At 38.0% G+C, this 975,175-nt stretch overlaps 4 protein-coding genes across 5 annotated transcripts in view; 2 read left to right on the forward strand and 2 right to left on the reverse strand.

The window, feature by feature from the left end:
• The window catches only part of LOC150082982 (guanylate cyclase 32E-like), a 432,790-nt gene extending 171,747 nt beyond the window's left edge, over positions 1–261,043 (reverse strand). Inside the window, exon 1 of the mRNA XM_090376960.1 lies at positions 260,956–261,043. Coding sequence (XP_090233086.1) covers positions 260,956–260,976 — 21 coding nt within the window. The 5' untranslated portion in view covers positions 260,977–261,043. The remainder of the gene's footprint in view (positions 1–260,955) is intronic.
• LOC150082983 (somatostatin receptor type 2-like) lies at positions 97,136–151,606 on the forward strand. Its single transcript, XM_090376958.1, has 2 exons — positions 97,136–97,248; positions 149,116–151,606. Exon 2 carries the CDS (start codon positions 149,960–149,962, stop codon positions 151,208–151,210), a length of 1,251 nt encoding a protein of 416 aa, XP_090233084.1. The 5' UTR covers positions 97,136–97,248; positions 149,116–149,959; the 3' UTR covers positions 151,211–151,606.
• A 188,864-nt stretch (positions 261,044–449,907) lies between the features above and the next one.
• On the forward strand, positions 449,908–651,350 carry LOC150082984 (uncharacterized). Its single transcript, XM_090377713.1, has 14 exons — positions 449,908–449,954; positions 467,262–467,371; positions 478,791–478,908; positions 511,171–511,216; positions 528,265–528,358; positions 547,666–547,806; positions 570,882–571,003; positions 586,592–586,694; positions 595,526–595,708; positions 609,648–609,878; positions 619,220–619,400; positions 629,185–629,292; positions 635,388–635,455; positions 650,214–651,350. Exons 2-14 carry the CDS (start codon positions 467,273–467,275, stop codon positions 651,306–651,308), a joined length of 2,589 nt encoding a protein of 862 aa, XP_090233839.1. The 5' UTR covers positions 449,908–449,954; positions 467,262–467,272; the 3' UTR covers positions 651,309–651,350.
• Exo70 (exocyst complex component 7) lies at positions 634,209–974,929 on the reverse strand. 2 transcript variants are annotated; one of them, XM_090377714.1, is made up of 23 exons: positions 974,823–974,929; positions 957,772–957,937; positions 926,415–926,499; positions 887,625–887,730; positions 864,087–864,204; positions 849,157–849,201; positions 842,936–843,053; positions 817,717–817,786; positions 805,074–805,138; positions 796,762–796,823; positions 786,345–786,451; positions 779,484–779,588; positions 758,634–758,753; positions 748,001–748,060; positions 742,425–742,520; positions 728,258–728,372; positions 718,429–718,549; positions 693,967–694,062; positions 681,070–681,163; positions 680,882–680,923; positions 667,401–667,534; positions 654,965–655,072; positions 634,209–634,279 (listed from the first exon to the last, which is right to left on the reverse strand). In XM_090377714.1, the coding sequence occupies exons 1-22, from the start codon at positions 974,850–974,852 to the stop codon at positions 654,970–654,972; spliced, it is 2,058 nt and encodes a 685-aa protein (XP_090233840.1). In that variant the 5' UTR covers positions 974,853–974,929; the 3' UTR covers positions 634,209–634,279; positions 654,965–654,969. The 2 variants fall into 2 exon arrangements, with proteins under 2 accessions (XP_090233840.1, XP_090233841.1); XM_090377715.1 differs by lacking the exons at positions 926,415–926,499; positions 974,823–974,929 and having other exon boundaries at positions 634,217–634,279; positions 957,757–957,862.
• Positions 974,930–975,175: the final 246 nt, after the last annotated feature.

Here is a 975,175-nt window from a genome sequence, read left to right on the forward strand (position 1 = left end):
CTCATCCAAGCAGATAAACTTGCTACACCTCACACAAAGTCTATATCTTATTATATATCCGATAATGGAAGGAAAGATGATTAATTTCCCCTTCTAGTGATTATGGCTTTCACTTCAAATAATAAAAAAAATATTTTAAAGTCTATTGAATTCATTTTCTTAGGGATAGAACATCCTTTGCTTGGAAATTCTATTAATTAAGAGAAAATTAATTTCACTAATCGTAAATGGATGTCTATGCATTAAGCATTCCATTTAAACTCAGTAGTTAAGATTTAACACTTTTTTGGGAGGCTTAATTCTTCCTTAAAAGATGTATAATGTTAGAGGGAGAGTTTCGCACAATCTCGTAATCCATTCAACCTGAAACTATCCTTGAAAGTGTTTTCTTTAAGAAGGAAGCTGTGCTGTAGTCGAAGTTATGACGTTTTTGTTTTTCCATCAATAGCAGCTGGCAGAGATGAAGACAAGGATTCAAAGCGTGTCTCGTAATAGCGTGGTTTGTAATAATAAGAATTATAACGTGTCTGGAGGCTACAGAGCGTTGGTATAAGGAGCACAAAACGGGACACATTGAGATAAGGAGAAAATGAGAGAGAGAGAGAGAAAAGTTAATTGTTTCTTGTTTTTAATCCAGAAGTGAACTTTATTGTGCCTAAGGGTTGTATTGAACCAACCTTAATCTACAACCACTGACTGGAAGAAAGCAACCAGTCAGTGGCGTCAGTAGCGTTTAAAAGATGCTGGTCTTTGTGAGCTGAACACTGTGGTTGACAAAACACTCTGGCAAAGATCCTGAAGGCGAATATTTTTAGTTCTGACACACTGAACTCTGCCAGTTGGTGTTAAACTATAGTCACAAGTAATCCAGTCGAGCCCGAAAGAGGCAATTAAAGAACAAGCATAGAGCGAAAGAGGAAAATAAATATCAAGAAAGAGGAGGGACAGAGAGAGGAGATTTGAAAGAATAACAGCAACAAACAAAGATGAAAAAATCAATTTCTTTCTGTCTCCTTTTTTTTTTCTTTTCAATCAAGAATGAGAAGAAAGCAAGTCTTTGAAGAAAGAATGTTTATCTTTAATCGAATCCCGAATAAGTATAATGTTTCACATTTTCGCGTGAGATCATCTCATAACTCTATTCCCTCAAAGGCGTGGCAGCTACTTCAGAGTACGTTTCGGTGAGTTTACTAAGAGACAAGTAGTTAATGAACTATCTCAGTTGTAGTACTCAGGACACGTCTACCCCTCCCCTCCCCTCGTACTTCCCGCTGTTGGATTAGATCCCGAACTACTTGGCTCACTGCCAGCCACTCCCTATTTCATGTGAGGCGCACAAACCTTTGCCTGCAACGTCAGTAAGTAAGAAATACCAACATCGGGATACTGAGACAGGGTTGGACATCCAGATGACCTTAACAATTATTGGGGAAGGCCACAATTTACGTGTGAGGAGGAGTTCACAACATATAACAGGAGAAAGTATAAATTTTCAAGGCAGGTCTCCTGTTGCGCGTGTCAAATATCAGCTGATAATCAAACTCCACTGCACATAGAATAGTGGGAAAATATAAAATGATGCAATTGCATTTCCTCCAAATCTTCTCTTATTTTTATTTGCTTCGTGTCATTTTTTTTTTTGCTCATTTCTTTCTTTCTTCTGCAATTATTTCCTACGAAATGGAACAAAGGGTTGTTTCAATACGGGGGGATAACAGCTAAATTGCTGCCAGTGTATCAGACTGATTGCATCTTCCACTCAAGAACCCCTTTCCGTGCTGACAAATGAATTGACAATAATTAAGCAATGAATTGACTACTGTTAATGACAGATTCTTGTTTTCCCATTCCGGCACCAGCAGTGCGGGGAGCACAAAGTGTCCGTGCGACTTCTTACGATCTCCAAACTGCATCGATGCATCTAAATGCGTCGTTATGCGGATTCCGATTACTGCCTAGGAGTAATTCCGAGTGAGATGATCGTCCGCGTTTCCATTTAAGGAATTCCTGTTCGTATTTCGGGTGCGGACAATAGCATCTTGTTTCGCTAACTGTCGTTGCCAGGGCATATTAGACTCGGGCCACCGAAGTGACTCCACTTTGATGGGGTTATTAGCGACTCGGTAAACAACCCACTTACACGACTGCATGCAAGTATAACTGCGCATTCGATGGTCGAGTCTACAGTGCTTCGGTGGCGTCCGTGTCTAAAGAGACACGTACTTCTGCACTACAGAGATTAGAGGAATCGCTCTTTTCTCGTGGAAAACCAACTTTGGGGGGTTTGAAGATAACGCAATAAACCACCCAGATTAATTACGCAGGGACAGTGATGGATGTATTCGCGGAGACTTTGGGGAATTTCGAATATTAAAATTTCACAACGTCAACTACTTATTCACTCAGTCGGCTGACGTAATGATTTAGCCCCATTTGATCTAGAGATTCATCAACCTCTACTTCGTATATCCTCTCTCTTTTTTCTATAATAGTTTTAAGCATAATTTATGCTAAACGAATTTTAGCTAGATAACCACAGAAATATTCTTTTAAAAAACGTCAGAAGTGGCAGGCGACTCCTAGGTCTTATTTAATAATGTAGAAAAACAACATTCCCAACCTTGATATCATAATAAAATAAAATCGTGAATTAAAATGATTTGTAAGACCAGCTTAACCCCTGTAAAAGGAGCTGTCACGTATAGCACTACAGTTGAGCGTAGCTGACAATGGCGACTTTTACAGGGGAAGTAAAGTGGATAATTAGCGGCGATTCATGTCGAATTTCTTCCAAAGGGACCGTGGTAGCTGAAATAAGGAAAGCATAACTTAAACAGCTGTTCCTCTAAATCTCATTTTAATTATTTCCCGTCCAAAATAACTACGAAAAGCGATGAAATCGGTGGGAATCCATCGATTAACTCCAAAAGATTCTATGTCCCTCAAAAATCCTTGAAACAGCACCCATGTTTAATATTCGTAAGCCATTATCTAATCACAGCTCTTCGTCTCAGAGATATGCATCCAAAACGAATTTCGTAAATATATCTTTGGTGGTCTTGTTGACCGGGTCAGTGACTTTAGAGCCTTACCTTAGAGTCATAATACATCAACGTCCTACTTGGAGTAATTCTGTGCAGCTGAGATGTCGTTACCTTAGAGATTAGCGTGACTTTACACACTCCCGTAGCATTTAGTACGGTGTCTAATAAACGCTCGTGCCCGGGAAACCGATGTAACTACTGCGTTCTCGAAATAACTGCCTCTTATAACTGAAGATTGATAAAGTGGTGTATGCACGTGTGACAGAGACAGAGAATGCTGTACTGTAAAAATAGATCGTATAAAAAGGATAAGTATAAATTGAATTCTCAGCTAAAGTATCACATGGGATTAAAAGCGACTGAAAAGAATAATCCACTTGGGAAAAACAGATTTAAACCCAACTAATCTGGGACATCACTTTGATGCTTCAAAATATTCTAACAAACAAATGTAACACGGTGATTTCACTCTAGATATACCCTGTAATATAGCTTTAGATTTCTTTCTCTCGGAGTAGTTAATTAGTGAATATCGATTCTCTAATTAATTTGTGGGAATCCAACGAAGACTTCTTAAACGGAAGTTGTGTTTTCAATCATTAATGATGATTGATTACTTACTTAATTTGGAAACTTCCTGACAAATTTTTAAAACCGGAAATTAACACACCGACTACCGTCATGCAATAACTGCTCCAATGTAGGAAGGAAGGTGTTGCCATGGTAGCACCTTTAACATTCAGTAATTTATACCATTTTAAAACTGCTAAAGTTCCTATAATCGTAGAAATTAACGCCATCAGGACTCAAATATTGCAAAGCGCTTTCTTTCAAATGATCACACTCTAGATACATCTCAGAAGTATATCTAGGATGCTATATCTCTTTATTAGTACACTAGCTGGACAAACCATTGGAAACTACAATTGGTGTCAACAGATAATTAAACGTAAGGTGTCACGTGTTATGACCACAAGTCTATCTTTACTGGTATCCCTTTTTGACAGCCCACGCTCTCACCCACGTACATATTTCATTCTCTTCCGACAGCAGCCTCACTTAGGCTATTTATGTTAAAAATCCGTGAGGTGATCGAATAATTATTAGGTTGATCTGTAGCCTAGAGGTGCGAAGTGTTATTTTCATAAGAACTGTGACAGAACACAATTTCAGGCAGTCAAGGCAGCTATCATTAAGCGATCAAGAATAAAAAAAAAGTACTTAAGAGGTGAATTATGCTTTTCCATGCGTCACACTGGATGTGCGCAGTACGGTGACTAACTATTACATGTACTGCTGAGCTCGAGCACCTTCCCTGCCTCGATACCACAACAATTATGCGCGTGGGAAATCTGTAGAGAGCATGGGAGCATCAAAACTCTTATTATGCAAATGATGAAATATGTCATACATTACAGATCAGCGCCTCACGATCATTACTTGCTTTGGGGCCCAGAAATTGCACGAGTAAATGCACTTAAGCTACTAACATCGTCGAAATAATAACATTAGATATTGAAGGAAGGCAAATATTAGCAGAAGACTAAGGGTGTTATTTGGCTAACCAGATCATCAATAACTCTGATTGTCTATGAAATAACATACGACCCTAGAATGACAGGTGACCATCGCAAACACACTCGCTTCTATACACTCAATGGCCATAATAATAGGCCACTGATAAATCAGAATTAACTACATTAAATCAAAATTTCAATTAGATACGATTGAGTCATCAGAATAATCGCGTTTCACACAAAAATTCATTGTCGAGTCTAGAGAACTTGAGCTACTACATTGAATGTCACAGATGGACTTGACAAGTGAATATCGAGGATAAATTATAATCTACAATAACTCAAAAATAAGAACTACCTCCGAACTTCTTTGTTTGTGCGCCTTCTTAGAAAGATAAGAAGTTTTGTTATTTACCCAAGCAGGAAAATGTCTTCGTTTTCTTTCCATCTACGCCACGGAAGGTTTATAAAGAAGCCAATTTCTTTTCCTCTCCAAGTACAGATGCTGACAATGAACTTACAAAACAATTTCAGAGAACTTCTAGAAAAGCACGTAGATTTCTTTTCTCTGACTTACAAAACCCTTAGCCATTTATCTGTCGCCCAATTAGCAGTTCTCATTCAAAGAAATAATTACATCACAACTTCTTTTTGCTAACTGCTAATTCCAAGTCGCAGTAAACTTCATAACGAAGTTAGCGTGTTTGGTTTGTCAATTTGCCCGTTATTCATTTCCCTCCAGGAGGCGAGTCTGCGTTTTCCATTTGCTGAATAGCAAAGATGTTTACAGTGAGCAACCTAAAATTTAGCAAAATTTGTATTTAATTACCTTGAGAATTCGAAGTGAATGTTTATTTAAAATGGATCGTTACAGGTGACCTATCCTCCCACTGAATCGAGTGACCTTTGTACTTTTCGTAACTCGGACAGCAGACTTCCAAGTTTCTCCCTATAATTTATCTGTATACAGATAAATTATAGGGGATGCGACAAATAAACCAACGCTATTAGGCCTCAGTATACTGTGTCTGCAGTTGAGTGTATCTCTTGGTCACTTTTCTGCTTGCAAAACCCGGTTTTCTGGGAGGGAAAACCATACAATCCTCGCCTGAGACTAACTAACTCAGCCACATTGCTAAAAAGTCCATTTAACCAACATATCATATTACTTCTCCAAACAGGCCTCTGCGATTGGGTATATCCATACTGTTTTTTTGAGTCTTTTTCACCAACCTTGCGTAGAATTAAAAACACCAGGGAAACTAAACTTTTGATAACTGATTTATAATAAGTCAAAATACCCGCATCTACAACAAATTTAACTTTATAAAAACTCTACATATAAATTATTAAAATCTGCTACATTACAATCAATAAAATGCATAAAATATACTGATTAAAACGATAAAAACCGTAGCTTTCAAAGGCTCAGCCTTCTTCTTCAGCGGTAAACCTTGCTATGCAGTACAACTTTAAATATCAGCAGGCTAACGGTACTCCTCACGTGTTTCCATTCTCGTGTGCTTCGTTCTCTCGCGTTGTGGAACTGGAAGTGGCTCGAGTGGAAGCCACACGGAATCGTTCATCCCTTTTGAGGATAGTGGTCTCAAAGATGGGATGAATCCGCGTGCCTCTATCCCTATTTATGTTAATGGTAGAACAAATCCGCAAACTCTCGAGCCACTTACGGTCCCAGAACTTATGCGCCCGATCGGTGATGATAGCATCGTCCGGAGAGATCTGGTGTTGCTTCTCCCAAAAATGCTCGGCCACGGCGGACTTGCCATATTCCGCATTTCTTATTGCCTTAGTGTGTTCCCCCAAACGATCTTTAAGACGGCGTTTTGTTTCCCCTACATAACACTCCCCACAATCCGGGCATCTAATGCTATATACGACCCCACTAGTGTTCTCTTTTTTAATGGGGTCTTTAACCTGAGACACGATTGTGCGCAGCCTCCGTCCTGGAAGCTGCACACAACGCGTCTGGTACTTTCTTAGTATTCTAGCTATATGATCAGTCAAACCCGGGTAGTAGGGAATGTATGCAGTGGCTATCGGTGTAAATGGCTCGCCTCTCCTCTGATTTCCTTTAACATATTTCTCTATAATCCTCCGGGGGTAACCACATTTTGCAAGATCCGTCGCGACCCGTTCATACTCTAACTTTCTATCATCGGAGGCACTGCAATGTGATTTTGCTCTTTCAACTAAAGCTCTTACCACACTGTTCCTATGATGGTTGGTTTGGGCTGAGCTGTAATGCGCATACTGCGCATTACAGATTACCCGTTGCAGAAGTAGCTATGGGCGTGGAAAGGGCTATAAGCAAACTTCCCGAAGCTACAGCTAATGAAGTTCGAGTAAAAGTAGCAGCGATCCTGAGTCAAGCTAAGGATGCCCCCTCCAATCTTAATGTGAAGCAAAGAATTGCGCTAAGAAGCCTTAAACAGGATGATGGCATCGTAGTCCTACCCGCGGACAAGGGTAGAGCAACTGTGGTTCTTGATAAGGAAGCATATAGAAGTAAAGCGTTGTGTTTATTGGAAGATCAGATGACTTATAAAGTTATTCAGAAAAGTCCTCTTCTTAGTTTGGAACGCCAAGTGAACGGTATGGTACAGGGTTGGCTTAAGTCCAACAAAATTTCTAAGGAACAGTATTGGATGTTGCGCGCTACAGGTAGCCAAATGCCAAGATTTTATGGCTTGCCTAAAATTCACAAAGTGGATGTGCCACTTAGACCCATAGTCTCATTTATAGGCAGTCCAACCTATGCACTTTCTGGTTTCTTAGCCAAATTGTTATCCCCACTAGTGGGACTTTCAGAATACAGTATTAAAGATAGTAAAGACTTTGTGCAGTTTATTAGAAGCCAACCCATAGAAGAAAATGAGATCATGATTTCCTTCGACGTGAAATCGCTATTTACATGTATTCCGATTGATCATGGGGTGTGGTGTGCAAGCTTGGCATTACAGAGGGACACCACCCTAAGTACTAGAACACAGCTAAAGCTAGAGGATATTGAGAAAGGAATAGAGTTATGCCTCTCAAGTACCACTATGGTATTTGATAATACTATGTATAAACAGGTTAATGGTGCAGCCATGGGCTCCCCCATCAGCGCAATTATAGCTAATTTAGCTATGGAGGAGCTCGAGGCCAGAATATTTAATGCTAGTGTTCTCCCTATGCGCCCCTGGAAAAGGTATGTGGATGATACGTTTTCAATCATTCGGAAGGGGAGTGAGGATCAAGTGTTGAACAGCTTAAATGGCTTCTCCCCATTCATACAATTTACATCGGAGGTGGAAGAAGGAGGAGTTTTGCCGTTCCTAGATGTGTTGGTCTGTAGAGAAGGTCGACAGCTGAGGACTAGGGTGTTTAGGAAGTCCATGTGTAAAGGGCAGTATGCGCATTACAGCTCAGCCCAAACCAACCATCATAGGAACAGTGTGGTAAGAGCTTTAGTTGAAAGAGCAAAATCACATTGCAGTGCCTCCGATGATAGAAAGTTAGAGTATGAACGGGTCGCGACGGATCTTGCAAAATGTGGTTACCCCCGGAGGATTATAGAGAAATATGTTAAAGGAAATCAGAGGAGAGGCGAGCCATTTACACCGATAGCCACTGCATACATTCCCTACTACCCGGGTTTGACTGATCATATAGCTAGAATACTAAGAAAGTACCAGACGCGTTGTGTGCAGCTTCCAGGACGGAGGCTGCGCACAATCGTGTCTCAGGTTAAAGACCCCATTAAAAAAGAGAACACTAGTGGGGTCGTATATAGCATTAGATGCCCGGATTGTGGGGAGTGTTATGTAGGGGAAACAAAACGCCGTCTTAAAGATCGTTTGGGGGAACACACTAAGGCAATAAGAAATGCGGAATATGGCAAGTCCGCCGTGGCCGAGCATTTTTGGGAGAAGCAACACCAGATCTCCCCGGACGATGCTATCATCACCGATCGAGCGCATAAGTTCTGGGACCGTAAGTGGCTCGAGAGTTTGCGGATTTGTTCTACCATTAACATAAATAGGGATAGAGGCACGCGGATTCATCCCATCTTTGAGACCACTATCCTCAAAAGGGATGAACGATTCCGTGTGGCTTCCACTCGAGCCACTTCCAGTTCCACAAAGCGAGAGAACGAAGCACACGAGAATGGAAACACGTGAGGAGTACCGTTAGCCTGCTGATATTTAAAGTTGTACTGCATAGCAAGGTTTACCGCTGAAGAAGAAGGCTGAGCCTTTGAAAGCTACGGTTTTTATCGTTTTAATCAGTATATTTTATGCATTTTATTGATTGTAATGTAGCAGATTTTAATAATTTATATGTAGAGTTTTTATAAAGTTAAATTTGTTGTAGATGCGGGTATTTTGACTTATTATAAATCAGTTATCAAAAGTTTAGTTTCCCTGGTGTTTTTAATTCTACGCAAGGTTGGTGAAAAAGACTCAAAAAAACAGTATATCATATTACTTACTTCAGTGGTAATACTACTATCTTTAAGTGTAAGTTGAAGTTCATATATAAAGACTTCTTGTCACAGCATCTATTACTTTTGATTCCAAGGATTATTACAGTGGGCTTTTGTCAAACATTATTTGGTCATATCATATATTCTGAAAGATCAGCCAATGCCATCCTTAATTTGGAATAACTGACAAGAAGAGGGCAACCATTCAGTGACACTGCTATATATATTACTATTATTCCAGTGCTTGGTATTCTAGATTGCTGCGTATTATTAGAATCAACTGTTATTGGGATAAAGTTCTTAAAAAGGATTGAAGCTGTTATTAAAAATAATTTCAATAATCGTTTGGAACCTTCCAGAACGTCTTATGTCATATTTCTTATTTCTGGAGTGTGCGCACTCGTACATTCTTCTTAAATACTGGTGTTTGTGTCGCAGTCTCTGGTTGACCATTTCGACCTCGGAAACGGAAACTATTGTTAGCAGAGAGATTATCGCTAAGTCTTCTTTCCGACTACTGCCTGGTGAGCGAAAAGGAAATCGCTGAGCTTAATGCACCCTTGCAGAGTAGAAGTGACCAGCTGAGTTAACACTCCTCAAATCACGTCCGCAATATATTTATTTTCTTTCTGAAACCGGTCGTTTTCTTCTTAACCTCTTAGCTTGATTTGATGAAGTCTTCGATAACAGGATCTATCGGACAAAGTAGACTGATCCTGTTTTCAGTTACAGAAAACAGTTTTAGTAGGACTCCAGATCGAAGAATCGTGGGATTAAGGTAGTGGTGAGTTCTGCGAATAGACTTAGAAGGATGTGGGTTATATAAAAACTAGAAAACTGATAACAGTCATAACTGAATAAGACATGATGCTGGATGACGCCACACACAAATTAATATAATTAGAAGAAAAACGAGTATTTTCTTGATCTACGAGATAATGAACATCACATGCGCGTGGCCTTGAGTTCCCTCTATAATCATTAATTTTAGAACCAGTAACCACTGTAAAATTCCTTTAACTGGAAGGACTGAGTTATGAAAAATTGTTAAAAGTTAAAATAGACTCTTTTCTGACATATTTATTATGTCATGACAATTTCATCACCATACATCATGAGATTTATCATTATTGCGTCATCATTCACATCGTAATCAAAATTACGTCATCATCATGCCACTGCTATTACATCATTTTATTATTACACCACCAATTTTAACAATTATTACGTCAGCACTATGGCATTATCATTACATCATTTTATTATTACATCATCATACTGTAGCCATTATTACGTCATCATCATGTTATTACTATACGTCATCATTTCTGCTATCATTATTACATCATCATTTCTGTTATCATTATTACATCATCACATTGTCATCATTATTACATATTTACGTCTTCCAGCAGTATGTCTTTTCAGATATAACTGTTTTGGGGTTTCTAGTTTTTATATAACCCATTGTCATCATCATTACGTCATCACATTTCATCACTATTGCGTCATCATATTTCATCACTATTACGTCATAATTTCTGTCACCATCATTTCCTTTATTCTGCTACAAATAGTCATTTTCCCATACATTAAGCGATCTAGAATTAATAAAATACTTTCCTTTGTTAGCCAAACAGGAAGGATGCAATATTTTTCTTATTCCTTCTTCCTTTCAATCTTAACAGGAAACTGACAATAACGCCATAATCAGTGAATTGTGATCTAGTTACAGAACAATTATTTAATTATTCCTACTTATTCTCTCAGTACGCCATTTGAATCAATTTATAACTCAAGATCTGAATCCGATAACGAAATCTGACAAACTGCCAACATCGCTTTGCGTGTTTGCTGAACAGAAAAGTAAATCTCGGCTGAATATTTCATGTTTTTGTTGCTCAAGCCCGTTCCGACCGTGTATCCGATATTATTATAAATATAAGAATTTTTACTTGTTGATAGCATTCATTTATTTGAATTTTTTTCTCTCTAAATCCATATTTTCAATATTTTCGGCGTGTTAAGGCTTCCATATTTAGAACGCACATTTGCCTTCAGCTGGTTCCGATAATTTCGATTCAGTTTTCATGAAAATCAAAATCGGTGCAGTGGGTGTCCCTCTGTTACATGCAGATGGAAGTAAGGAAGGACGGACAGACATTTTGAAGACATTAGGTACTTAGCATATATATGAGAACGCGCTTAATAAGAATGGAGTTTGTTGAAGAGTTTTGTAAAGTTTTGGGCTGCTTGAATTTGTCAAACTTTTCTATGGAACTTGGAAAAAGATGGATAATATAAAAGTTACTGCACAATGTTAAACAAGAACAAGGTAGATACTCCCTTAGGGATACTAGGGAATTTTTTCAACCCGCGCAACTTACAAACTGTCCTAGGAACACATACACACGCGCTTGTACAGACAACTCCTTAGTTATGACTAATATTTCATTAGTGGAAGATGGAGATGGTTCTGGTGGATTTAAAAAAAAAATAGTTAATGTACCGCGTTACATTTCAGCCGCGTTAGCAAATAATCATGATTTATAAAGTAATGTGCAAAAAGCAATGCCTTAAAACAAACACAATATTCATGTTTCAGCTGTAGTAATTTCCGGATAATTTGGGAAGGACTGAAAAATCTGAGGACGAAATATAAACTTTCATAAAAATCCGTCCCCTGCGAGTTCAGTTATTACATGCGAACGGACAAACGAACATGTAGAAAACAACAGCCACATAATGTATATATGCTAACACGTCTAAAAATGATGATGAAGAAGAAGAAATCCATTTCGAAATAATATCAGAATAACTTTATTTTATGCACTGATTGTAGCCCTATTAGAGTACATCATTACGTTTTATGGAGTTGTAACAGTTATCTTTTCTTTTCTGTGAATGAGACATTAATCTTAAAGACATTCGCGGAATAAATTAGGACCATGCTTGAAAGTACTTCTGCATCGTGTAATCCGCATCTTCGTCTCCAAATAAATCAGTCTAAGCGAGTGCAAAGATATTTCACCAAAGGGTCATTGAGTTTTAAATCGACTCTATCCAATTTTCTTTTTTTTGTATGTGGGATTAGGTGGGCTCGAAACTGGTCGTTTACACTTTGATTTATGTGCCGCTAACTCCGTTTAGCTCGTTAGTATTGCTGGCAGATTGTTTTTCTCTCTGCGCACACTTGAGAGGCTACGACTCTCTAACTCAGATGTATTATCTATTAATGGAGTAAGACTAGACTGCCAAATGTACGATTTTTCTAAACGTGCGTTACGTACATGGAATAAGTAACCGGAAAAAACCAGCCAGGCTACAAGAAAAGGTCATACATTCTTCTAGCTGCTCTACAAGGATGGGTGACTTTTCTCTTCTAGTCTGGCGAGTTTATAATTCACGATTAAGAAGAAAGACTTTTCTCTTAACTTAGGTTTTATTAAAGTATACATTCTACTTATATTTAAAAACATTCTACGCGACTTGTGTATATATTTATTGTGTATATTGGAAGAAAACAACAGGTTTTTAACAGTAGATTAGGGTTTAATGGCTTTGTACTGATCTAAGACATTTTCCATCAACTTAAAGTAGTCAATATAGTTCCTTAAATTATCCCTCACTTAATTTTTCGTTTTTAGCTTTGTAATAAATGTATCAGTTCTCTTTGGAATGAAAATATAACATCTCGATAGCGATATGCATAGAAATGGGCAGCTTTATTTTTTAAGTCATCAAAATTTGAAAAGTCCAAGTGCAGTGATGCTCTCCTTTCAAAATTTAACTGGCAGTACCTTCTACCCATCATTATTTCATCTTTAATGCAACTTCATTTAAAGACAAAACATCTTAATGGCATCGTACGTTTCTTCAAGTTCCTGTATTTACGATCTTCTTGAGAAATAGCATCCTCTTAGAGAGCTAAGACTATCTCATTCAACTTTGATTTTCAGATAGAAATAGATTAGAAGAATTCTTAATAGTCTTGGTGTTATCAGTGTCCAGTTCTTTCTGACAGCAAAAAGGCTTTTGGTTTGAAGTAAATTAGTCCAGAAATTTAAGTGAGGGTCCGTTAGAGAGTAAGAAATCTTTCAAAAGTTTTTCTATTGCAATAGATGAGATGAAAGCATCATGAGCCACAAAGTAATAATATCGGTTTTATTTTTCCCCATGAAGGATTTGATTTTATATAGAGTGCATTTGAAGTCGCCGATTCTTCTTTGATTCAGTAATGGATGTGGTTGGTTGATGTGGCGATATGAGCAGTAAGAAGCGGGTGTATGGCTTTCCCAATGATCTTTTTAATCGAAGGCAAAAAGAGATGGTTCTAAAGTTATTTGTTTTCTAGAGACTGGTTGTGATTTAGTCTAAGTCTACCGTATTTCAGGGGGGTCCAGTGTTCTTGGCATTTTGCAGTGCATCCATGTTCGAGAGCATTCCGTTATGGTGGATGTATTTCCTCTTGTATTTACTGTTTTATTACATAATGGATACCATCCACGCTAATTGAGCTGGATAGTATTACTTCATTTAATGTTTTCTTGATATCCGTGAAGAATTGAATGGATAACTAAGTACTGGACAGGAATGGACTGTTTAAAAAAAAAACGTTGTTATGGGCATCCTTATCTGTTATCTCACAGTCCAGTTTTAGCATCTTCCGAGGAAAAATTGGAAACAATTCTATGAAGAGACTATGGTTAATAGGTGTTTCAGTTGAGTTTGACTTGGCCTGTTTTTTATTAATGTTTAATAAAGATGAGCCACTTATTGGAAGCAGAACACAGAGGGGCCTCGTTAGGTGGCTCCATCTATTGAGAAATAACAAAGTTAAGATAGTTCTCGCCTTTGTCATTAGATGGCACCACGAATCGTGAAGAGAATTCTGCTGTTTATGTTCAGTCCAAACGGCGTGTAAAAATGATCAAAAATATTATATTATCTGCATTTCTTGGTGTTTCATTATGAATTTGAGAAGGCTGATTCTGAAAATGTCCTTAGTTTTGCGCAGTATCAATGATTTATCCAGAAATGAAAGAAAAGGAAATATGCAATAATACTATATCAGATTTATCAACGATGTTCAACTTCTGTATAGAACAGAGTATTAATCTTTTGCTGCAAATAAACAACAGGTTAAGAATCGCAAATTAAAAAGCAGAAACCCTCCTCGGGTTAATAAAACATTTTTCTTAAAACATACATTTAAACACTTTGGTCCTTTGGGGCAATAATGATCATTTCGAATCAAACCACAGATATAGTCGGTCATCATATTTTCATCCCACCTTCCCTGGCCCTCTTCCCCACTGTAAGTTCTGATGGAATCTCTCTTCATGATCATCACTAATATTGTTCAGATTTGGTCTTTAAAAATCCAGGTGGGGTGCAGATAATGAAGCTTTTGATATTCTGTATCCCATTTTTCCTAAAATTTTTCAATTAACTTGTTCTTTACAAATTTTCACCCCTAACAAAAAAACTGTTTGAAATTGGATTTGTAAAAGAATGCTGACTGGTTGCGACACGTGTTCAGACTGGTTTGGAGGAGAGGGCGGGAATTATAGACGTCAATTCAGAAGAACAGTGCCCGTGAAAATCTCTATAGAAAACTCATGCAGCATCAGAAGCAAAACATCTATGAGACAGAGTGGAGAGACTGTTCGAGATGAGTCATTAATTAATCTAACTGCCCTCTTTTAACGGAGTCTAGAGAAAGCAAGGGAACTTAGTGAGACCACATTTGAAAACTCCAGAAGGAATCAGAGCACAGAAGTTCTTCCACAGGCATCCCATTTATACTGGATATAAAAGTACTTCAACCAAATCAAAACAATAACGCAGGGATTATGCAATAGCAAAAAAATGTATAAATAAGATGTCATTTTTTCTGTACGTGGAGGTCTTGCAGCCGGGTTCCAGTAGATTCCATTGTCTTAAACAAGATGTCGGAACTCTGCATTGGATTTGATTATTCCCAAGTAGCTCAATAAATCAACCAATTCTTTCTGATTACAAAAACGTGGCCCCCTTACTTTAAACAGGCTTCTGAGGAGTAATTCCAATTACCCTGTTCACCAGATCTATCATCCAATTCCGACGACACTTCTGGGAGATATATTTGGAATTAGCAGGTCTTCACTGTGTGGCACCGCAGTAACAGAGGTCAATATGTTAGGATATACTACAGTTTTTTGATCCCCAGATTTTTTTTAAACTTTGTTATATCTACCACACAAAAGCAGCAGTCGTCATGATGCTTTGTGGGCTCTCTCCATATTCAAGGTAGCACTCCCCATAATCACATTCTTAATTGAAGGCTGATAAGCTTGATCCATCAAGTGTACAAATTAAAATTACGTCGTCATAAATTCTGATGATTAACTTTTATTTTGCCAAAAGTTTTGCAGACGTTATCAAACTATTCTATTCTACGTTTGAAAGACACAATTTGACCTTAAATTACCCAGATGGAATTTGGAATGGAGCATTGATTATCACTAGCATCCAGCGGTTATCTCTGGAGACAGAAAATTCGCCTTGAATGTTTTCCGATGGTCCATCAGTTACCCATCACCAATTATTCACTAAACCCAGACGTTTGTCGGTAAACAGATTTCAATTACACCCAAAAAAGGGCGAAACACTAATCTAAATACCACTGCGACACCAATATCTCTAGAGGAAAAATTAAAATGTCAAAGAACGCCAAAAATGACTGCTCAATAATCAGAATAAGATAAGTTCATTTGATAAAGATGATGGAGCTGCCAAACCGCCATGCATACAACAGTTAAAATGTTATCCGAGATGCTAAGTGTTACTGTTTTATGTCGTGCAGTTAAATAAGATAAAAAATAAAACGAATATTCTATTCTCATTTATTTAACACCTAAGACATTTGAATACTTTAAAAAATCAAAAGCTTTTTTATACCAGAAATTCACCTCAACTAGCAAATATAATTAAAAATTCATAAACGTTTCATATGTATACAGAGATCGCACATTTCCTTCATGAAATAATAAAACACTTAAAGAAAATAAAAACCTTTTAATGCATCTACACCCCATTGTTAGCTGTGAGAAAACTAACTTCACCTAAGAGAACAGAAACTTTACTACACCCCTGCCACGTTATGCTCTCGTGTTTTAAGAAGAGCAGAGTTGCAGTTCTCTAATGCATGGATTCAATGAGCAGAATGGATATTTCTAAAAGAAAAATTCTTTCATCTTTAAAAGAAACACCTGCCTTTTAAAACAAAAAAGGAGGCAGTTAAGCACACACGTAGACGCTCGTTAAACTATGCAAATTGAACTGTAATGGAAAACGCTATAAAACTAAGACGGGTTGATCTTCCCTCGTTTCAGAGAAAGAAACATCAGTAGTTATCCACAGAACTTCCAGCGAAGCGTGTGGCACGAATCAGTGACTCTAAGGGAATTGTCGGCATTTTACGAGCATTCTCTTAAGGGATGTCGGAGTGGTAAAAGAGGAAGGGAAGCTTCTTATGGCCTTTAAACGTAAAACTGTCTCCAATGGAGGGATTAATTCGAAGACTAGGGAGGGGCAGCGCAGAACTACGTGGTCAGGCCATCTCACCTTCCACAATCGATTTCTTTGGAGACCAGAAAAACCAGCCAAAGACTTTTATCTTATATTAACCTAAAGATGCATCCCAGTATAGCAACTGATAGAAGTATATTTCCACGCATTACATCGGACCAAACATTAACGAGTCATTCAAAGATTGACAATAACTTCATACATTCCAGCATTCACCTTTGATTACAAATGCCCAGTTTGTAGAAAGTCATTAAAACCAGAACATACTGTTCTGATTGCTAACATGAGTTTACAGCTATTGGAAAATCTGTGGCTGTTTCTCCAAGCCAATCTGGCTTCCCGACCCCCATTCTCAACCCCCCCACCACCTTTACATCGTGCAAGATTACCATTAATTCGGCCTCAAGGACGATGCTGATGTAGCTCTCTAATGATTCCTTCGTGCATTCCTAAATAGATGTCATAACACCATCTCACTGATGTAGATGTGTATCGAGTTATCATCGGCAGCTGAAGCTATTAACAAGGTGCGCCAACAAATACTTCTTAGTAATACGTCTTTGTTAAACATAGTAGTTGGAGTAACGCGCTTACTTCTTTAACTTCTCCTACCTATTATTACATTTTATAATAATAGTTTTATTTTTCTCTTTTTTGTACTCGTTGGGAGATATCAGCAAAAAGGAAGAACACACCAAAGCTTTTTAGGGGGAAGGGTGTTCCGTTAAAATAAAGAGATGGATAAAATAAGTTTAAAATTTATTCAGTTCAGAAATTGTATATTACAACAACAGTTAAACCAAGAATAAGTTTGGAAAATTTATATAATTGAGTTCGCATTGCATTAGCAACATTCCCTGTATACGAATTTACTGGTCTGTGATGACAGTGAAGGCTCAAAGTCTGCAAGGAAGAATGGGTTGGGTCGAGAACTTTCAGACTTCAAAAGTGGAATGATTGTGGAGAAAGATGTGCAGGTGTCAGTATCTCGATAACTGTTAACGTGGTTAAGTGCTCCCGTCCTGTGGTGTCACTAGTCTACCGTGCGTGGTTCAAAAGCGGTCGAACAACTAGGCAATGGTCACATATGTGACAGACCCTGTGGCCGATGCCCGTGGCGAGTGCTGTGTCTCGCCTTGTAACTCGGCAGCACAGTCGCCCAGCTAACTACCTCTTATAACGCTGGAACAGCGAGACAAATGTCCACATGGACTTGGTGTTTAGTGTTAGTTATCCACATGGACTACACTCAGGACATTAGCTCGTACAGGATATGGCAGTCGATGGCCCTGACGGGTATCCATGATCACTGAGAGATACAAGAAACTGCGCCTTGCATGAGTACTTCAGCACCAACTCGGGAGCACTGACATATAGAAATCTGTCGCCTGGGTTGATGAATATCGTTTCCAACTCTTTCACGCTAGCTGATGGTTGTGTCCGATTTTGGGAAAGCAGCATGAGACCATGGAGCTTGAATGTACTGTTGGTGTTCGGCAGGCTGGAGGCGGTGGTGTTAATGGTTTGGGAACTGTTTTCGAGCTATTTTCTGGGTCCTTTCATCAACATTAATCAACAGCTCGATAGGAACGCCTGCCTTTCTGTCATAGACGGCCGCTTTTCCTTTACTGCACATATTCAACACCTGTCCGCCAAAGTTAAGAGCTTTACTGCAATGCTGCTCCGAATTACCAGACAAGGCTGGGGATTGAACACCAAAATCCTACATCTATTTTATAATTCGTAATCCCAATTACAACCTGTGCTGCCAGTCTATGGTTTAGACGTACTGTGCTCAAAACTGTACAAACCAAGTTATCCACTATTCAACGTTGCTTTCTCCTTAGTCTACTTCACGTTTGCCGAACAGTATCAACTCCAGCTCTACAGATTCTTGCAGGGACTATACCACTTTATCTGCATGTTGTGTTTAGAGGGCTTTGCTTTTACATCCGCAAAGGCATTTCTGCGAAATTTCAGGGATTCATTGTCAATCCTCAGGCTGATCCCAAAACTGAACGAACCAGATGCTGGAATTTGTTGGTCAATACCTGGCAGAATAGATGGAATTCTACCGAAAAAGGAGCCATTACAAAAAAATTCGTTCTTGACGTAGAGAACACTACTTTCACCATCCACCAGAAAATGGTTTTCACCCTCACTGTTTACCTCCTATATACTAACTGGACATGGTTCGCTTAACGCAAAACTTTACTAATTCAGACTTTCTAATACAGTCTCCTGTCGATGTGGGCTACCGGAAGACTCTCCTCACGTCCTTTTTGAATGCTCCACTTACGAGGACCTAAGATTGGCTCTTAAGGCAACAATTCCAAACTTGTCTCCTGGATGTGAGGAGATACACGTATCTATCATCAATTTCCAGGCTCTTCAAATTTTCTGCAATGCTTGTTTTAATCACAGGAAGACTTTGAACCTCAATGTTAATTCAAGCAAACGGAAAACATCGTAAATCACAATTCAGCCTGATGACGTCATATACAAAATTGTTTTTGTTTTCAAGAACACGCAAAGGTTTTAACGGATGCTGCACTTTTCTGGCTCATCCTTTATCAAGACTCTCTACACCTAAATCCTAACACCAAGACAGCAGGAAATATGGCTGTGCTGATGCCAGGAGCGTGAAAAAGACGCGCAGGAAGACTGGAAGAAAATCATGTGATGTGGTTCCATAAAGCCAAATTTACGCTTTTCAGCATCGATGCCCATTTGGAGGAACCACTCGAAGCACTTCAGCTATCCAGCACAAACAACATTACTTCCTCCAGTACAAAATGCTGGAGAAGGTGTAATACCCTTAGTCCCTTGGTCCTACTGGAAAGCATCATTTGAGCTGGAGCATATCTGAACGTCGTTGCCAATCAGGTACAACCGGCAATGTCGTATGTTTCAACCTACCGACAGGGGTACTTGCAAATGAGGCGGGTTATAAAAGTGCTCATTTCTAATCTAATGCGGTACAGGATGCATCTGATTAGATTTCCACTTTTTGAAGCATGCGACATAGACGTCCGAAGGATTCACAGAGGTGTGAGACATATTTACAGGATAGTCGCAAACTGAGGTAGACAGAGCCTTAAACATGTCAAGTGCTCTAATAACAACATCAGGAGACAGAGAAGGTACCTCGAAGGCAAACCGAAGGTGAAGAGTTATGATGACCACTATCTGACCAAAATAGCAAGATGCATAGAAATATGACAGCCAATCAGCTCTCTGTAGATCCCACAGGAACGAAATTTAAGAAAAACTGTATAAATAGGGTTTTGCAAAAAGGAAATATGCGCGAGACTACGTCCAGATATGTGCCTATCAGTACCCCTCCATAGGATAACCCGTCTGAACTGTACAAAAATTGTTTCTACAGACTTCTCAGAGCTCTCCATCAAAATCAAAGTTGAGTGTGGGCAGTTGGCAGATAACGTACAATGAAGAGATGCATATTCTGATCACTATAATTGCCGACATCTGATCGAAAAGATATCACTCCAACTCTTGCCTCCCTCTTCGGCTAACTGTGACAAATCTTACTTCTCTGAGGGGTATGATTCCTGGAGAAAAAAAAACTAACCTCACTCGAGACCAACTATCTGAGCCAGATGATGAAAAGGTCCATAAAAATTCTTGGCATCACTGATGGGATTCAAACCAGGGAATTTTTCAACCACTGTGGAAGAATGGTGATTATATACACTGTACTACGCGCAAAGGCCTTCTGTCTATGCTATGACTTCTTACTGTGGAATACATTTAGGTTACCCATTAAGTATGCAAAGCTATCAGCTTCCAAACACTTTGTCTACCACTTTGTCAAAGAGTTTTTGATAATTTAAAGTGGAGTACTTTTCTATTTTATGTCTGAAATCACACTTAATAGTATGGAGTGAGCTTGTGTACCAACCAGGTTTCTAGACACTTTAAACTTTTAAGTCTAGAAGCTTTGGAGCTTTCTTTTGGATGGTTTTATGGAATTATATTTAATGGCAACAGTCGGTGTGCCAAAGTATTCCAACCATCACCAACCAATGGGTTTCTCTGCTTGCTAAATACATTTTCATAAGTATTGAGACACGCTCTGAAACTAGTGAAGTCAAGTGAACTGTTTGGTATGGTGTGGTAATCTGATGTCTCTTCATTAACACTGACTTATTAAAACCCACTGAAACGTTTCACTATTCTATAAATTTGAAACTTTGCGCATTAGGGAAAGGTATAAGCATCGATATCGTAGGATGTCATGAATCATAGAAGATTCTAGTGAGTCACTTCAGTGTAGATCTGTGAGGGTTAATATATAAACTAGTCAGTAATAAGTTTATAATTGATGAAACTTGTTTTACAAGTCCTGGAAATTATGATTAAATATCACCATGAGACCTAATTGACAGAATTTTGAACAGTATAATTTCAAACTATGATCTTCTAAGGAGAGAAGATCGATAGACAATCTTCTCTCCTTAGTATGATGAGTCACTTGACTCGAAATTGGGAAAATGTCTAATGTGGTATTAGGTGAGATGTGCCTTGATGAACGAAATAAATAAGATGATGATGAAAGGGATGTTTAGTCCAAAGATCACCCGTAATAAAAATTAATATCTCTTAATCATCTTTTATGGTTGTGTTTTATATCCAGTGATTTATTAGTTGACACTTAAAGAAATGGAGACAGAGTAGCACAAGAAGGGAAATTAAGAAGGACATGACTCAGGTGAATGAAGCACTAGGAGTCATAGATGTAAAATATCCAGTTGGTTTATTTTAATAAAAGAGAAGACAGATCTCAAAATAGCATGGAAGGAGGAGGAGTAAAGTCAAATACTACTACAAGTTTTCTTATATTCCTAGAAAAATAGCTATACACAGAAAAGACACAGGAAAAACGTATTCCATAAAGGTATACAGGGAATTCTCCACTTTAAAAAATCCCAGGGATTTATACTATCATATATTGCAGACAGCAAATTAAGAGTAGCTCTCACTGCTGGAAACTCCCAAATAGCTTTGTCTGAGGCAATACCAAGATTATTCAAGAGAATCTTTCTCGAAGGTACTATCGGAATATTAAATTCCTCACAAAGCCATTTCAACATCCAAAACTCCTACCCTAGAATCTTTAAGGTTAGATTGAGCAGCCGAAGATCATATTATCGACTCATAGGACAAAAGAGGTCGAGCACTTAGGACAAAATACTTAAGGAAACACTAGACTCAAGCATATATCCAATTTAAAATTCCAATGTCTTAAAGAGCATAACTCTCATATGCATCAAAATATTCTCGGAGGATCAGTTTAGGTTCAAACACGATGCCGAGAAACTTTGCTGAATAAGACCGATAAAACTCAACATACCTTATAGAAAGCCTTAAGATAAAATTACGTGAATTAGATGATCTAAAAACTATATACAGTACTGGTACTTTTCGGATTTATCTGTAAGTCAAAGCTAATTCGAAAGCTCAAAAGAGAAGAGAAAAGAAGAGCGAGAGAATATTGCGCTTGTGGAATGCCTACAAAAGTCAAATATCGTGCATCAAGGATCACAGAATGAGAGGCAAAGCTCAGATAATGTTTTCTAATAAATGTAAAACCGGTCCAACGATCCCAAAGCAAGGATGCAAGATTGTAATGGGGGCGAACAAAATTGGTTGACGGATGCAACATCGACAAAGCTGCATGCGAATCCAAACGAATCCTCCATACCAACAGAATATACCTCTCTGTGATCTTTCAAAGCTTAAAGCCTCTCGAAAGGGTACACATTTTCAATGTGTACCCTTTCAATGAGACTCCTTTGGAGTCGAGCCTTTGAAACAGCCGGCAAGCTATATTTTCCAAATGTCAATTCAGTTCCAGATTTATTTTTATTTATTTTTTTATGAAAACGCCAAACACGAGAGGTATTAGAACCTTTAGTACTGTGATTGGGTTGGAGGTTGAGAAGACGAAAGAAGATATTTGTTAACATTGGACTTGAACTTCTGTAGACTGTAATTTTCAGGAAATACGTATGAAGGAAGGTTGTTCCAGAAAACGGCAGTTGAATGAATAAACGAGGAAGATGAAAAGTTGGTTCTGTGGGTTTGAAGATGGACAGTAAATGGATGTTGGCGGCACGTGTTCGGACTGTTTTGAAAGAGAGAGCGGGAATTATAGAAGCCAATTCAGAAGAACAGTGCCCTTGGCAGTATCTGTAGAAAAGGCGTGCAGCAAAAATAGTACGTCTATGAGACAGAGAGTGGAGAGACTTTATTAGAGATGAGTCATTAAGTAACCTAACTGTCCTCTTCTGAATGGAATCAAGAAGCCTGAGAGAGGTTTTCGGGGCACCGCCCGAGATGTGGGAACAATATTCCATGGCAGGGCGGATTTGCGATTTGTACAGAGTGAACAGCTATTTGGAAGAACGCTGAAAAAACGGGAAAAAAAGCCGAAAGAGAAAACCAAGTTTTTAGGAGCAGATGAAGTCATATTTGTAATGTGCTTGTGCCAAGAGAGGTTACAAGTCAGGGTAATCCCCAAAAGAGATATATCATCTTACCTAGAAGTCGTAGTGTCACCAAAGATAAGCATAGGAGCAGAAGAATCCTTTCCGCGAGATATAAGAAGACAGGACTGAGTTTTCGAGGGATTGAAATCAACTAAGTTGTCTTTTCCCCACTGGAGAATTACCTGGAGATCGGCATATAAGGAACTGGAAGTGGATATTCGAGAAGCTGAAGCTGATTGAGCAGGGGAAAGGTTTCTCAAACTGGAACGTGGAATGCAATGTGCTCGAATCGGCAAAATTATGGATAGGATTTCCAGTCAATGCAAGAAGGTCATTAATATAGAAGAGGAAAAGAGTGGGGGAAAGAACTGAACCTTGGGAGACACCAGCAATAGTGGAGAAGTTAGAAGACAGAGAGCCATCTACCATCACCCTCAGTGAGCGATCAGAGAGAAAACTGGATAACCAATTACTAAAAACAGTTGGCAAACCATAAGATGAAAGCTTGTTTAGAAGGCCTTTATACCAAATACGATCAAAAGCCTTTGAGATGTCAAGAGCAACTACTTGTGTTTCACCGAACTTTTCCATTGAATTTGTCCATAAATGGGTAACATAAGCCAGAATATTACAATACGAAATTTTTAGAAATCTTCAAGTACCGTGTTAATAGACTAGAAAAGAATAGCGAAAGCTTAAAAAGCGGTACTCACCTTGAAATTAATCTGCGATGGTTTACTTAGGTAGCGTGGTTAATGTTTAAGTTGAATTGTTGAATTGAAAAATTAAAAGGGAGGGAAGTAGGTAAAAGTTGACTGAGTTAAATAGGCGCAAGGAAATAGAAGTGTACACATCCAATCCTTGGTTGTCATCGAAATAAAGAGAAGAATAATTAAAAACTATGTAAGTATGTAAGAATGTAAAAACTATCATCGGATTCACTTACATAGTTTTTAATTATTCTTCTCTTTATTTCGATGACAACCAAGGATTGGATGTGTACACTTCTATTTCCTTGCGCCTATTTAACTCAGTCAACTTTTACCTACTTCCCTCCCTTTTAATTTTTCAATTCAACAATTCAACTTAAACATTAACCACGCTACCTAAGTAAACCATCGCAGATTAATTTCAAGGTGAGTACCGCTTTTTAAGCTTTCGCTATTCTTTTCTAGCCAGAATATTACCAATGGATCGACACTGCCGGAATCCATACGTTGATCAGACGAATGGTTTCTAGATAGTTTAAGAGTTGGGGGTTAATTGATTTCTCCATTACTTTAGAAAGAGTAGAAAGAATTGCAAATGGATGGGAGGGATTTGTCACCTTTTTTAGGAACTGGCTGGATATGAGCAAATTTCCAAGCAGAAAGAAAAACCCCTTTGGAATAAGAAAGTTAAAAAAGGCGGCAAAGAACAGGAGTAACTCCAGGAGCACAGGTTTTAAGAACAAGCGGAGAAATACCATGAGGACCTGGAGCTTTCTTAGCATCAAGATTCATCAAAATCCTTCTGACATCCTTTTGACGGAAGACCACAGGACGGATTGGCTGAAGCGTGTCGGAAATAGTGGGAGGTGTTTTAGTATTAGTATTAGTAATGGCCGCATGGTTCAAGAAAGCCTAGGGCTTATGCTGAACGAGCCAAAAAAAAAAAAAAAACCCGAATAAAACAATGATAAAAAATAAAATAAATAAATAATAATAATTAATAACAAAAATGGAAATGAAACCTATTATCCTATGCGCTTCCCTGACTCGAAGGTACTATCCAGATGACCTTTGAATTTCCCCAAACTGTCAGCCTCTACCACCCATGTAGGCAACTTATTCCAGTAATTTATAACTCGCTGGCTAAAATAAAACTTCCTGCAGTCCAATCTAAACATTTCCCCCCGTAACTTGAATTTATGTCCCCTAGTTCTAGCATCATTTATAATCTTGAAAATTTCTTTCGTCCTCATTCATTTTACTGATGACTCTAACAGAGCCCTAAACACCTCAATCAAATCTCCTCTAAGGTGTCTAGTTTCCAAACTCTGCAACCCACATATTTCAAGTCTTTCTTCATAAGGACGCCCTTTTGCCGATCTCACCAGGCGAGTTACCCGTCTTTGCACTCTTTCAAGAAGCTCAATGTCTTTCTTTAGGTGCGGTCTCCATACTTGAACACAGTATTCCAAGTGTGGTCTAACATAGGCCTTATATAATGGGATTATCACGTCCCTATCTCTACTTGCAAAAGTTCGATAGATCATCGATAGGACACCATGGGCCTTCCTTGCAACCTGTTTACAATGCTCAGAGAATTTCATGTCTGACCGTATCGTAACACCCAAGTCCCTTTCCTCCAGTACTGGGTTTAGTTGAACTCCACCAAGTGAATAAGTTATTTTGGGATTACTGTTTCCCAGGTGTAATACCTTACACTTTGTTGGATTAATAACTGATTAATAACTGTTTTGCAATTGTTGTGAGCTTTGGTGTAGGCAGAAAATGAAACTGAAGAATTGGAAACAAGCCAGTTACGATATGCAACGTTCTTCTCTTGAACAGCCTTAGCACATTTATTGGAAAACCAAGGTTTAGATAAAGGACCGGATTTTAAAGTGGAGTAGGGAATAAAGGATTCCATTCCTACAAGAATAATTTCACTAACACGATCTGAGCAAACGTTGACATCAGAAGTTTTGAAACAGTAATCCGACCAAGGAAAAGAAGAAAAGAAATCTCGCAGGTCATCCATTTTGCATTCTTGTAATGCCAAACAACACGAGAACAACCGATAACAGCCATGAGATAAAGGCTCCACTAGAGAAGAGGTACTTAGAAGGGCTGTTTGTGAGAAAACGATCAAGCATGTTGGCTGTATGGTTAGGATTGTCCGGTATTCTGGTAGTTAAATGAACAACCTGTGCGAGGTCATTAGTAATTGCAAAAGCCTCAGCATCTCAACCAGCTGGGTCGGTGTGACTAGAAAACGGAAGCCAGCTGGAGTTGTGAACATTAAAATCATCAAGGAAAATTACCTCACTGTTAGGAAAGTTGGACTGGAGAAAATCAAGTTGCAAAGAGAAGCCAAAGAGTTCCAAGTGATTAGTGGAGTTGGATGAACGGTAGAAACAACAGGTAATTTGACAGAATGAGGTAGAGAGATTTTAAGCCAGAGAAGATCGAGAAGAGGAGATTCCAAATTACTAAGTCTCTGACAGGGAATATCGGAATGGACAGCGAATAACTGGGCAACTGAGACGAACAGTGGTTGAGTCAACCGATAACTTAGATTCTGTCAGAAAGAGTACATGAGGTTTGGCAGACTGGAAACGTAAATAATTGAGATTAGAACTGAGACCATGTATATTTGTGAATGTACTAGGAAGTGTTTGCGAGGTTTAGATCTTTTTGCAGATAAGTTCGTTTTATTAGTTTGACAATTCATTGGGTATTCAATTGTAATAAAAAGTGAGTGGGACATGCTGTATGAAGCAATGAAAATTTTGAATATGGTGTACGCATGGTAAGAATATACCAGATCCTTAATATAACTTGGCCTCGACAATGCTCCCCTCATACACACTACTCGGACTCCCTCCAGTCACTATCTGGCAAAGTAGAGGTAGCAAGATTATACACCAGCTGATTCGGAAGTCTCCTAGAGAATTACCAATAGAGTCCGATGTACTAACTAGTGGCCGACCTGCGAACACCGTTTTAGGGGCTGTACCCTCGAAATGTGAGGAAGTTTTGATTTTGCCATGGTGCTCATCATAACCTCAAAATACATCAATCATACTGCATGATGGAAGAGATGGAGAAGGGTTGACTGGAACTTAACTCTGGGGACTAAACATGGGTTCCACCACTTCGCACCTCCAATAAGCAAAGTGGTTTTATTGCACCGGTTGATGAGAGTCATCTACCACCTAGTATTGCCTGGTAACACAGAGGGGCGACGTTCCTCCATGTGGTGTGAGCGCGACACCTCGACCCCTGCTTACGTTGGTCACCCACAATGTGCTTGCACCTTCATCGTGAAGGTGCAAACAAAGGATTTAGCTGTCACAGACCGTACGGACCTTGCCGAAATTGGCTCCACATGACTCGAACTTCACCCGAATATCAGCGTTTTCGACTCCCAGGAAGCAAGCACAGTTTGTCTGGAATATCTCAGAGAATGTCTGCGAAAACCTCAAGGGTCAAACCTTGTATTCCTCAACCGGGCAGCAGAAATTTCAAACAATTCTCTCAGTAATCATATTGTAAATATCGTATATTCTACACATCAGCAGCAATTAAGTTGAACAGATATTTTAAACTAAGCAGTAGGTTACACAGTTGAGAAGGTTTCAATTTGATTTAGCATCTTTCAAAACTCTTCACTATTTCTATCAGTTGCTATAGTTACAGGCCAGGATGATGCGTAGTTAAGTAAGATGAGTCGAAATAAAGTTAATGGCCAGCACGATATTTTCATAAACAGGAAGGCGTCACAGTAACGTAACTTTTAATCGAACCCAACCTACCAGTGTTTCTATGCTTAGAAATCATTATCTGACAGCCTCTTAAAATCCTTTGAGGTTCTCGCTTTTGTTCACTCCAATAACGTCATGTGTGCACCTCATTCATTTCTCCCTTCTATTTATAGGGCATTACCCTAATCGCGTTAATAAAAGCGGCGAAAGCCTTTGCGGAGGGTGGAGAATATTGGCCAATGCTCTCGCGCGTCACTGTTATCATCACCTAAATCATTAACATAAAAGACTGATTAGCACTATCTTTCTTGAAATTAAGAGTCATCGGAAGTTTAGAAAAATGCTCCGAGGCAAGACTCTGGTGTCAGACACTATTAAATCACGACAGAAGGTAGTGAGAGCGCATTAATTTTCAACAACCCCAACACTGCTGAACTTTCTACGGGTTGTATTTTTAAAATAAGTCTTTCTTTAGAGTTCGGTTGTGTGGATGGAGCTAATGAATCGAGGATGAAGAATATCCGCGGGTGTGTGTGTGTGCGGGTGTGACCGATGTTCGATGCGCCAGAAATTTTATCAAATCCGTAAGAGCGATGCAGCTTCTAAGGCCAATAATAGCGTCTCTCTGGGGAGTCTTATTTGCATACATACGAGAAAAGGAGACACATATTTGGCTTAGGAACGGCAAATCAACCCAAGTAGAAAATTTAATGGACCCGAGGCAAAGAGACGGACGTTAGACAGCGGACTGGAATGCATGAATAGTTCGGAATATGAACTTTTAATATCTCTTATTGAACTGCAGCTGAGAGGGGGTTGAGCTGTCATTTCTCTACGGTCTTGACATTATATTTTTACTAAATTTTTTTCTCCTATTAGGGATGCTGACTTTCCTTCAAAGGTTAGCTTTATTTGAAAAGTTTTTTTTTTTGTGTGTTTTCAATATCGTAGGATCTCTTTTTTCCACTAGTTCGGCTGTCTCCCATTTAATTTCATAAAATGCATTGCGTTCTTAGTTAAATTTATTATTTTATTTAAAGGATTAAAAGTTATTCTGTCTAATGGCATCTCTTTTAATTATTTTTGAAATAAATACAAAAATCGGAAGTTTCTAAATGTCGAAATCTGTGATTTCGGTTGGGCATGAGAAAGTTAGGTGCGTGTGGTTCTCAGTGAGAGAGTTTTTAACGAAAAACAAGATCAAAACATCCGCCTTATTCGCCAGATCTGGCGCCGTGCGACTTTTTTTCTGTTTCCAGAAAATTAAAATCGACCTCAGAAGAACAGAACGCAGTATTTAAAGTCGGTATCTTCTGAGGACATCCGCTGCTGTTTTAGATCCTAGTCTTCGCAAATGGTGTGCTCCATATGCGCAGTGGAGAGGATAAACATTGAAATTGTTCAATTTAAAATAAATGGTTTAAAAAATATTTCTCGTTTCTTTAAATCACAAGTTTGTTTAATTTTCTTCAATTTATATTTTTAAAACACTGGTGCGTAAAATAAATATAAATAAAAGCTGACAAATCCTTCTATTTTAAAATACTTAAAAATTAAAGTTAAAAAAAGCAATAACTTGAATGTTATTCCATCCACAGAATAACAAGTCAATTAATCCATTATGCGGTAAGCCACGTTTTATTAAGAGGGACTACAAAAGAATTCTGGGAATTATAATGGAACTTTGGACTCCATTATAAACTTCAGATTGCAAAATAGCACAGGTGATGCTCAAGCAGACTATCCGTTAAAACGTTTTCTTATTCTGGACGTCAGAATCCTTGAAGAGCTGTATAACCAAGTGCTAGACCTTACTAGTGTAATCTGATGCGTTCTTATTATGCTCGGGAACAAAGAAGTAGTTATTGCTTTCACGGAGAAGGAGGGTATGAAAACCCAGCTCGCATACGAAACTCCAGGATAGAAACTTGGCCTTTTGTTCAACGCAGTACTAAAGAGAAAGAGAAATGAACTGACTAAGCGCAGCCATAAAAGTATTTGATTACCTTCCAGCAATCAATCGAACTGACCCTCGTCTATAAAGCAGGCAGACACGTGCGGCCTTAAGGGCAGGTTCGTATTTCTCACATGGTCGTAATTACGCACTAACGGCTCTGGTCGTCAGGGAACGCCATAAATTGACTTTTGTGTACGCAGACGATCTTTGTTCGTGTAACTCGTACAGTGGCGCCATCTTTGCCACTTCGACTGACCTCTGAAGACAATGCCGAAAGGAAGGATGGTGCGTGGATCAGGCTAGATGAGTAAGGATGCCGATCTCATCTCGCCAGAGGGATCATATGTAATTAGAAGAATTATTCCAACCGAAAATGATGCATTAGTTAAGAAAGACTGCGTTCACATTTTACTTGAGATGATGAACGAAAGATCATAACAATCTGCCATTGGAATCTGCATGAAAGTTGGCATGAAAGGAAGAAAAACAAACCTGGTATTCGAGAAAATATGGTATTTGTTTTGTTGTGAAAATGAACTAAATCCAAAACAAGTTTTTGAGAAATTTATGTTGTACTAAACTTATTTTTTTAATCCTGAAAAATAGCGTTTAATATAAACACAAAAGTGACTGTTTTGTAGACGGTCACCCTCTTATCTTATATATACATAAGGGGAGTGTCAGCAGATGGCTTTGATGCGACTGGAAGTAAAGCTAGTTTTGTCTAAGACGTAGTTCTTGAAGAGTCAAAAGGGATGCTAAATATAAAAGGAAAACATCGGGTGAACGAACACCAGAAATGGAAGGATGGATGTGTAACGAGGAGTACTATGTATACAGAGGGATGATGTCCTTCATTGCTAATGCGGAAACGTGGTGAAGTGAGGATGGCTTTGAGAGGTGAGGTGATTGATTGGCGTGTTTGAGTATTTGGTGACCGAGGGCTGGCGACGAGGTGGCAGCCCGGATAAATGACGAGAGCAGAGTAGATGGGGGGAAGAAGGCAGGGGTAGAGAAACCGAAAGTGGATGGCTACATTTCGCGAGAGTATTCAGCTGCTCAAATATTTAGCAGCGATTCGCAGAAGAGGAGGAAGCTGTTGAAAGGAAATATGAAGCAGGAAGGAATTTTTGCGAAGGCGGCGATGATATCAGAAAAGTTGCCCTCGGAGAACAGAAGACGGTCGATAATGTTGTGTCGAAATACGGAGAATTATAGTCGAGATCGCAAGCTCGTGCTTTTCAGTAACTGCTGCCAAGAATAAGGGCACTTTCAAATAACGAATGTACAGTTGGTCAGCGCAAAGAAATGAAAATCAGGAACAGAGGGATGGATGTGCTTTCTCTGTTGCTGAATAAATTCTAAGGAGCGCCATACATCGAACTGCTGACACTAAAATATTGTAGGTTCGAAACATCCAAGTTTCCAGACAATTAAACTAACGGACTAACTCGGTAACCGTTTGAGAAAAGCCGATAAAAGTTTCTTCCATCACCACGGGTTCAAACTGGGGTTTCAATTGCCGCGACAGTCGTATTGCGCCAGTACACTGTGTGTGTGTGTCAATATAATAAAAACCTAAAAGTATCTGTTTATGTTTGTAGCCCCTGTAAACCAAGTTTCACTGCATGACAGAACTGCTTTGTGGTGAAAATTAACATTGTCAAAGAGTAAGTACAAATAAATATTCTTTCTTTTGCTTGCTGTAAATAAACATGAATATAACAGAGACAAATTGCCCTTTCGTTTTATTAAATCTCAAAGAGACTGCGGATTTAACAAAAGAAGTTAATACGCAAAGTTCAGCGTTATTTTTTTTTTTTTATGCAGCAACCTTGTTCTCTTACAAGAATCTTGTTTGTTAAGCTAGTGACAACGCAAGATTGGGGTACTGAGTAGTTTAATATCATCGGGGTATGCTAGGATATCACCTCTTCCTCTGATGAAGGGTACCAAAACAGCTATGCAAAGTAACCATGATAATACGTTGACTTGTGGCATGCCCGCGTTCTGTTTTCTGGTGTAGGTGGTACTGCATATAAAGATTTCACAGTAAGGATTACATAAGTTAATATTTCAGAGATGCCAGCGTAGTGCCTTCAATCTGGAAGAAAGAATTAAAGTCCAGAGGTTCATGGATATTTATACTACCAAAGGCGGCTTCAAAGTCTGCATATACAACTGCCATTTCTTATTTACTCTGAAATGCTCAAGAATAAGGTCGAGTGCGTTGGAAGCAACATAGGAAGGAAATGGTTGGTAAAAACTGGGAGGATTTTCTCCAGTACTTTTTACAGCGTGGGAGCTGATTAGACCTGGCCTGTAATATATGTGTGAGAAAGGCATCTATGTCTTTCTGCAGGTGTCTTATTAAGTTGAGAGAGAGAGAATCTTTATTGCGATTAGATGAATACAATATAGACAGATGTAAATAGAGTTGCAACTGTCCTATCACGGCCGAAGGACAGGAGCTCATTATGAGTAGAGTTATTACATGCGGACGGACAAAGAAATAATAATTATCGTATTTCTGTTTGTTAGATTTTAATGAAATTTGGGATGGCTCTAAAATCTCTCTAAAAGTTTCATAAAATCCATTTAGTGATAGTCCAGTTGTTATAAAAGGAAGAAAAAAAAGGAAGAAATAATACGTGGCAGATTTCTATTGGCCAGAATTTAATTTAATTTGGAATGGCTCGATAACAACTTGTAAAAGGACCAAATCGGGTAGTAGGAATGCCTAAGTATACTGTTAGCATACAGCCGATAGTCATTTCTAATGATGGTGATATCCGGCAATAGACCTTGAATTGTTACTATAAAAAGTCAGTCACTGATGAAGATGGGATTGTTTTTTTTTAAGGTATTTTGCTGTTATTTTATTTGTGCCATCCACAAATAAGATTCCTATTTGTGGATGGCTCAAATATACGAAGATAGATGGCGGCAGTTGGTTGTTTTCTCCCGGATACCTTAATTGATTTTGATTTGAACTGGTGATTTATGAATGCTGTGACAAGTTAGTTCCACTTTTAGATTTCTTGCGCTGTTCGTTCTAATTGACTGGTTCACTTGGATGGATTATCCGTGTTGCAGTTTCAGGTTGTCTGATTTCCCCTTTTGTTTTCTTAAAATAACAGAGACTGGGTGCATTTCTTAAGATTTCTCTAGCTATCTCTGTATTAAAGTAAGCGAAGAGGAGACTTATTTGTCATTGGTGTTGATCAATTTAAAATTGATCGACACCAAAACATTAAATTGATCAAATAGAAACGTGCCGTTTCTATTTGAGGTCCCATGACGACTGTATATTTGGACCGGCACGTTGTATAGTCAGTATATAACACTACTACAGTTTCTGGTGAGAATGACTTAGGTTCTTGATTGTGATTTAGTAAATGATCGAAATATATTATACTTCTATCGGTCTCATAATGATTTGTTCTGCAAAGAATATTCATAATTCTGCGAAAGAATCCAAAAAATTTAAATGCTGTTTTGTGGACTAAGCATTTAAATGCATTACTGGTAATTTTAATATCCAAAAACGTGTCTGTTACTCCGTTACCATTCTTTGGCGCAGGAATTAGAAGGCTTTCTAAAAGAGTGTGCAAAAGTTATCAGACAAAAAAAAAAAAAAAAAAAAGTGAGCGAATATTAGTCTAAGAGTGTGAAATATCTTATCTTTAATAAGTAGAGTAATGATATATAAGATAATGGACTTTAGAAACAATGGTTACTAGACGATAATCGGACACTTCTCCAGCATTCTAGTGGCACCAGAAGAACATGTCAGAAAGGACGATGAAGGAATCCGATAAATAGACACAGAAGTTTTCTCTATCCGTTGCATCGTCTGCCTCTGACACCATTCCATCTTCATCAGCGTGCACAGGCTGCGGGAGAAAGCTGTTTTAGTACAAGAATGGTATCGTGTTGAATTAAGGATGAATTAAGGATGAATTAGGGATGAATTAAGTTCTATTTGAGGTCCCATGACTACCATATGCGCGTTTGGAGACGTGCCGGAAACGGCACATCTCCAGGAAGCAGCATATATGTTGATTGCAAGACATTATGTTCAACGCGTTCTAAGACTAATGCTTCTGCAATTTCTATGCTCCATCCCAAACGCAAATTTCCAGAAGAACAATGCCCGCCTAATTAAGAATTTTTTCATGTCTCAGCAGTGCCACGTGAGGTGAACACGCTTCCTTGGCCAGCACGTTCATCAGATCTATCGCCCATCGAACACACTTCGGATACGATGGGACGTTCACTGGCTACACTTCTTAATCCTCCACCCCAAGAAATATGGCTCAATGTTCAGGAAGATTTATTCGACCATCACTTACGATGTTTGGTTGCTGTACATGCTGTATGTACATGCAGGCTAGTGATATGCATCGCAAATATCGTGTGTGTGTGTGTGTGTGTGTGTGTGTGTGTGTGTGTGTGTGTGTGTGTGTGTGTGTGTGTGTGTGTGTGTGTGTGTGTGTGTGTGTGTGTGGAGGGGGTTTAATCGGGCGAAGGTTTACGCCTCATCAGAAACTCCGAAATGTTTATCCCTAAAGCACTGCAAACCTTGCAGAGCCTCACGGCCTTAGTCCAGGGTTTTTAATATTTTCTTCGTCCTATCTCGCTTTCTATTATAGTTTAAAAATTAAAATCTAAGAAAAAAATCGAGCTAAAATTCAAGATAAACTTTAAAAAAAATAACAGTAAGATTAAATTTCAGAAAAATCTAAAAATTAAAAAACAAAACTAAAATTTAAAAAAGCTAAAATTAAAGCAAAATTAAAAATATAAAAAGCAAGCTAAAATTTTTAAAAAATAATAAGCCACCATGCTAAGACCTCTTTTACGGGAACGGGATATTCAGAAATAAATACATAATTTTAACGAAAGAAAACTGGAGCAGCACACAGAAGAATGCAAAGAGAAAGATGCAGTATATTTTTGCATTGATCCGAGAAAACCGCACCGCTTGCGTTCAATTTTCAAGTGTGAACGAATTCAGAATTTCATTTCTTATCAAATACCGGCGACAATTTCAGTAGATGCTATTTCTTTCGAAACAGCGGGTAACGTATCATTCTAAAGCGCGTTATAAATACCACGAGAGATAAGGAGTAAATTATCGTTCTAAAGATGTTTTTCGTTGCCCATAAAGAGTCCTTGCATTATAAGATTCACTCTTAATATCAAACCAAGCTCTTCTTATCGATTCATCTCCACCGCTATCCTTTGACAGTTTCTCCTTGCGATTGTAATAAAGAATCTGGAGAATTCTAGAGTTTCTAAACTGTATTCAGCAGTTTCTAGACGATGTTTTACGCATTATCGTTCTCTTGAGGGGAGGGGGAAGAGTGATCGGGCAAAACATTCTGTTGTTATGACAACTGCTAGTTTAAGACATCGCTAGTCTCGACTGCCTTAATTTTTTATTAAATTATAAGATACCGACGCTATTCGTCCCTGTTAATAGTCAACGCACGTGCTTCTTCGAAACATTTAAAGCGGTAAATAAGGATATCCGTTATCCCCTGTCATTAATTTGGCTTTGATATTTTACGGAAAAGTTTTAAACAGGAACATCAACAGGTTTATGAAACACCCTCACTCACACATTGAAGCTGCTCCTTACTACGGTAAGGTGGCGCTGCTAACCGGCAATAAAACGATGGCCAGAACAAACGGATCGGGGCAACGACCGCTCGCTGCTCACACTGTGACGTCCGCTATTCACGTGAAGACTGTTAAGCCTAACTTCCTTGAAACGTAGTGGCAGGTGACACCAAGATCACGGTGTGATGCGCAGAACTGATGTATCCCCCTCGTTCTTTATGGTTCTCTTCGAAGCCCAGTCGTGCAGACGTATCTGTTTCTGGCAGACGCGCACATATCTATCAAGCAACTCATCCTATCTTTCTCTTATCGATGCAGAAGGTATTTAAGTAATTATGGGCACATCCTCAACAGCCGAGAGGTAAGTTTCGATTTATTTTCATTTGCATTTTAAGACGAGTCTTTGAGTTAGCCTAATCTCCTACATTTACCAGAGTCCGTTATTTATAGTTAAAATTTCGATTCAGTGGATATTTATAAATCAGAATTAAGCGCTTTGTTAATACAGATTTGTGCACGCTTTTAAAATGTGGAGAGTTTATGATGGGATCGGTATGAGAGACTTTCTCCTATTGTTTACAATCAATGGCAACAAGTTCACAAACGTCTGTCTTTCAGTATAAATTGTTGCTTTCCTTTTGTGTTCAAAGCCAACCAGCTGCTATCAGGATGGGATCATTAAACAGTATCCCCAAATCTATTGCAGCAATCTTGAATCCAAATGAACAGAGGTCGCTTCAAAAGCAGCTATTGGATCTAGCGCATGCTCAAAACGATAATGAATAGTACTGCTGTTTAAACCACATGGACTGCATGAACAAGCGAACATGTCCAGGCTCATAGGATGGAACCCTTTCATATATTCGACAAAGATGCAGCAGAATCGGTTTCTATGGCAACAAAATTACAAAGATCTCTCCATCATAATAAACATTCCTTTCCCTAGAATATTTACCTTTTCTCATAAATTAAAAATGGTAATCCACAGTTAGACGTTTCAAGAATTATACGTGGAGGCAAATCTTTCAACTATTCAGACGTATTTTGCTTTTGATACTTCTTTCCTGTTCAGATGACTGCGGAATCATCCACCATAATAATAATCCACGCACAGCGACTGGGTGTGGTGATTCACCGCACTAATTTGTCAGATTCCACCTGGAAAATGGCATATCTCCAATGAAAGTTAACAGGCGGTTTTGACATTTCTTTTCTCCTACAAAGGAAAACACGCCGTTCTGAATCCTCACAGGAATACGTGGACTTATGAATATAATTTCACACGTCATGTCACTCAGAGACAGATTTAGAATAAAAGACAATTCTCAAGTCGCTAATATTTGAGGTGTGGAACGAACAATGGTTTTGAGTACCAAAGCTGCTTCATAATACCATATTTTCCTTTTATGATCTCACGATAGATTTCTAGAAGACATAAAAGATAATTTAAGCAGATTTAGCCTAAAAGTAATACTCACCCTCCTCAATTTTCAAAGTCCAGTACTATTCGAGGGTGGTTTGAATACTATAAATTTGAAATGGTTTGTTTTCTGTGTGGGATAACACAGAAAACAAACCATTTAATATTTATTTCGGAAGGAAACCGGACAACGTTCTCCAGAGGCTACCTCATTGGACTACAAAACAGTCCAATCGTCGACAAGGTTCGAATCTGAGATCTCTCAACTCAAAATAAATTTTTCTTTTCCATTGGGATGTTGAATAACACATTGGAATGTGGTGTTCCTTTTTGAAATGGAAGGGATGGGATCATTTGGGCATTCCACTGTGATTATATTCACTTTTCTTAGACTTATTTTATAGATTTCTTTGTTTTTAAAGATTTCTCTAATGGTAAGTGATGGCTTAGAATTTTGTGCTCGATGAGAAAAAAATATCGGGGTATCCTGAAGGTACCTGGACCCGGACTGATGAATTTTCCCCATGTTATGGCGCAGCTGATTCAATAACCTACAAATAGTAAACAACCAATTTATTTATTTAGTTGACAAGTACAGATGAATTACAGGCACTTACATTTACAGTGTATCTAACCGAACGTGGGTGTCGGTCCATTGGAGTCTTCTAGCAGACAGCTGAAAGCTGATTGTTTTGCCAAGAAAAGTCGAACACAACCCTGATACAAAATCACCTGTCGTTTGAGCGAAAGGACATCAATCTTCGCTAAACTGTTGTCAGCACTAGTAATGAGATTTTGTTTGGCTGGCAATCAGCTGAAAATGGTCCATATTGAGATGGTTCTGCGAATCACTTCTTGTTTATTGTTTTTATGTATTCGGTAGAATCGGAAGAGAAGTTAACTGCTTTTATGGGCGAGTCAGAGACGCAAGAAACTCTCGAGTGTTTAGCGATAAAGAAAATAGGAAGTATGGAAAACACTAAAAGTTGGAAACTGCGATGAGAAATTTTATTTTTTCACATATTTTATATTTGATTCGTTTATCTGATGTCATGGTCATCTGTCAGAGAAAAACAACTTACAAAATAACGAAAATCTGATTCGTGCGTTGTTCATAAAGGGACTTTTCATCATATTCTTAAGTTGTTAAATTCAGGAGTTAATATTTTTCTACTTAAGTTTGATTCACAACGAGCCATTTTATTCTTCTGACATTTCTAATCACATTAAACTTTTTTTTTCTCATTTTAATATAATAACATTCCATTTATTCAAAGATTCTATAGTCATATTATAAGGGTCTAAAAAGCAGCTGAAACATTTTAAAAATATCTATAAAGTAGACTAATCGTACGTTATATATTAAATTATAGTATGAAATTCCTCAATAGAATTTTAAATTAAGCCTACATTATTAAAATGAATACTTAAATAATATCAATATGGATTAACCGAAGAATCGGGACTTTTCCAATTATTAAAGCAATTTTACACTTTAATTAGCATATTAACTGGAAAGACAACTTTATTTGTCTGAAGAACACCGTTAATTTTATATCACTTGAAAATTTGGCGACCGTTATCGAAGTACCCCATCTATCTTTAAGCCAAAAAATGGAATGAGCAGCATCCACCGCCTCTTTATTCACATTTCTTATATCCGAAAGCATCACTAGTCCACGCGTTTTACTAGTTATGCGTGTAATACCGCCTGCTATCATTCAGCGGAGTAATGGATTGCTTAAAACATTCCAAATTATAGGTAGCCCGGTGACTTGGGGCTGAAAAACAAGGATGCAAGAAAATGAAGTTCACAGAGAGAGAGAGTACTGTTTAAGAAAAGATCCCCCTGGAGATCACTCTGTTGAGATTGTATGTTCCGTATTGATTGCGCTTCACTTCGTCATGAGGCGAACGACCCGGAGTATGACGTCTGCGCCTCCCATTGCTTTAGGGTAGGAAGCACGTAGAGCGGGATGTTGACTTATGATAATCATTAACCAATTTTATCCTTACAATTGATATTTTTAGAGAGTCCCTCCCTCTCCGATACACTCTCCCATATTTAGCAACAGGTATCCAAATATAGCGTCCTACTTTTTCTTTCCCTTTCAGCCTCCCTCCCACCATCAACCCCGAATTGAAATCGAGTTAATGAATGACTTCAACCACGCTTTTAATACAGAAGTTATATCGCTATAAATACAACTCCACAGGCTACATTTTAATATCAGTCTTAATCCCAAAGTATTCAGTAAACCTCTGTAATATCGCCCCCTTTCAAAATATCTTTTAATTTATCGTCTTAGACTTAAAACGTCTATGTTGGCAACGCTTCTAAAAATGCAGTGATCGTCCATCACTAAAACAAATGAATCAATTTCAATTTTTCGTATTATCTTCGGAAGTTGATGTTTATCTTAACACGTAAGTACAGCTGAAGGATTTAGAACTTTCCCCGATCAATAAATAAAGTAAACAACTCCCCCCTCCCCCCCTTTAAAAGTTTGTTTTCCACTGTAGTAAAGATTTTCTGTGCCATCAAAAGTTGAATCTTTTTGAAACATTAAATTCTTGTGGTTCAGAAATGCGTATCCACAATTTACAATGGAAATGTACTTAGAATTGCAAAGTAGATGCGCTCCTTGCTTAACTGCCACAATTTACTGTTGTTGTAAGCCAGCTTTCTTAATTGCGATTTAAGACATTGCGAGAATGAAATTAAAGCGAACATTAAGCGCAGCTGTTGGTCACAAACGAAAGATATTTCCTGACATTATCGAATACAAGGGAAATGTCCACCATTATTTTGGGCTAATTTACCGTACCATCGGGACGAGGAATAGTTTTCGCACGCGGTCCCATTTAATAGAAAGATATCGCCTACAAAATGATATTTGCAATTTTTGCATGCGCGGACTGAAATTCTACAAGAATAGCCAAATAATAATTTGGCTACTCACTGTATATAGCTATTATGGAGGTTAATATTTTTATTCTTTATTTTAGAGACCAGATAATAGAAAGCAATAATCATAGACCCGTAGAGAATGGTTTCTATTTAAACTGTCAGTTATAAAATACATTTTGAAAGTTCCCAAAGATAGTTTCGGAAGCTTCAAAAGGGTGTCGGAGATCGGGACTCTAGAGAATTGATTCGGCGTGTCTTGTAAGACATTCACACATCGCTGCATCGGAACATTCAAACATCACTTGGGATGGAGTTACTAAGAAAGAATAAAAAAAGTGTTGCTCAGCAAAAACGTAACTAAGCCATTTATGAAAAGCCCCTGCGAACAGTTCAACCGCACCATTCTATCATCTCTGCGGGAATCCCGCCCACCACTCGGATCTGAGGTTAGTTCGAAAAGAGCGAAAAGATAAATTTTGTGAATGGAGAACGTGATCGATGACTTTGACTCTTTGAAACAGTTTCTGTAAAAGTAAGTTGAAGTAATCTTCTCTAACAGAGAAGTCTGTTCATTCTCAGGAATGTCTCTATACTTTTGTGAGCCGAATTTTAATAAAAAGAAATTCGCCTGATGGAAAAATTATAGAAAGCTACTGTGATAAACAGAAAGAGAATTTATTCTTTATTTAATTCAAATGAACAGTGTGTGCAAAATGTTAAAAAGAGAAAATCCCTGTTGCCAACAAATTCCAGAAGATTCTACGGATAATATTAGTCGCATTTTTAAGGATATTTAGTTTGGTATTTCCATTGTGCTCGCTCTCATATGCATCTCTGTCCGCTTTCTCGTTTTGCAGACACAAGAAATGGTTCACCTCATTCCGGGAAACAAAATTGTAAATAAATGACCAAGTTACTAATAAGCCAGTATTTCCTTTCTTCACTAAACCCTTGTCGTATTGAATATTAATAATATTTAAACGTAAACAACATTTTGTAGTTTTACACTTTGACATTATGAAAATTTTTCATGCGAAGATTTCAATGCGCCTTTATTTGCACATTTTTATCTTCACTCCTGAACACAAACTCATTTCCCATTAACAGATAAAAGAATAAAACTTATCACCTCACGTAACAATTGACTCAAACAGATTCCACCTACTGAATCCAATTTGTAAACAAGACTCCTAAATACAAAAATAACTGAAACAAAAGTAAAACGATGCGCATTATCTAAAGACACTTTTTTTTAGGAATTTTTTACTCCATAATGGACAAGGAGAGGAAACGCGGCAACGTATCCCTGTCAGAGTTTGTGAATCACGCAAAGTTTATATAACTGCCGTTGCTAGGCAACATCACTTCCAGTGTTAAAGAAGAAAACTCTGACTTTTCCTGGTTAGGAATCAGGACTGATAACAAACGGATTCTCTTGGAGAAATTTACTCCAAAATATCACAACCCCCACTTCACTTAAATTTTCTACGCTGTTTCTTTCTTTTGATGTGTAACGCAAGTAATGTTCACGAAGAAAAATGACAGAAGCTACATAATGCACCATCCAGTTATCGCTGAGATTTTAGAAGACTTTTCCGGAATCCAAATTCTAATTATGTGCTTTTAAAGCTTAACTGTAAACATAAATGCGGCCTCTAATTACAGCGAAGTATTTAATATGCAAGAAGAAGCGCAGTAATTAGAAAATTTCTTGCTTTTTTCTTTGCCTTTTAAAAGCTAAGTACCTCATGGGTTACTCATTATAATTTTAGTTAATTATCTGTAATTAGACCTTCTAAAAGATTTTTAAATTCCCGAAAGCAGTTTGTCCTAATACGCTCTCTCTTAAAGACAAACAGATCAATGTTAATCTGCACAGACCCCCCATTTAACTTTTGTTATTAAGCCGATTATTAAAATAGAGACACTTTGATAATGAAAATTGCACTTTCATAAAGTATTTGTATGGTTTAAACTAGCGTATAAGCAAAATTTTAATTAAATTGTCTCTGACTTATGATAAAACTGCAGAAGTTGCCATTTACAGTTTCCGTACAAGACTCAATGCACGTGAATTTGGCTAATAATTGCACGCGAATTCTTCCATAGATCTTCACATTGTTGGGAAATTGGCTTAATGTAATTTGGCTAGTACAGAAGCCGCCAATAGCAAGCAGTTAGCAAACAATTATGATTTCTGTCACAATGTGAGGGAATATTTTTCACTATTTCTGAATCTAATCTGTTACTGTCAAATCTATTCCAACTCAGAGCTAATAAATCAATGTACTGAGCTTCAAAAACAAACTGAATCTGATGCTGTAAAATTGTATCGAAACATATAATGCACAGTTTTCGTGACAGTAACTATGGCCTTATTTTATTTCTCCGTTTTGGATTTGCCACAGTTCCTTTTCCTCTATGATCAGAGGATGTTTATAGAGAGAGAGTAAGCAGACAAAATCCAATTTTGTAGCAATCGAAACGTACAAACAATTGATTGATTAGCTCCTTGTTATCAGGGGGTAGCAAAATAAACACTTTCATCGTATAATCTAGAAGATCGCGAGTTATGGAGAAAGAGGGATGTCACTGCCGCTGTTTCTTTACTGGATCGTTTATTCAGCCTTATCTGCTCGTTTCGGATTTACTGTTTTCACAACTTCATGTTGTTATCTTTTCTTCTTTTTTTTTTAAGTGATAGTCGAAATCCGGGAGTAAACATAAGGAATGTTTTGCTGATAAAGACTGCCAGCGATCAGGTCGTTTTGCTCTTCACATTTTTGTTTCGAGCACTGTAGATACGCCTGGTGATGGCACATCTGCGCTGTAGGTTGTCACTTTTAATGATTAACAGGCAGTTGTCAGCGAATGTGTGAGCTGCCAGCAATTTTTACATTTTCTGCTGGAGTGGGCAAATTGCCAATATTTTTAGAATCCAAAATGGCTACATCTGAATGGCACTTTAAAGCACACATGGGAAGTGTAACGATCGAAACGTACAAACAATTGATTGATTAGCTCCTTGTTATCTATCAGGGGGTAGCAAAATGAACACTTTCATCGTAATTCCCTTGGAACTGGTCGCTAATTTGATCATATATTCGATACGCTAGCCCCATCTGGTTTAAATTTGTGAAATAGCATTTGCAGACCACACCAAAAGGTCCAAGGCCCTATAGACCTTGGACCTTTTGGTGTGGTCTGCAAACACCATAAGAGATTTGCGATGCTAGCCCTATCTGGTGGCGATTTGTGGAACAATCCGGTGCTGTGGACTTTGGACCTTCAGACATGGAATATAATGCGTGAAATAAAACAAAATAAAAATCTCTGACGTGGAATATTAAATTAACGAATGGGGCGATTAATCAATTAGTTATTTAAGAGGATTCTGCCAAATGAGCATAATTAAATTTGTGTTTGTGACTGACGCCTTGAGTTGCTTCTTGTGTAGGAAGAGTTCTGTGACCAGGAAATTTATCATATTTTTCCACTTCAGCCAAACCCGACTGATTCCGAAAGCACTTCATGTTACATAGCAAAGTAATTAGACAACCTGTAATTCCAACGCTTGCTAACGGATCGTTCCATGTTAAACATCTTTACTTTATCTCCTCCGACGGGTGGCGTTAATGAGCTCGAGACTGCTCACTAATTAGAACATGTTTCCGTCCTGTCTCTCGAGTGCGGCCTGAAAGGAAATAAGGACAGAGCCGTTTCACGGAACACAGTCACAGACACTTGTGTTCCGACGCCACAAATTAGATCTTTTCTATAGTGAGCCAAACAGCAAAGCAAATTTACTCGGCTTATAATTATACGGTCTGGCGAGACCCACCAGGAAGGTCCTCTCGAAGACTCCATTAAAATCTTCATTATACGAGAACACACCAGAAATCGGAGCTGAGTGATGCACAAGAAGTCAACATTCGACCTTCCCGTATATAGGTCATCGACTCTTCTAATCTTTTCCATCTATGCAAACTTCGCCACTAACGCTCCCTTCCAGCTTAAGCCCACAAAGCAGCTATTTCCAAATCTACTTACTTTGTATTTATTTTCCTCTGTTGTTTTATCTCCTTTCTCTTTACCGTTTCAACCCCCACCCCATGTGAGCAGCAAAATACATTAATGTATTTTGCTGCAGTCTTCCAATACCTGATACTGTTGCTATCGTACGCGGTATTGAAGAGCTCCCCAACTCGTAGATCGCGAGCTACACGTGATTCACACGTTTCACACACTTAGGAAAGGGGGTAAAATCTATTGTAGCTTTCTGCAGAAGGGGTAGAGGATGAAGTTTAGGAAAGTGGGTAGTGTTGTGAATGATAAGAGATTGATCTTTATAAACGTTCAAGAATGTTATTAGTATTAGTAATGGCCATATGGTGCAAGGAAGCCTAAAGCTTATGCTGCACCAGCCAAAAAAATAGAAAAAAAAAAAGAATGAAATAATAATAAAAAAAAATTAAATGAAAAAAATAATTAGTAAATAATAAAATAAAACAACCTATGCGTTTCCTCCTCCCGTAAGTAACTATCCAGGTGACATTTGAATTTCCCCAAACTGTCAGCCTCTACCACCCATGTAGGTAACTTATTCCAGTAATTTATAACTCGCTGACTAAATACAGCTTCCTTCAATCCAGTCTAAACATATCCCTCTCGTAACCTGAATTTATGACACATAGTTCTAGAATCATTATAACCGTGAAAATTTCGAAATTTCGTCCTCATTCATTTTACTTATGCCTCTCAGAGCCTTAAACACCTCAATCAAGTCTCCTCTAAGGTGCCTAGTTTCCAAGCTCTGCAACCAACCCACATATTCGAAGTCTTTCCTCATATGGGCGCCCTTCTGCCGATCTTACCAGGCGAGTTACCCGTCTTTGCACCCTATGAAGATGCTCGATGTCTTTATTTTTAGGTGCGGTCTCCATACTTGAACACAGTATTCTGAGTGTGGTCTGACAATAGCCTTATATAATGGGATTATGACGTCCTTATCTCTACTCGCAATTGTTCGATAAATCATCGATAGGACACCTTGGACCTTCCTTGCAACTTGTCTACAATTCTCGGAGAACTTCATGTTTGATCGTATCGTAACTCTCAAGTCCCTTTCCTCCACTACCGGCTTTAGTTCAACTCCACCAAGTGTATAAGTTTTTTTGGGGTTACTGTTCCCCCAGGTGTAATACCTTACACTTTGCTGGATTAAAGCCTATCTGCCATTTTTCTGACCATTCCTGAACCTATGTAGGTCAGTCTGAAGAAGCTCTGCTTAGCGGTGATCCTTAACTACTCTGCCAAGCTTTACATCATCTGCAAATTTAGTCATCATGCCCTCTATCCCTTCATTCATTTAAAAAATCAAAAACAACAGTGGTCCCAGTACTGATCCCTGGGGAACCCCATTTCTTACATTAACCCAAACTGTGAAATAACCATTTATCATAATCCTCTTCCCAGAAGCTATTCTGCTATCCATCTGAGGATTTTCCCAGTGATTCCAAACTGTTCCAGCTTATAAAGCAACCGCTCATGTGGGACTGAGTCAAATGCTTTGCTGAAATCTAAATAAACAGTGTCTAAATTATTTTCCCTAAATCCAGTTCAGATTTGTTAAACATGATTTTCCTTTTACAAAACCATGCTGAGTATCCTTCGGAATTCTATTTCTACTTAAATGATCCTGAATTCTACCCTTGATCACTGCTTCCATGATTTTCCCAACTACTGAAGATAAACTAATCGGCCGGTAATTTCCCACTTCACTCTTAAGCATTGGAGATACATTGGCACTTTTCCAATCCAATGGAATCACTTCCGAGTCCAGTGATACTCTCATAATTAGCCTCAGTGGTTCAATGCACCCACTTGCCGCCTCCCTTAAGATTATAGGGTGTGTCATCAACTCCAGAAGCCTTACTGGCCTGTAAATTTTTTTCGAAAGTTTTTTCATTAAATAAACGTGTGAAATTTCAACATCATTAATTACATATTTTTCAGCTTCACTCCCAGAATTTCTCATTGACCTGAAGGGATTTTCTTATGTAAATATCGATGCAAAGTAACTACTGAGTTCATCTGCAACTTCAGCCGAGGTATCTAAATATCCCAAGTCCATTACACGAGGGTCCGATCTGATTACCCTTCTCTTCTTTGCATTTATGTATGTGAAGAATTCTTTATCCTTCCTCTTTGCCAGTGATTTCTCATAATTTACTCTTGCCAGCCTAACTTTTTCTGTGTCAATATTACAGATAAATTTGTAGCTATTATAGGCTTCGGGACTTTTTATTGCTCTGAATCTTTTCCATGCCATCTTTCTCTGCTCAAGTAATTTGGCAACTTCATTATTCATCCAACTTGGAATCCTCTTCATGGAGCATTTTTAATGGTATCTACGCATTCACGGCTTCTGTGATTATTGTTTTAAAGGCATACCAAACTCAATTGTATTCGCTCTCTGTGCGATATCTACCCAGTTAATAGAGGCCATGTTATTTCCTTTCCTGAAATTATAACCCATTCCTTTGCCTTTTAACTACACTCTCTTCATCGTCCACCGTAGAACTCTGTGATCACTTCCTGCTACGGATTCCTGTATTGGCAACCCTATTATGTCATCTGGTTCATGGGTCTGGATCAGACCTAGCATTTCCATGATATTTTGGTACAAATAACAACCATCTGTACTCATGTGAATTAAAGTTTAAATAAAGGTTCTTTAAGATGAGCTTTCAGTGTAATTTCTATTTTCATAATTCAATTACATTAGATAACGAGAGACGTTTTGAATTTTAAACAGTCTCTCAGTCGACAAAAGGTCAGGGACCCCTACAATGCTGTCTCTCACGTGCATTCATTAAACTTTACGCTCCACAGTTTCTGTTCCGAAATATGTTTCAAAACTCGACTGAAACAACAACAGAAATTGGTTAGTTATAAAGAACTTACGCAGCACACACTTCGGAACAGGCGTAATCTCTTCGTTCGCTGGATGCCTATGTCAAGACGAGCCAATTGGTTTTTTTCAGTGAAACAAATGGATCATTAAAATGCAGTGGAAGACGTTTGTTTCCACGAAAGGTTTTTGAACTTCACATAACTTTACGGCACGTCACTTGGACTTCGTAAATGGTAATTAGTTTGAATGCTACATCGAAAAATAGAAGAAAGAAAGGTAATCAAAGGTCCCTTAGGATTAGGCGTATCCTCGAAGAAGAGATTGCATTTATTAATGTTAGTGTCCATTTCCTGAACCGCCCTTTGAAATAACTGTTGATCATTAGGTGTGGTTTCAACATTCTACAGAGAAATTAAAAAAAAAAACTTTGTTAATCTCTTGATCAAGAAAATAGGAATGATCACGTACAAATTAGAGAATAGCTTTGGGATTTTCTGCAAATTCTGACCGATCCTTAGCGTTTTTTGCTAGGGATCAGCTATTTTTTTAATACTTTCAAGCTATATCCATCAGATGGCTAATATCACTAGCCAATAATGTCTGGATACACGCAGTGCATGAATTTTTAACTTGGGTTAAAAGTAACTCCACCCGAATGTTTCCGATCATTACCGGTAGATGGCGTAGAGCCAAAGTGCGTGGAACTGTTATGAAAGCACTTCAATCCAGAACTGCACGCTGTGTTTACAATGGTTGTTTTATATTATTTGCTCAACAAATGGGAAAGCAAACATACCGTTTCGATACATCTGTACGCCATGAAGCCGTTTGCAATCTGGTCCAGCACTCATGCGCTGTACACATTTCTCGGCAAACTTTGTGTCTCTTAGGCCGATCATACTCTGAAGCTTCCTGAATGTCTGACACCAGCTGATATAAACCAGACGTAAATCCTTTTACGATCACCAACTCCGTCATCTTCCACTGTCACAGACTTGGATATTGCCTTCCGGATTCTGATTTGTGATCTTAACATAGGAAGTGTTGGCAAAAACTTTACAAGGATTAGCAGTCGGTCGCGTAGAAAATGAAAGAAGTCGGGGTTGTTTCCCCCCTCCCCATTTTGCTAGACGGTTTCTGTATAAAAACATTTTCTACATTTTCTTTTTTCATTTCGTTAACCGCACTGCTGTAAGTGAATACTTGTGTTCTGAACTACTGAACATTCCTAGTTTTATCCCAGCAAATTATTCTATGAATATATCACTTTAGCCAATTTAATGAAGTCCTCATTTTAGCCAATTTAATGAAATCTTCGTTTTTAGCCAATTAAGTTTCGCTGTTTCTACACGCTGATTAAAGTAAGCCAAACATAAGTAGAAATGTACAGGGTGTCACAAAAGGACAGAAATTCGAAGATTTATCTCATTGTGAATATAAATTGTTGTTCTTCTAAAACCAGGACACCTACTCAATTTTATATATTTCTATTAAACTTAATCTTATACTTTTGAAATGCCTCTCCAATGTTCTCTAATGGTACTTCTGAAACATGTGCAACTATCCTTGACGTTAATGAGCTAAAACCTCCTTAATTATTTTATAAACTTTGTTCAGTGTTATTTTTAGAACTTAATAACTTTGTTTGCATTTAATCTTTGCTAAGAACGCTTATATCCTTTTTGAAAATAATTCCAAGCGGAAAAATTATACAATGACATACTTTTTCACTTATAAGAAGCGAATTATTGGTCAAGTGGGGTTTTGCTTCTTTCTTTTCTATAAAAATGTTGCTTAAGCTGCTTATCCTGTAATAACTAGTGCCAAAAAGACGTAATATTAAACAGACAAGGACCTCACACTTTCAGAGTTCAAGGATTCGTTTTAAGTTAGAAAAATCCTACTGTCTATATACATATACAAAAAAAAAAGAAGGCGATATTCATCTCGACCCGGAAGCAAGAAAGCCTTTAGCTAAACACTACTTCCGTCATTGACATCTGCCTATATGTGGTTAGGGAGGGTGCTAGTGTCATCGGGTGAGACTTTTCATTCTATCAGTGGCCGATGGAACCATGTATGCGTGTCAATAGCAGGCATCAACGAAGGAGATAAAACCTAAGAGCAACGCTAAAGCTCGATGTGGCTAACTTAATTACAAAACCTTATTAGCAGAACAGGGAGATAGAAAAGGCCCTTAATTCCCCAAACACGCTGAGATAAAGATGATGTTGACAGAGGATGGTGGTGTTGACAAAGAGCTTCCGTGCAGCATATTTAGAATGGCTATTGGTTCCAGTGTTGGGAGTGTGTAGCAGATAAACAAAGAGGTGCTAAACGCGTACCCTTCAACAGCGAAATTACCTAGGTTTCAGGATATTAATGTTTTCTTTGCTTTCAGGCGATGGTACAGGCCAAAAATAATCAAATTGAGCAAATTGTTAGATTCAACAATTCGACAATTGTAAATGAACAATTTTTCTCCTTCCAAGACCTTAACAGATTTTTTTTTATCGGAAAATGGCAACCAATAAACGCGTTTGATGGTGAAATATTCTTTGTCTATTTTGATTTTCATCTGAATATTGTAGATGATAAATGCAACGAGTCTTCCACTGTACTCCTCGCTGAGTCACTTGTATGCAATAGATTTTCAGAAAAAAAAGTATAATGTCATAAATTAATGCAAATTAGTGGAAGTTTAAGCCTCAACTCGAAGTTCAGAGAGGAAAATGGATCAACTGGATATTCTGAACCTGGATTTTTTTGCCAAGAAGGATTACTCCACTGAAATTGATTACACCGCTGGCGCTTTAGTCAATATAAAGCGACTGCCAACAGATTTATCGCTTAGGGTTAACATATTTGTAAATTAATACCTAGGTGTAATTAAGGAGGGACTCGTGCACAAACCTTAAATGTTCACTGCAAGGCGGTTGTGAGAGCAACGTAACAGATGTCGATGATCTTCAAAATCTTTATGTAAAAGTTCTTAAAATTTCTGTTGCTGCGCAAGGCTTAAGGAATAAAATAATTCTAGATGCCTCGCACTAAGGGTGGCCAATGATTCTATTGTACAGCCATCGACAAGGAATTCTTTCAACTGTATTGAACTGAACACAGTTTAGCTCTTTAGTTTATGTTCGCTGTAATGTTACAGGCCGTATCAGAAATAGTCAAAGATGTGTAGATCTTAGATGACTACAACTTTATGGTTTAGCTAAGTAGTCATTTAAACAAAAAACTTTGCAAGAAATTGACGGGAGCCCTTTTATGGGCCTTTTTTCATATTCCAGTTAGCCGGTTTCGGGCAAAAATTCGATGATATTCGCACTCGGAACGTCAGGTTTTTCATCCCGTAATATTGGCAATATACTGACGTCTACTACGCGCTTAATTCAAACATCCCCGTTGTTCGAGCTGATGCCTCTTTTAAGTTTCACTGCTGATGAAGAAGCTTCTCAAAACTGGTGCCTGTCACAAGTTTGAAGGCTACCAAACAAAAACTGACGATTGAAAAAAGTATACAGTTACTACCATGCATATGAAGGCTTTATAAATATAGAAGTATTCTCAATTTGAATCCGAGAGTGCTCTTAACCATCCTGAACATCTTTTTGAATGTCACGGCCAGATATTACAAGATCTTTCCATTATCCTACAATGCGAACTGGGGATGCTTCAGTGAACTTCGCGCGAGCAGGCGACACTCACTCGCATCAATTGCATATATTTGCTCCTTGCAAATACAGAAGTAAACGGGAAGTCTTGCGACACTTATTACAGAAACAGTGATCTGTATGACGCTTGCCTGCCGTATCTTTCTTCCCCACAGCACTGCTCAATCCACCACGGCCCAAGGTCATCTAAGTACAAATCACATACTCATTTCCGAATGACCAATGCCAAATCGCCCGAATAGACAGAAGCCAGAGAGTAATTGCCGAACAGCAAATAGCTCACAGCAGGCAGCTCACTGCGCTGCTGCACGGTTGGGATATTTAGTTTAGAGTGCTTCTACTTCTGGCTGTTCTGTATCGATTAGGGAGGGGTTCCCCCTTGTACTTTTTCACTTATCCAGTCTGTTGACGTTGCTCGCTCCTTTGTGGAAGTGACTGTGGATTTCAAACCAGACACCAAATTACAGTTTTTATCCTCTCACTCATAAACACAGTTTATGGCTGAAAGGATAACAACCGCGTTGTTTTCTTCAGAAGTCGCGTTAATTTAGCGGAAAATTGATGCTTTGCTCTTTAGTCTGTGTCCCGTGTTCGCTGCAACTTTATAGACTGTAGCAGAAGTGGTTCTAAGATGAGTATTGTTATCTTAGACGACTTCTACTACTTTATGGTTTTCACCAAGTGGCTACTTAAACAAACTTTGTAAGGAATTACTGCAAGCGGTTTACATTAATTAGTAGACAACAGCTCCTTCAGACAAACCAAGATAACATCAAATGATATTATGCTTTGAGTGCTGCGCAATTAAACTTTAAGGTTCTGATCAAGTCTGCCCAAGGAAAATAAGTCATTTTGGTTGCTCATTCTCCTACAAAAAATGCTCTTATCTGACTGGGATCTGGCGGCATGTTTTGGTACTGTTGGTATCTCAGCCTTGAGGAGCTGTGTTCTTGTCTTGAAGCTCTTTTCCACAATTTATTGGTGGCTACAGTTGTAGACAAATGACAATAGTAGGAGAATATGATAAACAATGGAAGGTTAGTTACTGTATACCGTTTTAACTTTGCCGATAAGTAAGGATGAACAAACACTTAACTAGTAAAATATTTATTCATTTATACTAGGAATCATGAAGTCCAAGCGATAATACTTAGTTCAATTTAACAACAAATATTTATTCAGTAAATTTTTATATCTTAAATCCAAACAGGACAAAGACGTCCAGATGACAAATAGTCCAAATCTAAAAATAATGAAATAGGCCACAAATACTAACAGATATTACATACGTATTTTCTAAATACTGATTTGATTTTAATTCGGTTGTTTCAATCATAATTGTACAGCCTATAATTGTTTACAATCAAAATAGTTCTGCGTTTCAATGTTTCCAGCATGAAAAAGGATCTTTCTTAGCATTTCTATTAGTTCCTATCCATTAAATACGCTACTGATTTTATTATATCTTTTTTCCTAAAGCTATTTGCTGAATGACAATAATACATTCTTCAGAGTGACAATAACGACTGAGAAAATTAAATTCACTATCATCCTGAAATTAATAGTATTTTCTAATTAACATTCTTCAGTTATCGTGGTATGCAGATTCTAAAATCTTTTCCATTTTCCATCTCTTTCAGCCTTCAACGCACAAAAGGAACCTTCACTCTAAAGCATGCAAATACCTTTTTCTTCTTTTTGCCCCCCTCCTTTCAGCATTTCGAGAATTCCTACTTTTTATTTGTCCTCGGAGAGCCAAAGATCTAGGAACAGTTGCTTTTTTATATTCCATTTGCGTATCGGCACATCCGGAATCTATAATTACATCTCGTTTCCATGACAACGCGATTGCAGTAGGCCGCTAACTTATCCGATAGAGTAAACATGCTGTTGCTGTTTCAGAATAACACCATTAGATTTATTTATTTATATATGCAGTATTCCTTGGGAGGCTGTAGATTTGGAAATGTGAAAAACATGGGTTGCTGAAAACATTCGGATAAACCGAATAATATATGCAAAAAAAGATAGAAAAGGCGTTTTCCTTCTACTCTTACTAAAGAACAGACTTCATAATATCTTAAGCCTGCTTTGGTTGGTTCTTATTCATTATGCGAGGTGCCTGAATGAGGGATTTTTTGTTGAACTCAAAACACGAAAGCTATTCGAATCTTAAATTAGTATCGTGTATTGGTTGAAGGTTGTGAAAACAAGATACTTGTCGTTGGAATGCAATTTCTGTAGGCAGAAATTTTCAGGAAACACATATGTACGAGGGTTGCTCCAAACAAAAGAAAACTTCATCCATCGATGTGTATTGTGTCCAAAGATGTGTGTTTTCTGGTCGGTTTGACCAGAGCCCATAAAATTCCAAAGAAAAGAAAAATCATAGTTCCATCAGTTTCAAGTTGGACAGCGAATGAATGTTGACTAGTTGAGTCACGAGTCCGGACTAGTTTGAAAGAAGAAGGTATCATTTGAGATGTTAAATCAGAAGAACGTGTTCATGGAAATGAGTAGAGAAAAGGCATTTAGAAAGAAACTGAACATCAGTGTGAAGGACGTGGAGTAATTTTGTAAGTGAGGAATCATTAATTACTTTAGTTATCCCTCTTTGGAATAGAGTATAGAAGTTCTGGGAGATGCCAACCCAAATGTAAAGAACAGCAGTCTATGGTAAGGTTAATTGGGGATTTTTAAATATTCTCACACCAAAAAAAAAAAAAAAGATTAGAAGTCATGGTAATCTCCAGTGGAGATATCCTGATCTTGTCTAGAAATCTGAGCGTGGTTGAAGATGAGCACGGAGCAGAAAATTCTTTTATGGGAGAAATAAAACAGGCTTAGATTGTAGATGAATTTAAGTTTTCTCTCCCCCTCTTGATAATTACCTACACATCGACAAAGAAGGATTCATCGAGCTAGATGGAATACAACCTATCATCTGTAAAACTATCGAATGGATTTTCACCGAGTGGAAGGTCATTAATATGCAGGAAGTAAAGAGTGGATTAAATAGCATAACGTTGCAGAGACCCAGAATTAGTCGAAAATTTAGAAAACAAAGGATTATTTACTATCACACAATGAGCAACAAGAGAGAAATCGCTACTTCTGTAATATCCGGTCGCAAACACCTGAAAGCACACCGTAATCGTGTTTAGATCTTTATGCTAAATACGATCAAAATATTAGAAATATGGAGATCAACGGATGGCATTTCTCTGAACTTTTCTATGGAATTCACCGAAGGATGAGCAACATAAGGCAAGATGCCAATGGTTCAACCATGATGAAATATTGGCAATCGTTGATGAAAAGATTTCAATATTAAGAGCTGAGTTGGTCGAGTTCTCAGTTACTCTGAAACATGCTCAAGTAAGCACATTGGAATTAGAATTGAAGGGGAGGGAGGGATTTGCTACCTCTTTTTAAGACTCAGCTGGATGCAACAAAAGTTCCATGCTGGTTTGTTGGTTGATTAAACTGGTACCAAAGCAAATAAAGATATGAGGCATCAATACGTTGTATCTGTAATAGTGTGTATTCTTTGGCCAGTTTGGCTATCTGCTGGAAAAAACAGTTTCCGGAGATAAAACCATAAAACGTTCGTCATAGACTGACCGACTTTGTCAAGTTGTGAAAATTTTGATAAAATTTTCTCTGTTCGAAATGGGACTTAAACGTAGGCCTTTTTCACATCGTGTGGAAGCCCTGTGATCCTGATCACTGTGCTAATCGAGAATTGTCCATACAGAAGTCAAAATGTAAGTGGAATGAGAAAGTCTAAATACGCGACACAAAACAGTTAACTATGAATTTAAGATCAAGTTTAAGATCAGGTTTAAGATCAAGAGGAAAAATGGCATCCGAAACTGTAGACTTCTTAACGTCAAGACTATTTAGGATTCAACAAATGTTCTTCTGTGGAAAGACCAAGGGAGTAGTTGAATAGAATATGTTCGGTATGGCAAGTTTACAAAGCAGCGTAATAGGGGAAGTAGGATATTAATAAGCGAGATTTAGATGAATATTCAAGGTTTAGATAAATGTCTGAAGCTTAAGGTAGAATGAGGGCTAAAGAATAATAACTTTATTGACACAAAAAATATTTGGATCATAACGATTAAATGTGAAAAGAAATCACGCAAATATTTCATACTAGTAATGCCAAACTTCAAGAATCAGAAAATAACCATGGGAGAGAGACTTTGAAGGGCATTAAATTCGCCAAGAAAAATAACGAAGCGGAGAACATTCATGCATTTGTCTCATCACAGAAAGATCACAGTCGGATAACAACTCAATACAATGGTAACCAAAGAGGCGTTTTAGCACGCACAACTCGTCATACGGATGGGTATTGCAGCCAACGTCTGAATCGTGTTCCGCTCCGGTCACCAAAAAAACAAGACAGTGTGGTTAGCGACTCAGGAACAACAACGCTGTTGGATTTTAAAAACGTTTCCTGGTCTGACGAATTCCGGTTTCTGTTGCTTCATTCTAATCGGAGGACCAGAAATTTTCGAAGTTTTCTGATTAAATTTTGCTCTGCAGAACTCAATAAAACACTGAGTGGCCAATTTCTATATGCACCTACCTAATAGCAGTTAGGTTCCCTTTTAGCTCAAAAATTACATCGGATTCCTCGTTGCATGGACGAGGAATGAATCCAAACTGAATTAACACAGCGTGAATCTGTGCTTAACTTTACCTTGGCTAAACTGTTTATTAAGTTCTCGTTAAAGAGGAAGTTTAATACTTCAAGCGGAACAACATTGCTTTGAAGTTTTCTTTATTAGCGGTCTGTTTTATTAATGTTCAGGAAGTGAATGGAATCTCTTTCTCCAACATCTTCACTTATGGGTCGAACTCTTTAATCATAGCGAAAGGAAAACTGTGCGTCATCATACACTTAATAGTGTAATTAAAATTGTAAGATGTACGTATCGGATGGATGACTGTCAAAAACGGAAAGAGGAGAGACTTCTACAGTGAATATCAAAAGCAAAATAGATGTAGCTCGTTAAATGCAAGTATTATCAAAGAATTCCAGGAAATACTCGGGAATAAATCTCTTGAAGATGAAGGCTCTATCCACTAAAAGCATTTTCCAATGTTAGATACAATTATTCATTCTCAAATGCTGTATACGTTCTTTTATAAGAGTACTGTATGTTGATTTGTAAATTGTTTGGAGAGGTCTTTCGAATGCCTTCGGAAACTGGAGAAATTCTTAACGAATTCTTTAAAACCTCAATTAGAGGGAGTATTTTTGTTGTTGTTATAGTGTTTTAATCACGTCAGCGACTTAGACCATGTTGGGTCGTATATATTATATCTGTAAATTGCACGTGTTCTGTAGTCTATTTGCAAGTTTGCTGGACGAAAAACCAGAATTTCATGAGAGGGAAACCGTACCCTCGCCTAAGACCAACTAACTGAGGTACATTGTGAAAAAGGCCCATAAAAAGTCCTCATATCATCGATGGGATTAGAACTCAGGTCTTTTCCACCCTGTGGGAAGAGCGGCGACCCCACTAACTGTCTTGCCCACGAAGGCTTGGAAGGAGTAGAGTTTTCCCTCTGAAGTGTTCTGGATTTTTCATTCAGCACAACATGGAAGTCGGCCGATGTTGTTGTTGTGTTTTAGGGGCAACAGCGACTTCGACCATATTGTGCCGTATGTATATAAATTAAAACTGCGTGTGTTTTGTGGTCGACTTGTTTTTTTTTTTTTTTTTTTTCCTTGACGAAAAACCCGATTTTTTTCCAGAAGAAAAACCATGCCATCCTCGCTTGAAACCGACTAAGTTTTGAGCCAAGTTTTTAGAAAAAGAACAATAAAACTTCCTCATTGAAGGGATTCGAACTCAGGTCTTTTCCATCCACTGTGGGTGGACGGTGTTTATATCGAATGTACTACGCACGAGAGCATCGGCTGATGTACACACTTATAGACATATTAAAGGATACAGAGCGATTACATCTAGAACCATATGAACTAGTAGAACATGGCATGACCAAGTAGGTAATGCACCCAACTACCCCCTCCCGCCGGGAAAAAAACCAACGAAAACTAATTGCACACCTTTAGAACCTCGTCATAGATTAATGTACATTCAAGATTTAAACTAAAACATTTTCATTTTTAATTTTGTTTTCTTTTAGATGTGCAGGTAGTGTGCTCGTAAATTTGAATACTACTTTCTTCGGTTTAAAACTGCAAAATAAATAGGTATTTTGAGATGTCATTTATAAAGTTTATGAGGTGCCACCAACGTACGCTCCTATCTTACAACACTGTTGTCATGTTTTCCGATTACAGCGTTAACTCTACTGCAAAAGTTGTTTCATGGAGAAAGGATTTAGTTTTATTGGAAGATTCCATTGGCAGGGAAACGGATAACCTTTTCTGTAAGAAGGGCAGGCGGACTAGAACCAGAGTGTATTTGCCGGGAGCAACAATTGGTGATGTGAAAAACAGGATTGAGTTCACGGATCTAGATTCTGAAGTCAATCCTTTACAAGATTGAGTTCAGGGCTCTAGAATGGCATCTTGTATTTACAGTCGTACTACTGTCTCATCGAAGGCCTACGGGCGTATTAATAGGTGTGAATGAAATGTGGTGTGCGGATACGATGTGGCAGCTACCACCAGACGGATGTACGAATATTAATGGTGGGGCAATGTAAATGCTGAAAGCCTTCTGGATTAACTCAAGACTTGGACTTTGCAAGGGTTCTGCCAGGAAACCTTTATCAGAGTAGTCCACACTTATAGGTAGGAGGAATCTATTTAGTAGAGGCGGCATACATTTGAATAAAGGTGGTGCAAGGGTTTTATGCCAGTATCATTAAGGATACATCAAGGGTTCGTGGAAATTGCTGGTTATGGGAGGACAGACGTAATATAGATACGCGTTTATCTGGTGATGTGGGTCAAAGTAACGCTTGCGCACTTCCCACGAATTCCTGTTTGTTATCTCCGAAGACAATATTAGGTAGCCACATTTCAAACAAAAGGTAAGCTACTGCTATGGAAGCAAGTATAAATAACTTCATGAGGTGTATCAGGGTGGTAAACTATATAAGAATACTTAGCCTTAACTGTGTTCTACAGTAACATTAGGAGTGTCATTAATAACTAACGCTTATATAACAGGGCTAACGAAAACGTTGTGTCTCTGGAAAGAGTTGGATTGCTGCTGCTGTGAAGTTTTGGGAGCATCAGCGACTAGGGCCATATTGTTCTTTGTATACTGTCTGTAAATTGCGTGTGTTCTGTGGTCGATTTTCTGTTTTCTGGACGAAAAACCAGTTTCCGGGGGGAGAACCATGCTACCCTCGCCTGAGATCGATTAACTCAGCCCCATTGTGAAAAAGGACCCATAAAATTCCTCACATCATCGACGGGACTCGAACTCAGGTCTTTTCCACCAGGTGTGGGGAGGACAGTGATTTTACCAACTGTATTACTCACGAGGACAACAGTGGGATTATAAAGGGTTTAAATATGCTTGTATAATATATTTAGAAACGACAGAAAAGACCGTAAGAGTGGTAAGATTATGCTTATCATCAAAGCAGCTTTAGCACTTCAAAATCTTTCGCAGCTTGAGAGGTTACACATGCTAGTATATGTAGGTTGGTTGGTTGGTTGTTGTAGGGTTTTAGGGCATCAGCGACTTAGGCTAAACTCACAATGGGGCACAAAATTTTTAAATTATCCGAATTATTGTTATTTTTATCAACATGTTTGGAAAAGAGGCAATAATATTGTAAACCTGATTAACACCCACGAACCCGATGATAATCTAGGGCTGACTGACAGTGTAGGAACCCTTAGCAGGGTGGATAACATTTGCGATTGAAGTGGGGAAGGATGAAATTAGCAATGTTCAAATTTCAGAAGATTATTCATTAGAAAAACTTTCGAGCCTAAAGGCGAATAAGACTCCTGGAGTTGATGGCATAAACTCAATAATTTTGAGGGAGGTGGCCAGAGAGAGAGAGAGAGAGAGAGAGAGAGAGAGAGAGAGAGAGAGAGAGAGAGAGCATTGAACCATTACGGTTAATTATTATTAGGCAATCACTGGACTCAGGAAGAAATATATCGCAGAAACATAAAGGCCGTTCTATGAGTGAGGTGAATGACTACCGATCGGTTATTCTGACTTCAGTAAGAGAAGAAAATCATGAAATCAATGATAAGAATACAGAACAAGATCGTTTTGATATAAAATGGAACTTTTAAGGAACCACGGCATGGTTTTTAAAGAGAAATCATGTTTAACCAACCTGCTTAATTATTTTAACAGAGTAACTCAACAAGCTGAGAGCAACAACTTGGATTTCTCAATGTCGACATTGAGAAATCCAAGTTAACAAAGAATTGGACTCAGTCCCGATAAGGAGATTATTGTATACGTTGGAACATGTTGGAATCACGTTTGCAGGGCAGATGCAGGGTTGTTGTGATTAATGATTATACTCAAGATTTGACTAATGGGGGAGGGAGTTCTAAAGTATTGTTACAGGGACAGTTGTTGTTTTTGATTTTTTAAATTTCATCGACGAAGGAATAGAGGGAGTGATGTCAACATTTGCAGATCATATCAAGACTGGTAGTTTAATGAATGATCAGCACCATGCAGAGGGGGGGGGGCGATTTAGACTTCAGGGATGGAAATTAACTACCACGGGAGGATCGAACTAAAACAGTAGAGGAAGAAAGAGATTTGGAAGTTATGTTACGATCGGGCGTGAAGTTCTCCGAACAGTGTAGACAGGTGGCAAGGAAGGTCCTTGGTGTCCTATCGATCATTTATCGTACATTTGCAAGTATAGATGGGGGAAGACATTATCCCACTGTACAAGGCAGTTGTAAGACAACGCTTGGAATATTTTGTTCAAGTATGGAGAGCGCGCATAAAAACCAATATTGAACTTCTTGAAAAAATCCAATGACGGGCAAGACATCTAGTGATATCGTCAAAGACTTCGAATATGTGGGTTGCAGAGTGGACATTTTAGAGACCTAATTGAAGTATATAAGGCTCTAAGAGGAGAAAATAAAATGAATGAGGGGCAAAATTTCACAGCTATAAATTATTCAATAACTAAGGCTTCAATTTGCGGAGTCAGGAAGTTATTGATTACTGGAATAAGTCATCCGCATGAGTGGTTGAGGACAGCTTAGAGAAATTCAAAGCTCAACTGGATAAATACCTATATGAGAAGGTAATGAAATCGGTAGCTTGTTTTATTATATTATTTATTTAATTTTTATTTATTATGAACTAATTATTTTTGGCTGGTGCAGCAAAACCTCTGGTTCTTTACACCATATGGCTAACATTACTAATAATTCTGCCCTCGCGGATAGCAACAGAGCACATAAAACCAGGTGGAAAATATTTATAGGCCTTTCTCACAAGATAGCATAGTCAGCAAGTTAGGACTGGACAGTCTACAAACAGGCAAATCGACCACAAACACACAACATAATATATACGGCGCAATGTGGTCTAATTCACTGATGCGCCTAAAACAACAATACCAATTCTAATACAAATCTTAAAAACATGAGAAACAATATGAGAATCATCTAAAAAGAAAATGATTATATAAAACAAAGTCAAATGGTTAAGGAGAGAAAGCAGAGAAGTAAATTTTGGTTATAAAATGCACATACTCCATTAGTGTTCTCTCTCTCAGCAAAGAACCCATCTTCAGGGGAAGGGAAACGTACCCTAATGACAAGATATTCAACATCTAACGGTTATTATAAATACTAGTATGCTGACTGAAGGTGAATCGAGAGTTATTAGCTGTTCGAGAAAAACTGGAAAACTTTTAAAAACTGTAAATCTCTATTTCTTTTCCGGTCTACAAGTTCTTTCACTAAAAGAACTTTTTTCTCGCTGGTCTTTACACAAATCTCCGGCTGTCTAACGATAAATCATGATAAAAAGAAGTCAATAAGCCATAACAACTCACAGAAAATGTGTTTTAAATCCCCTCCTACATATTTTTCCAAAGAGAACTGAGTTTCTGTGGTACCACCGAGAGAGAGAGAGAGAGAGAGAGAGAGAGAGAGAGAGAGAGAGAGAGAGAGAGAGAGAGAGAGAGAGAGAGAGAGATGGCACTGCCTGTAGGGAAATTAATTTCAAAGGATGTTCTCATAGTATAACACAACTTGTTGGTATTTTACTAACAACCTTTTAAAGGAGAATCTTCATATTTATACAGACATGCTCGTTAAACCTACTTAACAGTTTTCGCAATATTAAAAGCTTGAAATAACGAATTTAATCCTGTTTATTTGAAATGAAAATTTATGGAAATAAAGCTCCTGATAACTGCTGAAGAAACGTCTTCTTATAAGTTTCTTGAAGTTTTCGAGGTAATGAATTAAAGATTATCTGTTTCTTTATCCGGTGTTTCAGTCAAAATTTGTTTACCGACATTAAATTGCTGCTCTGAATAACAATCAACCTTATCTTTCTGATGTATTCATGTACACACACTGGCCAAAAAATACGAACCTTTATTCAGTATCGAGTCAGTCCACCTTTTTTTTAGAATAACAGCAAGTGTGCGACGCGGCATGGATTCTATGAGGCGTTTTAGAGAGATTTTGTGTAATTGTACCCATTCCTCCAGCAGAATATCGCACAGCTGCGAAAACCACGAGGAATTTGCTGGTGAATGCCTCTGTCCAGCATATCTCACACGTTCTCTATAGGACTGAAATCAGGTTAATGTGGGGCTAGAGAAGATGGTGGAAATCCATGTCATGTTCTCTGAACCATTCTTGCACGATGCGCTGTTGTATTGTCATCCATAAAGTATGACAATACAAGATTCAGGTACTCCCAGGATGAAGTTCGATCTTCCACCGGTATCAATGGACCCATCCTGTGCCAACAAAATGTTCCCCATACCATGATATCGCCTCCAGATGGTTGACTTGTCTTAACAAGGCAAGTAGGGTCCATAGCTTCGTGAGGCTCTCGTCACACTGCCTGCCTAGCATCAGCTCAAAATAAAGTATTGTGATTCGGCTGGCCACATGAATTTCTTCTATTCTGCCACTGTCCGCAACTGCATCCCCGGTACCATTCTGGCGGTCTGGGCGCAGTGTTCTTATTGCTTTGATCTTGGGTTTATTAGAGTGATCTTAGTGTTTCCAATAAGAGACTTCTTATTACTGTGCAGTGACTACTGCTGACTGGTTTGGCCTCACTTCCATGCAGTCCGGGGTGGGCGACCAGGGAACGCCTGGTTGGCTAAGTAGGCCTTGATCGACGGACTTTTCTCGGTCAAAAGTGTTGTGTAGTGTGGGACTCTCCTGGATTCGAACATTGTGTTTCCATATAAGCCATTTAATCACCAAAAGTACTGTTGCATAAATTTGTCTGTATTATACAATCATGTCCTCAGAGAACAAATTATCTTTAAAGACATTTGACAGTGAGGCTATGGACGTTGCTTGTCTTGTCGGTTCTGGCTCTGCGGACGGTAGGACTGGGACTGACTCGTCGGGCTCTGCACACGTTGTGCTCGAGAGACTGGCAACTGACTTGGTGGAAACTATGGAAGGAGATACCTCCAGTGACTCGGCGGTTGTTGAGTCAGTACAGAGAACTGCCGCGAAGCGGCTCAGACAGGACTCCGACGAAGACGAAGGAGATCCGCAAGAAAACTTCAAAGACATGAAAGTTGTGCGTCAGAGACTCCATGACTTTATGTTTAATGATTCAAATAAGGTCAACAGAGCAGCTATGTACGCCATTTTTGGAATGTGGGATCAGCTGGAAGCAAAGGCTATCGAAGTACAGTATATGCCGAAAACCAGTCGTTAAAGGCGATGTTGAAGAAGAAGAGTCAGTCCTCTGCCAGCGTTGCATCCACTTCGTACGCGGATGTCGTACGAAACCAGACGAGTTCTATTCCAAAGAAGACGGAAGTGCACGCCGTTCTGATAAAATCGGATTCCAAGACTCTGAAGACCAGTGAGGATGTAAGACGGACTGTTTTACAAGCTGTAAAGCCTGTTCTGAAGAGCGTGAATGTTCGCAGAATGAGAACCATTAAAAATAATGGAGTTGTACTGGAGGTTTCCAGTCAAGAAAATACTCAAAAGGTACTTAACTGTGAGACTATAAAGGCAAAGGGAATGAAGACTGATGTTCCCAAGAAGCCTGGTAAACGTCTCATCATCTACGATGTGGATGATGATGTCGAAAAAGATCTTTCTGAGCTCTTTGAGCGAAACCTTAGTTCTCACAGTGTGAGTAGATCTCTTTTTCAATCGAGCACCATAGTTAGGTTAGTGGCGAAATTCACGAATAAGGACACTAAGAACTGGATCATCGAGGTTCCCACAGATCTGCGGAATATATTGATTGAGAAAGGTAGAGTGTTCCTGCACTGGTCGTCTTACAAAGTCCGAGATATATACTTCACAGTGAAATGTTTCAAATGTCTTGCCTTCGGGCACCAAGCAAAGAACTGTAAATTCAAGGCTGTGTGTGGCCATTGTGCGGGGGAGGGCCTCTTTCTTAAGGAGTGCCAAAAGCAGGCCGAGAAGCCTACCTGTGTGAACTGCTTGAAGCGCGGTGGTGCCTCTGACCATCCTGTTCGTAGTAGGGATTGCCCTATCTACAAGAACTACCTTGAGCAGATTAAAAGTAAGGTTGTTTATGGATAGTTTTCCATAGCAACTGCTCGATGACTTCAGCTTCCTCTTGGTCAGTGCCCTTCCTACTGCTCAGCGGACAGGGTGGTGCTCTTTTCGAGTGCTGGTTTCTCCTTGTGCTGGCCATTCATGGTGGCTGAAAGACTCAGGTTACCATATAATGGTTGTATAAATATACAGAGAACTGCAAATATGTGTGTAGTGCTTGGCACACTTTTGTAAGTTTATTCCCGCATGTTAGCGGATGTTAGCATTGTTTGGCTACTGCTTGTCGTTGCTGATATTATGTTGATATGTAAATATGGTGCAAAAAACCTAATCGATGTACATAATAGTTGGCTTCTAAATTGATTGTAAATTTTGATTGTGGGTTTGATCAAAGCAATCTGATCTTTAATTAAATAGTGTATAAAGTGTAAAAATTTAAAGGGTAGTTGCGACCTGCCTCCACGGGGATAGGGATGGTAAACTTCCCTACTGGTTGCCAGTAAGGAAGGCTAAATAGGTCGATGTAAATAGTTAAATTGTGTTGTTGAGCTTACTGCTCCGGAAACGCTCCACTGAGTGTACATATGATGATGTCCGCAACTGCAAGCGGATTTTTGTTTTTCTTTCTTCCGAATAGGCAAGCGACTGCCAATACCCAGTTTCTTAAATTTTCTGAGTACGGGTTGAAATAGCTCAGTTTTTGGCTTGGTTGAATTTAGATATTATTTGCTGCACACTGGATGTCCTCCTTTTCCGTGCAATGCTCCTTAAAGTACTGCGGCTTGATTCTTGAAGTGCTGATTTTCTGCCACATTTACGCCTTTGAGATGTGGAAGAATCGCTTGCTTTCCACACTAAAAACCTTTGAGATGGATGTTTTTGTGAAATCAGTTATGTCTTTCGTTTCTTGAATCGTGGCTCGTTCTAAACTTGCACCCACGATAAGGCGTTTGCCGCATTTTGGCTTAAGATTACTGAATTTGTTTAGAAAGGAAAGCAATAAGACTCAAATAACCACAGAAATTTCACAGGAAGTATAGCCCTAAAGTGTTCCATTCTGATAATATGTAGACGAAAGAAAAAGTACTTCGTCTTCTTCCTTAAATCACAGATGAAAGCTGAGAAAAGTGAATTTCAAAACAAAGTGTAATTATTCTAAGCACGTGGAGGTTCTCCATAGTAATTAATAAATCTGCAAATACTCCAGGAGAGCAACTTTTTTTTTGGCTAGGGACCGGACAGATAAAGCAATAATAGCGCCTTGCCTAGTTACGCATATTTCTCAACATAATTTAATTTTTGTTATATTCACAGATTAATATTTTTACGCTTAATAAAGTGCACTATTGAACGCCAAAATATTTACATTGCGCTGAATTTATTCATTAATTCAGGTTTAACCCTTGCGCGCAGCATATGAATTTCTGTCTTTACTAGCCAGTTCCTTCTTGGTGACACTATGAGAGCCACATTCTTTAAGGAGCCCCAGTGCCTTTAAGTGAGGAGCGCTGCAGGAATACCTGAGTGATAGTACTTCTGGGAGTAAAAGCCAATTTTGATGTTCTCAGATTTTTAATACAGTGTATATATTTCTAAAATAACTATGCCAAAAAAATTTAGGAAGAACTGTTCTAGTAGAAGCAGGTGGTCTGTGTCATCTGGATACTAGTGAAAATATAAATTGTTGTGAATGTCAAATTCTATGCGGATGACCCAAATTAGTAGTCCCCACTCTTTTTGTTTAAAGTGTGCATACCTTTCTCGTTGGTGTAGTCGTTTTACCTATGCTGCTCACTTGGAGAAGTTTGGATTGGAATCCCGTTGAAGACACTGGATGAAAAACCAGGCTACCTTCACCTCAGCCCATAAACTTCTTCGCGTTATTGAAGGAATTCGAACTCGGGTTTTTTTCACTCCGGTGTGAAGAAGAAGGCAAATCTACCAACTGGTCTACCAACGAGGTTCAAAGAATTCCGCAATAAGTTTCACACATCTCTTATTTTGAAAGCGTTGTTTTTTTTTTCCTTCAACTTCTCCTTTCATTTGAAACCAGATAAGTTCAATGAGATTGTACTAATAGCAGTACGGAGGAAGCAGAATGACCTCATGCCCCATTTCCATTGAAATTTTATCCCACATTTGCTTCCACACAAATCCATTGAACAGTGCTTTTTTAATACACCACACCCGCTTCAGCTGCTACCTGTTGTGCTGATGTAAAAACTATTTTTAATGTCATCAAGTTTCAACTCCTTTCAGAAACACTTATACGTTGTATATAATTTCTTTGTAAAAGAAACTATATACACTGATCTCAACACGAATATATATTTGCACTAAGAACGCAACAGGTAAAATGAAACGTCGATTATGACGAGAGTAGGTTGCCAGAGGAGTACGTTGCAGCGTGAGTGCGGAGTGTAGAAACTAGCGTGTGTCCTTGAAGCCCGTATTGAATTGCACTCGACCATCGCGCAATCTGGCCTGAGATGCTGATGTACTATAAAACCAACAACTACTTATAATTTTCAATTAGCAAACCACGCAATTTCTTTGATATGTATACATGATCTGAATGGGTGGCACAGTGGTTGGAAAATGCCCGCTTTTCACTGCGTGGCTGAATTAGTCGGTCTCAAGCGTGGACAGCAAGGTTCCTTTCTTCCCCCCCCCCCCCACCTTTTAACTCGGGTGTTTTCTCCAACAAAAACAGGGAGCTCGACCGGACAGCACACGCAATTTATGGACATATTACCCATGGGCGAGTCAGCTGGCTTTCGGGTGGCCGTAATGTGACTTTTTTTTTGTTGTTGTTGTTTTGGTTTTTTTTTACATGTATACCTCGAGAAGATCTACACAAAAGATGTAATCATACAGCCTGAGGATGATTTGATACAAGCTAATGTTTTTCATCTGCTCAATCAATAAAGTATGCCCAATTCAGCGACCGTCAAATTGTATCAACCTTATGGATAAAAGATCATTAGGACAGCGTCATCTCTAGATTTGGTTATGTTATGAATTCACAAGTGGAAAACGCTAAAGCAACGAATTCATGGTTCTTTTTCTGTTTCTTTTTTTTTTTCTCTTCTTATTAAAGATGGAAGAATGACAACTCAGGAGAAAATTATTTTTCTAATACATTGAAAGTGAATTCACTGGCTAGTTAACCTATTCGCAGATGATATCGCAATTGCTAGCAGCTGCTAGCTTCTGGCCCTCACAGTTAGTACAAAGATTATAATAACCATTCTTGCACACTGTATTAGTTTTAATCTCGTCTTTAGAGGAACAACTTTTTATCGGAGTTATTATTATTTTTTTTTTTTTTTGTTCAAAACACGGCCGAGTTATTGTCCTCAGATGTGGTTTCAAGAAATTTATCACCTGAAAAATTGTTTTCATTCAACAAATATGCAAACCAATCGAATACTGTCTTGCAGACACAATACCCTGACGTCTTATAGCCTTAGTTGCTTTAGCGTTTAACACCACACACACACACACACTAGATCCAACCTGACCTCTCTTCTCACTCTGAGAGATCTCCGAATTGTCCGCGTACGCCACCAGTCCTTCCTTCAATTAATAATGAGTGCTGTTTGGCAGAGCAGTAACGTCAATGCTCACACAATCAAAAATGCAATGGCAAAACTATAATACGACCAGGTTCACCACTGCTAGGGACCTCCCCTAAAGGATTCAGGGAGCCTGAATTCATATGGCTATTAAAAATCACGTGGAGGCTGTTGGCAATCCAGAGAGGGGGAGGCAGAATTTATAGGGTGACCTCCCCAGTACACTGTCTTTCGCTCCCAAACTTGCAAGCTTCCCTTTAATGCAATTCCCCCAGCCCTCAAGAATTCCAAATAATGCCTCCTTACGAAGAGACGCACAGATGGTAGATATAGCAAGGGACAGCAGCAAACCCTGGATTATAATGAAGCAAGGGAACTAGCCACACGCAAGAATGGTGGATCCTAAACTTCTTGCCCTCCTGGGTAGCACAGTTGGTAGAATCTCCGTCCTCCCCATCGGGTGGAAAAGACCCGAGTACAAATCCAGTCAATCGAGGAATTTTTATGGGTCTTTATCACATGGTGAGTGAGTTAGTCTCAGGCAAGGGTAGCATGGTTTTTCATTGAGGAAAACTCGAGTCTTTAGTCCAGCAAATCGACCACAGAACACATGCAATTTATAGACATATTACATACTTCGCAACATGGCCTAAGGTACTGGCACCTAAAACACCCTATAACAACAACAACTAGAATTCTTTTTGTGTTCTATAAACCACATCTGAACTTGCTGCAGAAGTCTTGCTGATAAAGCATTCCCATGAGGGATGAAACCCTGTCTTGTCAAGATTTAAACATTTATCCCTTAACCCAAACACTTTATGTCAATATCTGTACCATACGTGGCCTCAATATAGGTACAACTGGATGAGAGTCTAGCTGGCTTACAGACAACGTCCATCATTGTACATAAGATCTTAACTCGCTTGCGACGCTTCGGCATCTTAAATCAACTGACTGCCGTTTCCTACTCACCAGACATGCCACTATTAACCAACTTGACAACCGAGGATCAGAATTTGGTGGACTTTGTCTGCTCAGATTCCTATCAGTTTGCAGATGGGCATTTGTTTTAATCACGATCCGATCTCTATACGCCTGATGTGACCAATTTTAATGTTATAGGACCAAAAGCTCCCATTGCAACCACTTTAAATACATTACTCTATGCATGGCAAATCATCCAGTTGAAGTTCTAGACTTTTCTTAGCCTGAGCCTCTAAAAATCATGGTAGATATCGAATTCAGTCAGTTGCTGAAGTGTAGTAGGCTGTCTGTGAGCAGCCACAGAAATTCTATGAGTACAGTATACTGCTCTTTGCTCACCGTATGCTCTCAAAGCGTTTCAGCCCAACGGGCACGATACTTACCATCTGAAACTAGTTTGGAGAGGCTCGGATCCGAGTCCCGTATAAGACTGGAGGAATTTCTAAAATCTTCATTCGAGCCTGTAGTCAGCCGATCTTAGGAGAAAGAGTGTAAGGTTTCACCCGTGTGTTGTTCCAGGTTTTTCAGCCCGCAAAACGTACAAATCGGCCCGTAAACCATTTCTACAGATACAAATAAATAAATAAATATTCATTTATTGCAATATATAATACACACACATGTTTGGAGGCAGTTAATATCAGTATAATAATAATCACAACAAGCGAATTCATTCGCTATCTCCTTATCCAACATCCACCATCTCACCAAACATGTATGGCAGACATGCTTACACCTGTGGTGCAACAGTTTTCCAATCCACCGTCCAAAATTCAGACCGAATCCTTGCACAATTTCCTGTTTTCGAACTGTATGGAACAGAACGTCTACGCCATACGTACCTGGAATTGTTGGTAGAAGGAAAACTAATTTATTCATCAGGAAACTGGAGCTCTTCCGTGCTAGTATATGCACACCAAGTGAGGAACATTGCAACCTAACTCGAGCATAATCAGCAGACGTGCAATTTCCTTTTCATTGCCGTAAAATCAATAACATACAGTTTCTGCCCATACTATAGAACAGCATATCATCAGATATATATAGAACAGCTTCTGTCAATCATGAATTGACGGAAGCTGTTCACTACCTGAATGGAGGATTTCAACGGAAATTAGGAAACGGAACGCTCCAAGTACCACATTAAACTGCGTACGGCACTCTCCATCTCTTTCATCAACAGCTGTTGGCTATATAAGAAAACACAATTCGCATTCAGTCCTCAGAATAGAACTGTCTTGAGGACAAATTAACCCATACAATCGAGCATATCACTTGATGTTCTGACGATGGTTTCAATATACAGAGTTATTCAATAAAAATGCAACTCAGTTTGTCAATTAAAATGCAATTGTTACATTGTATGCAACAAAATATTATCGAAGTGAACATAAATTGTAGCTGAAATCGATACAGAACGAGCTGAAATGGTTCGCCTGGCTAGTGTAGATATGCATTCATCTCTTCAGTGGATTTGAGGCAACTGAACTAAGGTTTTCATCACTGGTGGGAATGCAATTCTCTTCTGTTCAACCAGGATAAGTGATGGGATGTTCGAATAAGCCACATTCATGAACTGATCCCATGGACAATGACCCAAAAACCTTCCTTCTCAGAAAAACTCGTTCTGAATCACCGAAAGATTCACAAAAGAGCTGAGTCAATCGGTCTCAGGAGAGAATTGCATGGGTTTTCTCCTGGGGTTTTTGTCCAGAAAACAGGCAAATCGACAGAATGCAACATACTGATGCCTCACAGCCCAAGTTGGTTTGGTGCTTATGGATGCGGCACTGCTTCTTAAATACCACTTCTGTAACAATAAAACTGCCTTCTGCCACCGGTCTAAAAATATGTCCCACCATAATCAACATCATGTGCTCTATTTCTATAGTTACGTCATTGGACACCGTTGACCAATGGACTGCGCTGTAAAATAAATAATCTTAGAAGCGTTAGAAATTTACGAATTTTAATTCTGTACTTAAATGCAGAAAGACTTTTTTAATGAACTATCTGATAATCTGCCAATGCAAGGCAATATATGACTGTCCATCAACTTGCAGACACTTTTTTTTCATTAATTTATTTATTGTACAAGGCAGTCCCAGCCAGCTTTCCTGGTATCCACGCCACTAATCACAATACTATATAGATATTTACAGACTTACATCACTAATTCCCACTCTGTTTCAAGATATTAAAAAGTTCTGTACTTCATGTTGCACACCAGTATAAGACATTGAAGAGCTGTACTTCATATAAAATGACTTTGGAGTCCCTGACACGGAAAGTAGCTAGTGGGAAATTGCCGTCAGTGCACACAATTTCAATGTAATGTCCAGTCTGAGAAAAAAAAGTAAGTCTTTTTAATAAATGAAATATTACCCAGAAAGCTGAATTCCACACCATGGACGTATGGTAAATTGTATGGTAAATTGCACTCCAAAGTAAATTGCAGCCAGGCCGGAAAAGTATTCTCATCAGTAAATTGTAGTCAAAAGGTGAACATGCAAATGCATCACCTTCATAAGCGTTGAAATATGTTTAGTTAGAGGGGGACGTTTCCAATCGACTCGTCCAGTACACAGATTTAACAGACCAATTAGTGATGAAATGCGCAACTTGAATCACCTATCTTCGTCGAGTACTCAGACTTGAAATACCACTCAGTGAAGCACTCAGTCCTCAAATACTGGGTGCTCCATCGATCAATTCCTCTCGTAGATCCTAGTATTCGGAACCCCTAAACAGAAGATGTAGCCAGTCTTCTCTTTCTCCACAAGTACACGATGAACATGCTGAAATACCTAAATCATTTACATATTCAATGCTTTGACTTTTATAACCCACGACTTCAAAGTTACACGGCCAATCATACCAACAAATTTACGCACGAATCTTCTCAGCGATGTAGTTGATGTGTGAAACAAAGTGTAACTATATATCAATCTTAACTCCTAGATATTTGATAGTTTTCACACACTATAGACTCGCTCCATCTATCTGGCATTGTGGATTTCTCGTAATAGACAGGTATCCTTTCAACAACACAGTTTTGCTCTTTTCCGTTGAAATCACAAGTCTGCAATTTACACCAGGCACTCAGCTCTGACAAAATGAAGTGTGATCGTTTCTCTAATTGGAGTCTCGATTCACCGTCCACCAGCAAAACTAAGTCATCAGCATACGCGATCATAACAACGTTGTTATAGTCCACTTTTAACCAATCGTTTAGGATTAAATTCCACATTAATAGGCCAAGGTCTAACCCCTGTGGTCAGCCTCTTACAACTTGTCTGGTAATGCTCTCACATGCTAAATTAACTATAACTGTTCTTTCGCAGAAGTAATATCTTATAACAGAGTAAATGTGTGGTGTGCATTTTGCTTGACATAATACCATACGAACACATTGTGCCAGTCTATGCTATCAAATGCCCCAGCGAAATCCACAAATATACCTAGACAATATTTTTATCTGCATTGGTGTACAGATTCCACCAACTTTCCCAATGCATCATCAGTCCCTTTCCCTGTTGTAAACCCATATTGGTTTTCAGACCACTCACAGTTTTCTATAACGCCCTCCTTAATTCTACCTGCTAGCAATTTTTCATAAAGTTTTCCGAGTCCGTTCAATAATGCAATTGGACGATATGAAACTGCCCTTTCTTTTGGTTTCAATGGCGATTTTAGCAGAAGTTTTAAAAGTGCTTCCTTCAATGGTGATAGAAATGATCCATCTCTAAGATACCTGTTAAAAGTGCTTAGCAGGTGCTCTGGTATAAATTTCAGACTCCGTTTTATGACCACTTCCTCAATGAGGTCAATTCCTGGGGATTTATTGTTCTTGATTCTTTATATTGCGATTTCTAACTCGTTCATCTGGAAGCTGCGGTCTTCCCCACTGCCTCTAACTTTCATTAAGCAATTTAATTTCCAAGTAATTGCCTTCATGTCACTCACCAAAGTATCTAAAATCATACCTACACTTTCTTCCCACGTTCGAGAAGTACCATCACTTGCCTGAAATGAACATGTTATATCTCCCGCTGGGTATTAACTTTTGCTAGTACATAATTTTTAAATTAGGCCCCAAAGGATATTGTCCCACATATCCTTACAAGCATTAAATTTTTCTTTTGCAATCAGACGCGTGTATCTTCTTCTCAGTCGTTGATACTCATTCCTGAAATGCATTTGATCTTCTCCACCACGTTATATAATTTGAATTCGATTTAAAGAATTTGATCTTCTTCACCATTAGTTATATAATGCAGGGGCATTATAAAACTAATCTTTCATCAGCTGAACTGCTGCAGGGCCACCCAAATCGTTTAATACATGTGCTGACACTGCAGCCTTCTGTTTTTTGCGTAATTCTTCATCAAACAGATTCCAGTTAGCAGTAGTGGCATGTGATGCAAGAAAGCAAGTGTATGAGCTTATGCAGCATCAGCCGGAAAAAAAAAAAAAAAAAAAAAAAAAATCACACCATTCCCTCTAAATGCCTGTACAGTTCCTCCTTAAATTTATTCAAACTATCAACTTCCACAACGACAGATGGAAGTTTGTTCCAGCAATTAACCACCCGCTGGCTAAATGCAAATTTCCGCACATCTATTCTACATCTGTCTTTTCTTAATTTGAATTTATGTCCCCTTAGGTTCGTAATCTGAACAAGTGGAAGGATCCCATCAGAATTCAGCGTGCTCAACCCATTCAAGGCCTTACACCTCAATCAGATCACCGCGCAGGTGCCTAGTCTCCAGCCACTGCAATTTGCAGAACTTAAGACTCTCTTGGTAAGAGGATCCTTTCATTCCCCTCACCAATCTTGTTGCCCTTCTCTGTACACGCTCAAGTAAATCTACATCATTCCTAAAATGAGGCCTCCAGACCTGTACGCAGTACTCAAGGCGTGGCCTGACCATTGCCTTAAACAGAGGGACAATCACCTCCTTTTCCCTGCTAGCAAAATTCCTATATATCATTGACAAAACCCCATTACCTGCCCTGGCAGCCTGTCTGCAATGCTCAGAAAACTTCATATCTGACTGCACAATTACTCCCAGGTCTTTTTCATTTTTCACCACCTTAAGTGTAGTATCACACAGTTGGAACGTTTCTCTGGGGCTACTTCTACCCATATGCAGTACTTTGCATTTGTCAAGGTTGCCACTTCAGTTGCCACTTCTTAGCCCATCTGCCCAAATTATCTAGATCCTGTTGCAGTAGCACACTGCCATTACTGTCATTAACAACCCTGGCAACCTTTGTATCATCTGCAAACTTCGGCACTAAGCCTGATATACCTTCATCAATATCATTGATAAATATACAAAACAACAGTGGACCTAACACCGAACCCTGTGGGACTCCACTAATAACATTAGTCCACGAAGAGCAGCACCCATTAATTACCACTCTGTGTCTTCTCCCACTTAACCATCCTTTTATACATTGTAGCAACTTACCCTTAATACCATTCTGCTCCAATTTGTACAATAGTCTTCCATGCAAAACAGCGGCAAATGTTTTCCTGAAATCCAAATATATGATATTAAAATTATTTTTTGCATCCAGATCCTTTGTAACCACATCATAATAACCAATCAAAATTGTCAGACAAGACTTTCCCTTAACAAACCCATGCTGTGTCTGAATTATTGCTGCAGTCTTGTCTAGATGATCCTGCAATGCATCTTTAACCAGTGACTCCATTATTTTACCCGGAACAGAAGTTAAACTAACTGGTCTGTAATTACTCGTGTCACCCTTCGATCCCCCTTTGTGAATTGGGGATACATTTGCACATCTCCAGTCCGTGGGAACCTCCCCTGAGTCCAAGGATGCTCTCATAATTAAGGCTAAGGGTTTGCTTAGTTGCTTTGCCGCCTCCTTTAATATAATTGGATAGATCCATCCACACCAGGTGCTTTTCTTATGTTTAACTTCAACAATTTCTCCTCCAATTTGCTCTCAGTTATTACAAAATCATTAAGCACCCTGCTACAATTTGATAACCCTCTGCCATTTGCAAACCTTAATAATTCCTCACGTGTGAATGTGGATGCAAAGTACTCATTCAGTTTGTTTTCTATCTGAGCAGGATCATCAACAGTCGAACCATCGATGTCAAGTGGACCAATCAGATTCATCCCCTTCCTTTTAGAGTTTATATAAGTAAAGAAATCCTTGCTGTTTTTCTTAGCATCTTTTTCCAAAGATTTCGCGTAATATGCCTTCGTCTGCCTAACTTCCTTCGTGACTTTATTACAGACCAGCTTATATCTGCCATAGGCTTCTGAGTCGCTTGATAATTTATGTATCCCATGCATTTTTCTTCTCTGTTACGAGTCTCATTAGTTCATTTGACAACCATTTAGGCCTAATCCTTGAACAATATTTCTTAATAGGTATGAAACTTTTAGTAGCTTCCACGATTAATTCCTTGAATGCTTCCCACTTAGAATTTGCTGTTGGTAACATCGTCAGTTGATCCCACTGTACAGAATTTAAAAACTGTCGGAGATCACTGTACTCACCTTTACGGAAGCAAAAAATTTTCCTTTACCCCTGATGGTAATTAAATCTTTAAGTAAATCCCACATCAGTACACTGTGATCACTGCCACCTATTGGTTCTTAATACACGACATACAAATTCTTAATACACGAATGATCACTACTGATAACCAGATCAAGAGTATCACCCTCTCTGGTTGCCTCTCGAACATGCTGCTGCAGAAAACAATCATCCAATAAATCCAGGCGCCTCCGTAGCCAGGTGAGAAGGAGCAGCAGTGCGTAGCACACGCTTCTTGATTAGACCGGGGTTCGAGCCCGTCACCACCAAATACGGAGGATGCGGAAAGGTCAGAGAATGACCACCGCATATCCCGAAACAAAAAAAAGATCCCCTAAAAAAAAAAAAAACTGCTATAACACAAAGTATTTTTGGAGTTGGAGCCCAAGCACAAAAATTACTGTTTGTCCTTTCAGATATTCTAACAAGCGTTCCATGTAATCAAAGTGTCATTGAATATCTACACCATGCTGGAAGTATATCGACGCTAAGTAAAATTTCACGTTCTCACTTTCAACACAGACACACAGCATGAGAATTACAAAAACAAATACGGTTTTCAACTCTAAGTTATGATTGAAAATAAGGATCGGATCGCGGCCCAAAGATTATGCTCGCTGCACGACACGAATTTTGCTTCGAGAGAACCCCATGAGTTTTCCTTCTCTTTCGTAAAGTTCTTGAATGCACGCCAGATGAACCTTTTCACGATTTCATGCTATTCTCAGCTCATTCGTGAGCTTGAAGCTCACATGTGAGCTTCAATGGCACGAATTTGTTACGCAATCTAACCCTCCTCGCGTCAATGAATTTATCTCTACCTCCTACATCCCCTATTATCCTACTGTTAGGAGTTTGCATCTCCATCATATACGATGTGTGCAACTTCCAGAGAGGAAATTACAGTCTATTTTTTCTAAGGTGAAAACACCTGTTCCCCTTTCCTACGGAGTGGTTCCGTATACCGCATTACGTGTCCGGATTGTGGAGGGTGTTATGTAGGTGAGTCCGGGAGAAGATTGAAAAACCGGGTTTCTGAGCCTGAGGTGGCGCTGCGAACCGCTAATTTTGAACACTCCGCAGTCGCCGAGCATTATTAGGTTGAGCAGACAATCTTGATCCCCGACGGGATATTGAAATCGTCGACTATTCACGTGATTACCGCCAGCGCTCATGGCTCGAACACAGTTACCAATAATAGTACTATGAATCGAACGAGGGGAGTGCACTTACACCCTATTATAGAATGTGCTGAATCGCAGTGCGATAAGCGCTGGAGGTCATCACGTGTACGTAATTCTACCGACACCAGACTTGTGATACATGATCATGTCCAGCTGACTTTTGCTATTGTAACCATCAATATATACTGAAGTACACCATTCACCGACTAGCTGATGAAAGGGCACTTCACCTTGAAAGCTTGTATGTATTTTAATGTTTTTATCTTGTTTTATCTCATGTATAATATCATTTATTTTTTTTAATCAATTTATTTTAATCAATTAGTCGGTCATCGCAAGAAACTTGGATGATTAATCTGTTCGTTACGATTGTTGCGTGTACCCTTCCCATATTTACAGTAATTCTGATCTGAACTTCTTTGGATACAGTTTCGTTACATTCTGAATATCAGATACGTCTGTTCTTTCAATTATTAAGTTTCGTGCTCTTTCAAATTCCAAACATCTCCTGTCCATAATTGAATGGTGGCCTGTTTTATTTCCTTGATTTAAACAGTTTACACACGTAACTTGCTTATGAATATCCGGACAAGTGCGATGTGTATGTCCACTCTTTGCACAGTGGCTGCAAGCAGGCTCTTGCCGCCTGCAACTTTTTGTAGTGTGGCCAAATGACTGGCAGTTGTAACGTCTGGTGACCAAATGAAATGAATTTAGCCAATAGGACACCATTCCTGTACAAATCTTCCCTGATTTATCAAATATTTATATATGCGACTGGACACCTCAATTATCTAGTTTCTACCAGTTTTTGTTTTGTTTATACTTCCAAAACGAACCAAAAGTTCTGGCTCTATTTTTGTTCTGTCTACATTCATATAGCTCAAGTTTTTCTCATTTATCATTCGAAAGCTCCTCTTTTTTTATCTTCATCATAATCGTAGATAATTATTTTTGGGACTCGGTTTTTTAGGCTTCGAAAATGAAACACCCAGACGCCGAATCCGTTCATTTTTCTTTATCTCATCGATATCCTTCTGTCTCCAACTCCAGTATAATACATCTTTCCACTATTTGTCGTACCTTCCGAACCCTTACAGTTTTCAGCATTCCTGACACTGCCCTACCAACAGCCAGTTGAAAATCCTTACCGCTTTTTAGCCTCGAGTCTTCTTTTGCTTTACGTTTTTCGTTAGGTTTTTTCCTTACCTTTTTGATATATATATATATATATATGCTTCCCTTCTCCTTGAACCACATCGCTGTACAGACTTTTACCTTCCTGCCAATTCTCACTCCCCATTGCTTTATGAAATTGTATTTTTTGCAAGTCACGCGCCTGTCCTTCGTATGTTGTAACCATCCTTTGCAGACAAGCCACCTTCTCCTTCAGAATTTCATTTTGGACGCCCAGCCTTATGGCCGCATTTTCTAATGTACCATATCTCAACAGAATTTCTGCTATCACTGTTCTGTTTACGTCATTGTCTTCACTTAAGAGGAATTCTTGCAGATTACTTCTAAGCAAACTAGTGAATTTCGTGACTGGACATAAATATACTTGACCAGTTTTCTCTGGCGAAGTTTCTTCCTTTCCTTCACACTCAATCCCTGTCTAGTCTCTTCAGACTCATTTTCTTCAGGCTCAAAATTTGGGCTGAAATTTTTGTTTTGATCCTCAATTATTTGAGGGGACATCTGGATCGGGGATGCAAGACTCTTCACACCGCTTACTTCATATAAATTAATATTTCAGATTAAATGCTGTTCACTATCCATTAAAGAAAGATATAAAGCGATATTTTGTTTCACTCTTTCAAGTGACCCAGCCTCATGTGCATGATACATCCTTTTTCTAGTCATGCTTCTTGTATATTACTCTTTATCCCGTGTAACTTATTCTCACTCATATCAGGAATTCCCACCAAACAGTCCTGCACCCATTCACTAGTTTATTTCCCTCCTTAGTAGTCAATTTCTGGGAATCTACGCTATCATCGTTGGCTTTATCTTGAGGGTCGATGACCGTCGTCCAGGACAGCCCCACAAACTACTTCCGCCTAATATTTACCTATTACTTGCATTTCAATGTCAGCACTGAGCTCCTATTTGTTCCCTGATTGACGGCCAACTTTTTACACTGAACCGTTATTATCAAAATCTTCCTTCCATTTAAACTCCAATTTTCTCTTTGCTTTTTACTTTTTCAACCTCTTTTCCCTAACCTTTGTCTTTTGCTCTCCCCGGTATCAGGAGTTCCCTCTGAAGTGCCCTGTCCCACATGCACCAAATTTTTCCTTTTTTTGAAGTAAATTCCTATAAATCAACATATTCTCTATCTTGAGTAGACAATGGGCTATCCTCCAGAACTATCTCCTCCCAATCTTTATACACTTGCATTTCATTATCAACATTTGGCTCCGATTTGTTTCCTGATTGACTGCCTATGTTTTTTTTCCACTAAACTTGTATTCTTGAAATCTTCCTTCCGTTTGTACACATTTTCTAATGCAGATGATGCCAAATTATCGATATTCGGAGTTCGCTATGAAGATTCCAGTTGGCATTAAATCATTTTCCTCCTTATCTCAACTCTGTATTACCAGTAATCGGCTAAAATGACAGAAGGAGAAATTATCCTATTTGTAACATTTCCTTATTTCTCAAGCAGTGATCATAATCATTATTCCCGTTCACATATAATATTTGATTATTTATTTCTCATAGTTCACAAGTGTTGCATATTTAATCAGGTGGCGCTAGTATCTTCTTCCCGAAGCTATTCAAATCGGTAGGTAATTGTTGTCATTGCTTCAAATCAGGTAATGTATTGCCCCATTTCGTTTTATGTATCATTCGCATGTACCTCCCCACGTCATAGAATAAGTTTCCAGTTGTAAGAAGATTCGTAATTCAAATAATTACCGAATATAGTTTCAACGGCCGTTTCCTATGTATAGCACAGGAAGCCATTTAAGTCAAATGGCTTTAGATTATTCTACAGAGTCTTTTTACTCTGTGGATTATTCTAACCGGCTAGTAACAATTTACACTCTTATTCACTATATAGTTACCCAAAATAATACAAAAAGTATCTCTTCAAGTAGAATTTTACTTCTTCTCTGCGATCTAACTAGTCATCTTCTCTTTCCAAGCCTTTAAAAATAACTAATTTAACATTTAAAACAACAAAAAATTATCTATCTATCATAGTTGACTACAGTAGCGCCCTCCAACTTGTAGACAGGATATTTTCTCCTTAGAGGCTTAATTAAGTAAACATCCGTATGACTCATCAACTGTCTTTCTTTCCTTTGCCCAGCTATGTTTTTCCAGACAAGAAGTTATACATTATCTGATTATTAATCTGCTTGTCCCTTCGTCTATGCTAATACGCATGGCACGCAATTACTTCAAGACTGGTTTTCCAGAAGTTAATTATACCATCAAAACAAGTTGCCTCTCCGGTTATTCTTCAAATAAGTAATGCATTCCCAATAGAGAAGATTATGGTTACCTATTCTCAGTGGATACCACCATCCAGACGACAGTTTCAGGGTTATTTGGCCCTTCATCGATGGGTAGGTATACAGTGGTATAATGGCAGAGTCCATTTATGAAAACTTTACAATATGAGAGATCCCAAATTTTTATTTGAGATGTAATGAAACAATGCCATTATAATTAACTTCAGTTAAGTTCCTACGTATAAACAAGAAGCATTTGCACTAACTTATACACTCCCGTCTAAAAGCTTGGAATCACAGCGTATGACAACAGTTTTCGTTATTTTTTTTAAAATTAGCTATGACCGTAAGGTTTAAATAAAATACACGCTACAAAGTATTTAAAGATTTTTTTTATTAAGCATTGGAAAATTTACAGTAAAAATTTTGAAATGATTAATATTAACAAGTATATTGATTTTTATCAAATTATCCTTCACGAGATTTTATCACAGCCTTACACAGACCTTGCATTCTGGCGATTAATTTTATAATAGTGTCTTGGCTAACATTATTCTAAGCGATCTGGAAGGTTTCCCATAATATTTGTTAAGGTGGACGGACTTGACGGACTAGATGATCCAATAAAAGCTCTGTTGTGTCTAAGTCAGCCGACTGGGATGGCCACACCATAATGTGCAATACTCCCCCTGTTGTTTAGTTTCTAGAAAAGCCCTGTACAGCTTAGAGCTTCACTTCGGGTCAGTTTTGTTGTAATATAAATCTTCCATAAAATCGAAATCCAGAGGATACTGCATTATGTTCAAGAATGATTTTTTTTGCTTTCTTAACATTCTTTCAATTCTGGCGATGTCATCCACTCCAGAAAAACAGAAGCAACCCCAGATCATGATGGAAACACCACCGTGCTTGACTGTAGCTTTAAACAATGTGGCACCATTTTTTTTTTTCAGTTGATCTTGGATCCAAAAATTTAAATTAATCCAGTCACAGTACGTTTTTCCACTCTTCAATTGTCCAATGTTGATGGCTCTTGGTCATGGCAACCGTTTCAATCAATTTTCCGGTTATAATGAAGGTTTTTGGACCCCTAAAGTCCTGCTTGTTTAAGACGAAGTTTTACAGTGGATGTAGTCATGGAAGTGTCTAAGTCCCTATTGAACTCAGCTCGGGTTTCAGGTGTAGTAAGTCCCTATTGTGTTTAGAAATCAGTGTAATAGTCATATATATTGCTTCCGTTGTCAAGTGCTGTCGTTCCTGAGCGCAGTTTGTTTTTTAAACTGTCAGTCTCCTTCAATCATCGAATGGTAATTTGTACTCCTTTTAATCTAGTTTTTTTTTTTTTTTTCACTTCTTTTTAACACTCGCTTCCTTATTTCCTGCCATCTTTATCACGAAACACAAAAACTTACACCAACACCTTTCTGAATGACGCGTTCGATTTTATATGTAACAGCTCAATTTATATTACTGCAAAACACTTTAGAATCATCTACAATATTCTATAATATTCAAAAACTACTCTCACTTTCTATAATATTCCAGAATCATATACAACATTCCGGAATCTTCTACAATGTTCTACCGCATTCGGGAATCTTCTACACCTACCATGGAAGACTATTGTACAAATTGGAGCAGAATGGTATTAAGGGTAAGTTGCTACAATGGATAAAAGGATGGTTGAGTGGGAGAAGACAGAGGGTAGTAATTAATGGGTGCTACTCTTCGTGGATTAATGTTATTAGTGGAGTCCCAGAGGGTTCCGTGTTGGGTCCACTGTTGTTTTGTATATTTATCAATGATATTGATGAAGGTATATCAGGCTTAGTGTCGAAGATTGCAGATGATACAAAGGTTGCCAGGGTTGTTAATGACAGTAATGGCAGTGTGCTACTGCAACAGGATCTAGATAATTTGGGCAGATGGGCTAAGAAGTGGCAACTGAAGTTTAACCTTGACAAATGCAAAGTACCGCATATGGGTAGAAGTAACCCCAGAGAAAAGTACCAACTGTGTGGTACTACACTTGAGGTGGTAGAAAACAAAAAAGACCTGGGAGTAATTGTGCAGTCAGATATGAAGTTTTCTGAGCAATGCAGACAGGCTACCAGGGCAGGTCATGGGGTTTTGTCAATGATATATAGGAATTTTGCTGCTAGCAGGGAAAATGAGATGATTGTCCCTCTGTATAAGGCAATGGTCAGACCGCGCGTTGAGTACTGCGTACAGGTCTGGAGGCCTCATTTTAGGAAGGATGTAAATTTGCTTGAGCGTGTACAGAGAAGGGCAACAAGATTGGTGAGGGGAATGAAGGGATCCTCTTACCAAGAAAAGCTTAAGTTCTGAAAATTGCAGTGGCTGGAGACTAGGCACCTGCGCGGTGATCTGATTGAGGTGTATAAGGCCTTGAATGGGTTGAGCACGCTGAATTCTGATGGAACCCTTCCACTTGTTCAGATTACGTACCTAAGGGGGCATAAATTCAAATTAAGAAAAGACAGATGTAGAATAGATGTGCGGAAATTTGCCTTTAGCCAGCGGGTGGTTAATTGCTGGAACAAACTTCCATCTGTCGTTGCGGAAGTTGATAGGTTGAATAAATTTAAGGAGGAACTGGACAGGCATTTGGAGGGAATGGTGTGATTTTTTTTTATTAAGTTTTTTGATTTTTATACATAATAGAAAATATTTTAATAAAAATTGGTAAACAAGTTGGTCCTATTTTAATTTTAAAAAATTGAAAATTAAGAAAAATTAAACGCGATTCTGCACTTTTAGCGGGAGTGTATATGTATAAATCTGGCGTTTAATAGATGTGATCATCCTGACAGCCAAGCCACTCTCAAACGAACTCTCACGCTCTTTATAAGGCTGGTGATAATTTCCCTCCTCCATAAGAGCATGAGAAGTCCTGGAAGGAGACCAAAGTGCCCCGGTTGATATCCCTAAAGATCTTTCGACCTCAGTCCTACTGAACATGTCTGAACGTTCACCAAGGGCGAAAGATCTGCAACCACTCCCTACAAAAACTATACTTACCTTAAAGAATTTGTCGACAGGCTAAATCTCACGTGAAAGATAATGATCTTTTATGAAGATGAATTCAGGGACTTCGGCACTTCTGAGAAGTCTCATATAGGTAGGGTTCAAGGATTTTGTCTTCTTATGTCTATGAGCAGTAAAGTTGCCTTCCTGAAAGACATTGAAATCAGTATGATCGTTCATCATGATATCTTCCCATGCCTCAGCAGTTCCTTTCCCTTAACATCATAAACAAGGTAGTCAGCTCCACGTTCTCTTCAAATGAGACCACGTAAATAATTAATTTCAAGAATAAATACCGACTCATCTGCAAACAGAAATTGCCCATTGGTGTTTATTGCAAACAATATCGCTTGCACAAGTGAAACGGCTAGCATCTCTCCTGGTCACATCTAGACCCAATTCTTTTATCTCTAACTTAGGGGTCTAAATGTGTCCAGAGTCTGTTTCTTTCAGTCTTCTGATCGATGTGAATACAGATAATGAACCGTTTAGCATGGCGTCGCCGTTTATTGAAGCTATCTGAATACTTGGAACTGCCGTTTCTTTGGCAGCTGATTACTCAAGAGAGAGAGAGATGACTAGCTTTCATCTCGGTCGTGTCTGACTATAAAGGCCAGATGTCACTATTGTTGTGAATATTTTTCGACCTTGGACTTGTCTACGAGACGCGTCTCTTGATGTTGTTATGCCCATATTTGAGAAATCAAATACTTTTGAGACACTAGTGACTTTTTCTTATGACTGTCTGTCATCAACCTGCCAATAGTTATCCATAGCTGTGGAACTGGCGTCATATTCGATTTTATCATATTAAGTTACAACAGATCGTAAAATTTAAAATAAGATATTCCACAGTTAAGGTTAAGCGTTGCACCCCCGACGTATATATCACAGGAACAATGCCCTCTCAAAATATTAGAACTGTATTTCTAAATGGAACAGTCTTTCACTTAGTAATGTGTGGAAATGTTTTCCTCTAACTAGAGCTGGAAACTTTGAGTGCGCTCCATGATTAGTTTGCCTGCCTTTCTGGAAGTAAAAGATTGAGTTTTTGGGAGGTTAAATCGCGTCCCGGAAACTCTGGATCTTGTTTCTCTGAGTTTTTCTGGTTTATCTCATCCCTCTCACCGAATAATGACGAAGGAAGTACACAAGTTTCCCCTTGTGAAGACGGACATCGAATTCTGGATTCTCTTACAGGTATTCAGAATCAATAACAAGGAGGCTACTGTCGGTATGGTCTTTAAAGGAGAACCAACTCGTTATTAACCGGAATTACCAATATTTCAATAAGGTAGTGTTCGTTGAAAATCATCTCTAATTGCTGCAAGACACTAGTAGAAGAGTAACAATAGGCATATAAGTCTCATTATCATAATGAGCAACAATAATTAGTGGGAAACAATTATAATGCTAAGGGAACACTGAATAGATCGTTAGTTGAACCCCAACAGCGCATGCATTTGCTAATTATAATAAATTTTGCACCCTCTGTTTTCATTCTATCAAATCAACTTAATTTCTTTCAGAATTACGCATTTATTCAATTTTCATTAGCATGACTTTCAACTGTGTTGAAACGAGAAAATGGTGGATATTCGTCAACCCAAAATATCAATATTAATAGGCTTTTTAACCCGCTGAGATACTTCATGTAAAACAGCACTCAAATTTAACGTTGACTCGATGGTAATGAAATTGCAGCTGCTGGAAATCTCTTAATTAATCATGGGTGGAGTATTTGGAAAGCAGTCTCATGAACTACAATCGTGGCCTCCCGAAGGATCCATTCCGATAGTGAGCATAAAATGTAGTTTTTCCTCTCCCATTGAAAACATTCAGGTATAAACTTGAATTCAGTATTCTGCTGCTCAGTTTTTGTTTTGGAAAATGATTGTCAATCGCTTCGCAAGGCCCTTCAATTAAATTCTTTATTCATCCCTTAATTGGATATTTCAAGCGAGACCCTCGCCTTAAAAACATTTCAATACAACTGATGACCATTCTAGGAGGAGAATTCGCTTGCGAATTCTCCTCCATTTTTGTAATCTCCTTACAGATAGAAGTATATTCTAACAACTTGCAACGTCTATTTGCAGACTGGGAGTTTTCTGTCTGTGCAGTTACTTAAAGACTGCGATTCAGAACTAGAACAAAAGTACAGAAACATCCAGATTTGGTATTCGCTATTACAGATTAAGCGGGGTCTCTGCACGATAATTTTAACGCTGTGGACAGCGCTAAACTTTACAAACGCTAAATTTTAATAATAGTCTGACATTCGTGTGACCTCAAAAGCTATGGTGTTTAACTACAGTGTCCTTTCCATAACATAAATATCCTTTTGTGGCACTGAAAAGTCATGATTCAGAAGATGTCACGAAATCCTTTTCAGACTGCTGGGTGACGAATGAGGATACTGATTGGAATACTCCCTTATTTGAATAATTGATAGAAAAGAAACAGACGTGTCAAGACAGATTGCAGTTGCATGCCGGAAGGCGGAAGGAAGAAAGTGGCAGGATGGACACTAGTACTGGCAGAACTGTCCACCGCAGATGAAGAATTCTATGGACACGAATGTAGAGTAGAATGACAGACAGAGAAGGAAATGACGCAGAGCTTTAGAAAAAGAAATATGTGCTAATTGTGCTGTGACCGTAGAACCATTCTTAGGAGTTAGCACATTCCTGAACTCAAGAAAGTGGTCTGTAAATATAGAACAGAAGCGTCATATTCAGCTTCTTTGAATGACAAACAGTTAGGAGATACTAATCACAAGATTTGTTAAAAACAAGAGCTGGATAAGCAAGACGCCAAAAGATATTTTTGATTTCCATATTCAACCATTAACTCCACTTCAATTTTACAAATTACGTCTGCTTTAATTTGCTTCACGTAGCGCACAGATTCAACAGATATTCTCTAGATTAAAATCAGATGCTTCACTCTTCATTTGCTGCTTTTTCCCTTATGAATATTAGTGAATTAAAACGCAACAGGTTGCATATTTTGTAGACTGTCTGCATTTCTTTCCGCTAGATGGCGGTAAGAGTGCTTATACCCAATGATAATGTCGTCTGGACTTCAAAAATAATATTATTTCCAGTATTTGTGAAATTTCGAGTAAATGAATGGTAAAACTTCTGCACTAGCAGTTCTGTGAGCAATACTTTATACGATGCGCTATGAAAGTAAATCACGTGTTCATATTAAAAAGTGAGCGCGAGCTCTGAAAATTTTTTATTAATGTTAAACAATCCATTGCCGATAGCATTGGTATCCTGTTTCTCATTTTCTTAGGTGCTGTTATTTAATCGATAGCTGTATGAAAAGACAATAAACGGCTTCTCCAGCGGTGAAAGACGAAGCAACTTTTTATGGTGGACATTAAAAGATTTATGAAGACAGCAGCGCGTAGGGTAAGACTACACCACGGGAAAGATCAATACATGCTAAGGAAATCATTTTTACCAAACTACCTATTCTTCGCATAAATATAGAAGACACGGATAAGAAGTATATGCAAAGCAACCCGAGGGATTTTATTGGAAATCTTTAGGAAAGTGAAGTGTGGTTAGAAGGCAGTGGAAAAGGTAGATTGAATGAGTTCAGTTTTTATTCTGCTACAATATTAGAATAAAAGAGTTAACATGAAAAGCATACATGCATTAGTAACATAAAATCCAAATATCACTGAAATGGGCCTACAAAACATAAAGGATGTATTCTTTTATTATTACGAAGTGCCTTCCAAAATCTTGATGTCAGGTCCAGGCGGCATTTCTCCACTGGAAATCCATCAACTGCCAATCTTACACTATCTCGAAACCTTCCACTGGAAATCCATCAACTGCCAATCTTACACTATCTCGAAACCTTCCACTTGATCATCAATATGGGTTCCGTCACTACCAGTCTCTGCTTTGCTTTGAGAAACGTTACTCAGTTTCTCTTAATTTCGTCAAACACGAATTTGTTTTAGGATATATTCGATGGAAATATATTTCCAAGGCGTGTAGTCGTGTTTGGAATAAAGGTGATTCCATTCAAAAACGACCAGTAAATTTAATTAGTGACCCATCTCTTACGAAGTCTTCCCACTGTCTCACAGACATTCAGCTTCTGCTGCATGATTTTTCTTTAGATACTTCCATAGACACTGTTTTGAACTGGCATCTGTATTTCCATCGCTTTCTTCCAAAACACTCCGAACACTTGCCACAGCCAGTCACCATCCATTCACTGTCCATACCGTAGAGTCAACATTTTCTCTTCTTCATTTATCCCTTATATTTCTGTACTCTGAAGCAGCCTTCCTTCACATATATTTCCCAAAAATTACCATCTACAGAAATTCAAATATCTTCTGCCTTCTCAACCTTCAATCCGTACACATCATACCACGTGCATTATATTTTCCAGTATATAAAGTTGTATAATTTATTAGGAACATCAAACCCCAAATAGATTTTCAAATTTGCGATATATATATATATATGCTCCGTGGCTACCTGAAAAAAATGTGAATTGAGTAATAGTAAGTATTTTTCGTAATAGTAGAGAAAACCTGAGAATTTAAATCGAAGTTTGTCTACATGTATCAACACTATTTTGTGTCTTTAAGTGTCCTTCAAAGATCAGTTTATTTTGAAAATGTAGATCTCAATATTGGCAAGATTAAAAGAGCACTGAAAGTGCCCTCTGATGACTTTCTTATATTATCTTGCCTATTGCGATCCTCATTCTTCTTACGCATTTCTTATCTAAATATTACTTAAAGAACAAATTGCATTATCCTACCAAGAGTCGTGGAACACCTTTAGTTTTAAACAAAGAGGTGCGCATATGCGCACCTCTGTTTCAAAGCATCGTGGAAAACTTTCTGCTGATGTCTAGTGTTTCTGGGCCCTAATTCTGCATTCATGAGCTTCTCTAACGCAATCTTGGCCGTGCCCTAATTTTGCGCTTCATTGTAGAAGGCGGCATCCACGGTTCCATGCACCGCGACTAGCGAACATAGACCATGATCTCCTTTGTCATCAGTGGCAGTTTTACAAGATACATCATCGTCTACCACTCGTTTGAAGAGGTCTGGGTTCGATTCTTATATGACTAGAGAAATTTCTGAAGTCGTCCGATCTCAAGTGGAGGGAGTAGAGATTTTTCCCGTTAGCTATTCCCGGTTTTTCATCCCGCACGACACAGCTCGCTCGGTATGTTATGTAATGTCATTTATCCCGATGAACTGGTGGTGGATAGATTTTCTGATCCGAAAAAAAAAAAACCCACCCCAGAAAAGTATCATTAAAATTCCAAACCTCCTATAAAAAAATTTGACTGAGAAAGTGCAAACTGTCTTTCTTTCTTTCTTCATATCACTTTGTGACTCATTGAACCACAACAGTTTGGCAAACGCGGCAGTTACGTAGCGGTGAATTCTTTCTTTCTTATTCGGAGAAATCATCATCTTCGGAGTATTCTTAGTAGAGCCTTCAACACGGTCGTAAGGAAGGCCATTATCGAGAAGCAAAACTGCTTTTCTTAGCGAATTATCCTCTCTCAAATGGCACCTTTGTAGTCAGTTGTTGCTCGCATGAAATTGAGAAACAATTTATAAAAAAAAAGCAAACCTTTTTTTTAACATTACAACATACAGTACATCCAGGCACTTTTACAATATCAGGAGACAAGCAAGCAATTCTAGTTCCAGTTCTTGACTACTCATAGTTTGGGATTATCCAATCATAAGAGAAAAAAGCTCTTGCTAGGAGTAAACTTTTTATTCTATTTCAGGAGTCTATGCTCACTAGTAACTTTGCATATTAATATGCATTTACTATGTTCGACCATACGAATGGATAAACTTGACTTCCAGTGGTCAGATAATTAAATTTTATATTCTGTTCTTTTAGAAAGATTTGTCAAGCATCCCAAATTTCATTAAAATCGGACGATGAGAAATGCGGCAATTACTATCTCTACAACGAATTCCTGGTTCAGACCACAAGGAGTTTGAAATAAATCTTTTCGAGGAGTACCAAACAATGCGTGCATCTAATTTGCCAATATCAGGTCCGATTTGGCAAGAAAAGACAAATTATCTAGCTCATCAATATGGAATTAGTGACTTCAAATGCAGCAGTGGCTGTCTCCAAAGATTTAAAAACATAACTTTGTTTCGCGAAATGTTTGCAGCGAGTCTGGACAGTCAACAAAGAAAAGGCTACACACTGTTTGTGTTCTGTACGGTCAATCCTTGAAAAAGATGAGACTTTAATCTTGACGAGACAGGTTTCTTTTATAATTTGCTGCCAAAGAAAACATTTGCTGTTCGAGGAGACTTGTCGTGGTGGACAATTAAGTTAACAAAGACTCGCTGTTCCGTTATGCTGCAATTCAGATGGCAGTACAAAACTACACCCATTTGTGATTGGTACGTTTTCCATGTCATGATGTTTTAAAGTAGTTAACCAACTTCCCTGTGATTGAGGCCAATAAAAGTGATTGGCTTAAGGTAAAAACTTTTCAGTCTTGGTTATCAAAAGTGGACAGAAGAATGGTTTCAGAAAAAATGAACATTTTGATGATTCTAGATCGTTGTACAGCACAATCTGCCGAGACACTTAAGTTGATAAATATACGGCTATTGTTTTTACCTCCCAATACCACCCGTTTTATGCAGCCACTGGATAAATGCATTATTTTTAACCTCAAAAGAGCATAGAGAGCCCGTCTGATAAGGTACTTGATCCACAACACAAGAGGGAACAATTTGCAGCCAAATTGGAATGTCTTGGATGATATCGGTAATCTTGTTGCTTGGGGCAGCATTGCATCAAGTGTAATAATCAACTGCTTCAGAAAGAGTGGGCTTTGGCGAGAATATCATCGAAAAACATGGTTCAGCAGACGAATGTGATAGCAACATTGAGGAATGGAGGAATTTGAAGGAGCATATGGATTTTGTTGGCGAATTTGAAGAGTTTATGAAGGTGGATGATGAAGTTGCTACCACAGCAACGCCAACACCAGAAGAGCTGCTGAGCACCAAGCAAAACGATGTTGTTGTTATACACACCAACGTCTAAGATGCCCAAAATGCATTGCGCATAATGGAGAATGTGTTGGCCTGCAGTAACGCTGGTGAAGAAACAACTATTGCATTTGTTAATGTCTGTTCTGAAGTTAAAAATGCATATAAGGCAAAACTGTGCAAACAACATTGGATTCTTTCTTTAAATTAGGTTAATTTATTAAAAAGTTAATGGTTTGTATGTCTCGTTTAATATCAAGATTGTAATTCTTTTTACTGTGATACTAAAATATTGTATATATCAAAATATATACTGTACAATATTTTCATTTTCGTTAATATTGCTTTGCTCTTAGTTTATCTTACAAATAAAATAAAAGCTTAAAAAATTATTTCTATTAACGTATTGTTAGACAAGGCTTTTGTTTTTTTATTATATATATTTTTAATTAAAATTAATTTATTTTTGATATTATCATTACTTATTATTATTCCTTGATATATTTTTAATAAATAATCTTTCCGATCAGACCACGCTTATCTTCTGTAAAACAGAGAACAAGGAATAGCTGCTAAGACTAACAATAATACAAGATGATACCTGGTGTTAGAGCAGTTTGGAGGGATCTATACTGTAACTAATGACATTGTGGACAAAATGTGACATACTCTTTTTAGAACACGCAAAAGGAGTTCTGAAATGATGATACAGACATTCACAGTCACGCGCACAGATAAAACAACTGCGAAAAACTAATCTTATAATAAATTTAATACACTGCTCGACAAAATTAACAGAACACGTAGAAAACATGATGGAAGTCGTGCAGCTTGAGAGGAAGCGGGACAAAATTTAGTATGGTGGTGTACCATAGAAAAACAATTAAATGAGGAGACAGCGAGAAATTTCGGACAGATACAAGGGACATTTATAGGGGTAGTATAAGAATTACCAAAAAGGTAACGTTACAGAAGTCGACACAAGATGCTCGAAAATATGACATCAGTGCGGCGTATGATCCCTTCAATGGCTATACAAGCCTAACAGCTCGGTATAAGGTGAACCATGCTCGGTATAAGGGTGTCTATAAGATTCCGTGGAAACAAATCCCATTCTTACACCAGCGAAGACCTTAGCTCACCAAGCGACCCAGGAGTTGGCTGTCGGAGTGCAATGGGATGCCCAAGGACGTTCCACACATGTTCGATCGGATGTTAGTCGGTTGATCGCGATGGCCAACGGCAGTCGTTGAATATCTTCAGACCGATAAAATCTGGTTGTAGACTGAAACGGGACTCAAAGTACAGAACTGTACCCCATTTGTTAGGGCTCCAAGACATGTTCATGGCACCAGTTTTGACGAGCTCTGCGGTGGTTTGTGGTTAAGGATACAAACCACTTGCTTCCTTGCCTAGGCAAGGAAGCAAGTGGATTGAGCTTTCCTTGAGCCTTTTTTTAACTCAGTCTGGTTTGAAATGTTTTCACCTGTGGCCATAGTAACCTCAATAAACAGTTGATTACGGGACATCGTAAGGTTGATTCTTGCTGTTAGAGCCAGATAGCAGTCTGTTCTGGTTGGCGTAGGCTTTCTTGTAATAGTTCTTGTCTCCTGTAAGTGCTTCCATACACTTTGATCTTAGCCAAAAGGCCGAGAAGCGATCAACTGCTTCCATAGTGCCGAGACGACACTGCGTGACACATTAAGCAAACGTGTCGCCCCCTCCTGCGACTGCCCTGCTTCAAGTCGTCCAACGGCCTGCCCATCTCAAAGAATCATCTAAACGACAATGACTTGGCATCCTGAGTACTGGAGATGTGGCTATCCCACTGAGAAATCCAAAAAAACAGGAATGAAGTGATGTGGTCCCAACCCCGTGTCTTTATAGGCACGAATAATTTGCATAATGTGCGGCTCTCTAAGCTGATAGAGCGATTTAAATTGGACACTCGGAATCTGCATTCCACGACGATATTATATCCAACATTCGCCTTCAACGAGACTGTTTTCATAATAAGATATTTATGAAAAACATTTTTTACTGTTAAATTTGTCGAGCAGTGTTGAATAGCCTAAAGTGTGAAAGAACCGATAATCACGTAACAGCAGTCAAATACTAAAAGTAATAAGAAAGCTAAGAATGAATCTTCGTCTAATCCTACTTCTACTCATTTCTCTGCCATTCAATGTATTTATCAACAGATTAATTAAATAAAAACAAAATTGGGAATTAAAAGGCTATTTAGCTAAGTTCATTTTTTCACTTTTTAGCTTCGTTTCTATTGGATTATTAGACCATGGAAATCTTAATTGCAATAAAATGTTGTTTAAATCATGGTTTTTTTCTTGCACAACGTCACTAGTCTATATGAGCGTATAATATGTATACTCGGTGGCTACTTTATTAGGTACATTTCCCCTTTTCGAGAAATGGAATCCTCCAACAACAGCATAACGTGTTCGTACCATGTGATATAAAGTAGTGGGCAGATGCTGTGTGCAATTCAGCGCGAGAATTGACAAGACGAAAGATTTAATTATAACGTGACATGGTAGACGGTACCACGCGCGTCGCTACTACTAATTCAGAAACTGCAATCCTGCTAAGGTTTTCACCTAAGGTTGCGCCTTCGATGCATCAAAATTGGACCGATAACATTCAACCAATGGTGAACCTGTGGTTGGAAATAGTTTTTTGATGTGAGAGGCCAACGGAGGCTGACAAGATTTGTGCAGAGTAACAGAAAGGCCACAGTCAATCAAACAACAAACCACAACAACAGCGGCAACCAAAGAACATTTCAGAAAGCACAGCTCGTCCTACCTTGTCACGGAGTATCGCAGCCGAAGACAAACCAGGTGCCACTCCTGTTCTGGAAAAAAACATTGCCTGCTCTGACGAATCTCGGTTCCTGCTGTTTTTCTCCGTTTGGAGGACATTGCGCAATTACACGAATCCATGGACTCATCCTGCCAGGTCAACAATGCAAGCTGATGATCAGCAAGGTAATGGTGTAGAGACGGTTTATGTTGTGCATATTCAGCCTCTTTGATGCCAATGGAGCAACATCTGGATGCCACAGGTTATCTGGAAATTGATTTCAACCAGATGCATCCCACTCATGGCTGTAATGTATCTATCTATGAATGATTTCTCCAGGTCACAAGGCCAGAACTGTACAGAAACGGTCCAGAAACATGATGGTTGATTTAGTGTATTGCTGTGGCCTTTCCAGTCACTAGATCTCAAACACTTGCGAAATTACAAAGGTGAGTACAGCAACGAAGAAAAAATCTGTCAAAGAAAACTTAATTAACACAATCAATAGAAGAATGTACTTCATACTTTTACAAGGACTTCACAAATGTATTGCAGCGAAATTAATAATTCCTTCAAATCATTATTTGTACAGAAATAGTTCCTGAATTTCCGATAGAGCGCACATATCTTTCTTTATTAAAAAGAAAGTTGAAAAGCTTGGTAATACATGCTGGATTCAATGTAGTGAATGAGTTGGTTTGGTTTAAATTGTTTACAGCCTCAATTGGAAGTGAGCTATCTCATTCTCCCCTACTCATTTCCAGGATGTACGTGTGACATGCTGTTCACCAATACAGAATTAACAAACACGCAAAAATATCGATTTACACCTTCCAGGATGGAATTAACTTTCCAGCGAGTATTTCGATTCTAATTAAATGAAAGTTGAAATATTTGTTTACAAAGCATTTAATTAATGTCTTCGTGTCATTCACAAAGAGAATTTTGTTTTTTCTTAGGGCTTCGAACGTGCTTTGATGTCCATCAGACATTAATGAAAGGGTGTTTCCTTCAGAATTATTGATAAGACTTTTCTTTTGTTACAAACACATTTCTTTAGATTGAAGGAGACTCTGCAGGAACTCGCAACTCGTGTAGATAATTAATTATAATCTCAAAAGATGCTTGGGTTGCGTAGCTGTTTCACATATTTATTTTTGTAATGCAGTCGAGAAGGGTAGAAGTGACAAAGTTCTTTTTTTTTTTTTTTAATTACTTGCATTTCCATAAAGGTGAATCTGGCTTCCTAGGAAAATATGTTGGGCTTTAGGTTCTTTATGTCAAAAGGGACGGATTTTGTTTCCTTTTTGTGAAGCCTTTTTCAAAAGAAGATCGCAAATGGCGATGTAAAAAAAGAAAATGGCGAAACAAATGGATTTTACTAAAGCGAAAAGGGAACACGACTTTCTAAAAGGAAGAAAACTTCAATTTTTTCTGACATACGTAAGCGTCAATTGTCCTTACCTTGTCATTCCGTCTGTCTGCATGTAATAACTCGACTTTCAGTGGATGGAGTTTAATTAACAATTTGTATTTGGGTCTTCTAGAAATATTTGTCAAGCATTTATATATTTCATTAAAATCGTACAGATAGGAATCCAGAAATTATTATTATTTCTTTTTTTTTCCATACGTGTCACGTTATCATTCCTTTTTTTCAATAGATGTGTTTGTTGCCGTGCACGAATTGATGGAATGAAAGAACAATATGGCTCATGCACATAAATGATACGGCCTCGGTTTACGCCTAAAACTTTGGGATTTAAGAAAGACACACTTTGTTATCAGTTTACTATATAAATCATGAGTAGTATAAACATAATAAATAGAATAAACACCATGCATAAATCATGAAGCTATGTTTTTATTATATTAATCAGAGCAGGAACATTAAATACATGTTATATTTATTTCAACTCTTCTTAAAATTCAGAAGGAACAGTAAACTGTATTACGAAAGCGTTGACAGCATACTACCATTGTTTAATTTATTAAATTACACAGCCTGTACTACATTCGCATTCCACGCACTGTTGATTATAAAGTATTTAAGAAAAATGAGTGATTATTAAGTTGCAAAATAAAAAATCAATTTAAAATATAAAAACTGCGCGAAATGTAATGCACTGCGTACATTAACGAACTTGTTTTGCATTATTTTTTAAGAGCTCAATGATGCACTATCAGTTCAATGAATACAAAGCACACAGCTTCACAAAAGTTATATTATAGTCGTTGATTGGTTGTTGTATGGTTTTACGCGCATCGTCAACCTTAGGCCATATTCCACATATAAGGCTTTAAATAGTTTACTGGACAAAACACCCAAGTTCCGAGAGAAAAAACCATGCTACCATCTCCTGAGACCGACTAACTCAGCCACGTTGTGAAAAAGACCCATACAAATTCCTCCTGTCATTGTGGGAATTCTAACTTGGGTCTTTTCCACTCGGTTCACCAACTGTCCTACCCATAGTCGTATGCACACATTAAAAGAGTGATATGGTGGGATGGAATGAAAGAAAAGATGAAATAATAGGATGGAAGTTAGTGCTTCAATTCATAATGGCTGCTTTAATTCGTTTCCGTTTTCTGGAAAGCTGATGAACGATGTTGCTAGTTGAATGACAATGAACCTGACAGATTCCATTGTGAGGAGCATTTAACATGGTTTCATAACAATTTTATTTCTGATATATGTTTCTTCTCTTGAACTGGTAACCAAAGGATTTATAAATGACGCTTTCCTTTTGCTGTGAAGATAACATTTTATGTTTTCAGATATTCTATTATCTGGTTGTATGCATCCCTTCTGCGTAGAAAAGATGTGATATGCAATGCATCCAGAACGCGAGGTGTTCTGGTGGAAAATCCTCTACCACCTCAAATATATAACAACCTTTTATTAAACTAGACAGCTGCAAAAGGAGCATCTCTGTGATTCATCTCACTCGCAGAATATTATTCACATGAACAAATGGAAAACGTCAGCTGCTTTGAACTGGTAAATACATCCTACTCCTGTAGTACCCAATATTTTCCCACATGAAAACATACGCAGGAAGAAAGACCAATAATTTTGAAAGGTACAAACATTAAAGTTGGCTAAAAACAACAATGGCAGTTTACGAGCGTAACTTCAAGAACCACCGAAAACACCAAGAAAAATACAATCTGAGCAGCCCATAATGAATCTTGGAGAATTGCAAGCACGTACGAGGACAGAGAATTATGGTAAACGATTGTAAGCCGATTAGTGAAAAACTGTGGATGTGAATGGTTCTCTGGATCACAGGAATAGACGTGTAGTCTAAGATTTTCCGGCTTCAGTTATACTCGTGTCGAATTCACAATGGTCTGCGCTGATTATGGAGAAGTTCAATGACCAAATGGGCTTTTAATCATGATAATGTTCTTTCCAGTAAGGAATTCTTGGACAGAAAAACAAATAAAAAATATAAGAGTATATAAATTGTTGGAATGGAACATAAACAGTGATCACTACTGAATGAACTTCCAGAATGAATTCCATCGATATTTCCAGCCGTGGCGTTGGAATGGGTATATAATGCAAGAAGATGGGGCTAGGAAGATGTCCAAATTCAAAGGTTACTGATATAGAGTTTATTTGTTAAAGATCTTATCAATTAGAGTGCCCAGTGATAAGGCAACCACTCGAAAAATTGCTTCACCTGACCAGATAAATTTTAAGGAATGCTGGACTGTCTTCCATGAAAGAAGAGAATTTTTGCAGAATTCTCGTCTGTGCTTTCCATGCTTTCTTTTATTTCGACTGTATTACATATCAAACTGCTTTCACCGGACCCTTCTCATTATGTTCTCTAGAGATCGTTCAACCATCTCAACCAGGCTTATTCAAGTCGATATTAGACGGATGCTGAGGATATGCAAATCGTTTAAAAATTCAAAATTGTATTAATTATGACTTACTCACTCTACAGCGAATAAGATTATATCATGGATTATGGATAATCCATCATATAATCTTATTATATGATAGATTGCCCATAAGATTATTAAACTACGGATTGTATTACAAAGATAAAAATTTTTAGTGGGTTTGGTTGGTAATGTAGGTCTTAAAACTTTATCTTGAACATATCCAGCCTCTTGACTTTCGGTAACATCTTGTTGTGAATAAAAGATCGCAGACCTTGAACTCTTTTGCAATCTAAGGCTTTTGGGTACAATGAAATGTGTCCATATTTTCTAGAGGTGTAAATTTAAGATATTCAAATTTAAAAACAGGGATTGACTTTGTTGATAACCTGGAAGTACTTTGAATATATTTAGATATTTTATTTATATTTGAAATGGAGGAGTCAAATGAAAAATATAAGAAGAGAGAGAGAGAGAGAGAGAGAGAGAGAGAGAGAGAGCATATTCTGCCAATGAATGCAACTTAAAAAGAATTCTCAGAAAAACTGCACATCATAATGCAACACAAACACTCCCTTTGGCGATATTCTTTCATTGTGACTCCTGTGTTTTTTCACTTGGCGAGCATGTTTAAAGGTGGGTGACCTCTCGATACGGACATTCTGTTTGCTGTATGGCAAACAGAACGTCACTAGAGATGTTAAAAAGTCGAGGTCTTCGAACTAGATAAGCTACATACATCTCTTGTTTTCGCTTTCCTTAATACTTCTTCCTCCTCCACTCAAAGATTACTACCCTGCTGATGCACAACACACAAGCAAAGTGCCTTAAGCAGAGGAGTTTGCACTTTGCTTTATTTTATCAGAAAGAAAAAAAGTGAAAATCCGAAAGAGCAGCGCTGATTGAAAGACAACAAAACTTTAACAATGTTTTGTTGTGTAGGTGGCTGGAGTTGTTTTTGGTAATTCTTAAAAAACACAGGGAAAAGGAATCACTCGCTTAATTAGATTTTTCTAACATTTTAATCGGAGTGTATGAAATTAATTCTGGAAGTCAATAATTAGCTATTGTTTAGGATAAAGTTAATTAAACTTGAAGAGTGGTAAAAACGCTGCGCTTCGAATTAACAAGGATTTATACTTCGTGTCTTTTGAAACCAAAGTATTCAGTTAGCAGAATTTTAAAAGTAAGAAACATACTTGAATTATAAATTTAATGTACAGTTATAAGTTTAATTATGCTTAGAATGCATGCATGGTAAACTGCGTCTGAGAAGGGTTCCATTCCTGACGACAGGAGTCCAACCCAGGTTGGACTGTCAGGACTTTAATGGACTTCTCTGTTATTGTTTGAGTTCACAGTATACAGACGCCTTGTGCCCTTAAGTGCCTAATTGTATGCGAGTCCCAAACTGGAATAGGTCTGTATCCTTCGGTTTTAATTAAAATCGTTCTCTTCTTTCCTTCTTCTTAGGTTTACGCGTTCTGCCACCTACGTTTCTTCTCGTGAATTTAAAAAGACGAATCCCTTAAATAGGAACCACGATATTTCCAGTTTCTTTCCGGTATACGAAATAGAACGCAAATAAGTCAAATAAAGTTATTAATAGACCTACGTAAACAAGAACATTACACTTCGAATGCGCCCACCAGGTAGCGCTACTGAAACCATGAGATGATGAACAAATAGCAGAAGCCGAAGAGAAGCTCGTTGTACTTCACTCACGCCTGTTGTCTTCCCGATGCAACAATGAAAGGCAACAGCGTTAGCGCGCGACATGCTGTGTGATGTGTTACAGACGATGCAACTGGTTTTCTGCTGATGAATAAGTAAGTTCCTCGAAAATTTCATAGTTCGTTTGGTACTTTATAAACTATTTTAGTATAAAGATAAGATTTTTAACAAATTTTCAAAGCAACAAGTTACTTTAAGATATTAACAAAGGAATTTAAGGGATAAGTAGATACTAATCTAACAGACTTGTTAAACTTAGTCCGTTCTGAACATCTAGTGCTGTACAAATTATGGCCAGGATAGATAAGACTATCGTTGGTTGAATAATGAAAAGGCGAAAATTTGTTATCGGACTCTCGAAAAGATGGTAGATTGTGGCTGGCCAAAGAGATAATTAATTTCCCTTTTATTTAATGCTAGTCACCTAATTATTTGCCATGAATTTAATTAATTAACCACGCCAGAGTGGGTGAATTAGAAGTAATTGCATACTATTGTTGTGCCACATATTTAATTAGAGATAAAACCTTGAGAAGTTTACATCTTCCAATATTCTTTTCCCCAAAGATAATGTGATGAATACTGAAGGATATGCAATCCGTCATGAGCCATTTTTTCAAAACGTTCTTCTTTTCTAAGAGCTGTGCAAGTTTCAAAACATATGCAATATACAAAGTGAAAGTGCCCAACGTGAATACATTCCTCCGATTGGTTGGTGTGTGTGTAGATTGATATGACGAGCGGTAAAGAAATAACAGGGTCTGCGCATTAGAAATCGTTCAAAATACTACAGCAAATTTTCGACATAATCCTTTCTTAACCTGCTTTTTGTTATTCTAAGGCCGAAAGTCCAATCATTAAGCCATTTACGAGTAGAACATTGCATTACATCAACAATATCGGTTGAAATGTCTTTTTGCAATTATTCAGTGCGATGTGCAATCCCTCAAAAGATTTAAACGCCTAATATACGAGTGCATAATATTCATTAATGCCTAATTATAGCAATACGACTTCACCCAGAAATCATTCATTATACTAAGTTTGCGTAATGCTGGCGAGGAACTTAGTAAATAAGCTTGGTTAGCAGAGGGACGTTGGTCGTATTTCTTCATCGGCCTAAAAGAGTAACCAACAGGAGCTAATAAAGCACACTAATAAGCCCAAAGAGTCCGAATAACCTGCCGTAATCTCAGATAAACGTCAACTGCAGCAGGCAGAAAATTGTATCAGGTAACACTCCCTGAACATTGCTTACCCCTTTCGATTGCACACTAATGACATGATTTCTTAACTTATTACCACTAATTGGATGAGAAAAGATATTGGGCTACTTCCCTGGAGAATCTCCAGATGGCAATGTTCTGCCGGTGAGCAAGTAATGCGCGCTCAACACGACTTGGATTTCAATTATTTCATGAGGTCTTGGAAGGAATCAAGTTACTCGCCATAGATCGCATTTCAATGATGAAATAGTTTTAGTGAATAATGCTGCTTCTTAGCTCTTGTCCCATCAAGAAGTAACTGGTTTCCTTGAGACTTTTAGGACCAGAGTCGACTTAGTTACTGGAGGGTGAATAATTCAATCTTCGGTACACCAACTATTCTGAAGCCGTGGTATGCGAAGTTCGTAATATTTAATGAATGTTTATAAACTAAAATAAAGTTGTTTTCTGATCCACAGATGAAACTTCTTTGGCCAAGTTGCATAAATGGATTAGGGATTTACTTCTAATCTTATACGTATCTCTTCAATGGAAGCTTTCTGGCTGGCTGGACAAATAAAGAATACGAGATCAAGTTTTCCTAAATACCATTATCTGGTATTTAGGCCTACAATAAATCGGTAGTGTGGATTGTTCTTCGTACAGATACAAGGAGATTTGCCACAACCTCGATTTTGGCGAAACCACTGAAATGGCAAATCCTCGAACCTCTCCTGCTGCATATAATTAGTCTCCTAGGAGGAATGCTATGAATATCAATGAGAAGTGTCCAGCTCCATACAGCTGCAGTTTGTTTGCAAACCTAATTAACCGTATCCAATCAATGGGATTTAGTGAACTTTATAACACGGCTAACAACTGAACTAATTATTTCACTCTACATAAACAGACAGCTATAATGTATACGAATACTGTTTTATTGCACGATGCGGTCTTCATTTTAAATTTACAGTTAAATTGTTTCCAGAAAAATGTTCAATTTAATTAAAATTTAAAATTATGGACCCCCAGTTATTATCATCTCATCGGGAAATATTCACAATTCCATCTGAATGGACATATGTTTAGTTTAACCAGCAGACGCAGTTATTTATTGTAAGTTCCTAGCGCGCATGCGAAGTCGCGCCCTTGTCCCCTTAGTTCCCCTCTCTCTTTTGTTCTCTGTTATGATAATAAAAATAAACGTGGACCTATAAAATATGCGCCTCTTCGTAATTGGGAAGTCAATATGCAGAAATTATTTAACGTAATAAAATATTCAACTTTGTATAATTGGGAAATCGATAAAGCACACCGGCACAGCGCATGGCAACAACAAGCCAGCATTACCTAGCAACAGTTGTTCGCATCTCTCTCCAGAGATAATAATTCTCTGCTATCAACAGATCACATTTAAGTGTTCCAGGCTTTGAGGTTTGGAAAAGCAGACTTCCGTATTTCATCCTGGATATATACGCTATTTATAATCGATCAATCATTAAGGGGCTTTCAGGCTTGGACACGTACTCTGATGATATGCCATGGACAGTGAAATTTTTGAAGTGTCAAAATGAGTACTGTCATCTCGATGACACTATAGTCAATTATGTCCAACCAGTGAAGTCGTTTAGTTAGTCTGCAACTCTTTAGGTGTTTCAATCAGTCAGGTTACCAATCTCAAGCGACGGACAACAAAATTAGTTAAAGGCACAAAGAGTTATTATTCTTAAAGAGAAGAGTCTGGAAGCCAGTCATCTGAATGTGATCTAAATAAGGTATTTATTACTTAAACGGGTTAAGTAATTTAACAGAGAGAGAGCATCTTTTTTCTTCTTTGGGTAACAAATAAGAAAAAAGATGAACTTTGTGTCAAAGTTCAGTAAAGTCTGAACTTTGACACAAAAGTAATTTAGGTGGAAGTTTATGTAAATTTAAAGTGAGACTGCGTGTATACAATTATCAGAATTTTTTAAGGCTGCTCTTAAGATTTACTTCCTTGTATCGTTTTATTAGCACTAAGAAAACTGAGCGTCTCTAGTCTGAAAACTTAATTTGGGAGAATCAGGTGGTGAGGTTGTTCAGTTCTTGTGGCGCTGGTAACGTAGAAGAAACACCAGCTGACCCTTGCCTATTGTGAAATGAAGTGAACAATATTATAAAATACATTTTTAGAGCATAAACAATTTTTGTATTAAGTAAAAATTAATGTAATAGTATTATATAATAGTATGAGGTTACATGAATTACAACTAATAGCACAGAAAAGAAAGAATAAATAAATAAACGATCATAAACCAAGCTACATATTATCTTATCAAGAAGCCAAAACACCATGGTCTATGGAAACACCAAGTATTTCGATTAGCCTACTTGTGTAATAACCCCGCGTATGCGAAATTCATGGATCCATTCAATGGACACATTATTGACGACCTAAACATCGCAAAAGGTCAAGGACTCAAAACATTTATGAATTTCTGTCTTAAATTTCGACCTAACTTTGGATTTAACAAGATTTCTGCTAAAAATGAGGTCTAAGGTAAACCCTGCAATAACCAACCATTATAATGAGTCTGAGGGATTTCTGAAGTGTAAGAGGGTGCTCAAAATCTGATAAGGTGTGCGAACTCAACTATCATTTAGGGACAGTTTAAGGATCCGATTCCTACAATGGTCGAAATGACCGCAACACTCTTGGTTTCCATCCTAAGTATTTCAGGATCTTCGTAACAAATTGTACTACTAATTCAGATTAATCCATCATTAAAACACCATGGAAGACCACGTAAGGGCAACGAACATCATAGAATTACTGACAAGAAATATAAAATGCCGGAAATTTTGAATATAGTTGTAATTTTCCAGACGTTAGTTGTAGATGAATGAGTCCCCACTTTGCCATTACGCTGCTCCACAAAATTAACAGAACAAAATGTTTTAAATAATTTATTGCGAACAGGTGTCACCGAAGGCGAATATTTGATATAATAGGCATCCTGGCATGCAAATCCCAAGTATTCAATAGGAATCGATCTAGCACCTTATAGAGTCGCACATTATGCAGATTTCTCATGCCTATAAAAACACCGATTTCGACCACGTCACTTCATTCTCGTTTTTTGGCTGGCTCAATGGGATAGCCACATCTCCAGTACTCATGATGTAATTCATCGTCGTTTAGATGATTCTTTGAGATGGTGGGCCTTTGGACAACTTCAATCCGGGCAGGCGGAGGTGGGACGTTGGCTTAATGTGTCATCTCGACACTATGGAAGCAGCTTAAGGAGATAGGAACCAATACAAGGAGAACTGTCAAGGTCACCTGAGGCCTACGTCAACCAGAACACACCGTTATCTGGCTCTAACAGCAAGACGGAATCCTACAATGTCTTGGCATCAACTGTCTCTTGAAGTTTCTGCGGCTACAGGTGAAAACGCTTCCAACCAGACTGTTAAGTTTCATTCATTTCAGCTAGTGATGTATATTACTGAACGTTAATCAGTGGGGAAAACAAAAATGCCACACTTTTAAACATTTAGCATCATTGTGCTTATTTTCATTACCTGTTTTTTAATCAATGATTTCAGCGTATGAAATGAAGAATGTAACAGAAATTATTTTACTCAAATCACCACTGAGGCTATGAGTATATTTACGTCCCTAACTGCGTGTAAACTTCAGTCAGTTTCCTCTTTGCTGGACGAAAAACCCAAATTTCCGAGAGGAAAGAAATATACAACGATCATCACAGAGACCGAATAACTCGGCCACGTTTTGGAAAACTCCCACAATTCCTCGAACTATGGCGGGATTCAAAGTTGCTGGAGAAGGGCGATGAGTATAGCTACTGTACTACTCGTACATGCAAAGGAACTCTTTTTTTTTTTTTTTTTTTCCCTCTCTATTTGTTTCAGTGCAATATATTATGCAATGAAAAATTTTAATAAGCATTTGAAAGATTTCTCATTTGAACAGAGTCCCATGGAAGTTCTGATGTAGCAAGGAGTTTTCAACCTAATGAATATTCAAGTTGTAACGCATTAGAAGTAAAGAATTAGTCTGTGAACACAGAAACGAACTTTTATGTTTATAAAAAGTCTTCAATAACTTATTAAGTGCAAATGTTCAAATTCACGTGATGTCACAGAATATAGCATTTTTAAGATCACCATAACGTACGAGTTGTAAATTCCTTGGGTTCTATGTAGTGCCCCAGAAGTTTAACCAGGAAATTTATTCAAGAGGACATAGATTCCACTGAATGCTAATTATGCAATTACTACAAGAAATAAATGCGTAATTATTCTTTATAAATGGTGTTAGTCTTTGTCACCAGAACCTGAATAAATATTTAAAAGGTAGGGAAACAAAAGTGACCATGTATGGGGACCATGCCCCAAAGCAAGCACATTGTCTTCTAATTTTGCAACGTTTAACGGAAGAGGGAGCCTTCATCATTATCTGGTAATATAAGAATTAATTGTGATACGAAGTACTAAAGCCTCCCCTTTTATCAGTCATCGCTTCAGAATGACTTCAGCTCCCGCTTCATTGTTTCCTTGGACATTTTTGAACACTTCGGCTTCTTTTCTTTTTTCTTTCTACTTGTTCGATAGCTAGGGCATTCTTTGCAGTTATCTGTCAAAGACTGCTGCCACTTGCCCTTTTTCCAGAACGCATGCTAGTGTGCGTTCCAGAACGCACACTAGCATGCGTTCTGGAACTGACATCGATCCTTAAGGAGGAAAACAGAAGAGATCGTGGACTCGAAGATTATTCTAAATCTCTTATGGTCTCTCAGCTATTATTTATACGCAAGCCTATTGATTTTAAGCCTATTTTAAATTCTCTGCTTTTTTTTTGATTTAAGAAGGAAGGTTAAGCGGTGAGAAAGAAGACAATTATTATTAACGAATATTTTTTAACCCGCTAATGTATCAGTGTGTTCCGTAAACTGTGTGTGTCAGTTTACCTATTTTTCTGGATAAAACCTCAATCTTTGGCAGGGAAAAGAGACTCGCCTGAAACCGACTAACTTGGCCACGGTATGAAAAACCCATTAACAGGTTCTTTCGTCTAGATGAGATTTTAATTTGGTCTTTTTCTATACGGTGTGGAAGAACCATGATATCCATTGCGCTGCTCATACTCTGCGCGACTCTAACAACTGGACTCCCGATGAATGGACTTAAGAAATTTTATATTAGATTCTTCTAGGAAAGTCTATCGAGTTTCTTCAAATTTGATTATAATCCGACAGGTGGAAATCCCCCAAATGGTTATTTAGTGCATATCTTTGGTTTTAATTATTAATTTATTGTTTTAATGTATCGTGAGATTTAGGTTGATCTTCATTAAATTTCATAACGCATCTGTATATGAGATCGTTATATGAAAATAACAATTTTAAAGGCAATTACAAAATATTATATTAATTTAAGCAAATTACCGAAACCATTAACATGTAATTAACTATGTTTCATTTTCGGAATGCTGGAGCACTTTGACAAACTATGTGATATTTTTGTCTAATCTCGATACATGTACTTTGTTTTTGATTTTCAAATTCGAGTAATGAAAAGTACTTCGCTGTTTCACTCAAGTTAAAGAAACCTTGCGCGTATAATCATATTTAAGACTAACACGTCCTGTTTATTTTTTCTTTATATCTTAAAGAAAACGAATCCAAAAAGTTTATTTAGATGAAGGTTCTTTTGCATCGGATCTCAGTAATGAATGGTAATTTTTTACTGTAAGTTCCTCCTCCCACCACCTCGCTTTATTTTTCTCGTAAAACTGGCTAAAAACTAAAAAAGATTACTTATATTCCCAATAGTACTCTTTATTTCTTCATGCATTCTTTAATCACTCTAGTATCCAAAGGTTGAATTACACCAATCAATTTTGAAAAATGTAACTGCATAAATTTTTATTCTAAAATTGCACTTCCTAATATAATTTAGCATGAGGCATCAGTATTGTCAGATGAAGTCAGAATAAAGTTTAAGGTTCAGGGAACATGCAAATCAGACAAGCTATAGAAAGTAAACACTACAATCTAACGTGGTATAGACTGCATCTGATTTTGTTTTCTTTTTCTGTAGAAAGCAACATAAAGGTGTAAAAGATTCGGAGCGGTGGATGACTATTGTCAAAACAGAACGAGTTGAGATGGACAATATCTTAAATGTGTCAAAGATTGCAATATGGAAGTTATGGCAACGACATCAACAGACTTAAAAGTTTATAAGGCAAGCTAAAGTTCGGTCAAGAGTAAAATATTCCATCTGTCTCTTTCTCTCAATAGCCACAAGACTGACAACTTCAATGCTAGCTGACTAGCACGCTCTTTAAAGATAATGACATCTTTTCAGCCAGAACCAGATGGCCCCTTAACGAAAGAGCGTATTATGTGCGAAGTCTTCCCTTCTGGCAAGAGCATCGTACTAGCTCAGACAACGAGGAATGCGGTATCATCCTTACAATATCAGAGAAAGGGACACTGATGGTGGAGGCGGTGTACTTGTGTGGAGCTGAATGGCTACACCCTTCTTCATGTTTTTGATTGGATACCGTAACTGCACAGAGATACAGATAACAAATCCTCGAGCCGTATGAGCGACTATTTAGGGAAGCGGTTGGCACAGATTTTCTTTTCATGCACGACAACACTACTGCACATAGAACTCAACTGGCAGAGGAATATCTTCAAACTGAAGATATCAACTACTGCCGTGGGACACCCTTGGGCCAGCACGATCACTAGGCCCAAGGGTGTCCCATCGAACATGGGTGGGAGGCCCTTTGGCGTCGCATTGCACGCCAACCGCCAACTCCTCGGTCACTTGTTGAACTAAAGTCTGCGCTGGGGGAAGAATGGGATTTGTTGCCACCCTTATATCGAGCATGGTTCACTGTATAACATTGCAGGCTTGTGCAGACATTGGCGAGAATCATACGCCGTACTGATGGCACGTGACGATATTTTCGAGCGTCTTGTATCACCATCTATAATATAACCTTATTAGTAATTCTTATACAATCGCTATAAATGTCCCCTGAAGCTGTCGAAGTTTCTCGCTGCCTCCTCATTGGATCATTTTTCTATGGCATTTTTCTACATAAGAATTCATTATGTAGGAATCAAGCTTTCGCGTTCAGCAATGTCCCATTCAATATTTTGGTACGGCACTGTATAATTCTAAAAATGTTATTTTATTATTAAAGCTGACTAAATTAAGGAGTAAAGTACACTGAAGAATTTTTTTAATCAACCCTTAACAAATATAATAATTGCTTAGACATTAAGCAATCTGTTTTTCTCATTAAACAAATTGTTTATCTGTGAAAACGCATGGGGCATCAACGAGAAAAGGAAATTAAAACGTAACATCCGCTACGTTTCAAGCATCGATGATATATTTTCTTCCTGGCCAGAGCCGTTTAGCAATCGTGAATAAAAATCTGCAATTATGTTTTTGGTGAACGAGTGCTCTGATAATTGAATTTAAGCCATTAGTGATTATCCTCATGAACGTGTGATTTGGCAAATTGCAAACGATTTTATTTAGCAAAAGCGAGGTCCCCGCTTGTTACAAACGCATTCTAAACGAGTAATTCACGCTCTGAGCAGGGACAACTAGATTTATTCTATTTGCTGAAATGCGATAACCCCCCACCCTTAAAAACACACACGTATAAGAGAACTTTTGCGTTTTAGCATAATTATAAGTCAAGTTGTTAGATGGAGTAGTATATCTAACTGTCCTTTTTTATCAGTAACCAATTAACAACAGTTGTTTCTACGAATCAATCTTTGTGGATTGGAATATTCACATTAAAAGCATAATAACAAAGAAAAATGGAAGGATGAAATCTAAAACACAAAAGCAACTCTTCCATAATATAAAATGATCCTTACCATTCGTAGATGAGAGCGTCCTGGAGAGTTTAATTGAAATTTGGCAAATGGATATCCGAGTGATTAAAAGGACTATAATGGCCAACACATGGGCAGAGCAAAGGAGCGTACAGAGAGGGATTTTCGCATATCTACTGGAAAACTTTGATGCTGCCATCCTAAGAATGGTAATTTCGGTGCATATATTGTTAATGGAGTTTAGTATGCATTGGTGAAAACTAAACTTTCGAGTAGTTACCAGATTCTATTGAAGTTGATTTTTACGATCCGTTTCCTCTACTTTCTGAGGAAGCGGAAGAAGAATCAGGTCAATCGAATTTTGAAAGCCGGAGTTAATAGAAGTGTTGAAACTCCAGTGATGTACCCTTCTCCCAAAGATTCCTCTGAGCTGTCCTTATCAGCAGTGCTACTCAAGGCTAGTTTTTTTCTTTTTCAACTGAAGACGCAGAGCCTAATATGCTGAGATTGGGTTGTGCTCAGATGAATAGCAAATTATCCATTCTGTTCTACGCGAGAGGGACATCTCAATAAGCTACTCAAAGTTTCAAAAGTTGTTGGGTAATGGGTTCTTGAAGATCGCGTTCATTTTGTCAAGAGGGTAATTTATATGCAAAAGAGCAAGAAAGACTGTGATTACGGAGATCACACAAGCCAGTGTCTAAAAATGCATTTAATCGAAACACTTCAGATAGGATATCCAAGTATTACCTGAATATCCCATATTTTCACCAGAAATTCCATGTCAGTACAAAACTTCCCATATTTTTAAAATACTATACGGACATTTTTAATCGTTGAAAAACAACCAAACACTGAAGGGATTGAATAAAATAAAATGTGGGAGGTCCGTTTTCTCTAGTGGGTGGGACAAAAAGCAGGGGACACAGATATAAAACCTTAGAGAATAGCAGAAGACTGGATCTCATGAAGTTCACCTCTGGGCAGCGAGTTGTCCAATACTGGAATAAATTACATCCCAGTGTGGTGGAGTATTGTTTTATTTGGAGTATTATTTCGCTTCCTTCCATCTTAATAACAACTTGGGTAGACGAATTTTTTTGTGCGACCAATATTTGTTTTGTTTTCGTTAAAAGAAAACTTAACTCACTACGAATACTTTGAACACCACAGAAATGAAATCCAGAATGTGATCAATAAAAAGTTTCCGAAAAAAACAGGAAGAATTAGATCTGTCCAGTAGATGGGAGCATAAAAAGCACAAGAAGAAAACTGCGAAATGTGTATTCGATGAAAGATACTAAATAATATCCAGTTATCACCAGAACTAATCTTCTTCTTCTATACTAGAACTCAATATAAATACAGACTACAGTCACTCAGTTGAACACGTGTTTCAGTTACCAATCCTTAAGGGGACTCATGTAAGTGAGCCTGATTGTTAGAGCAGTGGAAATGGCTGGTAGTGGACGGGAAGAGTAGCAAATGCACACAGGGGACTATTAATGGATGAACGCATTAATAATCGATTTAAGGGATGACAGTAGACTTCCCTCCCCTTAGGTTAGGTGCTAGAACACAAAGACAATAAACTTCCGATATTTTAGGGAAAGTGAAAAAGCAGATCTTTTGATGAAGAAAAAATATTTTAAATCCCTCGCACACAGAATGGATTACACTAAATGGACATGGCAGAATAAGTAACTGGGTCTCTGGCAAACACGGGAAACATGACGTTGAATGGGAAAAATAAAACCAACTTGCTGAAGTAAGACTTCGCACTTAGAGTGCACTGTTAAAAGCAGATAATGGTAATTCTTGTTCCTCACAGCGAGCGTAATTGAATCTTCGGTCCATAATAAAAGAAACTTAGGATGTGGTCAAGAAAGTGGGAAAATTATTTTAAAAAGTTTCACAGTACTACAGATCCAAAAGGAAGTGCGAAATAAAAATGGTACTTTTTCTTTTTATTAATACTAATTCCACAGAACATTCGTATAATCCTAAAAGGGAACGGCTTCTTCAGATAGGCTCGGATGTTAGCGACTTAATAAATGAATTTAGAGATGAACAAATAGATCACAAGGGTGGCACAGAAACATAAGCTTTCCAAGAGATTTTAGTTAAATCTACTGTAATTACGTTGTCAGTAAAGAAGACATTTTGAGCGAATAATTTAAATTACTGCGTCAACAACTTTTCACATAACAATCCTTCTTTGATGAATCGGCTGAAACGTTAAAATAAAGTTACATTTAATTTTAGTAAGTTGCCTTCATTCATCTAGAAAAAGTGTCTTAAAATATTTGCAAACCGACAAAATGTGCTAATGAGATTTTAAAGACAATGCAACTGGCATTTCGATAGGAGCATGAATACAATGGAAGTTCACAACAAAATTATAAGCGATAAAAATACTGATTTAGTCTGAACCCAGCTTGAAAGCATAATTTCCGGTTTTCCTTCGAAACTACAATGTTTTTACTCCAAAAAGCAGAGAAGCTGACGTCTAGGCCACATGTATCATTTGGGAGTTACTGTTGTGCTGATAAAATTTAATATAAATCCAATTTTATACCAGTAATACCAATTCCACGCAGGATGGAAAAGCCCTGGGTTTTAATCTTATCTCAAAATAAACTTGAATGGACTTTCCTTCATACCATAACACGCAGTTGGTGTCGAGAGAAGTTTGAGTGGCATTTTATCCTGGAAAATTTGATCCCGTAAAGCAAGTAAGCAAACCGACCCCAGGACACACCCAAATTATCGACACCTCGGCTTTAGCTTCTTTGGCTCTTATTCTAAACAACTCCAAACCTGACTCAACAGATCAAATGAATCCCTGTTAATATAAACATTAACAACTTCGGTATTACTCTATGAAAACCAACAAAATCTCAGAAACAAATGATTTCGTTCATTATTCTTAATCTTACACTGACAACGAAGTCTTCCGACAAATCTAATGAAAGAATCAATTTAATCCGAAAGTTTCAGCGCAGAAACTCATCAGTCCCTTGTTAATTTTTCCCCTGTAGTAAAAGTAAAAAAAAAAAAAAAAGAGTTAATTGTTCATCCACGAAGAAGCAAATCATTCTATAAAAAATATCTTTACATTCCTGAAGTTAAGAAAATATTTAATGCCTCTGGCTCTCAATACGAACTCAATTTTTCACGTCCACTGTTAATTACAAAATTAAGAGGCAGTTTGCTTCAGGCAGATAGCAGACCACCAAAATTTGGAAGTCCTACTGTTTTGATTCGTAGATTAGTTTAATAATTTGTCTGTTTCGTAATTTACCTTACAGTGCGTTGGAAAAGATTACGAACGTAAATTTGTTTAATTTTATTAATCTCTAGGCATCCCCAGAGATTAACATTGTTATTAACTCTTAGGCAACTTTCTTGTAAGCATATCACCCAGGTTTGTGAGCGAAGGGAATGAATAATATATTCCGATCTTCAATGAAATTCACAACCCGGACCCACTTACAGACCCACCCATCTCTTAGACAATTTATACAGTTCTATCCAGGTTGGCTGTTGTGTTTTAGGCACATCAGCGACTTCGACTATATCGGGCCATATATATTATGTCTCTAAATTGAGTGCCTTCTGTGGTCACTTTGCTGGAAGAAATCCAAGTTTATGGGAGAATAAACCATGATGTTCCCTCCGGAGACCGATTAACTCGGCCACATTGTGAAAAAAGCCCATAAGAAATTCATTATTAAAGCAGTTGACCCTGCTCCTCATGACGTGTAAACTAAAATGCTTCATTTATATGGCATTAAAGATTCGATATTTTCCTGAATATTATCATGGTCTCATAGATCGCCAATGCAAATGCATGACCAATCATGATCAATCTTTAAGATCTAACTTCGAGCTGTTACCGCTTGCTATCTCCATTAACGATCTAACTTTTCTTTTACGAGACTTTATCGTTATCTACCTTGCAATTACAGATGGTCTTAAGCTTTTCAGGATCATTAAGCGCAAGTCATCTATTCTCCAAGATGGCGGTGACTTTGCGTATGGTAACTTGGAATACAAGCAGTAAAGTCGGGACTGTAAATGCAATGATCATATTTCAATCTGTTAATGTAAATAAATATCAATGTTTGTCCATTGTGGATCTCAGAATTAAAACACCATTTCTATATAATCAATCACATTCCTCGAAACTTACAAAATGCTCAGTTTTATCAAGCGATACACGTACTCTTTTCAAAGTATATTCAATGCTTATTCATCCTCTTTTGTTCATCTTTTAGAGCGTTACACTTCACTGAGATGACGTTCTGTACACAGTCTATATCGCTCTTCTAGGCAACGTTCAAAAGAGTCTAAAAACTATACTTAAGACAGATCATTTTACTTGTTTTCATAGGGACCACTGCAAGAAACATCCCGATTCAATCTGCATTTTCTAACTAAACGAAATATAAACGCCTTCCGGTTGGATGAATTTCAATAACAGGAAAACAGATGTGATTATTAGAGATAAACAAATATGGCTGCCAAAGGAGAAATGCGTATACGCCTTCTTAAGGATAAACAGAATGTTATAAAACTCCCCCAATATCGTTAAAAAGTGTACCTTTGTTTTGTTCAACTGTGTTCTGGACAAGATAATAATATTTATTATTGCTGAATTGATCAACCATCTCGTATTCATTCTTGTATAACTCCAGCATGTCAGGAAAGTCCAATTATTTTCCTGGAACAAAGGGGGTCACTCGGAGAAAAATTCTGCGGTCGCAAACGTAGAAAAAAAACTGAACCATGCTATATTTTAAGGAATTTGTGATTACTACAATCCACTTTATAGTGATTTCACAACACTGGGTGCGTGCCATTTAATAATAAGATATCACTCAATACCTACTACACAATATGCAAGGCATAGAGCGATGCAACCATGGCCATTGCCACAGTAATGGACAGAAATCGAATACCACTTAATTATTGAGGTACAAAGGATAGTCGCAGTTGCCTACGAAACATTATGGAACGTAATGGCACAGATTCATAAGATAGAAATTCCGTAATCCGAGATAAAATACAGATGTTGTTTACTGTTACATCACCTGGAAATCAAATAATGGTTGAATAATTGGTTGGTTGGAATTTACGCCTTTATGATCAAGTTTAACAATCTCTGGAATAAAATATCTAATTTATGGACAAAAGAAAATAGGCAGATTCATAGATAACTACATCGTGGATTATTTAAAGATACAAAAGCAATCTAAATCGATTAGACCATCCATCGAATTTTTGCGATGGATGGTCAAGTCTGAATATTCAAACTCCTACAAAATTAACTGTCGCCAGCTTCTTTTGGGCACACTCTCCCTTACTTCTCATCTGTTTGTACTCTGGCCTGATTTCGCCTGTTCTCTAACTCCTATCTGTGTTTCGTAGTTTAGGTTAGAACAAACACGAACTGCCAGCCAATGTAAACCGATAATACGCGTACGTGCCAGCAGCGCTATGTCGAGGAACGGTTAGCGGGACTACAGCAGGGGTGGACACACCACCGCCTATCTCCAATGTGCTGCTGACCTGCGGGATATAACACATCAGACACTTCCGTCTCATCTGTTTACGGAAATAATTAATTATGTGACCTGGATGGAATGATTAACTCACATTACCAGTTCCTACCGCTGGGTGGCTCTACAGTAGCAGCCGTAATTATTCTAAGTGGGCAAATCCATCACTCGCCAAGTAGTGCGTGCCACGGTCGTAGTAAAATACTGCACTCGTTTGCATGCGTTAGATATTTGGCAGTCCATTCAAAATCTACCACTTCGTTGATATCTGCACGTGGGAGGCTTAGGAGACTCATTAGGGACGCCAACGTGCAGCAGGTTTCAAATATTAACATTCTCCAAAGTGAGGTGCGGTGCAAGACTGACATCCCCGTTTGATGGACTTATCGAGTAAATCTGATTAGTGTCTGTCAACTGCGATAGTAAACAGCCATTTGCTGCTATCACAACAGTCTCTCCAGCCTACACAGCCCATGGTTAACATTCCAAGGGTTTAGAGCTGGGATTTGACACTCGCTATTTCGCTTCCCGCGCGCAGCAAAGGATGACATGAAGGAGTCGTATCTTCTTCATTTCATCCACGGGAACTGAAATTCATCCGATTGTGAATTCCTCGTGCTGATGAGAGAGATGATACTTGGTTAACAGTTGTAGTCAAGTAAAGATCTATATATAGTCTCTCTCTCTCTCTCTCTCTCTCTCTCGGCTATCTAGCAGTCTCAAACTGGCTGTAACCACCACCACCAGTCTCTACGTAACCTTTCTAACTCGCAATCTCTTTAAACTCCAGCCCAAAAATTGTTTTACGATCCATTTAACCTATCTAATATTATCTTATCTGTATAATCTTTATAACTTCGTGATCTGTGGAATAATTTTTATAGAAGTATTTAAAATAGTTTCTTAAATTTAATGCAAGCTCATTCATGTCATTAATTTAAATCGCATTTTATTACTATTAGAGATTTTACATAACAAATAAAGACACTGGTGTGCAAATCTTAAGGACCAACATTATTTCTAAAGGTTACAACCACAAAATCTTTACTTAAGGTGCTCTTTACTGATGAGAGTAGATTTAGTCTCAGCAATGATTCTGGACGTCAGCTAATCTGGCGAGAGGTTGGCACACGGCATCACCCCGCAAACATCACTGAAATGGTGGTCGAGGTGTTCTCGTCTGGGGAGGCGTTATCTTCGATGGACGTACACAACTCCAGAGCTGGAAAGCGGTATTGTAACTGGTGCACGCTACTGTACTGAGGTAATTCTTCCCGATGTGCGTCTGTTCAGAGGTGTCATTGGCCCAGAGTTCGTGTTTATGGATGATAACGCCACATCCCATCGCACTGCAGCTGTGATATGCTTTTGAAAAGTGAGGGCATTGTTCGTATGGATTGGTCTGCCCATTCCTTGCGATCTAAATCCCATCGAACACATATGGGGAGACGCCTAGCGGCACGTCCACACCCACCAGAAAATGTTCACCAGCTGAAGATGGCGCTGAGAGAGGAATGGACGATGTTACCGCAAGAACTTATCAACAACATTGTTCTAAATATGGACAGGCGTTGCAAAGCCTGCATCGACATTAGGGGTGGCTATATCTCCTACTGAGGACCACCTCTTCCCTTTGTTCCATCTTTGGCAGTGATGCATCTGTATCATGGCAGCCAGTGCTATGTTGCCATTTTTGAATAAAGTCCCTCTGTACCGTTTTGTTTCACTTGTTGTGTCGGTGTTGTTTCCTTCATCATTTCTGTACCTCACGAGGTTCATTTGGTAATGCTTTTCCCATATCCAGGCCACTCAAATGAAAAGCTACAGGTGAAAATCTGACTGATCCTTAAATTTTGCACTCAAGCTTGGAAAGCTTGAGTTAACTACTTTTGGTGTTATGAATCTGACACTCCTCCCAAATAATCTGTCTAACATCATTCTGTATGGAAGGATGGTTTTATTATCAAAATCGTTGTTATTTATAACTTTAGATAAACAAAAACAAGTACAAAAGAAGTTCCCATCAAGAAGTTGCTTAAGAAATATCGCCCTTCTTCAGGCAACTATGCACAGTTTAAACTAGAACTGGTTTCGGAAAAATCATTTCCTCTTAATAATTTTGTGTTACTGAAATTTTACTGGCAACCTTCATTAAGTCCACATCGAATCTCAAATTACACCTGTCCTGTTTATATTGAGTAAATCTGTTCACGTACTGACACGAACACTACTTGCTTTCAACAGTTGGTACCAGTGCGTCATGCATGCAATGTTTGGTTGGACTATTTGAACGAGTACGTTGGTATTAGAAATCTAATTTGTGCTCGCTTGGTGCCCACAAAAGAAAGGATATTTCGCAGAATATGAAAAATTCAGTGAAATTTAGCACTGGTTTTCCCATCGATAGCACTGAGAACCATAGCATCAACTATGGTTAATTGGATGAAAAACCCAAGCAATCTCCACAGAGACAGACTACCTAAGCTACGGTGTAGAAAGCCTAAAAATTCCTTCCTCACTGATGGGATTGATACTATCTACTGCAACTTAAAAACCTGATAGCGAAATCAGTAGATAGCATCTCTGCTCTCTCTCACGCAGTGAGAAAAGCGTAGGTTCAATTGCAGAAGCTGGACGCAATTTTCTATATGAAATAACTTCCTATAAGGATAGAAGGAACTTTAAAACCTTGCAAGGTTTTAACGTCAAGGAAATTCGGGTTTTTCATCCCATAAATCATACAAACAGACTATAATACAAGCAATTTATAAAAACAATACGGTTGGTTGGAGATTGCTCGTAGCATTAAACTTATTCACGGGAGGGATTGATCTGCACGTTTTGCGACCTGAAAAGCCAGGACAACGTTCACATCCTCGCCAAGCCAACCAAAAATTTTTAAAAATCAGGTGTTTCACATTTTTTGAAGCACTTGTTATTTAAACCTTTGAAGGTTGCCTGATGACGTGACCATCTCAAATTATGTTCCGATGTCATTAGATCTTTTCGCAACCTCCTTTTTTTGCTCACAGTACAATCTTACATTTACGAGTGTGAAGAAGAAAGTTTCTAGTGGTCGCAACTGAGACGTTTATTGAAACATAGATCAAAAAGACCATTCATATGTCAATGTATTAAGGATTCATACTGATTAATGAGTCTTCATATTCACGTCGGTTCATTAAAATGATGAATATCATCACATATACCCTGGACAGTGATTTCGAGCATGAAAAAACAGTATTTTATAAATATAGTTTGTTACGCTGCAATGAGACAAAACATCTCTATGGCAATGCAGAATTCGGCCCGAAATATCCTTACGTGCGCTGTTTGTGTGAAAATGCTTGAGAAACATACTACCAGTCTACTTACAAGCCCTTCCATTCCAACGAATTGAAAGACTTCATGCATGTAATGAAAGCGTCGCATTTCTGTAGGCAACTCTTAATACCTCGCTTGTTCCATGATTTAAACTACAACCATCATTGCTATCGTAAAGGTACCATTATAGCAATATTCTTCTCCATTTACCTGTCCGCTAGACCAAGCGGAAATTATCATGCACTGGAAGAAGGAGAGATATTGAGAAACCCACTGACTAATACACACCTAATACACCTTCTTAACTGATCATCTAAGATGGAAAATTGTTGGTGCATATAGAACAAGAATAAGTAGTTTAAAACAAATTTTAAATTCGCTGTATTCTTTAACCTGGTAGTGCTGGCGCTACACCTGTGAGGTACATCTCGAAAATAAGTCCACGTTAATTTTGGGTTGGCTATAAAAATCTGTTATGTTCTGTAGATGTACAGAAGTATTTAGTGGATACAACTTTTGAATTGTTTTCAAAAGTTGTATCCACTAAATCCAATGAATTCAAATTTTGCGTGATTCAACAGTGTGCCAAATTTAAAATAAGTTTCAAAAGCATTGGAAAATGGAAATAAATACTTTATGAAATGTTATATAGCTTTTGAATGTTTTAACTTTTTAAAATAATTTACAATTATTAAAATCCATTTTACAAATAAGTAGAAATACATGCACGTGTAAAGTTTTAAGCGATTAACGGTTTCTAAAACTATAAAAATGGATAACAATGACAGTTCCATCTTTATATTTTGTCTTTAATATTTTTTCTTTAATTTTCGTCAGAATTAATATATTTCTTTTAAAAATAAAATTGTAAAAAACACTTCTTTATATATTTAAATGTTTAATTTAAACTCTATGCAGAATTAAAAAAAAAACTCAAATTTTTCCAGAAATTGAAAAGAAAGTTAACACCGGTCAGGTGTAGCGCCACCACCGGCAGCTTAATGAAGCTCAATGCACATAATTAGGAAATGGCGTTATGTGATGATTTTCTCTCTCTCTTTGTCTGTCTGTCTCTCTAAATAACCACTATGATTATACTGCGTGCGTTTTATCGTGAATTTGAGAAAACTCACATAATATAATAGTGGTTATGTCAGCCTTATATTTTCATTTATTTCTTAAAATTTGAAATTAAAGCAATGAACACCTACACACATCTAAAGCATGAAACTAGAGAAGATTCTTTATGGTAAAAACAACCTCTTGTTCTTCAAACTCCCACCGTTTAAGATACTCATGTTATTCCCAAAAATAACACAAATTAAATATCGTATTAACACGATTTTTAGTGGATAATTTCTGAGTTGAGCATTACAATCAATTCAAAGGACATTTGCGCATTGAAATATATACAGATTAACGAAACAAAGTAAAAAGCAGCTTCTTATATTTCAATAATTTTTTTAGAAATCGCTGATGGAGATTTAAGCGTGGGACCATGTAATTACATGGTCCCACGCTTAAATGTAGAAAAATAACGAACAAAAAAAGCACTTCTTTTAAGCCCCACGTGAATCAAAGAGCATTATAAATTTATTTCCTGAATAAGAAAGAAGGAATTTGGTGTTTTTTCTTCGACAGATGATCGCGAATCACGTGAAAGCGTCCACAAATCATGGATTATCTGTCTCTAATCTAATGCACTTCGAGCATTTTTTAAGATACTTAGAGAAATCTTCAAAGCAGGATATTTACAAATCCGTCTATCCTCTTTACCATCTCTATTTTAGAAACAGAAAGTAGTTCCAAAAATAAGTCTGGAAAGCCTGAACGTACATTCGAAAAAGCGAATCTCTTTTTTTTAACCCTCAAAGGAATTACGTTTTTACTTAGTAAAATTCTTCATCATAAATTCCCCCGTTAGCAAAACCACATCTTGGAAATTAAGATTTTAATTTATGGTATGCATCCTTAGTTATTAAATAATTTTTCTCTCTCAAATTTCATTATAGATTTCTTTAAAGTTCGAGCAAACATTAGACTTACTGATTTTTTTCCCTTTTTTATTTGTTTTACCTAAGGCTACTTCTTTACTTAAAAAATGACTTCAAATTTCGTTTTTGTTGGGAAACATCTGCAGGCTTTAAAGCAGTGCAAGTTCGAAATTGATTCTAAGAAAAAAGATCAAGAAATACGATGTCAGAAATAAAATAAACTGGACAGATGGAGTACCCGAGACATAAGAGCCATTTTTAGCAATTCCTATTCTCTTTCAGTCGATTTATCTTCCAGTAGTATTAATTCAGATAAATATTTGTGCCATAAAACAGAGGACACGATCTGAGAGATTATCGAAGATAATTTCATAATTCAAATTACTTTTATTTGTTTCTGAACTGATAACGGAATCTGGACTTTTCCTAAGCAAGGTAATGAGATGAATAAAAACAAAAATTCAGCTGGTTTTGACAAGTGCGTTGGACAAAAATCCCACAGATGTCAGGAACACACGAAGTATGTGTTCAAGCAGTATTTTTTATTAAGTAGTCTTCATACTGGAACGTATTCCATTTTGAATTAATTAACTATCTCGGATATCTTCATAATTAAACGTCAAATGCAAATGATGAGTGAGGTATGGAAGTAATTTAAAATTTTCATGAACCTACTTACTGTGGAGGGCTTCCTTTAGGATACCAAAACCCATATTTAATCAGGAAAAAAAAAGTTGCGATTAATATTCCACGTGTTTTAAATTCCTAAGAGAGTTGCACTGTTAAACAAATATTCCACTCTGTGTACCAGCGAACTCTCTTATGAATAGTTTTCACTTAATTTGTCAGCTTTCTTAAATAAAGAAGTGGTGAGTTAATGCGGTGGCTACGGGTCTTTTAATTTCCATCTGAGGTTCTGCCAAGAATGCACAGCTTTCATTTAATACTTATATAAGCTGAGATATTTGAACAAGAGTTGTCCCTCTCATGTACAAACACCAGAAGTTGAGACTGCTGACTGTTCTGTAATTAAATAATTACTGCTTCACAGTTGTCGGTGATGAGGAGTTGGCCAGAAGACAGAGATGGTCATAAATGGGTATTCTTCAGAATGGAATTGAGTAGCAAGTGGTGTCCCTCAGATATCAGTGCTAGGACCTCTTTTGTTTGTTTTTTTATCTTTCTAAATGATACTGATGTGAGGAATAAGGAAGTTTCACAAGCATTTTTAATATTGCTCTTGTTATTTCAGATAATCGGAATAGATCTGACTTCGTGGTGAAGCCTGTGAGGCCATCTATGTAAGCGAGTCTATCTGCATGATCACATCTATGGACCATGCAGACAGGAAGAGGTTTACTGCTATCTTGTTTGCACCAGATCTGTTATCAGTTTTTCTCAGCTATTTTTGGACTTTTTCATGGTCTTCCTGTGGTACCTGTAAATTATTAACATTGAGTTAGAAATCAGTTTCTAGGAGTAGAATTTTATAGTAGGAAGGGCAATCCTGGTGACATGGCTACGCCTTTTTAATCGAAACTTAAGTTTCAGAGGAATTCCTTAAGACGCATGTTCAGGGAGTTACTAACAGTCGGATTAGCATGATCGGAAGAACACGTGTCTGCGAATGATAGATTGGGGCCGGCTAGCGCAAACTATTTAGTCGAGCGGTGATGGAGATTGGCGCACTGTAATCAATTTTAGAAGTTCAGCGATGTAGTGTCCATGTCGTTTCTGAAAGGATATTAGATTTTTCTGGCAGGAAATTCGTTTTAGCGGCATGGTGCGCAGATACAGTTCTGCAATAATGAGCACTAAAACCTGCCTGGAGTGTAATTTGCCTTTAATTTCTTAAAGAATTACGGATTATCTTCACACATTTCTTGATACTTCCTGTGTTGCTTCTTCAGTGAACTCATGTAATGCTGTCCTCACAATGCCATCAGCCTCCCATACCAAGGTTTGGTATGTGGGAGGAAATGCAAGAAACACGGGAAATGTAGAAGCCACTTCTACTGTAAATGGGACATGGTCTGCTGTGGTATCTATTTTAATCGCAGAGTCACACTGACAACCGATCCCACGATATTCATGGATCGATGTGCATTTTGTCATTCGGAGAGTTGGTTGCACAACCTTCTCCTAAGCTTTTTGCTTTACTTCAAGGAATGATGGAAGTATTTTGGCAGGACTGAGATAGCTGTATTAAAATGATTCATGTGGTTCGATGGATACTGCTGTTTCAGTTTCTTGCTTTGTTACTTCTAATGCTTTTTCCCGGAGATTGTATGACTGGGAGTTCGCCCAAGTCGGTTACTTTTATTTCAGAATACTTTGTATGTGGAACTTCTGTCAGGATGTCATCTGACCTAAAGTCATTTTACAGATTTGGGGTTCCAGTTATATTTCCAAACCTTTTCTGTATTGCAGAAAAGTGCCAGTTTTCTCCATCTCAATGCTACTGCTGGTATTGTCTTCATAATTTCTTCTGATAGTTTGAGTGTTTCTGGCTCAGCGCTATTAATGTTAGTGGTACTCATTCCTTGATCGTTTCGGCCCTAGGGAGGTGACTTTTCTTCTCAGGTTACCAGTCATACCACGAAGAGGCAAGAGTGGTGCATAACATGAAGTTAGTAAGTTAATTGCAAAAGAACAAAAGGAAAAGGGCAGGGAGGATTAGAGGTAACTTTTTTCCTCTCACTTAGTTTTTTTTTTATTATACGCATATATAAATTAACAGTACTTTGAAACTTTAAAAGACATTTTATAAGAGATCCTTTGAAATCACTTCGAAGTGAAGCTGGAGCCGCTTAATATCGGTTTGGTTCTTGGAACTGAAAGACAACGTTACAATCGTCAAGACATGTTCAGGATGACTCGAATTCCCTAAAAAGATCATCACAGTTTAGGGAAAATGACCGAAAAACTAAAGGATGAATTCTCAATGGAAAAGCCATTCCCTTCATCTACAAGTCTAAAGATGCCGAGACAGGTTTACTGGAAAGTCAAGTACGTGTTGATCATATTTCTGAGTCGATGAGGTAGTATTGCACCCATTTGTTCCAGGATGTTAAAATTTAATCTTAAATTGGATACATTTATCGACAATTTGGAGAACCAAAACTCGAAAGAGGCATTTCATAAGACAATGAAACAAAGATTTTAGAAGTTGCAATGCTGAGTGATCATTGAATTATGACCACCCGTATGAAAAATGAATGCGTCCCGTTGACCACGTGAGGTACGAGAGTGCAGAGTTAGTCGACCTATGTAGCATAGATAAGGTGTCAGTGGTTCAGTAGGTAGTAAAACTCCTAGCGTGGTGGGTAAAAGGAAGGATTTATCGGACTTTGATAAAGGACAGATTGTGGGTGCTCGACGAGCTGGTGCCTCGATTTCGCAAACGGTTGAACTGGTGGGGTGTTCGAGAGCCGCTGTAGTTAAAGTGTACCAGGACTGGCGTCAAAATGGTCAAACAATGACCCGATGGCAAAACCGAAAAGATCAGCGAAAGGTTGATGTTAGAGGTGAGCGCCGGGTCCGACGACCCGTATAGGCGAACAGGCGCAGCACTGTTAAAGAGTTGGCTACCCAATACAACATGGGCCAACCCGGAACAATATCTGGCATGACCATGCGTCGCACACTCGCACGTATGGGCTATACCAGCAGATGACTCCTAAGAAGGTGTGCTGGTCGGATGAGTCACGTTATTTACTCTACACCGTGGATGGTCGTTGGTCGTTTTGTGTACGGATTTGGCGTCAACAACACGAGGCTCTTTATCCATCATGCATGATATCAAAAGTGCATGCCGGTGGAGGGGGCTGCATGGTGTGGGGCATGTTTCACTGGCAGGAACTTGGACCCCCGGTGCATGTGGAACAACGTATCAGTGGTCTCTGCTATCGTCAACTGCTTACTGACTGCGTACATCCCGCTACATTACACTTTTTCCCGAATGGCGATGGCGTCTTCCAAGATGACAATGAGCCGAGCCATCGAGCACTTGTTGTGCAGCAATGGTTTGAGGAACACAGTTCTGACTTCCAGAAAATATCGATTGGTCTTCAAATTCTACCGATATCAATCTCATACAGCACTTGTGGGACACTATTGAAAGGTATATCAGGCGTCTGGATACACCAATCACCTCCATGCCTGCATTGCTGGCCGCATTACACACAGCTTGGTTGGCCATACCTCCCGAACGCTTCCAACATCTTGTTGAATCAATGCCACGTCGGATAGCTGCTGTACTGAGGGCAAAAGGAGGACCTACGAAGTATTAGGTGGGTGGTCATAATTCAGTGATCACTCAGTGTATATTATCCAGCAGGGGACCGCTTCGAGGGGTTCGCCATCAAACAACCAGCAGATCTTATAAAACTTATTGCAACATTCAAAGAATTTTATAGTTTCACTCTATTTGCCATCGTAGTTGAATAGTCGTATTTTATTTAGTCGTATTTTTTTTCGTTGTGTTCAAATATAAATCGATAAAATTCAGGCTGTTGAATCTTGCCCTGAAGTCTGTTTTTAAGCAATATATGGTTAATAATTAAATCGATTGGCCTTCAATCGATTACTGTTGAAATCGAATTGATTTCAACAATAATTTTAACTTTTAATGATGAGTGGCAGAAAACCCAAAAATAAAATCTAACCTAATCCTTAATTTTAAATCTGGCGACTATAGCTAAATTTATGAAACTCCTAATTTAACAAAAAATGCATGGAAATTTATGCTGCAAAGTTTTCTTAATAGCAAAAGGAAAATTACTTTTTCCTCTTTCTCTGAACGTGTTGACCAAATGGATTTAAATCCGTTTGTTCAGAGTCATTAGGATAAACTTCGTTTGGAAAATCTAATGCGTGTTGAATCTATCGATGTTACCAACGAAAAATCCTGGAGACATTTTGGAAAAATATGGCGTCTCCCTAATCGACATTTTGTTCGAAAAAAACTATTCCTTATACCCCGCTTGTTAACTATTAGAAATCATTGCAAATTGAACCCGCCCACTGAAAATATCTACGAGCCGTTCAACAGGTAAAGAAACGCAACAGCGACTCTCTCTCTCAGCGTCCATCTAAATCCAGAACTTGTCAAATACTGTCCATAAAAATAGCCAAGATTCTTCTCCGATGGAGTGAAAAATTGCTTCACTTATGGAAATAGCTCGCATACAATCTTCTTTTGACCCTCCAGCTAAATTTCTGCGTACTTTTCCGTCTCTCCATGTGACACTTTGATGCATTTTCCTATAAAAGTTTAACACATCTCCTATCGAAAAGCTCCCCTTCCGTTACCATGGTTATCGATTAAACCTCGTCATTGATAGTGGACAGAGAAAACATTCCCTTTTGGCACCCATTCCTGCAGAAATGTGTCACCTAACTTGTTTTATATACCCAATATTGTAGAAATAGCTGTGCAAACCATGAACCTTCTCACATAGATGTCTCACAAAAGGATGCAGAAACTTTGTAAACTGTAATTCCCGGCAGGTAAAATGTTGGACTTAAGCCTCAATATTCAAATCCAATAAGCGTTTTATTCAGAATATGATTAAACTGTTCTTCGACCATGAAGTATCCTTTCCAAAGTGTTTTCGAGTTCTAATAATTTTCTGTCTCGCACAACCTTGACATTATTTACCTTGATTTCAGTAAACCATCTGATACTGCTCCCTCATGAACGGAAATTATATAAATTGGAATTTCTGGGAAGGTCCTTCACTGGCTAAAACACAGACAGCTTAAACAGATGGGTGGGCTAGAACAGCAAATGAAGCAACTCAGGGATGATTATTGGGGTCACTTCTGTTTCTTATCTTCCTCAATGATATTGATGAGGTAGTTCAGGGAATTTGTCAAGTTTGCTGATATTTAACGTAAGGAGGATGGTTAGCGACCAGAACTACGCCCTGCTTCAAATGACCCAGATCGGTTGCACAAACGATCTGAAAAATGGCAACTGAAGTTTAATACATAACCAAAAGTGTTTTTTCCAAGCTAGGGGGAGTGATGTTAAAAATGGTTCGGAACGAAAGAATCAGGGGTTAAGATTCGGACAGACATGAAATAGTTCATCCAATATAAAACACTGGGTCATCAATGTCATGTCATCAAACGATACGCACTCTCGAAGTAGAATTTCTTTGCCTGCTGGTGAAGTCAATGTACGATGGTCTCCTCAAACTCATCCTCTTCGCATTGCCGATCGTGTTACCGCCAACAGGAATTAACTGTGGCACGATGGACAACTAAATTATCAAATTTGGTCCGGGCTGATCAAAAACTCTTGCACATTGGTTATAATCACCGCCTTCTCCCGACCGGGTGGAAAAAGCCCAGGTTCGAATCCAGTCAATGACACGAAAAACTTTTATGGGCTTTTTTTCACTCGGTAGCTTAGTTGGCTAGTCTCAAGCGAGGATAGCAATGCCCCCATCCTCCAGAAAATTCGGGTTTTTCTGCAAAAACGCAAACAGACTAGAGAACACATGCAATTTGTAACACATGTGTGAATGCCTTTGTTCTTGTAATCCTAATATGGCGGGCAGGCTTATCAAAAGAATATTAACATCACTTGTCCCTGCATGTTACAAATCTTTTGGGACCATCGACTGTTTTGGTCATAGCTCACTACTTGACAATTCATACGTTTTATCGTGTAGTATGTGAGAATAAAAGTTGTGATTCACGGGCATATTTGTACATTGTGTAGAGTGAAAGCCGCAGAATAAATCATTGGGAGGGAGGGGAATCCTATTCCCTCCGTTGCAGATGAGCTAACTGCAGCCCTGATGTTGGCCTTTAAGAATTCTTCCTGTCTCCGAGAGGTCTCTTTGAAGTGGGGGAGCGGGAGAGATGAAACGCTCCGATTTAACCCAAGTATTTGGCCTCCAGATAGTAACGGAGTTGAATCATCGTCAACAAAGATTGAAATAAAATTTTTGCCCTCTTGACAGCGTACCAGGTGTTCCACGGCCATGTGCATGGAACATCTGGTGTCCTCTTCCTCATTCGAGCATTTCGCCACTCACAGAGCAAACACACCTTCCGATAAAGAAGTCGCACGATTGATGATGATTGCACACAAGAATCTTGATTCTTTTTTTAACAAACAATAAAGATTCTGGTAAAAACTGCATATTGCTCAAAGCGATAGCAACTCGTCACTCCCACCTCTTTCCCACAGAAGATCTATGTGTGTTACCTGTTTTTTTACTAACTGATCGTTGGCTGGATACTGTTGCTGATGGCTTTGAACTGTTACTAAAAATTCCTTCATATTTAGAAGAAACAGGCAAACTAGCAGTGGTGAAACGTGCTTCAGAGTCATCTCACAATTAACTAACTTTACTTATCCAGGTTGGTATTTAGCTGTTCCTTTTCTTCTTTATCGAAATAGAGCAAACATTATCATAAATTACAGCGTATAAGATTTCATTACTGTACAACAAAATGTGTGTGTGCTGCTACCGTATGTTTATGGGTGCAGAGGTCTGGCAGCCGGAGGACTTTCATTAGTAGATGCATGCAGCATGTGTCAGTTGGTATGACAGAACTTCCTACAGCCGCATAGAATTTACAATGAAGAATGCAATATACATTGCTGGTAGTGATTTGATACCTGTGCCTATTATTACAGATGCTTATGCAGAGAGAGAGTGAGAGAAATTGTTCTCTCTGTCTCCACCAAAATTAAATAAAGAAACACTTCGCTTCACGTGTCAATCAATCTTATTGAAATTCTAAATAGAAGCAGCTACAATTGTTCTTGATCTTCTAGAAGATTTTGGTTTATTGTTAGTATTTGCCATAGAGTGCAATGAAGCTGAAGGTTTTTGCTGCATCAGCAAAAGCAAAAAACCCTGACTGTTTGTGTGTGAGTGTGTCCAGAATGCCACCGAATTTTCGCAAGCTGTTCGCCTCAACTTCTCGAAGAGGCGACTTATTCCAATGTTTAACAATTCGCTGGCTGAACGAAAATCCTCCTACAATTCACTTTGCAATTCTTGGTTTGAATTTATGCAGCCTGTTTCTAGGGTCATTTAATAACCTCATTTATCAACTGTTCCATTTGAAGTGTTATTCTGTCCCTCTTACTGTCACAGCTTTATAAAACTCAATAGGGTACACTCTACAGGGTGTTTGGAAAGTCACTGTGCACTTATATATTTATTAACAGACGTGTTTCAATATAGAATACAGGAGGTAAATATGAATGACAATGTTGAAAATGATCCCTCTTAGCATCAATTCAGGCTTAGATCCTTCTTATTTTGTTTCTAAACACCGCTATCAGTTTCTCGCTTGAAATAGACTGAATGAATGCTGTTATCGCTGCTTTAAAGTCATCCAGTGTGCGGAAAAGCTCGATACACTGCTGATTTTGCTGCTCCCCATAGATAAAAGTCTGGTGAATTTAAATCTGGTGAGCGTGGGGGCCACACGTCTGTCGAAATAATGCGGTCTTCAAAACATTCCTTTAATAACTGCATAGATCTATGAGATGTGTGGGCAGTAGCACCATCCTGTGAAACCATGAGTAATTGATTTCATCACTTGTCATCTGACCGATGAAGGTGTGAAGAATCTCCAAACCATAGCGCTCGCTGTTTATTGTGTTCATAAAGAAAATAGGGCCAACAATTCAACGTCTGGAAATCGCAACCCACACAACAACCTTGAAATCATGTAGGGGTGTTTCGTGAAAAGTGTGAGGATTATCGGATGACCACAATCTTGAATTTTGCGAATTAACATAACCCGAGAGATGGAACTATTCCTGGTGCGGTTTTGCAATTGCCTTATAGTGAACTATAACCACCTCTCTACTCTACAATTGTTCAATAAATCTACACAGAGAGCTGCTGCATGTCTGCCTATCATAATTCCCAAATCCCTTTCTTCCTCTATCATTTTAACTCAACCCTCCTTGGACAATGGAAATAATCTAAGTTATTTGGAGAATATTTCCAAGTTAAAACATGGCATTTTGGAGCGCTGTCTAATTGCATTATTAAAATATAATTACCACTTTTCTGATCATTTTCGAACCCCACCTAAATGACCCTGAAGGAGCGCTGCTTGACGCTCGTCATTAACCACTCTCCAAATATTCGCATTGAGTCCCTCACGGTCTCGTCAATGATGTGAGGAATTTTCACTGGTCTTTTCAGTGCGTGGCAGTCAGTCGGCCTCAGGTAAGGGGGTGCAAGATTTTTCTGATCAGTCTTTAAAAAATAAACTAACTGATTGTGTAATAGTTTAATGCCAATAGTTGTTCCAGTACCACGTGAAAAAGGCCTGGGTCAGAATCGCATCCAGATGGGACTTTCATTAGCTAGTTTTCACAAAGTGGCTGAGTTAGTTGGGTCTCGTGCGAAGGTCGCATAGTTTTAACTCTTGAAAACTCGAGTTTTTCATCCAGCAAGCAGGCAAACTGACCGAAGAATTCAAGAAAATATAGACAACGTACTGATACATTGTGACCTTAGTTACCTTTGCGTTTAGCACATACACGCGCGCAAACTAGGAAGATTTTCTAATTATATCGAGTGTTTTTAAGGAAGACTGAACCAGTTATACCACAATTACATTAGAAACTGGATACGTGCACTGGAAAATCTATGGATATATTTTTTTTTTTGTAGCCTCTCCTGAAACAAGAACCAAAAATAGTCAAAATCCATTTTCATTAGTGATACAGAACTCTCTCGTTTCACTTGATCCCTATTCAGCTTCCTCTGAGCACTGTGCCTTTTTTAATTATGAAGCAATATGTTTTTTTATTCCCATATAAACAACTTTTCAGTTGCTCTTAATGCGTAGTTTATGATTTAAAAGTCTATGTTATCCAAGCAAGAAAATTAATGGTGAAACATCAGTTCAAGTCTTCACTACCTACACATCCAATCATGATCTGAATTGACGTTCTGATTCGCTGAGCAAGAAAGTACCAATTATTGGATCATCCTACGCACGCCTTCTTATATTACCAATAGATTTTAATTTCACAGTACAAAGTCATATGCGTATTTTAATTTCATAGTTTCTTTTTCCATCAGCTGTAAGTTGTTTTTGAAGTATAACTGAAATAATCCGTTTTCGGCTTTTGTAGTTTGCACATTAATTGCAACTTTATATCGTTTAAGCTCCATTCGAGTCTACTTTTCTTCTTTCTTATCCAAACATATCCCTCCTATCTTCATCTCCATTCCCCATCACTGCCATCTGCCTCTATACGAGAGGCAGATAGCAGTGATGTAGCACAAAATTAAAGAAAAGCTCGCTTTCAGGTGCAGAACACCCATGATGCGGGATCACAGAGCCTTCTGCTACATCAGCGCCTCTATACGTTGAGTTCTGTTTTGACTCTCTCACATGTTTCCCTTCCGAAACTCAAACGGAACAACGGTCCAACTTTACCACCTTACCCTGCTGTCCATGTCTCATACCTGCGCTACCTAATCTTTTATTTCTTTAGATTTTATTTTATCATTACTTTATAGCAGATCTCCTACTACCACAAACGTTGAGCGTTCATGATGAATTCATTCCAGAGACTGCAAAGGCCAAGTAGGTTCTCCATATCTATTCAGAGTGCCCTTGAAATTTAGGTTTATCTGTCCGTCGGATGTTATTAGGCTGTTCATAGATCTCTTCCGACTTTGCAATAAAATTATAGTGCAAAGTCAAGATACGTGCCATAGTCATCTGTTTGAAGGACTTGAACCTTAGGATCTTATATGGAATCGTGCCAAGTGTTTTTCGAGTCTTCTGTACCATATGGACACAAGTACATCCAAGGCATGACGAGAAACAGCACACACCCTATGTATATAGCATGGATTTCTGCTCCAGCGCCGATTTCAACAACAGTTTTCGCACTGGTTTCGTCCAGCAAACAGAAAATGTACCACAGAACGCATGCAATTTACAGACAATATGCACGGAGTAATATAGCCTTAGTCGCTGATTCATCTAAAACCCTTTTATAACAACTGGATAAAAAAAGTCGTTCTTGATGCAATTTATCACACCTACTACCTCATGGCCTCAAATCTCTTCATCAAATTGCTCATAGTTTTAGTGGAACATAGACCACGACGGATATTATGCACATCTCGATGTTCCAGCAGCGCAGCCTCAGCGCTTCATCCTTGCAACCACTTCAGTGTCATCGTGTATAAATGATTGCTTGCCTCTTTGCTAAGGCTATTAAATAATGGGATAAACTCAAACCATATAAGATCTCTAAAGTTCAAGCTCTTCAAACAGATGACTGTGGCACGTATCTTGACTTTGGGCTACCATTTTCTTGCAAAGTTGGAAGAGGACTAGGAATGACCCAATAACGGAACGATCCAATGAACAATTTGCATGTCTGACATTGGATATCTCGAGCGCATGTGTAATACAGGAATGTTCCACAGATTCAATTCTTTCCAACAACCATGAAAGATATAAGGCCTCGGTCCTTGAAAGTTATTTTATAATTACTCAGCACATATTATTCGTCAGGAAAGAACTATTATAGTCAGTTTTGCTGTTAATGAAATCTGAAGTTATATTATCAACAACTTGAGACTCCCAAAAACGAATATTTCAATAAAAGTAGAGTACTAAAATACCATTATCGCATTTATAATATTATTATTTCCGCACTGGCTTCAGGAAGTACATTAGGCTACATTCTGCAAAGTTAAGAAGAGGGAGTGGAGAGTCTTGAAAGCAGTTAAATATTCCATATAAATAGACCAAAAATTCAAGACTTCTTAAAAGTAATGGGATGCTTCAATAATAACAGAGTTTAACGTTGCTAAAAGATTTACAACATATACGCATTGCTCTTATCGATATTCTTGGCTTCGAAAGGTAAAGGCAAGTTGCGAGCACTCGAATATTTTTCACTTGTACCGGTTGTATTGTCTAATATCCATCATAGTAGCAATTTAAACACCATTTCTAAAGGAAGCAGAGGCAGATGTGTATTCGATAGTAGATGAATACTGGGTAATCAATCAACTTCATCTTGACCAACATTAAATAGACATTTCATGGTCTTTGGGTATATATCCTTCCGCTTTGCTATATAATCCATCACTCTGCGGTAGATGGAAGAACAAAACGTGCAGGTTTTGTACTTGTAATGCACATCTAGTATTGATCGTGGGACACATATATACGCAGAGAGGAAAGAGGCCTTATTGCCAATGTATTTAATCAACCGACGTTCGAAAAATTCAAATGGTAAAAAGAATTACTTTCTCCATAATCCCATAATTCATCATCTGCATAAAATCAATGTCTTATGCGCAATACTGAAGATTTTTCTTCTTTTGTTTTTTGATCAACGAAGTTTTCACCTGCAGGGTTTTATAATTTATTTAGTAATTTGTTACCAGACGGAGTGGAGAGTCCTGAAAGCAGTTTTTAAGTGACATTATCCCAAATAGTAGCGGCAGCTTGGGTTATCGACCGAAAGAAACTGTAATTAAGTTCTTCCCAGATGTACTTCCAGAAAGAACTCACAAGCGTAGAATCAATGTATCGCTGATGATTCAAAGTTGGCAAAAGACAATGAACTATTCATGTTTCGTGTTCATTATCGCAAGTGAAAGGCACGTTAAGTGAACTGGAACATACAAGCTTGCACAACATTTCTAATTATACACTCACTAGCTTATAATTATTCTTAACACTATCCTCATCTATATGTACCTACATTACCTGTAAAAACTTTCACAAGGAGAAAATCACAATCATTCTTAAAGGTCTTAAGGTTAGCGTATCAGGCATACGAACAGCAGACAATCAATGATATCAAGAAACCCCTTTTTTTTTTTTTTTTCTCTCTTTCAAAACTCTGGTCAGCCCGCACAGTATGCAAATCAGCCTGTACAGATAAAATACACAATTGCGCAATACGGTTTACAGGTAAGTCGGTAAGCGCCTAAAACCAGACATAAAAACAAACTCTGGTCCCAAACTTTGATACCTGGCTAACAGACTAACAACCATTATAAGTTCTGGAAGACTTTTTCGAATGCCTTCCAGGCTCATATTTCTGTAGCATGCATTTAATTTTTTTAGCGAATTCCTCATTTTGGAATAGCAGCTCGATTTGAGGACTCACAAAAATTCCCTCCTTTATCCTGGCCTCAATGATTCAAGGAAGTTTTCGTTTCAAACAGGAAAATCCTTCTCCTGTTTTGTACATTATTTTCACAAATATATTTTTTTTTTTTTTTTTTTTTTTTTTATCAAACCCAGCTTGTGCAATGGAGATAAATAGATTTTTGGCTTATCCACCAAAGGAGGATATGCTACATTTTTCTGGCCTGGTGTAGTTTCTGAACGGTGGCCATGGTTTTACCCTGTAGTGGCAATCCTTCGCTCGGCTGTCCCACTGGCATAAAAAGCAGAAGTATTTAGTGTATCCACTTTACAATCCAGTCAGCAAAGCTACCAGTTTTAAAAAGAACCTGTAGGTACTCGTACCTTTCCTTCATGAGTGCATGGACCTATGGTATAGATACATATTTCCATTATGGAGTAAAACTGCTTTCAAACTGACCTTAGATGAATCAATGAAAACTCTCCACTGCTTGGGGACCTGCTCCAGATGTAACTCTTTCATCAATTCCTGAACATTGTTACAATAAACCACAGCATCATCCATGGAATAACATGGTCGTTATGTCAAATTGCCTATTCCTATAAAAAGACACCTTGACACCCTTCTTTTCAAGAAGATTCCACTGCTGGAGCCGTAATCCTAGTAATTGAGCCTTTGTTTTGGATAGGTTCCAATTCTCTGACCAAATCGTTCAAATTCTGCCTGAATGATTAGATGCGGCTGTGAAGTATTAAGAATTGAAGTCTAGATCTGTACTCGTTCTAGTTCTGCATCTTCTGGAGACTCCTTTTCCAATCCTGAATCAGAGTCAAGTCCATAGGTTTCTGGTGGCTTTGGCGCTGCCATTGTATCATCGTGAAGAACCGGCCTTAAAGCAGAAGGTATGTTGGGATATTCTACTTTATGCTTGGATTTTCCAGAAAAACCAAAAATATTGGTCATGCAATAGCAACAATCATTTATGTGGTCTCGAGATTCCTGCCATATCACCGTAACGGCAAAAGGCATTGATTTATGGCTGCCTCTAAGCCAGCCTGTTACTGTCCTTTAACATGAGCTACGGGAAATCTTTGGAGTCCATCTTGATCATTAACTTGACATCCAAAATAGAGTTCATAGGTTTTTCTCACAAGTTATGACAGTGACTTTCGGCTGTGATTTTAATACCGCTTTTCCGCAAATGTAGCAAAAACCATCAGATTTATTTCGGCGACATGAACGCGACATTTTTGTTTTGTACGTTCGAGGTACGCGCATATAAGAACACAATAAAATTGTAGCTTTTTAATTTTAATTTAAACACAGTTCAAGATTTACATTAATGCACTGAATGGTGATGTCTTTTGACCCATCTATTGACATGAAGAACTGTACGTCATCGGCGAACGTAAGAATGTGGACCCACTGATCTTTGCTGGATAGGTAGATGGGCTTCAGACCATCTACTTATTTGCCACTTCTGTTGCCATTTTAATAAGTGGCAACTGAAGTTTAACATTGACAAATGCAAGTGCTGGATAAAGAAGAACTCTTTATTGCATACAAACGCACATGCCGTACACAATACCCTTCACGTCTAAAAGCCAGGGGTTAGCAGTAATCCTAGAATAGCATAAGCTGTGTGGTACCCAAGGAAGTAGAGAATAAAAAAGACCCTGGAGTAATTGTAGTCAGAGAACATGAAGTTCTCTGAGTGGTGCATACGGGTTGGCAGGACAGCTGACGTGGTGTTTTCAATGATATACAGGAATTTTGCCAGCAGAGATAAGGAGGTGATTATCCCGTTATATAAAGAAATGGTCAGGCAATATCTTGAGTAATGCATACAGGTCTCGAAGCCTCATTTTAAGCGGGCATGAATCTTTTGGAACAAGTGCAGAGGAGAATAACATTAGTCACGAACACAAAATAGTATCCTTAACATGAAAGATTTCAAATTGCAGTGCTTGGAAACTAAGCACTTCCAAGGGGCCTTCACTTAAATATTCAAGGCTTTAAATGGACTGGGTAAACCAAATGCTTATGGCATCTCTTTCTCAGACAACAAAACATGACCACCTTACAATCCAGAGTAATTGATTGTTGGAGCAAACTTCCACTGATTTAGTAGAGATGGACAGCTTGAATAAATTTAAGGAAGAACCAGGCAAATTGTTGTTGTTGTTAGGTTTGTTGGTGCATCAGCAACTGTGGCTATAATGCACTGATTTCTAACTAGTATATCTTTGTTGTTGATGCTGATTCTGATAAAAATTTAAACAAGGTGATATTTATCAATCAATTTTAGGAAAATAAAAACGTCATCCATATCTTGACGATCTTCTAGAACATTACGTAGTGTTAATTGATTGCAATTTTTGAAAAGTAAGGAGAAAGCAGTTTTTCGTTCTCTTATATATATTGGGCATTCAATAATGATATGCTTTACTGTGAGTGGACATGAACAGTTACTGCATTGTGGGGCATCTTCCTTTCTTAATAAATAACTGTGAGTGAGGTATGTGTGACCAATGCGCAGTCGCGCTAGTACAGTTTCTTCTTTTCTATTTTCCCTTAGACTGGATCGCCACTGTTTGGGTTCTTTCTTTATTTCAAAAAGTTTATTATTTGTTTCTTTTTCCCATATACGTTTCCACTGTTCTTTAGAGGTCTGCTGTATAATGCATTTATAGTCAACATAAGGTGTCCTGAAATTGGAAGAAATAGGATTTGAAGCATTTTTGGCGGCTAAATCTGCCTGTTCATTTCCTGGGATTCCAGAGTGACCAGGAATCCAACAAAAAATTATGCGGTGACCACGTGCATGAATTGCCATTAACTGAGTCCAGATTTGTTGTACCAGAGGATGACTGTTGGGGCGTTTACATTGCATACAATTCACGGCACTTAATGAATCGGTATATATTATGAATTGAGTATATGAGGCTTCTTTTATTTTCTCCAGGGCTAGTAAAATACCATACAACTCAGCAGTATAATTACTACATTCTGAGGGGAGCTGTTTGGCGATGATAGCATCTGGCAGGACTACAGCTGTACCAACTTTACTAGCAGTCTTGGATCCATCTGTATATAGCTGCACGTAACTGCTAAACTGAATTGAGTGGGCCAGATGTAATTGTCTGATGTTAATATCTGGAAGATTATTCTTTCCCCATTTCTGATAGTATTTTTCAATATCTATCGTGGGTATTTGCCATGGCTGGATTTGCATGCTAGTATCCTGCATTATGTTATTCATGTTGAATCCCCAGCTAGTGTTTAGAGCTTGAAGCCTAATGCCAGATGGTTTGTTGAGACGTGATTTAGTACGATAGAGGTTTTCCCATTTTGGTCTGAAGAGATATTGTCATATCGGATGATGTGGAAAGCTGCTGATTTTTGCGGCATAATTTAGGAGAAGAATTTGTCGCCGAAGGTCTAGCGGCGGTTCATTGGCTTCCGTATATAGACTTAAAATGGGAGATGTACGAAAGGCACCCAGTGCTATTCGAAGTGCACTATGATGAATGGGATCAAGCCATTTCAGTACACTTGGCCTGGCTGAGGCGTATGCAGGAGATGCATAGTCTAAGCGGGATCTAATTAATGAGCGGTATAAATGTAGCAACATGTACCGATCTGCATCCCATGACATAGAGGAGATTACTCTGAGAATATTTAGTTTCTTAAGACAGCTGGTACGAATATATTTTATATGTTCAAAGAAGTTTAATTTTTTATCAAGTATTATACCAAGAAAACGAGTGCTTGGTTGAAATGTAATACAATGGGAGTCTAACTGGAGGTTTGGATCAGGATGCAATGTACGTTTACGACAGAAGTGTACTGCAGTTGTTTTCGGTTTAGAAATTCTGTAGCCATTGTTTTTGGCCCAAGAGACTATTCTATTAATGGTGACTTGTAGTTGTCTCTCAATAAGTCGCATATTTTGAGAATGACATGAGATGGCAAGGTCATTAGCATACAGGTATGCATCAACTGTGTTAGGTATACTATTAGTTATAGAATCGATCCTGATGGCAAAAAGTGTTGCACTCAGCCCTGGGGAACTCCCTCTTCTTGAACATATGTGCCAGAAAGTGACGAGTGGTAGAGGACTTGTAAGGATCTGTTAGATAGGAAGTTCTGAATGAATTTCGGGAGATGACCCCGAAGATCAGATTTATGTAAGTCCCGAAGAATCCCATAACGCCAAGTTGTATCAAATGCTTTCTCGATATCAATGCATATCATAACAAAGTGCTCATTTCTTAGAAAGGCGTTCCGAATATTTGCTTCTGCTTTGATAATGAGATCGAGCGTCGATCTACTTCTCCGAAAACCATACTGGCTTGGACTCAGAATGTTTTGAGTCTCCAAATACCACGTTAGTCGGGTGTTAAGTATTTTTTCCATTGTTTTTCCCAAGCAACTTGTTAAGGAGATAGGTCGATAGTTTGTTGGATCTGTGTGGTCTTTTCCTGGTTTCGGGAAGGCTAGCACATAAGAATGGCACCAGCTGGTGGGGTAATATTCCTCTAAGAAAATTCTATTACAGAGTAGTAAGAGAGCACTTAATGATCTTTTACTTAAATGGGAAATCATTGAGTAATAAATTCCATCAGGACCTGGAGCACTGTTTTTCACTTTTGTGAGCGCATTAAGCAATTCAGTCAACGGCAGATTGTATGAATGTTGGAGAGCGGTACTAAAATTCAGTTTATACTTTTCTGTATCGCGTTTTAGCATCTGAAAGGCTGGTTCATAGGCGGAAACAGCTGAGAGTGATTCAAAAGACGAGCCAAATGCATTAGCAAGTTCTTCGGGTTCAGAAATTTCCTTTCCTTTCAGAAATAGAATTGGGGAAGTAACAAGTGGGTATTTGCCATCGATACATTTGATTTTTTTCCAGACTGTAGCAGTATCTGTGAATCTGTTTATTGTGGCAGCATAGCGTGCCCATGCTTCATTTTTACTTATCCGTCTTATATAACGAGCCTTAGCCCTTGCTCTTTTAAACTGTAGGAGGTTGGCTGTGGTTGGATGTTTTCTAAACTGATTCCAGGATTTATTTATTTCTCTTTTAGCAATGCTACATGCTTCGTTCCACCACATTTTTGGATGGAGTCGGATTTTAAATGATGATTTCGGGATAGCGGATTCAGCTGCTGTCATTATTCGTTCTGTGATATAGCTTACTGCAGAATCGATCTTGTCAGTAGCAATGATAGTGGAATCTAAATGAGCTATTTCTTGATATTTAGCCCAGTTGGCCTTGTCAAATTTCCAAATTGTTCTAATTCTGTTGATCGGAGGAGAACTTGTACAGAAATTACAGATGATCGGAAAGTGATCACTACCAAGAGGGTTGTCAGTAACTGTCCAGTCTATGAGAGGAAATATTGTTGGAGAACATACTGTTAGGTCAATGGCAGAGCTTGAGCCAGATGGTACATGAACATATGTGTGATCACCTGTGTTTAAAATAGTTAGATTGTGTTTATCCAAGAATTTCTCAATTATTTTCCCTCTGCAGTCAAGTTGTTGAGAACCCCATAGAGGGTTATGGCCATTCCAGTCACCCAGAATACAGAAAGGAGCGGGTATTTGTCCTACTAGGTCATCTAAATCAGCAAGGGTGAAAGCGTGGTTTGGTGACAGATACAATGAGACTAATGTTATCGTTATGCCAATGGTGATACGGGCTGCAACTGCCTCCAACGGTGTTTGCAAGGGAACAGGTCTGGAGGGAATTGAAGAGTTTACTAACAGCGCTACTCCTCCGTGTGCTGCATTAGAGCAGTTTCTATCTTTTCTATACATGGTGAAGCGTTTAACTGTTATAGATACTGCATTCGTCAGGTTTGTTTCTTGTATGCATGCTGCGACGGGCTTATATTCACTTAGCAGATCGTAGAGGTCATTTAAATTAGCACGAAATCCGCGACAATTCCATTGAATCACTGTCTGCATTGTTTGGTTTTAAAAGGAGGGTTTGGTTTCTTACGGCGGATTTTTTTGTTTGCGCTTGTCTACTTTTGCTTTTTCTTTTTTTGGGAAGACTGGCCTACCGGTGTCAATGTCATCCTCTGGATGAATCTCAAGAATTGAGTCATCTTCATCTATCTTTTCATCAATATCCATGGTATCGGATATAAATTTAGTAGTGTTGCTTCTTTCAGGGGTCTTGGCTCGTTCATTTGGTTTCTCATTAGGCTTCTTATCCGGAGGTATTGTTACAGGAGTATTTGCTTCTCGAGTAGCATATTTAGGAATAGGTTTTTCCTTTGATGAGGAGAGGAGCGATTTAGCCCAACCAGATATTGAGATATTTGGGGGGACTGAGCAGTCTGTCTGAGTTTCTACTGAGCGTAGCCGTTGGGTAACTGAAGCATATGTAGGTGACTTAGCAGGTACTGCAAAATGTTTTTTAGCTTCTTGATAGGATACTTTCTGCTCAATCTTATATTTTTGAATATTCTTTTCTCTTTTCCATTGAGGGCATTCCTTAGAGAAGGCAGAGTGGTTACCATGGCAGTTAGGACAAATTTGCACTTCAGTGTTACAGTTTGTGTGTGTATGCTCTTTTGATCCGCAGTTAGCACAAGTGGCTACACTTCTGCAGACAGCTTGGGAATGACCAAATTTTTGCCACTTAAAGCACCGGACTGGATTTGGAATGTATGGTCTTACTTGGCATCTAAGATAACCAGCTTTAATATAAGTAGGTAGATCTGGTGTTTCGAATGTTAGAATCACCGTCCTTGTGGGAGCAGGTTCTCCATCTCTTTTAATAACAATTCTTTTGGCTTGTACCACGTTTTGATCTCTTAGTTCATGCACAAGTTCATCCTCTGATACGTTTAATAGATCCCACTCTGATATTACCCCTTTAGAGGAGTTTAAGGTGGCATGTGGGGTAACCTTCGTGGGAATTCCACCGAAAGTGGATATTTTCAATAGCCTCTCAGCATGTCTATGTTCGGTCATTTCGATCAATAAATCTCCGGATCTTAATCGCCGAACCATTTTTGGAGGGCCAGCCACATTTTCGAGACATTTCTGTATCAAAAATGGGGACAGCTTACTCAATGGTTGGTCTGTGGAGGAGTGTAGTATTAGAAAGAGTGGTGTGGTCTTATCCATTCCTTCTTTTTTTTTGTCTCTTAGCATGGGATACATTTGTGTCGTCATGATCTGGATTATGTTTGTCCAGTTCTGAATCATAAGATCCACACGAGGACTGTTTATTTTTGTCCATCGTTGCTCCTTTTAGCCCTGGGAGAGTGGATTTCTTCTCCCAGACTTCCAGCCCCGCCACGTGGAGGCAGGAGCGGTGCCACCTAGTGGCCAAGCGGTTGGAGAGGTTAGTTTGTTAGTGCGAAAATTAATAAATATACTAGGAAAAGAAAGGTAATTTTCCTTTCTGGGTTCTTACTTAGGATCTGTTAAGTACAGAACCACTTATAAAGAAATAAGGATGAGAAAAGCACTGGAAAGAAAATATAACGAAATCACTTAGAAAGAGCACTATATATCACTTAGGAAAATCGCTTGGACACTATCGCTTGGCACTCGGGGCCACCAGGCAAATTATTAGAGGGGATGGACAGATGATGTGGTTTCTTTTTTCTTTAGTTCATGCTACAATAACTCGTTTCTTTGTATAATTTGCCAACACCAATATCGCACAAAATCTTTGTCTGATCAGTACCTCAAGTACTGTAAAAGTTTTTATAAAAATTAAAAAGTAAACTGTTGCAACATCGGACACAGTAATTAAAACAACATTTATTTCAGCTACAATGCTCTCTGGCTCTTATTTTTCAGAAGAAATAGGCAAGAGAATGAAGAGACAACACACTTCATTCTAGTGCCCATTTCTTTAGTTTTAACCTCTGTCTTAGTACTTTTCTATACGTTGACTTACAATATCCGATTTTAGTTGAATTTTCTTTCACGCGAGCAGATCATAGATAGCACATAAGTATCTGTTTCCTCTTCCGATCAGTTTCACGCATGACATCGACCCAACAGAGCAATCAGACTGCAAGGAGGATAGGGGGGAAAAGCAAACTATTCTAACTGTCTGGGTGAGGACTTCTTTTTGTGTGTTCTTTTCAACGGAAGTGATTTAGCCAATTCCACTCTGTTTTTAGAAGTGAAATTGAGACTTCACTTTAATCAGGCAAAAAGGCTTTAGATGAAAGCAAAACATCGCCGAAAAACACCAGATGTCAGCTTATCAAGCAGAATATCTCGAATTAGCAGCAAGTATTTCATTATTTTCAGTGCTATGGGTTTGTTCCATTTGGTTTACTGTTTCGTCTTCTACAAGGGATTCGATTAAATTTAAAGACGACTTGATAACAGTTCATTTTTCGCATTTTACTGTATACTAACAAATAACTACATCTAATCAATCATTCGCAAACAAATGCCACTCATTAATTAGGTTCCATGGAAAATTCACGTCCATTCCACGAAAAATTTTATAAGGTGACTACATCGGCATGGTCTCAGTCTTCTGTATATAATGAAGTATTGTCCAATTTTAATGAAATTTAGGAGGGCTCTAACAAATCTTTCCAGAGGTCCAAATATATAATTTCACAAACATCCACTGGGAGTTGAGTTATTGCATGATGATGGACAAAAAAGTAAATAATAATTGTGGGATTTTTCTTGGTCTGATTTTAATAAAATTTGGGGTGGCTTGACAAATCTTTTTAAAAGGCTTAAATATAAAATTTCATGAAAATCCGTTTATTGGAAGTTGAGCTGTTACATGCATAAAATGGTGAAGACAAATAGACACAATATCTCCAGTATTTTGGAAAACACTTGGAAAGTTTCAGCGAGCAACACTAGGAGTTGCATGAAAAGATAAACTCTTGTAATGGGTGTTATATTTCCAGCTAAATCCTAACTGTCCTGGTTTATCAGCGGTTAGCACGTTTTCTGAAAGCATCGCAGCTTAGCTGCCAGCATTACAATATCATCTGATGGAACTCCTCAGTAGATGGAAAGGGCACCGAAGCTGTGCTTCTTATCTGTTATTCGTATATGGAAATCTACGTATTCATGAATGTCATGGCGCTGGTTTCATATTCAGTGAGGGCTACAGATTTCATCCTGTATTTCCATTTATACGACATGGTACTGAAATTATCGATGGCTTGTACGCTAGAAATACTCGGTCTATACGATTGTGTTTTTGCTTTTATTCCCTTATCTGTGTCCCGTGTGCCGTCAAGGACAAGATGATTTTTCTTCGAGTTACTGTGCGGTGACGAAAATTGATTATGATAGTTTCTCGGGTCATCTCGCTAAACGCCATTTAGCCACTGGGACGCGAGGGGAAATTTTAAGCGCACGTGAACCGAATAAGAAGCACGCACTCATAAAAGAAATATATCTTTTCTTCTTTGGGAAAAAAAACAAACAACTCACAGAAAACAGAATGCATTACAGAAATTAGAATGGCAAGGATTTCAAAATAAACCGCATCCTCATTTTAATCCTCCAACCACTTTCGTATTGTAAACGAGGTAATAACTTTTTATTTTCTTATTTATTTGCAGCAATGTCTTAAACATGTTCATTGAAACACAATGCAAGCTTTACAATTCCCATCCCAATAATTCCTCTGTATCTATCGGGGCTTTCGTTGCTTTAAAAGTTCTTTTCTTTTCGTATTAAATCCAAATTACACGAGCGAATCCAGCGTTTATAAATGCAATTTCCAACGCAGACAACGAGATCATTTCTCGTGATTATTTTCGAAATTGAAATTCAATGAGTTCTCTTGTATCCATGCGTTTTCTGTTAAAGCAGTCCCCCCCCCCCCCGGTTATTAATTAACTTATTTTTTATGTTCTCCTATGATAAATGGATCCATTAAATTTTGGGAGAGCAGCGTACGAAGGAAAACGTTTGCCAATATGTTGATTAAACAAAACCAAAAATAAAAATCCCCATTAGGGATAAAGGAAAAAAATGATGAAATTATATAAAAAGCCCCATTAGGGATAAAAGCAACTTCAAAGATAAAACATCCATTAGGGGGAAAAAATATGAATGAAATCCGTATGATTTAAATCGCACTAAAACAGCACGTATAAGAATTAGAGAATTTCGACAATGTCCATCATTCGGGGCCTCCTTTCCCTAAATGAATTTTGGCTTCCTGTTTTAAATCCATCCATTTTAATCCATCCCTTAAAATTCTATTTCAATCAGAGTTGGAACTAACAAAACGCGCTTTAACAGTTGGTGTCCACAAGGGAATGGGGTCAAGCTCGAAGTAATTTCCCTTTTGCTGTTCTGAGATAGATGCAGGAAACAGATAATATCCTTTCGCTCGTCCACCAGACTCACTGCGTAGATCGTATTGTCGCCATGAGTAGCTCCCTCGCTTATAGCCGTCTGGTACCGTTGATGGTACTAAGTTCAGAAGGAGGAGTGTGTGTGCGTGTGTATGTATGTCGCTGTCTGGGCATCGACTTTGAAAAATGAGCGCCGTATACTTAGAGGAATTTGATTATAGGTCGTTGTCTCCGATTCTAGATGGCCGTCAATGGAACTCCCAGCTTTTGCATTCCTTGAGCGTATTTGGCTGTTGATTCCGCTCTTATGTGGGTCAACTGTTACGTTTGTGTGGTGATTAAATATCGTTAACTATTCTCTTCTATAAAAGGGTATCTGCATAATAAATTTATCATTTCCGAGATATTTTAAGACCGGTGAATATTGATAACCACAGCGTCCATCGTATGAACTTTATATTCCCAATACGTAACTGCATCTTCAGGTTTTGTATGATGATGTAGAGACGTAGGTAAAATCTTTCACTAGTCTGTCAAGTCTTTAAAAGGTACATGTGAAGATCTCAAACATTTTCTTTTAGGAGAAATTGGTGGTTGCCAACCTTTTTTTTTTTTTTCAGCGCGACAACACCTTTATGTATGTTTTGATAACGTATCCACGAATTTCTAAGATTTTTCTGTTGGAAAAAGAACATACACAACTATGTTAATCTAAAAAAAAATATTCGATAATCCTTTTAATCTATTTTCACTGAAAAATTCAACATCGACATGTTAGCATCATGACTACAGAGAAATCATTGGTAGATACTGAAATATAAGTTTCTTGGATATCATTAAATGATATCTTGGTCATGGATATCATTAAATAAGCAATTTAATGATATCCATGACCCAGCTAGTTTACAAATTTTGGGGTCTGTACTGGTGCTCTCCTTATCGTCCCTAGAAATTTCTAAAACGTAGCTCCTTGAGAAGAGGGGACAAAGTGAGCCTCCTTTTCACCTAGAGTTCCCAACTGAGGAGCTGATCGCCTTTGGGAATCTCGTTAAAACCAAATACTGAAGAATATCCAGTATGAATATCCTTCAGTATTTGGTGAAATGGTCCCTAATCATTCAAAACACACCGGCTTCCACAAGTAATATGAACAGAGGGAGGGTTGGTGTACGATATTTTTCATTGCTAAGCATCGTACACGTGCTGTATAAGTAATGAAAGGTTAGGGTATATTTAGCTGGTCAGAAAGTCTGACATCATTCAATCTTGTCCAATGATATCGTTTAGGTCTTTTGCGGTTTTAGTTGTTAGCGTGGAAATCTTAGCACACGAGACTGACAGTGATGAAGAAACCAGAGATACAGCAGAAGAAAATATAAAGAAAGAGAGCTTTATCTCCAACTCATATCATTATATCTCTCATAGCCCTTGATAAATGTTTACCACCACATGCTTAAAGCATTATTAATAACACACAACGGAACCGGTCCAGTCAAGGAAAAGTGTTTCTGTGAGATCTTACCCATCGCACATTACAGGATTCAAACACCCACCAGGTGTTCATTTGGGCACTTATTCCCTCCTCTCTCCACTGATTGTTCTCTCTCTATAGTCTTTTGTCAGATGCCAGAATACCATCGTTATTTCGTTCCGAAATATCACGTATTTTCTCCATTCGTCTAACTTTTGTGGTTTCTCCGCTCCGTTGGAAATTGTTCATCATTTTTCCCGCTGAGATAATGAAAGAAGGGAGATTGTGATGGGTCGCGTACGGGTATACCACGAGAGAGGCTTCTTTTCAGTTGTCTGAGATCCGACAGAGCCAACAACAGACATCTCCATGGATATAATTACACCCAAGCTGTGTAATCCTCGTGTGGGAATTACAAAAACGGAAATTAGCGTTTTGGTCCACACACATTCGGTCGGAAATCAGACATCGAGGAAAATGGACACTAATTAGACATTTATAGCGTGCTGCTGACAGTCCAGTGGGCAGTAGATAATACAACCTGCAGTTAGCTCTGACTTCGCTATTAACGAATAGAGTACAGCTAGTTACTTTTGAGAAATTTCTCATGGAATTATGATAAACCAGAAACACCGATGTAAAATATGTAATTTATCGCTTAAGAGAATAAATATACACTTTAATAAGATTCACTTTGTCCTGCTGGTTCCGACCAGTGCTAAAACTATGACTCAAATATGTATGACTCTCATAGATGACTATGACAATCTGTTTTTGAATTCGATTCCTTTTTTTTTACACTCGAAGCTACTAAATGAACGTATCGCGGTATTTAACCCACCCAATTGACAGATGACAAAATGTTGTCATATTGTCAACTCGCCAATTAACATTATTAACATTGTTAATTGGCAATTTTTGGGTTTAAAAGCTCCTGCTAAAAAAAGTGTAGCGGGAGCTTTTAAACCCAAAAATCGCTAATTAACAATACGTTTAAATAGCTAACAAATATCAAAAAACGTAGTTTCATAAACTGAGTTTAGAAGTATCTGTTTAATTGCAGGTAACCGGGTTCAAAACTAGCCGTGAACGATGTTGCTTTTCTCTAAACATCAACTATTTTTATATTTATAAAAAACCAATGAATTGACGTTATGTGTTCACAGAAAAATCGCCACCAAATGTAAGTGTACAACGATTTCTATAATCGTTGTTTATCAGGATTGGAACAAAGAAAGAACAAAGATAAAATGTTACGCGAATTACGGGTAAGAGCTGTGCGAAGAATCATAACATAGTAATCGATAAATCTGACAGGTTTTTTTTGAAACACCCTTTCTTTTTTAAAAGATCTGGCAGCGAAGAGACGAAGAATTATTTTCGTTAAAGGCCTACACACGTGTTATTCGGGCTGAAAGTTCCATTTGTTTTGTTACCTATGAATAAAAATACCTAAGTACAACTTAGTGTTTTTATTTCTAAACCTTTTTATTTTAGACTCCAAACAGTATTTTTGATAATTTCGGAAATCTGAACAAATCGGACGTCCGAACTCCCCCCGGTCCCAATGAGTTCGGATTATCGGCGTTCTACTGTATATCCATGATATTGATGCGTCCTAACCCATTTACATTTCTAGCACGTGCATCGACAGATCCTCAGTGTTGCGTGTCCGTAATAAGGTGTGATCTGGTATATAAAAGCAAGCTAGTTCCAGAGAGCAAAATCACCACGCAGCAATCGACTGACTCACTCAGCCACGGTGCCACCATTTTCACAAACTTCTTTCCTACGCTCACCTTCATTCAATTTTTAATTTTTTTACACTCCACTACCCCGATCTTCACCTCCATCTCGTTCATCTCTTTACTAGATGGTAGATGACTCTCATAAACAGCTGCAATACCGCCACTTTGCTTATTGGAGACTTGAAGTGATGGTCACATGTTAAGTTTCCACAGCAAAGTTCCGACAACCCCCCCTTCATATCTTCCATCATGCAGTACGACTGATATCTTATGAGGTTATGGTGGACATCATGGCGAGATCCAGTTTTCCTTACTTTTCGATGGTACAGCTCTGAAACGGCGTTCACAAGCAGGACGCTGGATAGTCCACCGGACCGGACCTATTAGTAACTATCTAAGAGGCTTCCGAATCAGCAAATTTATAATCTCGCTGCCTTTACTCTGCCAGATATTGACTGGAGGGAGTCCGAGTAATGTGCATGTGGGGGGAATTGTCGAGACCACGTTATGTCAAGGAGCTGGGTATACTCTTGCCATATGTATATCATATCCAAAAATTTCATTGCTTCACACAGAATGTCTTCCCCACACTTTCTTACTACTGAACACATCATGAATTGCCAAACTAAGAGAACAAAACTTATCTCAAATATATGTGGTCTCAGTTCCAATATCAATTATGTCCATTTCCACTTAACAGTATACCAAACCCCATGTACTTTTTGAGACAGAATCCCAGTTATCGGTTGATTCAACCACTGCTCATCTCAGTTGTCCGAATTATTCGCTGTATGATTCCTTTCGCTTCAAAAAGGTGGTACTTGTGCATATGTCTGTTCTGATATTTCCTGTCACAGACAATTATTTGGAATCTCCTCTTTTCAATCCCCTTTGACTTAAAATCTCATCTCTCTACCACATTCTGTCAAATTCATATGCTGCCTCTATCGTTCTCCAAACTCCACTAATCACTTGGAACTCTTTGACTTTCCTAACAGTGAGGTTGTTGTTGGTGTTGTTATAAGGTTTATGATCATTAGTGACTATGGCCATATTGCTCCGTGTATATTGTCTGTAAATTGCGTGTGTTCTGAGGTTGATTTTCTGTTTGCTGGACTAAAAAACCCAAAACCATGCCACTCAAGCTTGAGACCGACTTACTCAGCCACGTTGTGAAAAATGTACGTAAAAATTCCTCACGTCATCGACGGGACTCTGTCGCTGATATGGGCATTGCATCAGGCATCCATGTAACTAGTCACTGAATGCAATAAAGAATAGATCTGAATCTTTCCCACCTGGTGTGGGGAGGATGGCAATTCTACCAACTGTGCTACCCAAGAGGATCCCTAACAGTGCGGTAATTTTTATTTTTTAATTTTCCTTGGTGATTTTAATGTTCTGAACTCCAGCTGGCTTCCGTTTTCTAATCACAGAGAGACAGCTGGTCGAAATTCTGAGACTTTTGCAATTACTAGTGACCTCGCACAGATCACTACTTCATTTACCTATCAAATACCAGGCAATCTTAACAACGCAGCCAACAACACGCTTGATCTTTTTCTCACAAACAACACTTCTAAGTACACGGTTGAGGCGAGTGATCCTTTAAGGCCCTCGGATCACAACTTCGTGATGGCTGCTTCTCCAATGGAGCCTTTCTCAACCTCGTGTTGTTTGGCATTAAAAGAATGCCAAATGGAATGATCTGCGAGATTTATTTTCTTTTTTTTCATTGATCGGATTTCGATTCTACTGATAACGTTTGCTCAGATCGTGTCAGTTAAATATTTTTTGTTGGGTTGAAATCCTTTATTCCACATTCCAACTTAAAATTTCGTCCTTTATCTAAACCTTGGTTTTCCAATAAATGTGCTAAGTCTGTTCAACATAATATCGCAGGTGGCTTGTATCCAATTCTCCAGGTTCCTTTTCTGCCTACACCAAAGCTCGCAACAAATGCAAAGCAGTTAATAATCAGTCCAAACTAGATTTAAAACAGGCTAAGAATAGAAGACTTGCTTCTTGTCCAAATGGTAGTCTAACATTCTGATCTCTTGGCAAAGCTATTGGCCGCAACTTTTTCCCATCTTTTCTTCTTCCTTCTTTAAAATTTCATTTTAGAAATATCTTTTTTCTCAACCGTCAATCCATGCACGGTACTAAGTACTGCAGGTTCTAATAACTCTCGTGTTTGGGATTTTTATATAAAAAAAAAAACTTTGGATAGGTTAACGAATTCACGTGGAACTTGAATTGTACACCGAGTACATAGTCTTCTGTTGTCAGAATAAACTGATCTGCAAAGTAGTGGTTTTTCAATCGGTTTCTTTTCCCCTCTTAGGTTACTGCGCAATCTTCGATAACTTTTCTTTGCAAACTGCTGTTTAATAACTATATATTTCAAAATTTTATTGAAATTCCAACTAGTAAACCCAGTATACCATTTGTACTGTCCTAAAATGTCCAAGACTCAGTCTCATCAAACACTTCATCGTTTTCCCGATAAAAATTCTACAACCAGCCTTCCTTTCTTATATTATTACGCAGTTTTTCTTCCTGCCCAACATATGCAGTGTTATCAACTGGTTGATAAATCGACAGTCACTAACTTGCTAGCAAGAAACATATTCTTCCCAAAAAAGAAACTCGAACGACAAAAATCAGATAATCTATTTGAATAGCGTATCTGTTATTGATGCAGTAAATCTGCTTCTTAATACTTCTAAGTTATATAAATATTCGGTTTTTAAATATTTCAACATTTTAAACAGAAAAATAAACATGTCACTTAGTATCAATCCATACCACAACAAATATAAAACATATATATTGATTCTAGAATCGCTTGGGGCAGCCCACTGTGCGCAATACTTTTCTTTAGCAATCCTTCACGCTGATAACAGGAGTTTGAAATTAAAACATTTCTTTTAGGATACCTGCCTTCGATTCTGTTTTCTCTGAAAGGAGGTCATTTAAAAACTTTTTAACCAATTTTAAAAAAGAAGAGAAAGAAATGAAAGAGATCGAAGGAAGTCTCCAGAGAAATATACAGACAAACTTGATTTGTCAAATTTTGGAATGATCTGAGAGATTTATTTTTTGTCCAACAGCAGTTACGTGCACACTACTCTTATTTTATTTCTTTCACTTCTTTTAAATTGCTTTTAACTTTTCAGTAAACATTTCAGGTTAAACTTAATCGAAGGTAAATATCGTAAAAGAAATAGTCTTTAATTTTAAATCGAGTTCTTTTCGATACAGGTTACCCCCTCCCCATTTTTCTTAATGGCAATAGTGGGACTCGTACTGATGATACTATTTTGTTTTATTCTTAGTGGACTATGTGAAATTACGTTCCCCCAGAAAGCTTTATACTATCAAGCACGAAGAGAAGTTTCCAAAGAAATCTAAGTAAAAAATTGGAATTAAAACAAAATAAGATAATCTTAAACAAATATTGTGTTAAACCGAAATATCGCTGGAAGAACATTGCCACATGTACAAGAAAATACAAAGAAAAGATCAAAATCTTGAATTCATATAACTGTGGCTACAAGACATACTCGAATAGAGTTGTTCACGATCCATTCTTAATTCATTTAGAATATCTGAAGTGTTAGACGGAATGCATCCGCTGTCTGTTTGGATTAAATATTAAGGAACCAGCGGCGTATCCACCGATGAGCCTTCTACTGAGGATGGTTCATTCTAGAGCAGTCGTGCTAGGAGATGTTTGTTCAGGCCAGAATAAATCTTCCACAGTTTCCAATTGAAATTCGTGTACACAATTCTCCTCGACGTAGTGTGTGGCTCCTCTAGATTTTAGTTAGTGACCCGAGTCAGCTGTCAAACAATGCATTAAGAATTTTGTACGTTCTGCAACCCATATAAAACATCTTAGTTTTTCCGCTAGCTGTTGGGACTAGCTGGCACAGTCACTTTCCTTCATGGTTTCTAACAGTAATTTCTTCTCATGCTAGATTCTTCCACATCCTTTCACATTTTGATGATTATCCCCAATGGAGGATGGAGAAACCATATTTCTCCATCCTCCATTGGGGATAATCATCAGGCCATTTTACCTTCAACAACGCTGTATTAACTATTCTTAGCATGATACTTTAATTTTTCCCTTATTACGTCCATCCTATTATTATTATTTCTCCATTTTGGGACGAGGTTTCCACTTCATGACGCAGGCCTCTTGTTTGTGTTTCAAATTTTTCTAGCGAATCTTCCTTTAAACATATAATAACCTTGGGATTTCTATGGCTTCTTTTTATTTGGGATGTGGTAGTTAGTCTTGGATAATGCAAGCGCACAAACGTTTTCATGCTGCGATCTCAGAATCAACTGACGTATTTCACGCAAATTCTGTTGTTTACTATTATTGTTTGTCTTTGAGAAGTTGCGTGAAATTGTTTGTCTTTGAGAATTTTGAGAAAAATGCCATAAAAGTTCAAATCTAGATCCTTTTCTGTTTTATTTGAAATGAGTAGTGAACTTCGTTTCAAATCATCCAATTTTTTCAAAAGGTTTCTAATTGGTTTCCAATCTTTTGCAAAAGAGGTTAACCACCAGTGTTTCCAATATATGTTGGGTAACCTGTCTTGTAAGAGTAATACTACTAAGAAATGTATTTTCTGTCTAGCCTAAAACAATTTTCTTTAAATGCTACGAAAACTCCTTCAGACTGAAACCAGCATCTCACCTTTTAAGAATTAAAAGGGAAAAAATCTGTAATTGCCAAACACAAACCTTCGAAACACTTCGGAAAAAATCCCCAGAGAACGATGACATTTTTGGGGGTGTGGGGGGGAAATAAGAAGACAAACGGACAGCGAAATTCCCATTCGCTAGTGTCACGCGCAGCGATCCATCCCGCTGTCTTCATCAGCTCGAAAACGAATCGCATTTCTTCACAGGTGGTTTTGTCGCAGTTTGATAAGAGTTCTACTGTGTCCTTTAACAGCTTATTTGCAGCGTATATTGCGCTATCTTCAATTCCTACGCATGTCTTAGAAGGAAAAAAAAACATTAGATTAAGATTTCGAACTCTTTTTGTAAAGGAGGGTTAAAATGTCAGTTGAAAGATCATAAATTTCTATTCTATAAACCGGATACTGTCAACCACTGAACAGCAACATGATATGTCACAATGTGATGTCATAATCTTGAGTGGTGGTTAGTTCTCTTAGCAACGAGACAGTCTAGCGCACTCTACATTAAAATATTAGTAAATTATATATGTTGATGTAATGTCATTACTATTGCGTATAATATATCTTTCAATGTATTTTCTTTCAGGAAGTGTTCTTGAAGCAAAACTGAGTATAAAACCTTCCTCTGAGATATGCGGATGACTCCATTACATAAACAGTCTTTAACGATACTTCTGACTTGGTGAGTAGAGTCGCTCAGTACTAATCAAACAGTCTCCCATTGGTGGTGCTTTTTTTTTCCACTGTGCTATTCCATAGGCGAGTGTGGAGCTTCCCTGCTATTCTCTGTACTAGTCCCATCACCTGAGTGTGCATCCCATCACCCCCTGCAAGACATAATGGTCCATGCCGAGCTTCAATGAATCACTTCTCTTCCTCATCGCTGGCTGTCAAAACTTCGACTTGGAGACAAAACTTCGCGCGTGCAGAGGCTAGCTAAGAAAAAGCGGTGAACATTCGTCCCGGATGTGGACGCAAATAATAACAGACCAAATTCATCAACGAACCAGATCGAACTCGCGTTGAAAGGCAGAAGCGAAGTGGACAGCTACTTCCAGCAGCAAACGAGTCATTTCTAGTGGAAACTACAAATCTCGCAAAACTTTGGACGCAAAATATACGGCCAGTCACTTTGGAGCGGTAGTGGTGGCGCGTCCGTCGCCCTCCCGTACGATCGAAACGTCGGGGTCGTTGTTACCGCACGTGAATACTCCGTCAGTTTCAGGAAACTGTTATCGACGTTGGTAGTGGTTTGTCTCTCTCTCTCTCTCTTGAAAGAGGAGAGGGCACTTCTTTACCTCAACCATTGCCCGAAGACATCGCTCTTATTATTAGCTGAAGAATTTGTGTGCGGGAGAGCCTGCTGTCAGTCATCCTACGATGTTTCCCTTCCCTCGGTGCGTCTGTTAGCAACAAGTGTCTGCATAACTATGGCGGAGTTCCTGGAGACCTTTTCCCTGAACTCATCTTCCACTTCTCCCTTCAACTGCACCGTCAATGAGACCAACTGTTCATCCCTGGAGGTGGAGGAATTTCCACCGGGTACTCCACCAGTGCTGGTGCTAGAATTCACTAAGATCCTGTACGGGATCGTCTGTCTTGTCGGCCTCTGCGGGAACACCCTGGTAATCTACGTGGTGCTGCGATTCTCGAAGATGCAGACGGTGACCAACATGTACATCTTCAACCTGGCCATTGCGGACGAGATGTTTCTGATCGGACTGCCCTTTCTCATCGCCACCATGACCTTCAAGTCGTGGCCGTTCGGCTCGGCGATGTGCAAAGTGTACATGACCACCACCTCCATCAACCAGTTCACCAGCAGTCTGCTACTGACTGTCATGAGTGCCGATCGCTACGTGGCCGTCTGTCACCCCATTTCTTCGCCTCGGTACCGGACGCCGTTCATCGCTAAGTTCATCTGTCTTACGGCGTGGACAGTATCGGCTCTGCTAATGGTACCGATCTACATGTACGCCAACGTCCTACCGACCACCTACACCATGTCTTGCAACATCTACTGGCCAGAAAGCCCGTACATGGATGGACAGAAGGCCTTCACCCTGTACTCCTTCACTTTAGGGTTCGCCATCCCTTTAATCTTAATCCTACTCTTTTACTTCTTGGTCATCTGCAAGTTACGAAAGGTAGGTCCGAAAAACAAATCCAAAGAGAAAAAACGCTCCCACCGTAAAGTAACCTACTTGGTGCTAACGGTAATTACCGTCTACGTCATCTGTTGGCTGCCCTATTGGATCACCCAGGTGTGCATACCATTCTCGCCACCCAAACAGAATAAATCCAAAGTCAGCATCACCATCATGTTGCTGGCCGGCTGCTTGTCCTACGCGAACTCTGCCATGAACCCGATTCTGTACGCATTCCTCAGCGACAACTTCAAGAAGAGCTTCGCCAAGGCGTTCACCTGTGCGGCAGGGAAAGACCTAAACGCTCAGCTGCACGTCGAGAACAGCGTCTTTCCGAGGACCACGCGCGGCGGCTCTTCCCGCTCTCAACCTCGTCGCGAGGCGAGCAAGCAGGCGAAGAATCAAGAGCCGGAGCAGTCGACAGCCATAACGCTCACATCTCGTTCAAATATCGTGTTAGCAGCTGACAAAGATCTCTCGGTAAGAAACGGATTCAGCAAACATTCGGCTGAAAGCGAACCAACTCAAGTTTAAAAAAAAATCATTCGGTTCTTTCATAGTGGTTGACATACCAGAAACAGCATGATACGTGACTGCTGCTCATTGTTGATGTTGCATCCGGTAGAGAAAGAACCTTTAATGTTTATTTTAGAACAATTATTGCTCATTTCATGACGTCACACGCGCTACTTTTATTTTGTAACCATTGGAGTTCGATTTTTCTCTTTTTCTTTGAGGACTGGATAATCTCTGCCACAAGGCAGATATGATGGTACCGCACGCTCTCTAAATGATCACTGAACAGATCGCTAATGTCCAGGTAAAAGGAGCCAACGTTATCTGTGTTGATGACGAGGTAAGAAGAACTAATGTAAAGAAAGAGGTTGCTCAATCTTAACTTGTCTCCTTATCAGCGCTGACAATAATGGTGCCCACTTCTTTCACTCAGATTTTATCACCATTCTTTAATGGAAAAAAAATAATAATAATAATAATAATACAAATGTAACTGTGTAAGTGTTTTTATTACCCGAATGTTTGTCGAGTAACCATTCAATTGTTTTTTGGTAAATACTGGTAACTTATAAAATCAAATGTATGTATGTTATTAAACATGGATTCCGTCATACGAGGTCTTATCATTGATCAAACTAACTGACAGTCCTGAAAGCGCATTAATAATGACACACTACCAAATCACGTGAAGCTAATTTTCCCCCATAGAACCATCATAAGTTACATTAAGCAGTTAGAAAACTGTTAGTTGAACTTATTGGGATAAGCGTTAATAACACTATGATTAACGCAATGTAATGGCACACCGTTGCCATAGCAACTTCAACAATGGTTTTAAGTGCAGTAATTTAATGCGGCGGTACATTTAAATAAATTGTCAAATCATTGTTGCCACTTGGCAACAATGATTTGTAATTGTTGCCAAGTGGCAACAATGTCAAATCATTTTTACATTATCATATTTGATCAAGAAGGGAGATTATTGGCTTTATAATGGTTAATAATGAAATTTTTAAAGCCAAAATCTCTCTCTCCTCACACAAATCTTTTTAAAAGTTCGTAGATTTTATTAGCTTTTATAGATTATGTTATATATCTTATTAAATTTACCAAGTTTAAGAAATTATTGAAGTGATTATTACTCATTGATTAAATCTATTCGTATCCCTAGAGCGAGTAAAGAAAGTTATTAAATAGTGATTGGCATTAAGAGATTGGCAACTCCGAAAGAATCAGAGAATACGTAGTTTAATGTACTGCGGCTAAGGTGGAATGAATCTTTCTTGGAAGGATTATGTCAATAGAAATGATCTTTATTGCAAACGTACTATCCATATCCAGCGGCAATGGTCCCTTTTAATAAGACTCAAACAAAACGAATATTAATATAGAAATGAATAACAAAGCCATCGGGGATAATAATGTCATGATTCCATTAATATAATCTCCAGAGGGAGGTTCTGGGGAGATGAAAGCCATCTCCTATCACTTAACATCAGTTGCAAGTTCATATATTTATCCTAGACGAGGAATTAGATAGTTCTGAGTAGTGTCTCATTTCTCTTGCTTGACAGAATTGCCAGAAGTAAAATATCTAATGCATTTCATCGGAATTTCAAATTTGTTTCAGCAAAGTCGATTCATTTTTAGTGTCTCGGAGAAACTGCTATTAAATCCGTTTCAATCAACGTTGTATTCGAATATAATCTTCAATTAAATTTGGAAAGTTTATGCGTGTGTGTGTTAAGTTTTTAATTCAAAAGATTCGAAGGTGCTCTTTTGCTTGAAGCACCCAGCAACAGAAACCCAAGTCCAAAAATATCATCTTCAGAATCCTTTTGTTTCTTTAGAGTTCCTTTTATTCTACGAAGAAAAAAAAAATCTAAGGACTATCCTCTTATGATTTCAAGGATATCTAAGATTGTTCTTAGCGATCACGTATTTTCTTGTTAAATCAAAGGAGGAGGGAAAAAAAGTCAAAAGCTGTGTACTTCTTATTTCAGACTACTTCTGGCCTCTTTCTTTCCCGTCATCGAATCCAACCTTCACATCACTCGACTATTAGGATTTGATGAGCTCATAAGTACTCCTGATATTTTCTATCGGTCTCAAGCGGCCAATCTTCGAAGGCGCGATTGGTCCGTAGCCAGTTCAGCAAATATTCTTTGTAGTATCATCGTAGAATCCGTACGCATAATCGTCTTATAGAAAGGCCAAGATTATTGGGTTATAATCCGTTGTTCTTTAGCTTTCTCTAAGATATTTGCTGTTTTCTCTTCTTTCTTTCCATTCGTTCCTCCTCAAGAAGAAAATACTGAATGACACAGTGATTCTTCGTACACAAAACAGTGCTTACTCCGATTCTGCCATGTATGCGCGTGTCTTTTATTAATGAAGCACATACTTTACGCCATCGACAAAAAATCTGAATGAAATTGGTTGCTGGAAAGATTGTCTTGAGTTTCCTCGTTTGATTGGTATTCAGAAAAGCATTACAGTTCTGCAGATTGAGTTGAGAGTCATATAGACATTTTATTCTCATTTAGGAGTGCGATTTATGAGAAAGACAGGGTTTTTTTTTTTTTCAATTTTTGAATTCCCAGAACAGCGAGCGAAGGAAGAAACATTCTGACATGTTTTTCATTGAATTCCATTGACGATATTTTCCTCCAATTATCTTTTTCAATGCCAAGTGTTCATATATAAATCATCCTGGAAGTCTCAGCATCCATTTAGTGCGGCTTTCCCTGCATATACGTTACAGCAGATTTGGCTGCCTCGGGTGCATTCCAGGGAGAGCCATTTCGGCTGTCTGTCATCTTTCGTCCACGCGGCCAGCAAGTCATAAAACTAAGGACTTTACGATCTTGACTTATTATTTATGGTGAAACACTGGTGCTAACTTATCAGCGATCTTTAGTGTTCTCTCAATTTCTTTATTTATTGTTCCAAGGGATTTGTCTCTTCCATCGAAGTTCCTTCTTTGGGAAATTAATGGGGAAATGCTTTCTCTGGAGAGATGGAACGATGAAGTATTAAAGGCGAAGATAATAGTAATAGAAAAGAGAAAACGAAGGGAGGCAAATCATTAGGGAAAGACATTATTTCTTCCTCTTTTAGCGAAGTTATTTTGCATATGTTCAGGTGAGGAAATCAATTACGATTTTTAAAAAAGAAATCGTCCTTTTCAGTAACAATCATTTTAAACGATCTAAAATGAAGTCTAACTCGCTCATTTAGCTGATGTTTTCAACTTTTCCATCGACGAATCTAAAAAGAAAAGTTGGAGCGCCAAAAGCCATGGTAATGGATTAAAAGAACGCTTTTCCCCACGATGATACACAGGAACAGCTGCAAAGTTCTTAATGGCAAGCAGTTCGATGGACTTTGATGTTCTCTGGAGACCATTACGAACCAAAGGGACGGTGTAGTGCTTCGAGCTTTTCCGATCTTAATACCATCTTAACGAAGCACTTTTTCAAAAAGTCTCCAATTATTGGGGAAGAAAGCAGTTAACGATCAGAGAGAGAAAGAAAGAAAGAAAGAGGTGGGGAGAAAGAGTATGTACTGGATGAAAATCATTAATGAAAAAAATCAATTTCTTTTTCCATAAGAAGTCCATAATACTTACAATAAGATCATTATGAGACAAGGAAATATCTAAAAGAGAAAAACATAAATCCCATTGTTAAAGGAATGAACACTATTGGAAACTGGAGTCCCGGAGTGAGAAAAGCAATGTAACTATAGTTGTCAGCCACTGGAGTGCCCAACAAAATCTTCCAGAAGTGCTAAAAGTACGTTCGCATCTCTTTCATCCTCTGTAAGGCATGCAACAGCATAGCATCGCTTACTTCACGCGGAATCTTACTTTTTTCTTGTCCAACTCCTGCTTAGTGCCTGACAGGTGTTATTAGCAGAGCAGAAAGGAATCAGACCAGCTGGTATTGCTATAAAAAGCACGCGCATATACACTATAAAGACTTTAAGACTCGCCTGATAGAAACGCAGTAAGCAGACAAGGTGGGATCTGTTGTCGTTAAGATGCTGTGAAATGATCAAGGCATCATTAAAACAGACCTTCGAAAACAGATTATTCTTAGATGAAACTAGAGTGTGCAAAATAAGACGCGCATTTTCTTTTCGAAATAATATCCTTTCTCGTTGGAGTTCTCGTAATGATCAAAGGAGCACGCACAAGAGAAGAAATAATGGGGAAGAAGACTAAGTGCATACTCAGATGAAGATGGGATGCCTGATAAGAGTCGTGCTATAAAAGAAATCAACCCAACGAGACGTCCAGAGAATTTTAAGATAATGAAGCAAATGTAAAAACAAAAAGGTAAAGTATAGTTGTGAAAAGTCAAGCGACGTAGAATAAAAAAGACCTAAAGAACCACGGAACTCTACTTCATCAGGAGACGAATATCGTTCTGTCAATTGAAGGATTTAGGAAATGTTTCTGTATAACTGAAAATTTGAAGAACAGAATGGAAATTTTCAACTAAATAATGTTACCTCTCTATACTGATAGGTAACATTAGCTTTCGATATTTCCATCTCGATATCACTTAATTAAATGGGGCTCAAGTAGTTTCAATTTCAACAAGTACATCTTTATGTGGCTTTTTCTATCGATATGACTTTAAATAGCGAATAATTACACTTTAAATATCCAATGATTACAATATTCAGTTATCAAAAATCTATTTCAATTATTCAACCTTCCAAAGGGTTAAAATATATACTTAAATTAACTCTACATAAAAAGATATTTGCACAGCTATACAAAAAGTAATACACTCACTATATGCAGTATGTATATAAAGAAAAGGAAGGGTGAAAGAGTACTATAGTATTAGAAGTACCACAGAGTTTTATTCCAATGTACGAATAACAAAATCAAATTGTGTCCGTCCGATTGAAATTTCGAATAGAAAATTCTGAAAAATCCAAAAAAAAAGTTTCGAGTTTGAATACTACATTTTTGAGGAATCTCGTGAAGCAATCATTATGGCGGAATGTTCATAAGAGCTTTTTTGGAGCATTATTTTGATATTATGGGATCTAATAACAGTTGGATAATACTTATGGGATCAAAGAGGCAAAATTAGGTATACATCACATACTGACATTTGCAGAAAACAATTCTGAGCGATTATTAGTGGTGGAAATCCAATATCAGTCCTGGAGGTTTGCAATCTTTATGCGTTTATATTTACCAACAGCGCTGGCTCGAGGTAAAAGAGCGCCAAGGGCGAAGTCTACTTCTAGATAATCTAGCCCCATTCCCCAGGCAGAACCTGCTATTCAAACACCGTTTCCTTCCCCAATGAGCTCAGGGATTCAGCGAGTTTCTCATCAGTACTTAAATTTTATAGTAAGGATTTCTATTTCACTTTAGCAGTTATTTTCACTGCACCATCTCCTACAAATGTTTTTGTACGAGTGTTTTTTTATAATATAATATGCAGCCGTTTTTCTAATAAGTGTTTTTGCACGTATTAAAATGCAAATAATATTTCTTCCTTTTAATGCAAACTCTCCTGGCAGTGCTTCATCAGTTTTCTGTTACTATCTGTATGTTTTCCTGTTTTTTGTAATTATTTTATATAATCTAATTAAATGACAAGAAAAGGTTCACTTCTGTTAGTTCTCTCTTGCATGATCTTGATTAAATAAAATCTACATTAATACGCAGTTTGATGTAAATTTTATCAAATTTGCCATTATAATGATGTCTCTAATGCCAATTTGTAATTCGTAATTAAACTGCACGTTGGGCCAAATACAAAAGCCTTCAGTAACTTGGAGGAAACTTCTTAAGAAACTCATTAACCCAGTGCTTACAATAAAATACTGAAATTTTTTGTCTTAATATCGTACGCATGCGCTTACCAACCGCTCAGTATTGCTTAAGATCCTGAGTCACTTAACTATGGACTCCAGACATTCATTTGTGTAGAGAGCGAGAGATTACCTCTGTCGATGAATGTCGGACAAACATTGATGAATCCATCTTGGAATTATTGTGATTTACATCTAAAACAATGAAGACAAAAGAAAAGAAAATGCAATGGTCACCACCACCTCAAAACATCTTCTGCTTCTGTGTATGTAAGTGAATTCGATGAGGGAGAAATTGCAAACTTGGTTGCTATGGTGACTGTACCCTTCCTTCTGCCTAATGTAATTTTCTTCAGGAGATGCTTAACGAAAAGAAAGCTTAACTCCATCCGAACAACAGCAAAAGAACGGTTAGTAGCCTGGCATTAGACAGCCACGTATATGACGTAGTGCATGCGGAAGTGATATCGCTCTATTCAACAGATGCTGCAAGAAATTAGTTTAGGAAGTAATACTGTTATCGGTCTGGGTGGGTGCGCTCTCTCTGAGAATACATCCTATCTTCCTGTCAGTTCTTATGTAACACTTCAATGCCAGCATTTCCCTTCCATTTACCCATTTGTCTTTATTTGTTTAGTTTCATATTCTCTTTCTTATTCTATTGAGCAACTGAAACAAGCTCAAAACGCTTGAAAGGACCTTGGGTACTCCATAGTGTGCATCAATTTCTCACAAGATTTTTAAGGGACTTATTTATTAAAAACATTCAGTCTCGGTTCTTCTCTAGACTACCAGAATGTATGCTGTTAGTTTATTCACTGGAAGAGAATCTAAAATTCGAGACTTTGCTCCAAATTAACAATCTTCTTAATCGTACCTCATTCGACAGGTCCTTTCAACTTTAAGAAGCTCTCCAGTTTAACTTTGGTGCTCAATAATAAAACGCTTGATAATGAATCTGTCCACATTTGCTACGGTCCCTGATGAAATCTCTAAGCTTACCATTAGAAGGAAAGCTTGCCATTTGAAGCGCCATACTTATGACATTTTACCACAGAAAGAGAGGGAAGGACCTGGTCTCATTTTTGGAATTATTTAAACCTGAATGTGTACTGAAGCAATCGTTGTCTTCTCCGACATGGTGAGCAAATTTGACCAAGGCCACAGAGGAGAGGGTGTTCATTTCCAGTACCTTTTATAACTGCGTGTGCTGTGTTATCAAAGAAATAATATATCTGCAATAACTGTAGAAGAAAAATACAAAATACTTGGCGGTTACAAGAGTATCAATATTGTAGACAAACATATTTCCTTTTGCGTTACTGGGGCTGCAATTTCGAAAGAAGCATTTGCATTCATTTCCAACTGTCAGCATCAGTAAATCCTAGGACATATTATTACGAATAATATCACCTTCTGTGCGAAGCTGCTGGCATAATGGCAAGGATGAAACATCCTTTGGGTAATAAGAAAACTGCACAAATCAAACAGCTTCTCGATTCCCTAAAGAATACCTGACTTGTGTTCATGTGTGCGCGAGCGAGCGCCATCGTTGATGTACTGGAATGGTTCTGTCGCCACTGCTGATCCCTGGGAGGCTGCGGCTGCAAAGAGAAAACACATAATGACGATTTGGGATGTACTGCTTGCCAGTATATCGCCCTTAGGCAGGGTTGATGCCGAAGGATGAAAAAGAGTTCTGCATTTTATGTTCCTTCTTTACAGAAATAAGGGACTGCCGAATGAAGCCCACGTTCCTAGTTTCTGAGTACCTCGGGTGTAGCACATAAGACAAGAAATTGTCAAGAAGTAATTCTATATTCAGTCGGATAGAGAAGACATTTCTATCCTCGCTCGAAAGACTTTCTACGCAAGCGCAGTTTTCTGTTGAATAATCACACGGACACTTCCTTACTGCTGCCTACATAACATGTGGAAACTTCCTTATTAGTTCACCAAAACAGCTTCGTGATTAACAGAAGCAGCATTCTGTGATTGCTCTCACACCTTCCTGCTAGGAGAGCTGGGCACACTTTAGTGAAGAGCAACGTTAGAACGCAAATGGTGAGAACGAACCTTATGTTAAGGCTAGTCAAACGCAAGTCGATCTTCGGATGAAACCATCCGCACCTCATTAACGAAAGGAGTTATTAAAACGATACGCGCTGAGAATGTGGAAGGCCTTCTGGAAAGTAATACCAAATAAACAGCTGCTTAGATAACCACCCAAACAACCTGGAGGGAATTAACCCGCTAACTATTGGATAAGCACATCTTGGGGAACAGTCGCTACTTGAGTCCAAATTAGTATCACTAAGTATAGTCTTGCTAACACTTCGTTCTGTAACCGCACTTTGGAGATTGCCTTTCCTTCCTAATTACCAACCGCATTTGCTCAACGTGAAATACTCTAGGCACTAAAACGAACAGCTGCCTGAGAGGAGTTCTTTTTTTTTGTTTAATTAGCAGAACCTAAACGGAAACTCCTTTCATTGTGTTCTTCTGAAGATTTATTGGCAATAGGTGAAATTTCTTGTATTTAAGCTTAATTCTTTGGAAATCTACAAGTTTCATCAAAGCCTTTAGAAACGTGGATCGGTTGATGAACTCTTTTCAAATAAAGAACATTGCATTTTATTTTACATTAGCGATATATGAACTTCAATCATCATCATCATCTCGTAAATTAAAATACTGCTTGAGTGGGAAGAAGATGAGGAGTGGTTAACAATGGGCACTGCTCTTCTTGGAATAATGTTATTAGCGGAGTCCACAAGAGTTAATGCTGGACTCGTTGTTTTCAGTATTTCTTAATGATATTGATGGACTTATCAGGCTCAATGATTCAGATGATACGAAGGTTGGCAGGATGATTAATGATAGCAACCAGGGTGTGCTGCTGCAACAAGATCTGGAAAAATTAGGTAGATGGGCTGAGAAGTTGCAGTTGAAGTTTAACATTGATAAATGCAAGGTACCGCATATTAATAGCAGTAATCCCAAATATATATAGAAACTGCGTGGTACTACCACACTGTGTGGAGAATGAAAAAGACTTTGGGTTAACGGTACTGTCCGACATGAAGCTCTCAAAGCAGGTCAGGTCAGTTGGGCTGCTACATCAGATTATGTGATTTTTGTCAATGATATACAGGAATTTTTCCAGCAGTGATAGGATAAGACAATGGTTAGGCTACATCTTGAGTGCACCATACAGGAAACCTCATTTTAGGAAGGATATGAATCTGTTGGAATGGTTGCAGAGAAGGGCAACAAAATTAGCGAGTGGAAAACAAAGTGTGGTCTTACCAAGAGAGGCTTGAGTTCTACACATTGCAGTGTCTGGAGACTAGGCACCTGCGAGCTGATCTGAATGTGGTGTTTAAGGCTTTGAATGGATTGAGCAAGCTCAGTGCTGATGCCATTCTTCCTCTTCATCAGACTACACACGAGGGGGTCATAAATTCAAATTGAGGGAGGAGGCAAACTTCTGCAAGATAGACATTCAGAAGTTCGTCAAAACAACTAAGAAGCTTTAGTGTATCTTTTGTATTCTGTGGCAGATTCGTCTGTTTGCTGGATGAAAACAACATGTCCCCAATTCTGTCGTTTGTTGCAATACTCAATCTGTGACAGGGTACGATGAATTTTGCATGTAATGCCTCTTCGGCTATTACTGTTGTACTGGGTTGTTATTCGATCGGGTTAAGCTTTTATGTTACCCCGTCACAAGTCACTCGCGTCAACGAGCTGTTTTTAATCACAGGATCTCCGTTCGCTGGATGTTATTGGACTTATCTCGATACGCTAAACACAATGTTAAGGTCAGGCACCTCCTGTGGTTTCCCACATCTGTGTCGTATGTACGCTGTGCAGAAATACAGAACTAATGTAAATGCCAGAAAAATGTTGTGTGTTGAATTTTTATCATTATGTTGGGTTCTGTTGTTATCTCCTGGCATTTGGCCGTAAGCCCACCGGTGGGACCCCACGTTGCCCGCGCACACCACTAGGAGATAGCCAGGCTGCCTATTATTCTCTGGCTTGTCTCCGCGACCCTGACGGAGACAAATAAATAAATAATAATAGAAAATAAATAAAAAATAAATAAAAATAAAAAGTAATGAAAATAGAAGAGTCGCTGTCAATGGGGATGCAAGTAGGGGTAGATGTATATAGTCCAGGTTTGTCAAATCCAGGTTTTTCTTTTTAAGAGTAGTCCGATTACAGACTCATCCTGAAAAAGATATGAAGGTGCTACTTACTCGAAGTGGTCTATAATTTAAAGTCAGTGGTTTCCTCTGTTGATGTTAAAAATGTTTTTACTGTCGCTATTCCAAGAATTTTGTAACGAAAAACCGTCATGCGAAAAGCGTTACGGAAATGACGCTTCTTCAGTTTCCGCCAGAAGTGAATTATTGTAACTTGTATTGTTGCAATCATACTTGTATGATGGCAACAATAATTTATCTTCTACTGGACCAGATTTAAGGAAATTTTGCACGGAGCTTCACCTTAACTCTATATTAGGGGAAAAACTCTCAAACCTCTGAAAAATTGCAGTAGTTTTTCCAGAATAGTCGAAAATATGATCAAGGAAATTTTCTCACGTAATAAACGGGATAATGTGGACATATCATTGCAAAAGCATATCGTTGGAAAGCTAAGGAATTTAGAAACAGAAATATTAAGGTTTTAAGATGCAATAAACTTTCGGAAACTGGGAAATGCGTTAATTCGAAAGCATCTGGTTTAAAGTCACCCGGTGTTTTCAGATTGAATGTAAATTTTTTCTTTACAATTAAACTGTGAGGCTGGAAAAGAGTTGTGCACATTTATGAAAACATTCTTCAACTTAAATTAAAACGTTTTTAACGCCTGCCGATGACTCTTAAATGTAAAACACGTTAAATATGCTAGCGACAGTACTCCTTATGTACTTCCTACAGAATTTTATTTTTTATAGGGAAGGGTCGGAGTTGTTGCCATCTCGAGTCTGCAGACGTTTCCTTTTAACGAATAGGTCCTGGGCAAACTGAGAGAAGGCACGATAATTCTGCTCATTAAAAAGGAGGTGTTCATAGCCTCGCGGTATTTGCTGGATTCTGGTGAAGAAGACTGATCTTATGTCTTGGTAGAGCGGACAATCATAGAGGTGCTCCCAAGTTTCATTGAGCCTGCAAAGGCAGCGAAGATCCTGTACTATACCCATTGACGGGAGTTTGTCGTTGATTAAACCCTGGCCCGTAGTAAGGAATGTAGCGTACAGATCCGGACTAAATCGTGGAAGAGGTTTATGACAGAATTGGGCAACATTTTCTGGTAAGAGGAATTTGGTTGTCCCTGTCCATCTGTGTTGACAGATTTGGATAAGTTAGTTTGCAAAGCAGATGGACAGAGACAACTAAAGGCCTCATTACACCCGAACGCAATCGTTCGTGGAAACCCAGTAGCGTAGCAGTTTCCGAAATACTCCGAAACTACAACCAACACGAGAGCAACGCGCCGATCATACCGACCGTAACTTAAACCTTGTCCATTATAACACTGGATTACTAGTGGCTCTGTTAATAATCGTGCAAACGAAAAGCATTGAAGCGGTGGTAGTGATACTAGGGCAAATCTTCCTCTGTGAATAACTTCTAAGGTAGAAAATATATGAAGAATATTAAGCCATTTAGTTGTCATACTATAGGAAGAAATATGTCTTTAAATGCTATATTACGAAGTCACTAAGAAGTGAATTGACAAGGGTAGAGCAAGGAGTGTGGTTCCTACACTGCAGAGCCTCTCTGGCAGTAATTTCCAAAGTGGGAGATACCGCTCCCTGGGAGATGGTGGGATTACTTAAGGAGTGCTAAGAGAGACAAGGGGCGGCAGGGATGCGCTGGAGGAAGTGGGCTTTTCCGAGAGCGTTGGTGGCTTGTTTACGATTGACCACACTAGCGCCAAGAGAGATAAACACCTTCCTGGCTTCATATTTAAAGTTTTACTGTCCTTATCGCTTTCAAGGCAAATTCTTTTGATCATTTTTGTAGTTACAATTCAGAATTGTCAAAAGATAGCCAATTAATTGGTAATAGTTGTTGATTTTCTTACCATACATCTGATACATCTGTGGTAGATGATGGTTTTTTGTGGTGAGTACACATTTGGTAAGTAGTTTGTACACATATTTATGCCGGTTTTAGTGTGATCATTCAACTTCTCTCCAAGTAGAGAAATCAACTCCAGCTTACTAAAAGTGGCAATTTAAGACTCCTGTCAAGTGAATTTAAAACAGACATTGGGAAACTGGTATCACTTCATCGAGCCCATCCATCGAATTAAGAATGTATTCAACTGTGAAGTAGTTGCTAAATGTGGTGTCTGAGACTCTTGCTAAATGATTATCAGACATTGAAAAACTGGTATCACTGGATCAAGTTTTTATCAGTTTTGTTGAATTAATTAAACTAAAAAGTTTTAATTGGATTTTAAATAAGTTTGCAAATTATTTTGAATTTTATTGTGTTATTATCTTCCCGAGGGGATCGTGCAATCTGCTGGTATGAATAATGCTTTTTAATAGGATACTATAGGGTAGCGGTCGCAGGAGATTGGTTTATGGAACCAATGGGACAGTGGCCAAAAACGTTCCAGAAGTGACAATGCAAGTTGAGAAAATATTTCCGTCAAGAAGGAATAACATATTGTTCCTAGGCTTTGGCTGAGTCTGCCAGTCTCGCTTTTCTATCAAAAAGTCGGGATTTTTTTCCAAAAAGCAAGGAAACTGACCATAGAATACACGCGATTTCTAAACATTATTCACCAACGTTTTATGGTTTTTCCTTGGTGAAAATTTAAAATAACTTCCACTGTCTCTGTTCTTCACAAGTGCCTTCTTCGGCTCTATCTTTTTTTTTTTTTAATCTGCAAGAAAACCTGCAACAACCATCACGATCCAATTCCACACACTACCTAACCTTGCTTCTTTATTTATTCTTTCCCTCTACGGTTGTCGCTTTGCAACGTTTCTATAATTTAAAATAATAGCATCACGTGTCCACATTTTCAGCTACTCTGTTCAGCAACGCTTGCAGCTCCACTTGATATTTTTGCCATGATGGTGAAAATATTAAGTATTTTCCTAGAGAATAGACACGAATTCAATTAGGCTACACGAATTGGTTTCTACACCACTCACATTGGAAGATATCACCAGAGACTTCAAGACTACTAAAAGAATGAACTTTTTATTTAATCCTATGGAAATCTTAGATGATGCCTCGAAATGCAATTCTGCAATAACAATTTTAAAACAAAATATATTCTTGAGATAATTTTTTGCTTTTTGGTGGCACAACCGAAAGAGCTTGAGGAAGGCTGCATTTGCGCAGTTGTTTTTCAGAGATTATGTGCTCAATTTCCTCTAAAAACATAAATCTTTGATATATATGCATCTTAGAGAAAACCTACATGTGCTTGAAGCTGAGGATCTACTTATTATCGTGGTAAAATTCAGAGAAAGTGAGATTATGCTGCAGAATAGAAAAGGGGGTTAGGGGAGAAAAAGGGGCTTCATTCCAAAATTCAGAACAACTAAGAAAAATTATAATCCCTAAAGTACAGCAAGAAAGTACGGCACAGTTAAGTCCCTTGCGAAACTTATCAATAAAGGATTAAAGTCAAACTCATCCATAATCAATTTCAAAGCTGAATGCAATTCTAAGTGGTCCTTGATAGCTACAACTGCCAACCATATCGCCAGATTAATGCAGAGAGGGGATTCTAAATTTATCTCTAATTGAGAAACCGTATTTTCTAAAGCATCTCATTTATTTATTAGTTGTAACTACAACTCATTAAACACCCTGTTTACAAGCCAAAGGGCCGATACGGTGAGCAATCAATCACTGAACAGTCTTACAGTCTTACTTTGCACGCAGTCAAAACCGTGTCAAGATGGAATTTGGGTCAATAGGATTAAGTATATATAACTTATAAACATTTCAAATCAAAGGATAATGCAGTTGGATACATTATATTTTCATTGAATATTAAACTAGGGTGCATTCATGGCAGTAGTTCCAGTATCTGAACAGTCTGTATTGAGCATAGCGTGGCCATGCATTAAAAGATTAAAATAGACAAGATAGTAAGCGAAGAATATGTTAATATAGACACGATTATTATAAGTGGATTAAATAAGGTTCCATCTTCCTATCAGCCTCTTTAGGTAAGTACCGAAAACTGGGTCTCAATGGAATGGTAACTCCAAATACTCTGCAGTTAACTAATATATTATCCTATAACATAACGTTCCAGAACCATTACCAATTCACCAATCACATACAAAACAACTAAACCCAGTTACAAAATTCTTCTTTATATAGGGCAATTGTGTAGAATTTCTCTGCCTTTAGAGTCTCGAATTATTGAACATAATCAAACCTGCCAAAATGCAAGTTTCCTTGAACAAGACAAATTCTTGATGCAGGTTACTGCTGGGATCTCGTAAGAGTTTTCTGAAACCAGCTCCAAAAGAAGCTAAGCCTTCTATCCAGAGGCTTCTGGATATAACGTAGTCCGCGAATACACTGAATGAATGCCAAACCAAACAGTCGGTCCAACTCCTAAACTAAACGTTAGGAGTTGGACCGACTGCAGTGGATCTAAATCTTTTTGAAGCAGCATAGCTTATTTCTGATGGTTAAAAACACTAATCTCGGAGATTCTACATGCCACTCCAGTTCCTTTAGCCATTCTATAATGCCAAAGTTATTTTTTTTCATCCAACTGCTAATTTACGAGATATTCCCTTCACTGAAGTATTCTAAGGCCCATTTAGGATACCATCTTTAAGCACAGAATCTATAATGTTACCAAAGACTGAAAAACTCACTGGTCTATAATTTCTCACCACTTCTTTAGCTTCTCTCTATCTTAAGGATTGGCGAGACATTAGCATTTCATCAGCACAAGTGAATAATTACTGAATCCGATTATCTTCTTTAAACAAAAGGGTGAATCTGATAGGTCCCTTACTTGATCGAAGTGGGAAAGTTATAGAAAACACAGCAAAAATGACAGACTAGGTGAATAGGCGCCTCCGTAGCCAGGAGGGGAAAGAGCAGCAGTGCGTAGCACACGCTTCTTGATTAGACCGGGTTCGAGCCCACGACCACCAAATACGGAGGATGCGGAAAGGTCAGGGAATGACAACCGCCATATCCCCAGAGCAATATGACCTTAGTTGCTAATGCTCCTAAAACCCAAATCACAACTAGGTGAATAAGCACTTTGCAACAGTCTTACAGTTGAAAGACCGTTTTCGTATGTGCCAGTGAATTTCTTTTAGCAGTTAGTTGTGGATGTTATTTATTCCTATGATTCGCCAGTTGCGGGAATTCCTGATCGCCAGTCGTATTTCTTCCTCATGAATCTCCCATTCTATCATCTCCTGTATGCTCCTGGTTTTCTTTCGTTCTAGTTCTATCCAGGGGGTTCGGTCGTGTCTTACTTCACCGTTCCCTGTTTCCCAGAACTCCTCGATCGTCTTCTGCTCGGATAGTCCGTTACCTTCTTTCCCCTGTTGTCTGATACTCATGTAGAACGCTCTTTGGTTTTCATCAAATATTAGGTTGTTTGTTTTCCTCTGCGTGCTCTCTTTGTATCGGCGTAGTTTCGTGCTAAATTCGAGGAGATTCTGCTTCAGTGTTCTAAGTGTTCTCCGATTCTCTGATTTTTGGTCTCGTGGTTGTCTTTCTTGAGGATGCTCTTCACTTTTCCCATCAACTTCTTTCTTACTTCTTTGGTACTGGGTCAATTGGCCTATCTTGACTCAGTTCTTTTTTCTGCTGAAGCCTTCTTTCCTAAGCTGGCCCTTCCTTGCTTTTTAGTTTCTTCTACTGCTGGTCTCTCGTTTCTCTTCCATTCATCCTGGTGTCTGCTACGGTAGCACAGTATACGGCTGCATGGATGGTCTTCAGAGCTGTTCCGTTGTTGTTGTTATGTGGTATTATTTGACGATGGAGGTGATCTGTGACTTCCTACAGGATTTTACTGGATCTCTGCTTCGGAATGGCATGGGTCTTTGTGGAGTCCTTTAGATTTTGTAAGGGCCTTCTTCCGCTCGTCTTCTATTCTAGATATCACGACATCGTCTGTATTTCTTTTTGTGTCTGGTTCGATGTTGTCTTTATTCTTTGCAGTTGGTCGCTAACATCCTGCTTGATTTTTTTCAAGATTGCAGGAGCTATCAGTTTCTTCGTGACAATGGTCTTTCTCTGGTATTATTACATGCAATAAATTGAAGAAGCCAAATGGTCTACCTTATAATCGAAAGGTATGTACAGTAAACACGCCAAGCTTACTTATTCCACGTTGAATTAGATAGATATACTCGTACTTACTATACAGAAGAAGCGTTCGTAATAGTAAAATGGTTTATCCACTTAACACTCATTTGGAAACTGGAGGAATTCTTAAAGGTCTCTTCAGTCAGGGGGTTGTAATTAGGTGAATCAGGAGGAGGGAGTAGTGTTGTTTTCTTGTGAATTATTCTGGGATTTTTAGCGACATTACATGTAGACCATCTTCTACCACATATACAATTGTCCATATAAACTAGAATCTCAAATGTTTTTTTATGGCCTGTGTAGTCGATAAGCCAAAAATTCTCAACAATAACAACTTGCAAAACCAAAAGAGCTAGCCAATTAATTGATGACTGTCCTATATAATTAGTGACCTAATTAGGGACATCACAATAGCAATTTGTGTAGGTTTTATTTTTTATTCAGTTAGCACAAACCCACTCATGAAAGGAAAAAGGTTGTGTATTTTGTTTTCGGTAATTTTCGAAATCTCCAGATTTCTTCAAACATTATTTCAAAGTGCATGGCAGGCCACTGGATCTCTAAAAAGCTTTAAATTACAGCTTCAGAAACCGTGAGCACTCTTTCAACAAGAAGACAGCCCCTTTTAACGATTCCTATTTGTAGTTTGTCTTCGATGTTTCTTCTTTTCCGTTTTCTGTCTGTTTCCCAAGACGGCGGTCATAAACAGAACAGCAGGTGTCCTGGATACGTCGTAAACATCTTCACCATGAATGCATCCATGGAAACCTTGGAGAAGCTGGGTGTCTGTTGGTATTTCAGTTAATTGCTTAGATTGTTTCTAGAAGTGTCCTAGTTACCAAAATGCAGCCGATTTCTTACATGGAAGTGCTATTTTTAGCATCTTCCAAAAGAAGAAAATCTGGTTTCCAATATAGACCGATCCCGAAACATTTTAGTGGTTAATAATACTGAGCATAAGAATAAAAAATGGAGTGTAAATTCCAATGATTCAACTCAATTAGTGTATTCCTCAAAATGTTTCAAATTCACCCGTTATGTTCAATATACCGAAGTACCTCAATGATACTATCTGGGGTACTCCAGAGAATTTTTTCTTCACTGTATTTCGACTAATTTAATACACGTTTGTAAATTATGCAGATTTTTTTGGCCAGGAGGTGTTCTCCAGTTAAATAAGCCCGAGAATGTATACAAGTTGAAAATCGTAAAACCTCTAGCGAAGTTTCGCAGCATGAAGGGCCGGGAAAGCAGAAACGCCTTAGTGAGGGCGCATCACTGTTGGCTAACGTGAATTACTACGTAGGGCGATCAATGTGCGCCAGTAAATTAACTCAAAACTGTTTTACGCTCTATAAAATAAATAGCTATTTGCTGGGAGTTCGCCTGGAATTTCTGCTTCCTTCTCCCGTTAATGGCAAAAGATTTAACACGGTGGCAGTGGCACATCTCTCGAGAAGTGAACCACATTTGCACGCGTCAGCATTAAGAGAAAATGTTTAAAAATAAGGGGTTGATGAACTTAAGCTGATGCTCCGTGATGATGCTGATACATGAACTGTAAGCGTCAACTATAAATACACAACTAGTAGCAAACATTACACTCGCAATATCCCCTAATTAAAGTGGCGTCCACGAAGAGGGACATAAAGAAAAAGACTTCCCTCATTATAATGCAAGTTCCTGAAATCAGACACTCATTATCATTGCGTGCAAGCTTCCTGTCAACCCCACAATAGCTTTTATTGATGGCTTTTTAATTAGTTCTTGTATGTTGTTCTATATATAGGGATTCAAGCTACTCGGATGGTATACATAGAAAGAGGAGCTGGAATACAATTTGTCTCGGTATCTATAAGTTTAATTTAAAATCATAATAAACAGATAATGCTATTCTTCACTGAAGAAGAAGTTAATCGAGTTCAGAAGATGATTGTAAGCGCCATCTAGTCATTACTGCTAGCAACCTAGATGGGTGTTTTTGAAAACTGTTTATAAAGCTGAAAGACTCTTAAAAACTGAAGATTTGGGCAAATCTTTCTGATGATTCTTTGAGATCTCCTTTCACTTCTAGGCTTAACGTAATTGTGAAAATTGAGGTCAAAGGGAAACCGTACATGGTGTTAATTGTAATGCGGCTCCGGGGATTTCCCCCAACAAGCGTACACTGAAATCTTTATAGATTAAAGAGTGGTACTACCTATCGAGTAAACGATGATGGGTTCACGATTAAGGCGCCAATAGTATAAACTGCATAGAATGTTTTCAGTAGAGTAGCCATGACTACTCTGAGATTCAATCCAGTTCTTAATGATTATTAGAGTTTGCTGTAGAAAAGCGTACTCTGTTCAAGCGAAGAGATGAAATTCTAAATTTAAAATATCGTTTGCAAATTAGTGGTATGGAAGTTAAGGATGGATAGATGGAAGCTGAGATCACCGAAGAATATCATAAAAAATAGAGGACTGAGCGATGATCCTTGTGGGACAACTGAGAAAATCAGGTGAGGAACTGCTGGAACTTCTATAGAGTAGTAGTATTAGCAACGCAGGTGATTATGGTAATGCCTAGATGTTAGCAACATAACAGAAGTAAAATATGGAAAACTATGCTGAACCTATAAGCGATCCCATCCCTATCAGCCCCTCCCCTAAGAAAAAAGACAAAAAAAGAATATGGGGAACATCTATCTGAAAAGCTGCTTAGGTTAAGAGAGTGCAAAGTTCAAGGGGCAGATGGTAAACATTCGGTTAAAAAGGTGGCAAGTGGTAATTCAAATATTCATCGTTAGACTGACAGAGATTATTCTCTTGGACTGGATAGATGCAGTGCAGCTCCAGCCCATATGGGAGGACCTCAAGAAGTGGTAGACAATTAGAGAACAGTGAGTTTGACCTTTGTGTATGGTAAGATTACAAAACCTGTGGTTAAAGATGCAATACAGGACAATATTAACAAGAACGATTTCTGTGTAATGTGTTTCAAAATAGTTTCTTTGGGCCTGACAAATCCCATAAATTAATATGATGGCATTATAAAGCAGATGGATGCGTGAAACAATTTTGCATCTGGATTTCTTCGGGGCTTCTCATGTGATTCTAATAAGAGGCTATTTGTATAAATTAGAGTGAATCGGGAAAATCTATCAGTGGATTACGAGTTAGTTGACGAACAGAAGACAGAGGGTGGCCATAAATGAGTAGAGTCCTTCAGGGATCGTCCTTATTTCTTATCTTCCTAAATTATACTGATAAAGGAAAACAGGGGATGCTGTTGAAGGTTACTGACGATTTAGATGTTAGAGGGTAGTAAACGATCGGAATAAAGCTGTGCTGCTTCAAAATGATTTGGACGAACCACGTACAGAGCAAAAATGGCGGATAAAGTTTACTGTTACCAAATGCAAAGTACTGCATTTAGGGAACAAAAATCCAGGAACAGTTTACCGATTAGAGGAATTTAAGGATACTGAGGAAGATGAAAGATTGGTGATTGCAATGCGGAAGGACACGAAGTTCAACGTGCGAATGGCAGGAAGGGACCATGGAGTTATATCTATGATTCTTCGGAATTTTACAAGTAGAGAGGAGGAGTCCGTTATTTCAATTTATAAAAGGAAGAAGCGACTATAGCTAGAATAGTGGAACACACTTGTAGCTAAGTCCATAGGCCACTTCCGAAAGAAAGATATTTAAAACAACTGGAAAAGGTGCAAAAGAAGGAGGACTAGACTGGCGAAGTGTACTGACTATTATCTCGATGAGGAGTGGTTCGGAAGGTATCTTCAGAGCTTAGCAAATAGACATCATGGGAGAAGATTTGATTCAGGAGTATAAAACTCCCAGGAGATTAGTAAAATGAATGAGAGAGATAAGAAACAAAGGGAAGAAACATAAAATCTAAGGGCGTAACAGTAGTTTCCCTTCAGGAAACGTTGTAATCCCTGCAAAGGGATTTGCCTGCAAAGACAGCCAAGGCGGAGGGTTGGTGAAATTCAAGATGCATTGGAAATGCGCTTCTTGATGATGGAAAAAATGAGCAAATTTTTTTGGTACCTGAATAAGTTCGCTTCCGGGCATCAATTTAAAATTAACTCCTACAAATTATTACATATGTTCAAATTGGCATTAACGTATATAATAATAAATTTTGCGTTTATATAGTCCAAGGATGACCAAGGACTTCATAAGATAGAGTGAATACAAAGACAACACCATATTTAGCAATCAGACAGGCCAGAAAACTCAAAGGCGCGTACCGTCGCATTTGACCACTCGACTACGGCTGCGTGCAAGATTCTATGATACAATGTCGCATGCGTGAACTTATAAGTAAAGCATGTCATTGAAATATTCATATCAGCTTATGCGTATCAGAAAATAAGTATCAAGCAAGGACGTTGTATAACGAATACTTTGTTACACAACATCCAAACTGATCTTGCTTTTATTGTTGACGTCTTGAAGCATCTGCGTGGCTCTCCTGAGTAAAACAATCCCTGTACACAAAATGTAATCACCGAAAAGGCTTTCAAACAAAACTTGTCTTGTTTTCAAACCAGTTGAATGGCAAAGAAATTCGTACATTTCTTTTATTGGAACAATGCCTTAGTTCAAGGTCAACTAAAACACCAAATAGACTTAGAGAACTACATGAAAGAGAAAAAAAAAAAAGTTCGTTTATACCCGGCACTTTCTCTTATTACGTTGTGGTTTCAGAAACTTACCTGCAGAATCTCTCAGCTGAAAGAAATTCTTAAGATAATCGTGAAGTAGACTGTTTTTTTACGACTAGATGATTCAAAATGTCTGAAGTTTTCAAAGTGTAATTCCATCTATTTTTATAACTTGGTAGTCTTGTTTAAGTGAACAATTGACGTCATTAATGAAGAAATCAGTGAAAATTGAATTAATAAAGTACAAAGAAGAATAGTCAGCTAGTTCTCGTGCGCATACTGAAAAATTAATTTGAAACTTCGACAAAATTTCAAGCTGTTTTGTCGAAGTCCCTAAAAGTAGCCTTAAGACAAATATTAGTTAAACAGCAGGGTTTAAATTAGCCGCTCTCGTGTTTATTCAAAATAATAGACTTGGCTTTGGCTGAGAAAACAAAAGGAGCTGTCTTGTTTGCCTCAGGGCATATTGTAGAAAACTTTCATCAATTACTACGATTTGGTAGAAAATTTAACAATGAGCAATCTTCATTGGCAAAATGATAAATATATTTATTCAATTAAAAAGCAATAAAGATATTAATATTATTTTTTAGGTATTTTGAAACGAAATAACATCGTTTGGAACTCAAAAATTAAATACATTTTTCTATGACGTCAAAGTTGTTATAAAATAAAATATTTTCTGTACTCAGTTTATATTTGAAATCAAATACGTTTCAAACTATAATCAAAAGTATCCTTTGATTAATTTCAGTTCTAAAAGAAAATAAATCCGGTCCAATTATTTAAGGAAGAAAATTAGAACTTTTGTAATCTACAAAGTTACTTTCTTAATTATATCAGTTATATAAGAATAAATCTACATTTCTTTGGTTTTATTTTTATGTACTTCTTGAAGTGAACTTCTATTCAGCGACCACGATAATTAGATGTCATGTTAATATTCCACATTCCCTGATATCTCTTCTCCGCTGTCCTAATGAAATCTTTCTCCTTTTTCTTTGCTACTGCAAGATTTTCGCAACACTAATCTAAATGGGAATGTAAAGAAGTAGCCTCCATTACAACCCAACAAAAACAACTCTTGGGCAATGAGAAGGATTGAAATATTGGTTTGTTTGCAGTATGCTTTTACGCGCATCAGCAACGTAGACCACATTGCGCCGTATATATAAAATGTCTGTAAATTGTGTGTTCTGTGGTTGATTTTCTGTTTATTCGGGAGAAACCATGCTACCCTCGCTTGGGACTGACTCACTCAACCATGTAGTGAAAAAGGACCCTAAAAATTCCTGTCATTGACGGGATTCGAACCCGGGTCTTTTTCACCCGGTATGGGGAGTATGGCGATTCTACTAACTGTGCTACTCACAAGGAAAAGTGAACCAAATTGGATATTTTCCAACTTCTGAATTTTTACGAGCCTTTTTCACCAAAGTGGCTGAGTTAGTCGGTCTAAGGCGAGGGTAGCATAGTTTTTTTTCTCCCAGAAACTGGGGCTTTTCGTCCAGCAAATAGAAAATCGACCACAGAACACACGCAATATACATGCAGTAATATGGCTTTAGTCCCTGATGCTCCTAAAACCTTAAATACTACAACAGCAAACTCTGAATGTTATTAATAATACGAAATTTCGATTGTCCAAATTTTTATTTACGCTTTTATTGTTCCCCTAATATCACTCAAAGAAAAAAAAACATTTAATATAAGAAACAAAACTCTCACATGAATATAATAAAATTACGATCTCCTTACGCATTTAATCACGAATGAAGTGAAGAATGCATTTCATCCAGGTCACTTCTGCATGCACCTAACTATAATGATAGGACGAATAAAAGCTTCACTGTAAAAAGAAAATCTATATATCGACCATTATAGATTTAGTAATCAGTATAAATTTAGAATTTTGTTGACAGTAATTTACATAATAGAACAAAATCCACATAAACATATGCTGCATTTGGAATAATAAATTAGTCCGTGGAATAATAAATACTTTGGAATGTTAATACCTTTCTTACTTGGCAAATTTTAACAGTAATGCATAAAACTAGAGACAAAGCATGATCTGCAAGTTGTTTTCATAACGATTTCCGGATTATCACTTTTCGACAGATGCGAAAATGTCACCATAAAATATTAATCCAAATCAGATAGAATTGAAAACGAAGAAGGGATATTATGATAAACATATACCAAAGAAACCACAAGCCAATGAATGCATATCCTCAATCGCTAATAGATGATCCGAATCGCAACTGAATGAACTGAAATCAGAATTGAATCAAAACCAATTGAAAAAACAATCTTTCAGCACGTTACAAACAGACTGGCGTATTTCGAGCAGAAAAATATTGGTAATTATTTTAAAATAGTGTACGTACGTCAACCAAATATAAGTCAATATAATTTTTACGTTAAAAAGGTTTTTACTGGCGCTATTCCAAAAATTTTGTAACGAAAAACCGTCATGCGAAAAGCGTTACGGAAGTGACGCCATATTCAGCTTCCGCCAGAAGCGAATTATTGTAACTTGTATTGTTGCAATCATACTTGTACTATGGCAACAATAATTTATGTTCCACTGGACCAACTTTAACGAAATTTTGCACGGAGCTTCATCTTAGCTCTATACTAGAGGAAAAAACTTTCAAACCTCTGAAAATTGCAGTCGTTTTTCCAGGATAGTGGAAAACATGAACATGTGATCAAGGAAATTTTCTGACGTAATAAACGGGATAATGTGGACGTATAGCACATCGTTGGAAAGTTAGGGAATTTAGAACTTTAATAACCATTTATTTTTAATAATTACTTATTAATAATTGCTTTGAAATTTCTTCTCTGATGATATTACAGACCACTTATTATCTACTGGTAGTAGGATAGGAAAGTTTATTAATTTTTCTTATTACTAGTTTAAAGAAAAGAAAAATTAAGTAGCCTGCAGAAGGAATCCTAAATAAAACGTAGGATTCCTTCTGCGGGCTACTTAATTAGCAGGGGTGCCCAAAGTGTTAAACAGTTTGGGCACCCCTGATATAAAGGGACACTTTGGAGTGTGGCATCGTAAGGTAATCAATAAACGTTCTTTTGTTTCTTACGATAAATAGGACATATTAATAACAGACTATAGGCAGAAATTAGAATTAAGGGAGAAAAGTTCAGCGTTGTCTTGGGCTGGAGTTATATTTTGATCGGGGATATTCTGCGCATACAAAACTCTAATTGAAAACGTTGGTTCGCAAATCCGTTTATGTTGAAAAGATGGACGGATTTGCTAGTGAAAATTCATGAGGATCAGATGAACCAGAAACAAAGAAGGAGAAATTTACAGCGATGGAATTAATACAATCTTAAATTTAAAAAAAGAATTGGGGAGGAAAACTTTGTTTAATAAATATCAGGGGAAGAAACGTGATTTTTGAAGTTCTTTTCAGGGAGCTTAACATCTCCACTCTGAAGATGCTCTACACCAAATCCAAAAATGCCTCGCTACACTTCTAATATCTCTGTTCTTGAAATTAGAGTCACTGAGAATGAGTTTGAATACGTAAGAACTCCTCTGTTTGCCATCCAGAAATTGAAAACTTTTTCTTCTCTATATGTAATGTAAATCCCGTTTTTAACGTTGCAGTTTCACATTTGTGTACTAATAATCAAAGACGTAGGGAAATTTTGTACATTCGCTGTAAAAATATCGCTCTTCTCTTCGGAAACAAATTAAGTTTTAATTTTCATCTTCTTCAGTTTAATTGAAAAACTGTTTGCAGACATATGATTTCTTCGGAACAAGCTGATTTAAATAACAGCTAAAGCAAAATTATTAACACTACTGTAATACGATAGGCATTCTAAGAATTTAATGAAAAATTCTGTTGCCAGTTATTTTATGTAAATTTTGGGTTGCGTGCGATGAAAAATAAACGTTAATCTCAGAGAAGTGAAGTAATTTAGCAAATTTTTTAAATGAATAATGAAATTGAAAGACGCACGCACACCGAATTATTAAATTACTAACAAGTCCTTGAATATTAGAGATCGCGGATCATTGCAAGTAAATACAGAAGAAACAAAATAGTTCAAGGTGCTTTTGGACCAGAAGTATTTTGAAAAAACAAAACAATGTTACAAAATCTATAGGTGAATCTTCTTTGCAGTTTTACTTAGAGACATATTTGAGAAAGAACCTCGGACGAGTCGAAATGTGTACACATATACGAAGAACAAATTACTAAAAACCTACTCCAAAACGAAGGGCCAATTTTCCATGGTGTATTGTTATTTCCTTAAAATATAATTAACTCAAAGTCAGGAGCTCTCATAATGCCTTTCGAATCTCCTTCAATACTGACTCCTATTTTAGTATTCTTACTGGATTTTAGGGAAATGACAATCCACCACGAAAAGGTGCACCTCTTTTTGGAGAGTAGGTTTCTGGTTAATAACTTTCAGTTCTTTACTTTCACGTAACAAACCAAACTGGATTCGGAAGTTCGTTGGCTAAAATATAAAAAGCTTTGGCTCATTTAGGATAGACCAAACCAAACCCAATTAAATATACTTTTAAAAATTACAGACTAAGTTTAATTAATTATCTCCTATATTCTTTAGGTTTCGAAAGCGCACGCGAAATGGACATCAAACTTACCCTTGACACTCGGCTTAAACTTCAAGCAGTTCTAACATTTTGAACTCAACTGATATCATTCATGTAGCTCCTGCATTGAAAGGCATGAAAAAATCGAGGTAATATCTTTCAGATGGCAGCTTTTTGGCGGCGTTCCACTTACCATTAAATTCAATTACATCGAAGGAAGAGCGCATCTTGTTCTTATCAGTGTACGAGAATGGCATTGTCAACACGTGATCATCTTTTTATTTTGGATAGTTTCCGTGGAGATGTCTAGACGGGACTTCAATGAATATTCGTGAAGAGATAGTACGCTACATTCCAAAAGAATTAGGTCGCAGTTCTTCTTTAATTTGTTACAGCCGCGTGCCACGCTGCATTATAAGAGTTGCAAAGTTCAGGCACTCATATGGGGTTTTATAAATATAGCAGCTTTTGTCTTTCATTGTATTTTTTTTATTAAAGCAACATCAAGCCCGAAAATTAATTTTTAATGATATTTAGTGATAAATCTGGAATTAACCACTCAAGAGGAGATTCAATGTACATTGCTGTTGAGGTATATGCGCTCACGTCAAAGTCCAGAGTGAGAAAGGGGTTACAATGTGGGCGAATATACATCTCAAGGTGTCACAATCTTTCACAGACATTTATGTAAGAGAAAATTAATGATGGCAGTTAAAGAACTCCAGTGAAGGAAAGAATTTGCGATGTACAATATCTAATTGAGTTTTGTAAGTGATACCACTGACAATACTAGCAAGTGGTTATTGCAGATACTGTGAAAATTAAAAAGAATACCTTTTAAGTTGGGAGATTTTTAAAATTAAGTTTTCTACGAAAGAGAACGTCTGAAATTAAATTAATAACACCACCGGTTGGTGAGACTGCATCTGATTCTCACAGAGCAGTAATTGAAATGCCATTCCCAGCATCTCTTCGAATTGGACGTTTCACAGATGGTAAGCTTTAACGTCAAAACATTTTAAATGGTTTTATGCGAGGTCAAGCACTTTTAAAGAAGTTTCTGGACTCTTACTTATCTAAGACACGTTTCCTGTAACTGTGTGAATTCAAAAGGAAACAAAAGCGTGAACGTTGACAGACACAAAAGAGGAAATATTTTCACAAAGGCTAACTTCGAATTGAAGGAAAAAAAATTGTTTTTCTTGACAATAAGACTTACCAAAAAGTAATTTTGTTCTCTTCTTTTCGGATTCATTCGTCAACTGAACATGTTCTGATTGTTCCTGAGGCGCGAGAGTTTATTCAACATCTTTACAGCAACAAAAGATTTTTTTTTATCAGTCCCATGCAGTCGTGAGAGTAGTTTTAGAAGCCTTTGTTTCATCCCAGAGTCTTAATGAAGGTGAATAGACGAACTCTCAGTTCCCCAGAGATAAAATCAGAACAATGGGAAGAAGTATTAATCTTTCGGATAGGCATTCCCTGCAAGAACTGGAGAGAATATTGTGTCTGAGAGACACAGATGGTGATGCCTGTCACCACTTTTTCCAGGCTTATCTAAACATCGTATATTTGGTGTCTGCCACTGCATTTTCGTTCTTCCAATCTACAGATTTGCTATTGGTAACAAATAAAAGACAAATCAGCTTCCCTTGTCTCGTTATATGATGCACGAATAAATCGGGCGAATCAAAACTACACCAGTTCTCCCTGATGCAATTTAAAAACATTTTATTGCGATGATTTTTGTTGAATCAAACATTGCATACGCTTAATGCACAAGAGATACGGACATTGGAGTCAAAATTATGTATAAACACTTTAACAATCCATAATTCGCGATTATACGACACATTTATACTATTTCTTTCTGCAGATTGGCTGAAACCCACAAAAATGACGGAGAACCCTCGATTAAGTTTTTAGGAGAGAAAGATTCATAAATGGTACCGAAAAATTCAGCGCCCTTGAGTAAGACAACAAGGAACGTCCACTCTTCTACAGTTACCCTCTGTGATAAATTTGAGGAACATGGATCTGTACATTATATCCATAGGACAAGAAGTGGGAGGAAAAGTCATCGAAAAAGTTGAAGCTGTCATCAATGCATTTGAACGTTCTGTCGACAAGACAGTGTTCACGAGAACTGCTAAATCAATCGAGTGTTATGAGAATCTTACAGGATATATATTTGAAGCATTTTAGACCTCGATTACCGCGTGCAATGCAAGAAAATGATCCAAATTAAAAATGGTGGAATCGGCGCTTTTGTACTGTCAGAGAAAGCCTGGTTCAAAGTAAATGGGCATTTGAATCGTTACAGCTGTGTTTACTGGCCAGTGAAAATACTCACCACACAATCCAGAAAGATGCTAACCTACCATGGATGACTAATTGGATGGGAATCTCCCATCGTGGGATTATCGGACTTTGGAGATTCAATGGCATTGTTAATGGGGAGAATTATCTTGAAATGCTAAGGAATTATACAGTATCTAATATCAGAACCATGGTGTTTTTTCAACGGATTTTACATTTTTATACGGACGACCGTGAGTTTCTGAATAGGGTATTTCATGAACAATGGATACGTCGCAAGGGGAGTGCTTTTAACTGCCCACTATGGTTTTTTCATGGGGATACCCGAAAGATAATGTGTACGCTCGAAAACCAAAAACAAGCAGAATTATTATTAACGTACGATTACAAATTGACTCGTGGACCAAATCAAAAACAAATATTACATTAGGAAATAAATTCCTGCACTAATAAAATTTAAAAGGGAATTAATTTATCTGTTTTAGAAATATATATACAAGATACTTAATCAAAGTGTCCACATTTAATAACTGGAAAACACTCGTACGAAAAGCGATGTTTGAACTCCAGTTAGCAATTCGATCACCAGAAAGCTAAGCGAGTAATTTATTCCAATAAACACCTTATCTTTTGCTTTCGAAAGAAGTAACTCTGGCAGTTTGGTCATTGTAGTCTTTATTCTTCGTCGTCATGATAAAATGTTTCAAATGTTTCAAGCTGTAGCCTTAACTTGAGTATCCAAGTCCAGTCAAGTTCGCTTTAAAATGATTCCCAAAAGATAAAGCATGTATGCAGTCCTTGGAGCGTATCAAATCCAGAAAAATGTCTGAAGACCGTCTTGTTCAAGAAGAACACGTATTATATATTGTAAGGCGTTTCGAAAGCTATATAAACTAAGAAGTGGTCGTCCATCAGCAACACAAGAAGTGATTTACCATCCTATGCACGCGGGGAGCATATTTTACACCTTCGTGCATCTGCGATAGGCGCTAAACAGTGGAATTTCGGTTTAGAGAAAACCCTCGTGTGCACGTTGAGGAAATCATTCCACTCATTAAAGTAACAATATGGTGTGGATTTACAGAACATGCTATTATTAGTCCCTCCCTTTTTCTTTCAATCCATTAACAATCGAGGGCATTTTGAGACATATACAATAACGACACACGATACCTTAGCCAATTGTAGCTAAATTATCCAGAGATTAATGAACATGGTTTACATGAAAGCCTAATTTTTATGCAAGATGATGGTACGCTGCATATCGAAAATAATGTCAAACATACCCACTAAATGCTTGACCTGCATGGCTGACCTAACTCAGCAGACTTTTGAGGATACATGAAACACTAAGTTTACGGACAATTAGAAAAGACCCTTGGGTTGCTTAGAATTTTCATTAAGGCAACAAACACCATGAGGTTTCAGTGTATCTCTAAACTGTTTATGTTCTATGATGGCATTCCAGATTTCTGGGATGAAAAACTAATGGTTCCAGAAGTAAAAACGGCAAGCACCCTTCGCCCAACTAACTCAAATTCAGAGCTAAAAAAAAAAAAGAGAAAATGGCAATGCTGTTCGTAATTTAAGCCAGTATCAGCCACTTGCCCATCATTTCTTCTACTGATATACTGTTCGACAAATTTAGCAAAACAAAATGTTTTTCATGAATAATAGACATGCTGGCATGAAAATAAATTCCAAGTATTGGATAGAAAACCTATCTACCACCCTAGAGAGCAGCACATTATGCAAATTATTCATGCATATAAACACACGGGTTAAGATCATATTACAACAGGATGGTTCATCGTCGTTTAGATGATTCTTTGAGATGGCGAGCCGTTGGACGACTTGAAGCCTGGCAGTCGCAGGCGACACGTTGGCTTAATGGGTCACGTAATGTCGTCTCGGCATTATGGAAACAATTTCAGGAGACAGCAACCATTAGAAAAACAGCTACTCAAGGTCGCCAGAGAGAGTTACGTCAATCAGAACAGACCGCTGTTGTTATTGGGTTTTTAGGAGCATTAGCAACTAAGGCCATATTGCTCCGGGGATAATGCGGTGGTCATTCCCTGACCTTTCCGCATCGTCCGTATTTGGTGGTCAGGGGCTCGAACCCCGGTCTAATCAAGAAGCGTGTGCTACCCACTGCTGCTCCTGCCCACCTGGCTACGTAGGGGAACAGACCGCCATCTGGCTGTAACTATTATTAACTAATTATTATTCATGTGGGGACAAATGATATTAAAAGTACACGATCTGACGATTTGTTGGAAAAATACAGGACCATGCCGAGGAAATGTCGCGAGCTAAGTCATAATGTCTATGTGTCTGCAATTCTGCCCAGACACAATAGGAGGGATTATATGTTAAGAGCCTTGTGGATTAACTCAAGACTTGAAGGAATCTGCAAGGCTTTAGGGGGTAAATTTCTATCAGCATGGCCCACACTTGTAGGTAGAAGGAATTTGTTTTGTAGAGACGGGATACACTTAAACAAAGGTGGTGCAAAAGTTTTTGCCAGTATTATTGAGGATACCTTAAAGGCTCAGGGAAACTGCTAGTTAGGGGGGATGTGGGTAATACTGACACGCGTTTATCTGATAATATTGGTCAATGTAACTCTTGCACATACCTTAAGAGTTCTTATCTGTTACCCCAACTGGACGTATTATCTACATGTTCTGGGGGCAGAAACGTTTCACGTGAGCGGGTAGCTAATATCAGGGAAGAGAGCCTAAAAAACTTCAAGGGTTGTGTTAGGGTTGTTAAATATACAAGAACAGTAAATCTTAATTGTTTATACAGTAACGTTAGAAGTGTCGTCAATAAAATGAGCGAATTCGAACTGCTGGTTAAAACAAGTAACGCGGACATAATAGGGCTTACAGAGACGTGGTGCCACCCGGAAATTGGGGATGATGAGTTTCAGTATGGTTTCTATAATGTATTTAGGAAGGATAGAGTAGATAGAAGGGGTGGTGGGGTAATGCTTCTTATCAGAAGCAGCCTGAGTGCGACGATAGCTTTCCCGGATTCAGACATTTCACATGCTAGTATAGAGTCTGTATGGTGTGAGATAGTTGGAAACAAAGGTACAATGCGAGTAGGCGTAATCTACAGACCAGGTGATTGTGAAGACTATGACAAAAGCCTCTACATGCAAATGGAATGGGCAAGTAAGCGTCAATGCCTTATTATGGGTGATTTCAATTTGCCTCTAATTGATTGGAGTAAATGGGAAGGAAACTCCACATGGGGAACAAAATTTTTAAATCAACTAGATGACTGTTATTTGTATCAACATGTCAGGGAAAGTACTAGAGAAAAGAATATCCTAGACCTCATCATCACACATGAATCAGATGACATAACAGGGCTGACAGTAGAGGAACCAGTAGCAGGAAGTGATCACGGAGTTTTACAGTGGATGATGATGAGAGAGGTAGCAGCAGTAAAAGGCAAAGGAATGGGTTTTAATTTCAGAAAAGGAAATTACGATGCCTTAAGGTACTACATGGCCTCTATTAACTGGGTAGATATCGCGCTGAGAATGAATACAATTGAACTGTGGTACGCTTTTAAAACATTAGTCACAGATGCCTTGAATGCGTATATACCATTAAAAAATACTCCACGAGAAGGGTTCCAAGTTGGATGAATAGTGAAGTTGCCACATTACTTGAGCAGAAAAAGGTGGCATGGAAACGTTACAGAGCAATAAAAAGTACTGAAGCCTATAACAGCTACAAGGTGATCTGTAATAGAGCGACAGAAAAGGTTCGACAGGCAAAGGCAGTTTATGAGAAATCACTAGCAAACAGAGCAAAGAGGGGGGATAAAGAATTCTTCACATATATAAATGCCAAGAAGAGCAGGACAAACCAGATCGGACCTTTACGTAAGGGAAAGGGGATAGTAATAAATACACCAGCTGCCATTGCAGATGAACTCAGCAGTTATTTTGCATCGATATTTACAAATGAAAACCCTTTTGTGGCAATGGGAAATTGTGGGAGCGAAGTTGAAAAATATGTAATTAATGATATTGAAATTTCGCAAGATTATTTAATGAAAAAAACTTTCGAGCCTACAGACCAGTAAGGCTCCTGGAGTGGATTGAATATACCCTATAATCTTAAGGGAGGCGGCAAGCGAGTGCACTGAACCATTGAGGCTAATTATGCGAGCATCATTAGACTCTGGGGAGATTCCCTTGGATTGGAAAAGTGCAAATGTATCTCCCATACATAAGGGTGGCTCTAAGAGTGAAGTTGGAAATTATCGACCTGTCAGTCTGACTTCAGTAGTAGGGTGGAATTCAGGATCATTTGGATCGAATTGAAATTCTCAAGGATACTACTCAGCATGGTTTTGTAAAGGGAAAATCATGTTTAACAAATCTGGTTCGCTATTTCGAAAGGGTCACTCACGAGCTGGATTTAGGGAATAATTTCGATTTGTTTATTTAGATTTCAGCAAAGCTTTTGACTCAGTCCCACATGAGCGGTTGCTTTATAAGCTGGAACGGGTTGGAATCACTGGGAAAATCCTTAGATGGATAGAAGGATGGCTTCAGGGCAGGAGGCAGAGGGTTGTGATAAATGGCTATTCCTCAGATTGGGTTGATGTAAGAAGTGGGGTTCCCCAAGGATCAGTATTAGGACCACTGTTGTTTTTAATTTTCATAAACGACATTGATGAAGGGATAGAGGGCGTGATGTCTAAATTTGCAGATGATGTTAAAATTGGTAGAGTAGTTAATGATCACTGTCAAGCTGAGCTTCTTCAGAGAGACCTAGATAGACTTCAAGAATGGTCAGAAAAATGGCAGCTGTGCTTTAATCCAACAAAGTGTAAGGTATTACACCTGGGAAACAGTAATCCCAAAATAACTTATTCATTTGGTGGAGTTCAACTAAACCCAGTACTGGAGGAAAGGGACTTGGGCGTTACGACACGGTCAGACATGAAATTCTCTGAGCATTGTAAACAGGTTGCAAGGAAGGCTCGTGGTGTCCTATCGATGATCTATCGAACTTTTGAAAGTAGAGATAGGGACGTGATAATCCCATTATATAAGGCTTTTGTTAGACCACACTTGGAATACTGTGTTCAAGTATAGAGACCGAACCTAAAGAAAGACATCGAGCTTCTTGAAAGGGTGCGAAGACGGGTAACTCGCCTGGTGAGATCGGCAAAAGGGCGTCCTTATGAAGAAAGACTTCGAATATGTGGGTTGCAGCGTTTGGAAACTAGACACCTTAGAGGAGATTTGATTGAGGTGTTTAAGGCTCTGAGAGGCATCAGTAAAATGAATGAGGACAAAATTTTCAAGATTATAAATGATGCTAGAACTAGGGTACATAAATTCAAGTTACGGGGGGGAAATGTTTAGATTGGACTGCAGGAAGTTTTATTTTAGCCAGCGAGTTATAAATTACTGGAATAAGTTGCCTTCATGGGTGGTAGAGGCCGACAGTTTGGGGAAATTCAAAGGTCATCTGGATAGTACTTTCGGGTAAGGTTAGCGCATAGGATGATAGGATTAATTTCCTTTTTATTTTATTTTTTTTTATTTATTATTTATTAATTATTTATTTTTTGTTTTTATCATTGTTTTGTTCGGATTTTTTTTTTTTTTTTTTTTTTGGCTGGTGGAGCACAAGCCATAGGCTTTCTTGCACCATGCGGCCGTTACTAATACTAATAGCAAGACGGTAACCCTACGATGTTCTGTCATCAACTGTCTCTTAAGGCTCAATTCAAGCGGATGATTCTACTCAGGAAAGCCGGTGGTTTGCATCCCATTAACCCCAAACCACCGCAGATCTGATGGTTTGGGGTCAATGGGATACAAGCATTAACATATGACGTGTAGCCCTGACAAAACGGCTACAGTTCTGTTCTCTGATGAGTCCCGTTTCAGCCTACAAACAGATTCTAGACATTATTTGGTCTGGAGACAACGAGGAATGCGGTAACATCCCTCAAAATCAGAGAAGGGGACACTTCTTACGGTGGAGGCGGTGTTTTCGTGTGGACGGAATAACGATGAACGGCCGCATCCTTCATGTTTTTGATAGGATACCGTAACTGCACAGAGGTACCAAGAACAGATCCTCAAACCCTACTGTAGACTTTTTAGGGGTGCGGTTGGCCCAGATTTTGTTTTCATGCACAATAACGCCACCACATGGAGCTCAAGTGTTGGAGGAATGTCTCGAAACTGAAAACATCCAAACTTCTGTGGCCAGCACGATCACAGATTTACATCCGATCGAACATGTGTGGGAAGGCGTTGGGCGTCGCATCGCACGCTGACATCCAACTCCTCGGACACTTGGTGAGCTGTGGAAGAATGAGATTTGTTGCCACAGAATCTTATAGACACCCTTATATCGAGCATGGTTCACCGCTGTAAGGCTGTTCAGCCGTTGGAGAGGATCATACACCGTACTGATGTATCATCTGCAAGAAATAACTATAAATGCATTTCATCCAATCTATTGAACTTAATATTGATCCAAAAAGCAAACAAACACAAAAAGCGAATAAAATCTAACATGGTATCAAAACCTAATCTTTGAATATCACTTTGATAAACCGAAATCAGAATATTATGACACAACACGTAAGGCTTTCCCTCCAGTTTACAACAGCACTCGATTCGAGACCTCCCAAACTATCCTGGGAACACATGTTAGCTTTTATCCCTTTCTGAAAGTTCATGATTTTGAATAAAGATTATCAGGCTGATCACATTTGTGTTTTATGTACCCAAGAGGCTCAACATTTTAGTGTTAGTTACCACAGTTTTAGCGAGGGGTTGTCTGGAACTTCTCGATGTTGAGCACAAATAGATTTTAATTACAACTTCGATGATTATTCCTTAGAGAATAAAAAATATACGACTCTGCACGAGGTCTTAATTAGTAAAGAAACGGATAGCAAAACATGAAGTGGGAATGGTTAAAATCGATTCCCACTGCAAGCTGAAGTGGGGGAAGATCTCTCTCTTTGGAAAGGCGAATATTATAAATTCCGGTTCCTTTACAGCAATAGTTAAAGATACTTTTAAAGTGAGCAAGAAAATCGGGAAAGAATATCGGGAAATCGCCCTCAGAGAACTGAAAGAGACCTTGCGACTTTTTGGTACAAGGTCCAAATAGTATTAATAGTATTAATGAGGTTTCCTTTTTAAATTCAGCGGCCTCTTATATTCCGCAGGATTTGTCTTATTTTATAATTCCAACGATATTTAAGACAGAGTCTAATCAAGCTTCTTAGAGCAAATGAGGATCAAATAAGGAAATCGTGAGTGACACTTCAAAGGGAAACAAATACATCGAAGAGCTGATTTCCCACAGTGCTAGAAAATTATGCTGACAGATGATTGGGATTAAGAGTTTCAAATAAGAGAGGCCAGTCGCGTCGCAATTAGGCTTGCGGAAATTAAATCCCTTGGTGGCACTAGGGTGATTATGGGTAATAGTTTGCACAGGAAGGTCACATTTGAATGGACGATTATCTGAAGGAGAAATAATCTCAACCTGCTCAGTAATTATTGGATAAATTGCAAATATTAAATTCAGATGGGATCCACGATTAGAAAAACCCCCACTATGGAGTTACAGTTAAATACTAAAATATGCAAGGAAAGTACTAGTTGATTATAAAGTTGAAGAATGGGGGGGGGGGGAAGTGAAATGTCTAAAGAAGGCTGCTGACAGATTAATTTTCCGGACTGCAATTAGTATTTCGTAGAGCTCACTGCGAACAGACTTATGTACTACCATATAATAGGGTTAAATTTTCCAGAGATTAACGGCGAGGATAAACGTAAATTAGGTTCAATAGATGTCCCTTTCTAGGAGAGAACAACTCGAGCATAAAAGTTAATTTACTACACACAACGTAATATTCACCCAACTTTATTCTCCCTGGATTTTTAATAAATATTAAAAATGTATGCAGTCAACATTTTTGTAATGCGCTTTACCTATTTCCTCCTGGATTTTGATAACAATTGAAATATAACACGTGTTTCAAGTTTCTGCTGTGATTATATAATAATAAAATAGTAATAATTCTATAAATCATGAATTATTAATATTTTCTTATGATATTAATCACACAGAAACGTGAAATGTATACGATTTATATATTTCATAAACTGATAACAAAAAGGAGCCTTAACTTTCATTGTGCGCGAAGCCAAAACATTTCTTTTCTGCACATCCATTACAATTCCCCTTCGTACCTTCAATGTTATTTAAGAATAGGTGGTATAATGACATTGCCAGTTCTCGCATGATCTATCTGTCCATATTGGTAAGGATTTTGGACTATTTAGTCTTTTCTTCACTTCATAATCGCCCTCATTCTTTCATTTCGCATCCTTCTGGAATCAAGTGTGATGTTTGCCCATCGAATACTTTCACTAATATAAATAAAATAAAAACAATTTCTATGAAGAATATCCAAGCAACAATTTTCTATCCCAGTTTATAACCAGTAGCAGTATTCACTAAGCGACACCCCCACTCCTTCCCAGTGCCATATATCACTATTAATGCCATTTGGTAAGTTTACTTGACTTTATAAGTCACTAATAAGTCATGAGTTGTTAATTACTAGAGCATGTTGCCTCCATGGGTGGTTGAGGCTGACAGCCTGAGGAAATAAATTCAAAGGTATGCTGGAAAGGCACGTATGTGAGGAAGGAATTGTATAGGTAATTTATTTATTGGCTAGGGCAGAAGAGGCCTGGGATTACCTGACACCATATGGCTAATACTAAGAAAATAACGAGGAGAAAACAGCGGTGCCAATATCGAAAGACTCACTAGGTGGCGTGGCAATTAATCGATCTGTGTATGGTTTCGTTCGTTATAAACAGCGAAACTTATCCGTCTACTCCCGAAAACAGCACACTGGGAAGCAACCTTCACTCCACAACACGTGCGTCTGAAACAGGCTCTGGACTAAATAATATCCTTGAGATGTCTCCTTAGGTCCCCAGTTATTCTTGCCCAAACAGCGTGCGCTATAAACGCCAGTAAAGTAGTTGACCACGAAAATGATGCTAAACGTCTAGGCGCACTACAACTGGCGTGACATCAACTTTACCAACGGTACGGGCACACCAGCCGCAGCCCTCTAATGAAACAGACGTTCGATCACGTCTCCGCCCGTGCGACGTCTCCATCTCCTCAAATTTCCTGCCGCGTTACTCCGCAGTTGGAGTGCGAAGATTTTGTTCCGGGGATTGTTTGCCCGTTGCTGGTGACAATGTTGAACTAATTGAGTACTCACAGTATACGGCCGTTTCTGTTATTCCGTGTTAAGGAACAACAATCGTATCGTCTGTCAACCGTCGCGCCGTCTGCCGGCTATGTTACGAAACTCGTCTGCGTGTTCCATCTACAGACAAAATTCACTTAAAATCGCATTTAATTAGGCATTTGCGTCTTATCTTCCGAGCACTCTTCATAATTGTACTCGTAGACGATCCCTCCCTGGATATTACCTCTTCGTTCTAGTCTGCCATTTCCCTATCCACATCATTAAACCATCATCAACAACCCCGATGTCGTACTTTAACCAATAATGTCTGTCAAAACTATTACTGCCGTCTAGGTAAGTCACCATAACGTGACATCTGACCATCGCGATGGCTATGATTAGATAGCACGTGATCTGGTCATAACCACTGTACCACGAACCCTATAATAAACAGGCGTATGATGCGAAATAAAATCCAGATATTTTCTTGGTTACATTTTTAAAAATAAATGACATTTTCGCCATGATTCTTTCTTTCTATTCGACGTTTTTAATGTGGACACCACACTTTAAACGCTTTCCCTTTATAGTGTTTATGACTGAACCCAATTTGACTATAATGACCTTTCAGGACAAGCTGTTTACAGCGCCATAATTCTCAATAAGGCCATCAGATGTCTCGCGCAACAAGAGATAAGTGTTAATGAAACAACACCTGTGACAAGAATATAAAGGTACTTGGATTTTATTAATATTTATTACACGTGAAGACTGTGTGTGTGTCAGCAAAATCTGTAGTACGAAGGCATGCGTTAAAGTTATTTTTACATCACTTTATAATTAAATTATAATTGATGGACATTATTGGTGTTAACAGTGCCAGAGAAGAAATGCTGAAGTATGCACGAGGTTTGCTGATGGAATACTTGCTATGACAGTCCCGAAAACAATTTTCGTACGTAAGCTGAATAATAAATGTTAAAATGGTGTGAAAGGTAAACTGCGGCTATTAACAATCCACCCACTGCAGGATGGAATCCTCCTCAACGTGAATCGTTGAGGAGCATTCCATTGAGGATTCACGTTGAGGAGGATCGACTGTATGTAGCATTCAGAGGCTTGAACCCCTGTCTACTCAAAGAGCGTGTGCTGCAGCGTTCTGACACTTGACCACTCTGCTACACGTATTTAATAAAAGATTCCTGTGTCAGCGTAGTGGCTCAGTCCCTTAGCACCAATTTCAAAAGGTCGGGGTTCGGTCCCATATCGGACTGAGCAATTTCTGGGAGGTTTTCCACTAGACTTTGACATAATCGGTTTCCTCTAAGGGAGTGTCCAGGACTGGGAAAGGCAACTGCTGTTCCACTTCGGCCATAAACACAAGTGATTACAAACCTGCACAAGTGGAGGAACAATGGAAAATCGTCGCAGCAGCCTACATAAAAATCTCAGAATTAAAGCCCTTAGGAACTCATTTAATACAAGTTAGAAGAAGTTTTCAATTTCTCACAAATTAATTTTCTTCTTTTTCTCTTATAAGTATTATTTCTTGGGGTCTGTTATAGTCTCATTCCGTCTTTGCAGAGGTCTCCCGGCAGATCTCTGTCCCAGTTGGTTCATAATGTAGTATGTTTTTCGATTCTTTGATAATCCATTCTCTGTACTTTATCTTCCATCTTCTGTAATTCCGTACGTGTTCAATTGATTTCCGCTTTAGTTCTTCCATTATACCTCCTTGATTTCTTTTGTTGTCGAGTCTGGCACAGCCTGCAGTACTCCTCAGAAATCGTATTTCTGCGGCCATTATCATTTTTTAATCCTCCTTACACGTGGTGCAAGCTTCACTTCTATATATATATAAGTAATGGTCTCGCTAGTGTTTTGTAAATTCTCATCCTTGTAAGTTTTTGTAGAAGTGATGTCCTAAAAACTTGATTTATGATTCCTAGTGTCTTGTTGTAATTTTTGGAGTTTGTCTTTTTCTTCCATATATGTTAAGTGGTATTTAAAACTAATTATCTGTTCCTGGATTTGGTTTTATACGCAGATTTTGCTCCTTATGGGTTTTTCTTAATGTTATTTCCACGTTATGTTTTTTGCAAGCGAGTTAAAATGAACTGAACATTGTAAGTCGTCCTAAGAGAACGCATTTCTGCAAACCTCATCATGTTTTACACGTCAGAATATGTTAAAACGTGTTCCTTGTTTTAGAGTTGTTGTAGTAGGGTTTTTAGGAGCATCAGCGACTAAGGCTATATTACTCCGTGTAAGGTGTCTATAAATTGCCTGTTCTGCGTTCGATTTTCTGTTTTCTGGATGAAAAACCATGCTACTCTCACCCGAGACCGACAAACTCGGCCACGTTATGAAAAAGACCAATAAAAATTCCTCACATCATCGATGGGACTCAATTCGGGTCTTTTCCACCCAGTGTGGGGAGGATGGCGATTCAACCAACTGTGTTAACCACGAGGACGGCTTGTCTCCAAAGCTCTGGACTTTTATTTATTAGTAATACAGCGATCATTCATTTTGATTTTATATTTTAGTTTTATTAATGGAATAATGCTGTTCTATCGAATATCTCAAACGTAAATAGCCATAAAGTATTTTAAATTATAAATTTACCAACCAAAGATTAGATTTTGAAAATCTAACCAAATCAGATGATTTTGCCAAAGAATATATAAAATTCTCTCTGCTTATTCCATTTGATTTGAAATTTCCGATCAACGTTTGTAGCTGTCCATTTTCCTTCGTGTACTCTTTGCACGAAGTACAGAAATAGAGCTTAATCACTGGGTCGAATATACAAATGCACAGCGCTTCCCTTTGTGTATTTGCACTTGTTATTGATCCCCATACTGATGATTCCGCATGTTGAGTTGTTCACAGTTCGTTAAAGGTTATCTCACTGTCATTTGATAGAGTTTGGCTTCGTCCGTTCGTTATCTATCAGTGCAATGCTGAGTAATCCGTGAAAGGTATTAACCTAATACCTGCCCGAATGAAAACAGACAGCAGTAATTGACCAAGGAGGTCAACGCATTTCGCTGGAAGTAAATCCATCGGACAGCAAAGGCGGGTAAACCAGTTCCTGCTGGCAATCGATAGGCACCTCATAGCAGTTGAAAAACTTTATAAACAAAAGAATTTAACAACAGACACTCGGGGCAGTTCAAAGTTTGGACTCAGATAGATCAAGACATGCGTTTGATTTTGAGAATTTTGTATGAGAGCCTAATCGCTAAAACGTTGAAAAATATACGAAATAATGTTAATTATCATCTTAGTATGTGTATTATTGATTTATTTTAAGTAACTTTAGTTATTTAGTGCTGTAATAAGATTTATTTACATGGCACGCATCGAAATCCTTCCTTGGAACGGACATTCGTTTATGCCTTATTGAGAAACTCCTGGAACATACAGTGATCACTTCAACAGTCTTCAACAAGCATTAGAAGAGTTTAGTATTCTGTTTACCGGCCAAGAAGTCGATAGCGATGGTTGTCAGAGTAATAACAACCTCTTACACAGAAGACAATCCAAATTACAAGCTTATAAAAAGACCTTGATCTGACATCACCCATAAGGAGTATCTGGTGCCTCTACGTAAGAAATTTGTAAATATTTGAGAAGGCAGTTACTGGCGTGGCTATTCCAATGCCCGTGTGTCATGTTCGTGTTTGTTTTAGTTTTTTTTTTTGCTCGCTAGGGCGCTAAAGCTAAGAGCAGCGTAATCAGTGGAAGTGTACTTTCACTGTCTTACGCAGCCAACAAACACAAAACGCTAAAGTGCCAGCAGAAACAAAAGGAAAAAAAAAATAAACTTTGCCTTCTTTATCTTCGAACTGTGACAAGTAACGCAAACATGGTGGGAGGTGAAAGAATTTAACAAGCTGACAAGAAATGTTTGCTATAAAAAATGAAGGAGAAACGCTGGCTCACTTTTAAAATTGGTTGAAATGTTATTTCGGTCTGAAAGAGAAAATACAATAAAGGAAGAACTACTTCCATCGTTCTTTTGCGAGAGAAGTAGCAAAAGTTCCATTCGATCAGCATTTGTCTTCTGAAACTGTACCAGATATCGAAACAACAGCTATACGTCACACGTCACGTCACTGTTGTCTACGTCAAGTGGTAACCCATTCCACGAAACCATTGTTACGTCGGGCGTAACCATAGTTACACACGCACGCGTTTTCCATTTCACAAAGTTACTGATTGGGCAATTTCGCATTAATGCGAATTATGCAGAAAAATGCAGTAATGGCGTAATAAGGTAATTGCTACAACAACATTAGCCACTGCTAATGAGATTATCAATTGCGATAATGCGATTATCATTATCAACTAGAAACTTATGAGATTGACGTTGTACAGATTTATTTTGCAAGAAGATGGCTATTTCTCAGAGTGCACTATGGAACTCTTATGACAACAGACACACTTCTTTTTTCTTTGCCTTCGTATTCTACTGCTGTCCAGTCAAGAGGTGTCGGAAGACGCGAGCGTTGAATATGATTTTTTCTTTCCTTTCGCTGACGTCTGCTGTATTTTCCAAATTATGTTTATTTAATTGAAGTTTTTCACGTTGAATTTTTCTCGGTAAAAATGTAATTTTTCTCCCTTTCCTAATTACAATTCCACGAACAGAAAAATTAGCTGTAATAACTGGTTCCTCACAAGATGGTAAAGCCTGTTTTTCCATAAGGACATTTTTCGGATGACTCTTCGAATATATAAAAGAAAGACATTTCTGCCTGCGATCTTCGGACTTCACTGCACCTCCGGAAGTTCATCTGTTACCCCCAAATTGTGGAAAACAAACAAATTAAGTTCACTGGAAGGATACGACAAGTATTGGAGATCGACTTTATCGTCTACTGAAAAATCAGTGTGAGTTACAGAATATTTATTCGTTTAATTTTTTAAAACAGAGTATTTATTTGGTTCTTATATCAAATTGATCCTTCAAAAACCAGCCACCTTCCTAAAATCCATAATCCTAAACTACTAAAAGAACGCGGTCGACTGCCATATCGTCTTTACTGCTTAAATTGTTTCAAAGATCCATTCTGCATCTTCAAACTTCGAAAATTCTATCTCCTCCTTTCTTCCGCATTCATCTAAAATTGTGTCAATATGTTTTAATTTAAATTCCTTTGGTACCTCAATTAACACATCTTTGCTTAATATTAGGTGACAGGCTAACATTCTCTCATGTTAATTACCTCGCCTTGAAGATTAAGAAGTTTACTGCAGCTATTATTCGCATTTCCAAATCGGACTGGAAACTAAATATAAGGAGACTCTCTTACTGTATTATACAACAGTATTCGTTCCAATAACAACATATGCTTCGGGAGTCTGGTTTCATAGAGCCATTAATGTTAAATTTCGTTCCAAGCTTATCTCCATTCAACTGATTATGGTACTTATCAGGTTCTTGGTGAAGTCTTACCACCAGACCTGAATGTTATCTTTAATGGCCTATGTTACTGTCTAAAGCCCGGAGTGCTTGCCGATGTTCTCGGCATCTCGTGTAACGTAACTGCTGACATCAAAAACGAGAAAATTTGGAAAGAACTTACCAATGTGTTCTCACTTCTCGAGTTAAGTGGACTTGGACCGCCGCAAGCTCAAGTTTCTCTACAAATCTCTCTTCTACCAACCATTACATATTGCTACGGCATCTGGTTTCACCGAGCGGCAGTGGACAACAACCAGCGCAAGCTAGAAATTATCCAGCGATGTATCCTTCTACCACCAAAGTCTGCTGCACGGTCAGTTCTGCGGCTCCCAGGGTCCTCGCGGGTGTCCTTCCACTCGATGTAGATGTCACCCGTCGAGGACTCTATCATTGCCTTTCCAGGGGTTTATCAACCTCAATCCTTGGGTATACCATCAACAGCCTGCGCGGTAGTACAGTGCTATCGTCACCGTCCTCCCCACACCGAGTGGAAAAGGTCCGGGTTCAAATCGCGTTGAAGACCCGAGGAACTTTAATGGGCTTTTTTTCACTCCGTGGCTGAGTTAGTCGGTCTCAGGCGTAGATAGCAAGGTTTTCTACCCCCAAGAAACTAGGGTTTTTTCGTCCAGCAAAACAGGAAATCGACCAGAGAACACACGAAATTTACAGACATAATAAATAAACGGGTATATGTAAGAAATTGCGATTGGCCGTAATATAATAATTTGAATAAAGTATACCATCAACATCCTCAATGACAGTAAGACTGAGAAGAAACTAATTGCAACCAAGCTTATACAGACCTAGCAGGACAATTGGACAGACATCAATAAGGGCCTAATTAAGAAAAATTTTCTTCCCTGACGTTTCACTTGTTTCCCCCCGAGCTCAACCCTGGTTCACCCCAGGTATTTGTGCACCATCTAATAGCTGGGCATGGTTCCATCAATCATAAATTGACTTCCATGGGCAAAATAGACACATCCTATTATTCTTGTGGACAGATCGAGGACTGGAACCAATTATACATTTGTTCACTGTATGAGGACTGAGGACCTTCGTAGAATCTTTTACACTAAGATCCGAGACTCACCACAGGGACATCAACACCTGCTCATTATAGATGAACAGTACTATCATGCTTTCACCAAATTTGCCCAAGATCTATTCTCAAGACAGAAAGCCTTCCTTCCTGCCTACTCATATAGAAAACAATGATGATGCCTAGACTTTAGCCAGCTTAAATGTTCGTATCCTATGCTTCACAGGTTCTAATCTGCCGATTAAACTTCCAATATGTCTGCTAACCGCGATCTTCTAGGGATAGTATTTGCTAACTCTCTTTGGACAGTAGGATTTCAGTGGTCTTTGACCACTATTATGCTTTTGGCGATCACCACCCAGCTCTCTTGCTGTGCGACTTTCTTTCCTTTCTCGGGGCTTGTCCCCCCCCCCCTTTATTTCTCTTGAGGGAGAAACTTTTCTCCACTGAACTCAGGTTGCTGCCTTGTCTACAGCAGCTACACTTTCTCCCAGCTTTACTCCCTTCTTGCACTATATCCCAGTGTTCGACTATAATAAAATTTTTATTTCATTTTTTTAGGACCTGCGATGGAAAGATTGGACTACTCTGTAGCGGGCTCTGCCAGAGTGTCATTGCCTCTCTCTACTGCTTGGTCTGCCTCCACGTTGGGTCCCAATAGATGACCCCGCGGTTAAACGGATAGAAGAACAGTACAACCCAATACTACACTTCATAAACCTTACAATTACATTCTGGCCTTTACAGCGAACTGTATGCATCACAGATTTACTACTCAAGAGTTGGGGTGACCCCCATGCCACTTGACAATGAACAAAGTTGGCACCACAAATGATCCTCGAAATCAAAATCCTGAATGTACTAAATAACATTCGACATCTTCCAAATGAAATGAAATCAGACCAAGTTATGGACAGTGTTCAAGTAAAACGAAGAAAACAGCGTCAGCGTAGCATCTTCCGACACATCGCATGTCCCCTTCTGCTAAACAGCCTTTTGTATTTGACAAAGAACAAGTTATACAAAGTTGCATTCCTTTTAGTAGTCTTCAAGGTGGTAGCGTGAGACACGCAAGTGCGTAGAATGCCTAGGATTTGACCCGAATATGCCGTTAATAACTGCCTTGAGAGAGAGGTTTCCTTTATGCATTCGTTCATAAACAACTGACACCAGTTTTCAGTTAAAAGTGCTTCCTTCTTAAAACCTTACTTCAACACATGACACAGCAATGCGCTAATTAAAAGTCTACAGATTGAGCCCACTTCTTTATTTTTTTTACATTTCTTGTAAGAAAATGCAGGAAAAGCGATCTGAAAAAGCAACTGTTGACTGAATAAATGTGAACTGCACACATTTCATTAAAAGTTTATTATTGTTAAGCTAGTTCAGGGGCGCATTACAAGCAAGCCCGTTGTTGACATTCTACCAACACTTTTTCTTCCTAAACTGCATAAAACAAACAAGTTTTTAAAATGATTGGTTGGTTAACACTTTGCTCTGTTTAGGAAAATTATACATTATCATTAAAGTCTGGTGAAGAAGTTTTTGGTAACACACGACAGACCCGCTTAATTAATTAGGCACAGTCGAAAATGGCTGTTATGTACATAGTCCTAGCCGTAATGTCAACACTGTTTGTTTGAAGTGAATTACTGTTTTTACAGATTTTAAGTGGTTAGAAGTTCTCCAAGCAACTTCGACATATGTCTTGGATTTAAAAATTAAAAAATTCCTATTTATTGTAGAGTTTCTTAATCGATAATGATGATAAAGTTTTTAAAATGATTGGTTGGCGAACAATTTAACGGCAACTTCATGATATCCAGAGAACCAGAATTGGAATTTCAGGCCAGGCCACCGAAGATTGGGGTTTGCAATCTTCCATCTGTAACCAGAAAGAGGATATCAGCAAATGCAGCACCATCTGACAAAAAAACATTTTTATACCAACTTTAAGAATCCAAAATGGGTTGTTTAAGTTGATAAAATTCATCCTGGACCAGGATGAAGGCTTGTATATTATCTACAAACTGCATACCAACTGAGATAACGTATTATTGGGCCTCAGCCCTCAAAAATGGTTCTTCAAATCACATCTTATTCTTCAGATACTGTCAGGAATTTAGACACGAGGTCTCCTAAGAGGGAGGGTGGTCTCTTTGGTTTACGTGCTTTTTACGAAACGTTCTCAATACGTAGGGTTAGAGGGGTCCTTAGCTGTTGTTCCCCTGCTGCGAAATCCCCACTTATTCTTTACGACCCTTACTTTTCGTCATTTTCAACAATGGTTGCTCAAAGAAGGTCCGGATATCCACACAGACAATATAAAGTTTAAAAAATATCCTCACGCCCTTAAGGCTCAATCAACTTAGAGAAGCCCCTCAGATTATTTCCACTTGGTTTGCCAATAACGAGATTGTTATAACAACTGCAAATGTACTTAAAAGAACACTTACTGTACGTTAAAACACAACACTGTCCAAATTAACTACAGAATGAAATAATTTCTCTAATATTTTGGACACAACTGCAAAGCTGAGAAAATTAGATGTAGGAATGTTGGGGTAATCCATTTAAGAGCGAATGGGCTAGGTATCCATGATTTATTCTGGCGTGTATGAGTGGATAAGCAGAACAAATGTGTAATTAAACAAGTTCTGGTATTAGTTTACCGTGTTGAAGAGGCAGTGAAGAGTTCTTATATCAACTGCTAGCGTCAGATACATAAGGTGCTTGTGTTTCAATACAGTGGGCGGTACGCTGCATTTAAGAAGAGGTTTCTGTAATTAAATTGGTTTAACGGTTCCAGAAATATCGACTGATGATGTGTTCTTCGAATAGAGTTCTCAGAAGGGCCTTTGTTTTGTGAGAATGTGGAGTGTATCATCGTCCTACATAGATATTAAGTCATCGAAAGGAGCACGTTCACTTAATGTAGGGCTAATAGTAGTCTGTAAAAAGTTCAAGATAGCGTTCCCCTTTTTGCCTGTTTCGAAACAACGGCTTCCATTACTCTTTTCAACGAAGAAAAGCCTGATAAAAGGTTTATGGTTGGCCTAACTGGGTGAAATGGCTTTCCAGTGCCTTCGTGAGGATTTTCTTTAGCCTGTATGCGGCTGCAAACTCCACAATCATTTCAGTGAAAATGAGCTTCATCCATCCGTAGAATGATCGACAACAAATCTTCATCTTGGGCAACCGTGTCAATCAACCAAAGTGAATGATCACAGGGACTTGGACAATCCCGTGGTTCCAAATTGTGCAGATGCTTATTTTCGACAAATTGGTTTCGGCTTGATTTAATTCCACTGCGATTCGTTGAACCACACGCTGCGCAGTTGATGGACGACCACTTCTAAGATTGGGAGTGAGGAAATCATCTTCGAGACGACTAACAATATTCAAAACAGCCTTCTTTTTATAAGGCAATCTTCTTCCATTGCGTTTGAGACATTCCAGAGGTACACCAACAATATAATTATTTTTACAATTCCAATTTATCTTTCAGTAACATCTGCGAGATAAAACTAGCGCTATTCGTAGCTACCTATCGGCTATTTTTTCGAACTTAAAATGCTGATTGAAGAGATAATGACAAAACCAATTCCTTTTTCAGAACTATACTTTCTCAGAACTATAATTTAGCGCGTGCTAAACTTATAAAAAGTCGAGCTTTCCAGTACCGTTCATCTTTGTGGTTACAATTTTATATTTTCTTTAAATCAGACCTGCCTTTGCACGTGGCAGTTGAAGTGGATTTAGTTGGATGAACGATTTCTTTGTTCGTATTTCATCGTTTATTTCCTTCTGGTGCTACTTCGATATTCATAGCAGTTTCCAGACCACGTAATGTGGAATTGAGTTATTTCCTTTTGAGGTTCCATACGACCATGGTTATAGGTCTTTGGCTGTAAACAAGCCGGTTTCAGTGGAATTATATTGTGGAGAAGCAAGATAAGTGCAGCTCACCCAACAATATTGGAATACTTAGATTACAACTGAAAAATATTTAAAACTTTTAAATCTCCTTTACTTACTAAAAATAAAATTAGTTCGTTGAGCTTAAGATTTAAATTCAGCAGGGGAAATCATTCTTCATGTTTCGTATATGTTAATACTTTTTTTTGGGGGGGGGACTGTCTGCGATCAGTAACTTAAAGAAATCCTGCGTTCCTAATTTCTTTCCGATTTATCGCCTTCGAGGTTGGGACTATATAGCTGTTGTGAATTCTTATTGGGCAGACTGTTTTTCAGTCTTTAATTAAAGTTTCGAGTTTGACTTCTTTTACTACGAGTTGCATTATCTCGTTTTATTGTACGTAGTAGAATTTCTTGGAGACAATATTTCGGGTTGATTTGATTTCAATTTTTATTCGTCCTCCGACGAAATAATTACATTTCCATGGAAATCACGAATAGGCATCGGAATAGTTTGTTAAATAAGTTCACTCTTATTAAGTTTTCACATCTTATTAAATTTGGGGAATTATTTTATGCAGTTCTGTTTGAGGAAAGAAGCACTGCCGATGTTCAAGGCTTGAGATTTTGTCATCAGGATAGGGTTAAGTTAAAAATCATATTAGGAATATTTTTTTATGCTATATTTAGCATAATTGGGCAACTGAGGTCTCAAACAGGCGTAATTTATTCAGGCTGTACAAACAGACACATTTAATGTGAGATTGTCGAAGAGTATAACTGCAAACAGACTTCAGATGGGTGATTAAAGTAAAAGTGCAAAGTTTTGATGTCTAACGGCACCAGGGGTTTCTCCCATCTCCATGTTGTATCCGTTGTAGGTGTAGCACAGAGGTTTGTGAAAGCCAGAGATTTACAAAAATTATATTGGCAGTGACCTGTTGTATAATGTCATGGTATGTTGTATCTCTGACCATTTAGTCGTTGGGCCCCCTAGTAGGACCCCCGTTGCCCACACTTACCCCGTGGAGGCAAGTGTGGGCAACGGGGGTCCTACGAGGAAGCAAGTGTGGGCAAAGGGTTAAAGATTGAATTTAATTTTGATATCGAGTTAAATTTGAACTGAGGGCTGATGTACACAGTTGCAAAAGTTAGAGTGGGTGGAAGGTTGAAGACTGGAGGGTATAGGCAGAAGTAGGGATTACAATATCGGGATCCCGGTCATTTTTTCCGGCGTTGAAATACCGGTAGTGATACAAAAAATACCGGTTTTTCGGTACTAATTTAAAAAAAAAAAAAAAAATAGTTGTTTATAATTTAATCATATAAAGGTTATAAAATCACTGTTATGTGATTATGACGTCCTTATCTCTACTAGAAAATGTTCCATAAATCATCGATAGGACACCATGCAGCATTGCAACCTCTCCACAATTCTCGGACAACTTCATGTCTGACCGTATCGTAACTCCCAAGTCCCGTTCCTCCACTACTGACTTTAGTTCAACTCCACCAAGTGTATAAGTTATTTTGGGGTTTCTGTTCCCCAGGTGTAAGATCTTGCATTTTGCTGAATTAAAGCATAGCTGCCACTTTTCTGACCATCCAGGAAGTCTATCTAGTTCACTCTAAAGAAGCTCTGCTTGGCGGCGATCATTAACTACTCTACTAATCTTTACATCATCTGCAAGTTTAGACCTCGCGCCCTCCATCCCTTCATAGATGTCATTTAAAATAATCAAAAACACCAGTGGTCCCAATACGGATCCTTGGTGAACCCCGCTTCTTACATCAACCCAATCTGAGGAATAACCATTTATCACAACCCTCTGCTCCTGATGCCCTCAAGCCATCGTGCTATCCATCTAAGGATTTTCCTTATGATTCCAGCCTGCTCCAGCTTATAAAGTAACCGCTCATGTGGGAACTGAGTCAAATGCTTTGCTGAAATCCAAATAAGCAATGTCGAAATTATTCCCTAAATCCAGCTCACGAGTGACATGTCAAAATGGCTAACCAGATTTGTTAAACATGATTTTCCCTTTACAAAATCATGCTGTATATCGTACAGAATTCCATTTCCATCTAAATGATCCTGAATTCCACTCTTGATCATTGCCTCCATGATTTTCTCTACTACTGAAGTTAGACTGGCCGGTCGGTAATTTCCCGCTACGCTCCTAGAACCGCCTTTATGTTCCAGTTTACACCAATCCAACAGAATCTCTCCTGTCCAGTGATGCTCTCATAACTAGCCTTAATGGTTCAATGCACTCACTTGCCCCCTCCTTTAAGATTATATGCCATCAACCACAGGAGCGAGCCTTACTCATCTGTAGGGCGAAAGTTCTCATTAAATAATCTTTTGAAATTTCAACATCATTACATTTTTTCAACTTCACTTCCATAATAAATCATTGACACAAATCGTTTTTTTACGTAAATATCAATGCAAAGTAACTGTTGAGTTCATCTGCAACTTCAGCTGAGGTATCTAATACTATCCCAAGTCCATTACATAAGGGTCCAATCTGATTTGTCCTTCTGTTCTTTGCATTTATATATGTGAAGAATTCCTTAACTGCGCTCTTTGCTCTCTTTATTCCTTATCCCCCCTCTTTGCTCTCTCCCAGACTCAGTAAAGATACTATAGTGAAAATTATACTTCGCTGAATAAAACGTCCCTCTCCTTCAGAAAATGATGAACATAATTCAACCCTGGAAGACCAACATGGAACGGAACATCGGTGTTCCGCAAATTCTTTCCAAAATAAGAAATTGCCCGACTCCAATGAGATTTTAAAAGATGAACTTGAGTCGAAAATTAATGAAATACTTTTGCTAAGAAAACTATTTTTGCTAAAAAAAAAGTTCAAAGCCTAAAAAATATGGACTGAGATCGTCTACGCTTATCTCAGTACCAGAACAGAATCCGAAAGGGCGTTTTCTGCCGCTAATCAAATACTGTATGTACCAAAATTAGATCCATTTTAAACGATCATACTATTGATTGCTTATGTTTCTTAAGAGCTCACTTTATTCGGACAGGCAGTGTGGATGCTTAAACATAACTAAACTTTGCAGTAACAATATGTATTTTTTTTGTTTTTAGAATAACTGTATTTTAATGATTTTTTTCGGAATATTTATTATTGCGATAAAAGTTAATTTAAAACTTGAATTCAAGTAATTACAGTACTTGTTTTTTTCCTTGCTTTATTGCACCTAATTTTCATCAATTTATTGAGAAAAACTTTTGTTTTTAGAATACCGGTATCATAAAATAAAAACACCGAAATACCGGTATTAAGATTCTGACCGGAATTGTAAGCCCTAGGCAGAAATATGGGGACAATAGGGAAGACGGCCCAGGTTGAGCAGTGGGTATGACCCACCAGAGAGAGGATGGGGTAGCAGGGAACGAGGCGACGTCTCGCCCCCTGCCAGGGAGGAGGGTTAAAGAGAGCCGGGCTGGGGTGCTCAGATCATGCAGCCGTCCGTCCTTTGTTCAGTTCTTTTATCAGTCTTCATAGTTACCCGATGAATCTTTGTTGGTGTTGCTTATTACTGTCGCTACTAGTCATGATGTGGTTTATGTCTGTTGAGGTCCCGTCTTCTTCTGTACAGGTCTTCGGCAAACTTTGATAAGGCTATATATTCCTACCTTCCATCGAGGAGGTGTTGTTCTCTATTTCTGGGTAAGAAGGTGATTCGGGTAATGAGCTGACAGCGGAGGACATCATAGAGCAGGCATTCATGCATAAGGTGGTTCCAGCTCCCCAACTCTCCACAGCAGCAGGTTGGATCGCCTGTAATGCTCAAAGCTGTGAGTTTGTCCTTTAAAGCACCATGTCCCGTTAACAGGAGGTTGAGTAGAGTCTCGGCGCCAACCATGCCGTTGGGTATATTTTGTCGACATTTGGGAAGAATCGTCTGCTAATCTCACCCTTTGGAGAGTTCTCCCATCTGGTCTGCCAGATCTGCATAAGATGAGTGGTGAGTCTCTTTTTCTCTGTCGAGCGATTGGCAGTAGGGTTCGCGTCAAAGCCAATGAAGAAGAAGGCAATCCCTTTGGAGAGTTCATGAAGGACTGCACATCTAGCAACTTCGAGGTCCAATGGTAGAGATCCAGCCAGCACCTGCAGCGCGTGGGTACTCATTGTGCTGCAGGCCCGGGTTATGGAGAGCAGCATAGTTCTGTGAATGAAATCGAGAATTCTGCGGTTTACAGCCATGGTTACCTTGGTGTACCATGCTCCTGAAGCACACGTGGCTATCGGTACGAAGGCAGCTGTAAAAGATCTTGAGGGTCTTGTTATTTAGCCCCCAGTCCCTTTTTTGCAACTGTAATGACAAGGACTGTATAGCCCCGTATCTTTTTCTTGATGTATTTTAGGTGTGCGTTGAAGGAGAGAGCGAGGTCCAGGATTACTCCTAGGTATTTTAGTTCTTTGGATAGTCGCAGCGTAGCGCCGTCAATCTTGATCTGTGGAGGCTCCTATAATCTAGGGTACCCTTGAGGAGAATGTTTTTGTTGCAGAGATCCAAAGGAAGTGGGTGTTGGTTCAGTCCTGTAGAATTTGTAGGGCGTGATTTGCCTTTCTTTCCAGCTGATTTCTGTTGTTTGCCTCTATCATCAGGATACTGTGGTCTGCAGAGGCTTAAAAAGACGCCTCTCCAATGTCTGTGTTTAGGAACTCGTCCAAAACAACGTTCCATAGTGTCGGTCCTAATATGGAGCCTTGCGGACAGTCTCTGTTGAGTCTTCTGGTGAGTATTTTACAAGGAGCGTTCACCATGATGAGTCTTCAGGTGAGTATTTTACAAGGAGCGTTCACCATGATGAGTCTTCAGGAGAAGTAGCTTTGGATTACCCTGTACAGATTATCCGGTATCCTTGTCCTCCGGAGCCGGGCCAGGACGCTCGGCCACCATAGGGTGTCGAACGCCCCAGCATAGTCGATAGAGATAGCCAGGAAGTATTTGTTGTCCGTGGCAGCCGCACGCGCAAGGAGATTCCTTAAGGCATCTACAGTCGACATTCCCTGTCTGAAGCCTATACTGATTTGGAGACGTAAGATTAGCCTGTAGGTAATAGGCCTGTATTTTGGTTAATAGGAGGCGTTCTAGGAGTTTCCTGCATACTGATGGGTGGTTAAAGTGTAAAGTGTGTTTGGGGTCAAACGGCACCAGGGGTTTCCCCCATCTCCGCGTAGTTTACATTGTCGTGTGATACAGTACACTGTAAAGGCCAGAGATTTAAAAGTGTATGGATATTGTACATGAGTAATGTTGTGTACCGTTGTTCTTCTGGCCATTTAGCCGCCAGGCCTCTGCTGAGGCCAGACGTTGCCCACACTTCGCCCCGTGGAGGCAGACCAGGTACACCAATATTTTAAATAAGTACTCTGGCAGGTCCTGCCACCTAGTTTCCTGAGATTTCAGTGGCTAGGACCTAAAAAAAAAAAAAAAATAATAATAATAATAATAATAAAATAAAATAAAATAAATAAATAAATAAAAAAAAATTAAAATAAATAAATAAATAAATAAATAAAAAATAAAATAAATAAATAAAATAAAAATTAAAAATAACTAAGTAAAAAAAAATAAAATAAATAAATTGAGAGGTTATCGCGTGGTAGTTGTGCTAGAATTGTGAGGCCGAAAATTGTGGGCGAATCTAATTTGGCTGTAATTAAGTTTGGATGTGTGGGGCATTCGCTTGCGTGCAGTTAGAGTGGGAGGGAGACTGAAGGCTGGGGGGGGCGACAGACAGAAGAATGGAGTCAATAGAGAAGGTGACTCCAAGATTTGGTGGGGCATGCCCATACCCCACCAGAAGGGAAAGTGTGGGTGGCAAGGAGGGAAGGAGACAGAGGGACCATCACCTCCCCCCCCCGGCCAGGGAAAGGGAAGAAAAGTGGACCAGGCAAGGGCGCCAGGTCAGATCGCCAATAAGGCTAGTGTGCAGAGAGGCTCTGCAGTTTCTTCATTCGGTGGAATGTCATTTTTCGGACATTGTCCCATCCGAGGTTTACAAAGTCCAGTTTATTTTGTAGCCATTCATTGGTTAAGATCCCATCTGAGGTTATTTAGTCCAGTCAGCTTGGATGTGCATTTGCGATTTCATTTTGTTCCTTCTGTTATGAAGTCGGATCCCTGCGGGTTTGATTTGTTCTGGTGGTCCTTTGTGGTGTCGAATTGTTTTCAAATTATGGGCAGCTTTGATAGGTACTTGCATTCTCTTCATTGCAGTGGTTGCGGCTGGGGGAAGGTCCGTCTTCTGCTGAAGAGGCCCTGAGCGAATTTTGTTAGCGCTTTGTAGCTGTCTTCTTCTTCTAGGATGAGGTGTTCCTGGTTTTGCAGTGTGAATCGAATTTCAGTGATGAGCCGGCAGCGTAGATCTTGATACAGGTGACAGTGATACATGAGGTGTTCCCATGTTTCTGTTTGGCCACAGTGGCAGAGAGGAGTGTCACTGAGTCGGAAGCCTGACAACTTGTGTCTGAATGCACCGTGTCCGGTGAGTAGGTATGTGACCAGGAGTCCTGGAGACAGCCAGTGGGGATATTTTGGATATACCGTCTGAATTGTCGGCACGAATTTCCGGGTGATTTCACCTTTGATTGAATTTTCCCAGCGGGTTTGCTAGGTCTGTTGGAGATGCAGTGTGAGTCGCTTCTTTTCCATTTTAGGGTCATTGGTTAAGTCAATCGTGTAGTTCAGGCAAGTGGACGTTTTTCCTTTGCTGAGGTGGTGTAGGATTCCGCGACGAACGATCTCCAGGTCCAGGGGGAGGGCACCCATAAGGACCTGCAGCGCGTGAGTACTCACCGTCCTGCAGGCTCTGGAGATCGTTAGCAGGGTATATCTTTGTATCGTCTCGAGTTTTCTCCTGTTGACCGCGGTGGTCGCTTTGTGGTACCAGACTCCGGAGGCATATGAAATGGCTGGCAGGAATACTGTCGTATAGAAGAGGGCGAGGGTCTTTTTCCTCAAGCCCCGGCTATGAGGTGTCATTATATTGTATCTGTAAATTAATTTGTCGTCTTTGGGGATGAAAGACCATACATTTCTCGCCGAGATATAATTCAGCCATGGCGTAATTATTGAAATTTTCTAGTGTCCAGTTCAGATGATCCATGGTGATCTGTAAGCGCTCCTTTCTGATTCATGACAGCTTTGCTATAACCCTTCTTTTACTGTAGTTTAGAGTGCATGGCATTAGATGCACGATGTGTTGGGGTGGCCACAATCAGCAGTTGTGAGTTGTGTGAATTTGATCCAGAATGGCACATCTGCGTTTAGGGCTGGTAACGCATATAAATACCTTACTAGCCATAAACGGCTCGAAGCCACGTTCTGCATTAACTGTTCATTTTGTCGCCTGTGAACCATTCCTAGTACACTCTTGATACCGATGGGCATCGAATCCCAACATGATTGCAATAACTCCAGCATACGCTACTCAAGATTCCAGTGTGTACCACTTTAAAAATCGTTGGGCCATGTTACTTGAGAGAAGAGAATGGCTGGATATATTATCAATACATCTCTTCAGATGTTTTGATTCAGTCAATTGTTATTTTAACGACTAATTACAATATACACCCTATCGTATACTTTACTAAAGCAGTTTTATGATTATATAACTAACCGGTAATATTTGTCGAAATGTCTATTCCACTTTTTCATATTAAAAAGTGGATAATTGATGACGATCAAGGGGGTGGAATAACAAGGCTACAAGACTCATCAGCTTTGGGTAAACAAATGTCTTTAGTAAAGAACTTCTAAAAAAGGGAAAGTATTAATCAGATGTCTTCCGATTCTAATGTACAGAAGTGAAAATTAGTGCTTCGCCAATAGCATGATTCAAAAGTTATGAACAACCCAAAGAAAAATAGGTGCTTTTCAGAACCAGTACTAAGAAAATATATTTCAAACGATTGTACAAAGTCTCTTATTGTATGAAGGGGAAATCTGGACGTTGAACAGGCAAGGAGAAAGCAAATTGCTCTCCACAGAAATGGATTTTTGGAGAAGCTCAGCAAGAACTTCTAGAAAAGAGAGAAAACGGAATGAAGACATGAGAGAAAATGGAAGTGAAAAAGAATATCATTGATACTATAGAAGAAAAGCGTTTAACATGGTATGGACATGTAAAATGAATGCCCGAAATCAGATATCCAAAGGCTATCCTGGAATGGATATCTCCAGGAAGAAGAAGAGGAAGACCTAGGAGGACATGGATGGATGTAGTACAGCAATGCATGACAGCCCGAGATTTAACTGACCAAGACATCTTGAACCGCACTTTATGGTGGGAAAAAGTTCCTACCAAAACATAACTTGTAGGCTGAGGAAACCCATTTTAAATGGAAACGCTCCTCTTGAAGAAGAAGAAAACAACAGGAAGTGTCTGTAGTCTATGGTTAATTTGATTATGTTTTAGGGATGAAATTCCGACTAACTAGACCGTATTCCCTCCAGAACGTGTCGAGCCATGCTGGACAATTGCCCATTGTTGATTTTCTCCGCTGCTCACCCCACCAACGCTAAGAACTATCCCTCCCTTTTCACTTTATTCTCCATTTCTCGTTAGTTAAAGATTTGAGATATACCATTTTAGTTTCATACACAAGGAAAAACTGCCGTTCGACACAATAAATGGGTTATTTTTAGTAAGGTTTTAGGAGCATCAGCAACTAAGGCAATATTGTTCCATGTATACTGTCTATAAATGCGTTTGTTCTGGTCGATTTTCTGTTTTCTGGACGAAACCAGAGTTTCTGGGAGAAAACACCATGCTACCCGCACCTGAGACAGACTAACTTTGTGGAAAATGTCCATAAAAATTCCTTGCATCATTAACTCTTCCAACTCGTCTTTTCCACCCGGTGTGGGGAGGACTGTGATTATACCGACTGTGCTACCCACAAGGGAGATAAATTCATGTCCTACAACACAGTTTCATAACCTTATTTCAATAGAGCCGCCTTTATTATAAGGCAGCGACTGTAAGAAGAGGAACGCACTATAATAGATCAAAGGGAACATCGAAAAATGGTTCAATTCCTTTGGACTCACAGGCAGAGATCTCCAAATAAGTTACTTTTATGTTAAAAGTTTGAAGAATATTACAACTAACCGTAATTGCTTTTCGATTTTATAGCGACAAAGCACTCCAAATCACTTTATAGAAAACACTTTGGGCGTCAACGTCCCCTGTTAGGCGAATAATGGAACCAACAATAATGGTAATGATGATAATAATCGCGTGATTTAAATGGTTAAATGATGCATTTAACCCATATAATATGAGATAAATGCATTCTATTCTGCCAGCTACGCAGTAAAAAATACAAAAACTCCAACTTTTTATTATTGGTAGCTAAATGTAATCATAAGAAGAGGAAAAATCTATAATAATGTCTGGAGAATACATTAAAGACACATCTCGGTCTAAAAGAGAAAGGGAGAGTCCATCGAGAAAATATGGATGTTTCTGGCCATTAATCTTATCCGGGGTGACGGGTTTATTTTTGAAGTTACTGTTTCCATCAAGGATGTCTATTGGGGATTATTATGGAAGCGCTATTCAACTTAGACTCTTATTTATTTACATCTGCTCATTTCCAAGCATCCTGGCAGCTCTTCATTGTAAAACACAGAGGTAAGTCGGCTGAGGTAACAGGATGTGTTGCATTTCTCCGCGAACAGTGGGAGGTTTCTCCGACAAGAGAGATAATGAGGGGGGGAACTTTGAAATAGTTTTCGATCGAAGGCAAGAGACTACATCGTATCTTTCAGATGCAGGTTAGAGCGAAAACTAATGGACGTAAAAACCGTTTAATGATCGTAGAAAGGGTGCTCCTATTGCGTGGATGAGAAAAATCCCTTTTAAAACTATATAATAACATTCACGTGATTTTATTTTCTTTTAAGAGTAATGCTCTGGCTAGATTTTTTCCTTCTCGGACACCTTATCTTATTTAAAGTTAAAATTAAGTAATAAATTCGTATTTCTGTGTTTTTCCATAGTAAAAATTCGAATAATTTTATATAAGTCTACGAAATGGTGTAGTTTACTGTTGGAATGCAGATCCTACCATGGATCTTTGCGATAACAAGTGATGGACAAGTCGATCTCTGCCCACGCTGGAGGAACGAGTGCTGGGAGAAAATTCCGATTTTAAACTGGCGCCCAAGGGGGATAATTTGGAAACGATCCCCCACCCCTTGGCGCTGGTTTTAAACCGGATTTTTCTCCCAGCACTCATTCTTCAAATAGCTGCGGAACAGTAGGCAGAGCTAGACCTGCCCATCTCTTGTTATCGCAAAGATCCATGGGTAAGAACCTCGTTCTAAAATATAAACAAATTTATATTTCTATAAAATTCTGAATATTGACTAAACATCTTGAAAGCATATTTCTTGGTATAAATCATAGTGTTCCCTTTTACACACAGAAATTGTATTCGATATCGTACAAACGCCTAATAACATTTCTTTTCTCTCTCTCTTAATTAAAAGCATAATATTCCTTCGCACAGCTGTGCGCATCGAAGAATGAATTCAAAGGATTTAACCACATCCAGTTGATATCATCACAAAAAAGAAATCTCACAAATAATCGGAAACTGAAAGAGATAAACACCAAAGGGAATATTATTTGGCCTCTCGCTGTAATGAATTACTCATCAGTAAAGTCAATAACAACGTCTGAAGAATACAATAAGACATCTTAAAGTTTCAGGTTTAAGAATGAAGAAAAGGAGATGGATCTTAAATCCGTTAATCTCGTTAAGTTGCACATAAAACAAAGATTGGCAGATCTTAATATTTCTTTTAATCATTCCTTACATTAATAGCAAAAGCACGCAGATAAACACGAAACAAAAGAGGAAACGTAAGCAATCCACTTTCTTCGCGGTAATATTTGTACACAATGGATTTAAGAGTAAGTAAACGAACATCAACCAATCTGTCCTTCATGTTGAGGCCAGCAGACCATAAAGTAAATCGTTGTGTAATTTAAAGGAGGCAACAAAGGCGCTCGCGTATCGGAACTCTAAACTGTTGTTGAGTAATGACTGTAAGAAGATTCAAGCAAACACCAAGAGATCTCTTCATAAATGAGGCTTGAAAATGAGTTAACGTCCACTGAACAAGGATTAAGGGGGTTAAAAGGGGCGATTTCATGCCACATTATCTCGATTTTGGTTGGTTTCCTTTGTGGAAAGTGAAAATCTTTTTGGATCGACAAAAGTCGATGCACTTAAACACATTATCGGCAATACCTTTTGTCCCATCGATGTTTAGTTGATCTAATATTGAGTAATTATACTGTAGTGTTGTCTGTTAGGTTTTGTGGCTCTCCACTGACTGCTTGTAACAAATCAAATTCTGAAATTCGTGAAATTCAACTGGGATGCAGACAAGGGAAAAAATCATCTGAATATTTTCTTCCAGTAACCATTGTAAATTGACTGGCGTAAGTGGATGAAGGCTGAGGAATTGAAGAGGCCGTGTATATTATTCAATCCTTGCTGTTTTTGTCCACTGGAACATGCCCTTAGCCAAAAAAATGTAAATAAATAAATAAATACAGAAATTACAACATGCTCTGAGGTTTACCTCGCATTTTAGTCTAATGAGCTATATTTAAATCATCTCTTGCCGTAACTTCATTCCACAAACATCATGGGCTTGCTCGGAGATAGTTCTGTTTGTCCAACTCCCCCCTGTAAACAGACACACGCACATTTGAATTGAACTCTATACCTATAATTCAATTGAGCGCAACCGCTCTCCTGTTTATCTTCTTCCACACACACTGATGTTTCCAGAGGTTTTAATGTGTTTCGCTAATGCTGTCTAATTAGCTGTTTCTCGAGCCCTGGGAATGTCGGACGATCACAAACTCACAGCCAGTTCGAAATCCCATTACTAGTAGGATGATGCATTCTTAATTTATTCCTAGCGAACTATCTTCCTCTGCTTTAAAATTCTAATCTCCTTGTCGGTCTCCATTTGGATGTTTGGTTTGTTTTCGTACACATTATTGCATTAAACACTCAAATAGATACAGCGGTCTTATGGAAATAACTGAATGTCTAATTATCAACCTCAGGTTTCCATCCATAATTAACTCGGGCCTTCGCAGAGGAAGTCATTAAGCTTTTAAAGTTTTGGTAACGATCTTATAAAAACATTTTCTCCCTCCTGTTGCTGCCCTGTGGCTTTAAGTGCATTTATATCATTCATCGGCAACGATGAATGTATCGTCTGCCATAAACCAAACCTTCGTCACTTATTTAGTTACGGTAATGACTTCGTTGAAACAGACAACCCAACCTTTCTGGTCTTGACGGCAGCAGAGGAAATTCAAAGGTGAAGGTGGGGGGAATGTTGCTGCAGCTACCAAAGCGAGTCATCTAATTAATAACAATGGAGTCCACATTATTGATAACTCTAATTGAGAAAACTGCAGCCGACTCCTGAAAGATAGAGGTCCATTATCTCCAAACTAATCAATTGGGTTTAAACACGCTCGCCGAGTCATCCGAAAGGCACTCGGATCCGAAATCATCGCCTTTGTGTCCAGCTCAACGACTTCTGGAAAAGTCAGTCAATTCCTGTGGGTCCCTGTCATTGTTCGATACTCTACCACGTAATATCTGCATAGCGCGCAACCAGAGATACTGTCTGCGAGGGCGTTTTCAACGTTCCTAGTGTAGTACGTACAGAAGCTGGCCATTAAGCCTTTCTCTCTTTTCTACTACATAAGGAAAAGGAGCTTATTATTGCCAGTGCAGCCAATCACCTTGAGAGTGGCTTTTTGACATCCTTTGCATATTTCATAATAAAGAATGCCTTCGTAACGTGCATATTCTGAGAGATATCGGCTTGGATGTCGTGCAGGGTTTGTGTACGTCGATCGATAGCCACATGGAGATATGGCATATGAGGACTCCTACGTGCCCTATGGGTAAAAATCCATTTTTATGCGGGTGCGAGGAATGGAAGCTCTTCTAGTCATTTTAACAAGAAAAATGTTGGTCTTCTATCCCCATTACGTCGTATTGGACGAATAATTAAGCTTGATATAATTTGGATGGCTTATTTTTGGCAAATGACCAGGTTGTGTGGTATACAGTATCGTTAAAAGGAAAACTAATTACACCCATTAAGTGAAGGGGGGAAGACTTCTGTGAAGGCACGCGCGTGACGCAATAACAGAATTACTTCACCGTTGGAATGCACTAATATACCATTAACACAATAAATGAAAGCGATTCGTCTTCAACGCCAAAATTAAAACTAGGACCTAAGACATTCCGCAGTAACTAGGTTTACTTCGACACAGAAGACAGCCTTTAACAATGTACACAAAGACATAGAAAAGTAGTAAGAAGAACCACTGGCACTTTCTTCACTTTGTACCTTCTCAAATAAAAACATTGGGACCAGAATGAAACGTTAACAATCTCCAGACTCTTTTACGAGTTCAATCTAAGTGTAAGGGATATCGTGGAGATAAAAGAATACTCGGGCTTGCGCAACCAGACTACATAATTGCTTTGTTTGTCAAATGAACTCTTTTTATTGGAGCTTTTCTTGTTTTCAAGAGAATTTGGAGAACAACAGTTCGCCTTGTAATGTATTCATAGTGATATTTAGTATTCGGACCCTAAAGATCGTTATCAAAATACTAATTTCAACGGCACAACAAGTTCAGAAATATTATTAGCCGTCAGAAACAAACCAATTATATATGCACAGACCAATTATATATCGTCTTCAGAGATGACTATTGGTCATTTCGATTAGACAAACTTTACACCCACGCGGCTTACCGAATATAATTAAGATCTCCTAATTTACGAAGTAATGGGGGTCATATACAATGCAGTCTGGTTAAAGGACCATTATTTTGAAGTCAGACAGAGTTCCTTAATCTTTTACCAGTTAAGTATTTAAAAATTAAGTTACCGCTTGTTTTCATTTTCCTATTTCCAGTAATATTACGTACAAAAGAAGTGAATCACTACTCGAACTCATAAGACTGATCTAATAAGGTCAAGACGTATGGTTGGTTGTTTAAAAATACAGCCGAGGCATCAAGGACCACGAGGAGCACGAATTTTTCTATTCAGATGTCTCGTTGATATAATATACGTCTATGAACTACGCATATTGTATGAATCCCTCCTCAATAGAAATATTTCATAAAAACTCGTAATTGGGTACAAATTTCTTTCCCCCTCGATCTACCTCATTAACTTCAAAACAAATTTACAATTCCACAACAGGATCACATATTTGGAGCTTAGATCTCAAAGTTCTGACTCGCACAGTCCACCTGGTTAATTAATCATGGCATATGGCTCGTGTCATCTGTGTTTATTATTCCACACGTTTCTCCATGCATACACTATTAACTAGCTGAACATGTGTGTCGAAAGCCGCCTATGTCCTGGCTCCTTTTTTTAAATATTTGCTCATTTTAATTAGTGACCAACCTATGCGAAAATATACACAACCTGGTTCAACTTAATTAAAATTTAACCGTCAACTATCGCGTTTGAAAAACCGCACAGGTTTCAGCGGTCAGGTTTCTTAAATTGATCAACTGCTAATTTATAAACACTTCACTAATTTTAAAGTTAATAAACTGATCTTTAAGAGAAAATAAAGTTCAAACAGAACTGATATTTGGGGGAAACCCTCACTCAATACAGAATCTTCGAAATCTTTCATAAACAATGTCTGTAGTCAATGATCGCATTATCGTGTGGATATTGGGCAATTCCATGTTTTGTCATTCTGGATTCCAGGGTGGTTTTATTTATCTGTCAAGAGGAATTTCGATGCACTTCACCACTCCACTTAATTCTCTGGGAAAACTCTCTCGCTTAAATAAATTATTCTAATTAATATTAATTAATGTCATCGCTTTGATTTGGGAATATCAAGCCGTCCATTGTGGGCGTGCGAATATAATCGATTAACCTATTTTCTAAGGCAGATAACTGTCTCCTTCGTATGTAAGGTTGATGACGATGCTCCGTTCTTTGCTCTCGTCGCAAATTGAGAGGAGAAAATTACTCTTTCAGCGTCTCTAAATGTCAAACTTACATAGTTTGCGCAACGTGGGTGGTAAGCAACTGATTTGTATGTTTTATCGATTAATCACGCCTATCCTCTGTTTTCGAGAGAACAGCACATCGTTAAGAGCCTTGCTCCGCTCTTAGAAACATCTGTTTGGTTAGCTTCTTCAGGTAAACGTATTCTACGAAGAAAGTTTAAAGAGATGCGTGAAAATGATCCCAAACCAGACTTCGACAAATATTTTCCTTTAAATAAACGAAATGGGTAGTCAATGGCACTGAAAGACACCTTAATAGTTTTAACTCAGCCATGCAAATCTCTTGGAGGGGAAAATCCTTATGCAGCCGAGCTAATTTGCATCCTTCACATACAAATCCCCACGTTGTCTGCAGATGTACTTCACACACTTCAAATAGATAGCTGGACATTCATCTGAAACAAATCGCACCATTTGTTCATACAAATACTTCAACTACTAAAGATATGGAATTCGCAGCGCTATTTTATACTTCACAAACAAGATATAAACAAAGTGAAATCTTCCCTACAGTCGATGCACAGTCAGGCACTAAATTCTCAGAGTTTATGGAAAATCCTGTCTTGAAACATTTAAAAACAGAGCAAGGTTTCCATTTGGAGATTGGATGGTCTACCTCAAATAATATAGTTTGTCTTAGTTTTCACAAGCGGGTTTCAAAGGGCAACTTTTCTCGGTTTTGATCCCACGCATTAAATTATCCTGTGTGATTATCGAAAAGTGGATTAAATACGGTGAAATAAGATTAATCTTTTAGTAATTAACACTTATGAGGGTTCCATAGTGATCTACGTAATTGGATTATCCAGATTAATAAGCCATCGTTATAATTATTATTATGATACAACTAGATTACATTAACAAGTATAAGACCCTCTTAATTAAAGTTTAGTGGTTCGTAGAAGTTTATAAATACCACGGAAAGTTATAACAACATTTATTCGTCGTCCAATATGCTAATCATTGGATGACGAATCAATGTGTAGCACTTAAGCTGTGGTTTTCAGTTTTATTAAAGTATCTAAATTACCTTATTAGGAAAATGGGGCTCCAAATAAGGCCCATGGTGTTTTTGCATAAAATTCTAGTCTTTTATCTTTCTTGTTCATTACTTCCACTTTGTGATTCCTCAGAATTAGAATCATCCTAGGAATTCGGAACTGTTTTTGCTACAGGCCTTACCTTCAAAGCCTTCATTACAGCTGCCATAGCACTTCTGAGTCTCTGCGGGAACCAGTGACCCGTTTCAGCCAATTTAAAGAAAACAAAACATAATTCATCCATATTTGAACAATCGCATCTCAGAAAATACTCAGAAGTATTATTTTTTTCAAGAGCTTGTACCAATAAGAATCACCCGAGCCTTACATGAGTCTACTGGTTTTCCCTCTTGAGCTTCCAGTGGTGTTTCGCTCTCGAAACACCACTGGAAGCCCACGGCATACGCGCCAATAACTACATACGAGATGATCTAACACTACTGATACCTGTCGGCAAACATGCATACTTCTTTGGGTCACCTACATTATAATCGACCATTAGATGACCAGTTTCTTCCACTTGAGAATTTTTGGTATATCGTTTACCCAAGCCATGGTCGCCATCACAGCATACTCCTGCAATGTGTTTGGTATGGTGTAACGCTTAGCTTATTAAACATATAAGATAGCTTATAACTGGTACTTCCCTCATAAAGATCATTCCCCCTTCTTCAATAACAAAGAATAGCTCATGGAGTTGTGTTCAACGATTCTTGAGTTCAACTATTATTATTAAATATATTGCATTGCCCTATTCTAACAAATTTCTCTAACTCCAAGCCATACTGATTCGCCAACGGTATAGATTAATTATTTCCAATTTACCACTACTTGTAAACGTAATCCAGATCACTCATTTGTACATATCTATCCCCTCCAGAACAACCCAACTCACCCCTCTTCACTCACGTGCTCTTTTTAACTTCCATCACCATCTTGGTTGACTGTCGACCGTTCCTTTGATTGCTGATCAAGGCTTTCTTGGTATCTTCAAGTCTTATAGGGTAGACCTGGTTCTTTAATGCATTAGGAGTTTACCGTTCCATATCTGAAACATTCAGTGACATGTTAGTGACATAATCTGGAGTTTCTGTAACGCGAAACATCCCTTGGCTAAAAGCACTAATCCCTTGGTGTGTTTATTTTCGGAAGCAAGACAGAGGTTACCTCTACTAGAAACTTGACATTCTTCTCCATTACACAGTTTTCTAAAATTACTTTTAAAATCCTTTGCTTCATGCTACATTGATGGACTCCTAACGTAGCAAAGGAACAAGAAGGTCTCCTCAATTCAATTTCCGCTACGACCGGAAATTAATTCTGTCGATTTATCCAGGATATAATAAGAAGAGATCACAAACAACGGTTACGTCAACATTGCTTCTGCTTGCTATGTCGACCTTTGGAGAAACATGTTTGAACAATAAATGTTTTATTCTTTACTTAGTTGCAGTGACAGCAGTTTTAAAAGTTTCAGAAACATTTCCAATTGTTGAGTGGCAGATGGAAAAGAGAGGGCGCTACTGAATAGAAGATGGAACTCTAAAATTTCAAAACAGACTCAAAAATAGAATTCAGTTTGGAAAAGAGGAATTAAAAAGAAAGACTGGAATTCTCTGTGTGTGGTAGAGAAAACAATAAAATAGAAAAAATTCAAAAACATTCAAAAGATTTCTTTGACCGAGCTTATGTGAGAATGTTTGCAAATATTCGGAACAAAACAGCTCCACCAATAAAGAAATATACATCCACATCTTTCGAGGAAATGCAAAAATGATTCAGCCAAGGAAAACGGGTCTACGCAGCTGTACTGCACTCGTCTCTCGCGTTTAAAAAGACTGGGATATAGTTTGTAGTGGTGTCTCTAGTGCATATGTCTGCTCGTTGGAGCAGATATATCCGCTGTTGGTGGTAAACAGATTTCATATTATTTCTTACCGAAGGACTCGTACGAGTGCGAAGAAAGATACATGAAGCAAGGCAAATCCAGGGTGCATCCTGCCCTTTGTTGAGACCATTGGAGATGATCTAATTTCAGTTTCTGAACTGTTGACACTAAACCCAGACTATAATGAAATGTTCCACTACGAAAATGACACAATTCACAGGATTCTGAGGGAATCCTACATGGTTCTGGAGAGTACTTCAAACATACAAGTTTGTGGAGTCTTCGGTAGCTTCAATCACATTGTGAAAAAAGCCCATAAAAATTCCTAGTCTCATTGACAGGACTAGAACTCGGGCCTTTTCCACCCGATGTGGGGAGGACTGTGCTTATATGCACGGTGTTACCCACGAGGGCTTCTAGGAGCAGCACTAAAAAAATCGTGATAGAAATTCTCTTAGAGCGGTTGCAAAGAAATATGGGATTTCTCAATCAGGTCTTCATTTTAAGATAAATGAACCCTTGCCCATCTTTCACTTGGCCTTGTCGTGAGAATGTACAAAAACTTTCTTATTTACAACAATGTATTTATCTCAATCCGTTCGAGAGATTGTATAAAGAGATTTCATTTAATATGATATCATCCTACATTTTACAGATTTACTTAAGGCAACATCCAGCGATATTGAAAAGGAACATTGAGAAAGAGAGAGAGACTCTTTATTAATTTCTTGTGTGTTAGAAGCTGACATCAGGAAATGGCCTCATGAAGTATAAAAATATATAAATTAAAAGAAACCGGAAGAAGTGGTAAGCGAACCAACCACATAATAAAATATTATTGTAATGTCTGTATTTTCAAAAAATAAGAAAAACTTTCCTATGATTGCATATCAACATAATACTTCTATAAATATTTCGGAATGAGTCCCAACCGAATGAATTATCTCTCCAAGTGGCGGAAATATTTTCTATCCAGTTCTTGTTAGAAAGAATGTAAAATTTCCAGTTCTCTTTGCTGATGGTCATACGTCACCACACATATCAGCTCAGCGTCGCGTGCAGTGAACTAGAAGTCATAGCAGTCTATTCAAATGCCACACGAACCAGCGGATGTGGCTGTTTTTCTCCGTTACCGGATGTCTGAAAGATGAATTCAGATCATCTTTAATCTTTCTTAGAGAGATAAATCTTTCAGCCGCAACCTGATGGTGAATTCTCCGTCCTCACTCTGATGTTTCCCTAGATGTTCCATAATCTGAATGCCGTCTGTAGGTGGATTCTGCTATCCACTGGTGCTGCCAATTGAACAATTATCCTATGATCCCATCCAGCACGAAGAGCAATTTGGCAGGCAGACTATCGAGCCTCAAGATGGCTTACTATGATACCCCGTTCAAACTCATTCAATTGAATATAAGTTGCTCGTACACGTGGCCTGGAATCTTAAAAACCTTTTCGACAAACCGAGTTGCCATTTTAAGTATGGAGTTGGGCATGCTAAGTATCTAAGAAATAAGACACGTGCGTTATATGCCAAGCTCAGAAGTTAGTTCGAGTAGATTAAAGAATCAAGGGGAGAACCTTAAACTTACTTTATGATTGTTTGTTTGTTCCCATCATCTCCTGTTCTTCTGTAGCTTGGCTCCATAGAATTACAAATTCTTTGATAAAGAAATACGTGCTGCAAGCTCAACGTTTCGCTCTCCTATGAATCACCAGGGTATGGTTTCTACAGAGGCTCTTTTGGTGCTCTCTCTGGAAGATTACCTGCAGACTTACAGATTGTATTGTCTGCTTTGATGTATTGCACGAGACATAATATTAGAAGATCTGTATTAAACTTCGAGTCTTCTCTTGATGAGGGAAGGCTTTATACCAGGCAAGATGTAAAATGTGAGAAAATTAGGATAAAGGATCTCTTGATGTTAGAGTGACAAAATAGATGGGATAAGTCCGATAAAGGACGTGTCACCCATATGTATCTACCAAGTGTAGATATTCTCAATGTCAAGAAAAATCCTTGGCAGCAACTTGAAGTACATGCTGCATTCTTTATAACAGGACACTGACTTGCAAAAAGACTATTTGAACTGGGACTTGCTCAGAATGATTTGTGCGATTGCGATGAACAGGATACCAGTGAACATATAGTGTTGCATTGCAGTTGTTATATGGACTATAGAAGAGAATTAGCATTGCAAGAAAGCAAGCTTATTCAGCATCAGCTAAAAAAAAAAAAAAAACAACCACTACTCCCATTTCACCCCTCCGTTCGTTCGAAATACCTGTCCAGCTGAGCCTTAAATTTATTTAGGCTATCAACTTCAACAACAAGCGATGGGAGTCTATTCCACAAACCAACTGCCCTCTGGCTAAAGCCAAATTTCCGCACATCTATCCGACATCCGTCCTTCCTCAATTTGAATTTATGCCCTCTCAGGTGATTATTCTGAGCAAGAGGAAGAATCCCATCGGCATTGAGCATGCTCAAGCCATTCAAAGCCTTATACACCTCTATCAGATCACCTCGCCGATGCCTAGTCTCCAGGCTCTGTAATTTGCAAAACTTAAGCCTTTCTTCGTAAGAGCAACCCTTTGTTCCATTCACTAATTTTGTTGCCCTTCTCTGTACTCGTTCGAGCAGCTCTACATCCTTCTTGAAATGAGGCCTCCAGACCTGTATACAGTACTCAAGGTGTGGCCTGACCAATGCCTTATACAAGGGAATAATCACATCCTTATCCCTGCTAGAAAAATTCCTGTATATCATTGACAAGACACCATGAACTACTCTTGCAGCTCGTCTGCACTGCTCAGAGAACTTCATATCTGCCTGCACAATTACCCCCAGGTCCTTTTCATTCTCTACCACTGTCAGCGTAGTACCACAGAGTTGATACGTTGATCTGGGGTTACTGTTTCCCATATGTAGTACTTTACATTTGTCAATGTTAAACTTCATTTGCCACCTCTCAGCCCATCTGCTCAACCTTTCCAGATCCTGTTGCAGCAGCATAGTATCAGTAGTGTCCTTAACAACCCTGCCAACTTTGGTATCGTCTGCAAACTTGGACATTAAGCCTGATACACCATCATCAATATCATTTATAAATACAGAAAACAACAATGGACCCAACACTGAACCCTGAGGAACTCCACTAATAACATTAGTCCACGTTGAGCAGTGTCCATTGATTACCACTCTCTGTCTTCTGCCACTCAACCATCCCTTTATCCATAGCAGCAATTTGCCTCCAATGCCACACTTCTCCAATTTGTGCAGCAGTCTTCCATGCGCAACAGTATCAAAAGCCTTTCTAAGATCCAAATATATAATATCAAAGTTATTCCCTGCATCCAGTTCTTTTGTGACTACATCATAGTATCCAATCAAATTTGTCAGACAAGACCTGCCCTTAACAAAACCATGCTGTGTCTGAGCTATAACTGAATTCTTGTCCAGATGATCCTGCAATGCTTCTTTAACCAGTGCCTCCATTAATTTTCCTGGAACCGAAGTTAAACTAACAGGTCTATAATTACTTGTGTCAGCCTTTGATCCTCCTTTGTGAATTGGGGTTACATTTGCACATCTCCAGTCCATGGGTACCTCCCCTGAGTCCAAAGAAGCTCTCATAATTATGGCTAGGGGTTTGCTTACTTCCTTTGCTGCCTCCTTTAATATAACTGGATAGATCCCATCCACCCCTGGTGCCTTTTTTATGTTTATCCTCAGCAATTTCTCCTCCACTTTCCTCTCAATTATTAGAAAATAATCTAGCTCACTGCCAATGTTTACTTCACCTACAACATTCCCCTTCCTGAATAACTCCTCATGTGTGAATGTAGATGCAAAATACTCATTTAGATTGTTAGCCACCTGAGCAGGATCCTCTACTGTTGAACCATCAACATCCAGTGGACCAATCTGATTCATCCCTTTCCTTCTTGAGTTTAAATAGGTAAAGAACTCTTTTCTGTTTTTCTTTGCGTCCTTTGCCAAGGATTTCTCATAATCTGCCTTTGCCTGCCTAATCTCCTTTGTGACTTGGTTACAGACCAACTTATATCTATCATAGGCTTCCATGTCACCCATTAATTTGTATGTATCCCATGCATTTTTCTTCTCTGCCATATGTCTCATTAGTTCATCTGACAACCATTTAGGCCTGAACATTGAACAATATTTCTTGGTTGGTATGTAAAGCCTGGTAGCTTCCAAGATTAGTTCCTTGAATGCTTCCCATTTTGAATTTGCTGTTGGTAACATCATCAGTTGGTCCCACTGTATAGAATTTAAATACTGTCTCAGACCATCATAGTCGCCTTGACGAAAGCAAAAACCCTTCCCTTTGCCTCTGATGGTAGTTACCTCTTTGAGTAAATCCCACTTCAGCACACTGTGATCACTGCCACCCAGTGGTTCCTTTATCTGCAGATTCCTAATGCATGAAGAATCACTACTGATAATCAGATCAAGAGTATTGCTCCCTCTAGTTGCCTCCCGAACATGCTGCTGAAGAAAACAATCATCCAATAAATCCACAAAAGCCCTGCTAGTGTGTGAGTGACCAACCCACAAATTCCAGTCAATATCTGGGAAATTAAAATCCCCCATTATAAGACTCTCTGATTTACTGGCCCATTCTATTTCCCTGTACAGTATCTTATTATACTCATCAGAGTCATTAGGCCTATAGCACACTCCTACTCTCAATTTTGATCTCCCAATGCTTATGTCACACCAAACTGACTCGACACTGCCCTGTCCATCAATGTCGACTGGCTTCACTTCCTTGGATTTTATGTGTTTTTTAACTAATAGCATAACCCCTCCTCCCCTCCTGTCCTGTCTATCCTTTCTATACACATTGTACTCCCCAAATTCCAGTTCTGCATTCCTTATATCTGTGTGACACCACGTCTCTGATATCCCAACAATATCTGCCTTTGATGTTTTGAGCAATACCTCAAATTCATCAAATTTATTTACTAAACTCCTAGCATTGGTGTACACGCAAGTATACCTCCACTTGTTTCTATTCTTAGCTACCCTAACACAACCCATGTGTTTACTTGTATCACAATGACTTCCAGCAGTCTCTGAAATATCCTGCATCTTGTTTTTCAGGCTTCTGCTCATTCTAATAGAAGCAGGGCAAGAATCTCTTTCACCTCTGCCAGTGGCTACTGTTAATCCATTAGTCTTTGTCTCCCCCCAAGCTAGCAGTTTTCCGACCCACCTAACACTGCCTCGATAGCATCAGCAAATATTCTTGCACCCTTTCTATTTAAGTGTATCCCATCCCTGTAGAAGCAGTCTCTCCTGTTAACAAGTACAGTCCAGGCTGAAAAAAATTCTACCCCTTGAGCCTTGCACAATCTTTCCAGGGCCGAATTGATCGACAAGGCTCTCATCATATACTCCCTCCTATCGTGTCTGGGCAGAATTGCAGACACTTTCAAATTTAACCCTACTTCACGGCTTTTTTTCAACAGTGACCTGTACTTGTTAAGTAATTCCGCTGGTCTCCTACTCTTAATGTCATTAGTGCCAACGTGTACAACTATATCACCTTTTGTGCCCTTAAAAGATGATATCTGCTCTACAACGTCATCAACCCTTGCCCCTGGTAGACATACCCTGGTCCTGTTCCACCTATCATTTTTACATAGCATGTTCCCCGTTTCCCTGACAATAGAGTTACCAACAACTACTAGTTCCTGTGGGACCAGCGCATTCTGCCTTGGGGGCTGCCCCTGTGTTGCCTGATGACCAAGTGCAAGCTCTGGCGTTGATGTGGGCAGCTGAGAGCTTGATGGGCCCCTCAATTTATTTCCTTCGAGGGCATCCACCCTGTCCTTCAAGGTCTCATATAGGCCCATAACAACGCCGAGTTGTCGCCTAATTTCCTTGCACTCCTTGCATCGTGCACACACAAAGACATCCCCCATGGCAGTATCGTGTCCCGTACCCGATTGCTCCGCAAACATCAAGCAAACAGTGCATCTTAAAAGGCTGTGATTCAGAGGGCAACTGCCCCCCTCAGTTCTCCCCTGAGTCACAGCACTCCCATTAGCTTGAGCCATTTGCTTTGCTGCTCTGGTCAGAGTCATGATTTCGATTTAAATGTCAGTAAAATTACAATTTCAGAACAAAATTAAAACCTTAAACTTGTATCTTAACACAGTTATAAAGCTATATTTATTTTTCAGTATCGAGTGTTATCTACGAGTTCCCTTTATATAACTTCTGTATCAAGTTATGTATTAATTATTTATTTTTACTAATTATTTATGTTCCGTAACCTAAGTGGTTATATGTATAGTTAAAATTACAATTTAATTGCCAATGAAGTTCGACAAGATTAATAGATTTTACTGATTAATTTTCACGTAACAATGGCGGCCGTTTATGAACGGTAAACACGTGGATTTGATACCCTTTCCGATACTAAGTAATACCTACAAAATCTCTATCTAAGTTATTTTAACTTTAAGTACCGTAAATAGGAATATAAAGCTACTCTAGAAATAAGTTAATATGTCAATTTAAACTAATAAAGCAGAAAATAAATCAGAAAAAACTTCTCTGTTCCAAGAGCAGCAGAAAGGCACGTCCGCACAGGAAACGCTCGTCCTCAAATCCAATTGGAGACGTAAGTTGGCATGGAACGACAACATCTACGAATCATGTTCATAAACAGAGTTAACGTTGGTTATTTTAACAAGTTCGTTAGTTCTGTGCTTAAAAGGGGAGCACAAATTAGGCTAGATAGTAATACCCGCTTCTCGTGGATGGGAACTGAAACATTATCCATCAGAATAGGTAAGTGAAGATATTTTTTTAGCTAATGCTGTATTCTCCTTGGTCATGGCCAAGAGGTATGTGCTCTCCAATTAATTTTACTAATATTTTGCTTGTAGTTAAAATAGTTTGAAATGAAAATTGTTTTAATCACAGTTAATGTACAGATTACTGAAGTAGCACTACCCTCATGTAAACATCGGTTTGGGAGGAGGGTGTGCTGAAGGTATTTCTGAATAAAACAGAGTTGCCAACATTCTCTTCTTTTGCAATTAATAGTAGCACGTGTCCCACTTCAACCTTCTGTATCCTGCTTCTTTTACTTCCACCTCAGCCTGCTGGATCATTTGCATTTATCATCATTGACATGGAAATTTTAGACATTTTAACTCCTTTGGTCCAAAGTTCCTGACGCGCTAATGTAGATCCAGAGGAAGAAATAAACTTGATTATTATGTCGTTGCCATAGTGACTGGTTTCTATGACAAATATGGCTAGGGCAAATTTAATCTAGGGTTAATTTAAAAGTTGATAACTTCCCAACTTATTAATGAATTACTCGAACAATTAACGGCATCACGAAAAGTAAATGAAACCTGCGTATGACGTGAGCTGTCAATTAGCAAACAGTCTTTCGCTGGAAAAAAAAAGAAGCTTCCTTTGAGGATCTTAGAATGTCCAGACAATATTTACTTTCTCCCAAAGTGCACTTCAGCATTCTAGCATGACCTCAGTAAACACATCAGGGGGTGTTCTGCTTCAAAAATAAAACTTGGATGAATCCCCACAGACGGTCACGGGGACACTTGCGAATAAATTGCACGAATTCATCCTCAGTCTCGTGCACAAGGTGACGCAGCGCCGCCTGTAAGAAATTTAATTCCAGCAAACAAAACCTGGTACTAACCACAATCCCAAAATCACCGTGTTGTGCTCATCTATAGATTGTTTTTAGACGTTGCAGAACCTTGTAACGACCATGTGTGTAAAAATTTAAATATTATCCCAGAATTCCATGAGAAATTTCAAACACCTGTTACTACTACCAAAAGTATCCTGTCCCACCAGAGTGCGCTTCTCGTCTTCGAATGAATATCGATTTCAAGTAAAGAACCAAGCGGGGCACAGGTAGTTGAGTATGGTGGCAACGCCTCGGGTGTCAATCACTCGCAATACCAATAATGCAACGCGGATCACTTCGCACTGTCGTTGCCACGGCGATATGACACTTCTTTCATGGTCGGGTGCCTTTTAATTTACTTCTGTCAGTAAGGCAGATAACACCTCTTTCAGCCATGGCGTGTAGCCTAAGAGTGACATGCGCCCTGCAGCTCCAAACTGGGCTCGTTCAAATTCCCGCGCTGCTGACCTTAAGTGGGGAATATCGGGATGTTTTGTTGCAGGTGTAATTTCGATATGCGATGTCATTATAAGTATTGATGTTCCGGACTTTGCTGGTAGGCAGTTCCTTCAGTTCTGCGCCTGGGTTTCGGTGGTCAGAAAGAATTGACATCTCCATTAAAACTGTTGTATAGTAATGGGGAGGGAAAAGGACAAAGTGGGCGAGCAAGGACAAAATAACAATAGAAAACCAGAACACCTGACCTAGGAAGCTGCATACAGGTTTTACTTTGTTCTTTTAAGAACCTCAATGAAAATCACGCAGATCTTGGAAAGAATTTACTGATAACCCTTAAAGAGATTCGAATTTCTCTATTCAGAGTATCATCTTTAAAATTCGATACAGATAATTCATCAGAGCTTCCTGGAATGAGTAATGGACGAACGCATCAACAAGTTATTCTTCTAAGTAGTGCCTATTGCTATGAAATTAATATCTGATTAGTAATTAATTATCCACGAATAATCCTCGCATAATTACTCCTAAAATAAACTTATAAAGCAAGCAAGATACGCGAATATAAGCAGATGTGTCAGATTTAGTAACTGCTCGCCGTTTCTCCCAATTAAATGTTAAACCGTGAAAACACAGATTTCCAGAAGAAAAACTTACGACGCTTCCTAAACTGATAACCAAAATTAATGCTTTCAGTCTCACAGACATTATAACAGAAAACTGGATATAACGAACAACAAAGGAGAATCTAAACTATCAGGAGCAAAATTGATGGAACAAAAATGTTGGAGTGCTCTAAAGACAAGGTGGACTTAAGAGAAAAATTTTCACTACTGTTCTGGAGAGTGCGATGAGAATTCAATGATGTGTGTGTTATCCAGACCATCGGTAGTGGAGACTATGATTGAAAAGTGCTCTGTACATCGCGTTAGTACGAAAGATAGTCCCACCTGCCGTTGATGGCAAAGTTTAAATTTTTAGAATAACTCTGAGACAGCTTAAGGCCATGGGATGTGTGGAGACTGAGTTATCAAACTGAGCGTATTCTGACTTAGAACTGTGTGGAAAAATCCCGCATGTGGGAATTCAAACGGAGGGCTTCCTTGGTATCAGATACAGCCAGAAATGATACTCTCCAGATTTACATAACCGTCACCCGTGACCGAAAAAAAATCAAGGGAACCGAAGCCAATCCACAATGTAACATCTGGCAGCTCACATGTTTTCCCACTGAGCGATGGGAATCAGCTTAATGCACAAAGATGAGTCTGTTTAAACAGCTTTTCGTTACTTCGTCGTGTAAATCAGAGGATTACATATATTATTCTTAAGGGCCATGAAGCTAAGATAATTTAATACCATTTATTTACTTAATAAATAACGCTGAAGCAGTGTCAGAGTATTCGACCAAGATAATGAAGTTGCTCTAAATTACAAAGGTTACTTCGAAATTTCAGTGGCCAGAAATAGAAGTAAAAACATTGTAATCTCTGGGATGATTAAAAAACACGTGAACGGCAAGACGTTGAAGATAAAATACTGGATGACCTGATTCATGTGAAGACAGAGATTTAATGATAACAGCTGGTGTTTATATCTGGTTCTTGTCAGCAATTGTTATTCATATGACTAAGGAACTGGATAAATTCTGAAGAGTGATGATTTATATTCGGATAACGGAATCTATTTATAGATTACATCTTGATGTCATCCTCCGAAGATTGTTACCTTGCTTTAAGATGTTATTTTTTAAAAAAATAACACGAATAAATGTTTTTTAAAGGTCAGAATAAGCGACAGTCAGCAAGGGCAAAGTTGTGGCTGTATTGTGCATATGCAAGCATCTCACACCCTTAATGCCGTGATCATTATCGTGTGCGGACAGCAGCATAGGGTTTTCTTTGGCTTTATTTGTCAGACTGAACTACAAACAGACGTTTTATTGGACGTGACTATTGAACCATAAGAGCTCCTAGTTGTTGATGAATTTTTGTGGGATAAGTCGCTTTGGGATATTGAAATCAGAAAACCGTATCCACTACTTTTGTTTAAATTTCAAGCATACAGCCATTTTAGTTTAGCCCCCTTATGTCAATAAAGATTCACGGTTTACTGTACAAGAAAAAAAATAAACATTGGACATTTTTTCTTTATTCAGTTTCACTATTGGAAAAGGTTTTGTTTTTCCCAAAAAACTTCTCGTATCCTACTTTTCAGACATCCTTCATATTTGAAGTGATAAAGATGAGAAATATCAGTCAAGGATAGGAAACTTTGAAGGACAGATCATAGATTTTTAGAGCTTCACAGTGTATGCCAAAACGTAAAGAACCAGAACAGGGTTACGATGTCTTATACAAGAACCAGAAGATGGGATTTCATCAATGAATGGCTGAGGTTCAGTCATCATCTTGACATGTTGCTCCTCCTTTGTACCACCCTTATCTAATATTCAAATGACAAAGCCACAAACACTAACTAAATGAAGTCAGTCGTCTTCTCGCCACTTCTATATGCAACAGAAATATAGGCTTCGGCACTCTTCACTACTAAACCAGTCTTCGCATAAGGACACTGGCTGTTAATAGGAGTCAGCAATAAACAGACTTCTTCCTCAACTTTAAACCACAGAATAAGCAACTTCACCATATCCCGTCTGTCTGTGTTGATCCAAAAGCGCTAACTGCTGAACACAAACTCCATATCTCTGATTCGTCACTAGGACTCCTGTAACTGAAGAATCCCATGTCATCCACAGAGGTTTACCATAGGAACTGCTGCAGGATCTCCACACCCTTGACATGAACTTTATCCTATTGTCAAACAAAAAGCATATAGAAATAAATTTCTGGACCAGATCTATCCACCAAGTCCTCGCCGCCTACATAGTGATCGACTGATACTCCCACAAAGCTGAGCTGTAAAGTATCAGCCAGAACAGAAATTTGATCCCGCCCCGAGATTCCGCTGGACTCTTCAAACGTCATATTATTCTCCTGACCAATGGCATAATGGCTGTGATGGCATACTATCTCTCTCACAGCAATAAACAACAGCAACAAACAACAGCAACCTCACCTTTTTTCAATGGCATATGTATGACCATAGCAACCAGTTTTGTTTCTGTTCCTTATGTTTGTACCTCACAAAAATAAAAACGTGTTTTATTCACATCTTAAAGTTGTTATTTTTGTTTCACACTTTTCTTCCGCTGCCTCCTTTTGGCATATGTAACCAAATTAGATTTAGAGGACAGCGTTGTGCTGTTGGAAAATTTGGAAGAGCTTTTTGCAGTTTAATTTAAATATGAAAGTTGGAGAAAAGAGTTGGTCATTTGGAGTAAATGAAAACCATGATTATTTCAAGAGAAGGAAGACTGCACAGCGCGACATTGGGTAAATGTTAGAACAGGTAACAAATTAAACAGAATAAGAGGAACAAATTAAAAGCAGAATTATAGTCTACATCTACGTTATAGTGAGGTATAAACCGAGGAAAGAAAGAAATCAGTAAACATACTAAAAGTTTAACGAAACAATCGGCTTCCTTCCAACATTACTATACAGTCGTAAATCTTGGAGTGTTACTGACAGACTTAAAAACTATGGAAATTATATAACGAGAAAAGCAGATGATAAAATGGTGGAGATAAAAGTCCTAAATCAATCCATCAGAGAAATTTAAATATAGATATCTGCCAAGAGCTGAAATGTGATTTACTTATAATAATAATACAGTTGCAAGTTCTTCTGTTGGTTAGAAAATCTTCCAGGGGAAGATTTTTAGACTGAATTTCGGATTTTTCATCCAGAAAAACTCTAATTGCTCCTAGCCTCAGTTTCTTTGGGGCAAAAACGAACAAAAATATAAAGACAGAAAATACAGAAGACTGCCTCTGAATTGCAGAGCAAAGAACACTCTTGAAGTCCAGGAGAAGTGCTAGATCAAGAAAAGGAATGAAGCCCTAGTTATCTCCATACATAACCTCGAAACTAATGATTAAAGAGGATACAGTAAATAAGTAAAAAAAGTTTAGCAACTAGACATATTAGTCACTGATTGAGTCCTTACACTGGGCAGAAGTATTAAGGTCCTGAAAGAGCCTTATCAGTAAATCGAAAGAGTGAGGTATATTTTCGCTGATAGAAGATTGAAGAGCCACGGGGATAAAATACACAATTATGGCAGCAGCACAGAAGGACGGATCTCATGAAGTTTGCCTTTGGACAGCATATCGTAGAAATGAACTGCCCGCAACAGTAGTCTAGGTGGATAGTCTGGTAAATTTCAAAGGGAAATTTGACAGGCACCTTTTGGAAACAGGAAAGGTATAAATGACGGGCTTTTTTTGTACATAAAAAGCGCGCTTCCTTGCATCATTCAGCCATTATAATACTAAGGATGAAAAGTATAGCATCTTACGCTTGATCGCATGCTGCACAACAAACTTGCCAGTGTTTGCGATGTTCTTCATAGGTTCAGCAAAGCGTAGAATCTTCTTTCCCCGTTAGAAAATAAGATTGCTGTTACTACAAGTGATGGTCGGCGGTTTTTGAATCTTATTGCTATTGAAAGCTAAAAAAAAAGCAGCAGAATTCTTAAGTTATTCAGAATAGGCTCTACTGAGTACGATGTTTATTATTATGTTTTTTCTTTTGGAGGGGACAACTAGAATTTTACTCAGTTTTCTTTTGTAAATATTTTTGGCTGTCCCGGTGAATTTTCAATCTTTTATTTCACAGCTATTTGAGACATTTAAGATTTGCTTCCAGCAGAAGAACAAGTCTCTTAACAAGAAGAGAGAAACTCGTTTGAACTTGAACTGCCACTAATATACTAATGATCAGCACTTAGGTTGAAAATAAAATAATTATTTCAATTATAGAGATGAAATGTTCTTGAGTGGGAGCTGACAGTTTAAAGGATCATCAAACAGTAAGTTTTTCATCCTAGGCACAGGATTCCAAAAAATCCGTAAGCCATGCTAGAGTAGATGAGCCAGAAAAGATACCAAGAGAGATCCCACAGCGCTACAACGTAGCTCATCCGATTAAAGTGCATGCGAACTGTGCCTTTTGGAAGTAAGCCAAATGTTTTTAATTTTTGTTTAATGTTTAATATTTGGATCTGTCCCCAGCGCTGCAGCGTGTAATTAGCAAATAGACTTGGAACTTGTGTAATGTACATAAACAGATGATGGTTGTCATATTTTATAAGAAAGAGAATACATTCACTCACTCCAGTAGAGATACAAGGATCGTAGTGTTTCAATTCGTACCACTAGAAAGAATACAGAAGCGTTCCTTCTTAAATAGGCTTTATCACAGCCCTCGAGTTTTTATTTTTAGAAAGGAAAAGAACGAATTCGGGGTGAGGGATAACGCGGGCAGTTAAACTCTTAAGATTATTAAGAATGTTCCTTCGTAATATAATGGATTTGGAAACTAAAAATTAGGTTTAGCATAAACGTCAAGACAAATATGGCTGTGAGGTAATAACATCGGCTTGGTTTGGTATACGAATTTACTGGCGCATTAGTAGCAATGGCTATTATGCGCAAAGTACAGCATAGCTATTGTGTTTAAAATAGCGTGTAATCTAGGCCAGTTTGCATCATTTAAGTAAAGGAAAATTAAGTTTCTCAGGTAGAAAAAAGCTTATACTTCAGCCCGAGATCGGATAATCACAATCTTGAGGACTATATTATGTATGAGCCTTTCTAAAAAATTTCTCAAATCTAAGACAAGGATTTGGTCGAAAAGGAAAGGTTTGAGAGGATGGCGACAGAAAATTAAATTTTATACATTACCAGACACAAAACGGAAAATTCTTGATCCATGACAAATAGTTTACATAAAGGATTAAATTACATTAATGTACCTTTTTTTGATTTAACCTATTAAAAAGGTCTAATAGGTCACATCCTCTTGTATTATCCTCTTAGATAGTGCAGTGGCTTTATGCCAAACCTTCTGAAAAGACCTGGCTTCGAGCTTCATTTGGCAAGAGGAACTTATGGGCTTTTCAAAATGTGGCCAAGTTAACCGGCCTATAGCAATAACTACATCAAACTTGTTTTACTTTAAGAAAGAGGTTTTCTTTCTGAAAAACAGTTAAACTAACCATAAAATACTGTACACAAATTTACAAATATGATATACAAATGATTCACGGCTTTAGTTGCCTCTGCGAAAAATCTAAAGAAACTAACCCTTCCCTGTACGGTCTAAAATATTAACCGAAAACATCAATTTCTCCTGGCGGAATGTTATTTTGTTTTGCACATTCTTTCTTATATCGATGAACTGTATTGTTTGTGGATTCCGAAAACAGAGCTCTAATCCACGTTCGCCCTTATATTCTCTGACTTAGACAATATGAGCAGGTTTAGTAATCAAACTATGGAAATACTCAATGGCCACAAGAGACCGCTTCAGTTATTTACTAGAAGTACTAATCAGACTAATGGAAAAATTCAATTAATTTAATGAAAGTTGTTCATAAATGCAAATGATCTAAGATCTAATAGTATAGCAATTTCTGTTCTCACTGGTCCTTCGGAAAAGTCAAAATTCAAATCCCGTTGTCGACTGAATTTAATTTATTAAAAGTCTTTTAGATCTGAACTAAAGTTTGTCGGTATTTGTGGAGCTATTAAGGGTTTTGGCTAAATACAGGCCAACCACACAATGCACACCACCTGTGGTGGAGCTTAAATTACCCTGCTGGATTGCGTAATAAACACATCTGTGGATTTCTTTTATATACAGTACTCAAAAGGATTCGAACTCGGAACTATGCAGCAGATTAGTCGGCACTATATAACCTTCAGGAAGAATCGGCGCCAAATTATAATATTTTTTCTAGGCCACCCCATATTTCATATTTTTCAATAAACCATAATTTTTTTAAGATCTTAACATTATTCCAGCGAGCACGGATAAACCTGCAACCAAAAAAATCTTCTACTAATCTCTCAGAATACATAAGATGACTTTAATGAAGACAATGCTTCAGGATAAAGAAAGCCCATCTTTTGTGAACATAACTAAACATCCAGGGTGCCTTAATAAGTTCGGTATTCTTAGCCCTTCCATACGAATATCAAAGCCTGCCTAAAAATACTTTTTAATGAATTACGTCAGTCTTAAACCTGTTGTTCTTGGTCGCCCCAAGCTCCATTGCATCTTATAAAATGTTTTTATTCAACGTTATTAATTAACCCTCAGTAGGTTATCAATTTGTACTTAAGCTATTCCAAATAACCTCCACACGCTTCACTGTGTAATTTTCGTTTTCCCTAGATATTAATAAAAATTTACTTTGCGATTTGAAACTATCCCAGAAGGAGTAACTTGCAACTTTATATTTCCTCAGTAAATATTTCTCTTCGTCATAAAATGTTTCACTACTGCCTTTCGCGCAAGTCCTAACTACATAATCATGTATAAAAAAAGAGTAAAAGTAAACTCTTTCTTAATCATATTTTATAGTTACTGAAAAGCACAATGGATATCGTTGATGTGGTTTTATTCACTGACAGAAACTTGACAACTTCTCTGTTAAAAAAAAAGACTTAGAATGTGCAACATAAGAGTGAAATGTCATTGAAGGAATTTAAGGATTCGCAGTGTCCTACCTCATTTACAGTGGTGGTAGACCTGAGATTTGATACGGAATGAGTTCAAAACGCACTTTGGAATTCTGTGGATATACCTGAAGTTTCTGACAAAAAAACTCCAGTGGTGGCCGGTTGTTTATGACATGTGACATTCTGTATATGATTACATTTCACACAAACAGTCGAGCGGAATGGATGACCGAAGGGAAAAAATCATTTTCTTGCCTTTCAAGGAACTTGATAAAGCCCAAGTAGCTTTTTTCGGTCTACTGCCCATGAACGGTGTTCATTTTTCGGCCACAGCAATTCGTATAAGGCTGGAAGGCATCTTACCGTATTTGACCTTGAATGAATGACTCGAAGCAACTGATAGATCTGTTCTGTGAGGCTTCTAAAAATCTCGTAAGAATACTTTTACTCAGAAGAGTATGTTTGTCAATACAGTTATTTGATATCAATATTATTTCACTGGAACAGGGCACTTTTTTCTCCCCATACAAATATTTTTATTCTTGTTGTTTCATCATTGTTTGCTTACTTACTTTGAGTAATTAAGGAAACTAAGACCATGAAGTGCCAATATAATACGGCTATTAAATTGGGTGTATTCGGTAGTCAGTTTGTCAGTTTTAAAGGATGAAAATCCCAAAGTTCCAGATAAAAAAAAACAAACTTTGTGCAACTCCTCTCGCCAGACACCAAATAACTAGGCCATGGTGTAGAAAACCTCGCAGTACTTCCTTCTGTTTTAACTGGATTCGAACCCATACTTTTTACATACGATGTGGAAGAATAATGATCGAAACCGCTGTGATAGCAGTAGGGGGGCATCGTTACTTGTAAAAACAGTTTGTAAACACAAGGCATACTGACGATGAATCCACTAGCCTGGGACAGCACAGAACATTCTTTAAACTCTTGGTCTTAATTCTCACCACATGTTCTTAAAGTTCTTTTGTTTAATCTGTCAACAATTTTGAATTTCGTATGATGTATGACATACTGAAGAGTTAAACTATTGCTTGGCACTTAATGTCCACCTTTTTTTTACCTTTTTGAAACAGGCAATCGTTTATATATTATGCACAACAGCAAAGTGTGGTATACGAGTAATAGTATGACGCTAGTCCTCTATGATTGCCTCAGAGTTACTGGGGCGTACTTTTTTTTCCCAATTTCCTCATTTGGCTTAATTTTGGGGATTTTGCGTATATGTATTTCATTTTCCACAGAAATAGGCACATTTTTCATAAATGTACTTCGTAACAAGTTCATCAAAAGGACATATTTTTTAATAGAAATTTTGCCTGTCCACGTTCTTTGAATCTAAACTCCTCTATCAGAATCTCACTGATCGCAAATTGAGACTCCTCTCCCCAACAATTTCTTCGTACGGCCCCTAATTCCTTTATAAGGTGCATACAATTCTAGTGGCAATTTTGCGTTAACTGCTTTATATCAATAATCTGGAATTTGTCTTGGCTACCAACAGAGAACGGAAGCAGAATCCCATAGAGCATCTGTTGGTTAAGCCTCATGAAAAACGACCTTGTTCAATTTTAGGGTTGACTATTACTTTGAAGATGCAATTTAAAATACCTTGATACACCATAAACATTCCTTAATATCATAAAGAATTTTCCTAATACAACTAAAGCTGTCATTAAGAACAATGATGGACGTGAAGTCATAAGTATTGTTCAATGGTTCCTCCACTGGGTAAGATATGCAACTTATTTTTGATATCTCTAATCTCATTTAAGCATATTTTTTAACTAGATTTGAATCTGGAGATTGTAGGCATGTTATTTTCTAGAACTATTTGTTAAACAAACTTGGTGCGATGTTATGGAGTATTTTCATCTCAGCTTGGAATGCACTTCGAATCAAAACTTTTCGCGCTATTCTGTACCTCGACATCGAGTCTTGTTTTCCACTCTACAGTTCTGCAAGCATTAGCTTTTCTGTGGAAGAGAGTCATCTGAGTACTCTATCGCCATGCTGAGACGACTCTAGCGGCCAACCAGCCCGTTGTCTATCCTGAACAGAATTATCTTCTTCGCCGAGTTTGACAGTTCTTACACCAGTGGATTCCGCGTGCAGTTTACAAGTAAAGACATCTGGCGTGAAAAATAGTCTTCCTTGTGAAAGGTAATGATGCTTCAAAGGTCCTCGAATGACAGCGGTGTCGATTGTGAACAGGGATTTTATCTAATCTTCAGTAACTTGGGTTTGTTGCGTTTGCCACAGAATGAGAATGCTTAACCAATGAACTACAAGCAGCAACTAACTAATCGATTCCGTCCCGTTGTCATTACTTTGTAAAATTCTCAGGTATATTGCTGAATTTATCTTTCACTTTATATAGTAGTAATAATCTAACTTTAAAACAGTACTTTTTATATAGCTCTGAATAGAATTTCTCTTCCAAGAGCATATACGGAATGGTTATAAAGTTCTTTCCCACTGTAAAAAATTAATTCACTACCTCTCTACAAATTGGATCCTTAAAATCTAAAAGAGAAGAAAGGATATGTCGGTGAAAGTGTTTCAGACATCCCCACAGCCAAAAGTCTGCAACAGTCAGTCGATTACGCAGGCTAGGGTGATATAGAAAATGGTGACCGATAATTCGCTTTTTCATGAAGGACTTTGGGAGAAGTTTGATATTATTATCAATATATGGCGTATTAACAATTATTTCAATCATAAATATTATGATTCCACTTAAATCACGTTCATTAATCTCTGGGATACTTTTCGTCCACAATAGGCAAATATATCGCGTGCATTTAACTGAACATGTCTCAAAATGCCCTACATTGCCAGCCACTGAAGTGTCGTAAATCCACACCCACCACACTCGACAATTTTATGCAAGTCACAAGGTGAAAGAGCGCTTATTCTGTCCATAGAATATTAAATGACCATTCTGAATCCTCTGAAATCCTTTCAATCACCCGCTGAGCAAAATCCCGAAGGCTTTGAAATTCTTTTGGTTCCAATCGATGCAAATTTTTAATTTTATAGAAAAACAGGTGGAAAACCTTTAAGGTTTTTCGTGCCGTTCATCCGAGAATTCCAAATACAAGATGTATGGTGAGCACTTGATAAACTCAACGAATTTTATTGGGACTGTTATTGTTGCAACTCATCAATTATTTCAATCATTTCTGATGCTGGTGGAAAACAATTTCTTAGGAGTTAGATAGCCTTTTAGAAATGCCTTACAATATTTAATACGGTTTCAAATAAGAAGGCCTTGGGACATGGGACATTTTTCTACCATTTATACGTTTTGAGGGCTGAAAAATACTATGGCTATTTTTGTAATAAACTAATTTTGAAGAACATTCTCTTTAGGAAAGATTTCTATAATAAACTTGACTCGAATTTATTACTTGAGCTAGGCTACAACTTCAAGTTTTTATCTCCACTTCCGGAGAATAAGATTACGAAAACTAAATTCTCGAATTCCCCGATCTCAGAGTCATATCCTCTCCAAAATTCCTCTATGTTTTCTCTGAACCTAGAAGCTTTTGATAAACAAAATAAGGGCATTCAGTGGAATTATAATAATAGTTGGACTGGCCAGCCCGGAAGCCTGACTTAGTGTTAGGGTAGTGTATATAGTGACTTGAAATCACGTGAAGCAGAAGCAGCAACAGACACTAAATAGCGCATTATAATTGGATCATGGAAGAAGTTTTCCATGTCTTACTTCAAACCACATCAGATCAAGATTCGTACTCAAGTTGGATGAGAGTCTGGGGACATTATCATTTGTTGTAAAGAAGGATTTGTCTCTTTAGACAAATGACACGAAAACACCAGCTTTTCATCCAAAAAAGCTCTCTGCCAGGTGTCCTAATTTCCTTTCACAGTGTGCGTTGAATACAAATGAATTGGTATGATTAAGAGCTCGTTGCTGAACTTACATCTCAATTATTATTCCAATGAAGTTATGAAGAAGTCTGAAATGGTGCCTCAAAGAGAGAGAAGGTTCTATAAGTTCCGAAAATTAAAATTAATTTCTTCTGGCTGTGTCGTGAAAGAAACCGAGTGCGGCAAGAAAATGGAAAAGTTACTTCGCTTTTTAAAACCTCTGTTTTGTATTTTAAGCTATTCGTACTTTCAGAAATTATGGTTAACAGAAATATTTAGTATTGCAACAAGCTACTAGGCGACGACGCCTTCTTTTCATCGAGTTCTCCTATTCTGATTTTTATTTTTCTTACTAACACGTTTAGATACCGCTATGGTTGAAAAATGACAGAAAAGTGTACGCCACTAGAATTCTTAAATCGATTGATTTTTTTATTCAATGCATCTCCTTTTAAGAGCCAAGTAGAATTGCGTAACTCTCAAAAGAAAGAAATGCCAGTCTTTCCACAAAAAAGCCTCCCAGCGAAGCTATACAGACAGACAAACGTACAATCCATAAAACATAGCTGCGGGCAAATACTGTCACTAAAACATATGTAACGTCATTTTGTCACCAGAAAGCAACTTGATCCCATTGGATGACTCAGTTATCATCTGGAGGACACTGCCCCAATACTTTTCATTGGAGAGATCCAATTTGATGTAATTGGATTTTAATGCTGAAGTCAATAATCTTATATTTAATATCCATACATTAAAACAGCTCCAGTTAGTATCAAATGATAGTTGTTATTCGATAATAATGCCCTTCTCAAATTTTGGACAACCAGGACACGAATCTTTGGTTACTATATAAGTCAAATTTTGAACTAACTATAAAACTAATGCTAATTACTGTCTTTATTAATAAAGACAGTAATTCAGGACCCTTAAATAATGTTGTATTTTGCCGCTTCATAAAAAAGGTCTTAATGATGAATAACTACCTTTTTATACAGACCATAAAAGCCAATTTGTTTATTGGAGTGAAATCACTTAGCTGGTGACCAAATTTCGGACTAAGCTTTTTATTGTTTAAAAAAATCCCACGTATACTGATTATAATGTATTATTCAAAGAATAATGGATTATACAATCTATTATTCAAAGCTTTCATAATCAGGCCTAAATAATACGGGTATAAGGTCTACAAAAAGTGATAATAATCAAGCTAATTACGTATTATTTATGCATTCATAGGTGTTGGCCCCAATAGAAACCTATCAATGTGTAAAGAAGGTAATTAGCATCAATTAGCATTAGAATTAGTATCAGCCATATAGTGCAAAGAAGATCTAGGCCTTTGCTGCACCAGCCAAAAAAAAAGTAATTTAAAAAATTATGAAAATAAACCATCAGTTTGACTCCCTTCTCGAATTTCCCCGAGCTATTATCCTCATCCACCCAAGGAGGTAATTTATTCCAGTAATTAACAACTGACTGACTAAAAGAAAACTTCTTACAATTCAATCTAAACCTCTTACCGCGTGATTTTAATTTATGGCCCTTAGCACTGAAGTTACTTATAACAGTGACTTCCAAGTCCTGTAATTACCCATTTGAAGTCCTTCCGAATATCACTTCTTTTGATTATCCTAAGATACGAGTTGCCTGTGTTTGGATCTTTTCAAGAAGCTTGATGTCCTTTAGATGGGGTATCCATATTAAGTGTCTCAGGTGTGGTCTTACAACTGCTTTATACAGTCGTATTATGGCCTCCTTGTCTCTACAAGCAAGTGTTCGATAAATCATCATGGGCTCTCCTAGCGTCTGTCTACACTGCTCGGAGAACGTAATGTCCGAAAACACGTGACTCCCAAATCCATGTCTTCTACTGTTTTTAGCTCACCTCAGCCAGGTGTTTAAGTTAATTTGGGGTTTGCTATTCCCCAAGAGGGACCAAGTGTAAGATCTTGCATTAAAACATAGCTGACACTTCTCTGACCATTCCAGAAGTATACCTAAGTCATTCTGAAAAGGTTCTGCTTGGTGCTGATATTAATTACTATCCAATCTTGACATCATCTGAAAATTTTGGCATTACTCCCTATATCTCTTCCCTGATGCCATTTAAGAAATAAAAAACAAGAGTGGTCCCAATACTGATCCTAGGGGAACCCGACTTCTTACGTCAGCCCAATCTGAAGAATAACCGTTAATCACAACCCCCTGCAGCCATTCTGAAAACCATCTAAGGATGTTTCCTGCGAATCCAACCTTATATAACAAACTCATGTTGGAAAGAGTCAAATTCTCTCTGATGAAATCGAAATAAACAACATCGAAATTATTTTCTGCATTCAGTTCATGAGTGACTGTCAAAATAGCTGATCAGATTATGTGGTATTTCCTTTAGAATTCTCTTCAAAAGAATGTGGTCTGACGAGTCTCGATTTACACCTTTTTGCACCAATAGCAGGGTGAAAGGGTGGCATGAGCCTAGTGAATCCATGCAACCAGACTGTCTGCTGTCCACCACTCAAGCAGCTGGAGGTGTTATCGTGGAATGCAGTATGTTCTATTGGTATGAGTGAGGTCGGTTCAAACCGTTAAGGTCGTATACTGTCAATGAATATCTTGCTGTCATGTGGAACCAACTTTGCCCTGCAATGCCTCACTTTTACTAGTGGGTTGCGAGGGAGGTTTTTACCAGAGAATTACGACGAACAGCGCGACTATTTATCGTAAAAAAACACTTGTATCTGAATGGTTCGAGGAACATTTCCAGGGATTACCGACACCTAACTTCACCACCGAATTCTCTAGGTCTGAACTCAATTGATAACGTCTAGAATATGTTGGAAAGGAAATTCTGCTTCGCAGTTCTCTACAGATCACATTACAGCAACTGGTAAATGTTCTGATCAGATATATGGTGGAATCCACAACATGGAGTTTAGAGCTAATAGTGGCCCTACTAGATACTGAATAACGATTTCTAAATTTTTGGCCGGCGAGTGTAGAATTAAACTGTATTTTTTACAGTTCTATTAAAACAGTTCAATTAGAAGAGAGAAAAAACAACCGCTGTTCAAGACGAAAGACCTGTATCCTGAAGAGAGACCAAGGGGCTTTATTTTGGAAATGAATCCCCCACCTCAAGGTTATTCAAAACTCTTGTTCTTGCATAATGAAGTAACAGAAGATTTCTTCTATACTGTCACTCTCCTCGCCCCCACCCACAAAAGGTTCAGTTATCTGTCGTTATATTAATGAGCAATTCTGTAAAATTTATTAGAATTTATGGATTGCGTGTTCCACTTCTCTTATTATTACCATCAAAATAGGGATGGATTTTCGGGATTCCAGCCAGACTAATGTAAAATCAACATCGTTATCATTGTTGTTATTGGTGCCAACTTCAAGAATTCCTTCCGAAAGGAGGATAACAAGAAAGACAAGGGAAATCAAACGTGAAACGCAGCACTCGTGTGTGTTATTCCCCGAGAGAGACATTTAAATAAACGCATTAGAGAAACTGGATGTGTGGCTGTCGTAATAACTGTAATTTGTCATCATTTGTCACAAGAAAACGGCTGTGCACACAACATGGAAAAACGTTTGTGGAAAGAGAAAATGAATGTAGAGATGAACAGGACATCTTCTGTACAAAAAACGATATTTTCATCACTGACAATAACCACAGTATTTCTTTTGAAATTGGGTAAGAAAATAAACACAAAAACATTTCCTCCTATTGTTCGCTTTCCTCTTGATTCTAACTACTCGGAACATTATCGAACACCCGTTGTCCTCGGTCTGAATCCAGATCTTTCATCACACTTAAAAGCAACCTCGTGGAAGAGAAAAGTTTGAATTGTAGATTTCAAGGAACGCGCACGGGGTTTTCGGAGCCGATGTCGAAAAGAGTAAAAAATCAATCCACCCAGAGAGATAGCTTTTAGTCCTTTCCATTAAAGTTATTACCTTCCAGACACGCAAATCCTTTCAAAAGATGATTCTACTTCTTCAAGGTATCAGAGTAAGGTTAAGACCTTAGCAACGACATTAAGCAAATGGAAAGTTTAAAATTCCCTTTTCGAAAAAACCTATTATCACATTGTGATTGGTTACATAATGACCGAGGCTATGAATCACTTTGCCTATTATTTGGATTTCTTATTTTTCCCGAAGAATACGACCTTGGCGTTTTGTAATTTTAGTTTAATAAAGCTTAAAATAAAATTTACTCTTCCCACCCCCCTCTTAATTGCTTTTTAAACCCCTTTTTTGTTTAAAATTCTCACACCGCAATTTATTAAAAACTGGATGTTATCCATCACCTTCAAAAATTGACAGCAGTGTTGGATTTAAAATAAAATTTAGCCACAGTTAGATTAAACTGTCAATAAAACATTTGCTGAAATACCGCAAAACTTGATCTCAGTGGAAACAAACTTTCCTCTTTTAATAGACCAAACGTAATTCAGTTACAATCTCGATGTTTGGTTTTGTAATGCGCCAGTGCAATCAATACAGCAAATGGAGCTGCCAGGACTCAGTAATGCATGCCTGCCTCCCCATAAATCAAACACGAAGGTCTCTTAATCGGGGAAAGAAAACTGCAGCCGAAAGTTTCTTCAACTTAATCCGTGGGGAACATGCGGAGGTAAACAGCTAGTATGGTCTATTGAGTGGTGAGCCTAATGCATCTATCCCCAGCGTCTTCCAATAAGAAAATCTAATGAGGAAATTGTCCTAACATGATTAGAGAAGCGGCACTCGGTGAAGTAGGCAACACTAAGGGCGACAGAGTAAATCTATCGGAAAAGAACTGAAGAAGGGGTCGGGTAACTAGTTAACCAACACCTTTGTATAGAGACTTGAAGGACAACATCCGTCTGTCATGCTTGAATAGCATCAAACGATCGAGGAGATAAAAGGAATCGGAGAACTCTATTACGGATCTTTATATCAGTCTATTACCCCCCCCCCTCTCTCTCTCTCTCTCTCTCTCTCTCACAGACCGACCTTTTCTTTCTATCTATCTACAGTATGGTCTCTTCTCTCGCTAACTTTTTCTTCTTTTTCTTGTTATGATCATCCTCCTTCATCTCTCTTCAGTTAATGTCTCTCCTCTCATCTCTTTTTCATTGTACTTCCAATCCCTCCCCTTTCTACATTTTATTTTCCCTCTTTCCTTTATCAATTCTTTCCGTTAATAGAAGTTTCAGGGGCCCCCAGGTTGTCTTTATTTATTAACAGCTCTTTTGTACTTTTAAACTAAAATTTTGCGTTGTAATCTGATTGTAGAGTCTATGAAGACAGAGTAACCGACTCTGAAATGAATTCTCCAATATTTTTGTGTGTGGCCCCATTCAAGATGACGCTGTGGTCGTATAATTAAACTGGACGCCGAATTGTGTCCACATATACCAGGGCTAAAGGCAGTTTGCTATCGGAGGATGTAATATCTTTTTACACGAAATTTCTTTACGATGTCTGGAAACCTTTAACAATGACAACCTCCAGCAAATTGACTTTCCTACTCCTCGTTGAAGTTAATTAAAGTGAAATAATTCCAATAACTTCTTAGAATTTTGCCATTCTTCGAACCCAACCCGATTTCTAATGACTCTGAAACATTCACGAAAGAGATAAGAGGGAGAGCGTTGTCTCTATACCCCAGGCGTTGTTTCAATGTTCAACTCATTGATGCTTTGTATATGTAATTAAAATGAGACGGAGATCATTAAGTACATCGTTTATTGCTCCAAGAATGGTAAAAAGGAAATGAATCACAGAGAGATATGTTGATAAAGGAATAAAATAAAAAGATCCATTCAAATACCTAAAGAATTTTCACTAAACATTATGAAGCATTTGTTTTCAGGATGGTAGTTAAGAATAACGAACTCTGACTACATTATGTTCGAATGTTTATCTAGAACAGATATTCAGACAGCACTTTGTCCTTGCAAGGAGGAGGAGGAGATGGGCTGTTTGTTAAGTGCACCCATTTCATTAAACTTCTCTTCGTGTAACGCAACTGGTGCATGATAATCAATTCTCAGTAAGTAACAATTTTATAGCGATAGCTTCAAGTACGAATATTAGTTAGAAGAAAACTAGCAGCTCGTAAAATATTACGAGATTTAGTCTTAATGTATTTTGCGTGAGGAAAAAAAAGGCTAAAAATTAGGAAAAACTGGCTACTTTTGGTGGGGTGAGTAGTTACAGTATTTTAATAATTTTATTTAGATTCATTCAGTTTGACAAACCATCATCCAAAGTGCGCAGAAGCAGAATTTCCTCGCCTCGCGTAATATCATGGCGAGCAGACAAACAGATGCGAGAGCCGTGAGCTTCAGAATCCAGGACGTGCCTTCTGCAGCAGATTGCGCGGGGTTATCTAATATTCATCAATCATCAACCTGATGGAAACTGAACTTAGAATAAAAGTAAACTGACAGAGGATATGGTGACTAATTAAGGCATTGTTTCATATTTAATTTCTATTAAACTGGCAGCTAGTTAAAAGAAAGATTTGTGTTGCATTAAGTTTATTCCACTGTCTCCACTCAAAATAAAATAATTAATATTGGCAATATTGTGCAAAGTCGCAAGATTTTGCTGCACCAGTCAAAAATAAAATATCTATTTGACTCCCTCATCATTTGGCCTCCTGGATAGGTATCTACCAGCTGACCATCGAATTTCTCCAAGAGATCAGCCTCAAACACTAACGGAGGCAGCTTATTCCAATAAATAACAACTCGCTGGCTAAAAGGAAACTTCCTGCATTCAGTATAAAAACGTATTTTCCCTCTTAATTTAAATTTATGGACGATAGTTCTGTAATAACAGTGAAAATTTCCTTCATTCATATTTATTATCCACTCCCCAGAGCCTTACAGATCTGAAATAAGTTCCCGCTCTAAGGTGCCCACTTATCAAACCGTATAGCCCATGTATTCGATGTCTTTTCTCATGTGGACGCCCAATTTGCAAATCTCACCAGACGCTCGTTTCTTGGCCCTTTAAAGAAGCTCGATAACTTTGTTTAGGAGTGCTCTATACTTCGACACAGTCTTCCACGTTCGGTCCTACAATTTCCTTGCAGAGTGGGATTATGACCTCTCTATCCCTACAAACAAATGTTCCATAAATCTTCGATAGAATACCATGGGGTCCTGTTTTAATTCAACCCCACCAAGTGGGCAAGTTATTCACTGCTTGCACAATTCTGAAGTTGAACATGCTGCCACTTTTCTCACCATCCCTGAAGTCTGTTAAAGTCGAAGCGCTGCTTAGACTGATCACTAACTAATATTCTCCAAATGATTAAAGTTTGGCACCACACCCTGTATTCCTTCATCAATGTCCTTTAAAAAAAATTAGGAAGAACAGTGGTCCCAGTACCAATTCTCAGTCTCCCCACTTCTTACATTATCTGAAGAGTAATCATTGATCACAACCCTCTGCCCCACACCCACCCAGCGTTTCATCGAAGTATCTTACCTGCAACCCCAATATTAATTTTAATTAAAGAAAAGTTCGTTAAGATTTTGGGCGCCGATTTCCGCAAGACTTGTGTGAAATAAATAACAGCGTTATCGAGATTACTTTGGTGTATTTGTACTCTGTACTTCACGTCCACTGATGAGCCTACAGGTGTACCCCTGTATATGTCGCTTCCTGGCATACATTTGCTACTATACAGTGTAGTCATATCCAATTGCTTAACGCTGCTTATATCATGACTAATACAAACATTGATATAGTGAAGTCGATTAAAAATCTTAATTTTAATAGGGTGTAGATTCACTATTGCCTATGCAGCAGACGAGCTCAGGGGGCAAACTTTTCACGAGTTCTGGCAAATTTGATGGAAATATTTCGCCTTTCCTTAACGCAGAAAAATTTTAACGAGGCATGCGAAGTCTGCGTCCATGGTAAATTTCGCACGCGCCTCTCCAATTCATCCCACAGATGCTTAACCCCGTTGAACATCTGTGGTCTTTGAGGCAGTTATTCCAGCGAGCGGCACGCCGTTTCTTTCAAATGACGTCATCACGAATTGCCCTTTATGTAGTGGGAGAATGGTCCTCCGCAGTAAAATTCCGCCAGCGCAGGAAGTGCAGCAGTGTCTGAACAAGAGCCGACAAATGGGTAATCACGGCGCACATAAACAAAAATATAGCTGGACATAAAAAAAACAACCAGAAAATCTCACCAAAAACTATCAAAGTTTTGTAAGTACCACAAAATTTTTTCGTACATTAAATATTATACTTTTTAGTCCGCAAAAAGTAGTAAAGTTTGTAAAACTAGGTACACTTGTAAAAAAAAAGTGTTAGGTCGATTCTCGAGGCCTCGTTTATTTTTAAAGATCATGCGAAAAACTTTCCAACTCCTTTGTCTAGAACATTATAACGGGGCAACCATCCATTCATAAGAACGAATCAACAAATGATTAAGAACCAACGCAATCTATTGTACAGTTCCTATAAGCGTTGCAATGATTGGCAAGCACAGACTTTTGAGGTCATTGTGTTGGTCCATAAAAATCATCCCAGTGCAATCTCCAGCGTACATACAATAATCTTTCTCAGTCTCTTTTGCCACTCGATTCAATTTTCGCATTTCCTTTCAACTTCTCCATCAAGACCATGCTAAAACTCAATTGACTAGCTAAACTTTAAAAATATTTCTAAATAAAACTACAGCATCATCATAAATAAAGTAGGATTCCAGTTATCCGAATAACAATTGCAAGAAATTTAGATTATTTGAAATTATTTTATAGATAACTATGATAACAGAAAGCTTTTTTTTTTATTCAACTTATAAAGAACAATATCTACCACTACCACCTTCGCAACAGCGCTGCAAACAGGAATATAGCAAAACTGATTGCATGACAAATGGTCAACGGAAGGTCACGATATTCTGTCATGATCAATCACCTTATCTGCGATGTCCCTGATTTTTCGATGGAAATAACAGCAAGGTGTAATGGCTTATACAATATTAAGCTTTTCACATCGTGAACGAAGTAAACCAGCACCAATTGAGGTTAAGACCACACTTCACAACAAAGCAGTATTTGTGTACACGATGGATATTCCCAAGGGTCATAGATTTCCATCGTCACTCTCTTGTAAAAATCACTCTTTTATAAACTCTGAAAAGAAAACCAATGGGAAATATTGCGAACGTATGCTCTGCCCATAACCGATATACAATGAAAATACTCAAAAAGGATATCAATTCTAGAAGAGAAACAGGTTTTTGTGAAAAGAGTCGGGATGGCTGTCAAACAGGATATCCATCTCCATCTGGAATGCAACTTTCCCTGATAAAATAAACGCATTTCATATTCAGTTTCTGCATATCTCTTCTCAACCATGAGAAACATTTTCTTGATCTTCTCCAAAACTTACGAAACATTCTTTTCCAAGAAAGTTTTGCTAAAACTTTCGCCTATGGATTACTAATATCTGAAAATCTCATTAAAATTCTTCCCGTAAAAACCATTAAAGTGTTAATTAAAATGCTCACAGTGGAGGTTCAAATGTATGAGTCAAATATTTACTTCGATTGTCTTATACAGCTTATGTCATTTATACCAAGGTCAGTCTACAAATAACGTGAATTTTCGTTTATTACGAACATAAACGCCTGTTAAGAAACATATTGACATATCTTTATTATGTATTTCTTAACAAAATTGTAGTTCTGGATATAAATTTGGCAATATTGACGCTGATGTCATTTTCCAAAAAGGTCGCCCCTAACATATAAATTGCACCGATGTTGAAGAGCTATGTTGCTGTTGTTGGTTTATTAGGAGCATCAGTGACTTAAACAATATTGCCCTGTATACACTGAATGGACAAAAATCATGGAATACCTACGTAGTAACGGGTAGGCCCACCTTTCGCCCGGATAAGTCACACGGCGAGGCACTGGGTCCACTAGTTCACAAAAGTGTTCCACAGCTATTTCCATCCATGCTTACTGCACCGCTGTGCATAATTCCGTCACATTCTTCAGTTTGTTCTGTTTCCTACCCTCCAGTCTTTTTGCCTTCCTCCCTTACTTTTCTCTTGCACAACGTTTTTTTTTTTTTTTTTTTTTATATATATATATATATATATATATATATATATATATATTTGTGTGTGGGTGTGTGTGTATATATATTTTTATATACACACACACTCATGCCCCCACAGGTCTAAATCTAAAAACATCAAAATTACTGCCCGACCTATTTGGCCCTAGAACAAGTTATCAGCGAACAACCCTACGCTCTGTTAAAATTACAACCGTTGCTCAAGAAACAGCGATCATCTCATTCTTAAATCTGGTCCTAGCCACTGAAATCCCAGGAAAGTAGGTGGCAGGACCCGCCAGAGTACTCTAGCTACAGTGGTACACCCGGTCAGCCTCCCCGTGGCATGGTGTGGTAACGTCGGGTCCCACTAGGGGCTCGGCGGCTAATAGACCGGAGGAACAAAGGGCACAACACAATATACAGCACATGACCCCCACACACTTCAAATCTCTGGCCCCGATACAATGTACACCCGCGGAGATGGGAGAAATCCCAGGAGCCGTTAGACACTAACATACCTTATACCTTATATTCTTCAGTGGAGGATCCAAAGCTCGAAACAAGGATCCAAGGCTCGATCCACAGCATCCCAAAGATATTCCACAGGGTTCACGTCCGGTGAAGGGGGGTGGGGGATTCCACGCTGGTAAAATCTGCGGAATGCTCTTCGAACCATGTTCTAGTCACCACGGCTCTGTTGGGAGGCGCACTGTCCTGCTGGAAGAGTCTATTGCCCTGTGGGTACACGATGACCATGACGGGATGCAGATGGTCGGCAAGGATGGACACGTAACCTAGACGGTTCAGAGATGCGTCTAGACGTAGCAGAGGTCCCAACATGTGCCAGTTGAACACTCCCCCACACCATTACCGACCGTCCACCTGCCTGGACAGTTCCTTGTTAACATGACGCATCCTCTAGATACGCACGCTCCCGTCCGCTCGAAATAACCGGAAACGGGACTCATTGGACCAGGAAACCCGTCTCCAATCATCCAAGATCCAGTTCCGATGTTCTTTCGCCCGGTTGAGGCGTAGAGTCCTGTGTCATGGTGTTAGCAATGGGACTCTAGTGGGTCCCATAACGTATTGCAGCTAATGATTGCCTGATGGTCTTGGTGGAGACGTTTCTGCCACCTCCCTCGTTGAAGTCGGTGGTAATTTGTGCCACTGTCACTCTCTGATTGGTTGAAACAATGTGAGACGGACGTTGACGGCCACATTCATCCACCAGTTGTTTCCTCCAGCAGTTACTTGTGTGCTGGTGGAAAAACGCGAGTTTCCGGAACAAAATCATGTTACCCTCGCTGAAACCGACTAACTCAGCCACGATAGGCAAAGGACCATAAACGTTCCTCGGGTCATTGAGGGAATTCGAACACGGGTCTTCTTAAAGAGGAAAATTATCATTCAATTTTTGCTATCGGGAGAATTAAATGAGGTGAAATTATCCTCAGGATAGTTGTACCTGAAACTGAACTTTATTTAATGATCATACTTTTTAATCCATACTATTGAAATAAAGCTGATGAAAACTAGTTAATGATGTTGATTTTGGTAATCGGAATGTTCCTATTCTTATTCTGTTTTTTCTTATGTTTTCCTTATTCTTAATATAAATTTTATTTTGCTGTTCTCGTATCTTCAGATCATAATCATGAAAGTTATAAAGCAAATGGAATAAAAAAAAATTTAAAAAGCACGAAAAATACATCTAATCACGCTTTCAAAGTCCTCATATGACATTTTTTATCATCAAATATGCATTCTAACGGAAAGGTTCCACTTGGAACTTCTTTGATCTCACCAGGGTATGTACTAACTGTGATGAAACTCCTGCGTCTTGTTGTTGTCATGGCACCGGGCCAATTACCCCCGTACTGTCAGCACTTCCCACTGTGTGAAGTCAGAGGGGGAAATGCTTATTATGAGTATGTCTTGTGGGAAAGCGAAGATTGAGTATTTGCAAGTCAGATGCTTCGTTTTACATAAGACTGTCGCCAAAGAAATATATAGTTTTAACAAGCTCCCGGAGGACTTCATTACCGTTTAATTTTTAAATTAGAAAGAAACCTGCTATAAGGATAGTTAAAAAAAGTGTTGATTCTTTAGAAAATGTTATTGAGAAATATTAGAACTTCAAAGTGTTAAAGGTGTAGAATATTAAAGCCTGAAACTAAGCAAGGATTCTAAAATTTTAAATTATCCCTTCCATATGCAAAGTGGACAGCACACCACGTATTATTTGACAAATGATCTAAGCAGAATTTCGCAGAGCACCAGGTGAGTAGGAGTTTCCCCGTTATGTGACACTAAGATCATTTGGTTTTCACTTATGATGCTGAAACTTTTGATTGAACAACCATTTTTTCTAACTGCTTTATTCTTTCAATAATAAACGTCTAAAATTATCGTGTTGTGTGCACCAAAGAGCCCATCAGATGGAACATCAGAGAAGCATTTCTGAAGTAAATAACCAGAGCATCTTATTATAAAAAAAGTTCTGTAACGTTCTTAAGTAATCTAACAGCAAAATATTTCAAATTCGCTTTTTATGGCACCCCAAACATCAACAGTTCTTTGCAACTCCGTTGCTGTATTGACTGATTGAGTCAGTCATTCATCCTCCACCAAGGCAACTCATTCCATGGAGGTATCCCTTCTGTTTTCAGTTTGACTGTTTTGCGGGATTAAAAACCAAAGTTTGTGTAAGGAGAAAAAAAAGCATGCGACTCTCGCTCGTGACCAACAACTCTTCTATTGTATCAAAAAAGCAAAAAGCTTCTCCACCCTCTACATGGAATTCGAACTCGGATCTTCTGAAGCGTGGAAAGACAGCAATCGGTTCCCCCTGCTAGCAGGATGGGCTCTGTCCACGACTCAATACTTTCTGTAAGAAATCAAACATCCGATGTTTCTGTCCTTGGTAAGATGTCGATGGACATTAATAAAGATTAAGTTCAAGAACGAAATGTTTTATTTATCAAGATTTTATTTATAGTTCGTGGCAGATCGGCATGCTGATAGATAGATCCATACTTCGCTTGTTCCATTCTACACGACGTCCCTAAATATGCATTTTACTCCTAACTGTAAAGTAGTTGGAAATCCTTCTGGAACCATAAAGCCGTTCAGGATGATAAACAGAGATAAGTAAGCAGAGAGAAAACGATATTTTTATAAATCTTCTTAACTCTAGCGGTGAGTTTTAACTTTATGTCTGGCCTAATCTTCAGGGAAAAAAACTAACACATACTTTAAAAATGAACATTAATCAGAACATGAATGTTATTACCATCTTTTAAGAGTATTGGAAGAAAACGAACCCGCAATGCAGTTAATAATCCGTGGCTACCAACAAAACTTTAATCCCAATCCCATCTTTACGTTTCCTCATTCTACCTAATAATCTAGGCTTTAACAGCTGAGATTTTATGAGCGTCCCGTTATAAAAAGAGCAATAAAATCAACCATAAAATAATCCAGTATTTAACAGTTATCCAGAGCTTAGCACCATCTCTTTTCGAGATAGCTCTGCATTATGGATCTTATATTTCTAAACCACTTATTGCAAAAAAGCGAGATCTGAGACCAAATCCCGAATGCTGTATATCATTTTGTGAGATTTCCTACTACAGTCGGATTTTCTGCCTGCAATCTCGCTACCATGACAACAACTAGACGCAAGAGGCGACGACTTTGGACCGAGTAGAAGCATTTGAAGCCCAAGAAATGTAATAGGGAATTTCTTGAAGTTCCATTTCCTGCGAATACTTTATCGAGATGATGATAGAGAAAAAAAATTGATAAGAATGAAACTCCAGGTGGAGAGGATGAATCATGACTTGCAGAAATCTCCATTCTGCCAGATTAAAGTAACCTACACACGCACACGGATGCTGCCACGCTTCGAGTTATTTCACGGTCTAGTAAAACGCTTTAGGCTCCTTCCGGATGCTGCATTTTATCTTCTGTCATTCTATCACGCTCAGGTGAAGAGTTCACCATCTGTTTGTCTCATCGGGATTAAGATATCTTTCCAAAGATGCTCGCCGGGCATCAGTGAGTCCTTTAATTAAAATTTCCTTTACATGATTTAAGTACATGTTCTCTCTGAGATGGTGCTTCGAGGTAGCTCTTGTAATAATATGAAAGTTTTTCAATATCTGAAAATTGTTTATTTTATACTTTTTTTACTCCTTATCTGGGTGACATGTTAAAAGCTTTCATATCACGTGAGGATTACTTCCTAAAAACGTTTGGTGAATACAAAAGGGAGAGCACAAACATTACTTCTCGGTGAATAGTTATTCCATTACTGAAAAACTTTTAAAGTCTTTTTATATAATTTACAGTGTGTTGCAATGAAGAATGTGTTGGGTTCTCAATTTCTTTTCTGTTCAGTTTGTCTGTCTAGGGATTTTTTTAAAAAATATGCCAATTCCTTATTACACATCGCCAAGTCTAGATAAAATGACATCAGAAGAAATCCAAGGAAGAACAGCTAAGATAATTCAATCACAGTTGAGAACAATATGGTGCGTGACCATATGGCAATGATACAACTGCATTTCAATTTTAATCACGTGTCGGTTATTCACCAGCCAAGTGTTTATTCTCACTCTTTTGAAGTAATGTTCGAGAGTGAAGGCAACATTGTTCGTGCTGGTTCAAAACATTCAAAAATGGACGAATCATAACGCTTTTATTCCAATTGATATTATGTCTGTGTCGGGGAGAATATTCAATGCTTCCAGCTATCACGTGCACCACCACCAACCATGAGTAGTATCAATAATTTCAGCATCGCGCTGCTGGTTTCCTCTCTGATAAAAGCATTGCCCATGACCATGGTTTCATACGTTATTTCCGACTTATCCTATTAGGGATAGAGAAAAGACTCCTTTGACCATCTACTTATGTTCCTTGCCATCAAACAAATATCCCGTGTTTCACAGACGTTTATTGAGGGCCCTCCCGCGTAGCACAGTTGACATAATCACTATCCTACCCACACCGAGATGAAAAGGCACGGGTTCGAATCCCCTCAAGGACTCGAGGAATTTTTATGGGCTTTTTTCACAACATTGCTGAATTACTTGGTATCAGGAGAAGGTAACATGGTTTTTCCTCCAGCAAACTCGGAGTTTTCATCCATGCATACAACTTAATATGGTCTAAGTTGCTGATACGCCTAAAACCATACGACAAATGCGTTGAAAAGTGAGTACTGATAAGCCGATATCTCCTTTTGATAATAATGAAAAAGTACAGCCAAGAATTCTACCGAAGTAATTATACCAGCTGAGTATTTTATCTTTCTCCTTTGTGACTTAACTTTTTTCTTTGATACTGGTTGCCTCTCAGTCAAACTAATCCACACGTAAATAATCTTCTGTATAACAGAAGAACCTCATGTATATGTCATACAGTATTTCTTTGATCTGCTTCATTGTAATGAGATGATATTCTCACATTTCCTGCTATCCCGATCAGAATTTAATTTCATGAGAAATCACTATATTCCAAAATATTTCTTCGGTTCGTTTCCAGCGTAATAAATTGATTTTATAAATCGAAGTACTGCGCTGAACCACTGTATTATAATCACAATAGCGAAACGCTTTAGTTGCAAATATGAGGATGCTGTGATATTTGCCCCGATATATTTCATTTGAAAATGGCGATTACAAAATGTCACTCGCAAACTGAAGTCTGAAAATGTCAAATTCCCGAGAGATCAAATTTCATCTACGGATAAGCATTTTTCTATCAATTCTATTAGGGCCCTTCGTGTTTCCATCATCTGAAAACATTAGTATTAGATTTAGCGAATTGGATTTAGTATTAAAGCTGAGCCTCCAGAGTAGAAAAACATTGTGAGCGACTCTCAGATGACTATTTTTACTGTGGTAGCTGGGACAGTGTTTTATGCCAAATACAGTATAAGTGCACAAACAAGCCCACTAAATTATCTCGCAGATTAAAAAAAAAAAAAAGCTGGAAATAGGATTATTGCCATATAAGCAGGAGAAATCCATCCAACTTAATTTCAACTGTTTAGAACTTGATACGAAACAAGTCAGTTTCTTCCCCAACCCATACTTTTCCACCTTGGGTTGGCCCTCTCACAAAGTACCACACAATGGCGCTGCAGGGTTCAAAATGGCTGCGTGCTCGAAGGCGCAGAAATATTTACGTATAATTCTTGAAGAGGGATTCTCTGAGGCATGGGGATCTTGGCGCGGTTACTTCGCGCCATCATATCTGCCCCCTCTGCATTGATTCCACAATAAATCCTTCCCACAGACCAATCTGTTTAGATACGTCGACTGAGTTACCTTCGCAATACGACATCACGGCGGAAATTTACTATCTTTTAACGAGACTTCAGCAAACCTCTCTAATACACCATCATACTCTTCTAATGTCTCTCTCGGTTGTTAAAAGAACAAATGAAATCTCTCTCTCTCTCTCATTTGTAAGTTACCGAAAACTTTACACAAAGTCTCCAAAATATCGACCATTCTAAACAGGTCAATGAAGGTCGCAATGCTTCTGCTCCCACATCCAATACAAATCCCGTTCTGACAACTCCACCGGAACAAACACCGTTGAAACACCCGCCCCTTCTGAAAATCACTTACTCTATCAGAGCCACAGTAACCCTGGACATACTTCAATCCCAACTGGGATCCAGTCCTTTAAACATCTTAACCAATTATCTGCCTTGTTTTTCTGACTTACATATTCCAACCTCCCATAGTTCTTGAGGTCCTTCTGCTGTATACTCCATTTCGGGATATAAAATCCCTAAAGCTCTGGTTTTTCGTCCAGTAAACAGTCAAGTCGACTACTCCTCACAGCCCTAGTTTCTTTAGCATTTAACGTACACACACGTACGTCACAATCCCACATCTCATGTCATAATTTAATTAAGACATACTTAAGTCTCTTTAGTTATCTTCATGTTATTTTTATTAAGCGGAAATAAAGAACATTATTTAACACAAAATAAAAATGCTAATCCTTTGTCGAGCGTGCAGAAATCTTTTTAAAAAATTTATAAAAATAATCTGTATATATCTTCGCTCGTTATTCTAAATTTAGGGTTCACCTTCAAATAACCTTCTACTGCGGTCTTTGTCACTTCCTTCTAACCAGTGATGACAACCTGTATCATAAGACCGGGGCTTAAACGGAAACAAAAGAGTACTTCCATCCTTCATCTTGTTCTACCTGTAGCGTCTAAAAGATTGATTATATCCGTTAGACACGCTGAAAATCCAGACAAGAAAGCTGGTGTTGTAATTAATCAGATAACCGTCATCTTAGATTAGCGTGGTATCGCTGTAAAAAAAAAAAATTCTGGCTCCTTTAAAGGCTACGCGTTAAAAATTAATAAAAACTGACCGCTTTTAACATGCCAGGCTGTCTATGTATCATTAAAAGGTCCATTAGGGTATATATCACAGGAATAATGCACATAGGTCATCACGAGATGAAAAGAAAGGGGCTTCTGTTGGTTTAATCGGCAACGACTTGTGCTAGCCAAATAGTAAACCAAATTCATTCGCAAAAGAAACTTTTCCAGTTTTGAAACTGGATTCCGAATTAGGATTATTCCACATGAAAACAAGGCTTTATACCCTTGCAGTTTATACACAATGTCTTAAGCATCGTGGCCTCAGAGGCATTTGCGATAATCCAAACTCTAATTCAAATCCTTTTTGTCTCAAACGAGTATCCGACGTTGTACTTTTTTTAAGAGTGGTATCCCTCTCATCTTCGCCTCTCAAAAACCGTGTGACCTTCTACCGAGAACAACAACATCGGTCAGAGTATCAAAATGTCCCATAATAAGTTGCTACCATCTAGATGGAAATCAAACTCGGACCTTTACTACAGAGTACAGAAAAACAATGGATGGATACAACCACTGTGCTAGGCGCAAAGGGTTTGTTTTAAGGTCACATAAATGTTAGCATTTCTTGTAATGGACTCAGAACAATGCGGAAAGCAAGGTGGCTTATCAGAGCTTTGATGGCAAATCTGTGCACCTAAGTATCTCAAAGTAGCTGTGCCTTCCATAATACAATAGACTTCTGTTGGGAAGTGGAAAGTCGATAAAGAAAGAAAGAATAAAAAACACACATTCATAGAAGTAAGGAAGAATCGATCACAAAAGCTCCCCAGAGTGGCAAAGTATAGAATGAGGCTTGAGAAAAAGGATCAGGAAGGTCACGTTGCCTACCCCTTTCCATTAGCAGACGGAAGGTCACCGTAAGAGCAGGTTTATACATTATTCCACCCGTGCATCTCCACTGTCGGATGTTGCAAAGGGAAATTACATCTCTCGGATTTTGGGTTTGCTTCAGAAACTTTTTTTTTTTTCGGTGAGCACCACCAAAACTTCTTATTCAATGTTTTCTAAGACCTTTTTATTAAGGTTTCTTTTCCTTGCCTTGTTCTTTTTTGAACGCATAAGTCAACAATCCCTTTAACTCTACAAACTAGAAACTAATCCCAATTTCTTTCTCCGCGCAAAATACTCATTTATAAAAGAAGCAGACAAGAGAAGACGCTTTCTTTGTTTCCAACAGTGGCACTGCAGCAAAAAGGAGACAAGGCCTAGCTGTTAAAGTCCACGAAAACTTCCTTAAATCTTGTTTCTTTCGTAGCTGTTTTCTCGCTTCAGTCTCCTGTATTCACTCCAGGTACTGTTTACAGTTCTGTTGTAATTTTAGAGAGACCATCTTCATCTTTCTTTACTCCATAATCAATTGTTAGTGTCCTTCCTAACATGACAGAAAAAGAAACGTCTTAAAGCGTACTGGCGATATTTTGCTTTCTTGAGAAAAGCAAATTACTAGCGAAGAATAGATAAGCTGTCGGATTAATGGATCTCCTAAACCGAATTGCAAGAGCTAATCGAAAATATTTAATCGAATTAATGGCTCAAGTAAATCACAACTGGGAACAGTGATCTTCCCAAGTGCATGCTAATTTGAATATCGCATTTCGTTAGGAGTAATTATAACTTAAAAAGGATCTTCTAAGCTAAGAACCCCATTAGCATGTGGCAGTGTAAGGCGAAAATACAAATTTTCCAACAATAATTTGATTCAGTTTCTGGTTCAACCAGAAACAAATGCTCATAAAATTTGAAAGTATTCTCATTAGTAGATGTCACCGATGTATAGTGACAAATACATAATATATTAATGGCATACTCCACTGATATTTTATGTGGAACTACCTTTACCAGAAGAGTATACAATAGATAATAAAAGCATTCCTTTCTAACCTGGAAGCTGGAAACCATGATAATTAATTCCAAAACTTTTCTTTATTACAGAATCAAAGATGTCCCCTACATTTAACTCAGAATTGAAAAGAATCAAATCATATGCTGATCAAATAGTCTAAGATTTTATAAAATAAAAATTATTTCCTAATCAGTGATTTTCAACTTGTATGTCACACTGTTTGAGTGTGACCAAAATTTGGCCACGCTCGAACAGTGTGACCAAAAAGATCCATAAAGATGATAAACGATTAAAATTCAAATAAGTTTCTTTGCTTTACTGAGTTACACGTTTATAATTTTAATAGCTAAAGAAGTTGAGCAAACTGATCCTACTTCCGAATTATTTTAACACGAAGATTCACGGAAACCCATTTAAAACGTGTTTCAAGGCCTAGCTGTTAAAGACGTGTTTCAAGATGGCTGCCGGAAATGAAAATACCGATATCTCAACAGATTTTCATAGTATTAATTATCAATAACCACCAAGGACATTGCCCAACTTCTAGTCTCAAAAAATGAAAAATTTATATAAACAGCTAACTATTAACTTAATAATTCTACTTATTCACAGAATAAAAAACTGACGCTTAACTATAAAATTATTGCAGCTTACTAAGTGTGTTAGTGTTCTCTAACAACACAATACCGTTGTACTCCCCAACAGGAAATGGTAGACATAACCAGAGCACTTTGACAATGCAACGTGTTGATTATGAGCTTCTAACTCACCTGCGAGACCATTTCTCATCCAGTTTCTTTCCCTGCATGTCTCGAGCTAGTAGTTCGCCTGAATGATCTCTTTATTTCCGGTTGGCAGCAGCCTTGCTAACGCAACTACACCGTTGTCATCATTACGATTAGATGCACAACGCAGACATTTCGTAAATTCGTTCGCAATGTTTATCTCGTTGCACCCTGAGAAGAGAACACGTGCGAACAAACCTCCTCTACCTTTGAAGATTTGTGGAGGAAAAAATAGACTGCAAATCCCGCGATGCATTTTACCGTTTCACTCCCATTTCGAATCTCGAGACTGAAGTCTGTATTTCAGCTGTGTAAGGCTCTGGTTTGGGCATGATGTTGTGCCCCAGGTTATTTTTAGGAAAAATAAACATATTCCGAGGTATATCTCAGTCTTTTTTTTATTTTATTTCATGTTATTGGGGCAGTCTTTAAGGGTTAACTGCAATTTTCCTAGCTTCCTCTATTAGCCCAGGATTGCGAGAGAGTGCCCTGTTTGCCCATGCCCTCTAGATTACCTACATTTCCGTTTCAAGTTAATAACACTCGATTCTATGGGAATACGTTTAAAATACAAATATCTTCAATGTCGAATTCCATTAAGAAAATTCCTCTTTGTTAATTGAATTCATTAACAAATAGAAACACGCAATATGCAAAATAAACGTTGAAGCCCTGGAAACTTCGAGTCTTCATGCAATATCTGAATTGGTTCCGATAATTAAATCAAACAAATTCGAAATACGATTCTGAGAGATGCAAGGAGATATATCAGAAAGGTAACACTTCACGTAAACGAATGGGGCAGCTAAGCAATAGCGAACATCGCTGGGGCTTCTCACAGCATTCATCACGATCTCTGAACATATTTATTGACATTTTCAACCCAATTAAGTTTGGAATACACAAGAGGCATCGGGAATTTATGACCGTTTACAGTTAATACGAGCAAAATTTGCATGTTTGGGTATTCCTGGATAGGTTATCGATAAGCAATGAGGAATCTCCCCTTTCAATTCAGGAAATATGCCCATCAGCCGGAGATATAGTTAATGTATTGGTGACTCGCAAACGAAAGATATTCTGCAATGAATTAGAATCTTTGATGGACTTTTCTCCAGTTCTCCTTTCAAAATTAAAACTGCAGTTCCTGTAGAGAACACAAACAAAGTCGAACTTCATTAATATCGGAAGCGCAATTTTTGTGTATGTAATGTATACATTTTGTGTTTCTTTCTTCGGCTTTCTACCACCAAGTCTGCAAATATTGATAATGCGTTAGACCTTGTTCAAGTTCTGTAGACAGAAATTCATCTGACGCGACATAATCCCACTAAAGTTCTCGCCCGCCTTGCTAAGGGCAAAGAAGTGTTCATCTAATTAACCAGAATTGTAACATCCCAGAGTAAAATCTCATGAAGGTATTAGTAGAATAAACATCGCTCGTGCACGCATGCACGCAATGAACACACTTGAACAAACACCGTCGGGGAACACTCAAGTTTATCGCAATTTTGAGTTGAGATACTCGGCAGTTCTCGAAGTAAATTATGATATTCGTTTCAACCTTGTCATTGAATATTCAATAATTACATATTGACGATTTATAAGCAAAATCCTCATTCACGAACAATTGCTTTACAAAATAGTTGAAACTTAAAGTTGATCTTATTTTCAACTATCTAAGATACGTATTTATTAACTAAAATCCCCAGAGAGAGTTGGCTTATATTTAAATAATAGCAACCAGGCTTTTTTTGAAGAGTCCACGTTGAACGATGTCCAGCTTGTGTTGGCTTATATTTAAATTAATGCAACCAGGATTTTTTGAGCAGTCCACGTCGAACGATGTCCAGCTTGTGCTGAGATGAATGTCGCTGAAGTTCACAGCTCTACTAAGATTTATATTACTTGGGCCAGCACAGTCCACCTGTACATTTGCAACTTGGAACATCGATCATACGTCTATGAGTTGCACAACTCATTTTCTCAGCTCTGTGAATACACTCTCGTTATAGTTATACATCAACGTGCCAACTTGGGCGATTTTAAATCAACCAGGCCACGTCGCTTACTCTGTTTACCTTCGCAAGTGTAAACAACTGCCATCCTGGCTGTTATCAACCAGTTACCACGCATCTATAAATACGTAACATCGATGATAAACGTAGCGGTACCTTCAATTTATTTTAACGAAATGGTTGCCCCTAATAAATTTTCCCTCTAGTGTATACAGTAATATTATGCAGTTAGAAAATGAGTGTTTTCAAAGAATTTATCGGTGAGCCACCCTATCTGTACTAATAATCCTGTTTTTTTTTTAAAAACTTAAAAAAACAGGATTCTAATTAGTTGTTCATCTAATACGCAACATAAATTTATATTTTTGTTTATTTTAATTTTCTGAAACTGCTTTTATTAAACCTATTTAACCCAGTGGAAATTAAAGTACCCAACCATAAAGAGTTAAAAAAAACACCTTCAGAAAAACGTCTTACGTTGGCCTATAACTCCAAAAGACGAGCTATGCTAAGGTAAGTTAATTATCTAAGTAATGACTATATTAATGAGGAAATTATGTTTCAAACGCGTCAATTAGCTAAGAAATTATGATCGTGGGAATATTAACCACATAAATATTCAATGACTGTAAAAACATTACCTGACAACGCAATAATCTGTGGTATGACATCGGAGTTGATCTTAGTCTTCCACTACGCACATCTTACTGGAAGGTAGGCGTATATAAGAAAAAATTCCATTGGCAGCCAACGCATAATTTGATTTTTTCAGGAGACTCCACGCGTTCATCCCCTCCCTCCCTAACCTTTCACGAGAGGATGCCCAAAAATGTGTTAAAATTTAATTTTCGAGATGCTTTATTGTTGAATCTCAAGAAGTCCACGATAAAAAAAAAAGAAAAGTTTTTTAATTAGGGTTGCGTTTTCTCCATCCGCAAACAGCACTCCGAAAGAGAGAGAAGGGTGGAGGAAAGAGGGGAAAAATAAAACAAGATTAAACAAATAGCTGGCGTTGAAAAAAAAGCAAAAAAAAGCAACATTTCTCTGGATTTTTATTTACTTTTTTTTTTCCTTTCCAACGTTAGTTGTCACGTGGACAATGTAATGCAAATGAAGACAGCAAAGTGGATTTTGTGAGACAAAATAGCGTTTCCAGCGACTAAAATCTTGCTTCTTAAAATCGCTTTTTATTCCACAGCTCAATAGTCTGACCTTGGCCAGTTAACATTGAGAAATATTCAGACAGTATTTACGATAAAAGCCACCTTTCTGATCTTCCTAACGAAAGGCCTGTCTTTCTAACGTGTACCCATATACAGCTACGATATTTCTAAATCCCCTTAGCAAATCTTCTGTGGAACTAAACGAGTTCCTTCCTTCCTTCCCTCCCTCCCCATCCAACGATATGACATCGACTAGAAAAGCTCCCCATTCTTGGACAACTCATGGAGATACCACCAGCGACGGGGAAAAAAATCTCGGGAATTAGACTGCCTTTCAGTCGATTAAAGGCCGCCCTCGAGGATATAATGAGTATCACAAATTACAGCTTTCTAGGTCGATCGATTCGTGGCAAAACTTCACATCATCCGCGACTTCATCAGCGCGGATTACTGAAATCAGAAAGTGGCGATCACTCTTCGAGTAAACTTTGATGAAAGGCACAATATTATGGTTCAATTCCTGTTATGGAATTGAACCATAATCTGTGATGCAGTTTTATGGTTCAATTCCATAACAGGAATTGAACCATAAAACTGCATCACAGATTATGGACAAATATTGTTATTTATGAAAGTCAATAACGGACTAATTTATTGTACAAATAACAGCCAACAAATATGCAAATTAAAGAGCTTAATGTAGTCACGATGCCATAAGAATCAGATTTAAACTTGTTATACTTTGGAATATAACTTGAATGGATAGTTTTGAGCAAAAGTTTAAAATTAAACAAATATTTATCAGAGAAGTAGAGTTGCTCAGTATCTTCCAACTTCCCTACGTTTTTAGAGTTAGGGTAAAAGGAAGTAATTTTCAGATCGTGCTGATTTAACTAAAAAAGGGGGGCAATGTTGGAGAATTTAACTTTATCCTTTAAAAAAAACAATCTTACACGTATTCAGCCTTTACTAAAATATCAAAATTCACAGCATCTTTTGGTCATTTATCAATTAGAGAAGGGAGAAGCATTTTTTCTTTTTTTGATTTAAATCACAGGGGGGGTTTAAAGCCTGGTTACGTGCACAGCACGTAAAGGACTTAAATTGCGAAAATTTGAATTTTGCTCGCTATAGTTAAATCGATACCACTCACCGATATGGATATGGCCCACATGGGGAATTCCTGGTACCCGCTTATAATCGTGCATTCTTGAAAATGGACACAAAAATCACTCAGGAAGGAGAACTGCAAAGAAAACTTCTCAAAGAAGGACTCGAGGGAAATATTACACTTGCAGAACTCATTTGGACAGAGACTCGTTTACCACTACCACCAGAGGGCTCTGTATTGTACTATGAAATGCATCAACGCCAGATTCTTTAGTGATTCTGCCTTTCCCCCCGTTTAAACAGACTGGAACCTTCGATACAGTCTTATTTTCCCATTTTTTGTTGCATTTAAGATGCCCTTACAATAAGAACTTAGAAAGACCTCAGTTGTTCCGTACTACTTAATAAACTCGAGATCTAGAAGTCCAGAGCAGATCCATTAGCAGTTTGCCATCAGAGTAAAAATCTTCCAGTATACCTCGGAAAGAATCTAATGTTCCCACCGCACAACGTAATTTAATACGAAACGTTACTTAAGAAAACAAAGTGCAATGTTCGGTGGTTTAAAAATTAAAAATTCTATTTAAATCTATCCCGTCTAGTAAATTTAATTAAGGATTAAGAAAATAAGCTTCATGACTTAAACGCGAAAAGTATATAAAAGAATTTATTCAATTTATTAGCGTATCCAGGCAAATATTAGTACATAGTATACCCTCTGATAAAGTTGTTAATTTTTTCCTATTTGACGTACTGTGGGCTGAGTTATCAAATAATCTTACAGCGAACCAGAAAGATCAAAATTGATTACGAAGGCTTTCGGATTCTTCAGTTAATTTAAAAGTAATTTCGAGTTTAAGATAATAAAAATCTAAGTGCAATATTCTGGCTGCGAGTGCAGCATTCGCAGTAAAAAATAGTGCCCTCGCTGGTAACTGGTGGCTACGATTGCTGTCGTTCTAGTTTCGAAGTCATCGAGAAGGGAGAAATTTTTTATGGGCTCTTTTTTCGCATCTGGCCGAGTTAGCCGATCTCAGGAAAGGGTTACCATGAGTTTTCAGAGAGAATTAAACAAATAAAATTACCCATAGATACACGCAATTCGCAAACATTGTATGCCGATTTCTCATGGTCCTAACTGCCTCGTCCCTGTATCTAAAACAAAAAACAACGTCGTAGTATGTGAAAAGCAAGTCTCTCTGCCCTGAGCAGAGACAATTGGTCAGACCCTTCAAGTTACACTTACATATTTGGAAAAATTATCATCGAAACAAGCCATTATCATAATATAAGACTTAATACAGAGATAATGGATTTCAAATTGTCAAGGATCTTCCCTCAATCACGATTTTAAAAACAAGGGAGGCTCCAGCCTTCAAGAACAACCCAATTAGAGAAAAAAAACTCCAACCCGGATACAATTACGTCTACCCATCAAGTAATCAGCCAGCCATTTAATCACCCAGACGGCTAAATCAACGACAGCCAGTTTATCAAAGAGAAGTGCAGCTGTCGAAGAAAGTAAATCTGCACGCGAAACGGGGAATGTGCTTAGAAAAGTGCACAGAGAGCAAGTTAAGGGACAAAAGAAAACATTTTAGGGCTTCACAAGCGAGAAATTCGAGAATGGGTAAACAAGGTGTTTAATAAATCGTGTTGTTTGGTGATTAAAAGAAAAGACGGTACACATTCCACTTAATTAAAATTTTTAAATATTTTAGAAGAACAATGATATGAAATTACAAGATTCTGTCAGCTGATCTTCCAAGGAACTACTTGATATTTTGAAAGTAAAGGGCCAAACATCCATAAAGAAACAATTGAAGTTCACGGTCCGTTGCTTTCAATTCCTTAACAAACAATTTGTACCGCTGAAAAAAACTCTCCAGCATTTCTGTGACTGCTATCTAAGAAATTTGATACCAAAATCTAAGTACTATAATCAGAACTCCTACTTCAATCGCACAGAATTGAACTAGTTGAAAAACAAAACTTCGGATAAATCTCTATTTGTGCAGAGGAAATGCCTAATACAACAAATAACCTTCACGACTGGTTGGCTACAGACTTTGCAGAACGTCAAATTAGATTGTAGATTGTAACCCAATTAGATAGAAAGTCAGTGAAGTGCAAATACGTACAGTAACTGATTCCACTTCTACATATTATGCTTCAGCTGCTTTAAATGTTATTAATTAATTATTTCCTGTTAAACTCTCGCTCTCAGCCTTTCCCCCTTTCATAAAAAGTGTCAACGCAGATGGAAAAACAGGGGGATATTTCCAGTTTAGTTGCTGGGTTTATTCCCTTTCCCTGCAAGGCAGAGCAGGGAGAAGACAACTGGTGGATTTCTTCAGTTGAGGAAGGTTTATGAAAGAAATTACTGCAGTACTTGTTGCTGGTATATAGGTTCTCTTGCGAATGATGTAAGAGCCAATCATTCTTGATAAGACTAAGCATTGGCTTAAATTGAACCTCTAAATGAATAAAGCCTTTGTTTGCTAACGCACAAAAAAGGGATCACTCTGAGCAATGAAATCTGACTTCCATTGTCAATGATATACAGGAATTTGCTAGCAGGGAAAAGGAGATGATTGTCCCTCTGTATAAGGCAATGGTCAGGCCACGCCTTGAGTACTGCGTACAGGTCTGAAGGCCTCAATTTTAGGAAGGATGTAGATTTGCTTGAGCGTGTACAGAGAAGGGCAACAAGATTGGTGAGGGGAATGAAGGGATCCTCTTACCAAGAAAGGTTTAAGTTCTGCAAATTGCAGTGGCTGGAGACTAGGCACCTGCGTGTGTTTGGGGGTTATCAGTAAAAGTTATGGCTTCGGTAAGTTTGATATGTTAAGCTTAGACAGCAGAAGTACGGTAAATTACTCAAATAACACACGCCACTGAGGGTCCCTACTGTGACCTCCAGCCTTTCCTAATTTGCAAATTAATTGCTTCGTCAGTGAAGAAATTGAAAATTGGCATTTTGACTTTCAATTTGAAAATAGAATTATAAGGGGTTAATCTCTTTACAAAACCCCATCTGTTCATATCGATACTGAATATCTGGATCGCTTAGTTCAATAACAAATGAAAGGAATTATGATTTCTTGCTGAAATTTTTGGCATTGTGATCTCTCTCTCTCTCTCTCTCTCTCTCTCTCTCTCTCTCTCTCTCTCTCTCTCTGTCTCTCTCATTGTGAAGAGTACGTTTTCCTGTAGCCGTATCCGAAGTAATTTCTTCGATGACCATTTCTTCTGTGACTCGCAGATGCACCAAATTCGCACATTGTTCTGATCGCGTTGATGGTTCTTTCCTTAACAACACCAGTTTCAAAAACAAATTTTCCTCCCAATATAATACCCTGTTCTTTGGTGATCCCTTGTAGAACCTTACCATACACTCGTGTATAGCACATTTGGTATAACCACCGTCCTTTCCACACCGGGTGAAAAAGACCCAAGTTCGAATCCTGTCAATGACATTAGGAATTTTTACAGGCCTTTTTTCACAACGAAGCCGAGTTAGTCGGTCTCAGGCAAGGGTAGCATGCTTCCCTCGGAAACTCGGGTTTTTATCCAGCAAACCGACTACAGGACACACTCAATTTACAGACATAATACATACGGGACAATATGACCTAAGTTCCTGATGTGCATAACACCCTACAACAAGCAAACAAAAACCTTACTATACTTGAAATAAATCGGGATATCTTTCATATTTTTACTGGTACGTGGGCCTTCATGAACCCTGTGATAATCTCTTTCCTTTCCTCCACATTGTAAATGGACTAGTCAACCGCTGCTTATGCGACTCCACTCCATAATACAAAGCACAAACCTGGAACAAACAATCGCCATTAGGAAGTTCCATATGTTTTAGACACATTTATCACGCATTAATTTTTTCAGGACTTTTCAAACAACCTGTAGAACAGCATCTTATCGGATATTACTCGAAAAGTTGGCCAAAAATAATCAAGAATTCAGCAGAGGAAAGAGACGAGGCATCAATTTCTATGCTTGTTTACTATACCAGTTTAGATGTGACTTCTAAGATCAATGCCGATTTTGTGTCGACCAAGTAGAAACCCCCAAGGCATACTAACTTAGAATACCCTGAGAATCACAAACAGATTCGATCGTCTCTGAAGCCGGTGATAGCTTTTTGCGATACGAAAAATTCGTTGACCTAGTTTAACCACAGTGAGCAAAACACCAATGCCATTACCATACCTTTTTATTGCAGTCAAATCCGTTATTTGCAATATTTCTTTGCGTCACACTGGTGCCAACAGCGTATACTTTTCAAAGTTTCCGTTTGGTCTACAGAGGATATCAATAAGAAAAATTTAAGGATTTCCTATGAATCCAAGGCACATTATCAGACTTAACATCGTCTTATTCGTACAAACACTGCGAGAATGAGCGAAATTAGTGGCGATTGATCAACGATTCACTTAAAAAAATGTTTAAAAACCAGAACTTTTTATTAAAGTTAAATATGAATTCCTTAATTGGCTACTTTCAGGAGCTTTCATTGTTCTATGTCTTTGGGTTTAGATTAAAATAATAAGTTTCTATTAAATGCCATGTTTTATACACGGATCGGAGTAGAGAGAACGGTTGTTGTTGTACGATTTTATGAGCATCAGCGACTAAGGCCATGGTGTTCCGTGTATACTGTCTGTAAATTGCTTGTGTTCTGAGGATGATTTTCTGTCTTCTGGACAAAACAAACTCGAGTTTCCAGGAGAAAACAACCAAAACCATGCTACTCTTGCCTGAGAATGACTAACTCAACCACGTAGTGAAAAAGGACCATAAAAATTACTCACCTCATCGACGGGACTGGAACTCAGGTCTTTTCTACCCAGCGTGGGGAGGACGGCGATTCTACCAACTATGCTACCCACGAGTACACATTGGACAAGTAAGTGAGCAAACAGAAGCAGTTTGTAGCGGCTTCAAAAATGTATTGAACGCGAAAATCTGGTAAACAGCGAAAGGACTCTTACCTCTACTTCATATCAAATTAGGGAAAGGAAACCCAGCAATTTGTAAAAGTCTTAGACAAGGACAATTTTAAGCACCTTTGCAATAAAGTTCCAAGTTGTTAACCTGATTCGAAGCTCACAGAGAGTATTTTCGTTGGGCGACGGATAAGAAGGTTAGCTGCTTCCAACGAATATGTCCAATGAATGACAATGGTTTAAAAAGAAGCGTGGATTGGCTTTTTGGTCAAAAATGTTGCTCACAGTTTCTTAGGCAATTTATGAAAGTATCATTGAAAATGTGTTCAATGAATTTCAAAAATTAGGATGCAAGATGAACTTGAAGGTCATATTTTTATTCCCACATAAAGGTTTTATCAGCGAGTGGGTGAAAGATATCATGAAGAAATAAAGAAGATGGAACTGTATTGTGAGTGCTAAGCGCTAAAGAAACTTCACGCAAACCTAAGTTTTCGGGAAAGGGGAGTTTTGAAATGGAGTTTTGAGAGCAGTATACTAAACAGGTACCGTGCTAGCTTGAAAACTCCATTCGACAAGTTTCGAATTGCAGGGCTGTTTAATCAAATTTAAACTGAAATTCCGGCATTTAGTCAAATGAGTTGCTATTCTTTTTTTAATTAACTGTTCATTTTCTTTTACTGATCAATAATTGCCCAATCTCTAAAACAGTAATAAAACATATTTGAAAAGTCAACTGTATTTAAACTTATATTAGAATGTGGGTTGGTAGATATTAAGGGTTAGTGCTATGGTTGCCAGATAAGTACTTATGTACACGTAGAGCATAGCCTCTATCTGTACATAGCATTGAGCAAACTGTGGTTGCAAAATATCGATGCCTTTAGTAGCAAACTAAGTATACTACTAAATGCATCGATCTCATGTTATGCATCTCCTTCACCAAAGTTGACTCGATATTGCACTACGCACCTTAAATAAAACGCACTGCCTCAACGGAGAACATATTATCTATTTATTTAAAAGATATATCATTCCCGTTAAGCAGTTTGAATCCTTTTGGGGTCTCATTGGTGAGAAGTAGCCACCATGAGCGAATAAGCTGATGACTCAATAAGAAATATCTATAATATTCTTCTATTTCTCCAGTGAGGCAAAGATAACTTGGTTGATGTCAATCCTTCTAAAACTCAGTCCTCTCTTACTTCGCTCAAAAAGGATTCTTCTACTTACATGCCAACCTTTGATGACGCTCAGATTTCTAGACAAGATGGCATATCTTTATTAGGGATTACCCTGGCTTCTAATCGTAATCTCTTGGCATACATACTCACAAATATTGTTTCTCTGCATCTAAAAAATGGCGTTTCTTCCAAACAGTTGTTCACTCTGTACAAATCCCAAATCCGTCCTACCATGGAATATTGTTCCCACATCTGGAGCAGTGCCCCCAAAACCTTTCTCAGGCTTCTAGATTCCATTCAAAAGAGGGCAGTTAGGTTAATTAATGACCCGTCTAGAGATGAGACTCTGTTAGAACAGAGTCCCTCCATCCTCTGTCCCATGGACATTATGTTTCTCCTGCATGCCTCTTCTATAGATGCTTCCACGGGCACTGTTCTTTTGATTTGGCTTCTATAATTCCAGCTCTCTGTTCCAAACCAATCAGCATCATTTTACTACCCAACTTCAAACTCACAGAACCAACTTTTCTTCTTCCTCATTTATTAATTCTACAGAAGTTCCAAGTCTAATGAACAAGGCGCACCTTGGGATTCTTTAATCAACTTATATTTATCATTTCTATAAAACAATATTCCTCCCTATCAGAGAAAGATAAAGTCAGTGATAAATTAATTAAATGAATTAATTTCATCTCCTAAAGTTATAATACAGGTCCGGTGATCTGACAAGAAGTATTAACTGTTTTCCTAAAGCGGAAAAAAAAAGATCTCGGTCAATCAAAGAGAGCTACCGAAACTCTATAAAATGTGGAGACTCCATGGCTTCTCTCACTTGATGATGAAACCAGATTCACGCTCATGTATACACACCCACACACGCTATTCTTCGTTTAGGCCGCTGATATAAAACAAGATTACGAGATCGACGATCGTGACTGCACACACCGTACGGATTTTATTATTATTATGTTTTTTTTTTTCCACCAAAATGTATAAGACAATAAAAATTCTTTTGTGTGATGGGTAATGGCAGCGCGCTCTTTGAGCAACTCCTTCAAATCCTATTTGTTCAGTTTGTAGCGTAGATAACAATCCAATTTAGGCCCTGCTAAGGAAACCAGGCCAGTATTCTACTGCTCGTGTGTGTGTGTGTGCCTTGCATTGAAAGAGAGAGAGAGACAGAGAGAGGGGGGGTGGGCGTCTCGTACGCGACAAGAGATCACAGTGTATTTTTGCGGCAACAAAGAGCCTCCGAAAGAGGATTAAGGAGTCTTAGTACGAAATAGAAGCGATAATACGGTTCATTCGTATGTTCACGAAGTTAATCTCGCTGGCCTATCCTTCACACGATTCCATAAAAGTGAATTAGATTGACTCATTATATCTTTTGCAAGAGGCATATCAAAGACTCAAACCACTTTAAGCTTCGGATAATGGCCTCGAGGAGCTTCTACCAAGAAAACTGCACCATATCCATACAGGTCACAGTGTTCTTGGGAACCATTGAAGATTTCGTAAAGATCTCTGCTCGCCCTGTGATGGTTGGGAAGGTACCTAATGATGCGCTGATTGAAATCACACGAGGTCATTTGCCATCGAATAACGTTTTTTCGGGACCATTTTTACTGCTAACTTTATTTTAGCACTTGGATGACTGCCCTTTGACGATTATTTTCTTCAAGTTTTGTTCAACAGAAACCACACTCTACTACTTTAATCTGCTATTTGCAATGCAACGTGAATCCTTATTTTGAAGCCGTTAGCTAGGAGAAATGCAGCGGATGGCAGTCTGTAGCATTCAGCACGGGCAGCAATGAACTGTTACACTCTCATTCAAAAGTTAAGTCGGAAACTATAAATCTGAAATATCGAGAAAAATATAAAGTTTATGAAGTCTAACAATTTTTATGTAAAATTATTATTTATGGAAATAAATGTGCTCTATTTTCATGAATAATAATCATAGATCTCGTGCTTAGCTGAAAATACCCTGATATCGTTACCATACATCTTTGAAATTATCATTTTTGAATAGAGTAAAGCTGGAGACCTCAGTTTTAGTCTCCCCTCCCCCCATCTTCATCTCTGAACCTTCCTGAAACTCATGAAAGAGAAACCTAATCCGACTCATTCGGTGCCATGGTAGATTAGAAAGGCTTTAGATTATAGACTGCTTTTTTGGTGTATAAAATCATATTCTGATATAATATCTGGATTTATCATTAAAATTACATGACAATATCAAATTTCATGTAAAAATTTATGAAACTACACTTAAAAATCACAAAAAAAAAATGGTTAACTTATTTTTTGGACGACCGTGTAGTAGTATAACGTATTCACTGACAGAGAGAGAGAGAGAGAAACCCCACCACTATTTATAGTACTGTACAAATAATATTAATACATGTTATACTACGCTACTATACGACCACTAGTAGGAAGTTCGCTTGTGGCCGTCGAAGAGTGCAGACGTGTATTAAATTAGTCCGCTTGATTGTAAACGGCGGCTGGTACCAAGTACGGAAATCCCTTTCTTTGAAGACAGCACTTGTATACAGCGTCTGTCATCCAACTAAGTTAAAAATCGTCGAATTTTGACTTAGTTGGGGGATATTTTCCTGATGATTAAAATATGTATTTGCAAGGCCTCCTAGATGACATATGGTAAGTTTAGTGAGGTAAGTACTGGACATGTGTTATTTTTAAGGGCGGCTCCTAGAACGTCTGTTCAAATCCGCCTCGTATCACTGTAATTTTACAGACTAAAAAATGGGCCTGGAGTGTAGTAGTGTTCTGTTTGTGTAGTTATTTTTATATGTTCATGTTATTCTTAACACTTCACTGAACTCTTATGCACTGTCTTCATAAAGTATTTATACTACAAATATTCTTATTCTTTATATAAATTTTAACTATCCATTAAATTTTACAGCACAACTAGACCTATCCAAAGCCATTCTGCTGACACGAATGGCTTTGGATAGATTGGCGAACGCATGAAGCGCATTCAAAGGAAGTTTCAAAAGATTTAGTTTCTTGACAAAGAGAAAGTTCCCGCAGTAGTCTAAAAGTGTACTTGAGTAATTGTTAGTATGATAGCTGTATACTGAGTGAAATAAATGGTTAGTATGTGTTGTTCTAACAGCCCCTCTCCAAATTGAACTGCAGGGGGAAATCTACATGGAACCCTCCTGTACTGCTGACATCATTCCCTCTCGTTTGTGGCATGGCGTGGGACATACTGACACCGGCTACAGCTGGTCTAGCTCCTCTGCCCCTCTGTCCCTCCTTGACTACGTCCCTGTCAGTGAGTAGTCGGTCACCATCCCTGGCTGGTGGAACCGAACCAACTGTAGACCGATAAAAGTTCACCCGTCTTGACAGGACTCGAACCCACGTCCTTTCAACACGTTATGGAAGGAGGACGATCTTAACCACTATACTACACGTGTGGTCTCTGCAGCAGGGATCGAACAGCAGACTTTTTCCAAACGAGTGACAAATCGATCACACCGAAGTTCTTCTGCTGGTACATTTGCATCCGGTCAATAAAGTGGCATTTTACAATGCACAGTGACTCTTGCTTCGGCGTCTGCTCTTCCCAGAATAGATGAGCAAGCGAATTAGCCATATTTTTAAATAAATTTCCTCGCTTAGCCGCGCACTTCGCTTGCAAGGAATCATTTGGAAAGTAACCGCCTTAATTGCTACGTGTGGTGTATATATTTTCTCTGATAATGAGATTCGGAAACCGATTTTTACGTTCTCTTTCAGAACTAGCAACTCGTGTTTTTTTTTCGAACTCAAATTTAAATACTTTCAAACTAGCTCGCGCATTTTCCTAAACTTAACATTCTTTTCGCTTTCTATCGTTTGATTTTTAATGTCGTCTGCCAGTGAAAACAACTCGATACTTTAAGATTATTCGATTATTCGTTCTTTAACATACTTCAGTTCTCCACACTTCACGTACATCGTTTTTAAAAGTGAAAACAAAACTGACAGATCGACAAAAAATATTAAAAATGGAGTGAGTCGAGTAGAAGTGACCATTGGTGAAACAGAAGGTAATAGACAGAAGAGAAAAAAATTCAGAATTGATTGGATGAGTACTGATGCAAAAAAAAAAAACAATTTAGAATTCATGATTATGAATGTTACGTGTTAAATAGAAAAGCCTTTTGGGATAGAATTATTTACTTTCAAAAAAATCAACTGTTTGCAGGAAATATCACATTGTTGTACCATGATTGATGATGTCGTCTGCTTGTTGCGTTGTCTGACAGCTGTCATTCCGGATAGCTACAAGATTCCACGAGGATTTCTAGCTGAGAATATTACAGTTTCTTGTTCTAGTGGCAGCAGAACAAGAAACGGCAGACGATAGAGTTAAGATTACGATCTCCTTCCTCACCTCGTGGAAAATACCAACTTTTCATACCAACTAAGAAATATTCTTCTTAGTTGGTGTGCAATAGGCCTAAGTGGATGTCAGCTGAACTGATGAACTTGGCAGAGAAGAAAAGTGCATGAGATGCATATAAATTATCAGACTACACAGAAGCCTATGGTAGATATTTTTTTTTTTTTTTTTTTTTTTTTGATTTGGTAGTTGTTGGCGCATCGGCTTCTGTGGCCATATTGCACCTCCCAAGGTTTTTTTGCAGTACTTTGATCCAAGCCCGAGGCGAGAATCGAACCCGCGACCTTTGGGTTGCCGGGCAGGTACTTTACCCACTCGGCTAGGGTAGATATAAACTAATCTGTAATCAAGTCACAAAGGAGGTTTGGCAAGCGAACATAGACTACAAGAAATCTTTGGCAAAGGATGCAAAGAAAAACAACCAAGACTTCTTTATTTGTATAAACGTAGAAGGAAGGGGATGAATCAGATTGATCCACTTGATTTCAGTGGTTCAACCGTTGATGATCCTGCTCAGATAGCTGACAAACTAGATGAGTATTTTGAATAAACATTCACACATGAGGAATTCTTTAGAGAAGTGCAAGCCAGAAGCTTATCAAACTCCAACAGTGAGCTAAATGGTTTTGTAATAACTGAGAGCAAAGTGGAGGAGAAATTGTTGAAGTTAAAAATAAGAAAGACACCCGGGTTGGATGGGATGTATCCAATTATGTTAAAGGATGCGGCAAAGGAAGTAAGCAAATCCTTGGCCATAATTATGAGAGCATCCTTGGACTCGATGGAAGTCCCTACGGACTGAAGATGTGCAAATGTATCACCAGTTCACAAGGGGAATCAAAGGGTGACACGAGTAATTACAGACCAGTTAGTTTAACTTCTGTTCCAGGGAAAATAATGGAGTTACTGGTAAAATAAGTAATTCACGACCATCTAAACAAGGTCGTAATTATACTTCAGACGCACATTATGATGTGCGTCTGAAGTATAATTAGGGCCTTGTTTAGATGGTCGTTTGTTATGGGAAAATCTTCTCTGACCAATTTGATTGATTACTACGATGGAGTCACAAAGGAACTGGATGCAAAAAATAATTTTGATATCATATACTTGGAAAGCTTTTCATACTGTTGCAGATGGAAGACTGTTGTACAAATTGGAGAGGTATGGCATTAAGGGCAAGATGCTGCAATGGATAAAGGGATCATTGAGTGGGAGAAGACAGAGTGGTGAACAACGGACATTGCTCTTCATGGATTAATGTTATTAGTGGAGTTCCCCAGGGTTCAGTGTTGGGCCCATTGTTGTTTTCTATATTTATCAATGACATTGATGAAGGCATATCGGGCTTAATGTTCTAGTTTGCAGATGATACAAAAGTTGACAGGGTAATTAATGACAAGAGTATGCTACTGCAACGGGATCTAGAAAAGTTAGGTAGATGGACTGATAAATAGCAATTGAAGTTTAACATTGATAAATGCAAAGTACTGCTATGGGTAGAAGTAACTCCAGAGTAACGTACAAACTGCGTAGTACCCGGGGGGTAATTGTGCAGGCAGATATGAAGTTCAATGCGCAATGCAAAAAGGTTACTAGAGCAGGTCATGGGGTCTTGTCAATAATATACAGGAATTTTGCTAGCAGGGATAAGGGGGTGATTATCCTTCCATTATATAAGGCAATAGTCGGGCCACATATTTAGTACTGCATACATGTCTGGAGGCTCCATTTTAGGAAGGATATGGAGCTGCTGGAACGAGTACAGAGAAAGGCAACGAGATTGGTGAGCTGAATTGAAGCCTTTGTGCAGTTCTGCAAATTGCAGAACATAAGAAAGGCTGGGCAATGGACAAGTACTATTGTACGTACAAATAGGTACCATAGTACTTGTCCATTCTGCTATGGGGAATCTGTTAATACTTAACTGTTTCTTACATGTATTCTGTGTGCTTAATACAACAGTGTCATTGGTTTTTCTCTGATAAGAAGTTATTTGCTGTAGTTCGCTATGGCTATCAAACGAAGGTATAAGTGATCTCCAGACTCCTTCTGCTATGTTCGTGGATATTATGAAGTCCGAAGTAGAAGAAGGTTAGCTTCGTTGGTGATACCAATTTGACAGTTCTTATGAAGCCTACTTTACAATGTCTGTTGGTGGCCAGAACAAGCTTTAGCACCTCATTTCTTCTGCGAGAGTTATAGGCCAACATTAGAGAGATGGTTTCGTGGTAGTTTTCTATACTTCGATTATTTTTGCATTTCAAATTCTGCGGATCCAAAAACTGTAGGGTGTTCCAACATACCATCGTCTCCTGCTCCGGTGCCACCCAATGAAGACCTGCTAATTCCAAATCCACCTTCTTCCAAAGAAGAGTCGTCAGAATTGGACGTTGAATCTTGCGAACAGTATAACTCGGGTTACCCCTCAGGACCTGTTCAAGTAAGGCGTCGCAATATTGCTAATTACGGAATCAATTCCGTACAAGTATTTGAGTGTCACTCAAATACTTGTACTGTCACCAGGACCTTTTCAGACCAACTCTGGGCGATGTTAGTGTACAGAATGGGGAGAGATTCCACCAGAGGAGAGGTACCCGGATCTAACCGTTTGGTTAGACCCAAGTACCTCTCCTCCTCTTCTCCTCACACTTGAATAATCAGGAAGGTAGAATGAAGCTATGATGGGCAACTCTATCTGCCTCTTGATTGTAGATGATACACACCCTGACTATAAAAGGCAAGCCATTCAAATGTATACTTTTCTTAAAGATTTTTTTTAATGAATTTGAGGAAAATTTCTAATAGCCGAATGCTCAAGCGCCAGAGTGTAGCAGCACACGCGTTGAGTACACCGTAGTTCAAGTCCACATAACTGCTAAAATACGATTAAGATTAAATTAATTTTCGTAAGATTAAAAGTATTAACTCCATATTTACTTTTCTTTCATTTCAAGACAAACCATTCCGGAATCAACATAATAAAAAAAAAAAAAAAAACAAACGCAGAGAAAAACAACTTACTTTTTTGAAAATTTGTTATCAGAACATTTCAATGTGTATTCTTCGTTCTAATCGATTCGCTTCCATCTGTTTCGGCACGTCAGCACTGACCTTTGCCACAGCATTCGTGATTCTGTTCCGTAGTTCCGTGATGTGCAAACTTCTGTCCGCTACGCTTCTTCTTTAACGAACTCCCCGCAGGAGAAAAATCCTGAAAGGCAATATCCATCCATGGGGAATGTCTACGAAGGACATGCGTAAAATACCGATTGTCTTCGCTGTGTCTGTCCGTCCGTCTACACTAAATTGATTGAGCCACTCCACATTGCATTAAAATCTGATTAAGAGAAATTTTTTCTTTTTTTGTTAACTTTCTGGTTAACTGTGCGAATAAGGAGAAATGTTCTGGGTATATTTTCTTAGTCTCTGGAAAGGTTTAGGATCCATTCTAATTCGATAGCCCCCCCCTCCTTCCAAACGGGCACTCGTTTGGAGAGGTCTGGGTTCAAATCCCTTCCACTTAAGCAATTTCTCAAGGTCTCTTTAATCGGGGCTGTGGTTAGCTGATCTCAGGAGGAGGTAGTAGGGTTCCCCGTGAATTATTATAGGTTTTTCATCCCGCACAACGTACAAAATGGGCTGTTAATCCACATTCAGACGTTATATTCAACCAAGCAATATGGTCTAAGTCACTGATGCTTCCAAAATCTGATAACAACAATTACATTATTCGATCGACACCAAATTTTCAGCGTATATTTCGGTTTTCCCCTCTCTTAGCATTTTTTGAGCAGAATAAAAATCAACCGAGCCTACAGCAGGGAAAATAATAAAGGGCGACTCAAGGTCTAGGTTCATAGCGTTAGTACGGATTGGGAAAGCCAAGTGAGTGATCTCGAGTCGTTTTTTTTTATTATTTTTCTCCCTGCTATAACTTTCTCTTACAATATAACTGCGATCGAAGAAACTTCATCAGAGTTTCCTCGATCACACACGAATATGATTAATGGCGAAGATGACCGAACTTGTTCGTTGACTTTTGGTTTTTTGACTTCCGTTGCTCAGAGCGCGCGCGCTGGAGTTTTTTTTTCCGAGTTCAAAATACAGGGAAAAGGTAATAACGAACGTCAACCGCCGTCCCTTACACGTTTCCCCCCCCCACCCCCTGTTAAGGCAACAGCAAAAGGGGCGGCAGCAGTAACTGGAAATTGCTCGGATAATCTGACGACCGTGTTTTGTAGCTAACGCGCGTTGATTAATGGTGCGGCCGAAAATCCTGTTTAAAAACAGGTTACCACGGCAACGAAGCGGTAGCCTGTTTATGAAGTGGGTGTCGGAATACTGTCACCTGCTTCTGCGAGGAGCGAATTCCTGTCAAAATTAGAAGCGCGGTGTTGACTCCTTCTGTCAGCGCGCGCGCGATTACAATTCGCCAGACCACACCTATCGAATGTCCATAATTGGCCCTTTTTAGGAGCTGCCCACTGGCAGCCTACCACGTGCAAAAGCGATAAATCAGAGGCACCGCACTAAAAACTCCGAGGGTCCTTCGTTCCGCGGATAGCGTCGGCCATAAATCACAGCCATTCTCGTCGAATGCGGAGCCTCTGGACATGACCCGCTTCAGGCCACTCGCCATTCCTATTAAACTTTCCACCTTGAAAAAAAGTAAAATTCACACGATCGGAAATATGGGATTTGTCAAAGGTTACTAAGTTGACTCAGTACTTCTTGATATTCAGAAAGTAACTGAATAAGAAGTCTCTGAAACACACAAAATCACTTCGGTAACGTCGATCAGTATGCGAAGGTGACTAACGCCATCTGTCGATAATATCAGACATTATAGTAACGTGCCATGGCTGTTATGTGTGACGAAAACGATGGTCAGTGAGGTGATCAGAGCCTTTGAACTTCGTCACCATGGATACCACAACAATTTAAGCAGTTCATCGTTATAAAAATTGTCGACAATGAGCCATCACCATGGATACCGCAACAATATAAGCACTTCATTGTTATAAAAATTGCCGACAATGAGCTGTTCGGAGCCTTTGAACTTCGTCACCACGGATACCACAACAATATAAGCAGCCCATTGTTATAAAATACGTGGACAATACGCAACTTAGTGGCATATTTGGATAATTGATTGATTACTCTTCCACTCACGATGAAATAAAACGTGTCTTTGTTTTCGGACTTACTAAACCAGACCGGAGAAGATTTTCAAGGGCGAGGCCCCAAAATTAGTCCATCCTGTGCTTTTCTATAATTACAATAAGACACAGAGCTTTCTGCTACGGGTACAGAAGCGTTTTGAGAGCATGCCATCAAGCACAAACCTCCCCCAGTTTGTATTGAAGGCACATCGTGCCATCAAATGAATCAATGTCCGGTATATTCGATTGCGGGTCGGTCGATGTGGACGAGCAGCTGTAATCAATTCGACTCAGATTGTTTTGGAGACTCAATAGCAAATGTGTTGCGGCTGAAGCGAGAATGCTGATTCTGTCTTTATATGCTAGACAATGACAACGACTCCTTTCTTATATACTTAAGAAAAGGAAAACGTTTGTTTGTTCCAATATCCACGTCCAAAATGCAGAGTTCGTGTTTTTTTTTTATCACAGCGACCGTATTTATGTAATTCCTATCGAATATTAATGTCCCCAGTGTGGTTCTGCTGATAATCGATTTGTTTAAATCGTTTGATTTGTGGGTGCAGTTTTAAACCGGAAACTCCGGATTTTTTTTTTTTTCTTATATAAAATGGGTGGAGGTGGTTCCTTTTTAGATACGCTATCTTTTGTCTTAGATCGTTTGTTAAGGCTATTCTCTCTCTTTCTTTCTTTTGCTGGAGCTTGTTAAAAATCGAGTACAGTTTTATTGATTTGGGGGAAACTGAAGCTGACTTATTTTCTAAAAATTGGCGAATTCGATATCACATTCAACCAGTCCCTTCCTCTCTACCCCCCCTCCCCCACTCCAAATAACCACGGATACATCTATACTCACTTTACGGCCTGATTACTGCTTTCTTACAAAATATTCTGTCATTTGAATGGAAATTCTTTGGAACTATTGGGATATCTGAATAGCTGTTCCAACGAGAAGAAGAAAAGAATGTTGTTTCCCTAGATTTCTTTTATAAAGTACAAAGTATATACGATTATTAAGAAACTTTGAAAACTTTTCATTGTGCAGAAAAACTTTACAAAAAAAAGAAAAGAAGAAAAGATGCCATAGATTGGTTTAAGAGACAACATATATGGAAATAAAAAATTTTAGTACCTGTACGCGAGATAAGTTTCTGTAAATAAAACTGACTTTCCAGCGGATTTTTGGCATTGTTGATATTTTCTGGCAAGTTGCCAGTAAAGTTGCGGTTTGTATTCAACAATGGAATTTTCGTAACAATGACTGTACACGTTTCATTTTGAGCAAACAATAGAAGCCCAACAATTTCAAATGATTGTTGCTAAAAATAATCTGCAGACTGCAGATATTTCTTTTATTTCCTGCTCAAATATTTTATTTCATTGCTGTTGAACTAAATGACAAACCAAATTAAATGTTTTATATTCTTTAAATTAAAATTAAAAATGCTGAAAAATTATTTTAGACCGTACAAGGTGTCAATAAATTTATGTAATTTTATTAGAAACGGAAGGTTCTAATTGAAATAAAAATATAAACAAGAGAAATTTATAAATATTTTTTGAAATCGCTGGAATTCGATTTCTGTATTAAATCGTATTCCGAGTCAAATAGTAATTGGTGGCTACTGATTTTGAAAATTGATACTGTAGATTACGGGGGAAATGATAATATTCTGTTATGCTTCTCCGGTTTACATCGACACGTAGAGTATTTAGTCTTAAATTATTACAAAGAGAACTTTCATCCAAATCGTGCTAAAGGAGTCATATTTGGAGATTTTATTAAATTGAACGGAGAAATCTCTAGCCTGAAGTTTAAAATCTCATGAGGTAACTATGGAAACCGGTGTTTATCATCATTTGCCAGAAATAGTTGTCTATTTAAATGAGAGTAAACAATTATACTTTGAATAACTGCTCACACAACTGGGGTTGAGTGTGAGGAAAAAAGAAAAAAAAAAAATATATATATATATATATATATATATATATATACTAAAATAAAATATTTGCACTTTGGAAAATCGGAAGAGTCTGCTTTATACACTGCCCATAGGCAGTTTGGCGTGTGGGCGTGGGGTTAGGGTTGGGAATGAACCAACTTGTGATGAACATGACTGTGTTAGCCGAGAGCGATAATTCTCAGTTCAATTAAGACTACATCGAGTTAGCTGCTTAATTTTATGGGAGGATGAACCATCCTATTATGTTCGGTTAAACATTTCGAAGGCTTGTCACGTCACTACCTCCACATGGGAGGAAAGGGACTGGGGGTTCCTCTTTCAACCCTTACAGGCGGAGTTTTAGCAGTCCATGGGGACGGTTTGATATAATTCAAACTTAGAAACGATTGGGGGTGTTAGCGAGGGATAAACACGATTAACTTTCCCCTAGCAATATCCCGCGAGGTGTAGGACACACCGCTTTATCTCCTGCTGAACTGGAACAGGTCCGAGATTACGCGCTAATAAGGCGCGCCTTTGATAATTGTTAAAAGATCCGGGACTCAATAAAATCAAACTGTAGAAGTCACTGTACAATAATATATCTCAGATGAGATTAGTGTTTATACTGTACTTAAATTTCGATGCGCTTCTAGGCGCATTATGGGGGAGGGCCATGATTAATAATATACGTGATGACTTCTAACATTATTTGGGTTATAGAGAGAGAATTCGCATTTACTTTATTTGATTCGCGAGTGTTGTCCAATGGCTTGGTTCCATCTGACTAATGGGAACAGAGACAATGTGGTGTCGCTGTTGTTCGTGGTGGCTCTTCATCAGGGTTTGGCTTGAATGGCCTCCGCTGCTAGGTATCTTGGCGACGCACAGCGTCCCTGCGACCTCTGCCACTCGACATCTAGAAATTCTAGGCCTGTTTTCGCTGCGGTATTCTGCCTCGTGCTCTTCCGCTGGTCTGGAATGTGTCTTCGTCTTCTTCTGCCTTCGGGGCTAGACTATATCATATTTCTTCGTGCTTCTCTTTATAGAAAATAACTAAGAATAGTCTTTAAATAATAGTTTTAAAAAAAAAAAAGTGTGTGTACTCTGCACGCACGAAAGATGTTTTATGTGAAAACATCCTTGGCTTGGAAGAGGTTAGCAAAATCGATTTGCAGAATAGTATGATTGCAACAATACAAATAGTTGACTACAACAATACAAAATCCGTCTCGCATTTCCGTTACATTCCATTGTTAGGTGACGGTGAAGACGTTTTCTCATAAAAAAATCTTCTCGCTGTGAGGATGTTTTCCCAATGTCCTGTGGCAAATTGGCCTGACTGTAAGAAACGCACGTGGGAAGGGAATATAGGTGGTCTGTATTAAAGGATTTGTATTACGTTTCACAGGATTTTATTATTTTTCCAAAGTAATTTTAGAAATTTTACAAACGTAAGGTGCCATAATTTATTATTCAATGTATATTATAATGTTTCTGTATTATGTGCACGTTCTTTGCGATATAAAATAGGGGAATGAAAGTAGAAATGTTATGGAATAGTAATGGTTTTAACTGTGGACAATTTATAAGACGTATCTCAGTCGATATGCGAACATATAAAAATAAATGTCTGTTAAAAAGGAAGGTGAATTAAATTAGCTGTTGTTTACGATACTAAAAGTTATTTTCAGTCTTCAGAGAACCGCTTCCAAGAACTGAACACGACTATCTGTTACACAAACGAAGAATTTTATATGCGTTTCACTTTTTAAAAATTTCACACACGTTAGTAAAAAGAAATAGTTCAATTTTAACCCTGTTATATTTGATAAATCGCGTGAATTGTTTCTCCACCGAAGCAGTTAAAAAGTAGAGTTTAAAAATGTGGTTAAATTGTCATCAAAGAGGAGTCATCAGGTATCAGCGAAGATAAACATTACGTAGGAAGAATCATTGAAGCAATTTCATTTAGAATTTCTTTTTAAGGAGAAAGATATTCTGTTTAGTGTAAGAATTTTTCCCACTGTCATATACACTGTCAAAACAGTATTTTTCACCTGGTGTTAGGATATGTTTCCATAATTCTAATACACTAAAGGAAACGGAAACTGGGACTCACGAAATTGTGATACCATTTTGTTAAAGTTGGTGAGAGTATCAAGAGGGATTGTGGGAATAAATTATTAATTTGAGATTAATACAAGAGCAGCATTCAGTCGAGGAGGTGGGGGATGTTGTCTTTCGGTATTCATTGAAGGTCTGTTCTACTTGAGTTCTCAATTGAAGATCGAAGTTGCAGGCATCGAATTCGAGGCCAGGGACTTCTAATGATATCCCAGATATGTTTGACTAAGGCCATACCTGGAGATCTCGAAGGCCATGGGAGGTCATTCACGTTTTGAAGAGGTATGTGGACGGACATTATTCTGCTGGAAGATGGCGTTATCCATGTTAGTCATAAAATGGATGGCCACTGGGTTTATGACATTTTCCACGTAATAATGAGCTGTCGTAGTGCCCTCCACAAAGTCCAGAGCTACTTTTATGTCATTCTAACGGCCTTGACAAAGTTGATGATGAGTATTTCATCATAAACTTTCAGAAAGCACTTCTAGAGCTGCTTCAGTGATCTTCAACAAGGCTGTATAGTCCGTTTATTAGTGCATTGAAGGGTAGGGACTATTTCGAAAGAAAGAAAACACCAATACGTAAGATATTTTTCTTATTTCTTTATACAGGCATTTCTTGAACTTCTAGACCTTAGCTGTATTCCACATTCTTCGGACTTTTATTAAGAAAAAAAAATGCTGCAATGCCAGAAAAATATTTACTGCGTAAAACAGAATTCAGAAAGAGCAGACGTTTGAAACTCAATTTACACGAGCCCGTCTTCAGCCCAAGAAAGCCTCTTTCACCGACAACGAGCTTGTGTAATCAAGTTTGAAATACTTACCCTGACTGTATTCTGTTTCACAATATAAACGTCTTCTCGCAGCGTTGTCTTTCGTGTTCCTTCTTATTGGATGCTTTAACTCTTACGCTATATCTTCGGAAGGTTTTATCTACTTCGACATCAGCTTTCTGGGATACATTTAAGGAAAACGAGCCATTACTCTCAGCAAACCCATTGTCAGAAACAAGATGAGAATGACGCATTGGCACTGAGAATGCGATTCGATTTCAAGCAGCTGCTGTACGCTGATCTCAGAATAAGCTGCTTGCCCCCACATCTGATTCCAAACTGAAGCAACATCGAGGGAATCACACCAACAACATTGCAGCATAAAGAGGTTGTAGCACATAGTTGGTAGAATCGCCATTCTCCCCACACCGGGTGGAAAAGATCTGACTTCAGGTCCCATTGATGACGTGAGGAATTTTTATGGGTTTTTCCTCAAACGTGGCTGAGTTAGTCGGTCTCAGGCGAAGGTAGCGTGGTTTTTTCTCCCGCAAACAGAAAATCCAGCACAGAACACACGCAATTTATATACTGTATACACAGAGCAACATGGCCTTAGTGGCTGATGCTCCTATAACAACAACAATATTTTTCCGGTTAAGTTTAAAGTGGTTATAAGACAATACCTATTTAAGAAACCGTAATATTAGTTTATAAAAAGTTATTAATAGCGTTTGAGCCAAGTAGGGAAGTTGGCAATGAATAAAAGAAATATTAAAAATTGGGAATTAACTCTGAACTAGGGAACCCTGACGTTTCCACTGGAGGAAGATTAGTGGGATTCCGTCGAAACCTCTAGCGTAGTTGTTTTTAAAATCTTTGATAGTGGTTTTTATATGAGATACTGAATTGATAATAAAGCCAGAGGATCATTACGGATGAATAATGAGGTGTCATGTGAAGAAGAATATGTGGTCTTTGTGTTAGGGATGAAAGGTGATTTGTGAGGTCCAGGAAATGTCTGCAGGGCTGAGTATTGATTTACTGCTCTAATGCTCACATAGATGTTGCAATAAAGAATTCACAGCAAATTTGGGATGATTTTTCAAACCGTTTTATGATACGGGTTTCAACTCTTTGATAACAGTCGAAGATCTCTTGAGAATTAAGTGTTCGTGGGAGAAATACGAATTAAGGACGATATATCAGAAGTCAAGGAGAACAGATTTGAGAGGAAAGAAACGATCATTTTCTACGAAAGATCCGATGTACCCTTTTTAAATGTTTATAAAAGAAATACGAGCGTGGGCTTCAAGTGTTATCATGTTGACTATGGCACTGGGTGATATACGTTTGGTCTTCCGCTTTTAAGAGTACACCCTTACAAATATAATGAAAATATTCTTTTATTTTGAAGTAATTGCAAGTAGAACAGAGAAAAATGATAATTATTATTGAGATCGGAATATTAAGATTTGAATATTTCGCTTGAATATGGTAAATGGTTTTAAAAATATTGGATTTAGAAATAAGGAGGTTAGAAATGGTGTGAATTTAATAGCAGTTAAATGGAGACAAGAATAGTTCAAATAGGATGAACTGAGAGTAAAAAAAAACAGCGGTCCTAGGGAAGCAGTGGTCATTTGTGAATAGGCGAGAAAGGGTTGCTAGGAGCAAGACAATAGGACCAAGTAATTAAGGAACGCTTTGATGTAAGCGGCATCTCGATATACGTCGGATAGTCTGGCGTTCGTGTCAAAAGAAGACAGCGCCAGTGTGGCGATTTTTAGGTAAGTTGGTGACATTTAGCAAGGAAAGCGTAAAGACAAAAATAGCTACCTTTGGAAGCGATCGGCGTGCATGAAAGAGTGTAACGCAGGAGTGCTAAATAAACAGGAAAACACAGAAATTACAAGAGAAGGCATTTGGTTTGTTTACGAGGGAGACGGTTGTGGTAAGTTTTTTAGCAAATAGGAAGGAGTGAAAATTTTAAGTACAGTTTTGGGACTAGTTGAGAGTCCGTTGGGAGGAGGTTCAGACTGCTGAGGAAAAGGGGGTTCGGATGTGAGTTCGCAAGAGTCGTGAGTTGCGGATTGACGATTTTTTTTTGTTCAGTGCCCGAATAGTGAGGCGGAGAGGAGGTGGGGAAATGATGAGTTCGTGTCAGAGAGGTAAGACGTGAGGAAATGGAGAAAAAAGAAACGAAAGAGAGAGTGACAGAGAGAAAGTGGAAAGTTGGTTGGATTTTTTTTTTTTTTTTTTTTTTTTGGAAGTGCGTATGCGCGGTGATCATGTGTTCTAAGGTATAAACTAAAGGTGGGGATGTCCAGTAATCGGTTGGTCGCGTTGCTAGCAACGCGACCAACCGATTATTCGCTGGATTTCTGAAGAAATTTCATGTAGGAATCTACAGATGTGTCCAGATCCGGCCCGTCAAGAATGGGTCAATTATGCAGGTGTGTGGAAAGAGAGAAACGAGCCATTGGGTGATCAGCGTGCCTAGCAACGAAAGCGCATGCTGTATTTCTGAAGTTATTTGGTGTAAGAGTCTACACTTGCGTCTAGGGTCTGGTCCCGTCGAGCGTGAGCCAAGTATGCAGTTATGTGAGTCGAGAAATCTACGTGAGAAGGAGTGTCCAGTCCACGAGCCCTCGAAGAAGAGATAGACCGCCAGAAAGATTTGAAAGGGTGAGAGAAGTCTGTCTGCCACGGAGGAAACCCAGAGTGCAAAAGAATTGAAAGTAGCCGCCCGTTTCTGAACGTAAATCTGTTCCAGTTTTTATTCAACCCAACTCAAACTCCAAAGCTAAACTCTGTGAGAAATCGTTTCATTGGTTCTTTCAAATGAAACCTTTTTGTAGTATACAATTAAGTTATTAAGTTCTGTTAGTTACAGATAGAGTTAATGACCATGAAATGATATAAGGCGACTAAAGTTTTAAAGGAGAAAAAATATATAAGAGAATTAATAATAGAATAAATCACAGGCGTAGTAGAAGAGAGTGTGATAACCTATATTATTATTCTAGACAATGCGTTAACTGATAATATGATATACAGATGACATCTGTTATACACACGAGGAACAGTTGAGAATAGTTGATGATGTGTGTGAGATGGTGAATTGTCTTGTATCATAGTTCCTACGTAAAATTCAAATTGAAATTGTTATGTATATGAATTTTTGTTTATATAAATCTCGTTTAAAAAGTTGTTATTTATGTAAATTTTGTTATATAACGCTTATTAAAAGTTTGTTATTTATTAAAATTTTGTGTTGTCTTCATTCTCTGCTAACTGTCGCTTTACACACTCTAGAATTCAGAATTTTCTGAGAATTGCGGTTTGTGTCCACCCCGTGACTTCAGTAGGGTGGAAGTCAACAACAAACAAAATCAAAATTGGTTGTGGGAGACGTATACAATTTAATACGTATTTTCCTAGTACTGTCCAGGACAACAGACGACTCACGATCCCTCACTTAACGGCAGACTACAACCAGGGCGCACAGAGAAACGTTTACAAGCACATCCTCTAGTGAATAGGCACACGGAGTAGGCGACATGTTCGTGTACCCAGTTGACCGACCGTCATCGACATTTCTGCCTGCAGTGGTCACGAGAGCCCGTTCCTGAACATTTGACGACTGTAAAAGAATCACCTGGTCTGATAAATCAAGATTCGTGTTGTACCATGCCGAAGAAAGGGTGCATATTCGATGGCGAGCAAGGGAACAGTAACAACCAAACTGACATAAACAGGCCGGCGGCGGAGGAGGAGGTATCATGCTTTTGGTGATGTTTAAATGGACATCACCTTAACCACTACCCCCGTCATCCCCCATTGAACTCTCCCTCACCGCTAGATCTTACTATGGCATTTGTTTCGAACCAAATTCTGCCTGCCTTACATGACACTGGACTCTCTCAACAAGACAAAGCCCTGTGTCGCAAGGCCCACATTATGCAGGAATGGTTCTAAGACTTCCAACTCCACCGACATCATTCCCATCGAATATTTGTGGGATGCGGTGGAAAGTAGCATTCGCTAGTCCACCCAGTGCCTCGCTCTGTTGCCAAACTCCGGGACGTCCATCTATCCAACTGCTGGACAGAGGGACGCCCCGGGATATCTGAGGACATCTTCCGTGGAGTCGATGGCACGGAAGGCGTCCCAACACGCTGTTAAGTAGATGATCATAATGTTTTGGCCCATGAGTGCATATTATTGTGTTAACGTCTATGTTGAGCTCAATATTTCAAAGTAAATTGTAAAATTAACAAAGGTTTGTCCCCCTCTCTTATATATACTGTAATTAAGTTCATGCGCTTAACTAATTACCGTATTTATTGAGCAAACATTATCTTGGTTGCGGCTTATTGGAAAACAATTTTAGCATATCAATTTTATTAAAATTTCTTCATTCAGTTCAATTACCCATCCGAGATAAGAGCGTCTAGACCGGCGCTAAACAAGAAATCTTGGCTTCAAAGCCAAGAAGTGACGAATGACATATGGAGTAAACCATTCATCTTTATTACGCATTAAGCAGTTGTCATTTTGGCAAAGCGTCTTACTTCTTTCTTTCTTGTGTAGTAATTTTCCTTTATTTTCTTCGTAGCAGCTGGACGGAGCCATCAATTGCAGGGAGCGCATGGAATTAACGGCATATTAAAAACGCCGGGGTCATCGTACTCGTTTTACTAGCCGAGAGGTGACAGCAAAATTTTATTAAAGCGCGAAATTTATTTCCTGAAACCCTGTTTCGAGCCTATCATATGACGATATCGAAGTGGATGCCGAGGTGCGCTGTTTTTGTACCATGAATGATATCACCGAGACACCGGGGTTATTAAAAATGTTCATCAACACTTCGTTGGTTTCATTAAAAAAGTCGGTTAAGATCTGTTGGAATTACATTCACCTGTTCAGAATGGTGCTTTTTGTGACATTTCATCTGCAGACGGTCTAATATCACTCAAATGCCACTTCCCTTATGAATGATTCTTTTAGGGACCTGACGGGGTCTTCAGCTGTTTAATTGGACGCTTCTAGCTAGCGTCTACCATCGTGTACTTATTGCCAATGATGAGCTATCAAATTAAAGATCTTGCATCCTATAAAGATGATTTTTTATTATTTATTAAAGGATATTCATTTAGAGAAAAACTTGGACACGTTATTACATTAATCTTTTATTTTAATCCCATTTTATCTCTAACTCAAGGCCATTATCGGCCTGGCGGATCGTTAAATCTCACGTGAAGTTATTTGAAGCACGGTGCATTAACTGGCTTTATTATCTTGGTCTGGTAGAGATCAGTGACCGAGACAACACGATTTAAAATGACTGCATCCAATTTTATATACTAAATGAGAGTTCCACAGGGATCTTCCTTTGGTCCTTTTGCATTCGGGAATCGGCAGTCAATACCAACTGTGTGTGATAGTTGATGCGCGAAGATTTCTTTTACAAGTGCAACGTGCATTTACTGTTGACTTATACTTCATGCCACGTTCTGATTAGGCTGCTCCCCTCCCCCGATAGTATAGAGGTTTCACCACTCGTCAATCATTTGGCGAGGTTTGAATTCAAATCCTGTTGGCCTTTTCAATCGTAGTAAACCGATCTCACGCGTAGGATTCTTCCCGTTGAGTTATTGTGGATATTTCAACCTCACATCATGCAGATCAGTCTATGAACGGATGGAGTTATAGCACCCACACACTGACTACAGCAATCCCATGCAATATTTGCATGCTGTGCTACAGAAGAATGCAAATAATGCCTGTAATACAGCATGCCATGCTGTAGATTAGCATTTTTTTTTGAGAACTGAAGGCCAATTCCTCTGATTTACCAGGCAACATCCAGTACACAATTATTATTATTGTTGCTCTCTTATATTATTTCTCCCTGATTGGGGGTTCCACCTCGTGACGGGTATTGCTACCAAGTGCACAGAGTCGTTGTTGTTATGTCTGGTGTTACTGTTGGTAGAGAAACTCTCTGACTATCCTACAGGTGTTCAGGATTGCGACTTTCTGGAGTTCCTTTTAGGTGTTCGCTGGGAGACCGATTGCTGCTAAGCTGTTATGTAGGGTCTTTGGCACCATACCAGTGGTTGACACAATGATCGGGCTGGTCGTTACTTGTTGTATATATCACATCTCTTTGATCTCCTGTCTTAGGCTCGTGTACTTTCTGATCTTTCTCTCACAGATTTTCTGGAGATTGCCAGTGTTGGGCACTGCTATGTCAATCATAAAGGTAGCCTTTTCCGTCTTATCGACAAGGGTTATTTCCAGTCTGTTGTGGGGTATTGTCTTGTCCGTTATTATGACGCGGTAACAGTACAGCTTGTGGGTTTGGGTCTCTAGTATTTCCTGGGGTTCGTACTTGTAATATACACACTTTCTGTGATCAACTAGTATACCTCGCTAGCTTCTGATGTATTATCCTGGCTATCTGATCGTGTCTACGAGTGTACTCAGTCTGGGTGATCACCTTGCATCACGCGGTGATGTGTTGGATTGTTTCTGAAGCCAGGTGGCATCGTCAACATGTGTCATCTGACATTCCAGGCTCCTTGGCGATGTATTTTCTATAGTTTGTGGTGTTGATTACATGGTCTTGGATGACGAGCATGAATCCGTCAATCTCTGGGAAGAGCGTCCCGCTCGTGAACCATGCATTGGAAGCCATTTTATCTATGTGATCTTGATGGAGGTAATTTTAGTGTCTGCCATGGAGTAACTTCTTTGCCCATCTTTCTAGTTTCGTTAGAATTAGGTGGAATGGGGTATGCCGCTTGTCCATCTTCCTTATGGCCTGGTAGAGTGTTGATGTGTTTTTCTGGAAGCAATCCTTCAGTTTAGCTATCGCTATCTTCTGTTGCACGAGGTCTATCAGGCCCCTTCCACCTTCTTTCCGAGCTATTGTCGAGCAACACCATCCGAAGTCAACCAGGGCTGACTTCGGATGGTGTTGGCGGCTCTTGGTCATCATTATCCTTGTCTTTCTCATGATATCCTCCAGCTCGGTGTTAATCCAATCTATGATACCGAAGGATTATTATTATCATATCTGAAGGTTTAGCGTAATTTTGTCATAAATGGCACGTGCATTAAATAATCGTTTCATTTCTGCACGTACAAATTGAAGATTTCCTTCAGAAAACACTCGGATCGATCCTATACAGTGACGTCACTCTGTGACATCACGTGAAACATGGAGTTAGATTAGCCCACCAGCTTTTTTTTAGAATCATTTGAAAAAAAAAATGTATCTTCTTCATAAAGCTTTCTGACGTCTTAGAAAAATATCTTTAGCTTAACAAAATTCCGATCAAAGCTAACTTAAGAGAAAAAAAAAGGGCGCCCTTCTTAAGCATTTAGCTACTTGTCTGACAAAGCATGAATCTCAGATTTTCGCTGGACTGTTCAACGCACTGTTTTTGTCACGCTTTATTTATCTCTTTGTTTATTTTTCCAAACATTGACTTACGTTACAGAACTAGCGGAGCACGTCCGATATATCTGAAGGAGCAGGAGGAAGATGAGAAAACGTTTATCCCGGCTTTGGGTCTTGAGCAGTTGAATTTTTACGCGAATATAAAACTGAAAAGAAAAGGCATAAAACGTGATATATATCCTGAAGAAATACAAGACGTAGTATTAAAAGTCATTCGTAGCAGGTTTTTGTTGTAAGTTACAGTGCTTAACCTCGGCAAACCCAAATAAAGTCCGTGCGCGTTCCGATAAGGTTTATTTTTGTAGTCATTAATAGTAAATAATAGTTTCGTTTGGAAAACACAAACAAGAGAAAAAAATAAGGAATCCTTGTCAGCAGCTGCATGAAGTCTAAATGCAAGATACAGCTCTTGTCAATTTTAAAAGAGAACACTGGAAGCATTAAAATGAAATTGTTCTCAAAACTCAAAAAAAGCCATAATTATGTCAACAATTAACGGTTTCAACAATGTGTTTATTTCAACAATGCGGAATAAACACAAACAGAACTTCTTTAGTTCAATGAAACTAAACAATGAAACATCAAAATAATGAAATCAAAAATTCCATTTTCAACAATACGAAATAAACTTCAGAATAAACAAACAGAACTTCTTTAGAACAATGAAAAATCAAAAATCTATACAAGCTATTTTTTTCGTTTAGTTCAACAAAACATAGAATATCTATTAAATTTAATATAATAAATTAAAGATGTTGTGTTTGATAAAACTTATAACGCCGTTAATGGATGGCATTCGGAGTTAGCTCGTTGTTTACGAAGTGTATTCCAAAATCAATAGAGGCGGGAAATGGAGCGCATACTCAATACTGTATATGTGTGTTTATGAAGCGCATTTAGTCTACTTTGGATTCAAACTGCATTCTGGAAGTTATTATTGGTGTAACTACTGATAGTACGAATAGCATAAATTACAATTCCAGTTATGTATTGCTCTATCTCACGCAGGGAGGTCGGTGAACTTCACCGAACCCTCTTTTGTTGGTCTTCTTTTTAATGAAGATTATCAGTTATCAGCGCAGGTTCTTTCGCCTTAAAAAGAAAAATCGATTTCTCTAAGGGGAAATCTGTCTTGGCTTATTATTAATGAAATATAAGAAAATAATTAATGAGCATTAGCGAGAAAAGTCATCAGGCATCAGTAAAACTCAAACTTTTATTTAGATTGCGATACAGATTAATAAGTAATCTATAAAAAAATTAATTAAAAATTGTTATACTCTTCTCCTCTGTATATACTCGACAAAAACAAAATACGGTACAATTTAACTAGATGTTAGTTTGGTTAAGTGTGTGCTAAACGCACAAGGCAACTAAGGGTATGAGGCATCAGTGTACTGTCTGTAGTTGCGTGGATTCTTTGGTCGGTTTCCTGTAAGAAGAACCTGGGTTTCCAGGAGAATGAAAAACCGCGCAATCTTTGCCTGAGACCGACTAACTCAGCCACGTCTTAAAAAAAAAAAAAGCCCAAAAAATTCCTAGCCTCACTGACAGGATTGGAATTCCCGCCTTTCCCACTCGGTGTGGGAAGACGATGATTATATTGATTAAATGGCTTCAGATTCAATCCTGTAATCACAAAGTAACAAAAGACAAAGAGCTGAGAATCGTTTGGAATCTCTTTTACTCATCTCTTTGCAAATGTAGAGATGGAAGACACTTGCAGTCCTCTGCAGAATCGAGCTGACCAGCATCAACAATGTAAAATTTGTTGGAGTATATATTTTAAATGTACAAAAAAATCAAACAAAAAAACAAGTTTGCTTACAATAGAAGCAAAAGCATTAGCAATATTTTATTACGTAATAGTCGTAATAAAATACTTACGTATTTTATTATGATTATTTATTGTGTTTGGTAATGTTTTGGTTACAAATGTGTGTTCAATCTTGGGTGGTCGGCACCTAACCCTATTTTTCCCATAGGGCCTGTTATTTATATTGCACGATTTTGCATTGCACGAAGATTTCTAGGAACACAACTATCGTGCTATACGAGGGAAGCATAATGACAGAAAATGGAAAAAGCCTGGAGGAAATAAAAACAAGAATTGCAATGGGCAAAGAAGTAATAGAAATAGAAAAGAACTATTGAGAAGAAATTTCAAAAAGGAATTAAGAAAGCAAATGGTGAAAACATTAATATGGACTGTTGTACTATATGGCTCAGAGACATGGACACTGGAAAGAGAGGTGATTTTGTATAGCACAAAGAATAGCGTCCTTCGAGACAGCCTTCTCCTAGCAAGACGGGCTTTAATACTTTGTTTAAGATGATCTGCTTTAGACTAACTATAAATGTTTTTTTCGTTGACAATTTCTTCTCTGTCGTGTTTGCTGAACCGGGAGAGGGCTCTGCAATGCTAGCTTGCAAATATCATTTTGTACAAATGCATTTTTGCCCCCATACCAAACACGCTCCACTCAGTGTCTCCTCTGCAGCTCTGGAGACATTGAGTAGAGCGTCATTGGTATGGTAAGAGATGACTTATCAAGATCAACAATAAAAGAGAGTAAAACCATTTTAAAGAACATCAAACATCAGGATGAACAGACGGATGTTGCGACCAATAGTTCAAAAAGAGACCAGAAGGCACATTATTTACGAAAAACTTGCTTGCGACTGTGTTGAGCTTTAATACAAGAAGAAAGTGAATCCGGAGACTTGGATATAAACTAATAGCAATATGTTCTGTTCCCTTGAACAACCTCAGCAGATTTGTTGCAAAAATTATAGTTTAAACAAAGGAAGAGAAATCAGTGTTGAATAAAGAATAAAGTATTTCATCGCCACAAGAATGATTTTGCTGACATGATCAGAGCAAACGTTAGAATCGAAAGACTAAAAGCAAGTCCAACCAAGAAAAATAAATCGTGCCATTTGCATTATTTTAATGCCAGACGACACAAGAAGAATAATCACGAGCAAAGAATGATCATAAGGTAGAGGTTGTATTCGAGAAGAAATCATCGTCATGCTCCAGGGTTGTAGGATGTGGGTGCATCAGAAACTTAGGCTATATTGCGCGTGTATATATTATGTACATCGCCCTACCGTTAATATCCGGACACCCCTCCATTTAGCCGCTAGACCCCTGCTGGGGCCCAACGTTGTCCACACTATGCCTCGTGGAGGCAGACCAGGTACCCAGTAATTTTAAGTTTTCACTCTGGCAGGTCCTGCCACCTAATTTCCTGAGATTTCAGTGGCAAGGAATTTTTAAAATAATAAATAATAAAAAAATAAAAAAATAATAATAATAAATAAATAAAATAATAATAATAATAATAAATAAATAAAATAAAATAAAATAATTAAAATAAATAAATAAATAAAATAAAATAAAATAATTAAAATAAATAAATAAATAAAATAAAATAAAATAATTAAAATAAATAAATAAATACAATAATTTAATTGTATTGGGAAGTAGTCGCTGAAAGGTAGGCTGAAAGGGGTTTTCGTATGCATTTGGAATTTTGACAATTTTTTTTAAATTTTGACATCGTACGGGGCATTCGCTAGTGTTTAGGCAGAGTAGAGGGGAGACTGAAGACAGGGGGGAAAGCCAGAAATACGGAGCCAATAGGGAAGGTGACCCCAGGTCAAAGATTTAAATTTAGACTATGTGGGGTTACGCTGTGAAAGTGAACAGAGTAGGGAAGAGACTGAAGGCTAGGGGGAGGAAATAGGAAGTAAGGGGTCGATAGAGGAGGTGACCCCTGTGGTCAGTGGGGCAGGCCCATGTCCCACCAGGAAGAAAAGGAGGGCGAGGAGGGGAAGAGACAGTGAAACCATCTCCTTCCCTCTCCAGGGAAGTGGAAAGAAAGTACCGTGCAAGAGAGCAGAGGTATAGCCTGTGGCGTTGGCAGCAGAGCTGCAATGAGGCCAAGTCCATGGTAGGTCTTCTCTTTAAGTTCTACTTCTTCTAAAGAGATGTCAACTTCTAGGGTTGTAGGTCATTCCTGGGACAAGTCCTGTATTTGCAGTTCAGGTTGTTGAGGTTGTGCTTGCAGTCTATCTGCAATAAGGCCTCTAAGCCTTGCAGTCTATCATCAAGTTTTTCGGTTTTAATCTTCTTTCATTTAAAGAGGAGAAATGCTGGTTGGTGATATGTTTTGTCTTTGCGTTGTCATGGTTGAGTGGCATTTCCTCTTTTCCTCAGTGTATGGCAATTTGCACCCTTCTTCTCGCGAAGAGGTCCTCGGAGAAATGGTGACAATGCTTTATAATCCTCTTCGGTTTCAAGGAGAAATTCTTGTCCTCTTGGAAGATATCTCACTTTTGCAATTAGAATACATCTTAGGTCTTCATATATGGGACAGTCAAACATAAGATGGTTCCAGTCTTCTATTTCTCCACAAGTGCAATGTGGGTTGTCTGTGAGTCTGAAGCCAGCGAGCTTTGCATTGAAGGGGCCATGTCCTGTTATTAAGTACGTTGTATGAAGTCCTGGAAAGAACCATGATGGTGATTTCGGGTATACTCTATTTGTATATGGAAAAAACTTGCGGGTGATCTCTCCTTTGGTGGTACCAGCCCATCTGTTTTGCCACTCCTATAGCAGGTGGTTCTGTAAGCGTACTTTTTCTGCCTTCCTATTATTAGTGGGATCAGTTGTAAAATTCAGGATGGTAACTGGGACTTCTTTGGAAAGGTAATAGAGCATTCCAGTTCTAACGATTTTTAGATCTAATGGGAGCGTTCCTGCTATTACTTGTAAGACTGGTGTACTCACTGTACTGCAGGCGCGGAGGATGGATCGCTGGGTAGAATCCAGCTTTCTTCTATTCACTACTAGCGTGGTCTTCTCGTACCATATGGCCGAAGCATATGAGATTGCTGGGATGAAAACTGTCTTATAATAGAGTGCCAGCGTTCTCTTGTTGAGACCCCAATCTCTACGTGAGACCCTGGCCACCAGGGCCGAGTAGTTCCTGATCTTCGTACTGATCTATTTAAGGTGTGGCTGAAAGGATAGTTTGCTGTCTAGGAGAATACCTAAATATTTGAGCTGTGGTGCCAATTTTATCGTGCTCTCATCAATTTTAATTTGGGGTGCTCTACGCAGGTCAAGAGAGCCTTTAAGGAGAATAGATGAGGTTTTCGCAGGTGATATTGTGAGAATGTTCTTTGCTGCCCAAGTCTGAAGCAGTCGAAGGGCATGGTTGGTCAGGGTCTCAAGCTGAGCTCTTGATTTTGCTTCCACTGTAAGGATGAGGTCGTCTGCAAAAGCGTGCACAAGTGTAAAGTAAAGTATAAAGTGTATTCGTGTCAAACGGCACCAGGGGTTTTCCCCCATCTCCGCGTTGTATACATTGTCATGTGAAACAGAACACTGTTGAGGCCAGAGATTTAAAAGTGTATGGATTTTGTACATGTGTACTGTCGTGTACCGTTGTTCATCTGGTCATTTAGCCGCTGGACCCCTACTGAGGCCCAACGTTGCCCACACTTGGCCCCGTGGAGGCAGACCAGGTACACCAGTATTACAATTATTTACTCTGGCAGGCCCTGCCACCTAATTTCCTGAGATTTCAGTGGCTAGGGCCTATGTAAAAAAAAAAAAAAAAAAACGGGTAGACACTAGAGGTTTAGGTAAGGCCGAGATAGGTTTTAAATGAAGGTTAGATTAATTTTTTACATTGAAGTTTAGCGGCTTACAGTGCGACATTCACGGTCGGTAAAGGTAGAGTGGGGGAAGACTGGCGATTGGGGGGAACAGGTAGAAGTATGGGAACGAAAGAGAAGGCGATCCCAGGAGTGTCAGAGGAGCAAGCCCCACCAGGGAGAAAAGGGGGCAGGGAAGGGGATGAGACAGAGGCCCATCTCTTCCCCTTCCCTGCCTAGGGATAGGGTTTTAAAAGTGAACTGGGAAGAGGTGCCCAGTTCAGAACGCCAGGCGACGTGCTGCAGCAGAGTTGCTGTGGTCATGTGGTCCAGTCGTTGCGTCGCACATGGGAGAAAGAGTCCCGTCCAGAGAGAGATCATTGTCTAGTAGGAGTCCGCATGGATGGTGTCGGATCGTCTATCATTTGCGATGGATGTTCAATCCTAGGAGAGAGAGTGAGGTCCCACCAAAACGGCCATAGTCTGGTTCAGTTTGGATGCTCATGTGCAGGGAGCCCTGGGCTAACGGCGTGTATTAATTGCAATTTGTGTTCTCCTTCTTGCAAATAAGTCTTGTGCAAATTGGGCGAGCGCACTATATTCATCGAAGCTGTCCAGGAGATGGTGTTTCCGGTCCTGAGGTAAGTAAGTTAGTCGGGTGATTAGGATTCCACGTAGGTCGTCGTACAGTGGACATTGGTGCATCAAATGTTGCCAGCTCTCGCGTTCCCCACGTGGACAATGTGGGTCCTCCACAAGCCTAAAGGCTGCAAGTTTTTCATTGAAAGGTCCGTGACCCGTCAGGATGTAAGTGGAGTGCAGTCCTGGGTGGAGCCAAGGCGGTGATTTAGGGTACACTTTGTGTATGTCCGGAAGAAATTTCTTTGTCACTTCTCCTTTGGTGCTGTTTGTCCAGCGGATTTGCCATTCTTGTTTTAGATGCCCCAATAATCGGGTCTTTTCTGTCTTTCTGTCATTTGTAGGTTCGATGGTGTACCCCATGAATGTGACGGGCATCCCTTTAGATAGGTAGTATGACAAGCCACACCTGACAATCTCCAGGTCCAGCGGGAGAACCCCCGCCAGCACCTGGAGCGCATGCGTACTGACAGTCCTGCATGCGCGGGTTAAAAGCGTGCACAATGATCTTCAAACAAACAATTGCAAAAAGTGCGCATACAAGATTACACATTCAACAGAATTGATCACCTCAACAAATGCTAGACGCCGATTAACATGGTGTAAGGAGCGCGAATCCTGGACTGTAGAGCAGTTGAAAACAGTCCTATGGACAGACAAGTCGCACTCTACCGGTCTTAAGGATGTTCCTGGGTGTGGCGAATGCCAGGAGAACAGTTCCTTCCTGATTGTATCCTCCCAACAATAATGAAGTTTGGTGGAGGCAGTGTCATTGTATGGGGCTCCTTTCATGGTTTGGCTTGGGCCCATTAGTTGTTATCGACAAAACCATTAATGCTGTGCAGTACCAGGACAGCCTGGACAATTATGCACTCCCATTACGGCAATGCTTCGGGGAAGGCCCATACTTGTATCAGAAAGACAACGCGCCATGCCAAACTGCTAGGGTCGTCACAGAGTGGTTTGAGGACATGGGTGTGGAAAAGTTGGATTGGCCAGGTCAGAGTCTGATCTGAACCCTATCGAGCATCTTTGGGGAGTATTGGATCGTCAGGTACGTGCACGTCGAAATCGCCCAAAGAACAAGGCCGAACTAGTGTCTGCGTTAAAGGCCGAATGGAGGGACATATCACCTGACATTTATAAAAAGCTGGTTGAGAGTATGCCGCGAAGATTGAAGGCCGTCATAAAAGAAAAACGAATACCATTCAGCACAAAATATTATATGACACAATAAAAGCTCTTTTTTGTCTAAAGACAGGTGTCCGGATATTAAAGGTAGGACAGTTTATATTAAATTGCGTCCGTTCCGTGGGCTATTTACTCTTTCCTGGACGAAAACACCGAGTTTCTGGGAGAAACAATCATGCTACCTTCGCTGAGACTGACTAATTCGGCGACGTTGTGAAAAAGGCCCATAAAAAATCCGTGAGTTAGAGTCGAATTTGAAAGTGTCTGCAATTCTGCCCAGACACGATAGGAGGGAGTATATGATGAGAGCCTTGTCGATCAATTCGGCCCTGAAAAGATTGTGCAAGGCTCAAGGGGTAGAATTTTTCTAAGTCTGGTCTGTGCTTGTTAACAGGAGAGACTGCTTCTACAGGGATGGGATACACTTAAATAGAAAGGGTGCAAGAATATTTGCTGATTCTATCGAGGCAGTGTTAGGTGGGTCGGAAAACTGCTAGCTTGGGGGGGGGGACAAGGACTAATAGATTAACGGTAGCCGCTGGCAGAGGTAAAAGTGATTCTTGCACTACTTCTATTGAAATGCAATTGAGCAGCAGCCTGGAAAGCAAGGCAATGGGGATTTCCAGGACTGCTGGGAGTCATAGTGGAACAAGTAAATACATGGGCTGTGTTAGGGTAACTAAGAGTAGAAACAGGTGCATGTATACTTATTTGCATGTACACCCATGCTAGGAGTATAGTTAATAAATTCGATGAGCTTGAAGTGCTAGTCAAGACATCAAAGGCTGATATTGTTGAGATATCTGAGACGTGGTGTCACACAGATATAAGGAATGCAGAACGGGAATTTGGGGAGTACAACGTGTACAGAAAGGATAGACAGGACAGAAAGGGAGGAGGGGTTATGCTGTTAGTTAAGAAACATATAAAATCTAAGGAAGTGCATCCAATTGATGTTGGTGGACAGTGCAGTGTCGAGTCAGTTTGGTGTGACATAAGCATTGGGAGATCAAAATTGAGAGTAGGAGTGTGCTATAGGCCTAATGACTCTGATGAGTATAATAAGATATTGTACAGGGAAATAGAGTGGGCAAGTAAATCAGAGAGTCTTATAATGGGGGATTTTAATTTCTCAGAGATTGACTGTAATTTGTGGGTTGGTCACACACACACTAGCAAGGCTTTCGTGGATTTATTGGATGATTGTTTTCTACATCAACATGTTCGAGAGGCAACTAGAGGGAGTAATACTCTTGATCTGATTATCAGTAGTGATTCTTCAGTGTTGGGTCCATTGTTGTTTTCTGTATTTATTAATGATATTGATGATGGTATATCAGGCTTAATGTCCAAGTTTGCAGACTAAACGAAGGTTAGCATAGTTGTCAAGGACACTACTGACAGTACACTGCTGTAATAGGATCTAGAAAAGTTGAGCAGATGGGCTGAGAGATGGAAAATGAAGTTTACCATTGACAAATGTAAAGTACTACATATAGGAAGCAGTAACCCCAGAGTAACGTATCAACTCTGTGGTACCACACTGACCGTGGTAGAGAAAGAAAAGGACCTAGGGGTAATTGTGCAGGCAGATATGAAGTTTTCTGAGCTGTGCAGACGGTCTGCAAGAGCAGCTCATGGTGTCTTGTCAATGATATACAGGAATTTTTCTAGAAGGGATAAGAAGGTGATTATCCCCTTGTATAAGGCAATGGTGAGGCCACACCTTGAGTACTTTATAGGTCAAGATTAACGAATGGAACAAAGGGTTGCTCTTACGAAGAAAGGCTTAAGTTTTGCAAATTACAGTGTCTGGAGACTAGGCACCTGCGAGGTGATCTGATTGAGGTGTATAAAGCCTTGAATGGGTTGAGCATGCTTGCTCAACACTGATGGGATTCTTCCTCTTTGTCAGAATAATTACCTGAGAGGTAAAATAAGGATTTCGTTATTTTTTTTTTGGCTGATGCTATATAAGCTTGCTTTCTTGCATCATGAGCCCTTGCTAATGCTAAAATTCCCGACGTCATCGATTGGACTCGAACTCGGGTCTTTTCCTCCCCGTGTTGGGGAGGACGGTGATCCCACCAACTGTGCTACCCATGGGGGCATATACTACTGATCTAGATTCCTACTAGCATGTTGTCAGTAGTTCTGGATCCAGTACTGCATACATTTCGAATAGTCCGGTGGACTATTCCACGGGATATTCGAAATATATTAAATGCTAGATCTCGTCGTGATGGACTTCCATAAGCGCAAAATATGTGATTAGTATTACATGACAGAAGGGAGAGGAATAAAAGTAATGCAAAAAAAATAATAATAAATTAATGCGTCTTCTTTTATGTTTTGTGATCATCAATGAAATCAAAAAATTTTTATTTTACTTTTCAAACAGTTTTTCTGCATGGATGACAACAATTCCCTCTGGAGAACATTGCCAGCTAATGACAAATGCAGATAGCAATGCTTAACTTAAATTACAAAAAAAAAAAAAGAAGACACGTCTCCTTGAAAAACGTAAGGAAGGAGGGAGTCTCTTTTAAAATCCTTAAAAAAAGCTTTTCATGGAAGAGAAGTTGGTAGTACCGCATAGTAAGATTATTTCGAAAGTGGGATTATTCTTAAGTCCGCTACTGGAGGGCCTAGGAGACTCCTTATATTGTATGATTAATGAAACTACTTGTCGTGAACTAATTTGAAGTCGAAGAAAACGAAGAAATAGTGAGAGAGAACCTTCTGGGCGTTGGGCATGTCACGGAATAAAGACTGATGGCCGATATCTTTTTACCCCGTTCTAAACGAAAAGAAATGCCCCTTTGAACTCAACAGGAATGTTTCAGAAGATGCTGCAAGGATAAAAAGGCTTTTATTTTCCGAAGTAACTATCTGATACTTGTAATGTCAGCACGTATCTTTGTAATGGACGCTCCGTGGCTAATATCCCTTCGAGACTATTTTCTTCAGCCTTATTTTCCTTTTCTTTATGCGATGCGAGGTGAATAATTAATTCTCTCACAGCTTTACGTGAAACTCGAACTCATCCGTTATTAAAATTCTGCCGCTCTAAAGTTTAAAGTGGTACGAATACCATTCAGCAATTAATTTGCACAAATGAGCTTAGTTCTGTAACTTTAAATTACAAAGAAATATCAAATTAAAAGAAACAGAACGAAAAAGAAATTCGGAAAGGATTATTCAAATTATTAAATTGAAAAATTTATTTAACTCAGTTTGCATTTTTCAAGTCAGTCAATGATACAACAATTAAATATCGTAATACGAACAAATATAAAGTTAAACTTCCAAAGCAACAATACTTGGCCTTAACACCAAACGATAAATAATGCTGATACAACAATGATACTTGGCCTTAACACCAAACGATAAATAATGCTGATACAACAATGATACTTGGCCTTAACACCAAACGATAAATAATGAACATTCCGATGCAACAATGATACTTTACCTTAACACCAAACGATAAATAATGAACATGTGGATATAACAATGATACTTCAATCAAACTATAACAATAAACAATGAAACGAAACTGCATTATAGTAGGATACCAACTCTAACAGTTCATTATTAGTTTTAATTTAATAGTATGTCGTATTACTCAATCGCTTTGAGAGGCGTATTGAACCTGGAGTTTTCCAGGAATTAATAAACTTGTAATTATATTAATGAATAATGATGAACAAGTCAAGAGTGTCATATCAAAATATTAAACGTAGCTTCCTGCTGTGGCAACCCCGGTAAAGGGATCTATTAGCTTCAATCTTTAATATTTTGGTTAGGCAGTGTACAAGATATTCCTGCCATGTATATAGTATGTTTTGTTAAACAAAACTCACCTTTCGTTAGGTCTTCCAGAATGAGGCACGTTAACACCAGCTGGTTTCTGAAAGGAAAATAATAATAAATTAAATTAAATTAAAACCCACGCCACAGACAATTTCAAGCCCCACTTTAAGAAAATCAAAGTTGAAGACTTCCGACAAACGAAATCAAACGCAACAAGCATTTACAAATGAGTTAACGCGGTCAGTGGATTATATAATTGTATTCATTTAATAACACCTGGATTATGGCGTGTTTAGAGCCGAGTCGTAATGGTAGCTTTATTGAATTAGAGTGATTGAGGGTCACGAGCAATTTGTGCTCATAATAATATTCATTACTCCGCAGCAAGCGGCTCCAACCAGTCATCACAGCGTCAGATTAGCCAAGTTAGAAATGAGAGAATGCATGCAGACGACAGGATAACAATTGGACTCGCGGCTGATTCTTTACTTCCGTGCATGCGCATAAGGCTGCGAACATGACAGGAAGGCCTGCTGAGGCCAATATGAATTCGCCTATATTAGCTCAGATTTTTTTTTTCCTCCATAAAATAATGGAAAAAATGTTTTAACAAAACCCCTAGCGATATATTTCTTTAATTAAATTATTTTTAATAATTAATTAATTAATTATTAATTATTAAAAATTATTAAATTATAAAACTTAAATAAAATTGTTAAATTAATTAATAATTATTATATATAAAATTATTATTAAATTATAAAACTTAATTAAATGAAATTAAATTTAATCTATCAATTAATATCAGCTTTTTTTCCATAAACCGGAAACCCTTCCATATTAAATACAAATTTAATATGGAAGGATTTCCGGTTTATGATAGCTTTTAGACTATTCTCATAATAATTCATGGATTAATTTACAAATAAAAATTGGTGTAAACTGAATTATTATAACCCTTTAAGACATAGTCTGGTCGATGTCTCGCATCCAGGCGCAACAGCAATTTATCCGTGGTGATCATAATAAAGTTAACTCCAAAATGCAGTAAGAAATTACTCGCTTACAAGTGTTGCGCATGTGTGATTTATAAACCAGAAGCAACTTCCACCGCCTCTTGAAGAGCAAATGACTTCACAGCCTCGTGCATTTACATTCCCACGAAGTCGCGGATTAGTGAGGCTACTTACCAGACAATGAATGTCTCAGACGTTTAAAATAGTGCACCGAAGTAAAGCATTTATCATGATTACACTCGGGGTTTTTCCCCCCTGACGACATTTATTATATATTCTTCGGGATTATTGCAGTTGGTGTTTTAGCCTTCCATTCCCTCCCCCCTCCCGTTGTTCTAAGTTCCTCACCAAGCTGGCAGAGGATTAAATACCAACTCGATCATCTCGGTAGCTATGCGTGCGAAGCACCATAATTATTTAAAGTTTCTCCAGCCGAGTTCAACCTGATCTCAAACATTAACCAGGTCCTGCTATCAGAGTTAAGTTCCTGCGCACACGATAGGAATGTTGTCGGCGGGTAATTAGTATAAATATGTCCAGTGGGTTTACAAGTGCATTACATTAATGTATCCACCGATAAATCAGCATCGGTTGTAATCCAAATACCAAATAGTCTAAAACAGAATTTAAAAGAAGGTGCGTATATGAAAACAATTGCTATTAGCGGTTTACTTAAGGAAAACAGCAATTACCATCAAATCTGTGGAATGAATCCCCAGAGAGAGAGAGATTAATGGATAAACATAAAACTTTTGAATGTTGTATAGCCTTACTTGCCCGTCCCGAAGTACACAGAGAGCTGAATTCAACATTGATACCAATCGCTTTTTCCAGTCTGGTTAATAAAAAAGCAAAACTCGCTTTCCAACTACAAGTGCTGGTTCAGATGAAAAGTTTCGTCTGAAATAAAATTAGAAAAAAAGAAATTCTAATTTTCATCGTCCTGCACCAGCAAGGTTAGATTTATCGTCTCTGCAATGCTGCATTCCAATACTCAAAAATGGTCAGTGCATGCGCATTACTGGAGGACATTTCTAAGAAATCGAAATCCATCGTAGATCGGTATCCTTAACAAAGACAGGGCAGACTTAAAAATCTTGATGACTTAAGTAAAGAATTCTATGTCTGTCGAAACCCCCACATAGCCCTCAAGCGGTATTCTTCCAAACCAACTATTTCAATTAACTGTTTTTCCATGCTGTAGTCAGATAAGTCAAATACAAAACTAATTATCTCGAATTCGGTATTGTATCGGAGAAGAGAATCGTATTTTTAACTCTTCTGATGTGTCTGGTAATGACCAAAGGATTGTCTTTGATGGCACGAGAAATATTTTTATTCCATTAAGTGCAACATCATTGAATTTATTCTCGAGCAGAGAAGAAATGCCTCGAGGGATAAAGAGAACGGGCAGCTTCTCCAAAAATAAATTGAAATTTTATTGTAATTAATTATTATAATTTGGTGGAAAATTAACGACATTTGTGTCTAGTTGCATTATCAGACATTAACTTTTGTCGTCTATATTCTCTTGGTAATGTGCCAACGTGTCTCGTTGGTGTATACCCTAGTGGGTGCTCGGCCGGAAAGATTTTGTTTCTGTCTGCTATTTTATTTAGAGTCACTCCACAAAAAAATAAATAAAAAGAACAAAAAGTCGTTTTAAGGTTTTACAACTTTAATGTTATTATAACACAGTTACTCTGTTTATAAGTATATTACCTTCACGATTAATCGACCATAAATAATCCATTGCAGGATCGAAGAGTGGTCAGCAGATAGTTGCCTGCTAGCAGTAACTGGCAAACTTTTTACCTTTTAAAGACAATTATGAACTACTTGGACATTCAAGTCCGTATTTAACTCAGCTGAAATCACACTCTCTTATTTTCTTCTAGATGAAAGCACTCATTAATTAATCCCTCCATAGAGAGAATTCAAATCCCAGTTTACGATGGTTCACGGATCTTCGAATACCATTCAAATAAAAGCTAATTTTACCCCACCATCGAGGATAGCCTGCATCTAAAGCTAATTCCGATAAGATGGGGGGTTAAGCGCCATCTATTGTCTATGCGAAAACATAGTCTTTGCTGGACGAAAAGCTCGAGTTTCCAGGAGGAAAAACCATGGCACAATCGCCTGAGACCGATAAACTCGGCCACGTTGTGGAAAAAGCTGCATTAAAAATTCCTCGAGTCATTGACAGGATTCGAACTCAGGTCTTTTCCACCCGATGTGGGGAGGACGGCAACTCTACCAACTGTGCTACCTACCCGCGAGGGCAGTCTGCATTATGTTCACTACTTCAAGGAACTGTGCTTAATATCTTGTCTAAGCGGCTTGTGATGCAATGAGTACAAAGATAGCTGTAATTATTTTCCCGACCTCAAATGCCTAGTAATTAACTGAACATTTGAAGTCGTCCGCTCATGCTCTTTATCCTTACTTTAAGCATATTATTACGGTTTCTCCATTAATTTAATCAATATATGGAGCTTAACTTAATCCTATTTAATGTACCCAACTGCGGGACATTTTTTAACTCTCCTGTTTGTATCAAGTGCCTTGAGCAAAGGCGCATTCCATCCACATAACACCTATGTAATTTAAGTGCTTCGTGTATTATTTATTTCTTTTGTATGTCTTATATCTTAAATATGAAAATTACTTTTACGCAATGTAATAGATCCTCTTACGCCCCCTCGCTTGTTCTATTTTTAGGAAGAATGAGTTGTATTCTCTCATGCGGATATCAGTGGGATTACGATACCTATCGTTTCAAATCGTGTGGAAAATATCTCGGTTCGAATCTCGTCTAGACAGAATTGGCCAAGTTAATCGGTCTCGCGCATGGAGTTAATTTTTCTTGTTTTTTCTCCCGAATACTTGGATCAAACGGGTAAATCAACAGACACAATTCACTGACGCCTCCTCACCTTAGTTTCCTTTGCGTAAAATAAGACAACTGCAAAAGCAACTCTCTCCAAGTTACCCTGGCATCAATCGATCGTTTTCTAGTATTGTATAAGATAAAATCTTCACGCAGTAGAGAGCTATAAAGCGGCGTATTTGTACAGTCAAATTCCTTTTGACACAACTGTAAACGTTACGCATGCGCACTATTTATTCCTCCTTTACATCGTCTGCATTCAGCGGTCCTCCAGGAACAAACAAGCGCGGCCAATGTTTCTCTGAAATATCAATTCACATCTGTAGATTTGAAAACACATCGATAATGGCTTCGCCCTGAATGGTTTATTAAGCCAGCAAAGTGAACCATTCCCAAGTGGGAACATATTAGACATCGATGTGTCAGACAATGGCGGCTGTAGTCGCCAGAGAATCATTAATAATCATTTGCGAATGAATCGGTTTGTGGGGGTGGGGTCTGTGTTCTCGCCAATTGTGGGGGTGTGGTGTATTATTGTTTTTCTTGTTCTTGTTTGCCCTAATTTTCTTTATATTTTAATTATTATAATTTATCCCCTTTTTTTTTTTATGTATATCCCCGTAGTCCAATCCTCCCACTTAGCATCTGACTTGTTTGTTCTCAGAAGATTACCTGACTCGTAGGGGACCTTAATTATTTTAAGTATTTCTCCACAGGATTGGCTGAGTTTCGGAATGACAGACTCCAACACATGAATGTAAAATAAAACAATGTTTATTAACATATCATACAGAAACTAATAATAGTGACTTGTTATTTCATTAACCTTTATATGTGTAAATATCTTGTTCAAACTCAAATGTTTCATCATCAGATATCCTATTCTAATACACATTATTATTTATTATGCTATGGTGTCTCTTCATGTTCTTCACAGGGACTTCGATAGGTCGTGGCATACACTTTACATAGATTCTTCCAACTCTTCTTCTGAACAGTCTATATAATACACCAACAACTACCAGCCAATGAACTGGCTCACAAAAACCTTCAGAGTTCGTGTCTCAATTTGTAAGAAAATTTCATTTATTCAATTAGACACCTTTACTGCAATCAGGTTAACAGGAAATATTAATCAATTCAATTTAACATTACCCTTCAGGACCGTTAATCCTCTATACCTTTATATATATCACTTTTAAGTAGCCCCTACTCAAATCAGAAATACTCTCCACAAATCAACTCATTATAAATCAAAATTTCAACCTTTAACTTCATATATAATATAAAGAAACTTTCCCAACCTTAAACAATTCTCAGTTATCTATTATACCCTCTCCTTCCATCAAGCATTATTATGAGGAGCTTCACTTCAAATTATAGGCTACGTCCGTCTTAAATACATTACACTTTTATACATATATTCATTGCTTAAATCCCCCTCTTTAATTATATATACATATTTCTCCTAAAGTCCTCTCCTTAATAAATTAAGTACACCTATTTCGGTAGACTCTATAGCACTTACATGTTTGGCCTGGAACTTTCCTCTCTGCTCGGCTTCCTTTCATATCGGTCATTCAGGTACTGGAATGCGGGGGCGCTCTTTTGGGGATCTCGGTGATTTATGGTGTCTCCCTAACGGATACTGCGTGGCTGGAATCAATCAGGGTCGTATATTCTTTACCGGTCAGCATTTCGTCTTCCGTGGATAGAGTTGTCTAGTAGGTCAATGGTTCGACCACTCATTAGACTGGCTTTGCCTATATAATTTTCAGGATGTGATTCTTCCTTGCTACGGCTTCCATGCTTACAGGTGAACATTCCTACGGGCTGTCGGGATACGCAGAATTTCTATCGTTGCTTCCATCTACCTCAGGGCTGCAGCTATCACCCAAAGTAGACTACTGCTCTGCTTTGTATCGTTCTCCAACTCATTCAAATCATTCTCCAGACCGCTCCGAGAACTTCTTCCGACTCCTCCGAAAACTTCTTCCGAATGCCCCGAAACTTCTTCCGAATGCCACGAAAGCTTCTCCCTGAATCTCCCTCTCAAAATTCCCTCCACTTTCTTCCTGGCCAATAGGAGATCTGCGCATCCCTTTTCCTGTGCTCTCATTTGTCTCCTCTCATCTTCCGTGGGCGGGTCTTCTTCCCAACTTCCGTGGCCTAGAATATACGAGAACCATCTAGAACGAGAGGCGGAAGTTCAGGTTAACTGAGAAACGTCACAGCTCTTCCCGTGACCTCACGCGCGCACACCTGGTGACGTCGCCCACCTCTAATGGCGTTTCACCGTGAAATTTCTAAGAGAGCCAACTTAAGTGCTCTTGGCCCTTACTATGGTGCATCTGCCTCTGTCTTAATGGGGATTTGTCACGGTTATTTACTTTTACTGACTCGTCAAAGAATTTCCATACAAACAAACTACAACTAAACAGGGAGTGACTGGAAGGTATTTTTGAATTCCAGAGCTTCTTAACCCATGTTGTTTTTATCAGAAAACCACTATTCGTATTACAGTCAAATTCTCATAATATTTAACAATTTTTATTAATTAATGTAAGGACGGGTCCTTACATAGCATTCCTCTTCCCCTAAAAAATTTATATTCCATATGTAAATTTTTTTCTTTCTTTCTGTCCTCAGACGGATTTTCCTTTATCCCAGATCCACTTAATCGACAGCCAATCTCCTCTAATTGCCTTTTTATATTTTCTAATTACACTTATATACCAGACATTACTTAAACTTATATTAAGCTTCATTAACTACTCCCATCCCATATTTTCGTCGAATACTGCTCCTAGATACATTTGCTGCATCCTGTTTATTTCCTTCAGTTTGTGTGCCTTCTCCTCACTGGAAGCTTCAGTTCTGTAATTTCCTAATCCTTCGATTCCTTTAATTTCTGTTGCTCCATTTAATTTGCGATCCTTCTCATCACAGCCATTCTCTCCCCCTTCATGTGTTTTCTCTCCCGAATGTAAACCGACCCTTTCTCTCGTTTCCAAAATTCCTACGTGTAACACCCTCCCCTTCTCTTGGCACCTTCCCTCATTATTCCTATTTGTTTTGGTGTTCTTATTTAATTTCCATTTGTTTTGTGTAACCAGAACTTTATTATCTGTGCTTGCCTTACACCCTTCTAATTCTTCCCCACTAGCTTCCTTTGGAGTTTCCCCTTTCTCTGGCTCATACTGGGCTCTGACGCCTGCCTTTCGCCTCCTGTCTACCTTTGGACTCGCCTGGGTATTACTGCCGAAGGTAATGCGGCCATTTCTCACATCTATCTTGGCTCTTAACTTCCTTAGGAGGTCCGTGCCTAGTATTGCGTCGTGTCGACGACTGTTTATTCTGTTTGCCACAAAATATGAATGGGCCACCAAGTTATCACACCCCTGTATTCTTACCTTGTCTCTGACAATGTAATCGGTGTGAATTTCTCCAGCACCTACCCCCTCCACAAGAAAATCGCGGCAACATCTTATATCTCCCTTACTCGGCCTTTTGCAGTATTTAATGAGGTAGTCCCACATTAAAATAGACCTCGAGGCTCCTGTGTCCACCAGAAACTTACCTGGTACCCCTCCTAAGCTGCCTCTCACATATAACAGGTCGTTTCTACTGCCCTTAGCACTTACCGCACCTAAAGATATGGCCTTTCCTTTGGCGGTGTTTAAGTGTAATGATGGCCTCCCGCAGCGGGCATGTCTAAAAGATCCATGTCTCTTGACTACGGCATTGTTAATGCGCTCTCGTTCATTCCGATACCCCCCTTGTTTTGCGCAATGCCTTTCCTCCCTGTGCTTGTCCATGTTTCTGGGGTTTTTTACGTGTGGGTACCTGTCTCGTTCCCAATACTCTTCCCTTTCCCAGCTTTCTTTAGCACCCTGTTTCACTTTGCAGTAGCGGGTCCAATGGTCTGAGTTCTGGCACTTATAACACCATTTACGACCGCCGTCCTTGTCTCCCCCCTCGTTTGTTCGTGAAACTATACCCAATCTTTGTTTCACTTCCGTTTGTTGCTGATTTTCTCTAGCATCATTGCTTAAAGAGAGCCTTTCCATCATCCACTCCATCTTTCTTTCGATGCTATTTAAATGTTTAGCTAACCCTTCGATTTCGCTTCCCCATTCCCTCGATTCCTTTCCTGTTTCAGGCTGCTTTCTGTCGGTCATTGCGTTTATTTCCCTTGCCCCCGTATTTTTGCTAAAGTTCTCAAGCCTTTCTTCCTCTAATGAGTGGGTGTACGCGTCTGTTAATGTTTCTGGATTTTTTCTTAGTACTTCTTTTTTAAAATTGTGCCTGAGCCCTGTGATGAACTGCCCAGTTAGTATTTTTTCGAATGCCTGTTTCTCCGATTCCGATGTTTCTGTGTTTAGTTTTAAATTTAGGAGGCGCTGGTGGAATTCGCTTACTGTTTCGCGAGTGGTTTGCGTGTATCCTCCCAATTTTCCTACGCTTGTTAGCAAGTCATTCCTTTTCCCAAATAATTTTCTTAATGTCTCAGCGAATCTGTGGAGCGTTACTATTTCTTCTGCCACTGTAGCCTGCCTGTATTTTTCTAATGCCTGTCCTTCTAATTTAAATTCCCCTATAGTTATGACATCCATATCGCTTAGCTCTTCCTTATCCTTAATTAACTTTAACTTATTAATAAATTTTTCCACTCTTTCACCTGATTCCCCCTTGAATGGTTTCAAATACTTGCTGTATTTGATTTGTCCTGACCCCCTTGCTACTCCGCTTACCATTCTCACCTCAGGTTTTTCTTGGCCTTCATGTTCGTCACTGTGGCCCCCAAAATTTTCGCAGTCCTCGCCGCGTTTCCTACCCTTTCTTGGCATTTTTATTTTATATCTATTAATCTCTAGCTATCAACTTTAACTAATTAATATGTCTGCCGATTAATCTTTCTACAATTCTTTAACTATATTAGATAATCTAATTCAATTTACCATTAACATTTACCTGCTTGATCAATAATCAATTAGTAAAATTTCAACACCCAATAAGTCTCACTAATTAATTCAATTGTAAATAAATAATAATTTCCAGTTCAACGCTAAAACAGTACTTGTCTCTAAAATCCACCATTATTTACTTGTTCAATCTAAATTCATTCAACAATAATCAACTCAGTAAAACATATATAATTCTAACTTACGCTTTCTGGCTCGCCAGCTGAATTTTTTCTATCAGTTTCAGCAACTGGATTGCATGTATATATACATGTAAATATATTTTCCTGTCGTTCAGAACTCAGCCTTCCGTTGTGCAGAATTATCCTGGCTTTCGCTCGCCAATTGTGGGGGTGGGGTCTGTGTTCTCGCCAATTGTGGGGGTGTGGTGTATTATTGTTTTTCTTGTTCTTGTTTGCCCTAATTTTCTTTATATTTTAATTATTATAATTTATCCCCTTTTTTTTTTTATGTATATCCCCGTAGTCCAATCCTCCCACTTAGCATCTGACTTGTTTGTTCTCAGAAGATTACCTGACTCGTAGGGGACCTTAATTATTTTAAGTATTTCTCCACAGGATTGGCTGAGTTTCGGAATGACAGACTCCAACACATGAATGTAAAATAAAACAATGTTTATTAACATATCATACAGAAACTAATAATAGTGACTTGTTATTTCATTAACCTTTATATGTGTAAATATCTTGTTCAAACTCAAATGTTTCATCATCAGATATCCTATTCTAATACACATTATTATTTATTATGCTATGGTGTCTCTTCATGTTCTTCACAGGGACTTCGATAGGTCGTGGCATACACTTTACATAGATTCTTCCAACTCTTCTTCTGAACAGTCTATATAATACACCAACAACTACCAGCCAATGAACTGGCTCACAAAAACCTTCAGAGTTCGTGTCTCAATTTGTAAGAAAATTTCATTTATTCAATTAGACACCTTTACTGCAATCAGGTTAACAGGAAATATTAATCAATTCAATTTAACATTACCCTTCAGGACCGTTAATCCTCTATACCTTTATATATATCACTTTTAAGTAGCCCCTACTCAAATCAGAAATACTCTCCACAAATCAACTCATTATAAATCAAAATTTCAACCTTTAACTTCATATATAATATAAAGAAACTTTCCCAACCTTAAACAATTCTCAGTTATCTATTATACCCTCTCCTTCCATCAAGCATTATTATGAGGAGCTTCACTTCAAATTATAGGCTACGTCCGTCTTAAATACATTACACTTTTATACATATATTCATTGCTTAAATCCCCCTCTTTAATTATATATACATATTTCTCCTAAAGTCCTCTCCTTAATAAATTAAGTACACCTATTTCGGTAGACTCTATAGCACTTACATGTTTGGCCTGGAACTTTCCTCTCTGCTCGGCTTCCTTTCATATCGGTCATTCAGGTACTGGAATGCGGGGGCGCTCTTTTGGGGATCTCGGTGATTTATGGTGTCTCCCTAACGGATACTGCGTGGCTGGAATCAATCAGGGTCGTATATTCTTTACCGGTCAGCATTTCGTCTTCCGTGGATAGAGTTGTCTAGTAGGTCAATGGTTCGACCACTCATTAGACTGGCTTTGCCTATATAATTTTCAGGATGTGATTCTTCCTTGCTACGGCTTCCATGCTTACAGGTGAACATTCCTACGGGCTGTCGGGATACGCAGAATTTCTATCGTTGCTTCCATCTACCTCAGGGCTGCAGCTATCACCCAAAGTAGACTACTGCTCTGCTTTGTATCGTTCTCCAACTCATTCAAATCATTCTCCAGACCGCTCCGAGAACTTCTTCCGACTCCTCCGAAAACTTCTTCCGAATGCCCCGAAACTTCTTCCGAATGCCACGAAAGCTTCTCCCTGAATCTCCCTCTCAAAATTCCCTCCACTTTCTTCCTGGCCAATAGGAGATCTGCGCATCCCTTTTCCTGTGCTCTCATTTGTCTCCTCTCATCTTCCGTGGGCGGGTCTTCTTCCCAACTTCCGTGGCCTAGAATATACGAGAACCATCTAGAACGAGAGGCGGAAGTTCAGGTTAACTGAGAAACGTCACAGCTCTTCCCGTGACCTCACGCGCGCACACCTGGTGACGTCGCCCACCTCTAATGGCGTTTCACCGTGAAATTTCTAAGAGAGCCAACTTAAGTGCTCTTGGCCCTTACTATGGTGCATCTGCCTCTGTCTTAATGGGGATTTGTCACGGTTATTTACTTTTACTGACTCGTCAAAGAATTTCCATACAAACAAACTACAACTAAACAGGGAGTGACTGGAAGGTATTTTTGAATTCCAGAGCTTCTTAACCCATGTTGTTTTTATCAGAAAACCACTATTCGTATTACAGTCAAATTCTCATAATATTTAACAATTTTTATTAATTAATGTAAGGACGGGTCCTTACAGGTTTGTATTTATCCTATTTACTGCACAATCTGTGCATTGTGCGTCTAAAGTACGCGAATTCTTTGTTTCTTGAATCGCATCTTCAATTCACTCCATTCCCGTATTTGAAAAGCGGCAATTATGGAGCTCCAAACACCCCGAACGGTATTAATGAACCATCTGTGACACTGCAAACAAATGAACTTCACAATAGCTGGATTTGAAGACAGCAGAGCCTCAATTAGTAGGAATTGTGGGGCTTGTTAGGCACACAATGACAACAAGAGAACTGATTTATTTGGGCCTTCTTTTTCGGATTTCGGTATTAAGTCTGATTAAATTTTCTCTGATAAATAATCCTTTTCTAAATCACAGAAATTAGCTCTTCAGACACCCGAATAGACAGATACTGAATTTATGTTTATGTGACATTCGAACTGCAAATTGTGATCAATAGATGGAGGTAAAAGGAACTTGAAAAGTTCGGATTAATCTCTGATCATCCTTGAGGAATAAACTTCTTTTCCTTACCTCTATGAAATTTACATACATTAAATACTTAAGAGGATCTTCGAAATACTAAAGTCCCGAATTAGCACATAAAGTGTTAAATAACACAGCTGTGGGGATGATACAGACCAGAATTATGTGTTTTGCTAGAAGCAAGGTTAAAGTTTGAAGAACGCTGGATTTGGTAATGGATTGTTTAAGCGTGAGAATTAAGAATAGTAGCAAAGGGGTAAACGAGTAATTCAAATAATATGAGAGAGCAAACGGGGACAGCAGGACTAGGTAAACGGGTTCCATTTAAGAACGAGCGTAAAGGGGTTGCTTAAGGAAGAACAATAGGACGTGAAACGGGATTATACGAAGCGTCTCCTTTGATCTATGACACCGTTAGAACCAAAACAGGAAATGAGTGGACTTCCAGTGTTCGCGTCAAATAAACCGGCATCAGGCTGACTGAATTTTGGGTGTTCGGATACTTTTAGAGAGAAAGGTGTGAAACGAAAATAAGTGTTTTTGGAGGTTCCCGGTGGACTTGAAAGGATCACACTGCATGTGAGAAAAAAAAATAAGAAAGTTCGAGAAAAGGGTTGGTTTGCGCGCTAGGGAGAATTGTGTTAGCAAATGGAAAGGAACGTAAATTTAAACAGAAAAAGAAGATTGGTTGGAGTCCTTGGGGGGAGGCGTGCCAAACTTGAGGGGAAGAGTGAAGTTCGGGGAGAGAAAAATTGAGAGAGAAGAGCATTCGGTGCCTGACTTCTGTGTGATGTGGTCCAAGGGCAGAAGGTCGTGAGTGCGGGTTGAAGTGGAGGTAGGCGAGTTTGGTAATGTAGGCCCTTGTAAAGAGAATGAGCCAAGTATGTACTCCTGTAAATATGTCATCTACACAAGAAGCAGCGTCATGTCAAGAGTGCCCCAGAAGAGAAAGCATGCCTGTCAGTCTCGAAGGAAAACCGGAGAGCCCAGAACTGAAGTAAGCCTGTCAGCCGCGTAGGAAACCGGAACGCAAAGACATTGGAAGTAGCGGAGATCTCGGAATGTAAGTCTGTTCCTTGTTTCTTTATTGAATCCTGAACTCAAGGACTCATAACCTAGCTCTGTAAGCCATTGAGTGATACTTCTTGTAAAAGAAAGGAATATTCCTGTTGTTAATGATTATGAATAAATGTAAGGGTGGTTCAGGAGTAGTAAAAGGAAGGTAATAATATAAAGGAATTAGCAAAGAAATTTTATTTATATGGATAGTACTGTAAGGACAGGTTAACCTATATCATTAAATTAGGCCAAGGGCCAAACAAGGTAACATATCAGATGAGGTGCAAAGAGAAATAAATTTTATTAATAGATAAACCTCATGAGTAAAGAGGGATGACTAAGGTGATAACTAGAGTGGCTAGGATATTAATTAAGGCAGAATGGGTGACCTATAAGGAATGTTATTGAGATAAGAGGGTACCAGATGTAATACGTTTTATGTGTAAGAGGCTACAACAAATATTCTAAAGGAGTAATAAGAGCCGAAGTAAATATAATTGATGTAAGAGAAGGACCGAAAAACAAATTGGTAAGGTAAGAGAATGATTGAGTAATCGCTGTGGAGTCAATTTTATGTTAAATACAACTGATACAAACTGATGTTAATAATTCTCATTTTCAGAATAACTGAGAAGAGAGAGAGAGAGAGAGAGAGAGAGAGAGAGACAGTGTAGTGTATTGTAGCATGGTTTACATATGTATATGAAATTGGGATGCTTGTGTGTAATTATTTGTTTCTTTTATGTAAATGCTGTACTTATGTAAATGTTGTTGTAAGCTCATTAAAAGTTTGTTAATTTTTGTAAACAAAATGTGTGGCTTTAATGTTCTGCTAACAATCGCGTTAGAAATTAGAAATTCCAATTTCTAGGGAATTTAGAAAATTCCCTAGAAATTGGAATTTTCTGAAAATTGTAGTCCGATTTGCGTACGTGGGGGTGTTAAAGACGTCAGTAGGGTGTTCAGCGAATTGCAAATTTTTAAGTATATAAATAAAAGAAAATAAAATATAAACTAAAATCCACCCCCCTCCCCATACAGACCTTCGTAGGCAGCACAGTTAGTAGAATCGCCGTCCACTCCCACACGGGGTGCAAAAGACCTGAGTTAGAGTCCCGTAGATGATAGGAGGAATTTTTATGGACCTTTTTCACAACATTGCTGAGTTAGTCTGTCTCAGGCGAAGGTAGCATGGTTTTTTCTCCCGGAAACTCGGGTTTTTCGTCCAGCAAACAAAACATCGACCTCTGAACACGCAATTTACAGACAGGCGATTAATCCCTATCAACTGCGCTATCCACGAAGGCTTCGGTGATACTTGTCAACTGTGTCAGGAAAATGATAGCCAAGTTCGAAGGAATTTCCGAGAAACCAGAAGCACATGTGGTATTGCAGACCATTTTGTCCAGTTTGATGCGACAGTCCAAAAGGCTGGACAACAAATTCTACACCCGTGTACCACGCTGATCGCTTCCAGCAACTTCTTGACGATCTGACAATTGAACATTTGAGATGCAGTTTCTGCAACGAATGGAAAGGGACAGCAGATGGCTACAAACATTTTATGGGTGGACGAAGCCTATTTGTATTTGAAAGGATGTGTCAGTACCCACGCATCCAGAATTTCGGCAAAAGACTACCCTTTAAGATTGTCCGCGCGGGTGGCACCGTGGTTATAATCAACGTCCTCCCAAAACGAGTAGAAAAGACCCGGGTTCGAATCCCGTCAATGACGCTAGGAATTTTTATGGGCCTTATTCACTCCGTAGTTGAGTTAGTCGGTATTTCGTTCAGCTTGACCATAGAACACACACTTATGGACATGTTACGCATAAGCAAGTAAGATAGTTCTTAATATTCACGAATTCCACATCACCTAAGTCCGTTCCTTTTTAGGGAAATATCCTCCTAATAAGAGGATCTCTATCGCAAGCGTACCTCACTCGCGCCACCTCCTCTCAATTAGTCTCTTTCTGCAGATGCTTCCGAGTAGGCGAACTTTAATTATATGCACCGTGCATTTTAAACTAGCAACTCCCTCTACGGATTCCCTCCCTCCCCACAAAGTAAGGGCAAACATTGTTGACAACAACATCAGTATGATAATATTTGTTACGAATGAAACAGCCTTCTTTGCATTATTAATTTGACAAAAAAGAAAGCACCATCTTCTTCGATTTTTTTTTCCTTTTGTCTACGCTTCTTTGGGAATTTAATTTTTAAACAGCATCCAAAGAATTAATTTTATTCTCTTAAACACCGGCTTCGAAACATCGCTAACATAAGCGCATCCACGCATACTGTTTTAATAAATACGAGCCAGAAAAGATATCTCGCTTTGGCCTATTCCTAAGAGACCCCTGAATGGAACGCGAGTGATGTAAGAAATCGAAAGAAATATCGCGCATGTGGTGCGCGCAGCTTGCATATTAAAATAATTTCTACATTCCGTCGTTGCAAAACTAAAATAAAAAGTGGTTTTGTCGTACGCATTTTCTATCTCTTCGTTCCTTGGAAACAAACGTAATGAATATTTCAAAAACAAACCCCTCTTTCAAATACGGGGTAATAAAAGCCAACGGTTAGACGTGCCCTTGTAAAGCAGTGCCTCTTTTGAAAAATCAACTGGGTGGCAATACAACTGCACTATTAGAATAAAATGAAAAATGAGGCATTCTTTTAGGCCCAGTAAAATCGTTAAGATTACAGCGAAACCAGAAATCTCAAAGTCAAATTGGCAGATGGTTATCCTTCCGAGTAATTCATCGATGCGTTCTATTTTATCAAAGATGTATCGCACTTATATCTCGCGCAACATCGATTCCCTACTCTCTCTCTTTTTTTATTTGCCATCTTCGAAACTATTTTCTGCTCTTTCAACAAGATTTAGTGCATTATTATCTGCTTTGACTATCGATTTATGGAGAAAGGGATTCCGTTTCCTTAACAATCTCTTTCGCGTAGTGGTCTCCTCATCCAGCAGCACAGCCAATTCCACAAACAGACTTTGTATTTTCCTTGCAAAGACAAGAGTGCGATCAGTAGGTGATTTGCATAATGGATTTGGAAATGTATTTACATCTTCACCAACAGAAAAGTTGTACTGTCGGGTGCATCCATTTCGTTGGATGCACCCGACAGTTCAGAGGCAGTGTAAAATTAAGTGTTGTATGAGTCAGAAGTTTCCTGTGACATTTTTATGGCAAATGTGTCATTATCCAATACGTCAAAATATGGACACACCAGTGGATGGTATCTTGAAAGACATTACCCTCCTCCCTTAATGCTAACTTCGGAGAACTTTTTCGGAAATGCGAAAGGAAGGTTGTTCCAGAGAAAAGACACAAAAGGGATAAATAAGGAAGAGAAAAAGGTGGTTCTTTGGGTTCGGAGCTGGATTGCGAAAGGGTGCGATACGTGAAGTATTGCCGAAGAGAGCGGTTGAATTATAGTTGCCAAATCAGAAGAACAGTGCCCATGGAAGTATCTAAAGAACAGGCATACAGCAGAAACAGAATGTATATGAGACAGAGCGCGGAGACTTTGGAAGAGACGGGTAATTAACTAACCTATTTTCATTCGAATAGAATCTATGATCTTGAGAGAGGTTCTGGGGTTCCGTCCCATTCCATGATAGAGCAGATTTGAGATTTGAACAGAGTCTGGAAGAAATATTTGTGATGTGCTTATGCGAAGAGTGATTAGAAATCATTGTTATCCCTAAAGGAAGCATTTTGTTCGAAACCTGAATATCATTGAAGATGAGCATAGGAGCAGTAGACTGTTTTTTGTGAGAAATGAGACAGGACTGAATTTCAGTATGATTAAAATTAACTAAGCTTTCGTCGCCGAAAAAACTGAGCCTTCAAGTACACCAACATTAGTTGAGAAGTTAAAAAGGCAAAAAGTATCTGCCATCACATACAGGAGGTCAGAGAGAAAAGTGGATATCTATTTGCAAAAATCAGTCGGCAATCCATAAGATGGAAATTCGTTCACAATTCCAAACACAATCAACCTTGGAAATTCACTTGAGTTTCATCGAGCTTTTCCACAGAATTTGTCCAAAGACGTATTAACATAAAGCCAATATATCACACTAGCATGGATTCCATCACGGTTGATGGAATCCATGCTGGCGATTGTGAATCAGGTGGAAGATACCGAGAGAATGTAAGAGTTGGCGGCTAATAGATTTCTTCCTTACTTTGGAAAGAGTAGAGGTAAGTGCAGTAGCGTGATAAGTGGATAGAAGGGACTTGTAACTCGTTTTGGGGAGTGGTTGAATATGAGAAAATTTCAAAGCAGAAGGGAAAGCACTAGCAAAATAAGAAAGTGTAAAGAAGTGATACAAAATAGGGTCGATCTCATGGTAACTGTTTTCAGAAGTAGAGAAATGCTATCAGGACCCGCAGCTCCCTTGTAATCAAGTTTGTTCAGAGTTATTCTAACGTCTTTGGACGCTTTGAGTCTCCACTCAAAGTATATATATGTATAGTATGAGGTGATTTGCCCAGATTATTGATAGAAGGGTTGTAAGGAAAGCAAGATGCTATCCTGTTAGCTTCATCTTTAAGATAAAGCTAACTTATTGCCACCAATAGGTTTAGCAAGTGACAAGAAGGCTTGACTACCATCTGGAAAAGTTGTAAGTTTTCAACTCTTATGCTGTTCGGGTACGGGGGGATATAATTAAAATGCTAAATGCCGAATCAAGCAGAATCGGGTCTAAAAAAAGGCGAATTAAATAATTTCGATCGCTCATAAAGCACTTCCTAATTCATTTCACAAATATACATGGTCTCAGTTCTAATCTCAACGATGTCCATTTCTACTTACAGTCTGCCAAACCCCCGTGTACTTTCTCTGACACAATCTCAGTTATCGGTTGATTCAACTACTGCTCATCTCAGATGCCCAAATTATTCGCTGTATGATTCCTTTCGCCTCAAAGGTGGTACTTGTGCATATGTCCGTTCAGATGTTCCCAGTCAGAGACTTGGCAATTTGGAATCTCCTCTCTTTGATCTTCTCTGGCTTAAAATCTCTCTACCTCATTGTGTCAAATTCAGCTGTTGTCTCTACCATTCTCCCAACCCCACTAATCACTTGCAGCTCTTTGACTTCCTCTCTTTGCAACTTGACTTTCTCCAGTCCAACTTTCCTAACAGTGAGGTAATTTTCCTTGGTGATTTTAATGTTCACAACTCCAGCTGGCTTCCGTTTTCTAGTCACACCGACCAAGCAGATCGAGATGCTGAGGCTTTTGCAATTACTAATGACCTTGCACAGATTGTTCATTTACCTACAAGAATAATACCGGACAATCCTAATCATATAGCCAATACGCTTGATCTTTTTCTCACAAACAACCCTTCTAAGTACACGGTCGAAGTGAGAGGTCCTTTAGGCACTTCAGATCACAACTTGGTGATTGTCTCTTCTCCAATGGAACCTTTATCTCATGGCTATTCCCAACCTCGTGTTGTTTCACATTACAAGAAGGCAAAATGGGATGACCTGCGAAACTTCTTTTCTTCTTTTCCTTGGTCGGATTACTGTTTCAAAACTTCTGATGTCAACGTTTGCTCAGATCGTGTCAGTGAAATTATTCTTACAGGAATGGAATCCTTTATCCCACACTCCACTGTAAAATCTCTTCCTTTATCTAAACTTTGGTTTTCCAATAAATGTGCTAAGACTGTTCAAGAGAAGAACGTTGCATATCATAATCGGCTTTTTTCTAATTCTTCAGTTTCATTTTCTGCCTACACCAAAGCTCGCAACAATTGTAAAGCAGTTATTAATCAGTCCAAACTAGAGTTTGAACAGGCTAAGAGTAAAAAACTTGCTTCTTGCCCTAATGGTAGCCCAGCATTCTGGTCTCCTGCCAAAGCTATTGGCCGCAACTTTTGCCCATCTCTGCTCCCACCTCTGTCCAAACCAGATGGTTCTGTTGTCACTTCAACCACGGATAAAGCTGACCTGCTAGCGTCCCATTTTTCTTCCAGCTCATGTATTAATGATCTTGGTAAAACACCTCCCACCATTCCCAACACGCCCCATTCAATGCCTCCTGTGGTCTTCCGTCAAACGGATATCAGAAGGATTTTGATGAATCTTGATGCTAATAAAGCTCCAGGTCCTGATGGTATTTCTCCACTTGTTCTCAAAACCAGTGCTTCTGAACTTACTCCTATTCTTTGCCGCCTTTTTTCACTTTCTTATTCCAAAAGTGTTTTTTCCTTCTGCTTGGAAATTTGCTCATATCCAGCCAGTTCCTAAAAAGGGTGACAAATCCCTGCCATCCAATTATCGTCCCATTGCAATTACTTCTGCTCTTTCTAAAGTAATGGAGAAATCAATTAACCGCCAACTCTTAAACTACCTAGAAATCTTCCGTCTGATCAACGATAGCCAGTATGGATTCCGTCAGTGTTGATCCACTGGTGATATTCTATCTTATGTTACCCATTTATGGACTAATTCAATGGAAAGGTTCGGGGAAACACAAGTAGTTGCTCTTGACACCTCAAAGGCTTTCGATCGTGTTTGGCATAAAGGTCTTCTAAACAAGCTTCCATCTTGTGGTTTGCCAACTGTTTTTAGTAATTGGTTATCCAGTTTTCTCTCTGATCGCTCACTGAGAGTGATGGTAGATGGCTCTCTGTCTTGTAACTTCTCCACTAATGCCAGTGTCCCCCAAGGTTCAGTTCTTTCCCCCACTGTTTTCCTCTTGTATATTAATGACCTTCTTCCATTGACTGGAAATCCTATTCATAGTTTTGCCTATAATAGCACATTGCATTCCACTTTCCATTTTGAGAAACCTTGTCCTACTCAATCAGCTTCAACTTCTCGAAAATCTGCTACCAATTCCTTAAATGCGGATCTTCAGGTAATTCTCCAGTGCGGCAAAGACAACTTAGTTGATTTTAACAATTCTAAAACTCAGTCTTGTTTTATATCTCGCAAAAAGCATTCTTCTGCTCCTATGCTTATCTTTAGTGACACTCCGATTTCTAGACAAAATGATATATCTCTTTTGGGGATTACCCTGACTTCTAATCTCTCTTGGCACAAGCACATTACAAATATTGCTTCCTCTGCATCTAAAAAACTTGGATTTCTCTTTCGCTCTCGGCATTACTTTTCTTCCAAACAGCTGCTCACTCTGTATAAATCGCAAATCCGCCCTGCCATGGAATATTGTTCCCACATCTGGGGTGGTGCCCCCAAAACCTCTCTCAGGATTTTTGATTCCATTCAGAAGAGGGCAGTTAGGTTGATTAGTGATTCATCTCTGACAGAGTCTCTCCACTCGCTTTCTCATAGACGTACTGTTTCTGCTGCATGCCTCTTCTACAGATACTTCCATGGGGACTGTTCTTCTCAATTGGCTTCTATAATTCCCGCTCTCTCTTTCAAAACAGTCTGAACACGTGCCGCCACCAGCCAACATCCATTTACTGTCCAACTTCAAACCCACAGAACCAACTTTTCATCTTCCTCGTTTATTCATTCAACTGCCGTTTTCTGGAACAACCTTCCTTCATACGTATTTCCTAAAAATTACAGTCTACAGAAGTTCAAGTACAAATATCTTCTTTCGTCTTCTCAACCTCCAACCCAAGCACGGTACTGAAGGTTCTAATACCTCTCGTGTTTGGGGTTCGCATAAAAAAAAAAAAAAAAAAAAAGAATTAAACATTCTCCAAAAAAAATAAAATGAAGCCTTTGAATCAATGGCACAAAAAATGAAGAGAAAAACGCCTTCCACTATTTCTTATACGTTTATAATCGAGTTAACGTGAAGAAGTACTTTTGTTTGTATTCAATTAGACGTCTCAGCCACGAATTGTTTCCAAGTTTATTATTTTTTTCTTCAGCAATTCATTGTAAAACAACGAAATCATTCTCTTCTCTGTTTGTTCAGTTTTTATAAACTACAAATTGGGTAAATAAATCCTCTGAAGAGCGTGAATTAACTGTTACTTTACACAAGATTCGTAACAAAAACTAAAAGCTTTTGTAACGGCTTTTTTTCAATCACATTTTGATCAAAACTGGTCCAAGGAAAAACATCGATTTCTGAGCAAATCACCGTGGCAAAAATGCAACGATAACTTCTGGAAGTTTTATCGAAAAACTACCAACATTTGATCATCACGAGCCTCGTGAATCAAGTTGTCGAATTTTGCGCTTGTCTCAATAAACCAGAAATGGTGCAATATTTATTGCCGAGTGTTGACGAGAACGACAAAATTTACATCGTGCTTAATCGCAGAGAGTAATGCGTTTCGCTGATGCGTTTGGGAAATTGGAATCGTTTGTCGTAAAGAAATGCGTCTGTAAGTATCGGAGAAACCGATTAAGGAGACGTATTAAGCTTAAAAGACACAGTAACCATGATTTATCAAGCAACAAAGGCACTCTACTATTTATGCTCTGTCTCTACATAAAGCAAATGATCGCGCTACAGTAATTACAGTTGAAATATTTGGCTTAAGGTACTCGAAAGACATGGTTAACCGGAATATCTTCCAGCATCAGCAAAAGACAAAAAACAAAACGGTTGTCAGGAGTGCAGACAGCAGAAGTTTGGTACAACTGTGCCATCTCGAGACACAAGCACGCTCTGAAGACATTGGGATGCCATCCAATTGACTTAAAGACGCTGGCGTCTGCATGGGGCCCACAATTAAGACTTCCGAGTGTCGTGTCTTGATGGCACTACAAAAACTCTGCAAGACGAATTAATGTTAATGATTGGCCGGGCGATGTCTGGGGTCAGATTACGGCAAATGTTGCGTGGATTCGTTTGGTGTTGTCGTGTTCTTACGAGTTATCTTCGAGATGCGAGCTGAAATAAGTAAAAATCAAACACAAAAACACTTTTCATCGATCAAACTAAAAATAAAAAACTAAAGTCGCGTTCTTTAACTTAAGAAAAACTTCGCGTTCAGGAATTTTTATCTAATTATTCGTTTCTTGTGTGGTGACGCAAAATGTTTTCAGCGTTCTTAAGAACTCTGCCGGTTTTCAAAGGTTTTAATCAGTCGTGTACAAAGTGCATCGGTACAAATCTCATTACACCAAATTTGCATACGAGCGTTGTTTCGTCTCTTTTTTTTTTTTTTTTTTTGCAACTCTTCTTCTCCACTTACTTCTTAAACAAAGGAATAAAAATTTAATTCCTTACTCGTGTTTCTTTGCTTCTAAATAGGAAGCTACATCTGGATTTAATACTTCCAATTGTTATCAGTAACACGAAGGAACTGCGAGTTCCAAAAAAAAATTAATTGAATATCCTCGCATTCAATTAAATAGTTTCGTGCCAAAATGGAGAAAATTAAATAGCTACCACGCGTTTTATTTGCGTTTATAGAAATTGAATACCTCTCATTTGAAAATAATTTAATGTATTTGAGTGATAAAAAAATGGAGCAACGCAGGTTTCCATCAAACTTTTGCTTCTTCGATGCAAATATAGGTTTCCATTCAATTGGATTTAAATAGACCACTCATGCTTTCTTTTCGCGCACTTTGATGTAACTGGAAATGGTCTTATGTACACCACCATTCCAAAATATTATAAAGTAATGAATTACAATGAACTGGGCTATATCATCATCAGCCGTTTTCAATCCACTGCAGGATGAAGGCCTCTCCAGCAACTTTCCAATTCCTTCGGTTTCAATGAACTCATCATCATCAGTCGTTTTCAATCCACTGCAGGATGAGGGCCTCTCCAGCAACTTTCCAGTTCCTTCTGTTTTGTGCAATGGCCATCCATTTACCACCCACGAACTCTTGAATTTCATCTGTCCATTTCTGCCTTTGTCTTCCAGGTTTTCTTCTAGCTCCTCTTGGATACCATTCTGTTATTTTCTTAGTCCATCTGTCATCATGTCTTCGAGCTATGTGTCCTGCCCAAGACCATTTTAGTTCTTTAGTTTTGATAAGAATGTCCTTTACTTGAGTTTGCTGCCTAATCCATGTGTTTCTCTTCTTATCTAACAGCTTGATTCCCAATATGATTCGTTTCATTCTTCGCTGTGTGGTTCTCAGCTTCTCTTCCATTCTTTTGGTGAGTGCCCAAGTGTCACTTCCATAAGTCATGGTGGGGAGTATACATTGGTCCATTATTTTACGTTTCAGACAAACTGGGATATTGCTCTTCAGTATGTGACAAAATTCCTGAATGCTATCCATCCAAAATTTATTCTTCTCTTGACTTCCAGCCATTTATCATTATTACAGCTAATAACTTGTCCCAGATAAGTATATGACTCCACCTTTTCAATTACTGCTCCTTCAATCATTATATCCCTTTCTGTGACATACTTGTCCATCATTACTCTTGAGTAATAGTAACTTAACTCTATATACAGCTGTATAGTGTCGGGTTGGACTTAATGCCTTACAAATGGAAAAGTAGGTAATATCCACCAGTCCACCGTAGTCAGTTTTCGTGCATGCGCAATGAAAGTCCCTTAGAACGTGAACAATGACGACGCATATAGCTGTGCACTACGTTAAGAGTATAATCTGTGACTGTCTACTGGAAAAAGCTTACAAGACAATGACCAATAGAATGTCGGCACCTAAGCGAAAGATTTAAAGGCAGCACTGTGTAAAATCACGGACATTACTGCTATCAGAAAGGAACTGAGATTAAAGATTCTTGCAGCTTTGGAGCGCTTCTCGAACGTGACGAACAGACATCTATTTGTGGTGGTGTCGTGAACGGCGGCAGTGGTTACTAAATAATTAAACGTATGCCGAAGAAGGGGCACTCACTATTGACCACGTTGCTTAATATTTCGGCAGATGAAAACGCCGTCAGAAACAAGTATCGATGCAGTTTTCGATTTACGACGTGCGATGTTTGTTTCACTCAGAACACGTTCGCCCCGCGTCTCTTTGGGAATTCCGTCTTGTATTTTCTGTCAATTTTTGCTCTACCTCGCGAATTACGACGTCTTAATTCGGCGCTAAGACGCGACAAACGGTAAAGCGGTGGCGACATCTTAAAAACAAACGCGGCTTAACTCGCAATTACGCGTACCCGGCGACGTAGAGAGTTTCGATTTGGAAATGCGCGTTCGCTTTAAGTATTTCATTAGGATTTAATGCGGCGATAAATTATACATTCGCGCAGAGGAGAATAATGAAAGAGGAGATGAGCTACCTTATCATAGTGGCCAGCCTCTGGCGATCAATCATCGCAGCTGTTCGGCTACCAAAAGGCGAGCGCAAAGCGAGGAAATAACGGAACGGGCACCTTTCACTTCGCGCGCATCGCGTTTGTGTACACTCGCCATTACATTGCGCACAACTCGCGCTCAGAATGTCGTTAACTATTAAAAAGAGCGAAATTAATGCGCACTTTTTCGGTTTGGTCATTTGCTTCGATAGGGATCCACAGAGACGCGTCAGAAGAATCTCGTGAGCACCGAGTGACGTGTAATGCAACCAGTCGGAAGGCATTTCGATGTAAAATCCAACTGCGTCTTGAATAATGTGTTCCCCGACAGATGGACTCTGTGGAGAGAGGGAGGGAGAGAGAGAGAGTTCAAGTGGCTTAACCTTACACTCGTAAGTTTTTTATTAGAACACTTTTGTGATCCATATTGCATGAGCGCCATCTGGTTTTGTTCGTGTAAAAATCGTTTTCGAGTACCGGGGCAACTGCTTTCTTCTCGAGTCTGTCACCGAGTATTACTGTTAACCCGTCACCATTAAAGCAACGCTTCTTATTTTCTTAAGAAAACAAAGTTCGGAAACATCGCGAGGAGCATCGTCGCTTTACGTGAACACAAGAAATGCTGACTTCGACGATTTCTTTAACGCCATTTGCGAAGAAAAAAAATAAGGAGTTGGAAACAGCCGAACAGAAATCGAAAGACGGAGGCCTCGGGGACTTAGTTGCCTAGGTACTTAACGTAACCCCAACAAGGACACAGAAAGAAAACGAGAAAAATATGAAAAGAAAGAAAGAAAGAGAAAGAGAGTAAGAAACACGTAGAGAGAGATTATGAAACAGCGTATGAAAGACAGAGAGAGAGAGAGAGAGAGAGAGAGAGCATGAAAGACAGGAAGAGAAGGAGAGTATGAAAGAAAAAGAGAAAGAGTGAAGAAACAGAAAGAGAGTATAAAAGAAAGAAAAAGAGAGAGAGAGAGCATGAAAGACAGAGGAGAGTATGAAAGACAGGAAGAGAAGGAGAGTATGAAAGAAAGAGAGAAAGAGTGAAGAAACAGAAAGAGAGAAAGAGTGAAGAAACAGAAAGAGAGAAAGAGTGAAGAAACAGAAAGAGAGTATGAAAGAAAGAAAAAGAGAGAGAGAGAGCATGAAAGACAGAGGACAGTATGAAAGACAGGAAGAGAAGGAGAGTATGAAAGAAAGAGAGAAAGAGTGAAGAAACAGAAAGAGAGTATGAAAGAAAGAAAAAGAGAGAGAGAGAGAGAGAGAGCATGAAAGACAGAGGACAGTATGAAAGACAGGAAGAGAAGGAGAGTATGAAAGACAGGAAGAGAAGGAGAGTATGAAAGAAAGACAGAAAGAGTGAAGAAACAGAAAGAGAGTATGAAAGAAAGAAAAAGAGAGAGAGAGCATGAAAGACAGGAAGAGAAGGAGAGTATGAAAGAAAGAGAGAAAGAGTGAAGAAACAGAAAGAGACTATGAAAGAAAGAAAAAGAGAGAGAGAGAGAGAGAGAGAGAGAGAGAGAGCATGAAAGATAGAGGGAGAGTATGAAAGAAAGAGAGAAAGAGTGAAGAAACAGAGAAAGAGAATGAAGGAAAGAGAGAGTATGAAAGACTGAAAAAGAAAGTATGAAAGAGAGAGAGAGAGAGAGTAGGAAAGACAGAGAGATAAAAATAATATGAAACACAGAGAAAGAAAGATAGCATGAAAGAGAGGAAAGTATGAAACAAAGAGAGAATGAAAGACAGAGAAAGAAAGAGAGAAAGGGAGAGAAAGAAAGAGTGACAGAAAGACAGTATAAAAGCCAACGTATTACAGAAAAAGAGAGTATGCAAGAAAAAGAAAGAGATTATGAAAGACAAAAAGAGAGAGTATTAAAGAAAGAGTACAAAAGACAGAGAGAGGGAGAGAGTATGAAAGAAAGAAAGAAAGAGAATGAAAGAAAGGTGAAGAACATGAGGTCACTTTTCTTGCCATCTTAACCGATAAAGGGAAAACAAAAAAACCGTGACGGAAGTTATCGAACGAAACGTAAAAACAGCAGAAGACGTATCTGTTCGAGTTCCCCGCGAATCGCAGCGAGTTGAAGTTCATTAAGCGGGAGGCGAGTGCGGTGCAATGATTATTTCGACGATAATTAAGCGAGAGCGAGTCATTGGGAAACAAAATCCTCTTGGCCTTTGCGCAAAATTATATTTAATTACTCGTTGCCGTGCGCTTCTCCGCCGTACTTATATAACGACGTTGTATCGTAACACCCCGGGTCTGTTACGGCAGTGATATGACATCGCTGGCACGCGAAGAAGGGAAGAAAAAAAAATCCCCTCTAAGTGCACGTTCCTTTATTTGCCCTTTGGCAATCATCGCATTACCCGCGTAATTGTTTTTAACCAAATGTCCTCGTCCGAGTAATGACAAACGTCATCCACTAATGAAATCCTTTTGAACAGTGCCAATTATTAATTAGAAGGCATTAATCGAACAAGAAACAACCATCCATCGGAGAAACCGTTAATGGAACCAATTTTTAAACGCGCTCAAATGTGGGGCTAAATAACCCGAATCCTCATTTCGTGTCACATATCCCTCGCAACCAATCTCGCGCGCTTTTACAGTAGCGTTCAGCGCGCAAAATAAGTCACCAACGGCTTAAAGCCACTTCTGTCAGTATCTTCTCAACTTCATCAAAGCATCGATGGATGGGCGCTGCTGTACTTAATTACATTCGCTTCTAAGTTATTACTCGCGGTCATCCTCAATCATTTTCAGCTTTCTCAATAAAATCAAATACCATGCCATTGTGCGATTCATATTATCTGCTCGATATAAGTCCACCGAATACCCTCGTTCCAATTCGACACGGCTAACTTTTACCAAACCCGCGATTCTTTGCTAGCAATAACTTTCTTTATCCACAAATATATCCTGCACAATATTTTAAAATAATATTGGACTGACAGTTGGACGGGAGAAGAGGTTGAATCACATTGAGCCACTTGATGACTATGGGTTAATTGTTGATGACCCTGCTCAGGTTGTGGACAAATTGAATAAGCATTTTGCATCTACATTCACACCTCAGGAATTCTCTAGCCAGAACTTAAACTAAAGAGGAGCTAAATGACTTTGTGCTCAGTCCCATTCTAAATATGACCTGATCTCATACCAAAGCTGGAGCCATCTTTTCCTCATAACTTGGAAATTCTCTCACCTGGCCTATGTAACATTACCCTGCCCATAGAATACACGCAATTTACAGATAAGAATATATGTTCGATTTAATCGTTGTCACAAATCTGTTTCGTCTCTCAATTTAAATATTGTTAAAATGCTGATTTGAAATACTATTATACTATATCATCTTCAATAATACAGGTGTCCTCTTTAATTTAAGTATCTCTTTCAAGTCGGTTCAGAAGATATTTGATACTGTTTGCTAAAAGACCCCGGGGTTGATAATAAAAACAAGTCAAGACAGCTAACTAATTTGGCCAGAGCGTTCGTGTGTGTCTTCGAAAAAGACGATCCTATCTAGGCCTCCCTGATAAGAAGGCCCAGATAGATCGTTTACCCACCACGAGACAGAAAACCAGTTCGCTGTAGACAAAAGCGGCGTTCGTGTATATCTCGAAACCAAGTTAAATAAGAACAAACAACAAGTTCTATTTTGTTGAATCCCTGGTCACGTTGGAACTGCTGGAAATGAACCTGCTGACTAGACTGCCAAAACAGCCACAGATCCTACAGATCAATCCTTTGGTGCACCGATCTCAGATTACAAGTTAATTATAAAGAAGCGATGAACAATGGCAACACATCTGACCTCCTGGCAGATAGACCACAGGTGGTCAAAATTTCTGCTTTTTGGATGAATCGTGCCACTTTTAGAAAAAAGACTACGCCGCTGCACGAGACCATACATTCGACTCCGTAATTGTCCAGTTCCTTCCAAAGAGGAGGACAATTTTTGAGAAAATTGTTTTCTAATCTATCCAGTCTTGTTATAAATACTGTACAAACAGATAGAAAGTGAAAAATATCCCAATGTTGCTTGTATAATCAGTAACGTACTATTCAAACATCATTCAAAATGTCTTCTGGTGTCCACACACTACAGATGATTTCACAGTATCCAGTGAAATCACTGGCACACATGCCCGACATTGATAAAACATTTAATAGCTGTTTGAAAATTCCATCCACCTCATCTGTATGTGATTTAAAACGGCTTGGATATGAAATAAACCAAAAAAAAAATCAATTCCAGCCAAAAATTCAATTTTCACGAAGGGAAACACTTGGACAATGGTACACAATTATCATTTCTCGCGCAACGTTTTTATCAACAGCGTGTACTAAAGTAACTATGGAAATACAATATAGGATGTCACTAGATATGGGGTGAGATATCTTTGGACTTTAGATTCTTCGATTTAAGTGGTCTTTCCACTTTTCAATTTCAAACGCGGTACAGCATTTTATTATTACGGTTAGTAAGATTTGTTCTTCCAGAAAACTACTGTGGAATATTATCTTCCATCCAAATCAGACATTATCTTCCAACCAAGTCGCTTTTGACGCTCAGAGCCCCTCCTTTCAAGATGGAATATCATTAACAAAGCTTTTATTAGAACATGATTTAATTTTCACTAACCAATTTTCTGTATTTGAAGCACATCAGCAGTTCTTTCTCCTGTCCATTTATTTCAGCTAACAAGAGTGAAAATCCAGGCAATTCATTTTTCTTCCACAAACAAAAAAAATTTAAGGCCTGTTGGTACTTGATTGAGTAACGCCCATTCGTTGTTGGAGGTCCGGTCTTACCTAGTGATGTGCTTCGATAGTGCACACATTTTGATCCTTAAATTATAATCCCTGACACGTCTCCATTGTCTAGCATCTCAAGAAGTGCAAGGATGAGTTCTTGTAACATTTGACAAACACTAAATCCACACTGATTCTCTTCTTTATCAAAGAGCCAACAAAAGATTAAGTTCTTTATCCCATTGGCCTTACGGTTCATAACACGTATTGTGTTCTGATTGGCATATTCACACACGGACGGTTAATGAAAACTCTGTTTAATGATCAAAAGTTCCATTGGATTAGTTACGAGTGAAGTCTTGGCATCTCACTTGAGTAGGATCAGAGTGCTTGAAACCCTCCTCCAACCGTTCCCGTTTTCATCTAATGACATCGAAGGAGTTCTCAAACGAAACTTGTCTGCGTCCTAAAAATTTGGAGAAACTCCAACAACTTTTCTTGTTTTTTTTTAAAGATTATTTTTCATTGAATACCCTGAAGAACTTTCCCAAGTCCCAATTATTTTCTACCCTTAAGAGTTACAATATCTCGCGATGTATAAGAACTTTTATACTGTCTGCGCAGTGTTTTTCTATTTTTTTTTATACCCATCTGTATTTCATTTCGATGTGTTAGCTTTATTAACGTGTTTTCGAAGCGTTCTGGGATTTATTTTTCTTTCATTCATTCACCGCTTTCAGTTTTTCTTTACACCTCGCTGGATATTAAAGTGGGAAGTGGATGGTAAGACCAGCTTAACTCAACCTTAGACAAATTGAACAGTTTCTAAACTTTGTGGGTGGTAGCGTAACATATTACTTTAAATCAAGGTACTAGTGGATTGGATTATTTCATATACAGTATTTCCAACTGAAAACAAAGTTTTTAATCTTGTTCCGAGTTATTCTTAGAGGGAGAAAGATCTTGCAAGAAAGTATCCGTAATAAGATGGAAAGAATCTTTTTATGGAAGGCTACAAAAACACTTTAGGAGCCAATATTCGGTTATTAGATCTTGCTGTTGCTGTACATATCTGTTTATTTTATCCTCGCGCGCCTTCTGGAACAAATGTAATACATTGGAGCGGCCATGGTACGTGAAATTCCAATCTCTGCGTGGCATTGCAATCATTCCACAGTTGTTTGATTATATATAATTGCAATCGCATCCAGCTACGTAACCTTTAAAAACACCATTACGTACCACTAACCAATCGCTTTCAATTCTCTTCATCGTGGAATTAATTAAATTACGAGGATTGATATTAAAAATTGTTGGCGCTTACATCAAAGAGTGATTATTTCTTTTAATGTACAAGAGTACGTTTTTTACAAACGTAATTTTCGAAGCCAAATTACTATTTGTTGCTCTATCTTTGCGATAATGTGTTTAATTAAATCTTTTTGCTTAATGTTCATTTTTCCAAGAATGGTAACTAGGTTTTCAGCAAAGTGGAAAGGTTGCTTGTGTAGTCCACAGTTAGGTGATTATAAAATGCAAACGACCGGAAATAGCATCTTAATTTCCTGCGATGCACTCGGCTTAATGTTGCTTGATAACGCTGCATTTGATTCTCTTCTTAATTACGGTTAACCCCGTGCCTTCCGGTATGTCTTTTTTTGTTTTTTTCTGTTTTTCTTTCAGAGCTCCACCTTCGTCTGGAAACGATGTCCCTTTAGAGTCTCGTTTCAGGTCCGTAAAGGTTCAATTAATTATCTCAACCTCGCTTTGCTGCTTCCAATGCTAATTTAATCGGATCTCATAAACCAAGTTGAAACTTTGGACCTACAGAGTCTCCCTCTAGTGAACAAAAAGCAATGTTTCGTTTGGGCATCAGTTGGGGCCTTTTTTATGAAGAAACAAAATCATTTAATATTTATTTTTCTCCAATATTTAGGAAGCCGTGTCTTACAATGAGTGGCAGGATGACAAAAAGTGCGGAATCTTTAGTATCGATCAAAGGAATGATGAATAATGGATTCCAGCAAGCCTCCCTTGACTATCTATAGGCGTCTAACGATATTAGCCTTCTATTACACTGCATCTCCTTCCGACTGTACACCATGGGATCATCATTCAGTAGAAGTCGTGTGCCAACCAACATAATTTTTCAAATTTCCATTTCGGAGTTGTCTGGCAGACTGCGGGCAACGCTTCTAAATTATGTTTCCACCTTTTCATACGAACACGAAAAGATTTTCCGCTGCATCCAATAACCTGAAAATAATGACCAGATACCAGGGTTACCATATGAAAAGATGAACCCTTTCAAAATAAAGAGGGGGAATGAATGGCTCAGTCAGTATGGACATAACCGTTATCTCTCAGAGCATTGGTAACTTATTACAATACCCGGATACATTTTGCAAAAAAAAGAAAATTTGTTTAGATTTCATTTAGAATTTTGGATGTATTTCCACTCCATAAATTTGCTTCCATTACTTGTATTAATACTATTTTAATTAATGAAAAGTCGTTTTAAAAAGATGAATAAGTTCTTCCTGAGGAATATTGTCATCGAATAGACACCGTGGCTGAGATAATCAAGTCTTGGGCAAGGGTTGCATGGTTTTATTCTTGTAAACTCGGTTTGTCAATCTCATAAATCCGAAGTATTCCACAACTCACTAAAAAGTGGTTGTAATCGTATGTTCATGAAAATTAACCAAGGACGAAACGTCTTCTTGGTCTAGTGAAGAAAGGTTAAATTCAGAACGTCCAATGATCACAGGGTTACAATTACCAACCAGCTTCCTCCTGCATCATCTAATTTCATATACTGGAAAAAATTTTCATGAAACTGCGTTTAACATAAAAGAGCAAGCTTACCCATAAAGTTTATCGGAATGGTAGTTGACTTTATTTTATTTCATCATAAATATTTGGGTTTATATAAATTTTGTTGTAGATTCAACCTTTTGGGGGGGTGGGTTTATTCATATTTTGATCAATAAAAATCTTCAGAAGTTAAAATTATGTTAAATTTAAATGACGCAATGGTAATGTTCATCCAGAAGGTTTTTCATCCAGATAGTTTCGTCCATCTTACCGAATGAACGTTAACAGAACGAGGTTACTTTCTAAGCACATAATGCGGTGAGTTAAAACAATATTTTCCTGGAAAATAAATTATCCTAGAGAATATTAATAGCTTTTAGTGTGATTTGATAATAACCGGTGTGGAAGATCCATTGCACAATAATTTTGAATCATGAATTTCAGAAAATATTCTGTTAATATTTCATGTGCAGGAGGCATAAACACACAGCCAGATAATTTTTTAGTTTCCGAGGTCTTCGCTTGAAATACAAACTTGTAATAAAAATTACCATCGATGTTGACAAGATCTCTTAAGTCGTCATTATTCCTCCTTTCAATCCTTTTAAAATTAAATGAGAGCAAAAAAACTGACTAATAAGGTTTTTCAATTGTAATTCATTCCAAATATTATTTTTAAACATCTTTGGTACTTCCTTCCCAAAATATATACCGAAAACTATCCATTCCATAAATTTGAATTTTTAGAAGGATTCAGCCCATTTTTATAGGTATTAACTTGTCCTGGAAGTATGCTATTGGAGTGTAGACATTACTTAATAAGAAAAAGTTCAATCGCTATCATATTTTCAGCGTATGTTTCGTTGGACCCTGGAAAGTTTTTAAGATCAATTACAGCCTACCCTTCCCCCCTCTCTCCCCACCGCAGAAATCTATTCATATACATGAAAGTATATTTCTCTAGAACGAAAAGTCGGATCAAGGGCATATTTTCAACCAATGCTCTTCTGTTTCTTGAGAAAATTCCAGGTCCAGTTACGATTGGCAAAATTTTCAACATGCACTGTTGGCCCATAGAATGGGTCTAAATTCACTTCCAATTTCATAGCATTTTCTCTCCAGTTTCCCCCTACAGAACTATTATTATTAATTTGGAACAGGAGCTCTGATCCAATTCAAAATTTCAGTACTTTGAATATTTTTGGAATCTTTGTAGCAAATTTTCATGGCGACCAGTTGACTTATTTTATGATAGAAATTATTACTATTTGCTAACTCGCCCAAAATTTAATGCGCTGCGTACTTTAATTAACTTGTTAATAATTTTAATTGATTACTGAATATTCGGGACAAAACATTGAACCGCAACGCCCTAAACTATGCCCGCTGGTCTAATCTGTTAATTGTCAACTGAAGTCACTTTCTAACTTATAAAAATTACTGTCTTTTTCCATTCACCTGTTTCTTGTATTCGCCACAACACGTTTCTCAAGCTCCTTTAAATTAATCTTGGGGTTTTTGAAATAATTTTTCCAATAAATCGTTCATTTTTAACCACCCGGATTTCTTATTCTCACATTATGCTGTATTATTGCTAAAGTCCCCACTGTGCAGTATTTACTGGCATCATCTATTTATATTTCCACGTACAAAATTGCTGAATCCCCTTGGTTCTCATCCAACTGCCATCAATCACTCATCTCACTTAAAGTCATCGATCTTCACACAACTTTTCCTTTTACAAATCTCTCATTATTTATTCATTCTTTCATTATTCCAAATCATCCATATACCTTTCCACCAACCACATTTATTTTCACAGTTCATCACTCATCCAAACTACCATTATATCTTATTTGTCCAAAACTTCTATTCTTTACTCTTATTCAACTTTTCCCGCATTCAATTTTATATATCGCCGAAGTTTTAATCTGCCCCTCCTTTCAAGCTTAATTTTTGCCCATCCTAACCTATTCAGTTTGTTTCCTTCATCATGTTTATTTCTGATTTTACTCTACGTAGAAACTGGCTCAAAATGTGGTGAGTACAACAATCGACGTTTGGCATTGCTGAAGACAATTGTACATTGGATGTAGAATTTTATAGCACGAATGGAAGCGGAGAATGCAATGCCTTGAACACCCAGCGGAGCAATTAAGACCATTTTCCCTTGAATGGAGCTTTAAACGTCTACTGTCAAATTTTTACAAAAAACTCAATCCGCATGCAATCCATGAATATCTGAGAAATGCCAGATGTCCATGAATATCTGTTTCACTGGGAAATGCCAGAGATTTAAAAGTGTGTGGGAATTGTTCATGTGTAGTGTTCTGTTTCGTTGTTCATCTGGTCATTTAGCCGTTGGACCCCTATAGAGGCCCAACGTTGCCCCACTTACCCCCCGTGGAGGCAGACCAGGAATCCAGTAGTTTTTTTCACTCTGGCAGGTCCTGCCGCTTAATATCCTGTGATTTCGGCGGCTAGAACATAAAAAAAATAAATAAATAAAATAAAAAAATCTGCGCTATCGTAGGGGTAAGGTTATGTTTGCTAGGCCGAGTTTTGGGCGTAAGGTAATTCCAACATGTTAAGTTTTTGATGTGTGGGGCTTTCGCTATGATGAAGGTAGAGAGTGGTGGGAGACCGAAGATTGGGGGGGAAAGACAGAAATATAGGTCCAACAAAGGATAACCCAAGTTTTCAGTGGGGCATGCCATGCCCCACCAAAGTAGAAGTTTGCGGGTGGCGGGGAGGGAACAGAGAACGTCCCCTCCCCCCAAGGAAGTGGGAATAATAGGCGAAGAGGGCTAGGGTGCCCTCTTCATATCGCCATCAGGCTGTTTGCAACTGTGCTGCGTTTAGTCTGTTCTGTTCTGTTTTGCCATACATGGGGCAAGCCCCGTCCTCGCTTTTCTTTTCCGTGTGATCAGGACTCTTTTTGTTCAAGTACTAGTCCTCTGTGGCTTTCAGTTTTCTGTCACATTTGGCTACAATTTTTATCAATCTCTATGTACGTTGCTGTAGATAGCTATTAGTGTTTTTCTCCTGGTGAATAGGTCTTGCACATTCCGGGAGCGCGCCCTACATTTAACCTCAGTGTCCAGGAAGTGGTGCTCCAGTCCTCTTGGGAGGTACCTTGTTATTAGTAGCCCTGTGAGGTCTTCATAGTGTTGACAATCACAGACTATATGGCTGCAGCTTTCGCTCTCCCCACATATGCAGTTGGGGTCCTCAACGAGTCCAAAGCCAAACAGCTTCTCCTTGTAGGGTCCGTGTCCGGTTAACAGTGTTGTCATATAGTACCCTGGGAAGTACCAGGCCGACTGCTTTGGGTATATTTTCTGGAGGTCTGGTAGAAATCGTTTTGTTACTTCGCCTTTTGTAGTCTCTGTCCAGCTTCTCTGCCAAAGATCTAGGAGGTGGGTCTGTAGCCTAAATTTTTCGTTTTTTAGGTTGCCCGTCGGGTCAGTCGTGTATCCTTAGTGGGTGGCGGCCACTCCCCTGGCGAACAAACACTATACCCCCGCACGAACAGCCTCCAGGTCCAGGGGAGCGCTCCAGCAAGTACCTACAATGCTGGGGTACTTATCATGCTGCAAGCATGGTAAGTACATGTTGATAGACAGGGGTTCGATCCCGTCACCACCAAATACAGAGGATGCGGAAAGGTCAGGGAATGACCACCGCATATCCCCGGAGCAATATGGCCTTAGTTGCTAATGTTCCTAAAAACTAAATAACAAACAAACATGTTGATAGCAGTATGGTCCTTGTTGCGCCTTGTTGATAGCAGTATGGTCCTTTGGGTTATTTCTAGTGTTCTTTTTTTGACTACCAGTGTCGTTTTTGGATACCACACCGCTGCTGCATAGGTGATTGCTGTCAGGAAGGTTGTTTTATAGTAAAGCATCAGGGTTTTTTCTTGAGTACCTGGAGGTCTGGTAGAAATCGTTTTGTTACTTCGCCTTTTGTAGTCTCTGTCCAGCTTCTCTGCCAAAGATCTAGGAGGTGGGTCTGTAGCCTAAATTTTTCGTTTTTTAGGTTGCCCGTCGGGTCAGTCGTATATCCTTAGTGGGTGGCGGCCACTCCCCTGGCGAACAAAAACTATACCCCCGCACGGTATAGTTTTGAGTACCCAATCTTTCCTTGTGATTCTGGTTACCAGTCCGAGTATCCTCTGATTTTTCTTCTTATGTATTTCAGATGCGGCTGGAACGTCAGGTTTTTATCTAGGATAACGCCCAGATACTTCAGTTGGCTCACAAATTTGATGGTTACATTGTTGATTTTAATTGTATGGTGTAGTTTGACGTTGAGTTTATTATTTACCCACTTTTTTGAGGGGGGTCTTTGCAACAGAATCTGTGGGATGCTATTACTGGTCAGCGCTACCATGATCTCTTATGCGATGAGGTCAGCAATAAGATACTTGCCGAAAACGTATCTCTCAGAGAATTCAGATTTGTAAGGGTTAGCCAAAGCGGGAGGCGAGGATCAGGAGGATCTCTTCTCGTCTTCTTTGGTCCAGAGATTAAAGCTGGTACAGCTGGAGCATCTATTCAGTCCATTATGAATCGTGTTAGGGTGAGGATATTTCATGCAGCCATCACATGTCTCCAGTGTGGTACCCAGCTTTCCTTGGAGGATGGATCTGGAAATAGTAAGAGGGTAGCACATTACCCTGCTCATCCATCTTAGTATCCAATATTCTAATCGGAAGTATCTATCATTAAACAGTTTTGGCTAGGACATTTTTGCTTATATTTTTAATAAACCACACTAAAAACTATTAATTCGGCTACATTAGTTAAATTTGTTTATATTAGATTTTATAATAAACTAAATTAATTAATTAAATTTCACTAGAAGCAGAAATTATTTATATCTTTATCGACGAAATTACTCATTTGTGTTAATTAAATAAAAATGAATTAGCTTTGATGTCTTGCAATGGCTCAGTGAACTCGACCCCTTCAAAGAGTGTTCGGTGCGGAGCGCCACACGCTGCGCCTACCGATTCCTCTCATCACTTTGCATGCCCTTTGAAGCCATCTCGTACTGCACGCTAGCATTTCAATATTTCCTCTCTTGCCATAATCTTATCAGCTGCTCCCCGGTCTCCTCTCTAATCCAATTTTTCCCAATGCTCTCACTTAACTATCTCTTCTTGTTCATTGGTCTTAACCTAATTGTTCGGGTCACCTTGCAAAATCTCCACATAAACGCACAATCCTCAGAGAGAGAAGAGTGCCTTCTCTCCATCATTTACTTCGTCTTATTTCAACCAACTGCAAATGAAGAGTTTTAAAGAATTCAACCAGCAGCGCTATCGCAGGCTGCACTTTGCACAGATGCCAGCTACTTCGCTTTCTGCAACCAATAACCATAAAACGGGCGAAAAGTATTTAAAGGACGTAAACGCGGATTAAGTAGCAGATTTAATCCAGGACTACGTTTCTTGAAATAAATTTTGGCTGAAGTACAAATGAAAGTGTTCATTAACGTTATGTCCCGCGTGAGTTAAAAAAAACAACTTAAGTTGAAGGGAAATACAAGACTGATGGAAAATAAATGAGATTTATAGAAAGAAAAGTACACACAAATCTTTCAGAACAGAGAGGGGGTAAAAAAGCTTTCGTCGAGCATAAAAAACCATTAACTTCTTCATCAAAACAAGCAATGTGTTTACTAAATTGATATCAGAATCCCAGAACTCACTTCGCATTTAAACTAATTGCTTCAAATGTAATCCTTACTACGATAAACAGCTTTAATTAATAAACAGTCTCGATGTTTTCGAATACCTCCACAGCTTAATCTTTTTATTGATTTTTTGGTCCTGCGCAAAGTTAATTGACTGACTCTGAAGTGATTGTGCTTCCAAATACAAATCGTCTTCTCCACTTGTCAGGAGAGAGATATCATTCAGCTCACACTTTAACCTCGAGAATAAATGAGTTTTATAACTGCATTAATAACATACACTGCCCTCCAAAAAATATCCGGGAATTGTTGTTTTCATAGTCCATTAGACCTTCTCAGATAAACTAGTGACTCAGATCGGTAAATACAAATGGAGTATCCACACTAGTTAGTTGTTCTAGTTATGGCACGCAGAGCCGAGCTGACTAATTTCGAGAAGAGGGTGCTATTGTCGAATGTCACTTTACCGGCTTCACGATTCGTGCAAATTCGACTATCGGTGACGTTCTCATGAAATAGAAGCGCGAAAGTACCATCGCTGTCCAAAAACACACAGGAAGGCCAAGAAAGCTCACTCCACGTGAACAAAGGGTATTCGGAAGGATAGTACAACGATCACACATCCCTTGAAAAACATCAACGCACTGCCTGTGAAGCTCACTGAGTCGGTTTTCATGAAAGAGCGGCGACACATTAGTCAAATATCGTCTACCACAATCAGCGGTCTCGATTTTCATGGTGCAACAAACGCTTTAAGTTTTATGGAGAAACGAATCTCGCTACACCCTAATCCGATCACAAATGCGGTGTGGAGGATGACTAGAGAACATCTGCTGCCACTGTTTCATTGTGCCATGACAACAATAAAGTTCAGAAAGGGGAAGAATTATTGTGTGGTGCCATTTCTCATGGAAGCGTAAAGCTACCACCGCTGTCCAAAAACGCAACCACCAAAGGCCAAGACCTTTGGTGGTTGTGGAACAACCCCAAGAACACTGACATCTACTTTAAAATATTTGATAAAATTCCACGCTCCGTACAATGAACCCTACGAAACATCTATGAGATGAATCGGAAGGTGGGATGAGAGCCAGCTCAAGATGTTACAGATCGGTAGCCCAACTGGTCACTACTCTAGACGAGGAACAGAGAACTATACTGCTGCAGTCTATCGTTCATTGGTGGAAAGCTTACCCAAGTGAGTGCAATGGGTGTCATAGCAGTCAAAAGGAGACTGAGTAATAATTGAAATGAGTGGCAGTGGCCTCATGTAAAACCGATGTGTTTTCGGATACTCTTTGGAGGATAGTATACACCGGTAGTCAGTAAAATAATTCAAAGGCGGCAGCGACTCAAAGTCCCAGTGCTCCCTTAAATTATTTAATTTTACTCTTTTAATTTTAGCTTAGGGTATCGAAATTTCAAAGCATTTTCTTTGCCGAGAGACGGAAGAAATGCTTTGTAATTTTACCGATATTCCACTCTTTTGAAACAGCGCACACCATCGGAAAATAAATCCCTAGCAGCTGACAGAGTGATTCTTTCCCACCGTGTGGAAAACTTTGTCAGAAACGAGAAAGGAGACTTTGTGACAATGAACCGGGTCAGTTGGTCTGGAGAAAATCTGATATTTCATCCAGAAAAACTGGAAAACTCTTATTTTTCCATGATTCTCTGGCAAACCATCGAATATACGGAAAAGCACCATTGCCTTATCTGCCATTACGTATATACTAAACAAAATAACATAATCACACAACGGGCTGCAATAATCCTGCAATGACACGGCCTGCAATAATTGCCGATATTAATTTCAGCGTTGCTCAGTACTAAACTGAAATTCAAAGATTGCACGGATTTTTAGGGGCAAGAAAAGTTTCCTTCGCTTGAAAATTTGATAAATTACTAGCTACGGGATCCGAAATGTTACACCGACTAGAATTTAATAAATAAATAATTTATATCAACATACTTAACACATCAAAATCAATGGAAATATTGTGTTTATGAACAAAAAAATCCGCGTATTTATTAAAATAAAATTAATGGCGTGTTGACCTTTATAAGTTTCATATTTGCTTTTGACTACTGTAATGTTGTGGAAGACGTTCCACAAATTTCTGGTAGAATTCTAGTGGTATTTTGTTCCATTCTTTATTAACCATTCGTGAGAAACACTAACGAAGAGAGCCATCTTGGTTTTCCCTAATTCAGCTTTCCAATTCATTCCAAAACTATTCAGTTGGATTCAGGTCGGTGATCTATGCTAGTCACTGCGATGTTCCTCTCATCAAAGCACTCATTCACAGCCATTGCTTTGTGACATGGAATGTTGTCTTGTTGGAAAGTCTAACCGCTTCCAGAAAATGTCACAATGTAGACCACACAGAATCGTCCATAAAGTCACTGCAGGATACAGCATTCATGGTCCCATGAATGATGCATCCGATATTAATGTAACTATGGAACTAGTAATCCATACCACGAAATAAAAACCCAGCTAAAGAGACCTCCTCCTCCCGACTTCACAGATGGAATAGCACACTCATTTGGACAGTGTTCTCCAAGTATTCTCCATACCAAAACACGTACGGCCAATTTTCTGTGCTTCACAGTCCACGATCGATGCTCTTAAACCATTCCAATTTTTTTATATGTTTTTTTTTAGGGTTGCGAGTAGCCTGTCAACAAAAAGAAATACACTGAGTTTGAGGTTTCACCATCAGATTCACTAAAATCTGTTAATTTCCTGCCCCCCCTGTTATTTTTTACCGCGTGCGCTTTAAAGTTATATTAAATATTATTACCGAATGACATTTTAACCAACTGAAAAATTGCGTAGAATGACTTAAAAGTGTAGTTTATTATTGCAACGCCAACTCTTCAACAAAAACACTTCACATTCTCAAGGTAATTTTTCTAAAACAAAATCTAATTTTTAACAACGAGATAAAAGTTTCCCAAATTGTGCTACGAAGTTTACCATTAGCACCACTGAATGGTGCTAATGGTAAACTGATGGAGGGGGCCTAAGGAAGGGGGGGGGGGAAGAGAAGAAAGAGCTAGACATAACACCTTTATAAATTACCCATTTATTTGTCTACGATTTTGTTTCGCATATCTTTCTTCCATGCACTGTACAGTCTACATTTTTGTAACAGACAGAGAAAAGTTACGAATCTAACTGAGCAATATCGTGTCAGGTCGAGATAGCGTTATGGAATTCGAAATTCTTGGACAAATTCCTCATGCCCCTCTGAATCGGCTGCGAAAGATCTGAGAACGTTTACGTCACAGCTTGCAGTCGGATCACACATCGAGATTGACATTTTGTCTGCAATTACCGGCTGAAGTCTTTCTTCCATATATCCTCCAGCCACTTCTGAAAGCGAACAACACAACTAATTTCCTTTTCATAAATCCAACATCACGTAGCGAAAATTCCAGGCACAACTAGACCCGCTCTTTCTCCTTAAAAGTAGCTGATTCTTAACTGATGACCTACATCACTATGATTTCAAGGCCCATGCACTGAAATCACGGTGATCATCATAATTATTGCCAATAATTAATTAACTTAACTTTAACTTTACGAATCTTGAAAACTCTTTTATGGGTTTTTGAAACTAAATCGTGTACATTAATATCGCTCGCTTATTTCTGTTCTCTGTCACTTTCTCGAGAACTTTTAATGGTTTCATGATTTTACGTCAGAGGGAGATTTACTGAACACAATGTTTGTCACGAACGTTGTTCTAACGCCACTGTAAGCACAACAGATGCGCCGAAGAATCTCATTTATTTTCATTTTAATCTCTCAAAATCTATCTCTCTGTCTGACAGGTGCATTACCTTCCGTAAATTATTCCCTCCCCGTATTTCCTTATCTGCTAACTTTCTTTATAGATGATCTTTCAACCATGATTGATACTTTTCTAACTATTATCGCAAGATATCACTAGACATGCATATTGAGTACCCGAAGCACTTTACCACGGCCATCTTAATGTTACCAGAAGCATAATTCGGCTAGTTCCTGTCAGGAATGTGATAAGCGTTGAACCCTCGAATTTCTATGGGAAATATGAACTGCGAGTAATGGGAAGGTACTTATGGTTGGCAGGCTATAAATACTGCATCTTAATGCTTCGCATCTCTATGGGTAAGGGAAACATTAATTTGAATTGTTTTTTTTTTAAAATAGATTTTAAACCTTATTTTGGAAAGCTTGCCAACAACAGCAGAGTGTACTATGTAAATAATGAATATTCAACGTATTTTAAATAATAATATATCACACGCATGACCTTACCTTGGAAACTTGGATTAGCATGTGTCAACAAGGATTGCGTACCTTCCATGTAATTCATCAGTAGGGAAGTAACAGGTCACCCGTTGCCACGCAAATGATTGGGGATTTGCATAATGTGAAACTAAAGCACACGTGATATATGCCTGCGAGACCGATTGCAGGATATAAGCAATATAAAAGGAGAAAATCCTATAAAATTATGAAAATTTATTCAGTAATGCGTAACAGTTAAAATTCTGTCAGAGAATAAACCAAATTTTTCTTAAACAACAGCAAAAGCAATATGCAAAACGAATCAGATTTAAAAATGAAAAAAAATTACGCTTAAAAGAATGAAAACAATCGAATCAAAGAGAGTATGGGTAAATATTACTGCTGCCGCCCTCTAGTGATCAGTTTTGGTTCTAGTGGAACTAATAATTTTATTTTATTATTAATTTTGAAATTCGGTGTACCGAACATATTTAATGTGTTACTTAATATCACTGTTTTCTTTTCTTTTTTTTTTTTTTTTGTTTAGCAGTTATGAAACGCATTTATATGGTGTCTTATTTAGCCATAATTTCTTTCTTTTTTTTTTTTTTTTTGGATTTTATCAGCTTAACACTTCTGTATCAAGTACAATATCACTATGCTCTGATGACGTATTTATGACGTATTAGTTTATTATTTTTAACATTTATTATTTGAAAATTACAAAAGAGTTACCTCAATATATTTATTTATTTTATTTTATTTATTTATCTATTAATAAAATCATTATTTTTTAATTTTATTTTATTTATAATTTATTAATAAAATATATTTATTTGATTATATTTATTAGCGTATTAATTAGAAGTAATCCTGTTTGGTATTTAAAATAATTGAATTTAAAACAAATAATTAATGAGGTTCAAACTGCTTTGCTTTTAATTTGAGCCAGGGTAAATAAGGCCGTGAGGCGTCAACATATCGTATCTAAAAACTTTGAGAATTCTACGGTTCACAATTTTTGGGATGAAAAACCAACTTCCAGAGGGAAAAACTATGCTTAAAATGCGATTCGAACCCTGAAAGACAGCGAAAAGATGCGTTACATTTAGTTCTATTTCTGTTTGAGTACCCTCAAGAGTCAGGGCAGCGAATGTCGGATTTTTAGTGGGAGATTTTTCTAACCTTAGTTCAAGTAGCCTCGAGTTCCATCTAAATGGGAGTTACACTTTTTTGTTTCATACTATCGCCCAGTTATCTCTGATGATAATAGGATGGGTTCTTTCTCTTGGAAACTCCGGTTTTTCATCCGTAAAACCAACTATCGAATAGCCGCAATTTATAGAGACAATACACTGGCGCCACATAGTATTAATCACCTTCTTGAAAAAGACAACAACTACGGCCTTCCTCTAGATCAAAGGTTTCCAAAGTTGGTGGTCCCTCCCCAGAAGCGCATTTGGTTTTAAGGGGTACGTATTGTTCATATGAAGCACTTTTTAACGACGTATGGACAACTGATATCACTAATCTAGATAGGAAGCGTATTTTATTTCAGTATTTTAGATTAAATGTATCGAAGTATATATTAATCGTCCAGATCTGTTAATTTGCAGTTGTTCTGGAAGATGGAGCGTAACATTTATGATATATTTTAAGGGGATGTGCAAGGTAAGAAAGTTTGGAAACCTCTGCTCTAGGCAGAACGCTCACACATTCTAAAAGAATGAATGTGCTTAAATTATCAGCAAAAAAAAAAAGAAAATGAACCTTGAAAGGAAAATATGCGACGTTACTTAAGTGTTTACAATATGTATGACAGGCATTGGAGATTTACAACTGAATCAAACGCCTAGCACTGTGAATCATGTTGCATTCGCGCAACACAAGATAACCCACATTCTTTTTAACTCGGTGCCAGAAATACATACTTTACGCATTTTATGAGTTTCTAAGGATTAATTTGTTTTCTCGTGTTCCCATTTCTGTGATATGTTGACAATTCTTCCTTTATAAGATATTTACGAGTAGCTGGGCATGCAAATAAGATGAATTATTTTGTTGTCCGCTTTGCATTCAAAGCGGTGCCGAAACATCCCTCATGAATTTCAAAATTCAAGGCACGCACAATTCATGACAACCGAATTCGACCGAGGGGAAAAAAAGGCAAAAAAAAAACCAGAAATGAAATAGAAGTAGTGTCTATTCTTCGTAGGAACAAACCTAAGGAAACGTACCAAGGGAATTTTAAAATTAGCAAAGGAAATTGTCACTGAGGGAAAATATCACAATTTGCAACGTCTGACGTTTGAGAGAAAAATTCGACATACGAAAACGTGAGATGTGTACGAATAAAACAAAATATACTTTGCAGAGATATTTTCTAAAAGAAATACATCACAATACTTTAAAGAAAAAGTTCACATATAGAAATAGCATTCTTTGGTTTTCTTTGCTATACAGTACAAAAAGAAAAAGACCAGATTTTTCTTACTCTTCTGATTTCTTTTCGCTGAATAAAAACCTATGCGCTGTCTGATCAGTACTCAGGGTGTTATTTTTTTATGATCCATCTTGTTTACGACCATTGAAATATCAACAGACCTCCCCAAAAGCAACGTCTTTTTTATTATGCGGGATGAAAGAACAGAAGAGAATCTCTGTTGATGGGGAAACAATGCTTGGACCTCTCTGAAGAAACAGGCTCTCTCTTCCTTTTTTTAGTTTAAGTTTTCTTTTTCTGTCTTCAGTATTTCCTCTTCTCCACCCACTTTTCTTTTTCCACTTTCTATTTGTCTTTTTAACCTTCAATCGCCCCCCTTCTTCCCTTCTGTAAAGGATCCAAACTTTTTCAATGTTTTTCCTTCCTCTTTCGGAACAATGTCTAGGTTTTCTGCGAAACAATCGCCTCTGTAGCTGCGCGTGGATGGCGCTGTTTATTCAGCACTCTGCCCGTAGGACGGAGCGAGATGTGTTCCAGTCAGTCCTGGTCGCGGTGCATTCAGGGGTAATGAGAGAAACGTGTTTCTATTTCACACATGAGTAAACAGGCTGATGATGCGACTGCTTGCAGAAACTCTGCCAACGAGTTAAAAGCGCTTCCCACCTAAATACTCATGTCAGATAGTACTTTTCTTTCTGATTAGTAAAGGGTTTCTTTACGGGGATGAACGAGCGTATTTGCATGCAAACATCCCCTTACAACAGCTTTCGTGTGTGAATACTAAAGCTCTCCTGTCTTCAGTGACTTCGACATTTATGTGCGATATTTATTTACTTTTTTCGTAATAATTGAACACAACTTGTCACTTTGAATTCATGAACGGTGAACAGCAAGGCATCACACAGTTCTTACGGCTACAGCTGAAGCACTACTATGGTAAGTTAAGCACAGGCATCTTCTTGACACGTCTAAGATTTCTTGGCACCCAGACATTGATTCAATAACGGAAACAATTTATTCAACTCCTGTGGTGTGTAAAATAAATTCTGTGAACAAACTAAACAATTTATTTTAATTACGGAGCATTTAATTGGCTTATGATACATTCTTTCCATCGTCAGTCCACCTAAAGTTATTAATTCTAACCCAATTATTATAATACCACTGAAAAGCACAGAGTTTGGAGCATCTCTGAATGACTTCGTCCAAGTTCGTGTTATTTTTGCCCATCGTGCTAATTAACTGTGCCAATTCTGTGGTAGCTTAGTTCAGCATGATGCGTTTCCATCTGCCACTGATTTAGGGAGAACTGGTTCCATTTCCATCGATCACTGGAGTCATTTCTAAAGTCTTATTCAGTCGAGGCTGTGGCGTAGCTAGCAGATCTCAGGAGGAGGATGTAGGGTTTTCATCCTAAGTTATTTTGGCTTTTCCAGCCTCTCCACAATATGCAAATCGGCCAGAATACATACTTCTACAGGAAAAACCTGCAGAATACAATAATTTTAATTAAAATGTTCCCTGCGCTCTCTAAAAATGTGGGTACTGAGAAAACGTGCATAAAGACTCACTGCAATGAGAGATATAATTAACTAATTCCTATCTCTCAGGCTGTAGATGATGAGAGATGGTACACATTTTGGATATCGAATAGTCAAATACACGGTGTAGTCCAATTTTCGGTTGATCTAATCGCAAAATAAATAAATACAATAAAATAAGTATTTTTACTCAAAATTTGTTTCTCCTTCGATAAATGCAATCGGTTTCATTTTCTTTAATCATCTTTTTGCACAAATATCTCGGATGGTTTTTTGAGTCTAATCTCAAAAAGCGTTAGGTTCTTTGAAATTCGTACCTAAGGCCATGAGGCGTCGGTATATCATATATGTAAATTGCATGATTCTATGGTCGGTTTCCCTATTTTGATCAAAGATCCTAAGTGCCAGGGAGCCAACTATGCAGCTCAAGCGACCAGCTCAGTCACGATGGGAACTGGCACCACAGATTCTCATAACTACGATACATATTAAGAAACGAACATTATGCAGCTATATTGTATTGCCAATTCATAAGTAGTCATTATCTAAACTCATTAGTATTATGACACGAAATAATTTTAAGACGATCGTGTTGTTATTAAGATGTCCGTGGTATTTTTATAAATACCACAAAATGGTCTTTCTTTGATATTTCTAAACCGTATCTTCAATAAACAAGGGGAACAGGGGGAATAAATGGATTACAAGATCTTTGACTAAAGATTAGGTTAAGCAAAGTGTTATTCATTTAATCGGAGAAGAGGTATTAGTAACAGCGGCGAATCCTATGGGAATACTTTCCACTAATTTGAGGTAGTAAAAAGCACACTCGTCATGGATATCTTTCCTTGCAAACTTCGCTCTTCTAAACAGCGTTTTCCAGACAGAATAGTCAAGCCTAATCTGCTCTACTTGGTTGCACATTTGATAGGAATGCAGTTCTTCCTACACAGGGTGGAAAAGACCTGAGTTCGAGTCCCGTCGATGATATGAGGAATTTTTATGGGTCTTTCTCACAACGCGGCTGAGTTAGTCCGTCTCAGGCGAGGGTAGCATGGTTTTTTTTCTCCCGAAAACTCAGGTTTTTCGTCCAGTAAACAGAAAATTTACCTAAGAACGCAGTTTACAGACAATACACGTAGCAATATGGCCTTAGTCGCCGATGCTCCTAAAACCCTATTACAACAATAATATTAAATGTCTAATCGTTTTAGAACGATTGCTTTCAATCGTTTCACAATGTTAGGGCCCAAATTTAAACAACCCTCTCGAGACAACCACTCTTACCGACGCCCATCATTTCTGATTGGCGTAATGACACAATCACTTTCTTCAGGTATTTCCAGTCCTTCTCTTTAAAGATTTCTTAGCAGACTGGATCGTTTCTTAACACCGTTATTCATCTATCCTTTAATCAATTAAGATAAGAAGCAAAATGGATCGAATACGTATTTTGGACTATCCTCCTAATTTAATTTTATTTTACTATAATGTATTTAAATCGTACGAGTCTCTCAGATGTATCGCAGAAAGCAGAATTTTGAAAATGGCCCCGAACCTTAGCTATGAGTCTCTCTCTCTCTCTCTCTCTCTCTCTCTCTCTCTCTCTCTCTCTCTCTCTCTCTCTCTCTTCTCTCTCTCTCTCTCAACGCGTTTCTAGCAGCTGCGGTTTGTGCATTGTGCACCATCAAATTTCACAATTTCATAGATCCATTTCATCTCTGTCTTTTTCTTGAGAGTTTAGAGTTAAACGGTATTTATTCCAAAATTCGTTTGGTCCATCTATCGTCAATTTTTCTTGATATGTGACCTGCCCATTTTCATTTTACACGCGCTTTGTCCTTTCAGTGACGACACTGACCTTGGTTTGTTGACGAATCAATAAACATGTTTCTCGGTCTCTTTTGGTTATGTTCAAAATTCGGCATCCCATACTTCTCTGTGTAAACCTCAGTCTTTGTAAAGCTTTGGCGTTCAATATCCACGTTTCACAACCATAGGACAGGTAGGATACATTGAACAAAAACTTTTCGTTTGAGACAGAGTGGTTAGTTTGTCTTGAAGACTACATTAAGCTTTCCTAATGTTTGCCATCCCAATTTTATGGGCCGTTCAATTTATTTCTATCATGATGTTTCCATTAGTTGAAATTTCTTGTCCAAGATAAACGCACCTTTCCACTTCTAGTTCTTGTCTATCGGCCCTGATTTTTTTATTTTATTTTAGTCTGGTAAATTTGTTGAACATAACCTGTGTTTTCTTGATATTCATCTTTAAACCGAACTTCGAACTTCTTTCTTTCATGCTGCAGTTCTTTTTTTTTTTTTTTTTTTTTTTGCTGTAATTCTTCCGGATCATTTGTAAAGAGAATGATATCACCAGCAAATCGTAAGTGATTCAGGTAATCTCCATTTATCTTGAGTCTTTTATTGTTCCAATTTAACTTGCAAAAAATTTCTAAACAGCCAGAAAACAGTTTCGGGGAGATTGTCTCCTTGTCGACGCCTTTTTCTATATTGATCTGCATTTTACCATCGTTGACCCGTATTTATGTAATCCCCTTTTCATATATTGATTGGAGAATATTGCTGTAAGCTCTGTGTACACTTCGGTTGATTAGGCCGTTGATTATTGCTTGTTTTGTGACTGAATCGAATGCTTTTTCATAGTTGATAAAGGCTATACATAATGGAAGGTTGTATTCATTGTGCCGCTCTATAATTTGCTGCACCGTTTGAATTTGATCCATTGTACTAAAGCTACTTCTGAAACCTACTTGTTCTTGGGGTTGTGTCTCATCAAGTATTGTGCTTATTCTTCTTGAAAGTATCTTTGTGAAAACCTTGTAATATTCTTATTGGTCGGTGTTTTTTTTTTTTTTTTTAAAATCTGCTTTGTTACCGTCCTTGAGCAGTAGGATAGCTTTGCATTTTTCCTTGCTACAGGTACTTTGTTAAGTATAAGGCATTTTGAAAATAGTTTGGCTAGAGGTTTACATACCGGCTGGCCTCCAGCTCTCAACATTTCAACAGTGACTTTATGAGGTCCTGCTGTTTTACCATTTTCCATTGATTTTATAGCATCTTCTACTTCTTCTACAAAAAATTCTGGTACAGATTCTGCATCTGGCGTTGGATCATTCAGTTGTTGTCCTTTATCCTTATAAAGATTTGAATAAAATTCTTCCACTCGCTTTAGCTTTTGTTGTTGGGTTTTGTTGTTTTTTTCATCTCCAAGCTTCAAAGCAAACATTTGACACTTGCGTGTAACTATTTTTCGTTTTGTTTTCTTTAGTCCTTGATTTTCTTCTAGTGTTCTTCTGACGAGATCAACATTGAACTTGCGCATTTCTTCTTTTATGTGCTTTCTTATGGTCTTGCAAATTTTTACTATATATTTCTATATATATATGCTGCAGGACGGACATGGTGAACTGTGTTCACCATGTCCGTCAGTACGTAACAACTCAACTGGCAGTGGACAAAATTTTATGTTTGGGCCTTTTATAGAGATGTGTTGAGCCATTCCAATTTCATTAAAATCGGACTGGTAGAAATCCGGCAATCATTTTTTCCCATACATATCACATGGGCCATCCATATACCACATACTATAGATGATGCACTGGTCTTACGTTTGTTACAGGTGCAGGTTGGATTGTTCACTGAGCAGATATGTTTTCCGATATCTGCTTGAAAAATCAGATTAACTCGTTGAAGTTATAACTTCGTGTTGCGAGTTCTTCCATCTTCTACACACTGATATTTGGGAATGCGTATGGCTTGCTGATTCTTTTTCCTGCGTAGTAGACTTGAATTTCTAGAATTTATTTAATTTTAGAATTTTTAAATTTATTTCAGTAAAACAAAACAAAGGGCCGACATCCGGTTCATACTAAGTTACTGCTCATACCTATCTATGGTGCTCCGTTGGTACATTTCATATGACGTGTCATTTAGTCATTAGGTCAGATGGTATAGTTTTGATACGCATGGCGAGCGAGACTGCTTCCAGTTCTTAACCTTTTCAGAACTGAACTAAAGCTGCTTCTAGCTCAACCTCCTTTCGAACTATCTGTTGATTAATAATTTCGCCAGTAAATGGAATCATTGCAAATATGGTGAATTACGAAGGGTTCACAGGCTCTTGCATTATCCACAAGTACCTTTGATGGATCAATTTGAAGCTTTCTCATTCACTATTACTTTTAAAATCTTTTCATGGATTACTTCTACCCATTTCTTGTGCTGCTCTGTCCTGAAAGGAACACATCCATAAGGTCATATTAAGTTTATGTTTCTATGGTAAAGAAATCGAGGTTATACGTATGAAATAATGAATTTTAGTTTTGAACAAATGATTGAAACATACAGGCGATTTGGCGATTTATAATCAACAGATTTTCTTCGAAGATCGCAGATCTCACCTCAAGATAATAAAAAAAGTAAGATCTTCTTCATGCTTTTTATTAGGTTTTATAGTACCATTTCGTACATGATTTATTTGTCTCAAAAACTCCATCCGATTTACTTAATTCAAAGAAACAATCTTATATTTTCGCAGTAATTAAAACTGGGATAAATTCCAACGCACTCACATTATTAAAACAATTATTTTCTATGACACGACATTCTAGAATATTTAGAGAGTTTCTGGCGAAATTTTTCCTGTGAAGCTCAAAGTATGATTTCATCTGGAAAGCAAAGTCAAAAGGGAAATGTGAAGTGCAGGTGATAAATTACTTATTTAAGATTCCGTATTTTATTCAAGGAGATCAAGGGAGACTTGTGTAACGAAGAAGCAAGACGGGGAAACTGCGATAACTATCAATAAGACGTCCAAATCTTTACATTTGATGCGCACAAATAATCCTCCCGAAGGATCGAGCTTTCTCGGGTGGACGCCTTTAACAGTGTCCTACCAAATAATTACGGTACCTCCTTCTCATCGGTTATGATCTCTGCGAAGAATATTAAATCAGGAATGAAATAAATTCAGAACTCAATACTCAAATATTAAACCACCTTTCGGTAAGTAGAAATATGTGATGCTCCTCGAGTTAATTAAATTTATCTTTGACAATGGCGTTAGAGGGCGAGCCAGACTTTAAGCAGTGTTATGAGATTTAGGTGAGGATTTAGAGGAGAAATCTTGATATAATTTAGAAAGTACATTCTTTTATAGTATGGCGAATCCAAGTAAGAATTAATAACCACGCCATCCACTGTCAATTTTGTATTCTAGTCTTTTTATCCAGTTTTTTTATAACCTTGTCTTAAATTTAAAAGCATACTATTCGAATGATGAGTAAAAGGAATGAGAATTTACTTTTTCTAGATTAGAGTTTCCTCCCTCCTGAAACCGTCAGAAAAATCAGCATTAGAATGTCAATAAATTTGAGGGATTTCAGTAAAACTTCGAGACTGCTTATTCTAGAAAGATTGGAACAGACTCTGTTTCATAAACTGTCTCCGGCAAACTTTTTGGTTCCATCAGAGAAGAAATAAATAAATAATCTTTCTTGCATGATTGAAAATTCAGGTTATAATCCAATGGTTGGCATATTCTTCCCATCCACAAGCAGGTACAGAAACAGGATTTGAAGGAATTTCTTCAAATCCTTCAACCAAAGCGTATAGCAAATCAAGCAACCAAAGCAAATCTATAGCTGGTACTTCAGATGCATGCGAGTGGCAGTCAATATGTATCTACTCCTACCTTTACCTAACTTAAATGTGTAGAAATACACATTTAATAGGTAATTGACATTCTATGCACGTTACTGAATAAATTATTGGACTATAACCACAAACATAGTGCAAGGTGACAAGTTGGAGAAGGCTGAGGTCTGATCCGTTATAAAATTTCTTCGTTTGCAAAAAGCAAAACAAATCGATGAGGATATGAAAGCTGTATATGGTTGGTTGTTTGTTATTTGGTTTTTAAGAGCATTAGCAACTAAGGACATATTGCTCCAGGGATCTCCGGTGGTCATTCCCTGACCTTTCGCATCCTCCGTATTTGGTGGTCAGGGGGCTGTATATGGGGAGAATTGCCCATCATATGAGGATGCAGAAAAGTGGGAAATATAGTTCAAGTGCGGGTAAACCAGTGAACACGATGGCCGAAGAGAAGGAAGATCCATCTCAGCTACAGACCTTTCCATTGTGGCTCAAATGGAACACCTACTCCTTAACAGAGTGTGACTATAAATTTTATAGCAAATGAAGGAACATTAGCCATGGGACTGTTTGCACACCATAATGCATGAGTTCCTACACATGTCGAAGGCAGCAGCCCGATGGCTTCCGAGATTATTGGCCCCTCTTCAAAAACTCCATGGGAAAGAGCGTTCCGCACAATTTTTGGAGCTGTGTAGAGAGAATACTGTTGGATTTTTTTAACGATTTATGACAATGGATGAATGCTGGCTACATCAATGAGCCCAGAAACAAACGAGATGAGCAAACAACAGAAGCATTCATTTTCACTAACCCTCCTCCCCCCCCCCCAAAAAAAAACAACTAAAAGTTCTATTGTCTGCCAACGAGGTCATGTTGTCAATCTTCTGGGACTCTAAAGGTCCACACTTTACATATTACCTTCCAAAAGGCATCATTGGAGAATACTGCAAAACTCCTGAGAAAGTTGAGAGGCTACGAAGTTGAATAGACGCGGTAAACTATCCAAAATTATTCACCTCCGAGCAGACAATGCTCCTGCTCACAAGGTGGCGCTCATAATTGACTTTACAAGCAGACGTGGCTTTGAAAATCTGCAGCATCCATTGCATTCCCCCGACCTCTGACCTTCATACGTCTTACTCTTCCCTAAAATGAAGAAACCATTACGGAGCCTCAGATTTCAGACAGATAAGGACGTAATTAATTAAGTGGAAGCCTGGTTTTCTGCTAAAAGTGAGGAGTTCCATTCAAAAGGGCCTTAAAGAGCTTACCCACAATTGGGAAAAATGTGTAGCTCTAGGAGGTAGCTACATAGCGAAGGATGAATTTATCAGACAAGTTTCAAATCGCTAACTCAAATATTTCCAGGTGATAGTAAATACATATTGACGGCCCTCGTGTAGTATAATTTGAAAGAGACCACGCAAATTGATTTAGAAAGATAATGAGTGGTATTAAAATAAATAAATAAATTTTCTGTTTATATTAGCAGGATGTGTCAGAAATTAATTATATGCACTGGTAATATAAATTGTAAAATTCGAAAAACCAATGTTTGAAGTTAAGCTTCAAATTTAAAATTAATTGTTAGTCGTGCTCACGGTCCTAAAACATTATTTTTTGCTGAACGATTTGAAATAAATATAAAATAAATAAAGTAAATAAATAAATCCGCCCACACGCCTGGACAGAATTAATTCGTTAAAATATAAAGGTTTCCACTTCCTCTTTCCTCAAAAAAGGCACTGCCAGAGAGGAGGCAGCACTTCAAAGACAGCTTGTATTTTTAATCTTCACTTTGACATTTATTTGTAGCGATTTTATTGAACCACCCACTCTTTACACTTTCGGTTGTCAGGTAGTCATTAGACGGGTCCACGTCTGTGCTTCGGGTACAAAAGTTCGTCTCCAATACGCGTGAACTTTTTGTCACAAGTGGGTGATAGAAGATGAAAAGCGACAGAACAACGATAAAGAACTATTGTGTCATCCAACGCTCCTTTTTAGGCGCTTCCCTTCGCTATGACACTGGTGACAGTGCAGGAACTGCCCGCGTTTGTCACCTGATCAATAATCGTAACGACAAACAGCTCTTCCCTCGTTCTCTCCAATGTCCCATTTTGTGCCAAGAAATACTCCACTGCACTATAAAACGACAGGACGAAGCCTCGAAGATTTTCACAAGCACTTTTCTACATGTGATTAAGGAAATAGGGAACCAGCCGTCTCCCTACCCATTAAAAATACTGTTTTCAAGCATTTCTGTGCATCGCAGTTGACAGAAGTAAGATTTTTATTCATCTCTGGAAGCCTTCGCGAATAAAGGATCCTCGCTATATTTCTTCATGCTTTGAAATAAATTGAATTTTTTAAGCAACGGTTTTCTAAAAAATATTGCAGTAACAATGAATAATTTTACAGAAAAAAAGGCATTTTTAAATATTCATAATTGTCAAATAATTGCAATAAAATTTTACAAGAATACCCGTATTTGTCAACAATTAAAAACGTCACAATCAAATTTTACATCCTTTTTTGTCAACAATGAAAAACGTCACAATCAAATTTTACATCCCTTTTGTCAACAATGAAAAACGTCACAATCAAATTTTACGTCCCTTTTGTCAACAATGAAAAACGTCACAATCAAATTTTACATCCCTTTTGTCAACAATGAAAAAAAAAAAAGTTAAAATTTTAAATCATTATTTGTTAATTGAAATATATTTTGAACATTCCTTTCCAATAACACAGTGAACAATCAATGTTAGCCAAATATCAGTTCAATAACCAACAGGAGATTTACGAAATATAAAACTCATCATATCAAGTAAGACCTTGGAGTTTTTTGGCGCAAGGGCAGCTGAGACCACAGCCAATAAAGACAACGTATCGATATGTCTCCATAGCGTCAAGTAGTCGTACAACGAAGAGTCCTTTTATTTACCAAGGAACCGACTAGAAAATGAAGGGGGAAGAGATGATTTCTTTCTGAATAATCTACCGAGGAGAAAAATGACAGCCTTTCGTCACGAGACATCCTTCCCAGTTCCTAAAGCGGAAGACGAATTGAAAGCAGAGCATAGCCGTGGTGAATTATAAGAGGCGAAATATGCACACGGCAAGAAGAGAGAAGCGCGCAAATTACCCTTTCAAACAATGAAGATCTGTCGTAGAAAGAATGGGTTGAATCCCACGAAACCATTAGCAATACATCACACGCATGCAGAAACTGCACGCAATGAGGCTGCCAGTTCGTAGTTTGACGTGATGTGGGTGGGATTCGAAGTCTGATGAGTTGCGACCGGAATATGCAGAGTTAGAATTCGCTTAGAGAACGACAAACGCAATCAAAAATAAGCTTGAAAAACGCATTCTGAGGCAGTGAGCTTTCTGGCACGGATGCCAATTCAAATGCTTAGTTCGATGAACAGAGGGCGTGTTTTTGAGTTATGAAGACATTCCCTTGGCACGAAGTAGACCACCCTCTGCGGTAAAATAGTGGTTAAGGCGATACACAGTTCACGGTAATGCGTACAGCAGAAACCATAGGTTTTAAGTCCTATTGGTTTGTAATATATGCTCTTTTATACATTGTGATCGTTGTAATAATAGCATACATTGTAATATTTTCATTATAAGCAGAACATAACCACTACGTAATAGCTTTTCGTCTATTTAGGCGAGTTTATTTTGTTGTGTCCGAATAAATTTTATGATTTATTTTTATTATATGTAAACAAATATCATATTGATTTAAGACAACCCGTTTAAACCAATTAGGTCTTATGCATGCCGAATTATAATGTTGTTTTTGTTTTTTGGAGGCTTTGTTTTGGTATTGCACTCCTGGATGAGTCCCTGAATTGGAGAAGCATTAACTTCCTTCCCAAAACCACAAAGGAGATGGACATGATGGGCAAATATAGACCACTAAGTTTGACTTCAGTGGAGTGGGAAAGACCATGCAGTCTCAATAGGAATAGTATCGGTAATGGATCACAGAGAGTCTAGAGAGGGATCAAAGAAGGGCAACGAGAGTGGGAAGGAGTGCTGTTCAATGTCTTTAAGGAAAAAGTATTAGAGATGAGGACTGCAAACCTTAGAAATTAGACATCTTAGGAGAGGGGCGAAATATAGATGTATATAAGAGCCTGGAGAATCAGTAAAATGAACAAGGGAAGTATATTTTCCCTTGTAGGAAAAAGACAGAAGAACCAGAGGGCATGAAAACAAAATTTCGGAAAATAACCAAATGCTGTATCTCTTGAAGTTTACTTTTGGGCAGCGTGTTGCAGATTACAGGAATGAATTGATTGCCACAGTGGTCGAGGCTGACAATTTGGTAAAGTTCAATGGGAATTCGATAGCCACTATTTGGCTACAGAAAAAGTATGAGTGATAATATTTTTCTTATCTTGGCAGATGTATGAAAAGTCCACTTCCTTCCACTTCATTGTTTAACCATTAAAATACTAATACTTTTACTGCTCATATGAGTCGATTTCCATTTCTAATCCTTGTTCAAGAAGCTCAAGCATCATTAGAACTAGAATAATTAGCCCTGACTTGTAAAGTTGACAAAATTGATTAAATACTGTATTATATTGTTAACAGAGATTACAAAGCTAGCTATTTTGACTGGCTCAAATCAAAATATCGCGTTATAGATTAGATGGTTCCGATCGTATTTTCTTTCAATTCCTTTTCGAAGGATTTGTGGCAGACTTATTGTATGTACTGAACAAGCTATTATGGAAAGTAATCTAACAAAATAAAACTTTAAGGATAAACTACTGAAAGATATCTGTCATCGCAGGTCATTGGACTCCTCTGAATAGGAAAAAAATTGTATCAATGTTACTTTACTTTTTTTCTGATATCGGCTCATGTTTTTATATGAAGCTCGAGAGCTTTTCTTCTTTAGCAAAACTAAAGTTTTGCAAAAAATCTGCCCCCACTTGATATTCAACGAGTGAAGGTGGAACACACACTGAGCTACTTTGGATGGGATGAGATCTCTCCACTGAGCGGTTGTGTGGCAGCCACATAATGTCCTTCGTGCTAAGAAATTCCTCTTTACCTGGGGCATTCTTCGCTGAAATACTGGGTCCACGGAATGCGCGTGAGGGGGACGTGCAGATTTTTCAGTATCATGTGATATACTCGTAGACGTCAACAACGGAGTTGCGAAAGCACGCGTGGGTTAACTGCACGAGAGCGTGACAAGACTGTTGGTATCATCCCACACATATAAACATCCCTCAGTCACTTCGGGCGCTTGAGATTCCGTGTAAATACCGACAGCACACAAATAGAGAGAAATTTTCAATGAAAAGATGAGGAAAAACAGAAGAAAAAGTGAAAATATGCGAGTGATTTGACGCGGTTATTCCACGAAAGAAAAAAAAGAATCAATGTTGAAGTTAATTAGATGGTTTGGAGCTGTCTCGACTTGTGCTTCATTCATTTCTTGGAATCATTGGGGGGGTTGTTGTTGTAGGAGTTTAGGTGCATCAACAACTTAGGCCATGTTGTGCCTATATATTATGTCTATAAATTGGTGTGTGTTCTGTTGTCGATTTGCTGTTTGGTGGGCGAAAAACCATGCTGTTCTATCCGGAGACCGACTAACTCGGCCACATTGTGAAAAAGACCCATAAAAATTCCTCACATCATTGATGGGATTCGAACTCAAGTCTTTTCCACCAGGTGTGGGGAGGACCCCGATTATACCAAGTGTGCTACCACGAGGACCATTGCGAGGCGTTTATATGGCAGCGATCTTCAGCGGTGATCTTTTAGCAGGTTCAAGAATAGTTCACCGTTTATTGGAGGAAAGATGAGGAGTCAGACGTGGCCAGAAGTGATACTCACTCAATGAAAACAGATTATTATTAGCAGAAACGGAGCATGCGTTGAAATGGCTATAAATGAATAAAACAAGAAAGGAAATTGAAACGTATTCAAGCTGCAGAAATACTTTTCCCATCCTTAAAATCTTATACATGTTCCCATGAATCCTATTTAGAAAGTAAATGCTACATTTATTGATTGTTCTCAGTTTTTCCTTTCGAAGATTTCGTTTTTAGCGATTCGACTTGAAACACGGGCTTGTATTCATGCGTAAGCAGTTTGGCAACTGTTTGGTTTTCTTTTTTTATCGATGTTTCCTCCCTTGTGTGAGAAAATACGCAGGTGGCCCAAAACAATCTACTCGGGGCTTGTGTTCACCGCTCTTGCCACGAACAAGATCCAAATTCCCGAGTATCTCAACTCCTAAGCTATGTGTCTTAAGCGAAACACTCAGCCTTGAAACACGTCTATGATTTGATGCATCTCTCTTTGCGGTGATGTGGCGAACAACGCGAAGTGCTTCGAGTCTTAACCATCACCTACACGCTAACTCCACTATGTTACTTTAGACATCGTAAAAATAAAGTTTGTTTCAAATGTTCTACTCTGCAGATAGAGGAGAAACTTAGCACACTTCACCATTTCGAAGCACAGCATTACTCATATATTACCATATTATATGATTTAATACTATTTTATTATTCGCGAACTACTCATTAAGTAAAATAAATAAAATAAAATGCTAGTAAAATAAGTAAAATTCACTATAAATTACTAAAATAGTATAAAGCCTAAATATGTTAAAATGCAACGGTAACATGCGAAAAGTTATGAAAAAAGCACGATATTCCTAATATGCAAATTAGCTTAGGCATGCGGTTCGAATCTAGAAGAGGAAGTTGTACACCTTAACAGCGGATATAATTGCTCCGGACAGCCCTCATTAATATGGCTCGCGTGCTGTTGATGAAAGTGTCCCAGAATCCCGGCGGTACTGAAGCCCACTCTAACAGAAGACCGGTTCGTAACTCAGGAAAGTTTCTGGCAGATGGTTTACAACGCGGAATTTGTCCCTCCAGAGCATTCCATACTTGCTCAATAGGATTCAGGTCTGGAGATTTCGGTGGTCACTCCACCGGGAAATATCTTCCTTTCAGAGAAAGTCATCCAGTAGTTCCATTCTATGGGGGATAAAGAGAGAGAGAGAGAGAGAGAGAGAGAGCATTGATGTCCATTAGTAAGATCTGAAATCTGGGACCCTACTGCACTCTTAAAAAATTGAATAGAGTTCAAGTTTCTATTCTACCCAGTAGTCGTAGTTTTCCTTTAAATGTGCAGCCCAGTTGATGCATTTCGCTCTCGCTCTCTCTCTCAGATTTCAAAAATATGACTAGACTTAATTTGGCTGTAGTCCAGTAGAACGTTTGTGTACGTGGCATTGGACAATATCATTATCCTTGGATCCAACAGGCAAATGTTTACAACACTAGTTCAAATAGGCTTTTCTGGGCGGTAATATTTTGTCCTAAGGCGGCTCAAACCAACCGAGAAGAGAGAAAAGATATAAAGAAAAGAGACCTCTCATTTCTTGCAATTACCAGGCAGTTTGGGCCAGATATAAATCATCTGCTGGTAATAACACTGATGTTTACTGACAACCCAGTGCAGGATCTTGTAGACGCAGTGTTCCCTTGATCCTGATAGGGATTTGCAAACCCTTTATCTGGAAGTGGGATTTCATGGTAGTCTGTATAGTCGATGACCTCATGGATACCCCAACAAAGCTGACACTAGGATTGCCCAGTGTGGAATTCTAGAGATGCCTCTTCTTCCATTTCTAGCTGTAACTCTTTTCACCCTCACCCTTCTTTCTCCCTGCTCCCACTTTTACTGTGTTTCCTCCTTCATCCTTTTCCAGAGATGAGGATACGGGGTGCCTCTTGCTCCCATCTCCATTGTTTACATCTATTCCTCCTACTCCTATCTTTCAACATCCTTTCTTCTGTGATGCTCAACCTGGGTAGGAAGGGAGACAAGCCTGTCAGAACTCCATACTACAGTGACCCACCTCCTTGTGGCGAGACCGGCAGCCATCTTCCAAGTGATGGTAGCTTCCTGTTTGCTACGAGGCCAGCACGCAACACGACGTGCACTTAAACACATTACAATACACAACCGATGAAGCGAAAATTGCCCACACCTGATGCAGTCCCTTGGTGGACTCGGGACATTCAGAACCTCAGAAGAGAAGTCATAAAGGCAAGAAAACAATTCCAAAGGGCAAGACGGACCTGGCCGGAAGTGGAAGTAACAGCACTCAGACAAAGATACGCAGCAGTGAGAAACAGATACACTGAGTTAATACGAAATAGTAAGCAGAAGACCTGGGAGCAATTAGTCAGCACGACTGGAAATGCCGACCCCTGGGGGTGGTGTACAAAGTCACTACGAATAAACTCCCCAGGGGTGAGGTCATGACCTCGACCCGCACCCCGCAGGGAACATTGGCCACCACCTGGGAACAGTCTATCACCAACATCCTCGATGTGATTTTCCAAAAACCAGCACACCCGCAACTACCAGAACAACTGCAGATCTGCGATAGAAATGAAACATATCATATAGACCAAATGGAACCACCTTTTGCCTTAGAAGAATTACAACAGGCAGCGCAACAAATAAGGAATAAAAAATGCCCAGGCCCAGATCTTCTGGAGCCGGAGATTATTAAAAAAGTGGTAGACATCTCTCCGCAGACTTTACTAAACCTCTTCAACACATGCCTGAAGACAGGAGTCTTTCCAGCCGACTGGAAAATGGCCAACGTCAAATTAATTCTAAAAAATCCAATGAAGCCACCAGAACAACCCGATCATACCGGCCAATTTCCCTGCTCCCAGTTGCCTTGAAAAGATGCTTCACAAGCGACTCCTGCACCACTATGAAGCTGCAAATCTCGTGATGCCCACACAGCTTGGGTTCAAACCCGGAACCTCAACAGTGGATGCTCTCAACAGCCTCCTAAGTTTGGCTGCTGCCTGTGATAGGAAGTATTTCTTGGTTATTTCGGTCGATTTTGCTGGGGCATTCGACACCATCTGGTGGCCGAGCGTCCTAGCCAGACTGAGGAAGGCAAAAACACCCGTCAACCTTTACAAAATAATGAAGTCATATTTATCCAAGAGAAAAATACAAGTAGTGACTCCGTACAAGAAACTGACCAGGCCTGTTTACAGGGGCTGCCCCCAGGGATCGGTACTGGGACCACTCCTCTGGAGTATGGTATTGGATGAGTTTCTGTCCTTCGACTTGGGGGAAGTCCACTCACAGGTATTTGCAGATGACCTGATACTGACTGTTGCCGCAGACAATCGACTTCAATTGGAAACCCAGGCAAATCGAGCAATTCAAATTCTACAAGACTGGATGAAGGTCCATTTTCTTAAGATCACACCGGGGAAAACCTACTCAATGCTACTGAAAGAAACATTAAATCTCTGTAGACCACCGCAAATTAAAGTAGAAAATACAACTATCAAACTACTCAGTGAGATGAAATATCTAGGAATCATACTGGACAAGAATCAATCTTTCAACCCACACTTGAAACATATCCGAGAGAAAATAAGGAGATATTCTGCCCTCGTCTCAAGAATAGCTAAAAGGGATTGGGGACTCAAGAGGCACACCTTGGGACTGTATTACAAAACAACATTTATACCAGCCATAACTTACGCGTCACCCATCTGGTTCCAAAAAGCAACTACTGCAGTTAACAGAAGGACACTCGATTCCATCCAACGGACAATACTCCTCTCTATTACACGGGCCTGCTGCACTGTGAGTACACATGCTCTGCAGGTTCTGGCGGGAGCACTCCCCCTTGATCTCGAGGTGGTGCGTTGTGCCATGGTGCAGCATCTCGCAAAAGGGCTTCCCTGCACCTTCCTGTGCCACTCCATTGATCCTACAGGAAACCTAAAAAGAGAGAAAACAAAACTCGCCACCCACCTACAGCAGGTCTGGCAGGATAGATGGTCAGAATCCACAAAAGGGGAAATAACGAGGAAATTTCTGCCTGATGTCGGAAGATTATACCCAAAAGCACCATCATGGTTTCACCCTGGACTGTACACTACGTATCTTTTAACAGGTCATGGGGCCCTCAATGCCAAACTAAACAGTTTTAAATTAGCAAACGATCCCCGCTGTGTCTGTGGGGAAGTGGAGACATGGTCTCACATAATGTACAACTGAAAATTATGAGGATCTCCGCTGCCTCCTGATGACAAAGCTGACTTACTTCCCTCGCAACAGGGAATCAAACCTGTTGGACTCGCAAGAGGAGTATAAGGAGTTGACAAAATTCGCCCAGAAACTGTTCACCCGAAGGAGGACACTTATTGCTATCTACAGGGATCAAGAACAGGCACCACGACTAAACTAACCATTCTTGGACTGATACAAGACCTTCCTTTGGGACTCTATAGATTTTTTTTTTTTTTTTTTAAGCCACGCTCTCTTGCGTAGCCCTTTGCCTCCACTCCCCGGGCGGGAGGGGGAGGTGACTTCTGGTCTCCTCCCCCCCTCTCTTCCCTCTGGTGGGGCATGGGCCTGCTCCACTGATTTGGGGGTCATCTTCTCCATGGACCCCTTATTTCTGTCTTTTCCCCCCAGCCTTCAGTCTCCCCACCCCTCTCTCTCTCTTTTAATTATAATTACTAGTGTCTGAACCATTGTTAAATTGCATGAGCCCTACATCCAAAAACTTAACATTTATTTGCATAAATAGTACTTCATTTTGGCTGACCCATAACTATAACTTTTTTTTTTATTTATTTATTTTTTTTATTTTTATTTTTTTTAAGGTCCTTGCCACCGAAATCTCAGGAAATTAGGTGGCAGGACCTGCCAGAGTAAATAACTATACTACTGGTGTACCTGGTCTGCCTCCACGAGGCAGAGTGTGGACAACGTTGGGTCCCATTAGGGGCCCAGCGGCTAAATGACCAGAGGAACAACGGTACACGACACTACACATGTACAAAATCCATATACTTTTAAACCTCTGGCATTGACAGTGTTCTGTTTCACACCCACAATGTATAGCCCGCGGAGATGGGGGAAACCCCTGGTGCCGTTTGACACTAAACACACTCTACACTCTACAATACACAACACACGTTTGGCTTAGCTGATTACTGCTTTTCCACAAAGATTACTGCAGGAATGAGAGGAACCTCGAAAGGATCCGCCTAGACAAAGGACAAAAGATCTCTTCCGTCTGCTATACTGTGATCCTTGGTCACCTTGGTCATCTTTGGGATACTTTTCCTGTCTCTACAATCGGGCTATCACATTTCGGTGGACTTCCCACCTCCGCCTGTGATTGCCCTCTTCCATTCCGCTGACCGTCCTGTACCACAACCAACCACTGATAACATATCTCTGTACTGGACAACGAAACATTGCTCAGACGTGCACTTAGTATACGTGCCGATCGCTTTATTTTTGGCCACCCAAATTTGCATTTCAAAACACCAGACATGTTGTGCAGATAATTGGATGGATTTTTTTAAGACCGAAGTTCAATAAGCATGGCTTACTTGCAACGACTTGGCTTTAATAATACGAATATACACGTGTTCATCTGCATTGATCTGCATGCACAATTTCAGTTCGATTAAAAAGGAATTGCATTTCAGAGCATCAGAACAATAGGTGTATACAGGGTGTTTCAAAAATGATAGTCAATAATTTAAAGGTAAAAAGTACAAGCTAAAATAAGCAAAAAAAAAAAAAAGTCCCAGTGAACATCGGGCCGCAAATGAACCGTTTTCGAGTTAATGCACATCTTCTGTTAAGATCCGTCACTGACTATTAGAGCACTATTTAGCAAAAAGCTGGAAATCCTTTGCTAAGAGTGGTTTTATTAAACATAAGATATTTGATAGCATGAACCAGAGCTATAATGCTAAGGATAGAATACAAAAAAAAAAAAAAAAACCACCAACAATAGTAATATCAAAAAATACTTTTTTCCGTCCCATAGGTTGAACAGTGGCACAACAATTTAACAGATTCTTTAAAGATACCGAATTTAAAATTGTGGCCAGGCCAATACGGAAATTTCACACTATACTGAACAATTGCTCAGTCCTTTCCTCGTTCGGAACACAAATTAATGACCTGGTATACAACATTTCTTGAGGTGATTGTGACTCGTCTTATCAAGGTTCTACGCGGTTTCCTCTGAATTTTCGTGTTAATCAACACGCGGCCTCAGTTCGTGCTTCTCGTTCAGCAGCGTCAGAATTAGCCTTTCATGCCGTTAATGAAAAACATACTTTTTTATTAAATGAGGCCAAAATACTTAGTGTCCAACGTAATTATATGAGACTATTAATTGTAGAAACCGAGGAAATTAAATTACACGAAAATTCTGTTAATGTTCGCTGGCCATATCTAATCTCCGACTCGTGGTCCTTTAGGCGCATGCGGGAAGACAAATAATCTCTATTTAAGTTTCAGGTTCAATCCTATTCGGTAATTTTCATTCCTGTGATCACGACATATGGTCGAAAAGCGTTGTCAGCTTCAGGAAGGAAAATCGTTTTGCAATTTTTTTTGTTAAATTAATTTTTTACTTAATTTTTAATTGCGTTAAATTGATTTTTAATTGTGTTCATTTGATTTTTAATTATTGTTAATTATTTCTTAGGCTTTTTATTTGTTTTCCTTTTAATTTCTGGAGAGTATCATACGGAGGTGTTCTGCGTATCATATTGAGGTAAACTTCATTTATTCCTTTACAAATAAACATAAGATAATAAATTTTTAATATTTGGTTTCAACACCACAGAATTTTACAGATGTTACATTTTACAGGATGTTACAAAAGGTGTTCAGAATGCTGTCCTTGCGTCCGTACGCAGCTTTGTAGTCTTCTCTGCATTGAGTTGCGAATCCTCTCAGGCATTGTTGGGTCATTTCTGATTTTCTGAAAGGCTCCTTCAACCCGATGCTGCAATTCCTCAACTGTGTTAGTGACAGAAGTGTACACCAAGCTTTTTACATTACCCCAGATACAAAACTCCGTAGGATTTAAGTCTGGAAGGCCACAATACGGGCCCACCTCTACTTATCCACCGTTGACCATACCTGCTAATTAGATACCGAGTTACAAATCGAGCAAAATGTGCTGGTGCACCATTATACATAAACCACATGTTCTAGCGTTGCTGAAGTGGAACGTTATAATCATCAAGGAGGTCTGGAAGAACATTCTGCAGGAACTGAAGGTACAGCTCTCCTGTCAGCCTGTTTGGCAGAAAGTTCTTGCGGTGATGAATTGACGTTCAGGTGCCGTCCTACATAACATGTTTGGCAGAAAGTGTGGTCCAATTAGACGGTCTCCTCGTAATCCTGCCCAGACATTCAACGAGAAACATTGCTAATGTCGTGACTCATGAATTGCATTAGGATTTTTGTCGGACCAAACGTGACAGTTACGAAAATTAAAAATACCATCACGAGTAAACCCCGCTTCGTCAGTGAACAAAATGTTGTTAAAAATTTGGGGGTTCAGGACACAATGTTGTTGCATCCACTGGCAGAAGTTCACTCTGGGAGGGTAGTCTGTTTGCTGAGACCTTGTACACGACGGATGTAGTAGGGATACAGTAATTAGGGATGTAAAATTCGCCACGCACTGCTATGACTCAGTACACGCTCTTGAAGAGCAACCCTCATTGTCGAAATTCCTGGATTTTGTTCTACTCTTTCTAACACTGCGCGGTAGCACAGTGGTATCGTCACTGTCCTTCCCACACCGGGTGGAAAAGGTCCAGGTTCGAATCCCGTCGATGACGCGAGGAACTTTAATGGGCTTTTTTCACTCCGTGGTCTCAGGCGTAGATAGCAAGGTTCTTCCCCCCAGAAACTGGGGGTTTTCATCCAGCAAACATACAAATCGACCGTAGAACACAAGCAATTAGAACAGACATAAGACAAACAGCACGACAGATGAATTGCATTATTCGGATGGCCTTTTTTTTTTATTCTTTTTAACACCGTTTCCTCAACTTCAGGTGTTATGTTTCTGGGCCTACCTGCTCGTACTCCATGTGAGAAGTGCCCATGTTCTCTAAGACGTTGATGTACCCTGATGAATGTGCACCTGTTGGGTTGCTTTCTGCGGGGAAATGCTTCTTGGTACAAACGTGCAGCCTCGAGTGCACTGCCTTGGCTTTACCATATACGAAGTGCATATTCGAATACTCTTCATTGCTGTAACTTCTTTCCATGTTGATTATCCTTTGACAAGTACTAGTATGTCTGCTACGTCTCGGAGCATTGAGAGAGGGGAAATGGAGAGAATGAGCATAACCAACATAAACAAAGTCAGTGGTGGATCCCAACTCTGTACAGTTGACCTTGTCACTGGTGGATCCCAACCAGAAATGTGCAATATCTCGAAAACGATTCACTTAATTAAGACCTATGTTTATTAGGCTTTTTTTTTTGCATATTGTAGTCTGTACCGTTCACCTTTAAATTATTGACCATCACTTTTGAAACACTCTGTATTGTACAGATACTTGGATGAATTTTTTTAAGACTGATTAATAAGCTATAAATTTAGAAGACCAAATCCTTTTCAGAATTTCGGGACTTATTTAGGATATTATTCTATCTCTTTGTACCAGATTTCATGTCGATTGGTCAATCGATCTCTCATATGTCCCCAATCTCGTTTAAGAAGCATCTGTCAGAGGAAAGTTCCGAAAGTGAAGAAAGAAATCAATGACAACAGGGGGAGATCCGACAGGGAGAAACTGCTACCTCCAGGGAGTGTATGAGAAGAAAAACTTGGGCATAAAATTCGTACATAAAACTAAATCAAAATGGAAGAATTTCCTGGTCGGGAAGGTGCAGATTTGAGTACCGGAAATGCTAGAACGAATGCTAAGGAATTCTTTGGCGAGTGAATGTGGTGATTTAGATGGATAAAGTGAAAGCTCTTTTCCCCTGCATTGCTACTTAAAGAAAAAAAATGATACTGTAACTATGAACTTCGTGCAATGATTGTGGATGTGCTGCCATCTACTGGCAATTAAGTGGACTCGAATGATAACAAGTTTCGCATTTGGCGAATATATGCTCATCGGCAGTAGGTCGCTAACTTTTTAAGCGTTCAGTTCCTCGCGTCATCGACGGGATTCGAACCCGTGCCTTTTCCACCCGGTGTGGGGAGGACGGTGACGCTGCCACTGTGCTACCATTCGGGGATTAGTTATTTGCTTTGTCATTCCACTGCCCATCAATTTTCTTTGAGCCAAGCCTTATGCCTTGCATAGTTTAAACGAAATAATGCCCAGAGCTGCAGCCGACATAACGTGTTGCCAATGCCAAAGAAGACTGAAACGCACACTGTAATGCAATGGTCCCTGTGACCGAAGGCATTGTAAATGCTGTGTAAAAAGATTAAAAATATATATATCGAAGTCGTCCAAGTTTTCGACGAGATTGCCTTGCAGCCCTGCAAGAATAACTCAGTGTTATTCTTACATTCAGCTGGTTATGGCCGTAGACCATAACCAGCTGAATAGCTCATATATGGTTAGAATATCAGCTTTATCAAAACTGAAAACGATTGTCCAATCAAAATCAAATACAACAGCCTCTATATTTCCACTTGGCCTGGACATGACCTCAGAACAAATTTCCTCGATAACGAAGGAAGATTACATCTCACGATACCAGTTACACAACTGCCAGCAAGAAGCAATCGCTACGTCTTATTCAAAGTCATCTGTGAAGTGGACCAGTATAATACGCTAAGTAGTTCATCTGTGTGGCTTTACGGAACCATAATTCATCCATTCTTCGAGACACGTAGGACCAAAAATCAGAGGGAAAGCCTCCACACCTGTCCAACCGCTATATAGCTAACTTAGACAAGGACCTTGAAGTGTGACCGAGTGCATAATTTCCACCACCTCGTTATGCTAATTTGTGAACTGTCCCTCCAGCAATTTCCACTTTCTACTCAGTCTCAGTCTATGCTTGATCGTCTCTTATCTAAGTCGAGCCCATTACTTGTTTCTTCCAAACACGCTATGCAGCACCGAGTCGGGAACCACCGTCCGCATCAATCTGCCCATAGAAATCGTGTTATTATATCAAAATGTGTGTAGTTAAAACGAGCTGTCGCCATTGAGAAAATCATCAGCAAGCCAGGTTTCAACATGGCTTGCTGATGATCAGGATTATCTGTTGCTGCTCCGCACGTTTCAGCGCCTTATTCACTTCCAGAAATGGAGGTAAAGGTTGCGACGTTGCAATCCTTTACAAGAAGTTGGTATTCAAGCTATTGGATGCCAAGTCCAACGAGTCACCCAATTACCGAGCAATCTTCGCCACTGTAGAACGCAACCTCCTAAAGTTTGATATATGTATGTGTGTTTTATATCCCCCCCCCCAACAATACACTCTCAAGAAATCATTCATGAAGTTACCCTGGATAATTAATAAGTTATCTTCTGACTTAATCTGTGGTTACTTTAATCTGCCTTCGCAGCTGTCTCACCTGAAAAAGAATCTCCTTGAACATCGTGGCTATATTGACCTAAATTTGAGTAGTGAAGCATCAATGAGAGGGCAATATCCTCACTCAGATTAGGAATGAGAACGACAACAAAATACTTTGACGTCGCCGGCCCATATTGCTGCAGATGAATGCATCAGAACTATTTCACTCATTCGCTGGAGGTGTTAGAGACTGGTGACCCAGAAGTGGCCATGAATCTTCTCACAAAGTGCATCAACACGGTTGCCATATAAGTTGCGGCTAAAAGAATCACCATTACTTTGCATGCTAAACTCTGGTGGAAATCGGCACTTAAACTCCGTGTTTGGTGAAATTCGAGACTTAAAGTGATAGCTCCACAAACCATGGAAGCCATCACAAAATGTCGGTGATCCTATTCAAAGCCCAAGCTTATTTCAATGGCCTTAAATCTCGGAAAATCAAAATGTCAATGAACTCTCGCTAAAGAGAAAATCCCATTTAAATATGAATCTTGACTTTCCTCAGCAATTTAACCGAAAGTAGTGGTCGATTTCATCATAAGATTTCACTGAAAAACTCCGCGCCAACCACATAACCAGTTCTTCCAACACAGCCAACGCAGCAAGAAGTGCTGAATGCACTGAGATTCATTTTTTTTTTCATTTTTTTCATTTATTTACACACCCAAATATTATGTACAATTTCAAGAAACATAAACAATAATCTATATACAATTTTATGTACATTTTCATTCTCATATATATAATTACCCTAGCATATATATATATATATATGTATTTTGTTCACAATACAGTTGAGGAAACACAGTACAAAACACGTGTGTGTGTGTCCTGGTATCAAGGGTGGCCCCTAGGCATAGCCCATCTCCACCTAGTGGATCTGTATTGAATGTAGGACCTCTGCAAAGGAGCAGCCAACACCTGTGCAGCTGCTGTCTGGTGCCTGTCCCCAGGCACGAGTGCCAGGCTTGGGGGTTTTTTTTTTTTTTTTTTTAAACCTTTTACATGCTAAAGTGCACGAGATCCCGCACCCACTGGAGGTAGTGCAATACCAGTGGGTGCGATGCACTGAGATTGCCAAACAGCAACTGATTACGGTTGCTGTTTGGCAATCTCAACCAGTTGAGGAGCTTGATAAATTATTATCAACCTCCTGAACCGCAGGTGATGATGGAATATCCCAAATCATGCTTAAATGTCTTAATCCATATATTATTCAGCTACTTTTGACAACTTTTAATTGGCCTCATCTCTCTCTCTCTCTTTCTCTCAAACCAGATTTTCTCACAACAGTGGAAGAGCTACCGCATCAGACCTTTAGCCAAAGTACAGTCGCTGTCGCAACTTACACACTGCAGACCCATCTCAGACTCATCCAGCCTACTCAAACTTCTAGAAAAAGTCGTACCCCTCCCATCCTCACTAAGCAAATACTTTCCAGTAATCCCTCTCCCAAATCCACTACTCTCGTCCACACAGGTCAGTTACTACTAATTTGCTGGCCACCACTAATACCATTTTGTCAACGGTTGAGCAAAAACAATAACTAACTGTCACTTATTTGGACATTTAATTCATCTTCTATACTGTCGAAGCGAAGCAACTTCTCAGCCTGCTGGGACTATCAGATCAGAGGAGACGTGCTATGCTTCTTGCCATCTGCTCTCTTAAACAGGGTAGCAACGGTTTAAGAACACCGTATCTCGTTAGGATTGCACCCTAACGAGATACGTCATCTCAGGAGTCTCATAAGGAGGGAGTGCTCTCTGTCATTCTGTTTTCAGCTGTGATCTACCCACTAGTTGCAAACAATCGATGCCTGCTAATTTATGCAGATAATATTAAAATACTCGCTCCTATTTAAACATGATCTGGTAAAAATGGAAATTAATCATAGACAGTCACAACAGCTGCATCTTACCGCTACCAATTCATTTTTTTATACTCATCCCTGTTTCAAGACTGATGAATAGCAAAGCAACGTCTGTGAGATATAGAACAGTCATCTTTTCAGTTTACTCAATGCAGCCGAAACCCGGATCTCAGTGGAACTGACAACAGTTAAACGTCTCTTTGCTGAAGAATTCTAGCTCCTAAAGTGAAGCAACAAGAGCCAGCCTTTTGGCTCAGATTTGCACTATCGAGCTTCCATTACTCTGGGTATTACAACTGCTCCCACCATAACTGACGTCCAACATAATCTGAGAACTTTCAGATTATGTCCATTATCATCGGAAGACTTTTGACTGGATGATCCTGCCCTTAGGGGCAATATCGCGCTCTGCCCGCGTTCCTCAAAACTCCATATTTCAGTCAAGTTTTTATCTCATCAAATGTTCAACTGACACGGAATCTCGATGCTGACCTAAACAAATTCACTGTTGAATAGAGTTACGGAAGAAACATTCTCAATTACAGGTCCAATCTCCAGTAATTCAACTGATATTGTATCTGTTTTGGTGGAAGGAAGGTTCATTGCACTGTTTCCCCCCACCAAGCATAACAAATGCAAGATATTGCGAACAGCATACTGTTGTTGTGATACTCAAGCACCCGTCAGACCAACGCTTTGTACTGTACGTTACTTTCATTTACCCATTCTGAATGAGGATTGAGGCTGAGTTCTTTACCTCGGTGTTAAACCACCTCAATCGGACCTCGCCTCCGTGAAGGTTTTTTTTTAAATTATTCTTTATTATTAATTTTTTTATTTAGGATTTTATAATTTTAAATATTTAGGATATAATATTACTTTTTAATTGTTTTCTTTGTTGATAATTATGATTCCTCCGAAGTTGGTGATTTTTAATCTTGGCCGAATATATATAAATACTGTATATATAATCACTTTATTACCAATTAAAATCGCATAAATACAAATTTGGAATTTTAATTAATAACTATTTTGCATTGTGGTTATATCCTTCAAAGCATTATTTTTCTTGAGAATAACCGCAAAAAGACCATTAAAAATGAATGCAACAAGATCTTGTCAGATCGACTGAATGCATTCCTCCATTGGGCATTTTCCTTCTTGCTGAAGTCAATAGTTACTTCGACACCCTTAGTCTCAGGAAGCATCACATAAAAGATTTCGCTGGAAACATCGGTGTGAGAGGAGCTGCAGCATTGTGCACTCACTATGAAGGCAGCACGTATTTGCCTCTGACCTCACTATCTGATACTCCTATTTCAAGTGTTACATTTCACTTGATGCTTTTTTCCTGATTCCCCTCCCTCTCTCTCTGTTATTCAATCTTTCCATGTGACGTCAAATGATGATGACATTGTAGAGTGCCAATTCCAATGGAATGCAATCAAATCCATCTGAGCACCTCCAACGAGAAAACTGAAAATTGCATTAATACATTTTCCTGATAATGGAATACCAGATCGGATTTAACAGAATCCAAAATTGTGGCTTTAGCTTCTAAGACCAAAGTCTCCTCTCTTCAAAGGATCAACTTCTGTACCGCAATAAGTGACCTTGAAACTTCTCCGCTTACCATTAATCCTCACTAGATAATTGCAGCCTAATATCGGGGCACTACTTTCTAATTGAACCGCCACGAGAGAATACCTAGTAACCAACGACAATGCGCAGGTTAATGCCATGTGGCATTCAAGCAATTAAAAGATAGATGAGGTATCGCAGACGAGTTTACAAATTTGAAGACATGAAACAGATTTTCGCTATTCGACAGATGCCGAAGGCAGGAAGGTCATAATCTCCCATAAATCACTCCAGAACGTTTCAGCTGCCGGTTTGAACCTCGGTTAAATCCATTAGACACGTTCTGGTCATCCTGCGCAGTAGACTACAGAAAGTAAACTCTCCGAAACAGATATTCAGGTATTCAGCATCAGATTTTGGGATGCTTGGAAGGATTTTGGTGATCATGGATGGATATCTTTTTACCTTTCTCTCCTTCTGTTCCGATAAACAGACTTATACATATATACAGAAACTACAAAAAGCTTTATAAAATATCTTTTGCGTTTAACTATATATTTATACAAGCAAAAGATCGTTGTGAAGTGTCCTTCACTGCATAAAACCAGCGTTGCAATGTAAACTCATTACCAAACCGTTGAAATCAATGCCAAAATTAACCTCTTAATTCCACGACGTCCATTGTCTAAGAGCCCTACTAAAATTATGTATGCACACTTGACAACATTACGAGCGATTAATTTTTGTCATACAGTTAATGTATTTGCCATTACCAACAGTGTTTGTCAGGTACATCATTCTTCAGGTACAAGGTAATAAAGCTGTGAGGCTCTGCTAATTTCAGCAAACGTGAAGAAAAAAGCCCATAAAAGTTACTGCTATCTATACGAGACTAGAAATCAAGTTTTATATGCACTCAATGATCACTGAATTATCACCACCCCATAATGGGCTATGGCACGTAGCTCGCACTATAAAAAGAACAGCTTCGTACGCTACAGCAGTAGTAACATGCATCTGGTGTGGTGCAAATGAACGATATCAAGTAGCGTTTATGGGACGTAGTAAAGATACCACAGCGTTTCCAAAGGACATGACTGTTGGAGCTCGTTGGGTGCTTCCATATCAGAAACTTATCTTGCATAAGTTTAATTAATAACTTGTCATTCCCAAAGACCTAATTAGACAATAGTTAACATTCATAAACCTGCCATTCACACTGCTTATCATTCATATGGACGAATCCATCATCCAATCAATCTCTTCTACTTTCTGTAATTATGTACATTAATTCAGTGACAGTCTTCCTGACTTCATATATATTTTTTTATACAGTGCTTCCTTTCTGATGTGTCCAGACCGTCCTCCTGTCATAATAAATACTTCGTTCTTCACCTCTCGGGTTCCAATTCCTCTGGCTGAATACAGTCGGATACTTGAGTTCTAGCCTTGAATTCATTTATGTCGTAGCCTGTTACTAAATGACAAAATCGTACTGAAGATGATGAAATACTACATTCATTTCCATCTGTCCGTTGACTAAAGCTAATAACTCGACTCCTAATGGATAAATTTTCATAAAATTTAACTTTTGGCTCTTTTAGAAAAATTTGACTAGCCAACTGAAATTTCATTAAAATTGGACCAATAGAAATCCAGCAATTGTTAATTATTTGTCTCTATCTGCATGTAATAACTCTACTCCCAATGGATGGATTCTCGTGAAAATTACATTTTCACTTATCAAATTCAAACTGGCAACTCCTTTCCAAATATATCTCTTTTTAGAATATCATAACTCCTCCTTACCCATTAGAAATTGTCCATCGAAGACTTTAAAGTGGCTACAGTTTCGTAACCAATGGCAACTCATATCGTAATTATTCAAATTTCTTTGTTCGCTGCGCCTTTTCAAAAACGAACAATTCCTCTAATGTCCATCTACCCTTTCGGTTAGTCTTTTCACAACGACCTCACTTTGATCTCTGCTGTGCTGACCGTTTTATCCCTTGCTAAGCCACTCCGACTATACGTAAGGGAGGTCCTGGATGGACTAATTGCTATTTAAGATGATTCTCGAAAGTTCTTTTTTTGTTCTCTACTTAATCTCATAAGTTCATATTTTAAAGTTTAAACTATTGACTCTTTACTTTTACTTAAATCTAAATCGTTCCTGTATAATTAGATATACAGGTATATGGACATTTTAGAATGGCGATGACAAACAATCTTCCTCTCTCTCTCTCTCTCTCTCTCTCTCTCTCTCTCTCTCTCTCTCTCTCTGTCATATATTTAGGCATTGCCTGTGACAGCAGAGTGTAATGTGAATGTTCTACCTTCTGTCTGCCAGAGAGAAAGCGTGCATTTACTACTCTGTTAGCCCAATCGCAGATGGTATATAAAACAATCCGTCATACGCAGAGAGCTTCGTAACTGCACCATTACAGTTTACAGTCCATTACAGGTTGGGAACATCACCTCTCTCTCGTCAGGGAAAGGTCACTGACTCTGTGTTTGTCGGAGACAAATGGACGGGATGAAAGTGTCTACGGTTAAAGTATGAATAGCTGTGAGTTGTCAGGTCAACGCCATCTCAGTTCATCATAATCCTTTCACAAAGCACTTTTGGGGGACGTCTTCCCATTACTCCCATTTTCGTCCTCTAAAGCGGCTCTCATCCCTGTGCTGTCAGCAGATCTCAAATATGCGGGTGAAACATGCGGTGCAACCACTCCTTAGACGTAACAAATACCAGACATTCATGTGGGTGTTTGGCAGCGCGAGATAAACATTGTCGGTGATCACAGAGCGCAGGAAGCAGTTAATCACCGAGACAAATTCACTATCGTCCATTTCTGGTGAAGAGTTTTTCGCCTCATTGCTTCTTTGTCGTTGTTAGAGCTCACTTGGGCACCAGGTGGAGCTGGTAACCCACCCTTATGACTTCCCGTTTGATCCTTCGATGAAGTTATTTAAAACTTTCAGGTAGTCTGTTCTATATCTACAATTGCATCAACCCCTAGTAAATCCTTTTGTCACATGATACCTGCAGTGCCTGTTTTCTAATTCTAACCTACATATCGGTACTGAAGCTGACGCCAAGGAAACTCATTAATTGCTGCCAAAACTGGATATTCCATTGCGAGTTCCTTCATTTCCCAATGAGCCATGTGCAGGCCTCTATTCATATGAATGTTCTCTAATTACCTAAATTCCAGACAGCAGATGCTGCTGCCCCTTGCGTGCACTTCGGTTACCAATCTTCGTCAGAATGACGAATTGATAGTTCTCTATTGAACAGTATTCGGGTGGTCAGTTGTGGAATGGTCCTCTGTCCATGAAGCATCCGGCGAACTGATACATCAATGAGTCTCTTTATCACTTTCTATCCTGTTCCGTGAAAAGACACCAGTGCGATGTAAGCAATCATACTATTGTTATATTGGCCTAATTACGCGCTGGCTGAATTACTACAAAACTAATTACCATCCGATCAATATTCTCCGCAGAGATTCTCATTTCAAACTCTGCAAATTGCGTTTCGTAAATGTATGGAAATTTCGACCTCGTTAGGTTAAGTTTCTGGATCTCGTAATAAAGTCATAAAATACGTATTTCCTGTATCTGTTTATTTGCGAGTAAGCCAAAATTAAAGAGGATCATATTCCTTGATAGGTCATTGGCTTTGTAAACCCAGACATGTGAAAGAAATAGCAGCACCTTTATAGGTGCCACTGTCTCTTTCATCTAGTTTAAATAAGAGATCTAGTGGTTTACAATTACAAGTAATCCAGATGGGGCAATCAAATCATGTGACCCGTGAAATATTCTTTAAAATCTTCAAATATTTTTAACAATATACGGGTTTTTTTTCCACCAACCTAGAAAAAAAACCAGTATTACTCTTGTGAGAAGCATTAGATTCATGAAAAATGACACCAAAAGAAATATTAGATACGGATATTTTTCTTCATCTGTCTAAAAGTTTGCCTCAAGCATAACGGTATCAGTACCACGCATTTTTAAATCTAGAAAGAGGAGACTTCGTTGGGCTAGATCACGCGATGTTTACAGCTGTGTCAGCAAGGTTTCGCAATTAACTAACCATCATGAACTGGATATTCACAACATAAAAGGTTGGGTAATACCAACCAAGTTCTCAAGCTTCCATTTCTCAACTGTAACCTAATGGATATCAACTTTGTCTTTCACTGGAAGACAAAACTTTTTATGATTATACTCAACCCTATACGAGAGGCCTTCCATTAGACGTTTAACCTTTGCATTGCAGTTTCTATTTATACATGATTTTTGTAAAATATTTGTATATATAACGTATTAATGCAAAATTAATCAATTTAAGGTAGTTTGATGAAAATTAAATATTAAAACTGGTGTCGATACTTTTGGAGGATTAGTGTATAGTTATTTCGTTCAGAGCATTTTCAAGTTAATGATATTTTTACTTCAATCATTTGATCTAGGAGTAGTTTCTATTTATAAACGAGTTTAAGTTTTTATTAACTTCTCCTCTTCCTTTTTCCACCTACATATGATTAATTCCCAGAACGTTTTTTTCAAAAAAACCTGCAGTTATGATACATTACTCCAAAAAATAATATTTGCGTAGTTTTCTAGCCAACAAGAATTAAAATTTCAAAGAACAGTAAGGCAATCCATATTGAGCGCATATTTAATGCATTTCCAGGAACTCTTAGAAATATAGGATTGATCAATCGTATATTTAAAAAAAAACAACTGAGAAACGAATTTCTGCAGTTCCTTCCAAGCATCACAAATTGCATCGATGTCTTTTCTATGTAATCTAAAATAAATAAACTTGATCGCAGCCAACTGATCATCGTACTGCTAGAGCAATCCGCGTGTCAAATCCCCACGAGATCGCCAACATACGTGTTCATGTATTATTAACAGTAATTGCTATCATTGTGACCTTCTATCCCTCCTCCGGCCCTAAACAGCTGTTCCATAGTATACAGAGAAAATTTATTTATCATTCAGTGAAGAAACCCTTGAACCTTTTTAAACTGTCTTCACTGGAGAGAAAGAGAAAGAAAGAAATGCAAAACTCGCACTGATATGAAAGATCAGGACCTCACGTTGAAATATTAAATAATCATAAAGGTTTATCAGACTAAAATAAAACAAATTAAATAGAAATGGAGGGGGGACTCAAATTAACAAGCAGGACCCAATAACTCTTGGCGCCTCCTCCAACCTTATAGGAGGAGGTGTTTAGAATTTTCGAATGATTATATTGCAATGTATATAAAATTTCTTTCTGGAGTTCCATGTAAGTGTTCTCTGAGAGGCCAATTGCTGTTAGGTTCTTATGGAGTCTCTTTGGCACCATGCCCGTGGTTGACATGGTGATCGAGATGGATATTACTTGTTCCATATGCCACATTTCTTTGACTTTCTGCAATAGGTCTGCGTACTTCATAATTTTGCAGCTTTCTGTCACGTACGGACTGTCGGATGTGATTGAGAGCTCCTGCTGGGACGTTTCGTACTTTGGTGTAAGTACGAACTATGAATGGCAGTCAATGCTGGTTTCCACTCCAAATCGAGTACGCGTTGTCGGATGTCATTGAGAGCTTGCATGAGTATGATTTTTTACAATTTTCTTTGTAACACTTTTCTAGATATAAATTATATGTGTCTATAATTATTTAAATATCTAATTGGTTGGTTGATATGTTGTTTAATAATACAAGGGCTACTAAGGCCATATTCTATTCTGTAGTGCAATTACCAGATTTATATGTCTAACTACAAATTATAAATATAAATGTACTTATGAGTGTGAATATATGAGCATATGAGGTTTAAATGTGATAATGAATATGTTTTTGGGTGCATGAGTGTATGTGTGTTATACAGCGTGTGTGGGGGGGTACATATGTAAATATGTGCGCCTTCTGCTGGGTGGGAAATGAGTCAACGTAACCTGCAAAAATTTGTGTGTGTGTGTGTGTGTTTGCTGTCCTCTTCAGGATACTGTATTGAGTGGGATAAGCATGTGAATATGGGGAATGAATGAGAATGTCCTATAAATTACATATTCAAGGTACAACAGAATGTACTGTTGTACCTTTAATATGTATGCAGTATATTAAAAAATAAATAAATTAGATATTCTTGCAGGTTAAGTTGTATAAACATGAGTGAATGTCAAGTCACCTGTATAAACTATGCTGTGACCGAATGAATGTTTATGATTGGTATTAAAAATATTTGCGAAAGTCAGCAGTAGAGGACAAAACGCCAGATCTGTTTATCTGCATAATCTCAGAGATGTTCTATGGGATTCGCATCAAGTAGCAGGGGTTAACCATTCATTCGTACCAAGGTAGCACCTGGAAGTTACTCTCTTGTTCAACGAACCACTCTGGAATAATACCAGCAAAGTGGCAAGACGCATTATCCTGCTGGAACACACCTGTGCCATCCGGGAAGACAGTCACCATGAAGGGGTGTATTTGATCAGCCACAATGGTAGGTAGTTTTTAGCATTCAGCGTGCAAACTAGGAAGTATGACTGTTCCAAGAAATTCCCAAGAAAACACCCCTACACCTAAACACTGCCGTCATCTGTCTATTTTTCTTGGACAAGGCATCGGAATGGTTCTTCTCCGCAGTTTTTCGCCGTACCTTCCATCTACCGTTCACACTGCATAGCAGGAAATGTAATTCATTGGAAATGGCAACTTTTTTCCCAGTTGTCAATGGTCCAATGACGCCGTACAGATGCAAACTTTAGGCGTAGTTGGAGACGGGTATCTTGACCAGGCACCTATTTGGACGCCCATACAGAGGAGGGTTAGTTGCATCGTGGTCTTGGAAACACTACTGGTCGTCCCCTGGTTTAAAGTCCTTGGTCAGCCGTTCCATCACTCACAGTCTATTGGCTCACACAAGGTGGGACAGCATATGTTCACCACGACCATCAACGAGGCGTGAGAGCGGATATTGGTCGGCGACTTCTCTGTCCACTATACGTCCAACGGCTAAAAGGAACATAGTGGCATAGTGTTTTGTGGAAGGCGCCACCGGTAGTTTCCCACATCTGCGCCATGGTACTTTGTGAAGAATTTACAGAATCTCTGTAAAAGCCAGAAAAAGTGTGGTGTCTGGTTTGTGACAGAGTTGTGCTGTGTTCTGTTGTTCTGTCTCTGGCTGCTTAGCCGCAAGGCCCCTAAGGGAACCCCACGTTGCCCGCCACCACCACTGGGAGGTGAGCCAGGCTGCCCATTATACTCTGGCTGGCCTCCGCCAGGGTTGCCTGAGCTTCCTGACGGAGCCAAAAAAAAAAATAAAATAAAATAAAATAAAAATAAAATAAAAATAAATAAAATAAATAAAAATAAAAAGTAATAAAAATAGATAAATAAATAAAAATAATAATAATAAAATAAAATAAAAAATAAAAATAATAATAAAATAAAAAATTAAATAAAAAATAAATAAATAAAAAAATAAATTAATAAAAAAAATAAGTAAAATAAAGTAACAGATTAAAAAATAATAATAAAAAAGAATAATAATAAATAATTAAATAAATTAAAAAAAAAAGGGAGAGAGAGAGGAGCATAGAAAAAGAGAGGATTTGAGCGAGAATGAATTTGGGTGGGTTGACAGGGGAGAATAAATCCACCCTAATTTAGGCGAAGTATAGGAAAGAGTGTGGGTTTAAAAGTCACAGGGGACAGGTGCCCCTGTGTAATTGTCAATGGCATAGTGCCTGTAGATCCCGCACTGAGGTCAGTGCCAGCAATCCCGCACCTAGATCGGTGCCAGCAGTATATCCTACCCATTTCGGGTTTGCGATGACTTTTAAATCCCGCACTCCGAGGAGTGCCAGCATCCCGCACCTTGGATGGTGCCTGCAGTGGATCCTACCCTATTAGGGTTTGCATAATTATGTCTGCGTTTTTCAGGGGTAATGGAGAGTTATCCCACGGCGGTCCGGTTTAGTTGTTGGGCTCTGAGTTCTGCAATCTTAGCTCGCCTAAGTGCAAATGTTTCTTGCGCGTAGGTGGTTAATGCCTTATAGGTATCTTCCTCGAGTAGCAGAGTGGATTCTTGATTTCGAGGGTTTCTCTGTATTGTGGTGAGGAATTTAAGCCTAATGTTGTCGTAGCTGGGGCACTCATACATGAGGTGCCCCCAGGACTCCTCTTCGCCGCAGTGGCAACGTGGGTCATTCTCGATTCCCATGGCGGTCAGTTTTTGTTGGAAGGATCCATGGCCGGTGATGATAAAGGTCACATGGAGGCCAGGCGAAAACCAGGGTGGAGGTTCTGGGTGAGTTGAGCTTATGGATGGAAGGAATCGTTTTGTGACGGCCCCTTTTGTTGTAGTGTCCCAGTCATGTTGCCATATCTCTTGTAGATGTTTGGTTATCCGTTGTCTTTCCTGCCTGGTGCCGTTTGTGGTGTCAAGTTGAAAATTTAGCAGTTGGGTTGAAACTCCCTTCCTTAAGTGATACAAAAGCCCTCTTTTAACCACTTCTAAGTATAGTGGCTGACATCCAGTTAATACCTGCAGAGCAGGGGTGCTGACGGTGCGGCATGCCCTGCAAATTGAAAGCAGCATGAATCTTTGGATTGAATCCAGCTTACGTTTATTTCTTGCTAGGATGGCTTTTCGGTACCAGATGGAGACACCATAACACACAATTGGCACGTATGCCGCTTGGTATATCAGAGTAAGAGCTTTGTGCTTCAGCCCCCAGTCTGCCCTGCTGACCCGCCTTATAGCACTGTACCTTTGAATTTTGTTGGCTAGATACTTTAGGTGGTGGTGGAAGGTAAGCCCCGAGTCTAAGAAGATACCTAGGAGCTTGACTTCAGCGTGCAGCCGTATGGGCATAAAGTTTAATTTTATTGTAGGTGGTCTTGTGATTTGTAGCCTGCCTTTAAGGAGTATGGACTTTGTTTTCTCTCCTGAAATGGTAAGGTTGTGCAGGGCTGACCAGTTCTGAAGTTTTACCAGTGCTCCATTTGCCATTTTCTCTAAGTTCGTCCTGGTGTTAGCACATACCAAAAGGACAAGATCATCCGCGAAGGCCAAGGGCTCAACACCTCCCAGGTCCATGCCCAGGAACTCATCCAGGACAATAGACCAGAGGAAAGGGCCAAGCACAGCGCCCTGCGGACAGCCTCGATCGATGTACCTAGTCACTGTCTGGAATCTGTTGGTAACTTGGACTTTTCTACCAGTTAAATATGACCTTATACTGTTGTATGGGTTGTTGGAAACATTTGATTGCCAAAGCCTCCGAAGAACACTGGGCCACCATAGTCGATCAAAGGCCCCAGCGAAGTCTACCATGATTGCAAGGGAGTACTTAAAGGCTGTGTGAGTTGCTTGAGTGATTAAACTGTTAATGGCATCTTCTGTGCTGCTACCTGCTTTGAATCCAAATTGTTTGTCACTTGGAAGTTTTTGTTCTTCATATCTGGCGGTTAAGCGAAATAGGAGCAGGCGTTCTTGTAGCTTGGCCATTACAGAGAGCAAGGCAATCGGGCGGTAGGAGGTTGGAATTTGTGGTGGCTTGTCGGGATTTTTCAATATAAATTTCAAGGTTGCCGTTTTCCAGGATGTTGGAAATGTGCCTTCTGTCAGGCACCTATTTAGAAGGCTTAGGAGAGTAACAGGATAGCAATCTGCAAATTTTTTAACCACATCCACTTCCAGCAGATCAGCACCAGGTGTTTTTCCTACTTTCATTTTGTTTGTTGCCAAGTCCATCTCAATGTTAGTGAAGGGGGATTCCACAGAGGCAGGATGATAGGTGTGATTTTCATCTACTATTTCTTGTTGTTGTTGAGTCATAGCTGCAGCTTCAATGGGATAAATGGTGTCTAGAATATTGTTAAGGCTAAAAGGAACAGCGTACACAACACTACACTCTACAATATCCATACTTAAATCTCTGACTTCTACAGCGTTCTGTATCACACGACAATGTATACTATGCGGAGATGGAGGGGGGGAACTCCTGGTGCCGTTAGACCCAAAACACACTATAAGTCTACTTTTGGAACACTTTTTTTTAATAAAGCACTCAGCGAACAGACCAAAATATTTGCATGATACTGCCACCATTCACCCTGTATGTAACAAATTATCACTTTTTTTCGAAATCAGTCAGATTACGTCCTTGCACATGTCGATCAAGTACTTGGTATGGACCACATGCCGCGAACCTGCAGTATCACATTTACCGGTTCTCACTGAGATACTTGTTTTACCAGATTGGGAGAAAGCTGATTGCTAAAACATGGGGACAGTCATAATTAATTTAAATAAATAATAATATTTTCACTGGGCAGTGTATTTAATAACGTGACAATAGGAAGGGGAGAATTAAAGCTGTTGTTAAAGTATTGCAGCGGGGGGGGGGGAGTCTTATAAAGTTAAAAAATCGTTTTACGTAATTTGCGAATGGCCACTGAGCTATATAATAGTAGAAGAATGGGACTACACAGATTCTGGAACAACTTAAATACCGAAATTTTGCTTGAGCCACTTCAATATTGATGAATTATATTATCCGGACTCAGCTACCAGTCAAAGAGACTCAAATAATTCAGTTGTAAATAATACAGTATTTCTTCGAGCCATACAGTAATAAAATTTCAACTTTTTCATAGGTTTAGGAATAATCATATTTGGCTTGCGCCCGCAAACACGGCGCTTTACCCTATAAAAGGATGAACCTGTTTTTCGAAAAAGGTTTATCCTTTTATAGGGTAATGCGCTGTGAGTTTAAATTACTGACAAAGCGAATCATTTCTCAAATTTTAATTTCCGCTTTTGTACCAATTCTTTTATGTATTTCCCACCACACGAAGAGATATCTTTCAAATGAGAATCCATTAAAGAAATAATACTCGTTTTTCTTTTGATTCTATCTACTCTCGTTTTCGTCCGTGCCCTGTGGGGGAGTGCGTCCATTCGAACTAGTAAATATTCTTTCAGTAACGCAACAATTTTCTCCAATATGCAATAAATCATTCTTCCTTCGTAATAAAGGGTCCCAGGTATTGAATTGATAAGGAACTCGATGAGAAAATATCGAATGGCTCTTCTTTTGTCATAAACTGCGGTTTTCCTCTCTCTAAAGGCTCTCTTCTATCTTTCGATACGATATCTTCTTTTTCCTCTTCATTCATCTTTATCCACATCTCCTTTCGGTGGACTACACATAATCTCTCTTCAATCTTCTGCTCCCTCGGGGTCTGTAGCCTATTGCTGGTTTTTTTGACACAACAATCTCTTCACAAGATGCGAAAAAATTCCTTATACAGTGGCAAAAGTCGTACACCTCCAAGTAAAATACTTCACTGACTGTCTTAATCACGTGCAGTATAATAGCTAATATTAGATTATACTTTGTAATGTTATCCGCTGACATGTTCTCAACAGAATATTTTTCTTCCTGTTTTGGTCTCTTGGACGCAGCAGCGTACTGTGGCCACACACAGGATACGTTTCCTATACCAATTTCGATATAGTTTCCCCATTAGTATTGAAGCACCATGCTACATAATTCAGTAATGAATATGCAAATATCGCCACCATTGATAACATATTTTTGTATGTGTTATCAAGTTTACTTCTGGCTTAAAGGTATAAAGTTTTATTTTTAAATACTAAGAATTTAACCCTGTTCGCGAGTACGTACGTATATATACGCTTCAAATGATTTTTATAAATATGTTTAAATCTTCCAGTAAGTGCTGCTATCTCATCTGTGTTTATGAGCAATTGTTCACACGAAAATAGATTTTAAAATTGTAGAAGGATATCGTACCTGTCAGCCATTATTGTCTGATTTTGGCTTACAAAAGCGGAAGTTCTCTGGAATTCAGATCCAGACGTTGATGAAATTGAATACAGTGATACATAATTTGATATAGAAGATACCATTTGTGTAAAATTGGCTTTTATACGGTCTATAAATTAATTGGCCCTTTCACTACATTTCATTTTAGATAATGTATTGGTCTCATAATAGGTCTGATAAATGAAGCAAATCAATCAATGGAAATGTGAATCTCCTATAAAGGAAAAAAGGTCATCAGCAACCCATCCATAATAATGATAATATTATCACGGATACACAGCACGACTGTCTCAGCTGGACTGTGTATGCTTGCAAAGAACTTACTGTAAAGAAATTCTACTACAGAGACTACCCACCATTGAGTTCAACTTCAAACAGCGCTGCCATATCAGCAAAATTACCAATATTGCGTCAATATCGTTCTCCACTGCAGGAGAACGATATACAAAGGTTCCAACGATATATAACGATATACAAAGGTTCCACTTACAAAGGTTCTCCACTGCAGGAGAACCTCTGTAAGTACAAAGGAGCAAATACGATTCTATTCCTCTGCATGGGCCTATGCAGCGTAGTATGTGCATAGTATGCAGCGTAGTAATGAAATAATGAAAATAAGCGAATATAAACATACTATCAGGTTTTACCGCCGATTGTAAACTTGTACGTAATTAAAATTGCACATATGAAACCAAACTTGTTAATGCTTAATGGGATTGCTGTTAGGAAATCGCTGGTTAGGGTTGAACACTAAAGAGATGTGTTAAAGGCCAAATAGGTCGGGCAAAATTTTGATGTTATTAAATTTAGACATGTAACGCTAGATAAAAGCTGATAGTGTTAGATATCTTAGAGATTTGCACAAAACCGGTAGAATTTAGACGTTGGTTATAATTTGGCGGCATTGTTAAGGGGTGTACTCGGTCGATTTAGTGAGAGAGGGGGACGGAGATTGAAGACTGGGGAGGAAACAGATAGAAGAATAGGGACGGATAGAGTAGGCATCCCCAAAGAGGTCAGTGGAGACGACCCCCACCAGGCGAAATATGGGGGGTAGGCAGGGAGGAGAGGAGACAGATCTAGGTCTCCTCCATTCCCTGCCTGGGGATGGGGTTTTAAAGGGAACCAGGTTTAAAGGGAACCCAGTTCGGATCGCCAATGGCGTGTTGGCCAACGGCTTCTGGGATTTCTCCCATCTCCGCGGGTGTGCGTTGTATCGGGTCAGAGATTTGAAGGTGTGTTGGGTGTGCAGTATATTGTGTTGTGCCCTTTGTTCTTGGCGCATATGAGCCGCGTAGTCCATGAGCCATTAAACCTCAATACAAACCAAACCAACCAAGCCTTCTGGTCTATTAGCAGCGAAGACCCTACTGGGACCCGACGTTACCACACCATGCCACGGGGAGGCTGACTGGGTCTTGCCATCTACTCTCCTGGGATTTCAGTGGATAAGATCAGATTTGAGAATGAAATGATCGCTGTTTCTTGAGCAACGGTTGTAATTTTAACAGTTAGTCGGTCTCAGGCGATAGCAAAGTTTTTTTTTCCACAGACCTGGGGTTTTTTCGTCCAGAAACAGGCAAATCGACCAGAGAACACACGCAATTTACAGACCAAATTATATTATATTCGTAGATTATATTATATTGGTAGATGTAACAGGGGGATTGGTAGATGTAACAGATTATATTATATTGGTAGATGTAACAAAAATCATAATTTTTGTAATTTTAGCAGAGGTTGTTCGCTGATAAGTTGTTCTGGGGCAATAATTTTGATGAATTTAGATTTACACCCATGAAAAAAAAAAACGTTGTGTAAGATGGGGCGGCTGGAAACAGAAGGAAGGAAACATGACCCCTGCAGACAATAATGCTGCTTGGCACCTATGCAGGCGTCCCTATTAGATGACGATGCATTTGGCCCACATACAGATGTCACCTAAGTAGGCGTCACCTATCAGATGACGAGGCATTTGCCCATACACGGACGTCACCTGTTAGATGACGAGGCGTTTGACCCATACACAGATGTCACCTGTGTATGCGTCACATATTAGAGGACGAGGCATTTGGCCCATGCACATATATGGGCCAAATGCCTATATATGTGCCTATATATGCGTCACTTATTAGATGACGAGGCAATTGGCACATATACAGGCGTCATCTAATTGGTGACGATGCACTGGGCCCAAAATCAAATAGAGGAGGGATGCCAAGAATATTTTCAGTAAAGTTTTAGAGTCAAATTATTGATTCTGCTGAATGAAAGGGTAACGTTAGAACAATTCCAAGTTTTATAAAAATTCTTGGAAATATATCGTTACTTGTAATAGTATCCCTACACAATCAATTTCTTGTGTCAAATTTCTTCCAATTCCTTGACATACAGCTCTCTAAATCACCACAATCTTCTTATCACACTGCTTCATGTCTACTTCCCCACCCACATATAGCATTTTATAGCACGTTCCTATTCCGTTTTCTTTCCTCCCCAAGTGTTCCGCTGTAGAGCAATGTTCTATATTATTAAAGCCGCCGACTGTATTACCTCCTTTTTCATGTAATATTGACTGTTACTTCATATGTGTATTGTGTAGTAGCACTTTCATTATGTAAGGGGCTGTCTCCCTCCCCAAAAAACTTGGGGAGTGAGACAACATCGACGGGCAGTTGCAGCTGCTACAACAACAGGGCAACTATTGCTGTTCACCCAGGAAACAAATTGTAACAAAAAAATTTAAACATTTAAATTTTTTTGAAATTAAAAATTAAAATTACTTGACCTTAATCCGCTTCTGTTAGTTAATGACTAACATGACTATTACAGAAGCGGATTAAGGTCGTCTGAGGCCCCGGTCACAGAAGAAAATATTGGGCCCCTTAAACAAAAGAGAGAGAGACAAGGAAAATAAAAATACATTTTAACCATTTTTTTAAATAAATAAAAAATATTATGTAATATTAATGTTTTATTTCCAATTGGTAGTTATAAAAATGAAACAAATATCAATGAAAAGAAAAATATAAAATTTAATAGTCTGATGATTAGAATACTAGAGAAGAGATTTTTCGTTGTAGTGCAATAAATTAATGATTAATTAAAATTCAAAGATTATTCATAAACTACGAAAATCCAGCCGCTGATGTAACAACAGGAATTAATTTTATCTTAATATAATTTCAACGATATAGGCAAATACGCGTACGTAAGTACAACGTAGCAAATACGATTCTATTCCTCTGATGAGCGGTAGCGCAGCCGCGCGGGGCTATGCAGCATAGTATGTGTATAGTATGCAGCGTAGTAATGAAATAATGAAAAGAAGCAAATATAAACATACTATCAACTAAACCCAGTAGTGGAGGAAAGGGACTTGGGTGTTACGATACGGTCAGACATGAAATTCTCTGAGCATTGTAAACAGGTTGCAAGGAAGGCCCATGGTGTCCTATCGATGATCTATCGAACTTTTGCAAGTAGAGATAGGGACGTGATAATCCCATTATATAAGGCCTATGTTAGACCACACTTGGAATACTGTGTTCAAGTATGGAGACCGCACCTGAAGAAAGACATCGAGCTTCTTGAAAGGGTGCGAAGAAGGGGATAACTCGCCTGGTGAGATCGGCAAAAGGGCGTCCTTATGAAGAAAGACTTCGAATATGTGGGTTGCAGAGTTTGGAAATTGGACACCTTAGAGGAGATTTGATTGAGGTGTTTAAGGCTCTGAGAGGCATCAGTAAACTGAATGAGGACAAAATTTTCAAGATTATAAATGATGCTAGAACTAGGGGACATAAATTCAAGTTACGCGGGGAAATGTTTAGATTGGACTGCAGGAAGTTTTATTTTAGCCAGCGAGTTATAAATTACTGGAATAAGTTGCCTTCAGGGGTGGTAGAGGCCGACAGTTTGAGGAAATTCAAAGGTCATCTGGATAGTACTTTCGGGTAAGGGAAGCGCATGTTTAATTTCCTTTTTATTTATTTTTTATTTTATTTTATTTTTATTTATTAATTATTATTATTTAGTTATTTATTTTATTTTATTTTATTTTTTTTTTGTTTTTATCATTTTTTTTTTTTTTTTTTTTTTGGCTGGTGCAGCATAAGCCATAGGCTTTCTTGCACCATGCGGCCATTACTAATACTAATATTAATACTATCAGGTTTTACCGCCGATTGTAAATTTGTACGTAATTAAAATTTCACATATGAAACCAAACTTGGTGTCGTTAGAAAAAAGTGTAAAGTTGGGGTTTTGAAGGGGCCCTTCAGAAGTCGGGGCCCAGGGCGCGCGCCCGGTGCGCCTGCCGTTAAATCCGCCTCTGCCTAAAGGTGATGAAAATACTTAAGTCTGTGATAATTTAAAGTGAACTTAAGTTATGGAAGTAAACAGGCTAAAGAAATCGTTGTGGACACCGAAATTCTGAAGGTCTGACATTTAGGAACTAAATGGGGAGTTTCCTAAGGTTGTTTATCCATGTTTTGAATTGCTTATTAAGGTATCTAGCAACCTGGACGCATTTCTAGTGTTGGCCCTGAGTGGTCACAGTATTTGAAGTGTTATCATGTTTATAAGTTACGCTAATGCATAGTAAATAACATCTCAAGTGCTTAAGTTATTACCGTTTCAGCCTGAAGTTGTGATGATTACAAAAATACTAATAAAAAGCGTGAAATTCGAAAGTGTAGTCTGTTGTATGTCGTTAATTAATAGTGGACTTTTGATATTTTCTCTTAAAAACGCTGCTAATAGGAAGGAAAATGTATTTATACAAATGCCATGTTATCTGAACATTAAAATATAATAATAAATTAATAAAAACAAATAAATAAATGATAAATAATAAATAAGAAGATTTTTAAAGTCTAAATAATAAAATCCAAATTTTTAGCGCATGAATCCCAATTAAAACTCACCTTTGATATCGGTTGAAAACAACTCCTGGACAGCACAGAGTGGGGGCAACACTTAACCCACTCAAAAATAATACACAACTCTGTGGAACGTCTTCTGCTGCAGCGCCATATCTCTAATTGCTGACTACGACTCCATCTATGACATCTGATGATTAAATAAACGATTTTTAGGTTTAGGCGTGTGCATAGAAATGTTTAATTAAAATTTGCGCTTTATCATATGCTATAAAAACACTCAAATTATTATTTTGAACTTTTGCAGATCGCGTCCTTTCATACTTTTATTTCTCAGTGTTTATTTTTTACGTTTATGTTTCCTGTGGAATGTTTTTGTCTACTTTTTCAAAAATAGAAAGTTAGCTAACACATCCGTCTTCCCAATAACTTTTGCAACCTTCCTTGATTTCGAATTTCTTTCTTCCTTTTCTTCCATTAGGCGAAGGTTGACCCTGTTGATCTTTCCTCATTCTAATTAATATTAGTTATACGAATATAATGACTTTTATTGTAAAATTTAGTTTTTATTATAATAATAAATACGCGTATTACATATCCGGGGTAAAATTTATTTCTAAGAAATATTTATGATATATGAGAAGACTGTGGATCTTGAATGACACGAAGAGATGCTCCATGGGGAAATAGTGGATGAGATGTCCGTGTATCGCTTTCGATTAGTATTCCAAGCACTATGTTGTGGCACTGCAGTACGCTATCCACCTCTTTACTCAACTTTGAGATGTTTGGAAGTGCTCATTCAGTCGTTCAACTGTAGCGACGTCTTTAGATGTAAACATTACTGTTGTCATTAATTGGTTACTGAAGTCCTTTGTTGACAGATAATATCTGCAAGGTTGAAGATGAAAGTGCAAGAGGGATAGTTTTGCCTGCAAGAGCTCGTAAACTCACTCGCTGTTCACTCTTGTTGAAATTTCAACTGTAAGCTGGAGTCGTAAGGTTACACTGTGCTGCTTCACAGTTTGCGAATAAAAGTACAAAAAATTCAGATTTAGCAAATTACAGATATATCAAAACCAACCGAAATGCAAACTCCATAATGGTTTAAAATGAATAGGTTTAAAATACAATCTCTCATTAAGAAGAAAATGTATCTTAAATATACACCATTAAATGCCCTAACAGTGACAGCGACTGCTGTCTTTCCACACTGGATGGAAAAGGGTTGGAATCGAATTCATCAAGACGGGATGAATTTTTATGGGTTTTTCTCAAATTATTGTATTTATGGTCATTCCAAAAGTAATATAGATAGACACGTCCGTCATCTGCGGACTTTCTCGACTTAGCCCAGCCACTAACTGTGCCGCGATGGACAGCACCATCGCTATACACCTTTTATAGTCGCTTATAGATGTTTCCAATAGTGTCTTTCCAGTATACAAAATAATTCAATAACGGCACACCTTCTGATGGACATCCACGGAGGAAGCCATATTTAACGACAGCTACAGAAACACTACTATTAGGAGACAATCATTAGCATAAAAAGAGACTGGACTTACATATCTATATTTATATATATATTTGGGTGGAAGGTTGAGAAGACGAAAGAAGATATTTGTTGACATTGGACTTGAACTTCTATAGATTATAATTTTCAGGAAATACGTAGGAAGAAAGGTTGTTCCAGAAAACGGCAGTTGAATTAATAAACGAGAAAGATGAAAAGTTGGTTTCTGTGAGTTTGAAGTTGGACAGTAAATGGATGTTGGCTGGTGGGGGCACGTGTTCAGACTGTTTTGAAAGAGAGAGCGGGAATAATAGAAGCCAATTCAGAAGAACAGTTCCCATGGAAGTATCTGTAGAAGAGGCATGCAGCAGAAACAGTACGTCTATGAGACAGCGAGTGGAGAGACTCTGTTAGAGAGGAATCATTAATTAACCTAACTGCCCTCTTCTGAATGGAATCTAGAAGCCTGAGAGAGGTTTTGGGGGCACCATCCCAGATGTGGGAACAATATTCCATTGCAGGGCGGATTTTTGGAAGCAATATTTGTAATGTGCTTGTGCAAAGAGAGATTAGAAGCCAGGATAATCCCCAAAAGAGAAATATCATTTTGCCTAGAAATTAGAGTGTCACCAAAGATAAGCATAGGACAAGGTTTCTCAAAATGGAAAGTGGAATGCAATGTGCTATTATCGGCAAAACTATGGATAGGATTTTCAGTCAATGAAAGAAGGTCATTAATATACAGGAGGAAAAGAGTGTGGGAAAGAACTAAACCTTGGGGGACACCGGCATTAGTGGGGAAGTTAGAAGACAGAGAACCATCTACCATCACCCTCAGTGAACGATCAGAGAGAAAACTGGATAACCAATTACCAAAAACAGTTGGTAAACCATAAGATGGAAGCTTGTTTAGAAGACCTTTATGCCAAACACGATCAAAAGCCTTTGAGATGTCAAGAGCAACTGTTTGTGTTTCACCGAACTTTTCCATTGAATTAGTCCATAAATGGGTAACATAAGCCAGAATATCACCAGTGGATCGACAGTGATGGAATCCATACTGGTGATCGTTGATCAGACGGAAGGTTTCAAGATAGTTTAAGAGTTGGCAGTTAATTGATTTCTCCATTACTTTAGAAAGAGTAGAAGTAATTGCAATGGGACGATAATTGAATGGGAGGGATTTGTCACCCTTTATAGGAACTGGCTGGATATGAGCAAATTTCCAAGCAGAAGGAAAAACACCTTTGGAATAAGAAAGTGAAAAAAGGCTGCAAAAAATAGGAGTAAGTTCAGGAGCACAGGTTTTGAGAACATGTGGAGAAATACCATCACGACCTGGAGCTTTCTTAGCATCAAGATTCGTCAAAATCCTTCTGACATCCTTTTGAAGGAAGACCACAGGTGGAATTGATTGAGCGTGTTGGGAATGGTGGGAGGTGTTTTACCATGATCATTAATACATGAGTTGGAAGAAAAATGGGATGCTAGCAGGTCAGCTTTATCCTTGGCTGAAGTGACAACAGAACCATCTGGTTTGGACAGAGGTGGGAGCAGAGATGGGCAAAAGTTGCAGCCAATAGCTTTGGCAAGAGACCAGAATGCTCGGCTACCATTAGGACAAGAAGCAAGTTTTCTACTCTTAGCCTGTTCAAACTCTAGTTTGGACTGATTAATAACAGCTTTACAGTTGTTGCGAGATTTGGTGTAGGCAGAAAATGACACCGAAGAATAAGAAACAAGCCAATTACGATATGCAGCTTTCTTCTCTTGAACAGCCCTGGCACATTTATTTTGGAAAACCAAGGTTTAGATAAAGGACGAGATTTTAAAGTGGAGTGTGGGATAAAGGATTCCATTCCTGCAAGAATAATTTCACTGACACGACCTGAGCAAACGTTGACATCAGAAGTTTTGAAACAGTAATCCGACCAAGGAAAAGAAGAAAAGAAGTCTCGCAGGTTATCCCATTTTGCATTCTTGTAATGCCAAACAATACGAGGTTGGGAATAGCCACGAGATAAAGGCTCCATTGGAGAAAAGACAATCACCAAGTTGTAATCTGAGGTGCCTAAAGGACCTCTCACTTCGACCGTGTACTTAGAAGGGTTGTTTGTGAGAAAAATATCAAGCGTGTTGGCTGTATGGTTAGGATTGTCCGTTATTCTTGTAGGTAAATGAACAATCTGTGCAAGGTCATTAGTAATTGCAAAAGCCTCAGCATCTCTCACCTGTCGGGTTGGTGTGACTAGAAAACGGAAGCCAGCTGGAGTTGTGAACATTAAAATCACCAAGGAAAATTACCTCACTGTTAGGAAAGTTGGACGGGAGAAAGTCAAGTTGCAAAGAGAGGAAGTCAAAGAGCTCCAAGTGATTAGTGGAGTTGGGAGGACGGTAGAGACAACAGATGAATTTTACACAATGAGGTAGAGAGATTTTAAGCCAGAGAAGATCGAAAAGAGGAGATTCCAAATCACCAAGTCTCTGACAGGTATATAGAACAAATACTACAAGGTGTGCTAAAATTAAACGAGAATCCTTGCTTACCAATGCCTTATTACTGCGCATGTCAACAAGATTCACATCGTGCTGTGGCTTTTTTTTTCCTGTACAGATCAGGTTTTTTTTGTTGCAAAAAATCAGTCAGTCAGTGTTTTATTCATTTAAAGGAATCACTTCAAACACTGATTCAGCTATAACACTAAATCACTAAAAGGAATCAGTGTTTTAACCTTTCGGTGGAAAAATTAGCGATTAATTTAGAACAAAGAATTATAATTATTATTATTATTTTAGTGAAACTCGGTAAAAATGGTGCAGAAACGTTGGAGATGTTACGGAAAGTGTACGGTGATGAAACCATAAATTCCACCACGTGTGTACGAATGGCATGAACTGTTCAGAGAGAGAGAGAGAGAGAGAGGTACGACAAGAAGATCGCCAACTTCAACGACAGACGAGAATGTTAAAAAAATTCGAGACATCGTGCGCCAAGACCGTCGGGTGAGCATTCGACTAATCGCAGAACAGTTCGACAAAGAAACAGTAAGGACAATTTTGACAGATGGTTTTCCATCGTGACAATGCGCCGTGTCATTCCTCTGTCGCAGTGAGAGAGTTTTTAACAAAAATCAAGATCAAAACATTGGAGCACCCGCCTTATTCGTCGGATCTGGCGCCGTGCGACTTTTTTCTGTTCTCTAAAATTAAAATCGACCTTAAATGGAAAACAATTTGAGGACTTAAAGGAATCAGATGAACACAAAGCAGCAATTAAAGGCGATATCTTCCGCTGTTGCTTTAGATCCTGGAAATCGCAAATGGAGTACTTTGAAGCGGACAAACATTGAAATTGTAATATTTAAAATAATAAATGACTTAAAAAGTATTTTTCGTTTCTTTTTAGCTGCACCTTGCAATTCTGTCAAAATATAACTAAGTAAAAAGCTGTGGTTAATTTACTCCTGGCATAATCCTTGATGTTACACTTAATCTGATCTCGTATATAGATATACGCAGAGTATAATGTAACAAAAATGTCACCTAAATTATGAATATGAAAATCACTGAATATTAAAAACTATATTTCAATTAAAAATCGAATCTTTGAGAAACAGAAGCTAACCAGCGAAATTTTTTTAGAGCTCTAAGAGGCGTCTAGCTCACTCTAACTGTCCTTTCACACGTCCACTACACCTAAGGTATACAGAAAAAACTAAAAATTCTGTAGCAGGTACATAATGTGTCCTGCCGGTAGCATATTTTTAACGTGTTTCACATTTAAGAGTCATCGGCAGGCGTTAAAAACGTTTTAACTTTCACATAATAATAAAATTCATGGATATGATTGCAACAACACAAGTTACAATAATTCACTTCTGGCGGAAGCTGAAGATGACGTCACTTCCGTAACGCTTTTCCCATGACGGTTTTTCGTTACAAAATTTCTGGAATAACGCCAGTAAAAACGTTTTTAACCTCAAAAATACCCCCTTTCAAATGGTCCACAGCATGTGGAGCCACTGTCGGCCATGGTTTCCGATTACATCTCAGGTGAAGTGGATGGAAAGCCCACCATGCGCAAGGGCAGTTAAATTTTGACGCTCCTTCTGCATTACGTTGGGAATTTTGGACAGAGTTGGGAACAGAGTAATAGTGTCTACTGTATATACTCCTGTAGGTCATCTCGGAATACAAACAAAAAAATTATTTATTTATTTAAATTTATAATTAAAAAACAAGATAAATTATGCATTTTCCTTGTCTGAAAACACAGCAACAACATTAAACATTTTTTGCGTTAATGGAAAAGAATATTAAGTGGACTACTGTGAAAATCCAATTTACTAATCACGCACAAACAAAAAATAGCGGAACAAAAGATTAATTTGAAGATTTTATTATCTCTCTGTTTAGAACCTTTTTTTTTTCTCTCTAAATACACATAATGCTCTCTTTCAAACAAAGATGCAACGTCATATGAGAAAGTCAAACTTATCGCAGAAACCTTAAAAAAATCCGATCTCCGTTAATTGAAAGCCATGTACCCTAATTAACTGTTTTTGTTAATTTCTGTTAAGTATTTGTCAAATACTTCTTTAAATTTATGTACGTTTTCCTGTTCCGGGTTCTTAGTAGTTAATTTGCTTCAGTGCTTAATTACCCTTTGGCTGAAAGCAAATTTTCTTAAGTGTCGTCTGCTCTTACCTTTTCTTATTAGGGGTTTCTTCTTCCTTTTCTTTTTAACACGCAGGTTTACACAAAATGTGAAGTTCTGAAACGTCCTTAAAATTCCTTTAAAAGACATATATTTGTTCAAATAACGTGCACTTCTGCACAAATTCGAAATAGTTTAGTTCAACGATCAATACATTCCCAAATTTTAATATAAAAATGAAATTTCATCGTAGTCATTAAACGCCTGATGTTAATTAACCTTGGGAGCCTGGGTGCAATTAGGTGCTCAGCCATGTCAGTGGTTCTCAATTGAGGGGGTCAGCGATGCTTATTTGTGGCCCATTTCAAGGTCCAGTATTCCCATGCGAACACCGGTTTTTTGGAGTGAGGCCAAAGCAGATGACCAAATTTTAGCAACGTATAAAATAACCGGAAAAACAACGGTTTGAATTTATCTATTAGTGTTGGGGCATCGTTGGAATGAAGTAAACGTTGTTTCGCTCTCCAGGGTAAGGTGATAAATCGCTTCTGGAGGTATACTGTGTGTGCATCAAATCTCAGCGTCGGATTAAAATAGTCACCGAGGTCTTTATGGTTGGTGACCACTCGGATGAGAGTGTCGCAAACTTATAGTTGACTTGGTCGCTGCTTCGGTGAATAAACTGTTATTGCAGATTTAGAAGGATTAAGGGTTAACCAAAAAATGCAATTACCTCTACCTTTACAACCTACCATTAGGTAGGGATGAACTGAAAATTCAGATCAGTGTGCCCTACTTCTGTATCTGAACTGGCTAATTCTGAAAGAGGAATGGACATAAATACCACTAGAATTTGAGTCTCTTCCCCATTTGTTTATTAAAACGTGTGGTTTCCAAAAAGGAGGTTTCCGATTACTTTTATAAAGGCAGCATGGTACAATACTTATTATACACTACATTTTCAAAGGTAACTAGACATCTGTATATTTTAAAGTATCGACCTTTTGTCGATACTATATTTATAACGTGTCGGTCCACCTTTGACTTAAATTATACACGCTGCATCCTCAGCAGCAGTCTCCTTACCAATTTTTGATAGTAGTAAGGTCCTTCCAATACAATGATCAACTTACCCACAGATTGCGAGTGTGAGGGTCTGGTCCGATGCTGATGTTTGGAATGATCTGGCCAGTTCATCTCAAAGGCATTTAATAAAGTTAAGGATGAAGTTTGGGCATGTCAGTGAAATCGGCGTACGCAGAGCTTCAGCGATGTCACTGCTTTTGAATGGTCAGACCATATCTTCAAATGAAGTCACTAAAGGTTGCGGTATGACATGAAAATTGACATGCTGGAATATAATTGGACCATCCTCAAGCTGCTGCTACAATGTACGAAGAGGGGAAATGTCCAGAATGTCGATGAACTGCGTATCATTCAGTTTCAGGACGACCAATGCTTCAAGTCCAAACCACTAGAAAGAACTCCCATTGGTGACAGCATCTCCCCCAAAATTGGGAAAACGCACTCTGATAAATAACGTTCTCCGAGCAGCAGCCAGACCTAAACACGGTCAAAGTCCAATTTCGATTGGCAGTGCACCAGGAAAATTGACGCTGTGCGTTTTATTCTGTTTTTGGTTTGTGTACTACATCTTCTCCTTAAATTTAATCTGATGCTACTCACTTATTGTCACTGTACTAATATCAGTTCCTCGGACTTCCTTGATCTTCTGGTTTACAGTATTCGATGAGGGCTGACGGGATTTAAGTAACACCCTTTTTATTGCCCTTCGATCTCTCTCCGTTGCAATGGCACCATGATATTTCCATTTAATGATTACATCAGCCACCAGAGCAAGCGCACGCAAACTGTGGTCCGCAGACCCTTTGGGATCCTCAGACAAGTTCATCGGATTGGCGAGAAGATGCAAGCTCACCCATCACACTAATTCCGAGAAGTAATTTTTACACCTTTTTAATTTCGGGCTACGCCTGTACAACTATTAATCAAAAGGGCGTCCATGACAGAAAAAGTTGCGTGACACTGAATAAGGTGTTGCAGTTTTGGTGCAATGGGGCGAACAGATTGACTGCCGGTTGTGTACCGTTAAGCTCAACATTTTGATCCTACTGTATTTCTTTGATCTGTGTACAGTACTTTGAAGTGGAACTTTTTTACCTATTCCTAATACTACTTGAATGCGGGGTTTTCATTTTCCCGGGTCCCAGGAGTTGCCCCGATACGTTCAGCAGTATAGTGTGTGTACACTATATTGTCAAATTTGTGATATCGGTAACTGCAAGCTCAAGCTCTTGATATCGTTATAATTGCTAGTGAAATGCCTTCCAAAAATGCCCAACGTCTGTTTTCCCCCAACTCAGCAAGGTGCTGCTTAAGCATAAATAAAAATGTTGCGTTAGTTCTATCGAAAAATTGAATATTCTCCCAGTTGACGAAGCATGTTTTGAATTCAGCTCTACTGGTCAACTGCTTTTATCTTACTCTCACAATTTCTAGAATCAGCATTTTCTCTGTAAATGAATCAAGGAGGAACGAAGTGCGTTAAAATTTCAAATCATTACAATTTCAAAGCATTACAATTCGCGATTTGTTTGAAAAACCACCAACAGATCGTTTCATTTTAGTAATGTTTGTATGTACACTCAAAAGAAAAAATATCCAAAATGCTCGTTCGATTGAAATTTCGTTGCATAAAATTATACAGCAGTCAAGAAAATATTAATAGGATATATACAGAAGTTGTTGAAGAAATATCTTTCCTTTCGCTGTGTCTACATTTTCTTTAGGATGTGCTTTTTACCGAGATTGAATATAAATGAAACCAATTTTCTCTTTATACTTTTGGATGGCCGCATATTCTCTTTTTCTGCTTCAGTTCTTTCTAAGTAATACGTGAAAAACCTGTTGACAGAAACGGAAGAAGGGATTTTCCTCCCGTAACGTCAATCAACCCCGTGCTACATGCGATTGATTGACGTTACAGAAAAAAGCAAAATGAATATTCTAGATGAGAATAGATGGTATTACGGTATAATGAAAAGGAAGATGAAACATCTGAATGATTTATTGCTACCAGTGACAGAAAATGAAAATAAAATCTCTTAGGATGGAGACACGACACGGTTAGATATGTGACTGGGAAAATTAAAATCACACTCGCTGGCAGCCCATATTTTAATGTTTAGACGAAATGGAATATTCTTTTTGGGTAAACCCACGATTGATGTAGATAAGCCCACTCCTTGATTTTATGAAACCTTAGGCTGCAGCTCAAAGCGTATAAATCTGTATTTGAAGAAACGTCGAGGTGATGGATTAAAAGATTAGCAATATGTGTGAAGTTTATACAATAATCCTTCGCCAACCGAGGAGAACACGTTCCTAAAAAGTACCGCGTTTGGCAAAATTGCTGTTGGCAAGGCTAAGGCCCACAGTAAAAAAAGGGAAGGGGGAGGGGTAGACAAATACGTACTAAACACTGCCAATAATATATATAAAACAGTAAACTTTATTTTCCATTTATATGATAACATCAAGCAACTTTATATTCATAATAAAATAAAATAAAAACTAAAATAGAATAGAATAATCATTAACTATAGTACATATTATCTTTTCAAGAAGCTACAACAAAGCCATGGGTTATGGAAACAAAGAGTTTCGATGGCCAGCCAGTTCAATGAGTGGATTTAATGGTGAGTTAGTGTATGTTAATAAAATCAAATTATTTAATATTTTAATTTTGCAACCTTTGCCCACCCCAACCCTAATAATCAATATCAAAAACTAAAGAAGAGTTATGGCTAATTTTATTATAATTAACACATTCTTTATTTTCTAAAAGCATGTGGAGAGGCAGCAATATATACGTCCACGCGCAGCAGTTTAAATACGGTAATGATGAATGAGAGGGGCAGACTGCAGTGGGTCCCAAACTGTGTCCCGGCATCTGGGTCTGCCATATGGCTGTTGTTGTTGTTTGGTTTTTAGGAGCATTAGCAACTAAGGCCATATTGCTCCTGGATATGCGGTGGTCATTCCTTGACCTTTCCGCATCCTCCGTATTTGGTGGTGACGGGCTCGAACCCCGGTCTAATCAAGAAGCGTGTGCTACGCACTGCTGCTCCTTCCCACCTGGCTACGGAGGCGCCTCTGCCATATGGCAATCACTCTTTAAGTGTGCCACGAATATAACGTATTATAAATTCATGTATGACTCGAGGGATACAAGTTTTGAAATCATTGGGACAGAGTGTTTAAGGTTTAGAGTTGCATGTTTCAGGATGGTCGATCAAACAGGGCACTCCAGCTCATTATTCCAGCCACATCAGGAAGCTACTAAAAGCACAAACAGTTAAGTTTTATAAAACGTATTACTAACTACCAGTGAGGTTGTGTGTCCGACAATACCAATAGTAGGGATTCGGAATTCAATTAGCTGAAGCTCTTTCTCAATAATGTATCTAACCTTGGTTAGAAAGAAAGATTTTAATTCTCTTGAAACTCAATGAAAATATTTTCGTGATAAGGAAACCCTTCTGTGGAAAAATAGTAAATATCTAAACAGAACCAAAGCTTGAATTTAGTGGGAACGTGCTGCTGGTTGCGTAAGGGACTGGGTATTTTTGGTTATCTGCAGCTAACGTAAAAAAGCAGCCATTAGACATGTTGAAGGCCATCCGCTAAGACACAAAGTAGAAAAATACACTCACTGAACGCCTACCATGCTGACTGTTACATCAATCGGAAGGGGAAGAACAAATTCACTTCTTTATTTAACCATTTACTCTAAAAGTATTAAAGAAACCACGAAACTTTAATGGAACAAGTAGGTCCCATTTAAGAAACATCTCCAAGGATGCGGCCATAGCTAAAACGATTTTCGGTAGAAAGTATCTGCTTCGTTAAATGCTAAAATATAAAGGATTAAACCTCTCAAGAAACTCGGAAGTTTCTTCAAGGAAATATTCCCCGAACAACCTTCAACTACCGGGGGAAATTAAGATTTCCATCACGTCTTTCAGGTCAAATTGCATTTACGTCCAAGCGTAGAATGTTGTTTTAACATAGTTTTCGCAAATTTGCTTTTTCAACAATCCGATATTCCCTGAAGATTTACAAAAGTTCGCTGCTTGATGTTTAATTTTTCTTTAAAAACTACTCAGAATTGCAAATCACACGGATTTAAGAAGGCGGGCATTTTAACTTAGAGCTGGCCAGAGTCTATTAAACACGTTTATTTTTTATTATTATTTTATTTCTTTTTTCTTCTCCTTTCTTTTCTTTTTTCTCCTACAAACTGACATTTATAAAGCGATCACATTAATTATATTTAAGAAACTTCCTGGCTTTATTATAAATATGATAATTCCCAAGATCTTCCTGTGTTTTAAGTCTCATATCTAAAGAGGTTCAAAAAACAGCTTTTCTTTCCTCAAAAAAAAACCAACGCGTGGAAAACAACCTCGAGTCATTCATGCAGATACCAACACATAAATACTGGAAGGGACTTTTTTGAAATCAGAAAGGAAATAAATAAACCACACATACGTAGTCTTAGGTATCTAGTTGTCACAAGGGAATTGAAGAATCTTAATAAAAAAACAGTCAACTGAATATTGATGTATGTAAATAAAAATAGCTATGCAAACTACGAATTTAAAGGCTTATGCAAACAATTTATCATTTCCTCTTCGTTAAGGACGTCATATATTGATTATTTTAATCCAAAAGTGTCCTTCCAGAAATTACTAGCTCTGGGAGATATTTTTGTTTGCTTTTTAATTCAATGATCGATAGATAAACCACAGAGAATTCCTCAACATTCACTGAAGGACATTCTCTAAGAATTTTAAAGAGAAACTTTGTATTAAAATCTGTATTTATATTGGGCAAAAATTGGGACAAAACAGAACATATTTTAAGAGATGCCATAGACTAATCGAATTGATTATTTTTATATTACATTTCCGTTTTCTCGATACTTTTTTTTTTAATGTAAGATTTGTACCATTTTCAAAATAAAGCGGTTTTAATTAGACAGAGATTTACTGATTTTCTTGATAAAAACATAAAAAAAAATGCATCCGCCTGGGTAAAAATGTGGACGAGACAGTTTGCTGCAGCATCAATAAGTGCGTCCATATTATTATGCATTTATCTTGATGGGAAAGGATAGATCCTGAAAGAAAATGTAACTAGCCACCGTGCCAAATGCACACACTGGCCACTTTACACATTTCTCCTGGTCAGCACGATCCCCATCTCAATTCAACTGAAAGTCTAGACCAGCGGTTCTCAAAGTGTGGTCAACGGACCTCTGGGGGTTCTCAAGACTCTTTCATGGTCCGCAAGGTAAAATCTATTTTCATAATAATACTAAGACTTTGGGATCTTCAATAATTTTTAAGAGTGTAAAGGGATCCTGAGACCAAAAAGTTTGAGAACCGCTGGTCTAGTTGAACTAGAACGCCTACCTGAACACACCCATTTAACACTTCTTGGCAAGGTAGGATTTTTCCGACTTTGCCAGTATGTGTAGGACGTGCTACACACGAGGGCCGTTTTTTGGTCTCTATTGTTCTTTCAACAGAACATATTTTATTATCTGTTCTTTTGGAGAGGAGACGTTAAAGATAACAATGTAAGTTTATATTAAACATAATATGAAAATCAAATTTGATCATTATGCATCAAAGCTATGATTTTTCTGCTAAGCCTCAGACATTTATTAGCCGTTATTAGTATATTTTACCTTTTATATACCTTTCTTTATTGCGATAAAGAAATTAATAATAAATTACATAGAATCTTTGCATAATTATTACTTTGAAATTGCTTTATTAATATGATTCAATTATCATAATAAACATGTACATTATTCTCCAACGTGCATTAAGACATATGAAGGTTGAAAACCTTTCCCCAGCCAGATAGATGGCAGCACTAGTTTTGAGGGATAGAAGGACAGAAGATTCATGAGCAGTCAGCCAGAAACGGGGAAGAGCGAAACAAAGATCGAAAGAAGAGTTATATAATGAACTGTCACATAGCAAATATGTCCGTTCGCTAGATAGTGGAACAAACTACTCTTTGGAATTCAAATTGGAAGCATTGTGCAGAGTAGACAGAAAGTACCACTGTCATTCACGCAACCATCTGATAGGATCGGTTAAAAGGAAATCCCAAATCCGCAGTTGCCGAGCTCGCAAAATAGAGAGACGCTAGACCAGTTACGAACAGAAAGAAGCCTCAGTGAACGCATGTCATCATCATGCAGCTGACTACAAGCTCAAAATGCCACCTCACAGCCGAAAACCAGGCCGATCATTGTACACAAAATAAAACTAGTATCTTGCACAGCTTTAGGCGTATCAGCGACTTAGACTATATTGAACAGTATACAGGGTGTCTCAAAAATATTGGTACAAACGTTTAGGGGAGGTAGGTAACATCTAAAGGAATGTGAATCTCATAGGAACCCATAACCGGAAACGTCACGGGAAAGTAGTAGCAGAGGCACAAGAAGCAGAAATAACACAAGGCAGTAATTAGTGGCAAACATTTATTTGACATAATATTAACAATGGAGTACGAGATGGATGCATTTCATGATGTTACAACAAATGCTCGAAGGTTCCACCATGAGACGCGATGCATGCATGACACCGACGCAGCATGGATTGGCGGACACGGTTGAACACACCTGGAGTTTCTTTGACAGTACCAGCAGCCCAGACGAGTCTCGCCACGAGATCCATTTCCGTCTCCACAGGCGATTCATACGCGATAGATTTGAGGCCTCCCCACAGAAAGAAATCAAGGCTCGATAAATCAGGTGAGCTTGGGGGCCAGGCAACGGGTCCACCACGGCCAATCCATCGACGCCCAAAACGCCTGTTCAAATATTCACGAACACACCTTCCATAATAGCGATCAATACTCTTGTCTGGTACCTTTTGACTCCCATTCCTTGGCAACATGGCGTCCCATCATGTTGAAACCGAATGTTGTGTCTCACATTTGCTGGAACATCGTCAAGTAACCCTGGTAGAACTTGTTCAAGAAAGATCCGATATTTAGCGGAGTTCATGCGGGATGGTAACAGGTATGAGCCGACTAAGCAGTCACCGACCATACCTGCTCACACATTTATTGCGAAGCGATGTTGTGCCGCATTGGGGCGCACACCGTGTGGGTCCTCTGCTAATCCATACACTAGGTGCATGTCTGCCAGCTCACAGTTCGTATATCGATGCATGCTCTTCGTGCAGCGACTACTGCTTGAATGAGTAAACCAGAAAGTTTCCCTCTCGTGAACTGATGAACAGCGCCGTGTACCGACTTACGGTGACGTTTCCGGTAATGGGTTCCTATGCGATTCATATTCCTTTAGATGTTACCTACCTCCCCTAAACGTTTGTACTAATATATTTGAGACACCCTATATAATAAGTCTGTAAATTGCATGTGTTTGTGGTCGATTTTTGCTGGACGAAAAATTCGAATTTCCAGAAGAAAAACCATGCTACCCTCGCGCGTGACCTACTAAATTTGCGACGTTGTGAAAAATACCCTAAAAATTCCTTGCGTCATTAATGGTATTTGAACTCTGATCCTTTCCATCGGGTGTAGGAAGAACGATGATTATACCAACTGTGCAACACGCGACGGGAATAGAACTAGTAGAATCTGCAGAGGCTACGTGGAGAATCCTTCTACAGGACTGCTCCACTGCTCGACAAAATGAACAGAACGAAGTATTTTTCATGGATATTTTATTGTGAACAGTATCACTGAAGGCGAATATTTGTTATAATAGGCATTTTGGCATGCAAATTCAGAATATCCAATAGAATTCGATCTACCATCTTATAGAGCCGCACATTATGCAAATTATTCATGCCTGTAAAAACACAGGTTGCGACCACATCACTTTATTCCTGTTTTCTGGCTTGCTCAGTGGGACAGCCGAATCTCCAATACTCAGGATGGCAAGTCATCGCCGTTTAGATGATTCTTTCAGATGGCGGCGGTTGGACAACTTGAAGCCAAGAAGTTGCAGACGGAGGTGGCATGTTGGCTTAATGTATCGTGGCGACGCTATGGAAGCAGTTTCAGACAGGAACCATTACAAGAAGAGCTGGCCAAGTCGCACGAGGGCCACGTCAAGCAGAACAGACCGCTACTTGGCTCTAACAGCAAGACGGAACCTTACGATCTCCTTTCATCAGAGAGTTGGCTGCTGCGGGATTAGTCCCTCTTTGCGAGGAATGAGGGAAATTTTTTTTTCTTTTATTTATTTATTTATTTATTCTATATTTTTATTAATTCATTTATTTTTTTATCATTTTTATTTTATTTTATTTATATATTTTTATTTATTGTTATTAGTATTTTTTATTTATTGTTATTATTATTTTATTATTTGTTTTTTATTATTTTTTTTTTCTCTCCTGGTGTGGGCAGCCAGAGGTTCGTGGTGATGGCTCCCAATGGTATTGCACTCCACCCATTGGGAGCGGAGTTGGTGCTTGATGCACAGCTAGTAAAGTAGTGATGTTTGCCGCCTGGTTCCCCGTCCTTGAGCTCTAATGATCCTAGGGACGGGAAATCAGGTGCCACTCTGCCACCAGGGGAGAAAAACACCCATAGGGGAGTTTTTCTCCCCTGGTGGCAGAGAGGCATGTTTTTTAGATTCAATTTAATACAGAATATATGGTGGAGATGGACATTTGTCTATGTGCCACCATGGGCAATTACTGTATATACAATGACAATGGAGGTGGTTTCAGGAGATAGGAACCATAACAAGAAGAGTTGGCCAAGGTCGCATGAGGGCTACGTCAATCAGAACAGACCGCTCAATCAGAATAACAGCAAGACGGAACCCTACGTGGTCCTGTCACCAACTGTCTCTTGAGGTTGCTACGACCACAGGTGAAAACATTTCCAACCGGATTGTGTTAAGAATGCTCAATTCAAGTGGACTCTACGTGAGGAAGCCAGTGTTTCGTATCCCATTAACCCTCTGGTATCTCCAAATAGCGATCAGTACCCGACTCTCTTGTCTGGTACCTTTTGAACTCCCATTCCCTTCCCCCCCACTCGCCTAGTGGAACTTACTCCACCGAATAATTTGGAGGACGCCTTCTACACCTCAATATTTCTTACTGTCCCCCCACTTGACTTTCATATTCCCCTGTCTCTATGTTTTTTTTTTTTTTTTTTTTTTATAGTTCCTGTCACTGAATGCTCGAGCAATTAGGTGGCAGGACCTTCCAGAGAATAATGGGCAGCCTGGTTTTCCTCCTGGCGGTGTGTATGGGCAACATGGGGTCCCATTAGGGGTCCTGTGGCCAAAAGCCAGACCACAACAACAGAATCCAACATAATACTTCTCATACACAACACACAATACTTTTGTCGGGCTTTTACAGAGTAATATATACTTCACACTTATGGCGCAGTTGTGGGAAACCACCGGTGGCGATCTCTCCCCAAACACTATGTGCACTATATCCCATTAACCCCAAACCGCCGCAGAGCTCGTCGAAACTGATGCCATGAACATGTCACTTGGAAACCCGACAAATGGGATACAGTTCTGTTCTCTGATGGGTCCCGTTTTAGTCTACAAGCAGATTATAGACGTTGTTTCATCTGGAAACAACGAGGAATACGGTACCATCCGTCCAACATCAGAGAAAGGGACACTTACGGTGGAGGCGGTGTTTTCGTGTGGGGCGGAATAATGATAAACGGCCATCCCCCTTCATGCTTTTAACAAGGGTACCGTAACTGAGCAGAGTTACCGAGAACAGATCCTCGAGCCCTATGTACGATTATTTATGGGTACGGTTGGCCCGGATTTTCTTTTCATGCACGACAACGCTACTGCAAATAGAGCTGAAGTTGTGGAGAAATATCTTGAAACTGAAAATATCCAACGACTGCCGGGGCCAGATAATCACTACACTTAAATCCGATAGAAGATGTATAGGACGCCGTTGGGCGTCGCATTGCACGCCGACAGGCAACTCGTCAGTCACTTGATGAGCTAAGGTCTGTGCTGGTGGAAGAATGGGATTTGTTGCCACAGACACCCTTATGTCGAGCGTGATTCTCCGCTGTCAGGTCTATTTAGCCGTTGGAGGGGATCATACACCGTACTGACATCATGTGACCATATTTTCGAGCATCTTGTATCGACTTCTGTAATCTGACCTTTTTGGTAATTCTTATACAACCCCTATAAATGTCCCTTATACCTGTCCGAAGTTTCTTGCTGTCTCCTCATTTCATCCTTATTCTACGCTACACCACCACACCAAATTCTGTCCTGCTTTATCGCAAGCTGCACCACATTTACACCACATTTTCTATGTGTTCTGTTAATTTTGTCTGGCAGTGTATGTCATATGAAAGCGCCTCAATAAACAAGTTTGTTGTTGTGGCGACCTATTTGTTAATATAGCGGTTTAATCACTTGGATTCCTTTTGAAACGATCTGGAATTTCTAACTGCTTTTTCACTTGTATTTGTGTTAATCGGTCTGAAATGAATGTGTGGTATTTTTCTCCGAGTTATTCCAGGGAAAAATAGTTCGTCCCCAAGCGAGAAAACCGTATCTGAATGGGCACAGCTACAGACAGCGAAAGGCAATGGAAAGCCACTACAAACAGCCCATATAACCCCACGTTGAGAAGAATAATCATCATCATAAAACTTTAAATTATTATCTGATCTGTGCAGCATCACACAACGGAGACGACGTGTTATTTTCTGAGAGAATGTTCCCCTTAAAAATAGAATTCTCACTCTTTCATTGAAAGAGCGAGAACTGCTATATTTTCTACTACTAACTGAAGCACTCTTTGTTTCTGAATTCCTTTGCGCTCTGCCACTTTAATGCTTTTTTTTTCATTGGTTTTAAAGGATATATCCTTTGCCTTTCTTTCTAAATTGCAGGTGCGATCTGAAAGTCTGTTAATTTAACCAGAACATTGAAAGGGTTGCATATATTCTGTCCTCTTCACAGTTAATCGCACGTCTCTCTCTCTGTTTAACTTCAAGCGAACCCTCCCTTACATCATCAGTTCCTGAAATTAACTCTTTAAATATTTATAGAATTTGGTGTCATCTTCGGCAAATGCCAGAGTAAAAAAAAAAAGAAAATGTCCCTTTATTCTTTCTCTCTCTCTTCGACAACTTCTTCTAAAGGTCGTTATACGCGTTTTATCACGAACTCGTTTTGACACTTTCTTTTCTCTGAAACCTGCTACTTGGCTTCATCGAGGTTTCTTTTTTTCCTTTTCTCCAGGGCCTTTGAAATTTACCGAGAACGCGCAATAAAGAAAGCTCGTCTTTTGATCATAAAGTGGTTTACGATACACAACACCTCCACAGCATCGTCTTCACTTTGGGCAATAAATTACTTTCGAAAAAAATAAATTAAGTATATAAATAAATAAAAGGGGAATTTATTTTCTAGTTTCGATTTAAAATCAATACAGTTACACCACCTTCGATCGGAAATTTAAAGGTGGAAAGTAAGAATCTATGGGGGGGGAAGTATCTTCTGACCTAAGGAGGTAATAGTTAGACTTCCATTATTTTTCGTCTGTTAACATATTCTGTTGCTTCTATTTAATTAAATAATATTAGGAAAGTTGTTAAATTATAAAAGGGGCGTCAAACCGAGGACTCAAGAGCCGTACTAACGTGTAGCTCGTGGATAGATCGCGAGTGGACCTACTGTGAACCCAACTTTGTAAATTTACGTATTAACTTGTAAGATCTGAAAATCTTACAAAAATAAAATATTTTTTTAGACCTTGGAAGTCAGTTTTCCTTTTTGGATTCTTGCCGTTGGTAGAATAATATGGTAATAGCATCAGTTTCAATAACAAGAATTATTCATTAAGAATTGTAAAATTAAAAGGTAGTAGGAATGTAAACAGAAAAATTAGCTTTACATCCGTTAAAACTGAGAACTGTCAGAAAATACTATGGCAATACCCAGCAGGGGGTACGGTGCGACAATCAACTTAGGTTTATGAGAGGTCACGCACCGGAAACGCATTCGGCAAAACGCACACAGTAGTTTCTAAAAATAGACGCAGTGTCACATTTTGTGGTTTTTCTGAAGTGCTATAGAGACAAGCTGTGATGACACAGGAGGAGTTGTTTTGATACATTCGGCCTACATGAAAGAGCTCAACGGATGTCAACAAAGAAATAAAAAAGGAGAGGGGTATTGTGAATCACGTGCTACTGGGCCGGCGGAATAAGGGGTTTTTTCAACAAATGAAATGAGATGAAAGCGAAAGTAAATGTTAGATTGGTGAAGTCACTAGGAAATGGGCGTGACGAAATCGGCACTAAGATGTAGGAAAAAGGCAGTGAAAGTATGGCAAGAGACAAAAAGTTGAGATTTTTTTGTGGGGTGAGAAAACATGGTTTAAGACACTAAGTTGAGTTTTGGCGGTGTGAACTAAAATGGTCTAAGAAAAAGTAAAAATTTTGTCGGTGTGAGGAAGAAGGGGAGAAATGTTTTAGTCGGTCAGAGTTGAGCAAGTGCTGACCAGTTGAAGATGAGATAGTGAGTCAGTGTGAGTAAGTTGAGGAGTTGTAGTAAAGATTAGTGTTGGGAAAAAGGAGAAGGACGAGGAGAGACCTGTGTGGAGCTATGTGGTTGTGTGGGTTGTTTTTGTGATGTTTTTTTAGAAATGGAAATAGTCAGCGGACACAGCAGTTAAGATTTTGGTCAGGGTAAATAAAAGAAGTGAGCAACAGTTAAAAATTGAGGGTTACGTCGTCTTGGAAATTATGTGTAGCAGCACCTGAGTTTCTGAGTGTTAGGAAGAGTAAGGAGATAAAGCCATTCCGAAACAGGAGAGGAGCATCAAGCGGGCCGAATAAAATGGAGCTGGAACCACCTCGCAGCACAATTACCAGTGCCTAATTCTTCAAGAAAAGTAAGACGTCGCCCCTGATAGAAAAAGATAAGCAGAACCTGACGGGAAAGACGGAAAGACATAGGGCAACGTCACGCCGAGTTCAATAAGTAAGTGGCTAGATTATATTAGTACCCTCATACATATATAAAGGACTGTAAGGACACTGATAATGAATTAAAAGAAATTTAAGAAAGATAATGTGAGAAATATACAAAGTACATAATGTAAGGATAGGTTAGTGAAGAATTAGTGTTGGAAGACGTTAAACAAAAGGGAATAGATAGATATACAAATTTTGTATGATAATCGTATTGTTTTAGATGATGTATAATTAAAGAAATTTTGGAAGGGAAGAATAGGAGAGACATTAGGAATAATTATATTACTGTATGTAGGCCCTGTTGTAATGTAAGGGTCCAGTAAGAGTTTAATGACCTAACGTTGTTGTTGTCATGACCAAATGGACAAACGCTAGTTTGAAAGATAATTTCAATTGTATAAGTTAACTTTGATTAGAGAAAGTCTGTCAATTATATCTCTAGGCAAGAAGAAAGTATTATATAAATCAGAGGATACGAGTATAGACACTCAAATTGATCTTCAGAGTAAGAATGATTGGTATTGAAGGTGTAACATTAACAAAATTTCCTAAAAGAGTTATTAGTATATGAAAGGAGTGAATGGAATGGAATTGATATTTCTTGTTTAATTGATGCAGTATCAAATATAGGTAAGAAGGAATGGAATAGAATTGATATTTCTTGTTTAATTGATGCAGTATTAAATATATGTAGGATGAAAGGCAAATGGAATTGATAACCCTTGTTAATAGTGTTTAAAGAATGCAGTATTAAGTATATGTAGGAAGGAATGGAAAGGATTATGATATTTCTTGTTTAATTGAGGCAGCATTAAGTATTTCTAGAATGGAATGGGATTGATATTAGCTTGTAAATGATTTTTACTAATGTATGAACATGATATATATATATACACATGTAGGTGAGACCTAATCATGTTGTCATGTGTATAAATTCAATTAATATTTGGTTTTCATTATGCTCATGTAAATATGTTTAATAAACTGATTTGTATATACAACATTTGTGTGGTTTCTTTGTTGTTCTGAGTAAAGGTCTATCCAAAGGGAATTAAACACATTAAGGAGCTTTCCCCTTGAACTTGGAATTTTCTGTAAAATAATAGTCAGATGCGCAAGTGGGGAGGGGTTTATTACAAAAGATATAATAATATAAATAAGATAAAAAAATATAAGTATAAACATTTATTTCCCCCCCCCCACAAACTATTGTGTGCGTTAAGTGCTAAAGACAGCTAAGGACACGTTAATATATTCTGCCTGAATACTGGGTATGTTCTTTCTTTTGGTTTGTCCATCTTGTTGGATAAAACAAAACGCAAGTTTCTGGTGAACGAAACCATGCAACTCTCACTTAAGACAAATTAACCCTCCACGTTGTGAAACATGAAATTCTTTGCTTTATCGATGGTATTCGAACTTGCGCTTTTTCCACGCGGTATGGGAAGACCACGCTTGGAACCACTTGCCACCCACGAGGGTGCTAAGGGACCTAACAACTTTCAGTTATTAATACCATATTAATCCAATTATGAATTCTAATTATTGGTGAGATTCATTTGGTTGTTATATTATAGAAATCGTATACTTTGGTTCTGTATCCTGCATCTTTTTTCATTCCCAACTTATAGCTTGTTTGATTATTTGCATATATATTGCCACGATGTACCGTCTTGCAAATTTCAGATAATTTTATTAACATGGTTGTTGAAATCTGAATTCTGCTTTGAATTTAGCTAGGCACACTTTGGGGGGGGGGGGAACTTATTCCAATGTTCCACACCTGCTGCCAATAGAAGAACTTCATGAGATCCATGCAAAACTTGATGACACAAACCATGCGACAATGAACTATCTTTTAACACGTATTCATGAATTGGCAATAATATTTTCGCAAATTTATAATGAAACTTGATAACGTACATGATTCAATCTTTATATCCAAGATGTATATAAAACTATGATACTGTAATTTACTATCTTTATATGACCGATACTTTAAAAATGTTAAATAAGTTTAAAATAAAGTTTATTAAAATATGGAAGAATTTCATAATCCATACAAGACGAAGAAAATTGTTTAACATTTTTTGGTAGGTTAGTTTATGATCGCTAATACTCCAATTAATATTTTAATTAAAAATTTGGAGAATAATCCATTTTGATTAAAATGATATTCCAGTTTAATGTTACTCTGAGTGATTTCAGTCAGAGTTACATTAAATTACATTATATTACTCTGTTGTAATCAATCTATTTATTATGATATTTTTTAATATTTGTTATGTTAAATTATAAATAAATAAGTGATTATTTTTATGCAACTGACAATAGCTATCACAAGGTGATATATTTAAACAAATTAAGCATTCTTTTTTTACACAAAGGTTAAACAAAAAGTTTGATTTGTGTCTGAAACTCCCATTTTAAAATTATATATTTGTCGAATAATTATGGAAATATATTACACGGTTATATTAAACTGTGTAGTACTTACCTGCGTATCTCCGTTTTGTTTTATTCACGACATATTTGTATATTGTACGCCACTTATCTCAAATGCTAAAGAGAGAGTCCACAGGACTTGTTCAAATATACAATACGTGGGAGGGGGAAGTCCTTTACTGCCGATATAGAGGCTAACTCTTCAATCGAGCTTTTAATATTTTGAAGTGTCACGTAAGAAAATAAAGAGATTATTATTATTGCTGCCCTTATATTATTTCTTCCAAACTGGGATTCCACCCCGTGACGGGTATTGCTACCAAGTACAGAGGGTGGTTGTTGTTATGTCTGTTGTTACTGTTGGTCGAGGAACTCTCTTACTATCCTACAGGTGTTCAAGATTGCGACCTTCTGGAGTTCCCTGTAGGTGTTATCTGGGAGATCTATTGCTGCTAAGCTGTTATGCAGGGTCTTTGCACCATATCGGTGGTTGACACGATGATCGGGATGGTCGTAACTTGTTGCATATGCCACATCTCTTTGATCTCCTGTCTTAGGTTCGTGTACTTCCTGATTTTTTCCTCATGGGATTTTCTGCAGGTGGTTGCCAGTGTTGCGTACCTCTATGTCAATCAGATAAGTAGCCTTTTCCTTCTTATCAACAAGCGTTATGTCCAGTCTGTTGTGCGGGATTATCTTGTCCGTTATAATGGCGCGGTCCCAGTTAATACGGTACACTTTCTTTGATCATCTGACATTTCCTTGCTAGCTTATGATGTATTATCCTGGCTATCTGGTCGTGCCTGCGTGTGTACTCAGGCTGGGTAATTACCTTGCATCCGGCGATGATGTGTTGGATTGTGTCTGAGGCCAGGTGGCATCGTCCAGATGTGTCATCTGGCACTCCGGGCTCCTTGACGATGAATTTTCATGACATATTCATGAAAAACATTTTGTTCTATTAATTTTGTCGAGCAGTGTATATGGCGCAGTATGGCCTAAGTAGCTGATGCGTCCTAAAACCCTACACCAACCAATCTCACTTAGTGCCCTCGTGGGTAGCACAGTGGTTGTAATTGACGTTCTCTCATAGAGTGTGTTAAATGTTCGAATCCTGTCAGTAATGCGAGGAGCTTTTATGGGATTTTTTCACAGCACAGCGTGGTTGAGATAGTTGGGCTAAGGAGAGGGTGTCATGGCACAGGTCAAATATTTCGCGTACTCTGATTTATTACTCGATTTCTTCTTCATCTCCAGGCTTGGAGGTTGATGTGATTAAACGGGTTTGGAAGATTGTTCCTGCTGTTATCCTTGCTTTGTTTAACTCTTGCCTTTTGCAGGACGTTTTTCCTAGGGCATGAAAGATTGCTGATTTGAAGATCTTACTAAAAAAACCAGAAAAGCCTGAGTCTGATCCGTCCTCTTACAGTCCCATTGCCTTGCTCCCTGTTTTGGGCAATGCACTTGAGAAGGTTATTGCTGGACGTGTTTTGATTGCTTACACTAATAAAAGACTTCCGTCTCCAGTGCAATATGGATTTACACGTGGCAAGGGTACAGAGGATGCAATTGCTCCTCTTCTAGCATCACAGCGGAGACTACAACTAAATATTTACTGGGCCTCTTTGTGGACTTCAAAGGGGCCTTTGACACCCTTTGGTGGAAAAGTGTCCTGGAGAGGTTCCGGGAGGCCGAAGCGTCAAGAGCAATATACACTCTTTTGTCAAGTTATTTCTCACATCGTTCCATAAACGTCAAGAGTGGATCTGTACAGGCCTCTAGGAATGTTTCACGAGGATGTCCACAGGGGTCAATATTGGGGCACTTGTTTTGGAATCTTGTATTTGACTCTTGACTTAACAGAAAATTTGAAGTCATCATTGTGATTGCACATGCTGATGACCTTACCATTCTTGTACAGGGAAACTGAAGGACATCTTTGCAAGTTACGGCCAATCACGTATTGCAGGAACTTTCCACTTGGCCTGAAATACACAAACTCCACGTCTCAACGTCTAAAAACATCTCAGACGTTGCTGAAGGGTAAGCTAGAGAGGGGCGCCCTCCACTGATCAAGTATCGAGGGCAGTCCATTAAGTATAATTCCACAACTAGGTATTTAGGCACCTATCTTGATGACACCTTAAGTTTTCTGCCTCATATAAGGTACATAAAGGAAAAATGTAAATCAACTCTAGCAAGATTACAATTATTAACCAGAAAGGAGTGGGGTCTGAGAGGTCACTCTCTCAGCCTATATTACTATTGTGTCTTTTTGTCTATTATTACCGCTGGTACTTGGAGCTATAGAACTACTAAGTGTGCTGTGATTAAACAGTTGTTACAGGCCCAGCGTGCTGCCCTCCTGATGATGTCTAGAGCATGTAGGACTACATCTACTGTGGCTTTACGGGTTCTGTTGGGGAAACTACCAGTACATTATGAGATCCAATACAGATACATGAATTATCATCTGAAGAAAGCACGCCCTGTTTCCTTGGAAGATGTGCAGCTTGATTTGAGTGCCTCTTTGGCTTCTGAAAGGAAAAGACTGCGTTCCATCTACATTGAAAAGTGTAAATAGATTGGAATATCTGAGATCTTGGCAGTGTAATGAGAGAATTTTTACCTTTAGTTAGAGAGTTCAAGAAGAAAGAATTTTTATGGTTTTCTCCAGGATTGCATGGCACATTCCTGCTGTCGGGTCATGGCAGCATTAATAGTAAACTGTTTAAACTAGGACTGCCTCCTACTGCACTTTGTCTGTGTGGGGCTGAAGAGAACGTGGATCATATCTTATTTGATTGTCACTACTATTTGGACTATAGACAAGAACCAACTTACTGCATGACACTTCACTAGTGAAAATAAACCTTTACTTGTTCGATCTCAGGTTGCATTTAATGCTCTTAATACATTTGCTACACGTGTCTTCAACAGAGATGAACTTCGATCAGTTAACCCAAGATAGACTTGTTCTTATGACTCTTTGTACCTCAGGGTTTGTGTACAGAAAAGTTACTTTAACTACGAGTTCTCACAGTGATTACTTGTATTAGATGGTAACAATGTTATTGTTATGTATTAGAACTACTGGATTTGTACTGCCTCTGAAGATTCTACTTTTTGTTCCTTGGTAATGCTACTCCAGTGGATTAACCCTTTTTTACTTGTATTGTTTGGTGAACTATTGAAGCCAACTAAGACTTGATATTGATTGTACATAGTACATACAGTATATTTGTTAATGGTGAATCTTTCCCTATTAATAGTTTGGCGGGTGAAATTTGATCCATGATATTTGGACTCTTTCCTCAACGAAGAAAAGAATATCTTGAGGAGCTTTCTCTGTTTGATGATTCTGATACCAGGATGGAACGTTTGGTAAGATGCCAGGCACCCGTCACAATGACAGCAGAATACAGTACAAATTCACACACAACAAACACTACACACACACACACATATGACCTGTTATGGCGCAAGCCTCGCCACAAGAAGTATAAAAGCGGCTAATGGGGGAACCCCTGGGATACGCAACAACTACACTTAAATACTTAATACTCATCTCCAGGAACCTTTGGTTTTTCGTCCAGCAAAGCGACCGAAGAATACTCGCAATTACTGATGCACTGTAACGCTTCGTAGCCTTATTTGCTTGGCACTTAACACACATCTAACCACCTAATCCCAGTAAGTTTTTTTATGCATGTCACTAATTAACTTCATTTCGCTCTCTTAACAGAAGTTGGGCTACTTTGGGACGCAACTGAAGTATTCAAAAGAAACACAGTTATTCCCAAATAGCCCTTTATGCTACTCTAATTGTCCTTGTAATGTTGTCTACTCATTTTTATGACACAGCAAAAAAAAAGTCTTCTTCGAACCCTCGCTGTCTTCCAATTAGTACGTAATCGAAGTTTCTCGGCTCAGTGATGATCTAAACTTTCAGTGGTCGTTCTGGTAACCAGCATTGGGAAAAAGTTAAAGCACACCCAAAAGTATAAGAATTATATTTCGAATGGTCTCACGTCTCCCGTTAGCACAATGGAAGAAAGTTTTTGGTAAAGACAACTATAAAGAAACCTAATTATCCAGGCGAAATGAAAAGAAAATAGATAGCACCAGTATTAAATTCTGTGTGATTGTTACTGACATTCAAGAAAAGACGCCAGCGGGATATTACTGCGAAGATGAATTTAATTTACTGCAGTTTTTCCAATGCATCGTAATGGTGTACAACAAGTATCAAACTCAATTTTCTGTTTTAAATTATAATTCAATCTAACGTCAGCAATTAAAATTAAGCACAACGAATTTCAACCAAATTATCCGATCAGGGTAAAGAACTATTGTTGTTGTTGTAGAGTTTTAGGAGCATCAGCGCCTAAAACAATATTACTTCTTGTATATTGTCTGTAAATTATGTGTTCTGAGGTCGATTTTCTGTTTGCTGGACAAAAAATCCCGAGTTTTCGGATTAAAAACTATGCTAACTTCGCCTCAGACAGACTAACTCAACCCGGTTGTGAAAAAGGCCCATAAAAATTCCTCACATCATTAACGGGGCTCCAATTCTACCAACTGTGCTACCCACGAAGGCAAAGAACAATTAAATCGTCAAATGATTGAGTCCCTTTCTCCTTTTATTCGGTTATTGTTTTTTTTTTTTTTTTTTAATTTAATAATGCATACGGTGATTCAACTTGTTCAAACTTTTAATTGCAGAATTAAAACAAATCATCGATTTTAATTTTTCTTTTCCCAGCTTAAAACCAAATTACTACACGTATGTGCAATCTATCGTAATGAAAAGAACTTGAATAATCAGCATTAAATAAAGTTTATTATTCTAGAAAGAATAAGGGGGGAGAAAATAGTTTGTAGTGATCCAGCAATAACTTGCTGGATCAAACTCTTCTTCCTTAAAAAACCTTACAGCCAATCCTTTCGTAATTGTGCAAACACTGTAAAAAAACTTGAGTTAAGTTGTTTCAATAAAATTGATCCACGCAGCGGTGGCTGGCCACTGAGTCATGACGCTGCCACAGAAAGAGGGTAAAAATGAGAGTAGATACCCTTTTGTGCCTCTGTATTTATTATTGATTTATATTTTTTGCTTATTATTGATTATATTTATTTATTATTATTGGTCTGTATTTATAAACCATGTTATAAATTAATAAATGATACACATTGTGCTCGTACTGGGAAGTCAGCGGAATGAACTAGTGTGCCATTCTCAGACTGACTCTCACCAATGCTTTAGAACTCTTCTCGACTGTTCCGAAAAGATGAGTGAATGTGCCACATGAAATATTGGTTCCAGTTCTAGTCCCTTGTGGTTTTGTTAGCGTTTATTCGCAATGAGTAAGATGATTAATTTATTAAAATAAAAAACAATCCTTTTCGAAGCTATCACACGATTTTGAATTGAAATTAACGATTTAGCAGAATTCTTCCTGATTTAAATATGGTATAAAACGAAAAATAATATATAGACACGTTTTTTTTTTTCAAGCCAGTTGAAATCACCAGAGGCCGCTATTGGGTCTACCTACCCAGAATACTGATTTGTGAATCTATTTTGATAGTCATACACAAAGGCAACAACGACTTCAAAGTGACCTGCATGGTTACTTGATTAATGAAGCGATGCTCTGTAGCATAACAGTTCTTCTTCCTTCCCACTTATTTTTCATGATCCAGTTAGGCGACAGTAACAGTATGTCCATAAATAGTGTATTGAATTACCATGTGTTCGTTACAATTTCTGTCCGCTAATTGCGGCAGTTCAACACTTTGAGAAGTGAGCGAGAAGAGTTGTAAAACTTCTACACGTAATGTTCTCTCAATGATCGTTCGTTCGCTACTCTTTGAACTTCGACAGGAAAAGATCGTTATCCTCCTAACTATGGCTCATTAAGTTGCATCTAAGGAAGCTCATCTACGCTATGTTACGCCCAAGAAATTTTAAGAACGTTTCTTGGAAAATTGGGCACTCAATGATGTCAACAACTTTACTTCGTCTTCTCATACTTCCATCAAAACATTTTACTAAGATCTAAAATCTTCATTGGATTAATAGCAATATCTAACGGGCCTCGTGGCTGTTCCACTTACACGATGAAATTCTTTCATACTGTGGGAAAGGGAAATGGTTCGGTTGCCGTCCGGATGCGAAACTTTCATGTGCTTCATTAAACCATGGCCGTATTAATCGGTTTCTAATGGGAGTTGCACAGTTTTTCTCCAGAAAAATCCGGTTTTGCTTCAATTGAACATGCTAAACGACCATAGAATACCTCAGTTTCCAGGCACGATACACTAACGCCCAATCCCGCATGTAGGTCATTCAAGGTGGTACACATTATTTAGACTCCCTGAAAATAAGATCACGAGGGATCTCTGGATCAACTTGGGTTGGTTTGGGGTTCCCCGTGACTTTGAGGCTCTAGAGCAAGTGCGTTTCGGTAAATGTGGCTTTATTCCCATTCCTGCTGTCTTTAAAAATCAAAGAACAACAGTCTATCTCCTAGCTGATCAATTCGATACGAAAAAAAAAAAAAAGAGTAATATCAGATATTATTAAGGATACTTAACAAGCCAAAACTCAGAACACTAACTCCAAACAGTATTCGAAGTTATAAGTTGTAAAAAGAGAGCTTATAATTAAAGAGGCATTACAAAAAATTAAATTAAATTAAACACAAACCTCTCAGTAGTTTATAAAATAGTTTTCCTAAAAAATTCGACTGGTTTCTCTCTTCGTACAGAATAAAGTTAAACAACATGTTTATTAAATAAAAAAATGAATTCACATCATGCTTCATTTCTGGTGCTCTATTTCTTTTAGGGTATCGTTATTATTTTATTTATTTATTTTGGTGTAAAGGGATCTCAAAAGATAGAAGTGGCTAGGCCGTTCTGGAGCCCTGAGAAGGTCTCGATCGATATAACAAACTTTATTTGCTATAACCTGAATGGTTGCGTTGCCATTGGCAACGCCACCTTTTTTTGGCGTACGATATTTATAACGGCTGAATTTGAATGTCCCATTCTTTCTGTTATCTGGTGAATAAACATGCCTATGTGACAGCCTACTATCACCTCTTGCTGCATGGACAGCGCAGCTATAATCATCACTCGGTGGAAAAGGCCCCCAATTCGAATTCCTTGAATGACGGGACGAACATTTATGGACTTTATCCGCTCCGTGGCTGAGTTAGTCGGTCTATGGCTTTGACAGCAAGGTTCCCCCCACCACCACACACAAACTCGGGTTTTTCGACCAGCCAACAGACAACTCGACCAGAGAACACGCAATTTATGGACATAATATACATGAGCATATAAATTAGTTCTTGGGTGGCGCCCTAATATTTCAGTTTTATTTATCAATCGCCTATTGCAAAGACATCAAGGTCTTTTTCACGTCCCAATCTGTTTAATTTGCTTTCCATTGAGTATGCATGCTTTTAAAGTTGTGAAATTTAAAAAGCAAACGGTAATATCAGTTACCATTTATCACCGCTGCCAATTGATACTCCAATAAAGTGTTGTTGGATAGCCTATATTAATATTTAATTTTACTATTAGGGGTAACAATAAACATAAACAGCCTTAGCTAAAATAAAAAAAAACCTCATCTGTACATCCTGCAGCCATTCGTTTTTCGATTTAAATTTATGACGGTGTGTGTGTTTTGTCTGAAAAAGATAATGATGTCTTCAGCATTCAGTTTACTCAATCCATTTAAAGCCACTCCACTGATGTCTCCTCACAGGTGTCTAGTTTTCAGACGCTGCAATTTGCAGAACAGAAGTCTTTCCTGGTAAGAGCACCCCTTTTGTTTCCCTCACCAATCTCATTGCTCTTCTCTGCACCCACTCCAACAGATCCACGTCCTTCCTAAAACGAGGCTTCCAAAACTGTATGCATTACTCAAGATGCAGTCTGACCATTGCCTTATACAACAGGATAATCATCCCCTTATATCCATGGCCAAAAATCCGAAATTATTGGCAGAACCCCATGAACTGTTCTAGCAGCTTGTCTGCACTGCTAAGAGAACATCTTTGACTGAAAAATTATCCTTATGTCATCTGCACCACCTTGAGTTGTGATACCATCCAAATTGTATGTTTTTCCAGGATTACCAGGATTACCATCAATTGCCACTTCTCAGCCCATCTGCTAATTTTTCAGGTAGTATGCCTTGATCCCATTCTTCTGGCCTTGCCTTCTAGTAATTAAACGGAATATTTATTTATTATTATGAGGATGTTATCCCTTTTTTTCTATGAAAGCAATGTTAAGCAAAAAATAAGGTTATTAGAACAGTTATTTATTTCTGACGCTAACACCAAGCCTTGAATTAACAATACATTGATCACTTATAATTGAAAAAAAAGAAAAATTCAAGGAATATTTTAAATAGTATAATGTTATTAGCTTTTTTCACATAAGAAAAACCATCAGCTGATTTTTGTTATGTCATGATATACCCTACTCTTTAAATAGTGTTTAAAATGGTCAAGCGCGAGGGTGCGTAGTACACGCACTTTGAGTGACCATGGTTCAGCTTCGCGTGACTGCTAAATACGCTGTGCTGTTTCTTATATTTTTTCTTTCCATCTTTTGAACTTCACTGACTTTGTTATTGGCTGGGAGCATGAACGGAAAATTTTATTTATTTCATATGATTTTGAACTAGCAGACTCTTAAATTATTTCAACAGTTAATTATATATATATATTATGATGTTGACATGTAAAATATTCAGAGAGACATGCTGTATAATTTAAAAAAAGGTTTGAAAATCGAGGAGACCATTTTAAACAGATATTTTAACTGTGCTTAAGTTTCCATTGATTCCAGATTATACAGGGTGTCTCAAAAATACACGGCATAACTTCAGGAATGAGTTCCTCACATGTAGACAATAAAAATTTTTTATACAACATAGTTCCGGAAATGCTTGGTTTCCGAGTTTTGAAGGTCTGTCTATGTCACTTAACTGTTCACATCACTTTATAGAAATTGTTCAAAATGTCCACCTTCTGCCTGAATACAGGCAGAAGGTAGACATCGACGTCTCATGGACTCGCGAAGACGATGCCAAATTCCTGGCATGTTTCGTATTGTCTCACAACCTGCCACAATTCGATTGCGGAGAGTTTCCACATCAGCTACCGGAGTCGAATACACACCAATGACTTTAAATAGCCCCACAAGAAGAAATACAGTGGGTTTAAAACATGTGAGCGTGGAGGCCAGGCAGTTGATCTACCTCCACCTATCCACCGACCAGGAAACCTTCGATTCAGGTAATTGCGGGCTAGATGGCTGAAATGTGCAGGAACGCCATCATGCATGAAGTGTGCTTGTTGAAGAATGATCAGTTGCGTGTCGTCCTAGAAATCAGGCTTGTTTTCCAGAAAGTTTCTGTACGCCTGCCCTGTGAGTTTGTTTGGGAGTACATGGGGCCCAAATAACTTATCACCAAAAACACCTGCCTAGACGTTGAGGCTGAACCGCTATTGGGATGTGATGGAAGAATTGCATGTGGGTTTTCCTCAGCCCATACATGCTGATTGTGAAAGTTTTGGATTCCGTCTCGTGTGAACTGTGCTTCATCTGTGAATATCACTAAGGCAGGAAAGTGAGGAGTTGTAACATACTGCTGCAAGAACCACTGGCAGAACATTACTCGCGCAGAGTAATCTGCTGGTGACAAGGCCTGTACCCGTTGCAGATGGTAAGGATACAGTTGGTGTTCTCGCAACACTCTCCAAATAGTCGAACGTTGAACAGCCAGTTGCATTGCTATTCTGCGTGTGCTGATTCCAGGAGTGGCATGCACAACATCCAAAATCTCCTCCTCTACTTCAGGAGTCGTAGATCTTGGTCGTCCTCTGTCAGCAGCACGAGGTGTAAAGGTCCCATGTTCACAAAGGCAGCGATGGATACCTTCAAACGTTTTCCTGTCTAGACATCTTCGTTCTGGGAACCTTTCGTGGTACAAACGACGAGCCTCCAGAGCATTGCCGTCCGCCAAACCGTACATAAAGTGCGTATCCGCTTGCTCCTGATTTGAGTACATGATCGGAATGGAAAATCACCATATTCTCTGTCAGTTCCTTGTGATGAAGGAAATCACCTGCGGAAGATAAGACATTCTGGTTAATAACTCGGGAATCAAGCATTTCTGGAACTATGTTGATATGAAATATTTTTATTGTCTACATATGAGGAACTCATTCCTGAAGTTATGCCGTGTATTTTTGAGACACCCTGTATAGATACCCTGTACAACTGCATAGAACGTTTTCATGGATTCATTTCTTTTTCCCAGCCTTGTACATATTTCGGATAGTTTCCGAAACGATGCAATATTCCACGATACCAATCAATATTTTTATTCTTCTCCCGGGGATATTAAAAGCTTCATCTGCTCGACCACTCTTTTTTATTCTTGCACATTTCGAAAGACATAACAGAGAAAAATATATCTCAGCCAACAGGACTTACTGTTTCTTCTTATTCTTCTTCATAGCGAGGTATCCTATACTTTGCTGTGTGTGTGATCCCAGAAATACTCTTTCTGAACATTCATCTCCTCTCTTCAGGTATAACAACAGTCGTCGAGTAGCTTCTCTGGCTACTTTTATTGCTCAAAAAATATAGAGAAGTGCATTCTTGCCCGTTTTATGTGCCAGTAATTCATTTTATTCAGAAATATATAATCTCGTGCTCGGATCATTCGCCTTTCATTTATCTTCCTTTGAAAAAAGCGGCAATCAATGGCTCAGTAAGCTTAATTAAGTTATTAACTCTCGGTTTCTGGTTAAGCGGATATAATTAATGGAGTCATCTTTTATGAAGAGCGGATCTATTTATCTTCGCTCAGCTTTTGAAAAAAAAAAAAAAACACTTCAAGTGCATAAAAAATGAAGTACTTCTAAGAATCCTTAAACTTGTTTATCCGTTGATGAAATAATATTGAAAACTTTTAGAAAATATTCTTATATACCATTGTTTGTATTATTTAATACACTACCGGTTATTGGAACACCAAGTCGCAAAAATCCTGTGAATCACCCATAAGTCTGAGTTTTATATCCATCATAATTTTAACTACCCAAAAGTTGACAAAACTTTGTCCAGCAGCGAACTTCCTGACATATACTATTTTTGTTATAAACTACACTGTGAACGCTTTAATGAAACCATGCTTCCTGTTTTGTGCCAGTGTCCATACAAGGTTCCCTAATTAACTAATCGATTACTTAATTGCTCTTTGATCAAGTTGAATTATTATTAATTAATGAGATTTAATTAATTCTGAAAAAAATGGTAGCGACACTAGTTTTCCACATTTTACTCATAATGGAAGCCTTTCAATATTTTTACTCGTTTCTTAAAGATAAAATTTCTAAAGACTAAACTTTTAATAATGGCAATTTTGTAACTTATAAAGTGCATTTTTTTTTTATAAAACTCTTCGCTCGAGAAGAGTATTATACTGAGACAGTGGTCTGGACTGTTTAGAATTTGCACTAAGACTATGAAGCGTCAGTATATGAAGTCTATAAACTGAGTGCATTCTATGCTCAGTTTGATTAGTTGAAAAATCCAACCCGTGAGGAAAAAATATGTACTACATCACTCTCCGCAACCGGCTAATTCAGCCACAGAATGAGAAAAGTCCATAAAAGTTCCACCCATCCGAAAACTATTTCTCAACTTCAATAGAGAGAGAGGCATGAGCAAATTCTGTCCCACCTCTCCACTCGCTCTGGGATGATTATCAACAGCCATAACAAGGAAAGAAAAGATTATATCTCAATGTGAGCATAGAATTAATCTAAAAATTTGATTAAAAATTCTAATCTTTTAGAATTTTTAATCTAACAGCATTAAAAAGGATATTAATTTTTAAAATTAACATATCCAGTAATAATAACCTTTCTTGTATTTATCAATTCGTAATAATTTGTATTTAACAATACCTACTGTTATTTATAGGGGAATCTCCCCATCGGTTTATAAATTTCAAACTTTATCCACTGGCTGACGTTGCAGATGGTAAAGGCATGAAAACTTCATGGTCCCGTTATTAGGACCATGGAAGGTCGGATATATGCAAATATTTATGAAAAATGTAAGTCAAAAAAGGTCACATCCCATTTGAAGTGCGCAAGAAATCCCTATAAAGCCGGGGGAACCTAACTAGTGCCTTGACCTTCGAGATGAAGGATGGTGTCAAACTTTGCGCACCGTATAAACAGTTCAGGCTACTAGAGGTTAATAGTATGGGGCATGTTTTTGTGCCATACCCTTGGCCCCTCTGAGCATATCTTGTAATCGTGCAGATCAGATACCTCAAGCAACGTTGGATGGTTATCCCTATGGACAGATGTACCTTCCAGTTGACAATGCTAATGTGTGAAAGGGCGTTTCAGGAATACGAGAAAGAGTTCAAACATCTGCCCCGACTAGCATAATCCTTCATCTTTGGGATGAAATGGAAAGGCGCTTTCTACATCACTGCAGGAAATGAGGACAGTTTTTTTACATGATTTGTCCAATTTTCTTCGCGTCACTGTTCAACACTGTTCATTTCATCCACATCGTGTCGAAGGAGGGATTTGGACCAACGGCTGTTCAATACACATTTAGCTCATGGTTCTAAACAGTGTAGTTTTTTCGCCAAGAAATTGCATCAGTTTTATATGACTAGCAAAAGGCCATCTCTGGGAGATTTGTATCCATCTTGATTATGGAAATCATGTCCTGAAGAAGCAGGAAAGCCTCAACTTTAGAGTGCGAAATGCTGGAATGTAAGGCACAGTCAACAATCTCCAAATTTGTAAATAATTCTTTACTTAAAGATGAAGATCGCGTAGTTAGTACATAATGGTAACCGATATCGCTTCATACATAATGAGGATAGAAAAATCTTTAAAGTGTTCTGGAATAACTTGACTTACATAACTTGTTTATACTTGCGTGAATTATTGCAGAGGAAATAACATGGATTTCCTCAAATGCGAATAATTTGATTTAAACTGTCAAAAAAGTTTTTTCTTGACGTTCTTTGTGTCCCACAGGCGCGAAATAGGGGATGGGGATTAGAGAGTTTACAGTAGTCGGGTCCGCAATCGTTCAAGGGGGCTCGGCAGAGACATTATATTTTTAGGTAACTAAATTGATTTTTAATAATCAGCAAAAAGCTACTACGAATTTAAAATAATAAAAATGTGTTTTTCGTCCACTAATTTTTTTTATCTTATTGATTTAATATGTATTATAATTGATTTGTTGCTTTTTAACACACACACACACACATAAAAAGACGAGGGGAGGTCGTCTTGCACTTTGCGTTAGCTATCGACGTCCCTGTATGCTAATGGCTGATGTTGCTCTCCCAAGCTCGTCAGTTTAGTCAATATGAGCACTTGTGAAGCTGTTTCATTTCGTCATCAGTATTTCGATTATGTAAAGGAGGATTTTTTACAGTTTTGCGAATACTACTCAGAACTCTGTTCAGTAAATGGTATAAAATTTTTGAGATGTGAAGTGCCTCCTGGAAGTAAGTACAGTATCTGCAGTATTTGAAAGTACACTATCTGCAGTTATGCCAGATACGATAGGAGGGTATATACAGTATGTTGACAGTCTTGTCAATCAATTCGGCCCTGGAGAGAATGTGGAAGGCTCATTGGGGTAGAATTTTCCTCAGCTTAGTCTGTGCTTGTTAATAGGAGAGACTGTTTTTACAGAGATGGGATCCGCTTGAATAGAAACAGTGCAAGGATTATTTGCTGATGCTGTTGAGGCAGCGATAGGTGGGTCGGAAAACTGATAGCTTGAGGAGATACATAGAGTAATAGCTGAAATAGAGCCGCAGGCAGAGGTGGTGGAAGTGATTCTGGCACTGCTACTATTGGTACAAGGTATCTGAGACTTCAGGCCCTGCTGTGGGTCAGCACGGGACAAATAAATACATGGGCTGTGTTCAGAGGCGGATTTAACGGCAGGCGCACCGGGCGTGCGCCCTGGGCCCCGACTTCTGAAGGGCCCCTCAAAACCCCAACTTTACACTTTTTTCTAACGACACCAAGTTTGGTTTCATATGTGCAATTTTAATTACGTACAAGTTTACAATCGGCCGTAAAACCTGATAGTATGTTTATATTCGCTTATTTTCATTATTTCATTACTACGCTGCATACTAGGCTGCATACTATGCTGCATAGGCCCCGCGCGGCTGCGCTACCGCTCATCAGATGAATAGAATTGTATTTGCTCCTTTGTACTTACAAAGGTTCTTCTGCAGTGCAGACTTACGATATACGCATATTTGCCTATATCGTTGAAATTATATTAAGATAAAATTAATTCCTGTTGTTACATCAGCGGCTGGATTTTCGTAGTTTATGAATAATTTTTGAATTTTAATTAATCATTAATTTATTGCACTATAACGAAAAATCTCTTTTTTAGTATTCTAATCATCAGACTATTAAATTTTATATTTTTCTTTTCATTGATATTTGTTTCATTTTTATAGCTACCAATGGTAGCTATAAAAATGAAACAATATCTATCAGGTGCTGAAAAAAGACAAAAAAGACGAATATAATATAATACATATATTATATTAAATTTTTATTGGAAATAAATCATTAATAGTACATAATATTTTTTATTTATTTAAAAAAATGGTTAACATGTATTTTTATTTTCCCTGTCTCTCTTTTTTTTTTTAAGGTGCCCAATATTTTCTTCTGCGCCCGGGGCATCAGCCAACCTTAATCCGCTTCTGTTAGTCATTAACTAACAGACCTTAATCCGCTTCTGTTAGTCATGTTAGTTATTAACTAACAGAAGCGGATTAAGGTCAAGTAATTAACTCTTTGTAAAAAGCAAACAGTTAAATTTTTTTGTTACAATTTGTTTCCTGGGTGAACAGCAATAGTTGCCCTGTTGTTGTAGCAGCTGCAACTGCCCGTCGATGTTGTCTCACTCCCCAAGTTTTTTGGGGAGGGAGACAGCCCCTAACATAATGAAAGTGCTACTACACAATACACATATGAAGCAACAGTCAATATTACATGAAAAAGGAGGTAATACAGTCGGCGGCTTTAATAATATAGAACATTGCTCTACAGCTGAACACTTGGGGAGGAAAGCAAACGGAATAGGAATGTGTTATAAAACGTGGGTGAGGAAGCAGTGTAATAAGAAGATTGTGGCGATTTAGAGAGCTGTATGTCAAGGAATTGGAAGAAATTTGACACAATAAATTGATTGTGTAAGATACTATTAGAAGTAACGATATATTTCCAAGAATTTTTATAAAACTTAGAATTGTTCTAACGCATTCAGCAGAATCAATAATTTGACTCTAAAAGTTTACTGAAAATATTCTTGGCATCCTTCCTCTATTTGATTTTGGGCCCAGTGCATCGTCATCTATATAGGTGACGCCTACATAGAGGCCAAATGCCTCGTCATCTAATAGGGACGCCCACACAGGTGACGCCTCTGGATGGGCCAAATGCCTAGTAATCCAAAAGGTGACGCCTGTGGATGGGCCAAATGCCTCGTCATCTAATAGGTGACGCCTACAAAGGTGACGCCTGTGGATGGGCCAAATGCGTCGTCATCTAATAGGTGACACCTACATCGGTGCCAAGCAGCATTTCTGTAGGGCTGCAGGGCTGCAGGGCTCATGTTCCCTTCCTTCTGTTTCCATCGTTTTACACAACGTTTTTTTTCCATGCCCCATGGGTAATACATCAAAATTATTGCCCCAGAACGAACAACCTCTGCTAAAATTACAAAAATTATGATATTAGTCCCCTGTTACATCTACCAATATAATATAATCTACGAATATAATATAATTTTGTCTGTAAACTGCGTGTGTTCTCTGGTCGATTTGCCTGTTTCTGGACGAAAAAACCCCAGGTCTGTGGGAAAAAAACCTTGCTATCGCCTGAGACCGACTAACTGCTAAAATTGCAACCGTTGCTCAAGAAACAGCGATCATTTCATTCTCAAATCTGGTCTTAGAAATCTGACTGGATTTCATTCTCAAATCCAGTCAGCCTCCCCGTGGCATAGTGTGGTAACTTAGGGTCCCACTAGGGTCTTCGCTGCTAATAGACCGGAAGAACAAAGGGGTTGGTTGGTTTGGTTTGTATTGAGGTTTAATGGCGCATGGACTACGCGGACTATGCATGGACTATGCGCCAAGAACATATGCGCCAAGAACACAACACAATATACTGCACATGACCAAACACACCTTCAAATCTCTGACCCGATACAACGCACACCCGCGGAGATGGGAGAAATCCCAGAAGCTGTTGGACACCAACATACCTTACAACCAGAGGCGGATTTAACGGTGGGCGCACCGGGCCCCGACTTCTGAAGGGCCCCTCAAAACCCCAACTTTACACTTTTTTCTAATGACACCAAGTTTGGTTTCATATGTGCAATTTTAATTACGTACAAGTTTACAATCGACGGTAAAACCTGATAGTGTGTTTATATTCACTTATTTTCATTATTTCATTACTACGCTGCATAGGCCCCGCGCGGCTGCGCTACGATTCTATTCCTCTGATGAGCTACCGCTCATCAGAGGAATAGAATCGTATTTGCTCCTTTGTACTTACAAAGGTTCTCCCGCAGTGCAGACTTACGATATACGCGTATTTGCCTATATCGTTGAAATTATATTAAGATAAAATTAATTCCTGTTGTTACATCAGCGGCTGGATTTTCGTAGTTTATCAATAATCTTTGAATTTTAATTAATCATTAATTTATTGCACTACAACGAAAAATCTCTTCTCTAGTATTCTAATCATTCAGACTATTCAATTTTATATTTTTATTTTCATTGGTAGGCTACCAATGGTAGCTAGAAAAATGAAACGACATCTATGAGGGGCTGAAAAAAGACAAATTAAAAAAAGACGCGAATATAAATTAATACATATATTATATTCAATTTTTATTGGAAATAAAACATTAATAGTACATAATATTTTTTATTTATTTAAAAAAATGGTTAACATCTATTTTTATTTTCCCTGTCTCTCTTTTTCTTTTTAAGGGGCCCAATATTTTCTTCTGCGCCCGGGGTCTCAGCCGACCTTAATCCGCTTCTGGCTGTGTTAGGGTAACTTAGAGTAAGAAAATGCGCATGTATAATTCATGTACACTAATTCCAGAAGCATTGTAAATAAATTTGATAAAAATGAAGTACTGATTAAGTCATCAAATTCAGACATTGTACAGAGGAAACATGGTGTCACTCAGACATAAGTGATGCTGAATTTGAATTATACATGCGCATTTTTATAATTTTTAACCCTTCCAATATGGGACATATTGGAAGGGTTAAAAATATATTAAATATAAAGCAGTGCATCTATTTGACAGGGGCGACGAGTGCGATGCTGAGCAAATTGCGTGTGATATAAGCACTAAGAAAGTTGAGAGTGGGAGTGTGTTATACGGAGACCTAATAACTGATGAGTATAACAACCAGTTTTCAGAGAAATAGAGTAGGCTAGCAAATCAGAATGTCTTATAAAGGGGGATTTTAACTTTCTAGATGTCGATTGAAATTTGTGGGTTGATCACTCACACATTAGAAAGACTTTTGTGGATTTCTTGGATGACTGTTTTCTACAGCAGAATGTTAAGAGAGGCAACATGAGGAAGAAATACTCTTGATCTGGTTATCAGCATCATTCATTAAGAATCTGCGGTAAAAGACCCACTGTGTGGCAGCGATCACAGAGTACTAATATGGAATTTAATCGAAGACTAAACTACTGTAGAGGGTAAAGGAAATGCTTTTGCTAGGGTGACTACAGTAGTCTCGCACAGTTTTTAAATTCTGTTCAATGGGACTATTTGATAATGTTACCAACTGAAAATTCTAAATGGGAAGTAATCAAAGAATCTACTAGGCTTTTCACACCAATGAAGAAATACTGTTCAAGGCGTAGACCTAAATGGATAGCAGAGAAGAAAAGTGTATGGAATGCTTATAAATTATCAGGTGATACAGAAGCCTAAGGTAGATATAAATCAGTCTGCAATCAAGTGACAAAGGAGGTTAGGCAAGCTAAGGCAGATTATGAGAAGTCTCTGGCAAGGAACGCAATAGCAAAGGCTTCTGTGCTTATATTAACATTAGAAGGAAGGATTGAATCACATTGGGCAACTTGATGTCATTGGGTCAACTGTTGATCACCCTGCTCAGATTGCAGACAAAATGAATAGGTATTTTGCATCTACATTCACATATGAGCAATTCTTTTTGAAAAGAGTGCCAGAAGTTTCTCAGTCTCCAATGGGAAACTAAATTACTTTGTGATAGCTAAAAGGAAAGTGGAGAAGAAATTGTTGAAGATGGATATAAAAAAGGCACTTGAGGTGGATAGAATCTATCCAATTATATTAAGGGAGACAACAAAGGAGTTAAGCAGACCCTTAGCCATAATTATGACAGCATCCTTACATTCAGGGGAGATCCATATGGACTGGTGATGTTCGAATGTATCCCGAGTTCATAAAGGGGATCAAAAGGCGACATGAGTAATTACAGACCTGTTAGTTTAACGTCCACTCTTAGCTTAACCTTGCAGGTAAAATAATGAAATCACTTGTTAGACAAGTAATTCAGGATCATCTGGACAGGCATGGAATTATACTGCAATCACAGCATGGATTTGTTAAAGGGCGGTCTTGTTTAACCAATCTGATAGGTTACTGTGATGTAGTGACCAATGAACTGGATGCAAAAAATAATTTTGACAACATACATACTTGAATTTCAGGAAGGCTTTTGATGCTGATGCATATAAACAATTGCTGTTCAAACTGGAGCAATGTGGCATTAAGGTAAAGTTACTGCTATGATTAAAGTGATGGTTAAGTGAAAGAAGAAGGTTAAGTGAAAGAAGTGGTTATCAATGATCACTGCTCTTCGTGGACTAATGTTATTATTGGATTTTCCCAGGGTTTAGTGCTGGGCTCATTGTTGTTTTCAATATTTATTAGTGATATTGATGAATGTATATCAGACTTAATGTCTAAGTCTGCAGATGATACAAGGGTTGGCAGGGTTGTTAACGACTGTTGTCAGGGTGAGCTACTGCAACAAGTTATAGAAAAATTGGGTCGATGGGCTGAGAAATGCCAGTTGAAGTTTGTAATATTGGCAAATGGAAGGTACTGTATCTGGGCAACAGTAACCCCAGAGTAAATTATCACCTGTGTGGCACTACACTTATGGTAACAGAGAATGAAAGATACCTGGGGGAAATTGTGCAGTCAGACATGAAATTCTCTGAGCAGTGCAGACTTGCTGTCAGAACAGCTCATGGGAATTCGTCAATGATATACAGAAAATTTGCTAGCAGGGATAAGGAGTTGATTATCCCTTTGTATAAAGCCATGGTTAGGCCGCATCTTGAGTACTGCGTACAGGTCTAGCGGCCTTAATTTATGAAGGATGCAGATCTTCTGCTGGAATGGGTGCAGAAAAGGGAAACCAAACAGGGAAGGGAACAAAAGGATGCTCTTATCTAGAAAGGCTTCAGTTCTATAAATTGCAGCGTCTCCAGACTAGGTACCTGTGGGGATATCTGTTGAGGTGTTTAAAGCCTTGACTTTGACTGGATTGAATAACCTGAATATTAATGGCATTCTTCCACTTGCTGAGACTACACACGTGAGAGGGCATAATTTCAGATTGAGGAAGGATGGTTGCAGGAAAAATTGCGTAGAAGTTTGTCTTTAGCCAGTGGGTGGTTGATTGTTGGAATAGGCTTCCGTCAGTTGTTGTAAAAGTGGATGGGTTGAATAAATTCAAGGAAGTACTAGATAAATCCTTGGAGGCTACAGATGAGTGGTCTGGTTTTTTTTTTTTTTTTTTTTTGGCTCTATAAGCTATATAAGCTTGCTTTCTTGCATCATTTTCCACTACTACTACTCCTACTTTTAGAACTTTCTCTGCTTAAATAAACTAATTCTTTCTGACAAAAGGTACAACTTCACGTCTGGAAACAGAAAAAAATTGTGGTGTGGCGTAATGAAAACATACACCGATGAGCCCAAACATTATGACCACCTACCTAATATGATGTTGGTCCTCCACGTGCAGCCAAAACAGCTCGTACCCGGCGAGACATGGACGCTACAAGATTTCTAAATGTGTCTTGTGCTATCTGGTACCAATACGTAGCCAGCAGATCCTTTAACTCCTGTAAGGTCCTTGGTTGCGACGCCGCAGATGGGAGCTGCTGTTCCAACACAAACCACAGATGCTCAATGGGATTGATGTCTAGGGAATTTGGAGGACAGCTGGAAATCTTCCTCATGTTCCACGAACCAGTCTCGAACAATCCGGGCGATGTGACATGGCGCATTATCCTGCTGAAAGAGGGCACCGCCAGGGGGGGAGCCGTTGCCATGAAAGGGTGTATCTGGTCAGCAGTGACGTTTAGGTAGGTGGTAGACGTCAGAGTGCCCGCCACATGGATGACTGGACATAGGGAATTCCAGAAAACATCGCCCAAAGCATGACACCGGCTGTTTTTTCGTCCCACAGTGCATCCAGGCATCATCACTTACCCGGTAAACGACGCACACGTACCCGACCGTCCACATGGTGCAACAGGAAATGTGATTCATTGGACCAGACGAACTTCTTCCAATCACTCAAGGTCCAGTTTCGATGCTCGCGTGCCCATTGTAGGCGGTGTCGCCGGTGAACCGCGGTTCGCATGTGCACTCGGAGCGGCCTGCGGCTACGCAGCCCCATTTTCAATAGGGTTTAATGTACTGTGCATTACGACACATTAATCCCGTCACAAGCATTCCAATTACCGGTGAGTTGCGCTAGAGACGCCCTTCTGTTTCCACGTACCATCCGGGAGAGCCTTCGCTGACCTCGAGCATCGATGAGCTATGGTCGTCCAACACCTCGCCAATTGTTCGTGGGTCCTCCTCGGACCACTTTCGGTAGGTACTGACCACGGCTGACCTTGAGCATCCCACCAGCCGTGCCGTTTCGGATATACTCTGACCCAGTCGTCTGGCCATTACAATTTGGCTTTTGTCAAATTCGCTTAAGTCCGCTGCCTTTCCAATGTGCAGAACAAGAGTAACACTGATTAACGTAGCTCAGTATCAGGTGTTTTTTATACCGTGTTCGGACCCGCGCACCCTCCGTAGTTCACTTGCAGTTGCTTCGATTTGCATAACGACTCGCTGGTCATAATGTTTTGGCTCAGCGGTGTATAAGTTCGTTTGCTTATGTTTTGCTTAAGATTTAAGAATATTTAACGTCTTTTTTTTTTTTAATATAGGACTCTATTAAAGCATATTTTGATATTTGAATATATATTCGACTATTTTTTAAAAAACTTAGTTACAACTAAGTTCTAAGAAGTAAGTAACTCTAGGTTATACTGTTTAGAAATCTCTCTCTCTCTCTCTCTCTCTCTCTCGTTATTATTAATCATTCTTTTGCCATAACTTTCATTGGAATTCTTCTAGTGGTGCCATCTAACGACAAATATCGGAAGAACTCTTCACAATGCGTAATTGTCTTTGCCGGATGGTTACTTGCTGCCCCAATATTATTTATTAATTATTAATTTTTCCCAACTTTATTCATTGATGAGGATCCATAAATTCAAATTGAGAAAGGATGGTTGCAGAATAGATGGGCAGAAGTTTGCCTTCAGCCAGCGGGTGATTTCTTGTTGGAACCAACTCACCTGATCTTGTTGAAGTGTGTAGTTTGAATAAATTCGAAGAACCAGAAAAATTATTGGAGGAGATGGACATGTGACGTGGAATTTTTTTTTTTTTTTGCCAATTTATGAGCTTTGCTTTCTTGCACCATTTGCCACTGCTAATACTGATAGAGTCATTAAACTGTATTTATAATCTACACTGTAACACTTATTAATACAATATAATACTTATTAATAATCAAATAATAAATTTTTATTGCTGCTAACAAAGCTAGTGCATAAGTTTTATGCAGTCGTCTCTTCCCTCCCTGAAAAAAAAGGAAACGAAACGATGGGTATAAATGTTGATTCTGTCTTGTATAATAACCAAAGAAATGAATAATTTAAGAAGTTCATTTTTGAAGAAAATATATTAATAAAAAATTTTGAACTTTGTTAATGATCAAGTCGGAGCACTGTACTCAATCGTGGCTAGGGTATCAATCAGCAATGACCGTATTGCTTATTTTTTTATTAGTGCCTACCATATATGCCAATCACTCTAGTAAAAATGTACAAAGAACGGACCTCTTCCACATACTACCGCATGAGATCGACAATAACGCAGGGATAGCAACCAACGGCAGCCTCATGCCAACCTGTCTCAATATCTCCCCTTAAATGCTTCTACCAAAATGTACGCAGTATCAGCAATAAACTACATCCTCTACAAACCATCATGTTACTAGCTGAATATCAGTTCATCTGCTTGACCGAAACCTGGTTATCTCACTCAAAGCAACTGGATATCATAGGTCAGCCTCTCGATTACCTCAGCCTACATAATTCTAGGGATAGCAGACGCGGCTGAGGTGTTGCGTTACCGTACTCATCCAGTTTCAAGCAGTCCAGATTTCAGGTAACCAAATCAGATAACTTCGAAGCCCTATGTGCCACATTAAGAAAGGATGCCACAACTCCAAATCTGTCTTGTATCAAATTTGTCTCTCCCCAAACACACAGAAGATTCACGAAGTGAACTGATAGCAGCCAACCTAGCCCCCAATATCCCCACCTTCATTATAGGCAAATATGCCTACGCCTAGACGTGATGAGGCCACTGAAGATCTCATATCAGTCATTGGCACATTTGGCTTATTTCACCAAACTACAGCTCCTACCATGGGAAACCAGATGCTGGATCTACTATTCCACAATCTCCCACACCTTGGTCTGACCACTGAACACCACAGATTCCCTTCTGATCTCGTTTTAGTTCAACATTACTAAAAACTCAAACGCTGGTGAAGCTTTCGAGAATGAGGTGATTCCCAAAACAGTATTCTCTATCAAATTCTTAAACCCAAAGATCATCCTTGCACGTCTCACAGAAATAAACTGGAAGGATCTACACCAAGAATCAATAGACATTGCTATATCTAGCCTGGCTAACCAGCTACTTGAAATTGCATCCCAAGGAGCGTCCAAGCAATTAAAATTCTCTGATAGATCCAATACATGGTTCAATGCTGAAGTCCGAGAAGCATTCAAGAGGAAACAAAAAGCTTTCAGAATATGGAAAAAGTACCATAACTCTGCTGACTACCAGATGTAAAAGAAAGAACGGGCACCCTTCCTCAAATATAAATGAAATGCAATCCGGCAGCTGGTACTCAACAGAATAAACCACTCCAAACGTATTACATCCAAATGCAACAAAGATTTCCATATCGATGAGAAGGTATTTCAGGAATGGGTATCTTTGACTTTCAAAGACCCAAAAACCCCAAATCTAAATGATTTCGTCATGCACTCCAGACAGCCCCTTTCAACTATAATTCTAACAAAACAACACCTTATAAATACCATCAATAGACTTCCCAATAAATCTAAAATTGGTCCTGACGGCTTTCCTCTATTCATGGTTAAAGTGTGTAGCGCCTTTATTGTGGAGCTGTTTCTTGTAATCTTTAATCGCATATTGAATTCCGGATCAATCTCAACAATGTGGAGTCACTACAGGGTACAACCCATACCCAAAAGAAGAAATCCTAAGGAACCTAAGGACTTGAGACCGATCTCAGTAGGCTGCTCTCTATTAAAAGCGTTTCAGAAAACTATCTTATCAGCACTGATCGACCAATGCTTCTCTCATAGACCCAAATATCTGCATACTGTGATCCTCAAATGATCTGTATATACAAACCTACTGGACACCCTACTTAAAAAATTCAAACTGCTCTCAACAACAAATCTCAGCTGGACGTCATCTTCCTTGATATTTCATCTGCTTATGATAAGTTCTCAAATCCAGCTCTCATCTACATTCTAGAAAAGTACTTTGGCATTACAGGAAGCTTGAATAAAACCATCAGCCTCATCCTTACACCAAGACAACTCATCATCAGTCATAAATCCTTCCAACAGGAGTGCATTATAACGGTCTACTGTTCGCCGCTGCCATTGAACCAACGCCTCCGTAGCCAGATGGGCAGGAGCAGCATTGCGTAGCACCCGCTTCTTGATTAGACCGCGGTTCGAGCCCTTGTCCACCAAATACGGAGGATGTGGAAAGGTCAGGGAATGACCATTGCATATCCCCGGAGCAATATGGCCTTAGCTGCTAATGCTCCTAAAAGCCAAATAACAAACAACAAACAAGCCATTGAACCTTTCCTCGCAAGGTACGCTGATTTCTCATTATATGCAGACGTCCTCAAATTATACATAACATCTAAAGATACTGAACAAACTCACCTGATAAATCAATGAGTCTCCGTCCTGATCGACAGCCTTGTAGCCCATCTACTGCAAACAGGTATGGAACTAAACGTATCAAAATCAACTCAAATTACCTTTACAAAAAAGAGAACCAAAATGACATCACAGCCTATCACAACAAATTACAGATAAAGAAAGTGAAGTCTCACACTGACCTCGGCATTACTTGGGACAAGGTCCTCCCTTTTCAGAACTATTTTCCAACCATGAGATCGAAGACATTCTCGGTGATGTGGGCAATTCGACAGGAGCTGACGGGGTTACTGAACGTCGATGTAGTCGGAGGATACATCCAGCAGTGCCTACAACCTATCGCACTATATGCATCACCAATCTGGTCTTCTGCCCCGACGTTGTACATAAACAGATTTCTGGCAGTCGAGTACTGTGTGATGCGATGGATGAACAGGGTCACGGGCAACGCATTCATCATCTCCAGGGCTGTTTTATATACTAACCTAAATATCACTGCCTGGAGCGTCCATCCAGGAATATTCTTCTTCTTACCCAAATACTTAACGGTGTGATTGACGCCCCCAGTCTTCGAGAATTTATCTCTACTCCACGTGCTGGACGCAGTAATGACAACCCCTACCTATCGTTGCATTCTATACTGTCCAACCTGTGCTGTCTGAAGAATTTTTTCCCAAAGAACGCAGTCAAACTTTTCAATTCATTAGCAATAGACTCTGTGAAATACTCCGAAAGAAAGCAGTACAGAGTGAAGAGCCTCTTTGAAGCACATAGCTTACTTCAACTGCTAATAATTGAATTTTGTAAAGAATATTGTAAATAATTGTAATTCTTGTATTTTTGTACACCCTTCTTATAGTGTAAATAATTGCAGTTCTTTCATTTTTGTACACCCTTCTAGCCAGTCGGCTATGTATAAGGGGTGCAAGCAAACACTTGCTACTTTAATAAACGGATTTAATAATAATAATAATAATAATAATAATAATAATAATAATATGGGCCCCGGTAGCCATGTTAGCAAGAGCACAAGGGTGGAGTGTGTGGGGTTCAAGACCAGCTATCGATAGTTGTGGGTTTCCTCCTCAGTACCTTGAGTTAGTCAGTCTCAAGACAGAGTGCTATTAGCAAGTCAACTCCAAGGATCCTGACTAGAAATGCACTCGAAATAAATAAACTGCTTGGGATACGAGTATTTTCGTGTGTGGCTATGTGTAATGTCTTTTCTGACTCATCTTTCGCCATAATTCCGCCTCCTAGCGTTGGATGATACTAACACTCTCGTAACGCTTCACGTTAGGCAACTACACAGTACTAATGAAATAAAATTAGCATTTTCCAGGAAAATGCTAAATGAAAATAGAGTCTCAGGATTTTTTAACGGAAGGGTGCCAAAGGAGTGTTCAGTGAAATCATTAAGCTTTAATCAACATGTAGCAGTAAATAAATCCACATTATTTTGATACATGAGGGATATATAGCACCTTTGGTCCACACAGAGGTGGTCGTATCATTGTGTATCGGTAATCTATTGTACATACAGTACATCATTCAAAATAAGATATTTATTAATGAGCGTTCCGCTTCATAAAACTTTCCATTTCGACCCCTGCTTTAATCGCAGCTCGTGTCGTATTGAATTGTGAAACACAGCGCAATATGTTAAAACCCATAAAACCACGTAACTTACTTTTTAAAACCAAGTAAGTTAAGTTTAAATTAGTTGGCTGATAAAACTAATTAAGTTTGGTTAAAATTAGCTATGAGAAAAAAAGTAACTTATTGCGCAAAAAAGTAACTAAGTTAATTTCAAGTTTTTATTTATTTATTCTTATCTATTTAGTTATTTATTAATTTTTTGCTTTTAACCTACACATAATTGATTTAAAATGGGGGAATGCCATGCATTTTAAATAAATAGCAATAGCTGTTTGAACAAAGTCCTCGTATGTGATTACTGATCATTCATTTTGGTCTTTTATATTTATGGAATATGAATAATCACGCAAATAGTATAAATTGAAATTTTAGAACTGGAAAAAATATCTGGAGCGATTACAAAGGGTTAGCAAGGAAATTTTATTGTACAGCTTGGAGATGATTGTGGAAGAACTGCTGGATATAAATAAGGCTATGAGACATACACAGGGAATTTTTATTTTTATGTTTATTAGGTATTTTGTAGGCTGCTCAACCAAAAGTATTTTGACTCCACTGTGTGAAGATTATTGTACACAATAAAGACCAATCAGTGTGGTTGGTGCACGCGAAATGTAGTACATGTATAGTCTAGTGTTGTAGTAGGTAGTGGCATGTGATGCAAGAAAGCAAGTGTACGAGCTTATGCAGCATCAGCCAAAAAAAAAAAAAAAAAATCACACCATTCCCTCCAAATGCCTGTCCAGTTCTTCCTTAAATTTATTCAACCTATCAACTTCCACAACGACAGATGGAAGTTTGTTCCAGCAATTAACCACCCGCTGGCTAAAGGCAAATTTCCGCACATCTATTCTACATCTGTCTTTTCTTAATTTGAATTTATGTCCACTTAGGTTCGTAATCTGAACAAGTGGAAGGATCCCATCAGAATTCAGCGTACTGAACCCATTCAAGGCTTTATACACCTCAATCAGATCACCGCGCAGGTGCCTAGTCTCCAGCCACTGCAATTTGCAGAACTTAAGCCTCTCTTGGTAAGAGGATCCCTTTATTCCCCTCACCAATCTTGTTGTCCTTCTCTGTACACGCTCAAGCAAATCTACATCCTTCCTAAAATGAGGCCTCCAGACCTGTACGCAGTACTCAAGGCGTGGCCTGACATTGCTTTATACAGAGGAACAATCACCTCCTTTTCCCTGCTAGCAAAATTCCTATATATCATGGATGAAACCCCATGACTTGCCCTGGCAGCCTGTCTGAATTGCTCAGAAAATTTCATATCTGACTGCACAATTACTCCCAGGTCTTTTTCATTTTCACCACCTTAAGTGTAGTACCAAACAGTTGGTACGTTTCTCTGGGGTTACTTCTACCCATATGCAGTACTTTGCATTTGTCAAGGTTAAACTTCAGTTGCCACTTCTTAGCTCATCTGCCCAAATTATCTAGATCCTGTTGCAGTAGCACACTGCCATTACTGTCATTAATAACCCTGCCAACCTTTCTATCATCTGCAAACTTCGACACTAAGCCTGATATACCTTCATCAATATCATTGATAAATATACAAAATAACAGTGGACCCAAAACCGAACCCTGAATTACCATCCTCTGTCTTCTCCCACTCAACCATCCATTGTAGCAACTTACCCTTAATACCATTCTGCTCCAATTTGTACAATAGTCTTCCATGCACAACAGTGTCAAAAGCTTTCCTGAAATCCAAATATATGATATCAAAATTATTTTTTGCATCCATTTCCTTTGTAACCACATCATAATATCCTATCAAATTTGTCAGACAAGACTTTCCCTTAACAAACCCATGCTGTGTCTGAATTATTGCTGCAGTCTTGTCTAGATGATCCTGCGATGCATCTTTAACCAGTGTTGGCTTATGTTGTCAGTGTACGGTGTTGAATGATTGGCCCTTTAGCCTAACTGGCTGTAGAAGTGCAGCCATCTGGTTTCCATTCCTGGCACGTGGAGCAGAACCAGGTTCTGCTGCTTTACGTTCTTAGATGAGCTCTTTCTTTAGATGATCTATAGAGCTCTTTCCTCGTGCAGGAAGAAAGGGACATGTGTCCATCAAGAGATCCTATCCTGATAGTCAGGAATGACAATGATCTCGCCCGAAGAGTCTAGAAAAATAAATCAGTGCACTATTTATCCATTTGTGTTTAACCGTATTTTTTTAATTGTATGTGCAGCTTTAATTATTGTTCATTAAAATATTTTTGTTCAGAGAGTCATTAAGCTTTAAACATCATTTAGCAGTAAAAACATCCACTTTATCATGGGGGGGGGGCTATATTCCCTTTAGTCCCTACCTGGGGCTAACACCACTGTTCATAAGGTATTAAGTTAGTTGATTTTTCAGGTTCTGGTCACCGTTACATTCACCCTAGAATCTGAATCTCAGAAACACAAAACAGTTGGACAGCCTGTTTGTTAACTTTCACCCACTAGATTCGTTACAGTGGAAGCTGCTTACATACAAAAAAAAAAAAAAAAAAAAAAAAAAACGCACAAATAAAAAGGAGGACAGGATAATTCTGTTATTCTATACGCTGGGAACTTACGAAATACTACCAGTAATTTAAAGAGAATTAAAAAGTACTTTTTTATATACTTTTAAAGTTCTTATTTTTCATTTGTATTTGCTTGCCTCTATACTGGGAATTTAATAGTGTATTGCTATCGTCCCCCTTCCCGCCTCATGTGTGTAAACGATTTGCCGTATTTTCTATAAGAAAGAATTATTATTTATTTATTTTTGTACTATAGTTAATGCTGTCAGTTTTAATTCCCTGCACATTTTCGCCAATGTCCCAAATAAAGTAAACAAATTTTAGGGTTTAGCAGTACACACGAAGAACACACACTTATGTGCATATGTGCAGAAAAGCGAAGAAAATTAAAATTAACGTTAATTAACTAATATTATTTTCGATTTCTTTCTTACTGAAAAGATGACAAATCCCTCACACCCGGTGGTGGTGGGGGAGGAATTCAACAAGCTAGCTCAGAATGCCAAATTTAAACTTCCAGCAGAGTTGGTGTTAAGGGGGTTTTAAGCGGTCAGCAACTTAGGCCATATTGCCTCGTATATAATTGTCATGAAATTTATGTCTATAAATTTCATGTGTTCTCTGATCGACTTGCTGTTTCCTGGACACCCCGAATTTCCGGGAGAAAAATCCAAGCTGTCCTCGCCTGAGGCCGACTAGCTCAGCCACGTTGTAAAAAGGCCCATAAAAATTCCTCGCATCATAGACGAAATTCGAACTCAGATTTTTTCCAGCCAGGATGGAGAGGACGGCAATTATGCTAATTGTGTTACCCACGTGGATCACAGAACCGGCAAATATAAATAACAAATAAGAATGTTAAAAATATTTAAAAAAAGAAGCCATTTTTATTCTTTCTGAATTACTGGAATTACTTTGTAAATTTCCAGCCTACAGGGACAAATAGAATGAGCGACACGGGCGCTCCAACACAATAACAGGTTGGAATCACAGGTTTAGTGAGGATCAGAGCTTAAGCGCTCCGACTCAGTAAAGCTGTGACACCACGACATTAAAGTAAGGATTTTGGGATGAATACAGGTTATTTATGAACTTAAAGTAAATCCGTTACTTTTAAAAACGTTCCCAAGTTATTACATTACTTGAGGGGGGGGGGGGAAGAGTTGAAAAATAAGAAGTTAAAAGTTTTCAAAAAATAATAACTTCTAACTTAACCTTCGAACTTCTTAATGTTAAGAACGCGTCACTTCTCTTGTCAAGTTAAAACGCAATAGAGATAAAGATAATACCTTATTTTGGACAAGATGTAATAAAAACTAGGCAAGGGACATTTTTGCAATTCTAAAATTATATTTTCTTTAGAGTCTGAATAGATTAATACAATTGCGCTACCTTTTACAGTGCAAAGTGACTAACCCCTTTGTTCTGCAGGGAGAAATCGCACCCATGCACCTAAGCAGTTTAAAATAGGGTTACCAGACATCCCTGGAAATCATTACCAGACAAAGGTAAACAATTCTGAGGACAGTTATATATAGATTATAAATTCTCAGAAGTGTAGAGAAATTTAAATAGTGGCATCTACTCTATTCGTAATTTTTTTCCCATGTAAGCTTGGTTATGTTTCTCGGATTTGGCCCTCTAGGCCAGTGGTTCTCAACATTTTATTTTTCTCGTGGCCCACTTAATATTAGTAGTAGTATTAGTAATGGCCGCATGGTGCAAATAAGCCTGTGGCTTATGCTGCACCAGCTAAAATAAAAAAAAAAAACGAATAAAACAATGATAATAAAAAAACAACAACTAATAATTAATAAAAGAAAAGGAAATTAAACCTATCATCCTATGCGTTTCCCTCACCCGAAGGTACTATCCAGATGACCTTTGAATTTCCCCAAACTGTCAGCCTCTACAACCCATGTAGGCAACTTATTCCAGTAATTTATAACTCGCTGGCTAAAATAAAACTTCCTGCAGTCCAATCTAAACATCCCGTAACTTGAATTTATGTCCCCTAGTTCTAGCATCATTTATAATCTTGAAAATTTCTTTCGTCCTCATTCATTTTACTGATGCCTCTAGAGCCTAAAACACCTCAATCAAATCTCCTCTAAGGTGTCTAGTTTCCAAACTCTGCAAACCGCATATTCGAAGTCTTTCTTCATAAGGACGCCCTTTTGCCGATCTCACCAGGCGAGTTACTCGTCTTTGCACCCTTTCAAGAAGCTCGATGTCTTTCTTTAGGTGCGGTCTCCATACTTGAACACAGTATTGCAAGTGCAGTCTAACAAATGCCTTATATAATGGGATTATCACGTCCCTATCTCTACTTGCAAAAGTTCGACAGATTGATAAGACACCATGGGCCTTCCTTGAAACCTATTTACAATGCTCAGAGAATTTCATGTCTGACCGTATCGTAACACCCAAGTCCCTTTCCTCCAGTACTGAGATTAGTTGAACTTGACCAAGTGAATAAGTTATTTTGGGATTACTGTTTCCCAGGTAAAATACCTCACACTTTGTTGGATTAAAGCATAGCTGCCATTTTTCTGACCATTCCTGAAGTCTATCTAGGTCTCTCTGAAGAAGCTCAGCTTGACAATGATCATTAACTATTCTACCAATTTTGACATCATCTGCAAATTTAGACATCACGCCCTCTATCCCTTCATCAATGTCGTTTATGAAAATTAAAACCAACAGTGGTACCAATACTGATCCTTGGGGAACCCCACTTCTTATATCAACCCAATCCGAGGAATAGCCATTTATCACAACCCTCTGCCTCCTGCCCTGAAGCCATCCTGCTATCCATCTAAGGATTTTCCCAGTGATTCCAACCTGTTCCAGCTTGTAAAGCAACCGCCCATGTGGAACTGAGTCAAAAGCTTTGCTGAAATCTAAATAAACAATGTCGAAATTATTCCCTAAATCCAGCTCATGAGTGATCCTTTCAAAATAGCGAACCAGATTTGTTAAACATGATTTTCCCTTTACAAAACCATGCTGAGTATCCTTGAGAATTTCAATTCTATCCAAATGATCCTGAATTCCACCCTTGATCATTGCCTCCATGATTTTCCCTACCATTGAAGTCAGACTGACAGGTCGATAATTTCCCACTTCACTCTTAGAGCCACCCTTATGTATGGGAGATACTTTGGCACTTTTCAAATCCAACGGAATCTCCCCAGAGTCTGGTGATGCTCGCATAATTAGCCTCAGTGGTTCAATGCACTCACTTGTCACTTCCCTTAAGATTATAGGGTATATTCCATCAACTCCAGGAGCCTTACTGGCCTGTAGGCTCGAAAGTTTTTTCATTAAACAATCTTGCGAAATTTCAATATCATTAATTACATATTTTTAAACTTCGCTCCCACAATTTCCCATTGCCACAAAAGGTTTTTCTTCTGTAAATATCGTTACAAAATAACTGTTGAGTTCATCTGCAACGGCAGCTGGTGTATTTAAATAAATAAATAAATTTTCTGTTTATACTCCTGGACGACCAAACGGTCAGAGGAGTTAAAAAAAACTATCCCCATTCCCTTGCGTAAATATCCGATCTGGTTTGTCCTGCTCTTCTTAGCATTTATATATGTGAAGAATTCCTTATCTGAGTTTCATTCACCTCTGTGGCTCCACCCCTCATATTGTTTAATTATAATAAACGTAATATTTACAATAAATATGTAATTTATCAACCGCACTTTTTATTTATAACATGTTTTATTTGTTTATAATAATAGGAATATTAATAATAAAAAGGGGTTTATTAACGACAATCTTTATTTATAATAGAATTTTTACTAATTTTATTCAAAATATACAATTATGATCCTAACAAAAAATATTACTATATTATTGTCACTTAGTTTAGTGAGATCCTTGCGGATCTTACTAATTTCTTTTTTTTTATATTAGTAATAATTTTATTTTAGAAGTGAACTTTTCGTGGCCCACTTAACAGTTTCCAAGCCCCCCAATTTTACGACTTTTACCTGTGGCCCCTCAGAAATAGGGCATGGCCACATGGGGAGCCATATGGCCCCCGTTGAGAACCACTGCTCTAGGCGACCGCTTAATCCACAATCCGCTTATGTGGACAGGGTGCCTCTGGTGCTAGCACTGCATCCAAGCAATTTATTAAACAATCTAAATTAAGACATAATGAAAATCAAATTCGTTTAAAAAGAACTGTTCAATTCAGGGATCGAAATGGAAAATTTTACGAAACAGAGCACAAATACAGTAATACCTTAGTTTAATACAATGTCTTATTTTTATTAAAATTAGCAAGTTATGTTAATAATCAAATATTTTATTTTAATATACAGTATATCTTATTTTTTATTAAAAATAAAAAATATCAAGCATGTACATGTCATCAAATTCGTATGACGAATACGAACAGTGTTCCTCTGCTGCCCTGTCCATTTTGAGCTCTGGTGCTTTTTAAATGAATCTTGCTCTGGCACCTGTCTGCACTGTTCAGAAAATTTCATATCTGACTGCACTACCCCCAAGCCTTTTTCATTGAGAGACTGTATTAAGTGTTCATTGTTTATTGGACATCTGGGATAATCAGTTGCCGGATTATTAGATTTAAACTGTTTTTAATATTGATAAAATTATAGAACTTGAAGAAGCTTTAAATTTTAACATTATTATTGAAATTCAATAATTTTTTCTGCCGAGGGTCTCCGGTTTCGCTATGCTGCCTCTGCTTTTCACATTCCTAGTTACTTACTGTTCAGAATGGGCCAGAGTGCACTGAACCGCCATTCTGCTTCTTCCCGCTCACCTGCAATGTCACGAACATTAAGTCGTGATTATAAAAATTAAGGTATTTTTTTAACGAGAGTTCTGTTTCATAAAATATTTCATTCTCTGCAAGTTGGTTGTTTTATTGTTCTCTGCAAGTTACACATTTCATAGACATATACCACAAGAGAGGAGTATATCCCCCCATCTCAGCTCAGGGTCTATACGATCACAAACACACAGTCATAGGGAATAATACATTATGGTTCTAAATAATGCATTGATTTTTTATTTTTTATAATTTTAACTTTCGAACCATACTCGGTAATGGAGTATTTCTTACAGCCAGGGAAATTTTTATTTTATTCGGAAGTTAAAAAGTAAGCGTTGTACGTCCGCGGAGAGTTAAGGTGGATGTATAGTAATCCTGTGCATCTACCTTAACTCTCCGCTGCTTAATTTAACTTTGTGACTCATCTATTGAAGCATTCGCCAGTCACAACGCTTAATTAATAATTAAAACGCTTAATAAAACCATGATTCATTCAGAGCCATCGTGCTTTTATAGACATAAACTGTAAAAAAGGAAATCATGATAACATGCTTTTACTATGGATATCTTTATAAAAACGTTTTGAATAATAAATAATACCGATTAAATTAGTTTTGTCCAATTTACTGTAGTTTTGTAATAATTTGAAATGTCAAAGTAGTCCTTATGACGCCATTACAGTATTTAAAAGCATCACTGGGGAATGAGAAGGCGTGCTGTTTATTGTGTAAGTACAATATTATTTTCTCCCTAGGAGAGTGGGACGTCTGGGTCCTTCCCTGGAAAATGTTTTAGAAAATCATGGTGGCAAATTTGCCATATTTTCTAATTTGGGTGGGGGATTACAAAGTCTAAACAGTTAGTCTAAATTATTTATTTTATTTATTTATTATTATTATTTTTTTCTGAGATACCAAGAAAAAAAATATTTTATTATTTTGGCCGCTTGTTGCTTTTTCGCTTGCCCTGCACTCGTGCTTCTTTATTGTAGTGTGTTTAATAAAGTCACCTTTTCTTTTTCTTTTATGAAATCCCCAAACACGAGAGGTATTAGAACCTATAGTGCTTAGTACCGTGCATAGGTTGAATGTTGAAAAGATGAAAGAAGATACTTGTTGACATTAGATATGAACTTCTTTAGATTGTAATTTTCAGGAAATACGTATGAAGGAAGGTTGTTCCAGAAAAGGGTAGAATAAATAAATGAGGAAGACGAAAAGTTGGTTATGAGTTTGAAGTTGGACAGTAAAGGGATGTTCACTAGTTACAGCACATGTGCGGACTGCTTTGGAAGAGAGAGCGGAAATTTAGAAGCCACTTCAGAAGAACAATACCCATGCTGCATGCCTTTTCTATAGAAAAGGCATGTAGCAGAAACAGAACGTCTATGAGACAGAGAATGGAGAGACTCTCTTAGAGATAAGTCATTAATTAACCTAACTGCCCTCTTTTGAATGGAATCTGGACGCCTGAGAGAGGTTTTGGAGGCACCGCCCCAGATGTGGGAACAATATTCCATGGTAGGGCGGATTTTCGATTTGTATAGAGTGAACAGCTGTTTGGAAGAAACGTAACACAGAGAGCGACAGAGAAAACCCAGTTTTTTAGATGCAGAGGAAGCAATATTTGTAATGTGCTTATACTTCAGAATATTCATTCTGTACTTTCACAATCACATGAAAAAAATACGCAACTTAAATTAGGTGCATTATAAGCCCAAGCAGCTTATGCATCATAAAACGCCCACAACAACAACTTAAATTATTGCTCATCCTGTACTTTTACTATTAAAAGGAAGATAAATATATGTTTCATTGTCGATATTTTTTTTTTCATAAATATAAAAAATGTCTTGGATTTTTATTATTTTTTTTTTTTTTCGCCTAGGAAAAAGATCCCTGTATTAATAATCAACGAAGTGGAAACTATTTAAATCCAGGTTACATCTCAGAGTAACATTTGTTCTGAAGCTTCGCATTTCATAAACCTCACATCACATGCAGATGGCCAAGGAGCAACTCCTATACATAAGAGATGCGTACAATAGTTAGCAGATGCAACCGAACTATAACCCACTCACCTCTTTTCTATACAACTGAAATCCGGGCACCTTCGGTTCATCCTTGCTGAAAAGCTTTGGCTCTTCAAATGGGCCAACAATCTCGGTTCCGTCACAGACTGAACCATGTCGCTGCTTTAAAAATAGGAATTCGATTTGTTCTGGCGCAAATTGAGATTAAATGACTCACTATCACTGTAAAGCTCTTAATCTGAATAATATCCTCAACGATATTGGAAACGGGTTGCTGTCTTTCCCCCTCCTCCGCTCTGTAGAGTACCTCAGTGTTAGTTCCTTGTCACTCCCGCCTCAGGTTACTGATAGATTCTTCCCAGTCCAAATGCTGGAATCAGTGTGCAAGACCTTAATAAAGAGCTTAACAAATCTGCAGTTGATCGCTTCTACAGGAACATGGTCTTGACTTCTTGTAAATCCAGTGTGCAACGAACACTAATTTAGAATGGCCTAGAGGGTACATACAGCATCTACAACAGCGCTGGAACTCAACGGAAGAAATAGAGAGAGATCTTTTTATAGAGTTCTTCAACAGTGCGTTAGTGCGTATTCCGCTATTACCTTGGTGACGTCTGCCGCCTCTGAACCGGCATATTGTGCGTGGTCTGGCTCCCAATAATTGCAGCATGTTAATGAAAGCTCAGACGAACTGTTTACTGAGAAATGTAAATAATGAATGATCTCATATTTAGTATCGACCTATGAAGTGAAGGTTCTAGGTTGATGATAATGGGCTAAAGGTCTTTCCTCCCCCCACACTATGATCAAAATAATGTGATGATTTTTTTTTTTTTTTTTTTTTTTGCTACATAGTTATTAAAGCTTTATGATATTCGGGAACTCTGCTTCAGTCCCCTTCCCCTACTTCAGAAAATCCTGGGACCACCATTTGTACCTTTGCAAATTCTCAAAATGTATAAATGTGGATTTTCTTCTTCACACCCATCTATTATTATTATTAGCCATATAGTGCAAGGAAGCCTGAGGCTTATGCTGCACCAGCCAAAAAAAAATAATAATAAATAAATAAAATAAAAATAAAAATTCCTGCGTTACCCTGAGAGAGAGAGAGTCAGAAGTAGAAGGGAATCACCAAGAAAGCAATGATGATATCCAGCTCAGGACCCTGGGTTTGCCAATTCCAAACTCACCAGATGTGAGCCCCTGGGGATAATCTAAAACTATTTGCTTAAATTTTGTATGATCAAATTCTCAACACAAGTATTAAAATTTTTGAATCAATCCTAAGCCAAAGTTGGCAACTTTTCAGGAAAAGTGATGTGCTGAGTTAACTTTAGTGTAGGTTTAGACTGGCAGGGTCACTCCGTTCCAAGGCCCTTTAAAGGGGCCAGTAGTGAATTTTTCCAAGGGAGATGGGTCTGCATATAAACATACTCCGCTGCTATTTTGCAAAAAAAAAAAAAAAAAAAACAGAAAGAAAAATGGCTGCATGTATTGAGTGAGAAGTTTTGCAATGCAAATTAAACTTCACTTTGACATTTTGTCACGACACAAATTCAATTGTTTATATAGTGCTTTTCATGTCTGGTTGAATGATTAAATCATCTTGTGCCATTCAGTGTTGTCTTTGTAACACATTTGGCAACCGCGCTACAGGTTGCCAACTCATTTTCTACAGTAATGAAAATCACGAATACACATATAAAATCTTAATTACATGTACTGATATATGCTTATAACATATTCAACATTTTTAGAACTATCATCTATTAGAGCCCTCTCACAGTCAGTGACTTAAAAAAAATCATATTTGTATAAAATTCAACAGCTTTATTATTAGCCATATACCCTCGGGGGCTCACATCTGGTGAGTGTGTGCCTGGCACACCCAGGGCCCTGAGCTGGATATCTTCTCTTTCTTGGTGATTCCCTTCTACTTCTCTCTCTCTCTCTCTCTCTCTCTCTCTCTCTCTCTCTTTTGGTAATTCAGAAATATATATATATTTTGCCTGGTGCAGCACAAGCCTCAGGCTTCCTTGCACCATACGGCTAATAATAATAATATAGTGCAAGGAAGCCTGAGGTTTATTCTGCACCAGCCAAAAAATAAAAATTTATGAGCTACTTTGAGAGAGAAGGAAATCACCAAGAAAGAGAAGAATGATGATATTTTACCTCAAGGGCTCACATCTGGTGAGTATAGGTTTGGCAAACCCAGGTCCTGAGCAGGATATCATCATTCTTCTCTTTCTTGCTGATTTCCTTCTACTTCTGACTGTCTCTCTCTCTCTCTCTCTCTCTCTCTCTCTCTCTCTCTCTCTCTCTCTCTCTCTCTTTCAGGGTAACGCGAGAATTTTTATTATTATTATTATTATATATATATATATATATATATATTTTTTTTTTTTTTTTGGCTGGTACTGCATAAGCCTCAGGCTTCCTTGCACCATATGACTAATTATAATAATATCCAGATCAGCACCTGGGTGTTCCAAGCCCATACTCACCAGATGTGAGCCCCTGGGGTGAAATTTAATGTGTACTGATTATTATATTGCAACTTCATTTTAACACTGAGCGTCATAACAATTATTGCCGTAATATTATGGTATATTCCTTTTTTGTCTATTATTATTATTATTATTATGAGCCATATGGTGCAAGGAAGCCTGGGGCTTATGCTGCACCAGCCAAAAACAAATTTACAAGTCACCCTAAGAGAGAGAGAGAGAGAGAGAGAGAGAGAGAAGGGAATCACCAAGAACGAGAAGAATGATGATATCCAGCTCAGGACCCTGGGTGTGCCAAGCCCATACTCACCGGACGTGAGCCCCCTGGGTAATTTATGTATCTGATCGGAAAGTCAAATTACGCGAAACCTATTTAATCAAACCAATTTTTATGGACTCTTCTTTCAAGCATCTGAAGGACGATATATTTTCTGTAATTATTAATCAAGGAAAGGAAAGGTGTTGTAAAGGGGAAGAGGGTTCTGTGCTAACTTCCCTTCTTTGTTTACTGCAGTCTGCTTCTTACTGATTATGCAAAACAGAGCATAATTTTTACATAACAGTAAGACGAATTCTCTTCCTGTTTGTTATTTTGTTTAATGGCTCATCACAATAACACGTGACTATCCTCGTTTATTGTTGAATTTCCCTTTTATTGCTGCGAGTGGTTGGTGTCGCACATTTGTTAATACAAAAATATGTAGCCCAGTTTTCAAGCTAATTTTGTGCTTAGATTTTTCCTGACGAGCAGAGTCCAAAGAAATTCTATATACGCTATTAATTCTTTATACACATATTGTGTTATTCTAAATAGCTCCTGCTCGGCTGTCAGTACCGAAATTTTCAGAGCAGCCACCGAATAGCGAGGCGCTGTGTGTTCTGTAAACATCAGAGCTTCGTATACGCACACAGTTCTGGTAAACAGACTGTTTTATTAAGGTACGAACATTGAAGTTCAGATTGATAATCTGCGCGTCAATGAAGTGAAAATAAATAAAATTGTGAATAGTAGGAAAAGGGGAGCTGTCATTTAAATCAGAAGTGTGTTAGGCAGCAGTATGAAAGATGTTATGAAACACGAGCGCGTATTTCATTACTTTGTAATATTTAGTGACTTCGTGTTTATGAAGTTTAAAAATATCACAATTGAAGGCTAACTAAGGTAGCTCTTCGCTAAGTAAGGTAAGTTCTTCAAATGTGTAGTCCTGGCACAATTCCGACCCCCACCTAAAACTGCAAAATTGTAGTAGTAGGAATAAAAGATTCCTATTACTACAATTTTGAAGTTTTTTACGAGATGAAAATGTTGGCCTAGTTAATTATTATTGGGTTGTGACTTAAGCTATCATTGAATTTTTTTTTTTTTTTTGAGCGGCGTTATTTCAGTTTTATTGTTATCATTATTAGCCATATGGTGCAAGGAAGCCTGAGGCTTATGCTGCACCAACCAAAAAAAATTTCTGAATTACCGAGAGAGAGAAGGGAATAAAATAAATCGCCAAGAAAGAGGAATTAAAAAGAAGATTTATTATTTAAAGTGCGTGTTTCCCACCTCCATACTCCAGTTTCCACATCGATAATTTGCGTATTATATGATGCTATTCAACAACCTTGAACAGCGTCATCATAGTTCGTACTGTAAGTTAGTGATGGAACAAGTATTGTAGAAATAACTTCAAAACTAAATTTGCTGGATACTTTCGAACAAACAAAAAAAATTAATGTGAGGGCATTTTGATATATTTGATATAATGTAGTGATGTCTCGGATTAACGTTCGTAGGGCCTACGAAAACCAAATACTTAGGTATTAGAGCCTGAGTTTTTGATAATTAGATGGTAAAGCAAAGGAAAAAAATACGTTGATGTTGAATTACTTTTATTATTGTCGTAGACTTAAATGCCAAATGGGAAAGACGGTCCTGCAGAAAGGTTCTTTTTATATTATTAACAATGTTTAACTCTTCTATTTACTGTTTACTTGTATCAATTAATCTATGTTACAAGTGAACAGCAAGCTGAAAAAAATCGAGAAATTAAAAAGTAGAAACCCCCTCAGGTTAATCATAAAAAACATTACAGTTTTATAAGAGCTGAAAATGCTGGCATAGTTAAGCTTAAGCTATCATTGAATTGAGTTATCTCAAAACAAGAACTGAATTTAGTTGCCTGTCATGGTATCATTCCACTTCCTTGGTACCACTTCTCCATTGACATTATGGCCTTGTGAAATCTCTCCTGAGCCAATTGGGAGCACAAGTAATGAAGCTTGACATTTTGTACCTATTTTTCTGTAAATTTTCACATAACTCACTGTCAGGGAAACATGGAACATGCTTTATAAAAAGGATAGGTGGAACAGGACCAGGGAATGTCTGCCAGGGGCAAAGATTGATGATGTAGAGCGGATGTCATCTTTTAAGGGCACAAAAGGTGATATAGTTGTACACGTTGGCACTAATGATATTAAGAGTAGAAGACCAGCAGAATTACTTAACAAATACAGGTCACTGTTGAAAAAAAGCCGTGAATTAGGGTTGAATTTGAAAGTGTCTGCAATTTTGCCCAGACACGATAGGAGAGAGTATATGATGAGAGCCTTGCCGATCAATTCGGCCCTGGAAAGATTGTGCAAGCCTCAAGGGATAGAATTTTTTTCAGCCTGGTCTGTACTTGTTAACAGAAGGGACTGCTTCTACAGGGATGGGATACACTTAAATAGAAAGGGTGCAAGAATATTTGCTGATGCTATCGAGTCAGTATTAGGTGGGTCGGAAAATTGCTAGCTTGCGGGGATACAAAGACTAATAGATTAACAGTAGCCACTGGCAGAGGTGAAAGTGATTCTTGCACTGCTTCTATTGGAATGAGCAGAAGCCTGTAAAACAAGATGCAGGATATTTCAGAGACTGCTGGGAGTCATTGCGGTACAAGTAAACACATGGGTTGTGTTAGGGTAGCTAAGAATAGGAACAGGTGTATATATACTTGCGTGTACACCAATGCTAGGAGTTTAGTAAATGAATTTGAGGTATTGCTCAAAGCATCAAAGGTGGATATTGTTGGGATATCAGAGACGTGGTGTCACACAGATATAAGGAATGCAGAACTGGAATTTGGGGCGTACGTCTACAGAAAGCATAGGATAGGAAGGGAGGAGGGGTTATGCTATTAGTTAAGAAACACATAAAATCCAAGGAAGTGAAGGCAGTCGACATCGCTGCACAGTGCAGTGTCGAGTCAGTTTGGTGTGACATAAGCATTGGAAGATCAAAATTGAGAGTAGGAGTGTGCTATAGGCCTAATGACTCTGATGAGTATAATAAGAAACTGTACAGGGAAATAGTGGGCCAGTAAATCAGAGAGTCTTATAATGGTGGATTTTAATTTCCCAGATATTGACTGGAATTTGTGGGTTGGTCACTCACACACTAGCAAGGCTTTTGTGGATTTATTGGATGATTGTTTTCTACATCAGCATGTTCGGGAGGCAACTAGAGGGAGTAATACTCTTGATTTGATTATAAGTAATGATTCTTCATGCATTAAGAATCTGCAGATAAAGGAATGACTAGGTGGCAGTGATCACAGTGTGCTGAAGTGGGATTTACTCAAAGAGGTAACTACCATCAGGGGTAAAGGGAAGGGTTATTGCTTTCGTAAAGGCGACTACGATGGTCTGAGACAGTATTTAAATTCTATACAGTGGGACCAACTGATGATGTTACCAACAGCAAATTCAAAATGGAAAGCAATCAAAGAACTTATCTTGGAAGCTACTAGGCTTTACATACCAACTAAGAAATATTGTTCAAGGTTTAGGCCTAAATGGATCTCAGATGAACTAATGAGACTTATGGTAGAGAAGAAAAATGCATGGGATACATATAAATTAACACGTGACACAGAAGCCTATGATAGATATAAGTTGATCTGTAACCAAGTTACGAAGGAGATTAGGCAGGCGAAGGCAGATTACGAGAAATCTTTGGCAAGGGATGCAAAGAAAAACAGCAAAGAGTTCTTTACTTATGTAAACTCTAGAAGGAAGGGGATGAATCAGATTGGTCCACTTGATATCGATGGGTCAACTGTAGATGATCCTGCTCAGGTAGCTAACAAACTAAACGAGTATTTTGCATCTACATTAACACATGAGAAGTTATACAGCGAGAGGAATGCCAGAGGTGTATTCAACTCTGGCAGTAATCTAGATAATCTTGTAAAAACTGAGAGTAAAGTGGAGGAGAAATTGTTGAAGATAAACACAAGAAAGGCACCTGGGGTGGATGGTATCTATCCAGTTATATTAAAGGAGGCAGCAAAGGAAGTAAGCAAACCCTTAGCCATTATTATGAGAGCTTGCTTGGACTCAGGAGAGATACCCATAGACTGGAGATGTGCAAATGTGACCCCAATTCACAAAGGAGGATCAAAGGCTGACACAAGTAATTATAGACCTGTGAGTTTAACTTCTGTTCCAGGAAAATTAATGGAGGCACTGGTTAATGAAACACTGCAGGATCATCTAGACAAGACTTCAGTTATAGCTAGGACACAGCATGGTTTTGTTAAGGGAAAGTCTTGCCTAACCAATTTGATTGGATACTAGGATGCAGTCACAAAAGAACTGGATGCAGGGAATAACTTTGATATTATATACTTGGATCTTAGAAAGGCTTTTGATACTGTTGCACTTGGAAGACTGCTGCACAAACTGGAGCAGTGTGGCATTGGAGGCAAATTGCTGCTATGGATAAGGGGATGGTTGAGTGGCAGAAGACAGAGAGTGGTAATCAATGGACACTGCTCATCGTGGACTAATGTTATTAGTGGAGCCCCTCAGGGTTCAGTGTTGGGTCCATTATTGTTTTCTGTATTTATAAATAATATTGATGATGGTATATCAAGCTTAATGTCCAAGTTTGCAGACGATAAAAAGGTTGGCAGGGTTGTTAAGGACGCTACTGATGCTATGCTGCTGCAACAGGATCTGGAAAGGTTGAGCAGATGGGCCGAGAGGTGGCAAATGAAGTTTAACATTGACAAATGTAAAGTACTACATATGGGAAACAGCAACCATAGAGCAACATATCAACTCTGTGGTGCTACACTGACAGTGGTAGAGAATGAAAAGGACCTGGGAGGTAATTGTGCAGGCAGATATGAAGTTCTGTGAGCAGTGCAGATGGGCTGCAAGAGTAGCTCATGGTGTCTTATCAATGATATACAGGAATTTTTCTAGCAGGGATAAGGAGGTGATTATTCCCTTGTATAAGGCAATGGTCAGGCCACACTTTGAGTACTGTATTCAGGTCTGGAGGCCTCATTTCAAGAAGGATGTAGAGCTGCTGGAATGAGTACAGAGAAGGGCAACAAGGTTAGTGAATGGAACAAAGGGTTGCTCTTACAAAGAAAGGCTTACGTTTTGCAAATTAGTGTCTGGAGACTAGGCACCGGCGAGATGATCTGATAGAGGTGTATAAAGCCTTGAATGGTTTGAGCTTGAGCATGCTGAATGCTGATGGGATTCTTCCTCTTGTTCAGAATAATCACCTGAGAGGACATAAATTCAAATTGAGGAAAGACAGATGTAGGATAGATATGTGGAAATTTGCCTTTTGCCAGCATGTAGTTGGTTGGTGGAACAGACTTCCATCCCTTGTTATGGAAGTTGATAGCCTGAATAAATTTAAGGCTCAGCTAGACAGGTATTTCGAATGAACGGAGGGGTGAAGTGGAAGTTTTTTTTTTTTTTTTTTTGGCTGATGCTGCATAAGCTTGCTTTTTTGCATCATATGCCTCTACTAATGCTAAAGCTAAAAAACTGTTTCTTTCTTTGTAATTTCCACTCAGCAGTAGTCATTTTGTCTTCCTCTCTGTAAAGCCAATATCTGCTTAACTTGGGGACCAGTAAATGTTGCACCTTTCACTTTTGCATCAGACAAATTTAAGAATCCAGTGCTTTGAAAAATTATCAGTTTCCAGCTTGACGCGGAGTGGTCAAAGCAAGACTTTTTCTTGAAACTAAGGGATTGTTTATTGCATTGCAAGCACCAGGCTGCAACTTGCAATTCTTGCAGATTGTTTGCTTCGTAGTGCTGATTTACTACCCTGCTGTCTTAGAGGCAGAGCAAACAAGGAAACTTAGTGAAATCACTTTTCAAATCCAAGGCACTGCAGCATTTTGAAGTCCCCAAAGACATCCTATTTACACCAGTCATACTTCACCTGCTGTGATGCACTCTGCATTTCTGTATCCTTATTTGATATGAACAAAGTGCACAAAAATAACCGTGGGTGTATATATTCCCATTGCAAAGTGACAGCTTTCAAACTTTTATTAAACTGTCTGTGAAAACATGCAACTCTTCTGGGTTGTGACTAAAATCAGTTTCTTCATAAATACCAACCAGATTCAAAACAGTAGGCAGGGATTCTGCAGTAGTGGGAAATATGCATAAGTGATATGGCTTTTTCTGTACGTGGAAGTCTTACAGTGGGATCCAGTAGATAGATTCCATTTTACATAGGATTGAGATGTTAGGTGCACTGTACTGGATTTTTTTTAGTCTCAAGTCCCTCATGAAGGCATCCAATATGCAGTGGCTGATGCTGTGTAAGCTTGCTTTCTTGCATCATTTGCCACTACAGTACTATAATAATATCAGTTTTCTTCATAAAGTGCAGTCAGATTCAAAGCAGCATTCAGGGTTATAATCATAGAATCTACTAAACTTTTTATAGTAACTAGCCTGCAGTCAAGTCAGAAAAGGTTAGGCAAGTTAAGGCAGATTACAGGAAGTCTCTGGCAAAGAATGCAAAGACAAACAGCAGTCTTCTTTATTTATGTAAAATTAGAATGAAGGGGATGAATTACATTGGTCCATAAGATATGAATTTTTAACTGTTGATGCATAGGTACTTTTGCATCTACATTCACACATGAGGAATTTTTTATGAAAAGGATGCCAGAAGTTTAACAAATTCTATCAGGGAATTGAATGATTTTGTGATAACTTAGAAGAAAAGTAGAAGAGAATTTGTTAAAGCTAAATCTAAAAAAGGCACCTGGGGTGGTCCAGTTATATTAAGAGAAGTAGCAAAAGAAGTCAGCAAACCTTTAGCCATAATTATGAGAGCATCCTCAGAAAACAGATCCCCAATTCACAAAGTGGGGGGAATCAAAGGGTAATGTAAGTTTAGACCTGTTAGCTTGACCTCTTTTCCATGGAACAGAACAGTCATTGGATAAAGAAGAAATGCAGGACCATCTAGATGGGAATGCATTTATAGAGCAGTCAAAGCATGGATTTGTTAATGATTGGTCAGACAAGACTAGTTGTAGGGGCGCTTCCGTGGGCAGGAGCAGCAGTGCATAGCACACTCTTTTTGATTAGACTGGGGTTCGAGCCTGTGACCACCAAATACGGAGGATGTGGAAAGGTCAGGAAATGACCACCGCATATCCCCGGAGCAATATGGCCTTAGTTGTTAATGCTCCTAAAAAAACAAATAAATAATTAGTTGTAGGATAGATGTACGGAAGTTTGCCTTTAGCCAGCGGGTAGTTGATTGGTGGAACAGACTTCCATCTTTTGTTGTGAAAGTTGATAGCCTAAATAAATTTAAGGCTGAGCTGGACAGGTATTTGGAAAGAATGGAGGGGTGAAATGGGAGCGTTTTTTTCTTTCTTTTTTTTTTGGCTGATGCTGCATAAGCTTGCTTTCTTGTATCGTATGCCTCCACTAATACTAAAGACCTGACCAATCTGATTGGATACTGTGACATACTGACAGAGGAATTGGATAGAAAAAATAATTTTAGCATCATATACTTAGATTTCAAGTACTGCTGAGAGTCATCATAGAAAAAGTAAGTACATGGGCTATGTTAGGGTAACTAAGAGTAAGAACAGGTACAGGTATACTTGCATGTTGTTGTTTGTTATTTGGTTTTTAGGAGCTTAACCAACTAAGGCCATATTGCTCTGGGGACATGCGGTGGTCATTCCCTGACCTTTTCCCTATCCTCCGTATTTGGTGGTCACGGGCTCGAACCCCAGTCTAATCAAGAAGCTTATGCTACATACTGCTGGTCCTGCCCATCTGGCTACGGAGGCGTCTATACTTGCATGAATACCAGTGGTAGGAATATAGTAAATAAATTTGAAATGTTGGTCAAGATATCAAAGGCAGATATTGTTGGGATATCAGAGACTTGGTGTCACACAGATATAAGAAAGGCAGAATAGGAATTTGGGGAGTACAGTGTGTACAGACAGGATTGGAAGGGAGGAGGGGTTATATTGTTAGTTAAGAAACACAAAATCTAAGGCAGAGCATCCAGTTGAAATGGGTGCACAGTGCAATATTGAATCAGTTTGGCGTGACATAAGCACTAGGAAAGCAAAAAGGACAGTAGGAGTGTGTTATAGGCCTAATGACTCTGAGGAGTATAGTGGACAACTATACAGAGAAATAGTGGGCCAGTAAATCAGAATGTCTTATAATGTGGAATTCTAACTTTCCAGATATTGACTGGAACTTATGGGTGTCACTCTCACACTATCAAGACTTTTATGGATTTATTGGAGGATTGTTTTCTGCAGCAACATGTTTGAGGGGCAACCTGAGGGAGTAACACCCTTGGTCTGATTATCAGTAGTGATCACTCATGCATTAAGATTTGCAGATAAAGGAACCACTAGGTGACAGTGATCACAGTGTACTGATGTGAGATTTACTTAAAGATGTCACTACCATCAAGGGTAAAGGGAAGGGTTTTTGTAAAGGTAACTACAGTTGTAGTGGCATGTGATGCAAGAAAGCAAGTTTGAGCTTATGCAGCATCAGCCAAAAAAAAAAAAAAAATCACACCATTCCCTCCAAATGCCTGTCCAGTTCCTCCTTAAATTTATTCAACCTATCAACTTCCACAACGACAGATGGAAGTTTGTTCCAGCAATTAACCACCCGCTGGCTAAAGGCAAATCTCCGCACATCAATTCTACATCTGTCCTTTCTTAATTTGAATTTATGCTCCCTTAGGTTCGTAATCTAAACAAGTGGAAGGATTCCATCAGAATTCAGCGTGCTCAACCCATTCAAAGCTTTATACATCTCAATCAGGTCACCGTGCAGGTGCCTAGTCTCCAGCCACTGCAATTTGCAGAACTTAAGCCTCTCTTGGTAAGAGGATCCCTTCATTCCCCTTACCAATCTTTTTGCCCTTCTCTGTACATGCTCAAGCAAATCTACATCCTTCCTAAAATGAGGCCTCCAGACCTGTACGCAATACTCAAGGCATGGCCTGACCCCATTGCCTTATATAGAGGAACAATCACCTCCTTTTCCCTGCTAGCAAAATTCCTATATATCATTGACAAAACCCCATGACCTGCCCTGGCAGCCTGTCTCCATTGCTCAGAAAACTTCATATGTGACTGCACAATTACTCTCAGGTCTTTTTAATTTTCTACCACCTTAAGTTTAGTACCACACAGTTGGTACGTTTCTCTGGGGTTACTTCTACCCATATGCAGTACTTTGCATTTGTCAAGGTTAAACTTCAGTTGCCACTTCTTAACTCATCTGCCCAAATTATCTAGATCCTGTTGCAGTAGCACACTGCCATTGCTGTCATTAACAACCGTGTCAACCTTTGTATCATCTGCAAACTTCGACATTAAGCCTGATATACCTTCATCAATATCACTGATAAATATACAAAACAACAGTGGACCCAACACCGAACCCTGTGGGACTCCACTAATAACATTTATCCACAAAGAGCAGTATCCATCGATTACCACTCTGTCATCTCCCGTTCAACCATCCCTTTATACATTGTAGCCCCTTAATGCCATACCTCTCCAATTTGTACAGCAGTTTTTCAAGTGCAACAGTATCAAAAGCTGTCCTGAAATCCAAGTATATGATATCAAAATTATTTTTTGCATCCAGTTCCTTTGTAACCACATCATAATATCCTGTCAAATTTTTCAGACAAGACTTTCCCTTAATAAAAAACCCATGCTGTGTGTGAATTAATGCTCCAGTCTTGTCTAGATGATCCTGCAATGCATCTTTAACCAGTGACTCCATTATTTTACCCGGAACAGAAGTTAAACTAATTGGTCTGTAATTACCCGTGTCAACCTTCGATCCCCCTTTGTGAATTGGGGATACATTTGCACATCTCCAGTGCAAATGGAGATCTCAAGGATGCTCTCATAATTATGGCTAAGGGTTTGCTTAGTTGCTTTACCGCCTCCTTTAATATAACTGGATAGATCCCAGCTGCTTTTCTTATGTATAACTTCAAAATTTCTCCTCCACTTTGCTCTCAGTTATTAAAAAATCATTAAGTATCCTGCTACAATTTGATAACCTTCTGCCATTTTCAAACCTTAATAATTCCTCACGTGTGAATGTAGATGCAAAATACTCATTCAGTTTGTTTGCTATCTGAGCAGGATCATCAACAGTCGAACCATCGATGTGAAGTGGAGCAATCAGATTCATCCCCTTCCTTTTAGTTTATATAAGTAAAGAAATCCTTGCTGTTTTTCTTAGCATCTTTTGCCAAGGATTTCTCGTAATCTGCCTTCACCTGCCTAACCTCCTTTGTGACCTGATTACAGACTAGTTTATATTTGACATAGGCTTCTGAGTCGCTTGATAATTTATATGCATCCCATGCATTTTTCTTCTCTGTCACGAGTCTCATTAGTTCATTTGATAACCATTTAGGCCTAAACCTTGAACAATATTTCTTAATAGGTATGAAACTTCTAGTAGCATCCACGATTAATTCCTTGAATGCTTTCCACTTAGAATTTACTGTTGGTAACATCGTCAGTTGATCCCACTGTACAGAATTTAAAAACTTTCTGAGACCACTGTACTCATCTTTACGGAAGCAAAAACCCTTTCCTTTACCCCCGATGGTAATTAAACCTTTAAGTAAATCCCACATCAATACACTGTGATCACTGCCACCTAGTGTTTCCTTTATCTGCAAATTCTTAATACACGAATGATCACTGCTGATAACCAGATCAAGAGTATTACTCTCTCTGGTTGCCTCTCGAACATGCTGCTGCAGAAAACAATCATCCAATAAATCCACAAAAGTCTGACTAGTGTGTGAGTGACCAACCCACAAGTTCCAGTCAATATCTGGGAAGTTAAAATCCCCCATTATAAGACATTCTGATTTACTGGCCCACTCTATTTCTCTGTACAATTGTTCATTGTACTCATTCGAGTCATTAGGCCTATAACACACTCCTACTCTTATTTTTGCTTTTGCAGTGCTTATGTCACACCAAACTGAATCACCAGTGCACTGTTCATCTATATCAACTTGGTGCACTTCTTTTGATTTTATGTTTTTCTTAATTAACAGCATAACATCTCCTCACTTTCTATCCTGTCTATCCTTTCTGTACAAATTGTACTCCCCAAATTCCAGTTCTGCATTCCTTATATCTGTGTGACACCACGTCTCTGCTATCCCAACAATATCCGCCTTTGATGTCTTGATCAACACTTCAAATTCAAATTTAAAACTGTCTCATATAGTTTTAAATTCTATATGGTGGGATCAACAGATGATGTTACGAACAGTGAATTATAAATTTGAAGCCTTCAGGGACTTAATCTTGGAGGCTGCTATTCTTTTCATACCAACCAAGAAATACTGTTCTGGATTCAGGTCTAAATGGATGTTGGATGAGTTAACAAGGATCGTGGCAGAGAAGAAAAATGCATGGAATGCATATAAATTATCAGGCAAGACAGAAGCTATGGCAAATATAAGCTAGTCTGTAATCAAGTCACAAAGGAGGTTAGGCAGGGGAAGGCACATTATTAGAAATGTTTGACAATGCATACAAAGAAAAACAGTAAAGAGTTCTTTACTTATCTAAACTCTAGATAAGAAGGGAGGGGATGAATCAGATTGGTCCACTTAACATAAATGGTTCGTCTATTGGTGATCCTGCTCAAGTAGCTGATAAACTGAATGAGTATTTTGCATCTACATTCATACATGAGGAGTTATTCGAAGAGGGGAATGCCAGAAGTTTATCAAGCTCTAGCAGGAAGCTAAGTGATTTTGTAATAACTGAGAGCAAAGTGGAGGAGAAAGTGCTGAAGTTAAGCATAAAAAAGGCATCTGGGGCAAATGGAATCTATCCAATTATAATGGAAGCAGCAAGGGAAGTAAGCAAACCCTTAGCCATAATTATGACAGCATCCTTTAAGTCAGGGGAGGTCCCCATGGACTAGAGACGTGCAAATGTATCCCCATTTCACAAAGAGGGTTAAAAGGGTGACAAGTAATTATGGACTTGTTAGTTTAATTTCTGTTCTGGGGAAAATAATGAAGTCACTGTTTAAAGAGGTGATACAGGATCACTTACACAAGACAGCAGTAATAGCTCAGACACAGCATGGGTTTGTTAAAGGGAAGTCTTGTCTGACCAATTTGATTGGATACTTTGATGTGGTCACAAAGGAACTGAATGCAAAAAATAATTTTGATATCATATACTTGGATTTCAGGAAAGCTTTTGATACTATTGCACATAGAAGACTTCTGTACAGATTGGAGCGGTATGACATTAAGGGCAAGTTATTGCAATGGATAAAGGTGTGGGAGATGGCAGAGAGTGGTAATAAATTGACGCTGCTGTACGTCGACTAATGTTATTAGTGGAGTTCCCCAGGGTTCAATGTTGAGCTCATTGTTGTTTTTTGTATTTATCAGTGATATCAATGAAGGTATATCAGGCTTAACGTCCAAGTTTGCAGATGATACAAAGGTTGGCAGGGTTGTTAATGACAGTATGCTACTGCAACAGGATCTAGAAAAGTTAGGCAGATTATCTGAGAAGTGGAACTGAAGTTTAACATTGACAAATGCAAAGTACTCCATATGGGTAGCAGTAACCCAAGAGAAATGTACCAACTGTGTGGTACTACACTCAGGGAGGTGGAGAATGAAAAAGACCTGGGAGTAATTATGCAGTCAGATATGAAGTTCTCTCTGAGCAGTGCAGGCGGGCTGCCAGAGCAGGTCATGGAATTTTGTCAATGATATATAGGAATTTTGCTAGCAGAGACGAGGAGGTGATATCCCTTTGTATAAGGCAATGGTCAGGCCCCACCTTGCGTACTGTATACAGGTCTGGAGGCCTTATTTTAGGAAGGATGTAGAGTTGCTAGAACAAGTATAGAGAAGGGCAACAAGATTGGTGAGAGGAACAAAGGGGTGCACTTACGAAGAAAGGCTTAAGTTCTGCAAGTTGCAGCATCAGGAGACTAGGCACTTGTGAGGTGATCTGATTGAGGTCTATAAGGCACTGAATGGTTTGAGCAGCCTCTGTGCTGATAGGATACTTTCCCTTGCTCAGATTAAAATTGAGGAAAGACAGTTTTAGAATCATCATCAGCCATTTTCAATCCACTGCAGGATGAAGGCTTCTCCAGCAACTTTCCAGTTCCTTCTGTTTCGAGCACTGGCCATCCATTTACTACCCAAAAACTCATGAATTTCATCTATCCATCTCTGCCTTTGTCTTCCAGGTTTTCTTCTAGCTCCTCTTGGGTACCATTCTGTTATTTTCTTAGTCCATCTGTCATCATGTCTTCGAACTATGTGTCCTGCCCAAGACCATTTTAGTCCTTTAGTTTTGATAAGAATGTCCTTTACTTGAGTTTGCTGCCTAATCCATGTGTTTCTCTTCTTATCTAACAGTCTGATTCCCAATATAATTCATTAGACAGTTTTATAATACATGTGTGGAAGTTTGCCTTTAACCGGTGGGTATTTGATTGCTGGAACAGACTTCCATTTTCTGTTGTGGAAGTTGATAGCTTAAATAAGTTTAAGGCTGAACTAGACAAATATTTGGAGGACCAGATGGGTGAAATGGGAAGGGTTTTTTTTTTTTCTTTTTTTTTTTGGCTGATGCTGTATAAGCTTGCTTTCTTGCATCATATGCCTCAGCTAATGCTAATCACCGGTTTCACGATTTAATTTCAGTATCCAGGATACTGTTGACTGGTGGCAGCCTATTTTATCAGTGATAGCATGTGTAGAAAGCCCTTCCTGGGACAGAGCAACAGCTACACTTTTTTTTTCTTGGTGTCAACTGAACATATGGAGCCATGCTTACACTTCTGCAAAACAGCATACTAATGAACGTGTATACCCTTCCAACGCTGTATTTATAGAAACGGATGATGCAATACCTATGCTTTGCAACAAACAAAATGACTGTAATCAAACAATATCTTATACGTTTCACTACAAATGTTACTTTTTTTAAGGTGATGCAGTTTTTTTGTCCACCACTGTAGATTCAAATTGAGTAAGGATGGTTGCAGGATAGATGTGTGGAAATTTGTCTTCAGCTAGTAGGTAGTTGATTGTCAGCACAAACTTTCATTTGCTGTAGAAGTAGGTAGTTGGAATGAATTCAGAAATAGACAGTGAGAAATGTTTGTCTTTTGGCCAATGCTTTATAACACACTTCCATCTGTTGTGGAAGTTGATAGCTTAAACAAATTTAAGGAATAACTGTACAGGCGTTTGGAGTAAATGGATAGGTGAAATGGGAATACTTTTTTTTTTTTTTTTTTTTTTTGGCTGATGCTGTATAAGCTCGCTTTCTTATGCCACTAATGCTAATGTTAATCATAGAAATATAATCCCCAGAAAATAAAATTTTATGAAAATTTTGCCTGTATTTCTAGGAAAGCTGAGAGAAGCCTTCTATTAAGCATACTTAGGTAAAATTGGATACTATTAATGTTACTGGATATAATTAATGCAATTATTAATCTATGTTAGCTAAAAGCTGAAAAACTCAGGTTAATCCTTGCTATCAGTTTTAATTTTTTATAAGAAAATATGTTGCAAGGCTTTAGTTGTGTTTTATACATGGTGGCATATTCCACTGCAATACCACATCCTAGTGCCACAATTCTGTTACCCTTATATACAGGGATAAAGTCATAAAAAGAGAAGGAATATACCAGAAAAAAAAAACAGAAGGTATACAGGTTGTGAAAGTAACACCCACAGTAATTAACCTTCTGTTGCTAAAACAGTATCTGACAGGTGTCACTTTTTTTCTGTTTTAAAATTTGTAAATGAAATAGTCTTTCTATATACCACCATTGAGGGGCTCACATCTGGTGAGTATGGACTTAGCACACCCAGAGTCCTGAGCTGGATATCACCATTCTTCTTTTTCTTGGTGATTCCTTTCTACTTCTAACTCTTGCTTGTTCTCTCTCTCTCTCTCTCTCTCTCTCTCTCTCTCTCTCTCTCTCTCTCTCTCTCTCTCTCTCTCTCTCTCTCTCTCTCTCTCTCTCTCTCTCTCTCTCAGGGTTACTCGGGAATTTTTTTGGCTGGTTCGGCATAAGCCTCAGGTTTCCTTGCACCATATGGCTAATAATAATAATAATTGCACACCAATATTCTCTAACTGGTTAGAGAATTTGTGGCTTTGCTCACCTGGCGTTTAACAGATGGCAGATGAGTGAGCCAAGTATAGATATTCATTGTTTCTACCGACACATGAGCATCTGGGTTTCAGTCTGGCGATTAGTGAACTTAAATTGCAAAAAAAAAAATAAGCTTTTATTATTGTGTTTCTCCCATTTATTTTCATTTGATATTTTTCAGTTTGGGCTAGTAACAATCCCAGGGGCTCACATCTGGTGAGTATGGGCTTGGCACACCCAGGGTCCTGAGCTGGATATGTCATTCTTCATTTTCTTGATGATTCCCTTCTACTTCCCTCTCTCTCTCTCACAGGGTAATTCAATTTTTTTTTTTTTTTTTTTTTTTTGCCTGGTGCAGTATAAGCTTCAGGCTTCCTTGCACCATACAGCTAATTATAATTAACTGATCATTTTAAATTTAATAAAACAGCTAAAAATTATTTTTTTATAATTAAAACAAAAAAAGGGATCACATAGATACTATGTATCCTTGTTAAAATTGATGAAGCTAGGTTACTCAGAAGGAGAGTATTTGCTTGAAAGAAGCAGAGGGTATACAGTGTATATCATCATATTCCTCCACTACAGTCCAGTTTATATATTTCGTATTTTGAAACTAGTGTTTAGAAGGGCAATTTTACATGTAACTCGTATTGAATTTTATCAAAAAAAAAAAAAAAGAAATTCTACCCGGAATCAAACCATGGTTAGCAGAACATGGTAATAATGAGCTACTACAACCAATGGTAAAATAAATGCTAAAATGTTCTTACTCCATATAAAGCCTTACCCAAGAATTCTGCTGTGTTTGAATATTTTAAATTTAATTTTGTTTTATTTTTGAGGTAAAAATGAGTAATTACTGAAATTAAGTTATCTTAATTTGTATAAAAAAACCTCCAGATATACTATTTTGTTTGTTTTAATAAAAAAATTATCAGTGTACTGTATATAGATACCATTAAGTAGACCTATCAGAAGTTTGTCTAGTAATCACAAGTAGTAGCTGTGCAAGTCCAGAAAAACTGTACTTTGAAACCTGTACACTTAGAAATGGAAAATCAGTTTTTTGATTGTGGGGTAAGGATGCAGTATGTGATTAAACTAAGTCTGTTAAAAAAAGTTTTTTTCCATTTTTTTCCCCACAGTGTAATAGATTAATAACAGCTTCATGTCAGCTGTTATGAAGTATTCTATTTTTTATTTATTTATTATTATTATTTTTTTTTTTTGCAGTCTGTGTCTTTGCATTAATCTGTGTAAATAAAGAAAACACTTTCTTGTAAATTAGTCATATGTATATTGTTACTCTGTCCTCTTATTTCAGTATGTACTTTAATTATATGTAGTGTTATAATAATACAGTGTATATCTATACCTAACATTATGTTTGATGTACAAAGAGCAGTTTAAAAAATATATCTGTGTATCATGTAACAGTACCCATTCAGGACACTACTTAGCAATTCTTGGGTTGTAAAAAAATGAATGAATTGATTCACACAAACAGCTGTCTTGTATCACCCATCTTGCCTCTAGTAGAATAAGTGCTATTTCTTATTCCATTTTCTGGCCTAAATTTTAAATTGTCCTTAGGCTTCTTTGGTTAGTTTTATGGCACCACACAAAGAAGTCAACTGCTCTGAAGTGCAGTCTTTTAATTGATCATAGAACATCCCTAAATTATTAAAATGAGATTGTGGGAACAGCTCTTTTACAGGTAATAAGAGTTAGGCACTTGTCCCTTGTTGTAACCAGGTTTGAATTATGGAATTCCATTTTCTTAATATTTTTATTGAGAAATTGGTTGTTATATTTTGGTATCTCTCAGATGTTATTGTAAAAGAAATAAGTCCCAATGTTTTTTTATATGAAAAGGCAATCCTCCCGTACAGATTCCAACAGTAGTCTGCCAACATATTTGGACTCCGTTTTTCTGTATCTTTTTTCCATTTGAGAAATATCTAGGTCAAACCTTTCAGTATGTTCATCTGAGACTGCTCCCACATTTTCAGGAAAAAGACTAAGTGGGAATGTAGGAAATGAAGCTGTAAAAACAGGTCTTGGTTTTCAGTCATTAACCCTATGATATTTGAAAAGGGTTGATGAGAACTTTTTAAGCACGTATCTGAGTTTTTGAACATATTTCCTACAAGAATCTGTCAATTATTTCAGGGAAGAAATTGACGATTGATTATCTTATATCTTAGCCCCAGCTGGCAGTGACTAAAAAGAAATGTTAATGCTACTGATATGTAGAGAATCTCTCTTTCATGGAGTACCTCCACATAACTCAACCTGAACATGGGACTTCCTTAAGAGGTGTTTTTTTTTGTTTTTTTTCCCCTGGGATCTTTATTTCTTTGTTAATTTGAGTAATTTCTTATTTAAACTTGTTTTACCCATACTGGTAGTGGGCTCAAAATTTTAGAGCTTCAGACATTGTTGCATCAGTTTTTGCATACATTTGTTACGAACTGTGTGTTACAACTGTCTGTCTTAAACACTCCTAAGCTGCAATGGAGCGGAAAGTTATTTTCTTTTACACATTAAACAGATTATTTTTTATTATTTTTATTTTTTTAAAGATTATAGGTTATTAATTATATGTAGTGACATTATATATAGTAACACCAAGTCTCTTATTATATATGGTGTATTTTATTTTTCTTATGTAAGTAGGTCACTGATTTTTATTTAGAATCACCAAAGATGGCTACGTGTACATATGGCTGCCTCAGAAATGTTGTCAACTTAGGAAATAGCATTATTGGAGTTAGCATCCTTGCAATGCCATATTGTTTTAGTAAGGTATAGTATTTTATAATAATAAAATATATAATAAAAATTTCACAACTTTCTTAGCCTTTCCCCATTACTTATCTATAGTGTTTTTTAAATCTTTCTCAAAACTCAGTGTACCTTCTAGGAACAGTATGAAGTTTGCATTGGTAGTAGTTCAGAGGTTATGAAAAATTATAGTGTATGGCATTGTTTTATCTTTCAAAGATGCATAATGTTAATGTTATGGAGGATTAATCATGCAGGAAAACTCAAAAATGAGAGTGAATGGCATTTCCACAAAAGGTTAATGGAAATACCATTCACTCATTTGTGTTTTCTGAACTCCATAAGGGTAATTTAGTACAAGAATGATAAGTGTTTGATGTTTGCCTGAAATGAAGAGTTCATTTAGATAATTTGCTCTTTGGATATGTGCATCATCCATGACAATATAGTGGTTTCACCACTTGTCACTCATTTGTAGAAGTCTAGATTAAAATTTCTCTGAAGACGCTGTAGGAATTCTTATGAACTTAAGGCAGAAGGAATATGGTTCTCCCTTGTGAGTTATTCTGAGTTTTTCCACCCAAACAACACACAACTTAGCCCATGAATGCACACAGTTGTACAGCTATGACACCCATGCACTGTACTGCCTAAGATGCCAATGTGGTATAAAATTTACATCATAAAGTTTCTCACCAAAGAAGGAAATGGGCGAAAGGCCATCCATGAAAGTGTGGTGTCTGTGTATGGCAACAGTGCACTTTCAGAGTACCAGATTAAATTTTTGTCAATACAATTCAAGTGGGGTAGAGTCCATTGAAGATGATCCATGTTCAGGAAGGCCTGTTACAGCAACCACTTTAAAAATGTGCCAAGCTGTGGAAATCCTTGTGCTGAATGACAGACATTTAAAGGTGTCCCAAATCTCTAGGAAATGTGACATATCTGAGGGAACAGTTATAACCTTCCTCCATGTCAGTTCAAGGTGGTCTCAGGGTCCCCAGATTTCTGACCCCTGTGCAGAAGCAATTCAGAGTATGGTGTTGAGAAGAATGTAGAGCTTTATGGAAGGGATCCTGAAACTTTCATATCCAGTTGTTTTACGGTGATGAAACATTAATTCCTAACTGGGATCCTGAGACCAAGCAAGAATCAATGCAATGGAAGCACTAGGGTTCTCCCCCACCCAAAAAATTTCAGACACAACCTTCAGCTGGCAAGATTATGGTCACCATTTTTTGGGATGCTAAGTGAATTTTGTATATTTATTACTTGGAATGCAAGCAGACAGTCACTGGGGAATCATATGCATCCCTTCTCACCACTACTGTACAACCTAACAGATGTCATAAAGGAAAAGCGGCACGGAAAACTTTCCAACACCATTACCTCTATCTCATTTCAGCAGCATGTAACCTGTGCATAGGTCACATGCTTTTTTGCTGCTTTGAGACTGTGACTTTACAGAACTTACTCATCCACCTTACAGTCTCTGGATCTGGCCACTAGTGACTATTTCCTGTTTTGACACCAAGAGAAACTTACATGGACTTTGCTGATGATAATGAACTGAAGTCTGCTGTTTTTACATTCTTTAATGGATAGGACAAAGAATTTTCTTTGTCTGGTATTTCCTCATTGCTAACAAAATGGAACAAGTGTATTGAAGTTCAGGGGAGTTGCAGTGAAAAATAAAACCAGATTATTGCCTCTATCTCATTTCCTTCATAGGTAGGTAGATAATTTATTGAATGCCCCTCGTAGTAACTGAAAACTTGAAAATAAAGTTTGAAAAATTATTATTATTATTAGCCATATGGTGCAAAGAAGCCTGAGGCTTATACTGCTCCAGCCAAAAAGAAAAAAAAAATTTCTGAGAGAGAGAGAGAGAATCACTAAGAAAGAGAAGATTCATGATATCCAGCTAAGGACCCCGGGTGTGCCAAGCCCATACTCCCAGATGTGAGCCCCTGGGGTTGAATCTCTTATGTAAAATTTAATTATTCATTATATTAATTTATTATAATGTATCTTTATTTTAATGAATGCACCTTCAATCTTTTCCTGAAATTGCAGTATTACAAGTAACAGATATGTACAACTGTTGTGCATATAATGCATCCACATTATAAATGATTTTGATTAAGAATTCATATAATGCGGTTGTCATGTATGGTTAGAATGAGTGACCCCATTTACTTGTTTATGAATTTTTTTACCCTAGTTGAGGTCTTACTTGGGATGAATTTTTGAAAGCCAAGATGAAAATATGCTGCTTTTCTAGATCAGTTGACAAGGATTAACAAGTTGCCACAATTTAACGCTAATTTTTTAATGGAACCCATGATGGTTAACCTATAGGGTTGAGAGCTGCCTTATTCACCATCTCCAGGTTTATCTTACAGACAGGCATGTTATTTTCAGCAAGTCTTTGTCTTAGCAGGAAGTGCAGAAAGCTGCTGATGATTTTCAAACTGCTATACAGAGTCCTCCTGTTAAAACATTGATAAATAAAAAATTCAGTGGGTTTCCAACATTTTATAAGCACCCATGGCACTTTTGCAGAGGTATATTCCTAACTTTGAAAACAACTGTGCACAGTGCTGTAGTCATAAAGTTACCAGCAGGTATACTCTGTGAGCATTATGTATGCAGAGAGTATGTATGTTATGTATACTGTGCTTATTAATGAAATTCCAGTGGGTATACAGCATATACCCGTATATACAGGGTGATTCAGGAGGAATAGTAAATATTTTGGGAGGTTAGAGTATCGATTATTCTGAGTAAAAAAGTTCATATAAATATGTCCAATTCTCAATGAATATGGCGATACAGCTGTTTGAAACTGGCAGGCACAGCTCCCTGAATCAGATGTGACTAAGAAGCAATTATAACCTGGTGCGGTTTGGTGTTAGAAGTGTTGTTAAGAATGCCGCATATCTTCACACATGCTGAATACGCCGATATGGTGTTCATCTACGGTTTTTGTGGTGGAAGTGCTACTGCTGCTTGTAGAGAATACCATCGACGGTTTCCTAACCGCAGAATACCTGATTCAAGAGAGTTTACTAGTATTTACACCAAACTGCATAAGACTTGTACTGTTCTCAGCCCTCATATTTCTTCTGAATGAGCAAATTAACAAAATGTGGATGAAATAACACATTCTTCAGTTGGAATGTTGTCCTAGTATTAGCACACGAAGAATTTCTACACATATTCGTGTTCCACAGACAAGTCAAGCCTGTGACCACCAAATACGGAGTATGCAGGAAGGGAATGACCACCACATATCCCCGGAGCAATATGGCCTTAGTTGCTAATGCTCCTAAAAACCAAACAACAACAACCCTCCACAGACAAGAGTGTGGCGAACATTACATGAGCACAGCTTGTATTCATTTCACATGCAGTGGATGCAACACCTTCAACTAGGAGGCAAAGCCCAGCGATTCTAATTTTGTCGGTGGGTAAATCCTAATCGCCGATTAATTCCATTAATACAGTTCAGCTACTTTCACCCGTTACGATATCAACAACACCTGTAATTCTCATAGGTGGTCAGACGAAAATCCACATGCCACTGTAGAAACAATCATTCAACATCACTTCTCTGTAAACGGTTGGAGCGGTATCATTGGCAATCAGTTGATTGGGCCTGTTGTGTTATAAAAAATGTCTTACAGGGCCCATTTACCTAGAATTTCTGCAAAACGAACTTACACTACTATTGAAAGATGTTCCCTTGGCTACAAGAATTGGTATGTACTTTCAGCATGACGGAGCTCCCGCACATTATACCTGTCTGGTGATACAATATCTAACTCGAACTTTCCCTGACAATGGATCAGCCGCGGTGGTCCCATTAATTGGTCATCAAGGTCTCCAGACCTCACTCTGTAAGATTTTTGTTTGTGGGGATGGATGAAGAGTGCAGTATACAAATAAAAGGTGAATACAAGAGACTTTTTGGATACTGTTGCCCTCATAAAGGAACACTAAGACTACCTCAGAAGAACAACACATCATATTACCACAAGAGTTGCAAAGTTCATCGAGGTTGGCAGTGGGATTTTTGAACATTTATTGTGAACTATAAAAAATTTGTCAATTATTTGTTTTGTATCGTTCAAAAAGTCAATAAATATAAACAAGTCATTTATCATTCTTTAATACCTCTCATAATGGCTTTGTGCACGCCAGTTTCAAACAGCTGTATCTCCGTATTCATTGAGAATTGGATACATATGTATACAAACTTTTTTTTTTTTTTTTTTACTCAGAATAATCGATACTATAACCTCCCAAAATATTTACTATTCCTGCTGAAGCACTCTGTATATATAGGTAGGTAGATAGAAAGTGAAGCAGAGAATGGGAATGTGCTACCAAAACTGGAAAGCAAAACTACAGAAAACCTGGAAGGTACATTAAAAATAAGAAGTACTTAATGCCGTAGATCCCATGATTTCAACGTTTTCATCAAGGGTCAACCGTCGAAACCACAGGAAAGACAGCAAAAAGTGAGGCCTCTATGTCTGACATGAAATATATGTAGCATGTGGTGGAAATGGTGAAGTCATTGAATTTTGAATTAAGTGGAAGTAAGGTCAAAATTAGCAGGAAATTTTTAAATTCAAAATCAAGTGGAAATAAGGTAAAAAATTAACGTATATTTCGTGAAATATACAGGGTGATTCTGAATTATTGTCGGGGTTTCCATGGCCTATAATTTTCTAACCGGAAACAACAGAATAAAACTGCTTACAGAATATTAAAGTGTAACTCAAAGTTTTATTACCTATAGAATCAATACTGCAGAATGCTAAACAACTTCAACATGCACACCTTTCTTGGCACGTAAGATGCCCAGCGATATTCAATTTCCCTCCAAGTGTTCTCCAGCATTTGCGGTGTAAATGTTTCGATCGAAGCAACAATTCTGAGCTTCAGTTCATCGAGGGAGGTCATAAGGGTCTTGTATACAATGTCCTTCACGTATCCCCACAGGAAGAAATCAAGCGGCGTATGATCGGGTGAGTGTGGATGCCATGGAATCGGTCCACCATGCCCAACCCAGTGCCCAGGAAAATGCATGTCAAGAAATTCTTGAACAATAAGAGCCCAATGTGGCGGTGCACAATCTCGCTGAAACACCACATTTGGCTGATGATTTTCCAACTGGGGTAACAGGTACAGCTGTAGCATGTCCAGATGGGTCATCACTGTCACTGTTTTTTTCTGCAAAGAAAAAGGGCCTGAAAACTTCCAAACATGACAAAGCACACTAGACATTGACCTTTGGACTATCTCTTTCGAATTCTCGAATGGCGTGAGGGCTTTCGGATCCTCATATTCTGCAGTTATGACGATTTACTCTCCCTGATACAAAACATTGCTTCATCACTAAATCTCCATCTCTGAAGGTAATTTTTATCAGCTTCGACGTTTGACAAAATGTCTTGGGCAAATTGGAAATGGTGGGGTTTATCATTCGGCTTTAAAACCTGGACAGTCTGCAGTTTGTAGGCATGGAGATGAAGAGGTGGTTATGAACAACCCTCCAAACAGTTGTTTGTGGTATACCTAACTGCAAAGAAGCTTGTCTAGTTGATTTTTATGGGCTTTGAGAAAATTCTTTGTGGATTCGATCAACATCTTCCTGTGAAGTGCTTAGGCTTCCTGCTCCTTTTCGTTGCAGAACACTACTAGTCGCTTGAAATTTCTTTAACCAACGTTGGGTAGCGTTATCTGAAGGTGGATCTTTTCCATACTGAGTTCTGTAACAATGTTGCGTTGTCATAATGGATTTTGTTTCAAAAAACCAAAGTACGTACATTGCCTTCTCTTGAACAGTCGCCATTTTGAAGTAATGCCATCAATATCTCCTAGACATCAGTGTGGTGAGTAGTGTTGCCAAATAAACTTTTGAGTTACACTTTCATATTCTGTAAGCAGTTTTATTTTGTTATTTCTGGTTTGAAAATTATAGGCTACGGAAGCCCCGACAATAATTTAGAATCACCCTGTACATCAGCTTTACTTTTGCCTACTACTACGGCGCCTCCATAGCCAGGTGGGAAGGAGCAGCAGTGCATAGCACACGCTTCTTGATTAGACCGAGGTTCGAGCCCGTCACCACCAAATACAGAGGATACGGAAAGGTCGGGATATTCATGTGTTGTTGGGGGCGGATCCCAGGGTTCCCCCCCCCATTAGCCGCTATTACTCCTTGTGTTGAGGCTCACGCCAAGACCGGCCATTTGTATGTAGTGTGTTGGGTGTGTAAATGTTATGATGTGTTCTTTTGTTATGTAGTCGGCCGGTACCTGGCTCTTAGCAAGTGGGAAGCAGCAACACCTGGTCACAGCACCTGGTCATATCATATACTTGGATTTCAGGACAGCTTTTGATACTGTTGCACATGAAAGACTGCTGTACAAATTGGAGAGGTATGGCATTAAGGGGCTACAATGGATAAAGGGATGGTTGAATGGGAGATGACAGAGTGGTAATCGATGGATACTGCTCTTTGTGGAGTTCCCCAGGGGTTGGTGTTGAGCCCATTGTTGTTTTGTATATTTATCAATGATATTGAAGAGGGTATATCAGGTTTAATGTCCAAGTTTTCAGATGATACAAAGGTTGGCAGGGTTGTTAACGACAGTAAAGATAGTGTGCTGCTCCAATTGGATCTAGAATTCGGGCAAATAGGCTGAGAAGTGGCAACTGAAGTTTAACATTGACAAAACAAAGTACCGCATATGGGTAGCAATAACCAAAGAGAAACATACCAACTGGGTGGTACTACACTCAGGGAAGTGGGAAGTGAAAAAAACCTGGGGGTAATTGTGCAGTCAATTATGAAGTTCACTGAGCAGTGTAGACTGGCTGCAGGGCAGGTCATGGAGTGTTGTCAATGATATATAGGAATTTTGCTAGCAGGGACAAGGAGGTGATTATTCCGTTATACAAGTCAGTGGTTAAGCCACATCTAGAGTACTGTGTACATGTGTGGAGCCTTCATTTTAGGAAGAATGTAGAGTTGCTAGAATGAGTACCAAGAAGGGCAACAAGATTGGTGAGGGGAACTAAGAGGTGCTCTTACCAAGAAAGGCTTAAGTTCTGCAAATTGCAGCACCTGGAGAGTAGGCACCTGCAAGGTGATCTGATTGAGGTGTATAAGGCCTTGAATGGGTTGAGCAAGCTGAATGCTCATGGGACTCTTCCTCTTGCTCAGATTAAGAACCTGATGGGACACAGATTCAAATCGAGGAAAGACAGTTGTAAAATCAGAAATTTACCTTTTAGCCAGCGGGTAGTTGATTGGTGGAACAGACTTCCATCTTTTGTTGCGGAGATTGATAGCCTAGATATATTTAAGGCTGAGCTGGACAAGCATTTGGAAAGAATGGAGGGGTGATATGCAAGGTTTTTTTTTTTTTTTTTGGTGATGCTGCATAAGCTTGCTTTCTTGCATCATATGCCTCTGCTAAGGCATGAAAGATTACTCTAACAGGTGTGTGTGTGCGTGCGTGCGTGTGTGCATGCTTTTTTAAGGAAGAAAAAAGCAAACCAGATTGGATCCTTGTGCACTGGATGTGAGAAAGTCTTAGACAGCCCAGCCGATATTGCACATTTGTTGAACAAGTACTTTGCATCTGTCTTTACTGAAGACAGATTATGAGAAGTTTCTGGCAAAGAATGTAAAGACTTCTATGCTTATATTAACAGTAAAAGGAAGGGGTTAAAGCACACTGGGCCACTTGATATGAGTGGGTTAATTGTTGATGATCCTGCTCAGGTTGCCTGACAAATTGAATATGTATTTTGCATATACATTAACACATGAGCAATTCTTTAGGGAAGAGGATGCTAGAAGTTTGTCAAACTCTAATGAAGAGCTAAATGACTTTGTGATAACTGAAAAGAAAGTGGAGGAGATATTGAGGAAGATAGACACAGAAAAGGCACCTGGTGTGAATGGAATCTATTCAGTTATTGTAAGATAGGCAGCAAAGAAGTTATGTAAATCTTTAGACATAATTGTGAGAGCATCCTTAGATTCAGGGGAGGTTCCTATTGACTGCAGATCTGCAAATGTATTCCCAATTCATAAAGGGGAATCAAAAGGTGACATGAGTAATTACAGACCTGTTAGCTTAACATCTGTTCCAGGGAAAATAATGAAATCACTGGTTAAAGAAGTAATGCAGGACTCTGGACAGGCATGTAATTATACTGAAATTGTGGCATAGATTTGTTAAAGGGCAGTCTTTTCTAACCAATCTGATAGTTACTATGATGTAGTGACCAAGAAACTGAATGCATAAAATAATTTTGACATCCTATATTTGGATTTCAGGAAGGTTTTTGATGCTGTTGCTATTACATAGAATGATGTTGCATTAATGACAGGTTACTGCTATGGATAAAGGGACGGTTAATTGGAAGAAGACCGGGTGGTTATGAATGGGCACTGCTCTTCGTGGACTAATGTTATTAGTAGAGTTCCCCAGGGTTCACTGTTGGGCCCATTGTTTTCAATATTTATGAAGGTATATCAGGCTTAATGTCTATGTTTGGAGATGATACAAAGTTTGGGGTGATTAATGACAATCATCAGGGTGAGCTACTGGAACAAGATCTAGAAAAATTGGGTCAATGGGCTAAAAAATGGCAGTTGAAGTTTAACATTAACAAATGCAAGGTACTGCATATGGGTAACAGAGTAACTTATCAACTATGTGGTACTACACTCAGGATAGTGGAGAATGAAAAAGACCTGGGGGTAATTGTACAGTCAGACTGGAAATTCTCTGAACAGTGTAGACATGCAGCCAGGACAGCTCATGGGGTTATGTTAATGATTTACAGAAACTTTGCCAGAACAGATGAGTTGATTATCCCTTTATGGCAATGGTCAGACCACATCTTGAATACTATATACAGGTCTGCAGGCCTCGCTTTAGGAAGTATGTAGAACTGTTGGAATGGGTGCAGAGAAGAGCAACTAGACTGCTTAAGGGAACCAAAGGGTACTCTTATCTAGAAAGGCTTCAGTTCTGTAAATGCAGCATTTCACAACTGGGCACCTATAGGGAGATCTGAATGAGGTGTTTAAATCCTTGGAGTAAGTAATCTGAATGTTAATGGCATTCTTCCACTTGCTGAGACTACACACATGAGGGGGCCATAAATTCAAGTTGGAGGTTTGCAGGATAGATGTGTGGAAGTTTGCCTACAGTCAGCAGGTGGTTGATTGTTGGAAGAGGCTCCCTGTGGTTGTTGTGGAAGTGGATGGGCTGAATAAAATGAAGGAAGAGACATTCTTGGAGGATATGGACGGGTGAACTGTGTAGAGTCCCCCCCCCCTTTTTTTGCTTTCCTGCATCATTTGCTATTGCTACTACTGCTGCAATTCTGCAATGTAATTATGGAGAAATTATAGTCAGCAGAAACTTGTTCTTAATAACACAAAGTAGTCCTTTTTTAGTGGACGAGGGGGAAGTCCCTTAGTCTGATCCAAAATTTAACCAATCTGTAAGACACTTTTCTATGGAAAATGATTTCTGGGCTGTTGGTTTTTGCTTTACATCATGATTTTGAGGAATACCTTAATTACATAACTTAAGGTACTTCAGTAGTACCTGTTCGGAGTTTTTTTTGTACCCTTACATTTGACTACTCAGCTGTGGTGGCTGTTAGACTGTGTTGCTTTGTTTCTTATTTTCTGTTGCTGCAGAAAGGCGTAAATTGCATTCCCTATAACCGTGTCTCATTTGAAGGCATGGGATTATAAGAAATTGATAGTTTGAAATTTTACTTTTTAAACATAAAGAATTATTGTTTAATAATATTTTGAACTGGGCAATAAAATGGACCTCGACATTGATGTGAGAGAGCACTTTGGACTCACATTTTGAGGAATTAACAACCGATGAAAATATTGAAATAGAGACATCTAAATTCTGAAGTAATAGAAGAACATGATATTCCACAACTTCCCAGAACATTTACAAGGCAGAAAATGGCTGCAGCTTTTAAATCAATTTCTAATGGGTTGGCAATCTTTGAAGAAGACTATGCAAGTATACAAAGAATTGCAAAAGTGAAAAGAGGTGGTCTAGCCTGCTGCAGTGAGATGTTTGAAGAAAAAAAAAAAGAAAACTGTGCAATCTCCTATAAAAACATTTTTAAAAAGTGGAAATTCCAGCTGTTTCTTCATTATCAGATGCCCGTCCATCTACCTCATTTCACGTCTAGCTACAGGCAAAACAGACAGGAAGAGGTTGTACTAGCAAGATTATGCATAGGGCATACATACCCAACCCATATGTACTTGCTTGGGGGATGACCCACCGCTACGCATGCACTGTTCATTGCCACTTGCTGTGAAACATATACTCCTAGATTGTATGCATTATGCTCATATCAGAAAAAGTGCTTTCCATTCACTGTCAAGATTACAAGAACCTATATCACTTGTCCATATTATTGGAAATAATGTGAATCTAAATGAGCTATTTAGCTTTCTCAAGCAAATACGAATATATGAATTCCTATGATGCAAAAATCGGACTGATTAAATAAACAAAATTATAATATAAGAATAGGCACATTTTGGCCCCAGTTGCCCTTGTGTTCAAAAACAATCATACCAATACCTAATTTCACCTAGTGATACTTATGTGGAAAATATTGAACTCTGATGAAGATATTGACGAGTAAAAGTTGAGTGACATATGTATGTACAGTACATATATTATGTTAGTACTCATTTTCTTTGTTTATATTTTGTAACTGTTTGTTTTTAATTAAAATTAACAAATATAGTACTTGTTTTTTATTCTTTTCGTATTTTATTTTACGTTATGTATTGTATACGACGATAAACCATAATGCATACATACATTATAATAAAACATATTGTGTAGGCCATTTGATATTTAGTACATGGTTTTACTGCTTTAAAATGGCTGCTAACTTATATGTATTGTAAAAGCTCAGGCATGCAAGATACACATAACGAGCAAAACGTATAATGAATAATGTCTTGGAATGGAACTCGTTCATAAACCGAGAGTTGCCTGTAATGTTTCATTTGCCATTAAAAAGGTTTAACCCATTTTGTCCGCTGCAGAAAAGTAGTAAAATTAAGAGAAAAAATTGCATTATGAAATTTGCTTATATAAAAGTGCTTGCTTAATAAATTGCCTTTTAGCCAATGTCTTTGTATTAAAAAAAAAATTGGGAAAAATCTGGATCAATTTTTTTTTTCGGATATAATGCACTTTGCTTATAATGCAGGCATTCAAATTGCCTCTCCCCTCCCACGTGCTTTTCCCAAATTTCCATATCCATGTTTATATTGTGGTTGCACTCCACTGCATTTCTTGTAAATTTTTTTTTTTTTTTTTTTTGTCTTTTGCTTTAGTGTGGAATTTTATTGAGTCTATTACTGATTATTGGAAGCGGTCTTTTGACAAGGTCTACATGCCATTTACTTTTAAAAGCGACCATCATGGCTCGACGTAGAAATTTTGAATTTCTAGGTATGTATTTTTCATATTAATAATTCTGTAGCTTAACAAGTATATTATAAATGCTTAATAACTAATGAAATTCTTTAATGAAATCAAATGAAAAAAATTTAATAACTAATGAAATACCTTTTATCAGACTACCCCATAAAAACTGTAATATAAGGTGTCCATAAATCCCTTTTACAAGCCTAAAAAAAGTTGTACGAATAGGGTATACATGATATAAACCTGAAACCACTTGCGAAGCCCAGGGAAATCCATATGCCGTGCCAGTTGTGAGCTTAACATATCATGTTGAACAGTGTATAATATGTTACGTTGCTGTCTTAGGATGAAACCATACAAGTTATGACTCATACAGGAGTTGTCGATTGATGACATATTCTTATCTGCTTAATTACTTAAGAACTTACCAACAAACATCCAAGAGATTAGAATCTTGTTGGTAAGTTTCATGATTACAGTTTTGAGATTATGCTGCTATTTATTATATTTATTACAGCATGCATATTTTTTAGTCGATGAATAAAAACCTGGAAAACCTGGTGAAATTACCTGGAAGTGTTTCAGGTTTTTACCTTATACTTTGTTTGTACAATGTTTTAATTTTTTAAAGGAGATTTTTGGACCAACTGTATTTTCACACAGCCAAATATGTCTTATTTATACATGTATCTTTGCATATCAGGTGGAATGTTTCTGTGCCAACTTGTATAGATATTGGTGATAACAATATACTTAAATGTCTTGTGAATTTAAGAAAGGGAACAGAGTAATTTCAGCTCTGAAGCTCTAGATGTAAGAAAATGCAGATGGTGTTTCTGGAAGTTCGGGTCTAGTGATTGCAGCTTAGCTGATGGAACATGTTTAGGCTTTACTTGTTTAGTTTAATGATGATCTGCTGACAGTAGCCATACTTGAAAAGATCCTGCTCTAGCAGCCATAGAATTAACATGAAACTCAATTTAGTATTAATATGAGTAGTGTGGTGTAAGGAAGTTGTATGGCTTTTGCTGCACTGGGGGGAAAAATGTTAGGGACAGTATTGTGAATTTTGCATTTTCTCTTTTTGGCTGTTTTCAGCTTAATTATATGAATCACATACTGCTTATAACCAACTTATCAAAAGCTTAAGTGTCTCTTTTTGAATATACCTATAGAACTCCACCTAGGGAGTACAGGACCTTATCACTGGTGGTGGAGCTTGTGTGCCCCTGTGATCCTGAGAGCTGTGCTGGCAGTAGCTTAGCTACCGGCAGGACCTTCTAAGCCGGATAGGTCATAGGGTAGGGACCAGACTAAGAAGTACTCCAACCAACGTCTGACCAGAATGGGCAGCTGGAAACAGCATCTGACCCCTATGTTAGAGGTGGCCAATTCTTTTGGTAACTGGCAGAAAGATATAAAATGCATCCCTTAGAAACACAGTGAGGGGATTATGCTGGACTTCCCAAACATGAAGCGAAAGAAAAAGGGCAGTAGTGGTCAAGGCCAAAATGGACACATTACTGAATATTAAACAAAGGTCACGGATAAATGACAGACTACGCTCAAACCAGAAATGGAGGCATGTTCTCAACTTCTGGACCAAAACCCAGCTTGCAGCTTTTACATAAGAGTAAACTAAGATTATAAATTGTCACATTAAATACAAGGACATTAAGAACTGAATCAAGAATAGCAGAACTTAAATGCTCTACTCCACATATGTTGGGATGTCATCAGAATAGCAGAAGTCAAAAGAAAAACAGAATCAACTGTAGAGAGAGATAAAGTGGAAACATACTGTATTGCAAGAACAACATTCCAGGTTAAAATGGCATTGGCTTTCTAGTACATAGGAGATGGAAGAACTACATCAACGAATTTAGTGGTGTCTCAGACCACACAGCTGTTTTAAAACTCCCTTTTAACAAAAATGCCATACCTAACTTTTATTCAGATTTACACACTAACACACAGCCATGAAGATGATGAAATAGAGAGAAATTCTGTGACCAACTAAATTCAGCTATAAGCAACTTTGGAACAATCTGGACTGTTGTCATGGGAGACTTCAATGCAAAATTGGGCCAGAGATCAGCAGGGGAAGAAGATATTTTAGGACCATATGGCTATGGAACAAGTAATGCTAGGGGAGAGAGAATGGTACAGTTTGCATTAGGACAGAATCTCTCGGTAATGAACACTTACTACAAGAAGAGAATAAATAAGTGTTGGACATGGCTATCACTTGATGGAAAAGCAAAAACAAAATTGAGTATGTACAGGTCGACCATCACTAATCCGGCAACGTTGGGACACTTGCGGGGTGCCGGATTAGTGAGTTTGCCGGATCACCGATGGTTATATTAGCACATACAGTTTACCCAACAGCTAACACCTCATAATCATCAGCCATTTTCAATCCACTGCAGGATGAAGGACTCTCCAGCAACTTTCCAGTTCCTTCTGTTTTGAGCACTGGCCATCCATTTAATACCCATAAACTCATGAATTTCATCTATCCATCTCCGCCTTTGTCTTCCAGGTTTTCTTCTAGCTCCTCTTGGATATCATTGTACTCATTCAAGTCTGTAATGACTTGAATGAGTACAATGAACAATTCTACAGAGAAATAGAGTGGGCCAGTAAATTAGAATGTCTTATAATGGGGGATTTTAACTTCCCAGATATTGACTGGAACTTGTGGGTTGGTCACTCACACACTAGTCAGACTTTTGTGGATTTATTGGATGATTGTTTTCTGCAGCAGCATGTTCGAGAGGCAACCAGAGAAAGTAACACTCTTGATCTGGTTATCAGCAGTGATCATTTGTGTATTAAGAATTTGCAGATAAAGAAACCACTAGGTGGCAGTGATCACAGTGTGCTGAAGTGGGATTTACTCAAAGAGGTAACTACCGTCAGGGGTAAAGGAAAGGGTTTTTGCTTCCGTAAAGGGGAGTACAGTGGTCTCAGACAGTTTTTAAATTCTGTACAGTGGGATCAACTGACGATGTTACAAACAGTAAATTCTAAGTGGGAAGCATTCAAGGAATTAATCGTGGAAGCTACTAGACTTTATATACCGATTAAGAAATATCGTTCAAGGTTTAGGCCTGAATGGTTATCAAATGAACTAATGAGACTCGTGACAGAGAAGAAAAATGCATGGGATGCATATAAATTATCAGGTGACGCAGAAGCCTGTGGCAGATATAAGCTAGTCTGTAATCAGGTCACAAAGGAGGTTCGGCAGGCGAAGGCGGATTACGAGAAATCTTTGGCAAAAGATGCTAAGAAAAACAGCAAGGATTTCTTTACTTATATAAACTCTAAAAGGAAGGGGATGAATATGATTGGTCCACTTGACATCGATGGTTCGACTGTTGATGATCCTGCTCAGATAGCAAACAAACTGAATGAGTATTTTGCATCTACATTCACACGTGAGGAATTATTACAGTTTGAAAATGGAAGAAGGTTATCAAATTGTAGCAGTGTGCTTAATGATTTTGTAATAACTGAGAGCAAAGTGGAGGAGAAATTGTTGAAGTTAAACATAAGAAAGGCACCTGGGGTGGATGGGATCTATCCAATTATTTTAAAGGAGGCGGCAAAGCAACTAAGCAAACCCTTAGCCATAATTATGAGAGCATCCTTGGACTCAGGGGAGGTTCCCACGGACTGAAGATGTGCAAATGTGTCCCCAATTCACAAAGGTGGATCGAAGGGTGACACGAGTAATTGCAGACCAGTTGGTTTAACTTCTGTTCCGGGTAAAATAATGGAGTCACTGGTTAAAGATGCATTGCAGGATCATCTAGACAAGACTGCAGCAATAATTCAAACACAGCATGGGTTTGTTAAGGGAAAGTCTTGTCTGACAAATTTGATTGGTTATTATGATGTGGTCACAAAGGAACTGGATGCAAAAAATAATTTTGATATCATATACTTGGATTTCAGGAAAGCTTTTGACACTGTTGCGCATGGAAGACTACTGTACAAATTGGAGCAGAATGGTATTAAGGGTAAGTTGCTACAATGGATAAAAGGATGGTTAAGTGGGAGAAGACAGAGGGTGGTAATCAATGGGTGCTGCTCTTCGTGGACTAATGTTATTAGTGGAGTCCCACAGGGTTCGGTGTTGGGTCCACTGTTGTTTTGTGTATTTATCAATGATATTGATGAAGGTATATCAGGCTTAATGTCGAAGTTTGCAGATGACACAAAGGTTGGCAGGGTTGTTAATGACAGTAATGGCAGTGTGCTACTGCAACAGGATCTAGATAATTTGGGCAGATGGGCTAAGAAGTGGCAACTGAAGTTCAACCTTGACAAATGCAAAGTACTGCATATGGGTAGAAGTAACTCCAGAGAAACGTACCAACTGTGTGGTACTACACTTAAGGTGGTAGAAAATGAAAAAGACCTGGGAGTAATTGTGCAGTCAGATATGAAGTTTTCTTAGTAGTGCAGACAGGCTGCTAGGGCGGGTCATGGGGTTTTGTCAATGATATATAGGAATTTTGCTAGCAGGGAAAAGGAGGTGATTGTCCCTCTGTATAAGGCAATGGTCAGGCCATGCCTTGAGTACTGCGTACAGGTCTGGAGGCCTCATTTTTAGGAAGGATGTAGATTTGCTTGAGCGTGTACAGAGAAGAGCAACACGATTGGTGAGGGGAATGAAGGGATTCTCTTACCAAGAGAGGCTTAAGTTCTGCAAATTGCAGTGGCTGGAGACTAGGCACCTGCACGGTGATCTGATTGAGGTCTATAAGGCCTTGAATGGGTTGAGCAAGCTGAATTCTGATGGGATCCTTCCACTTGTTCAGATTACGAACCTACGGGGACATAAGTTCAAATTAAGAAAGGACAGATGCAGAATAGATGTGCGGAAATTTGCCTTTAGCCAGTGGGTGGTTAATTGCTGGAACAAACTTCCATCTGTCGTTGTGGAAGTTGATAGGTTAAATAAATTTAAGGAGGAACTGGACAGGCATTTGGAGGGAATGGTGTGATTTTTTTTTTTTTTTTTTTTTTTTTTTTTTGGCTGATGCTGCATAAGCTCCTACACTTGCTTTCTTGCATCATGTGCCACTACTACTACTAATTATTATTATTATTTTTTTTTCATTTACTTAGCTTCATTTTTTTTTTTTTTTTTTTATTACGCGTGCTCTGTTCTGACATTTGGGATGTGGACTATCATTGGTGCCAGACAGCTCTCCCTTTTTTTTTTTTTTTTATCACAGGGAATTTATTTTATTTTATTTTTCTTATTTTATTTATTTATTTTATTTTATTTTTTTATCATTATTTTTTATTTATTTATATATTTAATATATTTTCTTTTTCACCACGGGGAATTATTATAATTATTTATTTGTTTATTATTTTATTTTATTTTTTTTTATTTTGCACCACGGGAAATATATTTTGTTTTTATTTAATTTTTATTTATTATTTTTTATTTTATTTATTTATTTTTTCCCCTCTCTGGAATGGGCCCCCAGAGAAAACTGGCCCACCTTTTGGCAACGTCAGGTGGTTCAGAGTCTCGCATCGAGACAGTACGTGCTCCATTGGGACTGGCCCACCTTCCCGTGGTGTGGACGAGTACCCAGAATCATCTGTCCAGGTGACTGATGCTTCTGGATAGCCAAGAGGCCAGAACAGAACAACAGAACACACACACAATACACACAAACCGACGTCACACACACATCTGGCCAATTTATAGTGAGTGATACTGTTCTTCACAGAGATACGAGGCGGAGTTGAACTCACGTTCTAGGAGCCGCCCTTTACGAAAACACATGTCCACATGTCCATGTCCATACCATTCTGTTATTTTCTTAGTCCATCTGTCATCATGTCTTCGAGCTATGTGTCCTGCCCAAGACCATTTTAGTTCTTTAGTTTTGATAAGAATGTCCTTTACTTGAGTTTGCTGCCTAATACATGTTTCTCTTCTTATCTAACAGTCTGATGCCCAATATAATTCGTTCCATTCTTCGCTGTGTAGTTCTTAGCTTCTCTTCCATTCTTTTGGTGAGTGCCCAAGTTTCACTTCCATAAGTCATGGTGGGGAGTATACATTGGTTCATTATTTTACGTTTCAGACAAACTGGGATATTGCTCTTTAGTATGTGACTATATTTCCTGAATGCTATCCATCCAAAATTTATTCTTCTTTTGACTTCTAGCCATTTATCATTATTACAGCTAATAACTTATCCCACATAAGTATATGACTCCACTTTTCAATTACTGCTCCTTAAATCATTATTTTCCTTTCCATGGCATACTTGTTCATCATTACTTTTGTTTTAGCCATATTCATCTTTAGTCCAAAATCCTTGCTAACTGTGCATAACTGATTAAGATTTTCCTCCAATTCTTTGGGATCGTGGCTTATGACCACAATGTCATCTGCAAATCGTAAATGGTTTAGGTACTCTCCGTTCACATTGACTCCTTTCTGCGACCAGTCTAATCTTCTGAAAGTTTCCTCAAGGGCAGCAGTAAACAGCTTCGGAGATATTGTGTCTCCTTGTCGAACTCCTTTCTCGATTTTAAATTTCCTACTGTCGTTGTCTAGTCTAATAAAGGAGGTAGCACTCTCATATATTTTCTTAAAAATCATAATATATAGGGGGTATCTGTGCCTTGTCTTTCCAGTGCCCTAAACATTGCCTTATGTTGTATGGAGTCAAATGCCTTTTCATAATCCACAAATGCCAGGCATAATGGTGTTTTATATTCATTTGCTTTCTCCATTAGCTGTGATATTACATGAAGGTGATCCATAGTTGAGAATCCTGTCCTAAAGACAGCTTGCTCTTTCTGTTGATTCTCATCAAGTATTCTTTCTAATCTATTAGTAATGACCCTTGTGAACAACTTGTAGATGTGGGATAACAAGCTAATTGGTCTATAATTTCCAATTTATGATTTATCTCCTTTCTTATGCAGCAAAACTATGATTGCATTATTCCACTGCTTAGGCATCACACCTTTTCGAATGCACTTTGTGAAGAGCCTTGCCAGTTTGTGTGTTATGTCTCTTCCTCCCAATTTTAACAACTCTACAGTAACTTCATCTTCCCCCGGGGCTTTCTGATTCTTCATTTTCTTCAATGCATGTTCTACCTCATCAGGAAGAATATCGGGTATGTTGTATGTGTTGCTACTTTGCAATCCATCTTCCCCACTGCTGGCATCATTCCCTCGCTCCTTGTATAATTCTCTGTAGTAGTCTTCTGCTATTTGAATTATGCCTTCTCTGCTGTTTATAAGTACACCATCGCTATTCTTCAGTTTCAGTATCATTTGGCTTTCTGTATTACTGCTCATGGCTGTTGATTTAAATCCTTTGTTTTCCCTTAATGCTTGTTCTACTTTTCTTGTGTTAAATCTTATGTCCTCTCTGAGTCTCTTTCTAATGGCTTTGCATAACTCAGTATACTCAATTTTCTCCCTGTCAGTGTTTTTCTTCCTCTTCATTTGTCGTCTTCGGTTCATCATTGTCATGATGAACTTTTTTTCTTTTTCTCCTTTGAATTTTTTCTTCTTTGGATTTCTTTTTTCCTATAGGTTTCTTGCTGTTTTATCACTTTCAGAAAGTTTGTAATATTTGTCGTCGATATCTTGGTCCTGAGCAGTCTGCAGAAGCTCAAACTTGTTCTTAAGTTCCAGTACATACTGCTTTTTCTCCTCTTCTGTTATCTCAAAGACCTTTGTATTATTTACTCGAGTCAGTTTTTTCCTTTCCTTTCCTTTCCTACATTTATATCAAGTGTACATCTTATCATTCTGGGATCACTTCCAACATTTACCTTATTCAGGACGGTAACATCATTCACAATATATCTTCTGTTAGTGAGGATGAAGTCGATTTCATTAGTTGTTAATCCATTTGGACTCTTCCATGTCCACTTTCTGTTCACCCTTTTCTTGAAAAAAGTGTTCATTACTTAACAGTCCTTGAGATTCTGCAAATTCCACAAGTCTTTCACTTCTTTCATTTCTTTCACCAATTCCAAAATTTCCTATAGTTGCTCTTTCTGCGCTGTTTTGTGTTTTTCCAACCTTAGCATTTAAGTCCCCTATAATAATAGTGTAGTAGGTTTTCTGCTCATCTAGAAGACTCTCAGTTTCGGTGTACATTTCTTCAACCTCTTCATCATCATGGTTCGATGTTGGTGCATAAATCATTATAACCTTTAGCTTGTCTCTCTTAGAAATCTTGAGTATTAGTCCTGACACTCTTGGTGATGTGCTTTTGATTTCCAAAATGTTGTTTTTAAAATCTTTATGGACCAGAAACCCAACTCCATCTTCACTCCTTTCAGTACACGCTAACACCTCATCCTACCTTAAATTAACACGTTGACTGCCAAGCTAGTTTAAGAAAAAAATTCCCCAGGAGCGAAAAAATATTTCGCAAATAATTTTGATTAGTAATTCTGAAATAAATATTGTAATGTCAGTGTTGTCATTTTTTCGTTTAAAATATCAAAAAAAAGTTGTGTGTGTGTGTGTCATATATATGTGGTTGACTTGGTCCAATACACATATGTGGCTGACTCAGCCACATATGTGTGACGCTATTATGGCATATATATGAAGGTCGTTTGTGATTAGTTTATTGCATGCGCGGCGAGTGCTGCAATAAAACTAATTGCGATAAAATAAACTCTCAAACGTCGCAATAAGTTTGTCAGTATTGTTTGTGAAAACAACTTCGTTAGCGCACTGTATTATCCATCATATTGTGTTGTGTTTTTAAAGTTTGTAGGAATGGCTAAAAGAAAATTACTAAAATAAGAGGAACTGAGAGAAATTGCTGGAATTTACAACTAAGCAGAGAAACTTCTCACAGACACACCGCTGTTCAGAAGTTCAACTTTATCTGTTACGGACAATGTACAGTGTTTGCGCTTTACACCACGAGAAGCACTTCCTGTATGCATTGGAACTATGGCTGGGATTAAATGAGAGCAGGTTATAATAATAAATGCACAAAAACAAGTATGAATATCTTGCCAGTGTTTACAAGTTCGTGCCGACAGCTGATGCTGCAACCAACGCCACCAAAACAGTAGCAGCAGGTCAGTACACCAACTGGGGAAATTTGCAATTATGTTCGCGGAAATTATGTCCGAATTAGCAGTGAAACCAGATTACCGGTGGCTTGGATTAGTGATGGTCGACCTGTATTAGCTACCAACAAGAGCTCTTGATTAGACCGGGGTTCGAGCCCCACCAAATACGGAGGATTCGGAAAGGTCAGGGAATGACCACTGCATATACCGGAGCAATATGGCCTTAGTTGCTAATGCTCCTAAAAAAAAACCAAATAACAATAACAAATAACCAACAAGAGCATATTCGAGAATCAGGAAGTCATAAACCAATTCCAGTTTATTATCACTTAATCCGAGTTACTTTACGACTGAACACAAAGCTTTTAAGAAACAAAAGGTTTACTAACAGAAAAAACAAGTACCATCCATCTTAGTGATAACCAAGAAGACAATCTTCTTGAACTGAATAACAGATTCACTCCACTTTCCTCTCTGGGTGACCTTGGAGTCCAATAGCTGTGTGACAAGATAATGAAACAGTAGTGCAAGCTTCAGGTAAACTTAAGTCAAATAATACTACCAAACTATCACAAGATAATTAGAGATATGACCAAGTAAAGAGAAATCCTCAAGACAAACGGATTTGAGAGTGTGAGACAGAAAATAGAATAAACAAAAGAACTATAAGAAACTTCATACGTAGAAGAAATGCTGAAAGGATAGGAGAGGCACTTGAAAATAATGCATGTACAAAATGAACATTGAGGTGCTGCACCAGGCAGAAAATGGATTCAATGCCTATGAAACGAAAATGGCATTGCTCAAACAGGAAAAAAGGCAATTATTGAAATAGCTACGGAATTTTGTAAGAAGCTGTACAGTGACTAGAACTCCAGTGTTGAGGCTGATACCCAGAAAAATTATCAGACAAAAGAAGCAAGAGATATTGAAATTCTACCAATAACAGAGATGGAAATACAGCATTCAATTTAATGTTTAAATTCTTGGCTTACGATAAGAATACTAATGAAATGATCTTATAATAACTTATTTCATATTCCATGTTTTATGATTTTTAATATTTTGTAAATAAGGAGTTTATTAATATGTTTGTAAATTTTCAAATAATGTACACCCCTGATTTATTTTCTGATTTATTAGCTTAAATTGTCATATTAACGTATTGCTAGAGTAGCTTTATATTCCTAGTTACGATACTTAGTTTAAAGTTAAACTTAGACAGTGATTTTGTAGGTATTACTTAGTATTGGTAACGGTATCAAATCCACGTGTTATAAATTAACGAGAGGTCTTTTTTTTTTTTAACCAAATTTAGTCGATTTATTAACCAATTGTTATATTAAATTATCTTCTATAAGTAGATTATAGACCTAGTCAGGATCCTTAGTTTATTCTAAATTGAGATAGCGAAATTTGCAAGCTAATCAATACTTACGAGTCCGTAGAAGTACCGTTCGTGAATTCCCGCCATTTTTACACGATAGCATAACCTTAGTGTAGTATAGTGCATAATATAATATTGTCAATTAATCAGTAAATCTATTAATCTTGATAAACTTTATTGTCAATTAAATTGTACTTTTAACTCATATATATATATATATATATATATATATATATATATATATATATATAAACGACTTAATCGTAACAAATAATTAATACATAACTACAGTGGTACACGTGATACGGAAGTTATATAAAGGGAACTCGTAGAAAACACTAGATACCGAAAAAAATAAATTTAGCGTTATAACTGTTTTGGGATATAACTTAAGGATTTAATTTTGTTTTGAAATTTTATTGAATTAAATCGCAATCATGACTCAGACCAGAGCAGCAAAGCAAAAGGCTCAAGCTAATGGGAGTGCTGTGGTTCAGGGGAGAACTGAGGGGGGCAGTTGCCCTCTGAATCACAGTCTTTTAAAATGCACTGTTTGCTTGATGTTTGCGGAGCAGTCGGGTACAGGACATGATACTGCCAAGGGGGATGTCTTTGTGTGTGCACGATGTAAGGAGTGCAAGGAAATCAGGCAACAACTCAGCATTATGGGCCTTTATGAGAGCTTGAAGGACAGGGTGGATGCCCTCGAAGGAAATAAATTGAGGGGCCCATCAAGCTCTCAGCCGCCCACATCAATGCCAGAGCTTGCACTGTCATCAGGCAACACAGAGGCAGCCCCCTAGGCAGAATGCGCTGGTCCCACAAGAACTAGTAGTTGTTGGTGACTCTATTGTCAGGGAAGCGGGGAACATGCTTTGCAAAAAGGATAGGAATAGGACCAGGGTATGTCTGCCAGGGGCAAAGGTTGATGACGTTGTAGAGCGGATATCATCTTTTAAGGGCACAAAAGGTGATATAGTTATATCACCTTTTGTACAATATATATATAGTATATATATTGTACACATTGGCACTAATGATATTAAGAGTAGGAGACCGGCGGAATTACTTAGCAAGAACAGGTCACTGTTGAAAAAAAGCCCTGAATTAGGGTTGAATTTGAAAGTGTCTGCAATTCTGCCCAGACACGATAGGAGGGAGTATATGATGAGAGCCTTGTCGATCAATTCGGCCCTGGAGGGATTGTGCAAGGCTCAAGGGGTAGAATTTTTTTCAGCCTGGACTGTACTTGTTAACAGGAGAGTTTGCTTCTACAGGGATGGGATACACTTAAATAGAAAGGGTGCAAGAATTTTTGCTGATGCTGTTGAGGCAGAGTTAGGTGGGTCGGAAAACTGCTAGTTGGGGGGGATACAAGGACTAATAGATTGCCAGTAGCCACTGGCAGAGGTGGAAGTGATTCTTGCACTGCTTCTATTGAAATGAGCAGAAGCCTGAAAAACAAGATGCAGGATATTTCAGAGACTGCTGGGAGTCATTGCGGTACAAGTAAACACATGGGTTGTGTTAGGGTAGCCAAGAATAGAAACAGGTGCATGTATACCTGCGTGTACACCAATGCTAGGAGTTTGGTAAATAAATTTTATGAATTTGAGGTATTGCTCAAAACATCAAAGGCAGATATTGTTGGGATATCAGAGACATGGTGTCACACAAATATAAGGAATGCGGAACTGGAATTTGGGGAATACAATGTGTATAGAAAGGATAGACAGAACAGGAGGGGAGGAGGGGTTATGCTATTAGTTAAGAAACACAAAGTCCAAGGAAGTGAAGCCAGTCGACATCGATGGACAGGGCAGTGTCGAGTCAGTTTGGTGTGACATAAGCATAGGGAAATCAAAATTGAGAGTAGGAGTGTGCTATAGGCCTAATGACTCTGATGAGTATAATAAGATATTATACAGGGAAATAGAGTGGGCCAGTAAATCAGAGAGTCTTATAATGGGGGATTTTAATTTCCCAGATATTGACTGGAATTTGTGGTTTGGTCACTCGCACACTAGCAAGGCTTTTGTGGATTTATTGGATGATTGTTTTCTACATCAGCATGTTCGTGAGCCAACAAGAGGGAGCAATACTCTTGATCTGATTATCAGTAGTGATTCTTCATGCATTAAGAATCTGCAGATAAAGCAACCACTAGGTGGCAGTGATCACAGTGTGTTGAAGTGGGATTTACTCAAGGAGGTAACTACCATCAGAGGTAAAGGGAAGGGTTTTTGTTTTCGTAAAGGCAACTATGATGGTCTGAGACTGTATTTAAATTCTATACAGTGGGACCAACTGATGATGTTACCAACAGCAAACTCAAAATGGGGAGCATTCAAGGAACTAATCTTGGAGGCTACCAGGCTTTACATACCAACTAAGAAATATTGTTCAAGGTTTAGGCCTAAATAGTTGTCAGATGAACTAATGAGACATGTGGCAGAGAAGAAAAATGCATGGGATACATACAAATTAATGGGTGACATGGAAGCCTATGATATATATAAGTTGGTCTGTAGCCAAGTCACAAAGGAGATTAGGCAGGCAAAGGCAGACTACGAAAAATCCTTGGCAATGGATGCAAAGAAAAACAGAAAAGAGTTCTTTACCTATTTAAACTCAAGAAGGAAAGGGATGAATCAGATTGGTCCACTGGATATTGATGGTTCAACAGTTGAGGATCCTGCTTAGGTGGCGAACAATCTAAACGAGTATTTTGCATCTACATTCACGCATGAGGAGTTATTCAGGAAGGAGAATGATGTGGGTAAAGTAAACATTGGCAGTGAGTTGGATGATTTTGTAATAACTGAGAGGAAAGTGGAGGAGAGATTGTTGAGGATAAACATAAAAAAAAGGCACCTGGGGTGGATGGGATCTATCCAGTTATATTAAAGGAGGCTGCAAAGGAAGTAAGTAAACTCCTAGCCATAATTATGAGAGCTTCTTTGGACTCAGTGGAGGTACCCATAGACTGGAGATGTGCAAATATAACCCCAATTCACAAAGGAGGATCAAAGGCTGACACAAGTAATTATAGACCTGTTAGTTTAACTTCTGTTCCAGGTAAATTAATGGAGGCACTGGTTAAAGAAGCACTGCAGGATCATCTAGACAAGACTTCAGTTATAGCTCAGACGCAGCATGGTTTTGTTAAGGGCAGGTCTTGCCTGACCAATTTGATTGGATACTATGATGTAGTCACAAAAGAACTGGATGCAGGGAATAACTTTGATATTATATTTTTGGATCTTAGAACGGCTTTTGATACTGTTGCACTTGGAAGACTGCTGCACAAACTGGAGCAGTGTGGCATTGGAGGCAAATTGCTGCTATGGATAAGGGGATGGTTGAGTGGCAGAAGACAGAGAGTGGTAATCAATGGACACTGCTCAATGTGGACTAATGTTATTAGTGGAGTTCCTCAGGGTTCAATGTTGGGTCCGTTGTTGTTTTTGGTGTTTATGAATGATATTGATGATGGGATATCAAGTTTAATGTCCAAGTTTGCAGTGATACAAAGGTTGGCAGGGTTGTTAAGGACACCACTGATACTATGCTGCTGCAACAGGATCTGGAAAGGTTGAACAGATGGGCTGAGAGGTCTCCAAATGAAGTTTAACATTGACAAATGTAAAGTACTACATATGGGAAACAGTAACCCCAGAACAACGTATCAACTCTGCGGTACTACACTGACAGTGGTGTAGAATGAAAAGGACCTGGGGGTAATTGTGCAGGCAGATATGAAGTTCTCTGAGCAGTGCAGATGAGCTGCAAGAGTAGCTCATGGTGTCTTGTCAATGATATACAGGAATTTTTCTAGCAGGGATAAGGAGGTGATTATTCCCTTGTATAAGGCAATGGTTAGGCCACATCTTGAGTACTGTATACAGGTCTGGAGGCCTCATTTCAAGAAGGATGTAGAGCTGCTGGAACGGGTACAGAGAACGGCAACAAGATTAGTGAATGGAACAAAGGGTTGCTCTTACCAAGAAAGGCTTAAGTTTTGCAAATTACAGAGTCTGGGGACTAGGCACCGGTGAGGTGATCTGATTGAGGTGTATAAGGCTTTGAATGGTTTGAGCATGCTCAATGCCAATGGGATTCTTCATCTTGCTCAGAATAATCAGCTCAGAGGGCATAAATTCAAATTGAGGAAGGACGGATGTCGGATAGATGTGTGGAAATTTGCCTTTGGCCAGCGGGTGGTTGGTTGGTGGAACCGACTTCCATCACTTGTTGTTGAAATTGATAGCCTAAACAAATTTAAGGCTCAACTGGACAGGTATTTCGAGCGAACGGAGGGGTAAAATGGGAGTGGTGTGTGTTTTTTTTTTTTTTTTTTTTTTTTTTTGGCTGATGCTGAATAAGCTTGCTTTCTTGCATCATATGCCTCTTCTTCTTCTTCTTTGGTCCTTAGCTGGCAGCTGGGGGAGGCGGTTGGCCACGCAACCAGTATGCTGCTGTAGGTGCCGCAGGGTTTCGGACTTGCTCTGTGATGTTCTTCCATACCTTACGATCCATGGCTTCAGTCCTGGCCTGGTTAAGGTCGAGACGTCGTCTCTTTAAGTCATCTTCCACTTGCTTGGCCCACGTTTTCCTAGGCGCGGTCCGTTGGATGCTCCATTGGGTGGGTCGTCTCCAAAGGAGTGTGGATGGTATTCTGTTCGTGCCCATTCTACATACGTGGCCAAACCATCTGAGCCTTCGCTTCTGGATTTGGTCGGCAATGGTTGGTTGCTGTTGGCATCTGGCGCGGATGGTATCATTAGTGATGCGGTCGCGAAGAGAGATGCCCAAGATCTGCCGCAAGCATCGCATTTGGAACCTCAAGTTTGTTCAAATCTAACTTGAGACAAATCCATGTTTCCGATCCGTAAAGAAGAATGGGCAGGATCAAAGTCCGGAAGAGTTGGATTTTAGTCTTTGTGGAAATGTTGGTCCTCTTCCACAGACACCATTTGAGCGAGGCGAACGCAGTGGCCGCCTGTCCAATTCTGCTGTGGATTTCCATGGTGGATGCAACTTTCTTCTCCTGGACCAGCGATCCAAGGTATTTAAAGTCCTGCACTTGCTCGATCTGGACGCCTTCGAGATAGATGGTGGTTTGCGACCCATCTGTTGTCAGGGCCTTTGTCTTACCAGCATTGATCTTCAAACCGTATGGCCGGCAATGCGGGCAATGTCGTAGAGGATGTCCGTGGCTTCAGCGTCGTTACCGGCAAGGATAGCACTATCATCAGCAAACATCAGGTCAGTCACATAGTGATCCTTGTCATATTGTATGCCCTGTCTGTTTCTGAATGCTTGCCTCATAATGGCGTCGACCACGATGTTGAAAAGCAACGGGGAGGCTACATCCCCTTGGCGGACTCCAGTTTGGATGGTAAATTCCTCAGATAAATCATTCTGGATGCGCACCTGGCTGGTTAAACCGTTGTATGCAGTTTGGAGGAGTGTGATGACTTTTCGAGGTACATGTTCAACCTCTAGTAGTTTCCATAAGGCAGGCCGGTGGACACAGTCGAAAGCAGACTTAAAGTCAATGAAAATAATGACGGTTCGCTGTCCACACCGGATCCTCTCCTCCATCAGCTGACGAATGGCAAAGATTTGATCACAGCATCCTCGCCCGGGTCTAAATCCTGCCTGTTCTTCTCGACTGGTTTGCTCGCGATGTTTTTGCAGTCTTGACTGGATGATCTTCATAAAGACCTTTCCGATGATGGAAAGGAGGCTGATGCCACGGTAGTTCTTGCAGTCCCGGTTATCACCTTTCTTGTGGATCGGTACGATAATGGCTTTCCTCCATGTTAACGGAATTTGTTCAGTGCACCAGATGGTTTTGAGGAGTGAGTGTAGTCGGCGAAGCAGTACATCTCCCCCGGCTTTGATCGCTTCTGTGGTGACTTGGTCCACTCCTGGTGCCCTGCCATTCTTCAGGGATTGTATGGCTGCTTTCACTTCTTCTACTGTAGGCTCAACATCGACCATGGAGACCTCAGGGGGGGTCGATCGAGAGTGCTGTTGCTGGCGGTCCCTGAGGTGGGTCGTGATTATACAAAGCTTTGAAGAATTCACTCCACCGTTGCAAGCGTTCGGATGGTGATCGCACGAAGGTCCCATCAGCATTCTTGATGTTGTCACTAGTCAATTTGGTCTTTCCACTCAGACATCTGAGGGTGCGGTAGAGAGTGCGGTACTCGTTTTTGGATGCCGCCACTTCAAGATCGTCTGCCACTTGGTTCCAGTATGCTTCTCTTTCTGCTGTCATTCTTTGTCGGACTTCTCGGTTTAGCTGCCGGTACCGTTCAAAGTCAACCAACTAATGCTAATGCTAGCAGACACCCATGAACAGCCATATGCTGTTCATGGCAGACACCCATGAACAGCCATATGCTGTTCATGGGTGTCTCGAAAGAGAAGTAAACAGATAATAATTTGGATTTTCCCAGATTTTTAGCCTCAGCTACCCAAAAAGGTAACTTATTCCAGAAATTAACAACTCTAGCTAAAAGTAAACTTTCTACAATCCACTCTAAAAATCTTTCTTAATCTGCTACAAAAAATAATGAAATTTGTCTAACGGCTCTGGTATTTATAACTGTGAAACTATCATCTTCATTCATTCATTCTGCTGTGCCTTCTCACAGCCTTATAGACTTCAATCAGATAATCTCCCCTCCCTTCCTCCCAAGAGAAATCTAGTTACCTAGCATAGTGTCACCAAGTGCATTGCCCATCTTTAGATCTTTTCACGAAGCTAGAGGTAAAGTCTCTATAATTGGACACAGTATTCTAAAGTGCAATGTCACCATTGCCTTGTGCAATGAGTTTATGATCTTATCTCTAAAAGTAGATGCTTGATACATTATTTATAGGACATTGTGGGCAGTCCTTACCATCTACACTTCATATCTGCCTGGATCATAACCTCCAAATTTATTTCCTACATTGCTTTTAATTCATCTCCTCCTGTTATAAAAATTTTGAGGGTTGTTATTTCCCAAGTGTGAAACCCTTTACATTTTGCAGCATTAATGCATAGTTGCCAATTTTCTGACCATTCCTGAAGCTTATCCACATCGTTCTAAAGGAGCACTACTTGCTTAAAGGCGTCTCCGTAGCCAGGTGGGAAGGAGCAGCAGTGCGTAGTACACGCTTCTTGATTAGACCGGGGTTCAAGCCCATCACCACCAAATACGGAGGATGCAGAAAGGTCAGGGAATGACCACCGCATATCCCGGAGCAATATGGCCTTAGTTTCTAATGCTCCTAAAAACCAAATAACAAACAAACTTGCTAAAATGTCATTAGCTGCCCTGCTGATCTTGATATCATCTGGAAATTTTGTTATGCCCTGCAGTGCTTCCAGTGCCAGTTCTTGAGAGATCCACTTCCAATACCAGCCTAATCTGAAGAGTAACTATTAATCTGTAACCCTCTACTTGGGTTGTGGATTAATGGTTACTCATAATTAGCAGTACATTAATTAATGGTTACTCTTAATTCTGTTAATATCCTGCAGCTGGTCCTCTGTTGCAGCTATATACAGACATGTTCCAGTAACCTCATGCACCGACCAGGCAAGCTGGGTGGGTAAAGTGCCTGCCTGGCAACCCAAAGGTCAGTGTAGAGTGTAAATGAACCATTGTTCATCTGGTCATTTAGCCGCTGGACCCTTAATGGGACCCAACGTTGCCCCACTCCGCCCTGTGGAGGCAGACCAGGTACACCACTATTATAGTTATTTACTCTGGCAGTCCTGCCACCTAATTTTCTGAGATTTTAGTGGAAAGGACCTAAAAAAAAAAAAAAAAACGCTATAGATAGCCAAAACAAAGGGAGTACTAGTTCGGCGATTTGATGTTGTTAAGTTTTTGGCTGTAGGCCTCAAGCAATTTGGAGTTGATTCGGACGCACTAGTTGTAAGTTAGAAAAGGGGGAGAGACTGAACACTGGGGGGGGGAGATAGAGATACGGGGGTCCATAGGGAAGATGACCCCAAATCAGTGGAGCAGGCCCATGCCCCACCAGAGTGAAAAAGAGGGGCGGCAAGGGGGAGGACACCAGGGATGAATTTCCCCCTCCTGCCAGGGAGTGGAGGCAAGGGACCATGCAAGGGAGTGTGGCTAGGGAGGCCTAATGGCAGCAGCTCATCTGTGCTGGTGGGTTCTATCACCCCTGGGGCGAAGGAAGGAAGGAGGGTTTTTTTTTTTTTTTTTTCCATTCTCCTGAGAGGACTGTCATATCCAGCAAGTTTCTTACTTTGATCTTCAATGGTTGGTGTTTGGGTGCCTAACCTGTCTAGCAGTGAAGACAGACTGTGCAAACTCGGTACCAGCAGCGTAGCACTGCTCGTCCATTATAATCAGGTGCTCACAATGCCGGGGATTTTCTTGCATTTTAGTGGCAAACCTTAGCCGGAACTCGTCATATTCGTGGCAGTCATACATTACGTGATCCCACGTTTCTTCAGCCCCGCAGTGACATAGCGGATCTTCTTCTATGCCTAGGGATGTTAGCTTTGCTTTAAAGGGTCCGTGGCCTGTCAATAGAAATGTAGTATTGGAGGCCTGGTTGAGTACCAGGGAGGAGGCTTTAGGCTGATGAGTTTCACAGAGGGAATAAACTTTTTGGTTATCAATCCTTTGTTGGTGGTGTCCCATGTCTCTTGCCAGGTCCTGTACATAATTTCAGAGATTCTCTTCCTTTCCTGTTTGGGGTTGTTATCAAGGTTAAGAGTGATGCCTGCTGTTTCGGTGGGAATACTCTTCTTCAATCGTTGATACAATCCTCTTCTTATTACCTCTAGGTGTAGGGGTATACATCCAGCTAGAACCTGTAGAGCTGGGGTGCTTACTGTACGGCATGCCCTTGTTACGGCAAGGAGCATAGAACACTGTATGGAGTCTAGTTTACGGCGATTTCGGTCGAGGGAGGCCCTAGTACAGCATACTGAGGCTCCATAGCAAGCTATTGGGACAAATATGGCATTATAGATGAGGGCCAGAGCCCGGCGCTTAAGCCCCCAGTCTGCATGGCTTACACGGATGATCATGGCAGAGTATTTTTTTTTTATTTTCTGTGACATATATTTCAAGTGAGAATGGAAATTTAGTTTCATATCTAAGACGATTCCTAAATACTTGATTTCTGGGTATAATCTTGTGGAGGTGTTGTCAATTTTGATAACCAGTAGTCTTCGTAGTTGGAGCGTTCCCTTGAGCAATATAGATTTGGTTTTCTCTCCCGAGATCTTTAGTCGGTGAGTGGCTGCCCAATCCTGAAGCTTAGTTAGTGGGCAATTTGCTCGCTCCTCTAGATCAGCTCTTGTGTCACCATGCACCACCAAAACCAAATCGTCAGCAAACGCAAGGGCTTGAGTTATCCCCAAGTCCATCCCAAGGAACTCGTCCAGGACGATGGACCAAAAGAAAAGCCCCAGGACCGAGCCCTGGGGACAGCCTCAGGAGACCTGGCTAGTGACAGACTTGTACCTGGTACTAACATGGACAGTGCGGTGTCTCAGGTACTCCTTGACACAGTTATAAAGGTTGAGTGGTGCTTTGGCTTGTTGGAGTCTTCTGAGAATACTTGGCCACCACAGCCGATCAAATGCTCCAGCAAAATCAACTGTGATGGCTAGCGCATACTTGCCTTGAGTGCTTGAAGCAGTAGATATTAATTTATGAAGAGCATCTTCAGTGCTGCAACCAGCTTTGAAACCGTACTGAAGTGGAGAAATGAGGTTTTCTTTAGAGTAGCATTTTGACAACCTGCTGAGTAGAAGCATTTCCAGAAGTTTGCCGAGGACTGGCAAGAGAGCAATTGGCCTGTAAGATTTTGGCTCTTCAAGTGGTTTGTCTGGGTTCTTCAAGATGAGTTTAAGGCATGCCTCCCTCCAGATAGCAGGAAAGTGGCCTTCCATTAGGCATCTGTTGAAAGTGGAGAGCATGGTGTTAGGGAAGTAGGTTGCAAATTTCTTGATAACATCCACCTCGAGGAGGTCATTGCCATGAGTTTTATTTTCTTTAGTTTTGTCCAGTGCAGCTTTTAGATCGTCATTTGTAAAAGGTTCTTCAGTATTTTCTGTTGTGTAAGAATTGTTAGCGGTAACAATCTGTAGTTGCTCTTCAGTTAGCTGCATCATCTGTTGGAAAGAGGGCATTTAGTATATTGTGGACAGAGTTCTCCCACGTGAAGGTGGAAGAACCATCAGGCTTTACAGTTGTACTGAGGACTTCACCTCTAGGGAGTTTGTTCACAACGATACGATAGACAACTCCCTAGGGGTTATCATTTCCTGTGATCAAGACCAAATTCTGCCATGAGGCTTTTTTGCAGCATCTAATCATGATAGTGTAACTGTTCCTCAAGAATCGGTAAATGTCTTTTGCGGCTTCGACCTCCAAGGGTGGGAGGTGAGCACCGACTCTCTGAAAAGTTTTACAAGCTTGGTGGACTCTCTTCCTCATATCTTGTAGGTCATGGGTTCGAATTCCGCCTCGGGCTTGGATCCGAGTAGAAAATGCAAAAACCTTGGGATGTGCAATATGACCACAGAAGCTGATGCGCCAACAACTAATAAAAAAAAATAAATAAAAAATAAAAAAATAACCTAATGTGGAACACAGTCAAATGCTTTGCCAAAATTCAAATAAACAATGTCAGAAATATTTCCTCCTTCCAACTCGTGTGATTCTTTCAAAATAGTTAAATAGATTAGTTAAATGTATAAAAATCAAGGAAATATACATATCCACTTCGGCAAAAAATGACTATATTTCTGCCTTCATATCAGTGCTGATTCCTCCCATGGAGCATGATTCTGCAGAATAGTGGCAATAAGATTGCCTGCTGAGCTTTCGAAGCCTCCTGAAGTATTTTACTAATGGATTAACCTCGAAATGGAAGGAATTCTAATATTTCGACTGTGCCTGTCATAGTCTCAAGACATCACTTCTTAAGCTGTATTGTTAAAGAAAGCAGACTTTGACCGTGCAATTTAAAACATGGTTTTGGTGTTGCTTTTACTGTTGAGATTTGTTTTTTCCTTCAATGGCTGTCCACGCCTTGACATTTGCACAGTTCGATTCATATGCAGCCTGGGTCACGTGGTCTCTGTGACTTCTATTGCCCGATTACTATCATGATCCTTATGTATTTACATCATAAGAAATTTGCATTATCCATGTGTCCAGTGGAATTAAGTCAACTTTTTAATTAATATTTAGAAATATCTTGAAGTAAAAACCGATGGAGGTTTCAGATTTAAAATTATATTACATACAGGAATGTTAGAAATCAGAAAACAGCCCTTTATTGAAATCTAGTTTTTTTATTTATATGCCATTAATGATTTTCTATCTTTTTTTGTAAATTTTTGAAACTTCAGATTATTTCTAATGCATTCATTTCTTAAAATTGAGTTTAAGTGAGAAAAAGTCTTATCATTGCAGCATTGAATTGAATCAGTCTGTGATACCATTGGGTGATTTTAAAAAAAAAAAAAAAAAAAAAGCAGTTGGTTTATTGCAAAATGTGTGTTAAAGTTTTACCACCTCAAAAACTATTTTGAGAGCTCATAGTATTTGCACTGAATATATATATACTGGGTGTCTCAAAAATATTGGTACAAACGTTTAGGGGAGGTAGGTAACATCTAAAGGAATGTGACTCGCATAGGAACCCATAACCTGAAACGTCACCGTAAGTCGGTACACGCCGATGTTCATCAGTTCGCGAGAGGAAAAATTTCTGGTTTCCTCATTCAAGCAATAGTCACCGCACGAAGAGCATGCATCGATATACAAACTATGAGCTGGCAGACATGCACCTAGTGTATGGATTAGCAGAGCGCCCACACAGTGTGTGTCCCCATGCAGTACAACATCGCTTCACAATAAATGTATGGGCAGTTATGGTTGGTGACTGCTTAGTCGGCCCATAGTCGATGGATTGGCCGTGGTGGGCCGTTGCCTGGCCCCCACGCTCACCTGATTTATCGAGCCTTGATATCTTTCTGTGTGGGGCCCTCAAATCTATCATGTATGAATTTCCTGTGGAGACGGAAATGGATCTCATGGCGAGACTCATCTGCACTGCTGCTACTGTCAGAGAAACTCAGGTGTGTTCGACTGTGTCCGCCAAACCATGCTGCGTTGGTGTCACGCATGCATCGCGTCTCGTGGTGGAACCTTCGAGCATCTGTTGTAACATCATGAAATGCATCCATCTCGTACTCCATTGTTAATATTATGTAATGTTTACCACTAATTACTGTCTTTTGTAATTTCTGCTTCTTGTGCCTCTGCTACTACTTTCCCGTGACGTTTCCGGTTATGAGTTTCTATGCGATTCGCATTCCTTTAGATGTTACCTACCTCCCCAAAATGTTTGTACCAATATTTTTGAGACACCCTGTATATATATACACATTTATTATTTGGTAATGAAGTACTCCATTTGTTAATAAATTTTTAAAAATTTAGTATTTATATCCCATTCACACTTGGCATATCTGCAACAAACGTGACAACAAGGAGTACTGTCGCCTGAGCAGTTGGTCATTGTCTTTCTCTTTTGGTGTGCGTTATTTCATTGCTACAGAATTTAAGTTAATTTTGTTTTTAACAATTGCCCGTAATAGCTTTATTCAAAAAAAAAAAAAAAAAAAAAGCTAACAAATGAAATGTGAATTTTTCAGAAAAGGTGGACACATCAGTACTTTTTTTGTTAGGGTGAAAAACAAACTATTGTGTCTAATATGCTCAGAATCTGGGTTGAAATTGAAAGTGTCTGCAATTCTGCCCAGACACGATAGGAGGGAGTATATGATGAGAGCCCTGTCAATCAATTCGGCCCTGGAAAGATTGTGCAGGGCTCAAGGGGTAGAATTTTTTTCAGCCTGGTCTGTACTTGTTAACAGGAGAGACTGCTTCTACAGGGATGGGATACACTTAAATAGAAAGGGTGCAAGAATGTTTGCTGATGCTATCGAGGCAATGTTAGGTGGGTCGGAAAACTGCTAGATTGGGGGGATACAAGGACTAATAGATTAACAGTAGCCACTGGCAGAGGTGAAAGTGATTCTTGCACTGCTTCTATTGGAATGAGCCGCAGCCTGGAAAATAAGATGCAGGATATTTCAGAGACTGCTGGGAATCATTGGGGTACAAGTAAACACATGGGTTGTGTTAGGGTAGCTAAGAAAAAGAACAGGTGCATGTATACTTGTGTGTACACCAATGCTAGGAGTTTAGTAAATAAATTTGATGAATTTGAGGTATTGCTCAAAACATCAAAGGCAGATATTGTGGGGATTTCAGAGACGTGGTGTCACACAGATATAAGAAATGCAGAACTGGAATTTGGGGAGTACAATGTCTACAGAAAGGATAGACAGGATAGGAAGGGAGGAGGGGTTATGCTATTAGTTAAAAAACACATAAAATCCAAGGAAGTGAAGCCAGTCGACATCGCTGGACAGTGCAGTGTCGAGTCAGTTTGGTGTGACATAAGCATTGGGAGATCAAAATTGAGAGTAGGAGTGTGCTATAGGCCTAATGACTCTGATGAGTATAATAAGAAACTGTTCGGAGAAATAGAGTGGGCCAGTAAATCAGAGAGTCTTATAATGGGGGATTTTAATTTCCCAGATATTGACTGGAATTTGGGGGCTGGTCACTCACACAGTAGCAAGGCTTTTGTGGATTTATTGGATGATTGTTTTCTACATCAGCATGTTCGGGAGGCAACTAGAGGGAGTAATACTCTTGATTTGATTATCAGTAGTGATTCTTCATGCATTAAGAATCTGCAGATAAATGAACCACTTGGTGGCAGTGATCACAGTGTGCTGAAGTGGGAGTTACTCAAAGAGGTAACTACCATTAGGGGTAAAGGGAAGGGGTATTGCTTTCGTAAAGGCGACTACAATGGACTGAGACAGTATTTAAATTCTATACAGTGGGATCAACTGATGATATTGCCAACAGCAAATTCAAAATGGGAAGCATTCAAAGAACTTATTGTGGAAGCTACTAGGCTTTACATACCAACTAAGAAATATTGTTCAAGGTTTAGGCCTAAATGGTTGTCAGATGAACTAATGAGACATGTGGCAGAGAAGAAAAATGCATGGGATACATATAAATTAATGGGTGACATGGAAGCCTATGATAGATACAAGTTGATCTGTAACCAAGTTACAAAGGAGGTTAGGCAGGCGAAGGCAGATTACGAGAGATCCTTGGCAAGGGATGCGAAGAAAAACAGCAAAGAGTTCTTTACTTATGTAAACTCTAGAAGGAAGGGGATGAATCAGATTGGTCCACTTGAGATCGATGGGTCAACTGTTGATGACCCTGCTCGGGTAGCTAACAAACTAAATGAATATTTTGCATCGACATTCACACATGAGGAGTTATTCAGCGAGGGGAATGCCAGAGGTGTATTCAACTCTAGCAGTAAGCTAGAGAATCTTGTAATAACTGAGAGCAAAGTGGAGGAGAAAATGTTGAAGATAAACACAAGAAAGGCACCTGGGGTGGATGGGATCTATCCAGTTATATTAAAGGAGGCAGCAAAGGAGGTAAGCAAACCCTTAGCCATAATTATGAGAGCTTCCTTGGACTCAGGGGAGGTACCCATTGACTGGAGATGTGCAAATGTGACCCCAATTCACAAAGGGGGATCAAAGGCTGACACAAGTAATTATAGACCTGTGAGTTTAACTTCTGTTCCCGGAAAATTAATGGAGGCACTGGTGAAAGAAGCACTGCAGGATCATCTAGACAAGACTTCAGTTATAGCTAGGACACAGCATGGTTTTGTTAAGGGGAAGTCTTGCCTGACCAATTTGATTGGATACTATGATGCAGTCACAAAAGAACTGGATGCAGGGAATAACTTTGATATTATATACTTGGATCTTAGAAAGGCTTTTGATACTGTTGCACATGGAAGACTGCTGCACAAATTGGAGCAGTGTGGCATTGGAGGCAAGTTGCTGCTATGGATAAAGGGGTGGTTGAGGGGGAGAAGACAGAGAGTGGTAATCAATGGACACTGCTCATCGTGGACTAATGTTATTAGTGGAGTCCCTCAGGGTTCAGTATTGGGGCCTTTATTGTTTTCTGTATTTATAAATGATATTGATGATGGTATATCAGGCTTAATGTCCAAGTTTGCAGACGATACGAAGGTTGGCAGGGTTGTCAAGGACACTACTGACACTATGCTGCTGCAACAGGATTTGGAAAGGTTGAGCAGATGGGCTTCGAGGTGGCAAATGAAGTTTAACATTGACAAATGTAAAGTACTACATATGGGAAACAGCAACCCCAGAGCAACGTATCAACTCTGTGGTACTACACTGACAGTGGTAGAGAATGAAAGGGACCTGGGGGTGGTGGTGCAGGCAGATATGAAGTTCTCTGAGCAGTGCAGACGAGCTGCAAGAGTAGCTCATGGTGTATTGTCAATGATATATAGGAATTTTTCTAGCAGGGATAAGGAGGTGATTATTCCCTTGTATAAGGCAATGGTCAGGCCACACCTAGAGTACTGTATACAGGCCTGGAGGCCTCATTTCAGGAAGGATGTAGAGCTGCTGGAACGAGTACAGAGAAGGGCAACTAGATTGGTGAATGGGACAAAGGGGTTCTCTTACGAAGAAAGGCTTAAGTTTTGCAAATTACAGTGTCTGGAAACTAGGTACCAGCGGGGTGATCTGATAGAGGTGTACAAAGCCTTGAATGGTTTGAGCATGCTCAATGCTGATGGGATTCTTCCTCTAGCTCAGAAAAATCACCTGAGAGGGCATAAATTCAAATTGAGGAAAGACAGATGTAGGATAGATGTGCGGAAATTTGCCTTTAGCCAGCGGGTGGTTGGTGGGTGGAACAGACTTCCATCCCTTGTCGTGGAAGTTGATAGCCTAAATAAGTTTAAGGCTCAGCTGGACAGGTATTTTGAACGAACAGAGGGGTGAAGTGGAAGTGGGTTTTTTTTTTTTTTTTTTTGGCTGATGCTGCATAAGCTTGCTTTCTTGCATCAAATGCCTCTACTAATGCTAATGCTAATGCTAATGCTAATCTATCTCCACATGTTAAGAATATAATGTTAAGCACCATTAACACAATAAAGCATTCTGCATACGATAAATTTCAAGGAGAGATTAGAAAACTCAAAATAGAAAATCTAATGCCACAGATTGGAAGCTGGGTACACCTATTTTTAATAGACAAAAAGTTTCCAATAAAATTGTGCAAGCTAGCTATATTGTTAGTGGAAAAGTTACCAAGCATTCCAGAAACTTCACAACGTTGAATTTGTGAAAGAATGCTTTCTGGGCATTGCTGAAATTATGTCCGGAAAAGGTGGAAGATTTTGAGAACATCAACCTGTCTTGCAGAACTAACAAGGCGTATTGAAGAAATTGCAGCCAATTTAGAGGATAGATTAGCAAAACAATCTTCGGAATTTCATTCATTATTTACTTTCAGTGTTACGGAAGAAATGCTTTGCCTTCAAATACCAAAAGATATTGCTACAGGAAATGATATCTTTTGAAGAAGTAAAGACATCAATGAAAAAGTTTAACCTCTCTTTTGATAAGCTCTTAAGTGTGACCACAGATAGGGCACCTGCAGAAGGTCAGCTTAGTTTCCAGAATGAAATGCAAATTAGCTTCTCTCAACTTAGTGAAGAAAGAATTTACCACATTTCACTGCATAATTCACCAGGAGAATTTGTGCAAGGTCAATTAAATTTGAAAATATTATGCGTATAGTTGTTTCAAGCATAAATTCTATAAAATCACAAGCGCTTGACTATCACCAATTTAAACAGTTTCTTGAGGAGCTGGACTCGTGATCTTGCATTTCCTGTTGACATTACACCCCTTTTAAATAATCTGAATTCGAAATTGCAATGGGAAAAAGCAGTTAATTCATGAACTATATGCTCACATCCCAAGCCTTTCAAAGTAAAATTCAGATGGGAAAAGACAGCTTAGGAATGGTGACACTTACCATATCCTTACATTAGCAAGTTGCAAGATGGTTGAATATGTTTTCAATGCTGATGAGCTAATGGCCATTGACAAAGAAATTAGTTTAAGATATAATGACATTGGAATGAAAGAAGCAGATTTAAACATTTTTCCAAATCCATTTAATGTAGATGTTGAGCTGGCGAGAAAGGAACTTTAGATGGAATTAATCAAACTTAAGAGCAATGAATGAACTTCCGAGACAAATTTCACAATTCTTCTTTATTACAATTGTACACAGATGTCTCACCAGTAGACTTCACAAAAATTGTAGAAGCCTGCTTCGATATATGGGAGTACCTATAACTGTGAACAACTATTTTCTCAAATGCAAGTTAAGTCAAAAATAAGATCAGGATTGACTGACATATGTCTTGAAAATAATTTGTGAGTTGCAACATCTAAGATTCCCCCAAACATTGAAAATTTTGGTTAAAAAAAAAAAAAAAAAAATTGCAACCCCAAAATTCTCATTAAAATTTGCTCAGTACAAATATTTTTTCCTAAATTTTTCGTCTACAATTTTAAATGGATAAAAATTATGTATTTTTATTGCTTATATTGTAATCTTACACACTGGAGGCCCCCTTTTTTTATATATATATTCCATCAGGCTTCCAGAAGTTTGTGACAGGCAAAAATGAAATAGGAAAATAATTAATGATTTATTACACTATTACAGTATAATAAAGGATGTATTGTATTTTATTTATTTACAGATCTAATGTTTAATTATGAAATTCGGTAGAAAATTATTTAGGGCTGTGGCCTGCAGTCATGCCATGAAAGTCTCACATAGGCTGTGGCCAACAAAAGGTTGCCGCCCATGCCTGATATAGACATTGGTAGTGTCAAATGTTTTCAGTCTGGAAGATGACTTCTATCATATTATGGAGGTTTCATAATTTTTCTGATAAGGTCTGGACTCAATTCCATTGGAGCATGGAGGAATTTTTAAAAAACCTCTTTAATAGGAGTTGTAACCTGCCAATCAATACTAATTAATGATTTTGAAATTTCACAGTTTATTTAATGAAAACTTTGAAGCCTACAGGCCAGTAAAGCTCCTGGTGTTGATGGCATTTATCCTATAATCTTAAGGGAGGCGGCAAGTGAATGCATTGAGCCATTGAGGCTAATTATGAGAGCATCACTGGACTCAGGAGTGATTCTGTTGGATTGGAAAAGTGCCAATGTATCTCCAATACATAAGGGTGGTTCTAAGAATGAAGTGCAAAATTACTGCCCCGTTAGTCTAACTTCAGTAGTAGGGAAAAGCATGGAAACTATGATCAAGGGTTCAATTCAGGATCACTTAGATAAAAACGGAATTCTGAAGGATACTCAGCATGGTTTTGTAAAGGGAAAATCATGTTTAACTAATCTGGTTAGCTATTTTGACAGAGTCACTCAAGAGCTGGATCTAGGGAATAATTTCGTTGTGTATCCTTAGATGGATAGTTGGATGGCTTCAAGGCAGGAGGCAGAGGGTCATGATAAATAGTTATTCCTCAAATTGGGTTGTTGTGTTGTAAGAAGTGGGGTTTCCCCAAGGATCAGTATTAGGACCACTGTTGTTTTTGATTTTCATAAATAACATCAATGAAGAGATAGAGGGTGTGATGTCTAAATATACAGATGTAAAGATTGGTAGAGTCAGAATGACTTAGATAGACTTCAGGGATGGTCAGAAAAATGGCAGCTATATTTTAATCCAGCAAAGTGTGTAAGGTATTGCACATGGGGAACAGTAACACCAAAATAACTTTGGTAAGTAACCCCAAAATACACCTGGCGGAGTTGAACTAAAGCTGCTAGTGGAGGAAAGGGACTTTGGGTATTACAATACGGTCAGATATGAAGTTCTCCGAGAATTGTAGACAGGTTGCAAGGAGGGCCCATGGTGTCCTTTTGATGATTGATTGAGCAATTAATAGTAGAAATAAGGACGTCATAATCCCATTATATAAGGCTATTGTTAGACTACACTTGGAATACTGTGTTCAAGTATGGAGACTGCACCTAAAGAAAGACATTGTTCTTCTTGAAAGGGTCCAAAGACTGGTAACTTGCCTGGTGAGATCGGCAAAAGGGCATCCATATGAGGAAAGACTTTGAATATGTGGGTTGCAGAGCTTGGAAACCAAGCACCTTAGAGGAAACTTGATTGAGGTGTTTAAGGCTCTGAGAGGCAAAAGCAAAATGAATGAGGATGAAATTTTCACGGTTATAAATGATTCTACAACAAGGGGGCCATAGTTTCAAGTTACAGGGGGAGTTGTTTAGACTGGATTGTAGGAAGTTTTATTTTAGCCAATGATTTATAAATTAGTGGAATAAGTTACCTATATGGGTGGTAGAGGCTGACAGTCTGGGGAAATTCAAGTCAGCTGGATAATTACCTGAAGGAGGAGGGAAACACATAGGTTGTCCATTTCCTTTTCTCTTATTAATTATTATTTTTTTAAAATTTTCTTCTTATTATTTTTTAATAATTTTCTTCTTATTATTTTTTAATAATTTTCTTCTTATTATTTTTTAATAATTTTCTTCTTCTTATTATTATTTTTTAATTTTCTTATTATTATTTTTTTAAAATTTTCTTCTTATTATTTTTTTAAAATTTTCTTCTTATTATTTTTTTAAAATTTTCTTATTATTATTAATTTATTTTTATTCTTATTATTTTATTTTATTATTGTTATTTTTTTTGCTGGTACAGCATAAGCCATAGGCTTCCTTGCACCTATCTCTCTATCTGATTATAACGCTCTTTTACTACCATACAGATTGCATCTTTGGCATATTTAACGAAAACGTTTCAGGGAGGGAGTCTAGCTTGAAAATGAATAGCAAAACCGCATTAAAGCGTTTCCCACACTGACTTGAAAAAGTGGCCATTGCTGATATTAAACTGTAACAGTGGGAATAATTATTCCATGTTTTTCAGTCTGTATGATAGCCTGTATTTACATGCTGTCATACAGACTGAAAACCTGAAAAAACCACTTTTGTAGACACAACACACAAGGCAATATGCCTTGCATACTAATGCACTATATAAAACAACAGCAGCAACTGGATTCTACATCCATGATAAAGAGGTATACAGCAGGCCCTTGTTATAACGCGGTTTGCTTAATGCTGATTCGCTATAACGCTGTTCTTATATTATAACTATCTGATTATAATGCTCTTTTACCACCATACAGATTGCATTTTTAATAGTGAAATAATAAAAAATAGTGAAATATTGTCACACACTAATTTAATTGCAGTACAGTGACTTATGTAGTTCCGAGATCAACATTTAAAAAAAAATTATGCTTGTAATATTTGCTTTATATGCATTTATTTAAAGTCTATTCATCACTCAGTACAGTATTAGACATCATGCGTAACGGACAGTTTACTCGAACATTGTATCATAATTAATGCAACTGATGCAGTTAAATTTTCAAAGAGTTAATAATGGCAGATCAGAATGAAAATGCAACAACATCTGGACTCAGTACAAAGACTACAAATGTAAGTAAAAGACAATTTGAAAATTAAATTAGACGTTTTGAAGTGAATTGATTCCGGTCAGCGACAAGTGGATGTGTGCCATAATTTAGGACTGGCAGGTTTAACTGTAAGAACAATTATAAAAAATAAAGAATTAATTTTAGCAGCGCAAAGACAGCTGTTCCACTGCAAGCAACTAGGGCTAGGCTGGCTATTAGGGTTGAAATAGAGAGACTTTAACTAATTTTATTGAAGATAATATCCAGTGCAGAATTCAGTTAAGTTAAATATTATAAAAAAATATATAGATTAACCTATATAATGATCTGAAGAAAGCTCACCTAAAAAAAAAAAAAAAATGTGAAACCATTTAAAACTAGTAAGGGCTGGTCTAATAGATTTAAAATCCAGGGAGATATTGCAAGTGCAGATCAAGGAGCCGAAACTTTCAACTTGTTAAAATTATTTAAGAGGGGTGTTATGTGTTATACTTCTCAACAAGTTTTTAACAAAGATGAAGCAGGACCTTTTTGGGAACTAATACCTAAAAAAAAAAAAAAGTTTCATATTGAAAGAAGAAAAAAACATGCCAGGTTTCAAAGTGGCGAAGGATCGGTTGACTTTGTTTGGTGGTAATGCTGTGGAGGATTTTAAATTAAAACCCCTTTTAGTTTACCAGGAAGAGGGCCAAAGTACAACCCAAAATCGACACATTTTTCATGATTAATTTAAATCAATTAAATTCATGATTTTAATTGGAATTTTAAGTTTAATTTTGATACGTAAGTAGTTACCACATAATTATATGCGTATGTAATGCAGAATATTTTATATGTACTCTACAAATATTTGAATATTAAATATTTTTACCGACATTTGTGCATCTTTTCACTACTGTTTATTATTGATTAGGAAATATTCAATGGCACCGACTGCAACTCACAAATACATATGTTACCTTATGAGAATGCTGCGCTCGCTTAGTGCGGATTGACTTAGCGCTCTGTTTTTCCAGAACAAATTATCAGCATTAAGCTGGGGTTACCTGTACAAACAAGTTGCTTTCTATAGGCTGACTATTTGAACTGTATGTGCAGAATTTTAAGTGTGCATGTGCACATTCTTATGTAAATTTACTAAAGATTTTTAACCACTTTGTTATAGAAAATTACATAGTAATATAATTTTCATTTAATTTTTTTATTTAGCATTCCATGTATTTGGTTCCACAGGAAAGCTGGTAGTAGAGATAGGGTAAGTATTATTAAGGTAATAATGCTTAGGCTAAGTATTTTCAAAGCTTTCATCCTGTTGAAGATAGATTAGAAAAGGTATACCATACTTGTAGGATTCTGTAACATTTTAGGGAACCTCAAAACCATTTTGCTAATTTTTTTGTGCACTCTGCCACTTTAGAGCATGTGCTATTATTGTTTCCTCTACTTCTCTCCTTTTTTTGTTATGTGTAGATGACAAACTATCCTCCTGTCTTAAGTGAGTTAGCTAAGTTTTGCACTAGTTTTAAATAAATAGTACATCTCATAATTTTACAAACACTTCCATGCTGCTGCTTGACCTAAGAAATACTGAAGAAATCATCAGTTTATATTGACTATTACATATTTGGATCAAGTGAGTTATAGCCAACTTACACTGGTCAACAAAATGAATGATTTTTTTTTTTTTCTCCTTATAAGATGCAAACACTTCCTTAATTGGTTTTGCATATGTGGATTTAAAATACATTTTTTCTCTCTCTCTCTCTCTCTCTCTCTCACACACACACACACACACACACACACACACACACACACACACACACACACACACACACACACACTTTTTTTTTATAGCTTGCCTAGGTTTGGTTTTCTACTAGGGCTGCTGATAATATCAGAAGTTAAGACAACTTCTTACAGTTAAAACCGAATATACTTTATACACACAGTTAAAATAATACAGTAAACTATTGTAAAAAAAAAAAAAAAAATATATATATATATATATATATATATATATATATATATATAATATCTCCACAATTTAAAAATGTGCAGATGATTTTTCTTTGGTCCTTTTTGTCCAGAATGTTGTTGTACAACATGCAGCAGCAGTCTGTCAACATCTGTTAATTTCAGAAACTTTATATGTTCAATGGAAAATCACTATCATGTTCAATGATGGAATCATTCCCTCTGCTTATGACTCACTATGCCAAAGTTTTCAGGAAGGGAGTCTAAATGCAAATTTGAGAAATGAAGTTTCAGTGACATACTACATTCCATTTCTTTATATGTACTGAGCAGTTTTTGAACTCTACCTTTGTATGTGGAGACCTGTGGTTACCCAAGAAGTTTCTGAAAAGTCATTTGATAGCCTGCAATATTTTTAGTTCTAATACATTGAGGCACTTTTTGAAGCTTCTAGTCTGAAGAAAATCTCTGATTTGAGACCCCCATAAAGATTCCCTCTTTGACTATTGCAGTGAAATGCTTGCATGCATGCCATTAACATACCAATGATGTTGAAGTCATTAAAGATATTCTGTTAATGAGTACTGTATTGAATTGCTTTGATTAGTATCTTTTTGATGAAAAAAGAGTGAGCAGTATGGATGGATGGCTTTAAGTTCCGTTTACACAAGAAAACAGCTTTCAAACTTCCCTGTGAGGAGTCAGTGAAGAGGCACCATTCATGTGTAATGTGTACTTGTGACATTTCCCTGAAAATTTGATTGATATCACAGTAGTAGTAGAGCTGACTATTTACTCTAAAGAACATTGCCAAAGCTTGGTTTCTTTTTTGTTAGTAAGATGCTGTCATTCTTCTTAACTATTTCTGCTTTAGTCTTGAGGTGAGAAGTTTGGCTTTATCTTTGGAGAGGGCTAGATTTCTAATGAAGTTGTTAAACTAAATTGTGCTAATGGCTCTGATGTCTCTTCATCAAGTGTGTGCTCAGGATCAAATAAAGTCTCAGGTGCCCGTCAATTACATGTTCATTGCATTTTGTCTTCTGAAAAATCTGGTCTATGCAGTGAAGGTTCTGAAATTGCTCTACTGTTATCATGAGGGATTCTTATTGCTGAATCCAAGTTCAGATAAATAATTTTGTACTTATTCTTTGCTAAGAATATAATTACATTCACATTACAAAAGTAACAGTCACCATCATGGTCTCTTGGCTTCCTCTACATTATGGGTATGGCAAACGGCATCAACTTTTTCCTTTTGTTCAAGCAGTAACTTAATCCATTCGAATGAGTGGTATAAATAACACGTGGTACCATGCCTTATTCTTGTCATCTAGAGCAGTGGTCTCAACTTTTTTGGTCACGCACCTTTATTTTACTTAAAAGGACTAGCATGCACCCTGGAATAAAAAAATAAATATAGAGGGTGTCTCAAAAATATTGGTACAAACGTTTAGGGGAGGTAGGTAACATCTAAAGGAATGTGAATCGCATAGGAACCCATAACTGGAAACATCACCGTAACTCGGTAGACTATGCTGTTCATCAGTTTGCAAGAGGGAAAATTTCTGGTTTACTCATTCAAGCAGTAGTTGCCGCACAAAGAGCATGCATCGATATACAAACTGTGAGCTGGCAGACATGCACCTAGTGTATGGATTAGCAGAGGGCAATGGACGAGCCGCTCAATGAATTTATGGAGAACGCTTCCCAGACAGACATGCACCGGACCACCGTTTGCATGTGTGCATCAAAATTTGTGCGATTATGAGTCATTTAGAGGTAACAGGAGTAGTGCGGGCAGACCACGTTCGACGCGAACTCCCGCCATGGAAAAAAGTGTGTTGAATGCCGTCCAGAATAATTCTACTACCAGCACACATGCCGTTGCCTGTGCCTTAGGAGTGTCTTGTTGCAGTGTACAGCATGTCTGGCATGATTCCTTACACCCCTTTCATCTCCAAAGGGTTTAGTTACTGCTCCCCCAAGATCATCCTGCATGTGTGGCTTTTGCGAAGTGGTTTCTCCAAGAAAGTGTTCAAGACTTATTTTCCAGCCTATGTTTTGTTCACGGATGAGGCTTATTTCACTCGGGAAGGCTTATTCAATCAGCACAATGCTCATGTGTGGGCTCACGACAATCCACATGGTGTGCTCCCCCATGCGGCACAACATCGCTTCGCAATAAATTTGTGGGCAGGTATGGTCGGTGACTGCTTAGTCGGCCCATACCTGTTACCATCTCGCATGAACTCCGCTAAATATCGGATCTTTCTTGAACAAGTTCTACCAGGGTTACTTGACGATGTTTCAGCAAATGTGAGATGCAACATTTGGTTTCAACATGACAGGGCGCCTGCTCATTATGGAAGGTGTGTTTGTGACCATTTGAACAGGCGTTTTGGGTGTCGATAGATTGGCCGTGGTGGACCCGTTGCTTGGCGCCCACGCTCACCTGATTTATTGAGTCTTGATTTCTTTCTGTGGGGGGCCCTCATATCTATCGTGTGTGAATCGCCTGGGAGACGGAAATGGATCTCGTGGCGAGACTCATCTGCACTGCTGCTATTGTCAAAGAAACTCGTGCGTTCGACCATGTCTGCCAATCCATGCTGTGTCGGTGTCACGCCTGCATTACTTCTCGTGGTGGAACCTTCGAGCATCTGTTGTAACATCATGAAATGCATCCATCTCATACTCCATTGTTAATATTATGTCAAATAAATGTTTGCCACTAATTACTGTCTTGTGTCATTTCTGCTTCTTGTGCCTCTGCTACTACTTTCCCGTGACGTTTCCGGTTATGGGTTCCAATGCGATTCGCATTCCTTTAGATGTTACCTACCTCCCCTAAACGTTTGTACCAATATTTTTGAGACACCCTGTATAAGTTTAATAAATTTTTTTATTTATAAATCATTTACGTCGAAGACATTATATATAAAATCACATTTATAAAATCATTTGTTCAATTATTTTCTTGATCTACATTTGTTCAGTAAGTTAAACAAGGATGGAAGATACTCATAGCCCGAAGCGAGCATGTGGCTGCTCGTTTTGGTCGTTTGCGAAACTGACGGCATGATCAAACAAAGCCGCATATTGAAGTATTAGAAAAACATTTATTTATAATTTTTATTTTCAATTACGTTTTGAAAAACTTAAGGTTTTCATAATTAATTAATATTGATTTATGCAGATTATCTTGCACAGCCCATGGATCATCTCGGGCACCCATAAGGGGGCATGCACCCAACTTTGGAGACCACTGACCTATTAGCACTAGTAGAGGCATTTGATGCAAGAAAGCAAGCTTATGCAGCATCAGCCAAAAAAAAAAAAAAATAAATAAATAAAAAATAACCACTTCACCCCTCTGTTCGTTCGAAATACTCCAGCTGAGCCTTAAACTTATTTAGGCTATCAACTTCCACGACTAGGGATGGAAGTCTGTTCCACCAACCAACCACCTGCTGGCTAAAGGTAAATTTCCGCACGTCTATCGTACATCTGTCTTTCCTCAATTTGAATTTATGCCCTCTCAGGTGATTATTCTGAGCAAGAGGAAGAATCCCATCAGCATTGAGCATGCTCAAACCATTCAAGGCTTTATACAACTCTGTCAGATCACCTCGCTGGTGCCTAGTCTCCAGACACTGTAATTTGCAAAACTTAAGCCTTTCTTCGTAAGAGCACCCCTATATTCCATTCACTAATCTTGTTGCCCTTCTCTGTACTCGTTCCAGCAGCTCTACATCCTTCTTGAAATGAGGCTTCCAGGCCTGTATACAGTACTCTAGGTGTGGCCTGACCATTGCCTTATACAAGGGAATAATCACCTCCTTATCCCTGCTAGAAAAATTCCTATATATCATTGACAATACACCATGAGCTACTCTTGCAGCCCGTCTGCACTGCTCAGAGAACTTCATATCTGCCTGCACAACCACCCGCAGGTCCCTTTCATTCTCTACCACTGTCAGTGTAGTACCACAGAGTTGATACGTTGCTCTGGGGTTGCTGTTTCACATATGTAGTACTTTACATTTGTCAATGTTAAACTTCATTTGCCACCTCTCAGCCCATCTGCTCAACATTTCCAGATCCTGTTTCAGCAGCATAGGGTCAGTAGTGTCCTTGACAACCCTGCCAAACTTTGTATCGTCTGCAAACTTGGACATTAAGCTTGATATACCATCATCAATATCATTTATAAATACAGAAAACAAAACATGGACCCAATACTGAACCCTGAGGGACTCCACTAATAACATTAGTCCACGATGAGCAGTGTCCATTGATTACCACTCTGTCTTCTCCCCCTCAATCACTCCTTTATCCATAGCAGCAATTTGCCTCCAGTGCCACACTGCTCCAATTTGTGCAGCAGTCTTCCATGTGCAACAGTATCAAAAGCCTCTCTAAGATCCAAGTATATAATATCAAAGTTATTCCCAGCATCCAGCTCCTTTATGACCGCATCATAGTATCCAATCAAATTAGTCAGGCAAGACTTCCCCTTAACAAAACCATGCTGTGTCTGAGCTATAAATGAAGTCTTGTCTAGTTGATCCTGCAGTGCTTCTTTGCCTCCATTAATTTTCCGGGAACAGAAGTTAAACTCACAGGTCTATAATTACTTGTGTCAGCCTTTGATCCTCCTTTGTGAATTGGGGTCACATTTGCACTTCTCCAGTCCATGGGTACCTCCCCGGAGTCCAAGGAAGCTCTCATAATTATGGCTAAGGGTTTGCTTACTTCCTTTGCTGCCTCCTTTAATATAACTGGATAGATCCCATCCACCGCAGGTGCCTTTCTTGTGCTTATCTTCAACAATTTCTCCTCCACTTTACTCTCAGTTATAACAAGATTCTCTAGCCTACTGCCAGAGTTGAATACACCTCTGGCATTCCTCTCGCTGAATAACTCCTCATGTGTGAATGTCGATGCAAAATATTCATTTAGTTTGTTAGCTACCTGAGCAGGACCATCAACAGTTGACCCATCGATTTCAAGTGGACCAATCTGATTCATCCCCTTCCGTCTAGAGTTTACATAAGTAAAGAACTATTTGCTGTTTTTCTTTGCATCCCTTGCCAAAGATTTCTCGTAACCTGCCTTCGCCTGCCTAACCTCCTTTGTAACCTTGGTTACAGATCAACTTGTATCTATCATAGGCTTCTGTGTCACGTGTTAATTTATATATATCCCATGCATTTTTCTTCTCTGCCATATGTCTCATTAGTTCATCTGACATCCATTTAGGCTTAAACCTTGAACAATATTTCTTAGTTGGTATGTAAAGCCTAGTAGCTTCCAAGATAAGTTCTTCGAATGCTTCCCATTTTGAATTTGCTGTTGGTAACATCATCAGTTGGTCCCACTGTATAGAATTTAAATACTGTCTCAGTCCATCGTAGTTGCCTTAAGGAAACAATAACCCCCTTCCCTTTACCCCTAATGGTAGTTACCTCTTTGAGTAAATCCCACTTCAGCACACTGTGATCACTGCCACCTAGTGGTTCATTTATCTGCAGATTCTTAATGCATAAAGAATCACTACTGAAAATTAAATCAAGAGTATTACTCCCTCTAGTTGCCTCCTGAACATGCTGATGTAGAAAACAATCATCCAATAAATCCACAAAAGCCTTGCTAGTGTGTGAGTGACCAGCTCCCAAATTCCAGTCAATATCTGGGAAATTAAAATCTCCCATTATAAGACTCTCTGATTTACTGGCCCACTCTATTTCCCTGTACAGTTTCTTATTATACTCATCAGAGTCATTAGGCCTATAGCACACTCCTACTCTCAATTTTGATCTCCCAATGCTTATGTCACACCAAACTGACTCGACACTGCACTGTCCAGCGATGTCGACTGGCTTCCCTTCCTTGGATTTTATGTATTTCTTAACTAATAGCATAACCCCTCCTCCCTGTCTATCCTTTCTGTAGACATTGTACTCCCCAAATTCCAGTTCTGCATTCCTTATATCTGTGTGACACCACGTCTCTGAAATCCCAACGATATCTGCCTTTGATGTTTTGAGCAATACCTGAAATTCATCAAATTTATTTACTAAACTCCTAGCATTGGTGTACACGCAAGTATACATGCACCTGTTCTTTTTCTTAGCTACCCTAACACAACCCATGTGTTTACTTGTACCGCAATGACTCCCAGCAGTCTCTGAAATATCCTGCATCTTATTTTCCAAGCTGCTGCTCATTCCAATAGAAGCAGTGCAAGAATCACTTTCACCTCTGCCAGTGGCTACTGTTAATCTATTAGTCCTTGTATCCCCCAATCTAGCATTTCTGACCCACCTAACACTGCCTCGATAGCATCAGCAAACATTCTTGCACCCTTTCTATTTAAGTGTATCCCATCCCTGTAGAAGCAGTCTCTCCTGTTAACAAGTACAGACCAGGCTGAAAAAAATTGTACCCCCTTGAGCCTTGCACAATCTTTCCAGGGCTGAATTGATTGACAGGGCTCTCATCATATACTCCCTCCTATCGTGTCTGGGCAGAATTGCAGACACTTTGAAATTCAACCCTAATTCACGGCTTTTTTCAACAGTGACCTGTACTTGCTAAGTAATTCCGCCGGTCTCCTACTCTTAATATCATTAGTGCCTACGTGTACAACTATAACACCTTTTGTGCCCTTAAAAGATGATATCCCCTCTACAACGTCATCAACCTTTGCCCCTGGCAGACATACCCTGGTCCTGTTCCACCTATCCTTTTTACAAAGCATGTTTCCCGTTTCCCTGACAACAGAGTCACCAACAACTACTAGTTCCTGTGGGACCAGCTCATTCTGCCTTGGGGGTTGCCGCTGTGTTGCGTGATGACCAAATGCAAGCTCTGGCGTTGATGTGGGCAGCTGAGAGCCCGATGGGCCCCTCAATTTAGATCTTTCAAGGGCATCCACCCTGTCGTTCAAACTCTCATATAGGCCCATAACAACTCTGATTTGTCGCCTGATTTCCTTACATGCCTTACATCGCACACACACAAAGACATCCCCCATGGTAATATGATGTTCCGTTCCAGAGAGTTCGGCAAACATTTCACAAGTCGCACATTTTTTTAGGCTCTGATGCGTTGGAGAATCGCCCACCCCTCAGTTCTCCCCCGAGTCACAGCACTCCTGCCACTTTGTGCCCGTTGCTTTGCTGCTCTAGTTTGGGGCATGATACTTTAAATTAATAAAATCAATAAATTAAATTAATTAAATGTCAATACTACACTATCTAATAGAAACAGTGAAGCATATTACTCTATAAATTATACATTAGAGCTACCTAACTACCTCAATTAAAATTTTGAATTCCCTACCACTATATACAAAAACAATGGCTGCAAGTTTCGAATGAAATAACGGTTTTACGTATATCTACAAAAACTGTTTATCTAAATTAAAATAAAAATAACCAGCGTAACTATAACTATAAGACTACGTATTAAGTACAATATAAAATAACAATGATGTAATTAAAAAGGCAAACACTTATTTTTTTGGAGCCTGCAACCCACAGCTGTAATTTTTAAAGAGAGTCAGCACCCCTTCAGGTGAAGAAGCAATGCTTTTGAACAAAAATTGCCTGAAGGTAAAGCAAGAATCTTCCTTGAATCAGATCAAGATAATGTGGATATTGAGCCAGCATTGTGTGAAATGACTTGCAGTAAAGAAAAGATGATGGCAGGGATATGCTACAGGTCAAATTAAATTACTCTGAGGAGTATGACAAAATATTTTCATGAAATCAGAATTGGCTAGCAAGTAAAAATGTCTCATTATGGGTAACTTCTCACTACCTCTTGTAGACCAGAATACATGGAGATGGTAATAGGATTTTGAACAAACATGTCCAAAAGAGTACAAGGGACTCTAATATTCTGGAAAAGGAGCCTAACTGTATAAAAAACTTGACAGTGGGGAAATCAAACCAGGCAATGACCACAATACCATACAATGGATTGTATCTAAAGAAATCTATGTAGTCAAAGGAAAGGATGAGAAGTTCAATTTCAGAAGAGGAAATTATAATGAAATGAGACATTTTTTCGGCTTGATTAACTGGAGTGCCTACTACATGGTGTCAGACACAAATACGCTGTGGGAAACATTCAAGGGATTTATCCTCGAAACAACAAAGATATTCATACTAGTGGTTAAATTCCATAAATATAAGATGTAAAAATAAGTCAAATTCCATAAACATAAGATGCAAAATGGATGACAAGGTGAGAAGCATATGGCTGAAGTAATGCAACAATTGGACAAGGCTGCAACAAGTAGACCAGAATACATGGTCTACTTGTTTGCAGTAGTATAAAAACATGGTCTACTTGTTTGGAATACATGGTCTACTTGTTTGCAGTAGTCCATTTGCAGTCATATAAAAACAAATGCATCAAATAACCCAGGCCAATCCAACAATGATTGTGCACATGGCATTTATAGAAGACTCGGACTTAGATAAGAGAAATTCTTCACCTACATCCAAAATGGAGATTGCTGAAATATTTGTTGGAGAAGATGGGGAACAACCTGCAAACAGGACATATGCATATATCCAATGGTGACTGCTGTAGAATTATCACTGCTAAACAAGAATGGTGAAGACTGAAGGATCTAGATTAAACTATTTATGCCATAATCAGAAAGATGGCATAAGTTACGCCAGGTACAACTAGTTATCTATATATTTCCAAAGGATGTGAATTTGAGAAAAGTCAAGGGGAGGAGGACAAGGTGATGAGACTGAGGAAAAACTATGACAGATGAATTGAGAGGGGATTATGGTTATAAGGAAATGAAGAGGAGGGCTAACAATAGAGAGATATGGAGTAGTTAAGCATATGCTGGACCTGCCCTTAACAGAACAGCATTAATAAACTATAATATTTTCAAAATTTCTATATTGATATAATTAGCATAAACTTGATTAAATGTGACTTATGCTGAAATGTATATCACTTATCATTAAATGTTTTTTTATGAAAATTGTTATATCTTCCAGATGAAAGTTAATTTGTACCAAAATTTTCCATTTTGTGATTTCTAAAAATTGCCAGATATGTGACAGTACTTTATACAAGAACCTACTTCAGAAATGACATACAGTAAACATAACATTTAAAAATAACTAAATGCACAAGGCATAATACGTTAAGAGTTTAATATCTATATAATATCGGTGTAGATACACCATAGATAACTCTTAAGAAACTACTTAAATGATGCTACTACAACAACTACGATGGTAGTTGTTGTAGTAGCATCATTTGCTCTGTATCTCATATTGTGTGATGGTAGTAGCCATCACAATGAGATACAGAGCAAATGATACCTACTACAACTACCATTGTAGTTTCTTAAGAGTTATCTATGGTGTATCTACACCAATATTATATAGATAGTAAACATAACAGACAGACTTAATCCTCAACAGGAAGATTCATTCCTAATGAGGAATAAGTGTAACCATTCCTGGTGAGGATTCTTGTTAAGGAAATATACAACATTATTAAAGTAATTTTTAAAAAAATTGATTACTCAGAAATTATTTTTAAAATCAAAGATGAGACAACCAGAACATTCCATGGATCAGAAAAACCAACTAACTCTGGAACCACCATTCCTTTTGATTACTCCATTTCTTACAATATATGTTATGTTAGATACAGTTCAACAAATATTTTTCATCAAAAATAAATGTGAACTACACAGATCTTTGGACTTTGATTCCAAATCTGTTTTCAGTTTTTCTCTAGCACTTTTAGTTTTTCTGATGAGACTGATTATACTACTCATAATTATTCAGCCAACCTACATGAACATAATTATTTATTATTTTTGTTTGCATTCATATTTATGCAAATTCTTGAATATATTTATATTCTTGTTAATTTCATAATTTAATTATTTAATTCTAAATTGTCTCATGTACGATCCAGTGATTTACTGAAACACATTCATCATCATAATTAAAAAGTGTAAAAATAACCCCAGCAAATCCTGATGCAACACTTTCCTAACTAAATCACAATGGATATTTAGAAAACTTGCCAGGAAAACTTGTTATGGGCCTATATGAGAGCTTGAAGGACAGGGTGGATGCCCTCGAAGGATTAAAAGTGAGGGCCCATCAAGCTCTCAGCTGCCCACACCAATGCCAGAGCTTGCACTTGGTCATCCCGAAGGCAGAATGCACTGGTCCCAAAGGAACTAGTAGTTGTTCGTGACTCTATTGTCAGGGAAACGGGAAACATGCTTTGTAAAAAGGATAGGTGGAACAGGACCAGGGTATGTCTGCCAGGGGCAAAGGTTGATGATGTTGTAGAGCGGATATCATCTTTTAAGGGCACAAAAGGTGATATAGTTGTACACGTAGGCACTAATGATATTAAGAGTATCTTAATATCATTAGTGCCTACTTATCTTATATACTAATGATATATAAGAAACACATAAAATCCAAGGAAGTGAAGCCAGTCGACTTCGCTGGACAGTGCAGTGTTGAGTCAGTTTGGTGTGATTTAAGCATTGGAAGATCAAAATTGAGAGTAGGAGTGTGCTATAGGCCTAATGACTCTGATGAGTATAATAAGAAACTGTGCAGAGAAATAGTGGGCCAGTAAATCAGTCTTATAATGGGGGATTTTAATTTCCCAGATATTGACTGGAATTTGTGGGTTGGTCACTCACACACTAGCAAGGCTTTTGTGGATTTATTGGATGACTATTTTCTACATCAGCATGTTCAGGAGGCAACTAGAGGGAGTAATACTCCTGATCTGATTATCAGTAGTGATTCTTCATGCATTAAGAATCAGCAGATAAACGAACCACTAGGTGGTAGTGATCACAGTGTGCTGAAGTGGGATTTACTCAAAGAGGTAGCTATCATCAGGGGTAAAGGGAAGGGGTTTTTGCTTTCGTAAAGGTGACTAAAGTGGTCTGAAACAGTATTTAAATTCTATACAGTGGGACCAACTGATGTTTACCAACAGCAACATCATCAGTTGGTCATAGCAACTACGAAATATTGTTCAAGGTTTAGGCCTAAATGGATGTCAGACGAAGTAATGAGACATATGGCAGAGAAGAAAAATACATGGGATACATAAATTAATGGGTGACATGGAAGCCTATGATAGTTATAAGCTGGTCTGTAACTAAGTCACAAAGGAGATTAGGCAGGAAAAGACAGATTATGAGAAATCCTTGGCAAAGGATGCAAAGAAAAACAGAAAAGAGTTCTTTACCTATGTAAACTCTAGAAGGAAAAGGAACAATCAGATTGGTCCACTGGATATTGATGGTTCAACAGTTGAGGATCCTGCTCAGGTGGCTAACAAACTAAACGAGTATTTTACATCTACATTCACACAGCAGTTATTCAGGAAGGCGAATGCCAGAGGTGAAGTAAACTCTGGCAGTGAGCTAGATGATTTTGTAATAACTGAGAGGAAAGTGGAGGAGAAATTGTTGAGGATAAACATAAAAAAGCACCCAGGGTGGATGGGATCTATCCAGTTATATTAAAGGAGGCAGCAAAGGAAGTAAACAAACCCTTAGCCTTAATTATGAGAGCTTCTTTGGACTCAGGGGAGGTACGCATAGACTGGAGATGTCCAAATGTGACCCCAATTCACAAAGGAGGATCAAAGGCTGACACAAGTAATTATAGACCTGTGAGTTTAACTTCTGTTCCAGGAAAATTAATGGAGGCACTGGTTAAAGAAGCACTGCAGGATCATCTAGACAAGACTTCAGTTATAGCTCAGACAGAGCATGGTTTTGTTAAGGGAAAGTCTTGCCTGACCAATTTGATTGGATATTATGATGTAGTCACAAAGGAATTGGATGCAGTGAATAACTTTGATATCATATATTTGTATCTTAGAAAGGCTTTTTGATACCGTTGCATATGGAAGACTGCTGCAAAAATTGGAGCAGTGAGGCATTGGAGGCAAATTGTTGCTCCAGATAAAGGGATGGTTGAGTGGGAGAAGACAGTAGTAATCAATGGACACTGCTCATCGTGGACTAATGTTTTAATGGAGTCCGTCAGAGTTCATTGTTGTTTTCTCTATTTATAAATTATATTGATGATGGTATATCAAGCTTAATATCCAAGTTTGCAGACAATACGAAGGTTGGCAGGGTTTTTAAAGACACTAATGACAGTACGCTGCTGCACCAGGATCTAGAAAGGTTGAGCAGATGGGCTGAGAGGTGGCAAATGAAGTTTAACATTGACAATTGTAAAGTACTACATATGGGAAGCAGCAACCTCAGAGTGATGTATCAACTCTGTGGTACTACACTGACAGTGGTAGAGAACGAAAAGAACCTGGGGGTAATTGTGCAGGCAGATATGAAATTTTCTGAGCAGTGCAGACGGTCTGCAAGAGTAGCTCATAGTGTCTTGTCAATGATCTACAGGAATTTTTCTAGCAGGGATAAGGAGGTGATTATCCCCTTATAAGGGAATGGTCAGGCCACTTCTTGAGTACTCTATACAGGTCTGGAGACCTCATTTTAAGGATGTAGAGCATAAGCTGATGCTGCAAAAGCTTGCTTTCTTGCATCATATGCCTATGCTAATGCTAAGTTGTTCCCACTGAAAGGAATTTAAAAATTGTTTAAATTCTCTTCATTGAGTAGGAACAGGAGAGACATTTCATTTCTTTCATGAAGTGACTACAAGCACTGTAGTTGCCTTTATGAAAGTAAAATCCCTTACTTTTACCCTTGACAGTATTTAAATCTTTACATGGATCCTATATCACTGTATTATGCTTACCCCCAAGTAGTGATTCTTTTATCTGGAGGTTCTTAATGCATGTAGAGTTCACTGCTGATAATAATATCAAATATATTGCTTTTTATTGTAGATTCTCTGACATGCTTCTGTAAGATGCTTTCTTACAGAAGCATGTCAGAGAATCTAGAATAAAAAGCAATATATTTGATATTGTCACCATGAAATTTCTGCTACTGTGTGAGTGACCAAACCCATGAGTTTCAGTCATTAAAGTTAAAATCCATTATGTGACATTCCAATTTAATAGCATATTTTATTTGCCTGTGTAGGAAAGACAGAGTTCGTTATACTCCTCACGGTCACTTGAGCTCTAGTAGACTCCTCTCATTTTAGTTTTCCCACTGCTTATGTTAGACAGAAGTGTTTGAAAATTGTGTTGGATACACATCATTTGGGTGCACTGTCTTAGATTCTATGTACTTCTTAACCAAGGGTAACCCCTTCATTTTACTATTCCATTTTGCTTATTTTTCACTGGTTACCAAGTTTTTGTTGGAATTCACAGTTGCTTTGCTGGTAATAAGAAGTCCATAACAAAAATATTCAAGTATTTTTGTAGTGGATGATGCTCCTGTGATTAAATCGTCACAGTGATTACTCATGGCACTTTTATTGTTATTTTTTTTTCTATTAGTGAATGTTGTTTGCTTATGATGAGGTGCTTAGTATTATTTGAAGTATCAGTTCTTCCTTGTGCAATGTTTTAAATTTTGGTTTTCATTTTTTGTTGTTTTCATTTTATAATTTCATAGTTCTCTAATTAATTAGTCTAATTAATAAAAAAATGAATCTTTTTTTTTTTTTTCAAGGTAGCAGTTTACACCTCTCTTACTGCACTTAGCATCAATTTTCATATGGTTATAGAAGCATTTAATTTGTGACAAAATTAGTTGATTGTACCACATTTAATTTATACCTTGATTATTTCCAAGAATTTAGGGATGCCCTTAAGTATTAGTAGTGGAAAATGATACTAGAAAATAAGCATATACAGCAAAAAAAAAAAAAAAAAAAAAACCAACATTCACAAACTTCCCACTTCACCTGCCTGACTTCTCTTAAGGTGAAGTGTGGAATTCCCACTTCTGTAACTCCGGGTGGACGTTTGTTCTAACTGATATTACTGCCCTTTTGAAACAATGGAAACATGTTTGCACTTTTTTTTTTTTTTTTTTTTGTGGAAGTTAAAAGACATTGCAGTGTCTTTAGGAAAGTGTTTCCAAAATTGAAAGCCACAGTTTACTCTTCAGGAGTTCTGCAAATATATTATATTTAAACTCCAAATGTGACTTCAGTAACAAAAGTTTGGGAACCATAACATACAGTGTTCAATTGGTATTTTATGGCATTCAAACCTCTTGTATTTCATCCCATGAAACCATCTTTCAAGGAAGGTGTAGAAACTAGGATACTTAATTTTCTGGAGTATCAACAAGGAAAGTTGAAACTAAATAAATGTTTACACTCCATGACTACAATAAGTTGAAACAGAAAATGGACCATTTTGCAAACATTGCAAAACTCTAGCAGTTATGGCAGATGCCGTTTCATTCCAAATGGCTGTTGCTTTTGCCCTGCCAGAACCATACTTTCTTGCACCTTCTGATATTCGATTTTTTTTTTTTTTTTTTTCTTGTCATAAAATTTTCTGCATGGGAAGATTTGGTTTTCTTGAAAATGAAATAGTCTCAAAAACGTCTTTTTTTTTTTTTAACTTGGTAAATACATGCATCCCTAAACTCTTGAAATAAATACTACTTTCCTTTTTTACCTGCATTATAATATCTGATACTGAATGCAACTGTTTAGAAGCACAATAACAGAATGCTGTCTGATAATATACAATTTATTGAACTGTTCTTTCTTTTTCTCTCTCTCTACTATGTTATATGAGCATAAGAGCCAAAGCATCTAACACCAGCTTGATCACTTTGATAAAAAAAAAAAAAAAAACAATACGTGTGTATTGTGGGGAAAACTGACAGAGAAAACTGGAGTATAATTCAAAAGGAAAATAAATTTGCTGAAATATTGTAAAACACACTGGAAAAATTGGAGATCTGCTGTAATCACAAGCTGATAGTACTATTTGGGGAGATATTTTGTTCTTAAAGAGGGAGAATAGCCTTCATCCTCATGTACAGCTATTGTTGATTGTGTTTCTTTATTTTTCGTGTAATATGAGGGGTGATCATTTAATTCACGGGGTGCAATTCTTAATTGTCATCTGAATCTTGTGATGTCCCCTTCTCGAAATACTCTCCCTTGAACTTTACACGTTTGCCACCATTGTGCCTATGCATAAAATGCTTCTTGCAAGCCATTTAACGAAAGACTGAAGTGCTTCCGTTGTGCCTCTGTGAGCATCATTGGATGCAAAACATTTACCTTTCAGATGTGGAAACAGGAAGAAATCACATGGTGCTAAGTTCAGTGAATAAGGGGAACCTCGGCACCTATGGCAGTGATAACTGCCTCACAATATTAGCCATATGAGGCCCTGGTATTGTCTTGGAGAAACCACTTCACACCAGAAAGTTCAGTCACACCATAATATGACTGTCCTAACAAGACACACATCATATGCTTCATTTATCTTTTGAACTGTTTCTGATGAATTTTAGCCCTGCCTGACACAATAACAAATTGCGTATCATTGTTCAATCTGTATGTCTACATGATACTTTCTTCAAAAAAATTGTCAGTGACACATGGCTAAAAACTCTTCACACAACACTAGCTCAACAAGTACTAGCATGCACACACAGTCTGCTCAGTAGCAATCAGGGCGGGCGAGCGCCTATAGCGGCGGTTATGGAAAGTTCACACCGTAAACATAAAATCTTGTACTAGTCTGCAAATGAAATGATCACCCTCCCCTATACATTCTGTTCACTTTATAGCAATTCAGTGCTTTCAAGGTAAAAAAAATTTAAGTCTCCTGAAGGGAAAGTCTGAAAATCTGCTGTAAAGTTAGTGATATCTTCTACATGACTGCATGAATAGTTGAAAATGTAGCATAAGACTTTACAGTAAATTTGATTTACTAATATCTCTAGTGAGCTATATTTTCTGTGAAATGGTATGTAATAAATTGGTCTTATGGTTTAATTTTGTTACTGATTTAAATGTGATAGCCAGAAGAACACTGCTTATACATTTTAAGAATGAGGAAGGAATATACTGTGGGCCGACAAAACATTCCCATAAATGGGATAATGTGGAATCTTGTAAGGTTGATTTGTTTCTGTTTTGTAGGATCTTTTTTTCCTAGTATTGAAATGAAAGTACATTTTTCTTTGGAGGACGTTATTTGCAATGCTTTAAAAATGTTCTGAGTTTATTGCTTTTGCTGATTAAAATAAATTTTACTGTTCATGTGATGATTAGTGTTGGTCGTTAATTTTCATAGGTTTGCAGTAATTATGGTTACCAAGCTAACTGTTAAACTAATCTAAAGAATATTTTAAAAATTTTTTAGGATTATTGGGTTTCTTATCGGAGTCTGCATTGCATTTTTTGTAGTAATTGGAGATCTAGGTCCACCATTAGCATCTGAATTCCTAATGATAGAGGTAAGTGCATATAACCATGTACATTTTCTGCACACACACGTAATGTGCATAATGAATTTTCTCAGAGAATACTTACAGTAAACCCTCAATTTTTAAGGACTAATAGTAAGGATGTGTTAGTTATTATTGAATATCAGTTAAATTGAAAGGTTTTTTTTTTTTTATCATTTGCACCCCAATAATTTTAAATTTAAGCAGTTATTTTGTGTATATACACTGAGTTTGGTTTGTATTAGGAAAGCCACTTGTGTAGCAATGGAGTGGTCTATGATGGTGGTGAAAGCTTAAATTTGGCAACAGCTGATATAAGATTGTAGTTTACACACCTGGAAATCAATTTGAGCCTGTACAAGGAAGAATAGGTCAATGTTGATCTTTCTGACTTTGAACTTGGAATGATTGTGGGGGCAAGGTGTGCTGGTGTCTTGGCAACAACCAACATGGTTAAGTGCTCTCATTCTGACTGGCTCTACAGTGGTGGAACAACCAGCTAAAGGTCACATGTGGGACAGCCACATCTTGTTGACACCTGAAGTGAGCATCATGTATTTCTCTCGTAGCACAGCACTAGCCCAGCTAGTCATCCACTACAATGTAGAGATGGCAAGACCAATATCCATATGGACCTTGTGCTGGACATTAGCTTGTATAGGCTATGCCAGGCAATGGCTGTCACAGATATCAGCATCAACACTGGACCACCAGCATGTGGAAATCTCTCACCAGTTCTGATGAACCCTGTTTTCCAACTCTATCATATTGATAGTCATATCTGCATTTCGAGAAAGCAACATGGAGGCTATGGCACTTAGATGCACTGTTGCTATTTGGCAGGCTGGAGGCAGTGGGGACTGTTTTTGTGGTATGCCCTGGGGCATCTGATCACTATTAATCAATGGCTTGGTGGTATTGTCTACCTTTCTATTGTTGCTGACCAAGTACACCCCTTCATAATGGCAATGTATCTAGACGACTCTGGTGTCTATTAACAAGAGAACACTCCATTCTGCAAGATCAGGCAAGTTGCCAACTGATTTCAGGAACATGACAAAGTGTATTTAGTGTCTAACGGCACCAGGAGTTTCCCCCATCTCCGTGTTGCTTTCATTGAGGGTGTACCAGTTCACTGGGAAGGCCAGAGATTTAAGTGTATTGATTTTGTACATGTGTAGATGTGTAGTATTGTGTTCTGTTGTTAATCTGGCTGTTTATCCCCTGGACTCCTACTGAGGCCCAACATTGCCCATAGTTGGCCCCATGGAGGCAGACCAGGTACACCAGTATTTTTAGATAAGTACTCTGGCAGGTCCTGCCACCTAATTTCCTGAGATTTCACTGGCTAGAACCTATAAAAGGGGGGGGGGATAAATGCTCGAATCTAGTTAGGCTGAAAGAGGTTGCAAGTGTGTAGAGTTTGGCAATTAAAATTTTTTTCGTTGTTTGGGGGCATTCACTTTTCGCTGGCGATATAGGTAGAGAGGGGGAGAGACTGAAGGCTAGGGGGAAAAGACAGTAATATAGGGTCAATAGGGAAGGCGACCCCAGGTATATCAGTGGGGCATGCCCATGCCCCACCAGAGGGAAAAGAGGGTGTGGTGGGGGGCAGACAGACCATCCCCTCACCCCACCAGGGATGGGGAAAGAAAGTGGGCTGGGCAAGGGAGCCCCGCCCAGTTTGCCATAGCAGCAATTTGCAGTGCCCACCAGCAAGTGCAGTCCGATGCTGACTCGTGGTGTGGCCTAGTCCTCTTCTAGGTGTGTGGGTTCATCCTGGGAGTGACGACATCCTAGCTGGTGCCACTCCCATTGGTTCCTAGATCAATGCTGTTTCAGTGATAGTATTGGTGCTCCACTACCCCGGGGGTTCGCATCTGGTGAGTATGGGCTTGGCAAACCCAGGGTCCTGAGCTGGATATCATCATTCTTCTCTTTCTTGGTGATGCCTTTCTACTTCTCTCTCTCTCTCTCTCTCTCTCTCTCTCTCTCTCACACACACACAGGAGGGGGTAACTCGGGAATTTTTTTTTTTTTTTTTTTTGGCTGGTGCAGCATAATTCTCAGGCTTCCTTGTACCATATGGCTAATAATAATAGTAATAATAATTTATTCTGCTGCATATTACGCCATTTGTCCTTAGTATTTTGCCATCATTTCCTCTGTGTTGATGTTCAATATCAGTTTGCCTTTATTTATTTGTGGTTATCTATTCGTTGTGGATGGCTATTTCTGTTCGTTGTCTGTTGAAGACATCAAGTGCAAATCAGCTGAGGGCTTTGTATTCATCTTCTGAATCCAGTAGATGGTACTCTTGATTTTTCGGCAAGTATTGAATCTCAGTTTTAAGTCTACTTCTGTGTTCTTTGTAGCATTCACAGTCATGCATAATAAGTTGCCAGGTTTCAGGTTCTCCACAGGTGCATGTGGACTCTTCTATTATTCCGAGTTTTGCTTTAAATGGGCCGTGGCCCGTCAGGAGGAAGGGACCATGAGGGGGTCTTTTGGGTACATTTTTGCGACTATCAGTATGAAGCTTCTTGTAACTTTGGCAACATCTTCCGTGTTGCCAAATCTTCAACATGTGAGCGAGCCACTATTTGTTGTTTCTTTGTTGTCCGGCTGTTGGTTGGGTCCAAGGTAAATTCATAGATGGAGGCAGGCATATCCTTGGATAGTAAATACATGAGTCCACATCGTCACCTCGTGGTCCAGTGGAAGAGCTCCCGCCAGGACCTGCAGAGCATGGGTGCTCACCGTTTTGCAGGCCCTAGTTATAGTTAGAAGTATGTTTCTTTGGATAATGTCCAGCAGTCTTCTGTTCCGGCCTTCCTGAACCAGATTGGAGATCCGTAGGTAGCTGGGACGAATATTGTTTTATGATACAGGGACAGGGTCTTCCTGTTGAGTCGCCAGTCCCTGTGAAATACACTTGCTACAAGTGCTGCATAGTTTCTTAGTTTCTCTCTCAGGTAGGTGAGGTGTAAAGGCATTGGTTGAGCAGATTAAGTATCAAGTTCGGTATATATTCCACGGCTTTTTTGACCATCTCTGGTTCTATGAGATCTGGGCCGGGACATTTCATATTGCGCATTTGCAAGGCCGCGCCCTATAATTCATTGACTGTGAAGGGCGATTCTATTTCTTGGGTTCTATACGTTTGGTTTGCCTGGCATATTGCCTCTTGTTGTTCATTAAGGATATCTGGTGGTTCATGGATGATAGCACTAAGGATATTGGTGATCGATTCCTCCCACGTTTTAGTCAGGCTTCCGTTGGGCATCCTTATTACAGTGGCTACTTCTCCCCTGGAGAGCTTGTTTGTGGTGATTTTATACACCACGCCCCAGGGGTTCTCGTTCCCCGTCTTGGAGACCAGGTTTTCCCAAGAGGCTCGCTTGTTCTTTTTAATTTTTTCTGTATAGGCAGGCATTTCGCACCTCTTTGTATTATTGCTGTAGTACTGCTACCTCTGTTGGTGGCCATGTTCTCCACGCTCTTTGGAATTCCTTCCGCTTTGTCTGGACCTGTTTTCTCAATCTTTGCCATTCTGCAGTGCACCAAGGCATATTCCCGACTGAGGGGGTTTTCCTCTTCATCGCTGTCTCTGCTGCTTCAGTTATGATACTGGTGATTTTTCTCTTGGAGTGTATCTGGGTTTTTTATCTCACTATCCACCACGTGTATGACCAGTTCCTGCAGCGTTTTTTGCACCTTGCTGGGCAGTTGTACGCTGAAGAGTTCCCAGTCTGCCTTTTTGGATTGCAAATATGTTTGCCAATTGTCTGTTTGTAGTTACTTTTGTCATTGATCTTCTGATTTAGTAGGTTATTGTACGGTGATCCGATGTGGTCCAGGCATTTTGCACAGTCCATTCGGTCACGTGGCCTTCAATATTCCTTGTGGTCAGGGTGATATCAATTGTGGCTTCCCACAAGGTATTGCAGAAGGTTGGCAGGTTAAAGGGTTGTTTTTTGAGTGTGAGGATTGAATTAGCCAGGAATTCGTCCAGCCTTTGTCCATTTCTGGTTCCACGGCAGTCTGGTGTGGCACTGTGCCAAACAGGGAGCAGCAGTTTACATCTGCTCCTACAATTATTCTCTGTCCTGCTAGGGTTGTCTGGATGGATTGGAGATATGTGATAGTAAAGTCGATTTCCATGCCAGGCCTGCAGTACAATGAAATTGCGTAGAAGCTCCCAGTTGAGCTGATTATATGAGCGCATGCGGCCCAGGGCGTACAGAGCTGTGGTAATTTTTTTTTCTGCTATTTCCAGATTCCTCACTACCACTGCTGCCCACGGGGTATCTTCATCACTCTGTATGATTTTATAACTCATTGGGAATTTCCTGACCTGCTTTGTGTATATAGGGCTCCCGGATAAGGATGATGTCGGCATTTTCTTCATTGGATTTGTGGCGTACCTGATCAATTACTGCCCTGGCACGCTGCCCATTGATCTGGCGTATCTTTAGAACTTAGTAGTTATATTTCTTATGGTGTCCCCATAATCAATTCGTTTGAATACACTCTACTTTTTGGTACTTTGGGCATTTTGTATCCCGTATGGAGTGTGTGTGGTCCAACCTCAGGGATTTGCAATTGATGCATATATATGGGATCTTTCTCCTTGTCTGTGCAGTTTTTAAATTCATGCCCTTTCTCTGAGCAGTGGCCACATGTAGCTTCCTTCTGGTTGTAGGTATGGGAGGTGTGGCCATTATTGCAGCACCTATAGCACTTTATTACTGCCACATGATTCCTATACCTATGACTGCTCCACTCCACATAGATGATACTCTGTGTTCGTAGGATTTGCCAATCCTCAGGGGCAAGCTCTATGGCCCAATTACAGTTGCCACTGTTCTTTACTCTGGTTTTGTATTTTGGGATAACCAGCACTTTCCCATCCCGGTCTGGGAGTGCACTTTTTAGATTCTTCCTGTAGATCTTCTCCGTCAGAAGTTCAGGGGTCATATCCTGGTCCATGTTGAAGATAACCACTAGGGCCTTTTTCTCTTTGGAGGCTCTGCTGCAAGGCTCAGCGTAGGGATCTTGGTTTGTTATAATTCCTTCTGCTTCTTCTTTAGGTGCCTTCATAGCCAGGTGGGCAGGAGCAGCAGTGTGTAGCACATGCTTCTTGATTAGACCAGGGTTCGAGCCCGTGAGCCACCAAATACGGAGGATGAGGAAGTGTCAGGGAATGACCACCACATATCCCTGGAGCAATATGGCCTTAGTTGCTAATGCTCCTAAAACCAAATAACAACAGCTTCTTCCTTACTCTCAGTCTCTATTACTACCCCTGGATTTCTGGTCTTTCTTATGGCTTTTATTCTGGTTGTTCCGAATTCTTCTCTGAGGTTTTGGATTACTTTTTTCTTGATTTCCTCACTTGTACTGGTTTCTTCCCCTGTTTGTCTTAAAATGACTGTATTTGGCGTTGGCAGAAGTGTTTTCTTTTTAGCTTCTGTGGCCTTGCCCGTTCTCAGTATTTCTGTGGGTGTATTCCTCAGGGCTTGAGCATATGATGGGGTGCACTGTGGCATTTGATTGCCACCATCTTCATGTAGGGCTTCCAGGGTTGCCATCGTTCTCTGATAATTTGTATGTGTGTTCATTAGGAAGGTCTCCAGCTTATTCCATTGCAGGATTATTTCTTCACGGATGGATGAAGAGATCCTACTACTACTATTCTCCTTCATTATATTTTCAAGGGCCATACTCAGTAGGAGTGTTTGCTCTGGCACCAGTTCCCTGTGGGAGTGTCGGGTCCAGGATGGTTCCCTCTGGCATTTTATGCTGTTCTTCAAGCCCTCCCACTTGATAACTTGGTTGCTTGGCCTCACTTGTACTCCAGGTTTCCCGATCAAATTTCGGTAACATCGATTTTTGTATTTTTCTTCTTCGTGACCGATTTTGGGTCATTGGTCTCCTCTCTGTTCTTTCGGTTAGAGTTTGGTTGTGTCCCTTGTGTTGGTGGCGTGGCCTCAATTGTGCTTGGAGCACCAATCTATGTCTCTTCCATTCCATTCTCCATTTCCCTATGATTTCGGATTTGCGGGGCTCTCCAGTTTAGCAGGATGCAAGCTATACGGTGTCAAGTCCTCCACAAGAGCTGCAGGGTGCGATCAAGCACAAGTTCGTGCATCAATTTGGGGCAAGAAACGGGAGGATTTGAAAGTCGTCAGTCGTGGAAAATTTAAGCAAGTGGGGGGAAGGGAATACACAAAACATGATAGAATCAGTTGTAGCACAGTAGATGCTGCAAGGAAGACAATACAGGTCTTGGTTTTGCCATCTGTCTGCAAGGGAGAAGGTCAGTGAGAGAAAACCTGGTGAGAATTTCAAGGTCAGCAAAGTTGCCAGAATGTTCAAGCACGCTCAAGTCACAAGCAAATCTATCCACTGTCAGCACACAAAGGGTAACCCCTCCCCAGTCAAGGTCGCCGAGATACTTTCGTGGCAGTCAAGATAGTGACCACACTCTCCAATGCTATGTCTATGGTGGCATGGTGACTCGACCCACAGACAATAGCACCAGAAAAATAATGAAAATATCCCAGCGGAGAACCAAAAACATCAAAAATAAACTTACTCCCACGATAGTCCACACGACGAGGAATCCGTTGGTATGTGTTTTAAAGTTGTTAACTTATTGTTAACATTAATTTTTAAAAGCAAAAGTCTGGAGCAGTAAACATGTGTGACTAACCAAGTAGGCAGACAACAGCGCCCCTTCAGGAACATGATAGTGAATTTTACATCCTCCCATGGCTGCCCAACTCACTTATCTAAATCCAATTGAGTGTTTGAAACCTGCCAAAAAAGGACAAGTGCTGCTACGATCATCTACCTGACAAGGTGATATAATATCATTATAATGTGATATATATATTATAATATAATGTGATATAATGATATCATTATGAGATATATATATCTCATAAGGTATCTCATAATGTATCACAATATATATCTCATATCATTGAGATATATATATATATATTATAATATAATGTGATATAATGATATAACATCCTATTAGCATTACTGGACACATTATGCAATACATGGGTAGCATTACACAGGACACCTTGTGGAGTTCATGTCAAGGCATGTCTGGCCAGGTGTTACAGTAAAAAGATGGTCCTATGAGGTATTACTAATTCAAAGTCAACTCTGTGTATATGTGTGTAGTAGGAGCACTGAAATAAAAGTAAACAATAAAAAAAACAGCTTTTATTTATGTTGTCATTATTGGTTGATATGTAGTACATAATTAGTAAAATCAATAGCAGATTATTTCTTGTGGTTACTGGAAAAACTGTGTTCGGAGTCAGAGCTAAAAAAGCCAAAGTTGAGATATGGTGAATTCTCCAAGTCAGTCTCCTTAAGCTTAGGCTTGCTTTTTACAGTATCTGAAATTTTTTTTTTTTTTTTTTTTTTTCTTCTCTTCTCGTACTATGTCAGATTCCTTGCAGATGCAGTAACAGACACATCAGTGATTATCTTCTCTAGCGGATTTAATTTTTGTGTGCAAAGATGTACAAGTTTTTCTTTTAACCAGTTTTTTTAGGGACCACGATGATACACTGTAAGTGAGGTTATAATAAAGTAAATGGGGCATGATATTACATCAAACTTTGCCATGAACAGACTGGAATGCTTACTGTCAGCTGTGTGAGTTTCCAGATGGTGGTGTTCCAGCGAGTCTGCAAGACATGGTACAGTTAGGTAATTACAATTTTTCATTCCTGCTTGGGATCATAGTGACATTGTTTTTTTGCTAATTTTCTTTTGCAGCTGTTAATTCATTCCTGCACAGTTAACTTCCAAGTCTAGGGGAAGGGTCCCAGCTAGGACCTGGAATGCCTGGGTGCTAACCGTGGGGCAAGCCCGTGTGATAGCATTAGCATTAGCAGAGGCATATGATGCAAGAAAGCAATCTTATTCAGCATCAGCCAAAAAAAAAAAAAAAAAAAAAAAACCCACTCCCATTTCACCCCTCCGTTCATTCGAAATACCTGTCCAGTTGAGCCTTAAATTTGTTTAGGCTATCAACTTCAACAACAAGTGATGGAAGTCGGTTCCACCAACCAACCACCCGCTGGCCAAAGGCAAATTTCCACACATCTATCCGACATCCGTCCTTCCTCAATTTGAATTTATGCCCTCTGAGGTGATTATTCTGAGCAAGATGAAGAATCCCATTGGCATTGAGCATGCTCAAACCATTCAAAGCCTTATACACCTCTATCAGATCACCTTGCCGGTGCCTAGTCTCCAGACTCTGTAATTTGCAAAACTTAAGCCTTTCTTCGTAAGAGCAACCCTTTGTTCCATTCACTAATCTTGTTGCCCTTCTCTGTACCCATACCAGCAGCTCTACATCCTTCTTGAAATGAGGCCTCCAGACCTGTATACAGTACTCAAGATGTGGTTATACAAGGGAATTGCCTTATACAAGGGAATAATCACCTCCTTATCCCTGCTAGAAAAATTCCTGTATATCATTGACAAGACACCATGAGCTACTCTTGCAGCTCGTCTGCACTACTCAGAGAACTTCATATCTGCCTGCACAATTACCCCCAGGTCCTTTTCATTCTACACCACTGTCAGTGTAGTACTGCAGAATTGATACGTTGCTCTGGGGTTACTGTTTCCCATATGTAGTACTTTACATTTGTCAATGTTAAACTTCATTTGCCACCTCTCAGCCCATCTGTTCAACCTTTCCAGATCCTGTTGCAGCAGCATAGCGTCAGTAGTGTCCTTAACAACCCTGCCAACCTTTGTATCATCTGCAAACTTGGACATTAAACTTGATATCCCATCATCAGTATCATTCATAAACACCGAAAACAACAATGGACCCAACACTGAACCCTGAGGAACTCCACTAATAACATTAGTCCACGTTGAGCAGTGTCCATTGATTACCACTCTCTGTCTTCTGCCACTCAACCATCCCCTTATCCATAGCAGCAATTTGCCTCCAATGCCACACTGCTCCAATTTGTGCAGCAGTCTTCCATGTGCAACAGTATCAAAAGCCTTTCTAAGATCCAAATATATCATATCAAAGTTATTCCCTGCATCCAGTTCTTTTGTGACTACATCATAGTATCCAATCAAATTGGTCAGGCAAGACCTGCCCTTAACAAAACCATGCTGCGTCTGAGCTATAACTGAATTCTTGTCTAGATGATCCTGCAGTGCTTCTTTAACCAGTGCCTCCATTAACTTACCTGGAACAGAAGTTAAACTAACAGGTCGATAATTACTTGTGTCAGCCTTTGATCCTCCTTTGTGAATTGGGGTTACATTTGCACAGCTCCAGTCTATGGGTACCTCCCCTGAGACCAAAGAAGCTCTCATAATTATGGCTAGGGGTTTGCTTACTTCCTTTGCTGCCTCCTTTAATATAACTGGATAGATCCCATCCACCCCAGGTGCCTTTTTTATGTTTATCCTCAACAATCTCTCCTCCACTTTCCTCTCAGTTATTACAAAATCATCCAGCTCACTGCCAATGTTTACTTTACTACATCATTCTCCTTCCTGAATAACTCCTCATGCGTGAATGTAGATGCAAAATACTCGTTTAGATTGTTAGCCACCTGAGCAGGATCCTCAACTGTTGAACCATCAATATCCAGTGGACCAATCTGATTCATCCCTTTCCTTCTCGAGTTTAAATATGTAAAGAACTCTTTTCTGTTTTTCTTTGCATCCTTTGCCAAGGATTTTTCGTAGTCTGCCTTTGCCTGCCTAATCTCCTTTGTGACTTGGTTACAGACCAACTTATATCTATCATAGGCTTCCATGTCACCCATTAATTTGTATGTATCCCATGCATTTTTCTTCTCTGCCACATGCCTCATTAGTTCATCTGACAACCATTTAGGCCTAAACCTTGAGCAATATTTCTTAGTTGGTATGTAAAGCCTGGTAGCCTCCAAGATTAGTTCCTTGAATGCTTCCCATTTTGAGTTTGCTGTTGGTAACATCATCAGTTGGTCCCACTGTATAGAATTTAAATACTGTCTCAGACCATCATAGTTGCCTTTACGAAAACAAAAACCCTTCCCTTTACCTCTGATGGTAGTTACCTCCTTGAGTAAATCCCACTTCAACACACTGTGATCACTGCCACCTAGTGGTTCATTTATCTGCAGATTCTTAATGCATGAAGAATCACTACTGATAATCAGATCAAGAGTATTGCTCCCTCTTGTTGCCTCACGAACATGCTGATGTAGAAAACAATCATCCAATAAATCCACAAAAGCCTTGCTAGTGTGCGAGTGACCAACCCACAAATTCCAGTCAATATCTGGGAAATTAAAATCCCCCATTATAAGACTCTCTGATTTACTGGCCCACTCTATTTCCCTGTACAATATCTTATTATACCTCATCAGAGTCATTAGGCCTATAGCACACTCCTACTCTCAATTTTGATTTCCCTATGCTTATGTCACACCAAACTGACTCGACACTGCCCTGTCCATCGATGTCGACTGGCTTCACTTCCTTGGACCTTATGTGTTTCTTAATTAATAGCATAACCCCTCCTCCCCTCCTGTCCTGTCTATCCTTTCTATACACATTGTATTCCCCAAATTCCAGTTCCCGCATTACTTATATCTGTGTGACACCACGTCTCTGATATCCCAACAATATCTGCCTTTGATGTTTTGAGCAATACCTCAAATTCATCAAATTTATTTACCAAACTCCTAGCATTGGTGTACACACAGGTATACATGCACCTGTTTCTATTCTTAGCTACCCTAACACAACCCATGTGTTTACTTGTACCGCAATGACTCCCAGCAGTCTCTGAAATATCCTGCATCTTGTTTTTCAGGCTTCTGCTCATTTCAATAGAAGCAGTGCAAGAATCACTTCCACCTCTGCCAGTGGCTACTGTTAATCTGTTAGTCCTTGTATCCCCCCAACTAGCAGTTTTCCGACCCACCTAACACTGCATAGGTAGTAACATTGTCCTTTGGAGGGATTGGAGTTTTTGACTAGTGCTGCTTTATGGCACCAGCAGCATAGGAGACAATTGGGAGAAAAATTTCATTGTGGAGCAAAGTGTTTTGTCTTGGAAACCTCAGTCTGAGCACATGATCCTTTTAGCATTGCAACGTATTTCATAATTTTGGTGCTGAGATAGTTTACGCGAATGCTGCAAGTGTGTTTTTTTTTTTTTTTTTTTTTGTCGATAATAATACTGAGGTATTTCATATCTGTGACTTGCCCAATAGGGGAATTTCCAAATTTTAATTATCAGTAATATCTTGATATTTAGGTTGCACTTGAGAAGAATTGCTTTGGTCTTTATAGGGGAAATTGTCAGTTTGTTCTTCAGAGACAGTCAGGACAAGATCATCTGCAAAGGCGATGCAGGCTACCCTGCCCAGATCCTGAGAAAGGAATTCATCTAGGACAACTAACCACGGGAAGGGTCCAATTACAGATCCCTGTGAATAGCCTCTAGTGATAGTATGGGTAGAATAGTAATGGAGGCATGTGATACAAGCATATCAGCTTATGTGGCATCAGCCCAAAAAAAAACAATTTCACACATCCATCCCTCTAAAGGTTTGTCCAGTTCCTACTTGAATTTATTTAAGCTATCAACTTCCACAACAACAGATGGAAGTTTGTTCCAGCAATTAACCACCTGCTGGCTAAAGGCAAATTTCCACACATCTATTCTACAGCTGTCTTTCCTCAATTTGAATTTATGCCCCCTCAGGTTCCTAATCTGAGCAAATGGAAGAATCCCATTAGAATTCAGTGGGTTCAACCCATTCAAGGCTTTATACACCTCTATCAGATCACCTCGCCAGTGCCTAGTCTCCAGACACTGTAATTTGCAAAACTTAAGCCTTTCTTCGTAAGAGCAACCCTTTGTTCCATTCACTAATCTTGTTGCCCTTCTCTGTACTCGTTTCATCAGCTCTACATCTTTCTTGAAATGAGGCCTCCAGATCTGTATACAGTACTCAAGGCGTGGCCTGACCATTGCCTTATACAAGGGAATAATCACCTCCTTATCCCTGTAGAAAAATTCCTGTATATCATTGACAAGACACCATGAGCTACTCTTGCAGCCCATCTGCACTGCTCAGAGAACTCATATCTGCCTGCACAATTTACCCCCAGGTCCATTTCATTCTCTACCACTGTCAGTGTAGTACTGCAGAGTTGATACGTTGCTCTGGGGTTACTGTTTCCCATATGTAGTACTTTACATTTGTCAATGTTAAACTTCATTTGCCACCTCTCAGCCCATCTGCTCAACCTTTCCAGATCCTGTTGCAGCAGCATAGCATCAGTGGTGTCCTTAACAACCCTGCCAACCTTTGTATCGTCTTCAAACTTGGACATTAAGTTTGATATACCATCATCAATATTATTTATAAATACAGAACACAATAATGGACCCAACACTGAACCCTGAGGGACTCCACTAATAACATTAGTCCACGATGAGCAGTCTATTGATTACCACTCTCTGTCTTCTCCCCCTCAACCATCCCTTTATTCATAGCAGCAATTTTCCTCCAATGCCACACTGCTCCAATTTGTGCAGCAGTTTTCCATGTGCAACAGTATCAAAAGCCTTTCTAAGATCCAAGTATATAATATCAAAGTTATTCCCTGCATCCAGTTCTTTTGTGACTGCATCATAGTATCCAATTTGATTGGATACTGCGATGCTGTGTCTGAGCTATAACTGAAGTCTTGTCTAGATGATCCTGCATTGCTTCTTTAACCAGTGCTTCCATTAATTTTCCTGGAACAGAAATTAAACTCACAGGTCTATAGTTACTTGTATTGCCCTTTGATCCTCCTTTGTGAATTGGGGTCACATTTGCACTTCTCCAGTCTATGGGTACCTCCCCTGAGTCCAAGGAAGCTCTCATAATTATGGCTAAGGGTTTGCTTACTTCCTTTGCTGCATCCTTTAATATAACTGGATAGATCCCATCCACCCCAGGTGCCTTTCTTGTGTTTATCTTCAACATTTTCTCCTCCACTTTACTCTCAGTTATTACAAGATTATCTAGCTTACTGCCAGAGTTGAATACACTTCTGGCATTCCCCTTGCTAAATAACTTATTTTTGAATCTCGATGCAAAATATTCATTTAGTTTATTAGCTACCTGAGCAGGATCAACAGTTGAACCATTGATATCAAGTGGAGCAATCTGATTCATCCCCTTTCCTTCTAGAGTTTACATAAGTAAAGAACTCTTTACTGTTTTCCTTTGCATCCCTTGCCAAAGATTTCTCGTAATCTGCCTTTGCCTGCCTAACCTCCTTTGTAACTTGGTTACAGATAAACTTATATCTCTCATAGGCTTCTGTGTCACATGTTAATTTATATGTATCCCATGCATTTTTCTTCTCTGCCATATGTCTCATCAGTTCATCTGACATCCATCATCATCAGCCATTTTCAATCCACTGCAGGATGAAGGCCTCTCCAGCAACTTTCCAGTTCCTTCTGTTTTGAGCACTGGCCATCCATTTACAACCCAAAAACTCATGAATTTCATCTATCCCTCTCCGCCTTTGTCTTCCAGGTTTTCTTCTAGCTCCTCTTGTGTACCATTCTGTTATTTTCTTAGTCCATCTTTCATCATGTCTTCGAGTTATGTGTCCTAACCAAGACCATTTTAGTTCTTTAGTTTTGATAAGAATGTCCTTTACTTGAGTTTGCTGCCTAATCCATGTGTTTCTCTTCTTATCTAACAGTCTGATTCCCAATATAATTCGTTCCATTCTTCGCTGTGTAGTTCTTAGCTTCTCTTCCATTCTTTTGGTGAGTGCCCAAGTTTCACTTCTATAAGTCATGGTGGGGAGTATACATTGATTCATTATTTTACGTTTCAGACAGACTGGGATATTGCTCTTCAGTATGTGACTATATTTCCTGAATGCTATCCATCTAAAATTTATTCTTCTCTTGACTTCCAGCCATTTATCATTATTACAGCTAATAACTTGTCCCAGATAAGTATGTGACTCCACATTTTCAATTACTGCTCCTTCAATCATTATTTCCCTTTCCGTGGCATACTTGTTCATCATTACTTTTGTTTTAGCCATATTCATCTTTAGTCCAAAATCCTTACTAACTGTGCATAACTGATTAAGATTTAACTCTAATTCTTTGGGATCGTTTCTTATGACCACAATGTCATCTGCAAATCGTAAGTGCTTTAGGTACTCTCCGTTCACATTGACTCCTTTCTGCGACCAGTCTAATCTTCTGAAAGCTTCCTCAAGGGCAGCAGTAAACATCTTCGGAGATATTGTGTCCTTGTCGAACTCATTTCTCAATTTTAAATTTCCTGCTGTCTTTGTCTAGTCTAATAAAGGATGTAGCACTCTCATATATTTTCTTCAAAATCATAATATATGGAGTATCTATGCCTTGTCTTTCCAGTGCCCGAAACATTGCCTTATGCTGTATGGAGTCAAATGCCTTTTCATAATCCACAAATGCCAGGCGTAATGGTGTTTTATATTCATTTGCTTTCTCCATTAGCTGTGATATTACGTGAAGGTGATCCATAGTTGAGAATCCTGTCCTAAAGCCAGCTTGCTCTTTCGGTTGATTCTCATCAAGTATTCTTTCTAATCTGTTAGTAATGACCCTTCTGAACAACTTGTAGATGTGGGATAACAAGCTAATTGGTCTATAATTTCCAATTTCTGATTTATCTCCTTTCTTATGCAGCAAAACTATGATTGCATTATTCCACTGCTTAGGCGTCACACCTTTTCTAATGCACTTTGTGAAGAGCCTTGCCAGTTTTTGTATTATGTCTCTTCCTCCCAATTTTAACAACTCTACAGTACCTTCATCTTCCCCCGGGGCTTTCCGATTCTTCATTTTCTTCAATGCATGTTCTACCTCATCAGGAAGAATATCGGGTATGTTATATGTGTTGCTACTTTGCAATCCATCCACTGCTGGTGTCATTCCCTCGCTCCTTGTATAATTCTCTATAATAGTCTTTTGCTATTTGAATTATGCCTTCTCTGCTGTTTATAAGTACACCATTGTTATTCTTCAGTTTCAGTATCATTTGTCTTTCTGTACTACTGCTCATGGCTGCTGATTTAAATCCTTTGTTTTCCCTTAATGCTTGTTCTACTTTTCTTGGGTTAAATCTTATGTCCTCTCTGAGTCTCTTTCTAATGGCTTTGTATAACTCAGTATACTCAATTTTCTCCCTGTCAGTGTTTTTCTTGCTCTTCATTTGTCGTCTTTGGTTCATCACGACAAGTGTTTCTTGACTAATTTTTTCTTCTTTGGATTTCTGTTTCCCTATAGGTTTCTTGGGCTTTATCACTTTCAGAAAGTTGTAATATTCCTGACATCCATTTAGGCCTAAACCTTGAACAATATTTCTTAGTTGGTATGTAAAGCCTAGTAGCTTCAAGATAAGTTCTTTGTATGCTTCCCATTTTGAGTTTGCTGTTGGTAACATCATCAGTTGGTCCCACTGTATAGATTTTAAATACTGTCTCAGACAATCGTAGTCGCCTTTACGAAAGCAATAACCCTTCCCTTTATTCCTGATGGTAGTTACCTCTTTGAGTAAATCCCATTTCAGCACACTGATCACTGCCACCTAGTGGTTCCTTAATGCATGGAGAATCACTACTGATAATCAAATCAAGTGTATTACTCCCTTTAGTTGCCTCCCAAACATGCTGATGTAGAAAACAATCATCCAATAAATCCACAAAAGCCTTGCTAGTGTGTGAGTGACCAACCCACAAATTCCAGTCAATATCTGGGAAATTAAAATCCCCCATGATAAGACTCTGATTTACTGGCCCACTCTATTTCCCTGTACAATTTCTTATTATATTCATCAGAGTCATTAGGCCTATAGCACACTCCTACTCTCAATTTTGATCTCCCAATGCTTATGTCACACCAAACTGACTCAACACTGCACTGTCCAGTGAAGTCGAGTGGCTTCACTTCCTTGGATTTTATGTGTTTCTTAACTAATAACATAACCCCTCCTCCCTTCCTATCCTGTCTATCCTTTCTGTATACGTACTCCCCAAATTCCAGTTCTGCATTCCTTATATCTGTGTGACACCACGTCTCTGATATCCCAATAATATCCGCCTTTGATGCTTTGAGCAATACCTCAAATTCATCAAATTTCTTTACCAAACTCCTACATTGGTGTACCCGCAAATACATGCACTTGTTCTTTTTCTTAGCTACCCTAACACAACCCATGTGTTTACTTGTACCGCAGTGACTCCCAGCAGTCTCTGAAATATCCTGCTTCTTGTTTTCCAAGCTTCTGCTCATTCCAATAGAAGCAGTGCAAGAATCACTTTCACCTCTGCCAGTGGCTACTGTTAATCTATTAGTCCATGAACCCCCCCAAGCTAGCAGTTTTCCGACCCACCTAACGCTGCCTCGATAGCATCAGGAAATATTCTTGCACGCTTTCTATATAAGTGTATCCCATCCCTGTAGAAGCAGTCCCTTCTGTTAACAAGTACAGACCAGGCTGAAAAAAATTCTACCCCTTGAGCCTTGCACAATCCTTCCACGGCTGAATTGATCAACAAGGCTCTCATCATATACTCCCTCCTATCGTGTTTTGGCAAAATTGCAGACACTTTCAAATTCAACCTTAATTCACGGCTTTTTTCCAACTGTGACCCGTACTTGTTAAGTAATTCTGCGGGTCTCCTACTCTTAATATCATTAGTGCCAACGTGTACAACTATATCACCTTTTGTGCCCTTAAAAGATGATATCAGCTCTACAATGTCATCAACCTTTGCCCCTGGCAGACATACCCTGGTCCTGTTCCACCTATCCTTTTTACAAAGCAAGATCCCCGTTTCCCTGAAAATAGAGTCAATAACAACTGCTAGTTCCTGTGGGACCGGTGCATTCTGCCTTGGGGGTTGCAGCTGTGTTATGTGATGACCAAGTGCAAGCTCTGGCATTGATGTGGGCAGCTGAGAGCCTGATGGGCCCCTCACTTTAGATCCTTCGAGGGCATCCATCCTGTCCTTCAAGCTCTCATATAGGCCCATAAAAATGCTGAGTTGTCGCCTGATTTTGTTACACTCCTTGCATTGTGCACGCACACAAAGACATCCCCCATGGCAATATCATGTCCCGTACCCGATTTCCCCACAAACATCATTCGAGCAGTGCATTTTAAAAGGCTGTGATTCAGAGGGCAATAGTCCACCTCAGTTCTCCTCTGAGCCGCAGCACTCACATTAGCTTGAGCCTTTTGTTTTGCTGCTCTGGTCTGAGTCATGATTTAATTTCAATTTCAGTACAAATTTATAACCCTAAACTTGTATTCCAACACAGTTATAATGCTATATATATTTTTCAGTATCAAATATTATCTAAGAGTTCCATTTATATAACTTCCATATCAAGTTATGTATTAATTAATTAGTTACATTTGTAATCTAAGTCGTTATATGTATTTAGTTAAAAGTACAATTTAATTGACAACAAAGTTTAACAAAATTTAGATTTTGCTGATTAATTGACTATATTATATTATATACTATACTATATATACTATACTATACTAACACTATCTAGTTCGGGATATAACGTTGTATCGTATAACAATGGCACAAGTTACGAACGGTAAATTTATGGACACTTAAGTATTAATTAACTTCCAAATCTCGCTGTCTCAATTCAGAATAAACTAACGATCCTGACTAGGTCTATAAGCTACTTATCGAAAATAATTTGATGTATCAATTGGTCAATAAAACGTCCAAATATGGCTAAAAAACTTCTCGTTCAGCGGAGCTGCAACTTGTAATACGTGGATATGATACCCTTACCGATACATTTATGCAATTACAAGGCCAAGTAAAGAATAAATACACCAGATTAATCAGAAAATCAAAAATAATGCTGTACTACTAAATTTAAATCAAAAGTTTTAGAAAAACAATAATTTAAAATCAATAAATAAGAAAATCCACTTAGCGGCTTTGAACACGTCTGGCTCCCACTAGCCTCTTCAGCAGACTGATTTTTCTATACCGCCTTCTGGGCATGTGAACTAATAAAATAACATATCCCCAAATTGTGGGTATTGGTGATATTATAGATATCATCTATATGTTGACATGATCCCTGGCTGTCTCCATGTGCCAGGAATGTTTGCTAACTAATGGTAGTATATGCTGTGCTGGAAATTACCTGTACAGTATTGCAAGATAATGGGATTACCACAAAGGCTGGCTGGGACCACCTTCTTTAATAAATTAAAAAAAAAAAAAATGTAGGCAGAGGTGTCAACAATGGTCAAGTCAACATGTGCACTGAAGAGGCCACCCCTAGGCATATCCACAAGAGTGTCTGCTGGCTGGTGTGCTCAGAAATGTTTCTATGGTTGTAGTCTGCCTCTAATTAAGCGATCGTAAGCTGTCTGTTGTCAAGGGCAGCACATGTTCATTGCCATTCATCTCGACTCTCAACCAGTGATTGTATCCCTGTCTTATGTTGGGTGGTTGTGTCCATCTTCAGGCCATTCTGCCACACCTTCACTACAGCAGTTCTCGGACAGCTGACAGTGCCTGCGGATGATGATATGCTTTCCCTGCCTTCCAGCAATTGCAAATCATTCCCCTTTTAAACTCCATTAGGTCCTTCCCTTTCTCCCCCATTCACAGGCTTCGTACCAAAAAAATGACCACCACCACTCATGCCATCACTATATGTGCTGGGCTGGTCAGTGACATCACTCCTACTGCTGTGGGATGCGTCCACTCAGAGATAGGGGCGGTCACAATGTTTTGTGTTTGTTGAAATAAATAATCCCTTACATGGTTAAAAAAAAAAAAAAAAAAAAAAAAAAAAAAAACATAAGTTTAAGTGAACTTTTGTATTATGCCAGGCCTGTCATTTTTCAGTGTTTCTGTTATTGCAGAAGATGATTAAATGTATTTATCAAGTATCAAATGGCAATGTACGTTAAAGAATATATTAAACAACACCTCTTGAGTATTTGACAAATTTTAAAATAAAAATACATTAATTATAAAATAGTTTGTCTTCAATGTTATCTTTTCATATAGGTATTTGATGAATCTTATATTGTTTCCTCACCAAGTAATAATGTTGATTTCAAAAATTATTTAATTTGTTTTGTTATAATATAAATTGCTAATACTGATCATCCTCACAGTTAACTGAGGTTTTTAATTTTTTTTTTTTTTTTTGCATGTGTATGCATAATCAGAATACTCCCAACTTGAGAGCTGAAGTTCTGGTATTTTTAGGAGTATTTGTGGCCTTACCACTTGGTATGCTGAGGAAAGTGGACAGTTTGACTAGCTTAAGTGCTTTATCATTAGCATTTTACGTGTGTTTAGTTCTGAAGGTAAGTTTTTTGCTTCTGTACCGAGTAGAATATTATCATTTTTTTTTTGTTTAATTTAAAATTGAAATCTATTCTTTCCTTATTGAAGACAGTACTAATAACTGCTACAAAGAAGAGAATTTTGCATTAACTAACTTGCTAGATGACCTCATCTAGTGCAATACCACAACTTTACTTATTGGAGGCTTGAAGTGGTGAAACCCATGATTAGTTTCCAGAACAAAACGCCGACCGGGCTAGCCGAGTGGGTAAAGTACCTGCCCGGCAACCCAAAGGTCGCGGGTTCGATTCCCGCCTCGGGCTTGGATCAAATTACTGCAAAAACCTTGGGAGGTGCAATGTGGCCACAGAAGCCGATGCGCCAACAACTACCAAATCAAAAAAAAAAAAAAAAAAAACCAGAACAAAACTCCAGCATCCCCATCTCTTCCATTGTACAGAATGAGTGATGTCTTTTGAGGGTATTGGGATCATGGTGAAATCCTGTATTCCTTAAATTTCGAGATATTACTCAAATGGTTTTCGTATGTCAGTTGCTAGATAGTCCACTGGACTGAACCTATTGGTAACTCTCTAGAAGGCATCTGGATCAGCTAGTGTATACTCTTGCTGCTTCTGCTCCACAAGTTAGTGACTAGTGTCCAAATAGTGTGTATGCTGGGGAAGCATTGTTGGGGCCACATTATATACACATACCATTAAGAAAATATAGTCCAGTGGACTATCTAGTTCCATGGTCATCAGCCTGGTCCCTACCGCCCGCTAGTGGGCGATTCAAGCTTTCGTGGTGGGCGGTGGGGGTTTTTGTCCATTGTTACGAATTTTGTTGACGCCTCCATAGCCAGGTGGGCAGGAGCAGCAGTGCATAGCACATGCTTCTTGATTAGACCGGGGTTCGAGCCCATGTCCACCAAATATGGGGGATGTGGAAAGGTCAGAGAATGACCACCGCATATCCCTGGAGCAATATGGCCTTCATTGCTAATGCTCCTAAAAACCGAATAACAAACAAATTTTGTTCTTCCTCCATATATCAGATACATTGCTAACAACTTCAAGTTTGACTTTTTAAAATATGCTTTTGCAATTTACTTTTGAATTCCATCTCTAAACTTTGAATATAGATAATAATTCACCGGACACTTCTCGAATTTAACCCCAGGGGCTCACATTTGGTGAGTATGGATTTGGCACACCCAGGGTCCCAAGCTGGATATCATCATTCTTCTTTCTTTGATTCCCTTCTACTTCTGACTCTTTTTTTCTCTCTCTCTCTCTCTCTCTCTCTCTCTCTCTCTCTCTCTCTCTCTCTCTCTCTCAGGGTAATTCAGAATTTTTTTTTTGCTGGTGCAGCATAAACCTTAGGATTCCTTGCACCATATAGCTAATAATTTAGATAGTTTTTGTAGATTACTACTTAATATACGTAAAACCATTATTTCGTTCGAATCTTGCAGCCATTGTTTTTGTATAGAGTAGTAGGGAATTCAAATTTTTAATTGTGGTAACTAGGTAGCTCTAACGTATAATTATATAGCGTAATACACATCACTGCATTTTAGGATTCTGTTAGATAGCGTAGTATTGACAATTAATTAAATTTATCGATCTTATTAATTTACAATATCATGCCCCAGACTAGAGCAGCAAAGCAACGGGCACAAAGTGGCAGGGGTGCTGTGAATTGGGGGAGAACTGAGGGGGGGCGGTTCTCCAATGCATCACAGCCTATAAAAATGTGCAACTAGTGAAATGTTTGCCGAACTCTCTGGAACAGAACATGATCTAGCAAAGGAAGATGCCTGTGTGTGCCATGTGCAGTGTGTCTAGAAATTAGGCATCAACTCAGCATTCTACTGGGCATCTATGAGAGCTTGAGGTTTAGGGTAGATGCCCTCGAAGAAATTAATGAGGGACCCATCAAGCTCTCAGCTGCCCAACTCAACGCCAAAGCTCACTCCTGGGCATCAGGCTGTTGTTGTTGTTATTTGGTTTTTAGGAGCATTAGCAACTAAGGCCATATTGCTCCAAAGGGTATCAGACAACACAGCGGCAATCTCCAAGGCAGAATGCACTGGTCCCAAAGGAACTAGTTATTGTTGGTGACTCTATTGAACAGGACCAGGATATGTCTGCCAGGGGCAAAAGTTGATGATGTTGTAAATCATATATCATCTTTTAAGGGCACAAAAGATGTTATTGTTGTATACGTTGACATTAAGAGTAGGAGATCTGCAGATTTACTTAACAAGTACAGGTCAATGTTGGAAAAAAGTCAAGTCAGGGTTAAATTTGAAAGTGTCTGCAATTCTGCCCAGACACGATAGGAGGGAGTACATGATGAGAGCCTTGTCAATCAATTCGGCCCTGGAGGGAATGTGCAAGGCTCAAGGGGTAGAATTTTTTTCAGCGTGGTCTGTGCTTGTTAACAGGAGAGACTGCTTCTACAGGGATGGGATACACTTAAATAGAAAGGGTGCAAGACTATTTGCTGATGCTATCGAGGCAGCATTAGGTGGGTCGGAAAACTGCTAGCTTGGGGGGGGATTCACAAACTAAAAGGTTAAAAGTAGCGGCATCCAGAGGTGAAGGTGATTCTTGCACAACTTCTATTAGAATAAGTAGCAACCTGGAGCAAGGGTTGCTGTGGGTTTCAGGGACTGATGGCAGTTATCGTGAAACAGGTGGGTATATGGGATGCTTCAGGGTAATTAGGAATAGGTGCATGTATGCTTGCATGTATACCAATGCTAGAAGTATAGTAAATAAATTTGATGAATTTGAAGTGTTGGTCAAGACATCAAAGGCAATATTGGGATATCAGAGACGTGGTGTCACACTGATATTAGGAATGCAGAATCGGAATTTGGGGAGTAGAATGTGTATAGACAGGATAGGAAGGGAGGTGTCATGTTGTTAATTAAGAAAAACATAAAATCAAAAGAAGTGCATCCAGTTGATATAGATGAACAGTGGACTGTTGTCAGTTTGGTGTGACATAAGCACTGCGAAAGCAAAATAAGAGTAGGAGTGTGTTATAGGCCTAATGACTCAAATCAGTACAATGAACAATTGTACAGAGAAATAGTGGGCTAGTAAATCAGAATGTCTTATAATGGGGGATTTTAACTTCCCAGATATTGACTGGAACTTGTTGGTTGGTCACACACACTACTAAGACTTTTGTGGATTTATTGGATGATTGTTTTCTGCTGCAGCATGTTCGAGAGGCAATACTCTTGATCTGGTTATCAGCAGTGATCATTAGTGTATTAAGAATTTGCAGATAAAGGAACCACTAGGTGGCAGTGATCACAGTGTACTGATGTGGGATTTACTTAAAGATGTAATTACCATCGGGTAAAGGAAAGGGTTTTTGCTCCATAAAGGTGAGTACAGTGGTCTCACAGTTTTTAAATTCTGTACAGTGGGATCAACTGACGATATTAGCAACAGTAAATTCTAAGTGGGAAGCATTCAAGGAATTAATTGTGAAAGCTACTAAAAGCTTCATACCTATTAAGATATATTGTTCAAGGTTTTAGGCCTAAATTGTTATCAAATGAACTAATGAGACTCGTGACAGAGAAGAAAAATGCATGGGATGCATATAAATTACAAGTGACTCAGAAGCCTATGGCAGATATAAGATAGTCTGTAATCAGGTCACTAAGCAGGCGAAGGCAGATTATGAGAAATCTTTGGCAAAGGATTTCTTTACTTATATAAAATCTAAAAGTAAAGGAATGAATCTGATTGGTCCACTTGATATCGATGGTTTGACTGTTGATGATCCTGCTCAGATAGCAAACAAACTGAATGAGTATTTTGCATCTACATTCACACATGAGGAGTTATTAAGGTTTGAAAATGGCAGAAGGTTATCAAATTGTAGCAGGGTGCTTAATGATTTTTTATTAACTGAGAACAAAGTGGAGGAGAAATTGTTGAAGTTAAACATAAGAAAGGCACCTGGGGTGGATGGTCTCTCCAGTTATATTAGAGTCAGCAAAGCAACTAAGCAAACCTTTAGCCATAATTATGAGAGCATCCTTGGACTCAGGGAAGGTCCACACAGGACTCGAAATGTGCAAATGTATCCCCAATTCACAAAGGGGGACTGAAGGGTGACACGAGTAATTACAGACCAGTTAGGTTAACTTCTGTTCTGGGTAAAATGATGGAGTCACTGGTTAAAGATGCATTGCAGGATCATCTAGACAAGACTGCAGCAATAATTCAGACACAGCATGGGTTTGTTAAGGGAAAGTCTTGTCTGACAGATTTGATAGGTAGTATGATGTGGTTACAAAGGAACTGGATGCAAAAAATAATTTTGATATCATATATTTGGATTTCAGGAAAGCTTTTGACCCTTTTGCACATGGAAGACTGTTGTACAAATTGGAGCAGAATGTTATTAAGGGTAAGTTGCTACGATGGATAAAAGGATGGTTGAGTGGGAGAAGACAGAGGGTGGTAATCAATGGGTGCTGCTCTTCGTGGTATATCAGGCTTAGTGTCGAAGTTTGCAGATGATACAAAGGTTGGCAGGGTTGTTAATGACAGCAATGGCAGTGTGCTACTGCAACAGGATCTAGATAATTTGGGCAGATGGGCTAAGAAGTGGCAACTGAAGTTTAACCTTGACAAATGCAAAGTACTGCACATGGGTAGAAGTAACCCCAGAGAAACATACCAACTGTGTGGTACTACACTTAAGGTGGTAGAAAATGAAAAAGACCTGGGAGTAATTGTGCAGTCAGATATGAAGTGTTCTGAGCAATGCAGATAGGCTGCCAGCGCAGGTCATTGGGTTTTGTCAATGATATATAGGAATTTTGCTAGCGGTAAAAAGGAGGTGATTGTTCCTCTGTATAAGGCAATGGTCAGGCCACGCCTTCAGTACTGCGTAAACGTCCGGAGGCCTCATTTTAGGAAGGATGTAGATTTGCTTGAGCGTGTACAGAGAAGGGCAACAAGATTGGTGAGGGGAATGAAGGGATCCTCTTATCAAGAGAGGCTTAAGTTCTGCAAATTGCAGTGGATGGAGACTAGGCACCCGCGCAGTGATCTGATTGAGGTGTATAAGGCCTTGAATTCTGATGGATCCTTCCACTTGTTCAGATTACCGAGCTAAGGGGGCATAAATTCAAATTAAGAAAAGACAGATGTTGAATAGATATGCGGAAATTTACCTTTAGCCAGTGGGTGGTTAATTGCTGGAACAAACTTCCATCTGTCGTGGAAGTTGATAGGTTAAATAAATTTAAGGAGGAACTGGACAGGCATTTGAAGCGAATGGTGTTATATTTTTTTTTTTTTTTTTTTCTGGCTGATGCTGCATGAGCTCATACACTTGCTTTCTTGCATCACATGCCACTACTGCTACTAGATTTGTGAGAGTAAGCATAGATCCACTGCTTGGAACGAGTTGATAAATTGTGCAACAAATTGTGAACCCATGTCTCAAAAAAAAAAAAGAAATACGCTCATGGCTACTTACCAGAGTATCTGAAGATGGGTTTCATCGAATCTGTTACAAATAAACAGCTTTCAATGTGTTTACTGTGCCACAAGACATTATCCAATGAAGCAATGAAACCAAGTCGATTGTGAGAACATCTTGCTACAAAGCATTCTAAAGATAAAGATAAGCCCATTGAATATTTTCAAGAAATGTATAAAATATTTCAAAATCTTTCAACATTATCTGCATCATTTAAGTCTAAGAAACAACCTGCAAAGAATGAAGATGGATTAACTGCAGCTTATCGTATACTGTATCACAATTAATTGCAAAAAGTGGTAAAAGCCATAATATTATTGAAACTTTGATAATACCCTCTATCAAAGAATTTATCTCAACAGTAATGCATCAGGATATACCTGAAGTTTTAAAAACATTGCCACTTAGCGATAGCACAGTAAAGCGACACATTGACGATGGTGGTTAATGTTGAAAATCAACTTATAAGTATTTTCCAAAACTTTTCATTTTCCATACAGTTGGACAAGTCTGCTTTTGCAGATAATAATGCTCTGTTGATGACATATATACGGTACCTTGATGAAAACAATACATTACAAGAAGAAATGCTATTCACTCTAAATCTTATTACAGATACAAAAGGATTATCAATATTTAATGCTGTGAAATCATACTTGCAAAAAATGATATACCCTTGAACAATATTGTTGTATGCGCTACTGATGGAGCACCATCAATGGTAGGTCACTATCGTGGATTTGTTGCTTATTTGAAGGAAAAAGTGCCAAATGTTTTGGGTATTCAGTGTTGTGGTGCACAGACAACATTTAAGTACAAGTCTCCATTCATCATTAAGTATAATAATTAGAGCTGTAAATAAGATCAAATCTAATGCCAAAGATGATATATTGTTTCGACAGCTGTTCCAGGACAATAATGAGCAATTTATTAGGTTGCTTTTACACACAGAAGTTCGATGGCTCTCAAAGGGTACATGCTTGTCTCATTTTGTAGCATTATATGATAGTGTCATACAGTTTTTTTTTTTTTTTTTTTTTAAGTAATAATGAGGCTGGTCTCCGTCAACAATTAAGAACAGTAAAGAATGATGCCTTTTATTTGGCAGACATTTTCAAGAGATTTAATGAAATTAATTGCAGCTTCAAGAAGCCAATATAACTCTTATCAGTTGCAAAAATAGTCATTATTTATCGAAAAACTTGATCTTCTCCATCATAATCTTTTGAAGAGAGAATTTCATCAGTTTCCCAAATTATCATCCATAAAAAATGATGTAATCCAGTGGAGATTGAAAGGTTCATTAGCCACCTCAACGAACTTAAATTGGATATGGAAAAAGGATTTAAAGATATTTTGAACTTGAAGGTGTATGACTGGATGATAAATCCTTTTACTGCAAATTTTGCTGAGGTTGATATAACTTGCCAAGAAGAACTATTAGAACTTAAATATGATGAAGAGAGCAAATATAATTTCCGATAGTGGTGGATACCAAAAACTCTGACAAAATAAAAAAAAATGCATGTGTTATATCCAAATATGTGGAAAATGATATTTAATTTATTGATACCTTTTCCTACCTCGTGTCTTGTAGAATCAGGCTTTAGTGCTGTTAATCATATTATCACGAAACGGAGAAACCGTCTGGATATCACCGAAAGAGGAGACCTTCATTTATTCCTTACGAAAATCAAACCAGATATCAAATATTTAGTCTCACAGCATCAGCCTCAAGGATCTCATTAATCATTAATTAAAGGTAATTTCAATAAACTTTATTGTTTTCACATTTTAACTTTCTTTTTCTTCAATTTAAGCAGCTCCCGCACTAGTAGGCACTGTATCAATGGAGATGCAGAAATTCATTAAATTTAAATTATCTATGTATAAACATACATAAAGGATAAATTTAAGTACATATTTTTTACAAACCCTCCCCTCTAAAAATTACTCCACACTTGTGCTAAATTGTGTTACTGCGGCACTGGTGGGCTGTAAGGAAATTTTGCCATCAAAGATAGAAAAGTGGGCGGTAGGTATTAAAAGGTTTTGACGACCCCTGATCTAGTCCATGAGGAGGATACTAAGATGAATGAATACAGAGCTGGCCAGTCTAATAGAGCAGAAGATGGCATGGGAGAGTTAAGAGTAATGAAAAATTCTGAAGCCTACAACAGCTGAAAGTTGATCTGTAATAGCACCACAGAAAAGCTTAAGGTTGTCAAGGCTGAGTAAATACAAAGTAGAAAATAAACCAGATAGGACCCATGTATAATTGGTTGTAAAGTCTTAGATAATCCAGCTGATGTTGCTGATGAATTGAATAGGTATTTTGCATCAGTCTTTCCCGACAAAAGACCTTTCATGGTGAGATGAGTCTGAGACAGAAGAAATTAGCATATTTGAAATTACAGATTGTATACTAGAAAAAGTTTTGGACCTAAAAGCAAATAAGGCTCCTGGAGTCAATGTCCTATATCTAGTAATTTTGAGGGAAGTAGCCAGAAGGCATTGAATCATTGAAGTTAATTATGAGAGCATCATTGGACTCAGGAGAAATTAATTTGGATTGAGGAGTACCAAGGTATCACCAAAAAAAAAAAAAAGCAGTTCCAAGAGTGAAGTCAGTTGCTACAGACTGGTTAGTCTGACTTAAGGGATAGGGAAAATCCTAGAGGCAATGAGTAAGTGTGCAATCCAGGGATATTTAGATAGAAATTGCATTCTGAAGAACACACACACACACACACCATGGTTTTGTTAAGGGAAAATCATGTTGAACTAACTTAGTAAGCTCTTTTGACAAAGTTACTCATGAGCTGGATATAAGAAACAGTTTCAACATAATTTATTTGGATTTTAGCAATCCATTTGACTCCCTCATGAGAGAGTACTGTGTAAGCTGGTACATGTTGGGATTACTGGAAAAATTCTAATGTGGATTGCAGGGTGGCTGCAAAGCAGAGGGCAAAGGATTGTGATTAATAGATATTCTTCAGATCAGTGTAACATCAATAGTGTGTCCCCAAGGATTGGTTCTTGGACCACTGTTATTTACAATTTTCATAAACAACATTGATGAATGGATAGAGGGAGCATTGTCAAATTGCAGATGATATAAAAATGGTAGTCATTAATGATCAGTGTCAAGCAGCATGCCTCCAAGATGACTTGAACAGGCATCAAGAATGGCCAGAAAAGTTGCAACTATGTTTTCATGTAGAAAAATACAAGTTTTTACACTTGGATAATGGTAATCCCAAAATAATAGTTTAACTGTTTTAAATTCAACCTCACAAAATGTTTGGTGGGGTTGAATTAAAAATAATAGAGGAAGAAAGAGATCTTGGATTTATGATGTTGGCAGATATGAAGTTCTCAGTGTAGTGTAAACAGGAAGCCAGGAAAGCCTGTGGCTGTGGTTCGATGATTTATCGAACAATAGCCTGTAAAGATAGGGAGGTCGTAATCCCCTATCTTTACACTATATATAAGGCAATTGTAAGACTGCATATAGAATACTGTGTCCAAGTATGGAGACTTCATCTAAAAAAAAGATGAGTTTCTTGAAAGGGTCAAAGATGGGCAACCCACATGGTGAGATCATCAAAAGAGGTCACCATACAAAGTAAGACTTCAGTTATATGGGTTATAGAGCTTGGTAGCCAGGCACTTTAGATCAACCCTGATTGATAAGGATCTGCAAGGGGATAGTAAAATGAAGAAAAGTGGAGCTTGCACTGTTATAAAGGATTCCAGAACTAGGGACCATAAATTCAAATTACAAGGGAAGAGGTTGACTGTAGGAAATTTTCTTTTAGCCAGTAAGTTGTAGATCACTGGAAAAAGTTGCTTCTGTAGGTAGTTGAGAATTGAATATTGTTCATGCAGCTACAACTGCCATTCTGAAAATGTTTACCAGGTTTATATTTTTTCCCAAACCACAGTGAATGCAGAATGCACAGCAACAAAAAAAAGAGATGTTCTGAAGATATCCTACCATGGCCAATCTAATAGCCTTTAAACATGCATGAGCCAAAGCATGTTACACTTGTCATTAGAGTCAAAAGGAATTGTGGATATGTTTCACATCATCTATTACCCAGTCCACCAGAAAATCAGTCTTTCCAAGTTTTTGTAGGATCCACCATCTCTCTTGTCCTTTTTGCCAAGAGGAGGGAGTACCAGATCAGTTTTAAGTGTTACACTTTTCACTGAGGTAAGTTCCACCACAGAACAACTTCCTCTAACTGTAAATGGCTATCATATTTTCTCCATCATGTAACATGAGTGTTATTGAAAGATAATTCTAACAAACCATTGATCACCTTAACTCCTCACTAATGGATTCAGGTTCTTTCTGCAAAAGACTGTTTGCATACATTTTTGTTGTAAAAGTAATCTTCATCCTGAACCTGAATTGAGGCTTGGACAAAATGCTGTTCTAGTAGTACTAGATGTAAAATTTGGTAAAAAGTTTTTTTTTTTTTTTTTTTTTTGAACATATTCATCTACTGTGCACCTGTGTGATCTAAACTGGATTATGGGTTCCATGTACATGCACCAGCCAGAAACAGTGGCTGGGCCCCATCCATCATGAGGCTATCTGTATTGTTGTTGGAGCATTTCGAACATCTCCTGTACAGAGCTTATATGTGGAAAGAAATAAACAACTGTTCGCTTTTAAACACTTGTCTCTAAAGTATGCGTTAAAACTGAAATCCATTCCAGACCATCCTGCATGGAAATCCATTTGTAAGTTACTATGGGTAAACCTGTACAACCTGTCGGATTGCCAATCATCCTTTTGGTATTCATGTCCAAGTGCTACTCCAAGATGTACGTATCATAGTAGCAACGTTCCCTCTAATTTTTCAAAGTTTTCTTCAAAGCACTTTGAAACTTTTCTGTAATATACATAATAAGAATATTTATTAATTGAATAGTACAATAAAAATCAGCACAACAAAGAAAATTATTTTGTGCTTCAAGAACTTTTTCTTGTCTGTCCTTGTTAGAAATCCATTGACCATAAACACTATCTAGATTAATTTCGCACCCAGATGAAAGATAGGTCTTAATCATCATCAGATCATCCAAATGTTCAACTTCCAGTCTGTTTCTAGATTTACATTTGATGGAATTCATGACACTGAATCCATGTTCACATTCAGCACTAGAAGCTTGAAATGTTCCACAGATGTAAACAAGAATTGACAGTTCTTCGTTTTTGAGCATGTAGTTCAACATATCACTGAATAACTTAATTGAACCACTCTTCACCTTCTCAGAAATGGCTAATTTCAAATCACAGTACTCCTGTGATATTATTGTGGCAATGCTTTTGTTTATTGTAATGGTAGCTGAGTATTTTTTTATTAATTGTTTAACATTCTCTTCTCCAAATTCAAAATTGGTTGCGTTTGCCATAGCAGTTGGGTCAAATGCTTGACATTCTTTTAACTCATCATCAGGAAATCTATTGTCCAAGTGATTACACACACGTTTAATGAATAGAATAATAGGAGTAGTATCGGCATCAGAACTTATAGATGAAAGCAAATCTTTTACTTTGTTACTCCAATAAACAGTATGGCCAAGATACTGTGACCTTACCTTGTTACTGAATATAATAATGCAGTATCACTGAGAAAAAACGTAAAAAATAAACTGGTTGAATTAAAATTCCTATAATAAACTTGGGACAAACAAAAATAAAAGTAATAAATCACAATAGCTTTTGGATGGAAGACACCGTTCTTCAGTTGTAAGAGTTATTACAGAATACCATATGCCCAGCTATGGTGGTCATGCAAGGTGGAAACTGTGATACAGGTGCAGGCAACAGTTAGTTGTTGGAAGTAGAGGCTTGCAGTTGTAGCTGTAACGTTTGTAAAAATTCCTATAATAAACTTGGGACAAACAAAAATAAAAGTAATAAATCACAATAGCTTTTGGATGGAAGACACCGTTCTTCAGTTGTAAGAGTTATTACAGAATACCATATGCCCAGCTATGGTGGTCATGCAAGGTGGAAACTGTGATACAGGTGCAGGCAACAGTTAGTTGTTGGAAGTAGAGGCTTGCAGTTGTAGCTGTAACGTTTGGCTAGGTTGCAGGTGGCAACCTTTGTCATTTAGGACGATGGTTGCCTCAGTGATGGGATGGATACGACCTCCTCTGTTTCATTTAAAGGAATCACTACAACATGAGATGAGGAGCAATTCCAGTCAGACACGATGACTGTAGTGACAGGATCAGTCAATAATCTCTACGCTGCGGCATGGGTAGACCAGAAGTGCTCGGTGATCACTGAGTGTTCAACATCCCCCGAACGAATTGCTTTCCTTTAACCGAAACAGAGGAGGTTGTATTCATCCCATCACTGAGGCAACCATCCTCCTAAGTGACAAACGTTGGCACCTGCAGCTTAGCCAAACGTTACAGCTACAACTGCAAGCCGCTACTTCAAACAACTAATTGTTGCCTGCACCTGTATCATGCAGTTTCCACCTCGCATGACCAGCTATTGGTGGTCATGCTATGGTGTACCAAAATACATTTTGTATTTTGTAATAAAAGTTATAGCTGAAGAAGGGCATCATCCTTCCAAAAGCTATTGTGATTTATTACTTTTGTTTTTGTTTTATATTTTAATTTGTTCCAAGTTTATTAAAGGAATTTTACTTCAACCTGTTTTTTCTCGGCAATACTGCATTATTATATTTAGTATGAATCCTGAGACTGCAGGCCTGTTTCTACCTATCTTGTTAATTTTTGCTTTTGCATACTGCAGTGCTTCCAAATGTATTCAAACAACTTTTCTGAAGGAATTTACAGAGAGATGCCAGATATTCTAAAACATCATTAAGAACGGTTAATGCTACTCGATATTGTGGATTGGTCAAAATCTTCAGGCAGTAGTTACTGGTTGGATCGTTACATTCATTAACTTGCTCTTTACGATACTGGATTAAAACTTCGTAATTTCTCGTTAAAGTAGTTATGGCAAAATGTCTTGACAGCCATCTTGTTTCGTTTAGTGGTCAAAATGATAAAACATCACATTCTGTGACATTGGCTAATTCTTTTAGCTTTCCCTTTTTTAATAGAAAACCTACTGAGTATTGAATATACTGTTCGTAACAGTGTTTCTATATCTAGCATGATTGACACTTTTTTTCCATTCATTGTCTAATCCCAGGTCTTCTCTGTGGACAATGTTCAGACAGTTGCTTTATTTCTCGTCGAAGAATTGCTGCCACCCACTATTCTTTTCAAGCATAACATGTGCTCCATCTGATGTAAACATCACCATCTTTTGAAGATCAAGATTGTTCTTGATATAAAATGTTCTTATTGCTTTGACAATAGTTATATTGTCACATGCAGTTAGTTTCAAAATACCTGCAAACACAGTCCTATAGGAAGTTTCATTTTCTGGATGGAACTTAAAATACAAAATTAACATTTTCTGTACAGAAATTCTGTACTTTCATCAGCAATTAATGTATCGAGAGTGGAGTTCTGCAGTTCTCCCATTATTTGTTTCTGCACTACAAAGCTGATATAGTCAAATTCAAATGCATAGCTCTTGCTGCACCAAATCGGTGGTATATTGACATATTAGCATTAGTAGAGGCATACGATGCAAGAAAGCAAGCTTATTCAGCATCAGCCAAAAAAAAAAAAAAAAAAAGCACAACCACTACTCCCATTTCACCCCTCCGTTCGTTCGAAATACCCGTCCAGCTGAGCCTTAAATTTGTTTAGGCTATCAACTTCAACAACAAGTGATGGAAGTCTATTCCACAAACCAACTGCCCGCTGGCTAAATGCAAAATTTTTGGACACATGTGCATGAATTTCTTGCACAGAATGCATTGAAGCATTAATTGTAATTGCTAAGATAATGTTATCAATCAGCACCTTGACCATAATGGAGTCAGACTTCTTTCGCTCATCTTGTTCCACTCTTGCTTCATGCTCTTTTGGAGTTTCAGTTAAAATTCGCAAAATTCCACATTTCTTCTGGTTGCATAATTTGATAACTGCATCTACATGAATTTTCTGGTTGAGGTGCCATTTTAAGTAATCTAACTTCCATTCTTTCCATATTTTTCCACTACCGAACTCTCCCCCAGCTTTTGCTTCCAGACAAATGGTACTGTAAGATCTGAAAATCTTACAAAAATAAAATATATTTTTTTGACTTCTGAAGTTAGTTTTCCTTTTTGGATTCTTGCCGTTGGGAGAAATGTTAATAGCGTCAGTTTCTATAAACAAGAATTATCCAGTAAGGATTGTAAAACTTAAAAGGTAGGAAGAACGAAAAACAGAAAAATTAGCTTTGCATCCGTCAAAACAGAAAACTGACGGAAAATACTAAAGCAAGCCCAGCAGGTGGTACGGCGCAACAAGTTTATGAGGGGTCACGCACCGGAAACGCATATGGCTAAACGCACACACAAGCCTCTAAAAATAGACGCGATGGTCTCCAGTGACACATTTGTGGTTTGTCTGTAGTGCTTTTGAGACAAGCTGTGATGACCCAGAAGGAGTTGTTTTGATACATTCGGCCTACATGAAAGAGCTCAACGGATGTCAACAGGTAGGAAATAAAAAAGGAGAGGGGTATTGTGAATCACGTGCTACCAGGGCTGGCTGACCTGCCAACAAATGAAAGGATAAAAATGAATATAGGAAGGAGGAGATTGGTAGAACCACTGGTGGAAGGCGTGACAAACGCGGAAGAAAAATTGTGGAAAGGACGGACAGGGAGAGAGAGTGTCAGTGAGTTGGGCAGTAAGAAGAGAGTGGGTCAGTGTCAGTGTCTGAGTGGGGCAGTAAGATGAGAGTGGGTCAGTGTCAGTGAGTGGGGCAGTAAGATGAGAGTTGGAGAAGAAAAGAAAGGAATGAGTTTTTTTAGATAGAGTAGCCGGTGGAGAAAAGTGGCTAAGTTTAATGTGTAGTCAGTATGAGGGGTAGATAAGCTTTAGGTGAACAGTTAAGTCGTTGATCTAATAAGTTAGTGAGAGAGGCAGTCGAGTAAGTGGAAAGATGAAGATGAGGTGCAGAAGTTGGTCAGACAGTCAGTCAAAAGTAGACTGAGTTTCGAAGTGAGAGATGAACACGTGCCATAGAAAAGAGGGAAAATTTTTCAAGATCCTTAAAGTAGATGAGAAGGAGTCAACTCCATTATGAAGGAACGATATTGCCTGATATTCTGAGAGCAAGTACGCTGGAGCTGATGAAATCCGAAGCCGGACAAAAAGAGTACAGCCATTCTGATCAGATGAAATTAATGCGTCCATAAAGAAATAAAAAGGTACCCAGGAAGGAATCCAGTATCTTATATCGAACTCCCCCAGTGATTGTGAGATGCGACCCAGATAGAAAGAATCCCCTACTCGCTTAGAGAAGGATGTACCGTGAAGTCTGCCAAGTTATGTCAGTAAGTGATTAGTTTAAGTACTCTCACCATCACATCGATTATAGACACTTGATAACCAATTTATCAGAACTTTTGATTGAACACATATGTATAAGTAGTACTTTATTGTAATGAATAAGTTAGTGAATGTTATGGACTGAAGGACATTACCCAGGGCAAGTCAATATACATATAGATAAATTTTGGAAGAGAATAGATATAAAATTTTTGATGTGATTGATACTTGTTAATATTTGGTTAAATAAGTGAATGACTAAGTATGAATTTTGGAAGGGGATAGACGGATGTCAGTAACCCCCAAATGTGCTAGTAGTTAATTGTAGAAATTTGATAGTATTGATTACCTAGATTAGAGAAGGTTGTAGGCTATAATCTGTTAGAAACCAGAGTAATGATTTATACTGAAATTAAGAGTATCGGAGCTTTATCAATTTGGAGTAGGAATTGTTTTGTAATGAAAGGAGAATGTTAATAGATTCTTTTGAAAGATAATTGAACTCAGGAGTAAGGAAGTAGAAACATTTTGTTAGTTTAAAAGAGGAGATAGTTGTTTATGATTTATGTAAAGGAAATAGCCCTCCTTGAGTTTGCTCAATAGGCAAATTACTTTGCTCATTTACATTCTGTTATAAGAAGATGAAATTAAATCTATTTGGTCATGAGTTTAATAAATTTCTTTTGTTTGATGTATCTATGTAAAAGTGTCCAATAAACTGTATTTTTATTATACAACATTTGTGAGTCTCTTTGTTATTCTGAGAAAAAGCCTATCCGAAGGGAATTAAACACCTCAAGGAGATTTCCCCTAGAACTTGGAATTTTCTGTGAAGTAAAATAGTCAGATGCGCAAGTGGGGAGTTACTATAAAAGGGAATTATAGAAAGGGGAGTTGTTAATAGGGGATAAATATAACCGAATAATATAAAATCAAAAAATAAAATCACTAAAATACACCCCCCCCCACAGTACATACATCGCCAGTATCTCGATATTTAAAAATATTGCCAGTTGTCATTTTTTGTTTTTGATGCAAAGATGGTTTTTGATGCAAAGAAGTTTCTATGAGCTACAAAAGCTATTCCTTCTTAAATCTTGCACAAGCTTTGTTCTTCAAAACATTTAACTCTCCTTCAGCCTTTCCTTTTGACATTGTAAGGATACTAAAAATAATAATTATTTGGCAATACCAAACAAATTAATTAAGTGAAGAAACTTATGATTTTAGCAAAACAACTACTATCATACAAATTTTATAGAAACTAATTTTTACCTTGTTCTAACAATTTTTAATAAAAATTTGAATTTTTGGCACTGGGTGCACCTTCCATAGCTTCTGTGTTATTATCATTCAGTTTTGTATGCATTCCTTTCAAGTGTTTAATGTGCTTCCAGCAGCATTTTTAAAAGAAAATTTCAGCTGCACGGCAAAAATTTAGCAGTGCTCGGCAGCATTTCAGTTGCTGCACACCTGCGCAGCTTAGAGGGAACATTGCATGGTAGACAAGGCTGTCCAAACACCAAAGCAAACCCTTGGTTTTTCTACCTTGGCATGCTCATGTTCCAGCATTTGACTTTTCCTTTAAGAATTGGATAAGATCTAATACTATGTCTACCTGCAGCTCTATTTAGCACACTGAGCTGAACATTCTGACTTCTTGCCAGTTTACACAGATGGTTAAAAGTTGGAATCACTTGTAGGATCTGCTGCTGCTGTCTTTCTAGATCACTGTATCCTAGCAGATTCTCCCTGAATGCAGCATATACATGCAGAGCTGCATGCTATAGAGTTAGCCTTGGGTCACATCAGAATTTGCCAGTACCAATGGTATATTATATATTCCGATTCTTTGAACGTATTACAGGCTTTATTAGCATTAAGATATAATTCTCGTTCAGTCCTTTCTTGGGTTCAGCAGAAGACTCTCTCTCTCTCCTTGAACATGAATTTGACATCTGCTTCTGCTGGATCTCTGGCCACATTGGAATTAGCGGAAATGATTTGGCTGATACCACAGCCAAATAAGCAATTCCCATGACTATATATAAGTATAGTGCAAAAGCATCAATAATACATAGCCAAATCTGAATTAACAGAATGTTAGCAAAATGGCATCGTTTTAAGTTATATCTCATATTGTGAATACCTTCACAACGAGTTGCACTACTTCGAATAAGTAACGCCTCACCTGAGGAGAAGACTGTTAATTCAGATTTGGCTATGTATTATTGATGCTTTTGCACTATACTTATGCATAGTCTAGACTTTTCCATAGCTTGAGGCTTCAGCCCTAAACGGTTTATAGTAATTCCCATGAATAATAATACAAGATATACTCCCAATGGCAAGATTTGTGGAATGGCCAGACAACAAATAAATTATATCAGATAAAGCCTGTAATTGAAACATGGCAGTCTAGTCTGCGCAGGAATTTTAGCAAATACATTGTTCTTACTGAACTACACATAGGAGACAGTCATGTCACGTGCTCTTTCCTGCTGAGAGCTGATGATCCTCCTATGTGCAAGGCTTGTGATGCCATTTTAACTATAAAACATATTTTAATTGACTATGATAATTTTACAAGTGCACAAAATAAGTTTTACTACTTTTACACATCTGACTGGGCCTTGTGCACTTAGATTTTATCCAAAACTACTCGTCACATTTTCAAATTTTTACAAATACAGTCGATTCCAGTTATTTGGGACACATCAGGACTAGTGCATTTTGGCCCAATTAAGCGGCTGCCCCAATTATCCGAAGTTTCACATAAAAAAGTTAAAAATACAATGGACCCCCACTTTACAGTTGGTTCACTGTACAATCTGATTACGTTACGATGGTGTCACCATAGTAAAGTACCGTTCACTATACAATGTGTAGTAAGTGCTGGTCATTGTTTGTTGTTATTTGGTTTTTAGGAGCATTAGCAACTAAGGCCATATTGCTCCGGGGATATGCGGTGGTCATTCCCTGACCTTTCCGCATCCTCTGTATTTTGGTGGTCACGGGCTCGAACCGCGGTCTAATCAAGGAGCGTGTGTTATGCACTGCTGCTCCTGCCCACCCACCTGGCTACGGAGGCACCCTGGTCATTGTGATCACTTTTGTGAATTGAATTTAAATTCTATTAAACAGCGATTCTAATTAACGAAAATAGGAGGAATATTATCCATAGGCTATAAAATTAAAGAAATATTAAGCACAAATTTACCCTTTATTATCTTACCAATTAAAAAATTAATGATACGTGAAAATCGGAAGAATATACATGAAAATCGGAATAATTAATATGTAATGTAATATGTACATACTAACTAGTTTATTTCTGTTCACTGACATTTGTGGGTGAGGGTTAGAATTTAAAACAGTAAAAAGATAAGCAATCAATAACAAAGAACACAGCACACACAAATTTCAAGTAACACGATATGCGCAAGTGAGAACAGAGTAGAAGTGTAAACACATTTCACCATAAAAAAGGTAAACTGTAGCCATTATCAACCCACTGCAGGATGGAAGCCTCCTCAACAATTCATGCTGTAATAACCCACAGAATTCCAGCTTTTGGTATTATCGCAAATTCAATAAGATTGAGTTTACTATCCATTTATGATAGATTGCACTAATAGAAAAGTCCAATAAACAGGTGACTGCTAATTGTTATTGTTTTATGGTTGTGACCTCCAGAAATCCAACTGAACCACATGGTACGGTCGGAGACAATTGTAGGGTAATCTCCAGTGCCGCGATCTCCTGCCCCAATTAAACAGCATGTTGTCCCAATTAAGCGAAGTAAACCCTGGCTATTTTCTCGATTGGGTTCTGTTTTTTAAGATTTGCCCCGATTAACCGGTGGCCCAAATAACCGGAATCCACCGTGTGTGTGTGTGTAATATTGAGAATTTATTTTTAATCCCTGTATACTTCTTTTTACTTTATTTTGTATTTATAGAAGAATAATAGGAATTTACCACAATATTGCCCGTAGAACATTTTGATTCAACACTCTCCAAAATTTAAAGGATTATAAAACTATATCCAATGAATTCTCACACCCAAAGAAACATTAATGATTTGATGTACCCGAAATTGATGGCCAAAGTGCCTCGACCCAACCCCAAAATACATCAAACCACCGAGAAGCAACCATGAGTGAAGGAAAACATTGTCCATTAATGAAATCAAGCAAAAAAATTATTATAGCGATGATATAAAATAATTTAAAATTTTACTTTAGGAAAGAAGGAAAGTAAAAGTTTAAATTATTTTATATCATCGCCATAATCATTTTTTCACTTGATTTTCTTAATTGACAAAATGTCTTCATTCATGGTCGCTTCTCGGTGATTTGATGTATTTTGGGATTGGATGGGTGCCTTCGCCATTGATTCTGAGTATGTCAAATCATTAATGTTATAATTATAACTAATATAAATTATTAGTTGATCAATTAATGATTAATTGCTAACAAGATAGTTATTTACTTTTCACTTCTATTAATCCTAGAAAAAAATTAAATTAATTTAGGAAATAATTTAATGTGTGTGAAAAATAGTGTGCTATGTACATTAACAAATGTTAAAATATAATAGAGCTTTCAAGAGATTTGTAGCATATAGAAATACTGAAGCGATTTCGTGGAGTTTTAATGCTTAACTGCCATAAGAATTTTTAAGTTTGTGTTTTCAAAGTTTTTTTTTTTTTTTTTTTCCCTGCTTTTGAGCAAAGATGATATTTGAAACAAAGATAAGCAATGTTTTATAAGTTTTAAAGGGATTACATACTTTAATCCATTTCAGTATAATGAATTTGAAGGCATCATTCGTCTGTTTTATGTGAAAAGAGGGAGGCAACCTGTTTGAAAGGTTACATTATTTTACTACAGTCTTCTTGTTATAAGAAACTCTATTACCGGGCAGTACTAGGTGGTAGATGACTCTCATCAACCGGTGGAAATGCTAAAAATATTTTGTTCTATCATTAATAGCTTTATATTTATGAAGAAAATGAAGGTGAGGTCTTTCATTTTATGTTCTTAAAATATGCACCTGAAGAATCCCATCCATTTAAAAGTTAACAGAGAACAGTGGTGCTCATTACAGAAATCAGTAACTTAAGAATAAAGGTAAATCAATTTTCTGAACCGTTAATGAGGCATTGCCTTAATTGTAAAGATGAAAGAACTGATCAAAAGTGTAATCCTTTAGTACAGCAGCGTAATATATTTTATTCTTAACATGTGCTTGAAGCAATATGTCGTCCTTTTGAGATTTTCCATCTGTAATTAGTCTAACATTAGTTAATTTGTCAGAAATTAGTCAAGAATATTTGCTAATGCTATCGAGGCAGTGTTAGGTGGGTCGGAAAACTGCTAGCTTGGGGGGAGACAAAGACAAATAGATTAACAGTAGCCACTGGCAGAGGTGAAAGAGATTCTTGCACTGCTTCTATTGGAATGAGCAGAAGCCTGAAAAACAAGATGCAGGATATTTCAGAGACTGCTGGGAGTCATTGCGGTACAAGTAAACACATGGGTTGCATTAGGGTAGCTAAGAATAGAAATAGGTGCATGTATACCTGCGTGTACACCAATGCTAGGAGTTTAGTAAATAAATTTGATGAATTTGAGGTATTGCTCAAAACATCAAAGGCAGATATTGTTAGGATATCAGAGACGTGGTGTCACACAGATATAAGGAATGCAGAACTGGAATTTGGGGAGTACAACGTCTACAGAAAGGATAGACTGGATAGGAAGGGAGGAGGGGTTATGCTATTAGTTAAGAAATACATAAAATCCAAGGAAGTGAAGCCAGTCGACATCGCTGGACAGTGCAGTGTCGAGTCAGTTTGGTGTGACATAAGCATTGGGAGATCCAAATTAAGAGTAGGAGTGTGCTATAGGCCTAATGACACTGATGAGTATAATAAGAAACTGTACAGGGAAATAGAGTGGGCCAGTAAATCAGAGAGTCTTATAATGGGAGATTTTAATTTCCCAGATATTGACTGGAATTTGGAGCTGGTCACTCACACACTAGCAAGGCTTTTGTGGATTTATTGGATGATTGTTTTCTACATCAGCATGTTTGGGAGGCAACTAGAGGGAGGAATACTCTTGATTTGATTATCAGCAGTGATTCTTCATGCATTAAGAATCTGCAGATAAATGAACCACTAGGTGGCAGTGATCACAGTGTGCTGTAGTGGGATTTACTCAAAGAGGTAACTACCATTAGGGGTAAAGGGAAGGGTTATTGCTTTCGTAAAGGTGACTACGATGGACTGAGACAGTATTTAGGTTCTATACAGTGGGACCAGCTGATGATGTTACCAACAGCAAATGCAAAATGGGAAGCATTCAAAGAACTTATCTTGGAAGCTACTAGGCTTTACATACCAACTAAGAAATATTGTTCAAGGTTTAGGCCTAAATGGATGTCAGATGAACTAATGAGGCATATGGCAGAGAAGAAACATGCATGGGATACATACAAATTAACACATGACACAGAAGCCTATGATAGATACAAGTTGATCTGTAATCAAGTTACCAAGGAGGTTAGGCAGGCGAAGGCAGATTACGAGAAATCTTTGGCAAGGGATGCAAAGAAAAACAGCAAAGAGTTCTTTGCTTATGTAAACTCTAGAAGGAAGGGGATTAATCAGATTGGTCCACTTGATATCGATGGGTCAACTGTTGATGATCCTGCTCAGGTAGCTAACAAACTAAATGAATATTTTGCATCGACATTCACACATGAGGAGTTATTTAGCGAGGGGAAAGCCAGAGGTGTATTCAACTCTAGCAGTAAGCTAGAGAATCTTGTAATAACTGAGAGTAAAGTGGAGGAGAAATTGTTGAAGATAAACACAAGAAAGGCACCCAGGGTGTATGGGATCTATCCAGTTATATTAAAGGAGGCAGCAGAGGAAGTAAGCAAACCGTTAGCCATAATTATGAGAGCTTCCTTAACACAGACTGAAGATGTGCAAATGTGACCCCAATTCACAAAGGAGGATCAAAGGCTGACACAAGTAATTATAGACCTGTGAGTTTAACTTCTGTTCCAGGAAAATTAATGGAGGCACTAATTAATGGAGTTAAAGAAGCACTGCAGGATCATTTAGACAAGACTTCAGTTATAGCTCGGACACAGCATGGTTTTGTTAAGTGGAAGTCTTGCCTGACCAATTTGATTGGATACTATGATGCAGTCACAAAGGAACTGGATGCAGGGAATAACTTTGATATTATATACTTGGATCTTAGAAAGGCTTTTAATACTGTTGCACATGGAAGACTGCTGCACAAATTGGAGCAGTGTGGCATTGGAGGCAAATTGCTGCTGTGGATAAAGGGGTGGCTGAGGGGGAGAAGACAGAGAGTGGTAATCAATGGACACTGCTCGTCGTGGACTAATGTTATTAGTGGAATCCCTGAGGGCTCAGTGTTGGGTCCATTATTGTTTTCTGTATTTATAAATGATAATGATGATGGTATATCAAGCTTAATGTCCAAGTTTGCAGACAATACAAATGTAGGCAGGGTTCTTAAGGACACTACTGAAACTATGCTGCTGCAACAGGATCTGGAAAGGTTGAGCAGATGGGCTGAGAGGTGGCAAATGAAGTTTAACATTGACAAATGTAAAGTACTACACATGGGAAACAGCAACCCCAGAGTAACGTATCAACTCTGTGGTACTACACTGACAGTGGTAGAGAATGAAAGGGACCTGGGGGTGGTTGTGCAGGCAGATATGAAGTTCTCTGAGCAGTGCAGATGGGCTGCAAGAGTAGCTCATGGTGTATTGTCAATGATATATAGGAATTTTTCTAGCAGGGATAAGGAGGTGATTATTCCCAATCTCAAAAGTGTCATTACATAAATTTTATTTAACTAAACTGGCTATAAATTAATAAATATCTTGAGTTCACAATTCATGTTTTTTGCTCAAGTTTATATTGTAAGTGGATTACTTTTGTTTTGCTTATCATTTACACTTGCCCTTTACTATTTCTGCATTATTCTATACATTTCACAAGTAATTAAAGAATATTGATTTTGTAAGGGATTTTTTTTTTTTTTTTTTTTCTCCTAGACTGTGGGTGAAGCTCTTCCTAAGTTGGGCAGCAGCCAATGGTTTCATCAGGTGAATTGGTGGCAACCAGCAGGTCTCCTTTCGTGCCTTCCAATTTTTTCTATGGCACTTTCTTGTCAGACGTAAGTTAAATTATGCTGAACCGTTTATGGACAGGAATTTCTTAATTATATGTATCAGAAAAGTTTTGTGAAATATGGCAGTTTTTTTTACTTCAATATTAATTACCCATTCATTGGTAATATAATATAGAATTTTTTTGTGTAATTTAAATACTAAAAAACTTTGAATCTAATCATTAAATTGTTTTTGTGTTTATATGATTCGTAGTTTCTGTTTTATATACCTTAAGAGTAATATTCATCATTAGTAAACAAATATTTCAGTTGTTCTTGGATTTATACAGTAAACCATGGATTATATGAACCTCAATTTCATGGACTTCAGGTGTATTGGAAAAAAATATTTTCCTGGTATAAGTATATTTTGAGTGTGTTCGTGATAGGTAAAACTCGGAACTCTTGTGGTACAGTAGCTTACAGCAAGCATCCCATGGTCCTTGAGGTTGCCACAGACATTCTCGCAGATATGCCAGACAAGCAGTGCTTGCTACCTGGGAGTCTAAAACGCTGATGGAACTGATATTCGGGTGACACTCGAGTCAAGTGGGCCCAGTTTCAGCAAAGTCCGGACGGTCTGTGACAGCCAAATCCTCTGCTTGCACCTTCATGATGGTGGGACTGTTAGTAATCATGGGTATAACCTCCATGCACAATTACATGGTGGGTGACCACCCAGGTGTGAACCAACGTAAGCAGGGGTCGAGGAATGCCGCCCCTCTGTTACCAGGCAGACTAGGTGGTAGATGACTCTCATCAACCGGTGAAATACCACCACTTTGCTTATTGGAGGCTTGAAGTGGTGGAACCCATGTTTAGTCTCTAGAGCCAAGTTCTGGTCAACCCTTCCCTATCTCTTCCATCATGCAGTATGATTCATGACTTTTGAGGTTATGATGAACGTCGTGGCGAGATCCAATATTCCTTACATTTCGAGGGTACAGCTCTAAAACGGTGTTTGCAGGCCGGCCGCTAGTTAGTACACCGGACCGAACCTATTGGTAACTCTCTAGGAGGCTTCCGGATCAGCTAGTATAATCTTGCTACCTCTACTCTGCCAGAAAGTGACTGGAGGGAGTCCGAGTAGTGTGTATGCGGTGAGCATTGACGAGGCCACGTTATGTCAAGGATCTGGGTATATTCTTACCACGTGTACGCCATATCCAAAAATTTCATTACTTTATACAGCATGTCCCACCCACTTTTTCTTACTATTGAATACACCATGAATTGTCAAACTAATAGATAAAGTTTATCTGCGAAAAGATCTAAACCTCCCAAACACTTCCTAATTCATTTCACAAATATATGTGGTCTCAATTCTAATCTCAACGATGTCCATTTCCACTTGCAGTCTGCCAAACCCCATGTACTTTTTCTGACAGAATCTCAGTTATCGGTTGATTCATATACTGCTCAGATGCCCAAATTATTCGCTGTATGATTCCTTTTGCCTCAAAGGTGGTACTTGTGCATATGTCTGTTCTGATATTCCCTGTCAGAGACTTGGTAATTTTGAATCTCCTCTCTTTGATCTTCTCTGGCTTAAAATCTCTCTACCTCATTGTGTAAAATTCATCTGTTGTCTCTACCGTCCTCCCAACTCCACTAATCATGTGGAGCTCTTTGACTTCCTCTCTTTGCAACTTGCCTTTCTCCAGTCCAACTTTCCTAACAGTGAAGTAATTTTCCTTGGTGATTTTAATGTTCACAACTCCAGCTGGCTTCCGTTTTCTAGTCACACCGACCCAGCAGGTCAAGATGCTTAGGCTTTTGCAATTACTAATGACCTAGCACAGATTGTTCATTTACCTACAAGAATACTGGACAGTCCTAATAATACAGCCAATACGCTTGATCTTTTTCTCACAAACAACCCTTCTAAGTACACGGTCGAAGTGAGAGGTCCTTTAGGCACTTCAGATCACAACTTGGTGATTGTCTCTTCTCCAATGGAACCTTTATCTCATGGCTATTCCCAACCACATGTTGTTTGGCATTAAAAGAATGCAAAATGTGATGACCTGCGGAACTTCTTTTCTTCTTTTCCTTGGTCGGATTACTGTTTCAAAGCTTCTGATGTCAATGTTTGCTCAGATTGTGTCAGTGAAATTATTCTTGCAGGAATGGAATCCCTTATCCCACACTCCACTTTAAAATCTCGTCCTTTATCTAAACCTTGGTTTTCCAATAAATGTGCTAAGGCTGTTCAAGAGAAGAAAGAAGAATGTTGCATATCGTAATTGGCTTGTTTCTAATTCTTCAGTTTCATTTTCTGCCTACACCAAAGCTCGCAACAATTGTAATGCAGTTATTAATCAGTCCAAACTAGAGTTTGAACAGGCTAAGAGTAGAAAACTTGCTTCTTGCCCTAATGGTAGCCGAGCATTCTGGTTTCTTGCCAAAGCTATTGGCTACAACTTTTGCCCATCTCTGCTCCCACCTCTGTCCAAACCAGATGGTTCTGTTGTCACTTCAGCCAAGGATAAAGCTGACCTGCTAGCATCCCATTTTTCTTCCAGCTCATGTATTAATGATCTTGGTAAAACACCTCCCACCATTCCCAACACACTCCATTCAATGCCTCCTGTGGTCTTCCGTCAAAAGGATATCAGAAGGATTTTGATGAATCTTGATGCTAAGAAAGCTACAGGTCCTGATGGTATTTCTCCACTTGTTCTCAAAACCTGTGCTCCTGAACTTACTCCTATTCTTTGCCACCTTTTTTCACTTTCTTATTCCAAAGGTGTTTTTCCTTCTGCTTGGAAATTTGCTCATATCCAGCCAGTTCCTAAAAAGGGTGACAAATCTCTCCCATCCAATTATCGTCCCAATGCAATTACTTCTACTCTTTCTAAAGTAATGGAGAAATCAATTAACCGCCAACTCTTAAACTACCTAGAAACCCTCCGTCTGATCAACCATCGCCAGTATGGTTTCCGTCATTGTCGATCCACTAGTGATATTCTGGCTTATGTTACCCATTTATGGCTAATTCAATGGAAAGGTTCGGTGAAACACAAGTAGTTTCTCTTGAAATCTCAAAGGCTTTCGATTGTGTTTGGCATAAAGGTCTTCTAAACAAGCTTCCATCTTGTGGTTTGCCAACTGTTTTTAGTAATTGGTTATCCAGTTTTCTCTCTGCTCGCTCACTGAGGGTGATGGTAGATGGCTCTCTGTCTTCTAACTTCTCCACTAATGCCGGTGTCCCCCAAGGTTCAGTTCTTTCCCCCACTCTTTTCCTCTTGTATATTAATGACCTTCTTCCATTGACTGGAAATCCTATCCATAGTTTTGCCGATGACAGCACATTGCATTCCACTTTCCATTTTGAGAAATTGTGTCCTGCTCTATCAGCTTCAACTTCTTGAAAATCTGCCACCGTTTCCTTAAATGCGGATCTTCAGGTAATTCTCCAGTGGGGCAAAGACAACTTAGTTGATTTCAACCCTTCTAAAACTCAGTCTTGTCTTATATCTCGCAAAAAGGATTATTCTGCTTCTATGCTTATCTTTAGTGACACTCCGATTTCTAGGCAAAATGATATATCCCTTTTGGGGATTACCCTGACTTCTAATCCCTCTTGGCACAAGCACATTACAAATATTGCTTCTTCTGCATCTAAAAAACTTGGTTTTCTCTTTTGCAAATCTCTCTAAATTTCTCTAAATCGCAAATCCACCCTGTCATGGAATATTGTTCCCACATCTGGGGTGGTGACCCCAAAACCTCTCCCAGGCTTTTTGATTCCATTCAGAAAAGGGCAGTTAGGTTAATTAATGACTCATCTCTAACAGAGTCTCTCCACTCGCTGTCTCATAGACGTACTGTTTTTGCTGCATGCCTCTTCTACAGATACTTCCATGGGCACTGTTCTTCTGAATTGGCTTCTATAATTCCCACTCTCTCTTTCAAAACAGTCCGAACACGTGCCACCAACAGCCAAATCCATTTACTGTCCAACGTCAAACTCAAAGAACCAACTTTTCATCTTCCTCGTTTATTCATTCAACTGCCATTTTCTGGAACAAACTTCCTTCATACTTATTTCCTGAAAATTACAATCTACAGAAGTTCAAGTCCATTGTCAACAAATACCTTCTTTTGTCTTCTCAACTTCCAACTGAAGCACGATATTAAGTATTATAGGTTCTAACACCTCATGTTTTGGGGTTTATATAAAAAAAAAAAAAAAATTGCAGTCTATCCTATCATATCATTAAGTGCTCATCTATACCCTGTTTATAATATTTCTTTATTGTAACGTTTGAAATGTATCACCGTGTCCCAAACGAAAACTGATGAAGTTTGGGGGGGCGACCGGGCTAGCCACATGGGTAAAGTGCCTGCCTGGCAATCCAAAGGTCGTGGGTTCTAATCCCGCCTCGGGCTTGGATCAGAGTAAAATTCAAAAACTTTGGGAGGTGCATTACGACCACAGAAGCCGATGTGCTAACAAAAAAAAAAAAAAAAAAAAAGTGTATATCTTAGTGTTGTGCAGAAATTAAAGCTTTTGGAGTAGTTAGACTCTGGTGTATCTATCTCCTGTGTCTGTGAGGAATATGGTATGGGGTTAGGGGGAGACTGTATCCAGTACAGTGAAACCTTATAAATCTTTCATCATAAGCTTTGATGTAAGCTTTCTGTACATAATGTTAGTGCATTTTCGAATTTTTGCTTTTTTTTTTTTTTTTTTCTTTCCTTTTAAATAAAAAAGATTAATGTCCATGGAAAGTTCTAAAAAGAAACAAAGAAAAGCATGGTCAGAAAAGCAAGAAAAACTGATGTGCACTGGACTTACTAATCTGGAGAAGGATGCAAGTGGAGGTGTCTCGCGACATAGGTTTGGGGGAATCTACTCTCAGGGGATGGATAAAAGATGAAGCTAACCTATGGCAAGCAACAGGTGACTTTGATGCTAGCGAAGGCCTTCAGTGAAAGTGGCTTAAGACAGCTGGTGACAGCCTGCCAGATAAGGCTGTGTTCACATGGTTCATGCAAGAATGTGCAGAAGGAATGCCTATATCAGGTAAAATTATGAGGAGAATCAAGCTGATAAACTGAAGAAAGTCTTAGATAACCAGCGTGCAAGAAAGAATTTAAATCGAGCAAAGGCCAGCTCAGCCAATGGAAAAATTAGCTGATGAATATTGTGGATGAGATTATATATGTACAAGCAGTGCATTTCCAGCTCCAAGAAATCATAAGATTTTGAAGACTTTTTGCTGTTTTATTGACTTCTTAACTATCATTATTTCGTACTCTATAAAGAAGCTATTGTCCTAGTTGCTTGTTATTTTTATTTTTGATTTAGCTAGAAATTTTGTAGATTACTACTTAATATACACATAACCGTTGTTTTGTTCGAATCTTTCCCCATTGTTATAGTATGAGTGGTAGGGGAATTTAAATTTTTAATTGTGGTAAATAGGAAGATCTAAAGTTCGAATCAGTTAGGTTTGCTTTAGTTGGATAATTTTGTTATATATTACAATTAACTTATAACTCCGAATCACTTGTTGGACATATCTTTGTGTTTAGCTAGGGATATAACTAATTTAACTTGGTGGTCATTATGGTATAGTGTGACCTATATTCCAAACTTATTAGCACGAGGTATAATGTAAAAGTAGATAGTGTAATACTCACTGCATTTCGGAATCTGTTTGATTAATGTAGTATTGACAATTAGTTAATTAAATTTATTAATCTTATTAATTTTCATTGTTAATCAATTGTATTCAAACAGAAATCATGCCCCAAACTAGAGCAAAGTAGCAGGAGTGCTGTGGCTCAGGGGAAGAACCGAAGGGGACAATTCTCCAACTTTAGGCATCACACCCTTAAAAAAAATGTGCAACTTGTGAAATGTTTGTGGAGCTGTCTGGAACAGGATATGATCTAGCCAAGGAGGATATCTTTGTGTGTGCTAGGTGCAGAGAGTATCAAGAAATTGTGCCAACTGAGCATTCTGATGGGCATCTGTGAGAGTTTGAAGAATCAGATTCCCTTGAAGGTATTAATGTGGGGGACCCGTCAAGCTGTCAGCTGCCCAAATCAATGCCGCAGTTCACTCTTCTGCATCAAGTTACACAGCAGTAATCTTTGAGACAGAATGCACTGGTCTGACAGGAGCTGGTTATTGTCAGGGACATGGGTAACATATTATGCAAAAAGGATTGGTGGAACAGGACAAGGGTATGTCTGCCAGGGGCAAAAATTGATAGCATTGTAGAGCAGATATCATCAATGGTGAAAAAAAAAAATCATGAGTTAGGGTTAAATTTGAAAGTGTCTGCAATTCTGAGCATACACGATTGGAGGGAGTATAAGATTAGTGCCTTGTCAATCAGTTCGGCCCTGGAGAGATTGTGCAAGGCTCATTGGGCAGAATTTTTCTCAGTGTGGTCTATGCTTGTTAACAGGAGAGATTGCTTCTAGATGGATGGGATACACTTAAATAGAAAGGGTGCAAGAATATTTGCTGATGCTATCGAGGCAGTGTTAGGTGAGTTGAAAAACTGCTAGTTTGGGGGGGGGGTTCACAGACTAAAAGATTAACAGTAACCTCAGGCAGAGGTGAAAGTGATTCTTGCACTGCATTCTATTAGAATGAGCAGCAGCCTAGAAAGCAAGGTGCTGGGGATTTCAGGGATTGGTGGGAGTCATCGTGAAACAAATAAATATATGGGCTGTGTTAGGGTAACTAAGAGTAAGAACAAGTGCTTGTATACTAGCACGTACACCAATGCTAGGAGTATAGTAAATAAATTTGATGAATTTGAAGTGCTGGTCAAGACATCAAAGGTGAATATTGTTGGGATATCAGAAACATGGGTACACAGATATAAGCATTGCAGAATTGGAATATGGAGAGTACAATGTGTATAGAATGGATAGACAGGACCGGATAGGAAGGGAGGAGGGGGTTATGCTAGTAGTTAAGAAACACATAAAATTTAAGGAAGTGCTTCCAGTGGACATAAATGGACAGTGCAATGTCGAGTCAATTTCGTGTGACTGGGAAAGCAAAAATGAGAGTAGAAGTGTATTATAGGCCTAGTTATTCTGATGAGTGCAATGAACAGTTGTACAGAGAAATAGCGGGCCAGTAAATCTGAATGTCTATTAATGGGGGATTTTAACTTCCCAGATATTGACTGGAACTTGTGTGTTGGTCACTCGCACATTAGAAGACTTTTGTGGATTTATTGGATGATTGTTTTCTACAGCAGCAGCATGTTCGAGAGGCAACCAGAGGGAGTAATACTCTTCATCTGACTATCAGCAGTGATTCTTCATGCATTGAGAATCTGCAGATAAAAAAAACCACTATTTGGCAGTGATCACAGTGTGCTGATGTGGGATTTACTCAAGGATGTAACTACAATCAGGGGTAAAGGGGAAGGGTTTTTGCTTTCATAAAGGTGACTACAGTGGTCTCACAGTTTTTAAATTCTGTACAGTCGGACCAACTAATGATATTACCAACAGCAAATTCTAAATGGGAAGCATTCAAAGAATTAATTGTGGAAGCTACTAGACTTTTCATACCAACTAAGAAATATTGTTCAAGGTTTAGGCCTAAATGGATGTCAGATGAACTAATGAGACTTGTGGCAGAGAAAAAAATGCATCAGATGCATATAAACTCTCAGGTGACACAAGCCTGTGGTAGATATAAGCCAATCTGTAATAGAGTCACAAAGGAGGTTAGACAGGTGAAGGCAGATTACGAGAAATCCTTAGCAAAAGATGCAAAGAAAAACAGAAAAAAATTGTTTTCTTATGTAACATCTAAAAGTAAGGGGATGAATCCGATTGGTCCATTTGATATTGATTGTTCCACAGTTAATGATCCTGCTCATATTACTCACAAACTGAACGAGTATGTTGCCTCTACATTCACTTGAGGAATTCTGTCCTCCACTTCTCAGAATGGCACCTCCGTGGGCAGGAGCGGCAGTACATAGCACACGCTTCTTGGTTAGACCGGGGTTCGAGCCCATGACTACCAAATACAGAGGATGCGGGAAGGTCAGGGAATGACCACCGCATATCCCCGGAGCAATATGGCCTTAGTTGCTAATGCTCCTAAAAAAAAAAAAAAAAAAACTTCTCAGAGGTGGACGACAGAAGCTTATTAAACTCTAACAGGCAGCTTAATGATTTTGTAATAACTGAGAATAAAGTGGAGGAGAAATTGTTGAAGTTAAACATAAGAAAGGCGCCTGGGGTGGATGAGATCTATCCAGTTTTATTAAAGGAGGCAGCAGTGGAAATAAGCAATCCCTTAGCCATTATTAGGTGAGCATCCTGGGATTCAGGGGAATTTCCCACGGACTGGAAACATGCAGATGTATCCCCAATTCACAAGGGGGGGGGCAAAGGGTGATTCGAGTAATTACTGACTTGTTTGTTTAAATTCTGTTTCCTGGAAAATATTGGAGTCACTGGTTAAAGAAGCACTGCAGGATCATCTAGAGAAGACTGCAGTAATAATTCAAACATAGCATGGGTTTGTTAAGGGGGAAGTCTTGTCTGACCAATTTCAGTGGATACTACGATGAAGTCAGAAAGGAACTGGTTGCAAAAAATAATTTTGATATCATATACTTGGATTTCAGGAAAGCTTTTGATACTGTTGCACATGGAAGACTGCTGTACAAATTGGTTCAGTATGGCATTAAAGGCTACAATGGGTGGTTGAGTGGTAGACTACAGAGTGGTAATCAATGGACACTACTCTTCCTGGAATAATGTTATTAGTGGAGACCCCAAGGGTTCGGTGTTGGACTCATTGTTGTTTTGAATATTTATCAATGATATTGATGAAGGTATATCAAGCTTAATGTCCAAGTTTTCAGATCATACAAAGGTTGGCAGGGTTGTTAATGTCAGTAATAAGAGTATGCTACTGCAACAAGATCAAGGAGTGGATTGCCACTTTTCAGCTCCAAAAGATGGAGCTGAGAAGTGGCAACTGAAATTTAACATTGACAAATGGCAAGTATTGCATATGGGTAGAAGTAACCCCTGAGAAACGTACCAACTGCACAGTACTAAACTCAAGTGGGTAGAGAATGCTGAAGACATGGGGGTAATTGTGCAGATAGATATGAAGTTTTCTGACAATGCAGACAGGCTGCCATGATAGATAGGTCAATGAGGTCTTGTTAATGACATACGGGAATTTTGCTAGTAGGAATAAGGTGATTATCCCTTTGTATAAGGCTTTGTATAAGGTGATTATCCCTTTGTATAAGGCAGCACTCAAGGCATGGCTCTAGCCATGCCTTGAGTGCTGTGTACAGGTCTGAAATCTCATTTTGGGAACGATGTAAAGTTGCTAGAAGTACAGAGAAAGGCAACAGGATTGTTGTGGTGAACAAATTTGTAACCTTACCAAGAACAGCTTAAGTTCTGCAAATTGCATCATCTGGCAACTAGACACCTGCAAGGTGATCTGATTGAGGTGTATAAAGCCTTGAATGGTTTGCGCAGGCTCAGTGCTAATGGGATTCTTCTTCTTGCTCAGATTGCAACCCTGAGGGGGCATAAATTTAAATTAAAGAAAGCCAGTTGTAGAATAGATGTGTGGAAATTTGCCTTTAGCCAGTGGGTAGTTGATTGCAGTAACAAACTTCCATCTGTCCTTTTGGAAGTTGTTGGCTTAAATAAATTCATGGAAGAACTGGACAAACTTTTTTAGAGTAAATGGATGTGTGAAATGTTTTTTTTTTTTTTTCTGCTGATGCTGCATAAGCTTGTTTTCTTGCATCATATGCCTAAAAGATATTAGCATTATAATGCTAAAAGAATTGCAAAATTTGCCAATTTGCAGTTTTGGGTGGAATTTGATCTGCAGACACCAAGGCTGCTGATAACTATCCATTACAATTAAGAGTTATCACACAAGAAGGTGGCTATTTTCCAGAACAAATTTACTATTTCAACAAAACAGGACTTTGTTATCGCATGCTTCCTGATAAGACACCAGCTTGTAAATTCAATGAACAAAAGGCACAGGGCTTTAAAGTGATGGACAGGGTGATATTGCTGTTTTGTGTCAATAACTCGGCACACAAAGTCAAGCCACTGTACATAGTCAAATAGGAGCCACGGCACTTCCACCACAAAAACATGCAGGCATTAGCATTTTCATATCGCCACAGTAAGAATGCCTGGGTGAAACCAGAGTTTTGAGGAATGGTTTCATAAACTTTTTGTGCTCTCTGTGCATACTCATTTAAGAAAGAAAAATATGGAACCTAAAGCTATTTGCTAAAGAATGCGACCTCAAAGATCCAATTTTTGGATCAAGGCATTATATTGATCTTCAAGATGCACTCTAGGATAAATATAATCAAACAAATATTTGATGAGGAAGTATCCATAACAGAAAGCCTGAAGAAGCTCACACTGGCTAGTGCTTTTGATTTGGCAGAAAAGGCATGGGGAACCATATCATTTGCTACAGTTTGAAGTGTTGGGAGCGAGGTTTGCTTGAAGCATTTGCAATTGTACCTGACTCAGAGGAACAAGAAAAAGATGGAGTTTGAGGGGGGGGCTTACTGAAGGGGGCATTGACAAGGTAAATGTAGTTTATCAGAACTGGTTATGCAGTCTGACAGTCACAACATATATGACTGGATCCATATTGATGATGATTGTCCTAATTATGAATGCTTAAGTGACCAGACAATTGCAGCAAATGCTCTGAATCCAGGCCAAAACTGAACCCCATCTTGTGAGCTCAGTGATGAAGAGTAAGATGACACCCCCTCCCCCCCTAAAGTAATAAAGGCTTTAGCAACCATGGAAACTGCACTTCAATAGCTGGAATCAGAGAATGTAGATAAATTCATATCCTCTTCATTTGAAATCAATTATTGAAATTACAAAAAAGAAGAAATGAGAGACAACAAAGCAGTTAACTCTAGATTCATTTATTAAGAAAACTACAGTGTAATCAGGTACTACATACACTCTTTCAAGTACTCATATCAGACAGTTATTTCAATGTCAAAATGCATCACAAAAAATGAGTGAAATCTTTATTTATAGTACCTCCCAAAAAATATATATATATCTGATTACTATATCTTTTTTATCTGTTTTTGCTTATTCACATTTAATGATCATTATTTGTAGTTACATCCTTCAGATTGATGGTTAGAATTCTAATAGTCAAACATCAGTAAGTTTACATCTAAATATGTAAATTGGATAGTGTGTGTGTGCGTGTGTGCGTGCGTGCGTGCACGCATGATTCAGGAAGAATAATAAATATTTTGGGAGGTTATAGTATCGATTATTCTGAGTAAAAAAGTTCATATAAACATGATGTCCAATTCTTGATGGATACGGAGATACAGCTGTTAGAAACTGGCGCACACAGCTCCCTGAATCAGATGTGACCAAGAAGCAATTATAACCTGACGCTGAACTTCACACATGCTGAATATGCTGATATGTGTTTGTCTATGGTTTTTGTGGTGGAAGTTCTACTGCTGTTTGTAGGGAATACTGTCGGCAGTTTCCTAACCACAGAATACTGGATTCAAGAGTGTTTACACCAAACTCCATGAGACTGGTACAGTTCTCAGTGCTCATATTTCTTCTGAACTTGCAAATGAACAAAATGTGGATGAAATAGAACACATTCTTCAGTCGGTAGAACATAGTCCTATTATTAGCACTTGAAGAATTTCTACGCGTATGTGTTCCACAGACAAGAGCATGATGAACATTACATGAGCACAGCTTGTATCCATTTCACATGCAGTGGATGCAACACCTTCAACCAGGAGACAAAGCCCAGCGATTCTAATTTTGTCGATGGGTAAATCCTAGTCGCCGATTAATTCCATTAATACTGTTCAGCAATTTAGCTACTTTCAGCCGTTACAATATCAACAACTCCCGTAATTCTAATAGGAGGTCAGACGAAAATCCACATGCCACTGTAGAAACAAATTTTCAACATCGCTTCTCTGTAAATGTGTGGTGCGGTATCATTGACAATCAGTTGATTGGGCCTGTTATGTTACAAAATCGTCTTACAGGGCCCATTTACCTAGAATTTCTGCAAAACAAACTTCTACTGCTATTGGAGGATGTTCTTTTGGCTACAAGGATTGGTATGTACTTTCACCATGACAGAGTTCCTGCACATTATACCCATCTGGTGATACAATATCTAAATCGAACCTTCCCTGAACAATGGATCGGTCGTGGTGGTCCTGTTCATTGGCCATCAAGGTCTCCAGACCTCACTCCGTTAGATTTTTGTTTGTGTTGATGGATGAAAAGTGCAGTATACAAAGAAAAGGTGAATACAAGAGACGAATTGCTTGTTCGCATTTTGGATACTGCTGCCCTCATAAAGGAACGTGATGATGACCTCAGAAGAACAACGTGTCATATTACCACAAGAGTTGCAAAGTGCATTGAGGTTGGTGGCAGGATTTTTCAACAGTTTGTGGACTGTAAAAAATTTGTCAATTATTTGTGTTTTATATCATTCAAAAAGTCAATAAATACAAACAATAAGTCATTTATCATTCTTTAATACCTCTCATAATGGCTTTGTGCATGCCACTTTTAAACAACTATCTCCATATCCATTGAGAATTGGACACATGTTTATATGAACATTTTTATTCAGAATAATCAATACTATAACTTCCCAAAATATTTACTATTCCTCCTGAATCATCACCGTGTGTGTGTGTATATAATAACACTTGTTAAAAATGTTAGGTTTTTTTACATTCTTTGTTGGTTTTAGCAGCATTTTTTAAATGTCTAAAGCATAATGTCTTTACCATGTCCATCTGTCATATATGGCAACTTTACTCATGATGGACAGAATTTGAAGAAATTTTGCATTTGCCTTTCAGAAAGATTTGTCAGGTCATGCAAAATTTCATTCAAAATTTTTTTTTTTTTTTCCCCCCTGAAAAATTAGTTATTTATACATAAATGAAAATATATTTTGGTTTTTTCTTGACAAGACTGTTACTTGATAAAGAATATCAGAATGACACTTAATTTTCAAGATATGTTCTGCTCTCAGTATATATAAATCTGTTTTAATTCTGGATGATTGAACAATATTTGGGAAGGAAAGCCCAGATTGACACCAATCTGGCCTTTCCTTTACTGTATGAAGGAATCAATGAAACATACAATTTTATTATATATTTTTTGATCCCCATTGGAAGTTTTTAAAACCGCTTAAGATATCATAGTTCCAATTGTCCTTTCCTTAATGTCCAAAACATACTTTCATCGATATAGAAATTAAAGTATGTTTGGGCATTATTCAAGAAAGAAATGTCAGATAGACACTAAATTTCTGTGTATATTTTTTTAGTTCCCGTGGAGTTTCTGGGGGGCCATAATAAGATCTAATTGATTCATTCGACTCATTTGATTAGTAGCAATGCATGTAATCAAGAGGTTTTAATCAATTCATTTGATTATAGAGTCCATTCCGGTTATTTGGAACACATCGGGACTAGTGCATTTTGGCCCGATTAAGCGGATGCCCCAATTATCCGAAGTTTCACGTAAATAGTTAAAAATACAATGTACCCCCCCTTTACAATTGGTTCACTATACAATAAAATCATGTTACAACGAACTCACCATAGTAAAGTACCATTCACTATACGATGTGTAGTAAGCACTGGTCATTGTGATCACGTTTGCGAATTGAATTTTAATTCTATTAAACAGTGATTCTAATTAGCGAAAATAGGAGAAATATTATCCACAGGCTATAAAAGCAAAGATATATTAAGCACAAATTTATCCTTTATTACCTTACCAATTAAAAAAATTAAATGATACGTGAAAATCAGAAGAATATATGTGATAATCGAAATAATCAATACGTACTGTAATATGTACATAATAACTAGTTGACATTTCTGTTCACTGACATTTGAGGGTGAGGGTTAAAATTTAAAACAGTAAAAAAATAAGCAATCAATAACAAAGAACACAGCATACACAGATTGCAAGTAACATGATACGCGCAAGTGAGAACGGAGTAACGAGTTACAAAGCTTTAAAAATAGAAATAAAGAGAAGATCTGAAAATTAATTTTTTTATATAATTGAAGATTTCATGGAAGTGTAAACATAATAATAACTATAATAACCCACAGAATTCCAGCTGTCAGTATTATTGGAAATTCAGTAAGATTGAGTTTACTGTCTGTTTATGATAGATTTCACTAACAGAAAAGCCCAGTAAACAGATGACTGCTAATTGTTTTATGGTTGTGCCCTTCGAATTTCGACCGAACCACGTGGTACCATCGGAGACAATCGTAGGGTAATCTCCAGTGCTGCAGTCTCCTACCCCGATTAAACGGCATGCTGTCCCAGTTAAACGAAGTAAACTCTGGCTATTTTCTCGATTGGTTTCTGTTTTTTAAGATTTCCCCCAAATAAACTGATGGCCCAAATAACCGGAATCCACTCTAGTTAAGGTTCAGTATTTGCTATATAGTTCAAGGAAGCCACAGGCCTCTTCTGCACTGCCAAAAAAAAAAAAAAAAATTAAATTAATAATAATTAAAAATAGTTAATAGGTAATAAATTTACTTTGCCAACTTCTCAGTAACAGCTCTTCTCAAGAAAGGGACATTCTGAATGATTATTAGCATTTGTTGCTCTCCTTTGAGAGATTATTTCAAATAATTTTATTCATTCAAATTCACGATGTGTGATTAAAAATCCAATAAAATTATTTATTGGTTGTATCAGATATAATATTATTAATGAAATACATGTATATAATAACACTGGTCAACAACATTATTTTTCTTACATTTCTTGTATCTAATAATTTTTTAGGCATATTTGCAAATGCATACACTTGCTATCTTCACTTGTGTGTACATCTGTCTGTTCATTTGCATGTAACAACTCAACTTCCATTAGGTGGATTGCAATGAAATTTTATATTTGGCTCCTTTAGAAAGATTCGTCAGGTGATCCTAAATTTAATTAAAATTGAACAAGCAAATGTGACTTTTTTTTTATATACAGGGTGTTTATAAATGGTGGGAACACTTCCAGTGTTCCCACCATAGAATTCATGCATACTTTTTTGTATTAAATGTCCTACTATAAATCACGTTGTTGTTATTATAAATTATATGCTATTTATTATGAATCAGATAATATGCCATAAATCATGCTGAGTCTTTTTTGTAGTGTAAAATATTTATGGATGGCCACATCCATAAATATTTTACACTGTGAGTTTATAAAACATTAAAGTTACATCACTGGCATTGATGAGACCATATTAATAACAATATTCAGCAGTTCAAGGTTTAGCTATCTGTATTAGAGATCATTGGATAAGTGATTGTATTTGGTTGATCAGATTTTCAAGGTAGATTCATAGAGTAAAGAATAAGGAAATGGCAAAGAAACTTAATTATCAGTTAATTTTTAACCATAAGAGGATCCATCATTTTAACAAAGTTGACAGTTTCTTAATGAACATTTTTTTTGACATATTCTGCTTTCTTTAGTCTTTCTCTTTATATATTTACTTTGTAGACAGTTGTTTGAATTCTTTGATACAATGAATGAACCATCATTAAAGAGGATGAATTCTGTAATTGGTGGAGCAGTTCATGTGTGTTCAATGCTGTACATATTAGTAAGTAATCATGCATTAATTTTTGATATATTTTGAATCTAAGAAAATGTGAAATTTTATTTTTAATTCCTGTGTAATTGCCAAAGAATTTTTATAGAGTAACATTGTTAGAGAAACTGCATTATTTCAGTATAGTAATGAATTTTTTCAGATAAAATTTGTGCTTTCATTTGTAAGTATTGCAATTTTTTTTTATTATTGAATAACTAGGAAAAAATAATGTTAATTACATATTTGGCAACATTTTTGGTTTTCTATAGCTAAACTTTCTGTAAAAGACGGTTTACAGAAAGTTTACTAATAAAATTTGTGTTATGATTTTGGTGTAGATGAGAAGATCTAAAATCCTCGGTTTTTTGTTACTTTTTTTGCAGAGTTTATGCTAAGGTGTGTGTGTGTGTGTGTGTGTGTGTGTGTGTGTGTGTGTGTGTGTGTGTGTGTGTGTGTGTGGTGTGTGTGTGTGTGTGTGTGTACAGTTGAACTTGGTAATAACAATCACGGAAATAATGAGATCACGGCTGTAATGAGCAAAAAGCCATAATGATTTTAATTTACACTTATTCCCATGCAATTGCTCACTGTTATAACGAGTGTACTACACGGATATACTGAACAAATTTTGGTAACTATGCAAACATTCTTAATTGCTCGGGTAGTCGAAAAAACCCAATTCTTCGAATAGACGAAAATGAAAAGGCCGACTTAGCTTTGTAACCACCTACATCGGATTAGTGGCCTGTTTGACTTTGTCCTCCTGGAGAAGGGGGCTATATAATTCTGCTTGTCGCATTATGCTATTTACAGACAGTCTTATATTCACTGAACCATAAATTTATTTCGGGACTTCTAAGAACTTTGTATGCATTATTATTATTATTAGCCATATGGTGCAAGGAAGCCTGAGGCTTATACTGCACCAGCCAAAAACAAATTTAAGTTACCATGAGTGAGAGAGAGAGATGACGATATCCAGCTCAGGACCCTGGGTGTGCCAAGCCCATACTCACCAGATGTGAGCCCCTGGGGGTATTTTTCGGGACTTCTAAGAATTTTGTATGCATATCACTTTATCATTTTAAAGTAAAATCAGTTAGAAATGAACCCTTCCTTCAGAAACATGTTTACTAACAAAAACTGTCTCTCGATTCGCAAAAAAGTTGAAATTATTCACGAGTTAGAATGTAGTGCAAAAAATTAAGTGTGTAAAAAGTTTTCTTTGTCCTCTTCAAGTGTATCAACATTGTGGAAGAATAAAGTTGTTTACATATCGGCCCTGGAAAAGAACATAACCGGAAAAAAAAAAATTTTTAGAAAGGGCGAGATTACAAACGTTGATGAAGCATTGCTTCAATGGTTCACTATGCAAAGAAGTTTTGGATTTTCAATAGATGGTCCCGATCCAGGGCTGTGCAAATGGGGAGGGGGGGGTGCACTGGTTGTTTTGCACCAGGGCCCCTGATGGAGTCCAATCGAGGGAGCCATCAAAGTCTCATCATAAATAAACGAAGCCCTTTAACCCCTTTTGCATCTGGGCCACCAAGTACCTTTGCACGGCCTGGGTCCGATCTCAAAGGCTTAAGCAAAAATTTGCTAAACAATCTGGACGTGACAATTTTGTGTGTAACAACAGTTGGCTGGATCAATTTAAAAACCGACATAACATCGTTTATGCAAAAATTAGTGGAGAATTGCGATCTCCAGATCCAATAATGGCAAATGAATGGATTGACCATGTTTTGGGCAGAAATCCGTAAAGATTTCAATGACGAAGGCATCTACAATGCCAAACGAAACAGGACTTTTTTTTATAACTTTGACACCTGACAATACATTTAAATTCAAAGGAGAAAAATGTGTTGGCAGAAAAAATCAAAGGCTCGCTTGATGGTGCTCCTATGTGCAAATATGACAGGATAAAAAAAAAATATCGGAAAATCATTAACCTCAGTGTTTCAAAAATATAAGGAAACTTCCTGTGGATTACACTGCAAACAAGAAAGCTTGGAGGACTTTGGATATTTTTGGCAATATGTAAATGTTGGAATAAGGAGCTATTCAAAAAGAAGAAAAATATTTTATTGTTAGTTGATAACTGTCCTGCACATCCCTAGATTCAAAATTTGTCCAACATTAAGCTAGTGTTTCTGCCTCCCAATGCAACATCAATTTTATAACTAATGGACATAGGTGTAATCAAGAGTTTGAAAGGATTTTATAAAAGATTTCTAGTTCTACATCTGATTAGTCAAAGAGAACAGAAACTTACTGAGTCTGTATCGATATTGGATGCTATAAATTTATTGAATGATGTGGGGAACAACATTACTTCGACAACCATATTGAATTGCTTCAAGAAATCGAAATTAAATTCAAATGAAATTTCAATCCACAAAGAAAGTGCTATTGTTGCTTTACATGAGGAAGGATGTTCTTCCCATCATATTGCTTAAAAAGTGTCTTGTAATCAGTCGACAGTGAGTAGATTTCTTTTCCAACTCAAGAATACTGTTTCTGCTGATAGGAAAAAGGATACTAGATGCAAACGAGTCTCTACGCCAAAACAGGATCGCGTTTTGAAGCACTTGCTATAACTCCTATACAGGAGTTATGGCAAGTGCAGTAACAGTCAGAAGATGTCTCTTCAAAAATGGACTTGTAGCCCATCATCCTAAGAAGAAGCCCCTCCTCACACAAAAAATTAAAAAGGCTCAATTAATTTGGTTTAAGGAGCATGTCAAATGGACTCCCCTGAGCAGTGGAACTCAGTTATTTTCTCAGATGAGAAGAGATTCAACCTGCATGGCTCTGATGGGAGACACAATTCACCATAGACATGGTGAAGAATACCATCCAGACTGTATTGGTGTCTACAGTGAAATGATATAGAGGTGCATTTCGTATCATGGAGTAGGTCACCTGCAGTTTATAAAAGGTTCCGTAAATACCAGTGGATATCTGGCTATATTGGAAGGCAAATTGCTGCCAACCATTAGAGACCGTTTCAACCTGCCAAGTAACTGCATTTTTCAGGACGACGCTGCTCCTTGTCAATGGGCGAAAAGTGTAAGAAGGCACTTCTGTAGTTACTTTAGCTTCATTTCTGCATTAGAGGTTTGACAGTAATGTGTTTACATTTGTTACAGGTGAAAAAATGTTGGAAGAACGGTCCATTACAACTGTTAGCTGGCCAGGAAACAGCCCGGACCTGAATCCTATAGAGAACTGCTGGCATCATGTGGAATATGCAGTTTCCAAAAAGAAACCAAAGACCCTTTTTGAACTTCAGGAAGCCATAATTCGTGTTTGATCACGAATTATGGCTTCCTAAAGAAATTGGATTCAGAAATTGATCTTGTCAGTGCCTTGACGGTGTGCTGCTGTCATCAGGGCCAGAGACGGTTCAACTAAATATTAGTTTGCACCTGGTGAACTTTTCATTTTATTTTCCATTTAAAATGATAAACTGAAGCAAATTGAGGGTTTCTGATAACATTTTAGCCATAATTGTGTTTACCAAAACTGTTGTATAAAGGTTGCAAATGCTTATTTTGGAATATTTTCAGAACACCTGTCAAATATTACTTAGCTTTGCCTTAACTATTAATAAATATATTTTGTTTATATTTCTATTTTGTGATGCTAGTCATTAATGTAACATACCATCACAAAAAAGGGTTAGAAATGTGAAATTGCTAGGTGACGCACTTTCTTTGAATGTGTGTGTGTATGCGCACGCAGGTTGATAAAATTAAAGTATCCCTATGTAGACGGCTCTGGAGCAAATTCTAAGGCTCGTACTAAAGAGAAATTTGGACAACAGGTACAATAAAGAATGCGCTTGCCATTTATTGGAAAAAAAAATAGTTACAAAATTTGTCACTATATGGCTCTGTTGCAGTACAAATCACTTTAACAGTGCTACAATTGTTCAATGTGCCCTCCATTTTGGTCAACAACAGTTTCCATCGAAGAACAGCATTTTATACAGCAGAACGTAACATGTCAACTGGAATAGCCAGCACATGATGTCTAATGCTGTCCTTCAGATCTGCCAGAGTTGACATCCTTCCCAATACACCTGGTTCTTCAAAAAACCCCACAACCAGAAGTCGCATGGGGTGAGGTCTGTTGATCAGGGTGGCTAAGATGTGTGCAAACAACGGCTGATGACCCATTCATCAGTAAAGTGTTGTCTTAGCAATCTTTGGACACAACGGTGGATGTGGGGTGGCACACCATCTTGCATAAATATGGTATCCTGAAGGCACTTGCATTGTTGCGGCTCTGTTATTGCAAAATTTGCCAACATTTCATAATATCGCTGTCCAGTGACAGAACAGGTGCAGGGTACAGTTGGTGTTATCTGTTAAAAAAAAATATGGCCCAAAAATGAATGTGGCCATGAATGCTGACTAACAACTTGGTATGTTAGCAGCAGCTGGTTTGCCTAGGGTTTCTTTACAAGTTAAATCCTTAATTTACTAGTTAATTACTAATTTGTAATTAACAAATTGTAACAGGATACTTAATGATTTTTTAGCTATAATACTAATATGTATTATCGCTAGAAAAAACTATAAATAAATAAAATAAAAGATAAGTAAAAAAATGAATAGAAAAGGATTAGGGGTTAAATGGAAAAATACATTCATCCATATCAATAGCACCAATTTAATATTAATAGTTCATTTCTTTATAGCAGCAAAAAACATAAAATAAGAAATAATTGTGTGTGTGTACAATTGTTTATATTTGGTGTATTGGGTAGGGGTGCTGATCAGACAATTGTAATAAACTGAATGAGTATTTTGCATCTACATTCACACATGAGGAATTATTAAGGTTTGAAAATGGCAGAAGGTTATCAAATTGTAGCAGGATACTTAATGATTTTGTAATAACTGAAAGCAAAGTGGAGGAGAAATTGTTGAAGTTAAACATAAGAAAAGCACCTGGGGTGGATGGGATCTATCCAGTTATATTAAAGGAGGCGGCAAAGCAACTAAGCAAACCCTTAGCCATAATTATGAGAGCATCCTTGGACTCAGGGATGGTCCCCACGGACTGGAGATGTGCAAATGTATCCCCAATTCACAAAGGGGGGATCAAAGGGTGACACTAGTAATTACAGACCAGTTAGTTTAACTTCTGTTCCAGGTAAAATAATGGAGTCACTGGTTAAAGATGCATTGCAGGATCATCTAGACAAGACTGCAGCAATAATTCAGACACAGCATGGGTTTGTTAAGGGAAAGTCTTGTCTGACAAATTTGATAGGATATTATGATGTGGTTACAAAGGAACTGGATGCAAAAAATAATTTTGATATCATATATTTGGATTTCAGGGAAGCTTTTGACACTGTTGCGCATGGAAGACTATTGTACAAATTGGAGCAGAATGGTATAAGGGTAAGTTGCTACAATGGATAAAAAGATGGTTAAGTGGGAGAAGACAGAGGGTGGTAATCAATGGTTGCTGCTCTTCGTGGACTAATGTTATTAGTGGAGTCCCACAGGGTTCAGTGTTAGGTCCACTGTTGTTTTGTATATTTATCAGTGATATTGATGAAGGTATATCAGGCTTAATGTCGAAGTTTGCAGATGATACAAAGGTTGGCAGGGTTGTTAAAGACAGTAATGGCAGTGTGCTACTGCAACAGGATCTAGATAATTTGGGCAGATGGGCTAAGAAGTGGCAACTGAAGTTTAACCTTGACAGATGCAAAGTACTGCATATGGGTAGAAGTAACCCCAGAGAAACATACCAACTGTGTGGTACTACACTAAAGGTGGTAGAAAATGAAAAAGACCTGGGAGTAATTGTGCAGTCAGATATGAAGTTTTCTGAGCAATGCAGACAGGCTGCTGTCTGCATTGCTCAGAAAACTTCATATCTGACTGCACAATTTGTCAATGATATATAGGAATTTTGCTAGCAGAGAAAAGAAGGTGATTGTCCCTCTGTATAAGGCAATGGTCAGGCCACGCCTTAAGTACTGCGTACAGGTCTGGAGGCCTCATTTTAGGAAGGATGCAGATTTACTCAAGCCTCTACAGAGAAGGGCAACAAGATTGGTGAGGGGAATGAAGGGATTCTCTTACCAAGAGAGGCTTAAGTTCTGCAAATTGCAGTGGCTGGAGACTAGGCACCTGCGCGGTGATCTGATTGAGGTGTATAAGGCCTTGAATGGGTTGAACCCGCTGAATTCTGATGGGATCCTTCCACTTGTTCAGATTACGAACCTAAGGGGGCATAAATTCAAAAGGAATAGAATAGAGTGTAGAACAGATGTGCGGAAATTTGCCTTTAGCCAGCGGGCGGTTAATTGCTGGAACAAACTTTCATCTGTTGTGGAAGTTGATAGGTTGAATAAATTTAAGGAGGAACTGGACAGGCATTTGTAGGGAATGGTGTGATTTTTTTTTTTTTTTTTGGCTGATTCTGCATAAGCTTACACTTGCTTTCTTGCATTACATGCTACTACTATAACCATGGAAAGCAATGAGAATGCCAGCAAGGTAAAAGCAGATAACCTGAAAAAATTAGATATGGCTCCTATTAAAAATAATTCATTATTATTTTTATGTTAATCTAATCTAATTTAATTTCAGGTTATCTGCTTTTACCTTGCTGGCATTTTCAATTTTTTCCATGGTTATTACAATTGATAGGTCAGCACCCTTGCCCAATACACTGAATATAAACATTTGTATGGTATTTCTACTATAACTAGTAGTGCCCCTGATCCATAACCCAGTGTAATAATTTAATACTTTTTCTTGCTTGCTTAGTTCCTCAGTAATGTGATAGATGTTAAATTATTTTTAGGTTGATTATAATAGGTGCCATATTATTGTCATTTGTCTCCTTTAACTCTCATCATTATGTTTATTAATTAATTTGATTATTCAATCCTAAGGATAGGAAAGGGTAAAAAATATACATATATGTATTAAATGCTTTCTAGTGCTCTTACTAACATTGGGTTCTAATATCTTTCATTTTTATTTATTAAATTTTCTTTAATTTCAACTTTGATTAACTTTTAACAATTTAATCATCATTAGCATTACCAAGGGCACATGATGCAAGAAAGAAAACTTATATAGTATCAGCCAAAAAAAAAAAAAAAAAAAAAAAACCCTTATTTCACCCATCTCCTCGCTCCAAATGTTTGTCAAGTTCTTCCTTGAATCTATTTAAGCTATCAACTTCTACGACAGATGGAAGTTTGTTCCAGCAGTCAACCACCCGCTGGCTAAAGGCAAACTTCCACACATCTATCCTACAGCCATCTTTCCTCAATTTGAATTTATCCCCTCTCAGGCGATTATTCTGAGCAGGAGGAAGAATCCCATCAGCATCGAGCATGCTCAAACCATTCAAGGCTTTATACACCTCAATCAGATCACCTTGCAGGTGCCTAGTCTCCAGACACTGTAATCTGCAAAACTTAAGCCTTTCTTCGTAAGAGCAACCCTTTGTTCTGTTTACTAATCTTGTTGCCCTTCTTTGTACTCGCTCCAACATCCCTACATCCTTCTTAAAATGTGGCCTCCAGACCTGTATACAGTACTCAAGGTATGGCCTGACCATTGCCTTATACAAGGGGATATCACCTCCTTATCCTTGTTAGAAAATTCCTGTATATCATTGACAAGACATCATGAGCTACTCTTGCAGACCATCTGCACTGCTCAGATAACTTCATATCTGCCTGCACAATTACCCCCCAGGTCCTTTTAGACCTGGGGTTAAAGAGAATAAACTTAATTTTCTGATGTGAAACAGAACAAAATACATTTGTTTTTGGAGTCCCATTCATTCTCCATAACATGTTGAGAATTTTCACAGCTTAATGTTTTGGCAGTTGATTTTCCTGGAAATCAACTGGCAAATCACTTTGTGATTGAAAAACTTTCCATCCACTTATTGCTAAGTCATCACAAAACTCATATCACTTTAATTTGTTCAGTTTTAATGCCCACACTGACTGAAACTTGTAAGCATTTAGAAGAATGCACTTCTGGAGAATATGGCAGACTATATATTGAACTCGTCACGTGGCAGACAACTCATTGCTACATTTGTAAGTGCACTTTTGCATGATTTGCTGAAAGCCTTTCTCTTACATGTTGCACTGTTTCGTCAGTGGCATAGGATTGACCCAGATTCTTTTCACTGCAGATATGGCCTTCACTTTCAAACTACTTACATAAATTGTAAATGACTTGTATTGCTGTTGGTCCTTTTGTAGCACATGTGAAAGTTGTGTTGCATACTTGTCACTAAATTTCTCTTTGAAAAGTGGATGATGCAAAATGTTTTTTCTCTGTGGTGAGCAATTTTAACAACATGGTTCACATGGTGAATATGACAAATTTCCTTTCAGGAAGGGATTTTATTTATTTATTTATTATTATTATTTATTTTTTGTTTATTTAACATTTGGTATTTGAGGATTTATTGTCATATGCATGGTTAGAATTTAGAGAACAGATGAAAGTGTTTTAGCTTTTCATTTTGAAAAGCCCTTTATAAATGGTTCCCTTCATTTATTGCTATTTATAAAGTTAAGGCCTGTCATCAGAACAGTACTTTTTTTTACTTTTTTCTAAAGTGAAGTGAAGAACTTCAATATGAAAGGTAGTATGTATTATCATTTTATCTGAAGCAGTAAAAGTTGTTTAAATGTCTTTTTATTCACATTGTAATAAATATTATATTTTTTAAGAAAGTTAATTTTAATGTTTTAAATTGTTTTTATATTTTATGTGATATTATTTGAACATTCAGTTTAAAGTTAAAATTAACAATTTCATTATCAGGTAGGAGTATTTGGATACATAGCATTTTGTGATATGCCAATCACAGGAAATATACTAGTAAGAATGACTCAGTCACTAGTAACTGAGGTGATAAAACTAGGATTTATCGTAACTGTTGTTATCAGCTTTCCTTTGTGCCTCTTCCCATGCAGAACTAGTCTACACTCACTTATTTTTAAACAGGTTTGTATCATATATTTTTTACATTTAGTGAACTTAGTAAATTTTCAACTTGAAGCTTTTTTTTTTTGTTTTAAAATATGAAAATTGTCTTAAGCAGTGTGTTTGATATGCCATAAGAGAACTTGACATAGTCTTTACTGCACAGATTGTACTCTTGTATTATGCAAATATCCAGGAACTCAGCCAGATGATCCTCAGAAGACATTTGCTGAATAAGAGAACCAGCATGTAATTTGCTGATTAATTTTCTAATCTTTAATGAAATTGTTTTTGGCAGGAGAGATATGGTTAATTAATGCAAGTATAAGTAATAAATACATAGTAGATATAAATATATTATTATAATACTAAATTGTGTAGCGTTTCGGTTCATTGAGCCATTGAGACCTGCCTCCTATTTTCTTCCACATTTTATTCTAAAAGCTCCAGCTCCATTTCACAGTTTTAGTTCTTGTACAGCCAATTCAATGATGCATTTATGGTCATGTACGGCTATTTTCCTGCTCTTAGAAATAATTATTACCTGCTATCATATGTGGCTAATTCTTAATCTAACAACAACTAAAGGTCCAGTACAACTTGATTTTTTTTATATTTTCAGAAATGTTTTACAAAGCTTATTTTTTTCTTTATTTATTTGGTTAATCAAGGTACTTTGTTTAAACAATTAAAACTAATTAAGAATCCATGAAGTTTGACACATCATTAATAATGCATATCTACATTTATTAATGATTCTTGAGACAGCTTATGTGCATCAAATCTGTTTTGAATACAATTCTCTAAAAGCAGAAAAATGACTGGAAACTCACATGCCCTGAAATTTAAAAAAAAAAAAAAAAAAAAAACACCACTATGTATGAAGCTTTAAACCAGCTTTTATCTTCTACTACAAAAGACAGGTTGGCATTAAAATCCTTTAGGCAAACCAAAAGCTGGACAAGATCTTTTTGGGACTATCAATGTATGCACGAGATGAAACAATATTAAAGCAACAGAGTTCATGCTGTGGAGGGAGTTCCTTTTTTTTTTTTTTTTGCATGTTCAATCCGAGATCAAGTATGGACATATAACATTTGTGGAATCTTTCTTTATATGCATTTTTAACGTTTCTGCTGTTAATAATATTCCAAAATTTTTTGAAAATCCATTGTGGTAACTGAAATTTGTAGCCTAATGATTTCATAGTGTGCTCATTCTGACACCTCTGGATAATTTGAACTAGTAGAGTTAATGTGGTACTTGTGTCTCAGTTCCAACGTGCATCTGGTAGAACCTTGATGGTATCAGTAGTGGCAGACTATGTGGGGAAGCAAGTTTAGCAAGTTTATAGCAACATTCAGCGGTGGGGTGGTGAATTACTACCACTTCCATAACACTGATAATACTAGTGTTATGGCAGTTGCCGACGGGGCTAGCCGGGTGAGTAAAGTGCCTGCCTGGCAACCCGAAGGTTTCGGGTTTGAATCCTGCCTTGGGCTTCGATCAGAGTAGTGCAAAAACCTTGGGAGGTGCATTATGGCCACAGAAGCCAATGTGCCAACAACTAACAAAAAAAAAAGAAAAGTTATGGCAGTCATAGTAGTAATTGATTTTTCATACAGTCAGCTTGAAGCAAATTTCTGCATATCCAATTCTGAAACCTCTTTTTCAGTTTAAATATGTTCCTCTTATGTGTATTGCCAAGAAGAGTAAAGATGCCAGCAGCATTTAGTTTTCTCATCATTTTAGAATCCATGCAGATGCCTTGGTTTCAGAGTATGATTTACTTAGTTTTTCTTGGTAAGAACACCTTTTTTGTACCCAAAAATCCTATTTCTCTTTTCATCCTTCCAGCCAATCTAATTCATTTTCTCAAATGGGATTTCTAACCATGGATGTATTATTCAAGATGAGCCTAACTATTGCTTTATATGTGGGATAATCAACTTTTTATTTCTGCTAGAAAAATTCCTGTGTATCGTTCACAGAACCTCATGAACTGTTCTAGCACCTCTTGGAGAACTTCATGTCAGCCTGTACAATTACTCCTAGGTCATTTTCCTTAACTCTAATTTGGTGCTACCCAAGTAATATGCTATTTTGGATTACTGGTACTCAGATGCAGTACTTTGCATTTATCATTGTTAACAAGTTAATTGCCTAATGAGATTTTTTAGAGGGAAAAAAAACAACCTGATTTTAGAACCATTTTTCCATCTGATGTGATGGAAGGAAAAAAACATTTTTGTTAAGTGCCCTTTGACAGCAGCTGACTAAATCAGCAGAAGTGAGAACAAGTCCAAAAATGTCCCTGCCTTCCCTATTCCAGATTGACTCAATTGCATAATTTTCAATCCTGGGTAAAAAAAGGTTCTGAGAAAAGCTAGCAGCAGAAGTGTTAAACCTCAGCTGCTCATCTGGATTGTTTTTATGTAGCTTTTTGAAGTAGCATACCATGATTAATGTCACTCAATCTGCCCATCATTATGATCAACAAATTTAGACATCAGACTTAATTCCTACATTAATAAAAGTTAAGAGTAAGAGGGGCCAGCACACTGAATCTCCCCAAGTCATAGCATTAATTTGTGAAGAGTAGGGGCTGTTCATAATTACATTCTTTATCCTCCCACTTAAACTATCCCTTTATCCATCATAGTAATATTTACCCATTATGCAATAATAGTAGTAGTAATGGCAAATGATGCAAGAAAGCAACTAATATAGTATAACTCAAAAAAAAAAACACTTACACAGTTCACCTATCCGTACCCTCCAAGAATTTATCTAGTTCTTCCTTGAATTTATTCAATCAATCCACTTCCACAATAACAGATGGAAGCCTGTTCCAACAATCAACCACCCATTGTCTGAAGGCAAACTTCTGCACATCTATCCTGCAACCTTCCTTCCTCAACACGAATTTATGCTCCTGTTATGTTTGTAGTCTCAGCAAGTGGGAGAATGCCATTAACCTTCAGATTACTCAATCCAGTCAAGGCTTTAAACACTTCAGTCGATCTCCTCCCGCAGGTGCCTTGTTTTGATACGCTGCAATTTGCAGAACTGAAGCCTTTCTAGGCAAAAGCACCCTTTTGTTCCCTTCACCAGTCTGGTTGCCCTTCTGCATCCATTCCAGCAGATCTGCATCCTTCCTCAAATGAGGCCTCCAGACCTGTATACAGTACTCAAGATGCGGCCTAACCATGGCCTTAATCAAAGGGATAATCACCTCCTACTAACCAAGTTTCTGTATATCATTGACAAAACCCCATGAGCTGTCCTGGCAGCATATTTGCACTGCTCAGAGAATTTTCAGTCTGACTGCACAGTTACTCCCATTTCTTTTTCATTCTCCGCTAGCCTGAGTGTATTACCACTTACTCCGGGATTACTGATACCCACATGCAGTACCTTGCATTTGTCAATGTTAAACATCTACTGCCATTTCTCTGCCCATCGACCCAATTTTCCTAGATCTTGTTGCAGTAGCACCCCTTGATGACTGTTGTTAACCACCTTGCTAACCTTTGTATCATTTGCAAACTTAGACATTAAGCCTGATATACATTCATCAATATCATTGATAAATATTGCAAACAACAATGGGCTCAGCACTGAACCCTGGGGAACTCCACTAATTGCGTTAGTCCACAAAGAACAGTGCCCATTGATAACTACTGTCTTCTTCCACTTAACCATCTCTTTATCCATAGCAGTAATTTGCCCTTAATGCTCCAGTCTGACTCATTTTCTTTTTATTAACATATGTGTTTGTCTTGTTCACTACTTCAATTTATACAACAAGCTTTACCGAAATGTAAGTAAAGATTTCAGTAAAGCTTTGGATAGATAGAATAATTTTGGTATCATACAAGGTATGTATGATAGCAAAGTTATTCTGTCAATCCATTTTCTTTGTGATGACTTTATAATAAGTAACTAATCATAATGGACAAGCATGATCAGTTCTATTCCATGATTGCCTTAAAGCTTCATTCCTATTGAGGTGATCTTGTATCATAAACTACTGACTACATTATTATCCAATGTGTGATTAACTTTTTTGCTGCTTTTATTGTAATTTGATAGATTCATCAACCTCTTGTGCCTTGTTCACTTTTAGCTAACAATTTCTCTAGCAGTTTCCTTTCAGTAATCATATAATTTTTATGATTACTGAAATATCCTAAATCATTATCGGTATTAGATAGATTTCTTGTGTTCTCATCTCTAAAAACTTTGTTTGAAAATGTACAAATCTAAAATATTTCTTGTTTTCAGCAACCTCTACAGGATCATCAGTAGTTTCACCATTCATATGAAGTGGATGAATTGTGGTCCTCTTTCCTTCTAATACTAAAAGACAAGCAAAGAATCCTTTTCTTTACACCCTTGGTCAAAGATTTCGCATAATCTGCTTTAGTATGCCCCATTCTCCACGAGTTTGATTGCGAACTAGTTTGTATTTACATATAACTCTCTGTCCCCTGACAATTTATAATCATCTCTTGTATTTTTCACCTCTGCCACTATACTCAAAGTTTCAGGTACTCTTACCAGCAATGGCTTCAGTTTGAATTTCAAGATTCTGGATGGATTGAGTAAGGTAAATGCTGATGGCATCCTTCTTGCTCAGACAATATGTGAGCAGGCACAAATTTAAATTGAGGATGGGTTGAGGACAGATGTGTGGAAATATGCTTTCAGCCAGTAGATAGTTGGAACAAACTTCTATCTCGTGCTATGAAAGTTGGTAGTTTGAATAAATTTAAGGAGGAACTAGACATTATTAGGGAGGTTGTACAGGTGATGAAGCCTGCTTTCTTTCATCATTTGCCACTACTAATACTAACTCATAAGCTTGTCCATTTTGGTCCAAACCCTGAACAGTCTCTTAGTTGGTATAAAACTTCTACAATTACTTCTACAAATCCCTCCTATTTTGCAAATGCATTTTTAAATCAGTTGGTTCACTGAAAAAAAATGTAAAAATGTATAAGCCCATCACTGTCACTTTTGCAAAAACAAAATCCCTTCCTTTGATAGTAATTATATTCTTTGAATATATCCCACATCAATACACTATGATCACTGCCTAGTGATTCCTTTGCTTTAAGGTTCTTTATAAATAATGAAATGTATAATTAGATCAAGAATACTGCTTTTGTTCATTGCCTCTAACTCTTTTGTATAAAAACTGCTATCTAGTAAATCTTCTACTGAGTTAGTGCCAATCCGCAAGTTACCTGCCATGATAAGACATCTCTTTATCTAGCTATTCATTATATTCATCAATCTTTTCGCCTAACAATCTCCTACTTACATTTCTGTTTTCCCAGTGCCTATGCCACACCAGACGGAATTGGTATTACGTTAGTAATCTGTTGGTTGTACTGTTTTAGAATGTATGCTTCTTTAATCAATAACATAACTCCTCAATCCCCACCTTGGTAAGTACAATGTATCCTCTCTTTACACAAGGTACTTGCCATATTCAAATTTTGTATCCTGAATTTCAGATTAATGTCGTGTCTGATATTGTTATAATGTCAGCATTTGATGATAACCAGTACATCAGATTTACTATGCTCCTAGCATTAGTGTATAGTCAAGTATGTTTGCCCCTTTGTGTTCTTAGTAAGTATAACATAGTTCCTATAACTGCTAGTCCCATCTGGATCCCCAGCAGGCTTTGTAATCCTTCCTCCTCCATTTTCCAGTCTATTGCATGTTGAAATGGAAATGACACAAGATCAGTTCCACCTCTTATGTTTGACATGGAAAGCACTTAATGTCAGTGTGACCTGCAGAGGTAACTTACTCCAGCAATTAACAACTTGCTGGCTAAAAGAAAACTTCATACAATAAAGTCTAAATCTCTTTCTGTAATTTGAATTTTTGTCCCTTAGTTCTGGAATCATTAATGACTGAAAATTTGACAACCTTCATTTATTTTACTGACCCCTTGCAGAGTATAATACAGCTCAGTCAGGTCCCCTTCAAGGTGCCTAGTTGTCAAGCTTTTATAGCCCACGTATTGAAGTCTTTCCTTGTAAGATCACTCTTTTTGCAGATCTCACCAAGAGGGTTACCTGTCTTTGGACCCCTTCAAGAAGCTCAGTGTCTTTTTTTAGTTGCAGCCTACAAACTTGGACGTGATATTTCTAGTGTGGTCTTATGATTGCCTTATACAGTGGGATTATGACTTCCCTATCTCTGCAATAAAATGTTCAGTAGGACTCTGTGAACCGTCCTTACTGATCACCTGCTCAAATATCTGCCCAGATCCCTTTCTTTCTCTGCTGTTTTTAATTCAACTCCAAGTGTATAAGTTATTTTGTTATTGCTTCCCTAAGTGTAAAACATTTTTTCTACATTAAAACATAGCTTGCCACTTTTCTGACTATCTTTAAAGCCTGGATAGGCTTCAAGGATGGTTAGAAAAGTGGCAGTGCCAAGCAGCTCTTCTTTGTTTTGAAGGAGAGCTGCTTGGTGCTGAAATTAATCAGTTTCCTAAATCATTATATAACCTGCAAATTGACGTCACACTGTATCTTTTCATTGATTCCATCTAAAAAAATCTGAAACAAAAGTAGTTGCAGTACCACTTCTTGAGGAATCTCACTACTAAACCAATTAGAAGAGTAACCATTAATCACGGTCCTCTGCCTCCTGCCCTGCAGCCACTCTACAGTCCAGCTTAGCACCTTACTCATGATCCCAATATGTTCCAGCGACAGTCAAAATAGTTAACCAGGTTAGTTAAACATGATTTTCCCTCAATACAAATGTATTATTTATCTTTCAGAATTCCATATCTAAGTATCCCTGTGTTGCATTCTTTATTGTTCCCCCATTATTTTCCCTACTAAAGGGAAAATCATGGAGGCAGTTCAGACTAACTAGTCTATAATAACCCACTTCACTCTTAGAACCTCATTTATGTATTGGTGATACATTAGTACTTCTCGAATCCAGAGGAATCTCTCCTGAGTCCAGTAATGCCCTCATAATTAACTTTAATGGTTCTATGCTCTCTCAATTCCTCCTTCAGAATTTCTAGGTATAGGGCATCATCTCAAGGTGCCTTACTTGCATTAGGATCAAATAGTTTTTCTAATAAAACAGTTATCTATAAATTTACTATCTCTAATTTCATACTGATCAGCTTCACTCATGCACTCTCTCCTCACTGTTGGGGGGGGAGGTCTTTTGTCTGTAAAGATCAGTGTCTGTTCAAGTCATTAAGCAGGGTCATTTAAGACTTTTCCACACCCATTATGCAAGGGTCCACTCGAATTCATTTTCTTCTTTGTTCACTGAGACAGTGGTTTCTTGTAGTCAGCCTTTGACAACCTAACCTTTTCTGTGGCAGTATTACATATCAGTTTGCAGATATTGTAGACTGTACTATCTTTCATCGCTCTCTAACATTTCCAATTCCAATGGTAATTTGTGAAATAGTGAGCACTTAATGAGTTCTTGATATACCTGCACACCATGCCACTAAAAGAATATTTCAGTTTCCATGCCATCTTTTTCTGATCTGTTTGACTAGTCAACTCTTTATCCACCCATCTGCATCCTCCTTGTGCTGTATTTTCTTAGTAGTATACTAGGAGGAAAACTTTTTTAATGTATAGATAAGTATGCATCCATGGCTTCTGCAGTATACCATAATTCTAATGTATTTGCCCTTCTGCTGTTTGCCCAATTGATAAAGGCCATATAGCACTTTAAACTGTCATAGCCCCCTTTCCTGAAATTAATAATGGCAATGGATGCAAGAAAGCAAGCTTATACGCATCAGCCAAAAAAAAAATTTATTTTTTTTTGGCTACAATAATTATTATAGTAAAATTCTAGGAATTTTACTATAATAGTTATTGTGTGTGTGTGTGTGTGTGTGTGTGTGTATGCACACGCACACACTCGCACCATCAATCTTCCCAGCTTTGAAACATTCTTTAAACTTGTGTTTTTTAGCATACATAGGGTAACTTTGGCATTTTCTTTGCTGTCATCCACTGTAGCAAAACAAAATGGACCCCAAAGATCCATTTTCAGTTTAAGGGAACAGGCAGAAGTTAGATGGTGCCAAGGTTGGGGAAGTAGGGAGGCTGCATGACTTTTTTTTTTTTTTTGCAGCCAAGAACTGCTGAACTGCCATCATCATGTGACTGGTTACATTGTTATGGTGCAGGATCCACTCATCCTTCCATTTTTGCGGTTGTCACATTCTAATGAAAATGCATCACCTCAGTGTAGTAAACAGCAGTAATGCTTCTCCCCAGTGATGAGCTGCGAATGTTTTAACAATGGGCTCACAGTTTTTCCGACTTTCTACCGAGTAAATTTGATCAGTTATGGAAGTGACTTCATCTGCAGCTTCCACCAGAGGCGCTTCCCATGCTTGCACTACTAGTAGTGTAGGCACCTCCGTAGCTAGGTAGGAAGGAGCAGCAGTGCGTAGCATACACTTCTTGATTAGACCGGGGTTCGAGCCTGTAACCACCAAATACAGAGGATGCGGAAAGGTCAGGGAATGACCACCGCATATCCCCGGAGCAATATGGCCTTAGTTGCTAATGCTCCTAAAAACCAAATAACAAACAAACTAGTAGTGTAATTAGAGTGCGCGATGCATTTTTTGTGACTGGTATGATATCTCAAGTCCGGGGTGGATTTAGGCGGACAGATGGGGTTTATTACCCCCTTAACCATGTATTTAAGTGTGTGTATGATATTCCTAGGTCTATCTAAAAATAAACTTAAAAACCTGGTCATCATTCCTCCCCTTACAGTGACACCTAGATACGATAGTGTCTGGAGTTACAACTTTTTAGAATTTTTGAATAGTATGACGTCATAATCTTACTTCCTGAAGTTACTACTGCAGTAAGTATGATTGGAACAATACAAGTATTTGTCATATGATTGTGACAATACAAGTATTTGTCATATGACTGCAACAATACAAATATTTGTCAACAATTTCTTTTTTTCGTCTCACATTTTTGTTACATCCCATTGTTAGGTGCCCCTAACAGCTGCGTATGTCGCTTCAACTACAAGATCGGTACTTTAATTGACGCTGCTTTCCAGAAACATTTACATACATTGCAATTGCAAGTATACATGTCTTACTTTAGTTATCATAAATCCATTTTATCCCATCTTCCAGAAATTATGGAAATTTGTGAATGATCAATGTGTGAATGTATATGTGTATATATATATATATATATATATATGTGTGTGTGTGTGTGTGTATATATATATATATATATAGCAAGTAATAATAAGTAATGATAAGTTAGTGGCAACAGAACGCTATACTAGCCATTACTGGTCCTTAGTTCAAACCTGGAAAGGATACATATAAATAGAATAAAGTAGAGAAAATAATATAATATAATAGATAAATCATAAAGGTAGAAAATAACATAAATAAGTATGGTCCTATAATTATAGGACCATACTTATTTATGTTATTTTCTACCTTTATGATTTATCTATTATATTATATTATTTTCTCTACTTTATTCTATTTATATGTATCCTTTCCAGGTTTGAACTAAGGACCAGTAATGGCTAGTATAGCGTTCTGTTGCCACTAACTTATCATTACTTATTATTACTTGCTATTAAGACTGATGTAATGTTTTATCATGCTATTTTTGATGGCATTAATCAGCTCTTCTCCTTTTAGTATTTTTAGTATATCTCTCTCGCTCCTAGATTCTATTGTTTAGTTATTTATAAATTCTGTTCACGGATTCTATTTGCTCGCTATATATATATATATATATACATACATACATATATATATACACAAATCAAAATACCTAAAAGAAATGCGAAGGATGTTTCACATAAACCATCTACCGCGCGTGCTCGGCACATGCAACTTTTTTATTTGTCTTTTTTTTTTTTTTTAACAACTAAGGAAATATAATGGATACATTTTTTTTCATAATAAAATTTTAATATTGCGAATAAAAAAAAAATGACATGAAATATTTCCCATATAACAACTCACAAAACATTCCACAATATAAAAACACATAAAAAAACAAACTATTCTAGGAAAGGTACACAAAAATCAGATTATATGAAAAAAAAATTTACACAAATATTCAAGAAAAATTTATTCTAAAAATTGCCATATACAATTTACTTCCGTATTAATATTTGTTGTTGATCTTCTGCTTTGCTCAATAGCTAAGTGATGATTACAGAGCAATGATTTCATGTAACGATCCGGATCAAATTGAAGCAGTGGTTTTCCATTTAGATGAATGGCCATCATAATCTGCAAAGTGTTTAATTGTCAACATTATTTATTTATTTATTTATTCATTCATTCATTCACACAATATTATTCATTACACTGAAAGCTCGCTCAGCTTCAGGACTGCTAATCAGTTTCAAAGATATTTCTGGCTTTCTTAATTGAAAAGGGAATTTCACTCTATTTTAAAGATACTGTCTTTGACAAAATCTCTAAAATCATTCATTTTTATTTCATATTTTATCAGAAAACTTAAATTTCTTATTCGGTTTTCACCATCTTGCATATTTCACCTTCTTTCATATTCCACGATTTCAGGTAGCATATGTTTAAAATTTCTTTCAATTCCTCATCTTCAATGGTATTATTTTCATGATTTAATTTAAAATCACTCTGTTGCATTAATAAATTATCCTTTAAGGATAAAACAATGCATTTAATAACTTGTCATGCGATAATTTTTTAAATGTTCTTGCTTTCAAATTCTTTCCACTTTAACATGCTCTCAACTTTAGCTTCATAATTTCCTTCAGACTTTTCAAATGAGCAAGAGCATTGATAATTCGAATAATTAATTTATCTGTTTTTACCATAGTGATTCTGTAAAGCTTCTGAAAGGTAAGAAAGCTCCTGCAGGAAGTCAATAATTAGTGCTAAATGGTTAAGAAATTCCAGATTTAAGTCTGTTTAATAATCTGGAATATTTAACTTCTGATTCAAAATGTTTGCACAAAGTGGGATAATTCCTCCAACCCGCAGGTGCCACTGCAAGCTACAAGCTGCTCATCATGGCCCAAACACACAACCGATCTTTATAGTTTCCACATCAAGTTCTTTAGCAATCATCCTTAATTTTTTTTTCTTCTTTTTTTTATTGCCTGTATGCGATTATATTTTATAACATTTTCTACACAGTGAAAGCCTTGACATAGTTTCAAAATCTGCCAATGTTTCATCTTCACATAGTTTATATAATATCTTAGTTGCCTCAATCCCCCCCCCTCTACATTGCTGCTGTCACTAGTTCTTTGAATACTGTGGAAAATGTCGGAATTACAGGGATATTCAGTTACTGTGACCATGTAAACATTGACAGGAGAAATTTACTGGAGGACGTGGATCACTCACTTCTTCGAAAAACATGTCTGTTTGTCGGAGAAAAGGGGAACCACAACACAGGTTGACCATAGGCTATTATCTATGTCGGGAATCTTCTTAATCTTCTGACTTGCTATGGAAAGCATATTGACTAGTGTGACTTCTCGGTATGTGACTGCATAGGTGTTATGGACACCACTGACATTGTGAAACGGCCATTTCACCCTTAATTTGCACTTTCTAATTGCCTAAAGGCCAGAGGTGAGAACAATGCATACAAAGTTCTCTCATAATCCATTCATTATATGGAAATTTTCTTCATTCAACAGAAAATATTTTAAATGTAATTACCACAGGGAATTCAAAATAATTCACTATAAAGAAGTTGATTAAACAGAGGTCAGACTGTATTTAAATCAAAAATGAAGCTATTTTAAATATATAACTGATTGAATGCACCATTAAAATGCTGGGGATGGGACCCCGCTTGCCCCACTGTAATTTCGGCTCTGAATACTCAATAATTGCAATCAGGATTTCATTTGTAAAATAAATGATCGTTTCAACAATGGGCTTGCAAATTTACAAAAAAAATAACAATGGGCTCTCGCGAGCCCACATAGCTCACCACTGCTTTTCCTCCTAGTCACATATTCATGATGCACTATGCTCTCATTGTCAAAAAAATGATCAGCATGATTTTGTCGTTGGATTTGTTGTGCAAGATTTTTTGAACCCTGGGACTTTTTTGTGCCATTTGTATGATTCCACCTTAGTCTCAGGGTCATAGACAAAAACCCAATTCTCATCCCCAATGACCACTTTTCTTATCTCCTGCATAGATTTTACGAACAGATGAACCTTTCCTGCAGACCATTCGGATAGTCCATCAGCAAGCATGGAACAGATTTTGCACACTCATGAAGCATTCCTAAATCTTGCATTAGGATTATGTGTACTGAGTCTACAGACAGGCCAACTTCCTGAGCAATCTCAGCAGCAGTCATTCACCTATGATTTTCTAAAGTTAGTTCACTTTCGTGACATTTTTCATTGTTTCATATTGTTGAAGGGCATCCACTGCGAGGTTCATCTTCCAGGGTTTCATATCCATTTTTAAACTGGTTTAATCGGGTTAAAAATGGGCAAAAAAGAAAACAGCAGTTTACCACTTAAACTGCTGTTTTCTTCAAAGCATATATTGATTACAATAGATTTGCCACTTCATGTTCTTTTGGATGCAGTATCACATTGTAAAAATTATGTAAGCATTTTATTGTTTTTATTGTATATTGTATCATAATTCACTATTTCCTAATCTAGTGTACTATGTTGTCAAAGAGGCAAATACTGTATCTTTGTGCTGCTTGTAAATAGCTTTAAGGCACATGAAGTTTACAGTAGTCAAGCATGATTAAATAATAACTGAGATTGCTTTGTGAAAGTTGCAGAATATACAGGGGATCCTCGTTATCCAAGGATAATTGGTTCCAGAAAATTCCAGTTAAAACAGGGACGAATTTTCATAATGTTTATTATTTAAATAAAACTAAATGCAAGAAGGCATAATATTTTAAGAGTAAGATTCTGTATCCGTATAATATCTGTGTAGATACACCATAGACAACTTTTAAAGAAAAACTATGATGCTTTTCACACTATCTGAAATCTCTATCTCATATTGTTGCTCCTCATTCTTCACGAGTTGCCGATGTATTGCACTTCCTCGAATAAATAACGCTTCACTAATAGAGAAGATTGTTATGTATTCCCAGCAGGCACAACCACCCAGATGGCACCGTTTCAAAGCTAATTGGCTTTTCATCGGTGGGTGGGCAGGTACTCTGGTATTGCAAGTGAAGTGTTACTTATTCGTGGTAGTGAAATACATGGGCAACTCGTTGTGAAGGATGAGTAGATATGGTTTATCTACACAGATGTTATATAGTAATGTTTATTATGTACTGTATTGGTATTATGGCCGGTCTGCTAAATTCCAAAGAAATATTTATAATCGCTGAAATTACGAGAATGCCAAAATGCTGTACTATGAAATCATACAGCACTTTTTCATCTTAACATTCCAATGAAATGCATGTACCTGTTGTATGGAGTAGAAGAGCTTGAAGTTTTGCCATGTTGCATGATGTGATTTGTCTAAAGTTTATTCATAATCTGAAGAAGACTTCAATATCCTCTCAGGAGGTTCAGATTTCACCAAACTCTGACCTGCCCAGCAGCTGATGATGATTAGGAAACTCCTGACTCCGTGGAATCAACTATTTTAATTGATAGTAAATACCATCAGACTGAGGTAGCTACATCACTGGGGCCCACATAGATGAAAAACCTGCTTAGTTGAACACTGTTCATTGTTTCCGAATTTTATTGAAGTGAGGGTTTACTAGATTAAAATATTTAAAATATATTTAATAATTGAACCAGTCATTGTGACCCCTTGTAATTGCATTTATCACTACTAATATATATAATATATTTCATAGTATAAATATGAAAATAAAAACCCTATTTGGTTAGTTATTAAAAATTGTAAATTTGCAGGGTATTGGTCATCATGATATGCCAGCAAACTATATTCCTGATCACCGTTTTAAAGCCCTCACTATTACTCTAGTTGCAGTAACCATAGGAATAGCCATCATGCTTCCAAATATAGAGATTGTTTTAGGCATCATGGGTTCTACTATAGGTACAATGATATGTTTAATTTCTCCAGCTTTGATATTTATTCATGCATCAAGCAAGAATACAAATGAGAGGATGCTAGCACAGGTAACAAAGTTTCTTATTATGTTAAATATTTTAATATAAATATTTCATTAAAGTTCATCTTGAATTTTTTGATTGTTATTAGAAATGTCAAGTTAGTATTCTCCCACTATTTCCTGGAAGGTTTAAAAAGGAAAAAAAAACCTCAAGATGAAATTTAAAGTTATACAATTTAAATATCAGGGTTAAAAAAATCGAATTGGATAATTGCAGAACATCATAATGCAAAAATTTTATATTCAGTAGACAATTGAAATAATGGGACCTGAAATAATGGAATATTCGAGCTAACGGCACACTGAGATCAGATGTGTTTATATACAACAGATGTCTTTCAGTGGCGAAAAAAGAAAACGGCAAGACACGTGATTACTGTATTAGTTTACATTCGCCATTTTGAAAGTGAATTCTGTACTGATATCACAGATTATACCTTGATATGAGTACAGAATTCACTTACATTTATTTTAAATAAAAAGCCCTTGACTATGGCTCCTAAAGTTAATAAATCTCATACAAAGAAGAAAACAACAACAACATTAAAGCTTAGTGACAAACTTGATATAATTCAAACTATTACATTAGAGACACCCGGAAAGTTAATTCATATACCAATGTGTATTGTATCTGTAAATTGTGTGTTCTCTGGGTCTATTTGCCTGTTTTGCTGGACGAAAAACCCCAGTTTCTGGGAAAAAAACCTTGCTGTCTGTGCCTGAGACTGACTAACTCAGCCGCAGAGTGAAAACAGCCCATAAGTTCCTTGCAGAATTGAACCTGGGCCTTTCCTACCCAGTGTGGGGAGGACGGTGACAAAACCACTGTGCTACCCACACAGACTAAACTTGATATAATAAAAAAAAAAGAACAGGGCATAAGCAGGAGTGTATTAATGGCAGAATATAACATGGGATCATCAACATGTTTGTTTTTTATGTGCAGTTAATATAATTGCATTCTTAATCTATTTCTTATTTATCCTCATTATTTCTGCATTCAATTAAAAATAAAACTTTCTAGATAACAGAAAAATCAAAATAACGGCACCTTGAATCCCCCAGAAGGTGCCGTAATTATGAAAGTCTACTGTACTTGTCATATTGCAAAAAGTAATTGAAATTGCAAACAACATATTTATTATTATTTTTTTTTTTTGTTAATTTTTCAAAACAACATACATTCATAATTGCAGTAATTGAAATAGGAAATGCAGATATTTCCTTGAAGATAGTCTTAATGGTGGTAGCTGACTCTCATCAACACTTTGCTTATTGGAGGCATGAAGTGGTGAAACTCATGTTTAGTCTCAAGAGCAAAGTCCTCCTCTCCTCCCCAATCCCCTTCAACCCATGCACGGTACTAAGTGCTATAGGTTTTGATATCTTCTGTGTTTTTGGGGTTTTCAAAAATAAATAAAAAAAAGATGGTGTTCACTGCACCTTTTGGTTCATGGAGATAATGATATTGAAAATATCTCTGGTCTAAATTTCCTGCTCTCTGTGATTCTCATAGTTTTGTCAGATGTGTAATGCCATTTTTCCTGCAGCAGAGAAGCAGTATACAGTGAAACTTCCCTTTAACGGACAGCCATGGGGAACGAAAATGTGTCCGTTAGAGAGAAGTGTCCGCTAACAAGAAGTCTGAGGGAGAAAAAAAAAAAAGAAAGAAAAATCGTTAAACGTTTAATGTAAAATTAAATTAAAATATATACAGATTTTGCACAATATTTTTGTAAATAATATACATACAATTGTGCTATGCATATTATGACTTTATCTTAAGAAAAATGCATACAGTAATCACTTATTTTCTTCTGCACCTTCTTCCGGCTGATAATTTTGTTTTCAACATTTGTTTGGAGTGAAAAAACCATCGAAAGTCCTTCAGTATCTTCTTCAGCGGCGAAAAACATTTTTAAACGATTGATTTGTATGAGCGCTTCTTCTGTTTTCATCGGTGGTTCGTCGTTAATATGTTCTTCGACAGAATGACCTCCTTCCATTTCTTCATCCTCATGAGGAACTTCTTGAAAAATATCGATGATAATGTCGTTGATATCTAGAGCACCATCTTCTGTAGTGAGGTTTGAGTCTATATCTTTGTAGCCAGGGTCACTTGTAGAGGAAGTATCGTACATTATCAATAGATGTTGAAGTTCTTGCTCTTCTTGGTGCTCCACATTGCTGTTCACAAGTTTGTTTTCTAATTGCGTTTACTGAAGAGGAAATCCATTGAATCAGCATCTAGGATGCTGATTTTCTTTGCAAGGTCACTCGCACATGTTACATCGTTCATGTTTGGAATGAGATGTCTTAAAACACGTTTTCTGTAGTGAAGTTTAAAATTTTTTATTATCCCTTGATCCAAGGGCTGACACTCTGCAGATGTGTTTGGTGGCAGAAAACGATTTGAATTTTGGACAATTCAGTGTGCAGGTGAGATGCAGCATTATCCATGAAAAGAATAATTTTTCTGTTTTGACGAATCATGTTTCGGTTAAAGTGACTTATCCATTCGCTCATGATATCTCGTGTCTTCCACGCTTTTTTATTAGACTTCCAGTCAACATTATGCCCTTGAAACAACGAGGATTGTGGTTTTCCTATAACAAGAGGTTGTTCAAAGTCTCCCAGCATATTTGTACACAATAGTACAGTCAAGTACTATTGTGTACACAATACTAAGTCAAGCATTCCTTAGAAATTTTTCCGCACTGGCACTTTTTGTTTTTTAGACTCATTGTTTTTTCAGGAAGAGCTTTAAAAAACAACCCTGTTTCATCGCAGTTGTAAATATCCTTAGCTTCAAAATCATGACAAATCTTCAAATTTAACGGTCCACCCTGTTACAACTCCAGTATCAACAGATCCACCTTCACCACTTACGGTTTTCCGAGAAATTTTATGCCGAGTTTTGAACTTGTCTAGCCATCCCACAGAAGCTTTGAACTCATTTACTCCCATAGATTTCGCAACCTCCAAAGCCTTTTCCCTAATAATAGGCCCATTAATGGGAATTTTTTTAGCACTTGCGCGACAAAACCACTCATACGTAACATTGTCAATTTGAAGTCCAACAGTTTTCGGGAATGATTTTTTAACCTGATCATTTACGTGTTGCCAAAATTGTTTGAGCAGTTCATTTTTTTTTTTTTTTTTTTTTTTTTTTTAGGATGTCGCTTACCTGCGTCTTCCCGATTTTGAATTTTACAGTGAGATTGCGAACACTATTTTTTTTGCCGATCATACGCATTAATGAGTTCGACTTTATCTTTTAAAGTTAAATGTTTACGAGAAGACATTGTGCACTTCACACGACACTGAACAAAACTGAAACTGAAAAGACGAAAGGCCGACCATATTCTACCCCCCCCCTGCACACACCGAATTCATCAGAAGTTTTACACGTGCCTTAAAATTCTTGAAAAAGGGTTTAGAACCGCGACGTAAACCTTGATAAAATTCAGAATCAAAAATAGAAAATAAACACACGATTGAGGCAATATGTGGAAGAAAAGTTCCTAAAAAAAGGGCCGTGAGCTCTCCCGCAGTCCGTTATGGGGAGATCAAATTAAGTGCTAATCTAAACGAAACAGTGCAGATTGCCTGTCCGCGTCCATTACAGAGAATGTCCGCTAGACAGAAGCTGCAAACACATTAAAACCAATGGAGGTAAGTTGGGGAATTTGAAAATGTCCGTTGTAGAGAGATGTCCGTTAACGAGAGGTGTCAGTTAGGAGAAGTTTCACTGTATGTGTTAACACTTGGTTTTTTATAACTTATATAGCCAGTATTTTGCCAACGTTCCTTATAAGTAGTTGGCAGTGAACTTTGAAGAAAAGAATACCTTGGTACAAAGAGGCATTCTTTCTTCAGTCATCCAACCCTTCTCTAAAAGAAATGCAGGCCAAATACCAATTTTGCTTTCATTCCATTTTTAAATTAATTTGGAAAAGGAATGCATTGCGTCGTTTCGTTTTAATTTTTCAAATTAAGAGCCAGGGAGCATAACTTTAAAGCGGAAAAACTATAGGCTGGATTGTAGGATGTTTTCCCTTGGCCGATGAGTTGTTAATCATTGTAACAAGTTGCCTCCATGGATAGTTAAAACCAACAGTTGAGACCAAAGATGCTCACTTTGAGCCAGCAAAAAACTAGAACGTTATCTATTTGTGTTATGTTTATTGTGCAAGTACAGACATGTCATATAAAACTTACTTTTGCATTTTCTAAATTTTAACTGGTTCTGCTACTAAAGACAGTTTATATAATCTTCTGTGTAAGGGAAGATTTATTTAGGCTATCAACTTCCACAACAAGGGATGGAAGTCTGTTCCACCAGCCAACTACATGCTGGCTAAAGGAAATTTTCCGCACATGAATCCTACATCAGTCTTTTCTCAGTTTGAATTTATGCCCTCTCAGGTGATTATTTTGAGCAAGCTCAAACCATTCAAGGCTTTATACACCTCTATCAGATCACCTCGCCAGTGCCTAGTCTCCAGACACTGTAATTTGCAAAACTTAAGCCTTTCTTTGTAAGAGCAATCCTTTGTTCCATTCACTAATCTTGTTGCCCTTCTCTGTACTCGTTTCAGCAGCTCTACATCCTTCTTGAAATGAGGTCTCCAGACCTGTATACAGTACTCAAGATGTGGCCCGACCATTGCCTTATACAAGGGAATAATCACATCCTTATTCCTACTAGAAAAATTCCTGTATATCATAGATAAGACACCATGAGCTACTCTTGCAAGCCTGTCTGCACTGCTCAGAGAACTTCATATCTGCCTGCACAATTTACCTCCACGTCCTTTTCATTCTCTACCACTATCAGTGTAGTACCACAGAGTTGATATGTTGCTCTGGGGTTCCGTTTCCCATATGTAGTACTTTACATTTGTCAATGTTAAACTTCATTTGCCACCTCTCAGCCCATCTGCTCAACCTTTCCAGATCCTGTTGCAGCAACATAACGTCAGTAGTGTCCTTAACAACCCTGCCAACCTTTGTATCGTCTGCAAACTTGGACATTAAGCTTGATATACCATCATCAATATTATTTATAAATACAGAAAACAATAATGGACCCAACACTGAACCCTGAGGGGCTCCACTAATAACATTAGTCCACGATGAGCAGTGTCCATTGATTACCACTATGTCTTCTCCCCCTCAACCACCCCTTTATCCATAGCAGCAATTTGCCTCCAATGCCACACTGCTCCAGTTTGTGCAGCAGTCTTCCATGTGCAACAGTATCAAAAGCCTTTCTAAGATCCAAGTATATAATATCAAAGTTATTCCCTGCATCCAGCTCTTTTGTGACTGCATCATAGTATTCAATCAAATTGGTCAGGCAAGACTTCCCCTTAACAAAACCATGCTGTGGTTTTGTTAAGGGGAAGTCTTGTCTAGATGAACCTGCAGTGCTTCTTTAACCAGTGCTTCCATTAATTTTCCTGGAACAGATGTTAAACTCACAGGTCTATAATTACTTGTGTCAGCCTTTGATCCTCCTTTATGAATTGGGGTCACATTTGCACATCTCTAGTCTACGGGTACCTCCCCCGTGTCCAAAGAAGCTCTCATAATTATGGCTAAGGGTTTGCTTACTTCCTTTGCTGCTTCCTTTAATATAACTGGATAGATCCCATCCACCCCAGGTGCCTTTCTTGTGTTTATCTTCAACAATTTCTCCTCCACTTTACTCTCAGTTATTACAAGATTATCTAGCTTACTGCCAGAGTTGAACACCTCTGGCATTTCCCTCGCTGAATAACTCCTCATGTGTGAATGTCAATGCGAAATATTCATTTAGTTTGTTAGCTACCTGAGCGGGATCATCAACAGTTGAACCATCGATATCAAGTGGACCAATGTGATTCATCCCTTTCCTTCTAGAGTTTACATAAATAAAGAACTCTTTGCTGTTTTTCTTTGCATCCTTTGCCAAAGATTTCTCATCTGCCTTTGCCTGCCTAACCTCCTTTGTGAATTGGTTACAGACCAGCCTATATCTATCATAGGCTTCTGTGTCACGTGTTAATTTATATGTATCCCATGCATTTTTCTTCTCTGTCATGTGTCTTATTAGTTCATCTGACATCCATTTAGGCCTAAACCTTGAACAATATTTCTTAGTTGGTATGTAAAGCCTAGTAGCTTCCAAGATAAGTTCTTTGAATTCTTCCCATTTTGAATTTGCTGTTGATTGGTAACATCATCAGTTGGTCTCACTGTATAGAATTTAAATACTGTCTCAGACTATCGTAGTCGCCTTTACTAAAGCAATAACCCTTCCCTTTACCCTTGATGATAGTTACCTCTGAGTAAATCCCACTTCAGCACACTGTGATCACTGCCACCTAGTGGTTCCTTTAACTGCAGATTCTTAATGCATGAAGAATCACTACTGTTAATCAAATGAAGAGTATTACTCCCTCTAGTTGCCTCCTGAACATGCTGATGTAGAAAACAATCATCCAATAAATCCACAAAAGCCTTGCCAGTGTGTGAGTGACCAACCCACAAATTCCAGTCAATATCTGGGAAATTAAAATCCCCCATTATAAGACTCTCTGATTTACTGGCCCACTCTATTTCCCTGTACAGTTTCTTATTGTACTCATCAGAGTCGTTAGGCCTATAGCACACTCCTAATCTCAATTTTGATCTCCCAATTCTTATATCACACCAAACTGACTCGACTCTGCACTGTCCAGTGATGTCGACTGGCTTCACTTCCTTGGATTTTATGTGTTTCTTAACTAATAGCATAACCCCTCCTCCCTGTCTATCCTTTCTGTAGACATTGTAATCTCCAAATTCCAGTTCTGCATTCCTTATATCTGTGTGACACCACGTCTCTGATATTCCAACAATATCCGCCTTTGATGCTTTGAGCAATACCTCAAATTTATTTACCAAACTCCTAGCATTGATGTACATGCAAGTATACATGCACCTGTTCCTATTCTTAGCTACCCTAACACAACCCATGTGTTTACTTGTACCGCAATGACTCCCAGCAGTCTCTGAAATATCCTGCATCTTGTTTTCCAGGCTTCTGCTCATTCCAATAGAAGCAGTGCAAGAATCACTCTCACCTCTGCCAGTGGCTACTGTTAATCTATTTGTCCTTGTATCCCCCCCCGAAGCTACCAGTTTTTGGACCCACCTAACACTGCCTCAATAGCATCAGCAAATATTCTTGCACCCTTTCTATTTAAGTGTATCCTATCCCTGTAGAAGCAGTCTCTCCTGTTAACAAGTACTGACCAGGCTGATCTTTGTGTGTCACATAGTAATTTATTAAAAGGTTAGAATTAAAGGCTGAAGGCTTACTAATGTCTTTAATTCTTCAGATTGAAAGGCTAAAAAAGTTGAGCTAAATGCTTAATATTTGGATTACCAAATTTAATAATCAAATTAAATTTGATTATTAAATTTGATTATTTAATTTCAAGTTCATCTTACACCTGTAAAAATCCAATCATTTAAAATTACTAAAATCTAAACAGATATCAGCAATGAATGGTTTTGGTGTATTGTTTGCTGCCACACTAGATTTCACTATGTTAGAACTTCAGTTTCGCTTACTGGAATTACTTAAATTAAACCAGCATTATCTAACACAATGTATTTAGGCTCACCTGAAGATTCATTTACCTTCAGATAAGTGAACCTTCACGTGGGGGGGCAAAATACTATTTATTGTTAATATTTGGCTCTCTTTCAAGTAGAAAGGATTGTTATTATGAAAATTAGCACAGATTAATTTATTTAAATAAAAAAATGTTTGCAGTATGATTGAAAAGGCCATGTACTTTCCTTATGGTACCACAAATTGTTGTGAGATGTTTACCAATAATGTTTGAAATAGTAAAAATTTAATGATATTACTAAAATTAGGTAATAAGATGTTAATAAGTACCAAAAATTATAGTAGTTATTTTTTTAGTAGTTTTAATAACTACTAAAAAAATTGAATGGTTTACTTCATTAAGTTCAATTCAGAAGCCTCTAGCTATGAAAGCTCTATAATGTCATTATACATGTCGGGCATAGCTTATTTCTGTAGCTTTGAGCAAACATGGTTTGCTACCTGGTGCATTAAACTCATTGTGGAGACATTTTGCCCTGAATCCCCCCCCTCCCCCATCAGGCTTAGCGTAGTCAGTTGCCTTCAAGGCAACTCATTGGAAAATACCTCCATCAATATGAGATTGATCCACTAAATAGCAGGTAGAGAAGATGGTTTTAAAAATGGCTTAGTAATATATGTAACTTGACTTTTTACCATCGTACAAAGTTATGTCGATCATTAAGTAATAACATGGAAAGGTTTGCAGTAGGGAACAAAATAAGGGAACAAAATTATTTTATTCTTTCCACTTTGTGTTGCATCGTATATGGCCCGTGGCATTTTTTTAATACTCATATGTGGGGAAGGACTGGTTCTTAGTTTCCCAGAATGGATTTTCTCTGATCTTTCTGGAGGGTCAGATACATTGTGAACTATATAAGGGAAGATTAAAATGCAAGAGAAACTTTGGTTATTTCTAGTATGATTGTGGTAAATAGTGTGTGAATTTTTTTCACTATGGCTGCTTACATTTTAGTATTGTGAGAATGTTTTACTTATTTCTATTTAAGCCAAATTTTAATATGCTAAGTAAATTTGTTTGTTTTGCTTGCATTGCCTCCTTCTTTCATTAATCTGTATGGGGAAAAATAATTTAATTTATGTTGATTCACTTGATATTTTACTTTTCCATCAAGAAACCTATCCTCAATGTAAATTGAGGTATGTACATACTGAAACAAAATTGCCGCATAATTTTAAATTAAACCATTTTTTTGAATTCCAACCTTTTTAAACTCTGTGTTTGAATTTACTTCTTAAAAAAAGCAGTGGTAAAAATTTTACCCAAGCTGCCAGATCATTTTTTTTTTTTCCATTAATTAAACATTTGTTACCAGTGTTTTTAAGTTGGTTTTAAAATTTCTTATATGTGGCACAGGCAATTTGTTTATAAAATTGATCTCTCTCTCTCATATCAAAAAGAGTCGGTCTGCTAAGTAAGGGAAGTTTAATTGCAGGTTCCGACGCCATTGTGAATCTTGGGATTGCATTCACCGTATAAATCCCCCCCCCCAGCTAGATCACTTTGGATTTAGATTACACTGAAAATTAATGTCAAAGAAAACATTTTCCCTGTACAATGTATTGTTTCTTTAATAATGAAATTGCCATTATTTTTGGAATTATCCTTGTATAATTATTATAAGGCATGGAACAGAATATATTACAAATGTTATAATTTATGCTTACTCTCACAGCTTATTCTAGTAGCAGGTATCTTCATTTTTGTGGCATGCACTTATTCAACCTTACAAGATGCTAACAGACCTAAGGAGATACCAATTTTACCACAACCTGTAGCAGAAAATAAGTTGTATCTGATGCCTACTAAAGAAAGTCACTTAGTAGCACCTCTGGCAGTAATTTTAACTTCACCAGGTAAGAAGAAAATGTAATTTTAAAGTGATTTGTTATACATACAGATATACATAGTATAAACTATTTAATGTATAAATTACTCTGAGATAAATTTTTAAATTTTCATTATTAATTTATATCGAGTACTATTATGCTTCAGAGAATTATCAGAGCTTATATATAGCTAAAGACTACAAGTTCTAGTATTAAATCAGAGGAGTAGTGAGGTTATGTGCCCAATAGCAGCTCAATATCTTTGTCCCTAATTGTTAAAAACTGGTACCCTCACAGTACTGGTACCCCCTGCAGACTGGAAGCAAATGTCCCCTACTATTCCCCATCACTACACCACTGTGTTAAATTAAGATATATCATCCAAAGTTTATGCCCAGTGGGTATAAGATCACTCAAATAGTATAAATCAGTCACTGTGGGCTGTCAGTCCTCTCACTCACTGTTTTGTCTTTTGTAACATTATAGTGGTTTTGCATTTGTCAGTTGTTTGGAGAGGTGTAGATTCAATCTATTACTGGAAGAATTTCTAAAGACTTCTTCAATTGAGAATTTCAGGGTTATACCCATGAGTTCAACTTGCATATTAGCCCACTCATATGAACATGATACACAATGGCACAATATGGTCTTAGTTACTGACATGCCCTAAAGCCCTGCAACAACAGCTATTTATTTGACAAAACATATTACAACTGTATTAACTTGTGTACATTTATAATTTAGGTTTCCACAGATATGGATTAAATCTATGTTGTGTGATTACATAACAGCAAAACATACTAATCAGTTATTTTTTTTTATTGTTGGTTCTCAGCTTGAGTCATTTAGTCTACATTACAATACTAGTGTGATTGTGGAGAGCTAAATAATGTTTGCATTATTGTTGTCATTTTTTTTTATGAACAGGAACTCCCTGACTCACGTAAGGATTACGTTCTGCAGAACACTACATAAATCAGAATTTCCCCCATGCTTGTGCAGCACTCGCAACTGTGCTCGCTGAATTGATTGAATCAAAAAAATGTTCGAACATGTAAATAGAATAGCATTGGTAGAGGCATGTGATGCAAGAAAGCAAGCTTATGCAGCATCAGCCAAAAAAAAAAAAAAAAAAAACCCACTTCCACTTCACCCCTCCGTTCGTTCGAAATACCTGTCCAGCTAAGCCTTAAATTTATTTAGGCTATCAACTTCCACGACAAGGGATGGAAGTCTGTTCCACCAACAAACTACCCGTGTGGAAATTTGGCTAAAGGCAAATTTCCACACGTCTATCCTACATCTATCTTTCCTCAATTTGAATTTATGCCCTCTCAGGTGATTATTTTGAGCAAGAGGAAGAATCCTAACAGCATTGAACATGCTCAAACCATTCAAGGCTTTATACGCCTCTATCAGATCACCTCGCTGGTGCCTAGTCTCCAGACACTAATTTGCATTTCTTAAGCATTTCTTCGTAAGACTACCCCTTTGTTCTACCCCTAAGCAAGAACTTAAGCATTTCTTCGTAAGACTACCCCTTTGTTCCATTCACTAATCTTGTTGCCCTTCTCTGTACTCGTTCCAGCAGCTCTAAATCCTTCTTGAAATGAGGCCTCCAGACCTGTATACAGTACTCATGGTGAGTACTGTATACAGGGAATTATACAAGGGAATAATCACCTCCTTATCCCTGCTAGAAAAATTCCTGTATATCATTGACAAGACACCATGAGCTATTCTTGCAGCCCGTCTGCACTGCTCAGAGAACTTCATATCTGCCTGCACAATTACCCCCCAGGTCCTTTTCATTCTCTACCACTGTCAGTGCAGTACCACAGAGTTGATACGTTGCTCTGGGGTTGCTGTTTCCCATATGTAGTACTTTACATTGGTCAATGTTAAACTTCATTTGCCACCTCTCAGCCCATCTGCTCAACCTTTCCAGATCTTGTTGCAGCAGCATAGTGTCAGTAGTGTCCTTGACAACCCTGCCAACCTTTGTATCGTCTGCAAACTTGGACATTAAGCTTGATATACCATCATCAATATCATTTATAAATACAGAAAACAATAATGGACCCAACACCTGAACCCTGAGGGACTCGACTAATAACATTAGTCCACGATGAGCAGTGTCCATTGATTACCACTCTCTGTCTTCTTCCCCTCAACCACCCCTTTATCCATAACAGCAATTTGCCTCCAATGCCACACTTCCAATTTATGCAGCAGTCTTCCATGTGCAACAGTATCAAAAGCCTTTCTAAGATCCAAGTATATAATATCAAAGTTATTCCCTGCATCCAGTTCTTTTTGTGACTGCATCATAGTATCCAATCAAATTGGTCAGGCAAGGTAAAAAAAAAAACTTCACATTAACAAAACCATGCTGTGTCCAAGCTATAACTGAAGTCTTGTCTAGATGATCCTGCAGTGCTTCTTTAACCAGTGCCTCCATTAATTTTCCTGGAACAGAAGTAAAACTCACAGGTCTCTAATTACTTGTCGGCCTTTGATCCTCCTTTGTGAATTGGGGTCACATTTGCACATCTCCAGTCTGTGGTACCTCCCCTGAGTCCAAGGAAGCTCTCATAATTATGCCTAAGGGTTTGCTTATTTCCTTTGCTGCCTCCTTTAATATAACTGGATAGATACAATCCACACTAGGTGCCTTTCTTGTATTTATCTTCAACAATTTCTGCTCCACTTTACTCTCAGTTATTACAAGATTCTCTAGCTTACTGCCAGAGTTAAATACACCTGTGGCATTCCCTTCGCTGAATAACTCATGTGTGAATGTCGATGCAAAATATTCATTTAGTTGGTTAGCCACCTGAGCAGGATCATCAACAGTTGAACCATTGATCTCAAGTGGACCAATCTGATTCATCCCCTTCCTTCTAGAGTTTAGATAAGTAAAGAACTCTTTGCTGTTTTTCTTTGCATCCCTTGCCATAGATTTCTCGTAATCTGTCTTTGCCTGCTTAACCTCCTTTGTGACTTGGTTACAGACCAGCTTATATCTATCATAGGCTTCCATGTCACCCATTAATTTATATGTATACCATGCATTTTTCTTCTGTACCACATGTCTCATTAGTTCATCTGACATCCATTTAGGCCTAAACCTTGAACTGTATTTCTTAGTTGGTATGTAAAGCCTAGTAGCTTCCAAGATTAATTCTTTGAATGGTTCTCATTTTGAATTTGCTGTTGGTAACATCATCAATTTGTCCCACCATGTAGAATTTAAATACTGTTTCAGACTACGAAAGCAAAAACCCTTCCCTTTACCCCTGATGGTAGTTACCTCTGAGTAAATCCCACTTAAGAACACTGTGATCACTGCCACCTATTGGTTTCTTTATCTGCAGATTCTTAATGCATGAAGAATCACTACTGATAATCAGATCAAGGGTATTACTCCTAGTTGCTTCCTGAAAATGCTGATGTAGAAAACAATCATCCAGTAAATCCACAAAAGCCTTGCTAGTGTGTGATCTGGGAAATTAAAATTCCCCATTATATAAGACTGATTTACTGGTCCACTCTGTTTCCTTGTACAGTTTCTTATTATACTCTTCAGAGTCATTAGGCCTATAACACACATCTACTCTCAAATTTGATCTCCCAATGCTTATGTCACACTAAACTGACTTGACACTGTACTGTCCAGCGATGTCGAATGGCTGCACTTCCTTGAATTTTATGTGTTTCTTAACTAATAGCATAACCCCTCCTCCCTTCCTATCCTGTCTATTCGTCCTGTACACATTGTACTCCCGAAATTCAAGTTCCGCATTCCTTATATCTATGTGACGCCACATCTCTGATATCCCAACAATATCTGCCTTTGATGTTTTGACCAGCACCTCAAATTCATCAAATTTATTTACCAAACTCCTAGAATTGGTGTACACACAAGTATAGATGTACCTGTTCCTATTCTTAGCTACCCTAACACAACCCATGTGTTTACTTGTACCGCAATGACTCCCCGCTGTCTCTGAAATCCCATACATCTTGTTTTCCAGGCTGCTGCTCATCCCAATAGAAGCAATGCAAGAATCACTTTCACCTCTGCCAGTGGCTACTGTTAATCTATTAGTCCTTGTATCCCCCCCCCAAGCTAGCAGTTTCCTGACCCACCTAACACTGCTTTGATAGCATCAGCAAATATTCTTGTACCCTTTCTGTTTAAGTGTATCACATCTCTGTAGAAGCAGTTTCTTCTGTTAATAAGCACAGACCAGGCTGAGAAAAATTCTACCCCTGGAGCCTTGCACAATCTCTCCAGGGCCAAATTGATCAAAAAGGCTCTCATCCTATACTCCCTACTATCGTGTCTGGACAGAATTGGAGACACTTTCAAATTTAACTGATTCACGGCTTTTTTTTCAAATTGACCTGTACTTGTTAAGTAATTCCGCTGGTCTCCTATTCTTAATATCATTAGTGCCAATGTGTACAACAATATCACCTTTAGTGCCCTTAAAAGATGATATCTGCTCTACAACGACATAAACCTTTACCCCTGGCAGACATGCATGATCAGAAGCATCTGTATATGTGAGGTGTATCAAAATGTCCCCTGACTCCGATTATGGCACACCTTCTGCTTGATCTTGGTGGTTGCACAAAAGTATATGCGCAGTGCACTTCATTGAAAATGTAACGCACTAATTTTTCTCGAATCACTCAATGGGACCCGTGAAACAAATCTAACTCTGAATATGTCCCCTGTACGGGAAAAGGCTGGACACCACTGCCTTAAAACATCGTTCGGGCCTTTGATATCCCTCAGACATCGTTGGCAACAATCATAAAAGGCAAGATAAGAAGGTGTGTGTTCTACTCCAATGAAGCAACAGTGGTAACTAAACAGCAAGTGGGGCTTATTTGATGGTGTTGAAAAACTTGCAATTTAGATTTAGGATCAAAATTAATGCTGTGTGCCCTTAACTTTAGCAATAATTCAAGAAAACACATGGAGTTTTTATAAGAGCATCTTAAAGAAGAGCAGGAGGAGAGTCCTAATTCCATAAGTACTTTATTCCTTCAGTAATGTTTTGACTTTCTGCTTTTCTTCCCTATTTATTTCCCTATTTCTTCCCTTTTGTTGCATCTCTATTAGAATAAAAAGATTAGTCTGGTCTTTAATAAGTTACATTTGTTCATTTTTTGCTGACTACAGTATTAGATTATTTCATAAAAATAAAATAAATTGTTGGGATAGGAATATAACCTAAATCATTAACATTGCTCTTATGATAGCATGTGCTTTGGCTTAAGATATGATCTTTAGGAACTAATTGTTTGGTAAGTGGAAGTACTACCAATATTATTGATGATATTGTGCTGGTTAGTAACTGGTTTTGGCAAACTGATTTAAGGAAGCAATCCCTCCTCCCCAAAAAAAATTAACATTGTTTGCCTTTTTCTTTCTACTAATATTTCCAAACCTACTTCAGAGTTATTCAAACTATCCACTTGCACAACACTAGGAAAAAATTTAGTCCAACAATCCACATTACTTCTTGAACTGAATAAAAATTTCTGCATTTTTTTTGCGCATATGTTTTATAACATCTTTTCACCAATTTATGTTCCGTTGCACTAAGTATATTAAAAAAAAAATCAAAATGAAATGACTTTATTTTGAAACTGTAACATAGTACTGAGTTAGGATGTGTTGCATCACGTACAGTGGCTTATCTAGGTATGTAAAATATGAATCACCTGTTTATCTGCTGTCAGTCTGAAGTAGAGTTTGTTGAATAGATGTTTTTTGTTTCACCACATTCTAAAATGAGCAATATTACTAATCAGATATCAATCAAATTTTGTTTTAAAATTAGGGGAAAGTGCAACAGAAACCCACAAAATGTTAAAACAGCTTTTGAAGGTGATGTTATGTGTCATTCAAAGACTTGAGTGGTTTAGGTCATGTTTAGAGAGCACTGCTTGTCCATTAAAATTGATTCGGTTGCTGACATTTGTGATTTAATCAGGAGCAAATGACATTTAACTATCAATTAAGTTAATAGTGAAATTTGCATTTCTTCTGGGACATATCATTTAATTTTAACACAAGATTTGTGAGTGTAACTCAGTTTCAGTCAAGTTTGTGCTGTATATTCTTACTTGTTATCACAGAGTTCTCACATGTCAGGATCTTTATCATCATGCTGCTACTGATCTTCACTTTGTTGCTTCCATCATTATGAATTTGGGACGTTTGGCTATAACCTGTAAACCTTAAGTCTTCCATTAAGAGGTCCAGCCTCTTAGTGGAAGACTCATTCTCTTCTTCTCCAAGACCAAAAACTGCAAGACAATCTTGATCAAATGTAAAAATCAAGCGCATAGAATTTTTTGACTCACAGAACATTGTTCATTAAGAATTTGTCCTGCATAGTCACATAGTGAACCAGGAATACTACAAAAGTTCTATGCACAATGCTGTTCAGAGAAAATGGCTGAAAAAGTTGGCTTTGTGGAACTGCACTTGAATCATGCAATGGCCCTGCATTCTCAACACTTTCCATTCAAGAATTTCTTGCATAATACTCCAACACTGTGATCTCTACATCTGCCATACTCACTGGATGTGGCAGATGTAGAGATTACAAAGCCCCTGTGATTTTATTTTTTATATTCCCACGCTTAATTCCCCCTAAAGGTCACAGATTTGTAACAACTGAGGAGATCATTATTTAATGTGACACAGGATTTATGAGCAATTTCAAAAGAAGCTTATCAGGAATGCATCCAGGAGTTTCAGAACTGGAATCATCAGAGATTAATTTGAAGGCGACCCATCTGTCAGCCTGTTAGCTTCATTTCCCAAATATTAATTCAGTTTGATCACATCTTTTATGAATCAACTCTGAGAAAGAGTGAAGATGCTGTCACCGTTTAGTTTATTTAATCCTTTTAGTCTTATGTCACCACACAGTTGCCTAAATTCCAGAATCTGCACTTGCAGAAGCTGTCTTTCTTGATAAGAATATCATTTTGTGTCCCCAACTAATCATGTTGCTCTATTCTGCACCTTTCCCAACAGCTCTGTCCTTTCAAAAATTACTGACTTTTGAATGGAGAAATATATTTTTGGTAACAAGAAATCATAGAGCTAAATCTAAAGAATGTAAAGGAGTAGGGGGATCACAACTATTATTTTTGGCTAGAACACACACACACACACACACACACACACACTCACACACTCTTTATCTCTCTCGCACAAATAAATTGGCAAGTGCCTTGCCAAGGTGGAATTACAAATCTTCACACTATAGCAACATTTGTAGTAATGTTGATTGAAAGTTTGTTATGCAGAAATTTAACTTAACCCAAAATGAGTTGAATGACTCCGTTAGAGATGTAGTCCTCTCTAGAGATAAAGCTGAACTTCTTGCCTTGAGACAAAAGTATTAACACTTGAAAAGAATGTCAGTATGTACCAAAAAAAAAAAAAAAAAAAAAAAACTAAGTTTTGGCAACATTCTTTACAGTAAATGATCTGCTCTGCTATTGCCATGATATCAGTAAGTTTTTAGGGAATTGCCTTGAGTACACATTACATCTGAATGGTGCCTCTTCATCAACTCCTCAAAGCAAAGGTTGAGAGATGTTCTCTTGTGTAATATGAACTTAAAGCCATCCATCCCCATTTCCCACTCTTTTCATCTAAAGGAGATATGTTATTATGTAAAGACAACACAGAGCAACTCAATACAGCCCTCAATGTCTGTAGTGACCTTAAAACCATTATTATGTTGGGGGAGGAGTGCTCTGTGTTATTTCCTATGATTATCGCACAGCTATTCTGCCACAGGCCATTACATCAGATGTAACTGGCCTCGAGGAAGCACATCAGCCAAGAACTAGTCGGGCATTATGCTCCATTAGTGTATCCAATGAAGATTTTCCTTCTACTCTCTGTATTAAACCAGGCCTAACAAAGAATTTTGTGAAAGCAGTGGGTGAGATGATCAAGAAGATTTCATTCTTAAGTGAGAAATTTTCCAAAGATCAGTGCCATGAAAGTGAAAGAGGGAATCTTTCTGGGAGCCTCAAATCAGAGAGTTTCTTCAGGATGAGAGCTTTGAAAAATGCTTTAATCCTGTATTGGAACTAAAAGCATAACAGGCTTTCAGTTGGTTTTTTGGAAACTGTCGGTATGGAGTTTCTGACATACAGCTATGGAGTAACACAGGTGACCCACATACAAATATCGAGTTCAGAAACTGCTTGATGTGTTGCATATAAAGAAACTATTGCTCGACGTACTATAACATCTAGACAAAATGTACCAAAGAGAATCATTCTGCACATTTTTTTTACAATGGTGAACTTTTTAACTTTGCGTAAAAGTGATAAAAATATAATTGTAAGCAGTCTCATATGTTTGGTAATGAAATTGTTTTAATTAATTCAGTTGTATTATAAAAACTACATGTACTAGATAAAACAGAGAACATATTTGATATTAGTGATTACAAAACTGGCTTAGAAAAGTGTTTTTACATCTTTTATGAAAAATCTGTATTTCACTACTTTGAAAACAGGGGTGCAACTCTGTACATATACATGATATGTACATATGGTGGGACAGAATAATGAAGTGTTTACAAAAGTCAGTTATTGGGCCACTATATGCAACTTGGATGGCACTGCTGTAGCATGGTATACAATTCATACAACTGTAGTACTATCCTACAGGAATTTGGCAGTTTATCCAGAAGTTAAGTTGCCAGTTTTGTTAACAATATCATTAACACTACTCCAGAAATTCCAATGGAGATGGGCCACAGCATCTAAGCTTGATGGTATGGGTCCTGTGAGGTAGCATTGTCATCCTGAAAAAAACCCCATCCCAGACAGGCAAGGAATACTGAAGCATGGGATGCAGATGATTACTCAGGATGGTCACAAAGCTCATGCTGGTGAGATTGCTATCTTTTGGGATACAGAGATCCATGCCATGTCAGGCAAATGTGTCACATACCATTGCAGAACTGCTAAGGGTTTCTAGAAGGTATAATTCCTTCAGCCTGTCTTCAAATGTACACACATTTGTTTACTGTGAAAAGGGTGAAGGATGACTTGGCAGACCAGTGGCAAAATGGCGATATGGTCTGACAAGTCACTGGATATGCAGATAGTCATTAGCAAGTCATTGGTTCGTGCACAGCATCCCAACCAAGGTATCAACTTTGCAGTTGTCTATCTATTTTTAAGAAGATAATTTACTCATTGACCAGAGTTGAATTGTGCACTTCCTGAGGTCCAGCAATGCTAGTTTGTTGTATTTCTCAATTCAGACTAATGATTGGACATTCCCAAGTATAATTCCCATTGAGTTGACCTCTCCTACATTTTTATGATGTTTCCATGTGAATATCACCTTTGAGCTGTTGGTATGGGTGAAAGACTATCTTTGTCACAAATGCTCCAGCTAACTAAGCTCTAATAATTACACCCTTTTATATCCATGACTAGAGGATTGCTAGGCAGTGATTTGCATATAGCATAGCTGGTCACATATGTGGTATCCTATGTTGCATGCAAGTCATAGGGGTATGGTATTCAAGTTTTTCCACTTTCTGTCTACTACCTGTATATTAGAGTTGAATCTTTTGTAATTTGTAATTTTGTCTAAACATTAAAAGATTTTTTTAGAAAGTATTCTAGAAGGGTATCCCTGGACCTTGCATTATTTGGTATTATACTTGGTGTATTTTGTGCATTTGTGTATTTTAGAGAAATACAATTATTTCTTATTAATCTTTTGTTTTAATAGTGAATTCATTACAGAAACTTGATAATGGGCAGTTGGATAAACCAAAGGAGAAATCAGAAAATAGAGACAGTAATCAGAATAAAATCGAAGCACCCCAAGTAGTAAAAAGTATGTCTAAATTTTTGCAGGTTTTATACAAAAAAAATTGCAAATATTTCAGCAAAAGTTGAAATTTATTATTATATTCATTAATTATAAAATTTATTTTGACTTCTGTCAAAGTGATTACATTGATAAAAATGCTAGAAATAAACACTATCCTGAATGTGAGTACCTTGAACATTTTTTTTTCACAGGTTGCAAAGGTTTTTTTTTTATTTTTTTATTTTTTATGAATGCATAGTTTTTTTATGAATTTAAATTCATACCTATTAAAATCACACAAGCAGAAAGTTTGAATGTGTTGTCTGGCTGTGTTCCTTTCTTCTGGTATGGATAAAGCAGTTGCTTGTTTCTTTTAAATATTATGTCAGTTTACTTCATATCCATGTATTGAGGTCATTAATCCTAGAGTGAAGAATTTTATGTGCAAATTTATTTTACCAACAGTTTTCAAATCTTACACTTCTGTTTTGAAGTTGATTACCGTAGACTGAACCAGAAGGATGATTCTGATTTAATCATAGTCATTTCTACTACCAAGGTCATAAATAATTTAGAACAAGATATCATTCTTTTGTTGAAGTGCTTCATTGCTGCACATGGAAACTTGGTGCACAAGTTCCCATTGAAAAATTATGTTCATATGCCAGGGTAATGCAACTTTTGTCAAGTGGCAGCACATCATTTTCAAATTTGAAATTTTTTTTGGACAAATTTTCAGTACATTTTTGGTAATGTTAAAGATAAAGAAATAGTTGTTTTACAGCATTAGCTCTGTTAGTTTCAGTGTGACAACCTATCAGATACTATTATGGAAAAAAAAAAGGGGGGGAGGGGGGGATGTATGGTAATAGGTTGTGGAACTGACAAAGGCACAGTGAAGCTTGAAATATAACAAATTATGCTGGGTGTGAGAGAATATTCAGGCAGAGAAGCACTGAGTTCAGGTCTTCTTTTTCTGATGCTCTAAATAAATAATCAAATGCTTCTGACTACCAAGTTTAGACAGCAGGGCCATTGTTATGAAAAAAACTGTAAATAGTTTTAAGAGTACTAAGTCTGCAATAGGGCTTTTCTTGAAGGAGTCAAAATCATTTGTTGTCTAACAGAAATCCACAGACAAAAAATCTTAGGTAAGCTAATGTGTAAAAACATACTATACTGGTTTGAAAAATATAAGAGATTTAACTCGTACCTTTTCATAGGAAGTTCTTTGGCCTGACACTCACATCAAATTAATACATTATATGAAACTAAATTTATGACACGATGTTATGATTTAAAATTGTTAATATATATACGGGTTTCTTAAAAATAATCCTGTATTCAATTTCCATAATCTACTCGCTGCCAAAAGGAAGAGCAAAGCGAAGTTGATGTACATCAACCCACCACAAACTAAACCGCCCAGCAATAACGGATAGGAAATTGAAGACAATTATCAAATTTACTGAAATATTTTAGACTAAACTTCTCAATAAAGAACAAAGTTATTTCGGGATGGTCCGTGCTCACAAGAAGTAAAGTGACACTTAACAATCTCCACTCACTTTTATACTAATAATAAAATTCAATTTAGTGTACCGTGACGAGATTATTTTTATTAACCAATGTAAATAATGTTATTTACACATGGCCGTAAAAGTCCATGAGTCCGAAATAGTGTATGGTCTACATACCTTTTATAGCATTAGGGTTTAACTTCATTTCAAGTGTTTTAGCTATTAGGAATTTTGTATATTCATATTGTGTTAATTACTTTAGCCTCATTAAAAAGAAACATATGATTCTCATGGATGCCATAAAAGGAAAGTTCAGATGCACCTGTTCTTTTTGCCCTTATGGATGCCTGGTGTTGTAGTCGCATTGAAAGATAATTTTGGGTAGAACCAATATAAAAAGAGTTACATTCCCCACACACAGTGTTATAGACTATGTTGGTACGTTCCATATTAACAACTGTAGTTTTTTTCATCATCTTCAATACTGTGTGGAGTTTACTTATGGTTAGATGCCTCCGTAGCCAGGTGGGCAGGAGCAGCAGTGCGTGGCACATTCTTCTTGATTAGACCGGAGTTTGAGCCCGTGATCACCAAATACGGAGGATGTGGAAAGGTCAGGAATGGCCACCGCATTTCCCCGGAGCAATATGGCCTTAGTTGTTAATGCTGCTGAAAAAAAAAAAAACTTATGGGTTGTGCAACAATTGTAAATTCCATGTTTTTAAAATTAGTTATGAATTGTTTATACCATTGTTGTACATAAGGAACTTTAATAAAATATTTTTGTATAATGTTTTTATTATTAAGTGAAACCGATTCTAATTTTTGTTTTTGCCTGTCATTGAATATTCTCTATTGTACCCAATGTATATCCCCTGTTCAAGTATCTTGTAGTTCATTATTTAGAGATTCCTGTGTAGAACTATATTTGTAAGCATTATAGAATTGATTAAAAATTATACCCCTTTTTTTTTTATAAGTAAAAGGGTGATAACTTGAATAATGTAAAAATTTTCCTGTGTTTGTTGGTTTGCAGTATATTTTAAATTGTATGTTATCATTGTACCTTACATAAAATGTAAGGTACAATGTTAACATAAAATTAAGAAAATTTATAGATTTCTCTCCCGGTTTTTCATGGGTTGTATTGGTTCTACCCAAAATTATTTTTCAATGTGACTACAACAACGACACCAGGCATCCATAAGGGAAAAAAGAACAGGTGCATCTGAACTTTCCTTTCATGCCATCCATGAGAATCATATGTTTCTTTTTAATTAGGCTAAAGTAATTAATACACAATATGAATATACAAAACTCCTAATAGCCAGAACATTTGAAATGAAGTTAAACCCTAACGCTATAAATGTTTGTAGACCATACACGATTTCGGACTCGTGGACTGTTATGCGCATGTGAAAATAACATTATTTACATTGGTTAATAAAAATAACCTTGTTGCGGTACACTAAATTGAATTTTATTATTAGTAAAAAAGAGAGTGGAGATGTTAAGTGTCACTTTACTTCTTGCGAGCACTGACCATCCCGAAATAACTTTGTCCCTTATTAAGAAGTTTAGTCTAAAATATTTTAGTAAATTTGACAGTTGTCTTCAATTTCTTGTCCGTTATTGCTGGACGGTCTAGTTTGTGGTGGGTTGATGTACATCGACTTCACTTTGCTTTTCCTTTTGGCAATGATTAGATTATGGAAACTGAATACAGGATTATTTTTAAGATGCCCGTATATATATTAACAAATTTAAATCATAACATTGTGTCATAAATTTTGTTTCACATAATGTATTAATTTGATTAATTTGATGTGGGTGTCTGAAGAACTTCCTATGAAAAGGTATGAGTTAAATCTCTTATTTTTCAAATGGTATTAAAGTAGGAAGGATTGAGCTGTATTTTAATATAAAATCTGTCTGTTGTCAGTGAAATTTAATTTCTAGTGTAGTGTGGTTTTTTTACTGCTGAGACAACTTAAATAATTATTTGGGATTACATACCTTTCCTCAGTTCAGTGCCCTATGCCACGTGTTTAAATTCTGATATTGTGATGCATTCTCCCACTCTCACTACTAACAAGATGGTGGTGAGGTTATGCAACTGTGAGACTGGTTTCAAAGTTTGGGAACCGAAAATGAAACTCGTACAAGTGCATTGCAAGAGACCATGTGCAATAAAACTAAAATGCAAAAAGGATATTCTCTAATGCAATAATAGATTTATGTATTATTGCATTTACTCTTTCTTTAAAGAAAGTTCATTAATGAGAGAATGTTCATGTCTTTATTTATTAGGCTTATCATATGCTTAACACAATGGGACAGGATAAATTGATTTAACAGAGATAGGATCCCCTGTGTTGTTATTAGAAATTATAAAGAGAATGCTACTTTTTCTACACACATTGTTTGCATCATTTGTCAACCTGGTACATGCCTCAGTGTTCCAACATGAATAATTCAAGTGATTTGAGAGGGGGAACCATTAACAAGGGGATACTCATTCTATGGCTAGAAACTGAATTACTGCATGCTAAACAAATTTGGTAGAACAATTACAGGCACTGCATACATTTCATTTCATTGGACACATTATGGTTCTTCACCTACTATTGTAGATTATTCTCTTGCAACACGTGCCAAAGAACTACAGGGTGATAAATTTAAATGAGAATCCATAAAAATGCAAATAACTTTAAGTTATAGGCTTATGCCAAACAGTATGTCTGGTTCTAATTACGTGTATTGTCTCTCAAATCAGAAATTTTCGAGAATAATCTTATAACCTTAGTGTCCATTCTAAAACTTTTAAACTTGGTTTCCCATTTTAACAGATGTTACACATTGGTTCATAGCATATGGAAGGGTATATTTGCTTGTTCAGGATAATTGATTTTGTTATCTTTAAAAAGTATTATTAATAAATTGTGTAAAAAAAAAAAAATATATATATATATATAAAATTACATGTAAAGTTGTTATCAAACTTAGGAAATTAGTTGCACAAGTTAGTAAGATTGCTTCTGCTGGTTTTATCTTTCTCATCAAAACAATTATTACAGGAACAGAAATATTTCTGTTAACATGCTGCATGTGTAGATTCATCTAAGATTATTCTTCAAATAAATAAATAAATACTTATTGAAAGTATTTCAATAAATACTTATTGAAACAACTTAATTTTTGCCATTTACAGATTCAATAGTTATATTCCAATGTAGAGTTACAAACAACATATTTTTAACTGGCAACTAACAGTTAGTAAACTACATTCCATAAATAATCTTTTAAAAATTCTCAGCAAAGTTTTAATATGTACAGTTTCCACATGTAACTTGTAGTAAATACTTATTTTGCCATTAAGCCTTTATCTGTTTCTTCAACCTGTTTTTATAGCTTTGGCTACTTGGTTAAGCCTCTATGGAACCTCCGATATCTGTGTGTAGTGCTGTTATCAATTTCTCTTCAGCTGTCCTCTCACAATATACAATTGTTTCAAATAGTGTCAAGTGCAGTGCTTTGAGAAACAACTTAGCTGCATAATAGTGACAGTGATTTCCTTTACATTATTGATATATCTTAACAAGGTAAACAATTTTTTTTTGCAGTATTAATAGAAAAGATTAGACAATAGTACTAACATTAAGAAAAGATTAGGCAGTAGTACTAGCATTAAGTTTACACACGTTCTGGTTGGATTTACCCACTTGAACTTTACAAAATAAAAAGAATGTCAGAGACAGAAAATTTATAAGTAAAGTTCCATTATTCTCTGACATTACTTAGTTTGTCAGTGTTGAAAATGATCACCATTGTGATCATAACATAATTGAGAATATGAAGCATGTTTTCAAACACTGCCTGCAGTATATCAGGTATCTCCCTGAATGTTTTCACAGGCTCCCCGATCACAGATTTTTATGGTGCCTTTAAACAATTCTGATGCCTGAGGACATCAGAATTGTTTAAAAAATTGTGTTCGGTAGTTTTAAATGACTGTTTTGAGAAAGTTTTCCAACATGAATACACGCTCCTTTATGATGAATGCCATGTTTATTTACATGCTTTCACTAAGCATGTACATTTATAGTTCTATGGGTTGTCAACAGATGGTGACACCATGACCATTCATAGCTTGTTTTATACTACAGGTTCTATAGATACATATAGGACATGTGGGTCCAAACCAATTTCTCCAGCTTTAAAATCCCTATTGATAAAATTAGCTCAAGCCACTTAATCTGTTCCATTAAGGTTTACTTAAGTAAAAAAAAAAAAAAAGTCATGATAAACACTTCAAACTTTAAATGCTGTCAAAGAAATAATACTGGATACCAAACATTTAAAATACCTTAAACTTTAACTTGCTTTAAATAATTCGTTAATCAAAACAACATAACCTTCCAGAATTTGTTGAATCTATAAGTAATTAGAAGTTCAGTACTAAGGCTACCTTTAAGAATTAACACTATTTTCTACTTAAAAATAGAATAGTTATCTGTATACTGTATTATTATTTTTTTAATCATTGATTTTGGAATTATATAATCTATAATAAAAAAGTAACTTTTTTTTTTTCCCCAGAACCTGAAGATAGCAAAAGACAAGAACCCCCAGTGCCTGAAGAGCCTAATGAGAAAAAAATACCAGCTGTGAGTACTAGCCCCCAGGTTTCTGACTTATGCATAATAAAGAGTTTTTTTTTTTTTTTTTTTTTTAATAATTTGATAATGTTCCTCTGCATATTTTTCTATCTTTCTCTCTTACAGACACTTTGTGACTGCCAGAGAATGAACTTGAGCTTATGGTCAGAGATGACAACTAAAAATGACAACTTGTGGGATGAGTTTCACAAGTTGTCATTTTTAATCGGATAACACCAAAAGGTGACACTATTATTCAAACTCAAAGCACACTATTGTGACTGGTTTCAGAGTTATTGACTGGTCATGAGGCAGTAGATAGCCTCCATTAGCAACCTTGTGTTGAATAGTGAATGATGTATCATGTCTAAAGGAGTGTAGAGAAGCAGTCATTATCAAATTATTTGAACACCTGCATTGAAATATATAATCTTGTTCCTTTACTTAATTTCTGTAATTGTATGGCACAGTAATAAGAGTCCAATTTATATGCGACTTTCATTATGTTTTCAATCAGAAGTTTTTTCTCCACAGCTTGGCTGCTTATTTAGACTCAAATGCACTATTCATTCAACAAAAGCTCTAAAAACAGTCAGTAGTTTTTAATGAATAATGGAGTTGTTGTTTTAGTAATGTTATTAGAACAAAGTTAGTATTTTAACCATGGATAAATGTCATTTTTAAAATGAACATAAACCCAAGTGTGTAACCATCTCTATGGAGAGGAAAGTGTATCCAAAAAAGCAAAATACAATGCAGGGTGTTGTGTTTGTGTGTGTGCGTTTTTATTATCATCAAATTATTTCAACATCTCTATTATAATGTAACCCTGTTCTTAACTTAAAGCTTTTTCTCTTGTTTTCATTTTCCTTAGAGAGGATATTTGTCTATAATAAAGGATTACCTTAATTTATTCTTGATACTTGTTCAAACTCAGGTATAACATTTATCCTTCGATTTACAAAATCAACCCTTTTTATTTTTAGCAAGTATGCTAAGTGATATTCTTACAGTTACCAACCAGATAAAAATGCACAATTTCTTGAGAAATGTGTTGTAATATCATATACTGATGTTGGATTGTATCTGATAGGTTGAACTGATTGAAAATTTCTGTCATCTAAAATGCAAATAATTAAAAACTTCCTCAAAACCTGACTAAAACTTTTCGAACATATCATTGTCACAGCTTAGGATATACAAATGCACACACAGTTCCACATATCTGATATGACAAATGGGATGCAGACAATGGAGTTTTCACGTGTAGCATTTCTGAGATTAACAACTTGGACTGATAATCTACGAGGACCTGTACGAATTTTTTTTTCTTTCAAATTTGGCGCTGTAGATCATGTCACTAAGTGGTCACTAGAGCACTTTCACCATACTGAGTGGCACTGTGATCAGTCTCGTGAGTGCAGCACACGGATAGTTCAAAATGGTGGATACAGATATGCGTATCAAGCAAAGAGTGGTGATTGAATTTCTTACCAAGGAAGAAGTGACGCCTATTGAAATCCATACATGTCTCAAAAATGTTTATGGTGACAATACTGTAGATGCGAGTACAGTTAGACGTTAGGTAAGACACTTCAAGAGTGAGGAAAGTGACATTGTTGGCAAGCCCCGAAGTGGCTGGCCAATAACATCAGACAACAAGAGCCTGATCAACACTGAAAAAAAGTTCAAAAAGTTGAACCTTAATGAGATTCTTCTCTATTACAATGCACGACCCCACACCATTTTGTTTTCTGCAGCAGCATGTTTGAGAGGCAACCAGAGAAAGTAATACTCTTGATCTGGTTATCATCAGTGATCATTTGTGTATTAAGCATTTGCAGATAAAGAAACTACTAGGTGGCAGTGATGACAGTGCACTGATGTGGGATTTACTTAGATTTAATTACCATCAGGGGTAAAGGAAAGGGTTTTTGCTTCCGTAAAGGTGAGTACAGTGGTCTCTGACAGTTTTTAAATTCTGTACAGTGGGATCAACTGACGATGTTAGCAACAGTAAATTCTAAGTGGGAAGCATTCAAGGAATTAATCGTGGATGCTACAAAAAGTTTCATACCTATTAAGAAATATTGTTCAAGGTTTAGGCCTAAATGGTTATCTAATGAGACTCGTAACAGAGAAGAAAAATGCATGGGATGAATATAAATTATCAAGTGACTCAGAAGCCTATGGCAGATATAAGCTAGTCTGTAATCAGGTCACAAAGGAGGTTAGGCAGGCGAAGGCAGATTACGAGAAATCCTTGGCAAAAGATGCTAAGAAAAACAGCAAGGATTTCTTTACTTATATAAACTCTAAAAGGAAGGGGATGAATCTGATTGGTCCACTTGACATTGATGGTTCGACTGTTGATGATACTGCTCAGATAGCAAACAAACTGAATGAGTATTTTGCATCTACATTCATTCACACATGAGGAATTATTAAGGTTTGAAAATGGCAGAAGGTTATCAAATTGTACCAGGATACTTAATGATTTTATAATAACTGAAAGCAAAGTGGAGGAGAAATTGTTGAAGTTAAACATAAGAAAAGCACCTGGTGTGGATGGGATCTATCCAGTTATATTAAAGGAGGCGGCAAAGCAACTAAGCAAATCCTTAGTCATAATTATGAGAACATCCTTGGACTCAGGAGAGGTTCCCACGGACTGGAGATGTGCAAATGTATCCCCAATTCACAAAGGGGGATCGAAGGGTGACACGAGTAATTACAGACCAGTTTAACTTCTGTTCCGGATAAAATAATGGAGTCACTGGTTAAAGATGCATTGCAGGATCATCTAGACAAGACTGCAGCAATAATTCAGACACAGCATGGGTTTGTTAAGGGAAAGTCTTGTCTGACAAATTTGATAGGATATTATGATGTGGTTACAAAGGAACTGGATGCAAAAAATAATTTTGATATCATATTTGGATTTCAGGAAAGCTTTTGACACTGTTGCGCATGGAAGACTATTGTACAAATTGGAGCAGAATGGTATTAAGGGTAAGTTGCTACAATGGATTAAAGGATGGTTAATGTTATTAGTGGAGTCCCACAGGGTTCGGTGTTAGGTCCACTGTTATTTTGAATATTTATCAATGATGTTGATGAAGGTATATCAGGCTTAATGTCGAAGTTTGCAGATGATACAAAGGTTGGCAGGGTTGTTAAAGACAGTAATGGCAGTGTGCTACTGCAACAGGATCTAGATAATTTGGGCAGATGGGCTAAGAAGTGGCAACTGAAGTTTAACCTTGATAAATGCAAAGTACTGCATATGGGTAGAAGTAACCTCAGAGAAACGTACAAACTGTGTGGTACTACACTAAGGTGGTAGAAAATGAAAAAGACCTGGGCGTAATTGTGCAGTCAGATATGAAGTTTTCTGAGCAATGCAGACAGGCTGACAGGGCAGGTCATGGGGTTTTGTCAATGATATATAGGAATTTTGCTAGCAGGGAGGAGGAGGTGATTGTCCCTCTGTATAAGGCAATGGTCAGGCCACGCCTTGAGTACTGCGTACAGGTCTGGAGGCCTCATTTTAGGAAGGATGTAGATTTACTTGAGCGTGTACAGAGAAGGGCAACAAGATTGGTGAAGGGAATGAAGGGATCCTCTTACCAAGAGAGGCTTAAGTTCTGCAAATTGCAGTGGCTGGAGACTAGGCACCTGTGCGGTGATCTGATTGAGGTGTATAAGACCTTGAATGGGTTGAGCATGCTGAATTCTGATGGGATCCTTCCACTTGTTCAGATTACGAACCTAAGGGGGCATAAATTCAAATTAAGAAAAGACACATGTAGAATAGATGTGCGGAAATTTGCCTTTAGCCAGCGAGTGGTTAATTGCTGGAACAAACTTCCATCTGTTGTTGTGGAAGTTGATAGGTTGAATAAATTTAAAGGAGGAACTGGATAGGCATTTGGAGGGAATGGTGTGATTTTTTTTTTTTTTTTTTTGGCTGATGCTGCATAAGCTCATACACTTGCTTTCTTGCATCACATGCCACTACTACTACCAGTCTGTGCAAGATGGAGGCCATAGCAAAACTGGGGTGCATTGTTCTTCCTCACCCTTCTCATAGCCTAGATCTTGCCCCTTCCAGCTATCACTTCTTTGGCCAGCTGACGGAACCCATCTTGCAGACGACCAGCTGAAGCACAGTGTTTATGAAGCTCTCCAGAGCAATAGTAAGGACTTTTATAGGATTGAAATATTCTGTGTCTGACTCAGATGACAGAAGTGCATAGAAAAATAAAAACAGTTACTTTTCCACTTTGTGGAAAGGTAAGTGTTTATTACTGATTGAGGATTAATTGATGTAAAAGGCATAGTTGTAGGAAATTAAATTTTCTGAGGGAAAAAATAGGAGGCATTACTTTCATACCGTTGCTTGTAATATCAAAATTTGTTTGAATTGAAAGGATTCAGAAGGTGACGGCATGTTACTTGCATTCTGAGGCACTAGAGTGCCCGTAATTTATGAATTTCTTATGGTTGTTGGTTCTATCAATTAGGGTGCAATGGGCTGAACCTTGATATGAGGAGATATAACATTGTATAGATGTTATGCCTTCATTATGCAAATAACAGGGCTAATCAGAATGTCTTATAAGGGGATGATTGTTTTCTACAACAACATGTTAAAAGGCAACCAGAGGGAGTAATACTCTTGATCTGATTATCAGTAGTGATTCTTCATGCATTAAGAATCTGCAGATAAAGGAACCACTGGGCAACAGTGATCAAAATGTATTGATGTGGGAATTATTTAAAGATGTAACTACCATCAAGGCTAAAGGGAAGGACTTTTGCTTTCGTAAAGGTGACTACAGAGGTCTCAAACAGTTTTTTTTTTTTTTTTTTAAATTCTGTAGTGGGATCAACTGATGATGTTACCAACAGTGAATTCTAAATGGGAAGCCTTCAGGGACTTAATTTTGGAGGCTACTAGGCTTTTCATTCCAACTAAGAAATACTGTTCAAGGTTTAGGCCTAAATGGATGTCAGATGAATTAGAGGCTAGTGGCAGAGAAGAAGAAGAATGTATGGGATGCATATAAAGTATCAGGCACCACAGAAGCCTATGGCAGGTATAAACTAGTCTGTAATCAAGTCACAAAGGGAGGTTAGGCAGGCAAAGGCAGATTATGAGAAATCTTTGGCAAAGGATGTAAAGAAAAACAGCAAGGAGTTCTTTTCTTATGTAAACTCTAGAAGTAAAGAGATGAATCAGATTGGACCACTTAATATATATGAGTTGACTATTGATGATCATGCTCAAGTAGCTGATAAACTGATTGAGGATTCTGCATCTACATTCACACAGGAGTTATTCAATGAGGGGAGTGCCAGAAGTTTATCAAATGCTAACGGAGAGCTAAGTGATTTTGTAATAACTGAGAGCAAAGTGGAGGAGAAATTGTTGAAGTTAAACATAAGGAAGGCACCTGGGGTGGATGGGATCTATCCACTTATATTAAAGAAGGCAGCAAAGGAAGTAAGCAGGCCCTTGGCCATAATTATGAGAGCTTCCTTGGACTAAGGGGAGTTCCCCATGGACTGGAAATGTGCAATGGAGGTGTGCAAATGTATCACCAATTCACAAAGGAGATTCAAAAGGTGACACAAGTAACTAAAGACCTGTTAGTTTAACTTGTTCTGGGGAAAATAATGGAATCACTGGTTAAAGAAGCATTGCAGGATCATCTAGACAAGGCTGCAATAATAGGTAAGACACAGCATGGGTTTGTCAAAGTGAGGTCTTGTCTGACCAATTTGATTGGTTACAATGATATGGTCACAAAGGAACTGAATGCCATAAATAATTTTGATATCATATACTTGGATTTCAGGAAAGCTTTTGATACTGTTGCACATGGAAGACTGCTGTACAAATTGGAGAGGTATGTAAGCTGCTACAATGGATAAAGGGATGATTTAGTGGGAGACAACAGAGTGGTAATCAATGGACACTGCTCCTCATGGACAAATGTTTTTAGTGGAGTTCCCCAAGGTTTGGTGTTGGGCACATTGTTGTTTTGCATATTTATCAGTGATATTGATGAAGGTATATCAGGTTTAATGTACAAGTTTGGAGATGATTCAAAGGTTGGCAGGGTTGTTAACCACAGTAATGCAGTATGCTACTCCAGCTGGATCTAGATAAGTTGGGAAAATGGGCTGAGAAGTGGCAACTGGAGTTTAACATTAACAAATGTAAAGTACTGCATATGGGTAGCAATAACCAAAGAGAAATGTACCAACTGGTACATTTCTCTTTGGTACACTTTTTTTTTGGTCACTCATAGAAGTGGAAAAGACCTAGGGGTAATTGTGCAGCCAAATATGAAGTTCGCTGAACAGTGCAGATGGGCTGCCAGAGCAGGTCATGGAGTCTTGTCAATGATATATAGGAATTTTGCCAGCAGGGGACAGGGAGGTGATAATCCCGTTATACAAGGCAATGGTCAGGCCACACCTAGAGTACTGTGTACAGGTCTGGAGGCCTCATTTTAGGAAGGATGTAGAGTTGCTAGAAAGAGTACAAAAGAAGGGCAACAAGATTGGTGAGGGGAACAAAGGAGTGCTCTTACCAAAAAGGCTTAAGTTCTGAAAATTGCTGCACCTGGAGAGTAGGCACCTGCAAGGTGATCTGATTGAGGTATATAAGGCCTTGAATGGGTTGAGCAAGCTGAATGCTGATGGGATTCTTCGTCTTGCTGAGACTAGAACCTGAAGTGGCACAGTTTCAAGTTGAGGAAAGATAGTTGTAGAATAGATGTGTGGAAATTTGCCTTTAGCCAGCCCCTCGATGTGGGCCCCTGTACGTGGTGAGGGGACCTCCCAGTGATGCTGCTGGTTTTCCAGATTAGCATCACTGGGATCTAATGCCCATACCTTGGTTCCAGGGTTACATCTGTGGAATCCGCGTGTGCAGCCGTGCACTGCAACCCGTGGATTTGGGAAAGGGGGATCCTGGTGGTTTAGGGACCCAGCCTTAATACACCACTTTGGCCCCTGCTTCGACAAGACGGGTGGTCCCGGACCGGCCCGACTGGTTCTTACTGCTAGGGTCAACTGCATTCCAATAAGTCTCCCTCCCTTTGGTCCTGGGACGGGATCAAGGCTTATTGGAAACGTGGGTGTGGTGCCTCTAAGCTAACTTGGCGTCCCATTCATGTACGCAATACCTGCTAGTTCACGAGTGGGCATCCTCTCGTAGGGCTCCGTGGTGGGTGAGGTACTTAGGGCAACGGAAATTTTTACTTTACTCCTATGAGTAATTTAAATCCCATTTCTTCTGGGGCCCCAACCTAATTGAGATCATGACACAGAAAACACCTCTGCAAAAAGAGCCAGGACTGAGGAAACACAACCACCATCAGTGACACCGCTTTTCCTCATTTTCCATTCCACCGGAGAGGAGTCAATTGGAAAGATGTCACCCTTCTTTATCCAGAAAGGATTAGAGGGGTTGGCAGGTTCACCTAAATCTGTAAAAAGACTGCATTCTGGCGAACTTTTGGTCAAAGCTACAAATGTTAAACAGGCAGAAAAAATCCTGAACGCCACATCAATAGGGAGAATACCTATCATCGTAACCCCCCACAAAACTTTGAACTCTTCAAGAGGCGTAATTTTAGAGTGGTACGTTCTTCGTGTTTCTGAAGAAGAGATCTGCTCTGAATTAAAAGACCAAGGAGTGACAGCTGTTAAGAGAATATCGATATGCAAGGATGGTAATCTCGTCCCTACCTGAGTTCTTATCCTCACGTTTAACACCCCACAGCCTCCAAGTTCCATCAAGGCAGGCTATCTAAACTGCCCAGTGAGGATTTATATCCCAAACCCACTGCGGTGTTTTAGATGGCAAAAATACGGCCACTCACAAACATCTTGTTGTGGTAACCCTGCCTGTGCTCGATGTGGTGTTAAAGACCACGAGCAAGGAATGTTCAGCTCCAAAACCGATCTGTGTCAATTGCCAAGGAGAGCACCCCGCCTCTAGAGCATTCCAGCGGTGGAAGGATGAAAAAGAAATACAAAAACTGAAAACAGAGCTGAATATCTCCTACCCAGAGGCCAGAAAACGTATCCAACCAATAAATAGCGGGAAACCTTCATATGCCCAGAAGGTTTCTGCAAAGTGCACTATCGGGACACAAAATGAGATGACTATACCACCAAGAGTCATTCACCCTGATTGCACGCTATTTATTGAGTTCACAAAAGCCCACCAAAAAAACACAATCAGTTGCCACTCATATATCCGTACCTCCTAGTGCTCCACCACTACCAAAACCAAGTGGTAAAGAAAAGCCAAAAACTTCAGAAGAGTCATCCGTGATACCAGAAACAATGGATGTAGAGAACAAGGAGGTACCGGATGAATCAGTCTTGGAACTCTTTGTGGAGGAAGAAATGGACACTGGACAGCGTCCTTTCTTCCCCAAAAAAGATAAATCCAAGACTGACAAAATAAAGCCCTCAGCACCTCGGAAGCCGCCTGATGGACCCACCAGGTTAAAATAATGGCTAAATTCCTACAATGGAATTGTCGTGGATTCCGGGGAAATACTGATGACATCAAGGTCCTCCTGCAAAAGCACGAGCCAGTTTGCTTTTGCTTGCAGGAGACTTATCTAAAAGCAAATGATGATCCCACCATGCATAACATCACATTTTTTCGAAAGGACAGAATTGCGGATGGTCCTGCTCATGGAGGAGTGGCTATCCTTGTGGGCAACCAGACCCCAGTTCAACCCTTGCTAGTTACAACTAGCATAGAGTCTGTTGCAATTCGCCTTTCAGTGGGATTTTTATTAACTGTGTGCTCTATTTATTTGCCACCTGGGATTGACATCTCCCAGGAAGACCTTGATGATCTTGTAACGCAGTTGCCTCCCCCTTTCTTACTTCTCGGGGATTTTAATGGACATAACACCCTGTGGGGTAGTGCTAACATCAATGGAAGAGGACGAGTCATAGAGCATATGCTAAATGACAATGACCTTTCCCTTCTAAATATTGGAACAAACACCTTCTTCCACGTGCCTACCCGTACTTTTTCTGCCATTGATCTCTCTATCTGCTCCCCTTCTCTACTCCCTTCACTCACTTGGGAAGTGGAGGAGAATCCATATGGAAGTGATCACTTCCCTGTGATAACCTCGTTACACAGTGGGAGACCGTGTCTTCCTTCCAGGTTACAGTGGAAGATTGATCAGGCTGACTGGTCTGCCTTCAAACATCAGGCAAATTTTGATCTCAGCACCGTCAGTCAAGAGCCTATCAATGATGCAGTAACGTACATCACAGAAATTATCGTCCAAGCAGCTGCGAATGCTGTTCCAAAAACATCTGCCCGGTTTCCACCATTTCTAAAACCTTGGTGGAATTCACAATGCACAGCAGCAAAAAAGGCTCAAAACAAAGCATGGGGGATATTCCGCCGATATCCTACTACGAACAACCTTATAGCCTTTAAACGCGCACGAGCCAAAGCACGCTATATCCACCGTCAGAGTCAAAAGGAATCGTGGATCTGTTTTGCATCATCTATTAACCAGTCTACCAACTCTAAGGTAGTCTGGGATAAAATCTGGAAAATGAAGGGAAAATATACGTCCCACCCTTCTTCAATCCTAGATTATAATGGATGCACTATTGCAGACCCAACTGCAATAGCCAATTCTCTTGGGGAAACATTCTCTAACATCTCTGCGACATCTTCGTATTCCCCAGAGTTTCTGGTCCTGAAACATAAACTCGAAAAACAGGCACTTAATTTTAAGTCTAAGAGTGTCTAGCCCTACAACGGGGCATTCACTATGCAGGAACTGAAAAGAGCCCTCACTCTTTCAAAAGCAAGTGCTGTTGGACCAGATAGCATCCATTACGAAATGATTAAACATCTTTCACCAAAATCTATGGATTATCTGCTCTTTCTATATAACAGAATCTTTATTGAAGGGCAGTTTCCGGATTCCTGGTGCAAGGCAATCATTCTTGCCTTTGTTAAGTCAGGAAAGGATCCAAAAGTCACTACCAATTATCGTCCTATTGCTCTGACTAGCTGTCTGTGCAGAATCCTGGAGAGAATGGTTAATTCTCGTTTAATATGGTACTTAGAATCAAATGACCTTCTCTCCAACATCCAGTGCGTCTTCCGAAGGAACTGGTCCACTTTGGACCATCTTATTAGACTGGAAACATCCATCCGGGATGCTTTCCTAAAACGCGAACACTTGGTGTCAGTGTTCTTTGACATGGAGAAAGCGTATGACACAACTTGGAGATCTGGCATCTTAAAAGATTTGCATAGCCTAAGCCTTAGAGGGCATCTCCCCTTTTTTATTCAAAACTTTTTAGCCAATCGATCTTTCCAAGTTTGTGTGGGATCCTCACTCTCTCGTTCCTTCAGCCAAGAGGAGTGAGTACCACAAGGATCAGTATTAAGTGTCACGCTTTTCGCCATCAAAATAAATTCCATCACAGAACAACTTCCTCCAACTGTGAACAGTGCCCTCTACGTTGATGACTTTAGCATATTTTGTCAGTCATGCAACATGAGGGTTATTGAAAGACAACTGCAGAAAGCCATTGATCACCTCAATTCCTGGGCACTTGCTAATGGCTTCAGGTTCTCGCCGGTAAAGACCGTTTGCGTACACTTTTGTCGTAAGCGTAATCTTCATCCTGAACCTGAATTAAGGCTCGGACAAAATGCTATTCCAGTAGCAGCGGACACAAAATTCTTGGGAATCATATTCGATAAAAAACTGACCTTTCTGGATCACATCCGTCAACTCCGGACAAAGTGCACACGAGGGCTGAATATTCTCCGCTCGCTCTCCTCTACATCTTGGGGAGCAGACCGCTGCACCCTTCTACAGCTTTACCATGCACTTGTGCGATCCAAATTAGATTATGGGTCCCAGGTATATTGCTCAGCCAGAGACAGTGTCCTTCGATGGCTGGACCCTGTCCATCATCAGGCCCTCCATATCGCACATCTCCTGTCCAGATCCAATACGTCGAAGCAAACGAACCACCGTTATTGCTTCAACGTAAGCAGTTGTCTTTAAAGTACACTTTAAAACTGAAATCCCTACGTGGCTATCCGTTTTTGAGTCACGATGGGAAAATTTGTACAATACCTGTAAGACTGCCAACCGACCTTTTGGTATTCGTCTCCAAGAGCTACTCAAAGAACTTAATATCCAGGTAGACAAGGTTGCCCAAACACCAAAGCAACCCCTTCCACTCTGGCATGCTCATGTCCCGGCATGCGACTTGTCCCTTAGAAATTGGGGAGAGTCGGACACTCCATCGTCTGTCTACCTGCAGCTTTATTCAGCACACCGAACTGAACATTCTGACTTCGTGCCAGTTTACACAGACGGCTCGAAGTCAGAATCATATGTGGGATCTGCTGCTGTCTTTACAGACAGCACAACATTGGAGCAGATTCCCTCTGAATGCAGTATATTTAGTGCAGAGCTGCACGCTATAGAGTTAGCCTTGGATCACATTAGTGAATGCCAATACCAACGGTTCATTTTATATTCCGACTCTCTCAGCATGTTACAGGCTTTAATAACTGTGAGATATAATTCTCATCCAGTTCTGTCTTGCATTCAGCAGAAGATTCACTTCCTCCGTGAATGTGAATATGATATCCACATCTGCTGGATTCCCAGCCACATTGGGATTAATGGAAATGATTTGGCTGACACCGCAGCCAAATCAGCAGTTCCCAATAATAATCGCTGCCTGTCAGTCCCCTATCCAGACTACAGGCAAATAATAAATCAAAAGATATACTCCCAATGGCAGGATTCGTGGAATAGACAGACTGCGAATAAATTATATCGTATAAAGCCTGTAATTGAACCGTGGCAGTCTAGTCTGTGCAGGAATCGTAAGGAGGAAGTTGTTCTTGCCCGGACCCGCGTAGGACATAGTCATTTGACTCATTCGTTTTTGCTGAGGGCTGATGACCCTCCTATGTGTGAGTCCTGTGGCACAATTTTAACTATCAGACACATTTTAATTGATTGTCCAGATTTTAGCAATATCCGTTTTACCACTTTTAATCATCTGACTGAGCCGTATACACTCATTCAGTCAGATTTTATCCGACAATGACAATGTGTCTGCTGTTTTTAGCTTTTTAAAATCAATAAGCATTTTTGCTTGTATATAACATTTACATTTTTCTTTTATACCTTTTATACATTTGTTATACATTTTGACAGTGACCTAACTAATTAGGTCACTGCAAGTTTAAAATTTTTTATATATGACCTGTTCTTGGCGCATTATAGCCTTAGTAGCTAATGTGCCAATAAAATCAAATCCAAACCAAACCAAAGCCTTTAGCCAGCAGGTAGTTGATTGGTGGAACAGCCTTCCATCTTTTGTTGTGGAAGCTAATAGCCTAAATAAATTTAAGGCTGAGCTGGACAGGCATTTGGAACGAATGGAGGGACGAAATGGGAGGGTTTTTTTTTTTGCTGATGCTGCATCGTACGACTCTGCTAATGCTAATTGAGAAGAACTTACACAATTTATTTATTGGTGAGAAACATTTGCTATTTTATGAAAAATGTATTCAGTTTTGAATACCACAAAGCAACCAGTGTACTTCTTCCTAGAAGGTCTTTCTGTAATCTGTATATGTATCATTTACAGAAAGACATTCTTCTAGGAAGAAGTATACCTGGTGGTATTTAGAATTGAACACTGATTTTTGTAAGACTGAAAATAGCAATTGTATTCTGACCAAAATAATGAAATTAAGAAGCCTTGTCTCTTTGCACGATGTCAATATCCAGACGTAGTGCTTGGGTTTTATCTCCTCGTATCAGGGTCAAAGGAATTTTGTAAATTCCAGATACATCCATGCTCGAAAGCTCACACAATAGAGATTCCTTCTGTTCAATCAAATTTCAGTATTAGATTATAAACCCAATTACTGCAAGTTGTTAATCACAGAAATGCTTCATATGATAATGTGCCATTTAACGTCCACTGCCCATTTGTCATATCAGATATACATGAAATTGTGTGTATACATAAAAATAAAATTCTGGTCACACCCCAGCAAGTAATCGATTCAGCCACAAATAGATAAAGGTGTGTTGGTTTAAAACCAAACTTTTATGTAGGTAGAAATAGTCCCATATTCGATCATTGTACAATCCTGCTCAATTACAGTGATGTTTTATTTTTAACTTTAGGGATTGTTATCAAGCTTGTTAAGTAAACCACATGTCCTGTGCAGTAGCTGTGTCACACTCTTATGTTATTTACATAATTGTAAGTTGCTCTAAACGTGAAAAATTTCTTGGAAATATTGCTGTTCAAGCTTTCAGTATCAGCACTGGCATACTAAGGGCCACATAAGAAAAGAGGATTCCTTGCCAGCTTTCTGAAATTAATTGGCATAGTATTTTTTAAATACTAGTGCAACTTTTATGTGATCTTGCTGTTTTGGTTGTGAAATGCTATGGTCCTTTTTCTTTCAGAATTTTAATCTGACCTGTGCTCCTTGGTTGGTAATGTTACAGCTTTTGCAAATGACTATCTAATTTCTCCTGTAGAATTAATTCTCAGTATTACTTTTAGTTCATCTGGTAATGCTTATAATAGAGTTAAAATAAGGAATTCATTAGGATCCTCAAACTGATATACAGTTTGTAAAGTTGAGTAGCCAGTCGCTTCTCATCCTTAACCTGATTCTCTCTTACAGATAAGGATTTCGTGAAGTAAAAAGTAAAATTATCTTTGGGTATGTGAGAACTTGATGTATAAAAATACTTCGTATTCTCGTAGTTTTTCCCCCATATATCATGAAAAAGAATTATTATCCATTCCAGCCCCTGAGGGGGAAAAAAATCTGCAGAAAGAACAGAAGTAATGGTTTTAATTAATACTCTTCTAATACTTTTTCTGCTTTTAAGAGTAGGCTGAATGTTTGGCAGTTTATTAATGAAGGCACTGAAAAATATTTGTTACTTTGTATAACTGAATTTGACTAATAGTAATAAAAAAAATAAAGCATGAAAAATTTCAAACTTTTTCGATATTAAAGCAAAAGCTCAAATTATAATGGCAACATGAGAAAAGAAAGATGCATGTCCCTAGATACAAAAAGAATTTAAAAAAATATACTAATAAATAAATAATCTGTTTATACTCCGGGACGACCAAACGGTCAGAGGAGTTCACAATATACACAGAATACAAGAAACAGCACCGTATTCAGCAGTCACGGGCTTGAAACCCAGTCACTCAGTGCACGTGTACTTATGCACCCACGTGCCAGACCACTAGGCTACAGCGGCCTCATACTAGAATAGTTATTGAAACTATTTCTTCTGGCAAGTTGTTTTGAATGACTTCTTTTCTATTTAGGATCATATTTATTATCTTTTGTTGCTATGCTAATTGAGCTGGATGGCTTTTTTACTTATTATATCTACAAAAGCTTTTTTATTTTAATATAAAATGTCAGTAATTGCATTCATTTTGGCTACTATCCATTAAAAAGCTTAGTTTGATAAAGTTCTTTATAAAACAGCGAAGTACAAAGACACTTTCTGCAAATGTTTTAGAATTTTTAGGATGAAAAATGCTTATTGCTATTGCTCTAAAATGTTAAAACTTGTGTTACCATAAATTAAGACTGTTCTGTTCATGTGTTTTAAAATATGAAATTCTAAGTAATATAGTTGAATTTATATTTTAGGGGCATCATGGAAATGGGGATCTAGATCCTGATGCATTCAAAAAGGAAGATAAAGAAATTGATAATCAGAAAGAATTAACTAAAGTTATTGAAAGCCTAGATAAAGAAAAACAAGTGAAGCATGAAAGCGATTTAAACAAAAAACATAAAGAAATACTGCAAAAATTAGAAGCCCAACATGAAGAGCAAAAGAAAATAATAGAAGAGCACAAAAAGCTTTTAGAAGAACTAAAACAGCACAAGGAAAGCCACAATCCTGATGAAAGTGCAAATGTAGATCGTAATCCTGGAAGAGACAATTTAAGTGAGAATACAAAGATTAAAGTTGAAAAGGGTGCTGATCAACATTTGGTGCAAAATATTCCTCAATTACATCCAAATATACAGAAACCTGCTTGGGTACAGCCACACCATATTCAAATTTCCCACACTTCTAAAACAGTGGATACTGATAAAGATCAAAAAGAAGTACATCAAGTGTTAATGAAACTTAAGCAAATAGAAGATTCAGGCTTGCAACACATTAAAAAGCCAACTGATTTAAAAAAATTTAATGAAAATAAAATTGAGTTAAATACTAATCAATATTCAAACAACTTGAGTATAAAGGATATACAAAATGAAGAAAGAAACAAAATGAAAATCCCAGATGCTGAAAACAAGAATCTTGTCCACTCAAATGATGGTGACAGCCAGAAAAATAGAGTGCATCTTCTGAAAAATGCAAGCTTCACAGAAAAAATTCCAGCAGCACATAATATAGAAAACTCAGCTCTTAAACTGAATGGCAACAATCCCGAGAACTTTGACAAATTAGAAAAATTGCACGTGGACAATCAGGAAATCAACAAACCTCAAAGAGAGAAAAAGGAAGAAAAGCGTGACATCCATGTAAATGAAAGGTCAGAAACAACTTCTCATAAACCTAAAATTCAGCCTTTAGCTGTGGAAGATAGTGTAGTTAGGAGTAACAAGAATATTGATCAGAACAAGGAAATGTTACAGTATACCAAAATTCCAGATGCTGACAGCCACGATCCTTTCAAAAATGAAATGCGAAAGCTACTTGAATTAAACATTTCCACAAGAAAATAACTTCGCCGATTATTTTTCTAGTCAAATGGTTAATGGACCACATGTTTTTGAATCAGCATTTAATGCATAACTGGTTATGTGCTAAAATTATTTAATTATTAAAGACTGGTTCTGTGATAAAAACTGTACAGAATTTATATACAAAACAGTTTTATAACTTGAAGGGGAACTTCTGTCTAGACTCCAGACAGTGTTTGTAAAATGCAAATGTTTTTTTTTATTAATAGTTTTGGATCCAGTTTTACAGCCGTGAAAAAAAAAAAAAAAAAAAAAAAAGGTCTAAACAGAAAAATATTCTCTCAAAATGTAGTTTTCTGTAATATTGAAATTAAAATAATGTTAAGTATATGAGAGGTAGAAGGCAATTTTTTCTTTAATCACTATAATCCCATTTGACCTACTAAGCTTAATTTCTAAAGAAGCTAGCTATCTCCCCCTCCCCCCCAAAAAAAAAATTCTTAAGCTTTACTCCACTGAGAAACAGCAGCTTTAAATTCACCATCATTGAAAAAAAACAGTTTACAAAGTTCTTATTAAGGAGCCAGATTTGGGCTATAGGATAGATGAGGTAAAGTTTCAAATTTGCATTTATAAAGAAGCAATTACTACGTATGATGAATCATTGCTTTGTTGGGAAACAACATCCTGCAAAAGCCTTCTGGGTTGATACTTTTGCATTTTTCACATTTATGTAACATTGAGGTATAAACTTCAAGGCAATTTTGGTCCTGTCCCATAGCCTGATCTTCCCAGCAGACTGTAAAGTTTGAATGTCTTCAGGGTTGGCAGCCTCCAAGGTAGGTTCATCTGCATTCATAATTATAGGTATTACTTTTGAATCTTCTTGAGAGACAGAGAAAATGAAGTAACAATTTCATTTCTCAATTCTCTTTCATCAAGAAAATTACTTTTGGCAATGCTAGTTTATAGGTTATCTGTACAGCCTTTAGTCCATCTTTCATTGCCACCATTCCCCCTAATGTTACCTTCCACACCTTGACCTGATGTGACAAAGAAGCAGTTTAGCCATATATAGGGGCAAGTCACATGAAACTGAGAATGCTTGGATATGAGATAGTTTGTGGCTAAGTCATTTGGGTCCACTGCTTGGCACTCTTTTGTATCCTGGATCATTCATATCTGTTAAGGACTATTTAAAAAACCTGTATAGCCAAACACCTTGATCTCTGTTGTATATTATATAAATTTAGTGCAATTAAGAAAAGTTATTTAGGCATTTCTTAATGGGGGATCATGTTATTTGTGCACCCACGAATTCACATAATGACTCAAATTCCATGGGAATGCCCGTTGTCAGTTGGCTCTATTAATGGTTGTGATATCCTTATAATACAATATTCCATTTTATCCAAATAGTGCAAGGAAGCCATTGACTTTTGCTGCACTGGCCAGAAAATAACTAAATAAAATAAATCTATAAAAAAACAAAAGGGACAAAAAAAAAAAAATTTTTTTTGAAACTTTCATTGAAATTTTTGATTATCTTGTATATAACAGAAATTAGTCAATTACAAAAAAATGCCTTTCGTGGGTCTGTTTGCACAATCATTACTTTGTAGAGAGAACGTTGATGAATGCTGAGTACATCACCATGACCCAGACACACAAAAGATGAGCAGACAATGGAAACATTCATCTTCACCAACCTCCACAAAAAAACAAAGGTTCAATTGTTAGTGTACTGAGATTGTAAAAGTATTATCTTACAGATTACTTTCCAAAAGGCAACAGCATCATTGGGAAGTATTACAGAAACCTTCTGGGAAAATTCAGAGGTTATGAAGTTGAAAGAAGTGAAAATCTGCACTCAACTTCCTCTTCCCTAAACTGAAGAAACTGTTATGCAAGAGCAGATTTCAGAAATTGAGGTGGTAGTGTGGTTTTCTGTTCAAAGTGAAGAATGCTATTTGAGGCCTGAAAGATGGAATTGCCAGCCAAGTTTCAAATCCCTAACCCAGTGGTTTTCAATCAGGGTGCTGCAACAACATTCCAAGGGTGCCATGTAATTTGGGTTTAAGTTAGTTACTTAAACTTATTTTTTAATTTATTTATATATTTGTTTCATTATAAAAAGGTGTACGATATCTATTTAATTTTGCGGTGATCTCTATTTAGTAAAATAAAGAATAAAATTATAAGTATATATAATTTGTACTACGAATTGTAATTTTGTTTATAGTTATATTATTGTAATAACTATCATATAACATATTTTTTAAATATTAGATTGAGTAGGGGTGCTATTATTAAAAAAAAAGTTGAAAACCACTGCCATAACTGAAATATTTCTAGGTGAGACTAGAAATTGACTACCCCTCTTTAGTGTTATTATAGTTCTGTTGTATTTGATATTATGCTTGTAATATTCAATAAGTGGTTGTTTGCCCATTTTTTCCTCATATTTCTAAATAGGTGGCCACTTGTTTAGATGTGGATGATTAGAGCTGCTATATTTTAGCATTAAATCAGCTCACACACCAACCATAAGAATAAGTATTTACTGTAACTAAAATATTTACATATTAAAATAAAATAAATATTTACAAAAACCGCTATTATATTAAATTAGATTATATACATGTAAAAGATATTAAAACTGTGATAAAATCCTTGAGATAAAATACACTAAAATAAACCGGATTAAAAGCGATAAAAATCTCTGGAGCTTTCGGAAGCATCGGCTTCCTTCCTCAGCAGTAACAAAACTTCCTGCAGCACATCCATATAATCCACTACTAGTGGAGTAGTATACAGGATAAAATGCCCAGATTGTGGGGAATGTTATGTGGGCCAGACAAAACGACGGCTCAAGGATTGTCTGGGGGAGCATGCAAATGCTATAAAAACCGCTGATTACAATAAGTTTGCTGTGGCCAAACATTTTTGGGAGAAGCAGCATCAAATCTCCCCAGAGGATGCGGTTATCGTGGATCGAGCGCATGGGTTCTGGAACCATAAATGGCTCGAGAGCCTACGAATCTGTTCATCCGACCACAATATTATGAATAGGGACAGAGGTATGCGTATGCATCCTCTGTTTGAAGCTATCATCCTAAGTACGGATGAACGGTTTTGCTTAACACGTTCCCGAGCTATTTCCGCTTACAGTTCAGACCATGCGCCGACTGCACCACGTGTATAAGTACCATGATCCTGTTATATATGGATGTGCTGCAGGAAGTTTTGTTACTGCTGAGGAAGGAAGCCGATGCTTCCGAAAGCTCCAGAGATTTTTATCGCTTTTAATCCGGTTTATTTTAGTGTATTTTATCTCAAGGATTTTATCACAGTTTTAATATCTTTTACATGTATATAATCTAATTTAATATAATAGCAGTTTTTGTAAATATTTATTTTATTTTAATATGTAAATATTTTAGTTACAGTAAATACTTATTCTTATGGTTGGTGTGTGAGCTGATTTAATGCTAAAATATGAATTTGCCCAACCTCAGAGGCCTTTTTCAGGATAGAGCTGCTATAGCTTGCAATTTCAGGGCAATGTATGCTTTGACCTGTACTTAACAGGAAACATTAGTTTCACTGAAATAACAATAATTTATTAACTTAAATTCACAGATATTAAACATTTTTTGATAAATAAATAGTGTATAATTTCCTATTAAAGCCTTTACAATGGTTATGCTGCTGCATCAAAAAACTTATTGATCAGTTCTGAAACATTCTCTGGTGCATATTTCAAATACTTCTCTGGATTCTTAGTAAATGGCATATGTACATACCTATATGAAAATAAAATGCAATTATAAGAATTTATTAATAGTTTTAACTTAAAGTGCAGAGATTATAAAATTAATACACATGCACTGGTGTTCAAAGAAAGTGCATCACCTAAGAATTTCACATTTCTAGTTCCATTTTGTTACTTTGTTACATTAATGACTAACATCACAAATAGAATTATAAACAATTAAGGCAAAGCTAAGTAATATTTGACAGGTGCCCTCAAAATATTTCAAAACAAGCATTTGGTAAACACTACAATTATGGCTGAAATTTTATCAGAAGCCCTCAATTTGCTTCAGTTTATCATTTTAAATGGAAAATAAAATGAAAAGTTCACCAGGTGCAAACTAATATTTAGTTGAACCGCCTGGCCCTGACAAAAAGATCAATTTCTGAAGATAGTCAACTGATAATTTGTGGTTCCAAACACAAATTATGGCTTCCTGAAGTTCACGAAGGGTCTTTGGTTTCTTTCTGGCAACTGCAGATTCCACACGATGCCAACAGTTCTCTATAGGATTGAGGTCTGGGCTGTTTCTTGGCCAGCTAAGAGTTTTAATGGACCTTTCTTCCAACCATTTTTTCACCTGTAACAAATGTAAACACATTACTGTCGAAGCTCTAATGCAGAAATGATGCTAAAGTAATTACAGAAGTGCCTACTTACACAGCCGATGACAAGCTTCATTTTTAATTTTTTGTGTGAGGAGGGGCTTCTTCTTAGGGCAACCGGCTATAAGTCCATTTTTGAAAAGGCATCCTTCTGACTGTTATTGTACTTGCTACCATTCCTTTATGTTCTTCCCATTCTCTTTTCAGCTCAGGCGAAGAAGCTTTATGGTTTTTAAGGCATACCCCCTTCAAAACACGGTTCTGTTTTGGCGTAAACACTCATTTGCATTTAGTTCCTTTTTTTCCTATCAGCAGAACCAGTATTCTTGAGTAAATCTACTCACTGTTGAATGATTACAAACTTTATCATTCCTCACATAAAGCAACAATAGCACTCTTTCTTTGTGGTGTCAACTGCACATAACTTGCCATCCTGACACAAGCAAGGGATGACTGCAACTCTTGCAGAGCCTGCTTATATAGCTGAAAGTAACAGCCAATGCATTATTACGTCATCACCTACACATGTCAATCTTATCTGATGCAATCTGTAATATTGCCATATACTTAAGTTTTTCGGATTACAATTACAATTTTAAGGGGTGATGGATTTTCTTTCAACACCAGTGTATAACCCATTTTTTGTAAACCTAAAAAAACCCAAAACAAGTAATTTCACAAAATAAGACAGCTATAATGAAAGGACTGTCTGTTTGTGTTTAATCAAGAATTGTGCCAACCAAAGAATGCATTTTGTTTTGTTGTTCATGATCAGTGGATTGTGTAACAGTAGACAGCAAAACAACTAACATTCTACAAATGAGTCGACAAAGATGAAAAATATTTCAGCCAGACTAGGAGAGGCTGAAGTGTACAGATAATGCTTTTGGAATTTTACACCAATAATCGTGGATGAAACTTTCATTAGTATGATCCATCCCTGCACAACAAAGTGTGAAATCCTAGAATTTTTCCAGAAACTACAGCCCCCTTTTCTCACCCAATTTCCTTAATTTCAAAGGTGCAAATCTGGTAACCCTATCCATAACTTAAATTAAATTTTATTTTAATATGGTTAAAAACATCTGAATACCCTACACAGGTTGTTCAGATCATAATTTTTGAGGAAGGGTGTGGCTTATTTAAATTATCCAATAAGGATTTTTTGTTTTAACAATTTCACTTTAAAAAAATGTAGATGCTTTAATTAAACATAGAATTAGTTCTAGTTTTCCTCAGAACAACTTTGTATTTCATATACAGGCAGTTCTCGCTTTAAGAGTTTTTTTTTCTTAAGTATCAACAAAATCGAAAATATGGACATTAATTGCAAAAAATGAAATGTTAAACATTCATAAATACTGCATTCCAAACCACGCACGTAGCTATACAACACAGTGTGCCCCGCTTTAAGATAATAATCAGTTCCAGAGACGCCATCATATTGTTAAAATACCGTAATGTGAACCTAACAACACATTGTTTTTTGGTAATTATTTTTAAAGATCTTGGAAGTTGAGATTTCCTCTGTATAACTAAGCTATTTATCTCTCTAAAATGTCATTTTTAAGGTCACACTTGTGGACTATAAAAGGTCGTGAGTGTGGTTTGTAAATTGTATTAGTTACCAATTCAAATCATTAAAATGCACTACACTTTCATTGTTATCAAATGTTCCATTATAAAAATCAATTTTAAATGCCTTTGATATTTTTCTAATTTCTGGAGGTCATTACCATAAAAGAATAAAAACAATTTGCACTTTCTGGTTTATTGGGCTGTTATTGCAAGCAATTATAAACAGGTAGTAGACTATCTTCTTGCATTTGTGAAAATACCGATAGCTGGAATTGCATGGTTTTTTACATTATTATAGTGAAATGTATTTACCCCGCTACTGAAATCTTCAATCATATAAATAAATTTTCAGAATCTTCTCTTCATTCCTTTTTTTTTTTTTAAGCTTCGTAAACTTGTTACTCCACGCGAATTGTGTTAGTTGCAATTTGTGTGTGCCGTTAAAAAATGTTTATGCATGCAATCGTGAAATTTATAATTAAGAGAAGATTATCTTGGAAACAAAAGCCTCTTGAAACATTTTTGAAGAAGACTACTCCTTGTGCCGAGCCAATAATGAGTCAAGTGTGCATTTAGTGAATGATGATGAAGGATAAACATTCATTAACATTTGTAAGTCGTAAATAATTTCTCTATTATTATAATTTGTTTGATTTTACAGGCTCCGCTTTCATTTCTTTTGAGAACGTAACCCCTATTTTTAACCTTATGTCTATGGGAAATAAATTCCCACTTTACAAGCACGCGCTAGGAACGAATTAACTCGTAAAGTAGAGAACTTTTATTAATTCAGACTTTAGTATTACCTCTTTTGTATCAGTTTCTTACTGTAATGTTGAACTACTTTCTGCAAAGGAAGATAGAGTTAAGTGAGATGGACTATACACCAGCTGTTGGCATCAGACAATGTTTTAAAAAGGAAGTGAGGTTGTTGGTTAAGCAGGCTACCAACTTGTAAACAGTACAAATAGGTCCTAACCTCTATTGTACAGCTGAGGTGATAAATCAAAAACTAACAAGACAATGTATCACCACAAAGTAAGTTTAAAAGCAAGGTTGCCTACTGAAAAGGGAAGAATGTGGCTTCTGATGCCACAGATGGTGAAGGATAAAGCATGTTTCTATAACCTCTCAACACAAGCAGCAGCCCTAGTGAAACACTTGAGGCCACGAAAAATTGATTACAAAAAAGCAGCATACTTCAAACAAGTGAATGTGCAAGAATAATGAAATCTGAAGTAGTGTGAGCATGAAATCTCAAATATGAGGCAATTTAGGTAACTTAGTGGGGGAGGGCAAAAGTGGAGAGTTCCAATAAAGACTGAAAACTATGAACTAGACCAGTGGTTTTCAACTGGGGGGGCCGTGGCACACTAAGGTACCACAACAACATTCCAGGGATGCCATGTAATTTGGGTTTAAGTTTCTTAAACTTATATATATATTTTTTTCATTATAAAAAGGTGTACAGTATCTGTTGTACCGTATCTTTTTAATTTTGTGGTGATCTATAACTGATGTTTATTTAGTACTTCTATATAAGTATATATAATTTGTATTATGAATTGTAATTTTGTTTATAATTATATTATTATAACAACTATCATATAACATTTTTTTAATATTATATGTATACACAGAGAGAATTGGATTACTAAAAGGTCAGAAACCGCTGTGTTAGTTATTTCTTTTGGCACACGAGTGCCAGGAAAAAATTACTGGGACACTGAGGGTGCCGTGCACCGAGAAAGTTTGGGAACCTCTGAACTAAACCATAATGGCCTTTTTTTAGAGATTGGGTTTAAAATGCAATAAATGTTCTTCTCACCACTGATTACAGGAAATGTAGCTGATACATTTTAAAATTATGTTTGTCTGTAGGTTTGGCTTTTTCCAGAAAAGAAAAACTATAGAGTGAAAGTTTATACTAAGAATAGTTTATATTTTAGCTCTTATGCCATTCAGTTTTGTGCCCTTCAACTTTTACTGTTTTCGTTAGTGCATGCTTGCACCTTCACTATTTCAGACTTCATTAGTTTTACACTTTTTCTTGTTTTAAGTTACTTTGCTGTGTTCATTTCATATTTTGTAATTATGGGGTAACCTTTACTGATTTGAGTTTAAAAGTGTCTGTCAAATATTTTATTCTTGCTAAAGGCGCGCTCTCTCTCTCTCTTTGAATTTTTATATTCAGATCAGGACCTCTGCTTTTGGTTGCATAGTGTTTGGGGATACAGCCACTCAACTCACTTTTTTGAGTTCAGATGGTATCAAAACATTATCTTTGCAGCTTCCTCTTGAAAGGACAGGGCAGAATTTTTCTTTTATTATTCAATAGGTTAAAGATTTTTACGGTCAAGAATATTGTCTCACTGACATTTTGGAGTTTTTCATTCCATGGAAAACTTAAACCTGCAAACAAATATACTGTTTCATTGATTTTCTATATGTGGATTTTCTCTACTTTTCAGCTAAAGTTCCCATCTCTTCATTTCAAAAAGGATTTATTTTATTTTGTTTCCAATCTATAATTACAAGTTTAGTTTTTGTGGATTCAGTATCACCATTTTAGCATTAGTAGAGGCATATGATGCAAGAAAGCAAGCTCATATAGCATCAGCCAAATCAACAAAAAAAACCACCCCATTTCATCCATCCATTCACTTCAAATGTTTGTCTAGTAGTCTTGAATGTATTTAAGTTGTTGACCTCCACCACAACAGGTGGAAATTTGTTCCGACTATCAACCACCCATTGGCTAAAGGCAAATTTCCGCACACCTATTCTACAATTGTCTTTGCTCAATTTGAATTTGTCTCATCGGCACTGAACTTGCTCAAAGCATTCAAGGCCTTATACACCTCGCAGGTGCCTAGGCTTCAGACGCTGCAATTACAGAACTTAGCCTCTCTTGGTAACAGCAACCGTTTGTCCATTCACCAATCTTGCTGCCCTTCATTTCTAAAATGAGATTTCATACCTGTATACAGTACTCATGGTGTGGCCTGACCATTGCCTTATACAAGGGGACAATCACCTTCTTGCTAGTAAAATTCCTGTCTGCACTGCTCAGAAAACTTGATATCTGACTGCACAATTACTCCCAGGTCACTGCTACCCATATGCAGTACTTTACATTTGTCAATGTTAAACTTCAGTTGTCACCTCTCCAGCCCATCCGCTCAACTTTTCTAGATTCTGTTGAAGTAGTGTACTATCATTACTGCTTAACAAACCTGGAACCTTCACATCATCTGCAAACTTAGACATTAACCCCTGCTCTGTATCATTGATAAATATAGAAAACAATAGACGGAACACTGGGGTTCTCCACTAGTAGCATTAATCCACAAAGAGCAGTGTCCACTGATTACCACTCTGTCTTCTCTCACTCAACCATGCTTTTATCCATCATAGCAACTTGCCCTTAATACCATTCTGCTCCAATTTGTACAGTAGTCTTCCATATGGAACAGTATCAAAAACTTTCCTAAAATCCAAGTATCTGATATCAAAATTATTTTTTGTGTCCTGTTCCTTTGTGACTATATTATAGTATCCAATCAAATTTGTCCAACAAGACTTTCCCTTAACAAACCCATGCTGTTTCTGAACTATAATCTGCAGTCTTGCCTAGATGATTCTGCAATGCTTCTTTAACCAGTGACTCCATTATTTTTTCTGGAACAGATTATTATTATTAGTAGAGTTACATGATGCAAGAAAGCAAGCTTATACAGCATCAGCCCAAAAAAAAAAAAAAAAACCCTTCCCATTTCACTGATTCATTCATTCCAAATGTTTGTCTAGTTCTGTTTGCATTTAAGCTATCAACTTCCACAACAACAGATAGAAGTTTGTTCCGGCAAGCTTCCACACAGCTGTCGTTCCTCAGTTTGAATCTTGCACCTTCATGATGGTGGGACTGTTAGTAATCATGTTGTGTCCAAGCTATAACTGAAGTCTTGTCTAGATAATCCTGCAGTGCCTCCATTGATTTCCCTGCAACAGAAGTTAAACTAACAGGCCTGTAATTACCTGTGTCTACCTTTGATCCTCCTTTGTGGATTGGGATCACATATCCAGTCCATGGGTACCTCTCATAATTATGGCTGAAGGTTTGTTTCTTCCTCTGCTGCCTACTTTAATATATAACTGAATAGATTCCATCCACCCTAGGTGCCTTTCTTATGTTTATCTTCAACAATTTCTCCTTCACTTTACTCTCAGTTATTACAAGATTATCTAGTTTACTGCCAGAGTTTAATTCACCTCTGGCATTCCCCTCCCTGAATAACTCCTCATGTGTGAATGTAGATGCAAAATATTCATTTAGTTTGTTAGCTACCTGAGCAGGATCATCAACAGTTTAACCATCAATATCAAGTGGACCAATCTGATTCATCCCCTTCCTTCTAGAGTTTACATAAGTAAAGAACTTTGTTTTTCTTTGCATCGTTTGCCAAAGATTTCTTGTAATCTACCTTTGCCTGCCTAACCTCCTGTGTCACCTGTTAATTTATATGTATCCCATGCATTTTTTTTCTCTCTGCTACATGTCTAATTAGTTCATCTGACATTCATTTAGGCCTAAATCTTGAACAATATTTCTTAGTTGGTATGAAAAGCCTAGTAGCTTCCAAGATTAATTCTTTGAATGCTTCTCATTTTTAATTTGCTGTTGGTAACATCATACACAGTACTCAAGGTGTGGCCTGACCTTATATAAGAGGAAAATCACTCTGCATGCAAAATTCCTGTATATCATTGACGTCCCCATGACCTACTCTGGCTGCACTGGTCAGAAAACTTTATATATGACTGTACAATTACCCCCAGCACTCTCTCATTCTCCACTACCCTGAATATAACAAATATTGGTACATTTGGTACCAATATGTGTTACACTTAGGTTGGTACATTTCTCTTCAGTTACTGCTACCCATATGGAGCATTTGTCAATGTTAAACTGCAGTTACCACTTCTCAGCCCATATGCCCAACTTTTCCAGATCCTGTTGCAGCAGCATACTGTCATTACTGTTATTAACAACCTGCCAACCTTTGGCATTAAGCTTGATATACCTTCATCAATATCACTGATAAATGTACAAAACAATGGGCCCAACACCGAACCCTGCGGGACACCACTAATAACATTAGTCAACGTAAAGCAGTATCCATTGTAGCAACTTGCCCATAATGCCATACTGTTCCAATTTGTACAGTAGTCTTTTCATGTGCAACAGTATCAAAAGCTTTCCTGAAATCCAAGTATATTATATCAAAACTATTTTTTGCATCCAGCTCCTTTGTGACCACATTATAGTATCCAATCAAATTGGTTAGACAAGACTTTCCCTTGACAAACCCATGCTGTGTCTAGATGATGCTGCAATGCTTCTTTAACTGGGGGCTCCATTATTTTCTCTGGATCAGGTTTGTAATTACTCGTGTTACCCTGTGATCTCCCCCCCCCCTTGTGAATTGGAGATATATTTACGCATCACCAGTCTGTGCGGACTCCACAAAAATCCTCCATTACAAGACACTCTTATTTACTGGCCCACTATTTCTCTGTATAATTCACTGTACTCATCAGAGTCATTAGGCTTATAACAAACTCCTACCCTCAGTTTTGCTTTCCCAGTGCTTATGTCACTCCAAACACTCAACACATCAATTGGATGCACTTCCTTACAATTTGTGTATCTTAACTAACAGCATAACCCCTCCTCCCTTCCTGTACACATTGTATTCCCCAAAAATATACCTTGTGCTATTCCGTATGGATACTACACAATGACGGAAAGTTTTAAATGGTACAAGTTTTATCGAAACTAAGTAATAACCCACAAAATCTATCTAAGTATATTAACTAGACATATAAATCTAATTCTAGACAATAAATATGTAAATAAAAAAATTGTAATAATTTAAGAAAAACTTCTCTATTAGCTGGAGCCGTAAAAACTTCTCCTGCAATGAGCTAATCTTGTTCCCATGTTAAACTAACTGCTCTGTAGTTAATCGTGTTACCCTGTGAACCTCCTTTGTGAATTTGAGATACATTTACACATCTCCAGTCCAAGGAAGTGTTCATAATTGTGGCTAAGAGTTTGTTTACTTCCTTTGCTATCTACTTCAATATAACTGGATAGATCCAATCCACTCCAGGTGCCTTTCTTATGTTCAATTTCAGTTTTTTCTCCATTTTGCTCTCAGTTATTAAAAAAACATTAATTACCTCCCTGCCAGAGTTTGATAAGCTTCTGTCTTCCACTTACCTAAAGACTTCCTCACCTGCGTGAAGGTAAATACAAAATGCTCATTCAGTTTGGCAGCTACCTCAGCAGGTATGTCAACAATCGAACCATCAATCTCAAGTGGACCAATCTGATTGATCCCCTTCCTTCAAGAGTTTATTAAATAAGTAAAGAAGCCTTTGCTGTGTTTTTTTTTTTTTTTTTGCATCCTTTGCGAAACATTTCTTGTAAGCTGCCTTCGCGACTTGATTACAGACTAGATTATATCTACCATAGTCTTCTGTGTCACCTGATGATTTATATGCATGCCATGCAATTTTCTTCTCTTCCACAATCTGCATTAGTTCTGCCATTGATTTAATCTTTATCATGAACAGTATTGTTTAATTGGCACAAAAAGCCGAGCAGCTTCCTTGAATGCTTCCCATTTAGAATTTGCTGTTGGTAACATCATCAGTTGGTCAACTATATAGAATTTAAAAACTATCTGTGACCAGACCTTTGTGAAAGCAAAACCCTTCCCTTTACCCCTGATGGTAGTTACATCTTTAAGTAAATCCCGCATCAGCACACTGTGGTTCCTTTATCTGCAGATTCTTAATGCATGAAGAATCGCTGCTGATAATCAGATTAATAGTTTCCTTGAATATGCTGCTGTTAAAAACAATCATCCAATAAATCCACAAAATACTTGCTAGTGTGCAAGTGACCACAACGTAAGTTGCAGTCAATATCTGGCAAGTTAAAATCCACCATTATAAGACAATCTGATTTATAGGCTCACTATTTCTCTGTACAGTTGTTCATTGTACTGATGAGTCATTGGGCCTATAACACACTCCTACTCTCAATTTTGCTTTCCCAGTGCTTTATCACATCAAACTGACTCAACATTGCCCTGTCCACCCATGTCAGCTGGATGCACTTCGTTAGATTTTGTGTTTCTTAACAAGACCATCCTCCCTCCCTAACCTGTCATCCTTTATGTACACATTGTACTCTGCGAATTCCAATTGTGCATTCCTTATATCTGTATGACACCACGTCTCTGATATCCCAACAATATCTGCCTTTGATGTCTTGACCCACACATCAAATTTATTTACTAAACATCTAGCATTGGTGTACATGTAGGACTATATGCACCTGTTCTTACTCTTAGTTATCCTAACACATCCCATGTATTTACTTGTTCCATGATAACTCCCAGAATCTTGCTTTCCAGGCTGCTGCTCATTCAATAGAAGAATCACTTTCACCTCTGCCTGTGGCTACTGTTAATCTATTAATTTGTGAAATGCCTCAAGCTAGCAGTTACTTGACCCACCTAACTGCCTCAATAGCATCAGTAAAACATTCTTGCAGCTTTTCTATTTAAGTGTATCCTATCCCTGTAGAAGCAGTCTCTCCTGTTAACAAGCACAGATCATGTTAAGAAAAATTTTACCTTGCACAATCTCTCCAGGGCTCTCATCATATACACTCTCCTATAGTGTCTGAGCAGAATTGCAGACACTTTTAAATTTAACCCTAACTCAAAATTTTTCAACATTGACCTGTACTTGTCATTAGTGCCAACATGTACAACAATATCACCCTTTTGAAACACTCCTACTGATTTAATCACTTGGACAATACGATTTCTTTTCTTAATACCAGGGCTTACCTTCATAAATAAAATGTAAGTTATTATATCTGAAACAAATCTGCACAAGTTGCAGATATAATAACTGAAACTACTACGTACAAGTGATATAATACTTTCTTGACACTAAATCTATATAATACAGATTTAAAATTTACTATAATACAAGATATGACTAAAATATATATACAACTTATTTCAAAATTAAAACAACATTAATAATATGCTCTGATTCACTATAGTAGCCAGCTTCCTGAAGAACACTTTATTCATTGTGTTTTCCACACAAGTAACTCTTACACTCTTTAAGAATGACATAATATAAAGTGCCACAGTACTGTAATTATATTCTATATAAAATAAGATTCTCTTTGTGTACAGCTTAAATTTAATAAGAACAGTATTGAGCAAAAAGAGAAAAAAAGTAACAAAAGTTAAGTGAATATTAAACCTTGGCAACAGCTGCACTGCCCCATTTTCGGTGCAGGTGTTCAGATAATCAGACAAAAAAAAAAATGCATCCGTGTTTTATTTTCTGTCGTGAAGACACTTTGGTTGCTCAAGTGACAGGCTTGGGCTCGCTTCAGAAATTACGCTATTATCTGCTAGTCAACTTAGAGTTGCTAATAATGTAATCTTAGAGGTTCTTCCACCTTACTTGGCTATTTGAGGTCACTATCTCCAACATGAGTTATAAATGCTTTTAATGAATAATGGAGCCACTGATTTGGGAGTGTTATTAGATTAAAAATCTAAAATTAATGGGCTTGAATCTTCTCATTCACAACTGAAAAAATTTTCTTCCGTATACTGATTGGATGTACATTGATGACACTCTTCTGCTGGAGTGGACTGATCTGTGATGCTTGTGAAGGCTCAAAGTTAGGAATGGTTGATGAGATTGTAGTTTGCACACCAAGTGATCAGTTTTTGAGTGTGCATTAATATCGTTACAACTTTGAATGTGGAATGATTGTGGGGGCAAGACTTGTAGATGTCAGCATCTTGACAAAAGGCAACATCGTATATCTCATAACACAACAGCAATGCAGCACAGAGGGCCAAGTAACCACCCAGTACAATGTAGGAATCAATCAGTAATCATATACTTATCTGGTACAAGTCATTAGCTGTAATAATGATAAATGGCTGGAAGTCAAGGGAAGAATAAATTTTGGATGGATAGCATTCAGGAAATAGTCACATACTGAGGAGCAATATCCCAATTTGTCTGAAATGTAAAATAATGAACCAATGTATACTCCCCACCATGACTTATGGAAGTGAAACTTTGGCACTCACCAAAAGAATGGAAGAGAAGCTGAGAACTACACAGTGAAGAATGGAATGAATTATATTGGGAATCAGACTGTTAGATAAGAAGAGAAGCACATGGATTAGGCAGCAGCAAACTCAAATAAAGGACATTCTTATCAAAACTAAAGAACTAAAATGGTCTTGGGCAGGAATGCTCGAAGACATGATGACAGATGGACTAAGAAAATAACAGAATGGTACCCAAGAGGAGCTAGAAGAAAACCTGGAAGACAATGACAGAGATGGACAGATGATATTCATGAGTTTGTGGGTAGTAAATGGATGGCCATTGCACAAAACAGAAGGAACTGGAAAGTTGCTGGAGAGGCCTTCATTCTGCAGTGGATTGAAAATGGCCGATGATAATTTTTCCACAATGCAATTATCTTTCTCATATGAATGTCTGAAACTAAAAGATTAATATTTTAAATGAGAATTACAAAAATTAAGTACATTGTCAAGAGTATGTGACTAAAAATTTACCTTCAGTAATTATTATCCACAAGTTCAAAACTTGGATAGTTATTAGAAGCCTGTTTACATCAAATCTATGTAATTTGGTTGCTTGAACTTTAAATTAACCATGACAACTACATGTTCAAATTTCCAACTGTATTGCATATAAGATGAACATTTAAACAATGTTTAATGTATAGGATATACATTCTGATAACAAATAAAAAAAAAAAAAACTCAAAGTAATTGTTATCAGCACTGGCTGTTGCTTTTTGACTTCAGCATAATTAAAGTGTGGCATTTATCAGTGCAAACAATATCTTTCTGTATAAATCGTTGCTATTATGTTGTATAAACTCTTTACTAAATTCCGAGGATTTTTTTTTTGTTGTTGCCCATATAAGTGAAAACTGATGATAACCGTTTGCTTATTTTAAAAATATGCACTTACTTTTCATGAAACATCGTATATTTTGGCAAAATAAATTCCTTGTTATCCTGCTTCAGACTTTCTCTTAATTCAACATCAGGAATTGCATATGCTTTCTGTATGCGATGGATTTCTTCCATTTCTTTATTAAAACCCTAAAAATGGAAAAACATTCCGAAATATATCTCACATAATGAGCCAATCTAAAAGGGAAAAAAAATTACTTTGAAATGGCATCTGTTTATAACAAATCACTTAAACTGTATACCATTTTAATGAAGTGAATATTCATTATTAAGGGTTTTACATATAATTTTAGCTCATTAAATTTTTTTTAACAAATCCTTTTTAAACAAGCTATAGAAAAATAATCCACGTTATCAAAATTAGGCAGTGGGCAATGCTTATTGCACATTTTCCTTGGGTTAAGTTAACAAAAACGTTTAAAATTATTCTGTTCTACCCAAAATTGCTTAGGCTAGGAAGTGTTATTAAATTAAAAACTGTTATTAGTAACTTTTTATAATGTTTTTTTTTTAAATAAATTATCTGATAAAAATTACAATTCCTGCACTAAAATATCCTTTCATTTACTTAACTGATGTAATAGGCCATTGCCACTCAGTATTTGGAGTTTAATCTTCACAGAACTATCATGACATTCTCAAATGGGAGTTTTTCTTACATACCAGCTGAATTTATTTGCAAAACAACTTTGTATATAGCTTATTTTGACTTGGTTGGCCAACATTAGAAATCAGAATTTTAAATAAAATCGTGGGGGGGGGATTAATGTCACACTTGCATCTAATTTTTTGGGGGGAATTTTGGCTTAAAAAATAAAAGCCAAAATACTCTGGGATGAAACTGATATAAAAATATATATGCATCAACACGAGAACAATTTCTACATTATTTGGATATGAAAAATTCATTATGCAAAATGAAATATCTTTATATATTAAAAAAATATATATACACATATATAGCATTTTAAAGATGCTTTACTTCAGAAGATTAAAGATTCAGAGGGATTTTGTCAGGGTTCGTCTAGAGCATTGATTCCTAACTGATGCAGTCCACATTCATATTACAAATATTTAGGCTGGGAAACACTGAGCTAGAGGCTGTTTGCCAAATAAGCTGGAAACTCAACTTTACTGTTGGAATTATTATTAGTATTGGCAAATGATGCACAGAAGAGAGCTTATGCAGAATTACCAAAAAACTACCAACTTATTCTAATTATCTGCTTCCAAAATATCAGATGATAATCTGTTTCAATAATCAATTACTCTCTAGCTAAAAGAAAATTTTCACACATCCACTCTTTTTCAATTTGAGTTTTATGCTCCCTTGTTTGCATAGTCTGAAAAAGGGTTAGTTAGAATACCACCATTAAGCTTACTCAATCCATTTAAAGCCTTAAACACTTCAGACAGGTGCTTGGTTTCCAACTACTGCGATTTGCAGAAAGAATATCTATCCCTTTGTGTTCTTGATTAATCTGTTTTACACCTGTATGTAATACTCAAGCTTATACAATTGGATAATGACCTCCTGTATATAACTTATGGAACCCCATGAACAGTTCTGGCAGCTTGTCTGTACTGCACAGTTACCCTAGGTCTTTTTCATTTCCCACCAACATGAGTGTGGTACACTACCTGGTATGCTATTCTGGGATTAATAAATAAATCTTTATTGTGAAGTAGAATTACAGCACAATATCCCATCATGGCGACGAGCGCCAGGGGTTCACATATAGATAACATAAATACAAATTCAAATGGCTACAAAATATAGCGAACACATACAAAAGGCTACAAAATACAGATTACAAATGCAAAAAGAAATACAAATACATCATAAAAACAAGGAGCTGAACACAAATAAAGAAAAACAAATACAACTTGGCAGTGATTCAGGTTTCAAGAGCTTTGATAAAGTTGTCTGTCCTTCTTTTTACTTATTATGGTGTCAATGTCGGCGTCCACACGGTTGAGGGCAGCGAGCATCTGCTTGAGCAGAAATCTTTTGGTGAGTACAAGCCTGTTGTGGTGAGCCACAAGTGCTGGTACCGACCTTAGGCTTGGCTGTGGAATCCTCCAAGAGCAAGCATTCCAAATATTTGGAGATGATATTTGGCCTGAGATGAGTTTGGCTGTGAAGACCAGCCTCTTTTCAACGATCAGGAACTTCAACCTCGGGATGTCGAGTGCTTGTGCCATCATGGTAGTTGTGGTAGCGGGAGGTAGCCGAAGCTTGTTATTCGCCCATTTCAGTAGCCAGTACTCAGCAGTGTACACCCGCTTAAGGTTTGTATGTGCAGCAGAGGCCCATATTTCTGCACCATAGAGAATGGCAGGGTAGACGGTGGAGGTGATGAACCTTTTAACAGTGGCAGGATGTCGGACGTGTAGCAGCTGCTGCTTTGAGATCCACCGTAGACGAGAAAATCTGGTACTGAGTTTGTCGATCTGGTTGACAAAGGACATCTTTTGGTCGAACAGAACGCCAAGGTCTGTGTGCGAGGGTACGTTTGGTATTCGTACCCCTGCGAGTGAAACGTTGAGTACTGTCGGCATGGATTTAAGGGAGAATATAACCTGAGCAGACTTCAGAGGGTTGATTTTTAGATTGAAGTTTGCCAGGTACAATTCTAGATCCTTAAGTTGGGAATTGATCCTGTTGCTGAGCTGGGCGGGGTTGTCGCCAGGGTTAATTGGAGTCAGCAGTTTGAAGTGATCGGCATAGCATAGGAGACCATTCGTTAAGGCAATAATGGGCACGATGATGGCTGTGAACAGGACACCACCCTGCGGTACTCCAGCAGTAATGTCGCAGGATAGGGTATGTTGCTGCCGATGGAGAATAAGTATTCTGTGACTGAGAAGTGATTCCAAAAAGCACAGCATATCACCTCGAATGTGAAAACTCTCCTTAAGTAGGAGGAGCAAGGCCAGAATCGACACGGCATCAAAGGCTGCGCTTATGTCGAGGTATGTGGTTGCTAGCTCAGCTCTTTGTTTGAATGCTGAGAGAATTTGTTCTGTGGTGGCTACCAAGTTAGTGATTGATGATTTTCCTGCGATAGCATAGTGGATTTCAGGTGGTTTCATCTGGAGGATTTGTTGAGTGATTGTGGGAAGCAAAGCCTTTTCAAGAGTTTTTAACAGACAAGAGGCAACTGATATGGGTCTGAACTGGCTGACGTTTGTGGCAAATTGGTTTTTGGGGATGGGGTACACTCTGTATTTATTCCACTGGGGTGGGAAATAATGCTCAGCGAGGCATCTGTTGTAGATCGAGAGAAGAGGGCCTATGATGAATGTGCTTAAGCATTTGATCATAAATTGTGGAATTCCATCCTCCCCAACAGTGGCTGTTGTGGGAAGGGAATTGATGGCACGTATGAACTCCTGTTCCGTGATCTGGATAGTCCCTAGGACATCTGAAGGGTTTTCATAGTCAGGCTGGACAACTGTAGATGGGACTGTGGTTGTATTTGAAAATCTGGCGATGTATTTGAGCCATTCTTGAGGATCAAGCATGTGATTGAATCCACCATGTGGGGCAGCATAGAATGGCTTTCCTTTCCTCAGAGTGCAGTTAAGGTTCACTTGGATTGCGTCAGCTTTCTTTCGATTAAAGTGGGCCCTGGCACGGGAAAAGGCGATTCTGTCTTTACTGTCATTCGTATGCTTCCATTTCTTATGTAGGACTTGTTTCATTTTGAAGCTGTTGTTAAGATTAGCAGTCCACCACGATCTGGAACGGGGAGTTACTGTTACTCGTTTGGTGGCAGCATAGTCGGTGACGGATTTAATCCAGTCAGACAGGAGTGTCACTGCAAGGCTGAGGTCGCAGTCAATGAGGACATCCCAAGGAATGCAAGATGCTGCTTCTACACAGAGTTGAGGATTAAGGTATTTAGGTGCTGAAACATATTTGACTATTTTGTTGTCAGGGATGTTGAAGTTTGGCACCTGCAATGACCATGTCAAAACTATGGGCTGGTGATCAGACAGGAAGAATGCGATGGGATCATCCTCAGCTGTGCATGGTGTTGAAGCAAAAGCGAGATCCAGTAGGTTCAATCCCCCGGTGGGGTTCTCATTGACCCGTATCATGTTGATGGATTCGAAGAACTCGCAGAGCCTGATAAAGAGGTGATGTCGGTTTGGAGGCAGGTTAAAATCACCACAAACAAGGCGTTGTGCAGACGGACGAAGATGGTTTAAGAGCCAATTCCCTAAATCTTCAATAATTTCAATTGTAGGCCCTGGGGGAATATACACAGATGCGATATCAATGTGGCTGGAGTGGAAGCGTAGCGAGACTATAATCGCTTCGAAATCTTCAGTTGTAGTTGAGGTCGAATTCTCATATGAGAATAGGGAGGTGTTGTACAGTATGGCTACTCCACCGCCTCTAGATTGCTCCCTGGATGCAGACAGCATGTTGTAACCAGCAATAGCTGAGCAGAAGAGTGTATCTTGATTAGGTTGAAGCCACGTTTCTGCGAGGCAGACCACATCAGCGATCTGGGAGAGGAAGATCTGTTCTGCTGAGTCTAGTTTGTTCCTAATGGACCTGATATTTTGGAAGTACACCCTGATGACGGGTGTTCGACGAACTTCCGTCCTGATTGGAGGTGTTCTGAGTTGGCGTGTTCGAAAGCGAACGGCTCGACGTCCTGACGAAATATGGACTGGTATTTTATGGGGTCCATCACCTAGGGGGCTCAGGATACTCGTATCATGGCGGAGTGGTGCCTTAACGGTGGGGTTTGGCAGAGGAGCAGTGGTACGAAAGGAGGACTGTTGAGATCTTTGGAAGTTGTCCGGGAACAAGTCCAGTCAGCTGTGGGTAGTGATGTTGCAGACTTCGTTTTGGTGCAGAAGTGGAGGTTGGGGAAGGTGACTGGTTCTCCTAGGTCGAATAATGGTGCCAATAGGCCAGATAGATTTGGTTCCAATTAAATTGAACAGGTCCTGTGCGCATTCAACCCTGAACGATGTGCAGCGGGGGTTCCTGGTGTGAAGTTGATCACGTAGAACCTCAGCAACATGGTTTGCTGTGGTATTTGGGGCTAAGCGAGATACGAAAAGTCCACTAGAGGATCTGGACTTCTGCCGTCTGGGAGGTGTGTGGGAAGGCTGCAGTTTGGAGTTGGTCGATGTGCCAATTCGAAGCCATTCACGTGAGGCCGTACTTGTTCGTTAGCTCACTCTGAGGTTCATACTTGTACTTTCCTCTGGTTGCATAGGATAGGATGGATATGCAGTGGGGTGAACTGGGAGTGGAAATTGTAATTTGGAGGAATTCGCTGGTTCGAATATTGAATTCGCTCCGACACTTAATCCCAGGCCTTGTGAATATGAGAATTGCGAATGAGGTATGACAGGACAGGCATTGCCAAGAGTTGGGTGTGAAGGTGGAAATGATGACTTTTGCCTCATTGGCATAGAGGTAGAGAATTCGTTATTGCGGTGCCATTGACCGTTGGTGGAGCCTGCTTCTGTAATTGTGGAAACCTCTCTTTTGTTGAGTGGTGATTAACATCAATTGCCCTTTTCAGGTTCTTCTTGAGCGCACGTGAATGATGCGCTTTTGTGGATGGTTGTTGTCCTTTCCCATCTGTTTTTAGAAGCTGGCTGGAGTGAGGAGATGGCGCTCGACGAAATCCTGTGTTTAGCCGTTTTTCAGATTCGTTCCTACCTGGAGCTTCTGATGGAGGACTGGGGATTGATTTTTTCCTACATTCGGGGCAGACTGATACTGTAATGGCCTTTGGGTAATTTTTATATAATCTACGAAGTTCGTCTGAGTTCAGAAGGTTAGTGAGTTTGCTCGGATCTGCGAGCTTACTCAGTTCGATCTTATTATAGATATCAAGGAGTATAAATTTCATCTCCTTGTTTTCTTTGTGTAGCACTATGATGTCGTCTTGTAGCTCTGCCAGTTAATACTACCCATTTACCAACAACTCAGGTAAACTGGTGTTTAACATTTAACAATTGGTATTTAACAGAATGTTAAACCTCAACTGCCATTTCTCAGCCCATCTGCTTAACTTATCTAGTCGTGCTGCAGTGGGAATTCTCTGTTTCTTGTCGTTAACGACCCTGTCAACCTTTGTATCATGTGCAAACTTAGACAATAAGTTTGGTATGCCTTCTTCAATATCATTAATAAACATAAATCTGCCAGTCAAAAAAAAAAAAGAAAAAAAAAAAGTAAACTACAGCCATTATCAACCCACTGCAGGATGGAAGCCTCCTCAACACTTCAACATGAAGGAAATGGACCATAATCTGCCAAGCTGGTCCAGTGCGGGTTGGCAGATCGACTGTATTTAGTAGTCAGGGGCTTGAACCCCAGTCTACTCAAAGAGCATGTGCTACCGTACTCCCGCTCCTGACCACTGGGCTATGGAGGCCGTAAATCTGCCAGCCAACCAACCCTTTATTCACAGCAGTAACTTTCCCCCAATGCCACACTTCTCCAATTTGTGGAACAGTGTCAAAAGTTTTAGTTATCTAAATATATGTCAAAATTATTTGCATTCAGTTCCTTAATTACTGCATCATAGTAGCTATTTTTTTATTTGTTATTTGGTTTTTAGAAGCATTAGCAACTAAGGCCATATTGCTCCGGGATATGCGGTGGTCATTCCTTGACCTTTCCGCATCCTCCTTATTTGGTGATGACGGGCTCGAACCCCAGTCTAATCAAGAAGCGTGTGCTACGCACTGCTGCTCCTTCCCACCTGGCTACGGAGGCGCCCATCATAGTAGCAGCTATAAAATTGGTCAGATAGAATTCTCCCCTTAACAAACCCATGCTGTGATTTTCCTATAATTCCATCCCTGCAGTACTTCTGAACCACTCACTCCATTATTTTCCATGGAAAAGAAGTCAAGCATATAAGTCATTCTCCAAGCAAAATCCAAAAGGGGTACTCTTACCATGAAAGACGTTGGTTCTGCAAATTGTAACACTTGGACACTGTCTAATGAATTATTCATTAACCCTTTTGCTAATATGCATATATACAATGCTCAACAAAATTAATAGAACATGCAGAAAATGTGGTGTAACTTGTGCAGCTTGCGATGGAGCAGTGGTGTACCATAGAATAACAATGAAATGAGGAGACATTGAAAAACTTCGGAGAGGTATAAGGGACATTTATAGGGGTTTGTATAAGAATTTCAAAAAAGGTCACATGACTTCAGTACGACATACAAACCCTTCCAATAGTTTACAGGAGCTAATCTTATGTCGTATTGAATGAACCATGCTTGATATAAGGGTATCTATAAGATTTTGTGGCAACAAATCCCATTCCTCCACCAGCGCTTAGCTCACCAAGCAACTGAGGAGTCTGCTGATGCTGTGCAATGAGACACTCAAGGGCATCCCACCAGTATTCAATCGGAATAAATGGTGATTGAGCTCGCCACAGCAGTTGTTGGATATCTTCAGTTTCAAAATATTCCTCCACCACTTGAGAGCTCTATGTGCAGTGGCACTGTCACATGAAAAGAAAATCTGGGCCAACCACACATAGGGTTTGAGGATTAATTCTTAGTACCTCAGAGCAGTTATGGTACCCCTATCAACAACATGAAGAATGCAGCCATTGGTCATTATTCAGTCCCACATGAGAACACTGCCTCCACATGTCTATTTCTGATGTTGGTACTGCATTACTTGTCTCCGGATGAAATAATTAAAAAAAAAAACTGTTTGTAGGCTAAAACAGGGCCTGTCGGAAAACAGAACTGTATGATATTTTCAGGATTACAAGTGACACATTCATGGCACCAGTTTCAAAGACACTGCAGTGGTTTGGGGTTAATGGGATACAAGCCTCCTTGCATAGAGTCCACTTGAATTAAGCCTCCTTAACACAGTTCGGTTGGAAATGTTTTCACCTGTGGCCACAGGTCTTGTTATTAGAACCAGATAGCAGTCTATTCTGATTGATGTAGCTCTCGTGTGACTTTGGCCAGCTCTTCTTGTAATTGTTCTTGTCTCCTGAAATTGCTTCCCTAGTGCAGGGATGACACTGCATGATATATTAAGCCAACATGCCACCTCTGCCTCCTTCCCAGGTTCGAGTTGCTCACCATCTCAAAGAATCAACCAAACAATGATTACTTGCAATCGTGAATAGTGGAGATGTGGTTATCCCACTGAGCAAGCCAAAAAACAGGAATGAAATGATGTGGTTGCAACCCATGTTTTTACAGGTATGAATAATTTGCAGCTCTGTAAGGTGGTAGATCGATTTCTATCGGATATTCAGAATTTGCATGCTAAGATGCCTATTATATCAAATATTTGCCTTCAGTGACATTGTGGGTTGGTCACACACACACTAGCAAGGCTTTTGTGGATTTATTGGATGATTGTTTTCTACATCAGCATGTTCGGGAGGCAACTAGAGGGAGTAATACTCTTGATCTGATTATCAGCAGTGATTCTTCATGCATTAAGAATCTGCAGATAAAGGAACCACTAGGTGGCGGTGATCGCAGTGTGCTGAAGTGGGATTTACTCAAAGAGGTAACTACCATCGGGGTAAAGGGAAGGGTTTTTGCTTTCATAAAGGCAACTATGATGGTCTGAGACGGTACTAAGTACTATAGGTTCTAATACCTGTCGTGTTTGGGATTCACATAAAAAAAAAAAAGTATTTAAATTCTATACAGTGGGACCAACTGATGATGTTACCAACAGCAAATTCAAAATGGGAAGCATTCAAAGAACTTATCTTGGAAGCTACTAGGCTTTACATACCAACTAAGAAATATTGTTCAAGGTTTAGGCCTAAATGGATGTCAGATGAACTAATGAGACATATGGCAGAGAAGAAAAATGCATGGGATACATAAAAATTAACATGTGACACATAATCCTATGATAGAGATAAGTTGATCTGTAAGGAGATTACCCTACAATTGTGTCCGACGGTACCACGTGATTCAGTCGGAATTCTGGAGGTCACAACCATAAAACAAAAATAATTAGCAGTCACCTGTTTATTGGGCTTTTCTGTTAGTGAAATCTATAATAAATGGACAGTAAACTCGATCATACTGAATTTTCAATAATACTGACAGCTGGAATTCTGTGGGTTATTATGGTGAAATGTGTTTACACTTCCATGGAATCTTCGATCGTATAAAAAAAATTAATTTTCAGATCTTCTCTTAATTCCTATTTTTAAAACTTTGTAACTCGTTACTCCGTTCTCACTTGTGCGTATCGTGTTACGTGCAATTTGTGTGTGCTGTGTTCTTTGTTATTGATTGCTTATCTTTTTACTGTTTTAAATTTTAACCCACACCCACAAATGTCAGTGAACAGAAATGTCAACTAGTTCGTATGTACATATTACAGAACGTATTAATTATTCCGATTATCACGTATCATTTAATTTTTTAATTGGTAAGGTAATAAAGGATAAATTTGTGCTTAATATATCTTTACTTTTATAGCCTGTGGAGAATATTCCTCCTATTTTCTCTAATTAGAATCGCTGTTTAATAGAATTAAAATTCAATTCACAACGACCGGCGCTTACTACACATCGTATAGTGAACGGTACTTTACTATGGTGAGTTTGTCGTAATGTAACGTGATTTGATTGTACAGTGAACTAATTGTAAAGGGCGGGGGGATATATTGTATTTTTAACTATTTACGTGAAACTTCGGATAATTGGGGGAGTCGCTTAATCGGGCCAAAATGCACTAGTCCCGATGTGTCCCAAATAACCAGAATGGACTATATATATATATATATATATATATATATATAGGAAATAGGTTTGCAATTTTTTTTTTTTAATTCTTGAATAAATGACTGCAAACTCATAGAACATGCTATTAAATGAAAGTGAATATACAGAGATACCAAATGTTGCTATTTAAGTGCATGTCATTAAATTTAGTAGTTATGGGGAGGAGTGCATAACTGGAAGAAACACTGGATTAACAGAAAACTTCTGATTAAATTGTAAAAGTTGGCATGATGTGTATAGGAAAGAATTTTTTCTTGAAATAATGTACTCCTCTTTAAACTTCAGTCACTCTCCTTTCTATTAATGGAAATGTTCTTATGGCTACTGATATAAAATGTATTCTTTAAACATTCTCCTTTTGCATTATTGATCCGTGGAAAAGACAGCTGTGTTCAAGTCCCAGTCTAGCCTACACTATAATGCATATGATTTTGTCCACAGCTATACTGGAATTATAGATTGGGTCAGCTTTGTCATGTTTTCCTGAAAGAAATGACAGATATGTAATGTGGACAAGTTGACTGATCAGATCCATCCCTCCATGCATTACAATGTGGGCTGGACCAGGAGTTCAACACAATTGCTGTCCTTTACATAGACAAGTAATTTATATAAGACAAGAACAACTTTATAAATATAAAGGAGGAAGTACACTTTAAAGGAAGAGAGTGCCTCCAATCTGCTTAAAGAAAAACTTCTTTCCGGAAAACCTATACATATTACTAGGCCCTTATTGAAACAAGAAAGAACAGGCACAAGTCCAATCCAAACAACAGAGCAGTATAAGAAGAGGAACCAAACCAACTGTAAATATCAAAAGAAGCAAAAAACTATAATAGTATTATAGAACTTAATTTGTGACCTTTAGTTGGGATTTTAGCAATTTGCTAGTTTCAAGGGTAGTTTCATCCATATTCTTATGATTAGTCCTGTAATTTAAGTAAATTTAAATTGTTTCATTATTATGGCAAAAAAAAAAAAAAAATTTAACTACCAGCATGTCTGGTTCCATTATTTCTTCCTCCTGGTCAAATTCTGGTAATATCAACACAGATAGCGGTAAGTATCTTAGACTTGACATCAAGCATTTTATATAAGTACCAATTCTATATCTTACTTCATAATTATCTTAAAGAGTTAAACGTTTATATTTATAATTATAATGAGAAAAATTTCTCTATAACCTAATTAACCCCTTCATGGATTATCCCAAGATATCTCGTTTTTAGTTTTAAAAGTTATTTGGAACTACACAAAATATCTCAGAGTAATACCTTCAAATTTACGATTGAAACATATTTTCTCGGGCATTTATCTGGCTAATTTTGCATTAACCAGATAAATCCCAAGATTTCTTGGGATTTTACTTATTGTACAGCAATGTCAGAACAGTAGCACGCATTCCTATGTGCAGCCAATAAGCAAAATAAAATTTGCCATCCTATAAGGCTGAAAATCATTAACCAATTAGAAAACAATATAGAAAAATATTTCGGCACCCTCTTGAACTGCTGCCTGTAAGCGATGCTTACCTCAACTATCCGCTTGCGGCAGCCATGTGTCAGAATGTAGTTAGTTCACGATTATCGCTTGTGGTGGGAGGATACTGCTTGTGTGTTCCACTTGATTTTTTAAATTTATTTATATAATGAGTAGTGAAGGGTGTTTTTCTGTTCCTTTCTTTTAGCTCGAGTGCTAATTTATTAAACAAAATCTGTATAATTTACATACTTTTTGGCATACACGAGATTAACTCGGGATAGTCCAAATGGGTTAATTTAAAAAATTTATAAAAAAAAAAAACTATACAATGAGTATTTGCACGATGCATACTTTTAATCTGTAAAATAAAAAAAAATTCATCTGTTATGGCACATTTTCAGGAAAAAAAATGTTCTGGGAAAGGGTTAATGAGATTACTCCATTTAAGAAACTAGGTAGCTACAAATATATTCATAGGCAACTATATATACTGATTACATATTTGGCAAGATGCCTAAGTGATATACGTATGCTTTCAAATTACAGTAAACTAAACTTAATTTACAAATAATTGTGAAAGTAAACATGCTTGCTTCATTTCATTAATTTCCAAAATTGTCACACATGTTTAATAAACACGGAAGCTCTTTAAAATCCAGCACCTTTGGGGATTGAGAGGTGCTGGATATCAGAAGTACACCCAAAGGTTGAACAGTTTCAGACAAGCATATTTCAATAAAATTAACTGCACAATCAAGTGAACTTATTTACATTTATAATCACTATCTTATCCTTTCAACTGTTTTTGTGAGCAGCATGATTTAAACTGCACGGATAATGCAACAGTCTTTGTTCTCACAGCAGAAAAGAGTTGCCCTAGTATTGCACTAATAACAATTTTAGATAGATAACTTTAGCTATATTATAGCTTTCAAAAACTATTATTTCTGCATGTTGTCACTAAAGACTACCTACTATCCAACAATAGATCAGTTGGTCTCAAAGCAGGCTGTCATTGCAGTCTTATCTTTTAAACAAATGGCCAATTCATCACTGGAAATGTCTGTTTGAAAATAGTGCAATATCAGGGCAACTCATTGCAAATGTAAGTTAGTTCTGTGAGAATTAAGATCATTGCATTATTTATTCAGTTTATCTTGGCCACAAAAAAAAGAAAAGAAAAAAGAGTGTTTCCCAATCTACACGTGGCCTGTGAAACTTATCAACATTGTCCTTGGAACGACATTAAAACAGAGCTTTCTTGAAATATGAGTACCTATCATTGTATTTAAAAAATAGTTATTACAATCTCTGCATATATAGTTTAATATTTTTTGTGGTCTATGGCTTCTAATTTCAAATATAAAAGTGGTCTGTACATGAAAAAAGGTTGGGAAACACAGGATTAAAAGACAAGATAGCCCTGCAAACAACTTATAAAGAAATATCAATGCATGGATTTTCTTAAAGACAAATGATATGGATGCCAGGTTGCTCTACAGACATTTCTGAATTGTAAAATGCCAATTTTTATAGAGTTTATAATATTATTATTTTCTTTAAATTTTAATGTTAATTTATATGGTATGTCTAATTCTAATTATATATTACAATTAAAAAGTGAGTTCAGTATTAGAGGACACGTAACAGGGATGCTCTCATTTAGGTGAGATGTACTAAATTATGCCAAAGCTCATCTGTAGGGCTTTCTTTCCTTATTTCAGTTTTCTGTAACTTACTATTAAATATCTACAAAACATTTTTTTGGGAAACATGGACATAAAGCAAATCACATACTTTATACTGCTCTAGCAATGCTAATTTTGTAGATAACAGACTATTTCTGGGCATACATTAAGGGATATTTCTCTACATTGTAAAGCTTATTGTAGTTCTCAAAATTCATTACTTACTTTGATTTTTATTACAGGATATAGTAGTTTCATTACTTCTCTTATAATCGCTTTTCCAATAATGTAAAAATTATCTGGGAACAAAATTAACTGTATATGTCTCTACTGTGCAAAAATATATACCTGGAAATTAAATTTAATGAATCAAATTTTGCCAAGCTTTTGGTAACTTCCAATAAGCTGATGGCAGAGATAGATAAGACCAACAAACTTTTAACTGTTTCCAGACAAACAGTCATATATCACATAATTCCAAAAATTTCAAAAACAAGGCACATTGTACTCACTGTGAATTTGTCTTTAATATTCTGCCTGTCTTTATCTTTCAGCTGAAAAAAAATTATAGAATTACTTGAATGCCTTATTCATCAATTTTCATTTTCTTCCTAAACTTCACAAAAGTTTGCTAATTTTCTATACCTTAAAGTAACACTTATATAAGTATTCCAGGCTAGAATTTTTTCAATTTTTTTACCTTCATACTTGCCACTTGCAATACTGCAGGTGATGTCCTCTGCTGACTAATAGGTTTGTCAACTTCCATAACATAGTGCAAAACACGGCTCCAGCTGAAACAAATTAAAGTATTGTATCAAATACTGTACCCAAAACATATATATAATCAATATTGGTTATCTATGGAAAAAAACACAGATAAGTCTTTTCCAAGAAATTAATTACTACAAAAGATATCAGTTCTTAAAACTGCCTCCAACATAAACAGAAGAAAATTATATTTTTGGTTTTAACAATCAATTTGCAATTGGCACTGTTTCAGATGACTGCTCACCAAATGGCTTGATGTCTAATAACATATCTAATAAAAAAATTTCAGACCTAAAGCTCTGAAGGGAATCAGAAGCAACCCATATAATTGGGAGTCAATGTACTTATTTGTTTCCTTACATACAAACTCAACCAATAATACTATTAATAACTAATCAAATTAATTAGTATCCAAAACTTGCTTGTAGTGAAATATTAATTACACTATATAACAAATTTTAAGCTTGTGAATTTTTACTCTCAAAATATGGCACAAGTCAGGATTTTGATAGAATTCAAATTTGAAGTCAGATATTGCTGGCATTTGCAGGTTTAGAGAAATGAAGGTTATGCTATTGAAATTTTAACAGGTATTATAATGAATAGCATAAAAACAGCTTTTTCTTTTGCAATGATCTGGTGCCTCACTGATCAACGTCCAACAGTAGTCTGCCAGCACACTGGGTTTTCAACTTCTTTAGTAACAATTCTTCATAGTAGAATTATATTAGTAGTGGCAAATGATGAGAGAGAGAGAGAGAGAGAGAGAGAGAGAGAGAGAGAGAGAGAGAGAGAGAGAGAGAGAGCTTCCAATATATCACCCCACCAATAGTTTTTCTAGTTCTGCCTTGAATTTATTCGAACTGTCCACTTCCACAACAACAACAGGTGGAAGTCTGTTCTACAATCAACTATGTGCTGGCAAAAGGCAGAGTGCCATACATCTATCCTACAACCATTTTGCATTTCACTGTATTCATCATTAATGCATTCAAGGTTATTTGGAAATAAAGTTCATATTGCTTTCTTTAACAGATAGTCTTGGATACTTAATTATATAATCACCAAGTGTATAACAAAAGCTATCTAGTGAATTCATGCACTGACATGACATTTTAAAAGCACTATCAATTGACACCAAAAAAGTGAAACACGAGTTTATTAATATGTAACAATGTTAACTCTCACACTTATAACTACAGGTGAAAATGACTAGCCAGCCCGGGAGGTGTGATTTATTCAGAATCTCAAGTATTTAAGGATTGAAATCTGTAAGATTCTAGCTAAAATGCAAAATATGTGAGGTGGCTATATGATACAGCAAATTTATTTTCCCAGATGCTTAAGGGGAGAAAGTTATTTTCATTATAATATGCCACCCATCCACCACTTTTACAGGTGAGTTTTGTTTTCACTGTTCACAAGATTTTAGTGGAAAAAAAACTTTTCTCACATTTTCTGTTGGGAAATTTTTGTTGAGAGAAATAAAAAAAAAAAAAAAAAAGAGTGAATAAGGCTGAATTTATTAAGCTACACATGCTCTTGGGCCATTTATCACTGTGACACTGTCATATTAACCACTATAAAACATGGTTAACTTCTGGATGAAATGTAGCTTCTATTAGAATAACAGTCTCACTTATCAGAAATTTTTGTCCAGGCCAAAGGTACACTCCCGAATAGAAAAATAAAAGTTAAGAGATAGATATTCCTTATACTATAAACAAACAGAAATTGCCACATGACACAGCAACAACTTATTGTATTTGTTGGCTTATAAGATTCTGCAGTGTGGAAGACACATCCTAATTTTGGAAGATTAAATTTAAGAAAAAATACTTTTGAAAAACAATTTAATGGAAATTTAAAATTCAATAAAAATAAAACTCAAAAGCCAATAAAGGAAAGTATAGGATTATTGCTCTTATTATTTTAGTATTATTCAACTTCAGATTCATTACTGACTCGAACATCATTATCCTCAACATCGTCATCCTCTTCACTAATATCAATGTCACTCTCATACAATAAATGCCAGTGCCATCCATTACATTACTTATACCACATTTTTTAAAGAACTTGACCACAATTTCAGTCTTAATATCATGCCATGACTTCAGCACCCATTCACACACTTGTGCTATTGATCAACATTCCGTCCTTCCAGTAGGCATCGTATCATAGTTCCCCTCTATCATCCATTTATTCCATTACTCCAGCATGTTATTCTTGAATGGCTTATTGATGCTGACATCTAATGGCTGTAACTGGGATGTTAAGCCACCCAGAATTACTGCCAATTCTGCGTTTGCCATTTCAGCGCATTGTTTGATGTATCCAGTGCTATGTGCTCTAAACTGATCCTATACTAGTAGTGCATTTTTATGCAGAGTCTACCAGGACACTTGGAACAAACTTTTACAAACCAACCATTCTTCATCCACCCATTTGGTTATAAAAGTACATGAATTCCATCTGGCAGTTTAGCTTTCAGTAAAGTTTTTCTTTTAAAAATTAACATTGGCAGAAGTTTGGTCCCATCAGCACAACAAGTTAAAACTGTGGTGTAGCATGTCTTTTCGTGTCCATTGGTTTTAATAGTTAGATTTTTGCCCTCTCAGATTTAGTTTTATTGAATGGCACATCAAACGTCAATGGAATTTCATCCAAATTCCTGATTTGGCTAAGTTCATAGTTGCTTCATTCATAGCATTAGCACATGATGCAAGAAAGCAAGCTTATTCAGCATCAGAAAAAAAAAAAAAAAAAAACCTTCCCATTTTACCCATCCATTCACAACAAACGTTTGTCTAGTTCTTTCTGCCTTGAATTTATTAACTGTCAACTTCTACAATGACAGATGGAAATTTGTTCCAGCAATCAACCACCCGCTGGCTAATGGCAATTTTCAGTACATCTATTCTTCAACTCTTTCCTCAATTTTAATTTATGTCCCCTCAGGCAATTAACCTGGGCAAGAGGAAGAATCCCATCTGCATTGAACTTGCTCAAACCATTCAAGGCCTTATATACCTCAATCAGATCACCTCGCAGGTGCCTAGTCTCCAGCCATTGTAATTTGTAAAATTTAAGTCTTTCTTTGTAAGAGCACCCCTTTGTTCCGTTCCCTAATCTTGTTGCTCTTCTCTGTACTCATTCCAGCAGCTCTACATCCTTCCTAAAATGAGGCCTCCAGACCTGTATACAGTACTCAAGGTGTGACCTGACTATTGCTTTATACAAGGGGATAATCACCTCCTTATCCCTGCTACAAAAATTCCTGTACATCATTGATAAGACACCATGAGCTACTCTTGCAGACCATCTGCACTGCTGAGAAAACTTCATATCTGACTGCACTATTACCTCCAGGTTCTTTTTGTTCTCTACCAATATCAATGTAGTACCACACAATTGATACGTTACTCTGGGGTTATTGCTTCCCATATGCGGTACTTTACATTTGTCAATGTTAAACTTCAGTTGCCACCTCTCAACCCATCTGCTCAACTTTTGTAGATCCAGTTGCAGTAGCATACTGTCATTAGTGTCATTAACAACCCTGCCAACCTTCATATCGTCTGCAAACTTAGAAATTCAGCCTGATATACCTTCATCAATATCATTAATAAATACAGAAAACAACAATGGACCCAACACTGAATCCACTAATAACATTAGTCCATGAAGAGCAATGTCCATTGATTACCACTCTCTGTCTTCTCCCATTCAACCATCCCTTTATCCATAGCAGCAACTTGTCCTTAATGCCACACTGCTCCAATTTGTACAGTAGTCTTCCGTGTACAACGGTATCAAAAGCCTTCCTAAGATCCAAGTATATGATATCAAAATTATTCTTTGCATCCAGTTCCTTTGTGGCCACATCATAGTATCCAATCAAATTGGTCAGACAAGACTTCCCCTTAATAAACCCAATACTGTGTCCGAACTATAACTGAAGTCTTGTCAAGATGATCCTGCAGTGCTTCTTTAACCAATGCCTCCATTAATTTCCCTGGAACAGAAGTTAAACTAACAGGTCTGTAATTACTTGTGTCACTCTTTAATCCTCCTTTGTGAATTGGGGGTCACACCTCCAGTCCATGGGTACCTCCCCTGAATTCAAGGAAGCTCTCATAATTATGGCTAAGGATTTGCTTAGTTCCTTTGCTGCCTCCTTTAATATAACTGGATAGATCCCATCCACCGCAAGTACCTTTGTTATGTTTATTTTCAACAAATTCTGCTCCACTTTGCTCTATTAAAAAAAACACTCATTTTCTAGCATTAAGAGCATATTTATTGAAATCTAATATTTTCTGTTCGTACTCAGCAGGCATTCTCTGGGTTATTCTAGTTCTTGTGTGTAAATTAATCCGTTTCTTTTCATGAAGCGATTACACCAAAATTCAGTTCCTCTAAAGTCGTGTATCCCAATATCAGCTGCTTGTTTCCGTGCTTCTACTAATATCATTTTAGTACTCACTGCAATACCCACGTCTCTAAGTTCCATTATCCAACTATACAAGTTTTCTTCCAAATCTAGCCATTTAAGTGGAATTCTAAGAAAGTTGTGCTTTGTTTTATCAGCTTCTTGTAATAAAACTTCCTTCTTCCTCCACTGAAGAGTCGTGTTCACAGTAGGTGGCGGTCGGAAATTTCGTTCTGCTGCTTTGTTCCCATCTTCTTTGGCAAATGAGAGTAGCTCCATGCGGGGGAAGTTTTTACAGCTCCAGCTAATATAGAAGTTTTTTTTATTTAATTTTTGCTGTTTTATTGACTTAAATTGACATATTAATTTATTTTCTAGAAGTAACTTTATATTCCTAGTTATGATACTTAGTTTATTTTGAACTTAGATAGAGATTTTGTAGGTTATTACTAGTATCGGTAAGGGTATCCAATCCACATGTTGGGAAAAAAAAAGATTTTGCAGCTCTAGCAAACGCTAAGTTTTTAATTATATTTAGCCATTTTATTGACTTAATTGTTATATTAAATTATTTTCTATACGTAGCTGATAGTACTAGTCAAGCTCCTTGGTTTATTTTGAATTTAGATAGTGATTTTGAAAGTTAATTAATTCTTAGTGTCTGTAGATTTACTGTTCGTAACTTGCCGCCATCGTTATACGATACACCGCATAACCGAAACTAGATAGCATAAGGTTGAAGGTAAAATTAGATAGCGAAACACGTAGCACTGTATTAGAAATCTGTTAGCTTAGTATAGTATAGTATTATCAATTAATCAGTAAAATTTATTAAATTTCATTGTTAATTTAATTGTACTTAAACGGAATCATGAACCAGGCTAGAGCAGCAAAGCAACACTCACAGATTAGCCAGAGTGCTGTGGCTCGGGGAGAACAGAAGGGGGCGATTCTCCAACGCATCACAGTCTTAAAAAAATTGCACGAAAGGTGAAATGTTTGCAGACCTGTCTAGAACAGGACATGATCTAGAAGGAGGATGCCCTTGTGTGTGCTAAGTGTCTAGAAATTAGGCATCAACTCAGCATTCTGATAGGCATCTATAAGAGTTTGAGGTGTAGGGTGGATGCCCTCAAGGAAATAAATAAGAGGGTCCATCAAGCTCCAGAGCTCATTCCTGTGCATCAGGCAACACAGCGGCAATCTCCAAGGCGGAATGTGCTGGTCCCACAAAGAACTAGTTATTGTTGGTGACTCTATTGTCAGGAAGATGGGGAATATATTATGCAAAAAGGATAGGTGGAACAAGACCAGGGTATGTCTGCCAGAGGCAAAAGTTTATGACATCGTAGAGCAGATGTCATCTTTTAAGGGAACAAAAGGTGATATTGTTGTACACGTTGGCTGTTGTTGTTGTTTGTTTATTTGGTTTTTAGGAGCATTAGCAACTAAGGCCATATTGCTCCGAGGATATGCTGTGGTCATTCCCTGACCTTTCCGCATCCTCCGTATTTGGTGATCACGGGCTCGAACCCCGGTCTAATCAAGAAGCGTGTGCTACGCATTGCTGCTCCTGCCCACAGAGGCGCCAAACGCGTTGGCACCAATGACCTTAAGAGTAAGAGATCTGCAGATTACTTAACAAGTACAGGTCAATGTTGAAAAAAGTTGAGAGCTAGGGTTGAATTTGAAAGTGTCTGCAATTCTGCCCAGACATGATAGGAGGGAGTATATGATGAGGGCCTTGTCAATCAATTCGGCCCTGGAGCGACTGTGCAAGGGTCATGGGTTAGAATTTTTTTCAGTGTGGTCTGTGCTTGCTTACAGGAGAGACTGCTTCTACAGGGATGGGATATAATTAAATAGAAAGGGCGCAAAAATATATGCTGTTGCTATCGAGGCGGTATTAGGTGGGTTGGAAAACTGCAAGATTGGGGGGATTTACAGACTAAAAGATTAACAGTAGCCGCAGGCAGAGGCAAAATCAATTCTTGCACTGCTTCTACTGTAACGATCAGCAGCCTAGAGAGCAAGTTGCTGGGGACTTCAAGAGCTGCTGGGAGTCATCATGGAACAAATAAATACATGGGCTGTGTTAGGGTAACTAAGGGTAAGAACAGGTGCATGTATACTTGCATGTATACCAATGCCAGAAGTATAATAAATAAATTTGATGAATTTGAAGTGCTGATAAAGGCATCAAAGGCAGATATTGTTGGGATATCAGAGACATGGCGTCACACAGATATAAGCAATGCAGAATTTGAATTTGAGGAGTATATGTACAGAAAGGATAGAGTGGGTAGGAAGGGAGGAGGGGTTAGGCTGTTAGTTAAGAAACACAAAATCTAATGCAGTGCATCCAGTTGACATGGATGGACAGTGCAATGCTGAGTCAGTTTGGTTAGACAAACATTGGGAAAGTGAAAATGAGATTAGGAGCGTGTAATAGGTCTAATGATTCTGATGAGTACAACGAACAATTGTGCAGAGAAATAGAGTGGGCCAGTAAATCAGAATGCCTTGTAATGGGAGATTTTAACTTTCCAGATATTGACTGGAACCTGTGGGTTGGTCAGTCACACGCTAGCAAGACTTTTGTGGATTTATTGGATGATGGTTTTCTACAGCAACATGTTCGAGGGGCAACCAGATAATAAATACTCTTTATCTGATTCATGCATTAAAAATTTCCATATTAAGGAACCACTAGGTGACAGTGATCAGTCTACTGACGTTGGATTTACTTAAAGATGTAACTACCATCAAAGGTGACTACAGACAGTTTTTGAATTCTATACAGTGGGATCAACTGATGATGTTAAAAACAGTTAATTCTAATGGGAGACTTTCAGGGAATTAATCTTGGAAGCTACTAAGCTTTTCATACCATATAAGAAATACTGTTCAAGATTTAGGCCTAAATGGATGTCAGATGAACTAATGAGGCTCGTGGTAGAGAAGAAAAATGTGTGGGGTGCTTATAAAATAAAGGTGACGCAGATATAAGCTAGTCTGTAATCAAGTGACAATGTGGTTAGGCAATCGAAGGCTGATTATGAGAAATCCTTAGCAAAGGATGCAGAGAAAAACAAAAAAACTTCTTTATTTATGTAAACTCTAGAAGGAACGGGATGACTCAGATTGGTCCACTTTATGTTAGTGGTTTGACTGTTGATGATCCTGCTCAGAAGCTGACACACTGAATGAGTATTTTGCATTTACATTCACCCATGAGGAATTCTGTAAGGAAGGGGAGGACAGAATTTTGCTAAACTCTTAACAGGGAGCTAAATGATTTTGTAATAACGGAGAGCAAAATGGATGAGGAAATTGTTGAAGTTAAGCATAAAAAAGGCACCTGGGGCAGATGGAATCTATCCAGTTATATTGAAGGAGGCAGCGAAGGAAGTAAGCAAACCCTTAGCCATAATTATGAGAGCTTAGATTAATGGGAGATCCCCATATCCTGGAGATGTGAAATGTATCTCCAATTCAGAAAGGGGGTTCCAAAGGGTGACGCAAATAATTATGGGTCTGTTAGTTTAACTTTTGTTCCGGGGATAATAATGCAGTCACTGGTTAAAGAAGTGATGCAGGGTCACCTAGACAAGACTGCAATAATAGTTCAGACACAGCATGGGTTTGTTAAGGGAAAGTCTTGTCTGACCAATCTAATTAGATGCTACGATGTGGTCACAAAGCAACTGGATGCAAAAAATAATTTTGATGTCATGTACTTTGATTTCAGGAAAGCTTTTGATACTGTTACACATGGAAGACTACTGTACAAATTGGAGTGGTATGGCATAAAGAGCAATTTTTTGTAATGGATAAAGGGATGGTTGAGTGGGAGACAGCAGAGAGTGGTAATCAATGGACACTGCTCTACGTGGACTCCCCCAGTGTTCAGTGCTGGGCCCATTGTTGTTTTGTGTACTTATTAATGATATCGATGAAGGTATATATCAGGCTTAATGTTCAAGTTTGCAGTGATACAAAGGTTGACAGGGTTGTTAATGATAGTAAATATATGCTTCTGCAACAGGATCTAGAAAAGTTAGGTAGATGGGCTGAGAAGAGTCAACTGATGTTTAATATTGAGAAATGCAAAATACTGCATATGGGTAGCAGTAACACAGGAGAAACATACCAACTGTGTGCTACTACATTCAGGGAGGTGGAGAATAAAAATGATCTAGGGATAACTGTGCAGTCGGATATGAAGTTCTCTGAGCAGTGCAGATAGGCTGGCAGAGCAGGTCATAGAGTTTAGTCAATAATATATAAGAATATTGATAAGAGACAAGGAGGTGATTATATCTTTGTATAAGGCAATGGTCAGGCCACACCTTGAGTACTACGTACGGGTCTGGAGGTCTCATTTTAGGTTGTTGTTATTATTTTGGTTTTTAGGAGCATTAGCAACTAAGGCCATATTGCTCTGGGGATATGCGGTGGTCATTCCCTGACCTTTCTGCATCCTCCGTATTTAATGGCCACGGGCTTGAACCCCGGTCTAATCAAGAAGTGTGTGCTACGCACTGTTGCTCCTGCCCACAGAGGTGCCACCTCATTTTAGGAAGGATGTAAAGTTGCTAGAATAAGTACAGAGAAGAGCAACAAGACTTGTGAGAAGAACAAAGGGGGCGGCGCAATATAGCCAAAGCAGCTTTTGTGCCACAAAACTACAAACAACAACAACAACAACAACAAAGGGTTATCCTACCAGGAGAGGCTTAAATTCTGTCAGTTGCAGCATCTGGAGACTAGGCACCTGCAAAGTGATCTGATTGAGGTGTACAAGGCCTTGAATAGTTTGAGCAGGCTCAATTCTGATGGGATACTTCCACTAGCCGAGATTAAGAACCTGAGGGGGCATAGATTCAAATTGAGGAAAGACAGTTGTAGAATAAATGTGTGGAAGTTTGCCTTTAGCCAGCAGGTAGTTGATTGCCGGAACGGACTTCCATCTGTTGTTGTGGAAGTTGATAGCTTAAATAAATTTAAGGCTGAAATGGACAAACATTTGGAGTGATCGAATGCATGAAATTGTGGGAAGGGTTTTTTTTTTTTTTTTTTTCTAATGCTAATATTGTACTACTTTTAGCTTAAATCCAATAGTATAATTTTGCCTTCTTGATGCATCTGCCATTAATTTAAGTGTTAAATGTATTACTTCAACGACACCCTAGTAATTACTGAAAAGTGTACTAATGTATAGTAGTTAACTCCCGATTTCGTGCATGTGCTGTATTGCCACTTTCAGCTTCTAAGATGCAGTGTGATTTTTTAAGGTATTTATATGATAAAAAAGTGTCTTATAAGCCAACAAATACGGTAGTTATATTGCCCAACAGCAAGCATGATGACTTTTGTATGTAAAATAGTTCCAAATGAAATTAGAAAATCATGTGTTGCTTGGAAATTTTTGAACGATGGGCAAGGGGATACTCTATAGAGGAACAGAAGTCAAAAGTTAGGTTTCCTCTAATATGTTGTTAAATTTGACAGCATTCATTGTGTATCTATGTCTGGGTTGTTGCTAATGAGCATGGTGGGTTGAAAAATATTAGCTATGAAACACTGCCATAACACATGCAGAAGGAGAAACATTTTTAATACAAGTATGATTTTTTTTTTTTTTTTTTTGTTAGTTGTTGGTGCATCAGCTTCTGTGGCCATAATGCACCTCCCAAAGTTTTTGCATTTTACTCTGATCCAAACCCGAGGCGGGATTTGAACCCATGACCTTTGGGTTGCCAGGCAGGCAGGCACTTTATCCACCTGGCTAGCCCGGTCAGCATACAAGTATGAAGTATGAAGCACTCATGAAAATAAAATTTGAAATTTTGGAAATTTTTTTTAAAATAACCTTTTAATTTTTGTTCACATATGCAGAGTATCCCTTGCATAGATCAATAAAATTAAATACTAGGTATCTTTTTTGCAAAAGTTTGAGATTGTAGCACTTTGTTGTTATCAATGAGCTCAGTGAGCTTCAAAAATTTGCAGTGAAACACATCCAGTGGAGGAACAAAATGCTCCTGATTTTTGTATATAAAACAAGTCTAATCAAAATTAAAAAGTCATGTATCGCTTGGAAGTTTTTACACAGTGAAATAGGCATCCTGAAAAAAAGTTGAAGACACTAACAATTATGATGGGAAAAATGAAGAAAGAAGTTCAACTGACAAATGCATTACTTTGGAATAAAAAAAGGTATCATTTCTGAGCAACATATGAGGTGTGGCTATTAAATAACGAGATTGCATGCGCATTCACTACACACCAAGCATCACCTGCAAAACATAGGTTATGTTTTCTGTTATCTAGTCCCTAGTTATCTGTCAAGTTATATTCCATTACACTCATTTTCTTTGCATTGAGACAGGTTTTAATCATTACCATGTGTTTTTGCAGTCTGCTGGAAAACTGACAGACAAAAGACTCAGACAATGAATCAACCTCAATGTTTTTAACAAAATTAAAGAAAACACCAACTGAAAGTTATGAGTTCACATCAAGCTTATGGGGAGATACTATGTCAAGAGCTTGCATGTTTAGATGGCACAAAAGATTTTTATTTAGAGTCTTCTCATCTTCTCAACCTATGCACGGTACTAATTACTATAGTTTCTAATACCTCTGGTGTTTGGGGTTTTCATTTAAAAAAAAAAAATAAATAAATAAATAAAATAAAGAAGGACGAGAGAATGTGAAACAATATGAACAACCAGGCTGTCCAGTATCCATGAAAACTGATGAAAATATGGACTGGCAAGGACATTGATTAGAAGTGATCATCATTTAAGCATTAGAATGGTTGCATCAAAACTCAATATAGACAAAGAAACAGTTAAAATTTGTCTAACTGAAAATTTAGGCATGACAAAAGTGCATGTCAAGATAGTGCCAAAATTTTTGAATGCACCAGAATTGACTCCAAGTTTGTAAAGATGTTTTTTAAAAAATATTTGAAGATCCAGACTTTGTTGAAAGTTGGCTGTTCCAGTAACCAGAAACTAAAAAGCAATCAAAACAATCCCCCAGACAAAAAAAAAAAAGGATGTCAAAATGCTTCTTGTTTTCTTCGACATTAAAGGAATTATTATGGCTGAATACTTCCCCATTCAGACTGTCAATCAAACATACTAGATTGGAGTTCTGACAAGGCTGCATGAAAAAAATTCAAAGGAAGAGACCTGAATTGAGGAAGGATGGTTGGATGCTCCAGCACACAATGCTTTCTTTGTTCACCAGTTTCTGCCCAAAAAAGAAATCCCAATGTGTGAACATGCATCTTACTTGCCAGACCCACCCCTTTTGACTTTTTTTCTCATCCCTAAACTGAAAAGTGTACTGAAGGGAACCCATTTTCAGTCAACTGAAGACATTCAGAAAAAAAGCCCAAAGTGTTAAAAGGACTTACAGAAGATAACCTCCAGAAATGTTTCCTTTCTTGGAAGAAACATATGGAATAGTGTGTGCAATCATTTTGAAGGGGATAACTTGTAAGGTACAAAATATTTCATTATATTTATTTTATTGCAACAGTCTCATTATTCAAAAGCCACACCTTGTATGTGGGCATGTAAAGTACAAGAGGTTTTGCAAAATGCTAAAGGTGCCTCCGTAGCCCACACACTTCTTGATTAGACAGGGGTTCGAGCCCGTGACCACCAAATACGGAGGATGCGGAAAGGTCAGGGAATGACCACTGCATATCCCCGGAGCAATATGGCCTTAGTTACTAATGCTCCTAAAAACCAAATAACAACAACAAGCAAAATGATAAGCCTAAGTACATGAAACAATTAACTTTACAGAGCATGTTAATTTTGTTCTGTAATACTTTTTAGGTAATGCAAATCTTAATATATGTTTTTAATTATTTATTTGATAAGTATTCTAATTTCTCTTGTTAAAGACCTGAAATCGAGAAAAACTCGCAGAATCCAAAATGCCCTTTGTCTCAAATCTGGATTGGGGGGGGGGGGGGTTCTGGTATTGCAGAACTCCCTGACATGCAGGGGGGGATGTACAATGGTGTAGGGGGAAGAATAGTTTAGGAACTGGCCACTTCAACAAGATCTAGAAAACCCCTAACACCAGAACTTCTCATTCAGCAGTCCAACTGATATGAACAGATAGAGAAAAATCTAAGTACAAAAAAATAAAACATCTTTTGATCAAACACAAAATATCTAGGGTGGCGAAAAAAACAAAAAAAAAAAAAAAAATTCTGCATATTTGAAAGAAATGTCAAGACAAGTCCACCAAATTTCTAGTGAAAAAAATTTTAACTGTAGTTCGGTGTTATTCAGATGATTCACTAATCCATTTAATTCAATATTGACACTTATTCTTTACAAATTTAGCATAGCTCACCTTTGGGAATAGATTCTCTTTTGATCTCGGATTTGGTCATTATAATATTTTTCAAAATTTTCATTGTACATATGAACAATATCTAGCAACCTTGATCTGAAAAAAAAATAATAATAAAATAAATAAATAAAATGTGAATGATTTGCAGTTTAGCACCACATTATTAAATAACAGTCTTAACTAAGATCAATGTACACTAAAAGCCCAGCTTTCCAGCAACTATCCATCCAGAAAGCTCGTGCAACCAGCACATTTTAAAGATTGTATATTAATAAAAAAATTAGATAGTATGAATCAGAGCTGTAATACTCAATATGTTCTACGTTGATAATAATATTAGTAAATTAATAAGAGGAGTATTATTAATCTCCTCTTATTAATTTACTAATATTAATAAAAAAAAAAGACAGCATGCCACCAACCTATTCAGCAGCAAAGAAGCTGTGAATTAAATAACTAAACATTAAAAGCATTAAATTAAATAAATTGCTGCATAAAAAGGCAACAATTTATATTAAAAGGTAACTGGAGAAAATGTTTAAGAAAGCTGGAATATATTTCATTTATTGTTTGTATCACATCAAAAGGGCCAGCAAAAGCAGTGAAGTCCATCTTTCTCCCAGATGCTTCCATTAAAGTATTTGTTACTTGAGCAAGTGTATTTTCATTGTATTTATGGTATCCAAAAAAAAAAGATCAGAAAGTTTGTGTACAAAATAAATTCATATTATGTTAATCTTAAATCAGTAAAAAATTCAGAGCTAAAGGGCTCAATAACCTCCACGATTTTTTAATATATTAAAAAGTAAGAGATTACCTCAATCTTTTTCGTGGAATTCTTCCAGTCAATTCTCTCATACGTGACGAATAAAATAAGATGAAAAAACGAATTAATGAATTCCCTCACTTATATATGACCAAATCCGATGTGCAACGGAATCAAAAGCCGAGAGCCCCAACCTGACCCCGAAACACATCAAACCACCGCAGCAAGACCATGAGTGCAAGAAGACATTGTGTCATAATAAATAGTTAAAACTGGTTCCGATAATAAATAACTAAAATCACTAATTAAAAACACTATTAAAAAGATTAAACACTTAAAATTAAACGGATTAAAAGTTACAATTTGGATGAATATCCAAATTAAACGAAATGCACAGCTGTTTCCCTTCAGGAAGTAGGCAGTACAGGTACCCTTGTATAACATGGTAGTTTAGTTCCTACAAAATCTTGTGTAATGCGAAACCATGTTATACGGGACTAAGGACCAGTACAAAAAGGGGGTTACGTTCCAAAAGCTAACAAAAATATGCCATTTTTTTTATAACTATTGGAAACTTAATTTTTATAGTAGTAATAACTTAATATTTTAATTTTATTTTTGTAACAGTAGTAACTTAAATAGTAATAACTGAACAAACGTCTTACCTTACACACTGTGATACTTATATGTCAGATAATGTACGTTCATTTAATTTTCTTCCTCTTCATCGCTGCTAAACACAATCTCTTCTGCAGCATCTAGATTTCATGTACCTTCTGCTCTCTTTAAAAGTCACGAACTGCACTCTTCGAAGTCAATTATTTTTTATGGTCTCAACACACACAATTTCAATAGAACAGAACCTAACTCAGGGATCTCCCAACAAAATACAGTGGACTCGCGCTTTAAATGATATATGAAATCGGAAGAATGTTTTCCAGTTTAGCAAAATAAAAATAAATTTACACTTACATACATAGCTTAATTAATACATCCTGTAATATGTACATACTAATTGATATTTCTGTTCACTGTCTTTTTTTTTTTTTTTTTTTTTTTGTTGCAAAATTTAAAACAGTAAAAATTATAAGCAATTAATCACCAAGAACACAGCATGCACAAGTTGCAACAAACACGATATGCACAAGTGAGATATGGAGTAATGAGTTTCTGAAAATTTATTTATGTTTTTTATATGATTGAATATTTCATGAAAGGGGGAACACATTTCACCATAATAATGTGAAAACCCACAGAATTCCAGCTATCGGTACTATAGCAAATGCAAGAAGATTGAGCTTACTACCTGTTTATAACTGATTACACTAAACAGAAAAGACCAATAAACTGGAAACTGCAAATTGTTTTTGTTTTATGGTAGTGACATCCAGAAATGTGCTTTAGAAAAATACCGTGAAGGCGATAACAACTAGCAAGTCAACAGCAGGGATTCACAAAAGGAATGGTCACAAAAGAAATGGAAACATTGAAAATTACATCTAACATAATAGCACAGTTTTCCTAGCACGAAAGCTCAAAATTACTGTGTTAGGCAAGATTTCCCACAGTTCTCAAACCGTGTTAGAGCAAAACCTTGTTGTAGAAGTATTGTGTTGTGCAAGGATTGCCAAAATTTATCAATCGTGTTAGAGCAAAACAGTGTTGCAGAATACGGGGTTGCCTGTATAAGAAAATAGTGAAAATGAGATGAAAGAGACCAAGCAATTCCAGATTGCAACATACAGATGTGAAAACCATTCTATCAGATTTCCATTCTCTGATAACATCACAGAATGGAAATCTGGTAGAAGTAGAGGTCTCCAGCGGGGAACCTTTGTTCTAGAGTTGTGGGAGGACAGTGGTGATGTGTCGAAAATGATGGATAAAAGGGGCCACCAACAAGTATTGCCCAGCAGGTGGTGGAGATAGAAAACAACTGGTAATTTAGTGGGAAAAGGGTCCCAGAAAGAGAGAGAGTCTTATACGAATTGAGAAAATAGTGCTAGCAAGTGAAAGGAAAGAGAAAAAAAATAAAATAAACATGTAAGTATGCCAGTTTTAATGCTATTTTGCTATTCGTTCTCATGCTGTCGATTATATCAGATGAAACATTTTCGGTACACACACCAAAAATTAAATCTGTTAGAAAACTTTGTATGGAATCGTGGATTGCCAATCATGGAAAGGATTTTACTATGGTTGGCATTATTGTGTTCTACATTGTTTGTGAAAAGAATGTTCCATGAAAGAAAAAATTTCAGATTAACTAACAATTGAAACCAGCATCGCACATTATGGATATGCAAAGGAAAAGTAAAGAAAAATTTCCAGAGCAGAGATTTTTACCAAGCCATGTAAGTGAAGAAAAATGATTTTTCAAAGGATCTGTGTCTTCCTGGTAAGCAGCAATATCCCTTTCAATAAGATAAACAATTGAATCATCAAGCAGTTTTTGAAAAATATTGTATAAATCAAAATATTCCAGACGAATCTACCATGAGAAAGAATCCCTTTAAAGCTATTTATGATGATATTATTTGCAAAATTCACCATGACATTAGTGAAAACCACATTTAGCTGTCCATTTAAGGAAACAACATAAAATTGTGACATAAACTGTGCATTGCACATTTTATATGTGGAAAATTAGATGCAGTACCATTGCATCTGCATTTACTTCCTTGTAAGGCCCTCAGAAAAGTGAATTACTCTATGGTAGCAAGAATTTTTTTTCAGGGCCTTACACGCAAGTAAAGCAGGAATTAAAGAAGACAATTCAGAACAGTACCCATCGAAGTATCTATAGAAAGGGGAGAGAGAGTTCAGCAGAAACAGAACATCTTTCAGGCAGGGAGTGGAAAGATCTGTCAAGATGAGTCATTAATTAACCTAACTGCTGTCTTTTAAATGGAATCTAGAAGCCCAAGAGCAGTTTTGGGGCACTGCCCCAGATAAGGGAACAATATTCCATGGTAAGGCAGATTTGAGATTTGTACAGAGTAAACAAGCATATGGAAGAAAAGTAACAACAGGAATACAAAAAAAAAAAAAAAAAAATACAATTTTTTAGGTGCAGAGAAAACATTTGTAATGTGCTTATGCCAAGAGAGAGATTAGAAGTCAGGGTAATCTCCAATAGAGATATGTGATCTTACCAAAAATAGGAGTGTCTTCGAAGATAAGCTTAGGAGCAGAAGAATTGTTTTTTTGCAAGATAAAAGACAGGACTGAGTTTTAGGATTGAAATCATCTAAGTTATCTTTGCTCCACTGTACCTGAAAATCAGTATTTAAGAAATTAATAGAGGAGAAGTTGAAGAGAAATTAATGTTTGAGAAGTTGAAGCCTTTTGTGCAGGACAACATTTCTCAAACTGGAAGGTGGAATGCCATGTGCTATCATAAGCAAAACTATGAATACGATTTCGAGCCAATGGAAGGTCAGACAGGCTGCTAGAGCAGGTCATGGGGTATTGTAATGATATACAGGAATTTTGCTAGTAGGGAAAAGGCGATTATCCCTCTGTATAAGGCAATGATCAGGCCATGCCTTGAGTACTGCATACAGGTCTTCCTCATTTTAGGAAGGATGTAGAATTACATGAGCGTATACAGAGAAGGGCAACAAGATTGGGTCCTCTTACCAAGAAAGGCTTAAGTTCTGCAAATTGCAGCTGCTGGAGACTAGGCACCTGCGATATGATCTGATTGAGGTGTATAAGGACCTTGAATGGGTTGAGAATGCTGAAGGGATTCTTCCGTTTGCTCAGATTACAAACCTGAGGGAAATTTGACTTTAGCCAGCAGGTAGTTAATTGCTGGAACAAACTTCCATCTGTTGTGAAAGTTGATAACTTAAATAAATTCAAGGAGGAACTGGTCAAATGTTTAGAGGGAATGGATGTGTGAAATTAGGGGTTTTTTTTTTTTTTTTTGGCTGATGCTACATAAGCTCATAACGTTTGCTTTCTTGATTCACATGCCTCCGTTACTACTATTACTAGGTTATTAATATATAAGAGAAAAAATGGTGGGCAAAAGAACTGAACCTTGGGGGAAACCAGCATTGGTGGAGAAGTTAAAAGACAGAAAGTCATCTACCATCAATCCACACACTGTGGATTGATGGTAGATGACTAAAAAATAGTTCAAAAACCATAAGATGGAAGCATATTTAGAAGACCTTTATGCCAAACACTATCAAAAGCCTTTGAAATGACAAGAGCAACTGCATGAGTTTCATCAAACTTTTTCACTGAATTTGTCCATGGATGAGTAACAAAAGCCAGAATATCACCAGTAGATCGACACCAACAGAATCCATTCATTGATCAGATGGAAATTTTCTAGATAGTTTAAGAGTTGGCAGTTAACTGATTTCTCCATTACTTTAGGGAAGAATGGGAGGCATTTGTCACCCTTTTCAGGAACTTTCTGTATATAACCAAATTTCCAAACAGAATAAAAAAACACCAGTGGAATAAAAAAGTGAAAAAAGGCATCAAAGAACAGGACTAAGTTTTGAGAACAAGTGGAGAAATACCATCAGCACCTGAAGCTTTCTTAACGTCAAGATTCGTCAAAATCCTTCTGACATCCTTTCGGTGAAGACCACAGGAGGCATTGAATGGAACGTGCTGGAAATGGTGGGAGGTGTTTTACCAAGATCATTAATACATGAGTTGGAAGAAAATTGGGATGCTAGCAGGTCAGATTTACCCTTGACTGAAGTGACAATAGTTGTTTATTTGGTTTTTAGGAGAATTAGCAAGTAAGGCCATATTGCTCCGGGGATATGCAGTGGTCATTCCCTGACCTTTCCGCATCCTTCGTATTTGGTGGTCACGGGCTCGAACCCCGATCTAATCAAGAAGCATGTGCTACGCACTGCTACTCCTGCCCACCTAGTTAGGAGGCACCCAAGTGACAATAGAACCATCTAATTTTGACAGAGGTGTGAGCAGAGATGGGCAAAAGTTGCGGCCAATAGCTTTGGCAAGAGACCAGAATGCTCGGCTACCATTAGGCCAGGAAGCAAGTTTTCTACTCTTAGCTTGTTCAAAATCTAGTTTGCATTTGCACTGATTAATAAGTGCTTTACAATTGTTGTGTGCTCTGGTGTAAGCAGAAAATGAAACTGAAGAATTGGAAACAAGCCAATTATGATATGCAACATTCTTCTCTTGAGCAGCCTTAGCACATTTATTGGAAAACCAAGGTTTAGGTGGGTAGCAGGATGAGATTTTAAAATGGAGTGTGGAATAAAGGATTCCATCCCTAAAAGAACAATTTCACTGACATGATCTGAGCAAATATTGACATAAGAAGATCTGAAACAGTAATCCAAACAAGGAAAAGAAGTCTCGCAGATCATCCCATTTTGCATTCTTATAATGCCAAATAACATGAGATTGAGAATGGCCACAAGAGAAAGGCTCATTTGGAGGGGAGACCTGCAGCAAGTTTTGATCTGAGATGCCTAGAGGACCACTCAGCTTGACTGAGTACTTATAAGGTTTGTTTGTGAGAAAAAGATCAAGCGTGTTGGCTGCATGGTTAGAACTGTCTCGTGTTCTAGTAGGTTTGTTTGTTTGTTTGTTTATGAGCTTCACGGCACAAGGGCAACATGGCCATAATGTGCCGTTCTGGTAGGTAAAAATGAACACTCTGTGCAAGGTCATTAGTAATTGAAAAAGCCTCAGCATCTCAACCAGCTGGGTCCATGTGACTAGAAAATGGAAGCCAGTTAGAGTTGTGAACATTAATATCACCAAGGAAAATTACCTCACTGTTATGAAAGCTGGACTGAAGAAAGTCAAGTTTCAAAGAGAGGAAGCAAAAGAGTTCAAAGTCATTAGTGGAGCTGGGAGAATGATAGAGGCAACAGATGAATTTGACGGAATGTGTCAGAGAGATTTTAAGCCAGAGGAGATTCCAAATTACTAAGTGATTTGTGAAATTACTAAGAAATTAATGAAATTACTAAGTGAAATTACAAATGACAGGAAAAATCAGAATGGACATATGCACATTCTACCTTTGGAATGAAAGTTATAATACAGTGAATAATTCAGACAACTGAGATGAGCAGTGGTTGAATCAACCGATAACTAGGATTCTGTCAGTAAAAGTACATAGGGTTTTGGCAGACTACAAGTGGAAATGGACATCACTGATATTAGAACTGGGACCATGTATATTTGTGAAATTAGCAAGGAAGTGTTTGGGTAGTTTAGATCTTGTTGCAGATAAATTTGTTCCATTTGTTTGACAATTTCATGCTGTAATTCAATAGTAAGAAAAAGTGATGGGGGCATGATGTATGAAGTAATGAAATTTTTGGATATGGTGTACATGTTGGCGACTATTGTCACAGAAATGGGGAACATGGTATGTAAAAAAGATAGGTGAAACAGGACCAGGGTAAAACCTCTGCCAGGGGCAAAGGTTGATGGCGCTGTAGAGCAGATATCATCTTTTAAGGGCACAAAAGGTGATATTGTTGTACACATTGGCACTAATAATATTAAGAGTAGGAGACCGGCAGAATTACTTAACAAGGACAGTTCACTGTTGAAAATAAGCCATGAATTAGGGTTGAATTTGAAAGTGTCTGCAATTCTGCCAAGACACGATAGGAAGCAGTATATGATGAGAGCTTTGTCGATCAATTCGGCCCGGGAAAGACTGTGCAAGGCTCAAAGAGTAGAATTTTTTTCAGCCTGGTCTGTACTTGTTAACAGGAGATGGGATACACTCTGTACGTGTTTACGGGGATGGGATACACTTAAATAGAAAGAGTGCAAGAATATTTGCTGATGCTATTGAGGCAGTGTTAGGTGGGTCGGGAAATTGCTAGCTTGGGGGGATACAAGGACTAATAGATTAACAGTAGCTGCTGTCAGAGGTGAAAGTGATTCTTGCACTGCTTCTATTGGAATGAGCAGCAGCCTGTAAAACAAAATGCAGGGTATTTGAGAGCTTGCTGGGAGTCATTGCGGTACAAGTAAACACATGGGTTGTGTTAGGGTAGCTAAGAATAAGAACAGGTGCATGTACACCAATGCTAGGAGTTTGGTAAATAAATTTGATGAATTTGAGGTGTTGGTCAAAATATCAAAGGCATATATTATTGGAATATCAGAGACGTTCTGTCACACACATATAAGGAATGTAAAACTAGAATTTGGGGAGTACAATGTGTACAGGACAGATAGACAGGATAGGAAGGGAGGAGGAGGTTAAGAAACACACAAAATCCGAGAAACTGCAGCCATTTGACATCGCTGGGCAGTGCAGTGTCGAGTCCGTTTGGTGTGACACAAGCATTTGGAGATCAAAATTGAGAGTAGGAGTGTGTTATAGGCCTAATGACGCTGATGAGTATAATAAGAAACTGTACAGGGAAATAGAGTGGGCCAGTAAATCAGTCTTATATAATGGGGGATTTTAATTTCCCAGATATTGACTGGAATTTGTGGGTTGGTCACTCACACACTAGCACGGCCTTTTGTGGATTTACTGGATGATTGTTTTCTACATCAGCATGTTCGGGAGGCAATTAGAGGGAGTAATACTCTTTATCTGATTATCAGCAGCGATTCTTCATGCATTAAGAATCTGCAGATAAAGGAACTACTAGATGGCAGTGATCACAGTGTGCTGAATTGAGATTTACTCAAAGGGTAAAAGGAAGGGTTTTTGCTTTTTTTAAAGGCGACTACGGTGGTCTGAGACAATATTTAAATTCTATACAGTGGGGACCAACTGATGATGTTACCAACAGCAAATTCAATATGGGAGGCATTCAAAGAATTAATTAAGGAAGCTACTAGACTTTACATACCAACTAAGAAATATTGTTCAAGGTTTAGGCTTAAATGGATGTCAGATGAACTGTTGTTGTTTTTTGGTTTTTAGGAGCATTAGCAACTAAGGTGGTCATTCCCTGACCTTTTCACACTCCGTATTTAGTGGTCACAGGCTCGAACCTCGGTCTAATCAAGAAGCGTGTGCTACGCATTGCTGCTCCTCCACCTGGCTACGGAGGCGCCGTCAGATGAACTCATGAAACATGTTTGTTATTGTTTGTTTGTTATTTGGTTTTTGGGAGCATTAGCAACTAAGGCCATATTGCTTGGGAGATATGCGGTGGTCATTCCCTGACCTTTCCACATCCTCTGTATTTGGTGGGCACGGGCTCGAACCCCGGTCTAATCAAGAAGCGTGTGCTACGCACTGCTGCGCCTGCCCACTTGGCTATGGAGGCACCTAATGAGACATATAGCAGAGAAGAAAAATGCATGGGATACGTATAAGTTAATGGATGACATGGAAGCCTATGATAGATATAAGCTGGTCTGTAACCAAGTCACAAAGGAGATTAGGCAGGCAAAGGCAGATTATGAGAAATCTTTGGCAAAGGATGCACAGAAAAACAGCAAAGAGTTCTTTACCTATGTAAACTCTGGAAGGAAAGGGATGAATCAGATTTGTCCACTGGATATTGTTGGTTCAACTGTTGATGATCCTGCTCAGGTGGCTAACAAACTAAATGAGTATTTTGCATCTACATTCACACATGAGGAGTTATTCAATGAGGGGAGTGCCAGAAGTTTATCAAACACTAACAATGAGCTAAGTGATTTTGTAATAACTGAGAGCAAAGTGGAGGAGAAATTGTTGAAGTTAAACATAAGGAAGGCACCTGGGGCGGATGGGATGTATGCAGTTATATTAAAGTAGGCAGCAAAGGAAGTAAGCATGGATTGGAGATGTGCAAATGTGACCTGAATTCCCAAAGGAAGATTAAAGGGTGACACAAGTAATTATAGACCTGTTAGTTTACCTTCTGTTCCAAAGAAATTAATGGAGGCACTGGTTAAAGAAGCACTGCAGGATCATCTAGACAAGACTTCAGTTATAGCTCGGACACAGCTTGGTTTTGTTAAGGGGAAGTCTTGTCTGACCAATTCGACTGGATAATATGATGTGGTCACAAAGGAACTGGATGCAGGGAATAACTTTGATATCATATATTGATATCAATTGGATAGATGGAAAAAGTTGAATTGCAAATTTCAACTGTACCTGGAGGCATAGGAGAAGAAATAAGAAGAAAATACAATAATGTTTTAGAAAAGAACTCAGAATTTCACACTTTAAGCAAAATAGATGAATTTATAAATGGAAAAGAAAATTAACTTCCCATTTCATGTAGAGGCTTTAAAAGCTTACATTTTTAAATACAGCCCAGTCACTTTTGTAGAAGTAGAAAAGTCATTCTCTGCTTATAAAATGATCTTGGATGGTAAATGCCACAAATTTACAATGGACTGATGTGAGAAATACATTATTGTATATTGTAACAAAAATTATTCCAGGTGTGAGTTTGAAAGGGAAAACTTTCAAAAAAGATGTTAAAATTTTTCATAAATGGTTTTATTACTTTAACATGTTCAATGCAAAGAAATTATGGTTCAATTAATTCCAATAAATGTGTAAAAATCGTAGTGCACATGTGTGTTTTGGTGCATATTTTAGTACCTATTTGACCTGTTTTTAGTGCATATGATCCAATGTCTAGTCATAAGTAATGGACTTATGGCAGTATAATTTAAAAGCACAACTAGTAATAAGAAAGATGAAAAGAAGTATTTTAAAATTAAAATGTAGGAAATAAAATATAGCGTAGTTCAACCTTGTTTTTCAATTCTCATGATGGCTTGCGATGTTGGTTGGTTTTTGGAGGTTGGTGGCCACCATATTTCCGTAATTCTTTCCGATTCCCTTGACGTGATATGAGAGTTGAAGGCCTGATTATTTTAATTAATAGCTATTTTAACTTGATTTATTTATGACTATGCATGGGGGGTAAGTTCATATTATAATCATTCGTGATTGAGTGTTGAGAGATTAACAGTCCTACTAAAAAGGTATGAGGTTTTCACCTATAATTTAAGATTATTATAATAATAGGACTTATTGGGCTTCATAGTCCCTTTTGATTTGAATTAGTAGTGTAGTTCAACTGATGCAACTAAGAATTTATTAAGGAGTTAATTAAGGAATGAGTCGACAATGTGGCAGATGCAGAGAAACAAAATAGTCTTGGTTCATGCATGAAAGTTATTGCTTTTTTGCTTGCTTTTTATTATAAATCATGAATTATTACTATTTGCTAATTCCCTCGAAATGTAATACAATGCATATAGTAGTTAACTGTCTTCACTGCATCTGTCTGTACATAACTTTCAGATTCTTATGAAGGTTTATATGTTGGCCTTTTAGAAAGTTGTCAAGCCATCCCAAATTTCATTAAAACTGAACCAAAAGAAATTCAGCCACCAATTTGCCCAAATTTAATGTTATATCTGTAAAAAAAATTGAGGCATTTTGGCATTCAAAATATGCTTCCATTTATGTAAGAAAGAATACCTAAATGGAATTTATGTATGTCTTCAATAACAATACCAAAATGTATTGAGCATCACTCAGTAGGGAAAGCCAGACTGATAAAAAAGTTTCAAGTTTTGTTGTTAGATCCTACAAGGGTTTCAATTCTTATTCAATAAGGATTCAAATTTTAAAGGAAATAGTCTGTATAAAAATGTAAAATCTGCATTGAGCATACTGAAAGAAGCCTTAGAAAATGGTTCAACCCAGGCTGTACCTTATCACCACTTCTTTTGACATTTATGGATAATTTAACAAAAGAATGTAAGGTGAAAAATTTAGTGAAAGAAATGCAAACCAGATCGTTAATATTAAGTGGATGATTTCACACTGTTAAAGAGCAGTTTGTGAAATTTGAGGATATCTAGTTTCAATCCAATTTTCATGCAGACATTGGTACTAATGACAATAAAATCAATAAAGGTTGTAGAAAATTTTGTATGAAAATTAGTTATGCAAAACAAAAGTTATAAGTCAGGAATAACAAGGAAAATCTAGACTGAAGACTGGAATATTAAGTGCTTTCTAGGTTTTTCAGTCCACAGAAATAAACAGCAGAATAAGTAAAGCAAGAAGTGTGGAAGCCAGTTAAACAAATTAATTTTCAGCAAAAGAGAAGTCGGCAAAATAAACTAGTTAAACGTTTATAAGTTTTTTTAAGCCTGTTTTAACCTATTAAGCTGAAATTGAGTTAAGAAATAATGAAGTTGATCAAAAATTTGAATCTTCAACTATTGAGTATTTCAAGAAAAACTAATGAAACTAACAGATAGAGCCCAAGGAAAAAATCATATTAAAAAGGAAGAAATAAAAATTCAAGGGTAACAAATATCTTTGATTGAGTAATATGAGAAATATATCTTTGATTGGATAAAAAAAGTAAAGTAAAGTGCAGCCATTATCAACCCACTGCAGGATGGAAGCCTCCTCAACAATTCATGCTGAGGGAAAATGGACCATAATCTGCCACGCTGGTCCAGTGCGGGTTGGCAGATCGACCGTATTCAGCAGTCAGGGGCTTGAACCCCGGTCTACTCAAAGAGCGTGTGCTACTGCACTCCCGCTCCTGCCCACTCGGCTACGGGGGCCGCCTTGATTGGATAACAAATACCCAATCAAATATATATTTCTCCCCGTGCATTATTCCAGGTTTTTCAGCCCATACAAAATGAAAATCAGCTTGTTAACACACTACTACAAAAACAACATTATATGGATATGAGCAACACACTCTGGCCATTAAAATAATATTTTTGTGTATACCACACCCAAATATTTTACCAATTCATGCATAGCCATTTTACCAATTCATGCATGATGGGCTGAGAAGTGGTAATTCAAGTTTAATATTGACAAATACAAGGTATGTCATATGGGTAGCAGTAAACCCAGATTAATGTACCAACTGTGTTGTACCACATTCAGTTTAGTGGAGAATGAAAAAGACCTGTGCGTAACTGTGCAGTCACATGTGAAGTTCTCTTGTACAGTGAAAATAGGCTGCTAGGACAGCTCATGGGGTTTTGTCAATAGTATACAAGAATTTTGCTAGCAGGGATAAGGAGATGGTTATCCCATTGCATAAGGCAAAGGTTAGGGCACATCTTGAGTACTGCATTCAGATCTGAAAGCCTCATTTTAGGACAGATGTGAATCATTGAAACAGGTGCAGAGAAGAGCAATAAGATTAATGTGAGAAACAAAATGGTGCTCTTACCAAGAAAGACTATAGTTTGGCAAACTGCAGCATCTAGACACTAGACAACTGCAAGAAGATTCTGATTGAGGTGTTTAAGGTTTTTAATGGATTAGGTAAACTCAATGCTGATGGAATTCATCCTCTTTCTCAGACTACACATGTGGGGCATAAATTAAAATCAGTGGGTAGTTGACTGTTGGAACAAATTAACTCCCATCTAGTGTTCTTGAGGTGGGTACTTTGAATAAATTGAATAAAATAAAATAGACAGATGGTTAAAGGTAATTTGTGTAGTGCTGACCACTTCTGTGTGTGTGTGTGTGTGTGTGTGTGTGTGTGTGTGTGTGTGTGTGTGTGTGTGTGTGTGTGTGTGTGTGTGTGTGTGTGTGTGTGTGATGCTGTATAAGCTTGCTTTCTTGCATCATTTGCCACCACTAATATCTACTTACTACCTGCAAAGCCTCACTATCCTTTTCTGACAGAATCTCAACACCCCCCCCCCCCCCCAAAAAAAAAAAATCTCCTTCAACCTGTGCACGGTACTAAGTACAATAGGTTTGGTTTTGATACCTTTTGTGTTTGGGGGTTTTATTAAAAAAAAAAAAAAAAATTATTGCTTGCCTCAACCACCACTCATCTCAACTGTTTTAATTATTCATGCTATGATTCCTTTTAACTTTAAGGAATTTTCCAACAGGGATAAGGAGGTGATTATCCTGCTGTCTAAGGCAATAGCTAAGCCACATCTTAAATACAAAGGTCTGGAATTCTCGTTTTAGGATGTGAATCTGTTGGAATGAGTTCACGGGAGAGCAACAAGATTAGTCAGGTACATAAAAGTGTACCCTTACCAGAAAGACTAATTCCATAAACTGCAGTACATGGACCCTAGGGACCTGTGAAGAGACCTGACTTAAGTGACTATGTCTTTAAAAATATATTTAGTAAATTAAATGCTGATTATATCCTTACTCTCTCAGACACCACACACAAGAGGAACTAAATTTAATTTGCAGTATAGATGTCCAAAAATTTGCTTTTAGCCAGAGACTGATTGTTGGAACAAATTTCCATTTGTGTTGTGAAGTTGGTAGTTTGAACAGATGAGTTGGGTGATATGATTTCAGGCTATTTTCTTCAATTCTCTTCTTACAGTTATAACAATTGTTTCTATTCCAGTTCTTTCTTTCTATGTTTGTTAAGATTTTCATTGTTCATAGCACTCTAGGAATATGAATTTCACAGTCTGATAGCTTTTTTTTTTTTTTTTTTTGTTCTTATAAAAAAAAAAAAATAATAATAAAAAAAATAAACATATTTTAGGTGGGGGGAAACTTTTAAAAAAAAAATCTGCCTTAATTAAGTTCAGATAAGCCAAAAATTATTACTTGTTCTCGGCTTTGACATGCATTTTCTTCTACATTTGATTACTCTTTCACTGAAAGCTTCTTCTAATTCTGTTTTCTTTAACTGATTCCTAAACTGTTCCTTTGTACATATATTAACAATATTAGGGTTTGTTTTTTCATATTCCATCAGAGCCTGAATTTCAGTAGCATTTCTTGGAGTAATAACTATTTTTTCCCCACCCTATTAAATAAATTACAACAGCAAAATTAGAGAATCACTCTTGGAAACAGAACCACTCTCTATAATGACTCGCAATCCTGCCCCATCTAAAGCATACACAATTCACCTGGAACTACCACATGTAGGAACATGCATGGGAAAAAAAAAAAAAAAAAAAAAAAAAAGTATAAAGTGTCTAACGATCCAGGGATTTCCCCATCTCCGTGTTGTGTTCTCTGTCTGTGTATCACAGTACTCTGTGAAAGCCAGAGGTTTTCAAAAAGTGTAATGTGTGTGTCAGTGTTGTGTTGCTGACCATTTAACCATTGGGGTCTCTAGTGGGAACCCCCTCATTGCCCACACTTAGCACCGAGGAGGCAGGTCAGGCAGTAGAGGGATCGCATTAATACTCTGGCAGGCCATGCCACCTAGTTTCCAAAGATTTCAGTGGCAAGGGCCCATTAACATGCATGGAAAGTGGGATATACCAATAACAACCCAACACTCATCCCTATTTGCAGCCAAATGGCTTAAGAAAAATTCCAAATAGTGAATAGCAAAAACCACTGATATTATGTAGTCCGTTAGTAATATATGCCTGACTTTATTTCATTTTATTATTTTTTTTGAAATCAATATTTTCTTCAGTTCATATCGCTCTAGTATTCATATTAACCTAGGAATATGAATTCACAGTGCTGAGAGTTCTTTTATTCCTTTAAAAACAAAAGAAATAAAGAAAATATCGATATAAAGTTTATTACCAGGAATGAATGATAAATTTAGCAGAAAACTCAGGTTGCTAAATTGGTAGTACAGAATAAGGCTATGTCCTACTTGTACAAATGTTTGTAATACAATGCCTTTATCCTAAATTTGTTGAGGTTGTAAAGTTATCTTTTTCATGTTAAAACTATAACAAAGGTTTCACACAAGAAAGCTGTATAAAAAAACTAATAATAAACATAATAAAGTATATAATAAAGTCCTCTGTTACCAGAGAACAGTCTCCATTCAAAATTTTCTTAATGGTTAAAATGTTATTAACGTAGTTAAAATATTTCAATGTAAGTATTTTTAAGTCAATTAATTTGATTTTTTACCTACTTATGACAATTACTTTTATTTATTTTTTTTTTCCCAGCCGCAATGAAGAAGCAGAAAATAGTTATTTTCCTTAATTTCTTTACTTTGATATGTCTTTACTGAACTGTTTACTAATTTCTGGCCTGGTAGTGCAGTACATTGTCCTACTATAAAACACCTTTAGGAACAAGAATATTCGAGGTAGTGTGTCACATTTCAGCCCCACAACTCTCCTAATCTTTACCAATCATCAAGTCTTCTTACAATATTTTTGATATGAAAATTTACTGCTTTGAGATATGAGGTCATTTTATTTTTTATTTTTTTTTTATTTTTTTTTTTTTTAGTGATAAGGGAAGGGTATATTGGGATATGAGGGCAGATCGGGAACATCAGCCCTCATATCCCAAATAGTAAAGGGTTTCACCAACTGTTCTAACAAAATGCGGTCCTGTACCATGACATTTTGGCAGCAAGCTCAGTTCTACTGTCAACTCCCTGCTGACTGAAACCATTCCCCTTTCCTTCTTTTATCTCAGGAAGCGACTCATATTTTCATTAATGACTATTGTCAATCATTGAAGAGTTCTGTGCATAAGCAGCCAATTATCTATGTTGTCAGTGACAATAGCATCCACAATTATGCTCTTTTCAATTTCTAAAAACCCATGGTTGCTGCAATTCCCTTACAATATGTGACAGCCCTGTTTACCACTGAATGCAGCTTGTATTGAATATACAAATTTTCTATAACACTGATACAGCATAATCTTTGCAGCCATTTGGGATATTCTTATTTTACAACTGCCAACTTTTCATTTTCAAAAAGCTTGAGATTAGGTAATTATAAACAGGAGCATTTTGAGCTAAAACAGGGGAATTTTTGCAAAAAGCAGGGGTGATTGTTTTTTTTTGGGGGGGGATATTTTTTATAAAAAGCAGGAGATTTTTTAAAGTCCACACTGCATTAGAAATTAAATTTCACTGACAACATACACATTTCATTTTACATTAAAATAGAGACATGGATTGTTTACCAGAACAGTATGCTTTCAAGTGTCAACTGATCTAGGATTTTTCTGCCTCTGGATTTCTGTTTGAAATTTCTTTCAAACATCAACTGATTCTGATTACTTCAAGAATGATACTGTTGCAAACCTGGCTCTCTTCAAAAATGCTAAGTCAAAGTTTTGTTCATAACAAAAGAATATATTACTATTTGGATTTTCCTGTCAAGAGTAATTCCAAACACCAGAAAGAGAAGATCTAACTGGGTTTTACCTTTTTCTAACCTGGCTAAATATTCTCTCATACTGCTGCAAGGAACTGCTGAAATGCCAAGCATGCATAACATAATAATTTGTTATTTATTTTATTTGTTATTCCAAGCTTCCTTCTGACTTGTTAGCTCTCAAACCAAATACCACTGTATATGAATAATTTCACAATAGCATTTGGTAACTGAAACTGATGATGCAAAACATCTATTGCTCCATCTAATTCTTTATCTTGAATGATACCAAGTACCAGAAACTTACTTGCCCATAGAATATTTAAAATTTGAAAATGCATTGCCAACCGATAAAATCTGTGCTACTTTGACATTTATAAGAGTATCATCCTTCAAAGGGAATTTGCATACCATATGCAGCAATAAAGTACTTTCTCAATGAAAAAAATAATAGAATCTTCTCTCCACAATCTTGGCAGAAGAAATGACTACATCATAACCAGCCTTCTGACTAAGGGTGCTATTATAATCAATCTTCAAAATGTAAGTGGAAAACTTTAAAACTGTTGGTATAATAAATTTACACATAAAGTAAAAGTAAAGTGCAGCCATTATCAACCCACTGCAGGGTGGAAGCCTCCTCAACAATTCATGCTGAGGGAAATGGACCATAATCTGCCACGCTGGTCCAGTGCGGGTTGGCAGATCGACCGTATTCAGCAGTCAGGGGCTTGAACCCCGGTCTACTCAAAGAGCGTGTGCTACTGCACTCCCGCTCCTGCCCACTCGGCTACGGAGGCCTTAGTTCTGCATCATTGCGAAGCAGAATTTACACATAACATTCTCCAACATATCAATGAGTAATGATCTCAGCACATTGATGTGAGGTACATTGGACTGAAGAGTGTTCAGATTTTCAAATGCGACCGACATTTAAAAGAAAGAAGCAAATTGCTTTATTCAAGTCAGAAAAGAGGAATATGAACAGACTTTCTGCATGAGTGGGGATAACATGCCTGGAGTTATCAGTTTGCTTAGCCTATTTAGGACTGATTTCACCAGAAATTCAATTCAGAAGTTCTTTTCCTGGGGAATTTATTAATTTGTCTTCTTCCAAAACTTCCTTTGGATCATGAACTGGAATTGCATATGAGTCGGTGCCATTCACTAGTGATCGCCTGTTGTACTTTTCAATTTGTTAATTCTGAAAAGTGCTCATACTGCTTTATTCACCACTTATAACCTCTTCTTTAAATAGCACTTCTCTCAAGCGTAGATAATAGTAAATGTCTACCGCATATTCATCCACTTTCACAGAGGGCATGCAGTTCCCTTTTAGCATGCAAATTAATAAGATGACAAGGTCAGTCTACTGCCACCAACTGCTCAACTCCTTTTTTAACCTTTGCTACTCCAGTCTTTAAACTTACCATAACAGGTACATTATCAACACTAAGTGCCAGACAATTTTTTGAAAGAATCCCACATATTTTCATGTTGTTCATAAGAAGATATTCAATGCTGAATACTGTGAAGTCATTTTCCATACTGGCACTGAGAGCAAGCTCTTCTGATAGGGGCTTTTTTTTTAAATTTTTTTTTTAAACAAAAGGCTATCACAGTAAGATATAATTTGAAATCATCAAAAATTGTCCATTTTTCAGGGCCTTCATTATCTCTTCTTTTCCTATCTGTGTCATTTCATTGTCTGTTTTTGTTCTTTCACAAAGAAGTTTATTTGCTATTTCACTATTAGGAAACATATTTCTGAACAATATGTCTACATGATCAGCAATGGAAGATGTTCCATGACAAAAGGTGCAAATATTTCTGAACAATATGTCTACATGATCAGCAATGGAAGATGTTCCATGACAAAAGGTGCAAATAAAGATTCAATATGTTTATCTGCATCTTGCACATATCTGATTACACTGTATTTCCTGACACTTGAAACTGAAAAATCACACCTGGAAACGGTACATAAGGTTACCATTTCCAGATTTTATAATACAAGAAACAACTTGCAAATTTGTCTTTTGAAATTTTACATCATTTTTCTTTGGCTTTTTTTTTTTGTTTTTATGAAAAACCCCAAACAGAACAGGTATTAGAACCTATAATACTTAGTACTGTGCTTGGGTTGGAGGTTGAGAAGACAAGAGAAGATATTTGTCGACATTAGACTTTAACTTCTGTAGACTGCAATTTTCAGGAAAGACATAGGAAGGTTGTTCCAGAAAACGGCAGTTGAATGAATAAACGAAGAAGATGAAAAGTTGGTGTGAGTTTGAAGTTGGACAGTAAATGGATGTTGGCCAGTGGCGGCACATCTTCGGACTGTTTTGAAAGAGAAAGCAGAAATTATAGAAGCCAATTCAGAAGAACAGTGCCCATGGAAGTAACTGTAGAAAAGACATGCAGCAGAAACAGAACGTCTATGAGACAGCAAGTGGAGAGACTCTGTTAGACAGGAGTCATTAATTAACCTAACTGCCTGCTTCTGAATGGAATCTAGAAACCTAAGAGGGGTTTTGGGGGCACCGCCCCAGATGTTGGAATAATATTCCATGGCAGGGAGGTTTTGCAATTTGTACAGAGTGAACAGCTGTTTGGAAGAAAAGTAATGCCGAGAACAAAAGAGGAAACCAAGGTTTTTAGATGCAGAAGAAAGCAATATTTGTAATGTGCTTGTGCCAAGAGAGATTAGAAGTCAGGGCGATCCCCAAAAGAGATATATCAACTTGCCAAGAAATCAGTGTCACCAAAAATAAGCATAGGAGCAGAAGAATCCTTTTCTGTGAGATATAAGATAAGACTGAGTTTTCCAAGGATTGAAATCAACTAAGTTGTCTTTGCCCCACTGGAGAATTACCTGGAGATCAGCATTTAAGGAATTGGTAGCGGATATTTGAGAAGTTGAAGCTGATTGAGCAGGACAAGGTTTCTCAAAATGGAAAGTGGAATGCAATGTGCTGTCATCGGCAAAACTATGTACAGGATTTCCAGTCAATGGAAGAAGGTCATTAATATACAAGAGGAAAAGAGTGGGGAAAAGAACTAAATCTTGGGGGACACCAGCAGTAATGGAGAAGTTAGAAGACAGAGAGTCATCTACCATCACCCTCAATGAACGATCAGAGAGAAAACTGGATAACCAATTACAAAAAAAAGTTGGCAAACCATAAGATGGAAGCTTGTTTAGAAGAACTTTATGCCAAACATGATTGAAAGCCTTTGAGATGTCAAGAGTAACTGCTTGTGTTTCACTGAACGTTTCCACTGAATTTGTCCATAAATGGGCAATATAAACCGGAATATCACCAGCGGATCGATACTGACAGAATCCATACTGGCTATTGATGATAAGACAGAAGGTTTCTAGGTAGTTTATGAGTTGGTGGTTAATTGATTTCTCCATTACTTTAGAAAGAGTAGAAGTAATTGCAATGGGACGATAATTGGATGGAAGGGATTTGTCACTCTTTTTAGGAACTGATTGGGTAAGAGCAAATTTCCAAGCAGAAGGAAAAACACCTTTGGAATAAGAAAGTGAAAAAAAGGCAGCAAAGAACAGGAGGAAGTTCAGGAGCACAGGGTTTTGAGAACAAGTGGAGAAATACCATCAGGACCTGGAGCTTTCTTAGCATCAAGATTCGTCAAAATCCTTCTGACATCCTTTTGACGGAAGACCACAGGAGGCATTAAATGGAGCACGTTGGGAATGGTGGGAGGTGTTTTACCAAGATCATTAATACATGAGTTGGAAGAAAAATGGGATGCTAACAGTTCAGCTTTATCCTTGGCTTAAGTGATAACAGAACCATCTAGTTTTGACAGAGGTAGGAGCAGAGATGGTCAAAAGTTGTGGCCAATAGCTTTGGCAAGAGACCAGAATGCTCGGCTACCATTAGGGCAAGAAGCAAATTTTCTACTCTTAGCCTGTTCAAAATCTAGTTTGGACTGATTAATAACTGCTTTACAATTGTTGTGCAAGCTTTGGTGTAGGCAGAAAATGAAACTGAAGAATTGCAAACAAGCCAATTACAATATGAAATGTTCTCCTGAACGGCCTTAGCACATTTATTGGAAAACCAAGGTTTAGATAAAGGACGAGATTTTAAAGTGGAGTGAGGGAAAAAGGATTCCATTCCTACAAGAATAATTTCACTGACACCATCTGAGCAAACATTTACATCAGAAGTTTTGAAACAGCAATCAGACAAAGGAAAAGAAGAAAAGAAATCTCGCAGGTCATCCCATTTTGCATTCTTGTAATGCCAAATACGAGGTTGGGAATAGCCATGAGATAAAGGCTCCATTGCAGAAGAGACAATCACCAAGTTATGATCTGAATGCCTAAAGGACCACTCACTTCAACCGTGTACTTAGAAGAGTTGTGAGAAAAATGTGTTGGATGTATGGTTAGGATTGTCCAGTATTCTTGTAGGTAAATGAACAATCTGTGCAAGGTCATTCGTAATTGCAAAAGCCTCAGCATCTCGACTAGCTGGATCGGTGTGACTAGAAAACAGAAGCCAGCGGGAGTTTTGAATGAGGTAGATAGATTTTAAGTCAGAGAAGATCAAAAAGAGGAGATTCCAAATTACCAAGTCTCTGAAAGGGAATATCGGAATGGACATATGCACAGTACCACCTTTGAGGTGAAAGGAATCATACAGCGAATAATTTGGGCAACTGAGATGAGCAGTAGTTAAATCAACCGATAACTGAGATTCTGTCAGAAAAAGTACTTTGGGGTTTGGCAGACTGCAAGTGGAAACAGACATCATTGAGATTAGAATTGAGACCACGTATATTTGTGAAATGAACTAGGAAGTGTTTAAGAGGTTTAGATCTTTTCGCAGATAAGCTTATCCTATTAATTTGACAATTCACAGTGTATTCAATAGTAAGAAAAAGTGTGGGGTACATGCTGTATGAAGTAATGAAATTTTTGGATATGGCGTATACGTGGTAAGAATATACCCAGAACCTTGACATAACATGGCCTCGACAATGCCCCCAGCATACACACTACTCGGACTCCCTCCAGTCACTATCTGGCAGAGTAGCAGTAGCAAGATTATACACTAGCTGATGGAAGCCTCCTGAAGAGTTACCAACAGTTTCAGTCTGGTGTACTAACTAGCGGCCTGCAAACACCGTTTTAGAGCTGTACCCTCGAAATGTAAGGAAGATTGGATCTCCCCATGATGTCCATCGTTACCTAAAAAGTCATCAGTCATACTGCATGATGGAAGAGATGGGGAAGAGTTGACTGGAACTTAGCTCTGGAGACTAAACATGGGTTCCACCACTTCAAGCCTGCAATAAGCAAAGTGGTGGTATTGCACCGGTTGATAAGAGTCATCTACCACCTAGTATTGCCTGGTAACACAGAGGGGTGGCATTCCTCCATGTGCTGTGGGCACCATACCTCGACCCCTTCTTACGTTGGTTCACACCTGGGTGTGAACACCAGACAGTGTGCTTGTGCATGGAGGTTATACCCAGGATTACTATCAGTCCCACCATCGTGAAGGTGCAAGCAGAGAATTTGGCTGTCACAGACCGTCCAGGCTTTGCCAAACTTGGGTCCACTTGACTTCAGTGTCATCTGAATATCAGTTTCATCAGCTTTTTAGATTCCCAGGTAGCAAGTACAGTTTGTCTGCTATCTGAGAGAATATCTGTGACAACCTCAAGGACTAAATCTTGATGAAAGAGACTGTTAATTAACTTCACACTAGTATAAAGTGTTTTTGGTGTCAAGCAGCACCAGGGGTTTCCCCCATCTCCGCACTGCTTGCATTGTGATGGGTGTGCCAGTTTGCTGGAAATGCCAGAGATTTAAGAGTGTGTGGATAATGTACATGTGTAGTGTTGTGTACTATTGTTCATCTGATCATTTAGCCGCTGGACCCCTGCTGAGGCCCAACATTGCCCCACTTTCGACCCGTGGAGGCAGACCAGGTACACCAGTATTATAATTATTTAATCTGGCAGGTCCTGCCACCTAATTTCCTGAGATTTCAGTGTCTAGGACCTCATTTACTTAGTTTTATTTCAATTGCAAAGGGTAATGTCACTTGAATAGGAAAGGCCTAGAATATGGGCGAAAGTTAATTTGAATGTATTTAAATTTAGGTGTGTGGGGCATTCGCTTGCATTAAGATGGGGGGGTAAAGACTGGAGAGAAAAGACAGAAATATGGGGGAAATAGAGAAGGCACCCAAGGAAGTCAGTAGGGGCAGACCCATGCTCCACCAGAAGGGAAGGGGGATCGGCGAGGAGGATAGGAGACAGAAAATACCCCCCCCATACCCTCCCCCACCCCACTGGGGAGAGGGAATGAAAATGGCCAGGCGGCATGTTGGCACCAAGGTGCTGTGAGATCGCGGATAGTTAGTGCAGGGGGTATTTCTGCACTCAGATTAAGCTCTGCCAGGATGCTGGGGCATGGGACACAATCCCGTCCAGGTTTGGTTGTCGCAGTCAATGTTTTTCTTTCTTTCTCTCTTACTTCTTTCCTTGTACTTTATTCTTTCCCAATTTCTTTTCTTATTCTCTCTTCTGGTTCTTGTAGTGTATTGTCTCTTAAGTCACAGGGTTTGGAGGATTTGGACTGATCATTGTGCACTTGTAGACTTGCTGAGAAACCATGCCGGAAGCTTTTCGAGGTGTCAGTCTGGTCATGGAAGGGTTTTTTTTGTCTTGAAAAGAGCTCCTGTGCAAAGAGTGTGAAGGCACGGTAGTGTTCCTCATTTTTCAACACGAGCTGTTCTTGGTTCCTGTGTAAACTGGGTCTTTGTCATGAGGATGTGGCACAGGTCCTCGTAGGTAGGACATTCGTGTATGAGGTGGTCCCAGGTTTCTTCCTCTCTGCAGTGATACTGCAGTGAATCTGAGAGACCAACATAAGTATAATGAAATAGTCACATATTACAGAGAATAAGACTAACCTAACCATATTTCTATTTTGCAATGTAGCCAAGAATACCCAATAGCCAAATCTAACAAAAATATGTAAAAACTCAGTATTTTTAAAAATTAAAATTTTAACATAGTGTTGCTATTTTTTGTGAAAAGAAAAAGACAGAGGAAAACTACATTACTGAAAAAAAGGCAGAAACTCTTTCTAACCAATTATATTACAGCAGTAGGATGGTTAGCTGGCAGTTGTTATTTAAAGGACAGGCGGGTGTATGTCACACACTGGTAGTCTAATGATAGAAAAAACTCACACTTTGGAATTAAAGATTTTCAACAGTTGGCAGAGGAAAATTAAAATTCCATGTGTGCAGAGTAAGTTCCTGTAATATCAAGGGTTTATTGCACACTTTAGGTGTCAGACATGACAGTAATAATGTATCCTACATACAAAAGCCCTCGAACTCTGGGAGAGGAAGGGAACGGGTGGAATAAGTTTACCACAACTTATATCTAACTATGTTTTCCGCTTTCCTTGACATCTACTCCTGTTCAAAGAAATTAATTCAACGCGTGGCACAGTAAGAATGTGACAACCCTGATAATCTTTTGGGAATAATTACACTCACTAAAAAAACATTTACAAGATAAAATAAAACAAAATAATACAATTAATACATAAAAAAAAATATACATTCTTTTATAAAAAGACATCTTTCACCAACCTTTTTAATGATTTCAGAATATAATGCAAGTTATTGATGCGGAAAATAGCTTTCAAATAAGGGTCACTATACGATTCACTTTTGTTTTGCAATGTTAGTCCTAATGTTGACAGAACACGAGCTGGAAAAAATAATAATGAATAAGACCAATTTTATTCATGCAGTGAAAGATCACAATTTCATTAAGTTTTTTGTGCCAGTTATATGTATCCGACTAGAAAAAATTAAATTAAAAAATATATAAATTTTTTTAAATTTAAATATATATTTTAAAACTTTTAATTAAATTTTAAATGCTTATAAAATTTAATAATAAATCTCTCTCTTTGATATTCTGACCAGCACATACAATTTTTTAAAGAAAAAAAGAATGTTTTATTTTCTAACTTCTATGTAAAAAAAATACTAAAATTACTTTAAGAAATTCACTTTTGGTAATAACTATCACATTTAACACAGCTGCCAACTTTAGACATTCAAAAAGTTGGAAATTGGGTAACTATAAACAGGAGGAAAAGATGAGATTTTTTTTTTTTTTTTTTCAAAACAGGCAAAAATTCTCACTACAATTAATCATTGCACTGGAAATTAAATTTGAATGTATTTATTATTTTGTATTAAGATACAATCAGAAAGTTGTTTACCAGTATAGTATTCTTTCAAATATCAGCTTACCTTTCTACCTTCAACATTTTGAGTTAAACATGAAATAAATTTAACCAGCACCAGAAATGATTTCCATGCAGTAAAGCTGCATGATGATAAAAAAAAATAAAAAAATAAAAATTCACAGAATTTAGTCTCTACTGCCCTTTCAAATATAATCCAGGTTTATTTCTTCTTGGGACCTTAGAAAAAAAGTGATGTAAGCAGAAAAGCATTTAAAAGCAGTGATGTGGACAGAGAACAATGCATGGCATTGACCACAGAGCCACAAGAGTGTTAAAAGCAGAAAAGAACTATAGGTGGGAATTTACTGGTAATTAAAAGTAAGATAAATATTCAGGAGTACTTCTAATATAAATGTGACAATTCACTGCATGGCTAAATATATATATATATATATATATATATATACAGTGGAACTTCTCTATTACGAACTTCTATTTAACGAATTTCTCTATATTACGAATTTTTTCGCAAAACATTGCACCTTGAAACGAAATTACATGTAAAATTAACCCCATATAGCGAAGTGTTAGTCTCTCTATAACGAATTTTTAAAAATATACGACCTCCTTCCCTCCGAAATTACGCATTAGCATCTGGAATTAATCATTCTTTTAGTGAATACTTGTGGTCATTGACGCCCGTAGGAAGGTCTTTGTTTCATTTTTGTTACAGTTATAAAACCAAATGGGTTTTCTTAAAAGTGGTCATAAACTTTACAATAAATAGGATAGATTTGTAAATTGATGTTGGCTCAGGGGAAAACGAAATTCGCTGCGGTAAGCCTTTAGCGTGCTGCGGCGGCAATACATAGAATGATGCCATAGTCGATTTTTAGTAACGAACGCCTACTGAGTGACATTCGCTTCTCACCTCAACCGTACCACGTGACCTTCTTGTCAATCATTATGTGATATGTCCGTTCTCATCTAACTGGACTCCTAGTAGATGGTTTTCATGAAAAAAATTTTTTTTTTATTTAGTTCTTTTAGAACAATTTGTCATCAATCACATAGGCTATATGCTCTTGTATTTTTTTTTTTTGAAAAGTAACATACAGCATACATTAACCGTAAATTTTATATATGAATGAAAGTCGTATATTTCTTCAAAGTGATTGATAGGAAAAGTCACGTGATACTGTTGAATTGGCAAGCAAACGTCATCGAGTAGGCGGTACCTGTACTAACAATTCACTACAGATGACCCCCGCTTAACGCTGACAATTTGTTCCGGAAAAACAGAGCGCTAAGTGAATCAGCGCAAAGCGAGCTTCGCATTCCCATAAGGTAATATATGTATTTGTAAGTTGCGGTCGGTGCCATAGGATATTTCTTATCAATAATAAACGGTAGTGAAAAGATGCACAAATGTCAGTCAAAATATTTAATATTCAAATATTTTTACATATAAAATATTCTGCCTTATATACGTATATAATTATATGGTAACTACTTACGTATCAAAATTAAACTTAAAATTCCAATTAAAATCATGAATTTAATTGATCTAAATTGATTTTAATTGATGAATTTAATCATGAAAAATGTGTCGATTTTGGGTTGGACTTTGGCCCCCTTCTAAATAAACTAAAAGGGGTATTAATTTTAAATCCCCCGCAGCGTTACCACCCAACAATAAAGTCACCCAATCCTTCGCCGCTTTGAAACCTGGCATGTTTTTTGCTTTTTTCAATATGAAACTTCTTTTAGGCATTCATTTCCACAAAAGTCCTGCTTCATCTATGTTATAAACTTGTTGAGAAGTATAATGCACAATATCCCTCTTCAATAATTTTAACAAGTTCTTTTTTGAAAGTTTCAGCTCCTTGATCTGCGCTTGCGGCTTCTCCCTAGATTTTAAATCTATTCAACCAGCCCTTACCAGTTTTAAATGGTTCCACATTTTTTTTTTTAGGTGAGTTTTCTTCAGATCATCATATTGGCTAATCTCTCTCTCTCTCTCTTTTTTTTTTTTTTTTTTTTTTAATAATATTTAACTTAACTTAATTCTGCATTGGACATTGTCTTCAATAGAATTAGTTAAAGTCTTTTCCATTTCAATCCTAATAGCCGGCCTAGTCCTAGTTGCTTGCAGTGGAACAGCTATCTTTCCAGCTGCTAAAATTAATTCTTTATTTTTTTATAATTGTTCTTACAGTTAAACTTGCAAGTCCTAAATTATGACACACATCCGCTTGTCGTTGACGGGAATCGATTCACTTCAAAACGTCTAATTTAAATTTCAAATTCAGTCTTTTTCTTACATTTATAGTCTTCGTACTGCGCTCAGACGTTGCTTTTTCATTCTTATCGGCCATTATTAACTCTTCGAAAATGTAACTGCATTGGTTGCGTTAATTACGATACAATGTTCAAGTAAACTGTCCGTTACGCACAATGTCTAATACTGTACTGAGTGATGACTAGACTTCGGATAAATGCATATAACGCAAATATTACAAGCAATATACTTGATCATTTTTTAAAATGTTGATCTCGGAACTACGTAACAAGTCACTGTACTGCAATTAAATTAGCGTGCGAGAAAATTTCACTGAGCGCGGGAAAATTTCTCAAGTCAGCGTGGGAAGCGTTTTAATGCTGTTTTGCTATTCATTTTCAAGCTATCGACTACATCAAATGAAACAATTTCGTTAAATATGCCAAAAATGCAATCTGTAAAAGAGCGTTATAGTGATCTGTGACAGCGTTATAGTCAGATACGGCTTTTAATATAAGAACAGCGTTATAGCGAATCAGCGTAAAGCAAACCGCGTTATAACGGGGGCTTGCTGTATATGGCCAGCGCAGCGAAGTTTGCAGTGTATGTATCGGCAAGAGCTACAGTCCAGTGATTTTTACATTTGGGGAAAAAATGTCGAAGAGAAAATGTTTAAGTATTAATGATAAAGTAAAGATTCTTCATGATATTGACCAGGGTTTTAAGAAAAAAGATATTGCGGAGAAATATGGCATACCTGCAAGCAGCTTATCTACGATTTTAAAAAATCGAGAATCAATTTTAAATGCAATTGAAGGAGCAGCAGACAAGAAGCGAATTAAGTTGTGTATATACGAAGATGTTGATAAAGCTGTTCTAAAATGGGTGCAAATGATACGTGAAAAGAATATACCAATATCGGGTCCAATAATTAAGCAACAAGCTCTGAAATTTGCACAGTCCCTGGGACATACAGAATTTAATGCGAGCACTGGGTGGCTAGATAAATTTAAGAAGCGCCACAGAATTGTGGAAAAGGTTATTTGTGGAGAAAGTGTTAATGTAAGTGAAGAAGATTGCAACAGTTGGAGGAACAATACCTTAAAGAAGATTTTGGAAGAATATGAACCTAAAGACGTTGTTTTTAATGCTGACGAAATGGGTTTATTCTTTAAATGTTTACCGAATAGAACTCTTGCTTCTAAAGATGATAAATGTTTTGGCGGAAAACAAAGCAAAGAAAGAATCACTGTGCTAGTTGGAGCAAATATGACAGGAAGTGAAAAATTAAGACTTTTAGTAATCGGAAAATCAAAAAACCCAAGATGTTTTAGAGGCACAAAATCTTTGGAAGTTGACTACACCTTTAATAAAAAAGCATGGATGACCAGTGATATCTTTGAAGACTGGATATTAAAACTAGACAAGCGTATAACAAAAGAAAAAAGGAAAATCGTGTTGGTAACTGACAACTGTCCAGCACATCCTGCCAGTATTTCTGCCAAACTTAAAAGTGTGAAGTTATTGTTTTTACCACCAAACGTGACGTCAAAACTCCAGCCAATGGACCAAGGCATAATTAAAAATTAAATTTCATTATCGAAAGAGAATAATAATGAAGATTGTCAATGCGTTATCAGAAAATAGAAACTTGGAAGTTACAATTAACCTTAGAGATTGCATCTCTGAACTGGCAAAAGTTTGGACAAACGATGTCACTGAATACACTATTCAAAATTGTTTTTCGAAAGCGGGATTTGTCTGCATTGAATGCAGAAGTCGAACATCAACTGGATGAACAAGATGAACTGCCCCTTTCACAACTGAAAAACTTTTGGAAAATATTAGAATCGTCCGGAAACATCGAAAATGAAATAACACTGGATAGTTATGTTTATGTAGATCAAGACCTGACTACAACAGAACATCCAAATGAAGATGAAATACTGCTGAACAGTGTTAGACACGACCATGCTCACGAAGAAATTAACGATGACGCTGAAGACACATCAGAACAACCCGTAGAAAAGCCAACTCGTGAAGAAATGATTAACGCTTTTAAAACGGTTCGTATGGGTCTACAGTTTTGTGAAAATGTTCCTGATAATGTTTTTAATGCTCTGAACAAATGTGAGGTTTTCTTTGAGAATCAGACATTTTTTAATTGTACTGTGCAAACGAAAATTACGGATTTTTTTAAATTTGTGATACTTACTGGCGAAAATTGTGTAAGCGTAATTTAAATAAGTGTTTTTGAAATAAAATACATTAAAAATAAATGTAGATTCATTTTCATTTTCTAATTAAATAACAATTTCTAATAAAAAAGATATTCTCTGTATAACGAAATTTCTCTATAACGAATTTTTTCGCTGGATTTATAGAATTCATTATAGGGAAGTTCGACTGTATATGTATTAAGATGAAAACAAGTTTACTGAATGTGGTGGTGGTTCTCTCTGCATATGTATTTCACAGCACAGTGAAGTATACACCAAGGGTTTGTACCTTAGAAAGCAGATCAAACAAGGTAGGATTATTGGAACCAATTTCATATTGAAATAAAAACTAAACCAAAGATATTTTATAGAATTATGGGGGCAGGGGGATGGAAATTGATGGAACTTACTACTTTTGATTTTATTTTTAAGTTACTTCTGGTAGCCCTAACCTACTTTCTCTACTTTTCAAGGTATAATAGCATGCAATAATCTTGAGAACAATTTCCCCCCCCCCCTTTTTAGCCACACAGATCCCCCCCCCCTTTGAACCAACATCATCATCATGATGTGAAAGAAGAAGAGATGGGGGAAGCTGTTGTTTGCATTCAGAACAAATACCTGTGTTTTGCATTGAAAACATTTTTTTTACTGTTTATCATTACAAAAGATGTGCCTTCACAGCTGTAAGAAATACATATATGCACACGTCATAACAAGTAGTAGTAGCAAATGATGCAGAAAAGCAACCTTACATAATGTCAGCCAAAAGAAAGGGGGGGGGGGGGGAACATACACACACACACTTCACCCATCCTCACCCTACAAGAATTTGAATAAATCCTTCCTTGAATTTATTCAAACCATCCACTTCTACAAAAACAGGTAGAAGCATATTTTGGCAATCAACCACTTGCTGACTGAAGGAAAACTTCTGCACATCTATCCTGCAACCATCCTTCCTCAACTTAAATTTATGTCCCATCGTGTGTGTAGTCTTAGCATGAAGAAGCATGCCATTCCCATTCAGCTTATTTAATCCATTTAAGGCCTTAAACACTACAATCAGATCACACCCACAGGTGCCTAGTTTCCAGACACTGCAATTCGCAGAAATCAAGCTTTTCTAGGAATAAGCACCCTTTTGTTCCCTTCAACAATCTGGTTGCCCTTCTCTGCACCTGCTACAGCAGATTTGCATCCTTCCTAAAGAGAGGCCTCCACACCTGTAAACAATGTTACATGAGGCCTAACCATGGTCTTGTACAAAGAGATAATCACCTCCTTATCCCTATTAGTAAAGTTATTTTTATTATTATTATTAATATCCATATGATGCAAGGAAGCCTGAGGCTTATGCTGCACCAGGGGGAAAAAAAAAGTTCTCGAGTAACCCTGAGAGAGAGAGAGGGGGGAGGGGGGGAGAGTCAAAAGTAGAAGGGAATCACTAAGAAAGAGAAGAATGATGATATCCAGCTCAGGACCCTGGGTGTGCAAGCCCATACTCACCAGATGTGAGCCCCTGAAGTTTCCATATATCATTGACAAAACCCCCATGAGAGTCCAGCAGTAAGTCTGCAATCCTCAGAGATTTTCATATCTGACAGCACAATTACCCCAGGTCTTCTTCATTTTCTACTACCCCAAGTGTACTTCCACACAGTTGATAAGTTCTGAGATTATTACTCTTACCCATATGAAGTACCTTTTGTACTGTATATGGGTAGTGCTTTTGGCAATGTTAAAACTTCAACAGTCAATTCTCAGCCTATCAACCTAATTTTTCTAAATCTTGTTGCAGTTGCATACCATCATACAGTCATTAAGCACCCTGCCAACTTTGTATCATCTGAAAACTTTGACATTAAGCCTGATATACCTTCATCAATATCATTAATAAATACTGAAAACAACAATGGGCCCAGAACTGAACCCTGAGGAACTCTACTGATAACATAATTCCACAAAGAGAAGTGCCCATTGGTACCCACTCTGTCTTCTTCCCGTTAACTCCCTTTATCCATAACAGTAACTTGCCCTTAATGCCAACATTTCTCCAGTTTGTACAGCAATCTATGTGCAACAGTATCAAATGCCTTCCTGAAATCCAAGTATATGAAGACAAAATTATTTTTTGCATCCTTGGTCACTGCATCATAGTAACCTATCTGACTGGTTAGACAAGACCAACTGTTAACAAATCCAAGCTGTGACTGTAGTATAATTATATTTGTGTTCAGATGGTCCTGCATTACTTCTTTAATTAGTGACTCCAATATTCTCCCTGGAACAGATATTAAGCTAACAGGTCTGTACTTACTCGTGTCACCTTTTGATCCCCTTTTATGAAATGTGGATACATTCACACATCTCCAGTCCATAGGGACATTACCTGAATCCAAGGATGCTCTCATAATTAATGCTAAGAATTTGCTCATGTCCATTGCTGCCTCCCTTAATATGAGTGGATAGATCCGGTGCCTTTTTTATGTTCAGCTTCAACAACTTCTCTTCCACTCTCCTTTCAGTTATCACAAAGTCATTTAGCTCCCCGCTGGACTTTGATAAACTTCTGACATCTCCTCCCATAAAGAATTCCTCAAATGTGAATTTATAGATGCAAAATATCCATTCAATTTGTCAGCAACCTGAGCAGGGTCATCAACAGTTATCCACTGACATCAAGTGGCCCAATGTGATTCAACGTCTTCCTACTACTGTATATATAAGTATAAAAGTCTTTGCTGGTTTTCTTGGCATTCTTCAACAGGGACTTCTCGTAATCTGTCTTAGCTTGCTTAACCTCCTTGTGATTTGATTACAGACTAATTTATATTTATCACAGACTTCTATATCACCTGATAATTTATATGCATCCCATGCATTTTTCTTCTCTGCCACGTGTCTCAATAGTTCATCTGACATCCATTTAGGTCTAAGCCTTGAACATTATTTCTTCATTGGTATGAAAAGCCTAGTAGCTTCTTTAATTACGTCCTCAAATGATTCCCAATTAGAATTTGCTGTTGGTAACATCATCGGTTGGCCCCACTGCATAGAATTTAAAAACTGTCTGGGACCACTGTAGACACCCTCACGAAAGCAAAACTTGACAGTTGTTATGTCTTTAATTAATTTCCACATAAGTACACTGTGATCGCTTCCACCCAGTGGATCTTTTACCTACAGATTCTTAATGCAAGTGAACCACTGCTGGTAACCAAATCAAGAGTATTGCTTCCTCTTGTTGCATGAACCCCCAGGGGCTCACATCTGGTGAGTGTGGGCTTGGCACACCCAGGGTCCTGAGCTGGATATCATCATTCTTCTCTTTCTTGGTGCAGCATAAGCCTCAGGCTTCCTTGCACCATATGGCCAATAATAATAATAATAATAATAATTTCTAATGTGCTGTGGTAAAAAAGAGGCATCCTAGAAACCTACAAAACCTTGCTAGTCTGTGAGTGAACAACTAAAACTCCAATCAACATGTACAAAGTTAAAATCCCTCATTATAGGACTCTGATTTACTGGTCCACTCTATTTCTCTGTATAGCTGTTTGTTATATTCATCAGTCATTAGGCCTATAACACACTCCTACTCTCAACTTTTTTTTTCAGTGCTTATATAACACCAAACTGATTCAACACTGCACTAATCACCCATGTTGACTGGATGCAGAGCCTTAGATTTAATATGCATCTTAACTAAGAGCATAACCCCTTCACTCTTCCTGTTCTGTATGTACTTCCTGTATACATTGTACTCCCCATATTCAAATTGGGCATCACTTATGTCTGAATGACACTATCCCTACAATGTCTGCATTTGATAACTTAATCAGTACTTCAAATACATCAAATTTATTTACAATGTTCCTAGCATTAGTGTACATACATATGTTCATACTCTTAGCTACCCTTACACAGCCCACATATTCACTGGCTTCATTATGACCCACAGCAGGGCCAACCCCAACACCTTGCTTTCCAGGCTGCTGCATTTTTCAATAGAAGCAGTGCAAGAATCGCCATCACCTCTGCCGGTGGCTCTAGTTAATCTATTAGTCTGTGTATCCCCCAAGCTAGCAGTTTTCCGACCCACCTATTAGTGCCCTTTAGCATCAGCAAATATTCTTGCACCCTTCTATTTAAGTGTATCCCATCACTATAAAAACAGTCTCTCCTATTAACAAGCACAGACCACCCTGGGAAAAAATTCTAAACCATGATGCACATTCTCTCCAAGGCCAAATTGACTGACAAGGCTCTCAACTTCTTATCATGTCTGGGAAAATTGTGGACCCTCAAATTCAATTTTAAGTCGCAATTTTTTTTCTAACATTGCTCTGTACTTGTTAAGTCTGCAGATCTCCTACTCTTAATATCATTAGTGCCAGTGTGCACATGAATATCACCTTTTGTGTCCTTAAAAGATGATATCTGCTCTGCAACATCATCTACTTTTGCCCCTGACAGACATACCCTGGTCCTATTCCGCATATCCTTCTTGCACAATGTATTTCCCATTTCCCTGACAATAATCAGTGCATTCTGCACAACAATCTGTGAATACGCTGACATACAGTATGTGCAATACAAGTAAATAGAATAAAGATTTCAAAAATAAAATATCTGGAGCATTTTAAGATCAGATATACAATTACAAAACTTAAATTCATAAAGAGTGTAATATTATGAAATAGATGTATACATACTGATATATTGTGCGAAGGCATATTTATTGGAATTTTGTGGATTGCCATCTGGTTCACATAGTACAGTTCCAAGTGTATCAAGGTAATCTTGTAGCTGTCCTAGGAGAGTAATTACCTATTAAATACATAAAAAAGATTCAATGGCAAATTATATTAAATTGAGAAAGAGAAATTAAAAAACATAAGTTTTATGATATGATTATTCTTAATTTGTTTCTCATATATATATAGATATTTACATATATATTTTTTTGTTTTGTTTTGCAAAGTTTTCTGATTTATACCACCATTGCAGGAGAATAACGATATACAATTATCTAGGAAATGTATTACTGTTCGATGGTAGAGCTCACTCATGTGCATCAGGCAACACAGAAGCAATCTCCAAGGCAGAATGCACTGGTCCCACAGGAACTAGTTATTGGACAGGACCAGGGTATGTCTGCCAGGGACAAAAGCTGATGATGTTGTAGAGCAGATATCTTTTAAGGGCACAAAAGGTGATATTGTTGTACACATTGGAACTAAAGAACATTAAGAGTAAGAGATCTGCAGATTTACTCAACAAGTACAAGTCAATGTTGAAAAAAAAGTCCCGAGTTAGGGTTGAGTGTGAAAGTGTCTGCAATTCTGCCCAGATATGATAGGAGGGAGTACCGTATTTCCCCATGTATAAGACGCACCCTTTTTCGAAAAATTTGGGGTCTAAAAACTGGGCACGTCTTATACAGTGATTGTAGATTTTTTTACTTGCATTTCCTGCTTTTTCACGCTTGTTGTCTTTGCGCTCATTGTTTCACACTTGTTACCGGTATATTAGGTTACGTTTTGCCACGTTCTGCCCAGAAATGGCTCAGAAAAGATTTTCGTACAGTGCTGAATTCAAGTTAAAAGTGATCCAGTTTGCAAAGGTGAATGGAAATCGTGCTGCTGAACATAAGTTTGGTCCTCCTCCAACTGAGAAAACAATCCGAGACTGGCTACGGGAAGAAGAAACCCTACTGAGAATGCCACGGCAGAAGAAGGTCATGAGAGGCAAGTCAGTAAAATGGCCTGATCTAGAGAGAGAATTAAAAATATGGATTGAAGAGCAAAGGGCAATTGCAATTCCTGTGTCCACAAAGATGGTTCATATTAGGCAAGAAGAATTCCTAATGAAAAAGAAGTTACTGGATTTCAAAGGAGGACACAATTGATGCTTCAGGTTCATGAAACGGAATGGACTAAGCATGCGTACACGCACCAGACTTGCCCAAAAGATGCCTGAAAGCTATGAGCAGAAGGTCCTTGAATTTCATTGTTTTGTCATTCAATGTCGGAAGACACATCAGTTTGAGTTGGGACAGATTGCAAATATGGACGAAGCCCCCCTTCAATTTGATGTCCCAAGTAACAGAACTGTTGATAAGAAGGGGGTGAAAACTGCAACTGTGAAGACAAGTGGACATGAAAAGAACCATTATACAGTTGTTCTAGCTTGTTGTGCCGACGGAATCAAGCTGCCTCCTATGCTGATTTTCAAACGCAAAACAATGCCAAAAGAAGACATTCCTCAAGGAGTGATTGTCCACATTCATGACAAGGGCATCCACCCCTGGATCAGGATGGGATGAAGATCTGGTTTGAGAAAGTTTGGAGCAGGAGACCAGGTGGGCTCTTACGCAAACCTGCCCTATTGGTGCTTGATCAGTTCAGAGCACACATAACAAAAACACAAAGAAGATTGCTGCAGAGCAAAAAACAAAACTTGCCGTCATACCGGGAGGCTTGACATCCCAGCACTTGATGTCAGCATTAACAAACCCTTCAAAGCTGCCATGAGAGACGAATGGAACCAATGGATGAAATCTTCTGGAGCCAATTTGACACCAGCAGGAAGAGTGAAGAAACCAACTATCGGAGAAGTTTGTACCTGAGTGAAAAGATCCTGGGATAATATCAAGATCGTTGTCAAGTCATTTAAGAAGTGTGGCATTTCAAATTCCATAGATTGAACTGAGGACAAGGCAATATATGAAGACAGTGATTCGTCATCAGACACAGATGAGGACAAGCAATGGATGGGAGTTTTGACAGTGATGAAGAGTTGTATGAATTTTATGATAAATAAAACTTGAGTTCAATAACTTTATGTAATACATTTTTTTTTTTCAAATTTCGGGCCCCAAAATTAAGGTGCATCTTATACATGGGGAAATATGGTATATGATGAGAGCCTTGTCGATCAATTTGGCCCTGGAGAGACTGTGCAAGGCTCAAGGAGTAGAATTTTTTTCAGCCTGGTCAGTGCTTCTTGACAGAAGAGACTGTTTCTACAGGGATGGAGTACGCTTAAATAGAAAGGGTGCAGTGTTAGGTGGCAGTGTTAGAGGCAGTGTTAGGTGGAGCAGAAAACAGCTAGCTTGGGGAAATAAACAGACTAAAAGGTTAACAGTGGCCACAGGCAGAGGCAAAAGTGATTCTTGCACTTCTTCCACTAGAATGAGCAGCAGCTTGGAAAGCAAGGCAATGGAGATTTCCAGGGCTGCTCGGAGTCATAGTGGAACAAGTAAATACATGGGCTGTGTTAGGGTAACTAAGGGTAGAAACAGATGCATGTACACTTGCATGTACACCAATGCTAGGAGTATAGTTAATAAATTTGATGAGCTTGAAGTGCTACTCAAGACATCAAAGGCAGATATTTTTGGGATAACAGAGACGTGGTGTCACACAGACATAAGCAGTGCAGAATTGGAATTTGGGGAGTACAATGTGTACAGAAAGCATAGACAGGACAGGAAGGGAGGAGGGGGTTATGCTGTTAGTTAGGAAGCACATAAAATCTAAGGAAGTGCAGTCAATTCATTTTGGTGGACAATGCAATATTGAGTCTGTTTGGTGTGACATAAGCACTGGGAATGGAAAAATGAGAGTAGGTGTGTGTGTTATAGGCCTAATGAATCTGATGAGTATAATGAGCAATTGTACAGAGGAATAGAGTAGGCCAGTAAATAAGAATGTCTTATAATGGGGGATTTTAACTTTCCAGATATTGACTGGAACTCATGGGTTGGTCACTCACATACTAGCAAGACTTTTGTGGATTTATTGGACCACTTAACATAGAGGGGTTGACTACTGATGATCATGCTCAGGTAGCTGATAAACTGAATGAGTATTTTTCATCTACATTCACACATGAGGAGTTATTCAATGAGGGGAGTGCCAGAAGTTTATCAAACTCTAACAGGGAGCTAAGCGATTTTGTAATAACTGAGAGCAAAGTGGAGGAGAAATTGTTGAAGTTAAACATAAAAAAGGCACCTGGGGTGGACGGGATGTATCCAGTTATACTAAAGGAGGCAGCAAAGGAAGTAAGCAAACCGTTAGCCATAATTATGAGAGCTTCCTTGAACTCGGGGGAGGTCCCCAGGGACTGGAGGTGTGAAAATATATCACCAATTCAAAAAGGGGGTTCAAAAGGTGACAAAAGTAACTATAGACCTGTTAGTTTAGCATTTATTCTAGGAAAAATAATGGAATCACTGGTCAAAGAAGCATTGCAGGATCATCTAGACAAAACTGCAGTAATAGTTAAGACACAGCATGGGTTTGTTAAAGGGAGGTCTTGATGTGGTCACAAAGAAACTGAATGCCAAAAATAATTTTGATATCATATACTTTTATTTCAGGAAAGCTTTTGATACCGTTGCACATGGAAGACTCCTGTACAAATCGGAGGGGTATGGCATTAAGGTTAAATTCTACAATGGATAAAGGGATGGTTGAGTGTGAGACAACAGAGAGGGGTAATCAATGGACACTGCCCTTCGTGGACAAATGTTATTAGTGGAGTTCCCCAGAGTTCAGTGCTGGGCCCATTGTTGTTTTGTATATTTATCAATGATATTGATGAAGGTATATCAGGCTTAATGTCCAAATGATACAAAGATTGGGTGGATTATTAACGACAGTAAAGGCAGTATGCTACTCCAAATGGGATTGCTTGTTTGGGAATTTTTTAGGCACATTGGCATCTATGGCCATAGTGTGCCAACTCCAAATGGATCTAGATAAGTTGGGCAAATGGGCTGAGAAGTGGCAACTGAAGTTCAACATTGACAAATGCAAAGTACTGCATATGGGTTGCAATAATCAAAGAGAAACGTTCCAACTGTGTGGTACTACACTCAGGGAAGTAGAAAGTTAAAAAAAGACCTCGGAGGGTAATTGTGCAGTCAAATATGAAGTTTGTTGAGCAGTGCAGATGGGCTGCCAGGACAGGTCATGGAGATTTGTCAATGATAAGGAATTTTGCTAGCACGGACAGGGAGGTGATCATCCTTTTATACAAGGCAATGGTCAGGCCACATCTTGAATACTGTGTACAGGTTTGGAGGCCTCATTTTAAGAAGGATGTAGAGTTGTTAGAACAAGTACAAAGAAGGGCAACAAGATTGGTGAATTGAACAAAGGGGAGCTCTTACCAAGAAAGGCTTAGGTTCTGCAAATTGCAGCACCTGGAGAGTAGGCACCTGCAAGGTGATCTGATCGAGGTGTGTAAGGCCTTGAATGGGATGAGCAAGCTGAATGCTGGTGGGATTCTTCCTCTTGCTAAGGTTAAGAACAGAATAATCTCCTGAGAGGGCATAAATTAAAATTGAGGAAAGACAGTTGTATGATAGATGTGCAGGAGTTTGCCTTTAGCCAGCAGGTGGTTGATTGCTGGAACAAACCTCCATCTGTCATTGTAGAAGTTGTTAGCTTAAACAGATTCAAGGCAAAACTGGACATACATTTGGAACGAGTGAATGGGTGTGAAATGAGAAGGGAGTGTTTTTTTTTTGGCTGATGTTATATAAGCTTCCTTTCTTGCATCATGTGCCCTTGCTAATGCTAACATGAGCTAGTTGTAAGGGCTTTTGTAAGTTAATTAAAGATCTGAAATATTCGATTCTAGTTGAATAGTGGTGTGCACATTCAATGATAATATGTTTCACTGTAAGAATGGAACTACAATGCGAGCAGAGTGGAGGCTCTTCTCCTAGCAGTAAAAACAGATGCATTAGATGTGTATGGCCAATTCGTAGTAGTAGTGGCATGTGATGCAAGAAAGCAAGCGTATGAGCTTATGCAATATCATCCAAAAAAAAAAAAAAATTTACAAAACAAATCACACTAAATGTTTGTAAAGTTCCTCCTTAAATTTATTTAATCAATCAACTTCCACAACAGCAGATGGAAGTTTGTTCCAACAATTAACTATCTTTCCTCAATTTGAATTTATGCCCCGTTAGGTTCGTATTCTGAACAAGTGGAAGAATCCCACCAGAATTCAGCATGCTCAACCCATTCAAGGCCTTATACACCTCAATCAGATCACATCACAGGTGTCTAGTTTCCAGCTGCTCCAATTTGCAGAAATTAAGCCTCTCTTGGTAAGAGGATCCCTTCATTCCCCTCACCAATCTTGTTACCCTTCTCTGTACACACTCAAGCAAATCCTCATCCTTCCTAAAATGAGGCCTCCAGACCTGTACGCAGTACTCAAGGCATGGTCTGACCATTGCCTTATATAGAGGGACAATCACCTCCTTTTCCCTGCTAGCAAAATTCCTATATATCATTGATAAAACCCCGTGACCTGGCAGCCTGTCTGCATTGCTCAGAAAACTTCATATCTGACTGCACAATTACTCCCAGGTCTTTTTCATTTTCTACCACCTTAAGTGTAGTACCACACAGTTGGTATGTTTCTCTGGGGTTACTTCTACCCATATGTAGTACTTTGCATTTGTCAAGGTTAAACTTCAGTTGCCACTTCTCAGCCCATCTGCTCAAATTTTCTAGATCCTATTGCAGTAGCACACTGCCATTAACAACCCTGCCAACCTTTGTATCATCTGCAAACTTCGACACTAAGCCTGATATACCTTCATCAATATCATTTATAAATATACAAAACAACTGTGGACCCAACACCGAACCCTGTGGAACTCCACTAATAACATCAGTCCATGAAGAGCAGCACCCTCTGTTTTCTCTCACTCAACCATCCTTTTATCCATTGTAGCAACTTACCCTTAATACCATTCTGCTCCAATTTGTACAGTAGTCTTTCATGCACAACAGTGTCAAAAGCTTTCCTGAAATCCAAGTATATGATATCAAAATTATTTTTTGCATCCAGTTCCTTTGTAACCAAATTGTGCCTGTTTAATCAGGAGAGTAGTTGATTGGTGGAACAGACTTCCATCTTTTGTTGTGAAAGTTGATAGCTTAAATAAATTTAAGGCTGAGCTGGACAGGCATTTGGAACGAATGGAAGGGTGAAATGGGAGGGTTTTTTTTTTTTTTTTTTTTTTTTTGCTGATGCTGCATAAGCTTGCTTTCTTGTATCGTACGCCTCTACTAATGCTAATGCTGAAAAAATTCTCATGTGCACTGTATTCCATCTACATGGGGCACATCCATGAAATAAACATAACCCAATTTCCCGAGGAAAAATATGGGGCTATTATAGCCAACAATCATTTGACCTGAACAAAACTTCACATATCAGTATCACCCTTAAATTGTACAAAAAGAATTCTATATGCTGAGCTTTATAATACATACATCTTGCTCAATGCAAGATGTATGCCAGAAACATGAAATCTCTTTAAGACTACAAGTTCAACCACCTTCAATCCTCACTCAGTAATAATGAATTAAATGAATAATACAAAGGGAATTCAATAAATTATCTACCTGCCTATGAAGGAAATGAGATAGCTGCAAAAATCAATTTTTTTATTTTTCAATGTAACTCCCCTCAACTTCAATACATCATTCCATTTTGTTGGCAAAGAGGAAATACCAGAGAAATAAAATTCTTTGTATTGTCCATCAAAGAATGCAGAAACAGCAGACTTCGGTTCATTATCATAACAAAACCAACTTCCATATATGTTTTTTTTGAGGTGTTGAAACAGGAGATAGTCACTGGGGGGCAGATCCAAACTGTAAGGTGGACGGGTAAGTTCTGTAAAGTCACAGTCTCTCAAAGCAACAACATGTGACATGTACACTGGTGCAGTGTCCTGAAAAAGCAGCATACCTCTGGAAAGTTTTCCATAGCATGATTCCTTTATAATATCCCATACATTATACAGAAGAGATGCATATGACTCCCCAGTGACTAACTGACTGTGTCCCAAGTAGTGAATGTACAAAATTCCCTCCGGATCCCAAAAAATGGTGGCCATAATCTTGTCAGCTGAAGGTAGTGTCCAAATTGTTATGGGTGATGAACTCATGTTTTATCACCCATAACAATTCTGGAGATGAAAGTTTCAGAATCCCTTCCATAAAGCTCTAGCTTCTCAGAACACCATACTCTGAATTACTTCTGCACAGGGTTCAGAAACCTGTGGACCCACATTGCACTGACCTTAGTCATCCCCAAATGTTCATGGAGGATGGTTATAACTGCTCCCACAGATATGTCATATTCCCAAGAGATTTGGGACACCTTTAAATGTCTGTCATTCAGCACAAGTGTTTCCACAACCTGGCACATTTCTGGAGTGATCACTGTCACAGGCCTTCCTGGAGGTGGTTCATCATCGATGGACACTCTATCCCACTTGAATTGTTTTGACCAGAATTTCACCTGGTACTCTGAAGGTGCACCGCTGTCATACACAGCTACCATTCTTTCATGAATGGTCTTTGGCCCATTTATTTCTTTGGTGAGAAACTTGATGACTGAACGATGCTCCAATTTCACAAATCCATAATTTGATACAGGTGTCATCCTTCTTTCGGTAACAGCAGCACAAACTAAAAACATAGTGGGATCAAAATTAGTATGATTCAAGTTGAGATATGCAGGAACATGATTTTTTTTTTTTTTTTTTTTTTGTTAGTTGCTGGCGCATCGGCTTCTGTGACCACATTGCACCTCCCAAGGTTTTTGCATTTTCTACTGTGATCCAAGCCCAAGGCGGGATTCAAACTCGTGACCATTGGGTTGCCAGGCAGGCACTTTACCCACCTGGCTAGCCCGGTCAGCAGGAACATGATAAATCATGAATCATTGAAATATAATTATGGGAAGTACCTTAGATAAGGGGAACGAGATTATAAATGTGAAGAGAGAGACTTCTTGAGCTCCTGCAAACAATAAGTTTTTCTTACACATTTTATCATATTTTTGATTAATTAAGAGATTAATTTATGTTTTACAAATAGATTAAATAAACTTAGTAGCATGCGTTAGCTTATTTTTTATTTAGCTAGTAAGTTACAACTCGATACACGTACCGCTATTGTGTCGGAGTTTCGGGTACGAATATCGTAGCACATAACAAGTAGCGCTGAAGAATAGTAGGGTTTTAATTGTAATGAATAAGTAGTTCGAAGGTTTTAATCACTTTTTTGGCATATATCTTTTGTATTTAGCTAAGGATAAAACTAATTTAACACTGTGATAATTACGGTATAGCATAACTTGATAGTATAATCTCAAACTTGACAGCTTAAGGTATAACATAAAACTAGATAGTGTAATACATATCACTGCATTAGCATAGTATAGTATTATAGAGTCGAGTGTAGTATAGTATAGTCTATTAATCAATAAAATTTATTAACCTTATTAATTTTCATTGTTAATTAATTAAATCATATTTAAACGGAAATCATGCCCTAGACTACAGCAGCAAAGCAATGTGCACATAGTAGGAGTGCTCAAGGGAGAACCAAAGGGGGAAATTCTCCAATGTATCACAGCCTAAAAAAATGTGCAACTAGTGAAATGTTTTCAGAACTTCTGGAACAGGACATAATCTAGCCAAGGAGGCTGTCTTTGTGCCTTTGTTTGTTTGTTATTTGGTTTTTAGGAACATTAGCAACTAAGGCCATATTGCTCCGGAGATATGCGGTGGTCATTCCCTGACCTTTCCACATCCTCCGTATTTGGTGGTCAAGGGCTTGAACCCCGGTCTAATCAAGAAGTGTGTGTGCTACGCACTGCTGCTCCTGCCCACCTGGCTACGGAGGCACCATCTTTGTGCATGCTAGGTGCAGAAAGTGTCAAGAAATTAGGCACCAAATCAGGGTTTTGATGGGCATCTATGAAAGTTTAAAGAGTAGGGTAGATACCCTCAAAGGATTTAAAATGGGGGACCCATCAAGCTCTCAGCTGCCCAACAACACCAGAGTTCACTCTTGCGCATCAGGCAACACAGCGGAAATCTTCAGAGCAGAATGCGCTGGTCCCACAGGAGCTACTTATTGTTGGTGACTCTATTGTCAGGGAGATGGGAAATATATTGTGCAAAAAGGATAGGTGGAACAGGACCAAGGTATGTCTGCTAGAGGCAAAAGTTGATGACATTGTAGAGCAGATATCATCTTTTAAGGGCCCAAAATGTGATATTGTTGTACACATTGGCATAATGATATTAAGAATACGAGAACGGCTAATTACTAAACAAGTACGAGACAATGTTGAAAAAATGCCGAGAGTTAGGGTTGAATTTGAAAGTGTCTACAATTCTGCCCAGACACAATAGGAGAGAGTATATGATGAGAGCCTTGTCAATCAATTAGGCCCTGGAGAGATTGTGCAAGGCTCATGGGGTAGAATTTTTTTCAGCATGGTCTGTGTTTGTTAACAGGAGAGACTGCTTCTACAGAGATAGAATACATTTAAATAGAAAGGGTGCTGATGCTATCGAGTCAGTGTTAGGTGGGTCTGAAAACTTGTAGCTTGAGGGGATACACGGACTCATAGATTAATAGTAGCCGCTGGCAGAGGTGAAAGTGATTCTATTGATTCACTGTTTCTATTGTTTTGTTTGTTGGTTATTTGGTTTTTAGGAGCATTAGCAACTAAGGCCATATTGCTCAGTGAATATGCAGTAATCATTCCCTGACCTTCCCGCATCCTCCCTATTTGGTGGTGACGGGCTCGAACCCCAGTCTAATCAAGAAGTGTGTGCTATGCACTGCTGCTCCTTCCCACCTGGCTATGGAGGTGCCATACTGTTTCTACTGGAATGCAGCCTGGAAAAAAAGGTGTGGGTGATTTCAGAAACTGCTGGGAGTCATCGCAGAACAAGTAAATACCTGAGCTGTGTTAGGTTAGCTAAGAATAAGAACAGGTGCATGCATACTTGTGTGTACACCAATGCTAGGAGTTGAGGAAATAAATTTGATGAATTTGAGATGTTGGTCAAAACATCAAAGACAGATATTGTTGGGATATCACAGATGTGGTGTCACAGAGATATAAGGAATAGAGAATTGGAGTTTATGGGGTACAACGTGAACAGAAACGATAGAAAGGGAGGAGGAATTATGTTTTTAGTTAAGAAATACATAAATCTAAGAAAGTGCATCCAGTTGACATTGGTGGACAGTGCAAAGTTGAGTCAGTTTGGGGTGACATAAGCACTGGAAAAGCAAAATAATAAGTAGGAGTGCGTTATAGGCATAATGACTCTGATGAATATAATGAACAAGTGTACAGGGAAATAGAGTGGGCCAGTAAATCAGAGTCTTATAATGGGGGATTTTAATTTCCCAGATATTGACTGGAATTTGTGGGTTGGTCACTCACACATTAGCAAGGCTTTTGTGGATTTATTGGATGATTGATTTCTACAGCAACATGTTCGAGAGGCAACCAGAGGGAGTAATCACCGCTGATCTGATTATCAGCAGTGATTATTCATGCATTAAGAATCTGCAGATAAAGAAACCACTGGGTGGCAGTGATTGCAGTATGCTGATGTGAGATTTACTTAAAGATGTAACTACCATCAGGAGTAAAAGGAAAGGTTTAGCTTTTGTAAAGGTGACTATGGTAGTCTCAGACAGTTTCTAAATTCTATATTGTGGGACCAATTGATGATGTTACCAACAGCAAATTCTAAATGGGAAGCATTCAAGGAAGTAATCTTGGAAGCTACTAGGCTTTTTGTACCAACTAAGAAATACTGTTCAGGGTTTAGGCCTATATCGATGGCAGATGAACTAATGCGACTTGTTGTTGTTGTTATTCAGTTTTTAGGAGCATTAGCAACTAAGGCCATATTGCTCCGGGAATATGCGGTGGTCATTCCCTGACCTTTCCTCATCCTCTGTATTTGGTGGTCACAGGCTCGAACCCCAGTCTAATCAAGAAGCATGTGCTACGCACTGCTGCTCCTGCGCACCTGGCTACGGAGGTGCCTAATGCGACTTGTGGCTGAGAAGAAAATTGCATGGGATGCATATAAATATCAGGTTACACCGAAGACTATGGTAGATATAAGGTACTCTGTAATCAAGCCACAAATTCAAATTATGAGAAATCTTTGGCAAAGGATGCAAAAAAAAAAAAAAAAAAAGCAAAGACTTCTTTACTTATGTAAACTCTAGAAGGAAGGAAATCGATCAGATTGGTCAACCTGACATCGACAGTTTGATTGTTGATGAACCTGCTGAGTTGGCAGACAAACTGAATGAGTATTTTGTATCTACCTTCACACATATAAGGAAGCCATTAAGCAAGTGGAGGCCAGAAGCTTATCAAACTCTGGCAGAGATAATGTTTTTGTAATAACTGAGAAAAAAGTGAAGAAGAAATTGTTGAAATTGAACATAAGAAAGGCACCTGGAGTGGATTGGATCTATCCAGTTATATTAAAGAAGGCAGCAAAGGAAGTAAGCAAACCTTTAGCCATAATTATGAAAATTTCCTTGGACTCAGGGGAGCTCCCCACAGACTGGAGATGTGCAAATGTATCCGTAATTCACAAAAGAGGATCAAAGGGTAACATGAGTAATTACAGACCTGTTCATTTAACTTATGTTCCTGGGAAAATAATGGAGTCACTGGTTAAAGAAGCACTGCAGGATCATCTAGACAAGACTGCAGTTATAGTTCAGACACAGCATGGATTTGTTAAGAGGAAGTCTTGTCTAACAAATTTGACTGGATACTAAGATGTCACAAAGGAATTGAAGCAAAAGGTAATTTTGATATCATATACTTGGATTTTAGGAAAGTTTTTTCTAATTTTGAACATGGAAGACTGCTGTACAAATTGGATCACTATGGCATTAAGGGCAAGTTGCTGCAATGGATAAAAGGATTGTTGATAAAATAATGGTAAAATAAAATTACGGCTTTCTCAGAGCGAATTGTAACAGGTTTAATAATATATATAGAAACATATAAATATACAAAGCTTTCGGTTGGTTAGACAACCTTCAGTTGAAACAAAACATAAAATGACAGTTAGAATGGAGGCGCGTACTGCCAATCTGGTACGTGAAGCGCGTGGCTAATTGTTTGAGGTTGAAGTCTGTGGCTGTGACGTATGTGGACGTGGCCAGCGCTTGTCAATGGACAGGAGTATTGCTTCGGTGATAGGGTGGACTTGACAACCACTGTTCCTGTTCATTGAGGTATTGGAGCATTTGATGTTTAACGATTCCAACCAGGCGTGGCGCAGATAATGGCGGGACTTATCCACAATCACGACATTGCGGTGTGGGTCAATGTCGTGGTGGGTTGCCCAGACGTGCTCAGCAATAGCTGAGTGCTCCACATCAGCCAAACGGATCGCCCTCTTGTGTTCATAAAGGCATTTTTCGAGCCGCCTTCCGGTTTCCCCGAAGTAGCAGCTAGTGCAGTCACGGCAAAAGATGCGGTAGGATCGCTTGCCGTGATTGTTGAGTGGAAGAAAACAGAGAGTGGTAATCAATGGACTGAGTCCCCCAGGGTTCACTGTTGGGCTCAGTGTTGTTTTCCGTATTTATCAATGATATTGATTAAGATATATCAGGATTAAGGTCTAAGCTTGAAGATGATACAAAGGTTGGCAGTAATGATAGTATACTACTGCAACAGGATCTAGAAAAGTTGAGCTGATGGATTGGGAGATGGCAACTGAAGTTTAACACTGACAAATGTAAAGTACTGCATATGGGTAGCAATAACCTCAGAGTAAAGTATCAACTGTGTGGTACTATTCTCAAGGTAGTAGAGAATGAAATGGATCTGGGGGTAATTGTGCAGTTAGATATGAAGCTTTTTGAGCAGTGCAGGCAGGCTGCAAGAGTAGCTCATGGTGTCTTGTCAATGATATACAAAATTTTGCTAGCAGGGAAAAGGAGGTGATTGTCCCCTGTATTGTCCCCTGGCCTGACCATTGCCTTCTACAAGGCAATGGTCAGGCCACACCTTCAGTATTGCATACAGGTCTGGAGGCTTCCTTTTAAGAAGGATATAGAGCTGCTGGAACGAGTGAGAAGGGTAACAAGATTGGTGAGTGGGACAAAGGGTTGCTTTTACCAAGAACAACTTAAGTTCTGCAAACTGCAGCATCTGGAGACTAGGTACCTGCAAGTGATCTAATTGAGGTGCATAAAGCCTAGAATGGTCTGAGGAAGCTCAATGCTGACAGGATTCTTGCTCAGATTACTCACCTAAGGGGACATGAATTCAAATTACAACTGTAGAATAGATGTGCGGAATTTGCCTTTAGCCAGCGAGTGGTTGATATCCGGAACAAACTTCCATATGTTGTACTGGAGGTCGAAAGCATAAATAAGTTCAATGCAGAACTGGACTAGCATTTCAAGTGAATGGATGGGTGAAATGGGAAGGGTTTTTTTTTTTTTTTTTTTACTTCTTATTTTTTGGATGATACTATATAAGCTTGCTCACTTGCATTACATGCCTCTACTAATGCTAATTTATTGAATGCCCCTAGTAATAACCTTTAACAAAACAGGATGCAAACTTTTGTGTTCATATTCTAGATGACACTAAAATGAAATATGGGGATTTTTGCAGAATCAGACTTTCATGATGACCTGCTTATATTTGTAACACAACATTTAATCTTAGAGCATGTTTTATCCTTAGTATCACTTTTAATGGGGTATTATTCTCTGATAATGTAACTGGCATCTCCTGATGTTAATCTCCCTAGCTAATTTTTAGTTGCTAAGGAGAATTAACAAATTCCACTTATACATCATTCTCTTCAGCCAATTAAACTGAATTTATTCTTACCATGATGTTATTTCATATAGAGAGAATTTTGAAAATATGATTGCTCATAATTTTTGAGAAACCAAACAAAATATTTTGATAGAATATACAAATGCAAAGGTACTACCCAGAGGTATAAATACTTACATTACTAGTCACTTCATGTACTGTGCCATCTTTAGGTAATTTTGTATCAGGATCATTTTTGATGCTATCCACAAATTCTTCCAATGCTTTATTTATCTTAAGAAGGGAAAAATATATATATAATAACTATGGCAAGACATTTAATAATCTAAAAATGAAAATGATAACACAGTAAACAGCTTCAACATATTAAATATAAAGATAAGGAAAATCCGGATCTTTAATAAAAAAAAAAAAAAAGTGAAATGTAAAGAACTTTGTGCTATCATTGAGTGCTTCATCAAACTACAATGAATTATGTAATTTTTGAATATATGATTTTGGTTTTTACTTTTTTTTATATATAAGTTTGGTTTTTGGTAATATGATTTTTTTTCTTCTTTTAAACTTCAATGTAAAATGTATCACTGAACTTGCTAGCCATGTGTAGACATGTTTTAAACTGATGCATCATTAAAACGTTATAAGAGTATTAACTACCTCCACAGCAAGCATGCATTATTCTGCATAGGGGAAATGGATACAATATCCTCATTTTCATCAGCAGAGATGAATTCTTCAATGATGTTTATTATCTGAAGCACAAGCATTTCCCTGATATGAAATAATAATAATAAAGGTGATGCTATCTTTTGTATATTAGATACATATCAAAAGTTTTTGTTTTTAATTTATCATGTAAAAATGATACTGTGAACAGAGGCAATTGTTATATAACAGCTTTTTTTCAATTTATTCTTTTTCAGCATTTTTGTGTTTTTGTTTTTCAACCCTTAATTTGGTTATAATGATAAACTGATACAATTTATTCTTTTTCAGCATTTTTGTGTTTTTGTTTTTCAACCCTTAATTTGGTTATAATGATAAACTGATACAAATGTTTTTTCCTGATTTTCTCAACTGTCATCACAGCAAATATGTAATGTATACAGGGTTATTACAGAGTAGATTAACAATTATAATTTTAAGAACCGAAAGAAGAAAAATATATCAAATTAAAGATGAACACCTAAAGTTTCAATGATCTACAGCTACGAATTTTCAATATGGGCACCAGTAGTTATTCAGCAAACATCCCCCCGAAAATCAAGTTCCTCCTAGATTTTAAGCAATGTTTCAGGGATTACTTTTCGTACAGCAGAAGCAATTCTGGCTGTCAGTTCAATCTCATTATTTGGTAATGGCGATCAACAGACATCATCTTTGGCAATCCATTGGCATCACGTCCGGGGATCACTGAGACCAATAAATGGGACCCGAATGACCAGTCCATCTTCCTTGAAAGTGCTAATTCAGGCATGCTGTCACACTTATCTGAAAGCCTCATTTTAGAAAGGAAGTAGATCTTTCAGACCTGTGCAAGGAAGAGCAACAAGATTTGAAAAGGCACAAAAGGATTCTCTCTCTCTCTCTCTCTCTCTCGATAACAATAAGACTTCAGTTCTGCAAATTGCACCATCTGGAAACGAGGCACTGTAAAGGAGACCTGGCCGAAGTGTTTAAGAAATTAAATGGACTGAGTACAGTAAATTATGATGACATTTTAACTCTTGCTCTTATGACACACAAATAAGAGGAAATAACGTGAAAAAACTTTCTTTTGGTCAAGAAAAACTTCCATCTGGTGTTATGGAATAGGTATTTTTAACAAATTTAAGAAGAATCAGACAAATTATTAGAGGATTTTATCATTTTCTACTTCTAACACAAAGATTCCTCACATAAGTCCAACAAAATCTCAAGCTGTTCTGAATTCACTGAAAGTTCTTCCAGACACCATAATCATGTGTTGTTGTTGTTGCTTTTTTTTTTTTTTTTGTTTAAACCCTAGAACTGCAAATATAGAGCAGTGTTTCCCAAACTTTTTTAGTCATGGAACACTTTTCGTCTAATAATATATTCACTGAACATTCATGAACACAAGTTTAGTGAGAGCCAAAGCAGTCTTGCTAATATTTTTTTTACATATGGTGCACTGTGCATCAGGAGCATCTTTATTTCCAACACATGTAAAGCCAAAATGCAAATAACTGTCATTATACTTTCATTTTGGTCTTTTATTAGTTGGTTCCTGTTTTTTCACTTTGGATTTCTGGGGAACAAAAGGCCTTTTTTTTTGTTTTTTCCTCTAGAGCATTAGCAATTAAGGCCATATTGCTCCGGGGATATGCGGTGGTCATTCCCTGACCTTTCCGCATCCTCCGTATTTGGTGGTCATGGGCTCGAACCCCAGTCTAATCAAGAAGTGCGTGCTACGCACTGCTGCTCCTGCCCACTTGGCTATGGAGGCACCGGAACAAAAGGCAGCGACTGTTCATTCTCACTTTGAAGTGTGACAATATTGTGTTCGTTTTCATCGACCACAGTTGCACTACTAGAAGTACTTTGCTTCTCGTTTTAAAATTCCTTTTTTTTTTTAACTAACAATCCATGATCACATATTTTAATAATAATAATCATCAAAAAAAATTTATACAAGGAAGTGAGTTTATTTATGATATCGGTTCGCTTCCTCCTCTATTTCAACCTGTATACTCCAGGCTAAATCACATATGAATGGCATACTAGATCACCACATTGCTACTTTTTCATAGATGTCATTACCTCTATGCATAATTCTCTATGCAAAGCTCACCAAAATAAAGTGTTCCATGGTGTATTTGATTATTAGTCTATGCCAGTATATTAATAACTGAAAAAAAATTATGCTAAATATTATAAATGATACAAAAGTGGTGTATGCTACAAATATGCAAAATTTATTTATTTTATTATTATTTTTTTAAATTATTAATTACAATTTTTTTCGGAACACTTGTTCACATTTCACAGAACACAGTTTGAGAAACGCTGATATAGAGTATGGCCCAAACCAATTCAAAAATTAAGAATCAAGGTAAAAACTTTCATTAATCAATACTGACATTAATTCAGAAGTGATATTATTTTAAGTATTTCAGAGGTGAGCCAATTAAAAAGAAACTTTTACTATTTTTAATGGATTAGTAAGACTTAAGTAGCACCATCAGACTGCAACTAATGCTTGTAAAAAGATTCTAAACATTATTACTGTGCTTTATATAAAATTAAAAGTTGATTAAATATGCTCTTTGTACTCATATGTATAAAAAATTACATAACAAACCCATAGTCAGGAACATAATCCCTTATTACATCACCGTTTCTATAGGAAGAGTTGTTTCAATTTAAATTGTATCAATTTATGATTTGTGACACTTTTCTCAGAATACTGCCATATGTCCAAGAACTACATCTACTAGTTTCAAAAACTATGCAAAGAGAACAAAGTACTATAGAGTGAGTTGATTATAATAATGTAGACAAAGCATCTAATAACTTAGCAAATTTTTGTTGCAAGCATTATTTTTTGACACCAAAAAATAAAACTGCACACAACCACACACTTATATACTCATATACTACGGTAACTTTCACAAATTTTAATAATGTATAAAAAATACACAAAAAAAACAAAAAAAAAAAAACGAATATCACTAAACTTCACAATATCTAACATACTGCTAAATTCTACAAGAACTTATCACTTTTATGTTTACGACCTGCAAAAGAAATAGATGTTACTATATTCCCAGCAGTAATTCTTCTGCCACCATATACTCTTGCCCCTCACCACATTCTGCTATTAAATATAGGCAATCCCTGTATAACACGGTACTTCTACAACATGGTTTTGCTCTAACATGATTGGTAAATTGCAGAAATCCTCACACAACATGGTAATTAAATAACACGATTTCACTTTTAGCAAACACAATTGTGGCAAACCTTGCATAACATGACATTTTTGAGCTTTTGTGGCAGCGAAAACCCTGCTATTATGTTGGATGTAATTTTTCAACATTTCTGTTCTTTTTGTGAATCCCCACTGTTGACTCGCTAGTCATTATGCAAAAAAAAAAATATATATATATTGGGAAATCCCCATGTTAGGTTCTGTGTTACTGAACTTGTGCTTGTTTGAGCTGCAAAAATTGTGACTTTGAAGAGCGCAGTTCATGACTTGTAAGGTTTTTGTAAGGTTATTTTGGTTTTTATTTGATCGTTTATACATTTTTCCAGCTATGTATTACCAAACTTTGTTCTTAAGAACCATATTGGAATATTTCTTTGTTGTGAATTAAATTACAGCCCTAATTAAAGCAAAAGAGCACCTCTCAAAAGAAACTTTATTTCTCTAGAATCAAAAATACAAATTTTGGATCATCTTAAAAAAGGGAAAAAAACTATCATACATTGCAAAAGTTTAAATTTAAATGAAGCAACAATCCAGACCACAAAGAAAAATGAACAGAAAATTAGAACTGCTGTTGCTGCAGGATCTTTCCTTTCCGCAAATATGACAGCTTGTCCCTGAACATCAATAATTGAAAAAAATGGAAAAAGCACTGCGTATTTGGATTGACGATAGCAGTAAAACATGAATCCCATTAGATGGCAATGTAATTAAACATAAGGCACTAAAAATTTATAACTATTTAAAAGAAAATCGAGAATCTTCTGTTAACCCAGAGTTTGTTGCCAGTAAAGGTTGGTTTGATCGATTTATAAACTGCTTCTCATTACAGAACATAAAGAATTCAAGGGGAAAGTGCATCAGCTGATAATGAAGCTGCCAAGAAATAATAAATAAATTTTTAGCTTATACTCTGGATGACCACACAGTCAGGAGTTCACAATGTAGAGAGAATACAAGAAACAGTGCTATATTTAGCAGTCAGGGGTTTGAACCCCGGTCACTCAATACACACGTACTAATGCATCTTGTGCCTGACCACTCAATTACGGCAGCCTATGCAGAGGAATTCCAAAAAATTATTGGAGCATGGATACACACCACACCAAGTTTTCGATGCCGATGAGACAAGTCTTTGGTAAAAAAAAAAAAAAAAAAAAAATGCCCAACAGAACATTTATTTCAAAAAAGAGAAAACTGCACCAGGTTTAAGGGCAGCAAAAGATCATGTAACATTACTTTTTTGCAGTTTTTAAAAGTGAGGACCTCATACCCCTAGCAGGCTGTAGGCAATTATGCATGTAACATTACTTTTTTTATAGATCCTCTAATCCTCATGCAATGAAATGTGTAAATTAAAAAGCTTCGTAACTGCTAATTTATTTAAAGAATGGTTTCTAAGTTGTTTTGTGCCAACTGTGGGAAACTATTTAAAGTGGAAAATCTAGATTTCAAAGTTTTATTACTACTGGATAACACACCAGGCCATCCAAAAGATTTAAGTCATCCAAACTTACTGTAATCTTAATTGAATGGTATCAGAAACACTATGTCCTGTGTTGATCTTAATCCCTCCGCCTGACTCAAGGAGATCCATCCCATGTTTTTGATTTATAGACTTCAATTTCACATATAACAGGATGATTTAAACTTACAACCCTTCGATTAAAAAGCAGGACCATTATACAATGTGGCTAGGCTAAGTTTACTATGGATAAAAAACATACAAGTAAAACAGCTATGATTAGATAAACAAAAGATAAAGATAAACATCTTTTATGTGCTTAAACTTAATACTTACTGTAACTTGCAAGCTAGTAATAAGTCCCAGCAGCTTGTCATGTACAGATTTTGAACAATCCTAAAAGATAAATGGTTGAGGAAGGGAGAGAGATATAAAACTAAATTAAATAAGTAAGGAAAAGTGGACATTACAATTTTAGTAATTCTCAATGATTACAGAAAGCAGGAAAATTTCAGAAAAATTCAACTTATCCCTCTTTCCCTCTGGTGAAGTAATAACTCATGACTCACATCACAATCCCTGCTAAGGAGTTTTAATAGTTACAGAAATTTTTAACAAAGAAATTTAATTAAAATTTCCATTTGAATTTAATTTTAACCTGTGCTCCTTGAACTTACTTCCTGTTCTGTGTCACCTTTATCACTTTCTTGTTCCAAAGGTGTTTTCCCTTCTGCTTGGAAATTTGCTCACATCCAGCCATTTCCTAAAAAAGAGTGGCAAATCCCTCCCATCTAATTATCATCCCATTGAACTTATTTCAACTATTTCTAAAGTAATGGAGTAATCAATTAACTGCCAAATCTTAAAAATATCTGGAACCTTCCATTTGATCAATGATTACCAGTATGGATTCCATCAGTGTTGATCCACTGGTGATATTCAGGTTTAATATTATCCACCCATGAGCAAATTCAATAGAGTTTTGTAAAACTCAAGCAATTGCTTGACATTTCAAAAGCTTCTGATCATGTTTGGCATAAAGGTCTTCCAAATAAGCCCATCTTATGGCTTGCCAATTGCTTTCTATCTTATGGTTTGCCAACTATTTTTTATATTGTGCATCCAGTTTTCTCTCTGAGAACTCACTGTGGGTGATGGTAGATGGCCCTGTCTTCTAACTTCTCCACTAATACTAGTGTTCCCTAAGGTAATCAGTTCTTTCTCGCACTCTTTTCCTCTTGTATATTAATGACCATCTTCCATTGACCAGAAATCCAATCCATAGTTTTGTTGATGATAGCACGTTGCAATTCCACCTTCCAGTTTGAGAAAACTTGTCCTGCACAAACAGCTCCAACTTCTCGAATATCCACCACCGATTCCTTAAATACTGACCTTCAGGCAATTAAGTGTCACCTTTATCACTTTCTTCAGGCAATTAAGTGTCACCTTTATCACTTTCTTGTTCCAAAGGTGTTTTCCCTTCTGCTTGGAAATTTGCTCACATCCAGCTCACATTTAGTTTTTAAATTTCTCCAGTGTGGCAAAGATAACTTAGTTGATTTCAATCCTTCTAAAACTGTCCTGTCTTATATCTCACAAAAAAGATTCCTATCTTTGATGACACTCTGATTTCTAGGCAAGATCACTCTATTGGGGATTATCCTGACTTCCAATCTCTCTTGGCATAAGCATATTACAAATATTGCTTCCTCTGCATCTAAAAAACCGGGTTTTCACTTTCAGCATTACTTTTCATCCAAACAGCTGCTTACTCTGTACAAACTGCAAATTTGCATATTATGGAATATTGTTCCAAAATCTGGGGCGGTGTCCCTAAAACCTCTCTCAAGCTTCTAGATTCCACTGAAAAGAGGTTAATTAAAGCAGTTAGGTTAATTAAAGACTCATCTCTAACAGAGTCTCTCCACTCTCTGTCTCATAGACATCCTGTTTCTGTTGCATGCCTTTTCTAACGACACTTCCATGGGCACTATTCTTCTGAACTGGCTTCTACAATTCCTCTCTCTCTCTCTCTCTTTCTTTTCCAAACCAGTCCAAACATGTGCTGCAACCAGTCAATGGTCCTTTACTGTCCAACTTCAAACTCACAGAACCAACTTTTCTTCTTCCTCATTTATTCATTCAGCTTCCGTTTTTTAGAACGACCTTCTTTCATACATATTTCCTGAAAATTACAATCTACAGAAGTTTAAGTCTAATGGCAATAAGTATCTTCTTTCATCTTCTCAACATTCAGCCCGTGCACTACTAATTACCAAAGGTTCTAATATCGCTCGTGTTTGGGATTTTAATAAAATATATATATATATTTAATAACACTATAATAAAATTATTACAATAATAGATTAAGAGTATTCATAATAATTATAAAAATTACACTGGACAAATTTTTTTGGTAGTGACAGCTTGTCACTACAAAAAAATTTCAGTTTTTTCATATGAAATTAGTTATAAATACAAGTATCTAGCTAGGAAGTTATATCAATAAATGACTGGGGACAGGTGTAACTCTTATTCTTCCAACTGAACACATTAGATTATAGACATCTCTAAATGCAACTTTCTAGCTAGATCCTTGTATTTATAAATGGCCAAATTGTTACATTAGTTCTATTACTAACGTAAAGGATCTGGCTCACTGAATATCTGCATGAACATCTCTGTATAGCTTATACACCCTACGATCAATTTTACTATTACCTTTGAAACTATCTAAAATACCTTTTTCATGTAAAATACACATTTTTTTAGATTACTTTGTAACCAGAAAGTCAATATATAAATTGTTATTACAAACTAAATTACTAACAAGAAATTTTATGATAACTGCATATTTATAATATATATTTCCAATTTCAAGTTTATGACTTTTATTATTGACCATTTGCTGTCTCCTGTTTCAAATTATGGAATTCTATCTCATTAATTGTTTGCTGATTTAGTTTTTAAATTTATCATAAATACTCAAGTACAAATGGATATAAGTCAACCCCTAGTTTTGGGCCTCAGGAAGTCAGAAAATGTATTGACCCATATACACCGATGAGCCAAAACATTATGACCACACACCGAATATGATGTTGGCCCTCCACATGCAGCCAAAACAGCTCATACCCAGCAAGGCATGGACATTACAATATTTCTAAATGTCTTGTGGTATCTGGTACCAACACGTAACCAACAGATCCTTTAACTCTTGTAAGGTCTGTGGTTGAGACGCTGCAGATCGGAGTTGCTATTTTAACACAAACCACAGATGCTCAATGGGATTGATGTCTGGGGAATTTGGAGGCCAGGGCAATACCTGGAAGTTTTCATCATGTTCCGCGAACCAGTCTCGAACAATCTGGGTGGTGTGGCATGGCACATTATCCTGGTGAAAGAGGGTAGCGGAAGATCGTTGCCATGAAAGGGTGTACCTGGTCAGCAATGATGTTTAGGTAGGTTGTAGATGTCAGAGTGCCCGGCACATGGACGACCAGACCCAGGGTATCCCAACAGAACACACCCAAAGCATGACACCACTGGTTTGTTTTCATAACACAGTGCATCCAGATGCCATCACTTCCCCAGGTAAACAATGCACATGTACCTAGCCGTCCGCATGGTGCAACAGGAAATGTGATTCATCAGACCAAACAACTTTCTTCCAATCACTCAAGGTCCAGTTTTAATGCTTGCGTGCCCACTGTACGTGCTGTCGCCGGTGAATCGTGGTTAGCATGGGCACTCGGAGCAGCCTGCAGCTACGGAGCCCCATTTTTAGAAGGGTTCAATGTACTGTGTGTTGTGACACTTTAGTCCCATCACCGGCATTCCACTTACTGGCTAGTTGCGCCACAGTCGCCCTTCTGTTACCACATACCACCTGGGAGAGCCTTCGCTCACCTCAAGCAGCTGTGGTTATCCAACACCTTGCCGGCGGTTCTTGGGTTTTCCCTCCTCCGACCACTTTCAGTAGGTACTAACCACGGCTGACCGTGAACATCCCACCAGCAGTGCCGTTTCGGATATGCTCTGACCCAGTCATCTGGCCATTACAATTCAGCCTTTGTCAAACTTGCTTAAGTCCGCTGCTTTTCCCATTTGAAGAACAAGAGTAACACTAATTAATGGAGCGCAGTATCAGGTGTTTTTTATACCGTGTTCCGACCCACCCACGCGGCATAGTTCACCTGCAGTTGCTTTGAGGATATAGCAGGGACTGATTTTGTACATTATGGCATAAAAAAAAAAAGAGCAAAGTGTTTATATTAATGTATTTTACAAAATCAGAGGTGCTGTTTTATTACTTATCTTAATATTAAATGATTAAACAAATTTTTGAAACTGTAAAAAAATTATTTTACTGGCAAAAACTGAAAATGCAGTTTTATTCAGATCCATGAAAGTCTTCGCCTTCATCATTGATAAAGATGACAACTTTCATGGCTCTAAATCCCATGAATGGAAGTTTAACTAACTCATTTTTGATTTCAGAGACACATGGACTTTTTATTAAAAAATTAATAAAACTGGTTTTACGTAGTTACTAGTACTTTAATAACTGCACTTCCAATTAAAACAAATTGTACTTTAATATCAATTTCTAATTACTGTGCATCACCAGATGTGGACGCTATAAAAGTCAAAAAATACAAGCCGGTCACCTGGATTTGCCCTACAAAACAATGTGCAACAAAAGCTAGTAACAACTAGAATATGCAACATATTCACTGAATAAGTCAGATTTTGCATAGTAAAATTAAAACATTACTTTAAAAATTATTTTAAGTTATGAACAGAAATTTTTCCATTTATGTAGAAACCCAATGCGAATCACATATACGGCAACACGTCTGGATGTTTTCAAAATCATTATTTTGAAAACACCCAAAATTTCTCAATTTATACTTGAGCAGCTGCAGTAACTTCAAATTATTACCTAATATGTTTTTAATAATAATTATATAACTAGCGTACTTTATTCAATATAGAGATATACTTGTAAAAAATTGAATAATTAATCTCATGACCTTATTTATTTTTAAAGTGGAATCTAAAGGAAAAGGCTGCTAGCCCCAAGTTTAAATCATTGTGGTACTAAAGCAGTTTATGGCCTTTAAGTTAAGGCACAGAACTGTGAGAATTTACTATTGTGTTTTAGGTATTACAAAAGCATCATTTTAATATGCAGTAAATCATAAGGAATGCAAACAAAGTTTGCAAAAATGGCATCTTTATTATAAAATTTTATATTGTGGAATCCTTCACAATGAGTCGCCTAGTCATGCAGTTTCGAGTAAATAATGCTTCCCCAGCAGATAAGACTATTGTTATTTATTCTCACTTTTAAATGATACCACCACCTAGATGACACCAAGAATTATTGTTCCTTCATCAGTGGACAAGTAGGCAACCAAAAACAAGATAACCTAGAAGTGAAATATTTTTGCAATATTGGAGAAGCCAAAAGATGTAGAGGATGAATTAAAGTAGTTTATGATCTGTAAGGTCTCACAAGTAGGCACCCAAAAACTAGATAACCTAGAAGTGAAATATTTTCGCAAAATTGGAGAAGCCAAAAGATGTAGAAGATGAACTCAAGTAGTTTATCATCTTTAAGGCCTCATGCTGTGAGAATTTATTAACGCATATTGGGTAGAGCAAAAGCATCTTTTGATACACAGTAAATTCAAAAAGGAACACAAATTTGCAAAAATGACATCATTATAACTTCTCATATTACGAAATACTTCACAATGAATACATATTTGAATAAATAATGCTGCCCCAGTAGAACAGACTATGCTTATTAATTGTCACATTTGAGTGCTGCCACCCAGATGGCACAGTTTCAGGAATTAGTTCCCTCATTTAGAATATTATTATTATTATTGTTGTTCCCTCATCCAGAAAAACTAACACGTAATTTCTGAAAAACTGTTCATCTAGAAAAACTGTTACATAAACAGTTTTTGTAGATATAGGTAATACTTAATATATGTAAAACCATTATTTCATTCGAATCTTGCAGCCATTGTTTTTGTATATAATGGTAGGGAATTCAAACTTTTAATTGAGGTAGCTAGGTAGCTCTAACGTATAATTTATAGAGTAATATGCTTCACTGTTTCTATTAGATAGCGTAGTATTGACATTTAATTAATTTAATTTATTGATTTTATTAATTTAAAGTATCATGCCCCAAACTAGAGCAGCAAAGCAACGGGCACAAAGTGGCAGGAGTGCTGTGACTCAGGGGAGAACTGGGGGGGGGACGATTCTCCAACACATCACAGCCTAAAAAATGTGCAACTTGTGAAATGTTTGCCGAACTCTCTAGAACGGAACATGATATTGCCATGGGGGATGTCTTTGTGTGTGTGTGCACGATGTAAGGAGTGTAAGGAAATCAGGCGACAACTCAGCGTTGTTATGGGCTTATATGAGAGTTTGAAGGACAGGGTGGACATCTAAATTGAGGGACCCCATCAGGCTCTCAGCTGCCCACATCAATGCCAGAGCTTGCACTTGGTCATCATGCAACACAGCGGCAACCCCCAAGGCAGAATGCACTGGTCCCTCAAGAACTGGTAGTTGTTGGAGACTTATCAGGGAAACGGGAACCAAGCTTTGTAAAAAGGATAGGTGGAACAGGACCAGGGTATGTCTGCCAGGGGCAAAGGTTGATGACGTTGTAGAGCGGATAGCATCTTTTAAGGGCACAAAAGGTGATATAATTGTACACGTTGGCACTAATGATATTAGGAGTAGGAGACCGGCAGAATTACTTAAAAAGTACAGGTCACTGTTGAACCAAAGCCGAGAATTAGGGTTGAATTTGAAAGTGTCTGCAATTCTGTCCAGACACGATAGAAGGGAGCATATGATGAGAGCCTTGTTGATCAATTCGGCCCTGGAAAGAATGTGTAAGGCTCAAGGGGTAGAATTTTTTTCAGCCTGGATTGTACTTGTTAACAGGAGAGACTGCTTCTATAGGGATGGGATACACTTAAATAGAAAGGGTGCAAGAATATTTGCTGATGCTATCGAGGCAGTGTTAGGTGGGTCGGAAAACTCATAGCTTGGGGGGATACAAGGACTAATAGTTTAACAGTAGCCGTAGGCAGAGGTGAAGGTGATTCTTGCACAACTTCTATTAGAATAAGTAGCGACCTGGAGCGTGGGGTGTTGGTGGTTTCGGGGACGGATGGCAGTCATCCTTAAATAGGTGGGTATATGGGATGTGTTAGGGCAACTAGGAATAGGAGTAGGAGCATGTATGCTTGCATGTATACCAATGCTAGAACTATAGTAAATAAATTTGATGAATTTGAAGTGTTGGTCAAGACATCAAAGGTGGATATTGTTGGGATAGCAGAGACGTGGTGTCACACAGATATAAGGAATGCTGAACTGGAATTTGGGGAGTACAATATGTATAGAAAGGATAGACAGGATAGAAAGGGAGGAGGTGTTATGCTATTAATTAAGAAAAACATAAAATCAAAAGAAGTGCATCCAGTTGATATAGATGAACAGTGCACTGTTGAGTCAGTTTGGTGTGACATAAACACTGCGAAAGCAAAAATAAGAGTAGGAGTGTGTTATAGGCCTAATGACTCGAATAAGTATAATGAACAATTGTACAGAGAAATAGAGTGGGCCCAGTAAATCGGAATGTCTTATAATGGGGGATTTTTAACTTTCCAGATATTGACTGGAACTTGTGGGTTGGTCACTCACACACTAGTCAGACTTTTGTGGATTTATTGGATGATTGTTTTCTGCAGCAGCTTGTTCGAGAGGCAACTAGAGAAAGTAATACTCTTGATCTGGTTATCAGCAGTGATCATTCGTGTATTAAGAATTTGAAGATAAAGGAACCACTAAGTGGCAGTGATCACAGTGTACTGATGTGGGATTTACTTAAAGATTTAATTACCATCAGGGGTAAAGGAAAGGTTTTTTGCTTCCGTAAAGGTGAGTACAGTGGTCTCCGAGAGTTTTTAAATTCTGTACAGTGGGATCAACTGACGCTGTTACCAACAGTAAATTCTAAGTGGGAAGCATTCAAGGAATTAATCGTGGATGCTACTAAAAGTTTCATACCTATTAAGAAATATTGTTCAAGGTTTAGGCCTAAATGGTTATCAAATGAACTAATGAGACTCGTAACAGAGAAGAAAAATGCATAGGATCCATATAAATTATCAAGCGACTTAGAAGCCTATGGCAGATATAAGCTAGTCTGTAATCAGGTCACAAAGGAGGTTAGGCAAGCGAAGGCAGATTACAAGAAATCAGTGGCAAAAGATGCTAAGAAAACCAGCAAGGATTTCTTTACTTATATAAACTCTAAAAGGAAGGGGATGAATCTGATTGGTCCACTTGACATTGATGGTTCGACTGTTGATGATCCTGCTCAGATAGCAAACAAACTGAATGAGTATTTTGCATCTACATTCACACATGAGGAATTATTAAGGTTTGAAAATGGCAGAAGGTTATCAAATTGTAGCAGGATACTTAATGATTTTGTAATAACTGAAATCAAAGTGGAGGAGAAATTGTTGAAGTTGAACATAAGAAAAGCACCTGGGGTGGATGGGATCTATCCAGTTATATTAAAGGAGGCGGCAAAGCAACTAAGCAAACCCTTATCCATAATTATGAGAACATCCTTGGACTCAGGGAAGGTCCCCACAGACTGAGATGTGCAAATGTATTCCCAATTCACAAAGGGGGATCGAAGGGTGACACGAGTAATTACAGACCAGTTAGTTTAACTTCTGTTCCGGGTAAAATAATGGAATCACTGGTTAAAGATGCATTGCAGGATCATCTAGACAAGGCTGCAGCAATAATTCAGACACAGCGTGGGTTTGTTAAGGGAAAGTCTTGTCTGAAAAATTTGATAGGATATTATGATGTGGTTACAAAGGAACTGGATGCAAAAAATAATTTTGATATAATATATTTGTATTTCAGGAAAGCTTTTGACACTGTTGCGCAGGGAAGACTATGGTACAAATTAATGGTAAGTTGCTACAATGGATAAAAGGATGGTCAAGTGGGAGAAGATAGAGGGTGGTAATCAATGGGTGCTGCTCTTCTTGGACTAATGTTATTAGTGGAGTCCCGCAGGGCCTTAGTTGCTAATGCTCCTAAAAACCAAATAACAACAACTGGATGTTACAGATGACTGTTTTCCACACCAGCATGAGAGAAGCAATAACAGAAAGCAGTACTCTTGATAGGGGCACATTATCCAACAGGCAAAAAAGACATCTGCCTAGGACCCCCGATCAGAACTGCCTGCCCCCCCCCCCCCCCCCCCCCCCCGAAATCACTGTTTGGAAAACTCATTGCTGTTTTTTACTATTGACTGGAACTTGATTAATTTGAAAATTTTTTATGTTTGCTTCAAAAATGGTTTTACTGATTTTGATGAAATTTTATATTTAGTTCTTCCTTAAATAGCTGAGTTAATTGAAAAAAGTAAAGACTTCCTTGTATGGAACCAGCACCCCCTGACAGCCTTATGCTTAAGGGTGTTCCCACGTAGAACGCAGGCGACCACTTATCTGGAACTAGCAGCAAAATGAAGCTAAAGCTTCTCACAGACTATGATAATAATTGAATGAGGAAACTATTTTTGCGAACAAATTTGAAAATCTTCAAAACGAAGATTTGAATTTACAACATGCTGTAAATCTTTTAAAATCACTGTCATTATATACAGTGGCAGACAAAAAAACTGTATCACCTTAAAAAAGTAACATTTGTAGTAAAACAAAATGTTTTTTGATTACAGTCATTTTGTTTGTCGCAAAGCAAAGGTATTGCATCAGTCTGTAATTGCAAGGTATTGCATGAGTTGTTTTTATAAATACGGTGTTGGAAGGGTATACACGCTCATTAGTATCCTGTTTTGAAAAGGTGTAAGCATGGCTCCATATGTTCAGTTGACATTCAGAAAAAAAAAGTGTAGCTGTTGCTCTGTCCCAGGAAGGGCTTTCTATGTGTGCTATCATTGATAAAATAGGCTGCCACCAGTCAACAGTATCCCGGATGCCGAAATTAAAGCATGAAACCAGTGATGTGAAGTGAAGAGCTGGATCAGGCCGTAAGAGAGTGACTACACCTTCCCGAGATGGACATTTGAAACTTTGTAATCGGCCTACTAGTGCTACTGATTTAAAACTGGACTTTGAGATGGTGTTGAAACAAGCGCACCAACTATCCAAAGACATGGTCTGCATGCCTATCGGCCCAAGAAGAAGCCTCTGTTGACCCAATAAATGAGGAAGAAGCAACTTGCTGGGCTAAAACGCATCTTTCATGGACAAAAGATCAATGGGACACTGTCATCTTGAAAAGATTTTTCACATCGTATAAATAAGTCACAACTAGGTTGTCAGCTTTTATATATCTCTGGGCACCTACTTGCCCTCCAATTAGAGGCCAAATAGCTCTGAAATGGTGTTGTCTGGATGGTGGTACCCAAATGAGAATAAATAACAGCAGACTTCTCCAATGGGGAAGTGTTACTTATTCAATGTATATGAGGAAGGCAACTCATTATGAAGGATTACACAATATGAGAAGTTATAATAATAACTAATGTACAAACTTCAGCTTGTCTTAAAAATTCAACTATGTAGCAATGATGCAATTGCAATAACATAGCCTAAATTTTTCATAGTTTGCAGCTTTCTGCCTAAAAATTTTATGAACTTAATGATAATTCTTTTCTAAACAGCTCTTCTAAACATTCTTACATAAGGAATTTATTTCTGGTTTCATTCTGTTATGTTATGTTTCTAATAGGGAATTCAATAACAATCAAGCAAAATGAGATAATATTTAGATTTAAATTATTTTTTAATTATTTTTATTTGTTTTAACAATACAAAAATAAAACTGACAAAACTAATTGGAAAAAAAAAAATTTGCATACCTTCAACAGATTATCAAATTCTGGTTTCATATTGGTCAAATGTCGCAATATAGGAAACAGATTCAATGCCGTAGAAAAATCATGCTTAGCGACACATTTTTTTACACGAGAAATTAGTGTCTGCAAATAAAATTTTTACACAACATATATCTCACAAAATGAAATCTATAAACCAAAAGAATTCTATACAGTTTATCCTGCTATAATGTGTAACAAATTCTAAAAAAAATGGTGCACGGTACAAACACGTATTATTCATGCATATACATTCATAACAGTCAGAGATAGGTTTCATAAAAGCTATAAATTGTCAATACTTACCCCAATTTTATCAATACATATTACACCATACAGTAGAAAATATGTGGAGGTCCAATTACACCATGATCGGTAAATAACATATTAAAACTCAAATGCTATTAAGAAATAAAACATATGTAAGAAATACTGTTACATTTTAATGGCTAAATTTTTGTTCAGGGGTGGGGGTCTTCTTGTTCTGTACTTCTTATACTTTTTTTTTATTATTATTATTATTATTAAGAATTAATGTAAGGTTAGTTGTCTAGCTTGGGTTTTTTTTTCCACCTCTCTTCTAAAGTACACCCATAATCATTTATCAAATCATCCAAATTTTCTTTTGAATGTACAGCAGCTTCTTTCAAATGTACCACTAGATTCATGATGTCAAACTTTTTACACATCAAACGTGTTGTAGGATGGCATAATACATCAGACTGTGTTGTATATATCTCACAAAATGAAATCCATAAACTGTAATATTAACAGACTACATAAAAATTTCAAATAAGAGATTAATAATTTCTAAAGAATTTCTAGATAATGTAAAATTTTTAATGTTTATGCTGAGCTACATCCTCTGATATTAAATTAATAATATTTTCCTAAACAGGAAAAGTTTCTTTTATTTTTTTGCAACAACCCCTATAAAATCCTAAGTATTGAGCCTGTCTGGAGAAACTAAGAAACCTATAGCATGATTAAAGCTGCCAAAGATGTGACACGTTAATGGCACCATTCTGCCATCTTTTATTTATGGTATACCAACACAGTCAAAAAAACACAACTACTAGTGGTGTAAGAAAATCCTACAAAGATTCAAGAACATCTCTACAGTAATACGGCTTGTGCACATAGTTTAGAAGATTTCTGTAATTTAGTATGTTTTGAGAGAGAGAGAGAGAGAATCTTTATTGCAACCTAAGAAAAAGATGTTAGGGAGAACTTAATGTTGCAACCGACCCGTCAGGGCATGCAGGCCAGGGGTTAACAATGCCAAGACATATAATGTGAAGTAAACTTAAAAAAAAAAAAAGCTCAGTCCAACTGATGTCACTGCATGGAAAGCACCTTCTTTCCATATCTTGTGAATTTGTTAAGATCAGCACCAAGATAGTAGACCTGAGAGAGAGAGAGCATCTGGAAAGGGAGGAACCGATCTGTCATGAAAAGTCTCGAATTCTGTGCGGCCAGTCAAGGGGTTGTCCAGCAGCATGTATCCCATATGGATGGCTAGGAGATAAATCCAGCAACCATTTTCACTGTGACAACAAATCTCTGGGAATCAGTAAGCTCAGAGAGATGAGGAACCCCCATTGCATTTGCTAATGCTGTTGTTCTAGCTTGTGGTGGCAGATTGGATTTCTGATTGCCCATTTCAGTAGCCAATATTCAGATGCAATGAGATGCTTTTTAGTCATTTGGATGGCTGAGGCCCACACTTCTGACGTGTACATTAAAGGTGGGTATATAATTATTCTGATATATTTCTTGATTATTTTGCGATCTTTAATGTGCAAAGATTTTGTTTTGTTGTCCAACAAAGACTAGAAGCCCATGAGGTGAGTTTATCCAGCTGCATATTAAAACAGAGTTTAGTGTCAAACATTAAAACGGAGTTTAGGGTCAAACATGGGCAGTTTTCCGAACCACCTAACACTGCCTCGACAGCATCAGCAAATATTCTTGCACCCTTTCGATTTAAGTGTATTCCATCCCTGTAGAAGCAGTCTCTCCTAGTAGCAAACACAGACCATGCTGAAAACAATTCTACTCCGTGAGCCTTGCACAATCTCTCCTGGGCCAAATTGATTGACAATTAAGTATAATTTAATTAACAATGGAATTTAATAAGATTAATAAATTTTATTGATTAATTGATAATACTATACTAATCTAACAGATTTCTAATATAGTGCTACATAATTCACTATTTAGTTTTACATTTAAATCTTACACTAATGAAGTTCGGGGTTTACATTATTACACCAAAGTCAGAATGTGAAGTAACAATGTGGATTTGGATGTTACCAAAAGTGGGAGCAATCACAGAAAGATTGGTCTTCAGAGAGAACATCATCATCTTGGTCTTCCGGGAATTGATTGTCAGGCCAAATTGCTGTATAAAGGATGCAATTTCCAAAAGACTATTATTGGTAGTGATAAGGTTGGGACTGGGGCAAGAATCTTAAGGACATCTGCATAGGAGATGATTTTTTGGTTATTCTGCACCAGTGGGATGATAATAGCTGTTATTCTGCACCAGAGAGGATACCCCCCCTGTGGTACTCCAGCCATAACAGTCCTCCAATAGCATCTTCCTCCAGTGTCAAGTTGCAATAACCTCTTGCTAAGGAGAGCAGATAGAAAGCACAGCATGTCTCCATTGATGTTGTAGTATGATTGTAACAACCACAAAAGAGAAGGGACATTCACAGCAAACCCAGCCTCAATATCTATGAAAGTTATGGCAAGTTCGTGATTACTCTCGAATGCTGCTAGTATGGCATTTGTGATGGTAAGGAGATTTGTAGTCATCGATTGCTGTGAGAAAGCATAGTGAATCTGGGAAGGCTTATCTGTGAGTATTTGTTTGGCAAGGGCTGGTAGCAGCATTTTTTCCAATAACTTCAGAAGTGTTGAGGCTTTATAGATTGGGCAGTAATGTTTAATTAGCGATGGGTTACGGATCTTACGGATCCTGACAGTACAGCTGATCCACTTAAGCGGAAAGGAGTGGATCTTCATGGTGTCATTGTAGATAGACAGCAGTGGTTGAATAATAAAAAGGCTGAGGCAGTTCACGATGAATTGGGGAACATTATCAGCTCCTGCAACAGTGGTGGGAGCCAATAAGTTGATGGCATTTATAAGTTGAGGTGAAGTGAAATTATAGCTGTGAAGGATATCCAAATAAGACATGATCTGGCATGTCAAGTTTTGAGGGTAGCACACTTGATGATTGAAATCTCGTAATGTGGTCCATCCATTGGTCAGGATCAGGTCGGGGGGTGATTTTAACCTTCTTGGAGGCGGAAAAGTTTGAAACAGTATTAATCCAGTTTGTAAGAACGGTTGTTGCAAGCAACCTCACACCATTCGAGGACATGCCAAGGAATGAGTGTAGTAGCCATAAGGCATTTTTCAGTATTTAGAAAATTGGGTTGATAATTATGTATGCTTTACTCCGCTTATAAACAGATTCATGTGACTTACGAACAGTCTCTCTGCATGGAGGCAGTAAAATTTGCGAAACAAGAGAGTCATGATCGGAGTTAAAAGATGTTTCGGCGGTGGGGGGACAATGTGCATTATGTGGATGAGAACATAAGGTCGAGCTGGTTGGTTGTTTGGGTGGGTGGGTGGGTTTTATTGGCGCATTAGCAACTAAGACTATATGCACCAAAACCTGCTCATAAAAAAGTAAAACTTTCAGTGGCCTAATGAATTAGGTCACTAAGTTAAAATATAAAAACAAGTATAAAATGTAAAAGACAAATATCAATAAAGAAGTAACAATAACAAGGTAGATTTTTTAAATGCAAGTAAAAGGTTTATTGATTTTAGAAATGGTGTCAATCTTATTACATACACTATGAAAGTTTTGATACGTGAGAATGAAAAAATCTGTGAAGGGAACCTTCTTTCTGATGGCAGGATGCACTTTCATTGCTGGGGATCGATATGACCTCTTAGTGAAAAGAGTTTTAACAGGAAAGGATACAGGGGTTTCGCACTCTTCCTGCTGCCTAATGTCAAATAAGGATGCACACTTAAATGAGTTGGGGAATTCGTAGCAACTGGTGGGTAGCAATTTAATTCCTACCTGGAGCTTCTGTTTGATTGGTAGAGTGGGGAGTTTTGGAATATTTTTACTTTCGAACGTAGGGGCCAGATTTGAGGATTCAGCAAGCTCTCACAGCGGCAATGGTTACAAGTGACCTGAAAAGAGCTGTATGTGGGGTGTTTGACCTTTATCCAGACAAACTTGTACATTGCATTTTCTTAGAACATATTCCCAGAGCTCATCTACAGTGGTAGATGGGTCTAGTTTTGTAATGAATAATTTCTCCGACAAAGGTGTTGATTTAAGGCTCGAGAACCTATCAGTTCCAAGAATGAATCGAGTCGTCCTTTGTGAGGGTTGATCTGTCTCTTTACTTGCATTTAGGCTGCATGGCGGGATACTTGAGCTATAAAAAGTGGGGTTGAGTGGTATAATGACTCAGGATTTGGCCTTGTGATTCTGTTTTCAGTGGGGATATGGAATGCCCCTTATTCCATACTGGGGTTGAAAGGAAGGTTGGTTCTGATGAGCAAAGGCTTCACTGTGTGGCAGAGATTCAACTGTAGGGTCAGGTGCATGTTAGTAAGAGGTTGCAGTCTGTCTTCGTAACTGAGGGATGAGATCTCCTCCTATGTTAGAATGGGTTATGGACACTGGTGAGCTGTGAATATTTTAACAATGGGCTCGCACTTTTGCCGACTTTTTTTTTTTTTTGAGGTGAAACATCCTTTGGGGGGGGCTACCTACCGAGTAATTCTGATTGGTTACGGGACTGACATCCTCTGCAGTGTCAGCCAGAGGCACTTCCCAAGCTCACACCACTAGTCTGTGCAAAGCACTCATAGCAGCATGATTCTAGTGCGTGACGCAATTTTCGTGACCAGTACGATATCTCGAGTTCTAATGTTTTACAATTTTTGAATAGTATGACAACACAATCATACTTCCTGCAGTTACTACTGCAGTAAGTATGATTGCAAGTATTTGTCATATGACTGCAAAAACACAAAGATCTGTCAACAGTTTCTTTTTTCGTATCGCATTTTCGTATACGCAGCTGTTCAGGGCACCTAACAATGGAATGTTAGGTGCCCCGAACATCTGCATATGTCATTTCAACTAAGATCAGGTACCTCAATTGACGCTGTTTTCAGACACATTTAGATATGTTGCAGTAGCAAATATACATCTCTTACTTTAGTTATCATAAATCCCTTTTATATTAAGTTCCTGTTAACCCTTCGACATATCTTCCATCATGCAGTGTGACTAATGACTTTTGAGGTTATGATGGACATCATGGTGAAATCCGATCTTCCTTACATTTTGAGGGTACAGCTCTAAAACGATGTTCACAGGCCGGCCAATAGTTAGTACACCAGACCGAACCTATTGGTAATTCTTTAGGAGGCTTCTGGATCGGTTAGTATAATCTTGCTAGCTTTACTCTGCCAGATAGTGACTAGAGGGAGTCCGAGAAGTATGTATGGGGGGGGGGGCATTATCGAGATCACGTTATGTCAAGGAACTCGGTATATTCTTAGCATATGTACGCCATATCCAAAAATTTCATTACTTCACACAGCATGTCTCCCCCCACCTTTTTCTTACTATTGAATACACCATGAATTGTCAAACTAATAGAGTAAGCTTATCTGATCTAAACCTCCTAAACACTTCCTAGTTCATTTCACAAACATAAATGGTCTCAGTTCTAATCTCAACGATGTCTGTTTCCACTTGCAGTCTGCCAAACCCCGTGTACTTTTTCTAGCAGAATCTAAGTTATTGGTTGGTTCAACTACTGCTCATCTCAGTTGCCCAAATTATTCGATGTATGATTCCTTTTGACACAAAGGTGGTACGTGTGTATATGTCCATTCCGATATTCCCTGTCAGAGACTTGGTAATTTGGAATCTCCTCTTTTCGATCTTCTCTGGCTTAAAATCTCTCTACCTCATTCTGTCAAATTCATCTGTTGTCTCTACCTTTCTCCCAACTCCACTAATCACTTGGAGCTCTTTGACTTCCTCTCTTTGCAACTTGACTTTCTCCAGTCCAACTTTCCTAACAGTGAGGAAATTTTCCTTGGTGATTTTAATGTTCACAACTCCAGCTGGCTTCGATTTTCTAGTCACACTGATCCAGCTGGTCGAGATACTGAGGCTTTTGCAATTACTAATGACCTTGCAAAGATTGTTCATTTACCTACAAGAATACTGTACAATCCTAACCATACAGCCAAAATGCTTGATCTTTTTCTCACAAACAACCCTTCTAAGTACACGGTCGAAGTGAGTGGTCCTTTAGGCACCTCAGATAACAACTTGGCGATTGTCTCTTCTCCAATGGAGCCTTTATCTCATGGCTATTCCCAACCTTGTGTCTGTTTGGCATTCCATTTTGCCAGAATGCAAAATGGAATGACCTACTAGATTTCTTTTCTTCTTTTCCTTGGTCTGATTACTGTTTCAAAACTTCTGATGTCAACGTTTGCTCAGATGGTGTCAGTGAAATTATTCTTGTAAGAATGGAATCCTTTATTCTGCACTCCACTTTAAAATCTTGTCCTTTATCTAAACCTTGGTTTTCCAATAAATGTGCTAAGGCTGTTCGAGAGAAGCATGTTGCATATCATAATTGGCTTGTTTGAAATTCTTCAGTTTCATTTTCTGCCTACACCAAAGCTCGCAACAACTGTAAAGCATTTATTAATCAGTCTAAACTAGATTTTGAACAGGCTAAGAGTAGAAAACTTGCTTCTTTCCCTAATGGTAGCCAAGCATTCTGGCCACAACTTTTGCCCATTTCTGCTCCCACTTCTGTCAAAACCAGATGGTTCTATTGTCACTCAGCCAAGGATAAAGCTGACCTGCTAGCATCCCATTTTTCTTCCAACTCATGTATTAATGAGCTTGATAAAACAGCTCCCACAATTCCCAACATGCTCCATTCAATGCCTCCTGTGGTCTTCCGTCAAAAGGATGTCAGAAGGATTTTGACAAATCTTGATGCTAAGAAAGCTCCAGGTCCTGATGGTATTTCTCCACTTATTCTCAAAACTTGTGCTCCTGAACTTACTCCTGTTTTTTGCCGCTTTTTTTTTCACTTTCTTATTCCAAAGTTGTTTTTCCTTCTGCTTCAAAATTTGCTCGTATCCAGCCAGTTCCTAAAAAGGGTGACAAATTCCTACCATCCAATTATTGTCCCATTGCAATTACTTCTACTCTTTCTAAAGTAATGGAGAAATCAATTAACCATCAACTCAAACAACCTAGAAACCTTCTGTCTGATCAACGATCGGCAGTACGGATTTCGTCAGTGTCGATTTACTGGTGATATTCTGGCTTATGTTACCGATTTATGGACAAATTCAATTGAAACATTTGGTGATCAAGCAGTTGATCTTGACAACTCAAAGACTTTCAATCATATTTGGCATAAAGTCTTCTAAACAAGCTTCCATCTTATGGTTTGCCAACTGTTTTTTGTAATTGGTTATCCAGTTTTCTCTCTGATTGCTCACTGAGGGTGACGTTAGATGTCTCTCTCCCTTCTAACTTCTCCACCAGCTGGTGTCTCCCAAGGTTAGATGCTTCCTCTGCATCTAAAAAACTTGGTTTTCTCTTTCTCTCTCTGCGTTACTTTTCTTCCAAACAGCTGTTCACTCTGTACAAATTGCAAATCCTCCCTACCATGGAATATTATTCCCACATCTGGGGATAATATCCCCCAAAACCTCTCTCAGGCTTGTAGATTCCATTCAGAAGAATGGCAGTTAGGTTAATTAATGACTCCTCTCTAACAGTCTCTCCACTGACTGTCTCATAGACATACTGTTTCTGCTGCATGCCATTTCTACAGGTAATTCCATGGGCACTGTTCTTCTGAATTGGCTTCTATAATTCCTGCACTCTCTTTCAAAACAGTCTGAACATGTATCGCCACCAACCAACATCCATTTACTGTCCAACTTCAAACTCACAGAACCAACTTTTCATCTTCCTCATTTTTAGGCCTGACATAGCCGAGTGGTTAGGAGCGAGAGTGCATAGCACGCGTTCCTTGAGTGGACCGTCTTTCAAGCTCATGACTACTAAATACAATAAATATTTGTATTGACAATTTATTGTAAACTCTACTGACTTTGTTGTCGTGCTGGAGTATGAACAGAAAATTTAATTTTATTCATTCAACTGCCATTTTCTGGAACAACCTTCCCTCAAACGTATTTCCTGAAAATTACAGCCTACAGAGGTTAAAGTCTAATGTCAACAAATATCTTCTTTTGTCTTCTCAACCTCCAACCCAAGCACGGTACTAATTATTATAGGTTCTAATAGCTCCTGTGTTTGGAGTTTTCATAAAAAAAAAAAAAAAAAAAATATTGTCTTCCAGAAATTATGGAAATTTGTGAATGATCGATAAAATATTTAAAATGCAAAAGCTCTTATTTCTTAATCAATATATACAAATGAAAAAAAAAAATCTAAAAAAAACACGAAGGATGTTTCACATAAAACCATTACCGTTACATAAAACCATTTTTTTTTTTTACAACTAGGGAATTATAATTTTGTTCATGATAAAAATTTTAATATTACGAATAAAAAAATAAAATGAAATATTTCTCATATCATAAATAACAAAAACTATCACTAAAAATTTCACAATATAAAAAATATTACATAAAAAACAAACTATTCTAGAAAAGGTACACAAAAATCACAGATTACATGAAAAAAAAAAAATTATTAGACAAATATTCAATAAAAATTTATTCTAAAAATGCCATATACAATTTACTTCTTTATTAATATTTGTTGTCAATCTTCTGCTTTGCTCAATAGCTGAGCGATGATTACAGACGAATCATTTCATGTGATGATCCAGATAAAATTGAAACAATGGTTTTCCATTTAGATGTATGATCATCATAACATGCAACGTGTTTAATTGTCAACATTATTCATTCATTCACACAATATTATTCATTATGCTGAAAGCTCGCTCATCTTCACACTGCTAATTGCAATGGTTTGAAAGATATTTCTGGCTTTCTTAATTGAAAAGGGAATTTCACTCGATTTTAAAGATAAATTGTCTTTGACAAAATCCTCTAAAATCATTAATTTTTATTTCATATTTTATTAGAAAACAAATTTCTTATTTGGTTTTCACCGTCTTGCCACCGAGACGAAAGTTAGCATTAGCATTATTGTGGAAAATAAATTTTGGAAAAAGGATGTTTTACACTGTTTATGTGCTAAAAATAATGTAAATAATATCTAAATAAAGACTGATTTATTCTGCTTATATCCCACCACACACCCATATATAAAAAAATATAGCATTAGCAAAGGCACATGATGCAAGACAGCAAGCTTACATAGCATCAGCCAAAAAAAAAAAAAAAAAAACACCCTTATTAATATCAAATTACTGTTGACACAGAGCAAAACAGAGACAGAATAAATTAAGGAAGGTTTACTAATAGGAAACACATACATATATTAGATTAGTTACATAAAAAGTTTTCGGTTAATGTTGTTAACCTTCCTCAGTCAAACTGACAGTTGTTATTTTTTTTGTTATTTGGTTTTTTTTTTAGGAGCATTAGCAACTAAGGCCATATTGCTCCGGGATATACGGTGGTCATTCCATGACCTTTCCGCATTTTCCATATTTGGTGGTGACGGGCTCGAACCCCGGTCTAATCAAGAAGTGTGTGCTACGCACTGCTGCTCCTTCCCACCTGGCTACGGAGGCGCCAAACTGACAGTTAAGAGTGGAACATGAGGGCGTGTATTGCCAATCATGTACGTGGACTGCGTGATTAATTGTTGTATGTTGAAGCCTGTAGCTGTGATGAATATGAACATTGCCAGCGTTTGTCATTAATCAAAATGGTTGCTTCGATGATAGGGTGGACACGACATCCACCGCTCCTGTTGACTGAGGTATTAGAGCATGTGATGTTCAACGACTCCAACCAGGTGCGACGTCAGCAGTGGCGGGACCTATCCACAATCACGACATCAGTGTGGGTCAATGTTGTGGTGGGTGCCCAAACGTGTTCGGCAATAGCTGAGTTTTCCACATCTGCTAAGCAGATTGCTCTTTCGTGTTCTGAAGGACATTTTTCAAGCCACCTCCCAGTTTCCCCAATGTAGCAGCTAGTGCAGTCACGGCAAGAGATGCGGTAGACTAGACCACTTTGTAGTAAGGTGGGAACTGGTGTTTTCACTTTAGAGATGAGGGATCGTAACTTTCTGCCTGGGAGTTGTACACATTTTATCCCATGTGATTTTAGGACCCAAGAAACCTGTTGTGATAGGTTAGGGTTGTATGGGATAAAGGAACACGTTTTATTCCATAGAACGAATTGTTTTATCCTTAAAGGATAATAACTTATCCTTTAAGGATAAAACAATGCATTTAATAACTTGTCACAAGGTAATTTTTAAAATGTTTTCTTACTTTCGGTTAATGACAAACGCTGGCAACGTCCACATGCATCACAGCCACAGGCTTCAACATCCAACAATTAATCACACAGTCCATGTACATGATTGGAAATACATACCCTCATGTTCCACTCTTAACTGTCAGTTTGACTGAGGAGGGTTAACAACATTAACCGAAAGCTTTTGTATGTAACTAATCTAATATATGTATGTGTTTCCTATTATTAAACCTGTCTTCATTTATTCTGTCTCCGTTTTGCTGTGTGTCAAAATGTAATTCAATATTAATAATGAATCCAGAGTGCACAGGCCTCTTTAATCATAATCAAAAAACACCTTTATTTCGCCTATCCACTCGCTCCAAATGTTTGTCTAGTTCTGCCTTGAATCTATTAAAGCTATCAACTTCTACGACAGATGGAAGTTTGTTCCAGCAATTAATCACCCGCTGGCTAAAGGCAAACTTCTGCACATCCATCCTACAACTGTCCTTCCTCAATTTGAATTTATACCCTCTCAGGCAATTATTCTGAGCAAGAGGAAGAATCCCATCAGCATTCAGCATGCTCAAACCATTCAAGGCTTTATACACCTCAATCAGATCACCTTGCAGGTGCCTAGTCTCCAGACACCGTAATTTGCAAAACTTAAACCTTTCTTTGTAAGAACAATCCTTTGTTCCATTCACTAATTTTGTTGCCCTTCTCTGTAATCGTTCCAACAGCTCTAGATCATTCTTAAAATTAGGCCTCCAGACCTGCATACAGTACTCAAGGTGTGGCCTAACCATTGCTTTATATATAGAGTGCTTTCATATTTCACGATTTTCAGTAGAATATGTTTAAAATTTCTTTCAATGGTATCATTATTTTCTTTATTTAATTTAAAATCACTCTGTTGCATTAATAATTTATCCTTTAAGGGTAAAACAATGCATTTAATAACTGGTCACAAGGTAATTTTTAAAATGTGTTCTTACTTTCGGTATTGATTCCTTCAAATTCTTTCGACTTCAACATGCTCTCAATTTTAGCTTCATAATTTCCTTCAGAATTTTTCAAATTAGCAATAGCATTGATAGTTGGAATAACTAATTTATTTGCTTTTACAATTATTGTGTAAAGCTTCTGAAAGGTAAGAGAGCTCCTGCAGGATGTCGATCATTAGTGCTAAATGGTTAAGAAATTCCAGATTTAAAAGTCGATTTAATAATCCGGAATATTTAACTTTTGATTAATTCCCTTAACCCGCAATTACCATCCACAAGCTACAAGCTGCTCATCGTAGCCCAAACACAAGACCGATCTTTATAGTTTCCACATCAAGTTCTTTAGCAATCATCCTTAATTCGCACTGGTTTTTTGGAAATTGGTGATATAATGCATACGGTTTTTTTTTTTAATTATTGCCTGTTGCCATTATATTTTAGAACATTGTGAAAGCCTCGACGAAATTTCAAAATCTCCCAACATTTAATCTTTGTAAAGTTTATATAATATCTTAGTTGCCTCAATTCCCCACCTCTATGTTGCTACTGTCACTAGTTCTTTGAATACTGTGCAAAATGTCGGAATCACATGGATATTCAGCTACTGTGACCAAGTAAACATAGACAGGAGAAATTCACTGGAAGGCGTGGATCACTCACTTCTCCGAAAAACATATACCTGTTGACCAGAGGCTATTAACCATGTGAGGAATCTTCTTAATCCTCTGACTGGCTATGGAATGTATATTGACTAGTGCGACTTCTCGATATGTAACTGCATAGGTTTTACGGACACCACTAACATTGTGAAACGGTGATCCCTTTCACCCTTAATTTGCACTTCCTTTCACCCTTAATTTGCTATAAAGAAGTTGGTTAACCAGAGGTCCAACTGTAATTAAATCAAAAATGAAGCAATTTTAAAATACATAACTGGTTGATTGCAGAATTAAAATGGTGGAAACGGAGACCAGCTCGCTCCACCGTAGTTTCAGCTCTGGATACTCAATAATTGCATTCAGGATTTCATTTGCAAAATAAATGATCGTCCCAACAATGGGCTCGCAAATTTTCAAAAAAAAAATAACAATAGGCTCTCATGAGCCCACTACAGCTCACTACTGGTTATGGAGAAACTGTGTAGGGCTAGTTGCAATTCTGGAATGCTGCAAGCTTGATTTTTCTAACATGGTGTGCATTCCTGTTGTGGGTTTTTTGCTCCTTTTTGATTGCTTGTCCATGATTTTCAGATGATTAGACCTGTTTGGGATTGGCCAGGTTGATTTCAAACCTACATCAGTCCATTGATCACCTGGAACTTGGGAGTAGTTCACTGGCCTATCTGTGGAGGTGGGAGAGCATGTTGGTTTGACATTATGTTGCTTTATTTTCGGTAGATATTATTTTGCTTACATTTATACCTGTCTAGAAAAGCTTAGTTACTAGTTTTCCATGACTCAGGTATAAGAGAGTGCTAGTTACCAACATGATTGCTTAAAATTTTTATTTCTGCTGTTAAAACAGTAATTACTGAAATCCACTCATTCTGGAAAATCTACAATTTTGAAGTGATAGCCATTTTCCTCATTTCTTGGTCCCAAGAAAGTAATGCTCATCAAGGTTCATAACAGTACTCCTGACCTGAAGAATACATCAATGGGGCAAGTTTTTATATGTATATATATATTTTTTTATATATATATTTTAATATTTTAAATTTGTTCCCCCACTCTTTTCTGTCCTCCCAGTCAGTCTCCATTCTTCAATTTCCTCTTTTCCATAGCTGCCCTCACTCTCTCCATCCATGTGCTTCTAAGTCTTCCTCTCCTTTTCCTTCTAGGGGGTATCCATTCCATTTCTTTTTTTAGGTAGTCTCTCTTCCCCCATTCTCATGTTATGAAAATCAAGATGTTGCAGCATGACATAATAGATCCCATCTGGTCCAGTGGCACCATTATGAGCTGTTTTAATGGCATGCAAAAGTTTGGAATATTGTAGAGGGCAGTTTGGAAGTTAATAGAAGGCTGTTCTCTGTTTTTAATTCACTGGAAAGACGTAGTATAAGCTGATGTTGCTGAGATTTCAGCAAAAGTATGTATTGCCCAAAGCATTAGCTATATCTGAGGGACAAGATAAATCTCGCCCATTCAGGAAAGGACTGGAGAAGGTATGGTTGGAAACTTACCAGAAAGCTGTATAATTTTTTTCCAAATTAATTTTCTGTCAGTGTTTCTGTTAATTGTTGATGCAAAACGGGTCCAGGATTCTTTTTTTGGCTTGTCTTTGTATGAAACGTCCTTTTGCCTTTAATTTCTTATAATTTATCAGATTGGCTGTGATTGGATATTGCCGAAACAAAGGCAATATCCAATCACAACCATAGGTCACAACCATAAAACAATAAAAAAACAATTAGCAGTCACCCGTTTATTGGGCTTTTCTGTTAGTGCAATCTATCATAAATGGATAGTAAACTCGAACTTATTGAATTTGCAACAGCTGGAATTCTGTGGGTTATTACGGTGAAATGTGTTTACACTTCCATAGAATCTTCAATCATATAAAAAAATTAGTTTTCAGAATATTCTCTTCATTCCTATTTTTAAAGCTTCGTAAATTGTTACTCCATTCTCACTTGCGTGTATCATGTTACTTGCAATTTGTGTGTGCCATGTTCTTTGTTATTGATTGCTTATCTTTTTTACTGTTTTAAATTTTAATCACCACCCACAAATGTCACTGAATAGAAATGTCAACTAGTTAGTATGTACATATTACAGTACGTATTAATTATTCCGATTATCACGTATCATTTAATTTTTTAATTGGTAAGGTAATAAAGGGTAAATTTGTGCCTAATATATCTTTACTTTTATAGCCTGTGGATAATATTCCTCTTATTTTTGCTAATTAGAATCGCTGTTTAACAGAATTAAAATTCAATTCACAAACGTAATCACAATGACCGGCGCTTACTACTCATCGTATGGTGGATGGTACTTTACATGATTTGATTGTACAATGAACCAATTGTAAAGTGGGGTCCATGTGAAACTTTGGATAATTGGGGCAGCCGCTTAATCAGGCCAAAATGCACTAGTCCCGATGTGTCTCAAATAACCGGAATCGACTGTATTTGAGTTTGTAATACGGGGTGTGGTAGCACTCATTGGAGGAGGAGATGCCACTCGTATCATCAGAGAAGTATTATTTGCTTGGTCTGAGAGTTTTGGTTGTTGTTTACGTACATTTGGTTGTTCTTAAGAGAGTACAGTTCTAGCCCAATCAGAAAGTGATTTATTAGTAGGAACTGTGACATCAGTTTGAGTAGAGACTGTTTGGTATTTTTTTTTACTGCATTAGCATAGGAAATATTTTTGTTCATAGTAGGTGCAACTAGTCTTCTCGCTTCTTGGTAACTGACTTTGTTCTCAACTTTGTATTTTACTATTTTTTTCTCAGTTTTCCATTTTTCACAAGTTCTGGAATATGCAGAGTGATCACCTTTGCAATTTGGGCAGGTCATTTTTATAGCTGTACAGTCATTTTGTATGTGGTTTGAGGACCCACAGTTGGGGCAGACAAGAACTCCTCTGCATACAGTTCATGAGTGGTCATATTTTTGGCATTTATAACATCGTAAAGGATTGGGAATATACAGGCGAATGCAGCATAGTAAATAACCTGCTTTTACAGACGGGTAAGTTAGGGGTATCGAAGGTGAGAATAATGCTTCTGGTAGGTATAAGTTGATTGTCTTTTTTAGTCATTATTCGTTTTGCTTCAATTACATTTTGTCCCTGCAGCTCTTGGGTTATTTCTTTCTCAATAACATTTAATAGGTCCCAACTGGATACGACACCCTTAGATGAATTTAGGATTGCGTGAGGAGATATTTTTACTGGAATGCCAGCAAAGTTTGTAATCTGTACGAGTTTCTCTGAATGTCTGTGGTTCGTAGTTTCCACTAATATGTCTTCTGACTGCAGCCTCTTAACAGTCTTAGGCGATCCTGCAATACCTTTGAGATGTTTTTGAATTATAAAGGGAGACAGTTTTCTCATAGCCTGGCTAGTGAGGGAGTGGAAAATCAGAAATGATGGGCAGGGTTGCTCCATCCGATCAGTCTTCTGTCTCTTTGTATTATTATTTCCTATGTCTTGATTAGAGTCGTGATCAACGTAAGTTTCTGTCTTTGAGCTCGAAGGCTCTAATGGTGGATAAGTATTTTAATCCATGTTGGCTTCCTTTTGGCCCTGGGGGTTTGTCTTTACCATTCAGGTTACTAGCTCCATCACAGAGAGGTAGGAGCAGTGCCACGAGGTAACCAAGTGGCTATTAGTTGTATTAGTGATAAAGGAAAAAGAAACAGAAAGGTGTCTTTCCTTTCTGGGCCTTTGCCTACTTCTTGTAGAACAAAAGAGCTACTGAAATATAAAATGAGGAAAACGGTATTCAGAAATAAACAGAATATATAATGGCAAAAGCTCTTTAGATAGCTCGCTTTGAAAAACGCACTGAGATCCCTTAGTCATGAAACACTTGGCACTCTGCGCCCACATACCTTATATTTCTTTGTATTCTCATAAGGATTTATTAGAGATTATTTGCTAACAATTTCTTATAATCATTTGTCTTTTCTCTAACCATCTCTTTAAATTCTTGGGTCCATCGTGGTGGACCAAGAAGTTAAATTAAATTTCCTGTCTTTACATACCCCCCCCCATATACTTCTTTTGCAGTTTTCACTTAACTTCTCTTAAATTTTTGCTATTCTTTATCTAAAGTCATATTAGCATTAGGAATGTCACTTAGTTTTTAAGAAAGAAAATTTTTATATTTAATGGTTGTTGGCAAATCTGAGAGATTTTTATTTATTTATTTATTTTTTTTTTTTTATCTTTTTACACTTCTTATTTGCAATCACATTCAGTTACCGTTTTTAATTTGCTTGATATAAGACAGCGATCATTTCCAAGCTTAAATCCTCTGTATGCTATTGTATCATCAATTAGTTCTTTAAGATCCATTTTATTATGATAGTAATTTTTTCTTTAGCCTCCTACAAGCACTGACTTTTTATTTTTTTATGCTGAAAACAAAACATGCTTGTAATTAACTTGGGAGTGGTGGTGTCACCTGAGAGGTCACGTGCCAATGAAAATAACATTCTCATGACATTTTCAATGATTAAAAAAATCTGAAATTTTTTCTACTTTCCTAAATATAGTTAAACTTTTACTACAATAGTTTCTGAATTTTTTTAAGGTTTTCATATAGAAATTGCATGTGAAAACCTGTCAGGTGACTTGCCACTGTCTTTGCAACTGTTTAATTTTTTGCTTGAAGAGTGGAGTGTTAATAGAGCGACAAAACTGTGTTTGTTTATAGTTTCAGGTTACTTGTTTTTCTTCTCCTGCTAGTTCAATAAATATCTAGTCTTACCCTAGCTTTTTTGTAAAGATTTCTTATTGTTTCACATAGTAAAGACTAGAACATAAAACAAGATATTCTCTCAAGATGGCCATTACACTGTGGGAAGTCAAATGTGTAGTTTCAAATTTTGTGCACTGTGCAGTGCACCAAATTTGAAATAAATTTTCAAATAAACCTGAAAAAAGTCATAACTAATAGTATGAAATATATATGTTTTTTTTTTTTTAAATAAAGTTCACATACACGATAAGCATCAATATATGGCATGAGCATGTTTGAAATTTTGTGCATTTAAGTCTTTTAAACTGAAAAATGACAGAGAATAAGAGAATTTGACTGATACCTTTTTTATGTTAAAAACATGTTTTTAGAAAATTATAGTAAATACTGCAATTCATTAAGAAAAGATGAAATATTTGCATAGTTTAAGCAGAATTCAAAAAATGAGGAAGGGGAAGAGATCAAGAAAGATGGGCACCTGTCGCACTCAACACTGTCTCTGCTACACTTTGGAATGCCACTGCCACTAGGTTGAGTGCACATGGCTTGCTCTAGTAGCTTTTTTACCATTCTACCAAACAAAATTCTAGCTTTTTTACGATTCTACCAAAGAAAATTCTAGTAGCTTTTTTACGATTATTATTAAATATGTCTCTCTAAATTTTTCTAAAATATTCTATGCTTGTAACTGTCATTTCTTAGCTTGCTATTTAAATCTCCTACCATTACTATTATTTTTCTGTTATTAGTTCCTACTGATTCTTCTAGCATATTAAAGAACTCCATTTTTTTTTTTCTTTTTGAATCTTCAAATTGGGTTAAAGTATAGAACAGATTTCAAGCCCAATTACCCAGCTTAAATTTTTTTACGAATAACCACAGGGTGATTCGAAAGTCTCCATACATAGGGAAAATGGTCACTTTTTTTTTTAACAAACTGTCACTTTATTATGAGCTTGGCAAACCCAGGGTCATGTGCTGGTTATCATCATTCTTCTCTTTCTTGGTGATTCCCCACTTCTCTCTCTCTCTCTCTCTCTCTCTCTCAGGGTAATGTGGGAATTTTTTTTTTTTTTTTGCTGGTGCAGCATAAGCCTCAGGCTTCCTTGCACCATATGGCTAATAATAATAATAACATGCTCTACATGGTTGCCATTCCTTTAAAAACACATATGGATCTCTCTCTCTCTCTCTCTCTCTCTCTCTCTCTCTCTCTCTCTCTCTCTCTCTCATGTTGAACTCACGTTAACACACCTGGTGTTATGCACGTAATTGCATTTTGAAAGCATTCCTTTAAATGATACATGTTTCGTATCTTTTCCTGGTACACCATGTCCTTCAAGTGTTCCACATGTAAAAATCAAGTGGGCTGAGATCTGAGGACCTCAGAGATAAACCACCGGCACACACAGATACCATAATGGGGTGGTGCCCAGTCTTGCTGAAAATATGCCGGAAATTCTCTGTCCTTGTTTAGCAAGAACAGCATGCTCATGTCTTGCAGCATGTTTAGGTACATTCCAGCATCCAGATTTATGTCAAAGAAAACAGGTCCGACAATTTTGTTTCCCCATATCCCGCACCAAACCATCAGTTTTCCCACACCTTCCATCTTTGAGGAACTCATCAAGTGCAGATTGGTATCACTCCAATAACGTAGGTTTTAGCAATTAACTTCTCCATTAACATAAAAATTGGCTTCGTCAGTAAACAAGATCCCATATGAGAAGTTTCTGTCACTGTCCAATTTGTCTACTGCCAATTCACAAAATTCCGTCTGCCTACCCAGGTTCGTCTTCACTACGATGCTGCAACATTTGCATTTTGTATGGATGCCATTTGTGTTTTTTCATGATGTGGACGATAATACTAGATTGGCTGACATTGCTTTCTGCAGACAACCATCATGTGCTTTTTTTTTGAGGACTCTTTGCAAATGCTTCCATGTTGGTTGCTGTGCCTTCATTGGTGGATGACCATCCACCAATGTTGTGATAGCTTCCATGATAGCTACCTGACTGGCAATGAGAATGATTTTTATACGCTCTACTTTTATCTTAGTGGTAATTCACAGCTGATGAAGGAGATTTTGCCTCCAAACACTATCTAGTGTATTTATCTCTTTTATATATTTTTTTGTGATTTAATGGATTTAATTATTCTTACAGATTTAAATATTTACAAGTTGAGGGTAAATGATTTTAATTCTAGGAAATATTTTATTTTATTTTTTGGTTTGGAGTATTTCTATATAATGTTAATGTTGGATATACAGTAATTAATCATAATGGATAATAAAAAAATAACACAACAGGCATTTATTTATACTTAAATTATCCTTTGTTAACATATTTTAATGTATTCTTGTGTCTGACTCTGGTAGTAGGCTCAGCAAAAGAAAATAAGGCTCTCCTGTGGGTGGAGTTACTATAATTTAATTCTTTCTTATTCACTAAAATTTTATTTATTGAACAAGGTAGTTCAATAATCCAATTAAAATGAACTGATTAAATCCTCCTTTTCTCTTCCCAAAGCATAAATTCCTAGAAAATAATTGCTTCTAAAACTATTCCCATACCACATAAATTCCTAGAACAGAATACAATTCCTCCAGAAACTATATTCCAAATCCAGACCAACAGCAAAGAGCCTCTAACAATCCTCAAAAATTTTCACTTCTTTATCAAAAACCAACCTAATAAAAAATTCAGTATTTTTAATTTAGATGGCTGAGGGGAAGGAAAGAGGGGTATACACTAGCTACCTAGTTCCAACTACTTGGAAAGTAGAGCTAACTGAAAATAAAATTAACTGGAACTTAAAAAAAAAAGTTTAATTCTTAAGCTTTTCTAGTATATCACTTTTTAACTCTTAATACAGAATCTAGAACTTCCTTAGCATGGAATAATTGATGCCATGGTTGCTCAACGAAGTCTGCAGAAAATCTCGTACCATCTCTAGTAGCATCTTTTACTCCAACCTCAACAAAAGCTGTGGAGCATAATCATGAACAAGACAACCAAAATCACCCATGAAAAAATTGCTCCTGCATATCCACTTTCCCTCAACAAGTCAAGGAAGCCCACCAGTTATCCTTAAATTCAAACTCAACAAGCCTGACTAAGATACAGGATGTTCCCAAAAAACATTGTTTAAACCTTTAATAACCACAATCTCAACTGTGAATAACTGTGCACTGTAAGACCTATAGGAAGCTACTGCCAGAATATAAACTAGAAGTTAGTTCTCTCACTTTTGAATCTAAACCATACTTAAAAAGTGGTGCTCCTCTCCATACACTCCATGGCATCTAACTCACTCCAAAGAGAACATTATCAGATAACCCTGTTCACAATTATAATGCAAAATGTTCACTCAACACTGCATTTAGTCAATCCTTGAGCTCTCCTAGTTTGCCTACTAGCCCTGGAAAATCTTTCAGTATTTGCTACACAAAAATTTCTCTTTTAAGGTAATTTTACATCATGAAAAATAAATAAATAAATAGAAAATAAAATTATTATCAGTGAGTTGCTAATTTTGTTTGTGACTAGCAATTAAACAATCCTTTAGCTTCTAGCAAATTTCCCAATGTCATTGGAGTATGACAAACGTTTACTGCTCTGAGGCAAAATCTCTACCATGCACAAACAGCTCTTAACCACTGCTATGGTGAATGGTCATTCCAAGAACTATATATATTATTTATTTAATTTTTCCCAAAAATAGCTGGAAAATAGGTGCTGCTAGATAATGGATTTGGGAAGTACTCATTTATTTGGATACAATATCAGTCTCTATTAGCATCTGGGAAGCTTTTCAATCTTTAAATACTCAATTTCATGCAGTCACTATTAATAACTGCTCTTACCTCTCCTTCTGACACTAAGTTATCTAAAGCTTGTTGTACAACACGTTCAAATACTTTTTTCTCTTGTTCAGGAGGAATAAGATTATGCATTAGCACCAATTCACTCTGAAATTAAAAACAATAATATTACAAAATTAAAGAATGGCAAATGAACTCTTCATCTAACTTTGACCATAATTAGTTTTTTAAAACTGCAATTAGATGTTTTAAAATTAACTACATAGTACTATTTAATAATATTTCAATGTAAGCAAAACAGAAAAGGTAAGATACACAGAGTGGCACAAACATGCATGGGGCATAAGAATCATCAAAATTTAAAAGAATAATAATAATCTTCCAACTATTTCTAATGGGAAAATCTATGTCAAATGAAGCATGTGGAGAATTTATTATGTAACACAAAGAGATGGTGATTTAGACAATCAATAACAAAGAACAGTGGTCCAGTTGTTCAAGACAGCAGACAGTAAAACTCATGTGGAAGTCGCCATGTAGCAGAGTGGTAAAGCACAAGAATGATTAAGCACAGTAATGCACAAGCATTTGAGCAGACAATGGTCCAAACTCACATGACTGCTAATTATTGTTTCATTATAGAAAATAATTAATTGTAACCTCCTCTGACCAAATGGTCATGCCAGATATTATAAACAAGAACAAAAGAAAGCTAAGATGGTATGTCCTGCTAGTAAAAATGTGGTAACTTTATTTGACATTACTGTAATGATTAATCAGCATGTTGTGCCACCTCATATAACAGTCACTAGCCAGTATCACTGTATATTCCAGTGTATAATTCAACCTCTATTTTATGCTTTGAAAATTCATAAATATCACATATTTGCCACATAACCCACTTTCTTTCTTACAGTCATCTTTCACACTGAACACTGTATTACAGCAAAATTTGCATAAAGAATCACCATCTAATTTTTAATTCAATTATTACGACTCTTCCTTTTAAAGTTTACATTGTGACATTTTATTACACTGCACAGTAAGTGGTAAAGAGCAACACATATACAGTATATAAAATGCCCCTTATGTAAAAGCTCATGAAGCCAAAACCTACAGGTATAATAAAAGTGACATGATATGCTCTTACTTATGCTATATATGTATATACAGTATGATGCTTTGTTACCATAATGTACTACAAATTGTTTTTTTTATTATCATTATTTTTATATAAATAATGCCTCAATAGGGAAGCACATTGCTATAAGAAACTGACAATCTTGAAAGTTTACTTTATGAGAACTCAAAAAGTAAACTTCAATTTTCAAATTCCATGAGCTGTTTTCATCTAAAAGAGATAAAACAAATTCTTGAGTTTTAAAAGCAAGCAACAATACATATTTGTGTAAAAATATATGTAATAAATTGTAAATATATTGGTGCATATACCTTTAATTCAAGCTAAGGTTTTTATACCCAGTGTAGAATTCAATCTTAACATAATTTTAGATGATTTTTTACTGCTTCAAAAATCAACTTATATGCTGGAATATATAGTATGTCTGTTTAAGACTTTGCAATAAGATATCTGCTCGATTCTTCCTAATTACACTGCACAATTTGCATGTCACTCATAATAGATGCCATTGATAATAATATTCAACCTAATGTTGCTCTAGCTGAAATGAATTTCTTTCTTTTTTTTTTATGAAAACCCCAAACACGAAAGGTATCAAACCTATAGTACTTAGTACCATGCATAGGCTGAAGGAAAAGTATGTATGTGTGTGTGTGGGGGGGGGGGGATGCCAGAACCTTTGCTCTACAAACTAAACATGGTTTTCACCACTTTAAGCCTCCAATACGCAAAATGGTAGTATTGCACCAGTTGATGAGAGCCATCTACCACCTATGTCAATATCACATCCCCTCATAATTGAACCAGGACCCCTCATCACATCCTCTCATAATACCCCCCCATAAACAAAATGTAATTTCAATTCTTCAGGAGAAGCAATCAAATCAATGGATACAATTTTGAAGGATTTTCAAAGTTTTCAGAGAATGGCAACAATATTAGAACAGGTGCATAGGTCAAACAGGTACTATTCCAAAAAGGGGCATTAAGTTAAATAAATAATTAAAAAATTATAATTATTATTTTTTGAACAGTCTTCATAGCACATTTCTACTGAAATCATTTCAAATATATGAAACATTTTGCATTTTTTACACTCAGCCCACCAGCAAGTAGTACTGTTGAGTTTAACAGTACTCAGTTTAACAGAGCCAATTAAATTTACATATTAAAATACATCTATCCCTTGTAAACTCAATATTGTAATATATATATTTAATAATGTTAACTTGCGTAACACAATATTGCTCCAAAACTAGTGCATAGTGTTATTGCATTCAAGTATATTACTTTAGTGTAGTATTCTCAATTGAATTAAATTTGAATGGTAATCATGCCTCAGACCTGAGCAGCAAAGCAAAGAGCTCAAACTAACAAAGTAGCAGGAGTGCTGTGTGACTCAGGGGAGAACTGAGGAAGGTAATTGCCCTTCAAATTATGGCCACACAAAATGTATTGCTTGTTTGATGCTTGCAGATCTATCTGAAATGGGACATCATACAGCAAACGAGGATGGATGTCTTTGTGTGTATGCATTTGACTTAGCATACTGATGGGCATTTATGAGAGCTTGAAGAACAGGGTGGATGCTGTCGAAGGAATTAAATTGTGGAGCATATCAAGCTCTCAGCTGCACACCTCAACACCAGAGCTTGCCCTTGTGCACCACGCAACAAAGCGGCAACCCCAAGACATAATTCACTGGTCCCACAAGAGGTAGATATAGTCAGTGACTCTATTGCCAGGGGAAATATATTAAGCAAAAAGAATAGGTGGAATAGGACCAAGATGTCTGCCATGGGTAAATGGTTGATGACACTGAAGAGCATGTATCATCTTTAAAAACAAAAAAGATGATATTGCTATACATATTGGCACGAATGACATTAAGAGTAGGAGATCTAAGGACTTACTTAACGAGTACAAAGCAATGTTGAAAAAAAAAAACTGCTGGTAAGGATTAAAGTTGAAAGTGTCTGCAATCCTATCCAAGCAGGATGTCTTTGTGTGTGTGCTAGGTGCAAAGACTGTGAAGAAATTAGGTGTCAACTCAGCGTTCTGAGGGACATTTATGAGAATTTGAGGTGTAGGGTAGATGACCGTGAAGAAATTAATATGAGGGGCCCATCAAGCTCTCAGCTGCCCAACTCAACACCAGAGCTCACTCCTGTGCATCAGGCAACACAGTGGCAATCTCCAAGGCAGAATGCATGGGTCCCACAGGAGTAATTATTGTCAGTGACTCGATTGTCAGGGAATATATTATGCAAAAAGGATAGGTGGAACAGGACCGGGGTATGTCTGCCAGGGACAAAAGTTGATGATGTTGTAGGACAGATATCTTTTAAGGGCACAAAAGGTATTATTGTTGTACATGTTGGCACTAATAATCTTAAGAGCAAGAGATCTGTAGATTTACTTAACAAGCACAGGTTGAAAAAAGTCACGAGTTAGGGTTAATTTGAAAGTGTCTGCAAATCTTGCCAGAACACAACAGGAGGAGTATATGATGAGAGCCTTGTCAATCAATTTAGCCCTGGAGAAATTGTGCAAGACTCATGGGATAGAATTTTTTTCAGTGTGGTGTGTGCTTGCGAACAAGAGAGACTGCTTCTACAGGGATGCAATACACTTAAATAGAAAGGATACAAGATTATTTGTTGATGCTATCAGGGCAGTGTTAGGTGGATTGGAAAACTGCCAGCATGGAGGAATTCACAGACTAAAAGATTAATAGTAGCTGCAGGCAGAGGCAAAAGTAATTCTTGCACTGCTGCTATTGTAATGAGCAGAAGAATAGAGAGCAGGTTGCTGGGGATTTCTAGAGCTGCTGGGAGTCATCATGGAACAAGTAAATACATGGGCTGTGTTAGGGTAACTAAGAGTAAGAACAGGTGCATATATACTTGCATGTACACCAGTGTGCACCAGAGTATAGTAAATAAATTTGATGAATTTGAAGTGCTGGTTAAGGCATCCAAGGCAGATATTGTTGGGATATCAGAGATGTGGTGTCATTCAGTTATAAAGGGATGCAGAATTGGAATTTGGGGAGCACAATGCATACAGAAAGAATAGGAAGGAAGGAGGGGTTATGCTGTTAGTTAAGAAACAAAATCTAAGGAAGTGCATCTAGTTGACATAGATCGACAGCGTAATTTTGAGCCATTTTGGTGTGTCAAACACTGGGAAAGGGAAAATGAGAGTAGGAGTGTGTTATTGGACTAATGACTCTGATGAGTACAATGAACAATTGTGCAGATACATATAGAGTGGGCCAATAAATCAGAATGTCTTCTAATGGGAGATTTTACTTTCCAGGTATTGACTGGAACTTGTGGGTGGTCACTCACATGCTAGCAAGACTTGTGGATTTATTGGATGCTTGTTTTCTACAGCAGAATGTTCAAGGTAACTCTTGATCTGATTATCAGCAGTGATTCTTCATGCATTAAGAATATGAAGATAAAGGAACCACTAGGTAGTAGTGATCACAGTGTGCTGATGTGGAATTTACTTAAAGATGTAGCTACCATCTAGGGTAAAGGGAAGGGCTTTTGTTTTCATAAAGGTGACTTCAGTGGTCTCAGACATTTTTTAAATTCTATACAGTGGGATCAACTGATGATGTTAAAAACAGAAAATTCTAAATAGGAAGCCTTCAAGGAATTAATCTTGGAAGCTACTAGGCATTTCATACCAACTTAGAAATACTATTCAAGATTTAGACCTAAATGGATGTCGGATGAACTAATGAGGCTCATAGCAGAGAAGAAAAATGTGTAGGATGCATAAAAACTATCGGATGACACAGAAGCCTATGGTAGATATAAGCTAGTCTGTAATCAAGTCACAAAGGAGGTTAGGCAAGCGAAGGCTGATTACGAGAAATCCTTGGCAAAGGATGCAAAGAAAAACAACAAAGACTTCACTTATATAAACTCTAGAAGAAAGGGGATGAATCAGATAGGTCCACTTGATGTTGGTGGTTAGACTGTTGATGATCCTGTTCAGATAGCTGACAAACTGAATGAGTATTTTGCATATACATTCAGACACGAGGAATTCTGTAAAGAAGGGAAGGACAGAAGTTTACTAAACTCTAACAGGGAGTTAAATGATTTTGTAATAATGGAGAGCAAAGTGGAGGAGACATTGTTAAAGTCAAACATAAAAAAGGAACCTGGGGCAGATGGAATCTATCCAGTTATATTGAAGGAGGCAGTGTGGGAAGTTAGCAAACCCTTAGCCATAATTATGAGTGCATCCCTTAGATTCACGGGGGGGGGGAGTCCCCATGGACTGGAGATGTGTAAATGTATCTCCAATTCACAAAGAGGGTTCAAAGGGTGACACAAATAATTATAGACATGTTAGTTTAACTTCTGTTCCAAGTTAAATCATGTTTAACTAATCTGGTTAGCTATTTTGACAGGGTCACTCAAGAGCTGGACTTCAGGAATAATTTTGACAGTTTATTTGGATTTCAGCAAAGCATTTGACTCAATCCCACATGAGCAGTTACTCTATAAGCTGGAACACGTTTAAATCACAGGGAAAATCCTTAGATGGATAGCTGGATGGCTTCAGGGCAGGAGGCAGAGGGTTGTGATAAATGGTTATTCCTCAGATTGGGTTGATGTAAGAAGTGGGGGTTCCCCAAGGATGGTTTTTGATTTTCATAAACGATGAAGGGATAGAGGGTGTGATATCTAAATTTGCAGATGATGTAAAGATTGGTAGAGTTGTTAATGATCACCGCCAAGAAGAGCTTCTTCAGAATGACCTAGACAGACTTTAGGGATGGTCAAAAAAATGGCAGCTATGCTTTATTCCAGCAAATCATAAGGTATTACACCTGAGGACCAGTAACCCCAAAATAACATACACACTTGGTGGAGTTGAACTAAAGCCAGTAGTGGAGGAAGGGAACTTGAGTGTTACGATACGGTCAGACATGAAGTTCGAGCATTGTAGACAGGCTGCAAGGAAGGCCCATGATGTCTTATCAATGATTTATCGAACAATTGCTTGTAGAGATAAGGACATCATAATTCCATTATATAAGGCTATTGTTAGATCACACTTGGAATACTACGTTCAAGTATGGAGACCACACCTAAAGAAAAACATTGTGCTTCTTGAAATGGTCCAAAGATGGGTAACTTTCCTGGTGAGATCAGCAAAAGGGCATTCATATGAGGAAGGACATCAGATATGTGGGTTGCACTGCACAGCTTGTAAATGAGGCATATTACAGGAGACTTGATTGAGGTGTTTAAGGCTCTGTGAGGCAAAAGCAAAATGAATGAGGATGAAATTTTCAGTTATAAATGATTCTAGAACTAGGGGCCATGATTGTAAGTTAGAGGGGGAGATGTTTAGGCTGGATTTCAGAAAGTTTTATTTTAGCCAATGAGTTATAAATTACTGGAATAAGTTACCTACATGGGTGGTAGAGGCTGCCAGTTTGGGGAAATTCAAAGGTCACCTGGATAATTACCTACGGGAGGAGGAAAACACATGGGTTATCTATTTCTTTTTCTCTTATTATTTTTTTAATCTTATTATTATTTTATTTTTTTATTTTTTTTTTATTATTTATTTATTATTCTAAGGTTTTTTTTTTTTTTTTTTGGCTGGTGCAGCAAAGCCATAGGCTTCCTTGCACCATGTTGGCCATTGCTAATACTATATACTAATAATACATATATATTTTTTTTAAGTGCACTGTATTTATTAAGCATCATATAAAAACTAACCTGCATTAATTTATAAAGGGCATTCACAGAAGTGAGGTATGCTAAAATTTCCTGTTCAGGAATTTCATCTCTTGGTTCAGGTAATAGGGCTGTCTGAAATCGCTGTCCTATTAATAAAATATATTACACACTTAGTTATTAACAGAGACGAACAAAACTTTGTTACAATAACACATTATTAGCAATAATTCAGAAATGTCTTAAATAGATGGTATAAAATCATTAGCAAGTTTACAAAGCTCAAAGAAATAATGATTTTTTTTTTTTTTTTTTTTATCATCTGACCTCCAGAGGAAGATAGAATAATATGAGCTTTTATACTAAAATAAATGTTTGTCTCTGTAACAGGTCTGTAAGCAGCATGCATTCACATTATCACTTTTCAAGTCTGCAGAGTCAAATGGGTAATGAGTACAATCAGGTTCAAAAATGAAATACTGATGTTAATTAATGGCCTGAATCACCCCTGATTCAAGGCATTAATTAACACCTGAATTTTTACCTGATTCACACCTGAATCACCTTGTGTTCCCACAAAGAGCAGAGGGCTCTTTAAACAACTTTTAGCTATTTTTATTCATTTCATCTTAGCAGAAATTTCTTTCTTTCTTTCCAGTATTCATGTTTATTCTTTTGTCTAAGTAACAGTTCAGTCTTCTCAAGGCATTCTGTTGAGAGCATGGCAAATTAATTTTATCAAAAAAATAAAATAAGATGATTTTACAGAAAAATCTTAAAAAATAACTATTGCAGCTATGAACTTGAAATTTTATACTTGCATGAGAATAAAAATGAAGGTAAAATTTTCATAGGCTACCAAATTCCAGTTGTTTTAAGAGTTGAATATTTTAAAATTCCTTTAAAAATAGCTACTGTAAATACAAATGACATTAGGCATTCTCAAAAATATTCTTTACTAACAGAAAAGAAGTCAACTATTTCTGCAGTATATACTGTTAAAGGCTAAATTTAAAAAAAAATGCTAAAAAAGCCTCCTTTCCTTATGAAATTGCATTTGGGGGCAGGAGCTAATAGATTTTTGAATTTATTTTGGTTTTTATGGCACAAGGGCGACTAAGGCCATGATGTACCAAGTCCAGCTAGTAATAGAAAAAAATTGTGTTTAATCTATACAGGACTGATTCTCCACAGCCCCAATCGAATAACACCAAAATTTGTTCACAGAAATCAAAGGAATGAGGAAATCAGCAATTTCCAACCAGCCCTGAGAACTGACTTAACTAATTCTATAGAAATATTTTAGAAATTGCTGCAATATAAATAAATAAATGTTGGGTACTGAAACATTTCCGTGTCCATATGCATTACAAAATGAAGGCTACACTCTTAAGTGAGTTAAATTTTCATTCTGATTACCCTGATCTGTCAATATCAGGTTCCATTACAAATTGTGTAATACAATTGTTAATATGAAGTCCTTTGAGCCATATTGTGCTGGCAGAGGAGACCATTGAGAAAACAAATTTAGAAATTATGTAGAAAAGGAATAAATTCTTTTCATGAGCCTTGAATTCCATTTTTCTATGTATACAAAATGATCTATCAACAGAAAATTAAAAGTTCATTAAATGATACAAGTTCTACATAAATCAGCATTTCTATCATCATCTTAGGGCATTTATGACACAATTATCTACTCTCACTATTCTTGAAAATCAGTTAATAATTTATATATTTTTTTAATTTTAAATTACAGAAAACAGCATGAAAAATTGTCTAAGTGGCAGTCGTTAAAAGATAAAAATATAAAAAAATAAACACACATGCAAAAGACAAGATTACTTCGAAATTTTTTTTTACAGTTTATTTTGCATAGTCTATTTACAATGAAAGAGTGATTAAAAATAATACAGTATTAGTAGTGGCAAATAAGGCAAGAAAACAAGCTTATACAGCAGGGGTGGCCAACTTAATTTGTGATGTGATCTACTTTTTTCCTTCAAAATGTGCCGCGATCTACCATCTCAAGAATTTCATTGCACATAGTTAAAAACGTTAATCCACACACATTGAAAAATGTTTATAAATTTTAAAATTCAATACAATTCAGAATTCTTATTTTAAATTCATACGTATTTATATGAAGTTTGTGTTTTCATGTCATCTTCCAAGCTTTCAAAACGGGGATATACTGTGATAAGGCCAACCTTAAAGAGTCTTCTGTATGCAAGTCAGTATATGTGGAACCAAAACAGGAATTAAAAGTTCACTGCATTTTTTGACATTTGAGTACTTTTCTCGGCAAACATATTTCCAAAAGTCTTTTTCTGATGATCTGTCTTTTAGGAAGATATCGTTTCGCAATGTAATAATTTCATTTTCAAGTAATATTTTCTGTGTGAAACATCGCAGCGATTTTTTTCTGTAATTTGTTTTGTATCTAAATTGACATTAAATGGATAAGAAATATACTGAAAAATGTCTTCAATTATTTTAAAATCACTGAATCTGGTTTCAAAATCGTCCACAACATTCTCAATTTCAGAAACATATTTCTCACTATTAAATTCAAAAACAGGATATTTTTGCAGATGATCTTGCATATTTGCAAAATGATCGAATTTTTTTTTTTGTTTGAGATCCTTAGCCATTGCCAAATATTTATGTGCAGAAATACTACTAATCATGTCACCCACATTTTTATTTTTTCCTTGTAATTCCATATTCAGATCACTTAATTTACTGCTAAAACCTGCCAAAAAAAGCCAGATCACACAATCACTCCATATCTTGTAGCTGCTGATAATCATCTCCCCTTTGAGCAACAAATTTTTTTAATTTCATTTCAGCAAATTTAGAAATCTCTGTAGAAACTTACCCCGACTCAGCCACCTCATATCTGTGTGTAATATCAGATTCTCATTCATTTTCATCGAGGTGCATTTTGAAAAGTCTCCTTTTAAGAGATTGTTCTCTGATGGAATTCACGATTTTGAAATCTATGTCCATAATACTTTTAGTATTTAATCTTTTTCTGGCTAACACTTTTTGGTGGATGATACAGTGGTAACTCAAAAAATCTGGGAATTCATCATCCTTTTGGCACAATGCGATGAATCCGTTAAGATGCCCTGTCATTGCTTTAAGCTCCATCTGTTGTTATTGATAGGAGCTTAAATAGTGCTAATTTATTTTTTCAATAAAATTTTTATTGAAAAAATTACCTCTAGTTCTTTCTTTTAACAAAACCATACCCAGCAGTTCTTCTATAGTGGCAGAATAATTGAAAACCATACGAATAAAAATGAGCAATTGAACTGTATCACTGACGTCCTGTAGATTCATCCAGTTGTAAAGAAAAGGACACACAATTAGTAACATCAGCTAGCAATTGTTCACTCACATTTTTACTCATTTTTTTTGATGCGTCGCATCACAGTATTTCGAGATAATTGCAGATCTTGAAGAGCACTTTTAATTTCATTTTTGTTCTTAAAATTTTCAAAAAGAGAATCTGTTATTTCAAAAAATGGGTCTTTGATGAATTGACCATTAGAAAATGGTTTGCATTTTTTTGCAAGAAGATGATTTATTAAAAAAATCTGTGTAATTTGCAGACTTTTTGGCATACATTAGATAACTCGGGATAGCCCAAATGGGTTAATTACTCCCATGTATTTTCTACAAAAAAAATTAATAGAAAACACAAAAAACTATATAATGAGTATTCACATGATGCATACTTTTAATTTGTAAAATAAAAAAAGTCGATCCGTTACGGAACATTTTCTGGAAAGGGTTAATTTGGTAATAAAATAATTTTCAAAACTTCACTAAGATATTTAATGTTAGAATTAGTACCACAGTTATAAGTTTTGCATAATTTATGAAAAAAGTCATATGCAAGGCAGTACTCTAAATCTTATTCAGTGGTATGCCAAGTTAGGTCACCTTATGCTGATACATTTATTCTTATTAATTTGTTACTCTCTGCAGTGCAAGCTTTGTTCACAGTCAGTTAAGCAAAATGTAAAGTCACTGTGGTGTATGCCATCTAACGACTCTAGATTTATCTTAAGACATTTATAACAGTATTCTAACTGTTATAAATGTCTTAAACTGTCATTCCAACTTTTATAAACAATTTTTTAAGTCAAAAAAATTAGCACAAGCATTAGTAGAGGCATATGAGATGCAAGAAAGCAAGCTTATGCAGAATCAGCCAAAAAAACCCTCCCATTTCATCCCTCCATTCATTCCAAATGCCTGTCCAGCTTAGCCTTAAATTTATTTAGGCTATCACCTTCCACAATAAAAGATGGAAGTCTGTTCCACCAATCAACTCGTGGGCTAAAGGCAAATTTCCACACGTCTATTCTACAACTGTCTTTCCTCAATTTGAATCTGTGCCCCCCCTCAGGTTCTTAATCTGAGCAAGAGGAAGAATCCCATCAGCATTCAGCTTGCTCAACCCATTCAAGGCCTTATACACTGAAATCAGATCACCTCAGGTGTTTACCTGAGGTGATCTGATTCCAGGCACTGCAATTTGCAGAACTTAAGTCTTTCTTGGTAAGAGCACCCCTTTGTTCCCCTCACCAATCTTGTTGTCCTTCTTTGTACGCATTCTAGAAACTCGGCATCCAGACCTGTGCACAGTACTCTAGGTGTGGCTTCACCATTGCCTTGTATAACGGGATAATCACCTCTCTGTCCCTGCTAGCAAAATTCCTATATACCATTGATAAGACTCCATGACCTGCCCTGAAAGCCTGTCAGCACTGCACAGCGAACTTCATATTTGACTGCACAATTACCCCCAAGTCTTTTTTACTTTCATGAGTGTAGTACAAAACAGTTGGTATGTTTCTCTTTGGTTATTGCTATCCATATGCAGTACTTTGAATTTATTAATGTTAAACTTCAGTTGCCACTTCTCAGACCATTTGGCCAACTTATCTACCAACCTTTGTATCATCTGCAAACTTGTAAACTCTTCTCAGCCTATTTGCCCAACAACCCTGCCAACCTTTGTATCATCTGCAAACTTGGACATTCAACTTGATATACCTTCATTAATATCACTGATAAATATACAAAACAACAATGGGCCTAACACCAACCCCTGGGGAACTCCATCAATAACATTTGTCCATGAAGAGTAGGGTCCACTGATTACCACTCTCTGTCGTCTCCCAGTAACCATCCCTTTATCCATTGTAGCAACTTACCCTTAATGCCATAACTCTCCAATTTGTACAGCAGTCTTCCATGTGCAACAGTATAAAAAGCTTTCCTGAAATCCAAGTATATGATATCAAAATTATTTTTATCATTCAGTTCCTTTGTGACCATATAGTATCCAATAAAATTGGTCAGACAAGACCTCCCTTTGACAAATCCATGCTGTGTCTTAACAATTACTGCAGTCTTGTCTAGATGATCCTGCAATGCTTCTTTAACCAGTGATTCCATTATTTTCACAGGAACACAAGTTAAACTAACAGGTCTATAGTTACTTGTGTCACCTTTTGAATTCCCCTTGTTGAGAATTGGTGATAGGTTTGCACACCTCCAGTCCACGGGGACCTCGCCTGAGTCCAAGGAATCTCTCATAATTATAGTTAAGGGTTTGCTTACTTCCTTTGCTGCCTCCTTTAATATAACTGCATAGATCACGTCCACCCCAGGTGCCTTTTTTATGTTTAACTTCAACAATTTCTCCTCCACTTTACTCTCAGTTATTACAAAATCATTTAGCTCCCTGTTAGAGTTTGATGAACTTCTGGTACTCCCCTCATTGAATAACTCCTCGTGTGTGAATGTAGAGGCAAAATACTCATTCAGTTTATCAGCTACCTTAACATGATCATCAGTAGTCAACCCTATCTATGTTACGAGGTCCAATCTGATTCATCCCTTTCCTTCTAGAGTTTACATAAGTAAAGATCGCATTTCTGTTTTTCTTTGCATCCTTTTCCAAGGATTTCTCATAATCTGCCTTTGCCTGCCTAACCTCCTTTGTGACTTCATTACAGACTAGTTTATATCTGTCATACACTTCTGTGTCACCTGATACTTTACATGCATCCCATACATTTTTCTTCTCTGCCACGAGCCTCACTAGTTCATCTGACATCCATTTAGGCCTAAACCTTGAACAGTATTTCTTAGTTGGAATGAAAAGCCTAGTAGCCTCCAAAATTAAGTCCCTGAAATTAAAAGTCCCAGAATTTAAAAACTGTCTGAGACCCCTGTAGTCACCTTTACGAAAGCAAAAGCCCTTCCCTTTCACCTTGATGGTAGTTACATCTTTAACTAATTCTCATATCAGTACATTGTGATCACTGTCACCCAGTGGTTCCTTTATCTGCAAATTCTTAATGCATGAACAATCACTGCTGATAATCAGATCAAGAGTATTACTCTCTCTGGTTGCCTCTCGAATGAGTTGCTATAGAAAACAGTCATCCAATAAATCCACAAAAGTCATGCTAGTGTGCGAGTGAACAACTCACAAGTTCCAGTCAATATCTGTAAAGTTAAAATCCCCCTTTATAAGACAATGATTTACCGGCCCACTCTATTTCTCTGTAAATTGCTCATTATACTCATCAGATTCATTAGGCCTATAACACACACCTACTCTCATTTTTCCTTTCCCAATGCTTGTGTCACACCAAACAAACTCAACATTGCATTGTCCACCAACACCAATTGGATGCACTTCCTTAGATTTCGTGTGTTTCTTAACTAATAGCATAAATTTTATAACCCATCCTCCCTTGCTGTCCTGTCTATCCTTTCTGTACACATTGTACTCCCCAAATTCCAATTCTGCATTGCTTATGTCTGTGTGACACCACATCTCTGATATCCCAAAAATATCTGCCTTTGATGTCTTGAGTAGCACTTCAAGCTCATCAAATTTATTAACTATACTCCTAGCATTGGTGTACATGCAAGTATACATGCACCTGTTTCTTCTCTTAGTTATACCCTAACACAGCCCATGAATTTAAATCTCCATTGCCTTGCTTTCTAGGCTGCTGCTCATTCTAATAGAAGCAGTGCAAGAATCATTTTTGCCTCTACCTGCAGCCTCTGTTAATGTTTTAGTGTGTATCCCCTCCCCAAGCTAGCAGTTTTCTGACCCACCTAACACTGCCTCGATAGCATCAGCAAATATTCTTGAACCCTTTCTATTTAAGTTGTACCCCATCCTTGTAGAAACAGTCTCTCCTGTCAACAAGCACAGACCAGGCTGAAAAATATTCTACCCCTTGAGCCTTGCACAATCTCTCCAGGGCCAAATTGATCAACAAGGCTTTCATCATATACTGCCTCCCATCGTGTCTGAGTAGAATTGCAGACACTTTCACATTCGATCCTAACTCGTGACTTTTCAACATTGACCCGTACTTTTTGAGTAAATCTGCAGATCTCTTACTCTTAATGTCGTTAGTTCTAATGTGTACAATAATATCGCCTTTTGTGCCCTTAAAAGATGATATCTGCTCTATAACATCATCAACTTTTGCCCCTGGCAGACATACCCTGGTCCTGTTCCAAATGTAAGAGGAATGAAATAAAAGTGTACTTTTGCACCTTTATTCATGTCTTTTAGGCATTATGCACATACTCCTTTTAAAAAAATATATGCATTAATTTTCTATTTGACAAAGTTGATTTATAAAGTAGTGTAAAGTTGTCCCACTCTGATACCATGTTAGGTCATGGTTACAAAGAACTTTACTTGCAATTGAATATTGGCTACAAACGCACTACTAAACTTACGTCCTTGGAAGGGGATCAGTATTACAGAAAATGAAAATAAAATATGTAATAAAGCAAATTATATGAAAGAAATGGATAAGGGCTACTTAATTTCAAATAGTCCTTATCCATTTCTCACACCGAGACATTTAGCCTTTCTCAGAAACCACATGTATAAACACAAGATTTGGTCAAAATGTTTGGTGAATGAGGGGCTCACATTTGGTGAGTATGGGCTTGGCTTTCTTCTCTTTCTTGGTGATTTCTTTCTACTTCTGACTCTTGTTTCTCTGTCTCTGTCTCTCTTTTACTCAGGGTAATTTAGAAATTTTTTTTTGTCTGGTGCAGCATAAGCCTCTGGCTTCCTTGCACCATATGGCTAATAATAATAATAATAATACTTCTTGAATACATCAAGATAGCTAAAAGATTGTGAGAAAGGATTATGATGACATCTTTTTAGCATTTACACCCCACGTTTTAACTTGTTACTTGCCAATCTAGTGGACAGCTGCATTGACTGGACACCTGTTATTCTCATTTGTTTCATGTAATGAAAATGGTGACATCTGAACAGTGACAATATACTGTGTCTACCATCACTCACAGTCTGGCAAATTCTGACCAACAAAAGCATTCCTGTTGTGGAACAACTTATTTGCCTGATTTGGCACCATGCAACTTTTAGCCATTTCTCAAAATTACATCAGGATATGAAAAGAAAACAACTTGAGCTGATACAAGAAATCCCATAAAACATGAGAAACCACCTAAAAACATTTAGAAAAGAAGACCTCCAAAAATGTTTCATTAGTGGCAGGCATGATGCAACAAGTGTGTGGTTACAGAAGATTACACTGAAAAATATTAACAATGCAAACATTTAACGGTGAATAAAATTATTTTTTAAAACGTTCATTTGGTCAGAAATTTCACCAAACTTTCTGAGCAAACAGTGCATATTTTTACATGTAGACCCTGAGAAGTATATTTTTAAAGGTCATTTCAAGTAGAATTCAAATAATGTGTGCATTTATGTACAAATTGTCTTGAAATCTTCCAGTAAGTGCTACTAAGTCTTATCTGTGTGGAAACACAAAAGGCAGCAGGAAAATTGTTTTTAAAATCAGAGCATGAGATTGCATTTGACAGTAGCCAATTTTGTCAGATTTAGGATTACAAAAGAGGAAATTCTCTGAAATTCGAATCTGGAAGTTGATGAAACTGAATTAAGGGATAATAAATAGATGTACAAGGTATTATTATTGTATAAAAACGAGGCCATATTAAGTTTCTTTTTACAAATTTTCTACACTTCTATGTGATTTTTTCCTAAAAATCTGATTTGATCTTTAAGAATAATTTCTCTTTAAAAGCATTTATGTATATAGTTTTTGTTTTTAAGAATTTTAAAAATTCTGCGAAGAAACTCATCCCACAGGACTGGTCACTAGTGAAAAACTCACACCCCAGTGCCCATATGTTCAGCAAACTCCTGACAGATCTAACGTACACCACTGTTATAGACCTTTCTTTAGAGATCAGGAGTAAAATATGAACAATATTCTTGTCACTATCAGATAGACAAGAAATGTGATTTTAAAAAAATTTTAAGTAGTAAAATAAAGTCCAGCTGTGTAGAAAATGAATAACAGGAAAATAACGGAAACATTAAAAACCAATGAGATGAAAAACTAGAAAGAATGGAAGCAAATTTTTCAGAAATGAAAACTCCAGAATGCCAGTGAGGAAATATGCCTCCTTGACTGGCTAAGTCACAAACCGAAATTAAAATTTAGAGAGAGTAAAATACATAAAATGAAGGTTTTAATAAGAAGAAAATGCTTAAAGAACTCAAAATGAAAATACCTGGGAAAGAACAGAAGAAATTTGGCCACTAATGCCCCATGATCTTTCATAGGAAAGTTCATGGGGCACTCCAGTGGGGCAAAGGATGAACAGTGTTTCAATAATGATTCATCCTTTGCCTTTTTTTTTTTTTTTTTCATGTTATTCTTCATTAGGTGTCCTTCATCTTATTAATTTTACTTTCTCTCTCTAAATTTTCATTACAGCTTATAAAAGACTTAGCCATTCAAAGAGACATATCTCACTGGCATTCTGGAGTTCACACTTCTGAAAAATTTTATTCCATTCATTCTAGTTTTTCATTTTTGGGAACCCAAAAATCTGTACTCTTCATTACTTTTCCCATTTTTCTTTTTCTATATAGGTGGACTTTATTTTACTACTTTCAAATTGTTTAAGTCACATTTACTGTTTGGTCAGCGTCAACAAGAATATTGTCCCTAACATTCCACTGCATTTTAATTTAAATTACTAACCAGTATTTAAATATTAAAAAATAAATAAATAAAAATACTTCTTAACTTCAAAACTACTATCACCAACCATCAATTTACATGTAACACTGTCATAAAAAACTTAACTACCTCAAAAAAAAAAAAAATAATAATAATAATAATAAAATAAAAAATAATAGTAGTGCCCAGACCACTACAAAAATAAAAAAACTTAACCTGACAATTTGATTCCTTTGCCTCTTTTAATAACATTCAAATGAAAATGAATTTTATAACAAAATATCATCCTTTTTGTTATTCTAAAAGAACCTACAAAACCAACACTAAAGAAACAATTTTTATTTAGCCACCCTTACCTAACACAGTGCTTTCAACAGTTGGTGAATATTTCATTATTGCAGCAGTTGCATTTGCAAACCTTAAATAGAAAAGAACATTGTGAAACATATATAAAATTAAAACTTTACACAAAAATAATATTAGTATTTAAAAAATGATGCAAGGAAACACGCTCATAATTTGTCCAATCCCCCTTTAAATTTATTCACATTAACTACTTCCACAACACTAGGTGGAGATTTATTTCAACAGTGAATTACTCTTTGGTTGAAGGCAAATTTTGACATATATATTCTACAACCACGTGTTTTCAATTTAAATTTGTTTCCTTCTATATGTAGCATGCTGTCTGAGAAAGAGTAAAATTGCCATCACCATTTAGTTTATGCAACCTTTTTAATATTATTTTATTTGAATTCTCCTTCTCAATTTTAATGGTGAGAAGTAGCCTGTTAAGTGTGCCGTAGACGAGCAACATGATGGAGCATTACACCATGGAGGCCATCCTTTGATGGACCCGACAGCAGGTGTGGGTTCCCTGCAAGACCTGGACTGCCATTATTTTTAGGTCAGAGGCAGCATAAGGTCTGCAGATAAGAGGCTGAGGCCAGATTCCAAACTCCTCTATGTGAAATGGTTGCAGTAGATACAGTTGGGTTGAACCCTGTTAAATGTCTGATTTGATTTTTAACTATTATTTGTATCATAATATCTTGCTTTTAGTCTACGGGATACATCAAGGTCGTGGCCATGTCCTACAACCTGAGTCTCTATAATGTGAGTGCTCTGTGCATTGAAGTACACCAGATCAGGTTTCCTCATACCCTGATCTGTCTGGTAATGCAGTTCCTTCAACATGATCCATTCTCTTTGATAGTCAGTTCTCTAATATAATGACTATGGCATTGTGCTTCTTGACCCTCATACCATGGGTCCAGTGGCATCTTAAAGCCACATGAGCAAGGGTTTCAGTTACTCGGCATCTCACCCTACATGCAGTACTCTCACTCCTACTTCTGGACGTTCTTGCCAGGGTCAGTAGATCATTAATTCTAGTTCTTATTACATCAATGTACATGTGCCCTGATAGGAGTCAGGAGCCATCGCTCACCCATCAGTGTTGGGACTTGACTTTATGAGAGGTCTTGAGGGAATTTCCATCATAGAATCCATGCAAAAGGTCCTGCCAATGTTTAAGTTTTGAGACTGTGTCCATTATAAGGTGCTGGTCTTTGATTAGATTGTTTCAAGACGTCAGCTCCTTCTTGACAAGACTTGACTCAGCTACTTTTCGTACAGTCAGGGATGAAGATGTTTCCAATCCCAGTAGCCAGTTTCATTTGAAAACAGGAATTATCCATCACATAGATAGGACGCCAAGTCCTCCTCCACCACTTCAGCATGAATGAAAGCCGTAGGCAGGTCTTTGGGCAGGTGCATCCATGTCTGGATGGCCGTTCTGACTTCAATGTTGAGCTGCTCAAGCTGTGACCCGCCCCAGCATTAATTTATGGTAAAGCCTTGGTAATGCATAGACTAAGTATAAATAGTAACTGTTGTGGTTCCGGGGGGGGGGGGGGGGGGGTTCCTGAGTTTAGTTAGAGAGGAACTCAAGTTGCATCCCACACTAGTTCTACCTCCGGGTGAAAATTTCACCCCGAGACACCTCCACATAGTCTCCACTGATGCAGATGGAAGCTCAGTTCTATCCAACAGGAATTTAGCATCCTGGACCTTAATTTTCTTTTCACGGCCTGATGGTATGAGGGACAAAGTCCAGATTTTTAGAGGTTTATTGCCAAGTCTCGCTTCTTAAAGAAGTTAAAGGCCTGGTCAAGTATCCTCTGTAGGCCACCTTTGGTGGAAGCCATTAGAATCAAGTCATGCAAAAGCCATTGCATTAATTTTCTGCTCCTGCAGAGTAAAGCCAATATGAGTAGGGAGCTCTTTTAAGAGCAAGTCCAATACTAGGTTAAAGAATAGGGGAGATAGAGGGTCTCCTTGTTGCACTCCTCTTGTTGGTCTGATTGCATGTTCTTAACCTGCAACTGTTAGGCTTGTAGAGCAATTCTCCTGCAGGGAGATAATGTACTTCATAAAAGAAATAGAAAAGCCTTTCCTCTGCAAGGCTTCTATCCCCACTCAGTAAGATACTTCGTCAAACGGCTTCTGAATATCAATCAAAGGCAAGTATAATGGTCGTAAGTCCTCTCTGACGGTGTATGGTCATAGAGCGAAGATAAACATTCTCAGCATAGCCATCGGTGGGAATGAAGACTTACTGTCGATGGTTAAAGCGAATCAACTTCAATACCCTCTTGTTCGGGATTTTATGGTATAGTCTCACCACCAGTGAGTCCACGGTTATAGGGCGATAGACACCGGGCAAGGTGGGGTCACTCTTCTTTGGAATTAAGATTGTATATGCTCTAAGAAGAGTTTCAGGAATAGTATTTAACAGAAGAAATATATGCATCAAGTCGATTAGGATTTAAACAGGAATATTCTTAAGTTGTTTAGGAGTTATCCCATCAGGACTCGCTGACAGAGCCGGGTAGGTCTCCCTGAGCTCTGAAGGACTGATGGGCATATCATAGCTTCCCTGAGAAAAGGTTTTGACTTCTCATCAGGTCAGCTTTCTCATACTTCTTCCTTTGGTTAAATGCTTCAATTAGGCCACCGTAGATGCCTAGATACTGCAATTACAGAACCTAACCGTTCATAATAATGATAGCCTTTTTCACCCTCAACTAATCTCACTGCCCTTCTCTATACCATTTCCAATAGATTTACACCCTTCATAAAATGTTTCCAAACCCGTATGCAGTATCCAAGATGTGCCTTATCTGGTGCTTTATGCAGTGAAATAATTAGCTTATCATTTGAGTAGCACCAAACTCACACCTTGAGCTTGGTGCACCCCAAATTATATGTTATTCTGGGATTGCCCAAAATGCAGTACTTGAACTTACCAATGTTAAACATTGAATTTTTAAGCCTATGTGATAATTTATCCAAAGTTTTCTCATAAGATAGTATTTAACTACCTTGGCCAACTTTGTATGATCAAGCAGACTTCGACATTAGACTTAAAATATCTATATTATTAATAAATATTAATAAATAGTAGTTAAAGGCAAACACCAAAATCCCTCGGTATCCCCACTCACCAGATTATTCAATAATCTTGTGAATGGGGATATGTTGCATAACCATCTCTTTATCAGTATTAATAACTTGCCTCTAATGTAACATTTATTTACATATCAATCATTTTTTTTGTGGAATAGTATCAAAAGCTTCACAGAAATCTACTACTATCTAATGTCAAAAGTATTCTTTAGATCTAGTTCCACAAAACCAACTTTACACTAACTAATCAGACTTCACAGGCATGATCTATAATTAACAAATCCACGCTGTGATTGCCTCGTTGCTCCATTCCTATCAAGATGAATTTTGTATTAGTTCTTTAGCTTTCAACATTATTTTCCTTGGCACAGAAGTCAAACTTACAAGTCTGCAGTTACCCATTTCACCCTCTGAACTAACCATGTGAATAGGAAAGATCTCTAAATGTATAGATATTAACCAGAATCCAATAATACTCTTATTAACTCTGAAGGTTTGATTATCTCTTTTGCTGCTCCTTTTAATCTAGAAGTGGATGTGCCTCTGAACATAACAAAAATGGCTGCATGGTCCCAACAGATACCCATCATAAATTTCGATAGGTTGAAGTGTGAAAATCATTCTGTGTAACCAGTTAAGCTACAAGATTATTTAAAAAAAAAAAAAAAAAAAAAAAAAAACACTGTGAACGTAAAAATCATATTTCAGAATTACAATATTCTGTATGTAATATTATTTAATAAAATTTTAAAATAATAGAAGAAAAAGAACAATTCACATAGAGCTGCATTATAAGCTTTTAAAGTTGGTGTTTTCATTTCATCTAAGATTCATACCTCCCGCAACAACTAGTCACAAAATAAAAATCTAACATCACAACATATCTTCAATAAGAATATGAGAATACAGTTTCTATGACTGCAACAACCATTTGCACTGTATAATTAGAGTACCTGTCTTATAACATCACATTTAATCTCATATTGGATGCATTAAAAAAAAAGGCTTAGCAGAAGGCACATTGATGTACAGCAGGGGTGGCCAACCTATGGCGCATGCGCCAAACATGGCGCTTCGGAAGATTACAAGTGGCATATTTCATCATAAAATTTCTCAAGTACCCAAAGCCCATATTGCCGATTCTTTGGTTCTATTTCCTTTTATTTCAGGTCCTTCCGCATATGGCATAAGACACTCACTACCTTCTTTCCACTTACACGAATAAACGTGCCAATTCCCTCAATTTAGCAAAAGAAATAAATTAAATAGTCTCCAAAAAAATGAATTCTGAATTTTGACCGCAAGTGATCTATGGCTATGAAAATATAGTGAGCACCTAGTCGTCCATACTTTTGTATGGCCATTGCCTCCGGCGCCCGACTCTATGCACAAGTGGGAAAATAAATGCAATACGTGACTTTTTTCAGGGGACTGAGAATATACAAATAGATCCTTTGTCGGAAGTCTTTCAAGTTAAAAGGAAACAATGAAATGATAAATTTGAGGTATTTTCATCTACGAGAAATTTCCATCAATCGCATTTTGCCAACTCAAGAAATAGTAGGGGGGGGGGGAGTTCTGACATGATTAATTTCTGGCGTTCATTACTCTGTGAACATTTCCCAGAACTAAGAAAATTTGCAAAAAATTATATATGTCATTTCAGAACGACATACAGATGTGAACAAGCATTTTCATCCATGAAATTGATCAAAAGCAAAACGAGGTCGCGAATGACTAATTCAAATTGGAAGAATTCTCTGCTGCCCTCAGTAACAAATTTAACACCAAACATTGAAAGACTGGCGAAATCCAAACAGGCTCAAAAGTCTCATTAATGGTAAGTAATGTTTATGTGCTGTAATATAAATTGCTTTACATACAATAATTAAATCATTTAAAAATGTTAATCATGTTCATAAACATACTTTTATTAAAAAGGTTATTAAGGATATGCCTGGACTCCTTCTAGCAAGCAGAGAGAACAGACAACTCCAAGTTCCAACCTGATCTCGCTCTCGGTGCTCCATCTGGCTCACAGCTCTCTCTCTCTCTTTCTCTCTCATCACATCTAACAACTGTGGCGCAGAGCTATCTTCACCAAACGGGACTCTCCGGCAGCTGTAGCACCATCAGCGGTCGCCCTCTCATCCAAGAGATCATCTCTCACTATTGTAGATTGGTGCTCCAATAAACATGTGTCCTTTGAACTGGCATACATTATTTAATTTAGCCGCGTGTTTGAGTTATTCTTTTTCCTCCCCTAAGCGAAGCAGATCCTACCCCTATCCCTATTTTCCAACCCCAACCATGAATGTAAGAAGGTAGAAAAGGTGCTTGAGTTGTATGGCGCATCTGAACTCTTATGTGAAAAAATTGGCGCATGGTATGTAAAAGGTTGGCCACCACTGATGTACAGGGTTGTTAAAATTATTAGAGTATCCCTATGTAAAGGGGCTCTGGAGCGAGTTCTAAGGCTCGTACTGAAGAAAAATTTGGACAATAAAAAATGGGCTTGCCATTTCTTGGAAAAAAAAAATTAGTTACAAAATTTGTCACTATACAGGGTGATTCACTACCAGTGCGACAAACTTGCAGGAGGTGTAGGAGGCACAAAGACAAATCGGAATCCCATAGCATTGCAGGGTCCGAAATGCCTTCATCATGCGGTAGAGGACGTTCAACGGGAGGTCGCATGAACAGCGATCCCGCTGGAAGTCAGCATTTGCGAACCGGTTTCCAAGGCAGTAGGATGGACAAGTATTCAAACGTTGAACTGGCTGACATGCACCTCGCGTATGGAGCTGCGGACTGTAACGGGCGCGCCGCTCTGTGCTTGTACCAGGAATGTTTCCCGCACAGGCATGCTCCTCATCATACGATTTTCGCACGTGTGCACAGAAGGTTACGTGAGACTGGTTGTTTCACGAGAGGTACCATGAATCGAGAGCGAACGACAAGAACGCCAGACAATGAGGAGAATGTCCTACGTCTTACAGAAGGCAATCCGAGTATGAGTACTCGAGCGATAGGCCAACGATTGGGTATTTCCCAATCCACTGTATGGAGGATACTGTCAACAAACCAAATGAGTTCATGCCATCAACAATGCGTCCAATCATTGGAGCCTGCAGATTATCCACTCCGGCGGACTTTTGCTACTTGGTTTCTTCCACAGAAACGGTTCGCAAATGCTGACTTCCAGCGGGATCGCTGTTCACACGACCTCCCGTTCAACGTCCTCTACCGCATGACAAAGGCATTTCGGACCCTGCAATGCTATGTGATTCCGATTCATCTTTGTGCCCCCTACACCTCCTGCAAGTTTGTCGCACTGGTAGTGAATCACCCAGTATGGCACTGTGGCAATACAAATCACTTGAACACCGCTACAATTGTTCACATAAGGTATGTTCGTGTCAGACGGCACCTGGGATTTCTCCCATCTCTGCTACAATTGTTCAATGTGTCCTCCATCTTGGTCAACAACAGTTTCCATTCAAACATCATTTTCTACAGCAGAACATAACATGTCAACTGGAATAGCCAGCACATGATGTCTAATGCTGTCCTTCAGATCTGCCAGAGTTTGACATCCTTCCCGATACACCTGGTTCTTCAAATTCTTTTAATACAGAAGACGCATGGGATGAGGTCTGATGATCGGGGTGGCCAAGATGTCTGGAAAGTGTTGCCTTAGCAATCTTTGGACACAATCGTGGATGTGTGGTGACACACCATCTTGCATGAATATGATATCCTGAAGGCACCCACGTTGTTGCAGCTCTGGTATTGCGAAATTTGCCAACATTTTATAATATCGCCGTCCAGTGATGGAACAGGTGCAACGTCCAGTTGGTGTTACCTGTTAAAAAAAAATATGTTCCAATCATTAATGTGGCCGTAAATCCACACCACACTGTCACTTTTGGAGAATGCAATGGGACCTCTTGGATAATTCGAGGGTTTTCTGTTGCCCAAATGCAACAGTTATGCGTATTCACTTGTTCATTTAAGCAGAAGTGGGCTTCATCACTCCAAAGGATGTTCCATGGCCAAGTGATATCCACCGTCATTCATGCCAAAAACTGAAGTGTGTAAGTGAAACGAATATCTGCATCACCATGCTTTAGCATGTGCATCTTGTAAGGATAGTACCACACACCTGACGCATTACTAGCCTTACAGTGGAATACGGCATGTCCACTTCACGAGAAACAGATGGCACACTTGTTCTACCACATGGAGATTTACTTGATATGCAAATAACTTACATTATTTGCATAATCGTGACTAAGATAATTACACTCCATACAGTGACAAATTTTGTAACTAATCTTTTTTTTTTTTTTTTTTTTTCAATAAATCGTGAGTGCATTCTTTATTTTACCTGTTGTCCAAATTTCTCTTCAGTACGAGCTTTAGAACTCACTCCAGAGCCCTCTACATAGGGATACTTTAATTTTAACAACCCTCTACAGGGTTCACCATTTGGGTTTTCTGGAAATAAATGCTAAAAATAGTTTAAAACTGTGCATGTCGATGTCATTCATTATTTTAATAATATAACAGACATAATTACAACACAAAATTTTTATATATTTTTTTCATTGCAACATTGTTGGTGGTGCTCTTTAACAATGTTAAAGAGCACCACCAACAATGTTGCAATGAAAATGAGACTAACAATGTTAAAGAGCACCACCAACTATCATTTTCATTCACTCAGGAAGTGTCATATGAGTAGGCACATGTGCATACTGTAGACTACTAGAAATATCTTTTTGAAAAAACTAAAAATAAATAAGTAAAATGAAATAAAGAAATTTGAAATAAAAGTTTGTGTTTCATTATTTTATTAAAAAAATGATTTTAATCTTGGTGAAGAAAGTTACACAAGCAAGCAATTTGGTGTATTGTGCATACTACCAGCAAGAGAATGGTAGTTCTCCACTCCCCCGCCAGCCGTATATCTCAAATTTGAACACAATTTGGGCTGAAAGTCAAAACCATAAAACAGGACTACTAAAATTCATGTTGTCACCACTTAATTTTTTTATTTTTAATTTCTGTTAATAGTGAATATACACCAATATACCGCAGTGACACTTAAAACAGTTATGCTAATTACAACTGATTAATTGAGAGAGTGTGTGCATGCACACACAATCTCTATAAAATTTAAAAATTAACTCACGCCCTCTGAATTTTCCTAGGAGCATGACGAGGAGGAGTATCACGCATTATATTTCTTCGATTTCCCTGAAAAACAATATACTCTTATTATTATGGTGAACCTTTACATTATCATATGAGAAAATTTCAGATAATGCTAAAGAAAACTAAAGTTAATACATTTTAAAAACACAAGTAAAAAATATCCACTAAGAAAGAATGCACAAGATGCATATAAAATAAAACTATATAAAAAATATATAAATTTTTTGTATTTTTTTTTTTTAATATTTTAACACTTTACAATATGAAACATTGATTTTTTTTAAAGCAATGTTAATGATGCAATGGTTTATATGTAAGGTGGAAGTCTGAAAACGCAATGCACTATGTTTATTCATGATAGCTAAACCCTTTTGTGCACGTGATTATAAAGAATGAAAAATGATTTTATTAAATTAATCTAAACATGTTTTAAATATTATAAACATGTTATATATATGTAGTATTAACATAATAATACTAATAATAGGCACGATTAGCTCAGTGGTTACGATGCTGGACCAGCAATATCATGGATCCAAGTTTGAATTCCAACACGGGGGATGAACCTCTAGGGAGAAAAAATGGGCGTCAGAAAAGTCGCTTCATTGGATCCCCCCAAGGTCGAAGTGATGGCTGAGGGGAAAAGCAGCACCATCTGGTGTCACTCCAAATAACTACCATCACTAACTGGATGCAAAAGCCAGAAGCTAAACAGGTCAAGAACATCACGACCAGACCCATCCCCACAGGAAGAGGAACCTTCCAGGGAGATGTCCTGAATCCACTATGGTTCTGTCTAGGACTCAACCCACTGTCCTCAGTAACAATATGCATGTATATACCCTAAAAGAAAGGAATAAGAACCTGTACACCCTCTCTCACCTGATGTACATGGCTGACATCAAACTATGCCTCAACTGAGAATCAACTTCAAAAGCTACTCCAGATCACCGAAGGGTTCAGTACTGACATCAGGATGCAATTTGGCCTAAATAAATGTAAGACCCATGGATTGCATCAAGGTCATCCAGTTGGCTGAAACTACCAGCTAAAGACTAGTGAATAGATTGAAGCCATTACAGAGGAAGAGACTTACTGGGAATGATGCATGCCCACCAGTTAGAACACAAGAACATCAAGGCCAACCTGACTGAGAAATACCATCATGAGACTAAGATTGTTAAATTAAAGCTGAACGATGGGAACATGGTCACAGCCATAAACACTTATGCAGTCCCATTGGAGGAGATTATGAGATCAACCAGGATAATGATGACCCAAAACTGCCAACACCACCAAAGGTCAACCATAGACTGACCGGAAAGAAGGAGGGAAGGGATTAGCTAACCTTACTGAACAAGAGAAGAATTCGATTAAGAACCTGCAGGATTACTTCAATGAAAACATATCAATCTACCAAGCTATAAGAAATATACACAAACAGCACATGAGACAACCTTAACAATCAGACCCCACTCATACCGACAGAAAGCTGGGTGAGAAAAAGGCACTCCATGGCAAATACTACAATGATCTCCATCATGACTACAAAGTTAAGATATCTTTTCAGGGCACAAAAGATGATATTGTTGTACACGTTGGAACTAATGACATTAAGAGTAAGAGATTGAAATTAAGAGTAAGAGATCTGCAGATTTATTCAACAAGTACTGGTCAATGTTGAAAAAAAGTCACGAGTTAGGGTTGAATGTGAAAGGAAAACCGCGACGGTGGTAGACATCGGAATATTACAGCAGTCATTTCATTATTTCCAAGTCATTTTCGGCCAATTGTTTTATTAAATTTTCCATCACCTTTTATGTATGTATATTTTTTGGCAAACTTTGGATTAAAGTACCACTTCATATGATTTCAGACATACTCTCTTTAACGATATTTATATTTATAAAGTACCAGAGATGAATCATTGGATTGTTTTTTTATTATCTTTTTATTTTATTTATTAATTTTTTGTCCAGATGTATACACATCTGGACAAATTGGGTGAATTTTAAATATATTATGGTGTTTTATGTCACAATAAGTAATATAACACCATGGGTAAGTTTCTAATTTGATTTTTAATAAATAACAAAAAAATAATGATGATTTAAAAGTGGCAGTAGTTCATAAATTCCAATATGGATGCTGATAAAGCCTGAAGTGTATGTTGCTGAGCTAGAATGGATTTTTAAAAACTAAACCATGATTATCTCTCTCTCACACACACAACGTTATATTTCTTTTAAAAGTTGTGTGAATCCTTCAGCATTGGCCCAAAAATATCTCATTGTTTAGCTACCTAGTCAAAATAAAAATAAAAGATGCTGTCTCATTTATTTATTAATTTTTAATAAATCATTGGTGAGCACTATTTATCATTTTACTTGGCTTGCTTATTTTGCCATTACTTTTATTTCTTCTTTGAATGGAACAGTTGCATTCATCAAAAAAAAAAAAAAAAAGAGAGAGAACTGCAGTTGCCCACTGACATTTCATTTGTTTTAAAATAAACTTATTTTACTTATTTATTTTACCTCAAAGAATGGGAAGAACTTTTTTCTCTAGGATTACTCTACCATCATGACGTTCATTAGAAATTGGCAGGGAAATGTTCTCCTTTCATAAAACTAATGTTTAAACCAGTTTTATTATTAATATAAAAACTCCTGAATATGATGGTAGAAATGACAAAACATACTTGTTGGATTTCTGGAGATTAGTTTTTGAGGAATACATTTGAATGAAAATTGTTCCAGGGAACAGAAGTAGAAGCATGAAGAAAAGTTCTATGAGTTTGCATTTGGACAGTGAATAGATGTTGCCTAGGCTCATGTTCAGATTGGTTTGGAAGAGTGGTGGAATTGCAGATGCCAATTCAGAAGAAACTGTGTCTACGAGACTGAGACAGTGTGTAGAGTTACTTTGTAAAAGGCAAGTTGTTAATTAACTTGACTACACTCTTTTGTACAGATGCAAAAGAACTTTTGAATAGAGCCAGGGAGTTTTGGGGACATAACCCCAGATCACATCAGGGGCTCACATCTGGTGAGTATGGGCTTGGTACACCCAGGGTCCTGAGCTGGATATCATCATTCTTCCTTTTCTTGGTGATTCCCTTTTACTTCTCTCTCTCTCTCTCTCTCTCTCTCTCTCTCTCTCAGGGTAATTCAGAACTTTTTTTTTGGCTGGTGCAGCATAAGCCGCAGGCTTCCTTGCACCATATGGCTAATAATAATAATAATAATAATAATAAAAAGTGTCTGCAATTCTGCCCAGACACAATAGGAGGGAGTATATGATGAGAGCCTTGTCAATCAATTCGGCCCTGGAGAGATTGTGCAAGGTTCAAGGGGTAGAATTTTTTTCAGCCTGGTCTGTGCTTGTTGACAGGAGAGACTGCTTCTACAGGGATGGGATACACTTAAATAGAAAGGGTGCAAGAATATTTGCTGATGTTATCGAGGCAGTGTTAGATGGGTCGGAAAACTGCTAGCGTTGTTGTTATGTTGTTATTTGGTTTTTAGGAACATTAGCAGCTAAGAGTTTAGTAAATAAATTTGATGAATTTGAGGTATTGCTCAAAACATCAAAGGCAGATATTGTTGGGATATCAGAGACGTGGTGTCACACAGATATAAGGGATGCAGAACTGCAATTTGGGGAGTACAACGTCTACAGAAAGGATAGACAGGATAGGAAGGGGGGAGGGGTTATGCTATTAGTTAAGAAACACATAAAAACCAAGGAAGTGAAGCCAGTCGACATCGCTGGACAGTGCAGTGTTGAGTCAGTTTGGTGTGACATAAGCATTGGGAGATCAAAATTGAGAGTAGGAGTGTGCTATAGGCCTAATGACTCTGATGAGTATAATAAGGAACTGTACAGGGAAATAGAGTGGGCCAGTAAATCAGAGAGTCTTATAATGGGAGATTTTAATTTCCCAGATATTGACTGGAATTTGGGGGCTGGTTACTCACACACTAGCAGGGCTTTTGTGGATTTATTGGATGATTGTATTCTACATCAGCATGTTCAGGAGGCAACTAGACGGAGTAATACTCTTGATTTGATTATCAGCAGTGATTCTTCATGCATTAAGAATCTGCAGATAAATGAACCACTAGGTGGCAGTGATCACAGTGTGCTGAAGTGGGATTTACTGAAAGAGGTAACTACCATTAGGGATAAAGGGAAGGGTTATTGCTTCCGTAAAGGCGACTACGATGGACTGAGACAGTATTTAAATTCTATACAGTGGGACCAACTGATGATGTTACCAACAGCAAATTCAAAATGGGAAGCATTCAAAGAACATATCTTGGAAGCTACTAGGCTTTACATACCAACTAAGAAATATTGTTCAAGGTTTAGGCCAAAATGGATGACAGATGAACTAATGAGGCATATGGCAGAGAAGAAAAATGCATGGGATACTTACAAATTAACACATGACACAGAAGCCTATGATAGATACAAGTTGATATGCAACCAAGTTACAAAGGAGGTTAGGCAGGCGAAGGCAGATTACAAGAAATCCTTGGCAAGGGATGCAAAGAAAAACAGCAAAGAGTTCTTTACTTATGTAAACTCTAGAAGGAAGGAGATGAATCAGATTGGTCCACTTGATATTGATGGGTCAACTGTTGATGATCCTGCTCAGGTAGCTAACAAACTAAATGAATATTTTGCATCGACATTCACACATGAGGAGTTATTCAGCAAGGGGAATGCCAGAGGTGTATTCAACTCTAGCAGTAAGCTACAGAATCTTGAAATAACTGGGAGTAAAGTGGAGGAGAAACTGTTGAAGATAAACACAAGAAAGGCACCCGGGGTGGATGGGATCTATCCAGTTATATTAAAGGAGGCAGCAAAGGAAGTAAGCAAACCCTTAGCCATAATTATGAGAGCTTCCTTGGACTCAGGGGAGGTACCCATAGACTGGAAATGTGCAAATGTGACCCCAATTCACAAAGGAGGATCAAAGGCTGACACAAGTAACTATAGACCTGTGAGCTTAACTTCTGTTCCAGGAAAATTAATGGAGGCACTGGTTAAAGAAGCACTGCAGGATCATTTAGACAAGACTTCAGTTATAGCTCAGACACAGCATGGTTTTGTTAAGGGGAAGTCTTGCCTGACCAACTTGATTGGATACTATGATGCAGTCACAAAAGAACTGGATGCAGGGAATAACTTTGATATTATATACTTGGATCTTAGAAAGGCTTTTGATACTGTTGCACATGGAAGACTGCTACACAAATTGGAGCAGTGTGACATTGGAGGCAAATTGCTGCTATGGATAAAGGGGTGGTTGAGTGGGAGAAGACAGAGAGTGGTAATCAATGGACACTGCTCATCGTGGACTAATGTTATTAGTGGAGTCCCTCAGGGCTCAGTGTTGGGTCCATTATTGTTTTCTGTATTTATAAATGATATTGATGATGGTATATCAAGCTTAATGTCCAAGTTTGCAGATGATACAAAGGTTGGCAGGGTTGTCAAGGACACTACTGACACTACACTGCTGCAACAGGATCTGGAAAGGTTGAGCAGATGGGCTGAGAGGTGGCAAATGAAGTTTAACATTGACAAATGTAAAGTACTACACATGGGAAACAGCAACCCCAGGGCAACGTATCAACTCTGTGGTGCTACACTGACAGTGGTAGAGAATGAAAGGGACTTGGGGGTGATTGTGCAGGCAGATATGAAGTTCTCTGAGCAGTGCAGACGGGCTGCAAGAGTAGCTCATGGAGTATTGTCAATGATATACAGGAATTTTTCCAGCAGGGATAAGGAGGTGATTATTCCATTGTATAAGGCAATGGTCAGGCCACACCTAGAGTACTGTATACAGGTCTGGAGGCCTCATTTCAAGAAGGATGTAGAGCTGCTGGAACGAGTACAGAGAAGGGCAACAAGATTAGTGAATGGAACAAAGGGGTGCTCTTACGAGGAAAGGCTTACGTTTTGCAAATTACAGTGTCTGGAGACTAGGCACCAGCGAGGTGATCTGATAGAGGTGTATAAAGCCTTGAATGGTTTAAGCATGCTCAATGCTGATGGGATTCTTCCTCTAGCCCAGAAAAATCACCTGAGAGGGCATAAATTCAAATTGAGGAAAGACAGATGTAGGATAGACGTGCGGAAATTTGCCTTTAGCCAGCGGTGGTTGGTTGGTGGAACAGACTGCCATCCCTTGTGGTGGAGGTTGATAGCCTAAATAAGTTTAAGGCTCAGCTGGACAGGTATTTTGAACGAACAGAGGGGTGAAGTGGAAGTGGTTTTTTTTTTTTTTTTTTTTTGGCTGATGCTGCATAAGATTGCTTTCTTGCATCAAATGCCTCTACTAATGCTAATGCTAAAGGCCATATTGCTCCAGGGATATGCGGTAGTCATTCCCTGACATTTCTGCATCCTCCGTATTTGGTGGTCACGGGCTTGAACCCCAGTCTAATCAAGAAGCATGTGCTATGCACTGCTGCTCCTGTCCACCTGGCTACTGAGGCGCCACTGCTAGCGTGGGGGGAATACACAGACTAAGAGGTTAACAGTGGCTGCAGGCAGAGGCAAAAGTGATTCTTGCACTGCTTCTATTAAAATGGGCAGCAGACTGGAAAGCAAGGTAATGGAGATTTCCAGGACTGCTGGGAGTCATAGTGGAAAAAGTAAATACATGGGCTGTGTTAGGGTGGCTAGTAGCAGGAAAACGTGCATGTATACTTGCATTGGCAACTAGAGGGAGTAATACTCTTGATTTGATTATCAGTAGTGATTCTTCATGCATTAAGAATCTGCAGATAAATGAACCACTTGGTGGCAGTGATCACAGTGTGCTGAAGTGGGAGTTACTCAAAGAGGTAACTACCATTAGGGGTAAAGGGAAGGGGTATTGCTTTCGTAAAGGCGACTACAATGGACTGAGACAGTATTTAAATTCTATACAGTGGGATCAACTGATGATATTGCCAACAGCAAATTCAAAATGGGAAGCATTCAAAGAACTTATCGTGGAAGCTACTAGGCTTTACATACCAACTAAGAAATATTGTTCAAGGTTTAGGCCTAAATGGTTGTCAGATGAACTAATGAGGCATATGGCAGAGAGAAAAATGCATGGGATACATACAAATTAACACGTGACACGGATGCCTATGATAGATACAAGTTGATCTGTAACCAAGTTACAAAGGAGGTTAGGCAGGCGAAGGCAGATTACGAGAGATCCTTGGCAAGGGATGCGAAGAAAAACAGCAAAGAGTTCTTTACTTATGTAAACTCTAGAAGGCAAGGGGATGAATCAGATTGGTCCACTTGAGATCGATGGGTCAACTGTTGATGACCCTGCTCGGGTAGCTAACAAACTAAATGAATATTTTGCATCGACATTCACACATGAGGAGTTATTCAGCGAGGGGAATGCCAGAGGTGTATTCAACTCTAGCAGTAAGCTAGAGAATCTTGTAATAACTGAGAGCAAAGTGGAGGAGAAATTGTTGAAGATAAACACAAGAAAGGCACCTGGGGTGGATGGGATCTATCCAGTTATATTAAAGGAGGCAGCAAAGGAGGTAAGCAAACCCTTAGCCATAATTATGAGAGCTTCCTTGGACTCAGGGGAGGTACCCATTGACTGGAGATGTGCAAATGTGACCCCAATTCACAAAGGGGGATCAAAGGCTGACACAAGTAATTATAGACCTGTGAGTTTAACTTCTGTTCCCGGAAAATTAATGGAGGCACTGGTGAAAGAAGCACTGCAGGATCATCTAGACAAGACTTCAGTTATAGCTAGGACACAGCATGGTTTTGTTAAGGGGAAGTCTTGCCTGACCAATTTGATTGGATACTATGATGCAGTCACAAAAGAACTGGATGCAGGGAATAACTTTGATATTATATACTTGGATCTTAGAAAGGCTTTTGATACTGTTGCACATGGAAGACTGCTGCACAAATTGGAGCAGTGTGGCATTGGAGGCAAGTTGCTGCTATGGATAAAGGGGTGGTTGAGGGGGAGAAGACAGAGAGTGGTAATCAATGGACACTGCTCATCGTGGACTAATGTTATTAGTGGAGTCCCTCAGGGTTCAGTATTGGGGCCTTTATTGTTTTCTGTATTTATAAATGATATTGATGATGGTATATCAGGCTTAATGTCCAAGTTTGCAGACGATACGAAGGTTGGCAGGGTTGTCAAGGACACTACTGACACTATGCTGCTGCAACAGGATTTGGAAAGGTTGAGCAGATGGGCTTCGAGGTGGCAAATGAAGTTTAACATTGACAAATGTAAAGTACTACATATGGGAAACAGCAACCCCAGAGCAACGTATCAACTCTGTGGTACTACACTGACAGTGGTAGAGAATGAAAGGGACCTGGGGGTGGTGGTGCAGGCAGATATGAAGTTCTCTGAGCAGTGCAGACGAGCTGCAAGAGTAGCTCATGGTGTATTGTCAATGATATATAGGAATTTTTCTAGCAGGGATAAGGAGGTGATTATTCCCTTGTATAAGGCAATGGTCAGGCCACACCTAGAGTACTGTATACAGGCCTGGAGGCCTCATTTCAGGAAGGATGTAGAGCTGCTGGAACGAGTACAGAGAAGGGCAACTAGATTGGTGAATGGGACAAAGGGGTTCTCTTACGAAGAAAGGCTTAAGTTTTGCAAATTACAGTGTCTGGAAACTAGGCACCAGCGGGGTGATCTGATAGAGGTGTACAAAGCCTTGAATGGTTTGAGCATGCTCAATGCTGATGGGATTCTTCCTCTAGCTCAGAAAAATCACCTGAGAGGGCATAAATTCAAATTGAGGAAAGACAGATGTAGGATAGATGTGCGGAAATTTGCCTTTAGCCAGCGGGTGGTTGGTGGGTGGAACAGACTTCCATCCCTTGTCGTGGAAGTTGATAGCCTAAATAAGTTTAAGGCTCAGCTTGGACAGGTATTTCGAACGAACAGAGGGGTGAAGTGGAAGTGGTTATTTTTATTTATTTATGTTACTTTTTTTTTTTTTTTTTTTTTTTTTTTTTTGGCTGATGCTGCATAAGCTTGCTTTCTTGCATCAAATGCCTCTACTAATGCTAATGCTAATGCTAATGTAAACCAATGCTAGCAGTATTGTTAATAAATTTGATGAGCTTGAAGTGCTACTCAAGACATCAAAGGCAGATATTGTTGGGATATCAGAGACGTGGCGCTACACAGATATAGGCAGTGAAGAGTTGGAATTTGGGGAGTACAATGTGTATAGGAAGGATAGACAAGATAGGAAGGGAGAGGGGGTTATGCTGTTAGTTCAGAAACACAAAATCTAAGGAAGTGCATCGAATTGGTGTTGGTGGACAATGCAATGTTGAGTCTGTTTGGTGTGAAATAAGCAGTGGGAAAGGAAAACTGAGAGTAGGTGTGTGTTATAGGCCTAATGAATCTGATGAGTATAATGAGCAATTGTGCAGAGAAATAGAGTGGGCCAGTAAATCAGAATTTCTTATAATGGGAGATTTTAACTTTCCAGATATTGACTGGAACTTGTGGATTGGTCACTCGAACACTAGCAAGACTTTTGTGGATTTATTGGATGACTGTTTTCTACAGCAACATGTTCGAGAGGCAACCAGAGGGAGTAATACTCTTGATCTGATTATCAGTAGTGATTCTTAATGCATAAAGAATCTGCAAATAAAGGAACCACTGGACGACACTGATCACAATGTATTGATGTGGGAATTATTTCATCAATTATTTCACCAAGTGATGGGATTCTTCGTCTTGCTCAGACGAAGAACCTGAGGGGGCACAGTTTCAAACTGAGGAAAGATAGTTGTAGAATAGAAAATTTGCGGAAATTTGCGGAAATTTGCCTTTAGCCATCGGGTGGTTGATTGGTGGAACAGGCTTCCATCTTTTGTTATGGAAGCTAATAGCCTAAATAAATTTTAAGGCTGAGCTGGACAGGCATTTGAAATGAATGGAGGGATGATATGGGAGGGGTTTTTTTTTTTTTTTTTTTTTTTTGGCTGATGCTTCATAAGCTTTCTTTCTTGCATCGTATGCCTCTGCTAATGTTAATGCTAAAGATGGTTTCCAATGCATGGCTCATGAATGGAAGGCTCTTAGTATTGGTAAAAAAAAAAAATAATAATAAAATTAAGTAAAATAAATAATTAATCAATAATAAAAGAAAACAGAAAACCTATGCATTTCCCTCCTCCCATCCAGCTGACCTTTGAATTTCTCCAAACTGTCAGTCAGAACCACCCATGTAACTTATTCCAGTAATTTATAATTTGCTGACTAAAATAAAACTTCATGCAATTCAGTCTAAACATTTCGCCCCTGCCCAATAAATTGAATTTATGGCCCCTAGTTCTAGAGTCATTTATAACCATGAAAATTTTGTTCTCAATCATTTTACTTTTGCCCCTCAGAGCCTTAAACACCTCAATCAAGTCTCCTCTAAGGTGCCTAGTTTCCAAGCTATGCAACCCACATATTCAAAGTCTTTCCTCATATGTATACCCTTTTGCCAATCTCACCAGGTGAGTTACCCATCTGTGGACCACCCTTTCAAGAAGCTTCTTTTTTTAGGTGCGGTCGGTCTCCACACTTGAACAGTATTCCAAGTGTGGTTTAACGATAGCCTTATATAATGGGATTATGACGTCCTTATCTCGACTAGAAAATGTTCGATAAATCATCGATAGGATCTCATCTTCCCTGAAGCTGAAGGATTCATGCTCACCATCCAAGACCATGAAAACTACAGGAAATACATTGCCAAAAACTCCAGAGTGATAGATGACACATGTCAACAATGCCACTCTGCCCCAGAAACAATCCAGTAAATCACTGTGGGATGCAGGGTGACCACACAGACAAAACCAGGTCATCAGAATAGTACATCAGAAACTAGCATTAAAATACCAGTTTATCAAAGAAAGTGTATCGTATTACAAGTGCAACCCTCAGGGCATACTAGAGACCCCTACTCACAAACTAAATTAGGACCATGCCATAATAATGGACAAGATGATCCCAGAAAACAGACTAGACATAACCCTCATCAACAAGAAGCAAAAGGCTACCTATCTGATTGACAAGCAGTGCTCAACACCAGCAACCTCCAAAAAACCTGAGGAAAAGATCAGGAAGTACACAGACCTAAGACATGAAGTCAAAGAAATGTGGCATATGGAAGAAGTAATGACCATCCCAATCCCCATTTCAAACATCAGCATGGCACCAAAGAGCCTCCATAAGAACCTAGCAGCAACAGGCCTTCCAGAGACACTTACATGGAACTCCAAAAAGCCACGATCCTCAACAGCTGTAGGATAGTAAGGGAGCTCCTCGACCAACAGTAATAACAATAATAGTCGGACGCAACCAACTGCCCCGTGCATTTGATACCAGTATCCATTTCAGGGCAGAAAAATTCACATAAAGGAGAAAGAGTTTTAAAATAATAATAATAATAAAATTAATTAAAAGTGTAAATCTTCACTCTTCCAAAAGGAATATATAAATGACTGTGGACATATCATTACGCTTTACAAAAACTAAGTTGTGTGAAGCAGATCAGATTACTTCAAAAATTTTCTGAGTATTTTCTGCATCATAGTAGTTTCAAATTACACCATTTTTTACCAAACGTGATGGAACACACTATCAGATACAACACGAAGAGATAGCACCTAACTGTAACCCAAGCATCCATGACTTCAGTTTTCTGTCACCATTGTCTCCAATGATGTTTCCAACAGTTTGTACCTCACTAGCAATGAGATTTGTCCACAGAAACAAAAACATAAAATCTCCTAGATAATGATTGCAATGATAAGTGACTAGCCACTTCACTGAGATGTAAAAAGCAATTTTTCTACTTCAAAGCTTTGAGATAAACACTGTAAGAAATAAACGAGTTTCATCTGCACCAGAAATGGTTTAGTATTAGAAGTGGCAAATAATGCAAGAAATAAAGTTTATACAGCAAAAAGAAAGGGGGGGGGGGACAACACTTTCCACATCACCTGTCCATCCTTTTTAACAGTTTGTCTACTTCTTCTTTAAAATTAATTATTTTACAACGCCATATAATGTTATTAAAGTCAAATTTATCTTTGACTTTAATAACATTTGGGTGGTGGATTATTGATCTTTTTTTTCTCAAAGATGAGTCTTTCATTATAGGTAAAAACAACATGATTAGAGAATTTCATCACCTCACTACATTCTACAACAGCTACTCAATAAACAATAAGGTTGATTTTTATAAAATTTCTTATACTAATTCAAGGCCAGATTTGCTGTTATCCATTTCAAAGTAATTTCATCTTAATGTTCAATGCACTCTTTCAAAATTCTCTTCAGTGGTGTATCATTAGCCATTCCTGCATATCTGCTTTCAAAATAAAATTGTTATTGGATCCACATATAGTAAAAATTACAAGTATATTTCTTGCATTATTCCATTTTCTGATATAATCTCTTATAAAGAGTTACTATTATCGCATATGATGTACTGTGTAATTCTTAAGAAAATAAACTTATTTGTTAAAATAAACTTAAAGTAAAATGATAAGAATTATTAATAAAATTTGTATACCAAGTGAGGAGAACTCTGCACTGTTAAAGTACTGCTGCTTCCACTGGAGGATTTTTGGTGATCTTTGAGACTGCAAAAATATGACAATTTCTCAACTTCTCATTTAAAAAAGAAAATAATAGAATATAAAAGGAATAATAAAAAAATCTGAAAACTAAAAGTAAAATATAAAAGGAATATATATATACTATAGAGTCTATAAGGAATGCTTCAGAGCAACATGAAGGAAAATATGTCTGTGAAATCAACAATGGCAGTCATGAAGTAGACTAAGAATGAATATATTTAAAATAAACTTTTGTATTAAATCAGTACACAGTGTCTATAATTTTAAGTTTCTCAATTCAGACAGCTGTGCAGACTGAACTGGTTTCTTCATGTCCAAAAAGAAGTGGAAAAACATTTAGAAGGTTCTAAACATCACTGCCAGCAAACTATGGATGATAAATGCATATAAGATACATGAATGCAAATTGTAACAAAAAGTGACTACTCTACAAAGAAGCAAGGGGCCCCTTTCATCCAATTAAATTAATAATTAATATATTAAATTGATTAATAACTGATAAAATTGTAATTAATAACTTCTACTTTAATGTAGAATTCTCCAACTAATGTAACCAATTAACAGGATGAAAAGTGGTCAATTAAAGATGAGTTTTTTCTTTATTTCATATTACATAAGATTACATAAGAGCTCTTAGAAAATAAATAATTAAATTCTCAAGTGACAATTCATGAAAAAGTTACATTTTAAAAATAGAAAATTAGCATGGTTACCATAAAACAGAAATTTTAAAAAAGCAAATAAAATAAAATAACACAAGGAGATATTTGTAAAGTACTTTCACTGCAAATGATGGAAGATGACATAACTACATTAGTGAAAAATTACAGTGATATCACAGAAAGAAAAATTTATCACCATATGTCTTCAATTTTCCTCAGAGAATGTTTCTTGAATTAAAGAATTCCTTGATTCCTCAAAAAGGTTAAAACACTACTAATTCTTTTCCTAAATTTTGATCCCTAATATCAACATGCCACAATACTTCACATTTACATGCCTTCAAAAATAACTGAACAAACAGAAGCAAGAAGAGTAGCTTAGAGTTCACTATTTTTGTGACAATACTCATCACATATTTAAATTTTAATACTCTGAGGAAACAGCTCTCAATAAATGATACTCAGTAAGAAAAACTCGGAAAACATTAATCACTTTCATAAAGAATAAAAAGTCTATTGCTGACCAATGATGTCGCTCCATCGCTTTTAACAGACAAAAATTTCTGAGGAGGTATGTCAGGATCTTAAATGTACCTTGACATTTTGGGAAATAACATTGCCCTTAGTTTGCCAGTGAACAGGAAGTAGTTTTGAAAATTCTTCTTTTACAGAATAATAAATGAAGTCAACTTTAATAAAAACCATCAGCTAAAAAGTATCTGAAGTGCCTGTAAAGAATAGTATTCACACCTTTGAATATCATTTTAAACTGTGAGTACAAATTTTTTGAAATATTAGTCCTCCATGCTGCTATTTGATTCAAGAACTGTAGTGTATTTGAAATGACAAAAAGGATTTCGGTTTTGCTACGAAAGCCTTCAAATGATGGTACTGCAGCATGTTATCTGCTACTGATTGTTATTATCAGCTTTTTTTTTTTACTAACTTACCATTACTGAAAGATTAAAATAAAATGGAAGACAAGCATAAAGAAAACACCTGTAAAATGTTTCATATATATATATATGAAATTTTTTTTTTTATTGCACAGGGTCATAAGAAATTTGCCTATTTTATTTTTAATATGTCCATCAACCTGTAACAGCAGGACTCCCAGTGGACAGATTTTCATGATATTTTATATTTGAGCCTTAAAAAAATATTTGTCAAGTCATTCCAAACTTCATTAAAACTGGCCCGATAAAAATTTGGCAATTAATAATTATTTTTGCCATACAAATTGTATGGAAAAAGAAATTTATAGATTAAATGTAGTTTTAATGCAGTATTGTTAGCTTTAGACATTCCATAAATGCTTCGTGTGTGTGCTGTCATGTAAGACTCGTAATGTGGTATTACTTGTGAACAAATTCATATACAGGGTGTTTCAGTTAAACGTTTCAGAACTTCTAAGAGGGGTAGGGTACATCCTGACAACTCGAAATCATACAGCAATGTAGGGTCGGAAATGCTTTCCTGAAGCGGTGTTGTACACAGAAGCACCATAAAGAAAAGAGACCGTAAGTGAGAAATCGTTTTAATAATACATGAAAAGAAGCAAAAGGTACATGGATTAAAGTAAGTGTTCGAAGTTTCTTCCACGGGCTACAATGCACGCCTCACATCTCCGACGCATGGACATCCGAACATTCTGGAATACTCCAGGCGAATTTCTTCGGCAGCTACTGCGATTCCTACTGAAGTGTTGTTTTCCGATGAGGCATCCTTCACAAGGGAAGGAATTTTCAACACGCATAACGACCATATCTGGGCGGTCGAGAACCCGCATGCAATACGACGTCGTGCAGCACAGATTCGATTTTCAGTCAATGTATGGGCCGGTATTATGGGAGATCACCTCATCGGACCTTACCTGTTACCGTGTCGTCTAACCGGACCTATCTACTTGATCTTTCTGCAGCAAGTATTGCCACAACTTTTGAGAGATGAACAGATTTCTGCATCGACGCAACAGACAATGTGGTTTCAACACGATGAAGCCCCTGCCCATAGCGGAGATGTTTGTAACTACCTGGATGTCACATTTGGTCAACAGTGGATCGGACGTGGTCGTCCCGTGCGTTGGCCTGCTCGGTCACCCGACCTATCATGTCTTGATTTTTATTTCTGGGGTCATATGAAATCACTAGTTTATGACACCCCTGTTGACAATGCTGAGGAGCTGGTTGCAAGAATCGCAGTAGCTGCCGAAGAAATTCGAAATTCGCCTGGAGTATTCCAGAATGTTCGGATGTCCATGCGTCGGAGATGTGAGGCGTGCATTGTAGCCCGTGGAAGAAACTTCGAACACTTACTTTAATCCATGTACCTTTTGCTTCTTTTCATGTATTATTAAAACGATTTCTCACTTACGGTCTCTTTTCTTTATGGTGCTTCTGTGTACAACACCGCTTCAGGAAAGCATTTCCGACCCCACATTGCTATATGATTTCGAGTTGTCAGGATGTACCCTACCCCTCTTAGAAGTTCTGAAACGTTTAACTGAAACACCCTGTATACAGAGTTGAAATGAAACCGAATGGCTAAGTTCAGAGAATGTAAAACTACAGTTTCATTAAAAGTTCTAAAAAGTTATAATCTCGATAATTAATTAGCAAGGAGATAACTATACACACAGGCCAAAAAATTATGCCCGCCCCTCCCTAAAAGCATGTTGGGCCACATTTTGCTGCAATAACTGCTCGCACCTGGTGTCATATCTACTCCACGAAACTGCAGGTGTCTTCAGGTCTCCTGACCAGAAGGACAGGCTAGAGTTTGGCAATGGAACAAGGTACTGATGTGAACTGGCAAATGCTGTGTTACACCATATCCCACAAATGTTCAGAGGGATTGATGTTAGGGGAATTTGGTGGGGAAAGAGAGCACACGAAATGTTTGGATATGATCCTCAAACCATTCCTGCACAATGTGGACCTTGTGGCACGAGACACTGTCTTGTTGAAAGAATCCAATGCCATATGGATACAGCATCACTATGAAGAACAAAACTTAGTCAGAAACAATGCCAAGGTAGGATCTGGCAGTTAGGGTGTGTTCAGTGGGATGAGGGGACCCAGTGATGTCCATTCAAATATCCCTCATACCACACACCCCAGCCTGTTTTTGTCCAACCATGCAGTCTGCTTGCAACTGTTCACCTACTTGCCATCAAAATGCACCTGCCCATCGGCATGATGGAACTGGAACCTTGGTTCATCAGACGAGGCAGCTCTTTTCCTGTCATCCAATGTCCAGGAACAGCACTCCTGAGCCCACTGCAGGTGGGGGTGTCAGTGATGGTTGGTCAGCATTGGCACATAAACAAGTCACCTACTCCGTAGGCCTATCCACAAGAGCATCCACTGGAGTGTATGCTCAGAAACATTTCTCTGTACATTCTAGTTGTAGTCTGCCATTAATTGATGATTGCGAGCCATCTATTGTCCTGGGTATCCCATCCCAGCACAATGAGTGGTTGTGTGGCCCTCTTCAGACCATTCCTACCACACCTTCAGTACAGCAGCCTTTGAACAGCCAATAATGTCTGCAGTTGCTGAGATGCTAGTCCCTGCCTTCCTAGCACTGCAAATCATTCCCCATTCAAATTCCCTCCCTTTCCACATTGCACAAATGAACTGATAGATATTAATTGTGTCATCACTATATACATTGTGCCTATCAATGATGTCACTCCTAGGTGCTGTAGGATTCATGTACTCATGGAGACAGGGGTAGTCAATGTTTTAGCTTATGAGTGTATTTACTTTTTGCTTCTATTAATCATGGAAAAATAAAAGAAATACAGTTAATTTAAGAAAAAAAAAATTAAGCATGCTTGAAATGTAATGTACTGTGTACATTAACTTTTTTTGATTTATCTACTGATTTCCCGAACACAGCTTGCTGTGATGATAATTCTGATTCCAGATGATTTACATTTCAGTAGCAGCACATGTGCTTCAAGTAAGAACACATCACCACATATAATTAACAAAGGTTTATTAAATGATTAGAGGTGTAAAACAAAATACAGGTAGGACCCGTTTTATGACAGGGTTCCAGAAAAACAGAGTCGTAAAATGAAAAGTCGTAAAACAAGACCAAATTATAACGTAATTGAACGCGATAGGTTCCAAAATTTTTCCAAGTATGTACTAATATTTCTGTTCTTTATAAATAATTAAATATTTTAAACATTTAATGCACATGTTTTATTTATACTTATACATAAAACAATTAATAAAATTAAATTTTAACTTACTTTGGCCCTGTGAAGTCATCACTTGAGTACGTATTTACTTCACTGAAATTTTATGTGACAATGGCATAATGGGAGGTTCCTGGTTGAGGGTCATTGGGTTCTGAGGGTTCCTTTCCCTTCTTTGTCAAAAACTATAGTATTGACGTCTGGCATGACTTCCTACTTCTTTTTTCCAAGATGTTATAGTGGGGCCTCAACATCATGTTGACACCTCTTTGGATACCATGGCTATGTTCCCAACCAGAATCATTATCACAAAGTTCATCAAATGTACTACGAATTTTGGCAAGAGCACTCTGAATATGTTTTGTTTTTAATGTTCTGATTGGCTCTAACTCTTCCACTCTATCTGGTGTGTCAGCCTCATATTGTTGAAGTTGCACAGTCAGTTCCTCCAATTCCTCCATCGAAAGTGGCTCACCATGACTCTCCAGCAACTGGTCGACATCAACTGGATCAACGTTGTCAATGCCAACATCCTTAGCCATGAGAGAAACATCTTTAACCACTTCCGAAACTGGCTCAATTCTTACAAAATCAATCACTGCTTCAGGCCACAATTTATGCCAGATGCCATTCATGCAGGACTGTGACACTTCCTCCCAGGCAGAATCAATGTTTGTGATGGCATTCAGGATATTATATGACTTCCAGTAGTCCCTCACAGTTATATCAGACTGCACAGCCTCAACAATCCCTTTGAAAGTCGTACGCAAATAATACGTTCCAAATAATAACGGTCGCAATTACACCCTGGTCCATTGGTTTCAAAAGTGAAGTTGTATTGGGAGGCAAATACACAACCTCAACTTCCAAATGATCATTGTGGATTTCTTGGAGGTTGGCTGGGTGTCCTGGGGCATTGTCCAGCACCAACATGACTTTGGGAGGCAAGTCATTTGCTGCACAAAACTGAGCAACCTCTGGACAAAAGTACAAGGTGTGCCATTCGCTAAAAATTGTCTGTCACCCACGCCTTTTGTTAGAGCACCAAAACACAGGAAGTCATGTCTTCACCATGCCCTTCATTACAAGAGGTGTCTCTGAATGGTACACCAACATCGGTTTGAGCTTAAATGCTTCCGATACATTGCCACCCAAAAGCAATGTCAACCGATCTTTTGCAACCTTGAAGCCAGGGGAAGACCTCTCCTCATAGGCGATGTACGTCTTACTTGGAAAATTTTTCCAATAAAGCCTCGTTTCATCCACATTAAAAACTAAATCAGGGTGGTAGGTGCCTTCGTCTATTAAACATTTAAATTCTGAAGGATACTCTTCCGCCACTGCAACGTCAGCACTAGCAGCCTCAGCAGACACTTTCACATTGTGAATTTTAGAACGGTTTTTAAACCAATGAAACCACCCTTTGCTGGCCGTAAATGTTTCAGTACTCCCAGACCTTCACATATTTTGTCAAATAACGACTTCGCCTTGTACAGAATTACTGCCTGTGTAACAGGAATGTTATTTTGGTTCATATCATCAACCCACAACACTAACAATCTCTCCATTTTTTCCATTGTCTCACTGCGTGAATAAGTTGTTCTGGAGGATGACACACTTGTTATCCTGTGTGTGTGTGTGTGTGTGTGTGTGTGTGTGTGTGTGTGTGTGTGTGTGTGTGTGTGTGTGTGTGTGTGTGTGTGTGTGTGTGTGTGTGTATGCACTTTATTTTATCAACATTGTTCATAATCGTTGATACAGTAGAAACAGATAAACTCAACACCTTACACACATCCAACCGACGCTCACCAGACTCCATGCAATGAATCGCATCCATTTTCTTCTTAATTGTTAGTGTTTTACACTCTTTTTTTGCTGCACCTGCCCGCTTGGCTACGGAGGCACCTAATGAGACATGTAGCAGAGAAGAAAAATGCATGGGATACGTATAAGTTAATGGATGACATGGAAGCCTATGATAGATATAAGCTGGTCTGTAACAAAGACACAAAGGAGGTTAGGCAGGCAAAGGATTCATAAGAAAAACAGCAAAGAGTTCTTTACTTATGTAAACTCTAGAAGGAAGGCAATAAATCAGATTGGTCCACTTGATATTGATGGTTCAACTGTTGATGATCCTGCTCAAGTAGCTAACAAACTAAATTAATATTTTGCATTTATATTCACACGAGGAGTTATTCAGGGAGGGGAATGCCAGAGGTGTATTAAACTCTAGCAGTAAGCTAGATAATCTTGTAATAACAGAGAGTAAAGTGGAGGAGAAATTGTTGAAGATAAACACAAGAAATGTACCCGGGGGGTTGGATGGAATCTATCCAGTTATATTAAAGGAGGCAGCAAAGGAAGTAAGCAAACCCTTAGACATAATTACGAGAGCTTCCTTGGACTCAGGGGATGTACCTATGGACTGGAAATGTGCAATGTGACCCCAATCCACAAAGGAGGATCAAAGGGAGACAGGTAATTACAGACCTTGTATAAGGCAATGATCAGGCCACACCTTGAATACTGTATACAGGTCTGGAGGCCTCGTTTTAAGAAGAATATAGAGCTGTTGGAATGAGTACAGAGAAGGGCAACAAGATTAGTGAATGGAACAAAGGGGTGCTCTTACAAAGAGAGGCTTAAGTTTTGCAAATTAGTGTCTGGAGACTAGGCACCTGCGAGGTGATCTGATTGAGGTGTATAAAGTCTTGAATGGTTTGAGCATGCTCAATGCTGATGGGATTGCTCAGAATAATAGCCTGAAAGGGCATAAATTCAAATTGAGGAAAGATAGTTGTAGGATAGATGTGCTGAAGTTTGCCTTTAGCCAGTGGATGGTTGATTGCTGGAGGAAACTTCCATCTGTCATGTAGAAGTTGATAGCTTAAACAGATTCAAGGCAGAACTGGACAAACATTTGGAGCCAGTGAATGGGTGAAATGAGAAGGGGGGAGTATGTTTTTTTTTTTTTTTTTTTTTTTTGGCTGATGCTATATAAGCTTGCTTTCTTGCATCATGTGCCCTTGCTAATGCTAATATTAATCAGAGCAGAAAGGTTAAATATGTATCAATTTAAACTGTTATTAAAATCAAAAAAGAAATAAGTAAATGCATTACAAAATATTACAGTATACTATGATTGTTGAATTTATTAATTCTCTAACAGGAGTACCCCTGTAAAAAGTATGCTAGTGCCAGTTTTTCAATTATTATATTTCTGACTGATCTGCATCATTAATTCTTATGTTATTGAAGAAGTTTGTTCATGGGGGGAGGAACATTTTCTTACATGCACATTAATTATCGTGTTGAAAAGCAACAATTTAAAATTAGCTACATCCACCTTTTGTGTCCAATTACTGAAGTGCACTACTGTCATCTTTCACCATGCATCTTCCAACAGATGTGCCAGCTTGCTTCAGCTGTTGTTTCATTCTCAGTGAAGTTATAAATGCTGCCCATGGGATATTCGATTTTAGATTCTTTTGAAATTTGTTTCCTAACAGTAAAAATAACACCCAAATGCATGCAATGGGGGGTTTGGAAAAGAAAGTTTTGGATTTGGAAAAACAGCAAGGACTTCTCATAATCTGCATTAGCATGCCTAACCTCTTAGTGCTTAACTTCACTATTTCACTGCAGAGTACTTTTACACACAGTAAACATCTGTGTTATCTGATAATTTATAATCATCACATGCATTTATCTTCTCTGCAAGTAGTCTCATAAGTTCAACAGGCATTTTTACCATCCATTTAGGTATAAACCTTGAATAATATCTCTGAGTTGGTATAAAAACCCTTACAGTTTCAAAGGTTACTTTTCTGAATGCTTCCCACTTAAAATTTGAAATTGGTAACATCTTCATTTGGTCCCACTGAAAAGTAGTTAGGAACTATCTAAGGCTACTGTAGTCACCTTTACAGTGGTAAAACATACTTCAATTGACCTTGAGAATAGTTTAGAAAGGCTTTTGATACTGTTTCACATGGAAGACTGCTGCACAAATTGGAGCAGTGTGGCATTGGAGACAAATTGCTGCTATGGATAAAGGGATGGTTGAGGGGGAGAAAACAGAGAGTGGTAATCAATGGACACTGCTCATCATGGACTAATGTTATTAGTGGAGTCCCTCAGGGTTCAGTGTTAGATCCATTGTTGTTTTCTGTATTTATAAATGATATTGATGATGGTATATCAAGCTTAATGTCCAAGTTTGCAGATGATACAAAGGTTGGCAAGGTTGTTAAGGACACTACTGATGCTATGCTGCTGCAATAGGATCTGGAAAGGTTGAACAGATGGGCTGAGAGGTGGCAAATGAAGTTTAACATTGACAAATGTAAAGTACTACATATGGGAAACAGTAACCCCAGAGCAATGTATCAACTCTGTAGTACTACACTGACAGTAGTAGAGAATGAAAAGGACCTGGGGTTAATTGTGCAGGCAGATATGAAGTTTTATGAGCAGTGCAAATGGGCTGCAAGAGTAGCTCATGGTGTCTTGTCAATGATATACAGGAATTTTTTTAGCAGGGATAAAGTGATTATTCCCTTGTATAATGCAATGGTCAGGCCACACCTTGAGTACTGTATACAGGTCCGGAGGGCTCATTTCAAGAAGGATGTAGAGCTTCTGGAACGAGTACAGAGAAGGGCAACAAGATTAGTGAATGGAACAAAGGGTTGCTCTTATGAAGAAAGGCTTAAGTTTTGCAAATTACAGTGTCTGGAGACTAGGCACCGGCGAGGTGATCTCATAGAGGTGTATAAAGCCTTGAATGGTTTGAGTATGCTCAATGCTGATGGGATTCTTCCTCTTGCTCAGAATAATCACCTGAGAGGGCATAAATTCAAACTGAAGAAAGACAGATGTGTGGAAATTTGCTTTTAGCCAGCAGGTACTTTGGTTGGTGGAACAGACTTCGATCTCTTGTTGTGGAAGTTGATAGCCTAAATAAATTTAAGGCTCAGCTGGACAGGTATTTCGAATGAACGGAAGGGTGAAATGGGAGTGGGTTTTTTTTTTTTTTTTTGCTGATGCTGCATAAGCTTGCTTTCTTGCATCATATTCCTCTACTAATGCTAATATCTTTAATTAAATCCCACATTGATAGATTATGATCACTGCCACCTAGTGATTCCATAATTTGAAGATTCTTAATGCATGATGAGCCTAAATAAGTGATATGATAATCAGATCAAGTTAATAGAAGCGTACTACTTTTTCTTTTTGCTTCCCTAACATGCTGATGTAGAAAACAATCATCCAATAAATACAAAAAAAGTATTGCTACTGTATGAATGATTAATACATGCATTCTAGTTGATCTCTGGAAAGTTATAACACAATCATGTAGTGTATATATATTCTATTTTCTTAAAAGTGTTTGCACTCAGAATTTTTCTTACACTCTGTTTTGCTTTCCCCCTTAAGAAATTACCAATAATCTCCCAACCTGACAGTATCCAACAACCTTGCTGCCTATTTTCCATTGTGGTTATGTATTGATGAAAGCATTCCCCTTGCTCATCACTTACATCTGCCAAATTTCAAGGAAAAAACTGAGATGTGAATGAAGAAAATAAATTTTCAAAGATATTCAGCAGCCCCATAACTTTACAACATTGCAGTAAAGTTGACACCAGAAATTCATAATTATCTTCTTTTCTTCTCCCAAGAAATATGTGTACAATTGCTTTAAATGTTCACTGAGCTGCTAGTTCAATATCATGTAGCTTTGTTTCAGATACATTATCTTTGAGGAGTTCCTTTATTTGAAGACCAATGAAAATTCTTTCTTTGAAATTTGCACCTGTTAAATTAAGAAACACTTCCCTTATTAAGAGAATCCACTTTCATTTTTATCCAGAACCTTAACAAAATTCTTCACTAATCCAAGCTTTATATGCAAAGGTGGAAGAACCTTTTTTTTTTTTTTTTTTGGTTAAACTAGTGAAACATATTTTACATTACTTCTCTGTGGTAAAAATTCCTCCCTCTTTCCCCACTGCTGCAGAATATGTTTTTCTTTTGTACAACTGTCCCACAAACTTAAAAACAAAGTCTTTTATATTTTGTGAAACATCCCTGTAGACCAGTGAGCAATCCAATTACCTTAAGATCATGACAGACATTCCAAGAAAAGGCCTCCTTTATTTCGCTCAGGATCTTGGACATACTTTCATATGTTTCTTTCAAGCCAACAGCATGAAGCAGAGTAACTGATAAAAATGCATTTCCATTGTGCAGCAGAGCTGCTTTTAAACTTAATTTTGAGGCGATAATAAATATATGGCATTCATTAGGATTGTGTTCAATGTGCAGTCTATTCAGAAGACTGCTAATGTCTTTACAGAAACACATACAGTCATTCCTCATATAGCACGATAGTTGTGTTCCTAGAAACCCCTCGTGCAATATAAACAAAAGGCTCTATGGGAAAAATAGGGTTTGTGTTCAATGTGCAGTCTATTCAGAAGACTGCTAATGTCTTTACAGAAACACATACAGTCATTCCTCATATAGCACGATAGTTGTGTTCCTAGAAACCCCTCGTGCAATATAAACAAAAGGCTCTATGGGAAAAATAGGGTTAGGTGCCGACCACCCAAGATTGAACACAATTTGTAACCAAAATATTACCAAATACAATAAATTATCGTAATATCACATGATCTTTCATTTCGCTCAAAGCGTTTCACAATTTCATATTTTTTTCTCTATCGACAGAGGCAGACTGGCCACCTCTGTTTATCGATATTGCTTTTCTTTTTCTCTCTGAATCTGTAGTGTCTTCACCAGAATGTTTCCTTTTCACACCTTTTAAGTATTTTACTCATTTTTAGGGAATAAAGCACAATTACCAAATGAGGAGGCACACTTGATACACATAAACAAAGCTGCACACGTGTAGCAAATGAATAAACAACACAGTAAACGCAGAGACACACTATGAACACCTCAAAAGCTCACATTTTACTAAAGCACATTTCTGGGGGTTACTACCATAAAACAATAAAAACAATTTCCAGTTGCGTTCCTGGTAGTGGAATCTGTTATAAACTGGTAGTAAACTCGATCTAGTTGCATTTACGACAATACCGATAGCTGGAATTGTGTGGGTTTTTACGTTATTATGGTTAAATTTGTTTCCCTCTCACTGATACAAAAAACAAATACATTTTCAGAATCTTCTCTTCATTCCTATCGTGTTGCGTTCAGTTGGGGTGATTCCGTGTTCAACTGCCATTTCTTGTAAACACAAAGGCGAATCGTGCATAAGCGAATTCGGTTCGTGTTATATACAATATCGTTCCCCTATTTATAAATTGTGTATGATCCAATTCGTGTAGTGTAAACACATGTTATATAAGGACTGACTGTACTGTCTTTCATAATGAAATTTTTTGAAAACACTTTGTGATAATTTCAATATGCAGGCACTCCCAGACTTACATAAGGGTTGCATTCCATGGAACTCTGCAAAAGTCAAATTTTACGTAAGTCGGAATTTCCCTAAAGGCTTATGTAGCAATTGCAACTATGTTTGCTGAATTGACTGAAGCAAAAAAAGAAATTTTTGACGCACATGTAAATAGAATTATTTATTCAATTTTTTTATCTCATGCATAGGAAAAATTACAAAGCATGCAATTACAAAAATTTCAAAATTATAAAAAAAGGGAGGGTACAGGCATAACATCAGCAAGTTTTACCTTTTGAGCATCGTTGCCAGAATCAACGTCTCCAGCTGATAGGTACATCGCTGCAGAGGTTGAGGGCTGTGGAAATTTAGAAGGGGTTTTTTCCAAAACACCACAAAATTTCTCTGCTGCTGCAGAATCAGCACTGGCAAATTCACAGCATACTTTAATGCTGTGGAAACCAGCACTATGCTTGAACCTATTAAACCACCTGTTGCTTGCCACAAATTTGACTTGTTGTTTGCCATACTTATCTTCATAAATACTTCTAGCTTTTGCTTGAATAGCCAATAGACTCAGGGGCACTCGCTTCTGAATCTGATTTTCCATCCATATTATTAATAGCTTTTCCATCTTCTGTATAGCACCTGAATGCTACTTTGTGATCACAGCTGATCTTAAATGCATTGTTCCTTTAACATGTTCTTTTATATGCACACTATCCTTTGAAATAGCATTCACTGTTGAAGCAGCGAGACTTAATTCCCCTGCAATAGATGACAAACTTTGTCCTGCTTCTTACTTCTTAATCATTTTCATCTTCATTTCTAAATCAATTTTGTTTGGTTTAATAGCACTGCCACCACTTGCACTTTACATTGGTCACTTTACCTTCATCATTGTAATAAGTAAATAGGAATGAAGAGAAGATTCTGAAAACTTATTTATGTTTCTTACATGATTGAAGATTTCATTAGAAGGGAACACATTTCACCATAATAATGCAAAAACCCACACAATTCCAGTTATCGGTATTATCGCAAATGCAATAAGATCACGTTTACTACCCATTTATAAAAGATTGCATAACAGAAAAGACCAATAAACCGGAAAGTGCAAATTCTTTTTGTTTTCTGGTCGTGACCTCCAGAAATGTTCTTTAGAAAAATATCAACAAAGCAGTTCAAAATTGATTATTATAATGGAACATATGATAACAATGAAATGGTAGCACTCCATTATAAAAATGACCTTTTAGAAAGATAAATAGCTTAGTTATATAGTGAAAATTTCAACTTCCGAGGTCTTGGAACAAATTACCACAATAACAATGTGTTATTGGGTTCATACTGCGAAGTTTTCACAATACCTCCATTTATTCTTACGGGATGCAAAATGCATTTCCATTTTTTTCAAGCTCACACCGTCTGCCAAAAACTTATGAAGTCGAATTATCGTAATATCACATGGTCTTTCATTTCGCTCAAAGCATTTCACAATTTCATATTTTTTCTCTATCGACAGAGGCGGACTGACCGCCTCTGTTCATTGATATTGCTTTTCTTTTTCTCTCTGAATCTGTAGTGTCTTCACCAGGACGCTTCCTTTTCACACCTTTTAAGTATTTTACTCATTTTTAGGGAATAAAGCACAATTACAAAATGAGGAGGCAGGCTTGATACACATAAACAAAGCTGCACGCGTGTAGCAACTGAATAAACAACACAGTAAACGCAGAGACACACTATGAATTCCTCAATAGCTCACATTTTACTAAAGCACATTTCTGGGGGTTACTATCATAAAACAATAAAAACAATTTTATTGTTTTTATTGTTTTATGGTAGTAACCATAAAATCAATGAAAAATCAATTTTTCTTGATTAATTAAGTGCTGCATTTTCAGGTTGGGTGAAATATGTTGAAGTGGATGGTCAAGCAAAGTCTGCAACAAAAGAGTCCTTTCTATAATCATCACTGTTCCTTTATCCCATGATTTTGAGGGATCTAATATCTGTAGGTCTTCATTATGTGGAATAGGCCTTAGATATTTTAGACAGGTTACAATATCTGATGCTGTGCTTGCTTTTTTTTCTGGACATCCCTCATATTTTTGTCATGCAGAAATAGGAATTGTCGATGTGATTGTGTGGTTCTTGCTCTGCTGTAAGAACTGCAAAAGACATACTTTTAATTTTAATTTTTACAATTAGCCACATGATATTTGTGGTGCAGGTACTACAGCACATATGTGGAGATTAAGTTTTGTTCTGTTCAACAATCTTACAACCAAAGTACAAAGAATAGGCATGTTTAGTAACACTGTAGATTTTCTTCCTGTTTTTATTGTAAACAGTCCACATGCAAAGCAGAAATTATCAGGGTGATTCAGTCCTCTTCCTTTTCTTCTGCTCAAACACTTCAACAATACAATTCTAAGCATAACAGAGAAGAAACAATCAATATGCATACAGATACATAGCCAAACTGTACGCATGTTATAATGCAAATAAGTGTACATATTGTAGGAATATGTATACACACACACATGTACACATTCACACAACAGCTGTTTTTCCATTAATGAGATGGGGGGAGATAGACAGACTAGGGTGAACCCACCCCAACAGCACTACCAGCTATGACCACATGCAAACATTATTATTTGTAGGTAATACATTTGATAGATCAGTGTCATATCTATTTCCCTAAATCTATTTCCCTATTTCCCTAATAATATGTGTATTACAGGTAAACACAGAAACCTGTGTTGGTAGAAAGTGTGATGTGACGTGAAATTTTTAAGAATTATTTTCAAAATATATGCATAAAAATTGACTGCAAATAGCCGATATGTATTAGAGGTGGTGAAAATCATGTTGGACTGGAGATGTGCAAATGTATCCCCAATTCGCAAAGGGGGGATCGAAGGGTGACACGAGTAATTGCAAACCAGTTAGTTTAACTTCTGTTCCGGGTAAAATAATGGAGTCACTGGTTAAAGATGCATTGCAGGATCATCTAGACAAGGCTGCAGCAACAATTCAGACACAGCATGGGTTTGTTAAGGGAAAGTCTTGTCTGACAAATTTGATAGGATATTATGATGTGGTTACAAAGGAACTGGATGCAAAAAATAATTTTTATATCATATATTTGGATTTCAGGAAAGCTTTTGCCACTGCTGCGCATGGAAGACTATTGTACAAATTGAAGCAGAATGGTATTAAGGGTAAGTTGCTACAATGGATAAAAGGATGGTTGAGTGGGAGAAAACAGAGGGTGGTAATCAATGGGTGCCTCTTCGTGGACTAATGTTATTAGTGGAGTCCCACAGTGTTCGGTGTTATTAGTGGATCATCTGTTGTTTTGTATATTTATAAATGATATTGCTGAAGGTATATCAGGCTTAGTGTCGAAGTTTGCAGATGATACAAAGGTTGGCAGGGTTAATGACAGTAATGGCAGTGTGCTACTGCAATAGGATCTAGATAATTTGGGCAGATGGGCTAAGAAGTGGCAACTGAAGTTTAACCTTGACAAATGCAAAGTACTGCATATGGGTAGAAGTAACCCCAGAAAAACGTACCAACTGTGTGGTAACACACTTAAGGTGGTAGAAAATGAAAAAGACCTGGGAGTAATTGAGCAGTCAGATATGAAGTTTTCTGAGCAATGCAGACAGGCTGCCAGGGCTGGTCATGCGGTTTTGTCAATGATATATAGGAATTTTGATAGCAGGGAAAAGGAGGTGATTGTCCCTCTGTATAAGGCAATGGTCAGGCCATGCCTTGAGTACTGCGTACAGGTCTGGAGGCCTCATTTTCAGAAGGATGTAGATTTGCTTGAGCATGTACAGAGAAGGGCAACAAGATTGGTGAGGGGAATGAAGGCATCCTCTTACCAAGAGGCTTAAGTCTGCAAATTGCAGTGGATGGAGACTAGGCACCTGCACAGCGATCTGATTGAGGTGTATAAGGCCTTGAATGGGTTGAGCACGCTGAATTCTGATGGGATCCTTCCACTTGTTCAGATTACGAACCTAAGGGGGCATAAATTCAAATTAAGAAAAGACAGATGTAGAATAGATGTGTGGAAATTTGCCTTTAGCCAGTGGGTGGTTAATTGCTGGAACAAACTTGCATCTGTCGTTGTGGAATTTGAAAGGTTAAATAAATTTAAGGAAGAACTGGACAGGCATTTGGAGGGAATGGTGTGATTTTTTTTTTTTTTTTTGGCTGATGCTGCATAAGCTCATACACTTGCTTTCTTGCATCACATGCCACTACTACTACTATTAATTAATTTATGGCATAGGGAAGTTTATTAGAGGCCCTGAGTTATTTGTTGATATTTCAATAAAAGATTAGGCAACTTATTCATAATTATGGATGGAAAATTATGAAGCTATGCTGATAAAATGTACTCACTGATATATTTATTTTAAACAATTTAAAAAGGTATAGTGTTTATTAATAAAATCAATATAGCAACTGTTGTTGTTTTTCAGTACATGACCAAGAATAGCTACTGTGTGCCATGGAACTTTTATAAAATATATTTAGGGACAAATAAAAATGTTTCAGAAATCAGCCACAATCTGTGATAGATTACGGTATATATTATTGTTTATCAGATTCTACTACATTCAAAAACAGAATCCGTGTGTGTGTGTGTGTGTGTGTGTGTGTGTGTGTGTGTGTGTGTGTGTGTGTGTGTGTGTGTGTGTGTGTGTGTTGTTTGCACATGCAGATTGTACTATCTAGTGGTGACTAAGACCAATCAGATTCCATAACCATCCAAAGAAAAGTGGTGTGCTGTTGTACAGTTTTACATAAAAAAGACTTTCAGTCAACAGATCTGCTGCATGAATTAATACAGGAAATTCCATGGCACTAAGAGTCAAACAAGGATATGCCATGGCCTGGATTACTGAAGTCCATAAGGTCAACCAGTGTTCCAACAGATACACGTCCAATGGTATAAATGCAGTGTTTTTCATCTAATTTACAACTAAACATCAGTGCAGGAACAGAGCATTTCATTAATCTGGATTTTGAAGGCAGTAGATACTTCTATTCCATCAAGGTGTGTGGAATACATAGTCACTGAGAAGAAAAAAAATATCTGCATAAGGAACTATCCCTGCAACATACAATGATCTGAACCAGAATTCCAATTAGAATGGACAATAAATTATACTTTTCCCTTCACAAAAACAAGTGATAAACCAATTCCATCTTGAACTTTTCCAATCTCTCCAACACAGTCAATTTGGGTGGCAATTTATTCCAATGATTTATACCACTCCACCTGAAGGTAAACTTCACGATATACACTCTTCTGTTACTCCCTAAGAATTCATAATTGTACCCACAGCTCTTATCTCTCATACCAATGTTATTGTTCTCTGTGTTTTTTGTTTTTTTTTTTTTGCTTTGCAACAAAGCAACTAAAACTTTGCTGTGACAGTGTAGTGTCTGTAAATTGCATGTGTTTTGTGGTTTTCCTGGAGAAAGCTGACCACAAAATATCATGCAACCCTTGCCCAAGAGTGACTAAATTTAAAAGAGTGCAAAAACAGCCCAAAAAATTCCATCCATCTTGATGGGATTTGAATTCCATCATTTTTTACATGTTGTAGAGGAACAGTAATTTTAACAACTGCGATATCTTCCTCATTCAGTTTATTCATCCCTTCAGAGCCCTATACATCTTAATTAGATTTTCCCTGCTCCCATCCAAGGTGTCTCTAGGTTCCAAGCTTTGCAGTCTGCATCTTTTAAAGTGTTCCTCATAGGAATAATTATTAGTAATCCTCACCAACCTGGTTGTCCTTCTTTGAACTCTCAAGAATGTCAATGTCACTTTTTTTTTTTACCACAGCCAAATACAACATTTCAAGTGCTGCCTCACCACTATATATAGAGAAATTTGTAAGTTAAAGAAATGCATAATGTGGTGGAAACATCAACATTCTTCACTGGGGAAAAAAAAAAAAAGAAAAAAAATCAAGGATCAACTACCAACAAAACAAGGTCATACTTAGCATTTTCACTGGACAAGGACCCTGCTTCCAGACTTTAGAAACAATCTGGCATTATCCTTTATAACAACGCCTCACTAGTAAGTAGCAAACGAAATAAGACTACAGCCACTCCCCTACTTACATAATACTCAACTTACAGAAATTCCAGTTTATGTAAGTTATTGCCAGCCGGTGCAAACTTAAAAAAATTGTGGAAATGTATTTTGCATCCCATAGGAATAAATGGAGGTATAGTGAAAATATCATACTGTGAACCCAATAACACATTGTGTTTTTTTTTTTTTTTTTTTTTTGGTAATTTGTTCCAAGACTTTGGAAGTTGAAATTTTCTCTATATAACTAAGCTATTTATCTCTCCAAAAGGTCATTTTTATAATGGAAATTGCACTACACTTTCATCATTATATGTCCGTTATAAGAATTAATTCTGAATGCCTTTGTGATATTTTTCTAAAACACATTTCTGGAGGCCACTACCATAAAACAATAAAAGCAATTTGCACTTTCCGGTTTATTGGGCTTTTCTGTTAGTGCATCTAATTATAAATGGGTAGTAAACTCGATCTTATTGCATTTGCAATAATCTCGATAACTGGAATTGTGTGGGTTTTTACGTTATTATTGTGAAATGTGTTCCCCCCCCCTTTCACTGAAATCTTAAGTCATATAAAAAACAAATAAATTTTCAGAATCTTCTCTTCATTCCTATTTACTTATTACAATGATGAAGGGAAAGTGACTAACAGAAAGTGCAAGTGCTGGCAGTGCTAGGAAACAAAACAAAATTGATTTAGAAAGATTTAGAAATGAAGATGATTAATTAAGAAGTACGAAGCAGGACAAAGTTTGTCATCTATTGCACAGAATTAGGTCTTGCCGCTTCAACAGTGAATACTATTTTAAGGGACAGAGCGCATATATAAGAACATGTTAAAGGATCAACGGATTTGGGGGTTTCACACTGGGGCCAGTCTGCCCCAACAGTGATCACAAAACAGCCCTGAGGTGCTATATCAAAGATGGAAAGTAAGTGCCCATGAGTCTAATGGCCATTCAAGCAAAAGCAAAAAGTATTTATGAAGGCAAGTATGGCAAAGCCCAAGTACAGTTCGTGGCAAGCAACGAGTGGTTTAATGGGTTCAAGCATCGCGCTGGTTTCCAAAACATTAAAGTAAGTAGTGAAGTCGCCAGTGCCGATTCTGCAGCTGCAGAGAAATTTTGTAATGTGTTGGAAAAAACCCCTTCTAAATCTGCACAGCCCTCAACCTCTGTAGTGCCGTGCTTATCAGTTGGAGAGTTAATTCTAGCAACAATGCTCGAAAGGTAAAACTTGCTGGTGTTATGCCTGTGTCCTCTCTCTTTTTGTAATTTTATAATTTTTGTAATTTTTCCAGCGCATGAGATAAAAAATGGAATAATTCTATTTAGATGTTCGTTAAACATTTCTTTTTTGTTGCTATCAAATTCAGTGCGCATAGTTGCCAGGGTAGAATTTCTCTAAATGCTTATTTAGGGCAATTCCGACTTACATAAAATTCAACTTACGTAGCATTCCTAGGAACACAAGCCTTATGTTAATAGGGGAGTGGCTGTATTTTAAATGGAAATGAAATTCCTCTCCATTCCCAGTAAATCTGCACACTTTTCAGCCTCTAAAAAACAAGAACTGAAAGGATACAGATTCTAATCAGGCATTTTATCCCCTCAACCACCAAGGAAACCAGGGAATCTACAACATAAATAAATAAGTGACTGAAGAAAGGTATCCTGTGCTTGGTAAAACAATGGGATGTATGTTTCAATACTAAGGATATTAAGGTAGATAGAGTGAATTTTCCTAACAAATGCAAGTGTCATCAAACACTCCTAACGAACTTATCAGATATTTAAAATATGAGAGCAGTTTGATACAGAATGATCATAATTTTTCTTGAAATCCCATACTGCTTGCTGAATTTAAGACCAAACCAAGCTGCATCACAGCAGCTGCAGTGCGTGCTTGCGGTGACCTTGACAGTCAGTCAAGTTTATGCCTATATAACAATTTACATGCTGTGCAAGGAACAGTATGCTGCTCTCAAATTTTGTTTCTGTACAGAATCTACACAGGTGATTTAGAATTTTTAAAGATAGACATGAGTCAATCACAAAAATTGGTGGTTTGGAGCTCCAACCACTGCTGTCACCACAGAAACCATAAACATTGCTTTGGTAATCATTAGAGAAGATCGTCATATAATAGTAAGGAAACTAGCAGAGATATTTAGAATATCAGCAGGAAGCATGAACAGTATTCTCCATGAATATTTGCCTATGACAGTGTTTATGCACACCGGGTTCCAAGACTATTCACACCCAAGCAACAGCAAGTTTGCATGGAGGTCTGCCATGAACTGCAATGGATGGTTACTGAATATGGTGAGATTCTGCATAAGGTGATAACAGTGGATGAGACATGGCTTCATCATTTCAATCCAGAAAATAAGCAACAAAACTCTGGAAATCCATATCATAAAAAAAAAGGGTTGGCAAAAGTTGTGGCTTCTGCAGGACAGGATAACGTCATCTCTTTATTTGACATGCAAGGAATGGTTTACCAGCATGTTGTGCCATGTCGTAAGACATGTTACAGGACCTTTCTACAAAACTGTATAGCATGCTTTATAGGATCATATTCATAGCAAACCACCACACCTGCATGCAGGTGGGTGGATGCTGGGGCATGACAATGTGAGCCCTCATACTGTCATTCAGTTTGAGCAGTATGAGGCAGTACACAGTCAGCATTAATGTCAAATGTATTCCTCATCCATCCCACAGCCTAGACCTTGCACCCTACATTTATTTTTTTTATTTCCAAAGTTAAAGAAGGATCTGCAAGGTTTGTTGTTTGTTATTTGGGTTTTAGGAGCATTAGCAACTAAGGCCATATTGCCATGGGATATGCGGCGGTCTTTCCCTGACCTTTCCGCATCCTCCGTATTTGGTGGTCACGGACTCGAACCCCGGTCTAATCAAGAAGTGTGTGCTACGCACTGCTGCTCCTGTTCACCTGGCTACGAAGGCGCCGATCTGCAAGGAAAACATTTCAGTAGCCAAAAATGCATGACATAAAAATGGCTTAGCATTAGAATTAGTAGAGGCATATCATGCAAGAAAGCAAGCTTAGGCAGCATCAGTCAAAAAAAAAAAAAAAAAAAAACACTTCCATTTCAATCCATTCGTTCCAAATACCTGTCCAGCTCAGCCTTAAATTTATTTAGGCTATGGAAGTCTGTTCCACCAACCAACTACCCACTGGCTAAAGACAAACTTCTGCACATCTATCCAACATCTGTCTTTCCTCAATTTGAATTTATGCCATCTCAGGTGATTATTCTGAGCAACAGGAAGAATCCCATCAGCATTGAGCATGCTCAAACCACTCAAGGCTTTATACACCTCTATCAGATCACCTCGCATGTGTCTAGTCTCCAGACACTGCAATTTGCAAAACTTAAGCCTCTCTTCGTAAGAGCAACCTTCGTTCCATTCACTAATCTTGTTGCCCTTCTCTGTACTCATTCGAAAAGCTCGACATCCTTCTTAAAAGGAGGACACCAGACCTGTATACAGTACTCAAGATGTGGCCTGACCATTGCCTTATACAAGGGGAAAATCACCTCCTTATCCCTGCTAGAAAAATTCCCGTATATCATTTAAAAAACACCATGAGTTACTCTTGCAGACCGTCTACACTGCTCAGAAAACTTCATATCTGCCTGCACAATTACCCCAATAGTTCCTTTTCCGCCACTGCCAGTGTAGTACCACAGAGTCAATACGTTACTCTGGGGTTACTGTTTCCCTATATGTAGTACTTTACATTTGTCAATGTTAATCTTCATTAGCTACCTCTCAGCCCATCTGCTCAACTTTTCTAGATCCTGTTGCAGCAGCGTACTGTCAGTAGTGTCCTTAACAACCGTGCCAACCTTTGTATCATCTGCAAACTTGGACATTAAGCTGGATATACCATCATCAATATCATTCATAAATACAGAAGACAACAATAGACCCAACACTGCACCCTGAGGGACTCCATTAATAACATTAGTCCACGATGACAGTGCTCATTGATTACCACTCTGTCTCCCCCCCCCACACCATCCCTTTATCCATAGCAGCAATTTGCCTCCAATGCCACACTGCTCCAATTTGTTCAGCAGTCTTCCATGTCCAACAGTATCAAAAGCCTTTCTAAGATCCAAATATATAATATCCAAGTTATTCCCTGCATCCAGTTCCTTTGTGACCACATCATGGTATGCAATCAAATACCTCAGGCAAGACGTTCCTTTAACAAAACCATGCTGTGTCTGAGCTATAACTGAAGTCTTGTCTAGATGATCCTGCAATACTTCTTTAACCAGTGCCTCCATTAATTTTCCTGGAACAGAAGTTAAACTAACAGATCTATAATTACTTGTGTCACCCTTTGATCCTCCTTTGTGAATTGGGGTCATATCTGCACATCTCCAGTCCATGGGTACCTACCCTGAGTCCAAAGAAGCTCTCATAATTATGGCTAATGGTTTGCTTACTTCCTTTGCTGCCTCTTAATATAACTGGATAGATCCCATTCACCCTGGGTTCTTTTTTTATGTTAATCTTCAACAATTTCTTCTCGACTTTCCTCTCAGTTATTACAAAATCATCTAGCTCACTGAGATAGTTTACTTCACCTCTGGCATTCCCTCCCTAAATAACTCCTCATGTGTGAATGTAGATGCAAAATACTCATTTAGTTTGTTAGCCGCCTGAGCAGGATCATCAACAGTCGAACCATCTGTATCCAGTGGAACAACGTGATTCATCCCTTTCCTGCTAGAGTTCACATAGGTAAAGAACTCTTTTCTGTTTTTCTTTGCATCCTTTGCCAAGGATTTCTCATAATCTGCCTTTGCCTGCCTACTCTCCTTTGTGACTTGGTTACAGACCAGTTTATATCTATCATAGGCTTCCATGTCACCCATTAATTTATATGTATCCCATGCATTTTTATTCTCTGCCATATGACTCAATAGTTCATCTGACATCCATTTAGGCCTAAACCTTGAACATTATTTCTTAGTTGGTATGTAAAGCCTAGTAGCTTCCAGGATAAATTCTTTGAATGCTTTCCATTTTGAATTTGCTGTTGGTAACATCATCAGTTGGTCCCACCGTATAGAATTTAAATACTGTCTCAGACCACCGTAGTCGCCTTTATGAAAGCAAAAACCCTTCCCTTTACCCCTGATGGTAGTTACCTTTTTGAGTAAATCCCACTTCAGCACACCGTGATCACTGCCACCTAGTGGTTCCTTTATCTGCAGATTCTATATGCATGAAGAATCACTACTGATAATCAGTTCAAGAGTATTACTCCCTCTAGTTGCCTTCCAAACATGCTGATGTAGAAAACAATCATCCAATACACCCACAAAAGCCTTGCTAGTGTGTGAGTGACCAAACCACAATTTCCAGTCAATATCTGGGAAATTAAAATCTCCCATTATAAGACTCTCTGATTTACAGGCCCACTCTATATCCCTGTACAGTTTCTTATTATACTCATCGGAGTCAGGCCTACAGCACACTCCTACTCTCAATTTTGATCTCCCAATGCTTATGTCACACCAAACTGACTCGACAGTGCACTGTCCAGCGATGTCGACTGGCTTCACTTCCTTGGATTTTATGTGTTTCTTAACTAATAGCATAACCCCTCCTCCCTTCCTATCACATTATACTCCCCAAATTCCAGTTCTGCATTCCTTATATCTGTGTGATACCAGGTCTCTGATATCCCAACAATATCTACCTTTGATGTTTTGAGCAATACCTCAAATTCATCAAATTTATTTACCAAATTCCTAGCATTGGTGTACATTCAAGCATACATGCACCTGTTCCTATTCTTAGCTACCCTAACACAACCCATGTGTTTACTTGTACCACAATGACTCCCAGCAGTCTCTGAAATACCCTGCATCTTGTTTTCCAAGCTGCTGCTCATTCCAATAGAAGCAGTGCAAGAATCACTTTCACCTCTGCCAGTGGCTACTGTTAATCTATTAGTCCTTGTATCCCCCCCAAGCTAGCAGTTTTCTGTCCCACCTAACACTGCCTCGATAGCATCAGCAAATATTCTTGCACCTTTCTATTTAAGTATATCCCATCCCTGTAGAAGAAGTCTCGCCTGTTAATAAGTAAAGACCAGGCTGAAAAAATTTCTACCCCTTGAGCCTTGCACAATCTTTCCAGGGTCGAATTGATTGACAAGGCTCTCATCATATACAAGTTCAGTAAAATGGCTTCCTCCATTTTACTGAAGAATGGCAGAAATGTTAGAGTAAGTATATTTAAACAAATGGGGACTACTCTAAAAAAGGCACATACTTTTATCAAAACATCAATATACCTTTATTAGAAATTAGAGTATATAAATGTATGCTGTGAAAAAAAAAAAATTTGTGATCATTTTTTATTGAACCGTACATATGTACGGTTCAATAAAGAATGTTTGTTCGTTCGTTCATACGTATGTACATACGTACGAACGATACAAATTTTTTTTTTTCACAGCACGCACATTATTTATATCCTTTTGCTTCCTCTACTGCTGCACTTCATGTTTTGGAGCATTAGACATACTATAACTTTTGTTATTTCCCTTTTTCTGCTTATTTTTCTTCTTATCTGTTATATATTCCTACTATATATATATATATCAGTGGCATCTGTTCCACTTATAAAATAAAAACTTCTTACCCCTGTAATGATCTTGACAGAACACTAGATCGTATAGAGGCATAAACACTTGCAAAATCTTCATTTTTGTTTTCACGAAGCCAGTGAGCAATACAGACAAGGTCATTAATTACTTTTGCTATAAAAATAAAATATTCATACATGTATAAGTACAAAACATTTAAAAATCAAAAATAATATTAAATAGATCTGAGAAATTTACTAGGTGCAAAAGAAAAAAAAAGACACTGAGTGGTCGAGAAGTCAGAAGTCAATATATATTCCATGGAATATATATTGACTACTGACTGACTACCTTGCTATATCTCAACCTCTTAATAATACATGGCTGAATCTCTTGAGATTTATATTACATATATGGATTTAGATTTTGGAACAGGATATCACTGGCTCATAAGGTTATAGCATGGCTCAACTTAAATATGAGCAAAAAATAGCGTGTAGAATGGGCAAGTTTTCCCAATGACAACTTTACACAAGCTTTGCTTTGGATGAAAACTGATAGGGAATCAGTAGTATCAAAGCTTGGAGTATACAAAGCTGTTTCAAGAATATTCAAGTGGTATGTTTTATTTTTCACTACAACTGTATACTTTTTATATTTTTATATAAATACCCCATCATATCATAAGTAAAACCAAAGCAGAGGGTGTTTTAATAAAAGGGTGTACAGGATGTTTTAAATACATACATATGTCAACTTCTGACTTTTGAAAAGCTGGCGATCAGGTATCTGTACGCAGGAGGAAAGCAGAAGATTTTTTGGAAACAGCAGATTTTCAGAAAAACAATATTTTGAAATCCAGTTATGGACTTGAAATTTAATTTCACTAACAACATACACATTTTACATTAAAACAGAGAAGTAGGGTTGTGTACCAGTACAGCATACTTTCAAAAATTAGTTTAACTAGGATTTTGCTGCCACTGGATTATTAGACATCAACTTATCTTAATTAGTTCAGAAAAATAGTGTTGCAGACTCTGCCCCTTCAGATATGTTAGATCACAATTTTGTTTATAACAAATGGCTATGTTGTCAAGGACATTTCCAAGGTTTCATTAGAAAGAGATCTGAAGTGCATTTATGCTGTCCCCCACCTGGCTAATGTTAGGTATCTTCTAATTCTCAACAAATTAACCCCAGGGGCTCACATCTGGTGAGTATGGGCTTGGCAAACCCAGGGTCCTGAGATGAATATCATCATTCTTCTCTTTCTTGGTGACTCCTTTCTACTTCTCTCTCTCTCTCAGGGTAACTCGGGATTTTTTTTTTTTGGTAGGTGCAGCATAAGCCCCAGGCTTCTTTGCATCATATGGCTAATAATAATAATACTACAAGAAGCTATTAAAATGCCAAGCATGGCTTGGAATAATTTGTTATATTTAAAGCTTCCTTGTGCAGTTGTCAGCCCCCTAACCAAGGACTACTATACATTGATTCTTTCTTATTTCATAATAGTCTATCTGGTAGGCTGAAATTGACACTGAAATTGACATCACCAATACTGCAATATATCTACTGCTTCATCCATTTCTTTAGCATCGATGATTACAAAAAGTACTGGAAATCTGTGCACAAAAAATTTCAAATCTGAAAATGATGTGCTGCCAACTGATGAAATTTGTGCAACCTCAGCATTTACAAGAACATCAATTTTCAATGGGAACTTGTGTACCATGATGTCAATAAAGTAATAAATTAGCATGCAGCAATAAAGTACTAAATTACTTAAGAAACAAAAGTTGAAGTGGGAAAGGATTCTGTTATTTTTGTATTAATCCATGTAACTCCATAGGAGTATAAATAATATTTATCAGTTTTTATTAACCATGAATTTATAACAATACAAGCAGATTTTATAATGTAGCTGTATCACATATCTGTCACATAACTTGGGAACAGTACAGATTGTTATACTCGTGTCTCTTAATTAAGTGTGGTATCTTTAAATTAAATTTACATAAAAATCGTGCCTCAGGTTAGAACAAAAACTGAAAAACACCTGGTTAAATGTAGAATTAAAAACATAGCAGAATTAGAAACATTATGAACATGCAGAAAACAATAAGCCAGTAAGTTCATAAAAGTAAATAACAGACTGTAAAATGTAGCAGGAATGTTGTGTTGAACATAAATGTCGTTTAAGTGTAAATAAAAATTAAATATTTAGAAAAAGTAAAGAAAAAAAAAATAAATTTAATTAACCATTACAAAATTTGTTGGAAAATGTGAAATTTGACTCAGCTTGGGTATGCAAAAAATATTATATGAGTGGGTCAGAAGTATAGTGAACCAAGTCCAATTTTTCTTCAGGTTGAGCTACAGGTGTACTAAGTCTCTTCAAGCCAATAATCAGCGAAAATGTGGACAAAGTCTTTAGTTCTTCAGCCAACTGAGAGAGAGAGCAATGGTGCCTTGCCTTATAATGCTGAAGAACATCTAGTAGTGTTCATTGTTACAGTGGGCCAAGTCCATCTTGCACGAGATTCAGCAGGAAAGTGATCCAAGTCCCCTTGTTTATAACCAAGCATAATGTTGGTTATAGCAAGCATTATGGAGAGGTATGCTTGGTTTATAACCAAGCATACCTCTCCATAATGTTTGAATCATTGAAAGTGAATTGTCAAAATAAATACTGTCTAATTAATTTTAGTTACTGGAAGAGGCTGACAAAGTTTCTGATAATTATTATGCTTGGACTTTTGATTTGCAATAAGCTCTTGCATTTCCAAAACTAACCACATCTGTCACTCATTACAAGGGAAATTTGTACAAATACAATTTACAATTGAAGTGTCCACCCAATTAAATCTGGATGCTCTGTAATGTATGTGTGGAATGAGACAGAAGGTGGAAGAAGATCTCAAGAAATCTTTATAACAAAGCATTTAAAAGATGACACCAGCCAATGCACCAACATTACTCTGTATTGTGATGCTTGTGGGGGGGGGGTACAGCAATATAAAGGTTGCACTTAATTTACTGAAGTTGTGCAATGATCCTTCTATGGCCATCAATGCATATACAGCCCTGACAACTGGATTAATATAATAAAAAACTCAAAGAAAAAAGACCCACCATTTAAAATAGCTGAACTTAAGCACAATGATTTTTCTGTCATCAGAGCCACTAGTAACGGCCATACTCAACAGGAAAAAAAAAAAAAAAAAAAAAAAAAACCACATTAGCAAGGAGCCTGTCAACTGGCTTAACTTTCGATGGCTGCAGTTTAAAAGAGGGTGTCCCTTCTCAAAATATTTTACAAAATATCATCAAGCAATTTAATGCCATTCAAAGAAATTGATGTACAGAAGGAGAAAATCGGTAGACTTCTGTCTTCATTGGCGCAAGTTGAACAAAATCAACTATGCAAACACCGATGGCCCATAACAAGTGCAAAGAAAGCAGACATGATTTCATTATTGCCTTATATTCCTCCTTGTCACCATTGTTTCTGCAAAAAATTGTCGGTGGAAATGAAAACTGGATCTGCTGAAGTGCCTGAAGATGATTCTCAAATTATGCATGAATATATATGACTAATTTTAAGGATAAAAATTTCAAATTCCTAGGAAATTCGAAAGACAGAAGATATTAATAACTATTTTCAAACAAATATTGACATAATTTATTTAAATTTATCTAACAATGAATTTTTTATTGGCTCATATATACATGGAATTAGCATGGCCAACCAGGAGAGTGAAAGTAAAATAAACCACAGATAATAATAAAACCTAATGAATTGGCGGTTCGATCCTCAAATCGAACTGCCAATGCAGACAACCAATATTCAAGTCCTCTGCATTGGTGGTTCGATCTGGGGATCGGGTGGCGGACTGATCTTTCGATCGACTCGCCTTTGCGGCGATTTGTCTAGCGATCGAAATGCAGTGATTCACTGACCATTATTGGCCTTGTGGTCCTCTGTTGAGATGGGGCATAATGGTCAGTCTGTTTTTTTTTGGTTTATTCTTGTTTTATTTTATTGTAGTGGTTTCATCTCTCTTGGTGATATTTCACATAAATTTGGACCTGGTGCCCATTAGAGGCACCGTTAAATTTCTATTTAATTGGCTTTCGAAATTTAATGAATTTATTATCCTTACATTTAGATGTTCTAAATTGCCTTAGAATTTTTACTCTTGTTACCCCTCTCTTCCCTCCCTGTTGGTTTGATTGTTATGTTTAATTCTGACAATTTTCGCCATGATGCTGGCATTGTTTTTATTTTTAATTCTAATTTATTTTTATGGTTATATATATATATATAAAAAAATAAAAAAAATAAGTAATATGGAAATAAATGTTAATAAATTGTAACCAACAAACTGTAACTAATACTTATGGGCCAACACAACTGCAACAGCAATGATGCGTTACGATCATAATGTGTATAAAATATGTTGTAAGTAGTAATTAATATTGAAGACAATCATATATACCAAGATAGATTTATAGAAAACTGCAAGGGATAATGTATGGTTAGTAGAAGGAAGAAGAAGAGAGGAAAAGGGGGGGGGGGGGGAGAGAAGAGAATATAAATTAAAATATATACAAAACTTATTATTTACCATTGCGGCCAACCACCCAGACTGAAGGCAAACAAGAACAAGGAGTTCTGTTTCTGTAATCGTTAATATCTGCTAAGTTATATAAAATAATAACAGTATTAAATAATTTGAATCTAAACCATAAAATGTAGTTAAAATTTTAGAATCAAAAGAAAGATAATATAAAGTAATAATGCAAGCACATATTGAACATCATTGATCTGACAAAGAACGTTATTTATTAATTAAAATAAGAATAAATGAAAGGCATAAGGCATATCTACCATATCCATGATGCAACCCAAATGCAGTAACAACAATAGTCGTCATGAAAGGAATGTAAATCCCTGTAGTGATTCTTAATGTGCATGTAGTGACCCCATTGTGATGGAAGTGGTAAAACGCCTGTAAATAGCCAATTAGTTAAAATTAAGTTAACACAAAGAGAAACATGCAGATAGTAAGATGAATAAAAACTAATTAAAGTGTAGGACAGCTTAAAGACAATGCAAGAAATATAGCTCGGGTACCCGAGCTACAACTTATATCTTGCATCATCTTTAAGCTGTCCTACACTCTTTGTTCTTATTTCTCCGAAATTATTAGGGTAATCCAAGGATGTAGGAGAAACTACTTCTTATTTGTACTACTATATTTTCGCCTTCATGGAGTTCAGGTACTATTATTCCTACTCTATTAGTTTTTAAATAGTTACATAGTACTACTATATTTTCGCCTTCATGGAGTTCAGGTACCATTATTCCTACTCTATTAGTTTTTAGATAGTAAGATGATATCTTATTATCTGCACGTTAACTTTGCATGTTAACGTTAAGTTAACTTAATTTTAACTAACTGGCTATTTACATGCGTTTTACCAATTCCATCACAGGGGTCACCACGTGCACATTAACCAGAGGGATTTACATTTCTTTCATGACGACTATTGTTGTTACTACATTTATGTCGCATCTTGGATACGGTAGATATGCCTTACATTTATTCTTATTTTAATTAATAAATTATGTTCTCTGTTGGATCAACGATGTTCAATATGTGTTTACATTATTACTTTATATTATCTTTCTTTCGATTCTAAATTTTTAACTTCCTTTTATGGTTTAGATTCAAATTATTTAACCTCTGAATTTATTACTATTATTATTTTATACAACTTAGCAGATATTGATGATTACAGAAACAGAGAACTCCTTGTCGTTTTTTTGCCTTCAGTCTGGATGGCTGGCCCCAGATGAAATCACCAAGATTGTGGGTAAATAGTGATGTTTTGTATATATTTTAATTTATATTCTCTTCCCCCCCCCCTTTTTTTTTCTCTCTCTTCTTGTTACGTCTACTAACCTCTTACATTATCCCTTGCATTTTCTATACATCTATCTTGGTATACATGATTGTCTTCAATCACTATACACAACATATATATATATATATATATATATAATAATAAAAATACATTTAGGGAAAAAATCATGAACAACAGTTCATGATTTAGAACTTACATATAAAATGTAAATTTATTAACTGAATTAACAAACTAAGTGCTTAAAAAAAAAGTAACTTTTAACTAAAGGTTAACTGAAATTTTCAAAAATTATTCTTTAAAAAAGATAAAGTTATATATATAAAGAATAAAAGCAACAAACCTGGAAGTTGTTCAACTGTTGTTCTATCATCTTCATTTGTCAGTTCTATTAAAGTAAACATCGGTTATAAAAACTTAGATCAACTTATAAAAAATTTAAAAAAAAAAAAAAAAAACTTTGTTCACAATGAATTTTATATTCAATATTCAAAAATTAACACCAAAACTTAAATTCAAATTCGTAAAAATTCTTGCTGCACATACAACCCCACACTGCATCATCTAATATTCAAAGGTTTAAAATACACTTGACTGTTTGAAATCATGAATGGAAACCAGTGGCATAGCTACCATGTAGGCAGGCAAGGCAATTGCCTCTGGGCCCGGACCCTTTAGGGTTCTGGCGTCTGTTTTTGCAATTTTCATTAATTATGTAGGGGCCGAACATGTTCTTTGCCTCCAGGCCCGAAAAAGGGTAGCTACGCTACTGTTGGAAACAATCATAACCTTGGCACGTGTGTTATCTATGATTTTTCTCCCTGAAAAACAATTTATTTATAAATATTATCTAACATCTGTACTCTATATGAAGGCAACTGATTCAGTTACCTTCATGCAGAGTTCTGTAATATTCAAACTAGAACACAAACCAGTTACTTTCATTTGTGTTTGGCTTTGGAATCCGAGACTTGGCTATTTTTTTTTTTTTTTTTTATAGAGAAGATAAATATAAAAATAAATTCTTTATTGCTGATAAGTACAGAATTTGTACTAGAGACAATAATACTCATCACGGCAACATGGCCAGGAGTTTTACATTATAAATGAGATTAATTGGCAATAAAAAAAATTTTATCATTACATGGAAATTATTAGTTACACAAAATTAAACATGTAAAAATGAAATTATAATAATGAAAATATGAGGACTGATAGTCATATGGAGGAAATTATCCCAGTTCCACAGATGTAATCCACTCGAGGAGCATGTGACGGTATTTGTAGTCGGTAGCCAATTTCTGAAGGTCGACTCCAAGATGGAGCAGTGCCTGAATTTTGGGGAGTGCCTGGGCAGGTAGGAACCGATTACACAGTTTCAGCCAGTTGTATTTGAGGGTTAGTGTGGGCTCTGACCTCAAGGATGGCGGAGGATTGCGCCACTGACAGAAATCCCAGATGTTTGGGGCGTTTATCACTCCTGTGTACATTTTTACTGAAGTCATTAAACGCCTGCTGTCAATTAACCTCGGGAGCCTGGGTACATTTAGCTGCTCAGCCATGTCAGTTGTTCTCAATTGACGGGGTCGGTGATGCTTGTTTGTGGCCCATTTCAGGGTCCACTATTCACACGAGAACAACGGTTTTTGAAGTGAGGGCAACGCAGATGCCCAAATCTCAGCAGCGTATAAAATAGCCGGATAAACAGCGGTTTGAAGATATCTGGTAGTGGTTGCGGCATCGTTGCAATGAAGTAAGTGTTGTTTTGCTCTCCAGCGTAGGGTGTTAAATCGTTTCCGGAGGTATTCTGTGTGAATATTAAATTTCAGCTTCGGATCAAAATAGACACCGAGATCCTTATGGCAGGTAACTACTGGGATGAGAGTACCTAAAACTGAAGGTTGAATTATTGTTGGTTGGTGTTTCAATGAGTAAATCATTATTGCAGATTTTGAAGGGTTAAGGTTTAATTCAAACATCTTGAAGTAAGTTGAAAGGGCGGTCAAGTTCTCAGTGATGGAAGGCGTAATTGTCACTGGGTTTGCAGACGGTGGGATTAACGTAAGAAACTTTATATCATCGGCATATATTATAGCATCATCCCGAGGACTCATGAAAGGAATCAGAATGGCTGAGAAGAGAAGGCCAGACAGGACACCACCTTGTGGGACTCCTGCATTGATTTTTCTTGTAAAGTGGGTCTTCTTCAAAGCAAGGTGGACACTTCTATTCCTCAATAAGGCAGTGAGGAAAGCTAGTAGGTCTCCATTAATCCTGAAGAAGAATTGCAGAAGACTGAGAAGGACTGTGACGTCTAGGCTGTCAAAAGCAGCTTCAATATCGGCGTACACTATAGCTAATTCAGATTTAGTTTCAAAGGCTTGAAGAATTGATGTCTGTGCGGCCATGAGGTTTGTTATGGTGGATCTATTTTCGACTATGAAATGGAACTGTTTCGGCTTCTGTGGCATCAGCTGTTTGTTTAATGGTGGAAGGAGTACCTTTTCTAGAAGTTTGATGAGGGTGGAAGAAGTTGCAATTGGTCTGAAATCTTTTAGGCTTGTTGGTGCTTTAACCTTAGGTAGTGCCCTCACAGAGTATTCATTCCATTGAGCAGGGGGAAAACTCGTGTGGAAAGAACAGAGTTGTAGATTGAGAGTAATGCATCTAGGATATAGGGACTAAGGCATTTGATTATGAAATGAGGTATCTTATCACATCCTGCGGTACTAGATGGATGCAGAGAGTTAATAGCATATATCAGTTGCTGTCTTGTGATGGAAATTATGGAGAGGTCATCAGTAGAAGCAAATTGAGAGTTTTGGAGAGGGATTTCAGCAGAAGCGGAATTGGTTTTGAATCTTGAAATGTAGTCCATCCAGTTATCTAGATCAAGATTTGAATTAATGCAACTGTGTCTTGATGAGTATGGCGCTTTTCCTTTAGACAAGGTAGTATCGGTGTATCTCTTTATTGTTGATGCCTTGAGTCTGTTGAATATAGCTCTTGCTCTGGAGTATAGGATTCGATCTTGGGTTGTGCCAGAGATTTTCCACTGCCTGTGAAGGTACTACTTGTTGTGGAAACTACACGCTAGATCTTTGGTCCACCAAGCTCTAGTTCTTGGAGAAATGTGTACGGTTGTGGCTGACGCATAGAGGGTGACTGTATTTATCCATCTTGTGATTAGGTCACATCCATCAAGCACATGCCATGGAATAGACAGCGCTGCCTCGAGGCACTTTTTTGGATCCAGAAAATTCGGAGTGAATATGATTTTCTTTTCAACAGTATTACGGCAATTGAAGCTGGGCAAAGGCAGAACAAGAAGTAATGCAGTTGGGTCTTGATCTGAATTGAAGGACATTTCTGGTTGAATGTCGAATCTGCAAATTCCAGAACATAGAATCAGGTCAAGGCAATTGGCGCCTCTCGTTGGCTCCTCAATGATAATCGTGAACTTTAATGGAGAGAGACTGTTCATTAGTCATTGAAGGAGAGGGCTCAGGTGGGGTGGAAGGTTAAAATCGCAGCAGAGAATGTGCGTAGCAGAAGGGTGTAACTTACTCATTATCCAGCTGGTAGCATCGTCAATTGTTGCAATATCTGGAGCTGGGGGTATGTAGATTGCCATTAAATCGATTAAACAGGCATTAAACTTCACAGTCACGAATATTGCTTCATAAAATAAGGAGTTGCTAGATGTGACGTGCACAAATTTCAGGTTGGAATCCTTGACGAAGATGGCAACACCGCCGCTTCTAGATTGAGATCTTGATGTGAAGAATGATGAAAATCCAGCGGCCGGAGCATACGCTATTGACTCCTGGTCAAGCCAGGTTTCTGATAGACAAATTACATCCATGCTGTCGGACAACAAGAGTTGTTTGAGAGTTTCAAGCTTATTTCGGAGGCTCCAGACATTTTGGTAGAAAACTAAGGATGAGTTGAAAGGGAATTTTTATAAGTGCTGATCTCTTTGTAGATTCTTTTGAACACCTCAACAGATTAGGCCTGGTGGAAATTATACTGTTAATTGAAAGTGATTGAAAAGCAGCATTATGTGGTATCACATCAGTATGTTTATAAGCAGTAGCTGGGGCAAGAAAGTGATTGGAGCTGGACATGTGGTGCGGCGGTTGAATTGGATGGTTTTGGGTCTTTCAATTCGTAAAAAGGCCTGATTAGAGTGCCAACTGGCTATACAGATGTGGATGCAACTGATCTGAATGCCCGATTTTCGCAAACTACTCTAAAGGACGAGTAATTTTGTGTTTTCTTGAGTAAATTTGCAGATACTTTGGTATGCAGTTCTTTACTCATTGCAGCCTCAATTTCTTCAGCAGTTGTCAGTGGCCCCAGTCGGGAAATAAAAAGGCTTCTGTGCTGGGAGGTGGAAGGCTTGCTCATCGATCTCAGAATAGAGGACATGGAGGTACCAATCCTAATCTGACCCTTTTCCTTGATATTGGCAGGGTGACTCTTAATTTGAAAGGGTGACCTGGGGAAATGAGGGTTCTGATTAGCTGTTAATTGAGATGAAACAGAACGGGTAGCAGCGATTTTTGCCCAAGACTGTTTGTTCGTGACAGGTGAGCAATGGCTGCTTTCAGACAGCAGCACAGATGGTAAAATTGAGGTCAATTTTGGAGGTGGGATGCTAATTTGTTGGGCTGCCACTTGTGGATCGCACCTCTGTTCAACTTCTTGACACAAATTCATGACCGGGACTTCGCTGCTTGCTACATTAGGGAATTGAGATTCCTCTGAAAGGTGATTGGCTCCCTGAGTATTTGGGTACCATTCCAATTCGGCGGGATCGTGTGAGGTTAAAATATCTAACTCTGCAGATTGGGCAGTGGATTGAGTGTTGATTCTGTTAACTGGTTCATTTTGTTTGGAAAACTTTTGAAGCATCCGGTTTTGATTTGCATATTAGTATACAGATCATTAAGAGCAGACATCAGTTTATCTATTAACACAGATATGAAATTTCTTTGCAACTCATCTGCTACAGACTTGCTTATTGACTCATTCTGGATTTCTGGCCTTGGGTTGTCCTGTATGGACAGTGCGGCCGTTGACACTATTCCTGGCAAAGAGATATCAGTTTGGATCACTGCATTATTAGTGCTCCAGGCCTGAGAAACAGTTAATTTGTCTTTGGTACACGACGGTTGCAACAAGCTTTGTGATGAAAAACTTATTTCACCCCTGATACACCCCGGAGTTTTGCAACTGATTAACTTGGGTGTTTCGTTATGACAGTTATTGAGAGTATCGATTTAGCGGTGTTATGATTCTTTGAAATTACATCAGATGGCACATCTCGCGACAAAAGTTGTATACTGACCATGTTATTCATATCACAATTTTCGTTCATGTTGCAATGTTCAGATGGTCTGCTATTGACTTCATCTACCCCTTTTGATTTAAGTTTCATTTCGTGCAGGTTGCCACTTGAAGCATGGTTGTTCCTTGATGTATGCATCAAATTATAGATTGTGGTAACTTGTTCACTGAGTTTTTCGTTCCGTTGTTTTTCTTTTTCAGAACTCATGAGTTCTTGCTGAGTTGTTAATATCGTCCGGATTTGCTGTTTTAAAAGGTCCTGGTTGGCAATGACCGTGTCTAGTCTGTTTTGTAACTCATCTATATGGGATTTCAAGTCGTGATGATTTGTGTTGCTTCGACTTATTGACGAGTTTTGCTCTGAACAAATTTTATTAATTAACTGTAGAGTGTCTGTACAATTCGTGTCTTGTAGAGTGAGTTTGGGTCCAAAGGTTTCTATCTCTGAATCCTCAAAAGAGACTTCGTTATCTGATAATTCATCAATAATCTTAGAGAGCGCTTCTTTTCGTTTTTTATCAGATATTTTCCCAGTTCGGTTTATCTCTGTTGCAGTACAGCCAGCACAAATCCATTCTTTTTTTTTTTTTTTTTTTTTTTGCTTCATTTTCTTAAATGTACTATGCACCACTGAGGCACATTTGAGACAATATTCCATTTTGCAAATTATACAGAAAAGCGTATTTTTTACCTGATTCTTGCAGATCAGGCATGTCTCTGTTCTCCTCATCCTCAGTTACGAAAAAAGCTTGCTTTTTCCCCGAGAAAACTCAAAACACGCTGAGTTCAGTTTTCGTTGCTCTTCTAAGCAAATTTCTGCGTAACAATCACACAAGGCCTGGTCTCCGAGTTTCTATAGCTTTAACGGTGTTATTTGTGGCAGTCAAATTTGTTGGGGCAGGAAATAATTGTCTGCTTACAATAATGTTTATGGTTCAAGTCTCTGTGGGAGTTCCTTTGTCAAAAACGACCTTGGAGTAGGTACCAAACGACTCCCGTTCAAGGTCTTAGTGATTGCTTAGTATAAGCTTATGAGCAAGTATACATCATGTGCGTTGAAACTTGGCGTTGCCAGCATTAAAATTATAAAATATAATTAAAAAGTTACCTTTTAACTTCATTGCGGAAACGACATGTTCATCCAAGAGCTCACTAAATTCCGAGATCGGACATACAAAAAAATTATCATACTTTGACAACTAAACACACAAATTTTTAATTAAACGCAGAGCACTAAAAATACACAGCAGCGTGGTTACAGGGCATACCAACTCCCCATAACTGGACTAGTTCAAAGAGCTTGACAAATAAATCAGGTGGAAGTTAACAGGAATGCACCAGTTCTTGAGGCAAAATATACATGCCACACTTCCAATCCCCAAACTGCTCTTTAGTAAGTCTGGTATACATAAGGTATGTTAAGGAACATTGGAGAAAATTCTGTAAACTGCTCCACTCCAAAAGTAGAGTGATCTGAAAAGACTTCTGATCTTCTTTGGCCATGACAATAATCTTAGCAGCATGATTCTTACCTCCATGGAGGCAAAAATTCTCAAGGATTCCAGCTACATACCTGTCCTCCACATACATCACTGAAATTTATCTATTCTAGCTTTCCTTCCTAGCTCCATTAGAAAGTAATCTCAATAATATTAGGAAATTATCAGAAATGCACCAGTTCCCTGAAACAACAGCATTGGGGGTAGGAACGGTTTTAAAATTTCAAGAAAATATAATAAACTGAAAAAAAAAAAAAAAAAATGTTCCCACAATAAGGGGTCAGTCATCCTCAATGACACAAAACATGTACTGCCCAATCAAGAAAACACATTAAACCATACTCAAAATGCAACTGGAGGTAAGAAGAAACCAAACTTCGACAAGAAAATTAACTACAAAACTTCATAAACATTTTTAACAGCTTCAAGATATATAAACTCATCTGCATACTCTATCATTAGTGGAAAGGATCATCCTGGTATCCGTGTTGTTGGCATTAGTAGTGGTATATGATCCAAGAAATCATGCTTATACAGCATCAGGCAAAAAAAAAAATCTTCCCGTTCACATATCTATTCCAATAGTTTGTCTAGTGCTTCCTTTTGATAGTATATAACAGAGCTATGATGCTCAATACATTCTACATTGATATCAATATTTGTAGAAGAATATGTGAAGTTTACCTCAATATGATACGCAGAACACTTCACATGACATTCTCCAGATTTCTGGAGGTTATCATATGGAAGTGTTCTACATATCATATTGAGGTAAACTTCTCTTATTCTTCTACAAAGTTCTTCCTTTTATTTAAGCTATCAACTTCCACAACAGATGTAAGTTTGTTCCAACAACCAACCACCCAATGACTAAAGGCAAACTTCTGCACATCTATTCTGCAAGAGTGCAGAATAGATGTACGCCAATTTACCCCAATTGGAATTTATGCTCCCTCATATGTGTAGTCTGGGCAAGAGGTAGAATCCTGTCAGCATTCAGCTTACTCAATTCATTTAACGCCTTAAACAAGCCTCAATCGGTTTACCTCACAGGTATCTAATCTCCAGACACTGCAATTTTGAAAGAACTGAAGCTTTCTCGATAAGAGCAATCCTTTGTTCACTTCACCAATCTCACTGCCCTTCTCTGTACTTGTTCCAGCAGCTTTACATCCTTCCTAAAGTGGCACCTCCAGACCTGTATGTAGTATTCAAGATGTGCCTGAACATTGCCTTATAACAATGGAATAATCACCTCCTTGCCCATGCTAGCAAAATTCCTGTATATCATTGACCAAAACCCATGGGCTGTCCTGGCAGCCCATCTACAATGCATAGAAAACTTCATATCTGACTGAAGTTTATATATATTTGTGGTCCCCACGTCTCTTTCATTTTTCACTAACCTGAGTGTAGTACAACACAGTTGGTACATTACTCTGGGGTTACTGCTACCCATATATACAGTACTTTGCATATGTCAATGTTAAACTTCAATTGCTACCTCTCATCCATCTGCCTAACTTTTCTAGAGCCTGCTGCAGCAGCAACCGTCATTACTGCCATTAATCACCCTGCCAACCTTTGCATCATCTGCAAACTTCGACATTACGCCTGATATGCCTTCATCAATATCATTGATAAATATAGAAAGCAACAATGGACCCAACTCCAAACCCTGGTGGACTCCACTAATAACATTAGTCCATGCAGAGCAGCATCCATCAATTACAATTCTCTGTCTTCACCCATCTCTTTATCCATTACTTCAACCTGCCCTCAAGGCCACACTGATCCAATTTGTACAGCAGTCTTTTTTGTGCAACGGTATCAAAAGCTTTCCTGAAATTCAAGTATATGATATCAAAATTGCTTTTTGCATCCAGATCCTTTGTGACCACATCGTAGTATCCAATCAAATTTGTCACACAAGATTTCCCCTTAACAAATTCATACCGTATCTGTATTATAAGTGTGGTCTTGTCTAGATGATCCTGAATTACTTCTTTAACAAATGACTCCATTATTTTACCTGGAACAGAAATTAAACTAACAGGTCTATACTTACTCATGTCATCTTTTCCTTTTGATCTCCCCTTGTGATTTCGGGATGCATTCACACTTCTTCAGTCACCAGGGATCTACCTAGAACCCAAAAGTTGGCTAAAGGTTTGCTTACTTCTCTTTGCTGCCTCTCTTAATATAAATGGATAGATCCCATCCACCTCAGGTGTCTTTCTAAAGTTTAACTTCAACAATTTCTCTTCCACTTTCTTATCAGTTATTACAAAATCATTTAACTCCCTATTACAGTTTGATATACTTTTGATATCCACTTCCTTAAAGAATTCCTCATGTGTGAATATGGAGACGCAAAATACTCATTCAGTTTGTCAGCAACCTCAGCAAGATCATTAACAGTCAAACCACCAATATCAAGTGGACCAATCTGATTCATTCTCTTCCTTCTAGTGTTTACATATGTAAAGAGGTTTTTGCTGTTTTTCTTTGCATCCATTGCAAATGATTTCTCATAATCTGCCTTTGCTTGCCTAACTTCCTTTGTGATTTGATTACAGACTACTTTATATCTACCACAGGCTTCTGTGTTGCCTGATAATTTATATGCATCCCATGCACTTTGATCCTCTGCTACGTCTCATTAGTTCATCTGACATTATTTAGGCCTGACTTGAACCTTGAACAGTATTTCTTAGTTGGTATGAAAAGCCTAGTAGCTTCTATGATTAATTCCTTGAATGTTTCCCATTTAGAATATGTGATGGTAATATCATCAGTTGGTCTTGCTGTAGAAAATTTAAAAACTGTCTGAGACCACTGCAATCACCTTTACAAAAGCAAGAACCCTTTCCTTTACACTTTTAATTAAATCCCACATCAACATGCTGTGATCACTGCTTCCTAGTGATTTATTTTTATCTGCAAATTCTTAATGCATGAATAATCACTACTGATAATCGGGTCAAGAGTATTATTCCCTCTGGTTGACATACTGCTGTAGAAAAGAGGCATCCAATAAATGCACAAAAGTCATGCAAGTGCAAATTCCCAACCCACAAGGGTTGGGCATTTGCAAGTTAGCATTAGCATTAGTAGAGACATATGATGCAAGAAAGCAAGCTTATGCAGCATCAGCCAAAAAAAAAAAAAAAACACTTCCATTTCACCCCTCCGTTCGTTCGAAATACCTATTCAGCTGAGCCTTAAATTTATTTAGGCTATCAACTTCCACAACAAGGGATGGAAGTCTGTTCCACCAACCAACTACCCGCTGGCTAAAGGCAAATTTCCGCAAATCTATCCTACATCTGTCTTTCCTCAATGTCAATCTGAATTTATGCCCTCTCAGGTGATTATTCTGAGCAAGAGGAAGAATCCCATCGGCATTGAGCATGCTCAAACTATTCAAGGCTTTATACACCTCTATCAGATCACTTTGCCGTTGCCTAGTCTCCAGACACTGTAATTTACAAAACTTAAGCCCTTTGTTCCATTCACTAATCTTGTTGCCCTTCTCTGTACTTGTTCCGGCAGCGCAACATCCTTCTTGAAATGACGCCTCCAGACCTGTAAACAGTACTCAAGGTGTGACCTGACCATTGCAAGGGAATAATCACCTCCTTATCCCTGCTAGAAAAATTCCTGTATATCATTGACAAGACACCATGAGCTACTCTTGCAGCCCATCTGCACTGCTCAGAGAACTTCATATCTGCCTGCACAATTATCCCCAGGTCCTTTTCATTCTCTACCAATGTCAGTGTAATACCACAGAGTTGATACGTTGCTCTGGGGTTGCTGTTTCCCATATATAATACTTTACATTTGTCAATGTTAAACTTCATTTGCCACCTTTCAGCCCATCTGCTAAACCTTTCCAGATCCTGTTGCAGCAGCATAGCATCAGTAGTGTCCTTAACAACCCACCAACCTTTGTATCATCTGCAAACTTGAACATTAAGCTTGATATACCATCATCAATATCATTTATAAATACAGAAAACAATAATGGACCCAACACTGAACCCTGAGGGACTCCACTAATAACATTAGTCCACGATGAGCAGTGTCCATTGATTACCACTCTCTGTCTTCTCCCCATCAACCATTCCCTTTACCCATAGAAGCAATTTGCCTCCAATGCCACACTGCTCCAATTTGTGCAGCAGTCTTCCATGTGGAACAGTATCAAAAGCCTTTCTAAGATCCAAATATATAATATCAGTTATTCCCTGCATCCAGTTCTTTTGTGACTGCATCATAGTATCCAATCAAATTGGTCAGGCAAGACTTACCCTTAACAAAATCATGCTGTGTCCGAGCTATAACTGAAGTCTTGTCTAGATGATCTGCCGTGCTTCTTTAACGAGTGCCTCCATTAATTTTCCTGGAACAGAAGATAAACTCACAGGTCTATAATTACTTGTGTCAGCCTTTGATCCTCCTTTGTGAATTGGGGTCACATTTGCACATCTCCAGTCTATGGGCACCTCCCCTGAGTCCAAAGAAGCTCTCATAATTATGGCTAAGGGTTTGCTTACTTCCTTTGCTGCCTCCTTTAATATAACTGGATAGATCCCATCCACCCCAGGTGCCTTTTTTATGTTTATCCTCAACAATTTCTCCTCCACTTTCCTCTCAGTTTTTACAAAATCATCTAGCTCACTGCCAGAGTTTACTTCACTTCTGGCATTCCCCTTCCTGAATAACTCCTCATGTGTGAATGTAGATGCAAAATACTTGTTTAGTTTGTTAGCCACCTGAGCAGGATCCTCAACTGTTGAACCATCAATATCCAGTGGACTGATTCATCCCTTTGCTTCTAGAGTTTCTTCAAGTTATCCAATATCTGGAAAGTTAAAATCCCCCATTATAAAACAGGCTGATTTACTGGCTCACTCTACTTCTCTGTACAGTTTTCATTGTACTCATCTTATTCATTTTTGCTTTGCCAGTGCTTATGTCACACTAAACTCAATATTGAACTGGCCACCTATGTCACAACTGGAGTCACTGCCTTAGATTTTATGAGCTTCTTAACTAAGGGCACAACCTTCCCCCCATCCTGTCTGCCCTTTCTGTAAACATCATACTCCCCATATTCAAATACTGCTCCCTTATATTCGAGTGACAGAAAAATCAAGTTTCACATTCCAAATTTCAAGCAATATTTACAGTAAAAAACAACTACAGAGCCTCTTATGAAAATGATGATAATAATTATTTCAATGTTTCCAGGCATAACCAATATTTGCATATGTGTACTATATAAGTGTGTTCATGGGCTGCATGTATTATGGGCTAAAAAACCCAGAAAAACTCACGGGAAAATAATCTACTCCCTCTGCCTGAAATTGGCTAAATACAACTTTAAATGAAGATCTTAGAAATTCTGCCTGTTGTTGGCAGAACTGCAATGATGTGTACTGGGATTGGTACGAGGTGGTTTACCAAAATCACCAATACGTGAGTTAGAAGAAAAGTAGGATGCTGGCAGGTCAGTTTAATAGAACCATCCAGTTCTGACAGAAGTGAGGAATAAGCGTGCGTGTGTGTTTTGGCTATCCAAACAATTACAGCAAACTATTCTCAAGTGACTATATTTGTCAACAAAATTAAGAAAAAAAATTCACAAATTTTTTTTAAAAATTCTTATTTTAAAGCAGTTTTACTACATAGCAATAACAGAAGGAAGAACACTACTCGCTGTGAATAAGAAATAATTTATTGAACTGCATTTGCTGCTTTTTGACATAAACACACCAAATAACATTAATTTAAACACCAGTAAAAAAAGGGGAAATAACAGTGCATGGCTTTCAACAGCAGATTTTGGGGGAGGGGGTTATTATTATTATTATCTATAGGGTGCAACGAAGCCTGAGCCGTATGCTGCACCAACCCAAAAAAAAAAAGAAAAAAAAATTCTGAATTACCCTGAGAGAGAGAAGTAGAAGGGAATCACCAAGGGTGAAGAATTATGATTTTTATGCTGGGAAAATATTGCATACAATGTATTCACCACCACAGAGCAACTTGATGGCAACTACAAAGATGGAAAAATAATTTTATTGGTCCATGTCGGACATCTGTGGGAACTGTATACAACAGTATTTCCTGTAGTCAGATAGACTGTAATGTTATCAGAACCTCAAAAGAAAGCCGCTCTCTTCAAAACAAACTTTCCAAACAGCTTACAGCCAGCCAACTATACCAAACTGTATCCATACAGTCCCCAGTCATAACTACACAAATCACTGCATATTCAAAAGACAAGCCAGAACAGCTTTTTCATGAGGCTGTGATGTCATCCGTCTGTCAACTACAGGAAATAGTTACTGTTGAGAGTATATATCTCACACAAATGTCTGACACAAACCAATGACAATTTTCCCTCCCTTTGTGGCTGCCATCAAAGTCACTCTGTGGAGGCAAATACGTTCTGTGCAGATTTTTTCCAGTCTAAAATCGCCAAAGATCTGCAGTTGATGGCCATAATACTTTGGCCAAAAAGTATGGTAATCTCCCTAAGCCTCAGTTACTTTTTCTATTTTATTTTGGATTTTTTTACTAATCTTTGTTTAGCTTAGTACTATCTGGCCTATACATCAAAATATGGCAACTAGTGTTCAATAAATCATTTCTTATTCATGCAGAATAGTGGTTCTTCCCTTCATTCTTATTACCTTCTGTAGAAGGTTACTCTCCAACTCCTATATTAGTTTTACCATTTTCTGCAAAAACAAAAAGATGGAAAGAATACTTTTTCAAAAAAAAAACAGAGAAATTTTTATGTTATGAACTCTAGTACAAATTTAGACAGAAAACAGGTGAAAACAGGTTTAGACATAAAAACACTCTCCATTGTAAATTTGTAGATCTGGCAGCTATGGGGAATTCACTGTTATCTGCAAGTGCTTTATGGTAGGACATTCATTACGAAAAATACAAACAAACTTTTCTATATATCACTGACTTTGTGAAATCATATGTTGCTAGCCAATAAAAAAAATGGATATCATTAACCTGAGAAATTGAAATCTTGGATTATCATGAGGTAAAAATAAAGTGGCAAATATCAAAAAGATGTAATACAGTGGTACCTTGGATTGCGAATAACTTGGTCTACGAGTGTTTTGCAAGACGAGCAAAAATTTTTAATAAATTTTAACTTGATAAACGAGCAAGGTCTTGCAATACTAGTACAGTCAGTCCTCGTATAACACGTGTTTACACTACACGAATTCGATCATACACGATTTATAAATACGCGAACGATAGCTTATATAACACGAAGCGAATTCGCTTATGCACGATTCGCCTTTGTGTTTATAAGAAATGGCAGTCGAACAGAATCACCCCAACCGAACGCAACATGATAGGAATGAAGAGAAGATTCTGAAATGTATTTTTTTTTTTTTTTTTTTTTTTTATGTTTTTTATATCAGTGAAGAGGAAACACATTTCACATAATAACGTAAAAACCAACACAATTTCAGCTATCAGTATAATCGCAAATGCAATTAGATTGAGTTTACTACCAGTTTATAACAGATTCCACTAGCAGGAACGTAACTGGAAATTGTTTTTATTGTTTTATGGTAGTAACCCCTAGAAATGCGCTTTAGTAAAATGTGAGATGTTAATAGTGTATCTCTGCCTTTACGGTGTTGTTTATTCAACTGCTACACGCGCACAGCTTTGTTTATGAGTATCAAGCTTGCCTCCTCATTTTGTAATAGTGCGAGCGATGAATCTGTTTAACAACAATGCAATTGTCATATTTCCGTGAAATCCTCAAGAGAAGGCAAGTGTCATTGGAGAGGTTCCTTGTTAAAGTTGCACAAAAAGAAAGAGTCAACAGATAGAAGTGATTCCGTTAGTGACAGTGAAAGTTGTCCTACCACAAATCCGATTGCTTTATGTATATTAAATTTAAATATTAAAAATATGAAAAGGTATGTATGTATTTTGTATTAATCATTTTTACAGTATATGAATATATTTGAGTTTTGGAACAAATCATCTGGGTTTCCATAATTTCTTATGGGAAAATTCGCTTTGATATACGAGTGCTTTGAATTACGAGCACGTTTAGCATAAATAAAAACTAAAAATTAAGGAATTAAATAAGCAGAGAGGAGTTTGGCAGTCATTTTCCACAAATGTAATGAACTTGTATAAGAATCTAAAAAAAAGTAATCTTATGAACTACAAAAAAGATCAAACTGAGCAAATATGCATGGAAAAACAAAAACTGTAATTCAAATTCAAACAAGGAGAGAAAATTAATTTATCTTTCCACTTTTTTGAATGAAATAAGTTAAATGTTTGCTTTTCAAAACAACATAGCAATTTTTTTTATTATTATTATTTTTTTAAATGAACATAACTGGCATACCATCATCCATTCCTACAAGATCCAAAATAGCAACTGGAGATACAGGATGACTATTCCGGGATAAGAGCGATCTAAATTCTCTTTCCAGAGCATTACCACCAGACTCAAAAATAGAGGTCTAAGGGGTGGAGGGGGAAAAAATCATAATAATGTTCTAATACATACTGCAATCTTATTATATGTTAACAAACATGTTATACTAATATTAGTTTTATCACAAGCATTAATGCTAAGCAGAATAGCTTAAGCACACATGTATCAATAAATTTCATAGTGATACTGTCAAAATTCACCTTTCATATATAAAAATCTTATATTTTGTAAAAAAAAATCCCCCCCCCCACAATATGAAAAACACTGCACAATGCACTGCTTGATCATATGTTGTCGGAGTAGTTAATCGACAAAGCATACAGTCATGCATATATTATGAAGGGGGAAAAAAAAAACACTGTACAATGCACTGCCTAATTATCTAACCATTTTCTGAGTAGTTAATCAATGAAGGGTATGCTCATGCAAATACTGTGTAATGCAATGTAACTTTTCATGCTGTAAATGCAGGCAATTCCAATTCCCTGTTTCTGATTAGCAAGTTTTCACATGTAAAGTTTTCAAAGATTTGCAAATTTGATTAGTAATCTCCATGATTACAAAACCGACATCTAAGCATTCTCTCTCTCTCTCTCTCTCTCTCTCTCTCTCTCTCTCTCTCTCTCTCAACCCCCCTCTCCTTCAGGCTAATCTTAAAAAAAAGAAATATATACCATCATAATCAGCCATTTTCAATCCACTGCAGGATGAAGGCCTCTTCAGCAACTTTGCAGTTCCTTCTGTTTTCTGCAATGGCCATCCATTTACTACCCACAAACTCATGAATTTCATCTGTCCATCGCCGTTGTTGTCTTCCAGGTTTTCTTTTAGCTCTTCTTGGGTACCATTCTGTTATTTTCTTAGTCCATCTGTCATCATGTCTTCAAACTATGTATCCTGCCCAAGACCATTTTCGTTCTTTAGCTTTGATAAGAATGTCCTTTACTTGAGTTTGTTGCTTAATCCATCCTTCTTATCTAACAGTCTGATTCCCAATATAATTCGTTCCATTCTTCGCTGTGTAGTTCTCAGCTTCTCTTCCATTCTTTTGGCGGGTGCCCAAGTTTCACTTACATAAGTCATGGTGGGAAGTATACATTGGTTAATTATTTTACGTTTCAGACAAATTGGGATATTGCTCTTCAGTATGTGACTATATTTTCTGAATGCTATCCATCCAAAATTTATTCTTCTCTTGACTTCCAGCCATTTATCATTATTACAGCTAATGACTTGTCCCAGATAAGTATATGACTCCACCTTTTCAATTACTGCTCCTTCAATCATTATATCCCTTTCTTTGGCATACTTGTTCATCATTACTTTTGTTTTAGCCATATTCATCTTTATTCCAAAATTCTTACCAACTCTGCATAACTGATTTAAGATTTTCCTCTAATTCTTTGGGATCGTAGCTTATGGCCACAATGTCATCTGCAAATTGTAAATGGTTTAGGTACTCTCCATTCACATTGACTCCTTTCTGTGACCAGTCTAATCTTCTGAAAGCTTCCTCAAGGGCAGCAGTAAACAACTTTGGAGATATCTGTGCCTTGTCTTTCCAGTGCCCGAAACATTGCCTTATGCTGTATGGAGTCAAATGCCTTTTCATTATTATTATTATTAGCCATATGCTGTAAGGAAGCCTAAGGCTTATGCTGCACCAGCCAAAAAAAATTCCTGTGTTACCATGAGAGAGAGAGAGAGAGAGAGAGAGAGAGAGAGAGAGAGAGAGAGAGAGAGAGAGAGTCAGAAGTAGAAGGGAATCACCAAAAAAGCAAGAAAGAGAAGAATGATGATATCCAACTCATGACCATGGATTTGCCAAGCCCACACTCACCAGATGCGAGCCCCTGGGGTAGAATATAATCCCCAAATGCCAAGCATAATGGTGTTTTATATTCATTCGCTTTCTCCATTAGCTGTGACATTATGTGAAGATGATCCATAGTTAAGAATCCTGCCCTAAAGCCAGCTTGCTCTTATATATATATATATATATATATATATATATATACCACAGCAATTCTAACAGATAACAAGAACACAACAATACATTAATTATATACTTCATGTATTTAACCTTATTACATTGTTGTTGTTTGGAGCATTAGCAACTAAGGCCATATCGCTTGGGGGATATGCGGTGGTCATTCTCTGACCTTTCCGGATTCTCCATATTTGGTGGTCACGGGCTCGAACCCCGGTCTAATCAAGAAGTGTGTGTTACGCACTGCTGCTCCTGCCCACCTGGCTATGGAGGCACCACCTTATTACATATTCTGCCACTCTTTCCATTTACTGAATATGCATTCCCTTAATACAAAGATTGAAAGTTTCTTACTTTTACTTATAGTTCTTATCAGTTTTGGAAGTACAAAGTTCGACAAGAAAATTACGGACATATTCTACGTAAAAAAAATATACAGGCTGGCCTTGATTAATGTGATTAATTCGTCCCGCGAGTGCATCGTGCAAAAAGGAAACGCGTTAATCGAATATAATAATAAATAGGAAAAATGATAATTGGTCCTTGTCCTTCCGGAATGTCCATAAAAAATTTTAAAATTACCTTTTAAATAACTTTTTAACTGTATACAATGTAAAAGATAATGAAAATAATTATGGAATTAAATGTTTATTGCATAAAACAGCAGTTCCCAAACTGCGCGCCGCAGAATATTTTAAATTTTCGAGTGAAACAGCGATACTCGACATCTGTCAGACACTGCGCGAACTACTAGCTCCAGGTAGTTCACAGTTTCAGCATTTCTTATTAAGTTGTTTGGATTTAACTACTAAACGGAATTGTTAGGTATTTCTTTTGGTCTGGGTGCGCCTTGAAAAAATTACTGAGACACTAAGGGTGCCGTGAACCGAGAAAGTTTGGGAACCTCTGACATAAAATACACAATGAAGAAATGACTGTTGCGGAAATATTTGAACAGTGTTGACTTTCTCTTTTCATCAATCAATTTCTGATAGCCAACAACAATCTTCTCTGGGCCCTGGCGAAATAAATATCGCAGAAAACCTCAAACCTTTGTTTGAGGTTCTCTGCGATACAAAAGATTTCATCTAATTCTTTTACCGTTATCTCCTTCACAGTAATATTTTCATCTGGCTCATTTAAAAATTTGAAATTTTATGCAAGTGTGCATTGACTTTATTAGCAGGAGACAAACAAGTAACACGTCTTTTTCCAATGGCTGATGGAACACACCAAGGTGGGCAGCAGCCAAATGTTTGTTTATTGACCGTACGACTCGCAGTAAGCTTAACGCGCGATTCAAATCTTTTTCAACTATCGCATAAAAAAAAAAAAACGCATTAACTGGAAATTTGCATCGTGTAAAGTGAAAAGTGGTATAATTTTTCAAATAGCATTAACTGAAAATCACGTTAATCAAACTCTCATTATGCGAGGCCTGGCTGTATATATATATATAAATATATATATATATATATATAATGAGTAGCTAGAAGGTAATCATTAATGCACCGATATTAATAAACTATTTATGGGCTAATGCACTTGTGGTGGCAATGGATGCATTACATCCAATAATGCATTGTATATAGTACTTTTATAATATTATGGGAAGGATTATAGTAAGATAATATTTATTAAAATATATTTTTAATAAAGTAATATTTTCATCTGGCTCATTTAAAAATTTGAAATTTTATGCAAGTGTGCATTGACTTTATTAGCAGGAGACAAACAAGCAACATGTCTTCTTCCAATGGCTGATGGAACACACCAAGGTGGGCAGCAGCCAAATGTTTGTTTATTGACCGTACGACTCGCAGTAAGCTTAACGCGCGATTCAAATCTTTTTCAACTATCGCATAAAAAAAAAAACGCATTAACTGGAAATTTGCATCTTGTAAAGTGAAAAGTGGTATAATTTTTCAAATAGCATTAACTGAAAATCACATTAATCAAACTCTCATTATGCGAGGCCTGGCTGTATGTGTGTATATATATATATATATATATATATATATATATATATATATATATATATATATATATATATATATATATATAATGAGTAGCTAGAAGGTAATCATTAATGCACCGATATTAATAAACTATTTATGGGCTAATGCACTTGTGGTGGCAATGGATGCATTACATCCAATAATGCATTGTATATAGTACTTTTATAATATTATGGGAAGGATTATAGTAAGATAATCTTTATTAAAATATATACCGCAATAGACCTATAGAAAATGCATAGGATAATAAAATAAACAAAAGTTAGCATACAAAACGATAATAAACAACACTTATCGTTGTTTACCCAAAATTTAGATGACTGTCTGGGGTCAACCACCCAAATTGAAAGTAAAACAGTGATAATGGGTTCTCTGTTTCTGTGATGTAAGGCGAAATCAATTTTAAGGTTGAATAACCAAAAATATAATGTGATGTAATATAAAATGTAATAAATTTAGAGGTTACATAAATAATTTGAATCTAAACCATAATACAATAAGAAAGATTTTTTAATAATACTGCAAAGCACTCATTCATCATCGTTGACTGCTGTCGGGTCAACAATGATGAATGAGTGCTTTGAAAACAGTTCACAGATAGTGGTATGAGTCAACTGGCATATTGTCTTCGTAGTCCGAGTGTATACAATAATCTAAAAGGTCTTGAGATAGAGTTGTATTTTTAAAAGATGCAAAGTTAATTTCTGAAATAAGTCTAAATTTATATCCATAAGATAAAATATCTTCAAGTTCAGAATGGGCAACAATACCCAAATATCCAGAAATGATATGACCAAAGTTGTGATCTAATGTAAGGTAAGTAATTATTCTGTCTGCAAATACAGTTATTTAAGTCATAGGTATCACCACTTAAGTTAGAAGCAATTGTTTTGTTGTTACAAGCAATTAACTCAAAAGGTTTAGAGTTTTTGCTAGTAAGGAAAAGGTGATTATCCTTTTGTATAAGGCAATGGCCAGCCCACGCCTTGAGTACTGCATACAGGTTGGGAGGCCTCATTTAGGAAGGATGCAGAGTTGCTTCAGCAAGTATAGAGAAGGGCAACAAGATTGTTTAGGGGAATAAAGGGGTCCTCTTACCACGAAAGGCTTAAGTTAGTATTAGTATTGGTAACGGCCACATGGTGCAAGAAAGCCTATGGCTCATGCTGCACCAGACAAAAAAAAAAAAAAAAAAAAAAAAAATTGGAACAAAACAATGATAAAAACAAAAAAATAAATAAATAAAATAAAATAAATAACTAAATAATAATAATTAATAAAAAAAGAAAAGGAAATTAAACCTATCATCCTATGCGCTTCCCTTACCTGAAAGTACTATCCAGATGACCTTTCAATTTCCCCAAACTGTCGGCCTCTACCACCCATGAAGGCAACTTATTCTAGTAATTTATAACTCGCTGGCTAAAATAAAACTTCCTGCAGTCCAATCTAAACATTTCCCCCCGTAACTTGAATTTATGTCCCCTAGTTCTAGCAAATTGCAGGGGCTGGAGACTAGGCACCTGCAAGGTGATCTGGTTGAGGTGTATAAGGCCTTGATTGGGTTGAGAAGGCTCAATTCTGATGGGATTCTTCCACTTGCTCAGATTACTAACCGGGGGGGGGGCATAAATTCAAATTGAGGAAAGACAGTTGTAGAATAGATGTGCGGAAATTTGCCTTTAACGAGCAGGTAGTTGATTGTTGGAACAAACTTCCATCTGTCATTCTGGAAGTTGATAGTTTAAATAAATTGAAGGAGGAATTGGACAAACTTTTAGAGGGAATGGATGTGCGAAATTGTTTTTTTTCTGCTGATGCTACATAGGCTCATATGCTTGCTTTCTTGCATCATATGCCTCTACTACTATTCGTATCTAACAAAAATGCAAGTACTATGGCTGGTAATAGGCAAAAGATCAGTATGCATTACTGATACAAAAGATCAGTATGCATTATTAATGTTGATGTTATCCATAAATTTATGTTGGGTCTAAATGCCAAGGTTTTAAAAAAGCAAAACAGACTCACAATTTGTTGTGTATAAATGAACTAGGTGAAAAAGAAAGACCACTAATTATAAACAAAGCACTGAGGCCTCACTGCTTCCAAAAAATAAACATGTACAAAACTGAAGTTGAATGGCATGTAAATAAAAATGCTTGGATGAGTAGTAAAATTTTCACTCAGTGGCTAGAAAAGTTTAATGAGATTTTAAAAAAAGCAAAAATAGGAAAGTGTTACTTTTCTTAGATGATGCACCATGCCATCCAAAAAATGTTGAACTTTCAAATGTTTAGTTGGTATTTATACCTCCTAACAAGTGCTCTAAAACCTTGGGACCAAGGTGTCACTCAAACATTTAAGTTTTTGATAACTTAAGATAACTTAAGATTTTGATAACTTAAGTGGTGAAAATGGACTCTGCAGAAAATTCAGAATAACTGATAAAGCAAATTAATCTTTGTGATGTTGTTGATTATATCAGAGATATGGCAAGCAGTTTCGAAAGATACCATCAAAAAATGTTTTGAAAATTGTGGATTAACGTGGTAAATATAGAAAATTACATACAAGAGATATCATTCCTTGAAAAGGAAATTGATGCAGCTAGGAATAGTGTAAAATTTTCAAGTAAATTTAACTTTTGAGAACGATGTACAGATGTGCAATGATAACCTTGAAAACCAGAAGAAAAACTTTGAATGCCAAGGTATGGAACCAGATAATAGCGGACAAGCGTAGTGATAATGAAGAAAAACTTTGAATGCCAAGGTATGGAACCAGATAATAGCGGACAAGCGTAATGATAATGAGGCAACAAGTGAAACAGTAATACCATTGAGTTGTTGTTATTTGGTTTTTAGGAGCATTAGCAACTAAGGCCATATTGCTCCGGGATATATATGCGGTGGTCATTCCCTGACCTTTCCGCATCCTCCGTATTTGGTGGTGACAGGCTCGAACCCCGGTCTAATCAAGAAGCGTGTACTACGCACTGCTCTTCCTTCCCACCTGGCTACGGAGGCGTCATATATATATATATATATATATATATATACACACCATTGAGTGAAAAAAATTTAACTAATGCATTGTTAAACTTTCACTCAATGCAAACAAAGCAAACGTTTGTCAGTACTATTATGAAATAAAATGGTTAAATTTATTATTTCAAGTAGAAGATAATCTGAAAAGAGAATTATTAAGGCAAAAAGTGTTCAAACAAAACAGATTGACTTTCAAAGATTATTTTGGTCAACATCCTTAAATTGCTTTTTAATATTATAATTATCAATCACTTTTTAATGTTGTTACTATAGCAAATTACTTGGATCTTCATATAGAAATATTCCATAATATTACAGATGTAAAAGTATAAAATAAAAGAGATGCATTTAATTTCAATGTAGTATACCTTACAAACTGTAAATCTAATATATCAAAATCAGTGAATGCAAATATTTTATCCCAATACCTGAGGACTGCTTCTATTTGCTGTTGTTGTTATTTGGTTTTTAGGAGCATTAGCAACTAAGGCCATATTGCTCCGGGGATATGCGGCGGTCATTCCCTGACCTTTCTGCATCCTCCGTATTTGGTGGTCATGGGCTCGAACCCCTGTCTAATCAAGAAGTGTGTGCTACGCACTGCTGCTCCTGCCCACCTGGCTACGGAGGCGCTCTTCTATTTGCAATAAAAATACAACCTGTGCAGCAAACGTAATAGCATTGTAAAATAAGTTGATAAATAATTTCCCTATCACTTACCTGAAATACCACTTCAGGAAAGCGATAAATATAATTAATTTCAAAAAAATTATTTTCAGAACCATTGCTCCAATATAATTACCATAATTTATGGATTTAGAGCCATGTACATTATGTACATACGATACACTTTGCTTTCTTGGCGACTTAAGGCTTAGAAAACTTGTACCCACCAGCCTGCAAATTATAGTATATCATTTATTTTATTTTATGTTATTTTATCTTATTTTATTTTATAATAATACTGTTTGTTTGGGAATTTTTTAGGTACATCGGCATCTATGGCCATAGTGCACCATAATAACACTGTATATACTTAAGTTCATGCTAAGGTGAAATGCAAATTCAGATCAGGGTACTACTATAGGAACGGTTTGCAATCCCGGGCTTACACGAGCTACAACTTATATCTAGTATCGTCTTTAAGCTGTCCTACACTTTGTTCTTATTTCTCCGAAATTATTAGAGTAATCCGAGGATATAGGAGAAACTACTTATTTGTACTACTATATTTTCGCCTTCATGGAGTTCAGGTACTATTAGTTCCACAATTTTCAAAACATTTTTTGATGGTATCTTTCGACTATTACTATTACTCCCACTCTATTTGTTTTTAATCATCTTACTATCCAGATAGTAGTAGTAGTAGTGGCACGTGATGCAAGAAAGCAAATGTATGAGCTTATGCAGCATCAACCAAAAAAAAAAAAATCACACCATTCCCTCCAAATGCCTGTCCAGTTCCTCCTTAAATTTATTCAACCTATCAACTTCCACAATGACAGATGGAAGTTTGTTCCAGCAATTAACCACCCGCTGGCTAAAGGCAAATTTCCGCACATCTAATCTACATCTGTCTTTTCTTAATTTGAATTTATGCCCCCTTAGGTTCGTAATCTGAACAAGTGGAAGGATCCATCAGAATTCAGCGTGCTGAACCCATTCAAGGCCTTATACACCTCAATCAGATCACCACGCAGGTGCACTGCAATTTGCAGAACTTAAGCCTCTCTTGGTAAGAGGATCCCTTCATTCCCCTCACCAATCTTGTTGCCCTTCTCTGTACACGCTCAAGTAAATCTACATCCTTCCTAAAATGAGGCCTCCAGACATGTACACAGTACTCAAGGCGTGGCCTGACCATTGCCTTATACAGAGGGATAATCACCTCCTTTCCCTGCTAGCAAAATTCCTATATATCATTGACAAAACCCCATGACCTGCCCTGGCAGCCTGTCTGCATTGCTCAGAAAACTTCATATCTGCCTGCACAATTACTCCAGGTCTTTTTCATTTTCTAGCACCTTAAGTGTAGCACCACACAGTTGGTACGTTTCTCTTTGTGTTAACTTAATTTTAACTAATTGGCTATTTAATCACATAGGGTCACCACATGCACATTAACTCTCACTAGAGGGATTTGCATTTCTTTCATGACATCTATTGTTGTTACTACATCACGTCTTGGACACTGTAGATATGCCTTATGTCTTACATTTATTCTTATTTTATTTAATAAATTATGTTCTCTGTCGGGTCAACGATGTTCATTTTGTGCTTGCATTAATACTTTATATTATCTTTCTTTTGATTCAAAATTTTAAACTACCTTTTATGGTTTAGATTCAACATACTTAATCTCTAAATTTATTACTGTTATTATTCTATGTTAATTTAGCAGATATTGGTCATTACAGAAACAGAGAATTCCTTGTCATTTTTTTCCTTCAGTCTGGGTGGTTGGCCCCAGACAAAGTCACCTATATTGTCAGTAAATAGCGATAAGTTTTGTGTATATATTTTAATTTATATTCTCTTCTTTCCCCTTTTTTTGTTTTTTCCTTCTACTAACCTTACATTATCCCTTGCTTTTTCTATAAATCTATCTTGGTATTGCATAATCACTTTTCAATGCCTTCTACCTCAGCAGTATCCTTAGTCCATTAGTCCAGAGATATCTTAGTCCATTGTTATATTATTGTTCTTATTATTATTTGTTTATTTGTTTACTTAATTATGGCTAGTACACATCCTAATATCATACTATACGGGCAGAGTAGGGTAAACTTGATCCCAGGGGCTAATGCTCTGTACATATGTAATCCTCTGACACATTTTTTTTTTTTTTTTTTGTTTGGTAGTTGTTGGCGCATCGGCTTCTGTGGCCATAGTGCACCTCCCAAGGTTTTTGCAGTACTTTGATCCAAGCCCGAGGCGGGAATCGAACCCGCGACCTTTGGGTTGCCAGGCAGGCACTCCTCTGACACATATTCCGGACACTACACATACACATAGGATACACACCTCATACAGAGAAAATCAGCATCTAATTCTTCCAGCTTAAAATGTTGAAGATTCTACCTCTAACATCCACCATTCCCTTGGCTACCAAAAATTTAACACCTGTACTACCAAACTTTGTCATACATTTCCATATATGCCCACGTCACCATACGGACAATTCTAGGGATCCAGTTTTCTACAAATGCAACAATCTCATCTAGCTCAACACCTGCAACAGGAAATATGCTGGCCAAACTGACAACAAGCTACATCTCAGACTTAACCTCCATAGATTAGACAAGTAACTACATGAGCAACATTAAACGTAGCAGCACTGAACAGGAAATTGAACACAAGCATTTTCAGATACACCCCTTTACTAATATACTCATATCTATCCTAAAGCACATAATAAACCCTTTCACTAGAAGCAGAAAAGAAGAATTTTACATGCTCAAGCTAAAAACCCTTTACCCATATGGGCTCAACAATATATTTAACCACAGTATCATCTCTAATAGTATAAGAGATACAGGTATCTATGACAAGTTCCAAATAGTAAAAGGCCCAAATAAAACTAAACATCATAAAAAACCCAAACCCAAATGTAAGAACAACATAACATCACCAAAGAACAATATTGGTATTTTCTCACAGACCGTATCAGAATGGGACAGTTGTCATACAGAAATACAGAATATCCATAACCTTCTCTTTGGCACCAAAATTAGTGTCTTGAAAGTAGTAGTAGTAGTGGTGGTGGCATATGATGCAAGAAAGCAAATGTATGAGCTTATGCAGCATCAGCCAAAAAAAAAAAAAAAAAAAAATCACACCATTCCCTCCAAATGCCTGTCCAGTTCCTCCTTAAATTTATTCAACCTATCAACTTCCACAATGACAGATGGAAGTTTGTTCCAGCAATTAACCACCCGCTGGCTAAAGGCAAATTTCCGCACATCTAATCTACATGTCTTTTCTTAATTTGAATTTATGCCCCCTTAGGTTCGTAATCTGAACAAGTGGAAGGATCCCATCAGAATTCAGCATGCTGAACCCATTCAAGGCCTTATAAACCTCAATCAGATCACCGTGCAGGTGCCTAGTCTCCAGCCACTGCAATTTGCAGAACTTAAGCCTCTCTTGATAAGAGGATCCCTTCATTCCCCTCACCAATCTTGTTGCCCTTCTCTGTAGAGGCTCGAGTAAATCTACATCCTTCCTAAAATGAGGCCTCCAGATCTGTACACAGTACTCAAGGCATGGCCTGACCATTGCCTTATACAGAGGGATAATCACCTCCTTTTCCCTGCTAGCAAAATTCCTATATATCATTGACAAAACCCCATGACCTGCCCTGGCAGCCTGTCTGCATTGCTCAGAAAACTTCATATCTGCCTGCACAATTACTCCCAGGCCTTTTTCATTTTCTACCACCTTAAGTGTAGTACCACACAGTTGGTACGTTTCTCTGGGGTTACTTCTACCCATATGCAGTACTTTGTATTTGTCAAGGTTAAACTTCAGTTGCCACTTCTTAGCCCATCTGCCCAAATTATCTAGATCCTGTTGCAGTAGCACACTGCCATTACTGTCATTAACAACCCTGCCAACCTTTGTATCATCTGCAAACTTCGACACTAAGCCTGATATACCTTCATCAATATCATTGATAAATATACAAAACAACAGTGGACCCAACACCGAACCCTGTGGGACTCCACTAATAACATTAGTCCAAGAAGAGCAGCACCCATTGATTACCACCCTCTGTCTTCTCCCACTCAACCATCCTTTTATCCATTGTAGCAACTTACCCTTAATACCATTCTTCTCCAATTTGTACAATAGTCTTCCATGCGCAACAGCGTCAAAAGCTTTCCTGAAATCCAAATATATGATATCAAAATTATTTTTTGCATCCAGTTCCTTTGTAACCACATCATAATATCCTATCAAATTTGTCAGACAAGACTTTCCCTTAACAAACCCATATAAAAGCTCTCTATAAATTCACCACCAGCTTTGAGTTTACCTCTAAACACCTAGAACACCTAATAACAGACATCTGTAAGTTCAGACTAAAAATACATACTAATAAGGATAGCACAGAATTTTAAACTCTCATATTGAGGTGCATTAGTAACACAGACAGCTTCAACATCCATAGCTGCATCAACAGACACTCAAATAGTCTTCTTCCTGACAACTGCCAATATCTTCACATAAAGCCTAGATTCAGTTACTCTAAACCTTTTGGTTTATTAGCTTGCAATTATCCACCAACTTAAATAATTTCACCCCAGATACCAACAGCTGCATATGTTATCAACCTAACCTACAGCCTTATGTCAACTCACACTACGGACACATTATTAGAGGCAATCTAGATATTGTCCCCAACCAAGAGCTCAGAAACATATTGGCACATGAATTTAAATTTAGACTATATGAACACTACAACTTTACCAAGATCAAAAAACAACTATATCAAAACCTAATTAACTTCTGCTTAAAACTATCCTACAAATACAACACCCCTTTAGAGGCATTCCAAATCTGGATCAATACAGCACATGCTGATCTTTTCAACAATTATAAGATTATATCCTCTCTCTCAACAGCTAGCAGTACTTACACCTTCACCAAAATTAAATCCCACAGCAGAGTTACATAAACATTTCATCATCATCATGACAGTAGACAAAGCTTGTAATAACTTAGCTTTTATCTGCAAATCCTTCTACTAACAAACTATAATAGCAGAACTTAACTCTAGCACCACATACAAACTTTTCACCAATAATAGTAGCATCATCACAAAGAAACTTATTGCATTCAGCAAAAAATTAAATATCAATTTTAATAATTACAACTTTCCTTACATTTATTTTATCCCAAAATTTCATAAAAATCTCATCAGTTTCAGATTTATCACATCCTGTAAAAACAGTTATTCTCATAAACCAGTAAAAGCTCTAGAACAGCTCCTTAAACCTAACTTAAACATTCTTCCCAACAACAGAATCATTGAAAATAACCAGGTTGTTATAGAGGCCCTAAAAAATCAGCATATTACTTACACATCTACTTTTGACTTCAACAGCCTGTTCACTAGCATAAATCTATCTAACCTAAAGCTAGTAATGAAAGAGCTTTACTGTAAGTATAAACATTTTATAAACTGCAAACCAGACTACTGGAATAACCTAACTAACTTATGCATATTAAACAATTACATCTTTGATGGCTCCACTGTCTATCTACAATCAAAAGGTACACCTATGGGTAGCCCAGCTAGCTGTATCCTAGCTAACCTTTACCTATACTTCTCAGAGACTGCCTTACCTGCAGATTTATGCATGTATAGATACATCGACGACCTGCTGGTTATCAACTGCAATAATTTCCTGCAAGACTTTGCTCATATCTACCCTCCAGAGCTCACTCTAGAAAAAACTAATAGCAATAACCTTGCAGCATATAATCTAGACTTGAATATCGATCTCCATAATGCCAAGGCTACCATAAACATCTACAATAAAAGTAATGCATTCAACTTCAAAGTTGTCAATTTCACACACTGGCACTCCAACATTGCAAAGAAAATTCATGCTAACATCATCCTCATTCAATGCATAAGAATAGCTACTATATGTAAAGTTCCCAGTAGCCTACCTACACTTTCATTTCAATATAAAGATCTCCACATTTTTTATTTTATAAAAAAATTAATCAGCCTCCCTATTAATATAAAATGTATAATATAAAGCAATCATCCTCACCTATTAGGCTGTGTAAATATGTACAGCATATACCCCTTAGCCTCTTTGGTGTCTCACAGTCTGAAAAACTTGTACCCACTGATTGGCTAATCATAAAGGGGTTTACTTATTTTAAATTTGATATATATTATCTTAGCTTTAATGCATTTTTATTTTATCTTTAAACTCTTCAAATATTTAGATATCTGCTTAATTTTAAATCTTGTTACACATTAATGGTTTTAACCCTAAATGTAAAAAATGGTCTTTCCACCATTTTCAACACATTCGACTTAAATACTTGTAACTTGCTCCCAGAACTTCGTTCAGGGTTCTACTAGAGGAATGGGAATAGAAACCCCGAACTTCCGGAGCACAACACCTTTATCACCCTTCCTCATTATATTATTTGCTATCCTTAAAACTATTTAGTTTCCTTCTTGAGCGCAATTATGTTTTCGAAAGCAATCAAGATGCTATTTTCTACTATATTCACTGTTTTCGTCTAACAATAAGTTCAGCGTCTATATCACACTACTTTACAGTCAATTCTCTAAGCTTTCCTGGGATGCATGCTACATGCGTTTAATCCGTTCTCACCCAATCATAATTCTACGTTCTATTATTTCCATTTTCCTACACACGAGATCACCTCACCTCTACATATCCACGCCAATTATTAGTGGGAATCTCTCTCTCTCTTTTGGAATCACCGACTCTGCGTTTTGGCACATACACTCTGCGGCCCTCTCCCCAGCTTCAGCATGGCACGTTAGTAAGTACCACCTCTACCCACAAATTTATTTTAAGTCCATCTTATTCTCTCTTCTCATTGTCTTTCCTTCGAATTTTATTTTCCTAGTAATTTCTTAGTTTTTCCACTTTTATGCCAGTTGTTATTGTTATTATAGTTATTATTATTATTAATAATAATAATAATAATATCATTATTATTAGTAGTAGTACTGTATTTCTTCCGCTTCTGTAGGGTCAGCAGCAAGATATACGTCAGCTTTCACACTCTTTTCCTGCTTTTATTCTCACCATTATCACAGTAATTTACACTGCACTGAGCATATCTCATGTTCAAAACAGAGGCCCTTACTCATTTGTTGCATTTCCCTTGGTTTTGGTGGCTGACCCCTGAAGAAATCAACAAAATCATCACAATTGCAACACTGAGTAATTTTACATTACTAATTGCATTGCATGTTTATTATAGGTACTTTCTTGCAATTTTCTTTACAGGTACTTTCTGGTAATTTTACTATGGATTCAAAAGATAGTTCTTTAGACCAGTGTTTCTCAATCTTTTTACTCTCGTGGCACATTTTCCAAAGAAGAAAAATTTCGCGGCACACCTACGTAGTCATAGAAGAAGAAATTTCTAAATTAAATAAACAGAACGAAAAATAATATTAACAATTTTTTTATTTATACTTATATTATATTTGTGTTATGCAAACAATTCTTACAACCAAAATAAAATATTCGGACAATGATGTTAAAATAAAAATGACGCTAGTTTTTTTTTTTTTAAGATTTCGCGGCACACTTGGAAAATTTTGCGGCACACCCTTTGAGAAACACTGCTTTAGACTATCTCTACATCCTATACCTATTGGCTCTATATATTTTATCTATATTCCTTATAGTTGATAGTTTCTTCTACTATTAATGTAGTAATCTAGAACTATAATCCTTTATACTTTTGATACTCTTTTATACCTTTCATACGCATTACCCCCTTTCTTAAAAACTTAAAATTATATATATATATATCCAATATTTTAAATTAAATAAAATAAAATAAAACATAAGCCAGTAGTATGGCAAAAACTGTAGGGCGAAAATTAACATAAAAATAACCCAAATAAACAAACAAACGAAAAGAAAGAATAGATATAAATAGTAGCCCAGAAACCCTTGTATAATTTTGAATATTAAATCCAATTAACAATAACTATACAAAATTTAGGATAATGCCAATTACATATTAATTTAGCGGTACCCCCCCGAGAGGTACCAGTTCCGAAAGACTTTCGGAACTGGTACCTCTCGGGGGGGTACCGCTAAATTAATATGTAATTGGCATTATCCTAAATTTTGTATAGTTATTGTTAATTGGATTTAATATTCGAAATAAAATAAAATAGAATATTTTAATTTATTTTGATTTTGTTATCATTTGGTAGTTCCTTTAACCCTCTTTTGGTGATATTTCACGTCTTTCGGAACTGGTACCTCTCGGGGGGGGTACCGCTAAATTAATATGTAATTGGCATTATCCTAAATTTTGTATAGTTATTGTTAATTGGATTTAATATTCGAAATTATACAAGGGTTTCTGGGCTACTATTTATATCTATTCTTTCTTTTCGTTCGTTTGTTTATTTATTTGGGTTATTTTTATGTTAATTTTCGCTCTACAGTTTTTGCCATACTACTGGCTTATGTTTTATTTTATTTTATTTAATTTAAAATATTGGATGTATTTCAGCTTCATATGGAGGAATTGCATGTCGCTGCTTCTAATGAATACTTAATCATTGATTTATTTATTTATTCACTATATTATAATTTAACTTTATTTAATATAATTCAATGATAGTATATATTTCGGCTTCATATGGAGGAATTGCAAGTTGCTGCCTCCAATGAAAGCTTAATTATTTATTCATTTTATTATAATTTAATTTTCATCAACATTTAATATAATTCAATAGTAATGGGTCGATATGCTAATTTAGCAACACCTGTGCCGCCATCTATTTTCCTTTTTTCTTCTATAAAAGCTGATTCAGCTTACAGTATGTCAGTGGTGTGGCTCTGCTCTAGAGTGCTATCTGTTCTATATTTTATTTTTTGCTGCATAAGGACCACCGCCGTGCAAATCCTCTGCATTGGTGGATCGATCGGAGGAGGGAGGGTGAATTGGTACTTCGATCTTTTCACCATGGTGACGATTTGTATAGCAATTTAAATGCAGCGATTCCATGACCATTATTGGCCTCGTGGTCCTCTGTCAATATGGGGCATGATGGTCAGTCTATTCTATTTTATTTTAATTTATTTTGATTTTGTTATCGTTTGGTAGTTCCTTTAACCCTCTTTTGGTGATATTTCACGTCTTTCGGAACTGGTACCTCTCGGGGGGGGGGGGGGGGGGGGTACCGCTAAATTAATATGTAATTGGCATTATTCTAAGTTTTGTATAGTTATTGTTAATTGGATTTAATATTCGAAATTATACAAGGGTTTCTGGGCTACTATTTATATCTATTCTTTTATTTCGTTCGTTTGTTTATTTGGGTTATTTTTATGTTAATTTTCGCTCTACAGTTTTTGCCATACTACTGGCTTATGTTTCATTTTATTTTATTTAATTTAAAATATTGGATGTATTTCAGCTTCATATGGAGGAATTGCATGTCGCTGCCTCTAATGAATGCTTAATCATTTATTTATTTATTTATTCACTATATTATAATTTAACTTTATTTAATACAATTCAATGATAGTATATATATATATATATATAAAAATGAGCTTTCAATGTAACTCTTTAAAAGAAAAGTTTAAAGAGTCACATATAAAAGAGGTAAACAGTAGATGAAATGGTTTCGGTGAAAGCAAGATTAATAAATTAGGTATGACAGATGCACCTGAAAGTGCAAAGCAGCATTAAAGGATGCAAGAGTATATGTAATTTGTATTAATATTAAATTAAATTAAGTAAGTATAAATGGACGTGAAAGTTACACAAGGTACCAGTAACTATAAGCGTGATGAAAGTAGAAAAATAAGAATAGTAAATTAGTGAAAGGTAAAAGAATGTTAATATCCTAGAGGTTATGATGAATTAAGTAAATTATGGGCTGAATTGCTAAGCGAGGAAACTGTAAAGTAAAATTAGTACAACAAAATATTAATGAAATACAAATAAAAATGAAAATGAAAAGAGTGTAGCTGTCATTAGATATGGGGGGAAAAACAATTTTAGTAAAACGTCTAATATAGGAGACCGGCGGAATTACTTAACAAGTACAGGTCACTGCTGAAAAAAAGACGTGAATTGGGTTGAATTCGAAAGTGTCTGCAATTCTGCCCAGACACGATAGGAGGGAGTATATTATGAGAGCCTTGTCGATCAATTCGGCCCTGGAAAGATTGTGCAAGGCTCAAGGGGTAGAATAGAATTTTTTTCAGTCTGGCCTATACTTGTTAACAGGACAGACTGCTTCTATAGGGATGGAATACAATTAAATAGAAAGGATGCAAGAATATTTGCTGATGCTATCGAGGCAGTGTTAGGTGGGTCGGAAAACTGCTAGCTTGGGGGGATACAAGGACTAATAGATTAAAGTAGCCACTGGCAGAGGTGAAAGTGATTCTTGCACTACTTCAATTGAAATGAGCAGCAGCTTGGAAAACAAAATGCAGGGTATTTCAGAGACTGATGGGAGTCATTGCGGTACAAGTAAACACATGGGTTGTGTCAGGGTAGCTAAGAATAGCAACAGGTGCATGAATACTTGTGTGTACACCAATGCTAAGAGTTTGGTAAATAAATTTGATGAATTTGATGTATTGCTCAAAACATCAAAGGCAGATATTGTTGGGATATCAGAAACCTGGTGTCACACAGATATAAGGAATGCAGAACTGGAATTTGGGGAGTACAATGTGATAGGAAGGGAGGAGGGGTTATGCTATTAGTTAAGAAACACATAAAATCCAAGGAAGTGAAGCAAGTCGACATCGCTGGAGAGTGCACTGTCGAGTCAGTTTGGTGTGACGTAAGCATTGGGAGATCAAAATTGAGAGTAGGAGTGTGCTATAGGCCTAATGACTCCGATGAGTATAATAAGAAACTGTACAGGGAAATAGAGTGGGCCAGTAAATCAGAGAGTGTCTTATAATGGGGGATTTTAATTTCCCAGATATTGACCGGAATTTGGGGGCTGGTCACTCACACACTAGCAAGGCTTTTGGGGATTTATTGGATGACTGTTTTCTACATCAGCATGTTTCGAAGGCAACTAGAGGGAGTAATACTCTTGAACTGATTATCAGTAGTGATTCTTCATGCATTAAAAATCTGCAGATAAACGAACCACTAGGTGGCAGTGATCACAGTCTGCTGAAGTGGGACTTACTCAAAGAGGTAACTACCATTAGGGGTAAAGGAAAGGGTTACTGCTTTCGTAAAGGCAACTACGATGGTCTGAGACAGTACTTAAATTCTATACAGTGGGACCAACTGATAATGTTACCAACAGCAAATTCAAAATGGGAAGCATTCAAAGAATTTATCTTGGAAGCTACTAGGCTTTACATACCAACTAAGAAATATTGTTCAAGGTTTAGGCCTAAATGGATGTCAGATGAACTAATGAGACATATGGCAGAGAAGAAAAATGCATGGGATACAAAGAAATTAACACGTGACACAGAAGCCTATGATAGATACAAGTTGATCTGTAACCAAGTTATAAAGGAAATTAGGCAGGCGAAGGCAGATTACGAGAAATCTTTGGCAAGGGATGCAAAGAAAAACAGCAAAGAGTTCTTTACTTATGTAAACTCTAGAAGGATGGGGATGAATCAGATTGGTCCACTTGATATTGATGGGTCAACTGTTGATGATCCTGCTCAGGTAGCTAACAAACAATGAATATTTTGCATCGACATTCACACATGAGGAGTTATTCAGCGAGGGGAATGCCAGAGGTGTATTCAACTCTGGCAGTAAGCTAGAGAATCTTGTAATAACTGAGAGTAAAATGGAGGAGAAATTGTTGAAGATAAATACAAGAAAGGCACCTGGGGTGGATGGGATCTATCCAGTTATATTAAAGGAAGCAGCAAAGGAAGTAAGCAAACCCTTATCCATAATTATTAGAGCTTCCTTGGACTCAGGGGAGGTACCCACAGACTGGAGATGTGCAAATGTGACCCCAATTCACAAAGTAAGAACAAAGGCTGACACAAGTAATTATAGACCTGTGAGTTTAACTTCTGTTCCAAGAAAATTGATGGAGGCACTGGTTAAAGAAGCTCTGCAGGATCATCTAGACAAGACTTCAGTTATAGCTCGGACACAGCATGGTTTTGTTAAGGGAAAGTCTTCCCTGACCAATTTGATTGGATACTATGATGCAGTCACAAAAGAACTGGATGCAGGGAATAACTTCGATATTATATACTTGGATCTTAGAAAGGCTTTTGATACTGTTGCACATGGAGGACCGCTGCACAAATTGGAGCAGTGTGGCATTGGAGGCAAATTGCTGCTATGGATAAAGGGGTGGTTGAGGGGGAGAAGACAGAGAGTGGTAATCAATGGACACAGCTCATCGTGGACTAATGTTATTAGTGGAGTGCCTCAGGGTTCAGTGTTGGGTCCATTTCTGTTTTCTGTATTTATAAATGATATTGATGATGGTATATCAAGCTTAATGTCCAAGTTTGCAGACGATACAAAGGTTGGCAGAGTTGTCAAGGACACTACTGACACTATGCTGCTGTAACAGGATCTGGAATGGTTGAGCAGATGGGCTGAGAGGAGGCAAATGAAGTTTAACATTGACAAATGCAAAGTACTACATATGGAAAACAGCAAACCCAGAGCAACGTATCAACTCTGCGATACTACACTGACAGTGGTAGAGAATGAAAAGAACCTGGGGGTAACTGTGCAGGCAGATATAAAGTTCTCTGACAGTGCAGACATGCTACAAGAGTAGATCATGGTGTATTGTCAATGATATACAGGAATTTTTCTAGCAGGGATAAAGGAGGTGATTATTCCTTTGTATAAGGCAATGGTCAAGCCACACCTAGAGTACTGTATACAGGTCTGGAGGCCTCATTTCAAGAAGGATGTAGAGCTGCTGGAACAAGTACAGAGCAGGACAAGATTAGTGAATGGAACAAAAGGGTGCTCTTACGAAGAAAGGCTTAAGTTTTGCAAATTACAGTGTCTGGAGACTAGGCACCAGCAAGGTGATCTGATAGAGGTGTATAAAGCCTTGAATGGTTTGAGCATGCTCAATGCTGATGGGATTCCTCCTCTTGCTCAAAATAATCACCTGAGAGGGCATAAATTCAAATTGAGAAAAGGCAGATGTAGGATAGACGTGCGGAAATTTGCCTTTAGCCAGCGGGTAGTTGGTTGGTGGAACAGACTTCCATCCCTTGTCGTGGAAGTTGAAATAATAGGACCAAAAGGTAGTCGATAATCCCCTATATAATTTAGTCAATTAAGTCATTAAACCCAATTAATAAAAAATGTAAATTTAAAATAATGCCAATTATAAATAATTTAGCGGTACCCCCCCTCGAAGGTACCAGTTCCAAAAGACATGAAATATCACCAAAAAAGGTTAAAGAAACTACCAAAAACTAAAATATCAAAATAATAGATCAAAATGATAGACTGACCATCATGCCCCATATCGACAGAGGACCACGAGGCCAATAATGGTCATGGAATCGCTGCATTTCAATCGTCATACAAATCATCGCAAAGGCAGAAATATCGAAGAACAAAACCACCCCTCCATTCTCCGATAGATCAACCAATGCAGAGGATTTGCATGGCGGTGGTCCTTATGCAGCGAAAAATAATCTATAGAACAGACAGCTTGGTCCTATTATCTCTACTTTCCCTTCCCTGTTTGTTTATTTTATATTATTTTGCGTTTCGTTTCGCTCTGCATAATTGCCGTACTACTGGCTGATGTTTTTATTTTAAATATCATATTTATTTTAATTATCAGATATAATTAGGCATCATGTGTAGGATGTGCATTTTCTGCCTCTAATGATAGCTACATAGCCATATTTATTTATTTGTATTACTTTTGCCTAACGTTTACCTCACATAATATAAATTAGTGGTAGTAGTGGGTTGATATGCTAAATAAGCAGCGCCTGTGTCGCCATCTATTCTTTTCCTTTCTATTATATAAGCTGGTTAAGCTTGCATTATGTCAGTTGTGTGGCTCTGATCAAGAGTGCTGTCTGTTCTATAGATTATTTTTCGCTGCATAAGGACCACCGCCATGCAAATCCTCTGCATTGGTTGATCTATCGGAGAATGGAGGGGTGGTTTTGTTCTTCGATATTTCTGCCTTTGCGATGATTTGTATGACGATTGAAATGCAGCGATTCCATGACCATTATTGGCCTCGTGGTCCTTTGTCGATATGGGGCATGATGGTCAGTCTATCATTTTGATCTATTATTTTGATATTTTAGTTTTTGGTAGTTTCTTTAACCTTTTTTGGTGATATTTCACGTCTTTTGGAACTGGTACCTTCGAGGGGGGTACCGCTAAATTATTTATAATTGGCATTATTTAAAATTTACATTTTTTATTAATTGGGTTTAATGACTTAATTGACTAAATTATATAGGGGATTATCGACTACCTTTTGGTCCTATTATCTCTACTTTCCCTTCCCTGTTTGTTTATTTTATATTATTTTGCGTTTCGTTTCGCTCTGCATTATTGCCGTACTACTGGCTGATGTTTTTATTTTAAATATCATATTTATTTTAATTATCAGATATAATTAGGCATCATGTGGAGGATGTGCATTTGCTGCCTCTAATGATAGCTACATAGCCATATTGATTTATTTGTATTACTTTTGCCTAACGTTTACCTCACATAATATATATATATATATATATATAGAGAGAGAGAGAGAGAGAGAGAGAGAGAGAGAGAGAGAGAGAATCGATCTAACAGGCAGAAAACTGAGTAGGGGTGCCACAAAATAAAATAAATTACTTAGGGGTGCTGTTATTAAAAAAACGTTGAAAACCACTGTAATTAGTGGTTAGTGTGTTATATAGGTTAGTTTAATATACAAGGAGAAGAAAGGTACCTTTCCTTTCTTTTTTGAAGAGCTTGCTTCTTTATTCAGAAGAGCAGAAATGAAATAATTCTGCAAATAAAGAGTTAAATTCTCAGTAATCTGCTGATTCTGGAGAAGACACTTTGAAGTTCGCTTTGATCACTTGGCACTCGGGGCCTTTACCATGGTGTGTGTGTGTGTGTGTGTGTGTGTGTGTGTGTGTGTGTGTGTGTGTGTGTGTGTGTGTGTGTGTGTGTGTGTGTGAGCAGTTTTATTTTTCTTATTTTTTTTTAATTTTAATAATTTAAAAAAATGCTGATGCTCCAAAAGACTTCCATTTTATTCAATATTCTGATTGTATCTTAAGTTTCCCTGAAATATAATGGACAAATCAAAATCATCTTGAAGGATAAATACAGCATATAAACAGCATGTTCTACATTAGCATTTCTCAAACTGTGAAGTGCAAGGACATTTCAAGCGAGCTGCATTATAGTGAGAACCAAAATATTAATCATATAATCACCATTATTCAAAATGTCTGAATAGGATGTGTAAAGTAAAAAGCACATGTACCATATAGCATTAGCAGAGGCATATGATGCAAGAAAGCAAGCTTATATAGCATTAGCAAAAAAAAAAAAAAAAAAAAATCCCATTTCACATATCCATTATATCACATTTTGAAGCTTGCTAATTTAAAGAATGCAGTTTAATCTATAAATCTCAACGTACTAATCAAAAACTTACTAATATATCCAGTTCTTCACTGTGTGGATTATTCTTTTCAAAAAATATAATAGCACTTTGGACTTTGTTCATACTATCAAGATAAGTTCCTAAACATTCATTTGGCCTATAAGTAAAACAAGTTATTTTTTTGTTACAACTTTATTTACAAAAGGTGCATTATAACTAGTTGTAAGAGGTTTATTACCCAATATAAATTAGTTGTGTACAACAAATTTATACTGGGTAATAAGCAGGACGTGCAGATTTACTAGCATATGACAACACACATATAAACATGATCTGAATTATTTCTAAACATTAAATTATGTGTATATTACTCTAACTTCATAACATAATAAAGATTTTTCTGCATTTTATATCATGGTATCACTAGACAAGCTGGATGACAACACTAATTTAAACATGATTAACTTTACGAATATAACAACCACAAACACCTAGCATTTAATTTCCACAGCTTATATATATATATATATATATATAGAAAGCCAGCTATACGCAGTCGTCAACAAGTTATCACAATAATGCACATTATTATCAGATACTGCATGGAAGAAATCACAAAAGCATCCAATATAACAAAATAAAAACGTATGCTTGAAGTAATTTGCTACGTATGTAGTAATTATAGTCTGGGACAGTAACTGGCAGTTTTATGATTGTGAAAGTGTAAATTACTTCTGGCATATGGTTTTATTTTGTTATATCGGATACTGCATGCAATCTTGAGAAATAACATACATTACAATGATTACATTTATTGACAATGGTGTATAATTGGCTTTGCATATGCTGTGGAAATATATTATAAATTTAGGAGTATAAATTTATAAATGGTTATTATATTCATAGTTACTGTCTTAATGAATTATCACATTTTAAATTATTATTAGATCACCCTGAACTTCTCTGGTGATATTCAAGATAAATCATTATTAACTGATGAATACCAAGGTTAATGAACAAAAATAGTTTTTAGTCTTAACAACATATTCCTACCAGCAAAACACAGACTTCTAATTTATCGCAACAATTCTTCTAATTTACACATACTTCTAATTTACCAATGCTAAAAAAAAAAAAAACCTCAAGTGTCGCTCCCAATAACTACCACTAACCACTGGATGCAAAAAGAAGATGACAAGTACAGTTAGATGAAGATGACAAGAGGCTTAGAAGGGAACAGGCATTCTGTGTGTTAACAGACACTCAGTCTAAAACACTAATGGATCCAATATCTCTCTATTACAGAAGATTTAGGAGAAGTCCGGTTGGCCTGCTTTCCTAAAATCCACTCATGCACACCTTCTCGATAGTAAGCCCTGTTACGTCACTTAGGTGGCAATGAACGTGTAGAGTGGTTCTCTTCAAGACGCCCGGTCAGCGTGAAGAGGAAAAGACCAAACCCTCCAGCATATGACAGCACGACAAAACAAATGGCCCTCAGTCCCCAGCAGCTTTCACTCCTCCCTCTTACGGCAGCGAGAGGATCAGAGTGGAAGCAGAGGGTGCTAAGAATCTCTGGGTACGACCAGGCTGCCATGCACGGAAACTGAACTTGGCCTGTTATAACGTAACATCACTCATCGGTGAAGACAGGATATTAGAGCTGGAAAAGGAATTAGAAAATGTGAATTGGAATATCATCAGTGTGGCTGAAACAAGAAGAAATAAATCACTTATAAGTTTATCAGTCTTTATAAGTTTATCACCAAGGGTGTCAAGACTAATACTCAAGATTTCTAAGAGGTACAAGCTAAAGATTATAATGATTTATGCACCAACATCGAGCCATGATGATGAAGAGGTTGAAGAAATGTACACCGAAATTAAGAGCCTTCTAGATGAGCAGAAAACCCACTACACTATTATTATGGGGGACTTCAATGCTAAGATTGGAAAAAGACAAAACAGCACAGAAACGGGAACTATAGGAAATTTTGGAATTGGTGAAAGAAATGAAAGAGGTAAAAGACTTGTGGAATTTGCAGAATCTCAAGGATTGTCAGTAATAAACACTTTTTTCAAGAAAAGGGTGAACAGAAAGTGGACATGGAAGAGTCCAAATAGATTAACTACTAATGAAATCGACTTCATCCTCACTAACAGAAGATATATTGTGAATGATGTTACCATCCTGAATAAGGTAAATGTTGGAAGTGATCACAGAATAGTAAGATGTACACTTGATATAGATGTAGCAAAGGAAAGGAAAAAACTGACTCGAGTAAATAATACAAAGGTCTTTTAGATAACAGAAGAGGAGAAAAAGCAGTATGTACTGGAATTTAAGAACAAGTTTGAGCTTCTGCAGACTGCTCAGGACCAAGATATCGACGAGGAATATTACAACTTTCTGAAAGTGATAAAGCCCAAAAAACCTATAGGGAAAAAGAAATCCAAAGAAGAAAAAATTAGTCAAGAAACACTTGTCATGATGAACCGAAGACGACAAATGAAGAGCAAGAAAAACAGTGATAGGGAGAAAATTGAGTATACTGAGTTACGCAAAGCCATTAGAAAGAGACTCAGAGAGGACATAAGAAGATTTAACACAAGAAAAGTAGAACAAGCATTAATGGAAAACAAAGGATTTAAATCAGCAGCCATGAGCAGTAATACAGAAAGACAAATTATACTGAAACTGAAGAATAGCAATGGCGTACTTATAAACAGCAGAGAAGGCATAATTCAAATAGCAGAAGACTACTATAGAGAATTATACAGGGAGCAGGGGAATGATGCCAGCAGTGGGGAAGATGGATTGCAAAGTAGCAACACATACGACATACCCGATATTCTTCCTGATGAGGTAGAACATGCATTGAAGAAAATGAAGAATCAGAAAGCCCCGGGGGAAGATGAAGTTACTGTAGAGTTGTTAAAATTGGGAGGAAGAGACATAACACAAAAACTGGCAAGGCTCTTCACAAATTGCATTAGAAAAGGTGTGACGACTAAGCAGTGGAATAATGCAATCATATTTTGGCTGCATAAGAAAGGAGATAAATCAGAAATTGGAAATTATAGACCAATTAGCTTGTTATCCCACATCTACAAGTTGTTCACAAGGGTCATTACTAACAGATTAGAAAGAATACTTGATGAGAATCAACCGAAAGCGCAAGCTGGCTTTTGGACAGGATTCTCAACTATGGATCACCTTCACATAATATCACAGCTAATGGAGAAAGCAAATGAATATAAAACCGTTATGCCTAGCATTTGTGGATTATGAAAAGGCATTTGACTCCATTCAGAATAAGGCAATGTTTCGGGCACTGGAAAGACAAGGCATAGATACCCCATATATTATGATTTTGAAGAAAATATATGAGAGTGCTACCTCCTTTATTAGACTAGACAAAGACAGTAGCAAATTTAAAATCGAGAAAGGAGTTTGACAAGGAGACACAATATCTCCGAAGCTGTTTACTGCTGCCCTTGAGGAAGCTTTCAGAAGATTAGACTGGTCGCAGAAAGGAGTCAATGTGAACGGAGAGTACCTAAACCATTTACGATTTGCAGATGACATTGTGGTCATAAGCCACAATTCCAAAGAATTAGAGGAAAATCTTAATCAGTTATGCACAGTTAGTAAGGATTTTGGACTAAAAATGAATATGGCTAAAACAAAAGTAATGATGAACAAGTATGCCACAGAAAGAGAAATAATGATTGAAGGGGCAGTAATTGAAAAGGTGGAGTCATATACTTATCTAGGACAAGTTATTAGCTGTAATAATGATAAATGACTGGAAGTCAAGAGAAGAATAAATTTTCGATGGATAGCATTCAGGAAATATAGTCACATACTGAAGAACAATATCCCAGTTTGTCTGAAACGTAAAATAATGAACCAATGTATACTCCCCACCATGACTTATGGAAGTGAAACTTGTGCACTCACAAAAAGAATGGAAGAGAAGCTGAGAACTACACAGCGAAGAATGGAACAAATTATATTGGGAATCAGACTGTTAGATAAGAAGAGAAACACATGGATTAGGCAGCAAACTCAAGTAAAGGACATTCTTATCAAAATTAAAGAACTAAAGAACAAAATGGTCTTGTGCAGGACACATAGTTCGAAGACATGATGACAGATGGACTAAGGAAATAACAGAATGGTATGCAAGAAGAGCTAGAAGAAAACCTGGAAGACAAAGGCGGAGATGGATAGATGAAATTCATGAGTTTGTGGGTAGTAAATGGATGGCCAGTGCTCAAAACAGAAGGAACTGGAAAGTTGCTGGAGAGGCCTTCATCCTGCATTGGATTGAAAATGGCTGATGATGATGATGATGATGATGACAAGTAGAAATACTGAACATGCTGCATCAAGTCTGGTACAGAATAACGTCATTATGTCTTAAGGCATTCAGGCCTTAAGGCAGAGAGATTAGTTCAAAAAGTCAGAGACAGTGAAGGAAGTGGCAACGTCCCCCACATGGCTAAAACAAAGGAAGGGCAAGACAATCCAGCCCAACCAACTGGAACAGCTCCTGTACAACTACACCAGTGGCCACCCAGAAAAGAAGAAAAAGCCAATGCACAAAATGGAGCATCGAAATGAATACGTTAATCATGCAAGCATACTGCAAAGTAACCAAGCCAGATATTAATATGATAATGTACAGGATGAAATTACATGCCAAGTGGTTGGAGCAGTTCCCAAATGTTCAAGTCACCAAGCAGAAAATAGGAAACCAGAAGCGGATCATCATCGTGAAAAACTTGATAGCTCCTGCAATCTTGGAAAAATTCAAGCAGGATGTGAGCACCCAACTTCAAAAAAACAAAGAATAAGAACAACCCACCCAAATCTAAAGGAAGAACAGTGAGTACAACCTTGAGTGGATAAAGTGGAAACAGAGGTCATGATATCATGAATAGAAAAAGAGTGAAGGAAGAAGGCCGTGACAGAATTCCAGAGAATGAACCCCACAAAGATCCACACCATACCAAAGCAGAGACCCAACAAAATCCCATGTCAAGTTACGGATAATCTGCAAATAACACCAGATTACCTCAACAACAACGTAACACTAGATGCCATCCACACAGCCATTTACTCTGCCACAAGAGCCACCAGAATGAACAGAGAAACCAAAGACCAACAGAAAACAAAATGCAAACACGAGGAGGTAAGAAGCTGATCTGAAAATGAAGACCATCCTCAAAAAAAACACAAGACTATAATCATAAGATCAAAGAATATTTCGACACTCTCAAGCAGAATCTGTTTGCATTCGGTAAGACACTTCACTGACACAGGGTGAGTGCCCAGAGGAAAACGGACAACAGAAAACAAGAAACCCTTATACAGGAACATTGGACAAGACAAGGAGAGCACTCGAGGAGTTCTGAGGCAACCTGTTGAAGAGCAAAATTAGCTATTATGGCAGTGGCCCCTGGATAAACCTAGAATAGAAAAAAACAAAGGACATACAAGAGATGACAGAATGGGAGATTTGGGAGGAAGAAGTACAACAATCAGGAAGTCCCAAAACTGGCAAACCCCAGGGATAAATAACAGCCACAACTACTGGTACAAGAAGTTCAGCTTGACACAATTCCAGATTATCTGACTCAAGGAACCACTTATCTGAAGGCTAAGAACAAAGCCATCACAAACAAACCCAGGGAAGTACAGATTGATCACTTGTCTCCTGACAATTTAAATGATCCTGGCCAGCTGCATAACCAAGAAGATACCACTTGGAATGCCAGAACATCATGACAAAGTAGCAGAAGAGATATAAGCAAATGAGCAAAAGTTGCAAGGAGCAATTGACAATTGATACCGTAGTTATCGAGCAAACCTACCAAAGCAATCCAACCTGCAAATGACCTATACTGACTACTGCAAGGCCTTCAACTCCATCCCCCATAGTTGGCTGCTAGACACATTGAAGATTTACAAATTTAACCCAACACTGACATGCTTCCTAGAAGCAATCATGACAAAGTGGAGGACCAGCAACAAGGTTGAGAACACCACAATCAGCCCGATCCCCCATCAGAAGAGCAATCTTCCAGGGAGATGTGCTGAGCCACTATGGTTCTGTCTAACGCTCAACAAATATCCATCACAATCATCAAGTATGGATATAGTCTTAAAGGTGGGGGAAAGAACCAGTACATCCTCTCTCTCTATCGCTTGATGTAGATGGATTACATCAAACTCTATGTGGCAACTGACAATCAACTCTAAAAGCTACTCCGGATTGATTGGTTGGTTGGTTGTTTGTATAGTTCTAGGCACATCAGAAACTTAAGCCATACTGCCTGTGTCTATGAATTGCATGAGTTCTGTGGTCGATTTGCTGGACGAAAAACCGTGCTACTCTTGCATAAGACTGACTAACTCAGCCACACTGTGAAGAAGACTCATAAAAATTCCTCTTGTCATTGACGGGATTCAAACTCAGGTCTTATCCACCTAGTGTGGGTAGGGCAGTGATTCTAAAAACTGTGCTACCCACGAGGGCAGCAAACTCCAGATCACCAGAAACTTCGGCACTGACACCAGGATGCATTAGCATTAGCAGAGGCATATGATGCAAGAAAGCAAGCTTATTCAGCATCAGCCAAAAAAAAAAAAAAAACCCCACTCCCATTTCACCCATCTGTTCGTTCGAAATACCTGTCCAGTTGAGCTTTAAATTTGTTTAGGCTATCAACTTCTACAAGTGATGGAAGTCGGTTTCACCAACCAACCACCCGCTGGCCAAAAGCAAATTTCCGCACATCTATCCGACATCCGTCCTTCCTCAATTTGAATTTATGCCCTCTGAGGTGATTATTCTGAGCAAGATGAAGAATCCCATTGGCATTGAGCATGCTCAAACCATTCAAAGCCTTATACACCTCTATCAGATCACCACTGCAATGCAATTTGTTCTTGTTCTAGACAAATGAAAAATCCATGGATTAGATCAGAGAAATCCAGTCGGTTGAAACTACCAGCAGAAGACACTGATGGAGAGATTGAAGCCATGACGAAGAGATCTACAAACAGTTAGAATGAGAACAAAGAGATCTACAAACATCAGAGACTTAGGACCTACTAAAAATGAAGCTGAATGGCAAAAACATAGTCAGAGCGATAAACACCTATGCAGTCCCGGTACTAACATACTTCTTTGGGATCACAGACTGGACCAACATCGAGCTAAAGCAAACTGAGATTGAATGGGGCACCACCACACCCAAAGTTGGCCATTGAGAGACTGGTCACAGCCCAGAAAGGAGGATGGAAGGATTTGACAGACCTCACTGAATGATCAAGAATGTGAGGGATTACTTCCAGAAAAACAGTGCCGAGCTACAAAGCCATAAGGAAAATACACAATGACACACACCACTCAACCCCAGTAACACAGACAGAAGAAACAAAGACAGTAGAATGGGCAAAGAAGGCACTCAATAGCAGACACTACATGACCTTCATAGAGACCTACACACAAGATGCCTTCCAACACAGGGCACACAAGCAGGAAGCTCTTTCCTGAGACTGAAGGTTTCTGCTCATGCTGTTGGTTACCTGGTAGTGCAGGACCAGGTAACCAACAGCATGAACTACAGGAAATGCATTGCCAACAAACCCTCCAGAAACAAACCAACACATCAGCAAGGGATGCAGGGTGATCACCCTAATGGAGTACACTCATAAATGTGACCAGGATAAGTGCAAAAACAGCAGTTGATAAAAGAAAGTGTTTCTTATTAAAAGCACAAACCTCAGGCTATACTTGAGACCCCCAATTCATAAACTATATTGGGACCAGATCATATCATAATAACAGATAAGATGATCCCATACAAGAGATCAGAGAGAACCCTAGCTAACAAGAAGAAAATGGCTACCTACCTGGCCGACACAGCAGCGCCCAACACAAGCAACCTTCAGAAAACCTACAAGGAAAATTTTAGGAAGTACATAGACCTAAGACAGGAAGTTAAATAAATGTGACATATATACACAAAATGTGTACATAAGTACCATTTTGTGTTCCCTACATATGCAAAACTGTGTAAACCACTGGCATGGTGCCAAGAGCCTCCCTAAGAACCTGGAAGCAACAGGCCTTCCAGAGAACCACCCATCCCTTGGTACCAGTACCTGTCGCAGGGGGGAAAAAATCCCATAAGCAGAAAAAGTCATAAAAATAATTTGATGAATTAATTTCTAAGAAGATAAATGTACATTATTTAAGGTTACTAAAGGATTTTTGTACTTCAATCTTTGATGCATAAAGAACATGATGCATATGCAACTCAGCATTCTTTATTACAGGGCCCTTCAGAGTGTACATTTGTTCACCTGTCTTGACTTGTAAAATTAAGTCTAAATAACTAGACAAAATAAACTAGCAATAACAAAATTTCACAACAAACAAATACACGATAATAAAATAACTGGTATCAAAAAGTAAGTCTAAAAGTTAAGTAGTGCTTTACACTGGTGGTCATCATATTAATATCTATTTTAAAAGCTTAGTATGCATTTTAAAATCCAGTATTAAACATTAAAAGTGCAATGTTAATATTTTAGTATTCAAGTTTGCTAAGTTTCTGTAAGTTTCTTTTCTTATAATTCCTTTATTGGACTGTTCTAAATTCCAACTAATTTTAGATCCCAATTTTCTCACAAAATAATAATCATTTCTCATAGGTGATTTATACAGGTATGAGAAATAGTTTAGAATGGACTGGAAAAAAAAGCTTGTGCTTCGCTTAAAAGGAAGATTCTTCATGCTGTGAAAACATTTTATTTAAGTGCATTTCGTACTATATCTACTGATGCTGAATAATGGATCCCTCATTTTAACAGACAGAACATTTAACTTTATTCAGTTTTATTAATCGACAGTACGTACTAAGGTATACACAAAAACTGTAACAATCTGAACACATATAGCAAATTTCCTTTTTGATCCATAAATACTATTCTCAAGATTGAATGCCTAAATGTTTTCATAGAATCTGTGTCCTTTCACTGTTGCTATTTAACTTTATTTTTGTTCATTTTTATTTCTCTTCACAGCAGTTCTCGGGGGTTGCATGTTTCGACTCTTCATGTATGTGTGATCGTGAGTATTAAGTCTAATGCAACAATATCGCTACAGAGATAAGCTTAACTGCATATTTAAACCTGATGGATTATTTAGATCAAAGCATATAGTAATAGAATAATAACATTAAGAAAGGTAATGAAATAAATATTGCTTCTACTAATGAAACACAGTCAAAATAAGTAGAGTTTATTAAAAATAAATTAAGTACACCGACAGTGATAGATAAAATAAAATATAAAATAAATACATTGTGTACAAATCAAACCCAAAATTATATATAGCCAATAAATAAACAAAATGCCACTGTGCAGCATTATTGGTGTGAACAGCATTTTAATTACAATCTGCAACCCAACATTGAAATACTTGACCATGCAAATGATTCTCACCACCTTTCGTGGTTGGAGGCCCTCCATATAGCTGTCGCAGATCCCATCATTAATCACAATGCTGGAATCCACATACATCCAATTATGGAGGTAGTTATTTTAGATCATGATGAGAGATAGTGGATTAACAACAGGGCTAGTAAATGCCACCACACCATTCCCGAAGAGTTTGACAGATGAGTTTTGACAGTGCGGATCGTGTGGGGATTTTTTTGTTCCCCCACATGATCCGCACATGTTTCATACCATTGTTGTTAACGCATGTGCAAGACTATATCTCTACACAATATAAGGACTTGTTATCATGTATCGTATTTAAGTTGATAAAAAGTCTCATCCTTGAAAGATTCTTCATGCATATTTTATCACTTTTATTTTCGTGCATGTTTTATTGCTTTTATTCTCTTTATATTAATAGTTTTTCTTTCATTATTGATTGGTTGTATGTATTTCCAGTTTTAATTTGTACAGTGTATTTATTTTATATTCTCTATCAGTGACCATGTACTTCATTTATTTTTAATAAATTTTACTTATTTTGACTGTTTTGTCAGTAGAAACAATATTTATTTCATTATGACTATTCCTGGTGCTCAGGGGCCTCTTCTCTAATAAAAAAGGTAGCAGCTAAACTCGGGTGGGTATCAATATACAGTCTATTCCGGTTATTTGGGACACATCGGGACTAGTGCATTTTGGCCAGATTAAACGGCTGCCCCATTATGGGAAGTTTCACATAAATAGTTAAAAATACAGCTTTACGATTGATTTTCTGTATGATCAAATCACGTTACAATGGACTCACCATAGTAAAGTACCGTTCGCTATACTGATATGTAGTAAGCGCCGGTCATTGTGATCACGTTTGTGAATCGAATTTTAATTCTATTAAACAGCGATTCTAATTACCGAAAATAGGAGGAATATTATTCACAGGCTATAAAAGTAAAGATATATTAAGCCCAAATATACCCTTTATTACCTTACCTTACCAATTACACAATTAAACGATACGTGAAAATCGGAAGAACATACGTGATAATCGGAATAATTAATATGTACTGTAATATGTGCATACTAACTAGTTGACATTTAGGTTCACTGACATTTGTAGCGGGGGTTAAAATTTAAAACAGTAAAAAGATAAGCAATCAATAACAAAGAACACGATATGTGCAAGTGAGAAAGGAGTAACAAGTTACGAAGCTTTAAAAATAGGAATGGAGAGAAGATTTTGAAAATTAATTTTTTTTATATGATTGAAGATTCCATGGAAGTGTAAACACATTTCACCATAATAACCCACAGAATTCCAGCTGTCGGTATTATTGCAAATTCAATAAGATTGAGTTTACTAATTACAGAATTAGTAAACTGGTCTGTAATTAGGGTGACACGAGTAATTACAGACCAGTTAGTTTAACTTCTGTTCAGGGTAAAATAATGGAGTCACTGGTTAAAGAAGCATTGCAGGATCATCTAGACAAGACTGCAGCAATAATTCAGACACAGCATGGGTGTGTTAAGGGAAAGTCTTGTCTGACAAATTTGATAGGATATTATGATGTGGTTACAAAGGAACTGGATGCAAAAAATAATTCTGACATCATATGTTTGGATTTCAGGAAAGGTTTTGACACTTTGCGCATGGAAGATTGCTGTACAAATTGGAGCAGAATGGTATTAAGGGTAAGTTGCTACAATGGATAAAAGGATCGTTAAGTTGGAGGTGACAGAGGGTGGTAATCAATGGGTGCTGCTCTTCGTGGACTAATGTTATTAGTGGTGTCCCACAGGGTTCGGTGTTAGGTCCACTGTTGTTTTGTATATTTATCAATGATATTGATGAAGGTATATCAGGCTTAATGGGCGCCTCCGTAGCCAGGTGGGAAGGAGCAGCAGTGCGTAACACACGCTTCTTGATTAGACCGGGGTTCGAGCCCATCACCACCAAATACGGAGGATGCGGAAAGGTCATTCAGGGAATAACCACCGCATATCCCGGAGCAATATGGCCTTAGTTGCTAATGCTCCTAAAAACCAAATAACAAACAAACAAACAAATCAGGCTTAATGTCGAAGTTTGCAGATGATACAAAGGTTGGCAGGGTTGTTAATGACAGTAATGGCAGTGTGCTACTGCAACAGGATCTAGATAATTTGGGCAGATGGGCTAAGAAGTGGCAAGTGAAGTTTAACCTTGACAAATGCAAAGTACTGCTTATGGGTAGAATTAACCCCAGAGAAACGTACCAACTGTGTGGTACTACGCTTAAGGTGGTAGAAAATAAAAGACCTGGGAGTAATCGTGCAGTCAGATATGAAGTTTTCTGAGCAATGCAGACAGGCTGCCAGGGGCAGGTCATGGGGTTTTGTCAATGATATATAGGAATTTTGCTAGCAGGGAGAAGGAGGTGATTGTCCCTCTGTATAAGGCAATGGTCAGGCCACGCCTTGAGTACTGCGTACAGGTCTGGAGGCCTCATTTTAGGAAGGATGTAGATTTACTTGAGCGTACAGAGAAGGGCAACAAGATTGGTGAGGGGAATGAAGGGATCCTCTTACCAAGAGAGGCTTAAGTTCTGCAAATTGCAATTGGCTGGAGACTAGGCACCTGTGCGGTGATCTGATTGAGGTGTATAAGGCCTTGAATGGGTTGAGCACGCTGAATTCTGATGGGATCTTTCCACTTGTTCAGATTACAAACCTAAGGGGGCATAAATTCAAATTAAGAAAAGACAGATGTAGAGCCAGCGGGTGGTTAATTGCTGGAACAAACTTCCATCTGTCATTGTGGAGGTTGATAGGTTGAATAAATTTAAGGAGGAACTGGACAGGCATTTGGAGGGAATGGTGTGATTTTTTTTTTTTTTTGGCTGATGCTGCATAAGATTTATGATAGATTGCACTAACAGAAAAGCCCAATAAACAGGTGACTGCCAATTGTTTTATGGTTGTGACCTCCGGAAATCAGACCGAACCACGAGGTACGGTCGGAGACAATCATAGGATAACCTCCAGTGAAGCGGTCTCCTGCCCCGATTAAACGGCATGTTGTCCCAATTAAGCAAAGTAAACCCTGACTATTTTCTCCATTTAATTCTGTCCTTTAAGATTTGTCCCAAATAAACGGCTGCCCCAATTAACCGGTGGCTCAAATAACCGGAATCCACTGTATATAGTTTTACAGCATTTAACCTTCAAAAATTTATAAGCTTGCAGCCCTTTTGAGAGAGTCCAGAAATATATGTAAATTACATGACATGGGAAAAAAATTTTAAAGGTATTTACTTTCTTATTAACATTCTTTAAGGTTACTAATGATTTTCTGTACTTTAGTCCTTGATACATATGATACATATATATATTTTTTTTTATTACAGTGCCCTTCAAAGGGTACAATCACCTTGTCATCCATCAACATAATGTGACATATAACAAAATTTATGCAACTGATTATCCATCATACATCAACAGGTTGAAAATTTCTGTTTCTTATTAATGTCTGTTATTCCTTAAGACACAAAGAGCAACTTAGGCAATTATAAATAATAAATTTTAAACATAATATAGAAATATATACACACAAATAAGTATATGGTCGCATATCAAATAATCCTACCATCTCTTCAAGTGTCAACCATCAGAACTTCACAAAATAGGCAACAATAGTGTCCTCTCTTTCTAATATCAAGTACATGCCACAGTAAAGTAAAATTAAGGAGAATTACGACTATGTATATATTAAGTGCAATAGCATCATTAATACACAGCCATTTCTGAATAAACAGAATATTTATAAGGCGGCATCGTTTTAAGTTATATCTCATATTGTGAATATGAGATATAACTTGATATATCACAACGATATGAGATATATCACAACGAGTTGCCATGATATTGCACTACTTTGAATAAGTAACGCTTCACCTAAGGAGAAGACTAATGTTACTTATTCTCAGATAGGTACCGTCACCCAGACGGCACCGTTTCAGGGCTATTTGGCCCTTCTTCAGTGGGTGGGTAGGTACCCAAGTGATGCAATGATGGCAAAACAGTTATGAAGTATAACTCCATAACTATGGAGTTCATTGCTAAGGAGTTATGGAGAATTAAGGGAAATGAGGAGAGAATAAATTTAGAACAAAGTAAAGATATAAGTAAAATGATGGGTATAAGGGAGGATATATGAAGCAGACATGTGATTTACAGTTGAAACAACAGAGGAACAAAAGTAAAATACATAAGACAGAAAATATAGACAGCTAAAGAACTAAAATTAAAACAAACTGGCATCTCAGCCAAACACAGTGACCAAAATATGTGAAATATCACTGGGTGCCTTCCGCGCCCCCCTCTCTCACTCTCTCTCTTTTTTTTTTTTTTTTTTGTTGTTGTCGTCATTGCAGTAGGATAAACAGCATCTTATTGGTGATATTTCATATATTTCAGCCCAGCATTTGGCTCAGGTGCCAGTCTAAATTATTTCTCTTACTGGCTACTTTTTTGCCCTACGTTTGCTATATTCAAATATTATTTTGATACACTTTCCTTCCACACACATTTCTGACCGCTTGAGGTCACTACCACTAGCGTAGCTACCCTTTTTCGGGCCCGGAGGCAAAGAACATATTCGGGCCCCTACTTAATTAATGAAAATTGCAAAAACAGGAGACAGCCAAAGACGTCAGGTCCTTAGGGGGCTTTGGCCTGGGCCTGGAGGCAATTGCCTTGCCTGCCTACATGGTAGCTATGCCACTGGTCACTACCATCATCATTCTTAAATATTATGCTTTCACCCATGTGGTTCTTTTGACTCCTGTTCCCATCCACATTCTCTTCGGTTTTACCATTCATTTCACTATCTATATAATACATTTATCTACTGCACGCTACATATTTTCTGTAGTTTTCACTAGCCATTGTCTTAGTATTATATACTTCTACCACATGCCACTTACTACTACTCCTACCACATGCTGCATGCAAATTCGGACTCATTCTTATGTCAATAGTTCTTTGTTTTAATTTAGTTCTTTAGCTGTATATATTTTCTGCCTATATATTTTTCTTTCGTTCCTCTGTCATGTCAACCATAAATTACATGCCTACTTTATATATCTGCATTTATACCCATCACTTATATCTCTAAATCGTTCTAAGTTTATTTCCCTTAATTCTCCTTATTAATTTTACTTTGCTATGGCATGTACTTTGTTAGAAACAGAGGCCACTATATTGTTGATTTTTTTGTGCAATTCTGGTGGTTGACAATTGAAGGGATGCCAAGATTGTTCGATGGGTGACCAGCGCAATGTTGAGTCAATTTGGTGTGATATAAGCAAGGGGAAAACAAAATTGAGATTAGGAGTGTGCTATAGGCCTAACAACTGTGAGGTGATGAGCGTACCAAACAGCTACACAGAGAAACAGAGTGAGCCAGTAAATCAGAATGTCTTAAAATTGGGGAATTTAACTTTCCAGATGTTGATTGGAATTTGTGGGTTGATCATACACACTACCAAAACTTTTGTAGATTTCTTGGATGACTGTTTTCTATAGCAGTAGCATGTTAGAGAGGCAGCGAGAGAAAACAAAACTCTTGATCAGGTTATGAATAGTGATTCTTTATGCATTAAGGATCTGCAGGTAAAAGACCCAAAGAGTGGTAGCAGTCATCATCAGCCATTTTCAATCCACTGCAGGATGAAGGCCTCTCTAGCAACTTTCCAGTTCCTTCTGTTTTGAGCACTGGCCATCCATTTATTACCCACAAACTCGTGAATTTCATCTATCCATCTCCAACTTTGTCTTCCAGGTTTTCTTCTAGCTCCTCTTGGGTACCATTCTGTTATTTTCTTAGTCCATCTGTCATCATGTCTTCGAGCTAGGTGTCCTGCACAAGACCATTTTAGTTCTTTAGTTTTGATAAGAATGTCCTTTACTTGAGTTTGCTGCCTAATCCATGTGTTTCTCTTCTTATCTAACAGTCTGATTCTCAATATAATTCGTTCCATTCTTCGCTGTGTAGTTCTCAGCTTCTCTTCCATTCTTTTGGTGAGTGCCCAAGTTTCACTTCCATAAGTCATGGTGGGGAGTATACATTGGTTCATTATTTTACGTTTCAGACAAACTGGGATGTTGCTCTTCAGTATGTGACTATATTTCCTGAATGCTATCCATCGAAAATTTATTCTTCTCTTGACTTCCAGCCATTTATCATTATTACAGCTAATAACTTGTCCTAGATAAGTATATGACTCCACCTTTTCAATTACTGCTCCTTCAATCATTATTTCTCTTTCTGTGGCATACTTGTACATCATTACTTTTGTTTTAGCCATATTCATTTTTAGTCCAAAATCCTTACTAACTCTGCATAACTAATTAAGATTTTCCTCTAATTCTTTGGGATCATTGCTTATGACCACAATGTCATCTGCAAATCGTAAATGGTTTAGGTACTCTCCGTTCACATTGATTCCTTTCTGCGACCAGTCTAATCTTCTGAAAGCTTCCTCAAGGGCAGCAATAAACAGCTTTGGAGATGTGTCTCCTTGTCGAACTCCTTTCTCAAATTTAAAATTTCCTACTGTCTTTGTCTAGTCTAATAAAGGAAGCAGCACTCTCGTATATGGAGTTTGAGGACGAGAGTTTCCTGTGCGGACGTGCCTTTCTGCCGCTACTGGAACAGAGAAGTTTTTTCTGATTTATTTTCTGCTTTATTAGTTTAAATTGACATATTAACTTATTTCTAGAGTAGCTTTATATTCCTATTTACGGTACTTAAAGTTAAAGTAACTTAGATAGAGAGATTAGTAGGTATTACTTAGTATCGGAAAGGGTATCAAATACACGTGTTTACCGTTCATAAACAGCCGCCATTGTTACGTGAAAATTAATCACTAAATCTATTAATCTTGTCGAACTTCATTGGCAATTAAATTGTACTTTTAACTATACATATAACCACTTAGGTTACGGAACATAAATAATTAGTAAAAATAAATAATTAATACATAACTTGATACGGAAGTTATATAAAGGGACTTCGTAGATAACACTCGTTACTGAAACGCGATACAGCATATCCGGAATTCGATAGCATTAGCTTCGTATAGTATAGTGCATAATATAATATTGTCAATTAATCAGTAGATCTAATAATCTTGTTGAACTTCATTGTCAATTTAATTGTTCTTTTAACTATATATATATAACGATATTAAGAGTAGGAGACCGGCAGAATTACTTAACAAGTACAGGTCACTGTTGAACAAAAGCCGAGAATTAGGGTTGAATTTGAAAGTGTCTGCAATTCTGCCCAGACACGATAGGAGGGAGTATATGATGAGAGCCTTGTCGATCAATCCGGCCCTGGAAAGATTGTGCAAGGCTCAAGGGGTAGAATTTTTTTCAGCCTGGACTGTACTTGTTAACAGGAGAGATTGCTTCTACAGGGATGGGATCCACTTAAATAGAAAGGGTGCAAGAATATTTGCTGATGCTATCGAGGCAGTGTTAGGTGGGTCGGAAAACTGCTAGCTTGGGGGGAGACAAAGACCAATAGATTGACAGTAGCCACTGGCAGAGGTGAAAGAGATTCTTGCACTGCTTCTATTAGAATGAGCAGAAGCCTGAAAAACAAGATGCATGGTATTTCAGAGACTGCTGGGAGCCATTGCGGTACAAGTAAACACATGGGTTGTGTTAGGGTAGCTAAGAATAGAAACAGGTGCAGGTATACTTGCGTGTACACCAATGCTAGGAGTTTAGTAAATAAATTTGATGAATTTGAGGTATTGCTCAAAACATCAAAGGCAGATATTGTTGGGATATCAGAGACGTGGTGTCACACAGATATAAGGAATGCAGAAATGCAATTTGGGGAGTATAACGTCTACAGAAAGGATAGACAGGATAGGAAGGGGGGAGGGGTTATGCTATTAGTTCAGAAACACATAAAAACCAAGGAAGTGAAGCCAGTCGACATCGCTGGACAGTGCAGTGTTGAGTCAGTTTGGTGTGACATAAACATTGGGAGATCAAAATTGAGAGTAGGAGTGTTACAGGGCTAATGACTCTGAGTATAATAAGGAACTGTACAGGGAAATAGAGTGGGCCAGTAAATCAGAGAGTCTTATAATGGGAGATTTTAATTTCCCAGATATTGACTGGAATTTGGGGGCTGGTTACTCACACACTAGCAGGGCTTTTGTGGATTTATTGGATGATTGTTTTCTACATCAGCATGTTCGGGAGGCAACTAGAGGGAGTAATACTCTTGATTTGATTATCAGCAGTGATTCTTCATGCATTAAGAATCTGCAGATAAATGAACCACTAGGTGGCAGTGATCACAGTGTGCTGAAGTGGGATTTACTGAAAGAGGTAACTACCATTAGGGGTAAAGGGAAGGGTTTTTGCTTCCGTAAAGGCGACTACGATGGGCTGAGACAGTATTTAAATTCTATACAGTGGGACCAACTGATGATGTTACCAACAGCAAATTCAAAATGGGAAGCATTCAAAGAACTTATCTTGGAAGCTACTAGGCTTTACATACCAACTAAGAAATATTGTTCAAGGTTTAGGCCTAAATGGTTGTCAGATGAACTAATGAGGCATATGGCAGAGAAGAAAAATGCATGGGATACTTACAAATTAACACATGACACAGAAGCCTATGATAGATACAAGTTGATATGCAACCAAGTTACAAAGGAGGTTAGGCAGGCGAAGGCAGATTACGAGAAATCCTTGGCAAGGGATGCAAAGAAAAACAGCAAAGAGTTCTTTACTTATGTAAACTCTAGAAGGAAGGGGATGAATCAGATTGGTCCACTTGATATTGATGGGTCAACTGTTGATGATCCTGCTCAGGTAGCTAACAAACTAAATGAATATTTTGCATCGACATTCACACATGAGGAGTTATTCAGCAAGGGGAATGCCAGAGGTGTATTCAACTCTAGCAGTAAGCTACAGAATCTTGAAATAACTGCGAGTAAAGTGGAGGAGAAACTGTTGAAGATAAACACAAGAAAGGCACCCGGGGTGGATGGGATCTATCCAGTTATATTAAAGGAGGCAGCAAAGGAAGTAAGCAAACCCTTAGCCATAATTATGAGAGCTTCCTTGGACTCAGTGGAGGTACCCATAGACTGGAAATGTGCAAATGTGACCCCAATTCACAAAGGAGGATCAAAGGCTGACACAAGTAATTATAGACCTGTGAGCTTAACTTCTGTTCGAGGAAAATTAATGGAGGCACTGGTTAAAGAAGCACTGCAGGATCATTTAGACAAGACTTCAGTTATAGCTCAGACACAGCATGGTTTTGTTAAGGGGAAGTCTTGCCTGACCAACTTGATTGGATACTATGATGCAGTCACAAAAGAACTGGATGCAGGGAATAACTTTGATATTATATACTTGGATCTTAGAAAGGCTTTTGATACTGTTGCACATGGAAGACTAATACACAAATTGGAGCAGTGTGACATTGGAGGCAAATTGCTGCTATGGATAAAGGGGTGGTTGAGGGGGAGAAGACAGAGTGGTAATCAATGGACACTGCTCATCGTGGACTAATGTTATTAGTGGAGTCCCTCAGGGCTCAGTGTTGGGTCCATTATTGTTTTCTGTATTTATAAATGATATTGATGATGGTATATCAAGCTTAATGTCCAAGTTTGCAGATGATACAAAGGTTGGCAGGGTTGTCAAGGACACTACTGACACTATGCTGCTGCAACAGGATCTGGAAAGGTTGAGCAGATGGGCTGAGAGGTGGCAAATGAAGTTTAACATTGACAAATGTAAAGTACTACACATGGGAAAAAAGCAACCCCAGAGCAACGTATCAACTCTGTGGTACTACACTGACAGTGGTAGAGCATGAAAGGGACTTGGGGGTGATTGTGCAGGCAGATATGAAGTTCTCTGAGCAGTGCAGACGGGCTGCAAGAGTAGCTCATGGAGTATTGTCAATGATATACAGGAATTTTTCCAGCAGGGATAAGGAGGTGATTATTCCATTGTATAAGGCGATGGTCAGGCCACACCTTGAGTACTGTATACAGGTCTGGAGGCCTCATTTCAAGAAGGATGTAGAGCTGCTGGAACGAGTACAGAGAAGGGCAACAAGATTAGTGAATGGAACAAAGGGGTGCTCTTACGAAGAAAGGCTTAAGTTTTGCAAATTACAGTGTCTGGAGACTAGGCACCAGCGAGGTGATCTGATAGAGGTGTATAAAGCCTTGAATGGTTTAAGCATGCTCAATGCTGATGGGATTCTTCCTCTAGCTCAGAAAAATCACCTGAGAGGGCATAAATTCAAATTGAGGAAAGACAGATGTAGGATAGACGTGCGGAAATTTGCCTTTAGCCAGAGGGTGGTTGGTTGGTGGAACAGACTGCCATCCCTTGTGGTGGAGGTTGATAGCCTAAATAAGTTTAAGGCTCAGCTGGACAGGTATTTTGAACGAACAGAGGGGTGAAGTGGAAGTGGGTTTTTTTTTTTTTGGCTGATGCTGCATAAGCTTGCTTTCTTGCATCAAATGCCTCTACTAATGCTAATGCTAATGCTAACGACTTAGAGTACAAACGTAACAAATAATTAATACATACTTGATACGGAAGTTATATAAAGGGAACTAGTAGATAACACTCGATACTGAAAAATAAATATAGCGTTATAACTGTGTTAAGATACAAGTTTAAGGTTTTCATTTTGTTCTGAAATTGTAATTTTACTGACATTTAAATCGAAATCATGACTCTGACCAGAGCAGCAAAGCAAAAGGCTCAAGCTAATGGGAGTGCTGTGACTCAGGGGAGAACTGAGGGGGGCAGTTGCCCTCTGAATCACAGCCTTTTAAGATGCACTGTTTACTTGATGTTTGCGGAGCAATCAGGTACGGGACATGATACTGCCATGGGGGATGTCTTTGTGTGTGCACGATGCAAGGAGTGCAAGGAAATTAGGCGACAACTCGGCGTTGTTATGGGCCTATATGAGACGTTGAAGGACAGGGTGGATGCCCTCGAAGGAAATAAATTGAGGGGCCCATCAAGCTCTCAGCTGCCCACATCAACGGCAGAGCTTGCACTTGGTCATCTTGCAACACAGAGGCAGCCCCGAAGGCAGAATGCGCTGGTCCCACAGGAACTAGTAGTTGTTGGTGACTCTATTGTCAGGGAAACGGGGAACATGCTTTGTAAAAAGGATAGGTCGAACAGGACCAGGGTATGTCTGCCAGGGGCAAGGGTTGATGACGTTGTAGAGCGGATATCATCTTTTAAGGGCACAAAAGGTGATATAGTTGTACACGTTGGCACTAATGACATTAAGAGTAGGAGACCAGCGGAATTACTTAACAAGTACAGGTCACTGTTGAAAAAAAGCCGTGAAGTAGGGTTAAATTTGGAAGTGTCTGCAATTCTGCCCAGACACGATAGGAGGGAGTATATGATGAGAGCCTTGTCGATCAATCCGGCCCTGGAAAGATTGTGCAAGGCTCAAGGGGTAGAATTTTTTTCAGCCTGGAATGTACTTGTTAACAGGAGAGATTGCTTCTACAGGGATGGGATACACTTAAATAGAAAGGGTGCAAGAATATTTGCTGATGCTATCGAGGCAGTGTTAGGTGGGTCGGAAAACTGCTAGCTTGGGGGGAGACAAAGACTAATGGATTAACAGTAGCCACTGGCAGAGGTGAAAGAGATTCTTGCACTGCTTCTATTGGAATGAGCAGAAGCCTGAAAAACAAGATGCAGGATATTTCAGAGACTGCTGGAAGTCATTGTGATACAAGTAAACACATGGGTTGTGTTAGGGTAGCTAAGAATAGAAACAAGTGCAGGTATACTTGCGTGTACACCAATGCTAGGAGTTTAGTAAATAAATTTGATGAATTTGAGGTATTGCTCAAAACATCAAAGGCAGATATTGTTGGGATATCAGAGACGTGGTGTCACACAGATATAAGGAATGCAGAACTGGAATTTGGGGAGTACAATGTGTATAGAAAGGATAGACAGGACAGGAGGGGAGGAGGGGTTATGCTATTAGTTAAAAAACACATAAAATCCAAGGAAGTGAAGCCAGTCGACATTGATGGACAGGGCAGTGTCGAGTCAGTTTGGTGTGACATAAGCATAGGTAAATCAAAATTGAGAGTAGGAGTGTGCTATAGGCCTAATGACTCTGATGAGTATAATAAGATACTGTACAGGGAAATAGAATGGGCCAGTAAATCAGAGAGTCTTATAATGGGGGATTTTAATTTCCCAGATATTGACTGGAATTTGTGGGTTGGTCACTCACACACTAGCACGGCTTTTGTGGATTTATTGGACGATTGTTTTCTACACCAGCATGTTCGGGAGGCAACTAGAGGGAGTAATACTCTTGATCTGATTATCAGTAGTGATTCTTCATGCATTAGGAATCTGCAGATAAAGGAACCACTGGGTGGCAGTGATCACAGTGTGCTGAAGTGGGATTTACTCAAGGAGGTAACTACCATCAGAGGCAAAGGGAAGGGTTTTTGCTTTCGTAAAGGTGACTATGATGGTCTGAGACATTATTTAAATTCTATACAGTGGGACCAACTGATGATGTTACCAACAGCAAATTCAAAATGGGAAGCATTCAAGGAACTAATCTTGGAAGCTACCAAGCTTTACATACCAACCAAGAAATATTGTTCAAGGTTCAGACCTAAATGGTTGTCAGATGAACTAATGAGACATATGGCAGAGAAGAAAAATGCATGGGATACATACAAATTAATGGGTGACATGGAAGCCTATGATAGATATAAGTTGGTCTGTAACCAAGTCACAAAGGAGATTAGGCAGGCAAAGGCAGATTATGAGAAATCCTTGGCAAAGGACGCAAAGAAAAACAGAAAAGAGTTCTTTACCTATTTAAACTCAAGAAGGAAAGGGATGAATCAGATTGGTCCACTGGATGTTGATGGTTCAACAGTTGAGGATCCTGCTCAGGTGGCTAACAATCTAAACGAGTATTTTGCATCTACATTCACACATGACGAGTTATTCAGGAAGGGGAATGTCGTAGGTGAAGTAAACATTGGCAGTGAGCTAGATTATTTTCTAATAACTGAGAGGAAAGTGGAGGAGAAATTGCTGAGGATAAACATAAAAAAGGCACCAGGGGTGGATGGGATCTATCCAGTTATATTAAAGGAGGCAGCAAAGGAAGTAAGCAAACCCCTAGCCATAATTATGAGAGCTTCTTTGGACTCAGGGGAGGTACCCATGGACTGGAGATGTGCAAATGTAACCCCAATTCACAAAGGAGGATCAAAGGCTGACACAAGTAATTATAGACCTGTTAGTTTAACTTCGGTTCCAGGAAAATTAATGGAGGCACTGGTTAAAGAAGCACTGCAGGATCATCTGGACAAGAATTCAGTTATAGCTCAGACACAGCATAGTTTTGTTAAGGGCAGGTCTTGTCTGACCAATTTGATTGGATACTATGATGTAGTCACAAAAGAACTGGATGCAGGGAATAACTTTGATATTATATATTTGGATCTTAGAAAGGCATTTGATACTGTTGCGCATGGAAGACTGCTGCACAAATTGGAGAAGTGTGGCATTGGAGGCAAATTGCTGCTATGGATAAAGGGATGGTTGAGTGGCAGAAGACAGAGAGTGGTAATCAATGGACACTGCTCAACGTGGACTAATGTTATTAGTGGAGTTCCTCAGGGTTCAGTGTTGGGTCCATTGTTGTTTTCTGTATTTATAAATGATATTGATGATGGTGTATCAGGCTTAATGTCCAAGTTTGCAGACGATACCAAGGTTGGCAGGGTTGTTAAGGACACTACTGATACTATGCTGCTGCAACAGGATCTGGAAAGGTTGAGCAGATGGGCTGAGAGGTGGCAAATGAAGTTTAACATTGACAAATGTAAAGTACTACATATGGGAAACAGTAACCCCAGATCAATGTATCAACTCTGTGGTACTACGCTGACAGTGGTAGAGAATGAAAAGGACCTGGGGGTAATTGTGCAGGCAGATATGAAGTTCTCTGAGCAGTGCAGACGAGCTGCAAGAGTAGCTCATGGTGTCTTGTCAATGATATACAGGAATTTTTCTAGCAGGGATAAGGATGTGATTATTCCCTTGTATAAGGCATTGGTCAGGCCACACCTTGAGTACTGTATACAGGTCTAGAGGCTTCATTTCAAGAAGGATGTAGAGCTGCTTGAACGAGTACAGAGAAGGGCAACAAGATTAGTGAATGGAACAAAGCGTTGCTCTTACGAAGAAAGGCTTAAGTTTTGCAAATTACAGAGCCTGGAGACTAGGCATCGGCGAGGTGATCTGATTGAGGTGTATAAGGCTTTGAATGGCTTGAGCATGCTCAATGCCGATGGAATTCTTCCTCTTGCTCAGAATAATCACCTGAGAGGGCATAAATTCAAATTGAGGAAGGACGGATGTCGGACAGACGTGCGGAAATTTGCCTTTAGCCAGCGGGCAGTTGGTTTGTGGAATAGACTCCCATCGCTTGTTGTTGAAGTTGATAGCCTAAATAAATTTAAGGCTCAGCTGGACAGGTATTTCGAACGAACGGAGGGGTGAAATGGGAGTAGTGGTTGGTTTTTTTTTTTTTTTTTTTTTTTTTGGCTGATGCTGAATAAGCTTGCTTTCTTGCATCATATGCCTCTACTAATGCTAATGCTAATATATTCTTAAAAATCATAATATGCGGGATATCTATGCCTTGTCTTTCCAGTGCCCAAATCATTGCCTTATGCTGTATGGAGTCAAATGCCTTTTCATAATCCACAAATGCCAGGCATAATGGTGTTTTATATTCATTTGCTTTCTCCATTAGCTGTGATATTACGTGAAAGTTATCCATAGTTGAGAATCCTGTCCAAAAGCCAGCTTGCTCTTTCGGTTGATTCTCATCAAGTATTCTTTCTAATCTGTTAGTAATGACCCTTGTGAACAACTTGTAGATGTGGGATAACAAGCTAATTGGTCTATAATTTCCAATTTCTGATTTATCTCCTTTCTTATGCAGCAAAAATATGATTGCATTATTCCACTGCTTAGGCGTCACACCTTTTCTAATGCACTTTGTGAAGAGCCTTGCCAGTTTTTGTGTTATGTCTCTTCCTCCCAATTTTAACAACTCTACAGTAACTTCATCTTCCCCAGGGGTTTTCTGATTCTTCATTTTCTTCAATGCATGTTCTACCTCATCAGGAAGAATATCAGGTATGTCGTAGTGTTGCTACTTTGCAATCCATCTTCCCCACTGCTGGCATCATTCCCTCGCTCCTTGTATAATTCTCTATAGTAGTCTTCTGCTATTTGAATTATGCCTTCTCTGCTATTTATAAGTACACCATCGCTATTCTTCAGTTTCAGTATCATTTGTCTTTCTGTAATACTGCTCATGGCTGCTGATTTAAGTCTTTTGTTTTCCCTTAATGCTTGTTCTACTTTTCTTGTGTTAAATCTTCTTATGTCCTCTCTGAGTCTCTTTCTAATGGCTTTGCATAACTCAGTATACTCAATTTTCTCCCTGTCACTGTTTTTCTTGCTCTTCATTTGTCGTCTTCAATTCATCATGACAAGTGTTTCTCAACTAATTTTTTCTTCTTTGGATTTCTTTTTCCCTATAGGTTTCTTGGGCTTTATCACTTTCAGAAAGTTGTAATATTCCTCGTCGATATCTTGGTCCTGAGCAGTCTGCAGAAGCTCAAACTTGTTCTTAAGTTCCAGTACATAATGCTTTTTCTCCTCTTCTGTTATCTCAAAGACCTTTGTATTATTTACTCGAGTCAGTTTTTCCTTTCCTACATCTATATCAAGTGTACATCTTACCATTCTGTGATCACTCCAACATTTACCTTAATCAGGACTGTAACATCATTCACAATATATCTTCTGTTAGCATTAGCATTAGTAGAGGCATTTGATGCAAGAAAGCAAGCTTATGCAGCATCAGCCAAAAAAAAAAAAAAAAGAAAGTAACATAAATAAAAATAACCACTTCCAATTCACCCCTCTGTTCGTTCGAAATACCTGTCCAGCTGAGCCTTAAACTTATTTAGGCTATCAACTTCCACGACAAGGGATGGAAGTCTGTTCCACCTACCAACCACCTGCTGGCTAAAGGCAAATTTCCGCACATCTATCCTACATCTGTCTTTCTCTCAATTTGAATTTATGCCCTCTCAGGTGATTATTCTGAGCAAGAGGAAGAATCCCATCAGCATTGAGCATGCTCAAACCATTCAAGGCTTTGTACACCTCTATCAGATCACCTCGCTGGTGCCTAGTTTCCAGACACTGTAATTCGCAAAACTTAAGCCTTTCTTCGTAAGAGCACCCCTTTGTCCCATTCACCAATCTAGTTGCCCTTCTCTGTACTCGTTCCAGCAGCTCTACATCCTTCTTGAAATGAGGCCTCCAGGCCTGTATACAGTACTCTAGGTGTGGCCTGACCATTGCTTTATACAAGGGAATAATCACCTCCTTATCCCTGCTAGAAAAATTCCTATATATCATTCACAATACACCATGAGCTACTCTTGCAGCCCGTCTGCACTGCTCAGAGAACTTCATATCTGCCTGCACAACCACCCCCAGGTCCCTTTCATTCTCTACCACTGTCAGTGTAGTACCACAGAGTTGATATGTTGCTCTGGGGTTGCTGTTTCCCATATGTAGTACTTTACATTTGTCAATGTTAAACTTCATTTGCCACCTCGAAGCCCATCTGCTCAACCTTTCCAAATCCTGTTGCAGTAGCATAGTGTCAGTAGTGTCCTTGACAACCCTGCCAACCTTCGTATCGTCTGCAAACTTGGACATTAAGCCTGATATACCATCATCAATATCATTTATAAATACAGAAAACAATAAAGGACCCAATACTGAACCCTGAGGGACTCCACTAATAACATTAGTCCACGATGAGCAGTGTCCATTGATTACCACTCTCTGTCTTCTCCCCCTCAACCACCCCTTTATCCATAGCAGCAATTTGCCTCCAATGCCACACTGCTCCAATTTGTGCAGCAGTCTTCCATGTGCAACAGTATCAAAAGCCTTTCTAAGATCCAAGTATATAATATCAAAGTTATTCCCTGCATCCAGTTCTTTTGTGACTGCATCATAGTATCCAATCAAATTGGTCAGGCAAGACTTACCCTTAACAAAACCATGCTGTGTCCTAGCTATAACTGAAGTCTTGTCTAGATGATCCTGCAGTGCTTCTTTAACCAGTGCCTCCATTAATTTTCCGGGAACAGAAGTTAAACTCACAGGTCTATAATTACTTGTGTCAGCCTTTGATCCCCCTTTGTGAATTGGGGTCACATTTGCACATCTCCAGTCCGTGGGTACCTCCCCTGAGTCCAAGGAAGCTCTCATAATTATGGCTAAGGGTTTGCTTACTTCCTTTGCTGCCTCCTTTAATATAACTGGATAGATCCCATCCACCCCAGGTGCCTTTCTTATGTTTATCTTCAACAATTTCTCCTCCACTTTGCTCTCAGTTATTACAAGATTCTCTAGCTTACTGCTAGAGTTGAATACACCTCTGGCATTCCTCTCGCTGAATAACTCCTCATGTGTGAATGTCGATGCAAAATATTCATTTAGTTTGTTAGCTACCTGAGCAAGGTCATCAACAGTTGACCCATCGATCTCAAGTGGACCAATCTGATTCATCCCCTTCCTTCTAGAGTTTACATAAGTAAAGAACTCTTTGCTGTTTTTCTTCACATCCCTTGCCAAGGATCTCTCGTAATCTGCCTTCGCCTGCCTAACCTCCATTGTAACTTGGTTACAGATCAACTTGTATCTATCATAGGCGTCTGTGTCACGTGTTAATTTGTATGTATCCCATGCATTTTTCTTCTCTGCCATATGCCTCATTAGTTCATCTGACATCCATTTAGGCCTAAACCTTGAACAATATTTCTTAGTTGGTATGTAAAGACTAGTAGCTTCCAAGATAAGTTCTTTGAATGCTTCCCATTTTGAATTTGCTGTTGGCAATATCATCAGTGAGGATGAAGTCAATTTCATTAGTTGTTAATCCATTTGGACTCTTCCGTGTCCACTTTCCGTTCACCCTTTTCTTGAAAAAAAGTGTTCATTACTGACAATCCTTGAGATTCTGCAAATTTCAAAAGTCTTTCACCTCTTTCATTTCTTTCACCAATTCCAAAATTTCCTATAATTCCCTTTTTTGCGCTGTTTTGTCTTTTTCCAACCTTAGCATTGAAGTCCCCCATAATAATAGTGTAGTGGGTTTTCTGCTCATCTAGAAGGCTGTTAATTTCGGTGTACATTTCTTCAACCTCTTCATCATCATGGCTCGATGTTGGTGCATAAATCATTATAATCTTTAGCATGTACCACTTAGAAATCTTGAGTAGAGTATTAGTCTTGACACCCTTGGTGATGTACTTTTGAATTCCAAAATGTTGTTTTTAAAATCTTTATGGACCAGAAACCCCACTTCACCTTCACTCCTTTCACTGTTTCCATTGGTGTACAGCAGCTTTCCACTTGATAAACTTATAAGTGATTCATTTCTTCCTCTTGTTTCAGCCAAACCAATGATATTCCAATTCACATTTTCTAATTCCTTTTCCAGCTCTAATATCCTGTCTTCACCGATGAGTGATCTTACATTATAACAGGCCAAGTTCAGTTTCCGTGCATGGCAGCCTGGTCGTACCCAGAGATTCTTAGCACCCTCTGCTTCCACTCTGATCCTCTCGCTGCCGTAAGAGGGGGGAGTGAAAGCTGCTGGGGACTGAGGGCCATTTGTTTTGTCGTGCTGTCATATGCTGGAGGGTTTGGTCTTTTCCTCTTTACGCTGATCTTGAAGAGAACCACTCTACACATTCGTTGCCACCTAAGTGACTTAACAGTGCTTACCATCGAGAAGGCGTGCATGAGTGGATTTTAGGGAGGCAGGCCAACCGGAACTTCTCCTAAATCTTCTGTATTAGAGAGATATTGGATCCATCAGTGTTTTAGGCTGTTTCTGATAACACACAGGATACCTGTTCTCCTCTAAGCCCAGGTAGCAATCACAGTATACTAATATGGAATTTAATTAAAGACAACTATTTTCAATGGTCAAGGAAAGGCTTTTGCTTTCATAAAGGTGACTACAGTGGTCTCACCCAGCTTTTAAATTCTATGCACTGATGGAGTTATCAATAGCAAATTCTAAATGGGAAGTATTTAGTGAAGTAATCAAAACTACCAGGCCTTTCATACCAACGAAAAAATACTGTTCAAGGCTTAGACCTAAATGGGCATCACTTGAACTTTTGAAATGTGACATAGAAGAAAAGTGCATGGGACGCGTATAAATTATCAGGTGATACAGAAACCTATGATAGATATAAAGTCACAAAATAGATTAGGCAAGCTAAGGCATATTATGAGAAGCTTTCTGGCAAAGAATGCAAAGAAAAACAGCAAAAACTTCTATGCTTATATTAACAGTAAAATGAAGGGGTTAATTAACATTAGCCCACGTGTTTATGGGTTAGCCGTTAATGACCCTGCTCAGGTTGCAAACAATCTGTATTTTGCATCTACATTTACACATGAGGAAGTCTTTAGAGAAGGAGATGCCAGAAGTTTATCAAACTGTAACTATAGGAGCTAAATGACTTTGAGATAACTGAAAGAAAAGTAGAGGAGAAATTGTTGGGGATGGATATAAAAAAGACACCTGGGGCAGAGGGAATCTATCGAATTATATTAAGGAAGGCAGCTAAAGAGGTAAGCAAGCATAATTTTAGCCATAATTATGAGAGCATCCTTGGATTCAGAGAAGATCCCAATGGACTGGAGATGTGCAAATGTAACCTCAGTTCATAAAGGGGAATCAACAGATGACATGATTAATTACAGACTTGTTAGCTTAATGTCTGTTACAGGGAAAATAAATGAGTTACTGGTTAAATAAGTAATGCAGGACCATATGAACAGCAATGTACAGATAGTAGTTATCACTGCTCTTCGTGGAGTTCCCCAGGGTTCAGTGCAGAGCCCTTTGTTGTGTTCAGTATTTATTAATTATAGTGATAAGGTTTATCAGGCTTAATGTCTAAGTTTGCAGATTATACAAAGGTTAGCAGGGTGGTTAATGATAGTAATGACAGTAGGCTACTGCAACAAGATCTAGAAAAATTAGGTCAATGGGCTGAGAAATAGCAGTTGAAGTTTAACATTGACAAATGTTACTGCATGTGGGTAGCAGTAAAATGGTTTTAAAAATGGCTTAGTAATATAAGTAACTTGACTTTTTACCATCATACAAAGTTATATAGATTATTAAGCAATAACATGGAGATGTTTGCAGTAGCATAAGGGAACAAAATTATTATTTTATTCTTTCCACTTCACATGTTGCAGTAAATCTGTCTCAACATTGTTATGATAGTATCAAATTATGGTAATAAATTCCCCCATCAGGCTAAGTGTAGTTAACTGCCAAGCCAAGGCTCTCTCTCATTTATGAGGAATGGCTGCTGTGCTCTTGGTTTTCCCAAATATTTTCCCTTTTCATATACCACACAATACTGTTATATATAAAAGACTGCTGTATAAACTGGAGCAATGTGGCATTACGTGCAAGTTTTTGCTATCGATAAAAGGATGGTAAAGTGAAAGAAAACAGAGTGGTAATTGATGGGTACTGCTCTTTATGGACTAATGTTATATGGAAACCCCCCCCCAGGTAAAGTACTGGACCCATTGTTGTTTTCAATATTTATTAATGATATTAATGAAGGCATATCAGACTTAATGTCAAAGTTTGAAGATTATACAAAGGTTGGCATTTTGGTTAATGACAGTAATCAGGGTGAGCTAAAAATGAAATTTACATTAACAAATGTAAGATACTGCATATGGGTAGCAACAATCCTAGAGTAACTTATCAGCTGCATCTGTTCACCATGGTACTACACTCAGGGTAGTGGAAAATGAAAAGGCCTGCGGGAAAAGGCAGAATGCACTGGTCCCAAAGGAACTAGTAGTTGTTGGTGACTCTATTGTCAGGGAAACAGGAAACATGCTTTGTAAAAAGGATAGGTCGAACAGGACCAGGGTATGTCTGCCAGGGGCAAAGGTTGATGACGTTGTAGAGCGGATATCATCTTTTAAGGGCACAAAAGGTGATATAGTTGTACACGTTGGCACTAATGATATTAAGAGTAGGAGACCGGCGGAATTACTTAGCAAGTACAGGTCACTGTTGAAAAAAAGCCGTGAATTAGGGCTGAATTTGAAAGTGTCTGCAATTCTGCCCAGACACGATAGGAGGGAGTATATGATGAGAGCCTTGTCGATCAATCCGGCCCTGGAAAGATTGTGCAAGGCTCAAGGGGTAGAATTTTTTTCAGCCTGGAATGTACTTGTTAACAGGAGAGACTGCTTCTACAGGGATGGGATACACTTAAATAGAAAGGGTGCAAGAATGTTTGCTGATGCTATCGAGGCAGTGTTAGGTGGGTCGGAAAACTGCTAGATTGGGGGGATACAAGGACTAATAGATTAAAGTAGCCACTGGCAGAGGTGAGAGTGATTCTTGCACTGCTTCTATTGGAATAAGCTGCAGACTGGAAAATAAGATGCAGGATATTTCAGAGACTGCTGGGAATCATTGGGGTACAAATAAACACATAGGTGGTGTTAGGGTAGCTAAGAAAAAGAACAGGTGCATGTATACTTGCATGTACACCAATGCTAGGAGTTTAGTAAATAAATTTGATGAATTTGAGGTATTGCTCAAAACATCAAAGGCAGATATTGTTGGTATTTCAGAGACGTGGTGTCACACAGATATAAGGAATGCAGAACTGGAATTTGGGGAGTACAATGTCTACAGAAAGGATAGACAGGATAGGAAGGGAGGAGGGGTTATGCTATTAGTTAAGAAATACATAAAATCCAAGGAAGTGAAGCCAGTCGACATTGCTGGACAGTGCAGTGTCGAGTCAGTTTGGTGTGACATAAGCATTGGGAGATCAAAATTGAGAGTAGGAGTGTGCTATAGTCCTAATGACTCTGATGGGTATAATAAGAAACTGTACGGGGAAATAGAGTGGGCCAGTAAATCACAGAGTCTTATAATGGGGGATTTTAATTTCCCAGATATTGACCGGAATTTGGGGGCTGGTCACTCACACACTAGCAAGGCTTTTGGGGATTTATTGGATGACTGTTTTCTACATCAGCATGTTCAGGAGGCAACTAGAGGGAGTAATACTCTTGATTTGATTATCAGTAGTGATTCTTCATGCATTAATAATCTGCCGGTAAATGAACCACTAGGTGGCAGTGACCACAGTGTGCTGAAGTGGGATTTACTCAAAGAGGTAACTACCATTAGGGGTAAAGGGAAGGGTTATTGCGTTCATAAAGGCGACTACGATGGACTGAGACAGTATTTAAATTCTATACAGTGGGACCAACTGATGTTACCAACAGCAAATTCAAAATGGGAAGCATTCAAAGAACTTATCTTGGAAGCTACTAGGCTTTACATACCAACTAAAAAATATTGTTCAAGGTTTAGGCCTAAGTGGATGTCAGATGAACTAATGAGACATATGGCAGAGAAGAAAAATGCATGGGATACATACAAATTAACACGTGACATAGAAGCCTATGATAGATACAAGGTGATCTGTAACCAAGTTACAAAGGAGGTAAGGCAGGCGAAGGCAGATTACGAGAAATCTTTGGCAAGGGATGCAAAGAAAAACAGCAAAGAGTTCTTTACTTATGTAAACTCTAGAAGGAAGGGGATGAATCAGATTGGTCCACTTGATATCGATGGGTCAACTGTTGATGATCCTGCTCAGGTAGCTAACAAACTGAATGAATATTTTGAATCGACATTCACACATGAGGAGTTATTCAGCGAGGGGAATGCCAGAGGTGTATTCAACTCTGGCAGTATGCTAGAGAATCTTGTAATAACTGAGAGTAAAGTGGAGGAGAAATTGTTGAAGATAAATACAAGAAAGGCACCTGGGGTGGATGGGATCTAACCAGTTATATTAAAGGAAGCAGCAAAGGAAGTAAGCAAACCCTTAGCCATAATTATGAGAGCTTCCTTGGACTCAGGGGAAGTATCCATGGACTGGAGATGTGCAAGTGTGACCCCAATTCACAAAGGAGGATCAAAGGGCGACACAAGTAATTATAGACTTGTTAGTTTAACTTCTGTTCCTGGAAAATTAATGGAGGCACTGGTTAAAGAAGCACTGCAGGATCATCTAGACAAGGCTTCAGTTATAGCTCAGACACAGCATGGTTTGGTTAAGGGGAAGTCTTGCCTGACCAATTTGATTGGATACTATGATGCAGTCACAAAAGAACTTGATGCAGGGAATAACTTTGATATTATATACTTGGATCTTAGAAAGGCTTTTGATACTGTTGCACATGGAAGACTGCTGCACAAATTGGAGCAGTGTGGCATTGGAGGCAAATTGCTACTAGGGATAAAGGGGTGGTTGAGAGGGAGAAGACAGAGAGTGGTAATCAATGGACACTGCTCATCGTGGACTAATGTTATTAGTGGAGTCCCTCAGGGTTCAGTATTGGGTCCATTATTGTTTTCTGTATTTATAAATGATATTGATGATGGTATATCAAGCTTAATGTCCAAGTTTGCAGACGATACAAAGGTTCGCAGGGTTGTCAAGGGCACTACTGACACTATGCTACTGCAACAGGATCTGGAAAGGTTGAGCAGATGGGCTGAAAGGTGGCAACAGCAACCCCAGAGCAACGTATCAACTCTGTGGTACTACACTGACAGTGGTAGAAAATGAAAGGGACCTGGGGGTGGTTGTGCAGGCAGATATGAAGTTTTCTGAGCAGTGCAGACGGGCTGTAAGAGTAGCTCATGGTGTACTGTCGATGATATATAGGAATTTTTCTAGCAGGGATAAGGAGGTGATTATTCCCTTGTATAAGGCAATGGTCAGGCCGCACCTAGAGTACTGTATACAGGTCTGGAGGCCTCATTTCAAGAAGGATGTAGAGATGCTGGAACGAGTACAGAGAAGGGCAACAAGATTAGTGAATGGAACAAAGGGGTGCTCTTACGAAGAAAGGCTTATGTTTTGCAAATTACAGTGTCTGGAGACTAGGCACCGGCGAGGTGATCTGATAGAGGTGTATAAAGCCTTGAATGGTTTGAGCATGCTCAATGCTGATGGGATTCTTCCTCTTTCTCAGAATAATCACCTGAGAGGGCATAAATTCAAATTGAGGAAAGACAGATGTAGGATAGACGTGAGGAAATTTGCCTTTAGCCAGCGGGTGGTTGGTTGCTGGAATAGACTTCCATCCCTTGTCATGGAAGTTGATAGCCTAAATAAGTTTAAGGCTCAGCTGGACAAGTATTTCGAACGAACAGAGGGGTGAAGTGGAAGTGGTTATTTTTTATTTATTTATTTGTTTTTTTTTTTTTTTTTTTTGGCTGATGCTGCATAAGCTTGCTTTCTTGCATCGAATGCCTCAGCTAAAGCTAATTATGCAGTCAGATATGAAATTCTCTGAGCAGTGAAGACATGCTGCCAGGACAGCTCATGGGATTTTGTCAATGATATACAGAAACTTTGTTGGAAGAGATAAGGAGGTGATTATCCCTTTGTACAAGGCTATGGTTAGGCTGCACCTTGAGTACTGTATACAAGTGTGGAGGCCTCACTTTAATAAGGATGCAGAACTGCTGGATGGGTGCTGAGAAGCAGAGAAGGGCAACTAGATTGGTGAAAGGAACAAAAGGGTGCTATTACCTAGAAAGACTTCAGTTCTGCAAAGTGCAGTGTCTGGAGGCTAGGCACCTGCAGAGAGATCTGATTGAGGTGTTTAAGGTCTTGAATCAATTGAGTAAGCTGAATGTGAATTGCATTCTTCCTCTTGTTCAGACTACACTCACAACGGAGCATAAATTCCAGCTGTTGTTGTTGGAGGTTTTACGTCGAAACGGCAGCTAAAGGCCATTATATGCCAAACAATGGTAGGAGTTATCAAGTGTCATTAAAAGTGAGATGTGTATTTCGTGGGATTTAAATACTATATTCTATAGTAGCATTTTATCTTTTTTAGAAAAGTGAAAACTGCATCAATGTCAGACCTGTCATCTAAAATTTGTTGCAAAAATTCGAACTGAGGAAGGATGGTTATAGGGTAGATGTGCAGAATTTGCCTTCAGCCAGCAGATGGATGATTGTTGAAACACATTTCCATCTGTTGTTGTGGAAGTAGATGGTCTGAATAAATTCAAGGAAGAACTAAAATTCTTGGAGGGTATGGATTGGGCTTTTTTGAGTTTTTGTTTTGGCTGATCCTATATAAGCTTGCTTTCTTGCATCACTTGACACTACTACTTTCTTTATTATTATTGATTTCTATTGTTCATTTTGTTTAATTTTTTTTTTAATGAGTTTAGCAAATCATAAATTGGTTAAACTGCACTGACCACAATTTTCAAGTCAGTAAAAAAATCAAAAAAAATTATTCTTTATAATGAAAACAAAAAGATGTAGCACACAGATACCAAGCAAGGGTTCTTGTTAAATTGAAAGTATGAGTGGTGTGTGTGTGTGTGTGTGTGTGTGTGTGTGTGTGTGTGTGTGTGTGTGTGTGTGTGTGTGTGTGTGTGTGTGTGTGTGTGTGTGTGTGTGTGTGTGTGTTATGGGGGTTTTGGGGCACATAAGCTGCCAGGGCTTTGTGTGCCTATTCATAGGAAAAAGCTAAAAACAAAGTTCAGATGTAACTCCATTTTTATTACCAAGATCTTTTAGAAGTTATGATATAGTCCAATTCTTTTTATAAAAGAGAAAAATTCATTGATGTTTGCATCCTCGCCAATAATATGTCATAGTGTCATCAGTTCTTGTAGATTTGTCAAAGAAAACAGGATGGATGTTCTGTCATGCTGATAGTGCGGACATTCAATCAGGATATGTTTCACTGTCAAAAGTGCTGAACACTGTAAACACTGAGGAGGATCTTCTCCTGTCAGTAAATGGAGGTGAGTCAGATATGCGTGTCCTATTCATGCCCACTCAAGTACCACTTCTTGTTTGTTTGTTTGGTTTTTAGGAGCATTAGCAACTAAGGCCATATTGCTCCGAGGATATGCAGTGGTCATTCCCTGACCTTTCCGCATCTTCCATATTTGGTGTTCACGAGCTCAAACCCCGGTCTAATCAAGAAGTGTGTGCTATGAACTGCTGCTCCTGCCCACCTGGATACGGAGGCGCCACCACTTCTTCTCTTTGCACTGTTTTTGCGCTAGAGTGCCAAAGCTTTGGTTCCTGTTTTAATTGGTAGAGTTTATTATTGGTTTGGGTGTGCCATTGCTCTTTTCACTGTATGAGACATGCTGTTTGTATGATGTGATTATAGTCAGAGGATGGGACTGGGGTGGAGGTTAAATCAAAAGTTGTTGAATTTTTGGCAGTTTTGTCAGCTAGTTCATTCCACTTTATCCCCGAATGTGCAGGAATCCAGCAAAAGGTCACTGATTGGTGACTTTCTTCAATTTTCAGTAGGAGACTTCTGATTTGATTTAAGACAGGGTGAATCTTGTAAGAAGAGTTTTGGACTGCTGTAATTGAGCTCAGTGAGTCAGTGTTTGTTGTTTGTTTGTTTTGGTTTTTAGGAGCATTAGCAACTAAGGCCATATTGCTCCGGGATATGCGGTGGTCATTCCCTGACCTTTCCGCACCCTCCGTATTTGGTGGTGACGGGCTCGAACCCCGGTCTAATCAAGAAGCATGTGCTACGCACTGCTGCTCCTTCCCACCTGGCTACGGAGGCGCCACATGAGTCCGTGTATAATACATATTTTACAGAAGGGTAGTGATTCACGTTTTCTAAGGCTAATTTTATTGCACGGAGTTCTGCTAAGAAGCTGCCATACTCAGGTGGAAGAGCAGCCGAAATGATAGTAGAAGAAAATACTGCCACTGATCTAATGGCTGAATGTGATTTGGAACCATCAGTATATATTGGCAAAAAATCAGCATATTTTTGAATATGGCTTGCATGGAGTTGTTTCACATTGATTATCGGTAGCTGATTCTTTCCCCACTTGTGAAGATAAGTATCGCAGGTTAGTTGCGGAGGGGGAGTCCACGGTGGTTGAGATTAATTCATTACTTGTTGCTGTTGTCAACAGCAACATTCCAACTCTGTGTTAATTCAATAAGGCATAAGCCTGATGGTCTTATTTTAGTGGGTTTGTTTCTATACAGATTTTGCAGTGGTGGATTAAAGAGGTATGGCTCAATAGGATGCTGCCAGCAACTGTATTCGGGCTGCATACTTAAGAAGCAGCGTTTTTCTGCGGAGATAAAGAGGGGGCTGTTGTTATTTGGTTTTTAGGAGCATTAGCAACTAAGGCCATATTGCTCCGGGATATGCGGTGGTCATTTCCTGACCTTTCCGCATCCTCCGTATTTGGTGGTGATGGGCTCGAACCCCGGTCTAATCAAGAAGCGTGTGCTATGCACTTCTGCTCCTTCCCACCTGGCTACGATAAAGAGGGGGCTCATTAGCTTCAATGTATAAACTATGAGTAGGGGATGTCCTGAAAACACTAAGTGCAATCTGCAATGTACTATGCTGTATAGGATCCAGCCATTGTAGTGTATTCTTATGGGCAGAATCAAAGTGGAGCAGCATAATCCAATTGGGATCTGATCAATGCTCTATATAAGGGCAGCAAAGATGTAGGTCTGCTCCCCAAGACAAGGCAGATAAAGCTCTTAGTATGTTTAGTTTTTTGAGGCAGGATGCACACACAAATTTAATGTGCTCAAGGAAATTTAATTTCCTGTCAAGGATTAATCCCAAGAATCTGATATTGTTAGTCACTGGAATGGTAAAGTTTGAAATCTGAAGTTCAGGATCTGTATGCATTTTCCGTTGATTACAAAAGTGGATTGCAACAGTTTTCTACTGTGATAGACGATAGCCATTTAACTCTGCCCACCTTTGGACTTTATTCAAGGATATCTGCAGTTGCTGTTCAACGGATCTCATGTTCTGAGAATGACAAGAAATAGAGATCACTGGCGTAAAGGTAGGTCTGAACAGTATTTGGAAGTTCTTTTGTGATGGAATCAATTCTAAGGGCAAAAAGGGATGCACTCAGTACAGACCCTTGTGGCACTCGTTCTTCCTGTAAAAATGCCATAGAAAGCGAGTTGTGGTATCGAACTTGGAACGAATGATTCTGGAGAAAGTTCCTGATGAATATAGGAAGGTTCCCTCATAGACCAAGAGCATGGAGGTCACTGAGAATGCCACGATGCCAAGTAGTAGGTACAAGTGGTGAAAGGATATATATATATATATATATATGAGGTGTAAAGGGATAATAATTATACAAATTATGCTAAGGTCATGATAGTTGCAGTTGAATTTTTGAATTATTATCCCTTTACACCTCATAACACCAATACTTATTAAAGTTACATTTAATAAGTATTGGTGTTCCAAGCAGAAATTGAAGGTGAAATAACTTCCCTTGTGTAATGCCAAAATTCCAGTCTTAATGTTTTTATAACTTTCAAATGGAAGAAACTAATGATTTACACAGCTATACACCAAGTAGAATTTCAAAAAATAAAAATAAGAACAACACAAAACCTTTTTTTTTTTTTAACAGAAATGAAGAAGAAAATTCAGGATTGTTACACCACGCACCACTGTCTTTGTAACAAGTAGTGGTACGACTACTGTTCAGGTTAAAAGTTATTACGGGAACATGTTAATTTGTCATACAAGACTACATTTAAGGAAGAGGTTCCCAAACTTTCTCGGTTTACAACACCCTTAGTGTCTCAGTAATTTTTTCACAGCACCCCTAGGCCAAACGAAATACCTAACAGTTCATTTATTAAGTATTTATGCCCTAACAACTTAGTAGCCGTTTGAAAAAATAATACACATAAATTGAAAGAAAAAATTATATTTTTATTTCATTCTTAAATAACCACAATTACTTACTCTATTTTTTCCCTCAAAAATTTTAAATATTCGGCAGCACCCCTGTGAATTTGTTGCAGTGCCCTGGAGTAGCGCAGCACACAGTTTGGGAATCACAGACTTAAGGTATTATAGTACCTATAGTTAAGGTAGCATTTCTGAACAGGTGTCAACTGCTCAATTAATTTTAAACACCCTTTAAAACTATATGCTTAATTTTGCATTAAATTACTACTTACCCATCATGAATAACTGGATCAACTTCCTTAGAAACATTATAGAACTGAATAACATAATCAAGCTTTTCAAGAGTTTTTTCAATATCTTATTTCATGTTAGGGAGAAAATATAATTATCACATAAAAAATAACATATTTCACAGCTAAACAGTCTTAGAATTAACAGACTAATTACAAATCATTTAAGAAAAATGAGTGCTTAATTAACTATGTGACAATGAGGAAATTAGCAGCTGTTTACTGAAAATTCTGCTTTAAAAAGATTTACAAGTCAAAAATGCTTAATGACTAGCACACAGCTGTTTCTAAATTATCTATTATTCAGGATGAATAATCATGAATATTAAAAAAAATATTAATTTAAAAAGCATATTAAAATAAAGTTTTAATATTCTTTTAGGAAATTGCTGTATGTTGGTCTAGTATTATTACAACTAGCTAGAATAAATGCTGAAGTAGAACATAGTATGTTTCTCAAAACAATTGAGAATAACAGCACTGATTACTGCAGGTATAACATCAACAATCTCTGTAAGATAATACATGTGTTTAGAGCAAAATACACAGCTATGTATTTAAAAAAATCCACACCCTGTGGTCTTGATTACAAGACCCCAGGGAATAAAATATGTAACATTTACCGTGGTCTCCCATTCTCCTGAATAAAACTAGAAAATAGTTCATTAAGTGTAAAATAATGTTTGTTAAATGATGCTTTCTCAGTGTGATTTAAAAAATCCACAGCTTAGAGCCGCAATGGTAGACTGGAAACTGGGTCAAAGAAATTTGAACACACAGAATGTCACAGAGTTTCATCAGTAGACTGGAATTAATTCCAAGAGACCAAAATCTTGCATAAAAGGCTACATTAAGTTTAACTTCACCAAGAAATTAATTACCTGTTTGGCTTTAATGGTATTTCAGAATCAATGCAAGGCCACACAGAACTGCAGTAAAATACCTTTGTGGCCATGGGAAGATGCATACCAAATAAGAGCATACAAGTTCACTGCCATCAAAGAAAGGTCAGCTTTCAAACTGTAAACTTTAAGTCCTACTGCATGTTTCTCTTTTAATAAACTGAAAATTAGCTTAATGTAGTGTTAAAGAAACAATGCTGATAGAATGAGGCTAATTTCAAGTAACATATATGCAAAATAAAAAATATGCAGGAATTCAAATTTACTCCATTAAAACTACACTACACTGGTGGCTTGTGGTTCTTTAAGATATGACAGAAAAAAACCTTTTTTTTTATTCTACTTAACTGTATTTATCCTTTTTCATTTCATTTCACAAATTCAGACTCATTTTAAAAGCACTAATGGCAAAGGAGGTAATATCACCTAATCCAGCTTTTATCTACTTTCTTAGGTGTGTTTCGCTGCGGTGGAAAGTGCTTCTTACAGTAATTACAGTGGACCCCCACTTTACAATTGGTTCACTGTATGATCAAATCAATTAACGATGGAGATTCCATAACAAAATAACGTTCACTACGATCACGTTTACAAATTGAATTTTAATTTTATTAAATGGCAATTCCAATAATCAAAAATAGGAGGAATATTATCCACAGGCTATAAAAGTAAAGATCAAAGCGTATGCTTTATTACATAACCAATTAACAAAATTAAATGATACATGAAAATCGGAAGAATATTTTCCACAGGTCAGCAAAATAAAAATAAATTTTTGCTTACATACATAGCTTAATTAATACAAACTGTAATATGTACATACTAACTAGTTGATATTTCTGTTCACTAAGATTTTTTTTTGGTGGGGAAGGGGTTTAAAATTTAAAACAGTAAAAGAGATAAGCAATCAATAACAAAGAAGAGAAACTGCACAAATTGCAACTAACATGATATGCACGAGATATGGAGTAACAAGTTTACAAAGCTTAAAATAGGAACGAAGAGAAGATTCTGAAAATTTATTTATGTTTTTTATGTGATTGAAGATTTCATGGAAGGGGAACTGTAATAACGTAAAAACCCACACAATTCCAGCTATTGGTATTATCACAAAAGCAATAAGATTGAGTTTACTACCAGTTTATAATAGATTGAGCTAACAGAAAAGCCCAATAAACCGGGAACTGCAAATTGTTTTTATTGTTTTTTGGTAGTGACCTCCAGAAATGTGCTTAAGAAAAATATCACAAAGATGTTCAAAATTGATTCTTATAACCGAACATATGATAAAGATTAAAGTGTAGCGCATTTTAATGATTTGAATTGTTTTTTTTTTTTTTTTTTTTTTAAATTAAAGTGGCTGATTCCACTAATAGGTTAATTGGTTAACATGATCACTGGTTAACAGTGATCATGTTAACCAGTGCCTACTTGTTTCATTTTACAATGGGATAGACTTACGATTGTCTCCAACCAGACCACATGGTCCTTCCTCTCAGCCAATAGCAGTGTTTGTAAACATGTTGGCTGCATCTTTCGCTTTTGCATCCTTTAGTTGGAGCAATTTTTTTGTATTGTGCTTTAATCAATATACAGTGGAACTTCTCTATTATGAACTTCTATTTAACGAATTTCTCTATATTACGAATTTTTTTGCAAAACATTGCACCTTGAAACGAAATTACATGTAATATTAACCCCATATAGCAAAGTGTTAGTCTCTCTATAACGAATTTTTAAAAAAAATAGTAAAAGCATTTTTGAAGATTTTATTAGCATCTGGAATTAATCATCCTTTTAGTGAATACTTGTGGCCATTGACGGCCCGTAGGACGGTCTTTGTTTCGTTTTTGTTCCAGTTATAAAATGAAATGGGTTTCTTAAAAGTGGTCATAAACTTTACAATAAATAGGGCAGATTTGTAAATTGATGTTGGCTCGGGGGAAAACGAAATTCGCTGCAGTAAACCTTTAGTGTGCTGGGGCGGCAATACATAGAATGCTACCATAGTCGGATTTTAGTAATGCCTCTCACCTCAACTGTACCATGTGACCTTCCTGTCAATCATTATATGATATGCCGTTCTCATCTAACTGGACTTCCAGTAGATGGTTTTCATGAATTTTTTTTTTTTTTTTTTTTCTGTAAAGTAACATACAGCATACATTAACCATAAATTTTCTTTCGTGTATACAGGGTGATTCAGAACTAAGTTTCAGAAATGTGCATGGAGGTCAGGAACACGATAACAAGCAAGAATCATATAGGAATGTATGGTCGCATGCGCAACCCAGAAGTGAAAGAGAGCGCTGCATGTTGGGAGGAAACGTGGCCAGGATGAAGCGACGGGAAGCATCATTTGTATGTATGAGCGTGCGGGAGGATGAATTGCTATACAAACAGCAAAATGGCGGATATACACCTCGTTTATAGGGCAGCTAATTGCAGTGGAGCAGCCGCTAGGGAAGTGTATCATTACCGGTTTCCCAATAGACACATCCCTTGTAATACCATGTTCGGACGTCTGCATAGTCGATTGTGCGAAACGGGACGTTTCAAAGGACGAATGAACGATATTGGTGCTGAGAGAATGACGCGGTCACTTGTCCTGGAAGAAGCCGTGCTGGCAGAAGTCGAAAACGATCAAGGGACCAGTACTCGAGCTATTGGCGCACGTTTAGGTGTGTCTCAATCCAGCGTGTGGTGCATCTTACATGAGGACAAGTTGCATCCGTACCACGTACAAGCCGTGCAGGCTATGTCCGCCGGTGATTACCAGCAGCGTATGGACTTCGCACGTTTGTTTTTACAGCAGACTGCAGCGGTCCCAAACTTTGCAGCAGACGTCCTCTTCACTGACGAAGTGATGTTTACACTGGAAGGCATCTTCAATGTGCATGTGTGAGGACATCAAAATCCGACAGCCACATGGCCCCATGCTGCTCAACGGCGCTGCAGCATCAACGTCTGGGCAGGTTTTGTTGGTGACAGTGTGATCGGCCCCTACGTGCTTCCATTGAGACTAAATGGAGAGACTTATCGCACCCTCCTGGCACAGGTCCTGCCGGAATTGCTGAACGATGTACCCCTCCACGTGCAGCAGCGCATGTGGTTTCAACATGATGGAGCTCCAGCGCATTTCTCCCGCATTGTCCGCCAGCATCTGGACGCAACATTTCCGGGGCGATGGATTGGCTGCGCTGGACCCATTCCATGGCCACCTCGATCACCAGACCTGTCCCCAATTTTTTTTTTTTTTTTTTTTTTCTTTGGGGCTACATGAAAAGCCTAATATATAAAACCCCTGTGGAATCGGACATGGACCTGGTGGCACGGATCGTTGTGCAAGTGGTTTTGTTGCCGATACACCACGCATTCTTGCGAATGTAATTCATGCCACGCATCGTCGTTGCATGGCATGTATTACATCTGCAGGCCGAAACTTGGAACACCTACTTTAAAAGTTTCTTTTAAAAGAATCATGTTGTGTAAATTCCTCTTTGTCTAATAAATTATCATTATGTGTCACCTGTCTTGCGTCTTCCTGTCTCTTTGTGGGCATGTAGCGCGTCTGGGTTTGCAGATGCAACCATATGTTCCTTGCTTGTGACCATATGCGCATTTCTGAAACACAGTTCTGAATCACCCTGTATATGAATGAAAGCAGAATAAAAGAAATTCACAAACTCGTATATTTCTTCAGAGTGATTGATAAGAAAGGTCACGTGATACTGTTGAATTGGCAAGTGAACATCATTGAGTAGGAGATACTAACAATTCACTATATGGCCAGCGCAGCGAAGTTTGCGGTGTGTGTATTAGCAAGATCTGCAGTAAAGTAAAGTAAAGTAAAATAAAGTAAAGGTTCTTCATGATATTGACCAGGGTTTTAGGAAAAAAGATGTTGCAGAGAAATATGGCATACCTGCAAGCATCTTATCTACGATTTTGTAAAACTGGGAATCAATTTTAAATGCAATTGAAGGAGCAGCAGACAAGAAGTGAATTAAGTTGTGTATTTACGAAGAAGTTGATAAAGCTGTTCTAAAATGGGTGCAAATGATACGTGAAAAGAATATACCAATATTGGGCCCAATAATTAAGCAACAAGCTCTGAAATTTGAACAGTCCCTTCGACATAGAGAATTTAATGTGAGCACTGGATGGCTAAATAAATTTAAGAAGCGCCATAGAATTGTGGAAAAGGTTATTTGTGGAGAAAGTGTTAATGTAAGCAAAGAAGATTGCAACAGTTGGAAGAACAATACCTTAAAGAAGATTTTGGAAGAATATGAACCTAAAGACGTTGTTTTTAATGCTGACGAAATGGGTTTATTCTTTAAATGTTTACCGAATGCTTTTAAGGATGATAAATGTTTTGGCGGAAAACAAAGCAAAGAAAGAATCACTGTGCTAGTTGGGGCAAATATGACAGGAAGTGTAAAATTTAGACTTTTAGTCATCGGAAAATCAAAAAACCCAAGCTGTTTTAGAGCCACAAAATCTTTGGAAGTTGACTACTCCTTTAATAAAAAAGCATGGATGACAAGTGATACCTCTGAAGACTGGATATTAAAACTAGACAGGCATATAACAAAAGAAAAAAGGAAAATCGTGTTGGTAACTGACAACTGTCTGGCACATGCTGCCAGTATTTCTGCCAAACTTAAAAGTTGTTGTTTTTACCACCAAACGTAACGTCAAAACTCCAGCCAATGGACCAAGGCATTATTAAAAATTTTAAATTTCATTATCGAAAGAGAATAATAATGAAGATTGTCAATGCGTTATCAGAAAATAGAAACTTGGAGGTTACAATTAACCTTAGAGATTGCATCTCTGAACTGGCAAAAGTTTGGACAAACGATGTCAATGAATACACTATTCAATAATTGTTTTTCGAAAGTTGGATTTGCATTCAATACAGAAGTAGAAACCAACTGGACGAACAAGATGAACTGCCCCTTTCACAACTGAAAAACTTTTGGACATTATTAGAATCGTTCAGAAACATTGAAAATTAAATAACACTGGATAGTTATGTTTATGTAAATCAAGATCTGACTACAACAGAACATCCAAATGAAGAAGAAATACTGCTGAACAGTGTTAGACGCGACTATGATCACGAAGAAATTAAAGACGCTGAAGACGCATCAGAAAAACCTGTAGAAAAGCCAACTCGCGAAGAAATGATTAACGCTTTTAAAATGGTTCGTATGGGTCTACAGTTTTGTGAAAATGTTCCTGATAATGTTTTTAATGCTCTGAACAAATATGAGGTTTTCTTTGAGAATCAGATATTTTTTAATTGTACTGTGCAAACGAAAATTACAGTTTTTTTTTAATTTGTGATACTTACCGGCGAAAATTGTGTAAACGTAATTTAAATAAGTGTTTTTGAAATAAAATACATTAAAAATAAATGTAGATTCATTTTCATTTTCTAATTAAATAACAATTTTTAATAAAAAATATATTCTCTATATAACAAAATTTCTCTATAACGAATTTTTTCGCTGGTTTTATCGAATTCATTATAGGGAAGTTCGACTGTATTAGTTTTAATCAATATGTACAATTTCTATTATAAAAATGAGCTTTTAAAGAGATAAATAACTTTGTTACATAGAGAGAATTTCAATTTCCGAGGTCTTGGAATGAATTACCAAAAAACAATTTTTTATTGGGTTCACATTACAATATTTAACAAATACGATGTTTGTCTCGGACGTGGATTAATATCGTAAAGCAGGGATCCACTGTACTTTCAATCTCAATACAGTGAAGCATTAATAGAGAACATTAGCATTAGTAAAGGCAGATGACGCAAGAAAGCAAGCTTATATAGCATCAAACAAAAAAAATAAATAAATAAACCTTCTCATTTCACCCATCTGCTCACTCCAAATGTTTGTCTAGTTCTGCCTTGAATCTATTTAAGCCACCAACTTCTACAATGACATATGCAAGTTTGTTCCACCAATCAACCACATGAGGATTAAAGGCAAACTTCTGCACATTTATCCTACACCTGTCTTTCCTCAACTTGAATTTATGCCCTCTCAGGTGATTATTCTGAGCAAGAGGAAGAATTCCATTAGCATTGAGCATGCTCAAAAAATTCAGGACTTTATACACCTCAATCAGATCACCTCGCTGGTGCCGAATCTGCAGATACTGTAATTTGCAAAAATTAAGACTTTCTTCGTAAGAGCATATTTCCATTTACAAATCTTGTTGCCCTTCTCAGTACTCATTCCAACAGCTCTACATCCTTTTTAAAATGAGGATTTTAAAATCCTCATTTTAAATCCTCCAGACCTGTATACAGTACTCAAGGTGTGGCCTGACCATTGCCTTATGCAAGGGGATAATCGCCTTCTTATCCCTGCTAGAAAACTTCTTGTATATCATTGACAAGATACCATGAGCTACTCTTGCAGAGTGTCTTGTCTGCACTGCTCAGAAAATTTCATTTTTGCCTGGCCGGTAGCGTAGCTACCCTTTTTTGGGCCCGGAGGCAAAGAACATGTTTGGGCCCCTACTTAATTAATGAAAATTGCAAAAACAGGAGACAGCAAAAGACGTCGGGCTCCTGAAGGGCTCGGGCCAGGAGGCAATTGACTTGCCTGCCTACATGGCAGATACGCCACTGCCCAGGTCCTTTTCATTCTCTACCACTATCAGTGTAGTACAAAACACAGTTAATACATTACTATGGGTTACTGCTTCTAAAAGGCAGTACTTTATATTTGTCAATGTTAAACTTCAGTTGCCTCCCAGCCCATCTGCTCAACTTTTCTAGATGCTGTTGAAGCAGCGTACTGTCATTAGTGTCATTAACAACCCTTCCGACTTTCGCATCGTCTGCAAATTTGGACATTAAGCCTAATATACCATCATTAATATCATTAATAAATACAGAAACAAAAAATTGGACCAACACTGAACCCGGGAGTGCTCCACCAATAACATTAGTCCATCCATTTATCCATAGCAGCAGTCTGCCTCCAATGCCACACTCCTCCAATTTGTATAGCAGTCTTCCATGTGCAAAAGTATCAAAAGCCTTTCTAAGATCTAAATATATGATATCAAAATTATTCCTTGCATCCAGTTCCTTTGTGACCTCATCATAGTATCCATCATAGTGATCACTGCCACCTAATGGTTCCTTTATCTGCAGATTCTTAATGCATGAAGAATCACTACTGATAATCAGATCAAGTGTATTAATCCCTCTAGTTGCCTTCAAACATGCTGCTGTAGAAAACAATCATCCAATAAATCCACAAAAGCCTTGCTAGTGTGTGAGTGACCAACCCACAAATTCCAGTCAATATCTGGGAAATTAAAATCCCCCATTATAAGACACTGATTTACTGGCCCACTCTATTTCTCTGTACAGTTATTTATTATACTCATCAGAGTCATTAGGCCTACAACACACTCCTACTCTCAATTTTACTTTTCCCAGTGCTTATGTCGCATCAAACTGACTCGATACTGCACTGTCCAACCGTGTTGACTGGATGTACTTCCTTGGATTTTATGTGTTTCTTAACTAATAGCATAACCCCTCCTCCCTTCCTATCCTGTCCTGTCTATCCTTCCTGTACATATTGTACTCCCCAAATTGCGTTTCTGCATTCCTTATATCTGTGTGACACCACGTCTCTGATATCCCATGGCCACCACAGAGAAAACAGATCTAGATATGTATACTTGTGAAAGGATTATTTCCTGATAGAGCAATGTATAAAATTAAATAATTAGTTTTGTTAATTCTACTGCATTAATCAATTATATCTTAGTAAGCATTAAGATTATTTTATTTTTTTTTTTTTTTGAATGAATGAATGAAATTAAATTGTGCAGAGACTGGTAGGAACTAAGGTAGCCAGATTTTTAAAAAATAAATTACGAGGGGTTTTCGAAAAGTAAGGAAATTTTTTTTTTTTTTTTCTAAATAATGGTGAAAGGGAATGAGATGAAACACAGTGAACAGATAGACCCGTTATAACATTCAAAAAAGACCACCAGTGCAGTGTTGCGGTACTGTCACTTCACAGCAGATTCCAGTTGCAAAATGGCGGCTACAGTGCGAGTGTGGTCCAGGTGTAAGTGAAGTTATTTGCTTTCTGAAAGCAAAAGGGTCTTCACCAATTGACATTCACCATGAATTGGTTACTGTGTATGGCGAAAAGGTGATGACAAAGAAGCAGGTGTGTTTTTGGTGCAATGAATTTAAAGTGGGCTGTGTTGACATTGAAGATCGGCATCATGGCCACAGTGTTCTGGGATCACCAAGGCATTCTTGTTGGTAGAGTTCTTGCCAAAAGGAGGAACAAAACATCAAAGGCAGATATTGTGGGGATTTCAGAGACGTGGTGTCACACAGATATAAGGAATGCAGAACTGGAATTTGGGGAGTACAATGTCTACAGAAAGGATAGACAAGATAGGAAGGGAGGAGGGGTTATGCTATTAGTTAAGAAATACATAAAATCCAAGGAAGTGAAGCCAGTCAACATCGCTGGACAGTGCAGTGTCGAGTCAGTTTGGTGTGACATAAGCATTGGGAGATCAAAATTGAGAGTAGGAGTGTGCTATAGGCCTAATGACTCTGATGAGTATAATAAGAAACTGTACAGGGAAATAGAGTAGGCCAGTAAATCAGAGAGTCTTATAATGGGGGATTTTAATTTCCCAGATATTGACTGAAATTTGGGGGCTGGTCACTCACACACTAGCAAGGCTTTTGGGGATTTATTAGATGATTGTTTTCTACATCAGCATGTTCGGGAGGCAACTAGAGGGAGTAATACTCTTGATTTGATTATCAGTAGTGATTCTTCATGCATTAAGAATCTGCAGGTAAATGAACTACTAGGTGGCAGTGATCACAGTGTGCTGAAGTGGGATTTACTCAAAGAGGTAACTACCATTAGGGGTAAAGGGAAGGGTTATTGCTTTCATAAAGGCAACTACGATGGACTGAGACAGTATTTAAACTCTATACAGTGGGACCAACTGATGATGTTACCAACAGCAAATTCAAAATGGGAAGCATTCAAAGAACTTATCTTGGAAGCTACTAGGCTTTACATACCAACTAAGAAATATTGTTCAAGGTTTAGGCCTAAGTGGATGTCAGATGAACTAATGAGACATATGGCAGAGAAGAAAAATGCATGGGATACATACAAATTAACACGTGACACAGAAGCCTATGATAGATACAAGTTGATCTGTAACCAAGTTACAAAGGAGGTTAGACAGGCGAAGGCAGATTACGAGAAATCTTTGGCAAGGGATGCAAAGAAAAACAGCCAAGAGTTCTTTACTTATGTAAACTCTAGAAGGAAGGGGATAAATCAGATCGGTCCACTTGATATTGATGGGTCAACTGTTGATGATCCTGCTCAGGTAGCTAACAAACTGAATGAATATTTTGCATCGACATTCACACGAGTTATTCAGCGAGGGGAATGCCAGAGATGTATTCAACTCTGGCAGTAAGCTAGAGAATCTTGTAATAACTGAGAGTAAAGTGGAGGAGAAATTGTTGAAGATAAATACAAGAAAGGCACCTGGGGTGGATGGGATCTATCCAGTTATATTAAAGGAGGCAGCAAAGGAAGTAAGCAAACCCTTAGCCATAATTATGAGAGCTTCCTTGGACTCAGGGGAATGGAGATGTGCAAATGTGACCCCAATTCACAAAGGAGGATCAAAGGGCAACACAAGTAATTATAGACCTGTTAGTTTAACTTCTGTTCCAGGAAAATTAATGGAGGCACTGGTTAAAGAAGCACTGCAGGATCATCTAGACAAGACTTCAGTTATAGCTCAGACACAACATGGTTTTGTTAAGGGGACGTCTTGCCTGACCAATTTGATTGGATACTATGATGCAGTCACAAAAGAACTTGATGCAGGGAATAACTTTGATATTATATACTTGGATCTTAGAAAGGCTTTTGATACTGTTGCACATGGAAGACTGCTGCACAAATTGGAGCAGTGTGGCACTGGAGGCAAATTGCTGCTATGGATAAAGGGGTGGTTGAGAGGGAGAAGAAAGAGTGGTAATCAATGGACACTGCTCATCGTGGACTAATGTTATTAGTGGAGTCCCTCAGGGTTCAGTATTGGGTCCATTATTGTTTTCTGTATTTATAAATGATATTGATGATGGTATATCAAGCTTAATGTCCAAGTTTGCAGACGATACGAAGCATGGCAGGGTTGTCAAGGACACTACTGACACTATGCTACTGCAACAGGATCTGGAAAGGTTGAGCAGATGGGCTGAGAGGTGGCAAATGAAGTTTAACATTGACAAATGTAAAGTACTACATATGGGAAACAGCAACCCCAGAGCAACGTATCAACTCTGTGGTACTACACTGACAGTGGTAGAGAATGAAAGGGACCTGGGGGTGGTTGTGCAGGCAGATATGAAGTTTTCTGAGCAGTGCAGACTGGACGCAAGAGTAGCTCATGGTGTATTGGTGATGATATATAGGATTTTTTCTAGCAGGGATAAGGAGGTGATTATTCCCTTTTATAAGGCAATGGTCAGGCCACGCCTAGAGAACTGTATACAGGTCTGGAGGCCTCATTTCAAGAAGGATGTAAAGATGCTGGAATGAGTACAGAGAAGGGCAACAAATTAGTGAATTAAAACAAAGGGGTGCTCTTATGAAGAAAGGCTTAAATTTTGCAAATTACAGTGTCTAGGGACTAGGCACCAGCGAGGTGATCTGATAGAGGTGTATAAAGCCTTGAATGGTTTGAGCATGCTCAATGCTGATGGGATTCTTCCTTTTGCTCAGAATAATCACCTGAGAGGGCATAAATTCAAATTGAGAAAAGACAGATGTAGGATAGAGACGTGAGGAAATTTGCCTTTAGTCAGCGGGTGGTTGGTTGGTGGAATAGACTTCCATCCCTTGTCGTGGAAGTTGATAGCCTAAAAAAGTTTAAGGCTCAGCTGGACAGGTATTTCGAACAAACAGAGGGGTGAAGTGGAAGTGGTTATTTTTTATTTATTTATTTATTTATTATTATTGTTTTTTTTTTTTTTTTTTTTTTTTTGGCTGATGCTGCATAAGCTTGCTTTCTTGCATCAAACGCCTGTACTAATGCTAAGGCTAAACAAGCAATGCACAGCTTTACTGTGCAACGTTGGAAAAACGGCACAGACTTCTTCAGTACTGGTATTGATAAACTGATCCATCGTTGGGACAAGTGCATCAATAAAACTGGAGATTTTGTGGAGCAGTGCATGTTCACTTATTTCTTGGTGTGTAATTTAACTTTGTATTATTAAACATCATCGAGAGAAAAAAATGTTACCTTACTTTTCAGAAATACCCTCGTAGTTAACACACACAACATATTACTTTTCAGGCACATTAGCAAATAGTAACAATTTGATGTATAGCAAAAAAAAATATCCTATATATCGATCAGATTTTAATGAAATTTGAAATTACTTTACAAATAATTTTAAAGGGTGCAAACATAAAATTTCATGAAAATCTGTCCACTGGGAGACAAGGTAGTACAAACAGATGGATGGAAAACATGAAGACAACAGGCACATTATGCATGTATGTTAGCATGCCAAAAAAAAAACAGTACATGCTATGAACAAGCTATAGGTAACACTGCATAGTTCACATGTGAATCACTAACATGTGACTACCATAAAAGTTATTTTAGAAACACAATTAAGTATTATAAACACTTCTATCATGAAAAGATGGTGAATCGAATCAAGGAAATATTATTTTATTATGACTGATTTCTTTATATAATTAACGTGAAATGTTACCCATGGCTTACTTACAAAACCAAATGTTACAGATATAAGAAATAATAAGTATTTTACTCCCAGCAGGGTCAATGATTATTTCCTGTTGTGCAGTCAATTCAACCATGAAAATGAAACTGAAAAAATTACCCCTCACAAAATGTGTGTAATATAAAATTTTCTTTTAACTTCAAAATAAAATGGTATTGTTCGGGGGAGGAGGCTGTTTACTGCACGTCATCTTTGTTGGGAGACAAAGGGATACCTGATCACTTTAATATAAATTCATAAAAAAAATAACAGGACTAACAGCTGTGTAATGATATAATAATTTAGTATGGAATGGGGTTTATTTATGTTAATTTATTAAATTCTTTGCAGCACTATTTTTTCATTGTTAGTGGGGAGGGGGCACTTTCTTCTCTATAGACACAGCAATGAGGCTGGGCTCATTTTAAAAGCACACCATTATCCATGAGTCAACCTAAAACCTAATATCATTTTTCACTGAATAACATCATAGGGTAATCCGAGTTTTTAAAAAATTATAAATTCTCCTCTCTAGTGATGTCAGTCAATTAAAAACAATATCTTTAATTTTAGGTTGACTCATTGATAAAAATGCTGTTTCTAAAATGAGCATAAGCCCAAGCCAATGGCTCTCTCTGTAAGGAACAAAGTCTCCAAACAGAAAAAAAAAAAAAATTCATATGAAAAGTAACCAACATAATTAAAAACAAGATTAAAAAATAACTGTTATGACATAAAAAAATTTTCGGCCCTCACTACAAACTTCTCCACTATGCTGGCTTTCACCAAGTTTCAGTTCTTTCTTCAACCCTTTACCTCTTGCATATTAATGACCTTCCACTGACTGGAAATCCTATCCATAGTTTTGCTGATGATAGCACATCGCATTCCACCTTACAATTTGAGAAACTGTGCTCTATGCAAACAGTTTCAATTTCTTGAATATCCATCACGAATTCTTTATAAATGCTCCAGGTAATTCCCCAATGGGGCAAACATAACTTAGTTAACTGCCATCCTAAAACTCAGTCCTGTCTTATATCTCACAAACAAGAGAACTGAATCCTGGGTTTCCTTTTAGCTCTCAGTATTACTTTTTTTCTAAACAGCTACTCACCCTGTACAGATCTGCACTACAATGGAATATTGTATGCACATCTGGGGGTGCTACCCACAAAACCTTTCTCACGCTGTCCGACTCCATTCAAAAGAGGGCAGTCAGGTTATAATACTGTTTAAAATCTTCTGATGTCAATGTTTGCTCAGATCATGTCAGCAAAATTATTCTTGTAGAAATGGAATCCTTTATTCCACACTCTACCTTAAAATCTCGTTCTTTATCTAAACCTTGGCTTTCCAATAAATGTGTTAAGACAATTCAACAGAAGGGTGTTACATATCATAATTGCCTGTTTCCAAATCTCCAGATTCATTTTCTGCTTACACCAACGCTCACAATTGTAGAGTAATTATTAATCAATCCAAACTAGATTTCGAACAGGCTAAGAGTAGAAAAAATTGTTTCTTGTCCAAATAGTAGCCGAGCATTCTGGTCTCTTGCCAAAGCTATTGGCCGCAACTTTTGCTCATCTCTGTTCCCACTTCTGTTAAAACTGGATGGTTCTATTGCCACTTCAGCCAAAGATAAAGCTAACCTTCTAGCATATTATTTTTCTTCCAACTCATATATTGATGATCTTGGTAAACCACCTCTCACCATTCAATGCCTCCCTGTGGTTTTCCATCAAAAGGTTATCAGAAGGATTTTGAACAATCTTGATACTAAGAAAGCTCCAGCTCCTAATGGTATATCTTTATTAGTTCTTAAAACCTGTGCTCCTCATCTTACTCCTGCTCTCTCTCGCCTTTTTTACTTTCTTATTCCAAAGGTTGTTTTCTTCTGCTTGGAAATTTGCTCGTATCCAGCCAGTTCCTAAAATGGGTGACAAATCTCTCCAATACAATTATCGTCTCGTTGCACTTACTTCTACTCTTTCTAAAATAACAGTGAAATCAATTAGTTAAAACTTAAGATTGATTTCAATCTTAAGTCTTAAAAATAATAAGACTAATATAAGAATAATAATAAGTTGCAACTGATTTTCAACTCTTAACTTAATTAAGTTAAGAGTTGGAAATCAACTGCCAACTCTTAGCTATCTATCTGATCAACGATCAGATCGTTGATCAGATTCAATGTCAATCCACCAGCAATATACTGGCTTATGTTATCCATCTATGGACAAATTCAATGGAAAAGTTATTGAAACCCAAGTAGTTGCTCTTGACATTTCAAAGACTTTTGATTGTGTTTGACACAAAGGAGCTAAGTTAAAGAAAACCAACACAAGAACCACAGCAAACTACAGGAAACTTACAAACTAGTTTGCCACTATCGCACTTTAGTGCTGCTTGCTCGGTAAACAGACGGTGTGTTAGAAAATAACAGGAAAAGGTTTCCTTACCTAACTTTAAAAGTTAGGTTAGAAAATAAAAGGAAAGGATTTCCTTATTTTTCCTGATATTTCCTAACCTAACTTTAAAGGTTAGGGTGGAAAATAATAGGAAAGACCGATAGCCTGTAAACACTCATCACCTTTTACTGAGCATGCAGAGCAAAACCTGGTAGTGATAGTCTGTGCATTGCCCCTACCAATAACACACACTGTTTGTTTATCGAACAAGCAGCACTAAAGTGTGGTAGTGGCATATCAGTTTGTCCAATAAGTTTCCCATAGTTTGCCATGGTTCTCACATTTTTTTTTTGCCTTAGCCCACCAAGGTCTTCTAAATAAGCTTCCATCTTATGGTTTGCCAACTGTTTCTTGTATCCAGTTTTCTCTATGACTGCTCACTGTGGGTGATGGTAGATGGCTCTCTGTCTTCTAATTTCTCCACTAATGCTGGTGTTCCCCAAGGTTCAGCTCTTTCTCCCTCTATTTTCCTCTTGCATATTAATGATCTTCTTCCAGTGACTGGAAATCCTATCCATAGTTGCATTCCACCTTCCAGTTTGAGAAACCTTGCTCAGCACAAATAGCTTCATATTCTTGAATATCCACTACCAATTCCTTAAATGCTGATCTCCAAGTAATTCTTCATGGGACAAAGATAACTTAGTTGATCGCAATCCTTGTAAAACTCATCTCGCAAAGAAAATTCTTCTGCTTCTATGCTTATCTTGATGACACTGATTTCTAGGCAAGCTCGTATATCTCTATTGGGTGATATGGCTTCTAATCTCTCTTGGCATAAGCACATTACAAATATTGCTTCCTCTACATCTAAAAAACTTGGTTTTCTCTTTTGCTCTTGGCATTACTTTTCTTCCATACAGTGGCGCCTCCATAGCCAGGTGGGAAGGAGCAGCAGTGCGTAGCACACGCTTCTTGATTAGACCGGGGTTCGAGTCCGTCACCACCAAATACGGAGGATGCGGAAAGGTCAGGGAATGACTACCGCATATTCCAGGAGCAATATGGCCTTAGTTGCTAATGCTCCTAAAAACCAAATAACAAACAAACAATAATAAACATCTTCCATACAGCTGTTCACTCTGTACAAATTGCAAATCTGCCCTACCATGGAATATTGTTTCCAAATCTGGGGCGATGCACCCAAAACCTCCCTGAGGCTGCTAGATTCCATTCAAATGAGGGCAGTTAAGTTAATTAATGACTCGTCTCTAATAGTCTCTTCACTCTCTGTCTCATAGACATTCTGTTTCTGCTGCATGACTTTTCTATATACTTCCACGGGCACTGTTCTGAATTGGTTTCTATAATTCCCACTCTCTCTCTTTCAAACCAGTCTGAACACGTATCGCAACCAGTCAAGATTCCATTTTCTGGAACAACCTTTCCTTCATATGTATTATTTATTTCCTGAAAATTACAATCTACAGAAGTTCAAGTCTAATGTCAACAAATATCTTCTTTACCTTCAACTCGTTATCATCAGCCATTTTCAATCCACTGCAGGATGAAGGCCTCTCCAGCAACTTTCCAGTTCCTTCTGTTTTGAGCACTGGCCATCCATTTACTACCCACAAACTCATGAATTTCATCTATCCATCTCCGCCTTTGTCTTCCAGGTTTTCTTCTAGCTCTTCTTGCATACCATTCTGTTATTTCCTTAGTCCATCTGTCATCATGTCTTCGAACTATGTGTCCTGCACAAGACCATTTTAGTTCTTTAGTTCTTTAATTTTGATAAGAATGTCCTTTACTTGAGTTTGCTGCCTAATCCATGTGTTTCTCTTCTTATCTAACAGTCTGATTCCCAATATAATTCGTTCCATTCTTCGCTGTGTAATTCTTAGCTTCTCTTCCATTCTTTTGGTGAGTGCCCAAGTTTCACTTCCATAAGTCATGGTGGGGAGTATACATTGATTCATTATTTTACGTTTCAGACAAACTGGGATATTGCTCTTCAGTATGTGACTATATTTCCTGAATGCTATCCATCCAAAATTTATTCTTCTCTTGACTTCCAGCCATTTATCATTATTACAGCTAATAACTTGTCCCAGATAAGTATATGACTCCACCTTTTCAATTACTGCTCCTTCAATCATTATTTCCCTTTCCGTGGCATACTTGTTCATCATTACTTTTGTTTTAGCCATATTCATCTTTAGTCCAAAATCCTTACTAACTGTGCATAACTGATTAAGATTTTCCTCTAATTCTTTGGGATCGTGGCTTATGACCACAATGTCATCTGCAAATCGTAAATGGTTTAGGTACTCTCCGTTCACATTGACTCCTTTCTGCGACCAGTCTAATCTTCTGAAAGCTTCCTCAAGGGCAGCAGTAAACAGCTTCGGCGATATTGTGTCTCCTTGTCGAACTCCTTTCTCGATTTTAAATTTGCTACTGTCTTTGTCTAGTCTAATAAAGGATGTAGCACTATCATATATTTTCTTCAAAATCATAATATATGGAGTATCTATGCCTTGTCTTTCCGAAACATTACCTTATGCTGTATGGAGTCAAATGCCTTTTCATAATCCACAAATGCCAGGCATAATGGTGTTTTATATTCATTTGCTTTCTCCATTAGCTGTGATATTACGTGAAGGTGATCCATAGTTGAGAATCCTGTCCTAAAGCCAGCTTGCTCTTTCGGTTGATTCTCATCAAGTATTCTTTCTAACCTGTTAGTAATGACCCTTGTGAACAACTTGTAGATATGGGATAACAAGCTAATTGGTCTATAATTTCCAATTTCTGATTTATCTCCTTTCTTATGCAGCAAAACTATGATTGCATTATTCCACTGCTTAGGCATCACACCTTTTCTAATGCACTTTGTGAAGAGCCTTGCCAGTTTTTGTGTTATGTCTCTTCCTCCCAATTTTAACAACTCTACAGTAACTTCATCTTCCCCCGGGGCTTTCCGATTCTTCATTTTCTTCAATGCATGTTCTACCTCATCAGGAAGAATATCGGGTATGTCGTATGTGTTGCTACTTTGCAATCCATCTTCCCCACTGCTGGTATCATTCCCTCGCTCCTTGTATAATTCTCTATAGTAGTCTTCTGCTATTTGAATTATGCCTTCTCTGCTGTTTATAAGTACACCATCGCTATTCTTCAGTTTCAGTATCATTTGTCTTTCTGTATTACTGCTCATGGCTGCTGATTTAAATCCTTTGTTTTCCCTTAATGCTTGTTCTACTTTTCTTGTGTTAAATCTTCTTATGTCCTCTCTGAGTCTCTTTCTAATGGCTTTGCATAACTCAGTATACTCAATTTTCTCCCTGTTAGTGTTTTTCTTGCTCTTCATTTGTCGTCTTTGGTTCATCATGACAAGTGTTTCTTGACTAATTTTTTCTTCTTTGGATTTCTGTTTCCCTATAGGTTTCTTGGGCTTTATCACTTTCAGAAAGTTGTAATATTCCTCGTCGATATCTTGGTCCTGAGCAGTCTGCAGAAGCTCAAACTTGTTCTTAAGTTCCAGTACATACTGCTTTTTCTCCTCCTCTGTTATTTCAAAGACCTTTGTATCATTTACTCGAGTCAGTTTTTTCCTTTCCTTTCCTACATCTATATCAAGTGTACATCTTACCATTCTGTGATCACTTCCAACATTTACCTTATTCAGGACGGTAACATCATTCACAATATATCTTCTGTTAGTGAGGATGAAGTCGATTTCATTAGTTGTTAATCCATTTGAACTCTTCCATGTCCACTTTCTGTTCACCCTTTTCTTGAAAAAAGTGTTCATTACTGACAGTCCTTGAGATTCTGCAAATTCCACAAGTCTTTCACCTCTTTTATTTCTTTCACCAATTCCAAAATTTCCTATAGTTCCTCTTTCTGCGCTGTTTTGCCTTTTTCCAACCTTAGCATTGAAGTCCCCCATAATAATAGTGTAGTGGGTTTTCTGCTCATCTAGAAGACTCTCAATTTCAGTGTACATTTCTTCAACCACTTCATCATCATGGCTCGATGTTGGTGCATAAATCATTATAATCTTTAGCTTGTACCTCTTAGAAATCTTGAATATTAGTCTTGACACCCTTGGTGATGTACTTTTGAATTCCAAAATGTTGTTTTTAAAATCTTTATGGACCAGAAACCCAACTCCACCTTCACTCCTTTCACTGTTTCCATTGGTGTACAGCAGATTTCCACTTGATAAACTTATAAGTGATTCATTTCTTCTTCTTGTTTCAGCCAAACCTTCAACCCATGCACAGTAGTAAGTACTATAGGTTCTAATACCTCGTGTTTGGAGTTCGCACTAAAAAAAATAAAATAAAATAAATTTGCATGTTGTGCGTGTTAATGTTGAAAAACCTGGAATAACTCGGGGAGGGGGGGGGTACTCACTCCACCTGAGATTGGCAAGCTACAGACTTCATTATTTGAAGGAGCCTTTAAAAAGTCCTCAAGTCAACCTAAACCATTCCAAATAAGTGAAAGTGCCAAACCAACAACTACTATCACGGAGGACAGAGGAAAACTAACCACAGAATATACTGATACCTCATTCAAACATACTCTTTGCACTCCCCAATCTGCATCCAACCAAATATTATGTATGTTTTTTTTTTTTTTTTGGTTTTTAGGAGCATTAGCAACTAAGGCCATATTGCTCCGGTGCGGTGGTCATTCCCTGACCTTTCCGCATACTCTGTATTTCGTGGTGACGGGCTCGAACCCCGGTCTAATCAAGAAGCGTGTGCTACGCACTGCTGCTCCTTCCCACCTGGCTACGGAGGCGCCATTTTGTATGTTATAGCCCTATGAAGCAGTGTCATCAACAAAAAATAAGAATTCTGAATGCTTGTTTTTTGACATAATAGGCTGCTGTGTTAGTGACTTTGGGTTCACTAAACACACAAGACATTGGAGTTTTCTTTTTTTTTTTACTGTTTGGTAATGCACCACAGCAAGAGGTGAAGAAGACCTTGTAATAAATGTTTATTTATTAAAAGTGTAGTGACATACCATGATGTTAAAAAAATGGGAAAAAATTGGCAATTTTTTTTTCGTTTTAATTTTTTCGGCTATAATGTGCATCACTTATAACGTGGGTGTTAAAGTTGTTGCCTGACACCTGAATTATATTGAGGTTGCACTCTATTTAGAAATTTCTCCATATTTTTCAAATAATTTATTTATTTATAATTTAAAATTATTTGGAAAGCTCATACAGGATGCTGAAAATTTTAACTTCCCATATGAGTATATTTGTTTTGCTGGAACTGATGACAGCATTTTTCAGTACATAATTCTTAATAGTGGTCAGATGCAATAAATGAAGGTGTTCGCTATCACTCTGATGTTCTTACCACACCATTACCTCTAATTTTTTTCAAGCACTTTAACTTCTGGTGCTTTTTCCTTACAAGAGTCATCCATATCTTCTAAGTCACTCCCTATGTCACTGGCCTTCTGTTTATCGATTATCTTCACTCTGTGAAGATAATCGTTAAACAGAAGCATTACTTAAGTGAGGAAGAAATTGCAGAGTGTGCATTACTTAAGTGAGGAAGAAATCGCAGTGTGTGCGATTTCTTCCTCACTTAAGTAATGCACAACTGGAATTTCCACATCCACCTCAATCCAAGCAGCCAAGTCAACTGCTCCAAGACTGCCACCAAGTACATTACAAGCAGTTAAGCTGTTGAGCTTACTTTCTCCCATGCTAATCCAATATTGTATGCAACGTCTTTCAGTGTTAATGTTTTCAGAAATTCTAAAACTTGAATTTCAGAGTTCACAACACCAGCAAGTAGCTTACCAAAAGAGTAGGCTTTGAAGGCTTGAACACTGATACAGGGGCTGAATTAATACAGTTGTGTTCCTTGGCAGAAATGTACTCCAATCTTGCCGTCTTTCAATTTCAGGACACCAGCCAAAGGAGGAGCCGGGCAGTGATCCAAGAGTAACAGAGTTTTTTCCTTCAAGTTCTTGGAAAGGAAGTGGCATCTCACCGATGGTATACAAACTCACTTTCTAACCATGAAGCAAAAATATCACACGTCATCCAAGAGATTTCATGCTGACTTGCTTAAAACACCAGGAACTGGAACTTCTAACTTTACCTTGTGATTTCTCTTTTTTTTTTAGTTTTCAAGCCCTTTGTCAGGTTCCTTTTTAATATTCAGTGACATATTGGGGAGAAGTTTATAGTAGAGCACTGTTTCATCATAGTTGTACAACTGTTCATGCCGACCAGGCTAGCCAGGTGGGTAAAGTGGCTGCCTGGCAACTCAAAGGTCACGGGTTCGAATCCCGCCTCGGGCTTGGATCAGAGTAAAATTACAAAAAACTTTGGGAGATGCATTATGGCCACAGAAGCCAATGCACAAAAAAAAAAAAAAAAAACTTTTCATCTACGAATTCATTATCTCCATTCACATTAAGCAAAAAATTAGGAAACATTTCAGCTGCTGTAATGAGATATACCATAAAGAGACTTCAATCTCCAGAGCCAACCTTCAGAAGATTTAAATGTATCATCATCTCCACAAATATCTTATGAAATTTAAGTGCCTGTGTTTTCAAAATTATCCAATTTATCGGTACTCTTCACTACACTTTTGTAGAAACCACTTGTATGAGCACTGGTTCACATCACTGTTTTCATGGTCTAGTTTTCTTCCTTCGGAGACCTACTTTATCTTCTACAGAGACTACGAATGAATGCAATTTTTCTTCCTCTTTCATCCAAACCACTGATCATTCTTTCTGGAATTCCACACTTGTGAAATATACTGAATTTTGTTTTGCCACTCTTAACTCTTCTGATAATCTTTAATAACTTTTCTACAACTGTATAATTTTTTTCTTTTGGTGGCCATTATTCCAGTTCTACTTATTTACTACTTTTGCCATGTATTTATTTCTGATGCCCTAAATTACTGTGTTTTGAGAAAACTAAATCAAAACCAAACTGTCTGGCTTATCATTGTGCTGAATTAAAGTGACATGATTTCTCCATAAATCACTTGTCAGTTCGTGTATATTTTTGCCCACAGTTTCTGATATCCTAAGTGTAACTTCTAGTCGAATAAAGTATTTAATGTACTGTTTATAAAAATTAGACGTTACGTTCATTTACTCTGTAAATGAATGTAATGCACTTGACGAATAGTAGCCACATTCCTCTCTAGAGATAGCAGTTTGTATTTAGCATTCTATTGTAATTAGCATTCAATGGAATGCTCCTTACAAATGCAGGGAAGGAACTGGGAGTCTACTATATTCAAAGAAAATATAGCAGCTAATTTACCTTCTTGGAAATATGGTAGTAGGATAGGAGTACATACAGTATTCAATTTTTCCAGTTTCCAATTTGAAATTGCTGGTTTTTTTAACACACTACATTTCTACTCCCCCCCCCCCCCATAATTTGTTTTTGCATTAGTAGAGGCATACGATGCAAGAAAGCAAGCTTATACAGCATCAGCCAAAAAAAAAAAACTTTCCCATTTCACCCATCCATTCACTCCAAAAGTTTGTCCACTTCTTCCTTGAATTTATTTAAGCTATAAACTTCCACGACGACAGATGGAAGTTTGTTCCAGCAATCAACTACCCAATGGCTAAAGGCAAACTTCCACACATCTACTATTATTATTATTAGCTGTGTGGTGCAAGGAAGCCTGAGATTTATGATGCACCAGTCAAAAAAAAAAAAAATTTCCTAGTTACCCTGAGTGAGACAGAGAGAGAGAGAAGTAGAAGGGAATCACTGGGAAAGTTTGATCTGATTTGATTTGATTTTTTATGGCGCATTGGCAGCTAAGACCATAATGCGCCAAGTCAAATTTAAAACGTTACTAAACATTTTGGTAGCCAAGGCTACCACGTCAAGCAATTAATTTTTATGTAAAAGAGGTACAATTAAAAGCATAAAAACTTAGATCTTTGTATAAAAATTAAAAGCTTGTAAAAAGTTAAAGACGTCGGACATAGTCTCTGTCACCTATAATCTGACTGAGTGTAAACGGCTCAGTCACATTATTAAAAGCGGTAAAATACAAGCGTCGTGCTTCTCTAAAAACATGACATTCTATTAAAATATGACTAACGGTTAAAATAACATTACACATCTCCCACATAGGTGGGTCATCCGCCCTCAGCAAGTGGGAATGGGTTAGATGACTATGACCTATGCGGAGCCGAGCAAGAACAACTTCCTCTCTTCGGACCCTGCGTAGACTGGACTGCCATTGCATAATTACAGGCTTAATGTGATGTAGCTTATTTGTGGCCTGTCCGTGCCAAGAATCTTGCCATTGGGAAAGTAATTTAGAACGTATTATTTGCCTGTAGTCTGTATAGGGGACTGACAGGCAATGATTATCCAGGGAAATGGCTGATTTGGCAGCGGCATCAGCGATTCATTTCCCCGGATCCCAATGTGGCTTGGGATCCAGCAAAAGCGAATATCGAATTCTAATTTCATGAGAGAAAAAAGAATCTGCCGGATCCTGGACAGGATCAGATGAGGGTTAAAACTCACCGATACTAGAGCCTGTAACACGCTCGATGAATCACAATAAATCATATACCTCTGGTAGTCGCGATTTTTAATGTGATCTAGGGCTGTTTGTATTGCATGCAACTCTGCAGTATAAATGCTAGTTTCTTGTGGGATCTTATAGGATAATGTTTTGTGAGGGAACACAACAGCAGATCCCACATAACATTCGAACTTTGAGCCATCTGTGTAGACTGGCAGAAAGTCAGAATACTGCTGTCTATGTGATGCAAAGAGTTGCTGGTAGACAGATGGCGGTGTAGTAGCCTTCTCCCAGATCTTAAGAGAGAAGTCGCAAGTTGGAAAATAAGCATATCAGGGTGGAAAGAATTGCCTTGGTGACTGGGCAATGTTGTCTACCATCAAGTTTAGCTCATTCAGCAGCCCTTGAATGCGAATACCAAAAGGTTTGTTGGCAGTCCGATGGGTGTTGTAGAGGTTTTCCCAGCGTGGCTCAAAAACTGATGACCACGTGGGATGATCGGGCAGGGATTTTAATTTGAAGGCGTACTGTAAGGACAACTGCTTACGTCGAAGAGACAGAGATGGTTCATTTGCTTCAACGTAAAGGCTTTGGACAGGAGATGTGCGAAATGCTCCAGTGGCTGTCCGGATGGCTTGATGGTGGATTGGATCTAACCACCGAAGTGCACTATCTCTAGCAGAACCGTAACCCTGAGACCCATAGTCGAGTTTGGAACAGACAAGTGCTCGGTAAAGACGAAGAAGGGTAGAACGATCTGCGCCCCATGAAGTTGACGAAAGGGCACGAAGGATGTTAAGCCCTTTGACACATCTTGTCCTCAGCTGGAGAATATGTTGTAAAAAAGTCAGCTTTTTGTCGAAAATAAGTCCAAGGAATTTGAATTCTGCTACAACTGGGATGTTATTTTGCCCAAGCCTTAATTCTGGGTCAGGATGAAGATTACGTTTGCGACAGAAGTGTATACACAAACAGTCTTCTGTGATGAAAATCTGAACCCATTAGCCAAAGACCAAGCTGTAAGATGGTCAATGGTTTTCTGCAGTTGCCTTTCAATGACCCTCATATTGCATGAATGACAAAATATAGCAAAGTCATCAACATAGAGGGCATTGTTTACAGTGGGTGGAGGTTGTTCTGCGATAGAGTTTATTTTGATTGCGAAAAGCGTGACACTTAGAACGGATCGTTGTGGGACTCCCTCTTCCTGAGAGAAAACTCGAGAGAGGTTGGATCCTAAACGGACTTGAAATTGGTGATTCAAAAGAAAGTTTTTAATAAAAACAGGAAGGTTACCTCTAAGACCAAAGTTATAGAGGTCTTTTAAAATTCCAAATTGCCAGGCTGTGTTGTACGCTTTTTCAATATCAAAGAAAACTGCTACCAAATGCTCGGATTTAATAAAAGCATCACGAATGGACGTTTCCAATCGGATTAAATGATCTAGAGTGGATCTATTTCTTCGGAAGCTGCACTGTGTCCTGGAAAGCAGACCATTTGTTTCTAAATACCATACGAGGCGTGCATTAACCATTCTTTCCAGGACTTTGCACAAACAGCTTGTCAGAGCAATAGGACAATAGTTACTTGGATTGCTAGGATCTTTTCCTGGTTTTGGGAAAGCAAGGACGATAGCCCTTTGCCAGGAATCCGGAAATTGTTTGTGAATAAAAATTATGTTCAACAAAACTAAAAGCTGATCCTTAGACTGTGGTGAGAGGTGTTTTAACATTTCGTAGTGGATGTCATCGGGCCCCACAGCACTTGCATGCGTGAGAAAGAGTGCTGCATTTAACTCTTCCTGTAAAAAGGCTTGTTATACGATTCAAGCCCTTTTGAAGAGAAGTTCGGTGGGTTTTTCTCAATTTTCTTTTTCAGGGCCAAAAACTCTGTGGGAAAAGATGTTATTGCAGAGATTTTTGCAAATGTTTCCCCTAAAGAATTTGTAACTGCAGTTCGATCTGCAATTGGACATCCATTGTGCTTGATGATCACTGAAGGGCATGGTGAATATTTTCCCTTCATTTTCCGGATCTTATCCCAGACTACTTTTGAGCTAGCAGCCTGAGTTATGGAAGATGTAAAACAAATCCAAGATTTCCTTTGGCTCTGACGTCGTACATAACGCACTTTCGCACGTGCACGTTTGAATGATATTAAATTTTCAGTCGTGGAATATCGACGGAATATCCCCCAGGCTTTGTTTTGAGCTTTTTTTGCTGCCGTGCATTCTGAATTCCACCAAGGTTTAGGAAATAGTGGGAACCGGCTGGATGATTTTGGGATTGCAATTGCAGCTGCTTGGACAATCGTTTCTGTGACATATATGACTGCTTCATTGATTGGCTCCTGACTGACTGTAGCGATGTCAAGGTTTGCCAGATATTGAAAGGCATTCCAGTCAGCCTGATCAATCTTCCACCGAGGTAAACTAAATGGCAGACAGGGTCTACCACAAGTTAGGGTGATTATCACGGGGAAGTGATCGCTTCCATATGGATTTTCTTCTACCTCCCAAGTAAGTGAAGGAAGGAGAGAAGGGGAGCAGATAGAAAGATCAATGGCAGAGAATGTACGGGTACGCATGTGGAAGAAGGTGTTTGTTCCCACATTTAAGAGGGAGAGGTCATTGTCAGTGAGCACATGCTCTATGACTCGTCCCCTTCGATTGATGTTAGCACCACCCCCACAGAGTATTATGTCCATTGAAATCCCCAAGAATTAAACAAGGGGAAGGCAATTGCATGATAAGATCATCAAGGCCTTTCTGGGGGATGTCAATCCCAGGTGGCAAATAAACGGAGCAGACAGTTAATAAGAACCCCACTGAAAGGCGAATTGCTACAGCCTCAATGCTAGTTGTAAGCTGCAAAGGCTGAAATGGGATCTGGTTGCCGATGTGGATTGCGACTCCTCTGTGAGCAGGACCATCCACAATTCTATCCTTACGAATGATGGTAATGTTATGCATAGTGGGGTAATCATTTGCCTTTAAATAAGTCTCCTGTATGCAAAAGCAAGCTTGTTTGTGCTTTTGCAGGAGTGCCTTGATGTCATCAGTATTTTGCCTGAATCCACGACAGTTCCACTGTAGGAATTTAGCCATTATTTTGGCTTGGTGGGTCCATCAGGCGGCTTCCGAGGTGCTGAGGGCTTACCTTTTTCAGTTCTGGCTTTCTCCTTCCTGGGGAAGTATGGACGCTGTCCAGTGTCCATTTCCTCCTCAGCAAAGAGCTCCAAAACTGAGTCTTCTTGTACCTCCTTCTGCTCGACATCCATGTTTTCCTGGGTATTAAGGGATGCTTCACCTTTCTTATTCTTTTCTTTTCCAGTTGCTTTTGTTACTTGCAGAGCATTAGGAGGTACCAATATAGGAGTGGCAGCTGATTGGTCCTTCTGTGCAGGGAGCTTAAGAGATAACGTACGATGGGAGTAAATGATTCTTTTGGAGGGATGGACATGTCCGTCTGAGTTCCAATGGAACACCTCCCTGCTACCTTCTGGGCATAGGTAGGTTTGTTAACGTTTAGAGGTTTCACCGCTTTCCTTGCCTCCTGGTACAATATGTTTAGCTCTGCCTTCAGCCGTTGAATTTCTTTTTCTTCTTTCCACCTCTGGCATGCTCGTGAATAGGCTGAGTGTTCTCCCTCACAGTTAATGCAGGTGGGTTTTGTGACTGAACATGCTGTTGTTTCGTGGTCCTTTGCACCACATCAAGCGCCTGCAAGGACTCCACGGCAGGCTATTTGCGAATGTCCATATTTCTGGCATTTAAAACACCGTAAAGGGTTTGGAACATATGGACACACTGGACAGTTGATGTAGCCAGCTTTAATCTCATCAGGAGGTTTGGGCGAGTTAAAAGTCAGGATAATGTTACTGGTTTTAACAAGTTTCCCATCCCTATGCGCACTAATTCTCTTGACGGCAATAACTCCCTGTGGTTTCAATTCCAAGCAGATTTCCTCCTCGGTTACGTCAAGAAGGTCCCATTCTGAAATGACACCTCTCGATGAATTTAGTGTTCTATGTGGTGTCACTGTTATGGGTACTCCTCCAATTGATGTTGATCGGAGTAGCTGCTCAGATTGCCTGTCAGTTTTAGTTTCAATTAAAAGGTCTCCAGAACGGAGCCTCTTAACTGATTTGGGTGACCCTGCTAACCCATCTAAACCTTTTTGTATAAAAAAGGGTGACATTTTACCAATTGGTGCTTCATTGGTAGAATGTATAATTAGAAATCTTGGAACAGGCCCTGATGATATTTCTGTTCGCTGCCTCTTTGAAGCAATAATGCTATCTGAATCTTTATCTATGTTTTCAGATAGGGACTGGGTTGGGGCCCCTGAAGAAGTTAATTTATCAGGATTCATAGAGTTTTTATATGGTTCAGTGCCCGGGCTCCCCACCCACCACGGAGCCCAAAGGGACGCCCACTACCCGGCATGCAATAAATGCGCTCGGGAGTGGAACGCCAGGGCTACCCAGACACCATACCCGCACCGCCGCCAGCCTGAATCCTGTCCCTCGGACCATGAGGGTAGGGGCGTGGCATTGACACGGTTGACCCTCGCAGGAGAGCCTACTAGCCGATTGATCCTAGCCGGGCCTTTCAGGACCACCCGTCTTGTCGAAGCAGGGGCCAAAGTGGTGTATTGAAGCAGGGCCCCTCAACCACCAGGATCCCCCTTTCCGAATTTCCACGGGTCGCAGCGCACGGCAAACACGTCGGATTCCATTGATGTAAGCCTGGAACCTACGCTGTGGGCATTGGATCCCAGTGATGCTAGTCTGGAAGTCCAGCAGCATTACTGGGAGGTCCCCTCACCACGTACAGGTGCCCACGTCAAGGGGTCTGGAAAAGAGTAGAATGATGATATCCAGCTCAGGACCCTGGATGTGCGAAGCCCATACTCACCAGATGTGAGTCCCTCGGGGTCAACATCTCTTTCTTCAATTTCAGTTTATGCCCCCTCAGGTTTGTAATCTGAGCAAGCAGAAGAATTGGGCCTGCTCAATCCACTCAAGGCCTTATACAACTCAATCAGATCACCTCGCAGATGCCTAGTCTCTAGACATTGTAATTTGCAAAACTTAAGCCTTTCTTCGCAAGAGCACCCCTTTGTTCCCCGCACCAGTCTTGTTGCCCTTCTCTGTACTCATTCTAGCAACTCTACATCCTTCCTAAAATGAGGCTTCCAGACCTGGATGCAGTACTCAAGGTGTGGCCTGACCATTGCCTTATACAAGGGGATAAAATCACCTCCTTATCCCTGCTATCAAAATTCCTGTATATCATTGACAAGACCCCATGACCTACTCTGGAAGCCTGTCTGCACTGCTCAGAAAAATTCATATCTGACTGCACAATTACAACCAGGTCTCTTTCATTCTCCACTACCCTGAGTGAAACACCACCCAGTTGGTACATTTCTCTGCAGTTACTGCTACCCAAATGCAGTACTTTGCATTTGTCAACGTTAAACTTCAGTTGCCACTTCTCAGCCTATCTGCCCAACTATTCCAGATCCTGTTGCAGCAGCATACCGTCATTACTGTTATTATCAACCCTGCCAACCTTTGTATCATCTGCATTTTGGGGAACATGATCATACCTGCAGTATATCCAAAACTGCAATATGAAGAGGCATGGTGTATGGAAGTTGCACTGTATGTAGAAATTTCAACATATTTCGCTTCTTCAGTATGTGAATTATTTTAATGTGCTTTGATTGAACAATTTCTTAAATTTACTAATTATGCACTATTCCTTTCCTGGAGTCTTGGATGTCTACCTCTAACACAACCTCCTCTGAGGGTTGCACTAGCAGAAATGGGTTTCACAACTTTAGAATATCTGAGTTAGTACTTTCAGCTTCATACTACAAACTTTAACTGTATTTTTAGGAATACGCAAGTTTTCTTAATGTCCTCTCCCTTCTGCTATGTTTGCTTCTTTTGGTACTGCCTATCCAAAAGTCCCTCTAACAATATCCCTACAGCACCCCAAAACATGTATAGCTTATAATCAGTTATCATATTCTGCTGTTTCTACTGCTCAACCTTTTCTGTACCCTATGCATATAGCATTAAATTGACAGCTTCAGAAACACTAGAACCTGGTAATCCAGTGCACAAAGTTGGTCCCTAACAAGAGATCCCATCAACATATTGCATCTAACCACAAACTGCAGCCCCTGTTCGGCACAATTTTTCAGTTCATAGTGGCTCACTTTCTTAGTTCACTATCAAGGATGGATTTACCATGATGCAGTCAGTAACTCGGCTGCTCCAAAGCCACGCTGTCAAGGGGTCCTCCAAACCAATACAATGTTGGTCCAGACCCCCCCCCCCTCTCCACTGGCACCTACATAGCCAGATGGGCAGGAGCAGCAGTGCGTAGCACACGATTCTTGATTAGACCGGGGTTCGAGCCCGTGACCACCAAATACGGAGGATGTGGAAAGGTCCAGGAATGACCACCGCATATCCCCGGAGCAATATGGCCTTAGTTGCTAAAGCTCCTAAAAAGGAGCTTTAGCAACTAAGGCCATAGGATCATGGTTAATTTTAATTCTTTTATAACCATTTAATATTTTATCACTTGTACACAATACTTCCTGAATTCATCTTGCAGAACTATTCACCACCCCACTATCACTTTCTGAATTCATCTTACAAAACTATTCACCACCCCACTATCATGCAACAGACACTATATTCACCAACATATACCTGACAAAGGCCTTCTGGATTCAGCTCTTCCCTCTGCTAACATTATATTCGGCATATACTTCTGTCAATATAACTCCCTTTCTATATATAGTCCCCTTCTTAGGACTATATGCAGAAAGGAAGCACATAAGTGTAAGCACACATGCAAGGTGTGCATATATGTGTGTACTTTTTTTTTAATGAGGAGCAAGTCAAACGTTTTCAGACTGGCTGCACTAAGCACTAGCCACATGTACTATAGTAGTGTGGCAGAAAATACATAGTCACAGAAAATACTGGGCAACAACATCAAGCAAGAGACCCAGATGTTCCAAACAGATGGAGAAGTGCTAGGATCAAATGTAAAAATTACTTTGAATGGGACAATACCAAACGTGTAACTAACATGTCTAAAGTAATTTTATTACCCCAACCTGGAAATATTTGGCTTGTGCATTGTATATGTACAAAAAAAATTAAGTGTGTGTGTGCGAGAGAGAGAGAGAGAGAGAGAGAGAGAGAGAGAGAGAGAGAGAGAGAGAAATGGCTATGGAGTTGGAAAAAAAAAAGCATAAAAAAATAAGAATATTTATTATAGATACACCTAGTATGAATAACCCTTTCTCTATGAGTCACTTATCCTTATTTAAATTTTTAATAATTTTTTACCATTCAAACCACCATAGCAATTTTTTTTAATTCAAATTATTTAAAAATACAGAATTTACATTTTTTTTTTTCTTATTTCACATCTACAATATATCCCATAATTTTTTGATATAATTCTTGTATATAAGAAATCTTGTGCATATTTAAAACCTAAAACACCATCCATATCTACTTTCAAACATAAATACTTACAAATTCGAAGGATACTTTCTTGTCGCCGTTGAAGATTTCCAGTTTCTTGATATACTGGTAATATGGTCTGTTCCAACTTCATTAGATGTTCATCAAATGATGTTAAAATATTACACATTCCTTTAGTTAACTGGCCACTTTTATTTACAGTCTCTTCTAACAAATTCAAGTTATATAACTCCTAAAGAAAACAAAAATTCTCACTGAAGCCATATCTTAAACAAATTAAAAAAAAATTAAGCATCCTTTACAAACAGACCTATAACATTAGCTAATGTGTACTAGTCTGTTGGTAGTACAAAAATTCAGTGTTAGTTTATCTTAAAGACTTTGAAACAAGCATAACTAAATCACTGTTTATCTAAGTTGTTCTGTTCAGATAGTAAGTAAACATCAGTATTTTGCATCTACATTCACACATGAGGAGTTATTAAGGATTGAAAATGCCAGAAGGTTATCAAATTGTAGCATGGTGCTTACTAATTTTGTAATAACTGAGAGCAAAGTGGAGGAGAAATTGTTGAAGTTAAACATAAAAAAGGCACCTGGGGTGGATGGGATCTATCCAGTTATATTAAAGGAGGCGGCAAAGGAAGTAAGCAAACCCTTAGCCATAATTATGAGAGCATCCTTGGACTCAGGTGAGGTCCCCACAGACTGGAGATGTGTATATGTATCCCAATTCACAAAGTGGGATCGAAGGGTGACACAAGTAATTAGAGACCAGTTAGTTTAACTTCTGTTCCGGGTAAAATAATGGAGTCACTAGTTAAAGATGCACTGCAGGATCATCTAGACAACACTGCAGCAATAATTCAGAAAAGATTGCAGCAATAATTCAGACACAACATGGGTTTGCTAAGGGAAAGTCTTGTCTGACAAATTTGATTGGATATTATGATGTGGTTGCAAAGGAAATGGATGCAAAAAATAATTTTGATATCATATCCTTGGATTTCAGGAAAGCTTTTGACACTGTTGTGCATGGAAAACTACTGTACAAATTGGAGCAGAATGGTATTAAGGGTAAGTTGCTACAATGGATAAAAGGATGGTTGAGTGGGAGAAGACATATGGTGGTAATCAATGGACACTGCTCTTCATGGACTAATGTTATTAGTGGAGTCCCACAGGATTCGGTGCTGGATCCACTATTGTTTTGTATATTTATCAATGATATTGATGAAGGTATAACAGGCTTACTGTCGAAGTTCGCAGATGATACAAAGGTTGGCAGGGTTGTTAATGACAGTAATGGCAGTGTGCTACTGCAACAGGATCTAGAAAATTTGGAAGATGGGCTGAGAAGTGGCAACTGAAGTTTAACATTGACATATGCAAAGTACTGCATATGGGTAGAAGTAACCCCAGAGGAACGTACCAACTGTGTGGTACTACACTGAAGGTGGTAGAAAATGAAAAAGACCTGGGAGTAATTGTGCAGTCAGATATGAAGTTTTTTGAGCAATGTGCAGACAGGCTGTCAGGGCAGGTCATGGGGTTTTGTCAAAGATATACAGAAATTTTGCTAGCAGGAAAAAGGAGGTGATTGTCCCTCTGTATAAAGCAATGGTCAGACCACATCTTGAGTACTGCGTACAGGTATGAATGCCTCATTATTTTAGGAAGGATGTAGATTTGCTTGAGCGTGTACAGAGAAGGGCAACCAGATTGGTGAGGGGAATAAAGGGATCCTCTTACCAAGAGAGGCTTAAGTCTGCAAATTGCATCAGCTGGAAACTAGGCACCTGCGAAGTGATCTGATTGAGGTGTATAAGGCCTTGAATGGGTTGAGCATGCTGAATTCTGATGGAATTCTTCCACGTTCAAGATTATGAACTTAAGTGGGCATAAATTCAAATTGAGGAAAGACAGAGGCAGAACAGATTTGGGGAAATTTGACTTTAGCCAGCGGGTGGTTAATTGCTGGAACAAACTTCAATCTGTCGTTGTGGAAGTTGATAGGTTAAATAAATGTAAGACGGCCTCCGTAGCCGAGTGGGCAGGAGCGGGAGTGCAGTAGCACACGCTCTTTGAGTAGACCGGGGTTCAAGCCCCTGACTGCTGAATACGGTCGATCTGCCAACCCGCACTTGACCAGCGCGGCAGATTATGGTCCATTTCCCTCAGCATGAATTGTTGAGGAGGCTTCCATCCTGCAGTGGGTTGATAATGGCTGCACTTTACTTTTTTTTACTTTAAGGAGGAACATATATAAGGAGGCGACCTTTTGTAACAAAAATGCATAAAATTAAAAGCAGCTTGCTCTCACTGCCAGCAATGGAAGGTGAATCTGCAAGATACAACAGAGGACATCTTCTGAACAACAAGAAAACAAGTGGGACTCCTTCAAGACACTCTCTGGCACTTAATGTTAATAATGCACGTGTTATGGCAGGAATGAAAACTGGAGTAGCAGGGGAATTAAAATAGTAAATTAAGCACTTTGCAGTAATAGGGTGTCCTTATCATATTAATTTCTGTGCTGAAAAGGAAGCTACATGACTGCCTGTGAGAGTTGATGAATAATTAGTATATATTTACTACTACGTAGAAATAGGTGTTGAAAGGAAAGCTAGAATTGAACAATTTCAACTGATGCATGCAACTAAAGTAAAAAGATTTTGTGGCATGTGAGTACACATTGCCTGCCTTTAGCATTAGTAGTGGCGTATGATGCAAGAAGGCAAGCTTATATAGTACCAATTAAAAAAAAATAAACCTTCACATTTCAACTATCCATATGCTCCAAGTCTGCCCAGTTCTTCCTTGAATCCATTTAAGCTATCAACATCCACAACGACAGATGGAAGTTTGTTTCCGCGATCCACCACCTGCTGGCTCAAGGCAAATTGCTACACATCTATTCTGCAACTCTTTCCTCAATTTGAATTTATGCTCCCTCAAGTGCATAATCTAAGCAAGAAGAAAAATCCCATCAGCATTCAGCTTGCTCAAGCTATTCATTGAAGCCTTATACACCTCAATCAGATCACCTCATGGGTGCCTAGTCTCCAAATTCTGCAATTTGCATAATTAAAGCCTTTCTTTCAAAGAGCAACCTCTTTATTCCCTTCACGAATATCGTTGCCCTTCTCTGTACACAATCCAGCAACTGTACATCATTCCTAAAATAAGGCCTCTAGACCTGTATGTAGTACTCAAGGTGAGGCCTGACCACTGCCTTCTACAAAGGGATAATCACCTCCTTATCCCCAATAGCAAAGTTTCTGTATATCATTGACAAGGCTCCATGAGCTGCTCTGACATCCTGTCTGAAAACTTCATATCTGACTGCACAATTACCTCCAGATCTTTTTCATTCTCCACTACCCTGAGCATAGTACCACCCAGTTGGTACATTACTCTGGGATTACTGCTACCCATATGTGGTACTTTGCATTTGTCAATGTTAAACTTCAGCTGCCAAATCTCAGCCCATCTGCCCAACTTTTCTAGATCTTGTTGCAGCAGTGTACCATCATTACTGTCATTAACAACCCTGCCAACCTTTGTATTGTCTGCAAACTTGAACATTAAGCCTGATATACCCTCATCAATATCATTGATAAATACAGAAAACAACAATGGTCCCAACACCAAACCATGGGGAACTCCACTAATAATATTAGTCCACGAAGAGCAGTCTCCACTGATTACCATTCTGTCTTCTCACACTCAACCTTCCCTTTATTCCACAGCAGCAACTTGTCCCTTTAATGCCACACTACTCCAATTTGTAGAGCAATCTTTTCTGTGCAACAGTATCAAAAGCTTTCTTTACTGAAATCCAAGTATATGATATCAAAATTATTTTTTGCATCCAGTTCCTTTCTGGCCACATTATAGTATCCAATCAAATTGGTTAGACAAGATTTCCCCTTAAGAAACCCATGCTGTGTGAACTATAACTGCAGTCCTGTCTAGATCCTATACTGCTTCTTTAAGCAGTGACTCCATTATTTTCCCAGGAACAGAAATTAAAACTAACAGGTGTATAATTACTAGAGTCATCCTTTGATCCCCTTTGTGAACTGGGTATTCATTTACATATGTCCAGTCCATGAGGATCTCCCCTGAATCGAATGAAACTCTCAAAAATATGGCTAAGGGTTTGCTTACTTCCCTTTTCTGCCTCCCTTAATATAATTGGATAGATCCCATCCACCCCAAGTGACTTTCTTATGTTTAACTTCAACAATTTCTTCTCCACTCTCCTCTCAATTACAAAATCATTTAGTTCCTTATTAGAATTTCATAAACCTCTAGCCTCCACTTTTCTACAGAATTCTACAATTCTTCAATGAATGTAGATGCAAAATACTCGTTCAGTTTGTCAGCTACCTGAGAAGGATCATCAACAGTCGAACCATTGATTCTTTTCTCTACCAAACCAGTCAGCACTGTTTTACTAACAAACCCCAAACTCACAGAACCAACTTTCTTCTTCCTCGTTTACTCCTTCAACTTCTGTTTTCTGGAGCAACGTCCCTTCCTAAGTATTTCCCAAATATTATAATCAATAGAAATCCAAGTCTAATATCAACAAGTATCTTCTTTCATCTCAACCTTCAACCCATGCACAGTACTAAGTACTAGAGATTCTAATATTTCTTATGCTTTAGGTTTTCATAAAAAATAACATTTAGAGCAGTGGCTGATCATACTGGAGAGTAGTAAATAAATAACAAGAAAATTAAGTTTGAGTAGTATTTTATAATAATCGATTTAGCAAAAATGAACAAGATAAATTTTCATAATCAAAAATGCTCTTATAAAAGTCATTTATAAGCAAAATTTTTTCTAATTTAAATGTGACTGATAAAAAATGTTTAAAATAGCAATGTTCATGTTAGTCATATATAAGGAATGTCAAGGCAAATAACTTTTCAAAACATTCCTAGTATTCTGAAGGGGGAACAATGAAAAAAGGCATTTTCACATGATTTCAGTTCTCTCATATCACTTAAAATTCTGATTTCACAATTTGTTTCATTATTTCAAATCAACAGAATTACCAAAGGGGAAATGTGTGTGTGTGTGTGTGTGTGTGTGTGTGTGTGTGTGTGTGTGTGTGTGTGTGTGTGTGTGTGTGTGTGTGTGTGTGTGTGTGTGTGTGTGTGTGTGTGTGTGTGTGTGTGTGTTTTTAAATTTAATTATAAGGATGTCAACACATTAAGTGCTGCTTTGACAGAACTGCCATCTTTTCAGACAACAGACAAGTCTGATAATATTAGTAGTAGTAGTAGTAACAAATGATGGAAGGAAGCAAGCTTATACAGAATCATCAAAAAAAACTTCCACATCACATGTTCATCTCCTCCACCGGGTTTGTCTAGTTCTTCAATGAATTCATTCAAACCACCCACCCCTACAAACACTAGAAAGGAATTTGTTCCAACAATTGATCACCCACTGGCTGAAGGCAAATTTCCACACCCTGCAATCGAACGTTCTCGGTTTGAATTCATGCCCCTTCATATGTGTACTTTGAGCAATAAAAAGAATGTCACAGCACTGAGATTAATCAATCCATTAAGCACCTCACGTCACCAGATGAATCAGTCACCAGAGGCTTCAATTTCACAATCTATCTTGGTAATTTCACAGCCTTTCTTGATAATTGCACCCTTCTGTTCCCCCTCACCAATCTCATTGCTATTCTCTACACCCATTCCAGCAGATCTACACCTTTCCTAAAATAAGGACTCCAGAACCGTATCCAGTACTCAAGATGTGACCTAACCATTGCCTTATACAATGGGATGATCACCTCCTCATACCTGCTAGCAAAATTCCTGTTGACAAAACTCCATGAGCTGTCCTGACAGTCAGAGACCTTCGCATCTGACTGCACAATTATCCCCAGGCCTTTTCCACCACACCACTGATGGTATCTCTACCTTGATGTGGGTGGTGGGGCTTTTGTCCTCTAGTGATCCTGAGAGCTATGTCGGTGGTAGCTTGGCTACTGGTAGGGCCTACTAAGCCAGACAGGTCAAAGATGAATGGACTTGCATAAAGGAAGCAATTCTGGGAGCAGCACGTGTAATCTTAGGTGAGACCTCGAGGCCAGAAAATGATGAATGGTATGATGACGAGTGCCGAGTAACAGTAGAACTGAAGAGACAAGCCAGGTTGAAATGTTTGCAGCGGAATAGCAGAGTGAATAGTGAACACTACAAGGAAAAAAAGTATTGCTGCAGCTATGATATGTAGAAAGAAAAAGAGAGAAGCTTTGAGATAAGGAAGGTCAACGAAATGGTGGAACATTACAACAAGAAGGAAAGTAGAAAGTTGCATAAGAAGATTAAAGAAAGTACACAGGAATTCCAATCAAAAGTTACTGCATGTAGAGACAGTGAAGAAAACTTGCTGACTGAGAGAAAGGAGGTTCTGAAATGGTGGAAAGAGTATTTTGTGAGCATCTTGACAGGAGGTAAGACTGAAACAAAACAGCTGTTGTACTATACAGTAGAGCCATGCATTGAAGACACTAGCTTTGATATTAAGTACTTAAAGAACTTTAAAGCACCAGGAGCTGATGGAATAACTGCAGAGTTGCTCAAGAACGGTGGAGTGATACTATGGAGAAGAATACAAAATCTAATACTGTTAATATGGCTAAGGAAAAAATCTCATATGAATGAACACTTGGAATCAAACAGCCGATTCACAAGAAGGGTGATAAACTTGCTTTACTCTAACCATAGAGGTATTACAAGGTTTTGTCGGGAGTTATTTATAAGACTGGCAACATATTCAGAGAAAATCATTGGAGAATGATGTGTGGTTTCAGACCCAATTGGTCAACAACTGACCAGATTTTCATCTTAAGGCAGATACAGGAAAAGCATTCAAGTAAAATATACACTTATTTAACCTCTATGTAGATTTCAAACAAGCTTTTGATTCAATCAAGAGATAATAAATGATAAATGATCTCCTACTCTTGGGCATACCTGCAAAGATTGTTAAGTTCATAAATGCAATCCTGGCTGGCTCTAAGGCAGTGGAGGGAATTGACAATGAGTTGACGACTCCCTTTGAAATTGACGCTGGTGTTAGACAAGGTGATGCACTCTCTACTGTGTTATTTAGCTTGGTTTTAGAGGCGGCTGTTGGAAAATTAGAAGTGACTGAGCACATAGGCACAAAGACAGTGCACGTCTGGGCATATGCTCACGATGTCACTATTATCAGGACTAAAGCAGCACCGGAGGAGGTGCTCCTTCAAACCTACTGATAATACTGGATAGTGAAGTACAAAGAAAAGACTTAGAATAAATGAAGTGAAGACAAAATATATGAGAATCCAGAGAATGGCAGATAACATGGAAAATTTAAGAACCAGCAGCTTCTCATTTGAGCATGTTCAAAATTTCACTTATCTAGGCTCGCAGATAAATCAGTCATAACTATTACTAATGAAATTAAGTCCTGTATCCTGAGTGGAAACAGATGCTTCTATGCACATGAAAAGCTAATGAAGTCCAGAATATAGAACAGACATTTAAAATTAAGAATATACAAAAGTTTCATTAGACAAGTTGTAACATATGGTTGTGAAGTTTGGACATTAGCATTAGTTGAATGATGCAAGAAAGCAAGCTTATACATCAGCCAAAAAAAAAACCCTTCCCATTTCACCCATCCAGTCACTCCAAATGTTTGTCTAGTTCAGCCTTAAATTTATTTAAGCTATCAACTTCCACAACAACAGATGGAAGTCTGTTCCAGCATTCAACTACCCACTGGCTAAAGGCAAACTTCTGCACATCTATTCTATAACTGCCTTTCCTCGATTTGAATCTATGCCCCTCAGGTTCTTAGCCTAAGCAAGCGGAAGTATCCCATCAGCATTGAGCCTGCTCAAACCATTTAAGGCCTTATACACTTCAATCAGATCACCTTGCAGGTGCCTAGTCTCCAGATGCTGCAACTTGCAGGACTTGAGCCTTTATTCGTAAGTGCACCCCTTTGTTCCTCTCAAAAATCTTGTTTCCCTTCTCTGTACTCGTTCTAGCAACTCTACATTTGCCTTAAAATGAGGCCCCTAGACCTGTATGCAATACTCAAGGAGTGGCCTGACCATTGCCTTATACAAAGGGATAATCACCGCCTTGTCTCTGCTAGCAAAATTCCTATATATCATTGACAAAACTCCATGACTTGCTCAGGCAGCTCGTCTGCACTGCTCAAAGAACTTCATATCTGACTGCACAATTACCCCCAGGTCTCTTTTATTCTCCAACTCCCTGATTGTACTACCAAACAATTGGTACATTCCTCTTGGGTTACTGCTACCCATATTCAGTACTTTCCATTTGTCAATGTTAAACTTCAGTTGCCACTTCTCAGCCCATTTGCCTAACTTTTCTAGATCCTGTTGCAGTAGAATACTGTCTTTAGTGTCATTAACAACCATGCCAACCTTTGTATCATCTGCAAACTTGGACATTAAGCCTGATATACCTTCATCGATATCATTGATAAATACACAAAATAACAATGGGCTCAGCACTGAACTCTGGTGGACTCCACTAATAACATTAGTCCACGTAGAGCAATGTCCATTTATTACCACTCTCTGCCATCTCCCACTCAACCATCCCTTTATCCATTGTAGCAACTTACCCTTAATGCCATACCTCTCCAATTTGTACAGCAGTCTTCCATGTGCAACAGTATCAAAAGCTTTCCTGAAATCCAAGTATATGATATCAAAATTATTTTTTGCATCCATTTCCTTTGTGACCACATAATAGTATCCAATCAAATTGGTCAGACAAGACTTCCCCTTAACAAACCCATGCCATGTCTGAACTATTACTGCAGTCTTGTCTAGGTGATCCTGTATCGTCTCTTTAACCAGTCAGTCCATTATTTTTCCCAGAGCAGAAGTTAAACTAACAGGTTTATAATTATTTGAATCCCCTTTGTGAATTGGAGATACATTTGCACATCTCCATGGGGACATCCCATGAATCTAAGGATGCTCTCATAATTATGGCTAAGGGTTTGCTAACTTCCCTCACTGCCATCTTCAATATAACTGGATGGATTCCATCTGCCCCAGGTGCCTTTTCTATGTTTAACTTCAACAATTTCTTCTCCACTTTTTTTTCCTCTCAGTTATTACAAAATCATCTAGCTCTCTGCCAAAGTATAATTCTCCTCTGGCATTCCCCTCCCTGAATAACTCCTCATGTGTGAACGTAGGTGCAAAATACTCATTCAGTTTATCGGCTACTTGAGCAAGATTATCAATAATCGAACCATCTATGTTAAGTGGACCAATCTGATTCATCCACTTCCTTCTAGAGTTTACATAAACAAAGAATTCTTTGCTGTTTTTCTTTGCATCCATTGCCAAAGATTTCTCGTAATCTGCCTTTGCCTGCCTAACTTCCTTTGTGACTTGGTTACAGACTAGTTTATATCTATCATAGGCTTCTGTGTCACCTGATAATTTATATGCATCTCATGCATTTTTCTTCTCTTCCACGAGCCTCTAATTCATCTGATATCGATTTATTATTATTATTATTAGCCATATAGTGCAAGGAAGCCTGAGGCTTATGCTGCACCAGCCAAATTTCTGCTTTAACCTGAGAGAGAGAGAGAGAGAGAGAGAGAGAGAGAGAGAGAGAGAGAGAGAGAGAGAGAGAGAGAGAGAGAGAGAGAGAGAGAGAGAGAGAGAGAGAAAATCAGAAATAGAAGGGAATCACCAAGAAAGAGAAGAATGATGATATCCAGCTCAAGACCCTGGGTTTGCCAAGCCCATACTCCCCAGTGTGAGTCCATTTAGGCCAGAACCTTGAACAGTATTTCGTAGTTGGTATGAAAAGCCTAGTAGCCTTCAAGATTAAGTCCCTGAAGGCGTTCCATTTAGAATTCACTGTTGGTAACATTATCAGTTGATCCTACAGTATAGAATTTAAAAACTGTCTGAGATCGCTTTAGTCACTTTTACGAAAGCAAAAATGCTCCGCTTTACTCTTGATGGTAGTTACAGCTTTAAGTAAATTCAACATCAGTACACTGTGATCACTGTCACCTAGTGGTTCCTTTATCTACAAATTCTTAATGCATGAATAATCACTACTGATAATGGGATCAAGAGTATTACTCCCTCTGGTTGCCCCTCGAACACGCTGCTATAGAAAACAATCCCCCAATAAATTCACAAAAGTCTTGATAGCATGCCAGTGGCCATCCCACAAGTTCCAGTCAATATATGGAAAGTTAAAATCCCCCATTATAAGACATTCTGATTTACTGGCCCATTCTATTTCTCTGGACAACTGTTCATTGTACTCATCACAGTCATTAGGCCTATAACACATTCCTACCCTCATTTTCCCTTTTGCAGTGTTTATGTCACACCAAACAGACTCAACATTGCACTGTCCACTCATGTCAACTGAATGCACTTCCTTAGATTTTGTTTCTTAACTAACAACATAACCCCTTCTCCCTTCCTTCCCTGTCAGTCCTTTCTGTACACATTGTACTCCCCAAATTCCAATTCTGCATTGCATATATCCGTGTGACACCATGTCTCTGATATCCCAACAATATCAGCCTTTGATGCTTTGATCAGCACTTCAAATTCATCAAATTTATTTACTATACTTCTAGCATTGGTACATGCAAGTATACTTGCAATGGTTCTTACTCTTAGTTACCCTAACATAACCCATGTATTTACTTGTTCCATGGTGACTCCCAGCAGCTCTTGAAATACCCAGCAACTTGCTCTCTAGGCTGCTACTCATTACAATAGAAGCAGTGCAAGGATCACTTTCGCCTCTGCCTGCAGCTACTGTTAATCTTTTATTCCGTGAATTCCCCCCCCAAGCTAGCAGTTTTCCGACCCACCTAATACTGCCTCGATAGCATCAGCAAATATTCTTGCACCCTTTCTATTTAAGTGTATCCCATCTCCTTGTTGAGAGTGTTCGAGAGTACAATTTTACGAAAAGTTTTTTGGGCCCATACAAAACGTTGATGGATCCTGGAGGATCAGAATGAACCATGAACTTAACCATCTTATTCAGAGTGCAGACATCGTCAGATTTGTGAAGAGCCAGAGACTTGCCTGGTTAGGACATGTTATGAGAAATTCCATTTCATTATACATTAAAAGTATAATGAAATGGAAACCTACCGGCAGGAGGGTGAGAGAAAGACTGCAGAAAAGATGGATGGATGACGTAGAAGAGGACTTAAAGATCACGAGAATAAGAAGTCGTAGAGTTTGACTTGTGGGATAGTTTACTGATGGAACATCCACCCTGGGTTATAATGCCAGAAGAAGAAGAACTACCCTGAGTGTAGTACCATACAGTTAGTACATTAATCTGAGATTACTACTCTATCCCTATATACAGTAAATTGCATTTATCAATGTTAAATTTCAATTGCCCATCTGCCTAATTTTTCTTGATCTTGTTGCAGTAGCATACCTTGATTACTGTCATTAATTATCTTGCCAACCTTTTCTATCATCTGCAAACTTATACATTAAGCTGGATATACCTCATCAATATCATTACAAAATATAAAAAATGACAAGTCCAGCCCTGAACCACCCCATTAACAACATTAGTCCACAAAGAGCAGTGCCCACCGACCATAACTCTCAGTCCTCTCCCACTCAACCACGCCTTTATCCATAAGTCTTTGTTGTTCTTCTTTTCATCCTTTGCAGCCTTTTCATTCTTTTCATCATCAGTGGCACTGATGATGGAATGATATTGGGGCAGAAACCATCTTTACTGAGTAGATATTAGTATTAGCATCAGTAGAGACATATGATGCAAGAAAGTAAGCTTATATACCATAAGCCAAAAAAAAAATAATAAAAATAAAAACCATTCCTGTTTCACCCATCCATCCAAAAGTTTGTCTAGTTCAGCCTTGAATTTATTTAAGCTGTCAACTTCCACAACAACAGATGGAAGGTTTTGTTTTTTTTTTTTTTTTTTGATTTGGTAGTTGTTGGCACATCGGCTTCTGTGGCCATATTGCACCTCCCAAGGTTTTTGCAGTACTTTGATCCAAGCCCAAGGCGGGAATCGAACCCGCGACCTTTGGGTTGCCGGGCAGGTACTTTACCCACTCGGCTAGCCCGGTCGGCGGAAGGTTTTGTTCCAGCAATCAACCACCAACTGGCTAAAGGCAAATGTCCGCACGTCGATTCTACAACTATCTTTCCTCAATTCGAATTTATGCCCCTCTCAGGTGCAGAATCAAAGCAATAAGAAGAATCTCATCAGCATTGAACTTGCTCAAACCATTGAAGGCCTTATATGCCTCAATCAGATCACTTTTCAGGTGCCACATTTTGCAGAACTTGAGCCTTTCTTCGTAACCCTTTGTTCCACTCACTAATCTCACTGCCCTTCGCTATACTCGTTCTAGAAGCTCTACATCTTTCCTAAATCAAGCCTTCTGAGCTATATACAGTACTCAAGGTGTGGCCTGACCTTTGTGTTATACAAGGAGATAATCACCTCCTTATCCCTGCTGGCAAAATTCCTATATATCATTGACTATGTATATATGAGTAACTCTTGCAGCCTACCTGCACTGATCAGAAAACATCTCACTGCACAATTACCTGCAGGTCTTTTTCATTCTCCACTGCCCTGAGTGTGGTACCACACAGTTGGTATGTTACTCTGGGGTTACTGCTACCCATATGCAGTACTTTGAATTTGTCACCTCTCAGCCCATCTGCTCAACGTTTCTAGATCTTATTGAAGTAGCGTCCATCCTTACTGTCATTAACAACCCTACCAACCTTCGTATCATCTGCAAACTTGGACATTAATCCTGATATATCTTCATCAATATCATTGATAAATACATTAACAACAATGGGCCAACATGTACCCCTGGGGGATTCCACTAATAACATTAGTCCACAAAGAGCAGTGTCCACTAATTACCACTGTCTTTTACCCACTCAACCATCCCTTTATCCATACCAGCACTTGCCCTTAATGCCATACTGCTCCAACTTGTACAGTAGTCTTCCATATGCAACAGTATCAAAAGCTTTCCTAAAATCAAAGTATATGATTTAAAAAATTATTTTTTGCATACAGTTCCTTTGTGACCACATCATAATATCCAATCAAATTGGTCAGACAAGACTTTCCCTTAACAAACCCATGCTGTGTCTGAACTATAACTGCAGTCTTGTCTAGACAATCCTGCAGTGCTTCTTTAACCAGTGATTCAATTATTTTCCCCAGAACAGAAGTCAAACTAACAGGTCTGTAATTACTAATGTCACCTTTCAATCCCCCTTTGGGAATTGGGGATACATTTGCACACCTCCAGTCTGTGGGGGCCTGCCCTGAGTCCAAGGATGCCCTCATAATCATGGCTAAGGGCCTGCTTACTTCCTTTGCTGCCTCCTTTAATATAAGTGGATAGATCCCATCCACCTTCCTATGTTTAACTTCAACAATTGCTTCTCCACTTTGCTCTCAGTTATTACAAAATCATTTAATTCTCTGTGAGAGTTTGATAAGCTTTTGACCTCCACTTCCCTATAGAATTCGTCACATGTGAATGTAGATGCAAAATACTCATTCAGTCTGTCAGCTACCTGAGCAGAATCATCAACAATTGAACCACTGATATCGAGTGGACAAATATGATTCATACCATTCCTTCTAGAGTTTACATAAGTAAAAAAATCTTTAATGTTTTTCTTTACATCCTTTGCCAAAGATTTCTCATAATTGGCCTTTGCTTACCTAAACTCCTTTGTGACTTGATTACAGACTATCTTATATCTACCATAGGCATCTGTGTCTCCTGTTAATTTATATGCATTCCATGCATTTTTCTTTTCTGCCACAAGTCTCATTAGTTCATCTGACATCCATTTAGAATATGAATACATCACAAAATTAAAATTATTGGATTAATTATCTTACTGTTAAGTTAAATGTCTTTCCAGTTAAGTAAATTTGAAGCAGTTTCCCAAATTTCTTGTCTTTTTCACCATTATAAAAATGGTACTAGGTATAAAAATGTTAGATTTTTCTTCAGGCTACCTGAAGAAAAATCTAAATCTGGAAATCAAGGTATGATTTCCAGAATTCTCTAATGGCTTTTTTTTTTTTTTTTTTTTTAATTTCTAAATGAAATCAAATCCTCTCATTTAACTCTGTCCAACCAATATTCTCTGATTATATAGTATTTGGTTTTCATTTCAATATACTACGAATTAACAGACATTAATATTTTGCTTGGCATTCAACAGGAGCCAGGCATACAAAAGTATGATCTTTCCTTCTCAGCAATTCCCATTATACCAAATGTCATCTGTGAGATACCAGCCACAGGTGTCCAATGTTGCCATTGATCTTTGGTTTCTCAAGGCTAAATGTGAACAGTTTACAAAAAACAGATGTGCATGTTGTGTCTGTGAGACACCATGTCCGTGTCAGGATTTCAACCTCAGTGAAGTGACCTTGAAACTCCTAAAAATAATAAAAAATTTAATGTAATACTGGTTTCTCTTGTTTACTTTTAGTTGGATATTTTTTAATTGAGTTCAGCAGATCATAATTAACAGCACACAGTTTTCAATTCAGTAATATATACTAAAATTTATTATTATTCTTATTTATTTATTTTTTTAATTTAAAACAAAAAGGGGGTTTCTCACAGACACCATGCAAATATATTTGCTAAATTCGGGGTGTGAGTGGCAGGATATATATACATGTATAAACACTTTAGTCTTGTAAATATATATTAGTACAGTTGAGAATAGTATCAATGTGCCCTTGTAAAATTTTAATATCTGTTCAAAATCTATTCAATTCCTATTAACAGCATGCCCCCTGTTCACTCTGTAGCTAGTTTCCAATATAGTCTTTCAGTAACAAAAAAAATATCGAAAAAAACCGAAAATACTGTTAATTGCGTGGGCTTCGTTAATTTTCCCCACAGGGAATAACATTTCTAAGGAGAGACAGTTTAGAGCAGTGCTTCTCAAAGTGGGCGATATCGCCCCCAGGGAGGCGTTTGAATTATCCATGGGGGCATTAGGCATGAAAGGTGGCGACAAGGGGAGCGATAGGCCATCAACTCTGCCAGGTAACGAATCTTTACTACTAGCATACGTACGTTTCATAAAAGATGAAAAGTTGAACGAAGAATTATTATTTGCAAGATGTCTATAAACGTATACCAAAGGCGAGTCTATATTTCAGGTTACTGAAAAGTTTTTTAAAGACAGGGAAATTCCGCTTACAAATGTACTTGCTTGTGCAACGGATGGAGCACCATCAATGATTGGCCGTTACAAGGGTTTTATGGCTTATTTAAAAAATGCTGTGCCAAATATTATTACTGTTCATTGTGTCATTCACCATCAGCATTTAGTTGCAAAAAAACTTGATCAACTGCACAATTCTCTACAAACCGTTATTACTGCTATAAACAAAATTAAAGCACATTCTTTGAATGATCGTATATTTCGAAAGCTTTGTGATCAAAACAGTGAAGATTTTGAATGATTGCTACTTCACTCCGAGGTTCGGTGGCTGTCAAAAGGCAACTGTCTCAACAGATTTTATGAACTCTTTGATACTGTTGTTGAGTTTTTTGAAGATAGGAACAACGACCTTAGTAATGACCTCAAGAAAATGAAAACTGATATTGATTATCGTGCAGATTTATTTACTAGATTCAACTCAATAAACTTACATTTACAAGGACAAGATGTAACTCTTATTAAGGCGAAAACTGAAATTTCAGCATTTATTTCAAAATTAAAGCTTTTTATGCGCAATGTAGGACGACGTGAATTGTATCAATTTCCAAATCTGTTGGAAATAGAGAAAAAAGAAAAAATAGCTGACAAAACTCTACTAACTTTTTGTGATCATCTAGAAATATTGCACAGAGATATACAGGAAAGGTTCAAAGATCTCCTTAATTTGAAAATTCCAGATTGGGTTAATAAATCCTTTTTTAAATAATGACAATGGTGAACATTTTGTAGAAGAAGAATTGATTGAATTACAAAATTAAGTTGAACTGAAGCCAAATTTTCAAAATTCATATCAGGAATTTTGGTTACAAAAGAAAATCCCTGACCATTATGCTGCATTGTGGGGAATTGTAAAAAAATTACTTATTTCTTTCCAACATCATATCTAGGTTTCAGTGCTGTATTTCAATTGCTGACAAAACAAAGAAATTGTCTGGATGTTGTTAAACGTGGCGATTTACGACTTATACTTACAGATATTAAACCTAATATTGATAAGCTAATAAATCTCCACCAAGCTCATCCATCACATTAAATATTAAAATATAATTAACTATTGCGATTAATATCATGACTTATTTATGTAATTAACTTTAATTTTTATGACTTAATTTAAGTGACTAACTGACTTTATTTATGTAGTTGTAATTTTTTAGGAGGAAGGAATAAAGTACAGTAAATAGTTTTCTTTATAATTCACACACATACGTGCAGGGCTGCATTTACATATTTGGAGGTAAACAGACAAATATTCATTTCAGTTATTTAGCTTCACTTTATATTGGTGGGCTAAAAAAAAGCCCTGGCGAGGGCTTTTTTTTTTCAGGGGGGCGGTGATCCAACCAAGTGGGGGGGGGGGGGGGGGGTGATCCAAAAAAGTTTGAGAAGCACTGGTTTAGAGAGTAGTGCACATTGTATTTCGGGGGAAAACAGAGTTCTATAAAACACTTTAAATGTTAAGTCAATATTCGGGGTAATTACCCGGCTGGCTAATATTAATCAATACCCACGGGGCAGGGGGAGAAGACACCCCATTTCTGGAACCTATAACTGGATTCAAATATAACGTGAATCAGTTTGGAGATGGCTAAATTTTCGGTAACGTGCACATCATGCAAACTCAAACCAAGCAACAAAACGGAAGGGTGTGAATGACGATTGAAGAAGCGTATAATAACGGCTGGCAAAATGGAAACTAAAGCTGATATAATTAAAATAACTTAAACACTGGTGCAATAACAAAATTCAGACGCACCTTATCCAGCTTCGTTTTAGCCTCATCCATTTTAAAAAATTTAAATCAGCAAAAAAAAATCTCAAACAGATGATATTATTTGAACCAGCAATACAATAATTTCATTTACTCGCCTAGCGGTCGCTGTATGTTTACAAATTACTGTATTTAATTATTTATTGAAATACTCTTTGGAATAATTTATTATTAGGGAGTTTTTTCGCATAGACCATTTAATTCCTTATTTCAGTTAACTAAGTAATTAATTTTAAAAATCTACTTTTAACATCACTGCTGCATGAATGAAAGGGTCGCTTTCTTTTTCCTTTTTTTTCTTTTTCTAGCTCTTGGAATTTACAGTACTTCAAAAGGGT

Source organism: Mastigoproctus giganteus, chromosome 7 (assembly GCF_048544385.1).
Source record: "Mastigoproctus giganteus isolate SK-2022 chromosome 7, ASM4854438v1, whole genome shotgun sequence".
In the NCBI taxonomy this organism is placed as follows: Eukaryota; Metazoa; Arthropoda; class Arachnida; order Uropygi; family Thelyphonidae; genus Mastigoproctus; species Mastigoproctus giganteus.

Excerpts from the sequence above, each read along its gene's own strand:
- LOC150082983 (XM_090376958.1), top strand. The coding sequence starts at position 149,960 with ATGGCGGAGTTCCTGGAGACCTTTTCCCTGAACTCATCTTCCACTTCT.
- LOC150082984 (XM_090377713.1), top strand. The coding sequence starts at position 467,273 with ATGGCTACGTGTACATATGGCTGCCTCAGAAATGTTGTCAACTTAGGA. Across the intron at positions 609,879-619,219 it reads ATGAGAGGATGCTAGCACAG|CTTATTCTAGTAGCAGGTAT; the intron begins GTAACAAAGTTT and ends TTACTCTCACAG. Across the intron at positions 619,401-629,184 it reads AGTAATTTTAACTTCACCAG|TGAATTCATTACAGAAACTT; the intron begins GTAAGAAGAAAA and ends TTGTTTTAATAG.
- Exo70 (XM_090377714.1), bottom strand. The coding sequence starts at position 974,852 with ATGGATGAGGCTAAAACGAAGCTGGATAAG. Across the intron at positions 817,787-842,935 it reads CTGTCAAGATCATTACAGGG|TCTCAAAGATCACCAAAAAT; the intron begins GTAAGAAGTTTT and ends ATATTTTTGCAG. Across the intron at positions 718,550-728,257 it reads TGCCTTCGCACAATATATCA|CTCGTGTTCTGTCAACATTA; the intron begins GTATGTATACAT and ends TATTTTTTCCAG.